General features: G+C 42.3%; 10 protein-coding genes and 1 non-coding gene across 36 annotated transcripts; 6 read left to right on the top strand and 5 right to left on the bottom strand.

The window, feature by feature from the left end:
- Positions 1-31,694: 31,694 nt before the first annotated feature.
- On the bottom strand, positions 31,695-59,477 carry SAMD8 (sterile alpha motif domain containing 8). Of its 2 annotated transcripts, XM_061634862.1 has the most exons (7): positions 59,391-59,477; positions 49,527-49,694; positions 48,622-49,214; positions 36,696-36,791; positions 35,723-35,840; positions 34,120-34,270; positions 31,695-32,582 (listed from the first exon to the last, which is right to left on the bottom strand). In XM_061634862.1, the coding sequence occupies exons 2-7, from the start codon at positions 49,527-49,529 to the stop codon at positions 32,278-32,280; spliced, it is 1,266 nt and encodes a 421-aa protein (XP_061490846.1). In that variant the 5' UTR covers positions 49,530-49,694; positions 59,391-59,477; the 3' UTR covers positions 31,695-32,277. The 2 variants fall into 2 exon arrangements, with proteins under 2 accessions (XP_061490846.1, XP_061490847.1); XM_061634863.1 differs by lacking the exon at positions 49,527-49,694 and having other exon boundaries at positions 59,391-59,472.
- Positions 59,478-59,565: 88 nt separating this feature from the next.
- DUSP13A (dual specificity phosphatase 13A) lies at positions 59,566-69,596 on the top strand. Of its 2 annotated transcripts, none has more exons than XM_061634864.1 (4): positions 59,566-60,029; positions 63,466-63,769; positions 66,458-66,675; positions 69,300-69,596. In XM_061634864.1, the coding sequence occupies exons 2-4, from the start codon at positions 63,603-63,605 to the stop codon at positions 69,527-69,529; spliced, it is 615 nt and encodes a 204-aa protein (XP_061490848.1). In that variant the 5' UTR covers positions 59,566-60,029; positions 63,466-63,602; the 3' UTR covers positions 69,530-69,596. The 2 variants fall into 2 exon arrangements, with proteins under 2 accessions (XP_061490848.1, XP_061490850.1); XM_061634866.1 differs by having other exon boundaries at positions 59,566-60,045.
- Positions 69,597-106,421: 36,825 nt separating this feature from the next.
- Positions 106,422-119,773, top strand: LOC133388710 (dual specificity protein phosphatase 13B-like). 2 transcript variants are annotated; one of them, XM_061634867.1, is made up of 4 exons: positions 106,422-106,533; positions 109,664-109,871; positions 115,652-115,872; positions 118,893-119,773. In XM_061634867.1, exons 2-4 carry the CDS (start codon positions 109,711-109,713, stop codon positions 119,102-119,104), a joined length of 594 nt encoding a protein of 197 aa, XP_061490851.1. In that variant the 5' UTR covers positions 106,422-106,533; positions 109,664-109,710; the 3' UTR covers positions 119,105-119,773. The 2 variants fall into 2 exon arrangements, with proteins under 2 accessions (XP_061490851.1, XP_061490852.1); XM_061634868.1 differs by lacking the exon at positions 106,422-106,533 and adding an exon at positions 107,399-107,452.
- A 12,978-nt stretch (positions 119,774-132,751) lies between these two features.
- Positions 132,752-184,056, top strand: LOC133388707 (dual specificity protein phosphatase 13B-like). 2 transcript variants are annotated; one of them, XM_061634861.1, is made up of 4 exons: positions 132,752-132,859; positions 164,298-164,489; positions 177,597-177,817; positions 183,638-184,056. In XM_061634861.1, the coding sequence occupies exons 2-4, from the start codon at positions 164,299-164,301 to the stop codon at positions 183,859-183,861; spliced, it is 636 nt and encodes a 211-aa protein (XP_061490845.1). In that variant the 5' UTR covers positions 132,752-132,859; position 164,298; the 3' UTR covers positions 183,862-184,056. The 2 variants fall into 2 exon arrangements, with proteins under 2 accessions (XP_061490845.1, XP_061490844.1); XM_061634860.1 differs by lacking the exon at positions 132,752-132,859 and adding an exon at positions 154,862-154,975.
- On the top strand, positions 172,817-175,031 carry LOC133388318 (uncharacterized). The gene is made up of 2 exons (XM_061634304.1): positions 172,817-174,248; positions 174,576-175,031. The coding sequence occupies exons 1-2, from the start codon at positions 173,710-173,712 to the stop codon at positions 174,712-174,714; spliced, it is 678 nt and encodes a 225-aa protein (XP_061490288.1). The 5' UTR covers positions 172,817-173,709; the 3' UTR covers positions 174,715-175,031.
- Positions 184,057-217,392: 33,336 nt separating the features above from the next.
- DUSP29 (dual specificity phosphatase 29) lies at positions 217,393-246,699 on the top strand. Of its 2 annotated transcripts, none has more exons than XM_061634858.1 (4): positions 217,393-217,506; positions 229,876-230,098; positions 236,296-236,516; positions 243,775-246,699. In XM_061634858.1, exons 2-4 carry the CDS (start codon positions 229,923-229,925, stop codon positions 244,023-244,025), a joined length of 648 nt encoding a protein of 215 aa, XP_061490842.1. In that variant the 5' UTR covers positions 217,393-217,506; positions 229,876-229,922; the 3' UTR covers positions 244,026-246,699. The 2 variants fall into 2 exon arrangements, with proteins under 2 accessions (XP_061490842.1, XP_061490843.1); XM_061634859.1 differs by lacking the exon at positions 217,393-217,506 and adding an exon at positions 219,126-219,193.
- Positions 246,700-249,736: 3,037 nt separating this feature from the next.
- Positions 249,737-464,644, bottom strand: KAT6B (lysine acetyltransferase 6B). Of its 10 annotated transcripts, none has more exons than XM_061634850.1 (17): positions 464,569-464,644; positions 451,656-452,543; positions 369,957-370,065; positions 357,205-357,320; positions 356,914-356,995; positions 355,241-355,373; positions 351,218-352,149; positions 350,156-350,277; positions 329,736-329,851; positions 318,485-318,626; positions 312,584-312,745; positions 293,369-293,462; positions 272,288-272,519; positions 263,932-264,091; positions 262,168-262,464; positions 259,000-259,294; positions 249,737-253,607 (listed from the first exon to the last, which is right to left on the bottom strand). In XM_061634850.1, the coding sequence occupies exons 2-17, from the start codon at positions 452,271-452,273 to the stop codon at positions 251,143-251,145; spliced, it is 6,075 nt and encodes a 2,024-aa protein (XP_061490834.1). In that variant the 5' UTR covers positions 452,274-452,543; positions 464,569-464,644; the 3' UTR covers positions 249,737-251,142. The 10 variants fall into 10 exon arrangements, with proteins under 10 accessions (XP_061490834.1, XP_061490836.1, XP_061490835.1 ...); XM_061634852.1 differs by lacking the exon at positions 464,569-464,644 and adding an exon at positions 464,272-464,347; XM_061634851.1 differs by lacking the exon at positions 464,569-464,644 and adding an exon at positions 463,855-464,244.
- A 24,846-nt stretch (positions 464,645-489,490) lies between these two features.
- On the bottom strand, positions 489,491-955,816 carry ADK (adenosine kinase). 5 transcript variants are annotated; one of them, XM_061634839.1, is made up of 13 exons: positions 955,669-955,816; positions 928,341-928,415; positions 899,514-899,567; positions 807,210-807,288; positions 798,665-798,723; positions 741,481-741,586; positions 735,338-735,510; positions 727,516-727,624; positions 645,994-646,164; positions 581,402-581,437; positions 578,466-578,580; positions 523,673-523,759; positions 489,491-490,561 (listed from the first exon to the last, which is right to left on the bottom strand). In XM_061634839.1, exons 1-13 carry the CDS (start codon positions 955,728-955,730, stop codon positions 490,437-490,439), a joined length of 1,251 nt encoding a protein of 416 aa, XP_061490823.1. In that variant the 5' UTR covers positions 955,731-955,816; the 3' UTR covers positions 489,491-490,436. The 5 variants fall into 5 exon arrangements, with proteins under 5 accessions (XP_061490823.1, XP_061490822.1, XP_061490824.1 ...); XM_061634838.1 differs by lacking the exon at positions 955,669-955,816 and adding an exon at positions 933,722-933,950; XM_061634840.1 differs by lacking the exons at positions 741,481-741,586; positions 798,665-798,723; positions 955,669-955,816 and adding an exon at positions 933,722-933,942.
- On the top strand, positions 934,520-983,607 carry AP3M1 (adaptor related protein complex 3 subunit mu 1). 3 transcript variants are annotated; one of them, XM_061634844.1, is made up of 9 exons: positions 934,520-934,653; positions 961,563-961,838; positions 962,849-963,020; positions 963,600-963,737; positions 964,739-964,824; positions 966,824-966,957; positions 977,040-977,247; positions 981,112-981,256; positions 982,698-983,607. In XM_061634844.1, the coding sequence occupies exons 2-9, from the start codon at positions 961,566-961,568 to the stop codon at positions 982,796-982,798; spliced, it is 1,257 nt and encodes a 418-aa protein (XP_061490828.1). In that variant the 5' UTR covers positions 934,520-934,653; positions 961,563-961,565; the 3' UTR covers positions 982,799-983,607. The 3 variants fall into 3 exon arrangements, with proteins under 3 accessions (XP_061490828.1, XP_061490830.1, XP_061490827.1); XM_061634846.1 differs by having other exon boundaries at positions 934,611-934,653; positions 961,669-961,838; XM_061634843.1 differs by lacking the exon at positions 934,520-934,653 and adding an exon at positions 956,044-956,339.
- An 893-nt stretch (positions 983,608-984,500) lies between these two features.
- VCL (vinculin) lies at positions 984,501-1,097,928 on the bottom strand. 6 transcript variants are annotated; one of them, XM_061634837.1, is made up of 22 exons: positions 1,097,504-1,097,927; positions 1,065,736-1,065,806; positions 1,051,283-1,051,433; positions 1,049,245-1,049,353; positions 1,037,118-1,037,240; positions 1,034,638-1,034,798; positions 1,020,524-1,020,614; positions 1,015,067-1,015,214; positions 1,014,539-1,014,692; positions 1,013,103-1,013,278; positions 1,012,216-1,012,406; positions 1,010,613-1,010,812; positions 1,007,916-1,008,044; positions 1,004,025-1,004,174; positions 1,002,388-1,002,496; positions 1,001,253-1,001,555; positions 1,000,024-1,000,148; positions 998,809-998,994; positions 993,896-994,099; positions 990,676-990,879; positions 988,934-989,038; positions 984,501-986,720 (listed from the first exon to the last, which is right to left on the bottom strand). In XM_061634837.1, the coding sequence occupies exons 1-22, from the start codon at positions 1,097,669-1,097,671 to the stop codon at positions 986,574-986,576; spliced, it is 3,405 nt and encodes a 1,134-aa protein (XP_061490821.1). In that variant the 5' UTR covers positions 1,097,672-1,097,927; the 3' UTR covers positions 984,501-986,573. The 6 variants fall into 6 exon arrangements, with proteins under 6 accessions (XP_061490821.1, XP_061490815.1, XP_061490816.1 ...); XM_061634831.1 differs by lacking the exon at positions 993,896-994,099 and having other exon boundaries at positions 1,020,524-1,020,617; positions 1,097,504-1,097,926; XM_061634832.1 differs by lacking the exon at positions 993,896-994,099 and having other exon boundaries at positions 1,097,504-1,097,926.
- Positions 1,037,892-1,037,965, bottom strand: TRNAT-AGU (transfer RNA threonine (anticodon AGU)). The gene has a single exon. It is a non-coding gene; the product is annotated as a tRNA-Thr (tRNA).
- Positions 1,097,929-1,149,967: the final 52,039 nt, after the last annotated feature.

The following is a 1,149,967-nucleotide window of genomic DNA, read 5'->3' as shown; positions in this document are numbered from 1 at the left end:
CCACCATAAACTCCCTGTGGGTGAGCAAACCATTATGCAGCCTATCCTTTCCACCAGTTCCACGTGAGGCAGTGGATATTCTAAACCGTGCTTGGACAGAGTTATGGACTAGACTAGTGGTGTAGTTTGTTAGAGGGGTAGTTTGTCTAACCAATTGAGTGTTTTGTAGGAGGTTGCACCCTCCTTGAAGGATCAGATGTATAGCTTGGGTGTGCTCTTGGTTCCATCACTGTCTCTTGAGGCCCATGAGGCCTCAATAGCTAAAAGCCTCTTTTATCAGCTTAGGCTAATATATCAGCTGCCGCTCTATCTTCTGGACAGAGAGAGCCTTGCTAAAGTTATTCACATTCCAGTGATCTCCCAGTTGAATTAATGCAGTGCATTATGTATTGGACTGCCCTTGAAAATAGTCCAGAAACTTCAGGTGATTGAAAATAAGAATGTTAACAGGGACTATCCAATATGACCATATTATACTAGTGTTGCTTTGTCATCTGTGCTGGCTACTAGTCTATTTCCAGGCCCAATTTAAAGCGCTACTATTAACCTCACTTTGAGTCAGGTTACCTGAAGGATCCACTCCTCCAATATATATCTGTTCAGAGGTCCTTCTCTGGATGCTCCCAGCAAATTAGGTGAAGTGGGCAGCTACTAAGGAGAAAGCCTTGTCAGCGGTTGTGGAATGGCTTTCGTAGAAAGGGGGAAACTTTTCATGTCCAAAGCTTTTAAATGTTAATGCTTTAGAACTGTAGGTAGTAGTGTTGTCTTCTGTGGTTGGTTTTATTTGGAATTAATGCTGATACTGATTTCACTGTTTAAGATTTTATGGCAGTTTTGTTGTTGTTAATAGACAGTTTTAAAATGGTATAAATAAATAAATCTCCTGCAGAAATACCTGTCTGAAGTAAAATGCATACACATCGGAATTCACTTAATTATTTCCTACATCTAATTGAAATATATTTTTTTGGTCAGCAGCTTCATAATGCTGCCCCCATGTGGTAAGGACAAACTGTGATGTGTGGAGAAAAGCATTCCCAACTGCCGTAAGGCTGTGATTCTGTGGAGCTTTCTTCTTTCCTCTGTGTCATGAATTTATGAGCTACTGGGCCATTACATAGCAACCAACCTACGTTTGCCATTGAGCATACACTCAACAGGGGACTGGAGCTAATTACAGATACCTAATAACTATACCTGTATGGTATACATGTTTGCGAACACTCTTTAAAATTGCGAACACACTTTGCATTGTTAAGTGCTGTAATTATTTTGTGTCTAGCTTCCTGTAAGGAATGTGGCTGGAGTTATGAAAATGCAAATTGCTGAACTGCATACACAACATGCATATAAAACACATTTAAAAGACATGTCTTCCTCTAAAGAATCCTAGGAACTTAGTTTGTTAAGGGTGCTGAGAAATGTAGCTCTGTGAGGGGGTAAACTACAGTTCCCAGGATTCTTTGGGGGAAGACAAGTGCTTCAAATGTATGGAGTGGTATTAAATGCTAGTCCTACTCAGAGTAGAACTCATTTAAGTTAATAGGCATGACTAACTTAGGTTCATTCATTTCAGCGTATCTACTCTGAATAGGATTTAGTTGAATACAATCTTGGATTTTCTTTGAGGGCAATCAGTTTCACTCTTAAACGCCGGACCCTTGTGTTTTTATCTAGCAAAAAGACAGTGCTTATTAAGAATTTTCTTATTCTGTCTCTAGCACATACAACTCAAAGTTATCTTTGAAAGCCATTGTTTAAAATTAAGAGCCATGATCAGTTTGACTCCAAACCACTTGGGCAAATCTACCTGCCACTCATGTGGCATACGGAGATGGATTTAGATGCAAAGAGTGGGTGGGGGCACATCTCCTTTCCACTCCTTCACTTTATACAGAAATCCCTGGCATGGTGATAGACACACTCTGTTCTTAGTTCATGCTGGATTTTTTTTATGACTGGAAGAGCCAAGTGTGTTCCATATTGTGGAGACCAACCACATTACAGGCTAAAGTGAGTTGCCTCCCACTCATCTCAGACTGGTGATCAGAATTTCAAGATAAATCAGAAAGAACTTCAATCATTTTCCTAGTAACCCAAAAATCAGGAAATTAACCCCGTTAATCCATGAGTTAATCCACCCCCGAGCATCAATTTCCAGGAGGCTTCCCACGTCAGATAGTTGTTCTCCAACTTGTGTATGCAACCAGAATGGCAGTGGAGGCAAGATGGTGGTGGAGCTGGCATGCTCATCCCTGTGTCCCCACCCCATCACGCAGAAACATTTCACCTAAAGAGCCTGAAACACTTGGGCATCCCTTTTATATTCTGATGTAAAGTTTAAGAGCCCCAGATGCAGAGGGAAGGAGGAAGAAGGGAGAGGGGAGGAGAGGAAGAAGGGAGGAGGAAGGGAGAAGAGAGGGGAAGGAGGATAAAGGCAGGTCTGATCATTTGCATGCTTATTGAGTTCAATGGGATTTACGCCTGTGCAATCATGGCTAGGATAGGTAAAACTGACCATGCGGGAGGGGAGAGTATAGGGAAGGAAGAAGGGGGAGAAGGGAGCAGAAGGAATGGGAGGGGGAAGGAGGGGATTGGAAGGGGGAGGGAAGGGACAAAAGGGAGGGGAGGGGAGGGCAGGTTTGATCATTTGCATACTTATTGAGTTCAATGGGATTTACTCCCAGACAATCATGCTTGAAAATTAAATGGACTGCCTTCAGGTTGATTCTGACTTATGGCGACCCTGTGAATAGCATGTTCATGGTACATGGTATTCAGAGGTGGTTTACCATTGTCTTCCTCTGAGGCTGAGAGGGAGTGACTGGCCCAAGGTCACCCAGTGAGCTTCATCGCTGCATTGGGATTTGAACCCTGGTCTCCCAGGTTGTAGTCCTAGGATAGGTAAAACGTACCATGGGGGGGAGGGGGAGGGGGAGGGGGAGGGGGAGGGGGGAAGGTACAGGACAGGGGAAGGAGGAAGAGGAGGGGATTGGAAAGGGAGGGGGAGGGAGGGGTGGAGAGGCAAGGGGCAAGAGGGAGGGGATTGGAAAGGGAGGGGGAGGGAGGGGTGGAGAGGCAAGGGGCAAGAGGGAGGGGATAGGAGGGAGGAGGAGGGAGGGTTTAGAGGGTTGTTAAACAAGTGTTTGAGTTGAGGACTATAAGTTTTGTTTTGAAATGAGCTTACGGGAAGGATCAGAATGGCATGGGGGTATTTTCAATTTAACATTACAGAATGCGAAAAATCCATGCTGACTATAGTATACAGCCACTCTCGTGGCTATATAATATTGCCTGCCAGCAATGTTTTCACCTTTCTACACAGGACGAACAGATGGACACCAATCCGATATCAGATTCCTAGTGGGGGAAGTTTTCAGTTTCTTGCTGACTTAAAAGTTGCTATTCTTCAGCAAAAGAACTTCAAATGGAATTTCCAACAAGAATTAAAACTTCTGAATTAAAACTTCACAAGATATTTAATTCTATGCATTTAGGATTCAGTCAAGACAATAGTTTCCTATAGCACTACATGGGTTAATCATCACAGCAAAATTGTGATAATTGTGTTTTACAATTACTGATACTATGAATGGTCACTGTGTTTATCATGAATACATTTACATAGAATTGTCCCAGGCTGTACTTTTTTATATGCATCTGATATACTAGACTCTAGTCCATGACAGCCTATGACAAATCTATTAGATTTTTAAGGTGCTAGAAGACACTGTTGCTTTTGCTGCAACAGGCTAACTTAAGGAGGAATCCAAACCCAAGGTCTGCCAGGATGAGGAGGGTTTGGAACAGATGAGCTCTGGCTGGTCCACCAACCCAGCCAGAGATACACCAGGATAAGTCCTCCATCCCTGCTCAGCTGAGGCTCAGCCAACTTAGCTGAGGCCAAGGTAAGTCCTAAAAAAGGGGCATTCCAGGAGTCTGATGGGGGCATGGGAGAGGCAGGAGAGGGCAGGGGAGACTTATTCATATTCCAAACTCAACTCAGTCTTATGACCTAGCAACCCAGCTGAAGATACACTGTCAAAAATGGTGGTGTAATTCAAACTCTATTTGTTTTCCCCCTGCCAGGATCAGGGGGTGGCTCAGCTAGCAATAGCCCCACTTCTGAAAGGAGTTTGGAATAGGGGTAACTTACTCCAGCATAGTTTAGGCTAGCAAAAATTACACTGGCTTCCTATCGTTTTGATTGCTCTGTTATCTACGCCAGAAAAGTCACAACATCTATGAGATGTTGGTCTCAGAATCAGTGACTTGTTCCAAGGTCATCCCTTGTTGGAAATGTGACAGTGCAACTCTGCTTGAAGCCTGGGGAGGAATGACATGCTGCATGGAAAGTAGAGAGAGAGAGAGAGAGAGAAGTCCTCCTAAATGCCTAGACTGTTCTGTCCACTCTCACCTTTCCTTTCAGGTGTAAACTGATATCCTCAGAGGAAACTAGTCTTCCTTTGTCCTCCTCCCTGAGGAGGAGCACAAATGCAGCAGACACCTCTTCTGCAGCATCTCCTGTCTAGTTAGTCAGATGTAGGCCTTTTCTATCTAAATGTAATTCCTACAATAAACTTAGCTTGTTATTTTCTTATATCAGACTCTCAGTGCAATTTCTACCAAACTGAAGTGTAGCTACTGCTTAGTGTTTACTCTACATGCTTAATTCCGCAAAGTACCATTATAATCCAAAGATCCTAACATCCCTTTGGTTCTTGCTAAAGTTTGCAGATGAGTTCTTGGTCAGATGAAACTGACTAATTGTTCTTTGTTTGGATTCTCATTTTAGGATAACCTAAGAACTCCAAAAGCTGTGGGAGAGGAACAAGGAGGGAAAACACCCTCTATTAAACCCTCCCCTTGGGGCTTGCCTATTAGGCAGATGCAAGCAGCCCACACTAGCAGTTAGCAGGACAGCTAATAGTCTGATAGTCCAGCCAATAATGGCTGCTTCTTGTGCTGCACCTGCACTTCGGTTATATGATACAGCTAGCAGTTTGATTATACATATATAGCAGTTTGATTATGTATATATAGCAGTTTGACACATATATATACTGTTATGAGCAGGGGGGGGGCTGGAATGGATGATTTCTGTGGGTCACCTTTCCAGCCTCTGATTTGGAATCCTATGCCTGGGAGGCTGGCTCTGCTAGCCAGATGAATCTCCTTTGTTAATCAAATAGAGTGGCTAGGTAGTTAATGGTCCTATTTAGTTGCCCCGGTAACTGGTGAAAGGGGCTGGGAAGATCCTTTTGTCATTTTAAACTCTACTGGAGGAGAGTCTCCCCCCCACTCCTGGGCGGGGAGAAGTGTGTTTGGGGTTGGTAGTGTGTGTTCTGGAGAACTAGGGCTGCAGGCATGCGGAGAGGCTGGCTCCCTGCATCGTGGCGATAGGATGCCCCTGCACCTAGATGGAAAAGCTGGATATTAGACTGCTGATGCCTTGAACCCCTCCATCCTAAGCTCAGGTTGGAATGTGTGTACATAAATAAACCATATTTCATAAAGACACCGCAGTCTCCGCTGACCTTCTTCCCAAAGGAAACCAAACCCTGGATGGGCGCAGGGACCCCCTGAAATCTCACCGCTCGGAGATTGGGGGAGGCGCGCAACACTGGTGTAAAAAGTGGGATTGAGTTTCCTAGAAGAAGCCTTGGGAGCAAGGTGTGCCTGAGTCAAGATGGAGGGGAGAACAGCATTTCTCCTGGAACAGATGAAATTGATGTTCCAGCTGGACCAGCAGCAAAGGCAGAAAGAACGCCAGGAGGACCAGCAGCAAAGGCAACAGGAGCGGCAGGAGCATTGGAAATGAATAGGAGAGATATATGAAAGCATCTTTGGAGATAAAAAGGAGACCCCATGTGAGGAGGTGAGAGCCCTGCCTGATCAGCCACTACAAGGGGTCGAGGGTGACCCAGGAGTCCAGCTGCAGAGTACCCAGATGGAGGTGGCTAAAGAGATCCAGAAAGTGGATGGGCAGCTGGAGGGAGTGGGCTGTAAGGAGTTGCAGTCAGTAGTGGAGGAAGAAGAAGTTTTGATTGTCCAGGAGCCTGCCAGGGGGGCAAACAGCAGAGAGCTGGAAGTGAAGCCCCAAGATTTGAAGGAGGACAGGCTGGAAAAAGAAGAGGAAGATGCCTTTGAAGAAAGTAAAATAGAGGCTGGAGAAGAGATGCTGCTGATTTCTCTGCTCCCTGTGTGCTAGCTGTGGAAGAGAAAGCTTCAGACAAAGGTGAACTAGAGGCTGGAGAGGAGCTGCCAGCACCTGGAGAAATGGCTGTGAAAGAAAAGGTGCAGCAGGAGAAACCTGAGAAGGGAGTTCAAGTCCAAGAGAAGCTCCCAGCGCCTGGAGAAATGGCTGTGAAAGAAAAGGTGCAGCAGGAGAAACCTGAGAAGGGAGTTCAAGTCCAAGAGAAGCTCCCAGCGCCTGGAGAGATGGGTGAGATAAAATCCCCAAGTGACTTTGTCCCTTGGGTGCCCCATAATGGTCTTGTGGGGTGGGATGCAGCTCCTATGATGAGTGCAGTCCTTGGGCAAATTCCAGCAGTGAGAGGCACCCAGTACCCAGTGAGTTTGGAGGGTAAGAGACACTGGGAAGGTTTCCTGCCTCTGTTTGGGCCCAAGTTTCATACTGGAGATTGTGAGGGAGGACAGAGAAGATTTCTTTCTGCCAGCCTGGGTGGACTAGACCAGCTAATCTTTAAGAAGATCCCCCCGGATAAAGACTTGTGGCAGAACTTTGATTTGGCGTTTGGGGCAGGAGACCAAGTGGACTGGCTTGAAGACTTTTCCCAGAGCAGAGAGTGGCAAGAACATGGCTACAGCCTGCCATGTGCTGGGGAGGAAACAAATCTGTTCCTGGAAAGGAGTCCCAACCCCCTGCAGGCAGCAGCAGGGATCAGCTTGGACTGGGAACGCCATGAAGCCCCAAGACAAAGGGGCCATGTTGGCAACCGCATGGCTTCGGGGTGGGGGTTGTGCTTATGGGACTGTGTAATGCTGTTGATTTGTGCCTTTCTGCATGCTGGTGGGGATATGAGCTGTTTAATGGTTTTTTAGGAATCATGCTGATAGGGTTTTTTTTGTAATAAGATTTTAATGTTTAGGATTTGTTATTCTGTGACTTGGATTGTGGGTGCATGTACAACTGTTTGGGGGAGCAAGGAGTAAATGTACATGTGGTTGAGGGCATGCTTAAACATGTCAGGAACTCAGGCAACTGCCAAGTTATGAGGACTGGGTAAGCTGTTGGATGCAGAACTGTGACTGGGAGCTCCAAGAAAGAAGAGGAAGCCCAAAGAGAGAGTAATTAATGGAAAAAGGTGCTGTAAGGGAATGGACTGTTTTTGTACTTGTACGGAAATGAGACTGTAGAATGACTGTGTTGTAATGATGTATATTGCAATGTCTTCCTAACCTGTATCTGTTATTTCTTTGTAGGAAAAGTTGTTATTCTGTTGTTTTTTTGCAAGTCTGGGACAGACCTCTTTCAGAGAAGGGTGTAGTGTTATGAGCATGGGGGGGGGGGCTGGAATGGATGATTTCTGTGGGTCACCTTTCCAGCCTCTGATTTGGAATCCTATGCCTGGGAGGCTGGCTCTGTTAGCCAGATGAATCTCCTTTGTTAATCAAATAGAGTGGCTAGGTAGTTAATGGTCCTATTTAGTTGCCCCGGTAACTGGTGAAAGGGGCTGGGAAGATCCTTTTGTCATTTTAAACTCTACTGGAGGAGAGTCTCCCCCCCACTCCTGGGCGGGGAGAAGTGTGTTTGGGGTTGGTAGTGTGTGTTCTGGAGAACTAGGGCTGCAGGCATGCGGAGAGGCTGGCTCCCTGCATCGTGGCGATAGGATGCCCCTGCACCTAGATGGAAAAGCTGGATATTAGACTGCTGATGCCTTGAACCCCTCCATCCTAAGCTCAGGTTGGAATGTGTGTACATAAATAAACCATATTTCATAAAGACACCGCAGTCTCCGCTGACCTTCTTCCCAAAGGAAACCAAACCCTGGATGGGCGCAGGGACCCCCTGAAATCTCACCGCTCGGAGATTGGGGGAGGCGCGCAACAATACACTCCTCCTTTGCTTTTTTTTTAAAGTGTTTCAAGGGGGGGGTTCATTAGTCTAGGCTTGCAGATATCCTCTGGCCTGATCACATGTGGCAAATAAAAGTTTACTAAAAAAACATTTGTACATTGGAAGATGTTGGTTCTTTTTTAAACTCTGGGTAGTCACTCAAACTGCAGCCATAGATATGTACAGGCAACTGGTTGTGTTGTGGCTAGTAACATTTGTTGACTCATTGGCAAGGGTGATTTATAGCTCTCTACAACCATTATGTGTTGAACTCAAGGAGCTGTTTGAAATACTGTTATTTTTTAAAATCAAGATAATGTTCTGAAGTATTGCCTTTTTCTTCAGTCTAGATTAACTATGTTGCCTATTTCAAGCAAACATAAAGAATTAACAGCTTCCTTCCAGCAGTCAGGAATTTCCATCTGTCCTGAATATCCATGTGGTTTCAGGCTAAAAGATGATGAGTCATTCTTATGGAATTGCTGCAGAAAGGAAGAAAGCTCTGGGCAAAATAAAACAGAAGACTTATTATTTATTTATTTATGATCTAACTGATCCTGTCCTCAAGTCTTGGGGTGGGCTACAAATAGCAACTTAAATAGCACTTAAATATTTGTATTCACTAAAAAAGGTAAAGGTGTCCCCGTAAAGGTCCCTTGCGACGTTTACTAGGCAGACCGTATATATGGGGTGGGATTGCAAGTTTCTTCCCCGGCCTTTCTTTACCCCCCAGCATTTTACCGACCACGGATGGGTGGAAGGCTGAGTGGACCTTGACCCCTTTTACCAGAGAATCGATTTCCTCCTTCCATTGGAATCGAACTCCGGCTGTGAGCAGAGTTTCGACTGCATTACCGCTGCAAAAAAACCTTGCGGTTTAAGAATGTACCCATAGCCAGCAATTTTTTTAAAACCAAATTTTAAAAAGCAGGGAAATTGGGCAGCAATAGTGAATGCACCAGGGGAGCAGGAGAACTGATCTTTTCTCCGTACTGCCCTACAAATTTGTCAAAATGCAAACACAATTTGGGTTGGCCTTTCACAGTCCAATCCACTTCCTGTGTAGCCTAGAAGAATTTGGTAATGTGCCTCTGAACATATGATGAGTGGGGGCAATATCTGCAATCAGCCCAAATAACAGAAACAAGACATGTGCTCTGCTGATCTTGTTTTAGCAGGGAGGAAGCAACATTATTAAGATAGATGATATAGTTCAGATTGTCACTTTAAATATGTTTACTTAGCAATTTTAGTGACGTTTCCTATAGTAAATCATTTTATTTTGTTTCTGTTTCTTGAATATGTGAAATGCACCAACACTTTGCAAAGATACACTAAAAAACTGAAAAAAACAATTGTGGAATAATGGCGCTGACTATTCTACAGAATAGTCTCCACTGGACATGACATAGACCACACCTAGAAATTTGCTAGAATATATTTCACCTCCCACGGTTTTGTCTTGTGCAAACTGAGACACTCCTCATGTCCAGTGGAGCCTATTCTGTAGAATAGTCAGCGCCATTATTCCACAATTGTTTTTTTTCAGTTTTTTAGTGACGATCTGAACTATATATCATATATTTTTTTCTGGGAAGCCCACATGCAAGACATGGAAGCAACAGCCTTACCCCCATAGCCCATTCCACACCAACTGGTATTCAGAAGAAAATTGCCTCTAGGCAGTGCCTCCATTCAGCTGTCATGGTTAATAGCCATTGACAGACCAGTATTTCAGGAATTTGTGAGATTGGTTTTAAAAAACAGTGTAGTAACACCTTCTACTGCAGCATTTTGAAACACTGTTTAACAATTGTCAGAGTTCAGAGTTTGTTTTTTAGGGAAATTTAAATGCAGAAGCAACAATGAGGGAGAGATGATTTCCATTCAGACTATTTTGGTTATCAAATCCACCCACCCACAAGAATCTCACTGCCCTGTCCCCCATAAGTGGGGAAACAATCTCAGTTGCTGTTACAATCAACTTCACATTTCCCAACTGTCAGAGGACTGGATTAATACGGATTTACAGGGGGGAAACTGTGTGATAGCTTCTGTTTGCCGGTTATATCATGTGAACCTTGCAAATTAAAAGGAGATGTGAACAGCACCAGACACACAGTAAACCTCTGTGTAGATGAGCCCTTAGAAGCCAGAAAGATGGCTGAAGTTTTCCACTGTTTGGGTAAGGACTTCGGTGTTCAGTATAGCTCCTTACTGCTCTCCATCATTAAGGAAAAAAATACACAGAATAGTAAAAACTAAATAACAGATTCAAAATAAGTTTATTTGTTATTGCCTTCAGCATAAATTACAAAAATAATGCAACCAATCAAAGACCAAAGACAGCATTGCTCGACAAATAAGAGGGCTTATTTATGCAAATATGTCTCATTTTTAATCTGCCAATTGTACTTGAGAATTCATACCATGCTAATCTGAAAGCACCAAATGAAAAACTTTTGAAAGGAAATAAAAAATGATCATATGTTATTTATTACTAACAAACTCCAACCAGAAGGATATTGTAGAATGACAGAGAGGAAGAGTACTGTACTCCGATTTCTTTAGAGTTTGTCATAGGAAATGTAAAGAAAGGCAAAAGTCAGCAAACAAACAAAAATGAGTGACATATCAGGACTGAGGAGTGAGTCACAGCTCAAAGCAGATCACCCAAACCACAAGAATCTTACAGGCTTCAGCATCAGTGCAGAGTTTTGTTACCTAAGCTGGCCCACGTAAACAGATGGTGGGTAGACAACAGGTTTTAACATGTTAAAAAGTAAAAACATAAGCATTCAGCTGAACACTCTTCAAACTGGTGCATACATTAGTATCACAACCCTGTTCTGCCAAAGATCTATTGGGTTAATGTGAGTCAAACAAAGAGTGTGCAAAACCACTGGCCATTGCACACTTTTAACTAGATATTGTGAAGAGAACACACACACATCAAGAGCAGGAACAGGGGTTGTGTACATTGTTCAGTCAAACTGCATTATCTTCATGTAATTTTGAAGGATGTCAGTATTTTACACATAGACTGGTTAATGTGTATTGTGTCCAAGTGAATAATATAATAGTGATCAGACTCTGTTTGAAATACCTGCACAGGAACATAAGAGCATAAGAAGAGGCTGTTGGATCAGGCCAATGGCCCATCTAGACCAGCATCCTATTCTCACAGTGGCCAGCCAGCTGCCTATGGAAAGACCACAAGCAGGATCAGAGTGCAAGAGTACTCTCCCCTCATGTGGTTTCCAGGAACTGGGATTCAGAAGCATACTACCTCCAACCATGGAGACAGAGCATAACCGTCAAAGCTAGTAGCTAGTGATAGTGTTACAAGGTGCAAGGCCCTGAAGCCTGCCAACTAGAATTCCCACCCCACACCCCTTGTTGTGTGACTCGTGCAATCCTGAGGTACTGTGAAAAGGGACAGCTCAAGGCCATGCTGTGTGCAACAAAAATAACCAAGAGCAATTGGAATACATGTTATCTTCTCCTTGACAGATTTCCCTCACGCCTAGCCAAATAATCTCATTGTTTAAGCAAGCATTAGAAAGTAGCCTGAGTTTCTCAGTGTCAGCTAGAAACACACACACACAAAATCACCTCATACCCAGACCCTTCCTTTGCAGGGGGATGACAGAGAAAAAGTCTTTTAAAAAGAGGCTGGAATCTAGGAAGGGGGGGGTATTGGCCATCTGAGCTCCAACAGGTGTAACAACGCTTTCCACGCAGGACTGCAGGGAGAAGAACCAGGAACGGATTTTGTGTCTCGGCACCAGCTTTGCGACAAACAGAATCCTTCCTGTTTGGGGGCCAGAGCTCTTCCACATCGCTTCAGCTGTATTCAGCTGCTCACTCCTGGGCCTAGGATAGGGAATCTCTCCTACCTGTCACTCCTTATAGTAGTAGGGTCCTTTGATCGCTTTAGTTTAAAGTTATGAATGGGTTAGGATATTAATGATTAATGCTACCACTCACCCAGTAATTTTGTAATTCTATTCTTCTCTTTTCTCTCAATAAAAGAAAGCTTTGCTTTAGTCCGGTTTGGACCTGCATTTCTTGGGTTATACACACACCATTTAGGCTCATTTCAGGGCAACGCGCTTGTTTTATCCCTAGCAAAAGATCCCCCTCTTCTCAAGGTGGTGTGTTTCATGGGACATGTGGGTGGCAGGTTCACACACACAGGTTCCCAAGAGCACCTGTCGTAACAATAGTCATCCAAGTTGGTGGGCATCACTGCCTCTTGTGGGAACAAATTTCATAATTTAACTATGCGCTGGAGAAGTACTTCCTTTTGTTTGTCCTGAATCTTCCAACATTCAGCTGCATTGAATGTCCATGAGTTCTAGTGTTATTATGAGAGAGGGACAAAACTTCTCTATCCACTTTCTCAATGCTGTGCATAATTGTATCCACTGCTTTAGGTTAAAACATATCTAAATCTTTCAACTGTTCCTCATAGAACTTGCTTTCCAGACTCCTCACCATGCAGATTGCCCTCTAGACAAACTCCAGAACAAATTGACCCCAAAGGATGCAAAATTCCCATGTCAGTGCAGTTTCTACAATGTCCAGAGAATGTACACAATGACCAGTGATTTCCATATCCCTCATTCAACTCACTTTAACCACATATTATAAAAAACAGTAACTGAACATTCGATCACATTCTAGTGTGACCAAACACACACACACACCCCAACAACACAAGATGAGATTTTGCAGATAGCAAAAAAGCTTGAATTACCAATGCCTGAGAGTAGTTTTAGCTAACATCCCAAAACACTCCCTTCACTTGCTCCTATATAGCTAAATGGCTATCAATATGTTTGGTTGAATATTCATATATGTTTAAAGCCTGCCCTTCACTATGCAGTCCCAGGGTAGTTGGATACAGCTCATAACCAAGAAATATATTATGTCATACATGGGCTCGTTTGGGAGGAAAGGCAGGATAGACGTTTAATGAATGAATGAATGAATGACTAGACCATAAATTAAACTGAATTCAAAGCAGTCTGAAACAGCAACAATGCTGCAACGGGACAGATACTCTGAACTCAGCCTCCATCACCAATTAATGTAACAGTCATTCCTATGGAGACAATTCAAGCAGCGCTCTTAAGGACAACACTGGGTGAGGGCAAAGCCTGCCAGGCTTCTGTTAAGAGGAACAGGACTGGGGGAGCAGCATCCCTCCTTTCCCTACTGAAGACTGCTTTGGGAGGGCACAACAAGTGGGGAAGTAGTCTTCACCTCTTCTCTCAAGACCTGGAGGCCAAATTGGACATTAGGGAGAAGGGAGCAAGGCCCAGTTTGGCAAAGCATATCTGTCCCCCCCCCTGCAATTGCCTTTACTTAACATCACCCATCCAGGCTCCCTCCACCCAACAAACTTGGTGGGCCTTTGGCTGGTCTTCAGTGGAGTTTGTATAAGCTGTTAACTAACTTACTTGAATCCTTAAGTTGACTTTCAGAGCAGAAGATGGAGCAAGCTTCCAACATAACACTCTGCAGGGAACTTAATGAAAGGCAGGCATTATGTTACTCAGTGGGCTCTGTGTCACACGTGGTAGTGAGGGATATCCATCTTAAGCACTGGATTGACTTTTCTCAGCATTTGGAGAGATGCACTGTTGCCAGGAGCTAGCCCTGCCTTTAGAGAGCTTTTTCTGCAGCTCTCCAGGGCATTACTGTGTAGTGGGTTCCATGGGGGCCTCTTGATAGAGCCAGCTATTAGTGGCTGGCAGGAAGGCAATCTGGGTATAAAAGGAGAGAAGAGAAATCACACTTTCCCTGTTCATAGTTTCAGCTTTGGGGATCAATTTCTCTCTCCTCTCCTTGCCATTAGAGAACTGCATCCCAGTTAGATGTATGCATTCTGGAGCATGAAACGCTTGGTAGCTGCCTAGCAACTGATACAGTGGGGTCCTTAGCCAGTTTCACAATAAGAATGAATCATATGGTTACTAGGCAACCAAAAGATACTTTCTACCCATTCCCTAAAAAAACAGACAAAATAACTAGAGAACCCAAAGCTCAATTGCCTGGAGCACAGCCATTTGGGACTATAACTCACATCATGTACATAATAAAATTGTAAAAGGTAAAATCACAAAAACATTAAAATAAATTGAAAATACATAAAATACAATTAAAATACATAAAATACAATATATATATATATACACACACACATACATACGAAAGGGACCACAAAGGTAAATTTTAATGCAGAAGGCATAAAATCAGTGTCAGGCTCTACCTTCATTCCCTCCCAAAGGCTGTTTGATCATTGTTTTCTTTAATTAAAAAAAAAGGTTTAAAACATTTTTAAATGTTTACAAACATATTAAAAAGCAATTCCAACACAGACGCAGACTGGGATAAGGTCTCAACTTAAAAGGCTTAAAAGGCTCGTTGAAAGAGGAAGGTCTTTAACAGACTCTTGAAAGATAACAGAGATGGCGCCTGTCTAATATTTAAGGGGAGGGAATTCCAAAGGGTTGCTGCCCCCACACTAAAGGTCCGTTTCCTATGTTGTGCAGAACGGACCTCCTGATAAGATGGTATCTGCAGGAGGCCCTCACCTGCAGAGCGCAGTGATCGACTGGGTATATAAGGGATAAGATGGTCTTTCAGGTATTCTGGTCCCAAGTTGTATAAGGTTTTGTACACCAAAACTAGAACCTTGAACTTGGCCCAGTAGCAAATGGGCAGACTGTGTAGTTCTTTCAGCAGTGGGGTGACATGTTTGCGATACCCTGCCCCAGTGAGCAGTCTCGCCACCACATTTTGCACCAGCTGCAGCTTCCGGACCAACTTCAAGGGCAGTCCCACATAGAGTGCATTACAGTAATCCAGCCTGGAGGTTACCAGTGCATGGCCAACAGTGGTCAGGCTATCCCGATTCAGTCACCCAATGCTATTCTCTGAAAATGACCTTGGAGATAGGGTCGGAACCACTGTAAAACAGTGCCTCCGATACCCATCTCACCAAGTCAGCCCAGAAAGATACCATGGTCAATGGTATCAAAAGCCGCTGAGAGATCAAGTAAAAGTAACAGGGTTGCACTCCCCCGTCCTCCTGATAAAAGGTTATCCATCAGAGTGACCAAGGCCGAATTAGTCCCATAACCAGGCCCACCCACCCCTTTTTCTGCCCACCCCCCCTTTAAAAAATATTACAGAAAAAATACCTCCCACACTTTGTTGGTGCCCCCCCCCGAACCCTTTAGGCTGGCTACAGGCCAGTGGTACAGTAAGGCTCTTATGTTCTTATGATCACTTTTAATGCAATCCTAATCTTACTGACAGAAAGTTATTCCCATTGAATTGAAGGTAAGATCACCCATGGATGACATCAGTTTCCTCTGCCCAGTATCAAGATGGTCTTAGGGAGCTGTTTTTTCAATAGGGCACATTCTATGGATTCTGTGTTGCATATTTCATCATACATGAATCTTTTGTTCTTGCACCATGCTGCATGTAGGAAATTGATGCAAGGGCCATGAGCAACCTGTCCAGAAACTCATAGGTACTGGCAAGTCTATTTTACAGACACATTGGTTTTTCCATCATGGTTTATTTTATTTAAGGGAATTTATATCTCGCCATTTAATTGTGATCACAATGCTCAAGGCAGCTGATTTAACTACAGAATCAGTCATAAAAACCTAAATCATAGGGATAAATGGGGATTTTGAAGGACGGCTGAGTTTCAGTTATCCAAATTTTGTGATGCAGTTCTCCAATCAAACAGTGTTGACAAAAATGCATATATTAGGGAGAAATAAAATGGATATATTGGTAAAAATAACATACAAAAATGCATTATATTAGAAGAAAGCTTGCAAAAATGTGTAAATTAATCAAAATGGCATACAAAATTGTGCTTAGTAGGAGAAATTAGATCTAAAATGCTTAGAATTTTCATGAGGATTTTTAAAAAAACTCAAATTGCTACAGAACTGAATTTAATGTTGAAAAAATGAGAAGCCAAGAGAACCAAAACTGACAAATCTTTCCATCCTTAATCTTAATTAGCTGGTGGAAGTCCATGAGACAGCGGGGGTCAAATACACCTCCCGAGGCAGAGAACTCCATAATCTGGATGCCATGACAGAAAAAGCCCTTGCTCACCTCCCACCATTGGGATGCAGAGAAGAGCCTCTCCCACAGATCTTAAAGAGTGGGCAGAGTCATATTGGAGTAGATGGTCCTTCAGGTCATACAAAATTGCCTGTATCCTGGACCAAACTTGCTTGGGGCTTTAAAAGTAATAATTAGTACCTTGAATAATTGTGTCTGGAAATGAACTGGTTTTCCATTCTAAGAACATAAGAACATAAGAACACAAGAAGAGCCTGCTGGATCAGGCCAGTGGCCCATCTAGTCCAGCATCCTGTTCTCACAGTGGCCAACCAGGTGCCTGGGGGAAGCCCGCAAGCAGGACCCGAGTGCAAGAACACTCTCCCCTCCTGAGGCTTCCGGCAACTGGTTTTCAGAAGCATGCTGCCTCTGACTAGGGTGGCACAGCACAGCCATCACGGCTAGTAGCCATTGATAGCCCTGTCCTCCATGAATTTGTCTAATCTTCTTTTAAAGCCATCCAAGCTGGTGGCCATTACTGCATCTTGTGGGAGCAAATTCCATAGTTTAACTATGCGCTGAGTAAAGAAGTACTTCCTTTTGTCTGTCCTGAATCTTCCAACATTCAGCTTCTTTGAATGTCCACGAGTTCTAGTATTATGAGAGAGGGAGAAGAACTTTTCTCTATCCACTTTCTCAATGCCATGCATAATTTTATACACTTCTATCATGTCTCCTCTGACCCGCCTTTTCTCTAAACTAAAAAGCCCCAAATGCTGCAACCTTTCCTCGTAAGGGAGTCGCTCCATCCCCTTGATCATTCTAGTTGCCCTCTTCTGAACCTTTTCCTAGAAACATAAGAAACATCTATTTATCTAGCTATATAATAGTTCCATAAGCCGTCATGTCATGCAGTGTGATGGCAGCATTCCATGGGGAAGGTGACAGTGAGGTGCAGAGTATGTGAGGCAAGTGAGGTCTCCCTTATCCCAGCACAGGCCATGTGCTGGTGAGGGCAAGTGGATGGGCAAGACTGGGCGGAGAGCGGGAGAGCAAGTAGGTATTGGCAGCAGCCTGGGCAAGCTGTGGAGCAGTTAATGGGAGGCCTTGGCATCGCTACCACAAGGCCTCCCTTTCCTCCAGGCTGCTGGGGGGCGGGAAGGAAGGAGACCAGGCTGGTGAGTCTGGGCAGAGTGAGTGGGCAGCAGCAGTGAGTGGCAGCTTGGGCAAGTCATGGAGTGACAAGCTGGGGCAGTTCCTCAGCAAGCCTCTTACTTTGCTGCTGCTGCTGCCACCCACCTCACTAATGGAAGGCGAGGAGGAGGGAAGCAGCAGGACAGTTGCTGTGGAGCTGCCCAAGATACCCCTCTCCTCCACAGGAAAAAGTCAGGCAGGAAGTGCCTTGGCAACCTGTGGGAGGGGAGGGGGAGGTGTCTTGTTCACATGAGGGAGGGAGAAAGGGGGGAAGAGAGAAGAGTGAGGCAGTGGCAGCCAAGTACGCCTGGAACCACTGGATGGTTTGGCATGGTGGGTGTCTGGGGTTAGGTGATGGGGTTGGCATGCAAAGTGCTCAGGGACAGAGCCCCTAGTATAGTGTTGTTGTTGTCTTAAAGCCACTAATAGCTCTCCCACAACAATAGCTCTCAGCACATTGACCACCACCTCTTTTACATCTGTAATGGTCTTCACACAGACTTTGGATACTTAAAGGAACGTTTCCTCACTTACGATCTTGTCCGTGCAATGGGATAAAAAAATAAAGCCTTTTGTTTGGTTGATAGGAACATATGAAAGGACTTCCCAACAAGTTGTGGATTCCTTGCCCTAGGAGATCCTTCTTGCCCTTTCCCTGATATTCTTCTGAAGGGATTCATGTTCCCACAGAATCTTTCAACCTGATCAGTGCGTGATTATGGCTGTCCGCCTGTTGGTGCTTTTTATCTTTTTCTCCTGTCCGTTTTTAACTTTGTTATTGTAGCTAATTGTTTTGCTTGTTTTTAATCTGATTTTTAAAAACCACCATAGCTGTTTACTGCTTTGGGTATTATATTAAAAAAAGAAAGGCAGGATAAATGTGATCCTAAAATAATACAATATAAATGAACAAAAAAGACATGAGCCAGGGGGTAATTAGTATTGGAGAATGCAAATATTGTATACCTGAGAGTGGATTTCTTTCCAGGGTCAAATCAAATATAACTTTTGAGGCTATCCTCAAACCAAAGTGTATGATCCAGCCAAAGTGAAGCACTTTACACTCCCATTTTTTCAATGTGAAAAATTTAAGTGTGTGGTTATCTCTCAAAAAGTCATCAAAGTGCTTAATTCTGGCTAGATTGTAAATATTTATAATAGATATCAAATCGTAACACATTTATATTAGATACATGTCAGGTATCAAATAATAATCTCTTTTCTTATACTGCTAAATTCCTGGAGATCACATTCCCAGCTTAATCCTTTTTGGAATTTGAATCCAAGTTAAGTCAATGAAACCCTGTCACAGAATAATGAAAAATATGGCCTTTGTGGAGACTTAAAAGATACACTCCACTTCTTTTTGGCATAGGGGTTACCTAAGCTTTCAAACTACATACAGTAGGCATTACCAGTGCTATTGTAGCATTTAGTTACAATGTTATGAACATGAGACCAGGGTTCAAATCCCCACTCAGCCCTGCAGCTCACTGGGTGACCTTGGGTCAGTCACTGTCATTTTGCCTAATTTATTTCACAGGGTTATTGTGAGGATACAATGGGGGTGGGGAGAGCCATTACACACCACTTTGAGCTCCCTGAAGGAAAAGAGGAATATTAATGAGTTTTGTGTCATTTGCAGAGTCCAACTCTGGACCCTTAGTCTTATGCAATAGAGCATTTTTTATCCTCCAGGATCATCATAACTCTCTGAACTCAACCAAATAATTTGATATTAGGGCACACAACCGGCTAGTTTAATTCCCCCCCCAAACACACACACATTGTGTATAGATTCAGAATAGTGATCGCAACACAAGGTTAGTAGTATTTTGTGCGGCTGAAAACACACATATAATAGAGTACATAGGCACTCACTGTTTGTGATCTGTTTCTACATTAATTAGGATCTGTATCTAGCACGTTGGCTGCCAAGGGTCTGAGTGAGAAGCATTTCAGACTCCTTTCATCTCAGGCACTTTGTGTCCTCCACAAAATAGGAGATGGCTGTACAGCAGCAGTGGCCAGGCAAAGGTATCAGAGAGCAGGAGCAGAACACTGTATTCATTAGGCAGAAGTACTGGAGACAGAAAAAGAACTCACAGTGTGTTCACAATGCAGTGAGTTCTCTTTATATATTTGTGCATCTTTGGCCTTCGAGATATTGAAGTAAGTTTTTCTATTGAATGACCAATTTCCCTTTTTGACTAGAGCAAAGCCATTTTAGTTATATCCCAAAGCAGTTCATGTATGTGCTTGCCACTTTCCAACCTGTAGAAAGGGCATAACTGTAAGGCTCAGGCTGTGAGAGTTATCAGGGGGCATTCTGTTTTGTTACATATCATTTCCAATACCCATGTAACCAGTAGTGGCTGGTACCTACTGGGAGTGGGAGGGCAGAAGGCAGAGAGGCCAACTGGAGGCTGAGCCAGAGCCAATGACAGGCAGCACTAACTCCTTTTAGTTTTGCCCCCATCCTTCTCCCTGTCGAGTTCTACAGTGGCAACACTAATATTAAGGAAGAAGACACTGACAGCCATGCTGCCCCCTGCCATTGGTGTAAGAAAGCAGGCAGGTGGAGAATGGCTGAAAACAGACTGAGGTTCACCCTAGTGAACTAACTTCAATTGCCTGTGACCACTTACCACAACATGATTGAAAGCATGAGATGGGGGCTCCATGGTGATGAAGATACTTTTAGGATGGTATAAACCAGCAGGACCCAACAATGTTTTTCGTAGTTGCCAAAATTGTGGAGAATGTGGTAACATTTTTGCCACATGAAAAAAAATTAACTGTTTTTGACAACAGAAAAATATACGTCTTGAATTATTTATTGATAGAATTATTGAGAAATCTGACATATCTTTTCATTAAGTAGCACAGGGAAATCAAGCTTAAAAACCATTAGATTCCATCTCAACTTTGCTTCCAAATTTTCATTCAATATGTGACCTATATTTCGATTTCACCATTTTTACCATAGAAACAGTTGATTAACAGAACCACGTTGAACCAAAACTGAAAACAGTTTTGGAATAATTGCATTTCAAACTGCAAACTCATTTAGTTTTAAAATATTAGTCCACATTATAACAAACTGAATCATTTTTCAAATGCAGAGTGCTTTGAGGTAAAATCACATCCATCTCAAAAAGGTGCCCCTCCAAAGAAAGAAGCCTTGTAAGTTCTGGAGATAGTTGAGAACTGTAGATGTCATAGTGAAAAGGATCTTGAGTTTTGCAGTGTATAGGACCCAAGGACGAATCTGTGATAGTTAAGGGTGGAGTGTGGACACTTTTTTGAAGTAGGACTTATATAAAATTATTTTATTTTAAAAATCTGGTAGAAGTAAAGCACAAATTTGCCACAACAATAGGGATGAGTGGCAACCGTGTTGGACACCAGGGATATAGAGGGATCTTTCTTCTTTTGTTTTGCAAAAATGCAATCGGCTTTAAATTTTTGCTCTGCAATAGTTGGGGTGGTGTGCACCCCCCCCCAGATGTTGGTGGACTTCACCTCCCAGCAACCCCAGCCAGCATGGCCAGTGGTCAACAATGAAAGGAGCTGTAGTTCAACAACAGTTGTAGAGCCATACGCCCCCCATCTACCCAGCATGGAAAGGGAGAAAGGAACCAAAGAGAAGAGTCTGCTTAAGCATGAAGGCTTCACAAAGTGCATGTTCAAGTATTAACCAATTAAGTACTGTACAGGACAAATAATGTTCATAAACTATTATGCAAATGCAACTATTGAACACACACAGAAAATTCATGTTTTAATACTAATTTTGATATACATTTCATTTGTATCAGATTCTCCTGAGTAGGGCTGTACTGTTCCAAACGCTCTGGGTCAGTATTTTCTTGGAACACATTTCCTGTGCACCTTCTGTTCTCTTATTTGCAGTTTCTTTTGTAGCCTTGACATCCATGCCAATGCAGGTTTAGACAATGACATCACTGTTTCTCCCCTGGTTGCACTAATAAGGTGAGCACCGCCACAGCAGCTTAGGGGTGGGGATGAGAGGATTCAGTTGCTGTTTGTGTCTGTCTCCTGACTTCCTGGGTAGCAGGCAACAGCATCCTTTTAAATGTACAATCCAAACTGCAGTTTGAACAAGAGGGCACTGTGAAAGGAATGCCTACTGATTGTTTCCCCAGCTTCGGAACACTTACACAGATGTAAGTCAACTATTTGGAGATATGTAAATTTTCAGTTTGCAAAAATGTGGATTGGTTTAGAATTAAAGCCACATATAGAGCAGCTGTGTTAGTCTGTTGAAGCAGAAACAAAGTATTGGTAGGTAGATACACAAACACACTAAATTAAGAATGCGGCTTTTGCTGCTGTTAGCTCTACTCCACAAAAGTTCACCCCACAACCAATTTATCTTTGAGACAGATTATGCAGTATATAGAATTTTATCTATATTTGTACACTGCATTGAGAACTGCTTTGAAAACATTTTGATCAAGTGATCCATAAATTTTCTAAATAAAATAATTTTAAATTTACTAGTCACAATTCAGTAGAATTAGGCATACTCACCCCCACTGAAATCAAATACCCTGGACTGAAGCAACCATTTTAGTAATGTATTTATGGTGTGATTTTGATTTTATAGGTTTATTACCCTCTGGTCGCCCTGTGGAGAAGCACTGTGGCAAACCGCAACGATTTTTTCTATCTTGAAACCCTACATGATGAGTTACAGAATTCTGTGGTGGTTGGGTCTGGTGGTGGAGCGTCACATAGTCATTCGTTAGGTAGCCCTGGTTGTCATACCATACAGAAGCTTAGTAGCAAGAAGGGAGCTCAGAGAAGGGAGGGAGCAAGCTGAGAAACAGTAAACAGAGAAAGCAGCAGCCTGAAAAGAGGGATGCTTAAGCGTAGAGGAAGCAGAGGGGGCCAGGAAAGTAGTGGTAGAATATTCTCCCCAGGATGAAGGCAAAGAGGAGACCACCAAAGAAAGCAATGAGCCTAGGAGAGGAGATGGCAACACAAATAAGAAAAGGACACAATTGCAGTTGGCCACAACTGCAGCCTTAGAGTTTGAAAATTCACATAAAGAGTGAAAAGCAACCAACATGGCTATTCAGCAGTAAGTTCCATCAAGTTCAGTGAGGCTTACTCCCAGGAATGTATGCACTGGATTGCAGCCTAAACAGCACTCGAGAGGAAAATCAGGGTAGGGGAAGGATCTAGAGGAGGCTCCCACTATGCATGTACTTTAATGTTGTGCTTGAAATAAGGACCATGAAGCACTAATGAGTGCATGAGCAGCCCATGTGACCAAAGTTGAGAGGACACCGGACCAGGTTGAAACTGCCTCATGTGATCTTCCCAAAAGGGAGTCTTGGCACACCTCAAAGGAAAAACTGTATGTCTAGGTTTGAATCTGGTGCAAAAATACAAAACAGCTTTCACATTTGATCACAGCTTTAAAAATCAAGGAGCATTTGTACTTCACATGCTTTACCTGCTTGTCCATCTGCAGTCTTGATCATCTGTTGAGAATCTAAATCTAATTAGCAGTATTGATTTTGACTCCTTAAGCCAATATTGTAATTAGGTTTAGAAAAAATGCTCTTGGTAGAGTTTTTCTTACTGTACATTTAAAAGATTGGTAATTTCTGAGAGTGACATCCACTAAGATCTGGCAAACTAACCAAATATATTAGCCAGCATACAAGTTTAAAATTGCCAACCTTAGGCAATTCTGAAATTGGAGATGCCAATGATGTTCAAATGCATGATCAACATATAAAAAGGGCAAGGCAAAAGCAACTTTTGAAATAGAGGACTTCTTTTAGCAGAGGTTTTGCCCCAGGACCAGTTTTTAATGTTACAAACCATAAAAAGCAAATTCAGGGAGTCTCAGCAATCCTAGTTCATAACCCTACATGATTTGAAACGAATGCTGATGAAAGTTCAAGAGAAAAGCACAAAAGCAGGACTACAGCTGAATGTCAAAAAGACTAAGCTAAATGAATTCTTTGCATCTGTCTTCACAGTGGAAGATATAGGGCAGATCCCTGAACCTGAACTAACATTTGCAGGAAGGGATTCTGAGGAACTGAGACAAATAGTGGTAACGAGAGAGGAAGTTCTAAGCTTAATGGACAATATAAAAACCGACAAATCACCGGGCCCGGATGGCATCCACCCGAGAGTTCTCAAAGAACTCAAATGTGAAATTGCTGATCTGCTAACTAAAATATGTAACTTGTCCCTCAGGTCCTCCTCTGTGCCTGAGGACTGGAAAGTGGCAAATGTAACGCCAATATTCAAAAAGGGATCCAGAGGGGATCCCGGAAATTACAGGCCAGTTAGCTTAACTTCTGTCCCTGGAAAACTGGTAGAAAGTATTATTAAAGCTAGATTAACTAAGCACATAGAAGAACAAGCCTTGCTGAAGCAGAGACAGCATGGCTTCTGCAAAGGAAAGTCCAGTCTCAGTAACCTATTAGAATTCTTTGAGAGTGTCAACAAGCATATAGATAGAGGTGATCCAGTGGACATAGTGTACTTAGACTTTCAAAAAGCGTTTGACAAGGTACCTCACCAAAGGCTTCTGAGGAAGCTTAGCAGTCATGGAATAAGAGGAGAGGTCCTCTTGTGGATAAGAAATTGGTTAAGAAGCAGAAAGCAGAGAGTAGGAATAAATGGACAGTTCTCCCAATGGAGGGCTGTAGAAAGTGGAGTCCCTCAAGGATCGGTATTGGGACCTGTACTTTTCAACTTGTTCATTAATGACCTAGAATTAGGAGTGAGCAGTGAAGTGGCCAAGTTTGCTGATGACACTAAATTGTTCAGGGTCGTTAAAACAAAAAGGGATTGCGAAGAGCTCCAAAAAGACCTCTCCAAACTGAGTGAATGGGCAGAAAAATGGCAAATGCAATTCAATATAAACAAGTGTAAAATTATGCATATTGGAGCAAAAAATCTTAATTTCACATATACGCTCATGGGGTCTGAACTGGCGGTGACCGACCAGGAGAGAGACCTCGGGGTTGTAGTGGACAGCACAATGAAAATGTCGACCCAGTGTGCGGCAGCTGTGAAAAAGGCAAATTCCATGCTAGCAATTATTAGGAAAGGTATTGAAAATAAAACAGCCAATATCATAATGCCGTTATATAAATCTATGGTGCTGCCACACTTGGAATACTGTGTACAGTTCTGGTCGCCTCATCTCAAAAAGGATATTATAGAGTTGGAAAAGGTTCAGAAGAGGGCAACCAGAATGATCAAGGGGATGGAGCGACTCTCTTACGAGGAAAGGTTGCAGCATTTGGGGCTTTTTAGTTTAGAGAAAAGGTGGGTCAGAGGAGGCATGATAGAAGTGTACAAAATTATGCATGGCATTGAGAAAGTGGATAGAGAAAAGTTCTTCTCCCTCTCTCATAATACTAGAACTCGTGGACATTGGAAGATTCAGGACAGACAAAAGGAAGTACTTCTTTACTCAGCGCATAGTTAAACTATGGAATTTGCTCCCACAAGATGCAGTAATGGCCACCAGCTTGGATGGCTTTAAAAGAAGATTAGACAAATTCATGGAGGACAGGGCTATCAATGGCTACTAGCCATGATGGCTGTGCTCTGCCACCCTAGTCAGAGGCAGCATGCTTCTGAAAACCAGTTGCCGGAAGCCTCAGGAGGGGAGAGTGTTCTTGCACTCGGGTCCTGCTTGCGGGCTTCCCCCAGGCACCTGGTTGGCCACTGTGAGAACAGGATGCTGGACTAGATGGGCCACTGGCCTGATCCAGCAGGCTCTCCTTATGTTCTTATGTACTAATGACAACAGACGATTTATGTAACTTTACAGTTGAGAATGAGGACATTGAACTTGTCAAGGATTATCAATACCTTGGCACAGTCATTAACCAAAATGGAGACAATAGTCAAGAAATCAGAAGGCGACTGGGAATGGCCTCTATGAGGGAACTAGAAAATGTCCTCAAATGCAAAGATGTATCACTGAACACTAAAGTCAGGATCATTCAGACCATGGTATTTCCAATCTCTATGTATGGATGTGAAAGTTGGACACAAAAAAGCGGGTAAGAGACAAATCAACTCATCTGAAATGTGGTGTAGGAGAAGAGCTTTGCGGATACCATGGACTGCAAAAAAGACAAATAATTGGGTGTTAGAACAAATTAAACCAGAACTATCACTAGAAGCTAAAATGATGAAACTGAGGTTATCATACTTTGGCCACATAATGAGAAGACATGATTCATTAGAAAAGACAATAATGCTGGGAAAAACAGAAGGGAGCAGAAAAAGAGGAAGGCCAAACAAGAGATGGATTGATTCCATAAAGGAAGCCACAGACCTGAGCTTACAAGATCTGAACAGGGTGGTTCGTGACAGATGCTCTTGGAGGTCGCTGATTCATAGGGTCACCATAAGTCGTAGTAGACTTGGAGACACATAACAACAAACAACCCTACATATTTATTATAGGTTGCAGCCAAGAGGATCCAGTTATTATACAGCCACAAGAGTGGCTGTATACTATAACCAGCCTGGATTTTTACATTCCACCATGTAAAACTGAAAATAGTTCTCCCCTGCCATTCTGCTGCTTCCCATAAGCTCATTTCAAAATAAAACTTTACAAAAATTATAGTTCTGAACTCAGAAATACTTGCTTAAATTTTTGTGTTGATACACAAAACACTCAATCCAGAGTTCAAACTCTAAAACAAGAGTGAGTTAATCCTGTTGGTCTTTTTTCCGACAGTGGTCTCATAATTTATTGAAATTAATTAAAAATCATCCATATTCAGAGTACCTGTAATCCTATTACTGACCTTGCCCCATTTTCTGACCTTCCTCTTCTGCAGTTTAAAAGTTAAGAAAATGCATAGCTAATTTTTAATTAAAGAAAATTAACATTGAAGTCTGATAGAGCATGCATGCTCAGTAAGAACCAACTGTCCCTGTTCTAAAAGCCAGACTAGCAGCTGTTTGGCTTGGTTAATCAGGGGGCCACACCCACGCCAGCCCTTTATTCCACTTTAAACAGTAATGGCTCCCCCCAAAGAATCCTAGGAAGTATAATTTGTAAAGGGTGCTGAGAGGAGACTCCTATTCCCCTTACAGAGCTCCAGTGGTCAAAGTGGTTTAACATTCAGCCCCTCTTCCCAGAGAATTCTGGGAATTGTAGTTCTGTGAGGAAAATAGGGCATCTCCTAAGAACTTTCAGCCCTCTTCACAAACTATACTTCCCAGGATTCTTCGGGGAAGCCATGACTGTTTAAAGTAGAATAAACGTCTAGTGTGGATATGGCCAGGGACAGCTTTGGTTTAAATTTAGGTGGTAGGCTACGTGTCTGCTGTAGAATAAAAAGGTGGGGGAAAGCTCCCAAAATGATGATACTGCCTCTGAGTATATTCTCTGGGGAAAAACAGTAACACAAGAAAGAATCAAACAACACCAACATACAAAAAATGTAATTCCCCATCTTTAGAGATGCAGTCCTGATTGCAGGTGTTGCCACCACTCACCATATGCTCAGACACGTTACCAAATTCTTCCAAGTTACACAGGAAGTGGATTGAACTGTGAAAGATCAACCCAAATTGTGTTCACAACTTTGTAGGGCAGTACAGTATCTTAGAGAGGAGGTCTGGTCTCTTGCTCCCCTGGCGCATCCACTGTAGCTGCCCAATTTCCCTGCTTTTTAAAGTTTGATAGAAATATTTGTTGGCTATAGGTAAGTTCTTAAACCGCAAGGGTTTTTTGCCTATTAGTGAATTAATAGCAATAGACGTTTTGGGATGTTCCTTTGTGAAATGCTATTGCTGGTGCACCTGCTCTGAGGTCAGGCTCTATCTGCAGTGTCAACCCCAGCTGAGGTGGATTAGAAAAAGGGCAGAACAGCAAAGCTTACTGAGACAATAGAAGACAGCCTACTCTGTAGGTGGGTACTGTTGGCTCACAGGAGCCTTTGGTAAATTTAACTTGCAACACTTGAGTCATTCTCTTGTGGCACGTAGCTTATAAATGGCCATTCCATGAAAACATTACAGTGTAAAGGCTGGACTCAAGAGTACTGATTTGTAGAAGAAGTGGACTTGGTCTTCACTAGATTACTATTTAAGATAAAAAAGATGCATGACACACCGAATTAGTCACTGAAATGTTTTAACTCATCACAGATTTTATTTAATGCTTCAATAGTTTAATACAACAAATACAAAATATAAATTAAATCAGATTTCTATTGGAGCAAAATCTGCACATCTGTGCTTCAAATGTTTCTGCAATAGAAATATTCAAGCCTTCAAATAATACTATCTTCTAGGGGCAGAGGGGAGATCCAAAATAATACGTCTGTGCTAAGCACCAAGTCAACAATTTTAGACCAACTGTTCTCTTTTCCTGGTTACACTGAACAAGTATTTTATTCTTTTAATGTATGAGAGAAGAAATAGGTCTGCAGAACTAAACGGTTTTGAAATGGAATCTCAAGCCGTTAGGCCTCTTGGGATATAAGCAGTGGCCTCCACCATGATGGCAGTGATCTCCTTGACACCATGCCAGCTTGATATACGCAGAGAGGCTTAAAGTAGCTCTACAATCTTTCCTTGATGTTGTCCAGATTTGCCAGACCAGAACCTATTTGTTCAGGAGTCCACAAAACCCATAAAGTGGAACCAAGATGTTCCCAGTTGCCTACTGAAAATGTATTGTTTGTAAGGTTTTACACATCCAAATTTCATCACAGTGCCCTTAAACACTGCACTGTTTACACAGTTCAACACATGGAGGCCTACTTTGCATTTATAGTGTATGCTTTCCTTTATGGACTGAATAGTAGTCTCAGGGTTTCCAACAACTTGGGTTATTCCCATTCAGTATTTGGAAGACAGTCAGGTGCAGTAACTAATATATTCCATTCTGCTGATTAAAAGAAACCTTTGCACATAACCGATTGAGTAATAGACTCTATACTGAAAAGAAAAGGTTTGAATATTGGTTTACCCATTTCTTAATTGTATCAGGGTAATAATCCAAAGTTTATGTTAAAAAACCCTTTATCACAGTACAATGTATAGCGTTAGCAATACTTATCAACAGTCTACAAGAAGTCACAACATTTGGGAAGTGTTTGGTAGCAAAGGCAGACAGACATATCTTACTTGGTATAGACCACAAAGTAGCAAGCTAGAGAGCGGACAAAGCAAATCCAAGGTTGTTATTGTTGGTTGTATCCAAAGTAGTACTAAAGAGTGTAGCCTGTCAGCACAAGGACTCTTCCCTATGTGTCCCATAAATCTGTTCTAGGGGTTCCCCAAACCCACAAGAGCAGGTTTGGGAAGGGCACAGGGCATGTGGGGGAGGAAGTCCCATTACACAAGCAGAAATCCCTGTGCTGATGCAACACATTAGCTGGATACCACCCTATGTACATTCATCAGTACATAAGATGCTCTAGTTATTGCTTGGAATCTATCTATGTTTTTCCTCCCAACTATTGTCTGCTTTACCACAACTATCGCATATCCTAATATGTTCCAACAAAAATAGTATCACCCAGTAGACCTACATAAATGACAAGTGTAACATACTTTTCTAAAGTTAAAAAAGGTGCATACAAAACCGAAGTGATCATATAAGAATGCCATACTTGAGAACACTCCATAATGGGGAAATTTTGGGAGAGCTGATATGATATATCTTTCCTCAGAAAACAAATATGTAATTAAACTTAGGATGATATCTCAAGCATTACTATTTTAATTACAATAATCCATAGGATGGCTAGTTTTGATTAGAATCCAAAGTGCATATGTAGTCCACAAAAGGAAATATTTTTTTATTTGAAAGGAAAAAGGTTGTATTTCACACTAAATACTATTCAAGTAATTGATTACTACCTGAAGGGCCAGAGTGTTTTGGATAATCTTCCGTTCACCCCTTCCTTTCTCCATCACTGAAGTAAACCTATATTGTGTTAGTTACAACTGACTGCAATTCTATGCATGCTTCAGGTCACTCCCACTGAACCCAGGCCTTGCTCACACTGAGTTTGTAAACTAGTGTCTTTGGTTTACCTTCACCTAATTGAATGTTCCCCTGTACAAAAAAACCCACAGAAAAGTAGCAGGCCAGAGAGGATTCTAAGACTTCTTCCTGGCATTCTAGTTTTATGTACAGGCTAAAAACAAACCAACAAAAACAGATAGGGGAATCATTCAGCCAAGGAAGCCTCCACCTGCAGCCTCAAGTGGCAAAGCCCAGACACACCACCTCCAAGTAAACATGCATGGAATGACACTGCATGCTAAGTGCCATTACTTCCAATGGGACACCTAATTGGATGGGGACCACTGATTTCATTTGAATGAACAATTTAATATTGTACTGATTACAATGTAATGTAGACCTTAACTGTAAACCTTTTAATACATTTGTGGGTGTGGTATTTTTCCTTTATAAAAGGTATTTGTAAACTTAGGGAGAGGCTGTCTCCGTCTTGAGTTCCCAGTTGCCTTCCACTGAGGCACTTTAAACAACAACCTTACATGCCTCAAATAATGCTTGCTACATTTTCCCTTTCCCTGTGAAGCAAAGATCCAGAAAGTCAGGATGTGTGGTGGGGAGAATGGGACATTTTGGTTCTTTCCTCTTATATGCTACTAACATTATCCCATTCAAAATGCAACAAAATGTGCATGTTAATATTTACCAAAGCAAGAGTTCTGAAAAGTCTGCCACTGCAGTTAGTAGAAGCACCTGAGACTCCCTCTATCTTAAATGCACAATTGTGGTGCATTTAAGTATACTGGCAGACTACCTCTTGCCCCATTTCTTCAGACATCAATCAGTGCACACTAGCAATTTCAAACATATTCTGTGCATCTTAAGAGCCAACGTAAAAAGGAACAATCTACAAAATGTATTCAGTTGGAGTGCTGACTCTGCAATATATTGCCACTTGTGAAGAATAAGGCATGCTTTGAGATAACAATATTTTTAAAGATACTGAAGTGGTCATTTAAATGTCTACAAATGCTGTATCTGTGGCAAGATTAAATATAGCTAGAAGCTGTACAACAGTAGTTCTATAGTTGCAACTACTCAGAAAGTGCAGATCTGCAAATTTAACTACACTTGCTTCCAATTCAGCACATTGGCCTGTGCCGTTTCTGCATACAAATATTAATCCATGTGCAGTAATGATTACCACAGAACCAGAAAGGAATGTTTATAATTGTCTATCCCTATCTAAAAACAAAGGCAGTAAAGCTGACACCCTCTGCTTCTCTTTAGAGCTAACCTATTAGTAGTGCTCAACTGTAATAGTAATATCTACTTTGTAGGGCTGGTTTACTTTAGATACCAGAAGAGGCACTGGGAAAAGAGTGTCAGCGGCTGCCAGTGACAACATTGCATAATACAATTTCTACTTGAAAATTCACTGTAATTATTTTAAAAGTTTAATCATACAAGATAGCTGTTGCTATTCTGTATTGCAGACACTTACTGTATTGCGTGGAATTTTAAACTTAAATTGCTATGGCTTGGAAAAGCTTGCATGCCAATTTTGAAAGTTGCATGCCAGCCATCAGCAGACATGATCTATTCTAAAATAATGAAATTTAAACTCGTTCTTGAAACAATGTGCTAACAACCATTACCATTTTAAACCAAACTGTCCTTTTTCAAGCATTTGGAACTCCCAAATACAAAAGGTGGTTTAGAAGATTACATGTAAACCTGAGTAACTAACCAAAGCTAGATTTCACAGAAAAATACTGTGTGTACATGAATGCCGAGTGCCAAGTGCTGTGTGCTATGCTTGAAGGATTCCTAATACTTTAAGCTCCAGATTTATTCATTGTTCTTTTCACAATCATAAGAACGCTCTCTAAAGAAAGTGCATATGAAACCTACCACAAAGGTTAAGCTGATTAAGATAGTTTAACTTGTAAGACCTAAGGATACGAATCAAGCATTTATTGAATACACTATCCAAAGTTTCTCAGCCAACCAATTAAATTTCAACATCTGCCAATGCTACATGGAGCAGAATGTGATGGCTCTGACAGTTGTGTTGATGGAAAGAGTGGTTGCAATTTGCTTTCCAAAAGCCAGTGATCAATGCCTTGCTATTTGCCTACACAAAATTAAAAATACCACCCCTTTCCTTTTTCCAATAGGACACTGTCTACTACTATCCCAATTTCATGGTTTTCTTCTAAGAGCAGCATTTAAAAAGCATGCACAGATCTATGTTAGTGTTTAATACTGTGTTCAGAAGGAAGAGTTGTGGTACTAAAAGTAGGTCAACCTCAATCCAAAAGATAAGGTATTTATTTCTTACCAATTACTGAAATGTAAACCAGGAAAAGCTCTGGATGGTACAACAGTATGAAGTCATTTACTCCAAGTCAATGAAGCTCTGTTCACAGTTGTCATTTTGGAACCAAGCACCAGAGGCAGTTACTTTGCCCCGTTTATATTCGCCAGATATGACACGCATTTCTTATACTCAGGCATTTGGGGCTCTTTTTCATCAGCTCCAGATTTCCCTCCCCAAATGCACCCCCTTCTCATTAGGCAAACAGTTATTTTAAAAGTATGACACGTATTAGTGTTCGCTTGAGACACAATCGCTAACTAGGTAGCATTTGACGTTACTGGATCCAAAGTCATTCCTTCAGTGAAAGACAATCTGAAGTTCCAAGCAAACAAGTTAGAGATGGCTGAGGAATAGGTAGTAACTTAACTTTGCTGCATTTCAATGGGTGCCTCTTAGCCTTGTTGCTGACCAAACATAAATAAGAAACTTTTTGTGTGCAGTCATACTCATAGGAGTTAGTCAGAAATACTTCACACAGATGTGAATTAAACCCAGTACTCTTTAGCCAATTAATCTTTTCATTATAGATGGTTTTGAGAAGGGCCAACAATACTCATTTGGAACTGTACCATTTACATTGCATTCAAAAAAAGAGAACATGGGGAACCAGATCCTGGCCCTCCTACTCTGTTGATAGGCTCTTGTGTTAGCCAGTGTGTGATAGTACAAAAATAGTCTTGTAGTGATGTAGAAGGCAATGAAGACATCAATGGAGTAATGTTCATGTGCAGCCAAAATGAAGAAAATTCCAAAGAGATTCAGCACCCACGACAAAGTGTGCAAGAAGTTCCAGCTTCTTGGTGTATCTAAGGAAGAGAATTGAGCAATCAACCAATCTTAATTTCTCAGGTTTTACAATGACATGGCAAAGCAATACTCTGGCCAAACAGCTAATTAGGGGCAACAAGGTTTAATATACTCTTCTGCAGCTGTTAAATTGCCACATGGCTGCAGAGGGTAAGGGAAGAACAATCCCAGTCACCATCCACAGGACCAAGGACTGCTTGGAGATTCTTCCCATTCATCCAAGCAAGGGGAAGGGCAGCATGGTCCTCACTGTTAATGCTTGTTAATAGGCATTCTTTAAGCAACCTCTCTCCTACATTTTCTCCTTCTGTGTGCATTTTAGATTTAAGACTAAGAGGGCCCCATATTTCTTTTTTGACCCACTCATCTGCTAGAAAGGGGTTCCCAAACTGTGGCCCGTGACCACCAATGGTCCGCAAGCTTCATTCAGGTTGTCTGCAGCATGTCCACATTAAATATACCTATTGATTTTTAACTGTATTTTTATTGCTGCTTTTATTTCTGATATTGTCTTTTATGGTACTGCAATCTGAATTCTATGGAATGCAAATTGTAATACTTATAAGCAGGGCTGTGGAGTCGGAGTCGTGGAGTCGGGAGCAATTTTGGGTGGAGTCGGAGTCGGTAGAAATGTACAGACTCCGACTCCGATTCCTTCATAAATGGCAAATGTATATTAACTAGTAATAACAAATTTACTGTAGTAAAATGGTAGCACAAGGCATTTCATCACCACCCAGGGATTGGGCTCATGGGAGTTGTAGTTCAAAAAAGTAACTTTTCCAAGCTCTGGATTCACGTGGTGGTGATGAAATGCCTTGTGCTATCATTTTACTACAGTAAATGTGTTATTACTAGTTAATATACATTTGCCATTTATGAAGGAGTCGGACAGTAGAAAAATAGAGGAGTCGGAGTCGAAGGTCTGGCGTACCAACTCCACAGCCCTGCTTATAAGGTAAGAAATAAAAGATGCAATAAAAACACAATTAAAAATCATACAGTAACTAGCACAGTATTACATTTGTTACAACAGGCAGAAAAATAATTAAGTGGTCCAAGGCCATAAGCAATTTTCAAGAGTCCATTGGAAAAAAAGTTGGGAACCACTGTGCTCGTAAACCAACAGTAACTAAGCACTATACACAATATGTAAATGCTTTTCATATTATTCATAATATCCTTTGTACTGATAAAAGATTCTTTACATGGCACCAGTCCACAGATCATGGAGACTGGTGAAACTGAAATACTATACCCTTTTCTTTCACTTCTAAACATGAATGACAATTCATTGAATGTTCAGTCATTCATATCTATGCTTTCAATAATAATCCAGTCAATTACAAGTCCTACTGCCACTTACGTCTACCAGTTTCCTGCCCCCCAATACCCAGTTTCCCCCCTCAATGAAACCTTTATCTGCTAAGTAGAAAACGTTGCATAACAGCAAAATATAGAAAAAAAGGAGTGGAAGTAGTGACCTGATAGATTCATGATGTTGATGACCGTATGCCATTTTAACACTGTACTTACATTCAGTGACAAAGAAGTTCAGCATAGTTAGGACAACAGTATGGCCACTGAACATGTAGTCTCCACAGGTATGTACTCCTGTTAGCGTCATGCCAAAGCCACTCCAAATTGCAAAGGCTCGTTGAAGTTTTGCCCATACATTGCCATACAACTAGAATTAGAACCATGCATAAAATTTTAAGAACACACCAAGAACACTTAAGATCTACCAAATGAAAAGCACTGCATTTGTCTCCAGTTTACACAGCAGTTTCCATAGACAATTGAAAAGCTTTGACTTCCTCAGAGATATTCAGCAGAAAAATACAGTTTCACATTTCACCCCAAATGCATCATGCTCTAAATCATACTCTGCATGTACATTATATAAATACATGTTTGTATTTACATGGTTTTCACAGCCCCTGCTCTTCCAGTCACTCTCTTAGTTAGCACAATATAGGGAGCTTTATAAACATGTGATTGATTGATTGAAACTTTATTTTTACCCCGCCCTTTTTCCAAACTAGAACTCAGGGCAGCTTACAAATAGAACTACATGTAGTTAAAAACATAAAAAACATACAATTAAAATACAATTAAACTATGCACAACCTTAAAAGGCACTTAAAAATCTAAAAACAATTTAAAATAATACAACTTAGCATTTATATAGCATTTTTAGAGCATTCAACGTGCTCCATATGCATTCTCTCAGTATTCTGTACAACACCCTGTAGACAGGTCAGTATTTTCTCTCACCCTCCCATGTACAATATAAGGATAATAAGCTTGCTAAGGCCACTTAGTGAGCTCATAGTTGAGGAGACATTTATGATTGTGAGAAACCTTTAAGGAATACCATAAAGTAATATTGATTCATATTAAATAGGCAGCCTGGCAACATTTCCTTTCTCCAAGTCCCTCAGACTATATCTAACTTATTCTGTGGCTTTATGATGTACCCATCAACACCAAAAACCCACTCAACATACTACATAGTAATACAGTCTTCCCCAAAATGATGCCCTCCAAATACTTTGGACTACAACCCCCATGAGCTCCAGCCAGCACAGCCAATCATCAGAGATGTTGGCAGTTTAGTCCAACACCATGTGGAGAGTACCAGGTTGGAGGAGGCTACCAAAATATCACAGGGCAAAATTTGTTACTATAACTAGGCAGAGTGTACATATGGAAATGTTAAAGAGTGTTCCAGAGAACTCATGTTGCCCATATAGGCCAAAGAGAAAGACACCTTCTAGAACTTTTATCAGGCTACTGTAGCAAGCTCAACAACCTGCTTTCAACATACTAGGACTGAAGTTTGGAGAGGGACCATAGTTCAAGTGCAGAGCCCATGTTTTGCAAGCAGAAGGTCCCAGATTCAGTCCATGGCATCTCCAGTGAAGGTGTCACATAGCAGATGATAAGAAAGACCTTCAGACCCTCTGCCAGTCAAATACCTGGCTAGATGGACAAATAGTCTAGGCTGGTGAAAGACAGCTTCCTATATTTCTAATGTGTTTGTAAGAAGTTTAATTCTGTCTCAGGACTGTAGCAAATGCAGAAGAAAACCTCAGCATCTGGGGAGGGGGGTTAGGGAGAAGAAATGGTCGCTTACCTTTCCAGAACACTGCAAATGTTGGCCAGGCACAGATAACGAGGTCACAAACATTGTAATACAACGTAACAAGAACACAGTACCCATAAGACTGAATAACCGTCGTAAAAGGATTGATCTAGAAACAAGCAGCAAAAGTATGAGTTGTTTCAATTGAGTACTTTGGCTTGGATATTCACTTAAGGAACTTCTTGGAAGAAAAGCTTTTAGTCCCCTCCTCCATCCCAGCACCTCATTCCAAATTGTGCAGGAAACATCACCCCCCCACACTCAACTTCTAGAGAGGCTTTGGAAGTACAGGTGGCAGGATAAGACCAAAACCTTTCCTTCTGGGAACTTCCTTAGGATCCAAACTCGGTTTTGAATTTATTAGTCGCCCATCTGGTTGGCTGTCCAGCCACTCTGGGCGACGTACAACATAAGCATACAATACGTAGGCATTAAAAATCTAAGAACAATGAAGATAAAATCTAACCCACCCCAAAAGCCTGCCTGAAGAGCCAGGTCTTCAGGCCCGGCAGAAGCTCAACGTAGAAGGGGCATGGCGGAGATCATTTGGGAGGGAGTTCCATAGGGTGGGGGCCACAATTGAAAAAGCCCTCATACGTGCGTCAGTGGCATGCCATCTAACCCCTGCCAAAAAATACGTTGGGATACATGGCATAAGCACTGCACTGCAATTTGCCAAACAAGTCTACCACAGTTTTTCCACACCACCACACTTTCTCATCAGTTTTGCAGTGGTGACTGAGCCACCTTGCCAGATGCTGCAAATCAACATCTTATGTGAATTAGCTGCCATGGATTCAGTTATAACCTGCATCTGCAATGCTTGTGCACCTTACTATTCTCTCTTAATGATGAATCAAGTTATCTTCCATTTTTCTCCAGAGTAGTAGCACACAACAGATACACATAATTTCTTCAAACTAGATTGTCTACTATTTCCAAATTAAAAGCAACTGAACTCTACCTGTGTTTGTGAAGGAGAAGAACAAGCAGCCAGATGTAGCAGAGAATTACCCCACATACTTCAGTCATGGCAAAAGCCCATGGTATCCTAGGAACACTAAAAACAGAAGAGAGGAAAAGCATGATGATATGTGCCACAAGAATCAAGGTCTTTGAAGTCTGCAGTTCCCAGCAAAATAAATGATAATTATAGGTAACTGGCATAATTAAAAAATTAAATATCTGATTTAAAATTGATTCATTTATGTACCTAACCATTCAGCACATTGTCTAACATTACTTGCTGTTGGTTTCAAACCCATGTTGGTACTTAAACATGCAATACCAAGTAGCAACTTGCCAGAAGGGTCACATTTTTCTTGAGATAAATATCTTTCCCATCTTAAGTTTTGCTTTACTGGCCTAAAGCTGGGAAAAGTAATCTGGCAAGAAGCAAAACAAATGGACCATTTGCAGGGCCGGCACCAGAGGACGGCCAGGTTGGGCCCTGGTCGAGGGCTCCTGCGGCCCAGAAGAGCCCCTGAAAGGCCCTTCCTTTAGTGCTCTTGTTCCATGATCTGTGGCAGCGTCGGCTTCTGACCCTGCCAGAGATTGTAGAGAGGGAGCTCCCAGGCACCCCCCCATATAATCGGGCAGGCCCATGATGCCTATCTGCATGCCCCACCTACTTCTCCCATTGTGGTGAATGCTGGCCGTGCTGTGTGTGCTTGCCTGCCATCAACCAAGATGGCGGCAGGGACATCAGCCCCTTAGGGAAGTCTAAGCTGTCATCTTGGTTGATGGTAGGCATGCACGTGCAGCACAACCAGCATTCACCATAGTGGGAGAGGTGGGTGGCACATGTGGGTGGGCACCATGAGCCCAGGGCAGGCTGGTGCCCAAGAGCTCAGTCATGCCTGGCACCAGCCTTGACCATTTGTTTAACTATCTATAGCCCTAAGGCATAAAAATCAATGGGTTAAATTGGCTCTGTTCCAAACAGAGTTTTGGAAGCTGATCACTAGACAAAACAGCAGCTTGATCTAGTAGTCAGAAAAGTGTAAATGTGCCTACCATACTTAATTTTATCTGAACCCAGGTGAAATGAAGTCCTGGAGGGAAAACACACACACCTGGATTTTTTATTTTTCTAGTGGAAGTATTAGGATTTTTTTTAAGGCAACATTTTAAAATCTTGTTTGAGCTCCTCTTTATTTCCTCAAAATGATTCCTAATATCTATGTAAGGTGCTAGATAAGATTTATGGCCTCTTCATGTGCTACTTGTATGAAGGAGCACTGCTTGCATAAAAGGCCTCCGTCTCCCTGGCCCAAGTTATTCTGAAATGGTTCAAGAGCTACAAATTCAACCTCTCTCCCACCCAAAAATTTCATTCAATAAAAATACTTGTAAATACTGTTTAGACTTGAGAATTTTTTTAATTGGGGAACTCCACCGGCTTCCATATATTCTCCAAAACCTTCCGATTCTTCAAGATGATTGCTTCACTTTCAAGCTTTGTATCACTAAAATGGTTCCTCCAGTTGCCCAAACAAAAAGCAAAATAGACAACCATTTACTTGTCCCACAGTATGTTAATTAAGAGTCCACTACTGCATTAATAGTTTCTAGCTAAATAATCAGATGTTCAATAAATTGTGTTACAGAAAGAGCCAAACATCCCTAGACCAGATGGATGGGATATGGCCTACTCTGGATGGGGTTACACTGTCTCTGAAGGAGCAGGTTTGTAGCCTGGGATACTCCTGGATTCATTACTGTTGCATGAGGCTCAAGTGGCCTCAGTAGCACGGAGTGTCTTCCATAAGCTTTGACTGGTGGTCCAGCTGCACTCCTATCTGGACAGGAACAGCCTAACTTTGGTTGTCTATGCTCTGGTAACATCTAGGTTAGACTACTGCAATGCCTTTGAAGAATGTTCAGAAACTGCAACTGGTGCAGAAATTGGCAGCCTCATTGTTGACTGGTGTAAGTCAGTCTGAATGTATAACACCAATTCTGCCATGACTACACGGGCTACCAATTAGTTTCCAGGTTCAATTCAAAGTGTGGCTTTGACCTATTATGCAGCTCTTGGCCCCAATGCACCAAGGACTGCCTCTCCCCTCATGAATCAACTCAGACCCTGCAATCATCATCAGAGGCCCTTTTTCATGTGCCACCTCCATAGGAGATTCGGAGGGTGGCAACGTGAGTAGAGGCTTTTTAGGTGGTTGCCTTCTGACTGTGGAATGCTCTCCCCGAGGAGCCATGCCTGGACCCATCTTTATCCAACTTTAGGTGCCAGAAAAAGACTGCTCTTTTTTACCCAGGCATTTTGCCCTTGATGAGGGGATCTTTGCTGTTGATGACCTTTTCTAGTCACCTACTGATCTATTGGTGGTGTTTATTTTAACTGGTTTTTAATTGTCAGAAGTTTTATTGATTATGCTGTTTTTAACTGATTAATGTAAATTGCCTTGCTCACCTGGGTGAGAAAAGTGACCAGCAAATATAACAAATAATAATACATCTAAGAGCCTAAGAACTATACACTTCTATTGGAGTGTTACAACTATGCTGTCTACATACAGTAAAATAGATCTTTCTATTATCCACAGTAAGAGCCAGTGTGGTGTAGTGGTTAAGGTGTTGGACTACGACCTGTGAGACCAGGGTTCGAATCCCCACACAGCCATGAAGCTCACTGGGAGACCTTGGGCCAGTCACTGCCTCTCAGACTCAGAGGAAGGCAATGGTAAAACCACCTCTGAATACCGTTTACCATGAAAACCCTATTCATAGGGTCAACGTAAGTCGGAATCGACTTGAGGGCAGTCCATTTCCATTTTTTCCATTATCCACAGTTAGGCAGTAAGCTCGTAGCCTCTGAGTTTGGATAAACTCTTAATTTTAAAAAATTAAAATGGGGCTGAATACACCCTCATTTTATGTCCCTAATCACAGGAATATTATTAAGCAAAGAGCCAAAAGGCAAAGAACAAAAGGGGGAGCAAAAATCAAGATGCTAGAAAAGTAGGAATTTATTGTACGTATAAACCCAATGAGTTTCAGCCTGTTGATTTTCAGGCCTTAATCAGGGCTATAAATAAAACAGCAAGAACAAATGTAAAATCATACATCTAAAATCCATAAATCAGTCTATGATTTGGGTTGCGTTGGGTTTATAGATTCAATAATGGATCCTGAAGGTTTTCAAAGGGCTCTGGGGGATTTTCCGGCTGATAGGACTGGCGCTCCTGCTGAAGCCCTGGTCGCTCTGTGGAATACGGAGATGACCCGGGCTGTAAACACGATCGCTCCTGCACGCCCTCTCCTGTGTAGAGCTCATACAGCTCCATGGTATACTCCGGAGCTGAGAGCGATGAAGCAAGATAGGAGGAGGCTTGAGCGGAAATGGAGACGAACTCCCGACGGATACAATTATGCGCTGGTTAGTGCTTCGACTAAGCTCTATGTAGGAGCAGTGAAGGCAGCTAAAAAACATCATTTTGCTGCCACTATTAAATCATCTCTTTGCCGCCCAGCGGAGCTCTTTCGAGTTGTCCGGGGGCTTCTCCATTCAAACCCTCCGGACACGGTGGAATCACTGGAGGCCCGCTGTAATCAGTTTGCCGATCACTTCCAGAATAAGATCTCATGTATCCGCCAGGACCTAGACTCTCAAGTTATAGCAGTAGATCCTAGTGAGATGTCCGGAGCACAGTCTTGTCCTGTTTTGTTGGATGAGCTTCAGTTGGTTCAACTCGAGGACGTGGACAAGGTGCTTGGACAGGTACGTGCAACCACTTCGGTACTGGATCCTTGCCCCTCCTGGCTGATAAAAACTAGCAGGAATGGAACAGGTAGCTGGGCCAAGGAAGTGATAAATGCCTCTTTACGAGAGGGAGTGGTCCCGGGCTGTCTGAAAGAGGCAGTGGTGAGACCACTCCTGAAAAAGCCTTCCTTGGACCCAGACAATTTTAACAGCTACAGGCCAGTGGCGAATGTTCCATTCCTGGGCAAGGTCTTGGAACGGTTGGTTGCTGGCCAGCTCCAGGCGCTATTGGATGAAACTGATTATCTAGATCCATTTCAATCGGGTTTTAGGCCCGGTTTTGGCACTGAGACAGCCTTGGTCGCCCTGTACGATGACCTATGTCGGGAAAAAGACAGAGGGAGTGTAACTCTGTTGATTCTCCTTGATCTCTCAGTGGCTTTTGATACCATCGACCATGGTATCCTTCTGGAGAGGCTCGCGGAGTTGGGAGTTGGAGGTACTGCTTGGCAGTGGTTCCGCTCCTACTTGGCGGGTCGTCTCCAGAAGGTAGTGCTTGGGGAACATTGCTCGACACCGCGGGCTCTCCAATATGGGGTCCCGCAGGGGTCAGTTTTGTCCCCCCTGCTTTTTAATATCTACATGAAGCCGTTGGGAGAGGTCATCAGGAGTTTTGGAGTGCGTTGTCATCAGTATGCTGATGACACGCAGCTCTACTTCTCCTTTTCATCTTCTTCAGGTGAGGCTGTCGATTTGCTGAACCGTTGCCTGGCCTCGACAATGGACTGGATGAGAGTTAACAAACTGAAGCTCAATCCAGACAAGACTGAGATGCTGTTGGTGGACGGGTTCTCTGATCGGATGGTGGATATATACCCTGTCCTGGACGGGGTTACACTCCCCCTAAAGGACCGGGTTCGTAGTCTGGGAGTCTTTTTAGACTCTTCCCTCTCACTTGAGGCTCAAGTAGCCTCGGTGGTTAGGAATGCGTTTTACCAACTTCGGTTGGTAGCCCAGCTACGTCCCTATTTGAGTAAAGAGGACGTTACATCAGTGGTACATGCTCTGGTAACCTCACGTTTGGATTACTGTAATGCGCTTTACGTAGGGCTACCTTTGAAGACAGTTTGGAAGCTACAACTAGTGCAAAATGCGGCGGCCAGATTGCTGACAAGGACCAAGCGGTCCGAGCATATAACACCTGTTCTGGCCAGCTTGCACTGGTTGCCAATATGTTTCCGGGCTAGATTCAAAGTGTTGGTATTAACCTATAAAGCCTTATACGGTGCGGGACCACGATACCTTGCGGAACGCCTCTTCCGATATGAACCGGCCCGTGCACTACATTCTGCTACGAAGGCCCTCCTCCGGGTTCCAACTCACAGGGAGGCCCGGAGGGTGATGACAAGATCTAGGGCCTTCTCAGTGGTGGCCCCCGAACTATGGAACAGTCTCCCTGAGGAAGTACGCCTGGCGCCGACTCTGCTCTCCTTCCGGCGCCAGGTCAAAACCTTCCTATTCTCTGAAGCATTTTAAGTTACACTGATTTAATTTTAAAAATGTTTATTGTGTTGGATTGTTGCTTGTATTTTAGTATTGTTTTGTTATTTATTGTATTTTTATGCTGTTTTATGTTCACCGCCCAGAGAGCTATTGCTAGTCGGGCGGTATATAAATTTAATAAATAAATAAATAAATTCCTACTTTTCTAGCATCTTGGTTTTTGCCCCCCCCCTTTTGTTCTTGGTTTGGATGCTAACCACTTCTTGTTATTACCAAAAGGCAAAGATCCAACTTTCAGATGGATATTTGAATAGAGCTATAACAATAATAATAATAATAATAACTGTTGATATCAAAAAGCTTTCCTTACACATCTCCCTGTCAATGGCATGGAAAATGGTCTTAAGATCTATATAGTCTGCAGATAGGTGACCTTTCCATCACAAAACATTCTTACATGCTATATGGGTTGATACAAAACAATTACCCACTGTAAAATGTCTAGACTTAAAACCAACCTGTATTTCAACAAAAACTCATTGTTGGTTGCCCTGTTTTTGAGCTTATGCAATAAGTATTTGGAGACATAGCTTAGCCACTGTGTATTTGAATTACCAGTAATATAATGGAAGGTGTTAACCCTCCCTTTCTAATGAATCTGAACAATAAAGTTCTATCCATGTAGGCTATTATCAGTTAAATTGAGAAAAAGGTTTTCAGATCACAGGACCCAACAACCTAAGTTGTATTTTAAGGACAATTAAATATATTATGCTCCCCTAGGGTCTGTTGTTTAATAACAGATCAACTCTACTGTACCCATGATGCCATAAATCAGTACTGAAGAAATCACAATGACAATACAAAGACAACTACCACCCAGTCGCAAATACCCCTTTTTTAGGGAAGGTGATTGAGAGGGATGCGGTGCAGCAATTGCAAGTACTCTTGGATGAAACAGATTATCTTGACCCATTCCAGTCTGGGTTCAGGCCTGGTTATGGGACTGAATCAGCCTTGGCTGACCTGATGGATGACCTCTATTGGGAGAAGGACAGGAGTAATGCAATCCTGTAACACCATTTTTATGCAGAATTAGTCACACTGTCCTTATTTGGATGTATGTATTTTGACTTATTAAGCTGAGACACACCAAAGCCTTGTGCTCGTGCACACCCCTTCCCTTCTTGGAATGCTATATTTCAATACTTCCTGAGTTAATTAACCATAAATTCCAGATTGCAAAAATACAATTACCAGGATTAGAAGTGTGAATCATAGTGCACTAAGAAGGGAGAATCAGTGGGGTGGCATGAGGTCGGAGCACAAAGATACAAGGCTCATGCATTTCTGAGCATCACAAGTTGAGATATTACATTCAAACCAGGCCCTGGGTAATAGATTAGGGCAACTGTGACTATATTAGATTCCAAAACTTTATACTGTGCAAGGAATGCTGGAAAAATCTAAATACGGCTACAGATATTTGATAAACAACCTTTTCTGATCTCAAACAAATACCAGCTTTTTTGACATCGATAAGTGACTGAACAGCAACAATAGAAATAATCTCATATTCTAGCAGTACCATTCACTCTGTTTTTAACATCTGTGTAATCCTTATCGAACCACAGTGGTCCACCACATTTAATCTAGAAGATCTTGTAGGGCACAAAACATTAATAGTGGCAGAGATGAGATGGAGAACCTGCGAACCTCCAGATGCTGTTGGACTCCAGCTCCCATCACCCCTGACCGTTGGCTATGCTGGCTAGTGCTCATGGGAGCTGGATGCAATTCCCAGTTGTCACTTTGTTAAAATAAATCCATATCATATATCTACAAAAAGAGCGAGAGTCTGCAAGTAATATTTGACAGCTCCAATTCCCACTTTTGTATCCTAAGCACAATAAATCTCTTCAATACATTACAAGAGAAGCATGAAATGCCAGATAATTTTTCAGTTCACTACTCTTACGCCAAGTTACAAAAATCAAGATCTTCATTCATTTCTATGGAGCATTTACCTATGCTGCCTGCTCCTTAAAGCAATGTCTTCCTCAGTTATAGTCGAATGCTGTTTATTGGGGCAAAGGACATTTTATCGCACCATCAAATGAGCTGTCTTTTCTGAACTGCAGTGCTTTCTTGCAAGATCATTTCCCCCCTAAACTGAGACTATCTTTTTCCTATTACTAACGTGATCCATTTCTGTTGCACATTTACTTTTCTGCACATTCCCTTTTCATCGTTCACATTTTGTCCACCATTTCATTTATTCATGCCTACTTCTTTACACAGCAATTCAATGCTGCACCCTCACTAGCTCATTCTGCCAAACAAACTTATTCCCTTATTTTACAAATTTATATCCCTCCCTTCGATGCATATACATGCAGGGTGGCTAAGAATGCATACAGTGAATAATAAAATTAAAATAATAAAATTTGGGGGGAAAATGAATTTTAGGGTAATTTGCACTAGAAAATTTTTAGCTTATGCAAGAAAATTTTCTGATGCTCTAGAAAGTGATCCATTTAACCTTTTTTATTTGTATTTAGTAAAGAAAGCAAACCATTTTGAAACTGCCAAGCAGCTTGCCTAATATTGTGTTTGTAATTGGCATCCATTCATTATTATGAAACAGAAATTTTTCTGTTGAAAGAGTGAGCCCCGGAAAAAGTTTATTTTAGAAAATTTGTCCCACATCACTAGAACCAAGTAACATGGCCACAAAATTAAGAACAGAAAATCACTAGTAGCACAAAACCAGTATCAATGTTCTAAAGTCTGAGAAAAAAGCTATTCTTTGCCTGGCATCAAAAGGAGGCAAAGTGTCAGTCAAACCTCCCTAGGGAGAACATTCCAGAACCAGGATGTCAAAAATGAGAAACCTTTGCCTTGAGACACCACCTCCTTACCTCCAATGGCAGAGGAACCTAGAGGAGGGCTACCAAATTTGATCTTCACATGGGTCACAATGGAAACAAGTAATCCTTCAAATATTCAGGTCCCAACTAAAACCATTTCAAAAGTAAGCACTCTGAATTGTGTTCAGAAACAGAATGGGAGCCAGTGAAGCTGTTTAAGAACCAGTGCCATGTGTTCCCAGCAGCCAGTCCCAGTTAACAGCCTGTTTTTAAAATATTTTAGAGTGGTTTTAGTGTTTTCTTTGCTGCCCTGGGCTCCTTCTGGGAGGAAGGGTGGAATTTAAATTAAAATAAATAATAATAAATAACTGCAGTTTCCACCAGCCTTTAAAGGCAGCCCCACATTTAATGCACTATGGCAGCTTACTTTGAAAGTTACCTGAGCATGGATAACTTTGGCCAGGCTCTTGAGAGGTGTGCACAAGAGATTGGCACCACAGGAGGAGGGGGCTCACTCAGACCTTCCAGCAGTGGGATGCTCCCACCTCTTCTCCCAGGTTCCTCCCTCCCCACTTTCTGCCTTCTGGTAATCCAACCAGTGCTGGCTCCTAGTAGCATTATATAGGGTAAGGTGTGTGACTGATTATTCCGCAGCCACAAGCACTTAGGTAAAATATATAACCCTAAAGAACTGCTAAACAATTACACTTTTTAAAAAAAAGAAAATACCCACATAGGGACTGGGCATTCTAGGAGAGTTTTATGATAAAAACCAGTTAATGTGTTGTCTGTGGACAGTAACAGCTAATATACATTTTCCAGTTTACAAACACTGTCAGCAGACAGCCTTGCACATTTCAAAATGCTCAGATCTGTTCCTACCATATAGATTTTTTTAAAAAGCACAGGATGGAACAACTAGCATATCACTAAAAATGTACTCTAACCACAAAAAGCACATTCCAAAGAAAAGTGAACCAAGTAATAAATTTAAAAGCTAAAATCTGAGCTATTATGACCTAATCTGTAATAGCTTCTCTTCAGTCATCGCCCTCTTCTTACCCCGTCTGTTTAGCAAATTATAATCATGGCAGGCATTTTTGTTGCCCTATGAAGTCTATGTATTAACCTTTCAGCCTTGCTTTCAAATCAATCTACAATCACTGTCAGCAACCCTCGCTCCTTGGAGACAGCATATGTCCATTGTAACATCACAACAAATTCACAACTGCTTGAGACTTCTACTGAAATTATTCTGCAGTCACATGCCTTTGTTACTAAAAGGGTAATAAGAGAGGCCAGTCACTGAGACTATTGTAATCTTCTGGCCTTCTTTTCCTGCTTACAGTCCTTCACCATTCATTACTCCGAATCTTTCTCAGTGCCCTGATAAGAGCAATTCTACCCTTAAACAATTTCACAGTTGTTGTATGTTGCTCTTCTTGCTCCCTACTGGGATTTTTAAATAACAATTTTTAAAATAACTGATGTCTAAATTCAGTATCAAATTTTGTAGGCATTACTTTATTGACTGATAGCCAGGAATAATGCCTTGAGGGTACAGAAAGGGTAATCTGGCCCTAGTCACCAGTTAGAGCTGCTGCTGCAAGCTTGCATCCTTCCCTCCTAAAACAGCATGCATAAGAGTTCCCAACAGCTTACTGGAAGGGCAGTAAATGCTTTGATGGTGTTTATAGAATTGTTTTCCACTTCTTTCTTTCGTTCTTTAAAAGATGCGAATGTTGAAGTGTTGTAACCCACCTAAAATGTTATGGATGGGTGGGACATAAAGAATGATTAATGAAATAATTAACATGGATGATCAGGGGACTGGAAATAAAGCCCTATGAGGAAAGACTGAAAGAACTGGGCATGTTTAGCCAAGAGAAGACCAAGGGGAGATATGATACCATTCTTCAAGTACTTGAAAGGTTGTACCACAGAGGAGGGCCGGGATCTCTTCTCGATCATCCAAGAGTGCAGGACATGGAATAATGGGCTCAAATTACAGGAAGCCAGATTTCAACTGAACATCAGGAAAAACTTCCTGTTAGAGTGGTATGACAATGGAACCAATTACCTAACGAGGTGGTGGGCTCTCCAGCAGTAGAGGCCTTCAAGAGGCAGCTGGACAACCACCTGTCGGGTATACTCTAACTTGGATTCCTGCAATGAGCAGGGAGCTGGACTCAATAGCCTTATAGGCCCCTTCCAACTCTACTATTCTATGATTCTAATAGAGAATGGCATAGAAAACAGCCTTATAACAAACCAGACCACTGGTCCATCTAGCTCAGTAGTGTCTACACTGACTGGTAGCTGCTCTCCAGGGTTTTAGGCAGGGGTTTCTCCAACCCCTACCTGGATTAAACTTGAGGCCACCTGTGTGCAAAGCACATGCTCTACCACTGAGCCATGGCCCTTTCTTGTAAAGGTGGTATTACTTGAAATAAACTGAACGCAGAGCTGGCTTAATTCCTTTGTAATATAAATAAGGCCTACTCTAAAATTGACACTGTTGCATAAAAGAAAATTACATAAATTCATCCTTCAGATACAGCCCTCTTCCTGGAAGGAAAAATCTGGAACTTAGACTAAGACATCAACTGCCAGGAATCAGAAGGAACAGCAGTGAATATATCTCCATATTCTTAATACATTGTATTGGGGGGCAGAGGGCATCAATACGACATGTTGACAGAATACCCAGGTCCAGTTTCTGAATGAAAGAAGCTGTTTGGGTCATCCTATTTCATTTGGGAAACTGCAGCAATTTAACATTATTATGAACTGGACACTAGATGCGGCATGTAAGCTGCTCAGGCAGAGGTGTTTGCTGACTGAATAAAGTTGGTGATAGAGCGTCCTTCTTGCTCACAGATGCATGAAATCCAGAACTTCCAAAATGGACTCTGAATTACAAAGCTCGTTTGACTGTACTAATTAATTTCCAGTAACTTCCATGCTTACAGAAGGGATCACTTTTACATGCTTATTAAACTTAAGAAGATCACATTGCTATGTTAACGCTGGAAAAGGTTTGGTTAAAATTTTAACTGTTCTCTTTTTAACCCATTTTCTCTCCCCCTCCGTATCCCTTGCTGCACTGTCTGCACCAGAGGTCCTTTTGAACTGTTCTCCATTAACCCTACTTTTTCTCCAGGTAATCCATCCTCTCTCTGATCAAGCACATGTCAGTCACTACCCTTCTTCTGTTTCCCCATCCACTGTAGCATTACCTCTCTTCAGTAGTTGTTTTTTATCTCACCATCTCAAAGGTATCTGCACCCCACAGCACTCTCCTCTGCAAAACCAGATCTGCGTTTTCTGTTTTCACTCCTCCAGAAATTCATGCCAGTAAAGCAGTCTTAGTGGCCTCATTTGCATGTCACACAATAAACCACAGTTTGTCTTAAACCATGGTTTAATTGTGAAAGTGCCTCTTCCCTGCTGCATGGGTTTCTGTGCTGCTTCTCCGCACCACTACACAGCGCCTGCATGGGCTCAAACAAGCCATGCTATGGCTTGCCATGTTGTATTAAATTGGAGTATCGTTTATTTGTTTCAAACAAGCCATGAGAGGTAAGCTTTAGATATTTTCACAAAAAAGTGGGAAGTGTTTATAGTTCCCCAAAGGAGGTTTGGATATTAATCCAGACTGCTTCCAGCAGGTGCTTTTCATTTTTTAAAAAAACTGGGGGACAAAGTATGAAATTTTGTGAAACATATACTTTGGCCACAACAGTCGAGCAATTCTGTGTTTTAACCCTTTTTCTTTTACAGGTTAAAGCACTTACCTGTCTAGGAATATGTCTGGAAGTGGTGGATATGTTTGCATGTCAGGAACTCGCTCATGCACAATAACCATGACAAACGATGTGAAGCCAAACACAATAAAAACGTATATACAACTCAAAGCTGTCTTCCAGTACTCTGGGTCCAGTCTTCGCGTAGAATGTTTATTTTTTCCATTTGCATACTGATACTGGTCAATGTTCAAGTCAGCAACAGGTTCGCAGTCATCACAATCCCGTTGCACTTCACCATTGCAAAACCAGTCTGTTCCTTGCAGAGAGCTAATCACAGGTGACAGTGAACCAACAGGACTATCGCTGTTATAACCAAGCTCTTCCAAAACTTCAATGTGATGCTTCTGTAATTTGCGTATTGACAACATCAGCCTTTTGATATCACCTAAAATCTTGATTTCCAGAGGAGGAGACCTCAAGTCATATTCAGTCAGGGTCAGTAATGTAATCCCATCCAATCTATGTTTCTCACACAAAATGTCCACGTACTCACAGAAGCCTTCATCCTTCAGCCATTTGGCTACATGCCTGGTAGACCAACGCTGAATGCAAAGTTGGCTGTTGCCTTCCATTTTCTCTACCTGGTAAAAATCAGAAGTTTTAGAGAATGAGAAGGCACTGCCCACATCAAGACAGCATCAAGTTTTTTACATTGTTGTGACTCACTCCTGGGACCCTGTGGTGCAGGGTGGTAATATAACTATAATCATCATCCTCTTAATGTTATTGTTCTAGGAGACAATTTTAAAATGTACTTCAGAGAGATTAAAATATCTCTTTCCTATTAAATAACAAAATTACACTGTGAATCCTAAATTTAATTTCTACAGCCCACCGGAACCTTGGTGCTACCAACAATGGTGACCGGTACAGTTCACTTGGGCAGGACTAACCATATTATAAGCAGATGTGGAGCACCTTCTGCCACTTGTATTTCCTTAGATCAGGACCAAAGTGTTTATGAGGGAGATGCAAGTTGCTTATAATACAGTAAGGTTCTCTTTTTGGCATTGAGGTTTTATCCTATCCTTCCTCCCAAAGGAGCTCAGGGCAGCAAACATCTGTGATGAAAACACAATTAAAAACAAAATAAAATATTTACAGTGCCTTGCAAAAGTAATCAGACCCCTTGTTGGGCAAGATGTAAATGAGACCTCACTGTGCCCCCTTCCTTCAGGTAAGGCACAGAGCTTGATTGGACTGAAACCAAGGAAGGAAGGAAAATACATACACAAACAAATACTTTGATCCAAGAATCTATCAGCACCAGGCTACCACAGACAGGCAACCGTGGTCAGACAGACAACTTTATTCAGAACTCCTTAGTGCTATATAGGACTTTGGGTACAGTAAATAATAAACATCAAAGACGGACATAAAGGTAGTAGGACATAAAGGTAGTAAAATGCGGAAGAATTACATAGAGTACTTCCTTCAAGGATAGAAGAGGATATCACATTCCGTCCATTCTCCTGTCAAGCTGACACTTACTTATCTGTAAGGGCTTTGAAGTCCTTGAGGAAGAGACAGAGGAGCCAGTACAATGCTTGATGAATAAACAAAGAATTCCTCTAAGGCAAACAAGTAATTACCCCTCACATTTGATCTACATACTTAGCAGTGAGGATACACACCTTCACGGGAATAGGAATCTTAAAAGGACAGCAACTCTCACAAATTCTGAGAGACTAAAAGTAAGAGTAAGGCTTGTTCTGAGCACCCATATAATTTTACTGATAACACCCTGACCAATGCGCTCGTATTACTCAGTTATAAATGGTACATTGTAATTTCGTTCTGTCTGACAGAGCTGTGGAGTCGGTACGCCAGACCTCCGACTCCTCTATTTTTCTACTGTCCGATTCCAACTCCTTCATAAATGGCAAATGTATATTAACTAGTAATAACAAATTTACTGTAGTAAAATGGTAGCACAAGGCATTTCATCACCACCACGTGAATCCAGAGCTTGCAAAAGTTACTTTTTTGAACTACAACTCCCACAAGTCCAATCCAAGTCCATTTATGAAGGAGTCGGAATCGGAGTCAGAGTCTGTACATTTCTACCAACTCCGACTCCACCCAAAATTGCTCCCGACTCCAACTCCACGACTCCGACTCCACAACCCTGCTGTCTGATATTTTATTTTGAAACACTGAAGCTCAAAATCAATTATTGTAAGGTGACATTGGCTTTATGTTGGGAAATGTTTGTAAGAAACATAAAAAACTGAAACCTTTGCATAAGTATTTAACCCCTGTGGTGTGGAAGCTCTCAGTTTACACAGATGAAAGGAACTGCCCTATCGAGGACACAATTACCTTACCATTGGCCTCCATCTGTGAACCACTAAAGTTGCTGTCACCTTGTCAGGATAAAACCCCCACTGTTGAAGGATCATTGGTCAGGCTGTGGATCTGAAGGAAAATGAAGACCAAAGAGCATTCTACAGAAGTTAGAGATAATGTAATATCTATAGATTAAGAAAAGGGTACAAGATAATATCGAAGTGTTTGGATATCCCAGTGAGCACAGTTGGATCAATGATCAGGAAGTGGAAGCTGCATCACATCACCCAGGCAATGCCAAGAAAAGACTGTCCCTCAAAACTCAGCGCTTGAACAAGAAGGAGACTTGTGAGAGAAGCCACAGAGAGGCCAACAATCACTTTGAAGGAGCTATAGAGTTCAGTGGCTGGCAGTGGAGTAATAGTGCACCTGTCAACCATATCAAGAGCTCTGCATAACACTGGCCTGTATGAGAGGGTGGCAAGAAAGAACCCGTTACTCAAAAAGCACCATCTGAAAGCACATCTAGAGTTTGCCAGAAAGCATGAGAGTGTCCCAGATGTGATGTGGGAAAAAGTTTTGTGGTCAGGTAAGACCAAGATAGAGCTTTTTGACCAAAACTCAAAACCTAACACTGTCCATACCTGAAGACACACCATCCCTACCATGAAGTATGGTGGTGGCAGTATCATGCTGTGGGTATGCTTCTCATCAGCAGGAAATGGGCATCGAAGGAAGAATGGATGGAGCAAAATACAGGGAAATACTACAAGAAAACCTGCTTCAGTCCACTAAAAAACTGAAGCTTGGAAGGAAATTCACTTTCAGCAGGACAATGATCCCAAGCGCAAGGCCAAAGTAAGATTGGATTGGCCCAAGAACAAAACGGTTAATGTCCTACAGTGGCCCAGTCAAAGTCCTGATCTCAATCCCATTGAGAATCTGTGGCACTCTTTGGAAATTGCAGTCCACAAGTGACGTCAAAGCAACCTGATCGATCTGGAACAAATCTGCCAAGAAGAATGGGCCAAAATCCCTCCGACACTGTGTGCAAAGCTGGTACATACCTACTCCAAAAGACTTAAAGCTGTTATTGCAGCGAAAGGTGGCTCTACTAAATATTAATTGGGCTGAATACTTATGCAAGCAACATGTTTCAGTTTCCCAACATAAAGCCAATGCCACCTTACAATAATTGATTTTGAGTTTCAGTGTTTCAAAATAAAATATCAGACAGAACGAAATTACAACGTACCATTTGTAACTGAATAATATGTGAACATTGGTCAGGAGTCTGAGTACTTTTGCAAGTCACTGTAAAACTGTTAAAAGACATCTAAAAACAATGACACAAAAAACATGTAACCAATCACGTTTCTGAATAGGCTCGCTGAAACAACTATAGCAAAGCAATTTCATGAACCATCATTAGCATAAAGAACATGACCAAAAGTTTCATACCTGGCAACCCTAAAAGAGAGGGGAAATTAAAACCAAGGAAAAAACCCTTCCTCATCAAAGGCTGGTGAACTAGCATACCTATTACTTTTTGTATATAACCTCAGAGTGGATGAATTGGCTCAAAAGGTTAAACATATAAAATCTAAAATGTACACATTTTATTTATCACTATATATGCTGTCATTTAGTTTAATAAATGAGGACCAGTATTATTTTACAAGACTATATTATTAAAGAACTTTAAAAAATTAGCATAATAGTGATGTTCAGGGATGCATGCTAATCTCTCTGTAGCCAAAACAGCCCTACCCATGCACAACATGGAAGTCCCTGCATACCTGGCAGAACTCTGAGATTTACTTAACTACAAAAAAATTGAGAGAAAAAATCCTCAAAGAGAGGCAAATCTGCCTAAAAAATTACTAACACAGAACACGTGTTCATAATCATACTTTTCCATGGGAACCAGAACTATATCTTTGGTGCATCTAAGTAGATTTTTGGATCCTGGCCATTTAGAAGAGGATGAAGATGAGCAATTCTCAAAGGGTTTGAATACCTCAAAAAGGTGAAGCTAAGATATTAAATTATTCTCTCACTCTAACATAACATAATCAAGCAAATATTGTTTTCTCTCTGAAGATGAAAATTCTGATTTTTTGGAAATAATCTAGAAAATAATTAAGACAATCCACCTAAAGCCACAGTTTTGATTCCAAACTCTACTAATGTTACATACTGTGATGAGAAAATCACATTCCCATGCACTCGCTCAAAAATACTACAGGAACACTGTGTATTTTCAGTATTGTATTGCTATTATAGCCAAGCAAGTGTAAATATATTGTAGTCTTACAAAGAGCTATAGAAAAGTTATTTGCCTACAAACATTTTTATTAGCCTTCCTGCGCACACTTAATTTGTGGCATACTGATGGCCTGAAAGAACAGAGAACTCTTTTTTTCAATTTAAAGGAACTTTCCTGCCTAGAAGTCATGAGGCAATTCTTACTCATAAGCAAGTGGGTATTTTCAAGCCTGATACAGCAGGTAAGTGTCAGACCCAACTCATTCTGATGCTCACCTTCACTGAGAAAGCTGGTCACATGACACAAGGAAAGATATTTTTAAAAGATGCACTAGTTCCCTCACAATGGGAGACGGGCAGATCTCTTAACTAGGAGGCCCCTGTGCCTACGGTTTTGGCTTTCCGGATGGCATTTTCTTTCTTCTGCCTCTTCCCACCCTCCTCAATTAGAACTGCATGGTCAACAAAAGAAAGAAATGCTACTGCTCCATGCTCCCGGCAGGCAGGTACCTTCCAAGTACTCTTCAGCATTCCCATCAAGTCCAGTGCACTCTCATATGAACAGAGAAATGAAGTGTGCTGTTCAGCATGATGACCATAGCATACATTTACAATTACAAGGGACTAACAGGAAATGTCTACATTCAGAAACATGCAAAGAAACATGCAACTGCCTACATGTGGAATCAGATTCCCTTATCCTGGTGCTGTCCATAAATGTTTATGCAGTAATAATGTGTGGCAGGAGAAGCCCTGACCTCCTAGGCCCAAACACTGGTATTTGCTCTGCTTCTAAGATTAAGTTTGGTTGGTGTGCACTCCCAAGGAATGTTTGTTGGTTTGTTCTGAGGAGTAGGTGAAAGGGAAGGGAGTCTTGTGGCACCTTAAAGACTAACACATTTATTACTGCATAGATTTTCATGGACAGCACCAGGATAAGGGAGTCTGATTCTTTGTTTCAGGGTCTATGTTTCTACATGTGGAACCTTGTCCCTGCCAGGACAATCAACAATATAACTAAATAGTAAGCTGCCATGAAAAATCTAGACGGTGCAAAGGTGGGATATAAATCTATGGAATCTTACTTTTTGACTGAAAAGAGCAAAGCCAACAGAACAAAACCTCTGCAATCTCAAACCTTCAGAAGATCCATTGCACATATCACTTTACTGAGCATTTGTGTTGCCACTTCCTACTGAAATTGCAAACTGAATTTCAACATTTTCTTGCCTAAACGCCCATAAAGCTGATTTTAAGAAGGTCCTAGTCTTTACCTCAACAGATATAAATCAAAATTAAGAGAATAACAAAACACTGGCTCACCAGAAGATTATTCTCAAGGTTTTTTGAAACATTCAGAAGGCAGTCACTTAAAGGATTAACCCAATAAATACTCCTGATGCCCAAAGAATTCAATTACAATTCCTCTAGAAGAGATATCAAACAACAGATTCTTTCCTTGGCACAGCAGGAAAAGGACCAACCTTCAAATTTCACATAGTATGAGTCACTCACAGTGCTGAACAATCATACATACTGTACACCAATACATCAAAGGTCATCTGTGATAGTCTTGTACTTGGGAGAAAGTTCACCATGAGCTCCAAATGTTGGAGAAGTGGGAGGGTCAAATGCCTGAAGAAATAATGCTCTCTCAATGGACTATTTTTGCCAGTAGCTCGACAGATTTGTTGTTTTATTTATACTCTATTTTTCTATAAGAATATGTACTCAAAGCAGATTACAAGTTTTGTTAAAGGAACAGTCAAACAAGATTTCTTACTGTTCTACAGCAAATTAGCATAATAAAAATATTTATGTCAATCTGTATTGTAAACCAGGGACATTACAAAAAGGCAGGGATCACCAACCTTTTCGGACCAGAGAAACTGTCACAGGCACCACAGGCACACTGCAACCAAGCTCACACTGCAACCTACTCTATTGGCTACAATAAAATGCTTCTTTCAAACCTAATTTCAGTGAGGGGAGAGGCCCCTGTGGATCCCAGGGAAGCACTCTGCAGGCACATGTGTGCCTGCTAGCACTGCATTGGTGACTCTTGCAATAAGGCTTCACTACTGGGTTCCACACAGGGTTAAGTCAGTACCTTGTTAAAATAACACCGATTAAAATCTTTGGACAGACGTCAGAAGAAACTGTGTCATTCATGCTTGCTACTTGGGTAAGCATTATGGTTTGCTATTTTAAATAGATTTCCTGGTGAGGAAATAACATAGCCTATTTCAAACAAAATATTTGTCCCCAATAAAACAACACATCTGGCCTACTTGACTGAAGATGATCGTATGTATACTTGAATACAAGAGCAGCAAAGACAAATCAAAATGGAAAGAAAAAAACCCTAAAGGAGCACAGGTACAAATGTGTTCTACTTTGCACATTTTGAGTTTTACCTCCTAACAGGTATCTGATCCCCAGACTTCACACAGATGCCATCTTTCTGTACAGTGACAGAGGCAAGTGCAAACTATGCCAAATAATTTCCATGTAGTTTTGCTTTCTAATAACAGAAACCCTTTCTTAAGAATATGGCACTGGAAACAGTATCTATCAAGCTTGGTCAGCTTCTGGTACTGGTCGCTTCTAACAGTAAGGCTATCAATTATAATTATACCCATTATGTAATAGACATTTAATAGTCACAAGCTGGAAAAGTTTCCAAATTTGATTTTATGGCAGCACAATATGGCTAAAACATCCAGGTATTATTGACTTGATTTGAACTCCCATAAAGTATCTGTGGAGGGTTTCTGCTAAACCTCCTCTATTTGGGGATTTTCTTTTATGGAGATTTCATGCCCAAACGATTTCATTTTTAAAATATTTCTAGGCCAACGTTCTGAGCAGACCAATAGGAATACAAAATATCAACAATGCAAAAAAGAGCAATCAAGTCGACCTATCTCCAATAAAAGCCAATAAAAACCATATTGATCCTAGGACTGCTGACTGTTGTAATGATGATCTAAGTTTACATTTTAAATGTTAAATGCTTAAATGAGTAGCGTTATGCAATCTACACATCACAAAAAATGTAACTCTGATAAAGAGCAACATCCTCAATACAATTCCCCATGCTACAGAGAAAAACAAAACAAAATTAGAAGTATTAGCTGTGTTTTAATCATCAGCATCCTACAGTTCTACTGAATAATATAAGGCAATCATTCCCAGGCTGAATCAGCTCATCAGCAGAGCAAACGTACATTACTAGAGCAAGTAGAACGGCACCAGGCTATTTCACACAACAGGGAAAAGCTGGGAATCCCACCTAGATTCTATGGTAAGCAAGTTGCCACAAGTTTTGTTTTCACAGGTAGCACGCTGGCAGGAAATCTAACAAGAGGAATAAAGTCTAACTCCGCAAACAACTTGCAGCTGTTCCTGAAAGAGTAGTGAAACACTTTTAAAAGTATTGTTTAAAATATTCAGTCAATAATAGTGAATTATGCAGTTCCTAAAGCCAAAATCCTAAAGCCAAAATCCAGAGGTAATAATATTATAGTGACTATAACATTACTATTACATTAGTCTAGACCAGCCTTTCCCAAACAGTGTGCCTCCAGATGTTGTTGGACCTCAATTCCCATCTTTCCTGACCATTGGAAATGCTGGCTGAGGCTGATGGGAGTTGTGGTCCAACAACATCTGGAGGCACACTGGTTGGGAAAGGCTGGTCTAGATTATTAAACAACCAACAATCATAAGGCTTTGTTGTGGAAAACCTGAAGGACATCTTCATATGTCTGGTCCAAACCAGGAGTCTGCTAAGCATATTGTTTCTGCAACATAGTGGCAAGGCTTGCATACAAGGCAGGCTCAATTCTTACTTTAAACTTTACTCAAATTCCTCCATCTTCCATATCAAGTGAAATGAATATTTCACGCCACATCCATACAATCAAAGAACTTACATACATGTGAAAAAGTTCATTTCATGCAAACCTTCCATTTTCAGAACTAAATGAAGTTCAAAGCAGAAGTTCAGAATCTCAAGTTACGAATCTTTCAGGCACTGATTCTGATTGGAGAAAGAGAAGTTATATTAAAGGATATTTACTGAGAAAATCAAAATAACTAAATGTGAGTTTGGAATAGCTACTTTTCTCTAATGTTACTGTGACACTTGCATATCCATGGTTACTCAAAACATCCCACCAAATTCTATGGGATGTATTCCCCCAATTCTGTGCATAGGACTACAACCTCTGCATGATGATATGCCATCACAAAGTTTAACTGCATACCCAAACTGATTGCTACTTTTTAGTTATAAGAATGTTCATTTACCAAGCTCTTGTAAGTTTCTGTTCTGCATGGTAGCACCTATGTGTCTAGGCCCAGATATTAAAACCTTCCTTTAGTTTATTAAACACTTTCAATTTTTAACTCTTATTTTATTTTTTCCTATTTTCCCTAACTGGCAACTTAGCAGCTCCATCTCTGCATACATTTAAAAACTGTAAATACTGTTTTAATAAAACACACTTTGACTTCATAAATATATGAAATAGTTAAGTTACACAAATTAAATTTCATACTTAGTTAAACTAGATATACATCCCTAAAGGTTTGATAAGGAAGTATTTGCATATATTTCAATTTTTTCTAAAACTTTGTGTAAGTTCAAGTAACGCTACATATGCATTTACAGGATCAACTTGAGGGGCAAATACAGTTACTGTTTCATAAATCTCCATATTAGTTAGGAGTGGTCCCAGCACACAGCAAAACTTCCTTACAGAGAAGCTGGAAGGACTCCCCTGCACGCTTCAACCCTGGCTTTTTTTTTAAAGCCTTTTCACTGCCTCTATTGACAGTAATCTCATAAGACAGCGCGCAAAGTGATTTTTAGATGCTTATGAAGACAATATTGATTCCTGGTACAACTGGCAGCTCTCCTTTCATGCCCAACAGCAGCTGGGAAGGAATTTTCCTCTGGAGCATGGTTAAGAAGAAAGAGTTAACCCCCTCCCTGTTCTCTGCTGCCCCCATTCTGATCCCCTCCCCGACTGCTATTTGCAGTTTAAAATATTCATTCAACTTTTAATTACATGCTTAACCCAACATGATGTTGGGCCCTAATCCACCCAACTTCACATGCCAGTGCAGGAAAGGCTGTTGCATAGTACAGTATGCAAAAGGCAGAGAAAAATCTTCAAGTATGTTTAACAATTGAGGTTGAATAGAGAGAAAGCAACTTAGGCTGTGATCCTTGGCACAAGAATAGCAACATAACAGGTCTGCCTTCAAGTCTATATTTTATCTCTTAAGAAGCTGGAAGGATATGCTTTCCTCGGAGGAACATTGCACACAATGGAGGGGTCGTGCCTAATCTATACACTCAAACCCACAGCAGGATCGGACAAAATATACTGCATTCAACTTCCAACAACAGCCAGCCAGATGCAACTCCTGAAGCTCACAAGTCAAGCATAATGACGACCTTCTCCTGCTGTTTGTTATCAGAACCTGGCCTTGTGAATGACTGTATCTATACTTGGAGGCTTCATTAAAAAAAACAAGGCAGCTTTAAAAAGCTGCAACTCTATCGTCAAGTACACTTATAACATATTCCCACTCCAAAGGATCTAATGAGCCATATTGGCCGATTGTGAACAAGGAGGTGGGGAATGGATCTAGGGTTTCTTCAACCTAGTAGAAGAATAGTAAATTTAAATAAAAAGATCCAATAAGTCTAATCAGAAGCCTCATGCCCAGATTGTGAGCATCTCAAACAGCCACTCCCTGTTCCTGCACATCATCTGGTTGACAGATTCAGACTGCTTCTTGTACACGAAGGTGATACTCATCCAGCATTATCACTATTTAAAGATGTGTCCTCTGTAACTATGTCCAAAACAACGGTGTTGGATCAGACTAAAGTGTCATTTAGTCTACGAGTCTTATGTTAGACGCCCCTGCGAAGCTCACAAGCAGGGCAAAGATAATCACCCCGTTTTTTCTCACGAAGGAGCAACTAAAAAGTAGACTACTTCTGACCATGGAAGTTTCTTCAATTTACCACAGTAGCCATGGGGGTCCCGGGAAGGATCCTCCACACAAGCCTAGCTCTACCTCCACTTTGTAGAGAATAAGCTTCAACTCCCCGTCCCCACAATCGCCCCGGAGGTCAATCAGCCACACCAAGCCAAGCCCACCCGCTTCCTCCTCACCCGATAGCGCGGGGTGGCTCCGCTACGTATCGGCAGAGAGAGTCCAGGCCAAAGGGCTGCGCTTCTGTCGCCGGCGCTCCTTCCCCATCACACGGAATGAAGCGGCGGCAGCAGCGGCGACAGACAAGTCGACCCCGCCAGCCAGGCAACCGACCAACCCCTCCTACGTAACGGAAGGGGCGGAACCGAAACTGCCACAGCTTCCGCAAAAGGGAGCAAGACGGGGAGCAGAAGGGACGAAACCTCCCAAAGCGCTCCGAATAGACCAGAAGCCCCGCCCTTATCCCCCCTCCCTCCGGGACGCCTCGAGCGCAGGGTGGAAAAGCTAACTGCGTGGCTGTTTTGTTGTTTATTCGTAATTTCCCGGGCGGGGAGGGACTGTCCTCCTTCGTCTCGTCCAAGGCTGCTACTGCGGATGAATAGTACTTCGATCCACTGGACTCAATGGGATTGATTCCAGAGTACAAATGTATAGGCTTGTGCTGTTAGCGCACAGCTAGGAGAGGAAAATCTCACGCAAGGCGGATCAGTAGTACCAGAAACAAAACAAAAGCCACCAAATCTGCTCCCGCGACCAAGTCACCCTTGCTGCGTCGTCTGAACTGGCTTTAAGGAGAAAACCGGATGCCCCGCAGCCTGGTAGCCAGACTTCCATGTTAAGTGGGGCAAGGGGAGGGCACATATTGCCAGCCAGTCTCCACGCAGCGACAAACAGAGGTGGAGTGGATATAAGGGCCAGGCCACTTCTCCTCCATGCAAAGAGTGTGTTACATAATGGGCTATCTAAACGTCAGTTTAACAGAAAATTGAGTATGAACACCAGGGGTTAAGTGACTGGCACATTTTTTGCTTCACAAGAAAACTGGATGTTAAGGATACGGTGAACAAGGGGATACCAAAAGGTGTAAAAGAAACAAAATTGTTTATACTATAACTAAGAAGTGTAAAACTAGTGTGGTGCTTGTTTTCTCAAGTCTTGTATTTTATGACAATGCAAAAAAAGGTTTAGAAACAGAGTAAGAGCACATTACATTGCAGTCATAAGTCAAGCATTTGGGGAGGGTGGTGCAAAGAACAATATGCATAATTTTCTTCTTGAAGTCAATGAGATTGAGTCCTTAACTATATAAAGGACTAATTATGTGACTGGAAAGCAGTTGGTTGGGTTTTTTTTAAACTGTTTGCTTGGTTGATTTTTTTCTGCTCAGAAACCCTGAAAAGCTCTCCTGCTGAGCTGCAAACATTGGGAAAATGAGAACGTAGGCCTGAGTTACAGCCTAGCCAGCCATAGTGTGCACATCAGGGTTTCTATTCCTCTGGGAACTGTTCCCATCAAGTTCTCCAGAAAATGAAGAAAGCATAGCCACTATGATAGTAGGTATAGGAAGTACTCTAAAAGACACTTAGTGAGTGCCTAAGAGTAACTTAGAATAGATATTCTTTAAATGGAGGCTGTCATTGTCTGTCATGTCACAAAAAGACATTTTTTTTTAAATGGGGGGGGTAAAGCACAGCTCAGGTAAAGCACACCCATTTGCCCCACCCTGGCTACAGGGCTTGCGCCCTGTCCCTGAAAACAGGTAGCTCTGTGGCAGAACTTGGGAGATTACTTTTAAAAAGTAATAAACTACAGTTACAATTACATGGCCCAAAACAGTAGTAATTACTGTTACAATTACAACTGCTCTGAAAGTAACTGATTACTTTTTCTCAAAGGTAATCACTACAATTACATTTCAGTTACTTTTTTAAAAAAATGCCTACAAGGTGCTGACCTTGGCTACTGTACATCTAATTGGCCTAAAACAACATTAAAAATAAACACACATATACCGAGGTAGTAGAATAATTCTTTTTATCCATAAGATAGCAATGGTGGTCCCTTTGCTGGTAAGGGAGGTGGGGAAGGAGGCAGAGGCCACTACTCAGATCTTTGCACATAAAACCCAAGTGCAACCCCCCTCTCAGCAAGCATAATCTCTCTCACTTAACCATCTCCCGGACCCTGCCCTGCCACCAACTAAGGGACACTCACCCAAGCAAACATTTTCCCCTGCGATGCAAAAAAGTTAAAATACTGCAAATGCATCACAGTAGCCAGACAAGGTGATGGAGCCCCTCCATGTTGTCATATTTCACCACAGTTCTTTATCTCCATTATGCTGCTGCCTCCTTCCCCTTTATCCATGTTCTTGCCCTCCAGCTCCATTTTCCTTCCACTCCATTCTTCACCACCACTGTCCATTTTTTTAAACAATTGTTTTCTCCACTCCACCTTCATCGCCTCCTACCCACCCACAGATCATGAGGGAAGAGCGACACTGCACAGAAGCCCAGCTTGAGGCACATGATTTTCATCCACAAATCAGAGGAGCAGATGACTTCTCCTGCTCCCCCCCCCCCGGTAATGCCCCAAAGTAATGCTGGAAACATTACAATTACTCCACAAAAGTAATAAAATTACTCCTAGTTCTATTACAATCAAAATGTAAAAGAATTACCCACTCATTCCTCAAAAAAGTAATGAATTACAAGTAATTCATTACTTGTAATGAATTACTTCCAAGCTCTGTGGGCTCTGTTGACATAAATCTGCAAAGAAGCTACTGGATCATACCCATTCTTGACTGGAAAAGTATGGGGTTGTATTCAACATAGCACTGAATCGAAAGTTCCATTGGTGGCCCCTCTCCTTCCCCCATACCCCCTACATCTGTTCTGTTCAAATCCAGAGCAGGTTGGGGAGGATATGGTGGGTGCATGGGGAGGGGGGATCCCTTTGCGCTAGTTGAAGTCATTCTGCTAGCACAAGGATTTAGTTGAATACTACCCGTGATATCAGAACTGGCTACCCAGTAAGATAAATCAGGCAAAAAGTTTCTATTCTATAGGATTTAGGGAAATGGATGAAGGTTCACATCACAATGAGCAAGACTGATACTAAGTGTAATGTCCAACAAAGTCAAGGTGCAAAATAAATGAAGGGAATGCAAAATGGGCTCACACTCTCATTTCCGTAATTGAAAGAGGAGCAACAAAATTACTCCTTAGAGAAAAAGACAATAAAGTAAAATGTATCAGGATGTTGCAGGAAGATGTATAATAGTTTTGCTTCCCAAATTTTGCTATGATACTGATTTTGAAAGTACCGTGTCATAGTTAGGTTGACTTTGCTACAAAAACCAATGAAATACACAAAATGTTCCTTTAAATATCAGGTGCACTTTGATTCTGGTTTAGTAAGAGATTTAAACACACAACAAGGTCATGCAGTCCTGGCAACCAAGAGGTCTTTTGTATTTTTAAAAATTGTGCAGGGGGGAGGGAGAATTCCACCTTGTGGTTTTGTCCATTACAGGGTTGCAAGAACACCTGCACTTGGCAGACTTTCTCTTCTCCTAAAGATACAGGATCAGTCTCAGGGACTGAACCTGGCAACCCTACTGGTGAGCAATATAATCTGGACCAGAAGGAAGAGTGGAACCCTTTATATAGATGTATTTGTAACTCATGCTGCTCAAAATGAATGTCAGCTAGAAGGATAAGTGGTGTTCAGCAACATCACAATCCACTTACTGTCAAGTCTCACCATTACTATGCCTTCAGAATCTCTTGGTCCGTATGTCAAAATTTAGCTATCCAGTAGTATATAACTGGATACTTTCCCTTTAAGGCTCTACAATCTAGCATCAAACTTGACTTCTTGTGATTGACAGACCTATCTTTAATATTCCCAGTTCATAAACTCATTACAACTTGGTCATTTCCCCCTACTCTGTGATTCTTGCATTCAGCCTTACAAGCAGGGGTCCAGAGAGGAAACTCATAGAAGAAAAATGCCAGTCTTTGGTAATAATTATTGAATATGGAGTGCTTGATTGAGAGGGAATTAGAGTTCCTGCTCAAGAGAATACATGAGATGTGGACTGGAGATATTCTCTCTGCCAGAAGTAATTTTTCTGTTTAATTGCTCTTCTGTTTGTAGACTTTGCCTTTCAGCAATGGCCATCATTGAATGACTGCTTGTCTTTAGAGAGTGCTAACTGTACCCCTTTTACAACCTTTGATTTCACAGGCTGCATGCTTTGCTGCTGCCCAGCACCTGTTATCTCCAATGAATTCAAAATGACAAGCAGACGGGCTCACAGAGCACAGTAAACAAGCAAACCTGGTTAACTTTCTCAGGTTTCAGAGAGCACAGTTACTGCTTTAATGATGATGGCTGAAGAGTGTGCATCGCTCTCTAAAGACCTGGAATGCTCTGGAACATCCACAGCTGAGACCCCCACTATTAAAGACATAGAACAACTCTTGAATGCTGGGAGGCCTTCCTGTAACCATGTTGATGAAGTATGGCCTAATCTTTTCTTAGGAGATCTGTAAGTATATCTTAATGGAACAGTTTATTGTTCTCTTTAACACGCCTTAAGAGCTCCCCTGATGTAATTATTGCAACCAAGTAAATACTACTTCCAAAGAATGCTTCATAAAGTGATTTGGTTGATCCAGTACCTAGTTAAGTATGAATATACCTCATTTAAACCAATGGGTCTTTCTTATACATAAGACAGTATGTGGGATATCTACACTGATTCTGTGCAATAGAAAACTCAGGCATTCGAGCAAGTGTATAAGTTTCACACTCTCAGTTTTTGCTGCTACACGGTCAGTTTTCTATTGCACAGAATCGGTGTAGATATTCCATGCACATTTTTGCATAGGAAATAGTTGAAGATAGACCTTTTAGATTGATTATGTAAGTATCCATTTTGTTCTCATTGCAATGTACAGCTATATACTGTATGATAAGATTATGCCACTAAAAGATGTATTGTATGATTTTACTTATCGCCTCTGACGAAGGCCAAGTCTAGAATGGCCGAAACGCGTTGGGCTTCTTCCTTTTTAATAAAATCTGTTTGGATTTTCCATTCAAGAAATCATTTTTTTCGGCATCTTGGGGTTTCCCCTCCTTTTTTCTCCTGCTGTCTTTGGATGCCAACCACTCCTGTTGTTTGCAGAACCAGGAGCCAGCAGTGGAAGTTCCTCTTCAGCGCACAGGAAATGAAATGAACGAAGGGAGGAGGGGAGTATGGGTGTGGAGAGGGGAACAATTGACACACCCACCTAAAAGCATCAGAGCAAAGCATCTGCAAGCCCTTCAGGAGTGAAGGACATTTTTTCCTTCTCTTTTTGGATTATCAAAGGGTTGGGTTAGTATGGATTAACGGGGGGGGGATGATTGTGTGATAGCTTCTGTTTGCCAGTAATGTCATGTGAACTATGCAAATTAAAAGGGGATATGAGCAGCACCAGATACACAGTAAACCACCATGTAGATGAGCCTGTAGTGTCTACCCTAGGTCAGGAACTATGGACTGGTCAACAAGAGCAAAGATAAGCCCTTCACTGCCTCAGAAAGATAACTGGAGGCAGACAACATGTTCCAACAAGTTCCCAGGACCTTGTAAAGTCCCTGGACCTACTTACCTCTTCCTAGCTGCACCCACTTCCTGAGGAGTATAGAGCTTCAAAGGGGCTGTACTCTGGCCTGGAGTCTAGCACTCCATCTTCTCTTTGCTATTTTCCAGTGGATGTATTGTCTGCTGTTGGTGGGTGGGTCTTAGGGAATCTGAGGCCCTTGGTGGTGAGGGTAATGGTGCCCTGGGGAAATCCAGTTTGGGATCCTGGCTCAGGGGTCTCTGGCTTGAGGGATTCTATGCTGCTGGATTCAGGTTCGGTATCAGGATCCAAGTCTAGTGTCTCTGCAGCCTGTGCCATTGGCCATCCCAATCCACAGTTAGTGTCATGATGACAATACCCTGCCTTTTTATAGAAATAGCTAAAGTAGTTATAAAAGCCAGCTGTGAAAGAAACAACAATAATAAATCTAAAAATTGTACTACTTCAAGCTGCAAGTTCAGGCTCAGGAAAACTAATGCTCTTCCATACAAAATGTTTCCTCTAGCTGTCAGGAACCGTTCTCATTGACATCTAGTCTAATATATGTGCGATTTTGGGGGCGGGGGAAGCATTCAGTCATGTAGTTTCCAAGTTGCAGTTTGATATGGCACAGCTCAAGCAGAGATTAATCACCACAGTGAGAGCTAGGCCTTTGAGACAGATGCAGGTAAGCAGTATTATTTCCAGGAAAATGCCATATTCCACAGTGCCATCCAAGGCCCATTCTAAATGAGAACAATCCACAGATATCTGTGCAAGAGAACTGTGCCTGATTGCTCCAAAGGCCAGTTACTCAGCCCCTTCAGATGAGGAACCTGAATTCTCAACTCACTAAAACCTCAAAGTTCCCCCTTGGTAAGCTCCTATCTAAGAAGCTCCTGGATGCCCCATGACATTTCTGCTGATTCACAGCCAAAGGTGGGATTGGGCACTCAGCAGGTTTGCTCCCCTACTTAGGAGGTCAGCTGAGGTGTGACCATGGTTGGAGCAACACCTGTTTTTTTTCTTCTGGTCAGTTCTAAGTTATGTAGAACCTGACTCTGCCTGGCAACATGATACCTATGATATGCTGTTCAGTCTGCTCTCTGCTGCCAGCTCATCATCTTCTGGCTCACAGTCTATTCAGAACAGGATCAGACTTTTACAGTCAATTAAACTATTGAATTTGCTCCCACATGAGGCAGTGATGGCCATCAACTTGAATGGCTTTTAAAAAGGATTAGACAAATCTAGGGATGATAAAGCTATCAATGGCTTCTCATCTGATGGCCATGTCTACCTCCACTGTCAGAGACAGTATGCTTTTGAATACCAGTTGCTGGAAACTGCAGAAGGAGAGAGCACTCTTGCATTCAGGTCCTGCTTGTAGGCATCTCATAGGCATTTGGTTAGCCTGTTTGAGAAAAGGATGCTGGACCACATGGGCTCTTCTTAATGCTCATTCATGTTAAATTTGCCTTGCCTTAATGTAGGGTATTTTTTCCATAGAATGTGCTTGGATCTGGGTCACAAATTCTAGGGAAAACTTAAAAGGCAAACAGAACTCTTCTCCTACCAGTTAATCTGTCTCTCACTTTCTGTTTTATCTCCCCCCTTCCCCCCAGTGTTACTGCTCACAACAGATTTGGTTTATGGAAAATGGGCATTAGCCATGTTTTAAATGCTGCCCATGGCAGAATACTTTGCCAAGGATCCCATGATTTTTACGGCACAAGTATCGAATACTATGGTGTACCAGCGTATGACCTTCCTGATTTTGATATAAGTCCGTATTTTTACCCTGCAGCAGAATTTATACACAAAGCCTTGACCACACCAGGAGGTATGAAATAAATGTGGGTCACAAAAGTTGGTATTATGTTGTATTATATTGGGAATCTGACACTTTGCCATTCCTTTCTGGAGACCTGGAAATTAGAGGACTAGCATCTCTGGCTTTGCTGTTGTGTTTACTTGAAGCCTCCCTGTGGGGATTGTCAACCATCTGTTGTCCTTTGCCTCCTATCTGACTCTTTGGTTTCATGCAGAGATGCAAGGGACTCCTCCTTGGCTTCCTCTGCCTATCACACATGGCTTAGGACAGCCTTTCCCAACTGGTGGGCCAACAGATGTTGTTGGACCACAATTCCCATCTTTCCTGACCATTGGCAATGCTGGCTGAGGCTGATGGGAGTTGTGGTCCAACAACATCTGGTGGCCCACTAGTTGGGAAAGGCTGGCTTTGGAGCTGCCATCTGTTTTCTCTTCTCTGTTCATGAGTACTCATGTGGTTCCCCTTTCCTTATTATATGCACATGGCCATAATGTCTTGAAGATTCTATGTTTCCTCATTGCCTGTATGATGAGGTGGGCTCTCACCATCCTGACTTCCCCACAAACTCATCAGCACCTGCCCCTCTCCCAATTCCCTTTCAGGAGAGGGCCTTCCCCACTCAGATTCTCTAGTTGTGGGGAACTTCCAGGCCAAGCCATGTCCACCACCCCCTACACCTGATATGATGTGTATGATGTCAGGTATGGGTCAGGCAAAGACATAGCTAAGCCAAAGGGGTATGCAGGCACCACTGATCAGTCTAACAGCTGCTCAACATCTCATTTTTAAATCCAGATATATGAAATATTATCAACAATGTTACTGTTTTCCAAAAATAAACAGTACAGGAAATGTGAAACACTTTCAACCAACAACATTTTATTTCAATCCAAATTCACCTTTCTCTCACTTAACTCTTTATTTCTAGTCACAACCTTACAACAAAACTAACACTCACAGATTCCCCTTCTTCCTCATCCTATAAATATGTAAAAGATCAGTTAACTGCCCACTTGCACAGTTTTATCCCCCTGTTATTATTATCAGGCACAGGCCTGCTAAAGCCCAGCACTTTTGAGTCCCATTGACTTAAACAGGAGACATTTAAGCACATGCTCAACTTTCCCAAGTGGAAAAAAAAATAGAATGCAAGTGTGTTGTTCTTTGGCTGGTTTGTTCTCAAAGTTTGCATAACAACAGCAACAAATAGTATCACTTCTCTGTCTGTTCAGTTCATTCACTGCAACATTACTATCCAATTGAGTCTACCAGCCAATTGGGATTTTGGCTGTGGTGCTGGAAGGAGGAAGCTAAGGCTACAATCTTAACCATCTCAATTGCAGAGTTCTACTGAATTCAGTGGAGCTGACTTCCAGGTAAATAGGATTAGGATTGCAGCCTTAACCCCTTCCCCTACCCATTTCATTTTCATGAATAAAACCCCCTCCCTGCTGAAGCTACTGTTTGCCTCTCAAGGGGTACACTGTATGTTTCCTCCTGTGGGGAAAATGGCAGTCTGAGATGTGTTACTTTAACCAGGAAAACATCATGCCATGTGATCCACATCTTCAGATTTCTCCCCACCACCATGATCATATATCAAAATTTATACATTGTAGATCCTTATCACCGCACCCACACTTTGCCTTGACATATCAGAAGCTGCATTTGAGATTTCCCTCCTATCTCACTGATATTTTTGGAGGGGGGGGTGCTACTTAAGAAAAACAAATCTAAAAACCCCTGCTGCCAACACAACTAGATCCACTGTTCTTTGGATCTTGTCCTAAGAACATTTTAAAAGCTTCAGGTTACCCCAGAACTGAAAATTCATTCAGAACTCAACAAAGAAAAATGTTAAATGTGTAGATTTTGAGATGCAAAATACTTACATACGAATTTAAAAGTGGATACTTTGAACAAAAATTAATTTCCCCCAAATATTTGTTTTGGCTGAACTGTGGATTAAGCTCAGGCAGTTAATTAACTACAATTTGACACAAGCTGTGTAGTGTAGTGTCCTGCATTTTGGGAATGAATATGGATAAATTCAGATTTGGACAAATTTATTCAGTATTACCCTAACTGCTGGGATTAGAAATAAAAATGGTTATATGTTCTTAAAATGACTAGAGGCCAAACAACAAAAGGACACTTTATGATGGTATGGTTTGACTTTATTAGTTTTGTAGACATGGCTGAACATTGATGATGTGCTCCTCCAGTTGCATATCCCTGCCTTTGGCGTTCTAACAGTTTTCACCTGCAACAGAAACAGAAGGGACTAGAGTTTAAATTGTCAGGACCTAGGATTAAGGCATTGAAAGAAAAATGCAAGCACTGTCTTTAAACTTTATTTTTGTAAGATTTCTATAATCATTTCACCGACATTTTTTGGTTTATGGGGGGTGGTGTAGGGAGGTTTTCAGGACTGAAAGTGTGAGACGCTTTGTAAAAAGGTAATAATTTTCATTGGTATTTCTTGTTTTCATTGGCTTTTATTATTAAAATTTAATAAAGGTTATCTAATTGTTAAATGTACTTGATCTGGGAACTTTGGAATACTGTCTCTTCTGTAGTTTAAAATGCCATATTTAAAGATTATTAAAAAATGTTGTTTACTTCATTTGCAGCCAAAATCTTAGTGCATTGTGCAGTTGGGATAAGCCGGTCCTCCTCATTGGTGCTTGGATACCTCATGATCTACCATCATTTCTCTTTGGTTAAAGCAATTCAGGCAGTGAGAGAACATCGGTGGATTTTTCCCAATCGAGGGTTTCTGAAACAACTGAGAAATCTGGACATTCAACTTAATAAAGAAAGCACTAAGCAAAAAAGCCAGAAACAAACCCCTGATAATTAGGAAAGCAGGGTATTTTCAACCCTAAATACCATGGAACATTTTCATTAAAATGTGTTTTTCATAGTCATTTTCTAACATTCATATTTTCAGAAATTATCCTAATCAGTACAATTTGTGCAAAAATGTCATTTTGCCTAATCCAGAGCCTTTTTTTTCTTTTTTTTGGAAAAGTCAGTCTTTCCATATGCAGAACTTGGTAGTTTTTCACAAGGTGCTCAGGTAGAGCAAGAAGAGGTTTGGATGACCCCATGAAAAAAGGAACAGGGAGCCATACTGCAGGAAAAAGAAATATAGATCCAACCCATTCAGACAAGATGTCTTCAAATGTATTTATCACATTTGTACACCCACTACCTCAGAGATCACAAGACACTGTACACCCTGGAAGAAAGGTTAGGCCAGTGTTACTCTAGACCTTGGACTGACCAGTAGGCCTTGGGCCACTTTCCAGTGGGCTTCAGTGCCATAGGGTGCCCATTGCTCTTCCTCTCACCTTCTCCAACCCATATCTGTGCCATACACTTTTGGTTGGACTAATGTCAGCACAGCCACTCCTTGTATCCTGAGAGGAAAGGGCGAGAGGAGGTATTGAAAGAAATTAGAAAATGAGATACAAGGTTAATATTTACTATTAAATAAATGAGTTGGGAACAGAAAGGAAAGAGATAAGAGATGAAAGATGTTGTAGGAGGAAGTGAACATAAAAGGGCCAGGAAGGAGGGATGAAAGAAATCAGTGTGTGTGTGGGGGGGGGGGAATAGTTTCACCTGGAGACTTTGGGTTTTTTGGGTCCTCTCCAGGCAACACACCACAATCTCCAGTTTTTGGTTAGAGCAGACTGCATTCCATCGGCAAGGTGAGGAGGAACTTCCTCCCCACCTTCCATCGAATGCAGCTGGCTCCAAGGCTGGAGGGGGCACAACAACAGGCCCAAACCTTCTTTCCCTGGGAAGATTTAGGCCTCTTGTCGCACCACCCACATCCCTGCTTCGCAACTGGCTGCATTTCTTCAAGGGGATGAGAAGGAGGAAGTTCCTCCTCCCCCCTCCTGATGTGATGCAGCTGGCTCCAGGCTCGCCCCTGAAATCTCAGGGGTTGGGATGCTTCTGACCTGGCAATCCCAGGGGAAAACAAGGCACAAGCGGATTGTGAAAGCAGAATGAAAAAATACAAGAATACAAATACTTGGAGAGGCATGTGGGGATTGGAAGGAAAAATGGGAAGAAGTCTCCACTTAGAGCTTCTGGATCAGCGAAGGAGGCTCATACCTCCAGAGCAAATGTCTGTTTTGTGACTGGCTCTGGTCCTAAGCCACTATTTTCTGACAGGCTGGTCTCAGTAATTTTTAGCTATTTCAAGCAGGCCCTGGGGAGAAAAAGTTTGAGAACCCCTGGGTTAGACCAAGAGACTGACTACCCTAAGAGCACCAAGCATGATTTCATGTTTGAAAAGTAAATTAAAGCCAAGCCTTTCTGTCCAAATCTAACATTCTGTCTACTGATGGCTTATATACCAAGAATGGGAGTCAGAACGTACAGCTCTTGCTTCTTAGTGCAATATTCTAAACATACATAATGGATACATAATAACTAAAAAAAAAAAGGTCTTTACAAAAAGTGAACTCCAGGAGTTTTAGGGATTGAAATCCAGCATGATTTACCAGGTTCATAATGGAATTCTTCATAAATGGAATTGTTGAATATAAGTGGCCTTTCTTCCGTGCTTTGTTTCAATCAGAACATAATCCTTACGCAAGGGCATTCTTCAAGGCATCCAAAAAGCATTAAACACAGGACAACAAAAGGAAATTTCTCTAAAATGTAAAAAGAAATGCCAAACACAAAAAATAATTTAACAAATAATTTTGAGCCAACCATTTTACATCATAAAGGATCAGAAAAAACATTTCTGCTCTCTGAGGTTCTCTGTTAGGGTTAATGAAAATATATGGAGTTAATATTTCATTATAATTCATAGTTCTATTACTATGCAAGAGCTTTTAAGCCTTTTAGAAAAAATATATGTGGCCTTTTTAATACTTTGATTTGGGCAAAATCAGATATACGCAAGTGAGATTAATAACAGTCTTTTCAAGGACAGTGTTTTCCATATGCAGTAACATCTGTCACAAGTCACAGCAGCAAAAAATGTTTCTGACATAAATTTATACTGGCTGACACACAAACCGTTTTCCTCTCAGGGAGAATGTTTTATGAGCAGTCTATATTGTGGGCCATGCAAGTCTGTTGTGTCAAATTAAGAGAAACCCCATGCTTTCATTGGTTTTTGTATAACTGCTATTTCATAATGGGCAATAGGGTTTTCCTTAATGGATCCTTAATGGATCATCGGGCTACTCTGTCTTAAACAGACAAACACAAAAAACTGGTGGAAGCCACCAGTCACCAAAAGTAACAGCTGGTGCACGTGCTCCTTGTTCTCTTCTATGCCTGAAGAGGGCTGTAAGGTTGTTTGTAGGTACATCCCCCTGCCCTGTGTGGTGCTAATAGCAGCTTTGGAGGTGGGGGGGGGGGACAGTGTACAGGGTCTAGATCGTTGTAATAGCACTGGAGGAAAGGGTTAAAATCCCTCCCCCACGCCAATTCCCCCGTCTTTTTTTTAACGTGAGATATCCTAATCCATGTCTCATATCAACCAAAATCTCACCAGGCTCTGAGATTCTCAATTGAAGCCCTGCAATCCCTGACAAGCACTAGTACCTATTACCATTAAAAGCAGGTTGACAGTTGTTTTTTGCAGTGAGATTAATGTACTCTCTTGCTCTAGAAAAATTGTGAACCGAGCGTCTACTAAAAAAAAAAGCCTAATTGAGTTCAATGGGGCTTAATCCTAGGAAATTGGGTATAAGACTGCAGCCTAAAAAGGAGAAACTGCAGTTTTTTCCTACACTTGTTTATTGCATTATGTGCTGCTATGCCAATAATGGCTGTTTCTCCATTAGCCATTAGCAAGGATGGCTGGGTGAAGATAAGTGACACATTTTAAGATGTGCACCTGCTTCTCACTGTCAAATGTTAAAAGGTAATTGAAGTTCAGCAGGACTCTTCAATTACAGTATATCAACACAGGCTGTCTGACAGTCACCTGACAGCAAATTATCTATTTCTGAAGATGACCCCCACCTTTTGCAAAATGAACACACTCCAATCTGCCACACCCTCCATGAAAGAACTGGAACATGTTATGGACGGCTGCAGGATGGAATTAAATGAGGTAGATGAAGTGTGGCCCAGTCTTTATATGAATGGAAGTGGACTGCCTTCAAGTCGATTCCAACTTATGGCCACCCTATGAATAGGGTTTTCATGGTAAGCGGTATTCAGAGGTGGCTTGCCATTGCCTTTCTCTGAGGCTGAGAGGCAGTGACTGGCCCAAGGTCACCCAGTGAGCTTCATGGCTGTGTGGGGATTCAAACTCTGGTCTCCCAGGTTGTAGTCCAGCACCTTAATCACTACACCACACTGGCTCTCTATAGGCAACATATAGAAACAGGACTGTCACTGTTTGAGTGTGGGGCAAAAGCTATTTGTCAAAGGAAGCTATTTTACAACACAGCAATAAAATAATCAAAGAATACATGAGACTAATGACAGACAGATACAGATACACGGATGACAAAGTCTAAAAAGAGTTTTCACTGTTTTGCTCTGTCTTTCATCAGTGGTGAGAATTTATGGACAACCTTCAGAATAGAAGCACATTACAAAGATCATTATACAGATATGTTGGAGGCTGATAAGGCAGGAAGGGTTGATCAGCACAAACCGTACTATCTCCTAGGAACCCAAGAAAATGTTTTGTCTTATGTGCCAAAATAAAAGATCTAAATTGTGTATGAAGGAACCAACTTTCTTCAACCAGAAAAACTGCCGTACCGATACCCAAGTGATGTAGTCTGCAAAGGCCTACATGCACCACTCTATGCATTTTGTATGCCCAGTATGTCCTGAGTGACATACATTTTTTTAAAAAGACTTTGCAGTTGGGCGAGAACAAGGTGCAGTATGTTGGCAGGTGGTGAAAGATGGATGCATGGATATAGGCATGGAAATCAAACTAAATTCAAAGATCTGAGGGTGAGTGAGGTAGCCTGGCAGCGTATAGAAGTTCCACTGGTTACTGAAACCTTTTATTGGTGCGTTTAAAATATACATCTGCAAGAAACATGGGTGGTGTGGTTTTTTAAAAAAATGAAAGTTAAAATTCTCAGCAATCCTAATTGTGGGTAACAGATTTTATGAGTGAATATTGTACTACTTAGTGAGTTATGTATGCATCAGTGATTCACTGTTCTATACATATGATATTTTCAAACACAGTTCATATTGTTTTACTCTGCTCTATACTTTTCTGACGTATAATACATTTTTTATCAGTAAATATAATGCTTTTACAATGGATTTAATGCACTTATCAAGTTGGTTGCATAGAAACCAGGTGAGCACTGGGGTAGGAGATAGAATAGATTCCTGAATGTGACACATAAATAAGGCTTCTCAATTGATCCCAAGTTCTGCATTTGAGAGGAATACACAACTATTGGAATGAGCCACTACTTTAGAGGAAAACAATTTCAATGATTTTGACTCACCAAGAACCACATTAATGAGAACAAAAGTTCTGTTACACAAACTCATAAGAGTCCAGCCCCATCATGACAACTGCACATGGCATGGACATTCATTAATTAATTATTCTAAATTCTGGTGCAAATTGATTTCTTGCTAATATTTCAGTTCAGCAGTCTGTGCAAAGAGAATCAACATGAAGCCTATAGAAAAATCACTCACACTCTGTACATATTTAACACTTGTTTTTAGTATGCCAGTTGTGGAAATAAGTCAACAATCCTAATAATTATTATTACACAGGGGTAGGTAGAGAAATGTGGTCTGGCCATACATTAGTCGTGTATAGAGCAAATTGTGAAAATCAGGATAATTAAAGTTGTCAGTTAAAACAACATTCTGTGTTCTGGAGAAGCAAAAGTATATACACTCTGAGAGGTAACAATCATATGATGTGCTATCAAACTTGCTGGGTTGAGCAATTCTATACTCACAATTATGCCAGGTCACAGTTATACCATTGCTACATGTCTGCCTCCTCATATGCCTGCAAACCCACAATGGGAGGGTAGAAACAACAAAAATACAAAGCCAGTGAAACTCCACACATATATCCCCGCAGCATAGCTCAGACCTATACCAGAGCCACCAAGCAGGGACTTTGCATGCAACAATGTTTGCAGGATGAGCGGAGATGCAAGCAGCAAATGACTTTGCAATGATCAGGGGATTTCCCCAACACCCCTTCCTGACCCCCATCACAACACATCACAATGATGCCACAGTGCCCCCACTCCAAGCTGCATATTGCATTCCATGGGAGATGGAGTTGGGAAGCTGGAGACAGTACTATGAGCCCTACTGGAGGAAGAGGAAGCTATTCCCCCTGTCCTCACATTTTGTGAGCCAAGGGGGAAAAAATCAGTCCTGTCAGGGGCAAAAGAAAGAGAGCACATGGAACTCAAACCTACACTGCACACACCACAAAGCAGCTCCCTTATCCACTCCGCCACAGCAGCAGGCAACAACATATGGTCATGGCACATTTCACCTTGCGCCAGCCACAATGCCTAGTCATATATGTCAAGACCATGGGGCTGTGGTAGGAGCCTTGATCTGGGGGAACAATTTCTCTTTTGCATGATGAAAGTCCCTGACTGGAATCAAGAAGGAAAATAGGGGAGAAGGAACAGAAAGGGCGAGCAGAGGCAAGGAGCAGAGGAAAAGCTGGGGAAAGGTTGAGTGAGGCAAACAACTCTTACTCACTTTCTTATACTCCATCCAGTTCTTTGAGGATTCCAAATTGTTGTTCTTGTTAACATTGTTTGGGTTTGCTGTTGGTCACCTTTCATTTGCTGTTAGTAGTATATTGTAAAACCTATGTTATTTAAGATGTTAATGTAATGTTTGTTATTTGGCAACGCCTCTAAAAAGTAAGCAGCGATAATTCATCAGTACCATATGTCCCAGGCTTGCTAAATAAGGGTAGAGACACACTTACTGTTATGCCAGTTCCAGTGCATCTCTATCTCTCTTTTCTGATAATGGGAGCACATGATGCTAGTTAAACTCTGTCCCTTTTTACTCTAAAATCTGGTTGGATTAGCTCAAGTGTTTTGTTGTTTTTTTAAATCAACTTCAGACAGATTTCGTAACTGATTGGTAGACCAACTGGCTGCCTCTTCAGGTGTGGCCAATGGAAACACTTTGCTATAGCCTCAGGCAGAGACAGTGATTGGCCCAACACTTGTGGGTGGTCCTGAAAGGTCTGAAGTCAACAATGGGGAAGGGAAGTGTGTCCAGCCAAGGGTGGAGTTGCTTTAAAACACAGCCAGAAAAACCATTCTCACTGCTTTTGAAGCAACTAGTGTGCCCACAGCCTAAGCCCTGCTGCCACATACCCAGTGCAAACTCTGCCCCTACATTCACATGAGCAATGCTCACTATTACAGGACTGAATAATATCAGCCATACCATCAAGGGGAAGGGGCACAGCTCATGGAAGACAGCACTGCTGCATCCCCCAAAAGGCCTATATAGTTCAGAATCCTGTTTCCCACCCCATAAGCAAAACATGAGGGCAATAGATTGCTCCCACTGTTGTTTCTCATCAACTGATATTCAGATAAATGCTTTCTCTGATCCTGGCGGTAACCCTGGCATCTCTAGTTAAAATATTTCAGGTAACAGGGGCAGGGAGCAGGATCCTCACTTGAACAGCTGTCACAAGCCAGAACAGACAGTACTAAATGGACTACTAATCTTAGTACAAAGACAGGCTCAAGGGTATGTTCACCTGTCTACTTTCTAATATGATATATGCCATCATCTGTCAAATATGTCCATCTACTATTTACATAGGCCAGAGGTCAATCTCTACACTAGAGCATAAATGGACATAAATCAGATTTTTAGAACTGCAACATTTGGAAGCCAGTGGGAGAGTATTTCAATCTCCCAGAACATGCTGTAATATACAAAGCAGAACATTCTATAGCAGGAGTGGGCAGAAGGTAGACTGGAAAGATCTATTGGTAGATTTCTGGCTGATTTGCGTTAAATTGGCAAGGGGTTCTGACTTACAGCTGTTTAACAATAGCAAAACCCAAAATGACTTTTCCCACCTAGAGCAGGCTGTTGAAATGAAGAAAGTTAATCAGGTGTGGGCTTTTGTATGAAAGGACTATGAACTCTTTTCAGCTAAGGTACTGAAAACAAACTCCTAATTCTCACAGCGTATCTTTTACACCACCTTAAAAAGCAAAGTAGATCTCACAAACTGAAGTCTACCACCCTTGTTCTAGTCTTATTACATGCACAGTATCCCTTTTTTAAAAAAGGTATAAACAAAAGGGGGAGGGTTCCAGCATGAAGCTACTGAGCTAGAATTCATTAGTTGGCAATGCGATACTGTGAAACTCAGACTCAATAGAGACTGGGAGTAATTGTCCAACTTTAGGGACATACTATCTTGCTATATTCATTTATCACCAGGGACTATTAGTTGCAAAAGAATCACATCCATTCTCTTCAGAACTTGTATTTATTGTACATTGCACCTACTTCTGTCTATTGTTTTCCTTGGTCTTTTGGTCCAATGTTGTAAACAGTTTTTTTCACTGTAACTATCTCATCTATCTATATAGCTGCCTACTTATATAGGTGACTACTTCATGCATCTGAACAAAGAAGCTTTAACTACGAGTGCTCCTGCCACAGTAAATTTTGATCCAACACTGCCACTGGAGGTTCAGGTGGCCTTACTGGCTAGGAGTGCCTTTTTCCAGCTCCAGATGGTTTGCCAGCTTCAGCCCTTTTGGACAGAGATGACTTGGCCACAGTGCTCCATGCTCTGGTAACTGCCAGACTGGATTGTTGCAGTGTGCTTTACATTGGGCTGCCCTTGAAGATGGCTCAGAAACTTCAACTGGTTCAAAATTCAGCAGCCAGATTACTTTATATTTCTTTAGATTTCATATACCCGTTTTAAAACAGCTGCGCTGGTTGCCTGTTCATTTCCAGACCCAATTCAAGGTGCTCATGTTAGTGCTTAAAGCCCTAAATGACTTGGGTCCCAAATATTTGAAAGACTGCCTCTTTCCTACAAACCCTCTTGGGTGCCGAGTTCAGCAGAGGAGGCCCTTTTGGTACTTCTGCCACCCTCAGAAACTCGGGTGTGGTGGTGGCCTGGGAGAAGGCATTCTCTGTGGCAGCCCCTAGGCTGTGGAACTCCCTCCCCACTGAGGTGCGTCTGACAACTTAATTGTCCAACTTTGAGCAAATGCTGAAGACTCTTTACCCTGGCCTATGACACCTGAGATGTATATGTCTATTTTTAGGACCCACCCTTTTTTTCTGTGTTATTGTTTGAGCTGTTTTAAACTGCTTTTAATTATATGTTTTTAAATTGTTGTAACCCACCCTGGGACCTTTGGGTGAAGGGCAGGTAATTCTGATAACAACAACTTAGGTTCATTAATTTTAGTAGGTCTGAATAAGACTTAGTTGAATACAACCCAAAACTACTCCTCTGAACCACATCAGCATTAAATTATGAAATTTCAGGTTTTGAGATTGACATTACTGTAGGCAGATTCTGCAATATTAGAATTTGATCCCATCCTACACTATATTGAAACTTTTCCTTACAGTATAATAGGACAGAAATGTGTTGAAGGCATAACCCTGAGCCCTTCATAACCCTGATCTGAAGGGATTAGTGGAAATAGTTTTGCAATAAGCATTGAGTGAGATCCTGGATAAGGAAGCTTACGCAATTATCATGATTGTCACAACATAAGGACTGTACCATGTGTTAAAGGAGCTGCAAATTTATAGTTCCCACAGACTCTGTTCTGGATAATTACAAAGGACTTCTCTGCTGTTGGAATGAAATAACAAATTCAAATAGTAACAAATAGTAACAAAAGTAATTCTGTTAATGTAACCTATTTTTATTCTAAAGACACAGACTTGGTTGTAAAATTAACACATTTTATTTACAACCACTGTTTCAGAAGGATGGTGACTTCTGTGTGTGTGTAGTGGTCTTTCATGTTCAGATGAAATTCTGATTAAATGTATATATGCAAACATTATCCACAGCCCTTGGCTGAGAAAGCTGTTCATCAGTGCCAACAAGTACTGCTAAGCAGCAATTCACAGCAGAACATGAAGAAGTATCCTATCCTAATAATGTCACATGGTGGTATTTATGCAACCTGAATGTGATTCTCCATACTGGAGCTTAACCCAAAGGCTTATCCAAATAATCAGGTCAAAATCTGCCCTCTATTGCATCAGCCTATACAGGGAAGTCTTGCAAATCTTGATTCAAAGGCAATAGTGCAATCTCCAGAAGATCAGTCACATACTTCTGAAATGCTGAACCCCAGATTTAATATTTTAAAATAATTTTCTAGCCCTCATGATTTCACAGGGAAAAAAGTCCTGCACAACTTGTAAACTCACCATGCCCAATTCCTACCACAGAAGACATATATTATAATCTTCCAGGTGAGTGAACATCTCGTTGCTTTTGCAGCCCTCAGGATTCCGACTTATGGCGACCCTGTGAAGAGGGTTTTCATGAGGCTGAGAGGCAGCGACTGGCCCAAGGCCACCCAGGGAGCTTCATGGCTGTGTGGGGATTCGAACCCTGGTCTCCCAGGTCGTAGTCCAACACCTTAACCACTATGCCACACTGTCTGGGCCACATGTCTCATGGGATGCCTTCAGCTAGTTGGGCCACAAGTTGTGCAGGCCTGTTTTTCATTTTTTCTCAACAATCATGAGGTCTTGAAAATTATTATTGTTAAAATATTAAATCTGGCATTTTCAGAACTCTGTCAGTGCTTAATCCTTTGGATTCTGTACAAAGTAAGGTTTATGTAACAGTACATTATCATTCACATAAAGAAAATATTAAAATTCTACAGGCTGCTTCACTTATTATATTCTCCCAACATAGATATTATCTTCTTCAAACCAACTGTTTAATATGTAATATGAAAGCGTATACTGGAGGCTAGTGTTACAGATACAGACTGACCAGTTTGTTAGGTTGATGATATGCTAATAAGAGCCAGCATGCTGTAGTGGTTAGTGTTGGACTAGGATCAGAGACCCAAATTCCCACTTTACATCAGCACTTTACTTTTAAAGCCCTATGCTACCACTTTAACAGTCATGGCTTCCCCAAAGAATCCTGGGAACTGTAGTTTGTTAAGGGTGCTAAGACTTAATAGGAGCCTCCTGTTCCCCTCTCAGAGCTACAATTCTCAGACTGGTTAACAATCAATCCCTCTTTCCAATAACCTCTGGGAACTGTAGCTCAGTGAGAGAAATAGAGGTCTCCTGACAATAGTGTTGCCAACAAAAAAATTTCCCACCACACCCATGCCCCAAATCCACCAAAATCTGACCTTAACCCACTAGACACCATGTTTGATAACATTTTTGTGTTCTTGTGAAACGCTGTTATGAGGAATTGCTCAACAAGGTGGATAATAGAATTTAAAAGGTTTAAAAAGGTTCTGTGTGCCTGTGTGTTCTCTGGAACTGAAGATAACTGACTGGCTTTTAGATCTGTAAACCGCCCAGAGAGCTTCGGCTATGGGGTGGTATACAAATGCAATCAATCAATCAATCTGAGAGAAGTGTGGAGGTTTGCATTCCTGGCTTTTTAGGTTTAAAAAAATGGTGTGGGGGGGTTTGGCTACTCTGAGAATAGGATGCTGGATTAGATGGGCCTTTGCCTGATTCAGCAGGCTCTTCCAGTGATGATTATAAGATGTACTGTTTATACAAAGGATACCTGTTGTGGAATCACTTTAATAAACACAAACAATTAAATACAAATTGGTGAGGCAGGTGTACTCTGTACATGCTCATGTCATTTATTTCTGAGGCTTATTGTTCCTAATCGTCATGTCTCATCTGCTCAAGTCTGTAGGAGTTTTCCGTTGGCTGCTGGGATTGGGGCGCGCCCCTGCGGCCTCTGTTGTCCTGCCGTGCTGGCCTTGCTCGTTTCGCCTTGTGTCGGCCGCGTTTTGCCTCTCATCGCCTTTGCTTTTGGCTTCTCGGGGAGAACTTTCCTGTTGGTCGCGTCTTCGTGGGGCCTGTTTGTGCCGCCTCTCGCTGTTTGCTACGCTGGATGCCGGATGCTGAGAGTGAGAGGAGATGTCGCTTTCGGTTTCGCAAATGACGCACCTTGTGGACTATACGGGCCAGAAGCTTTGTTGAACTTTGCTGTGGTGACCTTTACCTGTTGTTTTAGTTTTTATTGCTGTTTTGATGTTGTGATACTTATATATTATGACTTTGTACATCGCTCAGAGTGGCTCGGTTTCCAGCCAGATGGGCGATAAAATAAATCGCAGAAATAAAAATAAATAAATAAATAAATAGGAGCTGGTTGTGGTTTGTGAGGAGTTGGTGGTGCTTAGGCTGCATCTCACTTTGATTGGGTAGAATATTGCCAGCACATTTTCTTCTCAGTAAACCAATTGGAAAGAACCTCCTTGTCTCTATACCTTTGGAAAAGCACACCAGAGGATCTAGAGACTTAATAATTTTCCTCTCTGTCACTGGCTCATTGTGTTGTGTGGGGTACCTTACTCTGGTATCCTTTCAATCAAAGGGATAGCTACCACAGAAGTAAAACAGTAGTCAAGTAGCACTTTAGACACTGTACACAGGAACAGAAATGCAAACTATGAAAAATACAAGAATGTCCGAAAGCAGTAAATATTTCAAAAGGCTAGATTTTGTCTACATAGTTTCATGAAATACATAATGGGGAGGGGGGAAATAGTGAAATTGAAGAATTTGCAAAAACCACCAGATTCTGACCATAAAATGTTTGCCATCTTCTAGATTTCCCACAAGCCACCAGACAGGAAATTTGCCACCAGATATGACCCTAAAACACTAGATCTAGTGGGGAAATCACTAAATTGGCAACAGTACCTAACACCTCTCAACACCGTTAACAAACTACAGTACCTAGGATGGGGGGGAGGAGGACTGTTAAATGACTGTTAAAGTGATATAAACTTAAACATACTGCCTTCAAGTCGATTCTTACTTATGGCGACCCTGTGAATAGGGTTTTCATGAGGCTGAGAGGTGGTGACTGGCCCAAGGTCACCAAGTGAGCTTCATGGCTATGTGGGGATTTGAACCCTGGTCTCCCAGGTCGTAGTCTAACACCTTAACCACTACACCACACTGGCTCTCTTAAAGTGATATAATAGTACTTTAAATGTATGGTGTGGATGCAGCCTCAGTCATGAAGCTGACTGGGTGACCTTAGTCACAGTATCTCAGCCTAATCTACATAATCTATAAAATGGAGAACAGAACTACGTACACCACCTTCCGCTCATTGCAGAAAAGGTAGGATTTAAATATAATTAATTAATTAATCAATTAAAATAGTCGAGGAAGATTGGTTGTCTGTGTTACCTACTAGAGCTAATGACAAGAGGCATTTTTCTGATAGTTGAGAGTTTCTCCTACCCCCTGACTAGTAGGAGGAAGTAGGGGAAATAATTTTGTATGAGTTTGCAGTTTTAATTTGGAGTGGAGAGAGGTGTGGATTAAGTTGGAGGTTAGCTAAATGAAGGCACAGATTTGGGTCCAGGAGCAGCTACTAGTGTCCTCTATGAATCTGAAGTGGTATTAGCAGTTGTGCTGCCTGTTGAAAAGAACACATATGCTCTTCCACTATGCTCTTCTTTTATATTTGTTAATAAAAGTATAATAAATTACCACCGGTCTCTAGTACACTCTCATCCAAAGCAAACTATGGGTTGAAACACACTCACTGTTCTGCCATTTCCAGTGAGTCTCCACCTCTCTCTTCTGAAAGCAGGGGCACCCAACACTAGTCAAACTCTGCCCATTTTTACTGTAAAACCTGGTGGGAGCAGCTCCAGTGTTGTTGTTTTTTAAATTCAGCTTCAAAGAGATTTTGCCACTGATTGGTAGATCAATCCATTCCCCCTCCAGGTGTGGCTAATGGAAACGCTTTGGGGTAGGCAACTAGTGCGTTTACAGCCTTAGCCCTGTAGCACTGTTGACACGATATTAAGATGGACATGGGGTTCAGTTTGTACAGTATTTTTACTGACCTGTCAACTTTCCTATCTGTTTCTTGGTAGCATGATAGCACACAACAAAGAAGAACTAAGGTGACATGGCATCACCCACTTACTGAACGCAGCACACACTGCCTGGGGAAGCAAAGGAAACCAAACCTTCTATGGAACAGAAATCCATTACTATGGAATCGCAGCAGAAGACTCCCCAGACTTTCACCTTAGTGTATATTTTCGCCCTGCCTCAGAATTCATCCACAAAGCACTAAGCATCCCAAATGGTGAGTGCCTGTCCTGATGGAAACACTGCACTGAAGCTTGGCTCATGAATCTTAGGTATTATTCACACATTACAGACAAGAAATGTTTGCAGCAATCACAGTGATCCAGTACTGTCTCCAAGTGCATGAAAGTCTGCTGTCTGTACGTAGGCTCAGCCTCTTCACATAAACCCTGAGAATAGGATTTACTATGTCCCAAAGCTACCTACAAAGAACAGCTGCAGCCAGATAAGTGTATCTGTGATGGTGTCACTGTAAGGGAATTTCAAGGTGTAAAGATACTGCCAGGAAGAACTATAGCTCAGTAGCAGAACACATGCTCTGCATGCAGAAGGTCTCATGTCAATTCCTGGTATTACCACGTAGGGCTGGGAATGTCTACTGCCTGAAAATGTGGAAGATCACTGCCAGTCAATGTGGACAATACTGAGCTAGACTACTTCCCATGTTCTTATGTTGCCCCCTTTTTAAACTCCCAGTGACAAGTTAAGATTATTTTAATACACGACAAAAAGTAGCAGCCATATTCACAGAAAATGGAAAACTTAGTATATTGGTAGTCTAGTTAGCATTCGGAGTCAGGAGGAGATTTAAGTTCTCTGCACTGGATAGGATAGATAGGAGGCATAAAGTTTTCTGTTGGCCTGGAAAGAGAGCACAATCTATGAGTCAGAGGATATAACCGCTCTTGAATATGGTTCCTCATAGGAAATTATGGTCCTGCCCATCATCTGGGTTGACAGCACTCATCTCCAACCTGAGGTCCAACTCTGGGTACATATAGATGTACCAGAAACAATTGGAATCACTGCATCCCACCCACCCGCTCAGCCCAGCCCACACAGTAAGCCTGGTTCTCCCTGCCTTGACAATACAGGTGGCAGTAATCATCATCAGATCAAATACTGACAAGTCCATGATACTTGAAGTGGTCTGTCTTAATGCTCAATAAGAATTTTAATTTAGTTTAATGTTTGTTCTTTGTTTTATTTTAAAAAAAACACAAGCTATTGAAACTTGGGAAAATGCTGCAGTAAAGGGGGGAAAATATAAGCTCATGACATAACTTTGGCTATCTAATAAGCTCTGTGAATAGCTGGGTTTTGAGTCAAATATGGGGGATCGGCTTTCCCTTGAGCTCAGGTCTGAAAAGATTGGTTGTACACAACACAGTGAGTGTACTTCAACAGTGAACTCATTGGGCAAATTACATAATCTTTATGCACACTTTGCATCCTTCCTAGACAGCTTGTTTGTTTACTACATTGATATCCCACCTTTCCTCCAAGGAGCTCAAGGTGGTGTACATGGTTCTTCCTCCCTCATTTTATCCTCACAACAGTCCTGTGAGGTAGGTTAGGCTGAGAGAGAATGATGGCCCAAGGTCAGTGAGATTAATGGCTGCATGGGGATTTGAACCCTAGTCTCCCAGGTCCTAACCACAACACCACACTGTTTACCCAGCCTTCCTAGCTTCCTGGTACACACATCTGTTGGATTTTTGATGTATGTATATTGCAGTGGAGTTCAGAAATAACTATAAGACTGGTAGTTGAAAGAATAAAGAAACTTAAGGTTTATTACTGCAAAGAAATAAAATCATGCATGTTGTTGCAGCCATTGTGAAGCCATGAGGCTTGCACTCACAGGTGCTATCTCTGACTGACTAGACCAGAAGAGAAAGGAGGAAAGGGAGAAACAAAGCCTGCATAAACAAACAAACAAAGTAGTTTAAAGAAGAAATAAGCGAGAAAAAATAGATTGCCTTTTTATTTATCGTCCCCGACTGGTTCAGGTTGTTTTACATGAGTTGGTGCTTCACTCCCAACATCATGTGTCTCTGTCTCAGCTATAGTTACCAAAAATTTGCACAAAGATGGTTGAAAATCAATCAATAAAAATAGATTCTGTTTACTAAACTAATTTCTGGGGAGCTACAGGCCATGAAGCAAGCAGACCAATGGCTAGAGTGCAAGTGGTGCAAGTCTTACCATGAGAACAATTGAGACATATGTACAAGTCTACAGGTGGGCCCTGCTTATACGGCAGGTTCCGTTCTGGACTGCCGCCGAAAAGCGGAACCCATTGAAGATAATGGTGCACATTGCGTGAAAATGGCGCGCAACGAGCAAAAACTGCCGTAAAAGCAGAACAAGTGCCTTAAAGCGGGGACTTTCTCTAATTAAAAGATGCCGCATTAGCGGAATGCCGAAAGGCGAAGCACCATAAAGCGGGGCCCGCCTGTATAATAATGCCTACAGTTTGGCAGTGAAGGTGGCAAAAACAGCTTACTTTGCCATCTCCATGGTATTCTTCCCAAGTAGCCATCCAGTGGAGTTGTTCAAAATGGTGGTCTATTGCAACATAGCCCCTCTCATATGGTTGTAGAGCCATTGAAACTTGTTGTGGCAAGTTACGGCCAATTCACCAGCCTGGATGTTCCTGGGTATGGATAGCCTAGCCATTGTGACTCATGACCTGGTAACCTCCCAAATGGATTACTGTACTGCATTCGATGTGGGCTTGCTCTTAAGGATGGTTTGAAAGCTTCAGCTAGTGGAAAATGCCGCAGCATGACTTCTGACTGGGATTGTATCACTCCAATCCTGAGAGAATTTCACTGGCTATCAATTTGCTATCAAACCAAATTCAAAGTGTTATAGTAATGACTTGTAAACCTAGACTTAGGAATCAACTTAGGACCTAGATATCTGAAGGAATGTCCCCTTCCAAACAATCTGCCTGTGTATTAAAATCAGCAGCTGAGGCTCACCCATTGTTCCAAAGCCCAGGAGTATCTGCTATCTGCAGCTGGGGGAAAAGGCCTGTTCTGAGATGGCATCCTGTATGTGGGGAACAACCTTCTCCTTGATGTAAGATTGATACCAATTCTAATGAGCTTTTGGTGCCAATTGACAACTTATTTATTTCAACAACAGGCCTTTATAGGGACCTAATGAGCTGGGCTGGCTTTGGGCTCATCCAGATGACTGCAAAATGTGTGACACGCTCGCTATGTGTGTACATTATTTTTTGGTCGTCCAAATGACATCTCGCGCTGTTACGCATTTTCGTGGGTTAAATCCGCTCCTTGCAATACCAGCAAAAATGCGATTTGCTCTTTAAAATCGGGAATCATCCGCTGTGCCTTCAGGAGTTAGGATGCAATACCATGGACTTTACAGCTGATGGGCGGTTCTTGGGTGTTTCCCCTTGCCCCTTCTCCTCAATCCAGCCAATCACGTATCTGCACTTTTGCACATGTGCGAGAATAAGCCCGGGAAAATTGAACCAATCATCGCAATGGTGGGGTGTTGGGGGGGTTCTGCAACTACTGCGCAGATGCATTTTATTTTTTGCCAGCCTGCAAACTGGGCGGCCGCTCTGGGTGAGATCTGCAATGCACAGCAAGCCAGAAAGGGGGGATGGTCGGTTTCAGCCTGCCTCCGAAAGCCTTGTCAATTTCATTCTACTTGCTGGGGTTTTTGCTTCAAATCAGAAAAGCATACATTGGTTTAAGTGTAATATCCCAAATGCAATCAAGAAAAGAGCTTCTGGTCGGTTTCAAGCCTGCTCCCAAAGCTTTGTCAATTTCATTCTCCGTGGGAAGGAAAGGGAGAAGGGGGGGGACACGTTTCTTGCTTTTTTGGAGAAATAAGTGCATTGCCAGCGTGTGTTATTTATCTCCTTAAATATCAATAAAGGCAGAAAAGCATACATTCCTTTAAGTGTAATATCGCAAATGCAAACAAGAAAAGGGTGTCAATTTCATTCTCAGTGGGAAGGCAGGCGTGAAACCGAACTCCTTTACAGGCATATTGTGCTTCATTGCAAAGGGGGAGAGGAGCATACGTAATTTTTTTGCTGACCAATTGGTTGATAGGGGGAGGTTTTAGAGGCGGAGCTTGGAAAAAGCGAAAAGAATGTAGGGGTCTTACTGCTGCGTGTGCAGGTGCAAAAAAGCGTTTTTTTTTAAATTGGGAAAGAGCGAACTAAAAGGCAAAGTGAGGACTATCAGATGACAAACCGAATATGGAAACTGTGGATTATCCTGCTCCGTTTGGATAAGCCCTTTGATGCTTTCTGCTGCTTCTGTTGATTTTATCAGCTATTTTATTGTGCTGTAGTTGTAGTTCAAAAAAGTAACTTTTCCAAGCTCTGGATTCACGTGGTGGTGATGAAGTCGAACGTCTGGCGTACCGACTCCACAGCCCTGGTTGGATTACAACTCCCATCATCCTTGCTTGTTAATCATGCTGTCTGGAGCTGTTGGAAGTTGGAGTCCAACAACATCTGGAGGATACCATGTTGGCAACCCCTACTTTAACAGATTGCAGTTTTGAACCTGTTAGAATGCACTGGTAATATGCTCTGGTTATATGTGTGCATTGGAGGGGAGGGACTCACTTTTCCTGTGCCATGGTCTGTCAGTTCAATTCTATATTATCCTGTCAGGCACTGAGTGATTAATCAGGGTAAATCTGAGCAATGTCCTCCTTTACCAAGATACCTAAGTTTTCATCATAATTTATTTTTTATCCTTACTGTGGAAAATCCTATATGTAAAAAATAACTTATTCTATGTCTGCAGTCACTGCTGGTGTGGAAGCTAATTAGTGAGCTATTCCTCACATGCATGGTGACTTTCCAGTAGGTGGCTATGATGTTCCTGTAGATTAAGCATCTGTAAATATGGTAAGTGTGGGTCTATTAGGTGATTATGGTAATTGACTGAGAGAGAAAGGGGGAGTACATGGGTGAGAAGCTGAAGTATGCTGGATGATGATTGGCTGAGTGGCTGGCTGGCTGAAGGTATAAATGGAGGTTTGTAAGTGATGAGGGGGGGAGAAGTTGAGTTGGTATGAGTGAGGTCGTTTGGTGAGGGTTGGTTGGCAGAGTTCTGAGGGAGTTTTGGATTATATTTGGCTGATATTTAGAAAGTATATAAATGAACAGAAACATAAAGAGTGACCATATATGAAACCATACGCTTGTGAAACATTCCTAAAGTAATCTTGTTATTTCCTGTTGTTAGTAAATAAATACTTATTTGGTTTACCAAAGGCCTGATCTTTGGCTGGGGGAATATACAGACCAGAAGGGAGGGCAAGGTAATTACCAAGGCTGAACAGAAACTGTATCTAATGGTGGCAGCGGTGAAGGGAGATATTGTAACAAGTCAAGTATCCAGAGCGACCCAGAGTTGTATGCTTTATATATAAAGATACAAGGGGGTTGGGAACAGCACAGGCACACAGTCACAAAGTAACAAGCTATAGAGAGATTTAGGCAAAGTCTCTGGGAGTATTGGTTACAGGACGTGACTGGTGGTGCTGCCTAGCAGTGGGATCTAGTGAGATCTGTGCTAGAGCGGAGCGAGAAACCATATAAAGGACGGTCCGGACTGGTGGTGTCCCTGGTGGTGCCTAGTGAAAGGCAGTAGCCACAAGCAGGTGGGAACCTGACAGGGAGAGCCAAGGAAGGACGCCACAGTGGCCCCTAATGCCACACCCCTACTTCTGTTTATTCCTTACCTGAGCACAACCTAATATTGTTTTCAGCTGGCGCTGGGCCTGAAAATAAGAATAATACAGAGGTCTTGCACAAGGTTTCTCTATCACTCTTGTAGAAGCCTTAGTTTGATAAATATCACTCTTGTGCAAGATCACTATACTAAATAAAACCAAACAAATGGAAATGGATATTGCCCCCCTCCATTTTGCCCATTGTGAAACACAGTAACTAATGCTGGCAACATTTGCTCTTATGCGTTTCCTGAGATTTTTTTTTTAAGTGTGCACGCACAGGTGCAGAAATACCTGCACACATGCCCAGAATAGGAAAAGACCATGGAGGGAGGAGGGAGGAGGGAGGGAGGAGACACTGGGGGAAGAGAGAAAAACCCAACCACTTCTGGATCAAATTCCATCAAACTCCACCCACTGGTGTGGCTGGTAGGTGGTAGAATAGTGATGAAATCCATGACTGAAAAAAACAGGAATGTGCGAAAGCTAAATTGCCAAACATACGCAGAGAAAAATCAGAACTGAATGACCCATTTACAATATAAGGCACCATCTTCTGAGCCAAGAAATCAGTTGAAAGGGAAGAAGGCTGGAGTAAGGAAGCAGACAGAAGGACAAACAGGCGCACACACACATAGCAAGGGCAAGGCTACTAGTATAGGCCAAACTATACATGTGTAACAGTCTCCCACTTTTTAAAAATGAAAAGCAGGCCAGCCATGAGAGGCAGATGTTTGAGTGGAAGAATTGCAGCAGAGGGGGGAATACTTAAACATCCCCCCTCTGGGTCATTTCCCCACTCAGGATTCCCCCTGTCAGGCCCCTACCTGTCAGGATCCCACCTCAGGCACCACCTGCTAGGATCCCACCTGTGGTCACTGCCTTGTCACGGTCCCATCTCAGGGTCCTGGTCTTTAAACAGTTATCTCACTTGCTCTAGCAAAGATCTCTCAAGATCCCACTGCTAGGCAGCACCACCAGACACTCCCTGTAATATTGCCTTGAGACTGTGCCTTAGTCTCCTCCTGGCTTATTGCTACTTTGTGTCTGGGTGCACTTGCAGGCCACAACCCCCCTGTATCTTTGTGTCTATAAAGAATACAGCCCTGGGTTGCTCTGGATACCTGATGATGTTACACTATCTCTTCACCGCTCCCACCATTGATACTGTTTCCCAACCTTGGTATATGCCCTGCCCACCCTTCTGGTCTGTGTAAACTCAGCCAAGGATCAGGCGTTTAGGTAAACCAAGAAATATTTATATACACAGGGAATAAGAAGATTACTTAAAGGTATAGTAAACAAGCGTGTGGTTTGCGTTACTCTTTATGTTTCTAGTCGTCAATAACCTGCCTCACTACCCACCTAATCCAATCCACCCTATCTAAAACCAACCCACAGAACTAACTGAACTAACCTAAACCCACCAACTAAAACCAACTCTCTCTCAACTGTCATCCTCTCGTTTATACCTTTAGACCCTCAAGCGCTCAGCCAATCATAATACAATACGCATCAACATTCCAACCCATGTACTCCCCCCTCTCACTCAGTCCACTTACCTCATTTACTCTAATAAACCCACACTTACCATATTTACAGTATTATAAATACAGGGACATCACACACCCCTCTCCACAAACTCTTTTCTATCCATGACTGATACGTTATCTCTACGTTAAGCTCAGATAAACAATGTCAGATCACCCTTGTCCACAAGCTAGCAAGCACTACTCAGAGAACACTTAAAGATTAGTAAAAAGATAAGGGAATTACTTTGCCAAGATGGCCTGTTGCCTGCAGTTTTGTAAGTACTTGCATTTAAAAAAAAAGACATGGGAGTCTGAGCTCAGGAAAGAAATTGATCGTTCTCACTGGAATCAAATCTGGATCTCTCACCTTTCCTGTGTTTCCCCATATATTAAAGAAAATTCACTGAAAGTTGCCCACAGGTCTGGATCATGTCATGCGGATTGGGTCTCTACTTGGTTGGCAGGGTTGTAATGAGTGGGGAACTTACTACCACATGTGGTGGGGTTGTGGGAGTGTACATAAATGTTGGGTTTCAGTGATGAGAGAGATTGGTTTGATTGGACAATGAGATTGGACAATGTTTGCTCTCAGTGTTTGTTGATCAAAACTCTGACATAATTTGTTAAAAGCTGGTTACTTATTTATTGCCTGTTTGGTTGTGGCCCAAGGATGGAAAGACACCTCAACCTACATAGAGGGCATTTGATTTTTTTTTTTAAAACCCCTCTTTTCATAACCATCTCAGAGAAATTGATCCACAACCGTATTGTTGGTTGATCAGGTCATGCAAATCTTATTTTGCAGCCACTTGGTGGCCTTTTGTGACTTACACAAGCTGACCAAGAGAGGAGGTGGAGCTCTGGTGAGGCTCAGCAGCGCTGTCTGTGAGGGAGAACGGACTCGGGATTCCTGACCCTGAAAGACCTGAGAGACTTGGGAGGCAGCTGACCAAGAGAGGAGGCGGAGCTCTGTTGAGGTAAGCAGCTCATCTGCATACTTTCTTTCCCATCAGGCTCAGCGGCGCTCTCTGTGAGGGAGAAGGGACTCGGGATTCCTGACCCTGAAAGACCTGAGAGACTTGGGAGGCAGCTGACCAAGAGAGGAGGCGGAGCTCTGGTGAGGCTCGGCGGCACTCTCTGCGAGGGAGAAGGGACTCGGGATTCCTGACCCTGAAAGACCTGAGAGACTTGGGAGGCAGCTGACCAAGAGAGGAGGCGGAGCTCTAGTGAGGCTCAGCGGCGCTCTCTGCGAGGGAGAAGGGACTCGGGATTCCTGACCCTGAAAGACCTGAGAGACTACAATCCGTTCAATTACTTCCTGGCCCTGACAACAGAAACATCAAGACTGCCACTGACAACAGAAACAGGAAACAACAAACATAAAATGGAGGGTGATCAAGCAGTTGTTGTCACATGCAACGTATGTGCTATGTTCATCTTCTTAACGGAAACCAGACACGATTACACTTGCAGCAAGTGCAGATTGGTGGCGCTCCTAGAAGAAAAGCTCAGGGGGCTGCAGCAACGCATAGACACCCTGCGGCTTATCAGAGAAGATGAGGATTTCCTCGATAGAACACAAGAGGAATTAAGGGAGCGACACAAAGTGCAGGAAGAAAGTGACAAGGAAGAACAGGACTGCAACAGCAACACATCCCCGTGGAGGACTGTCACTGTAACGGCAAGGAAAAACAGGAGGGATTCAGAACTGCTGCAACTAACAAATCGCTTTCAGTGTCTCTCGGCAGACAGCATACCTGAAGAGCCTCAACAAACTCACCTGCATCAAGAGACACTGACTGCAATGGAAGACTCCACACCCCGGAAGAAGGAAGCTGATGCAACCACCGCTCGTGGCAAAAAGAGGAGGGTGCTGGTGGTTGGAGACTCGTTGCTCAGGGGGGTAGAGACACCGGTATGCCAGCCAGACAAAATGAATCGGGAAGTCTGTTGTCTCCCTGGGGCACGCATCCGGGACGTCGCTGACAACCTGCCGAGGCTCATTGGGAAACAAGATAGGTACCCCTTTCTCCTCATCCATGTGGGCACGAACGACACGGCCAGAAACACCTTGGAACAGATCACCTCAGACAATGAGGCTCTGGGTAGGAAGGTCAAGGATTTGGGGGCGCAGGTGGTCTTCTCGTCAATTCTTCCCGTGAAGGATAGAACACTACAAAGGGAAAGGAAGATACTGCAGGTCAACGACTGGTTACGCAGATGGTGTCGACGGGAGAGGTTTGGATTCTGGGACCATGGTCTAAGCTTCTTGGAGGGGGGACTGTTGGCAAGAGATGGGCTGCACCTCACGAGGACTGGGAAGAATCTCTTTGGCAGAAGTATGGCAAAACTCATCAAGAGGCCTTTAAACTAAAGCCTCTGGGGGATGGAGATGATAGCTTAAAGACCGATCCAAAGACAGCGGGTTGTAAACGCAACAATTTGAACGGTACAGCAGACACTGGGAGGGAGAAAGGGATGCACGGCAAAGCTCATGGTATATTAACAGAGGAATCCAATCGGGACATAAGAGACGTCTGGTGTCTATATACCAACGCGCGGAGCTTGGGAAAGAAGCAAGGGGAGCTTGAAGTCTTAGTGCATCAAGGCAAATATGACTTCATAGGGATAACAGAGACTTGGTGGGATGACTCCCATGATTGGAATACAGCCATTCAAGGATATAAACTCTACAGAAAGAATAGAAGCAACAGAAAAGGAGGGGGAGTAGCGTTATACGTCAAAGACAAATACACCTCTATGGAAATCCAAGAGAGCGAACAAAGTGGTCCGGTAGAGACCATTTGGGTAAAAATAAATGGAGAAACAAATAAAACCGACATGGTAGTAGGTGTCTACTACAGACCCCCTGGCCAAGAAGAGGTGGTAGACGAGGCCTTTCTCAAACAAATCTCTGAAATCTCAAGGAGGCAAGAAGTAGTAGTGATGGGGGACTTCAACTACCTGGATATCTGCTGGGAGACCAACTCTGCGAAGCACAAAGCCTCCAACAAATTCCTGATGGGCCTTGCTGATAATTTCCTCTTTCAAAAAGTAGAAGAAGGAACAAGGGGATCGGCAATCCTGGACCTGATCTTAACTAACACGGACGAATTGGTCACGGGAATTAAAGCGGTTGGTACCTTGGGGGAAAGTGACCACGTAATGCTGGAATTCGGGATTCTGGGGAAAGCCAAAGAAGAATATAGTCAAACATGGACCTTGGATTTCAGGAAAGCCGATGTTAGCAAGCTCAGGGAAATGATGGGTAGGATCCCGTGGCTAGATAGACTAAAGAAAAAAGGAGCCCAAGAAGCGTGGGAGTTCATGAAGAACATATTACAAAAGCGCAATCACAAACAATTCCAAAGAGGAAGAAAAATGGAAGACATCGGAAAAAGCCAATGTGGCTACACGGAAGTCTGGAGGAGGAGGTAAAAGGAAAAAAGAGCATGTATAAAGAATGGAAGGAAGGACGCATCACCAAGGAAGAGTACCGACAAGCGGCTCGGGCTTGCAGGAATAGCGTAAGGAAAGCTAAAACCCAGAATGAGCTGAGGCTGGCGAGGGAAGCGAGGAACAACAAAAAGGGTTTTTTCAGATACGTTCGAAGCAAGAGAAAGACCAAGGAAATGGTGGGACTGCTGCTCAATGAGGATGGCAAAATGTTGACAGATAACAAGGAAAAAGCAGAACTGCTCAACGCCTATTTCGCCTCCGTTTTCTCCCAAAAAGGGAACAGTGTGCAACCTTGCATCGGTAGCAATCTCAGTAAGGGGTCGAGACTGCAGTTCGAGATTGATAAGGAGATAGTCAGGAAATACCTAGTTAACCTAAATGAGTTCAAATCTCCAGGGCCTGATGAACTGCATCCCAGAGTATTGAAGGAACTTGCAGATGTACTCTCAGAACCTCTTGCCATCATCTTTCAGAAATCCTGGAGAACGGGAGAGGTGCCGGAGGATTGGAGACGGGCAAACGTCGTCCCGCTCTTTAAAAAGGATAAAAAGGAAGATCCGGGGAATTACAGGCCGGTCAGTCTGACTTCAATACCAGGAAAGATATTAGAACGGATAATAAAAGAGTCCATTGGCAACTATCTAGATGACAATGCTGTGATTAGAAGGAGCCAGCATGGGTTTGTCAAGAAAAAATCCTATCAAACTAATCTCATCTCTTTTTTTGATCGGGTCACTAGCTTAGTAGATGGTGGAAATGCTGTAGATGTCATCTATCTAGATTTCAGCAAGGCGTTTGACAAAGTCCCCCACGACCTTTTGATTAGCAAACTCGTCAAATGCGGACTACATGGAAATACTGTCAGGTGGATTCACAACTGGTTGGAAAACTGTACTCAAAGAGTGGTCGTCGGTGGCTCTGCTTCGGACTGGAAGGAGGTCTCGAGTGGAGTGCCACAGGGTTCTGTCCTGGGGCCGATACTCTTCAACATTTTTATCAATGACTTAGATGATGGGGTGGAGGGAAGCCTTATGAAGTTTGCGGATGATACGAAACTGGGAGGGATAGCTAACACAATGGAAGACAGGAATAAAATCCAAAGGGACCTGGATAGACTAGAAAATTGGGCTGAAATTAATAAAATGACATTCAATAAAGACAAATGCAGGATTCTGCATTTAGGCCACAAAAACAAAATGCATGGGTACAGGATGGGAAATACCCGGCTTAGCAGTAGTGAGTGTGAGAAGGACCTTGGAATTGTAGTGGATTGCAAGTTGAACATGACCCAGCAGTGTGATGCTGCGGCAAAAAAGGCAAACGTGGTTTTGGGCTGCATAAACAGAGCTATAGTTTCCAGGTCGAGGGAAGTAATAGTCCCACTATATTCTGCATTGGTCAGGCCTCATCTGGAATACTGCGTTCAGTTCTGGGTGCCTCATTTTAAGAAAGATATAGACAAGTTAGAGCGGGTTCAGAAGAGGGTGACGAGGATGATAGCCGGTATGGAGAACAAGTCTTATGAGGAAAGGTTGAAGGAACTTGGCATGTTCAGTCTGGTGAAGAGAAGGCTGAGGGGTGATATGATTGCACTCTTTAAGTACCTGAAGGGCTGTCACATAGAGGAGGGTACAGATTTGTTCTCTGCTGCCCCACAGGGTAGGACTAGGTCTAATGGTTTTAAGTTGCAGGAGCGTAGATTCAGATTGGACATTAGAAGGAACTTCTTGACAGTAAGGGCAGTTCGGCAATGGAACCGACTGCCTAGGGAGGTGGTGGGATCCCCTTTGCTGGATGTCTTCAAGCAGAGGCTGGACAGCTATCTGCGGGAGATGCTCTAGCTGTGGACTTCCTGCTGTGAGCAGGGGGTTGGACTCGATGGCCTACAAGGCCCCTTCCAACTCTATGATTCTATGATTCTATGACATGAGCAGGCAAACACATAGTTCCATAGTTCCGTTTATTGGCATATTCCAATTAAATATTATTTTATTTGGATATCTATGCAACTAATGGCAAAACTAACTCTTCTCAAATAAGATCTTTATTTTAGCTCTTCTGTATTTGGCACTGCTTCCCTTTACCCTCTTCTTCAATCTCAGTAAGGTCTCAATGGATGCAAACATGTCTTTCCCCAGACTTTGTTTCATGTTTGTAGTTTTTATGTGCTATTTATATGAGGAATAATAAAAATAAAATAAAATAAGGTTGTAGACCTGCTCTCTTGATCAACTCAGGGCATATTTCTAGTTGATTAAAAAGTTTTAAAATAAATTCAGTCACATTATTGCTGCACTAAATATAAAGTGGATAAAGAAATAGCATTATTAGGACCTATGATTTCCAAGCTTGGCTATGTTGTCAGGCTGGCAGCCTGACAATTCAGTGTCTGAGTCAGATTTCCTCTGTCCATGAGCTCTTCACAATTTCCCTGCCATACCTCCATGAATCAACAGCTCTGAGATGGCTTCCAAACACGGTGTGCCAGTTTTCAGTGTGTTCTACTGTCTGAGTCATTTGCAGTGACTGCCATAAGCAACTTACTAGGACAACATGGGTGGGGATGGCTGGGAATGTAGTCATTCAGCACAGGGTGCAGCAAAGTGAAGAATATACTGCAGGAAATAGCTGGGGATTGCTGTAGGGACAGGATTAGCCCTGATGGTGTTTGCCAGGGCTCCCTTCTCCACCCTGTCACCATACAACTGAGCTGAGTGTGCTACAGCAGGGGAAAACAGCAAGAAATACACAGCCTCTATACAAAATATGTGCATATTCACTAATAGGCAAAAAACCTTGCGGTTTAAGAATGTACCTGTAGCCCACAGCTATTTCTATCAAACTTTAAAAAGCAGGGAAATTGGGCTGCTATAGTGGATGCACCAGGGGAGCAGGAGACCTGACCTCCTCTCTGAGATATTGTACTGCCCTACAAATTGGTCAAAATGCAAACACCATTTCGGTTGGTCTTTCACAGTCCAATCTTCTTCCTGTGTAGCTTGGAAGAATTTGGTAACATGTGCCTCTGGGCATATGGTGAGTGGTGGCAACACCTGCCATCTCCAAAGATAGAGAATTATATTTTTGTATGTTTGTTGGTGTTCTTCTTACTTTGCTTCTTTCCTGTCTTACTAATGTTTCTACAGAGAATCTAAACTACAACATTTTATTTTCCTCATTATTCATCCCAGAAATCTGTGTCAAATTTATTTTTATTAATTTCAAAGCCTTTTGATTGGTCAGTGTCATATGATGGTGAAGACAGCCTTTTGTGTTTCAAATTGGAGGTTCTATTTCTATTTTGGGTGCATTAACAGTTGAATCTGAAACTGTAGTTTGATGTAAAATCAGACTGATTCCAATATGTTGCTCCTTCAGCAATGACTCTAGCTGTTGGGAAAAAGAGGACGCATGTTTTCAGCCTGCTATGTTTAGACCACTTCATTTAAGGCAAGGTGGGCACGGTCAATTAAAAACATAGAGCACACCTAGCATTTTGCTAGAATATATTTCACCTCCCACTGTTTTATCTTGTGCAAATTGACACACTCCTGAGGTCCACTGGAGACTATTCTGCAGAAGTCAGTGCCATTATTATGTTTGGAGTTTTTTTAGTGTAAATTTTGTGAAGTGTTGCTGTACTTCACATATTCATAGAAACAGAAACAAAAGAAAATGATTTCCTGTAGGAAACATCATTAAAATTGCAAAGGAAATCAGACGTATTCAAAGTGACCATCTGAACTATGTCAACTGTCTTAATAATGTTGCTTCCTCCCTGCTAAAACAAGATCAGCACAGCACATGTCTTCTTTCTATTATTTGGGCTGATTGCACGTGTTGCCACCACTCACCATATGCTCAGAGGCACATGTTACCAAATTCTTCCAAGCTACACAGGAAGTGGACTGGACTGTGAAAGACCAACCCAAATGGTGTTCGCATTTTGACCAATTTGTAGGGCAGTACAGTATCTCAGAGAAGAAGTCAGGTCTCCTGCTGCTCTGGTGCATTCACTATAGCTGCCCAATTTCCCTGCTTTTTAAAGTTTGATAGAAATAGCTGTGGGCTATAGCTACATTCTTAAACCGCAAGGATTTTTGCCTATTAGTGAATTTCCCTGCTTTTTAATCCGGGAGGTAAGAGATGGGATCCTGTGCAAGTTAGCACCAGCAGTAACAGAAATGGTTTAGCAGTGTATTTTAAATGTTATATTACCATCAAGAATGACTTTACTTTTACAAGAGGGTCATGGCTTAGTGGCAGAGAACATGCTTTGCATGCAAAAGTCCCCACATTCAATACCCAGCATCTCCAATTAGGGCTGGGAGAGATCCTTATCTGAAACCTCGTCAGTCAGTACTGAGCTAGATGGACCGACTTGGTATAAAGCAGCTTCCTATGTTTCCTATACTCCACAGGGGATACACAAAGAAATATGCTTGAGACCCTTTCTTTAAACATTGTGCATCTTGCAATCTATATTACTTTGCAAAGTATCAGCAGTTACTACCTCTTCTGCTTTAATCTCTGAATGCCAGTCATAGGGCTCACTGTGACAGATTATATACTTAAGAAGCAACTGTGTGTTCTGAGATTCTTAAACCTGACTTTTTAATTTGCTACTGCACTACTGGTCACAAACAGAAAAACCACTTGGCCACCTCATTAGTGTAATATGGTATTACACTAACTGCAAATGTTTGATGCCCCTGCTCTCTGTTCTCTGCAAAAGATGAAAAGGAAAATGCCTCTTCCCTATACAGCAAAGGCTTTCACAAAAGAGGGAGGCAGCGGACAATACAGCACTAATCTCAGATGGAGGCAGATGCTGCACTATGCATATACTAGTGTGTGTGTGTGTGTGAGAGAGAGAGAGAGAGAGGGAGAGAGGGAGAGAGGGAGAGAGGGAGAGAGGGAGAGAGGGAGAGGGAGAGAGGGAGAGAGAGAGGGAGAGGGAGAGGGAGAGGGAGGGAGAGGGAGGGAGAGGGAGAGAGAGGGGGAGGGAGAGAGAGAGATAAATTCAGGATTAAAGTGTTACAAACAAAGAGTCTCATACAATCTCAAAATAACTACAACAATATTATAAGCACAGGTCAAACAGCCACACACACTGCAAACAAAAAGTATTTGAGCTTTTGTCATTTATAAACCCATTTAAGGATAGGGGGTGGGGGGTGGCAGGGCGATTGAGCCAGAGGAAAGAGCAGGCTGCGGGAGACAGTGGGGGTGGGAACACACACACACACATCACCATTACTCACCTCCATTCTGCTGCTGCCTTCTCCATTATCCTTGCCCTCTGGCTTTCTCCCGCCACCGTCCATTTTTTTTTCTCTCTCTCTCTCTCCTGACTGTCTGGATCTCCATTTCCTCCTTCATGCTTCCTCACACAGAGCACGTGGGAAGAGCAACTCTGAGCAGAAGGCCAGTGTGAGTCACATGTCTATTGTCCACCAACCACAGGAGCAGAAGACTTCCTCTGCTTCCTCCAAGTAACTGGAAGGGGAGGGGGAGTGAAACAAAAGAACTCCTGGTTTCTACTGTGCCTGCGTGATGTTATCACCCATGGTAATGCATTTTTAATCTATTAATTAAAAACAAACCATGCTATTTTTTTACTTTAAACCTACTGAAGATGAAGGTCTGTGTTTGGGGCAAGCTCAGGGATTTGATTAAAGATACCTTACAGTCATCTCTGAGTTTTAATGAACAACAACAGATTATGAGAACTTCTCAAGAAAAAAGTCCAAATGGCTTCTTGTTTTTTTCTCTCCCGTTTTTCACTTGAACCTGTGAATTCTCCATGGGGGGTTGTGTATCACCAAGAAAACTTTCAGAGTTGTAGAGCAAGCGATTCTGAATCCAACAGTATAAGACTTGTAAGTTTTTGTTTTGAATTGGGACTATAGAAAGCACCAGAAAGGTGTGTGTGTGGGTGTGGGTATTTTCATTTAACATGGTAGAACGCGAAAAATCCCTACTGACTATAGTATACAGCCACTCTTGTGGCTGTATAATATGCATGCACACAAGTGAAATAGAGTTAACACCATTTCAGCATTTTGGAAGGCAGAAATCAGTTTGAGTAGGGAAGGGTTATGGAAGGGAAGCATCCTCTTGCTATTTGGTGCTCTAGGGCAAGTATTTGCATGCATTTGGTGCCCTAGAGTCAAGATGTGTTCTCCACCCACACATGGTGGCTAATCTGTGGCTTTCCAGATGGCGTTGGACACCAGCTTCCTTAAGCCCTAGCCAGCATAAGCAATCATCAAGAATTATTGAAAGAGTAGTCCAATAAAATATGGAGGACCACTAGTTCTTTATGCCTGCTGGCAATTCATGTTTTTGGCTGTTTTTTGGAATCCTAACTGATGATTCATTTTTTCAGGCCTTTTTCAGAATCCTGACCATGCAGGCCACATTTGGGGATATTTTTGGAATGCTGACTGACAATTCACATTTGTGGATGTTTTCTTCATTGGTAACTTGCAATTTACGTTTCTGGCCATTTTTGAGACTCAACTGGCAATTCACGTTTTTTGGAATCCTGACATCCAATTAACATTTTGGGGCCTTTTTCAGAATCCTGATCACCAATTCATGTTTTTGAATATTTTTTGGAATCCCAAGTTGTAGATCAGCTATTTGGACATTTTCTGGAACCCTGTCACATATTTAGGTCCTTCCGGCATTTTCACTGTCGAGTCACGTTTTTTGGGAATCCTGACTATTTATTTATTTATTTATTGCTTTTGTATACCCCCCATAGCCTAAGCTCTCTGGACGGTTTACAACAATTAAAAGCATTAAAACAAATATTTTTAAAAAGCAATTTAAAAAACATGCTAAAATGACTGGGAGAAGAGGAAAGTCTTGACCTGGCACCAAAAAGATAACAGTGTTGGCGCCAGGCACACCTCGTCAGACAGATCATTCCATAATTTGGGGGCCACCACTGAGAAGGCCCTCTCCCTTATTGCCATCCTCCGAGCTTCACTCAGAGTAGGCACCCGGAGGAGGGCCTTGGATGTTGAGCGTAGTGTACAGTTGGGTTCATGTTGGGAGAGACTATGTCACATATTTGGGCACTTTTTGGAAACTTGACTGGCGATTCATGTTTTGGGGTGTTTTATGGAATCCTGAATGGTGATTCACATTTGGGGGCATTTTTCAGACTCCTAACATCCAATTCATAGGTAATTTTTTGAAATCCTGATCTGCAGATTTGTTTTGACTTTTTTCAGAATCCTGAGTGGCAATTCATGTTTTGGGGCAATTTTTCAAATGTTAACTAACAATTCACATTTCTCAGACCTTTTCTGGCATCCTGATCCATGTTTTTGGTGATGCTGACATCCAATTCACGTTTTGGGGCGTTTTTCAGAATCTTGACCCATGTCAAGTTTTTGGATGTTTTTTGGAATTCTGACTGGCAATTCACATTTTTGGATGTTTTTCGGAATTCTGACTGGTGATTCAAGTTTCTGGGTATTTTTTGGAATACTGTCAATTGATGATTTTAGGCATTTTTTTGGAATCTTAACCAGTAATACATGTTTTGTAGCTTTTTTTGGAATCCTGACATCCAATTCATGTTTTGGGGTGTTTTTTGATTCCTGACCCTCAGGTCACATATTTGGGCATTTTTCAGAATCCTGAGTGACAATTCACATTTTGGGGTACCTTTTTGAATCCTGACTTGCGATGCACATTTCTATTGGATGATTCCAATGCACAATTTTTGGAATCCTGACCCTCGGATTACCTTTTGGGGAATGTTTTTGAATCCTAACTTGTGATTCATGTTTTCAGGCATTTTTTGGAAACCTGGCCAACAGGTCATGTATTTGGACTTTTTTTGGTAATCCTGACTGGTGGAACGCTGACATCCAATTCACTTTTTTGGTGTTTTTTGGAATCCTGACCAGTGATACATGTTTTGGAGCATTTTTTATAATCGGAAACCAGACTCATGGGTCATGTTTTTGAGCCTTTTTTTTTTTTGAAACCTGACCACCAATTCATGCTTTTGGACATTTTCCAGATTTTTAAAATGTTATTTAGAATCTTGACTGGTGATTCACGTTTTTGGGCCCTTTCTGGCATACTGACCAGTGATTCATGTTTTTTGAAATTCTGACATCATTTATGTTTTTTTATTTTTTCAGAATTCTGACTGGCAAATCACTTTTTGGGGTATATTTCAGAATCCTGACTGTCGATGGATGTTTGGGACATTTTTTGCAATCATGTTTTTAAGCTTTTTTTCAGAATCTTGGCATCCAATTCACATTTTGGTGCTTTTCCAGAATTCTGATTTGTGATTCATGTTTTGGGGTGTTCTTTGGAATCCTGTATGGCAGTTCATGACTTTGTGTTCTTTTCAGACTCCTAACCCACAATTCAGGTTGTTCAGAATCCAGATATCTGACTCACATTTTTTGTAATGCTAGGGCACATTTTGGGGCATTTTTTGGAATCCTGACTGCCAATTCATGTTTTTGTATGCTTTTCAAAATCCTGGCTTTACATTGTTTGGTCTTTTATAGAATCCTCACTGATGATTCATGTTTTGAGGCAATTTTCAGAATCCTGAGAGACAAATCACAATTTTGGATGTTTTTTGGATTTCTAACTGACAATTCACGTTTTTTCGGAATTCTGACACCCAGTATGTTTTGGGACATTTTTCAGAATCAGCAATTCACATTTTGGGGTGTTTTTTTAAGAATCCTGATATATGGGTCATATTTTGGGATATCTGTGAAATTCTGACCGGCGATTCACATTTCTGGGTGTTTTTCGGATTACTGTCTACTCTTGTCTTTCAACACTTTTCTGAGCTCTGACTGGCAAATCACATTTTTAGGTACTTTTCAGAATCCCGATCCTTGCGTCATGCTTTTTAATCCTAAGTGGCAATTCTGTTCTTTGAGCATTTTTCAGTCCACTAACCAGTGATTCATGTTTTTCAGAATCCTGACATTAAGATTACTGGGCATTTTTTCAGAATCCTGACCCTCAGGTCACATTTTTCACACCATTTTTAAATTCCTTACTAGTGATTCACATTTTCAGGCCTTTTTTAGATTCCTAACCTACAGGTCACTTTTGGGACTTTGTTCTGAATGCTGACACTCTGGTGATATTTTTTCCACAGTATTTAAAATCCTGAACACCAGTTTCCATTTTTGGGATTTTTTCAGAATCCTGAACGGCGATTCACATTTTTCAGAATCCTGACCTCGTATCATGTTTTTTCAGAACCCTGATTGGTGATTCCCATTTTTAGACCTTTTTCAGAATCCTCACTGGTGATTCCTGGTTTTGGACCTTTTTTGGAACTTTGACTAGTTCACATTTTTGTGACCTTTTCCAGAATCCTTTCTGGCAATTCCCAATTCATGTTGGGGGATTTTTTTGGAATCCTGAGCAGTGGTTAACGTTTTAGGATGTTTCTCAAAATCCTGGCTGGAAAATCACATTTTTGGAATGCTGACCAGCAACCCTCATTTTCTAGCCTTTTTTTTTGGAGTCCTGACCCGCTATTCACATTTTGGGCATTTTGGGGAATCCTGACTGGATGTGTTTTAGAATACTGACTGGTGATTTAAGTTTCTGGGTGTGTTTCAGAATCCTGACCATGGGTCATGTATTTGAGCATTTTTTGGAATCTTGACTGACAATGCACATTTTGGGGTATTTTTTGGAATCCTGACTGGCAATTCATGTTTTTCAGATTTCCGACATCAAATTCACATTTTGGGCCATTTTTCAACATCCTAAATGTCATTTCACGTTTTTAGGCCTTTTTTGCAATCCTGACTAGTGATTCTGTTTTTGGACTTTTTTTGGATTCCTGACTCTGTGGTTCATGCTTTAAAGTCTTAGTCGGATTGTAATTTTCAGAGGTCTGTGGATCTTACCTATATATTAACAATTAATAGGGGCATATAGCAATGAAGGCCATACTACCAGTATTAAAACTGGTGAATGATGTTATGTGAGACAGCCATTTTGGTTATTGTTTTCTCTTGTTTCTTATGTGGTTGCAGAGCAACATCTAGTGGTCAAAATGGTAAATCTTTAGCATTTGTTCTCAACAGCTGCCTTGTAAAATAAAATATTTTTAGGCAATGACAAAGCATTGGCAAAGCCTTAAGGGATGGCAGGGAGCAGGGAGAACAGTCTGTCAAATCTGATATGATTCTAATCAGGTCAGCCCATACACAATAAGGCCACACCATACATTTATTTCACTATTATTCCACTTGGGACAGTCATGGCTTACCCCAAAGAATATTGGGAAGTGTAGTTTGTGAAAGTTTGGGCTCCTTCTGGGGGGAAGAGTGGCATATAAATGTAATAAATAAATAAGTAAATAAATAGAATAAGATGCTGAGAGTTGTTAGGAGACCACTGTTCCTTTCATAGAGCTACAATTCTCAGTTCTTTGGGAAGAGGGACTGACTGTTAAACTACTCTGAGAATTATAGCTCTGTGAGGAGAATAGGAGTCTCCTAGTGACTCTCAGCACCCTTCACAAACTATACTCCCCAGGATTCGTTGGGAGAAGCCATGGCTGTTTCAAGTGGAATAAATGTATGTTATGAATGTGGCCTTATAGTCTGTCTCCTTTAAGAGTAGCTGAGAATGTGATCTGTGGACCCTGGGTTAAATCTCATCTCAGCCAAGAGTTTACTAGGTGACCTTGAGGCAAGCCTCTGCGTGTGTGTGTGTGTGTGTGAGCCCCTCTTCTGTAATATGGGGATATTCATATTGGCCTAACTGAACCTGATTCTCTTTTGATCAGCCAAGGGCATGTACTCATGCTCTACCATGTTTGCCCAATGGCAGGCGGCCACAGAAAGGAGCAGAAATGCACACTAGGGGTTGGTCTGCTAAGGCTTTACTTTTCAGGCAAGTGGATGGAGCTTAGAAAGGGTAGATTGGATAATTAATTTCCAACCTTTGTTGGCACAAATTGCTCACTTGAAGCTTGTAAGAGTGACTCCTTGTGTCTCACAAGTACCTGCTACAGGAGGATCACAACATCTTGAATGTGTGTACACCTGAGACCAGATGCACACATGCACACCCACACCCACATCATATTTAACTGCAACAGATATCCTGGCCTCAGTGATCCGTAATCTGGTAAAATCAAGTCAGATTACCGTACATGCACTCTACGTGGGGCTGTCTTTAAACACAGTTTGTAAATTGAAGTTAGTTCAGAATATGGCATCTAAATTATGTAGACTGGGTGTTATAATCATCTTAAGCCAGTGCTATGACACTTATACTAGATCCCAGTCTGGTTTTTTGGATCCAATTCAAAGTGCTAATTTTGTCATTAAAAGCCCATCATGGTTTAGGACTAGCATACTTGAAGGGCCACCTGTCTCCCATACATTAAGATCTTCAGGACAGGGTCTTCTGCAGGAGTCCCCACTGCCTGTGGTGGGGAGGATGGGCTACCAGAAATACTAATTGTGGGATGCTCTTTCCAAAGAAATGCGCCTGGTGCCTACTTTGTTCTTTTGGCACCAGACAAAGGCCTCTGTATTTTCACAGGCCTATAGTTATAACCTCAGTCCAGCTGATTGCTTTTAAGATTATGCTGCCTTTTATGTGTCCTTTGTGTTCAGATTTGTGTTTTTTTAATTTTTAATTGCTTTTTAATTTTTTTCTTTATGTCTGCCCTGGGGACCACATGCCATCCTCCAGACCTCTCTGCCTGCTCCTTAGAATTCTCCCCAGGCCACACACCTCCTTGGTCATGCTTCATATCCAGAGTGTGTTTGCTTGACTGGAATGTGTCCTTGAACTTGGATAATGCCTTTTGCTTATCTGAATGGATAATAGAAAAGAGTGTGTAGAAACGAGCCTTCTGTACAAAGAAAAAACTTACATTTGACGCTCCATCCATTCTAGCCTCTGGACCCGCCCACCACTGGCATGCGGCCCTCAGCAGATTGCTCAGAAGGGAATGTGGTCCTTGGGCTGACAACGTTCCCCACCTCTGCTTTATGTAAACCACCCTGGGAATTTTTACTGAAGAGGGATATACAATATTTATAATAAATATATTATATATTTATAATATAGATAGAGAAAGCTCTTGTCAGCTCACCTGAACATATTTTAAACATACCATTTCCAAATGTTGAAGGCAGTCACCGTGATTTACCTGGGGCAGGAGGTATAAAATAGAGACTGCTCTTGGTAAACAGAGACAGGTGGAGCATGTGAAATGGGTTGTTTCCTGAAGGCATGAGGTGGCGTACATATACAGGACAGCTTTCTACATTTCAAGTTTAAGTCCACCTCATCGCCCATGCCTGTTTTCACAGAGTCTAGGAAAAGTGTAATCTACAATATAATGTGATATGGATATTCAATATATCTTGTATTATTAATACTTCTGTTCTTTTAATGGCAGTGGAGAAGACAATTTTGGCAAGAGCTATATTTTAACCTTCTGCAACATTATGACATGATAAGCATACTCGCCGAAATCCCTTTACCAGCACAATGATAGGACATTGGAAGGCTAGCCAAATCCTGCTCTATCTACAGATATGTACCTCTGGGGAGTCCCTCTGCTAAAAATCCTCCTCCCAGGCTGAATTTACATAATCTTTAGTAGCCTGAAGCTAGTATGATCTCAAATTGAATCTCCTGCAGTTACCTGGAAGGTGTTCTTTTTTTCTTTCTCCTCTAAGTACAGGATGGAAAACAGCCCACACTGCTTGAAGCAAAGCTTAAAACTACAAGCATTTCAAATAACAGAGTGTCAGCAATTTAATCCTCAAGCTTGCAGAGAAGGCACACTATTTATCCAAAGCCAACAGTGGGTTGGACATTAGCTACTAAGAAAAGAAACAGTCAGGAGAAGGACTGGAGACAGGCTATATTACCTACAGCTGACGCAAGGAAGCAGAGGAGATAATATAAGAAACTTACAGAAGACAGAATATTAAGTCACAAAAAGGCACCTCGTACAAAGGTAACATCTCCCTCCCCATGATAATTGTAATTTGAAATTCCGACATCCTTCTTGTCTTGTTATGAAGCCCCCACCAGCCTTCATTCTGCTAAAGCAAGCATTCACAATTTATGATCTACCAAGCAGAATGCAATCCACTAGACGTGGATGCCTGCCAAGTGCATGCAATCCCTCAATCCTAATTTTTGCATGCTCAGCAGAAAGCTTATACGAGTAGTATTTTTCTCCAAAGATAGCAGCTTTTCCAGGGGTGACGGGAAACTCTAGATTGGGAAACCATGGCAGGGGAAAGAGTTAAACAATCCCCCAGAGTTAATGCCCTGATCACATCCAAAGCCTTTTATTTTTGGTTATTCTTTATTTAGGGTGTTTATATTTGTTTATTTTAAAAAAATAGTCAGGAGATCCAGTCACAAATCTTCTACTTCACATGTGGTTTGATTGTGTCATGTTCCATCCCAATTTAAACTGGCATCTCTCCTCCATAAATATGCAGACCCAGGAATGAAGCAAATATATGCTCAAACTGGTTGTTTGTTGATAATGGATGTGTGTCTTCACTAGACAGAAGCCCTCCAAACAAACTTCCTCCACTACCATCGAGAGTTTTCCTGATTGCAGCCTTTTATCTTTGCTTTTTATCTTAGAAATAGTGATAGAGAGATAGAGGAGGTCTCTGCTGATTTGTAGTGAGCCAATGAAGGGACTGTAAATTTGAAAACACTTGTTGGGGAACAATTTTCACCTGCACCAAAAGTTTTCCAAATTGCAGATCCATCTCCCTGATCATATAATATAAACATGAAATTGTTTATTGGCTTCAGGCATGGTGGTATTCCTATGTGTGCAGAAAAGATGGAAATTTTCACTGGGAAAAGAAAAAAGATGCTGTTGGAGGTCACTGATTCATAGGATCGCCGTAAGTTGTAGTCAACTTGAAAGCACATAACAATAACAAAAGTAAAAAAGATTTCACACACACTCCCAATATAAATGAAAAATATGTTTAAAAATCCCAAGAAGATATATTCCCGTTCTGAAAGACTAACATCAGAATGTCAAAATAATTCCGTTTTGCTATACAGGCCTCACCTCTCAACAACAGTGTTTCTAATGAAATCCACTGGAAACAATGGAAAGCTTGCTCTTTTCTCAGTAGGACTTCCATAGAAACATCCAGTTTCAAGTCCCCCTAAGACCACTTTCAATTAACCAAAGAGAGTAATTAAAAATTGGGCCAGAGAGCAGTGGGGAAAACAGTGGAATTTCTAAAGCCCTGCCATTTGTGCCAGCCAGGGTGGAACATAAGAAGAGCCTGCTGGATCAGGCCATTGGCCCACCTAGTCCAACATTGTTTTCCAGTCGCCAACGAGTTGCCCATGGGAAACCCATGAGGAAGGAGGGGACCGAATGTTGGCTTTTGGGCGAGGGGTCTTTTTTCCATTTGGCCTGAATTGGGGCCATCTCAGAGCAATTTTGGATCTGGCAGATTCATGGCTCATTCTGCTCTGTCCCATCCCCCCCGAAATTCCATTCTGGGGCCCAAGCTTACTCACACTGGCAAGAACACTGTTGTGGTCGCTGCTGAGCTGCCCATGCTTTTGGCAGGTACAGTGCGGGTCTCAGCTGCAGCAGAGCCCTTCTGCTGGTTAGAAGGACACCTCCAGCAGTGCTGATCAGGGGTTAAGAATGTGCTGCAAGTGGCTTGCAAAACCTTTATCAGTAGTAGCCATTCCTTTGCTAACCGAGTATGGAAATCTCCTCCATCAATGTATCCCAAGGTCTCAAGTAAAATCCTATATTATTTTTGTCAGTTGGCCAATCAGGTCTAATTTTTGATTATCCTAAAAATAACCCAGAGACAAATTTAGCATCTAAGCAGCTCATGGGGTGAAAAGGAAATCTTTGTCATATCCATACATTGAAACCATACATTTAAAACACATGGTTTCCCCAAAGAATCCTGGGAACTGTAGCTCCACAAAGCTACAATCTCCAGCACCCTCAACAAACTACAGCTCCCAGGATTCTTTGGGAAAAGTCACACGCTTCAGTTCTGGTGAGTAAAATCAGACTCTTCAGCAGACGGTTGCAAGTAGGCAAAGTAACAGCAGTGAAAAAAAATCCGATGGAGGGGGAAGGGATTGTCTGGAGCTTACAGGCTTTTAAACATAAGTACATTGGTGAAAAGCATTATTCAACTGTGAATAACTAAACACAGAATAACAAGTTTTGTGGAGGAAGAATCAACACGGTTTCAGTAAAGGCCTCTTCAAAGCCTTTTGGAATACTTTGGGAATGCCAAAAGAGACAGTACTAATGCAGTAGACTATAAGTCCCTTGACAAAGGTATCTGAGTAAACTTAGCTGTCAGATTATAAGAAGACATGTCCTCTTATTGATCAATGTCTGGTTAAAGAACAGTAAGCAGAAGGTAGGAATAACAGGGCAGTTTTCATGTTAGAATGAAGTAATTGATGTGGATCTATATTAAGATCAGTGCAATTTGAACTTACTCATGGATAGGCAATGTGGTGCCACTGCCTTCCATATATTGTTGGACTAAAACACCCATCATCCCTGATCACTGGCAATGCTGGCTGAGGTTGATGGGCATTGTAGGGCACTACACTGGCTACTCCGAGTGGAAAGAGTGAGCAGAAAGGTTGTCAAGTTTGCAGGTGAAACTCCAAGCAGACTGACAAGACCTCCCAAAGGACCTCTCCAATCTGGGTGAGCAGGCAACAAAATGGCAAATGAGATTCAGTGAAAGTAAGAGTAAAGTGATGCACATTTGGGCAACATGAAACTTCTAAGTAGCAATTTGTCGGGTCACATGAGGCAAGTAAGCATTGTCTCAAGGTGACTAGTCAAGAGTTTGGCCTGTCACCTCCTGTACTGTTTTGCCCAAATGGCTTGCTTAAAAAAAGCTGCTGATCTGAGTCTGAAAGGCTATAAAAGGGGGTAGATGGATGCTGAATTGGATGCTGAAAGCAAGAGTGAGCTAGGTAAGGTTAACTGGAATGTGCAGGTTAGTATTCAAACAATTGAAGTGGGGAGGAACAAAACACCAACAAAGCAGCCTGGTTTTCCTTTCTATACAAGAAACTCTCTTCTTCTCATTTTCCAGAAGGCCATTTCTGACACATCTGAAGTGCATGAAAGCGAAAAGCAGGTATGAACCATGCTGGAAATAGTGCCTCCAAGAATCACAACTCAGAAAACAGAAGCCATTATGAGACACCAGCACTCTCTGAATTGCAAAAGCTGATATGGAGAAGAGGAGGATCTGACAACCACGTGGACCAAGTGTGGCCAAATCTCTACCTTGGAGATGCGTAAGGGAAATTACATCTTGTTACTTACCTGCCAGAAAGGGAGCAGAGGGTTAAAAGTAGTGAACTTATTCTCTTTCCAAAGATTTCTGAGGCATCCTCGTATCAACTTGTATATTCATGAGCCTTTGGAAGGAAGATGTCAGGGTTTGTTTGTTTTTAATGGCTCAAATGGATAGCTGCAAGTAGCCTGAATTGTGTTCTTTGACATACATAAATCTCATTGAGAAAATAGTGCAATAAACTGCCTTGCTGGATCAGGCCAGAAGTCCATCCAGCCCAGCATCCCATTGCCCCCAGTGGGCAACTAGATGTTTCTGTCTGGGAAGCTCACCAGGCCTTTGTCTATTCTCTAGGGTGCACTTTCCATATGCTCCACCACTATACACCAGTTTTGTTCTTGTGGGAGAGCATACTTCAGCATAAAGAGCATGAGATGTCAGGAGTTCCACTGTCTACATCCTGACACAGAATTGAAACAGGTGATTATTTTCCTGCCATGGACAAACTTTTTCTACCATTGTTCTTTATTTACTACTTCATTTTTATCCCAACCTCCTTCCAAGGGGCTCTGGGAAGCATGTGTAGTTTCACCCCTTCCAGATCCTCAGCACTGTACGGTGGGGTAAGTTAGGCTGAGTGCGTGTAACTGACCCAATTGATCATCCAGGGAGTTTCATAAATAGGGATTTGAACCTGTGTCTCTCCGGTCAAAATTCAGATCTATCCCCCCTTAATGTTGCATTGGCTCTTGCCACCTCTCTCTCATCTACCTACTAAATAGGCCTATATCTTTAAATAACTTTATATTTCAAATATGAACAAATTAAAACTGATATAACCTTTAATACTCATTTGAAAAAAATTAGAACAACCTAAATATAACTAAAATATAACTGATTAAAATATAAAGTTATTTTACTTAACTAGTTTATATTATTCTATTTTGTGGAATCTGGATGTTCAGATCCGTTTGTTTGCAGTTATTTTGTCTGTTGGGTTAGGACATGTTTTTTCTTTGCTGAGGATCAGGCTAAATCCTGCCTGCTGCATTGGGGCTGCATGGCCTAGCCTCCACCAACTAGCCAGTGGGACACATCACAAGTCCCTAGGGCAGCACTGTAACCAGCCTTCCTTTTTAGGTGGAGCAGCCACATTTCTAGGTGGGCATGGGGGGAGAGATGCATTGCTCCAGCCAATTCCTCCCCCCTTTCACTGGTGGAGAGGATGTGCAGGTCAGGTTAGGGGAAGGGAAAGGCATTGACCTTCCCCTGCACTTATCCTGCAGCCAGAGAGTGTGTTAATTAATTAATTAATTAATTAATTAATTAATTAATTAATTAATTTGTATCCCACCCTGCCCAGGGCAGCAGATAATGCACTAAAAACATTTTAAAATGTCATAAAAACAGATCTTAAAATACATTAAAACAAAACAGCGTTAAAAACATTATTTTTAAAAAACAACTTAAAAAAGGGTTAAAAACATTGTTAAAAAACATATTAAGCAATCCTAACACAGACACGGATAGGTCTCAAGCTAAAAGGCTTGATGAAAGAGGAAAGTCTTCAAAAGGCGCCGAAAAGATAGCAGAGATGGCGCCTGCCTAATATTCAGATATTTTACATGAATGAAATTTAATCTGTTGAGCTGTCTCACCCTTTTTTGAGAGATCAACAGGAATACCACACTCAAAAGCTTGACTTTGCCTACAGCTTCATTCCCCTTTCACTGATGGTCTGTCTCTGTGTTTTGATTCTTCATGAACTGAACTACTTCGGAGAAAAACAATGAGCTCCTGAGCTTGGCTTTGATGCTGCATTAGGTAGTTGTAGATTCCACCTGAAAAACAAAATAGTCTATACTACAGGTTTATGGAAAGGCAGGGAGAAAATAAATACTATAGGCTGTGCATGTTAACTCATTATTAAGAATCCCTCTTTTTGGTCTTGTTCCTGGTCTTTAGATTGTTCTTCCTGTTGAACAATCAAGGGAAAACTTTTTAACTGGCTGTCATATAAAGGACAAACTAAGCAACTGGAAAGTAATTGTGGAAAGCAATTGATTTTGTTTTACTGGTTACTGGGTTGATTTTTCTGTCCAGAAACCCTGAAAAGATGCTGAGCTGCACATATTGGGAAAATCAGAAATTAGGCCTGAGTTACAACTTAGGGGGACCGTGTAAAAGTCGGAACAGAACGTTAACAGGCCGGAACGGGCCCTTTATAAAAGAAATTGATGCCAAAAACACTGGGATGTGTTAGAGACACTTGAGAACAACATTTAGGAACAAAAACCATTCCGATAGGATTTTTATTAACCCTTTAACAACCAAAATGCCCTCCGGAACGGAATGAAACAGCCCAGAACGGCGACTTCCCAGCGAGCCAGACTTCCAAAATTCACCAGTCCCACATGACTACATGGGATGTATGCAATAAGACACAAAACCTCCATGAAAACCATGTTCTGATACCCGTTCCAGGCTATAATACGCTTTTACGTAAAACAGCCCAGAACTGCGACTTCCCAATGAGCCAGACCCACCAAATTCACCAGTCCAACATGACTCAATGGGATTCATGCAAAAAGTCACAAAACCTCCACATAAGCCATGTTCCATGCAATAATACATCTTTCTGAACAGAGCCCAGAACATCTGAACCAGCCAAGTCAATCAAATGCACCAGTCATGCATAACTGTATGAGTCAATGCTCTGGGCCACAAACTTTCACAGCAACCACATTACAAGGCCCATTTTTGTTGGGAAAATGGCCCAGAATGGCAACTTTCTAGCTAGGCAGGTCAACTAAATTCACAGAAATATTTGAGTTAGCCAAAGCAACAAAATACTTCTGTTACAATATGGCACAAAATGTCTGCAAAAACCATGCTCCAGTATCTATTTCAAGCAAGAAACTGTATTTTTGAAAAATGGACTGGAATGCCCACTTCCCAAGATGGCAAAACCAATGAAATTCACACATTGGACTAGGCTGAAAAGAATGTTGTTGTTTTTTAATGAAGTTGTACTGGGCAATAGGCATGTGTGCAGGTCACAGTGCCTGTTTCCTATGGAAACTAGTCCTCAATGTAAATAGAAGGTGCAGGGACTGAAGCCCCCATTTCAGGATCCCACTAGGGATCAGCTGCCCTGCACCTTCAATTTAGTGTTGCAAAGCTCATCGTGCAATTGTTTATTGCATGATTGGTATCTCATCTAGTTTGGCCCTCAGACTGGCAGTGGCTGTCCAAGGTCCTGTTCTCCAGCCTTTTTGCCTGAGAGCCTTTTGACTGGAAAGTTATTCTGCCTCCACCTCATGTGCTCTGCCCAATGAGTGGGAGTCCCTCCTACAGGTTCCAGACTTTAATAACCTTGATTTTGAAAGTAGTTATGTCCGAAACTGATTTTACAGAAAGCAAACTGGTGAGGTTTGGCCCAGAACTTGAATACAAGGCAGAGGTGGAGTCTGAGCCCAAGCACACAAGAGCATTTCTTTGAACCCAGTTTTTTCCTGTGATAGCACATCTATTTCACAGAAGGCAAACTCTATTTCTCTCCCCTTCTGCCAGCCGACTTGCCCCTCCAATCTCTCTTTCTCTCTCTCTCCCCAATTCACCAGCCATTTGCAACCTGGTAGCAGCACCAATAGTGCTGCTTAGTGGACCTACAAACAGCAAGAAAGGGTATTGCTGATCACCCCAGAGGTTCCTGGGTCATCCTGTGTTATCTCCCATTTCCCAACAAAAGGAGAGGCAGCAACATGTGTGGCTGGTGAATTTGGTAGGTCTGGCTCAGTGGGAAATCGCCGTTCTAGGCTGTTTTATGTAAAAGCCTATTATAGCCCGGAACAGGTACCAGAATGTGGTTTTTGTGGCGGTTTTGTGGCTTACTGCATGAATCCCATGTAGTCATGTGGGACTGGTGAATTTCGGAGGTCTGGCTCGCTGGGAAGTTGCCGTTCCAGGCTGTTTCATTCCATTCCGGAGGGCATTTTGGTTGTTAAAGGGTTAATAAAATCCTATCGGAATTATTTTTGTTCCTAAATGTTGTTCGCAAGTGTCTCTAACACATCGCAGTTTTTTTAGCATCAATTTCTTTTATAAAGGGCCCTTCCCTTTCTGGCTTTTACACTGTCCCCAACTTAGGTGTCCACCCAGCCAGCTAGCTAATAGTAGTGTACAGTGCAATATTTCTGTTCCTCTAGGGCTGTTTTCATCCTTCACCATCAAGTAATCAAGAAAAAGAAGGGGTGGGAACAGCCAGTATGATTGTGGGTATAGTGAATGCTTTAAAAGAATAAAGGGTAGCCAATTTTTTCAGATCGCTTTAAGTTATCTCCTTATTTCATTCTTTAGCAATAAGCACCCAATCCTGATCTGCTCATTATAACAACTACATAATAAATAAACTCTTACTTCTTACTGCAAGCAAACAAACAATCTTCTTTATTGCTGGCTGGGTAAACAGCACAACTAAAAATGAAACTGAAAAGCAGAGCAAAGGAAATTCCAAGGGGTGGAGTCTGTTCTGCCATTTCCAGTGCGTATCGTATCCACCTCTCTCTTCTGAAAACAGGGACACATGATGTTAGTCAAACCCTGCCCCTTTTTACTGTAAAACATGGTGGGAGCAGCTTAGTGTGGTTTTTTTTAAAAAAAAAATCAGCTTCAAAGAGATTTCGCAATTGATCGGCAGATCAACCAGTTCCCCCTCCAGGTGTGGCTAATGGAAACACACTTTGCTCTGGCTACTAGTGTGTTCACAGCCTAACTGTAACCCATAATACAAATATATATTTAACTCTTCAAGGTTCATGTTGCTATGGAGGCTGTTTTTTCAGGATCACTGAAGTAATTATAGGGTGATTGTGAACATGAAAAATCCACCCTCAGGGAAAGTTTTGAGTGAGCAGACTTTTTGGTCTCTTCCAGATGAGGCTTTGGTTGTGCACTTGCCCTGCAGGCTCTGAATTTTTCAGAGGGTCCTGTTCTTAAATGTGTCCTGTATTTAAAACAAGTTATCATTCTGTAAATGGAGATTGTCATTGTCTTTTAGGTCAGAAATTAAAAAGACAATTTCCCCCCAAAAGCCTAGGGTTGGTGGCATCCCCATTCCCCTTCCCTGGCTATAGGCCTGCCCCAGGGGTTCCTGAAGAATACAGGTCCCTCCATCATAAAGATGGAGATTTGCTATAAAACAAATGCCATAAAGAAGTTTGAACATTAAATTATAGTACTGTGCAGCATGGCAGGCTCTCTCTGGGCTCAGGTCAAAGGAAGAGCCAAAGTAGGGAAACGGGAGCTTTCTGTTCTTATGAAAACAGTCACCTTTAGGGGACTCCAAACGCCCAGCAGAGATAGCTTTTATTGGGGCCCTTAAGCCAGTGGTGCCCAGCACTTAACAACACAGCAAGAGGAAGCAAAGGAGGGGGTGCAAGAGGTCAAACGCAGGCTGAACAATCCGCAGAGGCCTATAGTCCAAAAGCAAGAGGGAGAACAGAAATTACTGTTGATGTGTGCTTTCCTCCAACAGCTTGGCAAGAGAAGGAAGCCTTGTAACCATTACTGCCTGACAAAGCAGGTTGTAGGAGCCATAATCTAGCAGACAGGGAATCTGCTATGAATTGGAGAAGGGACAAAAAAAGGACATTGGTTATGCTCAGGGAGATGAGACACAGGAGCTCATTACTGCTACCCTCCCCAAAACTAAAGAGACCCCTTCAGTGAACCCATTACAATGCAGAACATTAGCAGCAACCCTTCATGCTCTTTTGACAGATGGGCAGCTAGAAGCAAAGCCATTCTTCAGAACCTTGGCATTACCCACATCCTCAACGCAGCAGACGGGCCGTACAACATCAACACAGGAGCTCGATATTACAGAGACCTCCCGATAGAGTACTATGGGGTACAAGCATTTGATGACACTTCATTTGATATAAGCATTTTCTTCCACGATGCAGCCAATTTCATACACAAAGCCTTAAAGACTGGAGGAGGTAAGAGCTAGGATGGGAGGAGGAACAGCATTAGAGATGAGAGAGACATTCAGTTGCCCACTGTGTGTGCCCAAAGGTGCTGCTACTCTGATTCAGCAAAACATTTAAGTGCACCCTTTCATCTTGCCATATTTAGCAAGGGGCTTAACGCTAAGTAAGGATGCTTTGCTTAATTGGTCCTTCTTGCTCAGGGCTGGGGCTTCCCTGTATTACATCTCTAGCAGAGCCAGTGTGGTGTAGTGCTTAAGGTGTTGGACTACAACCTGGGAGACCAGGGTTTGAATCCCCACATAGCCATGAAGTTCACTGGGTGGCCTTGGGCCAGTCACTGCCTCTCAGGCTCAGAGGAAGGTAATGGTAAACCACCTCTGAATACCACTTACAATGAAAACCCTCTTCATAGGGTCGCCATAAGTCGGAATCGACTTGAAGGCAGTACATTTACATCTATAAAGAGGAATGGGGGGGGGAAGCATGTAGGATTCTTCTCACCCTTTACTTACCCTCCTCCTATGCCTTTAACAGCAGCTTAACACACAGAATTGGAGCAGGTGAAACTTTTTCTAGTGTAGGAGCAAAAAGGAAGTGTAGAAAGTGTCACCTGAATAATTTCTCTGTGCCTGGCTGAACTTAAAGCCACAGATGCAAGGCTAGTTTAGAAAAGAAAAGAAAAACACTTGATGGGAAGGAATGGGAAGGAGAGATGCAAAGGAAAATTAAAAACATGGAATCAGGGAAAGAGATGAAGGGGACTGGCCAGTCTTCAACTATGGGCTTTGCGTAGTCTCTGACAGTGAGGGAGAAATTCAAGTCAGTTCGCTTTTTAATGCAAACCTACCTAATCTGCACTTCAATATGTGAACTGAAACAAAGTTATCCTTCAACATTTAGGTTTTCCAAATTTTATCCCCAAAAATGTGTACGGAAAAGCATGTATTAGGGGAAAGTGTGCATAAAAATGCATTATGTTAGTGAAAATAACAAACAAAAATGCATTACACTCGTGGAAATGGCTTGCAAAATGGGTGTTTGTTAGGAGAAACCCACAACGAAATGTTGATGAATTTTCATGAGGACTTTTTTTTTTATTTAAAGCAAACCAAAGCAGAAATGTGGAGAAATGAACTTAAGACTGGAAAAATGAGAAACAGAGAGAAGCTAGCATTGACAGATTTGACATTCCTAGTAGTCCCCAGATACCCTTAATGCTGATCCTGCTTTTCAAACAACGTCAAGAAAGTTAAACCATCGTCCTCTCCACAACTGGGTTCACCCTCTGCATGTACAAAGAGTGCACATGCACAGTGGGAAGCAGTAGCTGCTGCTGCCCCTCAGAATCCACTCGTTCAGGGCCTGTCTGCAAGGTACCACTACCTCAGGGTCTTCTTCAGCCTGGGGGCCACATTCCAAGGGCCATACACTAGTGGTGGGTGGGGCAGAAGCAGAAGTGGGTGTAGCAACAAATGTACATTTTACCTTTGCACAGTAAGCAGATTTCTACTCACGCTCCCCTCTATCCTCCATCCAGATTAGCAAGAGGCATTATCAGAGTTCAGGGACACATTCCAGTCAGGCAAATACACTCAAGGAGGGTGCAGAGCAGGACCGGGGTGGAGTGTGTGGCATGGGAAGAGGAACGCGTGGCTGGGTAGACACATTGTAGACATGGCCCCAAACATGTCTGTGGCAGGGGGTGGACTCTGCCATACATATGGAGCCGTTATGGGAATAGGATGCATGTGTCTGTCACATTCACACTTTACATTTTTAGGTGACCCATTAAATCTTAGATGCAGCTCTGAAAATTGCAGTCTGCAAAGCAGTTCTTTGATACTGATACAATTCTATGTTACATTTTAAGTCACTCCTATATCTCAAATCCTGTTTTAATTACTAGGGCTATCAGCCAATCTGATGTTTAAGTTGGTTAATCACCTCTGTTTTCATTAAGTTATGGTTTTAAAAAAAACACAAGCATTACCCAGAAGTCTCAATACAGGTGCCCTTTTATGATAACCTGATGCATGCCTTTTAAAGCTCACCACACAGAAGGGAATCGCACCTCATCATCGGCCCTGGGTGTTATATAAAGTCCAAGTCTGTCTCAGACCTGGGCCCTTTAACGGCTCTCTAGAGTATTGACAGACTAGTCTACCTTCAGCGAGAGAAAGCCTTTCTTTGAGGATGTTTTTGTTCCAAGTTTGATTTGAATTTATTTTAATTTGGTCCAAGACCAGCAATCAAGTTTGATTTGAACAACAACTACAACACATTAACTGCATATGTAATATTCCATTCAAATGCAGCTAGAGGTTACCCCATAAGTATTATTTGAACAGATTCCAGCATGGATGGGGAACCTCAGGCCTGGAGGCCAAATGTCACCCTCCAGGCCTCTCTATCCTGTCCTGAGGATACTTCCCACTCCCACTCTCCCCAAGCACACTCCTGCTCCATGCTTTCCTTGAGTGCTTGTGCCTGGCTGAAATGTGTCTTTTAATTGTGCTACTGCCTCTCGCTTGCCTTAATAGAGGATGGAGAAGTAAGTACAGTAGGGCCCCACTCATACGGCGGGTTACGTTCTGGACCCCCGCTGAAAAGCAAAAAATGCTGAAAAGCGGAACTCATTTAATAGAATGGTGTGCGATGCCCAAAAACTGCTGTAAAAGCGGAACAAGTGCCATATGAATGGGGCTTTAGTGTAATTGCATCTAATTGAGACCACCGCATTAGCGAAGCGCCATAAAGCGGGGCCCTACTGTATAAGCTTTTGTTTTGCATGTCTGAAATGTAGCCTACTGTAGAAAGGTAAAAGTCACACCCATTGCTTCAGCTACTTTTGCCTTTGGCCCCACCCATCACTGGCATGCAGCCCCCAGAAGGTTGCCCAGGAGAGAAGGCCCCCCTCAGGCTGAGAAAGGTTCCCCACCCCTGCTATAAGCATATTTTCTTTGTGAAGCAAAATGTCTAACTTTGTATACTCTGTACAAGCTCAATGCTGCTCTCTTGTTTCTCTACAGGAAAGGTATTTATCCATTGTGCTATGGGGTTAAGCCGCTCAGCCACCTTAGTCCTGGCGTATCTGATGATCCATGAAAACTTGACACTTGTGGAGGCCTTGAAATCAGTGGATTCACACAGAGGGATCTGCCCAAATACAGGGTTCCTCATCCAGCTCCAAGCCCTGGATATCAAATTAAATAGTGAGAAGAAAGGTGTCTTGGCACTCTGAGAAAAAAGTAGTGGAGCAACACTGCAAAGACAGGGGATGCTCCAGCACCAATACTACTTTTGGAACGATAATTCAAAAGAGAAAAATGTTAATTTTACTCCAGCAGGCTAGGTGGTTGGAGTCCTCCACCTATATGTGCTGTTTATTCTTACCATTACATTTGATGCATGGTGGCTCACATCTAGGTTACACCATTGGTCTTCAGTTAGTGGGTCATGACCCAGATCTGGAGTTTGCCTGACCTGAGATGTATCACACTGGTTGAAGAACGTATAAAGAAGAGCCCCGCTGGATCAAACCAAAGGCCCATCTAGTCCAGCATTCTGGTCTCATAGCAGCTCACCAGATGCTTATGGGAAGTCCATAAGTAAGGCATGAGCTCAATAGCCCTCTCCTACACATGATCCCAGTGATGTGGCATATGCCACCATTAGAGCAAGGCCTGATGCACACATCCGCCCAAGCTGCTGTTATCTCTGGCAGTGGCCATTTTGAAGGACAGAGAATGTGTAAAAAGTTGCAGCTTAAGCTGTTTCCCCGAAAGGGCTGATGTATTCACTTGTATGGTCTGAGGGGGTGGCTGTATCTGATTGCCTCTCCTACTGTTGCTAGGGCTATGTCGTATGTAGGGCAATAAAAGGCTTGACCTAACGGCTGTGCAGGAGTTAGGGTGTGATCTCTGCTTCAGTGAAGTGCTTCACTGAATAAACAATCTTAAAACAGGCTTTGGCTTCTTCATTGAGTCTCCCACAAAACAGAACCCATCGTAAATTCCACAACATTTCCTGGTGTCAGAAGTAGGATGTAGTGATATCCAGGTCGGGATTCCCTGGAGAGGAGAGTATGGATGGCAGACAGCACGCAATCTGAGAGGTAAAATATCCTGTCTGTCCTTTACTCTCTCCTTCCTTGGGTTCATCGCCCCGCAGTAAGCACTCTAATAGATTTATGAAGCCCTTGTGTTAAGGTTGCCCCTTAGGAAAACACTCACAACTGAGGGCAAGTGGTCCCTCTGTCTCTGGCTGGATGTTAGGTCTGGTTCTGTTTAGGAGATCTGGTTATGGTTATGGTGGATGTCTTAATGAGCCTTAGTTGGAGTTAGTACTGACCTGCCTTTTCTCTCTTCTATCGGGGATGCCCGGTTTCTGTCTGTTCTCTCTGAGCCAGTCTTGACTAACTCCACTGTAGGACAAATCAGAGGTAGTGTGTCTTGTCCAGGCCCAAAAAACACCATTGGCTTATAAGTGCCGCAAGGAAAACTGGTAACTGGTAAATCTGGCTCACATTTGGAACGGCTACACAATAAGCCAACATTGCAATTTCCGAATCAGGGCACATTCAACACAGACACTTACCTGCCTAAGGGGAATTCTGGAATTGGCTAAGCCTAGGCAAAAAGGAACTATTGGTCCTGTGGGACAAGGAGACAGAACACAGGAACCAAAAGCCCATCATTGTGAGTCTCAAGAACTTGAATCAAAAACAAAAGGAGCAGCTAGAAGCTGAGAAACAGTGCAAGCAGAAAGTACAATTGCTCTGCCCTTCCCTGTTAACCCTTCCCTGGTGCCCACCGCACTCTTGCAGCAGTACAGCATCCAGGAAGATAACTTTCTAGACAACTGGGCCCCTACACTTCATCACCACTGCCTCCATGCTGTTCCAACAAGAGGGAGAGTTTCCCAACCTCTGTCATCAGAGGAACAGACTTTAAAATACATGATCACCAATCTGCAATGCAGTCTCAACCCAAAACAAAACAAAAAAAACCCTACATGTTACTCCCATGTCATTAGATCACTCCACCCACCCACCCACAAGTCCAGGTGGTGTGCTCAATGGATGCATCCAGACCCCCCAAAATCATTGGCTTTACCTCCAAAAATTTTCCAGGATTATTTACTCAGGAAAAAGGGCTGTTCCCCCTTCACCAGTATCTGCCTTCAGTACCGGGAGGTCTTATCACAATTGTACATGTTCCTTGGACCATGTTCGTTGATCACAAGCTGAATATGAGCCAACAGTGTGACGTGGCTGCAAAAAAGGCAAATGCTATATTAGGCTGCATTAACAGAAGTATAGTTTCCAAATTGTGTGAAGTACTAGTTCCCCTCTATTCAGCACTAGTTAGGCCTCATCTTGAATACTGCATCCAGTTCTGGTCTTCGCACTTCAAGAAAGATGCAGACAAACTGGAACAGGTTCAGAGGAGGGCAACAAGGATGATCAGGGGACTGGAAACAAAGCCCTATGAGGAGAGACTGAAAGAACTGGGCATGTTTAGCCTGGAGAAGAGAAGACTGAGGGGAGATATGATAGCACTCTTCAAGTACATGAAAGGATGTCACATAGAGGAGGGCCAGGATCTCTTCTCGATCGGCCCAGAGTGCAGGACACGGAATAACGGGCTCAAGTTGCAGGAAGCCAGATTTCGACTGGACATCAGGAAAAACTTCCTAACTGTTAGAGCCATACAACAATGGAACCAATTACCTAGAGAGGTGTTGAACTCTCAGATAGTGGAGGCATTCAAGAGGCAGCTGGACAGCCATCTGTTGGGAATGCTTTCATTTGGATTCCTGCATTGAGCAGGGGGTTGGACTTGATGGCCTTATAGACCCCTTCCAACTCTACTATTCTATGATTCTATGACCTCAGCAGATATATTAAATTGGTCCACTACTTTCCCAAAACTTCCATACCATAGAAATAACTTTACTTGCCGTGTTGTCCAGCTCTCTGACTATCCTTGCTATGGAAGAGGGGGGGGAAAGTTTCAGGAAACTTCCAGCCCAACTGAAGAGGGAGAGGCCACTTCGGGGGGAGTAATCAGCCCCACTCAGGCTGGTCTGCATAGCAACAATGCCCGCCTCTACCCCCTCCCACGGCATACTATCGCAAAGTAAAAAAGCAAGGCTTTTGGAAGGTGAGTGTACTCTTTGTCCACGAGGTGGCGCCAAAACTTTTTTAAGCATGCTGAACTGTTTTTCTCCTTCACAACAATCCCAATGACAGGACAATTGGCAAAGAGCTGAAATTAGCTTCATGTTGTCTCAACAAACTAATTTCTCCATCCCTGATGCTAAAATTTCTCTTACAGTTGCTGGCTAGCCGTGGCAATTTCTCATAGACACTTGTGCTTCTATGTCCACAGTTCATCAAGCTGACTTGCCTTATCTACCAGCAGGAGAAACAGTGACTGAGCTTGGAGTAGGAGGTCAGCTAGCAGCTTCTTCAGCTCCCTGCACCAACATCTATAACCATCGCTCCACTTACCTATGACCACACCTTTCTTTACCTGGTACCAGTTCTGTCAATTTCTGTGTAAATTGCACAATACTGTTGTTGCAGCCCTGATGGGGTTCATTTGGATCTTCCCTGCTCTAATTTGCATAATTGTTCCTTCTAATAGCTACAGAGGCCTCCCTTGGAGGAGATGTTCCAACCCTGAATCCCCTATCAACGGTGCTTGCCTCTTTGTGGGCTTCCCATCCTAATAACGTGGGAAAGCTGCTAGCAGCGGAACCAATCAATATTCGGTATCTACCTGATAAACCTTACCCTTCAGTAAAGCAATACACCCTCTCGGCTGAAGCAATTGAGGGTATCCAGCCTGTGATTGCCTCACTGCTACAGCAAGGTATTCTTGTATGTAATGTGTCACCCTGTAATAGTGTTGTGCGCCTCCCCCAATCTCCAAGTGGTGAGATTTCAGGGGTCCCTGCACTTCTCCAGGGTTTGGTTTCCTTTGGGGAAGAAGGTCAAGCGGAGACTGTGGTGTCTTTATGAAATATGGTTTGTTTATTTACACACATTCCAACCTGAACTCAAGGATGGAGGTGTTCAATGCATCAGCAGTCCAATATCCAGCTTTCCATCTGGGTTGCAAGAGGCACCCCAAAGGCCATGGTGCAGAGAACTAGTCTCTCTCTGCCCTGCCTTCCAGTTCCTAGCAATTCTCTAGACACACACAAACTAAACACAACTTCTGCTAGTTGCCAGGAGTGGGGGGGGGGGAGGCTCTCCTGAAGAGTTTCAATGACAAAATGGTCTCCCTGGCCCATCCACCGTTGCTAGGCAACTGATTGGCCCATTATCTTACCTGGCCAATCTATTTGGTTAACAAAAGACTCATTTGACCAGCAGAGAGTTCCTCATTCCAAGGCACAGGATTCCAAATCAGAGGCTGGAAAGGTGACCCACAGGAATCATCCATCCCAACCCCCATGCTCATAACACTATGAAAAAGCCACTTTGTGGGTTTTTGGGAGCGGCTAAATACTACAGACATTGGATCCCAAACTTTACAGCCTATTGAATGGAATGCAGAATGTGAGACTTCCTCTGTGGAGCTAAAAAAGGATTTGGCCCAGACTCCTGCTCTGGGCCACCCAGTCTATGTCAAACCCTTTTCCGTCTTTTGCCATGAGTCTCAGGGTTCTGCTGCAGGAGTACTCTGTAGCTTGGTGGCTAGAGGATACCCTCCATGTCTTCAAGCCTTGGAGTACAGCTTTGCTTGTCCAGAAGTCTGAGGACTTGGTGCCCTCACTGTGTTGGTTCCCTACTCTGTGCACTCTCATTCACTCCACAAGCACACACAACATCTTTCTTCTCAGCACTAAACTAAGTGTAAACATCTGCTCCTTTTTCCTGGATATTCAACCCTTCAGCATTGCAATGTCCTTAATCCTGCCTCTTTGCTTCTCCTTTCCCTTGATGGAGAAGAGCACCATGACGGCTTGCCAGCTGTGCAGCACCTGGAAACTCCATCACCTGATCTCTCTCATGTTTCCCTATGTTACTCTAACTTAATTCTATTTACTGATGGTTCTTGCTGTCACGATTCTCAGGGACACCTGGTGGTCGGCTACGCTGTCTGCTCTCAGTTTGAGGTTTCCAGAGTGCTCAGCCTGCTGAGTTAGTTGCCTTGGAGCGTGCCTGTACCATCGGCAAGGACCTACTTCCTACCTCTATTGCTGTAATACATTGTTCTGCTCATACCATCGGCTCTGACCCCATCAGCAGGGTCAATGCGGTGGCAGATGTTGCTGCTGCTCTAAGCTCTCCACCTGCTCCTTTCCTCTCCTTCCAATGCTCCCTAATCCTTCCCTCTTCTTGCCTGAATTAACTGAACTTTCCCTCCTTCAAGAGGCCACTTCACCTGAAGAGAAGGAGTCCTGGTTTAAATTGGGTTGCCGACTCCATACCAACAGCATCAGGCATGATGCATTTGATCGCTTAGTCCCTCTCCTCTTGCTCAGGCATCACACCATGCAGGACACCTGAGCAAAAGGGGGGATGCTTTAGCAACTTTCTACTTTCTGGTTTGCTCCTAAAATCATTCCTGTCCTCCGACAGGTGGCTGATACCCGCCTTGCTGAGTTACTGAAAAACTCATTTCCTTGTTGAAGGAAATCTCTTCACAGATGCAAGAAGCAGCACCAATGCCCTGGATGTTCCAGCTCATCACCTACAACCAGGAGACTGGGTGTTGGTCTATGAGTTCAGGCAAAAGAACCATTCTAGATCCTGTTGACAATCCATACTGCATTTTGAGTTGCTGAGAGGATAGCCTGGATTCACATATTGCATTGTCATAAGGTGGTGTCCCCAGCTGTAAGTCTTGAAGTAAAGGCTCCAGATCCTGAGTGGTCCCAGTGGATGAAGGACTTGGAAAAGGACACTGTGCACCAGGATGGAAACCACCACGTGATCAGGACAGGTAAAGATGACGAATCTGAAGAGTGCCTGGCAGGGCAAGCCAAATACTGTCTAAGGACCTATGAACTGCTATCCTTTGGGAGGCCCTCATCACAGGAGAGTAGCCCTGAATGAACTGAACATGCTGGATCTTTTGCCTATTGGGCTGGAGGTTCCTCTAGGTTTCTTGTTTAAGTTGGAGTGCTGTGTTTAATTTGTGGTATAATATGGATTCTCTGAACAGCTGGTATAGCACAGTGAGGAGGAGCGCCTGGCTGGGAGTCCAGAGTCTGTGAGTCCAAATCCCCGCTCGTGTCTCCTGGGTGTCAAGGGCCAGCTAAAGATCACCCCCACACTGAGTGGCTCAGGGGTTACATGCCCTGCCTCCTGTGCAGCCGTGGGCAAGCTGCATAGTCCCGAGGAGCCCAGTTGCCCCTCCAGGTGGCAGTTGGGGACAAGGAAGGGGCTGGCTTGTGCAGCTGTGGCAAGCTGAGCAGGCCCTAGCCTCAGAGGGAGGCAATGGGAAACCCCCTCTGAATACCGCTTACCATGAACACCCTATTCATAGGGTCGCTATAAGTCGGGATTGACTTGAAGGCAGTCCATGGATTCTCTGGGAATTGGGACTTTGTTTCTAATAACTTTTGGTTTACCTATTTCAGCAAAATTTCCCCGTCATCAGTATGTGGCTCCCTTGCAAAGAAAACTTGCTACTGCAGCTGGTTCAAAAGATTGATAGATATGCCATGAGCTTGGACATCAGGTTGTGGAGGTACCATTTGTAGCTGTACCTGCCCCATTAACCCTATGGGTCACAATTCAAGCATAGAAGGAGTATATTACTCTACACTTCTTACCGTATATTCTTACATGTGGCTTTATACTGGACAGAGAGCTGAATACTCATCTAGACCACGTGACAATATCTAGACTTCCCAAGAGATCATGTATATTGATTATCAGTCCCAAGGGAAGCCTGAGTTCTAAGTAGAACATGAGGCACAATACCCTTTGTGTATCCAAAACGACAATGGGACTCATTTCATAGGGGAAATCCCTAAAAGACCTCTCTGTCCAAACCCTGTGGTATTTTGGAGGAATTATTCCTTTGCAAATATACCCCGTTGCCATTGAATTTTACACTGGAATATTGAAGGAATGAGTCTGCCACTCTGTATAGCCCAACTCTCTATGTTGTGAGTGAGAGTGGAGTAACAGTCCAGAACAGCTACAACATATCCATCTGCCCAGAGAATAGCTCATATTACAATTTCACCCTCTTGTATCGAATCTTTTAAGTTATCTTTTGCGGATACAGTAGTACCCAATGGGCTAATCAAACGAAGTCCTGGCTTCATTTTAACCATACCTGTTCCTGATATTTTGCTCATGGTAAAATGCTAGTGAAAAAATCCCAATGGACACCTAACTCCACTTGGTCTTTTTTTTAATGGAAACTGTTTGTCTTTATCTCTCCACTGTGTTCCTGGTCTAGATTTTGTTTGTGGCAATTCAGCCTATAAGACCTTGTCTCCCCACTGGGCGGGAACTTGTACCTTACCCTATATAACTCCAGGTTTACGGGAATTAAGAAACCTAACCTCACCCCAGGTGACCAATCTTGGAAGCTTCACGCATTGCCTTTAAGAAAGTATTCATCCATTGGTCAACTGAAACACTGGATACCATTCTTTTGTGAGAACTTTGTTCCCTTGGCTTGGAGTTTGGCTTGGAGAGAGACAGAGAGCAAGAGAGAAATTTGTGATAACCACATCAGAGGTGATAATCAAATCATTGACTTCCTGTTTATAGCTCAGTTGCTTAACCACTACACCAGATCTATTTAATTGTTCAGAAAACTTTATGCCAGTTTTAAATAAAAGATACATATGTAAGCCCTTGACAGAAGAAATGAGGGCTTTTTAAAAGGAATTTTCACTGGGGGGAATGAATTCAAAAGGGCACTTTAAAATCATACGAAAGGGCATTTTTAATCTTCATTCTAACCAATTAAACACATTTATTGATATAAAAATGTCTTTATTTCAATAAATGTAATGAAATGTATTTTAATAGTAAATGATTCCAATTTAAAGAAATATGACATTAAAAATTTTAACTAAAAATGTCCAGACCTTCAAAATATTTTTTACAAAATCCCACTCAACATAAATCTCTGGATCAGGTTGACATTGTCTCCTGTCTCTAGTTGAAATAAAATGGACAACAGCAGGCCGGGGATCATAACAGGCTGTACCGATACCATTCAGAGGTATGTTTAGCTGTGCATTCACTGTTTGTGTTGGCATACTTGTTCATGTGTCACCCACTATAAGATTATACAGGGACACAATTATTTCAGTTTACGTTGAGTGTGGTGAGAGAGTTGCAATTGCTGCCAGAAGTTTTTGCACCATGCCCAAAAGTTATGGGTAACAGCTGGTGAAGACACACAAACGTTGAACACCCTAAATCACTGCCACATGGAAGATGAGGCACTTCAGAAATAACTGGCCACTGTTCACATGCTTCATCTGCAAATGCACCATTTTTCCCTGGGAAGACTCTGGCACACAATGCCAATCCTGTCTTCACAAACTGTGTGAGGGACTGTGTTGATAGCAGATCTTTGATAGCAGACAGTATGGTATCCTGTTCAGTATGAAGGCATTCTGCTAAAAATGTTTCTGCTGCTTGCACATTCCGCACATGCATTTCGACTGTTGGTTGTAACAAACTTGTTAGCTGCAAGTCTTCTGCTGTTAACAATGTTAAATTTGGATTTTGATTCACATTTCCCAGGTAAAGGTCCTTCCTTCATTGTCTGTAGCTTTCTGATTGCTGAATCTCTACAAGTAAATATGTCGGGAAGGATAAGGTCATCACGTTGCAGATTTTTCTGTAGAACCTAGTATACATCTATGTCCTGTAAATTCTGTTAGCCAAATTTGGTTATCATCCCATGTTTTCAGAAAACCATGGGCTTCTGCTTTTTCTTTTCTATCTCCAGTCTCCTCAAGATTTTTCCACACTTTCTGGCAACCAGACGTGTTGTACAACAGTGTATCAATGAGGTGGACCTGATGCTTACATCATGATGTCATGGAAAGTATTTTGCTTTAGGAAAGACAGAATGTAGCAGCTTTGTTTTATTCTTTGACGTGTAGAAGTAGATGCTAAAAGCTACTAGGTTAGCCTTCCAAATCTTCAGTTCTGAAACAGTAACAATGATGGAGCAAGGTCTGATCAGTGCACACAGTACCAAAAAGTCAAAATTTCTCTTGTGTACTGGTCACTAAGAAGTTTCCAGAGACCAACATTCTTCCCTGTGTTTGTTGATTCCCCATCTGTAGTAATTCCAGTCAGTTTCTTCTCATTAGAACCACATATTTTGAGAGTTTCAGTCACGTTACCAAATTCTTCCAAGCTACACAGGAAGTGGATTGGACTGTGAAAGACCAACCCAAATGGTGTTTGCATTTTGGCAAATTTGTAGGGCAGTACAATATATCAGAAAGGAGGTCAGGTCTCCTGCTCCCCTGGTGCATTCACTATAGCTGCCCAATTTCCCTGCTTTTTAAAGTTTGATAGAACTATCTGTTGGCTATAGGTACGTTCGTAAACCACAAGGTTTTTTTTTTGCCTATTAGTGAATATTGTTATGAACAGTAGTTCTTGCCTAGGTTTCCTTTGTTAAGCAGAATAGCAGTTTGCTCAGTAATCTGCTGGTTGATAGGCAATTGATCGTGGTATAGGCAAATGAAGACAGTTGAATCTGAAACTGCAGTTTGATATAAAATCAGACTGATTACAATATGTTGCTACTTAATAACCCTAGCTGTTGGAAAAAACAAACTTGGCCTGCCCAAGATGGATGTTTTCAGCCTGCTATGCTTAAACTACTCCACTTAAGGAATGGTGGACATGGTCAATTAAAAACATAGAGCACACCTAGAGGTTTGCTGGAATATATTTCACCTCCCACTGTTTTATCTTGTGTAAACTGAGACACTCCTCATGTCCATTGGAATTTATTCTGCAGAACAGTCAGTGCCATTATTCCACAATTGTTTTTGAAACTTAAAAAAAAAATTATTATTTATTTATTTAAAATATTTCTATCCCGCCCTTCTACCCTACAATAGGGCACTCAGGGCAGGCATTTTTTTAGTGTTGCAAAGTGTTGCTGTACTTCACAGTACTTCACAAAAGAAAATGATTTACTATAGGAAACTTCATTAAAATTACAAAGTAAATCAAACATATTTAAAGTGACTATCTGAACTATATCAACCGTTTCAATATTGTTGCTTCCTCCCTGCTAATATCTGTTAGAAATATCTGTTGGCTATAGATACTTTCTTAAACCGCAAGGTTTTTTGCCTATTAGTGAATTTCTCTGCTAGCACAGTGAGGAGGAGAGCCTGGCTGGGAGTCCAGAGTCTGTGAGTTCAAATCCACGCTTGCGTCTTCTGGATGTAAAGGGCCAGCTAAAGATCACCCCCACACCAAGTGGCTCAGGGGTTATGTGCCCTGCCTCCTGTGCAGCCGTGGGCAAGCTGCATAGTCCCAAGGAGCCCAGTTGCCCCCCAGCTGGCAGTTGCGGAGAAGGAAGAGGCTGGCTTGTGCAGCTGTGGCAGGCTGATCAGGCCCTAGCTAGCTGGGGAGGATTAGCCTCAGAGGAAGGCAATGGTACACCCCCTCTGAATACCACTTACCATGAAAACCCTATTCACAGGGTAGCCATAAATCGGGATTGACTTGAAGGCATTCCATTTCCCATTTTTAATTCGGGAGAGAAGAAATGGGATCCTGTGCATGTTTCATGAGAATGGTTTGATCATTTGCATGCTTATTGAGTTCAGTGGGATTTAATCTCTGGCAATCATCCTTAGGATAGGTGAAACTGACCACAGGGGATGGGGAGGGGGGGAGGGGAATGAGAGCAGGCAGGAGGGGGAGGAGGGCAGGTTTGATCATTTGCATGTTTATTGAGTTCAGTGGGATTTACTCCTGTGCAATCATGCTTAGGATAGGTAAAACTGACCATGGGGAGGAAGGCCTGGAGTGGGCAGGGGAGGAAAAAGGAAGAGGGGAGGAGAGGAGGATGGGAGAGGAGAGTGGAATGAGGGGAAAGGCAGGTCTGACCATTTCCATGCTTATTGAGTTCAGTGGGATTTCTTCCCATGCCATCATGGCTAGGATAGGTAAAACTGACCATGGGGGAGGAGAAGGAGGGGGGAGGGGAGAGGAGAGTAGAGGAAAGAAGGAAGGGGGAGAGGAGAGCAGAAGGAGGGGAAGAAGGGGATTGGAAGGGGAGTGGGGAGGGATGAAGGAAGGGGAAAGGGCAAAAGGTAGGTGATGGGAGGGAGGAGGAGGAGAGGGCAGGTTTGATCATTTGCATGCTGATTGAGTTCAATGGGATTTATTCCCATGCAATCATGCTTAGGATAGGTAAAACTGACCAAGGGGGGAAGGGGAAGGGGAGGGAGGGCTGAAGGAAGGGGCAAGAGGTAAGGGACAAGAAGAAGAAGGAAGGGAGGGCAGGTGTGATCATTTGCATACTTTTTGAGTTCAGTGGAATTTACTCCTGTGCAATCATGCTTAGGATAAGTGAAACTGACCTGGGGAGAGGGGCAGGGAGGGGAGGAGGAGGGCAGGGAGGGGAGGAGGAGGGCAAGGAGGGAAGGAGGAGGGGAGGAAATTGGATGGGTGGGTACTGGGCAGAGGGGAAGCCCCTTTGCTTTCCAAAAGGAAAACTTTGTGAACAGTATCATTGCTTTTCAGCATTTCCCACATATTTTTATGCTACAGCAGGCACATGTAGCCTCCCACCCAAATTTAAACCAAAGCCCTCACTGGCCACATCCACACCAGACCTTTATTTCACTTTCAACAGTCATGGCTTCTCCCAAAGAATCCTGGGAAGTGTAGTTAATGAAGGGTGCTGAGAGTTGCTAGAAGATGCCCTGTTCCCCTCACAGAGCTTCAATCAGAGTGGCTGACTGTTAAACCACTCTGGCCGCTGGAGCTCTGGCAGAGGAATAAGAGTCTCTTCTCAGCACCCTTTACAAACTACACTTTCCAGGATTCTTTTGGGGAAGCCATGACTGCCTAAAGTAAAATAAAGGTCTGGTGTGGGTGAGGCCCCCTGATTAGGCAAGCCCAGCAGCTGTCAGTCTGGCTTTTAGAACACTGACAGTTCTTACTGAGCATGCCTGGCCTTATCATTGAGTTCAATGCTAAATGTCTTAAATTAATTAAAAATCAGCCAGGCATTTAAAAAACTTAAACTGTAGACGATGAAGGTCAGAGTATGGGGCAAGGTCAGTAATAGGATTACAGGTACTCTGTGAACATGGCTGATTTTTAATTAATTTCAACAAATTATGAGAACTCTGACAGAAAAAAGTCCAAAAGGGGTCTGTTTTTTCCCTCTCTCTTTTTACACTTTGAACTCTCAATTCTCTCTGACTGTTTTGTGTACCACCATAAAAATTTAGAGGGTTGTTAAGCAAGCATTTCTGAGTTCAGGACTATAAGTGTTTTGAAATGAGGTTATGGGAAGCATCAGAATGGCATGGGGGGTATTTTCAGTGTAACATTGCAGAATGCGAAAAATCCATGCTGACTATAGTACACAGCCACTATCGTGGCTGTATAATTAATGAAAATAAATAGTTTCTTTCCTGCAATCTAACACTGGGACTAGGAACTCGCAGTCCTCCAGATGTTGCTGGACTAAAACTTTCATCATCTCTGACCATTGGCCATGCTGGCTGGGGTTGATGGACCTCAGGGTCCAACAACATTTGGATGGCCACAGCTTCCCCATTCTTGATTTAATAAATCCATCTGTTTAACAGTGTCATGTTTTTCACCCTGTACCTAGGATAGTGTGAATTAGCAATCTAAAATAAACATAAAACAAAAGGATTTTACCTTAGGTATTAACTTTTAATGCAATATGAAATCAATTCACAATCCTAAGTGAGAACTAGCAGATACTTTCATTTCCACACAAGATATAAGGTGGTTTTAAAAGTACAAATCTGTTTTCTTGATCTTGAAGAGCTTTCCCACCCCCAATCATTTGTTTAGAGTACCACTTTGTTAGGCTGGAAATACAAATCCATCAGGGAAAATAATCCTTTGGTGGATAGGATGAGAAAACAGAGGAGGTGTTGTGATTCTCTCCATCAGCAGATGTCAGTATAAATCTAGGGTTCATCATGGGAACGAAAGGCCATAGATCAGATATAAAAGAGCTCATTAATTATGTTAGCAACAGTAGATATTTTTTACTTCTTTCAAGGTTCTCCTCACTGGCTGGCAACAAGGCTAGAATAAAAGTTACAACCACAATTGTGACATGAGATATCTATTTCAAATCACACACCCCCAAGAAAAAAACATTTAAAGGCTATTTCAGCTTTGATGGTCATTGTACTGATGTCCTTCTTTGACAGAGTATTATATGCATTAATCATCTGCATCTGACTTCTTAATGGATTTGTGAGGTCATATCTTTGTCATAAAATGTGGCATAGCAAAGAGTCCATAGTAATCTAAGTGATACTAATCTGTCTTCTCTTTGAAGTGCTCATGGCTTTGTTCTTAATGAAATATATGACAGCAGTAAGAGAATCTATTTTTACCATCCCAGTTTCTGTTGGCATAAAAAAAAAGGGCAAGAATTGCTGTATGCTCTGTTGCTTTCCCCACACCCTTACCTGGGAAACAGGGATGGACCCTCTAATAGTGTAAGATGCCATGATGGTTTTATTGAGGCTAGTTGATAGCTGAGAATCTGTTCAGATCTGGGCTCCTCTCCATTGCTGCCCCAGCTGCCTTTCACTCTGAAATGTTTGGAAGTCCGCTAGAAGAACACAGATCATGGTTTATAATTAACACAATTAAAAATAGCAATTGAATAAACTGAACGCAGCAAACAGGACAGGGGAGCTGTTGTGTAACAACCAGTTTAGAAGGAAGCGTCAGAAGAGTGTCATAATCTAAAACAGTCAAGCACAGTCAACGGAGCTGCTCCCCCAAAAGGCAAGTACTTTTGAGCTTGTTGATAAACTGATGCTCATGAATTCAGTGCATGCATTGGGTAGCACAGTGTTTTTATCGTGTGAGCAGTTGAGCAACAACTGCAGCTGTATGCCATACTATGTTCTTTGTTCTGAAGGGTATGCAGAAAGAAAGCGGGCTGTGAAGTTGCCACTTCTTCCCAATTTGGACTGGACAGCATGCATCGGTGCAAATATGTGGCAATTTGACTATGTAGAAGGGAAAAACCAGTGCAGGCTGTTTCAAGGGTGCAGTTTTAAATACAAAGAAAGAAAATCAGTTTTGTCAAATTGAAATATAAGTTTTTTAAGACACAAGCTTCTACATGCAAATCCAGAAATTGAGTGAGAATTTTGTATCCTCGCAAACTCCCAGTCACTGATTCAAGCACTGGTTAGAATGTACGAGCATGAGAAGAATTACAGGAGAACTCTTCAGTATTTTTCTATGAGGAAGAAGAGCTCGAAACATTACTCGAGTGAGCTTTCTACAGTGTTTTCAGTGTAGAGCAGTAAGGGATCGTGTGGTACTCATAATGGAGCCTTTGGCAGTGATGGGTTGAGCAGTCCTAAGGACAAGGGGCAGGGCAGGCAGTAATTGGCTGAGCAGCTCAGAACCTAAGGAGGGGCAGAGAAGGAATAAGGGTCTAGGGAAAGAGGGGTATGGGAGACTAGGAAAGGTGGGTGCAGGGACTCATAAAGGCATCAGGACCTGAGAAGCGGGGAGGTTGCTCAAGAACGAGGACTGGAGGAAAAAGCTAGGGGGAAGAGTTTGACCAGGGAAGGAAAATGGGGAAAGAAAAGGAGAAGAGAAATGCTTAATGCTGCAGGGATGGAAAGAGCAGAAATTCACACGTTGATTTGAAACCGCAAGCCACGTATTGGGCTCTAATTCTTTAGTATCATTCTTTAGTATGATCTGAGTTTCAGAAGCAACAGTTTTGTAGTTTTAAATGTACAGTTTGTATTTCAGCATTCAAAGGCATATTTCTAAATCTGGCAATTGACTTTGAATTTAAATATCACATTTTTATATCAAGTTTTTTAATATCAGTGTTGAGATGCTTAGATTTATTGCCTGCAAATGTGTCATTTAAGTGTCATTTAAGAATTCCAAATATACTTCCTTACAAATTTGCTTTGTTTCTGATGGGGCTGTGTCTCATAGCAAATATTCTCAAGCAGAATGTGATTTGCAACTTAGAAGTAAGTCCCATTTAATTCATTAGACTTATTCCCCGGTAAGTGTTATACGATTGCAGCCTTAAGTTTGTTGCATCTTTACAAAAGTTCTCCTAGTGAGGAAATGGACTAAGTGCATGAAAGCAGGAAATATTTTTAGGTATGATATGTAAATTAAGATCATGAAACTCAAACTAATTTCTAGTACCTATCAGCATGATGTGTACACTTATGCAAGCAATTCAAATTCTACTTCTCTGCTCAAGTTATCAAAGTTCTCATTTTTAGTAAGACGTGTTGGGGCTTGCAACCTTACTCTGTACTTGATGTTTCCTGTCTCCTGAAAATACTACCCAAGCAGGGGGCAAGGGCCAGCTTTTACAGGATCAATCTCCTTCTGTGGATGATTTATGTGCTATGTCTAATCGATTCTTTATTTACAATTTTCCATTGCACAGTAGTTAGCAGGCAGACCAGAGAGACTGTACTCATCTTTAAAGCAGCAGCTGCAGCCCCCACATAATAACATGCAGCCCCCTATGGCAACTTATTTCTAGGGAGGCTGTATGAAGTAGAACATGGGGGGATTTGCCTTTTTGGGATGTGTTCAAACTGCAAAACTGTTTCCTTCAACTCCCACCCCCACCCAAGCAGACAGGAATCCTATTCATGTGTTACAGTATGGACAGTAGGTCAGCAACAGAGTACACACTTTGCATGTCAAAGGTCCCAGGTTTAATCCCTGGTGTCTCCAAGTAGGACTGAGGAAAAACTCCTGTCTGAAACTTTGGAGAGTCACCGCCAGCCAGGATAGGTAGACAATACTGAGCTAGATGGACCAGTGGTCTGACTTGGACATAAGCAAGCTTCTTATACTATGTAGGATATTATTGTTTACTTGGAGGGGGACTGTGCTTTTAGTCCCACCCCTGATGTCATACAACTCCTTCCTCAAATAAGCACACATTGCCTGCAGTTGTCTAAAGAGAAACCCCAAGATGTGAGCTCCCGCTCGTGTGTACGGCCTCGGCACAATTGGACACTTGCCCAACCTTGTGTCCCAGTCGCTTGGAGGTTGTGCATTGAGATTTTCCTTCAGACAACTTGTGGTTGTTTGAGAAAGGACATGTAACATGAGGGGTGGGGCTAAAAATGCACCCCACTCTAAGTAAACTCAATGACCCCTGACCTGTGAGAAATGAGTGAATAGGGCTTTGGTGTCTCAAACTGCAGCAATTAGGCATTGCCCAGCATCCAAAGACCATTCAATAAGCACTGTCATCTAGGAAACATTGAAAACAACAACAACAACAACAACAACAACTACTACTACTCTTGGGCAAAGGTAATTTTGTATATCCAAAAAAGCATCATTTCTACAATACCATTGCTAACTCCACAGAGAAGAAATGACAAAAAAAGGTTGAGCCAAGAAGGTGGGGTGCATTTGTCAACTATTTTTGGCAGCTGCAGATAGCACCTCCCCATTCAGTGACTTTTTGGGGACTCACTGTGAAAGGGCATATGAAAGTGTTTGCTCATTTAGTGACTTCAGAGTGAGGACAGTTAGCTGTGATGGCCCTGACCTTGGCATTGAGCTCAGAATTACAGGAGGATGAGCTGGCTGGATCTGGGGCTGCTGTACCACCAGTTGAGGAACTGGACTAGGTTCCTGATTTTGAGCCTGAGGCTAGTGGACAGGAATCTACAGCACCCAAGCCATCACCTAAACCCAATTCATCTGAGGAGCAAAGTACCTCCCACTCTACCTTGCCTGCCCAAAGGCAGAAAGCCACAGAAAACATAGTCCAAGAGCATATATAAAAAAAATCATGCACCATGGCAGCATTAGTGAAAAGAATGTGCAGTTGCTTTTATGTGATCAGACACCACCTGTAGGTACAAAATTTCAATGGTGTAACTCTACGATGTGTGGCATATAGTTTTGATAACATCATCAAGATGGCCATCATAAAAATCCATAAAATCATGAAAATCTCTGTAAATAACGGATGGATTTTAATTTATAAGATCTCAATATAACGATAAATCAGAGAGTTACAGAATAACAATAATTTCCATGGCGTAAATGGTGTGTGATGCATAATATTGATGATGTCATTAGTATCAAAGTTTACCAAATCATAAATATCTCCGTCAGTTGCATAATCAAGCAGATCCTAAGCAAATAACACATGTATGTGTTCTACCAATCATACCCACTACTTTAACAGATAGTTCAATTCAGTTGGCATTCTTGTACCAACTGGAACATTTAACTAAACACATTTGTGGACCAAACTCAAAATGTGTTGTTACATTAGATTTGGGTCTCTGTAAGTCTGTACAGCAATGAATATGTCTCAACGCTGTCTTCATGATCAATTTGTTTATGGCTTAGTGAACTGCTCATATGCATGGTGTTATTCCGTGCAATTGGCACTTACAATGATACATCTGATGTTCCTCAAATGTGGAATGTTTGGCATAGCGAGAGTGCTGTGCATGACGTTATCATGGGGAAACACCTTCGGCGTGCTGTAGAAGCTCATACATATACACTTGTTGCACTGTATGACTGCCATCTGGAAATATTCTTTAAGAAGCATCCACATGAAGAAATTCGTAAGAAGGTTGAAAACCTACAAAGTAAATCTGATTTTGTCAAAGGCAACGATACTGAAGATCTGTTAACCACTATAGAGAAATAAGGAAATTTGATATTATTATTATTATTGTTGTTGTTGTTGTTGTTGTTATTGTTATTGTTATTATTATTTATTAGATTTATATCTCACCTTTCCTCCTAGTAGAAGCCCAGGGTGGCAAGCAAAAGCACTAAAAGCACTCTAAAACATAATTAAAACAGACTTTAAAATATATTAAAATAAAACATACTTAAAAACATTAAAACAAAACATCTGTTTTTAAAAAAAGCTTTAAAAACATATATTTTAAAAAAGCTTTAAAAATGTATTAAAAAGCAATTCCAACACAGATGAAGACTGGAATAAGGTCTCTACTTAAAAGGTTTGTTGAAAGAGGAAGGTCTTCAGTAGGAGTCGAAAAGATAACAGAGATGACACCTGTCTAATATTTAAGGGGAGGGAATTCCAAACGGTAGGGTAGGTCACTAAAGGTCCACTTCCTATGTTGTGCGGAACAGACCTCCTGATAAGATGGTATCTGCAGGAGGCCCTCACTTGCAGAGTGCAGGGATCAACTGGGTATATAAGGGGTAAGATAGTCTTTCAGGTATCCTGGTCCCAAGTTGTATAGGGCTTCGTACACCAAAACCCAGAACCTTGAACTTAGCCTGGTAGCTAATAGGCAGCCAGTACAATTCTTTCAGCAGCGGGATGACATGTTGGCGATATCCTGCCCAAGTGAGCAGTCTCACAGCTGCATTTTGCACCAGCTGCAGCTTCCGAACCAACTTCAAGGGCAGCCCCACATAGCATACATTACAGTAATCCAGCCTGGAGGTTACCAGTGCATGGACAACAGTGGTCAGGCTATCCCGGTCCAGAAACGGCTGCAGCTGTCTTACCAGCCAAAACTGGTAAAAGGCACTCCTAGCCACTGAGGTCACCTGGACCTCTAGCAACAAAGATGGATCCAGGAGCACCCCCAGACTATGAACCTGCTCTTTCAGAGGGAGTACGACCCCATACAAAGCAGGCAACTGACCAATTATCTGAATTGGGAACCACCAACCCACAGCACATCTGTCTTGCTAGGATTCAGAGTCAGCTTATTGGCCCTCACCCAACCCACCACCAAGTCCAGGCAGCTGTCCAGGGCTTGCACAGCCTCTCCCAATTCAGATGTTACACAGAAATAGAGCTAGGTAGCATCAGCATACTGCTGACACTTTGCCCCAAAGCTCCCGATGACTGCTCCCAAGGGCTTCATATAGATGTTAAACAGCATGGGGGATGAGATGGTACCCTGTGGCACCCCACAGCACAACTGCCAGGGGGTCTTCTCTGAAAACAACCCAGGAGATAGGATTGGAACCACTGTAAAACATTGCCTCCAATACCCATCTCACCAAGTTGGCCCAGAAGGATACCATGGTCAATGGTATCAAAAGCTGTCAAGCAATCAAGTAAGCATAATGGAGTCACACTCCCCCTGTCCTTCTCCCGATAAAGATCATCCATCAGGGTGACCATGGCCGATTCAGTTCCATAACAAGGCCTGAACCCAGGCTGGAATTGGACAAGATTATTTGTTTCATCCAAGAGTACTTGCAATTGCTGTGCCACAACCCCTCAATCACCTTCTCTGAAAAGGGGGTATTTGCAACCAGGTGGTAGTTGTCAGAAATCAATGGGTCCAGGGTGGGCTTTTTCAGGACTGGTTGGATCACTGCCTCCTTAAGGGCGGCTGGAACGACTCCCTCCTGCAATGATGCATTGACCACACTCTGGATCCACTTGGTCAAACCCCATGGGCAAGCTTTAATAAGCCAAGCAGGGCAATGGTTGAGAGGATACATTGCTGGGACTGTGTCATGTTGCTGGGTCTTAGAGACTGCCACTCTGGCAAAGCACCCTGAGCATTCATCACAGCTCCTGCCAAGACAAAAAACAAAGCTATTTTTTATCATGCATTTGCTGGATTTTATCCTGTCCCTTAAGCTAGCAATGAGAGCCAGTGTGGTGCAGTGGTTAAGATGTTGGACTACAACCTGGGAGACCAGGGTTCAAATCCCCACTCAACTATGAAGCTCACTGGGTGACCTTGGGCCAGTCACTGCCTCTCAGCCTCAGAGGAAGGCAATGGGAAACCACCTCTGAATACTGCTTACCATAAAAACTGTATTCATAGAGTTGCCATAAGTCAGAACTGACTTGAAGGCAGTCCACTTCTGTTTCAAGCAGAAGTCTTCTTCCTCTCTTTTTAGTAATCCTCAATTGCCCTTTAGTTCTGCAGCTTGCCTTTCACCACTTACCACCAACACTGCCTTGGTTCTGCTCTTTGTTGTATCTTTACCCTGCTGTCTCACTGTCTCTGATGCAGGAAGTTTTAAGCCCTAGAGTGGCCTTTGAGGCACAGGTAATTATTATGTGCATTTGTTATTATGATCTAGTCTTCAGTAGGTGGAAGGCATGTTGCTGTTGCTGTGATAAATTTACAGCCTTGTTTTCCTGAATTCTCTTTTCCTTGACATCAAATACTGACTGCTTCTATTTTTTTAAAACACACAGATGCACACAGTTTTAATTGTTGCCACATAAGACCTCCTAGTAAATATATATCATAGGATTAAAATATAAAGGATTCAAGCAATTATTCAGAGAAAGCTAAATACAAGTGGTGAGGGAGGGGGGAATCCAACGGTGGTTCTTCTGGGTTTTTTCTCTCCCTGTGAGCCCAGAGAAGCAGATTGCCTATGTTTTACAGATTTATAATTGCTTAACCTCAATGATGGAAACCAAAAGAAGAAGAATATAGCACGGAAGGCTTTCTATGCTACATCACTGCCTAGTCCAGCACTCTGTTCTCACAGTGGAAAACCAGATGCCCGAGGGAAGCTCACCAGGCCCAGTGTGCAAAACTGCTCTCTTCATCTGGGACGCCCAGCAACAGGTTTTCAGAGGCATACTGCCTCCAACAGACATAATGGACGTGTGGACACCTGTGTCCATCCTAGGCCAGGATTATGTCTGACAGCACTGCTCCAGATTATTCACTGCACTCACCTCTAGATAAGAGGATTCATCTGACTTTGTGGTTTTTGATCTGGGTAGCATGAAGAAAAGGCTGTTTGAATTTGGCTCTGTCCAAATGAAATCCCGACCTCCCTGAGCTTTCTGGCACTTTGCCTCATGCACAAAAATAAAAACTTATTTCAAATCTGAAGGTCACAAGCCATCAGTCATTGCTTCTAAAAATATTCAAACTGAGTCAATATGTGACCCAGAAACATGGTAGAAAATGACAGAGGAAGGAGCAGGGGCCAAAAGCCACCCTAGGCCTTGCATCAAACAGTTTGTACACTCAGACTTGTGAATACTATGCACTAAAAAAAAAAAAATTGTGCTCAGGCAATCCTAATTCTGTGGTAAGAAAAGCTAAACTCTAAGACTTCTGTACATTGTCACACCTGCTGTCTTTCTTAATTTATTCTAGTTTGGTAGTCACAGGGAAAGGCAAGCAGTAGTGTTGCCAGGTGTCTGGTTTTCACCCAGAGACTCTGGTTTTTTTGGGTTGTCTCTGGGTAAGTCACCTTAATCTCAGAATCTCGAGCTTTCCTTTTTGTTAAAAAATTAAGTGTCTATGTGGTCTGGTTCTTGAAATATACACCAAAATGTCCCCCCCCCCGCAATGTCTGTTAAACGAGCTTATAGCTGGCTGTTCTAACCCCGAGCTTTCAGGTTTGTAGCTAATAATTGTCGACCTCCAGGCAGTACCAAGACCACATTGCAGGGCTTGAAAGCTGTTGTTTCATAAACTAAGTACATAGTTGTCAGTCTTCTTCTCTCTTGTGTGCACAAGTCAAACAAGTTTAAAATTTCCTGGGCTGTTGAAGAGGGCAGGGTTTTGAAAACCTTCCCAATATGAAGCTTTAATCCAATACAGTAGGGCTCCACTCATACGGCAGGTTACATTCCAGACCTCCGCCTAAAAGCAAAACCCGCTGAAAAGCGGAACTCCATCAATAAAATGATGCCCGACAAATGAAAAACACCGTAAAAGCAGAACAAGCACCGTATGAGTGGGGCCTTAATCTATTTGAAAGCCACCGTATTAGCGGAACACCGAAAAGAGGGCTGCTGAAAAGCGGGGCCCTAATGTACTCGCTTTTCTGGGAGCAAAGCTGCAATGCTAATCCCACATACCTGGGCTAAACCCCATTGTATTCAATAGGACTTACTTTGAGTAGACATGGTAAGGATTGTGCTGTAAATTAATAGGACTTTTGAGTGAACATAGCAAAGAATTGTCTTTGTGCTGTTAATCTGTCTCTCCCCCTCCAATCCTATTTTTAAAGCAATTAGGCAGGGTTTACAATCATTGCTTGTATTATGTTGGAAACTAACTACTGATTGTATTTTTTTAAGTGATTCTGAATTTTGGGATGGGTGAGTGAAGTTTCTTATCACTTGAGATTGCAGTTGTGTGCACACTTCCTTGTTTGACTTGCTTCTGAGTAAACAAACATAGGATTGCAATACAAATAACAGGTTGTAAAAAATCTCAAAGCAGTTTATAGAAGGAACAATAAATTATTGGCAAAAACAAAGACAGTTATTTAAAAACATTCAAAATAACAAAACCAACAATGAGTTAAAAACAGATAAAGAACACAACAGTTTCTACATGCCTGGGTAGACTTGCCTAAACAAAAATGTTTTTAGCAGGTGCTGAAAAGAGTACATTGAAGGCGTCTGCCTAATGTCAATAGGCAGGGAGTTCCAAAGCATAGGTGCTGCCACATTAAAGGACTGATTTCTTACAAGAGTTGAACCATTACTGTGTGGCACCCATAATGTGGAAAGCACACCTTGAACTTGGGTTAGTAGCAAATCGGCAACCAGTGCAGATTTCAGAGCAGAGGTGTTATGTACTGACGGGGTCTCACTCATGTCAGCAATCGTGCCACAGCATTCTACATTAACTGCAGCCCCTGGGTCAAGTTGTACTGCATGAGGATTTCTGTGACCTGGCTGACTGGCTGCCAGGATTTTTTTAGTTTTTGTTTTTGGTTAGGAATCTGGATGCTGAGTGTTCTGCCTTACTCATAGGAATTTTGTTGTGGTTGGTATGGTATTGCATTTAGGAAATCATCACTGTCTTTTCTTTTTCTTTTTCTATTTGCATTTTATTTACCTTTTAACCTCACTCCCTTACATCCATAGAAGCAACAACAGTGGTTCCATACACTCAGCTCAACCCCCTTAAACCCACTGATGATGCACGTTGTTGGTTGAATGATGGTTTGTTTCTTGCCCAATAGTGGTAAAAAAGAATTCATGTACTGGGAAATGTGGCTGCAGTTGTTGTTGTTCCCAAGCTGCTGCCAGTGAAGGTAGACCAAACCACGTGTGTTTTCTCTCTGTCAGTTATTACTCACTGGAATTGTGCTGACTGTCAAAATGAGTTTATAGCAGCCCACAGAGTAGAAAGAAAAGGGTAGAGAATCTTCTTATTCTTACTCATTTCTCAAACCTCTTTCTGAAGTGAAGGGTCAAATCTGTAAAAAAGTTTGGAGCAGCCATGTTAAAAGGTAGGGGCAGGGTATTCCAGGCAGGGGGCTGCCAATCCTGCTTGCATGCGGATATCTTTGCAGAGGATCCCTAGTCAAGTTTTACCAACAGCACAATCCAAACCATATCTACTCAGAAGTAAGTCCCATTGAGTTCTATGGGGCTTCGTAAGTGTGTTTAGAATTGCTCCCATCTAACATCTCCACAACACTAGGCTCCTTTCTTCCTGCAATGGCCTTCTGGTGACTAGCCTGGCCTGAGGGCACTTAAACCCTTCTTGCCAGAAGTAAGTAGGTTAGATTAAATGTACCCTACCCAGGCTCCATCTCTTAGCTAAGATTTCTTAATTTGCAATCAGATAAATATTTTTGTTTGAATTGTATGCTCCAGGCAACTGTGGTTGATGCTTAATGTATGATGCTTAATGACATCACTCTGGCCTGCCCCTGTGACATCACTAGGGCCCACCCCTGCAATATGAGGGTTTGGGATGCTTCTGACCTGGCAACCATAGCAAGCAGTGGGTACTGCAGACCCCACCTCCTTCCTATCTGGTTTCTGAGATTTCAGCAGATATTTTCCATATTCTTCCAAGCATATCTTCACAAACATAAGTGTTAGAAACTTGCTTTCTTTAAAAACTGAAAGAGGAGAGACAGATAGTAAAACGAGACTACAGATAAAATGTGTGAATGCATTTAATGTGCATTTTAAATAATGAAATAGCAACTGGGAGATCAGGATCAGGACCACAGCATGCAGGGAGCAAACTAATGGCAGCTACTTTTCTGTGGCAAATAGCAGCTTCTGGTGGGATTTTTGTCTGGACTGCAATACGGAGAGGGGGTTAAGCTCCTTCTCTGTGTGGTTCCAGTTCTGATGAGGAGGTCCTTCAGCTGTTATTTATAGAACAAAAGCCAGGCATTTCAAATTGAAACTTTGAATTCATATTTCAACGGTGAAATGTTTAATTCAAAATTTAGAATGTGGATCCTGTAGGCTGCTTAACATCTCCTGGTCTTTAATTCTGACAAGCTTCAAATACAGAAATCTCATAAGCTGTAAACCAACATACATTTGTTGCCATTGCATGTTCGCAATCAAGCATTTAAGCAAGATTTTAAAGACATCACTACTTACCAATTATCAGATCCTGTTAAATATTAGATGTGATTGCCTGCCAATGATCTCATAGCATTAAATGTGATCCACCAAGTGTTTCTGAAACTGTTTCCCAGGGAATCCTGAATTCTATGTCAGCTTATTGGACGTTGCTCGATAAGAAGACCTCTAAAGGCAGACATATTTCCCCAAAAGGCATCTTACCCATCTTCTGATCTTCCCCTGCAATGGACAGCCACAAGGGGCATGTTTAAAGGCTCACTGTCAGTTGACAATGCGCAGTAACATAATTCCAACAGTATGAACTAAGTGGATGCCCAAGGGCATGTCCCAGAATCCTCTGCAAAGATGCGCAGGGCTTTTTTGGCAGAGAATTTTGTGGAAAATGCTCCCTGAAGGCTGGAAGCTTGAAAACCAGTGACATACTACTGTATGTCAGTGACTGTATACTGTCGAAGTATCATCTATTGAAATCAGACATTAAACATTCAGAGAATATTTGGAGATAATTTGACATAACATTTGCAAAGGAGAATTTTTGGAAACACATTTGTTTTGGTTCTAGAATCTATTTACACCCACATGCCTTCCATCTTTAGTGTGACACTGCCCACACCATCTGTATATTTTAGCCAGTTCTGTGGTGTTGCACAATGATCAGGAACTTCTAGTTCCCACCCGACAAGCCAGCACCTTCTGCTTTTCCATGCTTCCTTACAAGAGCCGCAGATACTTCTTTTTCCTGCTACATTGTTCTGACTAAAGTCTCCTGTGGCCCCATTTTCTTTCTCGCATCTCAGGTTTAATAATGAATTATGGCCGTGGGAAGAAGCAGTCTGAGATTTCATCTATTTCACTGCATCGTTTAGCTTGCACTGCAAGGATGCACTAGCTGATCCTCAGTCCCTCTGTGTTGGCTTGACCTTTGTGCTAATTTGATTGATTATTTTTAGTGCATTACACTATACTCAGCCTTCTTGACTGTAGCAGAGCTGTATGCTAATGATTTATGGAAGACATCTGGGATTCCACGGGATAGCGTACAGATTGTGTCACTGCTATCTGAAAAGCTTCCATTGATCCATTCCAATACCCAGCAAAGCAACAGAGTGTCAAATTCCAATCAGCTCTAGTTCACAAACTTTAACTGAACAGGTGGCTACAACTGTTCTGGAACTGACTGTATCCCATTTTGTGTGTGTGTGGGAAATCAGAAACAGCCAAGATGCTTTCTTCCCCATTTCCCACCAAAAGGGGATCTCTGTATTCTATGCCTAACAAGAGTCAGGGAAGATAGTAATATTTGCCACCTGCTTCAAGGTGACTGAATGACTGGATTTCAAGAGATGTTTGGCCTGCTTTTGCCATAAAATATTTGTCCAGGCCTCATGTAACTGACACATGTTATTTCAGAAGGGAACAGAAGGGGGAAAGAGATCTCTTACCACCCCTCCTTAAAAAAAACCCATGTGTTGCTTATGCTACTCTATTATGCACCTTTGCATTGGTGGACTATTTAAAAAATTAATCTGCAACACCATTGCACCACACCAGAGCTAGGTCAAAGGTCCACTCTTGAATATATTCAAGATTAAATTGGGAAAATGACAAACAAAATGCTTCCATTGTACTTTAACGACATTTGTTATGGTACCTTTGCTAGATCTCAGAATAACTAGCAATGTTTTCAGCATAGGCTAAAGAGTCACCAGTCCTGGGAAGTGGAGTGTGGCCTGGAGAGGAGATGTGGCCTGAGCAGAGTCCCAAGGGCCAGACAGAGAGGCCTGGAAGGCTGCAATCAGAGGTTCCTCATCCTAATCTAGACATACTTTTATATCCCACCTAGCATCCTAGAATAATATACATGGGGCATCCCATTTTATACTCACAACTGCATGAAGTAGGCCAGATCTGAAACACAAAAACTGGTTTTTTATTATCTTTCTATCTATAGTCCTTTTCATATCCTTCCCAATCAGCACCTTGGAAAGACTGTCACTGTTAGGACACAGAAATAGGTTAAGGCTGAGACATATTGGGTGATATTGGATCAACCAAAGAGCTTCATAACTTAGTGAGGATTTGAACCCAGGATTCTCTGGCCAAGTCTAACACTCTGCCACATTGTCCGCCTGAAACATTTTTGATACGCCAGATTGTGGCCTTGGCAAAGAAGTAATTGTTTTACCATCAAGGCTTAGTCAAGCACTTTCACAAGTACATCCAAAGGAGCTGCAGCAGCCCAGCACAAGCTGTCCTGGGCTGCCCTCCAAAGGTGCATGAATTGAGGAAGGCATTTATACATTGTTCCTACTGGTAGCCTCTGTTTGACCTGAAGTTGCTGCCAGATCAGCTAGCAGGCACTGTGGTAAGTCAGGCAATAAAATAATGCTATGCTGGGGGACAGGTCAATGGAAGAGTTGCCAATTACTCACTGTAACGGACAGTGAAGGCAACAAAATGTGGGTTGTCATGGGATTTTAACAGGTACATGTTTTGTTTAAAAAAAACTGTGGACAGTAGGTTTGTCACAGGACCTGGCTTAAGAAGTGACAGAACAGTCTTTTAAGACTGTGGTTCTCCAGATGTTGGACTCCAATTCCCATCAGCTCCAGTCAACATGGCCAATGGTCAAGGATGATGGGAGCTGTAGTCCAACCATGTCAGGAGGGCTGCAGTTTCCCTTTCACTGTCCTAGGGATTCATAAACTGATGTCTTCTCCCACAGGATGGTTTTGCAGGAAGATCTTCTTTATTGGCCCAAGTACAGACACAGAGTATCCTCCAGGGACTTGCAAGGAAGAGTAATTGGGTATTTTACAAGTATATTCAGAATTCTTGTGGAGAACAGGGAAGCCATAGAAACTTGCTCCAAACTTGATCGGATGGGACAGGATGGAGAGGTTTTGCCTGGTGCTTGTGTTCTAAAGCTGTAGTGCAGATAGATATGGCCTCAGAGCAGCCAAATCTAGTTGGAAGTGTGACCTTAAAGCAAACAGATGTAGCTTTTCCAGCATTCATGCTTATTTTGGCCCTGGGGTTCACTATAAATTTTGGACTGAAATTATGTCAGAGCAAACTGCAGCAGAAGTCTAGCCAAAAGTCCCTTGTTTGACTAGAAGTCAGTTAGAAACAGAGGCATTTTCACAAATTGGATCCAAGCTAGTAAAAATACATTTGCATGCCTTTGCCCGGCTTTTCCAGGACTCTGCTTCATCCAATGTTCAACCAGAGCAGCTCTAGTAGCGCAGGTCTGATTGAACAAGAGACACAGAATAAGATACATTACCTAAAATATTAGACAAAAGTGTGTACAAAAAGTGTGTATTAGGTGAAATATGCCTGAAAGTGCACACACATTTTGTGTGGACTTTTTTTTAGCAAAAAAAATGCACAAACTGGTACAGAAAACTGACTTAAAAGATTAGAGAAATGAAGAGAAACCAAAATTGGCAGGTTCATCCATCCTTAATCTACCCTCCAAAAGAGGATTTAAGACCAGCTCATGTTTAGAAAAATCACCTGGATCCAGGGAGTGTTTCTTCAAGAGCAAACCTGCAGCTCCCTCCTTTAGTGTCCCACTAAGATCCTCCATGGCACAGAGTGGTAAGCGGTGGTAACTCAGCCGAAGCTCTGCTCATAGCCGGAGTTCGATTCCAACGGAAGAAGGAAGTCAAATCTCCGGTAAAAGGGGTCGAGGTCCACTCAGCCTTCCATCCATCCATGGTTGGTAAAATGAGTACTCGGCATATGCTGGGGGGTAAAGAAAAGAAAGGCTGGGGAAGGAACTGGCAAACCCACCCCATATATACGGTTTGCCTAGTAAACATCGCAAGATGTCACCCTAAGAGTCGGAAACGACTCACACTATAAGTGCGGAGACACCTTTACCTTTTAAAGGGAAGTCACTGTGAGGTATTTACCACTTTCTGGATCCAACTGGTCACTCATTACCCCTCAGGTAGATGTTACAAGGCATGGCAGTCAACAGTCAAGTACACAGGTGGTTGGCTGCACTGTTCCAGGCACATTGTTGACATCCTCTGGCTGCAATAGCTGGAACTCATCTAGGCAGAAGCAACCAGAAGGGCTTAAGATATCATATAATTGTCCTCAATCCAATGCAGCATCCAAATTGGAGTGGATGAAAGAGATTTTCTCCTCAAAATGCTTTCCAAATATCCTGCTGAGAGTTCAGGTAACTTATTTTAGGGGCCCATATGAAGGAAGCCATTTGGAAAAGCTCTTCTGGTTGGCCCACTGAAGATGCAAAGGTGGCAACGTAGTAATCTGAATTTGCTGCCATAACTTAAGGTTGCCACAGTCAGGAACCACAGGGAAGCTGACTGAGGTTAAATCCTGAAGGGAATGAGGTAATCACAATCAGCATGTCTTGTAAAATGTGGAAATAGCATCCCCCTCCCCCACTTTCCATGGCAGTAGCGTAACTAAGATAGGAAACCAGAGGCACCAGTCCTGGGAGCAGCCTGGACAGGCATGCAAACTGGACAAAAATCCATTCTGATGATTCATGTAGTATATTGAAACTTATTAAAATAAGTTTAAATTATGTAATGTTTTCATTTTCAGTACAGAACAATCAAACAAGTTTTCACAATGGTAGATTAAAAGGCAGACAGCAGCTTGGCCAGAGGCTTAGAGAGGGCAGGAGGCCATGCAGAGAGGCCCCATTACAAATTCTCATTGGCTGAATGTGAATATCTGCAGCCTGATACATAAGAACATAAGAACATAAGAAGAGCCTGCTGGATCAGGCCAGTGGCCCATCTAGTCCAGCATCCTGTTCTCACACTGGCCAACCAGGTGCCTGGGGGAAGCCCGCAAGCAGGACCCAAGTGCAAGAACACTCTCCCCTCCTGAGGCTTCCGGCAACTGGTTTTCAGAAGCATGCTGCCTCTGACTAGGGTGGCAGAGCACAGCCATCATGGCTAGTAGCCATTGATAGCCCTGTCCTCCATGAATTTGTCTAATCTTCTTTTAAAGCCATCCAAGCTGGTGGCCATTACTGCATCTTGTGCGAGCAAATTCCATAGTTTAACTATGCGCTGAGTAAAGAAGTACTTCCTTTTGTCTGTCCTGAATCTTCCAACATTCAGCTTCTTTGAATGTCCACGAGTTCTAGTATTATGAGAGAGGGAGAAGAACTTTTCTCTATCCACTTTCTCAATGCCATGCATAATTTTATACACTTCTATCATGTCTCCTCTGACCCGCCTTTTCTCTAAACTAAAAAGCCCCAAATGCTGCAACCTTTCCTCGTAAGGGAGTCGCTCCATCCCCTTGATCATTCTGGTTGCCCTCTTCTGAACCTTTTCCAACTCTAGAATATCCTTTTTGAGATGAGGCGACCAGAACTGTACACAATATTCCAAATGCGGCCGCACCATAGATTTATACAACGGCATTATGATATTGGCTGTTTTATTTTCAATACCTTTCCTAATTATTGCTAGCATGGAATTTGCCTTTTTCACAGCTGCCGCACACTGGGTCGACATTTTCATCGTGCTGTCCACTACAACCCCGAGGTCTCTCTCTTGGTCGGTCACCGCCAGTTCAGACCCCATGAGCGTATATGTGAAATTAAGATTGTTTGCTCCAATATGCATAATTTTACACTTGTTTATATTGAATTGCATTTGCCATTTTTCTGCCCATTCACTCAGTTTGGAGAGGTCTTTTTGGAGCTCTTCGCAATCCCTTTTTGTTTTAACAACCCTGAACAATTTAGTGTCGTCAGCAAACTTGGCCACTTCACTGCTCACTCCTAATTCTAGGTCATTAATGAACAAGTTGAAAAGTACAGGTCCCAATACCGATCCTTGAGGGACTCCACTTTCTACAGCCCTCCATTGGGAGAACTGTCTGTTTATTCCTACTCTCTGCTTTCTGCTGAATACAAATTCAGCCACTGAATATTGCTGGTAAGGAAGGGGAAAAGACATGGAATTTCTGCAGCAGATCCTTCATAGATCCACAAACTTTCTTCACTTGCTCCAGATTTTACTAATCAGTCCCTGCCAAGGTCAATCCAGGGGCAACTCCTTTTTAAAGATTGCACTCCTGTGTTCACTTACCCGAAAGTTAAGCCTTTCATTTAACTTAATGAAACTTACTTGTGAGTAAACTTGTATAGGATTACATTGTTACTTTCTTTTCCAGTTACATATAATTTCTTTACAATTTGTGTTGCACTTTGATGGGGTCAGGGAAGTGCATACAACTCCCAGACATAGGAATGAGTTATGGCACTATTCCATGCTCACTCTAATCTTTAGCCTTGGGTTGTCTCTTGAATAGTTGCTGCTCCTAAAGGCTCATGTTATACAGACGAGGACTGCCTTGGCTGCAATCATTTTTCTTCTGTTCAGAATGAGTGACTACAGCGGTCATTCTTACCTTTGTATTGCTGAGAGAGGATTACTGCCATGTGCCTTGCTTGGAGCTGCTGCCCTCAGACAATTTGGAAGCCTGAACTGATGCACGGTATCAGCAACCTCCTCCCATACGTTGGGAGAAAAATACCCAACCACCAATGCATGTTACAAGTGATCTGAAGCAATGTGTGTTTCTGTGGGAGGAACAGACAGAAAGGCAATCCATCCTTTCCACTACCAATTCCTCTCTAGAGCAATAGTTTCTAAACTGTAATCCGTGGACCGCTAGCAGTCCATGAGGTTCATTCAGGTGGTCCGTGGCATGTCCACATTAAGTATTCATGTTGATTTCAAACTCCATTTTTATTGCTTTTGTTTCTTATATGGTATTTTATTGTATAAATTGTAATACAATTGTAAAACAATACAATACAATATGAGACAAAGGAAGCAATAAAAATACAATTGAAAATCATACAGTATCTAACACAACACATTATAATTGCTATAGCAGGCAGAAAAATCATGAAGTGATCCATCAAGGCTATTAGCAATTTTCAAGTAGTTCATGGGGGCAAAAAAATTGGGAACCGCTGCTCTAAAGTGTTTGTTGTTTTTTGCAGACTTTGCTCCTCCCTTCCCCCTTCTCTTCCTGTCTTTGTTCTCAGTTAGATAGTAATAGCTTCATAGAATCATAGAATAGTAGAGTTGGGCCTATAAGGCCATCAAGTCCAACCCCCTGCTCAATGCAGGAATACAAATCAAAGCATTCCCGACAGATGGCTGTCCAGCTGCCTCTTGAATGCCTCCAGTGTCGGAGAGCCCACTACCTCTCTAGGTAATTGGTTCCATTGTCGTATGGCTCTAACAGTTAGGAAGTTTTTCCTGATGTCCAGTCGAAATCTGGCTTCCTGCAACTTGAGCCCACTATTCCGTGTCCTGCACTCTGGGACGATCGAGAAGAGATCCCGGCCCTCCTCTGTGGTACAACCTTTCATGTACTTGAAGAGTGCTATCATATCTCCCCTCAGTCTTCTCTTCTCCAGGCTAAACATGCCCAGTTCTTTCAGTCTCTCCTCATAGGGCTTTGTTTCCAGTCCCCTGATCATCTTTGTTACCCTCCTCTGAACCCGTTCCAGTTTGTCTGCATCCTTCTTGATGTGCGGAGACCAGAAATGGACGCAGTACTCAAGATGAGGCCTAACCAGTGCTGAGTGGAGACCGCATGGCTGCTTCAGCATGTATGATTTTATCTCTTTGCAGTAATAAACCTTAAGGTACTTTGTTCTCTCAACTATCAGTCTTAACAGACCAGTTATTTCTGTACTCTGCTGCAATATACACCCCAAAAATTCTAACACCATTAATGATAAGTTGCCAGGAACACATCTCATCAGCCTCTGAGCATCTAGGTGCTGGTTTGTCATTCTCCTTTCATTGACCACAAGCAATGAATTTTACAACAATGTAGATATGTGTTAGTGACATCACAAATCACAATGAAGGTAATGTGCTATGTGATGTCATTATAACCCACCATGGCAACACCTACATGCTTTTCCAGTGAAAGGCAACAAGCAGTAAAAAGGGATGTGTGAAACCTGCCTGAGAACTTTCACATCTTATCCAAATAGATTATTAGGTTGTTTGTTTGTTTGTTTTACTTGAAAGTTCTCACATGTTTCACTTGAGGATGAATCTTAAAATGTGATTTGAGTTTCATTTTAGGGTGAAATTTGAGTGGTAACTATGTATGCTTTATATGTTTTTTTAACATGCACTTTAGATTATTGCAGCTTGTTTTACATGGGACTGCCCTTGAAGACTGTTTGGAAGCTTCAGCTGGTTCAAAATATGGCGGCAAAATTATTAAATGGGAAGTGCCCAGAGGGCAGTCAGTTCATCTTTTACCTGTATTAAAAGAACTTAATTGGCTCTCCATATGTTTCTGTCTGCAACTCGGGGTGCTGTTTTTGGCCTTTCAAGTCCTAAACAGTTTGGGACATAGGTACCTGAAGAACTGCATTCCTCCATATATGACTGCCTGAAATTTAAGTTCTACCTCAAAGGCCCTCCCCCAGGTGCCCCACTTTCAGCAGTTAGACAAATGATGGCAGTGTGGAGGGCTCTTCAGAGCTGGCACCTAGTTATGGGATTCTCTCTGCAGGCAGGTTCAGTATGCGACATCACATTTGTCATCTAGACCTTTTTCTGTGTCAGCTGCTTTTTCGTTATCAGCCTGGTTTTTGTTTTTATTCGATCTGAGATTGCTTCACTTCTTGCTCTGTCATTTGTTTATTTAATCACACTAAGTTATAAGGGTTTAATCTTTTAAACTGTAAACCACTTTAAATATTTCAGTAAGAAAGCGGTATATAAATATTCTAAATAAATACAAGTATTAAAGATTCTGGTTAGACCTGCCCTCATCAGGGAAGATACAGAGTTTCACATAGGAGTCAGTTTGGCCAATGAAAGTCAGTTCAACTTATGGAAAAAGCTACTTGTGCAAGTGGTCTATCTGCATGACTAATATAATATCAGAGTTTCAGTTAAATGTGAGATTCTGGTTCTTCTGCAACTTGCAAATTCTTTAGTTCACAGAAAGGAGTGTGGAATCATACTCATGCTACTTCCTCTCAAATTAATGCTGGTTACATAAATTGACCATTCACATAAGTTATTGTTGGAAACGAATGACTCTTTGATAACTAGGGGCACAATCTAATGTTTTTGCGCCAGGTGGGGGGAGTTGGACGTCGTGGCTCCCATCGCTGCTGGGCTTTGCCAACAGGAGCCCCTCGTCCTAGCTCAGGTGTGGCACCACCAAGACCCTGCTGACTCAGCTGGGGTCTGCCAGGGATGGCCAACCCAGTGGATGGAGAGCCAGCTGAAGCCAGCAGAAGCCCCAAAACAGGGTGTTTGCTGGAAGAGGAGCTGAGGGAGGAGACTTATGCATCCTCCTCCTCATGTTCAGAGTGCTTCTGCAGATCCTGAACCAGGTAAAAGCTCCGCTGGTCAATAGGCTAGTGGAGTAGAATAATTTCCTATGGTAATCAATGGGGAGTGCTTGCTCCCTGGTATTTGTGGGAGCCGGCTTTTACTTTTCCAGCCCCTGCACATGGCTCCCAACTGAGCTGGCATTCAACTGGCCTGGTGGCTCCCAAATGGGGAGTGGATGTTGTGGAGCTTCCTGACAGATCTTCCTCCTCCAGGCCCCCTCCAGCCGGCTTCCCATGATTTGGATTGCTCAATCCATGTGGCTATGGCAGCAAATCTGGGTGTTTTAACCAAGATCTTCCACAATTGCAGAGAAACCAGGAGGATGGGTGTTCAGTTTTAAAGGAAAAGGAACATATGGGTGAAAGAAGCCCCTCTCCCCAAAGTTCTTATGACAGCCAAGCTCATTTGCAGGATTACAGCCCAGTGCTGAGGGGAAAGAGAATACACAGAGTTAAGCTTTAGGGACAAACGACAAGTTAAAATCAGCCTCCTCCCATTCCTTCTGTTTTTACATGATTGCAGCAGGCCTGGATTTGATAAACACAGGGATCTGAGACAATCACATGTACTTTGCCCCACAGTCTCAAGAACTGAGGTCTCCAGGTCCAGGTTTATTTATTTTATTTGTGCATTTATATCCCACCTTTTCCCATGGAGATGGCATACATGGCTCTCCCCTCTCCATATTACCCTCACAACAGCCCTGTGAGGTAGAGTAGGCTAAGAGACCGTGACTGGCCCAAGGTCACCCAATGAGCTTCATGGCTGAGTGTGGATTTGAACCCTGGTCTCCCAGGGCCTAGTTTGACCTGCTAACCACTACACTACACTAGCCTTTACCTACAGCTGGCTAGTGATTCAGAGTAAGTTTCTATTTAAAATAAAAACCCCTGAAACTTTCCTAAAAGTAGAGCTTATCCAAACTTTCAGTAATAATTCAACAGCACTTTCTAAATGGACTGAAGCCAAAATAAAATTCACCAGACGGTTTTGCAGCAGCTTTAGTTACAGGGTCCCATCTTGCAGTCATTGCTCTGCCAAATATTTCACCCTCTTCAAAGGAAATACAGGCTGGAGGAGGAGGAAAAGGAGGGGTTGTAATGACTGGCTGACAGTCTTTCCTTTGCCTCGCCTGCCAAAAGGAAAGGCAGGCCCTGGGGATTTCTCTTTCTCAGATGATGACTTCAGCAACACCTAGAGCCAGAGAAGAACACAACTCCCAGAGCAGGTTTAAAATGTTTGTGTTTCCTTGCAAATGCTGATGACATCATTGACATGGGAAGACTTGAACTCTAGTCTTGGCATTAAAAGAGTTTGGGGTGACTTTTACACCAGGGATTGCTGTTCTTGATGGACATTTATGCAACAATGCCTATAATTAAAGGACTGTAAAATGGCGTCTAAAATGTACTACTAATAAATAGTTAATGGACAAGGCTGCAGTAAGCGGTTGCTTTCATATATATATATATATATATATATGTATTACCCACATACATCTGGTTGAATGTATCCTGGTAAAATAGCTTGTAAAAGTTGTAACTGGGCAAGGAAAAATACACCCACCAACAAAATGTTGCAGACCTTTCAGGAATGCAAAAGCAATGGGAAATTAGAGTGCCTGTCACTGAATTTGTCAGGGTGCTGGCTCAAATCAATAGCTGAAATTAGCATGGAATTTGGTGATGTACTCTATGCTATCACTTGGGGCATTGTCTATTGGCTGGGTTTCCAGCCAGATGGGCAACCAATAAATAGAATAAAATAAAATAAAAAATATCCATACAAAACAGATGTACGCTACATTGACTCAGTCAAGCATGATATGGAGAGTGTGGCTGTGTACTACACATGTAGCCTTTGAAATGCACAGGGGTCCACAGTGTGCTTTTGGATATAGCAGTTTGCAACTGTACATACCTTTGTGCAACAACATCATCTAAAGCGGCAGCTACTAGCCCTGTTGTCTGTACACACAGGTGGGTTTGTTTTCAAACTCCCCTCTCCTCAATTAGTGTTTCTACATACCTTTTACTTATTTATTTTTTGCAGTTCTTCAAAAGAGAGGAGCTGGAAACTGGTGTGTATATCTGTATATATATCTGTATACAGAGGCAGCTGAGTTACTGTACTGCTTCCTGTTTTGCCTATGTCATTCATAGACAAGTTAAAAAGGTGAGGGCTTGTGTGAGGGGAAGTTGAGGGAAGGAGAGCCGCCGGTGCGCTCGACTGGAGCGCCTGGTGGAACAGAGTTGGGAGGGGAGGGGTTAATAACACTTTTAGAATTCTGTGTGGGCCGTTAGGGCTGGGTGATTCTGTTGAGGCCTGGACGGGAGGGGGCTATGTGCATAGCAGAGAGAGTTCCAGTGGGGAGGGTGGGAGGCCACGACATTCAGAGGCTAGGCGCCAGATGCCGGAAAGGTGCTAGGGGCAGGCCAGGCCAGTTTCGGGGAACAAGAGATAGATGCATAATATCCATCCCCTGTTCCAGGCCTGCTCATGACCCAAAGATAACTGGGGGATGTACAGCTCCAACCAATCTTCGACTGCTGTTGTGTAATGCCAGGTCTGTGGTACAGAAAACATCTCTCATCCATGACATGATCATGGATGAGAACGCAGACCTGATATGCATTACGGAGACATGGCTGGACGAGGCCTCAGCTCCTGTGCTTGAGGCCATGTGTCCAGCCGGTTTCCAGTACGCGCAGCAGCCGAGGATTGGTAGGCGGGGAGGGGGAGTGGCAGTTATCTATCGGAGGTCCTTGATTTTTGCCAGACCCCCTCTCCACGAGACCAAGTTTGTTGATTGCATGTACTGGAGGTTGGGCCCTAAGGGCAGTTTAGGGATTCTTCTTGTGTACCGCCCACCCCGCTGCACAGCTGACTCCCTGACCGAGGTGCTGGAGGTTATCTCAGCTGTGCGGGTTCTCTCCCCCAACCTTTTGGTTCTGGGGGATTTTAACCTGCATGCCGAGACAGATCTCATAGGAGCCCCTCAGGATTTCATGGAAACCATGACTTCCTGGGAACTGCACCTTAGTAATTGTGGGCCCACCTATGTAGCTGGTCATGCTCTCGACCTTGTATTTGTCTCTGGAGGGGGTGGTAGTGCTCTGAAAATGGGGGCTATTTCTTCGAACCCCGTGTCATGGTCAGATCACTATCTGGTGAAAATGGACCTCTTATTGCCACACACCCTCCGCAGGGGACAGGGACCAATTCGGATGGTCCGCCCCAGACGCCTGATGGAGCCAATTGGATTACTGAATGCGCTGGGAGATTTGGAGCTGTCTGAAGGCCGCCCGGTCGAAACCTTGGTGACAGAGTGGAATAGGGAGCTCACCGGGGCAATAGACCGGGTGGCTCCGAAACGTCCTCTCCCCCTGAATAGAACTCAGACCGTACCATGGTATACACCACGGTTGCGGGGTTTGAGGCAGGAGGTGAGACGGCTAGAACGCCGGTGGTGGAAGTCTCGCTCCGAGGACAATCGGACACTGGTTAGAGCAGCAATAGCAGCCTACCAAGTGGCAACAAAGGCAGCAAAGAAGGGCTTCTTTGCTGCCTCTATTGCATGCGCAGAATGTTGTCCCAGGAGGTTTTTCCAAGTGGTCCGAAGCCTGGTCGGTCCAGCTGCCCAGGAACCCATGGAGCACTCTAAAGCCTCCTGTGATGCATTTGCAAAACATTTTGCTGATAAAATCGATTGCCTGAAGAGCGTAATTCCGCACGCCGTGGACACAGGAAGAGGGCCAGAGGCGATCAGTTGCGATCCGGTCCGGTGGGATCGGTTTCAGCCTCTTCCCTCTGAGGAAGTGGACAAGGTGCTCTCTACTGTGAGACCGACCACTTGTTTGTTTGACCCTTGCCCCACGTGGCTCATTGTGGGCTGCAAAGAGAGACTGAGTGAAGGGATCATGGCAGTGGTAAATGCTTCCTTGGAAGAGGGTGCATTGCCATCCGCCCTCAAGGAGGCGGTAATAAAGCCCATCTTGAAAAAACCCTCCTTGGATCCCCAAGATTTAAACAACTTTTGCCCAGTCTCCAATTTACCATTCTTGGGCAAGGTGATCGAACGTGTGGTGGCCAAACAGCTACAGACACACTTGGAGGAAACAGATTACTTAGATCCATTCCAATCGGGCTTCAGGACTGGATATGGAACTGAAACAGCCTTGGTCGCTCTGGTGGATGATTTAAGGAGGGCGTTGGATAGGGGAGAACACTCTTCCTCGTCCTCCTGTATCTCTCAGCGGCTTTTGATACCGTTGACCACGGTATCCTCCTGGATCGCCTGGAGGGAATGGGAATTGGGGGCACTGTTTTACGGTGGTTCCGTTCCTATCTCTCTGACAGGCATCAGAGGGTGGCATTGGGAGAGGAGGTTTCAGACCCTTGGCCTCTCAATTGTGGTGTGCCACAGGGTTCTATCCTCTCTCCCATGCTGTTTAACATCTATGTAAAGCCGCTGGGGGCTATCATCAGGAGATTTGGGTTGCAGTGTCACCAATATGCGGATGACACTCAGCTCTATCTCTCATTTAAGTTCTCACCGGAGTTGGCTGTGGAGACTATTTCCAAGTGCCTGGAGTCTGTAAGTGAATGGATGGGAGGAAACAGGCTGAAACTGAACCCTGACAAGACCGAGTTACTGCTTGTGGGAGATAAGAGAAGGATAGGAGATATTGACCTGACGCTCATGGAGGCTCAGGTGTCAGCGGTGAGCCGGGCAGCTTGGTATCAATTACGCCTGATACAGAGGCTGCGACCCTACCTTCCGGTCCATCTGCTCCCACGGGTGGTGCATGCCCTGGTCTCCTCTTGCTTAGACTACTGTAATGTGCTCTACGTGGGGCTACCCTTGAAGACGGTCCGGAAATTACAACTGGTACAGAATGCGGCGGCACGGTTGATTAAAAACAGCCGCCGCCAGGATCATATCACCCCAGTGCTGGAAGATCTGCACTGGCTACCAGTTGTGTACCGAGCCCAATTCAAGGTGTTGGTGTTAACCTTTAAAGCCCTATACGGTGTCAGTCCAGTTTATCTAAAGGAGCGCCTCCAGCATCACCAAATATGCCGCCTGACGAGATCTGCCTCACAAGACCTTCTCTCGGTCCCACCAGTTAAGACAGCTAGGCTGGTGCGGACCAGAGAGAGGGCATTCTCAGATGTGGCCCCCACCCTCTGGAACTCTGTGCCATATGACCTTCGCCATGCCCCCTCCCTGGTAGGTTTCCGCCAAGGATTGAAAACTTGGTTGTTTCAGCGGGCATACAAGTCTCCTAGATAATTTTAGTTTACAGTGTATAGAAGTAGGTTGGTGGATTATAATTGTTTTATATGTTAAAACTGTATTATATGTTGTATTTTTAATTATGTGCACCGCCTAGAGTGGCTGTTCATTCGGCCAGATAGCCGGCCTAAAAATAAAATTTTATTATTATTATTATTACACAGTCATTAGGTCTGCCCCACTAAGAGGTAATCTGAGAAAGTGCTCTCTGGGTACACATGTATGCGGCAAGCGCTTGAGAAGTGCATTCTTGGCACAAAATGAATTATAACCATTCCAGCAGAATGTGCTTTAGAGCCACAAATAAGTGTGTGACAGGGACGACATTGGGGTGATGTTGTGTGTACAGCACCCCCAAAAGGTTCTTGCATTAAGTATTGAATGCACACTATCATACAGTGTGTACATGCCCTGTGAACTGAACCACTTTTTGAGTATTTTTTGATGGAAAAGCTGAATGTAAACTGAGAAGGAGTGCATCATGGAGGGGAGGGTTTTTCTCTCCCTTTTAAAAAATATTAGAACTCTGGAATCACCCACCAAAGTTTAAACGTCAGTAGGTTCAGGACTGACAAAAGGAAATATTTCTTCACACTATGCAATTTATTATTAATAATAATAACAATAACTAATTAATTAGATGTTAATTGCTTGTAATCTAAAGGTCTCCAAGCAACTTACAACTCTCCCAGGTAAGTGTGTACTGGATTGCAGCCTTAGCCTATCAAATGCCTAGGGAAAAGATTTTACCTGGCACCAAAAAGATATCAATGAAGGTGCCAGGTGGCCCTCCATGGGAAGAGCATTTGACGGACAGAGAGCCACAACTGAAAAGGCCCTCTCTCTTGTCACTACCCTCTGAGCCTCCCTTAGAGGAAGAAGAGGTGGGTTCATATTGGGAGAGGTGTTCCAGAAGATATTGTAGTCCTGAGCTGTAAAGAGCTCCTTAGGTCAAAATCAGCACTTTGAATTGGGCTTAGAAGCATACAGGCAGCCTGTGTAGTCGTAACAAAATTTGTGTAATATGATCTGTTCGCCTCGAACCTGACAACAGGTTGCCTTCTGCACTGATTGAAACTTACAAACCATTGTCAAAGTAAGCCCCACGTACAGCACATTGCAATAATCCACCCTTGAGGTTATCAGACATAGATTGATGTAGCCAAGTTATCCCTGTCCTGATAGGGTCATCACTGGGACACCAGCCTAAGCTGGTGAAAGGCACTTCATGCCACTGAGGCCACCTGTGCCTCAAGTGACAGCAATGGATGCAGAAGAACCCCCAAACTACAAACCTGCTCCTTCAGAAGAAGTGTGACTTCATCCGGAGCAGGCCACACACCACTCAGCCAGTCAGAGGAACTACCCACCAACAGCATCTCAGTCTTATCTGGATTAAGCTTCAGAATTGACCTATGGAATTGAGTCTTCACTACTGCAAATGGCTTTTTTTTAAAAAAAAAAAGGTTAGACAAATTTCTTGAGGATTGGTCTCTCAGTAGCTGTTAGTTATGATACCTCACCTTTAGGGATGGAAAGAGCTGTCTGTTTTGGCTCTCTCAGTTTCTCATTTTTCCAATGTTAAATTTAGTTCTCTACATTTCTGCAGCAAACTACATTTTTTTTAAAAAAAAATCCTCATGAATATTCTCCACCATTTTAGTGCGAATTTCTCCAAATAAACACATTTTTGTAGACGCTTTTGACAAAGGTACACATTTTTGCAAGCCATTTCTCATCATTTCACACCTTTTTACATGTTATTTTCACTCATATATTCATTTTTATGCACACTTTCCCCTAATATATGCATTTTTGTAAATGTTGTTCAGTTGGCGAACTGCATCCCAAAATTTTAATAAATGCGAATTTTGAAAGATGGCTGTGTTTTGGTTCTCATATTATTTCAGAAATTTTGAATTTGATAAATTCTGTTTGAAATGCGAACTGAATCAAAATTCTCACCCATCCCACTCACCTTACAAGATGATGCAGATAAAGAACAGTGCATAACCATCACCATCATGTGCTGCTTGGGAACTTCCATGGTCATCTTCTGGCTAAGCTGCTGTTGGGAAGAGAATGCTAGACAGTGTGGACATTGTAGTCAAAATCAGCAAGACCATTTTAATGTAGGAGTAATTATTGGCTAAATGAGGCAAAGTCTGAGCAGTGGTGGGAAGGCCTTGAGACACAGGTTGGAGAGTCCATCTTTTATAGACAGTTCTAAAGCAGGATCAATCAGATGAGCTTGGAAAGCAGCAGATAGCCAAATTCATAAATGCAGTGATGCAGGAACTCAAGTAATTTAGTTCACTGTAGGAAATTCAATAGACGGGTTTCCTGGTGTGGTATTTTAATTTTGTTTGCCAATGAGCTCCCCGAATGGCCTATTTGCATTACAGACTTAAACAAGATGGTCTCACAAGGCCAACTTGAGAAATGGTTCCTTGAGTCGGAGTGACAGACCTTTGCACAGAGACCGTTCAGCACCCTCACCAAATTACAGTGCCTGAGATTCTTTGGAGGAAAACCTCATAGTTAAGCTCTTATAAAACGATGTTTGTAAAATTAGGCATGCTCTATGGGGAATATTTCGCAGTATTTCTACCCATATGGCCAACAAAGACTAGGGGACCCAAATTAATTCTGGCTCTACACCACATTGCATCTGGTTGCCTTATAGTGATCATGTAAATGGAATGAAAACTGTTGTTCGAAGAGCCCTCTCCTAAATTGGGAGATGTTATTTGGATTCCAGCTGCTGGAGAGATTTTCTTACAAACAGTTGGCTGCTTGAATACTTCTACATCCCAAGAAACCACCAGTGGCTCAGCTTTCAAAGCCAGCTAGTCCTACTTCAGTCATCGCTGAGAGCTGACTCATTCTGCTTATATCCCCACAGCAGTCCCAACAAGCAATAAATTACGGTTGTAGAGAGACAATTGGGTTAAGCAGTCAATCACCACCCCCAATAATGGCCGCAAGATGTGCAATTTGTGGAAAGAAGCCGTACTAGAAATAGAAAGCTTTCCCTGAAATGTACATTGTTAGCCTGGGAAAAAAATTCTTCCTAAGGGCTGTTTCCTACTAAAGGCCTGTGACTCTACTTACTGAGGCAGTAAACTGAGTCTGGGATCTACCAATTCAGATTGCAGGTGGGGCACAGTTGGATATTCCTCCACACCAAACAATTCCCTCTGTATAGAAAACTAAATACTAGGACAAAGGGTCCTAGCTTAAACTTCACCCTAACATCTAAAATGTAAATGTACTGCCTTCAGAAGCAGGGAATTATTTTATCATTCCTGCCTTGCCTTTTTCTGCAATACAGATACAAGGTAGCTAACAACAAAGAAAACTAATGTCATAACAGTAAAAGAAAAAAGTATAAGGAAAGAGAAGATAAGGGGATCCCACCACCTCCCTAGGCAGTCGGTTCCATTGCCGAACCGCCCTTACTGTCAAGAAGTTCCTTCTAATGTCCAATCTGAATCTACGCTCATGCAACTTAAAACCATTAGACCTAGTCCTACCCTCTGGGGCAGCAGAGAACAAATCTGTACCCTCCTCTATGTGACAGCCCTTCAGGTACTTAAAGAGTGCAATCATATCACCCCTCAGCCTTCTCTTCACCAGACTGAACATGCCAAGTTCCTTCAACCTTTCCTCATAAGACTTGTTCTCCATACCGGCTATCATCCTTGTTGCCCTCTTCTGAACCCGCTCTAACTTGTCTATATCTTTCTTAAAATGAGACACCCAGAACTGAACGCAGTATTCCAGATGAGGCCTGACTAATGCAGAATATAGTGGGACTATTACTTCCCTCGACCTGGAAACCATAGCTCTGTTTTTATGCAGCCCAAAACCGCGTTTGCCTTTTTTGCCGCAGCATCACACTGCTGGGTCATGTTCAACTTGCGATCCACTACAATTCCAAGGTCCTTCTCACATGCACTACTGCTAAGCCGGGTATTTCCCATCCTGTACCCGTGCATTTTGTTTTTGTGGCCTAAATGCAGAATCCTGCATTTGTCTTTATTGAATGTCATTTTATTAATTTCAGCCCAATTTTCTAGTCTATCCAGGTCCCTTTGGATTTTATTCCTGTCTTCCATTGTGTTAGCTATCCCTCCCAGTTTCGTATCATCCGCAAACTTCATAAGGCTTCCCTCCACCCCATCATCTAAGTCATTGATAAAAATGTTGAAGAGTATCGGCCCCAGGACAGAACCCTGTGGCACTCCACTCGAGACCTCCTTCCAGTCCGAAGCAGAGCCACCGACGACCACTCTTTGAGTATGGTTTTCCAACCAGTTGTGAATCCACCTGACAGTATTTCCATGTAGTCCGCATTTGACGAGTTTGCTAATCAAAAGGTCGTGGGGGACTTTGTCAAACGCCTTGCTGAAATCTAGATAGATGACATCTACAGCATTTCCACCATCTACTAGGCTAGTGACCCGATCAAAAAAAGAGATGAGATTAGTTTAACAGGATTTTTTCTTGACAAACCCATGCTGGCTCCTTCTAATCACAGCATCATCATCTAGATAGTTGCCAATGGACTCTTTTATTATCCGTTCTAATATCTTTCCCGGTATTCAAGTCAGACTGACCGGCCTGTAATTCCCCAGATCTTCTTTTTTACCCATTTTAAAGAGCAGGATGACGTTTGCCCGTCTCCAATCCTCCGGCACCTACTTATCAATCACTCAAACAAGATTTATCATCTGTTTAATCATCATCACCTCTAACTGGTTTACATAAAATGGTTCAAATTACAGAACTCACACTTCTTGAACTAATACGTAACTGAAATGCAGGTATTCTTTGAAATTTGCACTTCTCTGAATTTTGCAGTTCTCCAAAGAAAAAAGTGTCCAAAAAAGCATATTTTGGGGGAAGTGTGCATAAAAATGCTTATATTAGTTAAAATTATGTTAGGGGAAATTGCTTGCAGATATGTGTATATTAGGCAAAACTTACACAAAAAGTGTAGATTAAGTGACATTTATATGAAATGTATATGAAAATGTGTACAAATTTTCATGCAGTCTTTTTAAAAAATTACCAACTGATGTGGAAATGAGAAGAATTGAACTCAGCGTCTGGAAAATTAGAAGCTGAGATAAATTAAAACTGTCAGTCTCTAGGTCTGGATGGATTCTTAAAGATTTTTTAAACAATTCATATATCTGTGTTTTATCTGTAATTCTTTTTATATTTATTACTGATTTTTACTGTTTGTTTTTTTTCATTTTGAGTGATGTTATTTACCTTGGCCATGTCTTTAAACATTTAAAGAAACAATAAACCTTGAAATGCTGGTAATCAATGAAGCTGGCACAGAGCTGAGCTGGCATAACATGATTTGTTTTGTTGATTTTAGAAAGCAATCTGGCTGCCATATTCTTGACGAATTGAAGTTTCTGGACTATCTATAGAGCAAGCCCACAAAGAGCACATTACAGTAATCGAACTTGTAGGTGATGGTGACTGCACCATGAGTGCCAGTGTTGGCTTCTTCAGGAAAGAGCTCAATTGGTAAACCAGATGGAATTGGTAGAAGGCACTCCTGGCCACTTCTATAAACAGAGATGGAATCTGAAGCACCCCCAAACTGCAAACCTGTTGCCTCAGGGGAGTACAGCCCTTTCCAAAGGCTGAACCCTTTCACCAGTATCATCAGAATCTACTTCCATCTTACCCAGATTAAGTTTCAGCTTGTTTACTCTAAGCTATTTCTCAAAGACCTCCAAACAGCGGGGACAGAACTTCAACTGCCTCCATTGCACTAGATGACAGAAATAAGATTCTGCCTAGTCAGAATCCCCAAATATGGCCTGAATTCTAGAGCTCCCCCCCAAATTCTGTCCTAACTCTAGTTTTTATGTTATAATTTTAAATTTCAAGTAAACTGCTTTGAGTCACTAGTTCAAAAGTGGGAATAACAATAACAAACAGAATATACCAAATAATATACCATAATTTATTTTACTCAGGATAGTGGGCATGGTTCTCCTCTTTTAACTACACAACAAATTTGCAAGGTTAGGTTGGGCTGAGAAGGAATGAGATTCAAGGTTAAGTAAGGATTTGAACCAGGGTCTTCCTTGTCTAGCACTCAGGCCATTACATCACACTGGCCACCTTAAGGCCAAAGGAGGAAACATTATCTTCATTGTCTTTCAGAATGTCTTGGGATTCACTAAATGGAGATGACTTGCGGCGCCCCAATATACGAAGAACTTCGAGCCTCACTTCCAGTAGCCAGAGGAACTATGAAACACCAGAACTGGGGGAACTCCAGCGCATGCTATGGACACCCATACCCTGTCGTGGCAATGTCAATGAAGTCTGGCCTAACCTCTACATTGGAGATTTGTAAGTAAATCTTATACAGCTTGCAGTGAACATTCTGTCCATATTATAACAACTGCCAAAGAAGGCAGGAAAGAAATGCAAGCAGAAGACTTATTCTGCTATACTGTCCTTGTTTCCACAGAATTTATATGCAGACATCACAGGCCCTAACTGATCCTCAGCCTAGAAGCTGGAGTTGTATCACAGCTACTGCTGGTATTTGCTATAGCCAGGTATTAATAACTGGTAGGTTTGAAAAATAGAATTTTAGTTGACTCTTTGGTTGGACCAAATTTTAATAAATGGGGCTGAGCTATAAAGACCCATTTTATTTTGTTTTGTTTTGTTTCTAATGAGTCACTGTAAAAAGGGTTTTAAAAGACAATATCAAAGATGGCTTTCCTTCTAACAATCAGTGTTAGCTTTTATTTATTAATCTGTAAGTCATCTTACATTTCTTTCAATATAAAGTTACTAAGCTTTGGTAATAAACAAATTTACTAAAATTTAATCAGTTGAAGGCAGATGATTTACCAATTACAAATTCTTTAATTGGTTAACAGTCTGATTAATGTAAAATGTATAATGTACAAACAGAAGTGTATATACGTCATTGTTGCTACATGCCTACTGCTAAGCGGTATGTAGAAGTGATTTATTACTCCCTCATATCTCTTGCACTCCATATTCCAAAGCTTTGCCTTTGAAAGTTCACATACTATAAGAAGACAGTAGCATACCGTGCAGTGGAGCTGCGCCATCTACCTGACCTCCTTCCAACTGAATTGCTACTGCATACCGGGACAGAGAGGGGGAGGGCTGAGATGTCAGAGAGGTTGCCATGGTGCAAAGATGCCAACAATAGCACTGCATTCTGTCCATTGGTGCTTTGCACAGCACTGGCCTTGCCTCTTCTCCTCCCAGTGTGCTTCAGTAACGCTGCCAGAGGGAGGTAAGCAGCACAGTCCCACTATGCCATCCACTACTGGCAGAAGACAAGGTCAGAATGTTACCTGGCTCACTGATCAACCCTGTTCCCAGGTAACGTACTGACTAGGGTATAAAAGACTCTATATCTGATTCCCATCCTTTTTATGTATGGATAGACAATATACATCCAAGTGCTACTTGTACATTTCAACCAGGAACAATGTTGCTATTTAAGGACAACAAACAAGCAGGCCTACTCACACATCCTCAGGACAGCCTATATAGATCCGGTCCTAACCCCTAATCATGGGGACACTGGAAAAAGAAAATCAGGTTGAGAACATGTTATGGTGTAGATAGATGACCAGTTTTAAGGGCTGGTGATCAGTTCCCAATTGCTAAAGAGACTGCAGGTACCTAGAAGTAGAGGAGATGAGCTGTGACTGAGAATGGCTAGTATGGCTACTTAAACATTGCCAGAAGAAGAAGATGAAGAAGAAGAAGAAGGAGTATCTGCATAAAAATTGCACCTGCTAATTTATATGTGTAGATGCAAATTTCAAAATAACAGCTATAATTTAAAAAGAAGTACATCTCACCATAGTGGGGATGATTGCATCCAGGTGACATGTGTGCCTGCTCAATCTCCTGTCCTGGTGCTAACTTCAAGGCCCTTGCTGCTCTCTTTTCTTATTTATTTATTATTTATTTAATTAAGCTTATATACCGCCTGACTAGCAACAGCTCTCTGGGCGGTGAACATTAAAAATACAATAAAAATAACACAAAACTGTACACAAAACTGTACAGTCTAAAATCAAAATATAATAATTTAGAATTAACAGGAATTAAAATGCCTCAGAGAAGAGAAAGGTTTTAACCTGGCGCCGAAAAGATGATAGTGTCGGCGCCAGGCGCACCTCCTCAGGGAGACCATTCCATAGTTCGGGGGCCACCACTGAGAAGGCCCTAGATCTTGTCACCACTCTCCGGGCTTCCCTATGAGTCGGAACCCGGAGGAGGGCCTTCGTAGTAGACCGTACTGTACGGGCCGGTTCATATCGGGAGAGGCGTTCCGACAGATATCGTGGTCCCGCGCCGTATAAGGCTTTATAGGTAAGTACCAACACTTTGAATCTGGCCCGGAAGCATATTGGAAGCCAGTGCAAACGGGCTAGCACAGGTGTTATATGCTCAGACCGCTTAGTTCTTGTTAGCAGTCTGGCTGCCGCATTTTGCACTAGCTGTAGCTTCCGAATCATCTTCAAAGGTAGCCCTATGTAAAGCGCATTGCAGTAGTCCAGACGCGAGGTTACCATAGCATGTACCACTGATGAGAGGTCCTCCTTACTCAGATAGGGACATAGCTGGGCTACCAACCGAAGTTGGTAGAACGCATTCCGGGCCACCGAGGCTACATGAGCCTCAAGTGTGAGGGAAGAGTCTAAGATGACTCCCAGACTACGCACCTGTTCCTTTAGGGGGAGTGTAATCCCATCCAGGACAGGGTATATATCCACCATCCGATCAGAGAAACCATCCACCAACAGCATCTCAGTCTTGTCAGGATTGAGTCTCAGTTTGTTAGTTCTCATCCAGTCCATTGTCGCAGCCAGGCAACGGTTCAGCAGGTCGACTGCCTCACCTGAAGAAGATGTAAAGGAGAAGTAGAGCTGCGTGTCATCAGCATACTGATGACAACGCACTCCAAAACTCCTGATGACCGCCCCCAGCGGCTTCATATAAATGTTAAAAAGCATGGGAGACAGAACCGAACCCTGCGGGACCCCACATTGGAGAACCCACGGTGTCAAGCAATGTTCCCCAAGCACTATCTTCTGGAGACGACCCGCCAAGTAGGAGCGGAACCACTGCCAAGCAGTGCCTCCAACTCCCAATTCCGCAAGCCTCTCCAGAAGGATACCATGGTCAATGGTATCAAAAGCCGCTGAGAGGTCAAGGAGAATCAACAGAGTTACACTCCCTCTGTCTCTCTCCCGACATAGGTCATCAAACAGGGCGACCAAGGCAGTCTCAGTGCCAAAACCAGGCCTGAACCCCGATTGAAATGGATCTAGATAATCGGTTTCATCCAATAGCGCCTGGAGCTGGTCAGCAACCACACGTTCCAGGATCTTGCCCAGGAATGGAACATTGGCTACTGGTCTGTAGCTGCTGACATCCTCTGGGTCCAAGGAAGTTTTTTTCAGGAGTGGTCTCACTGCTGCCTCTTTCAGACAGCCAGGGACCACTCCCTCTCGTAAAGAGGCATTAATCACTTCCTTGGCCCAGCCAACTGTTCCTTCCTTGCTAGTTTTAATTAGCCAAGAGGGGCAAGGATCCAGTACCGAAGTGGTCGCACGAACCTGTCCAAGCACCTTGTCCACGTCCTCGAACTGAACCAACTGAAACTCATCCAACAAAACATGACAAGACTGTGCTCCGGACACCTCAGTAGGATTAACTGCTATTAAATAGGAGTCTAAGTCCCGGCGAATGCATGAGATCTTATGCTGGAAGTGTTCAGCAAATTTATTACATCGAGCTACCAATGTATCTGCCGTATCTTGTAGGCCTGGAAGAAGTAGGCCATGAACCACTTTAAAAAGCTCCCGTGGGCGTGAGAGAGATGACTGAATAGTGGCGGCGAAATGTTGTTTTTTTGCCGCCCTCACCGCTCCTACATAGAGCTTAGTAGAAGCACAAACCAGCTCATAATTGCATTCGTTGGGAGTTCGTCTCCATCTCTGCTCAAGCCGCCTCCTGTCTTGTTTCATCGCTCTCAGCTCTGGAGTATACCAAGGAGCTGTATGAGCTCTACATAGGAGAGGGCGCGCAGGAGCGATCGTGTCAACAGCCCGGGTCATCTCTGTATTCCACAGATCGACCAGGGCTTCGACAGGAGCACCAGTCTTATCAGCCGGAAAAACCCCCAGAGCCTTTTGAAAACCTTCAGAATTCATTAGTCTCCGGGGGCGGACCAATTTAATAGGTCCCCCACCCTTGCAGAGGGAAAAGGCTACTGAAAGTCTAAACTTCAGCAAGCAATGATCTGTCCATGACAACGGGAGAGATGTAAAACTCCCCACATCCAGATCACTATCCCCATGTCCAGTAGCAAAGACCAGGTCAAGAGTATGCCCCGATGTATGTGTTGGGCCACTAACATATTGAGACAGCCCCATGGTTGTCATGGCGGCCATGAAGTCCTGAGCTGCCCCAGACAAAGTAGCCTCAGCATGAATGTTGAGATCTCCCAGTACTAATAGTCTGGGGGATCTCAACAGTATCTCCGAGACCACTTCCGTCAGCTCAGTTAGGGAAGCCATTGGGCAGCAAGGTGGGCGGTACACCAAAAGGATTCCCAGTCTGTCCCTCTGGCCCAGCACAAGGTGCAAACACTCCAGACCAGTGATTGCATGGACATGGTGCTTGGTGAGTGAGATGGAACTCTTATAGACCACAGCAACCCCACCTCCCCGACCCTCAGATCTACCATGATGCTGAACCAGATACCCCGGTGGGCAGAGCTGGGACAGACTAACTCCTCCCTGTTTGCCCACCCAGGTCTCGGTTATACATGCCAGATCGGCCACCTCGTCCACAATCAAATCATGGACGAGGGAGGTTTTATTATGTACCGATCTGGCATTAAAAAGCAGCAACTGGAGATCTGAGAGTTGGCTGATAGGACAACCAACAACCCTGCAGGTATGAGAAGGACCAGAACGCGGCACAGCCACTACATGTCTGAGCCGCATTCTCCTTACCTGGCACGTCCCTCTCATATCACCATACCTCCCTCTACCCGTCACTACGGCAATTGGGGCCCCCTCAGGTCTCCCCTCTTGATGATAAAATCTCTTCCCGAGGCACATGATAAACTATAAATACAAAAAACTCATATACATAAAAATACACATTCACTCACAACATACACTCATATAACACCCATTCATCCACTTCAAACCCACACAGAAGACACAGTAATATATATACCACATGGGCCTGACTAACTAGGGTGGGGTGGAAGATAAGCAAGCAATTGTAACTGTACTAGATCACTAAATGCAGCCTCTGATGCTCCCTCTCCCCCTCCTACATATGGATGAAAGGAATTATGATGAAGCAACCACAGCATTCTGTGACATGGCATTTGTTAAGAAACATCTGATCCCACATATTTACTTCCCACATTGGTTGAGGTCTAGTATTCAAACCTTCTTCAGAAATTGACATCAGAGGTACAATTGTCTTCAGCTATTAGTAAATTGCCCTTGGTGGTGGCCTAGCACTTGTGGAACCTCCTGCTATTGCCTCATTGAATTGATGCAGGCAGTTAAAACCACTCTCTTGTAGGCAAGCATTTGGTCTTTAATTAAGAGGCTCTGGATTATACATCTTACAAGACAGAACTGCAACGAAACCTTTCAGTGTTATCACTGCTTTTTAACTGAAGTGCTCCTATTCAGGGTTCTAGTCAGCCATGCCCTTTTCTATTCCATTCCTTCCCATCTCTATTTTCTGATTTTCTTTTCCAACAGACACACTCCATTCCATGGCTAGTGAGCATTCTCAGTCCTCACTGTGCTATTTTCTAGGAGTAGGTGGTTGTGGCTGCATTAGATTTTGTGCTGTTGTTTTTTGAAAGTACTCCCACAAACTTCTGTGTTCCGCTGAACATGCCAATATGCCCCCATTTCGGCTCCAATCCTCTTGGCAGTCAGGACTTTTAGAGAGAGTGACAGCTATTGCTGCCTTTATTGGATTATTTGATTAACTGAATGGGTGATGTCCAGTATTAGTTATATTCAGAGTAGACCCATTTAAATGAATGGACTTAAAACATTCCAATAATTAAATAAAATACCAGATCAGTGTCCCAGACAACTGTGCACCATGCTGAGTGGTTGCTTAAAGGGCTGATGCCTATTCCTCAGTTTACTACTACTACTACACAATTAAAAATGGAGCTATGGTACCAGAGCTTGGAAATAACTCGTTATTTTTAACGAGTTACTTGTAATTCATTACAATTTTAAATAATGAGTGGGTAATTCCATTACATTTGGCAAGTAATGGAACAACTAGTAATTTCCCTACTTTTCAGCTGCAACTTTAACGTTTCCACGTTAGGTTGCACGTTACTTGGGGGCAGGAACAAGGGGAAGACAGCTCCTGGCTGTGATTGGTTAACACAAGACATGTGCCTCACACTGATTGGACCTCTGCGCAGACTCTCTCTTCCCTCATGATCTGTGTTAGGATGCACGAGGGAAGAGGTGAATAGGCAGGGCCTGCTAGCGTCTGAGAGGACAAAATGGACGCTGGAGGAAAAAGGCAGGGCAAAGACAACGGAGGAGAAAAGGCAGCAGCAGAATGGCGAAGAGCTGTGGAGGTGAGTGACGATGATTTGTGTGTGTGTGTGTGCCTCCCCGCGGCACCGTTCTGCCCCCCCACCCCCCGCGGCACCGTTCTGCCCCCCCACTGCCTCTCCTTGCCTCTGCCGCCCCCTCCATCAATCACAAGGCACTTCCGAAACTTCAGCCTACTCAGAGCTTGGAAAAGTTACTTTTTTGAACTACAACTCCCATCAGCCCTAGGCAACATGCACTGGATTAGGCTGATGGGAGCTGTAGTTCAAAAAAGTAACTTTTCCAAGCTCTGGACTTCTCTTCCTTCCCCCCTTTTTTGAACTCTCCCCCTTGTTCCCATGCATACATACCTGTGTGCTGTATTTATCCAGACAGAGCACTCCTGCCTTTTAAATGCCGACTAGCTTTTTATTGTATATTTATTTGAACTCCATGTTTCTTTTTATTTGTATTTTTGTCCTGTTTAATCACAAGACTGAATTGTATGTGGGACAAAAACTGTCTCAGTAATAATAATAATAATAATAATAATAATAATAATAATAATAAATCATTAGGCGTATAATAAATGGCTTAAGGCTGATTTTTTTTGTTCTTGGCAGAGATGAGGTGAGAAGTAGGGTCCTTGCAGCTCCTCCTCTCAGTCCCCCAGCTCTCAAACTCATGTTCTGTGAGAAAGAGAGATATTCCCAGTCCCAGAGAGAGATAGACTGTTGACAATCTCTGCTAATATCTATACAAATGTACATAACATGCATCACCTGAACTCACATGATCTAGAGTTACCTTAGATCTTGCAAGATTTGCAAATGAGAAGCAATAGGGTTTTATATTAGTTCTGATTGTCTATTGGGCTATCATAGGTTATATGTTTTTTTCATTTTCTATGGCAAAAACTCCAACTTCAGTGGAATTTATGTGATGTGTTCTAATCATTTGAATTTGGCTAATGAATGCTTTATTCTTTCATCAGAACTTTAGCAGTAGTACTAAAATATTAATAAAAAAAGAAAAGGGAAAGAAAAAATACTTTACATACATCATTCAGCTGTATTGCTAATTATAGATATAGATATAAAAGATAAACGGCATTTTGTCAAAAGTATTTTTGTCTACATTTTATACCTCATCCTTGGTTTTCCAAGCTTGGCATGGAATGCTTCTCATACAGAATTAATTTGAAATGCTGCATATTTATTATCATAATCATCATATTCAAAATAAAAAATATATGTACCGCCTTCAAGTTGATTCCAATTTATGGTGACCCTATGAATAGGGTTTTCATGAGGCTGAGAGGCAGTTACTGGCCCAAGGTCACCCAGTGAGCTTCATGGCTATGTGGGGATTTGAACCCTAGTCTCATTTTGTTCTCACAACAACCCTGTGAGATAGTAGGTTAGACTGGCCCAGGCAGGGTTATTCAGTGAGCAAAAATGATGCAAATAGGATCTCTTTTAATTGTGCTATCGACCTGCTTACTTCCACTCTGACTGGGGGATCTTGCAGCATGGGGAAGAGATGGGGGCACATCACAGCTGAAGTTCACCCATATAGGAGCATTATCTCTTGTTTATTACAGAGACGCCTGTTGCAGGTTTTGCTGCTGAGAGCAGCAGTCAGTTAGTGCGGCCACTTGAGTCACAGCTTGTTGATCCTGAGGAGGCAAAACTAGAAAGTGAGGTTCAGAAAGGAGGCCCTGTGCATGAGGAGGAGGAGGGCATGAAGCAGTGCCAGTTACCCACAGCCACATCTGCAGAACAGCAAGTACCATGGTTTGGCTTTGAGAAAGCTTGTACATTTGTGAGCCAGAGTGGGGAAAATGTTGTTGTACGATGCAATTACTGCCTTCCAAGGATCAAAAATCTGAGATCAGCTGTTTCCTCCTCATCCAATGTGAAGAAACATTTTGAGGTAAGCCTTTGTCATGCTGGTCCTCAAAGAGTGTCCATTGTCTATTGATGTTTAAATTGTGAAGTTCCTCTTCCCTTTTTTCTTGGATTCATGCTTTGTTCTTCTTCCTCAGAGGGCACACCCTGAGAAGCTGAGAGCAATTGAAGAAGCAATAAAGGCAAGGAGACGTGGCCTTCCTGAACCAATGCATGACACCCCTCCTCCCAAAATGCTGAAGCAGCAGCAGACAACCCTTGAGAGGTAGGGATCTGGCAGGGAGCCTGTCACCCAGAGCAATCTCGACAGGAGAATCATTGATTTCATTGTAGAGGAGACATTACCACTTCAGACTGTGGACAAACCATCATTCATTAATCTGGTTCGCATTGGACTCCCCAAAGATCTCACCATCATATGTGCCAAGACTCTGAGAGACAGAATTGAGAAGAGAGCATGCCACATGAGAGAAACTCTTGCAAACCGAATGGGTGCTGTGGCATATATAGCAACCACTGCAGATTGTTGGACCAACAGCAAGAAGAGTTACTTTGGGGTAACTGCCCACTGGATCAACCCAACTACCCTGAAACGTGAGGTCGGGGCCTTGGCTTGTAAGCGTCTGAAGGGGCGCCATACATACGATGTCCTTTCAAAAGCACTGCATGATGTACAAGTGCAGTACAGGATCCACAACAAAGTTATGTGCACTACTACAGACAATGGCTCCAACTTTGTGAAAGCGTTCAGAATTTTCATGGCCAAAGAACCAGTGGAAGCTGCAGGCACCAGTGACGATGATGGTGATAACCAGGAGGAGGAGGAGGCTGAGGTGGAGTTTGTGCCTATCTGTGAGATCCTGGACACAGGACCTGAGGCAGAGGAAGAAGCTGCAGACTCAGGAGAGGATTTTGTTTTACCACCACACCAGAGATGTGCTAGCCACACCCTCAACCTTGTGGCAACACAAGACATAGAGGCCATGCTTTCTGACTCCTCCAAAAGTAGTCTTCTTGCTCCTTTCAAGAAACAAGTTTCGTTCCTTGATGGGAAAGTGCAGCAAGTTGTGGTCCAAGCAGAACCAGTCAGCACAGATTGCTGAGTATATCCATGCGCAATGTGGTGTGTATCTGAAGGTCCCGAATAAGACCAGGTGGAATTCCACCTTTGATGCGTTGAAGCAACTACATGAGCTCCTGTCAACTGTGCCACTAAAAATGCATGCCATAATGGACCGCTGCTCCTTGTCCAGGATCACAGCTGCTGAGATTGAAGTGGTACAGGAATACACAGAGATTATGGAGCCACTAGCCCAGTCCCTAGATATCCTGCAATGGGAGAACGGCATGTTCATGGGGTATTTGCTACCAACGCTCTGCAATCTGGACCGCAAGTTAGAAGGACTGGAAAACAAACCTGAGAGGTACACATACTGTTTTCAGCTGCTGAGAGGTGTGCGCGAAGCCCTAAGAAAGTGGTTTGCAGCTATCTGGGAGGACAAGAGGCTTCTTCTGGCAGCCTGCCTACACCCTCGCTTCAAACTAGATTGGCTGGAATCGTGTCAGGCCGCCACCCATACCAACAAGTAAGAACATTAGGGAAGCCCTTTGGGTGGATTACTCCAAGGGAAATGTCTCAAGGGAGGCATCAGAGGGCTTTAGGTGGTAGGCAGGGGCTGGGCCTTTTCTTCCTGGGGCTCCTCATCACAACCTTGGGTTGCTGCAGGTAATCCTTAAGGGTCTGCTGTGCTGCCCCATGAGTGTGGTGACTTGGTCACCTTCCTACCTTCCATGTCATCATCCACAGGCTCAGGCTGGACCCTGAACCAGGGGACATGACAAGCATCAGGAAATGAAGAGCAGATGATGGTTTCCTAACATATATGTGTTAACATATCCTCTCTCTTTCTTAGATACACAATGGAAGCCTTGTTGAAAGCTGAAATAAAGATGGGTGTACTTAATGAGGACAGTGATCAGTCTTTAACTTTCTGCCCCAGGGCAAGAAGTCATCAGTGGACACTGCTGAGGAGGAACTGGTGGGGTACCTGAGGTCTCCCAGCAGGGAAGTGTCATCACTCCATGGCTTTCCACGTGTGCTGCGGTGTGTTTTGCAGCACAACACAGGCATGCCTTCAAGTGCCGCAGTAGAACGCCTGTTCAGTACTGGTGGCAACGTAATGACTGTAAAAAGACATTCCTTGTCTGACATGCTCTTTGAGCATCTTGTTCTTTTGAGACATAACAGAAACATATTATAAAAGCATTTCAAGTGTAAAATTTGATTTCAAGAGTTGGGGTATCTTCATTGCTTGGGGGGATGTGAGATTCTGTTATGCCATTATGTTAATCTTATGGATAATTTTTTTTATTCTACTACCCCCTGTGTGTGTGTGTTTATTTTTAATATTGTTTTGGGCTTCTTAGATGTGCAACAGCCAAGGCCAGCACCTTGTAGGAGTTTTTTTAAAAAGTAACTGAAATGTAATTGTAGTGATTACTTTTGAGAAAAAGCAAAGTAATCAGTTACTTTCAGAGCAATTGTAATTGTAACGGTAATTACTACTTTTTGGGCCAAGTAATTGTAACTGTAATTTATTACTTTTTAAAAGTAATCTTCCAAGCTCTGTATGGCACCTAGCATTTTGAAAGCATTTCCCAACACTGAACAGTAACATTTCTCTTCCCAGTCCCAAAGCTGCTTTTCTTAAAACTTGTCCTCTCGACCCTTGCCCTTCTTGGCTTATTAAAGCTTGCCAAGGGGGTTTGACCGAGTGGATCCAGAGTGTGGTCAATGCATCATTGTGGGAGGGAGTGGTCCCAGCCACCTTGAAAGAGGTGGTGATCTGACCACTCCTGCAAAAGCCCACCCTGGATCCAGTGGTTTGTGACAACTACCCACCGGTTGCAAATATCCCCTTCTTAGGGAAGGTGATTGAGAGGGTTGTGGTGCAGCAATTGCATATACTCTTGGATGAAACAGATTATCTTGACCCATCCCAGTCTGGGTTCAGGCCTGGTTATGGAACTGAATCGGCCTTGGTCGCCCTGATGGATGACCTTTATTGGGAGAAGGACAGGGGGAGTGCAACCCTGTTATTCTTACTTGATCTCTCAGCGGCTTTTGATACCATTGACCATGGTATCCTTCTGGGCCGACTTGGTGAGATGGGTATTGGAGGTACTGTTTTACAGTGGTTCTGATCGTATCTCCAAGGTCTCTCTCAGAGAATAGCATTGGGTGACTGTCTTTTGGCCCCCTTGTAGTTGTGCTGTGGGGTGCCGTAGGGTACCATCTTGTGCCCCATGCTGTTTAACATCTATATGAAGCCCTTGGGAGCAGTCATCAGGAGCTTTGGGGCAAGGTGTCAGCAGTATGCTGACGATACCCAGCTCTATTTCTGTGTAACATCTGAATTGGGAGAGGCCGTGCAAGCCCTTGACCGCTGCCTGGACTCGGTGGTGAGCTGAATGAGGGCCAATAAACTGAGTCTAAATCCTAGCAAGACAGAGGCACTGTGGGTTGGTGGTTCTTGAATTTGGATAATTGGTCAGTTACCTGCTTTGGATGGGGTCGTACTCCCTCTAAAAGAGCAGGTCCATAGTCTGGGGGTGCTCCTGGATCCATCTTTGTCACTAGAGGCCCAGGCGACCTCCGTGGCTAGGAGGGCCTTTTACCAGCTTCGGCTGGTGAGACAGCTGTGGCCATTTCTGGACTGGGATAGCCTGACCACTGTTGTTCATGCACTTGTAACCTCCAGGCTGGATTACTGTAATGCGCTCTATGTGAGACTGCCCTTGAGGTTGGTCCGGAAGCTGCAGCAGGTGTAAAATGCAGCGGCGAGACTGCTCACTGGGGCAGAGTATCACCAACATGTCACCCCACTGCTGAAAAAATTGCACTGGCGGCCCATTTGCTACCAGGCCAAGTTCAAGGTTCAAGTTTTGGTGTACAAAGCCCTATACAACTTGGGACCAGGATACCTGAAAGACCGTCTTATCCCTTATATACCCAGTTGATCACTGTGCTCTGCAGGTAAGATACCATCTTATCAGGAGGTCCATTCTGCACAACATAGGAAAGGGACCTCTAGTGTGGCAGCACCTACCCTGTGGAATTCCCTCCCCTTAAATATTGGGCAGGTGCCCATTCTGTTATTTTTTCGGCGCCTTTTGAAGGCTTTCCTCTTTCAACAAGCCATTTAAATTGAGACCTCTCCTAGTTTGCGTCTGTGTTAGAATTGCTTGTTAATATGTTTTTTTATTTTACACAATAAGTTTTTTAACCCTTTTTTAAAGCTGTTTTTTTTTAACTTTTTTTTTTAAAAGTTTTTAAAGCTGTTTTGTTTTAATGTATTTTAAGGTCTGTTTTTATGATGTTTTGATGTGTTTTTAGCACTTTAGTTTGCCGCCCTGGGTTTCTGCTGGGAGGAAGGGCAGAATATAAATCAAACAATAAATAAATAAAAAGAAGGGCCATCAGGATTTTGTTACATATATTTGCATATGACATGCAGTTCAATCCTGATAAGAGGCATCATTGTGCACCGAGTCTCTGATCCAACAAGTTTAGTAGGTTCCAAATCTAAAAGCTCTACTTAGAAAGCTGCCAGACCTACAGATAGCAGGCTGCTATAAGTGCACATCATGGGAGAAATACCTCTATCTTGCCACCTTCAACATTCTGCAGAACAACACACACACTAGTTGTTTACAACCTATGCAGGAGCAGGAGTTGTGATCCCCAAATACCAAGTATATTAAATCTAGCATGGTTTAGTTACTAGTTAATAAACTCTAGTTGGTAGACAGCATACTAGCACTGAATGAAGGGTGCTTGCCTGGGCTGAAGATTCATTGTGTGGCCAATAAGAGTGAGGAAGGATATATATAATTCAATCATAAATATAAGCCAAGTGTTTTTTTTCTCCCAGATATATCGCCCGTGACATAGAACAGCTTCGCCGAATGGGCATCACTCACATAGTAAATGCTGCTGCTGGAAGGTTCCACATTGACACCGGAGCGAAATTCTACAAAGATCTGTCGGTGGATTATTATGGAATTGAAGCAGACGATGACCCAAAGTTTGATCTCAGCCTTTATTTCCATCCAGCTGCTAAGTATATAAGAGCAGCACTGAACTCTCCCAGAGGTAAATAGAATAAGCAGGGCCATCTGCGTCATCTCAACTGTCCTGGCAGCCACCTTAATGTGCAAAGTACAGGCAGACAGTCCCATATCATGCAAGTAGCTAGAGGGCTGAAGCTGGCCTAAGGAGACATGGGTTCAAATCTGGGAGTGGGCTGGTCCATTAGGGCAAATGGGGCATTGCCCCACCAAACTCAGTTTGCCCTCAGCCAGTCCCACCTGCCTCTCTCCTTACTTATACCCAGTCTAGGGAGTGGCCCTGGCTGTCAGCTTCCTCCTCCTTAGTCTGAGTGTTGCCCTTGTAGAACTCAGTGGCGAGGAGAATGGGGATAAAGCTAGAATTAGTCATCTCTGCCTGTCATTGGCTCTGGCTCCACCTACAGTTGGGCTCCCTGCCTTTCACCCTACCAGTCCCAATGAGCACTAACCACCACTGCCTGCCTAGCCATGGAGATCACTGGGAGGTCTTGGGCAAGTCCCTATCTCATAGCCTGACCTAGAGTGCAGGAAAAAAAGGTAAAGGTAAAGGTGTCCCCGCACTTGTAGTGCAAGTCATTTCCGACTCTTAGGGTGACGTCTTGCAACGTTTACTAGGCAGACCGTATATATGGGGTGGGATTGCCGGTTCCTTCCCTGGCCTTTCTTTACCCCCCAGCATATGCCGGGTACTCATTTTACCGACCACGGATGGATGGAAGGCTGAGTGGACCTTGACCCCTTTTACTGGAGATTCGACTTCCTCCTTCCATTGGAATCGAACTCCGGCCATGAGCAGAGCTTCGGCTGCGTTACCACCGCTTACCACTCTGCACCACGGAGGGTCTAGTGCAGGAAGATGTACCAAAAACAAGGGGTTGCAGCAGCCCCTATTTTCCCCCACGAGGGGAACCTGGCTTCCTATCTGTTCAGAATGTCCACAATAATGCAACCCTGGGCACTTCCACACAGCATTTTAATGTGAACTTGGTCCTGCTCATGCTAGGGATGTTTCAGTTCTCTCCGTTTCTCATTTTTCCAGTCTTAAATTCAGTTCTCCCCATTTCTGCAGCAATTTGCATTTTTTAAAAAAATCCTCATGAAAATTCTCCAACATTTTAGTGTGAATTTCTCCAAATAAACACACTTTTCTAAGCCGTTTTGACAAAGGAACACATTTTTGCAAGCCGCTTCTCGTTATCTAATGCATTTTTGCATGTTATTTTCACTCATGCATTCATTTTTATGCACATTTCCCCGATATATGCAATTTTGTAAATGTTGCTTTGTTGGCGAACTGCATCACAAAATTCTAATAAATGCAAATTTCTAAGGATGGCTGTGTTTTGGTTCTCATATTATTTCAGAAATTGATATATTCTGCTTGAAATGCAAACTGAATCAAACTTTTTCACAGCATCCACATAATCTCATATAAATTTCCATGGAAAATCCGATTTTAAAAAAACCCTGTGGAAATGGTCAGTCTGGATTAAATGGGGGGGGATATGGGCAGCATTTTGATGAAGATGTTGTCATGAGGATGCTGTGAAAAATGTGTGAACAACACTGAGTCCACAATAAATTGCTGTATGGATTCATCCACTGATATATATCTGGCTCTCCTCCCATGCTTCTGATGGATATCTGCCCTTTTATTGTTTAAAAGCAGATTGCCTTTATTTCAACTGAGTGTTTTCTCCTTTATTTTTTCAAAAGAAAATAATGAATTTTTAAACATTGAGAAACTGCTCAAGAGAAAGGGGGGTGGAAATGCCTTTCAAAATCACAGAGAGCTATCTAATCAATACTGCACACATCTGGCTTTGGCTGCAACAAGAAGAACTGCCCTTCCACCAAACTTGATCCTTAATCTGCCTGAACAAAACACAGATAGGTGCACTTATAGAGGGTGGCTTACCTTTCACATTTTGTATCTAGACTTGCCCCTTCTTCACATTGTTGTTATAAGGAGCAAATGGAATAATCTATATTGTTTGAGATATTAATTCTTGATTTAGTTGTGAGAGGTCATTGTTCCAAATCTCAGACAAATGTAAGCAACATAGTAAGTATTTAGAAGGCATAAATTCCTCTTAGAGATACAGTAGTTGAGCTTGTTGGGGGAGTGATGGGTTAAAACCAAAGTAAATACATAATAACAACCATCTTCACAAGTGAAATGGAAACTTCACAAGTGAACTGAAAGTTTCTAGTCTGGTTTTTTTGTATTTTCAGTATCTGAATCTCACACTACAGTAGAATAGTACACTTACATTTAATACACTAAATTTCATTTTGAAATCTAAATCCAGAATTTGGCAAACTGAAGCCTTGTTGTGAATATACCTCAGCTACAGCCCAACTTAAAAAATCTACAAGTTTGCAAAACCTGTTTAAAACCAGAATTGATTGCTGCCTAGGTGTTTGTTTATTCCCTCTTATATAGCTGTATTTGGGATGGGACTCAGGTTTCTTCTCATGCCACTGATGGAGATGGCACAGAGACTCCAGGGAATTAATCTTCCTTTGACACAACTAACTGGGAACTCTCACTGAGTTGACACAACTAACTGGGGACTCTCACTATGATGTCATTTCTCATCATTGTTGCTGGGTCTTTTTGGAAATAGAGGATGCGTTGCAAAACAGATTAGATAAAACCAAAGCCAGTTACCCCAATTCATTAGAAAGAAAATGGACAGTGTATGCATATTTCCCTAGCCAACACCCCAATCCAAGAGCCAGAGCTATTGGAAAAAATGGAAGTAGACTGCCTTCAAGTTGATCCTGACTTATGGCTACCCTATGAATAGGGTTTTCATGGTAAGCGGCATTCAGAGGGGGTTTACCATTGCCTCCCTCTGAGGCTAGTCCTCCCCAGCTGGCTAGGGACTGCTCAGCTTGCCACAGCTGCACAAGCCAGCTCCTTCCTTGTCCGCAACTGCCAGCTGGGGGGCAACTGGGCTCCTTGGGACTATGCAGCTTGCCCACGGCTGCACAGGTGGCAGGGCACGTAACCGTTGAGCCACTCACTGTGGGGGTGATCTTTAGCTGGCCCTTGACACCCAGGAGACACGACCGGGGATTTGAACTGACAGACTCTGGACTCCCAGCCAGGCTCTCCTCCCCATTGTGCTATGCCAGAGCTATTGCCAATCAGTAATTTCCTTCTCGCTCCCCCTGAAAATTATTAGTAGTAATGATTAGTAATGAGCATAAAATCTCTGTTCCTGAATCAAGATTTGAGCCTTGAGAAATGTGCATAAAGCACACATTTGGACACACATTTATTTCCATTTGATTGGAGTAATAATCAGCTGCTTATTGGGTCTTGCAAAGAGCTCCACAAAGACTTGATCATCTGATTGTCAATGCTTTGTGGTTTGTGCCTTTGCTTGCCTTGATTTCAAACCACGCAGGCAAAAAGTCACCTGATATTGTTGTGACATCAGATGATTGATAGGTGGGTTGCACCAACCACCTGTCAACTTTGGTTTGGCCTGTATGTGTGTGTGTGTGGGAACCAGCCAGATCCAGCCCCTCCCATTTAAAGCACAGGTAACCAACATGGTGTCCTCCAGAGGTTACTGAACTCTGACTCCCATCAGCTCCAGCCAGCATGGCTAATAGTCAGGGATGATGGGAATTTTAATCCAGCAACAACTGGCATGCTCCATGTTCGCCACCCAGATCAAAAATATTGATATTAACATGCAGAAGAGCCAACTTCAGGCATTCTGTTCTTCATGTGATAGGGAGGAGAGTGGGAACACACCTGCTTGCCCTTGACTCCTCCATTGCATTCCCTTCGCTGGACCTGTTGCCCTCCATGTGTTGGTGGGTGCATGTCTAGAACAAGGCATGACTGCAGACCTCAGGGGCCCCTAAGCAGAGTGCTGCCAATGTCCCCCCCCCCAAATTTCCAATGCAGCCTCTTGGCTCCCATTCAAGAGCAACACCGCTGTCAATCCACTGCCAAAATGGCCATCTAGGGACAGGGCAGGAAATGGCAGAACAGATGGGTCAGGTTGGCAAGGGGCTCTTCTAAACTCCTGGGGCCCTTGGCCAGGACCCAACTTGGCTGATTGCTGACACTGAGCCTGCAGCAGAAAGCTGTAGGAGTTGAGACTGAATGTGCAGGCCCAGATAATGCATAGCCTATAACTCTCAATTCAGCAATGACAGACACAGCCAGTTTTCAGTTTCCAGTTGTGGGGAAATCTCCAGCTGTCCAATCAAGCCATGTTGCTGGACTGCCAGATACCATCTCAGCCCTACCCCCTCATGTTCAGAACCGTACCTATTTTCATTTGGATGGTCATTTTTTGATATTCCATAAAATGAACAGCTCTGCAATAGCTGGAGCAACAGAACATTAACACATGGGGGGGGTTTGCATGTAACTTTTACAGAGATGTGTGAAATAGAGTATTTACTCCCATCATATATACCCATAAAGGACTTCAAACGGTATTTGGCCTATTTATTGGCTGACAAGAACAAAACAACAACAAAAACAGCTGAGTTCTCTTTTCTACTGCAAAGACCTGCAAAAAGATTTTATTAATTTAATTGTACCGTAATTTGTTTCTCGCCTTTGTTTATATAAGTACCATATATTTTAACTTGGTGTATGTTAGAAATTGCATGATTTTGGTGTTTTAATTTGCTTTTTTAGGTCTGTGACTGTATAATAATAAAATCCATATTTGTATTGTATTGTATTGTTATCGGGTTGGGGGGTTGAGATAGGTGATTTCTACGAGTCCCCTTCCAGCCTCTGATTTGGAACCCTGCATCTGGAGGCGGGTTCTGAAGTTGCGGGGGCTACTCTGCTGGCCAGATGAGTCTCCTTTGTTAGTCTAATAGAATGGCCAGGTGGGCTAATGGGTCTATCAAGTGCCCACCAGCTGGCAAATGGGCCAGGGAGATCCTATTATCATTGAAACTCTTCAGGAGAGCCCCCCCCTCCTGGGGCCAAAGAGTGGCTTGTGTTTTTAGTTAAGTCTGAGGAAAGGCTGGGAGCTGGAAGCAGGCAGAAAGGCTGGCTCCCTGCACCATGGCTTTAGGATGCCTCCTGTAAGCCTGATGGAAAAGCAAGATCTATTGGACTGCTGATGCTTTGAACCCCTCCATCTTAAGCTCAGGTTGGAATGTGTGTAAATAAACAAACCATATTTCATAAAGACATCGCAGTCTCCGCTGACCTTCTTTCCAAGGAAACCAAACACTGGGTAAGCACAGGAACCCCTGTATATCTCTCACTGCTCGGAGGTTGGGGTGGCATGCAACAGTATTTTCATCCATGAAAAGTTGGATGGCATGAGACCAGTCTGAATGCACATTAGTCATTCTTAAAGCTAAGCATCTCATAGCCTGGTAAATCCTTGGATGGAACACTGCCTGCAAGCCCCGTATAAGCTTCCCAAAGAAAGATGGAAATAAACTACGTGCAGCAGCCACAAGAAGTAGATGGGATAAGCTATAGCAAGGTTGAGCTTCTCTGCATTTTACAATCCACACAATGAGATCAACTTTTCATGAGGCAGCTAGATGAACGCTTGTTGGCATTTACTGGTAAGTCTTCAGATTTAAACAGGCCAAGGGAAAATGTCAGAAAATGCTGGCATTTATAAGTAAGAGTTCAGAAAAGGCATACAATAAACATCCAGATATCATCATTTACAGGTAAAGACCATACACCAGCATTATGATGCAAAGATTTCTGGCATTGCCCACTGGGTCTCATGCAATCTTCTTACTGGAAAGCCTCAATATTGACCCCAAGTATCTTGGTATGTATATTTACCATAACATAGATGTGATCTTTTCTTTTCACTTGCAGGCAAAGTATTAGTTCACTGTGCCATGGGGATAAGCCGCTCAGCAACCCTTGTACTTGCCTTCTTGATGATCTGTGAAAATAAGAACCTTGTGGATGCCCTAAAGACTGTGAGAGAACACAGAGGAGTCTGTCCAAACTCTGGTTTCCTCAGCCAACTTCGAGATCTTGACATTCGCTTAATGAGTGAAAGGGGAAGAACAAGAGGCGATCCTTTGAAACTTTAGCTGGAAGATGCCCTGCACTGTGACTCAAGACTAAGAGGAAAGTTAGGAAGACCAAAGACAGCATTCCTCAGAAATACCTGAACTCTGAATCTGTGCTAGGACAGGTTTCTTGGTAGAAAATGAAAAATAGTTATGTATTCCTTTGATGTTAGAAACTAAATTGAGATTAAAGGCACACCAGACACCTGGCATACATACTTTGGATTGATGTATGGACAAGTGAGGACACTTGTTAAAGGGGCCATAACTGCAGCAGAAAAATTAAGTACACAAAGGCTAAGGATGCCAGGCTAGGCTGTGGTAGTCTAAAACAGAAGTAGTTTATAGAGGAGAGCAAACTGATCATAAACCAATAACATCATTATGTGAAAAAGCTGTGTCAACTTGTTTCCAAGATTGGAAATAACAGTGCCAAGGTCCAATAGGATCAGAAGTCCAATTGAGTATTTCACATTTCATTTTCAATTGAGCTGATACATTCAAAGGATGGGATGCAGAGGAATTCATGCAAAGAAAGGATGCAAGAACTGGATTTATTCAGTCAGGAGCACTGGCCTTCATGCTGGTGCATTAGGACACACAACCAAGTTGTGTCCCAACCGAAGGTGGGTTGAGCTACTGATACCACCAGATCTGTAGTGTTATTTTAAGGGATTGCTGTACAGCAGGGGTAGCCAACATGGTGCTCTCCAAATGTTGTTGGAAAACAACTCCCATAAGTCCCAGCCAGCATGATGATGAGGGCAGTCAATCAACATATGCTGGGCTCCACATTGGCTATCCCGGTGTACAGGAGAGGTACCTTTGTGTTTTTTCTTCCATAAAGCTAATAGCATAGGAGGTGGTGTGCTATTCATTCAGTCATTCATTCCTGAGATTTGAGGGGGGGGGTTGATTGTCTAGGATCTCCCAGTAGCAAGAGGAAATTTAAACATAGGCTGGAAGATCCAGGTTCAAACACACTGCAGAGCACTAGCTTTAGACTGAGGAAAGAGCATGCCTGTCAGATGCAAGGGGATGCTAATTAGTAAACCAAAATCCATGGCAGATCCTAGGCATGGACCTCCCACTTCTGCTTGGCACGCAGCCCACAGGGGCAGCCCCAACCATGGAAGTAAACAGAAAAGACTTTTGCTATTAGCTTCACCGCTGCAACTACCCCACCCACTAGGAATCCATCCTGCCCCAGAGCCTGCATTTCCAAATCCAAAGGTGGCAGCCCAGGCGAGCGTCTTGCTCCTTCCTGCTCCCTCCTCCTTTCTGGCTCAGCTCTTTCCTCTCCATCTGGCTTTGGTGAGTTAAGCAAATTATTTGGCTCTGCTTTCTCCTTACTTGGCTCCTCACTCGACTGATTTATTACCTCTCTTTCCTTCTGCAAATAAAGCCTCGTGCGCAAAAGCCAAAAGGATAAATAACAGAGTGCAGACATTTTAAACACCATGGATTCTAAATGAAAAACAGGAGACATTCATTTTAAGGCCATAAACTCCCATTACAATTCTTATCTTACGACTCCTTCAATACAGGAAACCCCTCCCAACACACACACACAAAGGAGAGAAAAGCAAGGAAAGTCTTTCCCCTTTTACAGAGCTCAAGTTCATTTTCCATCCTGATTATGCTCTCTCAGGTCACATATTCTTATTTTGGCTTGATCTCTAGATGCTGGCAAGGAAGGTTATTATTACAAAGTGGTGACAGGACAGGGCAATCCAACTAACTCTCATTTGCATAATTTTAGTTAAACGTTTGCAAATTTAAAAATAGTCCATTTGCTAATGCTGATGCCATCCTCAGGGGGAACCAGAACACAGGGCTTGGAAATAAGAAAGAAAACCTATTGGTTTCATATTGGCCACATAGTAATTCTGTTGGCTGACAGCCTGCCACTCTGCCCTATCTTCACCCCCTCACAACAGGCAATTTTAGAACCCTGGACACAACTAGGACCACCCTACATAGAATGCGCATTTGCTTCAGGTTCTGGAAGTAAGGAAGCACCCAAGGTTGAGAAAGGGCCATTGCTCCCTGCTAGAGGACCTGCTTTGCATGCAGAAGGTCCCAGGTCCAATCCCTGGCATCTCCAGGTAGGGCAGGGAGAGAACCCTGCCTGAAACCCTGGAGAACCACTGCCAATCAGTGTAGGCAATACTGAACTAGCTGGAGCAATGGTCTGATTCAATATAGGCAGCTTCAACAAGAGGGACAGAGCATAGGAAAAGTGGGCTGGAGGTGGAGGGGAGGCTCAAATGGCTTCAGTTCACCTCTAGCCCTCAAGGCAAGTTGCTCACTAGGAGCTCTCCAGCCAACCTACTTTGCTCCACTCTGTGTGCTCCTCAGAAACAAAACGGCCGAAGCAACAGCAGGGGCAGCATCACTCCAATTGCTACCAAAGAAGGAAAGGGGAGAGGGAACCAGTGGAGTAGGTGATGCAGAGACACCCCCCCAAATAAACCACCCTATTGGTTGCCACAGATGCCCCAACTTGACCAAGGAGCCTCACAGCCTGAGATTCAAAATACATGTCACACAAGCTCCTGTAGGTTTTTTCTTTCTTCTTTTCCTAGTCCGCTGTTGGGCCTTCAAAAATCGAGGAATATCCCACAGCTAGGAATGCCCTCCAGCACCTTCGTAAACAGTCACAGTTCTTTTTTTAAAAAACATTTATTTATTTATTTATTTATTTATTTATTTATTTATTTATTTATTTATTTATTTATTTATTTATTAATTATACTTGTATACCGCCCCGTAGCCAAAGCTCTCTGGGCGGTTTACAGTAACTGAAAACAAATACAATTTAAAATACATCTTTTAAAGAACAATTTAAAACACAATTTAAAAATTTAAAAGAATATATTTGTTAAATATATATGTTAAATATATATGTTAAAACAATAACATTGACCTGTGAGGCTGCAGCAAGGGAATGAAAGTCTTTTCCCTCAAGCTGTTCTTCAGCTCAGAAGACTTTATTATTTATTTATTTATTTAAAATATTTACCCCACCCTTCTGCCCTATAATAGGGCACTCAGGGCGGCTTACAAAAATAAAATCAAACACATGCATAATAAAATTGTAAACAATAAAATCACAAAAACATTAAAATAAATTAAAATACATAAAATACTATACACACACACGCACACACATATATACATATATATATAGGGAGTGGTACTAAAGGGGACCTCCCCTAAAATTATCTCCCCTAAACTGCTTTTTTCATCCACAGAGAAACAGATTAGAGCTGGACGTTCTTCTAATGTTTAGTCCAAATAATTTCTCTCATGATTTGAACCCACTGGTTTGGGCCCTACTTTTCATCTGCTGCATCAGAAGGAGAGAGAAGAGACAGGGATGCATACTTCATTAGTCTGGCTCAAACCAGCCGTCATTTGGCTCCTCTCCTGTCAGAACTATCTGGCCAATCCACCTGATCATTATGTAACTATCCTAAAAGAGTTGTCATCTCAATTTGCTTATTTTCCTCTCCACTCTCTGATCCTTTTTTCCTTTTGTATTACATCTATTTTGATTTTGTAAACATGAATAGAAAACTCCAAGTTCGCACTCAGAGTGTGGATCCTTACACAGCCAAAATGGCTTCATCTACCCACAAGAAAGGATAAACATTCACAGACATGCAGAACATTAAGGGGGAAAACCCTAACTGGGTGGGGACCCAAAAACAGTCAAGGGGTACTGAGCCTGCTCAGTGGCCATAAAATGCTAAGTGATTGTTGGGGGATGGGAAATAAAAAAGCATGGAGAATGGAATGGAGCATCCTTACAAAGAATCTGGATGGAACCCGGAATGGGAACATTCTACACTGCAAACCTTTATTGCAGGTCCCAAATGTCACTTGAGACTGTAAACCTTGATTAACATGTTTGGACAGTCATAACAGCTTAACAGGTTAAGATCATCATGAACTTTTTGCCCACTAATGCAGTCTTTTCCCTTTTCCCTTCACAATGCAGAGTAATCAAATCTGGAAATCTCCAATTAACCATAGTTTCTTTGTTTTGTCAGACTGGGAAATTATGGCTCACAAGTTCTAAACAAACCAGGATCTTAAAACACATTTTGAAGTTGATTTAAAATCCTAGTGTTCCATAAAACTGAAAATCATTATTTCCCAGCTCACGTAAAAAAGCTCACAGATATGGTTAATTGGAGACTTCCTAGTTTGATCACTGAGTGCTGCAAAGGGAGGAGGGAAGGGGCTCTGCGCACACAGCAACAGGCTTGTGCACATAGTTTATTAAGCGGAGATATGATTGTCTGAATCAGGCACTGAGTGCACTGGAAGATAGGTGGTATAGAAAAGTGGAAGAGATAGACAGACTTTAAACAGTAGTTTTGTTTTGATTTGGTTAAACAGTTTGATTTTGGTTAAAAATGAGGTGCCAGTACTCATATCTTGATAAAAGTGCTGTGGGTGCCAGCCCGGCACAAAATAGTTATCATGGGTAGCAAAAAAAGAGGTGATGGTATTGCCATCACACACAAAAAACACAGACTTTAAGGGAGACATTGGACTCTTCATCTTTCCCTTTACAGGTGAAAATGCATCCTGGGGAGGCTGATTTTGAACTGAAAAACTACTTGAAGGGAAAGAGTTAAGCAATCTTTCTATAACCACAGAGGAGAAAACAACATGAAACTCTGTGTAATGTGAAGTTTGAAGCTGAGACCAATCTAAATGAGCTGCCTTTGGACTCAGAGCTTTGTACAGTCAAGGGAGAGAACAGGGGTATTACAATAACAGCCCCTGCAATTGGCAAGCAGTATTAAGCCTCTGGATTGGCCACGCCTGTTACAAAATAGTGTATGCTAAATATTTAGCATTTGGCCCTCACTTGGTCATCTGGCAAGGGCAGGAACCAGATCAGTGTCTTCAGAGTCAAACAACTACCTAAGGCTCTCTAGAATAAAGAAAACACACTCCAGGAATACAGCTGCCTTACCGGACATTGGCTTTTTGGTTCTGGGCACATACATCCTTTTCTTAGAATTTACACTCTGTGAATTACGTCACGGTGACCTTGGACCTCTCTGTGCTGTGCATGCTGGGGAGCTCCAAACATGTTTTCTCTCTCGCTCTCTGAGACCTCCAGATCTATTTTGCAAAATGGGCTCAATTTCAAAAGGCTTCTCCTACTGCCAGGTCTGGAGAAAGCGATCATTACCATAATCACAAGTAATGAGGACAGTATTGCAAATTGGCTGGCAATTTTTATCTAACACAGCTTTGACTTTCTCTCATTGCCTTGAGGTTGCAACAGTATGACCCCCTCAGATGCAAGAAAAAGTTGTGCAGGAAGGGACTAAGTATGCAGCTAGACTGGAGGATGGCAGACCCATATGATAAAGCAATTTCATGTGGAATGAGGCAGGCAGAAGAGGGATGCTCAAGTCTTTCCCCCAACTGCACTTTGCCCCTCACCCCAGCCTTCTAAGAGAAAGACAGCTTGGGGTGGGGAACATGGCCAGGGAAGGTCTTCACTCTCCCTGCCGGTCTCTTTCCTGCTTCACATTAAAGCAAAATCTCCACTTCATACCAGTTTAGCATGACCTGCATTCTAACACATAAGTCATGTGTACTGGAAGCAGTAAAAAGACATCTTCATCCTCTCACATGCACAAGGTCACAAGGTCACGCACACCTAGATGCATGCCATCTGTGTGGATGCAGAAAAAAATAATATGAATAAGATTAGAGGTTGTGTGGACATCACACTTGAACAAACAATCAAGACCTGCATCAAGAAAAGCTGGGTCTACAGCTAGAACGGCATTATACTGTACAAAATGAGCAAATTTGCATGACATCTCCTACTGTGCATAACTTATTCTGCATCTTAAAAATTATTTTGCACCATGCATTTGGGCTATTGCTAATCATGGGGAGGGGAGCAGGGGTTGCACAGGGCACTGAAGCCCTGTAGTGTGTGTGGCCTGTCTCTGTAAGATATATGCCTGATCTGGTCTCTAATAGAAACTCTCCTCCACAGTTCATCAAGAACTAGTTGGAACCTTAGTCTTACCTATGTAGCAAGTCCTAGCTGCTAAGCTTGAGTTGTTGACCTGGTGTTCACAAATAAATACAGTCATGGAAGTTTTCCTGATTCCTGCAGCTTTCTGGTATTAGGACAGACCCATTGCAAGGTTTCTTCACACAGCGAGTGAAATGGAAATGGAAATGGACTGCCTTCAAGTCGTTCCCAACTTATGGTGACCCTATGAATAGGGTTTTCATGGTAAGCGGTATTCAGAGGGGGGTTACCATTGCCTTCCTCTGAGGCTGAGAGGCAGTGCCTGGCCCAAGGTCGCCCAGTGAGCTTCATGGTTGTGTGGGGATTTGAACCCTGGTCTCTCAGGTCGTAGTCCAACACTCTAACCACTACACCACACTGGCTCTCTCACACAGCGAGTACCCTTCCCAAATCCCACATGATACCAGAAACTCTACCCTCAAACACTAGAAAAACATATTCAGCTACCTCTCCGGCTTTGGAGGTTTCAACAGTTATGGCCCATATACTTTCAAGTGTATCTTCATAATCATGAGGACCAGATACTTAACCTTTTTAAAACTGAAAGCGGAGAGTTTCAGGAATTAGTATTCTGTGTCCATATTGCATTCTATGCATTTTCTACATTCCTGAACATTCTGTATCAAAGGAAAGTTCTGAAGAACAGTTCTTTATTCATTTGTTTATACATAAAGATAATTTCTTGACTGCACTTCATCATATGATCCTAGGGCGGAGGTACAACACAGTAATAAAATGTCACTGTGTTAAAACCAACTCAACAGAGCTTATAAAAACAGTTACATGGAATGAGAAGCAGTCATGCAGCACATTAACAAACCTTATAATACTGGACTAGATGGTGCATGGGTGCAGCTCATCCAGACCTGTCACAACCAAGGTTCAATTCCAAGCAACAAATCATCTCCCACACTCTGAAAACTATAGACCATACCCAGCCTATGAAATCCCACTTATAGGGATTTTTTTTTGTCCAGTACTCGGTATGTTTGTCTCAGCATTTTCTGTTAGCATCAATGCCTTTTTCATGTATTTTGCCATGATACATCCAACACATATAGTTATCTTTTTCCCCAGCAGGAGTGCTATTCACATTTGCTTGAAATGGTCATGCTAATTTTGACAGTCCTAATGGTAATGGTCCTACACTTACACTTGTCCTACATTTTCCAATCCATCTGTCCCTTCAAGGACTGCAAAACAGATCAAAGCCCACTAGTCCACCAGTGGTAATGGGCTCCTGTTGTTGCTTTTCATTCCATGTGTTCCAGGGATAGCTGTTTTTGAGGCATGCCTAGCAGCACTATGCTTTGGTATTAAGAGAAGCTTGTGTAAAGAATAGTTTAATACTTTACAAGAGCACATGCAATTTCCCAAGGCCAAAGAATATACATGCATAATTTGGAATCATGTCAGTTAGAGACCTTGGAATCCAAGGGTTTGGTCCTAGTAAAAATTTTCTCAATGCATTTACACAATACAATGTTGATTGACACAAACTGGATTTACATCACTGAAGTCACCAAACCAATCCAGGGGCTCCTCCATACTGCTTTGGTTTTGTTATGTCTTCTGCAGGTGTCTTCTGCAACATGTCATTGATGCAATAACAGTGGGTTTTGGTGGATTTCTACTGGACCGTCCACACATCATTCCATTTTATTAGTTAAACTGCAATGCTTCCCAGTGTTATTGCATTATTGCGGTCTGGAGGGGTGGTCTTGCACTATTGTACAAAAAGAAAACGGACACAAAATAAACCAGAGCGTTATGGTATAAAAAGTTACAGGATTTCAGCAGGATGTTATAGGACATGTCCCAGCTGGAAACAACAGAGTATGTCTGCCCTACAACATTTGCAGGAGCAAACAGTATTGAAAGTGGGATCATGTATAACCACCCTGATACCATCATGAGCGCATAAAAAAAGAGTGTCTGGAGGAGTCTTTAACTGTCACAAACTCTTGTCTCCTTTGACTCAAGGCTCGATGTGTTTCTAATGATCATCTAGTTCAGGGATTGCCAATCATTTTGGACCAGAGGGCACATTTCAAATTTGGAGAGAGTGCTGGGGGCACCAGTCATAATATGGCTGCTATGGGGGCATGGCATAACACAAAGTTGGAGAGTAGGCATGGTGAATCTTTCCCATAATTATATTTCCATACTAGAAAATGCTTTACCTGTTGAATTTCTGCCTGTTGTACAGATGTTAAAGGCACAAGAACCCTGTTTCTCCCCAATGCCAACCCCAAACTAAAGCCTAGGCTGTCATCCTGCATTCACTTACCTGGGAGTAAGCCCCTTTAAACACAAAGAGACTTACTTCTGAGTAGTACTCATGTACTGTACGGCATTGTATAGTAAGTTAAATATATTGAATTCTTCATGAGTCCTTGGTCTTTAGCTGCTGCAAAGCAGGAGCCATGCCTAAGCCTCTTTGCAAAGTTTTCACATTTGCCTTTTTAGGGGAGGAATTCTTTAACATCCACCCACACTTATTGTGTAATAGTATTTGCAGAAAATAATTTCTAGGCACTACCTCATCTCAGGCAAACCCAGCACAGGAAAGTCCTACTTGCTAGGGAAAAAGGAAGACAAACTATGGAGAGTCCAAGGACTATGGGGGGAAAGGACAAAAGCAGGAAAAGTACGTTAAAAGGAAGGCCCTTTAGGACTGCCTGGTGTTCAAAGAACACATTCATCAATCACAGATCTGACTTCACTTATTGGCTATAACATTGACAGGCAGGAGAAGCCAGGCTGGCTCATTTTACATAAATCAGATCTTGGAACAAGGTCTAGGAAAGGGATCAAGAAAAGCCAAACATTTTAACATATTCTTGAACTTTCCCAAGTCTAACACAAAGTGCAGTCACACTGATGTAGTTTCGTGGGTAAGAGCGAGTCCTTGGTTCAAATCTCCTGGGTCATAAATTGGGTAAGTAGCCTTAAGCTAGTCATGCTCTCTAGGCGTTACAAACATGTGAAAAATACCCACATGTAAGCCAGACTGCTGAAGGCTTCCCCCCAAAGGCTGGCGGAGACAGCTGGAGAAAAGGATGATCACTGGTCACCTTTCTTACTCCCCTGTTATCTCTGCTTGTCTCTTTAGCACTCTGTGTTCCTCCCACTCCATCCCCTGCTAGAAATTGGCCAGAGAAGATAAGCAGCAACAGACAAAAGACAACCCAAAGTTGGCCAGTGGCTCCCCATCCTTCCCCAGCTTTCTTTACCTGTCTCTGGGGAAAATCTTCAGCATTCCCCACAACCAGAACCTGCCTGGCTTACATGTGGCTGCTTTTCACATGATGCACATGAGCCAGGCTCTTAGAGTCAGCTACATTTCTTGCTTTTCTTAAAATTAATTCCAGCTACAGAGCAAGCCCAATAGCTTTCAGGATTGCAGCACATGGAGCCCGGAGGTTTATCCCCTCTCCACCCAGCAGCAACTGCCCCCCCACTCCCCATTGCCACTCACATGGCAATGGGGCTTAGTTAAAAAGAAAAAGAATTGCTAGTGGCATCAATGGGAACTTTTTTTTTTTTTTTACCAAAGGGGGTTATCACAGCTAGGGAGAGAATGAATAAATCTCTCCACCCCATATGCTGTAATCCTGAAAACAATTGCCCTCCCAAGGATGTAATTAATTTACATAAAACGAGAAATGTAGCTACGTGCTAAGCATGCAACATTACATGTAGTTTATAAGCCTTCCAACTGAATTTTAGGAAAGATGGTAACACAGACTCTTCCTTCTGCCTTTAACTGTTTTGTCTCTGTTTTAGGCCACCAGTGTATGCATTTGCAAGGAGTCCTTCCTCCTTTAGCATGGCAGCACTTGTGCTCTGGATCTCCCTGCCTGTTGACATTAAGCAGGCACGTCCATTACACTCTTTTAGATGCATGCTGAAAACATTTCTGTTTTAGCAGGCCTATCCAGACACATGATTTGGTTCCATCTGTTTTTAAGTCTTTTTTAAAAAATTGTTTACTGTTTTCCAGGGCTTGTTGTTTTTAAATGTTTTTAGATGCTTTACATTGTTTTTAAATGGTTTAAATCTGTTTCTAAATGTTTGAAATCTGTTTTTATGCTAATTGTTTTTTGTATCACTGATGTGTTTGCTGCCCTGGGCTTCTTTGGAACAGAAATCTAATTAAATAAATAACCTATAACAGCAAAAGGGAAAGAGGGTTGTCTGTCAACCATGAGGTGGTGTCTGCGGAGATTTTAACTCAGTTTTGGTATGAAAAGTTAATTGAGTGGCTTCTTAATAAACATAAGGGGTAGGAATCACAGGGTGGTTCCAGGCAGGAGTTGTGGAATCAGTGCTGCATTGCTCATATCCATACTTTTTTTGTACCATCTGCATGACATTCCTCATCAAAGTGCAAGCCAATACTTTTTTTGTTTTTACATTTTATCTGAATTTCCCCTTGCCATGGAAAATCTAGTAAAAACAACCCTTTATACATCTGCAGTCACTCCAGCTATGTGAACTCATTAGTGCTTTGAGGGGGGGGTTGTCACGTGTGCAGTGATGGCTTGGTGGGAAGGGACAGAACATATAGCCCAGATCCATCCCATCAGGTTCTGCCTGATGCAGCAGAATAGTAATGAATATTTTGATTTAAGATTCAGCTTTAAATGTATCCCACCTAATTAGCTGTAGTAGGTTTTTCCTCAGTCTATTCATTGGGACAGGGTGGGGAGGGGAGGATTTGGTTTGATTGATTGCTCTTATGAATTTTATCTGAGTTTCCCTGAATTTTATCTGAATTTTATCTGAATTATGACCATGTTATTCTGCATTAAAATTCTGGTAGCTTAACTTTAGCCTTGACTTATCTGGAATTACCATTCTTATGACCACTCCCAGAGTAACATCAGTGCACGCACACACGTGCATACACACTCACCTGCTCCCAAGGAGCTTACAAACTAAATTTCAGCAGTAGAGAAAACACGAGAGAAGAGCAAAGGGATAGGTAATAGGGAGCCAGGCATAACAAAGGAAAATCAATCCTTGAGTATGTGCCATAAATAGGACCAAATAATACCAATCATCTCTCATTGCCCCTCTGTGTGTCCTCTTCAAAACTTGTGCAAATCTATATAGAGGACCCAGCATCTGGATATGGTAACAACTAATTAATAAAAAGGCCAGCTTCCAGAATCATGGTCTCTGTGTTCTACTCGTTTTGATTTACCTTGCTTGTAATCTAGAATGCACTTTAAATCCCCAGGCCCAAAAAGTTCTATTTTATTCAAAGCCCACCAGAATGTCAAAGAAGCTTTCAAAAAGTGGGTTGAGCTAGGAGTATAATTGACTAATGTCTATGTTGGGCAGATATGCCCTTTCTTTATACAAGCCTTTCTCCTGGGTTAGCCTTAGCAACAGTGACTTTTAAAATTTATTATCACATTTATATTCCACCTGTCCTCCATGGAGCTTCAAGTGACATACATGGTCCTCTCTATCTCTCCTTGTAATCCTCACAACAATCCTGAGAGGTAGGTTAGGCTGAGAGTTGGTGCCTGGCCCAAGGTCACCCAGTGAGATTCATGGCTGAGTGGGATTTGAACCCAGGTCTCCCAAGTCCTAGTTTGACACTTTTAACCACTACAACAGGGATGGGTAGCCTCTGGCCCATATGCCTAATTAGGCCCAGCACAGGTCCCAATTTAGCCCCCAAACCATGCCCCACACCTGATGTCATTGACAACATGCCTTTAAAGGGGCTTGCTGTAACTTCCAATCAGTTGGTTGATGGTTACAGTGAGCCCCTTTGAACTTTGACAGGCAGGCAGCCTCACCCATCTGTTAAAGTTGATCCATGGGGGGGGGGATTAAGTTCCCATCTGCACTATACTGGCTTGTACATTAACCCTTTCATTCTTCCTCTGACTTTAGTTGTAGCCTCAACACTAAGATGTAAATATTTGTAAAATAATATAAATACTTTACAAAAATATTTTTTTTCTTCAAATCTGACAACTTTTTATGGTTTAAAAAAAATCCCTGGGGGAAAAAGCTCCTTTCATTTAACATGTCGGGTCCATACTATCCCCAGCTAGGAATGGCTTGTTCCATTTTACTGGCACCTGGCTGTTACTTGATCATTCTGACAGAGTGTTCCAGAGAACATCTGTTTCCACTTGGGCTCTTTCAGCTTTCATATGTGAACAACAAAAGTGTCTTTTCATTCCATGTTTTCCATCCCCAATTGGCAACTGCTTACGATGGCAAAGTTATTGTTATTCTGGACATTCTGGCTATCATTTAATGCTTTTGAATCATATTTATTTTTAGAGACTTATTAGCAATTCTTGGACCACCCCTTATCAATCCTAAGGCATCTGTAGCACAGCTACGCAATTTAATTTATGGAGCCAACATCTGAAGAAAAGAGAACCAAACCACATCCCTCCACTTAACAGAATAAGAATAATATTTTGTCTTTTTTTTGTTTCAAATTCAAAATTATCATTTCCCCATCTGTTCTTTGTATGCAGCCGCCTCTACGGTCCAGCAATATTTTATTGTTCCATGAAGGCTCAGTCTGAGTTACTCTTTAGTTCACTGGAAGTTTTGGATTTAAGTTCACTTTTTCACTTCATTCAGAAAAATTATTATGGCTACAATCCTCACTCTCCTTAAGACAAATGTTACTTCTTAGTGACACATTTTTTCCTGCCTTGGGATACTCCTTTGCTAGTCTCTTGCATGCCCTGGACAGGTTCCTTTTCTACACCTCAAATCCCTGAGATCCAACAGTGAGGTGAGTTTAAAATTGCTGTGGACATTTGAGGGTCCCGCAGGTTCTTACTATTGCTTTGATATACAGCTTTTGCTCAAAAGATGTTGTGCACAACCTGTTAGCTGCTTGCCTCTGAATTTCTATTCCTCCATTATTATTATTATTATTATTATTATTATTATTAATAATAATAATAATAATAATAATACCATCCTTCACCAGATGACCCCAGGGTGGATCACACCAATGTGAAATACAGAATTAAAAACAGTTTAAAACACATTACATTCACAATTAGAGGTGATGAAAGAGCCCTCACCAAGCCCCTGATTTAATCTAACATTTTTTTTACTACCTCATCTTTGAGCAGCTATAATCAGAGCAGTCAGGTTAAGCTCCTGTTAATGGACTGTACCTTTTGAGACTGCAGGCTGGGGACTGCAAGCTTGAATGTTTTCTCCCATATTAAAAACATTAATTCCCTGCATACACAAAGCTAGCATACTAGGGAAAGGATGCTAGACTTGAAGAGCCTTCTGTTGTACAGAGAAGTTAAAAAAGTAATAATGAAATAGCATTCAGACTTTATACCCTGGACTGCATAGGGTGTGGTCTCATAACAGATAAGATGCGTGAGTACTTAGAGGGTATGCTTTTACTGTTACAGTATATATTTCTGAATGAACCATTATATTTTATTTAAACAAGGCAATTCATTATTTAAGTATTTGAGATTATTGCTCGTTTGTTTTGTGTTAATTTCTTTATTTTAATTTTACTAATAAAAAAGTTGAAAAAAATGTTGTTTAAGAACTCTTGTTGAACTCGTTGAATAAAATAGATTGCAGACATGATGTTGACAAGGTTCTAAATGAAGATTAACTGGTTCAGCTGTTGATGCCACCCTTTCAGGCATTCTTTTTCAACCTGAGGGCTGCATGGGGAACATTTTGAGGGCCCCATGCCATTGGTGGTGGGGGGGCAGAAGCAAGAAGTGGGAGGGGCAAGAGATGTGACTCTTACCTTGTACAGTAGACTACCTTCCATGTAAGAGAAAGGTCAGAGGTTCCTATGCCACCCCCACTCCCTCCCTCCCTCCATTCTCCATCCAGGTACACAAGAGGCCTCATCACAATTCAAAGGCACATTACAGCCAGACCACAGTACTTGAGGAGGGCACAGAGCAGCTCCGGTGGGGGTGGTCTGCAGAGCACCCTGGGGGTTGGACAGATCACAAGCTTCCCCAACCCAGCCCTACAGGATAAGATAAGGACACTGACCAAAGTTCCCCACACAACTGTTGAGAACCTTGCCGCCCTCTTCTTTGCAACCGTTCACATTATCCCAGTCCCCTCAACTCCTAAGGCCCATCTGGCACCACCTTTGCCACAAAAGGAAACCCCAGAACCCGGTGGCAGAAGGTTAAACTGCGGGCAATTGTAGCGTACAAATTTGGTTTTAACTGAATAAGCGCAGACGATGGTGCTGATAGACTGTTTCTTTAAGAAATGGATTGGGGAGAAAACACATTGACAAAAGGGGTTGTATAGAATGCATTGGATTCCATAGGACAATGGCTAAGAAAGCTAGAATATAATCCTTCTCAAAGGGTTTATGTTCAGAGGGGTAGCTATGCTAATCTGTCACAGCAAAAAACCAGTTTTGTGTCACTTTAAAGACTAACCTGTTTATTGTAGCAGGAGCTTTTGTGGCCTCTAGAGACAGGAGCATTGAATGCTTTTGTATTCCATCACAGGTATTAGTTAACACAGCAAAACTGGAATTACTACATGATCTCCAGTTACTGCTTTTGTGAATGCTTACTTTGCTTATCTTAAGGTTTTAGATATAATTGTCACAGACTGTACTTTTTGCCTTAAATTGCCATTTGGCCCCATTTTTTTCTGACCCCGTGTTTAGATAAACATTCTTGCTAACCAAGGATAACACTTAATTCATCTGATAAAATAGACTCAAGTCCATGGAAGCTTATGGGGACAATATATTTGTTACCCTTTAAGGGGCACAAGCCTCTTTACAGGTTTCATTATATCTTCTGTCCCAATATTGAATAAACTCTATTCATCCATGGTGTTACAGTTTCCCCCTCACTCAGTCGTATGTGGTACATTTTCTTAGCCAACCAGAACAATTTCCCAGCCCATACAGAATTGTTTTACTTGTTATCAGTTAAACACTTTTAAGATAAAGCCTGTGGTTTTATGCAACCTGACTTGGGAGTAAGTCTCACTGAACAAAGTGGGACCTTTTTTTTCTGAGTACATGTGCAAATGGATCAGGCTACAAAATGCAGAAGTATATTTTACGGTCCAGCAAAATAAAGCTTCAGAGATTTCAGTTTTTCAAGAGAAAAGCTCTGCGTTTCATTTGGATCTTCAAGTACCCTCTTCTGAGATGAAAAAGAAAACTGTTCTACACTCAGGTTGTAGTTCTTATTTGATGTCACTGAAACCGAAAGGTAAATGCAATTTTGCTCAAGGTTTTTCAGAAAGATTTACAATAATCACTTGCAGACAGAGTCGCTGTACAATTGTTCACCCATTCTGTACAGATTGAAACCTATTCACTTGCTCTGTTTCTCAATAATACTCTCGTATTTTGTTTCTGTTCTCTTTAAGCAAATTAGAAGCTGGGACCTTTGATGTATGTGCCAGCCAATGTAACTCATTCCTCGTTAGTTGGTCAAACTGTGAGCAGCTCCCCTCCTTACATGTGTGGATGGTAATTACTACTCCAAAGCCCCCACAGGGATGTTAGCTCTTTGAAATTCCTTTCCTACGCACGTGCTCTGTGGGCCAAACAACATGTATTAACAGCTGCATTTAAATGCAATCTCTTCATACAGTTTTGCTGTCTCTCACAATGAAGCCATTTCTTTTCCACTTCCAGTATTTATGATATTCAACAGCAACCCAAGATCAGGAGGAGAATAATCCACTGTCAATCCTTAGCTGCAGACCCCATACCACCACCCAGACCTGTGATTGCCTTCAATGATTTTTAGATATTCAAAATGTTTTACATTTTTAAAACCTTTTAAATATGTTGTATTTTATTTTAAATTGTAGTGCTTTAACTTTTTGATACTTGCTGTCCTAGCCTCCTTTAGGACAGGTGTTGTGCCACCCCAGTCTCCAAGCAGTGAGAGACTTCAGGGGTTCCTGCACTGGCCCAGGCCTTTGGTTCCTTGGAATGAAGGTCGCTGGGGACTGCGGTGTCTTTAGGATACATGGTTTTATTTACACTTAATGTGCATCCTGAGCATAAGATGAAAGGGCTCACAACATTAACATTCCAACAGATCTTGCTTCCCCCATATCATAGCTTTGGATTCAGCACAGAGAGCAAGTCAAGCTTCCCAGCTCCAGATCAGACTAGCCAAGGCTAGCTCCTGGGCTATTGTTCTCTTGCCTACAAGATGACCTCCAGCCAGGTAAGTGGAGGGGAGAGGCCTACGCCTACCCCCTTCAGAAAGAACATCACCAGCCAGCAGTTGTTCCTATGACAACATGGCCAGCTCTTTGGTCATGTAGATAGGATGTTTGCCAGACATGGCCAGAGCCATTACCTTAATAAAGAGACTGGTTTCACTTCAGCAGGTTCCTTCTGCTATAGATCCCAACCATATAGATACAAAATCACAGGCTTGGAGGGGACCCTAAGGCATCACCCAACCACCCCCAATCCTACAACAACAGGAGAGTAATTTAATAAAATTAGATTAGAGATGCTACCATAATTCGAATATAAACGGCACAAAAATGAACTTACCCAGCCAACAATGCCTGGTTGTATTCCAACGTGAGCTGGTTGCCTCAAAAATAGTTATCATTTAAACTGAGAATATTATGAGTGCATGCACCAATTTTGTGTCTGTGCAGAAGATATGCCTAAGGCCCTATCTGCATGGAGTGCTTACTTCATAGCTCGCTCTTGAGAACAGGCTTTTCCTCCCTAAAAATCTGCCAGCACATAGTCCCCAATCTTGATTAGAAGCCCAGCATAGGGGATGGAGAGGCTTTATTTATTATTTGTTTATTAGATTTATATGCTGACCGTAAAATATATTATAATAAAACATCCTTAAAAACATATTAAAACAAATCATCTTTAAAAACATTTTTTTAAAAGCTTTGAAAACATCTTTTAAAAAAGCTTTAAAAACATATTAAAAAGCAATTTTAACACAGACACAGACTGGGATAAGGTCTCTACTTAAAAGATTTGTTGAAAGAGGAAGGTCTTCAGTAGGAGCTAACAGAGATCGTGCCATTCTAATATTTAAGGGGAGAGAATTCCAAAGGGTAGGTGCCACTACACTAAAGGTCCATTTCCTATGCTGTGCAGAATGGACCTCCTGTTAATATAGTATTTGCAGCAGGCTCTCACCCGCAGAGCACAGTGATCAACTGGGTATATAAGGAATAAGACGGTCTTTCAGGTATCCTGGGCCCAAGCTGTATAGGGCTTTTTACACCAGAACTAGAACCTTGAACTTAGCCCTTTCACCCGTTGCCCCCTGCTATGTAACCTCAGCAAATGAGCTCCAGTTCAAATTGCCCTCTCCCATGGCTTCTATTAACCAAAAGAAAAATTATCAGGATATATGAGCACAGCTCTCCTTTGTCATGTCTGACTGATGGAGCAATCCAAATCCAAGATCCGGCAGAAGTGCAGTTTAGAATAGGCAGATCTCTGGCTGAGCTGGCTGAGCCTGGACTCAGCTTGGACTATGCCGGCTGAAGTACCTCTTCCTGGCTCAGCCAGAAATATGCTGGCATAAGTCCTCCACCTAGCTCAACCAGCCGGGCCCTAAACAAGGGGCAGGGCCAAACTCCATTCAGCTCAGTCACATAAACTAAAAACCCAGTAGAAACTACACTGACAAAAAGGTGGAGGTCATTCTATTTTAAAGTCTTGTTTTTCTTCTGCCAGGCTCACCTGGCAGTAGCCTCACTCCTACATGGAGTTTGGAATAGGGGTAAATTACCCCAGCATAATTTACCCCAGCATCAATTACACTAGCTTCCTATAGCGTGGATTGGTCTATGGGTTACTCATCCAGAATCACAGGGGGTAGCTCATCTGAGAGTGGGTGATTCTTATTTTTAACATACACAATCAAAAACACATCCTTTTAGATATAAGGGTGTAATGCACCTTTAAGTTTATTTCAGACAGGAATATGCCTCAAAGATCTCAAAAGTGAGGATAACATCACTTGGGACAATGCAATTAAATTTAGAAATTCTCAGCTTACTGAGGCAGAATTTCAAGGTGTTGTTACTGGCTGTGGAGGGCAATGAACATTTTCCATATGGAAACTTGTGAGTATCTTGTAAAATGAGGATCTTTGAAAACCTATACTCTTGCTCTTGGGTTCATCTGCAATAATCCAGGAAAGTTATAGCAGTGCTAGAGTGACGTGACGAGTCTGCACTAGAGATGCATATGGATTTACTTTACATTTAACTTGACCATCATTCAGCAGAAGATAAGGAAGTTCATGTATACATCTGCTTTTCAGGCTAATGGTCTTGGCATGCTATCTGCACTGCAATACCACTATAAACATCCATTAAGATAAGCTCATGTGATTCTAGTTGTAAAACATCCTATATGGGGGGTGGGAGGGAAATCCTTTTTTTCACAAATAACAGCATATTTTGCAATACAAAAGGAAATCTGCTAGCCAAGGAAAAATAATCTTTGCAATCAGAACTTTATGCCAAGACTTTGGGTGCATCCAGATGTACACCATTTGAACAGCAGGGTGACTGCAGAGATTCATTCACCATGTTTTGTTCAGACGTATATAATCTTCTCTTCAGAATCTGGCACGGGGGAAACTAGTTCTGCCAGTTTGTAGCAGTAGCCAGCTGTGTAGAATGCCATTGTCTGAGGCTTGTTATATCAGAAGCCCACCTGACCCCTCTCCACTTTGCCACAGCAATTCGGATGGGGGAGAAATTCCCTTCAGTTCATGTTGAAAGGTGAACCTACCTAATTTGCACTTTCTGAAACAATACACAAATGTAAACACAGCCATCTTTTGAAATTCACACCTCTCCGAATTCTGAAATGCAGTTCTCCAGCCAAGGACTGTGTACAAAAATGCTTATACTGGGGTACTGTCTGCATAAAAATGCATATATTATTTTTAAATTTATATCCTGCCCTTCCTCCCAAAGGGCAGCAAATGGCAAGTGATAAAACAATTAAAATTTTTAAAAAACCACATGCAATACAGATGCAGCCTGGGAAAGATATAATATATATTACTGAAAGCACATACAAAATGCATAATATGCTTTGCAAACAAAAATGTGTATATTAGAAGACATTTGTATTAAGATGCTGGTGAATTTTCATGAAGACTTTTTAAAAAAATCACAAACGTGGAAATGTGGAGAAATGAACTTAAGACTGGGAAAATGAGAAACTGTGTTGTGTGTTTTTTTAAAAGGTACCAACTTATCTTTTAATTGCATAAAAATTCAAGCCATGGTTTAAAACAATTTTAAAACGTAGACAGCCTATCTGAAATTGGGGCGGGGGGAGAAAGGGGCAAAACTTAGAGATAAGCACACTTCTCATTTCTAGTGAGATAGTGAGAGTGAGCCATGGCCTCCTCAAAAGAAAGAAAACACCAACTCCTCTTTTTGTAATATTCAAACAAGCATTGGGCAGCCATCTGTCAGGTATGCTGTAGTTGTAGACTGAATTGCTAATCTTGCATTGAGTGGGGTTGGACTAGATGGCCACTAGAGCTCCTTCTGCCTCTGTGATTCTAGATATATCTGTATGCACCCTTTACTGTAAACAATAATGATAATGATTAAAGTCTTTGCAGTTCCACATCTTCTCTAAATGGTAGTTCAAGCATGGCCTAGTCAAACTGTTACTGTGGTCTCCCACTGCCCCTTTCTTTTTCTTAGAAACATTAGTGGGAAATCCCAACACTTTGCTCATTGAGAGCTCTAGCTTCCAATCCAGGGCTAGAATCTCATCCAACACTCTCCAATCACAGTGGCAAAAGTCTTAAAATGCAGCAAGCTCACATTACCTTAATCTGTTGTAAGTTCTGTCCCTTAGAGTTCAGTGGAGCATTTGTTCAGCTTATGTTTTCTTCATAATACTCTACGCAACCTTATACCTGTTTGTTTTCCATCCTTTCCCAATCAATCCCAGTCTCATCCTTACTCCAAATTTATACATGCACATATTGGTTTTCTGCATCTTAGCCTTGATTGCTTAGGCAGTGGCATTCCTTATCCCCTCCCCACCCCTCATACTGGCCATAGTTTTTTAGGTGAGGTTTGCATTTTATTTATAGCTGTGTTCCACTTTCTGTGTCTGTCTTTATTAGTACTTTCTTGCGCTCTCTCTCTCTCTCTTTCTCTCTCTCTCTGTGAGTGTGAGTGTGCGTGAGAGGGGGGGAGTCTTGCAAGTACATTGTACACAGCCAGCGCACAAGCAGCACATATACAGTATAATATTACATACATTACTGCATTTTTTTAAAGCAATTTTTAAGGTGGCTAGCACAAACTCCCTGAAGCAACCTTTCTGAAATTTGCCGGGGTTCATCCCTTTTATTTCATGCACCTGTATGAAAAAAACAAGGAAGCTATAGCCATTTTGGTTTCCCAATGCAAGTCAACAGGCTTTCTGATTTTTTTCCCCAGATCATAATCCAGATCTGGGAATCGGCTCAGGCCAAGATTGCTCCAGGTTGGGGCTGATCTGAATCATCAAATCAGGCCCCAAATCAGATGGGAGGGGCCATGCACACCCTAGTTTATTTTATATTCTTAATAAAAAGGTAAGGCTCTTGTCACACAGCAGTTTGCTTGGCTGATGACAGGTGACGTTGCAAATTACAGTGTGAAAACAGACTTCTGAGAGCTGCTGAGCCAGTGGAGGAGGGAGAACGAGATGCAGTCAAGCAGGCAGGCATAAAGTGAGGGGTGGGTAGCTTTGGCAACCTGCAAAGGGAGGGGTGGGTGGATTTGGTGAGCAAAGTGAGCAGGGGCACAGCCCCTAGTGTATTCATACATGCTTAAAAACATTGCTTATCTGACATACAAGGAAGGGACCAACCTTTGGGTCCCCAAATGTTGCTGGACTAAATGTTGCTGTTCCCATCATGCTGGCTTGGGTTTGGGAATTGTAGTCCAACATCATCTGGGGACCCAAAAGTTGGGAAAGGCTGGACTAGATCATAGCTCAGCAGTAGATAATCTGCTTTGCATGCAGAAGATCCCATGTTTAATCCCCACCATCACCAGGTAGGGCCAGAAAAGACCACCGCCTGAAACCCTAGAGAGAGTAGACAGGGACAGTTAAAGATTTACAGAACACAGTTAAGAAGGGGATCCACAGTACTGAGTGAGATGGACTGATGATCTGACTCAATATAAGGCAGCCTCCTATTGCAAGTCACAGTTCCTTGGCAATATTGGCATGGGAAACAACTCACTGATCCAATGAGACAACTTGCTGGTGTCTTTATTTCCAACTTCAGTTGGGAAGCCAGACTTACACACCACCAAAATGGGATCTGTTGTTCAGAGGAAGAGCATATACTTCCAATGCAGAAGGTCCCAGGTTCATTCCCTGTCATCGCTATTAAAAAGGTTGCCATGTACTTGAGACTTTGTAGAGCTTCTGCCAGTCAAGAGACACTCCTGAGGTAGCTAGATTAAGAGTCCGACACAGCATAAGGCAGCTACGTAGGCTCAGGAGAAGACCTTGCTATGAACTATTCTTGAAATGCTATGCCTATCCCTTCTGTTGTGATGTTTGCAGTTTGGCATTATTTTATATATATTTTCTGAAGCACTCTATGACAGTAGGCTGTTGTAGTGCCATAAATCTGGACGATCATTGTACTATAGATGGTTTAGGTTCCTGTGCCACACTTGCTCCTTTCATGCCTAGAGATCCTTTCTGGGCTAGAATGCATATAACTGGTTAATGCCTAATATTGTCTGACTGGTTGTATGGCCATATAAGTGATGTATACAATGTTCCCTATAGCATGCCTAGTTTAGTGTATTAAGGGGCATGAACCCATGCTTATTAAAAGCCATTATATGAAGCTTATATTGTTTACCAGACTAAGTATAATGGCTTCCTTCAGGAGCTAAATTAGCTTCCCTGCAGCTCTTCACAGTGCTACACTGTGAGATGCAAGCTCAGCACTCAGTGTGAGAAACTGCACTGGATAGCAGGTGTCTTATTAGCCACATGGTGGCTATTACAATGGAATCATTAATGGTAAGGAAAGAATAAGGTAAACAACTAGACAGTATCTTCCTTTGATGTACACCACTAGACTCTTATAGTGAGATGAGCTCATTATCTCATGCTCTGCATGTGTTTTTTAGAAGTAGAGAGAATCACTAGTCAGCTACAGATCTTAGCTACTTCCCACAAGTTAATATAAATATGGTCATAATAACCAAAATAGCAAATGTGGCTTATTAGCATTTAAGAGTATAAACAGCTGTTCCATGTTGGGACTCAGCAAAGACCCAAGGTCTTAGGATGGTGTGCTGCGTACCAAAGCTCCTACACGGGTCTGTTCACTGTCATTCTGAAGGGTTTCCCAACAGCAGAAGGTACATAAGACTGACTGCGTTGCTTTCTTTGTTTACTTTGTTTAAATTAAATGCTACTTTGTTTAGCATTTAATAAACCTGAAGCTTTTCATCCCATCTGCGTCGTTATTGTATCCTAATCAGCAAAGAGCCTTGCCCTTGGGCATTGCACTTTGGCCTAGGCAATGCAGCTGTTAAGGCTTTCATCCCAAACATAGGATGAGAGAAATCAATGGAAATTAAAGCAGGCCCAAGACATTTTGCCGCCTGAGGTGAAGGGCAAAATGGCATCCGGCCCCCATTCCACATACAGAAGCTGACTGGCCTGGCCATTGCCTCGTACTTCAACACCCTTCATCACCACATTTATTAATTTGTTTTATTAAACTTCCATCCCACCTTCCTCCCAGGAGGAGCCCGGGACAGTAAACAAAGGACAAGACACTAAAAACATCTTAAAAACAAGACATCTTAAAAATAAAACATCTTAAAAACATCTTTTAAAAAATTGTTAAAAAATCTTAAAAAGGAAATGAGCCTTTGAGCACACTTGAGGGCAGCAGGCTAACTTAGGGGCTCAGGACAGCTATACAGACACAGTTCTCTCTTCTACCTACCCACTGTCTCCTGCTCACCACCATCTGCTACTGGAGGCAGCTGCCTCACTGGCCTTGGAGAGGGTTGTTGCACTTTAAAAACTAATGGAATTGAGATTTATTTATTATTTAAATGAAATAAATATTTAACATTTACTTATGTAAGGTGCCACAAGACATCATTGGTTTTAGTTCCACAGAGTCAGTTTGACATAGCTAAATCACATAAATTTGTCACAAAGGAAAATAGTGTGTTATGGCACCCAAAAAAATAAAATATATCGGGTAGCAGTGTAATCTAGATCCTCCGTGGTGCAGAGTGGTAAGCGGCGGTAACACAGCCGAAGCTCTGCTCACGGCCGGAGTTCAATTCCAAGGGAAGGAGGAAGTTGAATCTCCGGTAAAAGGGGTCGAGGTCCACTCAGCCTTCCATCCATCTGTGGTCAGTAAAATGAGTACCCGGCATACGCTGGGGGGTAAAGAAAGGCCGGGGAAGGAACTGGCAATCCCACCCCATATATACGGTCTGCCTAGTAAACGTCACAAGACATCACCCTAAGAGTCGGAAACGACTTGCTCTATAAGTGCGGGGACACCTTTACTTTAGCAATGTAATCTATTTCAAATAATGGCAATACAAGAAAGTGTGGGAAGTGCAGAATTGCCTTTATTTTTCTGATTGGGATATAGATGGGAACCGCTCTGTTTTTGCCCCATGGCTGAATAAAAACATAATCCACCATTAGATAGATCTGTTGATCCAAGTTTAAATCTAGTCATGTGACTTTGGGCAAGCCACCATCCCAGCCTCAGTCAACCAGTGTTCAAAAAAGACTAAAGGGTGGGATGAATGTGGAGGAATTGCCAAATTAATCAGTATGCTCTGATTAAGACGCTCAGGCCTGGTTCTCGCTGGAGATAGAAAAGCTGTGACTGGGCCTTATCCTGTCAGACTGAATTTTCCTTCATACAAATTATAATAACTAGGGGTTGTACCTCTGCGTTTGCTTCACTTGCCAACCCCGCCTACCCCTCACTTTACACTTCCCTGCCTGCTTGCCACTGTCTCTGACCTCTGCTGGCCCAGCAGCTGTTAGATGTCTATCATCACACTGTAGTTTGCAGCGCCACCTGCTAAGGGCCAAATGAACTGCTGTGTGATGACATTCTTAAGCAAACACAGAATAGGAAAATTAAAAAAAATCCCTGTACACAGAAAACTAGTAGGCACAAGGCATCTCTTGAACCCATCTCTCTTCTTGTTATTATTGTTGTTACTATTATTGCAGTCCTAGGGGAGCACTGAATTATGTGCATCCTCATTTGTAGTCTGAAGTGGAACAACCAAGAGCTAGGCCAAAATGTCTCAGTTGTTGGAATCAAACTTCAGAATGTGTAGATATGTGGCATTTCCTGACAAAGCAGATCCCTGTGCTCTGTTGAAAAATGGAAGACACATGGTATAGCTTAATTACTTGACCAGCTTGGCTTCTGAATTGTTTATTTTTTCAAGGGAGCAAACAAGAAGTAGAGAGAAAGAAATGAGAGAAAAAGAGCTTGTTGCAATAAACAGCACTGCCTCTGAAGCAGAATGCTTCCCCCTAGGAGCTAAAATTGACTCAGAAACATTTGGTTTAATTCTAGAGAGGCAAAAGGAGTGTGTATTGTTTTGACAGCAAGAGATAAACAAGAGTATCCATTTCAGTTTAATATTCCAGACACTCAAGAAGGTATCAGTAACAAAACAACAAAAAGCCACAATCTATTCATATTCATGCTACTCATCTGGCTTTCAAAAGCCAAATTTATACTGGCACCCTGAAAATGGGTACATTTCATAGCACTTATAAATACAATAACAGGGGCCGAGGTACCTAAAGAACATCCAGTCTTAGAGACTGGATCCTGCATCATATACTAAGTGGCAAGGTCTCAAGAATAGCTGAATTTTGCAAACATTTCTTGACCAGTCAGAGTAACAAGCATTCAACTTTAATTAAGACTTCTACAGGAAACAGTAGCAGTCTTGGAAAAATAGCAGAGACAGTGAAAATATTTAAGATAAACATGGATGCCACCTTAAGGCAATGATATTATCATCTTCAAAAAAAGGACAGCCACGACAATCTCTTCTGTAGTTAATGCCAATAATCAATAAAAATAGATCACACTCACTAAAACAAATATGCATTTCTTAAATAAGGAAAAAAGTGGGGATAGATGGATCACACTCTGTTGTTTGTTTAAAGCATTTTTTACCCTGCTCTTCAGTTTTAAAAAAAACCTGCTCTAATTCTTACGTAGTAAAATTTGCCATTTCAGTGATTTTCCAATACCAATATCTGCCACCTAGCTAAAGAGGGCACATTGCAACTATGCCACTTGCTTGGCAACGCTTTAAAAAAAATCCACTTAATTCAAATTGTGGTTTACTTAATATGTCACTTAAAAGTCATAACAAAGCAAAAATACCATTTCAGAAACACAAACACATGAAGCTGCCTCACACCAAGTCAAATCCCTTGGTTCATCTAGCCAATAATCTATTCTGATGTCAGAGGCTCTCCACATCTGGGTTTCTCTTATTCAAAGCATGCCTTCTTCCATTGAGCTATGGCCCTCCCCTTTTTTGGCAGTTGCCTCATATATGGAGGGAGGCGGCTTTGTAATAGCCACATCTCCAGCAGTTCTCCTCTGTATTTTTTTGCAGTATACCTAATTTATACAGAGTTAAATGAATTTTGCTGTCCAGTTTCAGACTATCACTGTGAGTTGCCTTGAAGTAATACCTGACCAGAGTCTCAGACATGACAAAGAAGTGTTAGTAGCTTGGGATATTCTGGTGATATATATCCATGGGATGTAACTGATGATCAATCTTCTGAATAGCTAAGAAATGTGTAAAAGTGGGGTGCCTTTCTCTCCTCGCTCCTCAATAAAGACAGAATAATCTAGCTGTCTCTGTGTGAGAGCTAACAGAAGCTGCATTTTGAGCCAGACCTCTGTTTTCGACAGACAAACAGAGATACAACTGGCTTTGGGCTTTGTACACATTTTGGAGTGCTGGCTGCCTTGGATGTGGGAGCAGTGGACTTTGCTGGTGTGTTTAAGCTGTGGCTACACTGCTGCTCAACCTGTATATGTGTAAATAAACTAGGTGTTCCAAAATGCCGTAAGCCTCCAGCGACCTCCTTTCAAAGAAAATGGAACCCAGGTGAGCACTGTGCCCATGGAACCTTTCTCCGGTCAGAGAAGGAAAGCAAGCGTAACAGTATTTTAAATTGATACAAGGAGATAAAGCGAAGGAAGCATCCTTAATTGTTGGTGAGCATTTCGGGGGTATTTGAGGAAAGACAGCAGTACTGCTTCAAATCAGCTACCAACCATTATTTGGGCAAGAACTAATGGAGGGGTTTAAAATTAAGGGGGATAAGTAGATTCCTAATGTTGATAATGCCTTGTGTGACAGTGCCTTCAGAATCAGGCCCATGCAGGACCCTATTTATGTGATTATAAGTTGTTTTAAGTTGTTTTAAGGATGTATTTTAAATTGATGTAACCCATGCTAAGACCTCAGGGTGAAAGGCAGGTAATAAATAATAACAACTTATATGAGTCCAAGACACCAGACTCTCTCTCTCTCTCTCTCTCTCTCTCTCACACACACACACACACACACACACAGAGAGAGAGAGAGAGAGAGAGAGAGAGAGAGAGAGTAATTGCACTCTTACAGATTGAGTGGCAGTGTGTGGTGATTGTTTTATTAAAGTAGTCTGAAGAATATAATACATTTAAATCCCAGAATTTGGTACTCTGAACTGCTAAGACCCAGGATTTTTAAAAAAAATTCCAATAGGAGTACAGTTATGCTCTTGGTGATTTAACAGCAAAGTCCAACTGGAAAAAAATATTTTAACTTTTAAAAACATCTAAACAAAGCATACATTACTGAAATGCAACTGCAGGGGAATCATGCACTGTAACATTTTATCAGCTCCATTGTCAGTAAACATTTCTAGTAAAGCAGAACCACCAGATCAGAGGTGAAATCCAGCAGAGGATTCATTCTACAATCATCCTGAGTTTAGCATGGTCAGAGAATAATTTTACCTGAAGTCTAATTATATTTCTTGTTTTACTTCTAAGTTTCTTAAAGAATCTGAAAATTCAGCCCCAGATTCCTCCCTGCGTTTTAAACCTATTTTATTTCTGAGCCACACCATTCAAGTGGCAGCTATCTGTTCAGTCGGTGAACATAAAGAGATTCTTGTTCACAGCCATATGTGTACAACCCAAAGCCGCATACAAAGATCTGTGGTGGGCAGACTTTAAAGATTGTTTTAAAATCCCACCCTCCCATGCAGGCTTCTGTCCCTGCCTCCTGGATGCAAATCAAAACAACCAATTCTAGACATGTTCACAGTTCCTTTTCAGCTGTGTCACTCTTTGCTTCCCTTTGTGACACTTAGCACACACACATATACATAACTTTCCCACATACCCACTCAGCTAACTTAAAAGGAATTGGGAAGTAGAGCAGGACCAAGCTAATTTAGCCACTGGTCTACTGTGGTGTCACCCATTAGCCCTCTTGAAATATTAGAGCAGGACTATATACACATAGTAGAGAAGCAACATCACAGCAGTGGGCAGTCTCCTTCCCTAGCCTATGTGCATTGATTAGAACACATGTAGAACTCTGCCTCGTGTGTACAGCTGTACAAGCAGGGGATTTCTAACACATTCTAATGAATGCATGTTGGTCAAGGAAGGGAGGAGTCTACTGCCGCGATGCCACTCCCCCACAAAGTGCATTCATTGGGCTCTTCTGTAATGTCTGAAAAGGGCTTTTGCTATCTCAGGAATGGCAACAGTCTCACATGACCAGCAACTTTTGCAGCTGAAAGCAGGGACCCATAAGATCACTATTTTCACACCATAAAATCAGTGGTCAAGTGGTACCTCCCCAGCTCCAGCCCAACTTCTCATTATACATTCCTGAAGGGTCTCCTCTGTCTGCCACGACCCTGTTGCAAATCTACTTGACAAAAGTCAGCCTATCTGGCATTGGCTTCAGAAGCATGATAGTTAGTAAACCAACCATAACAGTTGCTCAAAAATGTTTAATCAAACTTTAAAATTTCACAATGGATTTGGCTGTACTTGTCAAACAGCCACAGCTCAAAACTGCATTTAGGAATGTTTATTGTCTGGATAGAAAACTGGTTATGAGGATGGTGTGGGAATGAAAGGAAACCGGCACATTGCTTTTCTTGTGTTCATTTGTGCATGTGCCTGGGGTCATCTGCTTTTCCATACCCCCTGATTTAAACTCTAGAGTAGGGAGTCACTAATTTTTTTAGGCCTACGAGCAAATTTGGATTTTTGAATTAATGTCATGGGTGCCACCCTTCTGTTGCTTCCTTCATTCCTTCCCCTGATCAGTCATTGGCGATCACTTGTGGCCGAGCAAGATTGTCTTTCAAGATAAGGTCTTTAACAGTGGGTCCATAAGTGACTGTGGAAGCCAATTCTGGATCAACACAGCCTCCCATAGTGAGGACATAGGTTTCCAGATGGAAGATGGTTGCGATGAGGATTTGTTGGACATGCCTTCCGCTTACCTCGTTTGTCCCTTTCGCCCTGTACTCGTGCTTCTTCGAAGTCCATAGCACCTTTGATAATAGCCAACCTTCATTTGAGATGCTCATGGGCCAAAACTTCCCAGTTCTCGATGCTCATGTTACATTTTTTTAGATTTGCTTTAAGAACATCTTTAAACCTCTTTTGCTGTCCACTGATATTCCGTTTTCCATCCTTAAGTTGGGAGTAAAGTAGCTGCTTTGGAAGACGGTGATCAGGCATTCGAACAACATGACCAGTCCAGCGAAGTTGATGTTGGAGGATCATTGTTTCAACACTGGCGGTCTTTGCTTCTTCCAATACGCTAACATTAGTCTGGCTGTCTTCCCAAGTAATTTGCAGAATTTTCCGGAGGCAGTGTTGGTGGAATCTTTCAAGAAGTTGGGAGTGGTGTTTATAGATGGGCCATGTTTCACAGGCGTATAAGGTCGGTAGTACAATGGCTTTGTAAATAAGCATTTTGGTCTCCCTGCGAATATCCCGATCCTCGAACACTCTAAGCTTCATTCGTGAGAATGCATCAGAGCTCAGACAATGTTGAATTTCAGCATCAATGTCAGCTTTTACACAGAGATGGCTGCCAAGATAGGGGAAGTGATCAACGTCCTCCAGTGTCACACCATTAAGCTGGATTGATGATGCTACAAAGGGACTAGTTCGCACCTGTTGATGAAGCACTTTGGGGTTTTTTTAATATTAAATGAGAGCCCAAGCTTTCCATATGCTTCTGCAAAGTTATTTAGGATAGTTTGAAGATCTTTCTCTGAATGTGCGGAGACTACATTATCATCAGCATATTGAAGTTTTACGACAGAGGTTGACATTACCTTACTTTCTGCTTTCAGCCTACTGAGATTGAAAAGCTTTCCATAGGTTCGATATATGATTTCCACACCAGTAGGAAATTTCTGTTAGAATACGCAAACTTGCATGTTCCCTTGTAAAAAGGGAGATGTTCCCTTTAAGGGATATTTTGGGAAATATCCCATGTACCTGTTTACCAGTGATGTAACTTCCTAAAGGGTGGGGTTACCTGGCTTCTCTTCCTCCTCCTTTGTCTGGTAGTTTTCGCACATTCTCCATTAAGCCCGAGGAGAGTGAAGCATGCACTTGAACTTCTCCAAGATGACCATTATCATGGACTGAGACTTCTAACTTTTCTAAAAAAGCTAGAGCCTATGTTTCCTGAACATATAAAAGGTCATGAGTAAACATTCTTTATCTTTTTACCTAAGAAGATTGTGTCTGCTGTTATTTGTGTCTGAGAGAAAAAGGTGGGCTGGTTGATTCTCACTCTACTGCTTGCATTTATATCTCTTCTAAGAAATAGGACCATGGAACTTCCCATTTCATTTTTAAAATACCAAACAGTTTCCCCTCAATAAGGTGTAGAATCATAGCAATGAAGATAACAAATAAGGTAGGAGCAATGACACATCCCTGTTTTATGTCTAATCCAACTCTGAATGGATTGCTCTGAAAGCCATTGTTATCTAAAATTGTCGCTGTCATGTTGTCATGAAGGAGTCGCAAAATATTCACAAATTTATCAGGGCATCCAGTTTTCAGAAGGATGGTCCAGAGAGCGGTTCGATCCACAGTATCAAAGGCCTTAGTCAGATCAATAAATACCATATATAAAGGTCAATTCTACTCCCACCATTTTTCTTGAAGCTGTCGTGCAGTGAAGATCATGTCCACTATGCCCCTGGAAGGGCAGAAACCATTTTGAGATTCAGGGAGGATATCCTCTGAGATTGGTAGGAGGCGATTTATGAGGATCCTTGCAAGGATTTTACCTGTGGTAGCAAGAACAGAGATACCTCGATAGTTCCCACAATCTATTCTATCACCCTTCTTAAAAAGGGTGATAATTATGGCATCCCTAAAGTCTTCTGGGATCTTCTCCCTCATCCAGATTTTTTAGATGAGCTTATGAAATTGTTGTGTAAATTCAGGCCCACCTTCTTTAAAGACTTCAGCAGGAATCCCATCAGGCCCACTAGCTTTGTTGTTCTTCATTTGATTGATGGCTTTACTGACTTCATCCAAATTAGGGGATACTGCAAACTTGTCTCTAGTTTGTTGTTGTGGAATTTGCGAGAAGACCTCACCAGCCACAATAGAGTTACAATTAAGGAGGTCATGGTAATGCTTTTTCCAGTGCAGTGCAAGAGACTTTTTATTCTTTAGAAGTTTGGTACCATCCATTGAACACAAGTGATTTGTACCGTAATTTGTTGGTCCATAGATGGCCTTTGTGTGCATCATGAGCATCTGAAAAGTGCTGGGTTTCTTATTTATTATTATTTATTTATTTAATTCGTATCCCTCCCTTCCTCCCAGCAGGAGTCCAGGGAGGCAAACAAGGCACTAAAAACACTTTAAAATTCTTGAGCTTTCTTTATCCACCAGGTGTTCTTAAGTTCTCTAGTTCTTCTTTGGTCCTCAGCCTTTGCACTGGCATAGATTTTTTTTCTTAGCAGCAAAGTTAGGGTCTTTCTGCCATATCTGGAAGGCATTCTTTTCTTGTCGATGATATGTTCAGTCTCACTAGTTTGGTATCCAATAGTTTGTTCACATGCTGCAATAATGGATGTCTTCAGTTTAATCCAGTGTTCCTCAACATTTTCAGGGAGTTCCATCAGTAGATGTTTCTTGAGAGTTGTTTGAAAGCAGGCTCGCTTAATAGAATCTTGAAGGCATGGATGTTCATTTTACGCCTTGGTTTTCTTCCTTGGAGCCTACGTTGAGGAACAATATTAATGGCCATAGTGGATCGAATTAATCAGTGATCTGTCCATCAGCATTCGTCATTGCCCTTGTGAGGAGTACATCATGACGATCTCTGGCATGGACAATTACATAATCCAGGAGATGCCAGTGTTTTGACCGAGGGTGCTTCCATGATGTTTTAAATTTATTTTTCTGGTAAAAGAGTGTGTTTGTAATAACAAGATTATGCTCTGCACATTTAGTCAGAAGTAGAATTCCATTCAGGTTGCTATTGCCAACTCCTTCTTTCCCAATGGTTTCTGGCCATAAATCGAAATCACATCCAACTCTTGCATTGAAATCGCCCAAGAGGACAATTTTATCCTCCTTAGGTATCTCTGATAAGATGGTGTCCAGCTGGTTATAAAACATTTCCTTGGTGTCTTCATCAGCATCTAATGTTGGTGCATAAGCACTTAGAATAGTTGCCTGCTGGTTTTTGGCAAGTTTTAACTGGAGAGTTGAAAGTCGTTCATTAATGCCAATAGGAACCTCTGACAAGAGCTTCACAACATTATTTTTAATAGCAAAGCCTACTCCATGTATTTGTCGTTCTTGTTCAGGCAATCCTTTCCAGAAGAAGGCATAACCTCCCTTTTCTTCCTTCAGTTGTCCTTCTCCTGCTCTTTGAGTTTCTTGGAGAGCTGCTATGTCAATATTAAAACGTCTCAACTCCCTCACGATGGCAGTCCTGTGTTCAGGATGTTCACTATCTGTATTGTCTAGCAATGCCTGTATATTCCATGTTCCAAGTTCAATTGTCTTTTGCAACCGCTAAGTGGTGACCCCACTGGATGCGGTAATCCAGTCAGGGAGAGAGATGAGGCAGACTATGTTTAGGGCACTTTTTCTAGCCCCCTCCCCATACGGGGTGAGCAGAGTGGATCCTGAATAGGACTGTTCAGTCATGGATATAGCTACTGAACTACTCAACTGCCTCAGTCCTTGAGCCAGGACGACTGAGTCTGTATCCATTGCCCATGTGTCGGTCCATGACTAGGGGCTTCCGGATTTCACAGTCCTGCCCCCGTTGCCATTCGCCAATCGCCATGGGACTATTGTTTTGGTTTGGTTTGGTTGTGTGTGAATTTGTTTTATGTGGGGAGATTGGCGCACAACAATCAACACACAATCTTGACAGAAAAAGACTTTGATCCAATGGCATGGATACCACGATGATTGGAAGTCTTTTATCTGCTGCAGCCTTCATCCGCCTTCACAGCCGTTGTAACATACACATTGTTATCCTCCACCTGTTCTGCCATTGAGGATATTCTCAGATCGTTCTTTGTCTGGTTCCTCTTCCTTGACCTTACCGCCATGGGTGACCCTGCTGGGAGTACATGACTCCCGACAGCATCACTCATAGGGTTCATTGGAACACACAAGCCCACTCACCACTACAAGGTGACAATCCAGTGATTGTCCACCCTCTGAGACAGACAAAGAGAAAGTGCAGGTGCACACACTTGGCTTTTCCAAGGGAGCCAAGCAAGAGCTGGGTCCAGTAGAATCAATCTGAGCATTCCAAAGCATATAGAGCTGAAAGAGGAAGCAGGAAAGAGAGCCACTTCCTCCTTCAGCTATGTACATGTGGAGGGGGGAGGTAACCATCCTTACCACCTCATGACCAAGGGGACAGTGAGTCTGAGGAATCTTCCCCAGCAGTGCAAGGAGACACAGAGGCAAGGAGAAAGGGCAGTGAAGGGTACATAGTCCAAGGAGACATGTAGGGCACCTTCTTGATTACAATACTGTTACAACTGTACCAGTAGTTCAATTTCCCCTAACAGCTACTAGGAGTTGCATTCTGTTGGTACCATGAAAGAGATAGTTGCTCTGGCTGTAACCTGAGGCTATAATAGTTACACAGACACCTTTTTACACATTAGTGGAGCCAGCGCAACGTACACGTGAGGCTCACTGGCTCAAACCACAATCTGCTCCTGCAGCGTAGTTGTTGAACTGCGAGAGCCAATGGTTTCAGGTCACTTCAGGGAGTAGTTTTAGTAACAGATGTAAAGATTCTCCCCTTTGAGTGGGTATCACACAAGGTCAGTCAGCAAATCCTGCTCTAAAAATAGATGCCAGTTTCAAAGCTGGCAAGATTTCCTCTGTCGTCCCTGTCCCATTCTGAAGATCCACACTACCTACAGCTCTTGGATAAGCTCACAGGTAAGACAAGATGGATGAGAGAATGCTGGGCTTCCTTTTCACCCTTTCGCTTTAAAAATGCTAGGAGATAAAAGCAGGGCAAGGGGGAACTGAGCATTTAGCCAAAGCAGCTGGTGGCCTCTTAAAACAATTTTAGGGCAGAGGCACAAGTAACATTAGAGATTCATTCATTTGGGAATACAATGAGATCATTCAGCATTCCAAAATATTATACAACAAGCTGCACTTTTACCCCATTGGCCGAATCTTTTCATAGTTTATGTTCAGTTCATTGTTAAACTGAAATCTGTTTGGGGAAATTTTAAAACCTCTTTCGGGAATCTTTTAGATGCCTTTCCCCCACCTCTTCCCTGCTCCTCAGCTCTTTTCTTTCTTTCAGTTCTCCTTCACTTGCATCTAATTCTGTCGCTTTACTTCTACTACAGATGGCTTTCCTCTGTCATTCAGGAAATTCTAATGCTTTAGGGTCAGGCAACCCAGCACAACATGCCTCATATTTACCACTTGTGGTGGCAGGAAACAGTAAGAGCAAAACCAATTTTTTTTTAAAAAAATTTTTGCTGGCTTGGAGAACATATAAGTAGAAAAGAAACGCAGACAGCAGGGTAAAGGAATAGTGATATAAAAGTGATTACATTTGAACTCACTTTAAACTACAGCTGCATGAGACAAAAAAAAAAATCTTCACGATGCCCTCCCCCCAAAAAACAATACTAGAGAAATTTCAAGATAAGGATTAAATTGACAGTTTTTGAGATAGTTAGAGGAGATCACATTCTAAGAAGTTGTTGTTGTTAAATCAACCAAGAATCAATTCAGAAGGATTCTTAGCTGTATATTTTCAGCACTAGATCTCGCTTTCAAAAGGAATGTGGATGCTGTGGTTTTAATGGGCCATCTAAAGTAAAGCTATCCCTGCTCCGTGAAATTTTTATGAATGCATCTTTGATCAGCTAAACATTTTAAAATCAAGGCCCTTCCTCCTCTCCCAATGAGTGACAGGTACACAGACAGCCACAAGGTTCATCTTGGTGGTTGCTAGGATTTCCAAATGTTATGTGGTAGGTAACAAGAGCAGCATTTTAATGTCTCCATATCATGAGTTCCATTTGGAAAGAACGGGGGGGGGTAGTTGCACCTGCTTCTGTCTCCTGCCATGTTCATGGTTTTTCTTTAACATATAAATTGGTGACTGGTGTTGATAAATGTTCCTATAGGTATTGTGAGTTAGGAAAAAAAAGAGAGTAACCAAAATATATACTTTTAATATACATTGCTTCAGCACTATTCTCTTAAATCTCAAATATATCCAAGGATCTTGCTCTTTCCTGGTCCCCACACAATCTCTCTCCATGTCCCACTGATATCCGATATGGTGCCCTACTCTATGTACAGGCAGCATGATCCACTGAATTATTTGGCTCAGATAGATCCTATGGCAGCACTCAGTCAATAGAAGGTTCTCACTTGAGGGTGCTTGGAAACTGTTAACTCCCTAGCACCATTCAGCAGCTAACATGCCTTCTGATTTGTATTTTGGGCATGTAGCCAGATACAATAAACCCATGTGTTAGCTCCTCCCCCGTTTTACCCCTTTGAAATCATGTGCAAAGAGAGTAAGACGGCACACGGAGTAAGACTGACTCTGAGAAGGGAAAGAAACAGACATGTGAAGTCAGCTTTGCAGGTACTGGTGGAGCATGTTCTTAGTAAACCATCCCTCCTGCTGCTTTATGTCAGCCTCCCCCCATGTGGTGACCTCGAGATGGTACTCACATTATTCCTGACCATTGGCCATGCTAGCTAGGACTTGTGGTAGTTGCAAGTCCAACAATGTCTGGAAGACACCAGGCTGGGGGAGGTTGCTTTCCATAGTTAATCCTCCAATGCATTTTTAAACCATAAAAAGGTAAAGGTAAAGGTGTCCCCGCACTTGTAGTGCGAGTCGTTTCCAAGTGACGTCTGGCGACGTTTACTAGGCAGACCGTATATATGGGGTGGGATTGCCAGTTCCTTCCACGGCCTTTCTTTACCCCCCAGCATATGCCGGGTACTCATTTTACCGACCACAGATGGATGGAAGGCTGAGTGGACCTCGACCCCTTTTACCGGAGATTCGACTTCCTCCTTCCCTTGGAATCGAACTCCGGCTGTGAGCAGAGCTTCGGCTGCGTTACCGCCGCTTACCACTCTGCGCCACAGAGAATCTTTTAAACCATAGCCATCTTTAAGTCTGGAAAGTCAAGAGATGCTTGTTTACTTTAAAAAGTAATGCTTTAAAATGATCTTAGATGGTTTTTAATAATGGTAAAATGCTTTAAACATGTTTTTATTTTAAGTTGTACTGTTTTAACATTTTGATGTTGCCACCCTGGGCTCTTTTGGAAGGACAGGAAGAAATGTAATAACAATTTCACCTATAACTCCTTTGGCAAATAGACTTGACAGAGGGATCCTCCAAGGAAAGAATGACATGAGTGACAGGCTCCCTCCAAAGTGGCCTAGTAACACATCCAAAATCCATTTGATTATTAGAGTCAAGGGACGTAGTTTGGGAAAAGAGGGTCCACAGGTTCTGTGCAGCTGCCTCACCTAGGAATGTACTTCGCTTGTTGCTGATGGTTCAGTTTTCATTTTGCTGAACCAGGAGCCAGTTCCATTCCATGTTCATTCATTTTCCATTTTCTTTTGCTTTTACTAGTTTGGGTTTTTTTCCCTCCCAGAAAATAATGATATTGTTATTGATCTTTCCATTGACATTACCATTCTTTCTACCAATGGTCTCTTTGTTTTTGTATTTAAATGTAAATTAGGCAGGTAATTGCCCATCAAGTCTGCCTCTTACTTCAGGCTTACTTTCTGTCTGAAGCCAGTCAACAAATTCCCACCTGCCCTCCCCACAATTAAACTAGGCTTATTCATTTGAATTTATTTGCAGCTATGTGATATAATTTTGAAAATTGATATTGCTGGATCTACCACAGCAATGATCACTGTCAGATTAAAAAAGCTTCCTTGTATCCCATCACTCTCTGGGTCAATGGTTTTAGCCTGCCTGAGCTAACAAAACTGAGAACGTCAGTTAGCCATTTCATTGTTTGGAGTTTCTCACTCTTACTGATAGATAGCTGCTAATTTGCGCTGCCTTTTAAAAAGTGCTTTCTCCTTGTTTGCCGTCTTCAGAAACTCCCTCCAGTGAATGACAGACAGACTGGTCAATTTTCATGTAAAAAAAGAATTACAAAAAAACAAAACATAAATCAGCTAATGATTCAAAATATGACCTATAGTAATCTTCTGCAAATGGGCTGAACAGGGGGAAAACGTAATAATTGCCTGCAATTACAAAGTGATAAGCAGAAGGAACTACTGATGTCCAACACTGAAGGAAACAACAAGAACTACAGTGGAAGGAAGTTAACAAGACCAGAGGCTTTGCTTTGAAAATGCATTTAGAGGTTGTGTGACTCCACAGCATTGCCCATCTCTCTCTGAGTTAAAACAGAAAGAAGGATCAGACAGGTTAAGAATGAATGTTAATGGCTACCATCAACACTTCATTGACAAAAGTTACAGGGAATATACACTTCTATATATATACATTTTAGATTGATGCTGTCAACAGTAACAATATCATTTTATTTGATGTGATTTTTAAAAAAATCTGGTGTCAGGGAAAAGCTGCAGGAGCCCCTGTGCACAAGATTGGCCCTCAAAGATAGATAACATGCAAACTACAAGGAAATCTAGCAGCAACTTTAATTTTAGCAAAATTCTCCCCCATCCCTTGCCTCACCTGCAGGATTCTCAAGGGTTAAAGCACAACAGCCCTGTCTGAAAAATTCTGGCACAGATGCTGTTTCTCTCTTCCCTCTGACAGAGCCCTCTCCACTGGTTTTGCAGCCAGGGGAAGCTGGAAAAATATGAGAGCCAAACTACATAGTGCTAAATTACATTTTATTGTGTATTTTAATTATGCATATTTATATTTTAACTTTTAATGGGATTATTTTACTGAATATTTTAATTAGGGAAGCTTATATTTTAATGTTGGTGTAACTCGGTTTTATACTTTGTAAACAGCTTAGAAGCCTATCAGGGTACTAAGCAGTATATTAATTAATTATAGATTGTGGCACATATTTATGCCTCACTCCCCCCCCCATATGAAAAAAAGCAATAGGAACTGCAGGTGGACAATCTAGATTGGAGAGCTGGTAGAAGTGGACAAAGGCTTTAATTCTTCCTTCCTGCATTGTGATCCTGATGAAACATCATCCCTCCAGAGGCAAATAGCAGTTTTAGAAGGAGGGTTTTTATTGGAAAGCTGCCACTTGGGGGAAAGAGTTACTCATTGTGTCTGTATGAATCATAGAATCATAGAGTTGGAAGGGGCCTTGTAGGCCATCGAGTCCAACCCCCTGCTCACAGCAGGAAATCCACAGCTAGAGCATCTCCCGCAGATAGCTGTCCAGCCTCTGCTTGAAGACATCCAGCGAAGGGGATCCCACCACCTCCCTAGGCAGTCGGTTCCATTGCCGAACTGCCCTTACTGTCAAGAAGTTCCTTCTAATGTCCAATCTGAATCTACGCTCCTGCAACTTAAAACCATTAGACCTAGTCCTACCCTCTGGGGCAGCAGAGAACAAATCTGTACCCTCCTCTATGTGACAGCCCTTCAGGTACTTAAAGAGTGCAATCATATCACCCCTCAGCCTTCTCTTCACCAGACTGAACATGCCAAGTTCCTTCAACCTTTCCTCATAAGACTTGTTCTCCATACCGGCTATCATCCTCGTCACCCTCTTCTGAACCCGCTCTAACTTGTCTATATCTTTCTTAAAATGAGGCGCCCAGAACTGAACGCAGTGTTCCAGATGAGGCCTGACTAATGCAGAATATAGTGGGACTATTACTTCCCTCGACCTGGAAACTATAGCTCTGTTTATGCAGCCCAAAACCGCATTTGCCTTTTTTGCCGCAGCATCACACTGCTGGGTCATGTTCAACTTGCAATCCACTACAATTCCAAGGTCCTTCTCACACGCACTACTGCTAAGCCGGGTATTTCCCATCCTGTACCCGTGCATTTTGTTTTTGTGGCCTAAATGCAGAATCCTGCATTTGTCTTTATTGAATGTCATTTTATTAATTTCAGCCCAATTTTCTAGTCTATCCAGGTCCCTTTGGATTTTATTCCTGTCTTCCATTGTGTTAGCTATCCCTCCCAGTTTCGTATCATCCGCAAACTTCATAAGGCTTCCCTCCACCCCATCATCTAAGTCATTGATAAAAATGTTGAAGAGTATCGGCCCCAGGACAGAACCCTGTGGCACTCCACTCGAGACCTCCTTCCAGTCCGAAGCAGAGCCACCGACGACCACTCTTTGAGTACGGTTTTCCAACCAGTTGTGAATCCACCTGACAGTATTTCCATGTAGTCCGCATTTGACGAGTTTGCTAATCAAAAGGTCGTGGGGGACTTTGTCAAACGCCTTGCTGAAATCTAGATAGATGACATCTACAGCATTTCCACCATCTACTAAGCTAGTGACCTGATCAAAAAAAGAGATGAGATTAGTTTGACAGGATTTTTTCTTGACAAACCCATGCTGGCTCCTTCTAATCACAGCATTGTCATCTAGATAGTTGCCAATGGACTCTTTTATTATCCGTTCTAATATCTTTCCCGGTATTGAAGTCAGACTGACCGGCCTGTAATTCCCCGGATCTTCTTTTTTACCCTTTTTAAAGAGTGGGATGATGTTTGCCCATCTCCAATCCTCTGGCACCTCTCCCATTCTCCAGGATTTCTCAAAGATGATGGCAAGAGGTTCCGAGAGTACATCCGCAAGTTCCTTCAATACTCTGGGATGCAGTTCATCAGGCACTGGAGATTTGAACTCATTTAGGTTAACTAGGTATTTCCTGACTATCTCCTTATCAATCTCGAACTGCAGTCCCGACCCCTTACTGAGATTGCTACCAATGCAAGGTTGCACACTGTTCCCTTTTTGGGAGAAAACGGAGGCAAAATTGGCGTTGAGCAGTTCTGCTTTTTCCTCGTTATCTGTCAACATTTTGCCATCCTCATTGAGCAGCAGTCCCACCGTTTCCTTGGTCTTTCTCTTGCTTTGAACATATCTGAAAAACCCCTTTTTGTTGTTCCTCGCTTCCCTCACCAGCCTCAGCTCATTCTGGGTTTTAGCTTTCCTTACGCTATTCCTGCAAGCCCGAGCCACTCGTCGGTACTCTTCCTTGGTGATGCGTCCTTCCTTCCATTCTTTATACATGCTCTTTTTTCCTTTTACCTCCTCCATCAGTCTTCCGTGTAGCCACATTGGCTTTTTCCGATGTCTTCCATTTTTCTTCCTCTTTGGAATTGTTTGTGATTGTGCTTTTTGTAATACGTTCTTCATGAACTCCCATGCTTCTTGGGCTCCTTTTTTCTTTAGTCTATCTAGCCACAGGATCCTACCCATCATTTCCCTGAGCTTGCTAAAATCGGCTTTCCTGAAATCCAAGGTCCATGTTTGACTATATTCTTCTTTGGCTTTCCCCAGAATCCTGAATTCCAGCATTACGTGGTCACTTTCCCCCAAGGTACCGACCGCTTTAATTCCTGTGACCAATTCGTCTGTGTTAGTTAAGATCAGGTCCAGGATTGCCGATCCCCTTGTTCCTTCTTCTACTTTTTGAAAGAGGAAATTATCAGCAAGGCCCATCAGGAATTTGTTGGAGGCTTTGTGCTTTGCAGAGTTTGTCTCCCAGCAGATATCCGGGTAGTTGAAGTCCCCCATCACTACTACTTCTTGCCTCCTTGAGATTTCAGAGATTTGTTTGAGAAAGGCCTCGTCTACCACCTCTTCTTGGCCAGGGGGTCTGTAGTAGACACCTACTACCATGTCGGTTTTATTTGTTTCTCCATTTATTTTTACCCAAATGGTCTCTACCGGACCCCTTTGTTCACTCTCTTGGATTTCCATAGAGGTGTATTTGTCATTGACGTATAACGCTACTCCCCCTCCTTTTCTGTTGCTTCTATTCTTTCTGTAGAGTTTATATCCTTGAATGGCTATATTCCAATCATGGGAGTCATCCCACCAAGTCTCTGTTATCCCTATGAAGTCATATTTGCCTTGATGCACTAAGACTTCAAGCTCCCCTTGCTTCTTTCCCAAGCTCCGCGCGTTGGTATATAGACACCAGAAGTCTCTTATGTCCCGACTGGATTCCTCCGTTAATATACCGTGAGCTTTGCTGTGCATCCCTTTCTCTCTCCCAGTGTCTCCTGTACCCTTCAAATTGCTGCATTTACAACCCGCTGTCTTTGGATCGGTCTTTAAGCTATCATCTCCATCCCCCAGAGGCTTTCGTTTAAAGGCCTCTTGATGAGTTTTGCCATACTTCTGCCAAAGAGATTCTTCCCAGTCCTCGTGAGGTGCAGCCCATCTCTTGCCAACAGTCCCCCCTCCAAGAAGCTTAGACCATGGTCCCAGAATCCAAACCTTTCCCGTTGACACCATCTGCGTAACCAGTCGTTGACCTGCAGTATCTTCCTTTCCCTTTGTAGTCCTCTATCCTTCATGGGAAGAATTGACGAGAAGACCACCTGCGCCCCCAAATGCTTGACCTTGCTACCCAGAGCCTCATAGTCCGAGGTGATCTGTTCCAAGGTGTTTCTGGCCGTGTCGTTTGTGCCCACATGGATGAGGAGAAAGGGGTACCTATCTTGGTTCCCAATGAGCCTCGGCAGGTTGTCAGCGACATCCCGGATGCGCGCCCCAGAGAGACAACAGACTTCCCGATTCATTTTGTCCGGCTGGCATACCGGTGCCTCTACCCCCCTGAGCAACGAGTCTCCAACCACCAGCACCCTCCTCTTTTTGCCACGAGCGGTGGTTGCATCAGCCTCCTTCTTCTGGGGTGTGGAGTCTTCCTTTGCAGTCAGTGTCTCTTGATGCAGGTGAGTTTGTTGAGGCTCTTCAGGGGTGCTGTCTGCCGAGAGACACTGAAAGCGATTTGTTAGTTGCATCAGTTCTGAATCCCTCCTGTTTTTCCTTGCCGTTACAGTGACAGTCCTCCACTGGGATTTGTAGCTGTTGCAGTCCTGTTCTTCCTTGTCACTTTCTTCCTGTACTTTGTGTCGCTCCCTTAATTCCTCTTGTGTTCTATCGAGGAAGTCCTCATCTTCTCTGATAAGTTGCAGGGTGTCTATGCGTTGCTGCAGCCCCCTAACCTTTTCTTCTAGGCTTGTACATTTTAAAAAAATAGCTGGGGGGAGATGGCAAATGCAGACTGTGTGTGTCCAATTTGATCCTTCACCATGTCACTGTTCAGGTAGGATTCAATCACATACTGATAAATTCAGGTTGTACAATTAAAGTAGATTTTGCACTCTTGTGCAACAAACCTGCTCCCCCCCATGGGACTTTTTACGATAAGGAAAAAGATGTTATCCTGTACTTTCCTGTGCATTTTCACAATTGCTTGACACTGTGTCATATAACCTCTCTGCGAACAAAACAGCATGAATGTTCAGTAAACAGGTTGTTTGGAAGCAAGCTATTTGTCTTACTTACAAGACAAATATTAAAGTGTATAGGGAGCATGTGAACTCCTAAAAACAGTCAGTAAGTCTCCAGAAAACATCACACCAAGACTACACCCCCACGTTCACTATCTCAAAGCAAGAAATGCTCAGCATTCACTCTCTCACACTTCAAAACTGCTGGATTCTGTCCCCTCCCCTCTGCTGAAGAGCATTACCCTTCCCTGAGCTCAGATGGGTCTCTCTCCAAGCACTTGATTCCAAGCTATCAGGAGACCATCACTGGTCATTAGCTCCTATTGATGAAACCACCATCCTGGATTATTAGCTATCAGTTTACAAAAGATCAGCCATCACCCATAACAACATTGTACTCTAAATTTAATGCAAATTGGCTTACATGTGATCTAGGGTTCTTCCATCTGGGTTGTGTTGGTGAAAAGTGATCAGGCTTCTCTTATCTTGAGTCAGGGAAAGACACAGATCATCTGTCCCTGTCCCTTGAATTAACTCACATGCTCAATAACATCTAGTGCTGCAAGCAGACAGTAACAGAGAACAGAACTTCTGTGCACCTTCAGAACAGATAACTCTAGATTGGGGATGGCTAATCAGTGGCCCTCCAAACGTTGTTTGGCTCCAGGCCTCATCAGCACCAGCCAAAATGGGATGGGATGATGGGAGCGTTGTATTCCAGCAACATCTGGAGGGTCACTAAGTATCCTGCTCAAAGTTATTTCAAAGTTACATGGAAATGCAATCTGTTTTAAAACTCAACAATCTCCAGTAGAAATTCCTGCAAGCAAACAAGCAAGCCATGGATAAACAAGTAGCCTAGAGTTTTATTTTCCAAGGTATGAAAAGCTTACCCAGAAGATCCTCATCCAACCCAAGTAATTGGTTTTTTAATTTCTTTCCATTAAGTTTGTTTTAAACATTTTCCTCCATTACACTGCTTTTTGACAATCAATTTTATGTACTCCCACAAAGCAATGGCTTAGATGCAGTTCTCTCCCTTCCACAGTGAAGACCAAGATACAGAAATTTTACAAGTATTCAGTTTCTCAATCTTCCTTCAGCACTCCTTTTATATACCTTTTTTTGCAAAAGGTCCCAGTGCCTTACTTACTGGTTTCCTGTTAAATGTATGTTCACATTTGGCTTGGCACAGTGTTCTTCCAGCCTTGAACACTATGCTGCAAGAGTTACTGTACAGCAGCTGTGACTCTACTATTTAACTATGCAGCCCTCTTTGTTCCACTTGTTTGCATCCTTTTTAATTGGTAGCATCTCGTATAGTGGTTTCAAATTCCTGAAGGCATTTATCTCTCCTGACTCTTCCTTTCAGCTTTCTTTTAACTAATTTTTATTTTTATTTCATTACGTTTATATCCTGCCCTTCCTCCTAAAGAAGTCCCGGGTGGCAAACACATGCTCCAATTTTGAAAATTCTACTCTTCTCAAATTAAATGAGACTGTACTGAATTTTCTGAATGATTTTCCATTCACACACTTGTGGAATCTGGTAGTGTTCAAGTCACTGTTTCCAAATGATTTGAGATCTCTCACCAAGATCATGGGTGCCACTCACAAAACTGTACTATAACTAGACACTTTGTCTGTTTGCCGTGATCTAACTTGCATTTACCAGTCAATTTGAGGATAGCTGAAGTCATTCATTATTGTAAGATTTTATCCCTTGGCTGCCTCTTTGATGTCTCTTGGAATCTGTAGATCACCATCAGAACTTTGGCTAGGAGAACACCACTTTGTCCACATTACTGCTTTACTGTTTTGGCCTGATATTTCTATCCACAATGATTCTATGGATAAATCTGTTTCTTTTATAAGTTCTGATTTATGGCACTCCGTGCCTTCAATGATATATATAGCAATGGAACTTCCAGTGCAACTTTATGCTGCCCTTTCCATAGATTTTAAATCTAGAGATAAGCATCTCCCTTTGTTCTGCTAAGGTTCTCTGAAAAGCCCAGTCAAGCCATATTTTCTGTCAGCAGACACTAGACACTCTATTTTACCCATCCTGGCTCAGTCACACATACATCATGTTATCCCTCTTGAAATGTTTCCATTGCGTGTCATTTTCCCTGTGACACTGCAGTCTTTTTTATTGTCTGCCATGAGTTTCCATGTGCTCACTGTCAACTTCTATCCTTCCTTTGTTTATTTATTGCCAGTCTTTATATACCACCTTGCTGCCAAGGTACTCAAAGCAATTAGGCCATAACGGCAGTTCAGAATGTTTTAGATCATCTTCCCCAGAGTGGATGAGTCATCTTGAGCTGGATGCCATTCAGCTTCTGTTAGGTTGTTCTCTAGAAGTCAGTTTAAAAGCTGTTCTATAATTGTAATACGATTATAATGATCATTATTATCATAATACCAGCAATCTGGTTCCATTACAGGAGTCAAGGGTACAACTCTACCAGGACGTTGTCCTATACAATTCCCTTTGAAATTAGTGGAAGCTCAACAAGGATGCTACCTTATATTGGGGGTGGCTGGGGAGGGGCAACGACAAGCCTCGTGTTTCCCAATGGCTTTCAATAGGCAAGCGGCTTTCTTACTCAGGGAGCTTCTTAAATCCAGGCATGGCTTCAGAACTAGGGTTTAAAAACTTCAACACGACCCTCACAGCCCCTGCCTTCCTATGGGCAACCCTGTTTGTGCAGCTCCCAACTATTGGTGGATGCAGCCAAAGTTCTATGTCTGCAGATGTGTATTAACCAAAAGGTTCACATTGTAAGTTCAGCACCAGAAACTTGTTTGGCTTGACACCATTTATTAGGACCACAAAAGGGTAAACTTGTGCATTAGCTTTATCACAGTAGCAGCTTAACTTTAATTCATTTTATAGAATTTACTGCAGGATACAAAGTCCAACACACACTTAGCCAGTTTAACTGCCTCACAATGAACATTCTAATCCACAAACCATCCACAGTTAGAATCTTTTGGGGAAACCACATTTTAAGCAGAAGAGAAAGCCAGAAAAGATACTGTACAGGACAGGGAAACTAGGTGTAATCCTAGAGAGCCTACGGCCAGGTATCAGAATGAACACTTTCTCCTCTGACAGTAAAGTTACTCCTGCGTCAATTAAAATATCACACTAGATAGGGGCTAGTGTAAATAGGGGCGGTGGGGGGGGTAATCAGGTTTATTTTTAATCACTTGAAGGGCTTTTCTGAAGTTAGCCAAATATAATTTCATAATTACTCCACAGTCATGAGAACTAGGGTTGTTGTTTTTTTAAAAAGGATTCTAATAGAGTCAGAAAAAGCTGCTGTTATTTATTTATTAAGTTTATATCTCATCCTTGCTCCCAAAAGAGAGCCCAGGGTGACAAACAGCGGTGCACCCCAAACCTCAGAAAAATAAAAGGATTTGGATGCATGGCCTCAATATTTGGCTAACCCTTTCCCCAATGCCACTTGCTTCAGCTTTTTCATTCCAGAGTTCAGAGACTGAATTTGCCAGTATTTTATGTTGTTCATACTAAGCTCCTCCAAAGTCAGAGCAGAAACCTAGGGGCAGAGTGAGGCTGAAATGCTTTTCATCTATACTATCCAGTTCAAATTACCCCTCCCCCTCAAAAAAATACCCGAGAGGTACGTTTCACCACAGTAAAAAAATGGCATATAAATTGTATCCCAGGGCCTTTAAAATAAAAAAATCTGAGCCCTAACAGGCCTGTTGTAAGATAAGATAATTATAGTAAACTCTTCAGGGCAATAACTTTAGTGACTTGGAGCCCTCCCCAGCAACCTCACCTTCTGCTTGGTGTTGCCTTGCAGGTTTTTGGTTTTGGTTTTCCCTCTATCCGTCAGACTCTTGAGACCCGATGTCTTCAATGGCTCTGAAATCTGGGAAGATAAGTGCTTACACAGCAGTCAAAGTAGACCCTGATGGGGACTATTGTACCCCTGGAGCATTTGACCTGGAGAGACTCTTCTGGAAAGGCAGCCCGAAGTATACCCATGTTAATGAAGTCTGGCCCAACCTCTACATAGGAGATGAGTAAGTCATGCAAAGACACATCACAATGTAAATGGCCACAGGTAGCCATGGAGATAATTATGCTTGTAATAACTGGATCACAGTGGAGCTGTAGTTCTGACATCACCACCTTTGGACTATTGCTGTGCTATGCACATGCAAGGTTATATCCTATATGTGACAACAGAAGAGGGTTCATTGGGCAACAAGCTAACAAAAATTGTGAGGGAGGTTTGGTAGATGACCAAATGTGGTGGTAGATGACCAGTTGTCCACCACACAATTTCTCCCTTCTTCGAAGTTCTACACTATGCCCTCACTACTTTTATGTTAGCACTGCTTGAAATCTGTATGCATGCTAGCCTTAACTGCTATTTTTGAAAGTTGGGCTTATGCCACATTATGGACAACTAAAAGCAGAGAAAGGGATTGGTAGAATCATATGGAAGAAGAGTCAAGCACCCAGGGCATGTGGTCCAGGGCATGTGGTCCAGGGCATGTGGTCAGTGGTAGCTCCATGTCGGTAGGGCAGTGGAATCCACTCCGGTTTTAGCCCGAACTTTCAAGTTGTTGTCCAAGGTCCTTCAGCTATTTGTTTATCTCATTTTCTGTTCACCCCCTTTTTTTATGCCCCACAACATGAATTCTGCTCTGCTCCCTTCTTTCTCTATTCCCCTCTTTGCAGAATATAGCAGCAGAGTCTGCCATAATCCCCCGACTGAACATATGTTCATTAATGTCTTAAGAGTGCTTTAGACCTGCCTCAAACTCATGAATGCACTCAAGGCTATATATATTTTATGCAAGCACAGAAGACGCACAGCTGTGGTAATGGGTACAGAATTAAGAATTTCAGGCTTCGGGTTACCAGCCCTGATGGTGGCAGTGTTAGACTTGAAACTACCATGGGCAATGCTCAATGATGAATCAAGCACCAGAGAGTGCTATTGCCCATTATTTCTATTTCTGGGGGCTGGGACTTAGTTACTCTGTATACCTATCCTCCCACCCTCCCCAGCAGAACAAATTGTGCAAAATAAATATATGTGTTTGATTTGCATAGGTTTTCCAAATCACAGAATCCAGATGGTTTTGTTGCAGAATTTTAAAGGGCAACTCTGAATATGCATCTTGTAGGAACACTGGCACTTTTTCTGGTAACACTTGCTGCCATTGAAGCAGGGGATGCAAGCAGGAAAATGAGATCCTTTTACATAAGCAAGCTAAATTCAGCAGACTCAGCCCACCATGGTGGAGCTCATGTCAACAACTGGGACAGGCACTGTGCCTCATACAAACACTTCTAGGTTGGTTGGATTATTTTCCTTTTAAAATAGCTATACCCTGCCTTTTGAGTTGCAGAATTGCTGAGGCAGTTTAACAATTAAACTCAACAGAATATTAAAAACAACCAACTAGAATATCAACATCCATAAAATGAAGACTGAATAATAAACCAACAAAGCAGCAAAAAAGAAACCCAACCAATGAAGATCAGCACAAGTCAGAGAACCCCAAACAACCCCTAAGAGCCAGTGTAGTGAAGTGGTTAGAGTGCTGGACTGTGAGCAGGGAGACCAGGGTTCGAATCCCCACTCAGCTCACTGGGTGACCTTGGGCCAGTCCCTGCCTCAGCCTAACCTGCTGCACTAGGTTGTTGCGAGAATAAAATGGAGAAGGGGAAACATGTACATCGCCTTGAGCTTCTTGGAGGAAAGGTAGGATATAAATGCAAAAATAAAAACTAAACAAACAACACGGCCTTTGCTAGGCATCTAAAAACCACCAAGACAACTTTAAAATCTTTATCATTATAACTGTAAGAGAGGCCACTGAGGAATTCCTGCAAAGTTGCCCAGGGGCAAGCTGTTATATGCAAATATATGCAACAAAGCCCTGACTTGGGAAAAAAAGTTGCTCCTTTAGACTGAGAGTTTGAGGGCTCCCCCACCAGAACTGTCAAAGGAGAAAAAGTAGCTTGGGTGAGATAATGGATTTTGAGTAAAAGACCATTGGTGGGGAAAGACCCCATGGCATGTCTTGGCTCAAAATCACAGCCTCTCCAGTGCTGCTTTACATTAAAAGGAAAAACCACCAAAACTTGCATGCATTTGGGTGTAACTTCTAATTTGCCTTTCATTCCTTTGGTAATTGAACACTGTTGTAGACACTGCCCAGAAGGAATGAAATGTTCACAAGCCCTTTCAGAAAGAGGATAAACAAAGCTTCAAGTTTCGTGGGATATAAGTCCAATCCCTTCCAAAGTCTTTTACTGTGGAGCTGCAAATATGTAAGGCCAAGAATTGGAAACTTGTGTGAAGCAGAGATTTAAAAAACAAGATGGACTTACTTTTAAACTTACCTAGGAGCTGGGACTCATATTGGAATTGTACAGAAACTTTAAAAAAAACCTGCTTTATGACTTTTGATTTCTACCCAAGTTTTAAAAGAGCCAATCTTTAATTCCCCTATCCTGCAAAGCTTTTTTTTTAAACAAAGGCTTTTTAATTCAAGATCAGGACCAGACCCGGCTAACAGAATGCATCACTTCCAGCACAAAAGTGGGGGTGGGTGCGGAGGAGGGGAACTTCCATTAGGAACCCCTAAGATCAGCAACAAGGAGGCTTGAAGATGACATTACTAGGCAGTTACCTTGGCTGTTGCCTAATAGAGTGATTTTCACGGGCAAAGTACTTCAGTGGCAACAATGCATGCAAAAGGACTCTTAACTTTCTGTCTCTGCCTTTGTCTACCTGCCTCCTGCTCATAAGCTGCAAGAGGGATGCAGAAGAGGATTGGAGGCCTGATATTATTGGGAGTTGGGGGCAAAAGGAAATTCTGAGAAGCATCAAAAAAAGGCAGCAATGGGCCTTCTTGAAGTGATTCAAGAGGGTGTGAATCAAAGGGTAATATGAAGTCAGGGGTGGAGAACCTCAGGCCCGGGGCCCAAATCTGGCCCCCTGAGCCTCTCTAGCTGGTCCTTGGTCCTTGCCCTAGGCCACACTCCTCATTTGTCCTTTTCCATCCCTCCCTTGACTGCTTAACTGTAGCAATACCTCTTGCTTCTCGGGATGGACGGAGAGGTGAGGGCATGTGCAGAAACCTCTGCCATTTGCATGGCTGGAATGTGGCCTACTATACAAAGGTAACAGTCACATTTATTACCCCACCTACTTTTGCGTCTGCTCCCACCCACCCCTAGCATGTGGCTCCTGGAACATTCCCTATGAGGGAATGTGGCCCCTGGTATGAAAAGAGCTTCCCCACACCCTGGGCTGGATTGAGGAGTCACATATCCTGTCAGTACTTGTATAGGAAAAGGATGAAAAGGAAGGAGTTCAGAGACTGTGAAAGCATCCATAGTCTGTGAGACGGGAAGAAAAGAACACTACTGGATTAAACCAGTCTATCTAGCCTAGCACTCTTTCACAAAAGCAGTCATCAAGATACCTCTGGGAAACTTACGAGCAGGGTACCTTTCAGTGACAGGCTTATTTTAAATAGACTCTTGATTCTCTGTTCAAAAAAATAAAAATAAACATTCTCTATTCCCAAAGGCCAAGGTAGGCATTACAGGGAAAATGTGGTTGCTAATCTCATCCCCACCTGACAATTCTAAGTAATGGCAGGGCAGCAGTTAATGGACAAAGTAGCGGCAGGGGACACCTGCCTTCCAAATCCCCCCTGCCAAGATCTAGTTTCATCCTGAGGCTATCACTCTTATTTATTTATTTATTTATTACATTTATATCCCACCCGTGCTCCTAGGGCGTTAATGCTCCGGTGTTCGTTGATACAAGAGGGCGAACACCTGAAGTAGCCGCATCTCATTGTCTTTGTGTGAAAAAAGCGATCGTCTAGAAACAAAGCCTTCTCACCTACAGCTGTAGGGGTGAAGGCTTCCTCTCAGCCAGACCTCCGATTATGCCTCTGCATCTACAACTGCTTGCACCCATGTGCCATCGTTACAAATGCTCACACTCTTTGCAGAGAGACTGAGTGGGGGGACATGCTTACTTTGCGCATCCACACTCCTATGCTGACAAACATAAGAACATGAATGCCTGAAGAGGGCTTGTGTCATCTTTGAAAGCGGAGGAACGCATCTCTTAACTCTCGAGGAAACGGACATTCTGTGACCCGAAGAAATTATACCCATTTTAACAAATTGCATATATCCATTTATCTTGCAAAATTTATTCTGCTTCCCCAAGAAAGGTTTTTAGAGAATTTGGAATTGGTTTTGAAAAGACTGCAGATGGGAAAGGGGCGGGGTAATGAAAATTGGGATATGGCATGGAAATGATAAGCTGCTCAGTGAGCTCCATTCCTGAGCTTCTCAAAGTATTGTCCATATAGCTTCTCCACAGTTACATAGGCTTAAAAATGTACTAAATTCTGCCCCAGATACCAGGTCCTGTGGTTGCGTGACAAGGACCATTGCCCTGTGGATTGCACCATCCCCTTTTCATGTTTCCCTTAAAGAGATTCCTGGGAGAAAGAGATTGAATAGTAAAGTACAAAAGAGCATCAGGCCACAAAATCAGCTGCAAATGAAAAAGTTAGGTCAAACGCTCATGTTCTAATATACTACTAGACTTCAGCAAACTTCTTTTCAGCTACCATTCACATTTGCAGAGACAGAAATTTAACACATGCCCAGGAAACCTACGAGCCTATTAAATGTTGGCAGGTGAGCTAGAGTGACAGAGTTCTGCTCCACATCCTTGCTTTATGGAAAAGAAAATGCCTGAATTGTAAGTTTTGAAGCAAAGTTTATCCTCCACCTTGTAAGCCTTTATTAAGTTACAGAACACTGTACATCAGCTAAATTCCCTTTCACCATCTGCTCTACTTACTCAGTAGGTGGTCAGTCCCGCACTGTGTTAATGCTGGGCAAAATTAGACCTAGATAACGGCTGTCACTGCAACCTCAAATACACTTTTCCTCTTAATTTGAAGATCTAGCAAAAGGAACAATGTCACCTTCTATCAGCCAAGCACACTGAGGCTGTGAAGCAGCTGGATCAGACGATGTTTATCCTAGCTTTCAAATCATAAGGTCATTCTTGCTTGCCACTAATTTATGAAACAGCCGCTGGACGATGTTGAATTAGGCCAAGTAATAAATTGCAGGCTGCAAATTTTCAAGTCATACAGGATTTCTTCTTTGTCCAGAAATGAAATTAGATAGAATGTTTCATTGACCAGGACCTTTTCTTCAGCTGTCCCGTGCCTGCAGGATTTCCATCCCCAAATAGAAGGAAGATACTGGAATAGACAATTATTTTACAGTATTAATACATAATACTAATTGGGGCCTACAATAAAAAGTTGACGCGTATCCTCATCTGCTTAAGAGGAGTTGCCCTGTTCAGGGTTCTAGTCAGCCCTTCCTCTGACAATTAACATTTCTTCTGTCACCCTGCCATTTTCTGTCTCTCTTTTCTACCTGTCACACAACATTCTGTGGCTTCTGAAGGCCACTGAGCATGCTCAGTTCCCACTGAGCTTTTTGTTTGGGGTGGGTTTTTTCTTTCTTTCTTTTGGTGGGGGGAAGTACTTCTGCAGACTTTGGTGCTTCCCCAAAGCATGCTGATACCTTCTTGTTTTGCTGTGGTCCTGGTTTTGCCTGATTTCTGTCAGTATGAAGACACTGAATTCTCTGTTGAACGATGCTGTGCAACTTCTTGAAAATATGCATCTTACACATTATTTGGACTAGGAGATTTTAAAGACATCCCTGAGCAGACAACTTCAATTGTCTTGAGCAAACAATTTCATGGTCCAGCCACATGACAGGAACTGCTTCCTTTAAAAATCATGGGTCTCTCAATGAAATACAAAGGGGTGTTCGCATGTTATGTTCTATGAGTGTACCATCTATGTATCTGTGTATATAAACAATTGAGGTGTACATTCACAGGTTATTTACATTCAATGAGCGTACAGTTTACATATCTGTGTACACAATAGTTGAGCTGTGTAAGTCATCAAGTGTACACTCTTTCACACAAAGACTTGTACATCTGTTGACGGATGAGGATGTACCCATGTTCAGTATATTATGTGAAAAAGCCTAGAATTAGGTGCATTAAGAGGTTTTGAAAGTGAAGAAGCACACTTGGGCTGAAGTGGTAAGAGATGAAAGCAATGACGCAGCCCTCTACAAGTAACCAAGGTGCACTTGTCTAACAGCTTCCTCTGCTCTGACTCAGGAAAACAGCACTTGATCGTTACAGCCTTGAGAAAGCGGCCTTCACCCATATCCTCAATGCAGCCCACGGCCGGTGGAATGTCGATACAGGACCAGAGTACTACAGGGACATGGCCATCGAGTACCACGGGGTGGAGGCAGATGATCTCCCCAGCTTCAATCTTAGCCAGTTCTTTTACTCTGCTGCTGAGTTCGTCAATAAAGCACTCCAGAAGGAGACAAGTAAGGAAAATGGGCGGCAAGCCTGGAGTTTATCTGCAAGGGCCTAACTTGCACTGCCTTACCCAAGACCATGACCCTGTATGAATATTTTCTGTAACCCCTTTGATCACCAATGTTTTTGTGTGTGTGTGTGTGTGTGTGTTTGTGTGTGTGTGAGAGAGATCTTGCAGCTACTGTTGATCCTATAGCCCCATCTCTCCCTATTAAAATCACACCCATTCAGCACCACCCCTTCTGTGGCCATACCCCTTTTTAAAAAACAGACAGGTATAAAGTAACTATAACAACAATCAAGGAACCGTTGAGGTTAGTGACAGATGCTAAAAGCAACAAAAAAAGCTTTCTTCAGGTACGTCCATAGTAAAAGACAGAGAAAAGAAATGGTGGCACAGCTACTCAATGAGGAAGGCAAAATGATAACAGATGACAAAGAAAAGGCAGAAGTGCTCCATTCCTACTTTGGCTCAGTCTTCTCCCAAAAAAGAGTCTATGACCCTCCCGGGAAACACGAAGTAGAAGGGACAGGATTGGAACTTGAGATTGATAGACAAACAGTCAAGGAATACCTAATCACTTTGAACAAGTTCAAATCTAATGTTGTCCCTATCTTCAAAAAGGGCAAAAAAGGAGGAACCAGGGAACCACAGACCAGTCAACCTAACATCAATCCCTGGAAAAACTCTGGAGCAGATTATAAAGCAGTCAGTCTGGAAGCACCTTGAAAACAATGCAGTGATTACTAGAAGCCAACATGGATTTATGAACAAATCCTGCTAAACTAATCTTATCTCATTTTTTGATCAGGTAACCTCCCTTGTAGACTGTGGGAATGCTGTGGACATAATATATCTTGACTTTAGCAAAGCTTTTGACAAAGTGCCCCATGAATTCTGATTAGCAAGCTAGCTAAATGTGGCTGCATGGAACAACTATCAGGTGGATCCACAGTTGGCTCCAGCATGGTACTCAAGAGTGCTTATCAATGGTTCCTTCTCAAACTGGGCAGAAGTAACGAGTGGGGTACCAAAGGGCTTGGTCCTGGGCCCAGTGCTCTTCAACATTTTTATTAATAACTTGGATGAGGATATACAGAGCATGCTTATCAAATTTGCAGGTGATACAAAATTGAGGGGCACAGCTAGTACCATGGAAGACAGAAACAAAATTCAAAGGGACCTTGACAGGCTGGAGCATTGAGCTGAAAACAACAGAATGAAATTCAACAGGGATAAATGCAAAGTTCTATACCTAGGAAAAAGAAATCAAATGCACAGTTATAAGATGGGGGATACTTGGCTCAGCAATACGACATGTGAGAAGGATCTTAGAATTGTCATTGATCACAAGCTGAATATGAGCCAACAGTGGCTGAATATGAGCCAATATGTGGCTGCAAAAAAGGCAAATGCTCTATTAGGCTGCATTAACAGAAATATAGTTTCCAAATTGTGTGAAGTATTAGTTCCCCTCTATTCAGCACTGGTTAGGCCTCATCTTGAAGACTGCGTCCAGTTCTGGTCTCCACACTTCAAGAAGGATGCAGACAAACTGGAACAGGTTCAGAGGAGGGCAACAAAGATGATCAGGGGACTGGAAACAAAGCCCTATGAGGAGAGACTGAAAGAACTGGGCTTGTTTAGCCTGAGACTGAGGGGAGATATGATAGCACTCTTCAAGTACGTGAAAGATTGTCACACAGAGGAGGGCCAGGATCTCTTCTTGATCATCCCAGAGTGCAGGACACGGAATAATGGGCTCAAGTTTCAGGAAGCCAGTTTTTGACTGAACATCAGGAAAAACCTTCTAATTGTTAGAGCCATATGACAACGGAGCCAATTACCTAGAGAGGTAGTGGGCTCTCAGACACCGGAGGCATTCAAGAGGCAGGCTGGACAGCCATCTGTTGGGAATGCTTTGATTTGGATTCCTGCATTGAGCAGGGGGTTGGACTTGATGGCCTTATAGGCCCCTTCCAACTCTGCTATTCTATGATTATATGAGTATATGCAGAGAACTGAACGTAAATAGCCGGTCCCCAAACATTTAAGTAGCAGTACTTCCTTCTGAAGCAGAAGGCAAAGTTTCCACACAGGCCTAGCACCTCTCTTTAAAAAACCACAAAAGGCACCAGAGCCAGGCGCCTTAACACAGGACTAGTAAAGCGCAGACGCTTATGCCAGGGCTTCGGTCCTGCCACTACCCTGTGCCCGCTCACTTTCACAGGCAGTGGAGAAAGTGCCTGTGGTCCATGACTCTTTCACCCAGCAGTGGAAACCTCTTGGACCTTTCTCATGTAGAGATGGTGAAGCTGATGAGCGTGTTTGTCACATATTACAACACACACACAATTCCTACATGAAGTGTTATGTGTGGGGAAATCATCTTTAGTAGAGCAGCGCTTAGATGGAAGGAATCTGAAGGGTTAGATACTCTGGAGTTAAGGTGGTGCCATTGGGTGAAGCAACACACCTGTAGCACTGATTCATTCCATCTAGTATTTTCTTTTTTCTTCCTTTCTTTTTAAAAAAGACTTTTAAATTTGTGATTTTATAGCTATTTTTAAGAAAAGTCATTTTAGAACAGGAAAATGTGTAATTGAAAAAAGAACTAGGGACAGCTGTGAGACTCATCCACCCGCCATGACAGTCATCATGAGACTGGAGTCCACCAATGACGAGGGTATTGAGTTATTGGTAAGTTACAAGCCAGGCCACATTCCTGGCCTGAAACTGATGCTGGTGACCAGGCGACCACTGAACCAAGAACTAGCAGGCAGGAGTCCACTGAACCAGATGCCATAGTATCAGGGCCTGTGGAACCACGGCAAATTCCCTCATGGGTGCCTTTTCCTAAGGTGAAAAGAGTGCACCAGGTGGGAGGCCATGGAGTGCAGAGGAAGTGCCTCAAGCCAGGAAGTTGGCCCTTTCAGAGACACTAGTTCTCCAAAACAGAACACAGCTTTGGAGCGGTTGGCTGGAGGCAAAGGCTCAAAAGGTCGCAGTCCCCTTACAAAGTATGCCAGTGCAAGTTGCTCACTCGGACCTGGTGTTGCAACAATCAACCTGCCTTCCTCCATGGGCTCCTCCACAGGACCAGAGTAAGACAATAGTATTCCCAAATCCATCTACTTGAGCTGCTCAGCCAGGACAGGCCTTGGCTCAGAGTGGGCTTTTCAAAATCAATCACCTCTACCATGCATAAAAGATCCAGGAAAAAAATCCTCCTTTAGTTACAATGCTAGTGAGCATGGCAGAGGTCTTAAAGGGTTCTGGCTCCTGCCAGGAGGAAGGGTGGGATATCAATCAATCAATCAATCAATCAATCAATCAATTAATATTAAAAGGTTAACTCAGGGTTAAAGTCTGGGACCAGATCTTCCCCTGTCAAATTGCAGAGGAAATGGAGTAGTGCCCCGCCAGCATATTTAAAAATAAGCCATAAGTCAATTTAAAAATGAGAAATCACTCAGCTTATTTCTGACCCAATCAAAATCTTTCATCCCTCTTTCCCTTTTACCCACCTCTAATCTTCCAACCTCCCTCTCCACCTGAGAACAGGTTGGTTAACCCCCAAGTCCAGGGGCCTGATCTGGTCCCCCAAACAAACTGTTCTGCTCGTGCCAAAATCCCACCAATTTCAGCAGTGGCAGTAAAAAGAAAAACAATTAAAGTGGACATGGTGCTGGGGTGGGTGGCCCAGCAGCCTGATGAGGGTGCAAATTTCCTCCTCCCCAGTCATCATTGGATGAATGGGAAAAAGATGATAGCCGTCTCCTCTGCTGATTTGCATGGATCACCTTAGGAGGGGGCCTTGTGCATTCTGTATGTACGTGTGTGGGGGTGTGTGCACACGAGAGTGTGTGGGGTCTCCACATCTCCCTTCAGCCACTGGCATGTGGCCCCTGGGGGCTGGGCCAAGGTTTGGACCTTTGGAAAAAGGTTGGCCATTCCTGCTAGAAACTAAACTATAGCCAGCTGGGCCATCCGCAGTGATGGGGGTGCTCAGGGCAAAAGGAAGTCTCTCCTTTCTTCTGTACCTCCTGGAGGGTCCCAGTCACTGCCTTACAATGCCAGTCAATACCTCAAAGCAATGCCTTACAGCCCATGGAGATTGCTCTTGCTATCCAGGGCATTTACAATTAATTGGTATGAATGAGCAGCAATTAACTACAATTTGTTGTAAACAAGATGGAAGTGGGGAGGGGGATGCTGACTTGGTTTATAAAGCATATACATAACAAGAAGGGCTGACTAAATTTTGCAAGCATTGTTGTCTCCCAAAATGGAGATGTAAAATCAGGATGGTACTGTCAGATAGGCCAAGATCACCACAGATCCAAAAAACCTGAGTCAGATATTCATGAAATGGACAAGTAACTAAGGCAAATGGAAGATGGAATGGGTTTGGGACTCTTGTACGTATATGTACACTGTAGGCTCTTGAGCCTATAATGACACTGTCTTCTGAAGATTGTTCTTCCAAACATGAGTGCTGGAAGTGTACCTTTTAAGAAGAAAAGATAGGAAGCCATGTAATTGTTGCAGTTGCAAACTGTACAAAATAACACCACAGGTGACTGAAGTGTGGAACACACATGCACTTACCAAAGCAATTCTTACTGCAACAAATTGATCTCAAGGTAGCTGCTCCCCTACCTTTTCAGTTCTCCCCAACATTCCCAGAACCTCTTCCCTCTGAGCACTTAATCATGGGACTTTTGGTTCCCGATTATTGCAATGGTAATATCCACCAGCCACATGAACATGCACGACAGGCTACAAGTAGTATCCAGACCATATATTATTTTCCCTACCCTATCTCCAGCCAGCTCCCCAGTTTAAAAATGTCATTGCTAAAGTATTCCTTCACTCAAATGTCAAAACCTACCAAGCCCCAAAAGAAAAGAAACTGCTTTCATGCTGTGAGCTCTGACAGCTGTCAATGAATCAACCAGTCCAACAACAGAGTTCAAATGTGTGCAACCCATGAGCCATGCTCATGTGAACAGTTACTTCAAATACATATGCACAATACACATAATTTAAATGTACTATACACAGCCTATACTGTCCTGTTCTCACCAAACACCCATTCACACATGATATCAAGCAGGCATTCCCAGATCCCTGAGCTCCCCAGGACATTTGGAGAAGCCGGCACTCACAGGAGGCAAGATCCGCAAGGCCCTGCTTATAACATTACAGTTGAAGCAAGTACACAGAGCCACGAAGGCAATGTTTGAGCTGGCATTCAGAGAGGGAGTTAGCAAAGAGGGAAGCAGCAGAGAAGTGGGGGTGGTAAGGAAGCAGCAGAGCCCTCCCCTTCCCTCTCCTCTCCAACCTTGGCAGTCTTTAGCTAGTATACTATCATACTTTCTGCCCTCAGAGCAGCTCCACGCTTTAAATCCAGATTTATCTTTACCTTCACCCAAGCAAGGAAAAGACTGAAATCACTTTGATGGCAGAAAAGTGGAAATATTAAAGTCTTTGTGATATCACTGCTTGATTGCTACAGCTCATTCGTTGCTCACCTTCAGCAGTACCCTGGTTCTAAACCGAGGCCTTTAAACTACTATAAAATGCTGTAGCCTCAATGGACTTTAAAACGTCTTATTCCTCTCCTCCCACCAGATTACAGCCATAGGGTTTTCACAGCAAAAGCTAGCAGAGAAATGCAAGATGTCACCTGCTGACCTTAAAGCTCTTAATATCATAGGGCTGCTTATTCGGTTTCGAACCTCCTGTCAACACAGGTTTCCCTCCATGTAGGATCAACTGTCCAACAGAACCTGCTGTGCCCCCGTCCCCAAGTCTTCTGTTTTCACCAACTGCAATCCATTGCTGCAAGCTAATTCCTTGTTAGGGCTAGTAGAGAGAAAAATATGTTGACTCTAAATAAACTCTTCCTGTCCCCCCTCCCAAGATTGGTACAGGTTTTGCTGTGCTAATTCCAGAAAACAAGGAAATACAGTGGGAGGGGACGCACCTCTGTGCAACACAAAGTTTTGAAGGTATATCCCCACAGTCCAACCTGAAAACACTTTCCCCCTCCATCAGTCCAGCCAAACTATGGCTCCTCTTCTGCCTCCTTGTTCCCTTGCAAATTCATGAGCCCTGAAACACCCAGCTTTTATTTTTAGAGGAAATGATTACAATGATGCTTTGAATATATATTGATTTTGCTTCCCTATGTGGCAAAACGTGACATGCTCCAGGGTAATGGAGCAGTGCTTGCGTTGTCAGTCCAAGAGATTAACAGCAAGATCATTTGATAAAGAGACACACCACTCCCAACAGCACAGTCCCCACTGACAGCACTAGCTTCTTAGCATTTCTCCAGGCACCAACACTTGCTTGGTTCATTGGTTTGTACTGGAGTGTACCTCCAGGAGGTTAGCCCTTATTTGACAGCATTAACCATTTGACATAGCAGCATTAACCATTAGCACACCCCCAAAGAAGTTTCCCAATATCCCTACTTCTTTGCCTGTCCGATTCCCTCCCATTAATCCCTAACATCTTATATTGTATCTTTGCTGATGGGTAGCAACTATTGTAAGTTGCTCCGAGAGCCAGTTTTGTCTAAAAAGCAATATATCCCATGGCTGTCATAGATCATTGCCTCTTGTGTCATTCAATTTCCTAATAATGAAAATCAAATAGGAATGTGGCCAGTTATTTATTGGAGATATCTTCAATGTTAACATTTGGAGATTATTTTTCTCTTTCTTAAAAACAAGAACTGCATGTACCTTCCCTTCATTTAAAATTCTTATAGTTTCCCCTACATCATTGTAAGAATACGCTATACTGGAGGTTCATTTATTATTTACTGCATGAAATACAAGCAGCCTGATTCTGTTGATGTTTACTTGGCAGCAAGTCTTGCTTTGTTCAACAACATTTATTTTTATGCATCTGTGAATCAGAGTGAAGCCTTAAAAGATCTAAATAAGGAGACAGTCATACATCCACCTATTAAAAAAGGTCTAATGTGGGAATTAAAAAAAAAATCACCACTGAAATTTCCAGCCTCATCCTATGCACGTTTACTCAGAACAGGTATCAACATGTATCTGTCCTAGGCAGAACTGATGTCTCAAGTTAGCCCAACCCTGAGGCTGATTTCAGCTAACTTTAAAGCAGTAATAGAATACTAAATAGGATTTGCCCAACATCAATTCACCAAAAATTGATGAGGAAGTGCCTGTGACAAAGAATCTGAACAGTTTCTCTATCTCTTTTCTTCACTTCTACAGACAAGATTTTAGTCCATTGTGCCATGGGCCGCAGCCGCTCAGCTGCCTTAGTCTTGGCTTATCTGATGATTTACAAGAACATGACAGTGGTGGATGCCATCGATCACGTGCTCAAGCACAGGTGCATTCTCCCAAATCGTGGCTTCCTGAAACAGCTCAGAGAACTGGACATAAAGCTGGCCCTGGAGAGGAGAAATGCCACAAATGGAATGGACTCTAACCGAGAGGCCAGCACAGACACGGAGATCTAACATCCCCTATTTTCTAGAAAACAAGTAGTTTAAAAAAGAATTGGGAAAACTTGAAATAATTATGCCAAGAGAATCATTTGTTACTAAGTAAAGCTGGGGGCAGGGGGGGGGGAGTCATAGCACTTCAGATGCCTTAATTGTATTTTCACACAAAAAATACACTGATATAGGAGGAGGACTTTGAAGCAACCTTAACAGGGAACCTGAATGGCTTTTTCATGCTGTTTTCAGAGCTTTCTTTTACAGAGGAGGGGGCTGGTGATGAAACCTGGTGACCTTGCATTCAGTCACCCAAAGAGTCAATCTACAGTGCACAGACAGAAAGAACTAACTGGGGGTTTACAGAGACTGGCTGTTGGAAACTAAGTGGTCATATTTTAATTTTGTGGGTTTGGAGGCTTTACTGCATTTTTATGCACAGACACATACACACACAATACATTGGTAGGGTTGAAGAGCTGATTTAGATGGATCTAATTGGGTCATCTGTCTCCTAGCTGGATTTCTTTCTCATCTCACCCTCAGAAACAATATGGGACTATTTTGAATTTGCATAGATCAAAATGAGCATGTGCAAGTTGGCAATGATCACTTTTTCCTTTGTGGGAAAAGGCTTTTAAGCCTTCTGGCATATCCCTTTCTCTCTGCATTGCCAGGTTTGCATATATCTTAACATCAAACTAGGAGCTTAATGGGCTATGGCTGTATTGTCTGACTTCATCTGTTTAAGGACCAGTCAGTAGGCAAGTCCACCATCACAAGTTTGAATTCAACTGTTCACCCAAGTCTTCATGCTAACTGGGCCTCTACCCCAACAGGGACATAGGAGAGTGCAATCTCTTCTTTCAAGAAGCACTTTGGGCATGATGAAGGTGTTGCCACAATGTCCTCTCTCTCCAGAGTACCAGTTTATAGACCAGTGCAAAGACAGTACATCCATCTATTGCCTTCAAAGTGGTAACAGGAATAGATGCATAGTTGAAGAAGCCAAGAAGGCCTAAGTGCATGTGTTGAAGTCACATACACAACTGTTAAGTGTGGATGACTTCAACTCTGTTTCTGCTAGACAGTGTGTATACTGTGTGGCAAAGTGGCTGCTGGTAACACTAACACCAGCAACACACATTCCAGGTATTGTTACTATTTCTAACCACTCCTCTAACTCTCAGCCTTCAGTGAAGCATCTAGATCAGTGGCAGCCAATGTAGTGTCCTCCAGATGATGCTGAACTCATAAGAACAGAAGAAAGGCCTGCTGCATCAGGCCGATGACCCATCTAGTCCAGTGTCCTGTTCTCACAGTGGCCAACCAGTTGCCCATAGGAAGCCCATAAACCTGAGCACAAGAGTTCTCTTCCCTTCTGCAGTTTCCAGCAACTGTTATCCAGAAGCATACTGCTTCCAACTGTGGAGGGAGAGCATACCTATAATGGCTAGTAGCCTTATCCTTATAAGGCTATCAATGGCTACTACCCTCAAACCTCCATCAGCCCCAGCCAGTATGACCAATGCTCAGAGATGATTAGAGTTTTAGTCAAACAATATCCAGAGGGTACCATTTTGGCTAACCCTGATTCAGACAAAACCATCTGGGCAACCACTGCTCCAGAGGTCTTATCTAACCATATGCAGGGTTGGCAGTTTCACACAAAATAAATCCAGAATATCAGCATATCCCAGCACTCAAAACAGCTTCTTCTAAATCCAAGCTCAACATCCTCTGAAGGGTTTGCGACAGCTAGGATAAAGCCCAGTCTCTTTCACTCTTATCCCACTTCTTCAGGAAGAGCTTCCCACATCATACCAAGGCTTTTTCTCCCTTGTGACCTTTAGTCACTGATCACCCTCCTTCCCTTCTGCTAATTTAGAGAGAGAGAGAGAATGTATATTTATTTTTAAACATGTTTTATATGTACCATGTATTCTGACCTGGCTATGCTGGAAAGAATAGGAATATTGCTATTGACACAAAATGTATTTGTTACCTGCATCAAAAGTCTACTCTCTCTCTCTATATATATATATATCCAGATCTCAGTTAGATCCGGTGCTGCCTGAAGCACTGTGAACTCATAATAGTGAGTTGCATAATCATGATGGATGGGAAAGCCAGCCCAGCTGGTCATTCAGAGGTCCTCTAGGATGCAGTGACCTTCCCAACAGGTATGTTGCAGAATGCTTTGTGTATGTGAACAGAGTCTTCATTTTTTTCTCAGTGTGTACAACTCTTTCTGCACCACAAATATTTCAGGCCCTCTTTAAAAGCTGTTCATGTCCTTTACAGGGCTTTACATTGGTGTGTATTAATCAAAAAGTACTAAACTGTGCTTCAGTGCTATTTAACTGTCAGCAGGCTGAGCAATTCATTTACTCCATTGTAAATGCTTGTACAAGGGCAGGAAAATGAGGGACCTTTAACAGGTGGCTGCGAACATGGGCACTACCTGTATTCATGATGTTCCACACTTTTCAGTGACCTTTCATTCTGGGATATTATTATAGGTGGAAACATCAATTTCCCTCTTCTGTAAATGAAGTAAGTCCAGTTGATAGTAAAGGACCTATCTGTGCAATATAAGGGCCCTGTGCTGGTAGCAACGGGGATAACGCAGGATATTACGAAGGCTCACATCAAGGCCATGGGATATAGCCAATAAAATGGAGTTAAAAAAGAAGCATGATCTAGTTGCTGGATTCCTTTATTGAAATACTTTTGCTACTGGCCAGTGTCCAAGCCTGACAAAACAGGGACATCTCAGACTTTTGCCAAGGCAACGTCTTTCCTCGTATTTCAACATCAATTACACATACATTTATTTCCCACCCATTTTTCGTAACAACAGCCAGATTTGTCCTTGGAATCTTTGAGCTCTTATGCACCACTGTGTTTTATGGGATTTTTATTGCAACAAAAACTTTCATCTACAGTAGGGCCCCACACATACGGCGGGTCACGTTCCAGACCCCTGCCTAAAAGTGAAACCCGCTGAAAAGCAGAGCTCATTCAATAGAATGGCACCCAATGCCTGAAAAATGCCGTAAAAGCGGAACAAGCGCCGTATGAGTGGGGCCTTAACTCTAATTGAAAGTCGCCATATTAGCGGAACGCCAAAAAGCAGGCTGCCGAAAAGTGGGCCCCTACTGTACTCATTTTAAATCTGATGGCCAATACAGCTTTGCATAAAACAGGCCAACACAAAAGATTTCAAGAAAAATAAAGATTTAGGAAAAAACAATCTTGAGCACTACTTTATACATTGATTTGACCAAGGACTATTTCATACATTTTTTTAATGGACACATCTAGGATATTTTAAATTGATACCTAAAATTGTGACGTGTAAATGCATAAAAAACAACAATAATGCTGGGAAAAACAGAAGGGAGTAGAAAAAGAGGAAGACCAAACAAGAGATGGATTGATTCCATAAAGGAAGCCGCAGACCTGAACTTACAAGATCTGAACAGGGTGGTTCATGACAGATGCTCTTGGAGGTCGCTGATTCATAGGGTTGCCATAAGTCGTAATTGACTTGAAGGCACATAACAACAACAACAAATCTTACAGGTACCTTCATCAAGGAACTGTGATTGCCTGCAGTCCCATGTTGATTGAATACTTGAAGCAAACCTGTAGTTGCCTCTACATAATGTGTGAAAAAGCCACAGGAGTTTGACAGAGTGTAAAACTACTTTAAGGTTTCTCAACCTGACGCTCCTGAACATATAGTCAGGCTGCAACACTCACATTGATCTTTGACTCCTGCGTTCAGCATCACAAACCTCTACCAAAGAAATCTTGGTTGAAAGACAAGATAATTGCTAGACCTTTGGAACAATTAAATATAGACTACAATTTAGCAGACAGCTAGAAAAAGAAGGGGAAAATCTCCTAAACCAAAGAGAAATCTTTTCGTATTTGGGCTCAAGACAAAGCAACTGACATTTTAACTTTTTCTTTACCTTGTGAGAAAATTCTTGTTGAGCCCCAACTCCCCCAGGAGCAGGGAGAGGAGTCGGTCAAGCCCCAGCCTCCCCAGATAGATCTGGGAGAGGAGCCAGAGGTGGATGAGGTTTCCGAGGGCATTGAGGGAGGGGGTGAAGTCGACAGCCCCCCAGTTCCCACGGACGGTCCTCCTGACAACGCAGAGCTCGCTCCACCTACAAGCACCCCAACTGAGCCGCTGGGGGATGACTTTGCGCGTGTGCCAACTCCCCCTCCCCCAGGACTCCCCACCTGGCACTTCAAACGCTTCCCCGCCAGCGGGTTCCCCGCCCCCTGAAGTCGAGCCGGCACCTAGTAAGCCCACCCTGTCAGATGAGTAGGCAGAGGCTTGCCCCCGCTTGCCCCGTTTAAGACGCCATGAGAAGCAGGTCGGTCAGAAGGTGGAACCTCGAAGGAGTCAGAGATTACGGGCAAAGACCTTTCTTATTTAAGGCTGCACCCCCGATTGGGGTGCTGAGTCAACTTACTCCACACGCTGCAGAGCAAGCTTAGGTAGTCTAGTTAGGGACAGTAGTGAGTCAGCATAGAGAGGTCTATGAAGCACACTGCTTTTGATGTAACCGTTACTCTAATAAAACAAGAATTAATTCAAGTCTCGTCTCTGTCTCGTCACTCGGACTCTGGGCAGGACAATTCTTCTTGTCTACTCCCACTGATTCCCTCTTCTCTTTATTTTAAAATTAGTCTTCTGTCTACACTTAATTCTAAGTTCCCAGGAGATCCCTTTTGCCCACTGGTTATATTAATGCTCAGCCCCCTCTTCCTTCAAAGCACATGATCGGAATATGGGGAGAACAAAAGCACTTCTGTCTTGAGCCAACTATCAGGAAGCCACAAGAACCAACTGTGGCCCACTAGCTTTGTATAACCTGCAGTTATTACAACAGCACACAAGTCCGATGAAACTGCTGAGCCACAAGGCAAAGGTACACAAAGCCCGTCACATACATATTACCTGACAGTCAGTTCTAGTGGGCTTTCCAAAGCATGTTTTCAATATCTCTATAAATCTTAATTTACCCTTAGCAACTGGGAGACAACACAATGCTCAGGATTAGCAGCAGCTCTGCCTGCACCTGGGTTGGGCAGCTTCAGCACATACCCACAACCAAGGATTAAAGCCAGAGAGGGAGCAAAAGAAGAGGAAAGCAGGTCTGACTCCATATCAGCAAGGACACCTTCATGCCCACAGAGTAGCTATATACCTGACCATTCAGAGAGCACACCCATCCTACCTAACTTGTTGGATTGCAAATAATCCAGTGGACTGTGAATCACCTGAGAAAAGTTCATAGCTATTATGGAATAATCCCTTGCCTATGAGGGGTGCACCAGTATCTTGACTGGTGAGACTGGGTCCCCCAGGATCTATGGGACAGACTAAGGACCTCCTGATATATTGTGTTCTATACAACTTGCCAGACCTGACAACATATGTGCTTAATAACTTTTTTGAATTACCACTCTTTTCCATTTAAAGCAATATGCATGGAAAAGGAGACAAATATTTAGCCAAGTCAGGAAATGCAAGTTTACTGCTGTCTTTAAATTTAAGTCAACTATTCTGATCAATAAGCTACATTAGGCAAAGATTCCCTGCACTGTGAGCCACACCCTTCAACCAAGAGGAAACGACAATAAGGTTCATTAGTCTCCATGGACATCAGACCAGGACAAGAGCACAAGAGGCTAAAAATGGCTCATCATAATTTATTTTATGTTAAAATGTACAGCTTGTCTTTGCTTTATTTAAGTGACTGACTAAAAAGGTAACATAAATACAAGAGAATGTCACTGGGTCTAGTTTTATACATGAATCAAGCCACTTTTTGGCCCTTACAGTCACTCTGTACAGGTACAAAGGCTACAAAAAAAGGAAGCCATATAAACAGACACAAATACCTTCTGTGTTTTTTTTTACATGCTTCAAGCTTCATTTGAGCTATTCACACACTACTGCTCTGTTTATTTTTCTTAAAAAATAACTCCAATATTTTATAAAGATAGAAAAATCTACAGATGGAATGAAAATGTAAAGTTAGAGGCATTTCCATAAAATAGCAACTTTACACCAAATTCACTTTTTTTAAAATCCTGCCAAGTATCTGGACATACATGAAAATGTTTCAAAAACTTGATAAACACTGATATGCGTCAATCAATAAGGTTTGCATTTAAAAGAACAAAACAAAAACGGAACAGGAAGCTGCCTTTTTTCCTTCTTTGGAGGGGAAAAAAAATCTGTCACCAGACAGAAAGAGGGCTCATTTTTACATCAAATATTTACCAATCGAGGGTGCAATCCATCAGGACACTCGTCTGTGCCAGCCCCACAGAAATCTGTCATATTTGTCCAAGAGCACAGGCAACACACAGGAATTTCCCAGTGGATTGCACTCAAAATGTCTGAACTAATCAACATTGGAATAACTTTCACAGCTTTTTAAAAACAAGATTTTAAAAATATAATTAACAAAAATATAATTTTTAACCCCTTAAACTAGGGTAACCTAATCAAGGAGAAAAGAAACACAAATAAAGAAATGGCTTACTGTTAAGCACAACACTTGTACAGTACTACAAAACGCACTGTCACTAACAAAGACATTAGCGGCATGCGAAAATGTCACCTTGAGGAACAAAATAGTCCATGAATGCAATGCAAAAAGGCATTTACATGGCGGAGAAGATAGGGCAGGGAAGGACAGAACAGGAGGAAAGCTCACAGTCCAGCACAACATCCAATATACTCCAAAACTATGATCCACATTTCAAATGGGAACAGGCACATAAAAAATGGCTGTGAACCATCAGCTTGTTTTGTGTATTTGCAGTACAATGAGGAAGTTCTTTGTTGCCACAGAACTTCAATTACACAAAAAATTGCAAACAAAGCAAAATTACAAAACAAATAAGAATAAAATGAGAATACATTTATATAAGGCCTTCTGCTGCATACAGTTTTTTTTAAAAATGGTGCCAACAAATGTTTTTGCGTTCACACCAATTGCTGGTTTTGAAATCGTATTCTCCAAAAGGACATGTTTTTGTGCCGGTCAAATTCTGGCATGCCAGTTTGGTATGTCAACCTTCTCTCCCCCCCTCCAAAATCCTACCTACGCATATAAGAGCTATTCAAAGACTGTTTAGACATGCCAGTATTCATATAGCCATGATGTGCTGGTGGAGTATACATCATGTTGCTGTGGGGGGTAGTCTGCATTGACTGTTGTGCATATGGCTGGCTTCCCATCATTCCCATTTGCATCTGCATAGGGTACTGGGCTGTTTGATTCATATAACCATGATTTGTGTGATAGCCTCCATTCATCATAGTTTGGGACATACTATATCCATTCATAGCATTAAGGGTATTCATATTCATGTTTACAGAATTGACATTGTAAGCTGGAGCTGGCATCAAGTTCACACTCATGTTCATGCCACGCTGCATGGTTAAGGTGCGTGCTGGCCCCTGCATGGCCACAGACTGTGAGGCTCGCCCATAGATCTGTGGCTGGTGAGCCGTTGCAGCTGGTGGCAAAGGTGCTGACTTAGTTCTAACTGAAACATGGCCTTTGCCAGGCATCTGTGTTTGCAGTCTTTGGGCATGGGATAGGCCAATATTGGATGTGGCCATGTTGCGCTGCAAAAGGGGAGGAGGCAAATTCATGGGAGGAGGAGTGAGATTAGGGGGTGGAGTCATTGTAGCCTGGACTTGGCCGCCTCCTGGAACTGGATGAGGAGACTGAGAGAGCTGAACAAGTCCTGTGCTACTAAGAGAAGTAGACAAAGAGGCACTATTTGCATAGGAAGTGACAGCAGCTGAATGGCTGTAAGGCAATGAATGGTCCATAAGTGTGTTCGTTAACTGTTGCAGTTTGGCAAGGCTGAAGGTGGCAGATGGTTGTGGATAATGCCCTGCTGTAAACTCACTTTGACCCATTCTTTCATACAAGCCGATGTTGGCATTGCCAGTCTCTGTGATTTCATTTAACTGCATAGGTGGGCTGAAGTTAGCAGCCATACTACATTGAGGAAGCTGCTGGTTGCTGCTTGGAGGCCTTTCAACAACACAGCCTTGAGGAGATTTCACATTGCAAGGAGGAGGTGAGTTGATGCTGGTGTTCTGCATCATGCTGCAGCTTCCATTCACATTAGACATCTGCTGGGTTACTGCACAACTACTCTGGGTCATGTTACTAGATGTCAGATTGCTATACGAACAGCTGTTTTGTGAGTTGTTGTTTCCACATATGCTGTTGCCCATGGTGGAATCATAGCTGCTTGGGTTTTCATAGTTCTCTGTTGTGCTCTCAATGCTACCCAGGTCACTAAATCCACTATCAACAACCTGCTGTGAATGGTCAGAAACAGAAGGAACATCCATCATAGGACTGGTTTCCATGTTTTGTAAAGATGACACGGAGATGGCACTTTGATCAGGGCTGATTTGAGCATAACTGGTTTCTAATGGAGGCACATTTGGGCTATTAACAGAACGAACTGACTGGCTGGGATGAGACTGGACAGATGAGACAGGGCTACTGTGATCAGACTGCTGGCAGTCATCCAATGTGGTCATCTGTGGGCTTTGGTCAGTATTGGTATAAGTCTGCAGGCTTCGACATGCCTCTTGAGTCTCTACACAATCCTGGAATGCATCTTCCTGTTCTGTCGTCGTTTCCTGTGTTAGAGACTTTACTGCCTGAACTGTCTCAGAGTCTATCTCCAAGGTTTCAGCATTTGTGTCCTTGAATGCAGAATTTAGTTCATTACTGTCAGTTTGATTTTGATTTTCTGTATTTTCATCACCCGACTCAGGTACAGGCTCTGAAACAGCAGGACGCTCTTTATGCTCATTATCACACTCAGCTGCAAGGTCAGCTACACAGTCCACTAAGTCTTCCTGATTTGATTTTCCATCCTGTTCATTTGGGTCTAAAAAAGACTCCTGATTCTCCAGTACTTGCTTGAGAGCTTCTGCAGGCACTGCCTCCTGAGTTTCCACTCCTGTTGAACCCATGTGGCTCTCATCCTCATCATCAGCATCATGATCCTCATTGTGAGACTGTTCCTCCTCCTCCTCCTCCTCCTCCTGCTCTTCTAAAGGTTCAGGCTCATCTTTCTCCATTTCTGCTTCCTCTTGCTGGTCCTTAACATGGTTTGCACTTTCCACTTCTTCTAGTATGCTGTTTTCTCCTACTTCTGCTAAATCATTTTCTGTTTTCTCTGTTTTGGGTAGCTCCAGATACTCAGATACTGAATCTGTTGCCTCATCCTCATGTGGAAAAATGGTTTCAGTGGTTTTAATCTCCTCTGTAACAGCAGAAGCCTGGCATGGGTCATTCTCAACCATCTCTTTTGATTCTTCTCCCATCACCTGAGAGTCAGGTTCCATAGGAGTCTCAGGCGGAGTGTACAAATTAAGTTTAAAACCTGGTTTTCTCTCTTTGTTTTGTCTCCATTTGGATGGACACTGCTTCATTCCTTTAGACCATCCTTGTTTACATATCATAGGTTCAGGATTGTCTTTATCATCATCTTCCAGGATGGCCACATCCTCTTCTGCATTAACTGTTGGGTACAGAGAAGGGGGGATGAGAAAAGGAAAAGTTAATCAAGTTATTTATAACTGGTTTATAAAAGCCTCTTCAAAGAAAATATGTACACACCACTGTTGATTATGATTTCAATAGAAAAGCAGTCCACGAATATTACCATTACCAAGAGTGCAAATGACACATGCATACACAGGGATAACTACGGAACATTTATCTCATTTTAGCTGCTTGCATTCTAGTCAGTTGATGTAAACACCCAGATGATGGGAAGGCATACAATTCATTTAATACTTGGACGAGTGCACATTCCATCACCCTTCTTCCAATTATGTTTTTTGTTAAGATTTTTTTTTAGAAAGTGAACAACGAAGCAGAAAAAATAAAAAGAGGGAAGTACAATGGAAGAGAGGTTACAGATTATAAAAATGTAAGGTTTTTTTTAAAAAAAAAATGTAGTTGTAGTAGCAGTTTCATTTATATGTAGTTACATTCATTACCATCCTGTAAACTAATCAAATCCACCCAAAGAATTTTAAATTGCAAAGAGATCACATGATGGAAGGGTGGGGTTTTTTGGTCTAGTTGTATCACTGAATGCACATACGTAAGACATTCAAAAGATGAGTATAATTTGTACTTGTGACTGGTCAGATGCATTTCAGATATAGATATCTGGCCAACTGACTTTCAGCTAGCGCCTCTGAGGTTTGCATGTCTGCCTAACTCTCAGCCACCTTGAAATATTCCAAAATTGCAAATGATGAACATCCTTCCTGACATTTGCTTTAAGAAAACATAGCCAGAAATGTGAGTGTGAAAAATAAGCCTGAACTGCCATGTTGAAAAATAGTTAGCAACTGCTGTAAAACACCTTTAAGCAGTAAGCTCAATACACGAACGTATTTGTGTCAATGTTTCACATTACTTGCACTTCTGCGCTTTGTAGAGCACAGAATACATGTTGGAAAATGGAAGATAAAGAAAAAACAACATAATTATAAGAACTCTGTGCAGCATAGAACCAATTGGACTATAACGAAAAACACATTGTCTAAGACCACAACATTCAGCAATTCCTGCCTCCTTCAACTCAATCCACATGGATTTTCAACCAACATTATGCACATGTACAGGAATACCCCGCATTAACATAAGCAATGGGTCCAGAGCGAGTACGTAAACCGAAAATGTACTTAACGTGAAGCACTGCCTTTTTTCACTTGCGCCGCCACTGTGCCACTTCTCCTTCACGCGGAGCCTCAAAGCCCCACGCTAAAGCCTCTGCTGCTGCGCTGCCGCGCCTATCAGCTGATCGCAATCATGCCTCCCAGCTGATTTGCGGTCACGTCTCTTTCCACCCCCCACCGAAAGAACAGGCCACAACCAAAGGTTAAGTGTCCGTTCTTGCGAAGCCAAGTACGTAAACAGGGAAATGGTGCTACTGTAAGGATGTCCGTACTGGGGAGTGTCCGTAAAGTGAAGGTCCGTATAGCGGGGTATTCCTGTATTGTTCTAAGATGTTCCCCATGGAGGAAGAACACTATCAAAACTGGCCCTAATTGTCATTCTGTTTAGCATGTGGAAAACCCACCTTCAAAGTTAGCAAACTATAACAAGCATGTAATACAGAATAACCTTCAGCCTAATTTTATATCCAACATTCAGAGGACAGGCTGAACTAGGCATTAAACTGTACAACACATCACTATACACTTGTCACTTTAATCTAGAATGCTAGTAATAGAAATATTTCCAATACTCTATTTATAGACACAGGAAAGGAGAATTGATCTGGTTTTAGAAAATACAGTTCTTTGTATCGTCTGTTCTTACAAACATCTTACAATCACTTGACATTTTAGCATTAAACTTAAAAGCTAAGCAATATTATTAAACTGAAGAGGAATTTTCAAACAGGAATACTTAAACAAATCTGAGTGCACTTTTTAGCAAATATAATTTCCATACAGGAAAAATAAACACTGCATATCAAGTGAAGTATGAGTTTGTTTTGCCATGAGTTTACAGATCAGGCAACAGTGCATGTGTAGCCTGCTCAGCATCCATGGTACTGTGCTTGCTTCTTTCTACACAGAGGTTATCTCTATAGAGAAAAATATCCAATATGATGAAGCCCTAATAAATTAGGGCAACCTCGTACGCTTAAGCTGTTTCAGACTACAACTCCCATCAGCCCCAACCACTTATAATTCAAAACAGCTGGAAGGCATCAGGATGATGGATGAGATAGAGCCAGTATGAAAGAGTTCCTGGTTAGCATGAAAAAAATTGTAAAAACCCATCACTCTCTACATAAAATAGATTAGATAAGATAGATATGTGTAAGGGCCAATCATCTACTGCAGTTGTGAAATTTCAGCAGCTCTCACAGATAATAGATGATCGAACACGCTCTTTAGATGAACAAACATTTTAGCAGAGTACTTGAAATGTTTGGCAGAACAGATGGACCATCTATGCTATGCACAACCTGGTCTTTTATAGATACAGATTGGAACAGTGGACTAACCACCAGGGCTGTTCAGTCATACTTCCTGACTTTTCCTGTGGAAAGTTTCCCTTCCAGCTTGTGACATGCTGTAGTTGGAAAAACCTCCAGGGGGTGGGGGTGGGTGGCAGCAGAGTCCTTTAACACAGGTGCTACAAAGGGGGAAATTGTGAAAATTGTATTATATGCATCTTTAAAGAGGAAGAAAAAAACTGGAAAGTACTGAAGAGAAAAACAGAAGCATCTTCTGATGTGTAAGCCTGATGCGAGCCATGAAGAAAAAAAACCCCTCTACACAAATCACAATGGTGGAACCAGAGCTTGGAAAAGTTACTTTTTTAAACTACAACTCCTAACAGCCCCAGCCAGCATGGCCACTGGATTGGGCTGATGGGAGTTGTAGTTCAAAAAAGTAACTTTTCCAAGCTCTGGGTGGAACAAGATATGTTCCACTCCAAGTGAAAAGCAGTATTCCAATCAAGAGCAAAGTTCAGTCTCCTTTAATGGAAGTGAATATCCTGGAGAAGATATTGAACAGCAGTGCTTCCCATCCCATCAGTTGCTGAACAAGATCACATACGTTGTGATCGAGAACAAGATCACATATGTTGTTGTCAGATTTTGTACCCAAATGTTATTTCCATTTCAGCATTTAATAAATACACAATCTATGAACTATTATTTCTTCTTTTGAAGGTTCATACATAGGCCATGAAATAATTGTCCATGATGTTCTTGTGCAAATGGGTCTTTGTTTCATTGACTGAAGTCAATCTATATTTTATCTTATGCTTTTTCCATAGTTTAAGACAAGAATGTGGTACAGGGCTTCCCAATTAATTTGTAGTAAACAATTTTTTACAGTAAACAATTTTTGGCATATCGTAAAAGTGTTGTTTTCTTTAATTTCTTAAACACTGTAGTTGAGAGGCAGGTTTTTCAGCCAATGCTATATGCCCTAACTTTTGGAACCACGCTTCAATATATATTTCTTAGGCTGTTTCTCCAATGTCTGGTAAGCAGTTACTATTTAACATATACATTCTTTATATGTTATCTTATTTATTCTCCATCTGGAATATTTAAGCAAGCTAATTGGTCATAATACAATTCTTTTACTGGTAATTTACACTTGTTTCTCTAAATATTCTGTTCCAAAAAGGTTTGTGCTATTGGACAAGTCCACAATAGATGCATGTATGTTATATTCTTGTTATTTGTTGTAATTTTTAAGGGGTTGTATTCTATCATCTTATTAGCATTCCCCCTTTTATACACTGAAATAGACTGCAAGAAAAGGACAGCTCTCAGATCTGTAGCTGAAGGTAGAAAGGATAAGCCTGTGGTTTGAAGAACAAGCCAATCAATGTTATGGGTAGCCTGCCCTTGCAAACTACAGACCTCCTGCAGAAAATGCCTGGCAATTGTTTCCTTAAAAGGAGAGGCTCATATCCATGGTGGCACGGATCTGCTGGGAACTTGAAAAGAGCAATTTATGAAAAGATGGCACTACCTGATCCACCAACCAAGACCCTCACATGGGCATAGAGAGACAAGCATGTAGAGCATATATATGGGGAACCTGTGGCCCTCCAGATGTTCTTGGACTCCAACTCCCATCAGCCCCAGCCACTATGGACAATAGTGAGCGATGATGGGAACTGAGTTCAGAAATACCGTATCTGGGTTCCGCACTCCTGATGTAAAGGGATTCCTGCACATGAGGCCCTCCTGGTGAGATAAGACAAGCTACTATAAAGCCCTAGAGTGGAATCAGGCCCAGGGAACTCTCTTTATTACTCAGTCATTGAACCCTAAAGTCATACTAGGAACATCATCTATGCATTGAGAGATACCTGCACCTGCATGGCAGCCTGCATAATCTGTAGCTGCCTATACTTGGGGAAGGAGCAGCTTCTCTAGGTGAGTGTCTATGACTACAATGAGATGGGGAGACACTATACCGGCTGAAAGAAACCGGACAACTGCAGTAAAGAAATTATTGCACAGTCATTTGAGCACACTCCAGAGGCTGTAGAATCAAGAGGAAGACTATCAATCACCATCTTGTGATTTCTGGGGGCCCTCTACAGGAAGTCCTTCAGAATGGCTGTATCACATTCTTCCGAATCAATCTACTCCTCTGTTGAAATTCATGATCTGCTGTTTTAAACGGCCACTGAATGAGCTTCAGTATGAATGTTCACTGTACCCCAATCACACTGTCATCTTACGTGGTCAGAGAAGGCTGCTGGTATGTGGTTGTTCCTCTCTTGTAATTTCTACTCCCCTGCACATAGCGGTCAGGGAAGGAAGGAGAGTAACAAGTCTGGAGAAGACAGGGGAACAGACTAAAGGGAGGCCCAAAGGAAAGGGCAGGGGGAAGGCAGCCCATTCAACTGTTGTGCTAAAGAGAGCACTACAGCAAAAGCCCCAAAGCAAAAGAATTGGGTTAGATATCCTCCAATCCAATGAAGGAGAATTGTTTTATTCTGAATTGGTAGGACTGGTCATTCTTCAACTGAAACAAAATTTTGAAAAATTGGTTACAGAATACTAAAAGGAACCTTGCTGATTAAATTCGCTAAAAAAAGTGTAAGAAAAATAAAAATTAATAAACTATCCAGCATTTCAAAAAAAAGGAAAAGACACAGCAATCATTTGTCAAAAGGGTTTCACAGTTTAAATAACCAGCTGTAAAGCATACTCCAACAAATGATATCAAAGTTATTGCAAATCTGAATCCTTTCAACTTAAGTAAAAACAGCCTATGAAAGGTAAGGGAAGGCACTAACCTAACCCTGTGCATGTGAGAAGCAAGTTGAACCAAGTTCAGTGGGGTTTACTCCCAGTTCTACCTACATAGAACTGCAGACTAAATCTATTTTGCACTTACCTCTGCATGGAGTATCATTTTGGTAACAATGATTGTCTTTCTCCTGCTCCTCTTCCTCTTTTTCTTCCTTCTCCTCAGAGTGACGCTGGAACGCTTCTTCAATACCAGGCTTTAATTCATCATCTTCCCCATCTATTTCACAAGTAGGTTCCAGCTGCGTCATGGGATGCTCTTCTTCCAAGTTATCGAAGGGCTCATCGAGAACTTCTGTGGTCTCTGAAATGGTCTCTGTTGTAACACTGCTATTAATCTTTCTGCGTTTACGACCCCGTTTCTTTTTCAATATGAAAGGTCTCTAAAAATAATGTTAAAAAATGTGAAAGGTGGGCAAAAGAAACAGCATCCTTTTTGCTAAACCCACCAAATTTTGTGATGGATGCTCATGGCAGTCTAGTCTACTTGACAGATCAAATGTTACTGGCTCTGTCCCGGCCAACTCTTCTACATACATTCCCCTTTACTACATTTGAATCTCAATCTCTGTCATTCCCTCAAAAACCTCAGAAACAGCTCTGATGTGCTTGGGGAGCTGCTGTGAAGTGTTAACATCTCCTGCATACACTTTATAAGAACACCAATACCAATGCTTACCACAGTGGGAAACCATTTATTTTATTTATTTAGTTAGTTAGTTTAATTTATATACCGCCCTAAGCCCGAAGGCTCTCTGGATGGTGTACAAAAAGATAAAAACAAGCACAATATATAAATACAATAAATCAAAAAAACAAAACAAACAAACAATAACGAACCAAACAACATCCAAAATACGGAAATGCTGTTTAAAATACACTTTAAAATGCCTGGGAGTATAAAAAGGTTTTCACCTGGCGCCGAAAAGATAGTAGCGTCGGCGCCAGGCGCACCTCATCGGGGAGACTGTTCCACAGTTCGGGGGCCACTACTGAAAAGGCCCTGGTTCTAGTCATCACCCTCTGAGCCTCTCGATGGGATGGTACTCGGAGGAGGGCCTTAGATGTTGAGCGTAGTGTACGGGTAGGTTCATATTGGGAGAGGCGTTCCACCAGGTATTGCGGTCCCATGCCGTGTAGGGCTTTATAGGTCAAAACCAGCACTTTGAATCTAGACTAATTTGGACTAAGGCAACTCCATCTATTGGTGCCAAAACAATTATCACCATAGCTTCATTGTGCTTTTATAATACATTTGATTGCAGTTGTAGCTATAATTTAGATTATACATAAAAGTCAGAAATGAAATATAATCTGAAGATTCACAGTGAAAATTCTTGAAATACTGTAAGTTGAGGGTCACTGACCCGGGGCCTGTGAAGGTCTTCATAGATGCCCTCAGGCAGGGCCCCCAGATTCTGAATTTTCATTTAAAAAAAGGAAGTCTCTAGCCCTCCACAAAAGAAAGTGCAAATGTGCAGGCACCCTTCTAAGAGATTTCTGTGAAATGAGCCAGCCTGGCTGCTCCCACCTGTCACTGTTTTTAGCCAATGAATGAAATCAGAACTGTGCTTGATAGGGGAGTTGTTTGGGCACCAGACAACAGGAACGCCTGTAGTACTAAACAGTCTATTTTCCCCTCCCCTTCAGTATACTTTTGCTGTTTCTATCTTATCCAGTAGTCCTTGGGATTTCTGTAGTTTGCCCTTCTTTTTTTCTTAGGAATCAAGATGCATCTTTCTTGTGGTGGGTTTGTCTGAGATCGGGTACTCCTTACAACTTATTTTCTACAAATACTACTACACATTAAGTGCAGGTGAATGTTAAAGAACCCCCTCAAATGGCAAATGCAAAATATGAAAACTTTGCGAAGAGGCTTGGGCATGTCTCCTGCTATGTAGGAACTGATGACCATTCAGTAAGAATTCACTATATAGTTTACATATAGTACAATGGTATATACTGGGCCTTACTCCCAGGTCAATGGGTCCAGAATGACAGTCCGGGCTTTGGTTTAGGATTGACATTGGGGAAAACAGGGTTCTTGTGCCTTTAACAGCTGTTATCTCCACAATCAGGACCAACAGGACATAGCAGATTTCCTATTATTATTTATTATAATTAATTGCATTTATATCCCACCTTTTCTCTAAGAAGCTCAGGGTGGCATATATATACAGTCCTCCCCTTCCTCATTTACTCCCTGTCAGTCCGCTTTTTAAAGAATTATTCATGGATTGTAGGAATTTCGGTAGTATTGTTTTTTAAATGTTTTAATCTTTCTTGCTGTTTTCTTTTTAATATCTGGTCTGTGACCGTAATAAAACAATTCATTCATTAAGTCATTCACTCCCCACAACAACCCTGTGAGGTAGTTTAGGCTGAGAGGCAGTCACCCAGTGAGTTTCATGGCTGAGTGGGGATTTGAACCCTAGTCTCTAAAGTCCTAGGTCAAATACTCTAACCACTACACCACACTGGCTTCATGACCTGGAGGATCCGAGGTTGCCCCAGGAGGGGGGTGTAGTGAGGACAGAGAAGTAGCAATGACGGCACTCTAATTTGTGTTATACCATGCCCCCATGGCACTCATTTTGTGACTGGCACCCTCAGCACCCTCTCAAAATTTGAAGTGTGCTCTGCCAGTCCAGAAAGGTTGGCAAGACCTTTTGTAAATATTGAAAGCCTACTAAAGCTACATTAAAGATACATACATCACTTTTTGGAGTCCATAGTTTAGTAGCTATTGAATTAATTTTAAATGTGACACTCCCCCTTCCCCATGGCTACAAAGCTTAGAAAGAAAGTTCTTGTTGGCACCAATTTCAGGGGAACTGGTTTATTATAATGAAGAACTATATTATAGTGTAACTATATTACAGTGTAACAATTTTTGATCTTCCTATTCATTTTGAGGCATACATTAATTTTAGAGAAATGAATTTAGGGGTGATTTGGAGAAATTAATTAGTTTGCCTTCTGTGAAATGGGTGTTCAGAATCAGTTTGCTTAAGTAAAATATTGGCTCAAAGGAATGGTTTTGCCTTTTGAGGCTCAGGTCACACCTCTCCTTTGTACTCAGGTTCTTCAGCAAGTTTTGACTTCTGTGAGGTAGGTTCTTGCCAACAGATTTATTTAGAACATGCGTTGGGTGGAGGGCTCAATCCCTATAAAGTGCATCAGATGTAGAACGTTCTGCTGGCTGGCCAGTATTACACATAATCTTTAGACTGCCCAATTTTTTAGAAGAACTGACCTTTCGCTTCATAGCAATCAACGGTGGTTTTGCCAGCCTTGGAGGAGAATTCTGCTGATGTCCATCCACATCCTCCTCGTCTTCCTCTTCTTCTTCGTCCTCCTCTTCCTCCCCACTGCTTTCTTTTGGTGGATCTGTGGACTGCCCTCGTTCTGCTGCTCCTGTTACACTCTCTGGAGGCCGCAGATACTTGTTTTTAGATTGCACTTTTGCAGGCAACTGCCTATTATCTTTTGCGGCAAACAGTCCTTGTTCTTCTTTTTCCCAGCAGCTTGCCTGCTCCATCAGTCGCTCAGCCTGAGGGGCAGAGAGGTTAAAATAATCAGCCATCAAAATATCAGCTTAAAAAAAAGCTACAATAAGTCAGCCCTGATTAGTGCTGAAAGCTATTTCAGCATCATTCATTCTAGTGGCTCTTCTAAAACAACCAAGGTAATAAATCCCATAAGATTGCATTTCATGGGGTATTTAGCACTATTAATGAAGCACCAAATTGGTTGCAGTTCTTCTAGCACTATATTACAAGCCGTCTGACATGGATCACTTTGAACAACTTCATAGACACAAAAGAATTGATTGGCACTATAAGTCTTTGAGCGCTGCACTTAACTGACTGGAGTCCATGCATGTAAGAGCACTTTAGGGGTGGGGGGAAAACCAAAAGTATTCCACGTTGATCTTTCAGTATTTTCAGGCTTTATACCCAGATTCCAATTCCAAAGTTTACAAGTTCTCTCTCAAGAATTTGTTCCAAACAGATGCTACTGGAGCCTATTAGCTTATACCATTTTACTGTCCTGTTCAAATAGATCTACTGCTCTTTTTATAGCTCAGTCCCAATGCTTGTGAAGCAAGGCACAGAACCTTGCCTTTAACTTGGATAACTCCCCCTGCTGCTCACATTTAGCCCGCCAGAGCCATATCACTTCACAACGAATGATACAATGAAACTCTAGCCCTCTCTCTGTCCTTCTGGCTAAAATTCTGGGATTCACCTTGGCCACCTCATGCCTTGACAAGGCATCCCCTTTCTTTCTGGTCTTTCCTTATCACACTCCAATCATCTCACTTTCATCCAAAACTCTGCTTCTGAGACGGTCACCTCTCTTATTGTTCAAACCATTATGACAGGCTTCCCATTCCTTTCCACACCCAGAATTAAATCTTCGTTCTTGTCTTTAAAGTTCTATATGATGGCTGAGCTTCCTTCTCTACTCTCTTAGACTACCCTGCCCGTTCTTCTTGCTGCTCCTCTGCCTAGAACTCCTTCTTAGAAGATTCACAATGCAAATTTCACATGGTGCCACTCCTCTTTCTCTCTTTTTCCCCTCCTCAGGGCCCACCCTCAACACTCACTTCCTTCATGAGGCCTTTGGCTTAACCCTTAGTCTTCATTCCCAACTGAAATGAAGCCTAACATTGCCGCAAATTCATCTCCACAAGTTTGTTCCCACTGCCTCCCTCATCTGCTGCTTCACCTCCCCACTGCTGTCTAAATTTAGACCAGAAATTCCTTGGGGCAAGAATCTGTCTTTTGTTTATGTTACTGTCTATGTAGCACTATACAAAACAATGGAGATATGTAGCACTATACAAAACAATGGAGATATATACATAAATCAAGAGCATGCTGTTCCATTGCCTGGCTTGCTGTATGTGCAGCTATGGCATACCAATATCATTTAATAAGCTATGCCAGTTGTTTTAGGGAGATGCACTTAAATGTTCAGGATATAGTTGCCAGACTTGGGTGTCTGCTATTACCTCTTTTTCAGCTTCTCTTTCTTCCTCAGAAACTGCTGTATTAGGAACTAAAAGGGGGGTCCACCTCAAGCTTTCTGGATCTACTTCATTGATGCGTGGATTGGTTTTCAGTTTCTCCATGTGGCTTGAAATCAGTTTCTCCCTTCTAATTACTATAAATCTACAATTTAAATACAACTGACATTAGGAAATAAAAAATGTACAAATAAGCAAAAAGTTCATGTATAGTTGCAGCATATGTGGAACTGAGATGGGAGCTTATTTGTTATTTATTAAATGTATATGCACTGTTCCATGAGAACATGACCCAGGCAGCTAAAAGCTTATGGCTCAGAAACCATTTCTGCCAATTCATTACTCCCATTCCTGAAACAGCCTGCAGTTAACAGATAGATGCAGAATCAGGCACCATGACATAATTAAGTTAGGAAGACAGGGTAAGTCAAAAGAGGTAATATTAGTTTACCTAGTACAAACCCCAGCGTGAAATTTGATGAAACACCAATACGAAAATCACAACATTGGGGGGGGATTTGATAGGTTTTCATAATTAGCTCCTTCGTTATATATCCACAGTGAAGCCAAAGAAAGGAAGGAGAACATGACATTTTGAGCTTACCAATAAATCTTTTCTTCTCTCTGGAGAGAAGAGGGTATTCTGGATCAAAACAAGTCCTCCTTTGGAACCAGAAGCGTGTGCGCTGGTGGGGGATACAACTAGAAACATCCTACTGAGTTCTGAACTCTTCAGGACTGAGTGAGCATAACCAACTAGTCTTTTAAGTAGAGATCTTTCCCAGTATGCAGTTGCATTGGAATTCTTTTCAAGGTATTTTTATTATTTGTTGTTTTGCTGCCCTGGCCTCCTTAGGGAGGAAGGATATAAATGTAATAAGTAAATAAATAAAATAAAATAAAAAACTCTTCTTCCACAAGTGGTTTCCCATGAGGAGAGTTTACCTTGTAATGCCTGGTCAATGTATGGGGGCACGCCCAGACTGGTGCCTGACATATATGCTGCTGGGAGATGGAGATTCTTTCCCGTTTTGAAAGGGAGCAGACCATGGAAATATATTCCTGCAGTCACCTGACTGAACTGACACTTTTTTTTTAAACTACAGTGGCTGAAAGAAACAAAGTGCTGTGCTTATGGACAGGCTTTGTCTTATCTATGCTGCACCTTTAGCACTTTAGACATCTGGGGTATGGCACTAGTTCACACCATGGACTAGCAGATGGAGGATAGAGAGAAATAAAAGGAGGGTCAGGGCAAAGAATGACCTCATGCTTTTTTCACATGGATAACTCCTTTTCTGAAGAAAGATCCTCCAACTCACAAACCTTATGAGCAGAAGTTCCTACTACAAGAAAAAATATGCCTAAGAGTCAATGTCCAGAAGTTGAAATGGGAGTTTGCAGAACTCTATTAATGACAAACAGCTGTGGGAGAGATGAGCTATTTGAAGGAATGTTTTAATGTGCCTTTACTGATCATTGGTTCCCTTGTATCACACCAAGGAGTGATAGTGTTTCTTTCAGCAGGGCTTGAATGAACTGTTTTTGTAGCCTTTGCCTAAAATGTTATCTGCCTTGATGAGAATAGGCTTGCTCTTCAGGATGCCCTGGAAACGTTTGTGAAATGCCAGGAATTCCAGGAAATGTATGCTTCTCCTGGAACTTATCTCCGCCATATCCCTGGGTAAAGGAACCCTTATTATGTGTGCTACAGACCTTCATAATCTGCAAAGATTATGATTCTGTGGGGTTCTGAGAATGGTAGGCACACCCTCAGTTGAAAAGTAGCAGTCTATCATTCCAGTCAGAGTAGCATATTTCCAAAGGAAGCGAGACTATCAAGAGCTGTTTCCCTGCCATGATTATCTAGTTTTGTAGTCATGACGGCCCACGAGACTGCTTCAAGACAACAAATCGTCAAGACTGTTTTTGTCAAGACCAACTTTGATTTGTAGAAGGGACTGATAGTGAGCTCCCCACCACCAGAAAGGTGAGTAGGCGAAAAGCTTAGAAAAAGCACTGGAGGATGAAATAACAACAACTGGAGGTATTAATCTCTCCCAGTTGTGCCCACCTGGGTATTCGGTTCAGCATCTGGGTAGATCCGAGGGTCGGGGAGGGGGAATCGCTGTGGTCTATAGAAGTTCCATCCCTCTTGTTAGGCACCCTATCCAGATGGCTAATGGTCTAGAGTGTCTGCACATAACGTTGGGTCAGCGAGACAGACTGGGAATTCTGTTGGTGTACCGTCCACCCTGCTGCCCAACAGCCTCCCTAACTGAGCTGACAGAGGTGGTCTCGGATCTATTGTTGCGTTCCCCCAAACTTTTGGTATTGGGGGATCTCAACATTCATGCTGAGGCTGCTTTATCTGGAGCAGCTCAGGACTTCATGACCTCCATGACAGCCATGGGGCTGTCTCAATTTGTTACTGGCCCTACGCATGTGTTGGGGCACACTCTGGACTTGATTTTTGCCACTGGATTAGGGGATGGTGATCTGAGAGTGAGGGATTTTTCATCTATTCCTTTGTCATGGTCAGATCACCGCCTATTAAGGTTTAGACTTACACTGTTTTCTCCCCTCTGCAAGGGTGGAGGACCAATTAAGATGGTCCGTCCCCGGAGACTAATGAATCCTGAGGGTTTTCTGATGGCTCTAGGGAATTTTCCGGCTGATAGAATTGACGGTCCTGTCGAAACCCTGGCCATGCTGTGGAATACGGAAATGGCCCGGGCAGTTGACACGATCGCCCCGGTGCGCCCTCTCCGTTGCAGAGCTCAATTGGCTCCCTGGTTTACTCCGGAGCTAAGAGTGATGAAGCAAGAAAGGAGACGGCTTGAGTGCAAATGGAGGCGAACTCCCGACGGCTGTAATCATGCACTTGTGAAGCTCTCTACCAAACTCTATGTGAAGGCAGTGAGAGCAGCAAAGAAGCAATACTTTGCTGTCTCTATTCAGTCATCCCTTAACCGCCCAGCGGAACTTTATAAAGTTGTCCGGGGACTTTTACACTCTGGTCCCCAGGACGCAATAACACCATCAATTGCCCGCTGTAATGAGTTTGCGCGACACTTTCGTGATAAGATCATGAACATCCGCCGGGACCTTGACTCCATTATTGTAGCAGTTGATCCTAATGAGGTATCCAGAGCACAGTCTTGTCCTGTTTTATTGGATGAGTTTCAGTTGGTACAGCTCGAGGATGTGGACAAGGTGCTTGGACAGGTGCGGGCGACCACTTCTGCTCTGGATCCTTGCCCCTCATGGCTAATAAAAGCTAGCAGGAATGGAACAGCCGGCTGGGCCAAGGAGGTGATTAATGCCTCTTTACGAGAGGGAGTGGTCCCACCCTGCCTGAAACAGGCGGTGGTGAGACCGCTCCTAAAAAAATCCTCCTTGGACCCTGATAATTTGGACAACTATAGGCCAGTAGCAAATGTCCCATTCCTGGGCAAGGTTCTAGAGCGTGTGGTCGCTCGCCAACTCCAGGCTCTCTTGGATGAAACTGATTATCTAGACCCATTTCAATCGGGCTTTCGGCCGGGGTTTGGTACAGAAACGGCCTTGGTCGCCCTGTATGATGACCTCTGTCGGGAGAAAGACAGAGGGAGTGTAACTCTGTTGGTTCTCCTTGATCTCTCAGCGGCGTTTGATACCATCGACCATGGTATCCTTCTGGAGCGACTTACGGATTTAGGAGTGGGAGGCACTGCTTGGCGGTGGCTCTGCTCCTATCTCAGGAATCGTCTCCAGAAGGTGATGCTGGGGGAACATTACTCGAGTCCCTGGGTACTCCAATATGGGGTCCCGCAGGGTTCAGTTCTGTCCCCCATGCTTTTTAATATCTATATGAAGCCGCTGGGTGAGGTCATCAGGAGTTTTGGAGTGCGTTTCCAGCAATATGCTGATGATACGCAGCTCTACTACTCCTTTTCATCTTCCTCAGGTGAGGCTGTTGATGTACTAGACCGCTGCCTGGCCGCGATAATGGGCTGGATGAGAGCTAATAAACTGAAACTCAATCCTAACAAGACTGAGATGCTGTTGGTGGGAGGACCCTCTGCCCAGATGGTTGACGTTCGACCTGTCCTAGATGGGGTTACACTCCCCCTAAAGGAACAGGTACGTAGTTTGGGGGTCTTATTAGATCCGCTTCTGTCACTTGAGGCTCAGGTAGCCTCGGTGGCACGGAATGCATTCTACCAGCTCCGGCTGGTAGCCCAACTACGACCCTATTTGAGCAAGGAGCATCTTGCCTCAGTTATCCATGCTATGGTAACCTCTAGATTGGACTACTGTAATGCACTCTACGTGGGGCTACCTATGAAGACGGTTCGGAAACTTCAGCTAGTGCAAAATGCTGCGGCCAGAGTTCTCACTGGGACAAAGAAATTTGACCATATAACACCTGTCCTGGCGCAGCTGCACTGGCTACCGATATGTTTCCGGGCCAGATTCAAAGTGTTGGTTCTTACCTATAAAGCCCTAAACGGCATCGGACCGCAATACCTGATGGAGCGCCTCTCTCGCTATGTACCTACCCGTTCACTACGCTCGACGTCGAAGGCCCTTCTCCGGGTCCCAACCCATAAAGAGGCCCGGAGATCAACAACTAGATCTAGGGCCTTCTTGGTGGTGGCCCCCGAACTATGGAATGCCCTCCCAGACGAGATACGCCTGGCGCCTTCTCTGTTATCTTTTCGGTGCCAGGTAAAAACTTACCTTTTCGCCCAGGCTTTTTAAATTTTGTAAATTTTTAAATATTTTAATTTAACATTTTAAACTTAATATGATCTTAATTTAAATCTCAATGGCAATTTTATTAATGTTTTATAATTGTACTATATATATATATTTTTTCCACACTTGCTCATATTTTAATTGTGATTTTATTTGTTGTACACCGCCCTGAGAGCTTTCTGCTATAGGGCGGTCTAGAAATGTAATTAAATAAATAAAATAAATAAAATAAATAAACTGGAGCAGTTAACTCATAGTCCTGCAAGGGCAGGAAATGGCGAGGAGCATTTTTTCCCAGCAGACTAGGGGCAGGAACCACATTTGCAGGGATTTTTCTTAAAACGGTGAATGAACCTCGGGAAAGACATGGCCGAAGCCATGAGACTAAGAAGCTGTGATTGCTCTCTGTCTAGAATTCCTGTGAATCTGTATCAGATCCTGGATATAGAACAAGCTCCCTTACCTAGAGCTAGGCCATCGGCAACAGTCCAGAGTAATTCAGGAGATGGAACATGGGAGCTGGAACCAAAGAGCAATCTGGATCAGAGGGCAAACTACAAGGCAGGATCGGAGAACAAGCCAGAAGTCAAGGCTGAAGAGCAAGACATAATCACAGGACACACTACATCTACAATACCTGATGGATACGTACCCACCCGTACACTACACTCAACATCTAAGGCCCTCCTCCGGGTGCCTACTCCGAGGGAAGCTCGGAGGGTGGCAACAAGGGAGAGGGCCTTCTTAGTGGTGGCCCCCAAATTATGGAATGATTTTTCTGACAAGGTGCGCCTGGCGCCAACACTGTTATCTTTTCAGCGCCAGGTCAACACTTTCCTCTTCTCCCAGGCATTTTAGCATGTGTTTTAAATTGTTTTGACTTTTTTAAATTGTGTTTTAAATTGTGTTTTAAAAGATGTGTTTTAAATCTGTATATTTGTTTTTGATGTTTTTAGTTGCTGTAAACCGCCCAGAGAGCTTCAGCTATGGGGCAGTATACAAAATAAATAAATAAATAAATAATGTAAAACTTATTGTTTGGGCAAGGCACAGCTGGGAAAGGAAGCCCTTTATACTCCTTCCAGCCTAAAAGGATCTAATGGACAGCCTGGATAGGCTGATACCTGTGGTTCACTGATATACCACACAGGGCAGCCAGAGGAAAAAGAAAATAAGAAGCCTGATTAAAGACTACAAATGTGTTGCTGCAGAGTGTTTTCAGAAGATGCTTCTTGGGGGGCTATTGGAAGAGAACTATGAGGAAAAGTCATTATCATCATCACTCACTCTTCATCAGCAGGTCACAAGACAGGTTACAGTAGTCTAAAATTCCACATTAAAAGTAACTAAAACAAAATTCACAAGAATAAGGCGGGTCTTGAAAACATATATCTCAAGTGCCAAAGGCTAGGGTAAAGAGGTGTATGTTTAGCATTTGCTGAAAACTGTACAGCGAAGGTGCCAGGTGCACCTCTGTGGGGAGGGAATTCTACAACTTAGGGGTTGCCATGGAGAACCAGCTCTCGTGGGACACCACCCCCTGAACTTCTTGGGGGTGGGCGGAACTCCCAAGAAGGTCCACTCTGCTGATCTTAACACTCAAAAGGGTCTGCAGGGAAGAAGGCAGTCTCTCAGGTATTTGGGACCTCAGCTGTTTATGGCTTTATACACAATTGTAAGCGCCTTAAATTGGTCCTGGAAATGAACTGGCAACCAATGCAACTGTTTTAGAACAGGGCTTATACGAGTTCTAAAAGCAACTGCAGCCAGTAATCCGGTTGCTGCATTTTGGACCAGTTGAAGTTTCCAATTCGTCTTCAAAGGCAGCCCCACTTAGAGCACGTTGCAGTAATCCATTCTGGAAGTTACCAGAGCATGGAGTACTGCGGCCAAGTTGTTTCTGTCCAAAAGGGGCTGTAGATGGCAAACCAGCTGGAGCTGGAAACAGCCACTCCTAGCCACTGAAGACACCTGGGCCTCAAGTGACAATGTTGGATCCAGAAGTACCCCAAGCTACGAACCTGCTCCTTCCAGGGGAGTGCAACCCCATCCAGAACAGGCTGTGTTCCCATCTCCTGGACTGAAGAACCTGGAGCACATAACATCTCTGTATTTTCAGGATTCAGATCCAGTCCATCACTGTCTCCAAACATCTGTCTAGTACTTCAACCACGTCTCCCAATTCAGATGGAACAGAGAGACATATCTGTTGGTTTGTTTATTAGATTTATATCCCATCCTTCCTTCCAGTATTGATGACACTTCACTCCAAAACTCTTTATGACAATTCCTAATGGCTTAAAATAGGCGTTAAATAGCATGCAGGCCAAAATGGAACTTTGTGGTACACCACAGGAAAACTCCCATGTTGTTGAACAGTAATGTCCCATAATTACTTTCTGGAAATGTCCCTGGAGGTAGGAGCAGAACCACTGAAGTACAGTGCCCCTAACCCCTACCTCCCCAAGCTGCTCCAGAAGGATATCGTGGTCAATTATATCAAAAGCTGCCAACAGATCCAGAAGAATGGGCAGGATTGCACTTCCCCCATCTCTCTCCCAACAAATGTTTTCAACCAGGGCAAGCAAGGCAGTGCCATGATCAGGCCTAAAGCCAGAGTGAAATGGATCCAGATATTCTCCTATAGGTGTGGCTCTCATAGGTCAGCCAGTTTCCTGCATAAAGCTTAAGAATATTCCGAAGTTGCTCTGTCCAGGCACGGATCCTATTAGTGTGACTGCACAGAGAGTACCAAAGAAAAATGAGTTCTCCCTCAAGTAATATCTCCCGGGGCCATGCACAGGATCTGCTACTTTATCTAAAGCCTGCTCCACAACCTACTGTATGAGCTATCATGATAGAATGGGAAAGGTAAGACTAGGTCACCAGACTGAGATGCTACCCTTCAAGTTGGGCTCTTTTCTCTCCATGGCAAGTCCTTGCATTGCTCTTGTGGCTAGGCACATAAAAGGGGGCAACACACTTCCTGTATGCTTGATTGCTCCTGTGCTGCCTCTCTGCTGGACCTCAAGACATATCAGCTGACCTAGAGGAGGAAGAGTCCTGCTCTAAATGCTCCCTCCCACATTGCCTCACTCTGTGAGCCACTCAGGTTGAGGAGGTTAGTAAGAGCTGGTCCTTTGAGGCCTAGAGGGAGAGCCTACGCAGTGCCTTAGCCAGTGAGCTCCCCATCTGATCCTCCCCTCAGGTGGACAGCCAGAGGCAAGATGAAGGAAGACCTATAAGTTGATCTTTTCTTTTCTCCCTTCTCCTGCAAAGGGAAGGGGGGAAAAAAGACAATACCTTCAAGTGAAAGCCACAAAAATCTTGCTGTTCATCTCCAAGGCCCTCCTTGCTCAGGACCTTTCAAGTTGGTTCTTGCCTATGCAGTTTCGATGGAGGAACCTCTCCCAATCCAGAAAGCCCTCCTGTCCCCAGAGACACAATTGTGACTGCAAGTGCTCCTTGTATGGACCCTTCATACACAAAAGGGAGATTAAGAACTAGGAAACTGAGTATAATGGAAGTGGGCAAAAGGGCTAACAAGTGCAGTTCAGAAGGTAGCAAGTCTGTTCAAGCAACAATAATGTTTACTGACTTTTCTTCTCTTCTGTCTATCATGCTGTGCTGCTGCAGGGTGGTGGCAATGTCATGGGGGCACATTCCAGTTGCTCGGCTCATTCCTTTGATGCTGATCTGTCTCTCGTGATGGCAATAAAGATATTCCAATACGACACTTTTCCAATAGGCTAAGTAGGAGACACGGCCCAGATCAGAGAGTGGCTTTTCAGGTGATCCTGCTTGTCCCTCTCGTCTAGAAAGTAAGTAACCTAACGGAAGGGGTGGGGGCAAAGATCACAAATGTGTCACTAATGCAGTTAGCCACGAGTGTTTAGAACCCATCCTTTTAGAAAAGCCATACAGAACATCATTGAAAATGAGTATTCCACGCCAAACACCATCATCAAACAAACCCTGAAAAAATATATTTCTCAGCTTTCTCATACGAAATTAGTGATGGCCAAACTCCACTTGGCTCATCTCAAAACTTAATTTTTTTCAAGCTCACCAAGCCTCAATATTTTATAAGAAAGCTTGTTTAAAAATGGATAGGATGCATGCCCCTCCTTCCCTTTCCCTCCCCACACTCTCCAGCAAAAGACAAAAGCACCCCTCACCTTAGAGCAGCCTTTCCCAACCCGTGTGCCTCCAGATGCTGTTGGACCACAACTCCCATCAGCCTCAACCAGTATTGCCACTGGTCAGGAAAGATGGGAGTTGTGGTCCAACAACATCTGGAGGCACACCGGTTGGGAAAGGCTGCCTTAGAGAATGGGAGGTGGTAACTGGCAATAGGGACAACTTGCTAGAGGCAGGCGAACATTTTGGCCTATTTTTAAATGAAAATTATGCTCTCGAAGCATACTCAGAAATATCATTTCCTGCCAGGGAGCATGGGATTTGGAATTCACTGCCTTCCAAACTGAATTGGGAAAGCAGAGAAAACTAGAGATCCCATGCTCTCTGGCCATGTTTTCAGAAACATCATTTCCTGTTCCTAGTAAACCCACATCATCAATGGGCAGCCCTTCTTCTTTTCAGAGGTAATTGGTTTGGCTTGGAAAGGAACAGGTGAGCTTGCAGGGAAGGCCAGCCAGCAGTAGAGTTGAAGCCTACTTTGAGCCAGCTTCAAACTCAAAGGGATCTGGACCAAGACGAAAAATGGAATAAGGCTTATTGAATTTGAACTCTCCCAATTACAAATGTGTATCATCACTACACAAAATACATACACAGGAGCATGGCTTAGATCGAAAAATAATTTTAGGAAGGCAACTCCACATAACAAACAAATACCTTGTTTTAATATATGTGAGCCCTGGAACTCACATGCAATCTCAAAAGGGAATAAAAAATAATCCAATTGATTTCTCCATCTTACATGCCTTTTTAAATGAAATGTAACAAGCAGCTCAGAGGTATTAAATGTATCCATCATTTCAGCTCTAAAAGATGCTTGTTTTTAAAGAAATACCTTTACCACCATTTCATTTTTAAAAAAATCCAAATAAAAGAGTTAGCAGTACAAGAAACCAGAAATCTGACATATTCTGAATGTTTATTTCAAGATACCTGGTCTTTAGAAGCTGAAGAAGCCTAGGTACAAAATCAGAGCAAATCTGCTTGAAGATAATGACACAATACACACAACACTACTAGATGGTATATTTGTTTATAGAATTAAGTCAGCTATTAACATTAGTACCAGGTAAACAACTTTTTTTCTTTGTAGTGATGTTGGAGTATTCAATAAAAAAACTTATTAATAATTACAGCCAGCTGTCATTTTATGTTCATCATGGTGTACATTAAATCTTTGTACAGTTCAGGCAGCAAGGTTCTCTTGCCTGCCAGCTTCTAATATTGTTACATGCCTTCTTGAACTAGGAACTCTTTCTGTATTTCCAGCAAACAGCAATTCAAGTACACATGCTAGGCAAAGCTAAGTTTGTGAACGCACATATATGTATATAAAGGTACATCCCCTACCCCAATAAATGACTTTTGTTCAATTTACCAAACAAACCTGATGTTTGAACATGAGGTTTGGCATCTCTCAGAAGATTGTACTCAGCATTCATATAGCTCTTCAGAGTATGCAAACCACTTCACATAAAGTCCCTTGATGTAACTGTTACAACAATTCTGGAAGGTTAAGTCAGCATTGTTTCCGCCATGCTGCAAATGTTGGAATGAGGCTGAGATTGCAGGTTGCTTAAGGAGACTCAAGTGAGTTTCAAACCAAGGATTCCCAATTTGTAACTCAGTCATTTTAGCCACCAAACTACACTAACTTAATGGAAGAATATCACAGGTAGCTACTGGAGAAATAGCATCATACAGACAACTGATAGATTCCATATTTGTATAAGCTCAAGTTCTTGTCTTCTAGATTCAAAGAGTTATTAGAAAAAACTGTCAAAGGCTATTATAGTTTGCAAAGAAAAGATGGTTTTCAATTAGGATGGCCACCACTACCAATCTTCCCTTTCTATGTGCAGCTTCAGGAGAGTATTGGGAGTGTTCGAGGGCACACTCAATTCACATGAGCCACATGGTGAGGCCCAAAAGGCTTGGCCAGTGCCCTACATGGACTGCATGAACATGCCTCAGAGTCCTCTGCAACGCGGAGCGATTCTGTTGCAGACCAGTCAATGTAGAAATCGCGCCCTGACAGTACAGAGTTTGAATGTTACTCCTTACATGATACGTAAACTGCTTCAAAGTATCCCTGAAAGTCTGTAGACTATAAATAGCTACCATAATGTACACTGGCCTATGGGATTCTTTTGAACAAAGTTCACCACCTTCCTACTTTGGGGCTTGGAGAGTACTATGGACCTATAAAGGAGAGTAAGGGTAGCCTTTAAGAAGCTCACAGTACAACAAAGTACCTGCTGTTACAGGTGAACACAGCTTCTTCTCTGGCATTTATAACTACCCAAATATCAACCTAAGTACACAGAAAGCAACACCATCCCGTACACATTAACTGCAATGCTCATTTTACTCACAGCAAACATTAGTTAACTGGTTGTGTGATTTAAGTTACATCCATTAAATTAAACTTACCAAAAAGATTCCAAATAATTGATCTAAGTTGCAGGTAAATAAAAAACACTGATCTTGGCTGCTCGTGTATTTATCCTGAAGCATCTGAAATGAGTACAACATGTCCCTGTTAAATAGATCACCCGAATGTTGTAATATCCACCTTGTCTAAACAGTGGATATCCTTAATCCTACAGGATTCCTCAAGAATCTACAGCCTAACTGGATAATAGTCAAGCTAGCTGCATTTTAATGGGCAAAGCATTATGTCTGCAGCACACAGCTGTTGAGACAATTGCATGCTACAAGATATAATGAAGCTGGAGTGCCTTCTCTTCAAAGGAATATATGACATTAGACCAAGACTGCATGTATTTCAAAAGCCTGTAGTCAAGCTATTAGCCAGAGAAACAGACATTTAGCAATGCCAGTCTAATCACCTATCTTAAATAGAAAAATCAATCCAGATCACTATGGGATTCCTAGTTTTGTCAAACTAGACTTGTACATATAAAAAGGTATTGCATCAAACCAATAGCTCCATTAAACTCCATTCTATCAAAACTGTCTGTCCAGGATGGGGTGAGGAAAAGAGTTATGGACTTAATCTCAGCCCTCCCTGGTCTCAGGCACAGACTTCATTTGTCCTGTCATCCAAAATCCCTCACTAGTGCAAGAATAAGATCTAGGACTTCCATATTCACAAAGCATGCATTCAACCCCATATCCTCCCCTATACTAAATTTCATTTCATTCATTATATGGATTAGCCAATTAGAAAAGCAACACTGTGGATAGAATGGAGGGAAATGGAAGAACACACATCAATGTAACAACAATTGTAGACTGCTCAATTTACTACAATTCAATTCTTAACTTGTAATACAAGTTCTTCTAGAATCTATAGAAACAGAAACAATGCAGACTTTCTGCAGGATAACTTTTAAAAAATGGCATTTGAGATCCAGTTTCAATGCACTCCCACAGTCACCTGCTGCAAACCTAGCTAGATAGCCCCCTGTTCTGGCTCGTTTCTATCTTACAGGTAAACGTAAGTGTCAAGAATTTTAATATCAAAATATTTGCATTCATCTGCTAAAGTTTTGCCACATATAATCCATTTCACCAAAGAAAACCTATACAGAAAAATCAAGCCTCTGATCTGTGTGAGACAGGCAGCATATGGCCGTTGGCACTCATCCAACAGGAAGGGCATCACTTTTTCTAGCATCTGCCATATATACACAACACAACGCTTCATTTCTAGTCAATAAGAAGCTATTTCCCAGGATCAGCTACCAAGGCACACACAGGGAACCTCATATGTGTCTGTTGTCTTTACGGGGGTGGTGGTGCAAGTACAGATAGGCTTGTAGGGAAAATGGCTACAGATTTTTAACCACACAAAACTAGAAGGCGGGTGTCTGATTTATGAAGCTTAAATTTATCATTAGTAGCTGGCAACAGCAATTCTAAAAGCATAGCTTCTCTTTTCTTTCAGGACAGTCCAACCAGCAAAGCAGTTCTACGATACCAACCTTTCCCTGTTGGTTCATTTAACTGATGGCTATCCTGACGAACCAAGTGTATCTTTAAGAACAATATTCACAACCCAGCAGGTTCATCAAGGCAATTATTTATTACTTGCAAATATTGGACACCTATGATTGGAAAGCGACTGGCTACCCTAATGAAACTAGATTCAAGGTTGTTTTCAAAGTTACAAATTCTTGAAAATATGTATGACAAAGAATACCAATAGGTTCAAATGTGTTTTGACAACTGCACAATGATTTTATATAAAAATAAAAAGTTGCTTATAAGCAGTGTACATGAATGTTGGATTTTTAAGATTCTTGTTGGCATTTGCAGTACTTTGACATTATATAATAAATTGAGATGTTTATATGAGTAAGAAAGTATATATCCTAATATGTTGGGACAATACTTACGATACTGTACATTTTGTTATAAAATTAGAAACAAGCACACACAGATCCATGTAAGTGAATATATAGTAGTTGTTGTAGCCTCCATTCACACATAACCATGTCTTAACCACAAGCAAACGTGTGTTCCTAGAGAGGAGATTGTTGCCACTTTGCTTTCCCCCAATCATTTTGTGGCCACACTTAATTGAGCTGAACTAACCACAGGAGTGGGGAACCTTTTTGGGTCCCTGCAGCCCAACCTACCTGTCAATCATGTCATGTCACTGTGATATCATACGACAGCTGGATTGCCTTGCTCTCGTCAAAATCCCTTGCACTTGTGAACCTGCTCACACTGATTCTTTCAACCTCCAATTTGGAGGTTGAAAGGATCAGTGTAGGGTGGGCTTTTCAAGCCTCCCTATACCCTCCTTTCAAGCTCCGCAATCAGAGCCCCAGTGATGTTTAAGGGGGAGTAGGACTGCTTCAAAGACCCCTGCGAAACAAGTGCCTGTTTCTTCACCACTGTGTGATGGAGCAGCCCCCGTCAGAGCTGATGTCTGCAAGCAGACACAGCCTCTGGCAGCGACTGTTTTGTCGTGCAGTGATGGTGGAAAAAATGGGTTTGCTTACTCTTGCTGCACATGCAGCAAAAGGAAACAGACCTGGGATTTTTGGTTGAAGGGATCAGTATAGGGTGGGTGTTGAGCCTCAGCTCTCCCAGAAGGGACAGGAAGGGGGGAGGCATGAGTTTCAGGCGCCTCCGCTGCCAGAAGACACAGAAGACTTGGGAGTTGTTGAGTCTGAGCGGGACCTTGGGGGGGAAGCGAGCCTGAATTCCAGCCAGTTCCCACGGATGGTGCAATCTCCGAGGAGGAGAGCGTGGTGCCCCCAGTTGCTGCTGAGGACCTATTGGGGGAAGCTCCAGCGAAAGTGCCAACTCCTCCCTTGCCAAGCAGTTCCCAGGATGCCACCAGCATGACGCAGGCCCCTAACCTAGAGCCCGTTACTCAGGAGCAGGTATCTTCCGATGAACCATTAGAGGCACCCCCCCCGTCACTTCGCTCCCGCCGCCAGAAACAGACAGGGCAGAGACAGGACTTGCGAAGAAGTCAGAGATTATGAAAACGTTCCCTACTTAAGCTTGCCGCTCACTGTGGGGAGTTGCTGAGTCAACTTCCTTCATACGCCACAGAGCATGTCTAGAGTGTAGTTAGGAACTTTTAGTGAGTTAGTGCAGGTTTTTCTATGAAGCGCAACACCTTTGATGTATCCATTACTTTAATAAAATGAGATTTAATTGCACCCATGTCTCAGCCTTGTGGTTCCGGGTCTGGACGGGACAGTGGGCTTTCCAAGAAGGTTGGCTCATCATCAGACATCACCAGGTGAAGGAAATAGCCTAGCGGTAAAATTGTAGCCCTTGGTGGGTTAAGACTGGCCTGCTGACTGGAGGTTCCCTGCCCTTGGGTTATTTATTTATTACATTTATATACCACCCCATAGCAGAAGCTCTCTGGGTGGTTTACAGCAATTGAGTGGGCCATCCAAACCCAGCTTCATAGTCTGGCTCTCCCAAACAACCCACAAGCTATAAGCCATAGGCCAAACCTTGGTGACAGCTTGTCGTTTGTCTGGATAGAACTAAAGTGCATCAGACAAATCCATGAAGATGGTGTATTAGCAGCTATTGGTTCTGAACTGAATTCCCGTATTCTTGAGCAGTAAAGGTGTCCCCGCACTTGTAGTGCGAGTCGTTTCCGACTCTTAGGGTGATGTCTTGCGACGTTTACTAGGCAGACCGTATATATGGGGTGGGATTGCCAGTTCCTTCCCTGGCCTTTCTTTACCCCCCAGCATATGCCGGGTACTCATTTTACCAACCACGGATGGATGGAAGGCTGAGTGGACCTCGACCCCTTTTACCAGAGATTCGACTTCCTCCTTTCGTTGGAATCGAACTCTGGCTGTGAACAGAGCTTTGGCTGCGTTACCACCGCTTACCACTCTGCACCACGGAGGATCCTATAATATAGAAATACCTTGACCTAAGCTCAGTAACATAAATGGAGTCAGAGTAGAGTTTTCAGCACCAGTGTAATATACTGAGATCTAGAGTTGTTCCAGCCAAAAGTCAGGCTGCAGCATGCTGCAGCATTCTGCACCAGCTGCAATTTCTGAACTCAAGGATAGCCCTACATAGAGTGCATTGCAATAGTTCAATCTAAAGCTTAACAAGATCTACCCCACCATAGCCAAGCTAATCCTGTCCGAGAACAGTCGTACCTATCGTTCCAGCCGAAACTAGGAGAAAGCACTTCTGGTCACTGAGAACAACTGTGCCTCCAGTGTCAGTGACAGATCTAGGAGTACTCCCAAGCTATGTACCTGCTCCTTCAGGGAAAGTGCAACCCCCTCAACGACAGACAACTGGCCTATTTCCTGAACTTGGGAACTGCTCACTCACAGGGCTTCCATCTTGTCTGGATTCAGCTTCAGTATGCTGGTCTTCATCTAGCCCTTGACTGACTCCAGACACTGATCCAGGACTACACTGGACTACCTGATTCAGATGGTACAGAGAAACAGAGCTGAGTCATTGGCATACTGGTGACACCTGGCTCCAAATCTCTTAATGGCTACTCCCAAGTAGATGATGATAAGCACTGGAGAAAATGATACCCTATGTGACCCCATAGTGCAAATGCCAGGGGAGCAGCAGATGATCACCCAATGGCTGGAGACTCTCAGGGGGTAGCTATTTTTACAGATGTAGCCCTACTCTATCCACTCCACTTGATATATTTGACAAGCTAGAAGGCTGCACCTAAATTTGAAATGCACTAAAACCCCTTGTCCACAGTACAAATATAAAGTTAAATATCAACCTCTCCACAGGATCTTTACATTAATGTTTCTGCTGTCACAAGTTAAAAAAATCAGTGATAAAACGGATGAGGGGGAGGGAGGGTTTTAGCAGCTATATTCCATTAGGTAACAATTGTAGAAGAAACGTTTGGAAAACTAGAGTATATTGTCATTAAAAAGCACTTCTTTCAAAAGAAGTTAGTCTCCCAATAATTGATTGCAAATTGTTCATGGTGCTGCATCACACACATTTACCTTTCCATATAACCAGCTTAATGAGTGGCACTCAGTTCTGAACAGATGCATCCTTGCTATACAATACTCTAATTCTATAGTGTTCACTCTGTATTCTAGCTGAGGCTATTCTACTCCGGCATACTAGACTCAACTGGTACATTCACCATAATTCTGGGTACTACTAGCTACTTTATTTATTACATTTATATCCCACTTTTCCTCTAAGGAGCTCAAGGTGGCGTACAAACATCGTTCTTCCCCTCCCAATTTTATGCTTACAACAACCCTGTGAGGTAGGTTAGGCTTAGAGACAGTGACTGGCCCAAGGTCACCCAGTGAGCTTCATGGTTGAGTGGGACTGGAACCTTGGTCTCCCAGGTCCTAGTCCAACACTCTAACCACTACATCATTTTTAAGAGACATACTGTTTATGGTGAAACGGAAGCCGTCAAAGGCAGATCTGTTTTATCTGGTAATGTGACACAAAGCACTGAGGCTTGAAATAAATCCCAATTAATGCAACTGATTCTTCCCCAAAGGAGCCCCATTTTCTATGTTGAGAGGCAATGGAATTAACAAGGCAGGCTTATTGTTTATTGTCTGCATTTCAGGGCTGGCTGTTCCGAACTTCCCAGGCACAAAGAAGTGAACCTTTTTTATCTTTACCATTTGTTTGAATGTAGCTGTTTCTAATGAATAGTTCCTGTTAATTCTTCCCTTCCCTTCCCAGAACCACCCCTCTGACACTACAAGGCACTTCTACTGTTTTAATCCAGCTTTCAACCAACCTCCTCCTTTCTCCTCCCTTCCACAGTTCTATACTATTACAAACAGCATGTTCATAATCTATTTAGCATTTGTTGCTTGTCCTGGGAGACGTCTATTCTTCTCAAGATGGACACAAGAGTGCTATGTTAAGCAAAGTACATTTGATTTCCTTGGTTTTACCCCAATGCATTCATTTTGATATTAGAATATTATGATCTTTATTCTGTATCCAAACAGTCCAATATCTCACTATAATGAGACAATGTATCAAATTGCTTTACAACTGGCTGGTCACTCCTCTTCATATGTGTTTCACCCACTCACTGCTCAACATACAGCACCAGAAGGAACACTGATATCATGTCACACGCAAAAAATAGGTATGTGCCAATTTAATGCCATTGGGAGTTTTAATTAATACGATGTGGTCCATAGATACAGTGGATAAGCATCTACATTCTGGGAGAGCAGTCTATTAAAAAAATTATTTGTCTGCAATCCATCCAAGCTGTTTTGTGGATTCCTGTTTGTCTGATTCTTTTAAAAGGTGAGAGACGTGGCAGAATGAGAAAGTGTGCCTGAAGGTTTCTTCAAGATGAAGAGCAATAGTAAGAAAGGTGAATAGTCATCAGGATTCTATCTTCTTTGGGTCTGATTCAGAACAGCTACAGGAATGTATTACATATTGTTTTCTTTTCAAACTCAAATAACTATTTTAAAGTTTCATGTGCTTTTGAGAAAACCAACAAGTATGCAAGTACCAATAATAATGCAGAAAACAAATACAAATTCGGAGCCTTCAGTATTCACCAATGAGCAAATGACCACACAAAGAAAAATGAGCTACCACTCATTATGTACCTCTTCTTAAAAAAGAAAACACTCAGCATCTTGATGCCTAGATTGTGTACAGAATTGTATGGATCTTAGGAACTGAGTAGAAGACAGGTCCTGTCGTCACAATCGACAGCTCAAATCTAAGCAACAATAAATTGGATCTTTGCATGTGGATCTTTGCTGATTTTGGCCCAGTGATAACATTTCCCCTTGTTTATCACACTATAATACAAAATGGAATTTTGAGCAAGTATGACCGAACCAGGAAGAGACTGTAAAGTCAGGAATGAGCTCAAAAACAGAGGCAATCACCTCCTGCTTTGTGTTGCACCCTCAAGTAACCATCAATTCTTTTTGTCATCTTAGAGATTGTGTATTACTTCTCCCTACCTTTGGTGGGATGGGTGGGAAAGAGTGTTAGTTTTCTTGCTCTAGGGCATCCCACGATCATGATTCTAGCCAATGTATTTGGGGACTGGGCTTAACAGCTCAACTTAGAGCCACTTAGCTGTTTCTCCTAGATGGCATGCCCCAGCACGTGACAAGTAGCTCTGTCTTGCCTTTAAAAGGTAGAAGAGCCTATTCATCCCCACTTTGACCACTCTTACTCCAGTACAGAAGGGATTTTTTTTTACACTTGAGGATCTCTAAATAAGAGGAAAATTCTTTGGCAAAAGATTTGTGGCTCAGTGCTAAATACAGGGAGCATAAAGCCAGGATTTAGTCAGTGGGAGGAGAAAGCAGCTTGACCTCAGTGCAGAAAACCCTAACCCAAAAACTATTAAATAGATGATATCAGATGTGCATCAGGCCCATCTACTGCTAAGTCAAGGAAGATATGGTACTTGGAGCAAAGCAGAGACACAGGCATCCAGAAGATGCCACTCAGACCAGAAAGCTAGCCTGCCTGTCCTGGAAGCTTTTACAGAGGTCAGGAGTGGTCACATGGCTCATTATCCTATAGTTCCCTATTTAGGCCAGAACCTGATAGTGCAGCACAACCCAAATCCTTATCTGATATTCCTTAAAAGCTGTGGGCTTTCCAGAATATAACTCTTCATTTATTGAGATAAGGTATTTAGCATATTCATTAAATCAGCACAGTAGAGTGTTAATATTTTTCCTCAAGACTTGTAGATGGGATGCAAACTTTTGATGTGCTAAATTATAAGTTTATTTTTAAATTAAAATTATTTTATAAAAGGTGAAGCTTAACATGATGTTCTCCCTAGCTTACAAATGACTTGTTTTAAAACAGTTGCCTTTGGGTATTTCCACTTCTGACAGTATTTCATCTTACATGGGCTATGTACTCATTTGTCGTCCTCAAAAATATCAGTCAATGGCCACCCTTCTAGTCCCAGGACTTTTCTGCAGTTGTGTAGTATTCACACTGGAAGCTGCCATGTTGTCTACCCTAGTTTTTACAATTCACCATACATACTGAAAGCTGTTTGCATACTCTGATCAGGCAGAATTCCAGCTGATCACATGTCCAGGATTGTGAAGAGTAACATATGGTGTTCAATTTGGTACTCAATTAATGTGCATAGTTAGAGATTGAGCTATTAAGTGCAACATATGCAAGACACGATTAGGATTGCCATACTGGTTTTCTTCACTTCATTATACAGCCTAATGACAGGCACTGAAGTCGTACAGTGCTCAGTCTGTGTGCCGCTGAAGTTGCAAGTCCACAAAATGGAAAGTGGAAGCTACAGTCTCATGTCTCCGAGATGCACGACAAAAATAGCTGTTAGAAAATACAAACAGGCATGATCTTTGTAAAGAAAAAGTGAAATAAAAATAAAACGGGCTCTTAAAAATGAGTCTGTTCATACATTACTTGGCCACCCAAATTCTGGCTGTGGTAACACTAATAGTTGGCCTCAGGTTCTCATGTTCCATTCCTGCCCCCATCTTTATTGATAGAAGATAAGACTGGGAGATCTCGCATCTATCCAAAGATGGGCTCTCCTTAATGCTGAAATTGGTAGAGTGATTGCAGATTTGTGCAATCTCATCTTCAGGTAGAATCCCAGAGCCCAAAGAACACCTGAACAGCCCACAATGTGAACTAATGTACCTGACCCTTACACTCGTGAACATTAATTTTTGTTATCTGAACAAAAATAACAAACATTTTTGTTATCTGACTGCTGGATTTGGTAACCTGCCATCAAAATCCAACCATCAAGCTACCCCTGCTACCTTGGACAGCATCATCTCCCTCAGCTCACTACATATGGTGACCTGAAATAAGCTTCTGCTGAAAAGAACCACATATCTTATGCACCTAAAGATTTATATTACAGGGTTGTTGTTTTTTACTACTAGTGATATAGTAGTTGCCAAAGATATGCTTAGCACTGAAATTACACAATAAAAAAGATTTCAAACAGATCTTTATAATTTGTAGAATATTTTTAATTCCTGTATCTGAAGACTGTTAATATTAACACACCAACCAGAACTTCTACCTTTCACACAGTACTGTACTACACTGCTTGAGCCAGAGAAATATAGTGTTTAAAGTACTAATGTTCATAGTACTAAAGTAGCTGGACTTTTTATTACACATTTTCGGCATATGTTAAGGGCAATGTAAGTCAAGCAGTTAATGCGAACATTAACCAGCCATTGTGCACATTTACCAGGCCTCATGGAGAATGAGCACATAATCCACACATCTTATGCACCTAATGATTTATATGACAGTGGTTTACATACGTTACAGTGGTTTACATTACAATGGAACTGTGCCTATTTCCTCTCTCTGCATCCTTCCTTGTGCTGCTCAGCTGCCTGGGGAACAGGTGAGAATGTGAAAAGGGGGTTGGACTGCAGAAAAATGTTAATCTGTATCTGGACCCCTCCCCTTCCTACTGCTCTGCTGATCAGTGGGATAGTACACTGTGGACCATCCAAGATTAGGTATTGGACCAGAAGCAACCTGGGGAGTGCAGACTGCATATTTCTCAACAACGGACGGGGGGAAAAAGGCACGTTTCTTGGAGATTATGCATATTGACCAGAGAAAGACATGTTTCTTGGAGACTATGTATACTGACTGGAGAATTTACAAAATGTGGTCAAAATATGTACATTCCCCAAGGCCTGCTGGAGTTTATGTATAAAGGCTGGGGAATGTACAGCATTCTGCCAATATATGCATCTCACCAAGGCCTGTTGGGATTATGCATAATGACTGTAGAATGTGCAAAATTCATTTGATATATGCGTATTTCCCAAGGCCTATGGAAGATTATGTATATTAGGGGTGGGGAACCTCTCGCCTCTGTGCCAAGCATGCCCCCCCCCAAGGGGTCCAATTTGGCTCCGAGGCCATTTCCCCCAAACCATGGCCACTCGTTGACATTACTAGTGACAGCAGCTGACAGGTGGGAGGACAGGGTTTAATCCTGCTTTGGCTGTGCAATCCTGTTCCCAAGCAGGGATTTAATACCTGCCCATCAGCTGAGTGGGGATTAAAGGCCCAAAGCACCTTTTCCAAGTCTCTCCCATTAACTTTCCAACATTGGGGAAGAAGGGGCGGGGGGGGGACTTGGAAAAGTCTCAGTGAGTCTCCTCTCCTCCTCCAAGTTTCTGATGTCAGGCTCTTAAAGTGGGAAGGGGGGGAGAAGACTTGCAAAGCCTCTCTTTCTCTCCTTTGGGGTGGTGTGGGAAGGGAGAGAAGGAAGCCAGCGGGATGCCCAAGCACCTTCTGCTGCTGTGCGAAACACCAGAAAGAACAGCTTTTTTCTTGTATAGCAGTAGCGGGTGTGGGGAACCTGGCAATGGATTTGACAGGTGCCTGTCAATCAGATGATGTCATAATGACATCTTGTGGTTGACAAGCAGGAGGCCACGTTGACCCGTCAAATTTGGCCCACAAGGCTAGTCCTGATAAGCAAGTGGCCGGTGGAGTCAAAAAGGTTCCCCACCCCAATGCATGTTGACCAGGAAATGTGCACAATTCCTTCTTCGTGGAAGGATTATATACACACTCTCCATGACGCCTGGTGTATACACAATGGTTGATTATGCACATTAAACACTCGACTTACATCCCCCGTAACATATATACCATCTTCCTGCCAGAACAATCAAGGAAGTTTTCACAGTGTCAAGTAATGGTTTACAATCTAACAAACAGGACATAAAAGGGGAAAAGAACAAATTGAAAGGGAAAAGGAAAGGAAATGAATTCAGGAAGCAAAAAACTTTCATAATGCTCACTCCAGGAGTATTCCAGGAGAGAAAGAGTTGATGTGCATAGTCTCACTTTTTCCTCTGATTCAGCCAGAAGGAATGGCTGCTGATGTTGGCAGCTCTGTGAGCATAGCAGAGGTCATCTAGTCTAACCCAATCTCTATTCTGATATGCTTGTTTTGTTTTATGGCATTTTTGTGTTGCTGTTGGATTTGTGATTTTAATTTGTTTTAATTATTTGTCATCCAGAGAACTCTCGTTATGTGGTGACCGTTAAATTTAACAAATAAATATATCAACTGGTGGGTCTGCAAGACCAGGGGCAGCTGTTTGTCCTTACTCCCCATGTTCTACAATGTGAGGACAGCATCCATATTGTCACACAACACACCAGAACCCTCCATGGATGTGCTGCAAAGCATAAAAAGAGCAACACGCATGGTCACTCTTAAGCCCTGCAGCATGCTCAGAGGCCTCCACTGCATTACAGTATTGATGATTTTATTGACCCCACCCACATTAGAAGCTCTGCCCATGGATGACAAAGCTCACCATGGCAGAATTGGTACCCGCACAACAAACATATTTGTAACATGACCTTCCCCCCCAATATAATGCAGGCAACCATGTTGGTCCACTGGAAGAAAAAAATCAAATCCAGAAAAGTAACATAAAACCTTGACTGGACCTCAAGGTGGAAAACCTTGATTGGAATTCAAGGAACTCAAATATCTCCCTCCCTCTATTACAGGACCATTCTTCCCTTGCAACAGTATGAAGCGGATATTCAGTGACTTTTCAGGCAGGGCAGGTGAATTTAAACAAATTTCATCTTATCTTTTTTAAATAAGAGGTGAAATATTGTTTTTCTCCCCCCCCGTCTTCCCCCCTTCCCCAAACCAATGGGTGAAACTAACTAGAGGGAACAGCCATCCCCTCCCCACAATGCCCCTGTGAACAATGTTATGTCATAATGTGTTGTCCTCATGACATTCTGTCACAGGAATGTAATGTGGCACAGCAGGGAGCCAATGCATCAGCAAGGCTTAGAAAGGGGAACCCTTTGCCACTTCATATTTTAAAAGCTATGGCAAAAGCTCTTTAGATTCACCTGCCCCCAATATTAATACAATTTTGGCAATTTAACCTTAACCCTCCCCTGCCACCCCCAACCCTAACATTATTATCAGCTGAAAACCATGAAACAGTGAGCTAGCTTTTGAGTTTCACAGAACTCTCTCTCAGGCTGGATGTAGTAGAAATAGGAGTCGTAGAAGCGGGAGGACAGAGAAGAGAAAAAGACATTGCTGGTGAAAGGTATGGTGAAAATATAAAATGGTCTTCATACAGTGATTCTAGAAGATCTCCTCTTGTCCCCTTGAATCTTAGTTTGCACCCTGTGTATTTTAGCATGTTAAATTGTGTTTTAAATTGTTTTTAAAATATGTGTTTTAAATTGTGTATTTGTTTTAATGTTTCTGATTGCTGTAAACCGCCCAGAGAGCTTCGGCTATGGGGCAGTATACAAGTGCAATAAATAAATAAATAAACCCAGGGGTTCCCAAACTGTGGTCTGTGAGCTTCATCTAGGTGGTCCATGGCAAGTTCACATGAAATATACACACTGACTTTATATTACGATTTGTATTCTACGGAATGCACATTGTAATACATTACAAAACAATATAAGAAAGAAAAGAAGCGATAATTACAACTAAAAATCATACAGCACCTAGCACAGTGCATGACAATTGCTAGAACAGGCAGCAAAATCATTTAGAGGTCCGCCAAAACCATAAGCAGTTTTCAAGTGATCCGTGGGAAAAATGTTTGGGAACCGTTGCTTTAACCCTTATTCAGATCATGACTTACAACATCCTGCAAAATCTAAATGACATGACTTGAATCAGGATATGGCAAGCTGCACTTCTATCACCTGTGTGAAGAATCCACAAAAAAAGTTCAACATATCAAAATCCACAGGAAGAGACAGTGAGGATTGATTTCCTCATACAAAAATCCTTCTGTTAAGTAGCCTGTAGATGCCTCCCCTATTAGTGTAACTTCATAGTGGCCAACACACCTGTCAAACCACCCTAGATAGCCAGCTATAGTTTAACTACCAACACAATCCAAGCCTTTTCAATATTACATTAAAATAATTATTGGATGCATTTACATGTACCAAATGTTATGGATATGCAGGGTACCTCAGAGGTCTGAACTGTGTGTGCCAGTGTGTGTACTTTCCTAAGAAGCAGGCTTTTACCCTGCATTAAGATCACTGAGACTTAAGACTTAGTAAAATAAGAAAAAGCTACTTTATTGATAGAAATACATAGTAGATAGGAAAGGCATAGCTAGTTCTAACTAACTAAGTTGGAGGCACAATGCCTAGACTTGGTATTGCCCTCCTGGTTCAGGAGAGAGAACAAAGACAGATGTCCCCTCTCTTCTCGGCCAGTTGAAGACGATGACAAAGGAAGGAGGGGCAGGTCAGCTTCTCTGAGCATATCAGTTTACAACGGAAGGAAGTTAGGTAGAGAAGAGCACAGGTAGAGATAGGCAAGCCTAGCCAGCTGGAGGAACCTAATTCTATCCTCCTTCTGGAATACAAGCAAAAGAAACCCAAACAGGAGTTGCTCTTGCCCCACTTCCAACACCAAAACACCATGTTTAACTATGGTTGAAAGCGAGCAAGCAGTGTGCTGGTGCACGCTGCTCAGAAGTCCATGCTTCGCTCCTCCCCACTCCTGGTTTGGGAGCAACAAACTACAAGCCAGGGCTCCTACTGCGATGAAGGGCGGGATATAAATCAAATAATGAATAAATAAAAAATAAAATGTAATGCCATCTGAACTTGGATTCATGGTTTGTTTTTCTCCAAACAAACCAGAGTGGAAAGCTAAGATTTATTCTTATAAAAATCCCACTGAAAATGTTTGTTGGATTGCTTATATTGTTGCACAGAGGTGAAAGCAAGCAAAGATCAGGTGAAATAAATGAATAAATAAATAAAGACAAGAACAGGCTTGTTCTCATCATCTTTCAGTATCCCAATAACATGCAGAAAGCTCCTGCTCTGCTTGTCCCATGGTGCCAAAAACAAAACATGATCCCTGGCTTAGCATACATCCAAACTCCAAACCAACAATGACATGAAGCTGAGTTTGTTCTTGGCTTACTAATTGTGGTTTGAACTAAACAAACCAATCCACAATTCAGATGTGATGCTAAGCCAGGGATCATGGTATGTTGCTCCCTTTTGTATTGGGGAGGAGTAAAGTGGGAACGATCTCCACATTTACAATACACCACCAACTATGGTTGTCATGACCTATAGACTGGGTCCATGAAAACATCCCTCCTGCACTCGAAGTACTAATTACCTGGATCAAGGACACTTAATTAAGTCCCGACTCCTCCAAACGCAATTCAAGGATCCCCAACAAAGATTGGGCCATAATCATGGTGTTTTGCTTGGAATTATTTTAGGTTTAACAATAAACAAGTGGACACTTACAAGAAACTCTTTGTGGGGTAAGAATAAGACAGAGGAGGGAGAGTTTTTCCTTCCCTCCCGCATTATGAGTTCCTCATCAGATTGGTAAGAGTGCTTTTACAGTAATGGCACTGGGTCTAGACACAGTTGACACTCATCAAGTGTGTCCATGAATCTGGGAGGTGAGGAAACTGTGATGAGGCCATTATCCTCAGAGAAATATAGGAAGATAGCACTCTTCTCCCTGGGATCCTCCTACGTCTTGGGTGAAGAATTCGCTGCACATGTAATATTCAAATTGATGAAAAAACCCTGTTCTCCCAGTTAAGTGACCACAATGGCAAACACCTTTGTAGACATCCTGAGTGAAGGTGAGAGCTAGGGCACACTACTGATAATATCATATGTTGAAACAGAATTTGAGAAATTTCCTTTGAGGGTTTTTTTTAATTAATACACATAGTTCCCAGCCGGCTCTCTCACTTCTGTTCTGTCACTTAGGACTGTAGTACTTGGTGGACAGTGCACTCCATCAACTTCCTCTTTACCAGATTTCATTGTAGAGGAGAGAAGACAAAACTCTTCCTGAGTGCTCGGTAACAGAGCATCAGGAAAAATCCACTCTAGAGAGAAGTCTGTCAGTCTCTCTCCCTCTGGACCATTTGGGAGGCAGGCATGAAACAAGTCAATCTTGCTGTTGGTTGGTGAACGTGTGCTTATATTTATTGCTCAAGTAGGGTCTTTTGCTGCCACCTTAATGATCTTCTCTCCATTCAGGCTGATCTGTTGACAGAACATTTATTAACAGTGTGATGCCCCTGAAATTGGCCTTGGAGGGAGCAAATGGAGGGTTTGCGAGTGGCTGAAGGGAGTTATTTTTTACCTTGTTTCTGTTAGCTTTATTTAGAAGACTGAGAGCTCCTCCAGTCTGTCCCCCAAATATGGCAACCCAATCAGATGGGCTCTGTCTGGGGGCAGGGATTGTCAATGTTAAAGAGGGTCCTCTGAACAGGCTGAGTACAAAATGACATCCACCGTATAAGCCACATTAGAATTCTTACTAAGAATGAGATTATATCTCATTTTCCCTCCATCCACCCGCTAGGGAAATAATGTATGTGGATCCCCCCCAAAACCACTTAATAGATTTAGTGGCCTCCTTTCATTCTTTTTTTATACCTTGGTCAAAAGGAACAGTATGAACACATCCCTGCAAATGCTTGGCATATACTTGTAACCTGATACAAAGGATGAGGGATTATCCTCATCCGGTGCTATGGTAACCAACCCTAATGTTTTGTTAAACTTCAGGAAGAATCCTGAATAAATGTAATGCCAGAACAATATAGTCTGGGGTCTTCACCTATGTGATGAGCCAAAGGAATGAGAGCCAAGCAATTCTTTATACAGAAGACAAGGTGGTGGGTTGGGCTTTGGGGGCTCTTCACATCTTTAAAGGAAAGAGAGAATGATCCGTTTGTGAGAATCTTTCTCTGTTCTCCCGCCAGGTCACCCACGCTTTACAAGAAGAGAATGGAAGATGGCAGCACCCAACCGAGCCTGAGCCTGCTCCCAATTCAAGTGCTCCTGTAAGAGAGCCTTCACCAACCTGGTGCCCTCAATATATTTTGGACTACAAACTATATCTTCTAGGTGAATTCCAAGCCAGCTGGCTTCTGGTGAGCAAATGTGCCATTGTTCAGCACTGGGGTAGGGGTGGGGGCTCGAGGTATCGGCAGAGTTTTATCCTGGTTAAACCCTGAGCTGGGCACAATTGGGATTTAATTTTTTTTTTAAAAAAGGCAGCAAAATCTTGTCCCAGGCATTACTAACGGTATGTGTGCGTGCAACATATTCTTATTTAGGCTCCCTTGCCCTTATAACTCTAGCTGCTCACACTTCGAGTATTAGCCCAGAAACTTGCCCAGAAACATTGTATTTAGTCAGATGAAGCAATCACTCACATGTATACCAGTAAGACCTGGCTCTGAAATTGTTCTTGATGCCTATATAGAATGCTACTCTCTATAACCAAGAAAAAATGGCTTCTTCAATGTCTTCAGCTGCTTCTCGATTGAGCCAAAGGATACGATGGCAGGAAGAAGGCACAAGGCACAATAAATTGCCGCCCTGGGCTCCTACTTGCCGCCCTGGGCTCCTACTGGAAGAAAGGGCGGGATATAAATAAATAAATAGATAGATGGATGGATAGGGGGATAGAGGATAGATGATAGATAGCAGGAAGAGGCACAATAAAATGGTGGCTGAGTGGGAGGACAGGACTAATCAGCTCGGCTCTGCAGAAAGATGTACATTTCAGGACCCAGAAGAGTTTGCCCTTCAATCTCCCCTAAATGGGGAGCCAGAGATTTCCTAGGGACACAAGTCTCCCCTCAAATGGATACCTGCTGCAGCAACTGTCTGTTGACCTCTGCTGAGGTAGAACATAATGGAGAGCTCACAAAGGGATGAGGCAATCTACCTTTGTCATGAGCTGGAAGTATGCAGCATCACCAGCAATAACTCATGAAGGGCAACTCATAGGTAAGAAACCCAGTTGGCTGCTACCTCCCTTCTGAAGGTTTATATTTGATCTGAATGTTTGCACATTAATCATCTGGTATGCTCCTTCATGGAAGAAAATCAATTGGATACAGTGCTCCCTGTGAAGCTTTAAAAATAATTCGGTGCACTAACACATGACCTCCAAAACCTGACTTTCATAACCTCTCTCAAAATTATAATTCAAACTTCAGTTCAAATGACAATTAAACTATTTAGTTGCACCACTTGCCTGCTGAATTATATATTTTGTTTTGAATGATACTAAGGGTTGTGCCGCCCTGGGCTCCTACTGGGAGGAAGGGCAGGATCTAAATTAAATAATAAATAAATAAACATAGCACTAAGTAAGCATTTCATCAGTGCAAGGATTTCCACTTGTGCAATGGGACTTTTCTCCCTGTGCGCCCCCTAAATACATTCTAGGGGTTCCCCCAACCCTTTAGAGTAGATTTGGGGAGCATGCAGGGCATGCACAAGTGGAGGAGAGAGAGAAGACCACCTGCACAAGTGGAAAACCTTGCACTGATGGGACGTTTATTAGCGCTATGTTGGATACAACCCCCTAATGTTATGAATAGCTCCAACATTTTAAAAATGATGTCAGATGGACAAGAATCCAAGCTATAAATTCTGAATACCAATTTATATATTGTGCAGCAAATAGTAGCTTTCACTTCAGAAGCAAGGTAATGATATTCTTTAAAAAAGGAATAAAAAATTGAAACATTATGCTCTCTCATCATAAGCATTGTTCAGCTAAAATGTTCTCCATGTTAAGAGAGATTTGGAAACTAGAGAATGCCTCGGACTAACACCTTTCATTGCTTTAATCACAAATAATTGCTTCTCTTTGTACTAATGAGCAGCACAAAATGAATGCAATTTAGACAATTCATTCAGCATAATAGCTCTGAGAGCTAATATTACTGCAGAGAGACACATTCTCAATTTTCTGCAGTACAACAGAGGCAGTAGATTTTTCACTTGAGGGAGCTTTTCTGCCACTATGCAAATAGAAATAGAAATCCCATTATCTATTGACAAAAAACGAACAACAAAACGGTTAAATAAATTTTTTATATTGCTGTATCCCCATAACAACCATCAGCTCCCAGGATCATGAATGTAAATAAAACTGTTCACTTACTGAAATCAATGAGAAACCTTCCAAATCCTTGCCTTTGGTACTGGGGCATGATCATTATGCAAGAGACATTGTACTTTTGCTGGCACAGCTTTTCCTGAGGGAAGGAGAAACAGATCAATTATGTCAAAACACTGCTGAAGTGGACAGTTCCACACACCTGCCTCTATCTTTGTAAAACAGCCCAGTAAGGTGAACAGGCAGCAGGTCAATACCAAAAACAGAATAAGCAGTAATATCACTGGCGAGGGGTAACAGCAAATCAAATGTACCTTTCAAAAAGATTCATTTTATGAGATGGCCCTTCAGAAATTAACAACAGAAAAATCCAAAAGGAAGTGGGTCAGAAAATTTAAAATGCAGGCTGTACAAAGAAGAGATTTTTTTCCTCCTGCTTCCCTGACTTTTTGTCAGGAATATATGAAAGGGAGGTATTACCTACATGTTCACTGAAGACAGCAGTTTGGTTCCTAAGTAATGGCCACATTAAAATAATTGACTGCTTTTCTCCTACATTTCATTTGCCTCTCAGCAAATATTTCTAACTGGCAGAACTGTTTATCTAAAGTAATATTTGAAGCATATGTAGGTTTTGCACAGCAACAGGCACCCTCCTTTGACTACCAAGTGAGCATATGAGAATATGGCACAAACCAGAAAGAAAAATAATTTTATGTCTACAAAGGCAGTAGAAGGAAAGAATAAACTGGCCGCTTAAAACAAAGAAGAAGCTAGGAAGATGCTGGTGCAGTGGGATTCCCTTGGGCTGTCTCTTCAATCAGGCAGGGGCCCATGCGTGTCTGGTACGTGGGGTGGTGGTGAGGAGGTATGCCAGTAATGACATCCCAGAGCTCTCCTTGACCTGGGTCACATCTGTCACTGTCCTGCATAATAGGGTTTCCTCAACATCTTAATGGCTCTGTGCTCCTAAGCACTACGCATCAACGCTACTAGGCATCAAAGACTGCTGCTTCTTTACAGCTCAATCCCTAAAATAACCTCCAGTGCAACTGTTGTAATGAGAACTCAAATAATGATGTATTTCTGATTAGCTATGCATTTCTAATGATATGTATGTGACGTACCTATAGCCTATAAATATGATGGATGTCAGCAATTCTGGAGAGTCACTTAAGGGTGGCCCTCCCTTTGCAAAGGCTTAATAAAGGCAAACATTTGCGGTACTCTGGTCTCGTCTCTATTCCTTATTGGCAACTTGGGGAATATAGAGTTCCTATCAGTCTGGCCTCCATTCAGGCTTGACTCCTTTTGTAACACAACTTTACTAGACCTATTGGACTGTCACACTTACTCAGGCTATCTTTATATGCACCCAAGTTCTCAAAAATCGCCAAACTGCACACTTTTCCTTACCGCAATAATTTCAAGACCACAAGTTTTGCTGAAGCATCTCCCAGGTTTATCCTTAAAGTCCCAAAGCAACACCATTACAAGGGAAGGTTCCTTTCACAGAAAGATTCCCGGTTACACTAAAACATCTCCTTGAGCTTTCCCTATGCTCCCAAAGGCAACACTATGTCAAAACTAGAGGGCACCAGCCAGTGGGATCCCAAAATTCAGACTTCACTAGGGTTTCGACACTCAAAGGGGAGTGCTATGCCTAAAGGGGAGGGCTCACAGGGTTCCTGGGGCACTAAAACTTATATGCAGTCACAGATTCCCATCCCAGTACAATTGCTATCCCTCAGAGCTGCCCAGTATGGTTGGCACCTTAAAGGTGATAATATGCCAATCTTAAATTTTTTATAATGAACACAATGGCTTTGTGGCTTGACACACCACTACAGATACAGGCTAAAAAGTGTTAATAATGCATTACACAGACAAGCCCACCCACATATTACCTAGACTATATACTTCATTATTATTGTAGAGATAGAGGAGAGAAGCTGAAGGCATAGGGAAGTCGAAGGTGGAGGAGGACTTGCCTAATATGGAATTATATGGGAGAGTCTTAAAGACCCAGTTTTGCTATGGAGAGAACAAATGAACCAAGGAAGGGAAAAGGTTACATGCAAAGTGGCAGTGTTTTAGTCTCATGAGAGTTAGATTACAATGAGATTGGGAGAACACAGAAGATAGATACAAGTGAGAAATTGTTACCTGTACTGTAGTGAGAGAAAAACTAAGAGGAATGAGATTGGATTTCTGCACTATAATCTGTATTGCCACAAGCAGGCTAGCGGTTCAATGGATCTGGTTGTCTCTTTTGGACTCAGACAGACCCAGTAAACCCACACAACCACGGTGGTCTCCCTTTACCTACAGGAGACAAGTCATCCTCCAAATCCTGGAGAGGCCAACAAGAATCCCACCATCTTGTAATTAGCTGCCCGCTTTATTTTATCCCAAGTTCTTTAGAATCCTTTCTATTTGGTTAAAAATAGGAAGACCATCTCTTGAGAACTGTTGGGTGTTTCTCTGCATAGAGTCCTAACTAGCCCCCCAAACGAAACAAACACAACTTGAAGGCAAGAAAACACAGGAAGGGTAAAGGTAAGGATGGGGTCTAGCTAAAGCCTTAAGGAGTAAAGAAAGAAGCTTGCTTCAGCAGTCTTTGGGTGTTGAGGAAGAATGGTATGGATCAACCTCCTGGAAAAGTACCCCAAAACTGAACAAACTGGGGGGTGCCTGGAGCAGCCAGTTTTAGAAAAAGTTTTCTGACAGTCTTACCCTACATCTCAAAAGACTTATCCACAAAAGGTCCAAGCTTAGACATGAGTGACATTACATTACAAATGACAAAGGTGGGAAGCTCCAGGACATCTCCAGGAGTAGAATTAACGGTAATACCCCAGGGTGAAAAGCCCAGTTATACATGTAGCTCTCCCCATATAAATCTATTTTTAGCAAGATGCTTTCATCTTTGCTGAAAGCAGATGGGTTCAGACTTCTGAGGATATGCAAAAAGGGTAGTTTGTTTAATTAAAGCAGAGCATGCTTGTGGGCCAAGAACCATGAAACCAAAATGATACACGTTTCTTGCATTAGACATGACGCTGGGTTCTGTAATTAACTGTGGCAGGATGAAACTTTTTTTAAAAATATTTATTAAATTTATTAGTAGCTTTTCTTCACAAGAGAGAACCCAAAGAGACTTATAATCCATAAAAAGATAAAAAATTAAAACAAAAAGTAAAAAAACAGAGTACATATATTTCAAAGGCAGTGCCCCCTAAAAGAGGCTACAATATCAAAAGCCCTCCAAAAGCCCTTCAAAATTAAGAGTTGAATGCCTGGGGAAAATGTTTTTGTCTGGCGCCTAAAGATAGATAATGATGGCGCCAGGCATGCCTCTCTGATGCTGATGGAAGGCACTCCTCACCACTGAGGCCACTTGAGCCTCAAGTGACAGTAACGGATCCAAACGTACCCCCAAACTGAACACCTGCTCCTTCAGAGGGAGTGTAATCCCATCAAGAGCAGGCCATATCCCCTCCATCCAGTCAGGGAACCACTCATTAACAGTCTTGTCTGGACTGAGCTTCAGTTTATTCGTTCTCATCCAGTCCATCCAAGTAGGACTAGAACCATTGCAAAGCAATGCCAGCCACCCCCATCTCGGACAGCCACTCCAGAAGAATACTATGGTCAACAATATCGAAAGCTGCTAAGAGATCAAGGAGAATTAATAGGGGCATTCTCTCTCTCAGCTGACATACAGTGAGACCAAGGCAGTTTCTCTGCCAAACTGGATCTAAACTCTGATTGAAATGGATCTAGAAATTCGGTTTCGTCCAAGAGAGCGTGGATCTGGCCTGCAACCACATGCTCCAGAACCTTGCCCAAGAAGGGAAGATTAGCAATTGGCTGATAATTACTTAGATTTTCTGGATCAAGGGAGGGTCTCTTAAGAAGTGGTCTTACTGTTGTCTTATTAAATTTATTAGTCACTTTTCTTTATAAAAATGAACCCAAAGCGACATACAATGAAAATATTGAAACCAATATAAAACTAACACAAGTAAAAAGTTTTTAAAAAATATATGGGTAAGATAGTAGAACAAGCCACCACCTAAAAGAGACGACAATGTCAAACCCCCTGCAAAACCCCTCCAAGTTATTAACAGCCTGGGAGAAGAATAATGTTTTTGCTGGAGCCTAAAGAAAGATAATGACGGTGCCATGTGTGCATCCCTGGGACAGTGTCCCATAAGGGGGGGGCACCACTGAGACGCCATCCTCCTTGTTTGCGGAAGAAAGCTAACCAGAAGAATAAACGATCTTAGTAGTACAGTTTAAAAGCCTGTTTGGTTGTGGTGATTCTGGCACATCATAACAAAAATATCATGATTGATTGAACAGTTGGAACTGGTACATCTCCTGAATGACTTCACCAGTTCATTCTGCTTCAGTACTAAAACGACCAAATTATCATTCCATTTTTTTTGATGAACATTAATCTGAAAACAATTCAGAATTGTGTGTACCCACCTTGCAACCTACATCTCTGAATATGTATTAAGGTTATATTAAATAATAATGCATTTCTACTAAAACACGATTAAATAGAACCTTCCTCACTAGTGATTTAAACTACGATTTAAATAATTAAAAGAGTGCTTCAGAGAAGTGATTTAAATCAAATCAATCCTCCTTTAAGATGATCATTCTTCAGCTGGTGGGGGTAGAGCTTGGAAAGGGTAGACTGGAAGGTGAGACTCCTAAGGTCTCAGTTCACTTACAGCCTTTGTTGGAGCAGATTGCTCACCTGGAGCTAATCTTGGTGGTCTGACTACTGACCTGCCTTGCCTTATGGGTACTGGCTATGGACAGATCAGAACATGCTGGTAGGAAGCCCCATGTCCCAAGAGGGGGAACCATGCCAGTTTCATCTCTTCAAAGGGTTCTGAGAGTATGTGGCAGGACCACAGAGACAACGGAAAGAGGGTCAACTCGAGAAAAGGGACAGAGGAAGCAGAAGGTTGGGTGCTTGAGGCAGAGAAGCAGAGAGTCAGACACAATTGGGAGCTGAGTTTATTACTCCACTTCCCAGAAGTCCCCTCACAAGAGGCTACTGCTGACAACTGGGATTGTCATTAACAACAGAGAAGGGGGTGTTGCTGGCAGAAAGGGCCATCAAGACTTCAGACAAATTCAACCGAAGAAAAAATACTGAGGAAAGTTTGCAGGTGTGTTCTCACTGCTTTGCTTGGGGGAGGACAGGGAGATGAGAGTGTGGATTATGGAAACAGTGAAGAGATCAAAAGGGAACCCTGGGATAGTAACTGAGAATACTACAGTACTGGTACTACAATATGCATAGGAGCAGTGGCATCTGTCAAGAATGCCTGATTTCTAAAACGGCTTGGAGGAAAAGAATTGTGGGGGAAGATGTGATGTTCCTGTATTAATGTATATATGGTAAGTGCTGTTTGTATAGAAGATACATGGTAAGTGGAATGAAAGAGGAGGGGGGAGTAAATGAGCAGTAGAATGCTGGATGATTGGCTGAGTGTTTGGATGGCTGAGAGTATAAATGGAAGGATGACAGTTGAATCTGGGTGGACGTTGGTGGGTTGTTTGAGTGATGTTTGGTGGGGTTTTTGAGAGGAGATTGTGTGGAGAGTTGGTGGATGTGAGGAAAGTGTGGAGTTTGGATTAATACTAAGACAAGTACCACAGGAATAGATGAAACCATATGCTTATGTGCCTTTATAAAGTAATATTGTTATTTCTAATATTTAATAAACACTATTTTGGTTTACCGGAGGCCTGATCCTTGGCTGGGGAATATACAGACCAGAAGGGAGGGCAAGGTGCTTACCAAGGCTGAAGGGAAACTGTAACAATTGGTGGCAGCGGTGAAGGGAAGAATATAACACCACAAGTATCCAGAGCAACCCAGAGTTGTATGCTTTTTATATAAAGATCAAAGGGATTGGGGACAGCTTAAGCACACAATCACAGAGGTAACCTGATAGAGAGACTCAGGCAGAGTCTCTGGGAATACTGGTTATAGGACGTGACTGGTGGTGCTGCCTAGCAGGGGGATCTGGTGAGGTCTGTGCTAGAGCGGAGAGAGAAACCATAAAAAAGGACAGTCCGGACTGGTGGAGTCCCTGGTGGTGCCTAGTGACAGGCAGTAGCCACGAGCAGGTAGGAACCTGACAGGGAGAGCCAGGGAAGGGCGTCACATGTGGTGGCAGTAGCGGTGGGATACGAACAAAGGAGAATACGTCACAGGAGTTGGCTGTAGCGGTGGGATACGAACAAAAGAGAGTCCAGATACGAAATAGAGAGTCCCTAAACAGTGGTGTGGCAAACAGAAATAACAAATAAAGATTACTTGTGAGAGTGACTGGCAAAGAGTGTGTGGCAAAGAGTGAGTGAACTCCAACAGCATGGCTGAATACATAAAGATGAAAAGAGAGGAGCTGGTGGAGAAGTGCATAACATTCAATTTACCTCACGAGGGTAAAGGGGTAGATGAATTGAGGGTAGCACTAATAGGATTTACAACTGTCCAGCAAAAACAACCTGTCAGGGAAGAGACCCCAGAAGGATACTCAAGCAATCCCGCTTATACAGAGTATTTGAGAGAGAAGTTAAAGTTGGAAACTGAGAGAGTGAGGATGGAAGGTGCAGAGAAGGAAAAACAGCGGGAGTTGGAAACTGAGAGATTGAGGAGGGAGGCTGAGGAAAAAGACAAGCAGAGGGTCTTTGAAGCGGATGAGAAAGAAAAACAGAGGGAGTTGGAATTTGAGAGAATGAGAGTGGATGCTGGATTACAGGTGGAAAAGTTAAAATTTGAAAGAGAGAAGTTTCATTCTGATGAAACAAGAAAGGACAGAAATGAAACAAAGATAAAGGTTACACCAAAAGACTTTGCAGTGTTTGAGCCTGGACAAGATCCACAGATTTACCTCAGCACTTTTGAAAAGGCAGCTCAATTGTGGGGGCTACCAGAGGATAAATATATGCAATATTTATCAAACCTGATCAAAGGGGAATTGGCTGAGGTATACCAATATTTCCCCTCAGACAAGCCCGTCACATATGCCGAGTTTAAAGAGGCAGTATACAAAAGATTCAGACTGGGACCTGACTATTTTAGAAAGTTATTCCGAAACTGTCAGATCCAACCAGGGAGGTCTTTTGTTGAACTGGGAGCAAAGTTGATGGATATATTTGGAAAGTGGATGAGTAGTGACAAAGCTCAGTCAGTGGAAGAGGTGAAAAGCCTCATGATACTGGATCAACTATTCCATCAGTTACCACCAGAAATAAGGCTCCTTGTCAAAGACCGTTCCCCTACATCGGTGCAGGAGGCCGCAGAGATGGCGGATCACTTTGCCTCCAACAGAACTGGCTGGGTGGGGAAAACATCAAGAGAGTTTAAACCCAGACCATATAATGGTGGCAAAAAGGATGTGGTGCCACAGCGAGTGAGTCCTCCAGTAAAATCTGAAAGGCACAGGACACCCCAGAGTGGATCTGTGTACCCTAAAATGGAGGAGAAATTATGCTATAAATGTGGTAGACCAGGGCACCTACATTTTCAATGTGAGGTTGCCAACCCCATTAGTAATCCTGCTCAGGCAAGGGCAGTAAAAACAGAACCAAAAGAGCTAACAACGAAAAAGGTTCAGTTCTGCCAGATAAACTGGACAGAAGTAAAAGACTTGGATTCGAGTCTAAGAGAAGAAGTGTGTGTTCAAGGGGCAAATTATTGGGCATTGCTTGATACTGGTGCCGCTCAGACGTTACTGAGGACAGATTTAATAAAATCTGAGGAAATATTACCTCAGGAAACGGTGACTATCCAAGGAGTGAGGGGACAACCAGAAAGCTTATCCATGGCCCTAGTGAAAATGGAGTGGAGAGGCCGAGAGGGAAAATATAAAGTAGGTATTAATGCCCAACAACAAGAACCAGTGATACTGGGAAGAGATGTTATGGGGGCACAAGGAAAAATGTATGTGGTAACCAGACAACTTGGTAGAGAAACAGAAGCCATGTTAAAAGGGGCTGAAGAAAACAGGGTGGAACCTGTTTTCGAGCCTACGGTCACCATAGCAACCCCTGGAAGGCCTGCTGAAAGAAACAACTTGTATCAAATGGTCTCTAGTCAAGAAGAGACAGAGCAGTTCAGGGAAGAACTGAATAGGGATACAAGTTTGAAACAAATAAAGGACCAAGCCCTGACACAAAAGATTCCCTTTACTGACAAGCTGAGGAATCAAATTGTGTGTGAGAATGGGATTTTATATAGACTGTGGATGCCTGCTGAGAGAAAGGATGAATGCGAACCAGTGAAGCAATTGATAGTACCTAGCAAATACAGAACCAGATTGCTAGAGGTAGCCCACGATGTCCCATGTGCAGGACATCTGGGAATAAAAAAGACCAAGAGGAGATTGGCTGCACACTATTATTGGCCAAATATCTCCAAAGATGTAAAACAACATTGTCTATCTTGTGGTATATGCCAAAAGGTGGGGAAAAGTGGAGTAAAGACTAAGGCACCCTTAAAGCCCCTTCCTATAATTGGACAACCCTTTTATAGAGTGGGAGTAGATTTGGTGGGCCCTTTTTCCAAACCCACAAGGCATGGCAAGAAATATCTAGTGGTGGTGGTGGATTTTGCCACCAGGTACCCAGACGCGGAAGCATTAAGATCCGTAGAAGCCCCTGTAGTGGCAGAGGCTTTGTTAAAAATCTTTATGAGGCTGGGTTTCCCTCATGAAGTGCTGACGGATCAAGGCAGTGTATTCATGGGAGAAGTGATGCAATGTATGTGGAAGTGTTGTGGTCTAAAACATCTAAAGACCACCACTTACCATCCAGCCACTAATGGATTGACTGAGAGATTAAATGGGTTCTGAAGGGCATGATAAGAAGTTATGTTCAAGATCACCCACAAGACTGGGATGAACGTTTGGGGTGTTTCTTATTCGCGTACAGAGAAGTCCCTCAGGAGTCAACAGGCTTCTCACCCTTTGAACTGATGTTCACTAGAAAAGTGAGGGGACCTTTGGAACTGTTAAAAAATTCATGGGAAGGAACCCTGGGAGAGGACAAAACATCTGTAGTTGATTTTGTATTAGACTTCCGCAGCAAATTAACATCAATGATGGAAGTTGTGCAAAAGAATTTGAGTCAAGCACAGGAGAAGCAAAGTTACTGGTATGACAGAACAGCCAGGGAACGTGTGTATGATGTGGGATATATGGTTATGGCATTCATATCCAGGAAACATGATAAATTACAGGCTAACTGGGAGGGACCATATATCATAAGAGAAAAGCTTGATACAGTGACGTATGTAATTACCACAGACCAATTAAACAAAAACAAAGTGGTTCATGTAAATATGTTAAAGCCTTACCATACCAGGGATGCAAAGGTGTTGCAAGTTACCTTATTCCCTGAGGGAAGTGGGCCTGAACTTCCAGATTTGGTACAGGAAAGCAAAGACAAAGGAGGGGTAGATCAATTGGAATGGTCAGAGGAGGTGAAGGAGGAAGTAAAAGAAGAGATTCTGAGAGTTTTGAAAAACTATGGGAATCTCTTTAGCAATAAACCTGGCCGAACCAGTATAGCCAAACATTCCATTGATACTGGAGATCATGCCCCTATCAGATCCGTTCCGTACCGTGTGAATGGGAAAGTTTTGAGTGAAATCAAAAAGGAGGTTGAAGATATGCTGGAACTAGGAGTGATCAGGGAATCCATCAGTCCCTGGGCCTCAAGTATTGTCCTGGTTCCGAAAAAAGATGGAACGACAAGATTTTGCATTGATTATCGGCTAATTAATAAAATTACTGTCCCAGATGCGTATCCTATGCCTAGGGTAGACGCAATGTTAGAGTTATTGGGGGCAGCAACCATTATCTCTACAATAGATCTCTGTAAGGGATTTTGGCAAATGGAACTAGACGAGCAATCCAGAGCCAAAACTACCTTCAGTACACCAGATGGGTTACATGAGTTTGTGACCTTACCCATGGGACTAAGGAACTCACCAAGTTCGTTTCAGAGGCTAATTAATACTGTGTTGCGAGGCATGTCAGATTTTGCAGTGGCCTATATCGATGACGTGGCCATTTTTAGCAAGTCGGTGCCTGAGCATGTCCAACACCTGACAACAGTATTAGAGGCATTAAGAAAAGCAGGCCTCACAATAAAAGCTAAGAAATGCCAGTTTGGGCTGAAGGAAGTAATCTATTTAGGACATAAGGTGGGGAGTGGGAAAATCACCCCCTTATGGAGCAAGGTGGAGGCAATACAAGCGTGGCCTATCCCCTTAACTAAAAAACAAGTTAGGGCATTTCTAGGTGTGGCTGGTTTTTATAGAAAGTTTGTGAAAGATTTTGGGGAAATAGCAACCCCCTTGCATGAGTTGACAAAGAAAAAGTGTTCTGAGCGTGTGGTATGGACGGATGAATGTCAGAAGGCTTTTGATCTACTGAAGCAAGCCTTGTGCCAAGGACCCATATTAATAGCACCAGACTATGAGCAACCATTCATCGTGGCTACAGATGCGTCGGACCTCGCGCTGGGAGTCGTCTTGCTGCAGGAGAGAGAAGGCACCAGACATCCAGTGGCGTATCTGAGTCGCAAGCTGACGTCGAGGGAGAAAAACTATTTGTCGGTCCAAAAGGAGTGCCTAGCGGTCATGTGAGGACTGAACAAGTTGTGCCCATACGTGTGGGGACGAAGATTTACGGTGACGACGGATCATTGGGCCTTGTTATGGTTACAGACTATGAAAAACCATAACACTATGCTGCAGAGGTGGTCCTGGGCCCTACAAGACTATCAAGTGGACTTCCAGTTCATAAAAGGCAAGGACAATGTATTGGCCGATGGACTGTCAAGGCAGGTGGCTGGGACTGCAGTGACATGACGCAGACGTAGGAACAAAGAAAGACATTTTCCCCATAAAGACTTGGTTTTATTGTTAACGCGGCGTATGAATCCTAGAGCAGGAATAATACGTCTATTTTTAAGGGGGGGGGAAATGTGATGTTCCTGTATTAATGTATATATGGTAAGTGCTGTTTGTATAGAAGATACATGGTAAGTGGAATGAAAGAGGAGGGGGGAGTAAATGAGCAGTAGAATGCTGGATGATTGGCTGAGTGTTTGGATGGCTGAGAGTATAAATGGAAGGATGACAGTTGAATCTGGGTGGACGTTGGTGGGTTGTTTGAGAGGTGTTTGGTGGGGTTTTTGAGAGGAGATTGTGTGGAGAGTTGGTGGATGTGAGGAAAGTGTGGAGTTTGGATTAATACTAAGACAAGTACCACAGGAATAGATGAAACCATATGCTTATGTGCCTTTATAAAGTAATATTGTTATTTCTAATATTTAATAAACACTATTTTGGTTTACCGGAGGCCTGATCCTTGGCTGGGGAATATACAGACCAGAAGGGAGGGCAAGGTGCTTACCAAGGCTGAAGGGAAACTGTAACAATTGGTGGCAGCGGTGAAGGGAAGAATATAACACCACAAGTATCCAGAGCAACCCAGAGTTGTATGCTTTTTATATAAAGATCAAAGGGATTGGGGACAGCTTAAGCACACAGTCACAGAGGTAACCTGATAGAGAGACTCAGGCAGAGTCTCTGGGAATACTGGTTATAGGACGTGACTGGTGGTGCTGCCTAGCAGGGGGATCTGGTGAGGTCTGTGCTAGAGCGGAGAGAGAAACCATAAAAAAGGACAGTCCGGACTGGTGGAGTCTCTGGTGGTGCCTAGTGACAGGCAGTAGCCACGAGCAGGTAGGAACCTGACAGGGAGAGCCAAGGAAGGGCGTCACAGAAGACATCTTGTCTGAGATGGGGCCTCTGAGTAAAATGAAGCAGGAGATTAAAGATATAGGGGTCCCTGTGAGAGAGGTGACCCTGGAAGGGGTCCCTGTGAGAGAGGAGACCCCGGAGATTGGAACAAACGTGGAACAGGAAAAAGATTTGGAGTCTATGGACTTTAGAAACAAAATCTATTGTTTGGAGACACAGGAGATTAAAGACATAGGGGTCCTTGTGAGAGAGGAGACCCTGGAGACTGGAACAGGGGTCCCTGTGAGAGAGGAGACCCTGGAGACTGGAACAGGGGTCCCTGTGAGAGAGGAGATCCCGGAGATTGGAACAAACGTGGAACAGGAACAAGATTTGGAGTCTATGGACTTTAGAAATAAAATCTATTGTTTGGAACTCAATGTTATCTCTGAAGAAATTAATGAAGATTCTAGAGATAAAGTTATCAATGGCATGGATAATCTTCTGGACTGGAATGATGTGATGGAGCCCAATATAGAGAAAATCTATGGAATTAACTGCAGCCATGTGACAATGGAAAAACTTTCAAGAGATGACCCAGTGTATTTTGAAAAAAAGAACAGAGATATGATTTTACAGCAGTATTTCAGCAACCTATTCAGAATGGATGGCAAGAAAATATTTGGGATAGAGGTAATTCCCATCAGACTCTTACTATATGACTATGGCTTTGACAGCAAGATTATTATGGAATACTGATAATGGAAGATTGGATACTGAAATTACTGGACTTAACAAGACTACTGAAGATGGAAGATGGAAAATGGAACTAATAGGGATAATAGAACAATGGCTACTGAAATTACTGAACCTAACAGATTCTGATGTGATGGATTAATTGAAATGTTTATTTTGACTATGGTTATGACAATAAGATTATCATAATTAGTAATGAGATGGATTAATCGATATGCTTATCTGGAAAAAAAATTGATAGATATATTTCTTAAAGAATTGAAACCTCTCTTTGACTTTTTGTGGAAAGAATAAAGTAATGTTTATGAGATTTGATGATTAAGTAAGATAACTACTGGAGGAAAGTGATTTTATAATATGACTTAAGAGACAGGATTGTTATATATTATAGACTTATAACTGATTTGATCTTTGACAAATGGGAAGTCAATATTTTACTCTTTATTTTTTATTTTTTTTTTTTTTTTTCTTTTTTTTTTTTTTTTGTTTAACTATTTTTGATTTTGTTTTTTGTCTTTGAATGTTTTATGATTTCGTCTTGTATGTTTTATGAAAATCTGAATAAAAATTATTGGAAAAAAAAAAAGAGATGGGGCCTCTGAGAAGCACGAGTTTCCGACTTCCGGGAAGGGTGACTTAGCCTGTGCCTGCTTTTGAGACGGGCTCCTGCCTCAAAAGAAGCTTATTCAGATATATCAGTCAGTTTTTTCTTTTTTTTTGACTGATTAAACTTCTCCCGGGTAGGGAGAAACGAAGAGATTAACCTCAAAGCCTATTTTTGTTGGGACGACCAGATCTCATTAATTTATGGGACGAGGTCCAGCCGACGAAGGTGGGACGGATTTTCAACAGCAAGCTCTATCTGTTAAAGCGAACGTTCATCTTATCTTCTAAGAGAGAACGCATTAACAGGCAAGCACCCTTCTTTCTATATTTTTCTTTTACTTGACTTAAATTGTTGCTGTTTAAAAGAGATTTGCCAGATTGATCGGTTTTTGACATCTCACTGGGGAGCCGTAACTTCTCTCTGCTACGCACTAATTAATAGCTTATCTCTGTTTTTGTTGCAAAAAGCTGTCCTGGATTTGCATTCTAAAGATACACACAGAAGAGGGATTTCTATTCCAGATTTTTATTTTGAAAAATATTATACTGTTTTGAGACTACTCTCTTTTTGGTCTATTTTATTTTGACGAATCTGTTTCTTGACGATTGCCATTAATTGTTTCGATCCTGGGAACTGCATTTTGTTTACTTAACTATTGGAGAGATAAGGCTGTCTGCTCTGTTTATACTGTGATGTCACCAAGTTTGGAGTATTAACCCAATTGTTGCTGAAATAAGAAGTGGTTTTCCTATATTTTTCTTTTAAAATGGCAATTAAGAAAGTGGCTGAGAATCTGGAAATAACTATGTTTCAGAAAATAATGGATGAGATTGAGATAACGAAAATTGAATTGAGTAAAATGAAGCAGGAGATTAAAGATATAAGGGTCCCTGTGAGAGAGGTGACCCTGGAAGGGGTCCCTGTGAGAGAGGAGACCCCGGAGACTGGAACAGGGGTCCCTGTGAGAGAGGAGACCCTGGAGACTGGAATAGGGGTCCCTGTGAGAGAGGAGATCCCGGAGATTGGAACAAACGTGGAACAGGAACAAGATTTGGAGTCTATGGACTTTAGAAATAAAATCTATTGTTTGGAACTCAATGTTATCTCTGAAGAAATTAATGAAGATTCTAGAGATAAAGTTATCAATGGCATGGATTATCTTCTGGACTGGAATGATGTGATGGAGCCCAATATAGAGAAAATCTATGGAATTAACTGCAGCCATGTGACAATGGAAAAACTTTTAAGAGATGACCCAGTGTATTTTGAAAAAAAGAACAGAGATATGATTTTACAGCAGTATTTCAGCAACCTATTCAGAATGGATGGCAAGAAAATATTTGGGATAGAGGTAATTCCCATCAGACTCTTACTATATGACTATGGCTTTGACAGCAAGATTATTATGGAATACTGATAATGGAAGATTGGATATTGAAATTACTGGACTTAACAAGACTACTGAAGATGGAAGATGGAAAATGGAACTAATAGAGATAATAGAACAATGGCTACTGAAATTACTGAACCTAACAGATTCTGATGTGATGGATTAATTGAAATGTTTATTTTGACTATGGTTATGACAATAAGATTATCATAATTAGTAATGAGATGGATTAATCGATATGCTTATCTGGAAAAAAAAATTGATAGATATATTTCTTAAAGAATTGAAATCTCTCTTTGACTTTTTGTGGAAAGAATAAAGTAATGTTTATGAGATTTGATGATTAAGTAAGATAACTACTGGAGGAAAGTGATTTTATAATTTGACTTAAGAGACAGGATTGCTATATATTATAGACTTATAACTGATTTGATCTTTGACAAATGGGAAGTCAATATTTTACTTTTTATTTTTTATTTTTGTTTTTTTTTTTCTTTTTTTCTTTTTGTTTAACTATTTTTGATTTTGTTTTTTGTCTTTGAATGTTTTATGATTTTGTCTTGTATGTTTTATGAAAATTTGAATAAAAATTATTGAAAAAAAAAAAAAAAAAAAGAAGCACGAGTTTCCAATTTTCACAGCTGAAGCTAGTTAATTAGGCCCAAGCAAGAACACCTGCTTATCAGTGGAGACTGGTATTCAAGGCCGCCTGGTCTGGGAATGTTGGGGAGTACATGACCATTGGGTGCAAAAATTCTAGAAATATTTCATCATCTGAAAGCCCCCTGATTGGCTAATTAATTCCTGGCTGTTGCTAGGCATTTTCCCCATAACAATAGGATCCAGACCTTAGGTCTTTGTTCCCCACTATACCCTGTGGTTGCTGATGCTACCTAGGTGGGGTTCCATCTTCCATCCGCTATCCAGGCTATACATCTCTGGGGAGATGTGGAACCATGAAGCTATTTTGCTGTTTACCTCTTTGTAAGTATAGACTAGGCTAGACAGCTTTGTTATTTGGTTTTGTGACTAACTCTCTGTATTTTACCTAGCTCTCAGGGGAGTGGGTTTTAAGGAACCATCTTGCTGCTGTATTGTGTACTTATATCTTATTTAATAAAGCTGCTTCTTATTTACCAGTGTGTGTTCATTGCAGGAGGGGGTTTGGCTCTGAATCCAGTACCTTGGCCAATTAACCATGGACTACTGTATATCTGGATATTTTGCCTAAGACTCCAAGACAAGGAGTGTAGTCTGGCTCTTGTCTGTTGGAATCCTTGGCAAAACTATTGCTGGCACTTTGGGTTTCCCCTTGGCCCAGAGTGGATGACCAGATTAAGGGGTGGTGGCAGTCTACCAACCTTACAGGGTTGTTATTGGTTTACTCAGCCCTACTAAGGGGAGGCACGGGTTTGTGCCTTGCCAGGATCAATTGCCCTGGGTTTAGGAATTGAGTCCTGGGACTGAACTGGGAGCAGTTCATTACAGCATCAACTTAACTGATAGGCACCTCAAAGTATTTTGAAATTGTACAGCCTGTGACAGATTATAACCCCAAGCTGCCCTTTCCTAGGATAGGCAATTCCACCTCGGAATGGCCTGTATTTTAGCCTTTCTAAGCCATTTTCTCTCTTTTTAGGGCATTGCAAGTCTGCCAAGAAACAGCATGGCTATTCCAGGGTTATCATAGGGGAAGGCTATAATTATACTAACATGAAAATTGTATTAAGAGATTGGTTGGTGTGAACCTAACATTTAAAATCTGAAAGGAAAATAATATTTTTAAAGGTTTCTCAGACCTATATAGCATCTTATTGTTCGTAGATATAAAAAATAAAATAAAAATAAACAACGTAACTCCTCTTTGGTTTGAGTATTTCCAAATCAGAGCATTTAAGAGCGTATCTTTGAACAGGGATTCTCTGACTTTCTACCCCTCAGGGTCCACTTGAGAAAGCTGAACATTATCAAGGCTCTCCAGTTATAACATGGTAGTACAAGGGCAGACCTAGTCACATGATGGCAGATGGAAGCAGAGTTTGGCATAATCAGCTAGCAATTACTGACACTGCTTTCTATTGATATCTGATCCATCTTTGGAAATTGCTGAATTTGTTGCCACAGTGTTTTCCTTATGGCAAGGAGTTCCATAGTTCAGTTTTCCTTATGCTAAGTATAAGACATTTGCTCTGGTGGTACTGATTCACCCGTTTCCAAATTTTACACATACTGTATGTGGAGAAGGCTTTTTCTTTTATATTTTCCCCTTCTTCAGCAGCCTCTCAAAGTGTTTTACTATCTCCTATAGTATCTTCTCCTTTCACACTCAACTTGTACATATTCTCCTCCTCTTTCATCCCTCCTCCCTGGTCCTTTTACATTCACTTCTTCATTTTATATTATCCCCTTCCTTTCTATTCCTATTATTATTATCTTTAAAAAAATTAACTTTTGTCTCCTGGCCAGCTTTACTCAGCATGTGAAAGGACAAATCTTTAGTGGTCCAATTAAAAGATTATGGCACAGCTAGGGGTCAGGGCAGGCACAAGGCAAGCTGTAGTACTGAGGACCACCTGACAGTGGCCCACAGTCCACTGGTGCCTCCCATCCCACTACTTGAGAAACACTGCCTTAGAATGAACTACTAGATACAGGATATGATAGAATTCAAAATAGTGAAAATAGTGAAACAGCACTGATTGTAAAAACTCTATAAACTATTATTAATGTATGAAAATGAAATGAAGCAAGCTAAAGAATATATGATAATGTGGGCACATAGCATAGGGTGGAAAATCTCATGGGAAAGTCTCTGGAATTGATAATAAAGTTTCATTAAATTTGACAGAGAGCTGCTACAAAGGGCATGATGAGATGGTATATTACCCGTGTTGAAGTAACAAAAAAAGTAAGAACTATTTTTTTAAAAATGGAAATGACACAGCAAAAGCAGGATCGCATCTGATGGGAATGTCCTAAAGTGAAAAATTATTGCAGAATCAATAAAACCAGAGAGAGATACTAGGGCTCATAATGAGTCTAGATCCTCTTGTTTACTTATTAAATTATTGTCACGAGTCCTGTGGAAAGTCTGTGGAGTGATGATAAAGAAGAGGAGACATACTGGGATTTGGGGGTCAAAGGCCACAGCTCCACTGAACTGGCAGCTCCACCCCCACAGCTCCAGTTACAGCTGACAAGACATTGCTGGATCAAGAGATGGACCTTTCACCTCCCCTGTCCACTCCACCGCCATGCACCCCTCCTCCCAAGGAGAACCTCACAGACATATCTCCGCCAACCTTGCCTCAGACCTGGAGGCAACCGCGCTGGCAGCCTCAAAGACTTCCCACTGTCCCATGCAGAAGGAGTGCTCATGTACGCAAGTAGATGAACCCGGCCATACTTACTTAAGGGTGGTAAGGTGGCCTTTCTAATTTCTTTGACAACGTCTTAGCTCTGTATAGTTGTGCCTAGTTATGCTGAGTTGCAGTAATCTGTGTAACCTGTAAGCTGATCTATGAAGCATTCTGAACTGAAATTTTCTATTAACCCTATTAAAGAAAAGCACACCTTCACGTTCGAGTTTGGCTTCAGCAGCCTAGGGCAGGACAATTATATGGATGGGTTTGTTAGCGAATCACATGAGGAACCAGTTACGTACACGGCTACTATTGTAAGAATGCACTGTGCAAAAAACTGGAAAAGGCAAGCAGCACCCTCCATGAAGGACTGGTTAGATAAAGTATGAGAATATGCATTTACAATAAAATTATCACATCATATTACACTGAAAGAAGGAAAACAATGTTGAGTTAAAATTTAACAAAATCAGATGCCAAGCACTGATCTGGTTTCCATGTAACGGTAAGCCACAAACTATGGCTTACTGTGAGTGAGCAGCATGCTGCTATGGACTGCTCAATAATGCCCCATACCTCTCCTCCCTGTACTGTGCCAGGAGGAAATAAAGCTGAGAACTGGCTTAGCATTATGTGTGGACCAGCACTCATGATTTGTTCCTGGTTTGTTTGGGGGGAAACAAACCACAGGAACTGGTTTAAACATAATGCTGAGCCAGCACTTGCTCTGCTTCATGCCAGCATGGCACAGTAAAAAGATAGATGGGTGCAACTGAGAAGCGTACAGCAGCAGACTACTCACCTGCAGCAAGCCATGATTTATTTTAGGCTATGGCTCATTATTATGTGCAAATGGGGCCACTGTTGGGTATCCTGGCCAAGATAAATCATTTGGAGGAGTTCACCCAAAACTACCAGATTCATTATGAGAGGATCAGGACTCAAAAGAAATGGTAGCCAGAACATTTGAAAAGTAGAGCCAATGGGATTTAAGATACCCGCACTGCCACCCTCTCTGTTGGGTGTGGTACCCACTAAAGCTCCAGGTACATTCAGGCTATCCACCATCTTTCTCATTCCAAAGGGGCTGTGCTCAGTGATATCATCAACCTGCAACTCTGGTTTGTGTGAAAAGCATCTGTTGACCAGGCAGTGCAATTAACCAGGACATAGTACTTTTGACTCAGAAACAAAAACTTGTATTCAGAATGTTGTGTAAACTGATACAGGTATTGTACTTGTTTATAATCAGAAAACAGTGTTCATTTCCAGTTGATATTACACATACTAAAACAGCAGTTTCAATGTTCTGGCACAAAAAGAAGGTATTTTTATAATAAGATCAAACTTTTACCTTAGAGAAGTATCCAACTAAGTGGCATCCTTTCTCATCATTCTTTGTGAGAACATAGAAAAGGAATGGTTCAACATCATAATATAACGTTTTGTGGTCCAGAAAGAGCTTTGCTAACAAGCAAAGATTTTGGCAATAAATTTTGCTCACATTCCCATCAACCTAAGAAGGAGAAAATTTTCCATATCAATATTTCAGCACAGAAGTGGATCACATCATATTTAAAGTGACCACAGCACACCCTCCTCCAGATTTTACTCAAAATCCCACGGTCTCAATATTATGTTAAATATTATCCCATATATTATCCCATTTTTTTTCAAATATGCAAACATCTTCAGAAAAATCTACAGTTGAACAAGATCATTTTGATCTGCTACATATAACACAATTATTTCCCTTAATGATAGAAATACGACCTACAAATTTGAGAACACAATTAAAACTCTGTTAAACTGTTGATTATTGAAGGTGTTATACTAGGAGGAGGATAAAGTGAATACCATTACTCCATTATTATGTGTGCAAATAGGAAGCTAGTTTGGCATTATATATAACAGTTGTTAGATACAGAAACTGCAATGAAAAAGAATGTTTCCTAGCTCAGTTCAAAATAGTGACACTTCCAGATTAACTCTACCTTTCTCTATACTTCTCTCTTTTAGGCATGCTTTTGATTTGATCTATTGTTTTTCTCTCTCAGTTTTTTCTTACTTGCTCTCATCCATCCATCAATCAATCGATTTGTATCCCACATTTCCACAAAGCCACAAGGCTGCTAACCATTAAAATCTAATAAAAAAACTACAAAATAGTCAACAGCAAAATAAAAGCAGCAATTCCATCAAGAAAAGAGCTCAAATTTCTAGATACCTTAAATTAGAGTGGGGTGTGTGTGGCCCTCCAGCTGCTGTTGGGCTCCGAACTCCCACCATCCCCATCCAGCAAAGCCAATTGTCAGAGATGATGGGAGCTGTAATCCAAAAGCATCTGAGGCTCACAGATTCTCCATCTCTACACTAAATGACTGTGCCCTAGAAAAAGTTAGTCATGGAATAGATGAGAGGGGAAATGACTTCTGAACCTCATCTTAAGTGCACCCAGGACCTGGTGTGAGCTGTTAAGTGTTACTGAGCCAATTGAGAACAATCATCACATTGCTATCAAATTCACCATACATATAGGAGGTCCAACACAGTCACAGTTTGTTTCAAAAGAGGAAACTTCCAAAAAATGAGGGGAAACGTAAAAAGGAAATTGAAATACAGTAGGGCCCTGCTTTTCGGCATTCCGCTAACATGGCGGCTTTCAGTTAGAGTAAGGCCCCACTCATATGGTGCTTGTTCTGGTTTTACGGCGTTTTTTGGGCGTCAGGCACCATTCTATTGAATGAGTTCTGCTTTTAGGCGGGGGTCTGGAACGTAGCCCACCATATGAGTGGGGCCCTACTGTACAAAAAAATACATTCAAAGCAGGAGACCATCTAGGGAGACAATTGGACCCTTGGATGATAAGGGAGTCAAAGGTGTACTAAAGAATGATAAGGAGATTGCAGAGAAGCTAAATGAATTCTTTGCATCTGTCTTCACAGTGGAAGATATAGGGCAGATCCCTGAACCTGAACTAACATTTGCAGGAAGGGATTCTGAGGAACTAAGACAAATAGTGGTAACGAGAGAGGAAGTTCTAAGCTTAATGGAGAATATAAAAACTGACAAATCACCGGGCCCGGATGGCATCCACCCGAGAGTTCTCAAAGAACTCAAAGGTGAAATTGCTGATCTGCTAACTAAAATATGTAACTTGTCCCTCGGGTCCTCCTCCGTGCCTGAGGACTGGAAAGTGGCAAATGTAACGCCAATCTTCAAAAAGGGATCCAGAGGGGATCCCGGAAATTAAAGGCCAGTTAGCTTAACTTCTGTCCCTGGAAAACTGGTAGAAAGTATTATTAAAGCTAGATTAACTAAGCACATAGAAGAACAAGCCTTGCTGAAGCAGAGCCAGCATGGCTTCTGCAAGGGAAAGTCCTGTCTCAGTAACCTATTAGAATTCTTTGAGAGTGTCAACAAGCTTATAGATAGAGGTGATCCAGTGGACATAGTGTACTTAGACTTTCAAAAAGCGTTTGACAAGGTACCTCACAAAAGGCTTCTGAGGAAGCTTAGCAGTCATGGAATAAGAGGAGAGGTCCTCTTGTGGATAAGGAATTGGTTAAGAAGCAGAAAGCAGAGAGTAGGAATCAACGGACAGTTCTCCCAATGGAGGGCTGTAGAAAGTGGAGTCCCTCAAGGATCGGTATTGGCACCTGTACTTTTCAACTTGTTCATTAATGACCTAGAATTAGGAGTGAGCAGTGAAGTGGCCAAGTTTGCTGACGACACTAAATTGTTCAGGGTTGTTAAAACAAAAAGGGATTGCGAAGAGCTCCAAAAAGATCTCTCCAAACTGAGTGAATGGGCGGAAAAATGGCAAATGCAATTCAATATAAACAAGTGTAAAATTATGCATATTGGAGCAAAAAATCTGAATTTCACATATACGCTCATGGGGTCTGAACTGGCGGTGACCGACCAGGAGAGAGACCTCGGGGTTGTGGTGGACAGCACGATGAAAATGTCGACCCAGTGTGCGGCAGCTGTGAAAAAGGCAAATTCCATGCTAGCAATAATTAGGAAAGGTATTGAAAATAAAACAGCCGATATCATAATGCCATTGTATAAATCTATGGTGCGGCCGCATTTGGAATACTGTGTACAGTTCTGGTCGCCTCATCTCAGAAAGGATATTATAGAGTTGGAAAAGGTTCAGAAGAGGGCAACCAGAATGATCAAGGGGATGGAGCGACTCCCTTACGAGGAAAGGTTGCAGCATTTGGGGCTTTTTAGTTTAGAGAAAAGGCGGGTCAGAGGAGACATGATAGAAGTGTATAAAATTATGCATGGCATTGAGAAAGTGGATAGAGAAAAGTTCTTCTCCCTCTCTCATAATACTAGAACTCGTGGACATTCAAAGAAGCTGAATGTTGGAAGATTCAGGACAGACAAAAGGAAGTACTTCTTTACTCAGCGCATAGTTCAACTATGGAATTTGCTCCCACAAGATGCAGTAATGGCCACCAGCTTGGACAGCTTTAAAAGAAGATTAGACAAATTCATGGAGGACAGGGCTATCAATGGCTACTAGCCATGATGGCTGTGCTCTGCCACCCTAGTCAGAGGCAGCATGCTTCTGAAAACCAGTTGCCGGAAGCCTCAGGAGGGGAGAGTGTTCTTGCACTCGGGTCCTGCTTGCGGGCTTCCCCCAGGCACCTGGTAGGCCACTGTGAGAACAGGATGCTGGACTAGATGGGCCACTGGCCTGATCCAGCAGGCTCTTCTTATGTTCTTATGTTCTTACAGAAAATGGAAGCCTTGTCCAAATGAGAAGAACAAAAAGGAACACAAACTTTGGCAAAGGAAACCTTGAATTGTAGGCAACAGGGAGGAAATGAGTTGCACTTCCAGTGCCCCAAATAAAAATGATTTTACTCCACTTGGACACCCACTGTTATTTGGGCACATGGAAAAGGGTCTCTGAAGAAACCCCCCTGTTGTAAACAGCCCAGAGAGCTTCGGCAATGGGGTGGTATATAAATGCAATCAATCAATGAGAAGATGTGCAGGGAGGTTAACGTGGAAGATAGTGGTCCATAGTCAAGAACGCAGAATACTGAGGGCTACAGAAGTCAGCAGCAACATTTTGAAATGGGCTGGGAAATGAATTGGGACCCTATGTAGTTGTAGCAAAATTATTGTAGTATGTTCCAAGCAGCTAACATCAGTACATAACCAGAGACCAGCATCCTATACCAACTAAAGTTTTGGAATGCTTTTTAAAGGAAGACCTTTTATGACCTTATATGACCCAAGGCATAGACCTCGTAGTTCTTTTCCAGAAATGCAAACAGCTGGCAAAACACCCCCAGGCACAGTGATGATGCTGAACTTCTCCTTAAACACACCTGAACTGCAAGCCTGGATATTCAGGCAGAATGTAACCCCATCCAATGCAGGTTATATTTTCATTTTTGCTTCAGTCAAAGCCCCAACACGGAGAACCATCTTTTCTGCTTTAGCTTGTTTACCCTCATCCAGCCCATCTCTGACCCTAGACATAAATTCAAATCTACTGCCTCTGCTGGAAAACAAGTCAGAGCTGGGTCTCATCAGCATACTAATGACATTGTACCCAAGTCTCTAGATGACCTGTCCTAGCAGGCTTATATATGTGCTGAACAGCACAAGGGACAAGATGGACAAGTTAAAAGCCATGAGGTGGAGCAACACTCTCTATCACTTATGCCTCAACCCTATGCTGTCCCAACCCTAACGAAAGAACAGCAAAATAAAGCAAAAGGGGGATCACAACACAACACAGAGAGATCAGGATGAATGAGGCTACAGGTCATTGTATCCTACCATACAGCCTGATCTATACGGCAACAGATTATATAATAGCAGTTCGTGTTTCCTTTTACACAAACGACTGCTCTGAAGTTCCTAACACAATTCCTTCAAACAAACTACAGAATTTGATATATTTACTTAGAGAAACAGGATTTGTGGGGGGAGCAGGGGGGGGGAATCATACTAGAATCTACAGGACTTCTCCACTTCTCAGTGCTCCTCCCTGTCTCCCCACCAAAAAATAATCCTGGGAACTGGGCATCTCCTGGGACCAAATGCAATGTAGCCAGGGTGGGGGAAATCAGCAAACACTATTGCTGTTCACACAATGGGTTCTTCGGAACCTGGTCATAAATCTCAAGGGATAATAAAAACATGTAATCCAAAATTTGAAGCAACTGTTGCAACCAAGGAAAGGGACTACAAATCAGAAATTGCCTTAAAGTAAAAGGTGCAATGGGTTGGGAAGGTTGAGGCCACAAAGAACCAAATAAGAGACTTTAAACTTACAGACTATTCTTTTGAAAATGGAAAACGAACTTGCAGCTGGTACTGAGTAGTGGCTAAGAGGACAAGCTGCAAATTGGAAAGTCTGTAGTTCACATCTCATCTCTGCCATGAACTCACTAGGTGGCCTTAGAAAAATACTGTCTCGGCCTCACTCCCTTCATCTGCAATATGAGGGATAATATAATACCGACACATTACATGGTTGTTGCAAGGATTATAGCTAAATCATTCATATGAAGCAATCTGAACACTCGAAAATGTTATGGAAATGTTTGTATCCAAACTCATTTCAAAAGCAGGGTATACCTGTAAGACTAATTTCTATTTAGCATGTAGCATGTAAGATCCCAAATGGTAGGAAAAACCATTAGAACAGTGGTTCCCAAAACTTTTCCCCCATGGACCACTTGAAAATTGCTGAGGATCTTGGTGGATCACTGAATGATTATTCTGCCTATTGCAGCTATCGAAATGCACTGTTCTAGATGCTGTATGACTTTAATTGTATTTTTATTGCTCCTTTTCTTATACATTTTTACTGTATTATGATTTGAATTCCATAGAATTCAAGTGGGAATACTATAAAATACAATGTAAAAAATAAAAGAAGCACTAAAAGTACAATTAAAAATCAATATGAATAGTCAATGCGATGGATGTGTTGTCTCCCATCTTCATTAGCACAAATCCACAGAAACGCTGCTGATCACAGGCAATCAACAAGATGCCCTCCAGACGTCGTGGATTACAACTCTCATAATTCCTGACCATTGGCTGTGTTTGGTGGGGCAGAGAGGAGTTGTAGTCCATAACGCCTACAGGACACCATGCTGGCTACCCCTGTATTAGAGGAACACATAACAGGAAAAAATCAATATACCTTTACTACATTCTTGCTCTTCAACCAGTTTGAAATATTTAATAAGGCAAATGAAATGTTGCCTACCTCAAACACTGAAAGGTCCTTCCTCCTGTAAATTTCATTGGCTGGAGGATGAAACCAACCACACTTCTTTGCATGCCTTAGCAAAATATTTTTACTTTTCATATATTTAAGACAGAATTCACACAGGAAAAGCTTTGATAGTCTGTTGAGGTTTAAAAATCAGAGTAGTTACTATAGAGTGCTCTCTATTTAAAAAAAAAACTCCAACATTTCTATTCTATTTCTATATGCATTAGACAAGCAAAATAAAAACAGACAAGGCTGAAGCAAATTATACTCAGTAGCAGGTTATTCATTAAGGGGTTGGGAGTCTTAACAGTTCTGCTGAGGTATTTATTTCCAACAGTCCATCAATTCTAGCTGTCTTTGGTAGCAAACCTTTTTTTTAAAAATTAACCAGCTATGAAGCCCAATCCCACCACAATATTGGAACATTATAATATGTATTGCAAAACATGACTTTATCATTTTTAGTAATGTTACGTATTAATTTAGCCTTTATCTAAATTTAAACAAGATTAATCTGCAATTAACTTTATTGCTTTTTAAGTATGTTTTTCCCCTTTCCAACTTTTTAAGGCTGAACACCCCCTGCCCATGCATTCTACATTTTTATTAAAAGCTCAAATTTTAGAACATTAACATTTTCTATCCGAAATCCAAAATGTGGGGAAACTATTTTGATTCCTTACCTTAAAGTTTTCATTTCAAATGTTAAAGAATGACAAACTAACCTGAACTGTGAAGGACTGAATACCAAAAGGAAAAAGCGCAACTTAGGCACATGCTCCTCACCCTAGCTTTAGTTTTTAGAACCTCTGCTAGCTCCAATTAGCAAATGTGAAATTAATTGGTCCTCCAAGCATTTCTTTGTAGTGACTTCTGTGGCATGTCCCTTTCCCATGGCTTTCAATGTGGGAGCTGCCACCATTGAACTCCCAATGGGGGGCCCTCCCTGCCCTCAACTGCCACCACAGTGGCTTCTGAAGAAACATCTTGCCTTGAGGGGATCAGACAAGCAAGAGAAACATCTTGGGAACGGTTATCATTGAGCTTTAAGAGTTTGCTTTTCCCCCTCTTCCCTCCCTGCCCCCTTCCCCTTGTGTGTTGTCTTTTTTAGATTTTAAGCCTGCAGGCAGGGACTGTCTTGTATTAATTGACTGTATGTAAGCCACTCTGGAAGCCTTTTTGGCTGAAGGGTGTGGTAAAAATCAATCCATCCATCCTCTTTTCCTAGCCTTGCACCACAATGTCACATTATAATTCTGGGTATCTATACTGCAGTAGGGGGAAAATATAGTGGCCAAGAGGGAAACCATCAGTTTTTTCAAACACCACACCTGGAACAGCGCTATATTCTCAATATCGAGAAGAGGACCCAGCTGCTAGGCAATATGTAAGAATACCACTACTATGAGAATAAAAAGTTTTTTAAAACACAAAAAGAATAAAGGGGAAAGCCTGGTGATGTTTTTCAAGTAAAGCTCTACATGCATCCTGCCCCTCCAAAAATTGATGAAAATGCCCCTCACCCCTTTTGTGGCCTGGAAATGGCCTGTGGGAGGGCATTTTCAGCACTTAGAGTCAGAAAAGGACGTTGATCCTTATCTGAAAGAATTTTCTCCTGGATGAAGTCCATCAAGTGAGCTATGACTGCCATTTAGCATCTACATCTAGCATTCAGTAAAAATCCTAAGGGAGTAGGTCACCGTGCTCATGTGATAGTTCAGTCTATTTCACAATGAGTCCAAAGGTTTAGAAGACACAGAAACCCATGCACTCCAACAAAATACAGACATTAGAAAGAGAAGGACAAGTAGTAAAAAACACAGATTTACTACCTTTTTTCTTAACTACAGCACAAAATAACAGGTAACATTAAAGAAGTAACAAACCAGCATAACAAACAGTAACAAATGCAAAGAAGTCAATACCACTACATTGTACACCGCAGCTGAACCACCTCCAGTCATGAAGGATGGGCCCTGATGGACTATCATCCAGGAGAAAATTATTTCAGGTAAGGACCAAAGTCCCCTTCTCCCTGGATGATAGCCCATTAAGTGGGATGTAACAGCAGCCAAAAGTAGAAAGGCTGCATATCACTGAATCACTACATGCTGTAGCACCCACCGGTTGAAAGCAGCCATGGACGAAGTATCCATCTTATAATGGTTAGTAAAGATGCTGGGCGAGGCCCAAGTTGCTGCCCTGTGAATTTCCAAGACAGCATCAACCAAAAAGGTGGCCCAGGTCACTGCCAACCTAGTTGAATGTTCTATGGAACAGGGAAGTATAAAGGGAGCTGGGGTGAAAAGATATGAAGAGAGGGTCAGTCAATCTGAAGTCCTTTGTGTGATTAATGTAGAATCCTCTAGATGCTTGAGAGTGCCATGTCTTCTCGCAAAAATTAACAGGATTTGGGCAAAAGGTAGCTAAAATCAACTCCTGCTGACAATGAAAAGATGGATTCATTGGGCACAAATGAAGAATCCGTAAGATTACTTGATCCTTGTGAAAAATTCAGAGGCGTTTCGCAACCAACATTCTACTCAGAAATGCACCTGGAATTGATCGTCATCAAGAAAACAACTTTAAACTAAAGAATTTGAAGAGGAACACATCAAAGCGGCTCAAAAAGAGGTCACAAAAGGGCAGTCAACACCTTGTGAAGATTCCAAGAGGGATTCCAAATGTAACACTGGAGTACAGGATGCCAACACCCCCTTCAGGAAACACTTGACTAGAGGGTGGGAACCAACAGCTTGTGATGAATGAAGGGAAAGAACTGACAAGAGAGAAAAGACCTGTTGATATAGGGTACGGAGCCGACCTTGAAGAATACCAAGAACATGAGCTATTTTAGCCTCGGAAGGACAAAGTTTCTTCCTGGAAAATGAAGAAACAAAGCTCTTCCATGTGGAAAGATACGGAACAGTAGATATGTACCTTAGAGGGACGGCAGGATGCTGAGACGGTGTCAATTACTGTGGCGTACAGACCAAACTTCCTCAGATAATACCACTCAAGCAACAGGCTGTCAAGTCAGGTTGGCTCCAGATGCCACAGTGGACCCTGGGATCGAAGATCGAGTTGAGACAGAAGTGTCCATGGAACAACTGTCAAGAGTCTGAGCAGTTTGGAGAACTGCAAGGGGGCATGTTCAGAATAGGCTTATCAAGAGCGGTTTGGATTGTTTCTCCCAAATATTGAAAGACAAAAAAAAGTCCCAGAGGCCAGGAGACCAAGACGGCAGCCACTACCTCCACCTGGGCTGATGGATAATGAGCGAAGAAATTAGGAGCCTGCCAATTGGCTGGAGAGGCAATCGGGTCCACCAAGACTCAACCAAATGAAACCTGAATTATTTATTATTATTATTATTTATTTCATTTCTAGACCGCCCATAGCTAATAGCTCTCTGGGTGGTGTACAAAACGAGATTAAAATACAATATAGAATAAAATCAGTAACAGAAAGGAACACATTAAACTAAAACATAAAACATAAAACATTGAACATTAAAATGCCTGGGAGTACAGCCCCGTCTTAACCTGGCGCCTAAAAGAAAGAACCGTAGGCGCCAGGCGTATTTCCTCCGGTAAGCTGTTCCATAATTCGGGGGCCACCACAGAAAAGGCCCTAGTTCTAGTAACAGTCCTCCGGGCATCCTGGTGAGTTGGTACCCGGAGGAGGGCCTTAGATACTGAACGAATTGAGCGGGTAGGTTCATAGCGGGAGAGGCGTTCCACAAGGTATTGCGGTCCTACACCATATAAGGCTTTATAGGTCAACACCAGCACCTTGAATCTAGCTCAGAAACAAATGGGTAGCCAGTGCAAGCAAGCCAGGACAGGTGTTATATGCGCAGACCGATTGGTCCTTGTCAACAGCCTAGCTGCCGCATTTTGCACTAACTGAAGTTTCCGAACAGTCTTCAAGGGCAGCCCTACGTAGAGCGCATTACAGTAATCCAATCTAGAAGTTACCAGAGCGTGGACAACAGAGGCGAGATCATCACTGTCCAGATAGGGGCGTAGTTGGGCGACTAAGCGAAGGTGGTAAAACGCATTCCGTGCCACCGAGGCCACTTGAGCCTCGAGCGACAAGGAAGGGTCAAAAAGGACCCCCAAACTACAAACCTGTTCCTTCAAGGGGAGTGTAACCCCATCTAGAACAGGATAAACATCCACCATCTGAGCAGGGAAAGAGCTCACCAACAGTGTCTCAGTCTTGTCTGGATTGAGTTTCAGTTTATTAGCTCTCATCCAGTCCATTATCGCGGTCAGGCAACGGTTCAGCACATCAACAGCCTCACCTGAAGAAGGTGAAAAGGAGAAGTAGAGCTGCGTGTCATCAGCGTACTGATGGCAACACACTCCAAAACTCCTAATGACCGCACCCAGAGGCTGCATGTAGATGTTAAAGAGCATGGGGGACAAAACCGACCCCTGAGGGACTCCACAATGGAGAGTCCAGGGTGTCGAGCGATGTTCCCCAAGCACTACCTTCTGGCGACGATCCGCTAAGTAGGAGCAGAGCCACTGCCAAGCAGTGCCCCCAACTCCCAACTCCGCGAGCCTCCCCAGGATACCATGGTCGATGGTATCAAACGCCGCTGAGAGATCAAGGAGAATCAACAGAGTCACACTCCCCCTGTCCCTCTCCCGACAAAGGTCATCATACAGGGCGACCAAGGCTGTTTCAGTGCCAAAACCAGACCTAAAACCGGATTGAAACGGATCCAGATAATCGGTTTCATCCAAGAGCGCCTGGAGCTGGCCGGCGACCACCCGCTCCAAAACCTTGCCCAAAAAAGGGACATTCGCCACCGGTCTATAGTTGTTCAAAACATCTGGATCTTTGTGAATCTTTGTGAACACCCCCAGATGAAGCATCCACTCTCTTATGGGCACCTGCTGTCAACTGAACCAATTCACAGTAATATTCAAGTCACCACTGACATGCCTGGACAGAACAGTCTTCAGATGGATGTCAGCCAATTAAAAAAAGCTGGGAGCTATGCCACTGGGATGCTGGAAAAGCCGAACGTGTGAATCTCTCTACTGCTCCATATGCTGGGTCTAAGCATTTCAGTAAACAGTCTATCAAAGATGTCCCGGTAGACCCAAAGTAGAAGTGAAAACTGGTGTTAGCAACCTTCTGGTATGATGACAGGAGGTCCTTTTGTAGGTTGACTCCCTATCAGTCCCTTTTTCAGCCCTCTCAGAATAGCAAGGTTTGGGGCAGAGGCGGCAATTTTCATTCTGTCAGTCCTGGGTCTGGAGTTGCTTTGCAGGCAAGCCTCATCGCTGGTCTAGGGGCAAGGCCACCTCTACATCTTCTGGATCCAAAGGGGGCAGAACTCAACAACAGTGGCAATGCTGATGCCAATACCTTTTCAGTGGAGGGCAGGCTGATTGATTAGATTTTTTATGAGTCTTCTTAGGAGCCATAGACTTGTCTGCAGCCATCTTCAGGGCTAACTGAGGGGAAGACAAAGGATGCGTAATCATTAGCCAAGCCTAGAGCTCCTGTCATGGCTGCGTGGCCCATGACAATAGCAATCTGGTTGCAGTTATCTGAAGAGGCAGCCATCGTGTTCAGTCAACCCCCCCACACACACACACACAAGGTTGGGGTGTGGAGGACAGCAAGCAATGCACTTTAGAAAGCTCCTAAGCACAACACCAAGCAATGGGCTCTAATTCAGCCCCAAACTAGTACTCTTGCTGCCAACCAAGTGGGGTGAGAAAGGGTGAAAAAAGGCAAATGGAGATGGAAAGGTTTTGTTTTGTTTTGTTTTACGGTCAGAATGAGAGTCAAACGTTCTGAGGAAAAAGGAGCCACTGAGATGGAAAAGGCACTACTGAGAAGAGCAAAGTAAAAAACCTGCTGAGTGCAAATAGCCTGCCACTGCTGAAAGCAGGGGTAGGGAGAAATGGAAAACACTAAAAAAGACAGAAAAGGCCAAAAAGCTGAGGGAAAACTCAAGCAATGACCTAAGTAAAGACAAAACCCAGTAACAATGAGGAGGGGAAAAAAGTAAAAAGTAAAGGAAAAGGAACACTCTCTCCCCAAAGAACGGGAGTGGGGGAGCATAAGGCAAAAAAAAAAAATACATACCAAATAAAAAGGGGGGGAAACGAACTCGCCAAACACAGCCGGCACAGAAAAACACTAGGGTAATTAAACAAATTAGGAAGTGAGATCAAGAATTAGCAGAGCAGGGAAAAAGCAACCACCTGGATGAGGAGGCAGGACATGCACTCCGATGTCATGTAAGTGAGGTGGCCTGCTCCCTCAGACTTTTTACTGAATTCCCTGCCTGTGGATGCTAGATGGCAGTCACAGCCCACTAGATGGACTATTGTCCAGGGAGAATATAACCTGAAAATTAAGGACATAAAAAAGCAAACCTCCATATTACATCATATATGTCCCTTCCTTTTTACATGGAGCTCAACGCAGCAGCTTGGAAGAACGCTATGCAGTAAGGTAGGGTGTGAGACACTAACTTTATGCTTATTTCACTGGACAAGCATGGGTTTCCCACCTCCAAGCCCAACACTCCAGTCATCAACTCACTGGCTCATGTATTGTAAATTTACTTAGCTTCTTTGAACACAGTATTAGAGTTTGCTTGCTAAGTTCAATGCTTAATTTCAATGCTTAAAATATGTCAAATAGTCATAATAGATTAATAGTTCAACAATGTTCAAAGTGATCACAATTAGAAAAGCCACATCATAATTGCAAACTGTTGTTATATGCCTTCAAGTCAATTATGACTTATGGCGACCCTATGAATGAGCAACCTCCAGTAGCATCTGTCATGAACCACCCTGTTCAGATCTTGTAAGTTCAGGTTTGTGGCTTCCTTTATGGAATCAATCTATCTCTTGTTTGGTCTTCCTCTTTTTCTACTCCCTTCTGTTTTCCCCAGCATTATTGTCTTTTCTAGTGAATCATGTCTTCTCATGATGTGTCCAAAGTATAACCTCAATTTTGTCATATTAGCTTCTAGTGATAGTTCTGGTTTAATTTGTTCTAATACTGTTGAGCCTCTGCTTCCCCACGAGGGCCAGGGAGGGGGGAGACATGAGTTCCAGGTTTCCCAGCTGTCAGAGGGCACGGAAGACCAAGGAATTGTTGAGTCTGAGCAAGACCTTGGGAGGGGGAGTGAGTTTGACTCCGGGCCAGTTCCCACGGATGGCACGGCCTCGGAAGCGGAGAGCGCGCTGCCCCCCAACAGGTTGGAGGAGCTGTTGGAAGATGCTTCAGAGGGGGCGTTGACTCCCCCTTTACCAAGCGGTTCTCGGGACACCTCAAGCGCGTCACCGCCCTCTGACCTCGAGCCGGTTGCTAAGGAGACGGTTCTTTCAGATGAGCCGTTGGAAGCACACACCCCATCACCCCGCGAGAAACGGGCAGGACAGATGCAGGACTTGCGAAGGAGCCAGAGATTACGATCTAAAACTTTCCCTACTTAAGACTGCAGCTCTCTGGGTCGAATTGCTGAGTCAACTTTCTTCATGCGTTGCAGAGCATGTCAGAGTGCAGTTAGGGACTTCTAGTGAGTTAACGTAGATATTTCTATGAAGCGTACTGCTTTTGATGTATTCATTACTTTAATAAAACAAGATTTGATTGCACCTGCATCTCAGCCTCGTGAATCCCGCTCTGAACAGGACAAATACTCAATTATTGGTCTTTTTCGCAGTCCATGGTAGCTCTCCTCCAACACCACATTTCAAATGAGTTGATTTTTCTCTTACCCACTTTTTTCACTGTCCAACTTTTACATCCATGCATAGAGATCGGGAATACCATGGTCTGAATGATCCTGACTTTAGTGTTCAATGATACATCTTTGCATTTGAGGACCTTTTCTAGTTCTCTCATAGCTGCCCTCCCCAGTTGTGGCCGCCTTCTGACTTCTTGACTATGGTCTCCATTTTGGTTAATGACTGTGCCAAGGTCTTGACAAGTTCAATATCCTCATTGTCAACTTTAAAGTTACATAAATCTTCTGTTGTCATTACTTTAGTCTTCTTGTCATTCAGCTGTAGTTCTGCTTTTGTGCTTTCCTCTTTACATCAGCATTCGTTTCAAATCATTACTGGTTTCTGCTAGTAGTATGGTATTGTCTGTATATCTTAAATTATAGATATTTCTCCCTCCAGTTTTCACATCTCCTTCATCTTGGTCCAATCCTGCTTTCCGTATCATATGTTCTGCGTATAGATTAAACAAATAGGGTGATAAAATACATCCCTGTCACACCCTTTCCGATGGGGAACCAATTGGTTTCTCCATATTCTGTCCTTACAGTAGCCTCTTGTCCAGAGTATAGGCTGCACATCAAGACAATCAGATGCTGTGGTATCCCCATTTCTTTTAAAGCATTCCATAGTTTTTCATGATCTACACCAGCCTTTCCCAACCAGTGTGCCTCCAGATTTTGTTGGACCACAACTCCCATCTTTCCTGACCATTGGCAATGCTGGCTGAGGCTGATGGGAGTTGTGGTCCAATAACATCTGGAGGCACACTGGTTGGGAAAGGCTGATCTACACAGTCAAAGGCTTTGCTGTAATCTATAAAGCACAGGGTGATTTCCTTCCAAAATTCCTTGCTCCGTTCCATTATCCAACATATGTTTGCGATATGATCTCTGGTGCCTCTTCCCTTTCTAAATCCAGCTTGGACATCTGGCACTTCTTGCTCCATATATGGTAAGAGCCTTTGTTGTAGAATCTTGAGCATTACTTTACTTGCATGGGATATTAAGGCTGCATTCCCTGGGATCCCCTTTCTTTGGAATTGGGATGTATATTGAACACTTCCAGTCGGTGGGCCATTGTTTAGGTTTTCATATTTGTTGACAAATTTTTATCAAAATTTGGACAGATTCAGTCTCAGTAGCGTGTAGCAACTCTATTGGTATGCCATCCATTCCTGGTGATTTGTTCCTTCCAAGTGTTTTAACAGCAGGTTTTACCTCACATTCTAAAATTTCTGGTTCTTCATCATACAGTTCCCGCCATGAATGAATCTGTCATCCTTGCATCTCTTATAGAGTTCTTCAGTGTATTGCTTCCATTTTCCTTTTATTTCATCTCCGTCAGTCAGTGTGTTCACGTTGATTATTCAACATCCTACTCTTGGTTTAAATTTCCCTTTCATTTCTCTAATTTTTTGGAATAGGGCTGTTGATCTACCCTTTTGTTGTCCTCTTCTATTTCTATACAATAACTATTGTAATAGTTCTCTTTGTCCCTGCGTACTAGTCGCTGTATTGTTGCATTTAGGGTTTTGACTGTGCTTCTATCTCCTTTTGCTTTTGCTTTCCTTCTCTCTTTAACCATTTTAAGAGTTTCTTCAGTCATCCATTGAGGTCTTTCTCTCTTTTTAACTAGAGGTATTGTCTTTTTGCATTCTTCCCTGATAATGTCCTTACTTCACTCCATAGTTCTTCTGGTTCTCTGTCAACTAAGTTTAAAGCCTCAAACCTGTTCCTTATTTGATCTTTATATTCTTCTGGGATGTTATTTAAATTGTATTTTGGCATTATATTCGTTTTGTTCTTCTTCTTTAGCTTTATTCTGATTTTCGATACGACCAATTCATGATCTGTACCGCAGTCTGCTCCCAGGGCTGTGGAGTCGGTACGCCAGACCTTCGACTCCGACTCCTCTATTTTTCTACTGTCCGACTCCGACTCCTTCATAAATAGCAAATGTATATTAACTAGCAATAACAAATTTACTGTAGTAAAATGGTAGCACAAGGCATTTCATCACCACCACGTGAATCCAGAGCTTGGAAAAGTTACTTTTTTGAACTACAACTCCCACGAGCCCAATCCCTGGGGCTGATGGGAGTTGTAGTTTAAAAAAGTAACTTTTCCAAGCTCTGGATTCACGTGGTGGTGATGAAATGCCTTGTGCTACCATTTTACTACAGTAAATTTGTTATTGCTAGTTAATATACATTTGCCATTTATGAAGGAGTTGGAATCGGAGTCGGAACATTTCTACCAACTCCGACTCCACCCAAAATTGCTCCCGACTCCGACTCCACAGCCCTGTCTGCTCCTGGTCTTGTTTTCACAGAAAGTATGAAACTTCTCCATCTTCTGCTATCAATTATATAATCCATTTGATTCCTATATTTTTCTTGGTGTCAAATTTTAATTTTCATAGTTCAAAAGTTTGAGGCAATATTGTCATAGAAAGAATATGACAAGCTCTGCCAACAGTAATGTTGATAGTAATTGGGTTCCCATTATACAGTGTCAAGGGATGGCCCAAGCACTTATCAATGTGTTCATCATCACATAGGTCTAATGTTAGTTGAAATTGGGCCCCTAATTCCTCAGTGATGAAGCAATGTTATATATCCCATAGCTAAATAGGCTATTTTGTAGCCACTTTTTTTTACTTCTTTTAATTTTTCAGCACAACCAAGTTGATTTTATAGTCACCTTCAAGGGCAATATGCAAGCTAAGAAGAAAAGGACGGGAAGTTATAAAGTTCCAGCCTCACTATGTATGGATCTGAGAAGCTTTGCTAATAAATGACATAAAGCAATAGTTTTTAGAGCTATGAGATTCTTAATTATTACTGTTTATTAAATTCCTTCTCCACTCTTTACCATAAGGTCCCTACAATAGAGGCGAGGAACCATTTTGGCTCCATTGACCAGATCCTTATCAGGATCTGCCTCACAGGCCAAATTTGACAGGTGGGAAGAGCTGCCCACCTGTCAAAATCCCTTGTGCTTTCCTTTTAAGTCTCCACGAATGGGGACTTGAAAACCTTTTGCAAGTCTCCCCTTTCCTCCTTTCAGCAAACAGGAGTGCAGGAGCTGTCTCAAATCCTTTGCAAAAGCCTCTTTGAAGTAGCTTGCATGCACATGCATGCTGCTTCAAAGGATGCTTTTGAACAGCTGATGAGCAGGGGGTTAAATCCCACTCCCACAATCTTGGGGACTGCGCGTTCAGTGCAGGATCAAACCCTATCCTTCCACCCTCCAGCTGACGTCACTAATGATTTGGAAAAATGGCCAAATACCATGATAGACCATGATAGGCCTGGAGATTCTCCACCCCCGGAGGAATTAAAAATACAATATTAAATTTAAAATATCATATTAAATTAAAAATACAATATTAAATTGTGTCTGTCATGAAATGGGTTATATATTCCTTCCATTCTGAATTAAAAAATAGGAACCATCTCTTACCTTGCATATTCTTGTGGGTAAGGCGAGGAGTACCATGTTTGGATCTCATATTTCCCAAATTCTATCACTGAAGGATACCGTCCATTTGTTTCTCCACCATTTTTACAACCGATCTTCTATTAATCACAAATTTTTAAAAAAAGTTTTGAATATGCTATAGCAATTCCTTTTCTACCCAATCTCACCTTTATGACTGTTTTCCTGCATGTAAGACGATACTAGGTATTAAGTTGACAGCTAACTTTTTGCAGAGGATTAAAAAGTAACAAAAGTTGTCCAATATTGTTTGTTGTTATTATATGCCTTCAAGTTAATTATGACTTACGGTGACCTTATAAATCTTTGTTGTTGTTATATTTATAGGGTTTTCATGGTAAGAGTTATTCAGAGGTGGTTTACTATTGTCTTCCTCTAAGCCTATGGCACCCGGTATTCCCAGGTGGTCTCCCATCCAAGTACTAACCAGGCCTGACCCTGCTTAGCTTCTGAGATCAGATGAGATCTGTTCAGGGTAGTTGTTACACCACTAAAAAAACATGAAATTTTAATTCATGTCCACAAAAACAAATATGATGAGTAAACATTTAGGCCAATCAAAATATGTAGTTGAACAGCCATCTGGCAAAGCTACTGGACACTACAAACTATTTCACCTCCTTCTGCAGGTAGCCAAGCCTGCTCCTAATTTTAAGTTCATGCTGATACACAGCATTATTAGGAAACTCATCACTTGAACTGAAGTAAAAAGAAAGCAGTGAAGAAGTGACACCTTGACCAAAAAAGGTCAAGATTATTGATTTAGACAAAAAACAAATGCATATGAAAGAGGGGCCTTAGGATATTGGGTGCAAAAAAAAAGTAAAAGAAACAGCTGACAGAAAAGAAAGGAATTTTTAAGGGGGGGCACATTGGTGCCGAACCCTCCATCCAAAAAGTCCTTTCAACCCTGCAGTCTTTACATGCCAAAAATGGAAATGCAAAATATAATGGAGAACACAAATAACAAAAGTAGAACCACAAACTTTATATCTAAGCCTCTCTGAAGAAAGTAGAAATGTAAAATCCAGTCAATGTTAAAATTTGGACTCAGCACTACACTCTGGTATATTTAAACTATGGCTTGTTTAATAAGCCAGGGCAAAGAGACCACAGCTTGTTTCTGCTAATTTTGGTTTGTTTCTCTCCCCCTGCCATCGAACACCTTTGTAGTGGTCCAGTACTCACATGGCCTCAATTGACAGCTGCTTGCTTACCACTGACTGGCTGCAGAAATGGTGCAAGGAACATGAATGCTCTCCTCCTCAGAGATCTTTGGTTGCTCTTGGCATGCCCAAAGCTGAACAAGCTTCACTCTCTTAACCCAGAAACGCATCCAATGTCAGGGAACCAGAGTCAAATTGCCCCTTTTCACAGAATGCGGTTGAGGACTCCAAACCAGAAGGGAAGGGCAAGCAGGGCCTGCCCCAACAGTACTTCTCCCCAGTGAGACTGTGGCTTCAGAGCTCCATCCCGCAGCCCAAGGGGGACTCCACTGCAGAAGTCTCAGTGAGACCAGAGGCTCCCCTGCTCTGTCACAGTAGAAGACTACTGGAGCAGGATGGGCTCCTTCAACTGAGGAGACACCTTCCAGTGTAGGCAGGGCTAATTATTGGGTTGCAGCTGCTATTACTATATCAAGTTCAGTTTCAGTCTGTTGCTGAAGCAACAACAGAGAGCTTCTCCTCCTATAGCACAGCCTGAGCTTTGCATCCAACCTGAGTTCTGCCTCACAGTTGCCACAGAGCAGAACACCACAGAGCCTTTTTGCCATTATTTCTCAATGCTTTTCTCCTAAACAAAAGAATATTTCATTGCAAGAATTCTGCCTACAGCCCCATATGCTTTTTAGAAAATTCAATGGATGCTCCCCAATTACAGAGCACCTGCTTCCTGGGAAGTCACCCCACTCTCACCATCCTCTTAGCAATCACTGCCTCCCAGTCTCCACTCAAATATGAATGTATTTTGGGCATTTATTCCCACCAGATTACCCAACAAAATCCAAATAGCTCTTATCCTCTTCCAGTCTCTGGAGAGAACCTTCTACCGGCTAAGTAGCACCCAACACCCTACCTATAAAGGTATATAAAATGACTTTTCTATGGACATGTTTGTACTCACAAGAACCACCTTCTACAGCAAACCTGAACATATCTGGAATAGTTGCTAAGAGCAATACAGGGTTTTCAATATGTATTCCTAGATAGATGTCAATAAAAAGTCTCTTGGTTACTTTAAATATTTTCCTCTTCTCAAGGGCCTATTGTCAGGCAGTGTGAGGATGGTGGGTGAGTTCTGAGAAAGCACCAGTGAGGGTCGCTAAATGGTTTCATTTTTGAGCCACTCCTCCCTCATACCTCTGTGGGGAATGGGCAGATGGGATAGAATATCAAAACAAGCCACGATATTGACCATGGTATCCTTCTGAGCCGACTTAGTGAGATGGAGGCACTGTTTTACAGTGGTTCCGATCCTATCTCCAACTGTCATTTTCAGAGAATAGCATTGGGTGACTGTCTTTCGGCCCCCTGGCAGTTGTGCTGTGGGGTGCTGCAGGGTACCATCTTGTCCCCAATGCTGTTTAACATCTATATGAAGCTCTTGGGAGCGGACATCAGATTTGGAATGAGGTGTCAGCAATATGCTAATTGATACCTAGCTTTATTTTTCTTTAACATCTGAATTGGGGGAGCCCGTGCGAGCCCTGGACCAGTGCCTGGATTTGGTGGCAGGCTGGATGTGGGCCAATAAACTCCGTCTGAATCCAAGATGGAGGCGCTATGGGTTGGGGGTTCTCAAGTTAGAATAATTGGTCAACTGCCTGCTTTGCATGGGGTCACACTTCCTCTGAAAGAGCAGGTTCCTAGTCTGGGGTGCTCTTGTATCCACTCATGTTCCTTGAGGCCCAGGTGACTTCAATGGCTAGGAGTGCCTTTTACAGCTTCAGCTAGTAAGACAGCTGCAGCCATTTCTGGACTGGGATAGCCTGACACTGTTGATCATGCACTGGTAACCTTCAGGCTGGATTACTGTAATGCACTCTATGTGGAGCTGCCCTTGAGGTTGGTCCAGAGGCTGCAGCTGGTGCAAAATGCGACGGGCGACTGCTCACCGGAGCTGAGTATCGCCAACGTGCCACCCCATTGCTGAAAGAATTGCACTGGCTGCCCATTAGCTACCAGGCCAAGTTCAAGGTTCTGGTTTTGGTGTACACAGCTTGGGACCAGAAAGATCGTCTTATCCCTTATATACCCAGTCGATCACTGTGCTCTGCATGTGAGGGCCTCCTGCAGATACCATCTTATCAGGAGGTACGTTCCACACAACGTAGGAAGTGGACCTTTAGTGTTGTAGCACCCACCCTGTGGAATTCCCTCCCTGTAAATATTAGACAGGCACAATCTGTGTTATCTTTTTGGCACCTACTGAAGACCTTCTTCTTTCAACAAGCCTTTTAAAGTAGAGACCTTATCCCAGTCTGCATCTATGTTGGAATTGCTTTTTAATCTGTTTGTAAAACTTTTTAAAAAATATGTTTTGTTTTAATATGTTTTTAAAGATGTTTGGTTTTAATATATTTTAAAGTCTGTTTTTAATATGTTTCAGAGTGTTTTTTGTGTTATTTGGTCACACTGGTTCCTTTTGGGAGGAAGGGCGGGATATAAATTTAATAAATAAATAAATAAATAGTGAGTTTCGTATTAACAAATAATGATTAATGCAAGCTGAGATTCACAAGCCAGGTTCAAACCATGGTTTCCAATGAAGGTTTGTTGGGAACAAATAACCCACACTTAGTTTGCTGAGTTCAGACAAACAAACAAACAAACCATAGTTAGAATAAACTAACCATGGATTCGTGTTTTCCCAAACACAGCCAATGTATAACATACATATCCTAACGAATGAAAATGAGATAGTGAGTACCAAGTCAACACTGACTAGAGAGATACCATCTAACTGAATCCTGTTAAGACCAAGCTCTAAGCATCTCTGTTTGGCCCTCCTATGTGAACTGGGAAAGTGGTGCAGACTACAAAGGATGATGCCACACAACTCAGCTAGAGTGTGTACATCACACAAAAATGACAGCCCTATTTTTGGCTTAGGCAGGAGTTCAAAGGAATATTAAAATCGGTTCTTTTGTAGGTAATAGGTGAAAAAAATTAAAAGAAGAAGGCTGGGATAAGAGCTGGGAGGGGGGCTGCTTTGAGTGAGAAACATGGCTGCTTGCCAATACATGTTTTAATAGCCTAGAATATGAAAGGGAGATGTGGTGTATTGTTCCTTTCAGAGAAATGTAGGAAATTATTGCTAACACAGGTGAAAAGTACTTAATCAGCCAGGTTGCTTACGTTTTGCAGTCCTGCTCTGAGTATACACTTATCTCTTGTGTTTGGATTCATGAATAAATGCTAATGCTTATAGAAGTATGTCTTGAACTTTGTCTAACTGCATTCTTAAATAGCAATTCTGGTATAAGTGTTTCTGAATAGGAATCCATCAGATGCCACAGACTCTGGTCTGCAAATGTTGGTTCCATAATAAAATTGGTTTGTCTTTAAGGATCCACAAGACTTTGTTCTCCTCAATAAATTTATTATTATAGAATTGTTTTTGATATATTGTTACATAATGGAATTGCTTATTGATATGTTTTAGCTATGCTCTTTTTGAATGACTTAATTATGCTATTTTTGTGTGCATGGTTAGTTACTTTAAGTACAACTGTAACTTATAATTATAATATAAAAAACAAAATAAATCCAATAATCGTTTCACTCATCTTGTTTGAAGTATTTTAAGTAACCACGCAATTCATGCTTACATTTGACTGTCCTATGAAGATTAGCTATATGCATAGCTTCTACTGGGAAAGCATAAAAATTAGAACTTGGTGACTAACATACATTTTAAATATGCCTATACCACATGGTGCTAGGAAAATTCCGCATGAACAAGATGGTTGGTTATAATCCCCAATCACTCCTTTCAGATGTGACACAGAACAAAATATGGGTTCACTGTGAGAGAAAGCATTATTCATTCTACATCATGTCTGAGGCTACCCAAAATTTACTTCCCATCCAAGTTTAATTTTACCCTATTGAGACACATGGGTTCCAGATTAGAAGTATATTCACTAACAGGCAAAAAACCTTGCGGTTTAAGAATGTACCTATACCCAACAGGTATTTCTATCAAACTTTAGAAAGCAGGGAAATTGGGCAGCTATAGTGAATGCACCAGGGGAGCAGGAGACCTGAACTCCTCTCTGGGATATTGGACTGCCCTACAAATTGGTCAAAATGCAAACACCATTTGGGTTGGTCTTTCACAGTCCAATCCACTTGCTGTGTAGCTTGGAAGAATTTGGCAACATGTGCCTCTGAGCATATGGTGAGTGGTGGCAACACCTGCCATCTCCAAAGATAATTATATTTTTATGTTTGTTGATGTTCTTACTTTGCTTCTTTCCTGTGTTACTAATGTTTCTCCAGAGAATCTAATCTAGAATATTTAATTTCTGTCATTATTCATCCTAGAAATCTGTGTCAAAATTATTTTATTAATTTCAAAGCCTTTTCATTGGTCATTGTCTTGTGATGGTGAAGACAGCCTTTTGTGTTTCAAATTGGAGGTTATGTTCTATTTCTATTTTGGGTGCTTTAACAGTTCTGAAACTGCAGTTTGATGTAAAATCAGACTGATTCCAATATGTTGCTACTTAAACAATGACTCTAGCTGTTGGAAATAATAATAAACTTAGCCTGCCCAAGATTCATATTTTCAGCCTGCTATGTTTAAACCACTTCATCTAAGGCAAGGTGGTCAATTAAAAACATAGAGCGCACCTAGAATTTTGGTAGAATATATTTCCCCTCCCATTGTTTTATCTTGTACAAACTGAGATACTCCTGATGTCCACTGGAGACTATTCTGCAGAACAGTCAGTGCCATTATTCCACAATTATCTTTAGACTTTTTTTAGTGTAAGTTTTGCAAAGTGTTGTTGTACTTCACATATTCACAGAAATAGAAACAAAAGAAAATGATTTCCTATAGGAAACCACTAAAATTGCAAAGTAAATCAGATATATTTAAAGTGACAATATGAACTATGTCAACTGTCTTAATAATTGTCCAGTTCAGAGGGGGAAACACAAGTCAGAGACGAGGGTGCAAAGAACTCTTGCTTTATTAACATAATGGATACATCAAAGGCTGAGTGCCTCACAGAAAAGATCCTATGCTAACTCACTACAAGTCCTTAACTACCCTCTAGACATGCTCTGCAATGTGTGATGAAAGTTGACTCAAGGTCCCATTCACAGCACGGCAGTCTTAAATAGGAGAGGTCTTGGAGCGTAACCTCTCACTCCTTCGCACACACGCCCTCTGCCCTGTCCGCTTCTCCCTACGTTGTGAGAGCGGTGAAGGGGGGCGAGTCTCCACGGGCTCATCTGACAAAACAGGGTTCTCATCTGCAGGCGGGGAAGCAGAGGGCTGGGAAGCATTGGGTGTCTCTAGGATACTGCTTGGCACAGGAGGAGTTACTGCTCTTTCGGAATCCTCCCCTAACGGCTCTGTGGGGGTGCTTGGTGGCTGAGTGCTGTCCCATTGAGGGGCAGGGCCATCCGTGGGAACTGGCGGGGCGGCTATCTCGCTCTCTTCCTCAAGGTCTGGGCTAGACTCAACAACAGATGGATCGTCCATGCCCGCTGACGGCTGAGGCACCTGCAACTCATGCCTTCCCCCTCCTTGATCCTCAGGAGAGAGGCTGGGCTCAACACCCCTGGGCTCAACATCATTCCCCCCTCCAGGTATCCCCTCCCCCCAACCCCTCGGTCGGGGCTTCTCTAGATAAGTGTCATGGAAGTCTCTCACCAACTCCAGTGCATGCACGTCCTACACTGACTCCCATGAACGTTCAGTCTGATCATACCCTTTCCAATGAACCAGGTATTGGAGGCGCCTTTGGCACTTCCACGAGTCCAGTATCTGTTCCACTTTGTATTCCTCCTCTCCATTTACTAAGAGCGGAGGGGCCAGCTGAGTCTGCGACCAATGCGGATCGGGGGGAGCTTCCGGCATCAGCAGCACCCGGTGGAACACTGGATGCATCTTGAAAGTGGGGGGTAACGAGCCTGTAAGTGTCGGAAGGCAGAGCTGGGGTCCCAATCCCGGGGAGCTGGATCCCGGAGAGTTGGGAGAAGAGTATTCGGATGGATGGCAGAGGGAAGGGGGAGGAACTTCCCCCCATTGGAGCGAAGACGAAACAGAGGAACTGCCAGTGATAAGGTCGCTTAGCAACGGGGAGCCTGAGCCCTCCCTGGACATTCTCACGCCTCCCCCTCTTTCAGGCTCAGAGCAAGAGGGGAAAGAGGGAGGGCTGCTCACAGCCGAAAAGCGGGGAGGCAGTTTACCATCAGCCCCTCCCCTATCCCCCATCCTGGAATCGGAAACTTCAGAAGAGGAGGGGGTGATGCTTCCCCCCTCACCGCGCACACGCAGACAGCTGAAAAGACAGGAGAGAAGGGGGGGAAGGCGGGCAGTACCTGAGGGGCAGTTAAGGAGGAGCGAAAGATTGCGCGCCCGTTTGGCCTTCTTAAAGAACAGGCGGGAAGAAGTCCCTTGCTCTGTCAACTTTCTCCCAATGCCGCAGGACCTGTATCCCTGTATTGCTTCATGAGAAAACGCAGTCTTTGTTTGGACATTACCCTAATAAAACACGAATTAACTACAGCCGTTGGTCTGGTTCCTGAGTCACATCCTGGGCCTGACAGCTTGACAGAGCCACCTAAATCACCCTCAACGCTCTCTTCACTTGACTGGGACAAGATGTCAAAGGGAGCAGCGGGGGGGACGAACCCCACTTCTGAGACGGAAGAAGTGGAACTCTTGAGGACTAAGGTAGCTGATTTGCAGACGGATGTTCAAGCCCTGCTAGCAGCAGTCAAGGCGCTGAAGACGGATAATCAAACCTTGAAGGCCACGATAGACCAGATGCGAACAGCCCCTCCAGCTGCCATAGTAAAGGTTCCCATTGGATTGCCCCCAAAATACGCGGGACAAAGTGATCAGTTGGCAACCTTCGTGGCTCAATGTGAGTTATATCTGGATGTCAGGCACACGGAATTTCCAGACGATGGGGCTAAAGTAGCTTTCGTGATTAGCCTCCTGGAGGGAGAAGCTGCAAAATGGGTGACTCCGTATCTCGTGAGAAAGGATACTGTCTTAGGAAGGTACAGAGGATTTATACAGGAGATGACCGAGATGTTTCAAGACCCGCAAAGGGCTGAAACAGTAGCGCGGCAACTAGGCGCTCTGAAGCAAGCTAAAGGGACTGTTTCCGAGTACACTAACGCTTTTAAAATTCTGTCCCAGGAAACTGGTTACAATGACGCCGCCCTGATGTTTATGTACCGGAGTGGATTAAATGCTGAAATCCTGGATGAGTTGGCCAGGACCTCCCCCCCCCGCTGACCTACCAGGGCTCATCCGGCTATGCCTACAGATAGATCACCGGATGGAAGGAAGGCGCCTGGAAAGGAAGCAGGAGGTCCCGAGATACTCAGCCTCGGCATCCTGCAACAAGACCCTTCCCACTGCAGGGATGGCAGGTAATGCAACTGAGGGACAGGGAGGGGCTAGGCCAAGACTGTCGGAAGAAGAAAAGGAAAGACGACGCCAGGAACGTTTATGCTTTTATTGTTCAAAGCCGGGCCATGTGGCCAGAGACTGTGCACTGAAAGGGGGGAAAGCCGAGCCGTCGGGAAACTAGAACACCCAGTCCACATGCAGGCCGGTGGACTGGGGGCAGCGTTGTATAAAGGCCCCCCAACGATCCAACCTCCCTCAAAGGGGGTGTTGGTCTTGCCTATTCGGATTACAACTTCCAGAGGAGTGATGTTTAATTCCACTGCCTTAATTGACAGTGGAGCCTCCACAAATTTTATTGATGCAAAGTTAGTCAAGCGTCATGGAATTTCCCGGTGGAAACTGGACGCTCCCCTAGCTGTGGAGACTATCGATGGGAGACCCCTGAAGTCAGGAGGGGTGACACAAGCCACGGAGGAAGTGAAACTTCAAATCCCTGGGCACGAAGAGTTCATTTCGCTATACGTGTCAGATCTCTCGAACTTTGAGGTGATTCTGGGAATGCCCTGGCTAGCAAAGCATGAACCCAAAATAAGTTGGAAGGAGGCGGTGGTGTGGTTCACCTCACAGTATTGCCAGGAGAACTGTCAACCTGAAGAAATCAAGAACACCCTAGCGGGGGCAGTGCAAGAGATCAAGCAAGTGACCCTGCCGCCAAAGTATGAAGAATTCAAAGATGTGTTTGATGAAAAAGAGGCAGAGACTTTACCCCCCCACTGCCCTTACAACTGTGCGATTGACCTAGTGCCAGGAGCCAGCATCCCATCAGGGAGAACCTACTCTCTCACAGAGAATGAGAGGGAGGCCCTGAAGGAATTCCTGGATAAAAACCTGAGGCGAGGATTCAGATGCCCCTCACAATCCCCTGCTGGAGCGCCACTATTGTTTGTGAAAAAGAAGGGGGGGAACTCAGACCCTGTAACGACTATCGCGCATTGAACCAGATCACCATCCCCAACAGCTACCCGCTGCCCCTGATCTCAGAGTTGCTGGACCGACTGCGCTCTGCAAAAATCTTCACGAAGTTGGATTTGAGAGGAGCGTACAATCTGATCAGAATGAAGGAGGGAGATGAATGGAAAACAGGATTCTTGACCGCTTACGGACAGTATGAATACCTGGTCATGCCGTTCGGGCTTTGTGGAAGTCCAGGAATTTTTCAAAAATTCATGAACGACGTGTTTAGAGACTTGTTGGACACGTATGTAATCTGTTACTTAGATGATATCCTGGTGTTCTCAAAGAACCAGGAAGACCACGACCAGCATGTGAAGACGGTGTTGAAGAGACTGAGAGACAATCACCTGTATGCTAAATTAGAGAAATGTGGATTTGACCTCAAGTCTCTAGACTTCCTTGGATATCGAATCTCAGCGGAAGGCGTGGAGATGGACCCAGGGAAAGTAAGCTGCATATTGGACTGGGGCCAACCTGTCACCAAAAAGGATGTACAACGGTTTTTGGGGTTTGCCAATTATTACAGAAAGTTCATTCCAGGGTTTTCCAAATTAACAGCTCCTCTGACTGACTGTTTAAGGGGGAAGAAGAAGTTTCAATGGACAGAGAACGCCACCAAGGCCTTTGAGGAGCTGAAGAGAAGGTTTGCTACTGAGCCCATTCTGCGCTTTGCTGATCTGTACCGCCCTTTCGTAGTGGAAGCAGATGCTTCAGATTTTGCCATCGGGGGGGGTCCTGCTACAATTAGACCAAGAAGGGAAGGAGCTGCACCCCTGTGCGTACTTCTCTCGGAAGTTAAAGCCTGCAGAGAAGAACTACACAGTTTGGGAGAAGGAGCTGCTGGCCATCAAGGACTCTTTTGAAAACTGGAGACAATACCTAGAGGGGACCTCTCATCGAATTGAAGTGCGCTCCGACCACAAGAATCTTGAAAGCCTCCAAACAGCCAGAAAGCTGAACCAGAGACAGATAAGATGGTCCCAGTTCTTCACTAGGTTTAACTTCCAGATTACTTACCATGCCCAAGCCAAAAACCAGAGAGCGGATGCCTTATCCAGACAGCCACAATACAAAGAAAGTGAATCCGAGGACCAGCCTCAGTACGTAATCCCGCCAGAGAAATTAACGTTGGGAGTATGCCAGCCTTCATGGGAAGAGGAACTCAAAAAGGCACAAGAAGATGCAGACATGCTAAAATATCAGCAGGAGACGGGACAAGGTCAAGACTCAGAAGTAACCTTTCACTGGAGAAATGGACTGTTATGGTTCAAAACCGCCAGATATGTGCCAGAAGGGGAATTAAGGCTCAGAATCCTACGCCAGTGTCATGATTCCATCACAGCGGGACACTATGGGATTTACAAGACCATTCAGAACGTGGCCAAGGACTTCTGGTGGCCTAAAATGCGTCGGGATATTGAGAGTTATGTAAAGTCCTGCTCTGTCTGTCTGCGGACAAAAACACAAACAGGGACACCAGCAGGACTGTTACAACCGTTGCCTGTCCCACACGAACCCTGGAAGGACCTCTCCATGGATTTTATAACTGATCTACCCAAGTCCCAAGGAATGACAGCCATCTTAGTAGTGGTGGATCTACTTACCAAAATGGCACACTTTGTTCCTTGTGCAGGGGCCTTAGAGGCTAAAGAAACGGCCAAGTTATTCATAAAAGAAGTCTACCGGCTGCATGGATTGCCAAACAGCGTAGTCTCAGACCGAGGAACTCAGTTCACAGCTAAATTTTGGAGAGCAATGTGGAAACAGTTGCAGACGGAATTAAAACTCTCCTCCGCCCATCACCCCCAGACAGATGGGCAGACGGAACGCTTGAACGCCGTTTTGGAAAGATATTTACGAAGTTATGTGTCCTATCAACAGACTGACTGGGTATCATATTTGCATTTTGCAGAGTTCGCCTACAACAATTCTCTGCACTCCAGCACTCAACAAACCCCGTTCTTCGCTAATTATGGATTCCATCCTAAAGTCTTTCCAAGCAGCTCAGAAGGAATGCTGGTACCGGCAGCTGAGAACTTCCTTAAGGAATTGCAAGCGGCGCAACAGACACTGAAACAGCAGTTAAACGAAGCCAAAACGGAGTACAAGCGAGTTGCTGACCTGCACAGAAAGGAGGGCCCCCCCCTTCAACCGGGAGACCAGGTATGGCTGTCCACCTGCTTCCTCCAGATGCCGGGCAAATGTAGAAAATTACAAGACAAGAGGGTGGGTCCTTTCGAAATAGAAACTCAAATCAACCCCGTGGCGTACCGACTGAAGCTGCCTGACACGTTTAAAATACATCCTGTGTTCCATCGATCCCTCTTAATGAAAGCCGCCCCTCCCAGTGAGTTACGGCCGGAGGAACCTCCCGGAGCTCCACTCCTGGTAAATGAGCAGCTTGAGTTTGAAGTTGAGGAGATCTTAGATTCCAGGATCAGACGCCACAAGCTGCAGTACTTGATTCACTGGAAAGGCTATGGGGTGGCTGACAGATCATGGGAAGATGCAGCTGATGTGCATGCTCCAGAATTGGTAAAACTTTTCCATCAACGTTTTCTCCACCGTCCCAAGCCAAACAAGGGGAGGGGGGCACAGCCTGGGAGGGGGGATGGTGTCGGAAGGCAGAGCTGGGGTCCCAATCCCGGGGAGCTGGATCCCGGAGAGTTGGGAGAAGAGTATTTGGATGGATGGCAGAGGGAAGGGGGAGGAACTTCCCCCCTTTGGAGTGAAGATGAAACAGAGGAACTGCCAGTGATAAGGTCGCTTAGCAACGGGGAGCCTGAGCCCTCCCTGGACATTCTCACGCCTCCCCCTCTTTCAGGCTCAGAGCAAGAGGGGGAAGAGGGAGGGCTGCTCACAGCCGAAAAGCGGGGAGACAGTTTACCATCAGCCCCTCCCCTATCCCCCATCCTGGAATCGGAAACTTCAGAAGAGGAGGGGGTGATGCTTCCCCCCTCACCGCGCACACGCAGACAGCTGAAAAGACAGGAGAGAAGGGGGGGAAGGCGGGCAGTACCTGAGGGGCAGTTAAGGAGGAGCGAAAGATTGCACGCCCGTTTGGCCCCTTCTTAAAGAACAGGCGGGAAGAAGTCCCTTGCTCTGTCAACTTTCTCCCAATGCCGCAGGACCTGTATCCCTGTATTGCTTCATGAGAAAACGCAGTCTTTGTTTGGACATTACCCTAATAAAACACGAATTAACTACAGCCGTTGGTCTGGTTCCTGAGTCACATCCTGGGCCTGACAGTAAGCCACGGGATTGATCTGCGCTTCCACCTTTAACGGTCCCACCCTCCGGTCTTGTAACTTCCGACAGTGGCCAGTCATGGGCAAATAGCGCGTAGACAACCACACCCTATCTCCCACTTGGATGGTGGGACCCTCTTGTCGATGCTGGTCGATTGCTCGCTTATAATCCGCCTTGGCCCGGTCCAACTGTTCCTTTAGCAACTGCTGCATGGCTTGAAGTTCCCGCTTAACTCCTCAGCTGCTGGGACAGAGAGACGGGTTCCAGGGGTTGGGAAAGCTCTAGGATGATATCCCAAGTTGGCAAAGAAAGGAGTCTGTTGCGTGTGCGAATGCACTGCATTGTGATAGGCGAATTCAGCTAGAGGCAAATAGGACATCCAATTGTCCTGCTGGTACCCCAAATAACAACGTAAATATTGTTCCAAAACCACATTCACCCTCTCGGTCTGACCATCTCTTTGGGGGTGGTGTGCGGATGACAGTCTTAATTCACTCTGCAGTAAGTGCCACAAGACTTGCCAAAAACGGGCAGTAAATTGGGTTCCCCAGTCCGAGACCAAGCTGTCTGGCAGTCCATGCAACCGGTATACGTGTTGCACGTTCAGTTGGGCGGTGTCCTGGGTGTTTGGGAGTCCGGAACATGGAATGAAGTGAGCCATTTTCATGAAGGTATCCACTACTACTAGAATTGTGGTCTTCCCTTGAGAGGAAGGGAGATCTGTAATAAAGTCCATGGTGACCATCTGCCAAGGTCCATGTGATGTGGGGAGGGGTTCCAGGAGCCCCGGCAGCTGTCCAGTGGCATGTTTGGCTCTCATGTAAATGGGACAGGACCGAACATAGTTCTCCACATCTTTCTTCACCTTGGGCCACCAGAATTCTCGGGTTAATGACTGAATAGTCTTAAAGACTCCGAAATGCCCCGCTGTGGGGGAGTCATGGCATTGACGTAGCACTTTGGCTCTCAATTCGCCCAGGGGTACATAGATAGAGTCCTGATGGTATAGGATATCACCCATACAAGTGAACTCCCCCTGAACTGCTTCAGGCTGCGTAGCTAGGTCCAAGAGCCATGCTTGGACGTATGGATCCTGTTTTTGCACTTCCCACAATTCTGACTCCCAAGAGTACTGGCAAGCCCCAACTACCCCCTTCTCGGGAGGGATGATGTACGGTTGAGGTTTTCAAGGTACTCTGGTTTGTGCGACAGGGCGTCGGCGCACTTGTTCTGTGCTTGGGCAACGTAGTAGATTTTGAAATGGAAACATGCAAAAAACTGAGCCCAGGGCACTTGCCTCTGATTGAGTTTACGAGCCGTGCGTAGGCTCTCTAGATTACGGTGGTCTGTGTGCACCTCGATCTCATGCTGCGCCCCCTCCAGATGATATCACCAGGCTTCGAAGGCATCTCTAATGGCCAGTAGCTCCTTTTCCCACACGGTGTAGTTCTGTTCAGAATCAGTGAGTTTCCTCAAAAAGTAGGAGCACGGGCTCAGCCCTCCCCCTTTTCTAGTCAGTTGCAGAAGGACCCCTCCGATCGCAAAGTCAGATGCATCAGACTCCACCACGAACGGAAGACTAGGATCCACATGTTGCAAGATGGGCTCTGAGGCAAACTTCTGCTTCAGTCTTTCTAAGGCTTCCTGCGCAGCTTCCGTCCACCGGAACGGTCCTGAGCCCTTCAGGCAATCTGTGAGAGGGGCGGTCTGCTTGGAGTAATTAGCTATGAAGCAATGGTAGTAGTTGGCAAACCCTAGGACCTGTTGTAAATCCTTCTTCGTCTTAGGGGGCTGCCAAGAAAGAACGCAACGGACCTTCGCAGGGTCCATCTCCACTCCTGTGGGAGAGATGCGATACCCCAAAAAGTCCAGAGTGGTTAGATCAAACCCACAATTCTCCAACTTAGCGTAAAGACGGTGATCTCGCAGTCTCTGCAGCACAGCATGCACATGTGTTTCATGTACCTCAGGGGAGTCCGAGTACACCAAGATATCATCCAAATACACTATCATAAAGCGGTCCACATAGTCTCTGAAGATGTTGTTCATAAAATTCTGGAAGACTCCGGGCGCCCCACACAATCCGAAAGGCATGACTAGATACTCATACTGTCCATAGCGGGTCTTAAAGGCAGTCTTCCACTCATCCCCTTCTCTGATGCGGACCAAATTATAAGCCCCCCGCAAATCTAGTTTCGTGTAAATCTTGGCAGACAGCAACCACTCCAGCATCTCCCTGATGAGGGGTAAGGGATAACTATTGGGGATAGTGATTTGGTTGAGGGCTCTATAGTTGTTACAGGGACAGAGCTCCCCCCTTTTTCTTGACAAACAACAGCGGTGCCCCAGCAGAGGATTGCGACGGGCGTATGAAGCCTCTCTTCAAATTGGTATCCAGAAACTAAAGTAAGGCAGCCAACTCTAGCTCCGACAGCGAGTAGATCTGTCCGGCGGAAATGCGTGCCCCAGGTATCAAGTTGATGGCACAATTATAGGGGCGGTGAGGAGGCAACTGGTCTGCTTCTTTCTTGTTGAATACATCCTGGAACTCCCCATACTTAGAGGGTAATGTTATTCCCTCTGGGGGAAGCGCTCTGGCCGCTATCTCCGGTGCCTCCGGGGGCTGACAATGCTGATGACAGTATTTGGAGGTAAAAACTACTATGGCTGCCTCCCAGAAGATGGTGGGGCTGTGCTGAACCAGCCAGGGCATTCCCAGCACCACCAGGAAACAAGGCAAGGACGCTACATAAAATGACATCCCTTCCCAATGCCCCGGGATGTCCACCACCAAGTTCTCCGTCGCCCGGGTCACCCCACCTGACTTCAAGGGCCGTCCATCTATGGTCTCCACTTCCAATGGCTGGGGCAGTTCTCTGGTCGGAATGGCGTGCTTTCGCGCAAGGTCCCTGTCCAAGAAACAAGAGGAGGCCCCACTGTCGATCATAACCTGAGCCTGGAACCTTTGCCCTGATGGCAAGGTGATCCAGATAGGAATCAGTAGAGCACTTTGGGATGGAAGGGGACGTGGCAGAGGCCTAGTGTCGGCGCTGCTTCCCAACTCTTTAGCCTCTACAACAGCTGGGATGTATAGTTTTCTGGCGGTTAGGGTTTCCCGGCCTTGGCTGAACAGTTCTGGGCCAGATGGCTGGCCTTCCCGCAGTACAGACACAATCCTTCTCTCCTTCGCTTCTCCTTCTCCTCCTCTGACAGTCACGGTCTAGCTCCCCCAATCTGCATGGGCTCTTCCCCTGATGGGGTAGGGGCTCCCACGTTGGGCAAATGGAGCACCCAGGGAAGAGGGGCGGCGGTCTGTGCACAAGAGGAGTCCATCCGACATTCAAGCTTTCTTCCCTCCAGGCGGCTGTCTGTTTGCATACGCAGTTGGATCAAGCCCCTCAGTGTGTCAAGGGGTGTAGCTCGCGCCAGCTCATCCAAAACTTCCGAACTAAGTCCATTCCAGTAAAAGTACATCAAGGCTGGGTCGTTGTAATCCATTTCCTGAGACAAGACGTGAAAGGCGTTGGTATACGCCCCCACTGAGCCGTTTCCCTGCCGTAGGGTTCCCAGTTGGCGGGCAACCGTCTCTTCCCTTTGCGGGTCACGAAACATCTCAGACATCACGTTCTTAAAGGCATCAAAGTGCCGCAGTACAGGGTCGTTGCGAATCAAGTATGGGGTAGCCCATTTTACTGCCTCCCTCTCCAGGAGGCTAATGATGAACGCCACCTTAGTGTCATCAGTCAGGAACTCAGCTTGTCGTACATGGATGTATAACTCACATTGGGCTAGGAATGTGGTGAACTGGTCGCTCTGGCCCCCATAACGAGCAGGGAGCCTCACAGGAGACTTGACTGGGGCCGGGGCTGCCGCCGCCCTGGACAGAGCGGCTTGGATCTGGGCAATCAGACCTCGGAGATTCTGATTGTCCACTTGCAAGGCTTGAGTGGCTGTTCAAAGAGTCTGGTTTTCCGCTTGCAGGGCTTGCGTAGCCATGCGGAGATTCTGGAGGTTGGCGTACAAAGTTTCCACGGTTACTGGGATCCCCCCGACGGCCCCGCTCGCATCCATGCCGTCGAGCAGAGATGACGAGGGATGGTGGTTGAGTCAAACTGTCCGGTTCAGAGTGGGAAACACGAGTCAGAGACGAGGGTGCAAAGAACTCTTGCTTTATTAACGTAATGGATACATCAAAGCCTGAGCGCCTCACAGAAAAGATCCTATGCTAACTCACTACAAGTCCTTAACTACCCTCTAGACATGCTCTGCAATGTGTGATGAAAGTTGACTCAACGCCCCATTCACAGCACGGCAGTCTTAAATAGGAGAGGTCTTGGAGCGTAACCTCTCACTCCTGCCCTGTCTGCTTCTCCCTACGCCGTGAGAGCGGTGAAGGGGGGCGAGCCTCCACGGGCTCATCTGACAGAACAGGGTCCTTATCTGCAAGTGGGGAAGCAGAGGGCTGGGAAGCGTCGGGCGTTTCTAGGATACTGCTTGGCACAGGAGGAGTTACTGCTCTTTCGGAATCCTCCCCTAACGGCTCCGTGGGGGTGCTTGGTGGCTGAGCGCTGTCCCATTGAGGGGCAGGGCCATCCGTGGGAACTGGCGGGGCGGCTATCTCGCTCTCTTCCTCAAGGTCTGGGCTAGACTCAACAACAGATGGATCGTCCATGCCCGCTGACGGCTGAGGCACCTGCAACTCATGCCTTCCCCCTCCTTGATCCTCAGGAGAGAGGCTGGGCTCAACACCCCTTGGGCTCAACAATAATGTTGCTTCCTCCCTGCTAAAACAAGATCAGCACAGCACTTGTCTTGTTGCTGTTATTTGGGCTAGTTGCAGGTGTTGCCACCACTCACCATATGCTCAGAGGCACATGTTACCAAATTTTTCCAAGCTACACAGGAAGTGGATTGGACCGTGAAAGACCAACCCAAATTGTGTTTGCATTTTGACAACTTTGTAGGGCAGTCCAGTCTCTCAAGAGAGGAGGTCAGATCTCCTGCTCCCCTGGTGCATTCACTATAGCTGCCCAATTTCCCCGCTTTTTAAAGTTTGATAGAAATATCTGGGGGCTATAGGTATGTTCCTAAAGCACATGGTTTTTTGCCTATTAATTTCTCTGCTTTTTAATCCGGGAGGTAAGTAACGGGATCCTGTGCAAGTTTGCTGAGAATGGATTGATAATTTGCATGCTTACTGAGTTCAGTGGTATGAACTCCCCTGTGATCATGCTTAGGATAGGTGAAACTGACCACAGGTGATGGGGAGGGGAGGAGAAGGAGGGAGGGGAGAAAAGATGGAGGGGGGATGGGAGCAGGAAGGAGGGGGGATGGGAGCAGGAAGGAGGGGGGATGGGAGCAGGAAGGAGGGGGAGGGGCAGGGGAGAAAAAGGACAGGTTTGATCATTTGCATGGTTATTCAGTTCAACATTATTTACTCCCATGCAATCATGCTTAAGATAGGTAAAACTGACCATGGGGAGGGGGAGGGGATTGGAGGGGAGGAAGAAGTCAAGAGGGAGGGGATAGGAGGGCAGAGAAGGGAGGGTGGGTTTGATCAGTTGCATACTTTTTTGAGTTCAGTGGGATTTATTTCTGTTCAATCGTGTTTGAAAATGGGACTGCCTTCAAGTCGATCACGACTTATGGCGCCCCTATGAATAGGGTTTTCATGGCAAATGGTATTCAGAGGTGGTTTTACCACTGCCTTCCTCTGAGGCTGAGAGGCAGTGACTGGCCCAAGGTCACCCAGTGAGCTTTATGGCTGTGTGGGGATTCGAACACTGGTCTCCCAGGTCATAGTCCAACACTGACCTGGGGGAGGGGCAGGGAGGGGAGGAGATTGGGTGGGTGGGCACTGGGCAGAGGGGAAGCCCCTTTCCTTGTCAAAATGCAAACAAAATTAGGGTTGATCTTTCACAGTCCAATCCACTTCCAATGTAGCTTGGAAGAATTTTGTAACATGTGCCTCTGAGTATATGGTTTGCATTTTAAAATTGACCATGGGAGAGTAGAGGGAAGAAGGAAGGGGGGAGAGGGAGGGGGAAGGAGGGGATTGGAAGGGGAGGGGGAGGGATGAAGGAAAAGGGAGGGAAGGGGCAAATTGGAGGTGATGGAAGGGAGGAGGAGGGCAGGGCAGGTTTGATCATTTGCATGTTTATTGAGTTCAATGGGATTTATTCCCGTGCAATCACGCTTAGGATAGGTAAAACTGATGGAGGGGGAGGGGGAAGGAGGAGATTGGAAGGGGAGGGTGAGGGAAGGGGCAAAAGGTAAAGGACAAGAGGAAGAAGGGAGGGAGGGCAGGTTCGATCATTTGCATGCTTTTGGAATTCAGTGGGATTTACTCCTGTGCAATCATGCTTAGGATAGGTGAAACTGACCTGGGGGGAGGGGCAGGGAGGGGAGGGGGAGAGGAGGAAATTGGATGGGTGGGCACTGGACAGAGGGGAAGCCCTTCCCTTTCCAAAAGGAAAACATTGTGAACAGTATCATTGCTTTTCAGGGTTTCCCCCACCTTTTTATTCTACAGCAGGCACATATAGCCTCCCACCCCAATTTAAACTAAAGCTGTCCCTGGCCACATCCACACCAGACCTTTATTTCACTTTGGACAGTCATGGCTTCTCCCAAAGAATCCTGGGAAAGTGTAGTTAGTGAAAGGTGCTGAGAGTTGCTAGGAGACGCCCTGTTCCCCTCACAGACCTTCAATCAGAGCAGCTGACTGTTAAACCACTCTGGCCACTGGAGCTCTCTCTGGCAATAGGAGTCTCCTCTCAGCACTCTTCACAAACTACACTTCCCAGGATTCTCTGAGGGAAGCTATGACTGTCTCACATGGAATCTAAGTCTAGTGTGGGTGTGGCCCCTGATTAGGTAAGCCAAGCAGCTGTGAGTCTGGCTTTTAGAACACTGACAGATGGTTCTTACTGAGCATGCCTGATACTATCATTCAGTTCAATGCAAAATTTCTTAAATTAATTAAAAATCAGCCAGGCATTTTTTTAACTTTTAAACTGCAGAAGATGAAGGTCAGAGTATGGGGCAAGGCCAGTAACAGCATTAGAGGTACTCTGTGAACATGGCTGATTTTTAATGAATTTCAACAGATTATGAGAACTCAGAGAAAAATGTCCAAAAGGGGTGTGGGTTTTTTTCTCTCTCTCTTTAGACTTTGAACTCTCTATTCTTTCTGACTGTTTTGTTTATTGCCATGAAAATTGAGAGGGTTGTTAAGCAAGTGTTTCTGAGTTCAGGACTATAAGTTTTGTAAGGTTTTGTGTTGAAATGAGCTTATGGGAAGGATCAGAATGGCACAGGGGATATTTTCAATTTAACATTGTGGAATGTGAAAAATCCATGCTGACTATAGTATAGAGCCACTCTCGTGGCTGCATAACCATTGTATACAATCTATTCTTTATGAATGGGGCATTAAGCAGAACTAAGAAGCCAGCACAGGTTTTCCCTTATATCACAGTACTGTTAACACAGCTGACAGCTGTGAACCTTACCTCCATTGCAAGTTCCTGGGCTTGCTTAAACATTTCCAAATCTTCTTCTGTAACAATATCCTTGCTTCCCACCAGAAACAGATCTGAGTTTTCTTGTTTGATGCTTATTTTGATTTCTGTACCTGTTGTTTAAAACCAACAGAGAGTTTATTCACTAACATGATGCGACAATTGTCTTATTTACGCTATCAGAATGGAGCTCCCAGTCCATTTTCTGAGCAACTACAGCTCTAAAACCTACCTCCCACATCTTTCCAGTTGAGGTAGCAAGCTATTATTATTACTATTATTTTGTCTACTAAAACATTTGCAGATTTATTTAAAAACAGACACAACCAGGGTCAATAGTAGCAGTTTCTTTTGTACCATCACTTAGAATTCATGCTCTACTCCTACCCAATAAAAATACATGTTGAATACAAAACAATATCAAACAACCGAGATAGCAGAATTGATTTCATATATTCTAGCAAATTTCCAAGGCAAGATCTATTAAAAAAAACACTTTCAACACTAAAGCAATCTTAGGCAAAACTACTTAAAACAGATTAGAACAGACTTAAGACAAGGAATATAGGCTTTCTTTCTTAAAGAAAAAAGAAAGATTTATTAAAAAAAATGGGGAAGAATAAATTTCACAGCAGTACAAATCCAATGTTGTGCAGGAGATGGAATGTGTCATGGAAAAGCAATGGAGAAGAGGGAAATGAAGAATTGAAATGGTCATCCTAATAAATGCCAACAGCATTACGGCCAGAGAAAGGGCCAGGGACAGCATGGAGTGGCTACCAATATGCTACTACAAAAGGCATATAAGCAACATTATGAAGACATGAGGGGGCGCTAGTGCCACTACATATGCAAAAACTGACAAACAAGGCGGTACAGCATTAGTTGAAAAAACAATTTGGAGATTTAGTCAGCATTAGTTACAAGGTCAAAGTTCATTGCTTTTGTATGAGAGTGAAGTAAGAAAAGAAGTAGCCGAGACCTGTGTGACAAAATAAGAATTTGGATTTGGACGGGACGTAGATTTGGTTGGCGCTTTGACCTGTTGCTTACCATCATCCTGATCAGGTTTAATCCTTCCGTCTGCCAAGCTCCCCTTCCCTGGTGAGGGGGTCCCCATTTGAGGGGTCACTTTATACTTTAATCTGCCTAGAATCCTGCGCTTTTTAAGGAAAGTTGTTTGCTTGAAGTGAGCAACTGCTTTAAAAGCACGTCCTCTACACATACCCCATCCAGAGGCAGAGGCATGAGACATAAACCTACTTCTAATCTCTTTCTTTCCATAGAAAGTAGTTTTAGACTTGGATGTGGAAGAGAATGCTGCTTTACGACGCAAACGCTTGGGCGGTGCATAACTTGGGTGCCCCTTTTTTCGAGAGTGTCCCTGAGTGGAATAAATATGAGAAAGTCCATCAAAGAGTCCCTTTAGCTGACTGTTATTAGGAAGGCTGCTAAAGGAGGGTGCACTTGACTGACTGGAGGAGCTTTGGGGAGAGTTAGAAGAGATGGAAGTGCTGGATTTTTGTGAACTGGGGCTCTGACCAGAGATGGGGGTTGGGGGTGGAAGTGAAGAAGGTTTTAGCTTTTGTGTGGTACCTGTAGCCAACACATGAGAAGTACATGATTGTTTCTGAGAGGCCATTTTCCTTGGACGACAATGCTTTGAAAAGTCTATTATTTCACCTCGTGATCTGCGACCATCGGGTGACGGTGTAAAAAACTTAGTAAGGCCATCAATAAGCCCTTTGGTTTTCTTGTTAACGTTAAGTGTAGAGGCAGGTATGTAGGTGAAGGTGGTGGTGGTGATTTTGGTGGCGGTGGCACCAGGCCAGGTGGGGTCTGTAACAGCCAATCTGCTGCTTGAATCCTTCACAGATGCAGCATGACCAGATGAAGGTGTGGTACAGACTTTAGTCTTTTGACCCCTACCAGGTGACCCCCTTCCTGTGAATGCATTCATGGATCCTTCATCGCTGGTTACAGACCTAGCAAAAAATATGGAAAAGTTTTTTAAGTAGTCAGCATTACTGAACAATAAAAATAAATTGCACAAAGATGGCATACCAATTACTCATGCTACTTTGTTTAAAAATTAAGGAACTTCTAACCATCCTGAAAGCTAAACACTGCTGATGAAGCCTCACCGCTTATTTTTGAGACTGTAAGGACTATATAATGGTTGTCAGAGAGTCCAGCAGGTTAAAGTATTAACTAAGGCTTGGATTCAAACTCAACTTAGAGATCAACTTCCTGGATGTTTTGGGGCAAGCCATCTTCACTAAGCTTTAGTTAATTTGTCATAAAAACAGTAAATATAATGAGCTACTCCACAGTTATTGTGAGAACAGGAAATGCATAGGCTGTATAAATGGAAATGGACTGTCTTCAAGTCGAACCTGACTTATGGTGACCCTATGAATAGGGTAGTAAAAGCACTCTATATATTAAACAGTGGATGCAATTAACCACTGCATATGCAATAACTGTGCTCAGCAGAGAGAGCAAAACAAAACAGGACTCACAGTAACACACAATCCTTCCCCACTTCCCTTCCCCTTCTTTAACTACAGTTAAGCAGCTTGGGCAGCATCAACATTAACTACTGTAAGAGCAAACTAGTCCATCATGGTCACCTGTGACAGGCCCTCATATGAGTTCTCAAACATTTTAGAGTCCTAGCCAAGGAAACTGGCACTGCCCCACTAAAATAATATGAAATAAAACAAGATTTAAAAAAGGGAAATAAAAAGCAACAGCAGCAGCAGCTAAAACTTGTAGTGAAGAGAAACTCCAGAGAGAGAAAGCTCCCTGAGTTGTTGTAGTAGTTTTTTTAAAAAGAGCTGAGCAGGTGATTGCTCATCCCATCCTTCAAGGCATGTGCAGATAGCTAAAATCTTCCCTCGAGTAGATGTGCATGAGCTCCTGTTCCTAGATTAGAGTCAATATTCCTGAAGCTGGTTTTGCACATAAGTAGAACTTATATTGAGATGGCATAGATGACCATGAAGAAGAACAGTTCAAGCAAGCAGTCTGTCCTATGCAAAGGAATATGTATTCCTGAGGCCCTTTCCCAATTTGTTACCCATGATTAACACTATACTGGCCAAATGCAGTACACAATTAATACCTTTAACCTCACTAACTTCAAAGATTTTCTTAACTGAAAGCTGGACTGCATTACAACAGTAAAGTTTCTGCCTTTGGAATGCCGTTACAACCAGAACATGCTCCCAGGCGATCCAAGTCTCATGCTACAAAAGCTTGAAGATATTTGACTGTTTCAAAGCCATAACTGTAAAAATGACACTCCAATAATACAGAGGAAGATAACACCCTAAATCCAGTATAATAGGCTTTTGTGTGCATGCTTAAAGGGCTACATTTCTATTAGTCAAAAAATACACATAAAGTAATGGAGTTCCTAAAGAACAAGAATATTGCATTTCTACACAGTATTAAAGACAAAGTACGCAAACACTCATTTATTTTTCAGTGTGGAATTCTGGCTAAGAACTGTGCAGAAGGTATGACTAAAAGGATAAAAGGAAAACATGAACTGGGGAGGGTATGACATGAAAGATACTGAGAAGGAGGACTGAGCTTTACTGGGAAGGTGCATAAAGCTTGATTAAGGAAGTACTGATTTAGCTAAACGCTAATGCAGAGCCCTAAAGATAATGCTGAAGAACAGTAAGTAAGCGCCAAACCAATCTCATAAAGTTATTTGTGATTAAAAAGAGAACCACTCATATACTTATCTGAGTAACCAGGAAAGACCATAAAATTTAAAACCAATGCAATGTTGCATAATGATTTCAAATCCATTCTATTCCCTTCTCATTTCCATCATCTTACTATTGTTAAGTATTATGTATTTTGTTTTCCTAGGGGCAAAACTGTAGTAATGAATATAAACAAATTAGATAGGGAGCTCCCTAGGACAACCATCTGGTTTGCTGATCTCTAATAGTCAACCAACCGTCCATTTGGCCTCCAACTCATTTCCCACTCCAAGCCATTACTGAGCATGGCTAGCTGTTAACAATTACAATCTAGTTAAAATCTTCTACCTTTTCCCACAAGTTGGTCTGAACATTTCAATGGCACGTGTTCAGCTCTCTTGCTTGGTGCCACATATGCTAATGACCATCTGCCTAAAGAGGTTAACAAGCTCCTGATGCTATATGGTTTCACATATCTGTTCAATGCCATAATAAATCCATTAAGCACTGTCTTTGCACTGTCAACTCTTTTATGATGAAGCTCAAATTGATTCAGCAACATATTATATTTGTGTCATTTAGTTAGTTACATTCCATTAACAAAATTGAGTCCACCGTTTACTTTATACCTAACTCACAACTCCCATAGTAGAATTTATGCTGGGATGGATTAGCCTGCTACAGATTGTCATTCTTGAGATTCAAAATTCATTTCAATCTCTGTTAAATGTATGCATCATGGTAGTGGTCCCACATGCACCCACCGCCTACATTTTGTATTTCCATACATATATCTGAAGAAGACACTAACAAGCCATTTCTGAAACTCTGCACCATCTCCTGATGCAAGTGCAAATCATCACCTTTCCAACACTTCAGTGAGTGAAATTCAGTTGTCTCATCATGTGATGACCCAATGCTCAACATCTAAACTGAAAAAACAGACTAAGCAATTTAGCACTAGTCTTCTCATCTAGGATGAAAAATATCTGTCATCAAGCGAGCAAACAAATAGCAAACATTCCCACGCAAGAGGAGCACAGTCACCACAACTTTTGTTACTGGTGGCAAGGGCCAGAGTACAGGCCAGATGTAATGCCACCACCACCTGAATGAGTTTATATAGCTCTGTCAATTAATATGAGAACTCTGTTGCCTCAATGCCATCAACCAGAAGTGTTTTAATGCACATTTTTTTAAAAGCCTGTGTGCTTCTGGCAAGGTAAAACCAGGTAGCAGGAAGATGTGTAGCATGAAGCAACCCACTAGTGAAACCATTTCTCCACATATGACTCTGATTGTAAGCTCAAGACCATCACAAAGGGGAAGACAAACTTAACACAAAGATACTTACAACATTCGTTGCTTTAGTTTATTTTTTGGTCGTCCAATAGGTTTTGTGTATCGCCGTCTTATCTGTGATGCTCTCTCATGAAGTAACTTTCTTCCTTTTTTCTTTGGTCTGCAGACCTGGCAAATCCACATCCCTGCATGAATGTTAAAAATAAATCTGGTTAATCGTACTAACTATTCAAGCTAACAATATGTTCCCAAATGGCATCTAAGATGAGAAACACTAGAACTATCTGTACAAACATTTTCTACCAAGTACAAGTGGAAAATGAGCCTCCAGCTTACACAAAACTTCAACATACTGTCCACCCTCTTCTCCAGGATCTTCCCTCTTTTGGGAGAATAATAAGTGCATGACAATGCCATGAGAGGTTTATCTCTACCTAGAATCTCCTGAATGTGTTATCCATTTCTCTTTTGATCTGGGTATAAATAGGGAGTTCATGGTGATCCTGCATACAGGATAATCTGGTACTGCATCACATCCATTGACCAGCATGGTGCTTAAAAAGTTCCATCTTGCTATTTACCTGATACCATGGCAGTGGATTGAGAATACAGGCTCTTAATCTGTAACAGCATAAAAGCACTGGCTTAGATTGCTGCATTGTAAATGGAGTACCAAGCCAAGGAGAAAGATCCTATAAGGATTATGATAGGTGCAATGAGAACAATAGTCCCTCAGGAAGATCTGCCACCTCTTATTCCATGGATCATAATTCCAGTTAGCATACTGACCCCATATATATCCTGACAGGATAGGAGTTGTCCCAACAGCAATAGGATAATAGCACAAAGGCAGGCCAGGTGGCACCCACTGCTTCCTGTTCTAGATAAGAAAAGGTGGTGGTGTCCTCAATTTCACTTTCAGAGAAAGAAGCCATGAGCTGGGGCCTAGCAGGAGTTATGACATGAGGCTGGTGTTCTTTGTAGGTGTAGAATATGCTGTGGCCTATTAAAGTTAGGCTCAAGGGAGAAAACGGCTATTGATCTGGGGTCAGCTGATAGACAAGGTTCATGTTCAGAACCTGCAGCATACAATTTGCAATGATAAAATGATTGCATGTAGCAGAATATTGTAACCAATATTATCAGTACCGAAAACCATTCTGTAGGAGTAGCCTCAACTATAAATTAACAAAACCCCACATTTTGATCAGTAGGCAATAAATATTAATAAGTTATTGTCACGTTTCATTTTGACATTACAGGTAATAGTGTTAGCACAGAGATGAAAACAGTTCTGTATTTACAGACTTCCTAAACTCTGCAAAAAGAAATGACAAATTCTATAATTTTAAAGGCAATCTGATAGAGAATTAGACTTTGATGTGGGAGATTTAGTTTGGTGTCCGTGTTCTATCATAAATTCATACTGCACCAGCTCTCCATTTGTAAGAACCTGCTACAAAAAAGGCAAGAACAAAAAAACTTGCACAACACTCCTACTCTTTAAACATATTATGGAAGCAATAAATAATATATAGAAAGACAGAGGCTAAATGTTCAGAATACTCACCACGAACACACCAACATTTTCAAGTATTAACAGCTTACATATAAATAATTCACTGAATCAATTCATAAGGCTGAACTAAAAATCTAGATATACAAGGACTGTGCAAGAACAAAGAAAATCAGGAAATATACATTCAAAGGATTTTCAGAGATTACCTTTTGGCATTCGGGAGAGAGGCGGGTCACAGCACTCCATGTGGAAACCTCTATCGCAAGAATCACAGAAAAGCATATTATCCTGAAATTGAAATGGGGAAAAACCAAAGTAATCTTGCAAAAATACTTTGTATTTTCATGACTAAGCTAGCAGAAGACAAAACCAAACAAATCATCCATGCCATTATTGTCACCCACTTTAAGCTGTTCCTAGTAGGCTGTAAACTTGATTCAATTAGCCCTAAACAGACTCAACATTATAGTAATTTATAATAAGGGATTAAAACTTACTGCATTTTTGCCTTGGATTCTACAGGCACTGCATGTCTTGCATTCAATACACTGCCACCTTAAGGCTTTCACATTTGTCGTCAACTCCAGACAAAATTTCAAACAGGATGGATGTCCTATAAAAAGGCATGGATGTATACATGAAATTTATTACAGTGTTCCAGAATATCTAAAGCTCTATGACATCTTCTTACAGTAATATTGCACCAGTACTGGCTACTCTGAGAGTTCAGTTATCTTCCCTCTCATGGACAGTAATAGTGGCAGCTGTTATCAGAGGATTGCCCATACAACCTCAGTTACAAGGTGACTAACAAATACAAGAAAGAAAGTAAATAGGATCCAGAAAATTTGTGTTTGTTGTTCATACTGCAGGGCAAAGCACGAACAGATCTAATCCATATATTTCCAAAAGCATTAAAAACTACAACGGAAATATGCCCCTTTTGTTATTTTTAATCCATTCTTATCACATAAAGCACTAAACAACATTCTTAATTAAGTTTTTCAAGACCAGAGAGTTATTTTCTATATTAGAGATGCTAGACGGGCTGAACAGAAATACAAGGAAATATGTACACTATTCAGATTTATGCCACTTGTGTATCTGTCCATGTACATAGTATTTTTGTAAGCTGTCACACAGCATGACAACAGCATATGAGGGGGGAGGCAAGGGTGGTGAGGGAATGAGGCAAGCAAGGTGGGAGGGTGAGGCAGCCTGGGCGAGTCATGAAGAACAGTTAGGACAGCCCGGGGTAGCTGCTCATCGATTGTTATGCTCTGCTGTTGCTGCCTCCCCATCTCACCGACAGCCTCAGTGGTGGAAGTCAAGGAGGAGGGAAGTGGCAGGATAGCAGGATAGTTGCTGATGTGGTGTCTCAGTCACTCCCCACTGTTCCTGTGTTGCTTGACTCAGCCAGCCAACTCCTTCCTCCTTGCAGGAAGTCTAACGGGGAAGAGAAGAGGATGTTTGGCAATTCGTTTGTGGGGGCAGCCTGTGTGTGTGTGTGTGTGTGTGTGTGTGTGTGTGTGTGCGTGCATGCACGTGCATTAAGGAGTCCCTGGAGGGGAGTCTGGGGGGCAGTCCGTGTGTGCGCATGTGTGTGTATGTTTGGAAGTTCCTGGGGGAGGTTGGGAGCCTCTTCCTGTGTCTGGGTGCTGTGTGTGAGAAAGAGTGTGTGCGAATGAGAGAGAGACCGACCAACCTTATGTGTGTTTCTGTGTGTTGGGAAGTCCCCATGTGTGTGCAGCTGTGGGGAGGGGGGTGACTAGTAGATAAGTTCTTTCCCACCAAGTCTGCCATCATGACGACTAATGCATTTGGGAGGAAGGGGGAAAGTGAGTTATGCAATAGCTCTGAAACCTGGGGCATGGTAGCAATAGTGTCTGGAAGCAGAGATGATCAGTCCTTCATCCCCTGTTTGTTTGGACCAACCTCTCTCCTACACCTACAGGGCTTCTATGAAATAGAAGCAGACAACAGACTATAATACAAACATCTCTGTTTATCTGCAGAGGCAATAGGAGCACAATGTGACAGGCATACAAGACAAAGACCGCCAAAGTTTCTGGAACTCCTGATATTGCTAGGAGTCCACTTTCCCCTCCTACTGGACATGGGAATCTATGGTGTGCATCAACTACAATGTACAAATTCCTTCACCAAAAACAAGCAAGCATGCTATGACTGCTGCTGAACACTGCATAAGCAGCAAGGGGAAATACAAAGTTGTTCCTTACTATACCATATGTTACCAAGCCAATATTTCCTTTGTTCACGAAGGAGATAAATTTTTATTATTATATATCTATTTATTATTTGATTTATATCCTGCCCTTCCTCCCAGCAGGAGCCCAGGGCAGCAAACAAAAGAACTAAAAATACTTTAAAATATCATAAAAACAGACATTAAAATACATTAAAACATGTTTTAAAAGCTTTCAAGACAACTTTTTTTTTTAAAAAAAGGTTTAAAAACATATTAAAAAGCAATTCTAACACAGACACAGACTGGGATAAGGTCTCAACTTAAAAGGCTTGTTGAAAGAGGAAGGTCTTCAACAGGTGCCAAAAAGATAACAGAGATGGCGCCTGTCTAATATTTAAGGGTAGAGAGTTCCACAGGGTAAGTGCCGCCACACTAAATTTCCGTTTCCTACGTTGTGCGGAACGGACCTCCTGATAAGATGGTATCTGCAGGAGGCCCTCACCGGCAGAGCGCAGTGCTTGACTGGCTATATAAGGAATAAGATGGTCTTATCCTGGTCCCAAGCTGTATAGGGCTTTGTACACCAAAACTAGAACCTTGAACTTGGCCCAGTAGCAAATGGGCAGCCAGTGCAATTCTTTTAGCAGCGTGGTGACATATTGGCGATACCCTGCCCCAGTGAGCAGTCTCGCTGCCACATTTTGCACCAGCTGCAGCTTCCGGACCAAACTCAAGGGCAGCCCCACATAGAGCACATTACAGTAATCCAGCCTAGAGGTTACCAGTGCATGGACAACAGTGGTCAGGCTATCCCAGTCCAGAAACGGCCACAGCTGACTTATCAGCTGAAGCTGGTAAAAGGCACTCCTAGCCACAGAGGTCACCTGGGCCTCTAGCGACAAAGATGGATCCAGGAGCACCCCGAGACTACGGACCTGCTCTTTCAGAGGGAGTACAACCCCATCCAAAGCAGGCAACTGACCAATTATCAGAACTCGGGAACCACCAACCCAGAATACCTCCATCTTGCTAGGATTCAGACTCAGTTTATTGGCCCTCATCCAGCCCACCACTGAGTCCAAGCACCGGTCCAGGGCTTGCACAGCCTCTCCCGATTCAGATGTTACACAGAAATAGAGCTAGGTAGCATCAGCATACTGCTGACACCTCGCCCCAAAGCTCCTGATGACTCCTCCCAAGGGCTTCATACAGATGTTAAACAGCATGGGGGACAAGATGGTACCCTGTGGCACCCCACAGCACAGCTGCCAGGGGGCCGAAAGACAGTCACCCAATGCTATTCTCTGACAGCAACCTTGGAGATAGGATCGGAACCACTGTAAAACAGTGCCTCCAATACCCATCTCACACTCCTCCTGTCCTTCTCCCGATAAAAGTCATCCATCAGGGGGACCAAGGCTGATTCAGTCCCATAACCAGGCCTGAACCCAGACTGGGATGGGTCAAGATAACCTGCTTCATCCAAGAGTACTTGCAATTGCTACACCACAACCCTCTCAATCACCTTCCCTAAAAAGGGGGTATTTGCACCCGGTCAGTAGTTGTCATAAACCAATGGGTCCAGGGTGGGCTTTTTCAGGAGTGGTCGGATCAACGCCTCCTTCAAGGCACCCGGAACTACTCCCACCCACAATGATGCGTTGACCACACTCTGGATCCACTCAGTCAAACCCCCTCAGCAAGCTTTAATAAGTCAAGAAGGGCAAGGGTCGAGAGGACTCGTTGCTGGCTGCATCATCTCAAGCATCTTGTCCACGTCATCAGGCTGCATCAACTGAAGCCATTCCCAAGAAGTTGCAGCAGACTTTGCACTGGACACCTCATTGGGGACTACAGTAGATGTGGATGGGGCATCAAGACTGCTACGGAGGCGAACAACTTTACCCTCAAAGTGCCTAGCAAACAATTCACAGTGGGCCTCCGAAAGGTCTAAAACTCCATTTCCTGGAGTTGTCAACGGACTCCTGACAATACAGAAAAGCTCCACCGGACGGCTACTTGAGGATGCAATGGAGACAGAGAAGTGGGCCGCCTTCGCCACCCTCACCGCCACACATTAGGCACTGTTATGATGTTTTACTCATGTCAGATCAGCCTCACAGCATGTCTTTCGCCACTTGCGCTCTAGCCGTCATCCAGCCTGTTTCATTGCCCTTAGCTCACTGGTGTACCAAGGTGCAGACTGGGCTCCACAATGCCGGAGAGGGCACTCAGGGGCAATACATCTATGCAAGATCAATAGCACTTTCATTCTGAGTGGACTAAGTTTCAATCTGTGCATTCCATCAATTCCTAACCTGATGACAGACACCTGATTAGGGTTTCCACGGTCCCCCTATGATATCACTGGCTTACTGATGACACTTTAGCCCAAAGACAGCATAAAAAGCATAAAACAAAATTAAATGTTGTGGCACCCTGCAAGCCACTCTGAGTGAAACAGCAATCTTCCAGCACCACCTTCGAAAAACCAATCTAGCCACATACAACTGCAGCTACAGAAAAACAGTGCCTCACAGTCCCAATCCAGCAAGGCAACCCAGGAGAGCACCATGGTCAATTGAACTGAAAACTACCAAGAGATCCAGAATAATCAATTAAGGATGCACTATCTCTATCCACCCCTACTAGAATGCAGGTAAACTACAAAGATAATCAAGGCAGTTTCAGTAACGAGCTCAGGTCCGACTCCAGAAAAAAATGATCCAAGTAATCAGTCTCATCCAGGAATATATTGAGCTGAGATGCCACACACACTCAAACATCTTAGCCCAGAAAGGCAGGTTGATACCGGGTGATAATCATTCAAAACATATACATCAACAGTAGCAGCAGGAATCACACCTTCTCTCACAGGAGAATTGACTATTTCTGAAACCCAAGCAGATAAACCTGAGCGAACATCTCAAATCCGGCAGCAAGTACCCATAAGCCTGGTCTCCTAGTATCTTGTCTGCACCTTGAGATGGAACATTTGACCAGACTGAACAATAGTTACACAAATATGTAAAAATATGTGTCTAACTCAGAATATATATGATTAAGTTGCAAACTGGTCTTAGCAGGCCACCAAATGTTTATGAGATTTTTACTTTTTGACACAACGTTTCAAAGATTGGGTTCCATCAACTCCTGATGCAAGGCATGTTATAAAAGGCCCCTCACAACTGACACTACGCAGATGCAACTGTAGCAAAGAAATGTTTTTACTGCCATCACTACAATCAAATAGATCCTAACATGGGATCTAACATGCCTTCAGTGGGATTTGTAGCATGTTTTCCGCCATTCGTGCTCTCATCATCATCATTCATTCATTCATTCATTCATTGGCGATCACTTGTGGCTGAGTAAGATTGTCTTCCAGGGTAAGGTCTTTAACAGTGGGACCGTAAGTGACTGTGGAGGCCAACTCTGGATCTACACAGCCTCCCACAGTGAGGACATAGGTTGCCAGATGGAAGATGGTCGCGATGAGGATTTGCTTGATGTGCCTTCCGCTTAGCTCATTTGTCCCTTTCGCCCTGTACTCGTGCTTCTTTGAAGTCCATAGCACCTTTGATAATGGTAGACCTCCAATTGGGACGCTCATAGGCCAAGGCTTCCCAGTTCTCAATGCTCATGTTACTTTTTTAGATTAGCTTTGAGAACATCTTTAAACCTCTATTGCTGTCCACCGATACTCCGTTTTCCATCCTTAAGTTGGGAGTAAAGTAGCTTGCTTTGGAAGACAGTGATCAGGCATTCGAACAACATGACTAGTCCAGCGAAGTTGATGTTGGAGGATCATTGTTTCAACACTGGCGGTCTTTGCTTCTTCCAATACGCTAACATTAGTCCGGCTGTCTTCCCAAGTAATTTGCAGAATTTTCCGGAGGCAGTGTTGGTGGAATCTTTCAAGAAGTTGGGAGTGGCGTTTATAGATGGTCCATGTTTCACAGGCGTATAAGGTTGGTAGTACAATGGCTTTGTAAATAAGCATTTTGGTCTCCCTGCGAATATCCCGATCCTTGAACACTCTACAGTTCATTTGGGAGAATGCGGCACTCACAGAGCTCAGATGATGCTGAATTTCAGCGTCGATGTCAGCTTTTACAGAGAGATGGCTGCCAAGGTAAGTGATCGACATTCTCCAGCGTTGCACCATTAAGCTGGATCGGTGCTACAGAGTGATTGTTCGCACTTGCTGATGAAGCACTTTGGGTTTTTTGATGTTAAGCGAGAGGCCAAGCTTTTCATATGCTTCTGCAAAGACATTTAGGATAGTTTGAAGATCTTCCTCTGAATGTGCAGAGACTACATTATCATCAGCATATTGAAGTTCTACGATGGAGGTTGCAATTACCTTAGTTTTTGCTTTCAGCCTACTGAGATTAAAAAGCTTTCCATCTGTTCAACATGTGATTTCCATGCCAGTGGGAAGTTTCCCCTCAACAAGGTGTAGAATCATGGCAATGAAAATAGCAAATAAGGTCGGAGCAATGACACATCCCTGTTTGACACCTGATCCCACTTTGAATGGATCACTTTGAGAGCCATTGTTATCCAGAATTGTCGCTGTCATGTTGTCATGGAGGAGTCGCAAAATATTCACAAATTTATCAGGGCATCCAATTTTCAAAAGGACGGTCCAGAGAGCAATTCGATTTACAGTATCAAAGGCCTTAGTCAGATCAATAAATGCCATATACAGAGGTCGGTTTTGCTCCCTGCATTTTTCTTGAAGCTGTCGCGTAGTGAAGATCATATCCACTGTTCCCCTGGAAGGGCGGAAACCATTTTGGGATTCAGGGAGGATGTCTTCTGAGATAGATAGGAGGCGATTTGCGAGGATCCTTGCAAGGATTTTACCTGCGGTAGCAAAAAGGGAGATGCCTCAGTAGTTCCCACAATCTGTTCCATAACCCTTCTTGAAAATAGTGATAATTATGGCATCCCTAAAGTCTTCCGGGATCTCCTCCCTCATCCAGATTTTTTCGATGAGCTTATGAAATTGTTGTGTAAGTTCAGGCCCACCTTCTTTAAAGACTTCAGCAGGAATCCCATCAGGTCCACTAGCTTTGTTATTCTTCATTTGATTAATGGCTTTACTGACTTCATCCAAATTAGGGGATACTGCAAGCTCATCTCTAATTTGTTGTTGTGGGATTTGCGAGAAGACCTCACCAGCCACATAAGAGTTACGATTAAGGAGGTCGTGGTAATGTTCTTTCCAATGCAGTGCAATAGACTCTTTGTCCTTTAGAAGTGTGGTACCATCTATTGAGCGTAAGGGATTTGTACCGTAATTTGTTGGTCCGTAGATGGCCTTTGTGGCTTTAAAAAAGCCCCGTGCGTCATGAGCATCTGCAAAATGCTGGATTTCTTGAGCTTTCTTTATCCACCAGGCGTTCTTAAGTTCTCTAGTTCTTCTTTGGACCTCAGCCATTGCACTGGCATAGATTTTTTTTCTTAGCAGCACAGTTAATGTCTTTTTTATCAATTTTTTATCACTCCAGTTCCTCAGAAAACCTGGGAGCTGAATGAATTCTACACTTTGAGGCAGTATCTAGGGATGATTGTGCCTACTTGCCTAAGCCATCTCCTCATTCCATAAAATGACTAAGGCATCAACAGGACACCTAGAAAAATTCAGGGCATGATACTGACCCTTTTACTTTAAATTTTTAGCATGAAATTTGCCTTTTTTACAGTCACCAAAACTGATTTTTATTGAATTATATCAACAACTCCAATATCCTGGTCCTGGTTAATTACTGACAGTCCAGACCGTATCAGTATGTAGATGAAATGAAGTTTTCATCAGAAGCCTTTTGGAAGTTCAAATATACAATGTCTACTCTACTTATCCACATGCTTGTTGACAATCTCAAAGAACTCCAAAAGTTTAGTGAGGCAAGATTTCTCTAGTTCTTCTATATGTGTCGCAATTTTTGTCAACCGTGTTGTCATCTTCTTGCACTTATTGGCATCTTTCTAAATCTGTGGTACATGTTTTACTTGAGCTTCTATAATCACAATTCATGGAGAGATTTGACCTTATTGACTTTTCCTTTCAACCTCCTTTTAACAATCCCATATATATGAATATATATTTTACAGGTCTCCTTTTTTAGAAGTAAAAGTTGCTGTGTTGACCTTTCCATTGACATAAACGTTGAATTTGATAGCACAGTGGTCATTGTTGCCTATAAGTCTGACAACATTTACATCTTAAGCCAAATCCTGGGTGCAACTTAGGGTTGTCCAAGATTGATCATTATTACAACACTTTCTCCTTTAAGAGAGCCAGTGTGGTGTAGTGGTTAGAGTGCTGGACTACGACCTGGGAGACCAGGGTTCGAATTCCCACACAGACATGCAGCTCACTGGGAGACCTTGGGCCGGTCATTGCCTCTCAGCCTCAGAGGAAGGCAATGGTAAACCCCCTCTGAACACCGCTTACCATGAAAACCCTATTCATAGGGTCACCATAAGTCGGAGTCAACTTGAAGGCAGTCCATTTCCATTTTTCTCCTTTAAATGCCTCAGTGTTTTCTTTATCCATCTTGATATCACGGTCAGTGATTTGGTCTGGGGTGGGAAGATAGTCTCCCATATTTAATTACTTTTGGTTATTACTATCCACAGCAACTCTGTTGATCATTTCTTCCTTTTGTGTCCTCTAGTTGTTTAAATGTTCTCTTTGACATCAGAGTGCAAAACCACCTCCAATATGCCCTTTCCTGTCCTTTCTAAAATATTTGTTTCCAGGAATAACAGTATCCCATGAATTCCCTCTAATTGATCAGGTTTTCTGGTATACCTGCTCTGTCTGTGTCTTCATTTAGCACCAAATACTCCAGCTCTCTGATCTTGGATTAAAAGCTTCTACAGTAGGGCCCCACTCATACAGCGGGTTACGTTCCGGACCCCCGCTGTAAAGTGAAAACCGCTGTAAAGCGGAACGCATTGAAGATAATGGTGCGCATCGCTGAAAATGACACAAAAATGGCCCGCGACGAGCAAAAACCACCTTAAAAGTGGAACAAGCGCCGTAGGAGCAGGGCCTTTCTGCAATTGACAACTGCTGTATTAGCAGAACGCTGTAAAGTGAAGCGCTGTAAAGCGGGGCCCTACTGTACATTAATCCATAAACCCCAATAGATTCTCTCCCTCTCCAAACGTATGCACACACACATGCACGCACGCACGCGCGCGCACACACACACACTTCCCTCTGTGGCAGTCATGGGAAACCTCCATCCTGCCAGTCTTCCTAATCCAGCCCCTGGTACTCTCCCTAAGCCATACCCCCTCCTCCCACCTGTTCTGTTCCACAAGCTCACCAAACAGGAAAGATACTCTTTCTTGCATTACTAGTCACTTGGTTTCCACTCAGCACACCAAGGAAGTCAAGCTGAGAAAGGGACATGTACATGTATTTTGGCCCCACTCACTTTAGACATATGCTCCACCCCTGACCACTTTCCTGAGGAAATTCAGTCCTCAGGAGGAAAAAGGTCTCCTACACAGGTCCTATGGCTTCTTTAACCAGCTCAAAACAGGATTTGTTATATATGTCTACAGTTTATTTTATTTATTTATTTATTGCACTAGTATACCGCCCCATAGCCGAAGCTCTCTGGGCGGTTTACAGCAATCAAAAACATTAAAACAAATACACAATTTAAAAACATACTTTAAAAACAATTTAAAACACAATTTTAAAATTCAAAACAATATAAAAACAATTTAAAAACACATGCTAAAATGCCTGGGAGAAGAGGAAAGTCTTGACCTGGCGCCGAAAACATAACAGTGTGGGCACCAGGCGCACCTCGTCAGTAACATCATTCCATAATTTGGGGGCCACCACTGAGAAGGCCCTCTCCCTTGTTGCCACCCTCTGAGCTTCCCTTGGAGTCGGCACCCGGAGAAGGGCCTTTGATCTTGAACGTAGTGTACGGGTGGGTTTGTATCGGGAGAGGCGTTCCATCAGGTATTGTGGTCCCAAGCCATGTAAGGCTTTATAGGTCAAAACCAGCACCTTGAATCGAGCTCTGAAACATACAGGCAGCCAATGCACATGAATTATAATTATTTAACGTTGTAGAGCAGCCTTTCCCAACCAGTGTGCCTCCAGATGTTGTTGGACCACAACTCCCATCAGCCTCAGCCAGCATTGCCAATGGTCAGGAAAGATGGAAATTGTGGTCCGACAACATCTGGAGGCACACTGGTTGGGAAAGGCTGTTGTAGAGTATCAGGCATAAGAATCTTCATGATATACATTTTCTACAACTAAAACCTTGTCTTAAGACATAGAAAAAATATAGCATGAAGATGCTAATGCCTGACATCTTGCAACATTAAGTAATGATAATTCATGTGTAAACTGCAGACATACATAACACTCAAAACCAAGACACATTTCTGCACCTAGAGGATGCTGCCATCTTCTCAAGAGGAAATACGGGGCCTTCTTCTGCTGATCTTTGATCTAGCTTGGAGATATCAGAAGTAAGTATTCTATGTCTGCTTTTCTTTGACTTGGCCCCTCCTTGTGTTCAACATTTTCACCTCTCTCCTCAAACAACTATGACACAGGCACCCTGCTACATATTCTTACGTCTATTCAGAAATAAGTCCCATTCGGTTCAATAGGATTACAGCCTAAGCCATTTATATTTTTGAGGCTGTAATCTTATGTGCAATTACCCAGGAGCAAGCTCAGCCAAACAGTGGGTATTATTTCTGAGTAAACATGCATAGCATAGCTTGGTAAATTTCATAAATATGCCCAACAGTTCGATTTTATATATTAACTTGTAAATAATGCATTTATGTTTTTAACACAGCAAAAAAGGATGTGTGATAAGAAAGTAAGTACAGTAGGGCTCCACTTTTCAGCATTCCGCTAATACGGTGGTTTTCAATTAGAGTAAGGCCCCACTCATATGCCGCTTGTTCTGCTTTTATGGTGTTTTTGGGGCGTCGGACACCATTTTATGGACAGAGTTCTGCTTTTCAGCGGGGGTCTGGAATGTAACCCACTGTATGAGTGGCGCCCTACATGCATATGTTTCCATTTTCCCATTTTTTATTTTTGTCCCAGAAAAAAGTTGGGTTTTTTAATGGCTTGAAATTTTCCAAAAATCTTTAACCTTGTTTCTATTGGATTACCAGGAACTCTGTATGCTCATCAGGGATCACATTATTTTCACTCCCAAAACTGTAACCACAAACAGATGGTTCCCTGATACATAGCTAAGCCTAAAAGTAAAGTTTATAAGTGACCTCTGAACAGCATGAAGATTTTTATTTATTTATTTATCTATCAGATGTCACCTGTAGTTAAGAATCAGCCATCTGGCAATTTGACTGACAATCTCAATGTTTGATATTGTATAGCTAAATACAGCTAAGTAACTGATTAAGCATAATTTACCTTTAATGAGGCAGAGAGAATGCATCAGTGTTAATTCAAACTAAAGCTGAACCATGAAGGTTGAGGGCTTCCAATTCTGATGTTCCTTAGAACTGTCAGTGAATTGTTATAACACAAAAAGTAGCTGATTACATTATGCACTGATTAACAAAAAGCTGTATTTGCAGACAGCCAGAGTGTAATGAAAAGCAATATTTGCAGACAGCCAGAGTGTAATAACCAATCTTCAAAGAACATCTTATACACATTAAATAGATATTAACTTAAATTGTATTTTCATAAGTGAATTGTGAAGCCAATATAATCTATCAAGCAAATGCAGGAACAAAAAGTGCATCATTGCAAATGCGTTCCCCTTCTATAAAATAGTAGCATATCATCTCAAAATGACATTAATCTGTGGTAGCATTCACATGCAATGCTAAGCTACAAACCACAGTTAAGCAAATTAGTCTATACACAAACTGCCTGCTTATGGACACAACTTGAACTCTCCCACTTTTCTCCTCCCTTCCTCCAGCAGGGAAATACTTAGCCAGCCACTCTGTGGTTTAGCTCCCTGCTAGAAAAAGGAAGGAAAAAGTGAGGAAACGGAGGCTGCATGAATTAGCACACAGCCTCATGTACAGACCAATTTGCTCAACCATTGTTCATGGCTTAAGTCTGCAAATGAACACAACCAATGCAAACCATGCCTTGCTCTCCCCCAAATTCTTAGTCTTAAATTCTAAAGCGTGCAAACTCATTCAATTCCAAAGTTTAGGGCCACTTCATACAAAATGGCAAACATTGTTCACCTGTATAATACACAAATCACATGCAGGCATTATAAATTTACACATGCGTCTTTTAAAAAGTAACCCTTAAACGTTACTCTACGAAGCACTCAGGTTTTGACAACTGAGTCCCAAAACGTACTTAAAGTTAGCCTTCTCTGCTCCTATGCCAACAACCATGACACCTCTTTCCATTCCCCCTCTGAAATCGTGTCTTTCACATCTGTTTCCCAGAGCATTCTCATCCTTACTCTGCCTGGTATTGATAATTTAGCGGCATTCTGTAAATATCTGCAGCTCCCCACTTTACTCATTGTGAGCAGTGCAAATGTAGTTTCTCAAATAAAGAGAGAGCTCTTGGGGGACTGTGATGCCTATGCCAATTAGCAGCACATACTGGAGCCAGATAGCCACAAGCCACCTAGCTGTGTATATGGTTGTTGACTTAACGTATATTTGTGGTGCTGATCTGTGTGTAAATGCTGAAAGTCTCTTCCACATATTAAACTGTTTTAAAACTTTTTTTAAAAGCTAGTTAAAAACTCTGAACACTACAAAAGAGTAACAGTGAGCAGTAGCCAACATTTTCACTCTGTGAATGGAAGGTGCTTCCTCTTTCCCTAAAATGAGAGCTGTGCTCATAGAAGGAACCTTCAATTCATGACAAGGGTGCTATTCCATGAGCACAACACTTTTCCACAAATAAAAGCGTGTTATATTTCCCCACACAGAACCATCAGCTTGCACGCACACACACACACACGCACGCACACACACAAAGACTATCAAATTTGATCAAACTGGAAGACTTACCACTACTGCCACAATCAGCACAGGAAAGGAGTTCTTCTGGCTTTTTCTCACGGTTTGATTCCTTTGTCCCCAAACAGAAGCTGCATATTGGAATGGGATCCGCTCGTGGCTAAGAAAAGAAAGTGTCAAATCAATTATTCATTCGATTCCACATAGAATCTTGTTTCCTGTTTTTGTGACATCAAACTTTTATTCCATTTTACTACAGAATGTTAGAATTTTGATCTGCAATACTTTCTACTAACAGGAATTAAAGTTTCCCAATGCATACTAAGTTTACTAATATTAGACATTAATATAGTTTAGCTCTTTTTGTTCTTAGAACAGCATTGATCCTACAGCAATTTTTACAAATTCTTGTTTAACATACACATATAGTTATGAGTATCAAGAAACAGCTGTTGGGGGGGTGAAATTAAGGAACCAGAGAATGAACAGACAAGGCTGCTTATCAATACCCCCTTTTAAAAAGAAGTCCTCCTGCAAGTCACATCTGAGAGGAGTGAAAAACAGAGGAACCCGAATTGCCCCTCAAAAAGAGTATCAGTGAGAAGTAAAATTCCATAGTTCATAGCTTTTTTGAAAAGAAAAATGTATTTGTACTTTTCAAATTACGTATGTCCTATCTTCACCTGTATGGGTTCCATAATTATGAAGCCACCACAGAAAAAGCCCCATCCCATGTCACCACCCAACTGCTCTTCCCATCTAGCTCTCTGGCCAGTATGTGGCAGAGCCCCCTGCACCACAGACCACCCGACAGAACAGGGCCCATGACCCTCAGGAGATGTCTCTTCAGGGGGCTGCTGGGGGGCAGGGTTGATTCTATTTAAATCAAACTGATTTTAATCATGATTTAAATCCCTTCTCTGAAGGACTTGATTTTAATCATGATTTAAATCACAGTTTAAATCACTAGTGAGGAAGATTCTATTTAATCATCACTTTTTAGTAGAAGTACATTATTGTTTAATGTAACCTTAATACATATTCAGAGATACAGGTTTATTAGTAGGTAGGCACACACTAAGCAATTATTCTGAATTGTTTTCAGATTAATTTTAATCAAAAATGGGATGATAATTTGGTCATTTTAGTACTAATGCAAAATGAACTGGTGAAGTCATTCAGGAGATGAACCAGTTCCAATTGTTCAATTAATCATATTTTTCTCATGATGTGCCAGAATCACCACCACAAACCTGGCTTTTAAATTGTACTACTAAGATGGTTTATTCTTCTGGTTAGTTTTCTTCTTCAACAAACAACATTAACAAAACATGCACATGGATTTTTGAATGGTTAACTATTTCAGTTTTTAGATAAATGTAAAGTTCTTTGAAAATAAAATTTAGGCAATTTCAACCAAGTCAACATGAGAAACTTAGTATTGGGTGGTACAATAAACTCGGTCATCTTCTTCACCTTTGTCTTCCTTGTTCATTGTCTGCTTTTTCAATTCCCAACATTTCTCAGTATAGAATGAATTAGCCCAAAGGAAGAAAAAATTCTCTCTACACCTGCAGAAGAGGCTACTGCTGTTAAGAGCTGAATTACCACTTCAGTGATCTCCTCCTTGGTCAGATCAACTCCATCTCCCCAAATTCTTTATTCATTGACCTTCACTGAGAGACAGGCAAGGCCCTGAGAGTGTGTGTGTGTGTGTGTGCACTTCATGTACACCACCTGCAGAATAGCACTGTTCAGGTCATCTCCTATCTCGATAAACTGCTGTTAACATATTCATAAAATATAATTAGAAGTTATATAATTAGTATTCATAATTATATCTTTAACCTAGGCTCTTTTTAATTAACTGTTTTAAGAAAAGTTTGGTTCAGATAATTTAATCCAATTTAAATTTTAAAAATCCAATTTTTAAAAAAATCATTTTTATCAACCCTAGCCAGGGGTGAGGAGAGAATGGCAAGGTCACCTTCTACCAATGTTTCTCTTGATCCAATTTAATTTCAAGAGGGAAATGAAAAGGGGAAGAAATGATCCATTCTTAATAATTCAAAGCAAGACAAACAGAAGGCCGGCTGGTTATTTAAGAGGATATAGTTAAATACATAAGGAATCATGAGCGAGCAAGCATGGAGATGAGTAAGAACACAAGGGAGTAGAGGTTTAATAAAATGATTGGTGTCCGATGAAAGGTGAAACCAAAGGAGAACGGAGTGCACACAATGAAGAGAGATGAGAAAGACAAGACAATGAAGAAATGTGATATGACAACAATAGTGGAAGCCACTGAAAAGGTGTAGCATGATTAAAACACAAAGAAAGAAAAACAAAGCAAGTGAAGAATCTAGAACATGGATTATAGTTTTAATTGAGACAGGAAAACCTATTAGCAAATCAAATATTTATTGCAGTCATTGACTAATATGGAAATACAACTAAAACCAGCATTTCAAACATTAAGTCAGTGTTTCCTAATCATAATTATACAGCCATGAGAGTGGCTCTATACTATGGCCAGCATGTTAGCAAATTCTTCCAAGCTACAAAGCAAGTGGATTGGACTGTGAAAGACCAACCCAAACTGTGTTTGCATTTTTACAAATTTGTGGGGCAGTACAATATCTCAGAGAGGAGGTCAGGTCTCCTGCTCCCCTGGTGCATTCACTATAGCTGCCCAATTTCCCTGCTTTTTAAAGTTTGATAGAAATATCTGTTGGCTATAGGTACATTCTTAAACTGCAAGGATTTTTGCCTATTAGTGAATTTTATTGTATTTGTTACAATACTTCTGCAAAAAATCTCAATCTTTCACTTACAGAAATAAAATATCAAAGATTTCCTTAACACTAACAATTATTTCAATCTCATATCACCATAAAACAGACAGTATAATACGACATGTGTAACAGACTTCAACCTTGGAAGTCAAGAGATTGCTTTGGGTGGGGTGAAATGGAAACCTACCACCAAGCAGAGCTCAAAGTCTTACTTTCAGTTTATAAAGCCCTGAACAACTCAGTGTAGTGGCAAATTTAGAGGTGCAGGATCCTCCATGATAGTCACACCACACACCCTCACACACCCCATAGCCACACACCCTTCTAAGATTATACAACTTTCTACAATTTTATTTTATTTATTAAATTTATATCTTGCCCCTTTTCCTGAAGAATCCCAGGGTAGCAATACAATAAAGATATTATTTTATAAAAATAAGCTTTCCGTCTCTGCGATTAATAAGTGAGTTGTTTGGACACCAGGAATCCTTCCCAGACTTGGCTAGTGGATTCTGTCTCCTTGTAATCTCCATCTGAAATCAGGTATTCCTTATAACTTATTTTCTGCAGGTTCTACCACACAGGAAGTGTGGATGGATATTAAAAAATCCCACTCAGAAGCAAGTCTCTTTGTGTTTAATGGGACTTACTTTCAGGGAAGTGGGTAAAGGATTATAGCCTAGGCTTTCTTATGAGGAAGGGGAAGAGGAGGGTTCATGGTGAGAGGTCCCCTTATACACACCAACCTGGGAGTAAGCACACTTGAATACAATTGGGACTTATGCATGTATCCAAACACACAACAATCATGCCAGATTGGTTGAAGCCTGGAGGTGTACTAAAGGGGGGTAGAAGGAGTGAGAAAAAACATGTCCCATCGCTTTGGTTAAAGGAAGCAAAATGTTATGCCTATGATACACACACGATACAAGTACTTTCCCCAGACCATACCATCTCCTCAGCCACACCCCCTCTCCCCAGGCCACATCCCTCACCAGCACTAATTTGACTGCTCCTTGAGTGTTTTGCCTGGCTGGAATGTGTCCTTAAACTCTGCTAATGCTCTTGCATACTTGGATGGAGGATAAAGAGGGGTGTGTGAGTAGGCATAGGAACTAAGCTACTGTACAAAAATAAAATTCAGATTCATTGCTCTCCCCACTATTTGCCTCTTGCCCATCCACCACGGGCATGTGGAACATTGTCCATAACGGAGTGCAGCCCTTGGGCTGAAAAGGTTTCCCATCCCTTCTCTACGCAATTACTACCACCAGTGAGACTGCTTCCCATTGCCAGACTTTCCGGAAAACTAAAATGCACAAACCATTTTCTTAGCTTCTTGCAAAATTAGAATATTCCTAGCTACTTCCAGAATACAGTAATACCTCAGTTCATGAATCCTCCAGGAACTAAGCTCCTTTTAAGGAAGGCTTTTTTAAGGTGCATCTGACTGGCTTTGCTTTGTTATGGACAAACGTTCAAGCCTGTGCCTTTGCTTTAAGGTGAAACTGATCAGCCTATGTCTTTGCTTTGCTATCAATAAACTGATACACCTGTGCCTTTGCTCTGCCAGGGTGAAACTGACAATCCAGTGTGTTTGCTTTGCATTACAGAGATCTCTTCCTTTCTCCCAGAGCTGGGGAGGGAAGAATCCAATAGGATTCAGATGAGAAGACGGAGGGGAGGGAGTGGGTGGGTGCCAGGTAGGCACCCTTTAAAGCCTCTGGTGAAGCTGCCTCCACCATCTATGAGTGGGTATAGGAATATATCCCTATTCCTTCCATGTTATTCCTACTTCAGGTATCAATGTTTCTGTTAAAGAAGTAATGTCCAGAAATGCATGTACTTTGTTGACAGAGGTATAGGAGTAACATTCAACATGAGCAGACTACTTCCCACTCACAAATGGAATCTACACAGAACTACAAACACAGTATCTATCAGTCACATAACATAACAGACATTTAGAAAGCAGTTGGGGGTAAGAGAGAATCTCCTGAAAAATATTTTTTTCAAGGAGGGGAGGAGAAGGTATGAGAGTAAAACATGCATCTTCTTCCTTGATACTAGCCCTTTCCAGAGCTTGGAAGCAATTAGTTACAAAAAATGACAAATCACCGGGCCCGGATGGCATCCACCTGAGAGTTCTCAAAGAACTCAAATGTGAAATTGCTGATCTTCTAACTAAAATATGTAACTTGTCTCTCGGGTCCTCCTCCGTGCCTGAGGACTGGAAAGTGGCAAATGTAACACCAATATTCGAAAAGGGATCCAGGGAAGATCCTAGAAATTACAGGCCAGTTAGCTTAACTTCTGTCCCTGGAAAACTGGTAGAAAGTATTATTAAAGCTAGATTAACTAAGCACATAGAAGAACAAGCCTTGCTGAAGCAGAGCCAGCACGGCTTCTGCAAGGGAAAGTCCTGTCTCAGTAACCTATTAGAATTCTTTGAGAGTGTCAACAAGCATATAGATAGAGGTAATCCAGTGGACATAGTGTACTTAGACTTTCAAAAAGCGTTTGACAAGGTACCTCACCAAAGACTTCTGAGGAAGCTTAGCAGTCATGGAATAAGAGGAGAGGTCCTCTTGTGGATAAGGAATTGGTTAAGAAGCAGAAAGCAGAGAGTAGGAATAAACGGACAGTTCTCCCAATGGAGGGCTGTAGAAAGTGGAGTCCCTCAAGGATCGGTATTGGCACCTGTACTTTTCAAGTTGTTCATTAATGACCTAGAATTAGCAGTGAGCAGTGAAGTGGCCAAGTTTGCTGATGACACTAAATTGTTCAGGGTTGTTAAAACAAAAAGGGATTGCGAAGAGCTCCAAAAAGACCTCTCCAAACTCAGTGAATGGGCGGAAAAATGGCAAATGCAATTCAATATAAACAAGTGTAAAATTATGCATATTGGATCAAAAAATCTTAATTTCACATATACGCTCATAGGGTCTGAACTGGCGGTGACCGAACAGGAGAGAGACCTCGGGGTTGTAGTGGACAGCACGATGAAAATGTCGACCCAGTGTGCGGCAACTGTGAAAAAGGCAAATTCCATGCTAGCGATAATTAGGAAAGGTATTGAAAATAAAACAGCCGATATCATAATGCCGTTGTATAAATCTATGGTGCGGCCGCATTTGGAATACTGTGTACTGTTCTGGTCGCCTCATCTCAAAAAGGATATTATAGAGTTGGAAAAGGTTCAGAAGAGGGCAACCAGAATGATCAAGGGGATGGAGCAACTCCCTTACAAGGAAAGGTTGCAGCATTTGGGGCTTTTTAGTTTAGAGAAAAGGCGGGTCAGAGGAGACATGATAGAAGTGTATAAAATTATGCATGGCATTGAGAAAGTGGATAGAGAAAAGTTCTTCTCCCTCTCTCATAATACTAGAACTCGTGGACATTCAAAGAAGCTGAATGTTGGAAGATTCAGGACAGACAAAAGGAAGTATTTCTTTACTCAGCGCATAGTTAAACTATGGAATTTGCTCCCACAAGATGCAGTAATGGCCACCAGCTTGGATGGCTTTAAAAGAAGATTACACAAATTCATGGAGGACAGGGCTATCAATGGCTACTAGCCATGATGGCTGTGCTCTGCCACCCTAAGTCAGAGGCAGCATGCTTCTGAAAGCCAGTTGCCGGAAGCCTCAGGAGGGGAGAGTGTTCTTGCACTTGGGTCCTGCTTGCGGGCTTCCCCCAGGCACCTGGTTGGCCACTGTGAGAACAGGATGCTGGACTAGATGGGCCACTGGCCTGATCCAGCAGGCTCTTCTTATGTTCTTGTGTTCTAATGAATTACTTGTAATTTATTACTTTTTTGAGCAATGAGTGGGTAATTTCTTTACATTTTTATTGTACTAGGAGTAATTTTATTACTTTTGAGGAGTAATTGTAATGCTTCCAGCATTACTTTTGAGCGTTACTGGGGAGAGAGCATGGGAAGTCTTTTGCTCCTCTGATTTGTGGATGAGAGTCATGTGCCTCAAACTGGGTTTCTGTGCAGTGTTGGTCTTCCCTTGTGCTCTGTGGGTGTTTAAGAGGCAACAAGGGAGGAGGTGGATAGTAAGACAGGGATGGAGTGGAGAGAGAAAATTGTTAAAATGGATGGTGGTGGTGAAGAGTAGAGTGAAGGGAGAAAGGAGCCAGAAGGCGAGACCGTGGATGAAAGAGAAGGGGGCAACAACAGAAATGAGAACTGTGGATGTGAGATACGACATGTGTGTGTGTTAATACTATGTTTACACTTGGTGGGTGAAGTGGCCTCCACCACCCTCCTGACTAATTTGCTGCATTTGCAGCGTTTCAACTTTTTTGCATCCCAGAAGAAAAGGTTTGCTTGGGTGGGTGTGCCTGAGTTGGTGGCAGGGCAGGGTCTGGAAGGTGGTTGAATGAGAGAGATGACACTTGCTGGCTGAGAGCATGTGTGGGGGGGGTTGCACTTGGTTTGACACACAGAGCTCTGAGCGGTGGCCTCTGCCTCCTTCCCTGCCTCCCTTACCAGCAGAGAGACCACCACTGTTATCTTATGGATAAAAAGAACTAGTCTACTACCTCTGTGTCTCTGTGTGTTTATGTTTAAGGTTGTTTTAGGCTACTTAGGTATGCAGCAGTCAAGGCCAGCACGTAGGCACTCTAGATTTTTTAAAGTAACAACTGTAATTGTAGTGATTACTTTTGAGTAACAGTAAAGTAATCAATTCCTTTCAGAACAATTGCAATGGTAACGGTAATTTATTCTTTTTTGGGGCCATGTAACAGTAATTGTAATTTATTCCTTTTTAAAAGTAATCTTCCAAGCTCTGGTCCTTTCTAGTTAGATGTGTATACAACTTTAAATTATTAGCATTTTAAAATACACTGAAAAAATAGCAGGAAAGGTAAATACGATAAACAGAACTACAACTAAAAAAATTCATAGGAAGTATGGGAATATTACTTCTCACAGTAAATAATTGTTCTAAAAACAAGAGTCTAGCTACCTGCTGCTGCACTAAATGTAGAACAGGTAAGTTTGGGAACTCTGAAGCAGAGGCGGTCCTAGACAAGCTGCCAGCAACTGGCACCCTCAGCAAACCATGCAATTGGCCCTCCTACCCCCAAACCCTGAGAGCAGATCTAGGCTCAGTTTTTTTTGGTAAACTGGGAAACATTTTGCCCCTATATTCCATTTAAAGTTTTTTAAGCTTATTTATTTAAACAGAGGCATAAATATCCGGTTTGCCCATCCATCTATTTGTTCAACTAGTGTTTCTGAGATCAGATAAAACAGACAACAAAATTTCAGAATAGATTTGTACACAACAGCTAGACGCTATTTCGGTCCGATTTCAAACAAACATGCATTAAAATGTGTTAATTATAATTTTTATTATTACAAATCCAAAATCTTCCACCATGCTACCCTGCTGTAACTGCCATTACCACCATATCCAATATAAAAGTACCTAAGAAAACTCTTCAGTGAACTTTAACCTGTAATTACAAAATAACAAAAACCCTCTGTGCTCTCAAAACGTGACTTTTCTTGCGTTAAGTTTTGAAAATTCAGTCACTAGTTCTTTTAGATCCAGTTTTCCAGCTGTTTCATGTTCTATTGACATTGCAGCAAGTCCAACAAGTTTCTCTTGTGCCACTGTTGAATGCAGATATGCACCACAGGCCTTGCCACAAAAGGGCCACCACAGGCAGGGCAGGGCCAGTCACAAAATGGCTGCCATGGGGGTGTGAACAATCCCAATATTTGCCACTGCACACAAAACACTGCTTTCACAGAAGGCCTAAAGACAAGCAACTTGTCCAAGAGGTGGAGCATATGAATCCCAAAACAGAAAGCCACTCCTTTGAGTCTACCAGAGTCCTCTGCTCCAACACAACCTCCATTTCACAGAAGGCAAGTCATTTCCCCAGATCCCCTCTAAATAAAACACACTACCTCCCACACACTCGTGTGCATGCCCTTTCCTTCCACATAGGTCCTGGGCCCTCAGTCTTTTCTCCCTCCACCAGCCTCTGGCCTAGACCCTCCATAGTAACTAGCTTTCCTCCTTCTACTGAAGCATGAGGTACGGGGACTCCCTGGCTATCTCCTCCATTCCTCTTCTCGGGATCCACACACTCTCCTGCTCCTGAGAGTGTCTAGTTAGAACTGTTCTCCCTCTTCTCTCTGCTGGTCCTGTCCAATCAGAACTGTTCTCTCAGTTCTAATTAGTGTTCTCATTGGAGGAGGAATGTTCTGTCACCAATTTTAATATTTATTTATTTATTTTAATTATTTATTCAGCATATCCCGCCCGACTAGCAAACAGCTCTCTGGTAGAGGGCCTAGTAAGAAAACTATGCCAGTGAGAATCATGTGTCCAGCTCGAAGTCGAGAGATCCAGTCTCAGACATGGCTGTGATTTTTTCTCTTTTTATTGAAGTTAGAGTAACATCAAAAGCAATGTGCCTTATTAACCTAACTATGCTTTCTAGGAACTTTCACCCTGACTAACTCTGTCTATGCATGTCTTCGCAGCACTACAATGTTGGCTCAGCAAACAAACCCCTCCCCCCTGAGCCCCCTTAAGAAGTCTGGATTTTCACACGAAGCCATTGGCTCCTCCTTAACGTCTGTTGACTCTCTTCTGCTGCCGGCATGCGCAAGGCGAAGGGGGCTGGCTCTCAGCTTCTCCCTCCAAGAGTTGTGGCGGTCAGCTTGTCCGACTGTGGGAAACTGCAGGGCACCCAGCTTGGAAATATCAGGTGAAGCAGGTGGTGCCTCAGCTGCAGGTGCAGGATCTGGGGTGTATCTAACAGAATGGGTGGTCTCCAACAGTTCTGGTTGCGCTTCAGCAGGAAGGCCAGAAGGGGGGGAGTCGAGGTGTCAGTGACTGGGATTTGTACGCTCTGAGAACTCTCCCTGCTGCTTGTCCTCTCCCTCTGCTCATCCTCCCAATCCTCAATGTCAGAGTCTGGTGTGTCGGAGCCTCCCCTTCCCACCTGGTCACCACATTATCCCCCCATGCCGACTTTTTACCCACCCCGGGGGCTTTGGCTTATCAGGGTAAGCATCATGTAACTCTCTCACCAAGTCTGGCACGTTGCTGCCTCCCAAGATCTTTCCTCTGGACCAAAACCCCTCCAATGGATCAGATATTGCAGCTTTCCCCAGCACCGACAAGAGTCAAGGATTCGCTCCACTTCAAACTCCTCCTGACCATTGACCAAAACAGGGGGAGGCAGAGTCTCGGGCGCTCTGTGGGGTCTGGTGGTTTCTCTGGCATTAACAAGGATCGATGAAAGATGGGATGGATCTTGAGAGAAGTGGGCAAACGTACATGAAACACCATTGGATTAATCTGAGTCTCCACTTCCAAGGGACCCAGTTGTCGAGCCTCTAGATTATGGCTGGGAACTTGTGTGGGCAAATAACGTGTGGAAAGCCACACCTTGTCCTCAACCTCTTATCTCTGGGCCAGGCTGGTGGTGTTGATCTGCCACCCACTTACAGTTGGCTTTCGCTTGTGAAAGTTGCTCCTATAGTAACTGCTGCATTGCCTGCAATTCTTGCACGAACTCTGTCGCTGCTGGGATGGCCGAGATACAGCCAGGGGTGGCAAAAGTACACGGGTGGAATCCAAAGTTTATTTATTCTATTTATTTATTATACTTGTATACCGCCCCATAGCCGAAGCTCTCTGGGTGGTTTACAGTAACTAAAAACAAATACAATTTAAGATACATCTTTTTTAAAAAACAATTTAAAACACAATTTAAAAATTTAAAACAATATAAAAGTTGGCAAAGAACGGTGTCTGCTGAGTAGATGCGTGCACCGAGTTATTATAGGCAAACTCAGCCAGGGGCAATAATGACATCTAATTGTTTTGCTGATTCTTTACATAGCAGCGGAGATTGTTCCAAAGTAACGTTCACTGTGTCTGTCCATCTGTCTGTGCAGACAACAGCCTTAACTCACTCTGAAGCAATTGCCACAAAGCGCACCAGAAACGTGCTGTGAACTGAGCTTCCCGATCCGAAACCAAACTGGTGGGGAGGCCATGCAGATGGAAAATGTGCTGTACAAACAGTTGTGCAGTCTCTCGGGTGGTTGCAGCCCAGCACAGGGGATGAAGTGAGCCATTTTGCTGAAAGCATCCACAAGCACCAAAATGGTCATCTTCCCTTAGGAAGTGGGTAAGTCTGTGATGAAGTCCAAAGTCACCATTTGCCAGGGTCCCTCAGGCATGGGAAGAGGCTCCAACAAACCCACAGGTTGCCCTGGGGCATGTTTTGCCCTTGTGCACATTGGACAAGACTGAACATATCACTCTGTGTTATGTTTAACCTTTGGCCACCAAAAGTCCCACGTGACAGCTTGTAAAGGTTTTAAAACCCCAAAATGTCCAGCAGTGGGAGTATCATGACACTGGCACGCAACTCTCCCGGAGCCACATACAGAGTTTCATAATGATAAATAAGCCCAGCTCAATGGGAGAATCCTGGCACACAGTCTTGCTGTGACTGCTCCAGTTCCCGCACCCTTTCCTGAGCGTATGGGTCTTGTTCTTGGGCTCTGCACAGTTCCTCAAACCATGGGTCAGGGCAACTGTTACCATCTTTTCCAAGGGAATGATGTGACGTAGCTGCTGGGTGTCCTGGTACTCAGGCATGCAAGATAACACATCTGCCCGGTGGTTCTGAGCCGGGGAATGTAACTGATGCGAAAGTGGAACCTGGCGAAGAACTGCGCCCACCAAACCTGTCGCTGATCCAGCTTGCAGGCTGCTTGTAAACTTTCTGGGTTTTGGTGGTGGGTACGAACCTCCACTTTGTGCCGCGCCCCCTCCAGCAGATGATGTCAGGTCTCGAAGGCATCATGAATGGCCAACAGTTCCTTCTCCCAGACTATATAATTCCTCTCGGCACTTGTTAGCTTCCTGGAGAAGTAAGCACAGGGTTGTAACCCCCCCTCCTTCTTGGCCAGCTGTAATAACACTGCTCCAATGGCAACATCCGATGCATCACTTTCCACCACAAAGGGTTGCTGGGGGTCAGCATGCTGGAGAATGGGCTCTGAGGAAAACAGCCGCTTCAGTTCTTCAAACGCTTGTTGAGCAATTTCAGGCTAACAAAAGGTTCCAGGGCCTTTCAAGCAGTGAATAAGTGGGGTGGTCAGGTTCAAGAAAGCAGCAATGAAGTGCCTGTAGTAGTTAGCAAACCCAGAAAACGCTGAAGGTCCTTCTTGGGTTGGGGAGGTGGAGACAAGAGAGCATGCAGTGCACCTTCTCCAGGTCCATCTCCATTTCTGCTGGAGAAATGCGATAGCCCAGGAACTCCAAAGTGGTCAGGTCAAATCTGCACTTCTCTAACTTGGTGTACAAGTGATGATCTCTCAGTCTCTGCAATACCCCCTTCACATGAGCCTCATGCTACTCAGGAGAGTCAGAGTAAATAAGAATGTCATCTAAATAGACTATCATGAAGCAGTCCAAATAGTCCCAGAAGATCTCATTCATGAAATTTTGAAAGACAGCTGGGGCATTCGACAAGCCAAACGGTATGACCAGGTATTCAAAGTGTCCATCGCGGATCTTGAAGGAGGTTTTCCACTCATCCCCCTCCTTTATTCTGACCAAATTGTAAGCTCCGCGTAAATCCAGTTTGGTGCAGATTTTTGCTGACTGTAGGCGCTCTAGCATCTTGCTGATAAGAGGCAGGGGTATTTGTAGGGGAATGTGATCCTGTTCAACTCCCTGTAGTCCTGACAAGGACATAGCTCACCATTCTCCTTGACAAACAGCAATGGGGCACCAGCAGGGGACTTGGACGGTTATATGAATCCTCGCTGTAAACTGGTGTCCAGAAACTCCCTCAGTGCCACCAACTTCAGCTCCAACAAGGAATAAATGTGCCCTGAAGGGATGCTTGTCCCAGGCAATAAGTCTATGATACAGTCATAATGGTGGTGGTGGGGCAACTGGTCAGCTTTTTTTTTTGTCAAACACATCTTTAAAGTCCTGATACTTTTCTGGCAACTGCTTCTCTTCTGGAGGGGTGGTAGCTGCCAATGTGACAGGTTAGGATTTCTCGGGGGGGGGGCTGGCAGTGCTGCTCACAGTATTCTGATTGAAATGTCATGGTGGCCTCCCTGCAAGAGATGACTGGATCATGCTGAGCTAGCCAAGTCATGCCCAGCACTACAGGAAAGCGGGGAGGCGCTGCCAAATAAAATGACATCCCTTCCATGTGTCCCGGTAACTCCACTTTCAGGGGCTTGGTGGCTCTGGTGACAGCTCCTGACTTCAATGGTCGGCCGCCTATGGTCTCCACTGGCAGCGGTGACTTGAGCTCTATGATTGGCACATGATTTTTTTTTGCAAAGTTCAGATCCATGAAGTTGGAAGTGCCTGAATCCACCATGGCATATACTTGGAGTTTGGGACCCTCTGGCAACCCCAACCGAATGGGGAGATGCAAGGCAGACTTGAGTGGGAGAGGCTGTTCCTGACGTCTCTGACTCAGTCATTCCCAGTTCTCGGAGCTGTACGAGAGCTGAGATTTGTAGTTTTCCTGTACCGGTGCATTTTCCAACTTGGTTGGGCAGAATTTGGCCACATGCCCCAGCTTCCCACAATATTCGTCCCAATGAAAGGCCCTCCTTTCGATGCTTCTCCTTCTCCACCTCTGTCAGGCACAGCAGAGCACCCCCTGGTTGCATGGGTTAAGACTCCATCTCTGGTGAGGTTCCCATGCTGGGGGTGTAGCAGGCGCAAGAGAGGGGGGATGAAGGTGCAGTTCTGGTAGATTCCGCTCAGCGCTCCTGATAGCAGTCTACAAGCCGACTGTCTATCTGCAGGAACAGTTGGATGAGAGCAGAGCTTGGAAGATTACTTTTAAAAAGTAATAAATTTACAGTTACATGGCCCCCAAAAGTAGTAATTACCGTTACAATTGCTCTGAAAGTAACTGATTACTTTACTTTTACTCAAAAGTAATTGCTACAATTACATTTTAGTTACTTTTTTAAATAAAATTGCCCACAAGGTGCTGGCCTTGGCTGCTGCACATCTAAGTAGCCTAAAACAACATTAAAAATAAGCACATACACACAGAGGGTAGTAGTATAATTTTTTATCCATAAGATTAACAGAATGGCATAACAGAATCTCACATCCCCTCACCCCACCCCCAGCAATGATACACCAACACACATATTTTTTGTATATATATATTGCCTCCAGCTCTTTTCTCCTTCCACTCCTGTCAATTTTTAAACAATTGTTTTCTCCACGCCGTCTCACTCTCCACCTCCTCCCTTGTTACTTCCTAAGCACCCATAGAGCATGAAGGAAGAACAATGCTGCACAGAAGCCTCATTTGAAGCACAAGATTTTTATTCACAAATCAGAGGAGCAGAAGACTTCCCCTGCTCCCCCCCCAAGTAATGCACAAAAGTAATGCTGGAAACATTACAATTACTCCTCAAAAGTAATGAAGTTACTACTCGTTCTATTACCAGCAAAATGAAATGAAGTTACCCACTCATTACTTTAAAAAGTAATAAATTACAAGTAATTCATTACTTGTAACTAGTTATTTCCAAGCTCTGGATGAGAGCTGACAGGGATTCAGGTGGTGTGGTGCGTGCCAGCTCATCCAGAATCTCTTCTTGGTAACAATACATCAGAGCTGAGTCGTTCCAGTCCAGCTCCTGAGCCAAAATTTGACAGGCACTGGTATAAGTGGCTACAGAGTCCTTGCCTTGTTGCAGCTTTCCCAGCCGACGTGACACAGTGGCTTTCCTCTGAGAGTCTCTGAAGATCTCTGCCATCTATCTCACGAAATTGTTGAACTGGTTTAGCATGGGGTCATTGCGAAGAAGGAGGGAAATCTCCCACTGAGCAGCCTCCCCCTCTAGAAGACTGATGACAAAAGTCACTTTCAATGCATCATTAGGAAAGTCCTACTGTCTGACATGGATATACAATTCACATTGGGCTATGAATGTCATGAACAGCTCCTTCTTCCCATTATAACGAGGGGGTAAACTGACTGGAGGCTTGGCTCGAGGTGCAGGAGTGGGCAAGGCGGCCGCCTCCCACAGTTGCTGGTCAGCCATCTGGGTAACTAGCTGGGTTATTTGCTGACGCCAGGTCTGGTTCTTGGCAAGAAGTTGTTGGAGCTCGGTTAGCACATTCTGGAATGTGTCCTGGAGACCTTTTCTTTGCCTACCGCTTGCTTCCATCTCTGTCATGGGGACATCGGGTGGAAAAGTAAGGGGCTGAGTCAAACTGTCCTGTCCAGTTGAGAGATCCAGTCTCAGATGTGGCTTACAGTAACATCAAAAGCAGTGTGCCTCATTAAGCCAACTACGCTTTCTTGGAACTTTTTCCCTGACTAATTATGACTAAGCATGTCTTTGCAGCACTACAATGTCGCCTCAGCAAAGAAACCTCTCTCCTGTGCCCCCTTAAGAAGTCTTGAGTTAACTCGTGAAGCCATTGGCTCCTCCGTAACATCAGTTGAATCTCTCTCTTCTGCCGCCAGTGCGCGCAAGTTTCTCAGCTTCTCCCTCCGAGAATTGTGGGTGGTCAGCTTGCTTGACTGTGGGAACCTGGGGGATGCCTGGCTGGGAAATATCAGGTGAAGCAGGCGGTGCCTCAGCTGTGAGCGCAGGATCTGAGGGTGTATCTAGCAGAACAGTCTCCAAAGGGGTGGTCTCTGACAGTTCCGGTTGCACTTCAGCAGGGGGGGCAGAAGCAGGGACTGGGATTGGCATGCTCTGAGAACTTTCCCTGATGCTTGTTCCCTCCCCCTGCTCATCCTCCCAGTCCTCGATGTCAGAGTCTGGTGCCTCAGAGCCTCCCCTTCCCACCTGGGTCACCATATCAAGATAAGCTGGTGACCCAGACCATTATCATTTACAATTGTGCCATGAGGGGAGCAGAGGCCCTGTAGTCCTCCATTCTGGTAGGCCTCTGTGAGCACATGAGTGCCTTTAGCACACCCTGCATTGAGGACCCTTGGCCTGTGATTTATGTGGGGTCAGTTTGGTGTGGTGGTTAGAGTGGGGAAACCTAGGTTCAAGTCCCTGCTTGGCCATGAAGCTCACTGGGTGACTTTGGACCAGTCACCAAGTGACTTTCAGTCTAACCTACCTCCCAGGGATGTTGTGAGGATAAATAAAGTGGAGAGGAGGAGGAAGACCGTGCAAGCTGCCTTGGGCTCCTTGGAGGAAAAGGAAAAGGTGAGATATAACTATCATAATCTTTTAAAATCCCTGACCGTGGTTGGGCTGGGCCGCTGCTATTAGCCTCGCCTGTGTGGCTGCCACCATCTTGCTCATGCTGTCGTGATAATAGAGTTTGTTTTATTTTCTCTCATGAGGTTTATCGAGCACAAGTTGGCGGGATTCTGAAATAAAAGAGTTGGCAGTGATGCAGTAACGCCAACGTTTATGTGGCCCCCTCCATATGTGAGGCCTAGGGCAGCTGCCTTTTGTGCTCTCCCCAAGACCCTGGTTAATGCTGGTTTTTTTTTTTATGGACCACTTTATTTTATTATAATTATAATTCATATTCCCTCTGTACACACACACAGGAATTGAAATCATGAGTCAACTAACCATCCTGCAAGCAGAAGCCATTGCAAGGATTCCTGCTAGCAGAACATGGCTCCCCCCTCCCCTTGTGTCCCACTCAAATCGGACTCACAGCACATGGGGGGGGAGAGGAGGAGAGAGGAGATCATTCCATCAGGCAAGCAGAAATGTTTCTGCTAACAGAGCGATCTCATTAGTACTACACAGAATTTAAATAATGACATCACCGTTATTTTATTTGTATTTTGTATTTTTTCCTCTTGAATTTGGCATCCCCCCCTTAACTTGGCACATTAGGCGACTGCCTAGTTCGCCTATATGAATGGACTGCCCCTGCTCTGCAGCTTTACAGCAGGGATTGAGAATATGTGGTGCTCCTGATGTTGCTGGACTCAAGTTCCCATCAGCCTCAGCCAGCATGGCTGGCAGACAGAAATTATACATCTTGTAGTCCAGCAACAGCTGAAGAACCACAGAATCCCCATCTCTATTTAAGAGGACCCATGCAAAAGCACTCAATATGTTTGTCCTTCCCTGCTCTGGGGCGTATTGAATGAACCAATAACACAGTGTTCATGTAGGCTTTGAAGTTTGTTGATACTTGCCATCCAAATTTAAAGGTGTGGAGATAGCTGCTAAGGATGTGCTAGAATTCCACCAAATTCAGATTTGGTACTGAATTTTCCATTAACTTGCTAATTCTTTATAGTTGCGGATCAGACTTCTATGTAGCGATTTTCTATGGCCACTTTCACATATCGATATTAAGAACAATAATTTTATTGATATTTCCTCCATTTATTAATATTTCATTTTAAAACACCGATATTGATATCAACATTTTTTGTGAGGTGGAAAAATGGTTCAGTAAAAGCAGAGATTAGCAGACAAAGAATGAACTTGAATCGATACCTGGCTGTAGGGTTGATGGCAAACTGGCATCAGCCCCATCCCTGACAGTCATAAGAACATAAGAACATAAGAAGAGCCTGCTGGATCAGGCCAGTGGCCCATCTAGTCCAGCATCCTGTTCTCACAGTGGCCAACCAGGTGCCCGGGGGAAGCCCGCAAGCAGGACCCAAGTGCAAGAACACTCTCCCCTCCTGAGGCTTCCGGCAACTGGTTTTCATTTTTTTTTTTTTTCAATAATTTTTATTCAAATTTTCATAAAACATACAAGACAAAATCATAAAACATTCAAAGACAAAAAACAAAATCAAAAATAGTTAAACAAAAAGAAAAAAAGAAAAAAAAAAACAAAAATAAAAAATAAAGAGTAAAATATTGACTTCCCATTTGTCAAAGATCAAATCAGTTATAAGTCTATAATATATAGCAATCCTGTCTCTTAAGTCATATTATGAAATCACTTTCCTCCAGTAGTTATCTTACTTAATCATCAAATCTCATAAACATTACTTTATTCTTTCCACAAAAAGTCAAAGAGAGATTTCAATTCTTTAAGAAATATATCTATCAATTTTTTTTTTCCAGATAAGCATATCGATTAATCCATCTCATTACTAATTATGATAATCTTATTGTCATAACCATAGTCAAAATAAACATTTCAATTAATCCATCACATCAGAATCTGTTAGGTTCAGTAATTTCAGTAGCCATTGTTCTATTATCTCTATTAGTTCCATTTTCCATCTTCCATCTTCAGTAGTCTTGTTAAGTCCAGTAATTTCAATATCCAATCTTCCATTATCAGTATTCCATAATAATCTTGCTGTCAAAGCCATAGTCATATAGTAAGAGTCTGATGGGAATTACCTCTATCCCAAATATTTTCTTGCCATCCATTCTGAATAGGTTGCTGAAATACTGCTGTAAAATCATATCTCTGTTCTTTTTTTCAAAATACACTGGGTCATCTCTTAAAAGTTTTTCCATTGTCACATGGCTGCAGTTAATTCCATAGATTTTCTCTATATTGGGCTCCATCACATCATTCCAGTCCAGAAGATAATCCATGCCATTGATAACTTTATCTCTAGAATCTTCATTAATTTCTTCAGAGATAACATTGAGTTCCAAACAATAGATTTTATTTCTAAAGTCCATAGACTCCAAATCTTGTTCCTGTTCCACGTTTGTTCCAATCTCCGGGATCTCCTCTCTCACAGGGACCCCTATTCCAGTCTCCAGGGTCTCCTCTCTCACAGGGACCCCTGTTCCAATCTCCGGGGTCTCCTCTCTCACAGGGACCCCTTCCAGGGTCACCTCTCTCACAGGGACCCTTATATCTTTAATCTCCTGCTTCATTTTACTCAATTCAATTTTCGTTATCTCAATCTCATCCATTATTTTCTGAAACATAGTTATTTCCAGATTCTCAGCCACTTTCTTAATTGCCATTTTAAAAGAAAAATATAGGAAAACCACTTCTTATTTCAGCAACAATTGGGTTAATACTCCAAACTTGGTGACATCACAGTATAAACAGAGCAGACAGCCTTATCTCTCCAATAGTTAAGTAAACAAAATGCAGTTCCCAGGATCGAAACAATTAATGGCAATCGTCAAGAAACAGATTCGTCAAAATAAAATAGACCAAAAAGAGAGTAGTCTCAAAACAGTATAATATTTTTCAAAATAAAAATCTGGAATAGAAATCCCTCTTCTGTGTGTATCTTTAGAATGCAAATCCAGGACAGCTTTTTGCAACAAAAACAGAGATAAGCTATTAATTAGTGCGTAGCAGAGAGAAGTTACGGCTCCCCAGTGAGATGTCAAAAACCGATCAATCTGGCAAATCTCTTTTAAACAGCAACAATTTAAGTCAAGTAAAAGAAAAATATAGAAAGAAGGGTGCTTGCCTGTTAATGCGTTCTCTCTTAGAAGATAAGATGAACGTTCGCTTTAACAGATAGAGCTTGCTGTTGAAAATCCGTCCCACCTTCGTCGGCTGGACCTCGTCCCATAAATTAATGAGATCTGGTCGTCCCAACAAAAATAGGCTTTGAGGTTAATCTCTTCGTTTCTCCCTACCCGGGAGAAGTTTAATCAGTCAAAAAAAAAGAAAAAACTGACTGATATATCTGAATAAGCTTCTTTTGAGGCAGGAGCCCGTCTCAAAAGCAGGCACAGGCTAAGTCACCCTTCCCCAAAGCTGCACACTGCCAACCTAACCCCCCTCCCACGCCTGGATAAAAAGCCAGGTCTTCAAGGCCTGATGGAAACAGAGCAAGGAGGGGGCCTGGCGAAGGTCAGTTGGCAGTGAGTTCCATAGTGAGGGAGCCACTACTGAAAAAGCTCTGGACCTGGTCATCACCAGTCTCGCTGCTCTTAATGGGGGAATAAGAAGTGAACCGTTCGAGGAGGATCTTGTTAGCCAGCGCCCCCGATGAGAATGGAGGCGATCCTTTAGGTAGAGTGGGCCGGCTTCAAAAAGGGCCTTAAAGGTTAAGGCCAGGACCTTGAATTTGGCCCAGGCAACCACCGGTAACCAGTGCAGTTCCTTGAGGACTGGGGTGATATGATCCCACCGGCAACTGCCTTTAATCAGACGGGCTGCCGCATTCTGCACTAACTGAAGCCTACGGACCATTTTCCAAGGAAGACCCACATATATATGATAACTGAAACCAGAGAGTCCCTCCCTGCAGTTTTCCAATCTAAAAGACATGACACAAAAAGAGAAAGGGATGAAGAAGAAGAAAACAAGCAAACTCAGGTATCAATTCTTCATTGACAGTTCTTACTAACAACTGGCTGAAATGGAATTAGTTTTGGGAGAAAAGAAACCAAACAGAACTGATCTCTCAGCAGAGGGCCCTGTTAACTTGCAGTGCTGAATTTACATTATTGCTTATGGTGATGGTTTATCGTGGTGGGCAATTGAGGACAGCATAATTTATGTTAACCACCATTCATTGCTCAAGGAGACTAACACAGATAAGGGAGTTTATCAAAATAGGAATACATACCTGGGCCTCATACTTTACTAAGAGCTGAAATAAAAAGATTAAATGGGAAAACAAAGCTGGACAGGATGGGGTAGCCTCCACTCACACTTGGTTTGACTCAGAGGGGTCTATATAGTCCATATGTGCACATATCCATGTGAATATGACTCTATGCATATGTTTTTTTAATAATTATATTTTATTTTATTTTTCAGGATATACAGAAAAATGAACAGTTAATCAACAAACATGGAGTACACTGTATATAAAAATGCTGTTGACAATCCAATCTTGTATCCAAACCTTAATAAAAACAAAATGGCATTTTATAATTACTTTTTACCCAATGACTTTATTCTCTGTGCCCTTCTATAAGTTTCTCTGTGTTAATGTGAAAGATAGACCCTCTCCATAGCGAGACCTGGGATAACAGGGGAGAGAAAACTGGTAGAGTTTTGTTAATATAAACTATGAACGGGTACCACACCTCGTCAAATTTGTCTGTTTTTACTATGCCACAAACTTTTCTATCGTGTCGCATTAGTTTTTCAGAAAGTACTATTTCCCATACTCTGCCCATCCATCGTTCAGTTGAAAGGTTGTCCGCTAATTTCCATTGAAGTGAGATTTCCATGCAGGCCGCTGCTAGCAACTGGATAACCAGGTCTTTGTGCACAATGGGTACTTTCAAATGTCCTGTATAGGATGCCAAGGCCACGTCCGGAGCTAGCTATTGCCCTGTAATATACAAGATTTTCCCAAAAACCACATTCCAGAACTTCATTACTGGTTTACAGTTCCACCACATGTGGCAAATGAGCCCACAACTTCACACCCTCTCCAACATAGAGAGGATAGAGATTTATTGATATGGTATAATTTTAAAGGCGTCCAATGCAATTGGAGAAGTATTTTGAGAGCTGTTTCTTGGATTTTAGCTGGGGCAGTTCTTGTAGGAGGTTTAGGCCATAGTTGATTGCACTGCTGCTCATCCATGCCGACACCTAGCTCTTCCTCCCATTTCATCTTAAGACCTAAAGTGTTACCCATTGTGGCTGCTATAAGAACTTTATATATTGAAGCTGCTACACCTTTTGTCTCTGCAGCTGAGCTCGTACACATTTTCTCAAATGCTGTAAGTGTATGTTTAGTGTCAGCTCTATTCCCTAATTTGTGTGCTAATGAATGAACCTGGGCTACCTGCATCCAGTTATAGGATGTCTGTCCCAGTTTTCTGCTCAATGAGACCTCTGATATAGGTTAGCCTTTTACAAGTAGATCCTGAATCCTATATAAGCTTTTCTCTTCCCATCCTCTGTATTGAGCATATTTGTCTTTATCCCTGAATTCAGGAAGGTCTAGAAAGGGGGTGGCTGGGCGCTAACGTTTTTTCCCAATGTTTCCATACCAAAAAGGTTGCCTGTAGGAAAGGTTAGGAATCTGTTTAAGTTGTGGCCATGATGAGGATAAAAATGGCCATGCTCGAATTGAGGGTACCTTTCTCTCTGCCTCCATGGCTACCCACACTGTATCTTCGGAATTCCTAATAATATGCAAAAGCTGTTTGAGTTGGAAAGCATCATAATATAGTTTTAGATTAGGTGCTCCCAAGCCTCCCATGTTTCTGTATCTGTATCTGGTCATTGCACTTGTTCTATTGTATTTGTCCTTCGCAATAAATTTTTCTACTATTTTCTGCCATTTGCCAAACCACTGTTTAGGTACTGAAATTGGGAGTACCTGGAAAAGAAACAATAATTTAGGTAAAATGACCATTTTGATGGCGGCTATCCTGCCCATCCAGGACAGGTACAGATGCTGCCAACCCATCAGTTCTTTGACTATTGTCTTTGTGACTTTGTTGAAGGTGCGTTGCCTAAGTTGATTAAGATCTTTAGAGATCAATACTCCCAGATAGCAGAATCCACCATGGCTTAAACGAAAGCCTGAGGTTATGCTTAACCGATTTTGTTCAGCCAGCCACATATGAAAGCATAACATTACTGATTTTGAATAACTGATCTCTAAGCCTGCAAAATTGCGATACTCTTCTAGAGCCTCTTTTATAAAGGGGATTGTCCTGTCTGGATTCTTAAGCATCAATAACACATCATCAGCAAATAAGTTTAGTATGATCCTTGCCTCCATCATGGATGCCCTCTATCCCTCAGTTAAGTACCCCTTGCGCTAAGGCTTCTATAGTGAGGGCAAATAATAACAGGGATAGAGGGCATCCTTGTTTAGTTCCCCTTCCCAATTCTATACGGGGAGATTCTAGACCATTTGTGCATATTATTGCTGGTGATGTTGAATATAGTTGGTCAATCAGATGTGAAAACGCTTTTCCAAAGTTCATCTTATGCAACAACTTTTTTAGGAACCCTCATACCACCCTATCAAAGGCTTTAAATGCATCAAGAGATACCAAAGCTGCAGAAAGTTGACTCTATGCATATGTGTACACCCAGAGAGGTACAGGGAAAACATGAATGCCACCTCCCACTACTTCAGCCAACTACTTCCAACAAGACTTTTTATTATTTTATTCTTAAAGTACAGAAATAGGAAATTGGGGGTGTGCATAGAGAACAGGTGTTGGATGGCAGTATCTAAAGAGTATGCCTTTGCTCTCAATGCACACACCCTGCTGGCAGGATACATGGAGTTCAAGCCTGTGCACATCCTCCCACATATTACCATGATCTTTTATGATGCAAGCAGGAAAAAGAAAACTCATTCTCATTCAATGGCCATCTACCTGCAAGGATTCCAAGATACACAACTTCTCAAAAATTCTAGGCAGATATTCCTTAGAGAGAAAACAAATGCCCCCAAATCTACTCTGGTTTGTGTCAGGAGGAAGAGATTCAGCCTACCCTTCTCTTCCTCCCCACAACACTGACTTCTCCAGCTGAGTTATATGTTCTGCATCTTCCAGTTAACTGCCAGTGCTTGGGATACCAAATTATTACCCTTGTTAAATGCTCCTTGATACTCTCACCCTGCTCTTGCTCAGAAGGCTTCCTGGTCAAGTTGCACTTAGCTTTGTCTAACTCCCAATTCCTCTTTGCAAAGTTCAACCCCCATTTCCCCACCAAACAGAGGTTCACAGTGACCCAGCTTGAGAACGACAACAACCTTGGACTTCCGGGAAGGGTTGCTTTGCCTGTGCTGCCTCTGAGTCGAGCTCTCGTCTCAGAAGAAGCTTTTTCAGCTTTAAAATCAGTCAAAACGTTCTTTTTGACTGGTAAAGATTTTCTCCCGGACAGGGAGAAACGTAGAGATTAACCACAAAGCCTGTTTTTGTGGGGAGGACTGGATTTCATTTATTTATGAGAGAAGGTTCAAACTGCAATGCCGGACGGACTTTCATCAAACTCTAGCTGATTACAGCGACACGTTTATCTTTTCTTCAAAGAAAAACGGACTCTAACAGGCAGATAAGCATCCTTCTTTCTATTGTCTTTTTTCACTTGGTTTAAATTGTTGCAGCAAAAAAGAGATTTGTCAATGAATCAGCTGTGAAGAACTTCTGGGTGAGTTATGGCTTTTCTCTTTCACTCACGAAATTAAGGAGGAAAGAAATCGAAAAAGCTTATATTTGTTTTTATTGCAAAAAGCTGTCCTGAAGGTGCATTCTAAAGATACCAACGGAAGAGGGATTTCTATTTCCAGGAGGGGAAAAAAAATATTTTTTTTGAGTCTATTTCATTTTGATGAATCTGCTTGTTCATGACGCCACTAATTGTTTTGATGTTGGGAACTAAGTTTGTTTTGTATTCCTGAACACATAAAAGATAAGGCAGGCTGTATTGTCTACACTGATGTCAGCAAGCCTGTAATATTAACCCAATTGTGGCTGAAATAATTTTTGTTTCTGTGGTTTTAAGAATGACAACCAGGAAAGTGATTGAGACCATGGAAGAAATTATGTTTCAGAAAATAATGGGTGAGATTGAGATAACGAAACAAACCCTGAGACAGGGTAGACAGGAGATGAAAATTGAATTTAACAAAATGACGCAGGAGCTTAAAGAAATAGGAGATTCTGTGAGAGAGGTGTTTGATGAGATTAGAGATGAGAAAAGAAAAATTAAAGGGAAGCTACAAGCCCTGGAGATTGGAACAAATGTGAAATTGGAAAAAGATTTGGAGTTTATGGATGTTAGAAATAAAGTTTACTGTTTGGAATTCAACGTTGTCTCTGAAGAAATTAATGAAGATTTTGGTGGTAAAGTTATCAATGTCTTGGATAATTTTCTGGACTGGAATGATGTGATGGAGCTTGACATAGAAAAAATCTATGGAGTTGGCTACAGATATGTGACAGTGGAGAAACTCTTAAGAGATGAGCCAGTGCATTTTGTAAAAAAGAAGAACAGAGATATGACTTTACAGCAATATTTCAGCAACATATTCAGAATTCTTGACTGGAATGATGTGATGGGGCTTGACATAGAAAAAATCTATGGAATTAACTACAAATATGTGACAATGGAAAAACTTTTAAGAGATGAGCCAGTGCATTTTGTAAAAAAGAAGAGCAGAGATGTGACTTTACAACAATATTTCAGCAACATATTCAGAATTGATGGCAAGGACATATTTGTGATGGGGGAAATTCCCATCAGACTCTTGTTATATGACTATGGCTATGACAGCAAGATCATCATGGGATACTGATAATGGATGAATGGATACTGAAACCACTGGATTTAACAGGACTATTGAAGATGGAAGATGGAATTAATATCGATAATGGAAAAATGGTTATGGAAATTATTGGACCTAACAGATTTGACAAGATGGATTAATCAATATGTTTATTTGGATTATGGCTATGACAACAAGATTATTATGGGATACCGATAATGGAAGAATGGCTACTGAAATTACTGGACTTAACAGGATTATTGAAGGTGGAAGATGGAATTAATACAGATAATGGAAGAATGGCTATTGAAATTATTGGGCCTAACAGATTTGAATCAGATGGATTAAGCGACATGTTTATTTGGAGAAAAATTGAAAGATATCTCTCTCAAGGAATTGAAACCTCTCTTTGACTTTTTGTGGAAAGAATAAAGTAATGTTTATGAGATTTGATGATTAATTAAGATAACTACTGGAGGAAAGTGATTTTATAATATAATTTTAGAGACAGGATTGTTATATATTGTAGACCTATAACTGATCTGCGACAAATCGGAAGTCAACATTTTATTTTATTGTTTAATTGTTTTTGTTTTGTTTTGTTTTTTGTCTTTGAAAATTTGAATAAAAATTAATGATAAAAAAAAGAGAACGACAACAACCTTAAACTTCGTGTATTTCACATTTCAGCTAAATACAGTATTTATTAAATTTATTATTAAATTTCTTAGGTGTCTTTCTAAAAAGAAGACTCAAGACATCTCACAACACTATACGCATAATAAATAATACTCTGGTCAAGCTGCACCGGGCAATATATTCTGGTGGGTGGATGGGTGGGACCATTAGTTTAACCACCTTTGACAGATGTGTTACGACTGCTCGGCTAACCCCATTTTTGGTTCAAGTAGAACCCAGGAGGTGCAAGGCCCTGATGCAGAATTCCCACCCCACACCCCCCCTTGTATGGCAGGCTATGCGATCCTCAGGTACGGTATAACAAAGTCATCATGTGAGAAACAAAAATAACCAAGAGCAATTGGAATAAATGTTATCTTTTCCTTGGCACACTTCCCTCACGCACAGCAGAATCATCCCATTGTTCAAAAAGTAGCTTTAGTTTCTCAGTGTCAGCTAGAAACACACACACATGAAATCACCTCATACCCAGAACCCTTCTTTGCATGGGGTGAGACAGAAATAGTGTCTTTTAAAAAGAGAGGCTTGAGTTGGAGGGAGGGCGGCTACTGGCCATCTGAGCTCCAACACGTGTAACAACGCTCTCCACGCAGGACTGCAAGGACAGAACCAGGAAGGGATTTTGTGTCTCGGCACCAGCCTTGAGACAAACAGAATCCTTCCTGTTTGGGGGCCAGAGCTCTTCCACATCGCTTCAGCTGTATTCAGCTGCTCACTCCTGGGCCTAGGATAGGGAATCTCTCCTACCTGTCACTCCTTATAGTAATAGGATCCTTTGATCTTTTTAGTTTAAAGTTATGAATGGGTTAGGATATTAATGAGCAATGCTGCCACACACCCAGTAATTTTGTAATACTATTCTTCTCTTTTCTCTCAATAAAAGAAAGCTTTGCATTAGTCTGGTTTGGACCTGCATTTCTTGAGTTATACACAAACCATTTAGGCTCATTTCAGGGCAACACACTTGTTTTATCCCTCGCAAACAATTCCCCTCATCTCAAGGAGGTGTGTTTCATGGGACATGTGGGTGGCATGTTCACACACTCAGGTTCCCCAAAACACGTCGTAATAGATGTTATCTATATTACCTATAGCAACAGGAAAAATACACTGAGTAAAGGTTTAACAGATTTCACCTATATATGTTAGCCAGCACCAGACTAGGGTTGCTTCTTACAACAGCTGAGCACAATTAGAATCAAGTTCCCAAGCCATGATTGATCAGTAATAAGCACAAAAGAGACTTTTGAAAATTAAATTTTGGCTTATTAAAATGGCATCTTATTTCAATATCTTTTACTTAAATACATTTAAACTTGCTGATTAAAGTAAATGTTTTGAATATATTCAGGTATTTTATTGCAAGCCACTCTGACTGAAAGGAGAAGTAACAGACACAAATGTTTAATACTACTTACCAAAATAGTGACTGCTGGACTGATAAACAGCAAAATATTAGGAAATGCCAATATTTCCCAAGACAAGTCCTTGAAGAATTCCAAACTATGGATGTTTTATATCTGGATCAACAAATCAACATTGAAGCAAACTGTAAAATGAAGCCAACACTGCTACCAAGCTCCAGAGAACCACATGCTTAAATCCCTGTACAATTAGGCCAAGTAATTTGATTTCAGCAGGTTCAATGTAAACAGAGAATAAACTTTGGAATACAGAGACATCTGGAACTGTTTGATTGGTTTAAAAAGACCAGCTGAATGTGTGTGGGGGAGATTCTAGAAAAATTCCCATTTAACCTCCCATTTATCTCCTCCCGTTTAATCTGGAAAAGGCACCACATGTAAGGATTAAAATATATTTAATGCCAACATTTGAAAGCCTAGAAATAAACATCAGACCTAGCCTGAAATAGCCAATGATGAACAAACTTCAGCTCATTCCAAACTTTTCCCCCAAGCTTTTCCAGAAAATGAAAAAAAAAATGAAAAAGCCAAACCTTTGAGGTTTTTCATGAAAACTCAGAACACAGATAGGTGGAACATCATTTTCAGTCAAGGAGAGGACAGCAAGGTCTCTTCAGTCTCCAGTAAGACCTTTTTACAACCAGTCTCCCCTTTCAGAAAGATGAAGGGGACTTTGAGCAGGACACAAACTAGCAAGGAAGGATGGTGAGTAGCAGGAGCAAGGTCTTGATTTAGGCATGCAGATAAAGAGAGAGAACAAAAACTATGGAACAGGTTCCAACAATACTAGAAATAAAAACTGAAGGAATAAAAAAAGGAAAGTCTGGTTACAGAAAGGTAACTTTAGTCTACAAGGCTTTCTATAAGGAAAAGAGAGCAGCAAACATGTTTATCCCACCCCTCTCTGTATGCCCATGGGGCTTAAGTTTCCTCCTGAGGGAAAGTGAAATGAGCATATCTGGCTAAAGCTCTCATGACTGAAACTGGTTCTGCATACATATGCACATGTGTAACTCAGGGTTGGGGAACCCTGGCCCTCCAGACATTGTTACACTACAAAGCAAGGCAAACAGTAAAACTCAGTACAAATAAAAAGATTCAAGAGTTAAAAGCAAGTACAAATAATTACACATTCCCCCCCAAGAAGCCAGCAAAAAAAATAAATATCCTGTTCTGCACTAATATGAAAAGAACACACCTGGCTATCCTCTGTGATACAGAAGGCCACATCTCTTAAGTAATTTGGTACCAAGTTTGCAGGAGTTCTTCCCGGAAGAGTTCTTAGAGGGAGAATCAACCTCCCTCTACATTCACTATCTAGTGCAAAAGAACATGTTTAATGGATTCTATTGCTCCAGGTGCACACAGACACAGCCGTTCATTAACCAGGGTCTTATTGAATCATCTATTTAACAGTGCTGAATGCAGCATACTAAAGCTAATAAGAGTAAAGGCTCTACTATACTTTGAAATACTGTATACAGATATGAGGCTGTGATCATTCCATAATTTACAGGGTTATTAAGGAGAAATGGAGAAGATGATTTATTGGCTATACTACACCTGTCATCAGCCCTAAACAGCAAGAATGAGGGCACTGTAGTCCATCATCATCTAGAGGGCCACAGATTCCCCATCTCTGGTGGAATTGCAGAGAGACAAAGAACTAGATGCAGTCTTAACTTTGGAATTACTTTATCACTCTACAACTCTTCAGTTTTTATTTTACTCTCCTTTCAGATTAAACATTTTAAAAAGAGATATGCAGCAAATTCTTCCCTGGAACCGAAAGCAAATCCAGCCAAAGAACCGTTCTCAATACCCATGGTACTTCCATGAAGAAGTATCAGCCTGATTAAATTACAACTATTTGAGCAAGGTCAACAGTTTAATTTGAAGTATTTCCAGGTACAACACTGTCAGGTCAGCTTAAACAATCCAATAGAGGCCTAAATCCTAATTAAATATTAAAACAGAATCATTCACATGTGTTTTTATCTGAGGCGTAAGTTATTGTACATTACTTGAAGTAGTGCTCATTAATACACTCTATGCATATCTCTCAAACATTACAGGAATACCAATGTTTTCAGAAGGATCTCTTGTGAAATCTACACTACATAAGTAGAGCAGAGGCCACTGCTTTCTCCAGCAAGATATCAATATTTATTAACAAAAGAGATAATCAAACTTAGATATATTTTAAGTTTAAAGGGATGGAATTTGCAGTGGAAACAAACCAGTTGAATCTTTTCATCACTCATCTTATTTTTTTAGGTAGATCACTTGATAACAACCATGCAGTAAGAAGATTTTGCTCTAGCAGTAATTAAACTGAACAGCTGTCATGTCCCATTAGAGATCCATCATGCTTTTTGTTTTCATCTGCAAAGCACATCTTTAATTGGTCTTACGATTATTTATTTAAAACACCATGTATGTTAAATGATACTCTCATGCCATAACATTGGAAAGAAGAAAAGGTATCTGACTTCAATATGTGAAAGTCTTATCAAGAGCCATATTTTTATTTATATAGTGCTTCTGTCCTTGAGCAGCTTACAGTCTAAACTCTGCCGGGAAGAAACAGGTATGGCCTTCCCCAACCTGGTGCTCTCGAGATATTTTGGACTACAACTAGCATTCATGCAGCATGGGGAGCTCAACAGGGCTGCAATGATTTTTTTAAAAAATGAAGAAGGCGGGGAGCCTCATCCATTTCTTAAGGTTAGGATAAGGTCTAATGACAAAAGCTCTGGAAAATCTTGGGAAACTTTGCTGCCCCTACAGTGTTTGGGAGGGGTTTTTTGTGCCCTCATTCCACACAAATTGCAAAACAACAGCTACAACAACAAAACACCTTGGCCCAACACTGGAAGGAGTCAAGGAGCAGTTGGCTAGAATTGTGGGTTATGTGGGAAATTTGTGATACAATATTATTAAGGCAAAGAGGTGGTCTGGATGTGAGGAACATGTTCCACTAGAGCTGTACTCATTGTTTAAATGGCTTGTTTTTAGTGGGATGAAATATATATTTTCAGGGGGGAAATGAATAAGTGTGAACAAGACCAGCCAAGAGCATATCACAAACTGCTATTGCCATGACGTTCACAGAAAGGCAGCCCAAGCATGACATTACAAAAAAATCTGCAGTCAACATGTGTCCTGCTGCAGCAGGCAGCTGTACAACTGTTAGTTCACCAAGCTACAAGGAAGGAGGGAGTTGTTGAGCTTCTCCATGGATATGGTCTGTCTGAAGAATATAAATGCCTTCATCAGTATGAAACACAAATAGTTGAGACTCATTAAATGCAGCATTACCAACAACTAAGGTGTATATGTGCCTACCTACAGATATTGTAAAGGTCAGATATCTTTCCTTTGCAGTAGACCACGTAGATTTCATGAAAGATACACCTGATGGGACAAAGGAGAGGGGAGAATGGTCTGAGAGAGCTCTGGGGGATGGTTTAGGGGGCCTTGGCAGTTGCATGAAGTGAAAAGGGAACGTCCAAGGGGTTACCATGGGGGGGGAATGTGGGTTGGTGAGGGTAAGTAGGGCTGGCGAGCAAAGCAAGCAGGGACGTAGCCCCTAGTTGAAATAAAATATATATGTTTTTATCTTAACAATTCCATAGTAACAAGGCCTAATTTACCAGTTAATGTATTATGTTGAGTGTGTCTGTGGAATTACTAAAAAGTGTCATTCTCTTCTGCGTCTAAAAGATCCTCCAATTATCACAAAGCTGAAGCTTGCTGTTTTAAGATATGTGTCTGGGAAGTAACAATTCTTGCATGGTCATAGGACAGCTACTCTTTTTGCAAAAAATGTGAGTGGTGCTTGGTTTGGCTGAGGGAATTTTGCTACTTGGGTTAATCTGACGTTAACTCTGATGGAGGCAATTAAGCATTACTTGGCATAATTGTGCAGAAAAAAATTGCCATTAAGGATCAGCACTGGCTACCAATTTGCTACTCGGCCAAGGTTCAAGGTTTTACTGTTAGTATATAAAATCCTAAACAAATTAGGACCTGATTATTTGATAAACCATCTTCTCCCATGCAGCCCTGTTTGATCACGCTCCTCTCTGATATATACTAAGCAGCAACTGTTGTTTTGGCCTAGTGTTTTTATTTAGGCAATTCTTCGGGGAATAATGATGCCACCTTTTTAATTTTGATTTTTGTAGGTCCTTCAGATTTGTGAATTTTATCCTTGTTCTGTCTTTTGTTTCATTTATAATATGATGTACACAACTTGGAAACCTTTTGTGTCAACAGTCTATAATTTATGGTAAATAAATAAATTGCAAGTGTTGTTTCAAGTGTGGTCTTCCTCCCCCAGTCATTCTCAAACTGTTCTGCCCCCTCCCCCCCCCAGGCACTCTCAAACCATTCTCTCCCCTTCCTACCAGGTACTTGTCATGCCCGCCCGACCCTCAGGGTCCCGGGAACATGCATCAGGCTCAGACCCCCACCCTTAGGGAAATGAGACTGGAACCGAAAAGCTATTACTTCACCCTTGCCAAGGCTGTGTACGCTCACAACAACCCTGCAAGATAGAAGGTAGGCTGCCACCACCCCTGTATACTGGTCCACTCAGAGCCAGGGGATCTCTGAGCCCAGAAGGTATATAAAACCAAGGTCCTAAAAGGCAAGAGTCACAGTTACACTCCTTGCCAGGCACCTCTGGTTTAACACTTAAAATCCAAGCTTTTAACTTCTTAACCCTCTTTGGTAGTGAGTGACTGAGGTTGGGTCAAAACACTGAATTTAGAACCACCCCTTCTCTCAAATGAACACACCAGGTTAAATAGAAGTAGCTTTATTAAAATATATAAGTGCACATATCATATAGCAGCAAGTAATCCTTTAAGACCATTCACCCAACAGGGGTTTAGGTTCTTACAAGAGAATTCATACACACAACAAGAAAATAATAAACTAGCTCACCTAACTACTTACATACGAGGTAGTTGGTTGCGTGGCACCTCTCCTAAGAGAGATGGATGTTCAACATAAAGCAATGGAACCAGACATAGGTTGCCTTCCCATAAGCAACCCCAGGAACCATAAGGCAGAAAAGGTTTGGAACTCTGGTGCCAGTCAGCATAGGCAGAGAACAGAGAACAAAGGCTATGGGTCCCTAGCCCTATACTTAAGGGAAAAGGATCCTAACGGTCCAAGATTAATTGACCAATCAGGAATTGACTGATGTAACTTTCTTCTCGATGTTTCTCACATTTTCGCGCCTTCAGGCCCCCCTCCCAACGGTGTTTTCCAACTGCATAGGCCAAGGATGACCTTGGGTGCCAGGCACTTGCTAATCAGCAAAGATAAACAGGTGCAGCTTGTTAAGGCTTCTTCTAACCGTCTTCAGCTGGAAAAATGAAACTTAACTTTACAAATTGGCAAGGCTTGTCTTTTCTGACTGTAACCATCTCCCAGAGTCCCTTACTGGAGCCAAAGTGTTGTCAACAGATTTTTAATAACTCATGACCATTACAGGTTCATGACACGCCCCTTTTTGGGAAGATGATGTCAGAACTCTGGATAGTTCTGCGTCATCGCCACAGCAACCAGAGATAAGGGAACAATAATAAAAAAATAATAATAATAAAAAAAAAAATTCCACCAACATTACACTATATACAACATATATTTAAAAAAAAAAAAGAGAGAAAAGAAAAGAAAAAGAAAGAAAAAAAAAGAACAAGTTAATACATTTTTAAGCAAGTGAGCTACTTCTTGACTTATGCCTTCTTAATATATACTAAATTACAAAATAACAACAAAAGGGGAAAAAAATTAAGGGACCCCTAAAACACCCAAGAAAAGAAGACTTTATTAAAAAATAAAGAGATAGAATAAAAAATGGGGTGATCCAAAAACTGGTCCAGGTTCAAAAAAGGTCATAAGCCATAAATCTTATAAAAGTCCATAAAACATATTAAAAGCGTAAAAGAGTAAAACAAGGTCTAAAAACAATCCAGAGGTCATCAGAGCCGGAAAATCAGTCCGTGGAATAGGCATGAATCAAATGTCAGTCAACTGGAACAGGTAACCGAGATAGGGCATCTTCAGCAACCTCCACAGCAGGAGTGCAAGTCAAAACCAGGTGTTTCCTAGAAAAATATTGCTTCATCATATTCACATGGTATACTTTAGGTTTCTTATGGGATTTAGGGTCAATTAGCAGATAGTTGGTGTCGCTCAACTGGGCCTTGACAATCAAAGGGCCTTCCCAGGCCACCGACAACTTATTGTCTACTTGGGCCTTTAGTACCAAAACTTCTGACCCCTCAACAAAGTGTCTTTCTTTAGCGTGAGCATCATAATGGGCTTTCTGCTGTTGTTGAGCCTCCCCCAAATTCTCATGAGCGACAGCCAAAACATCTCTTAAAATATTCTGTAACTTCTGGAGGTAAGTTACTACCGACACAGGCATAGCTTCCAACCTTCCTTCCCACTCATTCTTGAGTAATGACAAAGGCCCCACCAGATCCCTTCCAAAAACTAGCTGGTTGGGGCTATAGCCCAAGCTGGCAGAGGGAGTAGCCCTATAGGCGAACATCAGGAAAGGTAAAGCTACATCCCACTCTCTAGGATGTTCTAACACATACGCCCTTAACATTTTATTAATAGTGGCGTTCATTTTCTCACATAGCCCATTCGAGGAATGGTGACCAGCAGTCGTAATGTGATGTTCCATGCCAGCAAGTTCCCAAAGTTTTTTAGTTAACTTGGCCACAAAACTCGGCCCTCGGTCTGACAAAATAGTCTTGGGAAACCCCCAACGCGAAAATAACTCTAACAAGGTTTTAGCAATGACTGGGGCAGTGATAGAACTCAAAGGAATAGCTTCAGCAAATCTCGTGGCAAAGTCAATTACAGTCAAAATAAATCTTCTCCCAGTCTTAGTCGGATTAAAAGGGCCGATCACGTCCACAGCCACTTGAGCAAAAGGTTCTGCCACAATCTGGGATACTTGTAAGGGTGCCTTGGGGTGATCACGCGCATACCCAAGTTGTTGACAAATATCACAGGATTTTACATATTCTTTAACAGTCTTAGCCACTAAGGGCCAATAAAAATGCTGGGTAACAGAAAACAAAGTCCGTTTCACACCCAGGTGCCCCGCAGTCACAACATCATGGGCCAGCCGCAATACATCCAGGTGAAAAGGTTTTGGCACAACTAATTGTCTGACTGGTTGCCAGTCCGTAGAATTCCCCCCAGGTACATGTTCTCGATAAAGCAAGCCTTTGTCCCAATAAAATCTCACTTTCACAGTCTCTGATAAGGCAGGAGGGCTTCTCTCGGCTTCTTCTCTGCAGTTTTGCAAACTCTCATCCTTCAGTAAAGCTGCCTTAAAGGCTTGGGAGCTGGCTGCCGGTAATTTACATTCCTCCGTCTCCCCCACACTGGGTTGAAAGGAGTTTTTTCCCTGTTGTTCGGGCAGGGTCCCAGCCCTCCCAACGGCAGCCCTCTCTTCTTCGCCACCCAGAGGCCATTTCTCCCCACAGTCTTCCATAGGTTGTGACAAAGTTTGAGACCTGGTAAGAGCGTTTATTTCCGCTTCACGTACAGTCTCTTGATGGCTTAGGAACAACAGATCAACTCCTATTAAAACATCCCATAAATGGTCATCCGAATGAACTATAACTCTATGGCGTCCAGTCCAGCCTCGGTATGAAAGCACCACATCAGCTACAGGCACTTGCACTGTCTGCTGGCCATACGCTGTGACCGCCACTTGTAACTCTGGAACATATTGCTCCGGCTTAACCAGCCGTTCCGCAATACTGGTAATTTCTGAGCCTGAATCGATTCTTCCCTTGACCTTAATACAGTTTACATATATGGATTCGGAAAACTGCGTTTGAACCCATTCTTTACATTCCGATGAAAGGGGTCCTGGAGAGTCTTTCTCTGGAAACAAACTATTCTTTACTCCTCCCTCTCGATCCCCTGACACAGTCTGTACAACACTCACCGGCAGGGCTTTAACAACTGGTCCACGAGGAGCCTCAGGACGGTCTTGTGAATTTGGGGCAGAAAATACAAAATCCGATTCTGCTCCTTCATTCTCCTCGGCTGACGACCATGAAGAAAGTTCAGGAGGTTCCGCTCCAGGGGACGTTAAGTCTCTCACGCGTGCAACTGGAGCAACCTTTGGGTTCTTCCTTCCAGCAGGATTGGGCTTAGACAAGGTTTTAGAACAGGAATTAGCCTTATGACCAATTTGCCCACATTTAAAACAAAATATTTCTCCACGGGGCTTCTCTTGCAATGCAGCCTCGGGCCGGGCGGAAGACACTTTGAAGTAGCCAGCAGGCCCCCCTTTCTCTTCCTTCGCCGGTTGCCCTGGTTTCTGCATACCTGCGGTCTCTCGCCTCGGCGGTTTCACAGGAACGTACTCCGGTCTCCGAAACAAAGTATACTTTTCTCCAGCTCTGTTTTTAAACATACGATCTGCTAGCATGCCTGCTTCAGTCAGAGAACGGGGCTGCTGGTCTCTGACCAGAGCCATCAAATCTCGAGGGAGGCGTCTGTAAAACAGTTCTTTTGCAAACAGATCTAAAACCTCCTCTCGGGTTACAGCCTCGGCTGTGTCAGCCCAACGTTCCACATTTCTGCCCATCCGTGCAGCAAAGGCTGAGAAGCTTTCCCGAGACTTCTTCTGGTCTGCTTCTAAATGCCGAAAACAATCTTCTGATGTTAGCGCAAAGTGAGACTTGGCTAAAGCATAAAAGTAGTCAAAATCATCTGCATACTCCAGTGGCAAAGAGTTCAACAGTTCTCTCAACTCGCCTTCAGCATTAATGCGTAAAGCACTCATCCAGTACTTTTTAGGCACACCTTGATCTCTACAAGAGTGAGCAAAAACTTGGAAGAAGGTAAAGATGTCATCTGTCTCACGAAAGGTCGGAAAGGATTTTTTATGGAGGTCTGGTCTTCCTCCTCGCGGTTGTTGCATCTCACGAGCAAAGCTTTCCCTACTCCGGCGATCTTCCTCCATAGCCTTGAACTGCAGGGACAACAGCTTCATTTGCTTAGCCAGGTAGCGCTGCATGCTCCTAGGCAACTCTTCCTCATCCAAATCTGATTCCTCCTCCTCTTCGCTATCCTCAGTTTGCTTAGACACGAACTCCTGGTCATCCACAGAAGGCTGAGGCATAAACGACAGAGCAGCAGCGCCTTCTTCCAGCTGAGCAAGCTGACTAGGCAACGCAGTGTCTGGCAGGAGCACATCCTCGGCTCCATTCTTTTGAGATCTGGTTTTTATCTTTTGCGACATTCTGCACTAACCTTACTACCCAAAGTAACAAACAATTGTGTCAGAAGTCTCTTTAAAATTTACAACTTGCTGCAATGCACTTATCTCACACAGCGTGTTCACTTAAGAGCAGGAATGGCTTCGATCCTCACCACTGCCAGCCATGTCATGCCCGCCCGACCCTCAGGGTCCCGGGAACATGCATCAGGCTCAGACCCCCACCCTTAGGGAAATGAGACTGGAACCGAAAAGCTATTACTTCACCCTTGCCAAGGCTGTGTACGCTCACAACAACCCTGCAAGATAGAAGGTAGGCTGCCACCACCCCTGTATACTGGTCCACTCAGAGCCAGGGGATCTCTGAGCCCAGAAGGTATATAAAACCAAGGTCCTAAAAGGCAAGAGTCACAGTTACACTCCTTGCCAGGCACCTCTGGTTTAACACTTAAAATCCAAGCTTTTAACTTCTTAACCCTCTTTGGTAGTGAGTGACTGAGGTTGGGTCAAAACACTGAATTTAGAACCACCCCTTCTCTCAAATGAACACACCAGGTTAAATAGAAGTAGCTTTATTAAAATATATAAGTGCACATATCATATAGCAGCAAGTAATCCTTTAAGACCATTCACCCAACAGGGGTTTAGGTTCTTACAAGAGAATTCATACACACAACAAGAAAATAATAAACTAGCTCACCTAACTACTTACATACGAGGTAGTTGGTTGCGTGGCACCTCTCCTAAGAGAGATGGATGTTCAACATAAAGCAATGGAACCAGACATAGGTTGCCTTCCCATAAGCAACCCCAGGAACCATAAGGCAGAAAAGGTTTGGAACTCTGGTGCCAGTCAGCATAGGCAGAGAACAGAGAACAAAGGCTATGGGTCCCTAGCCCTATACTTAAGGGAAAAGGATCCTAACGGTCCAAGATTAATTGACCAATCAGGAATTGACTGATGTAACTTTCTTCTCGATGTTTCTCACATTTTCGCGCCTTCAGGCCCCCCTCCCAACGGTGTTTTCCAACTGCATAGGCCAAGGATGACCTTGGGTGCCAGGCACTTGCTAATCAGCAAAGATAAACAGGTGCAGCTTGTTAAGGCTTCTTCTAACCGTCTTCAGCTGGAAAAATGAAACTTAACTTTACAAATTGGCAAGGCTTGTCTTTTCTGACTGTAACCATCTCCCAGAGTCCCTTACTGGAGCCAAAGTGTTGTCAGCAGATTTTTAATAACTCATGACCATTACAGGTTCATGACAGTACTCACAAACCATTCCAGGCTGCTTCTCAAGATAGCCTGCTTATCTGCCTCCCACCCAGGCCACAGTGCACTTAGACTGCATCCCCACTTAGACCACTTATCTGCCTTTCACACAGATTGGTACTGGAACTGCCACTTGCCTCCTGGCTGCTTGCCTACTTACTCCACAGCCCCTGTTTGCCTCACTCACCTGCCCCACAGCCCCTCCCCTTGCTTGCTTACCCTTCACTTGTCCACTCCTTAGTCGTCCACCTCATAGCCCCTCTCCTCACTCATCCAACCCATAGCCACTTGGTCACCTTGCTCCTATACCAGCCATCTTTGTTTCCCTGCCACCTCTCTTGCCACCCTGCTCTACCATGCCTTCATGTGACACGTTATGCCATGACGTCGTAATGATTTACATCTTTATTTTGTAGGAAGAAATTTGCTTTTCAAAATGGTAATTGCCTGTATGATACTACATGATCGCTCTCAATGTCCTTTGCAACAATTGTTTTGCAATTAATTTTTATTAAGCTACAAATGTTACTGTAAGCTACCATAACATACAGTGCTACTGTAACAAAGCTGGGACTTGGAAGAGGCATGTAAAAAAAAAAGTATTCATAGAAAAAAGATGTAAAATGGCAAGATACTTATGAATTTCAGAGTTTTCATGTTAAAATTTCTTTGCTTGGAGATAAACATCTGGTAAGCCATAACTATTTTATAAGCCTTGCTATGAAAACGTTATATGTTATTGTGTGTGTGTGTATTCTGCTGTAGTACTAAAATTATTGTCCCATTTTTGATTAAAATTAATTTAATTTGATTTAAAATTAATGTGAAAACAATTCACAGTAATTGCTTAGTGTGTACATGCCTTCTAATGAAATCTACACTTCTGAATATGTATTAAAGTTATATTAAACATTAATGTACTTCTACTAAAAGTGCTGATTAAATAGAATCTTCCTCACTAGTCATTTAAACTGATTTAAAACTGAGTCCTTCAGAGAAGTAATATAAATCATGATACAAATCAATTTGCTTCAAATCAAATCAACCCTGGGTGCTTATGTGTATGTTTGGGAATCCCTCTGTGTGTAGGTGTGAGAAGCACACTGGATTAACCTTAAGTTTAAGTTTTTATTCTGCAACAGAATTAATATTTTGCTTGTAAAGAAAATAAATCCAATCAACTTGGTCTCAGAAAGTCATTCCTGCTATACATTTTTGTGTGCAATTCTGTTAGAAAATATTCTTATCTGAAGATGACAACTGTACTGAGTGACCTTTTCAATTTCATTAATTGTGAACTCTAGAGCAGTGGCGTCACTAGCCGGGTGTGGGGAGTGCGGACAGCACCAGGGTGATACCATGACAAGGGGGTGTCACCCAGCGTAGGGTTGCCATATTGTCCGGTTAGCTGGGTTTTACCTGGATTCTTCGCATGCCACCCGGCGCCCGTTTAGCCCCTTATCTGGCCCAGATTCTCAGCTTTCATTTAAAAAAAAATTAAGTTTCTAGGTGGTCCGGTTCTCGAGATATACATAAAAACATCAGCCCCCCCATTAAATCTTTTTTTAAACTACTGTGTAGCACTTCGTAGCTTTAACCCCGCCTGTTCAGGATTGCAGTCATTCAGTGAAGTGTTTGGTTGACCTGTGGCAGTGTCTAGTAAACCTCATTGCAAGGCCAGAAAATGGTGGTTTCCCCCTGTTTATCTGAAAATCTCATAAATTGGGTAAGTATATACATTTCAATTTTTTCCCCTCTTGTGTGTAGGAGTCAGATCCTGTGCAGTGTTTTGAAAACCTTCCCAATACTTGCTTTTGTGGGGGTAAAAGCATTGCTAATCCCATATGTCCGGAGTAAATCCCATTGAATTCAGTAGGATTTACTTTTGAGTAGACATGGTTATGAATGTGCTGAAAATCAATGGGACTTTGGAGTGAATGTAAAAAAGAATTGTGTGTTCTCTTTCTGTCCCCCCCACCCTTCCAGTCCTATTTTAAAGCAAGTAGGCAGGGCTTACTTAGGTATTGCAGTTTTTATTCTGTAGGAAACTAATACTGATTTTTAAAAAACTAATACTGATTTTTCTGCAATGACCAACTGGTTTGACAATAAACTATTATATGGGCTGTATGTATTTTTACATCTGCAGTGTGTGTGTGTGTGTGTGTGTGTGTAGTCTTTCCAACACCCCTGTGAGGTAGGGTTGGAAACCAAGGCAGCTCACAACAAGAAATAAAGCCATTTAAAATCCAATAACCATAAAAACAAGTATAAACAGTTGCAAAACAGTGTAAAGTGTCATGATTCAGAATTTTGGGTTGTGTGAATGAAGTTGCTTATCACTTGAGGTTGCAGTTCTGTCCCTGTTTGAGTAAGTTCCACTGAATACACTGGGACTTGCTTCTGAATAAATAAACCTAGGATTGCACTATAAATATCTTTACAGTTTGTGTAAATAATAAATATATCTGATAGTCATGCTTATATAAATATTTCTTCATTTATCATGTTTTTGGTTTTTGGTTAGGAATCCTGACTGGTTGTGAGATGCTTAGTTTTCTGCCTTACTCATGGGAATCTTGTTGTGGTTGGTATGGTATTACATTTAGGAAAGTGTTACTGCCTTCTGTGTTTTTTTCTCCTATTTGCATTTCACTTATCTTTAACCTCACTCCATTACAGCCATAGAAGCAACAGCAGCATATGCAAGATAATTAACTCCCATTAGTGATAAGAACAAGAACTTATAATTATTATTTTAATTAAAACAAGAGGCTTATCAGTACTTTGAAGAGGACCAGATATTTATTTTCTTTCTGAGCCTAGGACTGGGTCTTTCATGATGCCCGGTGTGTGTGGGGGGGGAGCAGGAGAGTAGTCGATAAGACAGACATCCTGGCATTGGTAATCTGATTAGCAAGGTATGTGTGGGGTTGTTGCACATTTCCAGGCCCAGTTTCATTCTGAGTATGGAGGTGGAACCTGTGTAGATGTGGTTGATCAAAGGGAGAAGAAATTTTGAGTTAAGCAAAGCTCTGCTTTTATAAAACCTAAGAAACATACAGATACTTTGAATTTCTGAGGGCCTGCACCAGTGGAATACTGAAGGAACTTGTAAAACTTGCTGCAACAGTATTTAGAACTGAGCATGTGGCGTGAAAGACTCCTTTTCCTAACATTTTGGCTTGTTTTTCTCCACCCACCACATCTCTGAAATATATCGTATATGTAATGGTTAACCGTACTGCTGCCCTGACTTACTTTGTTTGTTGCTATTTTGTGTTTTTATTATGTTTTTATATTGATTGTGCATTTTTATTGTTTTTATTATATTTGTAAGCTATGCTGAGCTCTGTTTTTAACAGCAGAAGGGCAGGATATAAATCCTCTTAATCAATCAATTAACATTCCATAGTGTTGGAAACTAGAGTCTAGGCATTTAAGGCTGAAAATGTTAAGTTTTTTTAAAAAAAGATTTCTCACATCTTTCCCCAGTTTTTGGTGCTAATTCCTAGGCACAAAAACAAAACAACTGGACAATCCAAATATTAATATGCAAATATTTGCATAATATGCAAATAATATGCAAATAATTTGCATATTAGCCTGCCGGATTTGTGGAACTGGAATATGGCAACCCTAACCCAGAGCCGTCCCGCCCCTAGGCACCCTAGGTCTGGTACGGGAGGAGGTCATGGGGGTGACACCATGAGTTACCGCACTGGGTGACACCAACCCTAGTGACGCCACTGCTCTAGAGCTTCTTAATAACAAAGGTGTATAGAAGGGAAGTCCTTATACAGAGCTTCTCCTACACGTTCAACAGGGGTGTAACAGGTTGATAATAGAATGTCTCAAGCAACCAACCTGCAGCATTCTGCACTAGCTACAGCTTCTGGACCAATCCCATGGGCAGCTACGCTGTAGAGCACACTGCAATAATACTTTCCCAAGGTAATCAATGTAACTTATCAATGAAAACAACCAGATGACAGTCCAGTAGCCATACAACTGATGAAATCATCCAACAATCATGAACTGGTGGACCTTCCAAATATTGTGACATCAAAGATTGCACGATTCCAGCAAAACAATTATCTGTGTCAGAGTTTAAAATATTTTTAGGTCATCTGCAAGCAGTATTGATGAAGATTATATTAAGATTATATTACATAGCGAAGACATTTGCAAGAGCTCAGAAAACTGATGCAGAAATGACAGACAATGAAGGTCAAGGAGACAATACTGCAAAGAGGGCTTCAACCATTCGAACAATTCCTACATAGTAAGCATACAATTAAAACAGGAATACCTCGCATTAACATACTCAATGGGACCAGAGCGAGTACGTAAACCGAAAATGTCCTTAAAGTGAAGCACTACCTTTTCAAACTTTTTTTACCTCTCCTTCATGCGGAGCCTCAAAGCCCTGCGCTAAAGCCTCTGCTGCTGCCGCGCCTCTCAGCTGATCGTGATCGCGCCTCCCAGCTGATTCGCGGTGGCGCGATCGCGTCTATTTCCACCCCTACGCACCGTTAAGTGTCCGTAAGTGTGAAGCAAGCGTACGTAAACAGGGGCATGGTGGAGTATGGAGTATGTCCATAAAAGCGAGTGTACGTTAAGTGAATGTCCATATAGCAGGGTAATTCCTGTACATAAAGCCCTTTCTTGCACCAAAGTACATGCAACACCATTCACAGCTGTACTATCAACCATTACAATTTTAATAGAGGCACAGTGCATTAATCATGCTGTAGTAGGTCCTGGCGGGAAAAGAGACCTCATTATTCTTAGATATGGGTCTGTACATTCCAGCTGCAAATGAGTTGAAGGGACATGGACTACCTCGTTCTGCAACCAGGTAAACTACACATAACAGTGACAGTACTGAGGCACATGACAGCTTTCACTGAAAACAGTGAAATTGTTTCTGCATGGACTGAAAGTGATTTGTATGGATCTGCAGCAACAGATATCATTATTGCACAAAAACATGAGAAAAAAAGAACAGAAATACATTTGATGACTGTCCAAGCTCTCTTCAAACTGTATTTGGGAGCATATTATTTGTTTATTGAATTGATATTCCCACCCTTACTCCTGAAGAAGCCCAGGGCAGCCAACATAATAAAGCAACTGAACAACAACAAAAAGAAAAGCATTCTAAAAACAGTTGAAAACATTCTAAAACACAGTTACAGTTAAAAACATTATTTTCATCAGTGATCTTTGCACTGCCAGGAACACTTCCCTGTAGCCATCAAATGCCCGGATAAACAAGAATGTTTTCAGATCCCTCCTGAAAGACAATAGCGATGGAGACAGACACACCTCATTGGGGAGGATACTCCACAAATGGGGAGCCACCACTGAAAAGGCCTTGTCACGGGTCAGCACAGCCCCTTGGTGGATGCACCATCCAGGCTTCACCTGCTGATCATAGGATCCAAGATGAGGAAGGCACTCTTTTAGATACAAGGGATGGGGGAGAAATTTGATTCAGCTCACATTTCAAGCCTAATCTATCAAATTCACACTTTCTGAAACAATATGAGAATTGAAACACAGCTATTCTTTGAAATTCACACTTAACAGTGCCTTGCAAAAGTAATTGGACTCCTGACCAATGCTCTCGTATTACTGAATTACAAATAGTACATTGTCATTTCATTCTGTATTACACAGCCACAAGAGTGGCTGTATACTATAGTCAACATGGATTTTTCGCATTCCGCAACGTTAAATTGAAAATACCCCCAAGTCATTCTGATGCTTCCATAAGCTCATTTCAAAACGAAAACTTACCAAATTGATAGTCCTGAACTCAGAAACACTTGCTTTACAACCCTCTTAATTTTCATGGCCATACACAAAGCAGTCAGAGAGAATCGAGAGGTCAACGTGTAAAAAGAGAGAGAGAGAAACAGACAACTTTTGGACTTTTTTCTGTCAGAGTTCACATAATTTGTTGAAATTAATTAAAAATCAGCAATGTTCACAGAGTACATGTAATCCTATTACTGACCTTGCCCCATACTCTGACCTTCATCTTCTGCAGTTTAAAAGTTAAAGAAAAATGCCTGGCTGATTTTTAATTAATTTAAGAAATTTAGCATTGAACTCAATGATAAGGCTGGGCATGCTCAGTAACAACCAACTGCCAGTGTTGTAAAAGCCAGACACACAGCTGAGCTTGGCTAATCAGGGGGGCATACCAACACTAGACCTCTATTTCACTTTAGACAGTCATGGCTTCCCTGAAAGAATCCTGGGAAGTGTAGTTTGTGAAGGGTGCTGAGAGGAGACTCTTATTCCCCTGACAGAGCTCCAGTGGCCAGAGTGGTTTGACAGTCAGCCACTCTGATTGAAGGACTGTGAGGGGAACAGGGCATCTCCTAGCAACTCTCACTAACTACACTTCCCAGGATTCTTTGGGAGAAGCCATGATTGTCTAAAGTGAAATAAAGGTCTGGTGTGGATGTGGCCAGTGAGAGCTTTGATTTAAATTTGGGTGGGAGGCTACATGTGCCTGCTGTAGAATAAAAAGGTGGGGGAAACGCTGAAAAACAATGATGCTGTTTACAATGTTTTCCTTTTGGAAAGGAAAGGAAAGGGCTTCCCCTCTGTCCAGTGCCCACCCATCCAATTTCCTCCTCTCCCTCTCCCCCTCCCCCTTCCCTCCCCTCCCCCCCAGGTCAGTTTCACCTAACCTAAGCATGATTGCACAGGAGTAAATCCCACTGAATTCCAAAAGCATGCAAATGATCAAACCTGCCCTCCCTTCCTCTTTCCTCTTGTCCTTTACCTTTTGCCCCTCCCCTCCCCCTCCCCTTCCAATCTCCTCCTTCCCCCTCCATCAGTTTTACCTATCCTAAGCGTGATTGCACGGGAATAAATCCCATTGAACTCAATAAGCATGCAAATGATCAAACCTGTCCTCCCCTCCTCCTCCCTCCCATCACCTCCAATTTGCCCCTTCCCTCCCCTTTCCTTCATCCCTCCCCCTCCCCTTCCAATCCCCTCCTTCCCCCTCCCTCTCCCCCCTTCCTTCTTCCCTCTACTCTCCCATGGTCAATTTTAAAATGCAAACCATATACTCAGAGGCACATGTTACGAAATTCTTCCAAGCTACATTGGAAATGGATTGGACTGTGAAAGACCAACCCTAATTGTGTTTGCATTTTGACAAATTTGTACAGCAGTACAATATATCAGAAAGCTTCCCTGGTGCATTCACCTATAGCTACCCAATTTCCCTGCTTTTTAAAGTTTGATAGAAATATCTGTTGGTTATAAGTACGTTCTTAAACTGCAAGGTTTTTTGCCTATTAGTGAATGATATTTTATTTTGAAACACTGAAACTCAAACTCAATTGTTATAAGGTGACATTGGTTTTACGCTGGGAAATGTCTGCAAGAACAAAAAACTGAAACATGTTGCTTGCATAAGTATTCAACCCCCACACATTAATATTTAGTAGAGCCACCTTTCGCTGCAATAACAGCTTTAAGTCTTTTGGGGTAGGTATGTATCAGCTTTGCACACAGTGTCGGAGGGATTTTGGCCCATTCTTCTTGGCAGATTCGTTCCAGGTCGATCAGGTTGCTTTGACGTCACTTGTGGATCGCAATTTTCTTTTTCTTTTTTTTTTACAATAATTTTTATTCAAATTTTCATAAAACATACAAAACAAAATCATAAAACATTCAAAGACAAAAAACAAAACAAAACAAAAATGATTAAACAAAAAAATAAAATATTGACTTCCCATTTGTCACAGATCAAATCAGTTATAGGTCTACAATATATAACAATCCTGTCTCTTAAATTATATTATAAAATCACTTTCCTCCAGTAGTTATCTTAATTAATCATCAAATCTCATAAACATTACTTTATTCTTTCCACAAAAAGTCAAAGAGAGGTTTCAATTCTTTAAGAAATATATCTATCAATTTTTCTCCAAATAAACATTTCGATTAATCCATCTCATCAAAATCTGTTAGGTCCAATAATTTCAATAGCCATTATTCCATTATCCCTATTAATTTCATCTTCCATCTTCAATAGTCCTGTTAAGTCCAGTAATTTCAGTGTCCAATCTTCCATTATCAGTATTCCATAATAATCTTGCTGTCATAGCCATAGTCATATAATAAGAGTCTGATGGGAATTTCCTCTATCCCAAATATTTTCTTGCCATCCATTCTGAATAAGTTGCTGAAGTACTGTTGTAAAGTCATATCTCTGTTCTTCTTTTTTACAAAATGCACTGGCTCATCTCTTGAGAGTTTTTCCATTGTCACATGGCTGCAGTTAATTCCATAGATTTTCACTATATCAAACTCCATCACGTCATTCCAGTCCAGAAGATTATCCAAGCCATTGATAACTTTATCTCTAATATCTTCATTAATTTCTTCAGAGATAACGTTAAATTCCAAACAGTAGATTTTATTTCTAATATCCATAAACTCCAGATCTTTTTCCAATTCCACATTTGTTCCAATCTCCAGGGCTTGTATCTTCCCTTTATTTTTTCTTTTCTCATCTCTGATCTCATTCTCCTCTCTCACAGGATCTCCTATTTCTTTAAGCTCCTGCGTCATTTTGCTCAGTTCAATTTTCAGCTCCTTACTGCCCTGTCGCAGGGTTTGTTTCGTTATCTCAATCTCATCCATTATTTTCTGAAACATAATTACTTCCAGATTCTCAGCCACTTTCTTGATTGCCATTTTTAAAACCACGAAAACAAAGCAAAACAGAAGTAAAGAAGAACCACTTCTTATTTCAGCAACAATTGGGTTAATATTCCAGGCTTGATGACATCACAGTATAAACAGAGCAGCCTGCCTTATCTCTCTATGTTCAAGAATACAAAACAAATTTGGTTCCCAGCATCAAAACAGTTAGTGGCGTCATGAAGAAGCAGATTCGTCGAAATAAAATAGACCAAAAAGAGAATAGTCCCAGACAATATAACATTCCTCGGAATAGAAATCCCTCTTCTGTTAATATCTTTAGAATGCACTTCCAGGACAGCTTTTTGCAACAGAAACAGAGATAAGCTGTTAATTTCGTGAATAACAGAGAAGAGTTATAGCTCACCCAGAAGTACTTCAAAGCCGATCAATCTGACAAATCTCCTTTTGCTGCAACAATTTAAACCAAGTAAGAAAAATAATAGAAAGAAGGGTGCTTGCCTGTTAGTTGGTTTTCTCTTTGAAGAAAAGATAAACGTATCGCATTAAACAGATAGAGCAAAAGTTTGGAAGTCCGTCCGGCATTGTTGGCTGGACCTTTTCTCATAAATTAATGAAATCCAGTCCTCCCAACAAAAACAGGCTTTTGAGGTTGATCTCTACGTTTCTCCCTGCCCGGGAGAAATTTCATCAGTCAAAAAAAAAAATGTTCTGACTGATTTATATCTGAATAAGCTTCTTTTGAGGCGGGAGCCCGTCTCAAAAGCAGGCACAAGCGAAGTCACCCTTCCCGGAAGTCCGTGGATCGCAATTTTCAAAGATCACCACAGATTCTCAGTGGGATTGTCTGAGTGGGCCACTGTAGAACATTCATCTTTTTGTTCTTGAGCCATTCCAATGTTGCTTTGTCCTTGTGCTTGGGATCATTGTCCTGCTGAAAAGTGAACTTCCTCACAAGCTTCAGTTTTTTAGTACTTGCAGTATTTCCCTGAATTTTGCTCCATCCATCCGTCCTTCCACTTTAACAAGATGCCCGTTCCCTGCTGATGAGAAGCATCCCCACAGCATGATGCTACCACCACTATACTTCACTGTAAGGATGGTGTGTCTTCAGGCATGGACCCTGTTAGGTTTGCACCACACATAGCACTGAGTTTTGGCCAAAAAGCTCTATCTTGGTCTCATCTGACCACAAAACCTTTTCCTACATCTGCAGCTGGGGCATCCTCATGCTTTCTGGCAAACTCCAGATGTGCTTTCAGATAGTACTTTTTGAGTAGCGGCTTCTTTCTTCACCCTCCCATACAGGCCAGTGTTATGCAGAGCTGTTGATATGGTTGACTGGTGCACCATTACTCCACTCCCAGCCACTGAACTCTGGAGCTCCCTCAATAGGATTGTTGGCCTCTCTGTGGCTTCTCTCACAAGTCTCCTTGTTCGAGCACTGAGTTTTAAAGGACAGCCTTTTCTTGGCACTGCCTGGGTGGTGTGATACAGCTTCCATTTCCTGATTATTGATCCAGCTGTGCTCACTGGGACAGCCAAACACTTGGATATTAGTTTGTATCTTTTTCCTAATCTATGCATTTGTATTACATTATCTCTCACTTCTGTAGAATGCTCTTTGGTCTTCATTGTCCTTCAGATCCACAGCCTGACCAACGATCCTTCAACAGTAGCATTTTTATCCTGACAGTGTGACATAAATTTTAATGGTTCACAGGTGGAGGCCAATAGTAAGGTAACTGTGTCCTCGATAGGGCAATTTCTTTCATCTGTGCAAACTGGGAGCTTCCACAGCACAGGGGTTGAATACTTATACAAGCAACATGTTTCAGTTTTTTATACTTCTTACAAACACTTCAAAACATAAAACCAATGTCACCTTATAATAATTGATTTTGAGTTTCAGTGTTTCAAAATAAAATATCATACAGAACTAAATTACAATGTACTATTTGTAACTAGCAATATGAGAGCATTGGTCAGAGGTCCGATTACTTTTGCCAGGCACTGTATTTGAATTTTGCAATGCAGTTCACCAAACAATGTTTACAAAAATGCGTATGTTAGAGGAAAATGTGCATAAGAAATGAAGATATGAGTGAAAATAACATACAAAATGCATTATATGATAAATTGTTTGCAAAAGTGTGTACATTAATCAAAACTGCTTACAAAAATGCGTTTATTAAAAGAAATTTGCACTAAAATGCTGGAGAATTTTCATGAACATGTACGCTAATGCTAGGAACCTCCGAACCAAGATGGGAGAACTGGAGTGCTTGGTCTTAGAGGAGAGCATTGATATAGTGAGCATAACGGAGACCTGGTGGAATGGAGAAAACCAGTGGGATACGGTTATCCCTGGATATAAACTATATCGGAAGGACAGGGAAGGACGTATTGGTGGCGGAGTCGCTCTATACGTGAAAGAAGGCATTGAATCCAGCAAGCTCGAAACCCCAAAAGAGGCAGATGTGATGCTCCTTCCCTGGCTCTCCCTGTCAGGTTCCTACCTGCTCGTGGTTACTGCCTGTCTCTAGGCACCACCAGGGACTCCACCAGTCCGGACCGCTCTCTCTTATGATTTCTCTCCCCGCTCTAGCACAGATCTCAACAGACCCCCCTGCTAGGCAACCACCAGTAACGTCCCAATACTAGTATCCCCAGAGACTCTGAATACTGGTATTGTTATTCTCTTCACCGCTGCCACCATTTGTTACTGTTCCCCTTCAGCCTTGGTCATTACCTTACCCTCCCTTCTGGTCTGTGAAACTCCAGCCAAGGATCAGGCCTTTGGTAAACCAAATTAAGTATTTATTAAAGATAACAAAGCTAACAAGATTAACAAGATTTCTTCTTAAGGCACATAAGCATATGGTTTTACTCAATATTAATCCGAACTCCACCTCCCTCCTTCTTCACTCTCTCCTGGCAAACAACTCTCTCAAACCCCACCAAGCAATCCACTCTTTCTCTTCTCCCCCCAGATTCCACAATTCACCACCTCACATTCACCCAGATTTACCTGTCATCCTTTCATTTATACTGTCAGCCATTTTAAACATTCAGCCAATCATCAAGCATTCTATTGCCCATTCACTCCCCCTCCTCTTTCACTACTTACCATGTATACTCTAAACAACCAGCACTTACCATATATACACTAATATATAGGAACATCACATTCCCCTCCCCTTAAACAACAGCAGAGTATTATTCCTGTTCCAGGATTTATACGTCGCGTTAACAAATAAAAGTCTCTATGGGGAAAATGTCTTTCTTTGTTCCTCTGTCTGGTCACGTCACTGCAGTCCCAGCCACTTGCCTGGAAAGCCCATCGGCCAGTACATTGTCCTTGACTTTGATGAACTGGAAGCCCACTTGATAGTCCTGTAGGGCCCAGGACCACCTCTGCAGCATAGTGTTATGGTTTTTCATAGTCTGCAACCATAACAAGGCCCGATGATCCGTAGTCACTGTGAATCTTCGTCCCCACACGTATGGGCGCAACTTGTTCAGTCCCCACACGACCCCTAGGCACTCCTTCTGGACTGACGAATAGTTTTTCTCTCTCGGCGTCAGCTTGCGACTCAGATACGCCACTGGATGTCTGGTGCCTTCTCTCTCCTGCAGCAAGACGACTCCCAGCGCGAGGTCTGACGCATCTGTAGCCACGATGAATGGTTGCTCATAGTCTGGTGCTATTAATATGGGTCCTTGGCACAAGGCTTGCTTCAGCAGATCAAAAGCCTTCTGACATTCATCCGTCCATACCACACGCTCAGAACACTTCTTCTTGGTCAATTCATGCAAGGGGGTTGCTATTTCCCCAAAATTTCTCACAAACTTTCTATAAAAACCAGCCACACCCAGAAATGCCCTTACTTGTTTTTTGGTTAAGGGGATCGGCCACGCTTGTATTGCCTCCACCTTGCTCCATAAGGGGGTGATTTTCCCACTCCCCACCTTATGTCCTAAATAGATTACTTCCTTTAGTCCAAACTGGCATTTCTTAGCTTTTATTGTGAGGCCTGCTTTTCTTAAGGCCTCCAATACTGTTGTCAGGTGTTGGACATGCTCAGGCACCGACTTGCTAAAAATGGCCACGTCATCGATATAGGCCACTGCAAAATCTGACATGCCTCGCAACACAGTATTGATTAGCCTCTGAAATGAACTTGGTGAGTTCCTTAGTCCCATGGGTAAGGTCACAAACTCATATAACCCATCTGGTGTACTGAAGGCAGTTTTGGCTCTGGATTGCTCGTCTAGTTCCATTTGCCAAAATCCTTTACAGAGGTCTAGTGTAGAGATAATGGTTGCTGCCCCCAATAACTCTAACATAGCGTCTACTCTAGGCATAGGATATGCATCTGGGACAGTAATTTTATTGATTAGCCGATAATCAATGCAAAACCTGGTCGTTCCATCTTTTTTCGGAACCAGGACAATACTTGAGGCCCAGGGACTGATGGATTCCCTGATCACTCCTAATTCCAGCATATCTTCCACCTCCTTTGTGATCTCATTCAAAACTTTCCCATTCGCACGGTACGGAACAGATCTGATTGGGGCATGATCTCCAGTATCAATGGAATGTATAACTATACTGGTTCGGCCAGGTTTGTTGCTAAAGAGATTCCTATAGGTTTTCAAAACTCTCAGAATCTCTTCTTTTACTTCCTCCTCTACCTCCTCTGACCATTCCACTTGATCTACCCCTCCTTTGTCTTTGCTTTCCTGTACCAAATCTGGAAGTTCAGGCCCACTTCCCTCAGGGAATAAGGTAACTTGCAACACCTGTGCATCCCTGGTATGGTAAGGCTTCAACATATTTACATGAACCACTTTGCTTTTGTTTAATTGGTCTGTGGTGATTACATATGTCACTGTGTCAAGCCTTTCTCTGATGGTATATGGTCCTTCCCAGTTAGCCTGTAATTTGTCATGTTTCCTGGGTATGAACGCCATAACCATATCTCCCACATCATACACACGTTCTCTGGCTGTTCTGTCATACCAGTAACTTTGCTTCTCCTGTGCATGACTCAAATTCTCTTTCACTACTTCCATCATTGATGTTAATTTATTGCGGAATTCCAATACAAAATCTACTACAGAAGTTTTGTACTCTCCCAGAGTTCCTTCCCATGAATTTTTTAGCAGTTCCAAAGGTCCCCTCACTTTTCTAGTAAACATTAGTTCAAAGGGTGAGAAGCCTGTTGACTCCTGAGGGACTTCTCTGTATGCAAATAAGAAGCATCCCAAACGTTCATCCCAGTCTTGTGGGTGATCTTGAACATAGCTTCTTATCATGCCCTTCAAAACTCCATTGAATCTCTCAGTTAGCCCATTAGTGGCGGGATGGTAAGCAGTGGTCTTTAGATGTTTTAGACCACAACATTTCCACATACATTGCATCACTTCTCCCATGAATACACTGCCTTGATCTGTCAGCACTTCATGAGAGAAACCCAGCCTCATAAAGATTTTTTAATAAAGCCTCTGCCACTACAGGGGCTTCTACAGATCTCAGTGCTTCTGCGTCTGGGTACCTGGTGGCAAAATCCACCACCACCACTAGATATTTCTTGCCATGCCTTGTGGGTTTGGAAAAAGGGCCCACCAAATCTATTCCCACTCTATAAAAGGGTTGTCCAATTATAGGAAGGGGCTTTAAGGGTGCCTTGGTCTTTACTCCACTCTTTCCCACCTTTTGGCATATTCCACAAGATAGACAATGTTGTTTTACATCCTTGGAGATATTTGGCCAATAATAATGTGCAGCCAATCTCCTCTTGGTCTTTTTTATTCCCAGATGTCCTGCACATGGGACATCATGGGCTACCTCTAGCAATCTGGTTCTGTATTTGCTAGGTACTATCAATTGCTTCACTGGTTCACTTTCATCCTTTCTTTCAGCAGGCATCCACAGTCTATATAAAATCCCATTCTCACACACAACTTGATTCCTCAGTTTGTCAGTGAAAGGAATCTGTTGGGTCAGGACTTGTTCCTTTACCTGCTTCAAACTGATATCTTTATGCAGCTCTTCCCTGAATTGCTCTGCTTCTTCCCCAGAGACCACTTGATACAGTTTGTCTTCTTCAGCAGGCCTGCTAGTGGTTGCTATGGTGACCTCAGGCTGGTTAACAGATTCCACCCTGTTTGTTTCAGCCCCCCTTAATATGGCTTCTTTTTCTCTGCCAATTTGCTGTCTGGTCACTACATAGATCTTTCCTTGGGCGCCCATTACATCCCTTCCCAGTATTACTGGTTCTTGTTGCTGGGCATTAATGCCTACTTTATATCGGCCCTCTCGGCCTCTCCAAGTCATTTCCACCAGGGCCACAGGCAAACTTTCTGGTTGACCCCTCACTCCTTGGATAGTCACAGTTTCCTGAGGTAATATTACCTCAGATTTTATTAAATCTGGCCTCAGTAATGTCTGAGCGGCACCAGTATCAAGCAATGCCCAATAATTTGCCCCTTGTACACTCACTTCCTCTCTCAGACTTGAATCAAGGTCTGTTACTTCTGTCCAGTTTATCTGGCAAAACTGAACCTTTTTCGCTGTTTCTAAAGCCTTGGGCTCTGTTTTCACTGCCCTTGTCTGAGCAGGATTACTAATGGGGTTGGCAACCTCACATTGAAAATGTAGGTGCCCTGGTCTACCACATTTGTAGCATAATTTCTCCTCACTTTTAGGGTACACAGATCCACTCTGGGGTGTCCTGTGCCCTTCAGATTTTAATGGAGGACTCACTCGCTGTGGTACCACATCCCTTCTGCCAGCACTATATGGTCTGGGTTTAAACTCTCTTGATGTTTTCCCCACCCAGCCAGTTCTATTGGAGGCGAAGTGATCCGCCATCTCTGCGGCCTCCTGCACAGATGTAGGGGAACGGTCTTTGACCAGGAGCCTTATTTCTGGTGGTAACTGATGGTATAATTGATCCAGTATCATGAGGCTTTTCACCTCTTCCACTGACTGAGCTTTGGCACTACTCATCCACTTTCCAAATATATCCATCAACTTTGCTCCCAGTTCCACAAAAGACCTCCCTGTCTGTATCTGGCAATTTCTGAAAAGCTTTCTAAAATAATCAGGCCCCAGTCTGAATCTTTTAAACACTGCTTCTTTGAATTCAGCATAGGTGACGGGCTTGTCTGAGGGGAAATATTGGTATACCTCAGCCAATTCCCCTTTAATCAGGTTTGATAAATACTGCATGTATTTATCTTCAGGTAGCCCCCACAACTGAGCTGCTTTTTCAAAGGTGCTGAGGTAAATTTGAGGATCTTGACCAGGCTCATAGACAGCAAAGTCCTTTGGAGTAATTTTTATTTTGGCTCCATCTCTCTCTTTCCTTGTCTCCTCAGAGTGAAATTTCTCTATCAAATTTTAACTTTTCTACTTGTAATTCAGCATCCAATGCTCGTTGCTTCTCCCTCTCCTCAAACCCCAATCTCATTCTCTCAATTTCCAACTCCCTCTGTTTTTCCTTCTCGGCACCTTCCATCCTCAATCTCTCAGCTTCCAACTCTCTCTGCTTGTCTTTTTCCTCAGCCTCCATCCTCAATCTCTCTCTCAAGTACTCTATATAAGCGGAATTGCTTAAATATCCTTCTGGGGTCTCTTCCCTGACAGGTTGTTTTTGCTGGGCAGTTGCAAATCCTATAAGTGCTACCCTCAATTCATCTACCCCTTTACCCTCATGAGGTAAATTGAATGTTATGCACTTCTCCACCAGCTCCTCTCTTTTCATTTTTATGTATTCAGCCATGGTGTTTGAGTTCACTCACTCTTTGCCACACACTCTTTGCCAGTCACTCTCACAAGAAATCTTGTTTTGTTATTTCTGTTTGCCACACAACTATTAGGGATTGTCTAGTATTCGTATCTCACTGCTACAGCCAACACCTGTGACGTAGTCTCCTTTGTCACCACGTGTCTTTGGGACTCTCTTTGGTTCGTATCTGGATTCTCTGTTGTTCGTATCCCACCGCTACTGACACCACATGTGATGCTCCTTCCCTGGCTCTCCCTGTCAGGTTCCTACCTGCTCGTGGTTACTGCCTGTCTCTAGGCACCACCAGGGACTCCACCAGTCCGGACTGCTCTCTCTTATGATTTCTCTCCCCGCTCTAGCACAGATCTCAACAGATCCCCCTGCTAGGCAACTACCAGTAACGTCCCAATACTAGTATTCCCAGAGACTCTGAATACTGGTATTGTTATTCTCTTCACCGCTGCCACCATTTGTTACTGTTCCCCTTCAGCCTTGGTCATTACCTTACCCTCCCTTCTGGTCTGTGAAACTCCAGCCAAGGATCAGGCCTTTGGTAAACCAAATTAAGTATTTATTAAAGATAACAAAGCTAACAAGATTAACAAGATTTCTTCTTAAGGCACATAAGCATATGGTTTTACTCAATATTAATCCGAACTCCACCTCCCTCCTTCTTCACTCTCTCCTGGCAAACAACTCTCTCAAACCCCACCAAGCAATCCACTCTTTCTCTTCTCCCCCCAGACTCCACAATTCACCACCTCACATTCACCCAGATTTACCAGTCATCCTTTCATTTATACTGTCAGCCATTTTAAACATTCAGCCAATCATCAAGCATTCTATTGCCCATTCACTCCCCCTCCTCTTTCACTACTTACCATGTATACTCTAAACAACCAGCACTTACCATATATACACTAATATATAGGAACATCACAGCAGACTCCTCCACAGAATCGTTGTGGGTGGTGATACCATGCCCCAGGAGGGACTTAATACTGGGAACGATCTATCGTCCCCCTGATCAAAATGCTCAGGGAGACCTTGAGATTAGATATGAAATCGAGGAAGCATCGAAACTAGGAAATGTGGTAGTAATGGGTGACTTCAACTACCCGGACATAGACTGGCCGCACATGTGTTCCAGTCATGACAAAGAAGCAAAGTTTCACGGTCACATTTGACTTCAAAAGAGGAAACTTCACAAAAATGAGGGGATTGGTAAAAAGAAAGCTGAAAAACAAAGTCCAGAGGGTCACATCACTCGAAAATGCTTGGAAGTTGTTTAAAAACACTATATTAGAAGCTCAACTGGAGTGCATACCGCAGATCAGAAACGGTACCGCCAGGGCCAAGAAGATGCCAGCATGGTTAACGAGCAAAGTCAAGGAAGCTCTTAGAGGCAAAAAGTCTTCCTTCAGAAAATGGAAGTCTTGTCCGAATGAAGAAAATAAAAAAGAACACAAACTCTGGCAAAAGAAATGCAAGAAGACAATAAAGGATGCTAAAAAAGAATTTGAGGAGCACATTGCTAAGAACATAAAAACCAACAACAAAAAATTCTATAAATACATTCAAAGCAGGAGACCATCTAGGGAGACTATTGGACCCTTGGATGATAAGGGAGTCAAAGGTGTACTAAAGAACGATAAGGAGATTTCAGAGAAGCTAAATGAATTCTTTGCATCTGTCTTCACAGTGGAAGATATAGGGCAGATCCCTGAACCTGAACTAACATTTGCAGGAAGGGATTCTGAGGAACTGAGACAAATAGTGGTAACGAGAGAGGAAGTTCTAGGCTTAATGGACAATATAAAAACTGACAAATCACCGGGCCCGGATGGCATCCACCTGAGAGTTCTCAAAGAACTCAAATGTGAAATTGCTGATCTGCTAACTAAAATATGTAACTTGTCTCTCGGGTCCTCCTCCGTGCCTGAGGACTGGAAAGTGGCAAATGTAACGCCAATCTTCAAAAAGGGATCCAGAGGGGATCCCGGAAATTACAGGCCAGTTAGCTTAACTTCTGTCCCTGGAAAACTGGTAGAAAGTATTATTGAAGCTAGATTAACCAAGCACATAGAAGAACAAGCCTTGCTGAAGCAGAGCCAGCATGGCTTCTGCAAGGGAAAGTCCTGTCTCAGTAACCTATTAGAATTCTTTGAGAGTGTCAACAAGCATATAGATAGAGGTGATCCAGTGGACATAGTGTACTTAGACTTTCAAAAAGCGTTTGACAAGGTACCTCACCAAAGGCTTCTGAGGAAGCTTAGCAGTCATGGAATAAGAGGAGAGGTCCTCTTGTGGATAAGGAATTGGTTAAGAAGCAGAAAGCAGAGAGTGGGAATAAAAGGACAGTTCTCCCAATGGAGGGCTGTAGAAAGTGGAGTCCCTCAAGGATCGGTATTGGCACCTGTACTTTTCAACTTGTTCATTAATGACCTAGAATTAGGAGTGAGCAGTGAAGTGGCCAAGTTTGCTGACGACACTAAATTGTTCAGGGTTGTTAAAACAAAAAGGGATTGTGAAGAGCTCCAAAAAGATCTCTCCAAATTGAGTGAATGGGCGGAAACATGGCAAATGCAATTCAATATAAACAAGTGTAAAATTATGCATATTGGAGCAAAAAATCTGAAGTTCACATATACGCTCATGGGGTCTGAACTGGCGGTGACCGACCAGGAGAGAGACCTCGGGGTTGTAGTGGACAGCATGATGAAAATGTCGACCCAGTGTGCGGCAGCTGTGAAAAAGGCAAATTCCATGCTAGCGATAATTAGGAAAGGTATTGAAAATAAAACAGCCGATATCATAATGCCGTTGTATAAATCTATGGTGCGGCCGCATTTGGAATACTGTGTACAGTTCTGGTCGCCTCATCTCAAAAAGGATATTATAGAGTTGGAAAAGGTTCAGAAGAGGGCAACCAGAATGATCAAGGGGATGGAGCGACTCCCTTACGAGGAAAGGTTGCAGCATTTGGGGCTTTTTAGTTTAGAGAAAAGGCGGGTCAGAGGAGACATGATAGAAGTGTATAAAATTATGCATGGCATTGAGAAAGTGGATAGAGAAAAGTTCTTCTCCCTCTCTCATAATACTAGAACTCGTGGACATTCAAAGAAGCTGAATGTTGGAAGATTCAGGACAGACAAAAGGAAGTACTTCTTTACTCAGCGCATAGTTAAACTATGGAATTTGCTCCCACAAGATGCAGTAATAGCCACCAGCTTGGACGGCTTTAAAAGAAGATTAGACAAATTCATGGAGGACAGGGCTATCAATGGCTACTAGCCATGATGGCTGTGCTCTGCCACCCTAGTCAGAGGCAGCATGCTTCTGAAAACCAGTTGCCGGAAGCCTCAGGAGGGGAGAGTGTTCTTGCACTCGGGTCCTGCTTGCGGGCTTCCCCCAGGCACCTGGTTGGCCACTGTGAGAACAGGATGCTGGACTAGATGGGCCACTGGCCTGATCCAGCAGGCTCTTCTTATGTTCTTATGTGGATTTTTTTTTAAAAAAAATTGCAAATTGCTGCAGAAATGTGGAGAAGTGAATTTAACATTGGAAAAATGGAGAGAACTGAAATGGACAGAATTTTCCATCCCTAGTCCCAAGCCATTTAGGGCTTTATATGCTAGTACTAACACCTTGAATTGCGCCCGGTAGTTCACTGACAGCCAGTGCAGAGCTTTTACGACCAGTGACACATGATCCCATTGGGCTGTCTCACTTACCAACCACATTCTGCACTAGCTGCAGTCTCTGGCCAGTCTTCAAGGACAGTCCCACATGGTGCATTACAGTAGCCCATAAGGGAAGTCACCAGGGCATGGCCAACTTAGACCAGGCTATCCCAGTCCAGCTGTAACTGGTGAATCAGCGGAGCATAAGCAGTCCCAGTCACAGAAACCAGTTGGGACTCTAGTGACAAGTTGGAGTACAACAGTAATCTCAGACACGAACCACTCCCAAAACAGGATACACACCCAATTCCCAGACACAGGAACCACCCACCCACAGCCCTTCTGTCTTATCAGGATTCAGCCTCAGGTTTTTTGGCCCCCATCCAGCTCATTACCGCCTCCAGAACCTGTCCAACACCTTCACATCCTCTCCAGATGGAATAGAGAAACAGAGCTGTAAAACAGAGAATTAGAGCTATGTGTCATTAGCATACTGATGACATCATACTCCAAATGACTCCAGATGAATTCCCAATGGTTTCATATAAATGTTATATAGCACTGGAGACAGAACAGACCCTTGTGGGACACCATAACCCAAAAGCCATGGAGATGAGCAACAGTCTCCTAGCACTACTTTCTGGTAGTGGTCCTAGAGGTAGGAGCACAATGACTGCAATACAGTATCTCCAGCTCCTACTTCTTTCAGTTGCTCCAGAACGACACCATGGTCAATAGTGCCAAAAGCCACTGAGAAGTCAAGGAGAGCCAACAGGGTCACATTCACCCCCCTCTCACTCCCAATAAAGATTATCAATCAGGGCTACCAATGGCCAGAAACCAGACTAGAGTGGAACTAGATAATCTGCATCTTCCAGACATTCCTGCAGCTGGCTGGCCACCTTGATCACCTTGCCCAGGAAGGGAATATTAGAGACTGGACAGTAGATTTTAAAACCTCTGGATCCAGATAGGATGTCTTCAAGAAGGGTCACACCATCGTCTCTTTCAAGCTTTATGGCTCCTGTAGTGAGGCACTGACCACTCACTGGATTCATCTAGTCAATTCAGTGGCGTACCTACCATATTTGACACCCAGAGCGGATCATTTTTTAACACCTCCCTCCTCTATGCCACAAAACCTTCCTCCAAGCTCCTGCAGGACAAAAAATCACAACTATTTATTCAATAGTTTTTATATCTACCTAACAGTTTGAACTTTGATCCTTTAGTTACAGTCTGATATGATAATATTTTATGTAAATAATTGTCCAGTAACTAATAAGTGAATTTTAATAAAACCAAAATTTCTGCAAAACGTAGTAGGCAACTACTAAATCGTACCACTGATGTAACATATTATTTTCTTGATTCGTTCTTTAGTTTTAACAATTCAAAAAGAAGAAATTTCAATTTTTAAGGTATTATTCAAATTCAGTAAAATATTTCATTTCTGAACTAAAATTTGCACTTACCAAACAAAAATATTACATATCGCAGTTCACACTGTTTTAAATTTTAAACACAAATAAAAACTCCAAGTGGTCATATAGAATGACAGAATTGAAGTAACTCAAGTTCTGTTTCTTTGTCTTTACAATCACTGTGCTATCATTGTTTATTTCGAATCTACTGTTTAAATGCAGGAATATGTAGTACCAGCTACCACTTAAAGACATATATATATATGAGAGAGAGAGAGAGAGAGAGAGAGAGAGAGAGAGAGAGAGAGAGAGCTTGCCATCAATCAAGAGCTCAGAGTGAAGGGGGGATACATCATACAACAGATACACGTTGCTATGTGTAGCCACTATATAAATGGTTTCTCCCCACCACCCTAACAGGAAGAGAGGCTCTAAAGAGTGGACCATTATGAGAGAAGGAACAGATTTTTCCAAGGAATTTGCAGCAAGGGAAATGACAAGGGATGGTGATTTGTGATTAAAGCTCCTCAACAAGGAATGGAGGGAGAGAATCAAAGACAGCAGCAGCCCCTTTGACCCCCTGCCTTAACACTGCCTCTGAAGGCAGTACTTTGCCGGAAGTAAGACCCACTGGACTCAACATAACTTACTGCTGAGTTGACATGTACAGGATTGCACCGTAATGCAGACATTAATGTGATTTCATTGTGAGGACGTTTTGGAAGCTATTTTAGGCCTGTAAAGCAAGGTAGAATTTATTCTGAAAAACCTTGAAATCATGATGTTATTGCCAAAGCTGGAGGAGATACCTGCAGGAATACTATATGTGTTCAAGCTACAAAGGTTTGTTGGAGTGGGGATCGGAAAGAATGACTGGAGACCGTTGCTGAAAAGAAGGAATGAAGTGAAAATAAAAGGCAACTCAGTAGTAAGAAAAACTGTCCCTTGATGTTGCATCCAAGACCAAGTCCTTGAGCATTCAAGGTCCTGCCACTGAATGTAAAAAAGGCAGATAATTTCGATTAAAACTCGGGAAGCTTTAGATGTGGTTTTTGGACTGAGTGAAGGCACGGAGCCAGCTCAGGAGTCCAAACTTAACTGGAAACCTTTCCACAGAATCCTAAGTAGGTGAGAGGTTAGGCACCATTACCCAAGAGGTAATCTTCATATGCTCAAAGATACCCCTTAACATTATTTATTAACTGTAATAGGATGCTGCCCCATAAATTAGAGGTATCTGGATAGCATATACAAAAATTATTCATACAAAAAATAAACAATAAGAATAAATTACAGTATGAAAAACAGTGCAGCCAAGATGAAGCAATTAAATTAAACTCAAAACCGGTCTTTTACAGCTTTTCTATTTTTTTAAAAAAGCCCAGACCTTAAAATTCACATGCCCCAATGCTGGCACAAAAAACAACGTTTTTAAACCTAAGCTCTGGTTCACACTAATCTTTGAAGGCAGCAATGGCTAACATAGAAAAGTAGACAGTACACACACTAAGGCTGATTCTGGAGGATGCGAGGGATAGCCTGGCAAGCGTCAGAGGCGGAAAGGGAGAGACTCGAGAGAGTGCTCGAAGGAAGTCTCTGAAGGGACAGAAGCTGGTGGTGAAATACAAGTAGGCTGTCCGGGATGGGCTCGTTTTCTTGGGTAAGCCTGGCAGGTGTGCAAGTTTAAGAGAGAACTGGGGACGGGGTGGTCATGTGCGCCAGTGGAAGGAGGGTGTGTGGAACTGAAGCTGGTCAGTGCCCAGCTGGTTTCGGACTAGCATTTCTGAGCCACTGGGAAGCACACCTAGGAATACTGTGTTCAAGAAATACTTTTTTTTAATGAGAGTGCAGCTCTGCTGCGCCAGACAAGCTGTTTTTGCAGGACGGAGCTAGAAAATGCGGTTGCCATGCAAGCTGGACAGGGCACACTCGACGCCCGTCTCCACCCCCCCTCACCCACTCCACCCCCTCAGTTGGCTGCACTCCTTCACAAACTACCTCCTGGAAGAGCTCCAGACTATAGGTGTTGTCGGCTGCAACAAATAAAATCAAGCCCAGATGCACCCCCTCATTGCCTGTACCTGGGGTGGACCGCTCCCACCACCCCGCCCTTGATACACCACCGAGTCTATTACCTCAGGCTAGACTTTACCAACCATGACAGACAGGTATCACTGTTGCAAGTCCATGTCCTCAGGCTGCAACAATTGAAACTGATCCTGCAAGGTGTAGTTCGATTTACTGCTGTTAATCTAGATGTGAAGAAACACATCCGACTTGCTGTTGAATGCCTACAAGCAGTACATATCAAAAAAGAAAATGTAGCTCTTCAGTTTTACAAGTTCTTGCGTCAGATGATGTATTTAGGAAGTATTATGTTTTCAAAACGTTTTCCCCTGCCAAGGCTGTGCTACTGTCCATATACTGCACAAATGGCATTACACCTTTGCTCATGAAAGCAGTGAGAACTGGCATCTGGGAACTCCACCTAGCCTCCCCTGAAGCACTTGTGAATTGATTTATTTACCCGCAATATGTACCACTATACCCCTTTATGAGGCAGAGATGCAGAGGATGGCAATGTTAAGCCATTAATTATTTGCCACGTCTGGCAAAGCAACTACATTTTCTGTGTTACAGGAGCAGTTTATGCTCTCAGAAAAGAAAACCAAAGCACAAAAGTGAGTGGTCTGGCAAGGATTCCCTTAGCCTATGCATGATTCTTCTTAATTAAACATGTTCTGGCTGCCCAGTGCAAAGAACTGGCAGGTATAGCATAAAACTGTGGCATAGACATAGTGAAGACAAAGACATTCTCTTAAGAGTGATGGAAATGACATGGAGCTGGCTTGTTTGTGTGCCTCAAAACTGAGCTGACGTGTTCACAGAAGTCTACAGATGTGTGGAACTGTACAATAAAGGCTGTAATGGGTGAAAACATAAAAAATTATATTTGTAAGCAAAATGCCACCACACAGACAGCACACAAACTTTGCTTAAAGCCACCAATACCATAAACTTGTGGTCTCCTATAAAGATGCTGAAGCTTAACATGCGGAATGAAATTCTACGACAGAAGCTGTGAAAGTGCTTTCTAAGCTGCTGGACTTAATGGAAGATCATGTAGCGTTTGTGAGATTGCTAATGATTGCCAAGTTAGACCAAGGGTAGATCCAAAAGATGCTATTAACAATTATAAGTTTGGTGTGGCTCTATACGCTCTTTACACAACTGAAGGTGGCCTTCTCATAACAAAGAAGTGTTACTTTCTTGCAATTCTTCAGTCTCATAAGGATGCCCCAACAAATACAGGTCACAATCGTTGACGGTATGGCATTGCTACAAAGCTGCATTAAAACTCTATTCATCCATACTTGTGAGAAATTTCCTGATCTATTGACACATTGCAGTCCTGCTATGGTTCCTATGATGAAGAACAACATTTCAATGTCACTGAAAATTGTTTACCAAATTCATGACAGGCAGCGTGGCAATTGCATATCATACCATATCATATCATAGACAGCACTAGGCCAGGGATGTCTCACTGAAAGTACCACCATCAGATGTGCTGACAAAGGCAAAGTTAAAACCATACTTGGCACAAAAGACCAAAGATAAATTTGGCTAACAACAGCAGCACATAGTTGTAGCAGGGGAACAACCATGGCAGCTAGCCACTGTCAACTGGGCACTGGAGCACACAAGAAGAAGGTGATATTGAAGTGATATTTCATGAAGTTGCATCAATTTCATGAGCTGACACCTTGGTCCACTTGAAACAAATGTTGTGGTACCAGCACTTTGATGATACTCCATGCTAAGCCCACACACACCCTGCATTGTTAACACTGGTTAGAGGAACAGCAAAGCTCTTCAACCCATTTATGATGTGTTAGGATTAGACAAGTTAAACATACTACCTGGTTTTCATCTCTTTATGGTTGTGATACCCCAACTAATGGTTTTAGTGATAAAGGCAAACTTGAAAGTCTTTCCAGCAATTAGCTGAACACATTTTAAAGGGTTTTGCTGATCTTGCACTGGATATAACACCACCAGATGCAACAAATGTTACATTAAAACATTTTCTTTGCAAATTTTTATGCCCAATGCTACAAAACTAATGTTGGAAAATCATATGGGCTCTGTTTCATAAGATATTGCTGAGTCAGAAGATGCCACTAACACAATTTACTCTCCTACATGTCACACTACAAGCACACCATCATTGTATGGTATGGCAAAATGCCATCTTTGCCAATCCAGACACTCCATCTCCAGAGGCACATTACAGATGGGAGACAGAAGATAACAGTTTTATACCCAAAATGACTACAGTGCAACCAGCTCCACAGGCTATTCTATAATTAGTGAAGTATTCCTACAAAAAGTCCAGGTGCGCATCAGAACTTTGCAGCTGCCATCACCGTAGATTTGCCTGCACTGGCATTTTTAACAAATGACAGCAAAGAAATAACTAATGAGTAACAGCATGGAAGTAGATCAGAATGACACTCAGAAGTGCAATAATTAGATGGTGATGGACACAAAGAGACAAACATCAGATGATGACAGTGAATGTGATTGATACGTAGGATGAGACTGCATGCATGCTTTCTTGATGTGAGTTACACTATACAAGATCTAGGAACAATATATACTACTATCACGAACGCGTGTCTGCTATCTTCTTTGTAGCATGTAACAAAAACTCACATGTGAACATTTTTGCTCATCTACATATTTTGAATGGTAAATACTCAGTTACCATTGTGGTATGGAGTAGTGGTTGGACTAGGTCCAGGGTTCAAATGCCGACTCAGTCATGATCAGCTCACTAGGAGATCTTCAGCCAGTCACTGTATTAGTTCAACCTATCTCACAGCCAAATGAAGCCCGTATCATTCATATATAGATATATCCATTCTTGACAACACTGCAATCTCATTACTTTCACTAATCAAGTTTGTGAAGTAACTTTCAATTCAGAACTTTCATGTGTATCTACATGGGCCACAAAGGACTGTACTTTTGAATAGACTGAAACAAGTCATTCTATTCTTTCCAATATTTGCTTAATTTTGCATGTTTCCAAAATAGACCAGTTTCTTTCACACACAACAGAAATTTGGAGGAATGCAAAGGCGGTATTTGAGAGTTGCATACATGCATAATATATAGTAAATTGTAATTACTCAGTTCAGTAGATTATAATAATAATAAAATTTTATTTTTGAGTCGCCTATCTGGCCGAATGAACGGCCACTCTAGGCGACGTACATAATACAGTAAAATACAATATAAAAACCAAGAAAAGACCGTAATCAATAATTAATTAAACACCAGATTGTGTTACACAGGTATTAGCAAGCATTTTAAGCGAGCAAAGAGCAGCTAAAACAATATTTTAAAACACTGCCTTAAAACATTTTATTTCTCTTAAAAACAGGAAACATTTCATAAAGGTTGTCTCACTTTCCACTGGGAAAAAAAGTTAAGAGTTCTGCAGGAGGATTAATATATATTTTAAAAAACCCATCTCCATGTTTCCTCTCCCACCCCCAGCCCTTCACATTCTTCCAAGGTATCCACATTAGTACAGGTTTCACAAAATCTTTGCAAAGCACTCCTGTAACATCAGAGTAACAACATACACTCTCATTCTCTAATGAGAGAATATTCTTGCCTCTCAAAGCAATCTATTCCATTTCATTATTCTTTAAAATAAATACAGTATACTAAGAGCTCTAGAATCACAGCAATCACTCTTAAAACAATCTACATAATATACACCAGTGAATCTAAGTGAGTCATGACAAGGCTCAAAATGCTTTGCCCTGAAGCCAACATAAGCTTGATTTCAAAAGCACTGTACAGTAATTGGATTTAAGCAACAGAATTACTTAGAGCAACACATTGAGTGGTACAGCTTAAGCTAAAGAACAGCATGAGATTCATTTACTTTCAAGTACTAGAAATTAACATATCTAGCTCCTGTGATTGTAGTCTATAGGAACACATTTATTAATCTTGCAGGTCTGCCAATGGCAAATAATTGCTGCAACCAACTGATAGCAGATGTGGTGAATCATTGGCCCTCCAGCTGCTGCTGAACTACAACTTTTATCAGCTCCACAAACCATGGCCAATGGCCAGAGATAATAGGTATTGTAGTTCAGCAACATCTGGAGGGCCACAGGTCTCCCAAACCTGCTTGAAGTAAAAAATAGTCAAGGTAGACATGTTGGCCCGTAAGGAGGATTCCAAAATCCATATCAGTGCAATACCTCTATTTAGGCAAAACAAAATGTTATAAAATAGCACGGAAGCTTTGAGTTTTTTAGAACTCTTCCATCAGGCTGCCCTGAACAAATTACCAATGATGGGAGCAACAGAGCTACCCGCAGCAAGCCTCTTGATTTGCAAAAAGAACTGAATATCAAACCAAAAATAATTATTTTCCATTATATCTAAAAAAGCCAATAAAAATGTGTAGGGGGATCAGGACTGGAATGTAAATTTTTGAAGGCTACAGGTAAAGTTAACTATACTGGTTATTTTTCAGCCATAGCTTTCCATTTGGTAATTCATGTCTTTTGTTTTATAATGAACATATTGGGAAATCAAACTTGGCTGCTATTCAGTACAGTAGACTCTTCTGATGAGGTAATGAACTAGATACACAGTCTGGAGCATTCCTCAATTTATACTCTACTGTTATAAAGAAATTGATCTTTCCATTATTTTACACAGCTTATGGACTGTATGTTAATTCTGTTCTCTTTCTTTATGTCCCACCCTTCCTCCCAGAAGGAGCCCAAGGCGGCAAACAAAAACACTAAAAGCACTTTAAAACATCTTAAAAACAAAATACTTTAAAATATATCAAAACAAAACATCTTTAAAAAAACAACTTAAAAAATATCCTAAAAAGCAATTCCAGCCCAGACAGACTAGGATAAGGTCTCTACTTAAATGGCTTCAGTAGGCACCGAAAAGATAACAGAGATGGTGCCTTTCTAATATTTAAGGGGAGGGAATTCCAAAGGGTAGGTGCCACATTACTAAAGGTATTCCTATGTTTTGTAGAATGGACCTCCTGATAAGATGGTACCTGCACCTACAGAGAGCAGTGATTGACTGGGTATATAAGGAGAAAGACAATATTTCAGGTACCCTGGTCCCAAGCTGCATAGGGCTTTGTACTCCAAAACTAGAACCCTCTCCTCTCCTTGTGCTCATCAACAAATCTGCTCTGGAGGGTTGGGGGAACACAGATTTGGGGGGAACACAGATTTGGGGGGAACACAGATTTGGGGGGAACACAGGGAAAGAGAGGGAAGTTGACCTAATGGTATTTAACCTCTATGCCTGGTTACAGATATCACTTTTGGGGCAAAGTACTCAAGGAGGTCACACTGGAGGAAACCGATTATCTAAACTCATTTCAATCTGGATTCAGACTCAGACTCAGGACTGAGTCTGCTCTGGTCACCCTGATGTATGACCTTCACTGGAAGAGTGAACCTGGTGGCTAGATCTCTCGTCACCTTTTGATACTATCAGTCACGGTATCTTCCTGGACTGTCTATGGAAGATAGGTATTGGGGGCGCTGTTCTACAGTGGTTCTGGTCAGTGCCAGAAGACAGCACTGGATGAGTGTTTCTCAGCCCCCTGGCTCCTGAGCTATGGGGTGCTGCATGGCACTATACTGTCTCCGATGGTATTTAACATCTATATGAGCCTGCAGGTAGTGATCTTTAGGAGATTTGAAGCGAGGAGTAATCAGTACACTGTTGATACCAAACTCTGTTTCTCTGTAACATCTACACTGAGAATGGCTGAGAAGGCCCTGGAGTGGTATCTAGATGCAGTGGTAGGCTGAATGAGGGCTAATAAACTGAATCTGAATCTTGGTAAGACAGAAGCTCTATGAATGAGTGGTTCTCAAATCCAGGAAGTCAGTAAGTTTCCTACCCTGGACAGGGTCACACTCTCCTTGAAGGAACAGGTGCATAGTCTGGGGATGCACCTGGATCCAGCTCTGTCACTGGAGGCATAAGTGTCCTCAATGGTTAGGAGTGTCTTTTACCAGCTTTGGCTAGTAAGACAGTTACAGCCGTTCTGGATCGGGATAGGTTGACCACAGTTGTCCATGCACTGGTACCCTTAAAGATGGATTATTGCAGTGCACTCTACATGGGGCTACCCTTGAGGTTAGTCCGGAGGCTGCAGCTAGTAAAGAATGCAGTAGCTAGGTTGCTTGTGGTGGCAAACTACCACCAGCATGTAATACCTTGCTGCGGAATTTGCACTGGCTGCTAATCTGCTACCGGGACAAGCTCAAGGTTTTGGTACTAACATACAAGGCCCTATACAGCTCAGAACCAGGTGACTTGAGACCACCTTATCCCTTATATACCCAGCAAGTCATTGCGGTCTGCAAGAGAGCTTCTCCTTCATGTTCCAAAGATAGAAGACAACCACTCTATAGTAACTCAGAGCTCCTGGTCTGTGGAACAGCATTCCTGACAAGATACAATAGGCACCCACTATATGCACTTTCTGGAAACAATTGAAGAGTTTTTCTTCAGACAAGCTTTCCCAAATGGATGTTTTAAAATTCATCTTAATTTATTTATTTATTTATTTATTTATTTATTTATTTATTTCTATACCGCCCCATAGCCAAAGCTCTCTGGGCGGTTCACAACAAGCAAGACAGCAAAATACAATTAAAACCACTTATAGAACAATTTAAACATACTAAAATACAAATATACTAGCATACTAAGATGCTAAAATAAGTTGAGATGTTAAAATGTTAAGATTAAAATTATTAAATTATTGAATTTATTAAAATGCCTGGGAGAAAAGCTGTTTTTAATTTTTATTAGTTGTTTGTATTATATTTTGTACATTGCCTTATGTGGAAAGCGATAAATAAATAACATATCTTGGGTTTATGCATAGAAATCTGTATCCTTTCTGGAGGTAAAACAGAAGGGCAGTCATTAAAGTGGTTTTTGTCAAGAGTACCAATACCCCTGCCAAAAAGGATGAAAAGCCCATCAATCCACACCATTACTATGACATTCAGTTTATTAGTAAACTTAAGGAATGGGAAGAAGTTCCCTTCTAGGGCTGCCTAAGGATGAACAGGATGTTTTTCAAAAATTGTTGTATTGGCAATTGTTAATAGGCAGAAGAGTTCGTGAGGGAAGGAATCAACCAACTTTGCTACTTTCCATGATATTGTCATTCAATTACTTGCACTCTTGAGTACATTCTATGAGAAGAAAGTATTCCTACCAGGGTGAATAAAAATTAACTATTTTAAAAAATAAAAACAGATGCAAGTTTCAGTTATAAGTAGTTTCTCACAAAACTGTCCAGTTTTAAATGAAATCTGAACATATTAATCTACTAAAACTGCATTTATTACCTTATTACAAAAGGCTGCCACTCTTCATAAAGAAATAACTGTTGGGAAAGCATGCACTGCACAACAGTTTATGTACTCATATTACGGCTTAATTCAGGAGGCTAGTGACTATCAAATCACAACAGGCAATCCAGGCAATATTGTCCTGTATCTCACCAGGATCATCCATTGAGTCCACAGGAATGATCTTTTTCTCCTTTTTCATGCCCAACTACCTCAGCTCTGCAGTATTATTCTGGAAAACAATATTTCCTAACAAATAGCATGTATGTTAGCATTCCATCTTATGAAGGTTTATGATTTATTAAATTTGTATATCACTTCCCACTAAAAGTCCCAAAGCAATTTAGAAGCAAGTAAAGCAGCCAGCTTTTAAAGTTGTTTTCAGTGTTTTGTTCCTTGTTTGTTGCTTTGGGCTCCTTCTAATAGGAAGGGCAGGATAGAAATTTAATTAACAACAGCAACAAGAACAACAATCTAGTAAAGATAGATTTGACCAGTAACTACCAGTCTGTTTCTGGACAGTACATGATACTTGTTACACCCTGACCTTATGCACTTTTACTAAAAAGTAAATTCCACCTTGTTCAGTAGGACCCATTTCTAAATAAGGGTGTCTTAGCCTACAAACAGTAAATGCTCTTGTTTAGTATCCTTACATGTATGGATGTTTTGCTATGAGCAAAGACATAATTTTACAGTATAAAAGGGATGAGAGCTGCATGGTTAAAGTTTTGAATTATACTTTTAGGTTACAAACCAATGGGATGAATCCAGACAGATATGTACATCCACTGATATCAATGGGACTAACTCAAGACCCACTCATTTCAATAAGTCTGCTCTGAGTATGACTAAGTCTGGATCCAACCCAATATATCTGAATGTATGCTTGCTCAGGAAATGTGAATTTCAAAATAGGAAACTTGATTTACACTGCCTTGTTTTAAATCAGTCCACCCAGATATCTGCACAATGTGTGTACCACTGAACACTAATACGTAGAGATATGAAGGCCCGGAAAAAATCAGGAAAAAAACAGTTTTTTTTCAGTATTTTTACGAAACCTAGGTTTTTTCCAAAAAATTGAAAAAATGAAGAAAAAATGGATTAAAGAATGTGTTATTTTAGCACAGATAAAATGTTTCATTGAATCTTGATCCCCTCCCCCTTTTTCTCAGTTCTTTTTATGGGAATAGATACTTTATGTCTACTTGACACTGTGGAGGACTAGCAGAGACATAATTTTCCTTGTTATTAATGTTTGCTGGTTTCTTCTGTTGTTTTTTTAATTGTTTTTTTCCTGCTTCTCATAAACTGGCAAAATGAAAGAGGTTCCTTACAGTTCAGGAGCTTGTAGATCCATTTGTTACCAAAAAAAGTAAAAAATTTAAAAAGTAAATTTAATTTGTAATAATTATTTGAATAAAATGTACTTTTAATATACCAAATGTGATAATTTTATGCCACACCAACTTGTACATAATTACATTTTATGTTCCTGAAGTTAGAAAGTGACTTTCAATCTGTAAAAAGTGCCAATATTGCATTTTTTCAATTTTTCTGAAAATTTCCATCTCCCCCCCCCCCAAAAGTTTTTTTCCATGGCTTCAAAATTTCTGGAAATTTTACATCTCTACTAATACAGCAACTTCAGTGGCTATAATTGCTAGAGAAGTCTGAAAGCAAATACAAAAAGAATAATTTGGGGAAGTTGACAGGGATGTTGTTATTTTCAGGATATATTTAATCCAATCTCCGATGTTTTGCACTTGCCACACTATATGGCACTGAGAGTGTTAAAATACAACTAAGTGCCAGTTCCTCTCGTTTGCAAAGACTCTGCTTATGCTGGATGCAAATTCTGTAAAGATATGCAAGCTCTCATGCAACATTCTGGCCCAAGCTTCTGCAAAGTCTTGCAGGGCAGACACCACTTTTTTTAATCTTTGGGGGAAGGGTTGGCAAGCAACTCAAAGGAGCTTTTTTCTCACTCTCACATACAGTTGTCATCGCTCCAATATCAAAAGGGGGAGAAAAGAGTGAATGCATACTGCTGCCGAGACATTATTCAAACAGTCCTGGCATCTTTTTGACTGCATCTGCTGCACCATTCCTAGAAGCACTGATGGCTCATGCCAACAGCACTTAAAATTGCTAACAAGCTCTTTCTGCACTTTGATCACTGCACAATACTTAGTTTTTTTGGGGGGAGGTTCAAAATAATAAAAAAAGGTAAAGATCCACAGGAATGCTTAGACTGCAGTCCTTTAAACTCTTACCCCCCTGGAAAGTCCCACAGAACAAAGGAGGGCATACTTTGAGTAGGCACACTCATGAAATAATGGATGAGCAACTAGCAGCTGGATGTGGCCCTGAAGCATCTTTACCTTTTATCACACACTGGTTTTAAAAAAGGCCAATTTGCTCAGTTTCACGTGTAAGGAAAGAAGCAGCAAGTCACCAAATGAATGAGAGTCCCCCCCCCCAGGAAACAGATTCATTTGTAATCTTACACACATACAGCCAGCCTGCAAGTTTATGACGACATGTACTCTGTAACTGTAAACCTTTCCTGTCAAGCATGTCAGCTGTATTACAAAGCTCAACAGGTTAAATTACTGATACAGATTTCCTAAAGAATACAAACGTTGGAAACATTATCTTATTGCTGACACTCAAAAGACAAAAGCGTGGTTTTCCCAGGCATACATACAAGTTAAAATCAATTAAACCAAGCAAACATACCAATAAGCTAATATTGACTTCTTCATTTTCATCTGATATTTACTGTACTCTTTTGCTGTTATAGTTCTAAACAGAGCTTGGAAAAGTTACTTTTTTAAACTACAACTCCCATCAGCCCCAGCCAGCATGGCCACTGGATTGGTCTGATGGGAGTTGTAGTTCAAAAAAAGTAACTTTTCCAAGCTCTGGTTCTAAATATTAGTGCTAGGTCTGTTCAATAACATGAGTCAAATCAAATATGTCCTGAAAAATAGCAAGTCCTGGGAGACCAGGGTTCGAATCCCCATACAGCCATGAAGCTCACTGGATGACCTTGGGACAATCACTGCCTCTCAGCCTCAGAGGAAGGCAATGGTAAACCCCCTCTGAATATTCATAGGGTCACCATAAGTCGGAATCCACTTGAAGGCAATCCATTTTTCAGGGCTGTTCAATAACATGAGTCAAATCAAATATGTCCAGAAAAATAGCAAGTCCAGCTGAAGCCAATAAATTGCAAAAGCAGGGATGTTCAACGGCATAAAGCTGCACAAATTAGGGGAAAAAACAGCCTTCTACCTTATCTTTTAAAAAATTGTGTTGGATGCACAGATTTAATTTACTTGGCTTGCAAATTCTTTCGAGGAAGAGCTACCATTCAGCCACAAACTACTGCCCCCCTCAAATTATTTTTACTAATCATACACATATACCCCACACAGCAGTGTTAAAAGAGTTGTTTTATTTTGCGCAAGACTGAATACCTGGCACCAGCCTGGACTCTCTTTAGCATAATCATTGTATACAAAGGGGGGGGGATGGCGGGTGAGAGACCCTAGAGCAGCTGTTCAGTGCCTGATCCGAGGACCTCAATGAATGACAAAAGGTTACCTTAATTCAATGAGATAATCAGGACACCCCCCCACTATGAAGAGTTTTCTACCATCTGCAAAGCGACAGACCTAACTGCTTCTAGTACAATTGGAAGCATGCTGACATGCCCTCATGTCAGTGTACATTTGTCTCTTAGCAACAGCTTTTTTTTAAAAAAAAAAAAGGCTGAACTTTGCAGAAATTTTAAGAAGCATCATTAGCTGATGACTCTGTAAGCAGCTTTGATTGCTCCTGCTTGCCAAACAGATGCCCAGTCTCACTGCTAAAATCTACATATACAGCAAATGTTTTATAATTAAAAAAGCAATGGAGACGTAGCTGTGGTCTCTACCTTTTGTACATAGTGATCTTGCCGGCATCTGACTGACTATCCAAGTTCAAATTCTCTTTTAAAAATCAGGGTGAATAAAATTATTTCTTAAAGTCTTTTAAATCAACTTAAGCTGCACATTAAAAATAAAGAGAAGCTCTCCCTTCCTCTAGTATTTTATTTAATTCTTTATTATCTGAAAAACATACAAGTACAAAATCAAACAAAACATAGTATATCATTTATAGTGTTACCATCTCACATGCCTTCTTTCATAAATGCTTCCTCCTCCAGTATTGTTCAAGTACAAACAATCTGACTAAAGTTATCTCCATATTAAAAACCCATGATTACCATTACTAAGAATGGTGTTGTTTATGTATTAAAGTTATATCCCGCTCTTCCTCCTAGAAGGAGCCCAGGGCGGCAAACAAAAACACTAAAAACACTCTAAAACATATTTAAAACAAAAGACTTTAAAACATATTAAAACAAAGTATCTGCTCTTGGCTATTCAAGAACAATCACACATTTTACTTTTATCATACAGTCAGAATTCCAGTATGTACTCCAAGCAGCCTTCTAACTTGGCAGTTTTTGAAAGTTTGTTACTTTGTTCCCACAGGGTTAACATAAATGTCAGATATTCATATGACAACCATGTACCAGAAAAGGAAAGGCAGATATTTCAAGGTCTCAGGGCCAAACTACCGGTGTTTGTAGTTACAGTATATGTGTTAATAAAAGCAGCTGCAGCAGGGATCATAAGCCGGGCCACAGTTTTGGGAGAGAGTGGTCAAACTGTGGACTCAATCCAAATTATTCCCCCCTGCCCCAAACTGTTATTAGGCAGAGAACGAAAAACTTGCTGGAAAAATGCATTACGTTTTCACCTCCATGGCTAATACCTGTTCCAGGGGATGATCTGGATCAGGGATATGCTACAAAAGAGGGGAGAGGACAGATCCCTGGTCCACATACTATCCTCCACCTGCAGCCAATTTTATTATTTATTTATTTGATTTATATCTCGCCCTTCCTCCCAGTAGGAGCTCAATGTAAAATTGCATTGGTTGGTATTCAATGCTAGTCCTACTCACAGTAGACCCACAGAAGTTAATAGGCACAATTAACCTAGGATTTGGTTGAATACTATTTATTGAGAGCTGCAATTCAACATGTAGTATGACCCTAAATAACAGTTTTAGTTCTTTTTTTAAAAGCCTGATAGTTACTGGGAAAGGATACAGGTCACAGGTACTAAATCTGGGAAGAAGCAACATCATGTACTTTTGATTTAACATAGAAACATTACACAATAAAACTGGAATGTTTGCAAAGCTATATTCACTTAAGTCCATACTACCCATTAATATATAAAATTATATGCTATGCTTTGGCAGCTGCAAAAATTGGTGTTAAGCCAAGTTCCTGCAGAACACTTGCCGAATGAATAAAGTTCCATTAAAACAGACTTTATGTAAGTCTTTTTGTTTCTTTTTTCAGGAAGTGGCATGGAAAGCTTTTTTTTTTATTCAAAAGCAACTAATAAAAATATGGCTCCTTTAATAATCTGAGCACTGTCCTCTTCTGGTCACTTTCCTGTCTCCAGCTGACCCTGCCCTTCAGGACTGAGTTGCCTAAAAGAGACGTTAAAACTTGGGGAAAGACCCAGATTCTTCTGCCCTTGGAAAGTTTGAAAACTTTTCTGCATTATTTTCTCCTGGTTGAGTGAAACAGCATTTTGAAATAATATTGTTATGACTAATCACACTGCTTTAAGACTCCTAGATTCATTATGAAACTACTGCATTTATTTGATTACTAAACAAGCGGATTTGATGTTGATAAACTACTTTAAAAAAGTTCACCATCACAAACAAAGATGAAAGAGTGGAGAATCTTCTTTCAATTCACATAAAATCTTCCATTTTCTGAATTCCATGAAACTCAACACAAAATTTCAAGAATATCGTTACCAAGATGGAGAGTGCTAATCTTTAAAAAAAAATGGCTAATAGCTAGTTTTCTCTAAACTAGAGGTTTAAACTATAAACTAAAGGTTACTATGACACCTGCAGCCTACTCCTATGAGTGTTTGTTTAGAAGCAAGTCCCACTGAGTTCAAAGGGACACTCCCAACCCCCCAATTAAGGCTGCAATCTCATTCCAGTTTACCATAGAATAAGCCCAACTGAACTCTATGGGACCTGCATACTAAATATTGAAGTGTACATGTGGTTCAAGCCCATTTAAAAAAAAAAAAGATTTACCACAATATTAATGGTTTGAATGTTCAACTTGCATTTCATTTTCCTCCGTCATCCAAATTAACAAAAATGAAGATAATTTAAGGTGGAGCAGTTTGCAGCTCCATCTCTAAACTGGGTATATTTGAAGCTACCGTTTTATTGAGAACAAAAGCAAGTTATACTTCTAACAGTGCAATCCTATGCATCACATCAAGGCCAAGACAGAAGTAAATGCATGAAGGAAACAAGGGTGTGTACAAGCACCGTTCCCACATGTGCTGACTGCTCTTTAGACCTTTGTGCATTAAGTACGAAAGTCTGAAAATGAATTCTGAGCAAATTCTCCTGAAGGCACTTAAAAGCTTCTTTAGGCCTTCATGTATCTGAAGTAGACCTGCACAATTGGGAAGAAGCTTGCATATGCACATTGTCAGACCCCTACTTAGGGTCTGGTCTCATAATGGATCTCACACTGGCCTCAGCACAGGTCTCTCACAATCCCACTACTAGGAGCCACCACCTGACACTCTGTAATGCAATACTGCCCTGAGACTATGCCTTAGTCTCCTCCACAGATTGCTACGTAGTGTCTGGGTGCACTTACAGGCCACAACCCCCCTGTATCTTTCTGCCTTTAAAGATTACAGCCCTGGGTTGCTTTTGGATACCTGCTGCTGTTACACTTTCCCTTCACTGCTGCCACCATTGAGACTGTTCCCTGCTTTGGTAATTGCTCTGCCCACCCTTCAGGTCTATAATAGCCCAGCCAAGGATCAGGCGTGTTGTTAAACCAAAACTATTTATTTATTAACACAAGGAATAAACAAGATTACTTTAAGTTCATTCGTGAGGTTACATACAGTAGGGCCCCACTCATACAGCAAGTTAGGTTCCAGACCCCCGTTGAAAAGCGAATCAGCTGTAGTGCGGGGGTCTGGAACCTAACCCGCTGATTGCACAGGAGGAGGAGAAGATCACAGCTGATCTTCTCCTCCTCCGGCGCGATCAGCTGGAGTGCGGGAGTATGATCGCCCTGAGGAGGAGAAGACCAGCTGTAGCGGACTACAGCTGATCTTCCCCTCCTCCGGCGTGATCAGATCGAGCGAGGGAGTCTGACTGTGCCAGAAGAGGAGGAGATTAGCTGTAGCGCTCTACAGCTGATCTTCCCCTCCTCTGGCAAGATCAGATAGAACGCGGGAGTCTGATTGTGCCAGAAAAGGAGGAGATCAGCTGTAGCGCTCTACAGCTGATCTTCCCCTTCTCCAGCGAGATCAGCTGGAGAGCGGGGAGCTCCATCCCCCCTCCAGCTGATCGCCCCGCTGGCACCGTATTAGCGGAATGCCAAAAAGCAGGGCACCAAGAAGGTGGCCCTACTGTATAATAATTTTCTCTTTATATATCTTAGTCTTAAAACCTGCTTCACTACCCGCCTAAAGACAAATCCACCCCTCCTAAGCCCAGAACCAACAACCAACCCTCTCCAACTGTCATTCTCTCATTTATACCTTCAATCACTCAGATACTCAGCCAATCACAACTCAGCATTCCTCAACATTCCAACCCGTGTACTCCCCCCTCTCACTCACTCTACTTACCACATTTACCCTACAAAACTGACACTTACCATAATTACTGTACAACATTTATAGGGGCATCACACGCATCTTTACCCTTCCCACTTTAAGTCCACATGCAATCATTTGAACACCAGAATCAAGGAATGGATGTTCCAAATCAGTGCCTGGGCATGGTAATGGAGTAGATAAAGGCCAATAAACTGAGAATCGAACCAAACAAGGTACTGTTAGTGAATGGGTTGTCTGCCCAGCTAAGCTGTGTTCAACATGTTTTTCAAGGGGTTGCACTCTACTAAAGGATCCAGGTCACACTTCAGAGATGGTCACAGATCCATCACTGTCGCTGGAGTAGTACACCCCTAAGAAGAGATTGCCTAGTTGCAGTAATCAACACTCTTGTAACCACTTTGTTTGGATTCATGTAGTATGTTAGATGTGAAGCTGCCTTTAGAAATGTTCCAGAAATTTTAGCTGGTCCAAAATAGGTATGCAAGATGGTTAACTGGGGCTAGCCAATCATAATACATCAGTATTTTACCATCTGTCCTGGGTTCCCACCATTTCCGGGCCCAATGCAAAGTGTTGGTATTAATCTTTAAAACCCAAAACAACTCAGGGCCAGATTAAGAGATATGAAGGCCCAGGAAGTAGGGAGACACAGATCCCCCCCCCCTCGATTTCAAAATTCCTGATAAGTTTGTATCACTTCCTCCTACATATACCTACCCAGACCCTAAGATAAATTTCTGAGGCCCTTCTCAGGGAACTCCCATCAAATGAGAGCCAGGAGGTGGCCACTATGAAGAGAGGCTTGGCACCTTGGTTATGGAGCACTCTCCCCCTCAAGAGGCTCACCTAGTGCCTGCGCATCTTTCAGCACAAGGTGAAGACCTTTTTATTATCACAGGGGCACTATGTAGATTTGTTCTACTGATGCTATCTGCTGATGGTTTTATTTTGTTGCTGGTTTGAAATTTTACTTTTTATGTTTTATTTCTGTATTTTATGGTTTTTACTTCTTTACTTATAAACCACCCAGAAAACTTTGTTATTGGACAACATATAAATATTGAAAATAAATTAAATAAAGTAATATCCTGCTGTCTTCAACAGGCTTACACCCAGGTAAGTGTGTATAGGATTAAGTGCAAGTTGCATAAATATGCTACAACGCACAATTTCATCTACTAGCTAAATTATACAGGATACATTTCATGCTCTTAAAGCAGTGAAGCTAAGATTTGATTAGCAAGTAGCTATGGCACATTTTGTTTCTTCCCTGTGGCTTCAAAATTTGCAGTCATTTTACATTTCTACAAGGGAGCTAGTGCCATCATAATTGCTCAAGGGAACATAGCACTTCCCATTATTGTTCAGCCTCTTCCTTTGTGAGATTTTGAACTGTATCCTCTCTGGCATACACTGGTACGTGAACACCCTGAGCCTAACAATGGATTTTTTAAAAGAAACCAATGTGTATATAAATGCACATGCATGCATGCACACACACATATGGGGAATGAACTGATGGAAATGCAAGAGGAGACTACAGACTGCTGAAGTGCACAGAACTCCAGCTGAGTCCAAACACTTTGCAAGTATCCCAGCAACCACTAGGAGTTCAAAGCCTGACAGGATACAAACTAGTTACACTATTCTTTGGTTCCTGGCCACAGCCTATCAAGGACCCCTTCCAAACATATACAGCACAATCCTCTAGTGAGGTAGAGGTAATCCTCCACGGCAGGAATGTGGAACTGGATCCAGCTGGCCAGATCCTTAATTCCCCCACCCCCACCCTGACAGGCAGACATCTCTGCCCACCTGTCAACCACCAGATGTAGTTATGACATCAGTTGATCAGCACCAACAGCAAGCCCTGCTTGACAAGCAATGAACAGGAGCTCTCGATTATTTCCTTTGTAGCCATATCCTTACCTGCACCACACCTGATGTCACATGCAATTAGACCAGAGGGTCGCAATCCCTGACGTAAAGCAGCTATTGTCTGGTGACAAATATAGCCAAGAGTGTCATAGTTCTAAGCCATTTAGCAGCAAGTGGATGTGCTTGAAGGGGCGGGGCTTGGCAGCACACCCTCATTACTCACACATAAGTAAAAGTAACACCTAAATAAGGCTAAGGAACACAAGTATAAATCACAGCCCTTAAATGGAAGAAATAGACAGGCTGAATGGACCACTACCACAACTCCTTCCAGGCTGGAAGCTAAAGCGGAGGAACTGGCATCTAAAGGTCCTTTCAGAAATATGGAGGTCCATACCATTACTTAAAAGAATCCTTTGATGGGTGCTTTTTCCATCTCTTAGTTACTGTCTGCTCCCTCCCAATCTTCTCAGGACTGCCCCTCACCACTGCAAGGAGGGAGTGAATCAATCTCTGATGATGCACCCTTTCCCTCAAAAGTACAATTTCAATTATGACATTGTTTTACAGCACCTCAATACTAAACACTGTTCCATAAACTGTGCTAAAAAGAACCAATCCTGCCCAGAGCAAGGCATTTAACGTAAAACAAAAAGAACACATTAAGTGACCTAGAAAACAGGAAAGGGCATCAAGGAAGCACAGACACACTTCCATGGGAAAGGCTTACCATACAACAGAACTTTAACAGCAAAGAGGGGATTTTATAATCTCATAATACAGACATTTTCCAGGATGGAATGAGACACAGAAGGAACAGATCCATGCCTAGGTCATCAAAATAAAAAAGAACAAACTCAAGTCCACTTTATAGACCTTCATATTGTAATGAATTAGCTCTAGAACAAGGATGGGCCCAGATTTCTACAGTACTTTAAAACAGCAATATATACCAGTTAAACAGACACACGTCATGAAGGGCCAAATGGAACAGAGTGGATTCTATGACTAGAATTCCCACTGTATTTTTCAAAAAGGGAGGAGTCTCAACCTTTCTGCCATGCCACTGCTCTAACCCAGATGCTACCAATCTGCAGCTGCCATTGCCTGTAGAGAGAAAAAATTCCACAGATGTTCTCTTCCATTGCCAACAGTAGTTCTGCGGAGAGTATGTGATCTATGTTGAGAATTCAATCATCCCTTTCCCCTATAGCCCAAGGAGGTCCCAATGTAGCACATCTTTACCCATTAGCACACCTTTTATGCTTTAGAATTAGCTCAGCTAATTCGAAAGAGAACCTGTCCGATACATAATAATTTCCAGGATGCTACCAACTTAATCACAGAAAGAATAAAAAGGGATGTTCATAATGCTCTTGTGAAGTAGCACAAACCAGATTATACATATTTGCTGCACCCATTTACAAGAATGTGGAAGGTCTTTTTCCAGCACTCAGCATATTGTAGTTAGTATATGCCCTCTTACAGAGATATAGGAAGGAGATGGAAGATGATATGCATCTTCTTCCTACAAGGACAATAAAATCCACAAATTCAATTTGTTTAATGCCAAATATCTTCAAGAATAAGATTGCATTTGAAAGTCCCTCACCTTCCACTACAACAGAGATGGGAAACCTCCAGCTCATGGACCTAATCAGGCCTGCTAGGCCTCCCCAGATGGCCCATAAGGCTGTTTTAGCCAAGCCATGCCCACCTGCCCTACACTGGCCATCGTAACTATGACAGCAGGTGCAAGGCAGGTAAAGACATGGCTGGGCTAAAGGGACTTGCACAGCACTATGCAAGCCCCAACAATTAGCTGTTTGTGGGGGGAGGGAGGCTGCAAAGAGCCACGCAAAGAGCTCTGCAAGTCCCAATGATCACTTGATCATCAGCATGGGCAAAAATGGGCCACATGATGTCACTGTGACAGCTGGTGACTGACAGCTGGATGGTCCTATCCACCTGTCAAACTTGGCCTGCAGGCAATCAGGGAAAATAAGGATCCAGCCCACCAGCTGGATCCACTTCTCTCCCCTGCAGTACAGGCTTGTTTTATTGGGGGAGGGACAACATGAGCATACACATACACAGCTTTAGATTAAACAAGATATCTTAGATATCTAAGTTTCCTCCTCAAGTGCTACCATGTGGTTTCGTAAGTAGCAAAGTGGAACTGTCTGCAGGGAAGGGTGAGTAACAAGATGAGATCTGATGAATGGGCAGTTGCAGCTCCAGGATGGTACCAGTAGAGTTACTTGGATGGTGCCACTTATGAAGCATTTATATAATAAGTACAAAGTGAAATAAATGAATCTGATGGCTCGCTGATTTTAGGGATTAAACGGAGGAAAGAAAGGGTTATTTCCTTTATTCTGAGGAGCACTGGAGTGGGACTCCAAACATCCAGTAGATGGCACTAGCTTGGAATTAACTGCAGGAAGAGATCATAGGGAGATACCTAAAGGGAATCTATGATTGCACTTCTTCATGACACTGCTGTTTTCTTCTAATGTATTTTTTAATATGAGAGAGAGAGAGAGAAACAATCAGCATTGAAGCATTCAGAATTCCATTTAATTCATCAGCTGGAATTAAGTGTAATATGACAGAAACCAAAATGGGTGCTCTAGAACAGACAGAGAAATAAGATCTTTCAAGGTTTCAAAAGCTAAAAATATTATTTCCTCTTACATTTCTTAAGATATACAGACCCAATACTTGTCCTTTCTAAAAAACATATTCCCAACCCAAGCTCCAATGTTTCATACCACAATTCCCTCAGTGCAAGCAGCAATGACATCATGTAAGCAGCAGCTATTTCTAGGTAATGACGTATCTAAATTCTACCGTTCAGTCACTTAATCAGGACACATGGTTTGTCTACAGAACCACACATTTTTAAATTAGATGGCCACACATTTAGAAGATACGGCTCTTCATATTTCCAAACTTTACATGAGCTTCAACTGACACAAATCTCGAAGAGCTGCAGAACATAACAGATCAAAGGGACACAGGAAGCTGCCTTATACCAAGTCAGACCACTGGTCCATCTAGCTCAGTATTGTCTACACTGACTGGCAGCGGCTGACTAAGTATCAGACAGGAACTCTCTCCCCACTTTAACTGGAGATGCCCGGGATTAAACCTTGGACCTTTTGCAGATCCCACCGTAGATGCTCTACCACTAAGCTATGGCCCTTCCCCAGATCTGTGCAAGACACTTGTTTTCTCAAAGACTAGGACTACTACCCACCTAAAAAAAATAAATCCTAAACATTAAGCAAAGTCTCTCTGAATGAGGCAACTAAGCTTGCTAATATAAAAGTGAAACTTGCTCAAACACAAGCAACACATAGTAATAATGTTTCCTGAGAAAGCCAAAAATTCACATGCTTGCATTGATATAATCTTTTTACACTTACCTGGTCTTTTTCATGAGGCAAAAGACTGACAGGTGGGAGAGACATTGGAAACGAACTGTATTGAGATGTTCCTTTGCCTTCCAGGCTACCATAGTTCACCCTATACTGAGGTCCTTCTTTCAATAATCTCCCATTATTTACAGCACGTTTGGCCCCCAACCGTAATCTCCGTTGAAACACAGGGTTGTTGAAAATACCTGCAAGATCATGTTGACTTCTCAGGTATTTTTCTATGTTTCTGAGGGAAGAGCCATTTGGTTCCTGAAGCCCTTCAATTCCTCTCCGCAGAAGTTTATTCCAATCCACATTCCGAAGCTCATTACAAGTTCCCCTAGATCCTTTGGCAGGCTTAGGAAGCTCGCCCAATTTAACAGATGAGAAACGCCCCGGATTATCTGGGTCCTTGTAGGAAGCAAGGCCTTTGTTGGTAACTTTGAGAACAGAGCCATCTTGGACACTTAGCTCCAGCTGTTCTGAAACAGTCTTCTTATCTAATCCATGGGATGCGCACACAGCATGACAAATTCTCTCTTCAGATGGTCTCTGCTTTTGCCTTTTCACTTTTTGTATAGCTTCAAGAATCCACTCCGTGTAAAGTGGGTTGGCAAGTTTTACCATGGTTGACCAATAATTTCTCGAGAACAAGAGTTACCCATAGAGTTCCTCTCTAATCCTATTACTGAGCATTCCAAGAATGCAGGAAGAACAGGCCTCTTCATGAACTGTAACACCAATTCAAGAATCCATCCTTAGGATATCATAAAAAACAGGGATGATTTCTTTAAAATCCTTAATGAACATGGCAAGTTAGAACTGTTCTACTGTACCAAATAGAAGACATCTCTATAATCTGATGGATCTTTCTTTCTTCCAAGTTGTCACAAAAGCCTAAAGTGATTTAAAAGAGATGCATGTAGTTAGTCTCTTTAAAAACAAAAGTCTGTTCAAATCTCAACAAGAATGCAGATGTGTACTATTTTATTAGAGAAATTCCACTTCTACATGCTTAGCCAGTACATTAAAACTACTAACTAAAATTTGTGGAGGCACAGGAAGAGGCACTTTGCCCAGGCTTGCTACGCATTCTTTCCTTAAATTTACACTCCAGATCTGGTGCCAGGAAACAGTTCAAAAACCAATAGAAGATACACAGATCAGTAAATCTCTCTTATTTCAGATTTACCAAGCTGAAATAGCATGTGTGTATAAAATATCTACTTGCCTGAGAGCCCAGTCATAATCATGTTTTCTCAGAAGGAAATCCCACTACATTTTATGCACACTTCCTCTCAGGTCCCATTGGATCTGCAGTCTTCACCCAATTTGTAGACCCTCCTAAGCTGCATACCTATGCATACTGACGAGCAACATTCCCAGCACCAATACCGACCTTTGATTCTATAAAGGCAGCAAAGGCTACTAGCCTGATTAGGCTTGTAAGCACCAAGGTATTACTGCAAAGCACAGTTCCCAAATTCATCAGAACACAGACCGTAACTTCTACAATAACATTTTCAACATCAAATACAGAGAAAGATGCTTAAAGTCCACTTCTGTTCCATTGTCCAGGCCAAAATCTATCCACATTCATCAATCCAGGGCAACAAGCTTCAAGCTTTACACCTTCAGAGAACCCTTTCTACATCAATTTACCTTCAGAGGAAACTTCAGGTGCTGCAGAGGATACTGAAGTGTTCTAAGGTGCACGTTCAATTCACACGGAGTACGGAGAGAACCAAGAGATGTAGCAATCATTCTGCATAAACTGAAAGCAAACCCTAGAGCAGTGGTTCCCAACCTTCATGAGTACAGGACCCCCTTTATAAGCTCAAAATTTTTTGTGACCCCCTTCCCCCAGGGAGGCAGGCTGGCTGCCAGGTAGGAAGGGGGAAATCAGCCTTTCATTGCAGCCTTGCTTCTTTTTGCTCCACAAAAAGCCCTCTCCTCTCGTTTGGAGTAAGGTCGTCATCAGCAGCGGCAGTGCGAGGAGACTGCAGTCAGTCATAGTAATTCCCTCTTCTTCCTGGTAGCTCCACCCTCAGCCTCCTTTGGCATCTGCCATGTGTTTTATAGGCAGATGCCTGCCCCCGGTGCACCTGAAAGACGCTCTGGCACTTCAGCAAAAGTTCTCCCCTCTCGCTTGGAGCAAGGGGGAGGTATCATCTGCAGCGGCAGTGGGGACCGGACAGTGTCCAGGGAGTGAAGACTTTTTGGGAAAAAATTAATAATTCATTACTGTTTGTGGCCCCCTCTGGATTACTTCGTGGCCCCCAGGTTGGGAACCACTGCCCTAGATTATTGCCAACTCTTCCCTATCAAGAGGCATTGAGGGAATAGCAGTTGTTACACAAGCTGTCTTTCAGGGATGTTTGTCCACCATTACTGATCTGCTGAGAAGTTCCTTAAGCTTCCAAGGACCCCCGCCCAGAGCTCCCCTAAAACATACGTAGGAAACTTCAGCTGTAGCCCACAAGCAATGTTGCCAGTCTACATCTGCCCACACTTGAATTCCTCAGCCAAATGGACTAGGAACTCTGGAAAGAAGTTAAGAACTCTGCTGGCAACTACACTTCTGAATTTAGGAAGGATGGACATTCCACCTTCCTCTGTGGCACAGCCAGCAAACTGTGCAAATACTATCCAAGATAAGTTCAGCTTTAATGATAGAGTCTTGCTGAATTTAGATTCTTCTCAATTACAGCTGCTGTACTCAATTAGGGAGCTAACTTTATAAAGAGGTTTCAGTTTTGCAGCAATTTAAACTCTGTTAGAAATCTGAGCACTTAGAAAAGAATGCCTTTCTGTAACTCCTGCAGAGCAATCTAAACACAATTACTCAGAAGTAAGTTCTACTGAGTCTAATCAGGCTAACGCCATATTAAGAGTACTTAGGATTAAACTGCTAATCAAAAACAGCAAGTCTGATCATACTGCAGCTGAGGCAAGAGATAAAAGGTTATCACTGAAGGCGACCATAGCTGTAATGTCATTTATAACTTTATAGTACTTCACTACTTTCACATAAACAGCTTCACTGCTGCCAAGAAATTCCTCAATACATATAGCAGGGCCTATACAGTGCAGCTAGGATACTGATTCAGGTTACGAAACAAAGTGATGGAATCTATGAAGTCAAGAAAGTTGTGTTAACATTATGGCACAAGGGGCACTAGGGCTATTTCACCACATGAAATGAGATCCACTCAAGCAGTGTAGGGGGGAGATGAATCACAACATTTTGTTTTCTGTTGCACCACTGTAACTATTCTCCTTCCAAGGCCCTGACAATACACAAGCACGTTTATTACAAATTATTAGAAGGCAACAAGAATGCTTACTCCCATCACCCCACCTTTCCAGAAATATGTTTAAACACTAAGGAGGCTTTGCAGAGGTAAAAGCTTCTATAGAGTAAAACCAGGATTAGTATGCATATAGGGACAGCAGCTGATGTCAGGCACCTAAAGATGTGAAGATCAATTTACATGGAAATCACATATGTAAACACAGGATTCCACCATCTCAGGCATCAGGATAATGTGTCAGGCATCCTCTGACTAAAGAGACAACACTGAGGCTTCCTCCCAGTCCTGGATCTGCAGAGGGGGAGGAATGATCCTCCCATACCCTTCCCACCCCAAAAGATGAGACAGGAACCCTCATTTGGCTTGTCTCAACCCTCCAAGAACATCTACAGCAAGCACACAGAGCTAAAGCAAACCCTAGCCTCCATCTCCTCTCTTTGGCTCCAAACTGAAGGGACGGCAGCAACTTCTACATATGGTTGAATAGTCTTCCACTCCGCTGCCTGCAGTTTCATGTTTGAAGCAGGATTGTCCTTGCCCCACATTGTGTCCCAAAGGCTCAACATGAGGTCAGGAAGAAGGCTGCACCTTTGAAGATGGCCATGAGTTTTTGGTTAGAGACAAAGCCTCCCAATATTTGTGGAAGGATATTTGCCTACCAAAGGTTGCATTATCTAGCACTCTTTGCAAGAGCACTGCTGTACATGGAGTCTTCTAGAAGATACGTTATATTCTGGACAAGCGCTAGACAAGGGATAACAACATGGAGAGAAAAGTCTAGGGACTCCAACTGAAATCATAGGAGTAGGTAAGAATATAAACCTTCTAGTTGCCCATATTAACCCTCATTTTGTTTCGCTACTTCACATAGTGTGCCACTACCAACTATGATTTAGAAGCTGTGCAGATCCATAGAGTAAGAACATCCAGAGACTGAACTTAGGCTGGATCAATGAGTGGTATCCTCTTATCTGCCTTATATTAATTATAAATTGAGTAAATGCTGTTCTTGTGCTTGGTCTTTTATTCCAATATGAATGCATTAAATAAAAATAAAATATACAGGTTGATTTCTAGGTCACATTCTTGACACTTGTTTGTACTTTCTGTAAGCCATGTAAAACATTTGTTTTTAAAAGATCAGTTACTAGAGCCAAAACAAATTACTCCTATACAACTAGGAAAAAGCAACAACATATTGTGTTGACACTTCCAGAAGGCCAAAGCTAATTATTGGAGGGCTCAGGAAAGAAAGGGCATTCTTTTTCCTATGATCAACCTCTTCAACACAAGTTGAAAGGCCCGTGAATCAAGTATTCTATCTCACTGTTGTCTTCATTCCACAGAATGAGACTCATAAAACTGACACTGATTATTTTACTGTAGGTTAAGTCTTTGAAAACATCAGAATTTGGAATTCCGGCCTGACCAAACAGTACCTATTAAAGGAGTCTTGCATTGTTCAAAAGCTTGCACTTTCCTTTTTCAAAATATTATATATCTCCCCCTAATCACCTACTTTAAAGCTGTAATCCAAAACCTATTTCCCTGGGAATAAGCCCCATTGAATTCACTGGGACTTACTTCCAGGAGTAATCCTTACTACAAATATACGGAGACTGCTTATTCCAAGTGGCTCTCAATGTTGATCAGCAGTAATGATTCATTACTGGAACGTATTTTCTTGATCAGGCATTACCAAAGTTTAAATTACATATAAACTACTCTAGCTGGTAGCTATTCTAACAAAAGGGGGGTAAAGAACCGTTTACTCCATTCCACAACTGACAGGCTTTTAAGTTGGCTGCCACCACACCCCTTTCGCACCCTCTAACCCCGGATGGGAGTGTTTCCTAGGGAATCATTTACTACTTACTTACTAGGGGAAGCAGAGATAGCATCCAGATGACTGGACCTCCCCAGAGACCAAAGTGGCTTGCTTTTCTCTGTCAAACCTCACTCATAATACAGACACATAGCATGAACCAAGTGACTGGGTGTGTGAGAGACTGGAATAACCTTGCAAGTTTTGGCACAAATGCACCCATGACCCCAATAGCCAAATTGTATGAAGTTTTTTAGAAATAAAAAAGGAGGGGAACAAATAGAAGAAGCAGAATATTGCTTCAAGAAAACAACAGCAACAATGTTTTAGTTAACATTTATCTAGCCTAACGTAACGACTTACAAGCAGGTTTTGGTCTCCTCACATGTTGCAGCATAGATGGTCTGTTAAGAGACTCTGAGGGACAAATTTTTTTAAAAACAGTTTCTGACCCAGGTGTGTCTTAATTGGCAGGTGGCTGTGTCCAACCAATCACAAGTCATCTGTAACACGGGAGGTGGCTATCATGGTGCCAACTTCCATCAAATTTCTCAATCTCTCTGCCAGTCAGAACCTCATCTATACTTTGTGTATTCAAGGGGAGCCATGACTTCTCCACTAAGGCAGAATGGAGAACAAGAGATTTTGGGGCTCCGCTACATCTATGGATAAAATTAAAACTGCAAAATCCATACACGCAACTGTTTGCAAAAGAATATGTGAAATAGTTCTTTCAAACTCTGGGAATATCCACAAGTACGTAGATATGGCCAATACATTCCAAGTTTACCTACAAGAGATCTTAAAGATGGTCAATTGGTCACTGATGGGGCAGTAGGGGAAGAGGAGCCATGTCTGACATTAAAATATTACACATTCCTCAAAATATTGGGGGAGGGGGTTAAAGACTGGACTTCATTACCTGTACAGTGCCAGTGCTTAATTTCTACATAAAAAAGAAATACCACCCTTAGATCTGAAAGTCATTTTGGATTACCCTGACATGTAAGGGTGATCTAGTTTCCCGTGGTGAAGAAAATGCACTCTGCAGCCACTCAGGGGCACTTTCAACCAGGGCTGTGGAGTCGGTACACCAGACCTTCGACTCCAACTCCTCTATTTTTCTACTGTCTGACTCCAACTCCTTCATAAATGGCAAATGTATATTAACTAGTAATAACAAATTTACTGTAGTAAAATGGTAGCACAAGGCATTTCATCACCACCCAGGGATTGGGCTCATGGGAGTTGTAGTTCAAAAAAGTAACTTTTGCAAGCTCTGGATTCACGTGGTGGTGTTGAAATGCCTTGTGCTACCATTTTACTACAGTAAATTTGTTATTACTAGTTAATATACATTTGCCATTTATGAAGGAGTTGGAATCGGAGTCGGAGTCGTACATTTCTACCAACTCCAACTCCCAGGGCTGTGGAGTCGGAGTCGTGGAGTAGGAAGCAATTTTGGGTGGAGTCGGAGTTGGTAGAAATGTACCGACTCCAACTTCAAAATAAATTTTGATTGACAAATTTTTTAAAATATAAATTCAAAATGTCAAAGAAGCTTCCCATGAAGTCAGCTGTATTTGAGCATTTCACCATAACTCAGGATGGAAAACATTTTGTGTGTCAGTGTATGACACAGGACCCAGATGAAGACAAATGCTGTGATGCCAAGATCAGCGCATATTCAGCCACGATAAAAATGCTCCTATGAGAGCTTCCAATTTAAAAAGACATTTAGAGCCCTTTCCAGGGCTGTGGAGTTGGAAGCAATTTTGGGTGGAGTCGGAGTCGGACAGTAGAAAAATAGAGGAGCAGGAGTCGGTTTGGCGTACCAACTCCACAGCCCTGCCGACTCTACCCAACATTGCTCCTGACTCCGACTCCACGACTCCGACTCCAGCCCTGCTTTCAACTATTCTTAATTTATATTTTCCCAGAGTTGACCCATGGTATTCACAAGAGCTGCCACAACAAATCTCTTCCACAACAAGTCCTGGCCAGCAGTACTCACTAAGAGGATTGTGCTTTAGAGAGATGTCACCAGGCACCTTGTAGGAAGACTAGTCTGAAGCGAAAGATTTCTTTTGGTATATAAACCTAAGTTTGTAGACGGCTTCTCATTTGATTATGGGTACCAAGTAAGTTTTCTCCATGCAACCAAAAACAATACTTTACAAAATGTGTGTGGGGGGGGGTTGTGTGGGAAAACATGCTAGATATGAAAGGTGTGAGTTAAGACATTTCTATGAACTTATTTGCAAAGTAGCTAGCTATAAACCTGATGAATAAGTCTTAGCCCATTACACTGAAGTTTGCTCAATTAACTGCAGTACGTATTGGCTGTATAACTAGTTTTTTTGAGAGCTGGGCTCACTATTTATCCATCTACGTCCACACAAAATGTAAAAAAAGCTTGGAACTAAACAAGACAACATACTTTACATTCCGCTGGTGTCCTGTGAAGCACACAACCTCAGGGAAGGCCATTAGCAAGACAGTCCTTTATTGGACTTTATTGCACCTGCATGGGCATTGGATTGCAGCAGAAATGAAAAAGAGCAAAGAGACTAACGCTGCACTGACTACACCCTATGCTCCATGCACTTTTCAGTGATGCCATTACTTCATATTACAGAAAATCATCTCTATGCCAAGATCTACTATATTAATAGTTTTTGTTAAAAATAATGTCTAATCATACTAACTAAAAGCAGTACTCGCAAATCTGTGCACTGTATATTTAGATTAACACAGAGATAAACCTGTATCTGAAAAATATTTAAGCAAATATTGGGGTGAGGAGTACTTTCAACTACTTCAATTTTAACATTTGGTATCTCTTCTCTGTCTTGAAAGTGGGGCAGGGAAATATCATGTTAGCTTTTATTCTGAAATTCATAAACTACCACTCCTAAAAATAGTAAAATAATAAAAAACAGATAAATAATTTCTAAGGCTAATTTGGTACACACCAGTTACCCATGGCACTCATTTTAGCTAACTGTTTAAAGGAAAATTGGAAATGTGAATAGAGGTAATACACGGCTCCAGAATTGAGTGATGGCTTTCATATGTGAATGAACCACCACAGAGAAAAGACTCCTATCCAAGCAACTCAAAGCAAGGCTCTTCAATTGAGTTAGCTCTCATCATGGCCCAGTTTAATACCTGTGGCTGAGAGGTACAGAAACACTCAGCAGAAGATCAACAGGAACACACACAAGCCAATGAGAAGTAGGTATGATGTACATGGGCCAGTTCTCATTAAACCTTTTCTCGCAAAAAGGGGGTGTAGAAAAGTTATTATGCTTCCATGTAACGTCCAGACACATTGCCTTGGGACACCTCCATGTGTGAGACTTCTACAACTAGGTGAGTGATCAATTGGTTGAAGACTGTAGTTCCCTTTATACTTTACTTCAGGTGTGGGGAACCTCTGGCCCTCCAGATGTTGCTGAACTACAACTCTCATGATCCCTGGCCATTGCCAAGACTGATGGGAACTGCAGCTCAGCAACATCGGGGGGGAGGGGGCAAAGGTTCCCCATCCATGCTTTACTCACCTGAAGGGGCATCACATTTTTAAAAGGGCTACAGGGCAACAACCCTGCCCCCACTCTTCAACAACACATGGCTTCTCTGGACCCTGGTCCTGCCATCCAAGCATTAACATGGATGTCTGAGGCAGGGAAGCCTATGGGCATGCACTGGCTGGTAGAGCCAAAGGAACCACAAAGCCCCTTTAATCACATAGTGCGAAATGGGGCTAAGTCAACTTACTGGTTCACAGATATTTGCCTCTCATAGCTGCAGCATCAAGAGATTAATTGCATGGGATAGTGAGCCACCACACACCTAACACCACAGACAGAATTCTTATGCCACTTCAGATGTTCCAACAGATGAAATAAAACTGCTCTGCAGCAATAGTTTCAATATAGGCAGCTGAGAAGTTATATACAGAAGGGGCTCCCAAACTGTGGTCCATGGACCACCAGTAGACTGCATGCTTCATTCAGGTGGCGCACGACTAGAGACGCGAAGGCCCGGAAATAAAACAAATTTTCCCCCCAATTTTTTCCCCAGACCTTTACATCTCTAGCCTTGACGTCTGTGGATGTGTGGTTGAAAACCAAAGAGAGGATATCCATCATATTAAATGCATTTGTTTTTGTATGTATTTTATTGCTTCTTTTAATTCTTATATTGTTTTTTATTGTATTCTATGGAACTCAAATTGTAATACAATTAAACACAATATATAAGAGCTAAAAGAAGCAATAAAAATACATATAAAAGTTATACAGCATCTAGTGCAGCACACTGAAATTGCTACAACAGACACAAAAATAATTAAGTGGTCTGCCCAAACCTCAGCAGCGTTCAAGTGATCCATGGGAGAAAAGTTTGGGAACCACTGATATAGACAAAAATATAAGAAGGAAAGTGTATTAACAACTGTTGAGGATACAACATATAAAAATAAAACCTTGAAGGGTTTTTTATCCAAGATCTATGTACTTGATACCATGAGCCCATCACTTGGTACAGGTGTTAAAGAAAAAGCAGATAAAATAATCGGTAGATAAATCTCTGGTGTGGAGGGGAAATTTAATCAAAAACCAGCACAATCTCTTTGTATAAAAAGAAAACCATTATAAATTACTCTATTAATAATGGGAAATGCTGGATGTGTGGAGACTTAATGTCAAATACAAGGCATTGATTGGTGGATATGCCCATCAGATAAACGATGTGGGGGGAAAGTGATTGGAATAATCTCACTGGTAAAATCTTCTGCTTTGCCCTTAGGTCCCAAACAATTTTATTAGAATTTATTGGATGAATGGATCAAGTATAAGGAACTAATATGGAATTTAACAGTAGTTGCTCACATGCTTGTTGCATAAAAATGGAAAAATAGGTCACCACCAATATTGAAAAAATAGCTGGAGAAAATCTGGAGGGGAACAGTAGCATATAAACTTATAAAATTAACAAGATTGAGAGAGAATAAACAACAGAGATGTTTTTAAAGAAAAATGGAATCCTTTAATTGATTACATGAACAATAGTTACAATATAAATATTTATGCATTTTTCTATGTAGCAAATTAATGAATTATAATTACTGGATGATATTTATAAATCTAGTATTTACAGCAGTGCGGTATTTATATATAACACGAATATATACAGATTTATGTATTTGCTGCATCCTTGCAATTATCATATTTTCTAAAACTGTTATGCACCTGATATGGTTTGATGGTGAGGGAAGAGAACCAGGTTTGCCGTATGAGTGCTAAGGGGTCCAGGCCCCCTCAGGAATACTCCAAGCTCTCTTCTTGAACTTTCAGCTTTCATTTTGAAAAATTAAGCCAACAGAGACTCCCCCTCTGTTCACACACACCCCGATTCCATCCAATTGAGCTCCTCCTTCCAGAGCCTTTATCGGGCCAATGACCGCAAAAGGCAAACATCTCTTACATTTATACAATTAATTAACTTGAAACACACCAGGTTGCCTCTCTTAGCGCCAAGCGCTCTGCACTGGTTCTTCCCCCGGTACTACCCTGCTCCAAGAGTTGGAAGTACGGGCAGGGAGGTCCTCCTTTTGCCGCGACTCACCTAACCAGCGGGTGGCGGTCACGACACGCCCCCGCCACTGGGAGGATGAGGATGAGAGCGGCAAAAAGAGACGAGGAGGAGGAGCCACCGCCAGGTGATGCCGCAGCTGCGCCCCCTGCTGGCGCCTTCGACAGCGAACTTCTCTCTTCACGACGCTCCGCTTCTTCTGCCGCCGCTCTCGCCATTCAAGCAGCCGCCATTTTGTTTTGCCCTCTCGCAATCACAGCGCATCCGACATGACACTTGATGACGGCCCAAAGGAGGCTCATTAAAACCTCGCACCCTACCTATCCTTACCTCGCCTTCAGTGGGTCAGTGAAGGCCCGCCTATCAGCTAAACGGCCTCGTTCATTGGCAACTGTGCCCCGTCCATCATCATCATCCGCTATTCCCCTCCTACATGTCAGGACATTGGAGGGAGTGCGGTGTCAATCACACGACCTCTTTCCTCCCTATAGGGGAAAAATACTCAAAGCCTTTGCGGGTCCCGCCTCCAACGCAGAGTAACTATCCTCGGTTCTCATTGGAGAACGATTACAAATGGAAAAGAATGGGGAGGGGGGTTGTGAAGACAGGCTTCTTATAGACTTCCGGAGCCGTCTATCAAGCCTTTATTTCCCACCCCGTTTCTTTTCCCTTCAACCTCCCTCCCGTCGCTGAAGTTTGTTGGTTGGCAAAGCAGCAGAGGTAGCCCGTCAAGGGGGTGGGAAGAATGGAACGCTTAAGCGTGCCTGGCGCGGAGGGGCGCGCGACACACTTATAAGCGCCACTTTAAATATTTGAGTTTCACGCCACGCGCCGAGAAGCCTTTTGCGGTCGGGCGAGCCTTAAAACAAACATGTTCTCATCATGATTCCTGCACCCGCCTCCCCTAGGTGCCTGGCACCACAGCACCTAACAACCCTTACACCTCGGTACAGGAGACAAATGATTCCCAGCTACGTAACCATATGCAGTTCCTTGCAGGTCTATATGTGCACGCATAGGCACGTAAGTCTCCCAGCTATATGCAATGTACGCGGGGCTCCCCTAACCCGCCCATTTTCTGCAGAAAACAATTACTGCCTGAAGACAGAGTGGGACTATACAGCGCACACACCCCTCACGAGACACCCGTCGCTCTCCCAGCCAAGCCTGCCGCTATGACTGGTGCAACCGCCGCCCCCCAGCCAGCCCTCTAAATGCAAAGGGCCACTACAATGCAATGCGTGGATCCGGCAGGAGTGCCTGTAAACACGTGCATGGCCCTTTCTCCGGCTGCAAAAAGACAGATGAAGTCCCCAAGCGGACAATAAACAAGCCCCATTGACACATAGCTAGAAGAAGAGGGCACACATTATTGCAGGACACTGCAGCCTTGTCACCCAGTCGCGTGTTCACACTTCTCTCACACACACACTCACAGACGCGCCGCACACACGCCTGCAACTCTAACCTCATCGCCGGGGGCTTCCCCCCCTCTTTTGAGCTTGGAAATTGGCCTCCTCTTTCCTTCTCTCTGCTTGGGGATGTTTCTGCAGAAGCGGCTCCTGCGGAATGTTGCTGCTGCTGCTGCTCCAGCACAGGCGACCGCGGCGGCCGCAGGAGCAGCTCCTCTGTCTGGCTTTTCCCTCCTGGCCGCAGCAACCCGAGCCAAGAACACAACAACCCTCACGACCCCTTTCCCCTCCGCCACCCCCTTTTTCCAAATAAACGGAGAAGCCAGAAGAAACATAGAAGGAAACTGGGATGGGGGGGGGAGTGCGGAAGGAATCCCAAAATAGCGGATTTGGGGTTTTGCATCAAAGCTTTCTCTTCTTTTTCTTTCTTTCTTCACAAAATCAAACGCATTGATATTACGAAAAATTAATACCTTTTTGTCCCCTCCTCCTCTTGCTTTTACGAGGTTTCTCTTTTTATTGTCCCCTCCCCACCCCCGAAAAAGGGAGGAGAAATCACGGAGACGTACGGAAACATCGATATAGATATATAGACGTACCAAAAAAAGGTTGCAAAACAATCGGATCGTGATGGGGGGGGGGTCGGAACACGCATACACAGAGAGAGAGAGAGAGACAGAGAGAGAGAGGAACGTAGAATTGGTATCCTTAACATCCCTCCCGCAGCCTACCTCCGCAAAAATTAATTTAAAAAATTACAATCCTCAAACCTTTCTTGATGCTAAATGGCCGCAGATCGCAAGGACTGGTTCTAAAACACAGGACTTGATAACAGCTAATTGAAAGGTTAATCTGCATAGGCTCTGACAGACGAGGTCCCTCCCCTTTTCTGTTTTTTTTTAATCTGCTACTGGCAAGTGGGAAATTGAGCTTCTAAGGAAAGGGGGGTTCTGATGAGCCCACCAGCCGGGTTAGGTGGTTCTCACATTAGGTGGCTGGATGAACCCACCTAACCACTGTTATTATTTTTATTGGGGTGACATTTTAAATGCCTCCTTGAGACAGACGCAGCCCAGTCCTATGCACATTTGAGAGCCCCCTGATTGTAGTGAGGCTGACAACGAACTCTTATGCATGTCTACTCAGAAGTAAATCCCAGTGTGTCCAATGGGGCTTACTCCCAGGTAAGTGTTTATAGGATTGCAGCCTTATCCCAAGGGTGCATACAACTACGACCAGTGAAGAAAAGGGAACAGTGAGGATATACGAGTGACAATATACCCTATAACACACTTTTAAAAGTGCTCCATTATTAATCTTATTGAAGGTATTCCGGCTTAATTTGAACCAGTCAACAGGACAGGTGAAAGGGGGCAATATAGATCTGAACATAGGAAGCCACCTTTGTTGAGTCAGGCTATTGGTCCATCTAGCCCAGTACCATCTACTCCAGCTTTCATCAACCTGGTGTCCTCCATATGTTTTGGACTACAACCCCCATTGGCCTGAAGCGGATTGGTGAAGGGTGATCCACCCCAACCGTAGCGGTTCTTTGGGGCCTCAGGCAGAGGCTGTTTAGATACTTTCAACTTGCAACACCAGGGGTTGAACCTGGAGCCTTATGAATGAAAATCATGCACTCTGCTATTTAAATATGCGATATACCCACAAAACGGTGAATGTTTTAGTTTCTCTTAGCAGAGCAATCATTTCTCCATGAACAGGAGCACTTTTATTCCCAGGCATTCATTCTGCAGAGATGTTCAGCACTGTTCATTCCTACCATGGGAACATTTTGCAGTTGCGTTTGTGTAGCCGGAGTCATTTTCACAGCTAGAAGAATCTGAGGAAACAGCTTCGCTGCTTAACGATGAGGCCATTTCTAAATACTCCAATTTTCCTGGGGTGTGGCAGAGCCAATGTTGCTCAGGCATCACGTGGAGCCCAGCAAGCCCTTCTGCGGCTGGCCCCTACTAGTACTCAGTCCAAGCTTCATATCTCATATCTTCATCCCAGATGGGGAGGGAAGTGGGGAAACAATTGTATGCTTGAAAGCAGAAGGGAAGGAGTGTTGTTTGGGTGTGGACAGGAGAGATAAGGGGGGGGTGGCATTGGCTCCCAGAGGTCAGGAGGGTGTGGAGCAAAGGACACATGCAGGGATTAGATGAGAATTGTCATGGGGAAAGAGAACAGCTAAGGAAAGTGTAGGAGGAGAGGAAGATGGAAGTGGGGCAGGAAGAGCGAGAGAGAAGAAGAGAGACCGGTGTGGGTGGCTGCAATGTAGCACTGATGGAGGAAACGAATAAGGCTGCATACATACATTGCGTGCATACCATACATTGTGTGCACCATACACATATATTTAAATCACATTACTCTCCCCCCCTCTTGGGAACTGTAGTTTGATAAGGGTGCTGGGAACTGTAGTTCTGTGTGGGTTAAACTATAGTTCCCAGGATTCTTAAGCAGAGAAATGGAATGGGGGAGCCAGTTTGTTTCCAGGCCCAATTTAAGGTGCTTGTGTATACAGCCCTTAACAACTCGGGCCACAGATATCTGAGAGATTGCTTTCTTCCCTATAAACCCTCTCGGGTGTTCAGTTCACTAGAGGGGGCCTTCTTGGTAGTTCTCAGAAGTCACCCTCAGAAGTTTGGGAGATGGTGGCCCAGGAAAGGGCATTCTCTGTGGCAGCTCCCAAGTTGTAGAATTCCCTCCCCACAGAGGTGCACCTGGCACCTTCGCTGTACAGTTTTCAGCAAATTAGCTGAAATACACCTCTTTACCCTAGCCTTTAAGAGAGCCAGTGTGGTGTAGTGGTTAAGGTGTTGGACTACAACCTGGGAGACCAGGGTTCGAATCCCCACATAGCCATGAAGCTCACTGGGTGACCTTGGGCAGGTCACTGCCTCTCAGCCTCAGAGGAAGGCAGTGGTAAACCCCCTCTGAATACCATTTACCATGAAAACCCTATTTATAGGGTCACCCATAAGTCGGAATCAAGTTGAAGGCAGTCCATTTAATTTTTCACCCTAGCCTTTGGCACTTGAGATGTATGTTTTGAGGACCCACCCTATTCTTCTGAATGGAATCTGTTTTAATTGCTTTTAATACTGAATTTTAGATTGCTGTAAATCTAAATCTGGGACCTGTTGGTGTGGGCGGGCCATAAATATAACAGCAGCAACAACAATAAGATGGCATCAAAAGTGAACAAGGCCCGCTCAAGAAATTTTGCTGCTCAAGACAAGAGACAAAATGGTGCCGGCACCACCTCCACGGTCAATTCCATGTGCAGAATTTGAATAGCTTAGCAGCTGACAGTGTCCTCCATATGAGAAAAGCAGGTTAGCTATGGGGATTAAGATGTGTGGCCCACACAGCTCTGTCTTCCAACATTTCAGCTCTGCCACCTGAGGCAGCTGCCCCATTCTGCCTAACAGTAGGGCCACTCTGAAAGATGGTGAAGAGACACTGGGGATTCCTAGAGTTTGTGTGGATCAGACAGGTGTCATAAGGGCATCTGAATGTTTTCCCTATTCTCCTAAGCAATGATTTGCCTCTCATCTGGTCAGCTTTGGTCAGGTGCCCTCCTTCCATTTGATGTTTCTGTTCATGTTCTCCTGCAATTCATTACCTCAGGAAAATTACACCCATTGCGCCTGGTAGCCTGGGCACAAAATAGAGCAAGAGGCTTGTTGTGAAGGGAGCTGGAGACAAGCTGCACGTGGTGAATTTTAATCGTTCTTATTTTCTACATGCTTTCTAGAAAACATTTTATGTACACTGCTTAGAAATTCTGAATATTAAGCAGTATATAAATATCCTAAATAAATAATAAATGGTACAAAGACATTGACCTATTATAAAAGGGAGAAATATGGTCAGACAAATTGGCTTATGGAACACTGGAGTATATTCTTGATATACTGGAAAAACAAATTTCAAGATAACGTGGATCCATGTAGTTTGTTTACTTTATTGTAAGAATTCAGCAATATTATGTAAATGTATGTAAGTAATCATTTTTTTAGTTTTCTTTAGTTGTAATATTTCATTCTTCAAAATTTAAAAAATTAAAAATCATAGCAGACAGCTTTACATTTATAACTTATATATATACTGCTTTTTGCATAAAACACAAAAGGCGTACCTCCTGCACACACCCAATTAAAGTGAACAGAAGATGCAAAAGAGCACTACCCTTCACAAAAAGCTTAGAGATGACCTGAAAACAAAAAAGGATACATACAGGAAAGGGAAAGAAGGCCAGGCCACAAAGGAAGAGTACAGGCAGGTATCACGGAATTGCAGGGATGGTGTCAGGAAGGCTAAAGCTGAGAATGAGCTGAGGCTAGCGAGGGATGCTAAAAGCAACAAAAAAGCTTTCTTCAGGTATGTCCATAGTAAAAGACAGAGAAAAGAAATGGTGGCACAGCTACTCAGTAAGGATGGCAAAATGATAACAGATGACAAAGAAAAGGCAGAAGTGCTCAATTCCTACTTTGGCTCAGTCTTCTCCCAAAAAAGGGTCTATGACCCTCCCGGGAAACATGAAGTAGAAGGGGCAGGATTGGAGCTTGAGATTGATAGACAAATGGTCAAGGAATACCTAATCACTTTGAACGAGTTCAAATCGGCAGGGCCCGATAAACTGCATCCTAGAGTATTGAAGGAACTGGCTGAAGAATTCTCAGAACCGCTGTCTATTATCTTTGCGAAATCATGGAGGACCGGTGAAGTGCCGGATGACTGGAGGAGAGCTAATGTTGTCCCTATCTTCAAAAAGGGCAAGAAGGAGGAACCGGGGAACTACAGACCAGTCAGCCTAACATCAATCCCTGGAAAAATTCTGGAGCAGATTATAAAGCAGTCAGTCTGTAAGCACCTTGAAAACAATGCAGTGATTACTAGGAGCCAACATGGATTTATGAAGAACGAATCCTGCCAAACTAATCTTATCTCATTTTTTGATTGGGTAACCTCCCTTGTAGACTGTGGGAATGCTGTGGACATAATATATCTCAACTTCAGGAAAGCTTTTGACAAAGTGCCCCATGACATTCTGATTAGCAAGCTAGCTAAATGTGGGCTGGATGGAACAACTATTAGATGGATCCACAGCTGGTTCCAGAATCGTACTCAAAGAGTGCTTATCAATGGTTCCTTTTCAAACTGGATGGAAGTAACGAGTGGGGTACCACAGGGCTCAGTCCTGGGCCCAGTGCTCTTTAACATTTTTATTAATGACTTGGATGAGGAGGTACAAAGCATGCTTATCAAATTTGCAGATGATACAAAATTGGGCATAGCTAATATTGTGGAAGACAGAAACAAAATTCAAAGGGACCTTGATAGGCTGGAGCATTGGGTTGAAAACAACAGAATGAAATTCAATAGGGATAAATGCAAAGTTCTACACTTAGGAAAAAGAAACCAAACGCACAGTTATAAGATGGGGGATACTTGGCTCAGTAGTACTACATGTGAGAAGGATCTTGGAATTGTCGTTGATCACAATCTGAAACTGAGCCAACAGTGATGTGGCTGCAAAGAAAGCAAATGCTATATTAGGGAGCATTAACAGAAGTATAGTTTCCAAATCGCGTGAAGTACTAGTTCCCCTCTATTCAGCACTGGTTAGGCCTCATCTTGAATATTGTGTCCAGTTCTGGTCTCTGCACTTCAAGAAGGATGCAGACAAACTGGAACAGGTTCAGAGGAGGGCAACAAAGATGATCAGGGGACTGGAAACAAAGCCCTATGAGGAGACACTGAAAGAACTGGGCATGTTTAGCCTGCAGAAGAGAAGACTGAGGGGAGATATGATAGCACTCTTCAAGTACATGAAAGGTTGTCACATAGAAGAGGGTCGGGATCTCTTCTCAATCATCCCAGAGTGCAGGACACGGAATAAAGGGCTCAAGTTGCAGGAAGCCAGATTTTGACTGGACATCAGGAAAAACTTCCTAACTGTTAGAGCCATACGACAATGGAACCAATGACCTAGAGAGGTAGTGGGCTCTCCAACACTGGAGGCATTCAAGAGGCAGCTGGACAGCCATCTGTCGGGAATGCTTTGATTTGGATTCCTGCATTGAGCAGGGGTGGGCTCGATGGCCTTGTAGGACCCTTCCAACTCTACTATTCTATGATTCTATAGGTTACGATAAAGATATAATACCAACAAAACAATATTTATTATACCTATTAAAAATAGAGGGTAAAATCAGACAACCCCACTGGATGAGGTTTTGCCCAATTGTGTGTGTTCTATTTATTTCTAAATTTTGTTTGTTAAATTTATATCCCTGCCTTTCCACCAACAGTGCTCAAGGTGGCTAACACAATATAAGGTAGCTAATAATAAAAAATAGAATACAAAAATTAAATCAGCAATAAAGTACAAAGTAAAAAACATAAAACCAAAGAGGGCAAAACACAGATCAAAACAATCCAATAAAACCAAATACAATATTTTTACAAGTCAGCTTATGAGCCAAAGGTCTGCCTAAATAACAATGCCTTTGCCTGTCATCGCAGATGGGGGAAACCACAAGGAATTCCAGAGTCTGGCAGCAGCCACTGAGGTTGAAGGCTGGATCTTCTGGGGAAAACAGAGAAGCAATTCAACAGAGGGGAATTTCCAGAGGGAAAGTGGCAGGGGAAAATATTAAGCAGCCCCCTCCTTCTGCTTCTCTGTTGAAAAGCTGTCCTTTCCTCAGAGAAGCCGTCCTTGGTGTTGACATAAATGCATTGCATATCACACATAGCTCAGTGCAAAGCATCCGGAAACAATAAACACTTTTACACATGTCTACTCAGAAGTAAGCTCCGCTGATTTCAATTGGGCTTACTTTCAGGTAAGTTGGTATAGAATTGCAGGGCAGAACAATCCTAAATGGGGCCCGCCGGGGAACAGTGGGGTGCAGCAGAGCGGTGGAATCACAGCCGCATCTGAAGCCCTGCCAGTCACACTTGACAGGTCAGAAAGTATGGGGTAAAGGGGCCCAAGTCAGGCCTCTCTCGGGGATGGAGCAGCTTTGGATCCATTGGATGCATGGCTGGCTCTGCTTCTTCCCCCCATAACACCCCATTTTGTGGCCTTACGCTGGCTACCACCAGCTGGAACACTTCTGGCCATTGCTGCTCAACCAGCAGTGATTTTGAGAGACACAGTAGTGGCCTCCATGCTAGCAATGGGCCACCTCTGTCTAATCCTAGTCCCTCAGGCAGCACTGAACAGAAGGTTAAAACTGTGCCATAATGAAACTAGAAACAGGTTCCTGAATCCTTTCCCTTCTTGATGGTTTTCTGCTGCAACTACACACACACACAGGTACACATGCAAAGCAGTCTTCTCATACAATGTAAAATTGTCTAGACTATTTACATAAATGTGCTAGGAGTCAAATATCTACTACATGAAGATTCTCCTTCCCCCCCCACCCCATGTTTAATTTCCACAAAAGGAATAAAAGCTATGAACATGCAAGGCATATCAAAATTGTGGAGGATTGCAACACTCATTCACGTTATTTGTTGACGTTGCATTATAATTTATTGAAAATCAGTACATTGCAGTTTGACATGAGTCACAACACAGCTTGGGAGAGTCAGTAATTGCTATTTTCTGTCCCAGAGAGAAAAAACACATTTCTCTCAACATGATAATTCAATGTCTCTGACCTTTCCTGTACAGAAAAAGTTTTGAGATTTGGCTATCCCTGAAGAATTTTGTGAATGGCCAAAAGCTCTGCGATACCACAGTGAATGGGACCAGAGGTGGCCAACATGGTGCCCTTCAGATGTTGCTAGACTACAACTCCCATCATGGTCAATGGTCAGGGACAATGGAAGTTTAACAATATCGAGGGGGAGCACCAGGTTGGCTACCCGATAGTCACCTAAATATGGTTGCCAATATTGTCAACATTCACCACATTTTGAATATCCACTGTAACTTCATATATTTCTACAGCATTTTTTAAAGGTACACCTGTGAATGTAAAAATGTGATTCCCCTGGATAAGGTAATGAGATTGAATTTGGAAGGCCTGGAATTCAAATCTGATGAAGGGATTTGCCAGAAGAAAGAGAGATCTGTGCAGGAGTTCCAGGCACAAGGGGCAACAAGGGAGAAAAGTCAGAGGGATTCAAGACAGCTGAGGGTGATGGAGCTAAAGAAGTGAAGGTCTCGGGCAGGGTGGGATGTATATCCACAAGAAAGGACAGAGGTGCAAGAGGAAGATGAGGCCAGAGAGAGCTGGGAGGGTGAGGAGGAGGAGTTTGTCCTCAACCCGGGAGTGGAAAGAAAGAGTTAAATGAGATGCAAAATGAAATTAAAGAGAGAAGAAAGCCAACACATGTTGCACTAGGGTAACCTTTTCAACAGGGGGAAAACTCATTTTAAAAATAATTATTAATTAATTAATAATAATTGAAATATTTATGCAAATACAAGGTACAATCCTGCACATGCTTTATTGTCCCTCATTGAAACTGAGAGACTTCCAAGTGGTTAAGTTTGTCCATATGCCTCCCATATTCTTAGTCGGTCTTCTTCACTCATCATCCAGAAGGCATATGTCCTCTTTCAGTTTGTGCAGCAAGGGAACTTGCACACTGACGTGTTAGTTGTGCCCATATTGAAAATAAAAAAAATCCTATCCTAATTAAAATATGAAGGGGGGAATCTGTAATCCCTCAAACATCTGTTACCTTCTAATGGAACTAAGTAAAAGCAACAATATTACACATGTCTTTTGCTACCCAACTGGGGGATTTGCATAACTATAACTGCTTTTAATATGACCGTGAACACACAAGGATGTCTAGACATTTGTGGCTGACATTTCTCATGCTTACAAGAGGTCTTCCAACATTACATTTCAAGATCAAAAGCACCCATTGATTATGCCGATAGAAGGAGTTGTATGGTCCAATTCACCTTACCCTGTGAATTGGCTGGTATCTCTCCCATTGTGTCTCTCCTTAAGAAACTCTGCTTCAAGCACTAAATGCAAAGGTAATTATGTAAAAACAGTTTCCCCCAAAGAAGCTAACACTGTGCTCTCAGAAGGCAAGGCACCCACCAAATGCCAACTTCAGCTGCAGGACAGGAGAACTAACTGAATTTTAAAGAGTGGTCAAAAGCCTCACTTCCGGAAGGAAGTTACCATGGTCCAGTATCGGTGGAGATCACATTAGCGATAAGTGAACGCCACTAGATGCCAGCAGCAAAAGAAAATGGAACTAGAAATTCCAAATTGCAACTGAAAAATGTCGAACTGATTTCATTCTATCTGGCTGTGAGGATGCCTGCGGAAGCATCATTATTCAATCAATGAATTCAAAATGTGCTCTGCTTTGGTCTTAAGCAGTGCTCTCCTGGCCTGCTGCTCAAAGAAATGGCATCCATGTACTGAGTTCTTCCTCTCTCCTGCATATCTTTAGGCATACTGTACTTACCCATGTCATGACATCACTTCGTAGTTTCTCTGCCCAGCTTAAACTCATTGGCTGGCAGTGCCGGAAAATGTACACCATTTGGGGCAGGAGTCCATTAGTCTATGGGCCAGGGGTCTAAAAATGGGGTGGTGTGCAATCTGGGATGAATAAATGAGGTAGCCTTTTTTGATAGCCTATGACCCTAGTAAAATGATCAGTCATGTTAGCAATGGGAAATGAGTTGCTTTTGCTGGAAAACCCCCCACCCCAATCTTAATTATGTTTTTTAAAAGTATTCTGTTTGGGTCTATATGTTTTATACCTTTTGCCCTATTTGGATTCAAGAGGGCTCAACTTGCTTAAAAAGGGTCTATAATGTATTGAAATAATTTTTGGAAGCATTACTGAAACGATGTAGAACAGGCAATGCAAAATCTATAAATAATACAAGGAAAAACCTTATTTACCTTATGGATAAAATTGTTCACAGAAGCCAAGGTGTGGTCTGCATATTATATACCAAGGCTGTGAGCACACTAGTTGCCTGCAGCAAAAAGTTTCCATTGGCTGCACCTGGAGGGGCAACAGATTGATCTGCCAATCAGTTGTGAAATATGTTTGAAGTTGATTTAAAAAACAAACAAACACTCAATCTGATCCTGCCAGGTTTTATGGTCAAAAGGGGTGGGGTTTGGCTAGGACCAAAAAAAGTCCCAGGCTATGGTCTGAAGGCACATGAGGCCACCACCTTGCTGAACCTAAGCAGGTCTGGATCTGGTCAATGCCTGTATGGGAGACTGCCTGTGAACCGCATATATGCTGCCTTGGATTTCTACGACGAAAGAAAGGTGGGATATAAATGTAATAAATAAATAAATAAAAGGCAGAGATGCACTGAAAGCGGCAGAACAGTAAGTGTGTCTCTACCCCAAAACTCTCCCCATTTAGCCTATCTTACACTGAACAGTGCTTGATCTTATCTCTGTTGAGATAACATTCCTAGCGTAAAACAATATTTTTGTCCTTCAGTTCTTGTAGGATTTAAACTAAGTACTTTTTAAAAATGTAGCCTATGATCCTAATAAAAGTATTAGCTATGATGACTGTCTGTAATGAGTAGCTTTCACTGAAAAAAAATCCACCTTAATTATGTAAAAAGTCATACACAAATACGACCAATAAAATGACAGAACAACAAATGCAACATTCTATGTGAAATAAAAGTTAGAAATTAAAAGAAAATATCACTTGGTTCCACGACAATATTTTTTGTTTTCCTGCTCTGTTGTTGCTACCCTGCCTTCATTTCCAAATCCACCACAACAGCAAAGCTAAAGTAATTTTTCTCAAATATTTTAACTGATCATAAAAGTCCCTGTCATCATTCTCTCCTTCAAGATAGTATTGGCACACTGTTGTACATGGCATATTGCTCTGCACATCAAACCATTCTTCATACAGGTACACACGATTGCTGCACAGAGCTACTTACGCCTGCAGGACAACAGTTCCAAACTGTAGCTGGTGCTGGACACAGACTATTCCTGTCTCTAGAATAAATAGATTTCCACAGGAAAGTCATTCATAATGGCAATTTCCACCTGGATGACATAGAAGTCATAGTTTGGAATTTTTTAAAAAACATGGATAGACATTACCTGCAGATTGGTATAAATCCGCAGAAACCATTTTCCTCCAGCACATATATGATGAACTATGGCATTTTCCCATAAAATGTATGGCAAACTATAAGTTTTGGGGTGTTTTAATAATAGCCAATATATTATCATAACTCTTTGGAATCAGCTCCTCCAGTCTAAACCTTGCTTTGTTTTCTGGACTCCAAGCAAGCACCAAACATCTTTCAGTACATAAATGCACAGGGATCCTCACAGATCGCCCTGTCCACAAATATCTATGGAGTCACGTTCCAGAATATTTTAAAAGTTGTGGGGATTTGTTTTTAAGTAGGAAATACCCCCCTTTACTCTTGCCTCCATCACTACCAATCTCTTGCCCAGTTTCACCCTGACAAACTCTCCCAGTGGCCTAAGCTTGGGAAGCGCTTGGGAATGAGGGTGACTGGGGCCAGCGCTGACGTCATACACATCAAGGGGGTTGTGCACAGACCCCAAGAGCCTCTTCCATAGTTTGAGAACTCAGGTCAGGAGGTTCACTCATTCAATGCTGCAATCAGGGCTAGCCCAAGACATTTTCCTGGCTAAGGTGAAGGACAAAATGATGCCCTGCCACTCCATGTATTGAATCTGACTGGACTGTCAGATGTAACTTACTTCCACACTGGCAACAGGACAGGGCCTCTTTAATACCAGAGCTCAGAGATGCAGGGTAGCCTACATAACACACAAAGCTCTAACACTTTAGTGTTGCTCCCCACCTGCCAGCATCTGCTCCCTGAGGCAGTCACCTCACTATGCCTAATGGTAGGGCTGGTCCTGGTCACAGTCCCCCCAAAACAATTCTCACATTTCACAAGAGACCTGCCTCACGAGGACATCCTCTGAAAAATCTAGGACAGGGACAGGGAAGCTGTGGTCCTCATGATGATGCTGGACTGTAGTTCCCACCATTCCTGATCACTGGCTATGTTGCTGGGGTTGATGGGAGTTGGAGTCCAACAACGTCTCGAGGGCTATACGTCCTCCTTTTTAAGGTAGGAGAATGCAAGGAGGCAATGTTTTAGGCTAGAGTCCTAACTCCATTTATCTGGGAGTTAGCCCCATTGAACTCAATAGGATTTACTTCTGAGTGGACTTAGTTATGCATGGCCCAAGTCATGTAAAGTTTTACATCAGCAGCCAGGTATTTCTCTACTCTCTGAACGACCAGGTTCCCTGGCTGGAGGACGGAGCATCAGAGTTGAAGGTGGGATACTGACTTCACAGATCACAATCCCTAGCCCTGGGAATCAAGTAACCTCCCAGAAACCCAGTCTTATGTCACTGTTTCTTGTGCAGCTCCAGGATCTGCTGTGTTGCCTCCATCTGGAGAAGTGGCGACTGAGGGAAGCCACCTAGCTACCCATCTGTGCTGCCTGCCTGCCACCTCTCTAGCCAAGGGAGTGACCCAGCTCTGTCAGGAAGCCTGTTCACTTTGTGTAGAAGCCTCAGCGGATACAATCATCAAGGACGACTGCATGCAGCATGCATCACTGCAGCTAGTGTTGTTTATATTTCCCGTAATTGTTTTTTTTATATATAAAACAAACCAATGAATCAATGTCTTCCTGTAGGAAATTTCAGTGAGAACGCATTTTTTTTAAAGCAATGGCCTAGGCAACTCAAACCAATGCAGGGCACATTGCAGTCTCTTTATTTCCAACATATAGAACAGCAAGCAACATGAACTGTCGGGAACAAAAGCATGTCACTTGTAAAATATACACTTCAAAACCTTCGCTGAGCCTGTTAGATTTGTAGCAATAAGACCCTTTCAAGTCAAAGTAAGTTACTCACCTACTCCAAGCAGGAGATGAGAGCTCCAGGGCTCAAAAGAAGTCTGAATTTGGAAAAACAAAGCAGGAGAAATCAAATAAAGGTTTTATGCTCCTCATGCTACCTTCCTTATCTTTGGAATCTCAAAGGGCTCTGTGCAAAGCAGAAGCAAATCAGTTTTGCTCAAGTAAAGGAAAACTTTACTTGCCTCAAGCTTTTCAGCTGATTCTTTGTTTCTTTGTACTTAGTACTCAAGGTTGAGTACTTCAACAAGATGCATCTCTAAATCCCAGCCCATGGACATACAACTAGTGCTACCGCACATCACCCTTTTTGGATTTTCCTCAGGATGAGGGTGTCACCCCCGGTGGTGGTGGTTATTGTGTGTATTGTGAGTGCATGGAATGATTGTGGCTGCTCCCTGGTGAGAGGAGGGAGCTCCAGGAGCAGGGGTGTAGTTGTCTGGGGGCTCAGGGGGTCTTAGACCCCTTACTTTTTTGGGAGCATGGTCCCAGCAGGGTCCCTATGTCTCCAGCATTGTATGAGCTGATCAGCATGAAAGGGGAGTGTGTTAGCCACTAAGAAGAGTCTTCTAACATGCTTCCTTGTCCTTTCTTGTGGATTGGAGCCAATCAGAACAAAAGGAGGTGAGTCAGCCCCAGAGAAGACTCTTCTCAGTAGCTAACACTCTCCCCTTTCATACTGATCGTCTCCTAGGGACCTCTGTTGATGTGGGAGAAGGCATTCACAAGGACCTCATTCTCAACCCAGGAGCAAAAAAAGGGGAGAGGGGGGTCCGACTGTGACTATCATGAAGGGACCCTGGCACTTCTGAATTTGCCACTACGCTACTGTCCGGGAGTGGGGAGTGCGTAGTTTTTGTGCCCCACCTTTTGGAGAGAGAATAAGTTGGGGAGGTAGCAGCAGAAGTGGGACAGAGTTGTTGCTACTGGTCCTGTGCAGATGTGCTTGTGCATTTGGAGGGTGGGGCTCTCTGTTGTATTTCTGTGCCTTAATCTACCAGTAGTTATTGCAATTACTATATTAGTTGTTTTAGTTTACACTGATGTTTAAGAAGATCTTTTAACATGCTTTGTATTTTTTAAATGTGCAATTTTGTTTTTTATTGTATTTGTGATTTTGGTAATACTGTAAAATGCTTAGAGACTTCTTTTGAAGTATGAAGCAATATACAAATTAAATAAATAAATAAACAAATGACATTATTTGGCATGCAGAGAATTGGCAAAGAGTGCCCCAGGAGATGACATCATTGCCCCTGCTATGGCACTTTGTCCCTGTTCCATTCTACTCGTGGCCACCGAGGCTTCCTAGAAGGTCTTGTCTGTGTAGTAGACTGCGCTCTCTTGAGCTGCTACATTACATAGTTGTGTAATAGTCCAGTGAAGATGAGTTCCTGGACTGAAGATTTCCATAGTAGAACAGGCATTGACTAGGCTCCTTTCAGTGTCAACTACTTTCACCTGCATAGTGGTGATGGGGAGCCTCCTGAAATAAAGATGTTTTCACTCCCTTTCTAAAGGCCAAAAGGGAGCTAGCACTGATGGGTTTCCAGGGGGAAAGCGTCCCACAGGTGAGGTGCAACCAGGAAGCAGCTGGAGAAACTGTGCATCCTCATTGTGAATATCAGAGTAATGTGGAAATGTTTATTCCTCTCCACGGTTTGGGTAATTTTATGTTTGCTTTTTTTAACTTGTCCTGCTCTTCTTGCATTCTAAACATGGGCATGCTTGATCCTAGATTTTACCCGATCTGTTCTTCTCCCTTCTCCCTCCAGTTGGTTCTGGAGCCAGGGAACATGGTGGGATCCACTGATGTGGCAATGAACAGAGTAACAAGCTGTTGTCAGTGATAAAGATAAGATAATTCTGTCCACAGTGAAGCTGCTTTAGAATGAGTGAGGGCATGGTGTAGGAATCACCTTGCAGCTTTTCAAGGACAGACCAGTGTCTCAACCAAGGATGTAAACAATAAAGTCGGCTGCAAAACAAGATCTTGCTATGACCTAACCCTAACCAGAAAGGGAGGAAAACAAACACTTTCCTTCTAGAAGTTCAAGGTAGCATACAGCCCCCTCCTCCATTACATCTTCAAAATAATTTGTTTGCAATTGGTTCAATTTCACTTACATCTTGCCCCAGGTCCTAGGCACCATTTAAAATTTAAGTCCAGGGTTCCATGACCTAGGGCACAGTCATATAGGGTGTCCTGGAATTTTACCTTTTTGTTGCGACTGGAACACACATATACCCAGTCGTCACACAATGGGTGTCCACAGATTTTTTTCCAAGGTGTGGCAGAGTAAATACTCCAAATAAATAAATACATACACAGACTTGCGTAACTAGCCTTAGAGAACAGGGCTACCATTTCTAGTAGGTCAGGTGACTGAGCACTGGCGAGGGCTGGGTAGGCCTAGCCTCTGAGAAACATGTGTTCATCTCCAGGTCTATCGCTCCATTGTTTCTCAGGGGATAGGCCTTCTGTTGTCCTACAGGTAGACCTGGCATCCAGATGTCTTTTTACTTACTGTTCAGTTCGTTTCTTTTCAGGCCTTAATTGCTCTGCTGCTATCATCAACTTCACAAGCCCCCACACTGAATTTTGTATTAAAAAACCAACAAACCCAACATGCCAGCATAACAATACTGGTCTATACTTTAGGGCTAGCATACACTACTCTAACTCCCCCCACCCCACAAAATTGGAATAATAACCCTGGGTTACTTTGCAGGGCTGGTGTAACTTATGATCTTCCAGCTGCAGCCTACCCCCTGCTATATGGGTATAAAACTTTATCTGCATTGGTGGAGTAATTTTTTAAATGTTTACAAACTCGGGGGGGGGGAAACAACGCTTTTTGTAGGGAAAAGATGCACTTTCTTTAAAATAAAATAATTTTGATTTTATTACATTAACAATAACATGTACTGTATAAGCTCTTATCGTATAACATGTATAAAGATTATGGACCCCTGCATTTTGGTTTTGAGTTGACACACTACTCCCCTAGCACAGCTTATGTTAAAATCCTGGATACCTGAGTTGTTTTCTATGGGGCAGCAATCACTTCTCCACCAGAGAAGACTAGCAGAAAAGATTCAGAAAGAAACCAAGAAGTTCTTTCTGCAGAGTTTAAACAATGGGTGCTTCACTTTAGTCTTCTCTTTCTCTCATTGGCTAGATTTGCTTCCCTAAATGTCAGTCATGGTTATGACATCATTCATTGGCAAAAATTAAAGGTGGGAGCAGACTATTTTACAAAATAAATGAGTCTGTCTACCTCATATCTTCGATTCTACATTTGCCAGAAACTTTTTTTAATAAAAGGGGGGATCTGAGCATTATGGTTTATTGGAGGGAGTTACCCCCTTGCCCCCTGCAGTGCCACACTTACAATCATAATTGTCCTCCCCTCCCCTCACTACAACCTGGAGGAAAGAATGATATCAAGGCAATACCATTTGAAAAGGGAGGGGTTGAAGTGATAAGAGTTAATTCCTAGAGAGATGGGCCATAGAGAATGAAATGTCTAGAGCCACAACCAGCCAAACAGTCTGTTAAACAGCTGTGCACTGAGTCTTCTATTCTTGGAAAAAATGTACAGCTATTCCATTGTGTTACACCAATAGAATTTTCTGAGCTCTGGGGTAATAAAAGGAGGGTGCTGGAGAGGAAAAACATGAGAAAAATATGTTTTGATCATGACGTCATGCATTCTTTACTCGTGAAGAGCGAGTGAACAAAGTGTGGCTGTTCCACAGTAAATGTCCAGTTTGGAACCAGGCTATTTATTGTGACATACGCTTTCATTAGCCTGCACTCACTGACAAAAGTAGTCTCTGGCATGTAAACACTGATGCCACAGTAGCAATTTGTCAGGTCATAAAGTGCCATAGGACTCTATGTTGTTTCCTCTGGAATATTGCAATGTGGGGAAATTTAGATGCTTATTAGGCAGGCAGCAGAGCACTGACTCAGACAAGATGAACACACTGACCCCAATCCAGTTCTAATCATGTGTAACAACTGGTACCTCCAAACAAGGATGGAAATCTCCTTCTACAAAAGGCACAACTGGCCAGCTCAAGGGGCTTGAAGGAGTTTTGTGATGCAGAACAGGGATGCGCACCAGCATCTCAGATATACTTTGGCATATTCATCAGCTAGGAATACTGAAGGTTCTTTCTGTGTATTGGTCTCCTTTGCTAGCCTGAGGAAATTTCAAGTGATGCAAAGCACCAGCTGTAACCTGAAAGATATCCACAGCTGAGAAGAAAAGTAAATTCAGTCTGAAAGCAGTAGTGGTTAAAAGTTACATCTCTCAATGGCCCCATTTGGCGTAACCCGAACTGGTTCCAATGAGTTTTCACACTTCAGCGCAGCTGAGTTTGAATCTTTCTGACTGCGGAGCAGAAGGTGATCCTGTAATAAATGTTTCATCTTTCCCCAATCATCCCAAATTATTCACATGAAAGATCCTGTTTTCTCTCTTGGACTCTAATGAAGCTCCCGTTGAACCAATTATTCAATTGCTATTCATGTATTGTCTAACAAGTAAATCTCTGAAGCGCCATCATTAGGAATAAGTCATGATTGGCTTGAGGTTCCTCCCCCACTTTCCCTTTTTGCTCCAAAAGTCATTGCTTTTAGCTAGCAATTTCCAGTGTGATCATCTGATGGAAAGCGATAAAATGAACTCGGCTGCAGCATTGAATATGAGGAAACACTTTAGATCAGCAGGCATATAATTATGCTTTTCATGACATGCATTTTTTAAAAAAATCTCCATGATAAAAGTCCACAACTGTGCTGGCGTGGAGGAAGTGCTGAAAAACAACATTTAGACTTTAGTGAGATAATTAACTCAGCAATTCAGTTTCTTTTGTATTCTGCCTTTGTCCTCTTGAGCATACAAACATATGTGAAATCTGTGTTTGGTTCACAAAAATGGTTATGCTGACTGGGACTGATGGGAGTTGTGGTCCAAAACATCCAGAAGGCACCAAATTGGGGAAATTGGGGAAGGCTGCTTTAGATCAATGAGCACAGATTGGGGTCCAATCAGCCTTGAACAGGAGCCTTATTGGAGCTGTTTGGGACAGGCAAGGGAAGTGGATCAGGAGGGAGGAAGGGAAGGAACCTTTTTTCTTTTCCATGCTCTTGAAACCTTCTCTCACTGTGCTGTATGTAGTGCAAAAAGGCTTAGATTTGGGATCCGAAGATGTAAGGAAGGTCAGGAAAGGGTTATGAATACTACTGCATTTATACTATTGATACCTGCATGTTTACATGAAGCACTCTTATATAAATCAGTTCACCCACAGACACAGCAGCCAATTACAAAAGCTAATGTAGTGTGAAGTACATATGCTGTCTTTTAAACAATTCAAAATACAATAGCGAGTCACTGAATTCTGAAGTTCTAATTGACAATACAACTTCAAGCATTTAGGGGATCAATTCAATATTTTAATACAGCTTGTTGAAATTACAGACTGCTTTATGTATTTTTTATGTTTTGCTCATTGTATATTGTTTAAAATATAGCATTTAATGCAAACACATCACACTATATTAGCTTTTGTAGTCTATGTTAGCAGTTGGCCTTGTAGACTAGCAGAGTCAAGGGTCTCCTGTCCCGTCCCCCCCGTTCATTTCGAGGCCACTGGTGGCATTGCCAAGGGAAAACCTTTGGTTCCTTGCTACAACAGGGCATATTAACTACCACCTCCTACCTCCTGAATTACATGTGCACAGTCATAGTGGTAAAGTGCACAAACCTGAATACAATATACAATACGCCAACCTTAAGCCTTAGTCGATAGCTTCTGTTTTGAAAGGCAGTTCAGGTCAGCCACACTGTGAACCTGGGAGATGACCTGCCAAGCTGCAGCACATTTATGATTTGCGGGCTTCCAGACTGACTTGGCTCCATTTTTACTACTCATTTTCTCTCTAAAGAACCACACTGTTCAGCAGCTTTGGCAGCTGACGGCTATTAACTGTCACACTCCAGTAACCAGGGAATAGTTAAAGGAGCATTAAATATTTGCAGGGTGCAGAGAGGCTGCACTTCATCTTGGAACCCCTGGGCTGCGCAGCGCTTGAAGGAGACCCACCTGATTGCTATTCTGATCTCTCTCCTTTTCATTAGGCATGTGAAATCTGTCAGCTCTATTGGCACAACCAAAGGCTTGTCCTTTATGCCAGTTCGGCAACACATGGAGAACCAAGTCCAGCAAACCTTTATTTTGGCTGCTTTCTTTGAGAGCTGACTTTAATTGCTTCCTATAAATACTACATTTGCAATGGAGCTTAGTGAAACAGTATTCATTTTCTATTCCAAAACTGAAATCCTGAGTGTTTTACAGACATAGTTCATGGAATGCTTGATAAACTGAAGTAGTCTGGTGTGCAAATGGGATGTATGGGGTGCAGGAGAAATACATAAGGGGCAGTGTCAGTTTGGGAGAAAGTCCAACTACAATCACAATGCCACATTAGAGTACACAAGTAACATAACTGGTGTGTGTGTGGGGATGTAGTTCATGCTTCATGAAAAAAAAATCCATGCTCAAGTCATCCAAATTCTGCAACCTTTAAAAATTATAAACAGAACAAAATTGCGTAATGTCTCTTGTATAATCTGTTCAGCAATTTTTACTATTCTGCATACTGTCTCCTAGTTTTCCTAATCACAGTAAGAGGTGTCCTCATCCAGGGTAGAAGAGCAGAATTCACGTTTGTGTGTTTGATTTTCAAAAGGGGGACTCAGCAAAAAATAATTTGGGGATCCTTTGCACAACATTTATTATTAAAGCTACAGGCTCAGGGTTTTTTTATGTTAGGGAATCCAGGAATGTGAGGTATCCATGGACAGGCAATATGCATGGCAAGCAGATGCCATAGTGGCTATCATCACCAGTATTCCCACCTGACTTCTGCATGAGACTCAGAATGTCAGAATTGGCTCTAATATAAGAAGTCATCCACTTGATGAAACTGGCATTTCTGTTCCAGCTTCTTCCTATCCACCTTGTCCACTGGCCTTATCTGAGAAGAGTATTTTTATTTTTTTATGTAAAATATTTCTATCCCACCCTTCTACCCTATAATAGGTCACTCAGGGTGGCTTACAATAAAAGCGAGCACATACATAATAAAATTGTACACAATAAAAATCACAAAAACATTAAAATAAATTAAAATACCGTATATTCCGGCGTATAAGACGACTGGGCGTATAAGACGACCCCCAACTTTTCCAGTTAAAATATAGAGTTTGGGATATACTCGCCGTATAAGACTACCCCTGCTTATGACATGCAGGTACTTAGCAGGAAAACTGTCACTTATAAACTTATAAATATTAATATTTGGATTGTCCAGTTGTTTTGTTTTTGTGCCTAGGAATTACCACCAAAAACTGGGGAAAGATGTGAGAAATCTTTTTTTTAAAAGCAACATTAAATGCCTAGACTCTAGTTTCCAACACTATGGAGTATTTATTGATTGATTAAGAGAATTTATATCCTGCCCTTTTGCTGTTAAAAACAGAGCTCAGCACAGCTTACAAATATAGTAAAAACAATAAAAATACACAATCAGAGAAAAACAAGCCAAAATGTCAGGAAAAGGAGTATTTCACACCACATGCTCAGTTCTAAATACTGTTGCAGCAAGTTTTACAAGTTCCTCCAGTATTCCACTAGTGCAGGCACTCAGACATTCAAAGTATCTGTATGTTTCTTAGGTTTTATAAAAGCAGAGCTTTGCTTAACTCAACATTTCTTCTCCCTTTGATAACCACATCTACACAGGTTCCACCTCCATACTCAAAACGAAACTGAGCCTGGAAGTATGCAACAACCCCACACATACCTTGCTAATTCGATTACCAATGCCAGGATGTCTGTCTTATCGACTACTCTCCTGCTCCCCCACACACACCGGGCATCATGAAAGACCCAGTCCTGGGCTCAGAAAGAAAATAAATATCTGGTCCTCTTCAAAGTATTGATAAGCCTCTTGTTTTAATTGAAATAATAATTATAAATTCTTGTTCTTATCACTAATGGGAGTTAATTATCTTGCATATGCTGCTGTTGCTTCTATGGCTGTAACGGAGTGAGGTTAAAGATAAGTGAAATGCAAATAGGAAAAAAAAATACAGAAGGCAGTAACACTTTCCTAAATGTAATACCATACCAACCACAACAAGATTCCTATAAGGCAAAAAACTAAGCATCTCACAACCAGTCAGGATTCCTAACCAAAAACCAAAAATATGATAAATGAAGAAATATTTATATAAGCATAACTATCAAATATATTTATTATTTACACAAACTGTAAAGATATTTATAGCGCAATCCTAAATTTATTTATTCAGAAGCAAGTCCCGGCGTATTCAATGGGGCTTACTCAAACAGGGACAGAAATGCAACCTCAAGTGATAAGCAACTTCATTCACACAACCCCAAATTCCGAATCATGCCACTTTACACTGTTTTGCAACTGTTTATACTTGTTTTTATGGTTATTGGATTTTAAATGGCTTTATTTCTTGTTGTGAGCTGCCTTGGTTTCCAACCCTACCTCACAGGGGTGTTGGAAAGACTCCATACACACACGCACACACTGCAGATGTATAAATACATACAGCCCATATAATAGTTTATTGTCAAACCAATTGGTCATTGCAGAAAAATCAGTATTAGTTTTTTAAAAATCAGTATTAGTTTCCTACAGAATAAAAACTGCAAACCTAAGTAAGCCCTGCCTACTTGCTTTAAAATAGGACTGGGGGGGGGCAGAAAGAGAACACAAACACAATTCTTTTTTACATTCACTCCAAAGTCCCATTGATTTTCAGCACATTCATAATCATGTCTACTCAAAAGTAATTCCTACTGAATTCAATAGGATTTACTCTGGACATATGGGATTAGCACTGTTTTTACCCCCAAAAGCAACTATTGGGAAGGTTTTCAAAACACTGCCCAGGATCTGACTCCTACACGCAACAGGGGGAAAAACTGAAATGTATATACTTACCCAATTTATGAGATTGTCAGATAAACGGGGGGGGGGGAACCCCCATTTTCTGGCCTCGCAATGAAGTTTTGCAGACACTGCCACCAAACAAACACTTCACTGATTGGCTGAAATCCTGAACGGGCGGGGTTAAAGCTACGAAGTGCTATACAGTAGTTTAAAAAAAGATTTAACCGGGGGGGGGGTGCCTGACGTTTTTATATATATCTCGAGAACCGCACCACCTAGAAACTTTTTTTTTTTTTTAAATGAAAGCTGAGAATCCGGGCCACCTAAGGGGCTAGCCGGGTGCTGGGTGGCATGCTTAGAATCCGTGTAAAACCCGGCTATCCGGGCAATATGGCAACCCTAATAAGACGACACCCGGCGTATAAGACGACCCCCGACTTTGGAGATTTTCCAGGGTTAAAAAGTCATCTTATACGCCGGAATATACGGTACATAAAATTCAATTAAAATACATAAAATAATACATACACACACACATACACACATACATGCATATATAGGGAGTGGTACTGAAGGGACTACTGAGGTAAAAATTAATATAGAAGGCATAAAATCAGTGTCAGGCTCTACCTTCAGTCCCTCCCAAAGGCTCTCCGAAACAAAATTGTTTTCAGAAGTCTCTGGAAAACCATCAGAGAGGGAGCAGAGCAGGCTTCTTTGGGGTAGGGTATTCCAAAGCTTGGGGGCCACAGCTGAAAAGGCTCTCTCCCGTGTGCCTGTCAGTCTGACATCTTTCACTCGACGCACGCAGAGGAGACCCGATAAAGATGACCTTAAATCCCGGGCAGGTACATATGGGCGTAAGCGGTCCCTCAGGTATATTGGTCCAAGGCCATTTAGGGCTTTAAAGGTCAGAACCAGCACTTTGAATTGGGCCCGGAAACAAATTGGGAGCCAGTGGAGTCGATAAAGCACAGGGGTGATATGCTCCCTGCGCCGTGCTCCAGTTAACATTCTGACTGCTGCATTTTGAACCAACTGTAATTTCCGAACTGTTTTCAAAGGCAGCCCCACATAGAGTGAGTTACAGTAATCAAGCCTCGATGTCACCAATGCATGTGTCACTGTGGCCAAGTCAACTGCTTCCAGAAACGGACGCAGCTGGTAGACCAGTTTGAGTTGGCCAAAAGCACTCCTGGCTACTGCAGCCACCTGATATTCAAGCAGCAGGGCAGGATCCAGGAGGACTCCCAAACTGCGGACCTGCTCCTTCAAGGGGAGTGCAACCCCATCCAGAATAGGGTGAAATCCTATCCCTGGCGCAGTTTTCCCCTTGACCAGCAACACTTCCATCTTGTCTGGATTAAGTTTCAGTTTGTTAGCCCACATCCAGCCCTTCACAGCCTCCAGGCACCGGTTTAGGATGAGCACTCCCTGCAATGAGGTGGTAGGGAGAGATAGAGTTGTCATCAGCATATTGATTTTTGAATCCATATCCTGGCATCTCCCATTTTTGTTATCACTCCACAAAAAGGAACCAGACTCTTGACTTTTAAGAAAGTGAGTTTTCTTGGCCTCTCCAGGAAAGACCAAAATGATGTTGTTTTTTTAAAAAAGTAGTTTGACACAGCAGCCAGTTCAGGCTCCTAGTAAATTAAGAATGTGGCTCAGAAAAACTCTCCTTGCAGAGAATTATGAACAAAACAAAAATGTTTAGGGGGGAAATCCCTCGCAACCAGTCGGGTTGCTGAAGTGCTCACAAGAAGGTATGACTATCTGAAAAGGTCTCAAAGTACACGTTATCTCCAGGGAGTAAGCAGGCTATTTAGAAAGAAATAAAAATAATTGAAGCAGGCCCTAATATATGTCCTTCACCCTGCAAGTGCTCGTTATTTGTTAATCCATGAGATGCTGAAATAGCAGCAGTCAGTGCTTGAAATTAAGACTCCTCATTACTTTGATCTTTTGTCAAATTAATGAATTGTATAACCTCAAGACCCTTAGAAATCCTGCAAGCTCAGGGGGAACAGCCCTACCTTTCCAGTGCCTGTCCTGTGTTCACAACACAGGAGCTATGTTTAACCGCAAGCCAGTCACATGATCACTGAACAGGAATAGCACAGAGAGACATGTCAGCTTAATACTCCTCAGCTTTGCCTACCGTCAGTCCTTTGCAGGGTGATTTCTTTTCAAACCCCAACATATCAGTAGCACATAGCTTAGATGAATATTTCCTCACACAAAATGTGCAAAGCTTTTCCCTCTCCAGCTGATTGTCATATTCTGAGAGCTTGCTTCCACCTTTAGCGTACTTTGTCCTAAATAATTTTTTTCATTACATCAGGGTAAAAATGACCGCTCTATTGTAGAAACCAGGCATATAGCAGCCTGGGACAGGGGGGCATGAATGCAGTTTAAGGAGCACAGTGTAATGGGAAAGTCCATATAATAGTTTCAAATATGCATATAATGTGCTGAAATCATTTACATATGATTAAATTTGCTTAGAAGATGCTTACGAATTAATGAAACAGTCTTTAAATCTGTTGTATGCATAAGAGCCAAACAGTAAAACAGGAGTAGTTTGAAACTGCCCCCTTTTCCTTCCGTCTCCTGACTAAAGTTGTAATTTTCCTGAGAAGCAAGTGGACTAGACAAAGCATGATTTTCTCATGAAGTTGAGTACAGTACAAGATAACAGGTCTGGGCAGACAGCCAGTGAGTCAGGTAAACAGTCAAAGTGAAGGAAGAGGAAATCCTTAGATGGTGAAGTTAAGCTGACTAGTTGAGAAAGGAAGACTCTTTTGGAGCTTCTGATGAGAGCCTGATTAGAAGTAGCAAAAAGCAGATAAGACCATGGGAACATGCCGTCCCATAGAAAAGAAAGGGTATAAAAAGCCATGTCTTATAGCACTTAAGGCCCCTCAGCTCTGCTAGAGTGGGGGGTCAAAGAAAGCAGGAGAAGCATCCATCTATACCATCTGATGGGTGATGTATCATGACATGCATTCCTATGTCCTTTGTACTTTAACTCTGTTTAACTCAGTAACTTCATTTTAAGCAAGATGTGCCTTCAGAATCTTATACTTTGATGTTAAATGGATATCCAACAATTTGCTTTATATATTTCTATTTTTCTGTTTCTGCAATGATGGCTAAGGTGCCGGCACTTTCAACACAATTTTGTTATAAATGGAGGTAAGACACGTGAAAAAACTTTGTAGTGCATGATACAAGTTATAAGCCAAACTGCTTATTTTACATTTTGGTAAACTTATACCTTAAATTAGCACTTTTCAAGAATTTCTTCTTAAATGTAACCTCTTAACTCTGCCACTAAAAGGTTTGCTACTGAACAATATTCCACATCCAATTCCTCTGCTAGAACTCTATGTGCCTTTGTGATGGAATGGGGAGACAGACCCACCACCATACGCCCTTGGTCTCAAATACCGTCCATTATAAGGCCACTGAGATCTTTATTTGAGTACTCTGGGGCCAACCCCTACATTTGAATTATTTTTCTGATACAGTCAAACTGTCCCCCACTGGGTGCCTTTTATCTGCTGATTTTTTCTAGTGGAAAGTTTGCAGTTCATGGTAAGTAATGCACAACCTCTTCCCTCCTTTCTAAATGATGAGGCTCTTCAACATTACTGGAGCACAATGAGAATTACAATGAAGTAACAACTATTTAATACGCTGACCGAGTCTACTTCATTTCATGGGGTCACACAAATGAAAAGCCAAAGAACTCCTCTATCACAATTGTTTTATTTATCAGTATCAAATTACATAGTAAAGTAATGAATGGCATTTTTAGAATGTCGCTCTTGAATACTGTAATACAAATAAAGAAGATCTCTCAATTATTTGAAGTACATTATTGTCTTAAAACTGTGCGTTGCAATAAAAATATTCCATTTTGGCATATCCTGATGAGACAACCTGCATGAATATTTCTGTACTTCATTTTCACACACACACACATATATCTACTTTGAGATGCAACCTTCAAGCACAGAACAAGAGAATATCCTGTTATGGGCTTTATTTATATCATAAGGATATCCTGATCCTGCCCTGGAAGAAATAAGACCAGCCCACCCTGCCCTAATCCTCAAGCTCCTGCCCTCACGTGGGAGCCTTCTCCTAAAGCCAGCAAGATTGCTCTGGACCACACAATCTTGGGTCAGCTCCATGAATCATGGGCAAATTTCTATTTAATGCAGTGGAAGCAGGATGAAGCCTGCTGTGTATGTCTGAATCTAGCACACATAGGAGCAAAGAGGATACAATTCCCCACAGCAGTGCATTGCTGTTAATTCAGTCTTACACCAATTAAAGTTTTTGATGATTTCTCACCTGGTTGAGGTGAGGAGGATTGGTCAGGACTGCGTATATTGGAGGAATATACTAGAAGAGTTTACACCATAGCTAAGCAGTGACAGTGCTTTCATACAGTGTTGCTCCAAAAACTGTACGAATGATACAAAGTGCCAAGCTGAACAGAGCCCAGCCTCTCAATGTAAAACATGCAAGACACTGTTGCGTTGGAGACAGGAAAAGGACATCAAAACAGAGATGTGTGAAAAGTAACAGTGAATTGAAGTACAGAAGCCTCAATGCAGGGTAACTGGGGAACGGAGAAAATTGGGGGGGGGAGGTAGGGGGTGTCTCCTCTTGATCCCTTGAGTTGTCCAGTATCAGTGGAAGTCAGGCTTCTCTGGGAAGGTGCAGCCAGAACGCTTTATGATGACGCTGGCAGCATAGTGTCCAGCACGGATGCACTCAGTCAGCGGTCGGTCATAGACAAGCTGCGAGAGGAAACCTGAAGGATGACAGGGAAAGAAAAAATTAGGGAAAGAGAGCACTGAACATCATGTGGCTACATGCTGGGAGGTGGTGGTAGTGGTTCTAAGGCAGCCATTTCTAAGATAACAGACATTCAAATTCAGTTGTGGTTTGGAGTTGAAGGCATTTGTTTGTTTTAGTAATTAACTGTAGCTAGACTAGTGCTTCACCCATCTTCCAAAAGTCAGGCAAATTAAGTTTGAAGTTCTTCAGCAGACACCCTTTGAAAGGCCTAAGAAGAAGGAAGTCCAGTGAGGGGTCAGCTGAAACATCTGACTTTTGAGAATCTTTATTCCTGCTTTTCCAGCTAAAGGCCGTGGTTGAAATGTATTCCTCTGGCCTTGTTATTTACATATTAAATTTATATCCCATTCTATCCTGAGCTTTTTTTTCCCAAATGCAAGCATTGCTATCCCTAAAGGGCAAGCTATTATTAATTAAATGCTTACAATTTTCATGTGTTTTTTAGAGTCTGCGAACAACAACACGAATGGACCCATGATGGGAAACTGACACATAACAGTAACTGACTGATCCACGCATCCCAAGATAGTGGCAAATAAATGAAATAAAAACAACATTTTAAAGACAAACTCCATTAAAAAAGAAGAGTCCCAAATGTGAGGGTGATAGTGAGCTGAATTGGCCTTGGTTGCCCTGATGGATGACCTTTATAGGGAGGACAGGGGGAGTTCAACCCTGTTACTCTTACTTGATCTCTCAGTGGCTTTTGATACCATTGACCATGGTATCCTTCTGGGCCGACTTGGTGAGATGGGTATTGGAGGCACTGTCTTAAGAGTGGTTCCGATCCTATCTCCAAGGTTGTTTTCAGAGAATAGCATTGGGTGATTGTCTTTCGGCCCTCTGGCAGTTGTGCTGTGGGGTGCTGCAGGATACCATCTTGTCCCCCATGCTGTTTAACATCTATATGAAGCCCTTGGGAGTGGTCATCAGGAGATTTGGGGTGAGGTGTCAGCAGTGTGATACCCAACTCTATTTCTCTGTAACATCTGAATCAAGAGATGACTGGTGCCTAGACTCGGTGGTGGGCTGGATGAGGGCCAGTAAACTGACTCTGAATCCTAGCAAGATGAGGCGTTGTGGGTTGGTGGTTCCCGAGTTCGGATAATTGGTCAATTGCCTGCTTGGATGGGGTTGTACTCCCTCTGAAAGAGCAGGTTTGTAGTCTGGGGGTGCTCCTGGATCCACCATTGCTAGAGGCCCATGTCAGTGCCTAGGAGTGCCTTTTACCAGCTTTGGTTAGTATGACAGCTGTGGCTATTTCTGGACCAGGATAGCCTGACCACTGTTGTCCATGTACTGGTAATCTCCAGGCTGGATTACTGTAATGCGCACTACATGGGGCTCCCTTGAGGTTGGTGCAGAAGCTGCAGCTAGTGCAAAATGCAGTGGCACAACTGCTCACTGGGGTGGGGTATTGCCGACATGTTACCCCACTGCTGAATGAATTGCACTGGCTGCCCATTAGCTACCGGGCTAAGTTCAAGGTTCTGGTTTTGTTGGTCAAAGCCCTACGCAGCTTGGGACCAGGATACATGAAAGATCGTCTTACCCTTTATGTACCCAGTCAATCACTGCACTCTGCAGGTGAGGATCTCCTGCAGATACCATCTTGTCAGGAGGTCTGTTCCACACAACCTAGGAAGCAGACCTTTAGTGTAATTGCACCGACACTTTGGAATTTCTTCCCCTTAAATATTAGACAGACGCCATCTCTGTTACCTTTTTGGAGTCTCTGTTACCTTTTTGGAGCCTACTGAAGACCTTCCTCTTTCAATAAGTCTTTTAAGTAGAGACCTTATCCCAGTCTGTGTCTGTGTTGGAATTGCTTAAGATGTTCTAAAAGTTGTTTTTTTAAAGATGTTTTAAAAGTTGTTTTAAATATGTTTTAACATGTTTTTAAAGATGTTTTGTTTTAAGATGTTTTAAAGTGCTGTTAGTGTTTTTGTTTGCTGCCCTAGGGTCCTTCTGGAGGAAGGGTAGAATATACATTTAATAAAAAATGAAATAAAATAAATTCACATCAGCAGACTGTGGTTTCCTACTCTCTCTCCTCCCCCTCAAGCACTCCAATTCATATACTTTGCACTGAACAGGAAGAAAGTATTATTTGCTATTACATCCAAATAGTGTGCACTTCCCTCCAATTAAGAACTGGAAATAATTTTCAAATCAGTTTCCAATTCTGATTTGGAAAGGAAGTAGAAATGATAGCTTGCACATTTGGAAGTAATAGCAAACTATGGTTTGTGCTATACAGGAAGTACATAAATTAGAATGTGCAAAGAGAGGAATTGGGGAAGAAAGGGGGGAGAGAGAGCATGTGAGCCTCTGGCTCACTCATGGACTGCGTATGAATCAATCCAGTGTCTCTGCAACTCTGCCCAGGATGTAATTATAATTCACTCGTAGGCCATGGAACATGCCTCCTTTCCACCAACAGCACCAACTGTCTATAGCTGTCAGAAAACTGTCTGTTAGAAAAGGTGCTGTAGAGTGGGATAGGCTGTATGGAGGCTGGAGCTCTTTAATTATCATCTTAGACTGATGACAAAACTTAATTTTATAATGACTAGGCCAAAGGAAGCAACACACAGTGACTGACTATCAAATATGCATGAATTTAAAAAAGAAATTATGTCTCTGTAACAGTGACATGGTCTGTTTTCATATCCATCCATCCACCCACCCACCTACGCACCCACCTGAATGAAAATCAACCTCTGTCAACCGTAGATTTTGGTCAAAGAGAGGCAAGTCTCACCAGGAGAAATAAATAGGAACACATCCCATCAGCATTCTCAGGAAAGCTGTGATGAATAAAAGCTTTCACTAAGCCAGGACTCATCCTACTTTTGAGAATGCTCTCTAAAATTAGAGCTGACAGATATTGGCCTAGGAATGGGAACCTTTTTTGCTAATATTCTCAAATGGATGAGGAACCATGCACCAGGTTTTTCCATGGACCACTCCCCCAATACCATCTCCTCAAAAACTTCAGTTAGAATGACTCTCATGACATCTGTTTCCTATTAAGATACCACTAAGTGAGGAATCTTCAGCCTAGAGCTCCCCCAAGAGTTTCCAATGGTGCACCTTAGCCCATGTCATATAGATGCATTTCTCATTAGCTCTCTCTCTCTCAGTTTGTATTTATGGGAGGTTTTAGATTTATAAAAACGCGATAGAAGCATTTAACCCTCAAGCTGCCCTTTACATAGCAATATGTAATATCATAAAAATGTAAACATGAACTGAAATATAGCAAAGATGAGTGTAGACCAGCCTTTCCCAACCAGTGTGCCTCCAGATGATGTTGGACCACAACTCCCATCTTTCCTGACCATTGGCAATGCTGGCTGAGGCTGATGGGAGTTGTGGTCCAACAGCATCTGGAGGCACACTGGTTGAAAAAGGCTGGTGTAGACTGTCAACAAATTGAAATGTGGCAGAAGTTTACAAGATAGTCTCGCTCCAGCCACAACTAATGGAAAAAATCCAAACATTACACACAGACAGACTGCTCTAATGTACACTTGATTACCCATTCACACATTGTAACTATACTCTTGTCCATGCATTTAATGTATGAGAGGCAGACAGAGATTTTCCCTAAAATGTTAGTGATTATGAACTTGGAATTACTACCATGGGCCAGCTGGTAATCATTAGCCCTGGAAGACGTGTATCCAAGTTCTTACTCAGCTGTGAAGTGAATGTTGGTCATTATAATTCTGACTATCAGAGGATGGAAATCTTTAGTTAATCCAGAAAAAAAGATGCAATCTTCTGTATTTACCCTAAGGACATCTAGAAAGTTTAGTGCTTAATTTCTAGGGGGTAGGTTGAGGAGAGATGCCAGGACTCAAGTCTGTCCAATAATGCCAACCCCTTCTGTATGTATAGGGTCTCCATAGAAACTCAATAGTGACAGAAATACACACTGCTCTGTGGTATTTTCATCTGTTCTTGCTTCATATAGTCCAGGGTTGAAACCTGGCATTGAATGTACAATAGATGTTGGGGCTCTAGTAGGAATTCGGCTCTCCAGAAATGCTAGGAAATCTGTTGTTACAAAAAGCTAATGGTTTCTGTTAATTATTAAGTATACTGCAGCTCTGAGAAATGCAACAGAAAGAACATGGGAAACAGTTTTTTTTCCATTTGGGCCAGTGACATGGGCGGATTTTAAGCAGGGTTGGGCTGACAGTGTTCTTCTAAGCAACTGCAGAGACGGAGATTAATACAGATGTACGTGATACAGAAGGCCCAGTAAAGGCAGCTGCTGCCACTGGAAAACTTTCAAACCACAAAGGAAGAAAATGAAATATTCCCAGGACAGAAGGAAAATACTTTGGGGGGTAAATGCCACAAGAATCTCAATGATGCACCTCCTAATGGTGGCAAGATATCCTACCTCCCAAAAGTGGCTGTACTATCAAAACTGAACCAGTATGTCTGGAAAAAATCAAATGGTGTTTGAGTAACACAATGACAACAATCTGCTGCCCATTAAATTAACATGCATTCTTATAGGACAAATCACTGGATACAAAAAGAGTGTCAGGCATTAAGGCTTAATTTTCTGGAAGGCCTGAAACTTGCCAGTGAGATTCTAGGTGGTTAAAACCCAAGAGCGACTGGTGCCTGTAGGTAGTTAAAAACAGCCATTTCTGAGTCACTATGTCTAGAATGTATAAGGCAGACCTCCAAACACACATACACACAGAGAACAGTTTTTCTGAACCTTTTGGTCCCTAAATGTTGTTGGACTACAATTCCCATCAGCCCCAGCCAGCATGGCCAATGGTCAGGAATGATGGGAATTGTAGTCCAGAAACTGGGAACCCAAAGGTTCGGAAAGGCTGATCAAGAAAGAACACTCCTCCAGTCTACACCTCTCTAATATACTAACCACCCCAGGAATCTGGTTGCACAGACACTCCCTTTTACCAGGAATCCCTTGGAATTGTAGTGCTGTGAGAGGTAGGGGACGTATGGGAAAGAATGCTCAGTATTTTACCAGACTACAATTTCCAGGATTCTGATTTCATCTTCAGCTCCTTTTATCTGTCCTGAGGACAAAGTGTGAGAGGAAAGAGAAGCACTGCCAGACAGCAGCTGAGCAATTCTAGACTTGTGCTCATTCTGCATGCCACTGCAGCAAGCTTGTAGCTACCCTCAGCTACCCTGGATTATAGCACATGAAACCCCCCACCTCATTTGTCAGTCAGGATAATATGCTGCAGGGCTGATTCAGTTGCAACATCTACCTGACAATCTAGTATTGCTGCTGCTTTCTTCTTCTTCTTCTTCTTCTTCTTCTTCTTCTTCTTCTTCTTCTTCTTCTTCTTCTTCTTCTTCTTCTTCTTCTTACTACTACTAGCATCTTTAGGACTGCCTCCTCCCATGCGATCCTGCCCACTCTCTAAGATCAGACAGGAAGGTTCTTTTGCATGCCCCACCTGTGTCTGAGGTCTCCTTGGAAAAGATGCATGAGATGGCTTTCTTTGTGGCTGCACCCAGGTTGTGTGACTCCACTGTCCTAGAAGATCTGTTTGGCTCCCTCCTTAATGTCTTTCCATCACCTTCTTAAGATATTTTCATTTGCCTCATTTAATTGTGTTGGGAATTTTTAACCTAACAACCCGTTTTTGTATTATTATTTTTTGGTGCCTTAAAAAAACTTTCAAGAAATTATGAATTTGATTTTAAAAAAATGTTTAAGGTAAGATAAAAATGGGCTGTAATGAATAAATATCTTGCGCAAATGGAAAATGATACATTTTAAAAAACTTGGCTTTATCAGTGCATTGTGCTACCCCAACCTTTGTAGGTCCAAGGCTAATGACAGCATTGTAAGAACAGGCTATATTGGTGAAGTGCCCTCTGCTGAGCTGGCACAGTGTAGAGGATGTCCCTGGTCTGAACCTTGCGTTGGTCATGAATTTAATAGGCCTTATCTTATCCTTATCTTAATCAGAGCCTCCCTCTGATTAATAACCTTATCTTAATCAGAGCCTCCCTCCCACTTTGAAATATGGGGAGAATAAAACTGACCCACCTTATAGGGTTGTTGTAAGGATCACAACAAAATGTATGTGAAATGCTTTGAACATTGAAACGCACTATATACAGATGCAATTATTTTAAGCAATCTAATGCATTATTAGATAGTTGCAACTGGATCTAGAAGACATTGCATTCAATCCCAGCTTGAATAGGATTGTGAAGACATTTGAACATAATCATGATAGCCCTGTTTGGGTGTTATTTACAGAGGTGTTGTCGTTATTCTATTCATGTGTGTGGCAGGAGAGGAGGGGGATGATCCTTGGCTCTATTGTGTAACTGTTACTAGCTTTGTCAGACTCCACACATTAGGGCCTGCACTTTTGCAGCAGGGCCCTGCTATTTCAGGGTTCTAAATCACATGGGGAACATGAGCAAATAAACCTCCCTGTTGAAGACATTCAGCCCCCAGGACATGGAGGGTGACCAAGCCAGTGACAGCACTGTGACAGAGAGCACCCTCACTCTCCTCTGTCATATGGTTGGAAGTGTGTGTGGCTAGTGCTTTTATTAGTGTGATTTCTCTACAGAAAAGCAGCGTACACATGCTTTTAAATAAAAAGCAAATGATGAACAATTTTTTGTACATTAATTGTGAAAGCTCAGATGTTTCAAATTATGAGACTCAACAGTTTAAAATAAAATAAAAAGCCTTGAGTCTTGGCAAGATTGTTTGGCTGAAAAATGTTTTGCCATTGCTGTCAAAAAATGTTTACTTTTAGGCCAAAATAGAAACAGAAAAATGTTCTTATAAGAAGGACCTAAGGCAAACAAATTGAGGTTGTGTTGAGAAAGCTGTTGGTGTTTGTTGATTTGTAATACATCTTTCCTCCCAATTATGTACAGTTTAATGCATTTCTGCACCCCTGGTTCTGCTTTCTCAAACGCTTTGTATGTGTGTGTATTATTTTGTGTGTGTGTGCGTTATTTATTTCTTTTATTTATTTATTAAATTTATATCCTGCCCTTCCTCCAAGAAGGAGCCCAGAGTGGCAAACAAAACACTAAAAACACTCTAAAAAATTGTAAAAACAGACTTTAAAATACATTAAAACAAAACATCTTTAAAAACATATTAACACAAAACTTTAAAAAAAAAGGTTTAAAAACATCTTAATAAGCAATTCCAACACAGATAAGGCTTGTTGAAAGTGAAAGGTCTTCAGTAGGCACCAAAAAGATAACACAGATGGTGTCTGTCTAATGTTTAAAGGGAGGGAATTCCAAAGGTTTGATGCCACAATGCTAAAGGTCCACTTCCTATGTTGTGTGAAATGGAGATCCTGACAAGATGGTATCTGCAGGAGGCCCTCACTTGTAGAGCACAGTGACACAGTGACTGACTGGGTATATAAGGGGTAAGACAATCTTTCGGGTATCCTGGATAGAACTTTGTACACCAAAACCAGAACCATGAACTTGACCTGGTAGCTAATGCGCATCCAGTGCAATTCTTTTAGCAGCAAGGTGACATGTTAGTGATACCCTGTCCCAGTGACTATTCCATGCTATTCTCTGAAAACTACCCTGGAGGTAGAATTGGAACCACTGTAAAACAGTGCCTCCGAAGGACATGTACACAGATTTGCTCAGCTTGCACTACTTATTCTAAGCACAAAATTTGGATTGTTTTCTGATGCAGAGTTGAACAACCCTCGCTACATTAAATTATAGGTGAAAATAGGGAAGATCTATTCAATACTCAACATGAGTTGGAAGATACATGCTACCAGAGGAAAGTTTAAGTTAAAAAAAAGGGGGGAAGGCAAGCTCTTCCCTCCCCCATCACCCCAACTCATAGCCATGTAGGTAGCTGATTTTAGAGTTTAAGAATTATATCCAATGCTGTTATTCCACTAGTGAAGCAGACTTTCCACTTGCATAATGGAACTATCCTCTCTCTGCAGCCTCTCTCACCCTCAAAACCTGCTTCAGAGGATTGGAGGACCCTCTGGAGCAGATTTTGAGGTCACACAGAAAGAGGAGAGGAAGAAGAAGTCTCATTATGCAAGTGGAACCCACTTGCACAACATTGAGTAGAACCCAAAATTTCTGGCAATTCGAATTTGTTCCCTTGCAGCTTTACTTAGCTTCAGCTTTCCACATCCACAACAGGTAACAATGAAAAACTGCAGTTCAGCTCATCCACTCTGAAACCATGCTAAGGACTTGCTTCCCCCTCACCAAGTAAAATCAATATCATGTTTGAGCAAACACATTTACAGCTTTATTAGGAAGTCTTGCTTGTTCTGTAACAGCCACTTGAAGCTGTGGTAGCAAATCGACTCAGTTCAGTTAACCCTAGAGAGCTGGGTAAAGAGGCCCATCAACATCAAATACTCTGCAGGAGACCGGAAAGCTGGAACAAACAACCTGAGATGTGTCAATATTTTTATTCAATATCAATATTTTTCCTCTTCAAGAATGAAAAAAAGCCATGAGAACACTGCTTATCAAATGTACCACATGCTAAATAGTAAATACTTCTTTCCCAGCCATGATCGACCCCACTGCAACATTATTCTTTGTTTTGTTATCCATGCAGCACAAATTACTATATTGTGCCAGGAAAAAGACCAAGGAAGCTGAAAGTATAAAATTTGGCATAGATGTGGCAATAGTAGGTGAGAAGGAAGATGGAGCTGAGGGCTAACAGGAGAAGAATATGCATATAGTTCAATATATGCTGAGGCTTAGTTTTTGGCTGGGGGTGTATGCTAAGGGTGTTAAGGAGAAGTTTAAAGGAAAAGAGAGGCAGTTTGACACAGGCATTTTGGAATCCAGGTCTGTGCATGGGACGAAGGGTGGAGTTATTGAAGGTTCCCAACTTTTGGGGTATGGTGACCCCAAATTTACTTGGTATGGTGACCCACTGATTTATTGTCACATGAGTTTTGGATCTTATGTCTTTTCTGCTGCCAGCTGCCAGAGAGCAGTTCCCAAGCGTTAAAATGTAAGACTTGAGCTTTTCTAACATTTGGTTACAAGTGTCAACATAGCATTATAATATGCCAATGAAACAAAGTTGTAACAGGTATTCATCATACTAGCTAAGGATTACAATCAGTCATTATTTGGGGTTAACTTATAAATCCTGTGCCCCATTTGCACAGACTGTGTGATCTACTTGTGGGTTGCTGATTTAAGGGATCTCTGGATAGTTGATGGAGCTGGATGAGCCACAGTATATATGAGGATAAGAGGGAGTAAAGGCAGCGAAAGGTTATAAAGGGCTGTGCAGGTACGGACAAGGAATTTGTGCTAGACCTGGAAGCAGACAGGAAGCCTATGAATGGATTTAAGGAGTGTGGCATCACAGAGTCCAAGCAAAATGAAGGAGGTGAATTATTTTTGGCATCAAAATTCTGGATCGAGGTGAGAGGGTTAAGATGGGCTTGTGACAATGGAAGGACAAAGAGGACAAGCTTTGGTAGAGGAGGCAAGAGATAACAAGTTTAAGGAGAAGATATGGAAATGAATGGCAGTCTTTGTACAGGGAGAGGCAACATAACTTGGTGACAAATTGAAAATGTAACCCAGGCCAGTCCCCATGCAAAATAATAAATGCGTGCAAAGAGTAAATGCCTAGTAAGAAGAAGACCAGACCTGACCTGTTTACCCTAAAGTGACTTTGGAAGTCTTTACCTGTCTACACCTGTACTGAAGGGGAGGAGTCCACACCTCTGCTTACAAAGAGACTGTGCTGCTGAAGCCTTCCCTCCAAAACAAGCCTCCGCTCAGAATAATGAAGTTTTGTAGGAGATATAGTGGATGGTTTTCCTTAAGGACTTAGGGTGTGTGTTAATGGTTACTTTGTTTTTAAAGACTGTTTTATTATGTTCATAATATTGAAAAGTTGTTTTTGCTTGCTGTTATATTTGTTGTTATGTTACTGTTTTATTACTTTTTATTTACAGTAGGGCCCCGCTTCTTGGCACCCCACTTTTCAGCATTCTGCTAATACAGCACCAGCGTGGCGATCAGCTGGAGGAAGGGCTGGAGCTCCCCGCACTCCAGCTGATTGTGCCGGAGGAGGGGACGATCAGCTGTGGTGTGCTACAGCTGATCTCTTCTGGTGTGATCAGACTTCCACACTCGAGCTGATCGTGCCGGAGGAGGGGACGATCAGCTGTGGCGTGCTACAGCTGATCTCTTCTGGTGTGATCAGACTCCCCCACTCGAGCTGATCACACCGGAGGAGGGGAAGATCTGATCTTCTCTGGTGTCATCAGTGGGTTAGGTTCCAGATCCCCGCGCTACAGCTGATCCGCTTTTCGGTGGTTTTCACTTTTCGGCAGGGGTCTGGAACCTAACCTGCCGTATGAGTGGGGCCCTACTGTATTTATTTATTTATTATTTGATTTATATCCTGCCCTTCCTCCAGGCAGGAGCCAAGGGCGGCAAACAAAAGCACTAAAAACACTTTAAAACATCATACAAACAGACATTAAAATACGTTAAAACAAAACTAATTTTTTTAAAAAAAACATTGAAGAGTTAAAACTCAACTTAAAAGGCTTGTTGAAAGAGGAAGGTCTTCAACAGGTGCTGAAAAGCTAACAGAGATGGCGCCTGTCTAATATTTAAGGGTAGGGAGTTCCACAGGGTAGATGCCACCACACTAAAGGTCCATTTCCTGTGTTGTGCAGAATGGACCTCCTGATAAGATAGTATCTGCAGGAGGCCCTCACCTGCAGAATGCAGTGATCGACTGGCAGGGCCGGCTCCAGGAATGCCAGGGCCCTTGGGCATCAGCTTGCCCTGGGCCATGGCGTGCGAGCGCATTTGCATTTGCATTCGCGTGCAGCCCCCCCACCTACCTGTCTGCTGTCTTTTACCGTTGCCCTTAACGAAGATGGCGGCCGCGGTTTCCCTAAGGGGATGAAGCCTCTGCCGCCATCTTTGTTTATGGCACGCATGCGTGCTATGTGCGTGCATCTCTGCCATCAACTAAGATGGCGGCAGGGGCTTCAGTAACTTAGGGAAACTGCGGCCGCCATCTTCGTTAAGGGCAATGGTAAAAGACAGCAGACAGGTAAGTGGGGAGATGTGGGGGGATGTGGGGGGGCGGATCATAGAAGGGGAGCGGAGGGGTGGCTGAGGGGCCCCCTGTAGCTCCAGGGGCCGTCGGGCCAGTGCCTAACCTGGCCGCCCTTTAGAACCGGCCCTGTCGACTGGGTATATAAGGGATAAGACAGTTTTTCAGGTTTCCTGGTCCTAAGCTATATAGGGCTTTGTACTTGAACTTGGCCCAGTAGCAAATGGGCAGCCAGTGCAATTCTTTCAGCAGTGAGGTGACATGTGGGTGATACCCTGCCCCAGTAAGCAGTCTCACTGCCGCATTTTGCACCAGCTGCAGCTTCTGGACCAACCTCAAGGGCAGCCCCACATAGAGCACATTACAGTAATCCAGCCTACAGGTTACCAGTGCATGGGCAACAACCATCTGAAGCTGGTAAAAGACACTCCTAGCCACTGAGGTCACCTGGGCCTCTAGTGACAAAAATGCATCTAGGAGCACCCCCAGACTACGGACCTGCTCTTTCAGAGGGAGTACGGCACCATCCAAAACAGGCAACTGACCAATTATCTGAACTCAGGAACCATCAACCCACAGCGCTTCCCTCTTGCTAGGATTCAGAGTCAGTTTATTGGCCCTCATCCAGCCCACCAATGAGTCCAGGCAGCAGTCCAGGGCTTGCACGGCCTCTCCAGATTCAGAGACCCAGTGCCTGCAGGAAGAAGGAGAACATCGCCACCCAGGGAAGGAGAGCCTGCTGTTGCTGCTGCTGTTGGAACACCACCTCCACCACCCTTCCCATTGGGACTGCTGCCTGGCAGACGTGCCTCCTGCAGGACCAGGTCCCAGGTACCCAGCCAGCTGTGACTAATTTCCATCACCTGTCCCTCTTGGGAGGGATACATAAGCCGGCTGGCTGAGGTGGCCTGGGAGACCCAGTGCCTGCAGGAAGAAGGAGAACATCGCCACCCAGGGAAGGGGAGCCTGCTGTTGCTGCTGCTGTTGGAACACCACCTCCACCACCCTTCCCAGTGGGACTGCTGCCTGGCAGACATGCCTCCTGCAGGACCAGGTCCCAGGCACCCAGCCAGCTGGGACTAATTTCCATCACCTGTCCCTCTTGGGAGGGATACATAAGCCGGCTGGCTGAGGTGGCCTGGGAGACCCAGTGCCTGCAGGAAGAAGGAGCACATCGCCACCCAGGGAAGGGGAGCCTGCTGTTGCTGCTGCTGTTGGAACACCACCTCCACCACCCTTCCCAGTGGGACTGCTGCCTGGCAGACATGCCTCCTGCAGGACCAGGTCCCAGGCACCCAGCCAGCTGGGACTAATTTCCATCACCTGTCCCTCTTGGGAGGGATACATAAGCCGGCTGGCTGAGGTGGCCTGGGAGACCCAGTGCCTGCAGGAAGAAGGAGCACATCGCCACCCAGGGAAGGGGAGCCTGCTGTTGCTGCTGCTGTTGGAACACCACCTCCACCACCCTTCCCAGTGGGACTGCTGCCTGGCAGACATGCCTCCTGCAGGACCAGGTCCCAGGTACCCAGCCAGCTGGGACTAATTTCCATCACCTGTCCCTCTTGGGAGGGATACATAAGCCGGCTGGCTGAGGTGGCCTGGGAGACCCAGTGCCTGCAGGAAGAAGGAGCACATCGCCACCCAGGGAAGGAGAGCCTGCTGTTGCTGCTGCTGTTGGAACACCACCTCCACCACCCTTCCCAGTGGGACTGCTGCCTGGCAGACATGCCTCCTGCAGGACCAGGTCCCAGGTACCCAGCCAGCTGGGACTAATTTCCATCACCTGTCCCTCTTGGGAGGGATACATAAGCCGGCTGGCTGAGGTGGCCTGGGAGACCCAGTGCCTGCAGGAAGAAGGAGCACATCGCCACCCAGGGAAGGGGAGCCTGCTGTTGCTGCTGCTGTTGGAACACCACCTCCACCACCCTTCCCAGTGGGACTGCTGCCTGGCAGACATGCCTCCTGCAGGACCAGGTCCCAGGTACCCAGCCAGCTGGGACTAATTTCCATCACCTGTCCCTCTTGGGAGGGATACATAAGCCGGCTGGCTGAGGTGGCCTGGGAGACCCAGTGCCTGCAGGAAGAAGGAGCACATCGCCACCCAGGGAAGGGGAGCCTGCTGTTGCTGCTGCTGTTGGAACACCACCTCCACCACCCTTCCCAGTGGGACTGCTGCCTGGCAGACATGCCTCCTGCAGGACCAGGTCCCAGGTACCCAGCCAGCTGGGACTAATTTCCATCACCTGTCCCTCTTGGGAGGGATACATAAGCCGGCTGGCTGAGGTGGCCTGGGAGACCCAGTGCCTGCAGGAAGAAGGAGCACATCGCCACCCAGGGAAGGAGAGCCTGCTGTTGCTGCTGCTGTTGGAACACCACCTCCACCACCCTTCCCAGTGGGACTGCTGCCTGGCAGACATGCCTCCTGCAGGACCAGGTCCCAGGTACCCAGCCAGCTGGGACTAATTTCCATCACCTGTCCCTCTTGGGAGGGATACATAAGCCGGCTGGCTGAGGTGGCCTGGGAGACCCAGTGCCTGCAGGAAGAAGGAGCACATCGCCACCCAGGGAAGGGGAGCCTGCTGTTGCTGCTGCTGTTGGAACACCACCTCCACCACCCTTCCCAGTGGGACTGCTGCCTGGCAGACATGCCTCCTGCAGGACCAGGTCCCAGGTACCCAGCCAGCTGGGACTAATTTCCATCACCTGTCCCTCTTGGGAGGGATACATAAGCCGGCTGGCTGAGGTGGCCTGGGAGACCCAGTGCCTGCAGGAAGAAGGAGCACATCGCCACCCAGGGAAGGGGAGCCTGCTGTTGCTGCTGCTGTTGGAACACCACCTCCACCACCCTTCCCAGTGGGACTGCTGCCTGGCAGACATGCCTCCTGCAGGACCAGGTCCCAGGTACCCAGCCAGCTGGGACTAATTTCCATCACCTGTCCCTCTTGGGAGGGATACATAAGCCGGCTGGCTGAGGTGGCCTGGGAGACCCAGTGCCTGCAGGAAGAAGGAGCACATCGCCACCCAGGGAAGGGGAGCCTGCTGTTGCTGCTGCTGTTGGAACACCACCTCCACCACCCTTCCCAGTGGGACTGCTGCCTGGCAGACATGCCTCCTGCAGGACCAGGTCCCAGGTACCCAGCCAGCTGGGACTAATTTCCATCACCTGTCCCTCTTGGGAGGGATACATAAGCCGGCTGGCTGAGGTGGCCTGGGAGACCCAGTGCCTGCAGGAAGAAGGAGCACATCGCCACCCAGGGAAGGGGAGCCTGCTGTTGCTGCTGCTGTTGGAACACCACCTCCACCACCCTTCCCAGTGGGACTGCTGCCTGGCAGACATGCCTCCTGCAGGACCAGGTCCCAGGTACCCAGCCAGCTGGGACTAATTTCCATCACCTGTCCCTCTTGGGAGGGATACATAAGCCGGCTGGCTGAGGTGGCCTGGGAGACCCAGTGCCTGCAGGAAGAAGGAGCACATCGCCACCCAGGGAAGGAGAGCCTGCTGTTGCTGCTGCTGTTGGAACACCACCTCCACCACCCTTCCCAGTGGGACTGCTGCCTGGCAGACATGCCTCCTGCAGGACCAGGTCCCAGGTACCCAGCCAGCTGGGACTAATTTCCATCACCTGTCCCTCTTGGGAGGGATACATAAGCCGGCTGGCTGAGGTGGCCTGGGAGACCCAGTGCCTGCAGGAAGAAGGAGCACATCGCCACCCAGGGAAGGGGAGCCTGCTGTTGCTGCTGCTGTTGGAACACCACCTCCACCACCCTTCCCAGTGGGACTGCTGCCTGGCAGACATGCCTCCTGCAGGACCAGGTCCCAGGTACCCAGCCAGCTGGGACTAATTTCCATCACCTGTCCCTCTTGGGAGGGATACATAAGCCGGCTGGCTGAGGTGGCCTGGGGTTTTGTCTTTTGTTTTGTTTTTGTTTTGCTGCTTTTTTTCTTTTTTCTTTTGGGTGCCATTGGTTTTAGCTATGGGTGGGTTCGGTTTCGTTTTATATTGTAGTTCTTGGGTTTTTATGTAGTTCGTATGTTGTATTTTACTTTATCTTGTACGCCGCCTAGAGTGGCCGCTTGTGCGGCCAGATAGGCGCCTAGAAATAAAATTATTATTATTATTATTATGTTACAGAGAAATAGAGCTGGGTATCATCAGTGTACTACTGACACCTCACCCCAAATCTCCTGATGACCGCTCCCAAGGGCTTCATATATATACGTTAAACAGCATGGGGGACAAGATGGTACCCTGCGGGACCCCACAGCACGACTGCCCGGGGTCGAAAAGACAATCACCCAATGCTATTCTCTGAAAATGACCCTGGAGATACGATCGGAACCACTGTAAAACACTGCCTCTGATACCCATCTCACCAAGTCGGCCCAGAAGGATACCATGGTGGATGGTATCAAAAGCCGCTGAGAGATCAAGTAAGAGTAACAGGGTTGCACTCCCCCTGTCCTTCTCCCAATAAAAGTCATCCATTAGGGTAACCAAGGCCGATTCAGTTCCATAACTTTTAGTCCCAAGCTATTAACTTTGCTATTAGGAAATTGTTTTTGCAATTGTTTTTGAGATGTACTTCTGTCTACCTGTAAGCCGCCTTCAGCAGAACTTTTTTTGTGGAAAGGTGGCATACAAATAAAATGAGTAATGAAAATAATAAATGTGTGCAAATCTGGCAGAAAAAATGGCAATACTGAGAAACCAATAAGAGAAAATTCAATTATTAATTTGGGTCTGAATAGAGACAATTGTTTTCTATGTTAATTTAATTGGTGTTAATTTACTCAGCAATGCTAAGATAATTGTGTCATCACAAATAATTGCTGCTGGGAAGGGTCACAGTGCTTATTTTGATTACATTTATGCTTGAACTAAATAATCTCATACCGTACTTATAGCATTACTTTGCAATTCAACTTCAACCTTTACATTCCCCCCTGTATATACCTATCAGCTGAGGATTCCACTTCATGCATTTAGTCCACAAAAGCTTTTGCTTTTGTTAAAGGTGTCCCAGACTCTAGACAGAAGATGGGGAGCAAAGACAAAGGAGGATATGCTCAACAGATTGCTATCCCTCATATATACTCTTTTGAAGCTGGGAGGCTGTTTTGAATGTTGTTAAAGGCATGCCTGAGACTGAGGCTCACAGTGGGTCAGCACTGTTCTCAGACAGTTGCGATGAGCATCTTGATCTGCCTTTCACACCCATCTGAGCTGCACTAACAATGAATGGGGACTAATCGGTGTTAGATGTGATGCATCACAGCAGCCCAAAAATGTGCATGGGCAGATATCCAATATCATTCACAAAGTGAGAAAACATAATAGTCCCAATATTGATTAAAGCCCATTATAATCAAACACAAAAAACCAGAAATTCATTAGAAAGCGAGCTATTTCAAAGGTCTTCTTTGTGTTGGTTGTTGTGTGAATGAGATTGAGTGGATGTGTGTGAGTATTTGTGTTGTGTGTTGTTTTTTAGTGTTTTGTCGTATTAGATTATTTTAAGATGTGCCTGGGAGAACATACTCTGGCCCTAGCAAGGGGAGTTTCGGGGGCCCCAATTAACGTAGTGACGGGTAATGGGAGGTATGGTGTTGGGAGGAGAACGTGCCAGGTAAGGGGAACTCGTCCCAGACAAGTTGTGTCTGTGCCTTGTTCCAGTTCTCCTCATATCCACAGGACTGTTGGTTGTACTGTCAGCCAGCCCTCGGATCTTCAGGTGCTGCTTTTAAATACCAGGTCGGTCACTAATAAAAAACCCCTTATCCACGATTTGATCGTGGAGAAAGGTGCCGATCTTGCGTGTATTACCGAGACCTGGGTGGGTGAGCAGGGAGGAGTTGCTCTCTCCCAGCTCTGCCCACCTGGGTATTCGGTGCAGCACTGCGGTAGATCTGAGGGCCGGGGAGGTGGGGTTGCTGTGGTCTATAGGAGTTCTTTCTCTCTCGCCAAGCACCCTGTCCAGACGGCGACTGGTTTGGAGTGTCTTCATCTTGTGCTGGGCCAAGGAGACAGACTGGGAATACTGTTGGTGTACCGCCCATCTTGCTGCCCAACGGCTTCCCTAGCTGAGCTGACTGAGATTATCTCGGAGGTATTGTTGAGGTCCCCCAGACTCGTAGTATTGGGGGATTTCAACATCCATGCCGAGGCTGTCTTGCTCGGGGCGGCTCAGGACTTCATGGCCTCCATGACAACCATGGGGCTGTCTCAAATTGTTACTGGCCCGACACATGTATCAGGACATACTCTTGATTTGATCTTCGCCACTGGTCATGGAGATGGTGATCTGACGGTGGGGTATTTTTCATCTACTCCATTGTCATGGACAGATCACCGCTTGCTGAGTTTTAGACTCACAACAGCCCTTTCCCTCTGCAGAGGTGGGGGACCTAATAAGTTGGTCCGCTCCCGGAGGCTTATGGATCCTGTTGCTTTTCAGAGGGCTCTGGGAGTTTTTCCGGCTGATAGCACTGGTGCTCCTGTCGAGGCCATGGTTGACCTGTGGAATACGGAGATGACCCGGGCCATCGACATGATTGCTCCCGTGTGCCCCCTTCGGTGCAGAGCTCATACAGCACCGTGGTATACCCCGGAGCTGAGAGTGATGAAGCAAGAGAGAAGGAGGCTAGAGTGCAGGTGGAGGTGAACTCCTGATGGATGTAATCATTCCTTGGTAAGTGCTTCCACTAAGTTGTACATAAAAGCGGTTAGGGCGGCGAAAAAGTCTTATTTTGCTACCACCATTAGATCATCCCTTTGCCGCCCAGCGGAGCTTTTTAGGGTGGTACGAGGGCTTCTACATTCTGGCCCTCCTGATACTAAGGAAACATCGGAAGCCCGCTGCAACGAATTTGCGAAGCACTTCCAGGACAAGATTGTATGCATCCGTCGGGACTTAGACTCTGATGTTATGACAGATGAATCCATTGAAGTTTCCAGAGCGCGGCCTTGTCCTTTATTATTGGATGAGTTTCAGTTGGTGCAGCTCGAGGAAGTGGACAAGGTGCTTGGAATGGTGCGGGCGACCACGTCTGCTCTGGACCCCTGCCCATCTTGGCTGGTGAAGACTGGCAGGGCTGTAACCACCGGCTGGGCCAAGGAGGTAATAAATGCCTCCTTGAGAGAGGGCGTAGTCCCTGGCAGTCTCAAGGAGGCAGTAGTAAGACCTCTTTTAAAGAAACCTTCTTTGGACCCAGATGTGTTAAACAACTATAGACCGGTGGCGAATGTCCCTTTTTTGGGCAAGGTTTTGGAGCGGGTGGTCGCTGGCCAACTCCAGGCGCTCTTGGATGAAACCGATTATCTGGATCCATTTCAATCCGGTTTTAGGCCCGGTTTTGGCACTGAAACAGCCTTGGTCGCCCTGTATGATGACCTTTGTCGGGAGAGGGACAGGGGGAGTGTGACTCTGTTGATTCTCCTTGATCTCTCAGCGGCGTTAGATACCATCGACCATGGTATCCTTCTGGGGAGGCTCGCGGAGTTGGGGGTACTGCTTGGCAGTGGCTCCGCTCCTACTTAGCGGATCGTCGCCAGAAGGTAGTGCTTGGGGAACATTGCTCGACACCCTGGACTCTCCATTGTGGAGTCCCTCAGGGATCGGTTTTGTCCCCTATGCTCTTTAACATCTACATGCAGCCTCTGGGTGCGGTCATCAGGAGTTTTGGAGTGCGTTGCCATCAGTACGCTGATGACACGCAGCTCTACTTCTCCTTTTCACCTTCTTCAGGTGAGGCTGTTGATGTGCTGAACCGTTGCCTGACCGCGATAATGGACTGGATGAGAGCTAATAAACTGAAACTCAATCCAGACAAGACCGAGACACTGTTAGTGAGCTCTTTCCCCGCCCAGATGGTGGATGTTTCTCCTGTTCTAGATGGGGTTACACTCCCCTTGAAGGAACAGGTTCGTAGTTTGGGGGTCCTTTTTGACCCTTCCTTGTCGCTAGAGGCTCAAGTGGCCTCGGTGGCACGGAATGCATTCTACCATCTTCGCTTAGTAGCCCAACTACGCCCCTATCTGGACAGTGATGATCTCGCCGCAGTTGTTCACGCTCTGGTAACTACTAGACTGGATTACTGTAATGCGCTCTACATTGGGCTGCCCTTGAAGACTGTTCGGAAACTTCAGCTAGTGCAAAATGCGGCAGCCAGGTTGTTGACGAGGACCAATCGGTCCGCGCATATAACACCTGTCCTGGCTCGCTTGCACTGGCTACCTATTTGTTTCCGAGCCAGATTCAAGGTGCTGGTTCTGACCTATAAAGCCTTACACGGTGTGGGACCGCAATACCTTGTGGAACGCCTCTCCCGCTATGAACCTACCCGTTCACTTCGTTCAGTATCTAAGGCCCTCCTCCGGGTACCAACTCACCAGGATGCCCGGAGGATTGTGACTAGATCTAGGGCCTTTTCTGTGGTGGCCCCCGAACTGTGGAACAGCTTACTGGAGGAGATACGCCTGGCGCCTACGGTTCTTTCTTTTAGGCGCCAGGTTAAGACCTGGCTATACTCCCAGGCATTTTAATGTTCAATGTTTTATGTTTTATGTTTTAGTTTAATTTTGTTGCTCTTTGTTACTGATTTTATTTTAATATTGTATTTTAATCTTTTTGTACACCGCCCAGAGAGCTATTAGCTATGGGCAGTTTAGAAATGAAAATAAATAAATAAATAAGTAAATAAATAAATAAATAAATAAGAAGAAAAACAAGATTCTAGGGGGAAAAAATTCTATAGGAGGTACCCAAGATGATATCCAGTTCTGACAGTGTTTTAATATAATCTGCATTTTCCAATGAGAATAGCACAGTTCCCTTCATATATAAAATGAAGATGATTTGACAAACAATTTCCCAAATATTTTATACAACTGACAAACTTCATGCAAAGGGAGGAGCAATGTGTTAAGGACAAACAGAGCAGTTGTTCACTTTCTAAGGAGAAATCATTTGTATTTGAGATTTTGCATAGGAGGGATGAAAAGAAGATATAGAAGATGTTATTCCCCAGGCTTCAGCTCTTGCTCTCAGCTTGCAACTGATTTGCCTCTAAGTCTAACATTGTTCTTTCTAGAAATTTTTAAGCAAGAGAATGAAAAATAAAAAGGTCAGAAATGATAGTGAATGGTCCCAACCACCATTCATGGGCACCTTTGACTGGATTAAGATAATCTACACTTTTAAAATGGAAGTAAGCAAATCAGAATTGTCATAGTTATTTCTGTTTACATTACTTCAAAACTGGAAGAGTCTCAATATCTGCTACACATTTAGTTAGTACTAACAATGTGCTAGGCATCATACAGAATTTTGTTAAGACACACAAGAGTTCAAGCAGGATTTTATAAAATAAACAAGATAAGGGAGTTAGGGAAGGGATTATTACTAATAGAGAAGATGAGATAGCCTAGGAAGGTCTTTGCACAAGAACAGGAAGTTTTGAGGAACAGCGATGTTGGCAATGTGGCATATAGGTGGTTCTGGGCAGAAGAAGCTCCTAGAGATGGAAGAATTTGTGAATTCTGGTTTCTCCCATTTTCTTAATCTTAAATTCAGTTTGCCACATTTCTTCATTTTGGGGGGGGGGGAAGTTCTCACAAAAGTTCATATGCATTTTAGTGCATACTTCTGCTAACAGACATGTTTCTGTATGCAATTTTACAAAATATAGATTTTTGCAAGCAGTTTTCCCCAGTATAATTATGTTTTGTATGTTATTTTCATTAATATATGTATTTTAATATACACTTTCCCCTAATATATATATATTGTACACTTTTTATGGTTGGTAACTTTATTGCAAAATTTGTAGAAGTGTGAATTTCAAAGGATAGCTGTGTTTTGGTTCATATATTGTTTTGGGAAGTGTGAATTAGGTAGGTTCACATTAAAATGCAACCCAAACTGAATTTCTCCCCCATCCAGCAGCTGGGCAAAGGAAATGAGGGAGTGAAGAGCAGATGAGCCTGTGTGCAACAATGTGGGTGGAAAGGAGGGTGAAGAAAATGGGAAGGGAGGGACAGCCAGGGTTGGAGTGATGGGGAGGCAAACACAATGACTTTTAAAATAATGCAACTCTGCCCCCCTCTGCTTGAATTGCATTTGGGCCAGTCATTATGAGTTTCCTCAGGGATTGCTTAAGCCAGGGCTGTGGAGTCGGAAGCAATTTTGGGTGGAATCGGAGTTGGTAGAAATAAATTTTGATTGACAAATTTTTTAAAATATAAATTCAAAATGTCAAAGAAGCTTCCCATGAAGTCAGCTGTAGTTGAGCATTTCACCATAACTCAGAATGGAAAACATTTTGTGTGTCAGTGTATGACACAGGACCCAGATGAAGACAAATGCTGTGATGCCAAGATCAGCGCATATTCAGCCACGATAAAAATGCTCCTATGAGAGCTTCCAATTTAAAAAGACATTTACAGCCCTTTCCAGGGCTGCGGAGTCGGAAGCAATTTTGGGTGGAGTCGGAGCCGGACAGTAGAAAAATAGAGGAGTTAGAGTCGGAGTCGAAGGTTTGGCGTACAGACTCCACAGCCCTGGCTTAAGCAGAATTGTTTTCAAAGACTTCTACATTGGCTTACAATGACTTGGTGAATTTTTGCAGTGCTGTTTGAGAACTGTAGTGTGGGGTGAATAGGGGGCAGTATGTTTCTTAGCCAATGAGGCAATGCTCCTAACACCTTGATTGGCTCCTGGCATGTGGGAGAAGGTGACTAACTTGGTCAGCAACATGGCTTTAAAAGAAGATTAGACAAATGGAAGGATAAGGCTGTCAATAGTTACAAGCCATTATGGCTATGTTTTATGCCTCTGAATCCCAGTTGCTGGGAATCACAAGTGGGGAGAGTGATGTTGCACTCAGATCCTGCTTGTGGGCATCTGAGTTGGCCACTGTGAAAACAGGATGCTGGCCTATGATAGGTCTTAGGCCTGATCCAGCAGGGCTCGTCTTAACGGCTACCCTACAGCAGACACCTGTTACAGCAGCAAGCTCCTCTTCCTCTCCTCCCCGCACATATACATTTCTCTTCCCTACTTAGTAGTAGAATCTGGTAGAAGTGAGAATTGTGAGAGGGGGCAGCAGAATTTGGTGATTCCAAATGTAGAGTTGGGAAGCCACTCTTCTCCCCACCCCCAACAATGGGGACACTAAGACTAAGCTAAACTGTAGCTATCTAGAAGGAAGGAATTTGTTATCAAAATCAAGTTGAGTGCCACTAATGTTTACCAGCCTAGTTGGTTTGATGAATGCTGATCACGCACGCGCACACCCACACCCCTACCCATCGGATAGCAGTTCAGCATATGCTTTGTCATTAATTATAATCAATTAAGGATTTCCAGGTAAGGGTGCTTGTCTTATAGTAAAAACTAGTATTACATAAGCAGTGACTTTGTATTATGAGCCAAGTATTTGGGAACTTCACTTCTACCCTGGGGAAGGAAGTAAAAAGCCATGGGAACCAGAAGTTGTGCAGACTGTGCAAGTCTATCAATTAAGTATATAATTGGGAGCAGCTGAGATATTAATGTTAGGGTGTTGAATAAAAATTAAAATATAGGGCAGGGGGAGAAAGAATTGTCCTCTTTGAGCCACAAACACTTCATCAAGGGGGAATTAGGAGAGGGGAATGCAGGGTATCAGGTTAAAACCCTTCCTACACTAGACAAGGATGTTACAGGAAGAAGTAAAGGAAAAAAGGATACATTTATCATAGGTCCCATTTATTACTATTCTGAAATGTGGCTGGAATCTTTAAAAGGAGAGCTGATTTCTAAATGGCAGTAAGTAGATTGGAAAATCCATACTGCTGTACAGCCAAAACATTTATCAAAGTAATAAGGATCTTTCAAATATGACAGAGAAAAATCCACTGAAGGCATATAATTTGCCAATATTTAGTTTATGGCAGACCAGTTACAGAGACCAAGCTGCTTCAGAAAAGCTTGGATTGAGATACAACATTTATCTTGGTGGGTTAAGGATGACACAAATTGCTAAGCACAGCCGTAAGCGGGTAGCTGGTATGACAGTCAGCCCCTTCCAAGTAAAGACAGATGTCAGCTATTATACCAGGGGAAACAGGTTGTCAGTCAAAAGGCTGATTATGTTAAAACTGAATTTTCTTTTCAACACTTTATACAGTGCAATAAGAGGATCCTCAGAGTCAAATCAGACACCCAAGTTGAGCTAATCTCTTTCATACTTTGTCTTCATTGGAAGGAAAGAGACCATAGCTAGAACATTCTTTGCTTCCCCCTCTGGTTCATTCATGAAGATTTTTAGAACAGAAAAAACCCTATATATATATATATATATATATATATAATGAAGTTTCTCAGAGCAATGTAATCATTTAAGGGATGTATTTCGGGGTTCTGACAAGATATCCATCAAACAAACTTGTTATAAATATTATTTCAGCGGGTGATGGGGGTGCTGCTGAAAAACACGAAATGTAAGGTTACGGTAGAGAAACAGGATACCAAGTACTTGATACCAAAAAGAAGTTGTGTTAACAACAACAACAACAGCAACAACACTAGAAGCAGCAAATATAAACCTGACAAAAGCAAAAAGTTTATTCAGTCAATACAGGAAGGGGCCATCCCACTGATCTTGGCAGAATGTAGACCTCGTACCCAGAATTAGGTAACCAAATAAAGGCTGAAGTGCAGAAACTAAGAAAAGGGAAGGCCCAGCAGCTTTACACAGACACTCAAAGGCACATGCTTCGTAACTGTGCAAAATACAGCTCTCTACTGCACTTTGCTGAAGCAAACAAATTCAGCAAAAAAAAGGGCACAATTATGTTGATGTAGAAGATTTTAAGGACAATCTGAGATGGATAAGTGAGGAATTCCAGCAGGCAGTTGGAAGAAATAACAACATTTTATTATATTAACACAGAAACAAGAACAATCCTCAACCCAATATCCCTTGTCAGCACTCAGGATAACACAGTACGTGTAATTGAGTGACTGTACTCAGTATCAACTGGTAGTCTTTTCTAGGCAGCTGCTGTTCGGTGCCTTGGCTTCTCTGATGCAGGTCTCCCAACTTGCTATTCCGTCCAGCACAGCCCACTGTCCTACAGTTCCCCCAACTGTCCTTTTTCAACTGTCCTTCCTTCTCTCCTTAGGCGACCGTTGCATAGCAACTCAGACCCCAACATTCCAAGTTCCCAGCATTCCATTAATTTGAGACTGGCTACATTACCCTCCCTACGTTTTTATTAGTCCGTCCACGGACTAATAATAACAAAATAACATGTACCTTTCCAACAAACATATCATTCTAACATCCTTCCATCCACCTTTGTGGAGGCCTATCCTTGTTTGTATCTGGGAAAACCACTGTTCACCTGGACTTTGGATGGGATCTTGTTCGACTCCCCAATCGATTGTATTACTTCCCTTTTGTTCCCAACCTATATCCTGTCTTTGTTGCATGCCGATTGTTGCCCGTTGGGTAGCATCTTCCCACCAACCCTGAGGGATTTCCTCTGCCTCCACACTGGGACTCTGCTCATCCTCTTGCAATGCTTCTGTGGTTATCCCACTTCCTTCCTCTATATGCCGCTCCTAGTTCTAATTTTTTCCTCCACTCTTCTCCTTGTGTACATAGCTTTAACTTACGAGTATTTCTATGAACGGTCTTACTTACTCCCCTAGAAATATCCGTTATAACAAAAACCAGTGAATAATCAAATGATATTTTTACTATTGTAAATATTCTTCTCCCAATAATCTTCTAACTTATCTCTCCTATCCTTTAGTAACACACAATCCCCTATTTTATGTATTTATTTATTAGATTTATATCCGGCTCTTCCTCCCAGTAGGAAACCAGGCACTTCTAACCCTCTATTCATAGGTTTGCTTTTGTCTCTCCTGTTTCCCATCTATGTTCCATCTCACTTGTTTATATAGATCCTGTAATTTCCTGTAGTGATGTTTCACCCAGTCACCCCACTAAACCTTTCATTCTCCTTTCTATTGTAGTGAGATCAACAGGCAACTTCTCCTTCCTTTCTAACATCAAATACATAAGCGCAAACCCAGCAGAGCTTTGAATAGTGTTGTTATGCAGAAATATAATTTCAGCTAAATGCTCTGACCAGTGTTTTCTTTCTTCCTCCATCAGTCCTCTCAGCAAGTTCATATTATCTGATTCATTCTCTCTCACATCCCATTTCCTTGGGGGTGATAGCTGGTGGTATGTAGTTTCTTCATTCCATCGAACTGGCACAATTCCTTAAATAATTGAGACTCAAATGGTGTTTCTCTGTCAGTCAACACCTTTTCCAGGTAACCAAAAACTTGCACAAACTTTTCTATAAACACCTGAGCAGTCACTGTCAAGATCCTTCCTGCTGCCACCACCTGTCAGGTCCCACCTTGTGTGCCCCAGCTCTGGTCACCACAAGTCAGGATCCTGGTTTTTATTTGTTCTCTCACCAGCTCTAGCACAGATCTCGCAAGATCCCACTGCTAGGCAGCACCACCAGCCACTCCCTATTTCACAATATTGCCTTGAGACTTTGCCTTAGTCTCCTTCTGGCTTATTGTTACTTTGTGTCTGGGTGCACTTGCAGGCCACAACCCCCCTGTATCTTTGTGTCTATAAAGCATACAGCCCTGGGTTGCTCTGGATACTTGATGATACACTATGTCTTCACCGCTGCCACCATTCGATACTGTTTCTCCACCTTGGTAATTACCCTGCCCACCCTTCTGGTCTGTGAAAGCCCCAGCCAAGGATCAGGCTTTTGGTAAACCAAGAAAATATTTATTTATAAACACCAGGAAATAACAAGATTACTTAAGGTATATTTAACAAGCATATGGTTTCATATATTGTGTTACTCATTATGTTTCTAGTCATATATAATCTGCCTCAGTACCAGCCTAATGCAATCCAACCCACAACTCCCTCAACTCCTCACAACCCAAAACAACCACAACCCTCTCTCAACTGTCATCCTCTCATTTATACCTTCAGCCACTCAAATGCTCAGCCAATCATCATACAGCATTCTCTAGCATTCTAGCCCATGTACTCCCCCCTCTCACTCAGCCCATTTACCATATATACTTTAATAAACCTGCACTTACCATATTTACAGTAATATCTATATACAGGGACAGCACAGTAACACCAGCACTGCATTCTTTTACTGGAACAGCAACAGCAAATCTCGTAAAATGGTCTATTATAGTCAACAGATACTGATAGCCTTTGGTGCACATGGATAGTTTTAAATTATCCAAGGCGACCAACTTCAGTGGTTGACAAGTGATGATAGGCCTCAGCGGTGCTTTCTCCTTTTGGGATTTTTTCTTTCTCAAGGTGCATGTTTGACATTTACCAATCCAGACCTTAACATCTCTTTGTAGATGTGGCCTATAGAACCGAGCCCTCAAAGTAGCCTCCTATCTTTTTTATTCTCCAGTGTCCCGACTGATCATGATAACGTTCCAATAAAGATGCAACTGCCTCTGATGGAACTACCAGCTGATATACCTTCTCTGCTGTTTTTGGATGAATAATTACTCGAAATAGCTGCCCAGTCTCTGCAGCTATGTGAACAAGCCATGGTTCTATTTAATTGTTTATTGTCCAGTTTTCTATGGCTTCCCTTTGACAGTAGCAGTTTCTTCATCCATGCAATGTTTCCATCCCAGTTCTGCATATCTGCCCAGTCTTTTCCTTCACCATCCAGTTCTAATACCTGAGGCACAGCAACCACAGCATTATTTTCATTATCCTTGCTGCAATATGCCCTCACAGCTTCAGCGGACACTTGCTTCTAGTCTGGCACCTCTATATCTTCATTCACATCTGTCCCCTCTTTCTCTGGTGGTCCTTCTATCAGGAATAGAACATCTGCATGCACATTACATTTTCCTGATCTACATTTTATGCTGAAGTTAAAATTTTGCTAAGTTGGACATCCACTGCTGTTCCAATGCACCTAGTTTTGCTGAACCAGAGGACTGTTATCAGTAATCAGTTCAAAGAGCACTCCGGTCAGATATAATGTCTAAATTTTTCAGTAATTGCCCACACCAGAGCAAATAGCTCCACTTTTAAGGAACTATAATTTTCCATATTTGTTTCTGTCTGTTTTAGACTCTGGCTAGCTTTAGCTATTACCCATTCTCTCTCTTTCTGCTCCTGTGCCAATATAGCTCCCAGTCCATCAAAACTAGCATCTGCAGAAAGCTTAAATGGCAGCTGATAGTCAGGATAAGCCAGAATAGGTGTAGAGGTCAATTCTGATTTAATTTTTTTTAATGCTTCCTGGCACTCTGCAGTCCACTGAATGGCCCAATCCTGCCTTTCATTTTTCACTCCCTGTAAGAGATCAGTCAAGGGTCTTTTTTTAAAAAAAGTTCTTAACAAATTTCCAGTAATAACCTGCAAATCCCCAAAATTGCCTCACTTGCTGTACGGTTTCTGGGGTTTTCCATTCCTTGATTGCTCACACCTTTTCAGGAACTGGTGTCACCCCATCCGCTGACACTAAATGCCCTAAATATTTCACTTCTTGAAAGAGGAAACATTTCACAGGCATCATCTTTAATCCCCTCTGGCCCAACCAAGCGAATACCACATCCAGATGTTTCAAATATCCTGTGAAATTTATTGAAAATACTATGATGTCATCCAAATACAGAAGTACGGATTCAAAATGTAAATCTAAACACCCTTCCATCATTTTAGAAAAGGTGGCTGGTACATTTACCAAACCAAACATCATCCGAAGGAACTCATATATCCCCATAGAAGTTGTAAATGCAGTCTTCTCCTGATCTTCTGCTGCCATAGATATTTGCCAATAACCACTTGCCAGATCCAGTATGGAAAGCCATTTAGCAAAGTGCAAGGCTCCTAAAGCATCTTCTATTTTAGGAAGTGGTTGTGCATCCAAATGGTGATCTTGTTCAACTTCTGGTAATCTACACAGAAGCACAGATCTCCATCTTTCTCCTTAACTATGACAATGGGTGCAGCCCATGGGATAAAACTTCCCTTAATTATCTCTACATTCTTGATTTCTCATAGCATTTCTTTAACCAGCTGATACCATTTTGGAGGGATACTTTGAAATGCTTCCTTAACAGGAGGATGTGCAGTAACAATTTTATGTTCAATGCCTATTGCTTTTCCAAAATCATTAACATTTTGAGAAAACACTGAGCTGTGCTGATGTTAGATTCCCATAATGGCTTCCTGCTCCCCTGGACTAAATCTTCTCCAAGAATATTCACATCCCTGATCCATTGATCACTCTTCTCTTAGGCTATTTTCCAAGGCCATCTGACTGCACATCCACAACTGCTCTGGAATTTCTATCCATATTGCTACTCCTACTGGTTGTCGAGGATGGATCTTTAATTTACTATTAGTGAAATTACATAGACTCACTGGAACAAGACCATGGCCTGTCTCTACCAAACTCCTTCCCACCCTCCAGTTAGGGTGTCCTGTTAAATCTTCAGTCAAAATAGTATATTCTTGACCTCAGAGTGGGAATTTTATTCTACCCATCACTATTCTTTCAATCCTAGCTGGAATCTCTATCACTGTTCGATTGGCACAAGTGACTATTTCCACTTTCCCATCTGCGTCTGCGTATCCCAAATAATTCTGTACTCCCTGCCGTATGTGTTTCCATACGATTTGGTCTGGTTTTCCCCTGTTCTCCCAAAGCTTCACTGCTAGCTCCACCACACAGTCTTGCAGAACATTCATACCTACTATCAAGGGAGGAAGCTCTTTACTTTCCACTGCCACTACCACACACCCTCACTTACCCATTTATTTTCCTAAGCATTCCATTTCCTTCTTGAGATACCCTAGGTGCGAAATCTCTTCTTTATTTCTCCCAATTAAAGTAGTCCAACTCTCTGGAAGACATCTTAATTCAGTTCTATCCCAATGCTGCAAGAACTTCCCAAACTGTAATGTGGTCAGCCAAGAACCAGTGTCCAATAAAGCAGGCAATAAAATCCCCCCAAATTTTACTAGCACTACTGGTTGTTTCCTTATCAACTTTTCTTATTATTTCCCTGGGGACCATAAACATTGTTTTTACCCTGGTGTTCCCCCCTTGAAACCAGGGCTGGATAGTTTAACTGTTTGTTGCACTGCTGTGCCATATGTCCTGCCTGTTTACATTGCCTACAAATGGGTTGCCCATCATCATCCCATTCATAGTTGCATGGAAACCTTTCTCCAAAGCCTGCCTGTATTCACCCCTCTTTGCTGTGGGATCTTCAGCTTTACTGATAATTCCTTGAATTTCTTTTCAACTAACTCCATCACATCTGAAATCCCCATTTCAGTCTTTTCTCTACTCTGAATCTGAATACAAGTCCCTAATGATGGACCCCCAATTTCCCAACCTGCCATACTGTGCCTGGATTTTAGCTCCCACAGCTGTAAAGCCAACAGCCTAAAATCCCAGAAACTTCCTCTGGATGTTGATTCCGATGTAACCTTAATTCCCTGCTAAGAGTACTAGCTCTCATTCCTTCGATCACCATACCTTTTAATTTTCCTCTACATTCCCTTAATTGCCAGATTCCAGTTTTTCAATGGCTTTAGCTTGCTCTTCCAGCCTATGAATGAAGTGATGCAGAGCCTCATCCAATCCCTGCTTAAAAGAGAAAAACTGCCCTTTCAATTGAATGAGTTTTATGAGAAAACACACTTCTCAAATTTCAAAAAATCAGTGCTACTGTTGTCTTCTGCTCTGGTGTCCAAGCCCTTGCCTCTCTCTTGGCTGGTCCCTCTAGCTGCCCCAGGACAATTTCCACTTTATATTCTTCTGGTATTTGATAGACTGTCGGCACTCTGTCCATTTTCTCCTGAAAATCTTCCAAAGTACCACCTTGTCCTGGCTCTGCTGAATATGAAGGAAACCAGGGACCACAGCATAAAAAGGTGGCATGGGAAGAGCCACATAATTATGCCTTGGTGGATTTTGTGCCTCCCCTGCTTCCATGTCTGCTGGATCCTAACCAGCATCTCTCAGATCCTGTTCGTGATACCAGAAAAAATATAATGTAGAAGATTTTAAGGACAATCTGAGATGGATAATTGAGAGATTCCAGCAGACAATCAGAAGAAATAACAAAATTTATATATATTAACACAGAAGCAAGAACAACCCACAGCTCAATGTCCCTTGTCACCACTCCTCAGGATAATACAGCACACATATTCAAGTGACTGTTCTCAGTTAGTCTTTTCTAGGCAGCTGCTGTTCAGTGCCTTGGCTTCTCTGATGCAGGTCTTCCAATTTGCCTGCTCCTGACCGCCATTCTGTCCAGTGCAGCCCAATTGTCCTTCCTTCTCTCCTTAGGCGACCGTTGCATACCAACTCATACCCCAACATTCCAAGTTCCCAGCATTCAATTAACTTGATACTGGCTACACTGACATAAACTTGGAGCTTTAGAAAAATCTAATAAATAAGCGATGCTATCAAAGTTCTGTAAACATAAAACAAAGAAGAAAAGCTGCAGGTCAAAGTCTGTTGGCCATGAAACATCACAACAAAACTGATCCCTATGACAAATGGTCCATATAGTCCAGTAGCTTCTCTTGGGCACTGCCTAATCCTTTTAGGAGCCATCTCACTCCCTGCAAAATAAGAACTAATATCTTCATTAGTTCCTACAGGGATGGATAAAAGTGCTAAAGGAGAATGATAGTAAAGAGTCTAAAACCTCCTCCTACCCCTTACATTGGGCATCCATACTCCACTTACAGGGATCCTGTATTATGGCTGCAATATTCCTCAATAATATAGTCTTGCAATCAATCCCTAGTGTTCTGTGTAACATGCAGGTCCATCCTCTCTCCCTCGAGAGAGACTCAGCTGCTGCTACCCTTGCTAACTCCCCCTCATAATGACGACGGTCCCTGCTCATCAAGGCAACTCCACTTCCAAAATGCTTCCCTATGTCATCATAGCCGAACCCTCTTTTGTATTATCTGGGACCACTTATTTTTTATTTTATCTAGCCGGATCCTCCTGCTCTCTCTTTTTTCCCCCTGTTCACCTTAGACATTGTTTTAAGTGCTTAGCACACATCTGGATACTCTTGTAAACTAAGGAGCTACATCATGCACAGAAGAATAATGTTTACAGCTACCAATATATTTAGTCTGTCATACAACAAATAAAGTTAATATGTTATATAGCTGAGTTAAAGCTACTAATGAAGGCCACTGAAGATATGCAGAATTTTGTATTGTCCTGAATTCTGGTATGTTTAGCAGGCCCAACCTTATGCCTTCATGCTGCACTCAATCAGGTTTTTTGACATTTAAACGTATCTGTGTCTTTGAAATGCCAAGTATTAATTACAAAAAATTAATATATAATAAAAAGCATTTCCAGGTTCATGCTTGCTGCTAAGTGAGAGATATACAGTCAGGTGAGGCAACCCTTTCTGTACACGCACATGCACACCACCCTCACTCATGAGGCCGCCCAGCTCCATACCTTATTTCTTCCTTGCCACTCTCCTCCATCTGTCAAAAAATTCCTCTATAGTTGTCGTACATGAGAAATGGCATTCTTTGTCCTCGCCTTACCCACATACTGCAGAGTGCTCACAACTCCTTCTCCTATCTCAGTGGAGGATTTGCTCCTTCAGTGCCTTTGCTCCCGCAGTGCAAACAAACAAATAGACCCTTGCTTTCAGTACAACCCTGAAAGCAAGCGTCTTTTTTTGCAAATAATCCTCCCAGAATAAAACATGCCTTGTCTGAAATTAGCTGATAGATGGGACAGGAACAATGAATTACCTAGAAATCCATTTTTATTGGGTTTTTTTAAAGTTGTCAGGTCCCCTGAAGCTTAAATTTTGAGACTTAGAGGGGGGAGTCTGAGAATTAACAGTTCTTCTGTAAATGAGGAATGGAGCCTGATGGGGCAGTGTGGAGTCCAACAGGATTAGGGGATGCACCATGGGTCAAGGGACAGATCCTGGCTGAGCCTGATGGCTTAGGGTAGAACCTGATAGAGATGGGGCACAGTTAATAAACAAAAGCTCTCAAGCCAAGTAGAAAATACTGTGTCCCTTCACTCTGAGATGTTAGTCTTCCCCCGCACATTGCTCCAAAGAAACGAAGGTAGTGGCTAAAATCCTGAAACTTGAGGTCAAACCCTAAGATTTAGCAATCCTATTTTGAGAGAAGCTAGAGTCTAACAGAATGCTTTGAGGCTCTCACTGTCACTACAGCCTTCAAAATGCAACCGTGTATCATTGCAATACACAAGGATTGCAGTCACCTACATTAGGTTTTGGTTTATGTTAAGGTATTTTGAACCAGAACCACAAGAATATAGGAATAGCCCCCTAATGCCAAAAAACAGTATGGTTGCAAGTGGATATGAAAACAGCAGCAGATATTATTCTACTTCTGACTTTTAAAAAATGTAACTCTTGGTAGTCTTTTCACATTTGCACATCTACTGCCTAGGAAACAGATACACAAAAGAGAGGGAAAATGCAGTTCAAAAGAGTATTTACATACTCTTTAATATTCACCACAACTTGTGTAAAAGAACAGCAACGTGCTAAAATTTTAAAGCCAGGAGGGATTCTGAGTACACTGTATAAAATATGTGATGCAACTTGTTTATGCAACATTCTGACAGATACAATTAATCTCATGAAAACAATGTGGATGTTGCATAATAGCATATTATCTTTAAAGGCACAAAACACATGTTTCCTTGAAAGAATTAAAAGTCTATAAAAAGAATCTGAGGATGAAAATGAAAGCTTGAAAAGAACAATTTGACATTCTATACTTGAGGAAACGTCCCCTCCCCACAAATGTTCTCTAATAAATTATGAAGGAGCACTTCCAAATAAAGTGACAATTCAAATGGTACATACCTCCCACAAATGCATCTCCGGCTCCATTCGTATCAACAATCTCACTTTGGTCACTAATTAAAACTGGGAAAGCTCTTACTTCACTTCCTACAAGGAAAGGGGAAGAAAAAAAAGTGTCTGATCGATAAAATCCTGAATTACAACACTGTAAACAAGCAATGATCATTACATAACAACTGATGTTAGATACCAAAATTGCCTCACAAAGCATCCCAGACTGAGCATGGATTAGAGCTTCTGGAAGTCAATGGATGCAATAAAAGATGACTTGGAATCATCTGAGTGATGTGAAAAAGTAGTAAAGAGCATGGCCTTTGTGCCTTTCTAGAAGAAAAACATCTTGAAACGACATCTATTTTGTGTTTTATGTCTAATGTGTTTGGTTTCACAGCCTTAATAGAAACATTTTGTAGCCTTGTTCTCCCTCCCCACCTTTTTTTGCAGTTCTGTTTCAAGTGATTTAAAAATTGTGTACTTGAATGTACCATTCTCCATGTAACTTACAATGTGTGGGTACAATAATTTTAGAGTGTCAGGGTCACAGATTAAACACATACTACTAATTAATCAGCTAAGGCTTTCCAGGGGGGTAATGTCATAAGGATGTGACAAAAACATAATTACCACCTTGTTAATGTGTAAATTACCAGAGTAAAAGAAGCCTATACAGTTCTGTCTCAGTCAATGTGCATTGAAAAAACACACAGAATGGATTGGGCAGGCAGATAGATGAGATGAAAAAACAAGCAAGTCCTGTCCCAGGAGAACACCAGAGCTTTCATTAGTGGTTTGGGTTTTTTAAAAAAATGCATGTAGGTACACTATCAGGAACAAGGCAGCATGAAGCAACAAAATACAGTTGTCAAAATGTTTAGGAAGATTGTGTAAGGTGCTCTTGAGAGCAACAATGCAAAACAGTTCATTAAGGGAAGCAAAGTAAGTATTGGGCAAGATAAACACAGGATCTTTTTAATCAAAACTCAGAGAATCAGCACTTAATGCAGAAAGATCAGAAGGGGCTGAGTTTCTATGAAGCACTACTGCAATTTAGCAAACCAGGCTTAATCATGAGAGCTGCTTCCACTAAGAATAATTGGTTGGTCCACTAGAAAGGGAGGAGAGAGTGTTCATCAACCCCTCATTAGACTCTTGGGAAGATACCAGTTTTAAATATTTAGAGCTTTGTCTTTCTACTATTTATATATCAACTGATAGATAGATGTATGTTCAGAAAAGTAAGCCATTGTTGAGGGTAATGCAACAGATATGGTGTGACCACCAAGAAATGCATCAGATATTTTTGCCATTACATATCTGGTCTTAGCTTTGCAAATAGGTTTAGACTAACCACCTTTGGACTACAAGAACAGTATTTACAAAGTATGATTTAGAGAAACCAACAGCTAGTGTTCATATCTATATAAAGTTTTTCCCAGAACAAGAGACCCTTTTAATGAACCAAAGAAGAGCCAAGTCACAAATGATGAAAGGCTTTTCAACGTGTTTTCCTCTGGAGTCTTTCTTCCAGTTTCCATGAACATTTCAAATTTCCATAGCAGTTACACAATTCTTGCTTTATTCAATTTGTTTTAGGTAAGATTTCCCCCAAAAAGAGACTATGGGAAAACCATTCTTTAATGTTCCACTTTAACATCAGGTTTCCATTCATCAGATAACTCTTTGTTCCTCTAAAGACACTGGGCCAGCTTGCCTATGACCCTTCTTTAGATTAGAAAAAAAGGCAAACTGTGTTTGTGTAATGGTTCTAATCTTAAAAACTGTGGAGTAAGTGGAGAGAACAGTTCTGATTCAGTACTTGGGATGTCAGTAAATTCCAGGCAAACAGATGTACTTTTTTCAAGTGCTAATTTACTTACTGGAATGGCTTTGTTGTATACAACCTATTAGCACAAGGACTTCTACTTGCTCAACCAAATTTCCCCTCCATCTCTTTTTCCTGCGTGCCCCCCAAATCTGCTCCAGGGCTAGGGGAACTCCCAGAACAAATTTGGAGGGCATGTGGGGGAAGGAGAGGGAGGGGAACTTCTGTTGCGCAAGGGTAAATCCTAGCATTAACAGGACAACTTCATTGGATATAACCTAGAGGTTCTCAAACTGTGCTCCGTGATCTACCAGTGGTCTGCAAACTATATTCAGGTGGTCTGCAGTGTGTCTGTGGAATTGTGGCCAAAGACAGGAGACAACACATTCATCACATTAAATATTCAAACTGATTTTCAATTGTATTTTTATTGCTTCTTTATTTCTTATATTGTGTTTTATTGCATAACAATTTGAATTCCATGGAATTCAAATTGTAATACAAAAAATACAATATGTAAGAAAGAAAAGAAGCAACAAAAGAACAATGAAAATCATACAGCATCTAGCATAGCATATTACAATTGCTACAACAAGCAGAAAAATCATTAAGTGGTCCGCCAAGTCCATCAGCAATTTTCAAGTGGTCCATGGGGAAAAAAGTTTGGGAACCACTGATATTATCCACTGACTTAATTGCCACAAGATTTAGCAATTGCAACTTCAAAGCAGCTAAATGCTTTAAAGCCTTTACTAGAGCTTTTTAAGTGGGGACCTTATCCCAGTCTGCATCTATGCTGGAATTGTTTTTAAATATAGTTTTAAAAAAGATGTTTTTGGGATATTTTGTTTGTAACGCATTTTAAAGATTTTTAAAAAAGATGTTTTAAATATGTTTTTAGTGTTTCATCATTTGTTTGCCACCTTGGGCTCCTTCTGGGGGGAAGGACAGGATATACAGGTGGGCCCCGCTTTACAGCGCTTCGCCTTTTGGCGTTCAGCTAATGCGGTGGCTTTCAATTAGGGAAAGTCCCCGCTTTAAGGCACTTGTTCCGCTTTTATGGCGGTTTTTGCTTGTTGCGCGCCATTTTCATGTGACGCGCACCATTATCTTCAATGGGTTCCGCTTTTTGGCAGTTTCTGCTTTTTGGCGGCAGTCCGGAACGGAACCTGCCATATAAGTGGGGCCCACCTGTAGAATGAATGAATGAATTAATGAAGATGGTCAAATGGAACCTCCCTGTTCAGAGGCAACATAGAATCATAGAATCATAGAGTTGGAAGGGGCCTTGTAGGCCATCGAGTCCAACCCCCTGCTCACAGCAGGAAATCCACAGTTCGAGCACCTCCCGCAGATAGCTGTCCAGCCTCTGCTTGAAGACATCCAGCGAAGGGGATCCCACCACCTCCCTAGGCAGTCGGTTCCATTGCCGAACTGCCCTTACTGTCAAGAAGTTCCTTCTAATGTCCAATCTGAATCTACGCTCATGCAACTTAAAACCATTAGACCTAGTCCTACCCTCTGGGGCAGCAGAGAACAAATCTGTACCCTCCTCTATGTGACAGCCCTTCATGTACTTAAAGAGTATAATCATGTCGCCCCTCAGCCTTCTCTTCACCAGACTGAACATGCCAAGTTCCTTCAACCTTTCCTCATAAGACCTGTTCTCCATACCGGCTATCATCCTTGTCGCCCTCTTCTGAACCCGCTCTAACTTGTCTATATCTTTCTTAAAATGAGGTGCCCAGAACTGAACGCAGTATTCCAGATGAGGCCTGACTAATGCAGAATATAGTGGGACTATTACTTCCCTCGACCTGGAAACTATAGCTCTGTTTATGCAGCCCAAAACCGCATGTGCCTTTTTTGCCACAGCATCACACTGCTGGGTCATGTTCAACTTGCGATCCACTACAATTCCAAGGTCCTTCTCACACGCACTACTGCTAAGCCGGGTATTTCCCATCCTGTACCCGTGCATTTTGTTTTTGTGGCCTAAATGCAGAATCCTGCATTTGTCTTTATTGAATGTCATTTTATTAATTTCAGCCCAATTTTCTAGTCTATCCAGGTCCCTTTGGATTTTATTCCTGTCTTCCATTGTGTTAGCTATCCCTCCCAGTTTCGTATCATCCGCAAACTTCATAAGGCTTCCCTCCACCCCATCATCTAAGTCATTGATAAAAATGTTGAAGAGTATCGGCCCCAGGACAGAACCCTGTGGCACTCCACTCGAAACCTCCTTCCAGTCCGAAGCAGAGCCACCGACGACCACTCTTTGAGTACAGTTTTCCAACCAGTTGTGAATCCACCTGACAGTATTTCCATGTAGTCCGCATTTGACCAGTTTGCTAATCAAAAGGTCGTGGGGGACTTTGTCAAACGCTTTGCTGAAATTTAGATAGATGACATCTACAGCATTTCCACCATCTACTAGGCTAGTGACCCAATCAAAAACAGAGATGAGATTAGTTTGACAGGATTTTTTCTTGACAAACCCATGCTGGCTCCTTCTAATCACAGCATTGTCATCTAGATAGTTGCCAATGGACTCTTTTATTATCCGTTCTAATATCTTTCCCGGTATTGAAGTCAGACCGACTGGCCTGTAATTCCCCAGATCTTCTTTTTTACCCTTTTTAAAGAGCGGGGTGACGTTTGCCCATCTCCAATCCTCCGGATCTCTGACATATCTCTGACTATCAGATCCTTAAGTTAAACAGGGGGTATTTACAGCATCATATTTGCTTGTGGGTTTTCCAGGGGCATCAGGCTAACAACAGTCAGAGATAAAGAGCTGGAGACTAGACAGACCTTTGGTCTGATCCAACAGGCAGTTGTTATGTCACTAGATTGTCAGGTAAATTGTGTCTGGTTTCTCATGATTCCACAGAATATTAAGAATTCACTAATAGGCAGGAGGGAAAGGGCAAGAGGGAGGGGACAGGAGGGAGGAGGACGAGGGCAGTTTTGATCATTTGCATGTTTATTGAGTTCAGTGGGATTTACTCCTGTGCAATCATGCTTAGGATAGGTGAAACTGACTTGGGGGAGGGGAGGAGGATGGAAGGGGGAGGGGAGGAGATTGGGTGGGTGGGCACTGGGCAGAGGGAAAGCCCCTTTCCTTTCCAAAAGGAAAACATTGCGTACAGTATCTTTTCCCCACTTTTTTATTCTACAACAGGCACATGTAGTCTCCCACCCAAATTTAAACCAAAGCCGTCCCTGGTCACATCCACACCAGACCTTTATTCCACTTTAAACAGTCATGGCTTCTCCTGGGAAGTGTTGTTTGTGAAGGTTGCTGAAAGTTGCTAGGAGAGGCCCTATTGCTCTCACAGAGCTACAATTCCCAGAAGAGGGGCTGACCGTTAAACCACTCTGGCCACTGGAGCTCTGTCAGGGGAATAGAAGTCTACTAACAACTCTCAGCACCCTTCACAACTACACTTCCCAGGATTCTTTGGGAAAAGCCATGACTGTCTAAAATGAAATAAAGATCTGGAGTGGGCGTAGCCCCCTGATTAGGCAAGCCAGGCAGCTGTGAGTCTGGCTTTTAGAACACTGACAGTTGGTTCTTACTGAACATGCCCGGCCTTATCATTGAGTCCAATGCTAAATTTCTTAAATTAATTAAAAATTGGCCAGGCATTTTTTAAACTGCAGAAGATGAGGGTCAGAGTATGGGGCAAGGTCAGTAATAGGATTACAGGTACTCTGTGAATATGGCTGATTTTTAATTAATTTCAACAAATTATAAGAACTCTTGACAGAAAAAAGTCCAAATGGGGTTTGTTTTTCCCCTCTCTCTTTTTACATTTTGAACTCTCGATTCTCTCTGACTGATTTGTGTATCACCATGAAATCTTACAGAGTTGTTAAGAAAACGTTTCTGAGTTCAGGACTATAAGTTTTGTAACGTTTTGTTTTGAATGAGCTTATAGGAAGCCACTCTTGTGGCTGTATAATTTTGCAGAAAGCGTTATTTTGGAGAAATTGCATGGCAACCATTTCCCTATACACTCTCTCAGGCAATCAGTTTTAATGTTTTCTCTGAATATAGCATTATCTACATCAAGGGTGGACATCATAAGGCTCAAGCAGCTCAAATGATCTCACTGGAACCTCACAACAGTTTTCTTTCTTTTTTTTAAAAAAGCAAGAATTAGTTTCAAGCTCTCATAGATGCAAAACAAACATTGAAATTGGCTGGTCAAAGTAAATATTAAAAAGGTCAGAAACAATGAAGCAAGAAAAACATAACTTAAAAATTCACTCCCTCCCAACATTCTCACAGCTTCCATATCTATTTTATTTATTTAACAGAATTTGTATACCACTTAATTGTAAAAACTTAAGAGGTTTACATAAACTACAAAATGAACTTGTATGAAAAATGAACTGTAACAATTAAAAAAATACACTGAGTAATTGCAGGTACCTTTTACTCAATCAAAATGATTTTTAAATCAATTAATCTAATCAATCAACAAATCTTTATGACTATTGTTTCAAGGGCCACGTGCCAAGTAGGTAGGCCAATGTATAAATGTGGCTGTCCTCTGCAAATTTTTACTCAAACATTAATTGAAAATAATCAATTTACTGCAATCATTTTAACAAGCATCAACAATGAATCCCAATGAATTAATGCTGCTTATTACAGAGACAGACAGAGAGAGAGCGTTCAGGATGCTCACCAAGAAATCTGCAAACTGATGGTTTGTTCAGTAACTTCATTCAGTATTGTGAGTGCAGTGACTTGTCAGCAAGGAGAGGGGAGGAGATGAATGGAGACAATCTCTTCTAAGCACTATCAGAAAACTCTAGAGCAGCCTTTCCCAACCAGTGTGCCTCCAGATGTTGTTGGACCACAACTCCCATCTTTCCTGACCATTGGCAATGCTGGCTGAGGCTGATGGGAGTTGTGGTCCAACAACATCTGGAGGCACACTGGTTGGGAAAGGCTGCTCTAGAGTGTTCTGGAACTGGTGATCACAGCGGTCATGAGAGTGGAAGGAGAAAGCAGCACAGAGACTACAGAGACCTCAAAAAATTCACAAAAAACCCTCCTTAAGTGGGCTTAAGCCCTCCAAAGTACCCCAGCACTACTTTTCTTCCCCCAGCCCTCTCCACTCTAGTGCTCTAACAGAGACAGCATGATTTTCCTTTCCCAAGCCTGACTGAGGAGCAAATCTGCATGATGGAAAGTGTGTGCCTGCAAGAGATGGCAGTTTTTGGGTTAGCCAGGCCTTGCGGCTAGCTGGGGTGATGCTGGCTGTGGCCGGAGGGGGAGGGCTCCTGATTGGGCTCCTCCCCCACCCAACATCAGCACAAGGGCTGAGCAGAATTGCTGCCCCATTGCCTGGTTGCTTTCTTTGCACCAAGAGGGGCTCTTGTTTTGCTGAAGCAAGGATGACCCAGTTGCCTTTGGGCTTGCTTAATGGAATAAGAGTACTTTGGAGTTTTCTGTTGGAAATTGTCAAGCATCCTGGAAGCACTCATATGAATAGTAGCTAAGGTTGGACGGAATATTTGTTCCTGAAGATTCTTCTTCAGGAAGATTAGCCCATATTAGGGGATAATTCTTAGCTAGCTATAAGCCAAACCACTCTGTCCTTCAGTCTTAGTAAATGGAATTATCTTTTAGTGTGGGCTTATTTCTTTGCAATTTTCAGGCTGCATGGCTCCTTACCCCATTAATGACTAAAGTAATGATTATGATGAATAAGCATTCATGCAGTTTTTATCATTGTCAGTTTATTATATTATTTAGTAAGACTCATCAGGTTGGATATGATACAAAGGCAATCACCAAACATATGGCAGTAGCTTTCATACACCAGCCCCTACCAGTGAGCCACAAGCAACATGATGCAAAGACACCAGGTGCCTCTAAATTGGAGAAGGAACCATGTGGCATTCAGCCATATTTGCAGAACATTTCGCTTCCAAGGCTTAGTTTCAATAGCAGTCATATATCAAATTACCTGGTAGACATTTTAAATACTGGCTATGCTATAAGTTCATATTTCTTGAAAGAATTTCATAACAGAAGACAGAAATGAAGACAGAACGCCTACCAAAATACTATGGATATTGAGAGACAAGCAAACAGGGCCCTAGCTGACTCACATCCATGACTAAAGGGAGGATCCTAGTAGCTATTATTAAGTACTGATCACATACTTATGCCCCATAAGGGAATTTCCAAAGGTTAGAATTTGTAAGATGGCAGTATACACCTTTAATAAGATTTGGTACCAGATTCATAGTTAGCTGATTATTCATTTCCAAGAATATGGGATGGTGATTCCTGGTCTTCACCACACTGGTTTCTTGGCTAAACTTGATCACTGCTTATTTATTCATTAAGCTGAATTCTTTCACAAAATCTTCTTGTATAGGGCATGGCTGTCACTGAAATTAGGCATTCATTAAAATATTAGCAATAGCTGCTTATGTTTTTACTGAAACCTGGGATATTAACTTAAGTTTGAGAAATGTAAAATTTTACATCTACTGTTTTATTGTATGCTGCTATCTCATGTTTTGCAGTAAAATTTGCTTTAAAATCCTTAATACATTACTATATATACTTTTTCTTTGGTTCACTTCTTTTGGGAAACTTCAAGGGTACAAAACCTTATAAGGCGAGAGGAATGCCTTTTCATGAGTAACACCTCAGTAACAAGCTACTTTGGGATTTCATTTCCACCACCTCTTTTACAGGCAAGATTGTATGCTGATAGGCAGAAATGCTAAGTAGCACAGCTTTCCATTCTTTATATTTAAACATTTATTTACTGGTCCCACTTGCACAACACAGAAAGCCATAAACTATGGCTTATCATGAATGAGCAGCATGCTAAGGCACATTGCTAAATCACCCTTGACCATTTCAATCTCCTGTTCCTCGAGCTGGGAGCAACAAACCATGAGCCTTGGCTTACGAGTTTTCTCCTAAACAAACCAAGAACAAACCTCTGTCCCAAAGGAAATTTCCAAATTATGAGTCCGAAGACTTTTTGATGTTACTGTTTTAAGATACTTGTGTCTAAAATATATGCACACATTGATTGCATGGGAAAGGATTATGTTCCTGTGCAGGAGGAATCCTGCACACCTATTTCCCTGCATGGAAGCAGATTCTTTAAAACCAGTCCTTCTTTACACTTTTGGGATATAATGTTTACTGAAAACATTGTTCTATCTTACCCTACAGTCCAGGGAAATAAAAAATATTTCCAACATTTAAAACACTTTGGTTTAAGGAAAGAGTTACTGCATTAACATATTCACTCATAATCCAAACAACTTTAGAAATGGTAAGATACCTTTCCTTAACTTCCACTTAAGTTTAAGCCATAAGCATGTTTATAGCTCACATGTTGCTCTTGCTTATTACTCCATGTGCCCACATTTTCTCTTAATCTTTCAGCCCCAATCTTCTTCTGCAGATTGCGGGCAACGTTTTATAGTAATATGTAATAAAATGCAATGTGAATCAGTGATATATCAAATATGTTGTAAAAATTATTCAAACAATATCAGAACAGTAGACCAGAATGTGGCATGAAGGGTCACTTTAACCCTTTGTCCTTGAAGAGACTGAAGATGGGGAATCAGTGTAGTGGCACAGACTTAGCTCTCCTCCCTTCACACCTCACCCTGATCCAAATGGGGGCCCCTCTACACCTGCTTCCTCCAATATCATCCTCATCTTCAAATTGTATATCCTACCCTTCCTTCCAAAGGAGCTCTGGTCTGCAAACAAGCGATAAAACAGTAAAAACATATTAAAAGAGTCTTAAAAACAATTCCAGTACAAGATGCAGACTGAGAAAGAGCTCTACTTAAAAGGCTTGTTGGAAGACGAAGGTCTTCGATAGGCATCAAAAAGACAACAGAGATGGTGCCTGTCTAATATGTAACAGGAGGAAACTCTAAAGGGTAGTTGCCACACCACTAAAGGCCAAATTCTTATATTGTACAGAATGGACCTCCTGACAAGATGATATCTGTAGGAGGCCCTCACCTGCAAAGCACAATGATTGGATATATAACGGGTGAGACAATTTTTTGGGTATCTAGGTCCCAAGCTGTATGAGGCTTTGTAAACTAAATCCTGCACCCTGAACTTAGCCCAGTTATTGGCAGCCAATGCAATTCATTCACCAGCAGGGTAACATGTTGCCGATATTGTGCCCTACTGAGTAGTTGAGATGCTGTATTTTGCACCAGCTGCAGCTTTTGAACCTACCTCAAGGGCAGCCCCACACAGAACACATTGCAGTAATCTAGCCTGGAGGTTATCAGCACATGGATGACAGCAGTCAGACTATCCCAGTCTAGAAACAGCAATAGTTGTATTACTAGCTGAAGCTGGTAAAAGGCACACCTACTCCCTGGGTCACCTGGGTCTCTAGTAATAAAGACAGACCCAGGAAAAACCCCAGACTACAAACCTATTCTTTTATGAGAAGTATGGTTCCATCCAAAGCATGTAATTGTACACTTATCTGGACTCAGGAACCACAGCGCCTTTGTCTTGCCAGGGTTTAGAATCAGTTTGCTGGCCTTTGTCCAGCCTACCAACAAATCCAGGCAAAAGTCCAGAGCTTGCATGGCCTCTCTTGATTTGGATGTTATAGAGTAACAGAGCTGTGTATCAACAGTGTACTGATGGGACCTCACCCCAAATCTCCTAAGGACAACTCGAAACAGCTTCAAATAGATTTTAATAGGATCGGGGTTGACGTGTTATGCTGTGGCACCCCACAGCACTGCTGGGGGGGGGAGGGGGGAGAAATAATCACCCAGTGCTATTCTCTGAAACCAACACTGGAGATGCGATCAGAACCACTGTAAAACAGTGCCTCCAATATCCATATCACAAAGGATAGCATGGTCAATGGTATCAAAAGCAGCCGAAAGATCAAGTAAAAATAACAGAGTCACACTCCCCCTCTCTTTCTCCCAATAAAGGTGGTGCCGACGTGAGAGATTTAGATTCTGGGACCACGGGCTATGCTTCCTGGAAGATGGACTGCTGGCAAGTGATGGGTTGCATCTCACAAGGACTGGGAAGAATGTGTTTGGCCACAGCATGGAGAAGTTCATCAGGAGGGCTTTAAACTGAATCCTAAGGGGGTGGGAGACGTAAACTTGGTGGTAACGACTGATGAAGGCTTGTGCACAGTAACGGGACCAGAGAGATCAGCTCTAATAGGGCCAAGTAACCGTCCTCAAAAAAATCACATGGTCTTCGATGTCTGTATACTAATGCGTAGAGCATGGGAAACAAGCAGGACGAACTTGAACAATACAGAAGGGCAATTACGACTTGATAGGTATAACTGAAACTTGGTGGGATGACTCCCATGACTGGAATACAGCAATTGAAGGATATAACTTGTTCAAAAAGAACGGAAGGAATAAAAAGGGAGGTGGAGTCGCACTATATGTTAAAAATATATATCCCTGCACAGAAATACAGGAAGATGAGCTTGGTAGTTCCGCTGAGAGTATCTGGATTAAAATTAATGGGGCAAGTAATAAAAGGAATGTGGTGCTTGGAGTCTACTACCGACCACCCAATCAAGGAGAAGATGAGAATGTAACTTTTGAAAATCAAATTGACAATGTTTCGAGGAGGCATGATGTGGTAGTAATGGGGGACTTCAATTATCCCAATATCTGCTGGGAGATAAATTCTGCCAAACACGGACCCTCCAAGAAAATTCTGACTTGTGTTGGAGGTAACTTTTTCCTACAGAAAGTGGGGGAAGCAACCAGAGGATCAGCTATCCTGGACTTGATTCTAACCAATAGAGAGGATTTGGTGGATGAAGTGGCAGTTATGGGAACTCTGGGGGCAAGTGACCACACCATACTTGGATTCTTGATCTTAACAGAAGCAAAAGCTGAGAGTAGCCATACGTGCACCCCGGACTTCAGGAAAGCTGATTTACCGTTCCATGGCAAGCCACCCTAATGAGAAAAGGAGTCCAAGATGGGTGGGAGTTTCTAAAAAATGAAATTCTAAAAGAGCAATGGCAAGCAATTCCAACAAGGAAAAAAGGGGGAAAACAGCAGAAGAAGCCAATGTGGCTTCACAAAAAGCTTAGAAATGACCTGCAAACAAAAAAGGACACATACAAGAAGGGGAAAGAAGGCCAGGCCACAAAGGAAGAGTACAGGCAGGTATCATGGAATTGCTGGGATGGTATCAGGAAGGCTAAAGCTGAGAATGAGCTGAGGTTAGCGAGGGATGCTAAAAGCAACAAAAAAGCTTTCTTCAGGTATGTCCATAGTAAAAGACAGAGAAAGGAAATGGTGGCACAGCTAGTCAGTAAGGATGGCAAAATGATAACAGATGACACAGAAAAGGCAGAAGTGCTCAATTCCTACTTTGGCTCTGTCTTCTCCCAAAAAAGGGTCTATGACCCTCCCGGGAAACATGAAGTAGAAGGGGCAGGACTGGAGCTTGAGATTGATAGACAAATGGTCAAGGAATACCTAATCACTTTGAACGAGTTCAGATCGGCAGGGCCCGATAAGCTGCATCCAAGAATATTGAGGGAACTAGCTGAAGAACTCTCAGAACCACTGTCTATTATCTTTGAGAAATCATGAAGGACTGGTGAAGTGCCGGATGACTGGAGGAGAGCTAATATTGTCCCTATCTTCAAAAAGGGCAAAAAGGAGGAACCAGGGAACTACAGACCAGTCAGCCTAACATCAATCCCTGGAAAAACTCTGGAGCAGATTATAAAGCAGTCAATCTGTAAGCACCTTGAAAGCAATGCAGTGATTACTAGGAGCCAACATGAATTTATGAAGAACAAATCCTGCCAAACTAATCTTATCTCATTTTTGATTGGGTAACCTCCCTTGTAGACTGTGGGAATGCTGTGGACATAAGATATCTCAACTTCAGGAAAGCTTTTGACAAAGTGCCCCATGAATTCTGATTAGCAAGCTAGCTAAATGTGGGCTAGATGGAACAACTATCAGGTGGATCTGCAGTTGGTTCCAGAATCGTACTCAAAGAGTGGTTATCAATGGTTCCTTCTCAAACTGGGCAGAAGTAACGAGTGGGGTACCACAGGGCTTGGTCCTGGACCCAGTGCTCTTCAACATTTTTATTAACGACTTGGATGAGGAGGTACAGAGCATGCTTATCAAATTTGCAGATGATACAAAATTGGGGGGCATAGCTAATCCCATGGAAGACAGAAACAAAATTCAAAGGGACCTTGATAAGCTGGAGCATTGGGTTGAAAACAACAGAATGAACAACAGGATAAATGCAAAGTTCTACACTTAGGAAAAAGAAACCAAATGCACAGCTATAAGATGGGGGATACTTGGCTCAGCAATATGACATGTGAGAAGGACCTTGGAATTGTCATTGATCACAAGCTGAGTATGAGCTGAATATGAGTGTGATGTGGCCAGAAAAAAGGCAAACGCTATATTAGGCTGCATTAACAGAAGTACAGTTTCCAAATCGTGTGAAGTATTAGTTCCCCTCTATTCAGCACTGGTTAGCCCTCATCTTGAGTACTGCGTCCAGTTCTGGTCTCTGCACTTCAAGAAGGATGCAGACAAACTGGAACAGGTTCAGAGGAGGGCAACAAGGATGGTCAGGGGACTGGAAACAAAGCCCTATGAGGAGAGACTGAAAGAACTGGGCATGTTTAGCCTGGAGAAGAGAAGACTGAGGGGAGATATGATAGCACTCTTCAAGTACATGAAGGGTTGTCACACAGAGGAGGGCCGGGATCTCTTCTCGACTGTCCCAGAGTGCAGGACACGGAATAATGGGCTCAAGTTACAGGAAGCCAGATTTCAACGGGACATCAGGAAAAACTTCCTAACTGTTAGAGCCATACGACAATGGAACCAATTACCTAGAGAGGTAGTGGGCTCTCCGACACTGGAGGCCTTCAAGAAGCAGCTGGACAGCCATCTGTCGGGAATGCTTTGATTTGGATTCCTGCACTAAGCAGGGGGTTGGGCTTGATGGCCTTATAGGCCCCTTCCAACTCTACTATTCTATGATTCTAAGGTCATCCATCAAGGTGACCAAGGCTGATTCAGCCCCATAACCAGGCCTGAACTCAGACTGAAATGGGTCAAGATAATTGGTTTCACCCAGGAGTACTTGCAGTAAAAAGGCATCTGGAGTTCCATTCATGGAACACCCATGTTACATGCAGCTTGATCCTAGGATCAAGGAGCAGGACCAGCAAAACATGTAATAGGAAAAAGTACAGCTCATCAGATTTTTTGCTCTAGGATAAAACCATATGGTTATTGGTGTAGCTCACTTGAGTCTTCTCTTATGTCCTCCAACTTTTTTTCCTTATGGCAATTAACTCATTTTGACACATGCACACATTTCACACATAGCACACAAGTATTTCAGAAAGGAGGAAATAAGAACACCCTAATTTCACCTTGCCTTTGGAATTTCCTCTACTTGTCAGCATTGTTCTTTGATTATTTTTAGAATATTCCTCCTGTGACCCTTGCACCTGCCTCCAATTGCCATCTACCACCAGGCAAGCATCTCACCATCAGGCAAGCCAGCCCAGCAGCTGAGAGCAACAGTGCTTGAGGACTCTTGCAGCTGTTAATTAATAATTGACACCAGCAGACCCCAAAAGGAGAGGCTTGTCTGATGGGGGAGTCTGCTGTCAGCAAGGGTTGATCTGGAAGGGGGACACCAAAGAGGATAATCCCTTTGCGCTTGGCACTTCAGGTGAGGGCATCACCCCACTTTGTTTATTCCTTTCTTTTCCCCTTCTTTTCCTCACCTGTGGGTAGTATATTTGTTTATTGTATGTGTCATGTATTTGGGGTGTATGAGAGGGTGAATGCAAGACATATATAGGTTTAATGCTTTTTGGGGTGTCCAGTGAGAGATACTGAGGTATCCCAAAGAGTTCAAAGCCCCTGGGTGTGAGACAGGGATAGAGAAGTGACTGTTTATGCTCCAAGTGAGAGACGGGGTGGAATGCTTGTATTGTTTTACTTTGTTTTCTTAGCTGAAGGGTGGGCATATTTATGGTGGACTGTATGAGTTGCATATTTATGGTGGACTGTATGAGTTCTAACTATTGTGATTGATGTCTGCATGGCCTGGTGGCATGATAAATTGTGTATTAAATCTTTTCTCACAGAGTGTTCCATCTACAGGTTGTGTCTCAGGGGAAGGATACTGGAAGAGGGGGTTGTTGGACAGCTTATCTCAGTGATCAAGGGGAGGGGTAGGCATGGTAGAGGGAGGCATTGGAGGGGTGATGGGTAGTGCATGTGCCTGATATTCCCCATGGAGCTATGGTACTCATGGATGTTCTACCACTGTCCTCTCCAGTCTGCTGGTTTTGCTATTGAATGTCAGGTCAGTCCATATAAAATCATGCTGATCCGAGTTGATCATGGATAAGAAGGCTGACTTGGTGTATATCACTGAGACTTGGGTGAAGTAGCTGACTCAGCTTTGTCTGCCCAGGTATTCAGTTCTACATCAACCCAGACTGGAGGGGCAGGGGGAATTGCTGTAAGTCATATGAGTTCCCTTCCTATCACAGGGAAACCCCTCTCTTGGAGCAGGACTGGAGGACTGCATATGGTGTTGGCCCAAAGACACAGGTTATAGATGTTGTTGGTGTTCTGCCCACCCTGTGTTTTGACCCAAGTTGGGGGGGGGAGATTTCGAAGTGCCAGACTCGGACATCGAGGACTGTGAATATGAGTTGGGGGAGGGGACTAGCAGAGGGGTCAGATCACAGGGAGCACAAAGCCTTGACACGGACACCTTGACTCCCCCAGATCCTGGTCCCGCTTCTACAGTGCAACCAGAACTGTCAAGAGACTGTTACTTTGAAAACTGCTAGGTTGGACACACCTCCCTCGCCTGCGCCCACAGAGGAAGCACTGCCTGTTGCACCTGATGTTTCCCAGTTGGGCGCCCCGCAAGTACCCAGGGTCAAGCAAGTTGACTGACCGTCACTCTCAGAGGGGGAAGCTGAGTGTCCACCCCCTTCACCCTGTGAGCGAGAGAGACAGAAGCAGGAGATTCAACAGTCTTTAAGGAGGAGCCAATGGCTTCATGCGAAAGCCAAGTCTTCTTAAGGAGGCACATGGGGGCAGTTGTTGAGTCAACATTGTAGTGCTGCGGAGTCATGCTGAGTCAGATTTAGTCAAGGCAAAGTTCCTAGAAAGCATAGTTAGATTAATGAGGCACACTGCTTTTGATGTAACTGTAACTTTGATAAAAAGAGAAAAACTCACAGCTGCGTCTGAGACTGGATCTCTCGACTTCAGACAGGACAGTTTGACTCAGCCCCAATCTTCTGGAAGATGGAAGCGAGTGGTGGATCAGGGGAGGACCTTCACTGAGCCCTGCAAACCTTGTTAACCGAAGTTCAAAGCCTTCGAACTGAAACCCAGTCTCTGTGTGCTGAGAATCAAGCCTTGCGCCTCCAAATAGCTCAGATCGTGACCCAGGGTATCCCTACCCAGCAAGGGCAGGGAGTTGCCCAGTGTCAGCCAGCACCCCGAGTCAAATGTCCTGTGGGAATGCCAGACTGCTATGGGGGAAGAGTAGAGCACTTCTCCACATTCCTAGTCCAGTGTGAGCTTTATATGCATGTGCGACAGTCAGAATTCCCCAACTATGATGTAAAGGTGGCATTCATTATTAGTCTCATAGACAGAGAAGCTGCCCAATGGGCTACGCCACTGTTGCCCCAGAACAACCTCATCTTGACCCAGTATACTGCCTTCGTTAAAGCCATAGCCGAGACCTTTCAAGACTCCCAGTGGAAAGAAACTGTGTCCCACCAACTGGGGAGCCTGAAGCAAGGGAAAAATTTGGTGGGGACTTATACTAACGCCTTTCGCATCCTGGCTCAAGAAATAGACTTTAATGACTTTGGTTTAATGTATTTGTACCGTTAGGGGCTCAGTGCAGAGGTTCTGGATGAGTTGGCACAAGCCCCACAACTGAGCACTTTCACAGAGCTGATCCAATTGTGCCTGCAGATAGACAGCCGTCTTGAAGGTTGTCATCAGGAGCGCAAGGCTGAGACGGCTTGATCCCTGCCCCCTGTACCGCTTCCCCGTGCCCGCAATCCCCTCAGCGTGGGAATGCTGTTGCCTCTGGTGGTGGTGTCCATGCCTGACAGAGGCAGAGAAGGAGAAGTGAGGGAAGGCTGGACATCTGGCCAGGTCCTGCCCAGCTAAGTCGCAAAAGGCTCCGGTGCAGGAAAACTCCAAATACCAGCCCTTGTAGAGGTGTAAGAGCTGAAATTGACTGCAAGTCCGCAACCTCAATAACAGCCTCTACCGCCAAGATCTGCCTTGCGTCTACCCACTCGCTTGGCCTGGTCCGGGGTTTCAGACTTCCAAGTTTACAGCATGGTAGATTCAGGTGCTTCCACCAACTTCATGGATCTGAACTTTGCAAAACAACTTCACATGCCAATCTTAGAGCTTGAGTTGTCACTGTCAGTGGAGACCATAGACAGCCAACTGCTGAAGTCAGTAACTGTCACTAGAACCACTGAGCCTCTGAAAGTGGACTTACAGGGCCACATGGAATGTCCTGTTACCTGGCAGCACTGTCCCACTTCCCTGTGGCGCTGGGCATGACTTGGCTGGCTCAGCATGATCCTGTCATCTCATGGAAAGAGGCTGCTGTGATGTTCCAATCAGACTATTGTGAGCAGCACTGCCAGCCACCTGAGAAACCTGAGCCTGTTACTTTGGCAGCTACCTCACCAGCAGAGGAGGCGCAGTTGCTGGAAAAGTATTGGGACTTCAAAAACATGTTTGGCAAAAAGGAAGCTGACCAGTTGCCCCCACACCACCCTTACGACTGTGCAATAGACGTTGCCAGAGGCTAGCATCCCATCGGGGCACATCTACTCCGTCAGAACTGGAGTTGGCAGCGCTGAGAGAGTTTCTGGACACCAACCTGCAGCGGGGCTTCATACATCCATCCAGGTCCCCCGCTGGAGCTCCCTCACTGTTTGTCAAGAAGAAGAACGGTGAGTTAAGGCCTTGCAGGATTATAGGGCCCTGAATAAAATCACTGTTCCAGACAAATACCCCCGCCTCTTATCAGCAAGTTACTTGAGCATCTACGATCGGCTAAAATCTATACCAAACTGGATTTACGCGGAGCCTATAATTTGATCAGAATAAAGGGAGGGGATGAGCAGAAAACTGCCTTCAAGACCTGCTATGGACATTTTGAGTAACTGGTTAGATTGTCGAATGCTCCAGCTGTGTTCCAAAATTTTACATCAAGCTGGAAAAGGGTGGTTTGACCTAAGCACCTTGGAGATCCTGGGCTACTGCATCTCTCCCGTGGAAGTTGAGGTGGACCCGGAAAAGGTGTGCTGCTTGCTTTCTTGGCACCCTCCCCGAACCAAGAAGGACCTCCAACTTTTTTGGGATTTGCCAACTACTACAGCCGCTTCATCGCTACCTTCTCAAATCTGACTGCCCCTCTCACTGACTGTCTAAAGGGTTCTGGACCTTTTCGCTGGACTGAGGCAGCACAACAAGAGTTTGAGGAGCTGAAGTGGCTATTCTCCTCATAACCCATACTGCAGCATGCTGACCCCCAGCAGCCCTTTGTGTTGGAAAGTGATGCATCGGACATTGCCATCGGTTTTATTGCAGCCAGCCAAAAAGGGGGGGTTGCGACCCTGCGCTTACTTTGCCAGAAACTTGACCAGTGCCGAAACTATACAGTCTGGAAGGAGTTGTTGGCCATCTGTGATGCTTTTGAGACTTGGCATCATCTGCTGGAGGGACACATCATGAGGTAGAAGGCCGTACTGATCACCAGAACCTAGAAAGCTTACAGACGGCCCACAAGTTGAATCAGCAGCAGATTCGATGGGCACAGTTCTTCGCCAGGTTCTGCATCCATATTATTTACATTCCCCAGGCACAGAACCGCCAGGCAGATGTGCTGTCCTGCAAGCCAGAATACCAAGATACACAGCATACCACACAATTATGTCATATCATTCCTTTGGAGAAGATGGTAGCCGCCAGCTGCCTTGATCCGTGGTTCGAGGACGGGCGCGGAGCTCAAAAACAAGACCCATACACTCAGGAGCAAGTGCGGGAACTGGAACAATCCCAGCAGGACTGTGTGCCAGGATTTTCCCGTCGAGCTGAGCTGCTCTACCACTATGAGGCCCTGTATGTGCCCCCAGGAGAGCTGTGCGCCAAGGTGCTCCAACAGTGTCATGATACCTCCACAGCTGGACACTTGGTTTTTTAAAAAAACATTACAGGCTGTCACATGAGATTTATGGTGGCCAAAGGTTAAACATGACGTAGAAAGGTATGTTCAATCCTGTCCCACATACACAAAAGCAAAACACGCCCTGGGGCAACCTGTGGGTTTATTGGAGCCTCTCCCCATGCCTAAGGAACCCTGGTGAATTGTGACTTTCGACTTTATTACAGACTTGCCTGCCTCCCAGGGGAAGACGACTATTCTGGTAGTCATGGATGCTTTCTGCAAAATGGCACACTTCATCCATTGTCCCAGGCTGCCAACTGCCTGAGAGACTGCCCAACTGTTTGCAGAGCACATTTGTCATCTGCACGGGCTTCCCAACAGTTTAGTCTTGGATCGGGGGCCCCAGTTTACAGCCCACTTCTGGCGCTTTACTACAAAATGAGTTCCGGCTGTCGCCCGCCCATCACCCCCAGACCAATGCACAGACAAAGTGAATGACACCTTGGAACAATATCTCCATTTTTATATAAATTACCAGCAAGACAACTGGGTATCCTTATTGCCCCTGGAAGAGTTTGCTCACAATAACTCAGTACACACATCTACTCAGCAGATGCCGTTCGTTGCCAACTTTCTATTCCACCCACGTACTTTTGCCACCCCTGGCTCCATTCCTGCAGTTCCAGTGGTGACAGAGTTCGTGCAAAAATTGCAAGCAATGGAACAGTTACTACAGGAGCAAGTGTCACAGGCCAAAGCCAACTACAAACAAGTGGAGGATCAGCATCACCAGCCTGGCCCAGAGATACAGGTTGGAGACAAGGTGTGGCTTTCCACACATTATTTACCCACCCGAGTTCCCAGTCACAAACTAGAGGCTTGAAGACTGGGATCCTTTGAAGTGGAGGCTCAGATCAATCCAGTGGCATTTTGTTTACATCTACCCGCTTCTCTCAAGATCCATCCTGTCTTTCATAGCTCTTTGTTAACCCCAGAGAAACTACCAAACCCCCATCGTGCTTCAGAGACTCCACCTCCTCCTGTCTTGGTCAATGGCCAGGAGGAGTTTGAGGTGGAACAATTCCTTGACTCTTGCCAGCATTGAGGGAAACTGCAGTATCTAATCCATTAGAGGGGTTTTGGACTACAAGAGAGATCTTGGGAGGCAGAGACTGATGTTCATGTGCCAGATTTGGTGAGAAAGTTTCATGTTGCTTATCCAGACAAGCCAACGCCCCCGGGGTGCGGGAGGGATCAGCATGAGAGGGGGGATGATATTGTGACCCAGGTTGGGGAGAGGTTTCGAAGTGCCAGACTCAGATATTGAGGACTGTGAAGATGTGGGAGGATGTGAAGATGTGGGAGGGGACTAGCAGTGGGTATATCACAGACAGTGCAAAGCCCCATCAGTGACGCCTTGACTCCCCCAGATCCTGGCCCCCCTGCTACAGTGTAACCAGAACTGTCAGAGACTGTCCCTTTGAGGACTGCTAGGTTGGGCACACCTTCCTCGCCTGCACCTGCAAAGGAAGTGCTTCCTGTTGCACCTGATGCTTCCCAGCTGGGCAGCTTGCAGGTTCCTAAGTCAAGCAAGTTGACTGCCTGTCGCTCTCGGAGGGGGAAGCCGAGTGCCCAGCCCCTTAGCCCCACGCACGAAAGAGACAGAAGCGGGAGATTCAACAACCTTTAAGGAGCAGCCAATGGCTTCATGCGAAAGCCAAGCCTTCATAAGGAGGCGCATGGGGGGGTAGTTACTGAGTCAATGTTGTAGCACTGCGGAGTCATGCTTAGTCAGATTTAGTCAGGGAAAAGTTCCTAGAAAGCATCGTTAGATTAATGAGGCACACTGCTTTTGATGTAACTGTAACTTTAATAAAAAGAGAAAAGCCTGGATCTCTCAACTTTGAGGAGGACACCCTGCTGTTCAACAATCTCCCTGACTAAGCCAGCTGAGGTTGTCCCACGTGTTGGAGGAACCCAAAATGGTGGTTTGGACTAATGATGCCTCGGGTCCAACTTGGGAGTTCATGGCCTCCATGGGCCTGTCTCAAGTGATCATCAGTCCAATGCACAGAACAGGACATATCCTTGATTTAGTCTTTGCTCCATTTGGAGAGGGGGTGGTCTGGAATTAGGTTAAACATATGAACATAAGAAGAGCCTGCTGGATCAGGCCAGTGGCCCATCTAGTCCAGCATCCTGTTCTCACAGTGGCCAACCAGGTGCCTGGGGGAAGCCCGCAAGCAGGACCCGAGTGCAAGAACACTCTCCCCTCCTGAGGCTTCCGGCAACTGGTTTTCAGAAGCATGCTGCCTCTGACTAGGGTGGCACAGCACAGCCATCATGGCTAGTAGCCATTGATAGCCCTGTCCTCCATGAATTTGTCTAATCTTCTTTTAAAGCCGTCCAAGCTGGTGGCCATTACTGCATCTTGTGGGAGCAAATTCCATAGTTTAACTATGCGCTGAGTAAAGAAGTACTTCCTTTTGTCTGTCCTGAATCTTCCAACATTCAGCTTCTTTGAATGTCCACGAGTTCTAGTATTATGAGAGAGGGAGAAGAACTTTTCTCTATCCACTTTCTCAATGCCATGCATAATTTTATACACTTCTATCATGTCTCCTCTGACCCGCCTTTTCTCTAAACTAAAAAGCCCCAAATGCTGCAACCTTTCCTCGTAAGGGAGTCGCTCCATCCCCTTGATCATTCTGGTTGCCCTCTTCTGAACCTTTTCCAACTCTAGAATATCCTTTTTGAGATGAGGCGACCAGAACTGTACACAGTATTCCAAATGCGGCCGCACCATAGATTTATACAACGGCATGATGATATCGGCTGTTTTATTTTCAATACCATTCCTAATTATCCCTAGCATGGAATTTGCCTTTTTCACAGCTGCCGCACACTGGGTCGACATTTTCATCGTGCTGTCCACTACAACCCCGAGGTCTCTCTCCTGGTCGGTCACCGCCAGTTCAGACCCCATGAGCGTATATGTGAACTTCAGATTTTTTGCTCCAATATGCATAATTTTACACTTGTTTATATTGAACTGCATTTGCCATGTTTCCGCCCATTCACTCAGTTTGGAGAGATTTTTTTGGAGCTCTTCACAATCCCTTTTTGTTTTAACAACCCTGAACAATTTAGTGTCGTCAGCAAACTTGGCCACTTCACTGCTCACTCCTATGTCCACTGGATCACCTCTATCTATATGCTTGTTGACACTCTCAAAGAATTCTAATAGGTTACTGAGACAGGACTTTCCCTTGCAGAAGCCATGCTGGCTCTGCTTCAGCAAGGCTTGTTCTTCTATGTGCTTAGTTAATCTAGCTTTAATAATACTTTCTACCAGTTTTCCAGGGACAGAAGTTAAGCTAACTGGCCTGTAATTTCCGGGATCCCCTCTGGATCCCTTTTTGAAGATTGGCGTTACATTTGCCACTTTCCAGTCCTCAGGCACGGAGGAGGACCCGAGGGACAAGTTACATATTTTAGTTAGCAGATCAGCAATTTCACATTTGAGTTCTTTGAGAACTCTCGGGTGGATGCCATCCGGGCCCGGTGATTTGTCAGTTTTTATATCGTCCATTAAGCTTAGAACTTCCTCTCTCGTTACCACTATTTGTCTCAGTTCCTCAGAATCCCTTCCTGCAAATGTTAGTTCAGGTTCAGGGATCTGCCCTATATCTTCCACTGTGAAGACAGATGCAAAGAATTCATTTAGCTTCTCGGCAATCTCCTTATCGTTCTTTAGTACACCTTTGACTCCCTTATCATCCAAGGGTCCAATTGTCTCCCTAGATGGTCTCCTGCTTTGAATGTATTTATAGAATTTTTTGTTGTTGGTTTTTATGTTCTTAGCAATGTGCTCCTCAAATTCTTTTTTAGCATCCCTTATTGTCTTCTTGCATTTCTTTTGCCAGAGTTTGTGTTCTTTTTTATTTTCTTCATTTGGACAAGACTTCCATTTTTTGAAGGAAGACTTTTTGCCTCTAAGAGCTTCCTTGACTTTGCTCGTTAACCATGCTGGCATCTTCTTGGCCCTGGCGGTACCTTTTCTGATCTGCGGTATGCACTCCAGTTGAGCTTCTAATATAGTGTTTTTAAACAACTTCCAAGCATTTTCGAGTGATGTGACCCTCTGGACTTTGTTTTTCAGCTTTCTTTTTACCAATCCCCTCATTTTTGTGAAGTTTCCTCTTTTGAAGTCAAGTGACCGTGTTGGATTTTCTTGGCAATTGGCCAGTTACATGTATGTTTAATTTAATAGCACTGTGGTCACTGCTCCCAATCGGTTCAACAACACTTACATCTCGCACCAGGTCCCGGTCCCCACTGAGGATTAAGTCCAGGGTTGCCGTCCCTCTGGTCGGTTCCATGACCAACTGGTCTAGGGAATAGTCATTTAGAATATCTAGAAACTTTGCTTCTTTGTCATGACTGGAACACATATGCAGCCAGTCTATGTCCGGGTAGTTGAAGTCACCCACTACTACCACATTTCCTAGTTTGGATGCTTCCTCAATTTCATATCTCATTTCAAGGTCTCCCTGAGCAAATGTGTTTAGCAAAATTACAGGGTTATAATCTTCTTTTGGTTCTACCAATTTCTCCCTCAGGCTTTGTAAACTCTATTGGCTTTAATTAAGTTCTCCTCAGACTACAATTTTTTTCTGCTTCTAACAGGGGTTTGCTTACTAAATGGGTTTTCTTGTGTAGTTTTTATATCTATATGAAGAAGATATGCTTGCACAATGAGATTTGAAGTGTGTGCTAATCTCTAAGGGTTAAGATTCAGCTCTCAACTAAATTCATCATAATGTGGAGTAAATCACACTGATCTCAATGGAATTATTTCTGAAACAGTGGCATTAAAAACTAGAGAAGAATCTGACCCTCCAAATGAAAGAAATTTATTCATCCTAAATTAGTTGTTGATTGTTCCTCTGATAATTAAGTACACAAGTCTATGATCCTTGTAGGATCACCTAATTAGTATCCAAATGATTTCACTTAATTGCTGCTATAATTGGAATGTATAGGATTTACCTCCTTTCAAAATAATTACATGCACATTTTAGTATAAATTATGTAACAGTTTATTTAGTTTATAGATTATTTCCCACATATGGAACACAACTCATTAGGATGCTAGTTATTATAATCACAGTTTTGACAGGCATTTTCTAGCAAGAGCTCCTGAATTTTACATTTGCACAGCAAACCTTTAAAAACATGGATGTGAGATAAAGATCTTCATAAAAGTAACAGAACATGGCTTAGTAACATACACACACCTCACTGTCATTTACAGTAAAACCTGAAGCTATTTAAAAGGGGGATTAAAAAACTACTACGCTGCTCAATATGAACACAATAGCCAACCAACCTAAAAGGCATAAATTAAAAATATCCATCTTCCACACTTCTACAATTTTTGTCAAGTTTATGACACAGCCTGTCATTTTAAATTACCCTTCTTTAAAAACTTTTCTTTATAGAACTATTATCTAACTGGATCTTGGTTTTAGGCTGTACTTTTTGACCTTTGATTCCGAGGTATTTTTGTTAAAAACCAAATAAATGTAAGCAAGTGTATTAAGAAATATTGAGTTAGGAACATTCTGGGCAAAAGGACAAAAATTAAACACTTTGTCAAAATCTGCAGACATTTTTGCTTGGAGCTACTAATTATTATGAATGGAAAGCAAAAGAAAGAAAATAGAAATTGATTTACTGTACAGATAAGGGGCTAAGTTATTTGTGTGCATTCGTGCAGGGGGAATCAACTGAAATCAATTGAACTATATCCATTCATTTACAGTTCCTGTGTATTTGGCCTAATGTTCTGTGTATCAAGCCAACAAGCTATTACAAGAAGGGTTACAAGAAGGGTTGATGCATTTTGCCACAGTGAGAGGCAAAAAGGTTTATGGCTAAAACCTATTGCCCTGCCCAACCAACAAAGTCCTCTAATAGATTGCTTGCAACTTCTGAAATAAAGAAGACAGGTAGGAAAAAGCTTGGCTACTGACCTTCGCTATTAGCATAGTTTACTTACTTGAATCTTTTTCCTAATTTATTCTGAAAGTAATTTTCTGTGGTGGACCTGTCAAGCACAAATTCTGTGGTGTTCTCCAAAAGTTAGCCTTGGGCAGAAGATCAAAATGCCATTTCCTCCTTGCAATAACAGTAAAGTAGAAAACTTTAAGGCAAAGGATGGGGAGTCTATGGCCTTCCATATGGACTCCAATTACCATCAGCCCCAGTCAGAATGGCCAATAGTCAGGGATAATGAGTCCAACAGCATTTGGAGGACCACAGATTCCTCATCCCTGCTTTAAGGACACCCAAAAATCTACTGTCTGTGACACCCACCTCACTTAACCTAAGGATTCAATTATCTCAGGCTAGTTCTCCCTTTTAGAGAGAGACTGGGACACATAGCATGTGGCCCTTCCAGGTCTTTGAGCCTGGATTCTGTTTCTAAAAATAAAAATCTACCAAGTGAGATCAAGACAACCAGATAATACTGCCTTATGGGTGAGACTAGCTGAAAATACCTTTCACCAGTTGCCTTTAAATTTAAATCCTTCATTTGTGATTTCACAGCTGTATTTGAAAGTGAATTTTCTAAAACAATTAATGACATGACCCTCAGCTCTAACAGAGATTTTTTGCTACTTTTTTTGAAGACAAAATGTCTTTTCTGATATGGAGATAAAGCAGTACGGTGCCACTCATACAAAGCACCGCATTTATACTGGCACCTGTTTCCCCCACACAAGTGTTTATAATCTTTTGGCTCACCTTGTTCTGTCAACATCTCTTTTATCCTTCTGCTTTGTTGCCATTTTATTCCTGCTGACTCTCAAGGCAGCTATTGGGTAAGCCCTGCATTCATCAGTACGTTCCACATGCAACTGAATACTGTTGTTTTATAAGTGCACATTTTGAATCTTTCTACCAAGATGGAAGCGCTGAACACTTTATGTACAAAAAACAAATGCTAGCAAAGCCAGATCAAGCAACCTGTTATTCTGAGTTAGCAGCCTTGGTGCTGCAACCAAGACATTAATTGATGAACCAGTTTCTTCAGAAGAGAGCAGTGGGTCAATGAAGTTGCTAGTTCTCATCCCTGGCATTATTACATTAACTTTTCATCTCCATTTGCCACTGATCCATTTATTTTTATGCATAAAAGCCAAATTTACAGTTCCCTATCGCTGCCTTCAAGGGTCCTGAATTGTCACTTATTAGCCAAATGTTTGTTGTTATGAATATGAAGGAAGGGATTGTATATTGCAAGAACCCTGGGGCATGGTACAGGAAGCCTTTGTATGTCCTGCCACTCACTGACAGGGTGGCAGACAGGTTCTGCTTTCAGTAATCTGTGGAAGCTTGATTACTACAATGTGGTGTTCAAGCGGTTGCCTTTTAAAATGGTCCAGGATAGGGCTGCTAGATTATTAACTGGGACAAAACATTTGAAAATATTAAGCCAGTGCTTAATCATCTAAACTGGCTTCCAGGCCTAATTCAAAGGTCTGGCCTTTTAAAAATCTTACATATTGGGACCCGGTTCCATAAAAAAAAATCTCCCTAAAATTAGTTATCTATGTGGGTCAATCTATGTAGACTGTAGGATTTTCTTCTGAGGGAGAAGCGTTTCTCCTTCTGAGTTCCAGTTAAAGACTTATCAATGGCAGCCTGGGAAGCAACTATACCACTCCCAGTTCCTTTGATTAACAAACTGCCATATGAAGAGTTCTGGAGAGCTTGATAATGATTTTGTGTCGTTTTAGTCACTCCTAATAAAGGTACTGTACTAATTTGAAGTCCTAACACAGGTTTCTGCCAGATACTTTCTCTGGTGCCAAAACACTGACTGGAAGATCAAAGGAAGAGACTGCAAAGCCACAGCATCATCCAGGAATTCCAGTGAAGGAAAAGGTTTGTGAAAAATCAAGAGATCTTCCTCAGCCTACTGTCCTGGCCAAGGCCGTTGGAATCAGTCTCCGACTCACTGGTGTATTTCCCCCCAGTATGCTGAATGAGAAACTTCCATCTAGAACGCTGCATGGATCAGCTCACTGCTTACACAAGAGTCTGCATCTCTACACAGCACAATCAGGCATTAGTGCTCAAAGCTAAGACATTGTCACAGGAATTAGACACCCTTAAGTAGGCTCAGGTGGGCTCTTTCTAGTTGAGTGAGGAAGGTGTCACAGAATGGGAGTGCGTGTGCACGCAAATGTTTCTTTGAGGTGAGAAAGAGGGGGCCAGGGGAGCCCGCTGTCTTAGTTGTCAGTATGTCTGTGGGCATGAGGGCACTGGCACTTCACAGAGATCCTCCTCCTCTAGAGGAGGTGTGCACAGTGGCAGCACTTTGGGAGGAGAGGGGTGAAGAGACAAGCTCCTGGTCAGCTGGCATTCCTTCTGCTGTCACTGTCAAAAGAACTGAAGCCTACTGCCTCAACACTTCCTGGCTGCAAGTTGCTAGGACCCTCTCCCAAGGTCCCATTCTGTATCTTCATCGTCTTCTTTTTCATCACTCCAGGACTGCTCTGTGGGACTCATGACATGATCCCCCCTCCTGTCCAAGTCCTCCCCCCAGTCTTGAGGTTTAGGTTTATCTGGGTAGTGTTCATGGTACTCTCTCACCAAGTCTGGAGAGTGGACATCAGAAGCTGCTTCCCAGGATCTTTCATCTGGTCCAAAGTGTTTCCAAGGGATCAGATACTGTAGCTTCCCCCTGCGATGGTAAGAATCAAGGATTTGTTATTGGTGTGGGAGGAGTTTCAGACTCCTGACAGGGGTGAGGTCATTCCTCTAGAGTCAGCAATGAATGGTGGGATACTGAGTGAATCTGCATGGAGGCAGGCAAACATAGTTGAAAGGCCACTGGGTTAATCTGTGCCTCCGCTTCGAAAGGCCCCGCCTTGTGGCGTGGGTTAGAGGTTGGCAGGTAGCATGGAGAGCCATTCTCGATCTCCCACCTGAATTTCTGGATCTCATTGTCGGTGTTCATCAGCTGCCCGCTTGTAGGCAGCTTTGGCTCTTGCCAGCTGTTCCTGCAACATTTGTTGCATAGCTTGTAACTCTTGAACATATTCAGCAGTTGCAGGGACAGCCAGCATAGAGGTGGGATTCTGAAATAATTGTGGATGATAGCCACAGCTATAGAAAAGAAGTCTGTTGAGTGGAAGAGTGCACTGAATTATTATAAGCAAATTCGGCCAGGGGCAGCAAGGACACCCAGTTGTCCTGTTGGTAGTTGACGTAACAGGGGAGATATTGCTCCAGAACAGCATTAATGTTTTCTGTTTGCCCATCTGTCTGAGGATGGTGGGAAGAAGATAAAGTTCAATATCCAACAACTGCAGTAAGCCACGCCAAAAAGTGGCAGTAAACTGAGGGCCCCAAGCTGAGACCAGACTGTTGGGGAGGCCGTGCAACCAGCTTGCTACACCAGATCAAAGGAGCCCCTGTCTGAGATTTAGAAGGGTGGATAAACCCTCTCTTTAGGTTGATATCAATGAATTCCTTTAGAGTTCGTAGCTACGGCTCAGACAATGAATAAATGAGGCCTGAGGGGATTTTGGCTCCACGTATCAAGTCAACAGTACAATCATAAGGAAGATGGGGGGGGGGAAGTGATCTGCTTCTTTCTTGTCAAACACATCATGAAAGTCCTCATATATGGATGGTAATATTGGCACCTCAGCAAGGGGCATAGTAGTAGTGGCTGCTCCCATCACTGCTGGAGTTCTGATAGGCTGGCAGTGATGTTGGCAATATTCTAATTGTTTTGAGGCTCAACTTAAAGGGCTGATATTTGGATTTAAAGCCCTTAATAGCTCATTAACCAGGTTATCTCAGGAACCATCTTCTCCCACATGGAACTGAATTAATATCAGTTTCAGAAGCCCTGTTCTTTCTTCCATTGACACATGAGATTACAACAGATGTAAGACACAGGGCCTTTTCAGTAGCAGTGTCAAAACTTTGGAATGTCCTCCTTGTGGAGATCCAGCAATGTTCTTCTCCTCATGCTTTTAGGTGTCATGAGCCCCATGGAATGGACATGGAGCGATGAGGATCAGAGATGGACTTGGGGGAAGGCACTTGCGGCGTGCCTCCAGACATGGTGGAACTTGAAGGTTCCCACACCAAAGACAGTGACAGCTCCACCTCTATAGATCCAGTTACGCTGAGTAGACACTGCCTGGTCAGGAAGTCTTTCCACCTCCTCTTCACCTCCCTTCCTTGCTCATCCTACTGTCATTGCTGTGCAGCCTTCCTCCTGCGGAGGAGGACCTTGCTGAGGCAGTCCAATTGCTCTCACCTCAGACACGTAGGCTGTAGTGCCAGCAGGCCCAAAGAGTTCCCACTGTCCTTCTGAGGAGAACTCATGTGTGTGTGTGCTTTCAACAGTGACTTTCCTCACACAAGGAGGGAGCCCGTCCATTCTTACTTAAGGCTGGTAAGGAGGCATGTCTAATTGCTGTGACAATATCTTAGTGCAGTGTAGTAGTGCCTAGTATTTCTAGTTGTGATGCTGAATCCTGTGTGTCAGTTGATTCATGAAGTGCACTGAATGGAAACTTTCTATTAAATCCATTGAAGAAAAGCACACTCACATATCTGCGTCTGTCTTTGACTAGTTCAGGCAGGACCTTAGGTATATTCTGGACCTTTTTATTTCAACAAGCTTTCAATATACAGTTAGGTGCTGCTTGCTCTGTTTTTAATTGATAGGTTATCTTAGTACTGCTATTTTATTATTCATAACATACACTTTGGATGTATGTTAAAAGTAGAGTATAATACACATTTTTCGAGTTTCTAATTCAATTACAAGTGCTAATCTTGTGTTACTAAAGTCTCAAAGATTCTCATGATTTTGAAATGTTAAACTGTTCAGAGCAACACTGACAAAAAAGTCACAGCAAAAGACAAGCAAACATTCCCATTTGTCAATGCACAGAGCATTAAAAAGGAATATCATTATAGTTACAGCTTGCTGAAGTGCTTACAGATGGAACGTCAACTTCAAGAGATCTGTGCAGAAATTGGCCATGTGCAATAGGTACTGTAATCTAGCTGACTGTAATTACACAATTATTGGTGAATTCGCTGTTGATAAACAATGAAAGCATTAGGATTTTTTTACAACTAAGTGATTAAGAGAGCTGTTTATCCCCTTTCCACTATACTCTGTTAATAAGATTGGCGTTGCAGATGTTCATGTATGAGGCATTGATGTTTAATGGTGCGTGATGCTCTAGGTGGTTCCCATAACCTTGCTTTGTCTGGTATGAGCTTACTCAATTGATATGATAATAGAGAAAAGAGGGTTGAAACAAGCTGGGCTGTCCTAGCACAATTTGCATAGCTTTTAAATTTGCCATTATTTGATAGCCAACTGCTTATAGAATTCTTGTTCAGTTGTCACTGACAATATATTGTACAAACAGTGCTATGGAACTGACTGAGCAGGTGGTATTGAGAGGAGGGCACCGAATAACCAGCTTATTGGAGTTTTGATATCAGTTATCCAAACTGAATCCTGCTACTTCTTTTGTGAATAACTTCTAACATCCACCAGATTTTGTCCAGGGCTTATTAAGGTTTAGCACGCAAATGTTGGCACCAGATTTAGAATACTCTGATACACTAAACAAGTCAATCTTGGTTTTCCCCTACAATGTCAATTAACAAAAGGTGAGTCAGAGTTCTGATTAAATTAATACAAATGTGACTGACTGACTTCCATCCCAGTTTTATAGACAGCACTTGCACAAACGCCTGTATTTTCATGTTTGTGCATGAGTTACTGCATTTGTTTCTCATAAATCTGCCCTCAGATATGTGAGATGTTGCTTAAATGTCCTATGCAGCAGTGTAACTTGTGGTTGGGAGACTGGCAGGCAGAGCCAAGGTCCAATTGGGCTGTATTTATTCCATGCCAGAGCTTGAAATGGAGGCTTTGAAAGACTATTTGAAAAATATGACTATGGCACTAAGTCATGTATCAAGCTCACCTGCAGGATCCCTGGTGGTGTTTGCTAAAAATAATAGAATGGGTCTCTTCATTTGAGCTTGAGATCTGATCACCATCTGGAACTGGTATCCCTTGCCATTGATTCCCAAGGTCCTGGATAGGATCCAGTCAACCTTTATATGTTCACCAAGAGGGATCTCTAAAGAGCACCTATCAGAATCAGACACAGGGTTGAATGAGGACAGCCCCCTGAATCCACTATGGACATATCAAGTACTACCTGCCAGGTGTTTGCCTAGCCTCTGCTGCCTTCTGGAACTAAACCATCTGCTTATATTGGACATGCTGCCTGTTTCTGGTTATCCAGACTCTTGGCTGCCTCTTTTAGATTTGAGCTGTGCCTTCCCTGGATCACAATGTTTGCTTCTGACTCTGCTGGGCCCTGACAGGTATAGATCATAGCCACTTGGTTTCTCTCCTGTCTGTGTCTGTTTCAGGTAGAAATCATGTATTACCACAATTCTCTTTCAACTCCAAACACAAGGTGAGAGCTACAGCAACAAAGTAAAAATTACACGTAATCAAAACTCCCAAATAATTTTTCTCAGCAGATGGGGATTATATTCAAAAACCTACGCAGGTGCTTGATATGAGGATGGCTGAGATGTCAAGCCCCCCCTTACAGTAGCACCTTCTCTACAAAGGCCAACAAGAGATAAAAATGGTTAGAAACAATTTCATACATAAATTTCATCTTCATGAGACTGTACCAGGTCTATGAGGAAGTGTTATTATCATCAAATATAGAAAATGAATGAAACTGGAGGCAGTCGCAATGAAGAAATATTATATTACTTAATGTGAACGAATGGCCACTTCGTTTAATTGGATGACTAATTATATGAATGGATCAAATCCCAAAGGGAGGAAAACAATGTATGTGTGAATGTGTGGGGCAATCATTTCAAACTACATAAGTATTTCACATTAAGACTTCAAACAAAACATGGATCTTCTGCTTTACATGATTGTTAACTATAGCCAATGCATGTTAACCACATATCACAAACAATAAAATAATGTCGCAAAATATCATCTACCAGAAGTTGTTTGAAATATGCCAAAGCAATTGAAATTTGGGGGGGGGGGAGGAAGATGTGCTACAGTCCTCCTGAGACTGTATCACTTCAAAATGTAAGTGGAGAAATCGGCTGGATGTCTGGCATGAGGCTGTACATATTCAGAAATGGTATGGTCTCAGAAGCATTGGAGCATACTTGTTTCTAAAAATTTGAATTAGCTCTCAGTAGAAAGTATCAACAATAGTTTGGACCTTTACTAGCAATATGATAATATTGTCTTAATAAGAACATTTATTTGTAAATTACCCTTTCTAAAAATACTTAAAAACAAAAATAAAAAACCTTAGAGATTATATACTACAAGAACTGTATTCAGATGCTAACATTTTCCACAAGGTAAGGCAAGCCAGCAGATTTAATCACTGTTAACTAGGGGTTTCAGTTCAAACCAGCCTCATCCTTGGGTAGTATGACATTATAAGAAAACCATTAATGGTCTGAAACAAAAGAAATGCTCATTAATAAAAGCAAAAGCATTCAAAGTTAAAAAAAGGTTTTATTAAAAGTATTGATCATGACCTAAGGCACCATAGACATTGATCTTTCCTCATCCTGCAACAAAAAACATGTTAACAGCAACATATTATTGATCTATCACTAAGCCTGCTTCAGAAGTCAGCTTTTAAATCTGAATTTGTTATTACCGAAGCCCCCCCGCCCCCGCAGAACAAATGTAAAAAACAGTGGTATATTTTTTAAATTATCTTAGGTAAATTTATACGTCTGCTTCAATTTCAGTGTAATAAACTGATAACATTTACATGACATTCTCCACTCAGCTTGAAGCAAATGACAACTGATTGATTTTAACACATCTGGATTTTTCCTTATTACTCAATATGGTTTTAATCTGCATTGTCTTCTGGTATAACAAATGTCTTATTCAATCAACCACCATTACTATGAATATCTGAGCTGAAGAATGGGGAAAAGTACGGATTCTTTTCCAATGATTGTGCTATAAGAAGTGAAGTGGAGCTCTTCTTTTTACAGTGACTATATCAAACACATATGATAGAAAACAACATTATAAATACAAATCTTTTCTGTAACTGTGCTTCAGTTGTGTTATAAAATTTCACCCTACCCATAACTAATGGTGCAGTATCATTGCAACTGATCTTTGGGTGAAATTATCTCCATTCTATGATGCAATGAATATTGATGTGGAACATGAACCAAAAATTCTCCCCTGGTACATACATTCACAGGAGACCAGAGTGGCCATAATGAGATGGGGAAATTGAACAATCCCTTACTCCTCCTCCATGGAGATGTTCATCTTTTAGTTGGGTGGGGTTTTTATGTTCTTGTAGCACTTTTAGTTAATAACGCTCTTTTATGTGATGTTGGAGGAAAGCTTTGCGGATACCATGGACCGCGAAAAAGACAAATAATTGGGTGTTAGAACAAATTAAACCAGAACTACCACTAGAAGCTAAATGATGAAACTGAGGTTATCATACTCTGGACACATAACGGAAAGACAAGATTTACTAGAAAAGGCAATAATACTGGGAAAAACAGAAGGGAGTAGAAAAAGAGGAAGGCCAAACAAGAGATGGATTGATTCCATAAAGGAAGCCACAGACCTGAACTTACAAAATATGAACAGGGTGGTTTGTAACAGATGCTATTGGAGGTTGCTAATTCATAGGGTCGCCATAAGTCATAATCGACTTGAAGGCACATAACAAACAAATTTTTTGATATATTTTAAGTTTTGGTATTGGATGGTTTTAAAAAAATTATACTACTTTCAGACAAAAATTTGTTGTAGTAAGCGACAAATATTATTATTACTATTGTTATTGTAGATATCTTCCTATGTAAGTGAGGGTTTCCATGTAAACAGTCAATTATGCAGAGGTGATATTCATGCAATTTGCAAGGAGGTCCCAAATTCAGACGGGAGGCTTTCCATGTGGTATAGATACTTTTACTGAATTTATTTGTAGGTTGCATACTGCCTTGATATATTTCATGAAAGTGTCAATTAAAAATATTTAAGTAAATAAATAAGCAGTTCTATGAACAGCCAAATTTCTGAAGTAAACATATCATTTTTTGATACCAGGATTTGTCCCTCAGTGTTCCTTATAAAATGATTTTGTCAGACAGTGCTCTTGCATTCCTTTAGGTTTTAGCCAGTAACTGAATAGCTGCTGAGAAATCTTCATGGAACAAACAAAAGACCCAATTTCCAGCTGCAGATACTGGGCTGGGGTTATCTAAGGGTCTCAGTATTATACAGTGACAACACAGAGAATTTAAGAGGAAATGTGAACCTTCACCCAGATAGCGTATTCATTGCCTTTGTTACTGCTGTGCAGAATGCAGCTGTAAAAGTGTCCTACGCATCTGCTGGATATGGATGCAGTATAAGTCATGATTTTCCCTGCCATGTTTTGGGAATCTTTTGTCTTCTTTGTTTTGTAAGATTTTTATTATTTATATGGTGCCACCAGTGTGCATTATACTTTACGACATATGAGAGGACAGATCCCTGCCTCAAGGAGCTAATAAACTACCATTCGATGCAGAGAAGATAACTGAGGAAGGTGAGGGAGATGGAGGCAGGATAGATAGGAGAAGAATATGCATCTGTATTTCAGTTAAATGTAATTGGTCCTAATACCCTATGAAGCTCATGTCTACTAAGCCTAAGGGGCAGTGCCAAAGGTTTCATGGTAAAGATGGGCTTTGTGGATGAGCATAAAGGAAACAAGAGAGATGGCACCATGGAGATGCTCTGGACAGCAGTTCCAGGAAAGGCATGAATGTATCAGGATATAGCAGACGTACTGGGGTGGGGGCACAAAGCCATTGTGAGTTTTGAAAGTCATGACAAGGAGCTTGTGTTATATGTGGGAGCAGATAGGGAGTCAGTAGAGGGATTTAAGATGGGTGTCACATGGTCAGGGCAAGAAGAGTGAATTATTTTGGTTTTCAGAGGTTTTGATGAATGGGCAACAGGGGAAATATGATCAGAGTAGGAACCAATGTTTTTGCCAAGAGGGCAAAGAGGAGGACCATATGGGCTCCCTTTGGGAGGAAGGGTGGGATAGAAATTTAATAATAAAAATAAATAAATACAGTTTAACAACCTTGTAAAGGGAGGAGAGACTTGATGTTGGTAGTAGACTATAGGAGGGTGGGAGACACAAAAGACAGAGAAGAATCGGAGATAAAGCAAAGGTTGTGTGACAGTTTAACAAAGTGGATGGTGATGTTACAAATGGATATAATGAGAATATGAGGAGAGAAAGCCTTAGGAGGAAAGAGGAGTTCATTCTTAGGTATATTGACTTTGACTATAGAACTCTAATCATCTTTTAAATAACTATTAAGCTGCAACCTGCCACAAGTCTATTCTGATTTATTATTTATTTACGGGGCGGGGCCAAGATGGCGAGCCAGAAGGATGCTTAGTCTGGAGCTCCGCACTTTATCTCCCAAGGACCCTTATTTTAAGACCAAGCACCTATATTCTGTTTCTGCTGGAGAGTCCTATGACAACTCTATACTTACTTGAGGCAACTGCTGACCTTGGAAGATTGTTTTCTTTATGATAGCGCCTTGTTGATATCTGCTTCCCTCGTTTCGGCCTGGCGTCATTCAGAGTTGCACCAAGTAACTTACCAACATAAATTTCTTCATTTATCACTGGACGTCAATAACATCGCTAAGCTTTCAAGCTGTCGCTGCTTGATATTTATGAGTGTTTACTCATTATACGTTGCTTGCTGCTGTGTTGCAGAAATGGCCCTTAAACCAGCCTCTAAAGTAACTCTTAAGGTGGTAGCGTTGAAATATGGTGTTTACCAGAAATGATTATAGGAACTTGGGGATTGTTCCCTCACTCGAACTTACTGCTGGAAAGGGACGACCTAAGCAGTTGAAAATTACTCATTTCTATCCCCCTAAGGAGAGTATTGAAAGAAAGAATGAATGAAAGAAAGAAAGATAAAGAGTCAGACAGAGAAAATTCCCAGCATTCAATCCCAGTATTGGACTGGTCATTGGACAACTTTGGGGGTCTGCAAACTGATGTCTATGCCCCAGCTTCCACAAACCTGGCACAAGAAATAGCTAGGGCGGAATGTATGGATCTGCAAGATACAACTAACTTGTCCAAGAACAACCGTCCAATTGAAGAAACTGAAGAAACTGGATTAAGTCTCAATCATTCTTCAAAAGCCCCAGAACATACTGGATGGGAAACTAATTCAAGTAATAAACCTTCTGCTTATAGTGAGCCGTCTAAGGGCCCAACTGCCCCACATGAAGGAATTGCCCCTTTAATTGAACCACGGATTTTTATGATTGAAAGGGAAATAGAACGCATTAAAGCATTTTTAGCCGAATCTAACCAACTATTAACTACTCTGGCTGAGGCGTATATAAAATCTGGGCAAACAAGTGAGGACAAGAACTCAAGGTCACTTTCCTCCGTTGCCCCCTCGCAATCTAGGCAAATAAAAAATCCAACCCTGAGGGATAATAAAAAATCCAAGAGGAAAACAATAACGAACTGGAGTAACCATTCAAAGATGAATAAGAAGAGCAAGAATGTTAAACATCTAAAAATCCGTCATAATACCAACGAATTATTCTTTCGAAAGCTGTTAACTACTGGATACCACCCTAAAGCGGGATGAGAAGCTGGCCTCCAAGAACGCAGCCAAGCCTAAACAAATTAAGCCTAAACAAAGCAAGGGTGGGAATAATAATACGCCTTGCAAGGACATCGTAGCCCCCTTGCCACCCCCATGATCAATAACATTCCTCTGACACAGGAGCTGGATTAACAGGACCCTGGGTCGTTCACACTGCCGGAAGTGAGAACAGCTCTGAAGTCGCTGAAAGATTCGAATTGGTGTCTAGTACTTAATAAATCCAAACTGGTCTTATCGAATTATCCCAAACCCATAGGTTTTTCATCTCAAAAAGAGCGCAAAATCCATCTTTTAACAATCATTGAAAGTGCTACCTTTGTTCCAATTACCATCGAAGATATATCTCAAATAGAATATCTATTTTACAACTACGCCACCGCCCGTATGGTGGTGACTTTCAATGAGCCGTGCAAAGCCAAAAGGCTTTATGATAATAGAGACACGTTATACGCCAGAGGCATATATATTAACTTCAAGAATGTTTGAGAACCTTGCGCCACCCCAAGAGCTATTCACTCACTCTCTAACTGGTGAGAATGGAATATTGACAAACCCTGACAGAGTGCCAGAAATAAATCTAATTGACCTTGAAACGGAGGAATGCTGCTCTCCTGCCAAATTCCATGGTCCACGGCTCTTAGAGACACAAACTGGGACAGGGAATCGAAATGAGATGATACTCCTCATTGAAGAGGAGAAAATGCTACTTAATTCCTTCTCTATCTTACCTCCAGTAGCCCAAATTGAAATTATAACAAGGCTTAATACTTTAAAAACTCTCTTAGAAAGCAGACTGATCTCTCCTGTGAACGAGGACCATAATGATATAGTACATACTAAGAAGGAAGATCCTGCGATTTTGTATGCTGATCACCCTATAGATCTAAAGGATGTAACAATTGGACCAATTGGACCTAAAAAAACTGTCCGCCCCATCCAGATTTCTGCTGAAATGAATTTAACAGCTTTAAATACGACATGGATCCTCACCAAGCAGGAACTGCTTGCTTCCCCCAATGTGGAAGCTGTTCTTCGTGTAACTCCTACATGGACGGATATGAGACGGCTTAACAAAAATGAAGAGGGGTCCCCTCAGAAGATAGGCAGCTTTAAGAATTGCTTGCCAAATTCCTTGATATCTAATGTTAGTATCTAATAATATCTAATGTTAGTAGAATTGACCCAATCTTAAGAGAAAATTACCCCTATTGAGTCTTTTCTGGAGTTACCACCTGGCTGAACTCTCCATTTATTCAATCTGTTTCAACTTGACAATCACCTAAGCATCTTATCTCACAATTAGTAATTCTGTCTTGGAATATCTCTGGCTGGAAGAACAAATCTTCTGATCCATCTTTCCTGGACTATCTCAAAAAACATGGTATCATCCTTCTCCAGGAGACTTGGTCATCCACCTGAACGGGTATGCGTCTTACTCGCTGGCTGCAACCCCAAGCACTAAAGGTGGACGTCCTAAAGGAGGACTGAGTTTGCTCATTACTACCAACCTACGAGCATCTATCATTAACCCAGACCCCCTGGTGGGGTTGGCTGCTTCGATAGCAATCAATTTCAAGTGGGCTTGGATACTGCTAGTAAACGTCTATTTACCTCCTTGCCGACAAAAAAAATCTGCGAAGGCCGCGATGTTAAGAGTAGAGGAATATATTGCCAAGTTGACAGCTTTATTCCCGGCTGCTATGGTGATTCTAGTGGGAGATTTTAACGCCAGGATAAGTCCAAGTGATGAAGTCCTTTATTCCTGCTTTAAAGAACCTCTGCCAACAACAGAGGGAACTTTTGATATTCCGGTTAGACATTCAAAAGATCAAGGCACCATTTATCTTGGGCTTTGCCTGATGCAAATGCTGAATAATCTGAGCTTGATATTGGTAAATGGGCAAGTCGAAGGAGATAACAATGGAGCACTTACTTTTCTATCTGGTGCTAGAGCTTCTACCATCGATTTTTTCATTGTCTCCCGGGAACTCCTACACGCAATATCTACCTGTTTAGTGGACAATCGCCCTGAAAGCGACCACTTACCACTAGTTCTCGCCTTGTCTTGTGGCAATCAAATCATATATGCTGAACAAGAACCAATTCTGGATGAAGAAATTGAAGTACAAGCAACACGTATCAGATGGTCGGCTTACTTAGAAAATGACCTAAAAGGGTTATTAAATTCTGACAGCTGTCTTCTACTGCGTGAAGCGCTCATAGCTGCAACCTCTGCCGATTTTGCTCTAGATACTTTTCAGCAATTGATTTTGGTCTTACAAAAGAGCTTATTCTCCAAAACTGTGACTAAGCCCTTCAGATCTGTTTACCAATCCAAACCTTGGTTTGATCACAAATGTGTAGCTCAGAAGAAACTTCCTATTGCAAAGTATAGAGTGTACAGAGATAATAACTCTCTGCAACTACTCATAAAATGGCTGGAGAAGAAACGCTATAAACACCTAATTAAAGCAAAAAAGTTTCTAGCACAAGAAGAAGACTGGCAAAGCCTGTTGAAAGCATCTAGATCAAAGGATACATCTACCTTTTGGAAAATGGTCGCAAAGGGATGGCCTAACCCTTCAGTTCACCTGGATTATCATATATCTGTGACTACTTGGGAAGACCATTTTACTAAAATTTATGCTAGAGAACAGATACGCCATCAATCACCCAAGTCTAATGGCCATAATTTCCCTGATTGGCCCCCCGTCACACCGAAAGAAATTATCAGTCTAATCACCAAACGAAAACAGGCAAAGCACCTGGGTCGGATAATATTCCATCTGAGGTTTTTAAAACTAATGCTGACTGGTGGGCACCGGTTTTAGATATCTTATTCACATGTATTGATTCTGATGTTTCTATTCAGAAGATTGGGGCCTGGCAATAATCATATATATTTTTAAAAAAGGTACTAGATCTGATCCGGCCAACTACAGACCGATTAGCTTGTTAAACATTATCAGCAAGATTTACGTCAGCCACTTAAGTGAGAAACTTCAAACCTGGATGGAACAAGAAAACATCCTGGCTGAGGAGCAGGCGGGATTTAGAGCTGGCCGCTCCACGATGGATCATGGTCTTGTCTTACAACACCTGATAGAAAAATATACAGCGATCCCTGGAGGAGCCCTTTATACAGCCTTTATTGACTTTAAATCAGCCTTTGATTTGATACCGAGACATAAACTTTGGGAGAAATTTGAGTCCACTAACATTGATAGACACCTGCTTGCACTAATATGCTGCTTATATGAATCTACCCATCTACATATTAGCTGCAATAGAGCTGGCCACCTATCCAGGTCCATCCCAACCTTTAAGGGTGTTAAACAGGGATGCATTTCAGCCCCCATGTTGTTTAATTTATATATTAACACCCTGGTTAAAACTCTGTCACCTATAGGAACTCATTATCCTAGTCTGTCAAAGAGGCCTTTATCCATTCTCATGTATGCTGATGATGTTGTCCTTCTTCCACTGACACCTATTGGGTTGAGATGATTGTTGAGTGCCCTCGCTAGTTACTGTAAAAAAGAACTCCTGGAAATTAACGATGACAAATTGAAAGTCATGGTTTTTACCAGGAGGAGATTAAAACATCGATGGCAGATCAATGGTCACCCTATAGAGCAGGTCACAACTTATAGATACCTTGGGATGATATTTCATTCCTCAGGATCATGGCGACCTCAAATAAAAAATGCTACTGCCAATGCACACAGAACTGCAAAGGCGCTCCTCTCTTTTTATTATAATAAAGGAGGACAGCATGTTCCTTCCGCTATTCAGATTTTTGTGGCCAAAGTCATTGCCCAGTTACTTTATGGCGTGCAAATAGGTGCTTATGATAATTACGCGCCCTTTGAAATAGTTCAGACAAAATTTCTGAGATCGATTTTCGGCGTTCCATCTTGCGTCCCCAATGCTATCCTACATTTAGAAGCAGGGCTTACTACAATAGAAGCCCGTATATGGATGCTCAGATTTAAATTTTGGCTAAAACTGCTGTTTGTACCTGTGGGATTGGCCCCATTAACGTTAACGGATTTTTTTGCTTAAAATGGAAAAAGTCCTTAACTACTACATTAGTATCCTTAGGGTTCTCCCCCTCTATGATCTTGACATTGGGCTATTCCAAAGCAAAATCTCACATCCTCCAACGAATTTATGACACCGAATTGAAAACCCATTTAGCTCGAGCGGCACCATATCCCGACTTTAGGTATAATACAAGGCCATTTGCTCCTGCTCGCTATTTGTTTAATCTGACCGTTCCTAAACTCAGATTGGCGTTTACCCTTGCAAAATTTAACATATTACCCTTGGCACTTCTGGAGGGCAGTTTTAAGAAAATCGAATACGCTGAGCGGGTATGCCCTTGCGATGATGGAGCAGTGGAGTCGGTTGGCCATGTTTTACTCCACTGTCCATTCTATCGTGACGTCCGAGCTGCTTTAACTACCCCAGTTCTCCAAAGAATCTCTATTAGAGATGAAACTCTTGATGTGGACCACCTCCTGTCAGACCATAGTTCCCATGTATCAGATAAGGTAGCCAGCTTCTGTGCTGCCGCCATCCGCTCCAGAAAGTCTATGGTAGCTTCTCAACCCACATAAGAACTTGCATTGGCCTTTTCATCTATAGGGTGTAACTGCCTTAAGTTGTTGGAGAAGCCTGCCCCCTAAATTATTCTCAGGGATATGGTAATGTGTCTCACGTTGTTAGTTTAAGCAGTTTTGCGCTGTTGTCTCTATAGCCTGATAATAAATCTTTGCTTTTGCGGAAATTTCCTGAAGATTTTAAAATCCTACCAGCAACATTCTTTGCTTTGTATCTTAAAGAAACTTTTAGGTCTTATTTTATCTTTATTTTAAGCAAAATTTAAAGACACTTTCCTTTTTTAAATTGAACTTTTTAAAACTTCTTGGACTTTTAAAGCCGATTTCTAATGATAATCGTTGTTTGTATAGATATATTAATGTTTGCTGATCTATGACTGTAATAAATTATTTATTTATTTATTTATTTATTTACTAACTGAATTTATGTAACCACCCTGTAATGTAAGTTCTCTGGGAAGTTCACAAAACAAATACAATTAAAATTCAAAATAAAATAAAAGCTATTAAAAACTAAAATTATAGTTAAAACACTATATATCCTTGCAGCACTGCTTGCTCCATTTCATGGATTAAAAAAATAAACTCTGTATTGTTGGGTTCATGCACTAAAGTGCATGACTGGCCAAATTTACAAAAAGGAAAAAAGGTCTGTGTGAACTACTATAACAAAGCATGCCATTACAATGAATTGAGCTGTTGTGACTGAACTCAGCTGTGTGAGTTCAGGGGGAAAGGCTAGAACGGGTTTGTGGCTTGCTTCTGCTGTGGGAGACATCAGGCTGAGTCTATGCATATGGCTATGTTGGAGCATTACAGGCAACTGCAGCAGATGAGTCATTTTGAACACTTCTCAAGCATCCTCTCACATGGCTGTAGTGATGTAAGAAAATGTATTTTCTTTTATACTTTTCCCTTCCCACCTCCACAAGCCTCTCAAAAGTATTTTTAACCACCTCCTGCAATTTCTTCTCCCATTCTCCTTTCACATTCAGCTTGTATCTTATTCCTACTCCCCAAAACTTCCAGTTTCTTTCATACATCTTCCCTGGTTCTTTTACAGTCACTCCTGCAACTGCTTTCCTCTCTCCTCCTCCTCCTCTTTAACCTTTTATCTCACATTCTAATTTCCTTCATAATCACCATCATAAAAATAAATATTAGTCTTTTATCTCACTTTCTAATTTCCTTCAACACTGCCTACTGGAACAACATAGTTCTGTACATTCAAAAGGAAACTGCAGCCAATCCTGATTCTTTGGATATTGTATTTCTAAATATATATTCATATAATCTGCCCATTCATTTTTAGATGTGCACCAAAATCTTTGTTAGACACATCTAAAAATGAAACAAAACACATTTTAGACATGCTAAGCACACCCCAAGCTGTCTGGAACTTAACCTTAAATTAAAACCACAAAATAGCTACTTTAAAAATGTGCAGCTTCAGAATTATGTAAATATTTCAACTTACAACTGTGCTTTACCAGTTGGTGAATGAACATTGCTTATTCCTTCCACAGAATTTCTTCCTGGTTAGAGATGGCACAGACAATCTTTGAAAACATTTGACAGGATTATGAGCAATTCTAAAAAGAGGCCAGTCCTAAGCCTCAGCCACAGCATCTAGTATTTTAGATACTGGGAAAATATTTATTTTTCTGGCCAATCCTTTTTTTTTTTTTTACATCAAGCAGCAGAGATGGGTGATGACCATTCATCTTGATTTGGAATGGTCTTTCTCCTTCCGAGTTTTTTCAGAGAATGCTGACTGTAAAGGAGGGGTGTTTCAAGGGCCTTCGTTTGATCCAAAGCCTTACTAACAGTAAGTTCTCTAGGTAAAGAGATTTGGGATGTATCGTTTGCAAAGACTTTTGGGTCCTCAACTGAGCGACTAGCAGGATCAGCAAGGTACAGCACCAATAGCATTGAAGCATCCACTGTTGCTCCAAAACTCCATGGCAAGTATCTCTTCTTAAAGGTACATCCTGTTGCTCTTCTGCAGGCATTCAAACGAGTAGCTGGTCTGGGAACTGCTTCCACCTCTCCACCCTCAAAAAATCTGCCAAAGTGTTATCTGTTTGAAGCACAACTCAAGAGCTATCATGGCGTACAAGGCTATCAGTGGCTATTAGCCATGATGATGATGTACTACCTCCATGGTTGGAGGCAGTAGGTCTCTGAATGCCAGCTGCTGGGAACTGCAGATGGGGACAGTGCTGTTGTACTCAGGTTCTGCTTGTGGGCTTCCCATTAGGCATCTAGCTGGCCACTGTGAGAACTGCATCCTGGACTCAGATGGGCCTTTGGTCTGATCTAGCGGGGCTTTTTGTATGTTTTTAGCTGTTTTTAGCTAGGATAATACTATTTATCTTCATTAGAGTCTTCTTCTCCCAAAACCAAACATTCATTATCTAACCTACTTGAAAAAAGCAATAAACTGCACTCTCCATGACTGAAACTTCTTTAGTTGTCTACTAAGACCTACAGGACAAAGACTGGGTTATGAACACAACTAGTTGCATGTTAAAGAGTAGAAACTCTCCCAACCATGTGATTTAAAGCAGAAGCCTTCAAGAGCATGTTAGCATCCATCGTGTGACAGCTCACTGGTCTTACTGTATGCAACATTAAAAGGCATCTCCCCATAAACTATAGTTCTCATAAACTATTTTATAACATATTGTTTGTGGGAATGTAGAAGGCTAATCCAAATTCAAGAGGAGAGGAAGGGTATATGAGAGTGTATGGGGGAAACAATAACAAATTGCTGTATCTTTTGAGAATTGCCCCACAGGCCATGCATTTTTATGTTCTTAATCATTATTAAACGACTTCATGTCACACACTGCCTGGCGAATGGCTGTGTTCTGACACAAGAATGAATTACAAATGTAATGGAAGATCAAGCTATATTAGAGGGACTGCCTCTGGGAAATGAAAATCTTTAATTCTCTTTTATTATTGACATTTATTTGGCTGCCACGAATAACAACACAGCAAAGAGATTCAGCTATGCTTCTGTGCTGAGCAGCTTATCCCTGGGCTCAAAACTGACTTAACATTTATCATGTTTGCTTACGTAGCTGACATTGTGGCATACACTTCTCTATTCATCTTGAATTTATTAGGCTTCTTTTTTTAAAAAAAAGAAAGTGCATCTCCTATTTTTACTTAATTTTCATAAGGAACAAACAACATGGTTGGAAAATATTAGTCAAATGCACTTCTAATTACGAAAAAGAATATCTTAGAGTGGGATAATGGATATGCTATCATTTCCAGAATGAAGAATGAAAAAATGCTCATTGAAAGAAGCTACTAATGGTACACATAAATGGTACTTATTATCATCTTGGTTCAGCCAGCCACAGAAGACAGTGGGAATTGCTTAAATTCTGAAGTTGTCCCAGAAGGAATAGTCATAGATTAATTTAAAGGGATTGGGGCAGGGGCTGCTCTCATCCTGTGTTTTTAAAAGCTAGCTTAAGACAAAGTGGAGTCAGAGGCAGAAGCAATACAGGAAGTCCCATGGCAACAGAACAGAGCACTGTGCATGGACACACTACACGGTTCAAGGTCTATAATGCACTGATTAAAAATGTACATGCATTTATTCATTGTCTGAATAAGCCCTGTATCACCTCTATGACTTATGCATTGCCTAACAAAACTGTCACTAGAGCAGATGCCTTAACAGCACTAGTTAGGGTTATGAAGCTCATCACCATGCAGGAGGTAAAAGAGTACTGAACCATGAGTGAATACATTTTCTTGCACAAAAATATGACAAAAGCTTTCTCCACTATAGCACTGTATAGTGCTGTTTAGTCAACTAGTGCAGGCGGTCTAAATCAAAAGGAGTATGTAAATCAGGCAATCATGTTGCAATGTTCATTGGAATATCATAGATCATAATTTCTTTCCCACAAGAGTATCTTTCCCCCCCGTTTCCAAGTGGATGAAAAAGTTGCCAACTTGGAAACTCTCAAGGTTGTATTTTCTGCATTTTTAAATAAAGGCAACTGGAAATTTGTTTTACAAAATACAGACTTTTATTTCCACTGTTACCACTTAAAATAACTAAACTCTTTCAGCAGCTGTTGTATGGTGAACTCTCTGTGGCCAAGACAATTAAGCAGATAAAACTCAAGTCAAAAACTCAAATGCATCAATATTTTCAATCTGGTTTGTAAGAAGCAGCCTACACCACAACATACATAACTGATCTTATAAAACATCCCCTTCTAGGATGCACATCTTAACGTGGTGAGGGGGTTTGGGAGTGTCGAACAAGCTGAGAGCAATACCGTCAGGAGTCTAGACCAAGAGGCTAGACTCCTAGCAGAGGCACCCAAAGAGGAATGGTCAAAGCTGAAACACCAGACTAAGATGCATCCAAACTCAGAGGAAGGCAATGGTAAACCACCTCTGAATATCTCTTACCACGAAAACCCTTTGAACAGAGTATCCAAAATGCAACACGAGATAGTGCTGGAAGATGAGACCCCCAGGTTAGAAGGCACTCACCGAGCTACTGGGGAAGAACAAAGGACAAGTACGAGTAGCACTGTGACTAATGAGGCAGCTGGGTCAAAGCCGAAAGGAAGCCCAGAGGTGAAAAGAGAGTCCAGAGTTGTACGACGTACACAATAGGAACATGGAACGTGAGAAGCATGAACCAGGGAAATTTAGAAATTGTCAAGCAAGTAATGGAACGTATCAACATTACAATACTTTGTGTGAGTGAATTAAAATGGATGGGAAAAATGGAATTGCTTACCGTGAATTTCTATTCCCAGGGCTTCCTGGAGGACAGTCATTGGCCTTGGGAATGGTGCCTCCCTCTGGGTCAGCAGGCAGGGTCCACTTCCAATGACTTCACCCTGGGGGAGGGGCCATCCCACTCTCTCCAGACCGGCTGGACAAGCAAGATCACCCCTTCGCCCCCCCCAGATCACCTGACTCGGTGTCGGAGTCCATCCTTCCAACATTTCCTGACTTGAACAGAAACTGAAGAGAGGAGTAGAAATTGCCAGAAAATCCCCGGGTGACCTCAACTACCACCCCACATGTAGGGCGATGGCAGAATCCACTAACCCCTGACTTGCATAGACTGAAAACACCAGAATGAAGCGGCGGGGACTGTCCTCCAGGAACTCCCGGGAATAGAAATTCATGGTAAGAATATCCATTTTTCCCTGGAGGTTCCTGGAGGCCAGTCATTGGTCTTAAACAGGGTGGGATTCCGGAAATGCAGGTCACATCTTAACCACCCTCTGCAAGACTCTCCGCCTGAAGGCTGCATCGGCAGAGGCCCACAAATCGACTTTATAGTGTCTAGCGAAGGTGTGAACAGAAGCCCATGTCGCTGCCCTACAAATGTCTAGTATAGGAAAGCTACCCTTGTACGCTGCTGATGTAGAAGCCCCCCTCAAAGAATATGCTGTTAACCCCCCCGGGGGAGATTTTCCCAAAGACTGGTAGGCTCGAACTATCGCCTCCTTAAGCCAGTGGGAAATTGAGGAGGGAGAAGCCTTACCTCCTCAAGAGGTCCCTCCAAAAGATACAAACAATGCTTCCGATTTTCTAAAACCTGACGTCCTGTCCATGTAGAAATGCAGAGCCCTACGCACGTCCAGAGTGTGCTATGCCTTCTCCTTAGGAGAAGAAGGAATTGGGTAAAATGACAGCAAAACCAACTCCTGAGCCCTGTGAAAGAGCGAATTGATTTTAGGAATGAAGGAGGGGTCTGTCCTCAGGACCACCCTATCCATGTGAAAGATACACAACTGAACATCAGAAGAGAGACCCCTGAGCTCTGACACTCGCCGAGCAGAGGTTATTGCCACCAGGAACACCGTCTTCAGGGTTAGTAACTTTAAACTGCATGTGACTAGTGGTTCAAAAGAAGGACCCATGAGCACTAAGTACCCAGTTGAGGTTCCATGAGGGGAAGCGATGGACCACTGGGGGATTCCTCAGGCCCATCTCCCCTTCATGTGAAGAAACTGAAAAATCTCCCCTGCATCCTAAAACACTGCTTAATGGCTGCTGCTTGTCGTTTAATTGTATTGGTGCTAAGACCCTTGTCCAAAGCTGACTGCAGAAACCCCAGGAAATCTGCAATGTTCCTGGAAGACAGGTTCCTCCCCCTCGCCTAACACCAGATAAGGAAGGCCCGCCATGTAGAACAGTATGCCCGGTTAGTTGAAGCCTTTCTGGAAGCTAGAAAGTATCCAACACAGCCCCTGAAAAACCCAGCTCCTTCAACCAGAGCCGCTCAACCGCCATGCTGTCAGTTGAAAGAGTTCTGGCCTGGGATGAACCACTGGGCCCTGCCTCAACAGGTCCTCCCTGTGAGGCAGTGTCCACGGTCTCCTTGAGGCCAGGTGTATTATTTCCGGGAACCATGGCCTTCTTGGCCAAAAGGGTGCTATCAGAATCACCTCTGCCCTCAACATTCTGATTCTTCTGATAGTTTGAAGTAAGAGATTGAAGGGGAGAAGGGCATACAGTAGGCCCTCCGGCTAATCCACCACTAAGGCATCCACTCCCTGTGTCCCTTGGGTCTGATACCGAGAGAAGAACTGGGCTACCTGGGCATTATGAGTGTCTGCAAAGAGGTCAATGATCGGGCAACCAAGACGCTTGGTCACCTGGTGAAAAACCTCCGGATGCAGCTGCCACTCCAAGTTGAACGTGGTCTGACTGAGCCAGTCCGCCTTCACATTCTGAAGTCCCGCCACGTGTTCTGCCCGCAGGGACAGCAGGTGTAGCTCTGCCCAGTTGAAGATGTGCTGTGCCTCTTCCATCAGGGTCCTCGACCTGGTCCCTCCCTGATGATTGAGATATGCTGTCGAAGAAACGTTGTCGGTCCAAACAAGAACATGGCAGCCCTGGATGTGTGGAGCAAAAGTCTGCAAAGCTAGCCTCACTGCCCGAAGCTCTAGCCAGTTGATTCTTCATTTGGTTTCGCTGGTCGACCACATACCTTGAGCCACATGTGTCTCCAAGTGTGCTCCCCAGCCCAACATGCTGGTATCCGTCGTCACCACTTTGCGAACTGAGGAGTGTAGACTCACCCCCTGTGTCAGTCTGTGGGAGTCCAGCCACCACCTCAATTGCTGGTGTAGGGTTGGCAAAACTGATATCAACATGTGTTTTGACTGGGAGATCTGGAGTTGAAATGGAATTAACCCTTGGAGTAACGGGCGGAGTGGAACCGGGACCAGCTTACTAAGTTCTGACAGGATACCAGCATGCCTTGTAGCATGGCCAAGGTTATCAAGTCTGCAGACTCCAATGAGACCATCTTCTGCGTTAGAGTCTGAATCTTGGAGACCCTCTCTTTGTTGAGCCAGATCCGGAAGTTCCTTGAGTGTATCACCACCCCCAGATGCAAAATCACCTGTGATGGTACCAACATGTTCTTGTCCAAGTTTACCACAAACCCATGCCTCTGAAGGCACTCCAGAGTGGTTTCCACATCCTTCTGGCACTGAATTCTTGAAGGTGCCCTGACCAGTAGGTCGTCTAGATAAGGGTGCACCCTCACCCCCAGAGTTCTCAGATGCAACACCAGAGCCACCAGGACCTTTGTGAAAACCCTGAGGGAGGAGGTGAGCCCAAAGGGAAGTCCCCTGTACTGAAAATGGCTCTGACTGTAGCAGAAGCGCAGGAGTCTTCTGTGCTCCCTGTGGATAGGGATATGAAGATAGGCCTCTGACAGGTCTATGGACGCCATCTAGTTGTTCTGAGTGATGGCCTCCAAGATGGACTTCAGTGTTTCCATCCGGAAGCGTTTGTAGGCCACCTTCTTGTTGAGCCACTTGAGATCAAGTATCACTCTGGTACTCCAATTTTTTTTCAAAACTAGAAAGAAAATGGAATATACCCTCTTCCCCTCTTCCAGACTCAGGACAGGTTCTATTGCTTGTACTGCCAATAGGTGACTGATGGCCGCTGTAAAGTTCTGATGTTTGTGTGTATCCCTGGACCTTGGTGTGGCTATGAATCTCTCCCTTGGTTGTTTGGAGAACTCCAAGGACTATCCGTAAGAAACAGTTTTGAGAACCGACGTCCTTCTTGGCATTTGGGAGGGCTTTCTTTTTGTCCCTTGTTTCCACCAGCACCTTATCCAGAGGGTCCCCAAATAACCTGGACCCGCTAAAGGGGTAGCTTGCCAAACGACTCTGGGAGCCCGGATCCACCTCCCAGCTTCGTAGCCAGATGTTGCGACGTGCTACTGTGCTGGCTGCCATTGCTCTAGCATTGAACTACCAGGCGTCCCTGGAAGCATCTGCTTGAAAGGCTGATGGTATAGAGATTTTCTTCAGCCCTTTCTTAATGTCTTTGGGAACATCCTCTCTGGACGTGAGCTCCTCTGCCCAGAGCATGCAAGTCCTTGCCATCACCGATGTAGCTGCAGAAGCCCAGAATGCAGCTGCCTCTGCTTCAAAGTCCCTTCTCAGTGCAATTTCCACATGCTTATCGCAAGAGTCTCTGGGCCCCCTTCTCCCTCTGATGGGATGGCCGATGATGAAGATAAGGCAGCCATGGGTGAGTCCACAGCTGGAGTTCTCAACTGTTCCATCACTTTGACTGGGAAGGAGTAGTGCTTGTTGACAAGCCCGTGTGTCACTTTATGTTTTGTGGGATTCGCCCATTCCTGCTTCCACAAAACATGAAAGGAATCCAGAAAGGGAAGGCTGCCTATTCGTGGTCGACCCTCCAGAAAAGCAGATCTGGAACCTTTTGAAGTAGAGGGTGTTGACGTTTCCAGGTTCTTCTCATTTTCTTCAGAGAGTTCCAGGATCCGCCTACACTTAGCTATAAGGGTGGAAAAATTTCGGCCTGGAAAAGCCTGCCCTTGGAAGGCGGGGCTTCCAGCTCTTCCTCTGAAAGCTCCCCCTCCTTCCTGTCCTCTGAAAAATACCGCCCCCCTGAATCTGAAAGTAGCCCCAAAACAGTCACCACTGCCTTACTATGTCTCCTTTTCCTAACCCTTTTCCCCTTGGTTTTGTGTTTAGACTTAGAAGAGCATTTGTGGACCTTGCCATGGCTCTATTTCGGCTCTGGGGATGACTGGGAAGACGAGGGGGGAGAATGGTGGGAGGAGGAGGAGGAGGGGAGGAAGAGGAGGAGGAAACTGGAGATGGGGACCTCGCTTGCCTCCTCTTTGCCTGAGCCCTCTTCTGGGAAGGCTTCCTCTTTTTCTTTTAGGGATTTAGGTAACTCCTGTTCCCCTGGAAAAGGCAAAAAATCAGCACTCACCCCCTCCTCCATTTGCTGGTTGCACATGTTTGGCGCCAAAACCTGGCCACGCCTCTCCTCGATAAGGCTGTGGCTGGAGGCCTCAGGCTCCTCTGAGAGGCAGCCTCGATCCGCCTCCTCCATGGCACCTCCGTGCGCTGCGACCCCACCCGATCCTATGGTGAGGGTTAGGGGGGCCGATAAAGCTGCTCTTCCTTCAGCATCTGAGAAATCAAGCTTCTCCGCTCAAGCGTGGTGGGGGGACAAATCTCGTCGGTGCAGCAGCAGCAGCAGCTGCCACTTGTCCAGGTAGCGGTCGCACCTCTGCGAGGGAGAGACAAATCCCGCTGCAAAAAGCCTCCCTCCTCGCACCAACGCACCTAAGTGAATCCCTGCCCCCGCGCTAAGCTAAGGACGGCTGGTGGGGTGGGGAAAGGGAGGGCAGAAGAAGAAAGAAAGAAAGAAAAAAAATGATAAAAGGGTGAAGTTTTAACACTGAAACTCTTATGGAGCTCAGCAGGACCCAACCGAACACTGCAGCAGGCAGGGCTGGTCTGGGGAGAGCGGGATGGCCCTTCTCCCAGGGTGAAGTCATCGGAAGTGGACCCTGCCTGCTGACCCAGAGGGAGGCGCCATTCCCAAGGCCAATGACTGGCCTCCAGGAACCCCCGGAGAATGGGACATCTTCAATGAGGCAACTGCAAAATACTTTATGCAGGAAATGAGAAATTAAGAAGAAATGGGCTTGCTTTAATAGTGAGAAGTGATGTAGCAAAAGCAATTAGTAGCTATAACGCAAGGTCTGAGCGAGTGATATCAATGAGATTTAACACGAAGCCTATTAACATAACCATCATCCAAGTCTATGCTCCAACGGCACACAGAAGAAGAGGAATTGGAGAGATTTTATGCAGAAGTACAGGAAGAAATCGATCATACACCAAAACAAGATGTGCTGATAATCATGGGGGACTGGAATGCAAAAGTAGGGAACAGAGAAGAACTAGGAATTGTGGGGAAATGGGGCTTAGGAGACAGAAATGAAGCAGGAGAAAGACTTACTGAATTCCATGAAGCCAATAATTTGTTTCTTGCAAACACATTTTTTGAGCAAATGAAAAGACGACTGTACATATGGACATCAACAAATGGTCAATATAGGAATCAAATTGATTATATAATTGGTAGCAGAAGATGGAGAATGTCCATACTTCCTGCAAAAACAAGACCAGGAGCAGACTGTGGTACAGATCATGAACTGGTAATATCAAAAATCAACAAAGCAATCATAATGCCAAAATACAATTTAAATAACATCCCAGAAGCATATAAAGATCAAATAAGGAACAGATTTGAGCCTTTAAACTTACTTGAGAGAACCAGAAGAACTATGGATTGAAGTCAGAGACATTATCAGGGAAGAATGCAAAAAACCCACCAAAAAAACTCTAGTTACAAAGAGAGAAAGACCTCAATGGATAACTGAAGAAACTCTTAAAATGATTAAAGACAGAAGGAAAGCAAAAGCAAAAGGAGATAGAAACACGGTTAGAACCCTAAATGCAATAATACAGCGACTAGTACGTCGGGACAAAGAGAACTATTACAATAGTTATTGCATAGAAATAGAAGAGGACAATAAAAGGGTAGACCAACAGCCCAATTCCAAAAGATTAGAGAAATTAAAGGGAAATTTAAACAAGAATGGGGATGTAATCAACAGGGGAACACACTGACTGACTGAGATAAAATAAAAGGAAGATAGAAGCAATACACTGAAGAACTCTATAAAAGAGATGACAGGATGACAGATTCATTCACGGAGAACCATATGATGAAGAACCAGAAATTTTAGAATGTGAGGCAAAAACTGCTCTTAAAATACTTGGAAGAAACAAATCACCAGGAACAGATGGCATACCAACAGAATTGCTACAAGCTACTGAGTGTCCAAATTTTGACAAAAAATTGTCAACAAATATGGAAAACTAAACAATGGCCCAGACTGGAAGCATTCAATATACATCCCAATTCTGTGCTTTATAGATTACAGCAAAGCCTTTGATTGTGTAGATCATGAAAAAATATGGAATGCTTTAAAAGAAATGGGGGTGCCACAGCATCTGATTGTTCTGATGCTCAACCTATACTCTGGACAAGAGGCTACTGTAAGGACAGAATATGGAGAAACCGATTGGTTCCCCATCGGAAAGGGTGTGAGACAGGGCTGTATTTTATCACCCTATTTATTTAATCTATATGCAGAACATATCATACGGAAAGCAGGATTACAACAAGATGAAGGAGGTGTGAAAATTGGAAGGAGAAATATCAATAATTTAAGATATGCAGACAATACCATACTACTAGCAGAAACCAGTAATGATTTGAAATGAATGCTGATAAAAGTTAAAGAGGAAAGCACAAAAGCAGGACTACAGCTGAACGACAAGACTAAAGTAATGACAAGAGAAGATTTATGTAACTTTTAAGTTGAAAGCGAGGACATTGAACTTGTCAAGGATTATCAATACCTCGGCACAGTCATTAACCAAAATGGAGACAATAGTCCAGGAATCAGAAGAAGGCTAGGACTGGGGAGGGCAGCTATGAGAGAACTAGAAAAGGTGCTCAAATGCAAAGATGTATCACTGAACACTAAAGTCAGGATCATTCAGACCGTGGTATTCCTGATCTCTATGTATGGATGTGAAAGTTGGACAGTGAAAAAAGCGGTTAAGAGAAAAATTAACTCATTTGAAATGTAGTGTTGGAAGAGAACTTTGTGCATATCATGGACTGCAAAACAGACAAATAATTGGGTGTTAGAAGAAATTAAACCAGAACTATAATCAGAAGCTAAAATGATAAAACCTTGATTATGATACTTTGGACACATCATGAGAAGACATGATTCACTAAAAAAGACAATACTGCTGGGGAAAACAGAAGGGAGTAGAAAAAGAGGAAGACCAAACAAGAGATGGATTGATTCCATAAAGGAAGCCACAGACCTGAACTTACAAGATCTGAACAGGATGGTTTATAACAGATGCTATTGGAGGTTGCTGATTCATAGGGTCACCATATGTCGTAATCGACTTGAAGGCATATAACAACAACAATGAAACATAGCTGTGATTTTTTTAGAATCAGCAAGCAGATTTTTTGTCAGCTGGGTACATGCACAGGTAATTGAAATCCTAAACAGACTGGATTATGGTGATTACTACAATAAAATCAATGAAATGCAACATTTCTGAGCACCCAAATTTACTAGGTGATACCAATGGTATTCCCTCTGTTGATGGAAAGCATTTGTCAGTGGAATGGGGAGGGAGGCAATTTATGGTGTTTCCTTCGCGTGCCCCCCCTCAGCAACTTCCTAAAAACATACTGAAGAGTCCCGCAGTCCTCCTGACAGTGGAGGAATGTTTAATGTTTTAACTTTTGTGTCAGTGACCTTGTCCTTTACCATTGTTATAGGTTATTATATCATCACAGTTTTCAAGAAACTCCTGAGTTACTACCTCTGTCCTACAAAAGCAGGATTCTCCTATATTTAAGGTAACAAATACTCAAACTACTATCTAATCTTCTCTTTAAAGTCTGTTGGAAGTGAAGCCCTCTCTATTCCTTTAACTAAACTTTTTGTTTTAACTGGAGACAATTTCATTTTCTTCTCCTTTTCTTACTTCCCCTGGGAAATAGTTGTTCTCATGCTGCTTTACCTGCCCACTCCTACCTTCTTTTTCACAACTGTACAAGTGCACTTCATCATTTACTCAGACATCAGATGTCCTTATGATATAATTCTTAACCAACTTTATCGGAACCATCTCATTTGTGTGCATCCTTTGTGAAATGTGGTGTTCAGAATTCAACACAATATTCCCACTGAGACCCAACCAGTGCTGAATGGAGTGTTATTTCCTCATGACTCTTGGATATATAATGCTTAAGAATGATGTACCTGTGGCCATAATAGTGTCATCCTTCCCTTGGGTGAATACGACAATTCGCTGTCTTTTAAGGTTCGCTTTTGGCAAGGCTTGTGCCTTCCGGGCTATCTCTTTAATGTCTTCAGTCTAGTAAAAAAGAAGAAGTCTTTTAAGCAGTACAAAATACCAAGCATGAGATTATAACCTTATTAGTAGAGTGTAAGAAAAGTACTGTGTAGTGAGATATGAAAATGGACTTTTGCATTCAGGATCAAACTGCGGTCTGACAACCGTGTATGGTTTAACTAACTGTGATTAGAATCTCAGTTTGTTTTAACGTGAAAGTGGAAGCATTTGCTTTTCTCCTTAGTGAAAGGAGAGGGATGGGCAAGCACTCAAGCCAAAGGCTTGTTTGCATTCACCTTAACCATGGTTTAGATTGCCAAATCAACAAGAAGTCTGTTCAGCACAAGCTTTTCAAATTTACTCTAATTGCTCAGGAAATATATTATCTGTGACTCAGCAGACTCATAGCTATGCCAAGAGTCAGTGAAGCAGAAAATGCTGCTTTACCCATCTGTACTGCCTACCCCCAGATGAACCTGCCTAATTATGAAGATCTTCTTTACAGATCCTTCTTCAGGAAACATTACCTCCAAAGGTACAATGGGTGATGATTTGGGACAGGCCCTTTCTGTGATGGCACCCCAGTTATTAAATTCCCTGCAGAAATGTTCACCTGGTGCCAATCTTACTAAGTTTTGGGTGCCAGATGAAAATGTTTCTCTTTCTCTCTACTTACAGTTGACTGTAAGTTTTGTTCTTTCTGCTGCTATGGAATCTTTCTTCTCAGTGGTTTTACATTCTATTTTAATCTAGTTTTAGACTGCTCTTTGCTGCACATACCACTTCATAAAGAAGGTGGAGAGAACACATTTTTGAATGCTCCTCCAAGTGAACCCCCCCACACACACTTAGGAAACTAGCAATAGCTTATGTTGTCCATGATATGCTAGTTTTCAAAGTAGAGGCAAGCCCCCCTTTTAATGTAGGGGAGCATTAAGAATGCAGCTTCCTCACCCATTTCCAAGATGGTTCAGTCCAGCAACTACTACTTATCTAATATGTTTATTGATCCATTGATTATTATGGCTACTACCACCTGAACTTAACCCTGTGATATAGCTGCTCATGCAGGTTTGATACTGTGCCCTAAATCAGAAGCCCAAATCTTCTATATTAAGACATGCTAGTCTTGCCTAAAGAAGAAGAGGTGGTGCTAATTTAATATTTTTTATGCTATAGGTCCTATAAGCAACTGTCTAACTTGTACCTTTAGGCAGCTTCTCATAGTGTTCTCAAATAGCAGCCAATGAGAGCCCTGGTTCTATCATTATTTTCCCTTTAGTTTTTACTATTTCAGAAATACCTAATGGTGGAGCATTTTCAATGCTCCTTTAAAAAACCCTTAAAAGACACTTTATCAAATATTATACATCACTGTTGGCAGATCTGTTATGTCACTTGCCGCCAAGCAAAAGAGGCAATATGGGATAAGATCACAATCACTGTGTGCTTTACCAATGCACTGTAATCAAACGTGGCAGATTTAGGATACTCAGCAGAAACTGTGCTAGAAGCAAAAGAATGTGCTAATGGAAAGGTTAATACAAAGGTGTTTAGCAGACATTGACAAAAGCATTTTGTCACTCAGTGTTAATTTAAACCAGACATGTCTAAGTTCTTCAGCTTAAGGAAGAAATGAAAACATAGAAAGGGCAAGGCTAATATATCACTTTCCTTCTTTATTGCTCTAGTTTACTATGGATTTCAAATAAATGGTTTCACTCTATGCTAAAGATGGAAGACCTACAACATTGCTTTATTTGACAAATTATGCTTCTGCTGATATAGTAAAAAACTTTTAATTTGCATAATCTTCATTTCCATAAAAGTACCCATACCATAATTTATGATACACAAAATAAAATGGCAAATCATAACATTACAAAGCTTGTACAGATGTATGTGCTTTTGAGTTATATTGAAGCAATCGGATATACACACACACCACAGACACACACCACAGGTGTTTTCCTTCCTCTTCCTTCCAAATAAAACTCTCAGATCAGTGTATGATCCCCTATACATTGATTGTTACATTATATAGTGTTTAGTGAATGTTAGGAAACAGTCCTATAAATGCCAGTTCTTCTGATCAAGTTATCTGGAAATAGCACACTGACAACTCTCCAGAAGCTGAGACAATCACCGATAAAAATTCTAAAGTCAAGAGTGGAACCTCGAAAAATGAAGCAGTTAACAGGCTAAACAAAAGACTAAGACTGTGGGTGTATGTTAGGAGATTGCACATTTATACAAACCCAGATGGAAAACACCACTTGAAATGTGTTAACAAAAGCACAGTCCACTTCTCCAAAAGAGACTGTGTGTAAAAGGCAGGGTTTACGTTAATCAGTGCTTAACTATTCCACATACCACCTTACTAAAATTCATTTGCATAACGATAATCCACATATGGCAGAGTAAGTTATTTAAAATGGTGTTATATTTCAGTATTTAGTCTTGCTTCACCACTGCTTAGCACTGGATCCTTATGGAGTGTAATTCAGCTAATGAGGTGGCTTTTTAACTGAACAAACTGACAGGCCCCATATCTGCAGAGGCAGCTTGAAGCCGTGCCCAACCTCTCAGCTTCCCAAGAGGCTTTTCAAAATTCAATAAATAACATCTGTAGGCGATGTTGGGTGCAGACCTAGCAGAGTGCGTCATAACACTGAGCTGGCAGAACAAAGAAACCATGACGACTGCCAAGTTTCTATGGCAACTGCTGCGAGGCTTGGAGAGTATAATAGCACATCAATCACTGTCCAAAAGAACTTCATTATCAGCAAGGGGGGGAAAAACCCTTTAGAATCTGTTTAGTGTGCAGCACAGGTTAACTCACCTCAAAGCCTTGCTCTCCAGCAAAAGTGGCAGCTTCCTGAAATAATAATAAAAAAGGAACAGTTAATTATAAAGTGCTAGATAATAAAGAAATAACACATTTGGAAGCTCATTCAGGCAGTCTCCTTTTACATAATTATCTCAATATGCCCACATGCAGTTGTTCAGTTACTTGCACTGAAAAGGCTGCTTCTTCCCCTGACAAGATAGCAGTGAAGTGTCAACACACTTCAGAAATGAAGGAAAGAAAATGTGTGTTGTCTTCCCTACTGGCAAAGTAACTTTGGACTAATGGCCTTTAACAGAAATGGGTATGATTAACCACAGGGCTTTTCACTGTCAATGATTCCTACAATACTTCCCAAAGGCCAAAGCAGTGAGACTAGAGATCCTTGTTATACACAACATGGGGGCGTTGCTGCTGAAAACAGTACCCCCACACTTCTCCCCAATAAAGTTTAGAATCACTTACCCTGTGTTGTGTCATCATCACTTTATGGGTTTCACTGACTGCACCACTGGTAGGGAAATGAATAGGTGATGAAGCCACAACTCAGGGTAAGTATCCTTAAAGTTGGGGGATGAAAACAGTGAGATGTCATTTTCAGCAGCAGTTCAATATAATGTGAAACATGCTGCTTTAGTGTTAAGTTGAGAAGGACACTAAACTCAAGATTTCTTCCCATAGACATCCCATAGGCATTTGCTTGAACATTGTGAGAACAAGATGCTAGACTAGATGGGCCCTTGGTCTGACTCACCAGGCTCTCCTTATGTTTTTATTACACAATTTGATTCTAAGGATTATAGATGTAAAAATATTTTTAATCAACAATAATCATGGTGTCATTCAAGGATTAAGCTGAAGACATTTTGAAAGCTATTTGTCATTGATTCCACATTAAAGAATCCCAGTTGCATGTTTTCAGATAAAATGCATCCAACCATTAGTGGCAAAATTAGAATAATCCCTTAAAATATTTTGATGTCTTAATCACAGCTTTACACAACTAAACTCTTATTTTCTTTTTTTTTTACAATAATTTTTATTCAAATTTTCATAAAACATACAAAACAAAATCATAAAACATTCAAAGACAAAAAACAAAACAAAGCGAAAATGATTAAACAAAAAAATAAAATGTTGACTTCCCATTTGTCACAGATCAAATCAGTTATAGGTCTACAATATATAACAATCCTGTCTCTTAAATTATATTATAAAATCACTTTCCTCCAGTAGTTATCTTAATTAATCATCAAATCTCATAAACATTACTTTATTCTTTCCACAAAAAGTCAAAGAGAGGTTTCAATTCTTTAAGAAATATATCTATCAATTTTTCTCCAAATAAACATGTTGATTAATCCATCTCGTTAATAATAATAATAATCTTATTGTCATAACCATAGTCCAAATAAACATATCGATTAATCCATTTCATCAAAATCTGTTAGGTCCAATAATTTCAATAGCCATTATTCCATTATCCCTATTAATTCCATCTTCCATCTTCAATAGTCCTGTTAAGTCCAGTAATTTCAGTGTCCAATCTTCCATTATCAGTATTCCATAATAATCTTGCTGTCATAGCCATAGTCATATAATAAGAGTCTGATGGGAATTTCCTCTCTCCCAAATATTTTCTTGCCATCCATTCTGAATAAGTTGCTGAAATATTGTTGTAAAGTCATATCTCTGTTCTTCTTTTTTACAAAATGCACTGGTTCATCTCTTGAGAGTTTTTCCATTGTCACATGGCTGCTGTTAGTTCCATAGATTTTCTCTATATCAAGCTCCATCACGTCATTCCAGTCCAGAAGATTATCCAAGCCATTGATAACTTTATCTCTAATATCTTCATTAATTTCTTCAGAGATAACGTTAAATTCCAAACAGTAGATTTTATTTCTAATATCCATAAACTCCAGAACTTTTTCCAATTCCACATTTGTTCCAATCTCCAGGGCTTGTATCTTCCCTTTATTTTTTCTTTTCTCATCTCTGATCTCATTCTCCTCTCTCACAGGATCCCCTATTTCTTTAAGCTCCTGCGTCATTTTGCTCAGTTCAATTTTCAGCTCCTTACTGCCCTGTTGCAGGGTTTGTTTCGTTATCTCAATCTCATCCATTATTTTCTGAAACATAATTACTTCCAGATTCTCAGCCACTTTCTTGATTGCCATTTTTTAAAACCACGAAAACAAAGCAAAACAAAAATAAAGAAGAACCACTTCTTATTTCAGCAACAATTGGGTTAATATTCCAGGCTTGATGACATCACAGTATAAACAGAGCAGCCTGCCTTATCTCTCTATGTTCAAGAATACAAAACAAATTTAGTTCCCAGCATCAAAACAGTTAGCGGCGTCGTGAAGAAGCAGATTCGTCAAAATAAAATAGACCAAAAAGAGAATAGTCCCAGACAATATAATGTTCCTCGGAATAGAAATCCCTCTTCTGTGTATATCTTTAGAATGCACTTCCAGGACAGCTTTTTGCAATAGAGACAGAGATAAGCTGTTAATTTCGTGAATAACAGAGAAGAGTTATAACTCACCCAGAAGCTCTTTAAAGCTGATTAAATTGACAAATCTCTTGTTGCTGCAACAATTTAAACCAAGTAAAAAAAATAATAGAAAGAAGGGTGCTTGCCTGTTAGTCTGTTTTCTCTTTGAAGAAAAGATAAATGTATCGCATTAAACAGATAGAGCTTGTTCGGAAGTCCGTCCAGCATTGCTGGCTGGACCTTTTCTCATAAATTAATGAAATCCAGTCCTCCCAACAAAAACAGGCTTTTGAGGTTGATCTCTACGTTTCTCCCTGCCCGGGAGAAATTTCATCAGTTAAAAAAAAAAAATGTTCTGACTGATTTATATCTGAATAAGCTTCTTTTGAGGCGGGAGCCTGTCTCAAAAGCAGGCACAAGCGAAGTCACCCTTCCCGGAAGTCCCAACTAAACTCTTATTTTCTCAAGCAGCACTGGAGCATCTGAAGGTTGGTATTTCATATATATATCAAACATTAATGGCTCCAATTAGAATGTGCATTTTTTAAATAGAAGCATAGACCAGGGGATAATAGTAGTAAGAAGACATCACTAAACATAACTTACACATGTTGTGTGATATCCAATGTTGCACAAGTGGATTTCTCCTTTCTCTCCTCCCCACTGCAGCCTCCATTTCCCTCAAATCTGCTCCAAAGGGTCTCACAACAGCCCAAAGCAGATTTAGTGGGTGCACAGTGGAGCTGCTGCAGGAGACAGGAGTGGAAGGGAAAGTCCAGTTGTGCAAGCAGAAATCCATTCCTCTAGTGGACGTACACAATTGGATATCTATAAAAAACATACAATTTAAAAAGGTGAAGATACATTAAACAAGTACACATTGACCTAGTTGGCACATAACACTAAGCCAAACCATGGCTAACTGTGAATGCAAAACCGTGTGGGTACTCACAGGAAAAATCTGGGCCACTCTGCTCTTTCCCCAGTCATGCTGCTGTCATACTATCAGAGCTAAGCTATGGTTTGGCTCAGTGCCATTGCTGAATCTGGGCTCATGATTTGTCTCACTCCAAACAAACCAAGAACTGTAGGGCTTAAGTAATGATAACAAACCATGAGCCCATGCCTGCACATAACATTGACATGGTTTAGCTCCAGGTACTGCAGCAGCAAGATGACCCGAAGAGGAGTGAAGCAGCTGTGTTAGGTGTAAATGGGCCAGTGTATGTAATACTAAACACTTATTTTCTATATATGGAGCTTTATTTGTAATAAAGCTTTTACTTATTCTCCAAAGTATCAAAGTCATTTCTCCAATTAATTACATGTTAATTCACAATAGAACACATATTTTGGCCAATTTCACTCTCTAATACTAATATGCATTATTAGTGATACTAATGTAGAAATAATCATTTGATCTATGCAGCTACTAAACATAAGCAACAAAGGTACACTGAAAAGTACTCCTGATCAAGCCCCACTGAAATAAATGGGAACAGAGCAAAATAACCGCTTTTGCAAAGCTCCCATTCTTTTTGCATTCAAAGCTCCAATTCAATCTGCATAGGAGATTTTTCTGGTGCATTGTGCCCCAAATAATGTAAGGAAGTATTTAATGTGCACACATTTTTAAGACACTAGTGAGAAAAGGCATACTGGTGGATATTTTAAGAATCTGAAGTGGGAACATACAATTACTACAGCAGGAAGCTGAAGTTAATAAAAGCTGATCAGCTGAAAAAGCACACTTCCTCAGGCTGATCACTGAAGAAGCAGAAGGCTGACCATGTTAGTGTGAACTGAGGTTGCCAGAAAAACTGAATCACGGTCTTAACAATTGGGTGCCAGCAAGGTTAGCCACATTGACAATTTACTTACAAAAGATTTTTTTCCCCTCGTACATCCCTGTTGTTAGTGGCATTTGCTAGCCCAGCTGTCAAGGCAAAGTGTAAGGTTCAAAGGTATCATGCAGTGTATTCTTAGAGCAGCATGCAATTACCAAAGCCCAGGCATACATGGAGTGCAGTGGGATGGGGTGTGGGAAAGGAGCCTGAAAGCCTCCACTATAAAGAAATGCACTTCGAATGAACGACAATAGAATCCAGAAAGGTTCAGGTGGGACTGGGAAGCACACAATGCAAAAAAGAAGAAGTGGGGGGGGGAGTACTAATGGAAGCCATACGTTCACAAAAAATAAGAACAAAAATTAAATACAATGTATTTGAGCCAGATAATATTCATAATCTTAGTTTTTAGTCACACAATTGAAATTGGAAGTTGGAAATCTATCGTGAGGAGGACCTGTTTAAAAACCTCGGTGCAAAAAGACATTAACATCCGTGTTAATTATTATTTGACCAGGAATCCTTGATGATATAAACTCTGTACGCATCTGTGGATGCATCTAAGTGCAAGTTATTTCCAACTCAAGAAGTTTCTGTTCTTTGCTTGTAAAATGGACTGTGGTGCTGTTTTGGGGCTGCTGCAAACATTACAGCCAATCCATGCTCCATCCTGAGCATACCTATACGATATACATGTTTACAAACATGTTTTTGTTGCACTTATACTTTACATTTATAGATGTATGCCTATAAATGCAAAATGTGAAGAGGTCTTCAGTTGCTATGGTGCCAGACAAGAAACTCTAGTGCTATAAATCAGCAGAGAAAGGGGACCACCCCAAATGCTGTTAGGGTGTCATGCACAGGGGCATCACTACCGGGGTGCAGACCGCACCCGGGTGACACCCTGAGGGGGGTGACACCCAGAGCCTCTCTGCCCCGTGCTGTTGCCCGGCAAAGGAGCCAAGAAGCACTCCGGGTCGGCGCAGCCAACTCCTCCTCGGAGGTGGGTGGGTGAGACTGAAAGCAGACGCCCGCTCGCTGGCGGTGAAGCCAGGACAGGCCTTCCACCGCCAGGCTGGAGCTCGTGGTGAGTGCGTGCACATGCAAAAACAGCCACTCCCGTCCATGCACCTGGGAGGGCGCGCGCCGGAGGTCCGCACCCCCCTGCACTTCCGCTAGTGACGCCGCTGGTCATTCAAGGAGCACTGGTGCTCCGATCTCTCTCCCTACCCCTAGACCTCCTTAATATAAGAGCAGCCCTGCTGGATCAGACCAACAATCCATCTAGCCCAGCATCCTGTTTCCAACAGTGGCCAATTAGATGCCTCTGAGAAGTCCACAAACAGGACAAGGCAATTGTCCTCTCCTGTTGTTGCTCTCAGCAACTGGTATAAGGTGTTACACTGTCTATGAAATTGAAAACCATGATGCCTAGTAGCCATTGATAGACTTATCCTCTACAAATTTGTCTAATTCCTTTTTAAATCCATCTAAGCTAGATGACTTCACCACATTTCCTGAAAACAAGTAGATGAAATGTTTGCACCATGCAATACCTCCTGTGATAATTGTTGCTACTGTATGAACGAAGGTGGAAGGTCATGTTGTAACACTGGAGCAAGAAGCCAAGTTTCCCTTGTGAGACACTCTGCTATACAGGACAACAGTAAAATTGGACATTTAATCTTTACCCTGTTCTGCAACCCACTTCAGGTACATCAAGTGTTGATATTCAATTTATACCAAAGCACATTTTTCTGTGCAATGGGGCATTCAATCTAAACATTCTAAACAATCTGGGCTTCCTATGACCTCACGAAAACAATTAATACAACCATGGACAAATTTGTTTATAAATAAATGAGAGTGAAATTCAGTACCAAGACATAAAATATGTAATTCCTAAAGAAATGCCAGAAAGTTTGATAATTATGCCCTTAAAGAAGCATTCTAACTGGTATATGTTTATAAACACTTTATATGTTATAAAGTGCAGGCAATTCTAAAGAAATACAAACCTTTTCCACCATTCTGCACTGATTATGCCTCTTTCTTCCCACCCTTTGCTCCATACATTTCTTTCAACCATTCCTGTATCTGTGACATTTTCCATGGTGTTCTTAGATGCGAACAGAACTTCCCCTCAGCTTGCTATAGCATATTATGGCAAAACAGTTGTAAGACCAGTTCTTCTGTCAGCCAGATTCTCTTGCCTCCTTTAAAACTCTCCTGCAGTATTTTTTTTTCTCCCCTGCAGAAGGCTCCTTGCCTGCCACAGAAGATTGGGCTCTATTTATTCTAGCTTAAAAGCATGTATACTTTTGCACAGATTTTATTCCACCTGGCTCCCCAGTATTTATTAAGTGGGAGTATCTGTGGTCCAAAAGGAGGTTAAGTTTGCTGCATTCAATCAGGTTTCCCATTCCTTCTTTTTCTGGCAGCTGTGCTCCACATTTTTAGGCAGTAAGTTCACTGGGCAGGAATCATGTTTGTTTTACAGTACTCAGCTCGGTATTGACGCCTTCAGTGACTGCTGATAATAATATTAAGCAGGTCCTAAATAGCTCAGAAAGTTCAAAATAAAAGGAGGACTTTCAGCATTGATTGGAAATAAGTGTAAGATAATGAAACAAGCAGTGGTCCATCTGTGCTACCCCCCAAAGGCACCTCACACTGGGCTTCACATATGCAATAAAGTGGTCAGGTCAAAATCTAACCTTAGAGAGGCAGCAACATATGGCGATTGCTAGGGTACAGCCAGCTAAGGCACTCCCAAGTGCAGGTGATAATAAGGATGATAATCTCTATATTAAAGGCTTTCCATTTTATATCTGACATCATTTATCACAAAGGAGAAGAGATTGAGAAAATAAACAATCTTCACAGAAGCTTTACAGCTCCCAGGAGAATGCAGCATTTTCATTCATGCATGACATGCGACAACAGCAAAGCAAAGCAAAAAAACAAAACAAAAGCCACTCCCACCCCCAAACAGAACAGCAGAACAGAATTTTCTTGGGAGGCTGGATTTGAACTGCAGTTCTTCCTTTAGGTTTGATAAACTTTCCCTATTATTCAGTCATTCCTCCTGTAAGACACACAAGGAGTGTAGTTTTCATTCTGTGATTTCATCCCACTGCTTTTTCAGGCTGGATTTCAATGGGAAATTTGCACACCACTGCATTTCCCTATTCTTTGTCCCACTTAAAATTGCAACACTGATTTATAATCTCTCACACTTTAAAATGCAGTACCAAACCCTAAAAATGTAACTAGTTTAGCCATAACGATCATTAAAATGCACTGCAAAGTTAAAAAAAAAAAAAAGGAAACCCAAATAGCACACAGAAATTCACACTGCATGGAAACAGTGTGTAGAGGCAGAGCTGTTGAAATATGTTCTGTCACTTATGTTAACTTGCACTCTCTCTTCAGCACAACACCAACCAGGAAACAGGAGACAAACTAAAGAGACAGCAATAAAAAGGAACGGGTATTTGTGTTGTGGCTACCTTAACTGGGTGGGATTTCAGTTGAGGGAAGGTCATGCCTGGACCACCCCTTGCAAAACCCTCCTCCAAAACGTGGCATCCGCCGAGGCCCAGGAGTCAATTTTGTAATGCTTGGCAAAGGTATGCAGTGATGCCCACATGGCTGCCCTACAGATTTCTATGACTGGGAAGCCTCCTTTAGCAGCTGCTGAGATAGATGCCCTCCACAAGGAGTGAGCCATGAACCCTCATGGTGGAGGTTTGCCCAAAGCCTGATAGGCCTGGATAATGGCCTCCTTAAGCCACCATGAGATGGATGAGGGGGAAATTTTCTGTCCATTGTTACCCCACCAAAGGAAATGAATAGCGTCTCTGACTTCCTAAAGTTAGTGGTCCTTTCCAGGTAAAACTTGAGCACCCTACAAACATCCAGAGTGTGCCAGGCCCATTCCTTAGAGGACGGATTGGGGCAAAATGAGGGAAGAATCACCTCCTGAGATCTGTGAAAGACTGAATTTTTTTTAGGAATAAATGATGGGTCTGGCCCCAGGATAACCTTGTCCTGATGAAATATGCAAAGTTGCAGGTCTGAGGACAGGGCCCCTAACTCTGATACCCTTTGAGCTGATGTAATAGCTACCAGAAAGGCTGTTTTGAGTCAAGAGCTTTATCTCACGTGGCTAGGGGTTCAAAATGCAGACCCATAAGGGCTGATACTACCCAATTTAAGTTCCATGTGGGGAACCAATGGGTGACTTGGGGATTCTGTAATCCCACCCCCTTAAGGAACTGCCAACATAAGGGATGCAATGACAGAGGGCTCACCCCTACAGCTCAGAATGCTACCAATAGCCAATGCCTGGCACGTAAGGGTATTGTACTAATCCATCCCAGCCTGCAGGAAGCCCAGGACATCTGCAATCTGTCTAGAAGCTGGATCTCACCCCTGGGCTTGGCACCAGTCTACGTATACCTTCCAGGTAGAGCCATAAGTTCTATGGGCTGACGCCTTTCGTGATGCCAGTAGGGTATTCAGAACTGAGCCGGAAAACCCCAATTCCGCTAGTCATTGCTATCACCCTCCACGCTGTTAGTTGGAAGATCTCTGGGCAAGGATGGAAGGCCGGGCCCTGGCTGAAGAGGTCTGGTCAGAATTGAATGCGCCACGGCTCCTATACTGAGAGGTATAGTAACTCTGGAAACCATGCCCTTCTCGGCCAGCATGGAGCTATCAGAATCATCTTGGCTTTCAGATGCTTGATGTGACTGACCGTCTGTAGAATGAGAGAGATGGGAGGAAAAGAGGAGAGGAGACCCGCTGGCCAGTCTGTCACCAGTGCATCCAGCCCCTGGGCTTCCGAGTGGTGGAAACGGGAGAAAAGCCTGTGCAGCTCAGCATTCTGATACGTCGCATAAACTTCCACCTGTGGAACTCCAAAGATCTTGATGATTTGTTGGAAGACCTGAGGATGAAGACGCCACTCTATCTGAAAGGGAGGTCCTTGCTCAGCCAATCCGCAGTTATGTACTGGACTCCCGCCACATGTTCTGCCCTCAGGGACAGGAGATGAGTGTCTGTCCAACTCAACAACCTCCGGGCCTTCTTTGCCAGAGCAGCTGATCCTGTTCCTCCTTGATGATTGATGTATGCCTTGGTAACGGTGTTGTCGGTTCTCACCAAAATGTGAGCCTGAGATCTGTGATGTGAACTCCTGGAGTGCCAGACGCACAGCCCGTAGCTCCAACCAGTTGATACCATGTCGCCTTTCGCTGTCCTTCCATAATCCCTGTGTCACATGAGTATCCAGATGTGCCTCCCACCCATAGAGACTGGTATCCATGGTCAGAATCTTCCTCACTGGTGATTTTAGGCTTGCCCCCATCAGCAGCCTCTGAGGGGTCAACCACCATCCCAACTCCACACTCAGACTTGGACTGATTGGAATCCTCAACCTGCGTGACTCTGCTATCTGATGCTGGAGAGGCAATAGTACCTGCATCAGGGGACGAGAACGAAACCGGGCCCAGTTCACCAAGTCCTGGCAGGAAACTAGCATTCCCTGCAACTTGGCTAGATCCATCAAGTTTATTGACTCCAAAGCAATCACTTTTGCCATGAGGTCCCGAATCTTGTCTACCCAATCCTGAGTGAGCTTCATGTTGAAAAGGGCTGAGTTTATCTGAACCCATAGATGAGTGATGGTCTGAGCGGTTTTAGGGTACTCTTCTCATAGTTGACCACAAAACCATGGTCAGTGAGACAATCCAATGTTGTGTGTACTTCCCTGGTACACTGACCCCTGCAGGGAGCCCTGACCAAGATGTTGTTGAGGTAGGGGTGAAGCCTCACCCCCAAGGTCCTCAGATGGGCCACCAGAGCTACTAGTACCTTGGTGAACACTGTTGGAGCTGAGGTCAGACCAAGGGGGAGTGCCTTGTTCTGATAATGCTGATTGGCAGAATAGAAACGAAGATATTTCCTGTGTAGCTGGTGAATTGGGATATGGAGATAGGTCTCTGAAAGGTCTACTGATGCCATCTAATCTTCTCGATCTATGGCCTCCAATATAGATTTCAAGGTCTCCATTTTGAACTTCTTGTAAGACACCCTCCAATTCAGCCACTTGAGATTGAGTATAGCCTGGACACCCAATTTTTCTTCAAAACCAGGAAGAAAATGGAGTATATGCCCTGAGCCCGCTCTCGAGCAGGTACTGGTTCCACTGCATGTATGTCCAGCAGGTGACCTATAGCCCTGAGAAAAGCCTTATGTTTTCCCGGTCTCCTGGACTTTGGGGTTGCGACAAACTTTTCCCTTTGAAGACTGGAAAACTACAAGGAGTAACTGGACGACACTGTGGAAGGAACCCAGCGGTCTGATGTGGTCGTTGCCCATGCCAGTATGAAGTGTAGCAAATGACCGCCTATGGCTCCATGCAGAGCTCCTGGCCAAGCGTCAGCAAGCTTGCCCCTTCTTTGATCCTTTCTGGAACTTTGAAGTGGAGGGGAAAGGAGAGGTGGACTGTTGTCTGGACCTGTTGGTGTTGGGAGTCCTGTCTGACTTTCCCCATTGAGATTTATACCCAATGCTGAAAGTGCCTGGAGCTCCAAAAAGACTGCTGCTGTTTTGTCATGTGCTCATCCTTTTTTGTCATGGGAAGAGCCTTCTGCTTGTCCCTTGTCTCCACTAAAACTTTCTCCAGAGGGTCTCCAAATAGCTTGCCCCCCAAAAGGGAGACTCTGTCAAATGGCTTTGTGAGCCAGGATCCACTTCCCAGTGTCTGAGCCATAGATTCCGCCAACCACTGTGCCAGAAGCCATTGCCCTGGCATTGAACATCATTGCATCCCTTGTAGCATCTGCCTGGAAGGCTGCTGCCAGATATCTTCCTCAGCCCATCCTTCACTTGCTTAGGAATGTCATCCCTGACTGCCAGTTCATTTGCCCACAACAAGTTAGCTCACACAAACACTGATGCTGCAGCCGAAGCCCTGAAAGCTGCGCCTTGTGCCTCAAAATCCCTATGCAGCGCAGCCTCGACCCTTTTATCACGGGCGTCCTTTGGTCCCCCTTCCCCTTCAGTGGGAATAGAGGCCGAAGAAGAGAGGGCAACCACTGCCAAGTCCACTGCCAGGATTTTTAGCTGTCCCATGATCAGGTGCGCAAAGGAACAGTGTTGACTAACCAGCTTATGCACTGGTTTGGGTTTGGATGGGTTGGCCCATTCTGCATTCCACAGAGCCTGGAACGAGTCTGGGAAAGGCAGAATATCCATCTTCAGCTGGCCCTCTGAGAAGGCTGCCCTAGAGCCTTGTGATGCAGTGGAGGTCCCTGGCTCCTCCGGAAGTTCCAAAACCCGTCTAGCCTTTGGTAGCAGAGCAGGAAAAAACTGCCTGAAAAAGTCTCCCCTTAGGAGGAGGTGCTTCCACTTCTTCCGAGAGCTCTCCCTCCTCTCTGCCTTCTGAAGAGGAAGAACTCCTGTCAGCCTCGGAGTCCCAAGGCTGTAGCTGCCTGTTTACTCATCACCCTCTTATACCCTTGCTTACTTCTAGGGTGGTGAGAGGAGTGTGTGTCTTTAGTGTTGTGTTTCTGTTTCTCCTTGTGCCTCTCCCCATGATTGCTTTGGCGAACAGGAGAAGGGGGAGGAGGAGCCCGGGGAGGAGGGAGGTGCTGCTTGGGTGAGACAAAATGCGCCTTCTTTTCTTGTGTCGTAATGTGGACCCTCGCTTCCTCTTATGGTGCTTAGATCTTAAACTGGACTCTGCCCCAGTCTGTACCCGACTTCCTTAGCCACGATGCCCCTAGCCCATGATAGGAATTTGGGGAACTCCTCCTGTCCTGGGGGGGAGGGGAATCTGCCAAATGGCCTCTACTCACCCCCTCTACGTGGCGCTCAGGCATCTCTTCCGACCGCTGGGAGTGTGGTGAAATCTGCTGCTGCATTAGATTGCTCTGCTCCCCTTCTGAGAATGTGGCCATGTCTCCATTTGTAATTGTGGGCGGGAGGAAATTCAGAGCCCAGCACACCCTATGGTGGGGGTGGGGAGGGCCTGATAGCTGCCGAAGGCTGAGAGCGCCTTTTTGCTCTATGTGCAGGCGAACGGAGGCCGCACCTTGTTGCTGCCACTGCTGCCTTTCTCCTTTGCCAATCAGATGGGCACTGAAGTGGCAAGGAAAGGAACTGCGGCTGTATGTGCTGTACGTGGCCGCGCCTCTCCTTCAATTGAGTGGGCACGAAATGCTATCCAATGCTAACCAATGCTCCACCCCATCGTGGGCCAGATGGCCCTCTAAGTGTTGCCCTGCCCAGTCCTGAGCTAGGTAGCTGGGGAGCAGTGGGAAGAAAAAGGAATAAAGTATCAGCGAGAGAGAGAAAAGAGAGAGTAGAAAAGGTGGAGAGAAAAATGAGATTTTGGGGTGAATGAAAAAACTAGAAGCTGGCTGGCTCTTAGGGAGCCCAGACAGACCCTGACCATCCACGACAGTAGGCAGGACAGGTCTGGGAGAGAGTGGGAGATAATCTGAAGATTGGACCCTGCCTATTGCACACCAGGGGGAGGCGCCTCCCAAGCTATAGAATGCCCTCCAGGAACCGTTGGGGAATGCCCAGCTGCTACTACTTCCTAATCAGTGCAATAAGAATGGCTGTCTCCTCTTCTGCCTCCCCCCAAAAGCTGGTTACAATGTTTCAATGCTGGGACACATTTTTTTTAAATAGCTCTCTTTATTTCTTATAATTTACATTTCTTATATAATTTGCAATATCAAATTTCTCAATCACAAAGAAAAAAGTAGTAAAGGATGATTATGACGATGGTGGTGGTGATGATAAAATAGTAAATAATACATCCCTCAAAATAGAGTCCTGCTTTATATGGATTTTTTCTTGTGCTGTGCCGTGCTCCTTGGTAATATCAAAACATGATGTAAAGATCACATGATCCTGTTCCTATCCTTTGCTTCATTTTCTACTAAGGTAAAGTATTCAGTGAGAGAATTGGGAGGGATGACTGTAGACCTCCTCTTATTGTGCCACTTGTGAGAGTGATGCCTTCTCTTTTGAGGAGTGGGCAACTGGGAGGTGCAGCGCCTGGTTCCTGAATGAGCAGTCCCACTCCACCTAACCTCTTTTGCCACCCCTGACCCAACTGAGAAACTTTGGGAAATCTTCCTGCCCTGGAATGGAGAGGGAGGGGGGGTGAAGTGCTACTTACCCCCTCCCTCTGGTGCTCCCACGCTCCCAAGGCCTGCTCTGAGTGGTGGAAGAGAGATGGTGACTGCTATTCCTCCATCTTGCTAGTTTGCACGTGTTCACACCCTTCCAAGGGACTGCTAGCCATCACGGGTGAACTTTACCAGGTCCTCCAATCCTATGGTGGGGGTAGGAGAGGCCTGAAATGGAGTAGAGGCGTAGCATGGCTTTTCCCGCCTGTCCTATTCTTCGTGGCAAAACCAGAGAGCGTGTCTTCTCACTGCTGCCCTCCTACGTGCACTTGCACCTCCCTTAGATTTAAGGAGAGGCGGCACTTCCGGGAAGGGTGACTTAGCCTGTGCCTGCTTTTGAGACGGGCTCCTGCCTCAAAAGAAGCTTATTCAGATATATCAGTCAGTTTTTTCTTTTTTTTTTGACTGATTAAACTTCTCCCGGGTAGGGAGAAACGAAGAGATTAACCTCAAAGCCTATTTTTGTTGGGACGACCAGATCTCATTAATTTGTGGGACGAGGTCCAGCCGACGAAGGTGGGACGGATTTTCAACAGCAAGCTCTATCTGTTAAAGCGAACGTTCATCTTATCTTCTAAGAGAGAACGCACTAACAGGCAAGCACCCTTCTTTCTATATTTTTCTTTTACTTGACTTAAATTGTTGCTGTTTAAAAGAGATTTGCCAGATTGATCGGTTTTTGACATCTCACTGGGGAGCCATAACTTCTCTCTGCTACGCACTAATTAATAGCTTATCTCTGTTTTTGTTGCAAAAAGCTGTCCTGGATTTGCATTCTAAAGATATACACAGAAGAGGGATTTCTATTCCAGATTTTTATTTTGAAAAATATTATACTGTTTTGAGACTACTCTCTTTTTGGTCTATTTTATTTTGACGAATCTGTTTCTTGACGATTGCCATTAATTGTTTCGATCCTGGGAACTGCATTTTGTTTACTTAACTATTGGAGAGATAAGGCTGTCTGCTTTGTTTATACTGTGATGTCACCAAGTTTGGAGTATTAACCCAATTGTTGCTGAAATAAGAAGTGGTTTTCCTATATTTTTCTTTTAAAATGGCAATTAAGAAAGTGGCTGAGAATCTGGAAATAACTATGTTTCAGAAAATAATGGATGAGATTGAGATAACGAAAATTGAATTGAGTAAAATGAAGCAGGAGATTAAAGATATAAGGGTCCCTGTGAGAGAGGTGACCCTGGAAGGGGTCCCTGTGAGAGAGGAGACCCCGGAGATTGGAACAGGGGTCCCTGTGAGAGAGGAGACCCTGGAGACTGGAATAGGGGTCCCTGTGAGAGAGGAGATCCCGGAGATTGGAACAAACGTGGAACAGGAACAAGATTTGGAGTCTATGGACTTTAGAAATAAAATCTATTGTTTGGAACTCAATGTTATCTCTGAAGAAATTAATGAAGATTCTAGAGATAAAGTTATCAATGGCATGGATTATCTTCTGGACTGGAATGATGTGATGGAGCCCAATATAGAGAAAATCTATGGAATTAACTGCAGCCATGTGACAATGGAAAAACTTTTAAGAGATGACCCAGTGTATTTTGAAAAAAAGAACAGAGATATGATTTTACAGCAGTATTTCAGCAACCTATTCAGAATGGATGGCAAGAAAATATTTGGGATAGAGGTAATTCCCATCAGACTCTTACTATATGACTATGGCTTTGACAGCAAGATTATTATGGAATACTGATAATGGAAGATTGGATATTGAAATTACTGGACTTAACAAGACTACTGAAGATGGAAGATGGAAAATGGAACTAATAGAGATAATAGAACAATGGCTACTGAAATTACTGAACCTAACAGATTCTGATGTGATGGATTAATTGAAATGTTTATTTTGACTATGGTTATGACAATAAGATTATCATAATTAGTAATGAGATGGATTAATCGATATGCTTATCTGCACCTCTTCTTCTAAGCGAGAAGGTGCGAGCCACGCCACCGGCTAACTCCCTTGTGGCAGGCTCCTAGGCCCTCTAATTGTTCTCACACTCCCCGTCCTTATGTAAAGAGTTTAGTGAGGGAAGGGGGAGGGAGGGGGAAAAGTCTAAGAGAAAAGATAAGAGGATTAGTCAGAACAAAGAAGAGGAAAGAAAGGTGAGGAATCTAAGAAGAGAAGACAGGCTGTCTCTTCAGGAGCTCAGTCAGACCCTGACCGTCCACCGCAAAAGGCAGGGCCGGTCTGGAGGACGGGATGGCTCCTCCCCCTGGGTGAGGTAATTAGAAGATAGGACCCTGCCTGTCACACCAGGGGGAGGCGTCATCCTGAGAAGCTGAATGCCCTCCAGGAACCACTGGGGAAGTGCTGCTCACTTGATCTCCCCAAAAATGAGTTGCTGCTATTGGCTAGGATAAGAGGACAAGGGGCAGCAGGTGTGTTTGCACTGCATTGACCTCCTCGCCGCTTCCCCTTCCCTTTCCCAGTAAGCAGCAGCAACTCAGCTGTTGAGAGATCAGATGAGCACAACCACATCACCACACCATTCACTGTTGGCACTAATAATTCCAGAGAAACTCTCTAGCAAACCTCTGAACATGGAGGCAAAGAGAAAACAAGAGAAATCACTTTTTATTTCTGAGGTGGAGTTTTGTTTTGGCAGAATGTATAAGGGAACTCACACTGTGGAATGTAAAGGGTTAACTATGCAAACTGTTGAAAACTATGGGCAGACAAGGTAGCAGGAGGGCTGCAAGTGGCTGGATGTCAGTTTAGCTGCCATTTCACATAGTGTCAGAACAAACATAGTTTCTGTTCGTATATACAAACACAGTAGATTGAAAATTGCTGAGTTCTGATTAGTTACTCAGTTGAAATGATTGGCTGGAGACAGACCCCATGTGGAAATAAAACGCTGGTCTCTAGCCACAGAGAGTTAGTCTGAGTCAGAGTATGAAGAACAGGACAGAAGGCCAGCTGACGGAAGAGCTGGAACAATAAGGCTTAGGAAGCCTGAGAGAAGCCAAGAACTGAAATCACTGGCTGGAATTGCGGTGGTCTGTGGGGAAGAGTGCGTCCCAGGAGACAGCCTTTGAGAGAGCTCTGCAGCCATGTTAGTGAGATTGCTGAGTGTCTGAGGCAGCAGAGGTTGCCAGATCAGGGTGAAGACTGCAGGAGAAGTTCTGAAACTGGGGAGACTCTAGAAGCAAGAGGTTGTAGACCTGAGTGAAGACTACAAGTATAGTCCTCAGTGCTTAGGTAGGCTACATAGGTAGGATTGGTGTAAGGAAATTGGTTATAGGTTTGAATCTCTCGTAATTATCTCCTTAAAGAAATAGTAACCTTACAGTGTAACCATTCTGATGCTGCGTTCCTGTTACTTCTGGTATAAAGCCCAAGGAGAACATTTGGCAAAACTGGGAGGATGAAGAGTGGGGTACAGATGTTGGGGAGGGCATTGCCAGTATTGAATAGAGTATTGAAAAAGGAACCGAAGAATTGCTTTCAGAAGCCTCTGGGCCTGCTAATGGAATTGCTGAGAGTGGCCCAGAAACTCCCTTTGCCTGAATCAGTCAGTGAAGAGTCTTCACTGATGACAATAATGACCCAAACCAGAGTGATAAGGCTGATTCTCTCTCAGAAGGGGAATTATCTCTCTCTCCAACGTTGAGGCGAAGAGCCAAACAATTAGATAAAATGTATTCTGCTCCTAGATGGAGTCTGCAGCTTGCAGCACAAGCCAGAAAGTGCCAGAGTTAACCCACAGAAGTAAGCGCCCACCCATTTCTCTCTGTATGTATGTATGTGTACATATCTATATCGTTACGTTACGTTACGTTTATTACGGTCAATGACCCGTCAAGAAAATAAAATTACAGCCAGTTACATACAAGATAAAAAAGCAATAGACATTACAATATAGGATTAGATAACATACGTTTGCGTTGTGCTGTATAAAAAAACTTAGCGACTGGAATCAAATAAGAGCTATTTTTGCCAGATAGAAGCCATGTTAACCACTGTTCTGGAGATCTATTGGATTGTTTTTGTATAAGGGGTGCAATATATAAGTCCCTTTCCTCAATATAAAGTGGGCAGGCAAACAGGACATGGTGAAGTGTTTCTAAGTGTCCTTTTCTGCATATACAGAAACGTTGGGCTAAGGGCATGCCCTTGAATCTGCCCTCCAAGAGCGCAGACTCCAGGCAGTTGAAACGAGCCTTGGTAAAGGCTAGACGGAATTTAGGATTCGTTAGGACATCTAGGTATGGGGCGTATTTTGGAAAGTGAAAACCGAGATTATGCTGGGAAGGGGAACATGTTTTAGCTGCCGCCTGTGTTGTGGATTGTCTATCAATATCCTTAAGCCTATCCTTAATAATCTGTCTGGCCTTACTAAACTCTATAGAAGAAAGAAATTCAATCGAAAGGCCTAAATAGGGTAGTTTGTCCAAAAAGCATTTCATCCAAGTGGATAGGTGACCTTCTTCCCCAAGAGATGAAAGATAACCTGTCGGGCATGCATACATGATTTTGGTCCAAAACTTAAAGGAAAATAACCATGCTAAGCATTCGACTGAGTAAGATCCCGCTTCCATTCTCAAGGCGGCGTTAGGAACACAATTTTGGACTCCAAAAATTCGACGCAAAAAAATAGATAGCACTGACTCCACTTTAGGGTTGAAAGCATATATCCAAATCTGGGCACCATACAAAAGTTGGGGTAATATTTTAGCTCTGAACACCTGTAATGCTGCTGGAATGTATTGCCCCCCATTATTATAATAATATCGGACAATGCTCTTCATCGCTGTTCGGGCCGTTGCAACAGCCGCACTGATGTGAGGCACCCAGGAAAGGGAAGAATGGAATAAGATGCCTAAATATTTATATGCTCTAACTTGCTCAATTACATGGCCATTGATTTTCCATTCCGGAGTTAATGATGATTTTGCAAAGACTAGAATTTTAGTTTTGGAGAAGTTGATCGTTAATACATTCTCTGAACAATATTTCATAAAAATTCTAATCAAACGTTTTAGGCCAACTTTTGAAAAGGAGAGCAAGGCTGCATCATCAGCATAAAGCAAGATGGGGCATCTACTTCCTTTAATTTTAGGCGAGTGAAGGTCAGCAGAGAGACAATTGGAGGCCAAATCATTAAGGAAAAGATTAAAAAGGAGCGGGGCCAACACACAGCCTTGTCTGACCCCTTTTGATGTGATGATTGAGTTGGAGAGATCACCATTTTGGCCGCAGCGAACGCGGAGGGAAGTGTTCTGGTGTAACTTATATATCAAAAACAGTAATCTTTTATCCATCGATGTTTTAGCCAGTTTTGCCCACAGCAAATCCCGTGGAATTGAGTCAAACGCAGCCTTCAATATCTATATCTATATCTATATAAATTATATGCTTTCAAGTAGATTCCGACTTATGGCGACCTTATGAATATTCATAGGGTTTTCATGGTAAGAGGTGGTTGAAGACACATACTCCCCTTTACCTCAACATAAGAAAAGGTGAGTAGACTGTACACTGAAGGGAGGGGAAGAGCACCTCGTTCTTTAGAGGAGCTTTAGGGTATTTCTGTGGCTAGCCTGCATAGTTCCTTTTTTATGAGATCATGAGGATCTTGATTACCTGTTAACTTGGAGGGTTCTACTGTTCACTTCTCTGGCCAACTGTCCTGGTGGCAACAGTAAGGCAATTAATGATCCCCTGACTTCCAGGGCTGCTGGTTTCTGTTGGGTTTAAGCAAGCTTGCATGCCACCCCCTTTGATAGGGAGATGTCTCTCTAGCTAGAATTGGAGGACAACTCTATGCTTGTTTACCACAATGTAACTTCCTAAAGGGTGGGGTTATTTACCTTCTCTTCCTCCTTCTTTGTTAAAGGATATTGATCCTTTTTGCATATTCTCCATTAAACTTGAGGGAGTGAAAAGCATACACATACTTCTCTTCCAAGATGACCAATACCATGGACTAAGATTTCTATTTTTCTAACCAAGCTAGAGCCTATGTTTCCTGAACATATGAAAGGTCATGAATAAACATTCTTTATACTTTTTATCTAAGAAGACTGTTGTTTATTTCAATTAACTAGTGTGCATGAGAGAGGAAGGTGGGACTGATTATCCTCAATTCTGCTGTTGCATATATACTTTGCTAAGAAATAGGACTACAAACTGTTCCTATTTCATTTAAACCAAACATTTTCAGCCCTGTGATATACCTGACAGGTGACAGCATATCTTCATTTAAGTAATTACATTTGTTTCACCAGATATGTTACAATATAAACTATTGTCCGGCAAATAATTTAACCAAGTCTTTAAGTTGGAATGCTGACCTGTCAGTATTTTTGTTCTCCATTTAAACCAAATAGTTTCATACTCCAGAGAGTCAAGATTATTTGCAATACATATCAAATATATTTCTCTAAATATAAACGTCTCTGATTAAATATGTTGTGTTCTTTCATGTTTAAGGATGAGGAAACTATATTACATGATCCCACAATTCCTATCTTTATGATTTACTAAATGACATTCAAACTCAGAAAGGAAAAACAGGGTTCCACTTGGAACATACTTAAAGAGGAACAGACAGTAGGAGGCAACAGACAAAAGGTAAACTATACTACACCTAAAATCAGGGCCAGATTATCCATTAGGCTTAGTAGGCTGAAGCCTAGGGGCCTGGAGCTGTTGGGGGCCTGTGGTCCGCGGAAGCAGAACAGGAGCCGCGGATTGCGGGACAAGAGCTTCCGAACCGCCCACCATTCCCCAGCTTCACTTACCTTTTTCTTCGCTGTTTTTTGCAGTTTGCCATCAATCAAGCTGGCGGCCAAGGTTTCCCTAAGGGACTGAAGCCTCTGCCGCCATCTTGGTTGATGGCACGCATGCGTGCTACACGCGTGGATTGCTCCCATCAACCAAGATGGTGGCAGAGGCTTCAGCCCCTTAGGGAAACCTCGGCCGTCAGCTTGATTGATGGCAAACCTGTGCGCGCAGCCGCAAATAAAGCGGAAAGGTAGGTGAAGTTGGGGGGGATGGGATAGGATGGCGGGCGGCTCGGAATCAGCCTAGGGGCCCTCCTCAGCTTAATCCGGCCCTGCCTAAAATAAAACACTGAGACACTGCTATGTAATGGGTATAACTAATAAAAAGGGGAACAGATATTATTTTAAAGATTTTTAAATAAATATGCTCCTCAATAAGCCTGAGGCACTTGTACCAGTAAAGGGCTTCAGGAACACAGATCAGCTGGCTGCAGCATGATGGAACAATGTTTATAACACAGAGGAAAACACATGTGGTGCCAGGAGGGCAGGTAGATTATCATTAAAAAGTACTAAAAGTTATTATTAAAAAAATGCTAGTTCAATGTTTTCTTTGCGCATAGGGAGAGAAGTCATTTTTGAAGTTTGACACTGTTGGTCTAGGATGATCTTTACTCCTGTTATGGATGCACTGATTTGTATAACAGAATATAAATTATTTTTTCGGAAGACAGGGAAATAACTAAACAGCCTGGAGTCCAAGCTGCCCAGAATAAGCTGGTTCTATTACTGGTTCTTCAGGTTTCTAGGGGGTAAAAAAAGTTTTAAGGCTTTCGATATTCTTTAGCCTAGCTGCGTGTTATTACCCCAGTCTCATCAACAAATATTTCTTTACATAAATTCTTAACAGCATCAGTTACCTGCCAGAATATCACAGCTGAAAAGAAATCACTTATAGCTAAATATCACTGTATCCATCTGTAACAGCTGCAACAGTCATCTGTTTTTGAACTATTTTGAAATTTAGTGATGAATAAGAACAATTACCTAGATCTATATACTATATCCCCAAACTGTAAAATCTGCACTACCTGCACTTCCTCCTTAGTCCATCATCTCTCATATATTTTTGGTATACCATTTATTATCATCCACAAACGTTTATATAAATAGGCCTGTTTTAAAAATCAAGGCACCGCACAAAGAAAAGAAAAACTTGCTCTTTCCATGAGATGCCACATTCATTTCATTTAAATGAAAACTGGTGAAGGATGATTAGAATCAAAAATACTACAGACTGAAAAGAAATTAGCACAATGTGAATAACCATTAACTCTAACCTAAAAGGACTTTAATGAGTGAGAAAAGTTTGAAAGAAAGTAGGAGACTGCAAAAAGACTCAAGACTCATTATTGAAAACAGGAATAAAAACAGGACAAAAATCCCAGGGTTGAGAGGTCTTGTTTCATTGAAAGAACATAGATTAATCTTATTACCTTTTTCATAAAGTCTTTTTTTGAACACAAGTGCAACAGTTTTGACTGATTGCAATGAACATGTCATTACACATAAAAAAAATCATACCCCATCCCTGCCCAAACTGGTGACTTAAACTGAGGTCTTGCAAACTACTGATAACGCAATGAAGATTGCAATCAAAATACAAAAGGGATATTAAATTGTGGAGGATATACAAATCTCTGGAAGAGAATTATTTACACTTAGACAAAGTGTATCTCAGAGTATCCTGCGAATGTTAGCCTTTAATGCAACTGAAAAAGCTTCTAAAAGAAATTCAAAACATTTCCCAAGGCACAGTAAAAGTTTTATAAGATTTTAAAACTAATAAGTGCACACGGAACAAAGTTCCTTTAGCTGTCCACAAATGCAGATTCTTTCTCCCCCTACTCTGATTAAGCAATTGAGACAATTACTTTTTGAATCTGAAACTATGGGTCAATTCTGCAAATTAAGTCCTGGAGAATTAGGACTTGATTGAATTACATTTCAACTGGTTTATGCAATTCAAAACTTCCATCAGATACTGATTCTAAACTTCCACTGCTTCTTCAGGATCAGAAGCTGGAAATAATACTGATGACAGTACTGATGACACTAAAGTTTAAATCCCCAGATAACAGCTCCAGAAGTTTCATGTAAGTATTGAAAAGCATGGGAGAAGATGGAGCCTTGTGGAATGCAATAAACCAATGGCCAGTGGTGTAGCAGGCTCCTAGTGCCAACTGCCTAGGTATGGCTGCAGCCAAATCAAGATGGTGCCCCACAGTCCCATCCCAGAGACAGTCCAGGCAGATACCATGGGTGATTGAAAGTTGCTGAGAGGTCCAGGAGTAATTAACAGGGTCGCATTCCTCTGTCCATCTCCTGGCAAAGGCCATCCACCTGGGTGACCAAGCCTGTTTCAATTCCAAAACCAGGGCAGAAAACAGACTGGAAAGTATCTAAATAATGTCACTATGGCTTCTAGCAAGACTCAGATTCAACATTCAGCTCTTCTCTTTCCTCCTGTGTGCTGTCCCTCTCCCAGCTTATGCATTTTGCTGAAACTATTGTTTCCATCATACAAATGAGTTCAAACTATCTGCCCTGGCCAACAACAGAAACTGAAACAAAAACAACTTAAATCTGAAAATAATAACCATGTAAATCTCAAAAATGTTTATTATGTAGCATGTATGTGTGCAGAATGTATTCAAGTTTAAAAACAATGGCCCCAGGTTTAGTCTCTGGCATCTCCAGAAAAGACAGAGAGAGTCTCCCATCTGAAATCCTATCCTGCTGCTAGATAGTGTAATACTGAGGTAGGTGGACCAATGACCTGACTCTGTGTAAGGTGGCTTCCTATGTACCTATGAAGTGGTTTTAGAAGTACTAAATAATGAGGCAAGGTCTAATCACCTTATATAATATTTCTGTTTTTGTCCAGAAGCAGTGAAGTTGTGATAACTGTAAACATTTATGTTTACTGTACAGAGAACAGTAATAGAAGCAACAGAACAGGGAGTCTCGTATAGGCTCAAGATAAAATGAATCCTTCACCCACACTTCTAGCCCTTCGAATTGAGCCTCTTTTTCCTCAAGGCCCTGGGAGCTGGCCTTAAAAAAACATTTCCTATACTGCAAATGTCTTAAAAGTTTCTATTAACTCTGGCCATGTTTGGACAAAAGGGAATACTGAGCAGCTCCATATCATATTACCAATTAATGTTTAAATAGCCCTTCCAATTATATGATTTAATTTTACAACGATTTTACAAATTGGCCTCGGTACAAAGATAATGCAAATTCTGCCAATAGGCTTTATTTATATACTCAAAGGCAAAAATGAAATATTCTCAGAGCAGACAGAAGAAGTAGGGCTCTGCACTCCTCAGCAAAAAAGGAAATTAGAGGGCTCCTTCCCCACTATTTTCAAATACTTTGCTCTTTCCAAGAAAAACAAATTGTAAATGGCTGAGGCAAACGCTCTGAATTCCAGCTTCGAGAAAAAAAATACTTGCTAATTAACTGATTTTATATTTCTAAAGTAAAGAAGAATGCTGTTAAAAATTCTGTATCAGCAAACATGTGATTTACACTAACTAAATGATGTAATAAATTCAGATGCCAATAAAATTGCACAAACAGCACACAGAACCTGAAGCATACTACGTGTATGGGACATCTCAGTTTTGCATTCAGCTATTCTAGATATGTAGAATACAATTTTACTTGTGAGTGCTTTCTTTCTCAGAGAACTAACATTTCTTTGCTTCTTCAAATGCTGCTCATTTCCTTTACATAAACAAAGAGGACTAAAAGGAATTTTGCAAATTTAGAACAGAATTTTACTTGTTCCTCCATGCTCAGGAGGAAATTCTGGATTCAGCATATCATTGAAACTATCTTCTTATAGTACACATCCACTAATATCTTTGAATACTGAAATCTCATTCTGGAGAACAGGGCCAGCTAAAGATGTTTTGCTCTCTGAGACAAAAAAGAAGATGGTGTTTCCTCATTTCATTTGGATTGGCAATTGAATTTTACTTCAGCAACAGGACAGTGTTCTTTCAATGCACGTAGAATGGGGGAATGGTTGGCGGGGTCTCAGGAGAAACGGCAGGGGTGGGCTGCTGCTGCCCTCCAAATCTGCCACCTGAAGTTATTGCCTCACTTTGCCTAGGGCCAGCCCTGATGGAGACCACCAATATTCACTCTGCAAATTGGGAACAAAATAATTTATAGCAGGTCAAGTCTATATAATTGTATGGCTGCAACAACAGTTATAGCTACAGCGTAACTACAGTCGTAATCATACAATAGTTATAGAATACAGTTGTACTCCCAACATTAGTGATACCAAGTACCACAGTTAATATCATATACAAAGCCAATTATGGGCACTTCCAACAATGATGTCTGAGTTAAATATAGGTTCCCTCCCCTTTATTTGAGAGTACCAAGATGTAGAAGGAACATGTCATGGGCACAGGTAAGATTGTTCACTCATTTATAACAAAATGAAGTACTGGTTTTCTCTATAATTTTTACTATTTTGTGTAATTTAATCTGGTTTGATGGTTATGGGGTGGGGCAAGGAGTTATTTAGGGCACTCAACCCTCTCACCAACCACTGGAAATCTTACTGAGCACGCCCTCTGACTTCTGGGATTTAAGCAGGCATTGGCTTACTTTCAGACATATATTTGCAGCCAAAGTTCTAGAAACTTAACAAAATTCACACATACTTAGGAATCTAAATTCAGTGTCCAATGCCACATTCTATGTTTTTTCCTACCTTACAATGGAATTACAGCATATACTCATCCCTGTACATTGTGGATGGTTACTCAGTGTGCAGGGGAAAAACACTCTTGATAAACTCAGACTCTCTTTATTCCTATCTGAACTTAATCTAGCATTAAAAGAAGCTCTAGGTAAGCTCCTCCCCGCAGGTAAGCTCCTGCCCGCTCCTAGCTCCCACTCGCATCTCCACACTGTCATCCCAAACCCTGGTAAATACTAAGGTAAACCAAGAATTATCTTTTGACTTTGCTTGTGAGGGAGAGGAGGAACTAATAAATAGTTTCCATACATTCACAGACAGTGAACAAACTGAGGTTATAAACAAAATGCAAAACCTGCTAAATAATCTTAGGGCTAAAAGGTCATGCTCCAGATTTCTGGAGGATTATGAACTGAACTCACCACCAAACATTCAAGTTTCCCCTTTGAAAGTCCCCCAAAAGGTACTGCCTCATTGTTATACAAATGTGTGTAGACCTAGCATAACTTGTGATGTAATAGTACATGAGTCCTCTAAATTAACCTGACAATCCCCATTAAGTTCTGAAATCTCGATTCAAACCTGTGAAACATTTAAAAAAATGACAAACCCCAATCCTACGAATATCAACTTGCCACTATGTAAATTCTATTCTTCCAAGAAACTTTCTGATCCTCCGAGTCCAATCACTAGTGCATGCCAGGTTTCCGCTCCTACACCAAACTCTACATTCCTTTTTCTCTCCTGGAACATTGCAGGATGGAATGCTAAACAAAAGAATCCAGACTTTATTTCTTTTCTGAACAAATTTGATTTTATTTTTTTACAGGAGATGTGGAGCTTACAAAAATTATTAGTGGATGGCTTTACTTGTTTATGCTCATCTGCGTCCCATTCTCTACCTAACTCGAAAGGCAGACCCAAAGGAGGTTTAGCCATACTCATCTCCACTTCTGTAACAGCCCGTTCGTCAAGTTTATCTGTTTGTAATAATATTGCCCAGGCTGTCTTATTATCTTTTAGTTCAACTTCTCTTTTGCTAGTTAATGTTTATATTCCTCCTCACTCTTCTAGGGCACAAACTGACAAGGATTGGGATGATCTCACCAAATTTTTAACATCACTTGAGGCTAAATTTCCCAGAGCGCTCTGTATTGTGATGGGTGACTTTAATGCCAGGTCTGGCCCCCACAATGATGCATTATTTGCATCAAACCTCTGGAGGGGCGAGGACATTACCCCTACTTACCTCCCTATGTTCAGTCCTCTAAGGATCTCAAGATAAATTATGGGGGTATATGTTTAAATCGATTCCTTGCCAGTCACAACCTAATAATGCTAAACGGCCATAACCAGTTAGACCCGTGCGCGGAATTCACCTACATTTCTGGCCTAGGAAACCAGGGGCAAGAAAAGTGCAGGAAAAAACTATTGCTACTGTCTGGTCTCCTAGGTCGTAGTCCAACACTCTAACCACTACTCCAGACTGGGTCTCATATACATACATTTACTAACAGTCAATAAACCTGGACAACTATATCATGCATGTGCTAAAGCCAAAATCAGAAGTGTGGAAATAAAATATAATGAAGTACAATCAAAGGAACTTTTTACAAATTTTCATGTGGAAAGCAAAAAAAAAAGGTTATGTTAGATACTTATAAAACACATAAAACCATGTTGTAAAGTAGAGCAGAAATACTTTAAAATAAGAGAAATAGTAGGGAAGGTACTGGCCAATAGGATTGCAAAGAAATGTGCAAAAAAATTCAAATATTAGTAATCCATAAAGATAATGGTGGTGTTGGCAATATGTCTTCAAATAGTACCCAATAATTTATTAAGTCCTATACTGCACTATATAATTCTCAAGCCCCATTTTTTAAAAGAAAAGATTAAAAACCTGAAAACAATATCTGGGGATGTAATATTTTTCATGCCCCTATCTCAAATGAAGAATTGTTAGATATCATTAAATCAAAATAAGCCTGCAAAACACTGAGGGCAAATAGTTTTATCCAAAATTTATAAATTATTTGCAAATATTATTGCTGATCCATTAGTGTAATAACTTAATACAGTTCTTAAGATACAGAATGGTAGATACAGGATGATAGAAAAATTCCTCTAACTTGTTTAATTGGTAAGATAGTTACTATAAACAAACTAAGGAAAGATAACACGCTAGTGGGCTCATATTCACCAGTAACTCTGATTACTTAAGCCTATAAGATAATTACATCACTACTAAAGCAAAGTTAAATAGTTTTTGACAAATATTTTTCCAGATTAAACTGGATTTATACCATCAATAAAACTTAATTATGACAGAATAAACATATAATAAACATACAATTTCACCAGCCTTTCTTTTTCTTGATGTCAACAAGGCATTTGACTGACTTAAATGGTATATTTAATCCCATGTCTACTCATTCAATTGTGGTAAAAAAATTGTTTTTTTATTGACTGGATAAGAAAAATCTATTACTTTCCATCAGTTTGCCTTACTAAACGGTTATATCTAAAAATGTATAGGATGTCCCTTGTCAGCAATATTATTTGCAAGATCAATAGAGCTGTTTACATTATGTAATATGTAATACCAAAATTCATGGTAAACTACAAATGACATCAACTATAAGATAAATCACTATACAGATTATGTTCTAATCTACCTAACCAAAACTGAAGAATAAAGTCAAGAACTGAAACATCTTATTACACAATTTGGAATGTTACCTGGTTATAAAATCAACATACAGAAATCTGAAATGTTGAGTTTAATTATTTTTTAAAACACTACCACAACTAATTCCTCCGAGAATTTTTAAAGATAAATTTCAATGGGCAAAAGGGCAGATATATCTTTGTACATATCTCTGTAGCAGCAATCTGGAACTTAATAGTAATAGTATTAAATCATTAATTAAAATAATTTAAAATATGGTTTACTGTAACTTTTTCCCTTTGGACAGTATGCACATCATTAAGATGTCTATCCTACCAAAGCTGAATTTTCTATTTTGTACTTGTCCAAAATTACTTTCTGAGAAATTGCTCAAGGAGAAGCAACAAAGTTATATGAGCTACTAGAAACCTATAACAAGCTTAAAAACACAACAGGACTAATGGAGGTTGTGCAATTCCCAATTTATTTCTTCACTACCATGCTGGTAAACTTGTTTGGTTAATGGAATGATTGGCTAAAATATGAAGGTGATTCAGCAATTCTATACCTATGAGCACGGAGTGGTGGTAGGCTGGTAGCTACTGGCCCATGTCCCACCAGCACAACATCGTCAGGGTAAAGGTCTACAAGTAACTTCTGAGCTATTGTAAGAAGAAAACTCTTTTGTGAATTTTCTCTTTGTTTTCTGAATAGGGCCCATTTTTTCCCAGTTATTTCAAGTATAAATATTTATATTCTATGAGATATATTGGGTTAAAATAGAAAGCACTGGAACCCCTGCTGGTACCTTTTAGCACAGCAGCAAATGAATTGTAGTACAGGGTACATTGGGGACCAAAGATTCACTCATACTATTCACTTTTTGCTAACAAACGTTTTGAAAGTCAATGGAGTTTATGCTTATTCAGCAAGATGTGCAACAAAGCTCAACACACAACCTTTGTGTAGAAAACAATAACAGTTTAGGTAGCATGCATTGTTTTCTAGTTCAGAACAAGTACAGTAACATCATAATTGCTATGGTAACTTAATTCCGTCATAAACAATGGAATAAATAGGCACATAAACCATGAACATGTAAGTGGATGTTGCCTTGGAACTGCCACAAGAGTCTTTTTGAAATACTTAAATCGAGAAATAAAAATTTGGTGTCTATCAACTTTTTCCAACGAGATAAAGTGATATTTCACCCTCTCAAAAACTTTCATTGATAGTACATAACTTTGAAGTAGCCCATTAAGTAGGAAGAATCTACAACTATGTCCATACATTTTATAAATATTTGATCAGTGTTCATCAGCCCCATGAAGAAGAAAGCTATAGTGCAGAGCAGACTTACAGCTTTGCCTGCAGGCTGTTTGTACTTGATTATGGCCTTGCATGGGCCATACTTGCATGGGAGCCCTGCCAATTTTGTAGCCAGACAGCACCAGGATGCCATTTATGTGAACCAAAGTCTCTACAAGGAGACTGCATTCATAGAAGCTGAATTCATAATCGTTGCAATGGTCACAGCAGTTTGGAAAAGTGCTGCCGTTGTTACAGAAATCTCAGTGGGCATTCATAGAGCTCCCATGTAAAAATACCGGATGACCCAGATGGCACCTTCATGCAAATGCTGCCTAGTGATGAGTTCATTGGCAAGCCTGTGCATTCTCAAGATCCTTATTTATTAATTAAATTAAATTAAATTAATTTTTAATTTAATTTATATCCTGCTCTTCCTCCCAGAAGGAGCCCAGGGCGGCAAACACAAAAAGCACTCTAAAATATACCAAAACAAACAACATATGAACATCAACACCAAGTTTAGTATCTAACACTAATCAGAACTTCAGAATTCATGGGTCTATTCTAAGGCAGACAGCAGAAGTTATTAAGTCATTATACTAGCACAACTGACAATTACTTGTGAATTAGAAATAGAATCAATAGAAGTCAAATTGGGTAATGTCTTGGCATAACCATAGGCGGCTCTTAAAATTAACATGTACAGAAATCATTTTCACAAACATTTGAAATTCTGTTCACAACTAGAGTTTGTGGAGTCCACAAAATAGAAATATTAACAGATTTCATCAATTAACAGAGGATTGATAAATTATGGAACATTGCAGATTTTGTCAATCATAGAATCATAGAATAGTAGAGTTGGAAGGGGCCTATAAGGCCATCAAGCCCAACCCCCTGCTCAATGCTGGAATCCAAATCAAAGCATTCCCGACAGATGGCTGTCCAGCTGCCTCTTGAATGCCTCCAGTGTCAGAGAGCCCACTACCTCTCTAGGTAATTGGTTCCATTGTCGTATGGCTCTAACAGTTAGGAAGTTTTTCCTGATGTCCCGTTGAAATCTGGCTTCCTGCAACTTGAGCCCATTATTCCGTGTCCTGCACTCTGGGATGATTGAGAAGAGATCCTGGCCCTCCACTGTGTGACAACCTTTCATGTACTTGAAAAGTGCTATCATATCTCCCCTCAGTCTTCTCTTCTCCAGGCTAAACATGCCCAGTTCTTTCAGTCTCTCCTCATAGGGCTTGGTTTCTAGTACCCTGATCATCCTTGCTGCCCTCCTCTGAACCTGTTCCAGTTTGTCTGCATCCTTCTTGAAGTGCGAAGACCAGAACTGGACACAATATTCAAGATGAGGCTTAACCAGTGCTGAATAGAGGGGAACTAATTCTTCATACGATCTGGAAACTATACTTCTGTTAATGCACCCTAATATAGCATTTACCTTTTTTGCAGCCACATCACACTGTTGGCTCATATTCAGCTTGTGATCAATGACAATTCCAAGATCCTTCTCACATATCGTATGGCTGAGCCAAGTATTCCACATCTTATAACTGTGCATTTGGTTTCTTTTTCCTTAGTGTAGAACTTTGCATTTATCCCTGTTGAATTTCATTCTGTTGTTTTCAGCCCAATGCTCCAGCCTATCAAGGTCCCTTTGAATTTTGTTTCTGTCTTCCACAGTATTAGCTATGCCCCCCAATTTTGTATCATCTGCAAATTTGATAAGCATGCTCTGTACCTCCTCATCCAAGTCATTAATAAAAATGTTAAACAGCACTGGGCCCAGGACCAGCCCTGTGGTACCCGTTACTTCCACCCAGCTTGAGAAGGAACCATTGATAAGCACTCTTTGAGTACGATTCTGGAGCCAGCTGTAGGTCCACCTGATCGTTGTTCCATCCAGCCCACACTTAGTTAGCTTGCTAATCAGAATATCATGGGGCACTTTGTCAAAAGCTTTGCTGAAGTCGAGATATCTTATGTCCACAGCATTCCCACAGTCTACAAGGGAGGTTACCCAATCAAAAAATGAGATAAGATTAGTTTGGCAGGATTCGTTCTTCATAAATCCATGTTGGCTCCTAGTTATCACTGCATTGTTTTCAAGGTGCTTACAGATTGACTGCTTTATAATCTGCTCCAGTTTTTTTCCAGGGATTGATGTTAGGCTGACTGGTCTGTAGTTCCCCGGTTCCTCCTTCTTGCCCTTTTTGAAGATAGGGACAACATTAGCTCTCCTCCAATCATCCGGCACTTCACCAGTCCTTCACGATAATAGACAGTGGTTCTGAGAGTTCTTCAGCCAGTTCCTTCAATACTCTAGGATGCAGTTTATCGGGCCCTGCCAATTTGAACTCATTCAAAGTGATTAGGTATTGCTTGACCGTTTGTCTGTCAAGCTCAAGCTCCAATCCTGCCCCTTCTACTTCATGTTTCCCGGGAGGGTCATAGACCCTTTTTTGGGAGAAGACAGAGCCAAAGTAGGAATGGAGCACTTCTGCCTTTTCTTTGTCATCTGTTATCATTTTGCCTTCCTCATTGAGTAGCTGTGCCACCATTTCTTTTCTCTTTTACTATGGATGTACCTGAAGAAAGCTTTTTTGTTGCTTTTAGCATCCCTCGCTAACCTCAGCTCATTCTCACCTTTAGCCTTCCTGACACCATCCCTGCAATTCCGTGATACCTGCCTGTACTCTTCCTTTGGGGCCTGGCCTTCTTTCCCTTTCCTGTATGTATCTTTTTTTGTTTTCAGGTCATCTCTAAGCTTTTTGTGAAGCCACATTGGCTTCTTCTGCTGTCCCCCCCCCCTTTCTCCTTGTTGGAAGTGCTTGCCATTGCACTTTTAGAATTTCATTTTTTAGAAACTCCTACCCATCTCTGACTCATTTTCTCATTAGGGTCGCTTGCCATGGAACCATACTTACAATTGTTCTGAGTTTATTGAAATCAGCTTTCCTGAAGTCTAGGGTGTGCGTATGGCTACTCTCAGCTTTTGCTTCTGTTAAAATCAAGTATTCAAGTATGTTGTGGTCACTTGCTCCCAGAGTTCCCATAACTGCCACTTTATCCACTAAATCATCTCTATTGGTTAGAATCAAGTCTAGCTGATCCTCTGGTTGCTTCCTCCACTTTCTGTAGGAAAAAGTTATCTCCAACACAAGTCAGAAATTTCTTGGAGGGGCTGTGTTTGGCAGAATTTGTCTCTCAACAGATATTGGGATCATGCCTCCTCGAAACATTGGCAATTTGCTTTTCAAAAGTTACATTCTCGTCTTCTCCTTGATTGGGTGGTTGGTAGTAGACTCCAAGCACCACATTCCTTTTATTACTTGCCCCATTAATTTTAATCCAGATACTCTTGGTGGAGCTACCAAGCTCATCTTCCTGTATTTCTGTGCAGCGATATATATTTTTATTTTTTATTCCTTTTGTTCTTTTTGAACAAGTTATATCCTTCAATTGCTGTATTCCAGTCATGGGAGTCATCCCACCAAGTTTGTTATACCTATCAAGTCGTACTTGCCCTCCTGTATTAAGAGTTCAAGTTCGTCCTGCTTGTTTCCATGCTCTGTGCATTAGTATACAGACATCGAAGACCATGTGATTTATGGCTTCGCTTCCTTACTACTTTTTTCTGAGGACTGTTACTGGACCCTGTTAGAGCCGATCTCTCTGTTCCCATTACTGTGCACAAGCCTTGATCAGTCATTACCACCAAGTTTACATCTCCCTCCCCCTTAGGATTCAGTTTAAAGCCCTCCTGATGAACTTCTCCATGCTGTGGCCAAACATATTCTTCCCAATCCTTGTGAGATGCAACCCATCACTTGCCAGCAGTCCATCTTCCAGGAAGCATAGCCCATGGTCCCAGCATCCAAATCTCTCACGTTGGCACCACCTTCATAGCCATTCATTCACACGGAGTATTTTCCTTTCCCTTTTACACCTCTTCTAAGTACTGGAAGGATGGATGAAAAAGCTATCTGGGGCCCAAAGTCCTTGAGTCTTCTTCCCAGAGCTTCATAGTCCGATGTGATTTCTTCATAGCTCCGTTTGGCAGTATCATTTGTTCACACACGGATGAGGAGAAAGGGATACCTGTCGGTGGGCTTGATGAGTGATGGCAACCCTTCCATCACATCTCTAATCTGTCCTCCTGGTAGACAGCATACCTGGTGAGTCCACGGATCTTCTCGGCATATTTGGGTTTCGATCCCTCGAAGTAGGGAATCTCCCACTACTAGTACTCTTCTCTTCTTGTTGTGGTGCATGGTTTCATTGGCCCTGCTTGATTGAGCTTCAGCCTCTCGCTCCTTATTGCATGGGGTCTCCTGTAATTCTTCCACCACAGGCTGTCCTCCAGTCTCATCCTCGAGTGGTTGAAAGCGGTTCCATATTTCCACTGGTGAAGGGTGTCTTCTAGCTTTTCTGCTCCTGTCACCCTTTCCCACGAAGTTTCCTCCACTTCGTTGCTCCTCTCCAAAGCAGTCTCCTCTTCTGCTGTTGCTCTTCCACCTCCACCTCTCTTTGCTGCTGTTGTTCCAGCATTCTGTCTAAGAACTCTTTGTCTTCTCTTATAGTCCTCAGTGTGGCCACTCGCCATTCCAGGCCTCTCACTTTTTCTTCCAACAATACCACGAGCTTGCACTTGTTGCACATGTACGCCATGTTGTTCTCAGGCAAGAAAAAATGGAAATTTTACTCACTGTGAATTTCTATTTGTAGATAGTGCTGGAGGACATTCCTCAGTAGGGATGACTCCTCCTACTGGTCATGACAGGCAGGCTCTCTAAGCTTCTTTGTAGCCACTCCTGGGGGAGGAGTCGTCCCTCTCTCCAGACTGAACTGATAGAGCCAGGAACACCCCTCAGGCCCCAAATCCACAGACTCGTAGACATCCCCCAAGTGGAAGCCTAAACCAGGAGATAGCTGAAGAAAAGATGGCAGACCAGCACGGAACCGATGTGCCGGAGTACAGAACACACACGAAGGGAGACACACCATACTAAACAACGTGTGCGAATGTAAGGCGCTGGCAGAAGCCCTAACTCCCCCACTCCCCCTCCCGCTCCAGAAGGTTGGTGCAGAGGAATGAGAGGTGGGTGGAATGTCCTCCAGCACTATCTACAAATAGAAATTCACGGTGAGTGAAATTTCCATTTTTGCTAGATAGTGCTAGAGGACATTCCTCAGTAGGGATATGACAGAGCAGTTTACTAGGACTCCGGGTGGGATTCCTCTAGCTGGGAGGCAACACCTTCTGGAGTACCTTCCTGCCAAAGGCAGCATCGGCTGATGAAAATGAGTCTATTTTATAGTGCCTGATGAAAGTGTGTGGAGAACCCCATGTAGCCGCCCTACAGATATCCATTATGGGGAACCCCCCTTTAAACGCTGCTGAAGCCGCCGCCCCCCTAATTGAGTGTGCCGTGGTACCCAATGGAGGTTCCTTACCCAGAGTTTCATATGCGTGAGCTATAGCCGCTCTGAGCCAGCGCGAGATAGAGTTGGATTTCACCTTACACCCCTTCGATTTCCCAGAGAAAGCCACGAAGAGGGCCTCAGACCTCCTGAACTCCAAGGTACGATCCAGGTAGAAACGAAGGGCCCTCCTCACATCTAGTGAATGCCACCTACATTCCTGGGGGCAGGAAGGAGTGGGGCAGAATGAAGGGAGGACCACTTCCTGCGACCTATGGAAAACAGAATTGATTTTAGGCAGGAATGCTGGGTCTGGTCGGAGTACAACCTTGTCCTGGTGGAAAACGCACAGCTGAGGATCCGAAGATAATGCCCCCAACTCGGAAACTCTGCATGCCGATGTAATGGAAACCAGAAAAACCATTTTGAATGATAAGAGGTTCAGGGGGCAAGTAGCCATTGGTTCAAATGGCGGACCCGTCAACGCCGTCAGCACCCAGGTAAGGTTCCAGTTTGGAAACCTGTGAACCATTGGTGGGGAGACCAGCGTCACCCCTCTTAGAAAACATTTAAGGAATGGGTTGGAGGAAAGCGCCCCCCCCAGGCAGAACAGAATGCTACTAAGAGCCGCGGCTTGTCTCTTGAGGGTGGCTGCGCTCAAACCCTTATCGAGACCCGACTGTAGGAACCCTAGGGGACCTCTGACGTCTCGAGACCAAGGTTCCACTGTATTGGCAGAGCACCAGGAGAGGAACACCTTCCACATGGACGAGTAAACCCGGTTCGTGGACTGTCTACGCGAGGCCAGTAGCATATCTAGCACTTTCCCCTTAAAGCCCTTAGCACTCAACCACAACCGCTCAGTTTCCAAACTGTCAGCCGGAACAACTCTGGACGAGGATGGCAGATTGGTCCCTGAATCAGAAGATCCATTCGAGAGGGAACCCGCCAAGGTGTCTCGACTGACATGTTCAGTAGGTCTGGAAACCAGGGACGTCGAGGCCAATAGGGCGTCACTATAATGATTTCCGCCTGCAAAGTCCGAACCCGCTGGATCGTGCGTTGTATCAGCCCAAACGGAGGGAAAGCGTACAGGAGGCCTTTTGGCCACGGCGTGACTAGTGCGTTTGTGCCCTGAGCCTGATGACACGGATTTCTTGTGAAGAACCGGAGTAACTGTGTGTTTGTGGGCGTTGCAAAGAGATCCACTACTGGTTTTCCCCACCTGCGCACCACCTGTTGGAAAACATCTGGGTTGAGTTGCCATTCTGTCTCCTTGATGGATGTCCTGCTGAGCCAGTCGGCCACAAAATTGTCGGTGCCCACCAGGTGTTCGGCCTTCATAGAGGCAAGATGCCCCTCCGCCCACTTGAACAGGCGCTCTGCCTCATGTATCAAGCTCTTCGACCTCGTGCCCCCTTGTCTATTGACATAAGATTTCACCGACGAGTTGTCGGTGCATATGAGGAGATGCTTCCCCTTGATCTCCTGGGCGAAGGCCTGAAGGCCCAGTCTGATGGCCCGTATATTTATATTGAGTTCTGCCTCTGTTGCAGACCATGTCCCCTGAGCAACCTTGAGGCCCAGGTGAGCCCCCCATCTGTACAAACTCACATCTGAGGTCATGACCATGCATGGAGGATCTTCTAGGCTGACTCCATGGGTCAACCTCTGAGGTTCCAGCCACCACCGGAGGTCTGCCCGTACTGCCAGAGGCACTGAGATTGAGTGTCTGTGACGTAGGACAATTTCTTCCTGGTAGGGCAGAAGGATCTGTTGTAGAGATCTTGAGTGGAACTGAGCCCACTGAACTAGGTCGTATGCCGAGACCAAGGACCCGAGAAGCTGAGCCAGCCTCATCAGGTCCAACGCCACAACAGTAACTGCTTCCCGAAGCAGTAGCTGAAGCTTCAGTGCCCTCTCTTCGGTGAGCTTCATGCGGAAACATTGCATGTCCAGGATCACCCCCAAGTGTGGAATAGTTAGTAATGGGGTTAGCATGCTCTTTTCCAGGTTCACTATGAAGCCCAGCCTTTGGAGCCACGATACGGTGAGATGGGTATCTGTGTGTGACTGGTCCCGGGATGGCGCTCTCACCAGAATGTCGTCCAGATAGGGGTGCAGGCATATCCCCATTGTTCTGAGATGTGCCACCAGAACCACCAGTACCTTGGTAAAGACCCTTGGTGCTGAGGAAAGGCCGAACGGCAGGGCCCTGTACTGGAAGTGTCTGTTGTCGTATGAAAACCGAAGAAAGCGCCTGTGCTGCCTGCGGATTGGAATGTGTAGATACGCCTCGGAGAGGTCTACAGAGGTCAGCCAATCCCCTTTTCTTAGGGCTGCAGTTATGGAGCGAAGGGTTTCCATCTTGAAATGCTTCTTGGCCACCCACCTGTTGATCCATTTGAGATCCAAAATAGCCCTTGTGTCGCCGTTTTTTTTGTCGACTAAGAAAAAAATTGAATATACCCCTGATTTCCTCTCCGAGGGAACTACTGGCTCTATTGCCCGGATGTCCAGCAGGTGCTGAATGGCTTCCAGGTAGCGCAAGTGCTTCTCCGGCCTTCGAGACCTTGGTGTGGGGCGAAAATGGTCGTGTGGAATGTGACGTAACTCTATGGCATATCCCATGGACACCGTGTCCAGTACCCATTTGTCTGAGGTGATGCCTCTCCAGCGGTGAGTGAACCCTAGAAGCCGTGCTCCCACTCCGCGAGAGACCTTTGGCGGCCGCCAGTCAGGAGGAAGATCCCTTTGGGGCTCCCCTCTGGTTCCTCCCTGAGGAGAATGGTACGCCTCCCGTTTTAGTGGAGGAAGCGTGTCCACCCCCTTTGTCTTGTCTGCCCCAGCGAGGCCTGTTGGAGGGCTGGAATCTAAAGGGCTGTTTTGAGGGACGAAAAAACTGGTTCTGCCTGCCCTTCCGTTCCTCTCTTCTGGCCATAGGGAGTGTTTTCTTCTTGTCCCTAGTTTCCACCAGGTGGGCCTCTAGAGGCTCTCCAAATAGCTTGGAACCTGAAAAAGGTAGAGCAGTGAGGCGGGTCTGTGACCCTGAGTCCACAGCCCATTGTCTAAGCCAAATGTTACATCGAGCCACAGTGGAGGCAGCCATAGAGCGCGCTGCGAACTGTAGGGCATCCATGGATGCGTCGGCTGCCAGGGCCGAGGTGTACGCCATTTTCTGTAACCCGTCCTTTACACATAAAAACCGCTCTGGAGAAAACTGAGGAAGTGGCTGCAGCTCTGAAGCCGACAGCGTCTGCCTCGAAGCTCCTACGAAGGGCCCCTTTGACTCATTTGTCGCAATGGTCCTTAGGTCCCCCCCTTCTGTTGGGATCACTGCAGAGCTAGTAAGAGCAGCAATAGGACAAAGGGGGTGGACACGCTTCCTCCACTAAAACGGGAGGCGTACCATTCTCCTCAGGGAGGAACCAGAGGGGAGCCCCAAAGGGATCTTCCTCCTGACTGGCGGCCGCCAAAGGTCTCTCGCGGAGTGGGAGCACGGCTTCTAGGGTTCGCTCACCGCTGGAGAAAACGCAGTCTTGCCATGATCCTGTTGGCAAAAACGTAATTTTTTTTGCCCACTTGGCAGGTGGCTTTGGTTTGCATGGTGATGCCCATTCGGCATCCCACACGTCATCAAATGCCTGAGGAAAGGGAACTGAAACCTGTTTATTGTCCATGGAGGGGAAGGCCTTTTTTGTGCCTGCCGAGACTGACTGAGTTGGTGCGTCGTCCCCCACCTCTGCCTCTGGCAGTTGTAGTACTCTGCGGGCCTTGGAAAGGAGCGGCTGAAAAACCTCTGGGGCGAAGAGTCTGGGTTGTGTCTGGGTGATCTCTATTTCCTCACCCGAAAGTTCCCCCTCTTCCCTGTCCTGCTCTAGGAGTTCCTCAGAATCTGATAGAGCGCCCTGAAGAGGAGGGGCCTGTGTGGGCGACCATGCCCGCGCCTGCCGACCCCGGCCCATAGAGGATGAGGGACCTGCGTGAGTCTGTGGGTATGATCGCCTTGCGACCCCCCCTAACGCGCTGTGACCGGGAGGCTCCTTATCACCCCTTGGTGTATCCTGCATCGACTCACTGTGTAAAATGCAGGGGGGAGGGGACGAGCCCCCCCGCCTCATGGCTTGATATGAGAGGGAAGAGGACCTGGAATGGCTGTCTCTTGGAGGTGAGCTGCCATGCCCGTCCTCCTTACTGGACCCTGTGGAGGAGGACAAGCGCCTCCCTGTGGGAGCGCTTCCTCGAGTGTTTGCGCTTCTTACTTTTACGCACGTGTGAAAGACAGCCACTGACTTCAGAAGCAATGAGCTCTTTAACCCAGTTCATAAATTTGGGAAACTGAGAGTGGGGGGGAAAAACATCCATACCTTCATCTAGGAGATTCATACCCCCGCTGTCTATGCTCTGGGATGGAGAAAAGACTGATTGCTGTGAGTCCTCTATTTATTTATTTATTTAAAAAGTTTATACCCCGCCCTTTTTTCGAGGAACTCAGGGCGGCTTACATTAAAACCAGAAATGATTAATAAACATAATATTCATTTTAAACAATTTAAAAATAAATTAAATAAACATAAGTTAAAACTAACTACATTAGTTAAAAGCCCGTCTAAATAGAACAGTCTTCACCTGCGCACGAAAAATCGATAATGAGGAAGCCAACTGAACCTCACTAGGGAGAGAATTCCACAGTCCAGGGGCGGCCACCAAAAAAGCCCTATTCTGTGTCTCTGCAAGATGAACTTGCAGGAAAGAAGAGGTAATGAGAAGGGTCTCGCTGGAGGATCTTAGAGTCCAAGCAGGTTCATAGAGGGTCCCTTGCCTCTCTCGCGAAGCAGGGCTCTTGGCGGGAAGGCGGAGAGGCAGCGGGCGAGGCCATAATATGGCTGCCTTGATTCCCTGACGCTGAGGAAAATGCGCGGGAAGTCAATTTTCAGGCCAGGCGTGGTAGCGGGCACCGCTCAACCCCCTGTTGAGGCGTCCTCCCTCAATGCAGCGAGCCCTTGGTGATGGGTAGGAGGGGGAGGGGGAGAGCCAGGAGCCGCGAGCCCGCTGAACACGAGGGTTGCAGAAATGCGGCTCCGCGGAGCGGGGTGAGAAACTCCCGTGCGTGCGGCTGCTGCTTTGTTGTTATTATGCAGCTAACCGCGCTCCGCCCTTCTTCAGCCTCCTTCGTCGACGCCTGTGAACCCAGCCGGGTTTGGCCTAGTCTCACTAGCCCTGGACCCACGGAGTGAGGGTAGGGGAGCGGAAAAGGACAGGCAGAATAAACGAAACGAACGTAAGGAAAAGATTTGCACAATAAAAGACACTAAGAGAATAGAAACCAAAAACTAAAGAAAGAAGCTCTAGCTAGAGAGGAGAGATTAACTCCAGACCTTCACTGACCGCAAGCAGGGCCGGTCTGGAGAGAGGGACGACTCCTCCCCCAGGAGTGGCTACAAAGAAGCTTAGAGACCCTGCCTGTCACGACCAGTATGAGGAGTCATCCCTACTGAGGAATGTCCTCCAGCACTATCTAGCAAACAAACATGGCACACACCCTGCAGGTCACAACCACTGGAGCATCCTTCCCATTCATTCTCTCTTCTACCTTTTGTTTCTTTCTAACTACTTGTTTTGTCAATCACTTTTGCTTGTACCAGAAAAAAATCCAAAAAGAAATAATCTTGAATGGTTATAAGTTGAACAACTATGGGTTGTATCTAATGCAATGAAAACTACATTCTGCTTGCACAGTGGGACTTCCTCTACTCACAAATCCTCAAAATCTGCTCTGGTGGTTCCCCCAACCTTCTGGAGCAGATTTTGACACTGGATGGGGGGGAGGGTTAAAAGGGAGAGAAGAGGAGGGGGCATTCCTCTGCAGAAGAGGAAGTTGCTGTGCAAGTAGATCAGCAACATTGGATATAGCTCTATATTTTCCTTCTTTTTGTTCCTTCCATTTTTCTTTTTTCTCTTGATCACTGTTCTGCTTTAGATGGAGTTATTGTTGTATGTATTTGAACTTATTAATGCTATTATTTCATTTATATCCTACTTTCCTAAATAAATTGTACTCAAAGTGGTCAAGTCAATCACAAAAGCAAGCACTAGGGGACTGAAGAAGACCTGCCCTTTAGTGAGTATCTGAGCATCTGGGTGCTTGCCGCTCGCTCCTTTGTGTTGCTGTCTCTTAAGACAGCTGAAGTCCCTGGTAAGTGCTGCAAGGACTGGGACTGCCTGTCTGACCCTGGCTCCAGAGAGGCTGCAGTTAATCTTGCAGCCTCTTGCATCAGCTGCTGGTGGGTAAGGAGGCATAAAAGCCGAACTGCCCTTGGGTCTGCCGCTGCCGGGGTCACCAAAGGGGAGCCCCGTAGGGAGTCCCGAGGGTGAGGGCTCTACTCCCCTTCTATTACATTTTCTTTTTTAATTTGTATTCTGTTAAACCAATCTAGAGGAGATTGGTGGTGGGGAGGGCGTGTGGTGCATGTGTAGTTCCTGTGCAGGGTGGGAGCCTGTGCAGTGAAGTGAATGATAGGAGAAAGTCACCAGATGCCTTCAGAGTGAGAGTCTGTAACTGGCAGAAGGCTGGCCCTCCTTGGGTGTGAGACAAGATGGGGAGTAGATGGGCCCTGTGTGAAAAAGTTTGAATGGGTATGACTGTTCCCAATCTCTTCAGACACCTACTGGGATAATTCGCTATGGCAGGTTTTGTTGGTGGGCTTGTGCTGGGTCCATATCAGGTGTTTAGGAGAAGTCTTAATAAGGAGGAACATGAGTGATGCCACCCCAATTTCAGTGATGATGGGCAGAGGGAAATATAGCCATGAGGATGTGGTGAATTACCATAGAAGATGAGGGCAAGGCTATCTGTGCCTTGTTCCTTGCTGCCACTCCTCTCATGGATGGGTTCCTCGTTGCTCATGTGCTGTGCCCACTGGCCTGTGTGTGTTGTTGTTTAATGCCAGATCGGTACACAATAAGACCACTCTCATCCATGATTTGATTGTGAGGGCCTGCACCTGGTGTTGGGCTAAGGAGACAGTAAACTAGGGTTGCTGCTGGTGTATCGTCCACCCTGCTGCCTGGCAGCTTCTCTGAATGAGCTGGCAGAGGCTGTATTGGCTGTGGTGTTGGAGGAGCCCAGAACAATAGTGCTGGGTGATTTCAATGTCCATGCTGAGGCTGCCTCCAGTGTTCCGGCATGGGACTTCATGGCCTCCATGACGACCATGGGGCTGTCTCAAGTTATTACTGGCTCAACACATAGGGCAGGACACACCCTCGACTTGGTTTTTGCTCCAGATGGAAGAAGGGGTGGTCTGGAGATAGGGGGTGGATGTCACCCCATTGTCATAGTCAGATCACTTCTGGTGAAGTTTACACTTATGGCTCCGATCCTTCCCTGCAGAGGTGATGGACAGATTAAGATGGTCCGCCCCAGGAGCCTTATGGAATCCACTGGATTCCTGAATGCCCTGGGGGAGTTCCCAGTAGATAGAGCAGGTGACCCCATTGAAGCCCTTGTCAAGTTGTGGAACAGCGAGGCGTGTCAGGCTCTTGACACAGTTGCCCTCGAGAGCCCTCTCTGGCATTGTGGAGCCCGGCTTGCACCTTGGTACACCAGTGAGCTAAGGGCAATGAAACAGGCTGGACGACGGCTAGAGTGCAAATGGCAAAAGACATGCTGTGAGGCTCATCAGGCATGAGTAAAACATAACCATGCTTACTGTGTGGTGGTGAGGGCAGTGAAGAAGGCCCACTTCTCTGCCTCTATAGCATCCTCAAGTAGCCATCGAGTGGAGCTTTTCCATATTATTAGGGGTCTGTTGACATCAACACCAGGAAATGGAGTTTTAGACCCTTCAGAGGCCCACTTTGAATTTTTTGCAAGGCACTTTGAGGGTAAAGTTGCTCACCTCCGTAGCAGTCTTGATGCCCCATCCACATCTACTGTAGTCCCCAATGAGGTGTCCAGTGTAACATATGCTGCAACTTCTTGGGAACGGTTTCAGTTGATGCTGCCTGATGACATGGACAAGGTACTTGCAATGACGTGGCCAGGAATGTGTCCTCTCGACCCTTGCCCTTCTTGGCTTATTAAAGCTTGCTGAGGGGGTCTGACCAGGTGGATCCAGGCTGTGGTCAACACATTGTTGCTGGAGGGAGTGGTTCCAGCCACCTTGAAAGAGGCCCACTCTGGACTCATTGGTTTATGACAACTACCAACCGGTTGCAAATACCCCTTTCTTAGGGAAGGTGATTGAGAGGGTCGTGGCACAGCAATTGCAAGTACTCTTGGATGAAACAGATTATCTTGACTCATCCCAGTCTGGGTTCAGGGCTGGTTATGGTTACCATGCCTTGGTCACCCTAATGGATGACCTCTATCAGGAGGAGGACAGGGAGAGTGCGACCCTGTTATTCTTACTTGATCTCTCAGCGGCTTTTGATACCATTGACCATGGTGTCCTTCTGGGCCGACTTGGTGAGATGGGTATTGGAGGCACTGTTTTACAGTGGTTCCGATCGTATCTCCAGGGTCACTCTCAGAGAATAGCATTGGGTGACTGTCTTTTGGCCCCCTGGCAGTTGTGCTGTGTGGTGCTGCAGGGTACCATCTTGTTCCCCATGCTGTTTAACGTCTATATGAAGCCCTTGGGAGCAGTCATCAGGAGCTTTGGGGCAAGGTGTCAGCAGTATGCTGATGATACCCAGCTCTATTTCTCTGTAACATCTGAATCGGGAGAGGCCGTGCAAGCCCTGGACTGCTGCGTGGACTCTATGGTGGGCTGGATGAGGGCCAATAAACTGAGTCTGAATCCTAGCAAGACGGAGGCGCTGTGGGTTGGTGGTTCCCAGATTGGGATAATTGGTCAGTTGCCCTTTGGATGGGGCCGTACTCCCTCTGAAAGAGCAGGTCTGTAGTCTGGGGTGCTCCTGGATCCATCTTTGTTGCTAGAGGCCCAGGTGACCTCTGTGGCTAGGAGTGTCTTTTACCAGCTTTGGCTGGTACGACAGCTGTGGCTGTTTCTGGACCGGAATAGCCTGACCACTGTTGTCCATGCACTGGTAACCTCCAGGCTGGATTACTGTAATGCACTCTATGTGGGGCTGCCCTTGAGGTTGGTCCGGAAGCGGCAGCTGGTGCAAAATGCAGCAGCAACACTGCTCACTGGGGCAGGGCATCGCCAACATGTCACCCCGCTGCTGAAAGAATTGCACTGGCTGCCCATTTGCTACCAGGCTAAGTCCAAGGTTCTAGTTTTGGTATACAAAGCCCTATACAGCTCAGGACCAAGATACCTGAAAGACCGTCTTACCTCTTATATACCCAGTCGATCACTGCACTCTGCAGGTGAGGGCCTCTTGCAGATACCATCTTATCAAGAACCTCGTTCTGCACAACATAGGAAACGGACCTTTAGTGTGGTGGCACCTACCCTGTGGAATTCCCTCCCTTTGAATATTAGGCAGGTGCCATCTCTGCTATATTTCTTGCGCCTTTAGAAGACTTTCCTCTTTCAATAAGCCTTTTAAGTTGAGACCTATCCCAGTCTGCATCTGTGTTAGAATTGCTTGTTAATGTGTTTTTTTAATAATGTTTTTAACCCTTTTTTAAAAGATGTTTTAAAAGGTTTTTTAAATGTTTTTAACGTTTTGTTTTAATGTATTTTAAGGTCTGTTTTTATGATGTTTTAAATGGGGAGAATGATTCATGTTGGTGGTGTTATGAAACTAATGCCAGTTTGGGTCACACATTTTGATGGTGTCCAGAAGTTGTCCAATTTTAGCAGAATGTTGGAGCTAAGGTTAATCTTTACTTTCCTCCTCAAAGAACCTTTTATTTTAATTGATTTTGCCATTCTTTTAAGGAAAGGAAAATTAAGGAAAGAAAAAAAACAAGAAAAACTTGTCAGCTCACATTAACCATCAATACATTCATTTTGGTTTATACATATTGATCAATTTTTTAAAAAAATATTTATTATTTGATTTATATCCCGCATTTCCTCCCAGCAGGAGCCCAGGGCAGATCGATTGATCGAACCATCTGTCTGTCTGTCTGTCTGTCTGTCTGTCTGTCTGTCTGTCTATCTATCTATCTATCTATCTATCTATCTATCTATCTATCTATCTATCTATCTATCTATCTATCTATCTATCTATTATCATCCAAATATGTATGCAAGTGGTTGATGTTTATAGAAAGGATGTAGCAAAGATATAAAGGTTTCCAGACCATTGTATAATAGATGGTGTGTATTTATCCTTTCGGGCTCAATGTAGAAGTTTCTTAGCTACCATAAGGGCACAGAAAATCCATTTTTTTTGTCCTGCTTTTGGGATATAATTTAAAAGTACATGAAAAAGAAAATAGCACTGGATATGCCCACTTCATAAGCCTCAGCTAGGCATTTCCAGCATTGTGGAATACAATCTACCCAAAATATCAGTGTATTGCAATTGAAAATATTGCCATTCAGCACTCACTGGTAAATAGTATTGAAACTGCAATATAGGAAACTGCAGAAATTCTCCATCTGCTCCTGTCAGCTGATCTAATGTATAAATCCCACAGTAGATCCATTTCTTCTACAACAATGGTTGCCTCTCTATCTTCAAATCTGGGTTACCCCATAAAGTTAATTCAGCATGAGCTTATCAATCAAACTATAATATATGTGCTGTATGGTATTTGTTTATATATTCCAGAAGCCTATTTTCAGAAAATCAATGTGATATTTCAGAAATTTATTTGGGGTAATTTTCCACCCTGTTTCTCACTAAAAAATATGTAGTTGTCTATACTGGAAGAAGAATTTAATTTTCCAGACATTAGTCTTTACCATAAGGCGTATCTGTTAGCATATATGAGTGATTGGCAAGTCTCTGTTTCTATGAGTACTCCAGCATGGGTAATTTTAGAGATGGCTTATTTAGCACCTCTTTTTGGATGGGCAGCACTGGGGTCTAGATATGTAAAAAAGAAAGGACCTGTACTACCTTCAATCTTTGAGACTAGAGAGCCATGGCATACATTGTCTAGTCAGTTATATTAATCCTGGGACATTTATTTATCTTCTTACATTTATAACCAGCTCTTCTTCCATGATGGTATCCAAGGTGGTATACATGCAGTTCCCTGGCAGTTACCTATCCAGGCAGTGACTAGGTCCCGACCTGCTTAGCTTCAGCAAACTGGTGGTAGCCTCATGTGACTTTAGACCATAACCTGGGATGATATACCTGTTCTTTGGAATGTTCCTACATACCAGGTGCTTTAGATTCATAGCACTGCTTTGATGGCCAAAAAGATTTCAGGGTTAATAATATGATGGAAGTTTTGTTCTAAGAGGGTAGGTAAGCATTTATAACCAGCAAGTAACTTTGCCATTTCTTCTATCTATATCTATTTATCCATCCTTTTTTTAGCAGTGGCTTCATGTGTTGCAATGCCCAGTTACCTCTCTACTGTGCTCCATTAATTTTTTTCTCTAATTCTTCTTCTATAATCAGCCTTTTATTCTTTCTTATCTCTTTCTGCATCTACTGTTCACTTCACTGACTTTAAACTTTTCCCTTGTCCTCCACTGGATATGCTAGGGAGAGGAAGTTGTATGTGTGGATCACATGGGCTGTCTCATCATTATTTGATTGTTGCTATTATTATTTTCCAGACTGCAGGTGGGATTAGCACTCTCAGCATGGGAGAGGAGAGCCAAGCTGGGAGGATCTAAGAAGAGATGATATGAGGAGTCTGCCTTGCGGTGTAGGGCTGTTTGAAACCCCTATTACAAGAATTAGAAGCAACATAGCACCCCATAAATGCTACAGATTACAAAAGCTTGAATAAATTAAGATATTAAAGAAATAGGATTAATATTAAAAATGATATTGTAATCAGGATTACTAGAATGTAGCACAGTTACATTTAGAAATAGGTAAAAAGTTTTATAGACTAAATGGAAAAGAAGCATTTAGAAAATTTTAGAAGAAGAAATAAAGGCACTACAGAAAAAAAACCCACCCCAGGATGATTATTTTAATTGATCACATCAAAATGTGAATCAGCAAGGAGTTACTTTTGCAGGAACAGCAACTGCCATTTTGGTTTGTATGAAAGACAAAGCAATTTGCAGTACCTTTCAAATAGGATTATCATGTCCAGTTTGGGTCACTGCTATTTATCACTGCTATTTATGGAGAACATAAAACAGAGAAAGATTGAAAATATCAATCAGGATGCAAAAGGATTAAAAATGCAAGGCCTGGGCATTGCTGAGCTGCAAAGAATAAGATTAAGAGGATTGTTCAAATATCAGAATGACAATTCTAATGCTGAATGGTTGTATTCCTTTTCCTTTTAGAAACCTGTAACAAGACAACACAAGACAGATGAACCTCGATTTTCATTCCAGTTGAAATAGTCTATAGCTCAATACAGTCATCAAAGAGCTGGCATAACCACCCACATTTAGGACTCACTCTACTTATGATTGTAATTTGTTTTAAACTGTTATTCATATTACATTTTACATTGCTGTGACCCACCTTGGGACCTTTTGATGAAGGGTGGATAATAAATCTACTTATACTTTATTGTTTACGGTCAATGACCAGCCATACAAATACAAGTATTTAAATGCAGAAAGGCAGAAGAATTGCATATAAAAAATAAACAGATTGAATTATACAGCTTATATATAAACAAATTTTTAAAATAAAATAAACTCTAGTATACTAATGTTAAGATGTATTAACAATTTGTAATACATGCTAAGACACAAAATTTTGCCACTTTAAAATTTATTTCATTTCTCAAATCTGAGAGAAGAAAGGAGGTATAAAATGTGTCAGATCTACCTGGTAATTTTTTTAAAATTGGAGCAAAATAAAAGGAACGCATGTTCTTATAATATGTACAGTGTAACAGGCCATGAGTGATTGATTCAACCTCACCTGATTGACATGGGCAGATGCGTTGCAAATAAAGAATACAGGAATACCCTGCTATAAGGACCTTCACTTTACGGACACTCGCGGGTACGGACATATTTACAGTAGCACCATCCCCCTGTTTACGTACGCTCACTTCGCAAGAATGGACACTTAACTGTTTTAATTTTACTAGTGTAGCGTTATAGCTAAGTGTTATGAGTGATTGAGTGTGTGGGATTGAACCCATTATTCCCTTTTCCTCGTTCCCTCCCCTCTCTCATGGTTTTGCTTTGTCTGGGACGTTTGTTGGATTTTTTACCTCTCCCCTCCTCAGCCCTGTTGAGGGCTCCGGCGGCTGCCATTACCCCGAGACGAGCTAGGGCTGGGAGCCTTCTTGCCTTTTGCCGCCAGCTTTGTTTCTTTCCAGGCGGCGGTGTTTTTTTTTTTTACTTCCCTTCCCTTCTAAGAACATAAGAAGAGCCTGCTGGATCAGGCCAGTGGCCCATCTAGTCCAGCATCCTGTTCTCACAGTGGCCAACCAGGTGCCTGGGGGAAGCCCGCAAGCAGGACCCGAGTGCAAGAACACTCTCCCCTCCTGAGGCTTCCGGCAACTGGTTTTCAGAAGCATGCTGCCTCTGACTAGGGTAATAGAGCACAGCCATCACGGCTAGTAGCCATTGATAGCCCTGTCCTCCATGAATTTGTCTAATCTTCTTTTAAAGCCATCTAAGCTGGTGGCCATTACTGCATCTTGTGGGAGCAAATTCCATAGTTGAACTATGCGCTGAGTAAAGAAGTACTTCCTTTTGTCTGTCCTGAATCTTCCAACATTCAGCTTCTTTGAACGTCCACGAGTTCTAGTATTATGAGAGAGGGAGAAGAACTTTTCTCTATCCACTTTCTCAATGCCATGCATAATTTTATACACTTCTATCATGTCTCCTCTGACCCGCCTTTTCTCCAAACTAAAAAGCCCCAAATGCTGCAACCTTTCCTCGTAAGGGAGTCGCTCCATCCCCTTGATCATTCTGGTTGCCCTCTTCTGAACCTTTTCCAACTCTAGAATATCCTTTTTGAGATGAGGCGACCAGAACTGTACACAGTATTCCAAATGCGGCCGCACCACAGATTTATACAACGGCATTATGATATTGGCTGTTTTATTTTCAATACCTTTCCTAATTATCGCTAGCATGGAATTTGCCTTTTTCACAGCTGCCGCACACTGGGTCGACATTTTCATCGTGCTGTCCACTACAACCCCGAGGTCTCTCTCCTGGTCGGTCACCGCCAGTTCAGACCCCATGAGCGTATATGTGAAATTCAGATTTTTTGCTCCAATATGCATAATTTTACACTTGTTTATATTGAATTGCATTTGCCATTTTTCCGCCCATTCACTCAGTTTGGAGAGGTCTTTTTGGAGCTCTTCGCAATCCCTTTTTGTTTTAACAACCCTGAACAATTTAGTGTTGTCAGCAAACTTGGCCACTTCACTGCTCACTCCTTAGGAGGGCTCCGGCAGCTGCCATTTCCCCGTTCAAACACGTTTGGCTTTGCAATTTAATGGCAGATAAAAAGAAAAGGTAGTGCTTCACTGTAAGTACATTTTCGATTTACGTACTCGCTCTGGACCCATTGCGTATGTTAATGCGGGGTATTCCTGTAAACAAGTATCTCCCCTCCAGCAAGGCTGATGGTAAAGGATTAAAACAAGCCAGTGTAAAGGCTCTACGATACTTAGGAATCTCTAGGTCACAAAGATAGGCTTCAGGTGCAAAATTCATATTGTAATTCATCGGAAATGGGTAACATGAGGCCAGGGCTCTGTCTTCTTGCAAGGCAACATCCCTAATCGCGTTCTTAATAGTTTCTTTGGCCTTTATAGGTCCCAGCTGAGGGAAAAATCCATAAAGATGTAATTTTTTCTCAACCATACTTGCCCAACCAGAGGTCAGATTGTTTGTTAAAATCAGGGGGGCTAGTCCTTGAGGTCTAAAATTTAGCTTGAGCCAAAAGCTTAACACATTTAGCCATGCTTGTGCTTCAAAAGAAATCAGCCCAGATTCCGATCTGAGTAGGGTGTTGGGAATGCCACGTGGGGCACCAAAAATGGAACATAGAAACTTGGACTGTATTGCCTCCAGGGCCCGAAAATCTTTATAAATGCGGGGGACAGATGACCCTGCAGATTGCACCTTACTCTAAGAGAATTATTTTCGTGCAAGGTGCAAATTAATATGAATAGTCTGTGATCAAGAGAGGAGGCCTCCAGTTTTGCCCACAGTGTTTCGGGAGATACTATCAAATGCAGATTCAAAATTGAAAAAAGCTGAAAAAAGAGCTCCATTAGGCCTACAATTATATTTCCTAATCAGATGATGTAAGATCAGACATTTATCGGTGGTGGAGCAGCCGGACCTAAAGCCAGCTTGCTCCTCAACTAATATGTTTGCCTGATCAAGCCAGTGCCAAAGTTTCCACAACAGGTGCCTGGCATAGAGCTTGCTTACTGTACTAAGCAGACTAATTGGGCGGTAATTGGAAGAGTCATCCTTTTGACCCTTTTTATATACTGGGATGATAAATCTAATAACAAAGACACATTTCAGTTACTGAATTGCAGAATGTCATTAACAACAAGGCGCCAGGTATGGATGGTGTTATATCTGAACACTATAAAAACCTTTTTAGACAAAATAGAGCAACCACTTTTGAATGTAATGGATGAAAGGATAAAAAACATTTCATTTCAAAGACATGGGAGGAGGCAAAGATCACAGCGATTTCAACAAAAGAAAAGGATACTACACAAGTTGAATGTTATAGATCTATTGGCTTGTTAAATCAGGATTTTAATATCTGGATTTATATTCTGGCCACAAGATTAAATAAAGTAATAGCTGACTATGTAACAGATGACCAAACTGGATTGATAAAAAGTCATAAACTCTCAATAAAAAGAAAGAAAGAAACATATTGTTTTCATGTTCTGGATGCTGAAAAAGCATTCAACTACGTGGAGTGGGGGTTTCTGTTACAAATCTTAGAAAACATAGGATTGGGAAGTCAGTTCACTTCTTGGGTGAAGATGATCTATACAAATCCTACTGACTGTGTCTTCATTAATGCCTTCGAATCAGATACATTTTATCTAAAAAGAGGCACTAAGTCTGAATGGTTTGGCTTTAACATGAGCAAATTTTCAAAGGATGAAATTGCAAGAAAAGTTAAAATTCCCTGGAAAGATAAACCAATTAGATATTTAGGTGTATTCATACACAGAATTTAAATAATCTAACAGATTACAATAGTAATAAAGTGAAATCAGAATTAGTGAAAAATCTAGCCAAATGGAACAAAAGTTAGGTAGGATGTCAGCCACAAAGATGGTGATACTCCCAAAATATTATTTTTATTTCTGAATATACCATTGAAAGTGTTGATAAAGACAGTTGAAAACTGGCAAAAGTGTTTATGAAATTTGTGTGGAGTGGAAATAAACCAAGAGTTGCAAAAAATCACGAATAACAATGATAAAAAGTTGTGGGCTATCCCTTCTGTTTATAAAACAATACTATTAAGCAGCTATGCTACTGCATTTAAAAGAATGGTTTCAGTCTTACAGAGCTAAGGTTTAAGTGGACTGGAGGAGGAAAGGAGCTGGAGGGCAAGAACATGGATAAAGGAGGAGAAGGAGGCAGCAGCAGAATGGAGATAAGAACTGTGGAGGTGAAAGATGACAACGTGTGTGTGTGTGAATACTGTGTTTGCACTTGGCACACAAAGTGGCCTCCACCACCCTCTCTGGCTACTGTGCTGCATTTGCAGTATTTTAACTTTTTTGCATCTCAGGGGGAAATGTTTGCTTGGGTGAATATCCCTTAGTTGGTAGCAGGGCGAGGTCCTGGAGGTGGCTGAGTGACAGAGATTATGCTTGCTGGCTGAGTGGGGGGTGCACTTGGTTTATCATGCAAAGATCTGAGTAGTGGCCTCTGCCTCCCTCCCCACCTCCCTTACCAGCAGAGAGACGACCATTGCTATCATATGGATAAAAAGAATTATTCTACTACCTGTGTGTGCTTATTTTTAATGTTGTTTTAGGCTACTTAGATGTGCAGCAGCCAAGGCCAGCACCTTGTAGGCATTTTTTTAAAAAAGTAACAAATGTAATTGCAGTGATTACTTTTGAGAAAAAGTAAAGTAATCAGTTACTTTCAGAGCAATTGTAATTGTAATGGCAATTACTACTTTTTTGGGCCAAGTAATTGTAACTGTAATTTATTATTTTTAAAAAGTAATCTTCCAAGCTCTGATCTTGAAAGGTCTGGTGTTATCTACAACCTTGTCTACCACACTCCTCACCCTGAGTTCAGAGTCTTTATGAATAAGATAAATAACACTTCCATCATATTAATAAAGACTCTGAGTTCAGAGATACAGATCCTTAGGGGACTTCACTGCTTATATCCTTCCACTGTGAAAACTACTGATTATAGCTCCTTCCTGCTTCCTATTCTTTATTCGATGATCCATAAAAAAGACCTATCCTATCCTCTTTTCCCATTACTTAACAGTCTTTAATGAGTGATTTTGCAAAAGCTTTTTGGAAGCTTAAGTATACAATGCTGACTAGATTACTCCATCTACATGCTCATTGACATTCAAAAAATTCCAAAAGACTGGTAAGGCAGGAACTCCCTTTCCAGAAGCCATCCTGACTTCTTTAGCAAGAGTTGTTCTTCTATGTTCCAGCTTTAACAGTTCTAGTACAGACAGGGGGCTGGGTAGGAAATTGAGGAGACACTGGGCCTGCTGTGGTGCTGAGGACCCACCTTATAGAGTACTGAGACCCACTGGAGGTCTTCAGCCCACTGTCCTGCCCAGAATGCAAGACACGAGACGGAGGTGAGACTGGAATTAATTCCTGTTTTATTAGAGTAACGGTTACTTCAAAGGCAGTGCGTTTCATAGACTTAGCTATGCCAACTCACTATAGTTCCTAACTAAGCTACCTAGGCGTACTCTGCAGCATGTGAAGAAAGTTGACTCAGCAACCGAGTCGGGGAGTGCCGCCTTAAGTAGGGAAGGTCTTAGCTCGTAATCTCTGACTCCTGCAAAGTCCCACCTTCTCGCCAACCCACTTCTTGCGACGTCTTGCCCGCCGGCTCATCTGACAGCACAGGTTCGATAGGTGCCGGCTTGGCTTCAGGAGGCGGGAAAGCTTTTGGAGTGCCAGGTGGGGAGTCCTGGGGGGGTGGAGTTGGCACGCGTGCCAGGTCATCCCCCAATGGCTCTGTTGGGGCATCTATAGGTGGAGTGAGGCCTGCTTCAGTGGGAGAACAGTCCATGGGAACTGGCAGACTGTCAACTACACCCCCTCCCTCATTGTCCTTGAAAGCCTCATCTACCTCTGATTCCTCCCCTGCTCTATCTGGGGAAGCTGGGGCTCGACCAACTCCCTTCCCTGATCCTCCTAGGAGAGCTGGGGCTCAACACCCACTATTTGAGAAATGCTGCTCTAATAGGGAGGCTAAACTAAATGGAAAAGTGGCATATTCCTGTTAAAAGACAAGCATTTTGATATTTTACTTCTTAAAAGACTCAGATGAATGCCATGCAGTCCTGGAGATTTGTAATTTGCCAGTTAGCTCTAAAATGTTGCCTTTTCTTCTATTTGATAAAAGTTTCTATCCCTGAAAAAAATAGTTCAGATGTGGATCTCTCCCCAACATCTTCCACAATGGAGGATGTGCAAATAATTTACTACGCTTCTCTGCTCTCTCCCTGGCCTCCTTCAGTACTCTACAGAACTCTATGCGATCTAAAGATCCTACCAAATCCCTGGCTGTTTTCCTGCTCCTAAGGCATTTAAATAAATACTTCTTGGCAGTTTATATGCTCTTCAAATTTCTCTTTGCTTGCAGCAACTTCCATTTGTTCTGCCAGAGTTCAAGTTCTTATTTGTTTTCTTCATTTGGGCAAGATTTCCACTGTATAAAAGATGCCTGCTTGCCTTTTGTGGCTTCCTTGACACCACACTGTCATCCTCTTGGAACTATTTGTAACCTTTCTACCCGTTCATACCCTTATCCTCTCTGGTAAATAATATTTCATCAGAGCTTCTATGATAATGGCTTTAACTAATTTCCAGTCTTCCAGAATAGAAGGGATTTGACCTTACCATCAACTTCCTTCTAACTACTATCTCGTGTCTGAGAGATTCCCTCTTCTGGAATTAAATGGGCTCCTGCTGGGAGGAAGGGCAGGATATAAATCAAATAATAAATAAATAAATAAATAAAAATCAGACTGTGTTGAACTTGCTATACAATTTTGCATTCAGATACATGTTGAATTTGTGGTTATTGCTCTTAGGCAGTTCAGTAACAGTTACATCTCTAGCCAGATTCTGAGCACCTCTCAGTATTAAATCAAGGATCATCTTTCCATGTCATTTCCATGCCTAATTGTTCTAAGACACAATGATTTATTGTGTCTATATTTTGTAATAAGACTAGGGATGCTTATGAAGTTCTCCCCTGCCATGTCTGGATTTTGAAGTTCTGTACTGCAGAAACACAGTTAATGTCAAAATATGTGGTTCTCCCTGGATTTGTGCTTCTGAAATTTGCACTGTGAGTAATAATGAATAGACTCAAATAAGGAAGGAATGAAATGAATACCTTATACTGGTGATGTAGATGGTAAAAAGTCAAATTCCAAAGGGAAAAAAAGATTCTTCCACAAAAGTTGTGTCTTATTAATATTGGTTATATCCATCTAAGTCATACTCAGAACACAGTGAAATAAATGAACCAAAGTTAGCCAAGTCCATTTCAATAGGTTTACTGTGAGTATGACTTAGATGGATACAGACCAAACTAATTAAAATCACACTGTTATTTCCCTAACATAATTTTGGTGTTTAATTCTTGCTATATCTCTATTTGATTGGTTCCCCATTATCTCTGCATGTCTATCATCAACCAGTGTCAAGTTCCAGTGAAGAATATTGAATAAAAACCAGAAGACCCGGGGTCAAATCCCTGCTCAAACATGAAGTTTCTTAAATGATTTTAAGCTAGTCACTTGCTCTCAGTCTACCCTACCTCAGAGGATTATTGTGAGGATACAATGAGGAAGAAAAAGAGAATGATGTACACTGCTCTGACTTCCTTGAAGTAAGGACAGAATAAAAAATGTAATGAAAAACTAATAACCTAACCAGGTTCAGCCTTTATTGACAGAATTCCCATCAGACTATAGCTAAGATTTGAACCTATGATAACAGCTTCATTCAAGGTACAAGTAGAAACATATGCCCTACTTCTGATCTTGCATTTTGATAGGACAATGCTCCTAAACCCAGAATGCTCAGCATTTGGCAAACTAACCAATCCTATGAAAGCTGGGATGGGGAGTACGCTTCTAAGCCCTCCCAGGCTTGTCCTGGCTAAGGCAGAGGGTGGAGTGGTGGTGGCAGCTTTGTACCTACCCCCACTTTTTTCATTTTTCTTTTCCTACCCATTGATTACATGAGACAGCCACAGCAGCAGAGCTTTGCACCATCCATCAATGGAAGATTTCCTCAGTAGGCCTCCCTCTCTACCTACAGCATTATTCAATGGGCAAAGGATGCCCTTCTAAGGACTATAGCTTCCCACAGCTGCTTTGCACTTTACACTTTTGTACCTAAACATCCTTTAAACAAACTACAACATGCATATGTTGGATTAGTGTTGGATTAGTCTGGGGTAAGAACCTGACAGAAAACTAAAAGGAATCACTATGGCCATTGTAATTGTAATTATACCTGTTTTTTATATTTGTGGGGAAAGAAGTTGGTTCTGTTTATTGTTGTCTGTATTACCGGTTATGAAAACAACAATAATTTACAAAATAGGAGTCACTCTGGAAGGAACTCTAACATGCAAACAGGAATGAAATTATGTATTTAATATAGTTGTGAATACAGAGTCAAACTTTCCTAAAATGGTTAGTTTTTCTCTCTCCTTCATAATAGTAGAATTCAGGGCCATCCAATGGAGCTGAATGTTGGAAAATTCAGGGAAGACAAAAGAACACAAAGCTCATAGTTAAACTAGGATAGTATGCAGTTGCTGGAAATCACAAGTGGGGAGCGTGCTGTTGCACTCAGATCCTGCTTGTAGGCTTTCTGTAGGCATCTGGTTGGCCACTGTGAGAAATGGATTCTGGACTAGATGGGGCTTTGGCCTGATCCAGCAAGGCTCTTCTTTGGTTCTCAGATTTTCGACACAACAATTCAAGTCTAATGACACGCTGAAAGTAACTGAATTGCTGCAGCTCTAACCAAGATGCAGGTGTACTCAAAAGGTGCTACATTCACATTTTAAAAGCACTAGTTCTTCTCTTTATTCTTGTGGTAGCCAGACCAAGTATTTTGTGTCACAAGTCCAGTCCAAAGCATGAGATAATGCCACTCTTTAAAGTCTGTTAAGGTTTATATCCAACCTCTGGTTGCCATGAAGTGGTATTGCCTTTAATATACTGAGCTGTAAATGCAGGGAGGAACGTAGGCCAGACTATCTCACTGCTAGACCCACAGATCTGTCTGCTTCCATCTAGACATAACACAGCCCCCTGCTGCCTGTACCATGAGTTGGCCACCCATGACTCTACTATGTTCAATGATTCATCTTCTGATATCCATACTGGGAGGAAGGGCGGAAAATTAATTTAATAAATAAATACTCCTTTCTGCTAACAAAGCAATAGTATTTTGCTCATCAGGCACACATCATTTAGACATAATGTTTAAAGTTTATGTCTTCTGACAATATGAATAAGTGTGACTGTACAGAAAGTTATCTGGGGTTACAAAATGTCTGTTTAAGGTGAGCAGTTTTATTTATTTATTATTTATTTATTTAAAATATTTCTATCCCACCCTTCTACCCTACAAATAGGGCACTCAGGGCGGCTACAATAAAATAGTACCCATATATAGTAAAATACACAATAAAAACACAAACATTACGGTAAATTAAAATACATAAAATGCATTATGCATACACATACACACGAACATACATACATGTATCTATGTGCATACACATATAAAAGAGAGAATAAAAGAACTTAAAAGATAAAATCTTAAAAACAGTGTCAGGCTGACCAGCCAGTCCCAACCAATGAATTAAGTAGCAACTTGTGACAAAGCAGTTACCATCAGGAGATAATGGACCTTATTTGACTGTTAAGCATACTGAGGCAAAGTTGAGTGTGCTCAAATACTGGCAGTGATTACTACTAGTGATTACAGTAGGCTTGGAAGGTATTATGGCTAAGAACCGTTTGCAAAATGACACTATTAGAAAACTAAATTTAATAATAATTAAAAGAAATTACAATAATCAAATTCTCCAGTCATGTATTGCTAGATAATGAGCACTGGTTAGCAGCATTAATTACTTCTGTACCAAGTATCCCACATTAAATTTATCATGTGAAGTCTAATTAATAAATATCAATGAACTAAGATTGCAAAGAAATGATCAAGGCATCAGTTCAAATGTTATAACTGATCCATTCTACTGTAGTTTTCAAAAGCACCCATGCAACTCAGAAAACATGGACATTTAAATTTGAATAAATTATCACTGTCATTCAGATGCAGTTTGGTTTTCAAAAATAAAATGTGGCATTTAAAATTACAGAAATGACAATACATTTTGAGTTTGCCATATTGAACTGTATTTTCTGTGCATTGATCTCAAACGTTAATCGGCATCTAATTTTTTCTAGTGGGCCATTATTTGAGTTAGGTATGATTGGGAAAGTGCAAAAATCTCTATTCCTTAAAGTAGCCAGCTTCTATTTCCTCTTATCTTTTTTGCCTGTAGATTCCAACTGACAGACCAGGTAACACTCTTCATGGGATTCAGCCCAGCTGCCACAGTTCCCATTCTAAATAAAATATAAATGGCTGTTTTTGTACACTGTGGTAATCCATAAACCTTGATGGTCAGTGAATGGGCAGTGTACATGCTGCTTAATCATTCCCACTGTGCTTCTACCTTCATCAAGCTGGGAGCAACAAACCACAACCCTTGGCTTAGCATAGTGTGCAAAACAGTGGTCATTGTTTGTTTCTTCCAAACAAACGACTGGTAAGTCAAAAACAAATCTTGGCTTAACATTGTGGTTTCTTTAGAGAGAAACAAAGCACAGTGCAGGTTTGCATGTCATGTTAAGCCAAGAGTCATTGTTTGCTGTTTCTGGCTTGATTAATGGAGAACTGAAATAGGAGTGATTCAGCAGCCTGCACCAGCATACCGATAGTTAACTGTGATACGTGAATGTGGCCAATGAAACTATTATGTGGCCTGAAGGAAATCTGCAGAAGCACAACCACACCTGTAGAACACTGAAGGCAGAGTAAGCAGGTCACAAGTTTGCACAGGTTACACCAGTGGCCTCTGTGATGTTCCTGTATTAATGTATATATGGTAAGTGCTGTTTGTATAGAAGATATGTGGTAAGTGGAATGAAAGAGGAGGGGGGAGTAAATGAGCAGTAGAATGCTGGATGATTGGATGAGTGTTAGAATGGCTGAGCGTATAAAAGGAAGAATGACAGTTGAATCTGGTGTGGACGTTAGTGGGTTGTTTGAGAGGTGTTTGGTGGGGTTTTTGAGAGGAGATTGTGTGGAGAGTTGGTGGATGTGGGGAGAGTGTGGAGTTCGGATTAATACTAAGACAAGTATCACAGGAATAGATGAAACCATATGCTTATGCGCCTTTATAAAGTAATCTTGTTATTTCTAATATTTAATAAACACTATTTTGGTTTACCGGAGGCCTGATCCTTGGCTGGGGAATATACAGACCAGAGGGGAGGGCAAGGTACTTACCAAGGCTGAAGGGAAACTGTAACAATTGGTGGCAGCGGTGAAGGGAAGAATATAACACCACAAGTATCCAGAGCAAACCAGAAATATATGCATTCTATATAGATCAAAGGGATTGGGACAGCTTAAGCACACAGTCACAGAGGTAACCTGATTGAGAGAGACTCAGGCTGAGTCTCTGGGAATACTGGTTATAGGACGTGACTGGTGGTGCTGCCTAGCAGGGGGATCTGGTGAGGTGTGTGCTAGAGCGGAGAGAGAAACCATAAAAAAGGACAGTCTGGACTGGTGGAGTCCCTGGTGGTGCCTAGTGACAGGCAGTAGCCACGAGCAGGTAGGAACCTGACAGGGAGAGCCAGGGAAGGGCATCACACATGGTGGCAGTAGCGGTGGGATACAAACAAAAGAGAGTCCAGATACGAAATAGAGAGTCCCTAAACAGTGGTGTGGCAAACAGAAATAACAAATAAAGATTACTTGTGAGAGTGACTGGCAAAGAGTGTGTGGCAAAGAGTGAGTGAACTCCAACATCATGGCTGAATACATAAAGATGAAAAGAGAGGAGCTGGTGGAGAAGTGCATAACATTCAATTTACCTCACGAGGGTAAAGGGGTAGATGAATTGAGGGTAGCACTAATAGGATTTACAACTATCCAGCAAAAACAACCTGTCAGGGAAGAGACCCCAGAAGGATACTCAAGCAATCCCGCTTACATAGAGTATTTGAGAGAGAAGTTAAAATGAGAACGTGAGGAAAAAGATAAGCAGAGGGAGTTGGAATTTGAGAGAATGAGAGTGGATGCTGAATTACAGGTGGAAAAGTTAAAATTTGACAGAGAGAAGTTTCATTCTGATGAAACAAGAAAGGACAGAAATGAAACAAAGATAAAGGTTACACCAAAAGACTTTGCAGTGTTTGAGCCTGGACAAGATCCACAGATTTACCTCAGCACTTTTGAAAAGGCAGCTCAATTGTGGGGGCTACCAGAGGATAAATATATGCAATATTTATCAAACCTGATCAAAGGGGAATTGGCTGAGGTATAGTATACCAATATTTCCCCTCAGACAAGCCCGTCACATATGCCGAGTTTAAAGAGGCAGTATACAAAAGATTCAGACTGGGACCTGACTATTTTAGAAAGTTATTCCGAAACTGTCAGATCCAAGCAGGGAGGTCTTTTGTTGAACTGGGAGCAAAGTTGATGGATATATTTGGAAAGTGGATGAGTAGTGACAAAGCTCAGTCAGTGGAAGAGGTGAAAAGCCTCATGATACTGGATCAATTATTCCATCAGTTACCACCAGAAATAAGGCTCCTTGTCAAAGACTGTTCCCCTACATCGGTGCAGGAGGCCGCAGAGATGGCGGATCACTTTGCCTCCAATAGAACTGGCTGGGTGGGGAAAACATCAAGAGAGTTTAAATCCAGACCATATAATGGTGGCAAAAAGGATGTGGTGCCACAGCGAGTGAGTCCTCCAGTAAAATCTGAAGGGCACAGGACACCCCAGAGTGGATCTGTGTACCCTAAAATGGAGGAGAAATTATGCTACAAATGTGGTAGACCGGGGCACCTACGTTTTCAATGTGAGATTGCCAACCCCATTAGTAATCCTGCTCAGGCAAGGGCAGTAAAAACAGAACCAAAAGAGCTAACAACAAAAAAGGTTCAGTTCTGCCAGATAAACTGGACAGAAGTGAAAGACTTGGATTCGAGTCTAAGAGAAGAAGTGTGTGTTCAAGGGGCAAATTATTGGGCATTGCTTGATACTGGTGCCGCTCAGACGTTACTGAGGCCAGATTTAATAAAATCTGAGGAAATATTACCTCAGGAAACGGTGACTATCCAAGGAGTGAGGGGACAACCAGAAAGCTTACCCATGGCCCTAGTGAAAATGCAGTGGAGAGGCCGAGAGGGAGAATATAAAGTGGGTATTAATGCCCAACAACAAGAACCAGTGATACTGGGAAGAGATGTTATGGGGGCACAAGGGAAAATATATGTGGTGACCAGACAGCAACTTGGCAAAGAAGCAGAAGCCATGTTAACACAGGCTGAAGAAAACAGGGTGGAATCTGTTATCGAGCCTAAGGTGACCATAGCAACCCCTAGCAAGCCTGCTGAAAGAAACAACTTGTATCAAATGGTCTCTAGTCAAGAAGAGACAGAGCAATTCAGGGAAGAACTGAATAGGGATACAAGTTTGAAGCAAATAAAGGACCAAGCCCTGACACAAAAGATTCCCTTTACTGACAAGCTGAGGAATCAAATTGTGTGTGAGAATGGGATTTTATATAGACTGTGGATGCCTGCTGAGAGAAAGGATGAATGTGAACCAGTGAAGCAATTGATAGTACCTAGCAAATACAGAACCAGATTGCTAGAGGTAGCCCACGATGTCCCATGTGCAGGACATCTGGGAATAAAAAAGATCAAGAGGAGATTGGCTGCACACTATTATTGGCCAAATATCTCCAAAGATGTAAAACAACATTGTCTATCTTGTGGTATATGCCAAAAGGTGGGGAAAAGTGGAGTAAAGACTAAGGCACCCTTAAAGCCCCTTCCTATAATTGGACAACCCTTTTATAGAGTGGGAGTAGATTTGGTGGGCCCTTTTTCCAAACCCACAAGGCATGGCAAGAAATATCTAGTGGTGGTGGTGGATTTTGCCACCAGGTACCCAGACGCGGAAGCATTAAGATCCGTAGAAGCCCCTGTAGTGGCAGAGGCTTTGTTAAAAATCTTTATGAGGCTGGGTTTCCCTCATGAAGTGCTGACGGATCAAGGCAGTGTATTCATGGGAGAAGTGATGCAATGTATGTGGAAGTGTTGTGGTCTAAAACATCTAAAGACCACCACTTACCATCCCGCCACTAATGGATTGACTGAGAGATTTAATGGAGTTCTGAAGGGCATGATAAGAAGTTATGTTCAAGATCACCCACAAGACTGGGATGAACGTTTGGGGTGCTTCTTATTCGCGTACAGAGAAGTCCCTCAGGAGTCAACAGGCTTCTCACCCTTTGAACTCATGTTCACTAGAAAAGTGAGGGGACCTTTGGAACTGTTAAAAAATTCATGGGAAGGAACCCTGGGAGAGTACAAAACATCTGTAGTAGATTTTGTATTGGAATTCCGCAATAAATTAACATCAATGATGGAAGTTGTGAAAGAGAATTTGAGTCAAGCTCAGGAGAAGCAACGTTACTGGTATGACAGAACAGCCAGGGAACGTGTGTATGATGTGGGAGATATGGTTATGGCATTCATACCCAGGAAACATGATAAATTATAGGCTAACTGGGAGGGACCATATACCATAAGAGAAAAGCTTGACACAGTGACGTATGTAATTACCACAGACCAATTAAACAAAAACAAAGTGGTTCATGTAAATATGTTAAAGCCTTACCATACCAGGGATGCAAAGGTGTTGCAAGTTACCTTATTCCCTGAGGGAAGTGGGCCTGAACTTCCGGATTTGGTACAGGAAAGCAAAGACAAAGGAGGGGTAGATCAATTGGAATGGTCAGAGGAGGTGAAGGAGGAAGTAAAAGAAGAGATTCTGAGAGTTTTGAAAAACTATGGGAATCTCTTTAGCAATAAACCTGGCCGAACCAGTATAGCCAAACATTCCATTGATACTGGAGATCATGCCCCGATCAGATCTGTTCCGTACCGTGTGAATGGGAAAGTTTTGAGTGAAATCAAAAAGGAGGTCGAAGATATGCTGGAACTAGGAGTGATCAGGGAATCCATCAGTCCCTGGGCCTCAAGTATTGTCCTGGTTCCGAAAAAAGATGGAACGACAAGGTTTTGCATTGATTATCGGCTAATCAATAAAATTACTGTCCCAGATGCGTATCCTATGCCTAGGGTGGATGCAATGTTAGAGTTGTTGGGGGCAGCAACCATTATCTCTACGTTAGACCTCTGTAAAGGATTTTGGCAAATGGAACTAGACGAGCAATCCAGAGCCAAAACTGCCTTCAGTACACCAGATGGGTTATATGAGTTTGTGACCTTACCCATGGGACTAAGGAACTCACCAAGTTCGTTTCAGAGGCTAATCAATACTGTGTTGCAAGGCATGTCAGATTTTGCAGTGGCCTATATCGATGACGTGGCCATTTTTAGCAAGTCGGTGCCTGAGCATGTCCAACACCTGACAACAGTATTAGAGGCATTAAGAAAGGCAGGCCTCACAATAAAAGCGAAGAAATGCCAGTTTGGGTTGAAGGAGGTGGTCTATTTAGGACATAAGGTGGGGAATGGGAAAATCACCCCCTTATGGAGCAAGGTGGAGGCAATACAATCGTGGCCTATCCCCTTAACTAAAAAACAAGTTAGGGCATTTCTAGGTGTGGCTGGTTTTTATAGAAAGTTTGTGAAAGATTTTGGGGAAATAGCAACCCCCTTGCATGAGTTGACAAAGAAAAAGCGTTCTGAGCGTGTGGTATGGACGGATAAATGTCAGAAGGCTTTTGATCTGCTGAAGCAAGCCTTGTGCCAAGGACCCATATTAATAGCACCAGACTATGAGAAACCATTCATCGTGGTTACAGATGCGTCGGACCTCGCGCTGGGAGTCGTCTTGCTGCAGGAGAGAGAAGGCACCAGACATCCAGTGGCGTATCTGAGTCGCAAGCTGACGTCGAGGGAGAAAAACTATTCGTCGGTCCAAAAGGAGTGCCTAGCGGTCGTGTGGGGACTGAACAAGTTGCGCCCATATGTGTGGGGACGAAGATTTACGGTAACAACGGATCATCGGGCCTTGTTATGGTTACAGACTATGAAAAACCATAACACTATGCTGCAGAGGTGGTCCTGGGCCCTACAAGACTATCAAGTGGACTTCCAGTTCATAAAAGGCAAGGACAATGTATTGGCCGATGGACTGTCAAGGCAGGTGGCTGGGACTGCAGTGACGTGACCAGACGGAGGAACAAAGAAAGACATTTTCCCCAGAGAGACTTGTTTTACTTGTTAACGCGACGTATGAATCCTGGAACAGGAATAATACTTTGCAGTTATTTTTAAGGAGGGGGGAAATGTGATGTTCCTGTATTAATGTATATATGGTAAGTGCTGTTTGTATAGAAGATATGTGGTAAGTGGAATGAAAGAGGAGGGGGGAGTAAATGAGTAGTAGAATGCTGGATGATTGGGTGAGTGTTAGAATGGCTGAGCGTATAAAAGGAAGAATGACAGTTGAATCTGGTGTGGACGTTAGTGGGTTGTTTGAGAGGTGTTTGGTGGGGTTTTTGAGAGGAGATTGTGTGGAGAGTTGGTGGATGTGGGGAGAGTGTGGAGTTCGGATTAATACTAAGACAAGTATCACAGGAATAGATGAAACCATATGCTTATGTGCCTTTATAAAGTAATCTTGTTATTTCTAATATTTAATAAACACTATTTTGGTTTACCGGAGGCCTGATCCTTGGCTGGTGAATACACAGACCAGAGAGGAGGGCAAGGTACTTACCAAGGCTGAAGGGAAACTGTAACAATTGGTGGCAGCGGTGAAGGGAAGAATATAACACCACAAGTATCCAGAGCAAACCAGAAATATATGCATTCTATATAGATCAAAGGGATTGGGACAGCTTAAGCACTCAGTCACAGAGGTAACCTGATTGAGAGAGACTCAGGCAGAGTCTCTGGGAATACTGGTTATAGGACATGACTGGTGGTGCTGCCTAGCAGGGGGATCTGGTGAGGTCTGTGCTAGAGCGGAGAGAGAAACCATAAAAAAGGACAGTCCGGACTGGTGGAGTCCCTGGTGGTGCCTAGTGACAAGCAATAGCCATGAGCAGGTAGGAACCTGACAGGGAGAGCCAGGGAAGGGCGTCACAGCCTCTAACTACGTAGGAGTCTCTGGGCTACTCTCACTTTGCACAAGGAGAGAGGGACAGGCTAAAAACAGAAATTTCTAACACAGGTTAACAAATAACCAGTCTACTGAACCACTGATCAAAGTCTTAGAGCATATAACTTTGCTAACTTGCCTGCTAACACATACCTATGGTAGTAATTTGGAGCCTGTAAGAAAAACAATAATCAGCTTCTGTAAAAAGAGCCATATGTAGTTTCTTACTCATATCAAGCAACCAGCTGTTTACAATACTGCCTTACAATCTTTTTATGTTGTAAATTCTAGATCTTGTTATACCAAAACAGATATATTAATAAAGAGTAGAATCAGAGTAGAGATTTTGAAATGATATAGGTTAGCAACACTCACCGTTTCATTCCCAAATAGTATGTCAACGAAAGGCATTACTTTCATCATTGGTTCTTTGTAAAACTGGCTAATAAATGGTGCAGAAAGATTCAAACTGAAGATCTTGTTGTCTGCAGAAGCCTGAGAGGCCACTTTCAGTACAGATTCTGGTGATACTGTCAAAAAGAAACCCTGCAAACAAATGTAGAATAAATTGCTATTCAAATATGTTTAAAGAAACATTATTTCTGTTGGGAGGAGGATACACAGAAACCAATACAACGAATTTTGATAGCATGCTAACAGTTAAGGATAATTGAGTAAGAGTTTGGACATTAATTTGAGGACAGTTATTGAAGGATTTTATATAGCATCACTCCTAAAATGTCCAGATCAATATTATTAAGCCAATATTACTCCTATAACTTCTTTAGGGATGTACCTGTTTTATTCAGTAATTTGTACATATGCTAACCAACTAACCAAAAAACATTGCCTTTACAGTCGAGAATCCATAAATGTAGAAAAAAAACCCACTAGTGAAAAATTGAGAGCCAGCGTGGTGTAGTGGTTAGAGTGTTGGACTACGACCTGGGAGACCAGGGTTCGAATCCACACACAGTCATGAAGCTCACTGGGTGACTTTGGGCCAATCACTGTCTCTCAGCCTCAGAGGAAGGCAATGGTAAACCACCTCTGAATAGCGCTTACCATGAAAACCCTTGGTTCACAATAAGTCAGAATCGACTTGAAGGCATTACATTTTATTTAGTGAAAAATCACTTCAACTTGGGCCCAAAGTACCTTTTAAGGACTGCCAGACTCCCTATGTTCCACCTCCATCACTGAGGTCTTCTGATGGAGCACTCTTAGTGGTTTCTCATGCCCCTGAGATTCAGTTGGCTTCCACCAGAGACCAAGCCTTTAATGTGGCAGGTCCTGCCCTGTGGAACTCCTTATCAATAGAGGTTCGGCAGAAACCATCCTTCTTTCTTTCAGGCACCTCCTGAAAATGGAACTTTTTAAACAGGCCTTTTAATATGAATTTTCTTTTCCAATCAATGCAGTATTTATGGCTGCTTTTATTATTGTTTTTAATGATGTTTTTAACATCATTTTAATTCTATTATGTTTTTGTATGTTGTGATGCTGCCTTTATATCCCTTTATGAAAAGTGTGGCTTATTATTTTAATAAATAAATAAACTCCCGGTAATCAGGAATGTGTAGATTAAAATTTGGTGAATATATAATATTTTGCTATTTGTTAGAGCCACTATTAAAACAATGTTATTACTTTAAATAAACATACACTATGATTCATAAACAAGTACCAACGAGAGAGGGAGAATTTACAAGTCAATAAGACAACACTGTTGAATTCCATTTTACAAATTAACTATTAATAACCATTTTCAATTATGCTACTTAAGCAGTTAGCCCAGTATTATTCTTTTTAAATTAATCAATGAACAAACATGTCCTCAGCTGGCATGCAAAGATTAAATTTCTACTCTAATATTGTAATGTGTTCTACACAGGAATGCCCTTCAAGATGACTCAGTAGCTGTAGCTGGGGCAGACAGTTTCCGCCTATCTTTTTGAAAGGTTTTGGGAAGCACATGCATATGCAGCCTGACCTACATCAACTGCATGAGCTCACCTATACATTCTGGGATCCAGTTCCAGGGTTTTGAGTTGATCTATAGAGACTTCTATTGTCTAGGGTAGAAGATCCCAAACTGTGGTCTATGGACCATCAGTGGTCCGTGAGCTTCATTCAGCTGGTCCGTAGCATGTCCACATTAAATGTTCATATTGATTTTTAATTGTATTTTTATTGCTTCTTTTATTTCTTATGTTGTATTTGAATTCTATGAAAAGAAGCAATAAAGTACCATTAAAATCATACATAACCTAGCACAGAGCATTATAATTGCTACAACAGGAAGAAAAATAATTAAGTGAACCGCCAAGATCATCAGCAATTTTCAAGTGGTTCATGGGGGAAAAGTTTGGGAACCACTGGCCTAAGGCCATATATTGCAGGGACTCCAACATCAGCCCTCACATCAGGTACAGTTGACAGATTTGGTCCTGCTCTAAGTGTGAGAGGTTAGGAGGACAGGTGCAGCTAGACAATGAACCTTTACTGTGACAGCTCCTCAATTATGGAATAATCTGTCTGAAGAAGCCAGAAGATGCTCTTCTTGATCACTTTTGACTAATATGACTTTGCGAGCTGTGCTTGTGCTCTCTTTTGATTGACAGCTGTGTTTTCTTCTTTTTAATGAAAGCTATGTTTTGTAGCATAAAAAAAGTAATAAACAATTATATTTTTTCTAACAACAAAACAAAGGAGAAACCATTTCTCTAACTTAACTTACAGCGCAAAACAAAATTTAAAAATCTAGGAATACAATCCTGTACGTGCCCACTCAGAAGTAAGTCCAACTGAGTTAATGAGACTTACACCCAAGTATGCACATACAGCCTAAAAACTGGTTTAGAGGACCTATTTTGGCTGAGAAGTAGGGTAAAAATACCTGGAATAAAAATAAAAGATTTCTCTGTCAGAAGAGATATCACATACGATTTTAACTTTTGACTGCTTAATTTATACTTGCAGCTTCTGCCTAAAAACTCTGACTAAGGGCGCATTCCTATAGGTATGTATGCTGGGCTGAGGGTAGTTAAGACACAGAGGATCTCTGGCTAAGAAGGCTGGGTCCCTGCTCAGCCAAATTATGCTGGCATAAATTCCTCATCCCAGCTCAGCAGGCACACACCCCCAGCTCACCTGGCTCAGCTGAGACTAGCATAAATTAAACTGGCATAAATTCTGGGGTGTGTGGTGGGGGTAGGTTCAGTAGGAGGGGGATTTACACTGTATCCTACAGCCATTCAGCACGGTCATGTGACCTCCAGTCCCAGCATAAATTAAGTCAGGAAAAAAGGTTTACGTAAAAACACACAATAGTGTTGGATGTTGTATCTGGCGCAAGCAGATGCCCAGGATGCAGAACAGTATAGTGACAGGCTAGATGCCAGTTGAAGCAATGAGCCAGACAAGTAATAAGTTTTAAGAGTCACTTTACTGACAATAGAATATATCACAAGCTCTCTCTCTGTACAAACTCCTCGACCCCCACACCGACTGGCCAGATCTGCTAAGTCTTATAGATAAGGCCAGCTGGTTGCCTTGGATACTTGTCCTTGAGATCTGCACGGACTCTGTGCTTCTTGGCCTTGTAACTCTGCTGTGGAAAAATACATTCAGGCACTCTTTCTTTGCCAACACCCCCCACCTATTTTTCCATAGCATAAACCTTTATCATTTACATTACATCTTTCATGTTTCTTCTAACTTTTGTTATCACAATTACAGTTACATTTCTTTACTTCAGTTTACATCAGCATCATTTGTAATACAGTTACTCCATTGCAATCTCAGCATCATTTTCATTATATTTCTTTCAGCAATTATTTTTCATGATTCCCATCATCTCACTTTCGCTGTCATACCTACTTGATTTATCAGTTTTAAGAACTTGTCTTCACTTAGTGGTTTTGTCATAACGTCAGCCAGCATATCAGCAGTGTTACAATAAGTTAATTCCACAAACCCTTGTTTAATCATTTCTCTGACATGGTGATATTTGATGCTGATATGCTTGGTTCTCTTGGTGTGTGCTTCTGACTGAGCTAGCTTAATGCAGGTCTGATTGTCCTCATATATTTTGATTGGTTTGTCTATGCCTTTTCCAATTTCAAACAGTAGATGGTCGAACCAGGTAAGTTCGTTACAAACCAGAGACAACGCTATATATTCAGCTTCTGAACTCGATGTAGCCACTATAGCTTGCCTCTTACTGCACCAATCAATCACTGAATCATATAATAGAATGACAACACCAGTAGTAGACTTGCGGCTACTGGGATCGCCAGCATGATCCGCATCTACATAGCAGCACATACTCCCGTGTTTACTGCTGGACAACACTAGACCTTTACTGCTAGTACCTTGCAAATACCTCAGGACTCGTTTTATTCCTTGCCAATATGTCTCAGTAGGCTGTTCTACTTTTCGACTTAAGATGCTAACAGCATTACAAATGTCAGGTCTTGTTACCTTAACAAGATATTGCAACTGTCCTATGATGTGTCTGTACCTAGCAGGGTTTTCACAAGCTGTCTCTGTGGTTTCTTGTTGAAATGATGTTGTCATGGGAGTCCCTACTGCCTTACATTCAGACATCCCACATTCTGCTAGTATTTGTTTTATCTTTCCTTCCTGTTTTAACACGAAACTCCCGTCTGAACCCCGTATGACCTCTGTACCTAAATAATGACTTACAGGTCCCAAACTTTTCGTTACTACATGTTGTTTCAGACTATTATGGAACTCTCTTTCGTCTTCCTCCCCATGGGAAAAGTACAGGATGTCATCTACATAAACTAGGCAGTATGTGAGCCCCCCCTTTGTTTCTTTCACATACACACAGGGGTCTGCCACACAACGCTTGAAATTCATTGACTGCAGAACATCATCTAATTTTTCGTTCCAACAGCGCGCACTCTGGCGCAGACCATAAAGGGATTTCTGTAACTTGCAAACTAGACCTGTCTGTGTTTCACATCCGGGAGGCTGTTCCATATAGATTTCTTCTTTTAACTCCCCATGTAAAAACGCCGTGCCGATGTCATAGTGGCTTACATGCATGTTTTCTATGGCAGCTATTTTTAGCAAAACCCTGATTGACTCATGTTTCACCACGGGAGCGAAAACTGCATCGTAGTCCGTCCCGAATTGCTGTGTAAAGCCCTTAGCTACTAGGCGTGCCCTATACCTTTGTATCTGTCCTGTACTCGACCACTTACGTTTAAATATCCATTTACACCCTATAGCTTTCTTCCCTGGGGGCAGAGGTACTAGCGTCCATGTGCCATTTTTTCGCATTGCTTCCAGCTCCTCTTTCATCGCTGCATGCCATTCATTCTGTTCGGCTATGGGTAATTGTTTTATATCCCCGAGGCTTGAGGGCTCTTTGTCCTGCTCTGTTTTATTAGCCACAACATCAGCATCAATCACTGGTGTCTGTGCTTTCAATGACTGCGTTAGGTTAATCCCTATTGAACCTCTATGTGTCCTGTCTGTGTCTTTACTGAGGACTCTCAGCTGCATATAGAACAGTGACTTCTTTACTATCCCTTTCATGAATATTTTTTCTCCTATCATAATATGCACTGAACCCCTTTTGAACATTACAATGAACCCCATTTCATTGAGTTTCGACACAGCCATAATGTTGCATTCAATATCAGGAACAAACAGCACATCAGTCATAATGGTATTGAAACCTGCTAATTTCACTGTTCCTCTACTTTTGATAAGTTTCTTAGATCCATCAGCCATTATCACATGATCCTCTACGTCACAAAATGTATGAAACATGGATTTATCTTTGATTATACTATTTGTTGCCCCACTGTCAATTGCCCATAAATCTTTACAGTTATTTCCCTGCTCATTGTTAATACATTGCTTATTCTTACTAGCATAGATCACCTGTACACATGGTTTTCTTCCTCTTTCTCTTCTTCTTGCTTCACAATTCCTTTGAAGATGTTGCTTGGAATCAGAAAAATAACATGCCTTTTGTCCATACAGTCTCTCTTGTGCTGCTTTGTTGTTCTGCTTTTCCACGTTGTGTTTAGACTCAGTCTTTTCCTGCTTTGCCATTTCTTGCCTTCTTTGGAATTCTTGTAAAAGTTTGCCTTCTATATAATGCATATTGAGATTTGCATCGTCCATTGCTTCCAAAGAGCTCACCAGACTATCATAACATGAATCTAGTGAAGATAATGTGATATACACTTTTTGCGTTTCAGAATGTTCAATTTCACGTTCTGACAACTCAGTAAACAGTCTGTTTATTTCCAACAAATGCTCTAACATGGTTGTATCTCCAGATAAGCGCATCTGATACAATCTTCTGGCAAGATATATTTTAGAACTGGCAGTCTTTTTCACATGAATATTTCTTAAAGTTTCCCAGGTTTCCTTAGCTGTTGTTGCATCACGCACGTGCAGTAATTGAGAATCATCAATAGCAAGAACAATTAACGCCTTTGCCCTCTCATCCAGCCTTCTCCAATCTGCTGGAATAGGCACCCCGGCGGGTGGGTCTTCTGCGATAGCTTTCCACAGGTCTTCTTTCACTAGAAAAGCCTGCATTCTCTGTTTCCAAGTGCCATAATTTTTCCCTGTCAGCCTTTCCAAGGGAATCCCGGCCGATAACGTAACAGACATATTCTCGCTTTTCACAGTTCACCGCCTTTGTAATTAGAGCTTCTCACCTCTGTCCTTCAGTCAGTTATTCCCACGGCTCTCTCACAGCTTTCAGCTCAGCTTTCGGTTTCTCCGTCTTTCTGCTGTTTTACTCGCTGGTCTGCAGTTCTGGCTTTTCTCTGCCGCTTTTCTGCAATCCTCCGCTCCAGGTAATCCTCAGCACCAGGTAATCCTCAGCACCAGGTAACCATCAGCACCAGGTAACCATCCTCTGCTACCACTTGTCGGATGTTGTATCTGGCGCAAGCAGATGCCCAGGATGCAGAACAGTATAGTGACAGGCTAGATGCCAGTTGAAGCAATGAGCCAGACAAGTAATAAGTTTTAAGAGTCACTTTATTGACAATAGAATATATCACAAGCTCTCTCTCTGTACAAACTCCTCGACCCCCACACCGACTGGCCAGATCTGCTAAGTCTTATAGATAAGGCCAGCTGGTTGCCTTGGATACTTGTCCTTGAGATCTGCACGGACTCTGTGCTTCTTGGCCTTGTAACTCTGCTGTGGAAAAATACATTCAGGCACTCTGTCTTTGCCAACAAATAGTTGGGTTTTGCTGTTTTGATTTTCTTTCCACTGGGCTATACTGACTAATCCATACCCCCCCCTCCACGGCTTCTGAATGGGTTAGGATCTGGAGTACCTTAGCCGGTGTAACCTCAGCCAGTAAGATTGCTACACTAGATGCTACAAGGTATTTTGATATAATTACAATCTGCTGTTAATTATTTATGGCATGATTACATTTTTCATGCAATACCTGGTAAGTTCTGTTCACAGTTGCAAGATCATATGTTGAATTTGGATGTTCATGTAATTATGAACACCTTTGATGACTATATAATTATGGGTAACATTTATATAATGCATAAAATAACAAACAAAAGCTAAGTACTTCAACTTTATTTTAAAAGAAAAATGGCAGAGCCTTAGCTGATTTAATTTATTATAAGCTACTGATTATGGAGCATAAATATGTGGAAGCATGTACTGTATTGCAGAGAGAGTTGTGAAAGAAATGTTACATTAAGAAAATCTGAAACATTAGAAGCTATCTGGCAACCTCACTGCATATAATATTCCTGAAACTTGCACTGATTAAGGCTGTGCCAAATATTCCTCTTTCAGAATATGCTACTAAACATATAATTAGCCTGTTTTCCATGCCCATAATGTGCTACAACATCTTTGAGCCACAAGATTGCAACTGTGATGGGAAACAAATGAGAACAAAATAATATCTTCAATTATTTATATGAGCACTCAAGTAGCTGATTTTTTAAAAATCTTTTATTTTAGAAATTTGAGTAATACAACAAAACTGCCCTTTAGGTTCCAGCACAGGGGAAGCAATGAAAAGAAAGTACACTGGGTAAGTGATTCACTTCTTACAATGTCAATTAAAAAGAAAAGAATGAAATGATAATATAAGCAGCACAATGGAAAAATAAAATAAAAGTGATGCTGGCAGGTAAATAACATTAACTCTAGAGTAAACAACGATCATAATTTTCTTTATTAAGTCTTTATTGTTTTTCAAGAAAAAATCTTCCCAAAGTGATATGTTAAACACACAATAAAATACAATTTAAGACTATATAAAATATCACAAAAACAGTATTTCAAAACATTACTGAAACCCAAGGGGCCCAACAGTAATAAAGAGTAATATAAAATTAGGCACAAATATTAGTTCTGCAATTCTGATCAAATTAGTTGCTAAAGGTTACAGTAAATAGCTAGATATTTAAGGCTCATTTAAAACGTACAATGGACGGGGCTTGTCAGATGCTCTATGGACTTGTATTCTACAATTGTGGGCCCATGGTCGAAAATGCTCTCATCCGTGCTCATCAATCTAACTTCCATTATAGATGGGCACCTCAGCAGGGCTTCAAGGCAGATATTAAGGTACGAGTATGTTGTTAAAGATACAGGTGGTCCTTTAGGCAACCTGGTCCTAAACCATTTAGGGCTTTAAAGGTCATAACAAGCTCTTTAAATTGGGCCTGAAAATGCCCTGGCAATAATTACAACTGGTATAATATGTTCTGACCACTTGGCTCCAACCAATATCTGGGCAGCTGCATTTTGTACCAGTTTTAAGGCCAGCCGCAAATAGAAAACACTACAGTAATCTAGTCTGGATGCTACTAGTGCATTCATAACTAAGGCAAGGTCTCTTCAGATACGGTTGTGGCCTGCATACCAGCAGAATGTAAGGAACACCCCTGGCCACTGCCACAGGAGGCTACCCAGTTAGTGCCAAGTCCAGAACTACTCCTAAGCTGCAAATGTTGTCTTTCAGGGGAAGTGCAACCCTGTTAAGACCAGCTTCAGCCTTCCATTCAGAGTAGTCAGTTTCTCCACCTCTAGCACCTCCACCTTGTTTGAATTAATTTTCAGCTTCTAGTTCATTTCAGCCCTAGTTCATTTCATTACTTCCTCCATTCATTGGTTCAAAAATTTGACAGCCTCCCTGGGATGAGTAGATGGAAAAGAGAGGTAGAGCTGAGTGTTAACAACATACTGATGACCTTTTAGTCCAAACCCTTCAGATGACTTCTCATAAAGTTTTCAAGCAGATGTTAAACAGCATGAGCGACAAGTCAGAATCTTAGGGTACCACATAGGCTAAGGGATGCAATGAAAGTCCCCCAGCACCATTTTCTGAGACTGATTCTCCAAGGACCAGAATCACAGTAACTGTGCCTCCTGTGCTCAACCTGGATAGCCAGTCCAGGATACCATGGGTGATGGTACTGAAAGTTGCTGAGCAGTCCAGGAGAATCAATAGGGTTCAATCCCCCCCCAAAAAAATTCTCTGGCATAAATCATCTTCCAGGGCAACCAAAGCTGTTTCAATCCTGAAAATGGGCTTGATGCCACACTGGAATGGATTCAAATAATCAGTAATATTCAACACTGCCTCAAGTTGTCTGGCCACCACTCACACCACTATGTTGCTCAAGAATCAACATGTATTGCATGTTAACCTTACTGGTCTTTATAAAGTGGGCCCAAAATGTGGTTTTCCATGAACAGAAGAGATCCTTCCATTTGCAAAAGGGCTGCTTCTGTTCATGGAACCAAACGATCTAGCAGAGGCTTTGGTGAACAGAGAGGAAGACTGCTGATTCCCCTTGAACAGGGTATTGCTTGCAGAAATGAAGTAATGTTCCTGGCATAAATATAAATGCCAACAAATAAATACTTTAACTGTTTATATAAGTAGATGTTTCAACACAAACTTCAATAAAGGAGGGGGATTAGCTCAAAGGGGGTTGAATAGGAGAGTTAATCAGTATAAAAGCTCAGCTAGATTGTATGCCACATGCTAACAGAGGTTTCAGCCAGCAAGCACAAAGAAACTGCAAAAGGCAAGAAGAATTCCTTTAAAAAGTGGAAATCTTTCCCAAATGGGAACAACACAGGAGTACTGTATGGAAATACTCCAAATTCAGCCACATCATGGATTTATATAATGGTATTATGATACTCGGCACCTGCTTGTTGTTTAGAGTATACACGGTAAGTAGTGAAAGAGGAGGGGGAGTGAATGGGCAATAGAATGCTTGATGATTGGCTGAATGTTTAAAATGGCTGACAGTATAAATGAAAGGATGACAGGTAAATCTGGGTGAATGTGAGGTGGTGAATTGTGGAATCTGGGGGGAGAAGAGAAAGAGTGGATTGCTTGGTGGGGTTTGAGAGAGTTGTTTGCCAGGAGAGAGTGAAGAAGGAGGGGGGTAGAGTTCGGATTAGTATTGAGTAAAACCATATGCTTATGTGCCGTAAGAAGAAATCTTGTTAATCTTGTTAGCTTTGTTATCTGTAATAAATACTTAATTTGGTTTACCAAAGGCCTGATCCTTGGCTGGGGTTTCACAGACCAGAAGGGAGGGTAAGGTAATGACCAAGGCTGAAGGGGAACAGTAACAAATGGTGGCAGCGGTGAAGAGAATAACAATACCAGTATTCAGAGTCTCTGAATACTAGTATTAGGACGTGACTGGTGGTTGCCTAGCAGGGGGATCTGTTGAGATCTGTGCTAGAGCGGGGAGAGAAACCATAAGAGAGAGCGGTCCGGACTGGTGGAGTCCCTGGTGGTGCCTAGAGACAGGCAGTAACCACGAGCAGGTAGGAACCTGACAGGGAGAGCCAGGGAAGGACACCTCACAGGGTGGTCTGGAGATAGTGGGGTGGATGTCACCCCATTGTCATGGTCAGACCACTTCCTGGTGAAGTTTAGACTTATGGCTCCAATCCTTCCCTGCAGGGGGTGTGGACAGATTAAGATGGTCTGCTCCAGGAGCCTAATGGAATCTACAGGATTCCTGAATGCCCTGGAGGAGTTCCCAGTAGTTAGAGCAGGTGACCCTGTTGAAGCCCTTGTCAAGCTGTGGAACAGCAAGGCTCATAGGGACGGTTGTCCCCGAGAGCCCTCTCTAGCATAGTGGAGCCCAGCTTGCACCTTGGTACACCAGTGAGCAGTGAAACAGGCTGGACGATGGCTAGCAAGTGGCAAAAGAAGTGCTGTGAAGCTGACTGGACATGAGTAAAACAACATAACCGTGCCTACTGTGTGGTGCTGAGGGTGGCAAAGAAGGCACATTTCTCTGCCTCCATCACATCCTCAAGTACTCATTCAGTGCAGCGTTTCTGTATTGTCAGGGGTCTGTTCACAGCAACTCCAGGAAATGGAGTTTTAGACCCTTCAGCGGCCCACTTTGAATTTTTTGCAAGGCATTTTGAGGTAAAGTTGCTAGCCTCCGTAGCAGTCTTGATGCCCCATCCACATCTACTGTAGTCCCCAATGAGGTGTCCAGTGCAATGTATGCTGCAATTTCTTGGGAACGGTTTCAGTTGATGCGGCCTGATGACGTAGACAAGGTGCTTGCAATGATGTGGCCAGCAATGTGTCCTCTCGACTCTTGCCCTTCTTTGTTATTAAAGCTTGCCCAGGGGGGTTGACCGAGTGGATCCAGGGTGTGATCAATGCATCATTGCAGGAGGGAGTGGTTCCTGAAAGAGGCGGTGATCCGACCGCTCCTGAAAAAACCCACCCTGGACCCATTGGTTGCAAATACCCCTTTCTTAGGGAAGATGATTGAGAAGGTTGTGGCATAGCAATTGCAAGTACTCTTGGATGAAACAGATTATCTTGACCCATCCCAGTCTGGGTTCAGGCCCAGTTATGCGACTGAATCGGCCTTGGTAGCTCTGATGGATGACCTTTATTGGGAGAAGGAAAGGGGGAATGGGACCCTGTTATTCTTACTTGAACTCTACCATTGACCATGGTATCCTTTTGGGCTGGTGAGATGGGTATTGGAGGCACTGTTTTACAGTAGTACCGATCCTATCTCCAAGGTCATTTTCAGAGAATAGCACTGGGTGACTGTCTTTCGGCCCCTTGGCAATTGTGCTGTGGGGTGCCGCAGGGTACCATCTTGTTCCCCATGATGTTTAACATCTATATGAAGCCCTTGGGAGTGGTCATCAGGAGATTTGGGGTGAGGTGTCAGCAGTATACTGATAATACCCAGCTCTATTTCTCTATAACTTCTGAATTGGGGGAGGCCGTGCAAGCCCTGGGCTGCTGCCTGGAGTTGGGGGGGGCTGGATGAGGGCCAATAAACTGAGTCTGCATCCTAGCAAGATGGAGGCGCTGTTGGTTGGTGGTTCCCGAGTTCAGAAAATTGGTCAGTTGCCTGCTTTGGATGGGGCTGCACTCCCTCTGAAACAGCAGGTTCGTAGTCTGGGGGTGGACCTGGATCCATCTTTGTCACTAGAGGACCAGGCTACCTCAGTGACTAGGAGTGCCTTTTACCAGCTTCGGCTGGTAAGACAGCTGCGGCCATTTCTGGGCTGGGATAGCCTGACCACTGTTGTCCATGCACTGGTAACCTCCAGGTTAGATTACTGCAATGCTCTCTATGTGGGGCTCCCTTGAGGTTGGTCCAGAAGTTGCAGCTGGTGCCAAATGCAGTGGTGAGACTACTCACTGGCGCAGGGTATCATCTATATGTCACCCCGCTGCTGAAAGAATTGCACTGGCTGCCCATTTGTTACTGGGCCAAGTTCAAGGTTCTACTTTTTGGTGCACAAAGCCCTATACAGCTTGGGACCAGGAAACGTGAAAGACCATCTTATCCATTATATATCCAGTCGATCACTGCACTCTGCAGGTGAGGGCCTCCTGCAGATACCATCTTATCAGGAGGTCCAGTCTGCATAACATAGGAAATGGACTTTTAGTGTGGCAGCACCTACCCTGTGGAATTCTCTCCCCTTAAATATTAGACAGGCTCCATCTATGTTATCTTTTTGGCGCCTATTGAAGACCTTCCTCTTTCAACAAGACTTTTAAGTAGAGACCTTATCCCAGTCTGCGTCTGTGTTGGAATTGCTTTTTAATATGTTCTTAAACCTTCTTCTTCTTTTTTAAATGTTTTTTAATCTTTATTTTTAGAAGATGTTTTGAAAGCTTTTTTAAAAAAACCATTTTTAAAGATGTTTTGTTTTAATGTATTTTAACGTCTGTTTTTATGATGTTTTAAAGTGTTCTTAGTGCTTTTGTTTGCCACCCTGGCCTTCTGCTGGGAGGAAGGGTGGGATATAAATCAAATAATAAATAAAAAATAAATAAAATTGAAAAAGAATACAATGACTTGGGGGACTCAAGCATCCACAGCCATGCTTCAACACTGCTTCCTCCTCTAGTGGATTTAAACACACTGTGCTTAAAAGAACCACTTTCTAAGAAAGTGTCCCATTACTAAAAATGAAACACCACTTAAAATTAACGAAGCTCAGGGTCACATGAGAAATTTATCATGAACCTCACTTTGAAATATCAAAGTCTCTAGCAGCCAGGGTAGGGGTCTCTGTTAGAAAGGAATGCTAATAGGAAATTCCCTTGAACAACAATGTAGACCTAGCCAGTATTCTTCACATTTATTACATTTTAAAACCAGATTTCATCTTGTATTTTCAGCAAAATGAAATTGTTGATTAATTCTTTGATTTTCACTTATTTGATCCAGAATGAAGTTTGAAAGTGGACGGAGTACCGATGGCGCAAAAGCAAAAATGTATCTGAGTAATGATTTTGGCTTGCTGTAGTTTGCATTGTTTATTTTAATGGAAGTATGGCTTCATAATTGGAAAATGACTAAGGTTTAAGCTATTGTTTTATTTCCAGTGGGCAGTGTTCCTGTTTTTGATGAAAGCTGAATTTCAAACAGTTTTTTTGTACTAAAGTAAAAAGCTGAACTGTCAGTACATGTGCTTATATTGACCCTGACATTTTCCTTTAAATAAATGCCAACATGTCAAAAGAAGGAGGCTGCTTTAAGACTGGAACAGTTTCATTAATGCTAAAGCAAACTCTTAATTGTTGCCACATTGGCATTTATCATTACAACTGCAGAGCAGGTCCCCAAGATACAGCAGTGAACATTAACAGCGTTAAACATTATCTTATGCATATCTAAGACTTTGCTTTAGAAATGCACATAGATTTTGAATTAAGTACTCTGGTCACAATCCAGACAACTGCTTTACACACACCTAGTGTGACTTTTGACACCCACCCCTTACTTTGAACAGCAAATCTCCAGGAAGTATCACATGCTGCTTTTGAAATTTAACTGGCTCCCTAAGTTCTCCATCCCAAGCACTACTGGCATATGGAAACAGTGTGATTGTTCCACAGATACTCTGTTACAATGTCCCTTTTTGTGAACATTGCCTTTCATTTATATCCTACTTTCCTCAAAGCAGCTCAGGAAAGTGAATATACAAGTAGTTTCTTTTTAACAAGACAATTTCAGAACAACCCTGTAAGGTAGATTAACCTGAGAAACCATGAATGTCATTAGTTGGGATTTCAGCCTGCATTTGACAAGCGATAATTTAGCAAGTTGGGAACATTGTCAAAAAGGGCCCATGGTCCTTTTTAGTTTATCTTAGCTGCTTAGGTTAGACTGAAAAAGAATTGGTCCTAACAGATTTGCCAGAGATTAATTTGGATTTTCATCAACCCCAACTTGCTTTCATTATCAGATAATCCAGCCTTGAAACCACATAATTATTGCTATCGGTATATCTTACAGTAAACTAGCACTGGCTAAAATATTCCCTCCATTTCAGCACCATCATCAGACTATGCTGCACTAAGAAAGTTCAAGGAAACACTACACAAACACTGCTGGATCCTTCAACATGTTTGAAAGATGCACTCACACAGCCCACAGAAGATCTGGAAACGCATACTTTGGCCTGCCTCTCACTGAGATTGTAAACCTGTATCTGGACTGTACTACTTAAGATTGCAGATGGGGATAACTATGGTTTAATGCTTCTCCCTACAAAATAATTTCTTCCACACAGAAAACTAAAGACATTTTTATGCAGGGATATTTTGTATTTTTCATGGGAGTAGCATTCAATCCTGTGAATGCTCACCTGCAGTCCAATTTGGTATGACCCAAACACAGGTTTATAACATCAGTGAGAACTACTCCCTGATAACCTTGTGTAATTAAGGCTTGTAAGATAAATAGCAGAGGAGTCCAAGGCTACTTAGAGACATGAATTCAGTATGCAACATTAAGATAAAGGTTAGAGAAGAACTGTGAAGGTTAAAGATGCATAACTTTACAAGGAGACTGTTGAACCAATGTCTATGTGATTCTTTTGTGTAATGTTTAAGATGCATACTTACTGTGGTAGTTAACAACATGTCTAATGTTTTCTCAAGATGGGTCTGCTCTAGGTTGTGGGGCATACATGGGGGGGAAAGTCTCACTGTGCAATCAGAAGTAATTCCACTTGTGCATTTATTTAGTTGAATATTGCCCTGTATCTCCTATGTTTCATGTCCTATGTAATTATAGACTGATTCAATCATACAATCTCAGTGATTAAATTATGTTTAAAACCAAACAGAATGTTAAGTTTAAATTGTACTAGCATATAATCAATTTATATGTTCATTATTCACTTCTTGATACAGTGGACAACCAAGTTCTATTTGTTCAATGCTTCCTTATAGGCTCTCTGTTTCTTTTGGCATTAAAGTTAGCTTCAAGACCCGTTTTCATAATTTCCAAACTAATTCCAGTTTACTTGGTGCTTGCTTCACCTCTCAAGTTTTACTATAAAGAATTCTGGCTATAGTAAGTATGTAGAGGATCTTTGGTTTAGACTGCTTAAGTACCTTCATATTTGTGACATGATTAAGAGACATATAATGGCTCTACTGCCAGATTAATCTATTTCATTAATGGTGACAACTACTGACCAGAACTTCCTTGCCTTCCAACAGTCCCACCATATATGGTTAAAAAAAAGAGGGGGAAATCCCTCTCTCTTCTTCACAGAGCCATTAAGATTCCATTTTGCTTATAGGTCCAGTGCATTACCATTTTAATGCAGTTTTTTTATTAACTAGTGGCCACTGAAAATATTTCTCCTTCTCTGAGTAGAAAATTCCACACACAGCCAGTATGCCCATCCTGCAAATCTCTGTCCCATATTATCATATAATTAAGTTTTCTATTACTATGCTTTTTAAACAGGTTCTGATATATTTTGGAGAGCCATTTAGTTTGAATTTCCAATAATTGATCAAACTCACATTTTAATTTCTGTCTTTGCTCAAACCTATTCAAATAAAGTAATCTGAATAAGTTGAAAACAGGAGGTTCAATTTCACCCTTCCCCTATCTGCTCACAAGCTTTTACCTGTTTTGAATCTTGGTATGCTCCTGAGCCCTTTCCTTTCAAAATCGTAGGCCACCTATCTACGTTAACTCTTTTGTCTTGCAGGAGAAATTAACCACTGCGGTATCATTCTTGCAATATATCTAGTCTCTTCATGAAGCTCCACATGCAGTTCTATAAATAAACTTTTTAGCTTTACTGTTTGTATTGTCATTGTGTACTTAACCACTGGTATTACTAATATGCTCATTGTAATAAGTAACAGGAATTTATGTTAAATCAAATAGTTTAAAAATCTGTTTGTATGTAGATGATGTGATATTCTCTTTGACAAATTTATTAAAATCTATACCTACAATTTTAGATAGTATAGAGAAATCTGGTGGAGTTTCATTGTCTAAAATAATCCCTTCAACATCTGAAATTATGGGGGGAAATGAATTACAGGCAACTAAGGAAAAAATAATCAAGAACAATGGAATTAAATGAGCTAATAAACCAGTGAAATATTTTGGAGTGCATGTATGCATGGCAAGGATAAGGAGAAAACCTTACAGCTCCATTCCCTGGCTCCATAAAAAGCTGCAACACCATGGATCAGGCTCTTCGGCAGGCAAAAGAAGCAACTGCTTTTCAAGCATCTCACCGCACTGTGTGCCTGGTAAGCCTGGCATCTTCTTCCTGGCCTCCAGTGTGTTGGAGACTCTTGCGCCCACACTGCTCACCAGCCCATTTTACTTGTCAGTAGAGGAGGGCACTGGTTTCACTACTTCTTCTACACCATCCAATATAGCAATGCTGTTAGGGATTACTCTCTATATTCCTCTTGCTCTGTTGCTACAATGGCTCAGGTAAAGAGGGAAGCCTCAACTCCCCTTTGACACGTTGTCTTTTTAAAGCTCACAGCTGTGAGTTGAGCCCCTATAACCTGCTACTATAACACCCCTTCAGGTATATGCTGCCACCACAGATACCAGGTATCTGAATCAACCTTTAGGGTAACCAAATAATGACACAAGTATGTAAAATAAAACAATATTTAAGAATAGATGTATTTTTAAAATGAGCAAGATTACTTTGGGTTCATAAGCATATAGTTTCAAAACAGGTCTTTTGTTCCTTCGCTTAAGTTAGCATGTATTCTATGACTTGTTAAGATCCTGCCTGACCTACCCACCTAAAATATACCTACTCTAACTCCAACCTTTCACCATCTAAATCCAAAATAATAAACCAACATTGACCCTACACTCTCTACCACTCAACACACCCAAGCAATACCTCATCTTTCCTAACTATCCCTAACAATACCCTAATTGCCAAACTGCCACACACTCAAATATAAACCTCTCTCTCTCAGTCACTCAGCCAATCACCAACCAGCACATTCCAGCATTCTACTCACTCATTCCCCCCAACACTCACCACTTACCTAAAACATTCTAATATAAGCCACTTACCATATATAATATAATACACAAGCATGAAATATTTACATAAAAGTATCGAATATCACAGAGACCTTCAAAATGGCGGGCACAAGAGGTGCAAAAGGGCCAAACCTGAAGCAGCCCTCCCTGCTACAGAAATGATGGAGGAGCTCTCTTTCAAATGCTAACCTTGTGGGAAACTGTTGTTGATTTTTCAGTATTTATTGATTTTAACAAATAAAACAAAACGTGTATCATATCAAATAAAACAAAGTGTTTCATATCAAACCCCTTCCTCCCCGCTTCACCTTAGCAACACCCATTCATTCTGTTAAACAAAGATGAAATAAACTGAAAACCAGAAATTACACAGTGTCATTCACATTGATGTGCGGTTATGACTGAAAATTTAATGTTAAGGAAACATAGTGGGTCTGCACTATCATCCTTATCCTTAAGAGTTCTAGATGCGAGCATAATGCAGGGGGGATCCCTACCATGCTCTTTTTGATTTACATAAACTATGAAGGGGTACCAAATTGAGACAAATTTATCCATTTTGGATATACCTCTTGCCACCCTCAATTTAGAAGTCAATTTCTCCATATAAGCCAAATATTACACCTTCTGATACCAGTAATCTAGGTTCAGCCCCTCAAGACTCTTCTAGAATCTTGCTACTGTTAATCACACAGGCATTACAAGGTGACCTATCCAGCAGTATAGTGGTAAATTCAGAAGTGCAGGGTCCCTTGATGATAGTCATAGCTACCACCCCCCTTTTTTTGATGCTGAGTTGAGAATGAGATCCTTGTTAATGTCCTTTCACATGAACAGACGACCCTAGGAACCAATATGCATTAACGGGGCGAGTGTTAGCTAGTGAAAAGAGCCTTCTCAGTGGCTAACACACTCCCCTTTCATGCTGATTGGCTCACAGAATGCTGGAGGGACCCTGCTGGAACCCTACTTCCAAAGAAGTATGGGGTCTAAGACCCCCCAAGACCCCAGATAACTACACCCCTGGACCCAGTAGAGCCTTATTCTTTGGATCAAGATTTTCATCTGTGAAAATTGCCAATTATGGAGATGTTATCAAGGCTTAAGATGTAATACTCTGCATTTCATTAAAAATCAATCCCCAGAAAAGTTATAGTTTTCCATATGAACACCATAAATGATGTGCCCGCTGAAGGGCAACCTCTCCAACAGTGTGGTGACAAACCATGCTGCATTCTAGATAAGCATAGCAGGGTAATGTACCTTCTGGCTACAATGTTAATCATCATCTTATGAATTTGATGAGAGGCAAGGGTCACTATGGGTTTATTTCAATACTGCCTCCATCTCTATCATCAGTGCCCACTGACCAATCCACCTTCCACACTCTTTTCATATCCCCTTCAAGCTCCAAAAGCAGTGCATATAAATGTGAAATTATTCTTTTCTCCCTAGCTATTAAGATTATATTTTCAAATACTGTAAGATTTTCAAATACTGTAAGCCTGCTTCTTAATATTGGGCCAACAAAGGAAATAATGTAATTGTCTCAAATGCAACCAATCTGTTGTTCTCCTATAACAAAGTGGAATGCTTGCTCAGTGATTTGTGTATTATAGACAAAAAATTCTCAAAACCTATAAAAACCTTTCTCTCTCATAAGAACACAAGAAGAGCCTGCTGTATCAAGCCAATGGCCCATCTAGTCCTGCACCCTATTGTCACCGTGGGCAACCAGTTGCCCATGGGAAGCCCACAAGCAGTGCAAGAACACTCTCCCCTCCTGTGGTTTCCAGCAACTGGTATTCAGAAGCATATTGCCTCTGACTTTGGCTACTAGCCATTGATAGCCTTATACTTCATGAATTTGCCTAATCCTCTTTTAAAGCCATCCAAGTTGGTGGCCATCACTGCCTCTTGTGGGAGTGAATTCCAGAGTTTAACTATAAACTATATAAAGAAGTATTTTCTTTTGTCTATCCTGAATCTTCCAACATTCACCTTCATTGGATGTCCACAAGTTCTAGTGTTATGAGAAAGGGAGAAAAACGTCTCTGTATCCACTCTCTCCATGCCATGCATAATTTTCTAAACTTCTATCATGTCACCTTTACTCAACCTTTCTCTAATGCTGCAACCTTTCCTCATAAGTGAGTTGCTCCATCCCCTTGATAGTTTTAGTTGACCTTTTCTGTACCTTTTCCAGCTCTACAATATCATTTCATTCATTTCATTTATTTCATTTTTAAACCGCCCATAGCGAATAGCTCTCTGGGTGGTGAACAAAACAAGATTAAAATACAATATTACAATAAAATTACAATAAAATCAGCAACAAGTTAAACGAAAAAAAAAAATTAAATGAAACACATTGAACATCCTTTTTGAGATGAGGCGACCAGAACTGTACACAGTATTCCAAAGGCGGCTGCACCATAGATTTGTATAATGGCATTATGATATTGGCAGTTTTATGTTCAATACCTTTCCAAATTATCCGTAGAATGGAATTTGCCTTTTTCACAGCAACCACACACTGGGTCAACATCTTCATTGAGCTATCCACTACAATCCCAAGATCTCGTTCCTAGTCAGTCACTGCCAGTTCAGACCCCACATTAAAATTAAGATGTTTTGCTCCAACATGCATAACTTTAACTTGTTTACAATGAATTTCATTTGCCTTTTTACCACGTACTCACTCAGTCTGAAGAGATCCTTGTGGAGCTCTTTGCAATCCCTTTTTGTTTTAATAACCCTGAACAATTTATTATCATCAGCAAACCTGGCCACCTCACTGCTCACCCTTAATTTATTATGAACAAGTTAATTTATGAACAAGTTAAAAAGCACAGGTTCCAATACTGATCCTTGGAGGACTCCACTTTCTACATCCCTCCATTGGGAGAACTGTCCATTTATTCCTACTCTCTGCTTCCTGCTACATAACCAATACCTGATCCACATGAGGACCTCTCATTCCCTGACTGCTAAGCTTACTCAGGAGCTTTTGGTGAGGTACCTTGTTGAAAGCTTTTTGAAAGTTCATTTTTCATCTCAAGATCTCCTGAGCATTTTGATCAGGGGGACGATAGAATGTCCCCAGTACTAAATTACTCGTGAGGCCTGGCACCACCACCCACAATGATTCTGTTGTTCTGTGTGATGCAGCGAACCCAGTTGGCACAAGAGATTGCTAAGAGTATCCCGGTTAAAGGATTTCAGGTCCGGTAGAGATTCAGACGCGTTAAAAGGTTTAAGAGTCTTTATTCCAAAAGACATTCAGTTACAAGAATCACTAGCTCCACTACAACCCCCACACTCGCTTTCGGTTTGCCCAGCGCTTTTATCTCATTTCTGTGCCCTTGCTCAGCAACATCTGCAGTTTGACCTTGGCACGAACACATTGCTGGCTTAACCACATAATTGCCTGTTCTACTGTTCTTGTGGAAAGACATTGCCTCCGAGCATGCAACAGCCCCCACCCCACAAGACAGTAAACATTTTTACATTACATCACATTACATTTCATTTCAGTTCGTTTCAATTTCAGCAGTTTACACACACTCAGTTTCTTTATTCACATGAATTTAGGTTCCATACATGTCACGTATAACGTATCCTCATCTGTTAATGTGCTTGTTTGTGAGCCTTGGCCCATGACTTTGCTCACTGTAAATCGCACTGGAGGCTTCCCTAAATTAGCTCTTTTAGATCGCCTCACTGGTGGTACGGGCTCCTCTTCCTCTGTATTTTCACTATTTGAACTAGTGCCATTTGAGCTAGATAGATCATCCTCTTCTTCTTTAACCTGTTCATTTACTTGTGAACCATTCAAAATAACACTGGTGTTTTGTTCCCACTCTTGTTCTGGAACCTTTACACTCCTACTTAGCACAACTTGTTTTAGTTCTGGAACCCATACCCTGAAATATGTATGCTCAAAACCAAGCACATGTCCTTTATGTGCTCTTGGGGCTAACTTTCCATGTCATTTCCCTTTATCTATGTGCACCCAGCACTTTGCTCCAAATTGTTTAATGTGAGCCACCCTTGGCTTCTTCCCTGTAAGCTTCTCATATGGAGATACACCAAGGGCTCTATGTATCAACCTGTTCTGGATGTAAGCCGCATACGTGATGCATTCTCCCCAAAACACGTTTCCCAGCTCAGAATCCCCCAGCATGGCCCTCGTGGCCTCCTGAAGGGACCTGTTTTTCCTCTCAGCTACCCCGTTCTGAGACGGAGAAAATGGGGCAGTAAAGTTTTGCTCTATTCCTTTACTTTCTAGGTATTCTTTTAATGCTTTTCCAGTGAACTCACCCCCCTGATCTGAGCGTATTCTCCTAATGGTGACACCATGTTGCACTTTCACTTTCTCAATGAACAAACGCAGCTTCTTCTCTGCCTCGTCTTTGCTCTTAAGCAAATAAACATTGCAATACCTCGTAAAGTCATCAACAATCACCATAAAGTATTTCGCACCTCCTTTTGAACTTTGAAAAGGTCCTGACAAGTCTACATGTATTAATTGGTATGGTGTGTCAGTGCTACACACAGCCTCTCTGTTCTTTGGTGCTACAGTGTCTTTAGCCCTATGACATGCTTCGCAATCCACAAATTGCCCACACTCCTGTATTTTCAAATCCTCACTATGTTCTGGAGTTTTCATAATGGTTTCATAATTAGCATGCCCTAGATTCCTGTGCCATGTGTGCACGCAACTCTCATGTGTTTGCCTGTTTGCTTTTAGTGTTGCACACCCTGCATGTTTGGTTTGAATCACGTACTGAGCGTCTTTAAGGCACCCCTCCATACAGACCTCATTGTTCTTAATCACTTTACATTTCCCTTTGTCAAATAACACAGAATAACCCATTTCATTCAGTTTCTTGACAGATAATATATTACAATCCAATTGTGGAACAAACAATACATCTGTAATGATCGTATGCAGCTTACTTAATTTCAATGTTCCTCTAGCCAACACGTCTCTTCTTGATCCATCTGCCAATATCACAGTCTCTGACACGGATCTTGATGTATGAAACAGTTCTGGATCTTTTATTAAACAATGAGACGCTCCCGAATCACAAATCCACTCACAAGGTTCTGATTTATGAGCTCTTTCACTCACCAGTTTAACGCTAGATTGCTGCCAGCCTCGTCTGCCACGCTTGGCTGCACAGTCTTGCTGTAAGTGCGTTGTAGCTCCACAGGAATAACATGCTTTCTGCCCATTCACTGTGTCTTTCAAGTTCTGCTTCTTGCTTCTTTCTTGCTCCGTCTTGGCTAATTCTTCTCTTCTCTGCCATTCCTGAAGAAGTTTAGACGTAATATATTCCTCATTAAGACCGGCTTCAGGCATCGCTTCGATCGACGTCACAAGGGAATCCCAGGATTTATCAAGAGACGACAAGATGATAAACACCCTTTGAAGCCTAGAACGTGCCACGTTTCTCTCCTCTAATTCCGCAAACAGCCGTCTGAATTCCATCAGATGCTCAGACATGGAACAGCCTTCTTCCAGTCTCATCTGATATAACTTCCGAGCCAGAAATATCTTAGATCCCGCTGTCTGTCTCACATGGATCCCATTTAACACTGTCCACATCCTTTTAGCAGTGGGCTCATTCTGCACATATAGCAATTGAGAGTCTGACAATGACAGAATAATAAACGCTCTTGCCTTATCATCTTTGCGGAGCCATTCATTCTGCGGAGCTGCCGGTGGGGCTGTATCAATTACATCCCAGAGGTCTTCTTTAGTCAAAAAAGCTTTCATCCGTAGTTTCCAGCTACTGTAATTCTTCTCTGTTAGCCGCTCCAGAGGTAACCCGGCTGACATCGTAACAGCCATCCTAAGCAGGCCACAGTCTTTACACGTCTTCTCAAACCTGTAACCTCTGCGTTACGCTGCGTAGGCTGGGCCCATAACCCCTGTTGTTCTGTGTGATGCAGTGAACCCAGTTGGCACAAGAGATTGCTAAGAGTATCCCGGTTAAAGGATTTCAGGTCCGGTAGAGATTCAGATGTGTTAAAAGGTTTAAGAGTCTTTATTCCAAAAGACATTCAGTTACAAGAATCACTAGCTCCACTACAACCCCCACACTCGCTTTTGGTTTGCCCAGCGCTTTTATCTCATTTCTGTGCCCTTGCTCAGCAACATCTGCAGTTTGACCTTGCCACGAACACATTGCTGGCTTAACCACATAATTGCCTGTTCTACTGTTCTTGTGGAAAGACATTGCCTCAGAGCATGCAACATTTTGGGGGGCTGCTAGCTTACTGGAATGAATGCACCCTTTTACATACAGAGCAACAAACATCTCCAATACATCTTTCCCTGTTCTTCCGATATAGTTTATATCCAGGAATAACCTCTGTCCCACTTATTTTCTTTGTTTCACCATGTTTCCATTACACTTATTATATCAATGCTGTCCTCTAAAACCAAGCACTCCAGTTCTCCCATCTTGGCTTGGAGGCTTCTAGCATTGCCTTGCATTTTCTTTAGGTCAAGGAAAAGGATGTGCAGAGTGGGATGCCCTAGTCTCCTTGCCCTGCTGCCGAACTCAGTTTGCTGCCTAACTTGCCTTGACGCTTTGTCAGCTGGGGGCTCCTCTAGCTCATGGAGCAGGCTCCCTTGCTAGGTTGTTCTAAATTTGTGTGTGTGGCTGGTTCCTCCCAGGTGCTACTGCCAGCCAATGTTCAGGTGTGACTTTAATTCCTGCTCTCATTCAGTTTACCCCCCTGGGCATGGAGAGTGAACAATAGGCCACATGAAAAAATAAGGGAGTCAAGGGAGAAGGATCACTCAACAGCTGATGCTCCCATCATTTCCAGGATTGCAGCATGGCAGTTGTAAAGGGATTCTTTCTCATCTCCAACCATGTCTGCTTCCCAATTTTCCTGAACACCCAGGCATCAAGGGGGATGCTATCTATAGGAAGGTTTAATTTAATTTTACTATCCAGAATTAGATAAACTAGATGATACATTAACTTGCATCATAGCAATATTTCAAGTGCAGGATCCCCCAAACTCCTCCTTTCTTAGAGCAGTATAACAATGTGTTCTTTTTTTAAAAAATAAAAATCTTGGACTTTTCTTTTTAAAAAGAAAATGCTCTAATTCAGTTTGCCAAATCTTTAACTGCATCTCTACAACCAGCACCAGTAGAGCATGAAAAAGGAAATGCAGCTATCCTAGCTGACAGAGATAGCAAGCTATCTATTCAAATTGGACCAAATAACCTGCCACGTGGGACCATAATTATCTTTGAACAACTTATTTATGTTTCTATGACTTTGACCTCCTACGTATCTCACCTGCCTAGGGCACAAACAAATGTCCAGGGCAGCCAAGAATTGTTTTTGCAGGACTGGAGCCAAATGAAAACCCATTGCTTCCAGCTTTGCTAAATTCACTCTGAATCCTGAGACGTTTGCAAACATTTCCAATTCATTCCTAATACGTAGCAACTATTCCACTGGATTAGAGATGAACAGCACTATGTCGTCTGCATAAAGACATACTGAATAGATACTGTTGCTCATCTGGACTCCACATATATCTGCACTGACTCTTAAGCGTAGGGCCAAAGGTTCCATAACAAGAACAAGAGAGGAGAAAGAGGAGTGCCCTGCTTTGTTCCATGACATAAATCAATTTGGGGAGAGTCCATTCCATTTATTCTAATCATTGCTCTATTTGGGTTATATATTGTCTTAAAACATTTAAAAATTTGTCTCCCAAGTTCATTATATGTGCAATTTTGATTTAAAAAGGCCAATGTACACATGCCTTATATATGTCCATGGATAAAACGACTAAGGGATGCTTGTGGGATTGACACCAATTGAGGGAAACCCTTGTTAAGGAGTGGCAAGATGCCTTCAAACCTTTGGAGGCAAAATAAATGTTTTAGCCAGCAAGGTGTAAGAGGTGGATGTTAAAGTCTCTGAGGCCTTGGAAATTGGGGTTAAAGCCTCAGACCACACCATTACTCTAATGAAGACCTAAAAATACCTGTGAGTTAAGACTGATGACCTCAAAGATTGGGTACACAAACAAAACCTGTGCCTTCAGGGCCTGAAAGAAACAGTGGAGGGGGAGAATCTAGTCAACTTCCTGACCAAATGGGGGCTGAAGCTTTGCTAGGTATTGTCATTACAGAATATGCCCACAGGAGTCTGGGTCCTAAGCCCACAGAAAACTCTCCCCCCCCCCCACGGGATATGACCTAGAGGGCAGGTTTGGTTTTGTGACAGGGTCACAAGCAATCAGTGTTCCTAGTTTTAAAAAAATCATTTCCAATCTCCTCCACTGATGGCCAGCCTTGGTCTACAGCAATTCCTGCACAATATAACCAGACCATTGGGTTATATTGGGGAAGGGGGGAGGTGAGGAAAGTGTTCTCCGGTGACTGTGGATCTTTCCTTTAACAGCCTGAGAACAGACTATGAGAATGCAGTTCTTACTCACATCCACTCCTTCTGTACCTTATCCACAGCAAACAACCTAGAAGGATGCTTCTAGTTTTTCACCTTTGATATGACTATTTTTCTTGTGACGTGATCTTTATTTTAGTGAGATATGTTCTCTCTTTAGGGCTCTTGAAGTATATTCTAAAGTTGCTGACAATGGTTTTGTCTAATATTTTTTCATGCTTGGTGTTACTATACAACTTGAAAGTGATCAGCATTTGGGACAGCATGTATAATTATTTCTGTGCACACACTATTACTCTTTCCGAAATTACGAATGATCACTTCAAGATTGTGTACAATGGAAAGAGTTACATATATTTTACACTAAACAAAAGTTCATGAAAGCAGTTCAGAAAGACAAAATGTCAAAGAAAGCAATTCAAGGGGGTTAATTTTAACAAGTGACATGATCTTTTCTTGTTTCTCACATGAAATGCTTTTTAAAAAACTTGCTAATGTGGTTTTACTGTTTTAATATCTGCCTATGTTACTAGGACATCCCATCACTATTGGGATTATTATAGGGCAGGGGGAGATAAAGGTGGATTGGACAGGTAAGGGGAAATGGGGTCAAATTGTTGAGGGCTGTCCCCTCTTCCAGTCCTTCTTCTGCTTGTAATGCCAACAAGTCATGCCAAGTCAAAGCATTAAAAACAACAGCGCACAATCCAAGACTGGATCCTAGCTGAAGGATCTGGCTTGGGTGGATGAGCTGGGAGGAGTTGCTTTATCCCATTTTATTCAGCTGTGTACATCACAAACCTGATGGTCAGAAAGGAAGCGTTGCCATGGGGTTTATATTAATTCCAGCTTGAGGTGACCTGTCTGGTCACGTTCCGGTTTTGAATGTTTATATCTGGTGTCAGACTCTACTAAAAGACTAGGGACAACCTCACTGCCAACCAGCCTCCCTTTTGGAGCTGAGAGAGGTGTTCCCAAATTGGGTGTTGAGAACCCTCAGGATGCTTGTGCTAGGGAATGTCGGCATGCATTTCTCAAAGTATTTAAGGTAACGTACATATCTATTAAATAAAGTATAAATGTCCCTATATGCTGCTACCAATTTTACCAGTGGCACTTGGTATGGTTTTGTTGTTATGTGCCTCCAACTCCACTACGACTTATGGCGACCCTATGAATCAGCGACCTCCAAGAGCATCTGTCATGAACCACCCTGTTCAGAGCTTGTAAGTTCAGGTCTGTGGCTTCCTTGATGGAATCAATCCATCTCTTGTTTGACCTTCCTCTTTTTCTACTTCCTTCTGTTTTCCCCAGCATTATTATCTTTTCTAATGAATCATGTCTTCTCATTATGTGTCCAAAGTATGATAACCTCAGTTTCATCATTTTAGCTTCTAGTGATAGTTCTGGATTAAATTGTTCTAACACCCAATTATTTGTCTTTTTTGCAGTCCATGGTATCCGCAAAGCTCTTATCCAACACCACATTTCAAATGACTTGGTATGGTATTTATCATAAACACACAAATAGTCTCTAATCATTCTAAATAATTATCACAGCAGGGTTTATTATAAAGTAATTATTGCTAACATTATAATTGTTGCTAATAATAATGATGAAGTTACATTTTTAAATATTAATATTTTGTTGGGTTTCAAATGTTCAAGATTTACTTATTTATCTATCATCACATTTCTATCCCACCTTTCCTCCAAGGAGCTCAAGGTGGCATACATGCTTCTCCTTCCTCTCCATTTTATCCTCACAACCCTGTGAGGTAGGTTAGGCTGAGAGACAGTAACTATCTGAAGGTTACCCAATTAACTTCAGGTCTGAGTGAGGATTTGAACCTGGGTCTCCTCAATCCTAGTCAAACACTAGTTACAGTTGGTTACAGTGCTTGAACTATTGGGGGTGAGGAAGTAGGAGACCCCTTTATGAAATCCACAAGCCCCAATGGCTCCCTTCAATGTTGGCCAAATTGTCTCCCCCCCCCAAAAAAAACCCTCCGCACAAGCTAAGCTATCAGCCACAACGAGTTAAAAGGGGCTCGTTTGAGAACAAGCCAGAATATGAAACCATGGTTTTATCCTGGCTTGTTCTTAACAGCCATAGTTTAAACAACCTATAGTGCCCTGATAGTCCATCATGGGGACTATACTTAGTTTAAAACTGCAAGCAGATGCTTCTGATCTTTTTTGTAACACAAATGAGAAAAAGGAGCAGGGTTCCAGAGGCTCATTCCAGCTCAATCACATCACAGGAAACAGTGATTTCCCGTTATGTCTGAACCAAATCCTTATGTTTTACCAGATTTCTGCAGATTAAGTAATCCCTCTTGCAAATGCATATGGAACAAATGTGTGAAAATGGGAACACTTGAGATCTCAATCACAGTGCATACTCAAGTATGTGTAAGGCAGCATGTGTGAATGGATTTGATATTAAGGTTCTTAAAGTTATGTATCTATTATTAGACTGTTTTGAGTTGTCTTCTGTTCAGATATACAATGGATAACAATCTATTGTTGATGTATTTGTATTTTTTTCTGTTATGCCCAGTTTGAGTTCAATGTATACAGAAGTGTCACAGAAAAAAAGTTTCTATAATGATCACCAGACATTACGTGAAGTACAGCAACATTTTGCAACACTAAAAAAAGCTCCAAAAACAATTGTGGAATAATGGCACTGAGTGCTCTGCAGAACAGTTTCCAATGGACATGAGGAGTGTCTCAGTTTGCACAGGATAAAACAGTGGGAGGTGAAATATATTCTAGCAAAATTCTAGTTGTGCTCTATGTTTTTCATTGACCATGCCCACCTTTCCTTAAGTGGAGTAGTTTAAGCATAGCTTAGTTTTAAGCATAGTTTTTGGAGCTTTTTTTTAGTGTTGCAAAGTGTTGCTGTACTTCACATATACACAGAAACAGAAGTGAAAGAGAATGATTTACTATAGGAAATTTCACTAAAATTGCAAAGTAAATCAAACATATTTAAAGTGACCATGTAAACTATATCAACTGTCTTTTGTTGCTTCCTCCCTGCTAAAACAAGATCAGCACAGCACATAATAATAATAATAAATAATAAATTTAATTTCTTCGTCGCCTATCTGGCCAACGGCCACTCTAGGCGACTTACAAAATTGTTAAAATACAATTGATAAAATACAGTAACACAACATAAAAAACAACACATCTGCAGCAACAATATTAAAACTGGGCAGGAGGCATTTCAGTTATAACAATTAACCCTCCCCGGATACCCCGAAGGCCTGCTGAAAGAGCCAGGTCTTTAAGGCTTTCCGAAACACATTTAGGGAAGAGGTGTGCCGGAGATCTTGTGGGAGGGAGTTCCAAAGAGTGGGGGCCGCCACTGAGAACGCCCTCTCTCTTGTACCTGCCAATCTGGCTGTTTTTGTTGGCGGGATTGAGAGAAGGCCCTGTGTGGCCGATCTTGTCGGGCGGCATAATTGGTGGCGTTGAAGGCGCTCCGTAAGATAAACTGGGCCGGAACCGTGTAGGGATTTAAAGGTCAATACCAACACCTTGAATTGGGCTCGGAAAACAACTGGTAACCAGTGTAGGTCGAACAACACTGGTGTGATGTGATCTCGGCGGCGACTATTCGTAAGTAGTCGAGCCGCCGCATTTTGTATCAGTTGTAATTTCCGGACCGTTTTCAAGGGTAACCCCACGTAGAGCGCATTACAGTAGTCCAAACGAGAGGTGACCAGGGCGTGTACCGCTAGTGGGAGCTGATGAACAGGAAGGTAGGGTTGCAGCCTTCGTATGAGGTGTAGTTGGTACCAGGCTGCCCGGCTCACTGCCGAAATCTGAGCCTCCATGGACAGCCTGGAATCAAGCACAACCCCAAGGCTGCGGACTTGGTCCTTTAGGGGTAAACTCACCCCGTTGAACTTCAGGTCAATGTCGCCCAACCTTCTCTTGTCCCCCACAAGTAGTACCTCGGTCTTATCAACTTCAGCTTGTTCCTTCCCATCCATCCACTCACGGATTCCAGGCACTTGGACAAGGTCTCCACAGCCAACTCTGGTGAAGATTTAAACGAGAGATAGAGCTGAGTGTCATCCGCATATTGATGACACTGTAGCCCAAATCTCCTGATGATTGCCCCCAGCGGCTTCATATAGATGTTAAATAGCATGGGAGAGAGGATAGAACCCTGTGGCACACCACAATTGAGAGGCCAAGGGTCTGATACCTCCTCCCCCAACGCTACCTGTTGGTACCTATCGGAGAGAAAGGAATGGAACCACTGTAATACAGTGTCTCCAATTCCCAATCCCTCCAGGCGAAGCAGAAGGATACTGTGGTCGACAGTATCAAAAGCCGCTGAGAGATCGAGGAGGACAAGAAAGGTGGATTCTCCCCTATCTAATGCCCTCCTCAAATCATCTACCAGAGCGACCAAGGCTGTTTCAGTTCCGTGACCAGTCCTGAAACCCGATTGGTATGGATCCAAATAATCTGTTTCATCCAAGTGTGCTGACAACTGGTTGGCCACCACTCGCTCAATGACCTTGCCCAGAAATGGCAGATTCGAAATTGGGCGGAAGTTATCGAATACTTGGGGATCCAAGGAGGGCTTCTTTAAGATGGGCTTTACAATTGCCTCCTTGAAGGCTGATGGCATCACACCCTCTTTCAAGGATGCGTTTACCACCGCTTTGATCCCCTCGCCCAATTTCTCTCTGCAGCTCACAAGGAGCCACGAAGGGCAAGGATCAGTAAGACAAGTGGTTGGCTTCACAGATGAAAGCACCTTGTCCACTTCCTCAGAAGGGAGAAGCCGAAACCGATCCCAATTTACCGGCATGCAACTGGCCAACTCTGGTTCATCCACTGTGTCCACGGCGCACGGGATCAAGCTCCGTAAGTGTTCGATTTTATCGGCGAAGTGTTTTGCTAATAAGTCACAGGAGGCCTTTGACTGTTCCAAGGGTTCCTGAGCAACTGGACCGACCAGGCTTCGGACCACCTGGAACAGCCTCCTGGGACAGCACTCCGCAGACGCAATAGAGGCAGCAAAGAAAACTTTCTTTCCTACCCTTATTGCCACTTGGTAGGCAGCTACTGCTACTCTAACCTGTGTCCGGACATCTTCGGAGCGGGATTTCCGCCACCGGCGCTCTAGTCGTCTCACCTCCTGTCTCAGACTACGCAACCGTGGTGTGTACCATGGTGCTAGCTGAGTTCTATTCAGGGGGAGAGGACGTTTCGGAGCCACCCGGTCTAATGCCCTGGTGATCCCCACGTTCCACTCCTTCACCAGGGTTTCAACCGGGCGACCTTCAGCAGGTTCCAATTCCCCAAGCGCAGTCAGGAATCCATCCGGATCCATCAGGCGTCTGGGGCGGACCATTTTAATAGGTCCTTCACCCCTGCGGAGGGGGCATGGCAACGAGAGGTCCATATTTACCAGGTAGTGGTCTGACCATGACACAGGAGTGGCAAGAATCACTCCCAACTTCAGACCACTTCTCTCCTCTCCCAGGACAAATACTAGGTCGAGAGCATGACCGGCTACATGGGTGGGCCCAGTATTACTTAGGTACAGTTCCCAGGAAGCCATGGTTTCCAGGAAATCCTGAGGGGCTCCTATGAGAGCGGCCTCAGCATGCACGTTAAAGTCACCCAGAACTAACAGCTCTGGGGACAATGCCCGTACAGCCGAGACCACCTCCAGCACCTCGGCCAGGGAATCTGCCGTGCAGCGGGGTGGGCGGTACACCAGCAAGATCCCTAAACTGCCTTTGGGCCCAACCTCCAGTACATACAATCAACAAATTGAGTCCTATGGAGGGGAGGTCTGGCAAAAACCAAGGACTCTCGATAGATGACTGCCACACCCCCTCCCCGCCTTCCCACCCTCGGCTGCTGTGCATAACGGAAACCTGGCGGACACATGGCCTCAAGAATTGGAGCAGAGGCTTCGTCCAGCCAGGTCTGCGCGCCCATCCAAGATCATATCATGGATGAGCGAGGTTTTCTGAACCACAGACCTGGCATTACATAACAGCAGTCGAAGGTGGGTAGGAACCTTGCATACCCCAGTTTTCGTCTGGTTCTGAGCAGACCCGGAACATGGGATGGATATAATGCATCTGTCCCGTGTTCCCCTATTCCGGCGTGGTCTACTAGCAGCACCCTTCCAATGCCTGCCGCCCAAGCTTCCTATAACTTGGCCCCCCACCTCCCTCTCCGGTTTGCACATGCCTCTATCCCTATCTGCTTATCAGCAGGCCACCCACCCTAATAAAATTCGTCCAGAGACCCGCCTCCGTACCCTATAGCAGCAGTATTTACCAATTTAAAATAAATTAAACCAATTAATTAATTAAACTAATTAAATTACATCAAATTAAGTTAATTAACTAAATCAATACAATTCAACTAAATCAATACAATTCAGTCCAATTCACATTCATACACACACACACATTCATACAACTATACATCCATACATACACCAATTTAAAACAGGAACCAGGTTGTGATAGCCGGCCAGAATGGTAGTCGCAACCAGCCGCAATGATAAATCAGAGCAAAAGCGTTTAAGCTGTAATAACAGGTCTGTGGAATACTTGGTCCGGGTCACGGCGATAAGGTCCTAGCCAACATGGGCGGGCAAGTAACGGCAACGACGACAGCACGATGGCGATATAAACAGCGTCCCACCAACAGCGCACCCCGGGATCAGGACGACCCACAGCAGCAACGATGGCGTCAGGCAACAGGCAAACGGCAAGCGGCACGATGACAGCAACACAGCAATGCCCCGCTGCCCCAGCAGCGGCCAGCCCGCGATGGAAGCCACAACGCACGAGCAGGAAGTCCGGCAAGCAGGCAGGCAGGGCACAGCCGCGGCGAAAGACAAACAACAGGCCCCGGGGCAGCGCAACCCCCAACAACAAGCAAGCAGGCAGGGGCCGCAGCGACACAAAATGACATAGGTCACACGCGACGGCAACGGCAACGGCGTCCCGACCACAGCAGCAAGCGACAAAGGGGCGGCGAGCCACGGCAAAAAAACGCAGCAGCAGCCGCATGTCTTCTTTCTGTTATTTGGGCTGATTGCAGGTGTTGCCACCACTCACCATATGCTCAGAGGCACATGTTACCAAATTCTTCCAAGCTACACAGGGAGTGGATTTGACTGTGAAAGACCAACCCAAATAGTGTCTGCATTTTGACAAATTTATAAGGCAGCACGATATCTCAGAGAGGAGGTCAGGTTTGCTGCTCCCCTGGTGCATTCACTATAGCTGCCCACTTTCCCTGCTTTTTAACGTTTGATAGAATTATCTGTGGGCTATAGGTACGTTCTTAAACCGCAAGGTTTTCTGCATATTAGTGAATTAATTTCCTGTTGGGAGGAGTGTTGGAGGAGCCTTCTGCACAGAATCCCAACATAATTAAGTGCTTTTCAGTGGCATTCTTATAGGAAATTGGCTCTCCGCTGCTCTAGTTGCTATCTAGACCAGGGATGGGGATCCTGGGGCCCTCTAAATGTTGCTGGGTTACAGTTCCCATCATCTGTGACCACTGGTCATGCTGGCTGGGGCTGATGGGAATTGGAGTCCAACAACATCTGGAGTACCACAGGTTCCCCACCTCTGATCGAAACTAAAAAGTTCTAAAACCCAGAACCAAACTGGGCTGCATAAATACAGTAATACCTCAGTTAACGAAGTAGATGCATTTTGGGCATTACTTCTTTAACAGAAACTTTGGTACCAGAGGTAAGAATAACATGGAAAGAATAGGGACAGGTTCCTACACCACAAAAAAAAAAGAAAAAAATAGGAGCAGTTCAACATATTTCAGCAAACATTTTATTCAAAACTAACAATACGTATGTGTGAAATGAAACAACCAGGTCAAGTAAACCTTACAGAAGTAAACAAAAACATTTTGAACCTTTTACAGACCACTTGAAGGCTTCTACCAAAATGTATCCAGGGATGCCTGCTTTTTTTCTTTTATCATATAGTATCTCTGCAGCAATCTAAAGCACAGTTCTCACCATACAGCTTCACTTAAAATCAGGATCTTTTACTGATAGAACGTCTAAAGCATGAGACATCTCACTAAACAATCAGACATTAAGTGGTGTTCCCTCTCTCTTTCTGCCTACCATCCTCCCCTACACTCAAGAAGGCAGGCCGCTACCCCCACCACCCCGTATGCGCTCTCGCTCTCTCTGCCATCCTCCCCTACATTCAAGCAGGGAACGGACGAGGAGGAGGAGGAGACAACAAGAAGGGGAGGATGCTATTTTGAATTGACAAAGGGGAAAACGAGAATGTAGTAGCCCGACCTCAAGTCGCAGCAGCTCTTGGGGGCAGACAGAAACTGAGAAAGAACTGTGCATTGCTCTTGTAAAGGCTGACTTCTTAGCCATTTCTCCCTCCCCCCCATCTCTGTGTCTTTTCCTCCTGTGAAGTGTGTGTGTGTGTGTGTGTGAATCTCAATCAAACTGCAATCATGGGCAGCTGTTTTTCTTCCATCACAGCAGTTGAGCTGCTTTTACACACACATACTCATGGAGAGGGGAACAGAGACAGAAAAGGGGAGAGGAGTCAGAGCCTCATTACGCTGGGCTGAATGGGCAAACAAAGGAAGGATGCATCCATCAGAGGAGGAGAAATTAATCAGCCTGGTCTCTGCCAACCATGGCTGCAACACACCCATTCCATTCCTCTCTCTCTGCAACCAGGCAAGGGGGACTGATGGACTGCGGCGGCTGCAGGTGTCTCTCTCAGGTGCGGCTAGAATCACTCTCCTTGCCAGGTCATGCAGGCACATCTGCAGTAAACAGTGCTTCTGGGGCATCGGAAGCACAGTTTACTGCAGAGGTGCCTGTGCCACCAGGCAAGGAGTGCAACTCCAGCCATCAGTGAGAGAGATGCCTACAGCAGCTGCTGCAATTCAGCACAAAAGGAGCCACATTCTGATCATGTCAGTGTGCACCCCCACCACGCCCAAAACAGCCTTCATTGAAAGGAGCTTCGTTCCTGGAGGATTCGTTAACTGAGGTATTACTGTACACATTTATTTAAAGATTTGTAAGCTGCCTTTCAAGACAAACGTTTTCCCAAGATGGTTTATAATCAGTATCATAAAAACCAGTAACTAAAAAATACTAAAAATACTAAAAGAGCAATATGAAACAATTCCTAATCAAGGCTGATACAAGTTGCTCCAATGAAAGATGTCTGTATGTTCTTGTGACCTTGAGAGGAATCCTCTGCACACATCATGCAGTCAATAGCAGTCAAAAGAGTTCCTCTTTGTTAGGGACACAAAATACTCCTAAAATCCTACCAGTTCTTTGGAATCACACAGGCTGGAAGTACCTGCCTGCTGGTTTCAACACTTCTCTGCTTTTACTTTACACCAGGAGTGCCCATTTTGACTTGGGCACACACAATTTATAAGAAGTGTGTCTCCTCCACGCTTTTCAGCAACAAAACATTTCTGCTCCCAACAACCACCACCCTAATTTCTTAGCTGAAAGTTGGGTCCAAGGTAGCCCTTGAATAGAAGGAAACAGCAACGCTGACAGCTGGTGAAAGAGTCCCTAGATTTTCAACATACTATGTAGCTTGCCTGAGGGATGGAGACGGCTTATGAGGTAGTGGCGCATACCACAAGAAATGAAAGCAGAAGAAAGGGCAATAGAAGCTGTAGTGTGAATTGCAAGGGATGTCAAAGTGGTGCAGACTATTGGGGAGATGATTTCCTTTTATGGATCTTAGAAACTTTGCCACCCAAAACACACTTCTGCTGTAGCTTGCAGCTTTCATAACCCCTACCCATAATTCTACAGGAAGCAAAAAGTAGTTACTGTTCAGCAGTTGACATGAATTTAAAACAAAAATGCTTAAGGAAACACCACCCTCCCTCCAATCTTCCTGAACAGTGTCAAATGTAATTATAAATTTTCACCAAAGATGTCAAATTCTTATGCTAATCTTTATAGTCTGACACTGCCATTCTTCAACCTTTATGGATGTGAACTGTTATCACTTTGTTTGTATGTCACCACAGACAACATAATCAACAGTTTTCATATCTTACTTTTCATACTTTTTGTTAAAGTGGATCTTGTGCATGATGTCTACTTTTGTTTGAGTATGAAACTTGTTACTGCTTGAAAAGGGAACAGTTATCTCTACATTAAACATTTGAATACAAGATAAAGCAAAAGAAAAGTTGAAGATTTGTTAAATCTCTATTATAAAATGCTCTGTCCTTATCAAATATCTATTCACACCTATACAAAGGCAACACAATAGGTAACTTTGTTTGGCTTTACTCTGTTAATTTGAGGTAAAACTTCAACTTCTCTTTACTTAGGGTAAGATAAAGAGAAAAGGCAAATTTTACTTCTTACCTCTCAATGGAGAATTTAAATTTTGAAAAAGCCTAATAAGACAAACATCATTTTCCCTTTTGACATCTTAATAAGATTTAATTGTACCCTTTTGTCCAAGTTGTACCAAAATTAATGAAATCAGAACAAGAACATATCAGTGCTCTCACATAACTCTTAATAAATTTGGTGTGGCTTGTACAGAAGAATTTCCTGGTACCTATTTTAGGGTAGGGAACCTTTTTCAGCCCAAATGCCAGATGCCAATGGAGAGTGGGACCAAACCAATATTCTGAGAGCTGGTGCAAGCACATGATTTTCACCCTCTCCCCAATAATTAGGCTTGAAAATAGCTTGGATGCTTTTTCAAGTCTAATGGTTGCACAGGGGTGCCCTGTTTTCACCTCTCTCACGTACACATATATTTCTTTGATTCTGAGTAATATTTGAAAAATTCTTCTAAATTGGCGAAGCAAATTATTTTTACCAGATTAACTTCTGTTTGCAGTAGTGCAGATGTTCACTAAGTTTTAAATAATTCTTATTAAAACAGCCTTATAAATAAGGCCAAGAAAATAAATCCTTGCATTTCCATGTTTACCCACCTTTAGGTTCGTCTCTTTGCTAACTTCCCATGTATGTGATTATACAGAGACTGTGAAGAAAATACAGGTTGCTTACTTGTAACTGTTGCTCTTTTAGCAGTCATTTGTGCATTCACATAACTTTCCCTCCTTCTTTGCTTAAGACCTAGTTTTTGTCTTGGGTCTGCACTAGCCTCCATGTAACTGAGAAGAAAGTCTTAATTCCACCCTTGTGCCATGCAGTAGCATGAGGTTTCCCTGGTCGAGAACAGGAGCTGCAAACTCTTCTTAGCTCTAGAATAGCTGTAGCCAATGTGGTGCGCTCCAGATCTTGTTGGACTCCAACTCTCATCAGTCCCAACCAACATGGTCAATGGTCAGGGATGATGGGAGTTACAGTCCAACATCTTGAGGATACTAGGTTGGCCACTCCTGCTCCAGACACTTCCAAAATGCTGCACTATGCATACAGATCTCATGTGTAACTACAGAGATTATGAAGAACTGCCTGGCATTTTTAATAGAACCCACGGTAGCATTTATAGGATTGCCAAATGGCCCCCTCCAGGTGCTGAAGAGACCCGGGCTTGCTTGGCTTCAAACAGGCTTGCATCATAACCTGCTTTGTACCCATGCCCTTGGAGCTGTGACTGGCAATAAAAGGCATGACAGACTTGTTCTAGAACAGTGAGCTGGGACTCACCAGTGGGATGCAACTCACCATTGGGCTTGGGACCACTTTCAGGTGGGCCTCTGGGCTACAGCCTGCCCAGTGCCTCCTCGTTTGCATGTGCTGTCCCTAGCTGTGCTGTTGCCTTTGGTTGGACCAATGCTAGCACCAGCAGCTCCCTGTATGCTGAGTAAAGATGGACAGGAGACAGAGAATTTCAGAAGTGTGAGTGAAGAAAGGTCCCCCTCTTTTGAGGGAGAAGGACCAAAGGAGGTGTTAAAGGAAATTAGAAAGAGATTAAAGGGTTAATATTTATTACTGATAAACAAATAGGGAATAGAAAGGAAAAAATGAGAGAGGAAAGCTGTTATAGGAGGAAGAAGGGAATGTTAAAGGAGCAGGGAGGAGGAATGAAAGCAGCAGGCAGTTTATTGGGAGTGGGGCTAAGAAAAAGATGAGTGTGAAAGAAGAACAGGAGAAGCTACAGGAGATGGGTAAAAATGCCCATGTGGGAGTGAGAAGGGAAAAGTATAAGTGCAAAAGCCTCTGCTTCAGAAAATACTCTGGAAAATTCTGCTTAAAATGGAGATGCTGAGTCACAATACCTCCAGAGTAAGCTAGAAGAAAGGTGAGCAACGGAAGTCCTTGCTACAGGGAAAAGGCTGTAGCATAAGGAGAAGGATTCAGTATCAGTAGAAAGTGATGTCAGCGGATTATGCCAAACTCTGCCTCAATCTGCCAATTTGAGACAGCCCCATCCATGGTCATCCTGGAAGCCATGAAGTCCTGAGCTGGAACACCAGCCTCAGCATGGACACTGAAATCATCCAGGACTATTGTTTTGGGCTCCTCTAATACCACAGCTAAGATGGCCTCCACCAGTTTGGTCAGAGAAGCTGCCGGGCAGCAGGATGAATTGTACACCAGTAGCAACCCTAGTTTACTGCCTTCTTAGCCGGACACTAGGTGCAGGCCTCACAGGCAGCTTCAAGACAGAGTGTTTCCTGTGATAGAAACTGAAGGTCTGCAGACCACAGGAACACCCCCCCCCCAGGCCCTGCAGCCTGTGCTGGTGTTGCACCGAGTATCCAGGTGGGCAAAGCTGGGTTAGATCAACTTCTCCGAGCTCACCTACCCAGGTCTCGGTAATGCACCCCAAATTGGCACCCTCATCCATGATCAAATCAGGGATGAGTGTGGTCTTATTGTGTACTGATCTGCTGTTACAAAACAGCACACTCAGGCCAGTGGGCACAGCAGATGAGCAATGAGGAACCCGTCCATGGGAGGAATGGGAGTAAGGAACAAGGTACAGATAGCTTTGCCTTTGACTTCTATGGTAGCTCACCACCTCTCCATGGCTATACCTCGCTCTACCCATAATCACTGAAATTGGGAGGGCTTCACCAACGTCCCTCCTTACTAAGACTGCTCCTAAATACCTGATATGGACCCAACAACAAAAACTACCTGAGCCAATCATTCCAGTAGGCTTCTGAGAGAACTGGGAACTATCAGACACACTCAATACCTTTTACACAGGGCACATCTATTCCCCCCCCCATCTCACCCCAGGGAGGGCCAGCCTTCTGCCAGTTGCATGCTCTCACTCTGAAGGCATCTGGCAACTTTCTCTTCTCATTCAGTTCACTGCACAGGCTCTCACCCTGCACAGGAACTACACATGCAGCATACGCCCTCCCCACTACCAATCTTCTCTGGATTAGTTAAAAAGAAATAGAAGGGGTAGAGCCCTCATCCTCAGCACTCCGTAAGGGGCTCCCCATGGGATGATCCCCTTTGGTATTGCTACTTCGGTGGTGACCCCGCTGGCGGCACACTCACCACCCAAGGGCAGCCAGGCTTTTATGCCCCCTGACCCAGCCTGGAGCTGATGCAAGAGGCTGCAGCCTCTCTCTGGAGTCAGGGTCAGGCAGGGAGTCCCTGTCCTTGCAGCACTTACAAGGGTCTTCAGCTGTCTCGAGAGACAGCAACCCAGAGATGTCAGCAAGCACTCAGATGCTCAAATACTCCCAGGGCAGGTCTTCTCCAGTCCCCCAGTGCTGCAGCTGCTCCCAAAGACCCAAAGGGCAGCTGGGCTTTTATGCCCCCTGACCCAGCCAGGAGCTGATGCAAGAGGCTGCAAGATTGACCGCAGCCTCTTTCTCGATTCAGGGTCAGGCTGGGAGTCCCAGTCCTTTTGCTTATTAAAGGATTCATACTAGTGACAAATTTTGCTAGTCATCAGCCTACCTACCAGCACTACTCATTTTTACTTGCTAAGCCTTTGGATAATGAGCAGCACCATTTCAATCATGGATTGCTGGCAATGACTGATACTCACAACACAGTGCCAAAATAAGGTAAAGAATATAAAAGGAAAATTATATATATATATATATATATATATATATATATATATATAAGCTATACTTTTTCAAAAGCTACAGATTTAGAAAAATAATTTTAAAACATGCAAAAAAATCCAAAAAAGCCCCCCCCCCAGCAGTTACACATGGCAATCCAGGGCAATATAATTATTATATACCAGAAAAGGACATACAAGTAGCAACATGTTTTTCTCATTAAAGATCAGAGAAATATTATGCTGTGTCTTATAAAGTTGTGAGGTATTTGGTATCATCCAAGCTCCTGTGCCATGTCCTACACTATGAAGTCCAAATGGGCATATGCTGGTGGTGGAGAGCCAGCCTTGTTTACCAATGATTTTAAAAACCCAATCAAATCAAATCAAACCAAACCATTACAAAAGAGTCCATTTTCTTTTGACCCAATGCCACTTTTACTTTCTGAGCAAGCATCTCTGAAAGTGCCAGTCGCCACACCCGCTGATACTAAGATGAGATGGAGATACCCTCATCCTTCCAATACCCATCTATTTTGTATCTTGTGGCCACCAGAAGATGGGAGATAAGATCATTCTGCAATAAGGCCAAATCAGGCCCAACAAATAAGTTCAAGAGTACAAGCTGTCGAGAGGGTTGGACCCACTGTATTATCACAGGGCCAAAGGTTTTTTACAGGAATCAGATAAGCAATGAAAGAAACATCAAATATGCTCTTTCACACAAGACAAGGGCTAAAGCATAAAGAAAGGAAAAAGCAAATATAACTTACGACCTTTCAGTTGCAAGAGACTCCCCTTATTTATTTTATTGAATTTATATCCTGCCCTTCCCACCAAAGGAGCCTTGGGCAACAAACATAAAACAATTTAACAAAAAGAAGAAAAAACATACTAAAAACTGTTAAAAACAACACAATTACAATTAAAAACATTCTAAAAATATTCTAGAACATAGCTAAAAACATTATTTCATCAGTGATCTTCAGGTTACCAGGAACAGTCCTCTTCAGCCATCAAATGCCGGGGAAAACAGGGATGTTTTCAAATTCCTCCTGAAAGTTAATAGTGATGGAATGGATATAGAGCTGCAATCAGCATACTGATGACACCATGCTCCAAATCCCTGGATGACTGTTCCCAATAGCTTCATATAGATGTTAAATAGCATAGGAGACAGAATGGACCCTTGTGAGCCTCCACAGCCCAAAAGCCACGGAGCCAAACAACAGTCCCTAGTGCTACTTTCTGGTAGCGGTCCTGCAGGCAAGAGTGGAACCAGTGCAATACAGTACCTTCAACTCCCACCTCCTTCAGTCACTCAAGGAGGACACCATGGCAAATGGTGTCAAAAGCTGCTGAGAGATCAAGGAGAACCAACACAGTCGCATTGCCCTGTCTCTCTCTCAATAAAGGTGATCAGTCAGAACCATCAAGGCTGTTTCTGTGCCAAAATCAGGCCAGAAGCCAGACTGGAATGGATCTAGATAATCTGCTTTTTTCAGGCAGCTGGCTGGCCACCACCCTCTTAATCACTTTGCCCAGGAAGGGAATATTAGAGACTGAATGGTAGTTTTCTAAAGCCTCTGAACCCAGGGAGGGCCTCTTCAAGAAGGGCCGCACCACTGCCTCTTTCAAGGCAGAGGGTATAACTCCCTCCTGTAGTGAGGCACTGACCATTAACTAGACCCATCCAGTTCCCTCTTACTAGATTTTACCAACCATGAAGGTCAGGGATGAAGAGGGCCTGTAGTCAGTATCCTGTCCACATCCTCAGGAAGCTGATCTCACAAGCTATAATCTGACGGTGCTCTAGACCTCCAACAAGCCTGAACCAATTGTGGCATCAAGTTCAGCAGAAATCTGACTAATTTCCCCCTCAAAGTGATTCACAAATCTCTCCTAACAGGCTACTGAGTGTTGATGATACCACACTGGTCTGGACCAGAGCTTGGAAAAGTTACTTTTTTGAACTACAACTCCCATCAGCCCAATCCAGTGGCCATGCTGGCTGGGGCTGATGGGAGTTGTAGTTTAAAAAAGTAACTTTTCCAAGCTCTGGTCTGGACTAGCCGATTACCACTTTAAACAGCTCTGCTGGGTGATTCACTGACGATGCAATAGATGCTGAGAGATACACTCTCTTCATTGCCACCACTGCCATGTGATAAGAACAGCTATGTACTCATTGTTATAGCAACAGTTGAACTCCCTTGACTGTAATAAATCTACTGGGGTCTCAAAGAGCAAAGGGGTACTACCAATCTAATATATGATTCCACTATGCTACTGAAGCTAAGTCATCATTTATTTATATTCCATTTTCTGGTCCTGATAACATTCAGGACAGCCCACAGGCTAACTTCACTTCAAAGGGGTTGCTTACCCAATTAAGGCAGCCAGATGCTACTGTGCTAGTCTAGTGAACAAGGGCGGCTTGTTTATTGAGGCTTAAACATATTAAGAAACAGGGATGGTACACCAATGGGATTTTAGGAGACATACCTGGAGACAAAACTCCATATCTATTCTTCCATTCCCTGAACAGAACCTGTGCAAATCTGTTCTCTACCCACACTAAAGACCAGAATTTGTGCTTACAAAAGGGAAGAACTGTGATTGGTATTCCTTGTACAATTTAGGACTCTAGTTGGACCCACCGCTTTGTTGGGTCATTCAGCATAAATGGAATCATGTTTCAAATTTGGTATGCCTTAAATGTAGTTCAAGATTAGGGATACCCCAGCCACTTTCACCCACTGGCATATATAGAAGCATTTTCTTATTTCTGGGCATTTTGAAACTAAAAATAAACTGTTTCAATTTCTTCTGTCATAGTTGGAGTTGCCTCTTGGGGATCCAGACTGAGAGTGTTTGAAACAACTATAACAGTTTAGGTAACACCTGCATTTTGACAGCAGCCAACCTGTCCATAATGCTCAGTTTGGTCCTTTTCCAGCTGGCAGCATCTTTGTTAATTTGCATCCATACTCCACCATAATTTACCAGATACAACTTGTCCAAGCCCCGAGTAACACAGATCTTTAGGTATCCAACTTGAAAGCAGGACAAAGAAATCTGTGTTTGCACAAAAAAATCCTTTTGGACCCTGGCCTCAGACTTTTAAAAATTCACAGATAGGCCAGATACCCTCACAAAAGTGGTGAGCTCCTCTTGGAGGTATTTGGCTGTCCTAAGTGCACAGAAGTAGTCAGGATGAAATCATCTGTGTACATTCTAAGCAGACATGAAGTGCTAAGGATGTTCATACCTTTGATACTGTGATGGCAGTGGAGCTGGTGGGCCAGGTGTTCGAGAGCCAGAATAAATAATAGGAGATAAGGAGCATCCCTGTTTCGTTCATTGCCACAATCTGGTCAGTTTAGAATCTAAATGATTCACTTTCACTTTGGTGTTTGAATCATCATAAATTTCTTTTATTACATTGAGAAATTTAGGGCCAAATTCCATATTTTTAATTTAAAAAGCCCATTCTATATAGTCAAATACCTTGAAAGTGACTAAGGACTTGACTGTGAAGGCCATGTTGTTCTTTTTCATGTAATTAATAATATTTAGCAGTTTTATGATCGGGTCAGCAATTTGGCAACTGGTTGGGTCATAATGGATGTACTTATCAATGAAGTGATTTAAGCAAGAAGCTAGACAGGCTGTGAAAAGTTTGTAGTCGTTAAGGAAAGAGATTGGGTGGTATGACCCCACTTGGGCAAGGTGCTTAAAAAGTTTGGGGATCACAACTATTTTAGTGTCCTTCCATGTCCCTGGTAGAGGTATATCACCCATTACATCATTAAATACATGAATTAACTGCAGGACCAGAAGCTCCTTGTAATGTTTGTAAAAGAAGATAGGCCCTGTTTGGGCCCAGGGGCTTATTGGACTTTAAAGATTTAATTACAGTTAGTATTTCCTCTGCCATAATTGGTTCATTTTAGAAAACAGCATCACCCTTGAAAAGGGTGAGAATGGGAGTTGAATCAAAATATTGTTCTATAAGGTCCTCTGGAAGCTAGTGAAACTATATGATGATGAATAAATATCATAAAAGGCATTGCAAATGTGTTCTACAGATTAAATTTTCTCTCCATTTTTCTGTTGCAGATGATGCACTTTTGCCTTCTCCCTCTTTTGACAGTCTATTAGCTGGCAGCCTAGAGTTGCAGCCACCAAATTTGTAGAATTTTTGCCTCAAGTATAGGAGCCTGATCATGGTTTTATTTTGAGAAGATCCAATTCCTGTCACGTAGACTCTAACTGCTTGTAAATTTTGAGGCAGCCATACTGTTTATATTGCTGCAATAAGTCATTAATGTCAGCCTCCAATTCTGCAGTCCTTTCCTGGACACTCTTGAGAACGGCATCTTCTTTCAGACTCTCCGTATCACCACCTTCATGACCTCCCATAGTGTGTGTCAGTATAGATCTGTCCTGTATATTTTCCTTAAAATAATTTATCAGTGCATCTTTAAGTCTCTCTCCTGAAAGCTGGTTTGCAATCAAGGCTGGATTGAAGGACCACGAAGGTGAGGTAGGGGGAGTCTACAGGCCATTGAAGGCCACCTCCAGGAGTGTGTGATGTGAAATATTAATTGGGCCTGTTAGTAGTGAGCACGTCTTGCATAAAAAAGATGATGTTAAAAGAATATAGTCACCTGGACTGACTTCACTCCAAAGATACCAAAGTTGCCATTAATTAAAAAAAATCAACAGAAGGTGGAGCTGGTTATTTATTTGTCTCTGACATTGTCTAGAGATGTCTTTTACCTACGTAAATGTCTTTGGATGACATCCCCCTAATACTCCAATTAAGGTCAGCACCCAGTATCAGTTCATTTTTAGAGAATGTTCTAGCCTTTTTCATTTCAATGTTTTATTGATAAATTTATGTTGGTCCACACTGGGTGCATAAATGCATCCAAATGTGACTAACTGCGTCCAATTTTCTTCCCACAAATTCTTACGAGTCACCAAACCCAATCAGGCCAAGGACAATCAGGAATCTAAAAAATTCAAACCAAAGATTTCTCCCAGGCTCTATATACTAGCATCTATTTAAATTGTTAGCTGGAAGGAAGAAACAGGCATGAAAGGGAAGTTTCAGCAAAGTAGGTGAGACAAGGTCACATTTCACTTGTTGTGGAGAGATGCAGAAAGCAGGGATAGCGAGGCATCAGGTGAGTGAAATCCAGTGTTGTCCTTCCTAAACTTTCTGGAAGGTTGATTCCTTTGAACTTGTTCCCAGTGTCCACCAGAGATCTCACCTTCTTCTTCCTCTTTAGCTGCAGTTTAACTAGGGAGGAATGGCTCAGCTGGAGGGTCAATATCTAGAGTCAGCACCGGTATCTATCTTTTTTAACATTGGAGGCAGAAAGCATTGTAATCCCTCACATAATGATCAGTCTAAATGGAAACCCTCAACAATATTTAATACCAGCTGTTTGTAGGCAGCTTGTAAAATGGGTGCATTTCCAGACATTTTCTGAGGGTTTCTGCAAACAGATCTTGAAGAACCATAACAGGCTGACTGTTATGCGATATTTCCTTCAAAGGTCTCAGTTGCTGTCAATTCTTCTCTTTCTTAAAAGAATTTGCAAAACACATCACGATACCATGATACCACTATATCTAGGCTTTGGGGCTACAACCCAATTATCATGCTCAAAGTCATGCTTTGAGAGGTTAAGGTCTGGATGGACTGATTTAAACCAGTCAATTCAGAATTCTTCTAAATTTTCATTTTCCATGCCCTCACCAAAACTCTCATTACCTTATTGTCTCTTTGAAATTTTTTAATAGTTTTAATACTGAGCACTCCAGTGTCAAAGGACGCATATCTGTCAATCCATCTAAATGTTTGCTTTTTTCTGGAATCTTATCCTCCAAGGGAGTAATCAGTTCTTACCTAGTGTTCATCAGTATAGTTTTTAGAGAGACGAGCTGCACAGCAAACTCCTCTCTCATACTTGTGGGATTGACAGGCGGCTTTTTGGATGAGTGGGTGCCATTTTCTCTTCCTCTGAATGTGGCTAGCGGTCCTTCTCTCTTGCTTTCTCCAGCAAATGGAGAAAAGAAGCTAGATCAATTGTGCTTGCTCTAACAGAGTCACAGACATTGCACTCGTGTGTGTGTGTGGGGGGGGGTGTCAAGAAGTGAAATGGATTTGGTCAATGCTTCTTCAAGACTTGCTGTGGAGCAAACACTTCAAGCAGCAATTTTGCTTCAACACTAGCCATGCCCATCAGGAAAACAGTATTTTTATGAGCAACAAGGCCTGTAAGACACTGAGCACAGACTCCACCATGCACATCTAACTGACATCAATTGCAAAGCTCCCACTGATTTTAATGGTTCCAGATTGCATCCACATATCTCAACATAAAATCGTAATTACATCACAAAGAACTATGAATCTTGAATCGCACTCAGTTATTAAAATTGCTCAAGTGATGTGTTCATAATTGAATTACTGTATTCTCATCTAAGCCCATTTTAACGAAGACTACAAATTTGTTTTCCCTTGCTAAAAACCTTACTTATATGCATATGAGTTTGCTGTAAAAATAATCAATATTAATAATATACCTTTAAAAAAGAAGACCTTTTCCGTTGGCAGAACCCAGCAAATTTAATTATCTACTTTCTTTGACTTTTAAATGCAGCCTTAGAGTGTTCTGTGCCATAAATTTGATCTCAAAAGGCTTGCTGCAAATCTCATTTTCTGCTGTTTTTTTCCGCTGGACATTTATAGTTTTTTTGTGTTACAAGGGACCAGCAAAATGTAGAAATAATCCTGAAGTTCCTGTGTATGAAATCTAGCTATTCCCTATTAGATTATTTTCTCCCTTGTGTCCCAGATTGTTTTTAAAAAAAGCGACTGAAGCATAGGCTTTATACTATAGGTGTGATATTTCCCCCCACTTCCACTTTTTTGGCAACACTAACCAGATCTAGACATTCAATGCTGAAACAAAATAATTATTTTGCTGAGTCTGTAAAGTAGCTGGGTGTACATCTGCACTAATTGAAATCACAGCATGGCTTTTCAGGATGGGAACTGCATCTAAAACACACGGAGGATTAAAGATCTCAGATGTGTGCCTGCATTCTCTGAAGCACAAAGGAAACCAGATGCTTTTGTTTATACTTTATCCTGATGCTTCACTATACCAATGACATAATGCGGAATCCTGTAATTTAAGTTTTCCCATCCCTTAATGAAAAGAAGGGAAATAATAAATAAAGGTAATCATGAACATCACATTTTATAAAAATAGGTCATTCTTCGTAAATAATCTAGTGATTCTTGAAGTAAAAGGAAACAACCAAAGTAACAAAGAAATACTTTATGGGTCAGACAACCAATGAAGTCACTAAATCAAAGCACAAATATTATTTTTAAAGCATTTTTTCATACTTTTAATAAGAACACAAACAAAAAAAAGCAAAAGGGAGGCGAGAGGGATGAGTCACGTTTTCTGTTCTTCATATGTTGTAGAGGGCACAGGTGTTGGTGATGGGAATTCAGATGTCATTGTAGGTGCCCATATGGTGTTGGTGAAATAAGCAGCTGGTTCTTACAAAGATAAGGAAGTTTATTTTTCCATTCAGTGATATTTTGAAGGAAGTTTTTTTCTTCTAATGCTGTAACACTAAACATTTGGCTGTCAGAAATATTTGGCACATCCATTTTTGAAGTCCAGGTGAAAGGTCCCAGGCAGCTGGGAAACATGCACATCTATGATATCTAAAGATGTTTCTAGCACTAAATTAGGTTTTTCTTCTCCTTGTTCCTAAGTGGAGGGCAAAAGTGCAAATACTGGGAGGCAAACCATTTTTGTATATCTTGGGCACACTTTGGGATGCTTGGATCGTTAACTTCAAGCCAGTGCGGATGTAACACAGGTTTCCTGCTAACCACAGTTAACAAATCAGGAGTGGGCCTTGAGAACTGTTAATGATCTGAAACAGTGAACCGAGCTTCAAATGGTAGTTAATGGAAGTCCTGTTTAGCTTTATCTGTTAACATATGTGCCAATTAACTGATTTTAAGAGAGGAGGAATTTGCTCAATCGGAAAAGGCAGCAGGGAGTGATTTTTTGTTTGTAGTATGTTTTTATTTTGGAATTGTCCTAAATGACAAACAAATCAAGCTATACCCATAGCTGAAGTATACAATTTCAAACCACTACAAGTACGGGGTAAAGAAGGTAAATAGCTTCCCACCCTTATCCCCTTCCCCAAGATTCACCATTAGTGGATTTATGTGAAATGATGTGCTCATGCATTCTTGAGTTAATTTTGCTAACTGTGGTTAGCAGGGCATGCCTATGTGCATTGGCCCATAGAGAAAAACAGAATCAAAGAGCTAGAAGGTACCTAAAAGGTCATCAAGTTCAACCCCTTGCTGATGCAAGAAACCCACCCACTGCTACAGTAAAAAACCACTGTGACAAAGCTTTAAGCTTACAAAACTTGAAAGATTATCTTAATGGAAATACACTATATAGAATTTCTTCTTATGCAACTTAAGATGTTGAGGAACAAGATTAAAATGTTAGGGGTAATGTTTCCAAGTTTGTGGATGACATCAAATTATTCATGGTGGTGAAAACCAAGGCAGACTACAAAAAAGTTTCTAAAGAACATGTCCAGACTGGTTGAATGGGAAACAAAATGGAAAATGTGATTCAGTGTAAGTAAGGGTAAAGTGATGTACACTGGAACAAAAAATCCTAAGTTATATATAGAGAGATGTTTAAATCAGAGGTGACTAACCAGGAAAGATATCTTGGCATTATGGTGGATAGCTCAGTAAAATCAGCTATGAAAAAGAGGAATTCTGTGCTAATGATCAAAGATAAAGCTTCCAGTATCATAAAGCCCTTTTTATAAATCTATGGCATATGGCCACATATGGAATATCGTGTACAATTCTCACTGCCACTGTGGGAAATAGGATACTGAACTAGATGGACTTTTGGTTACATCTACCAGAGCTCTTCTATGTTCTTAACAAATAGACAGGTTAGCGGCAGAGGTGCATTAGTAGCATTTATCCTTTTTTTTTTATACAACAGAAAACTCTTCTTTCTGAGGAACTACACAGGCTGTGTCTGCACAGAGGTATTAACATATCCATAGAACACAAAGATCCCCCTTTTTCTATGTGCACTTTTGTCCATGCACAAGCACTTTCAATTTTATGGCTCCAAAATCTCTCTCAATGTTTTCTGTCCACGCTAGGGCAGTGCCTGATAGGATGCATTCATGCTGTGTGTTCCTATTCCTTCCCCTCAATTACTGTTTCCCCACCCTCCAGAAGTTCCAGAAACCAAGGCTGTGGCGTCGGTATGCCAAACCTTTGACTCCGACTCCTCTATTTTTCTACTGTCCGATTCCGACTCCACCCAAAATTGCTTCCGACTCCACAGCCCTGGAAAGGGCTCTAAATGTCTTTTTAAATTGGAAGCTCTCATAGGAGCATTTTTATCGTGGCTGAATATGCGCTGATCTTGGCATCACAGCATTTGTCTTCATCTGGGTCCTGTGTCATACACTGACACACAAAATGTTTTCCATCCTGAGTTATGGTGAAATGCTCAAATACAGCTGACTTCATGGGAAGCTTCTTTGACATTGTGAATTTATATTTTAAAAAATTTGTCAATCAGAATTTATTTTGAAGCCGGAGTCGGAACATTTCTACCGACTCCACCCAAAATTACTTCCGACTCCGACTCCAACTCTGACTCCACAGCCCTGCCAGAAACTTGAAGTCCTCTGTGGGCAGCATGTGTGCAGGTATATGTTTACGCACACACATACAGTCCCTGAAATTGTACAGCAATGTATTTCCATCAAAGCAAATGTTTCAAGCAGGTTTCACAGTGGGCAAAATAGGCTTTTTAAAAAATAAATATACTTTTTGCACTGCGATTTTGTGTATTGAAAATGTGTGTTGCACCTGGCTAAGCAGCAGTAGAGAGGTGCCTCTTATTTTCTTTTCCCTTAATGGCAGCACTGCATCCTGTCATGGAGAGAACCAGCAGCCTACTCAAGAGTGCCTCGCCAAAGCAAAGAATGGCCAGGCAGGAGGCATGGACACCTCCAATCTCCAGACCTTCCCCCAACACAGAAAGCCATGATGTGGCTCGGATAAGGTTGTGTTCAGCAACTGTTGTAAATATAATCACATCTGTACAAAACATATCTACATGGTATATTTTATACACAGATGGCCATGGCAGGGCAGGGATAATGGGCTCTTGGAGGAAGGGCTTTGGACAATGAACAAGGGCCTATTTGTAATCTGAACATTCAATTTTATTTTTAATACAGCTGTTTTGTGCAAGAGCAGTTCTGCACAAAACAGCTGTTTAAAAAATAAAAATACATAGGTACCACAGATGCACCTTTAGCAACAACCAGTGGAAACAGACACATTGCATCCCTTACTCTTAGCTGATGGAAATAGAATGGCTAATTTGTGCTCAACTGAGTAGCAAATGGAATTATAGGATGTGGAAATAGAGAGCACCCACTGAAACATCACTACACATGTTTAAAACCCAGTGTGACCTCACAGTGCCTTTCAGTGCATCCACAGTGGCGTAACATGCAATTTTATGTTCCCTTATCAGATTATCCATGGATTGAGAAAAACTGAATTAATTGGGGGAAGTGAGGGCTGCCAGTTGGAGGAGGACTTTGTGTGGACACCACCAACCAAATCCTGAGACACAAGTAGCTTCAAATCCACATTAAACTTCTGCGTGGATGAACCCACAGTCAATTTCCTTATTGGAATAATTTTGTATAGGTGTCCTGCCCAGAGTGCAAGACACGAGACGGAGGCAAGACTGGAATTAATTCCTGTTTTATTAGAGTAACGGTTACTTCAAAGGCAGTGCGTTTCATAGACTTAGCTATGCCAACTCACTATAGTTCCTAACTAAGCTACCTAGGCGTACTCTGCAGCATGTGAAGAAAGTTGACTCAGCAACCGAGTCGGGGAGTGCCGCCTTAAGTAGGAAAGGTCTTTGCTCATAATCTCTGACTCCTGCGAAGTCCCACCTTCTCGCCAACCCACTTCTCATGGCGTCTCGCATGGGGCGAAGGGTGGCAAGCCTCCGCCGGCTCATCTGACAGTACAGGTTTGACAGGTGCCAGCTCGGCTTCAGGAGACGGGAAAGCATTTGAAGTGCCAGGCGGGGAATCCTGGGGGGGTGGAGTTGGCATGCGTGCCAAGTCATCCCCCAACGGCTCTGTTGGGGCATCTATAGGTGGAGCAAGGTCTGCTTTGGCGGGAAAACTGTCTGTGGCAACTGGAAGACTGTCAACTACACCCCTTCCCTCATTATCCTCGAAAGCCTCATCTATCTCTGATTCCTCCCCCTGCTCTATCTGGGGAAGCTGGGGCTCAACAATAGGTATGGAAAGATTTCTAAAACACAACTGAAACCCATCCAAAGATAAACACCTCCCAGGAAATGCAACTCAAAAACTGTTTCAAAGTCCCCACAATATTTTGTCCTGTGAGCACTGCAGTGTCAACAGCTAAGTTTAATAATTTAAACTTCATTCTGTTTGCCTTTGCTTTGTGCAGCAAGATTAAAGACATGGTCAAAAAGTTAAACTAGCTTACAAAACTAGGAGGAATTTGTGAGACTCAAAACAGACACAAGCTTTTAAACTTGAGAGCCTCCAATGCTATCTGCCCAATAACTCAACCACCAAAGTTCCAATTACTAACCGGTACCATATGCAACCTTTAATAAAAATTACATCAAGGTATCTCTGTCAATAGGATAACATTATTTACTATTTAATAGCTCAATATAACTTAAAAATTAGCAAACTATTTTAGAAGTGAATGAAAGTAATGCTATCACTTTGCAAACAATCTGAAGAGAAGTTGCTTATCTTGATAAACACATTTTTATCTACAGCTTGCCCTCTTATTTACATCATGTTAATATAGGGAAAGATCCTCCGTGGCGCAGAGTGGTAAGCGGCGGTAACGAAGCCAAAGCTCTGCTCACGGCCGGAGTTCGATTCCAACGGAAGGAGGAAGTTGAATCTCCGATAAATGGGGTCGAGGTCCACTTAGCTTTCCATCCATCCGTGGTCGGTAAAATGAGTACCCGGCATGTGCTGGGGGGTAAAGAAAGGCCGGGGACGGAACTGGCAATCCCACCCCATATATACGGTCTGCCTAGTAAACGTTGCAAGACGTCACCCTAAGAGTCGGAAACGACTCACACTACAAGTGCAGGGACACCTTTGCCTTTTAATATAGGGATGAGAGGATTATTAAATATTAAATCTAATTCCAGAAGATCTTTAAAATGTTTTTGTTCCTAAAAGGAAAGAGGTAAAGAAAACACATGCAAACATTATATGGTCCCCATGCTCTGGTCAAGTAATAATATTCTCATTTACTATTTCACTAATCTTTTGATTTGGATCACTGTTCTCATTTTACAGTTAGTGACTTGCCCCAAAGCTGTCTGAGGCTGCAATCCAATACATTGTCTTTTAATTGTACAGTGTATTTTAATCTGTTGTTGTAAGTCGCCTAGAGTGTCCGTTAACTTGGACAGATAGGCGACTAACAAATAAAATTTATTATTATTATTATAATACATGTCTCTCAGAAGTAAGCTCCATTGGGTTCAGTGGGACTCACTCCCAAATAAGTGCGTATTGGATTGCAGTGCAAATCACCACTTATTCTTAGTATTACCCTGAGTGGGTTGGTTGCCACTCTGATAACCTTTAAACAGGGAGAATGGGATTCGGAGGAGGAAGTATGTGGCATTCCAGCACCACCCTTGCTAGGAGCTGTTAACGCTGGTGCATAGAAAATATTGTCATCTGTCTCACCCGTTACTAGAGTGGCAAAAGATAAGACAAACTGGCAGCACTTTGACTTGTATTTGTGAAGAACATATCACAGGAGAGTAGTTCAAGAGCACAGTCCCATTTATGGAGTACACTAAAACGTACATGAGCATTTAACAGACAATTTAATGATGATGATGATGATGTTTATTTATAATGCTCCTTCTACCAAAGGGCGGCACACCAAACATGCAATTAAAATATCAATATGACAACTAACATTAATCATCATAAAAGGCACCTAATGCCATCATCAAAACCAAATAACGTATTCTACAAACCAAGTCCCCACCCCGAGCCCTTTCAACCGCAACCAATTAGCCCATTCGTTTACTCCAGCAAATAAAAAAGGAAGGTTTTCAAACCCTTCTGAAAATTCCTCTGTTCTCCTATAGGTGGCAGCGAGAATGTCAAACTTGTTTCAGCAGTTTGGGAAATAAGACAGAAAGGGAAAAGGAAATACAACTCATTTGGATCTAGTAACTTGAGATGTCATCCTTCCAGGAATTTTCCTGATTGACTAAATCTAGGTGTGTACACATCATTTTACCATTCTAACAATTGTTAAAAAAAATGAGAGCTGACACCCCTTATCACTTGCTACTACAACAGCGTCTCATGCAGTCTTCTTAATTGCTTTGCCTATCCATCATTGATTTCACAATGTCTTTCCTACTTTTGCAATCCTATTTCAAACTTTTCGTATGTATTTTCTCCACCTATCCTTTCTTTCTCCTAAGGAAATAAAACATTTGAAACTTGATCAAATGGCAAAATGCAGGATTATATATTAAAAAATTAAATGAGCAAAATACATTAACTTCTGAGGAAGTCAAAAGGAAAATGGTGGGGAATAAGGCCTCATCTGTTTCAGTTTTTTTTCAATCCAGGGAGCAATAATTTCTTTAAGTAGGAATATTAAGGAAGGAAAATAAATATGAAACTTTATTTAGTAGTACTGAGGGTAGAGGGATTATAGGTAACTTTATGATATAATTTTGGATAACGAGCAAACTGTACTTTTATGAGGAAATGGGAAACTTGGGCAGAATATTAGTTTTGAAAATTGCATTTAGTTATAAACTCACACTCTGTCTAGACTGATTTCAGCTGACTTAAAGGAAAATTACTTTAAAATCTTATATCACTGGTATCTTACACCACGTAAGTTGAATCTGACATATAAAATAGGACAGGATCAATGCTGGAAATGTGGGATAAGGAGAGTGGATTTTATGCATGTATTTTGGGACTGTTCTATCATTCATACATTTTGGAATACAGTTTGTAACACTATTATGGAAATGCTAGGTTATTATATATCCCAGGCACCTAACAGAGTTTTTTTTCGATATCTACAGAATTTGGGCAGTATTCAACTAAAAAGTTGCGCTAGTGCAAGGGTTAGTTTTAGCGTAGCAGGATCACCCTTCCTCCCCCTGTGTGGGCCCTGTGCCATCCCCACATTTGCTCTGAAGGGCTGGTGAAACCCCCAGGACAGATTTGGGGAGGGGACGCAGGGGAAGATTGTTTCATTGCACAAGGAAAATCCTTGTGCTGACAGAACAATCTGCTTAGTGCTACGCTGACTACAACCTGATAATTCCAAAAGTGATTTGGAGATAGCAATTAATTTATTAACAGTTGCAAATGCAATCATAGCTAAAAACTGGAAAAAGAGTAATGCACCAACCTTTAATGAATGGATTGAGAAAATATGCTGTATTGTGATTGTGATCAAATTAACATATTTTAAGAGAATGCAAGTTAATCAGCCAAATAGATTCATGGAAAAATGGGCTAGGTTCCTAATGTTCTGGAATGAAAAGTACCAAGATAGCATTCAATCAATTTATTGTAATCTTACATATGTAAAATGTAACCATTATTGTATTGTACAAATTATGATTTAATAAAATTCTTTGAAAAAAATGTAAGTTCTCTGACACAAAAAGCTGATGATGTTGTCACCACCCTTACCTTTTCAAATAGTTTTATACAACCAGAGGCTGTGGGGGAAAAGATCATAAAACGATAGAAGTAATTTTTAAAAGCAGAATTATTGAACTACGATAATCACATAAAATGAAATGATTTACGAAGGCTTTTAATTGCTTTAAATGTGTGGATAAATCCACCCAGGAGATCAAACTCACATAAATGAACTGCATTATACCAGTAAGAGGAACCTTGGACTAAAGCCAGAAAGAGCAAATACAATGGACCTCACTTGGCTGCAAATTACAAAAAAAAAAAAAGCAAGAGACCTAAAGTGGCATGTTTGCATGGTGGGAAAAAGATCAAATATTGATCAATCAAGGTAATTAGAATGGTTGTCAAGGAGATGGGACGTATGTTCATAGTCCCACTCAAATGTATCTTTATTTTACACTGAATCTGCAATCTCTATTTGGAAGCATTGCAAGGATTTATATATTGTCAATTAGCTGCACACACATTATGCTTGTCATTTATTATAAATGCATTGTGTGTGTGTATGTGTATGTGCATGCATATATATATATGAACGTAATTGTGATTAACCAAACAGAGGTTTTTATTATATTAACAAAACGTTTCAGCTTCCGCCTTCATCAGCTGCCAACATATATATATATATATATATATATATACACCGTACACACACACACACACTGTGCAGGACTTAAATCAAAAGTCAAGAACCAAACGGATGTAGCCAAACTGACTTAAATCCTGATTTTAAAAGTGACACTGAATATATGGTATATGTTTGTGAGTGCACATGTACACACACACACACACACAGAGAGAGAGAGAGAGAGAGAGAGAGAGAGAGAGAGAGAGAGAGAGAGAGAGAGAGAGAGAGAGATGTGAGCTGGTTAAAACCATACTAACTAACCTGTATGCTTACTGCAGGAGTGAGAGACCTTTTTCAGCCAGAGGTCTGAATTTCCTCCTAAGCAAGCTTCCATGGGCTCATGCCAATTATGGATAGGGCCAGAGACAAAAGTGAGCAGACCAATAGCTGTGGCTTTTACCTTTGTACAGTTGACTTCATTCCAGGCATACAAAAGTCAGATGTTTCTACATACAAACACATCCCTTCATGTAGGCAAGCAAGAGGCATTATCAGCATTCAAGGGCACATTCCAGCCAGGCAAAAGCACTTGAGAAAGGCACAGAATAGGGATTGTGAGGGGCAGAGCCAACGGGGGTCCTGAAAGCCACAATCAGCCATCAGATCTGAGGCTACCCACCCCTGGCCAAGTGGAGAAACAGCTTTTGAATGCCTCCCTTCTGCATGCCCATATCTCATATTCAAAAAGCAATCTGCACAAATATACCAGCATTTACCTGATCTATTAAAGAACCATTCATCCTAGGGGTTATTAAGTTACCCATTCAGATGGTCTGCTCTCGGAGACTTATGGAATCTGATGGATTCCTGAATGCTCTGAGGGATTTTCCAGCTGATATGGCTGGTGCTCCTGTCGAGGCTCGTCTCACTGTGGAATGGTGAGATGCATCAAGCCACTGACACAATCGCTCCTGAGTGCCCTCACCATCGCTGTGAAGCACACAGATCACCTTAGTACTCCAGTGATCTGTGTGTGATGAAACAGGAGGGTCAGCAGCTGGAACTCAGCCGGCATAAACCTTGGTCTGAACCTGACCAAACATGGGTAAGGTTGCACCATCGTGCCTACCACGAATGAATGAATTACTGAACAATCAGGAGACTAAATGTATATTCAATGCCAACACCGCTCCCCAATCTTAGAATAACAAAAGCAAAGTTTTACTACAGCTGAGGATTACATTCTCCAGTTTCACAAGAACAGCATGATCAAAATACATTTTGTGGGAAAAATGAATGGATTTAATTTTCATTTCATTTCATTTTTAATTTGCATACCCTCTTTCCACATTACTGTAGTCAAGGTGGTTTACAATCATAGAAATGACAAAATATACCAAAAAAACCCACACTGTCATCCTATAATTATCAATAGATAAATGTCTTGCAGCCATGCTTGACTCAAAATAAATTCTATAGGAAAGATGATTAGATACATGTGTTGCAACCATACTTGTTCCATAGAATAATGGGATACTGGCACAGTTAACACATGAACAAACACAATTCAGAGAAAGAAAATAGGAATTGTCATGCTGAGCCAGATCAATGGTCCTCAGCACTCTGTACACCAACAGCAACCAGTAGGAAGATCCCCAGCAGGATATGATGCCACCATTATCTATCCCCTGTTGCTAATTTCTTGTCATTATGTACTCACAGGAATGCTGGCCAAGCTCCAAACTAGCTAGAGGTGGTTTTGAACATTTATTTTTTCTGTCCCTATGCTGCATGGAATATAACTCTGAAAATAAAGCAAAAGGCAAAATCAATTTGCGTTCATAAACTTGAGGTCAGCTGCTCAAAGAAGTAAAAAAATATATTACTGGTTAAGAAAATACTAAGGACATATAGCCCAAAGTAGCTCTTTAGATTTCAACTAGTGTTTATGAGTATGAAGGGTTTTTTAAAAAACAAAACAGCAACATTATTTTGATTCATCTTAAACCTGCTCCCTAACAGCAGGCAATAGAATAACCAGCGCTTGTAATGGATGCAGAAGAATGAAGCTTTCAGTTCCTGGGTCATGGCAAAGAAGCCCAAATATTCATGGGAAAATGTGAAAAGAATAATGTTCTTACCTACAAAATGGCTTATTGCTGTTGCCCTTTTTGAAAGCATTTGAAATGTTTCAAGATGCCAGATTCAATGAGATACTATCATCAATGGAGCCAACAATAAATTATGTTCTAATTGGATTGGCATAGGCTGCTAGATATTGCACTGTTTGGATTTTATATTGTTTTCTGTTTTTATTGTTTATGATGTATTTTATTATTGTCTGTGCATCCCTTTGAGATTTTTCTAAAATGTAAAGTGGTATACAAATGCCACATTTTCCTTTCTTTTTCTTTCTTGATTTTCCCATTCTCAAAATTTATACCGTAATTTCTTAAAGTGAGGGATTTGCCTGTTCTGCTAATGTTACTTTGTAAAGCACCACTGATGACACTAACTATAGTTCTGCAAGGGTTTAATTAGCTGAGCAGTTGCCCAAAGGTAACTCTTACAGCTTCTAACATCTCTTAACTAGCTTCAATTTCTGATTTGTTCACAAACCGAAATGATGATGATGAATTAGATTTATATCACACCCTTCCTCCCAGATGGAGTCCAGGGTGGCAGGCAAAACACTAAAAACATTCTAAAACAGCTTAGAAACAGACTTTAAAATACATTAAAACAAAATATTAAAACAAAACATATTTTTAAAAAAACTTTAAAATATCTTAAAAAGCAAGTTCAACACAGTCGCAGACTGAGATAAGGCCTCTTTCTTGTTGAAAGAGGAAGGTTTTCAGTAGGTGCAAAAATATAGCAGAGATGGTACCTGTCTAATACTTAAGGGGTCCCAAGCTGTATTGGGCTTTGTACATCAAAACCAGAACCCTGAACTTGGCCCAGTAGCTAATGGGCAGCCAATGCAATTCTTTCAGCAGCAGGGTGAGATGCTGGCAATACCCTGCCCCAGTGAGCAGTCGCACCATCACATTTTGCACCAGCTGCAGCTTCCGACCAACCTCAAGGGCAGCCCACATAGAGCGTATTACAGTAATCCAGCCTCGAGGTTACCAGTGTATGAACAACAGTGGACAGGCTATCCCAGTCCAGAAACAGATGCATCTGTCTTACCAGCCAAAGCTGGTAAAAAACACTCCTAGCCATGGACGTCACCTGGGCTGCTAGTGACAAAGATGGATACAGGAGCACCCCCAGACTACAGACCTGCTTTTTCAGAGGAAGTATGACCCCATCCAAAGCAGACAACTGACCAATCATCCGAACTCGGGAACCACCAACCCAATGCATCTCCGTCTCTCTAGGATTCAGACTCAGTTTATTGGCCCTCATCCAGCCCACCACCGAGTCCAAGCACCGGTCCAGGGCATGTATTGCCTCTCCTGATTCAGATGGTACAGAGAAACAGAGCTAGGTATCATTAGTGCCCTGCTGACTCTTTGCCCCAAATCTCCTGATAACCGCTCACAAGGGCTTCATATAGATGTTAAACAGCACAGGGGACAAAATGATACCCCGTGGCCATATTCCACAGCACAAGTGCCAGGAGATGGAAAGACAATTACCAATGCTCTGAAAATGACCCTGGAGATAGAACCACTATAAAACAGTGCCTCCAATACCCATCTCACCAAGTTGGCTCAGAAGGATACCATAGTCAATAGTATCAAAAGCTGCTGAGACATCCTTCTCATGATAAAGGTAATTCATCAGGGAATCCAAGACTGATTCAGTCCAGTAACCAGGCATGAACCCAGATTGGAATGGATCAAGATAATCTGTTTCATCCAAGACTACTTGCAATTGCTGCACCACAACCCTCTCAATCACCTTCCCTAAAAAGGGGGCATTTGTGACCAGGTGGTTGTTGTCACAAATCAATGGGTCCAGGGTGGGCTTTTTCAGGAGTGGTCAGATCACCGCCTCTTTCAGGGAGGCTGAGACCACTCCCTCCTGCAAAGATCTGTTAACCACCCTCTATATCCACTCAGTCATATCCCCTTGGCAAGCTTTAATAAGCCAAGAAGGACAAGGGTCAAGAGAATACGTTGATGGTCACACCATCACAAGCACCTTGTCCATGTCATCAGGCCGCATCAACTGAAACCGATCACAAGAAGTTGCAACAGATGTTGCATTGGACACCTCATTGGGGACTACAGTAGATGTGGAGCATCAAGAGTGCAATGAAGCATCAAGAGCATCAAGAGTGCAATGGAGGCAAGCAACTTTACCCTCAAAGTGCCTTGCAAACGATTCACAGTGGGCCTCTGAAGGGTCTAAAACTCCATTTCCTGGAATTGATGTCAACAGACTGACAACACGAAAAAGCTCCACTGGACAGCTACTTGAGGATGTGATAAGAGGTAGAGAAGTTGGCCTCTTTACCGCCCTCACTGCCGCACAGTAGGCACAATTATGATGTTTTACTCATGCTCAATCAGCCTCACAGCACCTCTTTTGCCACTTGCACTCTAGCCTTCATGGAGCCCATTTCATTGTCCTTAATTCACTGGTGTACCAAGGTGCAAATCAGGCTCCACAATGCTGGAGAGGGCACTCAGGGGCAACTGTGTTAAGAGCCTGACACGTGTCAGTGGATTCCATTAGTCTCCAGGGGTGGACCATCTTAATCTGCCCACCATCCATGCAAGGGAGAATTGGAGCCATAAGTCTACACTTCACCAGGAAGTGGTCTGACCACAACAATGGGGTGACACCTCTCCATCTCCAGAACACCCTTTCCTCCATCTGGAGCAAAAACCAAATTGAGGGTGTGCCCTGCCCTATGTGTTGGACCGGTGACAACTTGAGACAGTCCCATGGTCATCATGGAAGCCATGAAGTCCCAAGCCGGAACACTAGAGGCAGCCTCAGCATGGACATTGAAATCACCCAGGACTATCATTCTGGGCTCCTCCAACACCACAGCTGAGACGGTCTCCGCCACCTCGGTCAGAGAAGCTGCTGGGCAACAGGATGGATGATACACCAGCAGCAACCCTAGTTTCCTGTCTCCTTGGCCCGACACCAGGTGCCCACCCTCACAGCCAGCGCCAAGACAGAGTAGTTTCCCAGTGACAGAGATTGAAATTCTATGGATTACAAGCTCCATTCCCCCCCATCTCTGCAGCCTGTGCTGGTGTTGCACCGAGTATCCAGGTGGACAAAGCTGGGTCAGATTAACTCCTTCCAGCTAACCCACCCAAGTCTTGGTAACGCATACCAAATCGGCACCCTCATCCATGATCAAATCATAGATGAGTGAGGTCTCATTGTGTACCGATCTGCCGTTAAACAACAGCACACACAGGTCAGTGGGCACAGCAAATGAGCAATGAGGAACCTGTCCATGGGATGAGTGGGAGAAGGAACAAGGTGTAGATAGCCTTGCCTTCATCTTCTATGGTAGCTCATCACCTCCTCATGGCTATACCTCCCTCTACTCATGATCACTGAAATTGGGGTGGCATCACCCATGCCCCTCCTTACCTTATTCTTCCTAAACACATGATATGGACACTATAAGAACCAACCAACAAAACATATCAGAACCAGCTATTCCCAGTATGTCCCTGAGAGGCCTGGGAATAACCAGCCCCACTCAATATCTTCACACAGGGCCCATCTATTCCCCCCATCTCACCTCCAGGGAGGGCCAGCCTTCTGCCAGTTGCAGACTCTCACTCTGAAGGCATCTGGCGATTTTCTCCTATCATTCAGTTCACTGCACAGGCTCTCACTCTGCACAGGAGCTACATATGTGCCTTACACCCTCCCCACTACCAATTTCCTCTAGATTGTTTTAAAAGAAAAAAATAGAAGGGGGTAGTGCCCTCACAATTCCCTAAGAGGGTCCCCAAGGGACGTTTCCCACTGTTGTCACCCCTTTGTTGGTGATCTCGCCAGCGGCAGACCCACTGCCCAAGGGCTGCCCGGCTTTTATGCCCCCTGAACTAGGCAGGAGCTGATGCAAGAGGCTGCAAGGTTGAATGCAGCTTCTCTCTGGATTCAGGGTCAGGCAGGGGGTCCCAGTCCTTACAGCACTTACCAGGGACCTCAGCTGTCTCAAGAGACAGCAACCCAGAGCAGCAAGCAAGCACACACCCAGAGGCTCAAGTACTCACTTCCCAATGCAGGTCTTCTCCAGTCCCCTAGTGCTGCAGCTGTTCCCAAGGTCCCAAAGAGCTGCTGGGCTTTTATGTCCCCTGACCCAGCCAGGAGCTGATGCAAGAGACTGCAAGATTGAATGCAGTCTCTCTCCGGATTCAGGGTCAGACAGGACTGAAAGTAGAGAGCCCCAGGGGGACTGGACACTATTGACTTACTATTCTTTCAACATACAATAAGTGACTGAAACATATAATAATTGCACAGCTACTGATTTGGGTATGCAGAGATTGGTAGAGTGGAGAATTCACTGCAATAGCACAGGACCTTGAGAGTGATCCAACACAGTCACCATTAGAAGACAATGAAGGTAGTGGCCAAACAATTTTAAGGATGGGCCCAATTTTATTCACCCCACACCGCCTTTTATTGGTCCCCTGGCTAGCATTCAGTACAATTCTAATAATGTCTCCGTAGAAGTAATTTCTCTTTAATTCAATGGGTCTTACTCCCAGGTGAATGAGATTAGGATTGCAGCCTAATACTCAAAAGCCTAGAAATAATAATAATAATAATAATAATAATAATAATAATAATAATAATAATAATAATAATAATAATAAAATTTTATTTCTAGGCCGCCTATCTGGCCGAATTAACGGCCACTCTAGGCGGTGTACATAGATCAAAATATAACATAGAGTAAAATATAACATATAATACAAAACAACAATAAGTATACTCAATCCAAACCTACCCCCATCATACAAAAATTTAAACTAAATTAGACAGAGGTCTCGAATGCCTGCCTAAAAAACCATGTTTTCAGTTCTCAGCGGAAGCCTGTCAGGGAGGGGGCATGGCGGAGATCATAAGGCAGAGAGTTCCAGAGGGCGGGGGCCACAATTGAAAATGCCCTCTCTCTGGTCCGCACCAGCTTAGCTGTTTTGACTGGTGAGACCGAGAGAAGGTCTTGGGAGGCTGATCTCGTTTGGCGGCCTATCTGGTGATCCTGAAGGCGTTCCTTTAGATAAACTGGACCAAAACCGTGTAGGGCTTTAAAGGTTAAAACCAACACCTTGAATTGGGCCCGGTAAACAACTGATAGCCAGTGCAGATCTTTAAGTACTGGAGTGATATGGTCTCGGCGGCGGCTGTTCTTGATCAGACGTGCTGCCGCATTCTGTACCAGCTGTAATTTCTGGACCGTCTTCAAGGGTAGCCCCACGTAGAGCGCATTACAATAGTCTAAGCGAGAGGAGACCAGGGCATGTACCACCCGTGGGAGCAGATGGACAGGGAGGTAGGGTCGCAGCCTTTGTATCAAATGTAATTGATACCAAGCTGCCCGGCTCACCGCCACGACCTGAGCCTCCATGGACAGCTGGGAATCAAGAACAACACCGAGGCTGCGAACCTGGTCCTTCAGGGGCAATCTTACCCCATTCAACACCAGGTCAAAATCACCCAACTTCCTCCTATCTCCTACAAGCAGTACCTCGGTCTTGTCGGGGTTCAGCTTCAGCCTGTTTCCTCCCATCCATTCACTTACGGCCTCCAGGCACTTGGAAATGGTAACCACAGCCATCTCTGGTGAGGACTTAAATGAGAGATAGAGCTGAGTGTCATCCGCATATTGGTGGCACTGCAGCCCAAATCTCCTGATGATGCCCCCCAGTGGCTTTATATAGATGTTGAATACCATGGGAGAGAGGATAGAACCCTGTGGCACACCACAGTTGAGAGGCCAAGGGTCTGAAGCCTCATCTCCCAATGCCACCCGCTGGTGCCTATCAGAGAGATAGGAATGGAACCACTGTAAAACAGTGCCTCCTATTCCCATTCCCCTCAGGAAACTTCATTTCCACTATTAGCTCACATTTCCTCAAACCAGTCTTGTGTTCTAGTACAATGAACCACCGAACAACAATGCAACAAATATACCTAACCAACGAAACATCTGCACTATTAAATTTTTTGAACTTCACACTAGATTAAATAGAAACAGATCTTTCATTTACATGTGCCTTTTTGAATAATGAAAACAATTTAAAACTGCAAAAAGCATCAAAATAAAAAGAATACCCTCTCTAAAATTACAAACAATTTAAATTAATGAGGAAGGGCTATAAAGCAAACAGTTTAAAATATGTGGATCATGTGCAGGAGATGATATTTAGTGATTCTATAAGCATAACTTTTTATTGTACTTTATATTTGTGGGGTTAATATGTTGTTTGCCTCTGGGGCCTTTGAGTCAAAAAGCAGTAGATAAACTATTAACAAAAATTGTGCACTGAATCTGATTTTGTACAACTTTATACTGTTAGCTGCAAAGCAGTTTATTATGTCTGGGGAAAACAACATTTTGAGTATAAATTTAAATGTAAGACTGTTATAGAAACTGTTTTATAAATAGTTAATTACATAAGGGGAAAGATTGGCAGTTTACTTCTAAACGAAGCATGGAAGATGCAATGTACAGGACTTCTTCAAGTCAACAGCTCACCAAAAAAAAGCCAGGCCAGCATTTCTCAAACTGTTCCACGGAACCCTGAAACAGTCAAAGGGATATTGCGAAGAAAAAAAGTTGTAGTGGCAGACAGGTACAATGTGCGATTCCCATTGAGCTGCAATCATGGGGATTAAATGTACAACTCAAGCTGTTATTCTGGAAATCCCTTCCCTCTCTGTGCTTTCCAAGGGTTAAATCAGTAGCGGCCAGGCCAGCATTGCTTTCTTGGCTCCCCAACACCCAGCATCACTGCTGCTAACCGAGAGGGAGAGTGGCGAGGCAGTGAGGTGCTAGGCGCAGGTGCAGCAGTGAAGCTAATCTAGTGCTCTTGCTGCTGGGCCCAGCTGCGCTGCGCTTCCCACTGCCTCGCCCCTCCCCTCTCAGTAACAGCAACACATGGTGTTGGGAAGCCAAGCAAGCAATGCAACTCCACCTGCCCACACATCAGTCTTTAAAGGCAATATATCTTGACAGGTGGTTTTGTGCAGTATTCAGACATAACAGAAAACTGTCATTTTTACCAAACCACAAATGGAAGCTTTACCCTTCCCTTGTGTACCAAGGAGAGAAGCAGTGGAGAGGGGGAAGTACATGACCCTGAGGCTTACCACCAAATGTTTTTGTAATAGAAAACCTAGGGGTCTTTTTATTACATCTGAACTGGGCCATGTTACATTCAACGGCAAAGGAACATTGAAATCCATGAATATAATTTCAAGTTGAAAGAAGAAGATATTCTGCTGGGCAGACTGATAAATGTGTTGGTGTCCAAACTAAGCTTTTCTTATCATGATAACCCAGAGCAGTGGCTTGCTGCTCCAGACCTTTTATCTACTTTACAGATGAAGAAAATCAGCTCTACTTTCATGGAATTAGATTAATGTCCCAACAGGAAATATGTCTGCTCTTAAACTTGCTTTCAAAAGCTGGCTGTAAACTTACAAGATAAGACAGGATAAAAGAGAAGAGAAATAATAGTTCTAAAGAAAAATACTGTTTCCTGCAAAAACTGTCATACAGCACTTGAAGGGCACTGTGCATCAGAACACCTATGGCATGTCTGGTTTTGTCGAACATAAGGATACTGCGGGTACTAGGCAATTGCTACAAATGAATTTATTTCATAATTTCATAGCACCTTTGGATTACCTCTTATTTTCTTCAGTTCTATGGTCTCTTCCCCTAGACCACCCCCACCCCCCACTTCTCTCAGTTGTATATTTGTTGGTTGTGCCTAAAAGTAATCCTGAGCTGGCAGACCTGCACAACAGTTTGGCACATTCAGTGGCGCCATAATTTTTTTCTGGCTCTAAGAAGACTTCTTAGTTGGGGTTCTTTTGAGCCCTGTTGTCAAAGAGTCCTAATGTATCAAAAGACAAAAGTGGGGAAGTAGTGGTAGAGGCATCATGAAAAGAAATTAATGTCTCATCTGAAAAACACATTCAGCAGCATGCATCATCTGAAGATTCTTCAATATAGTACATCCTTCTATCATTAAAAACTGACACTACAAACAAATGAATTTAACAGTCAAAGAAACTCCATAATATAATTCAGTACAGAATTACCACATAATGTTTAGCATAATTTAAATACCAAAATACAAGGAAGTATAGATCTAAGCAATTTTTGTTCCCAGTAGCCAAAATGGTAACTATAACTCTGTATTATAACATGAGTAAGTAAAAGGATTCCAAACTTCTGCAAAATTGCAGACAACTGTGTAAAAACATTTATTGTGGAATGTAAAAAAACAGTGCAATTACTAAATTGAACTAAAATGCATGCAAAGCTTTTACACATGAGAATCTAAGTCATTTTATAGATTTAAAACAATTCTTTTATTTGTAAAACTTAAATGTAGTAAACAATAAAGAGACTGATCAGAGACCTCTCTGTTGCATTTGCTACTTTGTAGGTAAGAATACTGTGGCACAGCCAATGAAAGCAGGAATTGCTTGGTTTTGTCACCAAGAGTTTATTGTTTGAGAGTGGCTTGCAAAGGGCAAGAAATTTAGACTCTTGTAGCATGCTCATTTCACCTACAGCAGCACCTGCTTACACTATTGGAAACCTGTTAGCTTGGCATTTCACTCAGGGGAACACACACTGATCTTGTTAATATCATATAAGATAACAGAATATTTGCAAGCATGTGCTTGAACTAAATTAAATTTGGATTGCTAGCTAAGAAAATAATGGATTTAAAACAATTAGATTACTAAAAGGTATGTTTTAAAATGTCACTCAGTTGTTTCATCATGGCTCAAAGAAAAACTGTAGAACAATTACATTTCTTTTGTGAAAATTGGATCCACTGCAGAACAAACATTTCAGCACTGTCAGTAACTTGCAAGAAGCGGATAAGTAAAAGCAGCTGTTTAAGTCATTTGTGTGCATATGTACACAACACTGTGGTTTTGTGATTTACACACAAACCCAGCCCAGATTCCTATTCACTTTTTGTATTCATTCCAACATAAAAAGAATCCAAGGGATGTAGATTATTTTCAAATGATTATCTAATGCTAATGAACCAAACAATTTCAACTGAACCTTTTAGCCAAATAACATTATTGTAGGGCTGTCTGATTTACTCTGCTATTCAGGTTTTCAGGAATTTACCTAGAGATTCAAACCTTGTGTCTACTGAATATAGCTGAAAATTAAAGGCCCAGATTTAGTCAAGATTGTACTTCCTACACCAATACAACTTTTCTACAAAATATCAAGATGAAATCCGCTGCAGATGTTTAGACTTGGACTTGGATTGGACTGCAAATTCATACTCATTAGTTCCATTAAGAGTACATTTACCAAGACTGTATCTGCATAGTGCTGTCCAGCAGAGCTCTTTCAGATAGCTAAGGGGCAGTTGCAACCTAGACCAATAAGAGGAGATGTGGCAATTGTGACATTTAAAAGGTACCTTGCCGATACCATTCACATTGGTTGATTTGGATGCCATAGCTTATGAAGGCTATTAGATTCTTTCTTTAAGAAATCTGTTTCAGTTATCACCCAAGCTCATTGGCAAGATACTTTGAAATCTACTGCAAACCTCATGTATGATTAACTCTAGCAGATTATGGCTAGTGAAAACAAGGCTTGCAGGACTGGCTCCAGTTGTGATAATAATGGTCAATGCATCAATGAGAGTGTCACGTCTCCAACTTTAAAGGAGACAATGATTTGTCTGGTTTTTAAAAAGCTGTCATGAAACCATATGGACCTAGGGAATAGATATATCTCTAAACTGCCATTTTAGCAATGTGTTTGAGCATATGGAGGTTAATGAGCTCCAAGTAGTGTTTGAAATCTATGTATTGCAATTAAACAGAGTAATACAAGAGCTAATGCTCTATCTTAATGCAGCATCTTGCACATTCTACCCCAATAATTCTGATTCCAACTGAACTATTCAGTTTTTTGACAGATATTATGCTCATCTGCCTTGGTAAATAGCTATTTTTAAAAATTAAAATATATTGATTAAAACTCTTTCTACTACATAATATGCAAAGCATTGTACAATAATAATATGAAATAAATAAGAGTATATAAATTAATGAAGAAACACATCTCAATATTATGTTTCTTTGATCCCTCAGGCAACCCTAGGAAAACAATTGTGCTAGCCAGATTTTTACTAACCAACTTGCACTTAAACATTTACTGACCAATTGTCTCTTACATAAATTTGGAAGGCCAAGAGAATCATGAAGATCAGTCGGATTATATAGTACTTCTAAAGAATGCTCAACTGAAAAGAGATCAACATCCACTCAGTATTCTTGTTCTGATCCTATTGAAACATTTATGGCCAGTCCAAGAAGGAGATAATCTGTTAACTCTGATTATTGCACACAATATCACAAAGGTCTTTAGTATCAAGAACAATAATAAGACCTCTTGCACACTGTACATGTCACAAGAAAGCTGCCCCCTTCCTGTTTCCTTACTATTTAATTACTATGCATTTTATGCACCTTAGAATTTCATACACTTGAATCCATACTGATAGAACAGTAAAATTAAGCACTATTTCTCCAATAGATTCACTTTTAATATTATTATTGCCTTTCTGAAAATTGCAATTCACCACATGTAACAGCAAATTATACTGTCAAACCAAGATAAGGAGAGCAAAAATTTCTTTATTCATATTCACATATTTCAATTTCATCCTACATTTTTCATAAAAAGTCATGAATTATATGTCAGAAAATTGTGACACATATTCAGCTTTTATTTGTTGGTTGCTGCACCAGGGACCATGTTAAACAAAGCAGGTAGCTGCAAGCCTGGTTAGTTTAACAAGCTAACTTCATAACCCATGAATTGAAGATGGCTTCTTAAGAAACTCGCCAGAGTTTGTTTTAAACCAGGAACTCTTGTCCACAAGTAGATTCTGTGAAAGTAAAACTAAACTCTTCTAAAGACATTTTTCTAGCTGCATGGAAGGATGGGATGGGGGAGTGTGTGAGCCCAACATTTCACACAGGGTTGTTGACACTTGTCGATGTAGCCTAAACTACGGTTTACCATTATGTGTGGGCACAATCATTATCCTCAACTTTATAGAAGTTGGAAATGTGACAAAGTCTGTTCTTCTCAATATTATTCACAAGAATGTTCCTAGTTTTTAAACTGGCCTAGATTTATATCCAAGCCTTGCATGTCTAATCTCCTTGGAACTAAAAGAAAAAGGATAACAGTGTGGGGAAAAATGAGCAACTGCTTCCCTAATAGCTGGGGGATAATAGTACAAGAGTCAGGGCAAAAGACAGCATCTTTTGGAGCAAGATGGGAGGCAATAACTCTGCAGCATGATGCACCTGACATTATAGCCCCACTTCTCCTCCATCTAGGAGTCAGAGCACCTATCCTTCGGAACTATATCCCTGCAGAGTATGTGTTAATGTGAGAGGGTATTAACGTGTATGGTAGAGTTGTGTGTGAATATGCATGAATATTTAGGTACATCTATGTTAGGGTGTGTGTATGAGAGCTCTCATGTGTTTTCTGAACTGTATTCAATAAGCATGGCATTCCCCGCCCCCCATATAAGTCTCTTGCTAAAATATTTCAGGCTGGGTATATATTTGACTTTACGCTCAACACTGATTTCCCATCAGCTGTGGAGAAGCCCTGCTACCCTTCCTATTCCCTCCTGGAAAAAGGCACTGCAGCCAATGCAGAATCCAATCTTGTCCTCCCACTGATCCGCTGCACTTGGTGACACCAGCTGATTTAAGAGTGGATGTGGTTTGGGGAAAATGGCCTCACAGGCCAAACTGGTCTCCCTTGCAGGCCAAGATTGGCTGGCAGCCTGATATAGATTAAATTTGTTAATTAAAATATAAGGTAAGAAAGATCAGAGATCAAGAGAAGTTAATTAATAGGCTGCTTCTTTCTTTAAAGACAATGTTAAGACCAACTATAACTGACTGATGCTAGATATTAATCCCTTTCTCTCCTTTAATATCTCAGTTAATTAATAACCCTATGAGTAATATCAGATGAGAATTAGACAGCTGCAGTACGAACAGAGGGGGGGGGAAAGTTGTATTATGGATTATTTCTGTGCCACCTTTTGGCCAAAAAGGCCCTCAAGGGGGCTCACAAAGAATACACAGAAATACAAAACGCAAGTAAAAAAAGAACAATGCAATTTGTTCCCTTATGTTTTTGTAAAGGCTTAACATTTTTAAAAAGCAATAACAACTTAAAGCCAAATACATTAATCTTCCTGGTAAAGGACAGTTCCCAGAAAGATGTCAGAAAGAGCAGGGGTGGGGGGCAAGACGGGTGGAAAAATCTTGCCCTCTGATGGTCCCAACACAGTCTTACTCCTACAGCAAATATTGCTGAGACTACAAGATATACTAAAACCATATGGAGGAATCATTAGAGGAAGAATGGCCAGTTACAAAAAAAAAAAATTCTCATCAGGACTCAAAAAAAAATTTTAATGGAAGAATATTAGGCAAGCTATAATTACAACTGATGAAGCTGAAAAAATATGGTGAAATACTATATAAAATTAATTGCATACTGTGATCTAATTCAGCAATTTTCAATATCAAATATTTCAGTAGTTAAAAAAATTAACATAAAGATATAGTCGTCATTAAAAGTTAATACATTATAAAAATGTTAATATTGTTATCAATGTTTGATTAATGCCTGTAAACTGCTTCTCATTTTAGACCAGTGCGAGTTTTTTTATCATTTCTAATAGTGGATCTTCAATCATACACTGCATTCTACAGGCCACTACAATAAACAAGAAATGCATTAAGTCCAGTTGTGATTTTCACTCATGTCCAGAAATAACATTTCAATTACGAAGATAAGGATCTATAGCACTTGACTGAATCTGTCTGCATCCCAGATTTCTAGTTTACAGAAGCACTTAAGTACATAATTACTTCTCAGGAATGGACACTTATTACAATTTTATTGGTGTTCACTGAGAATTTCCTTTTTACTCATCAAAAAGCTAACTAGTCCCACCATATCAATTCATATTTCCAATTACTTCTCAGTCTGTAAATCTTTCATATGGGTCAATTCTTAAAGGTTCATTTACACAATCAAATGGCACATCGACAGAAAGATATCTAATTGTCAAAAACCTGGTGAATGTTGTCATTTATTGACAATTTTCAAGAGTGCAGCAAGCTCAGTAAGAAACGTCAAAAATATTTCTATCATGAGATTTGATTTTTTCTACATTTTAACCCATAATATGGTAAACAGCAGGGCAAACATATAGAATAAAGGTGTCATCCTTAGGAAACATGCACACAAATAGTGAATATTAATTTCAGTTACACTTGGGCTACCTGTGTCAGAAAACTTATGCTGCCAATATGACAAGCAATGTTTATATTCATCCTATTGGAATCCAAGATGGTTGTGATGAATTCACATTTTGGTCAATATTTCAGCCCCCACTAGGGTTAGCAAATTAATTCCAATGACAAAACAAACATAGCATGAACCAAGCAGTGGTAGTACTTGTACTGTAACCATGCTGGACTCAAAACACTGTTGCTGTAAAATTATAATATTGTTCATTATTGCTACATCGCTCTGTTCTGTTTCAGATTAACTTGACATGAAAACCTTTAATAGAAATTGCTGATAACAGACGTGTCTTTAAGCAAATGTTACAGCGGAACTGATAATATCGTAGAGTACAGTGAAATGCCAAAATACAATTTAAATAACATCCCAGAAGAATATAAAAATCAAATAAGGAACAGGTTTGAGGCTTTAAACAGTTGACAGAGAACCAGAAGAACTATGGCCTGAAGTCAGGGACATTATCAGGGAAGAATGCAAAAAGACAATACCTCTAGTTAAAAAGAGAGAAACACCTCAATGGATGACTGAAGAAACTCTTAAAATGGTTAAAGAGAGAAGGAAAGCAAAAGGAAAAGGAGATAGAAACACAGTCAGAACCCTAAATGCAACTATACAACGACTAGTACGTAGGGACAAAGAAAACTATTACAATAGTTATTGTACAGAAATAGAAAAGGACAACAAAATGGGAAGAACAAGAGCCGTATTCCAAAAGATTAGAGAAATGAAAGGGAAATTTAAACCACGAGTAGGCATGTTGAATAATCCACAGGGGAACACACTGACTGACCGAGATGAAATAAAAGGAAGATGGAAGCAATACACTGAAGAACTCTACAAAAGAGATGCAAGGATGACAGATTCATTCACGGAGGAACCGTATGATGAAGAACCAGAAATTTTAGAATGTGAGGTGAAAGCTGCTCTTAAAATTCTTGGAAGAAACAAATCACCAGGAATAGATGGCATACCAATAGAGTTGCTACATGCTACTGAGACTGAATCTGTCCAAATTTTGACAAAAAATTGTCAAGAAATATGGAAAACTAAACAATGGCCCACAGACTGGAAGCGTTCAATATATATCCCACTTCCAAGGAAAGGGGATCCCAGAGAATGCAGTAATTACCGAACTATTGCCTTAATATCCCATGCAAGTAAAGTAATGTTCAAGATTCTACAACAAAGGCTCTTACCATATATGGAGCGAGAAATGCCAGACGTCCAAGCTGGATTTAGAAAGGGAAGAGGCACCAGAGATCATATCGCAAACATACGTTGGATAATGGAACGGACCAAGGAATTTCAGAAGAAAATCACCCTGTGCTTTATATATTGCAGCAAAGCCTTTGACTGTGTAGATCATGAAAAAATATGGAATGCTTTAAAAGAAACGGGGGTGCCACAGCATCTGATTGTCCTGATGAGCAACCTATACTCTGGACAAGAGGCTACTGTAAGGACAGAATATGGAGAAACCGATTGGTTCCCCATCGGAAAGGGTGTGAGACAGGGTTGTATTTTATCACCCTATTTGTTTAATCTGTATGCAGAACATATAATATGGAAAGCGGAATTGGACCAAGATGAAGGAGGTGTGAAAATTGGAGGGAGAAACATCATTTAAGATATGCAGATGATACCATACTCTTGGCAGAAACCAGTAATGATTTGAAACGAATGCTGATGAAAGTTAAAGAGGAAAGCACAAAAACAGGACTATAGCTGAACATCAAGAAGACTAAAGTAATGACAACAGAAGATTTGTGTAACTTTACAGTTGACAATGAGGACATTGAACTTGTCAAGGATTATTATCGATACCTCGGCACAGTCATTAACCAAAATGGAGACAACAGCGAATAAAACAGAAGAAGGCTAGGACTGGGTAGGGCAGCTGTGAGAGAACTAGAAAAGGTCCTCAAATGCAAAGATGTATCACTGAACACCAAAGTCAGGATCATTCAGACCATGGTATTCCCGATCTCTATGTATGGATGTGAAAGCTGGACAGTGAAAAAGGCAGATAAGAGAAAAATCAACTCATTTGAAATGTGGTGCTGGAGGAGAGCTTTGCGGATACCATGGACTTCAAAAAAAGATCAACAATTGGGTGTTAGAACAAATTAAACCAGAACTGTCACTAGAAGCTAAAATGATGAAACTGAAGTTATCATACTTTGGACACATCATGAGAAGACATGATTCACTAGAAAAGACAATAATGCTGGGAAAAACAACAGGGAGTAGAAAAAGAGGAAGGCCAAATAAGAGATGGATTGATTCCATAAAGGAAGCCACAGACCTGAACTTACAAAATATGAGCAGGGTGGTTAATGACAGATGCTCTTGGAGGTTGCTGATTCATAGGGTCGCCATAAGTCGTAATCGACTTGAAGGCACATAACAACAACAAACAGTGAAATGCAGGAAACATACTTTCTACCAAATGCATCATCTGACAAAGTAGGTTTTCCCATCAACTATTAACCAAAGTATATATCTTGGAATTGCATGAATAAATGAAGCACTCATTCAACATAGAACAGTTGTATTCAACACTTGAAGCAACATCTAAAATACTTTGCCAGTCTTGTTCATGTTCAACGCATATGAAACATAAATATGAAATGCTGACTACTTCCAAGCAGTTCATCCTTTACTTGAACATACCTTTACAAAAGTGCTTTCCCACAAATTATTGAAGTAGTGTAGTACTCACTGAGATGTCCACTAATAGTTCTGTGTTCCTTTTTGCTTTGCAGTTATCATTGTTGCATGCAGCAGCTATGCTACTGGAAACTTGGTCAACATAATCATAATAAAATCATTTGCTTGAACTGAAGAGCCATATAATCAATTTGTTTTTCAGAATATGCCACACTGCTTTGAATATTGTATAATTTTCCTTTCGGTATATTGGTGTTAGTGTTTTCAGAAAATTATTTCCTTTCTGTTCAAATCCTGAGGTGGAAAATGTGACCAATTGCTGTTGGGTAAATAAAGATGACGCTGGAAGCTTTCCAGTCTAACTATTATTACTTCAGCCTGTTCCGATCAGAAAATATTTTCATTTGGCAATATAAAATGCTTGATCAAAAATGATGATTATGTGCTATTGTCTGAGGCATCCTCCAGTTGACTTACATTCCATGATGTCAGCCCAAATAGTGTTATATTCAGGTATTGGTGCAGACAGTAAGTGGCCAAATCCAACAACTGGTTAAATTTTGTCCATCTATGTGTGGCAATGTTCTCATAGTTCTTGGTTGACATGCTACTCAGTATATATTGCACCTCTACTGACATCTGTTGAAAAGTGATGTCACTGAGCACTTCATCCATCTTACTAACCGTACTAAGAACAGGGTGCATGTGTTTCAGAGACTTGTTATAGGCTATCACTGCCAGAATGATTTTACTGAATCTACCTTATAAATCTTTCAAGTTTCTTAGATTCCCTATTAAATCAGTGTTTTCTTCCTTCTCATCTCCCAGTAAAGGTCATTTACGAGTGACCAAGACAGTTTCAGTCCTATGTCAGGCTGAAAGCTTGACTGGAACAGATCCAAATAATCAATGCCATCCCAAACTGCTGGAGTTGAAACACTATCATGCACACCAGTACCTTGCCCTAGAATGAAAAGAAATTTTCTTCAGGAAATTAATGAAACACTGCTGCCCATGGCTCCTACTGGGAGAAAGGGTATATATATATACATACTAAGAATGAACTAATAGCTTCAAATAGGTCTATTCTATGCTGTATTCAAGAACGAATGTGCTAAAAGTTCACATAGCCCCTCTCTACCTGCTACTGTTTTCATTATGGAGAAAAAAGACTGGACTGGGGATATGTAGCATTCAAATAAAAAAGGATTTCCCCAGTTGCCCTAATACCTTCTCCCCATAGAAAAGGGAGTACAGAGAGTGGGACAGGGACCATGTAAGCCTGAGGCTCTCTTCTGATTTCACCCAAGGTACAATCTGAAGTTGAAATACTACCTGAATAAAACCAATCTTTCACTTAGATACAATTCAAACTGTAAAGTCCTGGCAACTTCTGGAGTCTATGCTTGAATCATCCCAAACTCCCTTCTTCTGTGAACAAGACTAGAAAGTAGACAATCTTAATAACATGTCAAGTTTCATAAAAGCCTGAGAGTATGGACCAACAAAATATGACCAGTTTTGACTAGACTGTCCTAAGAAATGTGATGCAGAAACTCTTCTCCTTTTTCATATGTTTGGCATGTAAACTTTGACAAGTAGAACAGCAACACTGGCAAGGTTCTTCAAAGTTGACTCTCTCATCCCCATTCCCTTCTAAAGATTTACTCTTTAAATTTACATTAAAACAGAGTGTTCAGTCAGATGTTTTTCAACTTTAGATTTCCTGTCCTACAGATGGCATTACCCGAGATAACAAGAAAAGTATTCTTTCAAGTCTCTGCTAAAAATCTGCAGGCACAGGAAGTACTGAGGCTTTCTCTGCCTAGTAGTACAGCTGAAGAATCTATTAAGTCATTCAGCGTTATTCAGTTCAAGCAGTTGATTACCAACAGATCTGAGTTTCAGCATCTTCCTAATGAAATAAAGACTAGTCTTTCACCTCCCCCATGTGCATGGAACACATTTATGTATCTATAGAATTGGGAGTTGGGGCATGATGGATTCAGTAACTTTACACCAATAAAGATTACATGCTGCATTCATCTCTGTAGGTATCTGTCAAATGCAAAACTGTACACAACCTTCTTCAGAGTAATAATGATGTTTTGTCATTTTAATTATAAACGCTTTGAGAAAAAAATCCCTGAAGTGTAAGTGTTGGGGTGGTCTAAATTAACTGTAGTTTGATAGCCCAAGGGTAGCAAAACTAGATTGAACTACCAAATTTCATAGTAGTTATAGCAGCTGTCTTCTTGCCTCAGGGAATCTGGGTATTTAACAAAGCAGACAGCTTGGCACTGGCATCTGATTAGCAACATGCCAGTATGGCTGGACAGAATTTGCAAAGGCTCAATTGTTCCGGTATTTGATTAAACATCTGGAGAATTCTGCTATGTCTTTTTCCCATATATTAGCTTACAATAATTTTGCATGGGTTGTCATGTCTTCCTTAATACTACTAACAAGGTGTAGAATCGCCCACTGTGTAGCCATAAAAATGAGTGATGATACACTGCAAATGTTGTTTAAAAAAACAGCAGAGAAGGGACAGGATGTGAGAGTAACAATGTTTCTAAACTGCAGGTCACTAAAAGGATGTTTGATTTCAAAAAAATTCTCTGAACAGAAATGTGAGATGGGGAATATATGCTGCAAGAGCAGCTTTATCACAACTAATACTAAAAGAAAGAATTTAAAATAACTTTTAAAAAATGCTAATAACTGAGCTTTAGCATCCAAAAACTCTTAGGCACACAGTACTCCTTGGGCAGTTTCTGAACAGCAAACTTTCAACAAAGGTTCCCCCCCAACCCCGGCAACACATACACATACACACAACCACTCCCGTCTGTGTACACATACACCACAAATTATTAGGGCTTGTCAGCAGAGTTCAAAGCACTAAACTCTCTGCAAACTGTGTTCTTCATTTAGAACTACATTCTTTTACTCTATCAAATCCATCTGAGGTAATAAGACTTGATGTTTTATTCAACAGAATTGAGGAAAATTGTTGCACAATAGGTTAATTCAAAATGGCAGCATAGAAAATGCATCTGTCAGTGGGGATCAAATTACAGGGCAAGCTCCTTGCGATGCTTAGAAAAACAAGCCTGCAGTTCTACGGATTATGTGCACGCATGTGTTTAAAGGGGTGGGAAAGGAGCTAAATATCTGCACTAACCTCCAATTAAAGTCAATCATAAAAACAGCCTATTTAATGAGTGCAGATTTCTTTGGGTAATTATAACACCAACCAGTTTTTTCCTCTTTTAAATCTGTAATTCTGCCTTCTTGTTATTGCTTGCTTTGTCATTAATCGCCTCAGGACCTTGATTTCCTAGCAACAGACTCTGCCACCAAACATTTGGCTCACGTTCAACATTTTCTTTGTGAAAAATGGCACTGCTGTTGTTGCTGGGCTGTTGCAGCTACACTGCCTCTGTAAGTGCTCTAATAATGCATTCTTTTTTTAAAAAACCATCACATGATGAAAGGACTAACATGCCTTCCTAAATAGTGAGCAAAAGGAAGTTTACCTGAAATTTAAAGTCTACAGCAGTAGTAGGAAAAGAATCTGATAGTTTCTCATGAATGCTATTGATAACATTAAAATATAAATGGTCCATTGTCTGCTGAATATTGAGGAAAATGAGAAACAACACCACCTGAGTGTCATGCATCAGATTTCTTTTCCACACAAGTGGACAAACTGGTTGACTTAGATCCAGTGGACGGTTTCTGCCTCTTCCTTCCCACTGCAGTCTTCTGGGTGCAAGATTCCTCCAGCATGGCATGGAATGTGGCTCACACAACATTCCTCCACCCAGTTTCCATCAATTCTCCTCTCCCACTGAAAACCCCATGCCATTTCCAACACAATTCTGGATCCCCCCCGCCACCTTCAGGAGCAGTTTTCAACAGGTGCAGGGGGTGCCATGGGGAGGAGGGGACAGAAAAGCCCTGCTGCGCCAGTAGAGTTCCCCTTCCCTAAATCCTAGTTTTTAAACAGTATCTCAATGTAAATTTTAGTTCACAAAAAGCTACCTATCTATATAAAGTTAATAATATTTATTTATTTATTTATTTATTAAATTTCTATACCGCCCCATAGCCGAAGCTCTCTGGGCGGTTCACAACAATGAGGGGTTTTTGCCAGTAAATATCTTAAAATAGTTTTATAATGCATCTTGTGACGTGAAATTATGTACTGACCTCTTTAACAATATGCAGTACCTAAGTGGGACATGTAAAATGCTATAGTGGTGGATACAGCAAGGCAGAAGAAAGGTCTCCTCTAGATTGCACATAGGTAGAACTATGGGACAGCTTTAAGTGTGGTGTTGAACCCCTAATATTTTCTCAGCAACATTAGAGGATTTTATTGATAGAAACACTAGATTGCACTGTCAAATGCTACCAACTTCCCTGTTGAACAATCATTACTGTTATATGATGCAGTTCTGTGGCAGCTTGACTATTACCAATTTGTTTGCAGACTCAATTCAAGGTGCTGGCTTTGGCCTAACTCAGGGATGGAAAACCTATGGCCCTCCAGGTGTTGTTGGGACTCTAACTTCCATCAGCCCCAGACAGCAAAGTCAATGGTTAGGTATGATGGGATTTGTACTCCAGTGAACATCTGGAGGATCACATCCCTGTCCTAAACAATAACCCAGAAATGTCCTTCTCCCATTATAACCTGTCCAAGAACTACACTTCGCTTCTAAGCCCCTTCTTGCAATCGTTCCTTCCACTGACAGATGAGATTGGAACAAGAGACAGGACCTTTTCCATTCTGGCTTCCTGTTTACAGAATGACCTTCCTAGAGAGTTGCATTTAGCCCTCTCGTTCCTTGCATTTAAATGGGCACTTAGGACAGTGTTGTCTTTAGTTTTATTTAATTTAAGGCCTTTTGGGATATACTGTTTTTGTTTGTTTGTTTGTTGTCTGTTCTGTATTGTTTTAATTACCTGCTCTTTTATTGTGAATTATCTTGTGTCTGCTTTGTAGAGAAAGGGAAAGATGTTTGATTATAAATAAATATATACACAGAGACAAGTGGCGACTCAGAAATTCAGGCAAAATCCTCTCTGCACCCATTCCACTTGCACACACCCTATCCATATCCATCCTCAAAAGTATTATGTTCATGCACTCACAGCATGTATAGAAGAAGGCAAGGGCTTTGTAATCAGGAAAACCAAATCTGAATATTTTAAGCTGTTTTAGCTAATAACAATAGTGTTGCTGGCCTATGAATTATTTTAGACTGATGTTTTGACCAGTTAATTTTACTGAATGATTTTTTTTTTTACAATAATGATATTGTATTTTATGGTTATTGTATGTAAGCTGCCTTGTGAAGGCTTTTCCCTAAAAGGTGACCTAGCGATACTTAAAATAAATAAACCCACCTTCTCAGACTCTGTTGTCCGTTTCAGGATAGCAGTAGGGAAAGAGTGTATACCTTCACGAATGGATTTTCTAGTTGTGGACCTCTACTATATAGATCAACAGAGGACATATGCTTGGTTGAATTTTATGGAAGGAGCCACAATTCTAAGGCTCACCAAACCCTACTGTAAATGGGGGGGAGGGTAGAGAGTGTATCCACCCTGTATTGTCTTTTCTTCTGAGATTCTGACTGCTACTTTTCTTGTCTATATGCACATGCTAGAATAGCTGTGGGAGAACATGTGCCCCTTCTGATGATGTGCCAACCAGCATGGCCTTTGGTCAGAGATGATAGCAGTTGTAGACAAGCAACATCTGGGAGGCCACAGGTTCCAAACTCCTGGACTAGAGGGAAACCTGCACATACTGTTTTTGTGAAGGGGAAGGTGAAGAATCAACTTTCTCATGATGCTGTAGTCATGCATGTATGTGTATTGTATGCTATCTCTGAAGAGAGTATATTCAGCCAGCAAATGAGACCAAAGCCCACAATGTTTTGGGTGATTGTTTTTCCCTTGATCCAGTGCAACACAGGAATTGCAAGCATTTCAAAATGCTATCCATACTCTGTATATGAGGTCATCAACAGCATACTGATTACAGTGACTCGATACAATTTATGCTCATAGCTATAGCTTGATAACATTGTCTTTCTTGCAAATGAAGAAGACATATATGAAAGATTTTTTTTATAATTCTTTGAGAGGGAAACTTTGTGTTCTATGCTTTGCAAACTATTCTACAGCCTGCATGATGTTGTCTGGGCAAAGCAAAGTCTACACAGATGGATCATTAGAGTGCAAATCAAGCAAGTAATCCGGAGCAGAAGGAGAGAGCCAAGGTTCCGTCAAGGTTAGGATGCTTAAAAATAAGGGGGTCAGTGGCAGGTCTTTCAAGACCCTGGACGGAGGAGCAAGTCCCTTTTGTTCTACTTGAGGATGACTACACCTCTAAGGCTCTACTCGCTCACTGAGAAGTATGCCAGCCCTTTAATAGAAGTTGGCTTGGAAGCTGCAATCTTTAGGGGTCTAGGCTCAGCAGTCTCCATCATCTCAGGCTCAGGGGCCTTTGGCTCAGTGGTAGAACTTGCATCTGGTGCCCACCTCCTGGACTGAGCTCCAGAAAAATCAGAGACCCAGTTCTAGCCATACCCAATCCATCCCACTCTGCCACAGACCTCTGTTTAGCAGATGGCTATCCACTCTGCACAAATGCATGACTATATGGAGAAAGGTTAGTGTGAATCAGCAATAACTGTATATAGGTACAATATGACAAAGAATTGCAACTGCTTTCTGAAGGATAGCTATGCCTACCATTCCTTCCCGATGCCTTCTTCATTTCAAAATATTCTTAAGTCTTCCTACAGTTTTTAACTCTGCATTGAGCCCCAAGTGTTCCATTCAGAATAGACCAAGCTATAATTATTTTGAAATGAGAAAGCGGGGGGGGGGGGGGGGCAGAGAGCATAAATTAAAAATGAACAGGCTACTAAGGAAATATATATTCTGAAAACTATCTCAAACATATGGAAGAAATGGTCACTATTCTGTGCTTTGCATTATCTTTGCAGGGTAAGTATTTGCTTTACAATTATAAATGCAGCCTTGGCCATATGCAAGGATCAGCAATCACCATGGAAAATCTAGAGGAGTGCACAATACCAGGCTGCAGGAGACATTAACACTAGCTGAAGGAAATAACTTTTTTTTAATGAATTTGTTCCTCCTGGATAATCAATTTTTTACACTTCTCACCAGCTGTTCCCACATAGCTCAGGTAACAGGATGGCAGCAGCTGTCATACAGAATCCATATATTATACGCATATTATATGCTTTAATCTGTCATAGCTGACTTCTATACTTGTTAATTGTGATCAGCCTTAACAGCATCACAGTGAGGAAAAACACAAATCTGAAATTTATACCACACCATAATGCAGTCTGCATAAATATGTGAATTTGGTTTCCATATTTCTCAGATGAGAGCAAAATATCCTTAGAATAAATTCTAAACTTTTCTTCCTCAGGTGTGCCAAAAGAAAACAAGTCCTGGCATTATAGTCCCCACATCTTTTGTCTTCATTCCAAGAAACTGTTTGAAATTAATCCACACTATATTACATACAAATATAAATATGATGGCCAGTTAATACCTCAAAAGGTTCAAAATAGCTTCCCGAATTCCACTTAAGCAAATTAAAATATGTCTACATCCATGTAAATGTAAAGACAGAGTAAAACAGAAGAGTTGGCCTCCCCTTTTAGCATCCACAAAATATGCCCTGTATTTGATGCAACTTGTACATTAATAGTTCATGTTTTGAACGCAAGTGAATATTTTTGGAAAACTTACTGCAATATAATAAACTCTAGCCTTTTCCACCAAGTTCCAGTTCTTTTCCATATCAAGATGCTTTTCCTTCTTATAACAATTAGCAGCAGCCAGGTTAGCAACAAGAGACCTAAAATGACAAAAAGTAGTCAACATCATCACCCATCCAGAACAATTGCAGTCTTTCCAGCAATCTTCAATGAGTTAATCCAGAGGTGGAATAAATATCAGAACGCATAGTGCAGTGCACTCTACTCTGATCCTGCCATGCATGCACAGCACCGCAGACAGCTGCCATTCCAGTGAGGTAGCCATTTATCATAGGCAATGGCCACCTATCCTGACTTTTGCTGGGCTTTAAATGGCACTTCTTTGAGCAACATATGCCATCATTATCAGGATGACATCCTGCAAGAAGCAAAAGTGGTAGATTCATCTCAGGTCTATTGTACGGGTAGTATTCAATGCCAGTCATACTCATGACATGACTAACTTGGGTTCATTAAATTCAATGGGTCTGCTTTGACTAGGACTTAGTTGAATACAGCTCTAAGTCCTCATTCCCTCTAATAGTGAACAGGTGGCTGAGTGCCTATTGGTGTGGAAATGAAATGAGACCACCCCATAATAAAGGAATGGTTTATTTATGATCAGGTGACACTCTATGTATGCAGAAGTATAAAGGTTTGTAAATTAAAAGGCATTCAAGAAACACCAACAGTGGTCTAGCCTGTTTTGCTTCCAGAATGTATGGAATGTTGAAATAGGGAGAGGGGGGGAACTAGCCTACTCAACCCCCCTAACAGCTTATAGTAAAACAACAAGGGGGGGATGCTGTTACCAGATCAGCTCATGCACCATGCACATATGTGTGCAAACATGCATCCTACACATGTGTTAATGAAAAATGCTAATTTAGTGAATCAGCAATAAATATTTTTGGATTTTTATAGGAGACATTTGTGTGCACTCAGACAAGATTGCATTGGCTTTGATTTCCTTGGGAACTTTGGGAAATTTAACACTTAAGGACCAATATTAGCATGCTTGCTCTGTGAGGCCAGCAATAATCACATTGTTGTTGCAACTGTAATATTTAGTTATAGGAGAATAAACATTTAAGAACATAATATTATCAAATGATTTAAGAGCATCAATAATGGCTATTGTGGCCTGAAACACCAGTACAGAAATATACAGAGTGGAGTGGGTTAATAATTTCACATACCAAGGCTGCTATCACACATGGGGCTGATTGTGTTAGTTTAACTGATTAAAAAGGTAGCAGTTCTGTCCCAATTTCTACCTTTCACACTGCAGTACCTGTTGCATTAAGGAACAGCAGTTTTTTCAGCCGATATACCAGCATTTCGTACAACTGTCTTTCACATGGCTTATTTTCGTCCCTCACCTATTACACACATGAGCACTGTTCCTACTGTCATCCCGTCACTATGCAAGCCCTCTCCCTTTAGGATCTGTCTTCTCAAATTATTTTCATTGTAGCGACATAGGGGTGTGTGTAGGAAATGCTGCTGCTGCTATCTGTGCTGATGCCGGAGTACTGATACAATTTTCGTCAGGCAGGAAAAAATGTGCACAACTAAAGGGAAGGAACATACTGCATGTTGGGATGCCTGTCACGTGAGCAGCTGCAGCTAGCGAAAAACTCCTGCAATCTGCTGGGTTCCCAGCCTTCCTATCGGATTATTTCTGGTATCATTTATCAAGGAAATTTGCACTAAACTTGCACTACATTCCACTAGAATCCTGGAGGTATCTTGTATGTCATGTGAAAGATCGAATACAACACACAAATTACCAGGTAAGAAATTGTCAGAATAACAGAATAAGGTGTAGTGTGCAAGCAGCTTAACTCCCTGCCCTGTCTTGCCTAGACCATATGGTTAGTTACAATTCCAGAGATGTGGGGGAAAGAGACTTGAAGCATAGAATAGCCCTATATGGAATTAGGAGGCAGAATCTTAAGGACTCTGCTTAGTTGTGGGGAGATCAGTTACATGCAAAGTAGTAGTATTTCCTGTCTCACAAGAACCAGAGGTGAGCAAGACTGGAAAATCAGAGTGAATGGAAAGAAGTGAGGCAGCTGAAACATTTATGTGGTGGAAGAAAAACAGGAAGATTAAAAACTGGATTTTCACCATAACCTTAAAACTGCACTGTCACAAAAGGGCTGGAATCTACAGCTGAGCCAAGTGTGACTCCTTCACAGTTTTAGTGCAGGGGTTGCAAAACTTTTTGGACCATAGGGCACATTTCAAAGTTTGAGAGAGTGCCGGGGGCACCAGTTACAAAATGGATGGCATGGGAGCATGGCATAACACAAAATTAGAGAGTAGTCATGGTGATCACTTTCCCATAATTGTATTTAGATACTAGAAAAGGCTTGAACTGTTGAATTTCTGCCTGCCATGCAGCTGTTAAAGGAACAAAAATCCTGCTAATGCCTACTGCTATCCTATACCCACATCTATACCACTATACTGTAAGTTCATTAATACAGTGAATTCTTAATGGGGCCCGAAGCCTTTTTGCACATTTTTCACATTTGCCTTTTTGGGGAAGGGGATTCTTATTATTATTATTATTATTATTTATTTAATTTGTATCCCGCCCTTCCTCCCAGCAGGAGTCCAGGGTGGCAAACAAAGCTCTAAAAACACTTTAAAACATCATAAAAACAGATCTTAAAGTACATTAAAACAAAACAGCATTAAAAACATTAAATGTTAAACATTAAAACATTTTTTAAAAAAAACTTTAAAAAAGGGTTAGAAACATTATTAAAAAACATAATAAGCAATTCTAACACAGATGCAGACTGGGATAGGTCTCAAACTAAAAGGCTTGTTGAAAGAGGAAAGTCTTCAAGAGGCGCCAAAAAGTTAGCAGAGATTAACTCACATTCACTCACACATTGTGTAGTAGTATTTGCAAAAGGTAACTTCTGGGCATACCTGATCTCAGGAGAACCCAGCACAGGAAAGATGCATCCCGGTTGCTAGGTTAAAAGCAAGAGCAAACTATGTACAGTCCAAGGACTAGGGAAAAAAAGACACGAGCAGGAAAAAGTGCACTAAAAGGGAGGGCAAAACAGCAGCTATTTAGAACCTGAAGGATTCCTTCTGGTGGCCAAACAACTAACTTCTCAATCACAGATCTGATTTCACTCATTAGTTAATAACACTGAAAGGCAGGAGCAGCCAGGCTCATTTCACATAAATTGCTTAGAAAGATACCTGCACATTTTGCTCTATAACTTATGTTACGAGGCAGGGCCATGGAGCCTACTAAACTACAATTCCCACCCCACACCCCCACCTAATGGTATGGCTGGTTATGCTTTCCCACGAGGTTTTGTGCGAAGAGTAACAGGGGCAGAAATTAAGATACAAAACTAAAGCTACGGCATAAATGTTCTGCATAAATGTTATCTTGTTCTTTGGCAAATTTCCCTCACCCACAGTGAATCCCATTGTTTGTTAGGAGCCTTAGTTTTCAGGGTCAGTTACAGACAGACAGACAGACAGACAGACAGACAGACAGACAGACAGACACACACACACACACACACCACCACCACCACCACCACCACCACCACCACCACCACCACCACCACCAGACTTTCATAGGGGGAGAGAGGAAAAAGTCTTTTAAAACCGAGGCTTGAAGGTAGAAAAAAAGAAAAGGAGAGGAAGAAAGAGGAAGGGGGGCTGAGGAACATCAGAGCTCCCACACACATGTATGACGCTCTCAAGGAACACATCAAGGACTGCAGGGACAGAACTGGGGAGACTCTGAGTCTTGGTGAAAAACCTTGAGACCAAGAGATTCCTTCCTGGTTTTGGATCAGAGCTCTTCCACATAACTTCAGCTGTATTCAACCGCCCACTCCGGGCACAGGATAGGTAATCTCTCCTACCTTTCACCTCTTATAGTAATAGGGTCCTTTGATTTCTTAACTTTAAAGTTATGAATGGGTTAGGATATTATGCTGCCACGCACCCAAGTTATTCTGTAATGCTTTCCTAATCTTTCTCTCGTAAAATGTACCATTGGTCTCACCTGAAAGGTGATTTTCATAGCTACAACCTGCAGTGATGGTATACCTCCTATGGAAAAGCAAGCTTTGCTTTATTTTGGTTTGGACCTGCATTTCTTGGGTTAAATATACACCATTCAGGTACATTTCAGGGCAAAGCGCTTGTTTTATCCCTAGCAAAAGATCCCCTCCTCTCAAGGAGGTGTGTTTCATGGGACATGAGGGTGGCAAATTCACACACTCAGGTTCCCAAGAGCATATGTCGTAACACTTACTTTCTAGGAGGGCTAGAGACTTACTTTTTAAAAAAACAACAACAAAAGCTCAGATTCTGGGCTACCTGTTGGGGGTATCACTGAAGGCCGTTGAGGGTACCATGGTGCCCATGGGTGACAGGTTGGTGACCCTTGCTCTAGCAAAACCTGGTATCCCTCCACACAGAGCCAGCCACCAGCTGTCTCCTCTTACCTGTGGCACTGAAATATCCAGCCGGACCTCAGAGAAGCTAAACAGAATGCCTCCTTCCCAGTAACCAGTCTCTTTCTATATTTTCCTGGTTTTTGTTTAAACATTCCCAATCTGGTTAAAGACAGTAAAATCATCCCTCGGGAAATTGGCAGGTGCCTCTCCATGGAGGAGTCTTGTCTAATTCTGAAGAAAATACCAAAAAGGATTCAAAAGCAAGGTGTACAAGGAAGAGGGAGGAGAGCAAATAATTTAGCTAGTTAAGACAAAGAGAGAAATCAGGCCATATGGGGGTAGAACTTCTGGAAAAAATTGGTATGGAATAGCCTTCCGATGTGTTCCCAAAAATATGAGCAAACTGAGGATGCAGTACACATCCAGAAAAAACACTCACTTATTAGTGAACATTGCCCAGAATTTAAAACAGCTTTTCACAAAGGTCCAGGCTGGACATGAGTGTCATTACATTACAGAAGACTCAGGTGGCGAGCTTCGTGGGACAGCCTGAGACATATTAACAGAATACCATGCCACAGGGTTAGACCCAAGCCACTGGGGCATCTCCACCCCCAAAATCTTATTCTACTATGGTGAACTTGCCCTTGCTGAAGAAGGGACCAGCATGGACCTTGCAGGAAATGCAGAAAAGGACATTTGGTTTAATTTAGCTGGAATATGCTTGCCAGCTGGCTCCCAGTCATTCACAAGGGATGATTAATGGACAAATCATAGATGTTGCTTGCATTAGATGCAGCACTGTGTTCTGGTGGATCAATTAGGCAATCACATCCTGCTTGTGGTTGCCATGTGCTGAAATCAGTGCTAGCATGCTTCATAGGGGCTTTCCCTGATTCACTACAGTGATGCTCTCATTACATAGAATAAAACCAAACCAGACATGCATATGTGCAGAGTTCTGAAACATGTACAGAGATCTAGCTAAACCAAGAAACTCAGTACCAGCACCTACTCCCTGCATTATACTTTTTCCACTGTCCCGAACCACTACTCCCCACTGAGGTTTGTCATCAAAACCAAGAACTGTGGTTTAAACTATGATTTATTGAAACAAACCAAGATCAAAAGTAGTTTCTGATGTTGCTGTTTTCATTAAACCATACCGTAAATCAGCCTTGTCCTACCTGGTGCCCTTTAGATGTTTTGGACTAAATAATCACTGACCATTAGCTATGCTGTCTAAGGCTGATGGGAATTGTAGTCCAAAACATTTGGAGAGCACCAGGTTAGGGTGCTTAACTGATTGCATGTTGTTCTTGTTGAATATTAGGATAATCTTCCAGTTAAATTAAACCTGGAAGCAGATGCTTCCATCTCCTCCTTTGGCAGATGCTTGAATCTGAGGCTCAAGGAGGCTTGTTTTCTTAATGCTAAACTATGGTTCAGCATTACATTTGAATCAGGCTGTCATTGAACTGTTTTGCATTCCAAGAGGGAACTCTTGCAACAAATTATTAAAACAATGAAAAAGTTATACCAGGCATGAGATGCGCAATCATTACTTCCATATTAGTAAAAGTTCATTTTTATATATTTAATATCCCATACTCTAGTAACACTTGGTGCAGTTTAGGGGACAAAATCTGCCCTGTGGAGAGGTGCTGCCTGACCCTTGGATTACTATGCTGCCCAAATGAAATAACCTTTCCTTCTTGCCTGCCTCCCATTTCCTAAACAGGAGACATGCATCTTCACTGTGGCCCCTTTCACACTGCACTTTATTCCATTATTCTGACGATTTAGTTCCTGTTAATTTGCGCATAAAATTTGAGCTTTCACACGACATAATGGGTAGCTCCGGAATTCTGGTGGAATGTATTGGAAATTTAGCGCTAATTTCCGTAATAAATGATACCTGAAAAATTCCGATAGCAGGTTGGGAAACCGGAAGAATGTGGGACTTTTGCGCTAGCTGCCGCTGCTCACGCAACAGCCCTCCCAGCATGCAGTGTGTTCCCACCCTTACCAACAGCCCTCCCAGCATGCAGCCTTCGTGTGCTGCTGCGCTGTCACCGCCGCGCCTCCCAGCCGATCCCAGCTGCTCCTGAGAGCAGCCTGTGCTGCTGCTGCTGCTTGTGCTCAACCAGAGCCTCTGCTGCTGCGCTGTCGTGCCTCTCAGCTGATCACGATCGGGCCTCTTTCAACCCCCCCACGCACCGAAAAAACAGGCCTCAAACCAGCTCATCCGGTGTCATGTGAGGCCAAATGAAGGGGCGGGGGAGAGAAAAACTGTGCTCTGTGTGCGAACGACTGTTGCGCAAAATGCCGGTATAACAGGTACTGCAGTGTAAAAGGGATTTTTGAAATATGGAACGAAGTGCTACCTTTTTAATCCGGTAAACTAGCACTATTAGCCCCATGTGTGAAAGCAGCCGGTGTCAGTCATTTTCTCTCTTGTTCACACTCCGTCCAGGTTTGTATCAGTGGGCAAAGTAGTCACAGTCTCTTCATCCCACTGGCTCCTACAACCTAATAAAAAGTTAGCTTTTATTTAGCACTTTAGAGTGCTCAAGATGCTTCGCATACCTTATCTTGTACAGTGGGGCCCCACTCATGTTCCAGGCCCCCGCCGGAAAAAAAAAACCGCTGGAAAGTGGGGCCCTACTGTATTCCACACCCTACTGTATTCCAGTCGCCACACTCCAGCTGACAGTGATCAGCTGTAGCGCACAATCAGCTGGAGCGCAGGGAGCTCACGCGCTATAACTGATTGATGGAGCGCGGCGGCTGGAGCTCCCCGTGCTCCAGCTGATTGCCCTGCTGGTGCCGCCGTATTAGTGGGGCGCCAAAAAGCGGGGCCCTACTGTAGTAACCCTTACATCCACCTATAAGGTATGTCAGTATTATCCTCATATCGTTGATGGAAGGGGGGCACTAAGGCTATTCTGACTAAGGCCAATTTATGACATAGAGAGGCAAGAGATACAAATGGAAACTGAATGGATTTGTAGCTCAGTCTCTTGGCCACTTGCTCTCAGAAATCTCCCACAGATTATGTCAGGAAAATTCAAGACCCCAACTTTCCAGTAATGTTAATTAGGAAGAAATGAAGAGATAGGGTGCTATTGGTGATGCTGTTAGTTGATTTAGGTGGAGGCAAATGAGTAAAGACGGGGAAGAGCAGTAAGAAAAAGGGATTGTCAATAGCACAAATGGAGAGGAAAAGGACTCAAAGTCAGTACCATCTCAACGTAGTCTACAAAGGCCTCTGCTATATCCCAAGCCAAAATGTGGGTGCCCATTTCCTCTTTCTTTATATCCTAAACAGGAAACTTCTCAGTGAAAAAAACATTTGACCTGTTGTCACTTGTGATGCAGGCAGCACAGGTTCCAGTCGGCTCTTCACTCTGCTCATAGTAATGAGCATCCACGTGAGCTTCTTCAGTTTTCTTCTTTAGGATTGCACCAAATTTATCTGTTCCAATGCATCCAAAAAATGTTGCAGCTTTGTAAGGGGTCTGGATCATCCACTGCAAACAAAAACAAAAACAAATTCACTTTGAATATTTGAAATATATTTTTATTGTAGTATATGCATATAGCACCTCACAATAAAATACCTAGTTCAAGAATTCCTGTGTATTCATTTATATCTAGATGTAGTACAGTTTAGATGTACTAAAAATGATCAAAATCCTTAAGTCAGCCTCCGACCTGGTGTCCTCTATATGTTGCTGCACCCCTACAACTAGATCCAGCTAGTACAGCCAATGGTCAGGGATGATGGGAATTGTAGTCCAAAATTTGTGGAGAGTACCGTTGAGGAAGGCTAATTTAAGCTGCAATCCTAACCACATTTACTGGGGAGTAAATCCCATTGAATTCAGTGGGACTTATTTTTGAGTAAACATGGTTAAGATTGCAGTCTTATGCTATCCAAAGTTTAGACATATTGATGCAGCTTAGTGAAAGAGAAATAAAATATTAACAATTGTAAGCAGAATTAAGAGATCTTTAGCAAACCAGAAGTATACTCCAACAAAGCAGAACCAGCAGTTCGGCTGGTCTGAAATAAGTGACTATTAAATAAAATAGAAAAAAAGGGGGGGAAAGCCACCCTAACCTCTCATAACAGTAGAAAAACTATAAAGGAATAACATGTGAGAAAATATGGAGATATGAATAGGAAATGGAAATAGCATAGGACATATTTCCCTAAGTACTGGCAGTGTGTTCATTTTAATAAGGCCTGCACAAAACCTGGGGAAAAGAATGAAAGATGGCATAGCAACAGGCCTGTGAGACTGCAGTCACTGAAATCAACTTCTGCAGTTATAAGTAAAGGAACAGTTTTTACTGTTATTGGATGAATAAAGTGAGGCTTTTGGTTTTAGCCTGTTCAAGAAGGCTAATAGAATGCCACTCGTTCATAACTTAGTAACTCTGTTGAACACTGGGATAGTGGAACAACATTAGGAGCAACATTAGGAACTGCCTTACAGTGAATCAGACCATGGGTCCATCTAGTGCAATACTGTCTACCGTGAATGGAAGTGGGTCTCCAGAATTTCAGACAGGGAAGATTCCATGCCCTCCCTGGAGATGCCAGAGATTGAACCTGGGGCCTTCTATATGCCAAGCAGATGCTTTATCACTGAGCTACAGTTCTTAACTCAGTGGCAAAGCATTTGCTTTGCATACATATGTTGAATTCACACACCCCTTTTTCTAAGGAATATAGGAAGCTAGTGTACTGAGTCAGTCCATTGGTCTGTCTAGCTCAGAATTGTCTAGACTTATATATGTATTTACTAATAGGCAAAAAACCTTGCGGTTTAAGAACGTACCTATAGCCCTCAGATATTTCTATCTAAAACGCAGGGAAATTGGGCAGCTATAGTGAATGCACCAGGGGAGCAGGAGACCTGACCTCCTCTCTGAGAAATTGTACTGCGTACAAATCTGTCAAAATGAAAACACAATTTGGGTTGGTCTTTCACAGTCCAATCCACTTCCTGTGGAGCTTGGAAGAATTTGGTAACATGTGCCTCTGAGCATATGGTGAATTTCTCTGCTTTTTAAACCAGGAGGTAAGAAATGGGATCCTGTGCAAGTTTGCTGAGAATGGATGGATCATTTGCATGCTTATTGAGTTCAGTGGGATTTACTCCCATGCAATCATGCTTAGGATAGGTGAAACTGACCACAGGGGATGGGGAGAGGAGAAGGGCAGAGGGGAGGAGGGGATGACAGGAGAAGGGCAGAGGGGAGGAGGGGGATGAGAGCAGGCAGGAGGGGGAGGGGAGGAGAAGGACAGGTTTGATCATTTGCATGTTAATTGAGTTCAGTGGGATTTATTCCCATGCAATCATGGTTAGGATAAGTAAAACTGACCCGGGGGGGAGGGCTGGAGTGGGCAGGGGAGGAGGAAGAAGGGAGGGGAGGAGGAAGGGAGAGGAGAGGGGAAGGAGGGAAAAGGCAGGTCTGACCATTTCATGCCTATTGAGTTCAATGGGATTTACTCCTATGCAATCATGGTTAGGATAGGTAAAACTGGCCATGGGGGAGGAGGAGGAAGGGGAAGGAGCGGACTGGAGGGGGCAAAGGAAGGGGGAGGGCAGGTTTGATCATTTGCATGCTTATAGAGTTCAATGGTATTTACTCCCGTGCAATCATGCTCAAGATAGGTAAAACTGACCATAGGGAGGAGGAAGGGGAGGGCAAGGAGGGGGAAGGGGAAGGAGGGGATTGGAAGAGGATGGGGATGGGTAGGGTGGGGGAAAGGAGCAAGAGGAAGGAGATAGGAGAGACAAGGGGGGCGGATTTGATCATTTGTACTGTAAACCGCCCAGAGAGCTTCGGCTATGGGGCAGTATATAAATACAATAAATAAATAAATAAATTTGCATACTTTTTTACTTCAATGGGATTTATTTCCGTACAATCATGTTGAAAATGGAAATGGACTGCCTTCAAGTCGATCCTGACTTATGGTGACCCTATGAATAGGGTTTTCATGGTAAATGGCATTCAGAGGTGGTTTTACCATTGCCTTCCTCTGAGGCTGAGAGGCAGTGACTGGTCCAAGGTCACCCATGGAACTTCATGGCTGTGTGGGAATTCGAACCCTGGTCTACCAGGTCTTGGTCCAACACTGACCTGGGGGAGGGGCAGGGAGGGGAGGAGGTGGGGGAGGGGAGGAGATTGGGTGGGCGGGCACTAGGCAGAGGGGAAGCCCCTTTCCTTTCCAAAAGGAAAACATTGTGAACAGTATCATTGCTCTTCAGCGTTTCCCCCACCTTTTTATTCTACAGCAGGCACATGTAGCCTCCCACACGAATTTAAACTAAAGCTGTCCCTGGCCACATCCACACCAGGCCTTTATTTCACTTTGGGCAGTCATGGCTTCTCTCAAAGAATCCTGGGAAGTGTAGTTAGTGAAGGATGCTGAGAGTTGCTAGGAGACATCCTGTTCCCCTCACAGACCTTCAATCAGAGTGGCTGACTGTTGAACCACTCTGGCCACTGGAGCTCTGTCAGTAGAATAGGAATCTCCTCTCAGCACCCTTAACAAACTACACTTCCCAGGACTCTTTGGCGGAAACCATGACTATCTCAAGTGAAATCAAAGTCTGGTGTGGGTGTGGCCCCCTGATTAGCCAAGCCCAGCAGCTGTGAGTCTAGCTTTTAGAACAATTACAGTTGGTTCTTACTGAGCATGCCCGACACTATCATTGTGTTCAAGCCAAACTTTCTTAAATTAATTAAAAATCAGCCAGGCATTTTTTTAACTTTTAAACTACAGAAGGTGAAGGTCAGAGTATGGGGCAAGGTCAGTAATTCCAGGTACTCTGTGAACATGGCTGATTTTTAATGAATTTCAACAAATTATGAGAACTCTGAGAGAGAAAAGTCCAAAAGGGCTCTGGCGTTTTTTCCTCTTTTTATACTTTAAACTCTCTATTCTGACTGTTTTGTGTATTGCCATGAAAATTTACAGGGTTGTTAACCAAGTGTTTCTGAGTTCAGGACTATAAGTTTTGTAAGGTTTTGTTTTGAAATGAGCTTATGGGAAGCATCAGAATGGCATGGAGGGCTATTTTCAATTTAACATTGCGGAATGTGAAAAATCCATGCTGTATACAGCCACTCTTGTGGCTTTATAAATGCTCCCATTTTAAAAGGATCTAGGAACGATTAAAGCATGCCACAATACAATATCCCCCCTGCACTATGAACTATCATGATAGAATTTTCTCCATTTTTAGTGAGGGGATTGGGGGCAGGAGGAAGATGCAAAACTTTTTTATTGTGATAAATGCCTCTGTGCTTTAGTAACCATATAGGCCTATGGTTTAATGCGCATGCTACTCAAACATTTCTGTGAGACTCCTCTCCCACTCTGCTGCTACTACAAACAAAACAAGCCAGAACTACTGCTCATGATTTTTTGGGGGAAAACAAACCATAAGCCTGGGGGCAGACAACACGAGAAGCCAGACTCGGGCTTGTTTTATGAATGGCACAACAATGCTTTAGCTGTCTGTTTTAGGGATTTTATCTGATTTCTTTTTACTGTATTGTATTTTATTCCTTGCTGTGAACCGCCCAGAGAGCCATAGGCTAGGGGCGGTATAGAAATGGAATGAAAAAAAAAAAAAAAACAGTAGGCACAGGGGAGAAGTGCAGTGGGAATTTTTGAGCAGCATGCAGCAAGCATTGCTTGCTTACATTAAACCATAGGTTGTTTTAAACTATGGTTTAATGTGAGTTGCAAACTAGGCCATAGTTACTTAAAGAATTCTGCAGACTTTTAAAATAAATAAAAATCATATAGCTGAATGAGGATGCCTAATTGAGGGATTAATTTGTAACAGAGATTTTTTTTAAAAAAACCCATCTGTTTCAAATGTTTCTTCACATTAAAATTTGAAGTTATCTTTAAAATGGGGAAACAGAACAATGAAACATTATGAAGAACAGACTTTAAAATAATAAGTGTCACAAAGAAACTCCTAAGTATGTCAGGGGTGCATCAGCCAACTGGTGTATTTCTCTTCTGTAGTCTCTACCTTACACATTTAATCTACGCTATGAATTAAGGGCTACATCACATCATCACCAAGCTACTTATATTGTTTCCTAAAAGAGATACATATAAATGACAATGTCACAACTTCAATCAGCATTACTTGTATCTGTAGATTGTAGAAAGGTTAAGCAAGTGAGCTGGAATTCACATGCACATCAGAACATTTGGAAGCAAAAGATGTTTCACTGCATACAGAATTCAGCTAAGCTGACAAAATGAATAGTATGCTTCCTTTTTATTTGAGAATTATTCAGCTTCATTAGATTCTAAGCCAAGAATAGACAGTTTTCCCCTTTTTACACGAGCAGTTAAATTTTTTAACTAAAACCACAAAATGCTCTGCTTGATGCTATCCAAAGAGAATCCATGCAGGTCTGTTACCTCCTCCTCTGTGCTTCCCCCATCTATTTACTTTTATGCTTGTTTGTAATGCTGTAGGAAGAGAAGACCAAACAATTCTCACCCACCCCTTTTGGCTCATGTGTTCCCCATCCCCACCAGAAATTATTAGGCCCCACCAATGTTGCAGATTATTTTAACAGGTTGAAAAAGTGACTCATGCCATCATACTGAATGAAAAAAAGGGCAGACAGGCAGTGTCTGCAAAAGTGTATGTAATCTGAAAGCAAGAACAACTGCTAGTACCAATCCTACAAGAACCCTTCCCATATTTTAGACTGACGAAGTGTAAATGACATGGACTTTCCCTTTTCAGTGTGCTATCTGGACAAAGACTACACAGCTGTGTGTAAATCAAGATTTATACAATAACCTTGCAGATTTATGTAAAAAGCCATTGTTGCTATGGTATGATAATTTCTACTGCTTACTGGGGTTGGGGAAGATTACTCCAAGGCAAGGTGAGTGATCCTTTTCACAGGAATGTATTAATCAAATGAGCAACACATTGCTTTCTACAATATCTTGCCTATCGTCTGCATTCTAACATTCCCAAGCAGCAAATATGAAATCAGAGAAGATGCCACAGCAGCCTCAGTTATCTGCACCTAAGTCTGGAAGCAAAAGGATTCTGAAGAACAACTGAAAAGTTGTTTTCTAAAATATCTGGTTTCCAGCAATGAGAGCATATACTAATGTCTTTTGCTTAAAGCCTACTGAAAAGAATGGGACCTGAGTGTAATACAGGAATGAAGAACTTATGGCCCTACAGATCATTCCTTCATCCCTGACCATTGCCTCATTAGCTAGCTAGGGTGGAAGAGGTTTGGAGGGCCAGAGTTCTCATCCCTGGTGTCATAGCTTTTATGCCACTCTGGTTTGGGTGTTGGACTACAACCTGGGAGACGATGGTTCGAATCCCCACGCAGCCATGAAGTGACCTTGGGCCAGTCACTGCCTCTTAGCCCCAGAGGGAGGCAATGGTAAACCCCCTCTGAATACCGCTTACCATGAAAACCCTGTTCATAGGGTCACCATCAGTCGGAAACAACTTGAAGGCAGTCCATTTTTCATGGAGACTATACATTTTAACTCTCATTGTAGCAGTTTGACATCTGTCACCAAAAGACACAATGAATATAAAATATCATTCTAACAGTGAACTCTGGTAGCAAGTGCTAACAGAAATGGCACAAAAACAGAGTTCTAAGAAACAAGGGGTATCAGCATGCTCAGGGCAACCAGTAGGCTTGCAGAAGTACAAAAAAATCTTAAAAATTAAAACTGGAGGGTTAGTTTCCTCTCACCACCACACAATGGTCCACGGTGTACTAAGCATGCTCAGTAACCATAGAATGTTGAATGGAAATGGAGTGGAACGGAATGGAATAGTCTGGAGGAGGGCTGGTTGACCACCAGTTGCCTGCAACCCTCAATAAGCGGACTCCTGTGATGATAGGATACACTTGTTTATACTCTTGTCATGTCAATATCACCTGGATGGAATACAATGTATTTCAGAAAGTAACAAAATGGCTGCTCACGCTGAGAAGTCCTGCTTTCCTAAATACCCCTTTTCATTTGGAATCCATACAGCCTTTATTTATTTATTTTGAACAGGCCTTTTCTGGCCATCAAGTCAAAAAATTCAGTGTCTTTGTACCTCTGTTGTTGTAGTTTCCTGTTTACAATTTTATGATGTATTTAATTATTTCATATCATGTTCTTTTGTTTAATGATTAATGAGCCATCTAGGGGAGCTTTTTTGTATTGTTCGGGGTCTGTTAACTCCTACTCCAGCGAATGGAGTCTTAGACCCATCGGAAGCCCACTGTGAATTGTCTGCAAAGCTCTTTGAGGGTACAATCACTTGCCTCCATAGCAATCTGGATGCCATACCCACATTCACTACAGTCTCCAGTGAGGCATCCAGTGCAATGTCTGCATCAGTTAATCTGGTGATGCATCTGGTGATGCGGACAATGTGCCTGCAACAATGTAGCCAGCAATGTGACTGCTCAACCCTTGCCCCTCTTGGCTTATTAAAGCTTGCAGAGGGGGTAAGTGGTAAATGCATCCTTGCGGGAAGGAGTGATTCTGGCTGCCCTGAAAGTGGTGTTGATCCGACTGCTCCTGAAAAAGCCCACCCGGGACACATTCATTTCGTAACTACCACCATGTCGCAATTATCTCCTTTTTAGGGAAGGTGATTGAGAGGGTTGTGGCACAGCAATTGCAAGTACTCTTAGATGAAACAGATTATCTTGACACATTCTAATCGGGGTTCAGCCCTGGTTACAGGACTGATGGATGACCTTTACTGTGGGAAGGACAGGAGGAGTTCAATCCTGTTGTTTTCACTTATCTCTCAGTGGCTTTTGATACCATTGACCATGGTATACTTCTGAGCAGGCTTAATGAGATGGGTATTGGAGGCACTGTTTCAGAAAATAGCATTGGACGATTGTCTTTCATCCTCCACAGCAGTTGTGCTTTACGGTGCCAGAGGGGACCATTTCAGTCTCAGTGCTGCTTAACATCTATATGAAGCAGCTGGGAGTGGTCATGAGGAGATTTGGGGTGAAGTGTCTACAATAAGCTGATGACATCCAGCTCTATTTCTCTGTAACATCTGAATCAAGTAACAAGACCGGTGCCTGGACTCAGTGGTGGGCTGGATGAGGGCCAAAAAACTTACTCTGAAATCTGGCAAGATGGAGGTGCTGTGGATGGGTGGTTTCCAAGTCCAAATAACTGATCAATTGCCTGCTTTGGATGGGATCATACTCCCTCTGAAAGAGCATAATCACCTCTGTCTATAGAGGCCCAGGTCGACCTCAGTGGCTAGGAGTGCTTTTTATAAGCTTTGGCTGGTAAGAGAGCTACAGCTATTTCTCAACTGGGATAACCTGACCACTGTTGTGCATATCCTGGTAATCTTCAGGCTGGATCACTGCAATGCGCTCTATGTGGAGCTGCCCATGAGGTTGGTCTGTAAGCTGCAGCTGGTGCTTGATTGCTCAAAGGGGCAGGATAACGCCAACAAGTTACCTTGCTGGTTAAAAAATTACACTGGCTGCCAATTAGCTACCACGCTAAGTTCAAGTTGCTGGTAATGGTGTATAAAGCCCTATACAGCTTGGGACCAGGGTATCTGAAAAATCATCTCACCCCTTATAGACCCAACCAATCACTTCACTCTGCAGTTGAGGGCCTCCTGCTGATGCCATCTTATCAGAATGTCCATTCCACACAATATATGAATCAGGCCTTTAGTGTTGTGGCACCTGCCCTTTGGAAATCCCTCCCTTTAAATATTAAGACAGGTGCCATCTCTGTTATCTTTTCAGCATCTAGTGAAGACCGTCATCTTCCAACAAGCCTTTTAAGTAGAGATCTTTCCCACTCTGCATCTGTATTGGAGTTTTTAAGATGTTTTTATTGTTTTATCACTTGTTTGCCACCTTGGGCTCCTTTTTGGAGGAAAGGCAGGATATAAATTTAATAATTATTCTCCTCTCCCTAAGTCTTCTCCCTTTTCTCTAAAATTATATTAAAATATATCCAAGATTTTCCATTTGGGTACAAATAAAAAGAAACCCAAAATTTCCATCCTAAACATGCCCTCCATTCCATCTCCTGTTATAGCATTTCGCCAACCTCCTAATTTGCGCAGACTGTTGGTGAGAGCTGTGCTTAAGCCACCTATCACCAATCCAGGGTCTCATCCTTGTCACTCCAAACACTGTATCACCTCTGTGTACCTCAGGGAGACAGCCACTTTTACAAGCACTAGGACAGGCAGGACATATTACATCAGAATATTACAACAGAACATCACCTGCAGGTCCTGCAATATAGTTTACATCACCGAGTGCAAAAGACCAGGATGTCATATCCAATACGTAGGAAAGACCACAACTGACCTACGCACGCGCTTCAGGAACAACAAGTCGGCAATTTTGACAAAAAAAAGTGGAGCAACCAGTTGCAAAGCATTTTAACATTGAGGGTCACAGCCTGTTGGACTTTTCCATTACAGCGATAGAGATGCCAGCAGATCCAGCAGCATTGACTAAAAGGGAGAACTTTTGGATATACTCTCTGGACACATTGGCACCACATGGCCTGAACCTGGAGGACAGTACCACCACCACTTAGCTTCTGCAAATGAAGCCCCTCTGAGCATTCCATCCGCAAAGCTCTATAACTGTCACCTTGGTAACAGCATTTGTATGTTAGCAGCTGATGAAGGCGGAAGCTGAAACATTTTGTTAATACAATAAAAACCTCTGTTTGGTTAATCACAATTACGTTCATATATATTTTTAGGTGATTAATGGAATCCTCATAGGGATCCAGAGCACGCTTGAGTGAAGTTCTGTTTGTTGCTTTCAAAACTGTCTTATATATATATCAGAATATGAGCACATGACTAGTGAGTGCTGTAAGTATGAAGAGATTAGGAATGAATACAGAGATCATAGTACATATTTCATAGTATTATGAAGAATATCTTGTACTTTCAAAATTCCAGGGCATCTTACATGCCGACCACTGTAGGTTCAAATCAGTATGACTGGTTCTTATGCACAAGATCATACCTTTTTTCCATCTCAGCTCTAAGCTGTTCATTCCAATTTCATGCATTCCGACATCTGAATAGCAACTAAAGACTATGAATGGAAATCATCCTTATCTGCTGGGTAAAATTTCAAACACAAAATATATGCCTATCAGCTTATATCTACAACAGTATCTAAAACAGGTGATAAAGGTTAAGTCAAAGTTTATTGACAATGATGAACTTTGACAGATTCTACTCAAGTACTTTTTCCTTTAAGGTGCGTGTAATCAAGGCAACATTTTTTTGTGGCAAAGTCACATAACAAGCTATTTGTTGAGACTGAAACATCTGGTCAATATTCTCCAACACTGCAATTTCATGCAAAGCTAGCAATAGGGTAAGTATGTTCTCCTTTCAGTCCAATAAGGGAGACACATATGGCTGATCATTTGATCCAGAAAGGATTCAGCTCATAGCTTTATGTACAACTGTCTCAGCACCATATCAAAACTGCAGTCTGTTATAAGCTTCTGATTTATAAGTCTGCAGATATGACAGAGCTAAACAGTGTTTGACTACAGGAGACAGAAAGCATTTAAGGCAAGATTGTCTTTGAAATGACATATCCTCAGCTACTGCTAAGAATTCCCCAAACACTGCAGAATGGTAAACAGTTTAAAGACTCAATAATACCTGTTGAAAAAATAATTCATTATTGTCATTCCAATATTTTTCACGTATGTTTGAACTATCAAAGCTTATTCTTTTGACTAACAAAGCTATTATAAACATTACCGTTTGACATCATTTACATTTAACTTAGAAAGGTTCTACTCACCAAATACAATTTTATATGCTATGGTTGCATTCTACCCTGTTTCCAAATAGCAGATAGCAATGGCTTCTTAGCATTTTGAGGTAGGTTAAGCTGAGAGAGTGAAACTTGGCCAAAGCTGCTCAGCTTCACCTCTATACAAATCGGCATCCAAGCCTTAAAATGTCAGCCACTGTATCACCCACACACCCTTTCTTATTAATCCTGTTCTGTTATCTTAAAAAGTTAATATTCTAGTTTTATCAAATCCAAATAATGAATGTCTCTCCTTAAATGCAAATGAGACTGCAGCTTCATAACATAAAACAGAATAATTATTGTAGTACATTTTTATTTGATTCTACTAATGTATTTTATTGTTATAAGTTCTTTCTTTTAATGTTAAGTCACTTGGGGAAATTAGTTTGAAAGTGGCTTATGAATACCTTAAACAATTTTAATTCCTGCTTTCCACTATATTTTTCAATTTTAGTCCAGTCCAGTCAATTTATTTATATACTGCATTTTCCACAAATACATTTATGCTCAGGGCAGTTCATATAACAGTCTAAATACACTAGTACATAATAAAGATGATATCACTGCAACATAACACTAAAATTTCAACAATTAACAGTTCATTTATATCAAAAATTAAAGTGAACATAAAGCTTGCCAACAGGTCAAGTAACAATATCAAGTAACCTCACTTCCAAAAAACGAATCACAAAAACGTATATGGAGGTTCCCAGTGCACACCTAGATATTGAGGTCACTTGGGCCTCTAGTGACAAAGATGGATCCAGGAGTGCCCCCAGACTACAAACCTGCTCTTTCAGAGGGAGCATGACCCCATCCAAAGTAGTCAATTAACCAATTCTCCAGACTCAGGAACCACCTATCCCTAGTGCCTCCATCTTGCTAGGATTCAGTCAGTTTATTGACCCTCATCCAGCCCACTACTGAGTCCAGGCACCAGACCAGGACTTGCATGGCCTCTCCTGATTCAGATGCTACCAAGAAGTAGACCTGGGTATCATCACCACTCCCTCCCACAAAGACGTGTAGACCACACCCTGGATCCACTCGATTGACCCCTCGGCAACCTTTAATAAGACAAGAATGGCAAGGGTGAAAGAGACATAAAGCAGAAAGTTACCCATTTCGACCTGATGCAAGCCAGGTACGATCAGAGCCACTGTGATATCAAAATATAAATTATCCAAAATCTAGGGGACCGTGATGACAACAACCTGTTGTATTCACCTTAGATAATATTTTTTGCAGCTTTATTTATTTATTTATAGTATTTGTATCTGGACTGAACAGGGAATATACTAGTTTTGTGAGAAGGATCACGTGGACATCAATAAAAGAATCAATTAATGCAAATCTACATTAAAAATAATCTGAGAAAAAGGCAATGGCAAAGTGAACTTTAAAGTTAAGCAAATACATTTAAACACCTCATCAACAAACGCTGCCTCTGTTTAGAAATTTCATTGTTTCTCCAGTAGTTAAAAGAGAAACAATGCATTATGTAATTTTTTTGCTAACTACTCTACTAATATGTTAATGATATCATTACATGATTTTACAAGTACAACATGTAATTTCATTTATTTATTCTTCATAGAGGCAGAGAGAAGGTGCAGATTAAGAGGCTGTCAAGATGGTAAAGTGACAGCTAATGCAAATTTATTTTTGCAATATAGCATGTAAGAAATACAAATACTAGTTAAAACAAAGTAGCTTCAGGCACTCAAGCTGTGCTTCAGGCACTGCATGAACTGATGAAAAATGCTAACAAATTTGAATGTCAGAAGTCAGGGGAGGAAGAAATTGAGGGTTCACTTTAAAAGGCATTAAAAGGAGAACCTGACTGCATATCAAGACAAATGTAAACACACTTGGGGTACTTCACATTCCCAAGCTATTTTAGGAAATACCTGAGCTGGCAAGGCCCCAAGACAAGGAACAACCATAAATAACTTAGACTTGATTAAAAAATTAACCACTGTGAATAAATGTGAGGGCTGTTAGCCAAGTTCATGTGTATGCCAGCAACTTTCATTTCTGCTTTCCTGTTCTAGTCCACTTTCAGCATGGGCCTGTTCCTTCTCAGCTGAAAACTTTGGCAAAATAACTATTTTGGGACAAAATACACGTCAAGATACAAATGCACTCCAATAAGATGGAGGGGGGAGGGGGAAAGCTGCTAGAAGAGATAATTAGGAGTGGGGAACTCAGCAGAAGGGGAAAGATTAGGAACCTGTCCCCGCTGCCACTTCTCCGTTCTCAATCACCCTCTCTTGATGCAGCTTTTCATGCTTAAAAAAGGGGTCTTCTATTTTATTTTCTTACATTATAGCCCGCCTTTCTTTCATCATAGAATCCAAGACATGGTCATGCGTGTGGTTTCCAGGTGGTCTCCTATCCAGGCACTGACCAGACCCAAGCCTGCTTAGCTTCAGCAAGGTGAGAGCCTCATGTGCCTTCAGACCATACCCTACGTATTTGCATGCCACATAGTTTAGCCTCTAGTATTCAAGCTATAAGAAATATGGTTATTTCCCCCTCTGGAGAACTTGAAAATTTGCCACATTTTTCTGACTTTTTGTTGATCTTAATGAAGGCCTTATTTCTGCTTCTTTTGCAGCCTCCCACATCACTCCACATGCTGTTCAAGGGTCTTCCATCTCTCCAAAGCAGATTTCTGGTGTGTGTCACATATCCACCTTCTGTGAGTGCACCACACATTGAACTCTGTTCATGGGGTCTGCATCCAACCCAATGATTTTTGCACATGTACAAAGAAAGAAAGTACACAAAAGAAAACAAAGAAGTCCAGTATTCCCTGGGAAACAGGAACACTTTTAAAATCATGATTTTTTTAAAAAAATGTGCCTTTTTGTAGGAGCATTGCAACAAGAATTTTAAAAAATTCAAAAACTCTGAGTTCCCCAGTAAGAAATCTTAATTCGTAGAGCAACATTAACAAAAATTAAAGAAATAAAACAAAATTTCTTCTACGGCAGTGGATATTTTTCTTCAATTTTCTATTTCTGCTTATACGCTTCAGCACTAAAAACAATGTGTTTTTCAAAATCGAGAAAAGTACACATCACCAGAAGAGAAACACATTGATTCCTTTGAGCTATTTATTGAAGTTATCTTTCTTCTGGGACACATCCACACAGAATAATTTTATTTTAGGAAGTTGTTTTAAACAGAAAATTTAAGAGAGATTTCAAGTTATTATACTGTGGTTTTTAGGTTTCCTTTTTAAAACATGCAAATTCTGGAAATGCAAGAAAATAAAATTTATAGATTCCAGCATGACCAGAGTCATCTCTGTATCAAATTCTGGTAATCTGGAACCCCAAAATCTGGGAAGAAATTTGGCCAAAGAGAATTCGATTAACATCTCTAAAAACTTATGCATTTTTATTTTACGTTGGCGACTGAATTGCACATGCTGTGCCAGACAGAGATGAAGCAAGTGAGTCCAAGGCTTGTTACGGCTCATTCTCATCATGCTGATTATGCTTTAATGTGATATCCAAATAAGGACATATTGTGCATTTTAGTACAGTGTCTGCAAATCTGTACATACTTCCAGAGGTTTCAAAATTGTTATTGAGCACTGGCTATTTTATGATTACCACAAATTATTAAAAAACCTGCATCAAAATAGCACTGGAAAGGCACTGGTTTCCCTGGAGGAGTAAAACAGGAGTTGAGGCAATGGAAAATGCTGATTCTGTAATGAAAATAGATTTCTCCCACATCTGGTGGAAATGTTGGTTCAATGCTACTGGAAGATGGTATTTCAGTCATAAATAAAATATTTGGGACAGGGCTGACAATTGATCTGTTGTTATTCCTTTTGAATTATGTAGATAATCAAATGATACTAAAGAGCATTCGAATTGGTTAGAGATTTATGGGAGCAGATGGCAACTGTTAAACTGACAGTAATGTTAAACAAACATGGGGAATATGAAGAAACACAACAGTTGCGAGGCTCGTGCAATATATAAGAAAAGAGCTTGATATAGTTAGGATTGGAGCGGATTGTAAAAATAATCTTCCAAGATGATGATGACGATGATGATTCAAATTTAACTGTTCTAAGAGTTAAAATTGAACTACTACTACTACTACTACTAATAATAATAACAACAACAATAATAATAATATCATCCCAGCCTTCCTTCCAAGGGGAGTCCAGAGTGGCAAACAGATGATAAAACACTAAAAACATCTTAAAGACAGAACATCTAAAGAACATCTTTAAAAAAAATCTTAAAAACAATTCCAATACAGATGCAGCAGTCTGTGGGTGTGGCCACCTGATTAGGCAAGCCAAACAGCTGTGAGTCTGGCTTTTAGAATACTGACCATTGGTTCTTACTGAGCAGCAGGCTTATCATTGGTAACAGGGACCAGACAGTTCGAACATATAAAACCGATTCTGGCCCACTTGCATTGGCTGCCTGTATGTTTCTGAGCTCGATTCAAGGTGCTATGATCAACCTCAAAGGCCCTCCTCCGGGTGCCTACTCCGAGGGCAAGCTGGGAGGATGGCAACAAGGAAGAGGGCCTTCTCAGTGGTGGCCCCCAAATTATGGAATGATCTCTGTGACGAGGTGTGCCTGGCGCCAACACTGTTATCTTTTTGGCTTTCCTCTTCTCCCAAGCATTTTAGCATGTGTTTTTAAATTGCTTTTTTAAAAAAATGTGTTTTTAAATTTGTATATTTGTTTTTAATGTTTTTAATTGTTGTAAACTGCCCAGAGAACTTCGGCTATGGGGCAGCATACAAATGCAATAAATAAATCAATAAATCATTGACTCTAATGCTAAATTTCTTAAAATAATTAAAAATCAGCTAGGCATTTTTTTAACCTTTAAACTACAGAAGATGAAGGTCAGAGTATGGGGCAAGGTCAGTAATAGGATTACAGGTACTCTGTGAACATGGCTGATCTTTAATTAATTTCAACAAATTATGAGAACACTGACAGAAAAAAGTCTAAAAGGGCTCTGGATTTTCTTCTCGTTTTAGACTTTGAACTCTCGATTCTCTCTGAGTATTGTTTTGTGTATTGTCGTGAAAACTTAGAGGGTTATTAAGCAAACGTTTCTGAGTTCAGAACTAAAAGTTTTGTAAGGTTTTGTTTTGAAATGAGTTTATGGGAAGCAGCAGAATAGCATAGGGATATTTTCAATTTAACATTGCAGAATGCGAAAAATCCATGCTGGCTATGGTATACTCTTGTGGTTGTATAATCAAAATTGTTGCAAAAGTTGCAATGTATGTTATGTTGGAATATGATTTATTGGAGTGTTTCATGTAGTTGGATATTTTGTAGAATGTAGCTTTGTTTCTCTTTGAAAATTGAGAAAATTAGCAATTTAGGAATGTTTAGGAACGATAATATAAATTTATAGTCTTCAAAGGAAAGTATAAATAATCCTTCCTTGGAGCATCTGTCCCTCTTCTTTTTGAGAGGCACCTATCACCTTGCTTGTGTCCTAGAGAGCCTTGTTGATTCAGGTAATTATGATTTAATAGTGTTTCTCAGCTCTGCATCAATAGTTTAGAATTATAATAGCAACTGTATTTTATAATGTTTCTATGTTATTGACTAATTTCATTTATTTTGTTTTCTGTAATGTTTGATTAAGTTTTGTTAAGTAAAGGAAATGTATTTCCAAACCTATATATGCCTAAGACTCATCCCTGAATCTTAAATTTCTCTGTGCTAATATGGAAGTGGTTTAAGGCGGCAATCTATTACACGTCTACTCAGAAGTAAGCTCCATTGGGCTTAATGGGACTTACTTCCAGGTAAGTGTGTATTGGATTGCAGCCAACTCCTTAAAGTCAAATCTGAGCAGAGAGAGCTAAATGGAAAAATGGACGGCCTTCAAGTCGATCCCGACTTACGGCTACCCTATGAATAGGGTTTTCATGGTACGTGGTATTAAGAGGGGGTTTACCATTGCCTCCCTTTGAGGCTAGTCCTTCCCAGCTGGCTAGGGCCTGCTCAGCTTGCCACAGCTGCACAAGCCAGCCCCTTCCTTGTCCGCATCTGCCAGCTGGGGGGCAAGTGAGTTCCTTGGGACTATGCAGCTTGCCCACGGCTGCACAGGTGTAGCTTAATTGCAAGACTCTGCAATATAGAGTCTGCTATATAGAAATCAGGCTTAGAGTTTCACTCTGAACAGAGCAAATTTACCATAGAATATTTTTACAATGGGTTGTATCCAATACAGCACTTAGGGAAGAACACTCACACAAGGAATATCTCAAGGGCCCATCAAAAGCCTCTCAGGAGACCTCCAGGAAAAGCATAGAATGTGGGGTGGAGGGCTACAGTGGAAGGGGAAGTAAAGGAAAAGTAAGTATAAGGAACTTGTCCAGTTCATAATAAATGCTTTTCAGGATGTGAGGTGGGTTGCAGAAAGAACAGGAACTTCCTTTCTGAGAATGTTCCAGTGTGAGCATTACATTGGATACAACCCAGTATCTTTAGACATTAGTTAGGCTGTGTATCTCTATGCATTCTAAAAATTGCTTATGAAAAGGTAGTTAAGCTAGATATAACTGAAGGGAAGAAATCAGGAAAGGTACCAATATGTCCACGAAAATACAAGCTTGGTTAACAAGCACAGTCAAAAGGAAAGAAGGCTTCCTTTAAAAATGGATGTCTTGCCCAAATAAGAACAAAAGAATACAAAGTCTGGTAAAACAAATCAATGAGAAAAGCAAAAAGGAATTAGAACAATATTTCTGTAGGTTCCTGCTGGGAGGAAGGCCAAGATATAAATCAAATAATAAATAAATGAATACATTTTTACATTTTCTGTAGTTTAAAAGTTAAAAAAACAGACAATTTTTTTTGAATACACTAAAACTGGAAACCAGCCAAGAAGGCAGTTAGACCATTAGATGGCAAGGGAATAAGAAAGATTACAGTGTCATGAGCACTGTGGAGAATTCTTGACAGGACTGGTCTGAGGAAGAGGAGCTTTAGGACCTAGGGGAGGGATGCTGTGGATGAGAATGTTGGGGAGGCACCCAGTGGTCCGTTGGTTGACAGCCTCTCCCCCGAGGTGTCTGCCAATGAGGATGAAGGGGTTGAGCCATGCACTGCTCTTAGTGGCCAATCAGCACCTGATGCCACCTGCTACAGCAGTTCCACCCACAACTCAGGAGGGAATGATGAAGGCGGGGCCAGAGGAAGATCTGGCAGAGTCATCACCATTGGGGGTGCACGCAGTGGCATCACTAGGGTTGGTGTCACCTGGTGCGGTAACTCATGGTGTCCCCCCATGGACCTCCTCCCGTATCAGACCACACAGAATCCTTAGTAATGTTTTTTGTATTGATGTTTCTCGTAAATCGTAATTCCCATATATCACTGAATGTAATGGCAATAGTAGTGACATAAACAACTAGCAAAATTAAAATTACACCTTTAAATTACAATATCATACGCACAGCTCAAATTATTGCTCTTATTACTAATGGGAGTTAATTATCTTGCGCCCCCTCCTATGCAGAGCTCATACAGCTCCATGGTATACCTTGAGAGCGATGAAGCAAGAGAGGAGGAGGCTTGAGTGCAGATGGAGGTGAACTCCTGATGAATGCAATTACACCTTGGTAAGTGCTTGTTCTAAGCAGTATATAGTAGCGGTGAGGGCAGCAAAAAAGAGATATTTTGCTGATACTATTAAGTCATCACTCTCCCGCCCAGCGGAGCTCTTTAAAATTGTGCGAGGGCTTTTACATTCTGGCCCTCGGGATATTATAGATTCATCTGTAGCCCGCTGTGATGAGTTCGCCGAGCACTTCCAAGATAAGATCGCATGCATTCGCCGGGACTTAGACTCCAATATTATAGCAGCTGGACCTAATGAAGTATCCAGATCACGGTCTTGTCCTCATTTATTGGATGAGTTTCAGTCTGTGCAGCTTGAGGATGTTGACAGGATCCTTGGACTGGTGCGGGCGACCACGTCTGTACTGGATCCTTGTCCCTCTTGGCTGGTGAAAGCTGGCAGGACCGGAACCGCCGGCTGGGCCAAGGAGGTAATAAATGCCTCTTTAAGAGAGGGAGTGGTCCCTGACTGCCTAAAAGAGGCGGTGGTGAGACCACTCCTGAAGAAACCCTCCTTGGACCCAGACAACTTGAACAACTATAGACCTGTGGCGAATGTTCCGTTCCTGGGCAAGATCCTGGAGCGGGTGGTTGCCGGCCAGCTCCAGGGGCTCTTGGATGACACTGATTATCTTGATCCATTTCAATCCGGTTTTAGGCCCAGTTTTGGCACTGAAACAGCCTTGGTCGCCCTCTGTCGAGAGAGGGACAGGGGGAGTGTGACTCTGTTGATTCTCCTTGATCTCTCAGCTGCTTTTGATACCAACGACCATGGTATCCTTCTGGGAAGACTCACGGAGTTGGGGGTACTGCTTGGCAGTGGCTCCGCTCCTACTTGGTGGGTCATCACCAGAAGGTAGTGCTTGGGGGACACTGCTCAACACCCTGGACTCTCCATTGTGGAGTCCCGCAGGGATCGGTACTGTCCCCCATGCTTTTTAACATCTACATGCAGCCGCTGGGTGCGGTCATCAGGAGTTTTGGGGTGCGTTGTCATCAGTATGCTGATGACACGCAACTCTATTTCTCCTTTTCATCCTCTTCAGGTCAGGCTGTTAACGTGCTAAACCGTTGCCTGGCCGCGATAATGGACTGGATGGGGGCTAACAAACTGAAGCTCAATCCTGACAAGACCGAGACGCTGTTGGTGAGTGCCTTCACTGCCCAGATGGAGGATGTTCATCCTGTTCTTGATGGGGTTACACTCCCCTTGAAGGAACAGGTTTGTAGCTTGGGAGTTCTTTTCGATCCTTTCTTGTCTCTCGAGACCCAGGTGGCCTCGGTGGCACGGAATGCTTTCTACCATCTTCGACTGGTAGCCCAGCTACGTCCCTATCTGGACAGTGACGACCTCGCCTCAGTTGTTCACGCTCTGGTAACTTCTAGGCTGGACTACTGCAATGCGCTCTACGTTGGGCTGCCCTTGAAGATAGTTCGGAAACTACAGCTAGTCCAGAATGCAGCGGCCAGATTACTGACGCGGACCAGAAGGTCTGCTCATATAACACCTGTTCTGGCTCATCTGCACTGGCTTCCTATTTGTTTCTGGGCTAAATTCTTTTTTTTTTTTTTTTTTTTTTTCAATAATTTTTATTCAGATTTTCATAAAACATACAAGACAAAATCATAAAACATTCAAAGACAAAAAACAAAATCAAAAATAGTTAAACAAAAAGAAAAAAAGAAAAAAAAAAACAAAAATAAAAGATAAAGAGTAAAATATTGACTTCCCATTTGTCAAAGATCAAATCAGTTATAGGTCTACAATGTATAACAATCCTGTCTCTTAAATCATATTATAAAATCACTTTCCTCCAGTAGTTATCTTACTTAATCATCAAATCTCATAAACATTACTTTATTCTTTCCACAAAAAGTCAAAGAGAGGTTTCAATTCTTTAAGAAATATATCTATCAATTTTTCTCCAGATAAGCATGTCGATTAATCCATCTCATTAATAATTATAATAATCTTATTGTCATAACCATAGTCAAAATAAACATTTCGATTAATCCATCACATCAGAATCTGTTAGGTTCAATAATTTCAGTAGCCATTGTTCTATTATCTCTATTAGTTCCATTTTCCATCTTCCATCTTCAGTAGTCTTGTTAAGTCCAGTAATTTCAATATCCAATCTTCCATTATCAGTATTCCATAATAATCTTGCTGTCAAAGCCATAGTCATATAGTAAGAGTCTGATGGGGATTACCTCTATCCCAAATATTTTCTTGCCATCCATTCTGAATAGGTTGCTGAAATACTGCTGTAAAATCATATCTCTGTTCTTTTTTTCAAAATACACTGGGTCATCTCTTAAAAGTTTTTCCATTGTCACATGGCTGCAGTTAATTCCATAGATTTTCTCTATATTGGGCTCCATCACATCATTCCAGTCCAGAAGATTATCCATGCCATTGATAACTTTATCTCTAGAATCTTCATTCATTTCTTCAGAGATAACATTGAGTTCCAAACAATAGATTTTATTTCTAAAGTCCATAGACTCCAAATCTTGTTCCTGTTCCACGTTGGTTCCAATCTCCGGGATCTCCTCTCTCACAGGGACCCCTATTCCAGTCTCCAGGGTCACCTCTCTCACAGGGACCCCTGTTCCAATCTCCGGGGTCTCCTCTCTCACAGGGACCCCTTCCAGGGTCACCTCTCTCACAGGGACCCTTATATCTTTAATCTCCTGCTTCATTTTACTCAATTCAATTTTCATTATCTCAATCTCATCCATTATTTTCTGAAACATAGTTATTTCCAGATTTTCAGCCACTTTCTTAATTGCCATTTTAAAAGAAAAATATAGGAAAACCACTTCTTATTTCAGCAACAATTGGGTTAATACTCCAAACTTGGTGACATCACAGTATAAACAGAGCAGACAGCCTTATCTCTCCAATAGTTAAGTAAACAAAATGCAGTTCCCAGGATCGAAACAATTAATGGCAATCGTCAAGAAACAGATTCGTCAAAATAAAATAGACCAAAAAGAGAGTAGTCTCAAAACAGTATAATATTTTTCAAAATAAAAATCTGGAATAGAAATCCCTCTTCTGTGTATATCTTTAGAATGCAAATCCAGGACAGCTTTTTGCAACAAAAACAGAGATAAGCTATTAATTAGTGCGTAGCAGAGAGAAGTTATGGCTCCCCAGTGAGATGTCAAAAACTGATCAATCTGGCAAATCTCTTTTAAACAGCAACAATTTAAGTCAAGTAAAAGAAAAATATAGAAAGAAGGGTGCTTGCCTGTTAGTGCGTTCTCTCTTAGAAGATAAGGTGAACGTTCGCTTTATCAGATAGAGCTTGCTGTTAAAAATCCGTCCCACCTTCGTCGGCTGGACCTCGTCCCATAAATTAATGAGATCTGGTCGTCCCAACAAAAATAGGCTTTGAGGTTAATCTCTTCGTTTCTCCCTACCCGGGAGAAGTTTAATCAGTCAAAAAAAAAAGAAAAAACTGACTGATATATCTGAATAAGCTTCTTTTGAGGCAGGAGCCCGTCTCAAAAGCAGGCACAGGCTAAGTCACCCTTCCCGGAAGTCCGTTTCTGGGCTAAATTCAAAGTGCTGGTTTTGACCTATAAAGCCCTACACGGTATGGGACCGCAATACCTGGTGGAACGCCTCTCCCAGTATGAACCTACCCGTACACTGCGCTCAACATCTAAGGCCCTCCTCCGGGTGCCATCCCATCGAGAAGCCCGGAGGGTTGTGACTAGAACCAGGGCCTTTTCGGTAGTGGCCCCCGAACTGTGGAATAGTCTCCCCGATGAGGTACGCCTGGCGCCGACGCTGCTATCCTTTCGGCGCCAGGTGAAAACATTTTTATACTCCCAAGCATTTTAAAGTGTATTTTATAGTGTATTTTATCAGTATTTTCATTATTGTTGTATTTTGATGTTGTTGGTTCTTTGTTATTGTTTGTTTTGATCTTTGATTTTGTTATACTTATTGTATTTATATATTGTGCTTGTTTTATCTCTTATGTACACCGCCCAGAGAGCCTTTTTGGCTTAGGGCGGTATATAAATTAAATAAATAAATATGCCCATAGTAAATTTTCAGATACTTTCAGACCCTCAGCAATTTTCAAGTGGTCTATGTAGAAGAAAAGTTTGGGAACCCCTGGAATAAGACACCTGCTTATGTCCCTATGCTGCTCTCTCCCCTCACTTAGGTGACTGGGATGCATGCGTGTGGACACACCTCCTTACAATTATGGAAAGTGATTCTTAATAATAAGTCTCCAGACACAAAGTTACATAGGTATTTATCAGTTGTTTAGTAGAAAATTCAGAGCTGCAGGGTCCCTTCATTATAGTTACAGCCACGTACACCCTTTTTTGCTCCTGGATTAAGAATGAGATCTTAGTTAATGCATTCTCTCACAACAACAAACATCTCTAGGAGCCAATCAGCATGAAAGTGGAGAGTGTTAGCAACTGAGAAGAGTCTTCTCAGTGGCTGACTCACCTCCTTTCACTCTGATTGGCTCCAATCTGCAGAAAAGGCAAGGAAGCATATTAGAAGACTCTTCTCAGTGACTAACACACTCCCTTTTCATGCTGACTGTAGGATGCTTGGAGACATAGCGATCCTGCTCCCAAAAAAGCAGAGGGACTAAGATCCCCTGGGCGACTACCCTCCTGGTGCTTATGGACATGACCGTAATATATTTTGTGACGTGCAAGTTCGATATTATTTATTAAGTGTGTTTAGGATTACACTGATGGCATTCCCAAATATGTACTTTCACACAGACTTTGGTTTTCCATAACACAATGTTTGTCCAAGCCTCCACACTTGCGGGGGCACTACTTGCACACCCCTTGCATAAGCACATCAAAGTTGGATACACACCTGAACCAAGACCCAGACAAAAGGGCACTCAAATCAAAAAGGTAATTACAGTGGCTGAGTAGATCTTGTACAGTGGTTATACTGACTGGGCAGCTACTGTCCTTCATCTTTTACAAAATACTTTTTCCTATACAAAGATTAAATTTCTGTGTATGAAAAAGTAATATATGAAGTGGTCTCAATAGTGAGAAAAATAAACAAGTGAATGGTGATCCAAATGTTTTTCATTCTCACATTATGAAGCTAGCTGCCAGATGATGTATCACCTTCGCTACGCATGCAGCGTAGACTGAAAAAACAGCACCCAAGCCACCATTCAATACGTGCACGTGTTCTTTCCGACATGAATCTACAGGTCTCAAAAAGTAATGTGTGACAAAGTTCTCAAACATCTTATAACATACCTAAAGCATGGTCTCTTGTTCTACCAGCATGCCTTCACACCATCACTTTGCCAAAACATAAGGATAGGTAAATTGCTTTTAGGGAGGTTCACAATTATGATTTCCTATTTATTTAATCTAAAAATATTTAAAATACATAAAAACAGCCAGGGGAAGATATTGGAGAAATATAAAATAAATACAAATAAAAAAGGGGGGGAGGTGAAGAGACCTTAAATGTGCTACTCACCATCTCTCAGCCTATCCTCCCCTCAGGATGAAAACAACGGAGAACCATGACCACCCCCAGGAAGAAGGGCACACTTAAAATGTAGAGGAAAAAATCATCTACAACCATAGTGTGAAATCAAATACTTATTGGGACACAGTATGAAGAAATATTTATATAAACATGACTCTCGAATATGTTTATGAATTACACGATCTGTAACCATATTTATAGTGCAATCCGATGTTTGTTTACTCAGAAGCAAGTCCCAATGTATTCAATCGGGCTTACTCAAACTGGGAAGTGTGCAGAGAACTACAGCCTCAGATGATAAGGAACTTGTTCTTTCAACTTGTTCTTTTAAGTTGAGACCTTATCCCAGTCTGAGTCTGTGTTGGAATTGCTTTTTAATATGTTTTTAAGCCTTTTCTTTTTTTAAAAAATATGTTTTTTAAAGCTTTTAAAAAATATTTTCAAAGATGTTTTAATATATTTTAAAGTCTGTTTTTATGATGTTTTAAAGTGCTTTTAGTGCTTTTGTTTGCCGCCCTGGGCTCCTACTGGGAGGAAGGGCGGGATATAAATCAAATAATAAATAAATAAACTTCATTCACCCAACCCAAAATTCAGAATCATGCCCCTTTAGGCTGTTTTTCAACTGTTTATTCTTGCTTTATGGTTACTGGATTTTAAATGGCTTTATTTCTTGTTGTGAGCTGCCTTGGTTTCCAACCCTACCTCACAGGGTTGTTGGAAAGACTACACACACACACTGCAGATGTATAAATACATACAGCCCATATAATAGTTTATTGTCAAACCAGTTGGTCATTGCAGAAAAATCAGTATTAGTTTTAAAAAAATCAGTATTCGTTTCCTACAGAATAAAAACTGTAATACCTAAGTAAGCCCTGCCTACTTGCTTTAAAATAGGACTGGAGGAGGGGGGGGACAGAAAGACAACACAAACACAATTCTTTTTTACATTCACTCCAAAGTCCCACTGATTTTCAGCACATTCATAAACATGTCTACTCAAAAGTAAATCCTACTGAATTCAATGGGATTTACTCTGGACATATGGGATTAGCAATGCTTTCACCCCCACAAAAGCAAGTATTGGGAAGGTTTTCAAAACACTGCCCAGGATCTGACTCCTACACACAAGAGGGGGAAAAACTGAAATGTATATACTTACCCAATTTATGAGATTTTCAGATAAACGGGGGGGAAACCACCATTTTCTGGCCTTGCTATGAGGTTTACTAGACACTGCCACAGGTCAAACAAACACTTCACTGATTGGCTACAATCCTGAATGGGCGGGGTTAAAGCTACAAAGTGCTATACAGTAGTTTAAACAAAGATTTAACGGGGGCAGCTGACGTTTTTATGTGTATCTCGAGAACCGGACCACCTAGAATCTTAATTTTTTAAAAATTAAAGCTGAGAATCACCCCCCTCTGATGGTGTCACCTGGTGCGGTCCGCACCCCCCGCACCCCCCTAGTGATGCCACTGGGTGCACGTGCAAGCAAATAGAGCCCATTAGCCAGCCTATCTATAGGAGCTTCTGCCTACTTGCCCGGTTTCAACCTGAGAGAAAAGCCCCACAAAAGTAGCTGTGCCTGCCATGTCCTTTGTTAAGGGAATTCAGGGGGCATATCAAGCATTACAACAATGTCTTCACTTGAGTATTCATGCCACTTAATGCCTTGTAGTGATTTCAGACTTTCTAAACTGTATCTTGACTTGCGTTCCAGTCGTGTGCTAACCTGCAAATTAATGCCATTGGCAGTAACCAAGCAGAGAGTCCTGTGTCTGATTCTGTTGGTGGGAGCCAGGACACAGAAGGAGGATAGGGAGATAGCAAAGGAAGCTAATCTATATTGGTCTTCATTGCAAAAGATGTTGGATAGGTATGCATGCTCAAACCACTTTTTCAGGGGGAGTACTGAAAAACTAAGTCAAATAGAGGTGACAAAATATAACATTGTAGGGCTCACTGGCACATTAGAAATTAACAAGTCACCAGGTGTGCATGGCGTATGACAAAAATTAAAGATTTCAAATGTGATTGCTGATGTTCTAACAACAAATGCAAAGTCACTAAAATTGGCTTTTATTAAAGGACTGGAAGGAAGCCAAGATAACACCCATGTTTAAAAATGCTATGTGGTTTTGTTTAATAGCCCAACTTGATTATATCAGGGCTCTTCTGATATAACTTTTTCCTCCAAAAGAGTGCTATTAATTTTTTTCCCTTGGAGGGAATACACATGGGAGAGATTATAATGTAATAAAAATCATGTGGATTTTCCCAGAAAATATCTGAGAAAGATAGTAGATTCTTGCTGGGTCTTGCTTGCTGATGTTTTCCAAAGGAGGGGGAATCCATATGGATTAAAAAGTTCCATGTTTTCCACATGCATAGTTCAAATAGAATTGTTCCACAAGCACTCATGTATAGAAAAAGTGTGGTAAAACCAGCTCTATGTTGCTTTGTTGTCAAGATACGTAAATCTGACTGTCATCTCTTTTAATATTTTAATACTGCAGATTTCATAGGTAGGAGCATATCAAGTGACCTATTTTGACACTCCAAGGCACTGAAATCAGTACATCAATAAAATTGCATCCCTTAACAGCAATTGTTCTCGGAGTTATGACTGATCTACTGAGACAGCACCATGGCAAAGAATACAAGAAAAGTAAAGACAAAGAAAATACTTGGCCTTCAAAGCATATTTGTTAAAATTTCTGTTCTGAAGCAGGATTCTAATTTTTTAGAAAGCTGTGACATATGTAGGAAAGCAATCTGGATCTAGTCACTGCTGCAATTAAATACGACTTGCAATACGATAACTTCAGCTTTTAAATGTTTCCCTTCACTGAAAGCCAAAAGCAGCAATCTTTAATCCAAGAAATGTATCTAGTTTCTTTTTTAATCTATGATCCACTGTAATAATGTCTGGGGTTTTAACGAGCAATAGCAGTACTAAAAGCTTTGTAGAAACATAAATACTTCAGTAGGGGTACCTTAATCTCTTTCTGAAACAGCTACAACAATTTTAAAAGCCTCCCCATTTTACACTGCATATTTAAGGCAGGTATCCATATGGAAGCTATTAATCCCTACAATATTTTAAGCCATTTAAAGTAAGAAAGATGATATCACCCTTAGAAGTTATAGGTATGTTCTTAAACCACAAGTGAATTTCTCTGCTTTTTAACCTGGGAGGTAAGAAATGGGATCCTGTGCAAGTTTGTTGAGAATAGATTGATCATTTGCATGCTTATTGAGTTCAATGGGATTTACTCCCATGCAATCATGTTTAGGACAGGTGAAACTGGCCACAGAAGATGGGGAGGAGAGGAGGAAGAAGGGCAGGGGTAGGGGAGGCATAGGGAGGGGAGGAAGGGCAGAAGGGAGGAGGGAGATGGAAGCAGGCAGGAAGGGGAGGGGGAGGAGGACAGGTTTGATCATTTGCATGCTTACTGAGTTCAGTGGGATTTACTCCCATGCTGTCATGCTTAGCTTATGTAAAACTGGCCATGGGGGTGAGAGAGGAGACGAGGAAGGGCTGGAATGGGCAGGGAAGGAGGAAGGAGGAAGAGGGGAGGGGGGAAAGAAAGGAGGAGGAAGGGAGAGGAGAAGGGAAGGAAGAGAAAGGCAGGTCTGATCATTTGCATGCTTATTGAGTTCAATGGGATTTACACCCATGCAATCATGCTTAAGATAGGTAAAACTGACCATAAAGGAGGGGGAGGAGGGGAAGGAAGGGATTGGGAGGGGTGGGGGCAAAGGAAGGGGGAGGGAAGGGGCAAGAGGGAGAGGGGGGAGGAGGAGCGGAGGGCAGGTTTGATCATTTGCCTACTTTTTGAGTTCAATAGGATTTACTCCTGTGCAATCATGCTTAGGATAGGTGAAACTGACCTGGAGAGGGGTGGGGAGAGGGAGGAGATTGGGTGGGTTGGCACTGGGCAGAGGAGAAGCCCCTTGCCTTTCCCAAAGGAAAACACTGTGAACGGTATCACTGATTTTCAGCGTTTCTCCCACCTTTTTATTCTACAGCAGGCACATGTAGTCTCTCCCACCCAAATTTAAACCAAAGCTGTCACTGGCCACATCCACACCAGACCTTTATTTCACTTTAGACAGTCACGGCTTCTCCCAAAGAATCATGGGAAGTGTAGTTAGTGAAGAGGGCTGGCAGTTGTTAGGAGACTCCTATTTCCGACTTCCGGGAAGGGTGACTTAGCCTGTGCCTGCTTTTGGGACGGGCTCCCGCCGCAAAAGAAGCTTATTCAGATATAAATCAGTCAAAACATTTTTTTTTGACTGATGAAACTTCTCCCGGGCAGGGAGAAACGAAGAGATTAACCTCAAAGCCTATTTTTGTTGGGAGGACTAGATTTCATTGATTTATGAGACGAGGTCCAGCCAACAAGGAAGGACGGATTTTCAACAAGCTCTATCTGATAAAGCGACACGTTCATCTTTTCTTTAGAGAGAGAACGGACTAACAGGCAAGCACCCTTCTTTCTATATTTTTTTACTTGACTTAAACTGTTGCAGTAAAAGGAGATTTGCCAGATGGATCGGCTTTGGACATCTTTTCGGTGAGCTATAACTCTTCTCTGCTATGCACTAATTAACAGCTTATCTCTGTTTTTGTTGCAAAAAGCTGTCCTGGATTTGCATTCTAAAGATATACACAGAAGAGAGATTTCTATTCCTGATTTCTATTCTGAAGAATATTATATTGTCTGAGATTACTCTCTTTTTGGTTTATTTTATTTTGACGAATCTGTTTCCTGACGACGCCATTAATTGTTTCGATCCTGGGAACTACATTTTGTTTTCCTAAGCATAGTGAGATAAGGCTGGCTGTTCTGTTTATACTGTGATGTCATCAAGTTTGGAGTATTAACCCAATTGTTGCTGAAATAAGAAGTGGTTCTCTTATATTTTTCTTTTAAAATGGCAATCAAGAAAGTGGCTGAGAATCTGGAAGTAACTAGGTTTCAGAAAATAATGGATGAGATTGAGATAACGAAACGAACCCTGCGACAGGGTTGCAAGGAGCTGAAAATTGAATTGTGCAAAATGATCCAGGAGTTTAAAGAAATAGGGGTCCCTGTGAGAGAGGAGACCCTGGAGCCTGGAACAAACGTGGAACAGGAGAAAGATTTGGAATTTATGGATTTTAGAAATAAAATCTACTGTTTGGAATTCAATGTTATCTCTGAAGAAATTAATGAAGATATTGGAGATAAGGTTGTCAATGGCATGGATAATCTTCTGGACTGGAATGATGTGATGGAGCCTAATATGGAGAAGACCTATGGAATTAACTGCAGCCATGTGACAAGGGAAAAACTTTCAAGAGATGAGCCAGTACATTTTGTAAAAAAGAATAGAGATATGTTTTTACTGCAGTATTCCAGCAACCTATTCAGAATGGATGGCAAGAAAATATTTGGGATAGAGGAAATTCCCATTAGACTCTTACTATATGACTATGGTTATGACAGCAAGATTATTACGGAATACTGATAATGGAAGATTGGACACTGAAACTACTGGAGTTAACAAGACTATTGAAGATGGAAGATGGAAGATGGAACTAATAGGGATAATAGAATAATGGCTATTGAAATTATTGAACCTAATAGACTCTGATGAGATGGATTAATCGAAATGTTTATTTTGACTATGGTTATGACAATAAGATTATTATAATTATTAATGAGATGGATTAATCGACATGCTTATCTGGAGAAAAATTGATAGATATATTTCTTAAAGAATTGAAACCTCTCTTTGACTTTTTGTGGAAAGAATAAAGTAATGTTTATGAGATTTGATGATTAAGTAAGATAACTACTGGAGGAAAGTGATTTTATAATATGATTTAAGAGACAGGATTGTTATACATTGTAGACCTATAACTGATTTGATCTGTGACAAATGGGAAGTTAATATTTCTATGGTTATGACAGCAAGATTATTACGGAATACTGATAATGGAAGATTGGACACTGAAATTACTGGACTCAACAAGACTATTGAAGATGGAAGATGGAAGATGGAACTAATAGGGATAATAGAATAATGGCTATTGAAATTATTGAATCTAACAGATTCTGATGAGATGGATTAATCGAAATGTTTATTTTGACTATGGTTATGACAATAAGATTATTATAATTATTAATGAGATGGATTAATCGACATGCTTTTCTGGAGAAAAATTGATAGATATATTTCTTAAAGAATTGAAACCTCTCTTTGACTTTTTGTGGAAAGAATAAAGTAATGTTTATGAGATTTGATGATTAAGTAAGATAACTACTGGAGGAAAGTGATTTTATAATATGATTTAAGAGACAGGATTGTTATACATTGTAGACCTATAACTGATTTGATCTGTGACAAATGGGAAGTCAATATTTTACTTTTTATTTTTTTTTTGTCTAACTATTTTTGATTTTGTTTTTTGTCTTTGAATGTTTTATGGTTTTGTTTTGTATGTTCTATGAAAATCTGAATAAAAATTATTGTAAAAAAAAAAAAGGAGACTCCTATTTCCCTCACAGAGCTACAATCCCCAGAAAAGGGACTGACTGTTGAACTACTCTGGCCACTGAAACTCTCTCAGGGGAATAGGAGTCTTCTAACAACTGCCAGTCCCCTTCACAAACTACACTTCCCAGGATTCTTTGGGGGAAGCCAGGACTATCTAAAGTGAAATAAAGGTCTGTCGTGGATGTGGCCCCCTGATTAGCCAAGCCAAGCAGCTGTGAGTCTGGCTTTTAGAATACTGACAATTGGTTCTTACTGAGCAGCAGGCTCATCATTGACTCTAATGCTTGTTGTTGTTGTTATGTGCCTTCAAGTCGATTACGACTTATGGCGACCCTATGAATCAGTGACCTCCAAGAGCATCTGTCATGAACCACCCTGTTCAGAGCTTGTAAGTTTCTTATTATTTTTTTTTATTTTAAGACTCTAATGCTAAATTTCTTAAAATAAAAAAAATGCTTAGCTGATTTTTAATTAACTTCTAAACTACAGAAGATGAAGGTCAGAGTATGGGGCAAGGTCAGTAATAGGACTACAGGTACTCTGTGAACATGGCTGATCTTTAATTAATGTCAACAAATTATGAGAACTCTGACAGAAAAAATTCCAACAGGGGTCTGTTTTTCATTCTTCTTTTTTTACACTTTGAACTCTCGATTCTCTGTTTTGTGTATCACCATGAAAATATAGAGGGTTGTTAAGCAAGCATTTCTGAGTTCAGAACTATAAGTCTCGTAAGGTTTTATTTTGAAATGAGCTTATGTGAAGCATCAGAATGGCATGGGGGGTATTTTCAATCTAAGTTTGCGGAATGCGAAAAATTCATGCTGGCTATAATATACAGCCACTCCTGTGGCTGTACAATTTAGGTTTCAGAACTTTAAAGCTTTGAGAATATAAAATTCTCAGTTTAATCTTCGTGGGGGGGGATATAGCAAAAACTTAAAACTAGTTACACATTATGAATTAACAGTATGCAAGATAAATTAATTACATATTACAAAGCAGCAGTAAACAGCAGGTTAGCAAACTCCTTCAGCATACATAAAACAAAAGTGTGCATTTCAACTAATGAGATTGCTTGATATTTTATTCTGATGGTTAAGATAACATAAAGATGGCATATCAGTCAAGTGACTACCCATTATTTGTACAGAATCAAATATTTAAATATGCCATTGTGTCAATGGCAATTTACTTTTCTCTCATGTATGGTAAAAAATTAATTTCTTTGCCAGTGTGGGTGTGAAGGCTGCTTGCACCCTAGCCCTGCAGTCAAGGCAAACCAAATAGCATAGCAAAGCTTCTCCCACTTGTTACATGCTGTAACTGCAGGCATCTACAAGCAGGAACACAAGCAGTCATCAGTGTGAAAGGCCACTACCTAGTGGGTAAAATGCCAGATTAGGGCCAGGAAGATCGAGATTAAAATCTTCACTCAGAATGATGTTAATTAGGTGATGTTGGGCCAGCCATACACACAGTTTAATGTACCTCATAGGGTATAATCCAATAATAAAATGGGGGAGAACAACGTACACCCTAAGCTTCTTGGAAGAAAGGTGACATGAAATCATTTCAATTTTTTTTAAAAAAAAGCGAATGTCATTGTTGCAACTAATGTTACACAGTATTATTATGCATCAAAACTAGCCTTTCTGAGAAAATGATATAGTTAGATAAAACAGACAATAATAGAACTGCGGTATTTGGAGAAAAGAAGGACAGATGCTTTTTGGTTTCAAGCATAATCTCTTCTACGTAACACCAAATGAGGAGCAGCAATGGCATCCTCAACCAGGCTCTGGTGTAAATTGCAACAATTCTTAAACCTGGGACTATCTCCACTGACATTATTCTTACATGATAAAGTACTGTAAATTCAACTCAGTTATTAGGAGACTTCTGATTTAGGCAACAAAAGAACAGCACTGGTTTCAACTATTTATAAACACACTGTCTCCTAAAAAAGATTAGCCATTAACCTCCTGTTTTTCAGTGCTTCCAAACTCATTATACTAAGTTATCTACTAACCAACCATGGACAACTTTGTGACAAAACAAACAGAAATATGGATAGCAAATACCAAAACACCAAATCTGATGAGTAAAATATATTCATTATTATATTACAGACTACTGTGAATCTGTAAATTTAGATCTTTATCCTATTTTATCTTAAAAATAAAGACTTAAATTTACAAATTTAGGAGCAAGAATTGATAAGAGTTTTAAAAAAACCTTTAGATTTGACAATACATCAAAAAAAGGGTAAGCAATGGTAAGTAAGGTAAAATGGATATGGATATTTTATAGCACACCTTCTAATTTAATGAACAGAAATCTGAATTTCTTCAAGATCCCCTACCAATGGTATCTTGCCCCACAAAAATCTAACACAATGTTCCACACTTCACAGAATTCATATTACAGTTTTCTCTTTGGTAGTGATGGGAGGTAATTCAAACACAATATAACTGCTTCTTAGTGGTTAGGGAACTGTTTTAGTGGATTTTTCCAGAGATGCTGGCCAACAGCTATTATTATTTCTCAAATTTATATTCTCCCCTTCAGTGGCTAATCAATATTCCTAGGATGGCTTAAAAAAGGCGAGCTCTGTGTGGCTCTTCCTTCCCTGGGCTCTTTTCAGAGGAAAGGTGGGACAGAAATTGAATAAAGAAATAAACAATTCTAGACCAGCCATTCCGCCAGGCTATAGGAGAGGGATGGGACTGTAGGGCCTCTCCACCAGCTCTGCTGTAAGACTAGCAAAATTTGGCTCCTCCTCTCTTTGAATTTCTTCCAACTTTAGTTCCAACTTTGTAATTAAGAAATAGTACCTGGGTTGTTGTTTTTCTTCCTCACTGTTTACTTTTGATCTTATGATGAACCACTATTTGGCTCACTAACAACCAGCTATTTCTGGGAAATCCTAGAAACTTCTAGCTCCGAATAAGTGATCTTGTTTATTGTTCTTGGATGTGCACAAAGAGTGCAAAGCAGTAATCAATTATTTCACAATTTCCTCCCTTGTTTCTAAGTAGATATAATTCCAGAGGACACAAAAGGTGTTGGCTACATGATGAAAGGTTTTGGTTTATGCTCCCAAGTATATATAAAACTTTTATTTAGTTGAAAAACAATGTTTCAATTGTAGCAACCAATTACTATACATAATTTGGAAGGGGGAATTAATTACAAAATGAAAAACTTGATTTAAAGCAAACCATTGCATTGAATAGAAGTACAGTGAGCAGCTTCTATCACAGAATTTAATTTACAAGAAGTTATAACTCCAAACCAATGTCTTAATGTGACAGCTGAACACAAATCTTTGTTATAGGAGTATATTTAGATAAATACATACTAGACTGAAATAACAATTATGTTACATAAAAATGTGAGTAAAGAAGCCTGATGAAAGCTTCACTGTGTTTATTGGCTAATAAAATATAAGTCACTCTAGAGTAACCTTTCGAGTGAATTCTTCAATAGATCATTAACACTAGCTCATAAAACAAATTGTTGATTTAAATGAGTAAGAGGAAAGTTTTATTAATTTCCTGATGGTAGTCTCACATAATTTAACCCCCAAGTCAGACTGAGACAAAGTGGCAAAAATAAAGTTATGCTTTGTTTTAAACTAACAGACATCACCATTACCAGAACACTGAAGGGAAGAAAAGCATTTCTTAAAACATATTAAGCAACAAGGAAACTGCATCACATCAAAATTATATTGCAGTTTTCAGTTAGCAGTACAATCCTACACATGTCTATTCAGAGGTAAGTCCCATTTAGTTAAATGTTACATTAATATAGGGCAGAAACATAAGATATGTTTAGTCTACCTTTTTACTACAATAACCCTCAAGGCTTCTTACACACCAAGAAAAACACAATAAAGTATCAACAACAGAGCAATAAGACAAACTAAAATCAAATTAACTGAGCAACCATAAAAGCAATACAAGAAGTATTTTTGCTGGTAATTTTTTAAAGGGCTATTAAAAGCCTTACACCTTACATCTGAAAGATAGTAAAAGTGAGGCCAGGCAAATCAGTTTAGGGAAGAAGTTCCACAATAGGTACTACCACAGAAAAGGCTCTCTCTGCAAAAGCTACCCACCTAAACTCTAGAGATGGAGGCACTGGCAGAAGGGATTCATATGAATTTCTTAATTGATGGGCAGGTTCATTTGGGAGATGGTGGTCCTTCAGATACTCTGGTTTCAGGCCATTTAGTGTTTTACAGATTAAAAACCAGTACTTTATAATTGTGCCCAGACATAAAATTTGTGACAGTTAATCTTTACTACTGGGGAAACTTGTTCCCCATGGTGAGTCCTAGTTTATCTGGCTGTTATATTCTGAAATAGTTGAAATTTCCAAAGAAGTCTTCAAAAGCAGCCCCACATAAAACACAGTGCAGTAATCAAGGCTTGATATTTACAAGAATAGGGATAACTCTGTCAAGATCTCTTCCCAGGATAGAGTATAGCTGGCACACCAACTAAAGTTGTCCCCACAGATCCAGAGGGCACAGAAAGATCTTATGTAACACCCTCTTCCACAGTTAATTACAAAACCGTGTTCTTTGGCAAACAAAGGGTGAAAAAAACTCTGAGGAAAAAGACAAGGCTGTGGTTAAACCACCTCTATTTTCTCTTCTGAAAGTTCACCCTCTTCCTTGTAAGTTTTACAAAGAGAGGCATCAGAGTCTGACAATTCTGACAATAATAGCCACTGATAGCCTCATCCTCCATTAATTTGTCTAATCTTAGTTTGAAGCCATCCAGATTGGTAGCTATCAATGTCTCCTGAGTGTCCTGCCTGAACTTGAAGAACTCACAGCTGTGGTTTTTTTCTTTTATTGAAATAAGGGAAAGTTTCAATTCAGTGCGCTTCATGAATCTACCTATGGCTTACTTAGAACTCAGCATCTCTCTAGGTCTAACTAGGCACAACTTCACTGCACTAAGATGTTGACTTAGGAACTACTCCTCCCTCTCACTGGCTTAAGTAAAGCTGGGTGGGCACCCTTCTTGTGTGTGCTGTCACTGTTGGGAGCACATGCACAGGCAAAGACTCCGCCACAACAGTGCTTGTTGAATTTCCTGCCACATTCACCTCCTGGCACAAGGTGAAGGCAGAGCCCCAGTCCTGTCTTCCCCCTCAGAGGGAGGAGGGCTATCTGTGGGCGACGCAAGTGCAGGAAGAGAGGAAGTGTCAGGCTGGGAAACAACTGGCTGGTCAGGTTGACTCTCCACAGGGGTATCCGGAGCTGCTGTGGTTGAGCTGTCAAAGTCCAGAGCTGGGGCGCCTTCTTAATCCAACTCCCCATTCAGCCCCTCACTGGCTCAACCATCCCACTCTAAGTCCTCCTCCTCCTCCACTTCGTTCTCATCAGTCTACCCCCCTCCAGCAGGGCTCATTATATCATCCCCCCAATGCTGATCCTTCCCCTCCTCCGGAGGCTTGGGTTTGCCAAGGTATCTTTCATGGAACTCTCTCACCAACTCTGGTGCATGGACGTCCGATGCTGCCTCTGAGGATCTTTCTTCCAGCCCCAAACCCCTCCAGTGGATCAAATACTGCAACTTTCCTCGGCACCCATGGGAGTCGAGGATCGGTTCTACCTCATATTCCTCTTGCCCATCAATGATTACTGGTGGTGGTGGGGTGTCAGGTACCCAGTAGGGATTTGGTGACTCCTCCGGGGTTAGCAACAAACGGTGGAACACTGGATGAAGCTTTATGGAGGTGGACAAGCATAGATGGAACACTACTGGGTTGATCTGTGCCTCTACTTCGAAGGGCCCCACCCTCCTAGCCTCTAGTTTGTGGCAGGGCACATTCGTTGTCAAATAATGCATAGATGGCCATACTCTTAGCTCCCACCTGTATCTCTGGGCTGAGCTGGTGGTGCTGGTCGGTGACTCTCTTGTAGCCAGGCTTAGCCCTTGCCAGTTGCTTTTGTAACAGCTGCTGCATCGCCTGCAACTCTTGCACAAACTCTACCGCCTCAGGAACTGCCAGAGTGGAGTTAGGAGTGAGGAAAGTGTGAGGGTGGTAGCCAAAATTGGCAAAGAAAAGAGTCTGCTGGGTAGAGGCATGCACAGAATTATTGTAGGCAAACTCCGCCAGGCGCAATAATGACACCCAATTATCCTGATGATAACTGACATAACAGAAGAGATACTGCTCCAGGGTGGCGTTCACTTTCTCTGTCTGCCCATCTTTCTGGGGGTGGCATGACAAAGACAGTCAAAGTTCAATCTGTAGCAGCTGTAACAGGGCACGCCAGAACTGGGCAGTGAACTGAGGGCCCTGATCCAAGACCAGGCTGGTTGGGAGCCCGTGCACCAGGAAAATGTGTTGAACAAACAACTGCACAGTCTCTCAGGCTGTTGGTATGCCAGCACATGGAATGAAATGGGCCATCTTGCTGAAGGTGTCCATGACCACCAGAATGGAAGTTTCTTCCTGAGAGGTGGGTAGGTCTGTAATAAAGTCCAGGCTCACTATCCACCAGGGTCCCTCAGGCATGGGGTGTGGCTCCAGTAGCCCAGCCAGTTGCCCAGGGGTGTGCTTGGCTCTCATGTATGTGGGGCAAGATTGAACATATCTCTCAATGTTACGCTTTATTCTTGGCCACCAGAAATCGTGCGTAAAGGTCTGCAGCATTTTGAACACCCCAAAATGCCTCACTGTCAAGGTGTCATTGCATTGCCAAAGGGCTTTGGCTTGGATATCCCCGGGGGGGCACATACAGGGCTTCATAATGGTAGAGCAAACCCCCCTCCTGGGAGAAGCCTGGAGTCCGGTCCTGAGGGGGCTGCTTTAGCCCTTGCACCCACTCCTGAGCAAAATGCTCTTGTTCCTGAGCAACGCGCAGCTCCTCAATCCATGGATAGGGACAGGCTGCTGCCACCAGCTTGTCTAGGGGTATGATGTAGCATAGCGGGGGCTCAGGCCGGGTTTCATTGTACTCATGCTTGCGGGAAAGTGCATTGGCCCTGCGGTTTTGAGCCTGGGGAATGTAGTTGATGTGGAAATAGCAAGAACCTAGTAAAAAAAACTGGGCCCAGCGCACTTGCCATTGGTTCAGCGCACTTGCCATTGGGCCGTTTGTAGGCTCTTGAGGTTCTGATGGTCAGTGCGGACCTCCACCTCATGCAGGGCGCCTTCCAAGAGGTGTTGCCAGGTCTTGAACGCATCTCATATGGTGAATAGTTCCTTCTCCCAGACAGTACTGCTCCGAACTAGTCAGCTTTTGGGAGAAACAGGTGCAGGAAAGCAGTCTACCCCCTTTCTCGGTGGGTTGTAACAACACCGCTCTGATGGCCATGTCCGAGGCATCTGATTCCACCATGAAAGGTCGGTGGGAGTTGGGGTGCTGCAATATCGGTTCTGAGGAGAATAACTTTTTCAGGTGCTCAAAGGCCAACTGGACTACCTCGGACCACCGAAACGGCCTAGAGCCCTTGAGGCAGTCCATCAGAGGAACGATCAAGTTGGAGAAAGCTGTGATGAAGTGTCTATAGTAGCTGACGAACCCGAGGAACAGCTACAAATCCTTTTTAGTCTTGGGGGGTGCCAGGAGAGGATGCAGCATATAGTTTAATTGTATTTTAATTTTATGTTTTTGTATGCTTTTAACTACATGTAGTTTTATTTGTAAGCCGCCCTGAGTTCCAGTTTGGAAAAGGGCGGGGTAAAAATAAAATTTCATTCATTCATTCTATCTCCAAACCTGCTGGTGTGATATAATAGCCTAGAAAGTCCAAAGTAGTAGGTCAAACCCACATTTCTCCAGCTTAGCGGACAATCTCACTCCTCCTCCACTTTGTTCTCATCAGTCACCCCCCTCCAGCTGGGCTCACAATGCTGAGAGAGTGAATTCCATAGTTTAACTATGCACTGTGTGAAAAAGTAGTTTCTTTTTTCTGTCCTGAATCTTCCAGCATTCAGCTTCATTGGATGTCCACGAGTTCTAGTGTCATGATAGAGGGGGGAAACTTTTCTCTATACATTTTCTTCATTCCATACACAATTTTATACATGTCTATCATGTCACCTCTTACTCACCTTTTGTCTAAACTAAAAAGCCTAAATGCTGCAACCTTTCCTCACAGGACAATTGCTCCATCCCCTTGATCATTTGGTTGCCCTTTTCTGAACCTTTTCCAGCTCTACAATATCTTTTTGAGATGAGGTGACCAGAATTGTACACAGTATTTCAAATGTGGTTGTATCATAGATTTGTATAATGACATTATATCAGCAGTTTTATTTCCAACACCTTTCCTAATAATCCCTAGCATGGAATTTGCCTTTTTCACAGCTGGCACACATTTGGATTGAGCTATCCACTATGACCCCAAGGTCTCATTCCTGGTCAGTCACTACCAGGTTAGACCCCATGAGCATGTATGTAAAATTAAGATTTTTTGCTTCACTTTGCATTTGTTTACACTGAATTGCATTTGCCATTTTATCACCCATTCACTCAGTTTGGAGAGGTCCTTTTTGTTTTAACCCCCGTGGACAATTTAGTATCATCAGCACACTTGGCCATCTCATTGCTCACCCCTTATTCTAGATTGCTAAAAACAAGTTAAAAAGCACAGGTCCTAGTACTGATCCTTGGGGAAATCTACATTCCTCCACTGCAAGAACTGTCCATTTATTCCTACTCTCTACTTCATGTTTCCTAGCCAGTTCCTGATCTACAAGAGGGCCTCTACTCAATTCTCCCTCTGCTTCCACATTAGAATGGGCACTCTATGTTTCCCAAGCTGCTTTAATCTTAATTTTAAAAAAGGACACCACCAAAAACCTTTGAGTCAGGCTCTCCCATCTGACCAAGCTGGCCCAAGAAGAATCTAATTTTATTCTATTATAAAAATTGGATGGCTGGATAAGGATATCAAATATGTGGCACTAAGTAAAATAAAGTTACTCAAATCATGTTCATGATTTCAATATTACAAACATTAAAAAATCAGCATACTATATAAATGCTTTACTGATAGTCACATTGCAGAAGCGCTGGTCCAAGTATGACTTGTCAGCAACATGCAGTTCTCAGTATGTTCAAAACAAGAAGAACAACCATTCTGGATTCTCTCACTCACATTAATTATATGGACTGAATTTTTCTTTTCACAGCAAAGTATCAATATGTACAAAAGTGCGCACCAATCTCAAAAGTAATTTTAAAAAACTAAGTAGAATAAATGGCATGAGCTAATATTCATAAAAATAATACATATTTTTATAGGACACTGACCTAAAACACGTGTCAGTATACAAGTCTAGTGTGCAAGGTATAGTTCTGCATTACTTTGCTTCAACCCAAGCAACTTTTTGCTGGAGTAGCAAGACTTCAGATCAAGTCCATGTATTTATTTGCAAAAAAAAAAAAAGACCTCTGCAGAAGTTTTTATATATGTCTATGTAATTTTATACTTCTGAAATAATACCAAAGAAATCCTAATGAGGCGGTTTTGCATTATTTCATTATTATTTTATTTGATTTTGATTTCAGCTTCTAGTCTGCAATGTCTTCAGATATTTTCTTTTTAAAAAGGTTGAGCAAACTCCAATAAACACACAAAAATAATTAATAAATTTGCAATAAGCAACTACTTGTGCTAGATATATAGTATACACTTCAGCAAAGCATGTTTCATGGTGAATTACAGACATATTTCAAAAAGCAATTTAGTATGCAACACTGGCTCACAACATCACTGTATTTTAGTATTTAATTTTTTTCAGCTGTTCACAGCAAATGAGAGATGTAAAATGTTTTGATTACTTCCCAGAGGTACAACCAATGAGCCTAGTGCAGCAGTGGGACATGGTGCAGACTTGTCATGATTGAAGTGCATAAATCCTTCCATGATTCCAAGGAAAAATAAATACAGTGTTGCCCAGCTGTTTTCCCAGTGTAACAATATGCTAACCTAATAACAAAGAAATTTTTTGCCAATACTTCTTCACCAAATGTGTATTAATTCTCTGTTGCTCTCAGCTGCAGCTAATGACCTGGCATTGTTCCATGTCAATTTCAAATTGAGGAAACACATGGATTAAGAGCAGTGCAAATGCTTACCACAAAATGTCTGCAAGATAAAATTTTATGGAAGGGTAAGGTAAAAAAGGTTATTATAACCTCAGCCTCTCCTCATGCACACAACATATTTATCCTCTAAGCAAAAGAGCACACATTGTCAGTTTAGGATGTACTAATTATTAATTCCTAAAGCAAACGACACATACACCCTATTAATACGTTACCTTGTATTTAAATCTGCACAACAGAACAACAAAACTTATCTGTAATGAACATTTCCAATAAGTCATTCTAACAGAGTGCTGGTTTTATTAAAGCCACAGATGTTGCAGAAGAAATAAAACAGTATGGGTTGTATCCAACATTTCAGTTGTGTGAGTGAAACAAACTTCCCCTTACAAAAAGGAATTTCCTTTTCCTCTGCTCATCTCTACAGCCTGGGTGCACTCAAAAACTGCTACAGAGGATTGGGGGCCTCTTTGGAGCATATTTTGAGGGGAGTACAGGGAGCTGGGGGCAGGACAGGAAAGACAAGTTTCTGCTCATCTTTGCTGAAAAGTAAGGCCCACTGTATCAAGTGGGGTTTGCTCCTTGGAAATTGTACACTGTAGTTCTAAGCAACCTACTTGTACACAGGATTGCAGCCTGTCTTTGGTACATTTTTGGAGCCTAATAGCAATGCAGTGTAGCGATTACACTACAGAGCAACAGTCTGGAATGCTATATACCAAACAGTACATATTTAATGTTAAACTTTTACATTTAAGTTCAACTCCAAATAATATGCTGATAAATGAGGCATGATCTCTTGAAATTAAGCCAAGAATTAGATGACATTTCATGTTTAATATAGGTGATTTTTTTTTAAAAAAAGTAGACTCTTCTACTATTTTAACAACATAAATGCCATTGCTATCTGATTTCTTTCACTTCTGTGTGTTGCACCCCAGGCGCAAGGCGAGTTAGATCAGGGAGAGGAGTCAGATGAGGACGAGGTCCCTGGGGACGTTATAGGAGGGGGGGCTCTGTCACTCCGCAGACTTCCTCGCCCATCCCTCCTGCCGAAGCAGATCCAACCCCATCTGTGAGTTCTCCGTCTGAGACGTTGGGAAACAACCCTCTGCGTGCACCAACCCCACCCGCGCCAGAATACCCACCTGGCACTTCAAATGCTTCCCCACCAACCAGTTTCCTGCTCCTTGAGGTCGTGCCATCACCTAGCAAAACCCCACCATCAGATGAGGCGACGGAGGCTCACCCCCCTCACCCTGCGCAAGATGGCGCAAGAAGCGGGACTCTCAGAGAGTGAAACTGTGGAGGAGCCGTCGGTTATGGGCGAAGACTTTCCCTACTTAAGCAGGTGCCCACCCAGACTCCAGTGCTGAGTCAACTCTCCCCACATGCTGCAGAGACTGTTTAGGTAGCTTGGCTAGGGAAAGTAGTCAGCTAGAGTAGTCAGGTTTATGAAGCGCACTGCTTAAGATGTAACCATCACCCTAATAAAACAAGAATTAAACCAAGCCTCGCCTCCATCTCATATATTGTGTCTCGGGCTCTGGTCAGGACAGCTTGACTCAGTCATCACTTCCCTTCACTGACGCTCCCATGACCAACACCATGGAGGTTAATGGCGCTGCCGAAGGGGGATTTCAAGGAATCTTCGAAGCCTTGTACGCTGAAGTCCAGAATCTCCAGGCAGTAACCCAGAATCTCCAACTCGAGAATCAAAACCTTTGCGCCCTGATTGCCCAAGGAGGCGCAGCACTGGTGGCCGCACCACCCGTCCAAATCAAGGCACCAGTGGGACTACCTCCTCCCTATGGTGGCCAGAGTGATCAGTTCGCCATGTTCCTTGCCCAGTGTGAACTATACATATGCGTGCGTCAAGCCGAGTTTCCAAATGATGATGTGAAGGTGGCGTTTATCATCAGCCTCCTGGAAGGGGAAGCAGCCAAGTGGGCTACCCCGTACCTCATAAGAAATGACCCAGTCTTGGGTCAATACACCGCCTTCATCGCAGCCATGACAGAGATTGTTTCATGACCCTCAGTGTAAAGAGGCGGTCACCTGCCAGTTAGGAACTTTGAAACAGGGGAAGGGTTCCGTGGGGACCTATACTAACTTGTTTCGTGTCTTAGCCCAGGAAGTGGAAAACAATGACCTGGCTTTGATGTACTTCTGCTGGAATGGGCTTAGCCGGAAGGTGCTGGATGAATTGGCACGCACCCCTCCACCAGGCAGCCTGGTGGAGATGATCCAGTTATGTTTGCAGATAGACAGTTGGATTGAAGGTTGCCACTTGGAGCGCAGGGTGGCATTCCCACATTCTCAGGCTCCCACACCTCTCCCCCACATCCATTTCCCACCTAGTGTGGGAACCTTGACTTTATCAGGGGTGGAGCCCATGAAAATTGGAGGGGCTAGACCACGCCTGTTAGAGAAGGAGAAGCGCAGGAGGAAGGGGTTATGTCTGGATTGTGGGAAAGGGGGGCACCTGGCCCGAGGATGCCCCTCCAAAGAAGAAAGAGCTCCGATGCAGGAAAACTCCAAATCCCAGCTCTCGTACAGGCCAAAGAGTTGGGAGCAAAGCAGACACTGTGGCCTCGCCAGCAACCCCTCCCATCACAGCCCACCCTTCACCTGCCAGTTCGACTGACTCTTCCTTTGGGGTGAAGTATCCAGGTCAGGGCCATGATGCTGTCACGTTTTATGGACTGAGACTTCGCTCAGGAGCATGGCATGCCCACCCAAATGCTTGAGCAGCCCTTGTCCATCAAGACCATTGATGGGCGTTCCTTGAAGTAAGAAACTGTTACTAGAGCGACAGAGATGCTAGAAATGGAAATCCTGGGACATGTGGAGAGACTGTCATTCTACGTGGCTTCCCTGCCTCACTTCCCAGTGGGGTTGGGAATGCCCTGGTTGGTTCAGCACAGTCCCACAATTTTCTGGGATGAAGTGGTGGTGGTGGTGTTTACCTCGGGGTAAGCCATCAGCACTGCCAACTGTGGAAGAAGCCTTCCCCTGACGTTATGGCTGGAGTCGTGCCGCAGGAGAGAGTAGTCCGGCCAGACAAGTATGAGGAGTACCGGGATGCGTTTGACAAAAAGGAAGCCGATCAGTTGCCACCACATCAATCCTATGACTGCACCATAAATCTGATGCCGGGAGCGCACATCCCTACAGGGCAGATATACTCCTGATTGGAAACAGAGCTGGTGGCGCTAAGGGAGTTCTTGGAAACTAACCTGAAGAGGGGCTTCATTCAACCCCCCCAGTCTCCGGCCAGGGCCCCTTTGCTATTTGTTAAGAAGAGGAATGGAGAGTTACGCCCGTGTAATGACTACCGAGAGCTGAGTAAGTTCACCATTCCCGACAGCTACCCCCTGCTGCACATCATGGAGATGCTAGAGCGTCTGTGGTCGGCCAAGATTAATACCAAGCTGGATTTAAGGGGAGCTTACAATCTGGTATGAATCAGGGAGGGGGATGTGTGGAAGATAGTGTTCAAGACGCGTTATGGACAGTTTGAGTACTTGGTCATGCCCTTCGGACTATCCAAAAGCACAGGGGTCTTCCAGAGCTTCATGAATGACATATTTAGGGACTATCTGGATCAGTTCATGATTATGTATTTGGACGATATCCTAATCTATTCATACTTCCCAGCTGAACACAATGAAAACGTGGGGGGGTGCTACAACGTCTCAGGGAACGCCTCTCTACGCCAAGCTAGAGAAGTGCGACTTTGACCTAACCACGCTGGACTTTTTGGGGTATTGCATTTCTCTCACTAGGTGAAGATGGACCCTGGCAAGGGTGTGTCCTCATGTGGCAGGCTCCCAAAACAAAGAAGGATCTTCAGCAGTTCCTGGGGTTCACCAACTACTACCATCGCTTCATTCCTAATTTCTCTAACAAGACTGCACCCCTCACAGACTGTCTGAAATGCCTGGGTCCCTTTCATTGGACCGACACCAGGTAAGGAGCCTTCGGGGAGTTGAAGGTTCAGTTCGCCTCGGAACCCATACTGCAACATGCAAACCCAGCACGCACATCCCTTTGTGGTGGAGACAGATGTGTCGGACGTGGCCATCGGAGAGGTGCTTTTACAACCAGCACAGAGAGAGGGAGGTCTGAAACCATGTGCTTACTTTTCACGGAAGATGACAAGTTCAGAGCAAAACTACACTGTGTGGGGAAAAGAGTTGCTGGCCATTCAGGATACGCTTGAAACTTGGCAACATCTTTTGGAAGGAGCGCAGCACAAGGTTGAGGTGCACACCGATCATCGGAACCTGGAGAGCCTCCACACTGCCTGTAAGCTGAACTAGAGGCAGGTGCATTGGGCACAGTTCTTCACTCACTTCCACTCCAAAATCCATTACATTCCTCAGGCATAGAAAAAGTGGGCAGAAGCTCTGTCCCGCAAACCGGAATACCCGGAGAATCTGACTCCGAGACCACAGAAAATGATTATACCCCTCAAGAAGATGGTGGCAGTGGTGTGCCATGACTCCTGAGTGGAAGAACTGCATTCGGCTCAAAAACAAGTTTGTCCGTTTGTCAAGGAGAAGCATGTCAAATTAGAGGGGCAGCCTGCTGGGAGTACAGAGGGCTATACGCTGAAGGGGGTGCTGTATTACTATGACGCTATGTACGTGCCCCCCGGGGACACGAGGGCGCAGTGTCATGACTCCCCCACTGGGCACTTTGGAACTTTTAAAACTTTGCAAACAGTTGCCAGGAAACTTTGGTGGCCTCGGATGAAGCGGGAGGTGGAGCGCTATGTTCAGTCCTGCCCAGTATGCGCAAGAGCCAAACATGTTACAGGACGGCAAGCAGGATTCTTGGAGCCACTTTCTACACCCCAGGGCCCATGCCAAATGGTAACTATGAACTTCAACACGGACCTTCCCCCCTCGCAGGGGAAGACAACAGTGTTGTTGGTGGTGGATGCTTTTACTAAAATGGCTCATTTCATTCCATGCTCGGGACTCCCAAATGCATGAGAGATGGCTCAATTGTATGTGCAGCATGTTTACCGGTTGCACGGCCTCCCAGACAGTTTAGTTTCAGACCGGGGGCCACAATTATGGCTCAGTTTTGGTGCGCCTTATGGTAACTCCTGCAGAGTGAGATAAGACTGTCATCGTCCTATCACCCACAGATGGTCAGACTGAGGTGAATGCCACGTTGGAGCAGTATCTCTGCTGTTATGTCAATTACCAACAAGACAACTGGACGTCCTGTCTGCCCTTAGCGGAATTGAATTACAACAATGCAGTGCACGCCACCACACAACAAACCACATTCTCTGCCAACCTGGGATATCACCCTTGAGCTTTTCCCGCCCCACATGCCAGCCCCGCCATTCCGGCGGCCAAGGACTTCATGCAATAGTTTCTGGAGATGCAGCAGTTGCTGAAGGAACAGTTAGAGAGGGTGAAAGTGGACTATAAGAGTTGCAGATCAACATCAACAGGAGGGCCCCATGTTCCATGTGGGAGACAGGGTGTGGCTGTCCACACGTTATCTACCTACTAGGGCGTGCTGCCATAAGCTGGGGGACCGAAAGGTGGGGCCCTTCGGAGGTGAGGTGCAGATCAATCCAGTGGCCTTTCGCCTGAGGCTGCCTCCCTCTTTCAAGTGTTCCATCGATCCCTGCTTACGCTGGACCAACCCTCCAATCCCCACTGGGAGCCAGAGGTGCCTCTGCCCTGCCCCCCGCAGCAGTCAATGGACAAGAGGAATATGAGGTGGTGCAGATTTTGGACTTGCAGAGGCGTCGAGGGTGGCTTCAGTACTTGATCCACTGGAAGGGGTATGATCAGTCGGAGCATTCATGGGAATCAGCTGAAGATGTCCATGTGCTGGACTTGGTGAGAGAGTTCCATGACACCTACCCGGACAAGCCCAAACCCAGGGGGTGGAGGGAGATGGTTCATGTAGGCGGGGATGATGCACCCCAGATGCAAGGCAAGTTAGATCAGGGAGAGGAGTCAGATGAGGATGAGGTCCCTGGGGGCGTTATAGGAGAGGGGGCTCTGTCACTCCACAGACTTCCTTGCCCATCCCTCCTGCTGAGGCAGATCCAGCCCCGTCTACAAGTTCCCCGTCTGAGCCGTTGGAAAGCGACCCTCCACACGCTCCAACCCCGCCCGCACCAGAATCCCCGCCTGGCACTTCAAATGCTTCCCCGCCAACCAGTTTCCCGCTTCCTGAGGTCGCACCGTCACGTAGTGAAACCCCACCGTAGGATGGAGCAAAGGAGGCTCGTTCCCACTCAAGAAGGCACAAGAAGTGGGTGCCCATCCAGACTCCGGTGCTGAGTAATTCTCCCCACATGCCGCAGAGACTGTTTAGGTAGCTTGGCTAGAGAAAGTAGTGAGCTGGAGTAGTCAGGTTTATGAAGTGCACTGCTTTGGATGTAACCATCACCCTAATAAAACAAGAGTTAAACCAAACCTCGCCTCCATCTCATGTCTCGGGCTCTGTGCAGGACACTGTGATTGTCCCTCATAGTGGATTCTCAAGAATTTCTAATAAAGGTGAATTATTTTACTAATTAGAAAGATACTACTAAAAAGCAGGCTGTCAATATAATTTACAACCAAGATACTATTATTTTATCATCAAAATGCTAATATATCACAAGGAGATGGCTTTACATTGGTTCTCACAAAGACTAATGAACAATGAAGCTCACACATCTTTAAAGATCAGAGCTTTAGCAGCAAAAAAACCCAAAGCAAGCACAAGTTGATGCCTTTAGCTGTGCTGTATTGGAAAGAATAAGAAAAGTACTAGAGCTGCTAGTACTTTTAGACAGGGCAGGATTCCCCTCCTCTTTGAGAATGTGCATAACTGTGAATATTATGGTCGGGGTCCAAAGAACTGCATGCCTAGTTTTGCATGCCCATGGTAGCTCTGGACTTGATTTTCTCTAACATGCCATGTGGCAAAATACTTTCGAAACTAAATTTGTGATATTGTATGTAGATTTTGGTGCTTGGCCCTTGCCCCACATTTCTACCATTTTCTGTTCATTTCTGTGCCAAACCACAGGTATTTGGATTTCAGCTTATTGCCTACATGAATAAGAATATGTTAAGGCCAGGTGGGGGCTTTACTTTGACACAGATCTGGGTCTAAATGGGATCCCCCTGAATCAGATCCAATTTATGATCATCTGCCATGGAGACTGTAAAAAGGTAGGAGGTAATGTTTGTGAATGCTCTACTCATGTTCCACAGTCCACCCAAATGAGGGAGTTGGCCAGGATGTTGCTCATTCCTGCCAAGTAGATAGCTACAGAACAGATGCTTTGGAGGTAACAAAAGTCCCAAATGGAGATTGCTAGGCAACAGAGGCTGCATGATCCAGTCCCTCATTGTTTGTTCACATTATACACTGTGGGGGGGTTGACTGCTGCAAGGTATACTATATTACCTCGAAGAGGAGATAGGGATGAGAATGATGCCAAACACCCCTAAATACTTTATGTTTATCTCCTGCTCCACAGCAGACTTCTCCCCACAATTAGTGAGGCAATGTGTCCTACAGCCCAACACATAGTCATTTATGGCAACTTGTCAGTTGTGGATTGGGCAGCACAAGTAAATTGCATAGGTGAACCCACTGGGCTAAAGCTGGTCACCATTTCAGAAATGGTAATAATTTTCATTGGCTGTTGCAGAGTGAGGCGAAGACAGCAAGAAACAACAGCTGTATTAGGGGTTCCATCAGAGAGAGATCTAGGCAAATGACTGATGTAGTTGTGACCACGACTGAATAAGCACTAGACCATATAAACCAAGTGAAGGGGAATCCAATGAAATGTAAAACTGAGGGAGATTACAGCCTCGCCCCTGTGCCAAGGAAGACAGATCTGGCTTTGGGCAGAGTCATAGATGGCACTGGTGTACTGTAGAATAATGGGAGGAGGACCCAAGCAAACATTAACATTACCTTTTTGGAGAACATGAGCCTCCTTGAGGAAAAAGAGGAAGGACCAAATTTTACAGAATCCTTTCACATGTGGTAACGAGCCTGATTCTACTGTATATTCCACTTGGGGATGATGGACAATGCTCAGACATTTGAAGCAATGTTCTCCCAGATATCTGCAATGTTCAGAAGGCAGGTTCCAAGCACTGGAAGTGATGGAAGTAGTCAATGAGGAGGTTGGGGCAGGTGTTGAAGAGACAGGAAAGGAGCTAGTTAAAGACTTCATTTGGAGGAGCTGTAAATCTTGGATCTGGAAAAGATCTGGAAAAGGCATGTCCTGCATTGACACATACAGGAGAATTGTGTTGTGTTTGCCCTCCCAGTATATTTAAATTAGTTTAGAGTCAGCAAATTGAACCTTATAAAAAGGTTTAACTATAGAAGCATTCTTTTTTATTATTTATTCACAAAACCTACATACAAATAAAATGGCAGAAGACATGGAGACCATAAGCAGAAATTTTATTTACAGTGAACTGCTGTTTGCAGACTGAAGTGGATGTCACTCTGTTGATAGGGATGATCCTCTCTCTGCGAGTGACCAATTGTCTGCCTCCTCTCACCAGACCAACTGACAGAGTGAGACAATTCCTTGACTGCACAGAACAATACATACAAGCTACCCTAAATATACAAGGGAGAACGGCGAAAGAAAAAACACTGAAAACAGCCATGCTTTAAAAAGACCCAGCAATAGCCCAACTACAATCCACTGCAACTCAGTGGTAAACTACACAGTACAGCACCCACCAAGCAGAGGAAGTGAGAGGCCGGTCAGGTGTTCTCCACCAGTCTGCAAACAGTAATTCACAGCAAGTAAAATTTCTGCTTTTGACAGACGGGGGTGGAGGATAAGCTGTTGATAGGGATTTAACAGAGCAGTCCCACGCAAGGGTGGGCTTCCTCTGCAATGCGCCTAATCAGGGACAACCCTTTGCAACACCCTCCTGCCAAATGCAGCATCAGACGAGAACACATCAACATGACAGTGCATTGTGAAGGTGTGCACACAGGCTCAGGTAGCCACTCTACAGATATTTAAAATATGGAATGCACCTCTGTATGCAGCCAAGGCAGCTACTCCTCTCAGTGAGTGTGCCAACACTCCTGCTGGAGGCTACCTAAAGCCTTGTATGCCACCAAATAGCCTCTTCCAGCTACCTAGCAATCAAAGAGGTGGAAGCTTTCTTGCCAGCTGATGGCCCTGCGTAAGATACAAACAGATACTCTAATTTCTAGATTTCCTGGGTTCTAAGTAGAACCACAGGGTGCAAACAAGAAGGGCTGGGACAGAACAAAGGCAACTCCACTTTCTGGAAACAGTGAAACACTGAATTGACCTTTGGGATCAAGAAGGGATCTGGCAGCACCACCTAATCAGAGTGGGGAAAAAACACAGTTAAGGATTAGCGGACAGGGCATCTGGCTCCAATATGTGCCTGGCTGAGATGACAGCCACCAGAAGACTGTCTTGAGAGTTAGCAACTCAAAAGAGCAAGTCACCATGGGTGCAAAAGGTGGACCCACAAGAGCATTGAGGACCCAACCAAGGTTCCAGTAAGAAAACCTATGGACCACCTGTGGCAACTTAAGACTCACCCCTTAATGAAAGGTTTGTACAAAGGATTCAAAGAAAACACTGGACTCCCAAAATTGGCCAAAATGCGACTGAGCACTGCTGCCTGTCGTTCAATAGTGCTGCAGCTAAAACTCCCCTTCACCCTGGCTTAGAGATGCCAAGAAGATCTTTAATGTCTCAGGCCCACTCTCGACATGATGCTCCAAGAGAGAAACACATGGCACGTCATCAAGTATGCCCTACTGGTAGATACTACTGGTGGGAGGACACCAGGCTATCAAGGATGCCCCTGGAGAAACCCAGTTGCACCATCCAGCCCCTTCCAGCCTCCAAGCTGTCTTCTGGAAGAGGTCTGGCTGAGGATGACACTGGGCCCTGTCGAAGGAAGTACTCCCTTACTGGAATCCTCCATGCCTCTCACACTGAGAGGTTGGGCAGGTCCAAAAACCACAGACACCAAGGCCAGTAGGGTGTTATCAGAATAATCTCCACTCTTATTCTGTGGGTGAGGGATTGTTTGCGAGTTAGGGAGCTCTTCTCTAGAATCACTACAAAACCCAGGTCCTGTAGGCACCAGAAGAGTCACCTGCATGTTCTGGAGCTACCTCTCCCAGAATGGAGTCCAGAAGAGAAAGTCAGCCAGATAGGGATGAAGACAGATTCCACTGGTGTGCAGATGGACTACTAAAGCAACCAACACCCTGGTGAATACCCTGGGGGCCGAAGATAGGTCAAACAGAGGACCTAAAACTGGAAGTGGGCTTTGTTGTACAAGACCTGAAGCAATTTGTGGTGACTTGTCTAATCTGGACTATGTCTTGTAGAGGTCAATGGAAGTCATCCAATCCCTCCTTCACAGTGCCGCAACTATTGAATGGAGAGTTTCCACTATGAACCTCTTTTTACCCATGCTTTTGTTGAGCCATCGGAGATCAAGATGGCCCTGATATAATAAATCCCACACCTCTCCTGAGAGGGGGGCACCAGTTCTATTGCATGAATGGCATTCAGATGGTGGATAGACTTCCTGTAGTACTGGCGCTTGTCGGGTTTCCGAGACGTTGGAGTTGGGAGAAACTTGCTGTGCAGAGTGAGAGAATTCCAGTGCACAGGCAACTGTGAGTCCAACACCCACCTGTCCTGATCCAGACCTTTGGCTGTATTAAGTAAAGGAGGGCTTCTTGGCACCTTTATATAAATTGGAGGAAGAGGAGAAGGAACCAGTGGCCTGTTTAGATGCAGGCTGTTCCTCACCCCCACCAAGTCTCCCCCAGCAGGATTTGAAGTTGCTACTGTCTCTGGGTTTCATGAAGCTTTTCTGATTATAAAGGAACTGCTTTGGGGGCCCTTCTGTTCATCCTTTTTAAACAGAAGGGGGCATCTTTTTCTTATCCTTCATTCAATCAAATGCTTTTCCAGGGGTCCCCCAAAAAGCTGAGAGCCTGAAAATGGGAGGCTGACTATTTTTTGCTGGGAAGCCTGGTCTACCTCCCATTGTCTGCGTTACATGTTTCTCCATGATGGCCATAACTGTGGTGGCCATGATTGATCTACAGGAAAATTGGAGAGCATCTAGTGAAGGCTGAGGTATGTGAAATCCCTTTTGATATATCCTTGGGTTCAGGGCCATCATATTTGGACCCCCTCTGCCCCCATATATGCCACCCATGCAAAAAGGGAGGCAGTCTCTGCAGCCCTGAAGCCACAGAGTCTGCCTCAAATGCCCCTCTCAATGCACTTTTTGCAGGGGACTTTTGGGCCACCCTCTCATTTAAAGGGAATAGCTGTGTTAAATGTCAAAGTGGAATGGTGTCATGGCTGGCCTGGTGGCAGCAGAACACACACCCTTTTTGGATCCTGGAGTTGGAAGAGAAGCCTTGGTTCTGACAGCCGATGGATCATCATCCGGAAGCTGCAGCACTCTCTGTGTCTTCGCCAAAAGGGGCAAAAAAACATCAGAAGGAAAAAGGCACTGCTGTGGGGTGACTACCTCCAGCTCCTCATGAGAGAGAATGCCCTCCTCCCCCTCCCATAATGAATGCCCCAACTCCGAGGGAGTCATCTCCTCAGAGCAGGGTCCCTCACTGCTCCACAGGAGAAGCAGCAGCCACCTGCCAAGTGGCAGGCTGGACCTGCAGATGTCTGGTCCTTTTTCTAGGGGGGGAGGAGGGAGGGAGAATGAGAGGATGAGGAGGAAGACGAAGAAGATGTTTCGAGGAGGCATGATGTAGTACTAATGGGGACTTCAATTATCCCGATATCTGTTGGGAGATAAATTCTGCCAAACATGGCCCCTCCAAGAAATTTCTGACTTGTGTTGGAGATAACTTCCTCCTACAGAAAGTGGAGGAAGCAACCAGAGGATCAGCTATCCTGGACTGGATTCTAACCAATAGAGATGATTTGGTGGATGAGGTGGCAGTTACAGAACTCTGGGGTAAAGTGACCACAACATACTTGAATTCTTGCTTTTAACAGAAGCAAAAGCTGAGAGTAGCCATACGTGCACCCTAGACTTCAGGAAAGCTGATTTTAATAAACGCAGAACAATTGTAAGTATGGTTCCATGGCAAGCCACTCTAATGAGAAAAGGAGTCCAAGATGGGTGTGAGTTTCTAAAAAATGAAATTCTAAAAGCACAATGGCAAGCAATTCCAACAAGGAAAAAAGGGGGAAAACACCAGAAGAATCCAGTGTGGCTTCACAAAAAGCTTAAAGCTGACCTGAAAACAAAAAAGGACAGGAAGTGGAAAGAAGGCCAGGCCACAAAGGAAGAGTACAGGCAGGTATCACGGAATGAGGATGGCAAAATGATAACAGATGACAAAGAAAAGGCAGAAGTGCTCAATTCCTACTTTGGCTCAGTCTTCTCCCAAAAAAAGGGCCTATGACCCTCCCGGGAAACATGAAGTAGAAGAGACAGGATTGGAGCTTGAGATTGATAGACAAAAGGTCAAGGAATACCTAATCACTTTGAACAAGTTCAAATCGACACAGCCTGATAAACTGCATCCTAGAGTATTGAAGGAACTGGTTGAAGAACTCTCAGAACCGCTGTCTATTATCTTTACGAAATCATGGTGGACTGGTGAAGTGCCGGATGACTGGAGGAGAGCTAATATTGTCCCTATCTTCAAAAAGGGCAAAAAGGAGGAACCAGGGAACTGCAGGCCAGTCAGCCTTACATCAATCCCTGGAAAAACTCTGGAGCAGAATATAAATTTATTTATTTGTTAGATTTTTATACCGCCCCACTAGCATAGCTCTCTGGGCGGTGTACAGCAAAAAATACAAATATATACAATAAGAACCCATAATATAATACAGCAAGGACACATATAAAAGAATGAAAGATCTAACATCAGTTACAGCAAATTTTTAAAAACTAAATTAAAATTAAAGTTAGATTAAAATGCCTTAGAAAAGAGGAAAGTTTTAACCTGGCGCCGGAAAGATAACAATGTCGGCGCCAGGCGCACCTCATCAGGGAGACTATTCCACAGTTCGGGGGCCACCACTGAGAAGGCCCTAGTTCTTGTTACCACCCTCCGAGCTACCCTCTGAGTCAGAACTCGGAGGAGGGCCTTCGATGTAGAACGAAGTGTACGGGCAGGTTCATATAGGGAGAGGCGTTCCAGCAGGTATTGTGGTCCCACGCAGTATAAGGCTTTATAAGTTAAAACCAACACTTTGAATCTGGCCTGGAAACATATTGGCAGCCAGTGCAAGCGAGCCAGAACAGGTGTTATGTGTTCAGACCACTTGGTCTTTGTTATCAATCTGGCCGCCGCGTTTTGCACGAGCTGTAGTTTCTGAACTGTCTTCAAAGGCAGCCCTATGTAGAGCGCATTGCAGTAAACCAATCGAGAGGTTACCAGAGCATGTACCACTGATGTTAGGTCCTCCTTACTCAGATAGGGACGTAGCTGGGCTACCAACCGAAGTTGGTAGAACGCATTCCGTGCCACCGAGGCTACTTGAGTCTCAAGTGACAGGGAAGGATCTAAAACAACTCCCAGACTGCGAACATGTTCCTTTAGGGGGAGTGTAACCCCGTCCAGGACAGGGTGTATATCCACCATCTGATCAGAGAAACCACCCACCAGCAACATCTCAGTCTTGTCTGGATTGAGCCTCAGTTTGTTAGCTCTCATCCAGTCCATTATCGCAGCCAGGCAACGGTTCAGCACACTGACAGCCTCACCTGAAGAGGATGAAAAGGAGAAATAAAGCTGTGTGTCATCAGCGTACTAATGGCAACGCACTCCAAATCTCCTGATGACCGCACCCAACGGCTTCATGTGGATGTTAAAAAGCATGGGAGACAGAACTGACCCCTGCGGGACTCCACATTGGAGAACCCACGGTGTCGAGCAACGTTCCCCAAGCACTACCTTCTGGAGACGACCCGCCAGGTAGGAGCGGAACCACCGCCAAGCAGTACCTCCAACTCTGCGAGCCTCTCCAGAAGGATACCATGGTCAATGGTATCAAAAGCCGCTGAGAGATCAAGGAGAATCAACAGAGTTACACTCCCTCCGTCCCTCTCCCGACATAGGTCATCATACAGGGCGACCAAGGCTGTCTCGGTGCCGAAACTGGGCCTAAAACCCGATTGAAATGGATCTAGATAATCGGTTTCATCCAATAGCGCCTGGAGCTGGCCAGCAACCACTCGTTCCAAGATCTTGCCCAGGAATGGAACATTCACTACTGGTCTGTAGCTGTTGAAAATTTCTGGGTCCAAGGAAGGTTTCTTCAAAAGTGGTCTCACTGCCGCCTCTTTCAGACAGCCAGGGACCACTTCCCTGGCCCAGCCAGCTGTTCCATCCCTGCTAGTTTTTATTAGCCAAGAGGGGCAAGGATCTAGTACCGAAGTGGTAGCATGTACCTGTCCAAGCACCTTGTCCACGTCCTCAAGCTGAACCAACTGAAACTCATCCAATAAAACATGACCAGACTGAGCTCCGGACACCTCAGTAGAATAAACTGCTATAAACTGAGAGTCTAAGTCCCGGCGGATGCGTAAGATCTTATTCTGGAAGTGACCAGCAAACTCATTACAACGGGCCACCGATGACTCTACCATGTCCTGAGGGCAGTCAAGCTGTAAGCACCTTGAAAACAATGCAGTGATTACAAGGAGCCAACATGGATTTATGAAGAACAAATCCTGCCAAACTAATCTTATCTCATATTTTGATCGGGTAACCTCCCTTGTAGACTGTGGGAATGCTGTGGACATAATATATCTCAAATTCAGGAAAGCTTTTGACAAAGTGCCCCATGACATTCTGATTAGCAAGCTAGCTAAACATGGACTGGATGGAACAACTATCAGGTGGATCCACAGTTGGCTCTAGAATCGTACTCAAAGAGTGCTTATCAATGGTTCCTTCTCAAACTGGGCAGAAGTAACGAGTGGGGTACCACAGGGCTGGTCCAACATTTTTATTAAAGTGCTCTTCAACATTTTTATTAAAGACTTGGATGAGGAGGTACAGAGCATGCTTATCAAATCTGCAGATGATACAAAATTGAGGGGCACAGCTAATACCGTGGAAGACAGAAACAAAATTCAAAGGGACCTTGACAGGCTGGAGCATTAGACTGAAAACAACAGAATGACATTCAACAGGATAAATGCAAAGTTCTACACTTAGGAAAAAGAAACCAAACACACAGTTATATGATGGGAGATACTTGGCTCAGCAGTACGACATGTGAGAAGGATCTTGGAATTGTCGTTGATCACAAGCTGAATATGAGCCAACAGTGTGATGTGGCCAGAAAAAAGGCAAACGCTATATTAGGCTGCATTAACAGAAGCATAGTTTCCAAATCGCATGAAGTATTAGTTCCCCTCTATTCAGCACTGGTTAGCCCTCATCTTGAGTACTGCATCCAGTTCTGGTCGCACTTCAAGGAGGATGCAGACAAACTGGAACAGGTTCAGAGGAGGGCCACAAGGATGATCAGGGGACTGGAAACAAAGCCGTATGAGGGCCGTATTAGGAGAGACTGAAGGAATTGGGCATATTTAGCCTGGAGAAGACTGTGGGGAGATATGATAGGACTCTTTAAGTACATGAAAGGTTGTCACATAGAGGAGGGCCGGGATTTCTTCTTGATTGTCCCAGAGTGCAGGACACAGAATAATGTGCTCAAGCTGCAGGAAGCCAGATTTCGACTGGACATCAGGAAAAACTTCCTAACTCTTAGAGCCATACAACAATGGAACCAATTACCTAGAGAGGTAGTGGGCTATCCGACATTGGAGGCTTTCAAGAGGCAGCTGGACAGCCATCTGTTGGGAATGCTTTGATCTGGGTTCCTGCATAGGCCCCTTCCAACTCTACTATGCTATGATTCTACCCTCCTCGACATGCCCCTGTAGACAGAACCATTAAGAACTCCATCTCTTATGAGTCTTGGATCTGTGCTTACTGTGCTTCTTGTAGAGAGAAGCACCCCTCTCAACAACCACATGGCAGGAATCAAAAAACTGTGCAGGGAGGTTAAAGGAGCACTCCTACTATCAGCTCTTGGCAGGAACTGTCCCTATTTTACAAACCTCTCTCCAGGTACCTGAAGGCCAACCCACACACCAGATCTATTGATGGGCACTTTCTGCTGTCTCAAGGAATATCCACAATGGGGCGGGGAGCACAAAATAAAAGTGCACACCACACCTTGAAACTGCATTTTGAAAGCTCACTCCCTGTGGCACCCCATATATGCCCAATGGAGTGGCAAAACCCCCAAACCAGAGACATATCGGAAAGGACAGAATAAGCCAAAATTGCACTCCCAATGTAAAGCTCTGGCCCCACTGCTGCAGAGAATGATCCAAGATGGCGCTCCCACCAAAAATATCAGGCCTAGCCACTGAAGATGGCATTCCCGCCAAAAACATCTATCTGAATAAAGAGCTCCAGCATGAGAGAGAGCAAGCGTCCACCCCCACCTCCTACCTCAGCAGGGTTCCAATGGCAGCCTTGGAAACAAAAAAAGGAATCCCTTCCAAAATCAATACCCCCTTCCCTCCCCCAAACCAGACAACAGATGGGGGAAAGCGAAAGGGAGAAGAAACCCTGGGGAAATCAGGCAATCTGGGGAAAAGGAACACACACACACACACACATCAACTAATACACTGGAAAGGAGGACTCAAAACACCACTGAACAGCAAGAACAGACTGGAAGGGCTGCAGAGGAAGCCAGACCCACATCCTGCCCAACCAAAAGACAGGGTCAGTCTGGTGAGAGGGATCACACCTCCCCCTGGAGAGGAGGCAGAAGACTGGTAAGGATCCTGCCTGTCACCCCCAGAGGGAGGATCATCCCTGACAACAGTGTGTCCTCCTCAGTCTGGAAAATATATAGGGCAGCCACTGTTCCTGAAAGCAGAGGTTTCAGCACCACTTTTCAGGGCATGCCACTCTCCAGAGAGTTTAACTGACTAGTTAGAAAAAGGAATGATTTTATGCTGTGCAGGGAGAAACATCAATGGAAAACAATATAAAAAGGAGAGAGGTGTAAACCTAAACTATGTATCTGGGAAACAGGGTGCTATAAACACAGGTAACTAAGATAAAGAATTGCGGTGGAGAAAGGCTTTGGAGGGGAAATTGGTTGTATATTTCTAACATACAGTTTGAGCTGGTGTAGAACTTCCATGCTGATTTTGAGGCCCTCTTGCCATCTGAAAATGGTCTTTGTGGTTCAGCTTCTAGCATTATAAATAATTTCCACCATGTTATTTCATCCCCATCCTGCAGCATTCATTTAAATACTTTTGAGACCTTTGCTTTTGGATCTTTGCTCTGCTTCTTCAGATTTACTGGCATTCACACACCTTTGCAAAAAACCTATTGGCAGGTCATTAGTTCTTTCTGTCTGACTCAATATTCTTCAACCATGTGAAATTTCCACAGTGTGCTATTCATTCTGACCTTTGTGCCTGTGTAAAATAGTTATTCCAAATTTTTTCCAACTTCTCATACTTTTTTTAGACAGTTTCCCACCAATCCTTTTCTCCACTAAACAATTATTTTAAACAAATGTCATCAGCCTCTTTTTGATCTGCTCCTCAGAAAGCTGACTCTAGTCCTCATTAGGGACAGGGTTCGCTAGCTGATTCCGTTCCATTCTTCAATTTGTCAAATGGGCTGCCAGTTCCTATTCGCTATAAATTGTGGTCCGCTAGTTATTGCAATTCCCGGTTCTCCCTTTTTTGTCTTTTTTTTGTAATTATGTAATTTTCTCCATTATTCCTTATGCTGCTGTATATTTATATAATGTATATAGCCTCAGCAAATTACAAAAATAATTATGTAAATAATTACATAATTCTCTGAGGAGTTTTTTAAAAAATTATGGTGTTGCTAACAGCCATGAAAGCACACAAAGAGGCGAACTTTCAGATTATCCCAGAATTCAATACCAAATCCAATTTTGTGAATATTCTACACCATCCCTAGTCTTCATATATTTCTTTTTAGTTTTCTTTTGTACTAGCCTTAAGATATTGTAACTATTTGTTCCAAATTTGTTTCTTCAGTTTCTCCACTACCAAGCATCTCTATCCAGTTTCACATGTGCATTCATAGCATTAGTTCCCCTCTATCTTAATTCTTACTATTTTACTACTCTAGTTGCAGTTTGCATTTTTTTCACCTAACACAGTTCACAGACTACAAAATATCATCCTACTCCCATCCTATTTCCCCCTCTGAAGTGTGGGCTTTATTTATTAATTCCATTTAGGGCCATTTCCCATGTTATCCAAGTCTCAGAATTTTACACAGATAATATTGTCAGTTACCCAATTCTTATTTATTTATTTATTTAAAATATTTCTATCCCACCCTTCTACCCTATAATAGGGCACTCAGGGTGGCTTACAAAAATAAAAATTCTTATGAAGTATACAATTCTTATGAAGTATACATTATTTCTGTCCATTCTACACTAGAATACTAGTTGCAGTGGTTATCAACCAGATTGGTAACAGGGACCAGACAGTTCGAACATATAAAACTGATTCTGGCCCGCTTGCATCGGCTGCCTTTATGTTTCCGAGCTCGATTCAAGGTGCTGGTTTTGACCCATAAACCTTACACAGCTTGGGACCACAATACTTGATGGAATGCCTCTCCCGATACGAACCCACCCGTACACTATGTTCAAGAGCAAAGGCCCTCCTCCGGGTGCCTACTCCGAGGGAAGCTCGGAAAATGGCAACAAGGGAGAGGGCCTTCTCAGTGGTGGCCCCCAAATTATGGAATGATGTTGCTGACAAGGTGCTCCTGGCGCCAACACTGTTATGTTTTCGGCGCCAGGTCAAGACTTTCCTCTTCTCCCAGGCATTTTAGCATGTGTTTTATATTGTTTTAAATTTTTAAATTGTGTTTCAAATTGTTTTTTAAAAGATGTATTTTAAATTGTATTTGTTTTTAGTTACTGTAAACCACCCAGAGAGCTGCGGCTATAGGGAGGTATAAAAGTATAATAAATAAATAAATAAATAAATAAATAAATTTACAACCCTTATAAACCTCTTCTCTCCTCAAAAGAGGAGGGGCAGAGCACATACTTCTGTCTATGACATTATGGCCATATAAATTCTACTGACAATGAAGAGCTCTTTACCAAAGATGTTTAAGCAAGCTCCAATGTAGGACTTTATTAGTAATTCAGTTATTGCCCATTCCTGTTTAGAAAATTATCCTGCAATTTTCCTGGGGATATATAAAATAATGTGACAAACAGTAATTGCTTTACACCAGCCTTTCCCAACTAGTGGGCCACCAGATGTTGTTGGACCACAATTCCCATCTTTCCTGACCATTGGCAATGCTGGGTGAGGCTGATGGGAGTTGTGGTCCAACAACATCTGGTGGCCCACTAGTTGGGAAAGGCTGCTTTACACCAACAGTAGCCAACATGGTGCCTTCCAGATGTTGATGGACTACAACAAATGGCCATGCTGGCTGAGACTGATGGGAGTTGCAAGAACATCTGGTTCTTGTGTTGGCTACCTCTACTTTACATAACAAAGTGACTTTTTGGTCCTGACTTTTTCAATGCCCTTACCAAGGAATATTCTACATACCTGAACTTCAGGGATGATATGAACCCTCAGACTAGAGACAACACCACAAACTTACAATTTACTTTTGCTACTGGTAAATCCTAAAGTCTGCTACTGGTATCATTGGCTTTATTTAACACTGACATCAAAATGCAAGAAAATACACTATTTGAAAATAATGCCATTTTCGATGAAAGTAACGAATTCATCATCATCACATCAAAACTTCTCATCTTTTCACAAGGACACAATGAGTATCACAATTTCACTTATACTCTCATACTCAACGCCCTTCAAAATCATAGCCATTTGGTGCTATCGTTTTGTATTTCTGCAAGACATGCTCCAAGTATGGCATGTCCACTAGCAAAATGTGGCTAAATAATTTGGCTTCTTTCTGGCCATAATTCTTTATATGGCATCAGGGGCAATATCTTAAACCAGGGCTCCTATCAGTCTCCTGAGCCCGAGTACTCCTGTTCCACAGCCAGTTGGAGCTCTGTTATTCAAGGCCATAATCAAGATTTCAGGATCATCCTACTCAAGCACCCAGTCAGCTGACCCAATGGGACAATCATATTCCATCAGGCCTATAAAGCCCTAACCTCAGAACTTGCTCTTCAGTATAAGCGGTCTCTGGCTTGAAGACTCTGCCTAATTTCCTGCTCCCTTTTTCTGGTAGCTTCCTTGGATGTTGATCTCTGCTCAGTGTTGATTATACACCTGCCTCGCAAAGTACCAATCATTGTTTGCTACTTTGGAACACAATTCCTGATTGGTTTTTCAATGAAATAGGAACAATATGCAGTCCTATTTCTTAGCAAAGTATAAATGCAACAGCGGATTTTGAGAATAACCAGTCCCACACCTTCTCTCAGACATACAAGTTAATCAAATAACTAAACAGAGACAATCTTCTTTGATAAAATGAATAAAAGAATATTTACTCATGACCTTCATACGTTTAAGAAAGCATAGGCTCTAGCTTAGACTGAAATAGTCTGTAGTCTCAGTCCATTTTCAGTCATTGGTGAGGATGCTCCTGGAAGGAGCGTCCGCCTGCTTCTTCTGCTAGAGGCTAATGGAGAACATGCAAAAGGATCAATATCCCCAGACAAAGGAGAACGAAGAGAAGGTAAATAACCCCACCCTTTAAGGAAGTAACATGATGATAAACAAACATATAGAGATATCCCCAATACTGGTTAGGGGGTACATCTCCCTATCAATTGGGGGCAGCATGCAATCTTGCTTATTCCAACAATTCCTGCCTGTTTTTGACCACATACCTGCCTCTGGCTGTCTTGGATTGACACCCACGCACCTGGTGCTTGCTGAGACCCGACACCCCTTCAACATGCATCATGATCTTCAATGTTACTGTAACCTGAACATTAGGGCATAATCTGCAATGGATAGTCTTGTACTTTAGTATCAACATACCACTCTTTCTATTCTGGTACTGTGCAGCTGCTGATCAGTACAAGAGAAGACCCTAGATAGATTATTTCACATTATGAAGGAGTCATAAATGCAAATCCTTTAGGCCAGACGTGCAGCTGCATTCTTATCATAACAAGATGTATGGATTTTGTCCAAAGCTTATTAAAGTGTATTAAAGCTTGCCTTAGAGACAAAGCATTACAACAGAAAGAGTGGCTGAGATAAGTGGAGATGATGCAACAACCCATTTTGCATTCACAAGTACTTCTGAGGAATGTTAAGCTTTTTCAGTAATTTGAGGAGTCCTTGTTGGAAACTTTTGTCAATTTTTTCCCCCATTTAGGGTTTTGTTTTTGAAACTTGTAAATGGAAATAGAACCTCTTTGTCCCCAAGGTAGTATTTTATTTTTATAATCTATCGTACTTCACAGCTTCAAAGCAGCAATACCACCACCAGTCCAAAAACTGAAAAGAAAAAAAGGGTGACGTCAAAAATTGTTCCATTCTATCAGCAGTTTCACGTTAGTGCATATTATACTAGAAGGGGGAACAGCACCTGAATGATTACAAAAATCACAAAAAGTCCAGCGTTGGAGCTGTTCTGAAGTCTCTTCATATGAGGAGAAATAGGGCAAGTTGGAGATTATATAGGGGAGGGCAAAACGTCTCTTATATATTGAGCTCCCTTGCAGGGTTATCAGATTTCAAAAGTAAAAGAGTATCAAATATTGTTCCTATAGAGTTGTAAGGTTTAGTGTAACTATCTGTAATTTTATATTTGTAACACACACACACACACAAATAACATTAAGACTTAGTTAAAAATAAGATTTAATTAATTAAGATTTAATCTAGGATTTAATCTGTGACAATGGAAAAATTCTTAAGAGATGAGCCAGTGCATTTTGTAAAAAAGAAGAATAGAGATATGACTTTACAACAATATTTCAACAACATATTCAGAATTGATGGCAAGAAAAGATTTGTGATAAAGGAAATTCCCATCAGACTCTTATTATATGACTATGGCTATGACAGCAAGATTAATATGGGATACTGATAATGGAAGAATGGATACTGAAAATACTGGACTGAACAGGACTATTGAAGATGGAAGATGGAATCAATATTGATATTGGAAGAATGGCTATTGAAATTATTGGATCAAACTGGTTTGACGAGATGGATTAATCTATATGTTTATTTGGACTATAGCTATGATAACAAGATTATTATGGGATACTGATAATGGAAGAATGGCTACTGAAATTATTGGACTTAACAGGATTATTGAAGATGGAAGATGGAATTAATATTGATAATGGAAAAATGGCTATTGAAATTATTGGACCTAATAGATTTGAATGAGATGGATTAATCAACATGTTTATTTGGAGAAAAACTGAAAGATATATCTCTCAAGGAACTGAAACCTCTCTTTGACTTTTTGTGGGAAGAATAAAGTAATGTTTATGAGATTTGATGATTAATTAAGATAACTACTGGAGGAAAGTGATTTTATAATATAATTTAGGAGACAGGATTGTTATATATTGTAGATTTATAACTGATCTGCGATAAATCGGAAGTCAACATTTTATTTTATTGTTTAATTATTTTTGTTTTGTTTTGTTTTTTGTCTTTAAAAATTTGAATAAAAATTAATGGAAAAAAAAAGACTTAGTTAAAAATAAGATTTAATTAATTAAGATTTAATCTAGGAAGAAAAAAAATGCTAGGTTAGATCCCAACTAAGTTTGTCAAACTTCAATTCCACTGGCTAAGATGGGAGATAAGTTAGTAATGACTAACTTCTCACAAAGTTTTCAACTGGACCAAAGTGCAACTTACGTCAGAATCCAAACCATGGAGTCCCATAAAGGAGGTGGAGATGTCCTGGTTTTGCTGTGCTGGAGTGAGAGGAAGATTATATGTTGGGAGATGCTTATTTATTTATTTTATTTTATTTAATTTATATACCGCCCTAAGCCAAAAAGGCTCTCTGGGCGGTGTACATAAAAGATAAAACAAGCAAGATATATAAATACAGTAAATATAACAGAATCAAAAATCAAAACAACAAGCAACAAAAACCAAGCAACATCAAAATATAACAATAATAAGATACTGTTTAAAATACACTATAAAAACAATGATTAAAATACATTTTAAAATGCCTGGGAGAATAAAAAGGTTTTCACCTGGCGCCGAAAAGATAGCAGCGTCGGCGCCAGGCGTACCTCATCAGGGAGACTATTCCACAATTCGGGGGCCACCACTGAGAATGCTTGGTTGCGTAACATGTCAGGAGACTCTCAGGTGAGTTAAACTAACCCATACCCCCTTAAATGCTGCTTGCTTGGATGGTCTCAAAGTCACGTTCTGGCAAAAAAAAAAAAATACTCGAGATTTCCAAGGCAGATAATGGCCAAGGCCTTTATGAGGTACTATGGACATTTCAGAGAGCTACAGCTATCATCATGACAAGCGTCAGATTCCACAAAAGGAATTAAACCCATGGAAATAAGCTGAGAATGCTAACAAGCAGAAGTTAACACTGCCACAACAAATATACAGAAGTAGCTGAACATATTATTGCCCCCGATTTCCTGAGCAGCTGGCACCAAAATTCTTAAGGCTGCTATCCTGTAGGGCTGTTAATGGAGCCCCCAACCCAATTGGTGGCCTCAATTTGTAAACACAAATAAAGCCCAATTCGATTTGTACATATCTGTAGCCATTCCAACCTGATTCACATCCAAATCTGGATCCCAATATTACAAATACCCAGAAATCCCATTAACTTGCATTCCAAAACAAAAATGGCCATAACGTTCTTGTTTTCTGACACAGGGACATGAAATTTAGGTAGATGGTAGTCCCTAAAGAGGAAATTTAACCCTGCCAATTTGCATGGGTTAGGGGGAGTGGATAGAAAAGAAAGCATAAGCTTTGGAACCTTAAAGAAAGATGCACACCACTAACACACACAGAGTTTAACGTAATTATAATAGGGGAAAAGATAAAGCAGTTCAGCTTATGAAACCAGATTTATTGCTACAGTACAGGGGCTCTGCTAAGCTCTGCTAAAGCAATGCATTCTGCTCGGAGGGAGAACTAACAGCAGATTGAGACATGCAGAGAAAGTAAGAATCAGTATCATCCAACTATATGAAGCACGATTGCACAGCAAAGAACTCTCCCTCCTCTCCCAACCCTTTATTTGTGCTGATTCTCAGTGGTGGCCCCCAAATTATGGAATGATCTCCCTGACAAGGTGCATCTGGCGCCAACACTGTTATCTTTTCGGCACCAGTTCAAGACTTTCCTCTTCTCCCAGGCATTTTTTTAACAGCATTTGAATAGCATGTGTTTTTAACTTGCCTATCAGTTTTTATGGGTTTTAATTTGGTATGGTTTAAATTTGTATACTTGTTTTTAATGTTTTAATTGTTGTAAACTGCCCGGAGAGCTTCGGCTATGAGGCGGTATATAAATGCAATCAATCAATCAAATTTAGTGATCCCACCCAAGAGCACAATGATTGGAAGGCAAGCCCTTATCTCCACCAGGGCTTTCTCTGCTGATTTGCAAGAAGAGCTGTCAATTAAACAGAGAGACGCAGTGTTTTCCTTACATGATGTGATCCCACCCAAGAGCACAATGACTGGAAGGCAAGTGTTGAGCCTCGGCTCTCCCTGAAGGAGCAAAGAGGGGAGAGGCATGAGGTACAGGCGCCTCAGCTGCCAGAAGGTGCGGAAGACCAGGGAGTTGTTGAGTCTGCTCAGGATCTCAAGGGGGTCAGTGAACTTGATTTCCAGCCAGTTCCCACGGGTGACGCGAGCTCTGTAGAGGAGAGGGTGCCGCCCCCAGTTGCTCCTGAGGGCTCATCGGGGGACGCCCCAGAGGTTGTGCCAGCTCCTCCCTTGCCAAGCAGTTCCCAGGACGCTTCCAGCGTGACGCCGCCTCCTGACCTCGAGCCTGCAGTCCAAGAGCAGGTGTCTTCCGACGAGCCGTTGGAGTCGCGCGCCCCCTCACCTCGTGCCCACCGCCGAGAGAAGCAGACAGGGCAGAGACAGGACTTACGAAGGAGCCAGAGATTACGATCGAGGACGTTCCCTACATAAGCTGGCCTCTCACAGAGGGGAGTCGCTGAGTCAACTTCCTTCACACGCCGGAGAGCATGTCTAGAGTGTAGTTAGGGGTTTCTAGTGAGTAAGGCAGGTTTCTATATGAAGCGTAATGTTCTTGATGTATCCATTACTTTAATAAAACGAGATTTAATTGCACCAGCATCTCAGTCTCATGGTTCCAGCTCTGGACAGGACAGCAAGCCCCTCTCCTCACCAGGGCTTTCTCTACTGATTTGTAGGAAGAGCTTTCAAAATACAGTGTTCCCCCCCTTCTGTAATTCATGTCTCAGAAAGAGAGAGAAAAAGAGAGAGGGAGAGAGGAAGGAGACACACACACACACACACACACAGAGAGAGAGAGAGAGTAATGCAGCCCAACAGCCAGTAAAACAGTCAGAGACACTGACATGTGAATGCAATATTTTTTTAAAAAAATATGAATAGGCTTCATTTTTTAAACTAATATATGGAAATGCTTTATCCACCCTGTATGAGGTTGTCAGTGACTAAACCCAATTGATAACATCAAAAAACGGTCCCAGAGAGGCCCAATTCGGTATGTTTTTCATGATTTGTCCAAACATGGAGCACAGCCCTACTGTCCTGGCACACATTCTGCATAGATAATCCTCATTGATTTCAGTGAGTAGATAGATACAAAACGTATGGCACAGTGCACAAGAAGAGCTTGCTGGATCAGGTCAGTGTTTCCAACTAGTCCAGTAAACTGTTCTCACAGTGACCCACCAGATGCCCATAGGTAGCCTGCAAGCAGGACAAGCACAAGAGCACTCTCCCCTCCTGCGGTTTCCAATAACTGGTATTTGAAAGCATACTGCCTCCAAGTATGGAGTCAGAGCATAGCCATCATGGCTAGCAGTCACTGATAGCCTTATCCTCCATGAATATGTCTAATCCTCGTTTAAAACCATCCAAGTTGGTGGCCAACATTGCCTCTTGTGAGAGCAAATTCCATAGTTCAACTGTGTGCTGCATGAAGAAGTTCTTTCTTTTCTCTGTCCTGAATCTTCCAACATTCAACTTCATTGGATGTCCACAAGTTCTAGTGTTATGAGGGAGGGAGGAAAACCTCCTCTCTATTTACTTTCTCCATAATTTTATACACTTGTATCATGTCTTACTCCCCTTTTCTCTAAACTAAAAGCCCCAAATGCTGCAATCATTCCTAGTCGAAGGTAGCACCATCCCCTTGAACATTTTAGTTGCCCTTTTCTGAACTTTTTGTAAATCTACAATATTCTTTCTGAGGCAAGGCAACCAAAATTATACATAGTATTCCAAATGCACCACACCGTAGTGACATTATGATATCAGCAATTTTATTTTCAATACCTTTCCTAATGATCCCAAGCATGGAATTTGCTTTTTTCACAATTAAAGTGACCATCTGAACTACGTCAACTGTCTTACTAATGTTGCTTCATCCCTGATAAAACAAGATCAGCACAGCACATGTCTTGTTGCTGTTATTTGGGCTGATTGCAGGTGTTGCTACCACTCACCATATGCTCAAAGGCATGTTACCAAATTCTTCCAAGCTACACAGGAAGTGGATTGGACTGTGAAAGACCAACCCAAATGGTGTTTGCATTTTGACATATTTGTAGGGCAGTACAATATCTCAATCATGCTTAGGATAGGTAAAACTGACCGGGGGAGAGGGAGGGAGGGCTGGAGTGGGCAGGGAAGGAGGAAGAAGGAAGATGTGAGGGAAGGAGGAAGGGAGAGGAGAGGGGAAGGAGGGGAAAGCCATGATTATTTGCATGCTTATTAATTTCAACTTATGGCAACCCTATGAATAGGGTTTACATGGTAAACGATATTCAGAGATGGTTTTACCATTGCCTTCCTCTGGGGCTGAGAGGCAGTGACTGGCCCAAGGTCACCCAGTCAACTTCATGGCTGTGTGGGAATTCAAACCCTCATCTCCCAGGTCATAGTCCAACACTGACCTGGGGGAGGGGCAGGGAGGGGAGGAGATTGGGTGGGTAGGTGGGCACTGTGCAGAGGGGAAGCCCCTTTCCTTTCCAAAAGGAAAACATTGTGAACAGTATCATTGCTCTTCAGCGTTTCCCCCACCTTTTTATTCTACAGCAGGCACATGTAGCCTCCCACACAAATTTAAACTAAAGCTTTCCCTGGCCACATCCATACCAGGCCTTTCTTTCACTTTGGGCAGTCATGGCTTCTCTCAAAGAATCCTGGGAAGTGTAGTTAGTGAAGGATGCTGAGAGTTGCTAGGAGACATCCTGTTCCCCTCACAGACCTTCAATCAGAGTGGCTGACTGTTGAACCACTCTGGCCACTGGAGCTCTGTCAGTAGAATAGGAATCTCCTCTCAGCACCCTTCACAAACTACACTTCCGAGCATTCTTTGGGGGAAGTCATGGCTGTCTCAAGTGAAATAAAGGTCAGGTGTCGGTGTGGCCTCCTGATTAGCCAAGCCCAGCAGCTGGGAGTCTGGCTTTTAGAACACTGACAATTGGTTCTTACTGCATGCCCGACACTCATAGAGTTCCATCCAAAATTTCTTAAATTAATTAAAAATCAGCCAGGCATTTTTTTAACTTTTAAACTGCAGAAGATGAAGGTCAGGGTATGGGGCAAAGTCAATAACAGGATTACAGGTACTCTGTGTACATGGCTGATTTTTAATGAATTTCAACAGATTATAAGAACTCAGAGAAAAAAGTCCAAAAGGCGTCTGGGTTTTTTCTCTCTCTCTTTAGACTTTGAACTCTCAATTCTTTCTGTTTTGTGCCATGAAAATTGAGAGGATTGTTAGGCAAGCATTTCTGAGTTCAGAACTACAGTAGGGCCCCGCTTTAGGGTGCTTCGCTTTTCGCTAATGCGGCGGTCTCAATTAGATGCAATTAGACTAAAGCTCAACTCATATGGCACTTGTGCCACTTTTACAGCAGTTTTCAGGCGTCACGTGCCATTCTATTCAATGAGTTTCGCTTTTCAGTGGTTTTCAGCAGGGGTCCAGAACGTAACCTGCCGTATGAGTGGGGCCCTACCGTATAAGTTTTGTAAGGTTTTGTTTTGAAATGAGCTTATGGGAAGCAGCAGAATGGCATAGGGAGTATTTTCAATTTAACATTGCGGAATGTGAAAAATCCACGCTGGCTATAGTATACAGCCATTCTCATGGCTGTATAATTCAATTGCATTTGTCATTTTACTTCCCATTTACTCAGTTTGGAGAGGTCCATTTGGAGCATTTCACAATCCCTTTCTCTTTTAATCATCCTTAACAATTTAGTATCATCAGCAAACTTGTCTCACTGCTCACCCCTAAAAGGTAAAGGTGTCCCCGCACTTATAGTGCGAGTCGTTTCCGACTCTTAGGGTGATGTCTTGCGACGTTTACTAGGCAGACCGTATATATGGGGTGGGATTGCCAGTTCCCTCCCCGGCCTTTCTTTACCCCCCAGCATATGCCAGGTACTCATTTTACCGACCACGGATGGATGGAAGTCTGAGTGGACCTGGACCCCTTTTACTGGAGATTCAACTTCCTCCTTCCGTTGGAATCGAACTCCGGCCATGAGCAGAGCTTCGACTGCATTACTGCCGCTTACCACTCTGCGCCATGGAGGATCTTTGCTCACCCCCAACTCTAGATAATTTATCAACAAGTTAAAAAGTGATCCTTGGGGGACTCCACTTTCTACATCCCTCCATTTGGAGAATGGTTCATTTATTCCTATTCTCTGCTTTCTGTTTCCCAGCCAGTTCCTGATCCACAAGAGGACTTCTGCTCTTATTCCATGACTGCTAAGCTTACTCAGGAGCCTTTGCTGAAGTAGCTTGCTGAAAGGTTTTTGAAAGTCCAAGTACACTACGTCAACTGAATCACCTCTATGCTATATCTAGGCTAGATATGCTATTTTATAATGGAATAAACCCAGAGCTTGGAAAAGTTACTTTTTTGAACTACAACGCCCACCAGCCCAGTCCAGTGGCCATGCTGGCTGGGGCTGATGGCAGTTGTAGTTCAAAAAAGTAACTTTTCCAAGCTCTGAATAAACCTCAATACCTTTAATGCATAATGCTCCAATAAGCGGCAAAAGGATTTCTACAAGTGCCAAAAGGATTGTTTCTGAAAATGTTACTCTTCTATAATTTGACACTTTAATTTATTGCCAATGAATATGTGGCCTGAACACATGCATGTAGCTATGGTCATCCTTCTTTGATCTCCCCCAAACCCTCAAAATTCCTAGAAGTTGGGATTTTCTGTTCTCTGCTACATTCCTTCTTCCCCCAGTTTTGGCTACAATTTACACCAACTGCACTAAAACATCCAAAGAAACCACTTTGCTGGTTACTAGGCACAACCCCATCAGTATTACATCTGTCTCTGAATGAACCTGTTGAGTACTCTTTACTTACCAATAAAGTATCTAAAGCTGCAAAACCTCAGCATCCCAGGAACAACATGGGCACACACATGGAGACTATTTAGTAACAGGAAGTGTCCAAGCAATATCTAGCTGGTTGTCATGGAATCTCCTAACTGTATGTATTTCTGGCCTTATGATGCAAGTACTGACCTCATCCATTCTGAGGTATGCCCTTGTGCAGGGTTCAGGGTGAATGTTATAAAAGCAAAGCTCTAATGTTGCTTCAGCAATAGTCAGATTTAGACTGAGGCGTATGGAGGAGCAATTCTGTCTCAATTGTAAGTTCCACCTCTACTGAAAGGTGCCTCTTTGGTTAAAAAGGCCCATCCCACTCCATCAGTCTTTTACAGAGAAAGAGGGGAGATCCTGCTTGTCCTGGGGGTTCTGTGATGGGAGTCCTCCAAGTCAGCAAATGGCAATGAGACATCCTTAGGCTGGAGGGATAAGGTGCTGGTACCATGGACTCATCGTGGGGTGCGCTTCTGAGGCTGGCCCTGTGTGTGGTTCCACTTCTGACTCCAAGCCTAGGATCTAACCCCCTGAAGAGGAGAAATCTGAATCCAGGGTTGTGAGATATACTTTGTCAATGCCAGGCCTCTGCTGCCAAGTCTTGTTCTCAGTGCCACTCATTCCATTCACCTTTCAAGTGTCTATTTTCACAGTCACTCTCTACTTATTGGACCAGATTTTTAAGGTTCCTGTTCTGGTTTGTCTCCTAATCCATGACCCTGTCCTGCCTCAAACCTGTTCTGCTTCCTGTCAATTAGCATATACACATACAAATACATGTATTCCAGTTTTCAAGCCTAAGCAACATATTTTTAGTTTGAAATGCATCAGAAACTAGCAAGCACAACTACTATGATCATGAAAGTGTAGGGCTGGCAGACTGCAACCGAAAACATCATCATGTTTATCTTTAATTGTCCACAAAGCATGTAAAACAGGCATAGCAACAAAACACAAACTAGAACTATTTCTCAATTTTTCCTGCTGCACAGAGATATTGCAGTCATGACATTTCCCACTTTGTATGTTGCTAGATCCTGACACTCTATTCCTTACTGCTTGCTGAAAGGCAAGATAGAATCCCCATTTGGTTTAACCAAAAATCTAAAACAAAAGTAGACAATTGTGATTATTTCTTATAGAAGGGAGAAACAAAAGGGAAAAGCACCACGTAATGGACAAAAAAGAGAGGCAGGCTCTGGTGCTTGGTAAATTTATTGAGGCTCAACTGGTTTCGGAGTAATCCTTCCTCAGAAGCTACAAACATTAAAACAAACTAAAATCAATAACATGGACACAACATGATTTCTTATGACATGATTTTTGTTCACCTTACTTTGCTTTTAATTGTAATCCCGCATAAACAGTCTATGTGGCTTTCTATCCTGCAGTCACCCATTTATCTGAACTTCTGCATTATTTGCTATATCTGCCCTGTTCTGTGGTCATCCATATGTGCGTGCGTGCGTGTGTGTGTGTGTGTGTATTATTCCTTCTCTTTTTGATTGTGGGGGAGGATGGTTTCTTCTTTTCTATACTGTAGATGTTTGTATACCTTTCAAAATTATAGAAATTAATAATAAAAAACTAAAACAAATAGTAAATCATATGTGCAAAAGGGAGGAGGAAAATGGATCAAAGGTTTAGATGATCAGTCATATTATATACATGCACAGCTCTAAAATTTTTGGTAAGTGCAGAACACATCAATATTATTAAGGTTACGTTCCTGTGATGGAAGATAAACAATGCTAAGAGAAAAAGCATTTCAACAATTACCTTTAATATTCTTTTATATTTAATTTATTCTGAGGAACTACAAACCTGGGCCACTTTAATGGAATTCTGAGTAGATCCACCAGCATGGTATTCTACTTTGAACTTTTTCACAAGTTCTTCAAATCTGTAAGAAATCACAAGAAGAGGGGAAAAGAGAGAAAATGGTTATATTTTGTAATTTTTTACACTTCAGAACTTCATACTACAAAGCTAGGTGAGCGCTGAGCTTAGAAATGGGAAATTCATGTATACTAGCTGCTTTTACATGTGGGCCACTTGATAACACTTTAAAGTATCATGTATACTCAGTATACAGATTAAGTAAAGATCTGAATTGTCAAAGAAAAGCATAAGGTTTTATATATATATATATATATATATATATATATATATATATATATTAGTGTAGCAGCAAAGGATTGTGCCCTGTGAAAGCACAAAATATGACATATACAAATGGTACCATATGAAGCCATCTCTAAAATAGGGAGCCATTCCTAATACTCTGAAAATACCCACCAATTTTGGTTGGCATGTTTGTGTTCATGTGGAGTATTATAAATAATCTGCTCTCTCAGGTTCCAAATGTCCTGTCTGCATTTCCTTCATACCAATGTAAAATCACTAATAATGAAACACGCAGCACTGCTATAATAAAAGTTGATAATCAATGCAATTTAATAGTATAGTACAGAGGTAGCCATGATACCTTCCAGACGCTGTTAAGACTACAACTCCCTTTATCTCTGACCATTGCCCATGCTGGCTGGTGCTATTCAGAGTTGGTCCATCTGGAGGGCACCACATTGGCTACCCCATGATTGTACATAAAATGGTTAGTTAGTACAGTAGGGCCCCACTCATATGGCGGGTTACGTTCCAGGCCCCTGCCGAAAAGCGAAACCCGCCGTAAACTGGGACATAGCGCGCAATCAGCTGTACAGTACAGCTGATCGCTGTCAGCTGGAGTGCGCAGTCAGCTGGAACACGGAGAGCTTCAGGGGCCAAGCACTGTCAGCTGGAGTGTGGCAGCTGGAGCTCCTCGCGCTACAGCTGATCGCCCCGCTGGCGCCATATTAGCAGAATGCCGAAAAGCGGGGGCCTACTGTATTTATAACTTATACAAACTTTCAAAATACTAACTGGCTGCATGGTGCTCCCCACAGAAGTATGCTTTGCACTTGTACAGGTTGCTAATACAACCCTTTTTGAAACACAGGGTGCCGAAAGACAGTCACCCAATACTATTATCTGAAAACAACCCTGGAGATAGGATTGGTACCACTGTAAAACAGTGCCTCCGATTCCCATTTCACCAAGTTGGCCCAGAAGAATACCATGGTCAATGGTATCAAAAGCCGCTGAGAGATCAAGTAAGAATAACAGGGTCTCACACCCCTGTCCTTCTCCCGATAGACGTCATCCATCAGGGCGACCAAGGCTGTTACAGTCCCATAACCAGGCCTGAACCCAGACTGGGATGGGTCAAGATAATCTCTTTCATCCAAGAGTGCTTGCAATGGCTGCTCCACAACCCTCTCAATCACCTTCCCTAAAAAGGGGGTATTTGCGACCGGGTGGTACTTCTCATAAACTAATGGGTCCACGGTGGCCTTTTTCAGGAGCGGTCGGATCACCGCCTCTTTCAGGGAGATTGGGTGAGTGTAGTCTTGCTGTGTACCAATCTGGTGTTAAACAACAACACACACAGGCCAGTGGGCAGAGCAGATGAGCAACCTGCAACCCGTCCATGAGACGACTGGGACAGAGGAACAAGGCGTAGATATCATCTTCTATGGTAGTTCACCACCTCCCCATATACATACCTCCCTCTACCCATGATCACTGAAATTGGGGTGATATCACCCATGTTCCTTCTGACTAAGACTCCTCTTAAACACCTGATATGGACACAAGAAGAGCCCACCAACAAAACCTACCTGAACCAGTTATCCCAGCAGGCCTCCAAGAGAACTGGGAACAGTCAGACTCACTCAATAACTTTCACAGAGGTCACATCGACTCGCCCCCATCTCACACCCAGGGAAGGCCAACTTTCTGCCAGTTGCAGACTCTCACTCTGAAGGCAGCTAGTAACTTTCTCCTATAATTCAGTATACTTGCACAGGCTCTCACCCTGCACAGGAATTACACATGCGCCATGCACCCTCCCCACTATCAATCTCCTCTAGATTGGTTTTTTTAAAAATACAATGGAGTAGCACCCTAGGGACTCCCTAAGGAGTTCCCCAAGGGGCGACCCCTTTGGTGTCTGATGCAAGAAGCTGCAAGATTGACTGCAGCCTCTCTCTGGAGTCAGAGTCAGGCAGGGGGTCCCAGTCCTTTCAGCACTTACTTGGGACCTCAGCTGTCTCAAGAGATAGCAACCCAGAGGAGTGGGCGAGCAAGCACCCAAATGCTCAGGGCAGGTCTTTTCCAGTCCCTCAGTGCTGCAGCTGTTCCCTCATTTCATCTTGCCATTCCATAGCAAGGTATAAAAGATTTTAAAGGTTTCTTAATACAAACAATAACAAACATTAATTCATACATATGAAATTTTTAAAAAGACAAAATTGTCTCCTGAATCAAAAGTGCCTAAGTCTTTAGTCCATACCAATGAATGAATAACCACACTTCTACTATAGCGCTTTTGTAAAAGCTGCTGGTTATCTTGCTTGTAGATTTTAAATCTGTGCCTCAATGGAGCAAGATGAGTATACTATGGTGCAATCAGTGTAGTGTATGCAATAACTGTATCAAACTGCATCAATTTCTGAACCATGGTAACAATAAAAACTACACTTTAAGGGGATTTTTCAATTGTAACACCAAGGGAGTTATATATATCATAAAATGCCCATGTAATCTTTTATATGTAGGTATGACAATGAGGAAGATTAAAATGGATGACTCCCATGATTGGAATATAGCCATTCAAGGATATAAACTCTACAGAAAGAATAGAAGCAACAGAAAAGGAGGGGGAGTAGCATTATACGTCAAAGACAAATACACCTCTATGGAAATCCAAGACAGCGAACAAAGTGGTCCAGTAGAGACCATTTGGGTACAAATAAATGGAGAAACAAATAAAACTGACATGGTAGTAGGTGTCTACTACAGACCCCCTGGCCAAGAAGAGGTGGTAGACGAGGCCTTTCTCAAACAAATCTCTGAAATCTCAAGGAGGCAAGAAGTAGTAGTGATGGGGGACTTCAACTACCCGGATATCTGCTGGGAGACAAACTCTGCGAAGCACAAAGCCTACAACAAATTCCTGATGGGCCTTGCTGATAATTTCCTCTTTCAAAAAGTAGAAGAAGGAACAAGGGGATCGGCAATCCTGGACCTGATCTTAACTAACACGGACGAATTGGTCACGGGAATTAAAGAGGTCGGTACCTTGGGGGAAAGTGACCACGTAATGCTGGAATTTGTGATTCTGGGGAAAGCCAAAGAAGAATATAGTCAAACATGGACCTTGGATTTCAGGAAAGCCGATTTTAGCAAGCTCAGGGAAATGATGGGTAGGATCCCGTGGCTAGATAGACTAAAGAAAAAAGGAGCCCAAGAAGTGTGGGAGTTCATGAAGAACGTATTACAAAAAGCGCAATCGCAAACAATTCCAAAGAGGAAGAAAAATGGAAGACATCGGAAAAAGCCAATGTGGCTACATGGAAGACTGGTGGAGGAGGTAAAAGTAAAAAAGAGCATGTATAAAGAATGGAAGGAAGGATGCATCACCAAGGAAGAGTACCGACGAGCGGCTCGGGCTTGCAGGAATAGTGTAAGGAAAGCTAAAACCCAGAATGAGCTGAGGCTGGCGAGGGAAGCGAGGAACAACAAAAAGGGGTTTTTCAGATATGTTCGAAGCAAGAGAAAGACTAAGGAAATGGTGGGACTGCTGCTCAATGAGGATGGCAAAATGTTGACAGATAACAAGGAAAAGCAGAACTGCTCAACGCCTATTTTGCCTCCGTTTTCTCCCCAAAAGGGAACAGTGTGCAACCTTGCATCGGTAGCAATCTCAGTAAGGGCTCGGGATTGCAGTTCGAGATAGATAAGGAGATAGTCAGGAAATACCTAGTTAACCTAAATGAGTTCAAATCTCCAGGGCCTGATGAACTGCATCCCAGAGTATTAAAGGAACGTGCTGATGTACTCTCGGAACCTCTTGCCATCATCTTTGAGAAATCCTGGAGAACGGGAGAGGTGCCGGAGGATTGGAGACGGGCAAACGTCGTCCCCCTCTTTAAAAGGGGTAAAAAAGAAGATCCGGGGAATTACAGGCCGGTCAGTCTGACTTCAATACCGGGAAAGATATTAGAACGGATAATAAAAGAGTCCATTGGCAACTATCTAGATGACAATGCTGTGATTAGTAGGAGCCAGCACGGGTTTGTCAAGAAAAAAATCCTGTCAAACTAATCTCATCTCTTTTTTTGATCGGGTCACTAGCCTAGTAGATGGTGGAAATGCTGTAGATGTTATCTATCTAGATTTCAGCAAAGCGTTTGACAAAGTCCCCCACGACCTTTTGATTAGCAAACTCGTCAAATGCGGACTACATGGAAATACTGTCAGGTGGATTCACAACTGGTTGGAAAACTGTACTCAAAGAGTGGTCGTCGGTGGCTCTGCTTCGGACTGGAAGGAGGTTTTGAGTGGAGTGCCACAGGGTTCTGTCCTGGGGCCAATACTCTTCAACATTTTTATCAATGACTTAGATGATGGGGTGGAGGGAAGCTTTCTGAAGTTTGCGGATGATACGAAACTGGGAGGAATAGCTAACACAATGGAAGACAGGAATAAAATCCAAAGGGACCTGGATAGACTAGAAAATTGGGCTGAAATTAATAAAATGACATTCAATAAAGACAAATGCAGGATTCTGCATTTAGGCCACAAAAACAAAATGCACGGGTACAGGATGGGAAATACCCGGCTTAGCAGTAGTGCGTGTGAGAAGGACCTTGGAATTGTAGTGGATCGTAAGTTGAACATGACCCAGCAGTGTGATGCTGCGGCAAAAAAGGCAAACGCGGCTTTGGGCTGCATAAACAGAGCTATAGTTTCCAGGTCGAGGGAAGTAATAGTCCCACTATATTCTGCATTAGTCAGGCCTCATCTGGAATACTGCGTTCAGTTCTGGGCGCCTCATTTTAAGAAAGATATAGACAAGTTAGAGCGGGTTCAGAAGAGGGCGACGAGGATGATAGCCGGTATGGAGAACAAGTCTTATGAGGAAAGGTTGAAGGAACTTGGCATGTTCAGTTGGTGAAGAGAAGGCTGAGGGGCGACATGATTACACTCTTTAAGTACCTGAAGGGCTGTCACATAGAGGAGGGTACAGATTTGTTCTCTGCTGCCCCAGAGGGTAGGACTAGGTCTAATGGTTTTAAGTTGCAAGAGCGTAGATTCAGACTGGATATTAGAAGGAACTTCTTGACAGTAAGGGCGGTTCGGCAATGGAACCGACTGCCTAGGGAGGTGGTGGGATCCCCTTTGCTGGATGTCTTCAAGCAGAGGCTGGACAGCTATCTGCAGGAGATGCTCTAGTTGTGGATTTCCTGCTGTGAGCAGGGGGTTGGACTCGATGGCCTACAAGGCCCCTTCCAACTCTATGATTCTATGAATGAGAATCTCTGAGCATAAAAGTTGTATTAGGAACACAAAACAACATGCACCCCTTGTCAAACATTTCATTAGCCATGGACATACAGAAAAGGATGTCAAATTTTGGATTATGGAAAAAGCTACAGGAACAGCGTTAGAAACAAAACTAAAAAAGAGAGAGCTTTTCTGGATATATACTTTAAAAACCATGGCCCCAAAAGGCCTGAATGAAGATCTAAATTGGCTTCCAATATTATGACATCCAATATGTAAATAGAAATCAGGGATCAACACAATGCCAGGTTTTGCAAGTAACAGCAAATATTTGTAATATGGAAAATGAAGATTTATAACAATGGTTTTAGTAAATGTCAATAATCAATTGGATAATGAGATTTATGAATTCAGTGTTTGTATATTAACTATCTATTAGCTTTAAAGTTAAGGTGGTAGAGTATAGTTTTCATGTTGAGTCATTACAAAACTATGTATTATTAAGTAATTATCTTATGGGATGATTGAAAACCAGCAAGATCAATCTTTCATGATATGACTTTAAGATAACTCCCACAGCTGAGTCCACTTAACAAGTGGTCCTTAAAAATACCCTAGCAGGCATTTGCATTCAACCCTCATTGATTTCAAGGGGGCTTTACATGAATGCTGTTGATAAAAATTGTCCAGAGGAACTGGATAAAAAATGGTAAGTAATTTAATAAATAATTATTAATGGGAATGAAAAGATCTATCCCCATACTGACAATTAATCTTTATTTATTTTGGATATAGAATTAATGGAAATGCATCCATCCCGCACCTATTACTCTTCATCCAAGTGAAAATTTGTTAAGTGTTTTCCACTATCCCTTAAGAAATTGTATATAATTTTAACCTAATCAGCCATATAAATTGAAGATTTATGAATATGTTATTTACATTTTTATCTTGCATAGTATGTGTTTGAAAGGCCATTGATAAAGACACACCAGTCGAAACGCGTCTGGCCATAATATAAGCATCTTGCTCCATTGAGGCACGGATTTAAAATCTACAAACAAGATAACCAGCAGCTTTTACAAGAGCGCTATAGTAGAAGTGTGCATTCATTCATTCGTATGGACTAAAGACTTAGGCACTTTTGATTCAGGAGACAATTTTGTCTATTTAAAAATTTCATATGTATGAATTAATGTTTGTTATTGTTTGTATTAAAAAAATCTTTAAAAATCTTTTATAAATTGTAATTGTAATGACCACATACCTTAACTTTGTGTGAAACACATTTGCATCTGTTACGGTTGATTTTGAACTTTAGATCTAAACATTCCATAGCAAGACCAGGGCTTCAACAGGATTGTTAGCTTTCTCCACTGGAAAATCCCCCAGAGCATTCAAGAACCCATCAGGTTCCATCAGTCCCCAAGGGCAGACAATTTGAACAGACCCACCACTCTTACAGGGCCTAATTGCCACTACCGGTATAAACTTCACTAGCTAATGATCTGACCATGTCAACAGAATGCATTGCACATCCCCTACCTTCAGTCCATCCCTCATAACACTTGGAGTAAAGAGTACATTAAGGGTATGCCCTGCTGATGTGATGGATGAATGACCATTTAGGAAAGCTCCATGGTTGTCATGTAGGCCATGAAGTCCCATGATGGCCCAATGGCAGCCTCTGCATGATATTGAGGTTACCCAGATCTATTGTCCTGGGGCTCCCCAACACCACACCAGAGACCACTTCACCCAGCTACGTCAGGGATGCTGCAGGGCGACAGGGTGGTCAGTAGACCAGTAACACCCCCCAAACTGTCTCTCTGACCCAAAACCAGGTGCAGACCCTCTAAGCCCATCCCAAACTCAAGAGGTTTCCTGGTGAAGAAGATGGTGCTTTCATGGACAATAGCAACAACTCCCCTCCCTATCTGAACAAGTCAAAAGAGAGAGGGTATGTAAGGAAAGAAGGAAGGTTTGCCTCTTCATGCTTTGGTGAAAATCTATTGTATATTTTATGAGGTTTTCAAGAGAAAATACTGTAGAGGAAAAGTACTGGCAAATCCAGCCCATCACTACTTCACTAATCAAATATTCCAGGGTGCAGCAACATCCCCACAGTAAAATGGTCTTTGCCAGCCCAAGCACTCTTGCAGAAGAGAGAGGTGTGGGTGGAGAAGAGAATGCATTTTTATGTGCGTTTAGGGAACAAGAAAAGGAAGGATGAACATAAGAGCATAAAAGGAGCTTGCTGGGTCAGGTCAGTGGCCAACCACATGCCTATACAAAGCCTACAAGCAGGTCCTGATGACAATATCACTCTCCCCTGCTGGTGGAAGAGTTTGTAACCGAGAGGGGAAGCAGAAAGCAGGAGGGAAATAAGGGAAGGGGAGAGTAAGAGTAAATTCACATCAGATGAGTTAGCTTTATTCCCTTTCTGTAAATTGTAGTTTCTGTATGCTTAACTTTGATACAGTGGCTATATCTATATTTACCGTAGGGCCCTGCTTTTCGATGGCCCACTAATACGGCAGCTTTCCATTAGAGTAAGGCCCCACTCATACGGTGCTTGTTCCACTTTTACGGCATTTTTTGGGCGTCGGGCACCATTTCATTGACGGAGTTCTGCGTTTCAGTGGGTTTCGCTTTAGCTTTTAGGCGGGGGTCTGGAACATAACCCGCCATATGAGTGGGGCCCTACTGTATATCTATAGTAGCTTCAGTTGTATTGATCTTCTCTGCATGTGCTTGGAGTTTTCTGCCACGGATTCACTTGATTTCCATAATATAACAACAGTGGGCTGCATTCCAGGGTTGCGGTACGCCTCCCCCAAGCTACTAACAATGAGAATTCCCAAACCACTGAAAAAACTGAAAATAATAATAAAAATGGGGATAGTAATCAAGTGGCCTACTTGAAGGCTTGATGTAAAGATAACAGATTATATATGTGAACTTTCAACATCTCGAAGCAGAGTATCTGTTACTATAACAGAGCCATAGTGAACCATGCTGGTGTAGGGAGAGTAGCTCTGCCCCACAGCTTCTACTGTGCAACATTAGGGAAAATGACTATCATTATGTGAGAATGCACAAATCAGCAAAAAGAAGACGGAGCAAGTCTTGCATTTGTGAGTAAAGATACAAAGGAAGCATTTGTGCATCACTTTAAACCATAGTTAAGCTTAACTAAGTGAACATGAAGCATGCTGATGCATGGAGGAAAAATTGTGGCCGCTTTGCTCTTCTGATGGTCTTGCTGTGCCGCCAGGAGTTAAGCCGTGGCTGGGGTTAGCATTGTTTCTGAACCTGGGCTCGTGGCTTGTTTCCCGTAAACAAACCTTGAGCGTAAGCAGGTAAGAGCAACGTGGCCATGATTTTCATCCAATGCACTAGCAAGCTTAACTATGCTTTAAACAGGGGTTGCCAACCTGGCACCCATGGGTGCAATGGCACACGTGAAGACCTTATTTGGTGCCCTCAAGATGAACCACAATCCCCAGCCACCATTCTTCTCAAATGTTTTGGTGAGAAATTAGCCTGCTCCACCCTTTCAATGCTTTACTTTGTCCCCTCCAGGACCCCCCCCATCTTGCTGGAAAAATTCCTGCAGATGCCCATGTGTATAAGAGAGGGATGCACTTCACAGAAAGGAGAGATATACATGGTGTGTGTGTGCGCACGTGTATGTGTGTGTGTGTGTGTGTGTGTGTGTGAGAGAGAGAGAGAGAGAGAGAAGAGGAGATAGGGAGGTATGAATGCAACATCTGCGTGTATGTGTAGTCTGTGAGAGACAGGGAGAGATGAACTTGAACAGAGAAAGGGAGAGATCATAGAATCATAGAATCGTAGAGTTGGAAGGGGCCTATAAGGCCATCGAGTCCAACCCCCTGCGCAATGCAGGAATCCAAATCAAAGCATTCCCGACAGATGGCTGTCCAGCTGCCTCTTGAATGCCTCCAGTGTCAGAAAGCCCACTACCTTTCTAGGTAATTGGTTCCATTGTCGTGTGGCAATGTACTGTACATGTGAAGTATGTGTATACAAGTGAGTGAGAAATGCATGTGTGTCTGTAGTCTGTACAGAAATGCATGTGTAGTGAGTGTGTGCACGTGTGAGAGTGAGGAGTGAGTGTGGTGTGGCCAATTTGTGTATTTTTCCTGGTACTGGGGAATGTTCCATATTGTTACTAGACAGCAACAGTATTGTTGTGGTGTGTGTGAGAGAAAAATCAATACTGTGTGATCGCCACAATCAGGACCAGCAGAATATAATTGACTTCTCATGCTAAGCCTGAGGTTGTTCAGGGGCTGAGGAGCAGCAATGGCTGTACTTCTTCTAATTTTGTGTTATGCCATACCATCATGGCAGTCAGGTTGGGTTATGCAACACCCACATGTGGGCCATCTTGTGACTGGTACTGGTAGCACTTTCTCAAAATGCAAACTGTGCCGGCTGGTCCAAAAAGGTTGATAACCCCTGGTTCAAAATGATGTGCAAACCAGGCCGTAAGATTGGGCTTTGCAACAGATTGGTTTTGGTTTTAAATGAATTAATTAAATTATTAGAATTTATCAGCAGCTATGAGAGAACTGGAAAAGGTCCTCAAATGCAAAGATGTATGACTGAACATCCTCCCAAAATTGGGAAGCAACCCTGCCCCCTCCTTCTGTATGCTGACGATGCGGCCCTCCTTTCTTTTTCCAAGGTGGGACTGAAACGCCTTTTACGTGCTTTTATGTCCTACTGCAAGCAAAATCAGTTAACCATAAACTATCATAAAATGAAAATCTTAGTATTCTCGAGGCGCAAATCATCTGGCTTCTGGACAGTAAATGCCCAGCAAATTGCTCTGGTTCCACAATATAAATATCTCGGCACTACCTTTCACTCGTCGTTGAACTGGATTACACATATAAGGGCTGCTATCCTAAATGCACGCATCACCGCCAAAAAAATCCTCCGATTCTTTTTTTATAAAGGAGGAAGATACGTGCCTGCAGCTATCCAGGCCTTTCAAACAAAAATCATCCCACAGTTATTGTTTGGAACGGCCATCTGGATTCATGCATTTAATCCTTCAATGGAAGCAGTTCTTTCCACCTTCTTACGTCAACTACTGGGCATACCGAGATGCGTTCCAGCAGCAGCCCTTAGATTAGAAGCTGGCTGTCCTTCCATCGAATGCCAAGCGTGGCTGCTAACCTCCAACTATTGGGCCAAATTATCCTATGAACACCATCCGGGATATTTAACACATCTCTGGAATGAGTCTTTTACATCAAGTTGGAGCAACAAAATCAGGAGTAAACTCTCCTCTATAGGCCTATCTCCTGAATATCTGTCAACACAAACCTTAAGCTCGGCCAAATTTGCTATTCGAGCTCGACTTAAAGATATAGACTTTCAAACTGCCATCACAAAGGCCACAAAAACCTGCTCTCCTATACATTTTAAACTAAAGCCTGACCCCTCTAAATATGCCCCGTATTTGGACTTTCTCACAGATCCAAATCTCCGTTTAGTTTTCACTAGGGCTAGGTTCAATTCCCTTCAATCTGCATTACTTTTAGGGAGATTTCAAAGATTCCTTACGACCATCGTCTGTGCCCTTGTGGGAAAGGCAACATTGAAACACTTTTTCATGTTTTATTCAATTGCCCAATATACGACTCTATCCGTCGCAATATCCTGTCTAATATAATGCAAAATATTTCCCTGATGGCCCCTGATAATATGATTCGCTACCTTATATCAGGATGTAACAAAGAAATTACAATTAGAGTTGCTAAATTTATATATGCCGCGCAACTGTTACGATCTGAAGTTTGGTCTGGTTAATTTGTTTTTATTGTATATGATAATTGAATAGAAGGACAAAATGTATTGACCTAACCCTTTTATCCTTGTTTTTAAGTTTAACTGATCTGTAGTGTTCTAACCCTTTTTAAGTTTAACTGATTTGTATTGTACTATATGCCTACAACAGGACGGGTCTTTGACCACAAATAAAGAATTTGAATTTGACTGAACACTAAAGTCAGGATCATTCAGACCATGGTATTCCTGATCTCTATGTATGGATGTGAAAGCTGAACAATGAAAAAAGCGGATAAGAGAAAAATCAACTCATTTGAAATGTGGTGTTGGAGGAGAGCTTTGCGCATACCATGAACTGAGAAAAAGACAAATAATTGGGTGTTAGAACAAATTAAACCAGAACTGTCACTAGAAGCTAAAATGATGAAACTGAGGTTATCATACTTTGGACACATCATGAGAAGACACGATTCACTAGAAAAGACAATAATGCTGCGAAAAACAGAAGGGAATAGAAAAATAGGAAGGCCAAACAAGAGATGGACTGATTCCATAAAGGAAGCCACAGACCTGAACTTACAAGATCTGAACAGGGTGGTTCATGACAGATGCTCTTGGAGGTTGCTGATTCATAGGGTCTCCATAAGTTGTAATCGACTTGAAGGCACATAACAACAACAACATTGTGTACATTGTACAATTCTGGACTCTCCTTTTGCATCTGTGCACATCAGCCTCGGGTCTTCCATTCGGCTTTGACCCAGTGATGTCATTAGTCTCAGTGCTACTAACACTTGTCCGTTGTTCTTCCCCAGTAGCTCAGTGAGTGCCTCCTGTCTCTTGTTGCATTTCAGCCCCCTGGCAGCTGTGCTGTGGGGTGTCACAGTTTACCATCTTGTCCCCAATGCTGTTTAACATCCGTTTGAAGCCTTTGGGAGTGGTTATCAGGAGATTTGGGGCAAGGTGTCAGCAGTACGCTGATAATACCTAGCTCTATTTCTCCATAAGGTCTAAATCAGGAGAGGCCATGCAAGCCCTGGACCGCTGCCTGGATTCAGTGGTGGGCTGGATGAGGGCCGATTAACTGAGTCTGAATCCAAGCAAGAAGGAGGTGTGGTCCCCAAATTCTGTTAATTGGTCAACTGCCTGCTTTGGATGGGGTTGTACTCCCTCTGAAAGAGCACGTTTGTAGTCTGGGGGTGCTCCTGGATCCATCTTTGTTGCTGGTGGTCCAGGTGACCTCAGTGGATAGAAGTACCTTTTACAGCTAGTAAAGACAGCTGTGGCCGTTTCTGGATCGGGATTGCCTGACCACTGTTGTCAATGCACTGGTAACCTTCAGGCTAGATGACTGTAATGCACTCTATCTGGGGCTGCCCTTGAGGATGGTCCAGACTGCAGCTGGTGCAAAATGCAGCGGCGCAACTGCTCACGGGGGCAGGGTATTGCCAACATGTTACCCCACTGCTGAATGAATTGTATTGGCTGCCCATTAGCTACTGGACTAAGTTGAAAGTTCTAGTTTTGGTATACAAAGCCCTACACAGCTTGGGACCAGGATACCTGAAAAATCATCTTGCCCCTTATATACCTAGTAGATCATTACGCTCTGCAGGTGAGGGCCCCCTGCATATACCATCTTATCAGGAGGTCAGTTCCACACAACATAGGAAATGGATGTTTAGTGCAGTGGCACCGACACTTTGGAATTCCTTTCCCTTAGATATTCTGTTATCTTTTTGGCACCTACTGAACATCTTCCTCTTTTAACAAGACTTTCAAGTAGAGGCATTATCCCTGTCTGCAGCTGTGCTGGAATTGCTTTTTAAGATGTTTTTAAAGATGCTTTAAGATGTTTTTAAGCATGCTTTATTTTAAAATGTTTTAAAGTCTTTTGTTTTTAAGATGTTTTAAGATGCTTTTAGTGTTTTTGTTTGCTCCCCTGGGCTTCTTCTGGGAGGAAGGGTATGATATAAATTAATTAAATAAATAATAAAATGTATTATAGCCAGTTAACTAATAAATACCGAAAGCTAAATAAGTACTTAAAAGCATATACAGTGCCTTGCAAAAGTAATCTGATCCCTGACCAATGCTCTCATATTACTGAAATTACAAATGGTGCATTGTAATTTCATTCTGTATGATATTTTATTTTTAAACACTGAATCTCAAATATCAAATATGGTAAGGTGACACTGTTTTTATGTTGGGAAATGTTGGCCTCTCTGTGGCTTCTCTCTCAAGTCTCTTTCTTTTTTGAGCACTGAGTTTTGAGGGATGGCCTTGTCTTGGTAGTGCCTGGGTGGTGTGATGCAGCTTCCACTTCCTGGTTATTGATCCAGCTGTGCTCACCGGGACATCCAAACACTTGGATATTATTTTGTACCCTTTCCCTAATCTATGCATTCATATTACATTATCTCTCACTTTTGTAGAATGCTCTCTGGTCTTCATTTTCCTTCAGATCCACAGCCTGACCAATGATCCTTCAACAGTTGGGTTTTTTTCCTGACAATGTGACAACTACTTTAATGGTTCCCAGGTGGAGGCCAATGGCAAGGAAATTGTGTCCTCAATAGGGCAGTTCCTTTCATCTGTGTAAACTGGGAGCTTCCACAGTACAGGAGTTGGATACTTATACAAGCAACATGTTTCAGTATTTTATGTTTCTTACAAACATTTCCCAACATAAAACCAATGTCACCTTACAATAACAGAACAAAATTACAACGTACCATTTGTAATTCAGTAATATGAGAGCATTGGTCAGGGGTTTGATTACTTTTCCAAGGTGCTGTATTAAAGATTGGTGTATCAAGGATCCCAAGCTTCAGTGCTGGTCCAGCCTGCAGGGAAAGACAATTGGGGCTCAAAGACCAAGGTACATGTTGGTGCTTTTGGGATCAAGCTGTAAGTGAGCACAATATGCAAGACTGTAGAATATATTGCACAGAAATTTGGCAAGTGCATTAACATAGCATTTCCATGTTTTGTAGTGCATGAGTGAATATGTAAGCACCTAAATTCTTATCTTAAGCCAAATATTTTTAGCCTATAGTTTTAAATAAATGAAGGTACACTGTCTTTATAGAAAGGTTTTCCCTGAGAGGTCTTTGGAAAGCATATTAAGTACAAACCAAAACTAAACCTGTCTTTACTCACATTTTGTTTTTCTTCTCCAAATTTTATTGTATGTTGCTGTTGAACTGACTTAGCTTATAAAGAGAGGGCAAGATTTTTTGAGAGGGGGGGCATCTGGGTATGTGTGCCTAGAGCATTTCCCTGTGTCAAGAGTCTTTTCTAAGAAATCCTTTCTATAAAAATACAATATACGCTTAGCAATAATCCTTTCTATATTTCATGTATTTAATAATAGCCTTTATACAAAGCATTTAAAGCATTCACTGGCCTTCAAAGGGATCTGTTTGGACATAACACTAAAAACCATGGTTTGTTTAGTTAAACTATCATTTAAGAATGTATGAAGAGGCCTGGTAAGTACAACCGCAATGTTTGTGTCCACTGTTTCTTTGCAACGAAAGTCCCAGGCTATGGTCTGAAGGCACATAAGGCCAGCTCCCTACTGAAGCTAAGCAGGGTCAGGTCTGGTCAGTGCCTGGATGAGAGGCTGCCTAGGAACCACAGGTAAGCCGCCTTGGGTTTCAATCATGAAAAGAAAAGAAAAGAAAAGAAAGATAATACAGAGGGAACCAGAAAAATGGAGGCCACACAACTTTTCTTCCAGAGGAGAAGCAACTTTGACAGCAGGGACACTTCCGAACCAAGGCAAAACTTTTCAGTTTAGCTAGGTGCAAATTATTTATACAACTGCAGTGCTTAAGTGTCCACAGTATCTTTGCAAGGAAGAAGGAAAGAAAATTTGAACTTGGCCACGCCTCTGCAACCTCCTTGGCCATCATGTAGCCCCGCCAGGTCCAGTGGCAACTAGCTGCTGTTGTTTAACCACCTTGAACAGTTTGGTAACACCAGCAAACTTCGCTATCTCACTGCTCACTCTTAACTCTAGATCAGTCTTTTCCAACCTTTGGATCCTCAGATGTTGCTGAACTACAACTCCCATCAACCCCAGCCAGCATGGCCAATGCTTAGGAATGATGGGGAATGTAATCCAGTAACATCTGAGGATCCAAAGATTGGGAAAGTCTGCTCTAGATCATTAATGAGCAAGTTAAAAAGCACGTCTCAATATCGATCCTTGGGGGACTCCACTTTCTACATTCCTCCACTGGGAGAACTGTCCATTTATTCCTAGCCTTTGCTTCCTGTTCCTTAACCAGTTACTGATACCCACGAAGACCTCTCCTCTTACCCCATAACTGCTAGACTGCGTCTTTGGTGAGGGACTTCATCAAAAGCTTTTTGAAAAACTAAGTACACAATGTCGATTGGATCGCTTCTATCTATATTCTTGGCACTAAAAAAACTGACTAGCTGCACAGATGCAAAGAAAGTGCAACTTTAAAACAAAAATTGTTCACATGGCTAAGAGATTCTTGTTGTCTCTTCTGAAGACCATGGCCTCCACCCTCAACTCCGCCTAGTAACAGCCTCATTTCTCATCCTACCTCCTTGCTGACAAAGCCTTCCCTTTGAAGCCTGGCTGCCTAACTCTGCAGCAGCCTTGCAGAGTGGGGAATATAAAGGGACCATTGATACTTCTGCTTATATTCATAAATTGATAGATGTTTAAAACACACCTATACTCTTAACAAGCTAGACCAGTAGTCAGCTGTCAAGTACCCCTTTGCTGCTTATCAGTCACTTTTTGAAAGATGCAAATGTTACACTGAGAGGCTAGCAAAGAGTATAAAAACCTCTGATGTGTGTTGGCTGAAACCAACCTGTAAGAAGGATGTTTCTTTGGGAGGAAACAGTTTATTTTTTTCTTGAATTTATATCCTGTCCTTACTCCCAAAGCCACCCAGGGCAGCAAACATAAAACAAATTAACGAAAAGGAAAAAAATAATTAAAACAGTTTAAAAAACCTAACACACTACAGCCAGCTTAAAAATAGTCTTTCACCAATGATCTTCAGGTTGCCAAGAACATTCCTTTTCCGCCATCAAATGCCTGAGTAAACAGGAATGTTTTCAAATTCCTCCTGAAAGTTAATAGCGATAGAAGCAGATAAACCTCACAGACACACAGTTAACAAAGAAGCCAGCAAGCCTTTACAGAGAGTGTCTACAAAGGAGAAGGGAGGGTAGCTCTGGGATTGTGGCTTGCTCAAGGGCATTCCAAGAGGTACAGAAGATCTCCAATGAGAGCACTTGCATTTCTTGTCACATTTCTGCAACTAGTCAATTGTAAGAGACATGGCGATGACATGATGCTTTATCAATCCTTGGGCACAACAAACAGGTTTGGGATAGTAACCAGGTATTTACAGAGGAGGTGGCAGGAAGAAAATCAACATTAGACAAATTAAACCATGGTTTGTTCCAAATGCCTGTGAACTTGATACCAGGTTATTCAATAAACCATAATCAAGAATTGCTTCCGAACAGGGCCTTACAGTAGCTCTGCAATCCTTACAAGAGCCTATAAGACACAGCTTTATTGCAGCTGCATGAGAGAATAGTAAGATTTCATTACAGAGGTGAGATTTTAATCACGAACATCACAGATCACAAGTTAATGTGCAACAGTTCTTGTCTAAATCAATATAAACCAAAAAGTAACAAGAAAAGAAGAGCGAGGTAGAAACATGAATGAAACAGAAAATCTACAATTCCAACTTGTAATAATAATTTTAAGTATTTTGAATTGAGAAGAACTGTCCAGACCATGAAAGCCCACTGGCATGCAGCCCATACTTAACTGGATTCTACAAAGGAGACCTTTGGTTGCACTCAGAGATGATCTCTCTCACACACATATACACCTTCCTCTTCTAGGAAGTTAATTCTGGCACTGTTTTAGAACTTCTGCTTAAAGCAGAACCAGCACACACTGATTACACTGGCCTCTATCAAGCAAAATAATGAGCATGCACATATTATTATTATTATTATTATTATTTATTAAATTTATATACCGCCCGACTAGCAATAGCTCTCTGGGCGGTGAACATAAAATAGCATAAAAATACAGTGAATAACAAAATAATACTAAAATACAATCAACAATCCAATACAATAAACATTTTTAAAAGTAAATCAGTGTAACTTAAAATGCTTCAGAGAATAGGAAGGTTTTGAACTGGCGCCGGAAGCAGAGCAAAGTCGGCGCCAGGCGTACTTCCTCGGGGAGACTGTTCCATAGTTCGGGGGCCACCACTGAGAAGGCCCTAGATCTTGTCATCACCCTCCGGTCCTCCCTGTGAGTTGGAACCCGGAGGAGGGCCTTCGTAGCAGAACGTAGTGCACAGGCCGGTTCATATCGGAAGAGGCGTTCCGCAAGGTATCGTGGTCCCGCACCATATACATACTGTTGCTTATAGCAATATTTTTCCTCCAGCAAGTTCCCTAGCAGAACTGTTGACATAAAACCCATATTCTAAATATATGCAAAGGTCTGGTACACACAACAGTGAAAAGTTTTTTTCAATGTAAATGAGATGTTTCTATGAATAATCTCATTTATATCCAACTTGAATCTGAGGATACACATTAACAATCAATGTCTCATATATTGTGCTACTATATTAAGCTCTATTTCAGCTTATTATGTTCCTTTTAAAAGTAATTTTTATATTAAGTGCTGAGCTGCACATACTGGAAAAAACAGAAATTAGGCCAGATTTACAGCCTAGGTGTTAACTACAGCTAACTGGTTAACTATAGTGTACACAACTATATTTTATTTTTCCTTTAGGGCTGTTTCATCCTTTGCCATGAAGTACTCAAGAAAAAGAAAAAATAGCCACTATGATTGTGAGTACAATGAGTGTAATAAAAGAGTAAAGGGTAACAGGGCAGCCATTTTTTAAGATCACTTTAAATTTTTTTTTATTTTACACTTTAGCAATAAGCACCCAATCCTGCTCTACTCATTATAATACTTGCAGAATAAACGAACTCTTACTTCTTACTGTGGGCAAACAAATGTGCTTCTTTATTGCTAGCTGGGTAGAGAACTGAAATAGAAAAGTAGAGCAAAGGAAAGTCCAAGGGGTGGAATCTAACTCTAGAACATAATGCAAAGTTCTAATATTTAACTCTTCAAGGGTCATGTTACTATACAGTCTAGTTTTTTCAGGATCACTTAAATAATTATAGGGTGATCATGAAAAATCCTAAGTCAGGGAAAGTCTAGACTGAACAGACTTTTCAGATGAGGAAAAGATTGGAAGATGCTCTTTCAGCTGAGACTTTTGTTCTGCACTTGCCCTGCCTTACTCACTGAATTTTTCAGGATCCTATTCTTAAATTGTTCCTGTTCTTAAAACAACCTATCATTTCTTAAATGTAGGTGGCCATTGTCTGTCATGTTACAAATTAAAAATACAATTTTCCAAAAAAATACTGGGAGGAGGTGAACTATAGCTCTGGGGCTCTCCCCCCCCCCACCTACAGGGCTGGGCTGGAGTCAGAGCAAAGACACCATATGCCAAATTAACAAGGACATAGGAAATTACAAGGGATGGATGGAAAAGTTCTCTCATCCCAACATATATGGTGTCAACCTTTCTTATTTAACAGCTATTTTACATTTCAGTACAGCATTTAGAACTATGGGTGAAACCAATGCTGCCATCCTGCTTGAGGAATGGCTTTCAATCTAGCAGAGGCATCTACTGATATGAAATGAGATATATAGTTTGGAAACTATAGTATATGTAGTGTTAATATGACACAGCAGAAAATGGATTAACCTGAATTAACTTAGAATTGGAATTGGAGAAAATAATCTCTTACATTAGCAGAGCAGACACCTCCACTTGATCAAAAGTCATTCCACTGGGCAACATACATAACAATTGGTTACAGATGGCACAGGTTCAATAATTCAGTCTTCAGGTTAATTAAAACTGGTAAGAGTTCTTAAGGACTTGGTTTTTTAAAAAGAATATATTTGTATTTATCAAGATACTAATCTGAATGATTTCAATTCTACACAAGGAGCTTCTACCAGAGATCAGTGGCTCAATGGCTGGGCTGAAGGAGGTATTGGAAGTTGATGTGCAAAGTAAACAAGATGACAACAAATGGAATGCCATATGGCTGAAACGAATATTGAAAACTGTCTCAGCAAGAATTAGATACACAATGCTTAACATGGTGAACTGGTGTTACTCTGCGCTAGTCACTTTGATGAAAATCTCCCTCCCTGTGTTGGGAGGGGCTGTAATTTGCCAGGCATGTATTTCCATATGTGGTGGAGTTGCCCCATTGTGAACTTCACTTGGCAAAGTATTTTTCAGGAAATATTGGCCACAGTGGCACAGCTGTTTATGCCTGATCTGGGACTGGCTCTATTGTTGATATTTCTGGAGATAATACTTGATTTGATCATTTTTTGTTATTTATAATATTTGCAAACTGACAGGACAGCATTTTACTACCACCAGATCCCCAGGTATCGTCTTGGATAGATCCATTGTCAACAATAGTTAATTGTAATTTGAGACATTTAACTATATTCATGTGATAATATTCTCTTTCCAGGGAGGCGGGTTTCATGTACAATTAATTTTACACCATGTCTGTTTTAAGTCTTTTTTTTATTGAAACTGGGGGGAAAAGATTCTGTGAGTTGCAAAACAGCATTGGATTTCACCCTATGGATGGATTCAAACAGCTATATCATAGCTTCTTATGCCATCCCCTCTAGAATAGCAATGCAAAGAGGTGTAATTGGAAGGGAAACCCTGGTGATCACCTCTGTATGTGCGGAAGTACTTTAGATAACCTTGGAATTACAGTCTGAATTTCATTTCAACCACACCAACTTCAGAAGAATTGTAAAATACTCAGCCTAACAACAGGCCAGAGGTAAGGCAATTAGGAAAAAAATTAAATTAATAAATATGCATTTCACTTTTTTTCCTGCTATGAATTACCCACCAATGCTAGCTCAACTAACTGCAACATCAGTTGACAGCAAATTGCTGGGAAGAGGAGGGATAATGGTCACAGCGGTTCCTTAGTTACATAATGAGAAACTGCAATTTTCAAGACTTGGAATTCTGGTTTTAACCTCTTAAAAGTCTGTTACATAAATTCCATCCAGGACGTGAAACGGGGGCAGCTATGCAGGCTCCATCTGGAAAGATGAGAAGCCTCTTTCCTTAATTAGCTCAGCAAAGGTTTCAGCACAGCCTGCTGAACCAAGAAGAGGAAAATCCTTCCCAACACCAGGGTCAGAAGCAACCCTTTATTCACCATCTATCAGTGTGTGTGTGCATGGGCACACATTATTTATTATTTATTTATTTGATTTATATTCCGTATTTCCTCCCAGTAGGAGCCCAGCGTGGCATAAATGCAGGCATGAGAGGAGATAGCAATGTGCAGAGCCTGGTTCAGACTTATGTCTAAACCATACTTTTGCATTACAAGAATGAGCCTAGGCAAGCCTCGGGGTTGTATGCTACTCCCTCTGACACAAAGAGGAAATAGAAGCTTTTCTTCCACTTTAGATTAACTGCAGCTTGCCCTGTGGTCTAAACCCAGGAAACTGCGGTTAGCCTTACTTACGGTAAGTAGAAATAAGCCAGCTTCATAAACTATGGTTTGAAATTGGTTTGTTTCTACTAACCATAATTTGGGATTATATTGTAAATCACTTTGGGATACCTCATGGAAAGTGATTCATAAATGAAATAAAATTCACTAATTGGCAAAAAACTTTGCGGTTTAAGAATGTACCTATAGCCCACAGCTATTTCTATCAAACTTTAAAAAGCAGGGAAATTGGGCAGCTATAGTGAATGCACCAGGGGAGCAGGAGACCTGAACTCCTCTCTGAGATATTGGACTGCCCTACAAATTGGTCAAAATGCAAACACCATTTGGGTTGGTCTTTCACAGTTCAATCCACTTCCTGTGTAGCTTGGAAGAATTTGGTAACATGTGCCTCTGGGCATATGGTGAGTGGTGGCAACACCTGCCATCTCTAAAGATAGAGAATTATATTTTTGTATGTTTGCTCGTGTTCTTCTTACTTTGCTTCTTTTCTGTGTTACTACTGTTTCTACAGAGAATCTAAACTACAACATTTTATTTTCCTCATTATTCATCCCAGAAATCTGTGTCAAATTTATTTTTATTAATTTCAAAGCCTTTTTATTGGTCAGTGTCATATGATGGTGAAGACAGCCTTTTGTGTTTCAAATTGGACGTTATGTTCTATTTCTATTTTGGGTGCTTTAACAGTTGAATCTGAAACTGTAGTTTGATGTAAAATCAGACTGATTCCAATATGTTGCTACTTCAGCAGTGACTCTAGCTGTTGGGAAAAAGAGGATGCATGTTTTCAGCCTGCTATGTTTAAACCACTTCATTTAAGGCAAGGTGGGCACAGTCAATTAAAAACATAGAGCACACCTAGCATTTTGCTAGAATATATTTCACCTCCCACTGTTTTATCTTGTGCAAATTGAGACACTCCTGAGGTCCACTGGAGACTATTCTGCAGAAGTCAGTGCCATTATTGTTTGGAGTTCTTTTAGTGTAAATTTTGCTAAGTGTTGCTGTACTACACATATTGACAGAAATAGAAACAAAAGAAAATGATTTCTTATAGGAAACTTCACTAAAATTGCAAAGTAAATCAGACATATTCAAAGTGACCATCTCAATGATATCAATTGTCTGAATAATGTTACTTCCTCCCTGCTAAAACAAGATCAGCACAGCACATGTCTTGTTTCTGTTATTTGGGCTGATTGCACGTGTTGCCACCACTCACCATATGCTCAGAGGCACATGTTACCAAATTCTTCCAAGCTACACAGGAAGTGGACTGGACTGTGAAAGACCAACCCAAATGGTGTTTGCATTTTGACCAATTTGTAGGGCAGTCCAATATCTCAGAGAGGAGTTCAGGTCTCCTGCTCCCTTGGTGCATTCACTATAGCTGCCCAATTTCCCTGCTTTTTAAAGTTTGATAGAAATAGCTGTGGGCTATAGGTACATTCTTAAACCGCAAGGTCTTTTGCCAATTAGTGAATTTCCCTGCTTTTTAATCCGGGAGGTAAGAGATGGGATCCTGTGCAAATTAGCACCAGCAGTAACAGAAATAGTTCAGCAGTGTATTTCAAATGTTATATTACCATCAAGAATGCCTTTATCTTTACAAGAGGGTCATGGCTTAGTGGCAGAGAAAATGCTTTGCATGCAAAAGTCCCCACATTCAATATCCAGCATCTCCAATTAGGGCTGGGAGAGATCCTTATCTGAAATCTTGTCAGTCAATACTGAGCTAGGGACGTCTATTGTTATAGGAGAAGGCATTAAAAAGGATCTTATTCTCAATGCAGCAGCAAAAAAAGAAGGCGGGGCATGGCTGTGACTATCATGAAGAGACCCTGCACTTTTTAATTTGCTACTGCACTACTGGTCACAAACAGAAAAACCACTTGGCCACCTTATTAGTGTAATATGGTATTACACTAACTGCAAATATTTGATGACCCTGCATCATCAATGGGTTTAAGGGGGTTGTCCTGAGCACATGGAACCACTGCTGTTGCTTCTATGGCTGTAACAGAGTGAGGTTAAAGATAAATGAAATGCAAATAGAAAAAACAACAACACAAAAGCCAGTAACACTTTCCTAAATGCAATACCATACCAACCACAAGATTCCTATGAATAAGGCAGAAAACTCCGCATCCCACAACCAGTCAAGATTCATAACCAAAAACCCAAACTAAAAAAATCCTAGCAGCCAGTCAGCCAAGGTCACAGAAATCCCCATGCAGCACAACCTGACCTGGGGACTGCAGTTAACGCAGAATGCTGCAGCACGATTGCTGACATGAGTGAGATCCTATCAGCACATAATACATCTGCTCTGAAATCGGCATTGGTTGCTGATTTGCTACCAGGCCAAGTTCAAGCTGTGCTTTCCATGTTATGGGTGCCACATAGTACTTGTTCTGCCCTTGTAAGAAATCAGTCCTGTAAAGTGGCAGCACCTATGCTTTCGAACTCCTTGACTATTGACATTAGGCAGACGCCTCTTTTCAGCACCTGCTAAAATCAGTTTTCTTGAGGCAAGCCTCTCCAGGCATGTAGAAGCTATTGTGTTTTTAAATGTTTTTAACTCATTGTTGGTTTTATTATTTTGAACTTTTTAAAATATCTGTCCTTAACGCTTTTGCCAATAATTTTATTGTTTAAAGTCTTTCTGTAAACACCTTTGAGATTTTTTACACTAAAGCGGTATATAAATGTTATAAATAAAAATACATCAATAAATGTTGGAGTCACTGTGGCCCTTGAGTCTCTTCCAAATTTTAGGAACCAAGGAATCTGCCTTATACTGACTCAGGCCACTTTGTACCATCTAACTCAGTACTAATGACATGGACTAGCATTGGCTGTCCAGGATTCCAGGCAATAGTCTTTTCCAGGAATTGAATTTTGGACCTTTTATTCAAAGCATATGCCCTAACGATGAGCTACAACCCTCCCCGTTTAAAAAAGTATCTTTTAAAAATTTTCTTTGCAATTCACTCTTGAATGCACATCATACCTACAACATTTATTTATAGCACATTCAACACCCATTTGAAGCACATGAATCCCACCACAGAATCATGGGAATTTTCATTTGTTAAGGGTGCTGAGAACTATAACTGTGAGGGGGAAACTACACTTCCCAGAATTCTTTAGGCGAAGTCATGGGCTTTAAATGTGAGTTGGATGTGCTTTAAATGTGTTGATCTACTTAATCAACTTTGCCTGCATGTAAATCGTTTTAATTAATTTTTCAAAATGGAAATGAGCTATAAAGTATACTGGGTGACCATGTGCTACTCACCATCTCTCAGCCTATCCTCCACTCAAGATGAAAACAACAGAGTACCATGACCACCCCAAGGAAGAAGGGCACACTTAAAATGTAGAGAAAAAATCATCTACAACCATAGTGTGAAATCAAATACTCATTGGGACGCAGTATGAAGAAATATTTATATAAACATGACTGTCAAATATGTTTATTAATTACACAATCTGTAATTGATATTTATAGTGCAATCCAATGTTTGTTTACTCAGAAGCAAGTCCCAATGTATTCAATGGGGCTTACTAAACTGGGAAGTGTGCAGAGCCTCAAGTGATAAGGAACTTGTTCTTTCAACAAGCCTTTTAAGCTGAGACCTTATCACAGTCTGAGTCTGTGTTGGAATTGCTTTTTAATATGTTTTAAGCCTTTTCTTTTTAAAAAAAATGTTTTTAAAGCTTTTAAAAAATGTTTTCAAAGATGTTTTAATAGATTTTAAAGTCTGTTTTTTATGATGTTTTAAAGTGCTTTTAGTACTTTTGTTTCCTGTGCTGGGCTCCTACTGGGAGGAAGGGCAGGATATAAATCAAATAATAAATAAACTTCATTCACCCAACCCAAAATTCAGAATCATGCCTCTTTAGGCTGTTTTCCAACTGTTTATTCTTGCTTTATGGTTATTGGATTTTAAGGGGATTTATTTCTTGTTGTGAGTTGCCTTGGTTTCCAATCACCAACCGAATCACAGAGTTGTTGGAAAGACTCCATACACACACTGCAGATGTATAAATACATACAGCCCATATAATACTTTATTGTCAAACCACTTGGTCATTGCAAAAAATCAGTATTAATTTTAAACAAATCAGTATTAGTTTCCTACATAATAAAAAACTGTAATACCTAAGTAAGCCCTGCCTAATTGCTTTAAAACAGGACTGGAGAACAACAGAAAGAAAGTCCCCCCCCCCATTTTTTAAGTCTGTCCCACTCACCTCCCATCTGCTGCTGCTTTCTCCCTCCATTTTCAGCCATTTTCTCTCTCTCTCTCTCTTGCTTCCTCGCACAGAACAAGCTCAGAAGGCCAGTGTGAATCACATGTCTGTTGCCCACCAATCACAGGAGCAGACTTCCCCCCCCCTCTCTCTCTCTCTCTGTTCCTCACACAGATTCAAGCTCAGCAGAAGGCCAGTGTGAGTCACACGTCTGTTGCCCACCAATCACAGGAGCAGACTTTCCCTGCTTCTTCCAAATAACTGGAAGGGGAGGGGGAGAAAGAGTGAAATGAAAGAAGTCTTTCTTCTGCACATGCGGTATGTTATAACCCACTATAAGGCATTTTTAATCACTTAATTAAAAATAAACCATGCCCTTTTTTTAATTTAAACCTAGTACAGATGAAGTACTGTGTTTGGGGCAAGCTCGGGCAGTCATATCTGAGTTGTAATCAAGGACAACAGATTATGTCAATTTCAACAACAAAAAAGTCCAAATGGCTTCTAGTTTTTTTCCCTCCCATTTTTCACTTTAACCTGTGGATTCTCCGTGGGGGTGGGGGGTTGTGTATCACCAAGAAAACTTCCAGAGTTGTAGAGCAAGCGATTCTGAATCCAACAGTATAAGCCTTGTAAGTTTTTGTTTTGAATTGCAACTACAGAAAGCACCAGAAAGGGGTGTGGGGGGGTATTTTCATTTAACATGGTAGAACGCAAAAAATCCTTACTGACTATAGTATACAGCCACTCTCGTGGCTGTATAATCAAAAAATAGTATTTAAGTGCATTGCTAAACTATGAATCTAAAAGTGAGGACCTTCTTGATAACCTCCTCATGGCTGTGGCAGACAGAGAAGGGACTGATACACAAGCCACAAGGTTATTGAGGCTTCTCTTTGTGATGCTAAACCATATTTTAGTGTTATGTGCAGACCGCAATTTGCAATGGATATATCAGAGCCTGTAGTGGGGGAAAATAAATGTTTCTGTTGAGAGCTGTACTAGGAGAGAACAAATATGCAACAAATGATTTCTCAGAAAGATTTTATAGTACAACAGACTCAGTTTATGTGGCTTATGAAAAGACTGAGAAGCTTATTGAGTGGCAACTATTTGTAATAGAAATACAGTAATAATTAGAGCTTTCACTGTGATACAGACTGAATCTCCAAAGAAAAATAATTTTCTGAGCACTCAAATCTCAAGGGTCTTAAGAAACTAGAAAAAGACATTATGTTATATTTTATTATATTTTCTACAGAAATTCTCCACCTTTCTACAGAAACTGCACTGAAGGCAGCTCACAATTTAGGAATAAAGCAAGATTACAAATAAAATAAAATAGCTGCAGTTCAACATAGCATAAAAGAAGTAATATTTAATTTAAAAGAACTGGAATAAAACAGTCTTCGTTGCCCAACAAAAGGCAGGCAGTGATGCATCAGATGTACCTCTGCAAAGGGGCTGTTCTACAATCCAGGTACTTTATCCGAGAAGGATGTCTGTCTGATGTCTGTTTGCTGCAACTCAGATTGCAATGAGATTTGGAAGAGGCCCTCTGAAGTAGAATGGTGTCATTTGGCAGGCAGATACACCTTATCCTAGGCTGTGTTTCACTCCACTTAACAGGGGTCTGAGAGGGTTTCACTCTCCCTACAAGCAGCATGTTTGCAGCTTGGAGAGTACACTCCTGGATGCTTGGGTGCTGGCCAGGAGTGCGTCTTACCAACTGCACCTGGTAACCCAGCTGTGCCCAACCTGGAGGCATCAGACCTGACTTCAGTCATTTATGCCCTAATCACCTCCATGGGTGAATCACTGTACTGTGCTCTACATGGGCTGCCCATGAAGACGATTCAGAAGCTTCAGCTGGCCCAGGATGAGCCTGCCAAAGTTTTGGCTAGGGACAGGAACTTTTAACCAAATTCACTTATTATGAGTTTGTTTCTGGGGTCAATTTAAGGTGCCATATATCAAGTTGCATATCTGTAACCATATCATCACTGTTCCCCAGCCAACTGTAATTTCATCTTGACTTAAGCTTTAGTCTCTTCACTCCATCCAATCCAAAACTGCCCCTAAACACCAATTCAGAATTTCTACTGCCTCCCACAAATGGACAATGGAAAAGAAGGTGAGTGTCAAATATAAACTGATGACATCTGTGAATGAGGACAAAATCTCTTGTATATGCATCATTCAATCCTGGTTCAATTTGCTCAGTAGCAATCCAGTAGAATTTGTTTTATTTATTGATTGATTGGTTGCATTTGTATTATGCCCCATAGCCAAAGCCCTCTGGGTGGTTTACAACAATTAAAAACATTAAAAACAAATCTACAAATTTAAAAACACATTTTTTAAAAAGCAAATTTATTAGATTTATATCCTACCCTTCCTCCCAGTAGGAGCCCAGGGCAGCAAACAAATGCACTAAAAACATTCTAAAACAGCATAAAAACAGACTTTAAAATATATTACAACAAAGCATCCTTAAAAACATATTAAAACAAAACATCCTTAAAAAACATCTTTAAAAAAAAGCTTTAAAAACGTCTTTTTAAAAAAAAAGCTTTAAAAACATATTAAAAAGCATTTCCAACCCAGACACAGACTGGGATAAAGTCTCTACTTAAAAGGTTTGTTGAAAGAGGAAGATCGTCAGTAGGCACTGAAAAGATAAAACCTATGGCACCTATCTAATATTTAAGGGGAGAGAATTCCAAAGGGTTGGTGCCACTGCACTAAAGGTCTGCTTCCTGTGTTGTGCAGAATGGACCGCCTGATAAGATGGTATATGCAGGAGCCCTCACGTACAGAGCGTAGAGATTGACTGAATATTTAAGGGGTAAGTCAATCTTTCAGGTATCCTGGTTCCAAGCTGTATAGGGCTTTGTACACCAAAACTAGAACCGCAGGAACCACCAACCCACAGCGCCTCTGTCTTGCTAGGATGCAGACTCAGTTTACTGGCTTTCATCCAGCCCACCACCAAGTCCAGGCAGCAGTCCAGGGCTTGTATGGCCTCTCCCAATTCAGATGTTACAGAGAAATAGAGCTCTCCCTTTTAGTCAATGCTGCTGGATCTGTTGGCATCTCTATAGCTGTTATAGAAAAGTCCAACAGGCTGTGACCCTCAATGTTGAAATGTTTTGCAACTGGTTGCTCCACTTTTTTTGTTAAGATTGCCGATTTGTGGTTCTGAAGTGTGTGCATAGGTCAGTTGTGGTTATTCCTACATATTGGATATGACATCCTGGTCTTTTGCATTTGATGACGTAAATTATATTGCAGGACCTGCAGGTGATGTTTGATGTAATATGTCCTGCCTGTCTGAGCGCTTGTAAAAGTGGCTGTCTCCCTGAGGTACACACAGGTGATACAGCGTTTGGAGTGACAAGGATGAGACCCTGGATTGGTGATAGGTGGCTTAAGCACAGCTCTCACCAACAGTCTGCGCAAATTATGGCCTGAACCTGGAGGACAGTACAAACACTACTTAGCTTCTGCAAAAGAAGCCCCTCTGAGCATTCTATTCTCAAAGCTCTATAATTGCCACCTTGGTAATAGCATTTGTATGTTAGCAGCTAATGAAGGCGGAAGCCGAAACATTTTGGTATTACAATAAAAACCTCTGTTTTGTTCATCACAATTACGTGCATATATTTTTAGGTGATTAACGGAATTCTTATAGGGATCCAGAGCAAGCTTGGGTGACGTTCTGTTTGTTGCTCTCAAAACTGTCAGAGAGAGAGAGAGAGAGAGAGAGAGAGAGCCAACTAATGATTGATAATGAAATGAACTAAGAATAAAATGACAACAATATGAGCAAATAATATTGACATCATGTAATTATGATTAAAGATAGCATGGACAAGGCAAACAACATGAATGATTATGTAATAAATGATAAATTATTATATTGTCCACCTAACTTCCTCCAGCACCATTACTTGTGTATTGGCTCTAGGTTTCCTAGAATATTAGATTAAAGAAAGTCCTAGTATCCTAGGCATATGCTCTGGCTGTTTCAGGCTATGAGGCCTTCAGCAAAGGTGAAGCAAGGTAGATAGCGAAGCACGAAAGGAAAAAAAATCCAAAAAACAAATCTCACCCCCCTCCTTAGAAAATCTAAAATATGACTACACTTTTTATATGAATCAACAAACTGGATCAGCAGGTGGGAATTATCCAATACATTCACATTAATTTCATTGAATGTGGTTGGACTCCCATAATATGTAATCATATGTAGTCCATGAATTACCATAATCCATCTGGGAGGAGACAAAGAGGCGTAACTGAGACCCTTGCCTCAGTGATTTTCCATTCAGGCACGTTTTACCCAGTTCAACACTGTTCCGGCAAACAAATATATTATGCTTTCACTTTCATTATGTCTTCACACAACTGCGTACAGCAACTGCTTATTGGAAATTGTTATGATTTCACATTCTTCTGGCAGAAGTGACAATGCTTTCAAAATTCCAAGCAGCTTGCAAAAATGCCACTGACAGAGCGAAAGTGTCTTCCATTTTGAGTCATCATGGCTGCTCTAATCTGCACAACCAAACTAACAATATCCAAGTTCAAATCTCTGGATGAGCTCACTCAGCGGCTTCATATAAATGTTAAACAGCACTGGACACAAGACAGAACCCTTCACCACCTCATAGGCCAAAGGCTGGAGAAGAAATTCCTGAGCATCTTCAAGTGATAGAAAATCCTCATCCTCTGATTTAGGATCTCATTGCTGAATGGCTAAATAAAGCGTCCTCCAAGCCATATAAAAAGTAAAGGTGGCGATGTCTGCATCTATGTTAGAATTGTTTGTTAATGTGTTTTTTTAATAATGTTTTTAACGCTTTTTTAAACATGTTTTTAAAGCTTTTTTTAAAAAATTGTTTTTAACTTTTTGTTTTAATGTATTTTAAGGTCTATTTCTATGATGTTTTAAAGTGTTTATAGCGCTTCTGTTTGCCGCCCTGGGCTCCTGCTGGGAGGAAGGGCAGGATATAAATCAAATAATAAATAAATAAATATTGTTGACCAAAAAAAATCCAACATCTATATTAGGGCAATATTTGTATAACTTGGAGAACACCATATTTAGCTGTTCAACAATGATCTTATAATCTGGAGGATGAAAAATTTATACCACCTGAAGATGAGACTTTATCTAAGGGAAAATAAACTGCTGGGGAGAGTCACCCAATTTGCCTTCTATTGACTTTTTGTTTTGCACACCTAAAATTAATCTCCACCTCTGCTAACATAAAGATTGCCTAATTTCTTTTGAACCGTTTTCCACCTGTGAAGGAACCTATGCATTTTGCCTAAAGGCTAGGATCTGGATAACAGCCAGTTTTGGTGATTCCAGAGATAGGGGATTAGCCATTATTAATGCTTCTTGTTCCCAGGAGACCTTACTGCAGTCTGGTACCTATCTAGCACATAAACACTTGTGTGTCAGCTGCGTCATCCCCATCTCGAGACTGTGACCATATGCAGACAACATGGCCAACTTTTTTCCTCCCTGCTCCCCACCCATTGCTCACTTTACCTCTAGTCTGATGAAGAGTTCTAGAACTCAAAACCCTCACAAGCTATTTTGTGATATTTTGGTTGATCTCATAAAGGTATTGCCCTAACATGGATTTTGGATTTTTTCTTATGAGCTAACACAACTCTTTTTACTTTTTGTGTGACTAAGAAAATAGAGTATTTTAAAAGAATAACATTTATTCTCTAGGAAGTTAAACACATAGCACTGACAAATTTATGTGCATACTTATATTTCTAGAGTTTTTACATGTCAAAATCTTGAAAATAAATTTTATTTAGCGTTGAGCAATATTTCAAAGCTTCATACCTAGACATCCTCAAAAATAAAGTGCAAGCCAGGGAAAGACTTTCAGGTTATAGCAAATAAAATGCAGGTTTTTCATTTTAGGACTTTTCACAAAACACATGGATAAAGCTGGCTAGCTTTACTGACAAGAAAAAAAGTATTTAAATCACAATCCTTAAGAGCTAATGTTTTAACCTTTCTTTTGTATCGATGTTACTTTTTCCATCTTGTTCCAATAATGTTTAAATGCAACCATATGTGGAAAATGTTCTTTTGGCGTCTATCAAACCGACATTTAAGTGCATTTTTTCAACCTCTAATGTTTGTGGTAAAGTATTTCAAAGCTATGAACCTTCCAAAATGCACAGGCAAATTGTCTCTTTCATATATTAACATTTGGTCTTCATAACATGGAACCTGTTTGGAATTACTGACTTCTGATTTGGTTGCTATTTGTTTGGATGAGAAGGTTTTGGAAAATATAGTACTTATCTGAGGTAATTCTAGTTTGCAGTAATAAATACTTCCAGGAAAAGTTGTTTTCAGAAGCATTCTACAGAAAAGCATAATCAGCTGCTTTAAGCAGTTAATACAGTCACCTTCTTAATGCTCAGTTAGTTGCAAAACCATGGTAATTTTCTTCTTTCATTCCTAGTCATTTTATCAGGAAATAAAGTGCAATGCTATTCATGCCTACTCAGAAGTCAGTTCCATTAAGTTCCATAGGGCTTATTCCCAGGTAAGTTATGTATAGGACTAAAGCCTTAGGGTCGTCACAGTTACAGTGCAGAAACCTGCAGAAGCTTACCTAGTGACAGTGTTTGTTCCTTGTTTTCCTTATTTATTTTTATGTCAAATGGCTAATTGCATTGCAAGTTTCTTACCAAAGGTTCCTAGCACAAACAATCTTATCATTTGAAGCAGAAGAAGATAAAACCAGTGCCTTAACTGGACAAGAAATGCTATCTTATTTTACTGCAGTGTTCCTCTTTCTCAAAAAGAATAAATAAATCATTAAATACTTGAAAGTTTGCCACGTTTTTCAGCAACTACCTGGTCCCAATGAAGAACAAAATGTGCCTTGTTCTATGTAACTTTCCCCCAACGTTTTTAAAATGAAAGACATACACAGAAGACTGCAACATTCAGCAAAACATGTGTGCATCTGTGTGGGTACTTAAATCTTCTCTCTTCAGTTGTTTTTGCACTCCAAATCTCCTTTTATTGACATTTTAATATTGGCCCTCTTTAAGGAGAAAAACAGGGAATTGGGCAGGTGAGATTTTGAATCGACATGACCACAAACACATTGAATGGCTTAAACTACTGCACTCTTGTAATGCACATGGAGAACAGAGGTGGCTAATTGTTTTCAGCTAGAGGACTACATTTGCTGTTGACCAACCCTCTGAGGGTTGCATGCACATGGTGAGTGTGGCCAAAGCAAAAATTGTGCATTGCCACTCCACACTCATTCTCTCACATCCAGCACACACACACACACACAATCCACACATACAGTGATCCTCCCCATCACTTACTCCCTGCTCCAGCAAGGGGTGATTAGGAAGAAAATAACCGACTGTCCACTAGAATGATAACAGGAGGAGAGCAATATGGAGGAAAACAGCAATGGGGAAGGGGTGATGAAGAAACAGCCATGTAGAATCACCAAGCTCTTAACTTCTCTCCTTTATCTTCTCATGTGCCAGTTGCCTGATGGAGAAGCATTGAGAACAGTGATAGCCATGGCTTTGGTAAGCAGCACTGAACATCCCACCAGCTTGTATATCAGAGCACTCAGAAACAGGAAGATATGCTCTGATCTGTTCTGATGTTTCACCAGCATTCAGGAAATACACAGCAAAGGAGAGCACTCATTCCCATTTCCAGAGAGTTCCAATCTGCTCTGAATAGATGCAGGTTTTTTTAGCAAACTTGGCCAAGTGGCTGGAAAAGGCCTTTGAAAATGGCTTGGTCAGCCAGATCAGACCGAGAGCCACAAGTCAATCCCTGACCTAGAGTATTTTACCACCAGACAAATCCCCCCACCCCTGAAAAATTCCTTCAGATACCCATATGTGTGAGAGGAGAGAGATGTGTGTGGTCTGTCTGTGTTTAAGAGAGGGGAAGTGTATATATGTATGTGCGCTCTGTGAGAGGAACAGAAAGATGCACTTGGGCAGAGGGAGAGGTGTGTGTGAAGTGTGCATGTATATGAGTGAGAGATGCATGTGTGTGTATGTGTGCAGTGGGTGGGTGTTCATTAGCAAGAAAGTGAGTGTGACGCAGACACCTGTATTCTGGTTCTGAGAAATGCTCCCTGTTATTAGACAGCAACAGCATCAGAGCGAGTGAGTGCGTGAGTGAGAGAGAGAGATCTCCACAATCAGGATCAGCTGACTTCCTGTAACAAGTCTGAGGTTGTTCAGGTTGGACAGGAGGAGAAGCAATAGTGACTGTACTCTCTCTAACTTTGTTGTGTTATGACACAGCCCCAAGAGAGCCATTTTGTGATTGGTGCCCACAGCACTTTTTCAACATTTAAAATGTGCTCGCTGGTCCAAAAGGTTGGCAAGCTCTCTATTACACACATGCTTCAGAGTCTTCATTGTCTTAATAAAGCTCTCTAGATACAATACAGTATGTTGGCAATGACTGTATACAGCTCTAAAAGTCCGTCTTCCCCATAATAATCTCTTATACAAGCCAAGATCACTTCTTAAGAGTACCATTCATTCATTCATGGAGCTTTCAACAGCTGCCCAAATAGAATGGGCGATATTCTACTGATCAGATAGAATAATATTGCTAAAGACACACATTTTACTTACAAATGTTACAGCTTATTCTTCATACACCAGTAAATTTACTATTCTGCAAATATCTTGTTCCAGTTCACCAACCTGTGGATCACAGTCTATTTTGGATGCTATGGAAGACTCAGCAAGACAGAATTGAAAGTTCACAACGCACTTATCCCTGTGTATGTGACAACTCCTCCATTTAGAAATACACTAACATTTGCACCAGCTAACAAATTCAGTGTTACTGAAAAATTTAAAATTCTGCATCTGTCTCTCCAAGTCCTGTCAGTTTAGATAATGTGCTGGATGCTATACAATGACATAAGAGGCCCTTGCAATCCAATACAATTTAGTGCATTTGATTTAATGCGTAGTAGAAAATTTAGAACATCCTTCAACTTTTATGTTAGAAATGCAATTTGCCTTTCAGTTAAAGTGTTTGTTATTTCAGGACTTCTACTAGAGAGTAAGAAGAGATGCTGAATTGCAAGGTGCTGGGGTGAGGGGTGAAATATAAACACCCAGAAAATGTAGAATCAGCAACCATAATCCAAATTATGCAGCATATCATGCAAAACTTAATTTCTGATTTCCTTCCTGGCATAGTATATGCTAACTGGTGCTTCAGTTCCATCCACTTATTCGACACAATCAGTGTAAAAATGTGTTTTATTAACAAGAACATTTAATATTAGAATCTTAAAACAGAATCAGCAACACCCAAATGTGCATTCTTTTCATGTCAAATACAGGTCCCCTTATTTTGTTGCTTTTTCTTAAATTATGCATGGTCAGATTCCATGTGTTTCATCCTCTTCCTGTTTACCAGCAGCAGTCCCCCGTCCCTGTTTTGTCTTTGGGGATGCCTTCTAAACATTTTAGCTTGGATCCAGATATGTGTGAGGAAATCATGGCTTGCACAAGGGGGCTTTCCACTCCTTTCCTCCTCACTGCAGCCTCCGGTACTAGGTGTTTGGGGTCCCTCTGGAATGGCATAAGATGGGGCAGGGCAGGAGAAATTGAGCAGGAGCAACAAATATAGATTGCACATCCCTCAAACCATTTTCCCTAGTTAAGAGAGCAGTTAAGTTATCCTAATATGAACAGAAGAATACCCCGTGTCCACAGGAGACCACAAAGAACTCAATGAGTGCAGAGGTCAGGCTGTACGGCAATGCCTGTGTATTCAAAATGACAGCTAACCTAAAAGATGATATACTCAATGTAACCATTTAATTTAATTACATGTATATACTACCCAATCCACAATGACTTCTCGGCAATTTACAGATTTAAAATCAGAAAAATACAATAAAAATGATGCTATAAAATAATACAAAATTACGAAGAAACGAAAAACAAAAACAGACAAAAAAATTACCATAATACCACCATAAAGCAGTTGTAAAATTATCGCAAGGCAGCATTAAATAAAAAGTAAGAACAGCACTAAAATTCACACAAGGGAGGAAATAAATAGCTTAGCGAACTAGAGAAGGAGGAGGATAATTTTAATGTTATTATTATTGTTGATTTGTATTAGGGCTGTGCACCCAATTTGTTTTAGGCCTGAGCCAAATTGGACCCATTCAGCCCTTTTTGTGCCTTGGCCTAATAGGGTCCTGATAGCCACAGATGGCTCCAGGTCAGACTGGATGACCCAGAGCACCCTGGGACTGTCAGGAGAGAGGGAGAAGAGGCAGCCACCACTCTCTTTCCTGCTTGAGTGTAGCCACGACCCCAAAGGATTGCTGTGGGTGCTAGTTTGCAAGGCACTTCCAGCGGCAGGAAAGCAGCTTGCAAATCTGAATCATGCAGGTTTGCTGCTTGGGCTCATTGGCTGTTGAGCCCATGGAGCAATCCTAGGAATGGTGGTTTGCAAGATGCTTTCATCAGGAGCATCACCCATGCAGGATTGCCCCCTCCGCTGAGCTGTTCACTGGAGGGGTTGATTTTGCAGGGTATTGCAGTGATGCTCCCAATCAATTCCTCCACTGACACATTGATCAAGGAGAATGCATTGCAGCATCCTGCAGAAATAACCCCCGTCTCGATCAGGATTGGAAATGAGACACAAGGTAACTTTCCCCCACCTCTCTCCCAGCTATATGTTTAATTAGGGTTATAACCCTAAAGATGTAAATCATATGGGTTGAAGTAGTTTCAGGTTATATGCCACTTATAGAGACCAAATACTCAGACTTAAAAAAAAACCTTAATAAATCTGGAAAAAATTCTCATTACAGACAAGAGAGACATATAATATAGTATGCAATTGTGAACTAGAACAAATGAAGGATTTGCCCTGAAGCTTAGGATCTGTGCTCCCCTGCCTCCAACATATTTTGGACAGAACGTAAAGGATCAGTGTAAAAACTGCAACATCTCATTCTTCTTCCATTCCTCCAAGTTCTTCTTTCTCTTGCATTATAGTTTCCCCCACCCTCTCCCTTTTACCCTGCACCCTGAACCATACTGTGGAGCCACTTTTGCTTCATTGCTGCCCCATCTCTCTCTAGCCATTTATCTCTCCCTTCCAAGACAAGACTTTAGTCACTCGCCTCATAATTTGGCTTTTATCTTGATCAAAAGATGGAGGTTGCAGAGAGAAGATACTCCCCCAGTGCTAAAGCAATCCTCCCCCCCGCAGTCGTATGTGCTTCTGGAGGTATACTCCCAGAATACAAAAAAGGAGGTTTCAAACACATTTTCCAAGCAAGCGTGGTAACACCTAAGAATGTGTTTCTGTACAATCACTGTTCGCCAACAAATGCAGTTCAATCAGATATGTGCAACAGCTTTAATTTCCTTTATAAGCGCACTTAATTTTCTAGGGCTAGCCTTGCAACAGGCATATTCTGATCTTAGACCATTTAAAGTTAAATTTGAAGTGTGGCTAAACCAAATAATTTTTTACTAATTTATATCCTTCATGATGAAGCTAAAATAATTATCCTAAAGCCTGCAAGATCAAAACATGCATACATAAAAAAAGAAGCTGCTTCTCCATCTCCATTTCATTAACATCTCAGCAAAGGGACTGGAGTTTGTATGCCAGTGCTGGGTGGATTGTGTTGTAAATGTTTCCAATATGTTTTGAGTTTAACTACAGTAATATTATGATGCGGTTTCCAATATATAAGCTGAATTTGATCTTTTCTTAATTTACAAAGGCTAAACAACTTTAAATGGTGAACAATGTCCTGCAGTAAGAAAAGCTTACAAGGCATTAATTTGTATCTTCATCCAAGTTTAGTTTAATTGTATGTGAAATCTTACAGTTTGGAAAACTTGCCATATACTGCTCCATAAAATGTGCTTTCCCCTCAGTAAGATGTTATTAAAGCCATTTAAGATTAAATGCTCAATAATAAAGTAAAAGAACATGCAAATTCTGTTCAAGATCACATTAGTAACATCTATAAAATGTTTATAGTCTAAAGCACAAAATGAAGCAAGCATACCACCTAGTAACATCTGATTAAAAACAAAAATTAAAAGAGTTCCAAAAATCATCGAAGAATAGCAGAGTTGGAAGAGGCCTATGAGGCCATCAAGTCCAACCCCCTGCTCAATGCAGGAATCCAAATCAAAGCATTCCCGACATATGGCTGTCCAGCAGCCTCTTGAATGCCTCCAGTGTCGACCTCTCTAGGTAATTGGTTCCATTGTCATATGGCTCGCAACCGGTGTGTCTCCAGATGTTGTTGGACCACAACTCCCTTCAGCCTCAGCCACTGGCAATGCTGGCTGAGGCGGATGGGAGTTATGGTCCAACAACTTCTGGAGGCACACTGGTTGGGAAAGGCTGCCTAGCAGTTAGAAGGTTTTTCCTGATGTGCAGATGAAATCTGGCTTCCTGCAACTTGAGCCCATTATTCCGTATCCTGAACTCTGGGATGATCAAGAAAAGATCCTGTCCCTCCTCTGGGTGACAACCTTTCATGTACTTGAACAGTCCTATCATCTCTCTCCTCAGTTTTCTCTTCTCCAGGCTAAACATACCCAGTTCCTTCAGTCTCTCCTCATAGGGCTTTGTTTCTAGTCCCCTGATCATCCTTGTTGCCCTCCTCTGAACCTGTTCCAGTTTCTCTGCATCCTTTTTCAAGTGCGAAGACCAGAACTGGACACAGTGTTCAAGATGAGGTCTAACCAGTGCTGAATAGAGGGAAACTAATACTTCATGCGATTTGGAAACTATACTTCTGTTAATGCAGCCTAATATAGCATTTGCCATTTTTGCAGCCACATCGCACTATTGGCTTATATTCAGCTTGTGATCAACGACAATTTCAAGATCCTTCTCACATGTCATATTGCTGAGCCAAGAATCCCCTATCTTATAACTGTGCATTTGGTTTCTTTTTCCTAAGTGTAGAACTTTGCATTTATCCCTGTTGAATTTCATTCTGTTGTTTTCAGCCCCAGCCTATCAAGGTCCCTTTGAATTTTGTTTCTATCTTCCATGGTATTAGCTGTGCCCCCAATTTTGTATCATCTGCAAATTTGATAAGCATGCTCTGTACCTCCTCGTCTAAGTCATTAATAAAAATGTTGAAGAGCACTGGGCCCAGGACTGAGCCCTGTGGTACCCCACTTGTTACTTCCACCCAGTTTGAGAAGGAACCATTGATAAGCACTCTTTGAGTACGATTCTGGAGCCAACTGTGGATCCACCTGATAGTTTTTCCATCCAGCCCACATTTAGCTAGTTTGCTAATCAGAATATCATGGGGCACTTTGTCAAAAACTTTGCTGAAGTCGAGATATCTTATGTCCACAGCATTCCCACAGTCTACAAGGGAGGTTACCCGATCAAAAAATGAGATAAGATTAGTTTGGCAGGATTTGTTCTTCATAAATCCATGTTGGCTCCTAGTTATCACTGCATTGTTTTCAAGGTGCTTACACACTGACTGCTTTATAATCTGCTCCAGAGTTTTTCCAGGGATTGATGTTAGGCTGACTGGCCTGTAGTTCCCCGGTTCCTCCTTTTAGCCCTTTTTGAAGATACGGACAACATTTGCTCTCCTCTAGTCATCCGGCACTCCACCAGTCCACCATGATTTCGTAAAAATAATAGACAGCGGTTCTGAGAGTTCTTCAACCAGTTCCGTCAATACTCTAGGATGCAAGTTATCAGGCTCTGTCAATTTGAACTTGTTCAAAGTGATTAGGTATTCCTTGACCTTTTGTCTATCAATCTCAAGCCCCAATCCTGTCTCTTCTACTTCATGTTTCCCGGGAGGGTCATAGACCCTTTTTTTGGGAGAAGACTGAGCCAAAGTAGGAATTGAGCACTTCTGCCGTTTCTTTGTCATATGTTGTTACTTTGCTATCCTCATTGAGTAGCTGTGCCACCATTTTTTTTTTCTGTCTTGTACTATGGACGTCCCTGAAGAAAGCTTTTTTTGTTGCTTTTAGCATCTCTCGCTAGCCTCCTTTTTTGTTTTCAGGTCAGCTTTAAGCTATTTGTGAAGCCACATTGGCTTCTTCTGCTGTTTTCCCCTTTTTTCCTTCTTGGAAGTCCCTGTCATTGCACTTTTAGAATTTCATTTTTTAGAAACTCACACCCATCTTGGACTCCTTTTCTCATTAGAGTGGCTTGCCATGGAACCATACTTACAATTGTTCTGAGTTTATTAAAATCAGCTTTCCTGAAGTCTAGGGTGCGCGTATGGCTACTCTCAGCTTTTGCTTCTGTTAAAAGCAAGAATTCAGGTATGGTGTGGTCACTTTCCCCCAGAGTTCCCGTAACTGCCACTTCACCCACCAAATCATCTCTATTGGTTAGAATCAAGTCCAGGATAGCTGATCCTCTGGTTGCTTTCTCCACTTTCTATAGGAGAAAATTATCTCCAACACAAGTCAGAATTTTCTTAGTGGGGCCGTGTTTGGCAGAATTTGTCTCCCAACAGATATCGGGATAATTGAAGTCCCCCATTACTACCACATCATGCCTCCACAAAACATTGGCAATTTGCTTTTCAAAAGTTACATTCTCGTCTTCTCCTTGATTGGGTGGTCAGTAGCAGACTCCAAGCATCACATTCCTTTTATTACTTGCCCCATTAATTTTAATCCACATACTCTTGGTGGAGCTACCAAGCTCATCTTCCTGTATTTCTGTACAGGGATATATATTTTTAACATATAGCATGACTCCACCTCCCTTTTTATTCCTTCTGTTCTTTTTGAACAGGTTATATCCTTCAATTGCTGTATTCCAGTCATGGGAGGCATCCCACCAAGTTTCAGTTATAATCCACATACATAGATCACCTAGGAGGACTAGTTAAAGATTATACACAAAAGCAAGACAAGATAATAAAACTAAATATAAATGTAAGACTACATTTTCAAATCAGTGTCCTGAAAAATAATCAGGCCAAAAAGGCAAGTGGGTAATTGGAATTCTACTAATACAGCCAGGACAAGCAAGGTAAAGCAACAAGGGCCACCAGGTGACTCAAATGAATCAGATTTGATTAAGCATCTACTACGTCTACTTTGCTGGGTCAATTTTTCTTGTAATGCAGGAGTTTAAATTTTACTCCACGAGCCATCCAAAGTAAAAACAGTGCTATGATTCTAATGCTGTACTCTTTCTGTTGTGGCAGCAGCCAGAAGGAACAGAAGCAAATTATTGTAGAATATCCAGTTTAATGTCCTGGGCAACCCCACTGGATTCAGACTCAGACTCAATGATGTGTTTTTCTCCATTATGTTTAATGTGGAATCTCAACTTAGAGCATTTCATAGATCAGCATACAGATCATTCACAACTCTGTGTCTCTACACAGGATAACTAGGCATGACTACTTAAGCTAAGATATTGTTGCAGCAATAGGACATGCCCCTTGAGGTCAGGCTTTCTATTTACAAGGGGACAGTTTCTCTGAACAGGACTGCCTGAGCAAATAAGCACTCCTAAGAAATAGAAATAGAAGAGGACAACAAAAAGGGAAGAACAAGAGCCCTATTCCAAAAGATTAGAGAAATGAAAGGGAAATTTAAACCATGAGTAGGGATGTTGAATAATCAACAGGGGAACACACTGACTGAGATGAAATAAAAGGAAGATGGAAGCAATACACTGAAGCACTCTATAAAAGAGATGCCAAGATGACAGATATGATGAAGAACCAGAAATTTTGGAATGTGAGGTAAAAGCTGCTCTTAAAATACTTGGAAGAAACAAATCACCAGGAATAGATGGCATACCAATAGAGTTGCTACAAGCTACTGAGACTGAATCTGTCCAAATTTTGACAAAAAATTGTCAAGAAATATAGAAAACTGAACAATGGCCCACAGACTGGAAGCGTTCAATATACATCCCAATTCCAAAGAAAGGGGATCCCAGGGAATGCAGTAATTATCAAACAATTGGCTTAATATCCCATGCAAGTGAAGTAATGCTCAAAATTCTACAACAAAGGCTCCAGCCATATACGGAGCGAGAAATGACAGACGTCCAAGCTGGATTTAGAAAGGGAAGAGGCACCAGAAATCGTATCGCAAACATACGTGTATTTTATCACCCTATTTGTTTAATCTGTACGCAGAACATATCATACGGAAAGTGGAATTGGACCAAGATGGAGGTGTGAAAATTGGAGGGAGAAATATCAATAATTTAAGATATGCAGACGATACCATACTCTTAGCAGAAACCAGTAATGATTTGAAAAGAATGCTGATGAAAGTTAGAGGAAAACACAAAAGGAGGACTACAGCTGAACGTCAAGAAGACTAAAGTAATAACAGAAGATGTAACTTTAAAGTTGGCAACGAGGACATTGAACTTGCCAAGGATTATCAATACCTTGGCACAGTCCAAAATTGAGACAATAGTCAAGAAATCAGAAGAAGGCTAGGACTGGGGATGGCAGCTGTGAGAGAACTAGAAAAGGTCCTCAAATGCAAAGATGTATCACTGAACAACCAGAACTGTCACTAGAAGCTATAATGATGAAACTGAGGCTATCATACTTTGGACACATAATGAGAAGACCTGATTCACTAGAAAAGACAATAATGCTGGGAAAAACAGAAGGCAGTAGAAAAAGGGGAAGACCAAAGAAGAGATGGATTGATTCTATAAAGGAAGCCAGAGACCTGAACTTACAAGATCTGAACAGGGTGGTTCATGACAGATGCTCTTGGAGGTCACTGATTCATAGGGTCGCCATAAGTCGTAATCGACTTGAAGGCACATAACAACAACAACAAGAACAAGCTGAAAAGCTGACACTATCTGCTTATGCCTGCACATCAGCCAGCACATCGGTGGCAATGATGGCAGCTGCATTTCAACCAGATCCTCCTCTGACACCACCTCTGGTTGAGCCTTCTCTTAAGAGGAGGAGGCATGAGTGGCAGCCTGGGCAACAAGACAGGACTGACAAGGGCTGACTCATTGTCAGACAGCACTTCTTCAATTGTAACTGGAACCACTACAAGGGGCAGAGCCATAACTGTCTAAACAGCTGAATTCTCCTGTTTCAGCCTCCTCCTGCTTCAGTCCACTGAGCCCCTCCCCAGGATCCCATTCCTGCTCCTCCTCCTCCTGATCACTCTGCCAGGAGTCCTCCACAGGGCCCATGACACTTAAGCCCTCTGGAAAGATATAGAGATTAGGGCTAGACAGGGGCTTGGTGGAATTATCTAGCATACTGAGAAGATTTCTTGAAAAAAATTATCCAGGAGTATTATTACCAGACAAAACCATCACATGTGGTCAACCCCTCCAACATATATTAGAAAAATCAGCATTCATTTTAACAAGTGTGACAGGAACAGTATGCCACCAAAACACTACTTTCATTAGTAATTCTTTAGCAGACTGGTTAGAGGCTTTTGCCACAATGCTTGCCAAGTTATGCCTCCTAATGTCCAACCAGTATCAACTTCCCACAATGCTTTCAAACTCACATTAGAACCCAATACATAGGATAAAAGAACTCTGTAAAAAATAAAGAGACTGCCTTCAAGCTACCTGCTTCTCATTCACTCAGTTATATCATGGATGTATGAACCTGATTTTAAGAACCTGTCAATAGTTAAATCATTTGGTCACCTGGACACTCTTGGGCTGCATTCACTGTACATTTATTCCACTATTATTCCACCTGAAACAGTCATAACTTCCCCCAAAGTATGTAGTTTCTTAAGGGTGCTGAGAGTTGTTACGAGACCCTTGAACACCACACAGATCTACTACTCCTGGAGTTTTTTGGGAGGAGGGTTGGAATGTTAAACCACTCAGAGAACTGTAGCTCTCTGAGGAGAACAGGAGCCTCCTCTCAGCCCCCTTCATAAACTACACTTTCCAGGCTTCTTTGGGGGAAGCCATGATTATTTAAGTGGAATAATAACGGAATAAATGCATGGTGTGAATGTGGCCTGGTTTCACTCTTCTTCACATTGTGAGTTTCAGCCCAAAATGGGTGCAACTGCATTCTGTACACACATTCACTCATGTCAGCAAAATCTGCCCACATTGTGAAACAGGATTACCATGGAAGAACAAAACACCCACTCATTGCCCACCCTTTAGACACAAGGAGTTCTTGTAACAGAAGAGGGGGGAAACGCTAACAAGCCCATTAGTAGCTTTCACACTGTCTTGGGGTGGAAGGTACAGTTTTCTTCTGTACCCAATCAGAGCCCATCATGAGCTCATGACAGGTTTAATCACATAGGGCTGGAATTAAGGATCTACAACTGTGCCACCAGATTACATGTAGTGCCAAGCAAGAATCATCAACTTGTATAGTTCCACCTTTTTCACTAAAAAAAATCTAGTGACACAGGATGATTCCTATTTGTATCACAAGCTGACAGGGCTAGTTCCCATTTTCAACCCTGGTAGGAAAATAAATACTACATGGTTTAGTTTAAACTTGAAAAGTAATCTTTAGCTATCCTTTTGACAAAATGACTTTATGGGGTAATGCTTCAGTTTTGGATGCTCTAAAGGGCATCCAACCTGAGGTGCATAATTCAAGGGGAAGGCTTTTTTAGGGTTGGCAATCCCTGAAATGGAAAATTTTGGCATCCAGGTGGGGCCAGGGGATGGTGGACCCCATGGGTTCAGAAGTGGAGACAGTAGACACAGTCCAGTTGTTTTGGATTGGCCCAGGGGTGCAGCCTAGCAAAAATTAAAACCTGCCCATTCAGAACACATCAAACTTTAAACTGAAGTGGGGGATCCCAGAGGAGGAAAGGTTTTTTCTGTCTTTCCTTTTCCAGCAACTGATTCGGGAAAAAACCCCACCCCAAACAGCTATGCTAACTTTTTTTTCTGTTCATTTGACAATCCCTAATTCTCCTATGCATACTGCAGTGAACACAAGTTATGTTGAAGCACAGTTGTTTTTCACTGTTTTAATTACGTGTTTTAAAATTGTTGTAACCCACCTTGAGACTCCTGGGTGAAGAGTGGGTAATAAATTCTAATCATTCATTCATTTCCCGCCCTTCCTCCCAGCAGGAGCCCAGGGCAGCAAACAGAAACGCTAAAAACACTTTAAAACATCATAAAATAAATAAATAAAAATAATAATAAAAGCTGAGAATATTCAAAAGTCAGTGGGAAAACATTTCAACCTCCCAGAACACTCTTTAAGCTACTTCACTGAGTGGCAACCTTGGTGCAAAGGAACTTCAGAGAGAGACTGCAACACGAAACGTTCTAGGACGTCATGGGGGGGCAAGGACTTCACCCGCATGAAAGTGGCAGATGGAGGGAGGAAGAATCCTGTATAAGAAGGAGGGAAGAGGAGATTTCCCAGGTTGAGAGACTGGAAGAGGAAAGGAAAGCTGCCCGGTGGGAGGGTCTGCCATTTTCTGTGAGGGCGGGAGGGGAGATTTAAGCACGCCTTTTGTATAGAGACTAGACTGCACTTGTACACAGTTTTTGTATTTTATATATTTTGCTTCTGATTTCTAATTATACCTTAGGTTGTTGCTGTTATACATGTAAGGCATTTTACAGGTGAACCTGAGATAAGTAGGTCTTAATTTACGTTGCGAGACTTTGTATTTTACTATTTCTCATAATTGCTTTAACAGTTTATATTGCATAAATATTACGTTAAGTATTGATATATATTGTTTTTTCAATTCTGTGTTGTAAACCACCCTGGGGTCTCTTCATGAAGGGTAGTATATAAATGGAATAAAATAAAGTTAAAAAAGCAGACCTTTAAATACATTAAAACAAAACATTAAAAACATTTTTTTTAAAAGCTTTAAAAACATCTTTTAAAAAGGGTTAAAAACATATTATTAAAAAAAACGTATTAACAAGCAATTCTAACACAGACACAGACTGGGATAGGTCTCAGCTTAAAAGGCTTGTTGAAAGAGGAAAGTCTTCAAAAGGCACCAAAAAGATAGCAGAGATGGTGCCTGCCTAATATTCAAAGGGAGGGAATTCCACAGGGTGGGTGCCGCCATAAAGGTCCATTTCCTATATTGTGCAGAACGAACCTCCTGATAAGATGGTATCTGCAGGAGGCCCTCACCTGCAGAGCACAGTGATCGACTGGGTATGTAAGGGGTAAGACGGTCTTTCAGGTATCCTGGTCCTGAGCTGTATAGGGCTTTCTACACCAAGACTAGAACCTTGAGCTTGGCCCGGTAGCAAATGGGCAGCCAATGCAATTCTTTCAGCAGCGGGGGAACATGTTGGCAATACCCTGCTCCAGTGAGCAGTCTCGCTGTTGCATTTTGCACCAGCTGCAGCTTCCAGACCAACATCAAGGGCAGCCCCACATAGAGAGCATTACAGTAACCCAGCCTGGAAGTTACCAATGCATGGACAACAGTAAGGCTATCCCAGTCCAGAAACAGCTGCAGCTGTCTTACCAGCCCAAGCTGGTAAAAGGCACTCCTGGCCACGGAGGTCACCTGGGCCTCTAGAGACAAAGATGAATCCAGGAGCACCCCCAGACTATGGACCTGCTCTTTCAGAGGGAGTACGACCCCATACAAAGCAGGCAACTGACCAATTATCCGAACTCGGGAACCACCAACCCACAGTGTCTCCATCTTGCTAGGATTCAGACTCAGTCTACTGGCCCTCATCCAGCCCACCACCAAGTCCAGGTAGTGGTCCAGGGCTTGCACAGCCTCTCCCAATTGAGATGTTACGGAGAAACAGAGATGGGTATCATCAGCATACTGCTGACACCTCGTCCCAAAACTCCTGATGACTGCTCCCAAGGGCTTCATATAGATGTTAAACAGCATGAGGAACAAGATGGTACCCTGTGGCACCCTACAGCATAACTGCTAGGGGGGCGAAAGACAGTCACCCAATCCTATTCTCTCAGAGAGACCCTGGAGATAAGATCGGAACCACTGTAAAACAGTGCCTCCAATACCCAGCTCACCAAGTCAGCCCAGAAGGATACCATGGTCAATGGTATCAAAAGCCGCTGAAAGATCAAGTAGGAATAACAGGGTCGCACTCCCCCTGTCCTTCTCCCAATAAAGGTCATCCACCAGGGCAACCAAGGCCGATTCAGTCCCATAACCAGGTCTGAACCCAGACTGGTATGGGTCAAGATAATCTGTTTCATCCAAGAGTACTTGCAATTGCTGTGCCACAACCCTCTCAATCACCTTCACTAAAAAGGGGGTATTTGCTACTGGTCAGTAGTTGTCACAAACCAATGGGTCCAGGGTGGGCTTTTTCAGGAGTAATCGGATCACCGTTTCTTTCAAGTTGGAACCACTCCCTCCCGCAATCATGTGTTGACCACACCCTGGATCCACTTGGTCAGACCCCCTCAGGAAGCTTTAATAAGCCAAGAAGGGCAAGGGTTGAGAGGACACGTTGCCGGCCGCATCATCACAAACACCTTGTGTACGTCTTCAGGCAGTATCAACTGAAACCGTTCCCAAGAAGTTGCAGCAGATGTTGCACTGGACACCTCATTGGGGACTACAGTAGATGTGGAGGGGGTGCAACTTTACCTCAAAGTGCCTTGCAAACAATTCACAGTGGGCCTCCGAAGGGACTAAAAATCAATTTCCTGGTGTTGATGTCAACAGACCCCTGACAATATGGAAAAGCTCCAACAGACAGCTACTTGAGGATACGATGGAGGCAGAGAAGTGGGCCTTCGCCGCCCTCACCACCACACAGTAGGCACGGTTATGATGTTTTACTCATGCCCAATCAGCCTCACAGCATGTCTTTCGCCACTTGCGCTCTAGCCGTCGTTCAGCCTGTTTCATTGCCCTTAGCTCACTGGTGTACCAAGGTGCAAGCCGGGCTCCACAATCCCGGAGAGGGCGCTCGAGGGCAACCATGTCAAGAGCCTAATGCGCCCCACTGTTCCACAGCGTGACAAGGACTTCAACAGGGCCACCTGCTCTATCTACTGGGAACTCCCCCAGGGCATTCAGGAATCTGTGGATTCCATTAGGCTCTGGGGGCGGACCATCTTAATGTGTCCACCAACCCTGCAAGGAAGGATCGGAGCCATAAGTCTAAACTTCACCAGGAAGTGGTCTGACTATGACAATGGAGTGACATCCACCACCACCCATCTCCAGAACACCCCTTCCTCCATCTGGAGCAAAAACCAAGTCGAGGGTGTGTCCTGCCCTATGTGTTGGGCCAGTAAACTTGAGACAGCCCCATGGTCATTATGGAGGCCATGAAGTCCCGAGCCGGAACACTAGAGGCAGCCTCAGCATGGACATTGAAATCACCCTGCACTATCATTCTGGGCTCCTCCAACGCCACAGCCGAGATGACCTCCACCAGCTCGTTCAGAGAAGCTGCCAGGCAGCAGGGTGGACAGTACACCAGCAGCAACCCTAGTTTACTGTCTCCTTGGCCCAACACCAGGTGCAGACCCTCACAGCCAGCTCCAAGACAGAGTGGTTTCCTGGTGACAGAGGTGGAAGTTCTGCAGACCACAGCAACTCCTCACCCCCTGTCCCTGCAGCCTGTGCTGGTGTTGCACAGAGTATCCAGGTGGGCAAAGTTGGGTCAGATCAACTTCTCCAAGCTCACCCACCCAGGTCTCGGTAACGCACACCAAATCGGCACCTTCATCCACAATCAAATCATGGATGAGAGTGGTCTTATTGTGCACCGATCTAATCATCATTATCATAATCATCTCACATTTATTTATTTATTTGCTTGCCAGTATTTTTAATCCACTCATTTATATTCAACCCAAAAAGGGGTTTCAGAGCAGCTAAACAAATTTTTCACACCATAATAAATTTAGTTTTTTGATAAGAGTCATAATTTAACTCTCAGAAACTATCATTTGGGTTAAACTGATTTTCCCGTTGTCTATGTTAGCTTGCTTCGATTGTTGTTGGCATACCAATAACAGAACCTTTTAAGGTAAAATCAGGTATCTCCCTGATAGAAAGATGCAGCACCCACAGATGCTATACTCCATGCCATCCCAGTCTCATTAGATAGCTTGACAAAATTAGCAGCCATAAACAGATATATGTTGCAATAATTCTCTTTGAGAAGAAAAAACAAAACATAACTGACATTTTCTAAGTTTATTTGTGGTTTTGAAAGAAAGGAAAAGAATTCCCGCCCTTTGAATATTAGGCAGGCGCCATCTCTGCTATCTTTTTGGCGCCTTTTGAAGACTTTCCTCTTTCAACAAGCCTTTTAAGTTGAGACCTATCCCAGTCTGCACTGTGTCAGAATTGTTTAATGTTTTTAATAATGTTTTTAACCCTTTTTAAGGTTGTTTTTTAATTGTTTTTAATGCTGTTTTGTATTAATGTATTTTAAGATCTGTTTTTATGAAGTTTTAAAGTTTTTTGGTGCTTTGTTTGCCGCCCTGGGCTCCTGCTGGGAGGAAGGGTGGGATACAAATTAAATAAATAAATGTCTGAAGTAAACATCAACTTGACATTGAGCCAAAACTTGAACTCTCCTATACTATGAAAGCACTAAAGTTCATAAAGCCACCAGTAAATCTAATCAGACAGATCATGGGTAGATTGCTTTCAATACCAACGCCAATAAAACCAAAATACTTAGATTTATTGGGAAATGCAACAAAAATGAAGGGATTCAAATTATTTTTGGAGATGTGCAGTAAAATGTATGTAACTATGATTAACAAGGTATATAATATAGATACGCTGCATGGAAGATTCTTTAACCAGAGGCTAATGGAAAGGGAACAAGGTGATTTTTGCCAGTTTCCCCTTCCAGCCTCCTGTGCCATCTTCCTGACATCATGACACCTTCCCTGACATTAGATACATTTTCCACACTTTGAGCAAAGGTCCACTCTGAGTTGGCTGTACTAATGGAGGCTCTTCATGAAAGTGGAAGCCCCAATGGTTTACTTTACCAATGTAGGGCTCCTGAATGCTACTACAGCCAGCTCCCTCTTCAGATCTCCACTCAGTGCACTGAGATGAGGGAGTGGAGCCAGGAGGATTGTGCGACGTCAGTGACCCTTCACATCAGTAACATACAGTAATGCCTCAGAAACAAAGCTCCTTTCAATGAAGGCTTTTCTGGGTGTGGAGTGGGCACACACTGCCATAGTCAGAATGTGGCTCCTTGCCTACTGGATTGCAGCTGGTGTAGGCAGTGCTCCCATGGGGCTGGAATCACACTCCTTGCTGGATGGTACAGTGCTTCCGGGGCACCCAAAGTGGGAGCTTTGGACTTTTGGTGAGCATTCAAGCAAACACTGTGCTCCTTGCCTGCCTGCTCAAGTGTAGGGAAGGACAGCAGACAAAAAGAGAGACCAAGCACTGGGGGGTAGCTGCCCCTCACCTGCCTGCTTGAGCGTACAGGAGTCTGGCAGAAGGCTCTGGGGAGTTTTCCAGAGGACAGAGCAAGTGATCCTGTTGGGGTCATTTCACTGTGAAGCAGTGAGATTATGGACACCAACACAATCACTCTTGAGAGCCCTCTCTGGTGTTGTCGAGATTGCATTGCTCCCTAGAACTCCAAGGATGTGCAGTTGATGAAGCTGGCTGAACAAAGACTAGAGAGCAATTGGGGAAATCTCACTGCAAAGCCAGCCAAACACATTAGGACACATAATCATGCCTACCATGCAACAATGAGGGCAGTTAGGTTGTATTTCATTGCAAGTCTCCTCCTTGAGAAGTCAACCATCAGTGTTGTTCCATGCGGTCCGGAGATTAGTTACCCTGGATTCGCCGGGCAGGCAGAAACACACAGTGAGTAGCTGCACCCGGCTTGAAAGATACTGTGAGGACAAAGTTGCTCAACTTCCTAGTGACTTAGATGGTGCTATTACAGCAAGTCCGTTGAGGTGTGCAAACTCTGGCTCAGTGTTATGGGACCATTTCCAGTTGATGTGGCCTCATGGTGTGGATGGATACTTGTAGCAATGCATCCAACCACATGCCCACCCCTACCCTTCCTGCCTGGTTAAACATAGCAAGAGTGGAGTACCAGGTGGGTCCAGGTTATTGTGAATGCCTCATTGCATAATGGGGGGGGGTTGACTACCCTTAAAGAGGTGGTAGTATAGCCACTCCTTAAAAACCCTACCCTGGACCCAATGTTATTGAACAACTACTGACCAATTACCAATACCCCGTTTTGGGGAAAGGTTGTAGAAAGGGTAGTAACAGAACAATTGCAAGCATTCTTGGATGACACTGATTTTCTGAATCCACTTCAATCTGGGTTTATTTTATTTTATTTTTTTTATTTGTTAAATTTTTATACCGCCCCACTAGCATAGCTCTCTGGGCGATGTACAACAGAAAGTATATACAATAAAATCACATAAATCGGTACAAAAACATATATATGAAAATCCACAAATCTAAAACCAAATTGAACATATTAAACTAAAATGCCTGAGCAAAGAGAAAGGTTTTAACTTGGCGCCGAAAAGATAGCAATGTCGGCGCCAAGCGCACCTCAACGGGAAGACTATTCCACAATTCAGGGGCCACCACTGAGAAGGCCCTGGTTCTTGTAACCATCCTCCGAGCCTCTCCATGAGTCGGAACTCGGAGGAGGGCCTTCGATGTTGAACGTAATGTACAGGCAGGTTCATATCGGGAGAGGCGTTCCAGGAGGTACTGTGGTCCCGCACCGTATAAGGCTTTATAGGTTAAAACCAACACTTTGAATCTGGCCCGGAAACATATAGGTAGCCAATGCAAGCAGGCCAGAACAGGTGTTATATGTTCGGACCGCCTGGTCCTCGTTATCAGCCTGGCCGCCGCGCTTTGCACAAGCTGTAGTTTCCGAACCGTCTTCAAAGGCAGCCCTACGTAGAGTGCATTGCAGTAATCCAATCGAGAGGTTACCAGAGCATGGACAACTGAGGTGAGGTCCTCCCTGTCCAGATAGGGACGTAGCTGAGCTACCAACCGAAGTTGGTAGAACGCATTCCGTGAAGGATCTAAGAGTACTCCCAGACTACGAACCCGCTGTGAGGCATCCTTCCCTGGCTCTCCCTGTCAGGTTCCTACCTGCGTGTGGTTACTGCCTGTCTCTAGGCACCACCAGGGACTCCACCAGTCCGGACTGTCCTCTCTTATGGTTTCTCTCCCCGCTCTAGCACAGATCTCAACAGATCCCCCTGCTAGGCAACCGCCAGTCACGTCCTATAACCCGTATTCCTAAAGACTCTGCCTGCGTCTCCCTCATTAGGTTACCTCTGTGACTGCGTGCTTAAGCTGTTCCAATCCCTTTTATTTACTCAGACTTCTTGTGGTGTTATTCTTCCCTTCCCCGCTGCCACCATTTGTTACAGTTCTTCTTCAGCCTTGGTCATTACCTCACCCTCCCTTCTGGTCTGTGAAACCCCAGCCAAGGATCAGGCCTTTGGTAAACCAAATTAAGTATTTATTAAAGATAACAAAGCTAACAAGATTAACAAGATTTCTTCTTAAGGCACATAAGCATATGGTTTTACTCAATACTAATCCGAACTCCACCCCCCTCCTTCTTCACACTCTCCTGGCAAACAACTCTCTCAAATTCACACCACATCCACCTATCAACATCCACCTCCTTTCTCTTCTTCCCCCCCAGATTCCACTCTCACTCTTCCTTTTATACGTTCAGCCATTTTAAACACTCAGCCAATCATCTAGCATTCTACTGTCCATTCACTCCCCCTCCTCTTTCACTCCACTTACCATGTATCTTCTAAACAACCAACACTTACCATATATACATTAATATAGGAACATCACACCCGCTCCTTCAGGGGCAGTGTAACCCCGTCCAGAACAGGGTGCATATCCACCATCTGATCAGAGAAATCACCCACCAACAGCATCTCAGTCTTGTCTGGATGCAGCCTCAGTTTATTAGCTCTCATCCAGTCCATTATCGCGGCCAGGCAACGGTTCAGCACATTGACAGCCTCACCTGAAGAAGATGAAAAGGAGAAATAGAGCTGCGTGTCATCAGCGTACTGGTGGCAACGCACTCCAAAACTCCTGATGACCGCACTCAGCAGCTTCATGTAGATGTTAAAAAGCATGGGGGACAGAACTGACCCCTGCGGGACTCCACATTGGAGAGCCCACGGTGTCAAGCAATGTTCCCCAAGCACTACCTTCTGGAGACGACCCGCCAGGTAGGAGCGGAACCACTGCCAAGCAGTGCCCCCAACTCCCAACTCCACGAGCCTCTCCAGAAGGATACCATGGTCGATGGTATCAACAGCCGCTGAGAGATCAAGGAGAATCAACAGAGTTACACTCCCTCCGTCCCTCTCCCAACATAAGTCATCGTACAGGGCAACCAAGGCTGTCTCGGTGGTAAAACCGGGCCTAAAACCCGATTGAAATGGATCTAGATAATCGGTTTCATCCAATAGCGCCTGGAGCTGGGCAGCAACCACTCGTTCCAAGATCTTGCCCAGGAATGGAACATTCGCTACTGGTCTGTAGCTATTAAGGTCTTCTGGGTCCAAGGAAGGATTTTTCAGAAGTGGTCTCACTACTGCCTTTCAGACAGCTAGGGACCACTCCCTCTCGTAAAGAGGCGTTTATCACTTCCCTGGCCCAGCCAGCTGTTCCATCCCTGCTAGTTTTTATTAGCCAGGAGGGGCAAGGATCTAGTACAGAAGTGGTTGCACGCACCTGTCCAAGTACCTTGTCCACGTCCTCGAGCTGAGCCAACTGAAACTTGTTTGCCTTGATAGATGATCTGTATCAAGAGACAGAAAGGGGAAGTGTGACCCTGTTGTTCTCACTTCCTCTCTCAATGGCTTTTGATACCATTGACGATGGTATCCTCCTGGGTCAACTGACTGGGATGGGTATCACAGACACTGTACTACAGTGGTTCCATTCCTACCTACAAGGACAATTCCAGACAGTGCCCTCTGACTCCCTGGCACCTGTGCTACGGAGTTCCCCAGGTCATTATTTTCTTCCCAGTATATTCTGCAAGCCATTGGGAGTGAACATTAGGAGCTATGGAGCACAGCGCCATCAGCATGCTGATGACACACAGTTCTACAGAAACAGGGGAGGTTGTGCACGCTCTGGCCCAGTGTCTTAATGCAGTGGTGGACTGGATGAGGGGCAACAAACTGAATCTGGGAAGACAGACTTTCTCTGGGCAGGTGGCTCCCATATCTGGAAAACAAGATGTTCTGCATAAGGTTGCACTCCCTCTAAAGGGGCAGGTATGTAACTTGGGGGTACTCCTGGATACTTCTTTGTCATTAGAGGCCCAAGTAACCTTAGTGGTCAGAAGTGCCTTTTACCATTTTCAACTGGTACACTAGCTACGATCGTATCTGGATCAGGGTAACCTGGCTACTATAGTGCATTCATTGGCAACCTTGAGCCTGGATTACTGCAATGCACTCTATGTGGGGCTGCCCTTGGGCCTGGACAAGAAGCTCCAGCTGGTCAAAGTACACCAGCTAAATTGATGATGGAGGCAGATGGCCAATAAAATGTTATACCTCTGTAAAAACATCTACACTGACTGTCAATATGGTTCCAGACCAGGTTCAAGTCTCTTGTGTTAATTTACAAAGACTTTTTTTATGTTGCTGTACACTGCCCTGATGTTTTGCAAGAGAGCGGTATATAAATTCAAAATAAAAAAACTGATACTTAAAAAGCAAACATTTGGCCTTCAAACATTTAAACTTTATTATTATTTATAATATCAACAATTTATAGTATCAACAATACACAATTTAAAGTCGCTTATAGATACCCAGTATGAGCTGCCCATTCTTGAAGCCACTCACTCCTCTTTCCCTTGTTCAGAGAAACAATCTTCCATTCTCTACTGACAGACAAAGAACTTTTTCTCTCAATGAAATAATTCATTGCTGCAGTGTACCACTTTTTAAAAAGCAATTTGTTTTCCCTTACACATATTAATTACAGAAATACTGTTTCAAGTAAATCTGAAAGAGCTTGTCAGGGGGAAAATTTGCTCTGGTAAGATCACAGAAGTGATGTATCAATCATCATTTCTCACAATATGGGAAGCAATCAGTATAAAATGGTGATAATTTAATATCACAGAATAAGGTTTTCAAAGCTGAGTAGATGATCCATACAGGGGCTGCAAACCTATCCAGACTTACTTGGTAGTAAGCACAATGGAACATAAATATGCATAGGATTGGATGACAATCAACCAATTAATTAATTTGACATAGTCAGATAACTATAGCACAGTGGGGAGGAGAGCCTGATTGGAAGTCCAGAGTCTGTGAGTTCAAATCCCTGCTCGTGTCTCCTGGGTGTAAAGGGCAGCTAAAGATCACCCCCACAGGGAGTGGCTCAGGGGTTACGTGCCCTGCCACCTGTGCAGCCGTGGGCAAGCTGCATAGTCCCAAGGAGCCCAGTTGCTCCCCAGCTGGCAGTTGCGGACAAGGAAGGGGCTGGCTTGTGCAGCTGGGGCAAGCTGAGCAGGACCCCTAGCCAGCTGGGGAAGACTAGCCTCAGAGGGAGGCAATGGGAAACCCCCTCAATACCGCTTACCATGAAAACCCTATTCATAGGGTAGCCATAAGTCGGGATCGACTTGAAGGCCGTCCATTTTCATTTTTTTCAGATAACAACGACAGTGCAGGTAATTTTGCAATGGTTCCCCAAGTTCTGATCATACTTTTCAGCTATACTGTACTTTACTCCCCCCCCCAAGTTCATTTTTTTCAATTACCATAAATTCTTGCCAGAAATACTTGGCAAAGTTTAGAGAAATGGCATAGGGGAAAATTGCCATCCACAACATTAAGTTAATGAACCATTTCACTATCAGTCTTCTTAATAGCATTTCTAGTACGTTGTGCTTTTAGAGTTAGGCTTTGTTTGTACTCACAATGATTTTGAGATTAGTCATGAAGAAACTGAGGTTGAAGCCCTATATGCACATTCCAGTAGCAGCAGTGGTAAAGGACTACCACTGGTGGCATTTTAAAGAATTGGTTCCCATGGAACAACTATTATACAAATTGTGCAAACAACCCAGAGAATCAACTTCTAGCTGTTCCCATCAAATGCTGTTTTTATAACACCCAAGCCTAGCAGTCCAATGCTCCTTCCAGCTTGAACACTTTTAGGTACTCCACTGTGTTTAAATGCAAGTACAGATCCTTGAATCCCAAGGCAAAACATGTTTAAACCTAAATATTCCTTTCTTCAAAGAAAAGTACACTTTTTCTCCATTTGCACATCACAGACATATAGAAATCAAACTCTACTCTCCCCTAGAAGAGTAGAAAAAGAAATACAGAAAACTTTTCAGACACACAAAAAAACATTTTGCAGCTCAAAATGTGTTATCTTCTTTTTAAAAATAAAACAACTTTCTACAGCACTTGTTTATATTTCTCTTGTTTTTTCACAATAAAAAACAATGAATACTGACTACAAAGATGCAACATAATGGAAGCTGCCTCTCAAATGTTCATCTGTTTCTTTCTCCAATTTATGAGGTACATCAAATGAGAGGTCTTGACTATATTATATACTACAGTAAATAAGCTTCATGCAGATGAGTGCACCATCTCAAGGTTATTACAAAAGCAGCAAATCCCAACATAAAGAAAGGAGAAACAGCAGTGTGCATCGTGCTTTCATGGAAGCAAAGTGAGATTTCAATCAAATACATTTTAGCAAACATAAAACTAGATACAGCAAAGAACTTTATATTTATCATCAAATTATCTCATGGTTTTCTGCAAATACAGTACCACCCAGGTTGGCTAATAACAGAAATAATAATAAAATTAAGAAATGTTAAAAATTCAGATATTGAAGGTCTTTTTTCTATAACAAAAAGTGAGCCCTCACCAAATAACTCTTGGCTCATCCTAATTTTACTTTATTATTGCCTCTGTATTTTTATTCATTTGTTTTTCCATGTGTTTTTCCACAATATGGCATGGCTTGAGACTGAACATGTCAGGGTCTCATTACCTTCAAGCACTGGCTTTCCCATAGTTATGAAGAACCTTTATGGAACTTATTTCAAGTAATGGTATCCACATATCTTGAAGAGAGATATGCAAGTATTTTGCTTGCAGAAGCAAAAATGTGTTTTTGGATGTTGCCAGACTGAAAATATACAACATTAAAAACTGTTATTTTAATTATGAATATTGTTAAACTATCAAGCATTGTAAAATGTAACGCATGAACTGAATGGCTGCAAAGGCCTTTGGCTATATGCAATAAGACCATGCTCTAATTAGATCAATCCATTTTAATAAACCTTTTATCAACTCTGATCAGGCAGTAGTTTTTTTTAAAAAAAAAAACCCCACAAAAACTTCAAGTATTGTCCCTTCTCTTACCCAAAGGAGAAATGCATCCTCTAGAGATGCATATATCTACCAAAGAAAATATATCTTGCTTCAGAAATATTGCTTATATGCAAATTTAGTAATTAGAACAATCAACTAAATCTCATGACTTGATTAAAATGTCCTTAATTATGTTGCAACCCTACTGTTTGCCATCACACTTAGCTTGTGCAAAAGGTGCAAGAATTTACTTGCAGCTGCTGCCTTCTATAAGAAGCCCAGTAGGAAAGGAGAGAAACTACCACTCTTCCTCATCCAAAGTCTCCATGGAGGAAAAGGGGAAATTTCTCTCTCTTCCTACTGAGCTTTTATGAGAACAGCAGCAGAAAACTACATCATTGGCATTTTCTATAAATGATTTGCTTATGGGAGAATCTGGGTGATCTCTCCCACATACACTTGGTTCTTGCAAGAAGTGAAGGAAGATAAACCACCCCTTTTCCTCCTATAAGTTCTTCCTAGAGTACAGAAGGGACTGTTTAGTCCCATTAATAGGACTTTTGCCAAACAGGGGGATGGCTGGTCTCAACACTGGCAAGCAGGCAAATTAACTTATGGAAGCCTGCCCTGAATACAAGAATTGCCTTGCTAGATCAGAACAAGGTCGTTCTATTCCTGCAAAAAGTTTCCAACAAGCCAACCAACATAAGCTCATCTGACCTGCGGCAACATGCAACAATCATAGAATCATAGAATCGTAGAGTTGGAAGGGGCCTATAAGGCCATCGAGTCCAACCCCCTGCGCAATGCAGGAATCCAAATCAAAGCATTCCCGACAGATGGCTGTCCAGCTGCCTCTTGAATGCCTCCAGTGTCAGAGAGCCCACTACCTCTCTAGGTAATTGGTTCCATTGTCGTATGGCTCTAACAGTTAGGAAGTCTTTCCTGATGTCCAGTCGAAATCTGGCTTCCTGCAACTTGAGCCCATTATTCCATGTCCTGCACTCTGGGACGATCAAAGAGATCCCGGCCCTCCTCTGTGTGACAACCTTTCATGTACTTGAAGAGTCCTATCATATCTCCCCTCAGTCTTCTCTTCTCCAGGCTTAACATGCCCAGTTCTTTCAGTCTCTCCTCATAGGGCTTGGTTTCTAGTCCCCTGATCATCCTTGTTGCCCTCCTCTGAACCTGTTCCAGTTTGTCTGCATCCTTCTTGATGTGCAGAGACCAGAACTGGGCACAGTATTCAAGATGAGGCCTAACCAGTGCTGAATAGAGGGGAACTAATACTTCACACGATTTGGAAACTATACTTCTGTTAATGCAGCCTAATATAGCGTTTGCCTTTTTTGCAGCCACATCACACTGTTGACTCATATTCAGCTTGTGATCAACGACAGTTCCAAGATCCTTCTCACATGTCATATGGCTGAGCCAAGTATCTCCCATGTTATAACTGTGCATTTGGTCTTTTTCCCCTAAGTGTAGAATTTTGCATTTATCCCTGTTGAATTTCATTCTGTTGTTTTCAGCCCAATGCTCCAGCCTGTCAAGGTCCCTTTGAATTTTCTTTCTGTCTTCCACGGTATTAGCTATGCCCCCCAATTTTGTATCATCTGCAAATTTGATAAGCATGCTCTGTACCTCCTCATCCAAGTCGTTAATAAAAATGTTGAAGAGCACTGGGCCTAGGACCAAGCCCTGTGGTACCCCACTCGTTACTTCCGCCCAGTTTGAGAAGGAACCATTGGTAAGCACTCTCTGAGTACGATTCTGGAGCCAGCTGTGGATCCACCTGATAGTCATACCACATTTGACCCAAGAATCTTGTAATCAGAGGTATGTTGCTTCTATGCACGGAGGTTTGATTTCGTTATCATGGCTAATAACTGTTGATAGATGCATCCTTCATAGCTGATCCTCTTAAAAGCCTTCTAAGCTAGTGGCCATCATCATGTCTTGTAGCAGTGAATCATGGAAGTTAATTATATGTTATGAAATATAATTTCTGTTGCTGCTCATAAAATTACTACTGATAAACTACATTAGGTGATCTAGTTATTATATAAGAGGAAGGTGGGAAAAACCTGTCGCCACACCATTGTTAATGTTATAAATCTCTATAATGAGTCTTAATTGTATTTTGCCCGAATCACAGTCAGCTTGAACCACTGAACTTCTATGGCCCATGTCACTTTTTTGGCTTGCTTGCTCCATCTCCCCATTGTGATTTGTCACTCTTGTCTCTATAAATCTAATTTGATGTCTACAAAACCACAGGGAAAAATAAATCTTCACAAAACTCCTAACTAGCAAGAACTTCTGTTTCCCAACCGAGAAATGCTAAAACATAGGGTAAAAGACTGGATGCTTCAATTTCACCTTCCTGAATTTGATTCTTTGGGGCCTTGTTCTTTCATGTTAGAAGAACTGTAATTGTATTCCCTTTAACTCCTTGATTAAAGTCAGTGGCTAAAACCAACAGACTATATATTAGAAGTTATGGCTTTTCCTAGTAGAATTTTAATTTGTGTTGCTTAGACCATACTGGCTTGCTTTATTTTGCATTATCTTTCCCTACAATAATCTGACAAACAGCTTAGCATTTTCATGAGGGGAGAGATTTAAAAGACTTTCTTGGAACCATATTGTTATTGTTATGAATATTAATTAAATTTATCTCCCGCCCTTTCTCCCAGTAGGAGCCCAGGACGGCAACATTCAGTGAAGTATGGTGTTGCACCCTGCATTCTATTCATGAAACAAGAGTTAATTACTCAGTTACTAATTATCTGACTGCAATATTTCACATATCAATACCAGACATACACACCCAAAAAATGCACAGAGAGAGTATACGGCTTCTTCACAGGTTTGCCATTAATTCATAACCAACCTCTGTATAGAGGCTTAAACCATGGGCAGCACCACCACCTGGTGCTACCATACCAGTAATACAACCCTATGACTAGAGAAATACATATCTTTAGTAGCTCCTTCATTCAGTTTGCACTGTTTAGAATATGTCTGTGTTTTGTCACCCATTCCCATGCTCCTGATTCTATGAGTACACATTTTTCTTTTACAAGCAAATTCTTACGCATGCTTGCCTAGGGACCACTATGATGAACCTTGGGAAGGTGTATCAGGATCTGCTTTGTCATCAAGTTCTGTTGGGTTTTGATACCTCACATCAGTTATGCAGCTCTACAAAAAAAAAATTAAGATGCAAGAAATGTTCTATAATCTTATAGTTGGAAGAGTATCTACAAAAATCAGATACACTATTTAATGTGATGTACAATTTCCTTCCCATCTCATCTCACTGCACATTCATACATATAGCAAACTCACCAAAGAAGGCACTGTATATATACCATATGCCCAAAACCCTGAAAACTTTAAGGAACACCCCCACTGTCAGCTCATTAGCCAGCCCAGCATGGTACAGCATATTTAATGAACTATGCCAGCTTGTTTGCAAAGGACAGTAACTTTTGCGAGTTGCCATTTACTATTGTTTGTTTGATTTTTAAGAGAGTGAATCTATTTCCAGTCCCAAATACAATTATGCATTAGCACATTCAATGGGAACTGCTGTTTTGAGCATATAGTTTCAATTGCTTCCCATCATAGCACTAATTTTCCCAAGAATTAACAAGTGTCACTTGCACTTTTAAGATGACGAATGCAACGTATTAATGTAGCACAACCTTAAATATTACCTTATGCAGTCTTCTAAGTATTATAAGTACCTTCATTTTTCTCATTATTTGAATGTCCCATACTAGTTAATGTGCTAAATCTGTTATCCTAAGTCTGACCCTGATGAATGATGTAGTGTAGCTAAGTGGGAATTAAATTAGTGTATAATTGATTAGTACGTAATTGGAACAGTGTTGTAGAGTTACCAACTTTAATTAGGATAGCTTATTACAGATAAATTATGTTAGAATATAAAACAGATTAAAAATAAAGTGGGAATCAGAAGCTTAACTTTAGATAAGGTGAACACTCTTACAGATTTAAAACGGTCTATATACTTAAGTCTTGCCAAGTTCTTCAAGACAAGTAAATCATATCAGGCTAAGCCATTTAAAATGCCAAATTGCTGATTAACCTTTTACCTTGGATTTTCTAAGTAATCAGCACTGATTACATTAAATTAGTTTAAAACAGTCTCACAGAAGTGCACTTGCTTAAATCCAAACCTGCTCAGTCTGAAGATAAACAGCAGACCAAGGTCACTGAAAATGCACACACATAATTTTTTAAAATAAAAGTTTGTTATTTGTAATCATAAATTATTGCTAGAACTGGTTTTTCCCCCAAAAAAAGATGCCACAGAAAAGATGTATAGTCTAGTGGCAAGAAAATACTGTCAATACAAGAACTAAACCCAAGACGGTTAGACATGAATTGGTATTTGCTACCATGAGAAGAACAGTTACCATTATGTTTATTATCTTGCATACTAATTTCACTGATAATCCTTGAGGTAATATGTGAACTGGCAGGTCACACATGATGTTTGTTTCTTTATTCTTAAAAAGGATGTTAAGTAGAAAATTTGTTTTAATTTAATTGCTTTGAGGCGGGCCTATGGAGCTCCCAACGTTGAGTCCTACCCGGTCGCCATTTTCTCCGTTCTCTATTTTTAAAAAGGAATATATTAATAATTTTTATTCACAAAAATAATAAACCAACAACACAAGGAAGAAAAGAGTCAAACATTCACAAACCTGGAGGTACAATGTCTTGTCTGATGGGTTTGAGTCCAGGTTTGACTATTTGTAAGTCCATAGTGCATCAGCCAAGTACAGTTCTCCAGAGAATGCTCTGAGCCGTCAGCAGGCACCTTCCAAAGACACACATTTGGTAAAGCTGAATTTTCCATAATGTGCTTTGGTAGATAGAATTAAAAATTTGGCATATAGCATCTATTATAGATTATGGTTTTTATTTATTTATTTATTTATTTATTTATTTATTTATTAATTAATTAGTCGCCCATCTGGCTGGTTGTCCAGTCACTCTGGGCGACATACAGAATAAAAACACACAAATACATTAAAACATTAAAATCTCACCAATAGTAATAAACCTAACCCACCCCAAAAGCCTGTCTGAAGAGCCAGGTCTTCAAGGCCCGGTGGAAGCTCATCATAGCAGGGGCATGACGGAGATTGTTTGGGAGGGAATTCCACAGGGTGGGAGCCACAATAGAAAAAGCCCTCTCCCTAGTCTTCACCAGTCTAGCTGTTTTAACTGGTGGGACAGAGAGAAGGCCTTTTGAGGCTGATCTTGTTGCGCGACATCCTTGATGAAGCTGGAGGTGCTCTTTCAGATAAACTGGGCTGAGACCGTATAGGGTTTTAAAGGTCAAAACCAACACCTTGAATTGGGACCGGAAAATAGCCGGCAACCAGTGGAACTCCTTCAGCACTGGAGTGATGTGATCTCACCGGCAGCTGCCTTTGATCAGGAAAGCTGCCACATTCTGTACCAGTTGCAGCTTCCGGACCGTTTTCAAGGGTAACCCCATGTAAAGCGCATTACAGTAGTCTAAGCGAGAGGAGACGAGGGCATGTACCACTGATGGGAGCAGATGGTTGGGAAGGTAGGGGCGCAACCTCCGTATCAGATGGAGTTCATACAGTGCTGCCCGGCTCACAGCCAATACCTGAGCCTCCATGGACAGCTGAGAGTCGAAAATGACCCCCAGGCTGTGGACTTGGTCTTTCAGGGGCAATCGTACTCCATTGAGGACCAGGTCAACATCCCCCAACCTTCCCTTGTCTCCCACGAACAGTACCTCGGTTTTGTCAGGGTTCAGCCTCAGCTTATTCCTTCCCATCCACTTACCGACTCCAGTCACTTGGATAGGGTTTCTAGAGCCAACCTCGGTGAGGACTTGAATGAGAGGTAGAGCTGCGTGTCATCCGCATACTGGTGACACTGCAGCCCAAATCCTCTGATGATAGCCCCCAGCGGCTTTATATAGGTGTTGAACAGCATCGGGGAGAGGATAGAACCCTGTGGCACCCCACAAGTGAGAAGTCAAGGATCCGAAACCTCATCCCCCAATGCCACTCTCTGGTACCTACCAGAGAGAAAGGAACGGAACCACTGCAATACAGTGCCCCTTATACCTAACCTCTCCAGACGGTCCAGAAGGATACTGTGGTCAACGGTATCAAAGGCCGCTGAGAGATCAAGGAGGACAAGGAAGGTGCATTCGCCCCTATCCAGCGCCCTCCTCATATCATCCACCAAGGCGACCAAGGCCGTTTCAGTCCCATGTCCAGGCCCGAAGCCTGATTGAAATGGATCCAGATAATCTGCTTCCTCCAAGTGCGCTTGCAACTGCATCTTAATAAAGCCAGTCTGATCCAAATTTATATATTTTGGGGCCAAATTGGAAAAGCGTTCAGCTAAGATATTTATAAATAATTTTGTTCCACATTTATTAATGAAATTGGTCTGTATGATTCCACTTGTTCCATATCTTTGTAAGGTTTTGGAAGCATTATAATTCTAGCTCTTTTCTATGCGTCAGGTATCTGGCCACCTTCCATAATATCATTAAATAGTTTAAGAAATAGGGGTATTAAGAGTTCTTGGTATTTTTTATAGAAAGCCCCAGTAAAGCCATCCATACCTGGGGCTTTAGATGGTTTAAGTTTCTTTCTAGATCTTTTAATATCCTCCATTGCAATAGACCATTTTAAATAATTATTATGTTCTAGAGAAACCTTTTCAGTGACAGCTTTCTTAATGTAATTTTGTATATCAGTTAGCCCAGGAGACGGTGAAGTATATAAAGGTTTGTAAAAGGTTTTAAACCTATCCACATTTTAACTGGTTTTATCAATCTTACCTAAACCATTTTTGAGAGAGATTATTTTATTCCTCAGTTTCCTTTTCCGTAATTTATTAGCTAACGTTTTGGAATTTTATTTTCAAATTCATAATAGGATTGATTTCAGTATCGTAATTGAGCTGATGTGTTAACTAAAGAATTCAATTCCTTTTTTTAATCAGTTGCGTATATATTTTTTTGTCCCCAGTATTTTTATGAATAAGTTCTCGACTATTTATTTCAGCCATAATTTGAAGCCAGTTTTACTTCCTCTGTTTCTTAAGACTGCTATATTCGCTAATGAAATGTCCTCTTGTTACATTGTTCGGTGTTCCCATGTTACTGCTGTGATATGATTGTCAAAGTCATTACGTAATAAAAATTCTGTTATTTCTGTTTTTATTTTTTTCAGTCGTTAGTGTTTAAAAGCAATATGGGATTTAGCTTCCAACTAAAAGAACATCTAACATTTCCCTGCAGAAAACCAAATCGTGATCAAATATAGTAATTGTGTCTATTAAGGTAGACTGAATGGCTAGTAAAATATTATCATTTGCTCACATATAATTCTATCCTTGAAGCATTTTGCTGACATGAGGAATAAAAAGTAAAATCTGTTTCATTAGGATAATTATTTCTCCACGAATCAATTAATCCATTTTTTGGGTAGTAATTTAGAAAGATCTGAGTCAATATGTACATCATTCTTAGTATCTACATTACCTTTTCTCTGGTCAAACTGGGCTGATATTATCATATTTAAATCTTCTCCAATTATAATTTTCCCTTCATCAAATTCAGTTAACTTATACATAGTTTTATGCAAAAATTGCAACTGATAAGCATTAGGAGCATAAACAGAGCCCAGCGTGTACAATTCTCCATTGTTCAAACCTTTCATCAAAAGGAAGTGTACTTAACATCCTTTATTTAAGCTCAAGACCTATGCACTGTGCGATCCATATGCTAACACCAACCCTAGAATTTGAGGTACCTGGAGCACTTTATCAATCGCCATTACCAGCCAATAAAATTGAATTCTTTTTACACTGTTTTTCATGTGTTCGCTGCAAGTAAACCACATCTGGGTAGTTTTTCTTTACTAAACTATGAAACCCCCCACCTTTCAATTACAGACCCTAAGCCACCAGTGTTCCACGATATAACTATTAAGTGAGCCATAATAACATTTCATCAAAAGCATAACCAAATCTGTAACATTGTTCACCATAGTTAAAGAGAGCCTCCTTTCATCACAAAACGGGAAAAAATCTCAGATCGTTGACATCTTTCCCCCTTTATTCCATCTTCTCCCCTCTTCCTCTTCCCCTACCTACAACAACTTAACTACAAGCCATAATAGCAAACCATCCAGCTTTGCTTCCAACCCTCATGGAAGTGAGGACTGTGTGTAGTACAATCAAGCGTCCACTTTCAGCAAATGTCCCCCAAAAGCAAATGACAGAAAAGCAATAAACATTTTTAGCAAATACCCACTGTTTTCTCTCAATTACATAGTGTTTACATCATACCTTCTGATGTACCACATCTGTTTTACAGCAAAATGTACAGTAGGGCCCCGCTTTACGGCACTTCTCTTTACAGCACTTTGCTAATGCGGCAGTCTCAATTAGATGCAATCAGACTAAAGCCCCACTCATATGGCGCTTGTTCTGCTTCTACGGGGGGGTTTGGGCGTTGCGCTTTTTGGCGGTTTTTGCTTTTTGGCGGGATTCCGGAACGGAACCTGCCGTACGAGTGGGGCCCTACTGTATATTAATTCAACTTCAGGTTTTATCAGCAAGAGTAGGACATCTCTGTGATCTGTCCCTACAGGGCTGAGATCTTTCAAAGCTTTTGTCTGTAAGTGCCAGCCATCTTCTGCCTCATCACTGCTGGAGTCTTCTTCACCATCTTGGATCTGGTTGGAGTCTTGTATTTTAACTCCCATATGCATCAGGAGTCGTTTAATCTCTTTGTGCAAAGTGGCCAACTGTGTGATGTTATCAAAACTTATGGTGATTTTGAATGGGAAATCCCATTTATATCTGATTCCTGCCTTGCAGAGGGCATCCATATATGATTTGAAGTCATCTCTCTTCAGGGTTTCCTAAGATTCTGAAACGCTAAGATTGGGGTTCCACTGCATTCAATCTTCTCAATTTTATGAACATTTTGTAGAATTATTGCCTTGTCAGAATATCTTGTGTATTAAGCTACAATGTCCCTGGGCTTCTCATTGGCTCTAGGTTTCAGATATAAGGCTCTATGAGCTTGCTCCACATAATCTCTGGTCAATCTCAAATTGGGGAAAAAATCATTAAGCCAATTTATCAACTCAGTTGTGATCCATATTTTCAGGAACCCACAAACCCTCAGATTCTGCTTGTGACTTCTGTCCTCATAATCTGCCATTTGCTGCCACAATACTCACTGATTCTGAGCTAAATTTCTAATAAACATTTTGTTTTGAGAGATATTTTTCTGAGCACTCTTTGCAGTTTTTGTCGTCTCCTTCAACTGTGCTGAAAGCTCTTTCATTTTATCACATATAGGTTGCAGTGCTGCCGGCCTGTCTGCAGCTTTATCTTCACGAAGTTTAGTTAAAATATCCATCACAGATTCCACATCTACTTTACCGCCTTTCAGATGCTTCAGTGCCATATTTGAAGCAGCCTCGTCTGTTTCATTGTCACTCGTTAATGTGCAGTCCTGCGACCCAAAACGCATGTGGAGACCCCTTCCTTGGTCATTTTTGTAATTTAATTTTTTTTATTTGTAAGTTTAAGAAACAAAAATGAACAGTATAACATTGGCCAAACTGAAATCCCTAAGTCATGACCAGTTAAATCCAACCAGAATTCAAATTGTGTTTTCAGTGGGGATACAGTAAATTAAAGCATCTGTCTGTCGAGGATGAGGAGATACGGTCTAAGCCACCAATTTGTAGGGATGAAGTCACCACCCCTGTGGATGTTCACTTCTAAAAACCTTTACACAGTACAAATTGCAATGCTTTTTCTGTGTTAATTTTATTGCCTAAAACAATGTGGATAATTTAAGTTAGAAATATCTCATCTATCTAATCTTCTTCACCAATAATGGGATTAGCTATATGCTGTACCAGCAACTTACAAAGAAACCAAATGTAGAGAAAAAGTAGTAAGGTTACTATTACATGGCTGGCCAGCTGAAGCCATAATGAAGAACTAAGCCAAGGTAAAAAACTGTCTACACAAAACTAAGATTCACATATTGTTTTTGAAAGCCCTTATATTCACATAATCAGTTTTTCATATTTCCTTGAAGTCAGAACATAAGGTGATGAGGTATCTGTAACCATGAAATTACTTTTGTGAGGAAGCAGAAATACAGCTGTAAAGTGGCTGGACCAAGGAGTCAGTTACCAGCTCTCCACTGGAAATCAGGACTCTCAGTGATTTGTTTAAGCTGAGCTGTACACTTGCGCAACATAACTCCTCTTCAATGTAGAGGAAAAATCATTGCAGCTTTCTACTTCACACAAGTTTATGTATCCATTTATTACCCTGCTCACATGAGTAGAGAGCGCACATGAGTAGTGATTTGCATAAGGAAGCTGCCAGCTCAATGGGGAACTGACTCAGTGGATGCACACAGTCAAATATCACCAGATGTGTGTTTGGCTCAACACATTCTAGGAGACAGCTACTTCAAAATTAGTAAATGGCTGGGACACAAATATTTCAAGAAGTGGCAGGAGACTCGCTATTTCACATTACAAAAAAATACAAATCAGTACAACTGACCTGCTCATTTGGTTTGGTAAAAAACAACGATACAGCCAAGACATTCTCAAATTCCAAGTCAGTATGACATATCCATCAGCACTCTTGGCTTCAATCTTCCTCCATTTCAATAATTGTCTTTTGCTACACCTATAGCATTCAGGTTAGCAAATTTTAAAATAACTACGTTTAAAATTGTTTCCTGAAGAAAAACTGCTATTTGTCTTACAGCCTACACACATTACTTGATTTACGTAGACAAGGCAGTATCAAAGTCACAGAGCACTCCCTTTGCATGACATCCCTAATATGTTTTGTCTTTTGACAATGCTAGTTTTTAAAAAAATTCAGATTGCATCTACATGTTGCATCCAAATTATACTTACCATGAATTGCTATTTGCAGACTGACGTGGAGGACACACTGTTCCTGTTTTCTTCCCCCTCTCCAAAGGGAGGAACCATTCCTCTCACCAGACCAACTGGCAGAGCAAGATGACTCCTCAACCCTCACCAAGCAACACACACAAAACACCCAAACACACAGGGAACCCAGTAACACAAAAGTGCAAATAACTGGGCCTCAACAGAAACTCAGATGCCACCCATCCACAATCCACTCCAACCTAGCACAGCACCAAGCAGAGGAAATGAGTGGTGGGCCCAGTGTCCTCCACTCCAGTCTCCAAATAGTAGTTCATGGTAAGTACAATTTCTGCTTTTGCCAAACTGGTAAGTACAGGTTCCACTTTTGCATGACAGGGATGTAACAGAGCAGACTCATGCTAGGGTGGACTTTCTCTGCAATGTGCCTAAGTGAGAATAACCCCTTGCAATACCCTCCTTCCAAATACAGCATTGGAAGAAACAAACACATCCACACAATAGTTCTTCGAAAGGTTGTGCACAGAGGCCCAGGTAGCCGCCTTACAAATGTCAATAATGGGAAACCCACTTTGGCATGCAGCCAAAGTAGTTACTCCCCACAGCAAGTGAGCCAGTACCCCCGCTATAGGCTGCTTACCGAGTCTCATAGGCCATCCCAAAAGCCTCTCTCAACCACCTAGCAATAGAAGAGGTAGAAATTTTACTGCCAGCTTACAGCCCTGCAAAAGAAACAAACAGAATTTCTGATCTTCAGATTTCCTGGATTCTATCTAAGTAGTTCTTTCTAAGTAGAACCGCAGGGCACGATGGTCATCCATGGTGTGCCACTTCCTTCCCCGTAAACAGGAAGGACTGTGGCAGAATGAGAGCAGAACCACTTCCTGGGAACTGTGGCACACCGAGTTTACTTTTAGAATGAAGGAGGGATTAGGCCACAGCATCACCCTGTCAGAATGAAAAAACAGTTGAAGATTAAAAAATAGAGTGTCCAGTTCTGAAATGCAACTAGCCAAGATGATAGCCACAACACTGTCTTGAGAGTCAGCAGCTTAAAGGAGCAAATCACCATGGGTTCAAAAGGTGGAACCCTAAGAGCAGTGAGGACCCAACTTAGGTTCTAGTTAAGGAACCTATGGACCACCTGTGGCAACTTAAGACCTACCCCCTAAAGAAGTGTTTGTACAGGGGGTGCCAAGAAAGCACTGGCCAGAACATTGCTGAGTATCACTGCCTGGCATCTGATATTGCTACAGCTCAAGCCATTCTATTTGTAGATGCCCCGCAGGAGGAAAGTAGAGTTTCAAGAACACCTGCAGAAACACCCAGGTGCATCAGCCAACCCCTTTCAGCCTCCAAGCTGTCAGGTGAAAGAAGTCTGTCTGGGGGGGTGACCCACTGGGCCCTGCCAAAACAGATCCTCCCTCACTGGAATCCTCCAGGGTTTTCACACAGAGAGGTTTCGCAGATCTGGAAACCATGGCTAGTGAGGCCAATAAGGTGTTGTGAGGATCACCTCTGCCTTGACTTAATGCACCCTTTGCAATGTGTATTGGACCAAGAAGAAGGGAAGAAACAAGCCCCTTGAGCCACGTCACCTCTAGCACGTCCACCCTTCACACACCATTGCATGGGAACCAGGAGATGAAGGCCGCCACCTGAGCATTCTCTGCAATGGTGAACAGGTCCACCACCAGGTGGCTGAGCTGAGATACCACCTAAGAGTGCAACTGCTACTGGGACTCCCTGATGTAAGTCCTGCCAAGCCAATCAGAGATTGTGTGGGAGTAAAGGAGCTGTTTTCCATGTTGACCACAAAACCCAGATCTTGTACACACCGAAGGGTCACCTGTGTATCCTGGAGACACCATTCCTGGGACATAGCCCAGACCAGAATCTCATCCAGATAGGGATGAAAACAGATCCCAGTGGTGTACAGGCTCCTAACGCCTTGGTGAACACTCTTGGAGCTGAGGATAGGTCAAATGGAAGTGTCTGATACTGGATGTGGGTTATGAATCAAAAAAATCTGCAGTGACTTGGCCAAACTGGAATGTGAAGAAATGCCTCAGTGAGATCTATGGATATCATCCAATCTCCCTTTCTCAGTGCCACAACAGTTGACTGAAGGATTTCCATCTTGATGTCACCATTTTCCTTGGGCGCTAAGAAAAATGAACTCCACATGTATCCTGCAAAGCACCGGTCCTATCACACAAATAAATGGCTTTCGGCAGTTCTGGTGCTTGCCGGATTTCCAGGACCTTACAGTTGGAAGAAACCTGTTGTGTGGTGTCTGAAAAAATTCCAGTGCATAGCTGACTGTGTCAGTGTCCAGCACCCACCTGTCTGAGGTGATGCTGTGCCACCCATCTGCGAAGTGCAGAAGCTGTGTGCCCGCTTGAAGCTGATCTAGATCCCTAGTTGTGTCAAGTGAATGTGGGCTTCTTGGCACCTTTTGAGAACCTGGAAGAGGAGGGGGAGGGACCACCAGCCTGCTTAGATGCAGACAATCCCCCACCTCCACCTGGCCTCCCCCAGTGAAGTGAATATACCCTCTGGGTTTCATGAAGCCTTTAGTATTATGAAAGGAACTATTTTGGCACCCCTTCCGGTTATGCTTTGACCGTCCAGCTATGCCTTGTCCCGGAGGCCACAGATTCAGTCAAACATCTTATCCCCTTGAGCAATCAGACCCAGGAGTCCCATTGCCCCATGCCCACACCAATGATTAGGTCCAAGAAGGGGAGCAAATACCAAGCAAACAACCCCAAACAACCCCAAACAACCCTTACAGGAGAACAGCGGCAAAAGGAAGCAGGCAGCCACTCAGAATAACTGAGAAAAGGTCTGCATCTGTGTTAGAATTGCTTGTTAATATGTTTTTAATAATGTTTTAACCCTTTTTTAAAAGATGTTTTTAAAGCTTTTCTAAAAAAAATGTTTTTAACGTTTTGTTTTAATGTATTTTAAGGTCTGTTTTTATGATGTTTTAAAGTGTTTTTAGTGCTTCTGTTTGCTGCTCTGGGCTCCTGCTGGGAGGAAGGGCGGGATATAAATCAAATAATAAACAAATAAAATAAAGACCCAAACACCCCCATGTTTTGTGATTGGAAAAAAGGTGGAGGTGTGGTAAAGCAAAGAGTGAACGGAAAGTGTATTTCAGAATGGTGCTCCAAAAACTATGAAAGCGACAGAAGTGAGACACAACGAAATGGCGCTCCCTTTAAAAAAAAAAATCCCAGAAACAAACAGCATTCTAAACTGGCAAACTGTGGTTACGCCTGCAACACAACAAGGAACAATGGGAGTGGCAAGGGCTGTCTGCTAGTCAGCACAGCCTTCCCTTGCCCCTATATTCTGGGCTCCAGTGGCAGTAATATAAAAACCAAAGAAGACACACACCCGACACCTACCCTGCTTCGCCTCCATCTCCCAACCCCAGAACAACCTGGGAACAGGAGAGAATGGATTCCAAACCAAAGCCCAAGGGGACACAGGCAGAAGGAAGGGAAGGGGAATACATCTCACACTCACACAGCAGCCAAACCCATGTCGTGTCAGGCCCACAGACAACGTCAGTCTCATGAGAGGGATGGCTCCTCCCACTGAAGAGGCGGCAGAAGATTGGAAAGACCCTGCCTGTCACTCCCAGAGGGAGGATCATCCCTATCAACAGAGTGTCCTCCACTGCAGTCTGGCAAATACACTTTTCATCCATAAAAATACTGAGCTTGCATGTGGTGGGGTTGTGTAAAATGGGACTGAAGAAAAAGAACTGGGTAATAATACATACTACAAGCAGGACCTGCAACAAAATGATACAATGTCGAGTGTTCCTGTTTGGCTAGCTATGCCCTCTTAAAGGAAACTCCATTCCACTCCCTATTCCCCATCCCACATTTTCCCCTCCAAAAGACAGTCAGCATTCTGTGCCCACTGAACATACTCAATCTTCATAGAATTGTTTTATTCCTCCATCTTTGCTCCCCTCCAAATCTTCCTCTTGGGCACGATGTGCTACGTAAGTCCACACTCTTAAGAATGAGTTTGCTATTAGTGTATAGGATGCTTACTGGGTTACACTCTACTTTGCCAATAGCAAATGTCAAGCAAATCAGCTTCAAACCATTGCTTTTGTTACAAAACATATTAATCACATGTTCCTGAATCCATACATATTTGTCATAGGTTAGTACAATCTACAGTCTGTTGGCCAGAATCCAAAGAACAGCACAATTAGTTCACATATGCACAGCCTCAGAATGCTCATCTATCTGTAAATAAAGGAAGCCTCTCTTATTTTACTGTCTCATTCAATTTTCAAGCAACTACTGCTTTTCACCTTCACTAACAGATTAGCAGGAACATGTAAGAAGCTTCTCCCATCACCAGGCTTTTCAGCTATGATGCCTGACTGTGGCAAGACGTTGAAAGGGAAGTTTTTAAGCCACGAGCTAGCCCCTGTCCAAATTTTATTCAATACTAATGAAGATTTTTAGAGTGCTGAAAGACGCTCAGACACATCACGTAAAGTGAGAGGCTCCTGAGCAATCTTTCATCTCCAGCAATAATAAAGCTGAAGCACGTTTAACATACACACACTCAAACAGTAGTTATTCAGCCATAAAAGGTAAAGATGTCCCTGCACTTGTAGTGTGAGTTGTTTCCGACTCTTAGGGTGACGTCATGCGACGTTTACTAGGCAGACCGTATATATGGGGTGGGATTGCCAGTTTCTTCCCCGGCCTTTCTTTACCCCCCAGCATATGCCGGGTACTCATTTTACTGACCACGGATGGATGGAAGGCTGAGTGGACCTCGACCCCTTTTACCGGAGATTCGACTTCCTCCTTCAGTTGGAATCAACTCCAGCCGTGAACAGAGCTTCGGCTGCGTAACCGCCGCTTACCACTCTGCGCCACGGAGGATCAGCCATAGCAACTAATAATTCCATTCAGAGCAACTTGCCAGATCTACCAATGAAGACACTCACAGGCATGAAATAATATATGAGCAGACAAGTAACATTTTTTGTGGGTTGGAAAGATTCTTGTACTGGCTGTAATAATGGAACATTATTCCAAATCATGCTTTGCATATATTCAATGCTATACTCTGGAGGGGGCACATCAAAAGAGGGATGTTCCACATCTTCCTTCAGCCCACACAGCTGACTAAGCAATGAAAGAAAACAGTAACTCACATCTAGTCTGCTATGAGTGTGGCAGGTATGCTGTTTCACAGGCCACATCCCACAATACTCTCAACAAAAAATATAGTCCTTCTTTAGGCCTGCTCTCCTGGAGTGCCTGGCTCCTGTGCTGTTGGCCTTGGCAGGCTTAAGTCCAGGTCTCCTGTGGAGAAAAGAAGTTGGGTAAACCTAGAATTCTGTTCCCTCTTTGGCTTCACCTAATGGGACAGAGGGAGAGCATGAAGATGGCTCTAGAAGGGGAGTGAGGGCCAAGCCTCCGTTCTTTGTGTTGAGGGCCCTTAGAAGCCTACCTATTCCAGCCTGTTATTGCCCGAAGCCAAGAAATGCAGACACACTCAGTTCTGTTTTTCTCTTTTTATTAAGGTTGAAGCAACTTCAAAGGCTTTTCGACTCATTCTTCTAACTGTTTTCTAGAAACTAATTTCCCTTACTAACTCTAAGCATGTCTTCGCAGCCACAGACACTGATGCAGCAAATAACACCCCCCTGTGCACCTCCTTAAGGTGGCTTGACTTTCGTGCCAAGTCTCTGGCTCCCCCTTAACCCTGACCGTTGCTCTTCACGCCTCAGTAGCCATCAAGAACGGGGCGAAGGGGGTTGGATCGCAGCTTCCCCCACTGACTGGTGGGGGCTAGCAGTCTGTCCTGGCATGGGCAGTTGCTGGACACCTGGCTGGGGATCAGCACCTTGACAAGGTGGCACCTCAGACGTGGGCAAGGGATGTGCGTCCATCGAAACAGTCTGTGGCAGCTCACGCTGCGCATGCACGGGGGGGGTCAGGTGACTGAGCACGCAGCATGCTCTCCTCCCTCAGTTCGTCATCCCAGTCCTCAAAGTCAGTGTCCCCCTCCTCCAAGCCACCCCCTCTAACCTGGGGCACAACAGTTATCTGGATTTCCACTGTCTCTCTTCCTATTCTCTGAGGCTTTTTATATCCTCCAATTTCCTCCACCTTTCATTCTGGCTAAGGCCCTAAAGCTCGACTCCTTTCCTCCCATCAGGCAAATTAATGTGAGTGCCCCACCTGCTCTTTCTAGCAGAGGTGGAGTCTCCAGGCAATGTCCAAATATGGTTTCCTCGGGAGCCATTGCCTGGTTGGTGCTTGATGGTGTGACTCAGGGCCTTCTTAAAGGGCAAGGTGCTGGCAAAGGACCAGTGAGCCCCTGGAGCCCCCATCACCATGTTATAATTACATACATAACAGTACTAACTTGTATACGTCACTAGCATAATGCCACTATTTACCTTATGGTAACCTCATTTGATTTTTATATCTCAATGAAACAATACAGAAAACAGTATCAGACAACTAATCTCATGTACTTAAAAGGATTTTTGGGCTTGTGTTTCTTGAACAGCATCCTACATGTCATGTGGCAAGCTACATACACAACTGAAAGGACTTTCAAAAGCAGTTCATTTATATGTCAGGTCACTGATATGGGTTTTCCAGAAAAAAAATGAACACAGAAATTTTCTACTGCCCCAACTTGACAGAAATCTGAGTCAGCCTGTTTATTTTTCATAAACAAAACATGCTTTATAAATGCCAGGGAAAAGTTTTTCCAATAGCCAAAAATAATTGAACTGAAATATATGATTTGGGGGGGGGAATCAATAACATACATAGTGTACAATGTGGTTGAAATGTTATATTGAAAACAAATTCAATGTTTTATTTTATATTTATTGGAATAGTGTGTGTGAGTGCACGTGCATGCATAGTGGAAATTCAGTGCATATACTTCTTATGTTATTTAGATTAAGGAAAAGTAAAGGCACTGAGAACTTCAGGCATAGTTTCAGCATGCCTGAAGAGCTCAACAGATTAGCATATGTGCTTCCTTCCTAGGGATAGTCACCTGAAAAGAATGAATTACAAGTTTTATTCTAGTTGTCCAATATGACCTGTATTCATTAATTATGTTACTAATTAATGAATTTCTGAAAATTGTGAAATTTCTGTGGAAAAATGTCCATCCCTATACTAGGCATGCCTAAGGTAGTTTCCTGCATCTTGATTTTCAATAAGAACATTTATGGTAAAGATATTGCCAAAATTTCAGTAGTCTGAGAATTGACCCACACATTATACAAAACAAGTTAGTAGAGTTATGGACTATAGAAGGGATTCATATTATAGAACGCCAATCCTAAAGTTACTGGATACACCACAACAGAGAGAAGTATATCCATTTTCCTGCTATTCAACTGCATGCAAGCAGTTTTTCATGGCAGAGCGTTCAAAAATGCATGCCTTGCCCCCAGCCTCCAGTCTGAAGCAGTACAATCCAGAACTCTACCTCAGTCTGTATATGTCGTATCCAGGTTGGGACTCAGGAACCAGACCAGTTGGTGAAAGCAATTCAGTTTTTATTAAAGTAATATCCAGACAAAGACTACGCCTTCTCATTAAGTTTCACTACAAAACAAAACCTGCGACTTGAAAGAGAGTTGACAGAACAAGGAACCGCTATTCCCCCTGTCCCTTAAAAAGGGGGCAATCGAGCGCGAATTCTCTCACTCCGCCTCAAAGTGCTCTCATCCACTCCCCTCCTCTCCCCCTTCTCTTGTTGTCTCTTTTGCTGTCTCCTTGTACATGGTGAAGGAGGTGCTACTGCCCCCTCCCCTTCTGAGGACTCTGATTCAGGTATGGGGGAAAGCGGGGGGGGCAAGGCCTAAACCATCTGGCTGCTTCTTCTTGCTTTTCCCTGGATCAGGAGGAGGCTGGATTCCCCCTTGCCCTCCCTCCTTCTCCAACTGCTCTAAGCTCGAAGGGGGAGGGGGTGTGGGAAACTCCTGGGAAGGATATGTGTCTGTGGGACATTCAAGGTCTTTGCTGCCAGACAGTTCTATCTCTGAGATTCCCTCCCCCTCCTCTGCGTCTTCTTCACACGGCTCTGGCCAAATGACCCCCTCCCTCTCTTCATCTTCTGAAACATCAGGGCCCCAATCCTGCATCCCGACAGTATATATAGATCAGCTCTCTGGTCCAATTCTCAAAAAACAGCTTGCCAAAACTCATTATGAACCTTTGGTAATTGTGGCCAAAAGCTGAGATTCTGGATCATGGACAGTTTATCTCAAGGAACTTCTCAAACTTATGTTTCATCAGTTTATTGTCAACATAAAAAGCTGTTGGAATTAGATACTTATTATTTGTCCCTATCATTTATTCAAACCATAATCTGAATACTTTAAAAGATAATTAGTGTACACTTTGGATGCCACTTTACCGACAGGTCATAAGAACACATGAAAAGCAAGTAGTGAGATGGAGAGATCAGGCAAACAAGCAGAGTTCAATCCTGGATTGAGAAGCCTAAAGACCTTTCAGGACCCTGGACAGGTCCTATGGAACAGATCTGTTCAGATGAGCACTTGGTGTCAACTAAGGGCTTACATACTCTCAGGGCATATCTACCTCTCCTAGGCCTTGACCCTGAAAAATGGAGAGCCTTAAAGGTGTTGTCCTCTGGCCTGGAGCCTCACACTCTGGTACCTCTCTACTCTTTCTTACTGCACAGTTTGCCTCCATTGGCAAATGAGATCTGAGGAGCATAAGACCCTCAGAGGTTATGATAGCCACCCCTGGGGGTATCTGGCCTCAGTGTATCTGGCTTGGAGGGTTCTTTGTGGCTGGGTTGCAGCTCAATGTCATTCCCACAGTAAGTAGTAAAACATAAGGTCTCAAATGCAACCCCTTATCTTCAGTTTGAGAAGATATCTAGTAGCAGTGGCTGGGAAAGAATTCTGCTTGAAGCCTTGGAGAGCTACTGTTAGAGCAGACAACACTGGGTTAGATGGACCAATAGTCTGGTTCAATACAAGGCAATGTTTACCTATATGTTATATATTTTCATTCCACAATTTTATTGCAACTGTACTTACTCCTGTTCTAGCAGCAGCTTTAGCTCCATAATTTACTTTACTATAGTACTCATGTAGCCCACTTGAGCTTCATAAACCATCTCTAAGTATGAGGAACCATTTTCCATTCTTCAGTTAGTAAATTTAGAAAATTTTCTGGCATTTTAAATCAACGTCACTGACAAAGTTCAAGTCAATTTGATGCACGTAATTCACTATAAGCATGTCTCACTATTACAAAGCTAATAACACTGGTTTATCAATGTCCTCAACACAATTATAAGGATCTAAATCATTTAATAATAATAATAATAATAATAATAATAATAATAATAATAATAATAATAATAATATAAGTCGCCTATCTGGCCAATGGCCACTCTAGGCGACGTACAACTCAATTAAAATACATCATAATAAATACAGTACAACAATAAAACAGTAAAACAGTGACAGTTCAGAGCAGCAGGCAATTAGTCAAAAAGATTAACCCTCCCCGGAAGTCCCGAAGGCCTGTCTGAAAAGCCAGGTCTTCAAGGCCTGGCGGAATACATTCAGGGAAGGGGCATGCCGAAGATCATATGGGAGGGAGTTCCAGAGAGTGGGGGGCGCCACTGAGAAGGCCCTCTCTCTAGTCCCCACCAGCCTAGCTGTTTTAGTTGGTGGGACTGAGAGAAGGCCCTGTGTGGCTGATCTTGTCGGGGGGCATAATTGGTGGCGTTAGAGGCGCTCCATCAGATAAACTGGGCCGAGACCGTGTAGGGCTTTAAAGGTTAATACCAACACCTTGAATTGGGCCCGGAAAACAACTGGGAGCCAGTGCAGATCGAACAGCACTGGGGTGATGTGCTCCCGGCGACGACAGTTTGTAAGTAGTCGAGCCGCCGCATTTTGTATAAGTTGTAGTTTCCGGACCGTTTTCAAGGGTAGCCCCACGTAGAGCGCATTACAGTAGTCCAAACGAGAGGTGACCAGGGCATGTACCACCAATGGGAGCTGATGAACAGGGAGGTAGGGTTGCAGTCTACGTATGAGGTGTAATTGATACCAAGCTGCCTGGCTCACTGCCGAAATCTGAGCCTCCATGGACAGCTTGGAATCAAGGACAACCCCTAGGCTGCGGACTTGGTCCTTTAGGGGCAGTTTCACCCCATCGAACATCAAGTCAATATCTCCCAACCTTCCCTTGTCCCCCACGAGTAGCACCTCGGTCTTATCAGGATTCAGCTTCAACCTGTTCCTTCCCATCCATCCACTCACGGATTCCAGGCACTTGGACATGGTCTCCACAGCCAACTCTGGTGAGGATTTAAACGAGAGATAGAGCTGAGTGTCATCTGCATACTGGTGACACTGCAGCCCAAATCTCCTAATGATAGTCCCCAGCAGCTTCATATAGATATTAAATAGCATGGGAGAGAGGATAGAGCCCTGTGGCACACCACAACTGAGAGGCCAAGGGTCTGAAACCTCCTCCCCCAATGCTACTTGTTGATGCCTATCGGAGAGAAAGGAGCGGAACCACTGCAGTACAGTGCCTCCTATTCCCAGTCCCTCCAGGCGATGTAAAAGGATACTGTGGTCAACAGTATCAAAAGCCGCTGAGAGATCGAGGAGGACAAGAAAGGTGAATTCTCCCCTATCTAATGCCCTCCTCATATCATCCACCAGAGTGACCAAGGCTGTTTCAGTTCCATGTCCAGTCCTGAAACCCGATTGGTATGGATCCAAATAATCCGTTTCATCCAAGTGTGCCGACAGCTGATTAGCCACCACTCGCTCAATGACCTTGCCTAGAAATGGTAAATTTGAAATAGGGCGAAAGTTATTCAAAACTTGGGGATCCAAGGAGGGCTTCTTTAAGATGGGCTTCACGACTGCCTCCTTGAGGGCTAATGGCATTACACCCTCCTCTAGGGATGCATTAACCACCGCCTTAATCCCCTCGCCCAATTTCTCTTTGCAGCTCACAAGGAGCCACGACGGGCAAGGATCATTTAGACATGTGGTAGGCTTTACAGTTGAGAGCACCTTGTCCACATCCTCAGAAGGGAGAGGCCGAAACAGATCCCATTTAACCGGCTTGCAACTGGCCAACTCTGGTTCATCCACTGTATCCACGGCGTACGGGATCAAGTTCCGTAAGTGTTCGATTTTATCAGCAAAGTGCTTTGATAATTTGTCACAGGAGGCCTTTGACTGTTCCAAGGGTTCCTGAGCAACTGGACCGACCAGGCTTTGGACCACTTGGAACAACCTCCCGGGACAGCACTCTGCGGACGCAATGGAGGCAGCAAAAAACTTTTTCTTTTCTGCCTTCACTGCCACTTGATAGGTAGCTACTGCTACTCTAACCTGTGTCCGGACATCTTCGGAACGTGATTTCCGCCACCGGCGTTCAAGTCATCTCACCTCCCGTCTCAGATTACGCAACCGTGGTGTATACCATGGAGTTCTATTCAGGGGGAGAGGACGTTTCGGAGCCACCCGGTCCAATGCCCTGGTGATTCCCTCGTTCCACTCTATCACCAGGGCATCGACCGGGCGGCCTTCAGCAGGTTCCAATTCCCCAAGCGCAGTCAGGAATCCTTCTGGATCCATCAGGCGTCTGGGGCGGACCATTCTAATAGGTCCTTTTCCCCTGCGGAGGATGTGTGGCATCGAGAAGTCTATATTTACCAAGTAGTGATCTGACCATGACACAGGGGTGGAAGAAACCACCCCCAACTTCAGAGCACTTCCCTCCCCTCCCAGGACAAACATAAGGTCGAGAGCATGACCGGCTACATGGGTAGGCCCAATATTACTAAGGTGCAGTTCCCAGGAAGCCATGGTTTCCAAGAAATCCCGAGGGGCTCCAATGAGAGTGGTCTCGGCATGCACGTTGAAGTCACCCAGCACCAATAATTCTGGGGACAACGCCCGTACAGCCGAGACCACCTCCAGCACCTCGGCCAGGGAGTCTGCTGTGCAGCGGGGTGGGCGGTACACAAGCAGAATCCCCAAACTGCCCTTCGGGCCCAACCTCCAGTACATGCAGTCAACAAACTTGGTCCTATGAAGAGGAGGTCTGGTAAAAGCTAAAGACTCCCGATAGATGACTGCCACTCCCCCTCCCCGCCTTCCTACCCTCGGCTGCTTACAGCTCTAAACCAAAACCAACCTTAAGCCAAGCCCACATAGGAGCACAGAAAGAAGTGCTGCAGGTCCCCCAAGAGAACCATACAATTTGACAAGCCTCTTGAATTACACATGAGGTCAATTTTCTACTGCTTCACTGTCAGACACATTGTTACATACATGCATTTCCTAAAGTTTAAATACTTTAAACTGACTTCTTACTCAAGTTTTATGAAGATAAACACAGTAGAACTCCTATAAATTCAAAAAATTGAGAGGACATCCAAATCCCCACTAACCTTCATTATTACAGTTCTTAATATATATCCATTTAGCCAATTTAACTTTTAGTTATAGCACAACCTATTTTGATTCTATAAATAATGACTTTTCCAATCATTATATGTTAGGAACCCATGGAAGCTAGAAACTCAACATGCACACACACAACGGGTTGGATCAAAAGTGCCCTTCATCAGTAGAAGGCACCGTTTGTTCATTTTGTTCTTATACCTTGATCTACAGCACTACATGAAAAAATAAATCAAAATATGTTCTTCACAAGAATTGTTATAGAATCTATTACAGCACAGGCTGAACTCTTGTGCAAGCATTTATGGAACAGCACTAATAGCCATTGTCAATCCACACAGTGCTTGTGACCCACCTGAATGGATTTCCTCTCCAGTACAATTTTAGCATGTTTGATTTTTGCTGCTTCTCCAATCCATAATATCAGCAGAAGCCATCACATGTCACACATCTCCACTGCACACTTACAATATTTACTGCTGGTCATGTCAACCACCAGTGTCCTGCAACAGATGCAATGAACACATCTGTAATTTGAGAAGTACTACTAGAAATGCAGTTTGAACCATTCAGCTTGTATCACTTTGAAAAAGGGTGAATGTGTATTTCTAATGGAATCAAATGGAAACAGAAACCCCATAGGATTTCCAATAGGATGCTGAACAAGCCACATCTTTGGTCTGATCCAGCAGAGACTGCAGACTGCAGACTCCTTAGCCTAGGTTGGCCCATTGGTGCATCTAGTATTCAGACCTGTGTTTAACTACAGGATTAAACTAAATCACTCTATGTTACATAGTTATTTCCATTCATGTTAAATTGTTCTTGTTGAATGATGTAATTCAGAACTATATGCTGAATATCCAATACGTGAAGTGCTGATTTGTAACAGGAAATCAGTTCAATGCCTCCCAAGTCAAATTTGGAAGTGGAACAAAAGACTGGGGCAAACATACAGAGGAGAGATGAGCCATTTTTCTTCTTCATTATCTTCAGTCAGCAAAAAATGCCCACTTAAACCTAACATAAATGTATTGACTTCTTGTGGTGGTTTAGTGATGACTGATCACAGCACCCTTCCCTCCACCCAATCTTGCCACAAAAGTGTGGCTTGTGTACTCTAGTTTCTTTTAGTTCAAGACTTCCAAAATGGATTCCACATAAAAAAGACAATTTCCAGTACATTCTAGCCATCAAAATCCAAGACAGTTTAGCATTTTAAAAATCAAATGTAAACTAATCAAAATACAAGAAAGAAAAATGTGTATACTGTATAATAATATTAAGCTTCAGCTTCAATGGAAAGTGGAGTACATTTTAGTTTTCCCATATTGTATGCCAAAAGACACTCTGCTTCTCAATTTCTACTCTCTTATTAAACTGCAGCCTTCAGATGGAAGCACACCTTTTCATGTAATTGCTTAAATGCAAATTTATATTGAGAACTCATCTTTCTCCCTTATTTTAAAAAGTGAAGGGCTTTCAAAATGTATTTACCTTCTCATCTGTATGGTGCAGTGCATTATACTTGCATAAAGGAGTCAAAACTTTTTACAAAAAATATAATAGGTTGATAATGATGTACTCCCTGCTGTTTTAAAAGATAGCATCCTAGTTAGAAAGGCATTCCAAGTGACAATTTCAATAACAATATCTCTTTGTGGATAATTAGACATCATATGAATATGCAGATGTTACAGAACTGACTGGGTGCACGTCCCTTTTTTTCAGGCATGCCATCACTATTAAAGTGACTATATTGTAGAATGGCAGGCTTTCTGCCAAGTTTATTTTATTATCCTTATTTGAGCTTTGCAGATTGTGTAACCTGAACAGATTGAACAGGGGCAGCAATTATTTTTTCCCCCTTTGGTTTAATGGTACGGCATTATCAGATTTTGTTTTAGTAGGTCTTGTGTTACATAGCTTTTTTCAATTTTATTTCATAGTGACCACATTAAACAAATAACATAGCATCAGCACCATCCAGTGGCAGTCTATTCACATTCATTCAAAGTGACTGCATCATTTTTATGGTGATTTAGGAATGCACTGTCCTAAAATAGTCAGGATAAAGAAAATAAATGTATTTACATTCTTAAAGTATAAAGATCCAGGTGACACACAGTTCAAAGTTTATCAACTTTTGTACAAGAAGCTAACATTAAGAATAACTCTGAAGTGGCTTTCATGACTATATATATATGTCACATTTCTACAAAAATATGTTTATGTATATATCTCTGTTAGGCATCCCATAGTTGCTACTGAACAGTCATTTTAGGTTGGAGGGCTTTCTGGAAGCAAGAACAATCCTGAGTCCCAATCATCATCATCTAGGATGGGTTGTAGATCACCAGTATGTTGAAATAGTTTTAATTGTTTCCTGGGCCTATTAAGTGAGCAACTCCTGGGTCCCAGGTTTGGTCTTCTGCGCCTTCTTCCCTTTCTCTGTGTGCATACTGTAGTTTTAAAAAATGCCCCATGAAATTCTTCACGTGAGAGTTCCTGTCCAAAGGACTGGAACAGATTTAGTATCATAGTGGAAACGTGTTTTTTCAAAGGCCATTTTAGTCATAAGAAGAGGAAGGATGTAGCCATGCATTTCTACCAAGAAGACACATCCATATGTCATTTTTATTGTGCATTCATGATTATTTGTGCTCAGGATAGCACTGGAGTGTTTATATGTATTACTGCTTTCAATACTGTTCGTGCCTGCAAAAGTTTCAGGGTGATCACTCTGCCTTATTTCCAATTAGTGCACATCTAAGCTAGACTTTACAGCATGAGTTGAGGCGGCTACAGCCACCATGATCTTATCTCCAAAATCTCTAGGTCTGCCCTTAATATGCATGCTGGGAAGAAAGCTCAGAGGCAACAAAGATAAGGAAGGTGACATCACCTGGGCCAAAACTCAACAAAAATGACAACTGCAGCTCAGAGAGTTGAGGGGCATATAGCTGCCAATTGGCTGGAAAGCATTTAAAACTTGGCTGATGTCAGAACAGGGAGAGTGGTGGAAAGGAGAAAAGGTGACAAGAGAACAAAGACAGATGATAGAAACAGAAGGGAAAGAAGGGAAGAAGAGGACAGATAAAGATGGAGAATGTTAGTGGAGAAGGCTAGGGTGATGGGAGAGAAGCAAGCTGTCTTAGAATTTGGCTTGTGCCTGTGAAACACACATGCCCATGCGTGTGCTTCAGGAATGTGCTTTGCCTAGTTGTGCAAAGCAAGCTGAGACAGTGGTGCTGTGAGTGACTCTAATATACAATGTGCTTCTTTCTTTTTTAGGACTAAGAAAGTGGCAAGAGAATAAAACATGTTGATTTTTTTTAAGTGCATCTATCCTTTGGGGAGCTCAATTACAAGCTCCAACAAAACTCAGGTACTGAAGCAGGGCTGGCCTGGAACCCTGGGTGGTTATTCTAGGAATTTGATCCTGGCTGTAGCTAAGAGAAAGTCTTATTATTGTTGTTGTTGTTGTTGTCTTTATTTATACCCAGCCATTTTTCAAAAACTGGAACTCATGGCGGCTTCCAGATAAAAAGTACATATAATTAAAAACATACAAAGTCTACGTTAAAATAAGATTAAACTATTTCCAATATTAAAACCATACACACATATAGCTAAAAGAGTTTAAACTAGTTTAAAAATAATATAATAGACATTAGCAATGCAGCACCCTTCACACCCTATCCTTAGCCTTCAATTCCAAAGGCTTGTTAGAATAAGGTCTTTGCTTGTCGGTTTTTTCCAGATGTGACAACTGCCTCTCCTGGCACTGCAGGCAAATGCATTTTTTCCTGACCATGATGTACACTGTCTAATCTAGAGTTCAAGAAACCATGTTGTTAAGTAGAACTTGTTGATCTCTGCAATTTTGTTTCGGATAACAGAGTATAAAAGATGAACAAGACATTCTGTATAGAAGCACTGTCACACGGGGCAAGAAGGCAAACTGCAGTTTTAATCAAATACTACAGAGGGAGCCAACCACTACACAAATTAGACTTGAAGAATCTTAAACTAGTTCATGTACGTATAACTGTTTCCCATCAGTCAATCATATCAATCATACATTCCTTCCACTGTTTTATAGAAACATCACAAAGATAAGATATGCTTCCTCTAAGATGCAAAATGTATGGTAATATGTGCATCAGAATTAGAATATTCCTATGCCAACAGCTGTTGGTTCCAAACTGGTCCTCAGTGTCCAATACAACCACAGCCATACACCCTAGTTTTAGCTATGTCAGCTTCTTAAGTGCAGCAACTTGCCATTCATTTAATCACAAATGCAAACATGCAATAAAATTATGGGCTCTTCTATAAAAAAAGGACTGAATTAGTTTTTCTGGGGAAAAATAGCAAGGAAAACCCCAAGATGGCATCCTGAACACAGGTACAGAAATCACAACACTAAACACTGGTGCTGGACTTTATTATATACAAGTGTAAAAAGCAGCTCTTGGCAGTGGTCAAGTTTGAACTTGGGACCTCCCAATTCACAGCTCAGTCCCTTCACGTCAACAGTTAAGTAGCTTTAAGAATGCCTTCAGACTTCCTTTTAAGACAAGAGAAACAGGCTTGAGCTGCAAAAGCCAAAACACAGTTACAATATAGTCTGTTCATAAAATACTGAGGGTATTTAAAGGACTCAGTTTTTAACGAGACTCTCAAAAATTAACACTTGCATTTTTATTCTAACAAGGCAGGATCTTGTCCAGTAAGTAGTGTACGAGAAACAGACAAGTTTACAATTGCACACTTTTGCAATAAATGAAACAAAAGGAAGGAAGAGGTAGCTTCCAGTCAGCTTATTCCATGCTAAGGCACAAAGAAATGAGTCTGGGCATATAGGCATTATATATCTACCTATATATATACACAGCAGAAGTGAAATATTCAAGTGGGCAGAAGACCACAGTGCGACATCCTGCCTCCAGTTGAAAAGCATGTACACATCAACAGAACTGTAAATGTACATCATGACCTCTAGTGGCATCATCTAGGTACTGTAGTTTATTAGTTTCAAAATAAAACAGACTTTATTTCAAAAGTCTAACTTCTTGTGCATTTTTCTGAACAATACAAGGTTTGATTAAAAATGAACTGGAGTGATTTACATCCTTCTTACCACAGTAGATAGCACTGCAAAAACGCATGAGCAGAGGGATGATGTACAGTTAACTGCAGGATGAATAGGTCAATTTTCATTCCAGTCAACTATTCCAGTTCCATTCAGAGGTTATTGCAAGTCATGACTTAATGCCAGAATATAAGTAATATTCACTAATAGGCAAAAAAACCTTGCGGTTTAAGAATGTACCTATAGCCCACAGATATTCTATCAAACTTTAAAAAGCAGGGAAATTGGGCAGCTATAGTGAATGCACCAGGGGAGCAGGAGACCTGAACTCCTCTCTGGGATATTGGACTGCCCTACAAATTGGTCAAAATGCAAACACCATTTGGGTTGGTCTTTCACAGTCCAATCCACTTGCTGTGTAGCTTGGAAGAATTTGGTAACATGTGCCTCTGAGCATATGGTGAGTGGTGGCAACACTTGCCATCTCCAAAGATAGAGAATTATATTTTTGTATGTTTGCTGGTGTTCTTCTTACTTTGCTTCTTTCCTCTGTTATTAATGTTTCTACAGAGACTCTACACTAGAAAATTTTATTTCCCTCATTATTCATCCCAGAAATCTGTGTCAAATTTATTTTTATTAATTTCAAAGCCTTTTGATTGGTCAGTGTCATATGATGGTGAAGACAGCCTTTTGTGTTTCAAATTAGAGGTTATGTTCTAGTTCTATTTTGGGTGCATTAACAGTGGAATTTGGACCTACAGTTTGATGAAAAAGACTGATTCCAATATGTTGCTACTTCAGCAATGACTCTAGCTGTTGGGAAAAAGAGGATGCATGTTTTCAGCCTGCTATGTTTAAACCACTTCATTTAACGCAAGGTGGGCACAGTCAATTAAAAACATAGAGCACACCTAGCATTTTGCTAGAATATATCTCACCTCCCACTGTTTTTTCTTGTGCAAATTGAGACACTCCTGAGGTCCACTGGAGACTATTTTGCAGAAGTCAGTGCCATTATTCCACAATTATGTTTGGAGTTTTTTTAGTATAAATTTTGCAAAGAGTTGCTGTACTTCACATATTCACAGAAATAGAAAGAAAATGATTTCCTATAGGAAACTTCACTAAAATTGCAAAGTAAATCAGACATATTCAAAGTGACCATCTCAACAATATCAACTGTCTTAATAACGTTGTTTCCTCCCTGCTAAAACAAGATCAGCACAGGACATGTCTTCTTTCTATTATTTGGGCTGATTGCTGGTGTTGCCACCACTCACCATATGCTCAGAGGCACATGTTACCAAATTCTTCCAAGCTACACAGCAAGTGGATTGGACTGTGAAAGACCAACCCAAATGGTGTTTGCATTTTGACCAATTTGTAGGGTAGTACAATATCTCAGAGAGGAGTTCAGGTCTCCTGCTCCCCTGGTGCATTCACTATAGCTGCCCAATTTCCCTGCTTTTTAAAGTATGGTAGAAATATCTGTGGGCTATAGGTACATTCTTAAACTGCAAGGTTTTTTGCCTATTAGTGAATTTCCCTGCTTTTTAATCCAGGAGGTAAGAAATGGGATCCTGTGCAAGTTTGCTGAGAATGGATGGATCATTTGCATGCTTACTGAGTTCAGTGGGATTTACTCCCCTGCAATCATGCTTAGGATAGGTGAAACTGACCACAGAGGATTGGGAGGGGAGGAGGAGGAGGGAGGGGAGGAAATGCAGAGGGGAGGACTGGGAGGGGAGCAGGCAGGATGGGGAGGGGAAGGACAGGTTTGATCATTTGCATGTTTATTAAATTCAGTGCGATTTACTCCCGTGCAATCATGCTTAGGATAGATAAAACTGACCGGGGGGGGGAGGGAGGGAGGGCTGGAGTGGGCAGGGGAGGTGGAAGGGAGAGGAGAGGGGAAAAGCAGGTCTGATCATTTGCATGCTTATTTTCAATGGGATTTACTCCTATGCAATCTTGGTTAGGATAGGAAACACTGACCATGGGGGAGGAGGAGTGGGAGTGGGAAGGAGCGTATTGGAGGGGGGCAAAGGAAGGTGGAGGGGAGAGCAGGTTTGATCATTTGCATGCTTATAGAGTTCAGTGGTATTTACTTCTGTGCAATCATGTTTGAAAATGTAAATGGATTGCCTTCAAGTCAATCCCCACCTATTGCGACCCTTTGAATAGGGTTTTCATGGTAAACGGTATTCAGAGGTGATTTCACCATTGCCTTCCTCTGAGGCTAAGAGGCAGTGACTGGCCCAAGGTCACCCAGTCAGCTTCATGGCTTTGTGGGGATTCGAACTCTGGTCTCCCAAGTCGTAGTCCAACACTGACCTAGGGAAGGGGCAGGGAGTGGGAGGGGAGGAGATTGGGTGGGTGGGCACTAGGCAGAAGGGAAGCCCCTTTCCTTTCCAAAAGGAAAACATTGTAAACAGAATCATTCTTTTTCAGCCTTTCCCCCACCTTTTTATTCTACAGCAGACACATGTAGCCTCCCACCCAAATTTAAACCAAAGCTTTCCCTGGCCACATCCACACCAGGCCTTTCTTTCACTTTGGACAGTCATGGCTTCTCTCAAAGAATCCTGGGAAGTGTAGTTAGTGAAGGGTGCTGAGAGTTGCTAGGAGACGCCCTGTTCCCCTCACAGACCTTCAGTCAGAGTGGCTGACTGTTAAACCATTCTCTCAGGGGAATAGGAGTCTCTTAGCACCCTACACAAACTACACTTCCCAGGATTCTTTGAGGGAAGCCATGACTGTCTCACATGAAATCAAAGTCTGGTGTGGGTGTGGCCCTCTGATTAGGCAAGCCCAGCAGCTGTGAGGCTTTTAGAACTCTGACAGTTGGTTCTTACTGAGCATGCGCGCTATCATTGGGTCCCAGCCAAAATTTATTAAATTAATTAAAAATCAGCCAGACATTTTTTAAACTTTTAAACTGCAGCAGATGAAGGTCAGAGTATGGGGCAACATCAGTATTAGGATTACAGGTACTCTGTGAACATGGCTGATTTTTAATGAATTTCAACAGATTATGAGAACTCTGAGAGAAAAAAGTCCAAAAGGGCTCTGAGGTTTTTCTCTCTCTTTTTACACTTTGAACTGTCTATTCTCTCTGACTGTTTTATGTATCGCCATGAAAATTCACAGGGTTGTTAAGCAAGCATTTCTGAGTTCAGGACTATAAGTTATGTAAGGTTTTGTTTTGAAATGAGCTTATGGGAAGCATCAGAATGGCATGGGGGGTATTTTCAATTTAACATTGCGGAATGTGAAAAATCCCCGCTGGCTATAGTATACAGCCACTCTCGTGGCTGTATAATACAAAGAGCTTTTGTCCTCCATTACCAACAGAGAGAGATCCCTCAATTTTCGCATTTGCCAGAAACCCCTTAAATTTAGGATAGAATATAGGATAGAATAGAATATAAGGAGGGGGGCACAGCTGCCACACACATTAGCCATAGAAGCCATTTCAGCTTATTGGTGGTATATAAATCAGTAAGCAGCAGCAGCAGCAGCAGCTCAAGTGGGTGCAGAATACATTTGAGACACACACATGCCTCTAACACATTCTGTGAAATGCCCCATGGTTTAGGTCTCATAACTTATCAAGTACTATCTGTTTATAAACACAGCTGTACATGTTCTGTAATAAAGAACTAAATCCAAATTCAACATCAAAAAGCAGCTTACGTTTTGCCATTTTAGTGAAGTAGAGGGAGCAAACTTGTGTAATCTGTTTCTGCCACCCAGGAGAAAGAATTATGCAGAGTGCTGAAACACCACCTCTGACCACAAGTCTACCTCAGCTCCACCCCATCTCGACCTCAATCTGAGATTTCATAAGGAAACTAACTGTAGCTTTTCAAGCTTATTTTCACATGGTGTCACACTGGGGAAGCCCTCCAAAAGTTCTTGGATTACAGCTCGCATTGTGCTGGCTTGGGCTGATGGGAATTGACCAAAAACATCTAGAGGGTTTCCCCAGGTTGGGGAAGGGTGAGCTATATGCTTTTTGTTGTTAAGATCTTTCTGTTAAGATATGAATCAGAAGTCAGCACTTCCAGGTGAAAACTCATTATGAACCTACATCATTAGCAGTCGAATTCTATACACAGTTAGGCTCACCCAAAACCATTTGTTAGATGAGCCTAATTCTGCACAGAATCATGCCCTAAGATTTTATAAGCACTACAGCCAGTGTGGTGTAGTCGTTAAGGTGTTGGACTACGACCTGGGAGACCAGGATTCGAATCCCCACATAGCCATGAAGCTCACTGGGTGACCTTGGGCCAGTCACTGCCTCTCAGAACTGCATTTTCATTTCTTTTTCTCTTAGGTCTACCTTGCAATTTAACAAGGCAGGTTGCTGAAACCCACTTAGAAAATAAAGTTAGCAAACCATTTATCATGTACATGGCCCAATTTGTTGGCAAGCCTCCACACACACCTCTATAACTGGCAGAACATGGAGGGCTGGCATGCACAGATGTTTTGACTTTCAGTAGAAAGCCTTAACATGGAAATATTTAACAGCCTTTGCATATGGGATTCAACATACAAAGCAGCAAGTGTGCTTTGTCAAGTACAAGTAATGCCAGAGGAGTTTCCAAAAGCCACGAGATGTCTTGTTTGACATCATTAAGATAGTGGGATCACCAAGCTAAGTATTGAAACTGTTTAAAATATTTACTACCTGATATGGGTGCTCTTTAGAATTCAACTGATGATGTATCTGGTTTCTTGGTGCTGCTCCATGGCTTGGCATCCTGACACAGTGACCATGCAGTTGATTGCAGGTTTAAGTTCAATTAGAAATCAGTTGTGGAGTTATTCAAGAATTTCATCTATCTGTTACAGGGAAAGCATTTACTTCCACTGGTGTCAAGTCATGTACGGTGTATTGGCATACCAACACTTCAGCATCTGTTTTGGAAGTGTTTAGGACTGGCAGAAGTCCAATAGGACTGGCTGCCAGCAATATCACTTTAAAATAATTGGTCAGGTTTACACTTTCAGATATAATAGCTGAAGAAGTTTCCTCTTCTTCTCTTAGCTTGTGAAGCTGCCTGAGTACCAGTGGCTTCACAATATATGAACACTGTGTACACTTTATCTCCAGTGCAGTACATGTCAATCAGCTGCGGATACAGATCATTTTGTCATCCAAAACCTTTCAAGAGAGGACTCAAACACTCAAACAATAGTTATTCAGCCATAAAAGGTAAAGATGTCCCTGCACTTGTAGTGCGAGTCGTTTCCGACTCTTAGGGTGACGTCATGCGATGTTTACTAGGCAGACCGTATATATGGGGTGGGATTGCCAGTTCCTTCCCCAGCCTTTCTTTACCCCCCAGCATATGCCGGGTACTCATTTTACTGACCACGGATGGATGGAAGGCTGAGTGGACCTCGACCCCTTTTACCAGAGATTCGACTTCCTCCTTCCCTTGGAATTGAACTCCGGCCATGAGCAGAGCTTTGGCTGTGTTACCGTCGCTTACCACTCTGCGCCACGGAGGATCTTTATTACTATGTAATAAAAAGGTAAGCTGCCACACCATCACACAGTGTGATGGCAGGGACAAGGCACAGGGGCAAAATGAGCAAATGGACTATGTGGCAGCCTCAGTGTGGGTGGGTGCAGGCACACGTGTGTGTTTGGGGCATATCTGGTGTGTGTGCGTATGTGTGTTTCGGGGTTGCTTGGTGTGTGTGTGCATGCTTGGGGGGTACCTGGTATGTGTGTGCGAATCTGAGGGGGTTGCCTGTTGTGTGCGTGTGTTTGGGGGTGCGTGGTGTGTGTATGCATGTGTGTGTAGGGGATGCCTGGTATGTGCATGTTTGTGGGGTAAACATTTGGGGATGCCTGTTGTGTGTGTATGTGTGTGCATGTTTGGGGGTGTCTGTTGTGTGTATGCATATGTGTGTGTGTTTGGGGTGCCTGGTGTGTGTGTACACGCATGTTTAGAGGGGTGCCTGGTGTATGCACACACATGTGTATTTGGGGGGTGCCTGGTGTGTATGTGTGTGCACATGCATGTGTGTTTGGGGGTGCCTGGCGTGTGCGTGCATATGCGTGTTGGGGGTCTAGTGTGTGGGTGCAAGCTCACCTGTGTGTGCATTGGGGGATGCCTGGTGCATGTGTGTGCATGTGCACATATTTGAGGGTGCCTGGTGCATGTGTGTTTTGGGGGTGCCTAGTGTGTGCACGCATGCATTTGGGGGGCATTATGGCTTCAGAGCAGGAGGAGGATTCCATGCGGCTTTCCCCTGGCTCCTCCCCCACCAGCCCTCCTTCCACTGGCCCCCCATCTTTTGGATTGCTCTGCCTCCACCAAGACCATCAGTAATTTTCAAGTGGTTCGTGGGAATAAAGGTTTGGGAACTACTGATCTAAAGGATACCTCAGACATCGTAACTAATGTACTGTAACTACAATACATTCAAGTTTTTTAGCAAAATCATGCAATAACTATGATTTCAAAGTCACTATTTTAGAACACTGTTCCTGGAACCTCTTGCTGACTTTACAAATAACAACACTTATTTACTGAAGATAATTGTTCCAAAAGTCATTTTGCATATGTGAGATGTTTTTGTTACAACATATTATTGTCCAAAATTCTCCTCTCCTCCCACCCCAGAATGCATCAGAAGCTATTAACTTGTGGATATACAGATCTTAAATCAGTATCTAACTACTTCTCTGTAGATGTCATCTTTCAGAAACCAAGAATAGCCCCCCGCATACGTATACACACTCACTAGAGATATTGTTCAAATTTACAGCTGCAGCAGCCAAAAGAAAGAACAAAGCAAAGCAGTTTCAACCACACCAACATCTGTCTGAAATAGTTTTTTTAAAAAACTTTCCTAACAAAAAAAAACCAGAGGCATATACTTCCAAACCCCCAATTTTAAGAAATAACTTATTTAATATCTTACAGCTCTTTGTGTGTCTCCTCTGCCAAGATCTGGTCATTTGCTTTCAGCCCATATCTGAAAATAGAGGTGGGAGGGGTAACAATTACTCAAATGAGAAATTTACACATAGTTTTAAAGCCTGGAGATGAGACTATATGACTGACTCCTTTACATATTATAGACATGTCTACATATTTTCAACCATACTCCAATTTTCAAAACAATTTTATTGCAAAAAAAAGCTAAAATACAAGCTATAATAAAGGAAACCAACATAGTATTTTTATTGTTGTTCTTAGTTATTAATTGTCATTTGGGTGAATACATTCTGGGAAGGGTAAGCAGTCTCTATGTGTCCGCCATTCAAGGATACCTCACTTCCCAAACCCCAGTATTCTAATTCATTAAACAGTTGATAACAGATACAGTACCATCATCAAGATTGTGTGGATCTACTGATATTCCCACTTGGATAGAAACCTTCAGGCGCCAAGGCTGAATATTGCTACAGTAATTAAAGATGGACCAAACCCAATCTACAGATTTTAGTCCCTTGGGCTCTACCACATACCAACATCCAACTACAGGGCATGTTCACCACACTCATAAGGCTATCATGACTAGGCTGTGCTGGCTGACCCCCAGCTAAGTCAAGCTGAGGGACCTATGCAAGCATAGCCCAGCTGAGCCAGGACCCAGCAGGCTCAGCTGGAGATCTGCTGCATCCAACTCCCCTCAGCCCTGTGTAAATGCAAGTTGGATTGCGCCCTTAATCACTAAATTATATCAAATAACTTGTATAATTATTTGAGGGGGGAAATTAAAGACAAAAGCAAAAAACAGCATATAAACAGAACTGCATTTTGCAAAACAGTTTACATCAAGCACCTCAGCTTGACTTTATCAGTACCTTTAACATTAAGAAGAGAAATCTTAAATCCATCTCTCTCCTCAATATTTTTAAAGCAGCCCACACTTAACTTTTTTTTATTACATCAAGTCAAAAGTAAAACTGGAAAAGGCTTGTATATGTTGCAAAGTTCCACATTTTCGAAGTTAAAGTAAGGGTCATTAAACATTTCTAATATTTTTACTATAACTTCTTTAAAGGATCAAACTTTTAAACACCACAATGCAGCAGTAAATGATTTAAGACAGTCCTTACCGAAGTTTCCTCCCCTCCCATGGACCACTTCAAAATTGCTGAGAACCTTGACAGACCACTTACAGAGCAATCCGAATCATGGGAAGCCGGCAGGAGGGGGGAGGCAGAAAGCTCTGCAGCATCCACTCCCTGTTTGGAAGCCACCAGGCTGGCGGAAATTTCTACCTGAATTAGGAACCACGAGAGCACTCTGAACACAAGCAGGATGATGCATAAGTCCCCTCCCCGGCTCCTCTTCCAGAATGCCCCATTTTCGCCAGCTCTTCATCTGTCAGGATGGCCATCCCTGGCAGACCGCCAGCTGAGCAAGCAAGGTCACAGCAGTGCAGTGGCTGAGCTGAAATGAGGGGCTTCTGCTGGCGGAGCCAGGAGCCTGTCAGCTCATCCAAGGGTTCACCACATCCAACTCCCCCCCAGCTCGGCGCAAATACCAATTGGATTGCACCCTTAAGGGTTTTTTTCTGCCTGTTGTCTAGCAACTGTCATACACTGTGCTAAAGTCTTATTGCATTGTTAAAATTTGAATTCCATATAATTTTTGAAAAATACTTTTAGCATCTAGCACAGTGCATTACAATTACTAAACAGGCAGAAAAATAATTGACTACAACTCTTTTTAAAAAAGCCAACAACTCCCACTCTGTCACTTTTTCTCTTGCATGTGCTCTCTTAGTTTCTTCATTTCTTTCTTGTTTTCTTCCTTCATTCCCATGCATTGACTTTCTACTCCTTTCAAGTGCCTTGTCAGCCTCACTTTTCCCCACTTTTCCCCACTCAGGGCCTTCTCCCATCTTGCCACCAGCCACAGCTTTAATCCTCTCAGGGAGGAAGAGCCTCCTTCTCCTCCCTTCACTTCCAACCCATCCCACTCACCTTCTGGGAGGACCAACAGGTTGTAGGAAAGACAGAACACCTGCTGCATCCACTGTTCTTTACACACATGTAGCTGTGCTGCTCTGCAGAGTCGCTGCTGTAGACTCCCTGAATAAAACTCACAGAATGCTGGTGGCCCATGGACTGCACTTTGGGAACCTCTGATGACCCATTTTCTGCCTTGTATTTGGCCTTAAATATTGCTTTGCAGCACTGTGGCATCAGAGGGCAATACAAAGCAAACCACACATACCAACAAAAGGGTGCAGAACTTGAAGAAAAATTACAGCTGAACTGAAGGTCAGGAGTCCAGAACAAGCAGCCAGCTCTGGCCCAAACTTACTCGATACTCAGCACATACATGGGAATTGCAGAAATGCATTTGCAATAAGCAAATTGGATGTGTGTGCAAAGTTCATATTCATGGCTAAAATTCAAAGCTCACATTAATTGTTAAGCAGATTTTAAACCAGGCCTATCTAGCACATTAGTCATTATATCACGCTAGCTCCTTAAACATTATTCTGGCAGCTATGTTTAACAGCCGAAACTAATATTTAATGTACATTTTCAATATACATTGTGAGCTTATTTATTTTTGAATCAAATCCATTTTAATATACAATGTTGCCCCCTCAGATCTTAGCAACTTTACACTAAAGTAGCCACAGATTATAATTCCTTTTTCTCATTTTAGATCATGCATGACTGTACAGACCGCAGGATTCCAAGCTAGACACTGTGTAAATTATAAAATAGCAAATGTAGCCAAATGAAATATTATGGTACTTCAGCTTCATTTCCAAGCACTTAAGAGACACTTTGGAAACTAATGATCCTTGACTGAAGTTAACACTTTGAAGATAAGACTCTTAATGGAGGAAATGGCTAAGATACATAGCACCGTTACAGGCAATCTACATCTTATTAAGCCCATCCCTTGGTAAACATAAAATCTGCATATTGGAAAAGAAAGCTTAATTTATGTCCAACTCGGACCTCATTAATGAACTGGAGTTTTCAAAACCTCAACTGGCCAAAAGCCCAAGACATACCAAGGATAGTTTCTATAAACAAAACTGAGAATTAACACACACAAAAGGAGAAAATCATCACTACTAACTTTCCACAAAGGCTTGAGCATTCTTAATAAATTATTTTGGTTGTACATAGCACCCAGTGACAACTCATGTGATATCTTAAGAGGTATAATAGCAACTGCAAAACCCACTTCTATATATTATGACTTCTACGTCGTTTACAAGTAAAAAGTAATTTAAAAATACTCATACATAATTAAAATACCCAATAAAACAATCCCATCAAAACATTAAAAACATTCATATTTACACTAAAACAATCCCATCAAAAAGAAGTTCAGCTTGACAGTTTCAGGGGGCATGGTTTGCTCACGAGCAAGATGGCAGCACAGCTCTGAGCTTGTGCCCCTGACAGACTACTTAATAAAGCAGCAACTTTTAAATATCAAAAAATGCTAACTCATTAGAAATGAACTGGGGTTGAAGTCTACTGCTAGCAGAACATCGAAAAATGCAGAAAACTCCCCTGATCAGTGATTGGACAGGTTTGCACTCTCCAGTGAAGGCAAACTGACATGGCACGCAGAGGGACTTGCACTGGTAAGGCCATGAAATCGACTACAACTTGTCAGGAGAGGGAGACTTAGCAATGCAATTTAACCTCATGCAAAAAGCGTTAGTAAAGGACATGATGGCAGCACTGTCCCCCATTGGCTCTTCTAAAGCTAGGGGAGTAGCAATACTGCTAGCAAAAAAATGTCCCTTGATAAGTCTTTGATGTGCGTAGTAATCTGCAGGGACAATATGCATTTATAGAGGGGTCAATAGAGAGTTCAACTGATCTTGGGCACCATCTACTAACCCAATGTTAGGCAATAATCTTTTTTGAGGGAAACGTTCGAAATTCTAGAAACATTTAAATGTAATGAAATAATTCTGGGAGGAGATCTGAATGTCATACTTGATGAGACTTTAGACAGGAGTAAAAAGTTTGCCAAGGGGAGTTATGAACCCTCCAGAAATGGTTAAGAGAACTTTGACCTTGTTGATCCCTGAAGGTGGAGAAATCTAACTACTAGGGACTTCCCGTACTTTTTCCCATGCCACAGAAGATACTCCTGAATCGATAACATACCAGTCACTGGGGCACTCTATGAGAAAGTCCTAGACACTAATATAGGGACTATCACAGTCTGACTATGCTCCAGGTTCATTGGAGGTGTGCTATGAAAGTGTTGTATGATCCTTGATGGAGATTCCCAGTTGAGCTTCTGTCTCAACAAAAGAGAAAAGAAAAAATATTGACAGAAATCACTTCTTCCTCCTCAATGATAATTAATCAAGAAGTCAGTCAGGCCATTGTATGGGATACTATACCACAGTATCCCCATAGGGGGCTTTGCATTAAAGAAAGTACTATTCTAAAGTGGCAATGAATACAAGCTAGATGACTATTAAATCAATAAGTATCTTGTCTAGAAAAATAAACACAAACTTACAGGGAAGGAAGTTATATGAAGAATTGACACATAAATATGCAGAGCTTCAAGTTCTAGTTCTTAACTATATTAGCACTACTATGGTCCAAACGATTAGTAAATACTAGGAGTTCAGGAATAAATGCTCCTGACTACTAGCTGGAGAGCTCAAGAGAAAGAAAGATCATAATAGAATTGTTTGCACTGTAAATAACAAAGGTGAATCTCTATTTTGACACATTGCCAAAAACAAAGACCAACAACAAAAAATTCCTTAAAAATACATTATTAGCAGGAGACCATCTACAGACGCAGTTGGACACTTGGATGACAAGGGAGTCAAAAGTGTGCTAAAGGAGAATACAGGAGATTGCAGAGAAGCTGAATATGTTTTTTGTATCCGTCTTCACAGTGGAAGATATAGGGCAGATCCCTGCATATGAACTAACTTTTGCAGGAAAGGAGTCTGAGGAACTAAGGCAGATGGTGGTGAAGAGAGATGAAGTTCTAGGCCTATTACACAAAATGAAAACTGATAAATTTCTAGGTCTGGATGGCATCCATCCCAGAATTCTCAAAGAATTCAAATGACTAGTTGCTGATCTTCTAACAAAAAAATGCAACTTGTCCCTCAGATCAGCCTCTATACCTGAAGACTGGAAAGTAGCCAATGTAACACTAATTTTTTTAAAAGAGATTCACAGGAGATCCTGGGAATTACAGGCCAGTTAGCTTAACGTCTGTCCTGGGAAAAGTGGTGAAAAAGTTAAAAAGATAAAAGTTATATAAGCCAAACATATAGAAGAACAAGCCTTGCTGAAGCAGAACCAGCATGGTTTCTGCAAGAGTAAGTCCTGTTTCACCAACCTATTAGAGTTCTTTGGGTGTTAACAAGCATATGGATAAAGGTGATCCGGTTGACAAAAAGCTTTCAACAAGTACCTCACCATAGACTCCTGAGTAAGCTTAGCAGTCATGGGATAAAGATAATAATAAATAATAATAATAAGAGGAAGGTCCTATTGTGGTCAGGAATATTTAAGTAGCAGAAAGCAAAGAGTAGAACATCCACCCAAGTTTATTTAAAGGGTTTCAAGGGGCTTGTCTAATTGTGACAACATCTTAGCTTGAGCAGACATGTTTAGTTATGCTGTGTAGAGATGCAGAGTTCTGTGTAATCAATAAGCTGATCTATGAAACACTCTAAGGTGAGATTTCATATTAAACATAATGGAGAGAAAAAATCAGTGAGTCTACGTCTCAATCCAATGGAGTTGGCTGGAACACACATGGGGCCTGAAGTGGCAGGGACTGACCAGGAACAAGATCTTGGGGTTGTAGTGGATAGCTTGATAAAATGCCGAACCTGTGTGTGACAGCTGTGAAAAAGGTGAATTCCAGGCCAGGGATCATAGGAAAAGAATTGAAAATAAAACTGCTGATACTACAATACCATTATACAAATCTATGATGCGACCGCATTTGGAATACTGCATATAGTTCTGGTTGCCTTACCTCAAAAAGAATATTGAAGAGTTGGAAAAGGTTCAAAAAAGGGCAACCAAAATTATCAATGAGATAAAATGACTCCCTTATCCGGAAATGTTGTAGCTTTTGAGGCTTTTTAGTTTAAAGAAAAGACGAGTAAGAGGAGAGGAAGCTCCCAGACACACACCCTACTGCCGCACAGGCCCCACCTACCTCTCCCTTGACATAAATGCTGGTTGTGCTGTGGGCGCAAGTCTGCCATCAACCAAGATGGCAGCTGAGGTTTCCCTAAGGGGCTGATTCCCCTTCCGCCATCTTGGTTGATGGCAGGGATGCACGCACATAGCACACATGCATGCCGTCAACCAAGATGGCTGAGGCATCAGTCCCTTAGGGAAGCCTCTGCCCCCATCTTCGTTAATGGCAGCCTTGCACCCACAGCATGATGAGCATTTGCATCAAGGGAGAGACAAGTGGAGCCTGCACAGCAGTAGGGGGTTATCTGTGATCCACGGCAGCTGATGCGTGCATGTGGGTGCCAGGGCCCAGGACAGACTGGTGCCCAAGGAGCCCAGAATGCCTGGTGTCAGCCCTGGGCTTAAGCAATTATGGCTTAAAGGGTGCATTATCATTTATAAGAGCTTCTTGTTATGCATACACCTTACTGGGCAGTATCCATTCACCCATACCCAAGAGATATTCACATCCTTGTATTAATTATATTCTGTGGCATAAGCATTAGCATTTTTCATATAGTCTCATTTTATGACATAATCCTTCTTGTACAGCTGAACTTTTGAAACTGCACATTCCATCTAGCAGACTCCCTCAACAAGATCATAGGCTGCAATTAATACTGCATAAGGTTTAAAGGGCATTTGAACCTAATGCCAAAATAATAGGTTTAAATGATTTAAATGGATTGAGAAAGCAATGAAAGCCAAAAGCTTGTTAATCACTGCCCTGTGCATTTATTATACTCAGTTAGGCCTTGTCATTCAGGACTGAAATATAACACAGTATTGAGCCTTAAAGTAATATATGATTACTATAACCAGAGGGTTATGAATTCAAGTCAAGAAACACAAAAAGCATTTAGGATCTTCATGTGGACTTCTGCCTTCTCTGCAAGCTTGGGCTTTAATTCCATTCCTATGAAAGGTATGTACACTTAGCTGCCCCCAACGAAGGGCCAAAGGAGATTTGACAATGATGTAATGCAAATAGCAAGCGCATCTTCTGGATCATAACCCAACTTGATGATCCATTCATGTGCTATTGACCTGCATGAAAAATATTCTAAAATTCATTTAGATCAGATTTTGAATCATTTACCTAGTCATCTGTAACAAGAAAGGCAACCAAGAAGAGAAGCTTTTTGAAACTGTCAGCACCACAATACATAACCCCTTATTTGCAAACAGGAAATTTATCTTACTTCAATGTATCATGATTTAGAAGTGTGGATGCAAATACTGCAATCTAATATTATGATTATCTTTTAAGATTTGTGGCAAAAAGAAGTAGAAACTATTGACCCCTTGTATTCATCTTTGTAGCCTATTAAAACATTATCTTGCCTGCCTACTGGCTTCATTGAAAATTGAAAGCAGAAAGATTAAAGTTTTGCACTAGCTGCTTAAAAGCTTCATGTGGTAATTGGAATCATATGGAAAGAACAGACTGTAGACTTCAGCACTAAGCTAGTATTACCACCCTTCCAAGACTACACAGAAACACTGGGGATTGAAAGCGGGGGGGGGGAGAGAAAGGGACCTAGATTTCTATGTGGTCACATCTCCAATATACTGCTAAGAGTGATGACATCAGGAAGAGTGAAATGGAAGCTCATTTGTACCAATTTGAGGATTAACAGTGTCTATCTAGACCCGAGATCTTGGAGGGTTATATAGTGAGCCTCCTCTTCTCATAAAAAAATGTAAAATGTAAAACTGCCTCAGAAGTTAGGCAGTTAACCATAGAAATTCTGCTAAGAAGCACAAAATTCTCTAAATACCAAAAAAGAGTTAAAAATAAAGCTTTCCAAAACACAAACTTCAACCAATTATATCATGTTTGCTCAAGAATTCACTTTACATCCTGAACTACAGACTCTTACACCAAAAGCCACACACATGAAGGTTGCAAAAATGGACAATGTTGCCTTAGTTCTTTCCAAAACAGTAATTTTTGCCACAACATAGAAGAGAGGCACTTCAGGATTGTTGTTGTTTTTAACAATGCCAGAAAAGTGAGCATTTGCAATCTATGGCAATGTTAATGTTGAATTTTAAATTTGTCTTTCATTTTGAAAAGAATGCAGATAATCAAAATAAGTGACAAACTTCATAACTGCAAAATCTAAGTGACAGTTTTTTCAACTGCAATATAGCTCTCTTGTAAAAGAACCATTTTTCCTTTTTACTACTCAACTCATATGTCCAGTTATGGACCTTTAGCGAAGTCACACAGTAAATGTACATATAATAACTGAGAAAGGGGGAGAAGTACACTGAAAGTTAAGCTGTTAGAAGTGAAAGGTGTTGATCCTAAAAGCAGCCTTCCATCAAAATACCTTCTGTTATTTTCTTTATTTTAAAAGAAGTGACCATGGTAGGTCACTAAGTAGTCCATCAGATAAGATCTCTTACCTGGCCTGTGCTTCAGCTGTTTCTTGCATATGCCCATAAAAACTACTGTTGCCTGCTCATAATTTTCAGAATATGATGGCAGAATCACCAGCTGATTCACATCAAGGCACACAAACATTAAAGTGGAGGGAAGGAAGTGCTAAGGGGACTATCCTGCACCTCCAGGGAGCACCCTGGTTTTAGAAAAGTTCAAATGTAAACTTCTCAGTTGGGAATGTCGGGTTCTCTTTTGTTCTCAATCTCATTTTAAATAGTAGGAAGGAAGTCCACTATAACAGAATGAATGATTGACAAAGCTAGGGCTGGCAGCCAGTCACCTGACCAGCCAAATATTATCCAAAAAATGCTACTGTATAGAGTGCAGCTTATCTTTTTTATTTCATTATGGTTTTATTTGTTCACAAGAGCAGGAATGAGGGCGGATCACCCTAACCCAACATTCAGCAGTCAGGTGCAAATCTAGCAACATAACTGAATGCCATTGTTTCACAAGAGCTGTCTATTTTTAATAATTAGCATAAATATCAAACATGTTATTATCTTTTTGCTCTCATGACACTAATTCTTTAATAACATTTGACCATTATTTGACCAACATTTGACCAAAGCTTTGACAAGTCAAATGCCCAACACTAGGAATGTGTATGTAAATTTATTTCATGTTATTCAGAATACTGTACTATCCATCAGCTATGCTTGAAAAGGCAGCCACCCATCCTATAAAATTTTAAAATGCACTGCAATACATTTACAGAAAAAAAGCTTTACTCCACTCTGCTTCTGTCACCTATTGTGAGACGCTTTAAGTTAAGAGCGGAACCAGACGTTTAGACTGGTCTCATCTAATTCCTTGGGTTTACCATTAATACATCAACGTTTCATTATGACTAATGGGAAATCTCTACATGTTTTTCCTTTCATTTCCCAAAATCAAAAGGAAGCCAAGTTATTAGTCATAGTTAATTCCCTCCCCACCCACACTCCACAGAGCATTTTTTATTATACGTTCTTTTTTTCTAAATGTGACTGTTTCAAGTGTTTCATTTGGCCACTTCAATCATATGTAACCTGAAATTCAGAAACTATTTACCCATGACCAGGAGACAGTATGCTTGTCAATACCACTGCTGGAAACCGCAGGAGGGGAGAGTGCTCAGGTCCTGCTTACGAGTTTCCCCATAAGCATCTGGTTGGCCACTGTGAGAACAGGATGCTGGACTAGATCAGCTGTTGGCCTGATCCAGCAAGCTCTTCTTATGTTCTTATGTACTTATGCACTCTAAAAGTTTCAAAGCACTATATTATTGGAACATCACAGAGTTCAGTTAGGTTTGAAACTTGAACGGATGCCAAGGTCTAGACCAAGAGAGAGCTTCTGTACCTTAACAGTTGCATACAAGAGAGAATTCCCACCAATGCAATTAGTCCTGTCATTTCAGTTGACTGAATAGACTATACTTGACAAAGTTCTCCCTTTATGCTACTCCTAAGGTATAAGAACCTACTGCAGGTCTGGTAATTCTACCAGCCCTGCAGTTAAGCCAGGATCCTTCTTACATTACCTCCAAATATTAAACAAAAATCAAGGTTTCTAAAACAAGCTACTCTCACATTAAGCAATAGGCAGTAGCATAATTTCAATTTGTAGCTCTCTATTCCATTAGTCATTCTCCACACACACCCAACTCATTATTAGATTTCTATTCCTAAGGGCAAACACAGATTGTCTTCTTATATATCAACTAGAAATGTTTCTTTGCATTCCAAAATGTTATTTTGTTTCACACGTGTTTTGAGTGTGCATGTTTGTTTTTAAATGGAGTCATCATAGACTCAGTTTCCCTCAGTACATACATTGAGATCAATGGGATTTTAGTCATGACTAACTTTGGATTCAACCCATTATTTCATAGATATTTTCAACAGAAACACAGAAAAGCCAAGAAAGCTCTTCTGTAGAAATGGGGGAATCATGAAGAACCTTCTTAGATGAAAAGAAACTCAAGACTAATAAACTGCTCTCAGGGAAGAAAAGACTAACGCAGCAGGATAGGATACTTGGGCTTTTGCTATACTATTTTTATTTTTATTTTACTAGTTTATATACATCTACTAAATATTCTGGAAACTTATTCATTTGCTGCCTGTTTTCTAAGCATCTGAACACCTCTTAAGACATCATAAACAAATTTTGTATGATGGTTCCCAAGATCAAAGAGCAGCTTTTTGTCTATGTTTGGATACAATTGGATGCCATTTTGAATCAAAGTAGCAAACTGAACCTTTTAAAAACTTCACTTTTTTGGGGGGGGGGTCTTGAAATTCCCAAACACCACAGGATAGAAGTCTGCTAGTAGATATATAAAGAGGATACAACACAACATGTAGCATTTTGTTCCTACCAGAGAAGGAGGGAAGAGAGAAAAGAAAGGCAGTAACATCCCTGCTAGATGAAATTACTAAACACCAATTTTATCATAATGTTGTGTGTTTTCTTCTGTGTTACTCTAGGCTTCAATCCAATGCACACTTACCTTGGAGTAAGTCCCATTGAACCCAATGGAGACTACTTCTAAGTAGACATGTATTGGATTGCAGCTGTAGTAGTACATAAAGAATGATCATTTTCCAGTAAAGCTTCTGCTCTCTTGCCTACTTTCTCAATTTCTAATAATGTCTGTCAATCAACATATACCCCACATAGGATACTCTGCTCAACCAGTTGCATACCAGTGAGGGTTCTTCCTATTCTTTCCACATAAATACATAATAATTTCTCTTTCTTCCTTTATTATTTAGGATTTTATATTATTGAGCAAAATAGCTATTTGATCTACTGCTAGATTATAACCTGTACTTTCCTATTATTTCCCTAATATTCTCCAACACTATATCCCCACAATTCTTAATTCTACAATTCCTGCAAAATATGTATTATATTTGACACTACACATCCTCTGTTCCAGGGTATACTTGTCTTGGTATTTTCAGCATTAAATACCATCTACTCAGGAGATTATAAAAGCTTTCCATAAGGTTTAGACATATTTCTGTTTCTTCAGGGATTCTCCTTCCAAAGCCTTGTTCCCATTTATCTTGTTAAGAACTTTTGTCACAGGTCAACATTACATGATTTAGGGGTAGCCCACATGGCACCTGCCAGAAGTTCTTGAACTACAATTCCCATTAACCCTAGTCAGCATGGCCAGTTGTAGTTAAAGGACATCTGGAGGAAACTATGTTAAGTATACCTGCTTTAAATATTCCCCAACAAACTTTAATTTCACCACTCAAATTAATTTCTCAAACTCTGAGTAGATTCTTAAAGGTCCAGCTTCTCTTAGGAGCAGGGTTATGGCATATCTAACTTGAACACATAGTCTAGAATTGATATGTTATTTGTATCACCATTAATGCTAGAAAAAAATTAAAAGGATTAAAAAACAAATCACACAGCAATAAAATTGTCTGGCTTTTGCAGATCACCCACCAATAACACTATCTTGGTAACACATTAACAAAAAACAAAATAGATAATGGAGGCTCAATAATTTATTATTTCAAAGGGAAGATTTGGTGCAAGACTACAACCCATTTGTAGGAATATTTCTAGCTGAATAAAGCCAAGGAACTGGGTTGCTATAGTTTTTTATTCAATAATTACAGTATTGTTCCCTAAAGTTAGAGATTTTAATGCTGTTTATGCAAATTCAGACTAACCCTAAATATAAAACACTGATGTAATGCTACTCCTGACTAAATGAAGTTCACAGGACCAGCTAGCTGCTTTCAAGGGATTGCTATGATGGATTTGAAGCCTGCCCATTACTTGAACATCAAGAATGTAGAGCAAATCTAATGTATCTTTGTCAACACAACTGGAATGGAACAAATCAATAATATCAATCTGATTTAGTCAACTTCCTCTGCAGTGGAAGCAGATGCAGCTAGACATTGATAGATATGGTACTTATTGAAAGTGTTGTTGTTGTTGTTGTTGTTATGTGCCTTCAAGTCAATTACGACTTATGGCGAACCTATGAATCAGCGACCACCAAGAGCATCTGTCATGAACCACCCTGTTCAGATCTTCTAAGTTCAGGTCTGTGGCTTCCTTTATGGAGTCAATCCATCTCGTTTGGCCTTCCTCTTTTTCTACTCCCTTCTGTTTTTCCCAGCATTATTGTCTTTTCTAGTGAATCAGGTCATTACTCTACTTGCGCCCAAAGTAGTAAACCAAATCTAAAACCCTATATTACTATTAATTAGAAGCAATCTGGCAGGCAACATTGTGCCTGACTGTGTCTGTCATAAAATCAATGAACAGCAACTGGTATGTGACATGACCAGAACTCATGTGTGCCAATAGGAAGCAAAGCAAGGATTCAGCAAGTGTGAGAACAAGCAGGCAGTCAGAAGCCAATGTCTGCTCATGTGCTCCAAAATGTTGGGGAAAGGCTCAGCAATCCACACATATAAACAAATATGAATCTAACTCCAATACCTCCTTTTCTTAATCTTTTATTTTGCATAATCATCATTTTTAGGTCAGAAGCTCCCAAGCTGTAGTCCATGGACCAACAGTGGTCCATGAGCTTCATTCAGATGGTCTGTGGCACGTCTTTGGATTTATGGCTGAAGACAGGAGATAGCACATCCATCACATTAAAAGTAGATATTGATTTAAATGGTATTTTGCTGCTTCTTTTATTGTGTTTTATAGAATTCAAATTGTAATAAATAAACTACAATAGATAAAAATAGTCACCTGATTATTCAGTCACCTTAATAATTATTTGTTTTTTTAAATTGTTTCATGTTTTAACATTATACTGTATTCTACCTTGATATTTTATGATATAACAGTACAGAAATAATTTTATTTCTAAATAAAGCAATGAAAATACAATAAAAACCATACAGCATCTAGTACGGCATATTACAATTGCTACAACAGGCAGAAAAATCATTAAGTGGACCAAGAACCTGATAAATCTTCAACTGGTCCGTGGGAAAAAAATGTCTGGAAACCACTGTGTTAAAATATCTCTACAAGTTTGAAACATTATACAGTGCTAACACAAAGCCACCAACTTGTTTTTCAACCCATTGAATCCTTGCTGGTTCTTCCCCCTTCCAAGCAGGAGGTCCTGTTCTAGGCAGGTAGTCACACCTAAGAATTGGCAGGTTTCATTATTGGTAGTCATCATTATTAATATCAAAGTATTCATCCAGCCAGTTCAACGGGGCTTGCTCGAGGACGTGGACAAGGTGCTTGGACAGGTACATGCAACCACATCGGTACTAGATCCTTGCCCCTCTTGGCTAAGCTAGCAGGGATGGAACATCTGGTTGGGCCAGGGAAGTGATAAATACCTCTTTATGAGAGGGAGTGGTCCCGGGCTGTCTGAAGGAGGCAGCAGTAAGACCACTCCTTTTTTTTTTTTTTCAATTAATTTTTATTCTAATTTTCAAAACCAAAATAATACAAAAAGAAAACAACACAAATCAATAACTAATACAATACAAAAAAAATACATATATATAAAAATATTGACTTCCGATTTGTCATAGTTCAGCTATAAATCTATAATATATAACAAACCTATCTCTTAATAGATTATAAAATCACCTTCCTCCAGCGGTTATCTTAGTTGGTTTCAAATCTCATTAACATCATATCATTTTAATATTCCACAAAAAGTCAAAGAGAAGTTTCCAATCCTTGAGATATATATCAATCAATTTTTTTTCTAAATAAACATGCCAATTAATCCAGCTCATCAAATCTACTAAATCCAGTAATTTCAAAACACTATAATTCAACTATAAATCTATAATATGTAACAGACCTATCTCTTAATAGATTATAAAATCACCTTCCTCCAACAGTTATCTTAGTTGGTTTCAAATCTCATTAACATCATATCATTTTAATCTTCCACAAAAAGTCAAAGAGAAGTTTCCAATCCTTGAGATATATGTCAATCATTTTTTTTTTCTAAATAAACATGCCAATTAATCCAACTCATCAAATCTACTAAGTCCAGTGATTTTAAATCGCTCTTCTGTCATTATCCATATTGGGTCCATCTTCCATCTTCCATCTTTACGCACCCAAAAATCTTGCTGTCATAGTCATATAATAAAAGTCTGATAGGAATTTCCTCCATCACAGATATTTTCTTGCCATCAAATCCAAACGTATCACTGAAGTATTGTTGCAAAGCCGCATCTCTGTTCCTCTTTTCCACGTGATACGCTAGTACATCTCTTGAAGGTTTTTCCATTGACACAAGACAGGGATTAATTCTGTTAACTTTCTCCATTTCAAGTTCCATCAGATCCTTCCAGTCCAAGAATTTTTTTGAACCGATAATATCTTTATCTCCAATCTCTTCAATTCCTTCAGAGACAGCGCTGAATTCCAAACTGTAATATTTGTCTCCAGGATCCATCACAGCCAGGAAATCCAAATCTTTTTTCATGTCCATAATTAAGCCAATCTCCATAGTTTGAACCTTGCCTTTAATTTCTCTTTCATCTTTTTTTTGTTTTCCAGATCTATCTTTATTCTCCTTTCTCATAGAATCCTGAGTTTCTTTCAGCTCCTGTCTCATTTCGTAAAATTCAATTCTCCACGCTTGTCTATTATTTCTCAGTTCTTGTTTTATTGAGTTAATCCCATTCATTATTTTCTGAAACATGTCTAGAGATAAAGTCCCTTCTTGTACATCCATGGTCTTCTTAATTGTCATTCTTAAAGCCAAAGGAACAAAACTCCTTCAATTTTCAATGTCCCAAACAAAGAGCAGCTTATTTCTTTAACCAGTTACAAAGGAGTTAATTTTTCCAACAAACTTACGTCACACGCTAGACAGCCCTTATCTCTTATCTGCCTGAAAGTGTAAGAACAGCTTTAGTTCACAGCGTCGAAATAACTAGTAGCAGAGAGAATGAGCAGATTCGTCAAAAAGAAAGTAGATCAGAAAAAATAATCTCAGCCATAGATCAAAAAGATTTCTTATCTCCTCCCATCAGAAATCTCTCGCCCGTTGTAATCTTTAGAATGCCATTTTCCATGTCAGCTTTTTGCAATAAAAAAAATAAATAAGCTATTTATATTTTCTTCCCCCTTAGTTCCGTGAATAAAAAAAGGAAAGTCTTACCTCACCTAGGTTATCTCAATTGCTGTTACTTTGACAAATCTCTTTAGCTGTATAGATAAGAAAATGATGAATGTAGACAGGAGGATGTTTGCCTGTTAATCCGTATAAAAAAAAACGGGTCACTTATCCAGCTGAGCTAGCATAAAAATCCTCGCTCTGTCTGAGCTGCTGGAAGACAGACAATTCTGACGAATTCCAGACTCCAACAATCAAAACAAAGCTATGTAGGAAATCTCACGTTTCTTCTTTAACCGGAAGAAATTATTCCCAGTCAGAAAAGAGCCTTCTGACTGAATTTAAACTGGAAAAGTTTCATCCAAGACGGGAGCCCGTCTCAGAGGCTGCACAGGCGTAGGGATCCTCCTGGGAAGTCAGCAGTAAGACCACTCCTGAAAAAACCTTCCTTGGACCCAGAAAATTTCAACAGCTACAGACCAGTAGCAAATGTTCCATTCCTGGGCAAGATCTTGGAACGAGTGGTTGCTGCCCAGCTCCAGGCACTATTGGATGAAACCGATTATCTAGATCCGTTTCAATCGGGGTTTAGGCCCGGTTTCGGCACTGAGACAGCCTTGGTCGCCCTGTATGATGACCTATGTCGGGAGAGGGACGGAGGGAGTGCAACTCTGTTGATCCTCCTTGATCTCTCGGCGGCTTTTGATACCATCGACCATGGTATCCTTCTGGAGAGGCTTGCGGAGTTGGGAGTCGGGGGTACTGTTTGGCAGTGGTTCCGCTCCTACTTAGCGGGTCGTCTCCAGAGGGTTGTGCTTGGGGAACATTACTCGACACCGTGGGCTCTGCAATGTGGAGTCCCGCAGGGTTCGGTTCTGTCTCCCATGCTTTTCAACATCTATATGAAGCCGTTGAGTGCGGTCATCAGGAGCTATGGAGTGCGTTGCCACCAGTACGCTGATGACACGCAGCTCTATTTCTCCTTTTCATCCTCCTCAGGTGAGGCTGTTGATGTGCTGAACCGTTGCCTGACTGCGATAATGGACTGGATGAGAGCTAACAAACTGAGGCTCAATCCAGACAAGACTGAGATGCTGCTGGTGAACGGTTTCCCGGATTGGATGGTGGATATACACCCTGTCCTGGATGGGGTTACACTCCCCCTAAAGGACCGGGTTCGTAGTCTGGGGGTTCTTTTAGATCCTTCCCTGTCATTTGAGGCCCAAGTGGCATCGGTGGAACGGAATGCTTTCTACCAGCTTTGGCTGGTAGCCCAGCTACGTCCCTATCTGAGCAGGGAGGACCTCACATCGGTCGTACATGCTCTGGTAACCTCACGACTGGACTACTGCAATGCGCTCTACGTAGGGCTGCCTTTGAAGACAGTTCGGCAACTACAGCTTGTCCAAAATGCGGCGGCCAGATTAATAATGGGGACCAGGCGGTCGGAACACATAACACCTGTTCTGGCTCGCTTGCACTGGCTGCCAATATAATTCCGGGCTAGATTCAAAGTGCTGGTTTTGACCTATAAAGCCCTATACGGCATGGGACCACAATACCTATCGGAACGCCTCTCCCGATATGAACCTGCTCGTACACTACGCTCCACATCGAAGGCCCTCCTCCGAGTTCCGTCTCATAGGGAGGCTCGGAGGACGGTGACAAGATCTAGGGCCTTCTCAGTGGTGGCCCCCGAACTGTGGAACAGTCTCCCCGAAGAGGTGCGTATGGCGCCGACATTGCTCTCCTTTCGGCACCAGGTTAAGACTTGCCTCTTTGCTATGGCGTTTTAATATGTAACTCGTTTTAGTTTTAAATTTCGTTGTAATTGTTTTTGATTTCTTGTTTTATATATGTTTATGCTGTATTTATTATGAGATCTAAGATGTTTTGTATTTTTATATTCTGTTGTTCACCGCCCAGAGAGCTAATGCTAGTCGGGCGGTATATAAATCTAATAAATAAATAAATAAGCATCCTAATGTAGATGTGCATTGAAAGGAAGTTGCTTACTTATGCACACAGATTGCCATTAATGGATTGGACCATAAAGGTATGACTGGCTGAAAGAAACTTCTGTCCACTGAACACTAGGATCTTTTGTAAAGACTCCCCATATATTTCTAATGCAGGACACAGGGAACCTTTTTCAGCCCAAGGACCATATTCCCTCATAGGTCACTTCCCAGGGGCGCTAATCCAACAGTGGATGTGGCCAAAGCCAAAAGTGGGTAAGATCAAAGCCACATCAACCCATCATTCACATAAATCCATCAATCCACACTCCCTTCTCCATTCGGCCACCCTCTTCTCTCTCTTTGGCATGGTTTGCACAAAAAAGGCCACACAGAATGTGTACAACAGACGTGTTTCCAGTGCTCTCCGCAGTGTTGAAACTATAACTAATTATAGGACCCAGGACTATAACTAATTACAGGACCTGAGTGATCTGGATGTAGGAGCTTCTCTCTGCTTGATAAGGAAAGCATGAAAGAGATGTTTTAAGAATAACTACTGCCTTCTCCACTTCTTATCTCTGTCGGTCCGGCTTGGCACTAATCTACGTAAGTTGTAACTTCTACTTACTTCTAAGAAGATTCTTGGAAGATTCTTGTCTGGCACTCTTGATTTAATGGGGTCCTTGAAGCCTCTGCTTCTATAAATTTTAGCCTATTTTACGGCTATTAAGGGCAGAAAGGAGACTTTGGAGATAAAACAAACTAAAAGCAGATGAAAATGGCGACCTGAAAGACAAGCTTCTGTTTGGCGTGGATGTAACGGCAGCTGGGGCTCCTTGCAGTAATTAGTTCTGAATCTGCGTTTGGACTACAGTTTTTACACCTAGTTATCAGCCTATTCTTCAGGCAATGTGTTTTCTGAAAGGAAGCAGGGATAAGCAGGAGATGAGCTGTGATAGAACAAATATGGCCAACTACTCTTTTTACTTTTAAGAAGAGGAACATCGCCACGGTGCAGGAAGGGAGAGCTGTTATCATCACTGCCCTTCCCTGTCGGACTGCTGCTGTTGGCAGGTGCCACACCCTGCAGGACCAGGTCCCTGGTTTCCAGCCAGCTGGGGCTAGTTTCCTTTTTCCATCTGTCCCTCCTTGGAGGGATCTATAGGCTGGCTGGCTGGGGGGAGCTTGGGGAGACCATCTGCCTGCTGGAAGAGGAACATCGTCGAAGGAGGAATTTCAAGGAGAGCTGCTATTGCCGACGTTGCACAGAGTACAGGACTATGTCTGACGTGTTGGTTTGAATTGGAGGAGTGAGTGTGCATATGAGTGTGTGTTGTGAATGAGTGTGTATGTTTGCATTTATAAATTGTTTGCACATATAAGTGGATAGTTTGTGATTTAAACTATTTCATTTTTACTGCAGTCCTAAAGGAGTGGCTGGTAGTCTCCGGGATATATGGGGTGGGTCTTGCTTTTATTATTGTCTTAGGTAGGCCTGTCCATTAGGCTGCAGGGATAGGGGCATGTGTAAACCAAGGGGGGATGGAACAGAGGATGGGGGCCAAGTTATATCAAGATTGGGCGGCAGGCGCTGGATTGATACTAAGGGCAAACCACGTCAATCCAGAAGAACAGGGGATAGATGCGTAATACCCATCCCCTGTTCTGGGTCCGCCCAAAACCAGAAGTTAACTGGGGGACGCAGGATTCCTACCGACCTTCGATTGCTGCTATGTAATGCCAGGTCTGTGACACAAAAAACATCTGTCATCCATGATATGATACTGGATGAGTGCGCAGACCTGGTATGTATTACGGAGACCTGGCTGGACGAGGCCTCAGCTCCCACTCTTGAGGCCATGTGTCCGCCAGGTTTCCGCTATGCGCAGCAACCGAGGGTGGGAAGGCGGGGAGGGGGAGTGGCAGTCATCTATCGGGAGTCCTTGATGTTCACCAGGCCTCCGCTCCCAAGGACCAAGTTTGTTGATTGCATGTACTGGAGGTTGGGCCCGAAGGGCAGTCTGGGGATCCTGCTTGTGTACCGCCCGCCCCGCTGCACGGCAGACTCCCTGACCGAGGTGCTGGAGGTGGTCTCGGATGTGCGAACGTTGACCCCAGAACTGTTAGTACTGGGGGATTTTAACGTACACGCTGAGACCACTCTCATTGGAGCCCCTCGGGATTTCCTGGAAACCATGGCTTCCTGGGAACTGCACCTTAGTAACACTGAGCCCACCCATGTAGCCGGTCATGCTCTCGACCTTGTATTTGTCCTGGGAGTGGTGGGGAGTGTTCTGAAGTTGGGGGCCATTTCTCTTACCCCCGTGTCATGGTCAGATCACTATCTGGTGAATTTTGACTTCTCGATGCCACACACCCTCCGCAGGGGTAAAGGACCTATTAGCATGGTACGCCCCAGGCGCCTGATGGATCCGGATGGATTCCTGACTGCGCTGGGGGATTTGGAACCTGCTGAAGGTCGTTCGGTCGAAACCCTGGTGATGGAGTGGAACGAGGGAATCACCAGGGCATTAGACCGGGTGGCTCCGAAACGTCCTCTCCCCCTGAACAAAACTCAGACAGCACCGTGGTATACACCTCGGTTGTGAAGTCTGAGACAGGAGGTGAGACGACTAGAACGCCGGTGGCGGAAATCCCGCTCTGAAGATGCTCGAACACAGGTTAGAGCAGCAATAGCTGCCTACCAGGTGGCAATAAAGGCAACAAAGAAAGATTTCTTTGCTGCCTCTATTGCATCCGCAGAGTGCTGTCCCAGGAAGCTGTTCCAAGTGGTCCGAAGCCTGGTCGGTCCAGTCGCTCAGGAACCCTTGGAGCATTCAAAGGCTTCCTGTGACAAATTGGCAAGGCACTTTGCCGATAAAGTCGAACACCTGAAGAACTCGATTCCGTACGCTGTGGATGCAGTAGAGGATCCAGAGTTAACCAGTTGCAATCCGGTTCAGTGGGATTGGTTCCAGCCTCTTCCTTCTGAGGATGTGGACAAGGTACTTTCAATGGTGAAGCCTACCACCTGTCTGACTGATCCTTGCCCATCATGGTTCCTTATGAACTGCAAGGAGAAATTGGGCGAAGGGATCAGGGCGGTGGTAAATGCATCCTTGAAGGAGGGTGTAATGCCACCGGCCCTCAAGGAGGCAATTATAAAACCCATTCTAAAAAAGTCCTCCTTGGATCCCCAAGTTTTGAACAACTTTCGCCCCATCTCGAATTTGCCATTTTTGGGCAAGATCATTGAGCGAGTGGTGGCTAACCAGTTGTCAGCACACTTGGATGAAACGGATTATTTAGATCCATACCAATCGGGTTTCAGGACTGGACATGGTACTGAAACAGCCTTGGTCGCTCTGGTAGATGATATGAGGAGGGCATTAGACAGGGGAGAATTCACCTTTCTTGTCCTCCTGGATCTCTCAGCGGCTTTTGATACCGTCGACCACGGTATCCTGTTAGATCGCCTGGGGGGATTAGGAATAGGAGGCACTGTTTTACAGTGGTTCAGTTCCTTTCTCTCTGACAGGCATCAACAGGTAGCATTGGGAGATGAGGTTTCAGACCCTTGGCCCCTCACTTGTGGAGTACCACAGGGTTCTATCCTCTCTCCCATGCTATTTAACATCTATGTAAAACCGCTGGGAGCTATCATCAGGGGTTTTGGGCTGCGGTGTCACCAATATGCTGATGACACGCAGCTCTATCTCTCCTTTAAATCTTCACCGGAGTTGGCTGTAGAGACCTTGTCCAAGTGCCTGGAATCCGTGAGTGGGTGGATGGGAAGAAACAGGCTGAAGCTCAATCCTGATAAGACCGAGGTGCTACTTGTGGGTGACAGGGGAAGGTTGGGTGTTGCTGACCTGAATCTTAATGGGGTAAAATTGCCCCTGAAGGATCAGGTCCGCAGCCTCGGGGTTGTTCTTGATTCCAAGCTGTCCATGGAGGCTCAGATTTCGGCAGTGAGCCGGGCAGCTTGGTATCAACTACACCTCATACGGAGGTTGCAACCCTACCTTCCTATTCATCAGCTCCCACTGGTGGTACATGCCCTGGTCACCTCTCGATTAGACTACTGCAATGCGCTCTACGTGGGGTTACCCTTGAAAACGGTCCGGAAACTACAACTGGTGCAGAATGCGGCGGCACGTCTGCTTACAAACAGCCGCCACCGTGATCACATCACGCCGGTGTTATTTCATCTACATTGGCTTCCAGTTGTTTTCCGGGCCCAATTCAAGGTGTTGGTCTTAACCTTTAAATCCCTAAACGGTCTCGGCCCAGTTTACCCGAAGGAGCACCTCCAGTACCACCAACTAAGCCGCCCGACCAGATCAGCCACACAGGGCCTTCTCTCCGTCCCACCAACGAAAACAGCTAGGTTGGTGGGGACTAGAGAGAGGGCATTCTCAGTGGCGGCCCCCACTCTCTGGAACTCCCTCCCGTTCGATCTTCGCCATGCCCCTTCCCTAGATACATTTCGCCGAGCCTTAAAAACATGGCTCTTTGGACAGGCCTTTGGGGTCCCCGGGGTGGGCTAATTTCTTTATATTGTTTTAAAATTGTCTATTGATGGCCCTGTACTGCCGCTTTTTAAAATGGTTATTGTTGACTGCATTGTATTTTATTATGTATTGTATTATTATGTATTGTTGAATTTAATGTTGTACGTCGCCTAGAGTGGTTTCGGCCAGATAGGCAACACAAAAATTAAATTTATTATTATTATTATAAAATACTAAACCACAGTTTATTAAGTTACGGTTTATTAAACCTTGGCTTTGTGTTGTGTGTAAATCCAACTCAGCAGCATAATTATGGCTTGTTTACCACCAACAAACCACAATATGAAGGCTTGTAGTTAGCTTACAGACCTTGGTTTGTTTTAACTAAGGTTTGCTGTTATGTGTGAACCTAGCACCCCTTCTTAACCATGGCTGGTTTGTTCACTCCACCCCAGACACTCATCAAACTACAAAGGCACAAGGCAAGAGCAGCTGGAAAACAAAACAAACTCCTGGAGAACTTTGTTCGTTTTTTCATTGTCTGTGGGACAACTTGTAGTTAACACAAGGTATGTTAAAGAAACCTTGGCATATTTAAATCACAGCTTAGTGTTATGTGACTTTGCCACTCTATATTCTCTTCCCCCTCCCCCTCATTATCCATTCATTTTCTCTCCCCAGCACCTCACTCGGGGGGCTGGGTTGAGGAGGGGATGTGGAGCTGGAGAGGAGAGGCTAGCAATCCCTACTCCTATTCTAGTACCTCTACAACTGCAATGTAGAGAAACAAAAATAACTCAACCAAGATTCTAAAATCCAATTACCCTACCAGATTTCTATGTATAATGACATGCATGGATCCAAAATTGCAGACAAATTATAGAGGTAAGTTAAAACAGTCTGCGTAAGAGTTCGCTGCTATTCCAGCCACACTTTTTCTGAAAATCACAGTACCTAGAAGTCTTAGAGGGTTGTATAAATCAGCAATGGAGCATAAACAGGCCCTGCCCTCACTCCATATGTATTTGGGCACACTGGCTAAATAGAAAGATTTGTAGTTGGCTCTGAAACTGATGATTAAGCAGTAGCAATCAAATGCAGACAACAAAGCAGTAGCAAGCCCAATCTAGCAGCAGAGCCATAAACAACATTAAGGCTGCAATTCTAAGCCCACTTATCCTGAGCAAGACCCACTGGATGCAATAGGACTTACTTCTGAGTAGACATAGTTAGGATTGATCTGTAAGTGACTTTTGCCATGCAATTTCATAGGAATATAGGAAGCTGTCTTATATTGTGTCAGGCCATTGGTCCATCTGGCTTAGTCTTGTCAACACTGATTGGCAGTGGTTCTCCAGGATTTTAGGCAGGGGTCTCTCCCAAACCTTCCTGGAGATGCCTGAGCCTTCTGCGTGCAAAGCATATGTTCTACCACTGAGCTACAGCCCTTACCCATATAATGCCATCTAGCTCCTTTAACAAACCTTTAGTTATCAGTCTGGGTTATTCAGTACCCTGTAAGAGGTCACTTTCATTCTTAGGGTAAAAGAAAGCTACCACATGTGACACAGACTTGTATGTAGCCTCTTGAACCTGAGGTAAGGTAAGAATCACTTCCAAGCAAACAAATACCAAGGGTTTCCAACAGTTGGTTCTTATACCTTGTAGGCTTCAAAAGGTAAGTACAGACAGAGCAAGGTAGGGTAGTTGTTTTTGCAGACTTATTTGTGAGGTCATTGTAACAGCAATCCTACTGACTAGCATAGTATGGAACTCTCCCAAGAGACACATGTGCAAGGACAGAAAAACAAAAACCCACAAAACTGAGTCATAACTGTTCTTTCCATGCAAGAAAGAAACAGACAAACATACGTTGGTAAATGAATGGGAAACTGCACTAATATGACTGAATGAACCGGTGTCTGGATATAATATGATCTAGAAAACTGTGTTATAATGCAAGCGACATAAGTGAAGTTCGTAATTAATGCCCACCTTGATCTAGAAAAGGGGTCACCAACGTTTTTGGACCAGTGTGCACATTCAAATTTTGAGAGTGCTGAGGGTGCCAGTCACAAAACAGTTGCCACAGCACTGTATGCGCATGTCCATAACACAACATGGCTGTTCAAGGGAGAGGGCATAACACAAAATTAGAGAGACATGTTGCTGCTTCTCCCCCACCCTCCTCACCAACAACTTCATGTTTACCATGGAAAGTCAGCTATGTCCTGCTAGTCCTGATCGTGGAGATACAGCTGTTAAAGGCACAAGTACCCTGTTTTCCCCAATGCCAACCCAAAGCCTAGGCTGCCATCCTGTACCCACTTACCTTGGAGTAAGTCCCATTAAGCACAAAAACTTATTTCTGAAGTATTGTACTGTAAGTTAATTATACAGTGATATAGTTAGTGCCTAGACATCAGGGAATAGTTAATGCCTGGACATCAGCTCCTGCACAAAAAGAGACATGCTTAAGCCTCTTTGCAAAGTTTTCACATTTTGCCCTTGCCACTTGGGAAGAGGATTCTTTAACATCCACCCACATTGATTGCGTAGCCTGTTTTGTAGGTGAGTGTTTTGTGAGTCAATCCAATACAGTAGGGCCCCACTTTTTGGCGGCCTGCTTTTCAGTGTTCCACTAATATGGCAGTTTTCAATTAGAGTAAGGCCCCATTCATACAGTGCTTGTTCCGCTTTTACGGTGTTTTTCGGGCATCGGGCACCATTTATTGATGGAGTTCCACTTTTCGGCAGGTTTCGCTTTTAGGTGGGGGTCTGGAACATAATCCGCCGTATTAGTGGAGCCCTACTGTATTTGCAGAAATTAACTTATAGGGAGTGCCTGATCTTAGATGAACCCATCACAGGCATGATGCATTCTGGTGGCTAGGAAAAAAAGGAAGGGCAAACTATGGAGATTCCAAGGACTACTAGAAAATAAGACAGCAGCAGGGACTTCCCGGAAGGGTGACTTCGCTTGTGCCTGCTTTTTGAGACGAGCTCTCGTCTCAGAAGAAGCTTTTTCAGTTTTAAAATCAGTCAGAACGTTCTTTTTGACTGGTAAAGATTTTCTCCCGGGCAGGGAGAAACGTAGAGATTAACCACAAAAGCCTGTTTTTGTTGGGAGGACTGGATTTCATTAATTTATGAGAGAAGGTTCAGCCAACAATGCCGGACGGACTTCCAACAAGCTCTAACTGATTAAGCGACACGTTTATCTTTTCTTCAAAGAAAAACGGACTTTAACAGGCAAGCATCCTTCTTTCTATTTTTTTTTCACTTGGTTTAAATTGTTGCAGCAACAAGAGATTTGTCAATGAATCAGCTATAAAGAATTTCTGGGTGAGTTATAACTCTTCTCTTTTATTCACGAAATTAAGGAGGAAAGAAATTGAAAAAGCTTATCTTTGTTTTTATTGCAAAAAGCTGGCCTGGAAGTGCATTCTAAAGATACAAACGGAAGAGGGATTTCTATTTCGAGGAGGAAATAAATAAATAAATAAATTTGATTTATGAACTTTGGAGTATTATATGTCCGGGACTATTTTCTTTTTGGTCTATTTCATTTTGACGAATCTACTTGTTCACGACGCCACTAACTGTTTTGAAGCTGGGAACTAAATTTGTTTTGTATTCCTGAACATATAAGAGATAAGGCAGGCTGTACTGTCTACACTGTGATGTCATCAAGCCTGGAATATTAACCCAATTGTGGCTGAAATAATTTTTGTTTTCGTGGTTTTAAGAATGGCAATCAGGAAAGTGGCTGAGACCATGGAAGAAATTATGTTTCAGAAAATAATGGATGAGATTGAGATAACGAAACAAACCCTGAGACAGGGTAGACAGGAGATGAAAATTGAATTTGGCAAAATGACGCAGGAGCTTAAAGAAATAGGGGATCTTGTGAGAGAGGAGATTGATGAGATTAGAGATGAGAAAAGAAAAATTAAAGGGAAGATACAAGCCCTGGAGATTGGAACAAATGTGGAATTGGAAAAAGATTTGGAGTTTATGGATATTAGAAACAAAGTTTATTGTTTGGAATTCAACGTTGTCTCTGAAGAAATTAATGAAGATATTAGAGATAAAGTTATCAAGGTCTTGGATAACTTTCTGGACTGGAATGATGTGATGGAGCTTGACATAGAAAAAATCGATGGAATTAACTACAGATATGTGACAATGGAAAAATTCTCAAGAGATGAGCCAGTGCATTTTGTAAAAAAGAATATGACTTTACAACAATATTTCAACAACATATTCAGAATTGATGGCAAGGAAATATTTGTGATAAAGGAAATTCCCATCAGACTCTTATTATATGACTATGGCTATGACAGCAAGATTATTATGGGATACTGATAATGGAAGAATGGATATTGAAATTACTGGACTGAACAGGACTATTGAAGATGGAAGATGGAATTAACATTGATAATGGAAGAATGGCTATTGAAATTATTAGACCTAATAGATTTGAACGAGATGGATTAATCGACATGTTTATTTGGAGAAAAATTGAAAGATATATCTCTCAAGGAATTGAAACCTCTCTTTGACTTTTTGTGGAAAGAATAAAGTAATGTTTATGAGATTTGATGATTAATTAAGATAACTACTGGAGGAAAGTGATTTTATAATATAATTTAAGAGACAGGATTGTTATATATTGTAGACCTATAACTGATCTGCGACAAATCGGAAGTCAACATTTTATTTTATTGTTTAATTATTTTTGTTTTGTTTTTTGTCTTTGAAAATTTGAATAAAAATTAATGATAAAAAAAAAGAAAATAAGACAGCAGCAGGAAAAGTGCACTAAAGGAGACGTGAAAACAGAAACTCTTTAGGACCCTAGCGATTCCTATTGCCTGGTGTTCAAACAGCTCAGTTATCAATCACAGCTCTGCCTTCACTCATTGGCCAAAAATACCAACTGGCAGGAGGAGCCAGGCTGGCTCATTTCACAGAAAATTTGCTTTATAACTTTTTTTGCAGGAGGGCTACAGGCTCACTTTTTTAAAAAAAAGAAAACTTAAGAGTCTGGCCTCCCTTCACAGGCACAATGACACCTACGGACACTAGGCTGGCAACCCACAATCAATAACATGATTTTTACTTAAATGTTTTGGAGGGACAAACGAATTGCTATTATTATTATTATTAATTAGATTTATATCCCGCCCTTTCTCCCAGAAGAAGCCCAGGGCAGCATATGAAATACCTTAGGTTAAAAAGCAAAATCTTGAAACATAATTTTTCCACATTTTACATCAAAGTTAGTGGTATATAGTAGATGAACTTGGACCAGGGAGATCCCAGATTCAAATCCCTGCTCAGACATAATGGGTGATCTTGAACAAGTCACACCTGATAGGGTTGTTATAAGAATCAGAATGGATAACCTACACATACTCCACCTGACTCTGGCATTGTACTACTCAATCAGGAGTGCCAAACTGAAGCTCGGCCTTTCAAACCTATTGATGCAAATAAGACTCTTATATAAAGGACAAATTGAAACAAACATGTACCCAATAATCAATTGATTGATGTTGAAGTGTGGCAAACAAAGGACAAGTGGAATTTAGTATGATTAGCTTCACTACAACAATTACCTTGAAACCAAATGAGTAACATTCCTGTTCTCAATCCCCAAAAAAGTCTATTGTGGACTAGAAAGTGAATCAGAAAACCTCTCATCTGATACTACAGCAGCATTGGCTGGACCCTGCCTTTCACTTCACAAGATCTGAAATAAGGAGCAGTTACTCCTGAAAATCAAGTTCCTCCCCTACCAACTGAACAAGGAACATAGGCTTTCCTGTTCCTGTAGCTCAATGATAGGATACATGCTTTCCAAGCATACGGTCCCAGATTCAATCCCTGGCATCTCCAGGTACGGGTGGGAAAGACTCCTGCCTTAAACCTTGGCGGGACACTGCCAGTCAAGTGTTTATAATACTGAGCTAGAGGGATCAATGTCTCGGGATAAGGCAGGTTCCCATGTTCCAGTTCCCTGTATCAGTAAAGTGGCTATTCCATGTGTGGGTGCCTTTGATACAGAACCTGACACCTACGGGTTTGACTATGTTCTGCTTCAATATAAAACAGCCTCCTATGATGAACAAGCAGTTTTTGAGTCCAGGCAAGGATAACGCCACTTGTACAAGAGTGGAGTCTGAGATGAGCAACATGCATGGCACTTGGCAGCATGGAGTACAAGAATGTCACTCCACATGGATTGGGGAGATCTGCAGTAAACAGGAAGAATTTTAATTACAGTCCATTCACTCAGGATGTTTGTAATTTATTTTAGTGGAAAGCTAAGCTGGCTATTTTCGTATTTTGTTTTAAGGTTTTCCCTCATAAATTTTTGGCACATTGCACTGAAAGTACATTGTAATTCTGCAAACTCATGGTTATCAGAGAATAGTATTAAGAAACCCACTTATAACTCAAAGAGGAAGATGTACTGTGAGGTGTTCCAACAAGCTCTGCATTTAACTTTGCAAATGAATTAAACATGGAAAATATTTAAGACTTACTTGTCAAGGAAGTCCTTGTCCACAACTGCACAGATATCCAGAAGAGGATTTCCCATTCCAAAAAGCACATTTTCACTGCAAGATAAAGTTGTCCAAGTTACTTAGTTCCAAGAAAAACAAACGATTTTGAGATCATAAAATCATACCCCACCTTCCATGAATGGATTACAATTTTCTGAGAAACACAAACACTACATAGTTTGGGAGACAGGGGGAGGGGGGGGAGAGAAGAAGAAACCAAAATAAAGAAACCAAAGGGCTTAACGGTATAGAATTTTTCAGCAAATTGGTGAAGTGACTTCTGAAATTCTGGAATAATCCACTGCAATGTCTATTCAAAAGACCATGAATCCACAAATATGGCTCAGTTTGGATATACAGACATCTTTGTTTGAGGTTTAGATAGTTGGGACTAGTTTTAATAAAATGTAAATTGCAATAATCTTCAATCTACAGAAAGCATAGGATAATTATATTAATTAAATGTAAACACATGAAACAAAACCCCAAGTTTTTGATGCTTATTTAACAAAGATTTTCAAGGTACATTTAAACGCCGCACACCAGGTTTGATAATTGTGTGCAGCAACACACATGCACATACATTGCACACAGCCCTGCTCCCAGTCTCCCTTGGCACATATCCCTCCCACTCAGGATAGAAGTATTTTGTCCCATCCTTCCCATTAAAAGTCATCTTTCACTATCTTGTTTTCCAAGTCCCACCTCACAATACTTTGCCTCCAAGTAAACCCTTCTTTAGATGTTCAAGGAGCATTTTTAAATAAGTTTAGCTGCTATGGGCTAGGTGAATGTTATACAAACATCTGATCAGTTATTTTATTGATAGTTATCTCTGTGGACAGAGCACGTGTTTTTCATGCAGAAGATCCCAGATTCAATCCCTAGTGAAGAAATAGCCAGTGTGGTATCCTCCAGATATTCCTGGATTCCCACCTCCCATCAGCCAGCATGGCCAGTTTGGAGTCCAACAACATCTGAAAGAACCATGATGCCTAACATTTCCTGTTAAAAGGGTTGTGGGCACAAGTAGGCTGATAGAGGCTGCTGCACGTGACCCAGGAGAGCAGTTGTCAATCAAGAGTAAACAATTCTTGGCTAGGTTGACCAAAGATCAAACTTTCTTATGAAACTCAATGAAAATAAGCCAAATGCAGAATTCCAAACATGCACACACACACAAACCAACATTATCAATGATTAATTTTGGCACTAGTTAACAATTTAAAAGAAAAAATGAGAGATCATCATCTTCCTTTTAGTGCCAATGAGACACTCCTGTCTACCTGACACTAAAAATGGGAGAAAGTGCTTCTTTCAGCTGAGGGCTGCATTCCCTCAGGTGTGATCTGTCGGGGCCTCATACCAGTTCTGTGTGGAGCCAAAGCCAAAAGTGGGAAGAGTACTCCTCTCTCTTTCTGCCTTACCCTTTTCCTCCCCCTTGCCAAATAGATAAAATTAAGCTGAGAGCCTCATGTTGCACAGCCCTTCTTTAACAAGTATTGCTGCACTATTCAGAACTAGCACCTGTCTTCATCTACCTCATCGCCACCGTGAAGGTCTCATTTTACAAAAATGACACTTTCTTTCTACTGCAACAGTTACATCCATGTGTCATATTAGCTGGGAGAAAAAACAAAATTAGTCATTAAAAGGGGGGAAAGTATGCTTCTGTTTTAAATAGTAATTTACAATATTGGAAAAAAGAAATCAGAGGGTATTCTTACTATTTGGGTTTCTCTCATGAAAAGAAAGGGGGGTATAAATGTAATAAATAAATAAATAATAAATCTTTCTAGTTTTATGCTCAGAGGACTGACAGCTGCTAAGTTCTATGGAGGCAAGTCCTGAGCTCATATTTAGAAGTATCATTTTAAGGTAACAGACAAGTAGTTTATCACTGCTAGCAGTTGTTTAAGAAACATATCACAACAAATGATTCTGAATGTAGTCCCTTAAGTGAGCCCCACTGACTTCAGAAAAAGATGTTTCCATGTTATAAGTTTAGGATGATTTAGTACTGCAAGCTTGTTCACAGTTTGTAAAACAATGTCAACATGGCAAAGGCAGTATTAATCATTTGCCAGCTTTTGCTGGATGCCACATCACTTAAGGGACATCTCTGCTAGTTATAAATGTAGTTATAAACGTAGTTATAAATGCAATTAAATTCAAACTTTTAATCATTTCAAGGGGTTAACCTCATGGAGCCTGAAATGTAACGAAACTATATTTTCAATGTAGTTTGCAAATATAAACTCTGAACTCAGCTGAAAGTATGACAGTACAAGTTTTTCCTGCAATTATCTCAATGGCTTTGACACACATACTTTAGTCTAGAGCTCATTATTTGGGTGCCAGAATCCAAGTTAGCAATCAGTATTATACTCTCTCTCAGCTTTCATTTTATAATAATGAAGCATGCCCACATTATGTTACATAAATGGAGCCAGTAATTAAATAGAGTGTGGGAGCTGGATTAGGGAGGCATGGATTGAAATCAATGCTCAACCATGAAGCTCACTGCGTGATGTTGGGCCACTCACTCACTCTTAGCTTAACCAACCTCAAGAGAGTTGTGAATATAGTATTGAAAACTACACATCAGCTCCCGAGGTTATTGGATATATAAGAGAAGAAGAGCAATTTTGGAATTTCTGTTTATGAATATGTGAAGTTGCAAAAGTGTAGAGCAAATAAAAAACACAGACAATACTTTGAGATACTTGTTTGCTGTGTCTGCAATGTGGCTTATGAAGGGTCTTTTGAATAATTGCTCCCTCCCATCATATGGTAGTGCTTGCCCTGGAGTTGTGAGACAGTCTTGCGAAAAGTTAAATACACACACTCTGCATCTCAGCTGCCAACTTCTTTAAAAGCAAGGACTAGCAACATTAAATCAATCTGAATGAAAGCTGTTCTATTCCTAGACACATCTCAAAGCATGTTGGCCGACTGTAATCTAGTCGTTGAATTTAATCACATTTTCGGAGAGACATTGGTCTATGTTGCTCAACTAGAGGCAAAGAGATATCTGATACACTAGATACTGCCAGTGGAGAGAGAAGGAACAGAGAGCTATCCTAACTCTGGGGTTGAAACTTTATAGACAGAGTACATGTTCTAATTCATCCCATGGTGCCTAACAAACAAACTAAGAGAACACCCACCAACTTGCTGACTATTGGCATTGAAAATAAATGAGGAAAATATTTTGGTGAACCACAAGGCAGCTATCTACACAAGACAGCTTAGTTCATTTGCAATCTGAATCACTTTGGGGCTGGATCCAGACTTAATGGAGTTTTGCTTGTGATAGAGGAGCAGTGTGGGGGACAATTTTCGCCTATTCTTTCTCTCTGTGCTCCCTGAAAATCTGCTCTGGAGGGTGAGACAGCATGAGAAGTGATGTGCAGGACTGCAGAGAAATTGGTAAAATCACCTCCTGCCTTCCTCCAGTGGAAAATCTCCATTAGATCTTGATCACTTCCATTAATGGAAGGCCAACTACTATTCACAGACTTGACATGCTGAATCCAACTGCTGGAATCTCCAAGAGCTGCTTCAAATATATACACTGTAAACCTGGATTATGTACATTGCAAAACTCTAATGTTTAAAGCTGACATACTTTGTAAAATTAAAGTGCACTCACTGGGGGGGGATCAACAAAGCTTCCATTTACCATTATCTTACAAATACCATTTCCTGTAGAGTTAGCAAAAAACTCGGATCATAGCTCTCCCTCTGGCCACATGTTCAACAAGAGCACAACCGAAAACCAGTCATTCACATAGTGAATCTTTACTAAACAAGGAAATATGTATGGTCATTTAACTACTACTACCACACCCCTGCAGAGTAGGTACCATATTTCAGAATGACAGCCACAGGCTTAGATGACTTTGAAAGAGAATTAGACAAATTTATGGAGGATAAGTCTATCACTGGGTATTAACTATAATAGCTAAATGGAACCTCTGGGTTCAGAGGCAGTATTTCTGTCTCCTAGAATCTGGGAGTTGTTGAAAGCTTCTGATTGGCCACTCTTACAAAGAAAAAACTAGACTAGGTGGACCTTTGGTCTAACAGAGCTCTTCTCATGACCTTATTACAAGTTTTCCTTCCAGATGACTTTAAAAAAGTACTTTATTCAGCAGCCAAAGCCAGATTATTTCTGTTTTAATGCAGTTGTTTCCAAACTGTTTTCTGCAAAATCCTGGAGTTCAGTGGAAGATAATAGCAGCTTCCTTGATGAAAAGATTTGTAATAGTCTGAAATACAACTTGTCCACCATTTCTGATCTTTCCCTGCAATGCACAGCTTCAGGATGCCTTCTAGGAGGCACTCTCAATTTGCACAGAGAGATGACTAGTCATCAGAACCAATATGACTGGATTGCACATTCCAGAATTTTCTCAAAGGTTCTCTGTAACACGTTCTCCAAGTATACAATGTTATATCAACAGCAAGCATCTATAGTATGCGGAAGAGACAAAGCACAAAGAGTGTGGCATGTGAGTGTCTTGCTCATACTATTGCTAATGCAAGAGGTTCTTTTGAGTCATAGACAACCAGTTCCACAGAACTCACAAGCTTGCACATACTTTTGACCAGAGAAGCCAGCCCTTTAAAACATCTTGCCCAAGAAAGCTAGAAATATAGGACAAGAACAACAAATATTACAGGGCCACTCTTCACTCTTACTTTCTTTTAATAGAGATGCTAAAGAAATTAATCTACCCCACCCCAAAACTGCAAGAGCCTTCATTTTGGAAAAAGTGATGTCAAATCTATTAAGTCTGCAAATGGACACACACATATTTGGAAGTAAACCTTAATTATTACAATGGAACTTATTTCTGAGTAAATGTATATATGGCTTGAAATACAATAACCTTAAGGGGAGAGGAGAGAGAGCAAGCAATCTTCTCTCCCTTTTTTTGGAAGTATCAAAGTGGACCCAGAGGTCTGGGTTCAAATTCCTGCTTGGTAATGCAGTGGTTTGAAACCTTGGCCAAATTTCTATTTCAAAGATTCAGAATTTCATATCTGTGTAAAGATTTCCTGACGGTTTTACTGTTACCCCTCTTCAAAATTTATATTAATACAACACAAATGTGAAGACATTTAAATGTGGAAAAGCGAGAGAGAAACCATATGGGTAAAGTAAACCAAGCCACCACAATTTCACGTCACGTCCCTGCCGAAAGGCGAACCGGACACCCCCCTCCCCTGCGCGCTTTTACACACTGTCCCACCACCACCACCACCACCAATCGGCCAGAGGCGCTTCAGGTGAAAGGACGGCGGCAACAGCAGCTTTCCTGCCCCGGGGCAAGCCTCAAGTATGGAGCTACCTCAGAGCGGGCATGGCGGTGCTGTTGCCGCGGGTGTTTCTCCTGCTGTCGGGATTCTCCGTTGCTTGAACCTGAGAGGCAGCGGCAAGAGGGACTCTTAAGCAGCAGCCGTGCTCTGTCTTCTCGACACGCGACATCCAATCAATCTATCTCTCTCCAGCAGCTCGACTGATTGACTGAGCCGCCTCGAGCGAAGCGGGCCGACCCAACACAGCCATGCCAACCCCGCCTCCCTTCCCCACCTGCTCGCCGTCATTGGCTGGCAGGAGGAAGCCGGTGGGCAGGGTCAGAAAGAAAGGGGGGATGGCTGGGTAGCAACCGCGAGGCGGTAGCTAGAACTCATAGCGCACTTCTGCCCGGCCATTTAGGCTGCATTGAAACCCCGTGTGCGCGAGGCAAACATAGTCAAAGGTTATGCCATAAAGGACTAGCAAGACGCAGGCAGTTCCTACTCAGAGAGTTGCAGATTTCGCCATGTTTGCCGTGGGCACGGACTCATAACGGCCTTCCGCCATCTTTGCTGTGGGCAACTCGGATTACGTACATTTTCTCCACCCCGCCCCTACCAAACATACAGTTTTACTTAAAAATAAACAAATCCAAAAATATGCAAGAAGTGCCATTAAAGGAGTTACAGCTTACTCCTTTGTTAAATGATTAACAAAAAAGAGAAAGATGGAAATTCTCTGGGCTACAGCTCCAAATAGGTTGTTCTCACACTAAGCAGGTGCCAAACAAGCACGAGGGACAGAGGAATCAAGCCACGCTTGGTACTCACACTTGAGCCCACTTTAACAGTGGCTTATAATAATACTTGCCATTGACTAATATTTAGTATTGATAGTCCTTTCATATAGATTGTCCAAGGCTGATCTACATGTGGATGTACAAATCAGGCGGTAGAATGAACAGTTACCGCTTCAGATTACAAGGTAAGAGCTCGCATTTAAACGTTGCCGTGTGTGTGTGTGTGTGTGTTTTAAAAAACAGTAAATGGAAAACAAATATATATCCTTTATATACCATATTTTATTTTTTACTTTCAGAGAGGTTTGTTTTTAAACACGAGGAGCATTCAAAAATGCTCCCCATTACACTCTACCACTTCAAGACTCTACCACCACATTATTCTGCATGTAGATCAGGTCTCAACAATCCTTACAACCCTGTTGGTCAGTAGTATTATCCCCATGTTGTTGGGGGCAGGGGAGAGGAGGTTCAATACCAGCAGTCAGCCAGGTCAGGCATTGGCCAAGAGCCCCAGAAGCTTAGAAGAGCCCCTCACCAGCCTGACCCAGCTGTACCACCACTTATTGCTCTCCTCAATGGTCCCTGAATGGGCATTTCAGCAGTGGACGGGAGGCAATGCCGCTTTCAAACAGGAGCCAAGATTGCCTCCTATCTTCTGTGGGCACCAGCCATTTTACTGTAATTTTCCCAACATGTAGTCCCCAAGTCCACAGATCTATAACTAGCCTACAACCAGGGTAGTTTTCATGTAGTCAAGCCTTAGGGGGCAACTACAAGCCAACCTCCAAGTCTTACAGCTATCATTCTGTTCATCCTTACTTGAAAATAAGTCCAAATGAATTTAGTGGGGCTTACTTTTGAGTGAACGTAGAATCAAGTTACATGCCTCCAATCTTCAGCATATTTACTTGGCATACTGAAATCAATGTGAATTTTTATTCTGAATAGATATACACAGAACCAGGCTATAAAAGCAGAAGTTTCTTTCCCTCTGTATGACCATTGTGTCATTGGGAACAGGTTGTATTTCACTGAGTGTCTGCATGTTGCTTGATCAAACAGTCCAACTGCAAACGTCATCTTGGCTACCTGGAATAACTTTTACTTCCAAATTATTAGAGCTTCTGTTTTGCATGACCATAATTTCAGTCTCAAGGGAACTCAGCTGTACCAGAATTGTTTTCTCATCTCTTTCCTTACCAGCTTCCCTCCTTTCCCCCATTTCATTTCATTGAAGCCAGAAATGCCTTACATAACTGGCACAAAATTATTACGTTTTTGGCATCAGAAATGCTGACTGATGTAGTTTTTCCAAAAAAAACAGCGGGAGGAAATAAACCTGCACAGATCTGTACAACTTTCCATAATAGGTCTACAAACCCTTCTTGACCCAAGGATTGCAAAATTACCACTTGTAACATCAAATATTAACAATTCAAAAGCCTAGTAACAAAAATTGTGAATTTAAGTTTTACCAAGTTCAATGGGCTCTACTTCAGGGGGGACCAGATTGGGATGGGACTGTGGCACAGGGGAGAAGGACTTTAACCCTTTGCCCCTACCATTTAACCCTTTCCATTTTGGAAAGTCATGCCTGCTACTTGTTCAAAAGAAGCCACTCAAGGGCTAAAGATATGAATAGTTCTAAAAATGTAAATGTACTGCCTTCAAGTCAATTCCGACTTATGGCAACCCTATGAATAGGGTTTTCATGAGGCTGAGAGGCAGTGACTGGCCCAAGGTCACCCAGTGAGCTTCATGGCTTTGTGGGGATTTGAACCCTGGTCTCCCAAACTAATGGCCAAATAAATATGATAGTGTATCCATGTATTTATATCCAGCTGTCTGCCCTGTTCACAAATACAGCATTGGCGGGGCGGGTGTACATTAAATGAAAAGGAATGTAGTTCAGAGGAGTGAGGAGGTTTGCTCACTGACAGTGTTTGAGCAACTTTGCTATCAATCTGATCGAACTATGCAAGGAACTGCTTCTTAAATTTACCAGGTTTTAATTTCTAAGTCGATGGGCTTGTCGACTATCTTAACGGAGACTTGGGAAAGAGCCCTGGGAGTTGTTATCCAGGACACAACATGGGAGAAGTCTAGGTTAAACCCCACTTAAGACAATAGCAGCAAAACTCCAGAAGGTAACCCTTAAGATCTTGCATAGGTGGCATTGGACCCCACTCTGGCTTTACCATATGAATAAGCTGTTGTCTCCTTGATGCTGGAAGGGTTGCAATACCTTAGGATCTTTCAAGCATATGTGGTGGGACTGTGCCCCTGTTCAAGCTTTCTGGATCTCTCTATTCCAAGTGTGACCCACACACACATATTATAGGCTGCACTTTGTTCTCTGACCCGGTTTTGGCTGTCCTCTCTCTAGAACATGATATGAATCCTGGCATGATTCATTGGTTGCTTATCTCCTATCAGCTGCCAGGCTGGCCATTTCTGCAAAATGGAAAACTGGTACTGACCTCTCAATTTAGTACTGGATGACAAAATTTGGGACAGCTATTTCAGAGCGTCTCACGCATCATAGCAAAGTGATTCAAGGTCTGACAAGAAGGATTATTTTGACACTGTATGGTTTCCCTTTCTAAGTCATGTGAATTCTTGCTCTTCGTCAATAAAACTCAGGTTACCCATGTTTCACTGTGGATGAGCTATATCAATGCATTTGTTGGTATTGCCCCTGGTGTGAACTGACTGTCCTTTTTTATGGCATTTCTTGATTTAACTCTTGTAGAGCTGTGACACATGTTACATACATATTTGTACTTGTTATACAAACACGTTTTACATACAATACACTTTTTCTGGTGTTTCTTGATTTAACTTTTGTAAAGCTGTGACACATGTTACACACATATTTTGTAGTCCATTGTTGATTTTATTTTTCCAGGACTCAGTGGTTGTGAACCCCAGGATTCTGTTTTAATGTTTTTTACCTGAAAACTGAATAAAAATATATATTTTTAAAAGGAACATGTGGAGGAGGGGACAAAATGTACCCCTTCCCTCAATTTTCTTCATTGTACTTCGCTGTTTTAAGCAACTTTCTTCAAAACCTGACTCGTGCCTACTATTGACATAAGGCTAGGGAAAAACTTTTTAAAACAGCAGAGTGTGGCAAGATAAGGCAGTTCATGTGTTACTTTTCACGCAAAGAATAGACAATCTCCACCCTCACTTTACATATGAATAGGACGAACACATGGTCAAATGCCTGTTCACATCTAGTCTGGCCTTAGGCAGAAGGGGTTGTATATGAACTGTAATACATGCTACCCTCTCAGACATGGCACCTGACTTGTGGCACACTTTCCAAAATCTTGGTCACCAGTTTTATAAACAATTGCAGCTAACCCAGAGAGCTTCGGCTATGGGGCGGTATACAAGTGCAATAAATAAATAAATAAACAAACAAAAACAGTAATGAGTCCTGTGGCATCTTAAGGATGAACTTGTGTATTACTGCATAAGGTTTCATGGATTAGAGTCCATGGAAGTGAAGCAAGTGTACTCTAGTCTCCCAAAAGTTATGCCATAATACATTCGTTAGTCTTTTAGATACTACAGGTCTTTGTTGTTTTTGCTGCAACAGATTTAACACAGCTACCCCTCTGGAAGTTTGTAGCTAGCAAATAGCTAACATCCTTATTTAATTTCCAAATACTGAACAAGCTTGATTTTTCAGATTCCTTTTTCTCTACTTGATCATTTTCTTCCAGGGTATTTAAAAGAGTACTTCTCACAACACTTGTTAAATTAGTCTGAAAAGGGCAAGTTTCCTTTGCACCACAGATATCAAGTTACCTAACCTTTCATCATAAGGAGACAGAAGGAAAAAGATAAAGCCACCTTTAGAAGCTTTTCACATTTGGTTCAGGGCTGAGGGTGCCAGCATGTCACTACAATGGTGTGCCCTTCAGTCTAATATCTACAGTTTATCCGGGAACAAAGGTCTGTCTGTACAGCTCCCATTAATAGCAGCGCTAAAAGTTACCATACCAGAGAAAACACTGCACTAGCATTTCCCTGCCAATGGAACTTTGGTGATCCTTTCCCCCTCCCTTATTTTTTAAAAAAGATTGTTTCCATAATATCTTCCTCTCTTATACTTAAGACATGATGAAAGAAACGGGAACTTGCTCAAACAAAATAATCATATTTTAACTTGCAAGCTGCAATGACACTTGTTACAGACATTTATGTATCCAACTACTTACAAGGATTGCTTTGCAGTAGGATCTAAGCATGTATTGGCACATAAGATTAACTGTGCTTCCATTGAAATGGAAATGGATTGCCTTCAAGTCAATCCTGACTTATGGCAACCCTATGAATAGGGTTTTCACGGTAAGCAGTATTCAGAGGGGGTTTACCATTGCCTTCCTCTGAGGCTGAGAGGCAGTGACTGGCCCAAGGTCACCCAGTGAGCTTCATGGCTGTGTGGGGATTCGAACCCTGTTCTCCCAGGTCGTAGTCCAACATCTTAACCACTACGCCACACTAAAAAGTATTAAAAGTATTTAAAAGTATTATATATATATTACTGTTTGCACTTAATAGTAGGTATCATCAGCATATTGCTGACACCTTGCCCCAAATCTCCTGATGACCATTCCCAAGGGCTTCATATAGATATTAAACAGCATTGGAGACAAGATGGTACCCTGTGGCATCCCACAGCCCAACTGCCAGGGGGCCAAAAGACAATCACCCAATGCTATTATCTGAAAACATCCCTGGAGATCTGATCAGAACCACTTTAAAACAGTGCCTCCAGTACCCATCTCACCAAGTTAGCCCAGGATACCATGGTGAATGGTATCAAAAGCCACTGAGAGATCAAGTAAGAATAACAGGGTAGCACTCCACCTGTCCTCCTGATAAAGGTCATCCATCAGGGCAACCAAGGTTGATTCAGTCCTATAACCGGGCCAGAACCAGACTGGAATGGGTCAAGATAATCTATTTCATCCAAGGGTACTTGCAATTGCTGCGCCACAACCTACTCAATCACCTTCCATAAGAATGAGGTATTTGTAACTGGACGGAAGTTGTCACAAACGAATTGGTCCAGGGTGGGCTTTTTCAGGAGTCACCGCCTCTTTCAGGGCAGCTGGGACCACTCCCTCCTTCAACAATGCATTGACCACACTCTGCATCCACTTGGTCATACATCCTCGGCAAGCTTTACAAGCCAAGAAGGACAAGGGTGGAGAGGACACATTGCTGGCCATATCGTTGCAAGCATCTTGTCAACATCATCAGGCTGCATCAACTGAAACTGATCTCAAGAAGTTCCAGCAGATCTTGCACTGGACACCTCACTGGGGATTACAGTAGATGTGATGGGACATCAAGATTGCTACGCATGCAAGCAACTTTACCTCTACTAAGGACTGGTGTACAAAGCTACATTCAAGTCACAGAACTAAGACAGACATCATTGTGCAGTAGTCTATGCTCCTTAATGCTGGGATACTTTGAAGCAGCCTAAATAACCCCATTGTGCAATTTACACTGTGGAAAATACAGCACTCTGCTCAGAGCATCACAGGCTATTCTGGCCCTTTAAGGCAGCATAGCTGTAAGTCTGCACTTCATTTATACCCAGGTGAGATTGAAGCGGCTCAGACAATGCTGCAAGTAGAGTTACCAGCTTGCAACCTAGGTAACTATATGCCTTGTCACTTTATGGAATCATAGAATTGGAAGGGGCCTATAAGGCCATCGAGTCCAGCCCCCTGCTCAGTGCAGGAATCTCATAGCACGTTCTACACCAGTCAGAAGAGACAGTACTGGAATGGATGGACAAATGGCCTATAAATGAGAAAGAGGAAGTCTATAGAATGAAAAGCACAGATCTGAGGGAATTGGACAGGTCTGAGAGGAAGAGAGGCTTTGAAAGCTAGAGTCAAATAAAGAATGGACAAATTACAAAGTGTTTTTTGGGGGGAGGGGGGACTCACACAGATGGGTTTGCCAACTGGCTAGAAAAAAATAGCTTGGCTTATTCTTGTGCTTTTAAAAGCAGCTTGAACTGCAGGATTTAGCAGGTGAAGTTTTTCACAGCATGTACAGTATCAGTTGTTGTCTAGAGAAGCGCAGATAGCAGCAATGGCCCAGAATACTTTCTACAAGCTCAGGTTTGTATATCAGCTGCAGCAAAACCTGACCATAGTTACCCATGCCCTAATTACCAGCAAACTGGACTACTGTAATGAGCTTTTTGTAGGGCTGCCTTTGATGGAGAAATTCCACAGGCTGCAGTTTGTGCAAAATTCAGCAACATGTATGCCAGAAAGTCTGAAGATACAGTACCGTATTTGGACTATTTACATTAGCTACAAATCAAAGTGTTGTTCTTAACCTTTCAGCCCCTAATGGGACCACCTTCACCCGTATTATCCTGCTGATACACTAAAATCTGCTTCAGGCACCCTTTGCATGTGCCAGCCTTTGAGATTAGTTAGATTGGTTCAGTTCTGTTGTTTAATGCCTTCAAGTCGACTACGACTTATGGTGACCTTACGAATCAACGATCTCCAACAGCATCTCTCATGAACCACCCTGTTCAGATCTTGTAAGTTCAGGTCTGTGGCTTCCTTTATGGAATCAATCCATCTCTTGCTTCGCCGCCTTCTTTTTCTACTCCCCTCTGTTTTTCCCAGCATTATTATCTTTTCTAGTGAATCATGTCTTCTCATGATGTGTCCAAAGTAGGATAACCTCAGTTCCATCATTTTAGCTTCTAATGGTAGTTCTAGTTTAATTTGTTCTAACACCCAATTATTTGTCTGTTTTGCAGTCCATGGTATGCGCAAAGCTCTCCTCCAACACCACATTTCACATGAGTTCATTTTTCTCTTACCCGCTTTTTTCACTGTCCAACTTTCACATCCATACATAGAGATCAGAATACCATGGTCTGAATGATCCTGACTTTAGGGTTCAGTGATATATCTTTGCATTTGAGGACCTTTTCTAGTTCCCCCACAGCTGCCCTACCCAGTCCTAGCCTTCTTCTGATTCCTGGACTATTGTCTCCATTTTGGTTAATAACTGTTATTATTGATAATCCTTGACAAGTTCAATGTCCTCATTGTCAACTTTAAAATTGCATAAATCTTCTGTTGACATTACTTTAGTCTTTTTGATGTTCAGCTGTAGTCCTGCTTTTGTGCTTTCCTCTGTAACTTTCATCAGCATTGTTTTAAATCATTACTGGTTTCTGCTACTGGTATGGTATCGTCTGCATATCTTAAATTATTGATATTTCTCCCACCAATTTTCACACCTCCTTCATCTTGGTCCAATCCCACTTTCCATATATGTTCTGTGTATAGATTAAATAAATAGGGTGATAAAATACACCCCTGTCTCACACCCTTTCCGATGAGGAACCAATTGGTTTCTCCATATTCTGTCCTTAGGTTATAGAGTATAGGTTATGCATCAGGACAAGCAGATGCTGTGGCACCCCCATTTCTTTTAAAGCATTCCATAGTTTTTCACAATCTACACAGTCAAAGGCTTTGCTGTAATCTATAAAGCACAGGGTGATTTTCTTCTGAAATTCCTTGGTCCATTCCATTATCCAACGTATGTTTGCGATATGATCTCTGGTGCCTCTTCCCTTTCTAAATCCAGCTTGGACGTCTGGCATTTCTTGCTCCACGTATGGTAAGAGCCTTTTGTTGTAGAATCTTGAACGTTACTTTACTTGCATGGGATATTAAGGCAATAGTTCGGTAATTACTGCATTCTCTGGGATCCCCTTTCTTTGGAAGTGGGATATATATTGAACGCTTCCAGTCTGTGGGCCATTGTTTAGTTTTCCATATTTCTTGACAATTTTTTGTCAAAATTTGGACAGATTCAGTCTCAGTAGCATGTAGCAACTCTATTGGTATGCCATCTATTCCTGATGATTTGTTTCTTCCAAGAATTTTAAGAGCAGCTTTCACCTCACATTCTAAAATTTCTGGTTCTTCATCATACAGTTCCTCCGTGAATGAATCTGTCATCCTTGCATCTCTTTTGTAGAGTTCTTCAGTGTATTGCTTCCATCTTCCTTTTATTTCATCTCGGTCAGTCAGTGTGTTCCCCTGTGGATTATTCAACATCCCTATTCATGGTTTAAATTTCCCTTTCATTTCTCTAATCTTTTGGAATAGGGCTCTTGTTCTTCCCGTTTTGTTGTCTTCTTCTATTTCTATACAAACACTATTGTAATAGTTTTCTTTGTGTCTACGTACTAGTCGCTGTATTGTTGCATTTAGGGTTCTGACCTTGTTTCTATCTCCTTTTGGTTTTGCTTTCCTTCTCTCTTTAACCATTTTAAGAGTTTCTTCAGTCATCCATTGAGGTCTTTCTCTCTTTTTAACTAGAGGTATTATCTTTTTGCATTCTTCCCTGATAATGTCCTTACTTCACTCCATAGTTGTTCTGGTTCTCTGTTAACTAAATTTAAAGCCTTATTTGATCTTTATATTCTTCTGGGATGTTATTTAAATTGTATTTTGGCATTATGATTGATTTGTTGTTCTTTAGCTTTACTCTGATTTTTAATACAACCAATTCATTATCTGTACCACAGTCTGCTCCTCGTCTTGTTTTCGCAGAAAATATGGAACTTCTCCATCTTCTGCTACCAGTTATATAAGCAATTTGATTCCTATATTGACCATTTGGTGATGTCCACGTGTACAGTTGTCTTTTCGGTTGCTCAAAAAATGTGTTCGCAAGAAACAAATTATTGGCTTCATAGAATTCAGTAAGTTTTTCTCCTGCTTCATTGCTATCTCCTAAGCCCCATTTCCCCACAATTCCTAGTTCTTCTCTGTTCCCTACTTTCGCATTCCAGTCTCCCATGATTATCAGCACATCTCGGTTTGGTGTGTGATCAATTTCTTCCTGTACTTCTGTGTAAAATCTCTCCAATTCCTCTTCTTCTGTGTTTGCTGTTAGAGCATAGACTTGGATGATGGTTATGTTAATAGGTTTCCTGTTTAATCTCATTGATATCACTTGCTCAGACCTTGCGTTGTAGCTCCTAATTGCTTTTTCTACATCACTTCTCACTATTAAAGCAGCCTCATTTCTTCTTAATTTCTCGTTTCCTGTATAAAATATTTTGTAGTTGCCTGATTGAAAATGTCCCATTCCCGTCCATTTTAATTCATTCACGCCAAGTATTGTAATGTTGATGCATTCCATTACTTGCTTGACAATTTCTAATTTTCCCTGGTTCATGTTTCTCACATTCCATGTTCCTATTGTGTGCATCATACAACTCCGGAATCTCCTTTCGCATCTGTGCGCATCAGCCTCTGGGCTTCCTTTCAGCTTTGACCCAGCTGCGTCATTACTCACAGCGCTACTCGTACTTGTCCTTTGTTCTTCCACAGTAGCTTGGTGAGTGCCTTCTGACCTGGGGGTCTCATCTTCCAGCACTATCTCGTGTTGCATTTTGGATACTCTGTTCATAGGGTTTTGTGGTTTACCATTGCCTTCCTCTGAGTTTGGATGCATCTTAGTATGGTATCTCAGCTTTGACCATTCCGCCTTGGGTGCCCCTGCTAGGAGTGTAGCCTCTTGGTCTAGACTCCTGACAGCATTGCTCTCAGCTTCTTCAACACTCTCAAATCACCTCATCACATTAAGGTGTGCATCCTAGTTCTAGGCAGCTGCAATTTCCTTTATCAACCCAGCAAGGTTCTCCATGGTCTTCTATCTATAGATGACTTTGTGTAGAACTGAATGGTAAGGTATATAGTGTTTATCCAAAACACTACCAGCTTCCATCCTGAGATCTTCAAACACAGAGCAGGAGAAAGCCTCAGCCCAAAATCGTGGAGAAAGTAGCCCATGCTGCATGAGATAACTACTTATATATAAAGCCACTCCTTATCTCCTTAAGCTGCCCTTTCAAGTAAGTTCACAAAAGATCCGAACCATAGTTATTTATGGCAAATAATCTGCCAGGGGAAAAAAGAACCGAGTCTCTTCCAGTTTACAACAAACATTCCTTCCTGGTTGCTTCAAGATCATTTTTGTTTGCCACAGTTAACTGGTCAAGTTGCTAATGACAAGTTTGCCATAAGCCGTTTTACTGAAAACCTTAGTTCCATTTACACAACAAGGCTCAGCCTTCACATGTACAATAAACATGCATACAGTGTATGGTAGCCAGCACCACAACCATCATACACGCATTTGTGGGCACATCCCCAGCATTCATAAGTACATAGGCAGTCTCTATATGATGAGGAACCTGACTGCCTACATATGGGATGATCATATACATATCAGATGTATGGGTTTGGCACAGACATGTTGCAGACATGTCCATGAATGTGTTTATGGGGTTGGGGATAGTGGCAAAGCCCACATGCGTGCTTGGTTGTACACATAAAGGCCAATCCCTGTTATGTGAACACTCAAGGCAAAACACAAATAGAAAAGCAAAAAAAAAGCAAAACTGAGATAAAGATTAACAGCACAATCCTATGCATACAGTGCTTTGCAAAATCATACAGAATATAATTACAGTGTACCATTTGTAATTCAGCAGTATGAGAGCATTGGTCAGGGGTCTGAGGACTTTTGCAAGGCACTGTATTTACTTCAAAGCAAGTTCCTTTGTGTTCAACGGAGCTGATTCTCAAACAAGTGATCATAGATTTGCAGTTTAATTCAAGTTGAAGCTCAGCTTAAGGACCTGTTAAAAATTCATATTTAACATTTTTTAGAGTGAATTACTTCACTGATTAGATATGAAGCCACAAATTGGATGAATATTCATAAGAACATAAGAAGAGCCTGCTGGATCAGGCCAGTGGCCCATCTAGTCCAGCATCCTGTTCTCACAGTGGCCAACCAGGTGCCTGGGGGAAGCCCGCAAGCAGGACCCGAGTGCAAGAACACTCTCCCCTCCTGAGGCTTCCAGCAACTGGTTTTCAGAAGCATGCTGCCTCTGACTAGGGTGGCAGAGCACAGCCATCATGGCTAGTAGCCATTGATAGCCCTGTCCTCCATGAATTTCTCTAATCTTCTTTTAAAGCCATCGAAGCTAGTGGCCATTACTGCATCTTGTGGGAGCAAGTTTGAAGATTGGCGTTACATTTGCCACTTTCCAGTCCTCAGGCACGGAGGAGGACCTGAGGGACAAGTTACATATTTTAGTTAACAGATCAACAATTTCACATTTGAGTTCTTTGAGAACTCTTGGGTGGATGCTGTCAGCTCTTCACTGAGACAGCAGTGTCGGTGGGGGTGCAGGCAGGGCTGGAGATTCCTTGGTAATTGCCAGGCCGTAAGTCCTCAGCCGGCAGCTTGGCTATAAATCTGCCAGGCTAGCAAGGAGGAAGCAAGATAAGGGCAGAGGCCGTTCAAAGCTTACGTGCCAAGCCAGAAATCCAGAAGAGATGTCAGTGAAGGTCCGGGTCTAGTTTGCCGAGAGATCAGACCAAGTCAAGGTTCAGGGGATAGGAAGACACACAGTGGTCTGCCCCAGTGAGCAGTCTCGCCGCCACATTTTGCACCAGCTGCAGCTTCCAGACCAACCTCAAGGGCAGCCCCACATAGACCGCATTACAGTAATCCAGCCTGGAGGTTACCAATGTGTGGACAACAGTGGTCAGGCTATCCCGGTCCAGAAATGATGCGTTGACCAAACCCTGGATCCACTCAGTCAGACCCCCTCGGCAAGCTTTAATAAGCCAAGAAGGACAAGGGTCAAGAGAACACGTTGCTGGCCGCATCATTACAAGCACCTTGTGTACATCATCAGGCTGCATCAAGTAAAACTGTACCCAAGAAGTTGCAGCAGACGTTGCACTGGACACCTCATTGGGGACTACAGTAGATGTGGAGGGGGTATCAAGACTGCTATCGAGGCGAGCAATTTTACCCTCAAAGTGCCTTGCAAACAATTCATAGTGGTTCTCCGAAGGGTCTATGACTCCATTTCCTGGTATTGATGTCAACAGACCCCTGACAATACGGAAAAGCTCCACTGGATGGCTACTTGAGGATGCGATGGAGGCAGAGAAGTGGGCCTTCTTTGCCACCTCCACTGCCACACAGTAGGCACAGTTATGATGTTTTACTCGTGCCCAATCAGCCTCACAGCACGTCTTTCGCCACTTGCGCTCTAGCCATCATCCAGCCTGTTTCATTGCCCTTATCTCACTGGTGTACTAAGGTGCAAGCTGGGCTTCACAGTGCCGGAGAGGGCGCTCGGGGGCAACCGTGTAGAGAGCCCGACACGCCTCGCTGTTCCACAGCATGACAAGGACTTCAACAGGGTCACCTGCTCTATCTACTGGGAACTCCCCCAGGGCATTCAGGAATCCTATGGATTCCATTAGGCTCTAGGGGCAGACCATCTTAATCTGTCCACCACCCCCCTGCAGGGGAGGATCAGAGCCATAAGTCTAAACTTCACCAGGAAGTGATCTGACTATGACAATGGGGTGACATCCACCCCCTATCTCCAGACCACCCCTTCTTCCATCTGGAGCAAAAACCAAGTCGAAGGTGTGTCCTGCCCTATGTGTCAATAACAACTTGAGACAACCCCATGGTCATCATGGAGGCCATGAAGTCCTGAGCCAGAACACTAGAGGCAGCCTCAGCATGGATATTGAAATCACCCTGCACTATCGTTCTGGGCTCCCCCAATGCCACAGCCGAGATGACCTCCACCAGCTCGGTCAGAGAAGCTGCCAGGCAGCAGGGTGGACGGTACACCAGCAGCAACCCTAGTTTACTGTCTCCTCGGCCCAACACCAGGTGCAGACCCTCACAGCCAGCTCCAAGACAGAATGGTTTCCTGGTGACAGAGATGGAAGTTCTGTAGACCACAGCAACTCCTTCCCCCCCCCTCCGTCCCTGCAGCCTGTGCTGGTGCTGCACCAAGTATCCAGGTGGGCAAAGTTCAGTCAGATCAACTCCTCCAAGCTCACCCACCCAGGTCTCGGTAATGCACACCAAATCAGCACCTTCATCCACAATCAAGTCATGGATGAGAGTGGTCTTATTGTGTACCGATCTGGCGTTAACCAACAACACACACAGTCCAGTGGGCACAGCAGATGAGCAATGAGGAACCCATCCATGAGAGGAGTGGCAGCAAGGAACAAGGCACAGATAGCTTTGTCCTCGTCTTCTATGGTAATTCACCACATCCCCATGGCTATATTTCCCTCTACCCGTGATCACTGAAATTGGGGTGGCATCACCCATGTTCCTCTGTACTAAGACTCCTCCTAAACACCTAATATGGGCCCAACATGAGCCCACCAACAAAGCCTGCCGGAGCGAATTATCCCAGTAGACCTCTGCAAGGATTGGGAACAGTCACACCCATTCAAACTTTTTCACACAGGGCCCATCTGTCTCACACCCAAGGAGGGCCAGCTTTCTGCCAGTTACAGACTCTCACTCTGAAGGCATCTGGTGACTTTCTCCTATCATTCAGTTCACTGCACAGGCTCCCACTATGTGCAAGAACTACACATGCACCACACGCCCTCCCCACCACCAGTCTCCTCTAGACTGGTTTAACATCAAAAAAAAGAAGTAATAGAAGGGGGGTAGTGCCCTTGTCCTCGGGGCTCCCCAAGGGGCAACTGTGATGTTCCTATATTAATGTATATATGGTAAGTGTTGTTGTTTTAGAAGATACATGGTAAGTGGAGTGAAAGAGGGGGAGTGAATGGGCAGTAGAATGCGAGATGATTGGCTAAGTGTTTAAAATGGCTGAATGTATAAAAGGAAGAGTGAGAGTGGAATCTGGGGGGGAGAAGAGAAAGAGTGGATTGCTTGGTGGGGTTTAGAGAGTTGTTTACCAGGAGGGAGGTGGAGTTCGGATTAGTATTGAGTAAAACCATATGCTTATGTGCCGTAAGAAGAAATCTTGTTAATCTTGTTAGCTTTGTTAGCTTTAATAAATACTTAATTTGGTTTACCAAAGGCCTGATCCTTGGCTGGGGTTTCACAGACCAGAAGGGAGGGTAAGGTAATGACCAAGGCTGAAGGGGAACTGTAACAAATGGTGGCAGCGGTGAAGAGAATAACAATACCAGTATTCAGAGTCTCTGGGAATACTAGTATTGGGATGTTACTGGTGGTTGCCTAGTAGGGGGATCTGTTGAGATCTGTGCTAGAGCAGATAGGTAAACCATAAGAGAGTGCGGTCCGGACTGGTGGAGTCCCTGGTGGTGCCTAGAGACAGGCAGTAACCACGAGCAGGTAGGAACCTGACAGGGAGAGCCAGGGAAGGACGCATCACATGTGGTGGCAGTAGCGGTGGGATACGAACAACAGAGAATCCAGATACGAATACTAGAGAATCCAGAACAGTGGTGTGGCAAACAGAAATAACAAAACAAGATTTCTTGTGAGAGTGACTGGCAAAGAGTGTGTGGCAAAGAGTGAGTGAACTCAAACACCATGGCTGAATACATAAAAATGAAAAGAGAGGAGCTGGTGGAGAAGTGCATAACATTCAATTTACCTCACGAGGGTAAAGGGGTAGATGAATTGAGGGTAGCACTTATAGGATTTGCTACTGCAGAGATTGAAGATGGAAGCTGAGAGATTGAGGATGGAAGGTGCAGAGAAGGAAAAACAGAGGGAGTTGGAAATTGAGAGAATGAGATTGGGGTTTGAGGAAAGGGAGAAGCAACGAGCATTGGATGCTGAATTACAAGTAGAAAAGTTAAAATTTGATAGAGAGAAATTTCACTCTGAGGAGACAAGGAAAGACAGAGATGGAGCAAAAATAAAAATTACTCCAAAGGACTTTGCTGTCTATGAGCCTGGTCAAGATCCTCAAATTTACCTCATTACCTTTGAAAAAGCAGCTCAGTTGTGGGGGCTACCTGAAGATAAATACATGCAGTATTTATCAAACCTGATTAAAGGGGGAATTGGCTGAGGTATACCAATATTTCCCCTCAGACAGGCCCGTCACCTATGCTGAATTCAAAGAAGCAGTGTTTAAAAGATTCAGACTGGGGCCTGATTATTTTAGAAAGCTTTTCAGAAACTGCCAGATACAAACAGGGAGGTCTTTCGTGGAACTGGGAGCAAAGTTGATGGATATATTTGGAAAGTGGATGAGTAGTGCAAAAGCTCAGTTTGTGGAGGAGGTGAAAAACCTCATGATATTGGATCAATTATACCATCAGTTACCACCAGAAATAAGGCTCCTTGTCAAAGACCGTTCCCCTACATCGGTGCAGGAGGCTGCAGAGATGGCGGATCACTTCGCCTCCAATAGAACTGGCTGAGTGGGGAAAACATCAAGAAAGTTTAAACCCAGACCATATAGTGCTGGCAGAAGGGATGTGGTACCACAGCGAGTGAGTCCTCCATTAAAATCTGAAGGGCACAGGACACCCCAGAGTGAATCTGTGTACCCTAAAAGTGAGGAGAAATTATGCTACAAATGTGGTAGACCAGGGCACCTACGTTTTCAATGTGAGGTTGCCAACCCCATTAGTAATCCTGCTCAGACAAGGGCAGTGAAAACAGAGCCCAAGGCTTTAGAAGCAGCGAAAAAGGTTCAGTTTTGCCAGATAAACTGGACAGAAGTAACAGACCTTGATTCAAGTCTGAGAGAGGAAGTGAGTGTACAAGGGGCAACTTATTGGGCATTGCTTGACACTGGTGCCGCTCAGACGTTACTGAGGCCAGATTTAATAAAATCTGAAGAAATATTACCTCAGGAAACAGTGACTATCCAAGGAGTGAGGGGTCAACCAGAGAGTTTGCCTGTGGCCCTAGTGAAAATGGAATGGAGAGGCCGAAAGGGCCAATATAAAGTTGGTATTAATGCCCAGCAACAAGAACCAGTAATACTGGGAAGAGATGTTATGGGGGCACAGGGGAAAATATATGTAGTGACCAGACAGCAAATTGGCAGAGAAAAAGAAGCCATATTAAGGGGGGCTGAAACAAACAGGGTGGAATCTGTTAACCAGCCTCAGGTCACCATAGCAACCACTAGCAGGCCTGCTGAAGAAGACAAACTGTATCAAGTGGTCTCTGGGGAAGAAGCAGAGCAATTCAGGGAAGAGCTGCATAAAGATATCAGTTTGAAGCAGGTAAAGGAACAAGTCCTGACCCAACAGATTCCTTTCACTGACAAACTGAGGAATCAAGTTGTGTGTGAGAATGGGATTTTATATAGACTGTGGATGCCTGCTGAGAGAAAGGATGAATGTGAACCAGTGAAGCAATTGATAGTACCTAGCAAATACAGAACCAGATTGCTAGAGGTAGCCCACGATGTCCCATGTGCAGGACATCTGGGAATAAAAAAGACCAAGAGGAGATTGGCTGCACATTATTATTGGCCAAATATCTCCAAGGATGTAAAACAACATTGTCTATCTTGTGGAATATGCCAAAAGGTGGGAAAGAGTGGAGTAAAGACCAAGGCACCCTTAAAGCCCCTTCCTATAATTGGACAACCCTTTTATAGAGTGGGAATAGATTTGGTGGGCCCTTTTTCCAAACCCACAAGGCATGGCAAGAAATATCTAGTGGTGGTGGTGGATTTTGCCACCAGGTACCCAGACGCAGAAGCACTGAGATCTGTAGAAGCCCCTGTAGTGGCAGAGGCTTTATTAAAAAAATTTATGAGGCTGGGTTTCCCTCATGAAGTGCTGACGGATCAAGGCAGTGTATTCATGGGAGAAGTGATGCAATGTATGTGGAAATGTTGTGGTCTAAAACATCTAAAGACCACTACTTACCATCCCGCCACTAATGGGCTAACTGAGAGATTCAATGGAGTTTTGAAGGGCATGATAAGAAGCTATGTTCAAGATCACCCACAAGACTGGGATGAACGGTTGGGATGCTTCTTATTTGCATACAGAGAAGTCCCTCAGGAGTCAACAGGCTTCTCACCCTTTGAACTCATGTTCACTAGAAAAGTGAGGGGACCTTTGGAACTGCTAAAAAATTCATGGGAAGGAACTCTGGGAGAGTACAAAACTTCTGTAGTAGATTTTGTATTGGAATTCCGCAATAAATTAACATCAATGATGGAAGTAGTGAAAGAGAATTTGAGTCATGCACAGGAGAAGCAAAGTTACTGGTATGACAGAACAGCCAGAGAACGTGTGTATGATGTGGGAGATATGGTTATGGCGTTCATACCCAGGAAACATGACAAATTACAGGCTAACTGGGAAGGACCATATACCATCAGAGAAAGGCTTGACACAGTGACATATGTAATCACCACAGACCAATTAAACAAAAGCAAAGTGGTTCATGTAAATATGTTAAAGCCTTACCATACCAGGGATGCAAAGGTGTTGCAAGTTACCTTATTCCCTGAGGGAAGTGGGCCTGAACTTCCAGATTTGGTACATGAAAGCAAAGACAAAGGAGGAGTAGATCAAGTGGAATGGTCAGAAGAGATGAAGGAGGAAGTAAAAGAGGAGATTCTGAGAGTTTTGAAAACCTATAGGAATCTCTTTAGCAACAAACCTGGCCGAACCAGTATAGTTATACATTCCATTGATACTGGAGATCATGCCCCAATCAGATCTGTTCCGTACCGTGTGAATGGGAAAGTTTTGAATGAGATCAAAAAGGAGGTGGAAGAGATGCTGGAATTAGGAGTGATCAGGGAATCCATCAGTCCCTGGGCCTCAAGTATTGTCCTGGTTCCGAAAAAAGATGGAACGACCAGGTTTTGCATTGATTATCGGCTAATCAATAAAATTACTGTCCCAGATGCGTATCCTATGCCTAGGGTAGACGCTATGTTAGAGTTATTGGGGGCAGCAACCATTATCTCTACACTAGATCTCTGTAAAGGATTTTGGCAAATGGAACTAGACGAGCAATCCAGAGCCAAAACTGCCTTCAGTACACCAGATGGGTTATATGAGTTTGTGACCTTACCCATGGGACTAAGGAACTCACCAAGTTCATTTCAGAGGCTAATCAATACTGTGTTGCGAGGCATGTCAGATTTTGCAGTGGCCTATATCGATGACGTGGCCATTTTTAGCAAGTCGGTGCCTGAGCATGTCCAACACCTGACAACAGTATTGGAGGCCTTAAGAAAAGCAGGCCTCACAATAAAAGCTAAGAAATGCCAGTTTGGACTAAAGGAAGTAATCTATTTAGGACATAAGGTGGGGAGTGGGAAAATCACCCCCTTATGGAGCAAGGTGGAGGCGATACAAGCGTGGCCGATCCCCTTAACCAAAAAACAAGTAAGGGCATTTCTGGGTGTGGCTGGTTTTTATAGGAAGTTTGTGAGAAATTTTGGGGAAATAGCAACCCCCTTGCATGAATTAACAAAGAAGAAGTGTTCTGAGCGTGTGGTATGGACGGATGAATGTCAGAAGGCTTTTGATCTACTGAAGCAAGCCTTGTGCCAAGGACCCATATTAATAGCACCAGACTATGAGAAACCATTCATCGTAGCTACAGATGCGTCGGACCTCGCGCTGGGAGTCGTCTTGCTACAGGAGAGAGAAGGCACCAGACATCCAGTGGCGTACCTGAGTCGCAAGCTGACGCCGAGGGAGAAAAACTATTCGTCGGTCCAGAAGGAGTGCCTAGCGGTCGTGTGGGGACTGAACAAGTTGCGCCCATACGTGTGGGGATGAAGATTCACAGTGACTACAGATCATCGGGCCTTGTTATGGTTGCAGACTATGAAAAACCATAACACTATGCTGCAGAGGTGGTCCTGGGCCCTACAGGACTATCAAGTGGACTTCCAGTTCATAAAAGGCAAGGACAATGTACTGGCCGATGGACTTTCCAGGCAAGTGGCTGGGACTGCAGTGACGTGACCAGACAGAGGAACAAAGAAAGACATTTTCCCCATAGAGACTTTTATTTGTTAACGCGACGTATAAATCCTGGAACAGGAATAATACTCTGCTGTTGTTTAAGGGGGGGGGGAAATGTGATGTTCCTATATTAATGTATATATGGTAAGTGTTGTTGTTTTAGAAGATATATGGTAAGTGGAGTGAAAGAGGGGGAGTGAATGGGCAGTAGAATGCGAGATGATTGGCTGAGTGTTTAAAATGGCTGAATGTATAAAAGGAAGAGTGAGAGTGGAATTTGGGGGGGGAGAAGAGAAAGAGTGGATTGCTTGGTGGGGTTTAGAGAGTTGTTTACCAGGGGGGAGGTGGAGTTCGGATTAGTATTGAGTAAAACCATATGCTTATGTGCCTTAAGAAGAAATCTTGTTAATCTTGTTAGCTTTGTTATCTTTAATAAATACTTAATTTGGTTTACCAAAGGCCTGATCCTTGGCTGGAGTTTCACAGACCAAAAGGGAGGGTAAGGTAATGACCAAGGCTGAAGGGGAACTGTAACAAATGGTGGCAGCGGTGAAGAGAATAACAATACCAGTATTCAGAGTCTCTGGGAATACTAGTATTGGGACGTTACTGGTGGTTGCCTAGCATGGGGATCTGTTGAGATCTGTGCTAGAGCGGATAGGTAAACCATAAGAGAGTGCGGTCCGGACTGGTGGAGTCCCTGGTGGTGCCTAGAGACAGGCAGTAACCACGAGCAGGTAGGAACCTGCCAGGGAAGGACGCATCACAGCAACCCCCTTTGTCTCCGCTTCGGTGGCGACCCCACCGCCCAAGGGCAGCTGGGCTTTTATGCCTCCTGGCCCAGCCAGCAGCTGTTGCAAGAAGCTGCGAGATTAACTGCAGCCTCTCTCTGGAGCAAGGGCCTGGCAGGGGGTCCCAGTCCTTGCAGCACTTACCAGGGACTTCAGCTGTCTGGACAGACAGCAGCCCAAAGGAGCTAGTAGCAAGCACCTAGATGCCAGATACTCCCAGGGCAGGTCTTCTTCAGTCCCCTAGTGCTGCAGCTGTTGCTTAGCTGACGGGGGCATGGCTGATAAAGAGTTGTAGGCTAAATAGTTTATTTATTACATTTGTATCCCACCTTTCTTCCAAGGTGCTCAAGGTGGTGTACCTGGTTCTCCTCCCTCTCTATTTTATCCTCACAACAACCCTGTGAGGTAGGTTAGGCTGAAAGACTGTGACTGGCCCTAGGTCACCCAAGCTTCATGGCCGAGTGGGGCTTTGAACCCTGGTCTCCCAAGGTCCTATCCCAACACTATAACCACTATGCCATGAAGGGCACCAGGTCAAAAAAGGCTTTGTTAGAAAGAGGCAAATGCAGGTTCGCTACAGGAAGCTGTAGCCAGTTGGGTCCCCGAAAACAAGTTTATCTGTATAATGCACATATTTGTTTGTTGTAGGCACACGTTTTAGATGTACATTCAAGCACCTTCAGTGTGCCAACGGTAATGTATAAAGCCAAAACTCGTCACTTGTCAAGTCTACACTTGGTCCTGCCCCACCAAGCCTGCAACAAGACTATCTCGGCCCTGAATCTGCCTGTTTTCCCATTGTTATTTCTGCATCCTCGTGTGCCACAGTTCCAAAAAGTTCTCCAGAGCAGACCTTCAGGTATGTGCAGTTAGGCCGTGTGGAGTGAGCAAGTCACGACACACCCATGGCTTAACTGTCACATAATACTAATCAAATGGCACACACCACGAAGGCAGTCTCCTATTTCCCAGGCTTTGGCATTGTAGAAACAATAGACGTTTTTCCTCCTAATTTTACTGTGAAGTCAAACGTTCAAGAATAACGGCAGTGAGAGTTAGGAGGAAACAACCATCGGAACGGTTATTCCAACAACCAAGTAAATAATCTTAGCGTGCATAGTGTCTCGTTGAAGCTCATAGGATTTCTCTCCACGACTGCTCAGAAGCCAGTGGACTGTGCATTGCCTGTGCCAAACAAATCCAGCCTTTGAAGCTGAACTTTACCCCATCGAAATGACCAACTTCCAGAAAAATAAGGGGAAGGTCACTAAAAGCCATGTATTCTTCCCAATGGATGACCGCGTCCGATCGGGACGCGTGCTATCGCTTAGATTTGGGGCAACAAAATATCCCTCTCCTGTCCATCAGACAACACTGACTGATGTTGTCACACGTTTTCCACCATCCCATTCTCTAAGACTCCTGGACCGCATCTGGGTTTATCCAGGCGCGTCTTATCCACGACTAGTTCGATCCTCTCTCCCCCGCCGCCCCTTTTTGTGTGCTTGAAATAAGCGCAGCTGCCTTTTTTCTATTTTTCTCTCTTTACCTAAGTCGAACGGGCTCCAGCTTTTGCTTCTTAGCTTGCGGCTCCTCCTCTGCCATCTTCATGCTCGTCTAGCGGTCGCCCACAAGCAGCACCCAGAGTCTGTCTGTTTTTGCAGACGAGTTGCCCAGTTCCTTTCAGGGAAGCCGGGGGGGGGGGGGAGAGAGAGGTATGAGAGCAGGCATTGTAGCCTGTGCAGAATGCCTGATCCAGGAATTGACGGAATGTCCGAGCTTTGGGCTAAAAGGCTGAATGAGTTAGATTTTCAGACAAGGCGGCTTAATGCGGGGTGGGAGTGAGAAATGTAAGTCCTACTTTGCGGGCGAGGGGGGCTTCCTTGCAACGTTTGTAGTTAATAATAACACATTTTCTCTCACGCACTGCAAAGTTAACTGAGTTTCATACTCAGAAGCCAGGAAGTATCGTTTGCTTAGCACTAGGAAACATGCAAGACGGTTGGAACACCTCTAGGAAGAGAAGCGCCCGGGTCTTTTAGTTACGGTTTGCCTTTGGTACGGGCAATTGGCAAAGACGCCCTTGCCTGGGTGTGGCTAGAGGGAGGGCTGGGCCGTCGGAGGGCTTCGCAGCCATCTTCGCCAGCGTTGCAGCGGTGTTGCCGCCGCCTCTGCGTCTCCTACTCCTTTTCCTCGTAGAGTCAGACTCCCGCTTAGAGGGTGAGTTTGTGGAAATGACCGTATGTGAAGCGACTGGCTTAAAAACAGCACATTTTGGTCGGTTAGTGAGTGGTTGGGTTCATGGATGGTTCTGTCCTCCCTGGTCTTTGCCCGGGAGAGTCTTGAGTAGTGCCACCCAATGTCCTCCTTATCTCTTTCTCACGACATCTTAAGCAAGTATGATCAGATGGAGCTGCACGTAGTTAGGTTTTGTTTCAGTTGGAGGTGAAAGACTTAACTGATTAAGCTAAAACCCCTGCCCACTTCGCCTGCAATTCTAACCCCTCTTACTTGAGAGTAAGCCCCATGAATTCAGTTGGACTTAATTCTGAGTAGACTGGTTGTGCTCTAAATGACTATGGGTAGTGCTATCAAAAAATACTTTCTGGTTAGAAAAAGAAAAGATGCTGCATTTCTTACGGTTTCCGGGCTACTTACCTGATAATGCTAGGAACGTTGTTATTTCAAGGGATTCTTGCTAAAATCATCTGGTGGTATTACTCCATCCTTTGACCGTTTGGGGATAGATGAGGCTAAGAATGAACTTCCAAGATCTGAGCAGGGTGGTTCGTGACAGATGCTCTTGGAGGTCGCTGATTCATAGGGTCGCCATAAGTCGTAATCGACTTGAAGGCACATAACAACAACCGAGGCTGAGAAACACAGCTGGCCCTGAGGTTTGCATGCAAGGTCACAATTAAGCTGACCTAATGGTAATTATATACAATTTAATTCCATCAGGGTTGAGATTCTATGAAAAGGAAATAATTGGACTCTTTCCCCATAATTGGGTAGCTTGTTGTTGGTTTGTCTTTGAAGAATAAAAGTATGGAAAAACAAATGAAGCAGTTTTTTTAAAGTATCGGTGGGCAAATAAGCCTCTAGAGACAGGGATCTCCACACACAAGGGGCAGCCAGATCTATCCCAGTTCAGACTTCACACCAGGCTGTGGTTAAGTTGGTGTGATGGCCACATTGACAATTTGGTAGGCAACTGGCTAGTAACCCAGAATAAGAAAACATGGTTTGAAACAGATTTTTAAACCATGGCTTGGGCTAAGTATTGTTCAGCATGGTGTCTAAAATGACAGACCATAGTTTTAGCTGTTTTGCCTTCCAGAGACTATTGGAGACTGGATAGAAAGGAGGCGGATCTAGAGTGGTGTCAACACCTTTCTTTCCACACCTGGAGCTTAGAACTAAACACTGCTCCCTTTACTATTTCATTTTTAAATTGTGTTGTATCTGTTGGAGTCAAAGTTGTGGGTAGTTGGGGAATGGTGGTGTGTTTAAAGCACATGGTACTCATTCCATTGGCATTGAAATGCACCAGGAAGGTTTGTCCATAATTCTTCCATGGCTGCTACACAGCTGCCTTCTGAATTCCTCTGTCCTTATTGTAACTTGGTAGGAGCAATAGGAGCAACTGCTGCAGGCAGATCCTGGTAAGGAGCAGACAATAGACATTCAAGATTGTTATATGTTGTCCATTTTTAAAATAATGCTAGACTGTGTCATATTTCTTCAATATAGAATAACTAATCATGTTCAAAGCAGTAGGTGAAAAGCCAGGTTCTGCTCACTCAGAGGGTCCGTGAGGATAGTGGGCCATGTGGAGTGTTCCATTGCAGCTTTTCATTTCTCCATGTCTGCAGCCTCACACAGCAAAGCGCTCTAGTTGTGATGGCAGAAAATTAGAAGCGTATGAGCCAGCTTTTTGCACATCAGTATCTAAGCAGGAACCATCGCTCTGAGCAGCGAAACTTGGTATTTTAGCAATAGTGGCCTTAAAAGTCCTTGAACATTCTTTATTTGTCCTAGTGCTACTGGCAGAGCTCACTATGTGACTGCATTACAGGTTGCAAAGATTTTCCAAAGAGACCAAAGGTTGTGTAAAATATCAATAGCTGTTAAAATAACATTAATTATGTAGTCGTTTCTATTCAATATAGAATAATAGAACATGGTTTCAGGATGATATTGGCTTGCTCAAAGGCTTACTGAGGGTAGCTGGCCAGGCAGAATGGCATTTTTGCAGTGTGGAGATGATGAACTTGCCATGGGAGTGGCCCTCCAAGTGTTGTTGAACTGTGATTCCCTCCAGCCCCAAAAAGGCCAGTGGTCAGGGATTATGGGAGTTGTAGTTCAACACCATCCAGTTCCCCAGCCTTGGGAATTGACTTAAGAATTGACTTAAGAGCCATCTTTTTTGGGGGGGGGGACTAGTGGTCTGCAAGTCCCAACACCTCTGATTGTTAGCCAGGCTGATGGGAGATGAAGTCCAACAACACCTGGAGGGCCACAGGTCCTCCACCAGTCTCTGAACTAGATGTTTCTGAACATTTTCAAGGAGGCATTTGCAAGCAGGCTGTATGACCCCAACATCTTGTGTTCATAAATACACTGCCTCTTCCATTTAACTTTCATTGTTATTACGATTAATAGACCTATCTCCCTTGAATCTGTTCAGTCCTTCATTTGAACTTGTATAAGCTAGAAGTATTCATGTGTTAATTAAATTTGTAATCTTCCAAATCTGATTTATCTGCAGAGCTTAATCCTGATTTGATACACAATTAAAATCTGAAAGAAGGCCATGCCTAGGTAGCTGCTACTAATTCCTCTTCCAGCTAAGAACTATTACACTGAAGACATTATCCATGAAAGTCAATACAAAAAGAATAAAAACTAGGTTTGTAATGTTGCCAAACAAATAAAACAACTTGCTACTTTCTCCAAGGCTGAGCATTTCTAACTGGTATATTGCATTAGCCCTGTCAGGTGGTGCTAGAAAAACCTTCTATAAACTGGTTCTGTAGACAGAAATAGCAAGTCTGTTCTTCAAGGTCTTGGTAGCATGCTATTTAATACAACTCCTTTTACAGCGTTCTGTTAAAGATAAAAAGAAATGAAACAATGGGGTACATCAAAAGAATGCATTTGGTTACTACGATTATTTACTTTTTGCTTAAAAGCCACCAGCAGTGGAACCCAGATGAGGGCCAAAGTCTCATAATTTAACTAAAATGACTTTGCACTGTGCCCTAAAACTAGGTGTGTTTTTGACACATCAGTCAAAATCAGCCAGTAAGCAAGCTTAATCCAGAACTGTATTCTTTGAAGACAGAAATAGCCTTCTATCAGCATCCTGCAAGTTTTACCCATACCCAATAAGCTCTGAGTGTAACCTCTTCTCTTTCCCAATACACTTCTTTTTTCCCTAAGCTGAGGTGGACAACATGCCCAGTTAGATACATTGAGCCAAGGAACTTGTGCATGGCTTGCTGACACTCCCAGAATTTTGATAAGAGAGGGTTTCTAGTTCACATGATACTTTTATTGGCTTGTTGTTATGTGCCTTCAAGTCGATTATGACTTATGGTGACCCTATGAATCAGCGACCTCCACGAGCATCTGTCATGAACCACCCTGTTCAGATCTTGTAAGTTCAGGTCTGTGGCTTCCTTTATGGAATCAATCCATCTCTTGTTTGGCCTTCCTCTTTTTCAACCCCCTTCTGTTTTTCCCAGCATTATTGTCTTTTCTGGTGAATCATGTCTTCTCATGATGTGTCCAAAGTATGATAACCTTAGTTTCATCATTTTCGCTTCTAGTGACAGTTTCTGGTTTAATTTGTCCGGACACCCAATTATTGGTCTTTTTTGCAGTCCATGGTATGCACAGAGCTCTCCTCCAACGCCACATTTCAAATGAGTTGATTTGTCTCTTATCCGCTTTTCTCACTGTCCAACTTTCACATCCATACATAGAGATCGGAAATACCATGGTCTGAATGATCCTGACTTTAGTGTTCAGTGATACATCTTTGCATTTGAGGACCTTTTCTAGTTCTCTCATAGCTGCCCTCCCCAGTCCTAGCCTTCTTCTGATTTCTTGACTATTGTCTCCATTTTGGTTAATGACTGTGCCGAGGTATTGATAATCCTTGACAAGTTCAATGTCCTCATTGTCAACTTCAAAGTTATATAAATCTTCTGTTGTCATTACCTTAGTCTTTTTGACATTCAGCTGTAGTCCTGCTTTTGTGCTTTCCTTTTTAACTTTCATTAGCGTTTGTTTCAAGTCATTACTGGTTTCTGCTAGTAGTATGGTATCGTCTGCATATCTTAAATTATTGATATTTCTCTCTTCAATTTTCACACCTCCAAAAAATGGAATGATTACTAAATATTTATAAAAGGGCATTTTATTAAATATTTGAGATTTTGTCCACATGTAATACCTAATAGTACCGCCAGCCTGTCCTAATCCATTGGGGGGGGTGTTTTGTGTCCACGGTGGGGTGCAGCTCAGTTCAGATATCACAGCCAAACTGGTCTAACTATTGGGAATATGCTTGTGTTCTCCTTTCTTCTTTCCCTTTCATACTCTGATTTGCTCCAGCACTTCCTAGTCTGAAGTAACTATATTCCCATGACTCCCAAATTGGGCAAGCTATGCTTACTTGTCCCAAGTCAGAGTTGGAAACCCACTTCAAACCATGGTTTGTGGTTCTGATGTGGAGGTTAGTGGTAATCATAGTCTTCCCAATTCAAACATCACAGCAAACTATGGTTACCATGGACTTCCTAGCTCAGAAAGAAACCAGAGAGTTTGAGGAAAGGGTTGAGTCCCCAAGCATGGCGCTCATTTTGTACAACTGAACCATGCTTCCTAGTTGACATGAGAAGACAGACAGACTGACTGACAGAGAATAAGGGGGAACATCAGCCCTCAGTCTCCCTTCCTGAGCAGTCTTGGGAACAACAGGATCTTAGATGACACAGGTCGTAACTGTAGGAGATGAGTGTCAAATACACAGAGAGGCAAGGAGGAAAAAACTTTGGGCAAGAGGGAGCTCCTGCCTCTCATCCAGATTACTTGTTGTGGGTTGAGCCCCAGCTCCATCAGCAAAAGGCGGGGAGGTTGTAGAAGTATTGAAACTATCAGATCCAGATCATGGTTCATAAACTTAAAGTGAGAACCAGTCCTCATGTGGTTGCTATCTGTGATGATCAGACTTTGGCAGAAAGGTTGGGAATCATCTTGCCTGTAGATCTTGCCCAAAATCCAGGGATAAGAAGCAGGAGTGAATTACTAGAATAGGAGGTTACCTATTCTAGTGCATATACTTCCAAAAAGGTTGGAAGGGTGGTGGGGGCAGATCAAAAGCTCAAAATGCTTTTTTATTTTTATTAATACACATGAATGTGTCTCCAACAGAAAATGATCCACAGTCTGTTTCTTATAAACTGTTCTGGTGATATATTCTTGGAGAAGCACTGGAAGAGCGTTGTCAGCCAATCTGTGTGTGATTATTTCTTTGAAGCTCAGGAGAGAGCAGCTGATGTTGAAAATGTGCCTCCTGTCATCTCTACACCTCACCACTACCTCATCAGCATCTATCGGGATAAAATCTTTTTTGTGTCTGTCATACAGACAGAAGTGCCACCACTCTTTGTTATTGAATTCCTTCACCGTGTAGCAGATACTTTCCAGGTTAGTCTGTGGAGTGACTGTATGATTTCGGAGTCGAAACTAAAATCTCTTCATATGGGATGTGGACTGTGGGCAAGGTTCTTTTCCATGTGAGCATTCCACACAGTTCTCAGTCTTGTTTAAATACACTTGCCTCATGTTCTGGCCCATTTGCATAAAGTGTTAGCCAGTGATATGTGGTGGAAATCTTCCCTCCCATTAATATATAGATAGATAGGTTTGGCTTTTAGAAATGCATTGTTTCATAAAATTAATTAGTAACATAATGAATGAGCACAATATAAGTGAAATCAGGTAACTAGAATGGATACAATACTAGTAAAATACAAAATCAAAGTTATAATAAAAAAAAATTGAGGGTTACCTCTAAAAGGTGCATATGTTTATGCATACTACAAACTTTTATTTACTAAATCTGTCACAATTTAATAATCAATTTAAGTTGGCAGAAAATTTTCCTGTTTAAAACTTTTTTCAAGATACCACATTTCTGGATGCTGATGCTACATGGAAACGACCAGCACATGTGGAAAGCACACGTGGAAAGTGCACAGAGGTGACCAGGCAACATGTATAAATGCTTCTGCCTTTAAATGCATCCCTACATTTTTAAAGTAATAAGTTGTGTTTCTCCTGTATAGGAAATCGTATACACCTTTTTCCACAAGTACATGGGGTACTAAGATATGTTTATCAGCAGCATTTCATAGGTGGGATGATTTATATGAATTCGCCACAAGTGACTGTCTGTATGTACAGTTGCCGTACAAGGAAGCAGTATCAGTGTCAGAATATGTTGTGCGTGGCACACTTCAAGCCTTGAGTGCCAGGTGAAGACCTTACCTGTGGTTCAGAAAACTTGCAGAACATTAAGGAATGCATGCTGTGGCAGTTGCTGAACATCTGTCAAATTATAGCAAAGGCATGTGCTTCCCAAGCATGTTTTTTAGGTGAAGGTAAAGCTTTTAACCAAAATAAATTACCTCCTTTGCATCCTCTGGTTGGTTTAGGATTACTTTGGAGAATGTTCTGAGACTGCGATTAAAGACAATGTTGTTATTGTATATGAGCTTCTTGAAGAAATGCTGGACAATGGCTTTCCTCTGGCAACGGAATCCAATATCTTAAAAGAGCTCATTAAGCCTCCTACAATCCTGCGCTCTGTTGTCAATTCCATTACAGGTACCATGACAGCTTCCAAATGCAACTTATTTATGCTCTTGAAATCAAAAGTTGACTACTTGTACTTCTCAAAAATGCCATTGAATTGAGTGAATGTATGACATACAGAAAAAGACACTTTTGAATATTTGGCAACCCCTCCATAAGAGGATCCAACCTCTTATCTTGTGATTGCTGAGTTTACCCGGGAGACCTTGTAATGTTTACCAGACCACCCTATCCACCTGCTTGTTGACACTCAAATAACTCCAAAAGAGGTTGAGGCAAGACTTTCCTTTCTAGAAGCTATGCTGATTCTTCTTCAGCAAAGCTTATTTGTCCATGTACCTGTCATATAGATTGGCAAACAGTACCTTGAAAGATACGAGTATTAAAGATGCTTTGTACCAATTTATCTGGGACAGACATTAGGCTAACCGGCCTGTAACTTCTGGATTCCTTCTTAAAACTCAGTATTGCATTGCCTACCTTCCAGTCTTTCAGTAAGAAGGGTGACTTTGTGTGTGTGACAAGTTTCTCTTTGTTTGGTAGGATATGGATTTCTTACTGGCTGCTTTTGACTATTCTTGTGTTTCCAAGGCAGCAGCAATGTGGGTGATACTCTTCCAACTGGCCAGCTGTCAAACATTCCATGGCGAAGAGCAGGTGTAAAGTACACAAACAATGAAGCGTACTTTGATGTGATTGAAGAAATTGATGCCATTATAGATAAATCTGGTAAGATGCTTTCAAGAATGTATTTTTACTCTTGGAAGAGTGACATGGAATAATAAGTATAGCACAGCTGATCCTTATTCCCTGAACTGTACATGACAATACTCTTTAGTAATATCATTTTATAGTAGTTTGGACTTGACAGTGCTCAGTGAACTTTATCTCGGTAAACCTACCTTATAGAATTGTTGTAAAGTCAGTATTAGTACAGTAGGGCCCGCTTTTTGGTGTTCCGCTAATACAGCGCCAGCGGGGTGATCAGCTGGAGGGGGGCTGGAGCTCTCTGCGCTCTAGCTGATCTTGCTGGAGGAGGGGAAGATCAGCGGTAGAGCGCTACAGCTGATCTCCTCCTCTTCTGGCGTGATCAGACTTCCTCACTCCAGCTGATCATGCCAGAGGAGGGGAAGATCAGATCTCCTCTTATGGCACAATCAGACTCCCACACTCCAGCTGATCACGCCGGAGGAGGGGAAGATCAGCTGTAGCGTGCTCCAGCTGATCTTCTCCTCCGGCGCAATCAACTGGTTAGGTTCCAGACCCCCTGCGCTACAGCTGATGTGCTTTTTGGCGGTTTTTGTTTTCCGGCGGGGGTCTGGAACCTAACCTGCCATATGAGTGGGGCCCTACTGTACTCTCATATTGCACATTGGAGACCAGGGTTGCAATGGAATAACTTTCCTAAGGCTGCTTATTGAGGTCATGGCACACAAGATTTGAACGGGCACAGCTTGCTCTCCTAGCTGGCATGCTGCAGTTGCTCAGAGAAAGGAGATGCCCTATGTTGTTGAATGGCACCTGACTCCTTGAGAATTATTTGTTATCTGTTGTAGCAATTCAAAATCCTGTATCCCCAGGGCAAATAATACTAACAAGCTGAAGTCAGTCTGAAACTCATTGTATTAGTGTATTCACTTGTATGGGGCAAATAACTCCTTAAGGTGCAATCTTAGTATCCTTTTTAAAGAAATCACTCTGCTATGTAATCTTTCCTTCTTTTCTGCCAGGCTCCACAGTCTTTGCAGAAATCCAAGGTGTCATTGATGCCTGCATCAAGCTGTCAGGGATGCCTGATCTTTCACTTTCTTTTCTGGTAAACTGAGTTCTTGTTTATAGTGTGTGTGCGCATGTTTGTTCTAAGTAGTGGAGATTACACCAAAAACTTCATAATGGCCAAGAAGCATAAGATATACTTTGCCTCATTTCATCCATAATGCCTGCTATCCCACTCTTTTGCCCTTTTGCCGCTTTCCAGTCATTTTTCCTCTAGTTTGCTAGTATCTCCTCACAAGCCCCCTGTACTTTCTTTGCCTTGCTCAACCAAGACCTTAATCGCTGAGGAATTGGACTCTTTGGGCACTGTAAATCAGGCAGCTGCTGTCTTTAAAGCTCTCTTGGGTCTAACCTGTAGTCGGGAGGGGCAAGAGACTGGTACATGAGCATGCATACAGTAGCTTCTTAGTTAACTTCTTTGCCATGTTCAGGTATTTGCTTGAATACACAATGTTTTAAAAGTGGGGGCAGGGCATGCTCGCATGCCCCATCCTCAGCGTCTCTGTGTGCACCAGTTTCCTTTGATGCGACCTTCCCATGCTGAGCAGGGAAAGTCTGCAGGGAGCTTTTACTTGAACATGAGTAGAACCCTCCATGCATTCGGGGACCCTCAATCAGGTGATTGGCACTCAGTGAGCCCCACTTGTAAAAGAACAATCAGGAGTTAGTTCCCAGTTGTTCCTTGTAACCTTGTCACTGCCTGCCCTGCACCTGATGTCACATATAGTGTCAGATGTGGGGCAGGTGGGCATGGCTTGGGAAAGGCTGCCTCACAGGCCAAACTGAGACCCATGCTGGGCCTAATCAGATCCACAGGCCAGTGGTTCTTTATCCCCACCTGCCTTACGAAGTAAAAATAAATGGGAGGAGATGTAGCTGTGAAGGAGAGGGACCTGCTATCCCAGCACCAACTGAACAGGGCAGACTTCTGGCCATGTGCCCCCCTGCCTTATTATTTTTGCTCCCAGTCACAGTCTAGCCAGCCTAAATCAGGGTGAGTGAAGTCCCCACAGTATACAGATCATTTACCCATGAGGAGGGATCCACCAGTTAAGCTCTCACTCTTTCCCCCCATTAACTTAACACCTGTAGCATAACTCAGGCTGTCAGGGTAGCTTGGAGGGAGCGCTTTCTCTGGGTGGCAGAGAGTCCTGTTGCACTCCCAGTTCCAAATTCATCCAAAGGAAGATTATAAAGGGAAAATACATGGGCTCTTGGAAGGAAGGGTGGGATATAAATTTAATTTATGATAATAAAAATTTATAAGAAAGGCAATAAGTATTTATTTATTTATTGCCGCCCTAGGCTCCTTCTGGGAAGAAGGGTGGAATATAAAATTAATTAATAATTATAGTTAAATTAAATAAATAATTAAATTAATAATAATAATAAATATAATAATGATGTATTTAAAGACAAATGTGCTCAGTTGTGAAGAGATGGAGTTCCATAGAACTTCTTAAGTTAGTCGTAAATGTCCAAAAAATAAACGTATTCCATGTTTTCTGCTGTCTAACTAGGAGAGTCATGAATGGCAGCTGGAGGGTAACCCACTGATGAAGTGGGTTGACTGAAATAACTGCAAGCTGCCGGACATGTGCTATGTGACACAGAGGGGTTCAGATGTGCCTCAGTAGCGTGTGTGTGTGTGTTATATGCAGCAGTGAACAAGAGAGATAAATGTTACCTCTTCAGAGTTGGAGCAGATCACTCATCCGGGTGTATTCATCATAATCATTAACTAGCACAGTCCTGTGCATTTTGACTCAGAAGAAAGTTCCACGATCAGTGGAGTTTATCCCTAGATAAGTGTGCATAGGATTGCCTCTATAGTATCCTTTTATCTTCCAAAAACCTTTATGAGGTAGCACATGACTGTGACTTGCCAAATACCAGCTAGTGAGTTTAACTGAGCTAGGTTTTTTAAATCTCTAAGATACACCAACATCGCCTTAATCGAATGAATATGAGAGAAAATAGTGCAAAGCACCAGGATTAGTATGACTATAGGAAAGAGTTTATCTTGATTCACTGTCTAGAATCCAAGACTCCTGGACGATGTTAGCTTTCATCCTTGTATTCGATTCAAACGTTGGGAGTCGGAAAGAGTGCTCTCCTTCATTCCTCCAGATGGAAACTTCAGGTTGATTTCCTATCGAGTCAGCTCACAAAAGTAAGTCTGATGTGGATTGGATATGTATACAGCTGTTGGCTTCATTATTATTCGTGAACCCACTGAGACCTTTCTCTAGTTTCCCTAGGGGTGTGTGTCTTAAGTTTCTAAGATAATATTGTTTATTATTTATATGGCTAATAAAAACTGGTTATCTGTGTATGCAAAAAAAATAAAAAATTAGGCAAAGCCCCACCTCCAGGCTTACAATTTAAACTAGACATGGTTCTGTTATGAAGAGTCCATGTTCTGCTGTTGAAATGTCTATCATGCATTAAAATTCAGTGTCACAAAGCTATTTTATACTATTGCTGCAAGAAATTACCCTCAAATTGACCACCCCATTCATTGTTGTCAAATGGGGCTTAGAGTAGCATCTTGGTAGTGTTTTTTTTTAGTGATAAATCTTTTGAAAGGTTGGGTTGTTTTCCCCACTGGTGCGCTTTTTCTTTTATGATGAAAAAATTACTTTGGTGGCTACCATTGCCACCCCCACTCCCATATAAAACACTGTACGTGGGGCATGTCAGGGAGGTAGATGGGTAGCCTCCAAGAGAACCTTCTGTTGTTGTTTTTTAAAACTTAAAGGGAAAAATTCAGTTAGCAATGGTAAGCCACCCCTAGCTACGTAGAACTTTAGGTTCAGTTATATGGCAGAGCTTTGCCAGGATTCAAAGGAGGCTGTCCAGAAGTTGCCATTTTGGGATACCACCCCCTTGTACTTAGACAAGGAATTCCAGAGTGTTTTATCCACACACCCTTGCTGACTATTGTAAATCAAGTATAGGTTATGAATGAATGGAATTTATTTTGGTCACAGACCAGCCAAGATTCTATAAATACAGTACACAGATTACATCTTACAGGGAAAACCACAAGATAAAAACATGAAGATAAAAAGAAATAATTGGGAGTTAAAATATTTACTCCATATCTAGCATCTTTTTCCTGCAGATAATAGCAGCTGCACAGAATTTGGCTACCTTAATGGTAACCAATGGATTACAGTCTGCCAGCAAGGAGTAGAGGTAACCAGCTCTGGAAGAGCTTGTAAAATAGGAGTAATAAAAACGTGGTGAAGATCTCGGTAAAATGAACAATACAGAAGAACATGCGCTATTGTCTCCACCGCCCCATTCTCACATGGGCAAACCTGTTCGCAGTAGGGAACTCCATTGTATCTGCCCTCAAGCAAGGCAGAGGGCAGGACGTTATGCCTAGCCAAAGTGAACGCTTTCCTGTATTTAGCAACAGTTAAGTTTGCCAAATAGCACGCAGGAGAGAGGACTCTACGATTCAGACCCGGGTTGGGATATGGTGCAACCAAACTTAAATTAGTTTGGAGTTCGATATCCTTAATCCGTTGGAGAATAACCATTTTGGCCTTGAAAAACCCGAGTTCGATAAGTGCCTCAGGTGAGAAGCCAAGGGCATAAGTTTGATTGTATAGTAACTGCTTCCACTTGGACTGAAAGGAATCTTCTAACGTCGGAGGGGCCAACCCTAAAGGGGTAAAGATCATCTTGAGCCAATAGTTGAATCTATAGATCCAGACACGGGACTCCAAGAGAAGAAGACCAGCCTTGAGGCGAATGACTACGTTAGGTACACATGGAGGAAGGCCAAGTATAGTTCTAAGGAATTTAGTTTGAGTAGCTTCCAAAGGCACAAAATCCTTGAAAGCACAGAATTGCACACCATATAGCATTTGTGCTATTACCTTGGCATTGAAAACCTGTAACGCAGAAGGAATATGTTGTCCCCCTTTACCGTAAAAGGAGGACAGCAATGCCTTTATGTTCCTCTGAGCGCTCACAGTGGAGTTGGTGATATGTGGTTTCCAGGAACTAGAGGAATGGAAAGTAATTCCTAGGTACCTGTACACCGAAACCTGCTGAATCAGATGGTCATTTATTTGCCAGCAGTGGTTGGCCTTCTTCTTGGTAAAGATCAAAACCTTAGATTTATCATAATTTATTGTCAGCCTTTCCTCATTGCAGTAGGAAGCAAGTGCCCTCAAGAGGCGTCGAAAGCCCACACTAGTTTGGGACAAAAGAACAGCATCATCTGCATATAATAATATAGACAGGGGTCTATTAGCCAATTTGGGAGGATGAGAGTTTACTGGCACTAGGTAGTTGACTATCAAATTGATGTACAAGTTGAAAAGTGTGGGTGCAAGAATGCAGCCCTGTTTGACCCCATTGAAGGTGGGGACATACACCGACAAATGCCCAGCTCTATCAGTCCTAACCCTTAAACTAGGGTTCTCATGCAGGCTTCTAATTAAGTATAGAAGCCTTCTGTCAATGTTAGTACTCTCCAATTTGGACCAGAGTCTGTCCCTGGGGATTGAGTCGAATGCCGATTTAAAATCAATGAACGCAGCAAATAACCGTCCACTTGGGATAGCAGTATATTTTTCTGCCAGATGTTGAAGGACTAATCCTTGGTCCACTGTCGATCTCCCTGTCCTGAACCCCGCTTGTTCAATGACTAGGATATTCTCCTCCTCCAACCAGATCGTTAATTTTTCAAGGAGGTGTTTGGCGTATAGTTTACTAATAATGCTCAATAGGCTTATGGGCCTGTAATTTGCCGGGTCAGCTCTATTTCCTTTTTTGAAAATAGGTACGACAATTGCAAACCTCCAGTCAGCCGGGATTTGTGCGGATTGATCAATGGCAGTAAATAGGGCTGCTAGAACTGGAGCCCACCAGTCTATATTCTCCTTGAGCACGATGTTGTCACTCCCAGGGGCTTTTTCGGCTCTAAGTGTGTTAATAAGGGAGGTAATTTCAGAAATAGTTACTGGGGGCCATTCCGGAAGGGAATGGAACTCCTCCATCAGCATGCACGCGTGACTATGTGTCCTAGCATAGATACCACTAAAGTGTGATTCCCAAAAGCCTACCGGGATGTGGGAATCCAAGGCCCTTAAGTTGGGTTGCCAGCCCTTCGCCACCAGTCTCCAAAATGCGGCTGAGTCTTTCAGCCTGGAAGCTTTGATTAAATTTTGCCAGGCCTTGTGCTGCGCCTTTTTCTTTTTTTCATATAGCAGGATTTTATAGCTTCTCTTCAGCTCCAAGTAATCTGAAGGCAGAGTCAAGGGTTCTATAGAGCTTATACTTTGCCAGCAGGAAGTTTTTCAGAAGAACACATTCTTTGTCATACCATGGTTTAGAAACTGACCGCAAAACAGGGAGTCCACCTACTTTATTTGTGGTCCCAGTGTGGCCTAAGGCACAGATAATCCCCTGATATTGTGCCAAGATGTGTTCCGGACAATTTGCTGTCAGCAGAGCATTGCGCAGGCAAAGGGCATCCTCCAAGTTGAAGAACTCGGTGAAGGCCCTTGCTAATTTAGGTGTCCAGCTCAAGCACAGCACTCTTTGTGACATCCTTTGTTCTGATGCCAGGTTTAACATGGGCTCACAGGCAGCAAGACCCATTTGATTGCCTAAGTTGAGAGAGAGGGACAAAGGAAGGTGGTCACTTTCAGCACAATTAACCACGCAGCAGCTATTTATCAGGTCAAACATATTAGAAGAAACCACAGAATAGTCGATTGTTAATGTACCTTGCGTAGTTATAAAAGTAAATTCACCTGACCTATCCCCCTCTACACCCCCATTAAGTATTCTCATATCTAATTTTTTGACCATCTGGAGGAGACAAAGCCCAGCGAAATTACACCTCGTGTCTTTAGATTGTCTAATAGGGAAGAGATGATCACTCTCAGTACTCGGTTGGAGTAGATGAAAATGGGAGTAGAGAGATTCCTCATTTGGTCCAGTTCTGCCATTAAAGTCACCTGATAGGATGACAAGAGCTTCTGGGTGGTGAACCATCAAATTGGAGATGTATTCTTCCAATTTAGTCCAATTGGCTTTAATTAGAGTTTTACGAGAGAGAGAGAGGTGGCAAATACACATTGACCACCACCAATGATCTTAGACGGAACTTTAAGAGTATTGCAGTGGCCATGTTATCAAGATCCGGTAATCTCGTGTAAAGTATAGGTTAGGATGAAGTTCACCTACTAAAGATAAGGCCCCCATCTCTTAATGTGATCATTTATCTAAGGATCTTGACAGAGCTTTTAGACCTCCTACTTAATTCTCTTCAGAGTGACGTGGGTTCAGGTGTTATCCCAGGACTCCTAATTTATGTAGGGCAAGCCTGCACAACTGGTAAACCACAGTACCTTACTGCTTGCCAGCATGTATGGACACCCACCAGTGACTCATTAAACCTCCTGTTCTTTGCCATTTCCTAGCCTGGGCTTACCCCCAAAATAGGGGTTGCCAAGCACATATGAGGCACAGCACATGGCTGGTGAACTCCATTGTGCTTGGTGAGTAATAAATTGTTTACACCTGATTATTAGACAGTGATGTTGGCTTTAAAAACAAGTCCAATTCAATTTTAATGTGGGTGAGTGAAGTTTTTTTTTAAAAAAACAAACACTTTTTACAAGCATATTTTTGTCTGTATAATGTATTCCATTCTCAGCCAAATACAGAAACGCAGCACACTGCATTCACTGTCCCACACCACAGGCACACCTACTATCCCTTTCCCCTTAACATATCTGACAATGTCTTAGAGCCTCTGAATGGGAACTACATTAGGACCATACCATTGCCATAGTATCTCGGGGTGGGAAACCAAGGGAAATGTAGCTGTCCCAGTAGAGAGATTGGAAACCATGGGAATCCTCATCTCCTATGGTCCCTGATGTGACTGTCTAAAGGATGTCCTGCTGTAAAACCTCCCCTTTGTCACAACTGCCATCAGGTACATTTGGGCGGGAAAGAAAATAGAGTAGCTTCACTAGGGGTGAAGCTACAGGGGAGGGGACGGAAATGAGGGCATTGCCTCTGCAATGATAATTCTGCCCCCCCAGTAAAAATTTCCTTCAGTCCCCAAATTTCATAGAATCATAGAATAGTAGAGTTGGAAGGGGCCTATAAGGCCATCAAGCCCAACCCCCTGCTCAATGCAGGAATCCAAATCAAAGCATTCCCGACAGATGGCTGTCCAGCTGCCTCTTGAATGCCTCCAGTGTCGGAGAGCCCACTACCTCTCTAGGTCATTGGTTCCATTGTCGTATGGCTCTAACAGGAAGTTTTTTCTAATGTTCAGTTGAAATCTGGCTCCCTGCAACTTGAGCCCATTATTCCATGTCCTGCACTCTGGGACGATCGAGAAGAGATCCCGGCCCTCCTCTGTGTGACAACCTTTCATGTACTTGTTGTCCAATGAAGCTAACATAGTCGTTAGCATTTTTTCTTTCGCACACACAGACAATTTGCTGGTGAAAAACGGGTTTTTAAACAAAGTATTGGATTTGGGGAGGAGAGTCCAGTGATTTTGGCACTGTCTTGGGTATCTGACTGAAATCATCAGGCATCTGAGATGAGGTCAAAGAGGCCTACTCCTGATTCAGTTGGGCCTTGGTGTCAACCCATCAACCAAATGGTGTTACTGGGTGCACTGGGACCTAGAAACCTCTTAACTTGCCATGCCCCCCCCCCACATAGGTAAGGCCTTTCAGATAAATCCTTGGAGGCAGGTGGGGCAGTGGAGAGAATTGATCTATGTCTAAAGGGCACATCAGGCTTCAGCAGATACAGGGGCCCATGCAGATCTCAGCCTCAGCAATGGGGCAGGTCATGAGTTGTAATTAGAGGAAGGGGCCCCTTTGCATCCCGGTCAATCATACCGCTTGAGAAGTGGATGACTGAAACTAAAGACATAGAATCATAGAGTTGGAAGGGGCCTTGTAGGCCATCGAGTCCAACCCCCTGCTCACAGCAGGAAATCCACAGCTAGAGCATCTCCCGCAGATAGCTGTCCAGCCTCTGCTTGAAGACATCCAGCGAAGGGGATCCCACCACCTCCCTAGGCAGTCGGTTCCATTGCCGAACTGCCCTTACTGTCAAGAAGTTCCTTCTAATGTCCAATCTGAATTTACGCTCCTGCAACTTAAAACCATTAGACCTAGTCCTACCCTGTGGGGCAGCAGAGAACAAATCTGTACCCTCCTCTATGTGACAGCCCTTCAGGTACTTAAAGAGTGCAATCATGTCACCCCTCAGCCTTCTCTTCACCAGACTGAACATGCCAAGTTCCTTCAACCTTTCCTCATAAGACTTGTTCTCCATACCGGCTATCATCCTCGTCACCCTCTTCTGAACCCGCTCTAACTTGTCTATATCTTTCTTAAAATGAGGCGCCCAGAACTGAACGCAGTATTCCAGATGAGGCCTGACCAATGCAGAATATAGTGGGACTATTACTTCCCTTGACCTGGAAACTATAGCTCTGTTTATGCATCCCAAAACCACGTTTGCCTTTTTTGCCGCAGCATCACACTGCTGGGTCATGTTCAACTTGCAATCCACTACAATTCCAAGGTCCTTCTCACACGCACTACTGCTAAGCCGGCTATTTCCCATCCTGTACCCGTGCATTTTGTTTTTGTGGCCTAAATGCAGAATCCTGCATTTGTCTTTATTGAATGTCATTTTATTAATTTCAGCCCAATTTTCTAGTCTACCCAGGTCCCTTTGGATTTTATTCCTGTCTTCCATTGTGTTAGCTATCCCTCCCAGTTTCGTATCATCCGCAAACTTCATAAGGCTTCCCTGCACCCCATCGTCTAAGTCATTGATAAAAATGTTGAAGGGTATCGGCCCCAGGACAGAACCCTGTGGCACTCCACTCGAGACCTCCTTCCAGTCCGAAGCAGAGCCACCGACGACCACTCTTTGAGTACAGTTTTCCAATCAGTTGTGAATCCACCTGACAGTATTTTCATGTAGTCCGCATTTGACTAGTTTGCTAATCAAAAGGTCGTGGGGGACTTTGTCAAACGCTTTGCTGAAATCTAGATAGATGACATCTACAGCATTTCCACCATCTACTAAGCTAGTGAGCCGATCAAAAAAAGAGATGAGATTAGTTTGACAGGATTTTTTCTTGACCAACCCATGCTGGCTCCTTCTAATCACAGCATTGTCATCTAGATAGTTGCCAATGGACTCTTTTATTATCCGTTCTAATATCTTTCCCGGTATTGAAGTCAGACTGACCGGCCTGTAATTCTCCGGATCTTCTTTTTTACCCTTTTTAAAGAGCGGGACGACGTTTGCCCGTCTCCAATCCTCCGGCACCTCTCCCGTTCTCCAGGATTTCTCAAAGATGATGACAAGAGGTTCCGAGAGTACATCCGCTAGTTCCTTCAATACTCTGGGATGCAGTTCATCAGGCCCTGGAGATTTGAACTCATTTAGGTTAACTAGGTATTTCCTGACTATCTCCTTATCAATCTCGAACTGCAGTCCCGACCCCTTACTGAGATTGCTACCGATGCAAGGTTGCACACTGTTCCCTTTTTGGGAGAAAATGGAGGCAAAATAGGCGTTGAGCAGTTCTGCTTTTTCCTCGTTATCTGTCAACATTTTGCCATCTTCATTGAGCAGCAGTCCCACCGTTTCCTTGGTCTTTCTCTTTCTTCGAACATATCTGAAAAACCCCTTTTTGTTGTTCCTCGCTTCCCTCGCCAGCCTCAGCTCATTCTGGGTTTTAGCTTTCCTTACGCTATTCCTGCAAGCCCGAGCCGCTCGTCGGTACTCTTCCTTGGTGATGCGTCCTTCCTTCCATTCTTTATACATGCTCTTTTTTACTTTTACCTCCTCCACCAGTCTTCCATGTAGCCACATTGGCTTTTTCCGATGTCTTCCATTTTTCTTCCTCTTTGGAATTGTTTGCGATTGCGCTTTTTGTAATACGTTCTTCATGAACTCCCACGCTTCTTGGGCTCCTTTTTTCTTTAGTCTATCTAGCCACGGGATCCTACCCATCATTTCCCTGAGCTTGCTAAAATCGGCTTTCCTTAAATCCAAGGTCCATGTTTGACTATATTCTTCTTTGGCTTTCCCCAGAATCACGAATTCCAGCATTACGTGGTCACTTTCCCCCAAGGTACCGACCTCTTTAATTCCCGTGACCAATTCGTCCGTGTTAGTTAAGATCAGGTCCAGGATTGCCGATCCCCTTGTTCCTTCTTCTACTTTTTGAAAGAGGAAATTATCAGCAAGGCCCATCAGGAATTTGTTGTAGGCTTTGTGCTTCGCAGAGTTTCTCTCCCAGCAGATATCCGGGTAGTTGAAGTCCCCCATCACTACTACTTCTTGCCTCCTTGAGATTTCAGAGATTTGTTTGAGAAAGGCCTCGTCTACCACCAATTTCTAGCATTGCAGTAACTTAAAACTTCAGTTGAGCTTCCAGAAATACAGTTTAGGCATCCAAATATAGGGGCAAGAGAAAGTTACCAAGGGAACACGAACACAGCAAATATAAGAGTTAAAGGTATGAATGAAGTGAACACAAATCTTGATGGATGGGGGAGGGAATTGGCAAACCTAAGAGTTTGCAATAGTAGGAAGAAAAGGCGGGAAGGACAGTATTGTTATGAACTGCAGAGCATCTCCCCCTCCCCTGTAATACTCAGCCAGCCTATCTATGTAGGTAGTGGATATTATTACTGCATCTAGTGGGTGTGCCTGGGCTTTTGGGCCTAGACTATGCAGCAGCCTAGCCTAATCCAGGGCAGGACTAGGAGAAGCAGAGAGGTGAGTGAGCTGGCTCTCCAAGGCTCAGGAAGCTTAATGAGACCTTACTCACTTAGCCCATGCAATGAGGAACTGGAATATTGTGTGGGTGTGCATGCCTAGGGTACATTTCTTCCCTAGTTTATTTTAAAAAGTTGAAAAGTACATCCTTTCAAGCTGCTTCAATTTCAAAATGGTTTTGAAGAGCATAATTTGAAGAGCCTTAGTGGCAACAGTTTTAGATCTCCACCCAACTGTGCAAATAATCATGAAAAATAATTCATCTTGCTTAACTTTTCTCATGCTAAGTTATGTACTACCAAAATAGGGTGTGTGAGATTTGCTGGTAGAGCCATCAGGAGCAGTGTTCGCTGGCTGGCCCGGGGCCTTTCTGTAGAACAGAGATTGTGTGCTTGTATTGATTCTAGCACCTGTCGTTCGGAGAGACATACACAGTAGCTCCTATGTGATACGCTGTCAACATTTCCTTATGAAAAGTGATGTTTATAGACATTAATTTTTAAAATGAAACTTCTCTTAATTTATTTCCTGGCATGGCAAAGGAGACCAGGGTAGTTAGTTCTGGGAAGCAGCTGCCTCAGGAGAACTGAACTCACAGTTCCCAAGCATACTATAACAATGTAAGTGTACAAGGAAGACTTTCTACACATGTACACTTTGTATGCTGCAAGACCCACCTTTGGTGCATCTACAGCTGTGTGTGAAAATTCATTTTCAACTTTGACACAACACCATACAGGCGTTCAATGCTTCATCAGAGAAAAACAAACTTAGTAATCTTGGCTTTGAAAGTGACATATTTGAAGGAATTTCAAGTGAACAGTTCTTCTGCAAGTTTGCAGAGAAATCACAGTACATTAGACAGTTCAGATCATTATGGTAGGATGACTTGCACAATATACATTTACTTCCTAGTCACTGTTACTTAGTTTACATAACTATTTTGCATGTGAAAAATACTGTATTTTAAATGTATTGCTTTTTTGTAAACTTCACAAGCCATAGTTCCTAATTAAAATGCATAAATTGGGATTTGTTTTTGTCATTACCTATGAAAACCTTTTCCCCAGAAACTTTATTTTATAGTAAGCAGTGCCCCAACCCGTCTGCCCCCTCCTTGTCTCTGCCCAGTCAATGAAAATTGACTACACTCCTGAGCTTCACTCCTGAGTTTCTCCAGTAGGGCAGAACAGATGGTGTAAGACAAGCCTATTGCAAATTAGATATGGGCTCTATGTATAATGGATTGGGGGAGGGGGAGGTAAACCCATGAGTTTGCCATTCTGGCCACTCAACCTCATTATATGCTTTCACTGCCCAATGTGTAATTAAAAAATAACAATGTCTCTTATTTGATACCTGCCACACAATTAATGATTGCATTTATCTCCTTTACATGTGTGTATGTATATATATAAATACATATATATATATATATAGTTTGGTGGCAATTCCAGTGTATGTGAAACATACAATTAGTTTCAAAGAGAGCTCATCTTCTGGAAGATTCGATGTTACAATTGGACCTAAACAGAACATGGGGAAGACGGTGGAAGGAGTCGTCATGACAGTCCATATGCCAAAAGCTGTACTCAATATGAACCTTACAGCCACACAAGGCAACTACACATTTGATCCTGTCACTAAAGTAAGTCCAGTTGTGTGTCTTGGGTTGTAATCTACCGTGCTCCTTTCACTTTATTTAGAGGGGGTTGTTACACTGAAATGAAAGGAGGTTGCAGTGTTTGAAGGATTTATGCTTGCCACGTTTAATGGAGAATTGGACCAATCCATATGACCACTTGACACTGTCTCTCTAATTGCCACTTTATCTACGTGGAACCTCTGAGGGGGGTCATTTTTGGAGTGTGTTTTCAGCAATATACTGCTCTGTTCTCCTTTACATCTACAAGTGTGGCAGTCGATGTGTGATGCCAATGTCTGGCCTTAGTAATGGACTAAGCTGATTCCAGATAAGACTGAAGGGCTATTAGTGGTTGGTTCCCTAAACTGGATGGGTGAAACTTGGCCTGCTCTGCCAGGGGTTTCACTCTCTTTGAAGGAGCAGGTGTGTCGCTTGGGTATACGTCTGGATCCACTATTGTCACTTGAGGCTCAAGTGGCCTCAGCAGTGCAAAGTGCCTTCCATCTGTTTTGGCTGCTGGCCCAGCTATGCCTCTATCTAGACAGGAATAGCCTAACATCTGTTCTGTCTGCTCTCACAACCACCAGGTGAGATTACTGCAGTGTGTTATACGTGGGGCTGTCTTTGAAGATAATTTGGAAACTGCAGCTATGGCAGAACTCAGCAGCCAGATTGCTTACCGGGGCAAGAAAGTCTGAGCTTGTAACATTTATTCTAGCTGGACTGCACTGTCTACCAACTAGTTTCCGTTCAATGTTCTGGTTTTGACCTATGAAGCCTGAGGCAGTTCAGGACCCCAGTACTTCAAGGGCCACCTCTTCCGATATGAACCAACCCAGACACTATGTTCATCATCTCTCTGAGGGAGGTGCAGAGGTTGGTCACATGAGAGCAAGCCTTTTCAGTGGTGGTTCTCTGTTTGTGGAATGCTCTCCGTAGGGGAGCCTGCCTGGCATCATCGCTGTCTGTTTTTAGGCACCAGTCAAAAACATTCTTATTTATCCAGACTTAGGGTTTTTAACTGGGAGGGTAGTTAGATATATTAGTGGCCTTTATTGTGCTCATTATTAAGGGGGGTGGATAGGACTTGTTCCTTTTAAATATACTGTCAGATGAGCATTTTAGTTGTGATGTATTGCTGTTTTTTCTTATTTTAATGTCTTTGTTCTGTTTTATTATGTAAATTGATGTGAGGCACTTGAGTGCAAAATATGACTGATATTATTGCTAATAATAACACTTGAGTATTTTCACCTTGCCTACCTTGTGGGATATGGGGCATAGCTGACAAAAAGCCTCTGGCTTGTATTTAACACCGCATGAGCAACATTCCACTCACATAGCAGGACTTTCCGTTCCTCTCCTCTCCCCCTGCACCCCCAAAATCTGCTCCAGAGCATAGTGGGGGCTGCAGGGGAGAGGGGGGGGAAGTTCCCTTGCACAGGTGGAAGTGCAAGCAGGACAGCAGCTTTGGATCCCATCCCATGTCTCATACTTGATCTTTACTTGCTTCTTGCACATAACTACACAGCACAAGAAATAGAAATTGCATTTTTCCCTGAAAACACCGAGGTGGTTAGAGCAGTAAAAAATGCATTACAATATTATCTTCCTCTTGTGGGCCCAGCCAGACTCTTCTGTGCTGTCCTCCAGGCCCCCCTTTTAAGAATATGTGTACCTGCAGCAGAGGTGACAGAAGAGCAGTGTCTTTAGATAATATTTTGATATGCAGAATCTTCAGTGGAGTTTGTGCTTTTTCTGATTAGATGAAAATTGCATGGTGCAGCTCTGTTGCATGGATTGCCTGTTGTGTCACCAGTGTTACCAGTGGGTAAGCAAGGAAGCTGTTCAGTGGAGTCTATCCTGCTTCCTTGCAGCGCCTTCACTGTTTCGTCATACATCAGGACTCCTAGGACTGCTTTCCACTACACAATTCTTCGCTGAAAACCTTGTTGTTTTAGGTGACGAACCTCAGGCCCTAGGAACTGTGTTCACGTCACTATCCTTTCCCCACCCCCCAGGCTACACCCCCCAGAGCCTGCTCAGCTCTCTTCTTCCGTGTCTTTGCCTGCCTGGCATGTGGCCTTGATCTGTAATAATGCCTTTTGCTTGCCTAAATAGAGATGTGTAGAAACCGCTGGTTACTTTTTTTTTTATAGCTGGCTTGTAGCCTATCAAGGCAAGAGTCGGGTCCATTGCTTCATCTGCTTTTGCCACCCCCACCCCTGGCCTGTGGCCCTCAGCAGATTGTCCATGAGGAAATACGGCTCTTGGGACGAAAAAGGTTCCCCATCCTTATAAGAGGATAAGCATATAAGAGGGATAAGACCCAAAGAGTCAAGTATTATCGTGCATACATTATGATACTGATGTGTATTATCATGGGGGAAACAGAAGTTTAAAAAAAAACGGCTGAAGAATATGCAAAGGGTGTAATGTCTTGAAACTTCTACTACATAGATGTAGCCTATATATAGAAGAGTATCTCATGTGGATAATTTAATTTTAATTAAGCACAGTTTTGGCAGCCTGAGCAGCTGTCTCTGTTATCATCACGTGCACTTACTTTACACAAGGGTGTTGCAAGGATAGCCCTGTCCAAGGTTCTTGAGCAAATGATTAAAAATAGCTGAGTTAATCAGACTTGGAATTCTACAGAATTTAGTCTCCTGCAACTCTTTTACTTAAACGAGTAAGGCCTTATGGCTACAGATAGAACTTTAACCATTGTTCAGACAGGGAAGTTTCCCCATACATCCCATTGGTTTCTCATTTTACACTGATTTCTTTGCCTGCCAAAAAATACTGCAAAAACTACTGGGCACAGAATAAAGCCCCAAGATTGCTAATTGTGCGTAAATGTCCTCAAATGGATATTAATTAGCATAGTTGTTTTACATGCCACTTGCCTTGACTGAAACAAATGTTCCTGGCCAGTGCATAGTTAAACTATGGAATTTGCTCCCACAAGAGGCAGCGATGGCCACCAATGTGGATGGCTTTGAAAGTAGACAGAGTCATGGAGGATAAGGCTGTCAATGGCTACAGGTCATGATGGCTGTGCTCTGGCACCATAGACAGATGCAGTATATTCTGAGAACCAATTGCCAATAGCTGCAGTAATGGAGACTGCTTCTTCCCTCAGCTACTGCATGCAGGCTTCCCTTGGGCACCTGGTTGGCCACTGTGAGAACAGGATGCTGGACTAGATGAGCCACTGGCCTGATCCAGCAGGCTCTTCTGATATACTTACATTCTTATGGCGCTCCCTCTCCTTTTCACTCTGTTCAGTAGGGTTACAATCCCATGTGCCCTATTTAGCAGTAAAGTCCGTTGAATTGTGGGGCTGAGTAAGCATGGATAGGATTAGGCTGCAAGGCTCCATACGTGTGCACACTTACCTGTAAATCCTACTGAATTAAGATTTCCAAGTGAAGGGTAGGGTGGGGTTCAAACTTTCTTGCAGAGAACCTTCATGACAGGATGTCCTGTTGTTTTCCCTTGTAGCTTTTTGGTTTAGAAATGCAGACTAGTCACTGGCTAGCAGCAACAAAACCATTTGCTTCCAGACCCTTGGCCAAGCCTTTAGTGCATATCCTGTACACCAGTCGTGAAAAGCATTTGGCACTGCTTCACCTTGTTTGAAACAGCAGGTGCTGTATAGTGAGAGAGCCACAAGTCATGAAGCGTCTGATCTGAAACTTATAGGAAGGGGGAGTGCCTTAGGCAATCTATGTTCCTCCCCACATACCCTCATATTTTGGTGATAAAATATATTTACAGGATTGCTGTATGGATTGAGATAAATTACGTGAAGTGCTATCGACAGTTTGGAAAAGCACTGCATGAATATTATTTGTTGTTCAGGTGTTAACATGGGATGTTGGCAAGATCACCCCTCAGAAGCTGCCCAGTCTTAAAGGGATGGTGAATTTGCAGTCTGGAGCTCCCAAGCCAGAAGAAAATCCAAGCCTGAATGTTCAGTTCAAGATACAGCAGCTGGCTATTTCAGGTGAGAAGGGTATCCCACTGTCGTAGATAGGTCTTCAGGGTTTGCGTAACTTAAAACTATTAATTTAATACCCGAACTTCAGCACCAGAGGTTGGGGTGGAAGCTCAGTAGCATATTTCAGTTCTTGAAGGTGATATGCTTTAGTTCTCAGAGCACTGACTCCCTCTTCTTAAAGAAACTGATTTAAATAATCTGGTTTTTTAATTATCCGCCCCATTTCCTGAAATACAGACCCTCTTTATATCTCTTGCCTGTCATTGATGGTATTTCAGTAGTCTGTATAGCATATGGGACCTGCAACAAAATGTTCCACTGTATCCCCATCTACTACAAGGAAAGCTCTTGTTCAGGGCACCAACCACCAAGACATTCCTTTTCCAGAATACTGTGAGCTGTAAAATTTTCAAGTAGGCCAATTCCCTCCCACCCGCCAGCTGCCTTTCCTGTTTTTTTTTTTCTAATTGGTACCCAACAACCGTCACAGTTCCTAAAGGCATGAGCATGCTCCGTCTTCATTGTTCTGTTCTTTGGTGGGATTTCCTCCCTGTTTTATACATCTGCATACCGCAAAATCGACCTAAACACACTCATCCTACCTTCTTGTTTCTTGTTGGTCCCATTTTGACTCCAGTCCTGTCAAGGCTCAGTCACCTAAGTTTGGTATTAGAGGATGAAGATTATCCAGAGCTATATGTCTTTGCAGACTGCAGAATTGGCATTTGGGCACTCTGTGTTCATTGTAAAGAACAGCAAGTGTTTTCTCCCATATACTTGTGAAGAGAGATGAAAGTGAATGGCCAGGGCCAGCTCAAATCTTAAAGCCTCAGAAGTGTCTGAAGATTTCTACTAGTTAGGTTCAGTAACCTGCTTAATGTCTTACAGAGTTTCATCTCTTAGTGGGGTTGGGCAGGATTTATCTTATAATATGGCAGGATAAGTACTTTTATATTTTGATGATTTAAATTTTGTATTCTGTATATTTTTATAAGTAAGTTCCTTTAAACTTTGTAGTAAGTGATGAATGAACGCAATAAATAAAATTAACATCTACTCTCTCCCCGGGACTAGCATAATTAGAATAGATTGGGTTAAGCTGAACAAACTCAGCTGTCGTGGTACATAATTGTAAATTTGAAGGCTAAATACACGCAGCTAACCTGATGCCATCCAGATATTTTGGTCTACAATAGTAATTCCTGTTGTCCTTGACCATGCTGCCTATGACTGATGGAGGGCACTAGCTTGGGGAAGCCTTTTCACAGCTATGCCAATATCTCACCCTTGGTTTGAGAAACTGTAGTCTACTTTGAAGGACTGACTCTATGCTTTTAAAGAGGGAAGGTTAAACAGATTCTTCCATGAGGGCTCCTCAATTGTAAGCTGTTCTAGAATTATTGCACTTAATATCATGTTTTTAAATCTATCGTGTTCCTTATTGCAGGACTGAAAGTAAATCGCCTTGACATGTATGGAGAAAAGTACAAACCATTTAAAGGTGTGAAATACATCACAAAAGCAGGGAAATTCCAAGTACGAACATAAGACACAGAATCTCTGCCTGCTTGGCGGATAAATGTTGGGTTTGCTTGTTCTTCTGTTTGAGGGGAAAATGAGACTGCTTAGTGACTCAAGTTACTCTAGAAACCAGTTTTAACAATTCTCTGACTCATTCCCATGCACTGCACCTTTTCAAGTGAAATCATCATTTAATAGCTCTTTTTTATATATAGCTTTGAAATTTATTAACTTTCTGTAACAATTTCCTTTTTGTGGACTGATTGGTTCATGAATTGTAATTAAAACCTGCGACTGTCCGCAGAACCAGCTAGCACTGTACACTGCCAAGCAAATTACCAAAGCACAAGAAGAATGCAGGACCTTCTGGACAGAGAGAGAACCCCACTTTGGACATCACTGAAGGAAACTGATATTCTTACAGCCAGTTAAAAACTGACATTCCAGAATACATTTTACAAGCCCTATTCAGAAAGGAGGACAAAGTACACAGTCCTCTGGAAAGAGAGATCTTCAGTACTACAAAAAAGGCTTTCCCTGCAATGTTTACAAGAGGCTGCCTTTTAAATCAATACTATTTGCCTTATCAGCGTGTGCATTCAGCAGACAATCTGTAGCTAATTCTAGATTTTCTACAACTTGCTTTACTTTGAAGGTGAAAAATGTATGGAAGTGAAGTCTTTGGTTTGTTTGACAGGTACCACCACTTTAGAAGCATTTTTTGCCTACAGTTTTTTGTGCCGTGCAGACCTCAAGAGTAGCTCATCACAGGCAGCAAGAATTATTTAAAGGTTGTATTGCTTATTTATGATTAAATAAAAGGGAACTCAGCTGTACCACCTTGCCATTCAGTTAATTGGGTCACAGATCACACTTCATGTGGAAATTATTGAACCAGGTAGACATGGCCATGTGTTTAGTACTGAAACTAGTGTGAGGAATAACCTAACAGTATAAAGAAATACTTTATCAGGGATCAGAATTTCTGATATTCTGTTTAAATACTGGTGAATGCAGCACAAATGTATATATATCGCCTTTCCTCATGTAATATACGAGACTCTGAATCCTTTTGTGATTTTTTTACAAATGGTAAGTGGTACTGTTCTGAACAATCACTGCAAGCCAGCATAGAATAAATCATAACATTTGTCTGTGAATCCTGAAATGGGTCTGATGCAAAAAGAATGCAGCAGCACTACAGATTAAATTGCATTATGTGAGAACTGTATGTCTATAAAAACAAGGAATGATGTGGAGAGATCTAGTGAAGTTATTCCTCTTTATTGTGGGCACAATCCATCATAAAGCATGCATGTGTAGGTTCCATGTATTTCAATGCTGGCTTGGTTAGTAGTAAAACAAGAAAAACACACCATAGACCACTACCAGCACAGTAATAAAATATTAGTCACCTGAAGAGGGAGGTAAGACTGCACATTCCAGAACTGTGAAAGACTCTCACTGTGAACTGCTTTCTTTATCCTTTCCGGTAGCTTGTTAATGTCCTCCTTTTTCACAAAATATTATGGCAGTAAAAAACTACCCTATGGCTAGGATACCTGTCGTATCCACAATTCTGTCACTTACCAGAGGTTATTTCAGCCCCAAAAAGTGTGTGCAAAATGGTCCATATATTTTCTTCCATATAATTGCACATATTTCTAAAGTTGCCAAGTCTTGCTGATAACTGTGTATTCAAATATGTCCCTGAAAATACTGCACTGAATTGATTTTTATACAAATGCATTTTATTTTGTTTGAACAGAACAAAGATTGAAAATATTAGCATATACAACAAAATTCTGGTTTATAAACGAAGGTAGTTAGTGGCAAAATGCTTCTGACATTCAAGTTTGCTTCATCTTAGGTCTAATGAACAAAAATTCAGGAAAGCATAAATTGCATAAGGTGTAGAGGATATTAACTTCTATACAAGACTTTTGAACTTAATAAAACATTCTGAAGAAATATCCAAGGCAAATATGATTCAGAGCTTTCCTTCAAACATTCCTTAACAAAAAGCAGTCTTTGGTATAAACCATCATGTAATTAAAGGCATTAGTAATATTGCATTAATACAAAGTCAAATTATTAAATGGTGATGATTTTAAAAGTTCATGATGAAATGTTGAACTACAAGTTGGTACAAACATTCCAAGGATCTTTTTCCTACTGAGCTTATACAAACCAAACAAGGGCAACAAGGCATCCAGGCCTAGGCTGTGATGTTCCCTTTCATCTTCTCGTTGTAGCTACTTATTGCCAGAAACCTAAGTGACGGTTCTGAGTACCATGCTGTCGGCAATCACCAGGCACAAAGTATTCAGGAAAGGTGGGGGCAAGCAAGGGCTCTTGCTCTTGGCAGTTGTAAAGAAGTTGTTAAAACATATTTTTATTTCCCTTTTAAATTGCACCAGGAAGGACACAGAAGTGAAGTTAAAATTTCTTAAAACAGGTAAACAAGTGCCACTTCTTAGCAGTTCTGCTGACTCAGAGGGCACATTTATAGGTCTCCTGAGCATGATTTCTGTTGCATGATAGTGTAAGGACACTGCATCATCAGTACATAATTTCTTTGCAAATACATAAACAGGATTAGTAGGATTAATGATTTGTGCAGGAACATCACCTGCAGAAGACAAAGTAAACTTCATTAGTGTCAGCAGAGCTTGTGCAAGAGGTATTCCTAGTGCCCTGTGCCTGAAATTATCTGCTCTGTGCAACTGCAGAAGCCAACTGCTTGCAGATCAGTACTAAAATAAAGCCATACTACTATAGCCCTAAGCACCCTTCCAAAGCCCAGTTGTCCTACCATGGTTGAAAGTGACCATTCTGTTTGACAGCTGATTCTACCACTACGCAGTGGATTTGAGGCGCGTGTTTAAATATTTCACTATGTAAAAGACTGAAGTGAGAATTATTTCTGTTACCTTATGGGAGATGTTCTACTATCGTACCTCCAACACATCCCAACAGCTATTAACTAGAACAGAGAGAGAACTGTTCCACTAGTAAAACAAAGAGCAGGAAAGAAAATAAATCGCTGAAATAAACACATTTCTCTCCAATGGGTACAATAAAAAAGGTCAGGGAGGGCAAGCAAGAGATTGTGCCCCTTGTGCCAGTGGCATGTGCATATATGTGGGGGATGCTGCATGCTCTCCTCCCCACCCTGTCAAACAAATAAATGCTACCAACAGTCATCACCACAAGGTACTAAAACTGACTACTGGTGACCATTCCCAGTTTTTGATGGCTTTGAGATCACTTTCAGGCAAAAAAAACATGACTAGCAGCAGCTTTTGAGCACACACATCTCCCCCTAGCAAGGGAAACTTTTGAAGGCAATGAAACAAACTTAGCAACATATTTGTTTAAAAAGATTTAGAAAAGGGAGCAGAAAACTGAAATGCTGGGCCACTTGTCTTCTGATTGTCCCTCACAATAAACACCAAAAGTGTCCCAGAGTTTCAATCCATGCTAAAGTGAAATCTGCATATATTGCCTCACATAGAAAACCACTGGAATATATAGTGTGCAACGGGAAGGGGAAATGTTTCTGAGATTATAGAGTTCAAGAAAACACATATAAAAACGCCCAAAAGCAAAAAGAGAAAAAGTAGCTGTCAATTATGGCGAGGTTAGATACCAAAGGTAGCTCAACAAACTGTTAAAGCCCTTAGAATGGGGTTTAAGGGGATCCAGATTTAATCTTTGAAGCACCTTTTGGCTGTTTACAAAATTATCTTTGCTTCATGAGGGATTTTATGAAAGAAATGCTTTGGAGAGAGGCAGCTCTCTACTGGTACCAAGGAGTTTTTCTGACCCAGCGTAGAGTGAACCCAGCATCAGTTCGAATCTTAATAGAGGCGGCCTCAGCTTCCCGAACAGTCTCCTTGACAGATTGCATAAGATTCTGGGCATTGTGAACCAACATCTCAGTGGCCTGCAGAAGAGAGAGTTGATTTAAAACACATTTTTAGAAGAGCAACATATTTTTAGAAGGCATTTTCAGACTGTAAGCTATTTGGCAGAAAGGCCTGGCTCATCTTAGGGATAGCGTACATCAAGAAAAGGGGCTGAATTAGTAGGAGGCCCATCCCAGCATGTGGACATCCCACAGAATCCCAAGAAGAGCAACACTGCATGCTAATATTTAAAACCTGACGATTAAGGGACTACATTTCAACACAAGCTATATGCTTCAACAGCATTAATACAACATCAGCTTAAAAGCAATTTGAAAAAAATTATTCTAAACCATTCACACAACCCAAATAGTGCCCAGTAGGCAAACAACTGACTTGGAGATGTTTTTATTTCAGTGGAATTTTGCACTCAACCTATGTGTACTCTTGGATATCCTCAGAAAGTCTGCAGGGTAGTTTAAATATCTTTGCTTTTCCTGCCAACTACAGCAGACAGGGTTCTTTGGGTTTTCCTCAATATTGCTGGAACCACAGTGATTTCAATGCCACTTTGCTGCCTTGCTGTATGAGCGCATGCGCAACCTTTATACTCATAGGAACATTTATGCTGGAAGCATCTGTGCACAGACCAGAGATAGCCAACATGGTGCCCTGTAGATGTTGTTGGACTACAACTCCCATCATCCCTGACCACTGACCATGCTGGTTGAGGCTGATGGGAGTTTGAATCCAACAGTATCTGGAGGGTACCATGACCATCCTGGAAAATGCCAAGCTAGAGGTGTGAAGACCTGGGCGGGGGAAAAACCAAAAAAATTGAGGGGGGAGTGAGATGGGCTTTTCTCCAAAGCCTTTTTTGTTTTTGAAAAATTGGGAAGAAAAAAACCTTTTTTTTTCTGGGCCTTCACATCTACAGGCTCAAACAATTTGCTCATGTAAGTTATATGTTAGTCTTTGGCCCTATATGCAACAATCCAACGTTAGCTGCACGTAGTTATATGTGATTAATCATGATAGCTGTGAATAGAAATGTGCATCTAGAGTGATATAGTACTGACAGACACCTCCTCAAATGCGCATTCCATTTCTGCTCAGCTACTTAAAAAGGAAAAAAGAGCAAACATACATAAGAAGAGCTCTGATAGATCAGAATAAGGGGCTATCTTTTCCAACACTCTGTGTCTAACAGTGGCCAGGAAGATGCTTCTAAAAACAGCCCCTCCATCTTTTGAGTGCCCCCTACCCCAGGAATTGGTATTCAGAGGTACATTGTCTCTGAAAATGGAAGTTCCTTCAGCTAACATGGCTAACAGCTTTTGAGGGATCTGTTGTCAAGGAATTTGTCTAAGCTCCTTTTAAAGCTATCAAAGCCAGTGGCCACATTTTATTTTCATGGAAAGTAGTAGTAGTAGTAGTAGTAGTAGTAGTAGTAATGTCCCAAGGTGGGTTACAATAGGAATAGAGTGGGCCTTAAAACATACATCTGAGGTGTCAAAAGACAGGGTAAAGAGGTGTGTCTTCAGCATGCGCTGAAAACAGTACAGTGCCAGACACACCTCTGTGGGAAGGGAATTCCACAACTTAGGGAAGGTTTGGGATAATTATTTCTCCCCAACAGCAGAACAGCAATATCTGGATGTTGAATTTATTGGATTACTGCAGATGGATTCCTATCTTTCATTCAGGTGAACAAGGAAGTTCTGCTTTCAAAAAAAGTAGGCCTCAGCTGAAGAACCATTCGTCCACCAGAGGGTAGTAGTTCACAACATTAAAGAGACTGTAGGAATTCTCTTGAAACAAGGAAACTTTGTCTCATAAATCTTATTTTGGTTTTAGCACATTACACAGCAAAAGCAAAACAGAACCAGTTTGCCCTTGAGTGTATTCCCCAACAGAGAGCATGTTCTCAATCCATGCTCTCTAATGAGAGTTTTCTCAGCACCTCAGTTTGTCACGGTCACACTTGATTTTTCTGATGTACACTTATATCTACAAAACATAATCCACAAAGATGTCCTTAGAGATAAGCACCGTTATTACTGGAAGACAGAAGCAAGAACACTAACACCAGCTTTTAACAAGAGACCCTGCTGCTAACAGAGTTCATTTCATCAATGCACAAGTTACCAAGATAATTCCCACTTTCTACAAGAGAAAACACTGTTTGCCTATGCATTGGACAATTCCAAGCTTGCAGCACACATCCCTTTGTAGCAGTCAGGAAGATTACCTGTTCGGACTCCTCATCACTGATGTTAGTCCGACCCAACATGGTTGCCTTGACAGTGGAGAGGATTTTGAGCTGGGTGCTGATGGTTGGGATGCGCTCACAGACCTGCACAGAAACAGAATTGCGAGTAGGTTCAAACTGTGTGCTGAGCTATTTTCAAAATAATATTATACCACTGTACTTGTGGCACACGGTCCTCTAAAGAGCATCTCCAAAAACAGGAGTGGCAAGCATAAATGGGCCACTATTGATTTTCCTTAATCATTTTCTATTCATCTCCAGGGTGTATATGTAAAAACAGGGGTTTTTCTTGAAAAACCTGGCAAGATACTCCATAGTAGGGAACTAGGCTATCCAAGTTATCTATTTTCTCAAGGACTTGTGAGGAGGATCTGGGATCACTTAACATTACTGTGTGATTTTTCCCATTGAACCGTTGTCACAAGCCCTACTCTAGAAATTCAGAGGACCATCTCTCTGTTTGAAGGGTGCTACTCAGCAATGCTCTCTGCACAAATAGCTGTTCCTCGTAGGCCCCTTGTATTCACCTACACTGTGTTGGGCTTGCAGCAGTGGAGCCTCAGGCACTGTTTGGCTAAGCTGGTGTGGTGGCACAGAAGATTCAACTGCTCAGGGAACTACATAGTCTGTAAGGAACCTCTTAGGCAAAAGCAAAAGTTGTCTGGCTGGGATCAACATCTCATGCAGGAGAAGACCGAAAAGGAGATAGGAGTGCTAGGGAGACTAGGCAAGAGACTCCCTTGACTGGAGAATTCTGCTAGTTGTGGCTTCTACTGTTACCTGTCCATCTTAAAGTGGGCAACAGGGCCAAAAAACCAAATTTCAGGCAGTGGTTTAAACGTGTGAGCCCTTTCTGTGGGCTCATCCACAAGATGGATTTCTTCTGTTTAAAGCAAACCGAACCCATACCTTACTCATTAACTTTAATGTGATTTATAGCACATAACTATATTGTAGATGAGACCTGAAAGCTGGCCACCTTTTGAAATGGATTGGGACTAATGTGATGCGTCCTTCCCTGGCTCTCCCTGTCAGGTTCCTACCTGCTCGTGGTTACTGCCTGTCACTAGGCACCACCAGGGACTCCACCAGTCCGGACCGCTCTCTCTTATGGTTTCTCTCCCCGCTCTAGCACAGATCTCAACAGATCCCCCTGCTAGGCAACCACCAGTAACGTCCCAATACTAGTATTCCCAGAGACTCTGAATACTGGTATTGTTATTCTCTTCACCGCTGCCACCATTTGTTACAGTTCCCCTTCAGCCTTGGTCATTACCTTACCCTCCCTTCTGGTCTGTGAAACCCCAGCCAAGGATCAGGCCTTTGGTAAACCAAATTAAGTATTTATTACAGATAACAAAGCTAACAAGATTAACAAGATTTCTTCTTAAGGCACATAAGCATATGGTTTTACTCAATACTAATCCGAACTCTACCTCCCTCCTGGCAAACAACTCCCTAAACCCCACCAAGCAACCCACTCAGTTCTCTTCTCCCCCCGATTCCACTCTCACTCTTCCTTTTATACGTTCAGCCATTTTAAACACTCAGCCAATCATCTAGCATTCTACTGCCCATTCACTCCCCCTCCTCTTTCACTACTTACCATATATCTTCTAAACAACCAACACTTACCATATATACATTAATATAGGAACATCACAACTAACTCCTAGTCCTCACAGTTTTCCTGCCTTCTCTAGGCAGAATTCATTACCTACCTGCAAAAGGTTTGTTCTGATGCGCTTGTCAGTGCACTGCTTTGCCACCTCCTTGGCCAGCCTTGTCACTTCATCTGAAGCTTTTGCAATATCCTTGGCACACTGGATAAGAGCCCGTTTGTTCCCACTGCCTCCTCTTACCAAGCGTGACATCTCAGCCATCAAAAGGGCCATCCGCTTGGCAGCAGCAATGATGTCGTTGCCCTGGAAAAGAACAAGAGCAGCCATGAAAGCTTGGGATCAAGACAGCACCCCCATCTGTCAGCAAGCCCTCATTCTGAGAAGGCAAAGAAGAGACGTTCTGTGCAGTGCGGGAGATGCTCCACAAAGAGCGCTGAAGAAGATCTTTGCACAAAGGCCAGTTGTGAAATACTTTCTTTCCCAAAATTCAGTGAAAATCAAGCTTTGGCCAGAAAAAAATGTTGTGGACATATAGAGTGTTAGTTTGTTGCTGAAGTGAAAGCAGCTAAGTTCAGACATTGTAACTTTCACCAGTTAAAAAAACCATCATTTTAATAAGGGTGCAAGAAGAGCGCCTTAAAGCAAGGTTAAAGCATCCAGTGAATATATGCTGGGGAATATTCTTTAAATCCAAATAAAAATGAATGTGTGGCATCCAAATTGGGCAATCATAGAAATCCATCAATTACATTGTAATTCTATATTCATAGGCGACAAATAAATGTTCTGAGGGGAACACACTTTGTGGGAAGGTGGGGCTTCAGTATTCAGTTAACTGGGTCTCCCTTTTGATCAACTATATGTAAAAATGAATACTTAATTAATTGGTCAGCAGATTTTTTAAAAATTGATAACTTTTTAAGAAAGTGTAAAACTGCAAGTTCCTCTATAAAAAAGGTCGTGCCTCCTCTTAAGATGGTGCCTGATAAAATATGTGCCTGAATCATTTAAAAACTTTTTAAAAAATCTTCAGAACATTTGTTTTATTCATATGCAGATTGTATTTATCAATTGGTTAACTCTCATATAATTAAAATCAACTGCAATTTAATTCATCAGGTAGACAGCCTTACTATAAGAATCCCCACCTTTTCTCCACTTAGAACACAATGTAATCTTCCTTACAGTAGAGAAGATAGGCATTGGCTGAGTTTGGATATCACCATAAACTATTGGCTATGAAGTTGGCTTGTTTGTTGGAATCAGATGAAACTGACAACCTACAGTTGATCAAAAACAGACTCAAAAGCTTCTGAACTCCATCTTGAGCCACACAAGAGGGGAAGCCAGGGGTGGGGGTGGGGAGTGCAGGAGCCTGAGGCTCAGTTGCAACCATTCAGTTAAGCTTTCCACTTCTAATCCAACCTTTTATCGACCACTGTTTTGAGGGGGGGGTCTTTATCTTAGGAGGGACAATATAAACTAGCATTATTTCATTCTCTGTTTGTAATACAGCTGCAAGAATATTCCGTTCAATGCAACTGTTAGATTTTTTTTTAAAAAAAGAGTTTTTGTGAAGAGTGCTTAGTTAACATGACATGTTGACCAATGGCAGCTGAAGACAGAAAAAGTGCCTGATATGTAACGTTTGTATACAGAAGTTGGCTGTTCGGATTATCCGGAGAAAAGTGTGTGTAACAATGACAACAACAAAAGGCACACTCTGTAATGCTAGCTAGGGAAGGATACTTGTAGCGTTATGGATGTCCTTCCATTATACAACATAAAAAATAGCAAGTTGCACATCACAATAGGCTACTGAGATGCAGAATTCTGAACAGCCACATTCCTGGACCACATCCTTGTTCAAGAGCCTCTTCACACATTTGTTTTTAACTAGTACACTGAAAATACTGTGCATGTACATTTATGCAAATGAAACATGCACATGTGCAAACATGCATGTTTCACCACACATACTGTGTGTCACTACCCCAGGAGCAACAAGCCAGGGTGGCAAACATGTGTTTGCTGTTATGCAGTATGACAAACAACGTTTAAGTGCAGTCTACTATCCTCCTTAAACAACAAAGGCCAGGCCGTGAGCCTTCTGAATTGATTTCTGAAGAAAAGGCAAAGCAGAGAGTCGTGTAAAATGACAGACCATTGCACCATAAGTCAAGCAATGGAAACTGAAGATTTTAGGTCCATTAAAGGGAGGTGGAGATAGAGAGAGATCTGATCCATGAAGCACAATCCAGTGGGATGTTTTCTTGCACATACTATTTAAATGAATGGGAGGTTTTCCCATTCATTTCAATGACATTTGTGCAGGAGAAATTTGTGCTGGATTATGCCCCACATTAATATCCACATGGGAAGATATCATGTGTTTTGTGCACAGGCACCAAAAAAGATGACAGTGAGTGAAAAGACGATAAAAGAAAGTCTCCAATTTTTAAAAAATGTTTTCCCCACATAAATACCTAAATCTTAGTCATTGCACAACCACAAACTTAGTCCTTGCAGCATGCTAGTCCCAAAAGCAAAAAAGTGACCCAGCAGCTTCAAAAACATTTGTTTGCTATTAGTGCTAGCAGGCTCAGGACATAGATCACTCTGAGCCAGGGACCAAGGATCTTGATCAACGTCATCATTTTTTTAAAAAACCCAACAAAGTCTGAACTTAGCAACCAACACATTCAGCATAGCTTGTCGACAAAAGTCTTCTCACCATGGCCAGCCTTTCACTATACAGCCAAGTGCAAAACAGCAGATCGAACTTCTTGGTAACACCGCCATACAAAGCCATTCCTTGTCCGTCCAATGATTTAGTGGAAGCCATTGAGAAAAGAGGCAAAAAGCACAATGATGCGTGTTAAATGACTTTGGGAATGACAACGATGACTCCCTTTCAATCTGGAAGTCACTGAGAGACTGTCAACCATGGCTTCACAGGTAGTTATCAGTTTTTTGTTGTCTTTTTTCTTTCCTTTTAAAAAAACCACTGCCGTGAAGAGACAGGTAAGGCAAAGGGCAACAACAGGGAGAGGAGGCTTTATTAAGAAGGAGAATAAAGAAAGAAGTGGTGAGCCAAATAAAGCTTTAGCCTGGCCATCATCAGGCCTAACAAAACTTGTGAAGCCACTCTCAATCCTCAACAATGAAGTGCAGACAAACTTGAATTCATTCCAATTCCGAAAAGAAAAGAAACAAAAATGGGACCCAGCAAGGATCAAGAGTGAATGCAAATGTGTCAACGTTCCAAAATGGCTGGATGCAACGCGGATCAGTCGCCAGGGGGAAACGGAGGAAGTACCTTACTAGACCACTTGGTGGCTTCCCGGTGCAGAGACTGAGCAGCGGCCAGAATGGGCTGGTTAACAGGTTGGTTGGTTGGCATTAACAGCAGCTCAGGCTCGTAATCATCTTCAATGTCAGAGGGGAGAATGACTTCAACATCAGCTTCCTCCTCCTCCTCCTCCTGATCTACATCTACATCAGCCTCAGGGGCTTCCTTAACCTCATCAGTCACATCAGGTTTTGCAGGTGGGAGGCAGGGAGGATGAAGAAACAGGGACAGTTAGTACAAGAAGCAGGATCTGGTCAAAGAGCAAGAACTGAGCTGGTTTAGTAAGTCTCTTATTCTAGAAGGCAAGAGGGGGTGGGAGAATGGATGCAATTCCAAGGGGAATGCTTGATCTGAAAATCTACAAAGTCTTCATGGTGAGAAACACAAGAGTTTAGGGAAAGCATACCAAGAAATATTTTTTCACTCGAACATCTCTTTAAAGTGTCTTATATTTCACCACAACATTCTTTTCTGGCAAGACAATAGCGCCACTGAGACAAAACAAAAAAACCACCACCACCAAAGCAAGTGCAACACTGAAAAATTACTTAGAGGGACAAGAAAAAAGCTCCAGTGATGTGGACCGAGTGCTAAGGGAACTGCCAGGGAGCAGAGTTGCCAGGTGCTGCTTCCTCTTCCCAAAAGAGACGGAGAGGCCGTAGGAGGTCTTCCCACCAGACCAAGTGAAGCGGCAGCCCAGGCATGTTCTGGATGCTATTAAGGGTGGCAAAGAGGCAGACCTGACCCGATGAAGCCTCGCTGAAATGAATGAAAGCTGCACAAGGGTTTTTCCTGTCTCTCCCCTTGTTGAAAAGAGCTTCTATTCATTTCAGGAAGGCTCGTAAAAGAGAATTGACTAGCAAATCGTGCTCCCGGTTCATTAGTTTGTGATGGGGATGTGGAGGGGGTGGGGAAAATGGGACAAAGATGCCTTTTGGATTCTCCAGGCACCAAAGTGTCTTGGTCCAGCCATGGTAAAGAAGGTTATTGAAAGCAAAACACAATGCAGGAAGGAAGGCAGGAGAAAAAAACAAGGAATGACAGAAGAAACAGAAGATGCTGCTCATTAAAAAGGACACGATCAGAGTGTTAATTGTTAAGACAGAAAATGGTGTTAGCAGCACACAAAACAAAGCCAGTCAGAAATGTTTCTGTTAGTAGACTGTTGATGAGACGGTGCCAGATTGTTTTGCCACAATGTTGTTCTACAAATATCCAAATGAGGATTTTAAATCATTTGCTGGAGTATCTTGAATCACATCCTATGGGTGGAAGTATCTAAAACAGAACAGCTCAGTATTATTGTAGCCAATCTGCAGAGTACCATTCCATTACAGAAACAGAAGACAAAAAGGGCAGACAAAACACCCTCTTCATCAAGAACCTAGGAGTGCAACCACACCAACATGAGTATCACATTTTATTTCTGCTTGCCTCCCCCCCCCACTGTCTTTGCACTAACCCCCAGCAGTTTTAGTTACACTTCCTTCAAGAACTGTGAGCCTGGGGGTGAAACATTTGTTCTTCATCATTGCTCAGCTTATAAAATTATTCCTATATGCTCCAAAATAAATCTGATGCCGCTTAAAGTATGTATATGGTGGAGGAGAGGTGGTATCTCTGTTTGCTTTCTTGGAAAACACAAGAGGTTACATGGAGTATAATGAGTAAAGGCCAGGCTTGTCATGAGGACCAAGCTGTCCCGTTCTTCTATTGGACAACCTGAAATATTTGTTTAGAAATATAAAGCAACTATGGACAATAATAGCTTGCTGCCTTCGCTCCCAACAAAATGGGAGGGGTGGAGCTGTAGAAAAAAATGCCTGAAAATTAAGATGTATGAATTTACTAAACATGGAAGACAAGCACTTTTGGCTGAGAAACAGAACTTCCCTCCTTCTCCTCTCCTCTCCCTGTGTGACCTCTAAATCTGCTACAGAGGATTGGGGGAAACTCAGAACATATTCATGGGGCAGGTATGGCTCACGGAGAGAGGAGCGGGAGAGGACGTTCCATTGTGCAGCCACAAGTGCTTGTGCTAGCATTGGTCTAATAAATGTCATCCCTTTCTGTCGCATTATCTGTCAGTAGCACAACAGCCAACCACAGCAGTGTGGATCTCCTAGAAAATGTAACACTGGGAAGGAAAAGAGGGGAGAGGACAAGACAATGAATTCATGGTCTAATGAAAACATCAGGAAGAAAGAAAAATTAAACTTGCAGAAGATGAAGAAAAGGGAAAAAATTAGTTTGTACTATAAGAAGACCACAGACAATCTGAATAAACTGACTTACCACACTGAAACAAGTTTCATAGCCAACTCAAAGCAAACTGCTTGGGTTTTGCACCTACCCCTCAGAGCCAGTGGCTGCTACCCACAAACTCTTCTACCGCAATAGTGGCTCAGACTGTAGCCATTGCCTGCCCTCAAAGATCCAGTAGGCATTTTTAGAATATAGAACATAAAATTTATCTCCAAAAATTCCAAATTGCATCAATTTTTGGATGGGACACTGCAGATGCTGTTCCCCTGAATGCTATTACCAAAAGACAATGAATTAAATATCAACTTCCCTCTATAGCTGTTTCTTTGTTGTTTTCTGTTCTGGTTTTGCTTTTCTTAAAGTTACAAACCCTTTAAAAACTGGAAAGCACCAAATCACAACTACAATGCCTACCAAGTCAAATTTAAAATTAAATTTTAAACTATACTGTTTTGCAGAGAGATATGGGATTGTATTCAACGTAGCACTAAAGGGAACATTCCATCAACATAACGATTTCTCCTTGTGTAACAGAACGTTCTCCCCCTCTCCTCACCCCCTAAATCTATTCTGGAGGTTCCCCCAATCCTCCAGAGCAAATTTGGGGATGGTGTGAGGCAGTGATTCCCAACCTGGGGGCCTTGACCCCCAGGGGGACCACGAAGAAGTCCAGAGGGGCCACGAACAGTAAAAAAATGAATTATTTATGAATTTTTTTAAAAAAAGTTTTCGCTCCCTGGACACTATCTGCTTCCCACTGCCACTGCAGATGACACCTCCCCCTTGCTCCAAATGTGCAGGGAGGACTTTTGCTGAAACGCCAGAGTGTCTTTCAGTAGCACCAAGGGCAGGCATCTGCCTATAAAATACATGGAAGATGCCAAAGGAGGCTGAGGGTGGAGATACCAGAAAGAAGAGGGGATTACTATCACTGACTCCTGTCTCCTCACACTACCGTTGCTGACAACGCCCTTACTTAAAACGAGAGGAGAGGGCTTTTTGTGAAGCAAAAAGAAGCAAGGCTGCAAAGAAAGGCTGCTTTCCCCCTTCCTTCCTGGCAGCCAGCCTGGGAGAGGGGGTCATGAAAATTTTTGAGCTTATAAAGGGGGGCCCGTACTCATAAAGGTTGGGAACCACTGGTATGAGGCATGCAGGGGATGAGAAAGAAAGCCCCTTTGTGCTAATGCTAATCCTAGCACATATAGTTTGTTGAATGTTGCCCAAAATTATTTGCAGTCATGCTACAGAAGTCTGCAAGCAAATATAAACTAATAAATATTTTAGTGTTGCTTTGGACTGTTTGTTTCACTGTGATCTTTCAGAAAACAAATCCATCAAGGTTAACAAGATACTGTTTTATGAGGAGGAGGAGGGGAAAGCATCTTCTTTACAATATTTGGGAACAATGATGCACCAAACTTAATTGCAGTTGATAGTCACGGCAAGACATTTGGAATCCATGTTACAGCCCCTATCCAGATATCAGTGTGGGTATTCCATATAGCCTCTACACTGCCCTCTGGAGTGTTCCACTACCAGTGTCAGCCTCCAACTCCCTAACTCATGCAAAAGGTTAAGAACGCTTATGTACATTCTTCATGCTCATGTAAGCTAAACGGATCGAGTAAAGTGAGATTCCCTCTCCTTCTTGAGAGACTTGTGCTGTTGCAGAGGCACACACACACTAAGTGCTTGGGCGAGTGGGTGTGTGGGTATGAAAGCTGTACCTTATGAAGTTTTAAGAACAATTCTATCAATTTAATAAAATGATGGGGTGTGAATAGTCCCATACTTACAGTAATGTTTTACCCAGATTTTAAAATGGTCTTGATCTACTATCAAAGCTTGGTACTACATTTGAAAAAGCCCACGCCTTCTGGTAGACATGCACGCTTAAAAAGGATTCAGAGTATTCAATAGTATAGCTATAGAAGCTGGAGATTCCACACCACCCTTCCAAAGCACTACTGCATCTGTTCCAGATGTTCAATTCCAATTCCCATCAGCCTCAACCACCATGGCCAATGGTCAGGGATGATGAGAGCTGCAGTCCAGCAACATCTGGAGGACCACAGGTTGCCCATTCCTGCGCTAAAAAGTCAGCAGAACATAAAGGTTTTCATGGCTTCATGGGGCAAAAGCAACTCTGGAAGCAACAACAAAAAGATAATTTTAGATTGTCACTTTTCTAACTCCTGCAGCATCACCAAGATTTGTTTTTAATGCTCTTCCAGACAACACAGTAAAACGTCAGTTTCTTACTTCACTTGGGTATAGATTTGTTTTCTCCTACATCAGTTGGGTCTGATCCCAACCTAACCCACCAAGGTCATAAAACTGCTTTGCAACCAGAGAGGATAAGGAGCAGGTTGGTTAAAGGTTTAAAGCAACATCTTTCCACAGCAATGATAAGACTGATCAGTATAAGAGTAAGGATTTGTAATAATGAATTTGTTCTCCAAAAAGGCCCAGCCTCTAAAGATCTGTACCTGCAGATTTGCCTATAACATTGTTGTATCCTTGAGTGACATCCCTGCAATATCCATGAAATGCACTTGTTTGAATAAACAGAGCAGCAGCAATTAACTGATAACACAGGGTTGCATTGACCTTACCTTGCTGGACCATTTTCTGGCTTCATCGTGTAGCTGCCTGGCAGCCATCATCATCGGCTGGTTAAGCACCTCACCAGCCTTCTGCTCTGGGAACTCTTCATCCTTTTCTTCAGGAGGAGGGGGCCTGGGAGGAGGAACCTCGCCTTCTGGCAGTGGTGGCTTCGGAGGAGCAAGTTCGTCAGTAAGCTGAGGAAGAAAAGGAAACTGGTTGCAGCACACCAACACAGAGAGACAAATGCAAAGTTGCCAGATCTATAGCAATCTGTAGGATGGGAATTTTCAATGTGCTAATTTTCCATATTTAAAATTTCATGATTATAACTTTTGGCAAAACAATTATGTATTTGAGATACCTGCCCAAGAATATGATGTACATATTTCCTGGTGGGCTGGCCAAGTGTGAATGCAACCCTCAGGCCAGCCCTGATTTACATCATCCAGTAATATCTAATGTTAAAATGTACTGGCAGCTTTTAGAAAAGTATAACTTAAGTTAGCAACTATTAAAGAAACTTTCTTAATCGCTCTTCCTTATGAGGAACTTGTTTTTCTGAGCAGGAAATTCTAGAAAGGATGGGGGCAGGGGAGAGCAACTCACTTCAGATGGTTTTGCATATAAGGCACACCAGGAGGTAGCAAGCTAGATCTTCTGCAAATAACCTATCTTATTATATATTCACCTTCTGGATTCAAATGTCCATATTTTCATGTCAGCCTTTCAAGACCACGGACAGTATTGTCTGAAATCTTAAACATGGGAACCTATTTGTCTTTTAAGTCAGTGAAGTATTGCTCCTATTCATGAATGTGTTTACAACAGAGGCCCAAACACATTTTTTTAAAGAAATATACAAAACTTATACATCTTTGCAGATGCAGTGGATGGCACATATGCTTTGTTTTAAACTACTATGTTTCTCAGCAAGATACACAGAAGCATGAGCCTGATCTTTTCCCATTTGCCCCATCTGTGTTTTTTGGCTGGATTACCTTCATACAGAGGGTATTGTACTCTGGCCTCAAGGAACACATTCCAAATCCAGGCTTAGCAAGATGCTAAAGAAGCAAGACTGTAGAAGAACACTGTGCGCTTGGAGTCTGATTACAGCATTAAGTGATTCTACCCACACAAGAAAGCCACAGCCATTTAAATAACTGAACCTGGCCCAGCGAAATGGGTACAGATTTCTCCTTCGGTAGCAATTCTCCACTTACGTGAAGTTGCTCAAGGTCAGGAGGAGGAGGGGGGAATTCAGGTTCCTGGGGCTGGAAAGCTTCTCGAACTTTGGCCACAGCTCCCAGAATCCTGTATCCAGAATCCAGGAAGTTCTTCTGCAAACCTCGAAAAGGAAAAAAGAGCTTAGCATTTAGCTTTAAATATTCAGTGACAAAACACTTTTTCCTATAAGGGTTAAGACCAAACAAAGGCCACTGTACCAAAGCATTCGGCAATGTATATAGGTGTATTAGTGCAGACTGAAGCATGCAAAGTTGCCAGTCTACAAAAAAGAGAACTCACGTCAAAGTACCTAGCTTTTTGGTCCCCAACCTCTGGTTATGTTACAGAACATGATGCTACTGGTGATACTGGTAAAAGATCAACTGTTTGGTAACCCTAGAAGAGCAGCATACCATCTCAATTCTGTTGAGTTTCTTGTATTGCATTTTATCTCAAAATCACAGACCATTAGCCTTATTCCATACTTACAATATCCATAAATACAATTTCATTGGTTCTATGTTGATGCCAGCACAAGATAAACAAAACTCAATCATTTTGAAAGGTCTGAATTAAAAGACTATTCTTCCTTCCTCTAAGTTGGTTGTTTCTGGTAATTTTATTCATCCCCATAGTATTCCAAATACATCGCAACAGCTGATCACTTGTTGGAACATTATGCGCCCTCCAGTTTGCTTCCAGCCCAAATCCAGGCTGCTATCAACATATGCATGACCAAAACAGTTTAATCCTTCTTTACCTGACTTTTTATATATCCCAAAAGCATTGCAACAGGATTTCTCTAATAATCTGTCTTATTTTTTCTCCAATATTCCTCAATTAGGCTGCAATTCAACCATGTGAGCAAAAGTCCCTTTAGCTCCGTTACATCCCAGCATATCTCTGAGCATGATGGGAACATTTGTTTAACCTCACTGGCATATAATCCTATCTAGGGATTATTTTATTTAAAAAATCAAGCTTCCACACATACTGAAGTTTTTTCTGAAATTGAACAAGACCGAACTCCTTCTCCCAGCTTTTGTTATCAGCTGACATCAACATTACCTTTATTCAGCAATACCCTGCATTGCATTTTATCTAAGAATTAAAGCAGCTCTAGTGACTGCCTGCATCAGCCCAACTCTGCACTCCTTAGTCTCCCTTCACATTAATGGAGCTAATGGATAAAGAGTTTGAGCCAGCATCTTTGTTTAATGCTTACCAGGATCAGAAATGTTGCCTGCCACAGCTTTAGCATCCATCACCATTGGTGAAATGGTTTTACTCAGGTCATCAGAGGCAGCTTTAACAGCTTCACGGAACTTGGGGTCCTCTGAGTTTTCAACCTCCTTCTTTGCCACTAACAAAATCCGGTTTGCTCGCCGGGCAATACTGGTGGCCCCTGCTACAAGCATCTGTGGTTGAATATTAGCCATTGCCACTTTGCATTTGTCCAGGTCTTTCTTAATAGCTTCCTCAGAGGCATCCAACAGAGACTTGGTATCAATTGCTTCATCCACCATCCCTGGGGTAAGAAGTTGAAATGTTAGCTTCCTTCATGTATATGCTAATGGGAAAGGTTGCTGGAAGGGAAGCTCACCCTTAGATACAGATAGGCTGGAATTCTACTACCATAGACAGGTGACACAGAATTTGGCACAGTGCTAGGGGCAGAATGCTGATTGCAAGCACTGAAGCTTTTATCACCTAACACTCTGCCCTTGCCACCACAGGGCCTTCAAATTCCTTCAGATCCTCAAAAATGAATGGATTTCATTATTGTTATTGGGGAGGAAGTTACATTTTCATACTGCAGGTAGTAGAAAACAAGAATCCTGTCATGCTAGATTTACAGTGAAGACACTTAGCCCCATTTTATTTATTTATTATACTTGTATACAGCCCCATAGCCGAAGCTCTCTGGGTGGTTTACAGTAACTAAAAACATATTCCATAAAGGAACTTGGGTGGAACCTGACCATGTAAAAGTGGATGCCACAATTCTCTTAACAGCATCTGTGTGAGAACACAAAAGACATCCAAATCTATATATAATGTTGCTGTAATGAACAGGTAAATGAAGCATAGTTGCATTACTATAATTTATCTAGTAGTTGTACTGTAGGCTGCCAATGATCAGGCTAAGAGGTATTCCAAACAAAAGCACAGAATAATGCTTCCCCTGACTCCATTGTAACTTTTTTGGGGAGAGGGGATGACTTTCTCCTCTCTGTCATATACTTAAGTCAATTTCATCAAGGAACTACTCTTCCTCTTCTAGTTTCCCTTCAATTATCTCAAGCTAGTCATTAATGATTTGGGGCTACAAAACATTTGCCACAGCTCTGCCATACTACCTGTCATTTTTTCCACGTTATCAATCCACTGGTTCTTCATGGTCTCAAAGTGTTCATAAGCAGCTTGATTTCCAGGATTCCTTAGGAGGATGCGAGCAGCAGATACTACCTGCCAATATAAAAATATCCAATATGGACAACATTGCTGCACAGGAGTAGTAAACAAGAGCATTGGAATTTTATTTATCAGTGTAGATAAGCTGCACGTTAAGCATTTCATCTGAAAGGAATACCAGTTTGTAGAGCACCACAGGAATCTCCAACTGCAAGAGGGATTGATAACGCTCAAGAACACTTTGAAGCACTAAGGATTTCTGAAGTGCAAACCCATTCATGTCATCAGGACTGTTCAAAAGAACTTTTTTAAATTGTTGTTATTTATATGAAGAAAACAAAAGAAATCCAAGAAATATGGAAGTCTCTAACGTAAGTCATTGTTGTTACAAGAGTTTCATCACATGAACCTAAGTACAGCATTATATTACTAATCAGGTTGTAAAACTCACTCTTCAAATTTATTCCTTCTACAAACACACACACTCTCTGGAGTGGATAAGAGATTACCACAGGACCTGCTTATCCTGAAATCCAAATATGAAGACTGGCCGGAGAGGGAACAGATACTGCGGCAGTCAGATTTGTAAACATAACAACACATAAAATGGGCCTAGTATTTGCACGCTCTGGTTTACAACTGACATTTAGAGAAATTTTAACTGAAAAGGACAAAGAACCAACACAATTCCAGCCCTACTACCGACCACTCTCACTTAGGCTGGCAGAGGAAATGGAAGTTAATGCCAGGCACCCCTCCATTGTGCCTAGATCCAGCTCACACTGAAAACCCTTCCTGCAGTAACATTTTAGCAGTTACACTAAAATATAAGAGTCTTTTGGGCTGAGAAGTGAGATGAAGCTATAAAACTAAATGCAACGTTTACTTGAGTGTTTATTAATTTTAGTGGAACTTAGCAGTAAGAATGGATCCTTAAGACTGCAGTCAAAGTGAGCCTCCAATTCTGTAGGCTAAGCATATTCATGCCTACTATTTTCATGTTGCCCTTTTTATTGACTTTTTAAAATAGATCCTGGACTTTCACAGATCCCCAGAGGACATCTCAGGATAAAAAGGTATCTTGTCTCAAATTTGGATTTGTGTACACACACAGAATCATCTCATCCTAAACTATTTCAAAGTTCAAGTTTTATTCTTAGCTTCCTCTCTCATTCAAGTTATTTAACAAGTTCAGACCTTGGCTTTCCCAACGCCACTGCATGCTTTATCGGGATGAGTTCTCTGAATGGAAATTAAGCAAGTGTCTAATATGTACCATCTGAAGTCATTGGCAGCGGCAATCCAGCAGAAATTTTTGGAGACTGTAAGATGGACAAGCTAGGAGATGCTAGACCAGGAGCAGGCACAAGGTAGATCTCTGGGTAATCTGTAGTAGATCAGCAAGGATTTCTGACTTCCAATTGTTTAACAATAACAGCAACAAAATGACCCCCATCTCATACTGTAAATTATACTGCTAAAATGAAGAAAGATTGGGATAACTAGGAGTGGTAGTTGCTGCTGTCACAGGACTGTGAGCTCTGAACCAAACCAGAGGTATCTGAAAAGGAGAGGGAGATACCTGAGGTGTAAGCTCTCTTGCAGACTTCACAGTTGCTTGTATACCTTCTACAGTACTTTTGTTGGCTGTTCCAACCGCAGCTGCTTTTTCTGCAGTAGCACCAAGCCTAGCAGCGTGATTTTCAAAATTGGCTGCCCTTTCATCAAATACCTGAAAGTTGAAATACATAACAAATTAAAAAATTAAACCAGATCAAGATTTCATACTCAGTCAGGGGTCCCTAAGGAATCCACACAAACCCATTCAACTACAAGCTAGGTGCTTTAATTAAAGCTAGTTTCATTAGTGATCAATTTACAATTCTTTTGAGATTTATTCTAAATCTTCAGTAGAAATACTGAGTTGTTCATCTTTAAGGACTTTGTTTTTACTGCAACAGCCAAATTTGGTTAGCCCTCTGAAAGATGAGCAGAATAACTAACACATTTGTTATTGTATAAGCTCATCTTGTCAATTGTAAGGGCTGGTTTACACATGCAATTCTATACTGATAATAACTGCAGATAGATAAGAGTACCACCGACTGAACTTTATCACCTCAGATCACCTTAAAAACACAATCCTGTTTAATGGAGACAGTTCACATATTTAGTGGCCAGTGTCATCACGTATATGGTAATTAAGAGCAGAGGAATCAAATGGTATACATGCACATCTGAACTAAGCCAAAGTTTGGCTTGCCCTGTAAATCCTGGCATGTTGAAAATGCTGAAATATCACAATTTCTCCCACACATATAACACACCACAAAGACATCATATGAACAGCAGCTCCCAAATCCTCACTGGTTCCAGCTGCACAAACATGTACACCTGCCCGCCCTGCCTCAGCCACAGTTCTTCCTGCTGCTGTTGATAGCTATTGCTTATTTGCCTAAACGTTCCTTGCCTCTTTACAGCATTAAACCCACTTTTCCTGATCCACAGAAGCCCATGTGACAAGGCGGAGGGAAAACCCCTTCCACTTGGCGTTGCACAAGGCTTTCGGATCAGCAGTATCATATTGGCACACAAATGAGAAAGACTTCTTAACAAGCTTGAGGGCAGGCGAGAATCAAGACCTGCTGTCATCTCAGTTCAATAGTTAGCTGGAATAGTTAGCTGGAATCTGGGATCTACAAATGCCCTCTCTGCATTGCCACAATGAGTGCCCCATGCTGGAAGCATGGCACAGCTGTGCTGACAATCCCCCAGCCCTCTTTCCAAGAGGTCAGGTGGGGTTTATCCAAGTCATACTGTACTTTCAAGGCTGCTTAGAGCCTCATAAAAGAGGAACACAACATGGACAAACTTTAGCCCTCCTCCTGAGCTTGGAGCTGCAGAAAATGTGTGGGGAATTGTCCATATCCTTGTGCTGCATTTCCCAGGTGAGCATTGTCCTCCAAAGCTCATCATGGCATCACCAGACTTCCCAGGAGGATCCCTCCGCCTGTGCTGCCTCTGAGACGGGCTCCCGTCTTGGATGAAACTTATCCAGTTTTAAATTCAGTCAGAAGGGTTTTTTCTGACTGGGGATGATTTCTTCCAGATAAGGAAGAAGCGTGAGATCTGCCACATAGTTTTGTTTCGATTGTTGGAGCCTGGAATTCGTCAGAATTGTCTGTCTTCCAGCAGGTCAGACAGAGTGAGGATTTTATGCTAGCTCAGCTGGATAAGTGAGCTGTTTTTTTTTAACGGACTAGCAGGCAAACCTCCTGTCTACATTTATCATTTTCTTATCTATATAGCTAAAGAGATTTGTCAAAGTAACAGCAATTAAGATAACCTAGATGAGGTAAGACTTTCCTTCTTTATTTACGGAACTAAGGGGGAAGAAAATATAAATAGCTTATCTTTTTTTTTTATTGCAAAAAGCTGACATGGAAAATTGCGTTTTAAAGATTACAACGGATGAGAGCTTTCTGATTGGGAGAGATAAGAAATCTTTTTGATTTACAAGACTTTTGTGTAATATATATAAGGGACTATTTTTTCTGATCTACTTTTTTTGTTGTTGTTGACGAATCTGCTCATTCTCTCTGCTACTAGTTATTTGAACGCTGTGAACTAAAAGCTGTTTTTGCACTTCTGGACATTTAAGAGATAAGGACTGTCTAGCGTGTGACGTTAGTTGGTTGGAAAGATTAACTCCTTTGTAATTGGATAAAGAAATAAACTGCTCTTTGCTTGGGACATTGAAAATTGAAGGAGTTTTGTTCTTTTGGTTTTAAGAATGGCAATTAAGAAGATCATGGATGTACAAGAAGGGACTTTATTTCTAGACATGCTTCAGAAAATAATGGATGGGATTAACTCAATAAAACAAGAACTGAGAAATAATAGACAAGCGTGGAGAACTGAATTTCATAAAATGAGACAGGAGCTGAAAGAAACTCAGGATTCTATGAGAAAGGAGAATAAAGATAGATCTGGAAAACAAAAAAAGATGAAAGAGAAATTAAAGGCAAGGTTCAATCTATGGAGATTGGCTTAAATATGGACATGAAAAAAGATTTGGATTTCCTGGTTGTGACGGATCCTGGAGATAAATATTACAGTTTGGAATACAGCGCTGTCTCTGAAGGAATTGAAGAGATTGGCGATAAAGATATTATCGGTTCAAAAAAATTCCTGGACTGGAAGGATTTGATGGAACTTGAAATGGAGAAAGTTAATAGAATTAATCCCTGTTTTGTGTCAATGGAAAAACCTTCAAGAAATGTACTAGTGTATCATGTGGAAAAGAGGAGCAGAGATGCGGCTTTGAAACAATACTTCAGCGTTACGTTTGGATTTGATGGTAAGAAAATATCTGTGATGGAGGAAATTCCTATCAGACTTTTATTATATGACTATGACAGCAAGATTTTTGGGTGCGTAAAGATGGAAGATGGACCCAATATGGATAATGACAGAAGAGCGATTTGAAACTACTGGACTCAGTAGATTTGATGAGTTGGATTAATTGACATGTTTATTTAGAAAAAAAAATGATTGACATATCTCAAGGATTGGAAACTTCTCTTTGACTTTTTGTGGAAGATTAAAATGGTATGTTGTTAATGAGATTTGAAACCAACTAAGATAACTGCTGGAGGAAGGTGATTTTATAATCTATTAAGAGATAGGTCTGTTATATATTATAGATTTATAGTTGAATTATAGTGTTTTGAAATTACTGGATTTAGTAGATTTGATGAGCTGGATTAATTGGCATGTTTATTTAGAAAAAAAATTGATTGATATGTATCTCAAGGATTGGAAACTTCTCTTTGACTTTTTGTGGAATATTAAAATGATATGATGTTAATGAGATTTGAAACCAACTAAGATAACCGCTGGAGGAAGGTGATTTTATAATCTATTAAGAGATAGGTTTGTTATATATTATAGATTTATAGCTGAACTATGACAAATCGGAAGTCAATATTTTTATATATATGTATTTTTTTGGTATTGTATTAGTTATTGATTTGTGTTGTTTTCTTTTTGTATTATTTTGGTTTTGAAAATTAGAATAAAAATTAATTGGAAAAAAAAAAAAAAACAAAGCTCATCATGGCATCAGAGACAAGACTCCTCTCCTGTTGGGAGAAAAGGCCTTGACAACCCTCATTTTTGGCTGGCTCCCAAAGCCGGGCAAAATGTGCAGACCCCTGAATTGCTTTAACCTGCGCTTCAAACTGATTAAGTAATATACAATATTTCAAACTGTGGAAACCAAATTTATTTATTATTTATTATTTTCCCTCAAAGGTTGGGGAAAAGCCTTGAAAGAACAGAATTCTAAAAGTCTAGCATCTTAACATTAACTTGGCCTCTGCAAAGTCAGATTTGCTCCTTGTAACTTAAAGCAACACATCAAAGAAAGAGTTTGTGTCTGACAAATGGAGCATAGGGGGAACACACTCACCTCGTCCCTGTTGGGTGCATCTGGAGGAGCAGTGGCTGCTACTGCCAACAGTTTAATTGGAGTTGTCGTGTCACTAAACACATCCGATACTTCCTGGGTCATAGCCTCTTGCATCCTTGATTTAAGATCCTTAACAGTAATTTAAAGATTCCACATCAAAAACAGAATTTGCCGCAATGAAGCGTGGTGCAGAAGCAGAATACCCCATGTTCAAACCAGGCTCAGCCATGAAGCTGAACTTACAAAAAAGTAGGAGACAACAGGGCCAGCCTTACCACTGGGTTTAGTGGTGATCTGAAAGAAAGTTATGCAGTAAAATGCTGCTACTGACATTACTTCCCATCCCACCATAGAACAGAGATAGTGAACTGAGAAGGACTGTGATAGTAGGACCCCGACACTAGTGTTTCCCACTCCCATTCACCCTAGGACACCATCTAGCTAGCTAGATTTTCAGTCTATTCACTAATAGGCAAAAAACCTTGCGGTTTAAGAATGTACCTATAGCCCACAGATATTTCTACCAAACTTTAAAAAGCAGGGAAATTGGGCAGCTATAGTGAATGCACCAGGGGAGCAGGAGACCTGAACTCCTCTCTGAGATATTGTACTGCCCTACAAAGTTGTCCAAATGCAAACACAATTTGGGTTGGTCTTTCACAGTCCAATCCACTTGCTGTGTAGCTTGGAAGAATTTGGTAACATTCTAACAGAGGCACATGTTACCAAATTCTTCCAAGCTACACAGGAAATGGATTGGACTGTGAAAGACCAGCCAAAATGGTGTTTGCATTTTGACAACTTTGTAGGGCAGTACAATATCTCAGAGAGGAGGTCAGGTCTCATGCTTAGGATAGGTAAAACCGACTGTGGGGGGAGGGATGGAGGGATGGAGTGGGCAGGGAAGGCGGAAGAAGGAAGAGGGGAGGAGAAAGGGAGAGGAAAGGGGAAGGAGGGAAAAGGCAGGTCTGATCATTTGTATGATTATTGAGTTGAATCGGATATACTCCTATGCAATCATGATTAGGATAGGTAAAACTGACCAGGCTGGGCCTGCCAACCTAGACGTCTTCTGTATCTTTCACAGTTGGGCAGGGGGAAGGGACAATTCTACCTTGTGGTTTTTCCCATTACAATGTTGCAAGAACACTGGCACTTGGCTGACTTTCTCTTCTCCTAAAGATACAGGATCAGTCTCAGGCCCTGAACCTGGCAACCCTACCTCCCACCCAAATTTAAAACAAAGCTGTCCCTGGCCACATCCACACCAGGCCTCTATTACACTTTGGACAATCATTATTTATTTATCTATTTATTTAGTGTATTTATATACCGCCCCATAGCCAAAGCTCTCTGGGCAGTTTACAATAACTAAAAACGTTAAAAACAAATATATAAATTTAAAAACACATCTTTTAAAAACAATTTAAAACAATTTATCATGGCTTCTCTCAAAGCCATGGCTCAAAGCCAATCATGGCTTCTCTCAAAGAATCCTGGGAAGTGTAGTTAGTGAAGGGTGCTGAGAGTTGCTAGGAGACGCCCTGTTTCTCTCACAGACCTTTAATCAGAGTGGCTGACTGATAAACCATTCTCTCAGGGGAATAGGAGCCTCCTCTCAGCACCCTTCACAAACTACACTTCCCAGGATTCTTTGAGGGAAGCCATGACTGTCTCAAGTGAAATCAAGTCTGGTGTGGGTGTGGCCCTCTGATTAGCCAAGCCCAGCAGCTGTGAGGCTTTTAGAACACTGACAGTTGGTCCTTACTGAGCATGCCCCGCGTTATAATAGGCTTCCAGCCAAAATTTCTTAAATTAATTAAAAATCAACCAGGCATTTTTTTAACTTTTAAACTGCAGTAGATGAAGGTCAGAGTATGGGGCAAGGTCAGTATTAGGATTACAGGTACTCTGTGAACATGGCTGATTTTTAATGAATTTCAACAGATTAGGAGAACTCGCAGAAAAAAGTCCAAAAGGGCTCTGAGTTTTTTTCTCTCTTTTTAGACTTTGAACTCTCGATTCTCTCTGACTGTTTTGTGTATCGCCATGAAAATTGACAGGGTTGTTAAGCAAGTGTTTCTGAGTTCAGAACTATAAGTTTTGTAAGGTTTTGTTTTGAAATGAGCTTATGGGAAGCCTCAGAATGGCATGGGGGGTATTTTCCATTTAACATTGCGGAATGTGAAAAATCCCCGCTGACTATGTATAATATCCCCAATCAATAACACAAAAGGGAATGCTAGGAGAGAGGAGAGGTTATTGAGAACATGAGATTCCTTATATTGAGCAAGATCAATATGGCGCCAAACTAGCTACTGGCTCTCAAGTACGAAATGACCCCAATCCACGAAAGTTCTTTGCCAAGCAACGCTACATATTCCTTCCGCTACCTCACCTTGAGGGTTGAGAATTTTTCATTTCCATAGATTTGGAGCAAGCTGGACCTGAGCTAGGAAATGTCTAGCAATAGGTGAAACTAACAAGAAAAAATGGGAATAAGGTTAAATTAATGGAAGATGAACAGCAGCAAAGGATTGTTGACCGCAGCCAAAGTATTTACGGCTATAGCCTGTTACCCATGTTACAAAGCCAAATCCCTTCCAGTAGCCTAAAGAAGAGGATTATTTGGCTTTGTTAGTTAACACATATGGACTGGTGACATTCTACCAAACAGGAGAATTGTCCTCCCTTTACCTTTAATGAGTCCTGCAGCTGAGCAGCAACTGCCTTGGCTTGAGGAGATTCTCCTTCACCTCGTGCTGCCAAATCAGTTAACTGGGCAGCAAGCTGATCCACACGGTCACATTTGGCAAGCAGGTCTTGACGATAAGGTCCCATCATGACATTGGCAAGGCGGCGACCTTCTGCCACAAGCCCCCGGATCGCAGCCTGACCTGCATTAAAAATTATTAATCTTGCTTTATTATGAAGTAAGAGAAATTAAAATAGTAGTTCTACCACTCAAGAAAGTAAAACAGAGATATTATTGTGTTACTGCCAGCAAAATAATTAATAAATAGAAAAAATAATATTTATATAGCACTTTCCCTAAGTACTCCATATACTTATTTCAGTAATCCTTACAACAACCCTGTCAGGTAAGACCAGTATTATCTCTTAGTTCAAGACTAAGAGAAAAGTGGCTTGCCTAAGACCATCTATGAGTTTTTGGGGACATGAGATTCGAACCAGAAACTATCAGGTTCACAGTTCACACTCTTAAGACTGCAACCTTATACTGTTATCTGGGAGTAAATCCCATTCAACTCAACAAGGCTTACTTCTCAGTAGACATGTACAGGATTGCACTATTAGCCACTAGCTCCCAGACAGGTAGCCAGTTATAGTTCCAGTTGTATTTGAAGTTCAGTATTATCTAAACAGTAGATATTTAATTGCATTTCAGGCCTAACCCATTAACATTTTCTACTATATTTGAGACAGAACAGGTGCCTTCATATTTGGACTACAAGCAGTAGCAGCACCAGCTCAAGCATTCTGACCAACTTAAATATGTTCAGTTCATGCCCGTCAAGCATATAGCTCTGACTGGAGCCTCAACTAAACTTGGCTCCTGGCATGCCCTGGCAAATACACAGTTAGTTGACCTGATTTCTCATAACTTGATATACAGTGTTATCCTTAGTAGCAATGCCCAAAAGTTACTGTAAATTCCCTACCACCCAACTCCTTAAAGCAGTGCAGAAAAATATTCTCTCAGTGAAAGGAGGCAGAAGGGGAGGGGGATGGCATATGGTGGTGGAAGTGAGGAGTATTCACATCTCAATTCAAAATTTAGTTTGTTTCATAAATAGATTTCTGGCAGGACCTCCACAACTGCCACATAGAATATAAGATGCTTAATATCCGCTTGATTTGCATTACCACATATCCTTCTCAACAGAAAGGAAAAAGGGAAGACAGATTGGACCACATGAGTGAGAGAAAGGATGCATCTCTCACTTATGTGTTGTCATCTCAATCACTTTGAAAGGAAACAGAGAAGAAACTAGCACACTCTTGCATCTTTCACTCTCCCAAAGAAGGAACTGAGAAGCCAATGCAAGGAAGTCAGCAGAGAAATTCTCCTCTGGCCAGCATGCTCTAGTCTCTTACTTGGCTCCCCGTTTCAGAAGGCGCAAAAGGGGAAGAGAGATGGAGGAACAGTGTGAAATTTGATGGCAGCCCACTGGGGGAGTATTTGGGCCCCTGAAGTGCTTCAATCAGATGCCAGTGGAGATGTGTGTGTGCGCTTAAGATCCATTATAAGTCTAGCAAAGAGACATTAAACACTCACCTATCCCACGGTCATCAACTGTAGGATTGTCTATCCATCTCTGAGCTTGCTCAATCTTCCCTTCTAGATGGACAGCTGCCTTGGCAGGTCTGCTGTTTGCAACAGCCCTGTTGGTTTTAGACTGTAAATTCTGAAGTGATGTAGCTATTTGCTTGGCTAATGCACGGGCTTCAGGAGAATCCCCCTTTCCACTGCAGAGGAGAGAAAAGCTGTTAAGGAAATCTTATAAAAGTTCAAAAAGCAGGTTGGTTTCCATTAACAAGCTAAGTTTAAGTATAATAATTGTGAACCAGCTAATTACAGTTAAAAGAACTATTGTTAATTACATTTAACAAAGTCCCATGGGCTGTATTTTAACAGTGGCTGATTCAATGCATTATTTAAAAAGGAAAGCAAGTACCATAGGGCATGAAAGCAAATTTGGCAAGACAAGCTCAACCGAAGACACCAAGTAAATATCTCCATTGAACTCCACTGAAGACCTTTTCTGACACAATGAAAGATACAGAGACTCTAGTGACACTACAAATGTACATCAGTGACATACCACTAATTGTCAAGGCTTCCTCCAAATAAACCTGGGGCAGTGTAGCTTGGTGAAGTACAGAGAATTTTGTTAAACATCCTTGGCACACACACACCAAACTACAATTCCCATTATTGCATGAGAAGAGGAAATGATGGTTCAACTAGCTTGAATCTCTAACCTGGACATGTCCATAGAATCTCTCCTCCCCCAACAGAGGCTAAGTATATTGCTAGGCAGTCATGAAAGCACAAAGCAAACTATAGTGGCCATGAATTTAAATGGAATTTCTATGGAAGCAGGCCATGCCCAGAAGCATAGTGGGCATACCGATAGTCAGTACAAGCATGGTAACACATACTGTTTCCGGAGGTCTGACAATTTAGCAGTCAGAGCAGAGATTTCTCCAAGGGACCGCAAAATATCATCTCGCTCTTTGGGGTCTTCACAGAGTTCTGCAATTTTCCTGGCTTCAGCCATAATGCCTCGAATGTGTTCTTCTCCTTCAGTTCCTCCATGAGGATCTGCTAGCCAGCTCTAGACATAAAAGAAATAAATCAATACATAATTATCCATTTACAATATTTGAATCTTCTCTAGTGCAATATCATATATTCTGAAATGTTGTTGTTCTCTTCAAATTTAACTAAGCCATAGGTAAGAACAACTGAATTATTTCAGCACAACAAGGTCTTTCTTAAGGTCCATCTGAATCACAAGGCAGGGTATAGTTGATACAAATATATTGACATGTTCCTTTTTTAAAACATGGTTTTAGATTATAATAATAATAATAATAATATTTAATTTGTGTGTCGCCTATCTGGCAGATAGCCACTCTAGGCGACGTACATTAAAATGAGATAAAATACAATCATATCAAATGCAGTCACATTAGTCTCAATAAATAAAATACTGGACAGTCATCAATACATTTATAAAATATTTACATTTGCAGCATATAATAGATGACAAAATCATGGAGATTAACCCATCCCAAGGATCTCAAAGGCCTGTTGAAATAGCCACGTCTTCAGGGCCTTGCGGAATACATCCAGGGAAGTGTTTTTAGAAAACACAGAAGAGTAAAAAACAAGATTCACAAATCAATTAAACTGGAATATTTTTTTTCAAAGATACTAATACATGCTTTAAAGTCACACCTTTATTGGAAGAGACCTTAAAATGCTATGCTAGAACACCTCCCTCTCTCTTCCATCTTGGAGAGAAGACACGTGAATGTCAAAACAGGAGTCTGGCTCTACAAGTAACTAGCCTTCAAGAAAGATAAAAGGAATGATGGGCAAGAATGTGCCACAGTTTTTCAAAGTAGTGCAAGAGGAAATCCTTATTTGAGAGCCATTGATCAACCATCTTTAAAGCAGAGATGGGAACACATGCCACTGCAGATGTTACTGGACTACACCCCTATAATCCCTGACCATGCTGGCTGGGGCTGATGGCAGTTGGAGTCCAACAACATTTGGAAGGCCACATGTTCTCTATCTTTGCTGTAAAGTCAAATAACTGTGATGGGTGGGACAAGATATGATGCTCTGACTAAAATAAATTATTATTAGCTTACCATGAAGCATCTTGAAGTGATTTCACAATAAAATATATATAAAACAACTGCATATATAAAAACAATTTCAAATCCAATGCAGCTACCAACTGGGATAAAACAACTGAAGGAGGACCTGCTATGAGAACTAACAGGGATGCTAATTTATCAGCACCCATTGTAGTTCAGCCCAACTGAAAAGAATCATTTCTTGATAATAGCACCGTGATTACCTGAGCAGCATCAATTTTCTTTGCAATTGCCTGCTTAGAGTTGGTCATAGCCTCCAGCTTGCGAGCTGCATTTTCCACTTTTGCAGTTAGCAAATCCAACCCTTGGGACACTTGCTGAGCCTTCTGCAGAGCTAGCGGTGTAGTACCTTGTCCTCTGTTCAAGAGGGGAGAAAGATATATAAACTCCGACATACTCTTGAAACGATAGCCTACTGCAGTGGTTCCCAAACATTTTTTCCCACGGACCACTTGAAAATTGCTGAGAGTCTTGGCTGACCACTTAATAATTTTTCTCCCCACTGTAGGCAGGTGGAGCAGAATGCAGGGCAGAGCCAACCCACATATATATACCACATATTATACCAACATGCTAATAGTGGTGGACATAATATTAGCATGTTGGTATAATAAATATATATATAATGCCCCATTTGTGTTGCTTTTAGGGAAATGCCCTATCATAAAAGGGCAGAACTGCTATTCCATAGACCCAGCATTAAACATATTTAATAGTGAGAAGGTGTTTACCTGCCTCGAAGGTCAGCCACTTGATCAGTCAATTGGCCTAGCATTTTACAGGTTCCCAGAATCTCTCTGCGTTCTTTGCCTGCACACAGCTCTCCAACTTTTCCTGCTTCGTCCAGGATCTGCCTTATGGCTTGTTCACCAGAGTCTCCTAAGAATGTGTGAAGACAGACAAGAGGGCACATGCAGTATTTACTCACAGGAAATTGCTAGGCCTTTCCAAAGCTATACAACATTCAATGAAGGGAGGAAAGAACGTTTACTGAATGTGCTGTGCAGGAAATATAATCCATCATAACAGAACAGCGTTCCTGCAGCAGGACAATGTTGTCTGAGAAACAGGCATATCATTTCATTGGATTAGGTATACTGCATGTCACTGGAAGTCAATTAATTTTAATGCTAATGCTATGCAATTTCATGCAAATTTTCTTTACGAACATTCTTGCTTCTGCACAGTTTTAGAGAGAAAAATGACACTTAAAAAAATAATCCTGAATCTCTCTTCTTCAGTGTGTGCTGAGGGCAGTCTTTACACCTGTGATACGGTTCTCTCCTGGTCAGAGGAGTTCCACATCCTTCTCAGAAGAGGAGAAGATGCCTCTTTCTGCTTGCTGAACCTTTAATAGTAAAGACAGACCAACTTTTAAAAAAAGGATCTCTTCAGCCAGAAGGTGTCTTCAGGATGACCTCCACTTGTTGACCCCAAATACTGCAGAAAATTCAGTAGCAGGGGAATCTGAGGAAAAGGCATGAAGAAATCCCTCTAATCAGGCAGCTGTTGGAACACTAGTCCCATTTACTAGAGGACACAGAGTGAAAGATTCATGTTTCCATTTGGCAGTTCTTTTGCTTTACAAAGTGATCTCCCACTGTACTTATGACTTGCTGAGCATGGGTATGACGAATTACTGGCGTTAGAACAGGGAACGTTTGGTTCTGAGTGCTGCTGCCTCATGTGGTGAGCTCTCCTGGGAACATAGGAAGTTGCCTTCTACCAAGTCAGACCATGGGGTTCATGTACCTCAGTACTGTCTACACGCACTGGCAATGGCTCTCCACGATTTCAAGACAGTGGTCACTCCCAGCCCTACCTGGGGGTTCCAGGGATTGAACCTGGGACCCTTTACATACAAAGCACATGCTCTGCCACTGATCTTCAACCCTTTCTCAAACTCTTTACTGTAGCTCAGAACATTTCCCTGGCATTCCAATCTGGGTTCAGATTGCCTGGTTACGGGACAATCAGTCTTGGTAGCCCTGTTGGGTGGCCTTTATCAGGAGAAGAACCGGGGGAGTGTGGCCATGTTATTCTTACGTGACTTCTGAGCAGCTTTTGCTACCATTGACCATGGTATCCTTCTGGGCCAACTTGGTGAGATGGGTATTGGGAGTGGTCATTAGAAGAGTTGGGCTGAGGTGTCACCAGTATGATGATGATGATAGTCAGTTCTATTTTACAGCAGCATCTGAATCGGGAAAGGCCATGCAAGCCCTGGACCACTGTCTGAACTCGATGGTGGCTGGATGAAGCCAACAAACTGATTCTGAATCCTAGCAAGACAGAGGCGGTCCAAATCTGAATAATTGGTCAGTTGCTGTTTTGGATGGGGTCATACTCCCTCTGAAAGAGCAGGTTCATCGTCTGGGAGTGCTCCTCGATCCCTCTTTGTCAGTAGAGGTCCAGGTGATCTCAGGGGCTAGGAGTGCCTTTTAACAGCTTTAGCTGGTAACACAGCTGTGGCCATTTCTGGACTCAGATAGCCACCCATGCTGTCCATGCACTAGTAACTTCCAGGCTGGATTACTGTAATGCACTCTATATACAGCAGTCCTTGAAATTGGTCTGGAATTTGGAGTTGGTACTAAACACAACGGCACAGCTGCACATTGGAGTAGGATATCACCAACATGTTACCCTGCTTCTGAAAGAATTGCACTGGCTACCAATTAGCTACTGGGCTAAGTTCAAGGTGCTGGTTTTGGTGCATAAAGCCCTATACCGCTTGGGACCTAGATACCTGAAGGATCGTCTCACATGCCCAGTTGTTCACTGTGCTCTGCAGATGAGGGCCTCCTCCTGCAGACACCATCTTACCAGGAGGTCCGTTCCACACAACATAGGAAGCAGATCTTTAGCATTGTGGCTCCAACCCTTCACCCTCCCCTTAAATATTAAACAAGTGCCATTTCTATTTAGTCTTTCTGGTGCCTACTGAAGACCTTCCTCTTTCAACAAGCCTTTTAAGTTTAAGCAAACTTCCAATATAGTTTGATCTCCTTTCCAAAACAATATATTTAGTTTATATGTGGAAAGGAAAATAAGTATGATTCTTCACAATCCAAGAACGTTTCATGGAGTTAACTAGAGACAGCACTACATACACATGACACATTTTATAGGTTTTCTGATAGGTTCTAGTAAGGTACAGATACAAAATTTGATCAGAGCCAACATTAAATTGTATCAGTTACAGAGTTCCACTCTTGTATGTTTATTTTAACGTGGAAGACGTTTCCTAACAGCAGAGCTATTCTAGTACAGTAATAAATATGCAAGCATCTTTCCAAGAAGAAAAGCAATACCAGAATACTAATTTAGGACTGAACTAAATCATTTGGATGGCAAAGTAAGTAAAGCTTTCCAAACCACTTAGCATAGAATCAATTTATTTTACATTAATATTTGAAAGAATAGTGTTTAAAAGCTTCCATTTAGAGCATCACAGTCAAAGGTAACTCATGACTCTGTGTATGCTGTAACCAAGTTATCACATCATATATTAGCCTACAGCACATACTTCAGCATCCCAATAATCTCAGCTTTCATTTTAATAATGATGTTAAAAGTACCTAGCTTTTTAAAAGGGCTAGACCTAAGGCTTCAAAGGTAGGCTTGAGAGTGTGTAAGTAATGCCAGTTAATCTCAAATGTTGGGGAGAGGAACAGGACCTAGGAGGATTTCTAGTGATTGGGATGGAATTTCAGTGTCCTGCAGGTGTGTTTTGGAGGGGGGACACATCTTTCCATTACTTTTTCCATAGCCGGTCTCCTCAAATCTGCCACCCACCCACCCACCCAAAGGAGGAGGCAAAATGGGAGGTGGGTCCCCGGCCAAACCATACAGCAGAGGCTTCTGCAAAGCTTCTCCGAACACTGTGGGGCAAGAGACAGGCTGACGGCAGAAGCCAGCGAAAAATCTGCTTAATTCTGGGGGAGGGGGTCAGAATCAAGCAGATATTTGCCCACCCCAGCCTACAGCCTGTCTCTTGCCCTGCAGCGTGGCTCTTCCTCGTCCCTGGGCTAGCACTCCTAGGGAGGATATTACTGTGGCCTCCGCTGTATGGATGTGCCCTGGAGGGGGCTGCTGCCTCCTCCTTCTCCATGGTAGCGGGGCTGGCAGATCTGCAGTGGCGCAGTGTGAGTGTGCTTGTGTATGTGAGGGAGGTGGCATTAAGAGACTCTGCACCTGAGAGACGTTTACACAGGAGAACGGTGGCAAGGATGACGGAGGATGAGAGAAGTTTACACAGGGGGAGGGTGGAAGGCAGTTGCGACCCCAGGAATAACTATTTTCAAATAGTTAATAGACTTCAAATAAGCCTAGGAAGGAATTGGATGTTGTTCTTGCTTCTTGGTTTTCTTACCTCCTCCCAGTGGTGGTGGATCAGTTCAGGTTTCAGAAGAGGAGGAGAGGCACTTTAGTTGCAAAGCATTGGAAAGGGATGTAAAATTGTGCCCCCTTTCTCTCTCTCTCTCTCTCTTAAAAAAAGAGGCTTTAGCAGTTTGTGAGATCTTCCCGCCTTCTCCCCCTCTGATTCCCTTCCCCTCCATGCACCTGAACGTATTCCTAACACAAAGCATTTAATTTGCAAACACAGAAGGAAAATGGGTGCGTCTTGCTTCAGTTTGTTTATATGAGCAACAGAAGGAATGTCTTCCCTACTCTGTCAAACTCTGCCCAGACAAAATTCTCTCACTCTCAACATACTTAGGGTGCAATCCAATATACCCTTACTTGGGAGTAAGTTCCATTGAACCCAATGGAGTCTACTTTTGAGTAAACACATACTGGATTGCAGCCTTAATCTGCTTCCTGTGGGGAATGGATGCTGCTGCTGTGGGAGGAGCGAACGAGGAAGCAAGTTTCTCGGCTAGGAAGGCAGCAACGCCAACATGTTAAAGCTAACTTGATTTACTTGGGAGTGAGCTTCATTGATCACAGTGGGGCTTGCTTATGAGTAAGCATGCATATGATTGAGTTGCATGATACTATTAGCAGATTTATCTTGATAAAATAGGTTGTTAATTTCTTTCTTTGGCTGGATCGTATGGCAAGATTAGAGATAAGAATGATAGTTTAAGAATGATTGTTAAATCATTCATGTGAATTAAGATCATTTTATTCTTCTAGGGACATAACCTTGCAGTGAAGAAGGCATGGAAGGATCTTTCAACAAATGAGCTTCTAAAACCACAATACACTTTTTAAAAAATTCCTTGACGAAAATAGGCTTTAAATGGGAGAGCATCTGCTTTCCATGCAGAAGATCCCAGGTTGAATTCCTGGCATCTCCAGGTAGGGTTGGAGAGACTCCTGCCTGAAACCCTGGATTGCTGCTGCCAGTCAGAGTAGAGAATACTGAGCAAGATGGCCTCAGTATAAAGCAGTTTCCTTGTCTTCCTATCGATCTTCCTTAACTTTTCTTTAATATACTGAGAAAGTTGTCTCCAAAAAAATAACAATAAAAGTTACCTGTAGTAGTCTCATCTGACAAAAGCAGGCTGGCCTATGAAGTCTGTGATCAAAAAGCCTATCAACCATGCAGGCCAGTTTGTCAGAGACTAGACAAAACTCCTATTTGCTGTCTATATGAAACTACAAAAATGTAGGTTGTGAAGTACTTGCAGGCCATGGTACTTAGCTGGTACTTAGCTCCCACCCCCCAAGAGGGGGGGGGAGGAGAGATGATTATCTTGTGGAAGGCAGTTGGGTAATTTTGGGGCTAAGGGAGTGTGCAATGGGGTTGGTTAATGAATGTGTGCTGGTGAATTAAATAGGAAGGGATCCTTCCATGAGGACTGAGATGAGAGGGTGAAGCTTCCATACAACATCATGGGTGCTTTTTTTTCTTTATTGCTGTAGCTTTTCAAGTCAGTTATGCAGGCCCCAATGAGTGTGAGTGGTATACCCTTAGAAGGGGTGGCAGTGGGAGGCGTGGCATGACTCACAAAGGGACCCTGCACTTCTCAACTGGCCACTACACTACTGGTGTCCTGGGTAGATATTTGCCCTTCTGAACTATTTACAAAAGCAAAATAAATTGTGCAAAATAAAAGGTGCTTGATTTATACAGGTTGCATATCCTCAGTAAAGGCTTTTCTTGGAATGGTATTCTTTGTCTTCCCGCAAAAGTACGCGTCCAATTTTGATCGAGAGCAGGAAGTACTTAATGTTACCTGCTGGAGCGTTGGGGTCCCTAAGCCAACCCTTGGCCTGGTTCATCTTGGAATCTATTAAGGCCAAAGCTCTCTTCATGGCTTCTGTATCCTTTATAAAAAGAAAAAAGGGAGTGTATCCTAATTACATACTACCAAATTCAGATATTGGTGCAATAGCAAAACACAAAATGAAGCACAATCTTCTTGCACTAAAAACAACTCACAGAAGAATCAACAGGTTAACATTAAGTATCAGAGACATTCCTGTCACTCAAATGCAGAAGTTGTAACATGCATTGTTTTAGGTTTTATTTCCTAGGCATACAGCACTCAAGAATTAGGTATAAGAGGTCTTTTCAGAACAACCCTAAATGTTAAATATTTAATCCTTTAAAATGAAATGAGCATATAATTATCTGCATGCACTCCCTGATTTTCACCGGCCACTGGGATCGTGGGATGGTTCCAGTTTGCTATAATCTAATGAGGACGTCATGAATGCAACCCAAGATTGGAGGAGGAAAACCCAGAGACCAAGGCAGTGGTACCAAGTGTGTGTTTTTTAATGATTTATTTCATCTATTCAAGAGCTCTCAGTCATACAAGTTCACACATGTTTTGCAGGAATATGGAGTTACCAAAGAGAGTTGCTCTATCTAACTAGAGGGCCAGTCTAGTAGTACTTATGGATGGGTGGAGCCAGGGCAAGGGGGAAGCTTCATATTGCTCCTTGGGGTGTTGCATTAGTTTTTGCCCAAAAATGGCTCTGTCCCCAGAGTTCTCATACTCTGCTTGCCAATCTAGTTATAACATACTGCAGCCGTTCTCTTGGACTGCAAGACCCTTTTCTTGATATATGACCACAAGTTTTAATCTTTCAGCCTTATCAGAGCACCTTTTGGTAAAATGGGCATAGCTGTCCTGGGATGTGTCATATCATCTTCCAAGGAATTTTGTTTTCTTTAATCTGATGTTTGCTTAAAATAAGGTCCTGTTTGAGATAGCCATCAACAACTGGAACCTATTTTCCTTCTTTGTCAATTTCATAGAGCTCACCTTTATTTCCAATATAAATTCATCCTTCTCGTTCATATAATTTATATTGATTACATTAAAAAAAACCAAAATACATGAATATATTCACAAAATCTTCAAAGACTTATTTTGCAGAATCATGTCTGGCTGCTTAGTTATGAACAGCACCCACCAGAGTATAAGCTTCTTTCTACAAACCCAACATTTTCTGGTCCTTCTTACCCAAACAGAGTATCATGACTGGACAAGATCAGCAACCAGATGTGCATTACAAGCAACAATAGCCAGAAATGCAGCTTCTTTGATCAGACTATTTTCCTCCAGCTACAAGAGGCCAAGGACAAAAACAGGGAATAGGTACTACTAGTTTGCCCTGCTTATGAACTTATGAGCCAGATAGACGGTTGGTCTAACCCAGGACAGAATTTACATGCAGTGCCCTTTTGACAACAAAAATCAGTCACTATCAGCCCCACACAGTTTTCAAAGTTCAAAACGGATACACAGGTTGGTCCTACAAACATTGTAGAACTCCATACATATGCAACTCAAAGAGTAGAAGAATTAAAGGAGACTTTGTTTAATTGCTAGTTTTTCCACTCTTGCCTTGTAGCACCAAAACAGCCCTCAAGGCAGCTTACAGATTTAGATCAGTGATAAATTGGTTTAAAACATTTAAACAAACAGATAAAATCAGTCCCAAACAGCATACTTTTTAAAATATTTTAAAATCTACATTGGGATTAAAACAGCAATTCAGTTACAGTTTGCCTTCTGAAAACAGAAATGATTTAACCAGCCATCTGAGAATAAGAAGAGAAGTTGCTTGGCAGGCCGATTTGGAGTGGGAGTTCCCCAAGTAGGGAGCAGCACTTGCAAAGAACTTGCTCTTGATTACCACCTTCCTAGCTTCACTAGAATGTGACATCTGAAATAGGGCCTAACTTGAGGTCTTCATTATATAGTAAAGGTTTATGTAGGAAAAGGCATGATAAAAGCTGATCCTGGCCATGGAGGGCACATGGTGCTGCAGAACTAAAACTGGTTCTGCGAGTACCTTCAACTTCAGACCTGCTTCTTAAGGTGACATTGTGCAACCTCACCCACAGCAGGCAATCCATACCTTCCAAAATCAATGTGTGGATGCCAGAGGTAAGAAAACCATGTGATATTGGGAATGTGTCCAGCTTCAACGTATTGATTCCTACGGAGAAATCACCTTGTTTCCGAGACAAAGTTTTATTTTAAGAATGTATATCGGGATTTATACATAATTGAATGGAAAGGATTTCACTGTCTGTAAACTGTGTGACTTTCTGCTAAGAGCTGTGGAAATAAACTGTCAAACTGTATTAGCAGGGGGCCAGACTAACTGCCATTTATACTGTATCAAACCAATGACAGTGCTGGAAGTTAGAATACGAACGTTTGAAATAACTGGTGGTCCCTACCAAGTACCGTGAAAAATTGCTGAAACTGACTCTTGATATACCATGTGCAGGACACCTGGGCTAAAAGGAATAAAACAAAGGATAAATGGGAACTTTTATTGGCCAGGTATGACAAAACAGGTGAAAGCATATTGCAGGTTATGTAAAGTGTAAGAATGAGGGCAGAAAATAGGGAAGAAAATAGGGAAGAAAATATTTTCAAGAATTGTTCAAGGCAGTGGGTCTTGTCAGCCAATGTATATACACAAAATAACTTGAAGAAATTGGGGTGATTGTTATAGCAACAGATTGCCTAGTTTTTCAGGGTGAAGTTGAAACAATTGCAATGAAGAAACCCAAGGAAAGAACTTCACTTTTCAAACAAATAAGTAATTCAGTAATGCTGAACATGCAGAAAAGGAAAAGAATGTACAAAAAGGCAGAGGAAGATGGACATATGAGTTATAACAAGAAAAATGTGGCAGCTAAGCATAAACGTGCGAAGTTGGTGAAGGACAAGGCAGGACATTACCAGCTGATATTTGAAGAGTTAAGAGCGTGGAGGGGGCCCCTGCTGAGGAACAAAAGTTTAGGCTTTGACCAAGGAGGAGGATAGAGAAGAGAGTTGCTGAAAGAGTTGTTGGTCAGCTGAAAGAAGAGCTGGAAGTTGGAGTACGGCAGTGGTCATTAAGGGACTTTAGGAAGTAGCAAAGAGGGGCTTTGGAAGCCCAAAAGAAGCCAAGAGCTGAAATCACTGGCTAGAAGTGAGAATATTTGCATGGAAGAGCCTGTGACTTGAGAGACAGCCATCAGGAGAGTTCTACAGCTAAGAGTTGGTGGGATTGCTGAGATACCATAGACTGCTGGACCAGGGTGAAGACTGTTGCATAACTCCTGAGAGAAGCCTGTGAGATTCAAGACAAAAGAAGTCATGAACCAGATCGAAGGCTGCAAGTATAGCCCTCAGTAAAAAGTTGGTGAGTAGGGGAATTGTCATGAGCCCTGCTGGGAGAGGGTGGGCGGATGAAGGCGAGACAGAGGATGAGGACCTGGACTGCGATGAACCGCTTGGGGAGGGGCCAAGCTATGGAGTAGACATACAGCGCACCCTGACACCCGCCCTTGACAGCTCAGTCCCTGCAACCCTGGACTCCCCTGTGGAGATGCAAGAATCAGACACTTGCCAGCCGGTTGCACCGTCACCTCCCCTGACTGAACTGACACTTAGCAGCCCTTCCCCCAATGGAGGGGGAAGCTGAAACACTGACCGAAGCTCCACCTTCGCCCTGCGCTCAAAAGCGCTTGAAGCAGGAGATGTAACAGACCCAGCTAAGGCAGAGTCTTCGTCTACGTGGGAGTTCCCAGCCTACTTAAGTGGTTGCGGAAGGAGGAGACTGTTGCTGAGTCAACATCTGGGAGTCGCAAAGCCATGCTTAGCTAGTGCTAGAAAGATGCTGAGTTCCTAGAAAGAGTAGCTACTTACACAAGGCCCTCTGCACTGCAGCTGTCTATTATTTTAATAAAATAAAAAGAGAAAAGGGCACTGTCGAGTCTGAGTCTCTCAACTTCGGGCAGGACAGGAAGAGTGGTGTAGGGAAAGTGGCTTTAGGTTTGAATAGGGGAAGAATGGAAACTTGCATAACTATCAAAGTGACAGGAACCCTATATAGTAATCGATATCATTTAAAGTGGCAGTAACTTTTTTTAAAAAATTAACACAATTTATATACTTCTTGATTGTAAATAGAACCTCTAAGCAGGTGACAAAAAATAACCATATGATGTCATCATGTTAGCCATCTAGTTTATTAGGTAACCATATACAATCATCGTCATCTATATTAACATTTTAAATGAAATAGAACTTACTTTGATTTTACTGTAATATTTGGATCTCGGTGGTATTTTGTCCTATGCTTATCCATAACTACTGGTGGGTAAGCTAAAGTAGAAAATAGATAGTATTGAGATACCTGATGGAAGCAGTAACAAAGGGCTAGGAAGAATAAGTTACAGGACATAGTGAAGGGGGAAAAACGAAAGTGTGAAACACCCCTCCTAATGTGTGAAACAAACAGTGGAAGTTCCATATTTTGTGTCTGCATTAAGATAATGGCTTAGATGGTGTATTCTAAAGACAAGAGATGAATAAAATTGTAGCTTCATTATTGTATAAGATAACAGAAGATGAGCACAGAAAACATAATTGGCTACACCCAAAAACCAAGCAGATGAAAGGGAGAACTATGGTCTGTGAAACCACAACAAGCAGCTGAATGCCACGCTGGAGAGGGAACAGATGCCCCCTTCCAAAAGCCATCCTTTCAAACTTGCAACTTATGCTAACATGCATATAGGAAAGCAATGGGAACTATGGGAACTATGGCAAAATGCTGTGGTAAAACTTTTGTGGAAAGTCACTGCTTGCCCATCTTGTAACCCTGGAAAAATCTCTTCCCAGTCCTATTAACCTGCAACTACACAAGAACTTGGAGCGGGCCACTAGCAGAGTAACATATCAGTTATTGTGTTCAAGGATGCCCCAGAAAGCAAAGCACTGTTCCAGCTGGGGACTCCAAACCAGGAATACAATGTTCAGCTTCCCCCATTGTTTTCTGGAGAACGGAATGGGAGGGAATTTAGGAAAAGTGAAATTTGAATCCTAGGAAAGAACAAAGAGATGCAGACAGAAGCAGAGCACTTGGGATTGTGGAAGAAAGCTTCACTCAGAATTCCCTGTGTCTTTCTTGCTCCAACAGCCCTTGCCGAGACAACCTCAGTAAAATAATGCTGTCACTGACAAAGAGCCTTGAGAAGCAGAGAGTATGATTCAATGGACAAATATCTTTTTCCCCCCTAGGAATAGGCAATTGGCTGGTCAGGGTCTCGCTCTGTTTCCTAGTGTAGCCCCCACCCAATCCCAAGTAGGGCTGTCCCCTGTATTTGTACAAATCACAACCACAAACCAAATCACATTGATTTGTATCTTGTCCAGATCAGGTTGTAAAATAAATGTAAATGTACTGCCCTCAAGTCGATTCTGACTTATGGCGGCCCTATGAACAGGGTTTTCATGAGGCTGAGAGGCAGTGACTGGCCCAAAGTCACCCAGTGAGCTTCATGGCTATGTGGGGATTCGAACCCTGGTCTCCCAGGTCGTAGTCCAACACCTTAACCACTACACCACACTGGCTCTCTCGGCTCAGGTTGAAGGAGCTACAAATCTTAACAGAGCATGTTGGCTAGTCCCAAATCAATTTGAAGAGATTTGTACAGATCTGTAGCTCACAACAATCTCTAATGAACCCAGAGAGGGTGTCTCTGAAATGGAGCAATTACAACACCATAAAGGAATAAAACACCCGGGTGAGGAGAGAGGGAAGGCAGTTAGAATGCTATCACCTCACCCAACACTCTCCAATCAACAGTGTTTGGAAGAGGTGAAGTCTTAAAATGCAGAAGTCTTTTGTAAGTTTTGTCTCTTAGAAATATTTGGTGAGGTTTGGGTGGCATTTGTTCAGTTTGTGTATGTTTTCTGTTATTTCCCAATCAATCCCAGTCCCATCCTTATTTACATATATTTTTTTTAAAAGTTTGCTCTTATTTATTTATTTGATTCAATTCTCATTGCTAAGAATTATTATTAAACCTTGTGGGCATATTAAGCCACAGCAATAAGAAGCCACCAGCTTGTGTGGTTACACTTTTATGATGATGATGATGATTAGCTGCCACCGCCACCGCCAGCCAGCCAGCCAGCCAAACCTTGTGGGCATATTAGCCAGCATTCTGAGTTAAGAATTTATGTTATTTCCAATTGCCACAGTGAGTATTAGTAATATTAAAGAGTATTTTTATTTTCCCCTCACTCACTACTGTGGTTGGCAATCTGCTCCCTACATGACAAAAAAAAATATTGGAAAAAGCAGATTTTAAAGGTGTCTAGCATGAAAACCCCTGGAGCTACTCACCTGAAATTTGGCAGGGTTAATCCCCTCTACAGAGGTTACCGTGTCCCCAAACTTCATGTCCCTATGTGCACATTATCTTCATGGTGCTGCCAGCCCATGCCTGTCTGATGCTACCTACATGTGTCTAGTACCACACATCTAATTTTTTTAAAACCCTCAATTTTTTTTTCAAAAGTAAGGAACAGGGGAAACACAGGAGTATGGCATGGATGAGCACTCAGTCCTGGGGAAAAAAAACTTGGGGAAAAAAGCAAAATTGAAAAGTAGTTAGCAGTGAAATCCCCTGGAGCTACCCACCTGAAATTTGGCAGGGTTAATCCCCTATATAACAGCTACCACATCTCCTCTTTCATGCCTCTGGGTCAAAAAACAAGAATGTTATGGCCATTTTGGTTTTGCAATGTAAATCAATGGGATTTCCAGAGGTTTGTAATACCTGGATTGTAATCCCAATTTGGATCCGGATCGAGTCCAAATCTGCCCGGACCAGACTGGGCCTGATCTGTATTTACATAGAGGAGCCACAAATTGGATTAGGGGGGTCCATGCACTGCCTTAATGCCAAGGACATCCCCCTCTCACAATGCACCAATACATGGGGAAAGAGCCCTTTAACAGCTTCTACCACCACCATGGCAAAAGAAGCCATGGCAAAAGAAGCTGCATCTGCCCTTTATGCCCTTTAGCTGTTTGGTGATGAGTAGCTTGCTGCTCGCTGCTCACAGGGTTAGAGATGGTTCAGGAGTCCTTAGCCGATGTCTGGGGGAAGGTGGCATGCATCTGCCAAAGTTCATGCTGAGGAGGAAGGGGTTAAAGGATCCTTTCCCTGTGCCTTGGCACAGAAGCAAGTCAGTAGGCAAAGCCAATGCTACTGGTCCTCCAGCTCTCACTGAATGCAAAATATGGCCCCTTATAAAGATTACTTGCCAACCAGGCTCCAATATCTACGAAGTGATATAGCCTGGGGAGCCTGAGCAGCATCTGCATTTCATTACCAAAGAAGGCAATGCTAGAAGGAACAGACCAAGTCCAACTTTCTGCATAACTACTAACTTAGTCACCATGCATAGGCTCCAGTGCTTCAAGGGACCAACATCTCTTGAGAACAAACAGCCAACTAGAGTTGAGCACCTTACAGGAATCCAACCAGTATATTGCAGGCTCAAATGGCAAAAGCCACAAACATAGCACACTTGTAATACACCACACAGCATTCAAATGGTTACAGGTTAAAATAAAAAAGCCAACAAGTATTAATATAAAGAAGTTATTTCATTTGCACCTTTGTATTGGTATCAGTTTCATGGAGTTTTCAGTGTGGGAACTAATTATAGCAGAATCAAAGATGCAGAAGAAGCACAACATTGTTCCCCTAGGACTTCAGAATGAAGTTGAGGAACTGCATATTTGAATGTCCCATCGAGGACAACAGCAAGACACACACACGTATCCTAAAAGTGTTATAGTCTTCACCTTGATATGGCAGCTTTCTACATGCATGGGGGTTATTTGACATGGGAGAATATTCAAATGTACATACACAAACACACACACGATTCTGCAATGATACAGTCCTAGTAGTACACACATGTGGTTTTTGCTTTTGACTACAAGTAGAAGATGCAAGCATTCCCTTCAAATGGTCAGGTCTAAAATGTCCCCATTGCAACACAAATGCAAATTTACTAGTTGTCTTACAGTGCAAATCATACAGAGCTTGGAAAAGTTACTTTTTTTAACTACAACTCCCATCAGCCCAATCCAGTGGCCATGCTGGCTGGGGCTGATGGGAGTTGTAGTTCAAAAAAGTAACTTTTCCAAGCTCTGAAATCATATATATGTCTATGAAAGAAAGAAACCCTACTGAGTGCAGCCTTAGACTCAAATATCTTTGTGGCCTTCTGTTGCCACTGAAAAACAGCTCTCCTGTAAAATTCCACTTTCCCTGGGTCCTTCCTAAACCAGTATCAACTGCCCCTGAAGCCATAACCAGGGCATGGCCTGAAAGCACATGAGGTCACCACCTTCCTAAAGCTAAGCAGGTCTGGGTCTAGTCAGTGCCCAGATGGGTGAGTGACCACCGGGGAACCATATGTACATCTCCTTGAGTTCCACAACAGAAGGTGGGCAATAAATACAAAACAATAAAAAACCAATGCAATGTGGAAGCCAATCATAGGGCAGCGGCTTTGCAGCAGCCACCATATTCTTTTAACATGTGTAAACTGAGTATCAAGATGTTTCTTAATTTAGAAAGGACATTTCTAATGACAAAGAATTCTTGATTTTAATACTCAAAATACAGGGATGGGCATATATGGTCTGCAGACTTGAATGCTAAGAAAAATTTGAAAACGTGATTACAAAACTTAAACAATGAGGGCTACAAAAACAGACAGACAAACAAGAGCTGGAATTTGAGTATGTACTATTGTGATGTCTAAATCAATAGGCCAAAGAATTCCATGCATTCAAGCGACCTTTGGCTTTCTGTTTCTGACACAGTAGTCCTCCATGTGGCAAGGCAAGCTGTGCTTGAATCCAAAAGGAAAGTCATAAGCATTGTGTGATATGACATAAGATATCTTATTCAAAGACGGTGGAGGGGGGAAGAGTTCCACTGGGCTTGCACAAGCCCACCGAAGTGTCCAGTTCTCTTGCAAGGACTTCTCACTTACTTTTCCCCTCTTTTTTCTGGAGGAACCTTCTTCTTCCACCAGAAGCCTAAACCAGAAAAAAGCAGCAGACACCCAGCGCAGGGAATGAAAAACAAATCAGTGGCTCCCTTTCTGGCCAACACAGTGCTGGCCTTCCTAAGGGATAAGAAAAATTACTAGTGACTAAACATACAGAACAGCCACCGTTTCAATGCTCAGGTGTCAGTTTTTTGACAGCTTTTTGCGAGAGCAGAGGTTTTGGGGGCTCTCACTCACCCTTCCCCTGGTTTCTCTGGGGAGAAAACAAATGTTTGATCCAATTGGGATTATTTACATGTGGTATCTCCTGACCCTAGTGTCCATCCATAAGTTGATAAAAGAGGAGAGATGGATAATGGATTCAGAGATGTGTGAGGCATAGATATACCCAGTATTGTGCCCAGAACAGACATAACGGCAAGGAGAGGGGAAACAAGAGCCTTCTTAGGCCATGTCCACACCATACATTTAAAGCACATAGCGTCCCTCAAAGAATCATGAGAACCATGATTCACCCCTCACAGACATAAAATTCCCAACATCATAACAAACTCCAGTTCCCAAGTGCTTTAAACATGCATTAAATGTATGGTGTGGTTATGACATTACTGTGCTGTCTTACAGTAACAAAAATGAGCTTATATATATATCACTGATGGGTGTTCTATATTGGCAAAGCTTAGCAACAGAATATCAGAATGCTGATTAAATATTATGACACTGCACAAAGAAATATTGGCTGCAATCCAATGAATTATACATGCAAAATTAACCCCACTGTTGCCCTCTCGAGGATGCAGACCCATGAGTGCATGCCATTCAACAGCAGGCAGACAACGGAAAAACCCAGACTGAGCTCCTGGGTTGCAGGTTAACACTTAGAGTTGGAAATTGTGGGTAGGTTTCTTTAAAGACTAGTCAACATTTTGCTTCTAAAAAGTAAAGCCCAAGAATATATTTAATATATTCGTATAATTTCTCCTTCTTTGTTCTCTATAGCAGCTCCCAATGCAGAGTTGTCAATCTCCTATTCTAAAATATATTTCCATTGAATTGGTACCTTGGCAGCTCAACAATAAACATATTTCAATGTGACTTCTAATCGCCAGCAGGTATTTTTTTTAAAAAAGATGCTTACTAGAAAGGAAATAGGATCTGCAGTCAGGATTATTTCTTGAGTGCCTCTCAATCTGATAGCCTTTTCATTTGAAAAAAGATGCCCCAATTTACAATCCCAGTCAAGAATTTGTTACAGAGAAGGCATTTTTCACCAACTTTTCTGATAGCCATCATCTTGTTTTTTACATGATATACTCTCTTTGAATTCATTTTGATATAGCTGGTGAGATAATCTGCTCCCTATTTTAACAAACTACATCCATTGCAGATGCCCAAAAAGGACATTTTCTCTAACAGGAGCATTTATAATACCCAAATACGGAAAATGTATCAGCCACTTTTAATACAGGGCAGAATTTTTAAAATGCAATGGAAAACTCAGACAAGCTCCTAGGACTCAGGGTGTGGGTCTGTCTGAACAGTTTGTCGCTACAGCCAATTGTCTTAGAAAACTGTTAGGATGCATATGATGTCCAGCTCGCACACAACTGTTTTCCTTGGATCATGGCCATCGGCAGCCAAATTATAAATACTAACCTACCCTTTTTAAAAAAAAAAAAAGACTACTTTTTCATGTTATCAATTCATCCACATTGTACAACAGAGAACAATAGAAATCTAGTTGTTGTTGTTTTCTAGTTACATGGTAGCCCACAATTACTGCTCACAAACATATTTTCCCCCTTTCATAAAGCTGAAATTGTTGCTGAAGCATGTCTATAGCATTTACCAAACCTTTTTTTGCTTGGTGATGTAAGCAAAGGCAATACAATGCCTACTCATGGATATCAAGATGTGTATATGCCAAAGAAGCAAGAATCAGACCTAGAATTCACGTTCACCAGAAAGCCTGTCATCATTAAATCCACATTAGCATGCCTTCAGATAGTACAGATGGCTGTCATCACCTCATAAACAACTCCATACCTCACAGTCTAGCTGGCAATGCTTTAAGTGAATCTTAATACCCCAGCCTTCAGAAGTGAGTACAGTGTCACAATCAAACACACAGGAAAATGCACAGCACACAGCACAACAACTCTGGGCCATGCGTCTTCTGTTTTAGTACATAAGGCAGAAGTTGTGGGTTGTAGAAGAGACCTTACCTTCTAAAAGGTGAGAAAAGTATAAAACAGAAAAAGAAACAGAAGAACAAAAGATGCATAAAAGGAGTCATGATAAATAGTAAAAGTGTTATTTCACAGTATAAGAGTTATGGACAAATATAAATTCGTGATAGCTTTAGTTCTCAAGCTCTCAGGCTCTCCGCAACAATCTTTTTGGAAATAAATGATTTTCTCCCCTACCCTAACACATTACTGAAAGAGTCTTTAGTGGCTTGCTTCCATACCCATCAACACAAAACTTAGGGCTGACAGATGATTGGAAAATATAGCTACTTGCATTTCAAACCAACCAACCAAAAAAAAGCTACTTAAAAACTAGATTAAAATCCAGGTATCTTTCAGACATAACTTGGGTTTAGGAATTATGGGAAGGCAGCAGGATGCCATCTACCCTCTCTCTATCCCCTTTCACCTGGTTTCACCTTGATGTGAGACTATCACCAAGCCAGTGTAAAATTAAATCACTTACATTCCCATCTTTAAACACAGTTCAGAAAATGAGTTCAAGAGCATACCCAGTTTCACCATGATCCAGGTTGGTAGCACATAACTCTAAAATGTGGTGGTGAATTCATTAACAGGAAAGGAATTGGGAGGAGGGCAAGTAGAAGTTCACAGCATGCTCCCAGTTCCTAAACTCAGATTCACCATGTTATAGCTTAATGGTGGAGCACAGGCTTTGCATGCAGAAGATACCACATTCAGTTCCTGGCATCTGCAGCTGAAAGGATCCCAAGCTGGGAGGTCGGGGGGAAAGCCACAATGAAGAATCATTGACAATCAAAGTAGACAATACTGGGGGGGGGTGTTACATGAATCAATACCCTGACTCCATATAAGGACAGCCTAGTATGTTTCATATCATTCTTTTCACAGCAGCTGCAGTCAGAAATCCAACCCTGCAGGGTTCTGTCAGCAACAGCTCTGCTACTGCCAGGAAAGAAAGAGGGGAATGCCTTTCATCTTTTGGCAGTGTCAGTCCCAACACTCGCACAAAGCTGAGCAATGGGTGAACCTGAAGGAAAAACAGAACTCATTCCTCTGTTTCACATGCTCACTATGCAGCAATAAAATCTGGAGTAATCCACTGTGTAAAGCAGAGCAAGATACTCATTAGTTATTCCTCAGGAGGTATGTAGTCGTCCAGGAACTCAGGGCGTCTTAGACGGAGCAGGGTCCCAGCAGGGTCCCTATGTCTCCAGCATCCTACAAGCTAATCAGTATGAAAGGGGAGTACATTAGCCACTGAGAACCTTCTAACATGCTTCCTTGACCTTTTCTGCTGATTGGAACCAATCAGAGTGAAAGTGAGTCAGCCACTGAGAAGACTGTTCTCAGTAGCTAACACTCTCTCTTCTTTTGTGCTAACTGGCTCCTAGGAATGTCTGTTGTGAAAGAAGGTATTAGCAAGGATTTCATTCTCAGTCCAGCAGGAAAACAAAACAAAGGGATGGGAGGGGTGTGGTTGCGACTATCATGAAGGGACCCTGTACTTCTGAATTTGCCACTACATTGCTGTTCCTCAGCAACCAGAGGGAAGAATACTGACAAAGAGTCCTCAGAGTCCCAGGCCTGTTTAGGGGAAGAGAGGTAAATGCCATTGACACCTGTTGTCGTAGTGGTGCTATGATTTGAATTTAAAATGTGAAACTGGACATGCTCTGAGTCTTTCTTTTTTTAAATCAGGGTTGGCAATCTTTTTTCTTTGGTCTTTTGCTTCAAAATATGAGGAATGTAGAAGCAGTTGTAAAGCATGTATGGCAGACAGAAGGGGCAGAAGAGAAATGTTGATATACACATCGCTGTCTAAAGAGCCCCCACCCCCCGCTGTAAGACTATTAAGTCCAGGGTCTATAAATAACCTAGCTGCACCACTGCATACATTCCAAATGCTAATATTATACAAGGAAGTTGGATAAGAACATTTGGGATATTCTGGTGCTTTTTGTATGCAATTCAAAAACTGATTTTCCTTAAAAAATGTATTTTTATATAATTTACTCTCATCAAACATATCCTAGTTTTAACCACATGTGAAGTAAATTCCACTGATTTCAAAGGAACTTGATCTTAATTGAGTCAAGCCACTTGGGAGTATGTGCTACTGACAATCAATGCATCACTACAAAAACTAGATGCTTCAGTTCAGATCACAAACAAGCCACAGGCCCCTCTGCCTCATCTTTCCTTCCAATTCCTGTTCAGCTCTAACTATACTTTGCCATTATATCAAAATTGGCAAACTATGGCTAGCGCTTCCAAATCAGAATTTCATCTGTTTGGGGGCGGTAGGGAAGTGCTAAGCATGTGTATTCCAATTTGGACATCAGAGCTAATTACAGTTCATGCTCAACAGGAAATAGAAAGGGAAGCTGGAAGGGGGAAAGGAGGGAGAAGGGCATATTCACGGCCACAGCTCATTTACTATCTGCCAAATTATGGCTTGGAGGATCACACAAACTGAACTATTCACTTTGTGAAGGTGTGTGGCATGAGATGCCAATTTTTTTAAAAAAAAATTATAAACAAGTCCAATTTAATTGTACAGAAGATTCATAGCAATGCTGGAATATTCTTAATATATCTTACTTGTTACTTACAAAATAGTTATTAAACACCATCTTGAAGAAATTATAAAATTAGCATGGCACCTTTTGAATTGTTACAATAACACATTATGCTTTTTTAAAATTGTTTATGATATCTGAGATAGTAGAATCCCAATGCTGTTTCCAAACTGGACAGTGTACCCACCTTGCTGGCCCAAGCATCCTCATCCCAGGACGTGAGTTGTAAAACACGGATTATTTCATTTATTTCACCGCTCATCTTCTCCACTGTAAAGTTGCGGTTTTTCAAGGCCTCCTCTATTCCTTGGCTTTTGGAATTTTTAGTTGTTACAAAAATTTTCATGGCTGCAAAGATTACACAACAGATCAGAAAAGCCTATCAGGAAGTTACACATCAATCAATAAAAATATTTTTTTAAAAGTCAGGAAATTACATGATATACTGTATGAAATGCACCTTTACATAAAATCAGGCAGAATTAAGTGATTATCCCAGTAGATCAGGGATGGACAGAAGCTAGATCGAGAGATACTGGCATATCTCTGGGTGATCTGTAGCAGATTGTCAAAGGTTTCTGCCTTCCAACTGTTTAGCAACAGCAACAATAAAGTGAATTTTTTCACCTAAATTAATGTGCTAAAATGAAGAACAGTAACAGTGGTGGATTTCTGTGTGAGAGGACTGTGAGCCAAGTTCATTTCTGGTACTGGAAATAAATTCCAGGGCTCAGAATTCGCCCAGAGAAACCCTGCTGTTTCATTTTAATGACCTGTTTGCACATGGTTCTGATAGGTAGATCTTGGAAGTTCTATAAAAAGCAAAGTAGATCAAACAAGCCTGGTCTGCACCCCCCCCCCTCAGTAGATGGTCATTCCCATTATGTTTGGAGCTCTTACTCTTCATTGAAACGAGGCATACAATACATGTTTAATTAGACAACCTTGAATTGTTTGTGACTTTGACCACAGCACACCACCTAGGGAGCAATTTCTCAGTCAACGTGGTACCAGGATGCTGCTGCTGCAGCCTCACTCAAACTGCCAGGCCATGCAAGAAACAATGAATTATAATCAATGCAGGGCCAGTTTAAGACACCCTTAAGTATAGGCACTGCACAATCGCAAAGGTATACCCCCTTGAGCTATGCAATATTAGAGGATGTTGGGATCCAGCTGTTAGATCAGTAGCATCCTGTGTGGCACTGGAAAAGGTCATGGTGGCACCTGCCAGATCACATATAGCTGTTTCACTGCCCCAAAAATATCACCGCCCCAAGTGATTGTTTGGGTTGCTTGCAAAGTTAGGCTGGTCCTGACTTCATATCTCAGGAATTTTATTTTCACTAGAACTTTTAAATCCCAGATATGGTCTGGATTCAGGATCTTTGAGAGAGCACCTTTCCTCTTATGTACACCCCACCCCATGTAAGTTGGGATCAGGAAGGCTGTTGTGCAGGAACCACTGTCACCTGAAGTAAAAACCTAGTAAACCTAATGGTGGAAAAGTCGGGGGGGAAATGGAAATGGACTGCCTTCAAGTCAATTCCGACTTATGGTGACCCTATGAATAGGGTCTTCATGGTATGCGGTATTCAGAGGGGGTTTCCCATTGCCTTCCTCTGAGGCTGAGAGGCAGTGACTGGCCAAGGTCACCCAGTGAGCTTCATGCCTGTGTGGGGATTTGAACCCTAGTCTCCCAGGTCGTAGTCCAACACCTTAACCACTACACTACACTGGCTCTCAGAGTTTTCATGAGGCTGAGAGGCAGTGACCGGCCAAAGGTCACCCAGTGAGCTTCATGGCTGTGTGGGGATTCGAACCCTGGTCTCCCAGGTCGTAGTCCAGCACCTTAACCACTACACCACAATGGAGGGGGGCAGAATAAATAATTACTATTCAAATTAAATCCACAACAATTTGGCAGGCAGAAAGAGATTTGAAGCTAATTAAAGTTACTGTGATATCCAGTTTAATTTCAGGCATTTTCAATTCAATGAGAAACAAAATATTCTCCAATAATCTTTACTTTTTCAAGCCGTTATAGAAACTAACACAGGCCTCTTTCCACCAACAGTGATTGTAATGCTTGCAGTGAATGTTTTGGGGACAGTCAACTGGGGAGGGGAAGGGAACAGAAAGGCTACAGCACATGTAGTTTAAAGAGGAAGAGGCAGCAACATCAGCACGGAGAGGCCACCCTAGACTTTCCTCTTGCTAGCAAAGCAAGACTTACCCTTGAGTATTTACTTTCCTTCCTAGTTCTCACTGAGATAAGGGACCAACCTGTCTGACCACCTCAATGATGCCTTAAATAAAGTGCTCAGTTACAGGGCAGCATCACAAATATAATCACATATAAATAGCTCATCAATTCACATGTCTCGGTGAGCTCAGCTCCCAAAACTTAAATAGGAGACCCACAGGATACACGAGCTAGGACTTGGGAAGCACAACCTTCCCTCCAAGACAGCCACAAATAAAGCCACTAATTTAGCTTTCCATAGTTGGTTTTACAAGGAACATTAAAAACTTCTATTTCTGAAAGGCTTTCAACATGCATCTACCTGCATAGCTTTACTCAGGCATGATTTTATGAAGTGTATGCAGACACAAGCCAATGCATTTCAGTGGGCTTTTTGATCACACAGTATTGCAGAAAGTTACCAGAAATAAGAACTGGCAGCAGCTCCTTCACAGTGTTCATGGAGTTCACCAACATGACTCTGTGCTCCTGGTGAGTCAGCTCTTGCTGCCGTTCATCAATCATTTTGGCCATCTTGGTCATTCCTATGTAAAGAAGATCAGTGTCATGAAGCAATGCAATATTTCTTTCACAGTTTTGCGATCTGAAGCAGGAAAAGATCATGCTATATGACTGTTTAAATGTTACGTTTCTGCAATTACAAAGCTGCTATACAACTTTTAATTCAAAATACAACATGACTTAATTTCCCCATTGTTCACTGATTATATTTTCCTAAGGCAACTTACTTTTTTAAGATACAAAAACCAATATTAATTTTTTTAAAAGTAGCCAACTCAGCAATTTGTGGCCCTTTGGACATTTGATTAAATGTCTACTTAAGGAAACACACAGAGCACAGAATTTGCTTATGTCAGAAGTATACATTTGTTTAGACAAAGTATCAAAGGTGGCCTAATGTGGAACCAATACTTCTTCTACTGCCTTCAAGTCGATTCCGACTTATGGCGACCCTATGAATAGGGTTTTCATGAGGCTGAGAGGCAGTGACTGGCCCAAGGTCACCCAGTGAGCTTCATGGCTATGTGGTCTCCCAGGTCGTAGTCCAGCACCTTAACCACTACACCACACTGGCTCTCAAAAAAGAAAAACGAGACCAGGGACAGGCAAGGGGCGGCGATCAAAACAGGGGACCTGGCTGCTTTGGGTGGAAAAGTGGGGCTCTGCCCCGCTCGAGGCACCGCTGGGATTTGAACCCAGGATCTCCTGTTTACTAGACAGGTGCTTTAACCAACTAAGCCACGGTGCCATGCACTTCTTATGAAGCCACATATCTATACATCCCAGAGCTGGTGTACTATTGTGGCTAAGACACTGAACTGTAAATTACTAGGATGTCTCTGCTATGAGCTAAATAGGTAGCCTTAGGCAAACCAATCTCTCTCTTAGACTCTGTAACATGGACACAATAATATGAATTTACCTCATAGGGTATTTGTAAGTATTGCTACAAAGATAATCTCTCAACATTTGAAAGCACTATATAAATTCCAAATATTATGACTGATGATGCTCTACACAGAAGGGTGTTAAATTTCTAGACTGCACCATTTCAGACTGCAAATAAGGTAGAAGATGTAGGATAGGGATAGGTTAAACCTTTTTTATTGGTATACTAGCAAGTCAGGGAGAGAGGTTCATCCCCCCAGATCATGCAAGATGCTTTTTACATGAGGAAATATTCAAAAATATGAACATCCCCCAGGGACCAATCAGTTCATTATATGTAAATATGTAGAATGGCTGCCAGATTTAAATTCATTCTAAGTATCAGAACAGCAATTCCATACACACTAATTGGTTAGGGAAGGACAAACCCATGCACATGATGCTACTTTAGGCTATAAATTAACTTTCAGGAACAGAATGATCAAGGGGATGGAGTGACTCCCTTACAAGGAAAGGTTGCAGCATTTGGGGCTTTTTAGTTTAGAGAAAAGGCGGGTCAGAGGAGACATGATAGAAGTGCGGCCGCATTTGGAATACTGTGTACAGTTCTGGTCGCCTCATCTCAGAAAGGATATTATAGAGTTGGAAAAGGTTCAGAAGAGGGCAACCAGAATGATCAAGGGGATGGAGCGATTCCCTTACGAGGAAAGGTTGCAGCATTTGGGGCTTTTTAGTTTAGAGAAAAGGCGGGTCAGAGGAGACATGATAGAAGTGTATAAAATTATGCATGGCATTGAGAAAGTGGATAGAGAAAAGTTCTTCTCCCTCTCTCATAATACTAGAACTCATGGACATTCAAAGAAGCTGAATGTTGGAAGATTCAGGACAGACAAAAGGAAGTACTTCTTTACTCAGCGCATAGTTCAACTATGGAATTTGCTCCCACAAGATGCAGTAATGGCCACCAGCTTGGATGGCTTTAAAAGAAGATTAGACAAATTCATGGAGGACAGGGCTATCAATGGCTACTAGCCATGATGGCTGTGCTCTGCCACCCTAGTCAGAGGCAGCATGCTTCTGAAAACCAGTTGCCGGAAGCCTCAGGAGGGGAGAGTGTTCTTGCACTCGGGTCCTGCTTGCGGGCTTCCCCCGGGCACCTGGTTGGCCACTGTGAGAACAGGATGCTGGACTAGATGGGCCACTGGCCTGATCCAGCAGGCTCTTCTTATGTTCTTATAAGGACTTTGGGCTGGTTTATATACGAGGTAATGCCACAAGTTTGTCTTAGGAGGACATGTCACTGGTCTCAGGGTCCATCCTGATGCTTCTGTCACCATCTCATATAGCTACCCACATGTAGATTGACACAGAAGGAGTCTTCCAAATATGCCCAGCCATGTCCTGGTGATCCAGTAGAGACCATATCTGAACTGGCCTTCCAGAATCTTCCACGCTTACTTAGAAGCTCTCTCAATCACTTCAATAAAATTATAGTTCGAAGTGAGTATGGACAGAATTGTAGTCTTGGGTCGATGGTTGCACTTTTATCAACATTTCACAATAACCCTCTTCTTCCAAACAGAAAATAATGCAACTGACAAGCCCCTCAAAATACTACCTAGCAAGCATGCTTGGACAAACGAGGCTTGCCAAAATAAGCTTAAAGTTTATGCCTACTTAGAAAAAACAAAAACACACACTACAAAATCGTAACACTACTGATGACTGCAGTAAATTATTGGAGAAAAAGAAATGCCATGGATCACTCTAACTCAGACTATACATCTGTATTATATTTTATGATCTCACTGTATACCACCTTGAAATACATGTGTACCAGGAGGTACATAAGCATTTTAATAAAATAAATATAATGACATTATAAGAGCACTTCCAGACAAACTATTTTCTCTGCTGACATGCGTTCTGGTCAGCACACCCAGCATCTGCAAGACGGACTCAGACTGTGCCCATTCCAATGCTGATCCCAGCTATTCTAAATGGTAAACTAGAGAATCATAGTTCAGTAGTAAGTTATGTGATTTGCATGCTGAAGGTTTCAGGCCCAACTCCCATGCATCTTTTTAACCAAAGATTTCAGCTAGTAAGACTGAAAAAGACTTCTACCCAGAGACCTTGGGGAGTCACTGCCACTCAGAGTAGCCCATTTTTGCTTAGATGGGACAACATCAGCTCCCTATAAAGTACAAAATAGGCCATTTCAATTCCCCACATTAAACAGTATGTCAATGTGAAACATGATCAGGTCAACACAAAAATAATTTCCTCAGTGTAAAGGTTTGAAATTACTAGTCTTAATACATTCCCAACTTAGTACATCAATTATATTTATTTTCTGAACCAACGTCTGCACATCTCTCAGGAGACAGCAATCAAAATATTACTGAGTTCCATGCCAGACAAGGTCACGTCAAATAAGGTATTGGTATGAAGGGGAGGACTACATCAACAGCCAACTATCCCCCAGCCAATGAAAATTAGATCCCACAAAACGACTAGAAAACCTGAGGAAGACAAAAAGATGTAAACAAAAATTATAGGAAATGTTTCTAAAACAGAAACATTAAAATGAAAGGAAATGTTTCTATGAAATGGAAATATATGTAAGCATAACCAACTTTAATAATACTATAGATATTGAATTAGCAAGGGAATGAACAGACAATTGATGCAACTGGTCAGTTTATGGGATTACAAGAGAATATAAGCAGATATTGGAACTGGGCATCATATTTGCAATGATATTAATACATGAATTGTTGTTGTTATGTGCCTTCAAGTCGATTACGACTTATGGAGACCCTATGAATCAGCAACCTCCAAGAGCATCTGTCATTAACTACCCTGTTCAGATCTTGTAAATTCAGGTCTGTGGCTTCCTTTATGGAATCAATCCATCTCTTGTTTGGCTTTCCTCTTTTTTTACTCCCTTCTGTTCTTCCCAGCATTATTGTCTTTTCTGGTGAATCATGTCTTCTCATGATGTGTCCAAAGTAGGATAACCTCAGTTTCATCATTTTAGCTTCTAGTGATAGTTCTGGTTTAATTTGTTCTAACACCCAATTATTTGTCTTTTTTGCAGTCCATGGTATGCGCAAAGCTCTCCTCCAACACCACATTTCAAATGAGTTGATCTTTCTCTTACCTGCTTTTTTCACTGTCCAACTTTCACATCCATACATAGAGATCGGAAATACCATGGTCTGAATGATCCTGATTTTAGTGTTCAGTGATACATCTTTGCATTTGAGGACCTTTTCTAGTTCTCTCATAGCTGCCCTCCCCAGTCCTAGCCTTCTTCTGATTTCTTGACTATTGTCTCCATTTTGGTTAATGACTGTGCCAAGGTATTGATAACACACTCAACAAAAAAAAAATTTTTTTTAGTTGCCAAGGAAGTTTGAATGACTTTAGAGTATTTTGGGGGTGCTAGATCCAAAAATGACATTAGTTTTGCCAAATTGGCTCTAGTTTTTGAGATAATGGATACCCCTCAAATGACAATTGTACACCAATACGACCTGTAGCTGCTGACATATGCAGCAGGGTTTGGTCTGTCTTTTTACTCTTGAACACTGTTTTGCAAGTTTATCCATTGCATATAAAATCATATTGATACTTTTTTTTTTTTTGAAGAGGAATATGAGTTCGTCACAAAGAGGCTGCTTAAACAATCCTAATGTATTCTGCTACATTTGTGGCGAACAGGGCCGGTTCCAAAGGGCAGCCAGGTTGGGCACTGGCCCGAGGGCCCCGCAGCTCTAGGAGCCATTGGGGGGATGGCAGGCGGTTCGGAAGCTCGTCTTGCGATCCGCAGGATCGTGGAAGGGAAGCAGAGGGCCCCCGCATTCCTGGAGCCGGCCCTGGTGGCGAATACACTCTGCAAAAACAAAGAAAAAACATCACTGACTTTGTAAAACAAGCATATCTTGCTTATTTTGGAGTGAAGCTTGGAGATCAAGATAAGTCTTGGGCTCCCCATAAGGTTTGCAAAACCTGTGTAGAGTGCCTACGACAGTGGAAAAATGGAGAAAGGAAACGTTTAAACTTTGGTGTGCCTATGGTGTGGAGAGAGCTGCAAAACCATCATGATGATTGTTATTTTTGTGTTGTGAATGTGAAAGGCTTCAATCGCTACAAGAAACATAAGTGGGAGTATCCTGATTTGGACTCAGCAAGGCGACCTGTGCCACACAGCGAAGACGTTCCCATACCAGTGTTTACCTCACTGCCTGACCTTCCATTGTCAGATGTTGAAGAAATGCTGGAATGTAGCACAGGTGGTAGCCCTGGAAGTGGAAATTAAGAAAGCTTTTCAACACCTGAGCAGTTCTCCCAAAAAGAACTCAATGATCTGGTACAAGACCTCAGTCTGTCAAAAGCAAGCATCTGAACTTTTAGCATCCAGGCTAATGGAAAAGAACTGTCTACAGCCAGAAGCTAATGTAATAGCTTATCGGACAAGAGAGAAAGGACTTCTTCCATACTGCAGCCAAGATGAAGAACTTGTATACTGCAATAACATTCCTGGACTTCTTCTCCAAATGGGACTACCGGAATATCAACCAGAAGACTGGAGGCTTTTTATAGACAGCTCCACCAGAAGCTTGAAATGTGTTTTATTGCACAATGGTAACCGCTATGCATCCCTTCCAATTGCTCACTCAACAAAACTTAAAGAAGAATATGAAAATATCAAAATGGTCTTGCAGAAGCTCTGCTATCATGAGCACCAGTGGTCTATTTGTGTTGATCTAAAGATGGTGAACTTCTTGCTTGGGCAGCAAAGTGGATACACGAAGTACCCTTGTTTCATCTGCTTGTGGGATAGTAGGGCAAAGAGAGATCATTGGGAAAAAGTGACATGGCCTTCAAGGGAACACATGACTAGGTGCAGCAAACATCATTAACAAGCCATTGGTTGACAGAGAAAAAATCATTCTCCCACCACTCCATATCAAGCTTGGACTGATGAAGCAATTTGTTAAGGCCTTGGACAAAGATGGTGATTGCTTCAAATACATTTGTAGATCGTTCCTTGGACTGACTATGGAAAAACTAAAAGCAGGAATCTTTGATGGTCCTAAAATTCGTAAACTCATCAATGATTTGAATTTCACTAAATTTATGAATGATGTTGAAGCTTCTGCCTGGTGCAGTTATGTCTCAGTTGTCAAGAACTTCTTGGGTAACCACAAAGCAGACAATTATGAAGAATTGGTGCAAAACATGCTCGCTAACTTTAAACATTTGGGTACTAATATGAGCATAAAGGTACACTATCTCCATAGCCACTTAGACAGATTTCCGGATAATCTTGGTGATTTTAGTGAGGAACAAGGGGAGAGGTTCCATCAGGATATAAAGGTGATAGAGGAAAGGTATCAAGGCTGATGGGACAGACACATGATGGCAGACTACTGCTGGAGCCTCCAACGTGATTGTCCTGATGCCCCACATAAAAGAAAATCATACACACAGCGTTTTACTATGCATTAATTGTGATTATCTGAATCAGCTTACTTTGTTTTAATGTTATTGTACTGAATACAACGCCATTAGGTTTTTCATGTGTTTACTTTTGTATGATTTGAGACAGTTTCCGTGTCATTTGTGGATAGGCTATGCCTAACCATTAAATTTTTTGAATTTGTTATGTTTTTCAATGGGGGCATCCATTATCTCAAAAATTAGAGCCAATCTAGCAAAACCGATGCCATATTCGGAATCAGCAACACAAAGTTACCCTAAAATCGATCAAACATCATTGGCAATAAAATTAGTGTTATGAACAGTGTAATCCTTGACAAGTTCAATGTCCTCATTGACAACTTTAAAGTTACATAAATCTTCTGTTGTCATTAGTCTTTTTGACATTCAGCTGTAGTCCTGCTTTTGTGCTTTCCTCTTTAACCTTCATCAGCATTCGTTTCAAATCATTACTGGTTTCTGCTAGTAGTATGGTATCGTCTGCATATCTTAAATTATTGATATTTCTCCCTCCAATTTTCACACCTCCTTCATCTTGGTCCAATCCTGCTTTCCGTATGATATGTTCTGCATATAGATTAAACAAATAGGGTGATAAAATATACTCCTGTCTTACACCCTTTCCAATGGGGAACCAATCGGTTTCTCCATATTCTGTCTTACAGTAGCCTCTTGTCCAGAGTATAAGTTGCGCATCAGAACAATCAGATGCTGTGGCACCCCCATTTATTTTAAAGCATTCCATAGTTTTTCATAACCTACACAGTCAAAGGGCTTTGCTGTAATCTATAAAGCACAGGGTGATTTTCTTCCGAAATTCCTTGGTCCGTTCCATTATCCAATGTATGCTTGCGATATGATCTCTGGTGCCTCTTCCCTTTCTAAATCCAGCTTGGACATCTGGCATTTCTCGCTCCATATATGGTAAGAGCCTTTTGTTGTAGAATCTTGAGCATTACTTTACTTGCATGGGATATTAAGGCAATAGTTCAATAATTACCTTATATTCCCGCGTATAAGACGACTGGGCGTATAAGACGACCCCCACCTTTTGAGAAGATTTTCCTGGGTTAAAAAGTCATCTTTTCCACCGGAATAACAGCCCCCCAACCACAGCCACAACTCTTCAACCCGCTTGCCTCCATAGCAACCCGCCCCCAGCCGCAAGAAAGACCCTGATCCCCGTTTAAAAAGCCAGCGTCCCTCTCCCCTTTCTTCCCTGCGTGGCCAGCGCCCCCTCGCCCCATAGCCCACACCGACCTGTGGGTGGGGATGCGCTGTGCCCCGGCGCGGCCTTTGCCCACCAAGAAGTGGACGTCGCTGAGCACCTCGTTGTTGAAGAGGAAGGCGAAGCGCTCCTGCACCGTTGGCTTCGTCGCCTGCCAGTTGTAGACCGGCGCCAGCAGGGCGGAGGCGGAGGGCGCCGAGGAGGAGGCCGCAGGGGCAGCTGTTGACAGCGGGTTCCCGCCTCCGCCGCCTCCCGCTGCTGCTGCTGCTGCCGCCGCCGCCCGGTGATTGTGCGTCAGCGGAGGCGCCGGCGCGGCCTGTGGCGGCGAGAGCAGCAAAAGCGGCCCGCCGTTGGCCGCCCAAGGAGGAGCAGCCGCCGCCGCCGCGGCCCCGTTGCTCGCCTAAGCAGCCGCGGGCGGAGCAGCAGCAGCAGCGGCGGGAGACAGCACAGGCGAGGCCGCCACGGAGGAGAAGGACGCGGGGGGAGGCTGCTGCTGCTGCTGCTGCTGCTCCCCACCCCGGCCGCCATTTTGCGGCGGAGGAGGCCGCGCAGGGCGCTGCCTTCGCCGCGGTGGAGGAGGCGGAGATGGCGGGGACGGAGGAGCAATGGGGATTCCCTTCAGGGGAGGGGACGCCGGGCCAGGCTGCGAGCAGGAGAAATACCATATATTCCGGCGTATAAGACAACTGGGCGTATAAGACGACCCCCAACTTTTGTGAAGATTTTCCTGGGTTAAAAAGTCGTCTTATACGCCGGAATATACGGTACTGCATTCCCTGGGATCCCCTTTCTTTGGGATTGGGATGTATATTGAACACTTCCAGTCTGTGGGCCATTGGTTAGTTTGGACAGATTCAGTCTCAGTAGCTTGTAGCAACTTTATTGATATGCCATCTGTTCCTGGTGATTTGTTGCGTCCAAGTATTTTAAGAGCAGCTTTTACCTCACATTCTAACATTTCTGGTTCTTCATCATATGGTTCCTCCGTGAATGAATCTGTCATCCTGGCATCTCTTTTATAGAGTTCTTCAGTGTTTTGCTTCCATCTTCCTTTTATTTCATCTCAGTCAGTCAGTGTGTTCCCCTGTTGATTATTCAACATCCCTATTCGTGGTTTAAATTTCCCTTTCATTTCTCTGATCTTTTGGAATAGGGCTCTTGTTCTTCCCGTTTTGTTGTCTTCTGCTATTTCTATACAATAACAATTGTAATAGTTTTCTTTGTCTCTACGTACTAGTCGCTGTATTGTTGCATTTAGGGTTCTGACCGTGTTTCTATCTCCTTTTGCTTTTGCTTTCCTTCTCTCTTTAACCATATTAAGAGTTTCTTCAGTCATCCATTGAGGTCTTTCTCTCTTTTTAACTAGAGATATTGTCTTTTTGCATTCTGCCCTGATCATGTCTCTGACTTCACGCCATAGTTCTTCTGGTTCTCTGTCAACTAAGTTTAAAGCCTCAAATCTGTTCCTTATTTGATCTTTATATTCTTCTGGGATGTTATTTAAATTGTATGTTGGCATTATGATTGCTTTGTTATTCTTCTTTTGCTTTACTCTGATTTTTGATACGACCAGTTCATGATCTGTACCACAGTCTGCTCCTGGTCTTGTTTTTGCAGAAAGTATGGACATTCTCCATCTTCTGTTGCCAATTACATAATCAATTTGATTCCTATATCGACCATCTGGTGATGTCCACGTGTACAGTCGTCTTTTCGGTTGCTAAAAAAATGTGTTTGCAAGAAACAAATGATTGGCTTCACAGAATTCAATAAGTCTTTCTCCTGCTTCATTTCTGTCTCCTAGGCCCCATTTCCCCACAATTCCTAGTTCTTCTCTGTTCCCTACTTTCGCATTCCAGTCCCCCATGATTATCAGCACATCTTGCTTTGGTGTGTGATCAATTTCTTCCTGTACTTCTGTGTAAAATCTTTCCAATTCCTCTTTTTCTGTGTTTGCCGTTGGAGCATAGACTTGGATGATGCTTATGTTGATAGGTTTCCCGTTCAATCTCATTGATATAACTCGCTCAGACCTTGCATTGTAGCTCCTAATTGCTTTTTCTACATCACTTCTCACTATTAAAGCAACCGTTTCTTCTTGATTTCTCATTTCCTGCATAAAGTATTTTGTAGTTGCCTGATTGAAAATGTCCCATTCCCATCCATTTTAATTCTTTCATGCCAAGTATTGTAATGTTGATACGTTCCATTTCTTGCTTCACAATTTCTAGCTTTCCCTGGTTCATGCTTCTCACATTCCATGTTCCTATTGTGTGCGTCAAACAACTCTGGACTCTCCTTTTGCATCTGTGCACATCAGCCTCTGGGCTTCCTTTTGGCTTTGACCCAGCTGAGTCATTAGTCACAGCGCTACTCGTACTTCTCCTTTGTTCTTCCCCAGTAGCTCAGTGAGTGCCTTCTGACCTGGGGGTCTCATCTTCCAGCACTATCTCATGTTGCATTTTGGATATGATGTTCATAGGGTTTTCATAGTAAGAAGTATTCAGAGGTGGTTTACCATTGCCTTCCTCTGAGTTTGGATGCATCTTAGTCTGGTGTTTCAGCTTTGACCATTCCGCCTTGGGTGCCCCTGCTGGGAATCTAGCCTCTTGGTCTGAGCTCCTGACAGCATTGCTCTCAGCTTCTTCAACACTCTCAAACCCCCTCACCACGTTAAGGTGTGCATCCTAAAGGGGGAATACATGAATACCAACATGAAATTAATCTGGAAAAGTAAAACAATGTTCTTATTTTGTATTTCAGCGAAGCGCAACAAAGGAATCTGTCAATAAGGGCAGTGTACAACACAGGAGTTATTAAAAGTTCACCAGATTAAGCAAACAGTTTAGGGTTTCAGTTGAGGGGCAAACTGAAATGATATAGAGGGAAAGGCCTGGGTTAATTTGGAGTAGAGATGGTGGCTAGAGTCTGTTTGCCCCACCAAATTCTGCTGGCACCACTACATTTAGAAAGCATGGAGAGGGTAAAAAAGGAAATATAAAGGAAGCAAGTCTGCAGGGAAAAAGCCATAAACAGAAGACACCTCAGCCAATGTGTCATCTAAACAGAAGCCTCCACCAGGTTGAGATATAGAATCAAGTCTTGAATTTAGCCAGAGCCTTGGAGATTCTGGCCTTCAGCAACAAAGCTACACTTCCTATCAAGTACCAGAACATTATGAAAAGAAGGGCAGAAACTCCACTGCCCTCCAAGTCAAGAGCAAAGCACTCACTTAAAGCAACTTTTGACAGGTTGATGTATTGAATATCTGCAACAGCTGCACTGGACAATTCTTTCTCTGGCTGCCAAGTGATAGCATCTCACCCCATTTTTGTCTTTCAACTGCCTTAAAAATCTGATATTTCTGTATATCTGTCTTAAACACAGAGACATGCCTGCCTCTTTTCACACCCACTTCTCGTCCCTACCTCTGTTTGTATTGATATTGAAGAACCCCTTACTCTTCCCTCCATGTATGGGCAAAGAGGGTAAAGCAGCTTCCCACTAGCAGGAGAATGCCTGTCTCCTCCCCTCTCTCTTTCTAAATTCCATTCTGGCTCAGGAATGGTTCATTCACTACATTTCCTTCAGCCATTCCTCAGGGTCAAAGTGGATGTGACAGAGGCAGCCACATATGTTTATTCACATGTCTACCCCATTCATAGATAAAGTGGGGAGTGGGAGAGGGTTAGAGAGGCTAAGTTTAGCATCAGTAAGGGTATGCCAGAGAGAAGAGCTTCTGAAGTGAGCCAGGCTGAAATAAAAGTGCCTGAGGCAATGGGATGCAGGGAGAGAAGGCAGAGGAAGGTTGAACTCCTTTCATCCATGCTTCTTTTTAGATCTTAAAGCAGGGCAGACACATGCATTAAAAGTATGGCTACCATTGTCACAGCCCACAAATAGTGACTGCCGACTTCAATAGGCTTATTATTTTTAAAAAGAGAAAGTAAGTGCCTCTCAATGCAGCTACTACTTCAGAGCAATAATTCACAAAATACAGAGAGGACTATACAAATCACAAAGGTGTTCTCCATATAGCATACCAAGGTAAGCCAGACAGATGACACTTCACATACTTCACCAAAACAACACACACCCCTTGCTGACTGTGTTTGCAGCTCCCTGTTCAGGCCAACGAGTTCCACTTTATTTACTCTCACAATTGGGGTGTGTTTCCATGAAGCTGTCTTGTACCATGTACAGTTTATTGACTGGCGCTTCAAGACTCCATGCAGGGCTCTTCAGATGGTTTGAACCTGGAACCTTCTGCATACAAGACAAGTGCTTGGCCACTGAGCAATGGTCCCATAGCTCAAGAGAAAAATAAAAGTCCACATTTTAAAGGCCTTGGGTAAAATCAGTGCAAGAAAACACTAAGAGGAATATTGGGAATGCCTAACCTGGCCCTAGGTTCTTTGTGTAGGTCACCAAATCCTCCATTGTTTCCACCACCTCAGCCACAGTTAGGTATTCCAGAATTCCTTTGCAGACACGAATGATTTTGCGGACCTTAAACAAAATTTTAAAAAATGAAAGAATTAGCTTATTCCTTTTACAGTAAGCCAAAATGGCTCAAATTAAAGGGAATTGTTTACAATTAAAAGCAGAACATGAACAGCACCAGCAGCAATACAGACCAATCTTCCAAGGTACAGTGGAATTGGTTTTAACAAATATTTGCTGCATTCTAATATACAGTAGGGCCCCGCTTTTCGGCAGCCCGCTTTTCAGCGTTCCACTAATGCGGCAGCTTTTGATTAGAGTAAGGCCCCACTCATATGGTACTTGTTCCGCTTTCACTGCATTTTTTGGGCATCAGGCACCATTCTATTCAATGAATTCCACTTTTAGGCAGGTTTCGCTTTTAGGCGGGGGTCTGGAACGTAACCCGCCATATGAGTGGGGCCCTACAGTATTTGTTTCAGGTCAAAACCACTTCTGAACACTTCACAATAGGCCTGTTTCCCCCGATACAAATCTCCATCCATTGTCACTCTGGGACAAATGTTTAGTAGGTGCAATTCTGTATCCATTATGTACACACAAGTCACTCTGAAGTCAACAGAAAACCCTACATGCAGAGGTGCACAAGATTGCCTCCAAGGTCACTTTTTCCATTATGCTCTTTCAAGTAATCTTCTCAATTTGTGCTGTATCAAAATGAATGTATAATCCCTTGAAATAAATGTACACAATTTATATTTAGATACTATTTGGCACGACAAATACCTAACATTGTGAATGTGTGGAATGAAGTGCAGCATGGAAGAGAATATTGCACTTTTAAACTAAAGGAAAACATTGTATTGTGGATTCTTGAATATTTCCAGCATGACAATGCAAGTTTGAGAACACAGTATCAAACCATAAAGATGGAAAGAGAACACTTCCTAGAAATTTTATTATGATGCATTTATTGCAACTAAATTGTACGTCGCCTAGAGTGGCCATCGGCCAGATAGGCGGCATATAAATTAAATTATTATTATTATTATTAAATCAGCTTCTCTGAAAAGAAATTAACAACTCTATAATATCAAGAGTCACTAATAAAGCAAGAGGCATAGGATGCCTGATAAGCTTAGTTTTAATGCATCTCTCATGAGCCTCTTCTATACAGACTAAAAAGCACCAAAAAAATACATAGTCATTGTGTCTGCAAAGGAACATTTAGCATTTATCGTCACCCCAGGACCACATGCTATAATGTTCATTCAAAAGGAACAGAAATAAATCTCATAAAGAATGCCAATAAAAATCTTATTTTTTAACTTTTAATACTATTGTGATAAGTTGAACTATTTCAGAATTCTATTTACACCACACTAGACAGCAGAAAGTAAACTGTTCACAGCACATGTTTCTGAAACCAAGGCATTTTAACTTGAGTATGCTTTACAGATTAAAGATATAATCTGTTGTTTTATTACCATTTTATGTTGTGACATTTACACCACTCAAAAATTCTAAACAGAATGAAGGGTGCCCAAAGGTTTTAAATAAATAAATGGAGGAAGATTGTCAGAACATGGCTTGCCAATGGCATGGCTCACAAATTTGTTGGGGGCTTCATAAACCATGGGTTATGAAGCCAGACATGTCGGGCTGACTACTCCTCCCCTCCCCCTTCCAGATATTAGCAAGACGTTCCCAGCTTGTATTAAGCCATTTCCCCAGGCTTACTTTCCAGGTTTGTTAACAACAGCAAGTCAAGAGTTTCCCATTGGAACATAACAGGGAGCTCTGGCATAATACACCACTGGTTCTGTGCACTGAAGCCCGGATCTTTGCACCTGGCATGCAACTGGAACAGGGGAAGCCTCAATGCTCAGTTCTGGTTTAATAAGCCATGAATGCAGAAAATTGAATTCAGGTGAGTATGCAAAAAAACTCAGTTGCTGTTGTATAGATGTAGTGTACCATCATTAGAAAGCTCACCTCAGCCTCATCAAATGTCAAAAGTAAGTCCGATGTCCCAGAAAGGATGCCTCTTGATCCATCAATGAGGTAATCACGAGCGGGTACTGAATAAGGGTCAGTTTGGAGCATCTGAGCTGCCTGGACAAGTTTTGTGCAAGCATTTTCCACCCTACAAGTAATCATTAAGAAACAGACATTAATGTCAGTCCCATTCCCTGTAGCGAACAGGGTGATAGTGGATTGCTGTCCTGGAGCAATATGCATATTACATACTTTCTCTTACATAGCACAGAGATTATTTAATATAATATATACCCACCAGGACTTTCCCTCTAGTCTAGTACAAATTAAAATGCAACAAACAGAGAGACATAAGAAGATGCCTCATACAGAGAAAGATCACTGGTCCATCTTGCTCAGTAGGATTTCAGGCAGGTCTTCCCAGATGACAGGGACTGAATCTAAGACCTCTTCCACTGAGCCACTGCCCTTCCTCTAACATCAGTCTGGTTTCATTCAGAGCGTGTATTTATATGCTGAAAAATCCAACACTTAGGGAAACCTACATGTCCCATGCAAATGTGCACAAAAAACTTTAACTGATGGTCCTTTTTGGTTTAAAAACTGCTTTTGGAGAACAGATACCAGAGAAGTGGCAGTTGGGGGTGAGGTGGGGAAGTCTTAATGCAACTTACTAACCACACCATGAGACTTGGCTCTTCTTTGAGAGCTAAATCATATATTTGTAACAGATGTATGGAGAAAAACATGTCAAGCTATCTTCCCAAGCTTTTCTCCCAAAATACTACACTCATGTGCACATGCAGAGGACTCAAAACACTTGATAAATTAAAAAGAAAAGCTCTTAACTATTCTAATGCAGAGATCGAATAGTGATCTTATCTTGCTTTTGGTTTTAACTGTATTTTTTATTTGGTTTTGGGATTTTAATTACGTTATTGTATGCCATTTGGAGGCCCTTTTTAGGTTCAAACAGTAGGTTAAAAAATCTTATAAACATATAAGTAAAATAAACACAAATTCAGTTGGGGGGGGGAGCTGAAGCACCTGCCTATTCTTGCCCAAAATGCAAGAGCAGGCAGGAAAAGAGAGAGCAGCACATCTGGACGAGGGTTGCCAGGTCAGAAGCATCCCAAACCCTCAGATTTCAGGAGCTGGCCCTAATGATGTCATGGAGACATGTCCTAGTGATGTCATGGCGGCGTGCCCTAGTGATGCCATTAAGAATGATACATTAAGCATCAACCACAGCTGCTTGGAGCATAACACTCAAAAAAAATATCCAATTGAAAATTAAGATAGACATCTTAGCTAAATGAGGGTGTAGGTCCAGCTGATGGGATCATTCCTTCTCGCCTGTTTAGAGAGCCTGGGAAGGAACATTTAATCTAGCCTACTTGCTTCTGGCAAGAAGGTTTAAGTGCCCTCAGGCCAGGCCAGTCACCAGAAGGCCAGTGAAGGAAAAAAGCCTAGTGTTGTGTTGATGTTAGCTGGGAGCATTCAGGAGTAAAGATGGATGCCCCTGAAGGGTGCAATTCTAAGTAAACTTACTAAGGGACTAAGCCCCACAGAACTCAACAGGACTTACTTCTGTGTAGATATTGTTAGGATTGTCCTGTTGATGAGGCTTGACTAGGGATCCTTTACTGCCGAGAGAGGTTTGAGAAATGAGTAAGAGTTAAGAAGATTTTCTACTCTTTCCTGCCTACTCTGTGGGCTGCTATAAACTCACTTTGACAGCCAACCCAATTTCCATGAGTAATAACTGACAGAGAAAAAACACATGGTTTGGTCTACCTTCAGAGGCAATAAATTGGGAACATCAACTGAAGCCACACTTCCCAGTATGTGGATTCTCTTTTACCACTATTAGGCAAGAAACAAACAGTCATGCAAATAACAAGGTGCATCATCGGTGGGTTTAAGGGGGTTGAGCCACTCTTGGTGTTTCCATGGATGTAAGGGAGTAAGGTCAGAGGTAAATAATATGCAAATAGAAAAAGAAAAGACAGTGATAACTTCCTAAATGCAATACCATACCAACCACAACAAGATTGCTATGAGTAAGACAGAAAACTCAGGATCCCACAACCACTCAGCGTTCCTAGCCAAACCTAAAAGCTTTCTGGCAGTCAGTCACCCAAGGTCACAGAAATCTCCATGCAGCACAACCTGACCCGGGGGCTGCAGTTAGTGCAGAATACTGCGGCACAATTACTGACATGAGTGAGACCCTATCAGCACATAATACCCCTGCTCTGAAATCTGCACATGTTACCAATTTGATACCAGGTTCAAGGTGTGCTCTGTTCCACATAGTCCTTGCTCTGCTCTTGTAAGAAATCGATCCTTGAGTGTAGCAGTACCTAAGCTTTGGAACTCCCTGCCTATTTACATTAGGCAGGTGCTTCATTGTACTCATTTTGGCACCTACTAAAAAAAATTTTTTTTAGGCAAGCCTACCTAGACATGTAGAAGTTGTTATACTTTTTATCTGTTTTAACTCATTGTTGGTTTTATTATTTTGATTTTTTAAAAATACCTGTCTAACTGTTTTTGCCAATAATTTTATTGTTTTAATTCCTTCTATAAATCACTTTGAGGTTTTCTACAATAAAGTGGTATATAAATCTAAATAAATAACAAATAAATTTCAGAGCCACTGTAAACCTTGGTTCTCTTTCCTCTTTTGGGCACAAAGGAATCTGCCTTATACTGACTCATGCCATTTGATACCATCTAGCTCAGTACTGATGACATGGACTAGCATTGGCTCTCCAGGATTCCAGGCAAGAGTCTCTTCCAGAGATTGAATTTTGGACCTTTGCATGCAAAGCATGTGCTCTACCACTGAGCAATAGCCCTGTTTAAAAGAGTATCTTTTAAAATGGTTCTTTTCAGTTCACTAATGAATGCACAGCATACTAGGGCAGATCCATACCATGCATTTAAAGCACATTCAACATACATTTGAAGCACATGAATCCCATCACAGAATCATGGGAACTGTAGTTTGTAAGGATGGTGGGAACTATATCTGTGAGAGGGAAACTACACTTACCAGGATTCTTTGGGGAACGTCATGCACTTTAAATGAGAGTTGGATGTCCTTTAAATATATTATGTGGATCTGCATAACTTCATAAACTTTGCCTGCATATCAATCATTTTAATTAAATTTTAAAATGGAAATAAGCTACCAAGTGTACTGGGTGACCATGGGCTACGCACCATCTCTCAGCCTAATCTGCCCCTGAGGGTGAACATAACAGAGGGGGACCATGACCACCGCAAGGAAGGGCACACTTAAAATGTAGAGGAAATAATAATTTGTAAATAATAATTTACAACCATAGTGTGAAATCAGATACATATTAAGACACAGTATGAAGAAATATTTATATGAGAATGAATGTCAAAGATGCTTATTATTTACATAACCTGTAAAGATATTTATACTGCAATCCCATGCATGTTTACTCAAAAGCAAGTCCCCATGTATTCAATGAGGCTTACTCAAACAAGGAAGCATGCACAGGACTATAATTTAGTGATAAGGAACTTCACTCACCCAATCCAAAATTTAGAATCATGCCACTTTGAGATGTTTTGCAACTGTTTTATACTTGTCTTTATGGTTATTGAATTTTAAAGGGCTTTATTTCTTGTTGTGAGCTGCCTTGGTTTCCATATGCACACACTGGAGATGTAAATATACATGCACCCCATATAACAGTTTATTGTGAAAACCAATTGGCCATTGCAGAACATTTTTTAAAGTATTAGTTTTCTGCCAAATAAAAGCAGTGACACCAAAGTAAAGCCTAACTGCTTTAAAAAAAATTAAAAAAAGATCGGAGGGGGAAAGAAAGATTTACAACACAATCCCTTTCTATGTTCACTCAAAAGTCCCATTGATTTTCAGCACAATACTAACCATGTCTACTCAAAAGTAAGTCCTACTGAATTCAATGGGGTTAACTCCCAGGTATGCGGAATTTAAAGAGAGAAGGAAAGCAAAAGCAAAACGAGATAGAAATATGGTCAGAACCCTAAATGCAACAATACAGCGACTAGTACGTAGGGATAAAGATAACTATTACAATAGTTACTGTATAGAAATAGAAGAGGACCACAAAAAGGGTAGAACAAGAGCCCTGTTCCAAAATATTAGAGAAATGAAAGGGAAATTTAAATCACGAATAGGGATGTTGAATAATCAACAGGGGAACACACTGACTGACTGAGATGAAATAAAAGGAAGATGGAAGCAATACACTGAAGAACTCTGTAAAAGAGATGCCAGGATGACAGATTCATTCACAGAGGAATCATATGATGAAGAACCAGAAATTTTAGAATGTGAGGTGAAAGCTGCTCTTAAAATACTTGGAAGAAACAAGTCACCAGAAATAGATGGCATACCAATAGAGTTGCTACAAGCGACTGAGACTGAATCAGTCCAAAGTTTGACTAAAATCTGTGAAGAAATATGGAAAACTAAACAATGCCCCACAGACTGGAAGCATTCCATATACATCCCAATTCCAAAGAAAGGGGATCCCAGGGAATGCAGTTATTATCAAACTATTGCCTTAATATCCCATGCAAGTAAAGTAATGCTCAAGATTCTACAACAAAGGCTCTTACCATATATGGAGCAAGAAATGCCAGACATCAAAGCTGGATTTAGAAAGGGAAGAGGTACAAGAGATCATATCGCAAACATACGTTGGATAATGGAATGGACCAAGGAATTTCAGAAGAAAATCACCCTGTGCTTTATAGATTACAGCAAAGCCCTTTGACTGTGTAGATCATGAAAAACTATGGAGTGCTTTAAAAGAAATGGGGGTGCCACAGCATCTGATTGTCCTGATACGCAACCTATACTCTGGACAAGAGGCTACTGTAAGGACAGAATATGGAGAAACCAATTGGTTCCCCTTCGGAAAGGGTGTGAGACAGGGGTGTATTTTATCACCCTATTTATTTAATCTATACGCAGAACATATCATACGGAAAGCAGGATTGGACCAAGATGAAGGAGGTGTGAAAATTGGAGGGAGAAATATCAATAATTTAAGATATGCAGACAATACCATACTACTAGCAGAAACCAGTAATGATTTGAAACGAATGCTGATGAAGGTTAAAGAGGAAAGCACAAAAGCAGGACTACAGCTGAACGTCAAAAAGACTAATGACAACAGAAGATTTATTTAACTTTACAGTTGACAATGAGGACATTGAACTTGTCAAGGATTATCAATACCTCGGCACAGTCATTAAGCAAAATGGAGACAATAGTCAAGAAATCAGAAGAAGGCTAGGACTGGGGAGGGCAGCTATGAGAGAACTAGAAAAGGTCCTCAAATGCAAAGATGTATCACTGAACACTATAATCAGGATCATTCAGACCATGGTATTTCCGATCTCTATGTATGGATGTGAAAGTTGGACAGTGAAAAAAGCAGATAAGAGAAAGATCAACTCATTTGAAATGTGGTGTTGGAGGAGAGCTTTGTGCATACCATGGACCACAAAAAAGACCAATAATTGGGTGTTAGAACAAATTAAACCAGAACTATAACTAGAAGCTAAAATGATGAAACTGAGGTTATCCTACTTTGGACACATCATGAGAAGACAGGATTCGTTAGAAATGACAATAATGCTGGGGAAAACAGAAGGGAGTAGAAAAAGAGGAAGTCCAAACAAGAGATGGATTGATTCCATAAAGGAAGCCACAGACCTGAACTTACAAGATCTGAACAGGGTGGTTTATGACAGATGCTCGTGGAGGTCACTGATTCATAGGGTCGCCATAAGTCGTAGTCGACTTGGAGGAACATAACAACAACAATGTGGAATTAGCATTGCAGCTTTACTCCCAGAAAAGCCTCATATTGGGAAGGTTTTCAAAACAGGTTATGAATAAAACAAATAAACTGCCCTCTTCAACAGTCCAGTAAATTTAAATTTGTTTGAGTCCTTAATTAGAAAAGTATAACACTGCAGCATGTACACTTTTTAAAACTTCTGTTCAAAAATTATTTGAAAGATAAAATGCATAATATATCATTTCTGCAAGTAATTTTAAAAAACTGCTTGCACACTTTTATTATAATTATAACTAAAATTGTTTACTTTGTATGCCCTCCAAGATCCTGCTGTGATCTTCTGTTGAAGTGCAAACCTATGCATGTTTATTCAGAAGCAAGTCCCAGTCCTGTACAGAGAAAGTACTCATGCTGCTGAATGCTATACATTTACTGAATTCCTGATGTGGGACACGCAGGAAAAGGAAAGTGTTCTCAGAACTTGAAATGGGATTTAGGGGGAACAAATCTTGTTAATCACGATCCTGACTTCACTTTTTGGCTAAAAACCTGAAAGTGCAGAATAGAGCAGCCGGTATTAACAGAAGTTGCAGGGGGGGGCTGACATTTTGGTTTTTATCTTTTGAACCTGACCACCTAGAAACTTAATTTTTTAAAAAAATAAAAGTTAAGAGTCTGGAGATTAAGATGTCTCAACCGGAGAGGACCCCCAAAAACCAGAGTCTCCAGGCAAAAACAGGACACCTGGCAACCCTAATCTGGACCCATGGCATTAGTTTAAAACGAAGAATGCAGGGAAGAAAAGAAAATGGCAAAATTGAGAGAACGGTTTAGCTGCTCCCTGGCACTCTCCACATCACAAGTAACCAGGTCCTCCCTCTCCTCCCCCCCTCACACACACACACTGCATTTTTTATTTATTTGAAGAATTGTTACCCTGCTCTTCAGCCGAAAGAGGCTTCCAGAGCAGCTTACAAATATCAGTCATAACACAATTTCTGTCCTCAGGCTTACCTCTAAAAGGCACAACACAAAAAAGGAAACAAGATTGGGAGGGAGGGGGGAAAAAGCCAACTCAGACACATGTTCTTATAAGAATCAACTGGAATAGAAACTGTCTAAGAATCCTGCTTCCCCTCTCTTCCTCTGCTATAGCCTAGAGATCCTGGTAGTCTCCCATCCAGATTACTAATCATACTGTTACACCTGTTTAATAACAAAGGCCCATTCACTGGACCTAGAGAGATAAGCAATCTTCATTGCTGTGTAAGTATCAACCAAAGAGAGGGATATAGACAAGAAGGAGATTGGAGTTTCACTAGCAACCTGTTCATCTGTTCTTCTAAATTCAAAACCCCTAGATTTATTTAATCACCTTTTCCATATTTGGATTGAACCATCAGAATAGAAATGTGCATGAGTCATACAAGTTTGGCACTGGATTTTTTCAAGTATATTTTAACCAGTGAAAACATACTGATAGTCTAGACCAGGACTATTACCTAGGGCAGGCCGACAATATTTGCTTGATAGAAAGATACTTAAAACAATCCATTACCTTATATGAAGAGTTATGTGCTCAAGTTTATTTGAACATAATTTGTGATATGATTGCATTCCTTTGATTCACAGCCAGTTTTCTAAAGTCTGGAATTAGACAACATTTCTTGGAATGCACACAATAATCTAATTTCTGCAACACTAATCTTGAGCATTTGAAATGAATGCTGATGAAAGTTAAAGAGGAAAACACAAAAGCAGGACTACAGCTAAAAGTCAAGAAGACTGAAGTAATAACAGAAGATTTATGTACAGTAACTTTAAAGTTGACAAATCAACTCATTTGAAATGTGGTGTTGGAGGAGTTGCAGATACCATGGACCACGAAAAAGACAAATAATTGGGTGTTAGAACAAATTAAACCAGAACTATAACTAGAAGCTAAAATGATGAAACTGAGGTGATCATACTTTGGACACATCATGAGAAGACATGATTCGCTAGAAATGACAATAATGCTGGGGAAAACAGAAGGGAGTAGAAAAAGAGGAAGGCCAAACAAGAGATGGATTGATTTTGCAATCAATTAAAATTGATTTTGCAATCAATTAAAATAATTGATTGAGTTTCAGTGTTTCAAAATAAAATATCATACAGAACGAAATTACAATGTACCATTTGTAATTCAGTAATATGAGAGCATTGGTCAGGAGTCTGATTACTTTTGCAAGGCACTGTACACATACACACGGAGTTTTAGCTGTTTCTGAACTTGTAATCTCTGTAAAATGCGCAGAACAATAATATTAAAAATATCTGTATTGTGTTGTGCGTGTGATGAAGCTTCCATTTTTTTTAATGGTTTGAAATTTTGCAGTGCTTGCTTCCAGACAACTGTGTATTGAGTATTTATCCAGATTAGTTTACACAAAGCTTGTGGGGAGGTTAGGTGATATTGGATATTTATTGAGCATTCATTTTGATTTGTTTGCAGGAAGGTTATATAATGGATGTTGGATCAAGTAAGAGCTATCACATACTCTCTAGTGCATTTTCCTGTCAATTTCCTTATTGCACAAAGACTGGATTTTGGTGGAAATGGGTTTGTTGTGCAAAAGTGCCAAATCAGCTTTTCTGGCATCCCACCCAAAAATAGCAGTAGTCTGGAAGCATCCCATATTTATAGATTTCTTTCATTCTTAACATTAAGAGATTAACAACTGCACTTATATACCAAAATATTTAAAAAAAATAATATTGCAGAGTCAATTCAAGACACAAATTTCTAATTAAATAAAGTAAGGCAACCCACTTTTATCTCCCAGTATATCATTAGTGGCTATAGCAGCTATGCCAACCTGGTCCCCTCCAGATGTTTTGGTCTACTAACTCCCATAAGCCCCAGTTAGCATGGCCTTGCTGACTGGGGCTGATGGAAGTTGCAATCCAAAACATCTAGAGGGCACCAGGTTAGCAAAACCCACTCTACAGAATCCTGAAACCTAGTTATAAATATCAACTTTTGGCCATATCTCATTTCTTCACAACCCAATTTTGTATCGGAGGTGCATTAATTCGCTTCTAGTATTTCTTTATTTTTTTCCCCTGCTGTCAAGAGAGAAAAGGGCCTCAGCTTAGTGGCAAAGCATCTGCTTTGCATGCAGAAGGGCCCAGGTTCTATCCCTGGCATCTCTAGGTAGCACTGGGAAAGAGCCCTGTATAAAATCCCAGTGAACTGCAGCCACTTCAGGTAGATATACGGAGTTAGATGGGGCCAATGACCTGCCCCACTATAATGTGGGTTGGGGGTGGGGGGAGAGAGCAGGAAGCCGAGGTAGGAGAAATGTGTTAATATCCAATGTGCATTTTGGACTTCCCAGGTCCTTCATTAGGGAGTTTTAAAATCAGAAGTTCAATGTTTTGTTACACCTTCTCCACTTTCCTTCTGCTGTTCTTTGCCTGAGGTTTCCCTTTGTTGCTGCATAGGAAGCTGCCTTATATTGAGTCAGACCCTTGGTCCATCTAGCTCGGTATTGTCTAGTCACTGACAGTGGCTCTTGAGGATTTCAGGCAGGTGTCTCTCCCAGCCTCACCTGGAGATGCTGAGGACTGAACCTGGGGCCTTCTGCATGCAAAGCGGATGCTCCACCACTGAGCTATTATAGCCCTTCCTCACGACTTCCTAAAATCTCTCCTATAAAATTTTCTAGTTTTCTTTAAAATACATAGAAGAAGTAATATTCATGCCACTTTTATACCAATTTAAGAGCTTTGATTTCCCCGAAAGAATTCTGAGAATAGCAGTTTTGGTGAGCATTCTGAGCATTCTCTTAGAGATGCCGCATGCCTCTCATTTTGCAGGGTTATTCAGGAAAATAGAAATGACTATAGTATGGATATACCATGGGCTGATGGACTGAACTATCCTTCCTTCCTCCCACACACCTGCCCTCAAAAGAAAACCCTTCAGATTTTTTGTTTTGCTTGAGAAAGATAATAACAAATATGTTTTATAGAACAAAAAAAGAGAAGAGATACTTATCCCGTCATATGCTGATTATTTAATGGCTGTTTTAGCACTGGCTTTAGAGTTCTTGTCACCTGAGGGTCACATGTCTTCAAAATGACGTGTGAACCCTTTTCTGGCATTCTAGATAGGAGTTAATTTTTTGACACACAGAAATTGAGGCCGTAGGAAGAAAAACATAAAGTCTGCAAACCAAACACCTACTCAGGTTTGTTCTGAGATTAAGGTGCAGTGTTGACAAGCTAGTGGGAAACAGTGTTTCATAGGGAGTGTTATCATTTGGGGGCACAGCTATCTTTAGTTACATTTGTGTTGAGTAAGTACTCTTATGAAAAAAAGATTAAACAAAATGTGTAATAACTAAATATGTGTTTGTAAAGTCAGTTCAGTATGAATTCAGCTTGCATCTAATAGTAACAAGGGGATGATGGTAGGAACTATAGTGTTCCACGAGTGTTTGGAGGGCAGCAGTTCAGGAGAACACCAGCAGAGAATTGAAACCTAGAACTGAATGTGTTGGTGGAAAGATGCTTTATAAATGTACGAAGGAGAAAAACAACAAATCAAGGAAAGCCACCATTTTAAGTTTAGTTGTAGTTAGGATTTTGGAATGTTCAGTAATTTATTTACTATTGTGGCAACATTTGTTTAAGGTTTGTAGCAGCAAATACTATAATAATTAAACAACCCTCATGAACAACCTCTGAGAACAGAAGGTATTGAGTTGGCCATTTGCCTGGAGCTGAACAAGTCACACATCTGCACCAACCTTTCATGGACATCTCTCTATAAGAGTTCTGTATATTTATCCTTAACTGCAAAAAAAACAATTCTGGTAATCTCTTCCGTTAAATTGTGTTGTGTTATAAAGATGCATATATTTGATAGAATTGTTGGTCCTTCCTCCCCTCCCCAGTCAGTTTAACAGATGGCAATGGATTGGGGGTCAGATAAAGTGATCACTGGTGGAAGATTTAAAAAAGAAACAGCCCTGCTTTATGTGGATCCAGTGGGCGCTATAACATTTGGCAGGGTATTTGTATGTCTGAAATGTCAAGGGTGACAGAGCAAATCTGAAAAAAGGTTATCATCAGAGGCTGTTGTTCTATTTCTGTGTTTTCCCCTGCCTCCCCTGCATGTTTGCTAGACTTACAGCTGCCAACAACTTTAAAAATACATTCAAAATGAATTAAAAATTAGAACATTAGAAATGAGGAGGTGTGACAAAATGCTGCAGTGTGTCTCCAGCCTCTAACCAGAGTGCTCTTGTTTAGTACTCCAGCCAGCCTGGAACAAGAATTTTCTAGCACTGTTTGGGGCTTGCAAAAGATGCTTCCCCTACCCCTACTCTTGAAACTTACCCTGCTGTGTAGTACTAAAAGGCTCAAGCCCCAAACAGAAGCACTTTATTGCTATATAGCTGGAAGTGTGGAGAGGAGGAGCTTTTAACCTCCAGTCCTGGCAAGTATCCCCCTGACCTTAATCCCTACCTCTGGGTTACTATAAACTGTTAGGGGGCACAAGCAGGCCCACCCTCTCCTTTCATTTTCCTGTTTGCAACTGACCTCACCATAGGCTTCATTGTTAGACCCTGTTTTCCTTCTCCTGGGATGGAAGTAAGAGCTGGCCATAGGAAACAATGGAAACATCTGGAAATTTAGCATAGCTCAGACTAGGCAGGAGTATGTGTTCTCTCTCTCATACTCTAGGGGTTTTTTTACCTCTATGCCCTCAACAATCCTCAAGGCCCAGAAGTGCACAGGGCTTCATTTTTGGGGATTAACAAAGAAAAAATTACAGACATGTACTTGACTGACAGAGATATAAATTTAAGAAATAAATAAATAAATCTACACAAATATGTTTTTGGAGAGAATCAGAAAATTATATTGGAAGGGCTGCACTGCTTACCAATTTGTTTTTGGTGCAATTCAAAGTGTTGGTGATGGCCTTTAAAGCCCTACATAGCTAAGGTCCAGGATACCATAGCAACTGCCTTTTCCTGTGCCAGCCTGCCCACTGCCTAAGGTCTGGTCCACAGAGAATCTCCTTTGTGTCACAACTTTGGTAGAGGCTTGATTGAAGGGGATGAGAGAGAGGGCATTTTCTGTGGCCACATCTTAATTGTGGAATTCCTTGGCCCTATCTTTTATGGCATTTCACTGGATGGCAAACAACTTTTTACTTAAGCAGGCTTTTGGTTTATTGGTTCATTTGTTGTTTATCTGATGCTTGTTTTGTTTTTTCCTGTTGCACTTGACTCTGTTTTTATTCTTCAGTGTTTTGGGGATGTTTTTGTATTTGGTTTTGTTATTACTTGCCCTGAATGTCGAGATATGTCTGTATAATAGCACGTAAAAAGCGGGTGGGGGGGGGAAGGAGAGGTAGTGTGTTAGTAGAGATGTAAATAGTAAATTTGGTGCATCATCACTCCTAAAATACTCCTCTTTTCCTTTTGTAAGACTTGAAGTATTGTGCTTGGTGGTTTCTTTCAGTACAGTACTGTTTCCTTGTAGTTTGGGGCATTAATTGGAAATACGTGCAAGTGCAGAATGCCAACCTCCTTAACTCCTGATGGTCTCTCCCTTTTAAAACCAGCCTTTTCTGTGAAGTCTGTCCTTAATCCTTATCCCCAGTGGGATATCTATGAGGACCTTGAAGGAGGATAGAAAATTCCCCCTACCCCTCAATTTCTCACCTAGCGGGTGAAGGAATCCTTGGGTGAGTGGTGGTATATCCAGAGATCCTGAAGGATGACTTTGGGATGGGATGGTAGAGTCATTAGTTTCACATACAGAAGGTCCAAGTTTCAGTCCCAGGCATTTTCAGGTGCCCCCTGCCTGAAAACCTGGAGAGCCATTGCCTGTCAGTGTACACAATGCTGAGCTAAGGTGGGCCAGTGGTCTGGCTCAGTATAAGGCAACTTCCTGTGCTCTGAGTCACAAGATGAGGCATTCAATTTATGTCCCACCCTTCCTCCCGAAGGACTCAGAGCTGCAAAGCAATTATCCACTACAAAATCTGTGGCATAAGGCAAGAGCGGCATTCAGCTACAGGCAAGACCAATGTGTTTCTAAATCTGTGAATTTTGTTGAGTTTAATATACAAAATGATATTTTGAACAGATGACTCTTATAGACATCAAACTACTTGGACGTGCAAATTAAGCTGTAATGTAGATGAGATGGCAACATCATATTTACAAGCCAAATTTAGCAAAAGAGTAAATATAATTCACTTGGCTGGCTTTAGATACCAGCAAAGTATCTTGTAAATACACCACTAGAGCTGTGTGTGCTAAGACGTCTATGTCCTTTCCGGATAAAAATGCAGCACCTTTTTTTTAATGTACAACTTCAGCATCTAAAAATAAAATACTATTATTTCTGCAAGAGTGAATATATGCATCATTTTCTTGCCTATCGTACCCCAGTCCTAATACATATCACCCTTTCATATTTGCTACTATGATTCCCAAGACATAATTAGAACTTCTTATGCTTAAAAGGAAAAGTTTGATGCAATCATAGTGCAATATATCTGTTATTTAAAAGAGGGAGGGATAAAAAGTAGGCACTAAGCAAATATTCACACAGTAATCCACCATGCACATAGACCTTCATACAGTTTCCCATTTAGTACCTTTATAACTGCCTCTAGACAAACATACTTGTGTGGCTGAAGCACCATTTCTCTGTCCTGTTTCCTGAGGACCTCCCTCCAAAAAATAACAATTTAGCAAAACATTAATCTACCTTATCTAGTCATTACTAATAAAAAACATGAACTATTCAGAGAACGGACAGAAGCAGCTCTTTCAATAGGGGTATGTAGCTGACATTGTCAAGGAAAGTGGTTTCATGACAATGAAAGTGATTATTATGCCTTCAAGACTTCAAAGAAGAAAATCATTGTATCTTCTGCACTGACGCATGAAGTTAATTGCAAGTGTCAGTCAATTAGCTTTTAGGTATCAAACAAAATCTGAGACAAACCGAGAGCAGAGAGTGAAGAGAAGACACGGTACAATTTCACACTTTCATCCAAAAGAAAAAGAACCATACCTATGGGAGGAAAAATATTGTTTGCACTGCTGGTTCTTGGAGAAGTCAGTATTGAAGAGATAGGATACTGAGACAGCTAGAACAACATGACAAAGTTTAGTCTAAATTAACCAAAATGTCTGATGAATCATATTAAGCTTCACTGCTAAATAAAATAGGTTTACATTTTAAATATTTGGACGAAGGCCTAGTTCTCACTGAAGTGGTCAGCCTGTGTCTGGGCTGTACCATGTCAGAATGCAAGTGGAGGCTCACCTATCTGGAAAAAAAAATCCCTGCAGGAAGGGAAAAGTCGGGGAACGGTTCTAGCTTAATCTTGTTCCTGATGTATTAGTTACTACGTATGGGGGGCGGGGGGGTTGTTTGTTTTTCTCTTTACTGAGAAGCATTCAATCAAATGAGGTCTCACAATCTGAAATAGTACAGCGCTGACACAAAGCTACCGCCTCAGTGCAAACTAAACCCTACATTTTCTATAGCTACCACTATCAACACTTGTCATTTCAATTTACTTACTTAATGAATGCAGGTGGCATATCTCTCTTCAAAATCTGGTCTTCGGTTGTCTGGACAGTTTCTTTTCCAACCTGCATGGGAAGAAAAGAGTTACATTATTTTTTATCGCTGGCTTCTGAACTTCAATATACAATGCTTAATAAAGTTAAGAAAAATGAAAAACAGTTGTTCCTATTCCCGTGGCTTAATACTTATTTTATAAAAGTATTTATATACTGCCCTCTCGCAAAACATCACAGTAGTGTACAGTAACGAGCACATTTAAAAGCTATACAAAACAATCATTAAAAATGACTGGCTACTTCCCCAAGGCTCTGAACAAGAGAAGACTGCATAAGGTATCTGCATGAAGCCACCCTGGGCTCCTACTGGGAGGAAGGGCGGGATATAAATCTAATAAATAAATAATAATAAATAAACTAAGCTGATAACACACGAGTGTGATCACAAATCTAAGCATGGCTTCATTATTTCTAACTGGTCATGCTATGAAAATGGAATTAGGCATATTCCCAGCAGCATTTGATCCCTGCATACTGCATGCTTGTGGGCTGGGGCAGAGAGGTTGTGAAGCAGGAAATCCTGGGTTCAAATTTTACCCATGAGCTCACTTGATGGCCTTAGGCAGGCCACTCTCTCTCAGTCTCAACTTCACGTCTTCTGGGATTTACTACTGGCCTGCCTTAGATGGTTGTTGTAAGGGTTAAGACAAGGCAAGTGCTTTGAACACTTGAAAGCACTGTATTACTACGTGCAACCCTGATAGCGCTAAATGCAGACCTAAGTAGGATCCAGAGTGCTCCTAGTGCTACTAAATCATGGGTAATGTCCATGTAACATCATGAGAGAAGAGTTTCCATCTACCCCACCCCCTGCCTTTGGAGCCTTACAAGAAGCTATTGTGGGAAAGGGACGGTGAGTAACATCAAGGGAGGAGTGTTTCCAAGGACCCCACCCCCTGCTTCTGGAAGGCTTAATGATGCCTGAACTAGTGATGCTAGAGGAGCAGGGATCTTTTTTTCTTTTAATCAGAACAACTTGATTCTTGGCTAATTTGTAATTGACATAGAAGCAGTGCCTAGTACTTCTAGGACCAAGGGGAAATAGTTCAAACTCCTTTGTTAATTTTGCTACTGCCAGGAGATGTAATACTGCTACATTTACAGGAATGACATGTTTTTTGAATGCTGTTAGATTTGCTATTATGTTGCTGTTTTATTATTGATGTTATTATGAAATTGTTCTTGCAATTGTTGATTTTGTGATGAATTCTCCTTGTTGTAAGCATCTTTGAGCTTGATTTTCTTGTGGAAAGGCAACATACAAATAAAGTGAAGATGATGTACAAAATTAATGCAGCAACTATATCAACTGTAAATACACTCTGTTCTCTGGCAAAAGACTGACTCATGCAATTCTTGACTGGTTCATTAGCAAATAAACCCCATAATACCAAAATGAAATTATCAGCTTTTTCAAAATATTGTTGCAGAAAGCTGGACTATGTGCCTTCTGTACCAACACAATATACAAAGCAATTTCTGTTCTGGAAATACATTCTTAAATATTTACTGCACTGGCACCATATCACACAAATTAAAAAACTAAATCATTCATGAGATTATATGTAATGTAATAAGAGACCAAGTACAAAACGGAAGTTGACCCTAGACTGATGTCTGTAGGCAGTGATAATTGGAAAAATCTGGAGACAAGATACATTATTGTGTACCTTGTAGGCTTCTCAGATTTTAAATACTCACTGGGAATTTTAGAATGTGAGGTGAAAGCTGCTCTTAAAATACTTGGAAGAAACAAATCACTAGGAACAGGTGCCATACCAATAGAGTTGCTACAAGTTACTGAGACTGAATCTGACAAAAAAAAGTCAACAAATACAGAAAACTAAACAATGGCCCACAGACTGGAATAATAATAATAATAATAATAATAATAATAATAATAATTTAATTTGTGGGTCGCCTATCTGGCCAATGGCCACTCTAGGCGACGTACAATTTAACAACAATACATTACATCATAATAAAATACATCATAAAATACAATATAACAATAAAACAATAAAACAGTTCCAGTACAGAGTAGTAGGCTATTCGTCGTAAAAATTTAACCCTCACCGTAAGTCCCAAAGGCCTGTCTGAACAGCCAGGTCTTCAAAGCTTGGCGGAATACATTCAGGGAAGGGGCATGTCGAAGGTCATACAGGAGGGAGTTCCAGAGAGTGGGGGCCGCCACTGAAAATGCCCTCTCTCTTGTCCCCGCCAACCTAGCTGTTTTAGTTGGTGGGATTGAGAGAAGGTCCTGTGTGGCTGATCTTGTTGGGCGGCATGGTTGGTGGCGCTGGAGGCGCTCCATCAGATAAACTGGGCCGAGACCGTATAGGGATTTAAAGGTTAATACCAACACCTTGAATTGGGCCCAGAAAATAACTGGAAGCCAGTATAGGTCGAACAACACTGGGGTGATGTGTTCCCGGCGGCGACAGTTTGTAAGTAGTCGAGCCGCAGCATTTTGTATAAGTTCTAATTTCCGGACCGTTTTCAAGGGTAACCCCACGTAGAGCGCATTACAGTAATCCAACCGAGAGGTGACCAGGGCATGTACCACCAGTGGGAGCTGATGAGCAGGAAGGTAGGGCTGCAGTCTACGAATGAGGTGTAATTGATACCAAGCTGCCCGACTCACTGCCGAAATCTGAGCCTCCATGGACAGCTTGGAATCAAGAACAACCCCAAGGCTGCGGACCTGGTCCTTCAGGGGCAATTTCACCCCGTCGAACACCAGGTCAACATCTCCCAGCCTTCCCTTGTCTCCCACGAGTAGCACCTCAGTCTTATCAGGATTCAACTTCAGCCTGTTCCTTCCCATCCATCCACTCACGGATTCCAGGCACTTGGACATGGTCTCCACAGCAGACTCTGGTGAAGATTTAAACGAGAGATAGAGCTGAGTGTCATCCGCATATTGGTGACACTGCAGCCCAAATCTCCTGATGATTGTCCCCAGCGGCTTCATATAGATATTAAATAGCATGGGAGACAGGATAGAGCCCTGTGCCACACCACAATTGAGAGGCCAAGGGTCTGAAACCTCCTCCCCCAATGCTACCTGTTGATGCCTGTCGGAAAGAAAGGAATGGAACCACCGTAGTACAGTGCCTCCTATTCCCGATTCCTCCAGGCGATGTAAAAGGATACTGTGGTCGACAGTATCAAAAGCCGCTGAGAGATCGAGGAGGACAAGAAAGGTGAATTCTCCCCTATCTAATGCCCTCCTCATATCATCAACCAGAGCGACCAATGCTGTTTCAGTTCCATGTCCAGTCCTGAAACCCGATTGGTATGGATCCAAATAATCCGTTTCATCCAAGTGTGTCGACAACTGATTAGCCACCACTCGCTCAATGATCTTGCCCAGGAATGGTAGATTCGAAATTGGGCGAAAGTTATTCAAAACCTGGGGATCCAAGGAGGACTTCTTTAAGATGGGCTTTACAATTGCCTCCTTGAGTGCTAATGGCATTACACCCTCCTCCAAGGATGCATTGACCACCGCCTTAAACCCCTCGCCCAATTTCTCTTTGCAGCTCACAAGGAGCCACGATGGGCAAGGATCAGTTAGACAGGTGGTAGGCTTCACAGTCGAGAGCACCTTGTCCACATCCTCAGAAGGAAGAGGTCGAAACCGATCCCATTTGACCGGATTGCAACTGGCCAACTCTGTTTCATTTACTGTGTCCACGGCGTACGGAATTGAGCTCCGTAAATGTTCGATTTTGTCGGCAAAGTGCTTTGCTAATTTGTCACAGGAGGCCTTAGACTGTTCCAAGGGTTCCTGAGCAACTGGACCGACCAGGCTTCGGACCACTTGGAACAACCTCCTGGGACAGCACTCTGCGGACGCAATAGAGGCAGCAAAGAACCTCTTCTTTTCTGCCTTTATTGCCACTTGGTAGGCAGTTACTGCTGCTCTAACCTGTGTCCGGACATCTTCGGAACGGGATTTCCGCCACCGGCGTTCTAGTCGTCTCACCTCCTGTCTCAGATTTCGCAAACGTGGAGTATACCAAGGTGCTAACTAAGTTCTGTTCAGGGGGAGAGGACGTTTCGGCGCCACGCGGTCCAGAGCCCTGGTGATCCCCTCATTCCACTCCATCACCAGGGTATCGACCGTGCGGCCTTCAGCAGGTTCCCATTCCCCAAGCGCAGTCAGGAATTCCAAAGAAAGGAGATCCCAGGGAATGCAGTAATTATCGAACAACTGCCCAAATATCCCGTGCAAATAAAGTAATGCTCAAGATTTTACAACAAAGGCTCTTACCATATATGGAGTGAGAAATGCCAGATGTCCAAGCTGGATTTAGAAAGGGAAGAGGTAACAGAGATCACATCACAAACATACATTGGATAAAGGAACGGACCAAGGAATTTCAGAAGGAAATCACCCTGTGGCTTATAGATTACAGCAAAGCCTTTGATTGTGTAGATCATGAAAAACTATGGAATGCTTTAAAAGAAATGGGGGTGCCACAGCATCTGTTTGTCCTGATGTGCAACCTATACTCTGGAAAAGAGGCTACTGCAAGGACAGAATATGAAGAAACTGATTGGTTCCCAATGGGAAAGGGTGAGACACAGGGGTGTGTTTTATCACCCTATTTGTTTAATCTATATGCAGAACATGTACGGAAAGTGGGATTGGAGACAGTTGGTGTGAAAATTGGAGGGAGAAATATCATATTAAGATATGCAGTCAATACCATACTACTAGCAGAAACCAGTAATGATTTGAAATGAATGCTGATGAAAGTTAAAGAGGAAAACACAAAAGCAGCTAAAAGTCAAGAAGACTAAAGTAATAACAGAAGATTTATGTACAGTAACTTTAAAGTTGACAAATCAACTCATTTGAAATGTGGTGCTGGAGGAGTTGCAGATACCATGGACCACGAAAAAGACAAATAATTGGGTGTTAGAACAAATTAAACCAGAACTATAACTAGAAGCTAAAATGATGAAACTGAGGTGATCATACTTTGGACACATCATGAGAAGACATGATTCGCTAGAAATGACAATAATGCTGGGGAAAACAGAAGGGAGTAGAAAAAGAGGAAGGCCAAACAAGAGATGGATTGATTCCATAAAGGAAGCCACAGACCTGAACTTACAAGATCTGACAGATGCTATTGGAGGTTGCTGATTCACAGGGTCGCCATAAGTCATGGTCGACTTGGAGACACATAACAACAAAAACAAATCAATTCTGACTTATGGCTACCCCATGAATAGGGTTTTCATGAGGCTGAGAGACAGTGACTGGCCCAAGGTCACCCAGTGTGCTTCATGGCTGTGTGGGGATTTGAACCCTTGTTTCCCAGGTTGTAGTCAAACACCTCAACCACTACACCACACTGGCTCTACCAGCTCTGAACAGGGTGGTTTATAACAGATGCTATTTGAGGTTGCTGATTCATAGGGTCGCCATAAGTCAAAATCAACTTGAAGGCACATAATGACAACATAAGCTTGATAGACCATTGTGTTCATTGTTTTCATTTTGATCAGCTCAGAACTGATTGGCTATTAGTTGTCCAATCAAGCATAATCGACCAGCTGCGTGTCTTGGATTCTGTCCTCCTCCACCACCACCAATATGTAATGCCTGAATGTCCTTAAATGTGCTAGGCTACTAACTAGCACAGTGCCAAGGAGAAACTGCGTATCTCCTGGCCCAATGACCACATTAAACGTCTGAGCAAGTTGATATTTGGCTTTTCCTTCTTTTACCATACAACTCTGCACTCCTTCGGGAGGAAGGGTGGGACATAAATTGAATGCCTCATCTTGTGACTCAGAGCACAGGAAGTTGCCTTATACTGAGCCAGACCACTGGCCCACCTTAGCTCAGCATTGTGTACACTGACAGGCAATGGCTCTCCAGGTTTTCAGGCAGGGGGCACCTGAAAATGCCTGGGACTGAAACTTGGACCTTCTGTATGTGAAACTAATGACTCTACCATCCCATCCCAAAGTCATCCTTCAGGATCTCTGGATATACCACCACTCACCCAAGGGTTCCTTCACCCGCTAGGTGAGAAATTGAGGGGTAGGGGGAATTTTCTATCCTCCTTCAAGGTCCTCATAGATATCCCACTGGGGATAAGGATTAAGGACAGACTTCACAGAAAAGGCTGGTTTTAAAAGGGAGAGACCATCAGGAGTTAAGGAGGTTGGCATTCTGCACTTGCACGTATTTCCAATTAATGCCCCAAACTACAAGGAAACAGTACTGTACTGAAAGAAACCACCAAGCACAATACTTCAAGTCTTACAAAAGGAAAAGAGGAGTATTTTAGGAGTGATGATGCACCAAATTTACTATTTACATCTCTACTAACACACTACCTCTCCTTCCCCCCCCCACCCGCTTTTTACGTGCTATTATACAGACATATCTCGACATTCAGGGCAAGTAATAACAAAACCAAATACAAAAACATTCCCAAAACACTGAAGAATAAAAACAGAGTCAAGTGCAACAGGAAAAAACAAAACAAGCATCAGATAAACAACAAATGAACCAATAAACCAAAAGCCTGCCTAAGTAAAAAGTTGTTTGCCATCCAGTGAAATGCCATAAAAGATAGGGCCAAGGAATTCCACAATTAAGATGTGGCCACAGAAAATGCCCTCTCTCTCATCCCCTTCAATCAAGCCTCTACCAAAGTTGTGACACAAAGGAGATTCTCTGTGGACCAGACCTTAGGCAGTGGGCAGGCTGGCACAGGAAAAGGCAGTTGCTATGGCATCCTGGACCTTAGCTATGTAGGGCTTTAAAGGCCATCACCAACACTTTGAATTGCACCAAAAACAAATTGGTAAGCAGTGCAGCCCTTCCAATATAATTTTCTGATTCTCTCCAAAAACATATTTGTGTAGATTTATTTATTTATTTCTTAAATTTATATCTCTGTCAGTCAAGTACATGTCTGTAATTTTTTTTTGTTAATCCCCAAAAATGAAGCCCTGTGCACTTCTGGGCCTTAACATAAGAACATAAGAAGAGCCTGCTGGATCAGGCCAGTGGCCCATCTAGTCCAGCATCCTGTTCTCACAGTGGCCAACCAGGTGCCTGGGGGAAGCCAGCAAGCAGGACCCGAGTGCAAGAACACTCTCCCTTCCTGAGGCTTCCGGCAACTGGTTTTCAGAAGCATGCTGCCTCTGACTAGGGTGGCAGAGCACAGCCATCATGGCTAGTAGCCATTGATAGCCCTGTCCTCCATGAATTTGTCTAATCTTCTTTTAAAGCCATCCAAGCTGGTGGCCATTACTGCATCTTGTGCGAGCAAATTCCATAGTTAACTATGCGCTGAGTAAAGAAGTACTTCCTTTTGTCTGTCCTGAATCTTCCAACATTCAGCTTCTTTGAATGTCCACGAGTTCTAGTATTATGAGAGAGGGAGAAGAACTTTTCTCTATCCACTTTCTCAATGCCATGCATAATTTTATACACTTCTATCATGTCTCCTCTGACCCGCCTTTTCTCTAAACTAAAAAGCCCCAAATGCTGCAACCTTTCCTCGTAAGGGAGTCGCTCCATCCCCTTGATCATTCTGGTTGCCCTCTTCTGAACCTTTTCCAACTCTAGAATATCCTTTTTGAGATGAGGCAACCAGAACTGTACACAGTATTCCAAATGCGGCCGCACCATAGATTTATACAATGGCATTATGATATCGGCTGTTTTATTTTCAATACCTTTCCTAATTATCGCTAGCATGGAATTTGCCTTTTTCACAGCTGCCGCACACTGGGTCGACATTTTCATCGTGCTGTCCACTACAACCCCGAGGTCTCTCTCCTGGTCGGTCACCGCCAGTTCAGACCCCATGAGCGTATATGTGAAATTCAGATTTTTTGCTCCAATATGCATAATTTTACACTTGTTTATATTGAATTGCATTTGCCATTTTTCTGCCCATTCACTCAGTTTGGAGAGGTCTTTTTGGAGCTCTTCGCAATCCCTTTTTGTTTTAACAACCCTGAACAATTTAGTGTCATCAGCAAACTAGGCCACTTCACTGCTCACTCCTAATTCTAGGTCATTAATGAACAAGTTGAAAAGTACAGGTCCCAATACCGATCCTTGAGGGACTCCACTTTCTACAGCCCTCCATTAGGAGAACTGTCCGTTTATTCCTACTCTCTGCTTTCTGCTTCTTAACCAATTTCTTATCCACAAGAGGACCTCTCCTCTTATTCCATGACTGCTAAGCTTCCTCAGAAGCCTTTGGTGAGGTACCTTGTCAAACGCTTTTTGAAAGTCTAAGTACACTATGTCCACTGGATCACCTCTATCTATATGCTTGTTGACACTCTCAAAGAATTGAGGATTGTTGAGGGCATAGAGGTAAAAAAACCCCTAGAGTATGAGAGAGAGAACACATACTCCTGCCTAGTCTGAGCTATGCTAAATTTCCAGATGTTTCCATTGTTTCCTATGGCCAGCTCTTACTTCCATCCCAGGAGAAGGAAAACAGGGTCTAACAATGAAGCCTATGGTGAGGTCAGTTGCAAACAGGAAAATGAAAGGAGAGGGTGGGCCTGCTTGTGCCCCCTAACAGTTTATAGTAACCCAGAGGTAGGGATTAAGGTCAGGGGGATACTTGCCAGGACTGGAGGTTAAAAGCTCCTCCTCTCCACACTTCCAGCTATATAGCAATAAAGTGCTTCTGTTTGGGGCTTGAGCCTTTTAGTACTACACAGCAGGGTAAGTTTCAAGAGTAGGGGTAGGGGAAGCATCTTTTGCAAGCCCCAAACAGTGCTAGAAAATTCTTGTTCCAGGCTGGCTGGAGTACTAAACAAGAGCACTCTGGTTAGAGGCTGGAGACACACTGCAGCATTTTGTCACACCTCCTCATTTCTAATGTTCTAATTTTTAATTCATTTTGAATGTATTTTTAAAGTTGTTGGCAGCTGTAAGTCTAGCAAACATGCAGGGGAGGCAGGGGAAAACACAGAAATAGAACAACAGCCTCTGATGATAACCTTTTTTCAGATTTGCTCTGTCACCCTTGACATTTCAGACATACAAATACCCTGCCAAATGTTATAGCGCCCACTGGATCCACATAAAGCAGGGCTGTTTCTTTTATCTTCCACCAGTGATCACTTTATCTGACCCCCAATCCATTGCCATCTGTTAAACTGACTGGGGAGGGGAGGAAGGACCAACAATTCTATCAAATATATGCATCTTTATAACACAACACAATTTAACGGAAGAGATTACCAGAATTGTTTTTTTGCAGTTAAGGATAAATATACAGAACTCTTATAGAGAGATGTCCATGAAAGGTTGGTGCAGATGTGTGACTTGTTCAGCTCCAAGCAAATGGCCAACTCAATACCTTCTGTTCTCAGAGGTTGTTCATGAGGGTTGTTTAATTATTATAGTATTTGCTGCTACAAACCTTAAACAAATGTTGCCGCAATAGTAAATAAATTACTGAACATTCCAAAATCCTAACTACAACTAAACTTAAAATGGTGGCTTTCCTTGATTTGTTGTTCTTCTCCTTCGTACATTTATAAAGCATCTTTCCACCAACACATTCAGTTCTAGGTTTCAATTCTCTGCTGGTGTTCTCCTGAACTGCTGCCCTCCAAACACTCATGGAACACTATAGTTCCTACCATCATCCCCTTGTTACTATTAGATGCAAGCTGAATTCATACTGAACTGACTTTACAAACACATATTTAGTTATTACACATTTTGTTTAATCTTTTTTTCATAAGAGTACTTACTCAACACAAATGTAACTAAAGATAGCTGTGCCCCCAAATGATAACACTCCCTATGAAACACTGTTTCCCATTAGCTTGTCAACACTGCACCTTAATCTCAGAACAAACCTGAGTAGGTGTTTGGTTTGCAGACTTTATGTTTTTCTTCCTACGGCCTCAATTTCTGTGTGTCAAAAAATTAACTCCTATCTAGAATGCCAGAAAAGGGTTCACACGTCATTTTGAAGACATGTGACCCTCAGGTGACAAGAACTCTAAAGCCAGTGCTAAAACAGCCATTAAATAATCAGCATATGACGGGATAAGTATCTCTTCTCTTTTTTTGTTCTATAAAACATATTTGTTATTATCTTTCTCAAGCAAAACAAAAATCTGAAGGATTTTCTTTTGAGGGCAGGTGTGTGGGAGGAAGGAAGGATAGTTCAGTCCATCAGCCCATGGTATATCCATACTATAGTCATTTCTATTTTCCTGAATAACCCTGCAAAATGAGAGGCATGCGGCATCTCTAAGAGAATGCTCAGAATGCTCACCAAAACTGCTATTCTCAGAATTCTTTCGGGGAAATCAAAGCTCTTAAATTGGTATAAAAGTGGCATGAATATTACTTCTTCTATGTATTTTAAAGAAAACTAGAAAATTTTATAGGAGAGATTTTAGGAAGTCGTGAGGAAGGGCTATAATAGCTCAGTGGTGGAGCATCCGCTTTGCATGCAGAAGGCCCCAGGTTCAGTCCTCAGCATCTCCAGGTGAGGCTGGGAGAGACACCTGCCTGAAATCCTCAAGAGCCACTGTCAGTGACTAGACAATACCGAGCTAGATGGACCAAGGGTCTGACTCAATATAAGGCAGCTTCCTATGCAGCAACAAAGGGAAACCTCAGGCAAAGAACAGCAGAAGGAAAGTGGAGAAGGTGTAACAAAACATTGAACTTCTGATTTTAAAACTCCCTAATGAAGGACCTGGGAAGTCCAAAATGCACATTGGATATTAACACATTTCTCCTACCTCGGCTTCCTGCTCTCTCCCCCCACCCCCAACCCACATTATAGTGGGGCAGGTCATTGGCCCCATCTAACTCCGTATATCTACCTGAAGTGGCTGCAGTTCACTGGGATTTTATACAGGGCTCTTTCCCAGTGCTACCTAGAGATGCCAGGGATAGAACCTGGGCCCTTCTGCATGCAAAGCAGATGCTTTGCCACTAAGCTGAGGCCCTTTTCTCTCTTGACAGCAGGGGAAAAAAATAAAGAAATACTAGAAGCGAATTAATGCACCTCCGATACAAAATTGGGTTGTGAAGAAATGAGATATGGCCAAAAGTTGATATTTATAACTAGGTTTCAGGATTCTGTAGAGTGGGTTTTGCTAACCTGGTGCCCTCTAGATGTTTTGGATTGCAACTTCCATCAGCCCCAGTCAGCAAGGCCATGCTAACTGGGGCTTATGGGAGTTAGTAGACCAAAACATCTGGAGGGGACCAGGTTGGCATAGCTGCTATAGCCACTAATGATATACTGGGAGATAAAAGTGGGTTGCCTTACTTTATTTAATTAGAAATTTGTGTCTTGAATTGACTCTGCAATATTATTTTTTTTAAATATTTTGGTATATAAGTGCAGTTGTTAATCTCTTAATGTTAAGAATGAAAGAAATCTATAAATATGGGATGCTTCCAGACTACTGCTATTTTTGGGTGGGATGCCAGAAAAGCTGATTTGGCACTTTTGCACAACAAACCCATTTCCACCAAAATCCAGTCTTTGTGCAATAAGGAAATTGACAGGAAAATGCACTAGAGAGTATGTGATAGCTCTTACTTGATCCAACATCCATTATATAACCTTCCTGCAAACAAATCAAAATGAATGCTCAATAAATATCCAATATCACCTAACCTCCCCACAAGCTTTGTGTAAACTAATCTGGATAAATACTCAATACACAGTTGTCTGGAAGCAAGCACTGCAAAATTTCAAACCATTAAAAAAAATGGAAGCTTCATCACACGCACAACACAATACAGATATTTTTAATATTATTGTTCTGCGCATTTTACAGAGATTACAAGTTCAGAAACAGCTAAAACTCCGTGTGTATGTGTACAGTGCCTTGCAAAAGTAATCAGACGCCTGACCAATGCTCTCATATTACTGAATTACAAATGGTACATTGTAATTTCGTTCTGTATGATATTTTATTTTGAAACACTGAAACTCAATCAATTATTTTAAGGTGACATTGGTTTTATATTGGGAAATGTTTGTAAGAAACATAAAAAACTGAAACATGTTGCTTGCATAAGTATTCAACCACTGCGCTGTAGAAGATCCCAGTTTATACACAAGGAAGCAATTGCCCTAGGACACAGTGACCTTACCATTGGCCTCCACCTGTGAACCATTAAAGTTGCTGCCACATTGTCAGGATAAAAACCCCACTGGTCAGGCTGTGGATATGAAGGAAAATGAAGACCAAAGAGCATTCTAGAGAAGTAAGAGATAATGTAATACAAATGCATAAATTAGGAAAAGGGTAATTCAATAACACGAGAGCATTGGTCAGGGGGCTGCTTACTTTTGCAAGGCACTGTATATAATTTTATTTTATTTTTACTGTCAACTCCAGCTCCCAGCAAATAGTTACAGTAGGGCCCCGCTTATACAGTGGGTTCCATTCCAGACCCCCGCCGTAAAGTGGAACCCCATTGACTTTAATGGGGCGCATCACAAGAAATTGCCACAAAAGCGGCTTTAAAAGAGGGGAGGAAAGCCGCTGCATTAGCAGAACGCCGGGAAGCGGAGCGCCGGGAAGCGGGGCCCTACTGTATATGGATTTCCCTTGTGCATGATCTGGCAATACAATGTTTCAGGAGAACTTACTGGGCCTTCACCTGATATTCAATATTACAGGACTGGATGCTTAATAGGCTATGCTAGAAGCCTCTGATATTTAGCCAGGGAGCCTTCAGGAATTGCCTGTTAGTAAACACTCCCTAGCTTTACTGTTCATTGAGCAGACAAAGGCTTTACCCCAACGAGGAAGATTAAATCTTTCCTACCTGGTTAGGCTTGTGGTATCACACACAAGTTCTAACACAAAAGAAGGAGAAAGGCAAAAAAAAAGAGGTCTACATAATTTCTGTCCCAACCCTGCACTGTTTGCTTGTGCTAGAAAGAAAGACACCTCTTCTCCATTTGCAGATCATTATCTCAAGGTGACATTCTGATACCATTAATATAAAAACAGATTATTGTGTCAAAAAGCAAAACGTCTTCCCATATACTGATTTATTTAGATTATCTCCTCCTCGAACCCTAGTCTAGACATTTTTATGGCAGTCTCTCACCTAGATTTATTATGTGCCTGTCAATCTTACCTAGACTATTAAAAATACTGGATCGTAGCACTTCCCCACTCCACCCCCAAAACCCAGCTAGATCAGAAGCTGTAAAATGTGTGTGTGTGTAGCTTATTCCTTACAAGGCCAACATCATCAAAGGATGCCTAGTTCTTTTAGTGTCTCCATGAGCCTCTCCTGACTTCTGCCAAGACTGTTAGTCCAGAGAACAAAGATTTACACTGTTTGGTACAGCGAATTGTACTGCTGTGCGGCATTAAAGAGGGCAGACATCTCTGGAATCACCCATCAAACTTTACTGCAGCCTATTCATCAGGACAAGTGAGTAGATCTGGTCCTAAGAAGCAAATGAACAGTGAAACAAGAGAACAGCTGCAGTGTCTCCAGACAGTCTCAATCTACTCACACTCAAGATGAAGCATGAAGAAATTACAAACTAGCCAGGCTGGGAATCCAAGGGCCAAGCTACGCATGATGAGGGAGACCTGTGATTGAATCTCATAATGTCTTTTTCTTCACTCCAAAGCACTAGTAGAGGGCTACTAATTCGATTGGGGAAGAGTTGATTAGGAATAGGGGTTTTTATACTTTCTCATCTCATACCATTGCCTCAATCCAGATCAGCACTTCAGTTACTCAGAACCCAAGTTTTATTATCTTACCTGGCAGGGCCGGCCCCACACATGCAGGGGCCCTTGGGCACAAACCTGCCCCAGGCCCCAGCGGTACCCTTCCACGATTTGCAGCAGGATCGCTGCCGTGGATCACACAGTGAGAGGTTCGGAGGATTGGTTAAGGTTGGTTAAGGGCAGTGCTGCGCGCACAACCACGCAACAACCAAGGAAGGTAGGTTGAAGCAAGGGAATGGGGTGCTCCGGAGCTCTTGCCATGTGATCCGCAGCAGCAATCCTGCCACAAATCGTGGAAGGGGAGTGGAGGGGCCCTTGGCCAGGGCCCCACCTGACCACCCTTTGGAACCAGCCCTGTTACCTGGTATGCAACTTTCAGCTGCAACAGATTACTTGCACCAGTAGTTCTTTGCTGCACTACTATTTTAGAAAACATTTTGTGAAAGAAGTCAGTTTCTGGAATAGGAAGTGAGCAGTATTTGCTGGACTGCCTGCACCTGTCCATCCTGCCCACACATTGAGGTTGGCATCAGAGGTTCTCCTAGTGTGTCCACCTCCTGCGAAGTAAGGTTGTTGGCCACAAGAGACAGGAACTTTTCCACGGTGGCCTCACAGCTTTAGAATGCCCTCTCCATAAACCTGTAATGAGTGACTACAGGCATACCCGCTTTAACATTCACAATAGGACCGGAGAGTATACTTTAAGCGAAAATAAACTTTAAGTGAAGCAATTGTCTTCACTTGTACTGCACACAATCACCACTAGATGGCAGCGGCATCATGCCAATAAAGTGTACGTTATTGCAAAGTGCGCAAACGTTAAGCAGGGTATGGGGACGTATGGAGCATGTACGTTATAGTGAGGTGACATTAAGTGAAGTGACATTAAGCGGGTATGCCTGTACATTGCATGGTTTTCGGAAGGTCTTGAAAATGTATTAGTTTTAATTGGCCTTCTATGAACTGGGTTGGCCATTTTGTCTGGAGATAACTTACTGGCTCTTTTAGTTATAAAGAGGTTGGATGGGGTTCTTTTTTCAAAAGTCTGGGTTTTTTTCTTTTTTCTTTACTGTTGTAAGCCACTTTGGACAGGCATCACCTGGAAAAGTGGCCTAAATGTTTTTTAAACAAACAAAGCTTCCAGGGTAGGAAAGTTAATCTTGCTCCACTTGCACCATTATCTTACCCCGACACCAAAAGAAATGCAATGTTATCTCAAAGTTTAAAAGGAAATGCATTATAATAGGATATTTCCTCTTTCAGAAGAGAAATAAGAAATCCCACAACAAATTAGTGTCTGAAAACAGAGATTGGGTAAGCTGTCTTTACCTGCTATAGCATTCACCTGTTGGTGAACAATGCTTGAGATGGGCAAAAGCCATCTACTGCCTAAGCAGCAATTCCCAAATTGTGTGCCAGGGCACAGTAACATGACATATGAAAGGCTGAAGAATGCTTTGAAAAATCATGCCAAACCTTAACTGTGGATGATTTTATATCTTTTGAATAGGGGAGGCCCCACGCAGCATTTATCCCTCATCTCTGCTAAGTAGCAACATAATCCTGAGGAAAACATGAGGCAAGATTCCTGGATATAGCCTGAGCTACTGCTAACAGATGTGAGGGGACCCCAGAAACATCACTATTGCCCAGAAAGCACTGTCCTACCCCTGAGATCTGAGGAGTCTGACAAAAAGAAGGGGAAGCAGCTGTGTTTCAACATAAACACGAGGCGTGCTCAGGTACATGTATGAACATGTGAATGCTGTATCTTTGAACAGGAGGCAGGGGTACGCATGCAAGCTCCAGCCCCAACATCCTCAGGTGTGTTGTTGAAATTGTGATGTATTAACTGAGGAATACACTAAAGTCTGATCCACATCTCAAAGTTATCATTCTTGCTATTCTGGAAGTCAGAAGAGCAAAACAAACTATCTGAAAGATCTTTAAGTTCGTTTCAACATTTGTAGCACAAGAAACTGGAAATATCTACCAAGATTGCTGGTAAACAACTGCCACAATGTAATCTTCAATCTATGTTAATGTGATCTGCTGCTTAACATTGAAAAATTGCATTTATTGCTAATTTCTACAATTTTTCCAGAGGTGACGCTCCTCTGGATGTTGAAAAGGATGCAAAAAGCAAGCTCAAGAACAGTATTTTTATAACATCTAGATTCATTTTGTATGCTTTTGATCCTACAATAAGCTTTGAAAAATTAGTATATTTTAAGGAAATTGTCCGGAATCCACAAACACAGTCATCATGCATTCACTAACCACCAACTTTCCCAACTCTGGCATGAGTCCCTTCCCTCCTCTCTGGCAGGAATGCATGATGAAAGGGGTGATAATGATGAAGCTCAGATAAGGTTCCTGTTTATTATTGTTTGGATCATTAATACAGAGTTCTACAAGTTGAGATACAGAAAGCTGGGCAAGTCACACAGAAGGAGCTAGTCTCAAACTTCCTCCTGCGGACCTCATAAAAGAAAACACCTAACTGTAATAACTGTAGTCTTGCCTTTCTAATGTCCAGCATCCTCATCAAAACCAGCATCAAAGTGTGAAAATTATCTATTAAATTTCTATCCTGCCCTTCCTCTGAAAGGAGCCCAAGATGGCAGACAACAAACAATTAAAAATAAAACATATTTAATTTTTTAAAAACATCAAGAACATCTAAAAACATTTAAAAGCATGAGTCTTGGCATTGGGCTGGGATCAGGGAGACCAGGGTTCAAACCCCCACTCAGCCATGAAACTCACTTGGTGCCCTTAGGCCATTTACTGTCTCTCAGTCTAACTTACTTTATGCAGTTGCGAGGATAAAATGGGGTAAATCACCTTGTAGCCAAAGTGGGATATAAATGTAATAATAAATAAATAATCTGGCCCTCGTCAAAATAAATCAAATACAAATAATCTCAGCTGTTCTGCAATAGTTCCACAGATGACAATTTGAGAACCTCTGCTTCAAAGGATATATTTGCTAATCAAAACTAGCGGGAATCCTAAACTGAAAATTAAAGAGAAGGGTAAGGCATACTTAGCTGAACTTTTGCTGTACTGTGACTGGAAAGCTTTGCAGGAGTAGGTAGGTAGGTAAAGAACAGTGCAAGGCTAGATTCACACTATTTGAGTGGGGTGCCTAGCAGTTTAAAACTTTAGATGAAGTAAAGCAAGCATTTTGAAATGGTTAAGTATTATTTGCAAGATCATTTATCCCATAGTTACAAATGCAAAGATTGCAGCTGGCCAAAGAGCCTCGATTGCTAAACAAATGATCAGCATGATGAGTCTATGCAAATTTACTCAAGAATCTCACTGATGAAGGCTGCAATCCAATATGTCTACTCAGAAGTAAGTTCCGTTGGGCTCAGTAGGACTTACTCCCAGGTAAGGGAGTAAGCCTAAGAGTGGAGGCAGCAGATTTCCATCTCCTTGTTAAAACAGAGACCTTTACTCAAATTGTTTTACTAGAATGGCTATTCTGAATAGCCCTAAAGGAAGAGTTTCATATGCCAAAAATCTGGTTTCACTGTGACTCCTGAATAAAAATAAAACCACAGATAATAGTTCTTCAAAATCCTGTGGGCACACTTTCCATGATCTAGCTTATGAAAACTTATGCCATTAAAAAATGCCAGTCTTTAAGGTGTCCTGAATCTTCGGGGGGAGGGGGCGGAGAGAGAGACGTGCCATCTTAATTTTTATAATACTATTTCTTGAACAAGAAGTTAAAATAGACAGCCTATTGATCCAAAAGCCATCCTTTCCTCACCTTTCAGGTTTTGTATCAGAAAACATATTTGAGATTTTAATAACATTATTTACAGGGAAGAAAAATCAACCTTAAAATTAGAAAAAATGGTTAAAAGCCATTCTAAAATGGTTCTAAAACTATCAGATTAGAAGTAAAAGAATGCCTCAATCATTTCATGTGTTTGTTAACATAGACAAAATCTGAGCTATTAATACAACTTCACTGGGTTTGATTAAACTGATATCAGTCTTGAAAATGTATACTGTATAAAAAAAACTGTTGTAGTATCATGGTGGAATTAGATATCCCAGTTGACTAGAAGAAAACAATCTGTGGCTACCAAGGCCAGCCAGAATTTGGGGATCCTATAAATGGTTTATGGCACTCTGCAATCTCAATCACACACAGTGTTTTGCCAACGAAGTTATATGCAACACTAGTGTGCGGGTGCCATAGCTAGAGATGCAACCACCTAGTTTTAGCTACAAACCAGCATGAACTCTACAGACCTTTCAAACATCATGCGAATGGAACAACTTCATCACAGAAGTAGCCCAGCTAGAAACAAATTTGCTGGCTCAACTATATAGTTACTTGTTGAGATTAATTGGCTCTGAAGGGGAACAAGTTGTTAACCATGAATGTCACAAACTAATCTTCCCATCAGCCAGCATGCAACCTCCTGGATGGGCTTATGCTAAATCAACAAAAGCAGTTACATCCTGTCTTGAAGCCACCTCAACACCAAGTTAAATGGATGGAGAATGGCAAAGGAGTTAGTGCACTTTGCAGGTACAGTAGCCCATAACTATGCTGGTTGAAATATGGTTTCGTGATCAACACCTCCCTTTCCTCCGGCTTTGAAACCACAACTGCTTCCGGTGTGACTGTACAATACCCAAATGGATAAGGGTGCAACATGGCTCAGGAATTCCAACTGGTCCAGAGTTAAAGTTTCTTGAACCAATTACCATAGTCCCACAAAGATTTTCCCCCAGATAATACTCTGTATTAGCCCATCTCAGAACAAACCAGGAAAGCATTTTTCATTCTCTTTTCATAAAATCTCATTTTAGAAAGACAGAAATCTATCATTCACATAAAATGGAAATGGCCTGCCTTCAAGTCGATTCTGACTTCTGGTAACCCTATGAATAGGGTTTTCAAGCTAAGCAGTATTCAGACGGGGTTTACCATTGCCTTCCTCTGAGGCTGAGAGGCAGTGATTGGCCCAAGGTTACCCAGTGAGCTTCATAGTTGAGTGGGGATTTGAACCCTGGTCTCCCAGGTCGTAGTCCAACACTCTAACCACTATGCCGCACTGGCTCTCACATCATTCACATAAAGCACTGCTTTATCTTTTCTTATAAAGGTAATTTCCAACCAATAAAAACCAACAGTCGTAAACTGACACCAAGATATAGATATATCTCAACAGAACAAAAATTATATATCAAATCAGCAATTCATTGGATAAGTGCTATCCAAAGTTCACAGAAAGTACCTGAAGATCAACAGTCGGGGGGTTGGAGGATAATCCAAATTCAGTGGAGATTTCAAATAAGATTCTGCATAAGGTATTCCCCTGAAGCAGCCTTCCAGCCCAAAGGCAGAGGCCTATGGGCTGGCAGTTAACCACCACTACTGTACACATACACTTACAAACATTTGGAGTGTTTTTACATGCAACATATAATTGTTACACATAACCAGCAACTCAAGTTTGCATAAGGTTTTCCTCTCCACATGCTATGCATGTAGTAATAAACAAAATAATGATCTTCTTCGTCATATTAATAGCGTGTGCAATCCAGACCTGTGCATATTTAGTCAGTCTAACTGAAGTCCATTGATTTCAATGGGTCTGCTTCAAGTATGATTTAGTTGGCCACAACCCACTGAGCACAGGACTGTAGCCTTAGCATTTATATAGTGCCTCCCATACTTTATCCCAGAAATCCTTACAAACATCCTTGTAATGTAGATCAGTATTAATATCTCCAAGTATAAAGGCATGTAATGGGGGGGGGGATACCTAACAATCTTTAATGGGTTTGGTTCATGAATACAGTGTGTGACAAAGTGCCTCATACTTTTGTCTCATGACCTCCATTAATAAATAATTTTACTTCACAAATTCAAAACACATGAAACCATAATTAAGACATTTTGAGTCTATCAGCTAATCAGTTCATTTGCCAGGCATTTCTGAAATATAACAACATCCAGATGGACTTTTATAAACTTTGTTTTCAGTCATGTAAAGAATGCCCTATCATTGATGGCAGAGTTATTTTCCCACAGCCGCAGCCACCATCTACAAAGTAAATAATCACAATTACAACTAAACAGTAAACCAGAAGAAGTGTAGATGACAGCCTTACAGTGAAACAGAATTACTGTACGTTTAAAGACTTAAGCACTGTAGAATTGTTCAGGTGACCTCATATAGCTGGTTTCGACAAAAACCAGTTCCATCTAGAGCAAATCCTTTAAGACTTAACAAATGCAGAGCAATTACTATTTTCTTAATTATTTCATTAACTCTCAAGAAATCATTTAGCCTCATGCTAGGACTGATAACCAGAAATAAACTGTACAGAAGGCATGGGAAGGGACAGCAGCACCACAAGAACAGCTAAGGCAAGCTGCACCCATGCTCATATCACTGCTTGTGCGTACGTTTCTTCAGCTCTGCCCGAGGAGAGTGCTGGCAGAACTGTCTGTTCTATACATATAATATTTTTGTAATCCATCACGCAGCATGACGGCGGCATTCCATGGAGGCAGGGACAAAGCACCAGGCATGAGGCAAGCGAGGATGGTGGGCAGGTGGTCAAGCAAGTGAGCACATTGGGCGGGTAGCCAAGCAAGCAAGAGGGGAGAGTGAGGAGGCCCAGGCAAGCCACAGTCAGGACAGCCCCAGGTAGCTCCTCATCAACTGTTCTGCTCTGCTGCTGCTGTCCCCCCACCTTACCGACAGCCATTGGGCAAGGAGGAGGGAACCGGTGGTATAACAGGACAGTTGCTGAGGTAATGCCCCAGCCCCTCCCCACTGTTCCTGTGTCACTCACCGCAGCCGGTCACCTCCCTCCTCCTTTCATGAGAAGGTCTAAAGGGGGGGAGAGGAGGAAGCTTGGCAACCCCTTTGGGAAGGAGGAGAAGAGGATGCTTGGTGACTCATTTTGGGGGGACAATGTGTTTGGGAATCTGTGTGTGTTTAGGAGTCCCGGTGGGTAGGTGTGTTTGGGAGTCCCTGGGTGCATGTGTGGAAGCACATGTGTGTTTGGGAGTCTGTGTATGCGTGCATGTCCCTGGGTCTGGAGGTGAGTGTATTTGAGAGTTCCGGGGGGGGGGTGTATGGGGAGGTTGGCATGTAAAACATGCAGGGGCAAACCCCAAGTTTTCTCATAGAAACTTAAGCAGAGGTGCCACTTTTCATGGGTCTGATAACAGTTTTCTATCACAACTTAAGCAGGACTCCAAAGTCTCAGACCCTAAAACTGGGGTAGCCAACGTGGGGCCCTCCAGTTGTTGTTGGACTGCCCTGTCCATTAGCCATCCTGGCTGGGGCTGATGAGCTATGTAGTGCTACAACATTTGGTGGGCATCACATTGGCTATCCCTGTGCTAAAGAAACACCTAAGGGCCACCTGATACGTTGAAGTATTCAGTTTAAGTGCTGGTTATTACCTTTAAAGCCTTAAATAGCCTAAGGCCAGAATTCTGAGGACTGTCACCTTCCCCCACCCTAAATAAAGTCCTTCAGGTACCCTGGTCCCAGCCTTAAGATGGGGATATATCTTTCATTATACTGGGCTTCACAGGTGCTCTAAGCCCCTCTGAAGTAGGAGAACAACAATAGGAATGACATGACCCCCACCTTAAGATTGGGAGAAAGCCTGAGTTTGTCACCTTCACCAGAGGACAGTGGGGCACTTGTCATGGCTAGCGTAGAAAGTCACCAGATGCCTTCAGTGTGAGAGTCTGCAACTGACAGAAGGCTGGCCCTCCTTGGGTGTGAGACTGGGAGGGGGCAGTAGGTGTGTCCTGTGTGAAAGGTATTGGGTGGGTCTAGTGTAGTCCTAGTAAAGCTGTTTTCAATCCTCTCAGACGCATGCTGGGATAACTGGTTCTGCTAAGTTTTGTTATTCATAGCATGTGTTTAGGAGGAGGCTTTGGAAGGCGGGCCATGAGTGATGCCACCCCAATTTCAGTGATCATGGGTAGAGGGAGGTATAGCCATGGGGACATGATAAGCTATCATGGAAGACAAGAGCAAGGCTATCTACACCTTGTTCTTCACTCTCATTCCTCCCATGGATGGATTTCTCACCTGCTGTACCCACAGGCCTGGGGGTGCTGTTGTTTAATGCCAGATTGGTACATAAGAAGACCACACTCATCCATGACTTGATCATGGTGAATATTGCCAAGACCTGGATGCGTGAGTTGAAAGTAGTTGATCTGACCCAGCTTTGCCCACCTGGATACAAAATGCAACAGCACCACAGGCTGCAGGGACAGGGGCGAAGCATTGCTGTGATCCACAGAACTTCCATCTCTGTCATCAGGAAACCACTGTTTTGGAGCTAGTTGTGAGAGCCTGCACCTGGTGTTGGGCCAAGGAGACAGCAAACTAGGGTTGCTGCTGGTGTACTGTCAACTCTGCTGCCCAGCAGATTCTCTGACCAAGCTGGCGGAGGCAGTCTAGCATTTAGGGCAGGGCACACCCTTGATTTGGCTGTTGCTCCAGATGGAGAAAGGGGTGGTCTAGAGATGGGGGGATGTCACCCCATTGTCAAGAAAACAACATAACTGTGCCTACTGTGTGGTGGTGCGGGTGGCAATGAAGGCCCACTTCTCCGCCTCCATTGCATCCTCAGGTAGCCATCCAATGGAGCTTTTTTGTATTGTCTGGGGTCTGCTAACAGCACCTCCAGGAAATGTAGACCCTTTGGAAGCCCAGTATGAATTGTTTGCAAGGAACTCTGAGGATAAAGTTGCTTGCCTCCTTGTTATTTTGATACATCTACTGTAGTCCCCAGTGAGGTGTCCAGTGCAACATCTACCACAACATCTTGGGATCAATTTCAGTTGATGCTGCCTGATGATGTGGCCAAGGTACTTGCGACAATGTGGCCATTAATGTTTTCTCTTGACTCTTGCCCTTTTTGGCTTACTAAAGCTTGCCAAGGGAGTATGACTGAGTGGATCGAGGGTGTAGCCAACTTATCTTTGTGGGAGCAAGTGGTCCAAGCTGCCCTGAAAGAGCTGGTGATCTGACCGTTCCTGAAAAAGCCCACCCTGGACCCATTGGTCTGTGACAACTACTGTCCTGTCACAAATGCCCCCTTTCTGGGGAAGGTGATTGAGAGGGCTGTGGCGCAGCAATTGCAAATACTCTTTGATATACTCTTGGATGAAACAGATTGTCTTGACCCATTCCAATCTGGGTTCAGGCCTGGTTATGGCATTGAATCGGCCTTGGTCGCCCTGATGGATGACCTCTATCAGGAGAAGGACAGGAGGAGTGCAACCCTACTATTCTTACCTGACTATGGTATTCTTCTGGGCTGACTTGGTGAGATGGGTATCCGAGGCACTGTTTTGCAGTGGTTCTGATCCTATCTCCAGGGTCGGTTTCAGAGAACAGCATTGGGCGATTGTCCTTCAGTTCAATGGCAGTTGTGCTGTGGGGTGCCGCAGGGTATCATCTTGTTCCCAACGTTGTTTAACGTCTATATGAAGCGTTGGGAGTGGTTATCAGGAGATTTGGGGCGAGGTGTCAGCAATATGCTGATGATATCCAGCTCTATTTCTCTGTAACATCTGAATCAGAAAAAGATGTGCAAGCCCTGGACCAGTGTCTGAACTTGGTGGTGGGCTGGATGAGGACCAATAAACTGAGTCTGAGTCCTAGCAAGACAGAGGTGCTGTGTGTAGGTGTTCCCGAGCCTGGATAATTGGTCAATTTCCTCCTTTGGATGGGATCGTATGCCCTCTGAAAGAGAAGGTTCGTAGTCTGGGGGTGCTCCTGAATCCATCTATGTCACTAGAGGCTCAGGTGACCTCAGTGGCTAGGCGTGTCTTTTGCCAGCTGCGACTTGTAAGACAGCCATGGCCATTTCTGGACCTGGATAGCTTGACCACTTTTGTCCATGCACTGGTAACCTCCAGGCTGGATTACTGTAATGCACTCTATGTGGGGCTGCCATCGAGGTTGATCTAGAAGCTACAGCTGATGCAAAATGTAGCAGTGCAAATACTCACTGAAGCAGGATATCGCTAACATGTTACCCAGCTGCTGAAATAATTGCACTGGCTGCTCATTAGCTGCCAGGCCAAATTCAAGTTTCTGGTTGTGGTGTATAAAGCCCTATATAGCTCGGGATTAGGATACCGAAAAGACAGTCTTACCCCTTATATATCCAGTCGATCACTGTGCTTTGCAGGTGAGGGCCTCCTGCAGATACCATCTCATCAGGAGGTCCATTCCATGCAACATAGGAAGCAGATCTTTAATGCTGTGGCCCCACCCTTTGAATTCCCTCCCCTTAAATATTAGACAGGCACCACCTGTGTTATCTTTTAGGCACCTATTGAAGACCTTCCTCTTTCAACAAGCCTTTTAAGTAGAGACCTTATCCCAGTCTGCATCTGTGTTGGAATTGCTTTTTAGGATGTTAAGAGAAAAGTGCCAGCTACAACATAGCACAGGAATGCAAGGCAGGGGAGAGATCAGTTCTCATCACCCACACTTATTTTAACGTAAAAGTAAGAGGCCATTCCCTGCTTCACACCTGAATAAGGAAGCCATATGATTCAACAAGCACAGTTACTGGTGCCCTGCCTACTTTGGCCCTCAGCAATCAGGTGGGCAAGTCAGCTGGGGAGAGGAGAGGAAGAGCTCGCTGCTCTTTGGAGTTTGGAGACAGAGCAATATCTATGTTATGGCAGATAGTGGAACAACAGGTCCTATAGCTCCAGAAAGCTTTTGTGCTAGGAACAGAAGACTCTTCCCTCTTTACCACTAAAGAACAGAGACCTCTCCCTTCTCCTCTTTCTCCAGAGGGTATATTATCTCAGCTGCTGCAATGAGACAATTAGGGTGAGTAATTACATTTTCTTCCACTGGCTTGTGACCAAGGCCTTGCCCAGGGAAACATAGGCTAGAAACTTCCGGTTTTTACAGAAGCTACACTCAGCAGGAGAGGTCTCTTGCATTTCTAAAATTATCAGCTCATTCAAGGCACCTGTTTTACCCTCCAAGACACTGTGACAGGCTAGTCTGTTAACAACAAACACAATTAAGACTGCCTAGTATTTAATAAGAGCCCTTTAAGTAAAGCTGTATTGAGTAGTTTAGGGGCTGGACATCCCCCACCCCATTGTAAAACATTATTCTATTAAGTCCTTGATACACAAGACGTTAATGCCAATGTGGTGTAGTGGTTAAGGTGTTGGACTACGACCTGGGAGACCAGGGCTTGAATCCCCACTTAGCCATGAAGCTCACTGGGTGACCTTGGTCCAGTCACTGCCTCTCAGCCTCATGAAAACCCTATTCATAGTCGACTTGAAGGCAGTACATTTACATTTTTAATGTCAATGCAAATTCTTTTTTTAAAAAAGGTAACATGCTCAGTAAGGTTAACACTACCAACCAATTAAAGAGTGGTACCAAAGTTCTGGAGTTTAGACACGTTGCTTAACAACCAGGAACACCATACACACACATGTGATACCCCCCCATGCATGAATGGAAAGCACTTCCTTGCAGAAGAGAAAGGGGTTAAGAGATTAAGAGGGGGAAGGAGAATATTTCCTCCCAACAGCATCCTCAAAGGGGGTGGGGCAATCATGTAGGGGAGTCAGGGCTCAGAAGGTATATGGAACTACTTCTCTTGAAGAAAGCAAATCAGCCCCCGTGTGTAAATGAACACACAAACACCAATTTGCTTTGGAACTCACCCAATATGCCAAATTTAATTTATAAGTTGAGTGTGATTAAATTGAGGAAACCATTGTCCACTTACTGGGAGAAAGCGCCACTGAATGCAATGGAATTTACAGCATATGGGATTAGACTGCTGGGCGCAATCCACACCCAAAATCTGCCAGGATGAGCAAGTTAGGATCTGGCAGATCTCTGGCTGAGCTCACATAAATCCCCAACCCCGGATCAGCTGGAGATATGTCAGAGTAAGTCCCTCATCACAGCTCAGCAGGTGCTTAGCTGACACAAGGCCCCCAAAAGGGGCAGGGGGAGGCTTATGCTGGATGCTAACTCCATTCACCGAAGTCATGTGACCTGGCAACCTGGTAGAACCTACACCAGTAAAAAGGGTAGTGTAAGTCAAAGTCCATTTTAAAGGTTTGTTTTCCTTCTGCCAAGCTTGAGCTAGTTCAGACAGCAGTAATCTCGCTCCTGAATGGGGTTTGGATCTGGCGTACTTTATGCTATTTTAACTTAACCCAGTGTATATTATGCTGTCTTCCCATAGTTAGGATTGCTCCCTTAGTTGTTGTAAGGTATTTCCCTAAGGCTGCAATCCAATACACACTTACCTGGGAGCTTACTTCTGAGTAGACATATTTTGGCTTGCAGCCTAAATCATTGGATAATCATCATAACCAGACTAGCATAGCAAACATGTCCCAAACCTTTGAATAAATACAGCTATCCCAGACCATATTAAAAAGTATATAAGATTACCGTATTAATCCCATACAGGATTTCAGGTTCCTGACCCCTAAAAAAAATTAAGACTGAAGTTAAAGCAAACAAGAATTCTCTACTATAATTAACAACATCCAAGGAAAAAACGAATGAAATTTATTCAGTTTTGCCATGATGTTCTTGTTAAATAATCAGACCAAATAATTGCTGAAAGTGTTTTTAAAAAATAGATATTCTAAGTTTGGCAGACCACCCAAATAAGAAGTTCAAAACTAAATTTAAATATATGACATTTGACACGCCACACAAGTTACATGTTACAATTCTTTATAGCCATTCTTATATTTGATTTTCTATCTCAACTACATTCCCCCTTCAAAGGTAATCCCACATCTAACATTTCAGCCATCACAAATAATAATGCTACTTTATGTCCTGAAGCACTACTACAAGAGACACCCAACACTTAGCAGTGATCGGAGAAAATGTTGAAAGCTGCCTACCATGCATTTACCCTAAAGAAAAAACAGAAAGTAATACATTTTACATTACTTTGCATGTACGTGCATGTGTCTTTGGGCTTAGTTCAGATTGAAACATGATTTTTAAAAAGATGGGTCCCAAGTACAATATTGTTAACTAGTTAACATTTATATATCACTGACATTTAAAACGTTCTTCCCACAGCAAGTCAAAGTAATTCTTAAAATATTCTTGTACAGCCTTTCCCAACCTGTTGCCCTATAGATGATGTTGTACTACAGCTCCCACCGGTCCCAGCCAACATAGCCAATGGTCAGGGATAATGGGAGTTGTAGATCAACGACAACTGGAGGACACCAGGTTGCAGAAAGCATACAATAGGTGGCATTATTATGTGATAAAGAGCTTACAGATATCAGCTTGTTTAAGGCCCTTACTAAGCTCATGGCAAATGTAAGTTTTGAAATGCCCAGCTGGGAGTAAGGCTCACTGAGCTCAATGGGGTTTACTTCTCAGTAAACATACCTAACTGCACTGTTAAGCACTACGCCACTGATGCACACCAAAGTAATGAAATGTTTTTAGAGAGCTAACCTAGTCCTGAATGTATGCATGTACACACACACACACACACACACACTTCAGCAACAGTAACACAAGCAAAGTTCTTCAACTCAAGAGCTAAAGGATTGTCTGTCCCTTACTACAGATTTGCAATGGAGCATACAATTGATTTACATTAGATGACTAACATCTCAGAGCCCAGTTATTTATTTATTTATTTATTTATTTATTTTATTAAGCTTATATACCGCCCGACTAGCAAACAGCTCTCTGGGCGGTGAACATAAAAACATATACAATAATAAAATTACAGGATCTAATACAACAAGTATATAAAAGTACACCATCGAAAATAAAATTACAACATTTACTCAAATTAACTTAGATTAAAATGCCTCAGAGAAGAGAAAGGTTTTAACCTGGCGCCGAAAGGATAATAGTGTCGGCGCCAGAGACCTCATTAAAGTTGTAGATTTGAAAACAAACAAAATGGTTAAAAAGGAAAATAAGTACTTTTTAGACTTCTTCCTCCTTGATCTGAATTAAAGATAGATATTGATCCTGTTTATTCCCCCACCCACCCCCAATTTCAAATGCAAGAACATGACAGAAATCTGTTCAGAGTGGGTTATGTTAAGAGACAAATTAGCGCTAATTTTTGCACATCAACAATACCGAGCTACGATACTATGCTGGAACACATCGTAGATACTATGCTGGAACACATCGTGGTAAAACAACCTCAGCAGCCATTCAGAAATAAATCCCACTGACATGCCAAGAACACTGCAATCCAGCCTCATACAAGGTACAAACCTTACCAGTTCAAGAAAGTTAGGGGGTTGTTGGTTCGAATCCCCACACAACTATGAAGCTCACTGGGTGACCTTGGCCAGTCACTGCCACTCAGCCTCAGAGGAAGGTAATGGTAAACCCCCTCTGAATACTGCTTACCATGAAAACCCTAGTAAGTCAGAATCAACTTGATGGCACTCCATTTCCATTTTCCCCCCCCTGAACTGACACTGCATCAAAGCAACTATAAATCAACCAAATGCAAGAGAAAAGCACATTTAAGAAAGTAAGATTTAACCATATTAAATAAACCATAAAATAAACCATTAAAACCATAAGGAAAAATGACTGGTAGTATAATACAAAACACATACACCAGCAGCAGGTATTACAGAACCACCAGTGATTACGGAAACTGCAAAAAAATTAGAAACCACCAACTGCACCATATTACCTGCATTTAGATAGAACACAAGATGAAAGAAACACAGATCTGTATGCCACAAGGTTGTAAGCAGCTGTTACATTTGGGGCTATTGAACTATTCCTCCAACAAACAGCACACACAACAGTTAATCAATATGAAAGGATTAAAAACTCTGAACACATTCACACCAGACATTTATTCCACTTGAAACAGTGATGGCTTCCCCCAAAGAATCCTGGGAAGTGTAGCTTGTGAAGGGTTCTGGGAATTGTTAGGAGGCCCTCTATTGCTCGCATAGAGCTACAATTCTCAGAGTTCTCTGGGAAGAGGGACTGACTGTTAAACCACTCTGGAAATTATCACTCTGAGGAGAATATGACTCTCCTAACCAACTGTCAATATCCTTCACAATCTACACTTCCCAGGATTTTTGGGTGGGAAGCCATGACTGTTTCAAGAAGAATAACAGTAGAATAAATGTATGGTGTAAATGTGGCCTCGGTGGTGTGTTCCCTTTAAAGGAAAGAGATGAAGCTGCCATCATGGTTATTTCTAATCACACACACACACACCAAAAAAATTACCTCTCCTTGTACCAGAGCTAGCACAAAAGAAATAGATGAGGTGGACTTCAACTGCCAATACTCACAAAGTATTATTGGGCTTTTAAGTAAGAAAGCTCTGGATTATCCCACTGCCCTAAAGAAAGCAGTATATAGAGACTATGTGTTAAATATGTAACATGATGGAGTAAGCAGGACCGGCATTACTTTGGGATAGTTTTGAATGGAGACAAATATAAAAGAGGTGGGGTGAGACCCTTGTGTAGCCCCTTGAACTCCTTGGAGAAAAGGTGGGATGTAAATGCACTCAATAAACAAATACCTACCTACAAATAAATGGCCCAGAGGTATTCACATGTGTTACCTACAACCCTCCGATAAAGTGAAAGAGCTGTGGCTGTTCAAGACAATATTTTGGATTATTCTCTGCAGCTCTTCCACTTACAGCTCACCTCTATCTGCCTGGAAAGAGTTTGGAGGAAAAGCTGGAAAAAACAGTGCCAAGACCAGAAGTCCTGGAGACCGAAGCTTCAAAAGAACAGTAGCTTAAGTAAATTTCATAGAACGAATGTTGTGGATCCATAATAGAGTTGCTTATTTTCACCCGCAAGGGGAAGTCATAATAAGGACAGGCCGTGAAGGGAAGGCCTTGTCAAGAAAAGGACAGGAATAGAAAGGAGGAGGCTAAAGTGAGGCAAAGCAGCAAAGGGGGAACTCTGCACCTATTTCTGTCTAGTAAAACTGAGTTAACACAAGAAAATATTTAATTGTCCAGTCCATGTCTGGGTTGGAATCCAGACTAGCTGCCATTGTTAACTAACTATGTAAAATTAATTGCTAGATATTACCTGCCCGTTTAGTTTTCTGGATCTTTGTAAGTATGCATTTGAGGTAAAGCACCATTTGGACCTGAAAGGGTAGGATTTTTATTTTTAAAAAAACCACTTGTGGTGGTGAATCAGAAAGAAGGACCTAAGGAAAGGGGAGGGGGTACAATGGGCAGAGTGAAGGACTAGTCAAAAGGGGAGGGGTTGAAAAGAAATACTGTTAACACAGAAGTAGATGTAAATACGGAGTACTAAATTTCTAGAAGCAGAAGTGTAGAGCCAAGGGCTGGCTTTGGTAATGGGACTATGACTTATAGGGGATAACTCAGAAGCAGTTTTTGGAAAGCTGAGGGAAACATAGGGACATGAGGGGAAAAGGAAAGAATCAGGAAGAGTGGCTTTTAAGATTGTTCCTGGTTTCCAAATACCTAAGCACTACAGAGCATATTCCTCTATCCCAACATTCTGACACCCTCCCAATCCAGCATTCTTCTCAGTTTTAGAAGTTTGACCTGGCAATACATAACAATGCTGATCAAAGGGGGGAGGGACAGCGAGAGATGCCACCCCTCTAGTTTTTTGGAAAAACCTTCACAAATACACAATGAAACATTATGCCAAGACTGCATTCTCACTAGCACAGCTAAGAATGTGTCAGAAAAAGCTGAGGCACTACCATTCAGGGGCTGCATCAGAAAGTAGGACAATCCATATGAAATTGTGTTTGAAGGAGAAAAGCAGAGTTTGTTGCGAAGCTGGAGTGGTAGACACAGAGGGAACGGCTGTAACTCAGTGGTAGAGTACCTGCTTTGTGTGCAGAAGAGTCCAGGTTTGATCCGCAGCATCTCCAGGTAGGACTAAAAAAGATTCCTGTCTGAAGCCCTGGAGAGTTGCTGTCAGTCAGTGCAGATAATACTGCGCCAGATAGCAATGGTCCAACTCAGTATAAGGCAACTTCTGTGTTTCTAAAGAGCTTAGTGAGGAAAACAGAAGAACTAGGAAAAGGATGCAAGTTGAGGTGTGTAGCATTCTCTCCTTGTAGAGAAGAGAAAAACGAAGAGTTTGGGAAGAAGGAGAGGAAGCATCCTGTGAAACAACACTGGAATCAAAACACTCACAATACACCTGGCTATAACAATGTTATCACCTGAAATTATTTTGAACCTATGTATTTTCAGCCACAAATTCACAGAAATGAGTATCACTGAAACCTGCTGGACTCACTTTTGAGCGATCGGGGTGTTTCCCAAAACACGGAGATACATAAATGAAACTATTGCTTTTGTGTGTATGTGGTTTTTCAAAAGTAGAAGAGCAAGTTCCTGGGGGCAAAGTTGGATAGGTTTGTCAAGTAGCTAAAGGGTGTCTGATAAGGAAGAGGAGGATGGCATAAGAAGAAACTTGTCAGGAACTCGCAGAGGAATTTTTTCCTCCCTCCTTTTGCTGGGCGGAAGGAGGAGAAGACCTTTTAACCTGGCAAGTCATGGACAGTCCACCCCATATCAACATGGGACGGCTCAGCCATTCCGCAGTCAGTGGAGCAAACAAGGAGAACATCAAGGGAAATTAATGCGACTCTTACTGCAGTTACACTTTGATGCTGCTATAAGTTCTTTTTGCATTCCCTAAGCACTTGCTGGGGGGCACTTAAGGCGGGGCACGCACTTCATCAGCAAACAGAAAGACAAGTTGTCTAATAAACAAGCTGGTGTGGTTCTGGGGGAGGCCGTTTTTCTTTCTGAAAGAGCCACATTTCCGTCAGAGCTTCCGCAACGCAGTAAGAATCTCCCTGGCTGGCGCGCCCTCTTGCCACGGCAGGCGCGCTCTCTCTACTCACCCGGACCAGGTTGCTGACCGCGGCTTGCACAGCGGCGACTGGAGCGGTGAGATCCGGGATTGCCTTGCCGTCTACCTCGCCCTCTTCGTGCATGATGACCAGGTGGGAGATCTGCTGCGCCACCGGCTCCAGGATACTCTCGATCGTGCGGGTGTGGAAGACGGGCATGATTGATCACAGCCACTAATTTCACGGCGCAAAGAAGAAAAAGAACTTTTACGAGTAAAAAGCCGTCCCAGTCGAACAATTACTGGTAACGATTTTGGACAACACCTACGGCTGGAAAAAGATCCCTGGAGGAAAAAAAAATTCCACTGTTACTGAGACTCGAACGTGCAGCCTTCCAAACTCCTTACCCGGCAGCGCTGACTGACGCCCCTCTGCTGCGAGGCGGCGACTTTCAGCCGGCGCAGCCTAACCCATTCCCACCCCTTCCCGCATACCTTCTGCAGTCCCGGACAGGGATAGCCTCTCCCGCCTTTGCTCTGTCTCAACCAATGATGGAATAGTCACCCTCACTTTCATTGGAGAAGCGCCATGTCTATCTGCATTCCAACGCCACCCTCTTTTTTCTTCTTTCCCGTCTCTCTCGCACTCTTGCCTAAAGGAGTTTGGTTGCTCTAACACTGGTTTTCCCAGCGTTGGAGATGACGTCAGACATTCTGGAGTCCATATAAGGAGATTATTAAAGCAAGAGCGTTTGGGATAAGAGGGTGGGAGAGGATTCCAGTGCGGTGGACGAGGTGATCATCTGTGCATCCCAATCCCCAATTAAGGATTCTTCGGAAGTAAATCCTACTTGTACCTTTATAGACTGATTCTATACATGTTCACCTGAAAGAAGTGGTTCCAACTACATTTAGGGACCAAGTAAACCTGCAGAGGATTCCAGCCTCCTATGCAGAGTTACTTGGGAGTAAGCCCCATAAACCACAATGGGACAAAACCCAAACAGAGGTGACAGGTAATAAGCTTACATGTATCATTGTTTTGCATATGCCTTATCATATATAAATGCAGGTACTCTGCTAGTTATTCTGCTTACAAGTACTTCTTTACTCAGCGCATAGTTAAACTATGGAATTTGCTCCCACAAGATGCAGTAATGGCCACCAGCTTGGATGGCTTTAAAAGAAGATTAGACAAATTCATGGAGGACAGGGCTATCAATGGCTACTAGCCATGATGGCTCTGCTCTGCCACCCTAGTCAGAGGCAGCATGCTTCTGAAAACCAGTTGCCGGAAGCCTCAGGAGGGGAGAGTGTTCTTGCACTCGGGTCCTGCTTGCGGGCTTCCCCCAGGCACCTGGTTGGCCACTGTGAGAACAGGATGCTGGACTAGATGGGCCACTGGCCTGATCCAGCAGGCTCTTCTTATGTTCTTATGTTCTTATAGCCATGTCTGCAGTAATGAGAGGGAGCAAGGGTGCCAATTACTGTGCCAGCTCTCCTTGCTGTTGTGCTGATGTGTGGTAAGTTCAAATAAATGATAGCTGTGCATGGGAAATGGATCAATACTTTACCTGTAACTATTGCCATAGCTGTTTTGACAATTACTTTCTACACAAACATGTGCCTGGATTAGGCCAAATCTTGCTATGCTAAAGCCATTGCACATACTTTAAATCTGAAACTGTGTTGTGGGATTGCCCTTTGTGGGCTCAGTAGAAAAGACAAGATTTGCTCTTAAACTAGAACTGAGTGCAAGTTATCCGAGGGAAAGTTTTTAGACATCTTCCCTGAATGTCTGTGTTTAGTCTTGCATGTTGATCAGATTGGTGAATTGTGTTTTGTTGTAAAACTACTGTTTAGCTATGTATGGATGTGAAAGTTGGACAGTGAAAAAAGCAGATAAGAGACAAATCAACTCATTTGAAATGTGGTGCTGGAGGAGAGCTTTGCGCATACCATGGACTGCGAAAAAAACAAATAATTGGGTGTTAGAACAAATTAAACCAGAACTGTCACTAGAAGCTAAAATGATGAAACTGAGGTTCTCATACTTTGGACACATCATGAGAAGACATGATTCACTAGAAAAGACTGTCATGCTGGGGAAAACAGAAGGGAGTAGAAAAAGAGGAAGGCCAAACAAGAGATGGATTGATTCCATAAACGAAGCCACAGATCTGAACTTACAAGATCTGAACAAGGTGGTTCATGACAGATGCAATTGGAGGTCCCTGATTCATAGCGTTGCCATAAGTCATAATCGACTTGAAGGCATATAACAACAACTCTTTAACTAATGTTTACATGGGAACTAAACAGTATCTGTATCTCTAAGAGTTGCCCATCTTCCTGTCCATTTATTCTAAACCACACATGCCACAGCAGAAAGGGAGGGGCTAAAAACCACTTCCCTCTGAATTGCTCTATGTCTTTGAAGAAATAACTTGCAGTAATATTTGCAAGTGGGTGGCAAGAGCTGTTCTGCTGTGTCTCTTTCTACAGCATACAAGCAGTTTGCACAACACATAACTTAGTTTGTGCCAGGAGCTATGTTTACCAAGGATCAGCTCTGTAACTCATTTTCAGTATTAGGAGAAGTCCTGAAATATGTTAAGAAAGTAATTAAAAGTTACCCTGACTACATGCAGAGTGTCTTTTCCTTGCTGGCTTGCCCACACACTGCACATATTTTAAAAAACAGAGCTTCAAGGGCAAAAGGCAGGGCTTCTAATCCCAATACCTCTTTTTTTAATGTGTGTAGAAATTAAGCACTTGTTTAAGACCAGCAGAACTCCGCAGCACATTACCACTAACTGGAAAAGACAGAACTGCAGTGAAGGAATTGCCGGTTCTCGTATACAGTGGTTGAATAGGCATTGTTCAAATTGGATCCTAATGCAAATGCTTAAAAAAACTGTTTTCTGCTTGGAACCTGAGTTGGAAGGTACATCCACTCCTGTGGAGGAAAACCTGCCACCTCCAGGGGCAGACTGTTCCACCGTCAAATAGCTCCTGCCCCTAGGTAGTTCTCCTAATGGCCAACATCTGGTTTGTACTAGACTGCCAGCCCACAGGTATCATTTGTGGCTTGTAAATATGCTAGAAAAGAAAAAAGAACGTAGTTACAGTAATACCTCCTTTGACAAAGTAAATGTGTTCCTGGACATTACTTCTTGAACAGAAACTTTGTTACCAGAGGTAGGAATAACATGGAGAGAAGAGGGATAGTTTCCTACAGCACAAAAAAAGAAGAGCAATTCAACATATTTCAACAAACCTTTTATTTAAAGCTAACAATACGCATGTCTGAAGAGAAATAATCAGGTAAGCCTTGCATACAGACCACTTGAAGGCTTCTTCCAAAATGTATCCCGGGATGCCTGCCTTGCCTTTTTTCTTTTATCATGTGGCATCTTCCTGTAGCAATCCAGGGCACCCGAAGCACTGTTGACTGCGGAGGCACCTGTGCCACCTTACAAGGAGCGCCATTCCAGCCACGTGTGAGAGTGCTGCCTGCAACAGCTGCGATCCAGTAGACAAGGACCCATATTCTGATTATGTATCCCCCCACACCCCAGTCACCAAAAAAGATGTTATTAGAAGGAGCTTCTTTACTGAAGGACTTGTTAACTGAGGTATTACTGTATCCAGTTGACACTAACTTCTCTGCCTTGAAGCAGCTCTTACTCATTACAGATGAGTATATATGGGAGACCAAGAGGGAGTACAGTTGGGTGGGGAATCTATGGCCTTCAGGCCAAGCATGGCTCCCAGGAGATCCAATTTGGCCTACAAGGCCATTTTCCCTAAACCATGCCCCCCCATCCGCTGATGTCATTGGTGACATCAGGGAATGGGCAGGAGGACAGGGTTTAATTCTGCATTGGCTGTGCAATCCAGTTCCCAATAGAGAACAAGATCCTGCAGCCAAGGCAGCAGGATTTAATCCCCGCTCATCAGTTTAGAGGGGATTAAAGCCCCGTGCAAAAACACCTTTTGTTAATGGAAGAGTCAGTGGACCAAGAGAGGCCCTGGTAGGCCAGTGAGAGTAGAAGCAAGACAGACAGGAAAGAGTTATGGCACAGTAGTGGACTTGACAAGGAGTGACGCTGACATTAAATGTCATGACTGGGAGCCCAAGGTGAATGGTAAGCAAGTGACTACCTTACAGAGCTGATATATATATATATTCACTTTACACCAGAATCCGAGATATCAGTAGAATGGCCATCATATCCAAGGTGTGCTCAGGCTGGTAGGGGAGATGAAAAACACACAACCAAACAATAAAAAAACAGACTTCCCTGGAAACACCACTAAGACCCAACAAGCAGGGACTGTGCCAGAAACAAAGCCCACATGGTATGAATGCACAGTGGTATTCAATGAACTAATGAGAATGGGTGCATGCCTCCCCACAACACACCCTGCATCACCACACACCCAACATGCAAACTCAATGCCACAGCATCCCTACCTCAGTGACATAGCCAACAACCACCCAGCTACTTTAAGTCCCCAAGCATCCTTCCAGGTGAGGGATCAGCACCCCTTCTGTTCATCACAACCACTGTCTTATCAGCACAATACACACAAACAAGAGGAAGTGAAGCCCACATAACATGTCACCCATGTAGACCTCTGGGTGAGATCCTGCAGAGAGCATATGCAGCTCTATTGGGATAAGCATTCAAGACCCACCCGGGCAGGAGAAGATTCTTTTGCCAAGTAGCCAAGGGGAGAGGCCAGGACATGCAAGAAGAGCAGGCACAGACCCATGCTGATGGCAACAACCTCCCGTGGCTCATTGCATAGGGCAGGGGATTGGAAAGCAGAAGATGGGGGGTGGAGTGCTACTCACCTTTTGCATACCTTATAAATAAAAGTTATGCCAGGCCCAAAAGGCAGGGTTTTTTTTCCCAGGACTCAAACCCACATTGCAAGCTCCACAGAACAGTTCCCTAACCACTCAGTCACAGCAGCAGGCATTAGTCAGACACATCATGGGGCATTTGTCTTCCCCCCATCTCTCAACAGACAGGGGATGCAGGAGGAGCGAATCTACCTCATTAATGCAAACCTACCTAATTTGCAATTTCCGAAACATGAACTAAAACACAGCTATCCTTTGAAATTTGCACTTCTCCAAATGTTGTGATATAGTTTCCAAATCAAAATGTGTATATGAGGTAAAAGTGTGCATAGAAATGCATATATTTATGAAAATAGCATACAAAATACATCATAATAGAGAAAATTGCAGAAATATATATAGTAGCCAAAACCGTGTTCAAAAATATGTATATTAGGAGAAACACCCACTAAAGTGCTAATGAATTTTCATGAGGGGTTTTACAAAATAACTGATGCAGAAATGTGAACTGAGCTTAAGATTTGGAAAATGAGAAACTCAGAGAAACTGAAATTGGCACATCCATCCATTCCTAAAAAAAGGTAAAGTTGTCACCGCACTTATAATGTGAGTCGTTTCCAACTCTTAGGGTGAAGTCTTGCGACATTTACTAGGCAGACCGGCAGACCGTATATTTGGGGTGAGATTGCCAGTTCCTTCCCCGGCCTTTCTTTACCCCCCCCCACATATGCCAGGTACTCATTTTACCAACCACGGATGGATGGAAGGCTGAGTGGACCTCGACCCCGTTTACCGGAGATTCGACTTCCTCCTTCCGTTGGAATTGAACTCCGGCCATGAGCAGAGCTTCAGCTGCGTTACCGCCACTTACCAGTCTGCACCATGGAGGATTCCTAGGTAGAACATAATGTTTGATGTAAATGTGGGTCCCAGGTTTGAATCCAAGGTACAACACTAGACAAAGTGGGGAGAGGCCCCCATATCCAGGCACACCTGAGGTCTGAGACCACATGGAGAAACAGCCAGAAGCATCCTAGTCACGGCTGCTAGTCGTGGAGGGAGCTTCTGTCCCTCCCAACCTGCCTGAAACAGGATGTAGGATGATTCTTGTACCTGTGAGAGAGCTTCCTATGGAGAGCAAGAATAGAGAGTAATGAGCGATAGAAAATAGCTGCAGTACTAGTTACTGAATCTGGATGCATTGTAAGTGTCGATGAGGCCACGAGAGAGGAGTGGTGCTGCCTGAGTGCACAGCAGTCTCCCTGCTCCACAAGAAGAAGGGAAGTTTGCAGTGACTGTGGGGATGCACCCCTTAGTCCTTGAGGATTACAGTGGAACTCTGTGCATTGTGACAGCTTGTGCTGCTCCCTACTTCTGGTAATAGTGCTCATGAGCATTTGGCCAGCAGTTGCAATGGTTGGTGTGAAATGCCATTTCTGGCCTTTGCCATCCTGCATATGGAGATGAGTGTCTTATATTGAGTCAGACCATGGCTCTTCAGAGTTTCAGACAGGGGACTTGAAAAGGCCTGGGATTGAACCCAGGGCCTTTTGCATGCAAAACAGATGCTTTACCACTGATGAGGAAAAGTGAAGTGAGAAGGTTAGATCGAAGCAGTTCAGACAAGTTACAGTATTCACATGTGGCAAAGCAGGTGAGATGTGTTGCAGTGGAGATAGTCACAGTATTTATTGTACCATGTTTACCCTTTCCCTTGTTTACCTGGTTGAGGTAGTCTGTTGTTAGTCTGTTGTTGGCATTGCCAAAAAAAAGAGGAAGAAGGGACACAAATTTGTATAAAAATTGCATATGTTAATTTATATGTATATATACAAATTTAGAAATAATTACTATAATTTAAATAGAAATACAATGTGTCTCCCCATACAGGGGGAGACCTGTGACCAAGTAACCTGTATGTCTGCTCACACTGCTGTCCTGAGCAACTTCAAGGCTCTTGATCTCCCTTCTTACGTCATTTTATCTTTAAACCAAACTGAGACTGGACAGCCCTTCCAATAGAGGATGGTCCTCTGAAGCATGGCACATGGCCTCCCTACCAGGTGTTGAAGAGGAGTTTAGTATTGGGATCATGACAAAGGTGAGGCTGTGTGGCAACTGAGAGGAATGGCTGCGGTTCCAGGAGGAATTGCCAGGGGCTGCTACTGCTGCCCCTGAGCATCTGCTGCCTGACATAGTTGCCTCACTCTGCCTTATGGTGGAGTCAGTCCTGTGTGATGTTTGCACGCCTCCTTGCACCCCTTGAGCAGAGAGAGCCTCACAGTTTGAGAGCATTTGATTTTGTTACAGCAAGTTATTTCTCTTTTGTTTCTTTAAATGGCTATTCAGTGTTGGGCAAATGGGAGGTCATAATTGGATATAAGCTCCTTTGTGAATATACCAGAGGCTTCATGAAAGATCTGAAAGAGTAATTAAACCATCCTCCAAAAAGGCCATTTCTGTAGAGGAGTGTGTAATGCAGTTACCTATTTCAGTCTGATCATTCATGGTTAATGGCTACTAATTTAAGCTGTTTTAGCTGATCCAATTCCCAAATGTGAATAAACTATCAGATTTTCATCATGCCAGACTGTACATCTATTATTACTATTATGCATTCAAAATAATTACTCATTTACTTATTATGGATTGTAGATAATAAGTGCACAGCATGTCCTTTAGACAGCATGATGAAACAGTGGAGGACACTGAAATATTTTCACTTTATTGATATGAACTAATCACCTGCTACATTCCATGGTAGGGAAATATGCAGTCCTTGGTATAAAGATACCACCATATTATTTTGAAACGAAAAAAATAGCTAAAATTGGAAGCAAAAACCCTGCTGGTTTTAGTTTTTAAGAGCATACACCAATTTTATTCATTTGGAGTTCAGTACTGTGATCATGTAGGTTCAGCTGATAGAAAACAGATGCTCTTGGGTAGTGCAAACAGCTATGGTATATGGTATATAACCTGTTCTACTACTGTATGTATGAAAACACCCAAATATAGACCTGTGAAACTGTTTCACAGATCATGCAAGAGAGCACATCCAAATGCTCATCAGAGTGTGGGTGGTAATTTTGTCTCTCCATTACCTATTTGATTGTCAGAATGTTTTAATTATAAAAGTTGACTCAGGCTAACGTTAACTCAAATTAATAAATCATGTTGAATGTGCATTCCACTGAGAGCAATGCATCTGTACTTGAGTGTGCAACCACATGCCCATTTAAACTTTACTCCAGGTTACAACTCAAATTAATAAATCACACTGAATGTGCATTCCACTGACAGCAATGCACTGCAGCTAGCATCTCTACCTAAGTGTTTAGACAAATGTCCATCTGAGTGAATGGTCCATACACCTTGCATTGCTTCTAAAAGAATGACCATTTGGTTGTGCACTCAAATGTGCATTCCTTTAAAAGGAATGCAGTGCAGAAGAAATGCCACTTCCACTTAAATGTACATTTGGATGAGTATCTCATTTTACCCTTTCTCTGATTCTGAAGAGGAGTCAGAGTCAGATCAAGCCTGATTAAGGGTGCACATCCTCCTTTTAGGCTGTAAGGCAGGGGCAGCCAACATGGTGCCCTCCAAATGTTGTGGGCCACAGTTCCCATCATCCCTGACCATAGGCCTTGCTGGCTGAGACTGATGAGAGTTGCAGACTGTGATGTCCTTCCCTGGCTCTCCCTGTCAGGTTCCCACCTGCTTGTGGCTACTGCCTTTCACTAGGCACCACCAGGGACACCACCAGTTAGGACCGTCCTTTATATGGTTTCTCACTCCGCTCTAGCACAGATCTCACTAGATCCCACTGCTAGGCAGCACCACCAGTCACTTCCTGTAACCAATACTCCCAGAGACTTTGCCTAAGTCTCTCTGTAGCTTATTACTTTGTGACTGTGTGCCTATGCTGTTCCCAACCCCCTTATATCTTTATATATAAAGCATACAACTCTGGGTTGCTCTGGATACTTGACTAGTTACAATATCTCCCTTCACCGCTGCCACCATTAGATACAGCTTCTGTTCAGCCTTGGTAATTACCTTGCCCTCCCTTCTGGTCTGTATATTCCCCCAGCCAAAGATCAGGCCTTTGGTAAACCAAATAAGTATTTATTTACTAACAACAGGAAATAACAAGATTACTTTAGGAATGTTTCACAAGGGTATGGTTTCATATATGGTCACTCTTTATGTGTTCTGTTCATATATATACTCTTTAAATATCAGCCAAATACAATCCAAACTTCCCTCAGAACTCTGCCAACCAACGACCTCACTCCAACCAACTCAACAACTTCTCCCCCCATCACTCACAAACCTCCATTTATACCTTCAGCCAGCCAGCCACTCAGCCAATCATCATCCAGCATACTTCAGCTTCTCACCCATGTACTCCCCCTTTCTCTCTCAGTCATTTACCATACATCACCTAATAGACCCGCACTTACCATATTTACAGATGCCTAACTTACAGGAACATCACATAGACCAACATTAGCAGGCTACTACTTCTGTACAGAGGCAATCCCCTTTGCAACTTAAAAGGCCAGCTGCCACCTTGCAGTGCCTCCCATTGTCCACCAGCTACATGGAACAGGGAAGGAAGAGGGCCCAAGCCGTAAGTGGATTGGGTTTTCCTAATGTGTTAGTGGATTACTATGCTTCTTTATTATTAATTTTTATACAGAGGAAAATCCAGGAGAGATATCAACTTGAAAACAAAGCATTTGCATACAAGCACTTTACAAGTCGTTGAGCAGAAAAGACAAATCCGTTGTGTGCTATTCAACATTCCCAGGACAGGGTTACGGTCAGTTAAAGGCCCAAACTAGATGTAACATCTGTCATGTGGTTAGCCTTTGTGTGCAAGATATTTTTTTAAAAAATAGCCAGTTTGGGAGGGTGGAAACTGGGTCAGGACCATGGCAAAGAGGGGGAGGAGGGCTTTAACCATTTGCCTCTGCTGCAATCCTGATTGGAATCGGGGCTCTAAGACTATTTTTCAAAATGGGAGGAAAACTCCAATAAACACAAATGAGAGTTTTGCCCCCATTATGACTAGCAGGCATGGGGGAGTTCCAATTCTGATTGGGATGACAAGAGGGACAAATATTTAAAGGACCACACCCCTCATTCCATGGTTCTGATCAAGCTTGCTGCCCTTTGGCACCAGATATTTATTTAGTGTGCACACCTGACCAGGGCTAACCACATGACTAATGTTACATCTAGTTTGGTCCTAACACAGCTGCTTCAGAATTCAGTGTAAGGTTATACTAACAAAGCATACAACAGGCAGAAAAAAGCAACTTGTAATAGGGGGAGGGAGGGAACAGCTTTGGGACAGCAATGTTGTGTGAGAGAAAAGGACTATTTGTAAATAAAAAAGGATGTCCCTACTTTCAGTCATGAAATGCTGGAGGGTGTCTAGTAGAAGCCACAAGCTTAGTATGCCTTTCCCACCTCTCCCTTTGAGTGCCAATTGCTCTGCAATATAAAACATCTTCTTAACCATATCGCTTTCTGAGTGGTTTATCTTGGAACATCGTAGAATGGGACAATGCATCAGCATGGATCAGAGGAATATCTGAAGGACAGAAAACAGGTGCTGTAGGGAAATAAAGTAAATCAATATGAGCCCAAATATAAACTCTTGTTCTTGATTATTTTGGAGGCTTAAGACAGCTCTTGTCTTTTCTAATGACACCAAACTAGTCTACTCTGTCTTGTCTTATACAGCATGACACAGCAACTATGCTGTTAAAAATATACAGACTTGTAGCCAGTGGGTTTGCTAAATCCATCTCTGTATCTGATCATTATGATGACCTCCATTTTCTTTAAGGGCTGTTCTGCTCTCTGCTTTTTGGAGGGTAATGTATCTTTGTTTCCAGTTTGTAATATACAGTCAACACATGTTTTGCCCAGGTGATATTTTTGCATTTTTGAGTGGTATAAAGGAAAAGATAGTACTTTGAAGCAAGTCCCATTGAACCCCAAGCAAATATGCACAGGGTTGTAGCATAAGGAAATCATCTGTGCCTGATCTGAACAGGGAGGGTTTTTTTCAGCCTGAAACAGAGTCCAAATGACACACAACTAGAGCCAATTCTTTTAAAAGTCTTGCTGCACCATTCAGGTTAGTTCCTGCCTTCATCTACTCCACTCCCACCCCCCACAGTGCCCCCTGAAGCAAGTACTTCACCTTGTCACATTGCTGTGCTGACTCTTCTTTATGGTCTGTAACTAGAAAGAGAGAAGATATTATGGGTGAGTCCTGAATTGGGTCAGGATCATTCTCATTTCCTTCTCTCAGTGGCAGTGACATCTCAGAAGGCAGAGCAGCTACCACAAAGGCAAAGGCAAGCCTGACTGATCTCTGTCATTCAAACTCCTTCCTTTCCCCAACCGTCCTCTTATTTATTACTTAAAATACTTATTATCTTGTCTAACAAATGTGTCCAAAGTGACTTACAATAATCATAATGAAAAACATGGGGAAAAATAAATGTAATAAAACAAGTGAATTAAAAATAGCCGTGACATCCAGCTAATCAAGCAGGAGCAAACACAAGACCAACTAAGAACTGCAAAAGTGCACGGAAATAAACAAGTCTTTACTTGGCATGTAAAAGCTGACAAAAGTCAACGTCCCAGGGGACATGCCACCACAACAGAGAAGTTCCTGTATGTCTTAGCTTCCTTATTTCCTGGGACCTCTCCTTACTCAGCCACCCAGACCACTGTCTGTCCCATGTACCACTTACAATTTCTGGGCTCTGTCTCCCTGTGGAGTTTTAATCACAGCCAAATTGGTCTTTGGCTTCCCTCAAAATTGTACACATTCAGTTGCTGATATTAATTTTCCTGAGCAGTTGAAATATTCAGGAATATGCCATGACATCGCCAGTAGTGTAGTGGCAAATTCAGAAGTGCAGGCTCCCTTCATAATAGTCACAGCCACGCCACGACCCTCTTTTTGCCGCTGGATTGAGAATTAGATCCTTGTTAACACTTTCTCTCATAGCAATAGACGTCCCTAGGAGCCAATCAGCATGAAAGGGGACAGTGTTAGCTAGTGCTGACTTACCTCCTTTCACTCTGATTGGCTTCAAGGACAATGGAAAGGACAAGGCAACATGCTAGAAGACTCTTCTCATGCCCCTTTTATGCTGATTGGCTTGTAGGATGCTGGAGACATAGGCACCCTGATGGCACCCTGCTCCCAAGAAAGTGAGGGGTCTAAGACCCCCTGAGACCCAGGATAACTACACCCCTGGACATCACCAATCACTGTCACAAAGTTTATTACCACAAAAGACCCTTCACGCTTTACAGTGAGGGCTGTTCAGACAGAGTTTGAGATCAAATATGGGGAGTGAGCTAATCCACTGCCATTCTACAGTTAAGTAGACACTCCACAGCTTTATTCATCCACAGGGCTTTTAAATTGCCAAACCACACCAGAAAAATTACCCAAACAATAGTACAGCAAACAGGCTCACTAGACCAGGAGTCACCAACCTTTTTGGACCAGAGGGCACATTTCAAATTTTGAGAGAGTGCTGGGGGCACCAGTCACAAAAATGGCTACCATGGGGGTGTGGCATAACACACAATGGCTGCCATCGGTGGACATAACACAAAATTAGATAGTAGTCACGGTGAAGCTTTTCCATAATTGTATTTCCATATTAGAAAAGGCTTGATCCGTTGAATTTCTGCCTGCCATACAGCTGTTAAAGGCACAAGAACCTTGTTTTCCCCCAGTGCAAACCCTAAACCAAAGCCTAGGCTGCCATCCTGTATCCATTTACCTGGAAGTAGGCCCCATAAAAACAGAGACTTACTTCTGAGTAGACATGCATACCATTGTCCTGTAAGTTAACTATACAGTTAATTTTTAATGAGTCCCTGCTCTATAGCTTCTGCAAAGCAAGAGAGATGCCTAAGCCTCTTTGCAAAGTTTTCACATTTGCCTTTGGGGGAAAGGGGGGTTCTTTAACCTTCACCAACATTTATTGTGCATGTGTAGTAGTAGTTGCAGAAAGTAACTTCTAGGCATTACCTGATCTCAGGTGAACCCAGCACAGAAATGATACATCCTGGTTGCTAGGGAAAAAGGAAGCTCAAACTATGGAGATTTCAACAACTAGAAAAATAGAAGCAGAAAAAGTGCACTAAAAGGGAAGGCAAAACAGCAGTTCTTTAGATCCAGGGATTCTTACTTCACTCATTGACTTAAAGCACTGACAGGTATGAGCAGCCCGGCTGGCTCATTTCACATAAATTGCTTAGAAGGGTACCTGCAAATTTTGCTCCATAACTTTCTTTCTAGGAGGGCTAGAGATTTACTTATATTTTTATCAGTAATTGCTCTTTTTGTTTTTAGTCAGTCCACAAATTATACACAATTATACATAATTGATGATCCCTCCTCCCAAATTTGCATTGTTTCCTTTGCATTGAAATGAATGGTATGAAACGCAGCTCTATCTCTCATTTAAATCTTCACCAGAGTTGGCTGTGGATACCTTGTCCAACTGCCTGGAATCCGTAAGTGGATGGATGGGAGAGAACAGGCTGAAACTAAACCCCGACAAGACCGAGGTGTTACTGGTGGGGGATAAGAGAAGGTTGGGAAATTTTGACCTGGTACTTAATGGGGTGAAATTACCCCTAAAAGACCAGGTCCGCAGCCTAGGGGTCATCTTGGACTCCCAGCTGTCTATGGAGGCTCAGGTTTCTGCAGTGAGCCGGGCAGCTTGGTACCAACTTCATCTGGTGCGTAGGCTGCGTCCCTACCTTCCTTTACACCTGCTCCCACGAGTGATACATGCCCTGGTCTCCTCTCGATTAGACTATTGTAATGCGCTCTACGTGGGGTTACCCCTGAAGACGGTCCGGAAATTACAACTGGTACAGAATGCGGCGGCACGCTTAATAAAGCAGAGCCGTCGCCGAGATCATGTTACCCCAGTATTGATGGAGTTACACTGGTTGCCAGTTGTGTACCGGACCCAATTCAAGGTGTTGGTATTAACCTTTAAAACCCTATACGGTTCCGGCCCAGTCTATCTGAAGGAATGCCTTCAGTATCACCAAATATGCCGCCAAACAAGATCAGCCTCACAAGACCTTCTCTCGGTCCCACCGGTGAAAACAGCTAGACTGGTGCGGACCAGAGAGAGGGCCTTTTCGATCGTGGCCCCCACCCTCTGGAACTTGCTTCCTTTCGACCTTCGTCACGCCTCCTCCCTGATGGCTTTTCGCCAAGCTTTAAAGACCTGGCTGTTCAGGCAGGCCTATGGGATTTCTGGGGTGGTTTGGTTTTTGTATTGTAACTGAAGGATGGTTAGATGAATTGCTGTTGATATTGTAATTTGCTGTATGTACATGTTTTTTATATTGTATTTATATTGTGTACGTCGCCCAGAGTGTCCGCTTAGGCAGACAGATGGGCGACTAATTAAATAAAATTTTATTATTATATTATTATTATGAAATAACATAATGATGACATAATTACTTAATTAATTGTGTAACATTTCACCATAGTGGACTGTGAGACAAGTAATATAGTTTTTGTCAGAAGCAAAACAGCAGCAGAACAGAAACAGCACTGCATATGACGAATACAGGGTGGAACGGAAATCAATACCTTCTTACATCTCTGCACGGAATAGAGAAAGTCACCATATAGAGAGCTGTGAGAGCTCAAGAAGATATATTCAGCCTTCGTGTTAAATAAGTTAGGAGGTTAATCTCTTGGATGGTTTTTAAAAAGAGATATATATCTTTATGTCTCTTTTATTCTACTGCCATCTAAGAACTGAACAATGGCAATACAGATTTTTATAACACCAATAAGATTTTCAAGAAGTTTCAATAATAGATCAAAGGTGGGCAAATGCAGGTCCAGGTTCATATGAGAGTGAAACCCTCTCCAAATTTTAACTGCTTCATTGCAATACTCCCAAACCCAAACCCAACTGTGCTTTTGGTTCCTGCCTCATTCCTTTTTTATAGGGTTTGTCAATTAGATATTTAGTTTCTAAAGAACAAGGACCAGATTTGCTCCAAAGCAATGAGTGAAACCTGCCTAGTGAAGCAGCATGGAGACACCTTCCAGTATTTCAGAGTTGAAAAAAGGGACAATTTTGTGTACTTATGGCAACCCCAAAATACTCACACAAACAAACCCACTGCCTAAATGCCACCCATTGCACATTGGTAAAAGTTCTGCCCACCATATACATTTATTGTGGGCATGCCTTTGCTTGAGAGTAGACTCATGAGATAGCTAGAGTTGCTGCTTCTGATTAAGCGTTTTAGGCCCTGGCAGCCTCCTCTTCAGGTCACTGAAAACACACCATCACCCGCTGCTTGCACAGGAACTTGATCTGTGCCTGCCCTGGACTGTTCTACTTGCCTCTGGTCCCTTGGATCCTGAAATCTGACTACTTGGGAACCTGACCTCTGCTGTGTCTTCACAGAGACTCCCTGGAGTTTGGGATGCTGCCATAGTAGTAGCAGGGATCTGCCTACTTATTGCTGTAATAGCCAGGTAAGGAAGGGGGGGGAGACCAACTGTAGCCCCAGTAGTCTGGTAAGGGGTTGGGAGTTCTTCTCCAGCAATGGATTATAATCTGAGCCAGAGAATAACTCTGGGGATTGAAATGGATGGAGGTGAGCATCATGAGTTGCTGAGGTTTGTATTCCAGATGAGAGAATTATTAACAGTGACATCGCTAATTAAAAGAATGTGAGAGGGAAGACTTAGTTGGATGAGGCAAGTCAAACAAACAATGCTTATGTGTCCCCTATGGATAACCCAGTTGTTTTAGAATAATAAACCCATGTAGTTACAGTTTACATTAGTGCTAAGGGAGCCCTAGAAGAACTGATGCACTATATGCAAAACAACTCTTGCAGGATGTGAGATCAAGGGCATGTAAGCTTCAGTGTAGCCATGCCCTAAGATTATAATAGCTCACGTTGAGCAGTTACATGAGATCTCCTTCTAAAAATGTAAATAAATAGAACCTACCTACATTTATACTGGGTCAGACTAGGCCCATCTACCCCAGTCCTGCCTACTGTGGTTGGCAGCAACCACTCTAACACTTCAGTTAGAGCAGAAGTCTGCCCAGCTCTGCTTCCTGAATGGAGATGCCAGAGCATCCTATAACTTGCAGACTTATGCACAGAAAGCATGTGCTCTACCACTTAATTATGACACCCTTTACAGGCAGAAAAGATTAAGAGAAAGGGGTTTCTAACACACTCCTCTTGTTAAAGATATCTCTTTGGATGCATTGTGGTGGAAAATAGAATGCTTCATGGGCCCTTGAATAACAGCTTGGACATAGGTGATGGAAACTGAGAGATGAAGAACAGAGATGGAGGACTGGGATGCCTCAATAGCTCATGGGCAGAGTACTTTGCAAGATATCCCTAAAATAGTGGGGAACAAGGTCCATAGGGGAAAGGGGGGGACTCCCATAGAGAAGTGGAACTTCATAAAAAAGGGTATGGGGACAATATAGAGCTGTGACCAACACATCCCCAAGAGCCCTTGCTGACATAACAAAATGTGATGTGGCCAGTCTACCTCTAAGTGTCCATATTGTTGCTCATACAGGCCCACAATAGGGTTGCCAGGTGTCTGTTTTTCCCCCAGAGACTTTGGATTTTGGGGGTCCTGTCTGGGTGAGTCACCTTAATCTCTAGACTCTCAGCTTTAATTTAAAAAAAAAAAGTTTCTAGGTGGAATCACCACAATGTCAACCACTCCCCCCCCCCACTTCTGTGAAATGATCTCTTAGCTGGCTGCTCTAACCCCTCCCTTTCAGGTTTGTAGCCAATAAGTGAAGTCAGGGTTGTGATTGTCAAGGGATTTCTTAGCCCCGGGCCCCATTGCAAAGGTAGAAACTGTTGTTTTTTCCCTGTTTATCTGAACATCTCATAAATTGAGTAAGTATATAGCTTTCAGTAAATACCAAAAGCTATTTTTTTCTCATGTGTCCAGGAGTCAAACAAGTTTAATTTTTCCTGGGCTGTTGAAGATGGCACTGTTTTGAAAACCTGCCCAATATGAAGCTTTAATCCAATACTTGTTTTTCTGGGAGTAACGCTGAAATGCTAATCCCACAGACCTGGAGTAAACCCCATTGAATTCAATAGGACTTACTTTTAAGTAGACACAGTTAGGATTGTGCTGTAAATTAATGGGACTTGTGAGTGAACATAGCAAAGGATTGTGTTTGTGTTGTAAATCTTTCTCTCCCCCTCCAATCCTATTTTTAAAGCAATTAGGCAGGGCTTACATAGGTATCATTGGTTGTATTATGTGGAAAAGTAATACTGATTTTATTTGATTTTATTTAAAAAATGTTCTGCAATAACCAACTGGTTTTGGTAATAATCTATTATATGGGGTCTATGTATTCTCCAGTGTGTGCGTGTATATGGAGTCTTCCCAACAACCCTGTGAGGTAGGGTTGGTGATTGGAAACCAAGGCAGCTCACAACAAGAAATAAATCCCTTTAAAATCCAATAACCATAAAACAAGTATAAACAGTTGCAAAACAGCATAAAGTGGCACGATTCTGAATTTTGGGTTGGGTGAGTGAAGTTCTTTATCACTTCAGGCTGCAGTTCTGTGCACTCTTCCCTTTTTAAGTAAGTCCCATTTAATACATTGGGACTTGTTTCTGAGTAAAACAATCATAGGATTGCACTACAAATATCATTACAGGTTGTGTAAATAAACATCTTTGACAGTCATGCATATATAAATATTTCCTCATTTGTCGTTATATGTCTACAAGTTGATTACGACTTATGGTGACCCTATGAATCTTTTGGATATATTCATAGGGTTTTCATGGTAAGAGGTATTCAGAGGTGGTTTACCATTGCCTTCCTCTAAGCCTATGGCATATGGTATTTGCAGGCAGTCTCCCATCCAAGTACTAACCAGACCTGACCCTGCTTAGCTTCTGAGATCAGACGAGATTGGGCATGTTCAGGGTAGTACTATGTCCCAATAAATATCTGATTTCACACTATGGCTGTACCTTGCTGGTCATGGACCAAAATAAACATTCATTCATTCACTATGGCTGTACAGTATTACTTCCTCTACATTTTAAGTGTGCCCTTCTTCCTTGGGGTGTTCATGGTTCCCCTCTGTTGTTTTCATCTTGATGGGCAGATTATATAACCCTTTATTATTATTATGTAAGATTAACAGAAGAAAAATATTGAGAAAAATATCTTTATTTAATTTTCATCAGAATATTATTATACAGCCACAAGAGTGGCTGTATACTATAGCCAGCATGGATTTTTCACATTCTGCCATGTTAAATTGAAAATACCACCATGCCATTCTGGTGCTTTCCATAAGCTAATTTCAAAACAAAATCTTACAAAACTTATAGCCCTGAATTCAGAAACTCTTGCTTACTAACCCTCTAAGTTGTCATGGTGATACACAAAACACTCAGAGCAAATTCAGAGTTCAAAGCCTAAAACACTTTGGACTTCATTCTGTCAGGGGCTTATGTTAAAATTAATTAAAAATCATCCCTGTTCACAGAGTACCTCTAATCCTATTACTGACCTTGCCCCATGCTTCTACCTTCATCATCTGCAGTTTAAACGTTTTAAAAATGCATAGCTGATTTTTTATTAAGAAAATTAACATTGGAGTCTATGATAGCACAGGCATGGTCAGTAAGAACCAACTGTCAGTGTTCTAAAAGCCAGAATCACAGCTGTTTGGCTTGGCTAATCAGGGGGCCACAGCCATGTCAGACATTTATACCACTTTAAACAGTCATGGCTTCCCCCAAAGAATCCTGGGAAGTGTAATTTGTGAAGGGTGCTGAGACTTGTTGGGATACTCCTATTCCCATGGCAAAGCTCCAGTGGCCAGAGTGATTTAACAATCAGCCCCTCTTCTGGTGATTGTAGCTCTGTGTAAGCCCAAAGTACCCACCATTGCACAGACTACCTGCTACATCTCTGAATGATTTACCAATCTGGACTCACTGTCTTCCATTTGGCCTCCAGTTGGGGTGGATAAATCTTGAATCCCTGCATTGTGTGATTGGATCATTCAGTCACCCCTGGCTTATGTGATGTACTTATATTTCAAGGCTCAGAAATACAAGTTTCAGGGATGGTCATATTGTTAGCCTCAAATAAATTATTCTCTTCAGTTCAGAAACAGGCAGCTGGTAATACATGCCACAGCTCAAAGTGGCAAGCTATATTAGGAACTTGTGGTGTGTAAAAAGGACACCAACGTGGAAATCAGGGTTGCCAGATGGCAGGAAAAAAGACAAACTTCCTGTTCTGTTTTCCAATCTTTAACTGAAGTTTGATATGCAGAAATTAGTAGAAGCTTTTTCCAGGCACTGAGATTAATATTAGAATTGTTGATATGAACACTTGATGTAGGGAGAGGTGTCATTTCTGGTGGCCCCACACTTTCCTACCAGTGTGTGCACGGGCAAAGGACTCCACTGACCACACATTTAGCTAGCATGATAATAATCCCCACTGAAGTCATTTGAACTTGCTCCTTGGTTCATGTGAGTTGGACAGTGTGTGAAAATTGCTGGAGTGAAATTTGGGTCTATTGCCATTTAATTATCTCTGCTTTGATCCTCTTCTGCTCATGAAAAGGCTACTGCCGATGCACCATTTAACTTACCCGTGCCTTTCCCTGTTTTCTTATTGGTCCTGAGAGAAGTTCCTGATGTTTCAGGCTTCCCTCCACCTTTTTCTTTTAATTACTTGCAGGGAGGCTGTTAGGAGGGGGATATTCTAAAATGACCCCCACCCTGAAGTTGTATGATCCACTCTACCACCTCGGGACCCTACCACATTTTAGTGTGGCACATGTAGACCAACCCTCTGAGGAACACATTTTGAGGTGGGGTCGGGAATAGGGTTACCAACCATACTCTTTTAAGAGTACATGTACTCTTTTTGCAACAGCATACACTTTTCACTTATCAAAGCCAAATGTACTCTTTTTTAAATGACAAAATAATGGTAACCCTAGTAGGGAAAACCCACAAGTAGATTGGCTCCAAGCCTGCATTGCAAGATGAAGAGCCAAGTGGGAGTATCTGCTGCAGCACAGTCTAGAAAGTGAGATTTCAACTATTGCAAAGTGAGAAGAACCAAAAAAGGCATTATGTTTGCACGAACACTGGCACCCACACCAAGTGCAGGCCTGCATCAGTTTTTCTCTTGAGGAAGTTAGTGAAGCTTCTGCTCCCTGCTTTTCCTCTTTGCATTGTACTTGATTTACACAACTTGAGTGTAACAGTGACTTTGGAATTTAAACAGGAACCCACAAGGGATTTCCAAGTCATCGGCCCACTTCCAAATATGGGAGAATGTAAGCTGCAGCAGTGCAGGAAATCATGCTTAGCAAGACAGACAGAATTCAGACCTTGCCAAGGCTTCTACCATATGGGCCCCCTTAGCATTTCTCCAGAAAGGTGCTGTAATGTTTTTGTCAGACCAAAGGGATCAAGTACATACACTGGAAAGCAAAATACCATACCAGTTTAATCACATTTTGAGATCAACCCTAAACAGCAACAGTTTTAAAACTACAGCTCAAAGCCTGTTTATCTAGACCCCATGTGACTTCAATCTCTAAACACCATTTTTTTCCCTGTTTTCTTCCCCCATGCTTAACATGAATTCTTTTGACAAAGCTGGAACCCACAAAACTTCTGCTGGGGGAAAAGTAAGCTTCCTGACCTCAGTTGCTTTTGTCCTTATGGTCTCTTCCTGTCTCGGGATGGGATGGGGATTGACCTGAAGTTTCAGGGTTTGGGCCACCTCAGCAGCTACCCCAGTGGAAGGAATAAAATATCAGAGTATAAGGAGTGAGAATCAAAGGGGAAGGCTGGTTTTCGCTTAGCTGTCAACCTTGCTGTATTCACACTACAGCACAGCCAAGCCGTTACCCTGTCAGGGCTGGGCTGTGAGCAATCGTATGAAGTAAGCTGAGAGTTGGGACCAGAGAGCAATCAAGATCAGGTGAAGGGAGCCTTTTGTTTTTCCATATGTTGTTGGACTACAACTCCCATCATCCCTGGCCATTGGCCATGCTTGCTGGAACTGAGGGAGTTGTAGTTCATCAACATCTGGAGAACGAAAGGTTCCTCACACCTGATGTAGAGAAAATGGGCAAATGGGAAAGCTGCACACTGCCAAGAACTACAGAGATGTGAGAAGCTGTCAAGTTCATCTGTTGATCTGAAATAATCATGTTCAGCTGCTTCTGCCCTCTAATCTTAAAAAATACAGGTCACTCTTTAAAATGTAACCAGTGGTTGCTGTCAACAGAAATAATGTGTCAGTTTTAAAATGTCCTTTGGAAAGAGTGCAGGGCTAACTTGGTGTCAAGCTTTGACCAGAAGGTTCAGGTTTGAGCTGCCATCTTCTCAGGTTCCCCAGCAAAATCTCAGAGTGAGGGACCAGAATCCAGGGAGCAAACATTCTGCTTGGCTTTAGAGATTTTGCCATTTGCTCTACCCCCTCCTCCAACTTCCACCAAGCTCCAGACTATGCCTTAGGCACAGGCTTGGGCTGTTTGAGGCACTCGGCACAGTCAGGCTGTTCCCCTGACCTACCAGGGGCCATTGGCTGTATGCAAGGGGCACCATTAAGCTCCATCCCTAATTTGCCAGGCTCTGTCAAGTTTAGCCTTTGGAGACTTGATGAGCCTGGAAGAGTGCGAGAAAAGCCCAGCAGGTTACTATCCTGTTTGCATGAACAAAAAGGTCACTATAAGTACAGTAAATGTTTAAGATTAAAGTAATGCTGAGGAAACGTAACTCAGGAGCAACAGCGTGGAACAGTGCTTCTGTTGCTGTGGCCCTAAATTTTGTTTTTGTTTTTCTGTTCCTAAAACAAAAGTTTTGCCTTCTTCAGAAGAATGAGACTCAAGCTCTTTAATTATAGTGTAAACATTTTCTGTTTAAACAGTAGAAGCTAAATATCTGGGGTAATTGAAAAGAAAGTTGTTTAAAAATTGACCCGAGGGCGATGATTGTGACTTGAAAATACCATGTTATTACCTTCATAAGGTTCTGCCTGTGGACAAGCTTATCTTTTGCTCAGGATTTAGAAGGAAGCAAGACTAACGTAACAGCCCTGCCAGATTGGACCAAAGGCCCATCTCAGCCAGCCTCCACTAAAATGCACATGGCTAACAGCATTAGCTTATGCAAGGGAAGATGCTGTCATTCAGTGGATAAAAATAAAAAGTTCCTGGTGTTTGCAGATTAATAGTGCTGGGTGCAATTTAACCTGACACAGACCTGAAACATTTAACTATGTTATTGTGCTCTTAGGAGGCACTTCCAAAGTGGATTAGACTGGGGGGCTATTTCTTGCCTTTAGTCCTTAACACTGTAACATCCGTCTTGCATAAACCTGCAACAGTTATGAATTCTAACTACATTAGTAATTTGTGACCTTGTTCCCCTTGCCTCTCCTATTTTTGTTACTCTTGCCTTTTGTCACTGTTGAAATTTAAATGCATTTTCAGACCATGTACACCGAGAGCTCCATAAAAATCCTCCTCCTCCTCCTAATAAAAAGGATCTATTTCTGCAAATCTTTCCTCCCTCCTTACTTGGAGATTTTTTACTCAACACCACAACCAAAAGGAGTGGCTATTTACAAGCTGGTTGCAATGCTGTGCACCTATAGTGTCATACCATGTGTGGGGTTTTTCTCAGTGGCTTCTGTTCTAGAAATCTTTTCATCTCCTTTCACACTATTATTTAAGTAGCAATGTATCAAGTCAGAAACATTCACTACCATTTGTGAAGGAAATAATCAGCTGATAAACACTGGGCAAGCATTTGACCAATTCTTGTTAGCTAGATCACCTAGAGAAGTAGCTACCAGGTGCATGGTTGGAGAGGCCAGAAGACTCAATGGTGGTTCAAGATTGTGCCCTCAAATAGTGCAACCAACACTTGAAATAGTTCTGGACACTGCATCTCAAAAAGAATATTGTAGAACTGGAAAAGGTGCAGAACAGGGCAACCAAACTGATTTGAAATTAAGGTAGAGTGACGACTCTGAGGAAAGATTACAACTTTTGGAGCTTTTTAGGTTAGAAAAAAAAGAGTGGGGAGGATATGTCAGAACTTTATAAAATTTTGCACAATGTGGAAAAAGTGGATAGAGAGAGGTTTTTTCTCCATTGGGGTCATCCAATGATGGTGAATGGTGGGAAATTCAAGTCAGACAAAGGAGGAATTTCACAAAGTGCATTATTAACCTATGAAATTTGCTGCCTATGTTTCATCTCTGAAAAGTTGGAGAACTTACAATGCATAGAAGGAAAATGTTTAAAACCTGTGCAGATTTCTTCACCCAGATTAGAATAATGTGTAAGGTTTCATGCTTTAGAAGGAGGTTCATCCATCCATAGAATATCATGCAGTGGGAACTTAATTTCTTCAACGCCATGATGAAAGCCAGTGGCAGAATTCTAAAACCTCCTGCAGTATTCAAAAGTAGTTTTTTCACACTTGATTTATCAACAACAGGAAGCATTGCTGCACTTGTTAATGCCTGTGCATGGGGTAAGATCCTTTGGTACATTCCACTTGTGAAAATTAAAGATCCTGCTTTGCCTAACTACCAGAAGGGTAACCTTCTGGTAATTGGTTTTACATTATATGGTCAGTATTTGGAAGGCTTTGATACAGGTGAAATGTTTTTAATCTATTTGTTTCTTAGCTTTGATGTGGACCTGAGACTTGAGGCCTTATTAAATACTTTGGCAAAGATTGTGCAAAATCTCCTTTCATTTTTGGGCCTCCCAAGTTGTGTGCCAGCTGCTCTTTTAACTGAGCAAAATGCTTATCCAATCCAGGATTCTTTGTCATGCTTTTTACTGAGAATTGGAGCTATGAACAATTAAGAGTATGAACCAATTTAGTTGGCCCTTGTTGTATATGGCTGTGTACACACCATATATTTAAAGCATACTTAAGCACATGACTTTCCCCAAAGAATCCTGGGAACTATAGTTTACCTCTCACAGAACTACAATTCCCAACACCCTTAACAAACTACAATTCATAGGACATGTGTTTTAAATGTATGATATATACACAGCCTTAGGCTGCGACCCAGTACATGTCTACTCAAAAGTAAGCTCCATTGAGTTCAGTGGGACTAACTCCCAGGTGTGTAAGGCCATAGGCACATTGTATACTAAGCCTATTCATACTATCTGCACGATTTCTTGAGCAAGGTGTGTCTTGGACATGTCATTGAAAAGGCAATCAGCACTGGTACAAGCAACATTTGTTTTATTTTGTTTAAAGCAGATAAGCCTCCTTCAACCACAAATCAAATCACACCACTGACTGGCTGGCATTTACATATCTTCTCCTTTATTAGTATCTGACTTACACCAAGTGCTTTTACACATATGTATACAAAATGGGACAGTCTGGGTCACACTGTGCCTTGTGAGGACTATTTATAGCATTTCTCAACCCAGTTATTCTGTTCTCTCAACTGGTGGTGGCTGATTTAGTTGGCTGCAGGGCAGTCTGAGTAGGATCACATTGTCTGGCTAGTCCAGAAACAAAAAAAGGTATTTATCCCCACAGTTTCAGCATTTACCATGAGGTTAATCTGACACCTTTTCAGCAATGTCAATCTTCACAGCAGTCTTATTCACTCACGAAATTATGCATAATCTGTCTTTGAGATTTGTTTTAACCACTTTATTTGAGCAGTAAATTTTTCTTCAAGTTTATGATCCTCAAAGAATGAATTGTGTTTTAAAATATGGAAACTGTGCAATTAGGAGAGGTGTTGTCAAACTTTCCCTACTTCCCTTAGTGATGAGATGTTCCAAGGGCATTGTTACAGCATTTGATTTTCTTTAGATGAGAGAACACAGATAATAATTATTTGCAAATATACAAGCAGAGCATACTGGAAGCAAACAGGTGCTCATATAACAGGCAACAAATCCAACAAACGTGTCTCAGATCCCCAGACAGAACCCTTGCATCCAGAGATGCTTCATTGATTCCCAAGTGTCTATATGCAAATTGGTTGTCTTTCCATACAAACTGGTCCAAACAATTTATTTCCCCTGTCCAAACAGTTAAATGCAGACAGAAAAAAATGATGACATTGAATACCAATCATTTTGCCTGCCTGATTTCCATTCTTATTTGCAGATGGACATATGAACTGACCCAATTTCTGCTTCCCATTTCAATGGAATTCTCCAACATCCGTAGCAGCGTGCAACTGACTTCAAAACAACTGCAGTTCCTATTCTTTGCTGGTGTTCTCCAGAATCAATTCCTTCCTTGCACCAAGAATGTTTTTGTTTCATAGGATTGTTATAGTGTCACTACTAAGCTGGGTCTGATTAACCCACACCACACCCTGCAATATATGTGCTGACATTTTGGAAATGGAATCACTGAAACTTGTGAATGTGTATTATTCAAATTCTGCTTCTTTGAAGAAGGGCCCATTGTCCCACTAAAACATGATGCAAAATGTGCGAGCACAGAAATTCCTAATCACTCTGATTTCATAGCTGTCAAATCACCAATGATCCAGTCCTTGGTACTCTCCTTTGTCCTATCCTTTTCCTTTTCCCATGGGACAAGTCCATTTCCCATGGCCCAAAAATTCATATAACGCCCCTCATCCTGTTGCCCATCTGTTTGTTGTGAAATTACACAGTTTTGCAGCATGGGTTTTGTAATCATGGTATTTCAAGTTGCCAGTATAGATGTAATACTGGTTCCCTGCCAAGAGTGGTTAGTAAATTGGGATTCAACCTCAGGAACATGCCTACCCTAGCTGAAGCAAGCCTCCCTCCATCTTTAACCACAGCCTAATTATTTAAGTAGTTCTTTGGCACTTGTGTTAAACAAAGTGAAGCCTAACTAGGGTTTCTTTTAACTCAGTGAATCTACTTCAAACCACATTTCACATCCTGTTTTAAATGAAACACTGGTTAGCCCAAACTGGAATTAACATCAGTGCCAATGAGATGTTTCACTGTGATTTAGATTCAACAGAGCAGTTGCATACACTTTGCATGCCTCAGGTTTAATCCCCTGCATCCCCAGTCAAAATAATCTCAGATAGCATTGCTGGGAAATGGCTCTTTTTGCCCAAGACAGCCCTGACTGACAGGCAAATCAGACAATACTAGGCTAGAGAGATCAATGGTTTGACTCGTTTCCAAATGAAGTTGAGCTGATGGGAGAGCAGACAGTGCCAGTCTTCTGCAAAAATCCATTGTGGATCAGTGAGGGTCTTCTACTAGTGTGTATGGGGCAAACCACCCAGTTCCTCATTGGTGTGGGTGGGAGGAATACTCCACTGATCAGATTCCCTCCACCCCACACTCACACCATCTCTCCAAGAATCCCCTGGGCCATAATTCAACTACTGCAATAAAACTATATCATTCTAGTTTCACATCTGGTGGATGTGTCCTGAATGCTGCAATAGTGCTTACCTTCCAAAGCAATGAAATTAAAACCAGAAATGTGTGAAATAGATTTGGTTTGAATGATAGCTTCAGATTTAGCAGGACCTAGGGAAGCAATCCAGCTGCCAGCAGTGCAGTACTACAGTATAATCTTTACTCTCCTCCTGTATCTGGGTGCATCCAGCCACGTGATTAATGATCTGAAAATGATATTACGGACTGAGGCTGTATGTAATCCTGAGACAAATACTGGGATGCATTGTGAATGATTGCTCCTTGGTTCTATAACTGCACTTGAATGTATTGGCAGTATACAAGTACTCCAGCGAATTAAGCACAAGGAATGGAACGACTAAATTTCTCTGTATGGATTGATATGAAACATTAGTTTTGATGTTCTCCTTTGTTCCTTAAAGAGGGAGAGAATAATGTGCCTGTGGGACATTATTCCTCTTAATTGCTAGACCTCAGTTAGCTCTTTACGCTTTCGGTATTTGTGTGGAGGCAGAGGAGCAGTGTGGAGAGTCAATACTCACAATTATTCCCAGACATACAGAGATAAAGGCTGCAATTCGAAACACACATACTAAAGGATACTAATACCTAATTCAAGATAGTGGGACTTATTTTCAGTAAACATGTACAGGTTATGCTATCAAGCTGCAATCGTATGCATACTTATTTTGGGGACAAATTCCACTGTGTCCAATGGGACTTGCATCTTAAGGTGCCACCTGACTCACTGTTTTGCATGAGTGATTCAAGCGCATACCGCAAATTTAGGTTTACACAATTAAATGAATTAAAGCGCTATGTTGCCTTAGTGCAAGAAATCCACTTTAAAAGAGAAAAAGACTTTTATGTTTGGAAAGTGACAGGGAAATACATTGAAAAGTATGAGATGAACAAATGACTTGTAGGAAGGCATATAAGCATATTGCAAGCAGGTCAGGTGGAATGCAAGATGAATGCTCACTGCCGTGTAAACATCCTACATACAAATCTGTAAAACTGCTCAATAAAGAGCAGATATAGTCTAACCTCCATGTAAGCTCTGTGCAAGCAAATCAAAATGACTGTACAATAAATGGGTTGTCTGGAGAACCCTCAGTAAACATACACAGAATTGGGCTGCATGGTAGCAATCTATGTTCAATTACATGGCAGAAAGCCCCACTGAAGATAATGCAAAATACTTCAAGGAAACATTCTTGTGCTGCTTAGCTAGAACCCTAAAAATATTTACTTGAAAAGAAATTAGCAAGGATGGTGAAATCCTTTATTATTAAATTTATTAGAAAGTATGTAAACTTTTGAATGACACAGTATAATTTATTGGGCTGGATGTTAAAAAAATGTTAAAGGGAAACAAAGATGTTTTCTAGTTGAGGGCATTGTGTTCAGCCGTGTCTGTACTTCATTTTCGTTCTGTACATGATCCTAAGCATGTTTGCTGAGAGGTAAGGCCTGCTAAGTTCAGTGCCTTGACTGAGGAAATGCTTGCAGACTAATTAGATTAGAACTGTGCAAAAGATCTCAAGTTACAGAGCAGCATGCTGGGCAGAAAAACAAATGGAGGCTGTCTCACCAACAGTTCTCAGAGTCTGTATATATAGCACTAATCAGAACGCGTAGGCCCCTTTTAAGGCAAACAACAGAAGCAAAGAAAGGTGGAGATTAATTTTAGACAGTGCACCAGGAACGGAATTAACAGCCAAATTAGTTCTTTCTAAAAGTTAAAGGGCTGAATATTATTTGCCAAACAAAATCCAATCACTCTGGGTAATGAAAGGTCTGGATGGTATATTCTTAACTACTTCTTCCTCTAATAACTAGAGTCTAGTTTTAGAATTTCCACTCTCCCCAGTAAATTAATGGGATTTATTTCCAAGTTCACATAGTTAGGAACAGGTTGTAGCAGGTACAAAGAACAATGCAGGAACTGTGTAACCTTTTAGCACCAAAAGGAGAATATAACTGTAGGCTTAGGGCAGAACGAGATGTTAACAGGAGACACGGAGCTGCCACTAAAAACATCAGCCAGACATCTCTCTATATCTTCCCTGACATCATCCAGCAACAGAAGCTGCATGATGAAGCATCATCCCCCTATGAGTTTTAATACATCTGCTTCACCTCATTGGCTGTTGCTTTCAGAGTGAGGAAACTCACAGCGTAGTGGTGCCATGTGTCACATGTTTGTATTACTAGCCATTATTGTGGAACAGGAGGAGGAGATCACGCAAAGCTGTTGTTTCCAGCCCCCTCCATCTGATTCCCGTAACATCTCATTAGGCCAATGTGCAGGAGTTCATCAGAACACCCCTATAGCCACACCACTACTAAGACTATACAGCAAAAATGAACTTTACATTTCTTACTCTAGTTGGGCGCAGTCCCCACATCATCCAGAGGGACCTTACAGGTGAGTGAGAGGATGAGGTGGCTAATCTTTCCATGAAAAAATGTTTATTATAACAAAAGCCCAATATTCTGGAAAAGAATATTTTAGACCAGTTCATCCCCTGACGAAGGACAAATTACTGAGTGGATTAAATGCTTTGGGCTTTTGTTATAATAAACATTTTTTCAAGCATTTTGGGTTCCCCCCTTTTTTCCTTTTGCTTTTGGATACTTGCCACCTTCTGCTGTTTAATCTTTCCATGACCAACTCTCTATGCTGCAGCACACTGCCCAGAGAGAGGGCAAGTGAGTGGGTAGACAACACAAAGGTGCAATTGGTCGTGCTTCAGTATCCATAGAGATGATGATGATGATGATAATGATGATGATAATAATAATAATAATAATAATAATAATATTTAATTTGTGTGTGGCCTATCTGGCAAATAGCCACTCTAGGAGACGTACATTAAAATGGAATAAAATACAATAATATCAAAGCAGTCATATTAGTTACAATAAAATATTGGACAGTCATCAATACCTTCATAAAACATTTACATTTACAGTATATAATAGATGACAATTCATGGAGATTAACCCATCCCAAGGATCTCAAAGGCCTGTTGAAATAGCCACGTCTTCAGGGCCTTGCGGAATACATCCAGGGAAGGGGCATGTCGAAGGTCAAACAGGAGGGAGTTCCAGAGAGTGGGGACCACCACAGAAAAAGCCCTCTCCCTAGTGCCCACCAACCTAGCTGTTTTGGTTGGTGGGATTGAGAGAAGGCCTTGCGTGGCTGATCTGGTTGGGCGGCATAATTGGTGGCCGTGGAGGCGCTCTTTCAGGTAAACTGGGCCAAAACCATACAGGGTTTTAAAGGTTAACACCTTGAATCGGGCCCGGAAAACAACCAGCAACCAGTGTAGATCAAATAACACCGGTGTAATGTGATCACGGCGGCGGCTGTTGGTAAGTAAGCGTGCCGCTGCATTCTGTATAAGTTGCAATTTCCGGGCCGTTTTCAAGGGTAACCCCACGTAGAGCGCATTACAGTAGTCCAATCGAGAGGTGACCAGGGCATGTACTACGAGCGGGAGCTGTTGAACAGGGAGGTAGGGTTGTAGCCTACGTATAAGGTGTAATTGATACCAAGCTGCCCGGCTCACGGCCGAAATCTGAGCCTCCATGGAGAGCTTGGAATCAAGAACGACCCCGAGGCTGCGGACCTGGTCCTGTAGGGGCAACCTCACCCCGCCAAACACCAGGTCAACATCTCCTAACCCTCCCTTGTCTCCCACAAGCAGTACCTCAGTCTTATCAGGGTTCAGCTTCAGCCTGTTCCTGCCCATCCATCCACTCACGGATTCCAGGCACTTGGATACGGTCTCCACAGCCCTCTCCGGTGAAGATTTGAATGAGAGATAGAGCTGAGTGTCATCTGCATATTGGTGGCACTGCAGCCCAAATCTCCTGATGATCGCTCCCAGCGGCTTTACATAGATGTTAAATAGCATGGGAGAGAGGATAGAACCCTGTGGCACACCACAATTGAGAGGCCAAGGGTCTGAAACCTCATCACCCAATGCTACCTGTTGACGCCTATCGGAGAGAAAGGAATGGAACCACCGTAAAACCGTGCCTCCCAATCCCAAACTCTCCAGGTGATCTAAAAGGATACCGTGGTCAACGGTATCAAAAGCCGCTGAGAGATCCAGGAGGACAAGGAAGGTGAATTCTCCCCTATCCAATGCCCTCCTCATATCATCTACCAGAGCGACCAAGGCTGTTTCAGTTCCATGTCCAGTCCTGAAACCCAATTGGTATGGATCTAGATAATCCGTTTCATCCAAGTGTGTCTGCAACTGATTTGCCACCACTCGCTCAATGACCTTGCCCAAGAATGGTAAATTTGAAATTGGGCGAAAGTTGTTTAAAATTTGGGGATCCAAGGAGGACTTCTTTAAGATGGGCTTAATAATAGCCTCCTTGAGGGCTAGTGGCATAACACCCTCTTGCAAGGATGCATTAACCATTGCCTTGATCCCCTCGCCCAATCTCTCTTTGCAGCTCATGAGGAGCCACGACGGGCAAGGATCAAGTAGACCAGTGGTAGGCCTTACAGATGAGAGCACCTTGTCCACATCCTCAGAAGGAAGAGGCCGAAATCGTTCCCATTTGACCGGTTTGCAACTGGCCAACTCTAGCTCAATGATGAGCAAGACAGAAAAGGCAGGAGCAGACACTGCCCCCTGCAGCCCCCCCCCAATGGCAAAGCTCAGAGAAGAGGTGCTACTGGTGGGTCTGTGTCCAGAGGGTTCCTGGTTGGGGGCTTCCTTCTTCCACTCTGTATTTTCCAGCAAGACAAAGAAAGGGAGGAGAAATTGCTATTTAATGTTTGCAGTTTGTCTCTCCTCATCACCAGTCATGGCAGCTGTGCGCTGCTCTTCATTCAAAATAAAAGCTTCACCCTTAGCCATGCATGCTAATGTAACCTACCTAACCAAACTGGGAATAGGGACGCTGAAAAGGTCACTGTCATTCATTTAATACTTTTGTAGTTAAAGAAGAGCAACAAGATTGCACAGGGCAGAGATGGGGTACAGTGAGGTGTCTAGGGATGGAGGAAAAGCTCAGTTCTCTTCATATTTTAATGCGAACCTACATAATATGCACTTCCCAAAATAATGTGATCCGAAACACTGCTACTTTTTTTTAAATCCACACTTCTCCAAATTTTGCACTGCAGTTTTCAAACAATTTTTAAAAACAAAAATGCATGCTATGGGAAAGTGTGGATAAATATCCATATGTTAGAGAAAATAACATACAAAGATGTACTATGCTAGGCAAAACTGCTTGCAAAAATGTGTATATTAGACAAAATTGCATACAAACATGGGTATATGAGGATAACTGAGCCCTAAGATGCTGATAAATTTTCATGAGTTTTTTTATGGTAAACTGATGCAGAAATGTGTTGAACTGAGCTTAATATTGGATCCCCCCCAAATTTTTTTCCAAAAGATTGGAAAAATGAGATTGACAAATTTGTCTATCTCTAGGTGAAGTCCATGAACTAGCTATGAAGGTAAGGAATATTTACACACCAAAGGGACTGCCTTTACAAAGTAAAAAAAAAAGCCTGTGAAATAGTGAGATAAAGGCTTAACCAGTCCTCCACCATTCCTCCCAGTACCCACCAGCACCCTTTTTTGGATATATCATTACTAAGTAAGATTGTAAACTAAGCGGCTGCTGCTTGCTTCAAGTTGAACAGTCTGGACTTTATATCAGCAAACACAATTGGGGAATGACATGATTGGTTTCTCATCAGATTTCTGTGAGTAGTAGGGCTATAATGGTGTTGCCTCTGAGACAGTAAGCGGCCAGAGCCACAGAACTGAGAAAAGAAAAGAGTGGCTGCTGATAGCCCTGCAATATGTTTCCATGGGGATTAAATTAAACCCTAAATCTGTTTCTCTCTTCCTTTGCTCAGCCTATTTGGCATATTTCTTTATTCCTAATGTTGCCTGTCTGCCTGCCAAGACAATAAGCTTATTTATTTGGCACAGAGAGGATTGGCAAATTGCAGTCTGTAAGATGACATCATTGTCCCTGCTCTGAAAAAGTTGCAGTACTCTGAGGCCCCCATCCCTGCTCCATTGGTTGTGGCCTAACCCTGAACATGTAGGTTTAAATAGGGCTGTGCACCAGATCTGGCCAAGTCTTGAGCCAAATTGGGCCTATTCAGAGCTTTTTGAGCCCCAGTCAAGTCAGGCTGAGATAGCCACAGATAGCTAAGGGTCAGATTGGATGACCCAGAGTGATCTGGAGTTTTCAGGGGCCAGACATCAGGCGGAAAACCCACAAAAAGGCAGAGACCGAGAACATAGGCCCAACTTATTTCGGAATGGCTCCGAGGTGTGGTGGGTGGTTTCCGGGTTGACCCAGGGCAGGTCGGCCTAATGCCCCCACCGGATCAGAGCCACAGGGAGGATTGGGGGTGGGCTGTGCACAGCTCTAGTTTTAATCTTGGATCTCCAAGAAAAGAAGCTGCATCTCAGGGGGCCCATTTATTTTCCATAGGGGCCATTCCCAGGTTTCTCTCCCCATTCTAACATTTAACCACCCTTTCCCCCTTCATCATCATCATCATCATCTCCTCCTCCTCCTTCTCCTCCTCCTCCTCCATAAGGTCTGAGAGCAGGTTTCAACAATATAAAAATGCAATATTAAAATCACTAAGAACAATTTACAATCAGAAAGAATAGGTGTCAAAGGCCAGGGTAAATAGGTGCAACTTCAGCATATGACGAAAGCTGCACAATGAAGGCATCAGATACACCTCTGTGGGGAGAGAATTTCACAGCTTAAGGAATACACTAATAGGCAAAAAACCTTGCGGTTTAAGAATGTACCTATAGCCCACAGCTATTCTGTCAAACTTTAAAAAGCAGGGAAATTGGGCTGCTATAGTGAATGCACCAGGGGAGCACGAGACCTGACCTCTTCTCTGAGATATTGTACTGCCCTACAAATTGGTCAAAATGCAAACACCATTTGGGTTGGTCTTTCACAGTCCAATCCACTTGCTGTGTAGCTTGGAAGAATTTGGTAACATGTGCCTCTGAGCATATGGTGAGTGGTGGCAACACCTGCCATCTCCAAAGATAGAGAATTATATTTTTGTATGTTTGTTGGTGTTCTTACTTTGCTTCTTTTCTGTGTTACTACTGTTTCTACAGAGAATCTAAATTAGAAAATTTTATTTTCCTCATTATTCATCCCAGAAATCTGTGTCAAATTTATTTTTGTTAATTTCAAAGCCTTTTGATTGGTCAGTGTCATATGATGGTGAAGACAGCCTTTTGTGTTTCAAATTGGAGGTTATGTTCTATTTCTATTTTGGGTGCATTAACAGTGGAATCGGAAACTGTAGTTTGATGTAAAATCAGACTGATTCCAATATGTTGCTCCTTCAGCAATGACTCTAGCTGTTGGGAAAAAGAGGACGCATGTTTTCAGCCTGCTATGTTTAAACCATTTCATTTAAGGCAAGGTGGGCACGGGCGATTAAAAACATAGAGCACACCGAGCATTTTGCTAGAATATATTTCACCTCCCACTGTTTTATCTTGTGCAAATTGACACACTCCTGAGGTCCACTGGAGACTATTCTGCAGAAGTCAGTGCCATTATTATGTTTGGAGTTTTTTTAGTGTAAATTTTGCAAAGTGTTGCTGTACTTCACATATTCACAGAAATAGAAACAAAAGAAAATGATTTCCTATAGGAAACTTCACTAAAATTGCAAAGGAAATCAGAGATATTCAAAGTGACCATCTGAACTATATCAACTGTCTTAATAATGTTGCTTCCTCCCTGCTAAAACAAGATCAGCACAGCACATGTCTTCTTCCTGTTATTTGGGCTGATTGCACGTGTTGCCACCACTCACCATATGCTCAGAGGCACATGTTACCAAATTCTTCCAAGCTACACAGGAAGTGGACTGGACTGTGAAAGACCAACCCAAATGGTGTTTGCATTTTGACCAATTTGTAGGGCAATACAATATCTCAGAGAGGAGGTCAGGTCTCATGCTCCCCTGGTGCATTCACTCTAGCTGCCCAATTTCCCTGCTTTTTAAAGTTTGATAGAAATAGCTGTGGGCTATAGGTACATTCTTAAACTGCAAGGTTTTTTGCCTATTAGTGAATTTCCCTGCTTTTTAATCCGGGAGGTAACAGATGGGATCCTGTGCAAGTTACCACCAGCAGTAACAGAAATAGTTCAGCAGTGTATTTCAAATGTTATATTACCATCAAGAATGCCTTTACTTTTACAAGAGGGTCATGGCTTAGTGGCAGAGAACATGCTTTGCATGCAAAAGTCCCCACGTTCAATATCCAGCATCTCCAATTAGGGCTGGAAGAGATCCTTATCTGAGACCTTGTCTGTCAGTACTGAGCTAGGGACGTCTATTGTTATAGGAGAAGGCATTAAAAAGGATCTTATTCTCAACCCAGCAGCAAAAAAAGAAGGCGGGGCATGGCTGTGACTATCATGAAGAGACCCTGCACTTTTTAATTTGCTACTGCACTACTGGTCACAAACAGAAAAACCACTTGGCCACCTCATTAGTGTCATATGGTATTACACTAATTGCAAATGTTTGATGCCCCTGCAAATTTTCATGAAGACCTTCTGTTCTCTGCAAAAGATGAAGAGGAAAATGCCACTTCCCTATACAGCAAAGGCTTTCACAAAAGTGGGAGGCATTGGCCAACACAGCACTAATTTCAGATGGGGGCTTCAACATAGGACTAACTTCAGATAGTGAATGAGTGAGTGAGTGAAAGAGATTTAAGATTAAACAACCAAGAGCTAAATTCAAGATGAAAGTGTTAAAAACAAAGAGTCGCATCAAATCTCAAAATAACTACAGCAATGTTATGAGCACAGGTCAAACAGCCACACACACTTCAAACAAAAAGTATTTGAGCGTTTGTCATTTATAAACCCATTTAAGGATTTATACCACCAGCATCAACCCAAACACAAGAAGCCTCTATTTTTCTCCCATGAGTGGGAAAGCAATGATCCCTCCACCCATTGCCGCAATGGGCTCCTTCTGGGAGGAATGGTGAGATATAAATTTAATAAATTAAAGAAATAAATGCTGCTGCTACAGTCAATTTAAAAGTTATTTTCAAAAAAGAAAAAGAAAAAACACAAAACCAAGAGACTAAACAACACTGGACTACACTTCAAGGTTGTCATACACAACTCCCTCTCAGCCCCCCCAATATCTGTAGAGCCACACTAGGCTATTTTGCAGGGCTGCTGTAACCTGGCTGCTGTAATTTATGCATATATCCATCCCTCCCCACTGCCGCACTATGCATATACTAATGAGTGAGTGAGTGTGTGTGTGTGTGTGTGTGAGAGAGAGAGAGAGAGAGAGATTTAAGAACCAAGAGCTAAATTCAGGATTAAAGTGTTACAAACAAAGAGTCTCATACAATCTCAAAATAACTACAACAATGTTATGAGCACAAGTCAAACAGCCACACACACTGCAAACAAAAAGTATTTGCGCTTTTGTCATTTATAAACCCATTTAAGGATAGGGGTGGGGGGTGGCAGGACGAATGAGCCAGCGGAAAGAGCAGGCTGCGGCAGACAGCGGGGGTGGGAACACAAACATACATCACCGTCACTCACCTCCATTATTATTATTATTATTATTATTATTTATTAAACTTATATACCACCCGACTAGCGATAGCTCTCTGGGCGGTTAACATAAAATACAATAAAATTACAGAATCTATTACAACAAGCATATAAAAACTACACAGTCTAAAATCAAATTACAAACATTTAACTAAAATTAAAATGCCTCAGAGAAGAGAAAGGTTTTAACTTATTTATTTATTTATTTATTTAATTAATTAATTTTTAAACCGCCCATAGCGAATAGCTCTCTGGGCGGTGAACAAAACAAGATTAAAATACAATATTACAATAAAATTACAATAAAATCAGCTACAAGTTAAACGAAAAACATTAAATGAAACACATTGAACATTAAAATGCCTGGGAGTATAGCCAGGTCTTAACCTGGCGCCTAAAAGAAAGTACCGAAGGCGCCAGGCGTATCTCCTCAGGTAGGCTGTTCCACAGTTCGGGGGCCACCACAGAAAAGGCTCTAGATCTAATAACAATCCTCTGGCCATCCTGATGAGTTGGTACCCGGAGGAGGGCCTTGGATACTGAACGAAGTGAACGGGTAGGTTCATAGCGGGAGAGGCGTTCCACAAGGTATTGTGGTCCCACACCGTGTAAGGCTTTATAGGTCAAAACCAGCACCTTGAATCTGGCTCGGAAACGAATAGGCAGCCAGTGCAGGCGGACCAGGACAGGTGTTATATGCGCAGACCAGCGAGTCCTCGTCAACAACCTGGCTGCCGCATTTTGCACTAGCTGAAGTTTCCGAACAGTCTTCAAGGGCAGCCCTACGTAGAGCGCATTACAGTAGTCCAGTCTAGAGGTTACCAGAGCGTGAACAACTGAGGCGAGATCATCACTGTCCAGATAGGGGCGTAGTTGGGCTACTAAGCGAAGATGGTAAAACACATTCCGTGCCACCGAGGCCACTTGAGCCTCAAGCGACAAGGAAGGGTCAAAAAGGACCCCCAAACTACGAACCTGTTCCTTCAAGGGGAGTGTAACCCCATCTAGAACAGGATGAACATCCACCATCTGGGCAGGTAAAGAGCTCACCAACAGTGTCTCAGTCTTGTCTGAATTAAGTTTCAGTTTATTAGCTCTCATCCAGTCCATTATCGCGGTCAGGCAACGGTTCAGCACATCAACAGCCTCACCTGAAGAAGGTGAAAAGGAGAAGTAGAGTTGCGTGTCATCAGCGTACTGATAGCAACGCACTCCAAAACTCCTGATGACCGCACCCAGAGGCTGCATGTAGATGTTAAAGAGCATGGGGGACAAGACCGACCTCTGAGGGACTCCACAATGGAGAGTCCAGGGTGTCGAGCAATGTTCCCCAAGCACTACCTTCTGGCGATGATCCGTTAAGTAGGAGCAGAGCCACTGCCAAGCAGTGCCCCCAACTCCCAACTCCGCGAGCCTCCCCAGAAGGATACCATGGTCGATGGTATCAAACGCCGCTGAGAGATCAAGGAGAATCAACAGAGTCACACTCCCCCTGTCCCTCTCCTGACAAAGGTCATCATACAGGGCGACCAAGGCTGTTTCAGTGCCAAAACCAGGCCTAAAACCGGATTGAAATGGATCCAGATAATCGGTTTCATCCAAGAGCGCCTGGAGCTGGCCGGCGACCACCCGCTCCAGGACCTTGCCCAAAAAAGGGACATTCGCCACCGGTCTATAGTTGTTCAAAATATCTGGGTCCAAAGAAGGTTTCTTTAGAAGAGGTCTCACTACTGCCTCCTTGAGACTACCAGGGACTACTCCCTCTCTCAAGGAGGCGTTTATCACCTCTTTGGCCCAGCCGGTGGTTACAGCCCTGCTGGCCTTCACCAGCCAAGATGGGCAAGGATCAAGGGCAGACGTGGTCGTCCGCACCATTCCAAGCACCTTGTCCACTTCCTCGAGCTGCACCAACTGAAACTCATCCAACAATGAAGGACAAGACCGCGCTCTGGACACTTCAATGGAGTCATCTGTCATAACATCAGAGTCTAAGTCCCGACGGATGCAAGCAATCTTGTCCTGGAAGTGCTCCGCAAATTCGTTGCAGCGGGCTTCCGATGTTTCCTTAGTATCAGGAGGGCCAGAATGTAAAAGCCCTCGTACCACCCTAAAAAGCTCAGCTGGGCGGCAACGAGATGATCTAATGGTGGCAGCAAAATATGACTTTTTTGCCGCCCTAACCGCTTTTACATACAACTTAGTGGAAGCACTCACCAAAGAATGACTACATCCGTCAGGAGTTCGCCTCCACCTGCACTCTAGCCTCCTTCTCTCTTGCTTCATCACTCTCAGCTCTGGGGTATACCACGGTGCTGTTTGAGTTCTGCACCGAAGGGGGCGCGCGGGAGCGATCATGTCAATGGCCCGGGTCATCTCCGCATTCCACAGATCGACCATGGCCTCGACAGGAGCGCCAGTGCTATCAGCCGGAAAAACTCCCAGAGCGCTCTGGAAAGCAACAGGATCCATAAACCTCCAGGAGCGGACCAACTTAATAGGTCCCCCACCTCTGCAGAGGGAAAGGGCTGCCGTGAGTCTAAAGCTCAGCAAGCGGTGATCTGTCCATGACAATGGAGTAGATGAAAAATACCCCACCCTCAGATCACCATCTCCATGACCAGTGGCGAAGATCAAATCAAGAGTATGTCCTAATACATGCGTCGGGCCAGTAGCAACTTGAGACAGCCCCATGGTTGTCATGGAGGCCATGAAGTCCTGAGCTGCCCCGAACAAGACAGCCTCGGCATGAATGTTGACATCCCCCAGTACCACAAGTCTGGGAGATCTCAACAATACCTCCAAGACTCCGTCAGCTCAGCTAGGGAAGCCATTGGGCAGCAAGGTGGGCGGTACACCAATAGTATTCCCAATCTGTCTCCTTGGCCCAGCACAAGATGAAGACACTCCAAACCAGTCGCCGTCTGGACAGGGTGCTTGGTGAGAGAGAAAGAACTCCGATAGTCCACAGCAACCCCGCCTCCCCGGCCCTCAGATCTACCACAGTGCTGCACCAAATACCCAGGTGGGCAAAGCTGGGAAAGAGCAACTCCTCCCTGCTCACCCACCCAGGTTTCGGTAATGCACACAAGGTCGGCACCCTTCTCCACAATCAAATCGTGGATAAGGGGGTTTTTATTAACGACCGACCTAGCATTTAAGAGCAGCACCTGGAGATCCGAGAGCTGGCTGACAGTACAACCAACAGTCCTGTGGATACGAGGAGAACCGGAACAAGGCACAGACACAACTTGTCTGGGACGAGTTCCCCTTACCTGGCACGTTCTCCTCCCAACGCCATACCTCCCATTACCCGTCACAACGTTAATTGGGCCCCCCGAAAATCTCCTTGCGAGGCCCAAGGCATGTTCTCCCAGGCACATCTTAAAATAAATCTAATACAACAAAACACTTAAACAACATAAACACAAACACACACACACATTCACTCAATCTCATTCACACAACAACAGACAGACAAACAAACAAACAAATTAAAATACAGACAAACAACAACAATAGCAGCCGACATTAAAAACCCTCCTCCATAGTAAGTCTTATCTACAGGGGATATCATCAACAGTACTGGAGAGTATCCCTCGTAGTGTTTTCCTGCTGCCGTCGTCGCTGCCAGCTGGACCACGACGACAACCTGGCCTTCTCCTGTGGTGCTCTCACCACCGCCGAGCCAGGATATTTCCAACAGAGCCCCACGCTCAACTGTTCCGTGAGGCGCTCTCTCGCCGTCGCCACTCCGCGCCAGACCAGCCCAAACCGCGCCCAGAGCCTAACCAGCCTCGTCGATGCTCTCACCACCGACGAGCTGCTACATGGCCCTTGGGCGTTCATGGATGAGCCGACGACAATAACAGCAGACAGGCGGCAGACAGCAACAAAGAGCAATGGCCCCACCACAACAACAGTATCCCGAGGAGCGGGTCGACCGCAATAAACGTACACAAGCCGCAATGATGGAATCCTAGGCGGCAGCCAAGCCGCACGCAAACAGGCGGGGTGATGGAAGTAAACGCCACAATACCGCGATGATGCCCCCCAGTCAGCGACACAGCAACTGCCACCGGAGGCACAGGACACAGCAACAAGGCAAAACAGCAGTAATAAGCTTGAGCCAACGAAGGACGTCTCTCACACGACCTCGGCGCCTCGAGGAACGGCTCTCACCCGAGCCTCGCAGCACCGGCTCAACAGCTGATGGTAAGTTCACGCTCGTTCCTGTGCTTGTTCTTATTTAGCGTTCTTGCAGCTAATGGCTCCTGTTGCAAGTTGTTGCAAGTTGTAAACTTATTGCAAGTTGTAAAACGGAGGGGAGGCGTTCCCGGTCCCAAAAATAACGGGATGGTTCCAGACAGGGCTGTGCAGTCAGAGTTGGAATCGTGGAGTCGGAGTCAGAAGCAATTTTGGGTGGAGTCGGAGTCGGAAGAAATGTACCGACTCCAACTCCGGAGCACCAACAAATTGTTCAGAAGCCATGGCTTTTTTATTTAAAACACACAGGGAAAATTATCAGTCCAATGTTTTCCATAAAAAAACCCAAAAACCAGAATCCATTTATGTCCTAATGACTAACAAATTTATTGCAGAATAAATAACTTGGCGCCGAAAAGATGATAGTGTCGGCGCCAAGCGCACCTCCTCGGGGAGACTGTTCCACAATTTGGGGGCCGCCACTGAGAAGGCCCTAGATCTCGTCACCACACTCCGGGCCTCCCTATGCGTCGGGACCCGGAGGAGGGCCTTCATAGTAGACCATAGTGTACGAGCCGGTTCGTATCGGGAGAGGTGTTCCAACAGATATCGTGGTCCCGCGCCATATAAGGCTTTATAGGTTAACACCAACACTTTAAATCTGGCCCGGAAGCGTATTGGCAGCCAGTGCAGGCGAGCCAGCACAGGCGTTATATGCTCAAACTGCTTAGTTCTTGTTAGCAGCCTGGCCGCCACATTTTGCACTAGCTGTAGCTTCCGAACCATCTTCAAAGGTAGCCCTACGTAAAGCGCGTTGCAGTAGTCCAAACGCGAGGTTACCAGAGCATGTACTACTGATGTAAGGTCCTCCTTACTCAGATAGGGACGTAGCTGGGCTACCAACTGAAGTTGGTAGAACGCATTCCGTGCCACCGAGGCTACATGAGCCTCAAGTGAGAGGGAAGAGTCTAAAACGACTCCCAGACTACGAACCTGTTCCTTTAGGGGGAGTGTAACCCCGTCCAGGACAGGGCATATATCCACCATCCACCATTCTGCTGCTGCCTTCTCCATCATCCTTGCCTTCTGGCTTTCTCCGTCCACCATCCATTTTTCTCTCTCTCTCTCTCCTGACTGTCTGGCTCTCCATTTCCTCCCTCGTGCTTCCTCACACAGAGCACGAGGGAAGAGCAAGCTCAGCAGAAGGCAAGTGTGAGTCACATGTCTGTTGCCCACCAATTACAGGAGCAGACTTCCCCTGCTTCCTCCAAGTAACTGGAGGTGGAAGGGGGAGTGAAACAAATGAACTCCTGGTTTCTACTGCGCCTGCGTGACGTTATCACCCACGGTAATGCATATTTTTTTATTAATTAAAAACAAGCTATGCCGTTTTTTTACTTTAAACCTACTGAAGATGAAGGTCTGTGTTTGGGGCAAGCTCAGGGATTTGATTAGAGATACCTTACAGTCATCTCTGATTTTTAATGAATTTCAACAGATTATGAGAATTTCTCAAGAAAAAAGTCCAAACGGCTTGTTTTTCTCTCTCCCGTTATTCACTTTAACCTGTGGATTCTCTCTCTGTGTGGGGGGGTGTATCACCAAGAAAACTTTCAGAGTTGTAGAGCTAGCGATTCTGAATCCAACAGTATAACACTTGTAAGTTTTTGTTTTGAATTGGGACTATACAAAGCACCAGAAAGGGGTGTGGGGGGTATTTTCATTTAACATGGTAGAATGTGAAAAATCCCTACTGGCTATAGTATACAGCCACTCTCATGGCTGTATAATCACAGAGAATGCCCTCTCCTGGAATGGTCCCCCATTTCTGAGGGTGGTGGAACTACCAAAAGGGCCCCCTCTGCCAATCTAAACACCAGAGATGGAAGGAGACAGTCTTTCAGATATTATAGCATCACACACCAAACCTCATCCCCAAACTCAGCTGTTTATTATTACAATTCACTGGAAAACTCTGAGCAGGAAACTAAGACTGTAGGGAAAACAACTAGTTCAACAACTGAAAATTGGCCCTTGTTGCTGGTACATAGACCCAGGATTTTTGTGGCTATTGAAGAGACTATGCAGGCCTAACTGCTCCTACTGGCATCAGCTCCCAAAATGAAACTGGGCTTAAAAAGGCAGCACATAACACTTCAAGTCTTAGTTTCTTACTCTTTCTGGAGACACACTGGAACCAGGAGAACAGTGAGTGAGTGTGTTTTGACCTTCAGTCTCTTCCCTGTCCCAGGGGACAGGTGTCACTTCTGAGTTTCTGGGCACCCCCTCCTGAGGCTTGAGGTCTGAATCTCAACCAGGAGACCAGACAACTCCAACATCCTATGATAATTAACATTACCACAAAAAAAGTTTTAATTTTTTTATCTTGTAAACATTAGAGCAGCCATGTTAAGTAATTTAAAATGTTCACATTTAGCATACCTTTGGGAACATCATCTGAATTAATATAATTTTTAGAATGACAGACGAAGTTTCATTGGCAGCCCTTTCAGTGTAGTCTAAGCGGAAAGAGGGGTTTTGTTTTTCAGATCATGGGAAGCAAGCTAAATTTAGCTCTTTTTGCAGATCAGTTCTGAGCATGTTACTCAGAAATAAGTCCAGTTTAGTTGAATGTGTCTTAACTGAAATAAAATGTGCTTATATGATCACAATTTCAGACTGTGAAATGTTAACAAGTACAGTGTTCTTCTTGCCAGAGGCCAAGTCCTCAGTAGCTGGGAGGCTGAATTGAGGATCACTTCCTCTGTCATTCCCCCCACCCATCCATTTATAAGGAAGAGCCAGCACTTATGCACTGTAGCAACATCAGGTCCTTGTGAAGCCCTTAGTTTATGCTCAATTCATGTCTTAATTACTGACATGCCTAAACTACTGACCCTTCTGAGAAGGTCTTTGACTCAGCTGAGCCAAATGGAGAAGCAAGCTGTGGGAAGAATGCATTAAAAGCCGTACAAAGAAGTGCCTGTTTTACTTGGCCATAGAAATTAGTAATGAACTCATTTGAGGGTGAAGTCAGTCTTTTAGATACTCCCCTTTCTACAAGCTGAGTGCACTTTAAAAAGTCAAATTATTCTTTTGTTGATATTCATCATTTTGTAGTGCTTTTGCACTGGTACAGAAGTTATCAGATGTTGTATAGTATGCATTAACAGGATGTAGAACATTGCCATTTTTGGACATTCCCAGATGTTTTGTGAGACCGACCACAAGCAAGATTTATCTTGACTAGTTTAATATTTATTTGATAATGCTGTAAACAGGATGGTTTAGCCTTTACAGCAGCAAGTAAAGCTACATCTATTAAAATGTTTTATGGGCAGAGTCCTCTGGTACATAGTCACTGTGTGTTCCCAGAGTTGCACTCTCAGATGAGTGGTTTCATTTTTCACACTTCAGCCTAGGATTGTATTGTAAATTCTAGGAGTTGACAGGATGAAGAGAAGGTGCTTATCGCCATTTCTCCAACAGTCCCATTGCCCCCCCCTTCTTTCCCCATATGCTGAGGAGCAGGATTGGAGTCCTGACTACTGCAGCAAGTGGGAGATGTAGCATCATCTCCCACAGCCTAGAACTTTTAAAGTAGGACTGTGGGGCGTCATTTTCATTTCCCAGAATGCTCTGGAGTTACGCTACATGGGGGAATTTAAAATGGCAGTTAGATCCATCTGTCTGGTGCTGCTTGGAGGCTTGAGCACTGGGTTGGTGAAAAAATGAAAGGGGACCCAGGGCAAGTGTCAGAGGTGGGCCCTGGCAGCTGCGTAAGATGCCAGGTGCTGGTGCAAGTTTTACAAAACTGTAGATGGGATATTTGGAATGTGGTTCAGCTGTCAAGAAAGATCTGCCTGAGGAAGGCCTAAACTATCTCCTCATAACAATACCATCCGTGAGGAGGAATAAGGAGTGTTGTGGAATGCTTTGGAGGGAGCTGAGACTGTTTTCAGATTGAGATTGCAGAGATACTGAAGGCTAGAAGAATTACTAGCCTGAAAAGTGGATCACTCTCCATGAAAGACTCAGTGAGCTAACAGACAACGTCTCAAGTATCAGAAGCAGAAACTGGGTGGACTACCTGCAGAAAGAAGACAAAAGGGACCGGTTAACTCCAGCAGTTTTCTCTGCTAAGCTACAGAAGAACAAGCTGAAATCCAGGTGCTGCAGTACTTGTAAAACCAGACTATAACCCCAAGCTGTGCTCTGAAGCACAGTCTAGATTGGCTGACCTACTACTTAGGTGGTAAGCAAATATTAAATAAGCAAATAGGTGGTTGGAGGATATGAGCATTAAGGCTATTGAGCTACCACCTGGATCGTACAGCTGCTCACTTGCAACACACAGCAGTCATACCTGTGAGGAAAGGAATTGTTCCAATTGTTCTGATGTTGTTTCCCTTTGCTTAATATATTGAATTAAGTATATGGTTGATATTATACTCCTGGGGTGTGAGTGGCGTTGAGTGTCAAGTCACCCAGTCAAAATTGCTTCCCAGGTTTTCTAGGTGGGGGCTCAGATAAGGAAGAAGGAAAAACAATTTATGAACCCAGTCAGTGGTGCAAGGGTTAGATATACATTATGTGTGTGTTTATTTATTAGTGAAATTTATAGGCCGCTCTTCATTACAGAGTAATCACAAGGCAGCGTCCAACGTAATATCTGTCAACGTAATACAAATAACCTATACAATGCTAATAAAATAAATTCAGTGTAAAATAATTGTAGGTAAACAGCAGCAGATCTAATTAAGATCTTAGGCACTGATCAAAGCTAAAGTAACTTAAATAGCTCCAAAGACCTGAGAGAATATTTTAACTATCCATTGGAAGCTTAATAATGTTGCAGCCAGCTGTACCCAGAGACAGTGAGTTCCACAGCTGGGATACCTGCTACAGAGAAGTCCCTGTCCCATATTGCTGTATAGCATGCCACACTCGTCGCCGGTGGGACAGTGAGCAAGACACTTATTATACCCATATAACATTTTATATATTATACCCAATAGCACAGGCATGAGCTGAACTCAAAATGAACTTTAGAAGCAATGACAATTCAGAACTTTCTGTATCCACAAATAGTCATTCAAAAGTACCTTGGAGAGTGCCTGATATATCTAGGCCATTTGAAAGCATTAACTGATGGTGATTTCTGGAGTCTGTGTTTAACTTGCTACTACTCAGTGTCACAGACCTAAGACAAGCAGTCTAGATTAGACTTTCCAAAAGACATGTCAATGGCTGTTATGCTAAAGGTCAGTGTCAATTTTTTCTGGAGCTAACATGGGCTTACCATTTAGGACTACTTAGTGGAGCTGCCTTTTTTTTATTTTACTGGTCCTGAACCTGCACTTTTAGGAGCAGACAGATCAGGAAAAGCGTTTCCTGCTTAGTGTATATTTGGTAGACTGTTGTAAAAGACACCAGAACAGGGTGGGTTTAGAAGATGGCAGCCTTTAGTGTCAAGTTGACACATTCTTAGGGTAGAAACATACTCACTGTGCATCTCCACCTCTCTCTTCCGAAAATGAAGGCATATGATGCTAGTCAAGCCCCACTCCTTTTTACTGTAAAACGTGGGGGGAGCAGCTTGTGCATTTTTTAAAATAATTGAGCTTCAAAGAGATTTTGCAGCTGATCAGCAGATCAACCTGTTCCTCCTCTAGGTGTGGCTAACAGAAACGCTTTGTTCTGGCTACTAGTGTGTTTACAGCCTTAGAAAAGACAAGATGCTGCTGACTATTCTCAGTGGTTACTGAATCTGTTAAATGTACTGCCTTCAAGTCGATACTGTCTTATTTTATAGCAAGTTACAGAAATGCCAACAGGATTCTTCCTTGTCAGGCACTATGTCTTGTCAATGGCATGGCAACCATGTTATGGATGAGTAGCTTTGGTAAAGTTTTTTTTTTTTAATTTCTTATATTTATATCCCACTTTGCTTCCATCATGGAATCCAAGGTTGCAAACACGTGGTTCCCAAACAGCCACTCATCCGCTGATCAGACCCAGAGCTACTTACCATCAGCAGTATGTTAGTTTTATATTTTGTTTAATACAAACTTTGCAGCTCTGATGCTTACATATCCAGAGAGATTCTCAGGAAAAGGAGCTAAGCAAGAATCATGTTATTTCCAAATCAGGTTTCTTTTTTTATTGAGCATTTCTTTGGAAACTATTTTTAAAAACTTGCTGCTTTTTTAAGTGATGTTCCAGGGCTAGCAGTATAGAGTTCAGTTTCATTTTGATATGAGAGCCCTGAAGACTCATGGTATATTTGCAATATTTATTTTGTTTGTTTGTAATATTTATTTATTTGTAGAGCCCGTTGGAAGTTAGCAGGAACTCCTAGAGAGGCAACAAATCATCCAGCCCTACAGCAGATTCCCCAAACAGCCTCTAAACACTAAAGTGCTTCACCTTCAGCCAAGTCACCTATGAGACTGGCCTCAAGCTGTTTTGTTTTTGTTTTTGCTTCCTCCCACTAGCTGGGGGCATTTTTTATGTGACAGCGGCAGACATATGTCTGCCACACTCACAAATTAAATGAGGGGGTGATATTTCTTTACCAGTGCAAAGAATGTGTGGGAGGGGATGCTGAATCCCTCTTCCTCCTGTGTCATCCCTCAGGCCATATACTGACTCCGACAGTTAGACCCTCTAGCCAGAGCTTGGAAAAGTTACTTTTTTGAACTACAACTCCCATCAGCCTCAGCCAGCATGGCCACTGGATTGGGCTGATGGGACTTGTAGTTCAAAAAAGTAACTTTTCCAAGCTCTGCCCTCTAGCCCAGTGCTGTTTGCTGTCTGACTGCTAGCAGCTGCTTTCCATAGTTTCACAGAAGGATCTTTCCGAGCCCTACTAAGAAATCTGATTTCACCCTTTAATGGGGGATGTCAGAGACTGAACCTGTGACCTTCTGCTTTCCAAGCATGTGCTCTACCTCTGAACTATGACCTCTCCCTCCTTCCACTCCACAGGCACTCTTTTCATTTCCCACCTCACTGCTGGCTCGCTTAGAATCAGAAAAGGAGAAAAGTGTCTGGAATAACCAGCGGCAAGGAGAGACTGCACAGGAATGAGTAGGGTCAGTTACTTTCTCCTATGCACTCCTTCTACTGTTAAAGTAAGATGTGATGGGAGTCGGCATACAAATGGTCCCATTACATCCACCTTGACGGATACTATGTTCATTGGCTCCCACTGATGAAAAATCAACCAATGATCCTGGAGTTTTAGCAAGCTACAGCCTCAAGAAGGATGGTCTCTCAGCATATATTACACCATGAATTTAGGAACAATGTTGATAGGTGTAAATGTCAGTAGATAAATTAATATATCCAGTCTTAAAGAAGAGTTATTTTTAAGGAGTCTACCTTGGTCTCCTGGTACACATGTTCCATGCACTAATTTAGCACTGACAGCTGGGGTTTTCTGGCTCTTTCCTGTGCGTGAGTGTAAAGCAAAATAGTAAAGAAGTCTAAGGTTCTCCCTTCTTTGACAGCAACTGTGCATGCTTCCAGAGGGGGGTGTAATATTGCACACAGGTAATTGGCAATTGGTTAAAAAATGTACTGGAATTTCAGTGGAAAGGGTATATCTGGATTAAATGGGGGGAAATATGGGCTGGCATTCTGATAAAACTGTTATGCCTATGACCAATGTGTTGTCTCCACAACACTAATTTGAGTTTGTTTGAATGTTTTTAGCTCCTGAGGAAGGAACATATTCCAAAACGTGTTGAGCAACACAACAAATCTATAACTAGCACCAGAGCTTCTCTCTCCTCTTTTTGACCTCTGATGCTGATGCCATTGTGTGGATGATGAAAAACAACATGCATGCTTGAATGGCATCAATCCCGCAATAAAAACCCATCTGGAGGAACCTTATAAATTCTATGCAAGTCATGTCTTGTTTTATATTGTTTTAAATTTTTAAACTGTGTTTTAAGTTGTTTTTTAAAAGATGTATTTTAAATTTTATTTGTTTTTAGTTATTGTAAACCGCCCAGAGAGCTTTGACTATGGGGCGGTATACAAGTATAATAAATGAATAAATAAATAAATGTCTTCACAGGGAGGCCTTTTCTCATTGAAGGAACCAGAAGCAGCTTAGTAAAGGCCTCTTGACTCAGAAAACAATGAAAAACAACAAAAGTAATCTCTTTTGAGCAACTTCCAGACTCTTGCTATTTTGCAGGTTGGATTGAATGACATACTGGGCAATTGAGCAATTAAAGTGGATTTAGTCCTTTTGCACAACAAACCATTTTGGACTTTTTGTGGTAAAGAAAGTTATGAGAAAAATGCACTAGAAAGTGTGGTATAACAATGGCTTGATGTGATGTTATATAGCCACCCTGTAAACTTTGTCCAAACAAATCAGGATGAATACTCAGTCAACAGGTCATGTGGAGCGACAAGATAACATTTACATTGTGTGTCACTAAAGACTAATTTATATGACTCCTCAGCGTCTTGGCTGGGTTTTTTGAAAGCTCAGCTTTTCCTCTTTGTAAATTGATGATGTGACAGCTCAGGCCCTGGTTGGGCTTCTGCTGAGGCCCACTGCTATGCTGCCCTTGGCGCTTGCTCATTGTGCCACCTGTTGAAGTGAGAGGGGCCCTTCTAACCCCCCAAATGGCAAACCTATTCAGAAGAGGCATTGCATTTGCTTGTTTGCATCCTTTTCTCTGCTTGTCTGTGTGTAAAGCGCTTGGATGTGTGGCGTTCAGGCATATGTGAATTTCCTTTTACATAAACAAGCAATAGAAATCATAGGAAAACTTCAAGACTTCCTAGCCTGGAACGGAGCAATATACAGGACTCTGTATTGGAAATAACTCTAAAAGTCCTTAACACTCTTTCTCCCTTTCTCTGTTTTTCTCACTCACTCTCACATGCAGAGTCAACAAATCTCGTGTTTTTTTGGGGGGGGGGTAATATTATGGACTTTGGAAAAGGAGACGTTTGCAATCAGTCACCAGTTGTTAAAATAGAATATTATAGAACAGGTTGCAGTTAGCAAAACTCTGAGGGATTACGGCTGCAATCCAACCCCCCTTTGCACTGGGCAGCATGTGTGTGTGTGTGTGTGGATTGGGCAGACGTGAACTTCCTTTCAGGCCTGCTGCCCTCCACCAACCTCCACCTGCAGAGCGACACCAGCCACTGCCTAGCTCCCCGTTCTGCCTGCCTAACAGGCGGGTGGGCAGAAGTACCAACAGCAGGAAACCCTCAAATGGGATGTTATGGGGATGGGGAGGAGCTGAGTTGGCCTAGGAGTCACTGGATCCTGAGCCGGCTCCACAGCTGTCACTTGAAGGCATCAGGTCTGATCTGAGCCTGATTGTTGTACCCACTCCAGGCTGGCACAATTATTTGCCTGATCCTCCTGCCTTCCATCCCAGCCAGAATGAATGCCAGTCAGGCTGTGGATGCAGTGGTGGCCCTCCCAAGCCATTAAGTTGGGGTTTGGATTACAGGGTTAGTTACGGATTTTTTCCTCTCCTTGTTATCCATACTTATATACCCATCCCTTGCAAATAACTGACTGTTCCTTATTCCAGGATTTATTTCTTCCCCCACTTTTCCTTCAAGGAAGTCAGGGTGGCAAACATGAAGTTATCCCACTTTATCCTCCCAGCAACCTTGTGAAATAGTTTACACTAATGAGAAATACTGACTATATGGCAGGGAGCCATGTGTATATCCCAGCTCAGCAGCTGAGTGGATCAGCCCTCAAGAGTATTTATTGGGCTAACAGAAAGATTTTTAATATGAAGAGTTTGATACAATCAGTTAATAATGATAGTTCAGCAAAGTAAAAGATCATTTTTCTTTGCTAACTATTGGAATTTGCAGTGGAACTAAAATAAAGATTTGAAAAGGAGAGTCAAGTTATTCCATAATGGCTGGGGTTTTTTTTGCATGTTCACTGCTTGAAGGCATGAGACGGCTTCTAGTTATCAAAGAATCTCTTGTTTAAACGACCTAGAAATCCTGCCCCCCTCCTTTTCATATTTCCTGAGGGCTCTGTTAAACATTTACAGCTTTCCTGCATCAGACACTCCCTTTGAGAGCCTTGGAATCCAGATTGACAATGCAGAATGTTCAATTGGTTCCAGGTGTTTTATGGGTAGGAGACTGCAGCAGGCGAGCCTGCATGGAATAGTCTGCTCAATAGATAGTTTCCCTGGCACTGAATGGAAATAATGATACGTAATTGTTTCTGATTATGACTAATTGCTGAAAATTCTGTAACAAAGCGGAGTACAAGCAAATGTCTCCCTCTCCCCGCCCTCTGTGTACTGTATTGGTATGTAAGGTTACCAACTGACAGGAAGCCCCCAACTGGCTTGCTCTTATGGCAGTTTAATTTGCAGATCTCAGTACATGCAGCTATTCATGGCATAGAGAGAAGATGATGTCTGCTTGTAAAACTGCTGTTAAAATGGGGGTGAGGAACTGCAGGCCCAGGGAGCTGAATGTGGCCCTCCAGGCCTCACTATCTGGCCCCTGAAACTCTCCCAAGGCCACCCCCATCACTAGCCCTGCTTCACACACCAAATGCTTTTTTCCTGATTGGAATGTGTTCTTGAGCTCTGATAATGCCTCTTTGTCCGAATGGGTAATAGAGGGGTGTGTGAATGTGTGTGTAAGAAACTAGCCCACTGTAAAAAGGTAAAGGTGTCCCCACACTTGTAGTGCGAGTCATTTCCGACTCTTAGGGTGACGTCTTGCGACGTTTACTAGGCAGACCATATATATGGGGTGGGATTGCCAGTTCCGTCCCCGGCCTTTCTTTACCCCTCAGCATATGCCGAGTACTCATTTTACCAACCACAGATGGATGGAAGGCTGAGTGGACCTCGACCCCTTTTACCGGAGATTCAACTTCCTCCTTTCGTTGGAATCGAACTCCGTCTGTGAGCAGAGCTTTGGCTGTGTTACCACTGCTTACTGCTCTGCCTTTGTTGTTTTGCCTGCTTTTGCCACTGGCCCTGCCCACCACTCAGAAGGTTCCCACCTTTGTGCTGAAGATTGAGGAGCATTGCAAGAGTTGGTTAACGAAAACAAAGATGGCAAACTTTATCATGTGCTCCACTAGGGCTTTAAGTTCTTTCTTCCAAAACATGGCTGGCCCTACCATTAGGCAGACTGAACCAGCTGCCTCAGGCAGAGATGTTTGGAACCTACTACCCTCAGTTGTGGTGAAGAACACCACTAGTGCTTAAGACTCAGCTGCCAATCTGGTCAGCTTCTGTACATGGAATTGGGGTGTGTGTGCCTTCTCATCCTTTGCCTCAGGGAGGAAAATGTCTGGGCTGTACTCACAACAGTGTAGTAGCTTCTCTGAAGGTTCTCTGAAAATATTGTGTGTCCTTATCTTATGGCTACCAGTAAGACTTCAAAATGCTTTATATTCATCATATTCTCATAACAACAGCCCTATAAGGTTGGTCAGCATCCACATATTGCAAATTGGGGTAGGTGGAGAGGAAATGAGGCTGAAGGAGAGAGAATGTGGTTTGTTTAAGGTTACCTAACGAGTTCACAGGAGAAGCAAGATCCAAACCAGGAACTTCCTAGATTATAGCTCAATCTATTAACTATTGTTTTACACATACACACACACTCTTTAATTTTTCCCACCTTTTCAAAAAGTAAACATTTCAACATGTGTGGCAACACTTCAAGAATAACATTAATTACAACACTTGCATTCTAATTGCATTCCAATAATTATGGAATGATCTCCTTGACGAAGTGCGCCTGGTGCCCACACTGTTATCTTTTCGGCACCAGGTCAAGACTTTCCTCTTCTCCCAGGCATTTTAGCATGTGTTTTAAATTGTTTTAAATTGTGTTTTAAATTGTTTTTAAAAGATGTGTTTTTAAATTTGTATATTTGTTTTTAATGTTTTTAGTTATTGCAAACTGGCCAGAGAGCTTCGGCTATGGGGTGGTATATAAATAAATAAATAAACACAAACCAAAATATTTGAAGTGATAAATATTCCCTTTATTTTTAATGTTGATTGGTAGGGCCTAATTTCTCCAGCAGCAGAAACATTTTAGTATTAGAATCATAGAATCATAGAGTTGGAAGGGGCCTTGTAGGCCATCGAGTCCAACCCCCTGCTCACAGCAGGAAATCCACAGCTAGAGCATCTCCTGCAGATAGCTGTCCAGCCTCTGCTTGAAGACA

This window comes from Rhineura floridana, chromosome 7, assembly GCF_030035675.1.
Source record: "Rhineura floridana isolate rRhiFlo1 chromosome 7, rRhiFlo1.hap2, whole genome shotgun sequence".
Taxonomy (NCBI): domain Eukaryota; kingdom Metazoa; phylum Chordata; class Lepidosauria; order Squamata; family Rhineuridae; genus Rhineura; species Rhineura floridana.
The sequence above is the reverse complement of the archived record's forward strand: the minus strand, read 5'-3'. Positions and strand labels throughout refer to the sequence as shown.

What these genes read in the sequence shown, in the direction of transcription:
- SAMD8 (XM_061634862.1), bottom strand. An exon ending in CTTCTCCTTCACAAACACAG is followed by an intron (nt 35,841 to 36,695) that starts GTAGAGTTCAGT and finishes GCTTGTTTCTAG; the next exon opens with ATCAATCCTTTTACGACGGT. An exon ending in ATTTGCAGTGTTCTGGAAAG is followed by an intron (nt 34,271 to 35,722) that starts GTAAGCGACCAT and finishes TTCTAATTCTAG; the next exon opens with TTGTATGGCAATGTATGGGC.
- DUSP13A (XM_061634864.1), top strand. Translation starts at nt 63,603, where the DNA reads ATGATGATGGCTGAAGAGTGTGCATCGCTCTCTAAAGACCTGGAATGC. An exon ending in AATCTTTTCTTAGGAGATCT is followed by an intron (nt 63,770 to 66,457) that starts GTAAGTATATCT and finishes CCTTCCCCCCAG; the next exon opens with TGTTACTGCTCACAACAGAT. An exon ending in AGCCTTGACCACACCAGGAG is followed by an intron (nt 66,676 to 69,299) that starts GTATGAAATAAA and finishes CTTCATTTGCAG; the next exon opens with CCAAAATCTTAGTGCATTGT.
- LOC133388710 (XM_061634867.1), top strand. Translation starts at nt 109,711, where the DNA reads ATGAACCATGCTGGAAATAGTGCCTCCAAGAATCACAACTCAGAAAAC. An exon ending in AATCTCTACCTTGGAGATGC is followed by an intron (nt 109,872 to 115,651) that starts GTAAGGGAAATT and finishes CTCTTTTGACAG; the next exon opens with ATGGGCAGCTAGAAGCAAAG. An exon ending in AGCCTTAAAGACTGGAGGAG is followed by an intron (nt 115,873 to 118,892) that starts GTAAGAGCTAGG and finishes GTTTCTCTACAG; the next exon opens with GAAAGGTATTTATCCATTGT.
- LOC133388707 (XM_061634860.1), top strand. Translation starts at nt 154,950, where the DNA reads ATGTCATTCATAGACAAGTTAAAAAG. An exon ending in TTCATAGACAAGTTAAAAAG is followed by an intron (nt 154,976 to 164,297) that starts GTGAGGGCTTGT and finishes ATTGTCTTTCAG; the next exon opens with AATGTCTTGGGATTCACTAA. An exon ending in AACCTCTACATTGGAGATTT is followed by an intron (nt 164,490 to 177,596) that starts GTAAGTAAATCT and finishes TTTTTCTCCCAG; the next exon opens with ATATATCGCCCGTGACATAG.
- LOC133388318 (XM_061634304.1), top strand. Translation starts at nt 173,710, where the DNA reads ATGGGAAAGTGCAGCAAGTTGTGGTCCAAGCAGAACCAGTCAGCACAG. An exon ending in GCCGCCACCCATACCAACAA is followed by an intron (nt 174,249 to 174,575) that starts GTAAGAACATTA and finishes TCTCTTTCTTAG; the next exon opens with ATACACAATGGAAGCCTTGT.
- DUSP29 (XM_061634858.1), top strand. Translation starts at nt 229,923, where the DNA reads ATGTCTTCAATGGCTCTGAAATCTGGGAAGATAAGTGCTTACACAGCA. An exon ending in AACCTCTACATAGGAGATGA is followed by an intron (nt 230,099 to 236,295) that starts GTAAGTCATGCA and finishes GCTCTGACTCAG; the next exon opens with GAAAACAGCACTTGATCGTT. An exon ending in AGCACTCCAGAAGGAGACAA is followed by an intron (nt 236,517 to 243,774) that starts GTAAGGAAAATG and finishes TCACTTCTACAG; the next exon opens with ACAAGATTTTAGTCCATTGT.
- KAT6B (XM_061634850.1), bottom strand. Translation starts at nt 452,273, where the DNA reads ATGGTAAAACTTGCCAACCCACTTTACACGGAGTGGATTCTTGAAGCT. An exon ending in TGCTGATTGTGGCAGTAGTG is followed by an intron (nt 357,321 to 369,956) that starts GTAAGTCTTCCA and finishes GCCTTTTTATAG; the next exon opens with GACATCCATCCTGTTTGAAA. An exon ending in GAATCCAAGGCAAAAATGCA is followed by an intron (nt 356,996 to 357,204) that starts GTAAGTTTTAAT and finishes TTTCAATTTCAG; the next exon opens with GATAATATGCTTTTCTGTGA.
- ADK (XM_061634838.1), bottom strand. Translation starts at nt 933,858, where the DNA reads ATGTCGCGTGTCGAGAAGACAGAGCACGGCTGCTGCTTAAGAGTCCCT. An exon ending in CTATGAACAGGGTTTTCATG is followed by an intron (nt 735,511 to 741,480) that starts GTAAGCGGTATT and finishes TTTTGTTTGCAG; the next exon opens with TGGATGATCCAGACCCCTTA. An exon ending in TGACACTATTATGGCCACAG is followed by an intron (nt 523,760 to 578,465) that starts GTACATCATTCT and finishes CTTTCCTTGTAG; the next exon opens with GAAGTGAAGTAAGAGCTTTC.
- AP3M1 (XM_061634844.1), top strand. Translation starts at nt 961,566, where the DNA reads ATGATCCACAGTCTGTTTCTTATAAACTGTTCTGGTGATATATTCTTG. An exon ending in TATCGAGTCAGCTCACAAAA is followed by an intron (nt 966,958 to 977,039) that starts GTAAGTCTGATG and finishes ATATATATATAG; the next exon opens with TTTGGTGGCAATTCCAGTGT. An exon ending in CATTTGATCCTGTCACTAAA is followed by an intron (nt 977,248 to 981,111) that starts GTAAGTCCAGTT and finishes TTTGTTGTTCAG; the next exon opens with GTGTTAACATGGGATGTTGG.
- VCL (XM_061634837.1), bottom strand. Translation starts at nt 1,097,671, where the DNA reads ATGCCCGTCTTCCACACCCGCACGATCGAGAGTATCCTGGAGCCGGTG. An exon ending in GCTGCCAGTTCTTATTTCTG is followed by an intron (nt 1,034,799 to 1,037,117) that starts GTAACTTTCTGC and finishes TAATCTTTGCAG; the next exon opens with CCATGAAAATTTTTGTAACA. An exon ending in CAAGAGAGCTTACACCTCAG is followed by an intron (nt 1,002,497 to 1,004,024) that starts GTATCTCCCTCT and finishes TTATATTGGCAG; the next exon opens with GTAGTATCTGCTGCTCGCAT.